Source organism: Orcinus orca, chromosome 5, assembly GCF_937001465.1.
Source record: "Orcinus orca chromosome 5, mOrcOrc1.1, whole genome shotgun sequence".
Classification (NCBI taxonomy): domain Eukaryota; kingdom Metazoa; phylum Chordata; class Mammalia; order Artiodactyla; family Delphinidae; genus Orcinus; species Orcinus orca.
In genome coordinates this window covers 125,983,323-127,136,755 of record NC_064563.1, presented here as the reverse complement: position 1 = coordinate 127,136,755, position 1,153,433 = coordinate 125,983,323, and the positions used below count along the sequence as shown (strand labels likewise).

The following is a 1,153,433-nucleotide window of genomic DNA, read 5'->3' as shown; positions in this document are numbered from 1 at the left end:
GTGGAACAACTCCTACAGAACACCTACTGAACGCTGGCAGAAGACCTCAGACTTCCCCAAAGGCAAGAAACTGCCCACATACCTGGGTAGGGCAAAAGACAAAAGAAAAAATAGAGACAAAAGAATAGGGATGAGATCTGCCCCTCTGGGAGGGAGCTGTGAAGGAGGAAATGTTTCCACACACTAGGAAGCCCCTTCACTGGCAGAGATGGGGTTGGGGCAGAAGCTTCAGAGCCACGGAGGAGAGCGCAGCAACAGGGGTGCAGAGGGCAAAGCAGAGAGATTCCCGCACAGAGGACCAGTGCCGACCAGCACTCACCAGCCTGAGAGGCTTGTCTGCTCACCCGTCGGCGTGGGTGGGGGCTGGGAGCTGAGGCTCGGGCTTCGGAGGTCAGATCCCAGGGAGAGGACTGGGGTTGGCTGTGTGAACAGAGCCTGAAGGGAGCTAGTGTGCCACAGCTAGCCAGGAGGGAGTCCGGGAAAAACTCTGGACCTGCCTACAGGGCAAAAGACCATTGTTTTGGGGTTTGCAAGGAGAGGAAACTCAGAGCACCGCCTAAACGAACTTTAGAGATGGGCACGCGAGACACAGCTATCAGTGTGGACACCAGAGATGGGCATGAAATGCTAACACTGCTGCTGCAGCAACCAAGAATCCCGTGTGCAAGCACAGGTCACTATCCACACTTTCCTTCCTGGCAGCCGATGCAGCCTGCCACTGCCAGGGTCCCATGATCCAGGGACAACTTCTCTGGGAGAACACAGAGCATGCCTCATGCTGTTGTAACATCCTGCCTGCCTCTGCTGCCACAGGCTCACTCTGCATTCTGTACCCCACCCTCCCCCCAGGCCTGAGTGAGCCAAAGCCACCTAATCAGCTGCTCCTTTAACCCCCTCCTGTCTGGGTGAAGAACAGATGCCAAAGGGCAACCTACATTCAGAGGAAGGGCCAAATTCAAACCTCAACCCCAGGATCTCTATGAACAAAGAAGGGAAAGGGAAATTTCTCCATGCAGCCTCAGGAGCACAAGAATAAGTCTCCACAATCAACTTGATGTACCCTTCATCTGTGGAATACATGAATAGACAATGAATCATCCCAAAACTGAGGCAGTTTGGGACCAACTGTAGACTTAGGGTTTGCTGTCTGTGACAGTTTGCAGTCTGTGACTGACTATATTTATATGTTTATCTTATTATCATTGGTGGATTTGTTTATTGGTTTGGTTGCTCTCTTCTTTTTTTAATTACTTTTTATTTTAACAATTAAAAAAATAACTTTATTTTATTTTATTTTTTCTTTCTTTCTTTTTTTCTGCCTTTTCTTCCAAGCTGTGTGGCTGACAGGGTCTTTGTTCTCTGGCCGGGTGTCAGGCCTGAGCCTCAGATGTGGGAGAGTTGAGTTCAGGACATCAGACCAACAGAGACCTCCTGGCCCCACATAATATCAGTTAGCAAGAGCTCTCCCAGAGATATCTGTCTCAACGCTAAGACCCAGCTCCACTCAACGACCAGCAAACAACAGTGCTGGACACCCCATGACAAACAACTAAATAGACAGGAGCACAACCCAACTCATTAGCAGAGAGCCTGCCTAAAATCATAATAAGTTCACAGACACCCCAAAACACACCACCAGAATCAGTCCTGCCCACCAGAAAGACAAGATCTAGCCTCATTCACCAGAACACAGGCACCAGTCCCCTCCAACAGGAAGCATAGACAACCCACTGAACCAACCTTAGCCACTGGGGAAAGACACCAAAAACAATGGGAACTATGAATTAAAGAGCAAACAAACAATGCTGAACAACACAATAAATGAAATTTAAAATTCTCTAGAAGGAATCAATAGCAGAATAACTGAGGCAGAAGAACGGATAAGTGAGCTGGAAGATAAAATAATGGAAATAACTACCACACAGCAGAATAAAGAAAAAAGAATGAAAATAACTGAGGACAGTCTCAGAGACCTCTGGGACAACATTAAATGGACCAACATTAGAATCATAGGGTTCCCAGAAGAAGAAGAGAAAAAGAAAGGGACTGAGAAAATATTTGAAAAGATTATAGTTGAAAGCTTCCCTAACACAGGAAAGGAAATACTCAGTCAACTCCAGGAAGTACAGAGAGTCCCATACAGGACAAATCCAAGGAGAAACATGCCAAGACACATATTAATCAAACTATCAAAATTTAAATACCAAGAAAAAATATTAAAAGTGCAAGGGAAATACAAAAAATAACATACAAGGGAATACCCATAAGGTTAACAGCTGATCTTTCAGCAGAAACTCTGTAAGCCAGAAGGGAGTGGCAGGACATATTTAAAGTGATAAAAGGGAAAAAACCTACAACCAAGATTACTCTACCAGGCAAGGATACCATTCAGATTCGATGGAGAAATTAAAACCTTTACAGACAAGGAAAAGCTAAGAGAATTCAGCACCAACTTTACAATAGATGCTAAAGGAAATCCTCTAGGCAGGAAACACAAGAGAAGGAAAAGATCTACAATAATAAACCCCCAAAAATTGAGAAAATTGTAATAGGAGCATACATATCTATAATTGCCTTAAATATAAATGGATTAAATGTTCCAACCAAAAGGCGTAGACAGGCTGAATGGATACAAAAAACAGACCCGTATATATGCTGTCTACAAGAGATCCACTTCAGACCTAGGCACATACAGACTGAAAGTGAGGGGGTGGAAAAAGATATTCCGTGTAAATGGAAATCACAAGAAAACTGGAGTAGCAATTCTCATATCAGACAAAATAGACTTTAAAATAAAGATTATTACAAGAGACAAAGAAGGACACTACATAATGACCAAGGGATCAATCCAAGAAGGGAATATAAAAATTGTAAATATTTATGCACCTAACATAACAGCACCTCAATACATAAGGCAAATGCTAACAGCCATAAAAGGGGAAATTGACAATAACACAATCATACTAGGGGACTTTAACACCCCACTTTCACCAATGGACAGATAATCCAAAATGAAAATAAATAAGGAAACACAAGCTTTAAATGATACATTAAACAAATGAACTTAATTGATATTTATAGGACATTCCATCCAAAAACAACAGAATACACTTTTTTCTCAAGTACTCAAGGAACGTTCTCCAAGATAGATCATATCTTGGGTCACAAATCAAGCCTTGGTAAATTAAAAAAAAATTGAAATTATATCAAGTATCTTTTCTGACCACAATGCTATGAGACTAGATATCAATTACAGGAAAATATCTGTAACAAATACAAACACACAGAGCTAAACAATACACTAGTAAATAACCAAGAGATCACTGAAGAAATCAAAGAGAAAATCAGAAAATACCTAGAAACAAATGACAATGAAAACAGGATGACACAAAACCTGTGGGATGCAGCAAAAGCAGTACTAAGAGGGAAGTTTACAGCAATAAAATCCTACCTCAAGAAATGAGACACATCTCAAATAAACAACTTAACCTTAAACCTAAAGCAATTAGAAAAAGAAGAACAAAAAACCCCAAAGTTAGCAGAAGGAAAGAAATCATAAAGATCAGATCAGAAATAAATGAAAAAGAAATGAAGAAATGATACCAAAGATTAATAAAACTAAAAGCTGGTTCTTTGAGAAGATAAAATTGATAACCCACTGGCCAGACTCATCAAGGTAAAAAGAGAGAAGACGGAAATCAGTAGAGTTAGAAATGAAAATGGAGAAGTAACAACTGACACTGCACAGAATACAAAGGATCATGAGAGATTACAACAATAAAATGGACAACCAGGAAGAAATGGACAAATTCATAGAAAAGCACAACCTTCTGAGACTGAACTAGGAAGAACGAGAAATTATAAAAAGACCACTCAAAAGCACTGAAATTGAGAATGTAGGAAATACTGGAAATACTGGACAGCTACATATAAAAGAATGAAATTAGAAACTCCCTAACATTATACACAAAAATAAACTCAAAATGGATTACAGACCTAAATGTAAGGCCAGACCCTGTAAAATTCTTAGAGGAAAACTTAGGCAGAACACTCTATGACATAATATACAGCAAGATCCTTTTTGACCCATCTCCTAGCAAAATGGAAATAAAAACAAAAATAAATAAATGGGACCTAATGAAACTTAAAAAAGTTTTGCACAGGAAAGGAAACTATAAAGGAGAAAAAATACAACCCTCAGAATGGGAGAAAATATTTGCAAATGAAGCAACTGACAAAGAATTAATCTCCAAGTTTTTCAAGCAGCTCAGGCAGCTCAATATCAAAAAAGCAAGCAATCCAATCCCAAAATGGGCAGAAGACCTAAATAGACATTTCTTCAAAGAAGACATACAGATTGCCAACAAACACAGGAAAGGATGCTCAACATTACTAATCATTAGAGAAACTGAAATCAAAACTACAATGAGGTGTCACCTCACAACTGTCAGAACGGCCATCATCAAAAAATCTACAAATAATATATGCTGGAGCGAGTGTGGAGAAAAGGGAACCCTCTTGCACCATTGGTGGGAATGTAAATTGATACAGCTACTATGGAGAACAGTATGGAGGTTCCTTAAAAAACTAAAAATAGAACTTACCATATGATCCATCAATCCCACTGCTGAACATATACCCTGAGAAAATGATTATTCACAAAGAGTCACATACCACAATGTTCATTGCAGCACTATTTACAATAACCAGGACATGGAAGCAACCTAAGTGTCTATTGACAGATGAATGGATAAAGAAGATGTGGCACATCTATGTAATGGAATATTACTCAGCCATATAAAGAAACAAAATTGAGTTATTTGTAGTGAGGTGGATGAACCTAGAGACTATCATACAGAGTGAAGTAAGAGAAAAAGAAATACCATAAGCTAGCACATATATATGGAATCTGAAAAAAAAATGGTTCTGAATTACCTAGGGGCAGGACAGGAATAAAGATGCAGATGTAGAGAATGGACTTGAGGGTACGGGGTGGCAGGAGTGTAATCTGGGATGAAGTGAGAGAGTGGCATTGACATATATACATTTCCAAATATAAAATAGCTAGTGGGAAGCAGCTGCATAGCAGAGAGAGATCAGCTCAGTGCTTTTTGACCACCTAGAATGTGGAATAGGAATGGTGGGAGGGAGATACAAGAGAGAGGAGGTATGGGGATATATGTATACATATAGCTGATTCTCTTTGTTATACAGCAGAAACTAACACAACAATGTAAAGCAATTAGACTTCAGTAAAGATGTTTTTTTTTTTAAAAAAAAGAATTTGTCAAGAATCATATATTCACTGTTGAGTAAATGTTGGGAATACTGACGTGATGGCAATGTCACTCCATTCAGTTCCTTTCCCTATGCTCACAGCAGTGTGGGAGGGAACAAATATTCAAACAGTTAATAAAATAATATCAGAGAAGTTATGGAAGAACAGCAAAGAAATCAACTATCTTTGACCTAGTGAGTCTAAGAAGGATTTCCTTAATCTTTTTCTCAAGGGTACATGACTCTGTCCTTGGCAAAAATGTCAGGCTTCAATTGCTAAATTGGTATTTATAGGAATGAATTTTATACCAAAAAATACATATCATTTAAGAAAATAGTTACAATTGTTGTCTAGCCAGATATAAGAAATTTAGTATGTTACAATTTCTCACAGCTTTTTCATCCATCTCAATTATACGTCAGTGTCCATGAATTTGAATATTATGGAAAATTTATTTCTAGAATTTCTATATTAAAATGTGTAATATTCCCAAAGTTTAATTCTTCTTTGTTTGTTTTCCATTTAGTCAAGCTTGTGAAGATGTGCATATGCACAGATACTTGTATATATGATACACACATACACATATATGTATATGTTTATGTTCACAGAATATCAGGAAAATATCTTACAGATGGCAAAATTTGTAAGTATTCATGAACATATATTCACCTAATTAAAATGCTGATGTTTCATAAAATAAAAATGAGTTACTAAGTCTAAACTAAATTTTAAAATTAAATATTGACATGAATAAAGGAGGTAGTATTTCTAGAAGTCAACAGCATACTTGAATTTTTACAGGTGCCTTACATGCAATGATATGCTGAATTCATACCATTACACGTGCTCAGGTTTATTCATTATCTATTAAAAGAATACAGAGAGGACTTCCCTGGTGGTGCAGCGTTTAACAATCCACCTGCCAATGTAGGGGACATGGGTTCAATCCTTGGTCAGGGAAGATCCCACCTGCTGCGGAGCAACTAAGCCCATGCACCACAACTACTGAGCCTCTGCTCTTGAGCCCATGAACCACAACTACTGAGCCTGTGCTCTAGAGCTCATGCTCTGCAACAAGAGAAGCCACCTCAATGAGAAGCCTGTGGACTGCAACAAAGAGTAGCCCCCTCTCTCTGCAACTAGAGAAAACCTGCGTGCAGCAACGAAGACCCAATGCAGCAAAAAAAAAAAAAAAAAAGATTGCGGAGAAATTTTTAAAAAGACCCAGAGAGGGCTTCCCTGGTGGCGCAGTGGTTGAGAGTCTGCCTGCCAATGCAGGGGACGCGGGTTCGTGCCCCGGTCCGGGAGGATCCCACGTGCCGCGGAGCAGCTAGGCCCGTGACCCATGGCCGCTGAGCCTGCGCGTCTGGAGCCTGTGCTCCGCAACGGGAGAGGCCACAGCAGTGAGAGGCCCGCAAACCGCAAAAAAAAAAAAAAAAAAAAAGACCCAGAGAAAATAAATTACAATAAAAATGGATGAAAATTTCTTAAAAGGAGAAATGAAAGAAATTTAGTCAATTATCTGGAAAGAAAGTGTCTATCAGAGTATAAATTTAAATTTTCATAGACTTTTCATTCCTAATTATATTTTACTGGTATTTTTATATTTATTTAAAGTCTGAAGAAACTCTTAGGCAGGTATTTATTTTCAATTAGTTCTTTTTTTTAAATTTTAATTTTTAAAATTTAATTCTTATTTTATATTGGAGTGTAGTTGATTTACAATGTTGTGTTAGTTTCAGGTGTACAGCAAAGTGATTCAGTTATACATATATTAATTCTTAATATTTTAAATGATTTCTTGTTCATGGAATTCCCCTCTCCCCCCACAAATACACATTCATAATTTTAATTGATAAACTAGGCTGTCATATGTGTTTCTTGATTTCTTTAATTAACCAACAAAATATCCTGATTGCTAAAGGTTGTTTCCAGTTCTGAATATATGTATAAATTAAAATTATAGATGATGAAGCAAAGTTTGGTAGGTAATAGCTATCATGTTGTTTATCATATTATATACATATCTATATATGATTGTGAATATGTAGGTTTGCTATATATGTACCAAGAAAAGAATATTGATCACTAGTCATAATTTCTTCCCTGAACCCTGGACCCCTCAATCCAGCTGCTGGACTAAAATTTCTACTTGAAGGTCTCATACGCTTCTTCACATGCTTCACATTTTCAGAACTGGACTTCTGATGTCTCCTCCCTCCACATTATCCCCTGCACAGTTGTCCTGTTTCACTGAATAATAATTCCCTTGCTCTTGTCACCTGGGGCAAATATTTTAATCATTCTTGTACTTGCTCTTTCTTCCTCACTGGGCATTAAATCCATCAGTACATCCTCTCAGGTCTACCTTGAAACAAATCCAGAATTCAACTTTTTCCCACGATCTCCACTCTCACTTCCTTAGTCCAAGTGCCATCATGGTTTACCTCAGTTATGACAATGCCTCCTGACAGGTTTCCCTGCTCCCACTCTTGTTCTGCTGCAGTCTGTTTTATACCTAATTACCAGGTAATATTTTTAAAGTGAATGTCAGTTCATATTTCTCCTCTCTTCTCATCTGGTGTCCTCTGGACTCAGAGCTAAGCCAAGGTTCTACAAAAGTTTGCATTGCCTACCTACTACATCTGTAACCTTAACTCAGTTACTTCTCTCTTAATCTTTTTCTAATCCACCCACACTGTTTTAGTAACTGTTTCTTTTCTTTCCTTTTTTTTTTTTAACATATTTATTGGGGTATAATTGCTTTACAATGGTGTGTTAGTTTCTGCTTTATAACAAAGTGAATCAGTTATACATATACATATGTTTCCATATCTCTTCCCTGTTGTGTCTCCCTCCCTCCCTCCCACCCTCCCTATCCCACCCCTCCAGGCGGTCACAAAGCCGATATCCCTGTACCATGCGGCTGCTACCCACTAGCTATCTACCTTACGTTTGTTAGTGTATATATATATATACATATATATATATATATATATATATATATATAGCTGTTTCTTAAGACACACCCCAGGCATTCTCTTTCCTCAGGGCCTCTTCATGTGCTTTCCCTTCTTCCTGAAATGATTTTCCCATACAGTCAAAGGGCTTGGCTTTTACTTTCTTTGTTCAAATCTCACTCTATAAATAGGCCTTCTTAAGACACCGTATGTAAAGTAACACTCTGTTGTCATTCTTAGTTCCCATACTTGATCTCCTTTGCTTTGTGTCATTTATTGCCTCTGTGGAATTATATATTTTTGTTTGTTTTCCCTCTAAAACATGAGCTCCAGCAATGAAACAACTTCTCTGTCCTCTTATGTGCACTGTTCGCAGGGACTAGAATTGTGTCTGGCACAAAATAAATAGTCAAAATATACCTGTTTATGAATATATGTTTAATTGTTCCTAGATCTTTTCTTCATTAATTGCTAAAAATGCTTACTGTGTACTTGATTTGTTCCAAAAGCTGAATGCAATACAAATTAGTGAAACTTTTACAGAAAATTTGGGTCATGGCTCTGGATGAAATAAGCACTTTAACTGCACACATAGCCTAAAGAGTAGAAAATTACAAAATGACTTTTCTTTGTACGTAATCAGCTGTACGTAATCAGAGAAGTATATCCAAGGTGTATACAAAGAATTCAAATAAATTAAGATCATCATTTCTGCCCATAAACTAAGTGAACAGAAACTTGGACACAAATAATCCAGATGATTCTCCAATAAGATTCTGGGCTCCTGTATCAATCAATTTTGCATTTGTAATGTATAGCATATTGTCTAACACACAATAGCGTTTATTTTTATACAGTCATGAGAGTTGAGTCAAAAAGAATAATATAAAAAATAAGCTTTTTGCTTGAATATAAAAGTTTTTAAACCCAATAGATATAGCTATTATTATAAATCCATTTTAATATTTAAATACTTCAAAATTATAAAGTACTTTAAACATAAAGACCTTTAAGAATTTTAAAATATTAAATGTATAACAGAAAGGAAATAATTATTTTAATTCTAAAAAATAAATGACAAGCATTTGCAGTTAAGACTTCTTATTTTATTTATTTATTTTTGGCTGCATTGGTTCTTTGTTGTTGCGCACAGGCTTTCTCTAGTTGCAGCGAGCGGGGGCTACTCTTCATTGCAGTACATGGGCGTCTCATTGTGTTGGCTTCTTTTGTTGTGGAGCACAGACTCTAGGCACATGGGCTTCAGTAGTTGTGGCATGCAGGCTCAGTAGTTGTGGCTCGTGAGCTCTAGAGTGCAGGCTCAGCAGTTGTGGTGCATGGGACTAGTTGCTCCGCAGCATGTGGGATCTTCACAGACCAGAGCTCGAACCCATGTCCCTTTCATTGTCAGGCAGGTTCTTAACCACTGCACCACCAGGGAAGCCCAAGACTTCTTTGTAATTGGATGTAATGTTGGGTAATCAGATGAGAAATAGAGTGATAGAGAGTTTATGGAACACAGATGTGAGAAAAAATGTTGAGGAACTTGAAGGAGAGTCACATAATTGACTAAAATAAAGTATCTTTAAAAGCGTAAGAGAGAAAGATTATTTAGGTATTATTATCTTCTGCAGTTTTCAGAGTAACTCCTAGAATGTAAATAAGTAGAAATATAACATTTAAAATAATAGATGACTATTTAAAGATTCAGCCAGCAAAGTTATTAAAATAAATAAAGACAAAATAGGAATTCATAGGAAATATATAAAATGAGGCAAATTAATTGAAAAACATGTTTAAAATAATGCTGAATAATAATACAAAATTTATGGAAAATAGAAAAAATGTGGAAAAATGCCAGAGATTAGCCTTGGCATAGGTTTTAACACATGGATATGCTCATAAATAGAAACATAAATACAGCTACACACATGCACTGAACACATACACATATCTCTGGAAATTTGGCCACATATATCTTACTGCCAATCTCTAACTGAATCTAGGTCTTACAGTCATATTAAATTTACCACTTACAATTTCCTAATCCCCAAACCTGCTGTTTCCCATTTTTCCTCTCTCAGGGGATGATAGCACCATCCCCTGATAACACCAGCTAACCAGTGATTTAACCAGAAACTTAGTACCCATTTTGACTTCCCTTGATACTGCCCTCCATACCCAATAGGTAAATTATATGAGTCTGGATATCAAGGAGGGTAAGTAGGGTTGGCCCCATTTAACCATCACTCTTAGTTACACACTTGGGGAATCTGTTCTCTCCATGCTTGCAGTTTTCAGCATGGTCATCTAGAGGTTCAACTTATAACCGGAAGACTTCAATCAAGGGACAGATTAAGAGTTCTATTAAACATTAAGCTTTAGCTACCACTCAGTTTCTTCAAACACTTTGTTTTAACAGACTAACAGGCAGGGAAAGGAGTCATCTTCCTGGCAGGGATAATTGATTCTGATTAATCTATCAAGATTAATTATGAGGAAGTAGAATTGCTATTATAAAACTGGTAATGGGAAGAATATGTTTTCACTGAATTAACGCACTGGCATCTCTCTATTTGTACTCCTTTATTTTGGTGGTAGATGGATATGTGCAAGAGCCACTACCCACAAAGGACATGTTGAACAAGGGCTCAGAGCCCTCATGGAGAAAAGCCTGGCTCACTCCACCATATGTCCCTCCTAGACCATGAGCAGTGTTTGCTAAGGGTGAAGGGAATCTAAGTTGAGGAATATCAGTTGTGATTTCAAGATAAGAAACAGCAGATTGAGCTGCAGTTCATCTTTCTCCTTTTAGATTCTCCTGCAAAAGTGAGGAGTGACAATCTTGGAAGAACTGTTCTCAGATAGGATGTGTATACTAATCGAAAGTGGTGGATCTTATTGGTGCAACTAGTGGGCTCTATGGATTCTGTACCATCCAGATATACTCTCCAGAGTGGAGGTCCTTATATCCCTAGTTGCCAGGAGAGTTGGTTAGTAATACCTTAGAGTTGAGTCCCTCTTTGGAAACTGCTCACTGGGGACAACTTATATTCATTAACTGGTTGAGGTTATGGCATGAGTATCTGGCTCCCTAACATTGATTCAGGACAGGACCAGAGCTCCTTGTGAGATTCACTGAGGCCTCTCTTGCAACTGCACCAAATTTGACTTTCATTCTGTCCAGAGCTACTTCCCCCAGTTCCCTTAGAGCACTGTTATCAGAGCCTTCCTTAACAAACTTCCTGTATTCAAATATCAAAATCTCAGGATACATTTTATGTGGACACATATGAAGGACACATATGAAAATAATATCTTGAACCAAGATGGCGGAGTAGAAGGATGTGCTCTCACGCCCTCTTGTGAGAACACCAGAATCACAACTAGCTGCTGGACAATCATCAATAGGAAGATACTGGAACTCACCAAGAATGGTACCCTACATCCAAAGACAAAGGAGAAGGCACAATGAGATGGTAGGAGGGGGACAATCACAGTAAAATCAAATTCCAAAACTGCTGGGTTGGTGACTCACAGACTGAAGAACACGTATACCACAGAAGTCCACCCACTGGAGTGAAGGTTCTGAGCCCCATGTCAGGCTTCCCATGTCTGGCAACGGGAGGAGGAATTCCTAGAGAATCAGACATTGAAGCCTAGTGGGATCTGATTGCAGGACTTTGACAGGACTGGGGGAAACAGAGACTCCACTCTTGGAGGCCACACATAAAGTAGTGTGTACATTGGGACCCAGGGGAAGGAGCAGTGACCCCAGGGGAGATTGAACCAGACCTACCTGCTAGTGTTGGAGGGTCTCCTGTAGAGGCAGAAGGTGGCTGTGGCTCACCATGGGACAAGGACACTGGCAGCAGAAGTTCTGGGAAGCACTCCTTGGCATGAGCCCTTCCAGAGTCTGTCATTAGCCCCACCAAAGAGCCAAGGTAGGCTCCAGTGTAAGGTTGCCTCAGGCCAAACAAACAACAGAGAGGGAACCAAGCCCCACCCATCAGCAGACAAGTGGATTAAAGTTTTAAAAGCCCCACCAGAGACACAGCCAGCTCTACCCACCACCAGTCCCTCCTATCAGGAAACGTACACAAGCCTCTTAGATAGCCACCAGAGAGCAGACAGCAGAAACAAGAAGAACTACAGTCCTGCAGCCTGTGGAACAAAAACCACATTCACAGAAAGTTAGACAAGATGAAAAGGCAGAGGGCTATGTATCAGATGAAGGAAAAAGATAAAACCCCAGAAAAACAACTAAATGAAGTGGAGATAGGCAACCTTCCAGAAAATGAATTCAGAATAATGATAGTGAAGATGATCCAGGACCTCGGAAAAAGAATGGAGGCAAAGATGAAGAAGATGCAAGAAATGTTTAACAAAGACCTAGAAGGATTAAAGAACAAACAAACAGAGATGAACAATACAATAACTGAAAAGAAGAATACACTAGAAGGAATCAATAAGAGAATAACTGAGGGAGAAGAATGGATAAATGACCTGGAAGACAGAATGGTGGAATTCACTTCTGTGGAACAGAATAAAAAATAAAGAATGAAAAGAAATGAAGACAGCCTAAGAGACCTCTGTGACAATATTAAACTCCACAACATTTGCATTATAGGGGTCCCAGAAGGAGAAGAGAGAGAGAAAGACCCAAGAAAATATTTGAAGAGATTATAGTCAAAAACTTCCCTAACATGGGAAAGGAAATAGCCACCCAAGTCCAGGAAGTGCAGCAAGTCCCATACAGGATAAACACAAGGAGAAACATGCTGAGACACCTAGTAATCAAATTGGAAAAATTAAAGGCAAAGAAAAATTATTGAAAGCAGCAAGGGAAACATGACAAATAACATAAAAGGGGACTCCCTTAAGGTTAACAGCTGATTTATCAGCAGAAACTCTACAAGCCAGAAGGGAGTGGCATGATATACTTCAAGTGATAAAAGGGAAGAAACTACAACCAAGATTACTCTACCCAGCAAGGATCTCATTCAGATTTGATGGAGAAATCAAAAGCTTTACAGACAAGCAAAAGCTAAGAGAATTCAGCACCAACAAACCAGCTATACAACAAATGCTAAAGGAACTCCTCTAAGTGGGAAACACAAGAAAAGAAAAGGACCTACAAAAACAAACACAAAACAATTAAGAAAATGGTCATAGGAACATACATAACGATAATTACCTTAAACGTGAATGGATTAAATGCTCCAACCAAAAGACACAGGCTTGCTGAATGGATACAAAAACAAGACCCATCTATATGCTGTCTACAAGAGACCGACTTCAGACCCAATTTTGATCAATATTATAGAAGTGTATTAACATTTTTTACCTGTGCTTTCAGTGATTTCATTATTATGTAATTACTAGCACTCACATTTAGTTAAATGGGACATACTCATTTTGATTAAAAAAAAAATTTTAAGGATAAATGAGATAACTCTCTTGATTTTTGTCCAAGTATTTTTAAGTGCAGCAGACCTATAATTTTCATAATCTCATTGTATTTTATGGTAAAAACTTTTAAAAACTGAGGACCTCTGAAATATATTTGTGTTCATATCAATCAGAATACATTCATTGTTTTCATTTATTTGTGCACTCTAAATTCAGTTAATATAATAATTAAAGTATAATTAAAAGGAGGTTAGGTTTTACAAAATTCTGCTTCTAAGTACATTCATTCATTGGGGAAATATTAAGAACCTAGTATCTAGCAAGAATGTGTCTAAAATCTGGAAATATATACAGCAGAGAACAGGAGTAAGTCCTTTGTTTCATTGAATTTAATTCTAGTGAAGAAAAACAATAAACAAATTAAGAAATAAATTTTTTCAGGAATTTAAATGGAAAAAATAAATTAGAGCAAGAGGGAGAGAGTAGGAGGCTGATATTATTATATATAGGCAGGGTAGTTATTAATAAGTTCTCTCAGAGGGTGTAATATTTAAGAAGGGAATTGCATAAATGAAAGAAATCATCATCATGTATAATCGAGGGCCTTATTTACCTAACTGAACCTATACCATAGAATACATTATTATCATTCTGATATAGATTTAAAAACTGATATACATAATATTTGATGGTATGAGGGCTTAAGCTCAAGAACAGATAGTCCAGCTCTTAGAAAAAGATTCTTACTGCCAAAACTACCTTTCTGTCCAACTAAGCTTAATTTAAACAAACAAACAAATGAACAAAAAACTAAATACATGATGCTGTGTTCTTTTTTTAAGTGATGGTATTTGTGAGTGCCAAATGTCATTGTTATCAATAAATGAGATATCCAAATATGCTTTCTTTTTAAAGCTGTTATAATTCTTCTGGGTTTGGATTACTTAAATTATAAATTAATTGTGTTTTAATAAAATTCCATGTTATCAATAGATATTGATATATCTATTGATATATCAATAGATATTGCTGGAATTAGGGTTTTCACATAAAATTGTTTCAGACTTAGAATGATATATTTCATTTTATTTAATTGATGGCATGCCTTTTCTCAAAATATCTTGATTCTGAATCTCAGCTTTCAAGTTAAGAGATTCAAATTATTATTTTTTTCTTGTGATGATAACTCTTAAGATATAAAAAAATGATCAAAAAATAAATGTATAACTATGAGGTGATGGGTATTAACTTACTATATAATTTCTCAATATATACATATAGCAAATCATCATGTTGTACACCCAAAACTAATACAATATTGTATGTCAAGTATATCTCAATAAAACTGAAGAAAAAAAAAAGTACCAGGGACTTCCCTAGTGGAGCAATTGTTAAGAATCCACCTGCCAATGCAGGGGACAGGGGTTCGATCCCTGGTCCGGGAAGATCTCACATGTTGCGGAGCAACTAAGCCCATGTGCCACAACTAATGAGCCTTTGCTCTAGAGCCCACGTACCACAACTACTGAGCCCACATGCCACAACTACTGGAGCCCGCGTGCCTAGAGCCCATGCTCCACAACAAGAGAAGCCACCACAATGAGAAGCCCGCACACCACAATGAAGAGTAGCCCCAGCTCGCTGCAACTAGAGAAAGACCGTGTGCAGCAACGAAGACCCAGTGCAGCCAAAAATAAATAAATTAATTAATTAATTTAAAAAATACCAGAATATCACTTGAATGTCAGCTTAAAAAGCACAACTAATATCTAAAAATTAAAAATATATATGTTGTAGTTTTCATTTTAAAAAACACTCAACACAGATTGAATTTAGCCTGCCTCTTTTTCTCAATTAACTTGTAAATATTTTCAGAGAGAAGTCTAATGTATGTATTAGATTGAAAGATTGACAGAATATAATGAGACTAAGTAGGGGAAGAAATAAAGGTCATCAAGAGTTGGAGTTTAATAATAAAATTAGAAAATCATAACAACATATATTCAAAATTTTCTATGTGCTAACAAGTTTATAAAAACATTTCATGTTTTAACCCATATAGTTCTAATAATATCCTAAAATAGTTAATATATTTCCCATTTTATTGATGAACAAATAGAGATCTAGTGATGTCAATAATTTTCCCAACATGATACAAATAATGCATAGCAGAGCTGCACTTCTAACCAACATCGTCTGTATTTAAAGTCTACGGGAAAGAATTATCCTTGATGCTAGGTGAGAAAATGTCTGTTTAAAAACGCGTGTGTACAACGTGCAGTTTTACAGCCAGAAAACACAGTTTAAAAAAATGGGAGAACTAGAATGATGCAGTTCATCTAGTACAGTGTGGATATGAATTGTCTTGTGGGGCAGTAATTACTAAACACAAATCTGCAAAAGAAGTGAGAATACACATAATTAGATTTGTTTCAAGGGTCTTAGATGTGCTTATTGAATCATCCTTAATTGCACAGCTGAGCAAGCTAGATGAGGAAAGTTTGTAAAATTAATCATATAAAGTTTGATGTAAAGTACTCTGTCTGGAGCTAAGTTTTTACAAGACCACATAGCAGCTAAGTAGAAGAGAATAAGAAAAATAGAAAATAATATAATCTTAGGTTTGTCTTTTGCATCTCTAAGGAAAAAAAAATGGAAATGAGAGAACCAGGGCAATAAAACATCACTGTTAATCAGCCATTTCTCCCAGGTTCTCTCTTTATCAAAGGAAATGGCATAAGATGCTTGAGGATTAGATGCAATTTTATCAAGAACTTAGAAATTTTATCAATAACTTTTTTTTACAAGAATAAACATTTTTATTCATTCATTTAATCCAAAAACATCTATTAAGTCCCTGCTATGTGCTAAGGGCCATGCTTGAGGCTAGGAACAGATCAAAGACCCACACAATTCCTCTTCTCAGAGTTAAGTGGGAAGATAGGCATTGAACAAGTAATTTAGAAATCAAACACATTATTATTTAGCATTACACACATGTGTGCCAAACCATAAAGAGAAGCAAAGGGATGATTATCATGAAATTCAAGCCTACAGTGTGATGAGTTGTAGGGGTAAGACAGGAATAAAGACACAGACCTACTAGAGAATGGACTTGAGGATATGGGGAGGGGGAAGGGCAAGCTGTGACAAAGTGAGAGAATGGCATGGACATATATGCACTACCAAATGTAAAATAGATAACTAGTGGGAAGCAGCCGCATAGCACAGGGAAATCAGATCGGTGCTTTGTGACCATCTAGAGGGGTGGGACAGGGAGGGTGGGAGGGAGGGAGATGCAAGAAGGAAGAGATATGGTAACATATGTATATGTATAGCTGATTCACTTCGTTATAAAGCAGAAACTAACACACCATTGTAAAGCAATTATACTCCAATAAAGATGTTAAAAAAAAAAAGATAGCTACAACTCATTACACTCTAGTCTTTGTTACTGACAAATGAATTCTTGGGAAAAGGATGGAGAAAACTGGTTAACACTCTAGATTCTAGAATCTAGAATGGCAGCTCACAGACCTTCTTGAAATATATTTAGAATATATCCTTATGTATCCTTAAAAACTATTAAGGAGTCCAAACATCTTTTTGTGGATGTTTTAGCTGTAAAAGTGTATGATCTTAGGGATTAAAATTTAGAAATATTTAAGCTTCGTTATTCTGTCTTAGTTATTAATTCACTTTAAATAACTATAATAAACAGGACAACAAAAATAACATTTAAAAACACATTTTCCAGAGCAAAAATTTTTAATGAGAAAAAGTGGCTTTATGTTATACTTTTGCCTGTCTCTTTAATGTCTGGCACTATAAGACAGCTGGATTATTATAACTGTTTCTATATCCAGTCTTTTGTGACATCACCCATCACATAGCTCTTGCTAGACTTTGCTGTACTCTCCTGAGAGATTGAAAAAGGCAGATATCATCTTAGTATTATTATGAAAATTTTTCACCTCCTGGACCCCTGAATTGTAGCAGAGTCCACACTGATAACTGCTGGAACAATACCCTGACAGAGAGTAAATGTTTAAATAATGCTTTTGAAAGAAAGAACATGTACCTGAGCTGCAACTTGCCATGAAAGTTAGTCCTGAAATTGCATTAACTGCCATACGGAGAAATAATAAATTAGACAAGTCTCTGTGTTCAGACTGCCACATTCATCAAAACTCCTCTGGCTAAGAATTCTTGAGGGAATTGATCTCTCTTATAATGACCTAAATCTTAGGGTAAGAGAAAAAGACTGAAGGAAAAAATAAGTGATGTAAAACTTCAACACAAATATGTAGGTAGGAATGACACTCATCTAAAAAGATTTTTGAACTCTTAATAGTAAAACTAGTTAGGATTCTAGCCTACAGGATGTAACCCTCAAAGACATCAAAAGGTTTATTCCGATATAAGTAACATTTTATTGGCCATCTATTATATGTATATTACAGTACATACCATTAAAGATTGTATTAAAGTTTGAGATACATAATACACAAGTATATAGAATCCTAACTAGAAACTACCAAACTGTAATATGTTTATAAAGTTTAAGTGAACTTAAATAAGTTTAACTTAAAATTATGACAACAATGTTAACATTTGAGACTAAAAGGAACAGTTTTCTACTATAGAATCTTCATGAAATAGTCATTTAAAAATAATTACTTTTTGTTGTGCCATTTTCCTTTCTCAGTGTAATCTCTGCCTAATATAAAATATCAAAATCTTAATGTCATAGATCCTGGGAAAAGTGCTTTACTACTTCAATCTTTTCAATATTCTACATTTTGATTGCCCTGGCCTTCCACTCCACTTATAGTTTACAGTCTCAGTGAACTGTGGGGAAGAAATTAGATTGCCAAGGAAAAAAAAAATCACAAAATGCTAAAGATTAAAATTGTAATCTGTAAGTATTAAATTGTCTTACTTTATTCACTAAGGTTAAGGACTATTAATGATTTGGGTGGTCATAAATTGGGGCAGATTTTGAACTAAACAAACATAATTCTGTTACGCTTTAAATTGGTTAATTATATGCTGCGTATTACACACGATTGCATGTGTGTAAGAAATAGCACTTTATAGGATAGAGTCTATTTTCTATTTGGTTGTCAGGCTTGTGCCATATTCTCAAAGTGAGGATTCAAATTCAAATGTACAGAGGAAGAGGCACAATTGCTATGTTGAAGCAACTCTAACTCTAAACCTATCCTGTCATGGTCAGAGAGTCGTGAATGGTTTGTGAGAACTGCAAATAGCAGCTATACTTGACTAAGTGAAAGAGAAATTGAATATGGGTGGCAAATACCACTCTTTAAAATACAAGGCAATTTCATGGAATGTGACATTGATGTTGATTGCTGAGAAAAGGCTGTTATAATTAGATCAGAAAATCAGAAGAAGAGGGGTTTGATTTGAAGAGCTTTATACTAGGCTGAAAAGAAGACAAATTACGAAATTGGAGTGGCAGGAAAAGTTGCTCTACAAGGCTAGCTCTGCACTTACATTCAAACTCAGGGGAAACAATCTTATCAGACAAAGAAAGCCCGCAGGTTCTACTTGCTCTTAAATGCATTCACTTGGATTTTATTTTCTGCCTTCTCCTCTTCTCCCTTTCTCTATATGCATTTGCAGATGTATATATCTATCTTCATTAAAACTCAATCAAGAAGAACATTTGTATTGCTAGCTGAGAAGCAGTTTTCATGGCTTGGTAAACAAACTGCTTTCTTCTGTGTATATTATTGTAATGTAACTCAGGGAATGGCATGAGATAAGACATTTGTTTCCATGCTTTCTTTAACCCCAGAAACTTAAGAAATGGGTAAAGTAAAATGTATATGTATGAGGACTTAAAGATTGAATAATTATTGTGTCTGTGAAAACTTCAATAATTCATGCACGGGAAGATAGTGCTTTCTGGTAACTGTATGCACTCTAAAGCATATTTTTTTGATTCCCAGAAAAGCAATGACATGTTTTCTCAAAAAAATCACTCGAACTATTTATTGGGAAAAAAGTTAACATTCCAGTTCATTTGCTAATCCACAAAATTCCTCCAAAAAACAATAACATATTATATATCTTTGCATTTGTTTGAAAAATCATGTATGGGAAGAGGGATATTTATTAAAGCACAAAGCATTCACTGAGATTTTATGTCTGAGTTGTGCCCAAGATTGCAGAGGAAAAGGATGTTAGTGTTGTGTATTGTCAGTAGAGGCCATATCCATTGCTTTACTATAGATCCTGCAAAAAAATCATAGACTCTTGATAGCAGGTTATATTGGCACATAAGAAATTAAATATATAATTGTATTTTCTATGAAATATTTTTAGTTCAAGTAATTTTATAATTTCAAAGATAGAGCTTCCATAATTATATATTTTTTAAAAAGCATCAGCTTTTTTCTTTAAGAATTTATCAGAAACTTCTCAAAGTAAATAATTTATAACATTTTAATACATCACAAAATATAAACACAGACTCCTTTTTATGAAATGAATCCATATAAATATTAATTATTTATATAATTTTAATTAAATGTATTCATATGAAATATCTATTTCAATATAGATGGACTATAAAACAGTGAATCTCTCCATGTATAAACTGTCATTAAAATAATTACTGTTAGATCTAAAGGGAAAAATTGGGAGCAACACACTAATAATAGGGAACTTAAACAAACCTCTAACACACATAGAAGGAACATACCTCAATATAATAGAGGCCAAATATGACAATCCCACAGCTAACATCATACTCAAGGGTGAAAAGCTTAAAAGCTAATCCCTCTAAGCTCAGGAACTAGAGAGAGTCTCACTCTCACCACTCTTATTCAAAATAATATTGGAAGTTCAGGCCAGAGCAATTGGGCAAAAAAATAAAATTGAAAGGAAGAAGTAAAACTGTCACTGTTTGCAAATGACATGATACCATATATAGTAAACCATTAAGACCCCACCAAAAACCTATTAGAAATAATAAGCAAATACAGTAAAGTTTCAGGGTACAAAATCAACATAAAATATAATGTGTTCCATACACTAATAGTGAGCTAGCAGAAAGATAAGTTAAGAAAACAAGCCCATTTATAATTGCAACATAAAGCAATACCTAGGAATAAATCTAACTAAAGAGGTAAAAGACCTGTATACACTGAAAACTATAAGACACTGAAAGAAACTGAAGAAGAAATGGAAAGATATTCTTTTCTCATGAATTAGAAGAATTAACATTGTTAAAATGTTCATATTACCTAAAGCAATCTACAGATTCAAAGAAATCGCTATCAAAATCCCAAAGACACTTTTTACAAAAATAGAACACAAAATTCTAAAATTTATATGGAGCCATGGAAGACTCCAAATAGGCAAAGCAATTCTGAGAAAAAAAGAACAAAACTGCAGGTATCACCCTCACAAATGAGCAAAGAATATGCAATTGAGAAAGGACAGTCTGTTCATTAATTGCTGCTGGGAAAACTGGACAGCCACATGCAAAAAAAAGAAACTAGACCACTATGTCACACCATACACAAAAATCAACTCAAATCAAATTAAAGACTTAAATGTAATACTTGAAATAATAAAATTCCTAGAAGAAAACATAGGTAGTAAGCTTTATCTAATTTTTAATTTTTAAAATTTTATTTATTTTTTATAATTGAAGTATAGTTGATTTACAATATTATATTATTTTCAGGTATACAACATAGTGATTCAGTATTTTTATAGATTTTTCTCCATTTAAAGTTATTATAAAATATTAGCTATATCCCCGTTCTGTACAATATATTCTTGTACCTTATTTTATACATAGGAATTTGTACATCTTAATCCACTACCCCTATCTTGCCCCTCCCCCCTTCCATCTCCCCTGACTCCACTGGTAACCACTAGTTTGTTCTCTGTATCTGTGATTCTGTTGCTGTTATGTTATATTCATTTGTGTGTTTTATTTTTTAGATTTCACATATAACAGACAACATACAGTATTTTCTTTCTCTATCTGACGTGTTTTACCAAGGATAAATCCTGCCAGGTATATCCATGTTGCTGCAAATGGCAAAATTTCATTCTTTTTATGGCTGAGTAACATTCTACTGTGTGTGTGTGTGTGTGTGTGCATGCACACACACACACACACACACACACCCTACATCTTCTTTATCCATTCATCTGTTGATGGACACTTTGGTTGCTTCCATATCTTGGCTATTATAAATAATGCTGCTATAAACATTGGGGTACATGTATCTTTTCAAATTAGTGTTTTTGTTCTCTTTGGATATATACTCAGGAGTAGAATTGATGGATTATATGGTAGTTCTATTTTTAGTTTTTTAAGGAAGGGGAGGGGGGAGTGAACAAAAAATGCCCACGGAACTGAGAAGGCATCTTGAGACCAAAAAACAAGGCTGGCAGGCAGCTCCCTATAATCAATAGATCTGTTCATTTTAGGGTAACTTACTCACAAGGTGAGATTGAATTTGGGCTACACTCCACACTGCTGAGGAGCCATTAGGACAATTTTATAGTTAACCTAGAATATGGGGGTAGGTACTAGGAAACAGGACTTACATTCCTAAGTCAAGATTTATGAATGGGTATCTAGTCTCGTGGGTGCAGGAAATACATTACTGAAGGTTTTCACCATTGTTTGGGAACTAGCAGAGCATAGAGGCTATCTGGGCCTGATGATTATTAAATGATATCTATTAATACAAAGCCATGATGACAGAGAAGTGATTTGTTCAAGTACAGCCCTGGGTAGGGTCAGCAGAAGGACAGGAGAAACTGTAAGGGCCCAAGATGTCCTCAGTTATGCTAACAGTTATGTACTTACATACTGTTTTCCATAGTGGCTGCACCAGTTTACATTTCCATATCAGTGTACTAGGATTCCCTTTTCTCCACATCCTCACCAACACTTGTTATCTGTAGACATTTTGATAATAGCCATCTGACAGGTATGAGCTAATAACTCACTGCAGTTTTAATCTGCATTTCTAGAGAGCCCAGAAATAAACCCATATACTTATGGTCAATTAATCTATGCTGAAGGAGGTAAGAATATACAATGGAGTAAAGGCAATCTCTTCAATAAGTAGTGCTGGAAAAACTGGACAGCTACATGTAAAAGAATTAAATTAGAACATTTTCTCACAACATATACAAAAATAAACTCAAAATGGATTGAAGATCTAAATTTAGTACCAGAAACCATAAAACTCCTCAAAGAAAACATAGAACACCCTTTGACATATATCATAACAGTATTTTCTTGGATCTGTCTCCTAACGCAAAGGAAACAAAAGCAAAAGTAAACAATGGGATCTAAGTAAACCTAAATCTCTTGCACAGCAAAGGAAACCATTGACAAGACAAAAAGGCAACCTACTGAATGGGAGAAGATATTTGCAAACTATATACCGATAAGGGGTGGTTACCTAAAATATATAAAGAACTCATACAACTTAACAAAAAAAAAAAAATTTAATTTAAAAATGAGCAGAGGAGCTGAATAGACATTTTTCCAAAGAAGGCATACAGATGGCCAGCACGCACATGAAAAGATGCTCAAAAACACTAATTATTAGGGAAATGCAAATCAAAACAACAAGATATTACACACATTAGAATTGCTAATATCAAAAAGATGATAAATAACAAGTTTTGGTGAGAATGTGGAGAAAAGGGAACACTCATACACTATTGGTGGGAATGTAAAGTGGTGCAGCCACTATGGAAAACATAGTGGAGATTGTTAAAAAATTTAAGGATAGAACTACCATATGATCCAGCTATTCCAGTTCTGAATATTTATCCAAAGAATATGAAGACACTAACTCTCAGTTATATGTACCCCTCTGTTATTCACAGCATTATTTACAATAACCAAGATATGGAAACCACCTAAGTGCCCATCAATAGGATGAATTGATAAAAAAGAAGTTGTACACACACACACACAATGGAATACTGTTCAGCCATAAAAAAGAGGAAATCTTGAAATTGCAGCAACAAGATAGACCTTGAGGATATAATGCTGAGTGAAATATGTCAGGCAAAGAAACACAAATACCATGTGATTTCACTCATGTGTGGAATGTAAAAAAACAAATAAGCAAACAAGATAAATGAACATACCAAATCAAACAAAAACAGACACTAGAAAGAGAGAACAGTAGTGGTTACCAAAGTGGGAGGGATTGTTGGGAGGGTGAAATGGGTAAAGGGAGTCAACTGTATGGTGGATGGATGGAAACTAAATTTTTGGTGGTGAACCCAGTTAGTGAACACAGAAATAGAAATATAATGTTATACACATGAAACATATAATGTTGTAAACCAGTGTTACCTCTATAAAAAGATAAAATATAACCATAATTAATATCATATCTTTAAAGATACTATCTGAGACAAGTCTTGAAACTCAGATGTTTTTTTCAAAATATATAAACTAGCTTGTTTTTGTTTGGGATAATAACAAAGAAATCAAAACACTTATTTTTAAAACTGCTGCACTTACTAGTTCATCTCAGTCTTACCATCACTGCTACCTTTTATTTTTACCATATTCAGTTCCTTTCAGCCTTAGCTTTATGGCTGCAGCTGGAATGACCATCCTCTCCTTAATTCCCTCAGCCAATAATTGAAGTATATGTGACTATGGTGATATATTATTAAAATAATCACAGAATTATTATCATCATCACCACTTATTCACTTACCTTAGGGCTTTCTTTTATTAAAAAGAGATAAATTGTGTCATAAAACACATACTTTGTAAATTAAAGTATACCAACAATCAGTAAACTTTTGTGAAAAGCAAATAGGCTTTAAAAATGTTTGTGTTAGGCTTCTACTCCATAAATATTGATATAATCATGATGAAAATGGTGATAAGTGAATATAATTTAACCAGTGTTTCTAGGCTCTTTCTTATTCTCTTTCGAAATAGTTTCTTGTTTTTCCGCATCTCATTGTGTGCATGTCTTGTGGTGGAACCAGAGTTTTACATCTTCCCACAGTGTGAAAGAGTCAAGAATTGCTCTAAAGTGCCCTCTACCTGAGTAGCCAAGGCCCTTCTTTGCTGAAGCTGAGAGAGATTGGGGAGGAACAATCAGATCTCTCCTATATTTCTGCTTCCTTGGATCTTTAGCTTCCAAACACTAGTACCTCAGACAGCTATGCAATCTCGGATGGGGAAGGTTCTCTCAGAGTGAACGTGAGTAGAGAGAGTTACTGATGTAAGAAATAACTTCTTCAGAGGTGCTTGGGCTTCCATATAAAAACCCAGATACTATCTACCCCAGCCCATCAGTAATGAAGCAGGCACTGACTATTCATCCTCCGTTGCCTCTTCCTCCAGTGTCCTAATAATCACTGTCATGGCTCTGTTGAACCAGAATAAACAAGGGAGCTTAGGGAGAATATAAGTCATGGTCCCAGAGCACAGAGCCCAATGGACAGAGTGCAGAGGGAATCAAGGAGTGGGGGAAGGGGAAGAAACTGGAGGCCATGCTAGAAACAGAAACACTCTGACATGAAGATTTATGTGCTTTTTCTAGGTAATAAAATTTCTCTTTCACAAAATCATTTTATTCCCACTCCCCTAAGTAAAGAGTATTAAATGGAAGAAGTAATCTAGATTCTGGAACAGAGGACAGAAGACTAGCTTTAGAACCTTTGAGTAGGTGTTACTTAACTATCCCTTGATCTTGAGTGACAGAAGCACAATTTTACAGTAGACTTCATTTTCTATTGAATCTGATTGGTGGAAAAGCATGATTGTCCATTTGACAAGCCCACTTTATATTCCAGTGAAGAGTCTCTGTTAACTTGCAGAAATTAAACATATCTCGGCTATTGGAAAAAAGAGCAATTTATGAAGTGATGATAGTTTAAGCAATTTTAAAGACTAAGTAAAAGTCTTCCACCCATCCATGCATAGGATTGTGGAAATAGGAACCCAGATGTGCTTCCTCTAACTGGCTCAGGGTCAAGGATTTACCTACTAAGTGGGCTTCTTTCTGCCTTAGCAGTCATGTCCCCCCAGCTAGATACAATTAAGTAGATAATTGGGCCAAAACAATCTTATCAATAGCAATAGGTTCACTCTCTCTAAAACAGATTTTGAATTATTTTAATCATTCATGTTTCTCTTAAAATTATAAATACCAAGCAACATATTCCATAAAGGATTCAATAGGAATGGATAAATGATGGATATATCAGAGGATTGTTATAGGGTGTAGACCAATACTATTTCAACTTAGCAACACCCATGCTACTCTCACAATTAAGGACACTAGATTTATTAATTACCTTCATTTTACAAATCTGAATTCAAAATCTAGATAATAATGTTTTTGGAAAGGCAACATCAATTCACTTACCTTTGTGCAACTCTAGAAACATGCAAATCTACCAAACTCTGAGCTCTATGAGGGTAGAAAACTGACAAGCATACTATTTCCCTATCACTGGTCTTTAATATGTATTTGTTGAATAAATGAAGAAAAGAAAACAAAGAAAGAAAATATTCCTTATACTGTAATACCAAAAATGGCAGAATTTTTCTGTCTTCTTTTTTTTTTTTTTTTTAATCCACTGTTCTATCCCAGGAATCTAAACTGTTATATGGCACATAGAAGGTAGTCATTAGAACATGTTAAATAAACAAGTCCTAGATACTTTCTAAATATAGTATACTTGAATCAACCCATTTTCTAGGTAATTGTTCAAAAAGTCCATGCATTTGTTTAACCAAAGTTGCAAGAGATATATCTGTATGTTCCAATTTCTTCTGATTTTTTCATGCTCTGTTTTTAGTAAATCTGGCTATTTGACTCATTCACTTCAGGCTCATTCTTCATATTCCCCGTAATGGAAGAAATAAAAGGTCAAACCCCTTATTATTGAATGGTTTGTAATATTTTATTGAAGTTTCTTTGCTGGCAATATCTGTTCACAATTACATAAATAAGAGTTTGGGGAGTAGAAACATGGTTACCGAAGGCTTCTCTGGGACAGCTGCAAGCCCATTTTAAATTGTTCTTATTTAAAAACTGAGAGACTAGTGATTCTGCTATGTCCTAAGTATGAGTTTCACTAGGAAAAGAATTTGTACTTTAAGAAACCAAAGCTTAATTTGTATGGATGTTTATGCATTTAAAATGTTTTTAAAGTTGTTATGTCATATTACTTCTCATATAATTGCCACTTTTGACATTTTAGACTGTCATACCCAGGTAACAAGAAGGGAAAAGATGCTTAGTGTTTCAGTGAATTAAGTTGTTGATTTTTATTTGTTCATTAAAAAATGGACAAAGAGGGCTTCCCTGGTGGCGCAGTGGTTGAGAGTCCGCCTGCCGATGCAGGGGACACGGGTTCGTGCCCTGGTCTGGGAAGATTCCACATGCCGCGGAGCGGCTGGGCCCGTGAGCCATGGCCGCTGGGCCTGCGTGTCCAGAGCCTGTGCTCCGCAACGGGAGAGGCCACAACAGTGAGAGGCCCGCGTACTGCAAAAAAAAAAAAAAAAGGACAAAGAGGTATGGTGTACCAAAGTATATGTTCTATTATTAGGGAATGTTCTATTATTCTATAATTGTATGTTGCTTTTCTTCTATTTCTTTCCAATCCACACATCTACATAGTTATATTAATGTAAAAGATGATCATCATAATGATGATAATATATATCATTAAAGAGATATGGTAGGGCTTCCCTGGTGGTGCAGTGGTTGAGAGTCCGCTTGTCGATACAGGTGACACGGGTTCGTGCCCCAGTCCGGGAAGATCCCACATGCCGTGGAGAGGCTTGGGCCCGTGAGCCATGGCCGCCGAGCCTGTGCGTCCGGAGCCTGTGCTCCACAATGGGAGAGGCCACAACAGTGAGAGGCCCGCATACCGCAAAAAAAAAAAAAAAAAAAAAAAAAGAGATACGGTATATCATTTGTTCTTAGTATTGGTTTCAGTTTTACAACTTTAACTCAGACATGTAGAAATATACTATCTTTTTCCTTTATACTATGCAACTTTCTCACAATTTCCCTTTCCCACTCAGTACTCAGCAAAATAAGCATCATACTGTATAGTCAGGTCCATGTAAAATAATAATCATTTCTGATTTAACTCAGCAACTAATAGATTTACTCGGTCTCTTTTTTGGCTAAATACTTAGTCTTTCAGAATTTCCAAGTGATTCCAAAATTATATCCTGGTTCACAAGCATTTGTTCTGTGCTGTGTCTTTAGACTTCATTCTCTATCCTTACCGCATCTACTGCTGAAGTGCCCAATGTGTCTTCTGATGGCACAGTATCTCCTTTTAATTACACCCTGTTCTCAGGCCCACGGTGAACTTGTACATAGACCTTTAGGTGACTCACTAAATCAGCACCAAGAGCTAGCTGAACTATCTCCTATGTTCCTCTTTTGGGGCACACGAGAACTCCAGAATCCCATCCATGCTCTATCAGAGTTAAACAGAGTGGTAGTGGCCGTGATGGAGGTGGTGGGGAAGAGTAGATTGTGGGGGAGAGATGCAGAGTTAAGAAGTTCACTACATCTGTGACTATTTCTGTTTTTTAAATAATTTCATTTGTATCATTTTTTTAGATTTGACATATAAGTAATATCATATGATATTTGTCTCTCTCTGTCTAAATTACTTCACTCAGTATGACAATCTCTAGGTCCATCCATATCACTGCAAATGGCATGATTTTGCTCTTTTTTATGGCTGAGTAATATTCCATTGTATATATGTACTACATCTTCTTTATCTGCTCCTCTGTTGATGGACATTTAGGTTGTTTCCCTGTCTTGGCTGTTGTAAATATTGTTGCAGTGAACACTGGGGTCCATGTATCTTTTTGAATTATGGTTTTCTCCATATATATGTCCCTGGGTGGGATTGTTGGATCACTTGGCAGTTCTATATTTAGTTTTTTAAGGAACCTCCATACTGTTCTCCATAGTGGCTGTATCAATTTACATTCCCACCAACAGTGCAAGAGGGTTCCCTCTTCTCCATACCCTCTCCAGCATTTATTGTTTGTAGATTTTTTTGTTGATGGCCATTCTGACAAGTGTGAGGTGATACCTCATTGTAGTTTTGATTTGCATGTCTCTAATAATTAGTGATGTTGAGCATCTTTTCTTGTGCTTTTTGGCCATCTGTAATGTCTTCTTTGGAGAAATGTTACCAGGGGATAGAGGGGTGAGGAAGGATAAATTGGGAGATTGGGATTGACATATACTCTATACATAAAATAGATAACTAATAAGAACCTACTGTATAGCATAGGAAACTCTACTCAATACTCTGTAATGACCTATATGGGAAAAGAATATAAAAAAGAGTGGATATGTGTATATGTATAACTGATTCACTTTGCTCTACACCTGAAGCTAACACAACATTGTAAATCAACTATACTTCAGTAAAAAGTACAAATAAAATCCCAATATCAAAAAAAAAAAAAAATACCGGGACTAGATGGCTTCATTGGTGAATTCTACCAAACTTTTAAAGAAAAATCTATATGAATTCATTTTAATTGGGTAAATCTTATAAATCTATTTGTGGCTGATACACTCTATTTTATAAATACACTACAGAACACATACAATGCTATAAAATAAGTTAGAGCTTTTGGTTCTGAATCTTTGATTTCTTTGAAAAAGTCTTTGACTTGAGCTATATTTCAGAAATTTTACACAATTGAGCATACAATGATTCTTGTAAACTTTTTTTAAAATACAAGGAAGTGATAAAGAAGAGTATGTCTGTTATGAGGGTAGAGTATAATGGAAACTTATAAGAATAAGGTTTGACCAATTACAACCTCCACTTGAAAAGCCAATATCTTTAATAAACAAAGGTAACTGTTCATTTTCCAAAGCAAACTACAAGCAAAGGGAAACTAAGAAGAAATGGTATTTTCCAGATTTACCTTGATGGTTTATGCACATTTTCTCAGTGAATCACACCAAACACTTACTAAAGATAAAATATGTGATCTTAATAGTGGAGGAATCTTGCAGAAAGCACCTGAATCAGTGAACATCAGTTGTAATGTGATAAATGACTTTCAGATGACTGAAGCACACAAGATACATTATCACTGCTGTGGTATTCTGGGTGAAAAATACATTATAAAATCATAATCTAAAACTACAAAGAAAAGAAGACATTCAGAGGCTCTCTGTCCTGCTTGTTCTTGATTCGTTTATATCTCCTAGAGTCTTCCATTTTCTGAGGATGACTTCCTTCATGGTTCCAAGGGAGAATAGGAAATTAATCCACTTTTCTATTTGAATTCATAAGCCTATAGGGGTTGCGATATTTTTAATAACTAAAACTTCCAAATACTAATATTCCAAGCCTCAAAATGGATTAGTGTCCTTTCAGAGAACTTCTCTACCTACAATTATTTTACAAACTCACATGGCTGTTTCCTTATCATCTATATCAACTATATATTGCCACAATAATGTTGCATAACAAACAATCATGCAACGTCAGGGTCACAGAGCAATAAATGTTTACTTAGCTCAGGAATCTAAAGGCTTTATGTTGTCAAGCGGGCTCTGCTGTCTGAGTGTTAGTAGTATTTTTATTAATCTATGATGGTTTTATCTAAGGCACATCGAGCCACATGACTCTGGTTCATATATTTCTCATACTTCACCTGGGACTAGCCTGGGTGTGTCCTCCTGAGGTTTATAGCAGAGGGCAAGAGCAGAAGGGGAAATATTCAAGTGCTTTTCCTTGTCTCTATTCTGTCATTTTTTTTTTTTTTAATTTCAAAGTGAGACAGTTGACTGAACCCAGAGGCCAGAGTTGGTGCAGAAGACTGCCCAGTGTAGCGTACATTTAAGGTTACACACTAAAAGGTGTAGCTTCAGGAAAGGGCAAAGTGTTAAATCCAGAAATACAGTCAACATAGCAAATCTTTCATTTTGGGGTTTAGAAAGACGTCTGTACTTCTTGAATCTCTCATCCATAACAATTCATCTTAAAACACTACGCCCAGTGTTATTTAGTCTGTGTTTCTTCCAATAAAGGAGAGTCAGTCATTAACTCTGAAGAATGTGTATTTTTTCCTTTCTTTTTTTTTTTAAAGTTATAGTTTAGCTCTTGCAGTTAATGTGACTTGTTTGGGGAAAAAAATATGTGTGTATATTTTCTTATCCACCAGTGAACTGATTCAACCCAATGCATTCCACTGTAGCAGCCTCCAACTGGTCTTTATGTTTCCATCCTTCCTTCTCAACATTTTCCACATAGCAGCAAGAGTTATGTTTTTGAAACATAAATCAATTTTTGTCCCTCTCTTTCAGTAGCCCTGCATCTTCACCCATTTACTACAGCCAGTGAAAAGCAAAGGCATGAAAAGTTAGATAATTATTTAGAAGAATGAAATGGATGTCGTAACGACTATGATATTCCAAAACAATAGAGAGTACCAAACAAATTAAATTATTTGGGGGTGTTATTTTTGCAACATTTGTTCTCATGTTGAGGGGATTAATTTCAAAAGAATATTACAGAACTTTTTTAGGAGCAAATACCAAATGCGGCAGCTCTAGAGATGCTAGGAAATAGAACAAGAGGCTGGGGGTGGTGTTACAATATCATGTCCATGGAGACAAAGACAAGATTAGTCTTAAGCTAGCAGCTATGGCTGCAAATGTTGTGTGAATTCGTTTGTATCCACAGGCTTATGGAGACCAGAGAAAGTGAGTTAAAAGGCAGAGAGAAATGTGTGTCTAATTTTTCTCACAAGAGTGCTAGCTCAAGGGGCTTAGAATTTTGCCCAATATTGGACATGAGCATTTCTCAGATATTTGTTTTAAAGTGTTATATATAAGTATGGAATGAAATATTTTATTTCTTTTAAAATTAATTTTAAAAGTTAGATAGTTGGTGGAAAAGATGCTTTAACAAAGAATCAAAATGGCTATACCAGTATCTTTGTGATCCCCTCACGTCCTTCTCACAAACCAAGGTGAAGAAGACTATTTGCATATCTTCTCTTCTGTGATCTTGTATCTTTCAGTGATTGTCTTCATTCTGATTTATAATGACTTAGAATTGAATATGGCAATTAAACATTTTGATGTGTTATCTTTCTTCTTGGATAGATGAATGTATTGCCTGATATATTTTTACATTGAAAAACTTAATAGAGTATGATGACTGGCTTAAAATGTTAAGTGCAGTCAGAAAATGGTTTGACTTTTAAAACATACCTTACTAGCTAGAGAAACAGCCTGAATGTCAGGAAATGACTTAGCTGCAAATAGAGAAGATAGCAATATCAATAAGTTCTGAAAAGCAAGATTTGCTACAGGTACTCTATCATGTAATAATCCCAGGAGATAATCAAGAGCTGACTATAAGTAGAAAATGCATTGGATCTTGGCAAACAACTTGAAGAAAAATCTTTCAGGTGGAAAAAGCAAGTAGACAATTAAATGGGAGGCCAAGCAGACACCTATTCTTATACCTGGTCTTAAAATGCACTCAATTAAAATGAATAGCAAATTTAAAATTTATTTAAATTCAGTTGAGTTTTCTAAAAAAATTTTAAAAAAACCTAAAGAGCACTTAACAATATATTTGTCTATTAAAATTTATTTTTTTGAAATATGTCCATATTCACCATATTATACTTCCTCAGCATTAATCTAGGCTACAGAACTGCTCTTTGATAACAATATATAACATTTAATAGAACCTAGATAAAGTATTTACTAAAATGAACAAAAATGATGAATAAGGAATATCACTATATTACTTTTATTATATGTGTTATAACATTGCTTATTATAAATATTATATTATTATTAAAGAATGTCTTCAATGAGAGCAGGGGCTTGGCATATATATATATATATATATATATATAAAATACATTAATTTCCATATGAAGGAACAAATGGTTATGATTTGAAACATATAGCAGAAGGCCACCTGTATGAGCCACATATAGCTTTCAGGTTCTAGTAATACAATAACTTCTTTCTGAGATTTATATATATATATATATATATATAAATTTAAAAACAATGCCATCTTTTCCTGCTTAGTGGAGGCAGGGAGAAAAAAAAGGTTTGTGACAAGGAGATCCTTACAGTACTTCTTACTGATGTTTACTGCTGTATCTATATCTTTATATTTAATAAATGTAGTTTGAAATGTAAGGAGTCACTGTTTCATTTATCTTATTGTCCTGGGAAAAAGTATTCAAATGGCATTTTATAAAAGTTCTTATTTATCTGCTTGAACTTTACAGAAAAAAAAATATAAGCCATTGATCTGCTCTCCTTGTACCCCTACCACAAACTCAGATGACATTGACTAGTTACTTAGATCTTCTTGGAACTTTGGTTTGTCTCTGTTCATGATGACTCTACTTTAAGAAGGAAAAAATCAGATTGCTAACTACTGTAATCATTCTGCATATTTTTCCCAAATCAGTGTAAAATCCAGTGATGATGTCTGCCAAAATAGATTTTTTTTTTTCTGGAAATAAGTGAAGCTAGCTTTTGTGTAAAAGCTTTTCTATATTTAATTGCTTTATATTATATACTGATATGTAAACACTGTCACAACAAAAGCTGTCACAACTCTTTGCTAGAGAATACTTCTTCCTTAAAGTACTCAGATGTGTGCTCATCAAAATACTTTTAGAGCATCTTTAGGCAACAAACTATATATCTACATTTTTCATTCTCATGGAGAACTTTAGTCTGGCTGAATCCTTATTAATTTTTTCTTGTTTGTTTTTTGCATCATTCTCCCCACTTCTTCACAGGTGCACAGAAAGAATGTATTCCTTCTCTCCTTAGCCTGCACAAACAGGCACATAATATCCCCATTGGCAACTTTCTTGATATGCCTTCAAAATGAAAATTTACTGTATGGAACCATGCCCATTTTCCCTATCATACCACTACAAAATGTCTGCTTCTTCACAAGTTTTCAAAACATGCTGTTACTAAGATGACTCATTACTTCATTGGTGTCCTATATTCATCAACACAACAATTGATTGCTTATCCTCAGTATTTAACAATGCTTAGATTTTGGAAAACCTTTTACTCGACCCACTTAGGGTCTCTGCCTAGGTCTGAAAAATAAATGGACAAAGACAGATTAACAGGAGAAAGAATACAAGTATATTTGATATAAGTTTTAAGTGACACAACAACCTTCATAAGGAAAGGAAGACCTGAAGAAACAGTTAAACTTGAATATTTTGGTGCTAGCTTTGATGAAGACTGGACAGTTTTGGAAGCATATGATAGGTTAGAGTATGAGGTAAATGTAGATTTAGCAAGGCCTGTTTGTTAGGATTCTTCTCAGTGTCCTTTTGTCTTCAGAGATAAGGATGCTCCTTTCCTCTAGGTATAAGGATAGCCCTTTTGGCATGAGGGTTTGATGACCTGTTTCAGGAGATAAGGAGAGGCTATGTCAAAGTGACATTCCTGCTTCTGCAGTTTCTTTCAAACTCCTTCAGCTGAAAGTAGTCAATATGCCAAGGTGCCATATTTTGGGGTAGCATGTTCTGAACCCCTCATGATGATTGCTTTCTTTCTATAATTACCTTAGATTGTAGTTCTCTGCTATTTCCTGTTCTCCTTGAAGTTTGCTGGTAGTTTCTCTTGGTGGCTTTCTTTGCAATTTCTTGGAAGGTCAGTCTGTTGATTACACACTTTCTCTTAAACACCTCTATTCCTATTGCTCCAGCCATCATTGGTGTCCTGCTGACTTTTAAATACCCTGATTAACATACCAAAACCCAAATTCTTTGCTTCTTGCTTCATCAAACTTCTTGTTCTGTGTTTCTTGTTTTAATGAGTGATGCTGCCATGTGAATAATTGCTGAAAATTTATATTTTATACTGACTGATCTTTTTTTTTTTAAAGTAGATGCCATGTTCTATCAATTTATCTTCTAAAATATCTCAGAAAGAAATTATCTCATCCTTATCATCACTACCAATTTAAAACTGATTTCCTGGCCTCTAGCCTTAAACAAGGTTAATAATTCTCAATATTATCGCCAGTATGCTGCTCCTACAACACAAACCTCATCACAGCATATTTGTTAAAAATATTTCTGCTCTTACCAGTTACTTCAAAACATCTTCAACATAACCTACAAAACAATTCATGATTTGGACACTTCATTCTATAAATCTCATCCTTTTGACCCATTACTAAATTCTATTTTCCTGAGTCTTTGTTTTCTGCCATACATCTCTATATTTGCAATTATTGTCTTTTATGCTTGGAATGCTTTCTGCAATCCATTGCCTCTATTTTAACCACATGGACCAGAACTCATGTTTTCATCTTCAGATTAATTGTTCTATTTTGGGGGATGAAAACTCTGATATCCCTTTGTGTCTGAAGTAATAGGATAACATATAGAGTATTATCCTTTAAAGTTTATTTATCTGCCTTTCTCTCTCTCATGAGTTTATTTGGACCTCATCCATAAATTTTTGTTTCCAGTACATAGGGATATAATTTATTCTTAATAACATGCTTCTTGATTGTATGCATGTGTGCGTGTATTATTAAAGAAAATAAAATACTAATTCTGACACTTATTAAGAAATGGTAAGGCAGACTTTATTCATAGGGTCTATTGGAACAGGTGTAGGGACCACTGCAATGGAGTTTTGCAGTAATTAAGGGAGAAAGATTGGGTTCCACTCCAAATACAACAAGGGGAAGTGGGGGTTTTATAGCCAAAGAGCAAGATGGGGTAAGGTGAAGCCAGTGGATAAAAAGTTATTCAGAGGAAACATTAGAGGTAAGTGAGGATGTTGGCCTAGCTGAACTAGCAGGATTCTTGCTGAAGGCAGGTCAAGATGATTAGACATGACCTGGAAGATGATGGAGGATAAGGAGCATGATCAGATATGAAGGGTGATCAGATATCTAGGATGGGAGTTTCTAGCTAAAATGATTTAGCAGGATTCATGATAAAATTGGACAATGTGAAGATGAACACGGAAACCCAAAAGTCGAGGCTTAGTTGGGAAGAGGATTCAGAGGACCCTGACTAGGTTTTGGTCATTAGAGAATCTTTGTACATCTACATCTATATCTACATCTATGTCTATATCTATATCTGTATCTATACCTATATCTATATAACTATATATAGTTATATATATATATATATATAATGTGTATATATATATACACATTATGTCACATATATGTATAAAAATATATATATATATATATACACATTACATATACAGATACAGTTATACCTCAGTATAAACTGGCACTGGTTCCAGGAATCCCCGAGGATACAAAAATCTGCAAATGCTAGATTCCCTTATATAAAGTGGGATAATATTTACGTACAACCTTTGCACATCTTCCTATATACTTTAAATCATCTCTAGATTCCTTGTAATAGCTGATACGATGTGAATGCTATGTAAATAGTGGTAAATACAATGTAAATGATATGTGAATTATTGCCAAAATGAAGCAAATTCAAGTTTTGCTTTTTGAAGCTTTTTGGAATTTTTCTTTTTGAATATTTTCAATCCATGGTTGGTTGACGCTGTAGATGCAGAAGCTGAAGATATGGAGGGCCAATTCTATATTATATAGATATATTAGATATTTAATCGATATGTAGAGATAAAGATCTATCTACATATATTTTATATTATATATGTGTATATATATTTTTGTACTATATATGCATATATATAATAAAATTAGAGCAAAGTTGATAATTCCAAAGTGATATTAAAAGGAAAAAAACATGTAAATTTATATTCTGGAGTAAAAATATTCTTTCTTCCAGTGACATTTAGGAGACAAACTAAATCAGTACTTTTGTAGCATAGTTTCACTTTATATAAAAAATACTATTGCTATAGTTATTTAATTTTCAGATACTCTTTAAAACATTCTATTGAATTGGGACTACGATTCCCAGTTAGTGATGGTTGCTAGTAGTAGATATTAACTCAAACCAACTTCTAAAAATTTTTAAAATAAAACAAAAAACTTGGCTCATGAAGGAAAGTCAAAGGGGCTTTATTCAAAATGAAATTCAAATCAAATAGTATCATCAAATGTTCGCCCTTCAGCCCAACTTTTATATACATTCATATGCACAATCACACACATGACTGTGTACACATTCTCACAAAGGCACACCCTCAAACCTTTCTATCAGATGTGTTTTTTTTTTTTTTTCTATACTAGTCTCTCTCAGGCAATTTGTTCCACATTGTTTGTGAGTGTCCTTTGTCACTTCAGACATGTGACATCTTTAGCATCAGAAAAAGAATTCTGGCTCTGCTTGAGTTACTTAGCCACTCCTGGTACAATCACTGTATCCAAGGAGATGGGATGTACACAGACCAGCTTGGGTCTCATATGCATCTTTGTGCCATGAAAGGCAGGATCATAAGATTGACAGTTTCACCCTAATCGCATGGAGAAGTGGAGAGGCAGTTCCTCAAAGGATACAGGGAAGCCAAAACATAGAAAATATATACTTCATATATTTATTTCCCAAGTTCATATCTTGGATAACATTGATAAATTGATAATTAGTTTTAATTCACTCAATGACTATAGGAACAGGTTATTCCCAAGTTTGATGAGGAAAATGCTGCTTTTATAAAACTAACTTATTATGCATTCTCTAAAAGATGTAACCTTCTAGTTCATAGGAAATAATGCTGTATTTCTCATATCCAATGTGATTAAATATATAAGGGTAACATTATTTCAGTCATTCAATTAACTTGTATTGAAACTGGAAAGGTGTCTTAAGATTTACATAAAACACATGAAGTAGCTTCTAGTAGCTTGTCTAAATTATTGGTATGTGTCAGCTTATAATTATTTCCCCCCTTCTCAAATCTTTCCTAAAGGAAAATGTAGCATTAGACTGAAGGGTCCAACCACTATTAATATACAATACCCCCAGCAACCTGAAAAATATCATGTACCTGAAAATTATCACATCCTCTAAAAATAAGCATATCATGAAATACATTTCTGTTTTTTTTTTTGTTTGTTTTAAGACAAGTACTACTAATCAGGTAAGTAACATCAAAGCTAAGAAAAAGCTAATCAAATTTAATAGAATAATGCTGGGTTAGTTAAAAATGAAAAGGGCTATTTGTTATGTGCCATGTATGAAAAGAAAGGCAGGTGGTTTAATTATGAATCTGAACTTCTTGAGCTTGACATTTATCTCCTTGGTGCATAACTTTTTAAAGCAGTAACCCATGCAGTATAATACAAGGATGCTAAACTACATAAACTCACACATGCACGAGATACCAACTAAGAGCCCAATTCAATTATGGATAAATTACCAAAAGAGTTTTGCCATAGAGAAAACCTATTACCTTTACACTAAATATGCAAATAATGCAATGCACTCATTGAAGGAGGAAAGAATAAAGGCTCCTAGATCAAATGTCTGTCACAAAATGTCATGCATTTCCATATTCTTATCAAACTGCCTTGATTTCATTATCAAAAGTAATAATACTATTCATTTTTATAGCTATTAATCACTGTGACACAGAAAAGTAAAGTAAAATAAAAGGATGAGGTTACATGCATGACCTTGGTTGCTTCTACCCAACATTCTTTTTTTTTTTTTTTTTTTCCAACATTCTTTTTAACCTGCACATTTTCTGAGAAATGTCCTTTAAAATCCAAATATTCCTGATAAATTTAGGGGTATAGTATAAGAAGAGTGCTTTATGGTAAATATTTCAAGTAAAGAAATAATGTAGTTTACAAAATAAAAAAAAAAATGCTGTCTCCTTAACCATATATAATCCATATTGTCTAGCTAAAGAAATTTTTACTATAAAATGAGTAAAAAATAATATGCCTTCCTTGTTCATTCAAAATTTCATATACTTATGTTTATTTTATCCTTTCAAAATTTAGCTTCTTAAAAACATTCCTGATCACATTATTCTCCATACAAAAACCTTAAACAGCTGCTATATCTAAATTAAGTAATCTAACATGTGTGTGTGTATGTGTGTCAAAGTATAATCTTACTTTATATGAATACCTTTCATTCATTTTAGCTTTTATCCAGCTGGATTTTTTTTTTCTTCTCTAGACTTATATCATAGTTTCAAAATGCTTTGCCTTTAGTTAACTTGTTTAATTAACTGGGTTATGTTTTTATCTATTGAAATACTTCTAATGTCAGAGAGGCAACAAAAAAATAATGCCACATTCTTGATCACTTACTGAAAAATTTGTCCTCTGAACTCGGATAACTCTGTAGTTCTGTTATAACATGTTATGAATGCGTATTTTATGGAACATCTATTTTTTTTACCAGGCCATGTACTTGGGCACTTTTGATACAAAGATGAAGGAGATTTGACTATGATTTGCTTTGATTAAGAAATGACTAGCCTTGTGAGAGAGACAGACAGCTACAGAAATAACTGATCGGGCTGATTATAAAATGCTTGTAATGGTGCTATAAAAGAAGGCTATTACATCTGACTGGGGTTTCACAGATGGCCTAAAAAAAGATGACCTTTATGAAAGAAATACCAGTTAAGGAAAAGCACATGGGTAGAGAAATGGAGGTCTAGAACCTCAGAATATGTGCTAGGAAGAGCAATAAGTGTAAAATTGGAGTGTAAAGTACATTGTGTGCAATATGGTTGTGGCTGGGAGAGGATAGCAAGAGATGAGGTTGAAAACATAACCTGGAGCAAAAATGCAATGAGCCTTATTCTTTATACTAAGGAGATATAACATTATGATAAAGGTCAACAATGAGAGCCTCCGTTATACTTGACATAGAGGAGAGACATGAAATCATCCAGAAAAATTAACTCAGAGGGCAAAATTGATAAAGAATTAGCCCAAAAATAATAATATAAAATCAGGGCAATGAATGAGAAAGATATTGTTTCTCTTCATCCCATTGTAAGATCATAAGACGATTAACAAAATGGAATGGAAATAATTATAGGCATACCTCATTTCATTACACTTTGGTTTATTGCTTTTTGCAGATGTGCATTTTACAGATTTAAGGTTTGTGGTAACCTTGCATCAAACAAGTCTATCAGTGCCATTTTTCAAGGGTGTTTGCTTACTTCATGTCTCTATGTCACATTTTGGTAATTCTCGCAATATTTCAAACCCTCTACCAGCAAAAGAATTACAACTTGCTGAAGTCTCAAATGGTGGTTAGCAGTTTTTAGAAATAAAATATTTTTAATTAAAGTATATACTTTTTTTAGACATAATGCTATTGCACACATAATAGACTACAGTATTGTGTAAACATAACTTTTATATGCTCTAGGAAACCAAAAAAACAATGTGATTTGCTTTATTGTGATATTTGCTTTCTTGTAGTGATCTGGAACTGAACCCTCAATATCTCTGAGGTATGACTGTAATCAACAGATGATTCATCTGTCAAGCTGATAAATTTGCTCTCTGATTACTTGGTAGGGGTATCAAAAATAGGATCAAGGTTTCCTCCCAAGGTTTCTTGTTTCAAGATTTCAGGAGACAATGGTGAGAGTAAAATCACGTGGACATTTGAAATGATGTTGCCACATAAAGTGGCAAGAGAATAGCAAAAAGAATGGGAATATTGTGAACTCTCACCACATTGAGTTTGAGGTACTTGCTCAAATTTTTTATATCAAGAAGCAATAGATAATTCCAAGTCTATATCACAAGAGGATGTTCCAGTGAGGTAATAACTTACTTCATATTCTAAGATGACTCAAAAAAGTTAGGGATTATTTGATTAATGAGGGTGAATAAAGGAAATAAAATACAGAAGTAGGCTAACACATTATAAAATATTGCAGATACTCCTCTTCTACCTCGTTTCCATTTTATTTCTGAAATAATCAAGATTTTGTTTGGAGCATACATTTTCCAGATTAAAAAAAAAAAAAAAAAGACAAAGAAGAACGGATTATCTGGGTCCCTCCAAATGGCAATAACTATGTAGCACAATTCTAGACCATGATAATAATGAGGTGTGTTCTGGATGGGAATTTCAGAAAAACTGTTGTATTCCCGGTAAAAAAGGCCAAAATCATCTACCTAAAAATGTTGCTTTTCATACTTCTCTCTTAGTTCCTTAAAACGGAATTAGTGCAAAAAACTTGTGAACACTGAGAACAAAGCCATGTGGTAAGGATTATGAGTGGAAAATTGTTGAAACCTAGCAGATTGAGATCATCAAATGGTTATGGTACAAGTATGAATCATCAGCATCTAACTTTCTGGTTATGTGATAAAAATAATTCCACTGGCCATAAAAAAGAATGAAATATTTCCATTTGCAGCAATGTGGATGGGCCTACAGATTATCATACTAAGTGAAGTAAGTCAGACAGAGAAAGACAAATATTATATATTATATGATACCACTTATATGTGGAATCTAAAAAAATAATACAAATGAACTTATTTATTTGTGAGAAACAGACTTGCAGATATAGAAAACAAACTTATGGTTACCAAAGGGGAATGGGGGCTGGGGAGAGGGATAAATTAGGAGTCTGAGATTAAGAGATACAAACTACTATATATAAAATAGATAAACAGCAAGGTCTTACTGTATAGCACAGGGAACTATATTCAATATCTTGTGATAACCTATAATGGAAAAGAATCTGAAAAAGAATATAGATAGATAGATAGATAGATAGATAGATAGATAGATAGACAGTGAATAACTTCTGTACACCTGAAACTAACACCATATTGTAAATTAACTATACTTCAACAAAAAAAATAAAAAAATAATAATTCCACTTGGGTCTTCAGGATAAAAGTAATGGCTTCTTACTCTCCCCTTCATGTCTTCCTCCTTCTGACAGGAAAGATGTGGTCTCTGGATCAGAAAACAGACCATTTGTTACTCACGGAGCATCTCAATGTGGATTCCTTGAGATCCACCCCCCACAGGGTGATGCAATGAAGGCATGATGTCACTTTGTACTAGAGTCTCCCCACATCCTTTGGCTCATGGCTCCCTTTTATCTTCAGAGTAAAAGCAATGGCTTGTTCAGTCTTTTGCTTATTGCATTATTCTGGCCTTGATCTCTCTCTCTTCTTCCTATGTTTAAGGATGCTCAAGATTAAATTGAGTCCAACCAAATAATATGGGATAATCTCTCTCTAGAGATCATCTGGTTAGCAACCTCAATTCCATCTTGAATTTTCATTTGCCATGTAGGATAACATATTCACAAATTATGGGGATTAGGAAATGAATAGCTTTGGAAGACATTATTCTGCCTACCACACATGGCATGTTTGCTATCCAGTCATCTTTAACCCAAGTTTGCCAGTACCCTTTACACAGAAAGCCCAGACTAAAAACAGGTGAAAATATTCATGAAGAATTGTCTTTAAAATATCAGCATATATATGGTTTATAAAGTTATAAGACAGCATGAGGTTAATTAGGGAGTCATTCCATGTGGAATTACTAATGAGGCTCTTTAATATTAGAGTTCACAGAGATAAGGAAGAGCCAACAGAAGAGATGGAGGTAAGGAAAGGAGTAGGTACTGAGGTTAAGGATCAGCAAAAGAGTATGGTCTTTGGAAGCTAAATAATTCCAAACTTATTTTTTAATTTATTTATTTTAATTTATTTGTTATTTTTGGCTGCATTTGGTCTTCATAGCTGTGCGCGGGTTTTCTCTAGTTGCGGTGAGTGGGGGCTGCTCTTCATTGTGGTGAGTGGGCTTCTCATTGTGGTGGTTTCTCGTTGCGGAGCACGGGATCTGGAGCGTGCAGGCTTCAGTAGACGCAGCGTGTGGGCTCAGTAGTTGTGGCTCACAGGCTCTAGAGTGCAGGCTCAGTAGTCGTGGCGCATGAGCTTAGTTGCTCTGCTGCATGTGGGATCTTCCCAGACCAGGGCTCAAACCCGTGTCCCCTGCATTGGCAGGCGGATTCTTAACCACTGAGCCACCAGGGCAATGAAAGGGAATGGAATGATCAAGTGTTTCAAATGCTGTCAATAGGTCAAGTGAGATGTGGATTGAGAAACAACCGTCAAATTTGGTAGCATAAAAGTAATATATTTCTTAATATAAGACATTGGAATAGGTCTTCCTATTCCTTCCTAGCTTCAGTAGTTCATGTCATTTATCTTATCCTACTCATATCTGTATCATGCTATCCCTATTAATTTTGGCTTTTTTAAGCACAAATAACAAGTAAAGCTAAAATGTTGAGTTAAGCCACATCTATACCAAATTTCACTTTTATATTGTAATTCAACTTTTCTTGATCACAAAGCACACTATTTAGGGAAAATATTTTAACAACTATATGAGGCTAATAAAACACAAAAGTAATTAAGAATCATGAATAAGGCTTTAAAAAAACAAATCACAACTATGATGATTGCACAATTGTAGGAATAATATAATAAAAATCTCACAGTACAAAACTTTAAGCCACATATAGATTTTAGGGTTAGTGGTGGAAATTCAGACAGCATATTTTTATCGGAAAAACTGAGGGGAAATTAATTATTGTTTACATCTTATTAGCTTAGCAATGTTTGTAATTTTTGAAAAAGGCTATCACTAATTTAGTAGTTAGTTAACCATATATGACCTTTATTCTTTTACTGTGGTTATTGAATGATGAAGTAACTGCTATGGGTTATTGGGAATGGAGGTAGTTAAACATCACACAGATAATTCTTGCATGTATTTGCTTACAAATAAATATTTTCATGCTTCATAAAATAGTATATATCATGATCTCTAAAACATATTCAGTAATGATGACATTTTCAAAAACTGTTCTTGTCACTTAGATTTATAGTAATTTTAAGGCCAAAAGAAAATTAAAATGACTGTCTTCAGTGAGTACTGAGATGTTTTCTCTCTTTTTTTTCATTAACTTGTGGCATTATTTTGAATGAATTTCTGAAAGTATTTTACAAGTTTTAACAGGAAGCCTTTGTGTTAACTATAGTTATTTTATTTCTTTAAGAATCCAAATACTAGTAACAAGAAAAGGACAGACCTGTCCTTGACTTCTTCATGGTATTATTTTCCACAAATATTTTGTGGCTATTTTGCTAAATTTTTGAATCATTGTCCATCTATATTATTTAACATGTTTTGAAAATATACTCCTTTACAAAATAAATTAGGGTGATTTTATAATAACATGATAATGGGAAAAATTGGTAGATAATAACATTTTAATACCTTCCTTTTATTTATTTGTTCAGCTTTCTTGTGGTAAAATACACATATCATAAAAATTATCATCTTAACCATTTTTAAATATACAATTCAGTTATATAAAGTACATTCATGTTGTTGTGTAACCATCACTACCATTCATCTCCAGAACTATTTTCATCTTGCACAACTGAAACTCTACCCATTAAGCAATAATTCCTCTATTTCTGTCTCTCCCTAGCCCCTGACAACCACCATTCTACTCTCTATTACTATCATTTTGACTATTCAAAGTAGCACATTTAAGTGGAATCATACAGAATTTGCCTTTTTGTGACTGGGTTATTTCACTTAGCAAAATGTCCCCAATTTCATCCATGTTGTTGCCTTATGACAGAATTTCCTTTCCAGACCTATTTTTTGAATAGAAGTACTAAAGGAAGGTATCCTTTTCTTGTTTCTGATGTTAAGGGAAAAGTCCACTACTGAATATGCTGCTTGATGTGTTTTTTTTTTTTTTTTTCCTATATGACTTCTATTACGTTGAGGTCGTTTCTTTGTATTGCTAGTTTGTTGAGTGTTTTTATCATGAAAGGGTATGAAATTTTGTCAAATGATAAATTATCATAAATTTAGTGACTAAAGCAACATTAAAAAAAAATCTCAATTTCTATGGGATTCATGTCTCTTACCCAGAGTTCTCACCAGGTGGAAATTTAGGTGTTGTTTGGATCTGAAATCTCACTGAGGCTTGGGGATTCCTCCCAAGTTCACTGATTGTTCTTATTATTATAGGATGGATGTCCCTGTTTCAATTTTATTGCTAATTGTTTCTGAGGCAATACTTTCAGGTCTTAAAAGCTTCCAGTAGCTCCTTGCTGTGTACCCTCCTCACAAACAAATCCCAGTGTGGTTGTTTGCTTCCTTCCAGCCCAGCTGGTTGGTGTCTGCTGCTGCTTTCTGTCTTTTAAGGATTGCCCACCAGAAGTGACTTCCATGTTTATTAACTCAGTCAACTAATCATAGACTTAATTAAATCTGCAAAATCTCATTTACTCTATAGTGTTTGGTATACAGGACATGTATACCAAGGTATAGGAATCTCTGAGCCATCCAAGAAACCTGCCTGCCAGAATTTGAGCAGCAGAAATTAATGCCTATAATGGATTGACATATATCAAATATGTGTATAAAAATCGAGAGCTTAATTATACTCTAAAAAACTAATTTGTCATCTATGAAGATTCTTATGGGATCAGTGAATTATTTGGGATATTTATAAATTATCATTAATCAATAATAAGAAACAACCAAATTATAAATAATAATAAATAATCAAGCATTTATTTTACCTTCCTTATACAGTCTGATTTCAAGGTAACCAAATAGCTGATGACAGAAAATTCTTTATTGAAGAATTCCGTGTAATAAATTCAGAAAGAATGATAGAATCAGTGTTACCTCTTTGCAAATGTTAATGGAATAATGGATCTAGGAAATTATCATCAATCACCATCAGTTGGTAAAAGATTAATAGGGAAATTTTCAATAGATAAAGTTAACAACACCGAAAACTCACTGATCCACATTAACAGCCCTGAAACCATGATTAACGGACAGTGTATGTCTCCTGAATGATGCAATAGGGAGTTTACAAATGGTCTACACATTTGTTTTTCCCCATGAATTGGACCTGACTGTAATCTAACTTCTAGGTGTAAATGCCATTTTACAGAATTATAGGGATTAAAAATATGGGGAGCACTATGGTAATACAAATTACCAAATCAAGAATGTGAGATAGTCAACAGAACAAATTAGTTTTTTTCACAAAAAGTGACAAAAAATGGGGGCTTCCCTGGTGGCACAGTGGTTGAGAGTCCACCTGCCGATGCAGGGGACACGGGTTCATGCCCGAGTCTGGGAGGATCCCGCATGCCGCGGAGCGGCTGGGCCCATGAGCCATGGCCGCTGAGCCTGCGCATCCAGAGCCTGTGCTCCGCAATGGGAGGGGCCGCAACAGTGAGAGGCCCGCATACAAAAAAAAAAAAAAAAAAAAGTGACAAAAAATGTAAAGAAATGAGAATTCCTACGAAATGGAAGGGATTTAAAAGACATAGCAATTAAGTGCAATATGTGGGTCAGTCTGGATCCTGATTCAAAACCCAAATATAGAAATATATTAATGAGATAATTGGAAAAATTTGAACATGGACAAGAATTAGATGTTAAGAAATTATTTTTAATTTTGTTACATATTTTTATGTTTGTAAGAATTCTATCTTTTAGGGTTACTCACTAAATAATTTACAGGTGAAATATTAATATAGAATTTGCTTTGAAATGGGGATGGATAGATAAAACAGATTCTAACATGCTGACAATTACTGAAGTCAGATGATGGGACCCATTATTCTATTCCCTCTAGTCTCTGTATGTTGGAGAAATAAATCTATAGCAATGACTTGCTGGATTTGGTCCACTGGCCATAGTTTGCTGAAATCTGCACCAAACTAATATCAACTCATTGGTAATGATTTATTAAAACTAATACTAATAGTGATTAAGGTTTTTAAATTTTTATTTCTACCATCATGTGACAAGCTTTCCTGGAATTTACAATCATAAAATTGATGGTATTATGACTGCGCTGAAGAATATTACAGATAAGAAGTGGTATAAAACACACACACACACTCACACTTACACAAAAGTAAACAGTTAATTTAGCTTTTTGTATATAAAAGCCTCAAAATGTTCATACTGACTTGTGCTGCAATGCTATCTTATTTTATTATAGATTTGAGGTCTCATAGCAAGTCAAAAATTGATATTTTCTTCTTAGATATTTCTAGTCATTGAATGAAGTTGAATTATACTGCCTAGTGATTGTAGTTCAGGCATTATAATCAGTTTTTCATGTGTAGTGACCAAAAAAGAAGACATATTTTAAAACTCTATTTAGCTTAGGTTTTAAAGACAAATGGCTATTAGGCAGTGTCAAGGGCAATCAACCTACTGTAATCGAAGTTCACATTAGTCTTGTGTCAGTCACCTAAGAACCACACACCACGGTATACAGATGCATGAGAGCTGAGAAGAGATTTATTGCCAGAGAGGAATCCAAGCACCTGCCAAACTGTCCACACACCAGGTGAGAGGAATTTTGTGGCCAGAGGGAGTTTGAAAAATCGGTCCACTAACCACCCAGCATGATTCCCATCTAAGTCTTAGATAATAAGCTCTTACAAACAGAAATAGAAAAAGCGGTCACCCAGAGATATTTGAAAATTCAGGCCATCACTTATTTTTTTTAACTAGACAGATAAACACCAAACATAGATACATTTGAATGAGTATAAGAAACTGGAAAAAGATTCTCCACACCTTAGCAGTGTGGTTTCATTTGAAGCGTCACTGACAAAATGTTATTTGGGGAGGAGTAGGAAGGATGCAAGAAGTGACAATATTTATAAGGTCCATATTGGTGGCTTTCCTGACAATATCAACAAAGATATCCTGCGAAGAAATGGAGAAAAATTGGCACAGTATATATGTCAAGTGACTGTCCAATTTAGTAATTTAGAAGTGACTGTGGGAACCAGGATAGAATGTCGGAGGGAGGGCAGAGAAACATGGGATATATTATATTTAAATTACTCAACTTCAACATTCAATAAAACAATAAAGTTTCTATTTAGCAAATTTATTCCATTTGCTACAGTTGCTGTTTCATCTGTGCTTTATGTTGGACTCATTCATGGACCATCTCAGGTTCTTCAGCATCCATCTGTAAACCTTTTTTTAACCTGCATATGATTTGTTAGTTATCATTACTTAAGACACAGAGTTCTACCCTATCCAATTCATCTTCATCCTCTGATTACACAGTTGATAGCTTTCTCTAGCTCCTCAAAATTGAGAAAAATAATTACCTTATAGCTTGAAATCTTTATTAATGAAAAATACATATTAACACATGCTTTTATAATATTAATTTAGGTTCTAACGTCATTCCAAGTTTTAACCCACCAACAAAACTGAAAATTTAGTCTTCCACTATAATTGGAAGGATTTGTTATAGCTGACATCTCTGTGTCGTTAATACACCTGAGTAAGATATATTGTTTGTTTTTATAATCCATCAAATAAAAGAGCTTTACAAAAGTCATGATTCTATTAAAATGGAGGCAGCAACACATTTTTAGAACTCTACCCAGAAGAGCTCTTGTTTTGAGGGATTTTGCTGGTTTTGTTTTTCTCATTCTTTTTAAGTCTAGAGATGTAGATTAAATAAAGTATATTTGTTTCTAAAATTCCTAGTGTTCCTCATTCCTGAATTCTAGTATAGGTAGTATTCAAACATATTGAAACATTCTATATATTAGGACTTAATTTCACATAAATCTCACTCTTTGGTTCTGTTTTATTTAAAAAGAAAAATAAATATTGTAACAGCTGTCAACCCCACTGGTAATCTATTTTCAAAAAAGACTCATCATACTGTCCAAGAAGAAAAAAATCTACTAAATGTATTGTCACTTAAAAGCTTTCAAAATACTTTTAATATTTTACCAATATGCTCGCTCAGTTCCTAATTATTTTTGGATCCTGCTGAGTAATTTTCTCAGCTTCTTAGTATGGTGATTTGCATTCCTTCTCACATCTGGGTTCTTTTTATGCCATTTATTTTTTATTGTTTGGATTGACATAGGGGCTTCAATTTTCTCTTTAGAAGACAAGACAAAATTTTTCTTAAAAATGAAAATTTCCAGCAAACTTGTACATTGTCTCTAGATGTCTTATGTTTGCATGCTTAAAAATGCAGCAGTAAGTATTGCCTTGTTTTTCTTTGTTAGAGAAAACTGGCTCTTGGATTTTGATAAACAAAATACATACTCTTAGTTGCTTTAAAAGGGGAAATGCATGCAATTTATTTTTAGATTAGGCAGATGGCTTTCAGACAGTGATGGAAATGTCTAAAAAATTCCATAAAATTTATTTTTCTTCTGAAAGCATTTCCAGTGAGGCTATCTTTTCCAACACAATGTTAGACTTTATAAGACTCTTAATCATTTTGCACTGAACTGCAGTGTACTTTACCACACAGGATTTCAAGCATACCAAGATGGCAGCCAAGATGATGATGACAATAATGATGATGATATCCACCTGCAAAATGCTTCTATTGTTTCTTTTTATTATATTCTATACTTAAAATCTCAAAATTAAATAAGATTGCTATGATTAAAATAATTAAAAAAATGACCTAGGAGTAGGGAATTCTGACCTAGTAACTAGCTAAATTTGGGAACTACCACCTTAAAATTGACTCCCTATTATTTATAAACATAATTATTTGTATATTTTTCATGTATTTTATATTTCCTCTCACTGACCTAGAGGTCTATATGGCCAAGAGACACATCTTTTTCTTTTTTCAGCACAGCAATATTTAACTAGTTCCTAGTTAGAGGGAAAGAAAATTTCAATTAAATGGTTGCTGAATGAATTAATGAATCTCTAACACTGCAGCACATATTTGATATCTATGGCCATTAAATAGAAATACTAAATTATAGCAATTTCTTCAATATTTTGAACATAAAACAAAATCTTCTCTTCAGAAGGATTTAAATTTTTAAAATTTTAATTTATTCCTCATTGAGTTATAATTAACATACAATATTATATTAGTTACAAGTGTACAACATAGTGATTCAATATTTACATACCTTACGAAATTAACACATTGTTAAGACCAATTACCATCTTTTACTGCACAGTTGTTAAAATATTATTTGCTATCTTCCCTATGTGTATATTACATTCCTGTGACTTATTTATTTTATAGCTGGAAGTTTTTACCTCTTAATCCCCTTCACCTATTTCGTCCATCCTCCCACCCCCTTCCACTATGTCAATCACCAATATCTATGAGTCTGTTTAGTTTTCTTTGTTCATTTGTTTTGTTTTTTTAGATTCCACATATAAGTGAAATCATACTCTATTTTTCCCTGTCTGACTTTTGTCACTTAGCATAATACCCTTCAGGTCCAACCATGTTGCCACAAGTGGCAAGATTTCTGGTTTTTTTTCTTTTTTTTATGGCTTTTATGTGGCATATGAAACATATGCCACATCCTCTTTATCCATTTGTCTGTCAGTGGAAACATGGGTTGCTTCCATCTCTTGGCTCTTGTAAATAGTGCTGCAATGAACATAGGTGCATATATCTTTTTGAATTAGTGTTTCTATTTTCTACTGGTAAATACTCAGAAGTGGAATTGCTGGATTATATGATAGTTCCAGACTTTTTTTGTGGAGGGAGAACCTCCATACTGTTTTTCATAGCAGCTGCACCAATTAACATTCCCACCTACAGTGCACCAAGGTTCTTTTCTTTTTCCACCAACTCACCAACACTTTCTTGTCAAGTTTTTGATAATAGCCATTCTGACATGTGTGAGGTGGTATCTCACTGTGGTCTTGTTTTGCATTTCCCTAATGATTAGTGACGTTGAGCACATTTTCATGTGCCTGTTGGTCAGCTCTGTCTTCTTTGGAAACATGTCTATTAAGATCTTCTGCCCATTTTTAGTCTGGTTGTTTATTTTTTTTAATATTGAGTTGTTTGAGTGTTTATATATTTTGTATATCCACTCCTCATCTGATATATAATTTGCAATATATTCTCCCATTTAGTAAGCTTCCTTTTCATTTTGTGGATAGTTTCATTCAATGTGAAGAAGTTTCTTAGTTTGATATAGTTCCATTTATTTATCTTTGCTTTTGTTGCCCTCACCTGAGGATTCAAATTCAAAAAAATATTGATAAAATCAATGTCACAGAGCTTACTGTTTATGTTTTCTTTTAGGGGATTTATGGTTTCAGGTCTTACATTTAAGTCTTTAATCCATTTTGAGCTGCTTTTTATATGTGGTGTAAGAAAGTGATACAGTTTCATTTTTCTGCATGTAGCTGTCTAGTTTTCCCAGAACAATTGATTGAAGAGACTGTCTTTTCCCCATTGTATATCCTTGCCTCCTTTTTCATACATTGATTGACAGTATGAGCATGGGTTTATTTCTAGACTCTCTTCAGTCTCATTGATCAACATGTCTGTTTTTGTGCAACTACCACACTGCTGTTTTTTTTTTTTTTTAATTGAAGTTTAGGTGATTTACAACATTATATTAATTTTAGATATAGATACAGCATAGTGATTCAGTGTTTTTGCAGATTATACTCCATTATACATGATTACAAGATAATTGGTATAATTCCCTGTGCTGTACACTATATCCTTGTGGTTATCTACTTTATTCATACTAGTTTGCATCTGTTAATCCCATACCCCTAATTTATCCATCCCTACTTCCTTCTCCCCTTTGGTACCCACAGGTTTGTTTTCTATATCTATGAGTCTGTTTCTGTTTTGTTTTTGGTTTTTTTTAACATCTTTATTGGAGTATAGTTGCTTTACAATGGTGTGTTAATTTCTGCTTTATATCTGTTTCTGTTTTGCATGTACATTCATTTGTATTATTTTTTTAGATTCCACATATAAATTATAAACAGTATTTGTCTTTCTCTGTGACTTTTTTCACTAACCATAATACTTTCTAGGTCCATCCATATTACTACAAATGGCAGAATTTCATTCTTTTTCATTGCTAATATTTCATTGTATATATATAACACACCTCTTAATCTAATTGTCTGTTGATGGGCGCTTGAGTTGCTTCCATGTCTTGGCTATTGTAAATAGTGCTGTTCTGAACATTGGGATGCATGTATCTTTTCAAATTAGTGTTTTCATTTTTGCCAGATATATACCCAGGAGTGGAATTGTTGGATCATATGGTACTTCTATTTTTATTTTTTGAGGACCTTCCATACTGTTTACCACAGTGGCTGCACCAATTTACATTCCTACCAACAGTGTAAGAGGGTTCCCTTTTCTCCATATCCTCTCCAACATTTATTATTTATAAGCTTTTCAATGATAGCCATTCTGAAAGGTGTGAGGTGATATCTCATTGTTGTTTTGATTTGTATTTCTGTTATAATTAGCAATGTTGATCATCTTTCATGTGCCTGTTAACCATCTGCATGTCTTTAGAAAAATGTCTATTTAGGTTTTCGGCTGACTTTTTGATTGGGTTGTGTTTTTGTAGTATTGCTTTGTTTTGTTTTGTTTGATAGTAAGTTGTTTGAGCTGTTTAAATATTTTGGATATTAACCTCTTGTCAGTCACATCATTTAGAAATATTTTCTCCCATTCTGTATGTTACTTTTCATTTTCTCAATGGTTTCCTTTGTTGTACAAAAGCTTTTAAGTTTAATTAGGTCCCATTTGTTTAGTTTCAGCTTTATTTTATCTTAGAAGATAGAACCAAAACATCATTGCTACGATTTATGTCAAAGAATGTTCCGCCTATGTTTTCTTGTAGAAGATTTATAGTCTCTGTTCTTACATTTAGGTCTTATACTATTTTGAATTTATTTTTGTATATGGTGTAAGGGCTTGTTATAATCTCATTGTTATACATGTGGCTCTCCAGTTTTCCCAGCACCACTTGTTTAAGAGATTGTCTTTTCTCCCCCATATATTCTTGCCTCCATTGTCATAGATTAATTAACCACAGGTGTGTGGGTTTATTTCTGAGCTCTCTGTTCTGTTCCATTTATCTATGTGTCTGTTTTTGTGCCAGTACCATGCTGTTTTGGTTACTGAGAAGGTTATACCACCAGCTTTGTTCTTTTGTCTCAAGATTTCTTTGGCAATTTGGGGTCTTTTGTGGTTCCATATGAATTTTAGGGCTATTTGTTCTAGTTCTGTGAAAAACATCTTGGGTATTTTAATAGGTATTACATTACATCTGAAGATTGCTCTGGAGAGTATGACCATTTTAACAATATTAATTTTCCCAATCCAAGAGCACAGGATATCTTTCCATTTCTTTGTGTTATCTTCAATTTCCTTCATCTTGTTTTATACTTGGAGTTACATCTTTCACCACCTGCTTAAGTTTATTCCTAGGCATTTTATTCTTTTTGATGTGATTTTAAATGTGATTTTAAAATTTTACTTTCTCTTTCTGATAGTTCATTATTTGTGTACAGAAACACAACAGATTTCTGTGTATTAATCTTGTATCCTGCAACCTTGCTGAATTCATTTATTAGTTCTAGTAGTTTTGGGGTGGGGATTTAACATTTCTCTAAATAAAGGATCATGTCATCTGCAAATAGTAATAGTTTTACCTCTTCCCTTCCAATTTGTATACATTTTATTTATTTTTCTTGTCTGATTGTTGTGGCTAGGCCTACTAATTCTATCTTAAATAGAAATTGAAAGAGTGAGCATCCTTGCCTTTTCCCTGAATTTAGTGGGAAGGGTTTCAGTTTTTACCATTGAGTATGATATTGGCTGTGGGTTTGTCATAAATTGCCTTTATCATGTTAAGATATGTTCCCTCTATACCCAATTTGATGAGAGTTTTTATCATGAATAGATTTTGAATTTTGTCAAACACTTCTGCATCTGGTGAGATGATCATATAATTGTTATCCTTCTTTTTGTTAATGTGGTGTATCACATTGATTGATTTGTGAATGTTAAACCACCCTGTGACCCTGGAATAAATCTAACTTGATCATGGTGTGTGATCCTTTTTATATATTATTGGATTTGGTTTGCTAATATTTTCTTGAAGATTTTTGCATCTATATTCATCAAGGATATTTCCCTGTAATTTCCTTTTTTGTTTGTTTTATTGTTTTTGTTTGTTTTGAATCAATCTGGGAACATTCCTTCTTCTTCCATTTTTTGGAATAGTTTGAGAAGAATAGGTATTAGTTCTTACTTATGTGTTTGATAGAATTCTCCTGTGAAGCCATCCTAGACTTTTGTTTTCTGGCAGGTTTTTTGTTTTGTTTCGTTTTGTTTATTGAAAATTCAATTTCACTTCTACTGATTGGTCTGTTCAAATTGTCTGTTTCTTCCTTCATTCTTGGTAGTCTGTATGTTTCTAGAAATCTGTCCATTTCTTCTAGGTTGTCAAATTTGTTGGCATATGACTGTTCATGATATTCTTTTATGATTTTTTGTATCTCTCTGATATTGGTTCTTATTTCTCCTCTTTCATTTCTTATTTTGTTTATTTGGGGGCCTCTCTCTTTTCTTCTTGGTGAGCCTGGCTAAAGGTTTATAAACTTTGTTTATCTTTTCAACAAACCAGCTCTTGGTTTCATTGATTACTGTAGTTTTGTAATATAGTTTAAAATCTGGAAGTGGGGTACCTCTGGCTTTGTTCTTCTTTCTCAAGATTGCTCTGGCTGTTTGGGGTCTGGTTGTTCCATACAAATTTTAGAATTATTTGTTCTAGTTCTATGAAAATTGCCTTTGTTATTTTTATAGAGATTGCATTGAGTGTGTAGATTGCCTTGCATAGTATGTATATTTTAAGGATATTGATTCTTCCATCCCATGAGCACAGTATATCTTTCAATTTATTTGTTTTGTCTTCAATTTATTTTGTCAATAGTTTTCATAGTACAGGTCTTTCATAGTTCAATAGCTCTTACAGTTTTAAAAGTACATGTCTTTCACTCCTTGGTTAAATTTATTCCTAGGTATTTTTGATGCAATCATAAATGGGATTGTTTTCTTTATTTGTTTCTGATAATTTGTTATTAGTGTATAGAAATGCAACATATTTCTGCACACTAATTTTGTATCCTGAAATTTTACTGAATTCATTTATTATTTTTAATAGTTTTTTAGTGGTGCATATAGGATTTTCTATATATAATGTCATGTCATCTGCAGATAATGACAGTTTTGTTTCTTCCTTTCCTATTTGGGTGCCTTTTATTTTTCTTGCCTAATTGCTGTAGACAGGCCTTTCAATACTATGTTGAATAAGAGTGGTGAGAGTGAGCATCCAGTCTTGTTCCTGATCTTAGGGAAAAATCTTTCAGCTTTTTACTATCGAGTATGATGTTACTTGCAGGTTTGTTGTAAATGGCCTTTATTATGTTGAGACATGTTCCCTCTATAACCACTTTGGTGAGAGTTTTTATTACAAATGGATGTTGAATTTTGTCAAATAATTTTTTTCTGCATCTATTGAGATGATCATATGATTTTTATCCTTTGTTTTGTTAATATAGTGTATCACGTTGATTGATCTATGGATGTTAAAACATCCTTGCATGCCTAGAATAAATCCCACTTGATCATAGTGTATGATCCTTTTAATATATTATTAAATTCAGTTTGCTAGCATTTTGTTGAGGGTGTTTCCATTGACATTCATCAGGGATATTGGCCAGTAAATTTTCTTTTTGTGGTGTCTTTGATTTTGGTATCAGGGTGATGCTTACCTTGTTAAATGAGTTTGGAAATTTTCCTTCCCCTTCAGTCTTTGGAATATTTTGAGAAAGATAGGTATTAAGTCTTCTTTGAATGTTTGGCAGAATTCACCTGTGAAGCAGTCTGAACCTGGACTTTTGGTTTTTGGAAGTTTTTTCATTATTGATTCAATTTCATTTCTGTTAATCAGTCTGCTCATATTTTATATTTCTTCATGAATCAGTCTTGGAAGGTTGTATGTTTCTAGAAATTTGTTCATTTCTCTACATTATCTAATGTTGGCATATATTTTCACAGCATTCTCTTATGATTTTTTTTTCCTGTGGTCTCAGTTGTAATTTCTTCTCTTCTATTTTTGATTTTACTTATTGATGTGCTCTCTTTTTTCTTGATGAGTCTTGCTAAATTTTGTCCATTTTGTTTATTTTTTCAACAAACCAGCTCCTATTTCATTGATCTTTCCTATTGTTTTTTTTTAATCTCTATTTTATTTATTTTTACTCTGAGCTTCATTATTTTCTTCCATCTAGCTAGGCTTTGCTTGTTCTTTTTCCCCCCCTAATTTCTTTAAATGCATTTAAATTGTATATTTGAGATTTCCTTGTTTCTTGAGGTAAGCCTGTCTCTCTATGAACCTCCCTGTTAAAACTACTTTTGCTGCATCCTGTAGATTTTGGACAGTTGTTTTTTTAGTTTCACTTGTCTAAAGATTTTTTTTTTAATTCCTCTTTGATTTTTTCATTGACCATTGGTTGTTTAGTAGCATGTTTTTTATTCTCCACATGTTGTGAGTTTTTTTCCAGTATTCTTCTTGTAGTTGATCTCTAGTTTTACACTGTTGTGGTTGAAACATGTGCTTGATACATTGGCAATTTTCTTAAATTGATTGAGACTTTTTCTTTTAATATATTTTCTTATTTATGGTTGTGACCTTTTCATTTAAAGAAGACCCTTTAACATTTCAATAGAGGTTGGTTTAGTGTTGATGAACTCTTTTAATTTTTGCTTGTCTGGGAAACTTTCTCTCTCCTCTCTTTCAATTCTGAATACCTTCCCAGATAGCGTATTCTAGGTTGTAAGTTTTTTTTTGTTTTGTTTTGTTTTTCTTTTTTTTCCTTTCAGCACTTTAAATATATCCTGTCACTCCCTATAAAGTTTCTGCTGAAATATCATCTGATACCACATGGGGTTTCCCTTGTATGCATTTTTATTTTTTCCTCTTGATGCCTTTATTAACTGTTGCCATTTTTATTATACTATGCTCTGTGTGGATATCTTTGGATTCATCTTGTTTGGGAAGTAGCACAATATTTTTCAAGTGCTGACAAAAAAACTGATAATTCAGATATCTGTATCTGGATATTCTTTAACAACAAAGGTAAAATTAAAAAAAACACTCTCATTTGAAATAAAACTAAAAGAATCTGACACATGCAAACCTACCTCTAAAGGAATTGACAAAGAGGAAATGATAGCCAAGGAAACTTGGGATATCAGGAAAGAAGAAGGAATAAAGAATAGATAAATATATGAAGAGTAAATAGATAATACTTCTCCTCTTGAGGTTTTAAATTGTATTTTACTATTGAAAGCAATATATATATATATATTTATTGCTTTCATGCTTCTAAACATGCTCTAAACATGCTCCAAGCAGGTATACTCTAATAGGGAACTTTTTGTTCCATTTCTATTGATTTCCATTCAGATATATAATACTTTATGCCAGAAAGTTTTTTAACATGTGTTGGGAATCCATGACAAAATTGTATTACTTAAAGTTCCAAATTTAATATCATTGCCACATGGGTTGAAATTAGGTAGCATTAATTTTAAACAAATTTCCATTGGGAAAGGGAATCTAAAACCTAGATGCTTGTTTTTATCCTGAAATTTAGAAATTCTTCTGCTACTAATAAAGTGCAGTCAGACTGAGAAAATCTGTTATTTATGTACTTTATCTGGGAAACACTGGAGAAGTACCAATAAAGTTGAATAAATCATAAAGTTAATACAGAATCTTAACTCTGCCCTATGGCACCAATAAATACCTCATGGTCACACCATGTTAGAATTCATTTGGCATCTATTTACCAATCTCCTTAACTTTTTTTGGTTTGTTGGTATGGATAGTTTTCCTGAGATTTTTAAACATATAGAGAATAAATAATTTCGTAAATATTATTGTTAAACAGTGACAAATGGATATTAGTTCATGAAGGTTAAAATTTAACATGACAATATTGTATAATGGTAATATCAGCCTATTTTTTATATCATTCATTTTGAAATGCCTTTTTAACCACCACAAAAATAATGCTTAGTATTTCTGTTCCTGTGGCAAAACTACAATATATTCAGCAAATCTTAATTGAGATTTGAGAAGAAAATATATGAAAACTTAAAATCTGAGCAGGAGCTTCACTATTTTAAATTCAGATTGGCTGTCTTTAAGATTTATTTTCATAACAGTACATAAAGTCTCATACAATACTTACATGTTTTCAGGCACATTGAACGTCAAGAGACCTCCTTTGGACAAATATCTTAGAAAATGCATTTGTGAAGTAACATTAAGACCTCCTAAAAGCCCTGTACTCCCTTGACTGATACATCATTTGTACATCTATCTTTCAGACCCTCCAACACAATCTAAAGCATATAAACTGCTTTTTTTAAAAAAACAATGTCAATACCTACTAATTGCTTCCTAAGTAGGTTTTGGTGTTATTTCAATGAAAGGTATAATTTAGCAAACAGATTTAGCAAGCAGCAGATAAAACAATTAGTACAAAGGTCTTTTGTGAAAGAAGAGGCTGGCAGTACACCTGCAGTAAAGGCTGAATTTGTAATTTAGAAAACAGATTTAGCAAGTGGCAGATACAACAATTAGTCTAAAAATCATTTTTGTGCAAGAAATAACTCACAGAATAGGAAGAGTGAAGACACATTTGCATAAAATAATGTCAGTTTCACTGAAAAGCAAAGTTTTCCATCTCCACTTCCTAACCTTTTTTCTTTTCTTATGATTTTCTTTCTCTGTATATTACAGATGGTCAAGGTGTTAGAATATTTCAAAAGTCATGACATAAGCAATGTTGTTTCATGTAGTAGAACCACTAAATTTTTAACAAATAATAACCGCCATTCACTGGTTCACAATATCTATTGGATTGTGGAAGGAAATGAAATCCTTTCTCTTTTACCTAATGGGTCTTTGCTTCCTTAAGCACAGCTTCAACTTCACAAATATAATTGATGTATTAGTCACAGTTAAAATTTTTGGAAAGCCAAACCAACATGGACTTACACTAAGAGTATTTAGGATATCTTTCATTACTAGGGCTCTGATATAGAAGCAAATAAAGCGTTAAAATAGTACCAATGGACCAAAGAATGGATTCACAGTAAGTTTCACAGGATTGCATTAGCTTCAAATTTCTTACCCTTAATTAGAAAAAAAAGTGTGTAGTTCTGGATACTGGGCCCTCAGGGGTAGGGCCTTGGACAACTCCTTAATTAAACTGCTATTCAAGCAAAAAGCACTTCTTAGGAAGGGCCTTACCATCTGTTAGCTGTTGAGCTTGAGCTACTCTATATAAAGTGTTGAGAAATCCTTGACTGCCACCATGAACTTCTCTTGATATTTACAGTTATAAAGTCCGTAGGAATTATGGTGTATTAAACAACTTATTGATTCAAAGACACTATGTCAGACTCTAAAGTTCAGAACTCCTTTGTTTAATTTTGATGTGTCCATTGCCAATAACCAATCACTTTTATTTTTCCCATAATATTTAACCATCAAGCCCTCATGGGTGATGCTACAACTCTCTACTCTAAGAAGCCAGCTCACCAACAAGAGGAAAGAGCTCTGGTTTGTTTAAAAACAGGCCCAGGGCTTCACTGGTGGCGCAGTGGTTGAGAGTCCACCTGCCCATTCAGGGGACACGGGTTCGTGCCCCGGTCCGGAAAGATCCCACATGCGGCCGAGCGGCTGGGCCGGTAAGCCATGGCCGCTGAGCCTGCGCGTCCGGAGTCTGTGCTCTGCAGCGGGAGAGGCCACAACAGTGAGAGTCCCGCGTACCGAAAAAAAAAGCTCAGATTGTTTTTCAAGTTAGTGTTGTATACATACACTTACAAATAATTTTCGTTTATGCAACTCTGCAACAAAATTTACCCAATTTACTCAATTCAGAAAAATCCCTCGTACAAAATACACATCTTATTCATTTTCCAAGTTCCGTTTGTTACTCATGCTCTCTCTAGTTTTGCTTTTTGTTGTACAATGTTGCTGTTTTATATGCCTGTTGAATTTTTTTTTACTATTCTGAAGGGAGGGGTTGGCAATTTTTTTCCTCTACAAGGCTTTGCAGGCAATATGGACTCAACTCTGTCACTGTAGTAAGAAAGACATCTTAGACAATAGATTAAAAAAAATGGGTGTGATTGTGTTCCAATAAAATGTTATTTACAAAAACAGGTGGCAGGCATGATTTGGCCCATGATAGTCCTGCTTTAGGGAATCATTAGTTAGTGTTGTGTGCATTCACTCATACTGTATTCACTCTGGAAGAAGCTTTGTTAACTATGTGCTTCGAGATTAATTGTTCACTCCAGGGCAACTCTACAAATTATGAATTTAGTATTGAGCAACAGTAGATCTGCCAAAACATTATCTTTCAATTTAGTGAAAAATATTCAAAGCATTCTTATATTATGTGATAGTGGAAAATATTTTATTTATAAAACAATTGATATTATAAAATAAAAATTTATATTGTATGAAATATTATATATTAAATAATATTTATATATAACACACTTTCAATTTGCTTTAATTATTATTAGCCATATAAGCACAATCACAAAAACTTTGAAATATAGAAATCAGAAGTAAAAGAGATTATAAAAGTAAGCTAATAAACTCCATATACCACAAATAGGAAACTGAAACCAACAGTGCCATATATTTTATGGTTACTACCCACTATTTTCTGACAATTTGTCACAGTAGCAGTAGAAAATTAGTACATGAATTTTATTTAATTTGTATTTCTTTATATATATCAATCCATATATATATATTAACATCTTTATTGGAGTATAATTGCTTTACAATGGTGTGTTAGTTTCTGCTTTATAACAAAGTGAATCAGCTATACATATACATATATCCCCATATCTCTTCCCTCTTGCATCTCCCTCCCATCCTCCCTATCCCACGCCTCTGGGTGGTCACAAAGCACAGAGCTGATCTCCCTGTGCTATGCAGCTGCTTCCCACTAGCTATCTATTTTGCATTTGGCAGTATATATATATATGTCAATGCCACTCTCTCACTTCGTTCCAGCTTACCCTTCACCCTCCCCATGTCCTCAAATACATTCTCTACATCTGCATCTTTATTCCTGTCCTGCCACTAGGTTCAGAACTTTTCTTTTTTTTTTTTTTTTTTTTTAGATTCCATATATATGTGTTCACATACAGTATTTGTTTTTCTCTTTCTGACTTACTTCACTCTGTATGACAGACTCTTTGTCCATCCACCTCACTACAAATAAATCAATTTCATTTCTTTTTGTGGCTGAGTAATATTCCATTGTATATATGTGCCACATTTTCTTTATCCATTCATCTGTCAATGGACACTTAGGTTGCTTCCATGAACTGGCTATGGTAAATAGAGCTGCAATGAACATTGTGGTACATGACTCTTTTTGATTTATGGTTTGCTCAGGGCATATGTCCAGTAGTGAGATTGCAGGGTCATATGGTAGTTCTATTTTTAGCTTTTTGAGGAATCTCCATACTGTTCTCCATAGTGGCTGTATCAATTTACATTCCCACCAACAGTGCAAGAGGGTTCCCTTTTCTCCACACCCTCTCCAGCATTTATTGTTTGTAGATTTTTGATGATGACCATTCAGACCAGTGTGAGGTGATACCTCACTGTAGTTTTGATTTGCATTTCTCTAATGGTTAATGATGTTGAGCATCCTTTCATGTGTTTTTCAGCAATCTGTACATCTTCTTTGGAGAAATGTCTATTTAGGGCTTCTGCCCATTTTTGGATTGGGTTGTTTGTTTTTTTGGTATTGAGCTGCATGAGCTGTTTGTAAATTTTGGATGTTAATCCTTTTCCAGTTGCTTTGTTTGCAAATATTTTCTCCCATTCTGAGGGTTGTCCTTTTGTCTTGTTTATGTTTTCATTTGCTGTGCAAAAGCTTTAAGTTTCATTAGGTCCCATTTGTTTATTTTTGCTTTTATTTCCATTTCTCTAGGAGGTGGGTCAAAAAGGATCTTGCTGTGATTTATGTCATAGACTGCTCTGCCTATGTTTTCCTCTAAGAGTTTTATAATGTCTGGCCTTACATTTAGGTCTTTAATCCACTTTGAGTTTATCTTTGTTTATGGTGTTAGGGAGTGTTCTAATTTCATTCTTTTACATTTAGCTGTCCAGTTTTCCCAGCACCACTTATTGAAGAGGCTGTCTTTTCTCCATTGTATATTCTTGCCTCCTTTCTCAAAGGTAAGGTGATCCTATGTGGGTGGGTTTATCTCTTGGTTTTCTATCCTGTTCCAGTGACCTATATTTCTGTTTTTGTGCCAGTACCATACTGTCTTGATTACTGTAGCTTTGTAGTATAGTATGAAGCCAGGGCGCCTGATTCCTCCAGCTCCATTTTTCTTTCCAAGATTGTGTTGGCTATTTGGGGTCTTTTGTGTTTCCATACCAATTGTGATTTTTTTTGCTCTAGTTCTGTGAAAAATGCCATTGGTAGTTTCATAGGGATTGCACTGAATCTATAGATTGCTTTGGGTAGTATAGTCATTTTCACAGTGTTGATTCTTCCAATCCAAGAACATGGTATATCTCTCCATCTGTTTGTATCATCTTTAATTTCTTTCATCAGTGTCTTATGGTTTCTGCATACAAGTCTTTTGTCTCCTTAGGTAGGTTTATTCCTAGGTATCTTATTCTTTTATTTGCAATGGTACATGGGAGTGTTTGCTTAATTTCTCCTTCAGATTTTTCGTTGTTAGTGTATAGGAATACAAGAGATTTCTACGCATTAATTTTGTATCCTGCTACTTTACTGAATTCACTGATTAGCTCTAGTAGTTTTCTGGTAGCATCTTTAGGATTCTCTATGTATAGTATCATGTCAACTGCAAACAGTGACAGCTTTACTTCTTCTTTTCCGATTTGAATTCCTTTTATTCATTTTTCTGTTCTGATTGATGTGGCTAAAACTTCCAAACTTTGTTGAATTATAGTGGTTAGAGTGAACAACCTTGTCTTCTTCCTGATCTTAGAAGAAATGTTTTCAGTTTTTCACAATTGAGAACGATGTTGGCTGTGGCTTTTCATATATGGCATTTATTATGTTGAGGTAAGTTCCCTCTATACCTACTTTCTGGAAGGTTTTGATTATAAATCGTTGTTGAGTTTTGTCAAAAGCTTTTTCTGCATCTATTGAGATGATCATATAGATTTTATCCTTCAGTTTGTTAATATGGTGTATCAAGTTGATTGATTTGCATATATTGAAGAATCCTTGCATTCCAGGGATAAACCCCACGTGATCATGGTGTATGATCCTTTTAATGTGCTGTTGGATTCTGTTTGCTAATATTTTGTTGAGGATTTTTGCAACTATGTTCATCAGTGATATTGACCTGTAGTTTTCTTTCTTTGTGACATCTTTGTCTGGTTTTGGTATCAGGGTGATGGTAGCCTTGTAGAATGAGTTTGGGAGTGTTTCTCCCTCTGGTATATTATGGAAGAGTTTGAGAAGGATAAGTGTTAGCTGTTCTCTAATTGTTTGATAGAATTAACCTGTGAATCCATCTGGTCCTGAGCTCTTGTTTGTTGGAATATTTTAAATCACAGTCTCAAATTCAGTGCTTGAGGTTGGTCCGTTTATATTTCTATTTCTTCCTGGTTCAGTCTCCGAAGCTGTGCTTTTGTGAGAATTTGTCCATTTCTTCCAGGTTGTCCATTTTATTGGCATATTGCTGCTTGTAGCAATCTCTCATGATCCTTTGTATTTCTGCAGTGTCAGTTGTTACTTCTCCTTTTTCATTTCTACTTCTGTTGATTCGAGTCTTCTCCCCTTTTTTCTTGATGAGACTGGCTAATGGTTTATCAATTTTGTTTATCTTCCCAAAGAACCAGCTTTTAGTTTTATTAATCTTTGCTATTGTTCCCTTTGTTTCTTTTTCATCTATTTCTGATCTGATGTTTATGATTTCTTTCCTTCTGCTAACTTTGGGATATTTTTGTTCTTCTTTCTCTAATTGCTTTAGGTGCAAGGTTAGGTTGTTTATTTTAGATATTTCCTGTTTCTTAAGGTAAGATTGTATTGCTATAAACTTCCGTCTTAGAACTGTTTTTGCTGCATCCCATAGGTTTTGGGTTGTCGTGTTTTCCTTGTCATTTGTTTCTAGGTATTTTTTGATTTCCTCTTTTTTACTTCAGTGATCCGTTGGTTATTAAGTAGTATACTATTTAGCCTCCATGTGTTTGTATTTTTTGCAGATTTTTTCCTGTAATTGATATCTAGTATCTTAGCATTGTGGTTGGAAAAGATACTTGATATGATTTCAATTTTCTTAAATTTACCAAGGCTTCATTTGTGTCCCAGGAGATGATTTATCCTGGAGAATGTTCCATGAGCCCTTGAGGAGAAAGTGTATTCTGTTGTTTTTGGATGGAATGTCCTATAAATATCAGTTGAGTCCATGTTGTTTAATGTAACAGTAAAGCTTGTCTTTCCTTATTTATTTTCATTTTGGTTGATCTGTCCATTGGTGAAAGTGAGATGTTAAAGTCCACTAGTATGATTGTGTTACTATTGATTTCCCCTTTAATGGCTGTTAGCATTAGCCTTACGTATTGAGGTGCTTCTATGTTGGGTGCATAAATTTTTACAATTGTTATATCTTCTTCTTGGATTGTTCCCTTGATCATTATGTATGTCCTTCTTTGTCTCTTGTAATAATCTTTATTTTAAAGTCTATTTTTTTCTGATATGAGAATTGCTACTCCAGCCTTATTGTGGTTTACATTTGTGTGGAATATCTTTTTCCATCCCCTCACTTTCAGTCTGTATGTGTCCCTAGCTCTGAAGTGGGTATCTTGTAGACAGCATATGTGCAGGTCTTTTTTTTTTGTATACATGCAGCCCAGTCTATGTCTTTTGGTTGGAGCATTTAATCCATTTATATGTAAGGTAATTATCAATATGTATGTTCCTATTACCATTTTCATAGTTGTTTTGGGCTTGTTATTGTAGGTCTTTCCTTCTCTTGTGTTTCCTGCCTAGAGAAGTTCCTTTAGCATTTGTTTTAAAGCTGGTTGGGTGGTGCTGAATTCTCTTGGCTTTGGCTTGTCTGTAAAGGTTTTAATTTATCCATCGAATCTAAATGAGATCCTTTCTGGGTAGAGTAATCTTGGATGTAGATTTTTCCCTTTCATCACTTTAAATACGTCCTGCCCCTCCCTTCTGGCTTGCAGAGTTTCTGCTGAAGGATCAGCTGTTAACCTTATGGGAATTCCCTTGTATGTTATTTTTGATAGTTTGATTAATATGTGTCTTGATGTGTTTCTCCTTGGATTTATCCATTATGGGACTGTGCTTCCTGGATTTGATTGACTATATCCTTTCCCAAATTAGGGAAGTTTTCAACTATAATCTCTTCAAATATTTTCTCACAGCCTTTCTTTTTCTCTTCTTCTTCTGGGACCCTATAATTCCAATGTTGGTGCTTTTAATGTTGTTCTAGAGGTCTCTGAGACTGTCCTCAATTCTTTTCATTCTTTCTTCTTTATTCTGCTCTGCAGTAGTTATTTCCACTATTTTATCTTCCAGGTCACTTATCCGTTCTTTTGCCTCAGTTATTCTGCTATTGATTCCTTTGAGAGAATTTTAAATTTCATTTATTGTGCTGTTCACCATTGTTTGTTTGCTCTTTAGTTCTTCTAGGTCCTTGTTAAACATTTCTTATATTTTCTCCATTCCATTTCCAAGATTTTGGCTCATCTTACTATCATTAGTCTGAATTAGTTTTCAGGTCAACTGCGTATATCCTCTTCATTTGTTTGGTATGGTAGGTTTTTACCTTGCTCCTTAATTTGCTGTGTGTTTCTCTGTCTTCTCATTTTGCTTAACTTACTGTGTTTGGGGTCTCCTTTCTGCAGGCAGCAGGTTCATAGTTCCCATTGTTTTTGGTGTCTGCCCCCAGTGGCTAAGGTTGCCTCAGTTGGCTGTGTAGGCTTCCTGGTGGAGGGGATTGTGCCTGTGTTCTGGTGGATGAAGCTGGATCTTCTCTTCTTGGTGAGTAGGACCGCATCCAGTGGTGTGTTCTGGGGTGTCTGTGACCTTATTATGATTTAAGGTAGCCTCTCTGCTAATGGGTGGGGTTGTGCTCCTGTCTTGCTAGTTGTTTGGCATGGGATGCCCATCACTGTAGCTTGCTGGTCATTGAGTGGATCTGGGTCTTAACGTTGAGATGGAGATCTCTGGTAGAGCTTTTGCCATGTGATATTAGGTGGATCTGGGAATTCTCTGGTGGTCCAATGTCCTGAACTCAGTTCTCCCACCTCAGAGACACAGGTCTGACACCCTGCCGGAGCACCAAAACCCTCTCAGCTACATGGCTCAGAAGAAAGGGAGAAAAAAAGAAATAAAGAAGAAATACATAAAGTAAAATAAAGTTATTAAAATAAAAAATACAAATTATTTTAAAAAATTAAAAAATAATAATAATTTAAAAAACTGCACAGACAGAACCCTAGGACAAATGGTAAAAAGAAAGCTATACAGACAAAAATCACACAAAGAAGCATATACATACACACTCACAAAGGAGAAAAAGGAAAAGAAAAAATCTATATATATATTTAAAAAGTTAAAAAAAGGAAGAGAGCAGCCAAATCAATAAACAAATCTACCAATGATAATAAACTCTAAATACTAAAGTAAGATAAACATAAAATCAGAAACAAATTAGATGCAGAAAGCACACCCCAAGTCTACAGTTGCTCCCAAAATCCACCACCTCAATTTTGGGATAATTCGTTGTCCCTTCAGGTATTCCAGAGATGCTGGGTACATCAAGTTGATTGTGGAGAGTTAATCACACAGCAGCTCAGGAGAGCTGCTCCTGAGGCTGCTGGGACAAATTTCCCTTTCTTTTCTTTGTTCATACAGCTCCCAGGGTTCAGATTTGGATTTGGACCCACCTCTGCGTGTAGGTTCACCTGAGAGTGTCTGTTCTTCACTCAGACAGGACGGGGTTAAAGGAGCAGCTGATTTTGGGGCTCTGGCTCACTCAGGCCGGGGCTGAGGGAGGGGTACAGAATGTGGGGCAAGCCTGCGGCAGCAGAGGCCAACATGACGTTGCAACAGCCTGAGGTGGGCCGTGTGTTCTACCGGGGAAGTTGTCCCTGGATCAAGGGACCCTGGCAGTGGTGGGCTGCACAGGCTTCTGGGAGGGTAGCTGTGGATAGTGACCTCAGGCTTCTTGGTGGCGGCAGCAGCAGCCTTAGCATCTCATGCCCGTCTCTGATGTCTGCACTGATAACCGCGTCTCACACCTGTCTCTGGACCTCGTTTAGGCGGTGCTCTGTATCCCCTCTCCTCTTGCACCCTGAAACAATGGTTTCGTGCCTCTTCAGTAGTTCCAGATTTTTTCCCAGACTCCCTCCCGGCTAGCTGTGGTGCACTAGCCCCCTTCAGGCTGTGTTCACACAGCCAAATCCAGTCCTCTCCCTGGGATCTGACCGCCGAAGCCAGAGCCTCAGCTCCCAGCCCCCACCCACCCCGGCGGGTGAGCAGACAAGCCTCTCAGGCTGGTGAGTGCTGGTCAGCACCGATCCTAGGTTCAGGCATCTCTCTGCTTTGCCCTCTGTACCCCTGTTGCTGTGCTCTCCTCCATGGCTCCGAAGCTTCCCTCCCCCCGCCCACCCTCTTGTCTCTGCCAGTGAAGGGGCTTCCTAGTGTGTGGAAACTTTTCCTCCTTCACAGTTCCCTACCACTGGTGTAGGTCACGTCCCTATTCTTTTGTCTCTGTTTTTTCTTTTTCTTTTGCCCTATCCATTTACATGGGGAGTTTCTTGCTTCTGGGGAAGTCTGAGATCTTCTGCCAGTGTTCAGTAGGTGTTCTGTAGGAGTTGTTCCACATGTAGATGTATTCCTGATGTATCAGTAGGGTAGAAGGTGATCTCCACATCTTACTCCTCTGCCATCTTGAAGGGCTCCCCCCATATGTTTTTTATAACACATGTGTCTGTTAATCTATGTACATTATTTAATAAGAGTTTGAGTCAGAAACTGATTTTCATTTGGAATAGGTTGTATTCAAGACTTGTTGTGAGTAATTACTATTGAGTGACTCGCAATACTTATTTCAACAATAGCAAGAGTCTTGTGTTAAGACCTGGGACAGGTGCATATGCTGATAAGGAATGAGAAATTCTCTCTAAATCAGACTTGAGGGCATAAAAAGATAAAAAAAAAATAAGGTAGCTTTGAAGAATGAGAAGTTTATGCTAGACCAAGATGGGAGGCAGAAGAAAAAGTTATGACAGAGGATAAGTCATGTGTTAATGTAAACCATTCACATTCAGGTAAATTCATGTTGATTGATTTCCTTGGAAGAAGTAGTACATGGAGAAGAAATAGTACAATTTGAACTAGAGAGTTAGGAAGATGTCAGGTCATGGTTCACTGTATGCACTAATTTAAAAGTTTCAACTTTGAAAATTTTGAGGGTCATTGAAGATTTTTATGAAAAATTAATATAAAATGAGTAAAGCAGAAACAAATAAGAGGCTTAATTAGAAAACTGAGCCTCTTTAATTCAAATGGTGTCATCATTTATTGAAGTCATTAGAGCGAGGGGTTCTGTGAGATGAATTTTTAAAAATCTAGTTTGAATAGGATTGAGATATGACTTTAAATAATTTATTTAATTAAATAATTTAATTTATTTATTTTATTTATTTTAGGCTGCGTTGGGTCTCCATTGCTGTGTGCAGGCTTTCTCTGGTTGTGGTGAGCAAGGGCTACTCTTCAGTGCATTGCATGGGCTTCTCATTGCGGTGGCTTCTCTTGTTGCAGAGCATAGGCTCTAGGCACGTGGGCTTCAGTAGTTGTGGCTCACGTGCTGTAGAGTGCAGGCTCAGTAGTTGTGACACACAGGCTTAGTTGCTCTGCGGCATGTGAGATCTTTCTGGACCAGGGACTGAACCCGTGTCCCCCACACTGGCAGGCGGATTCTCAACCACTGCACCACCAGGGAAGTCCCTGAGATATTATCTTATGAAACATAAACACTTAAATATAATGGTCATGCAAGGGATGTATATGGGAAATGAGAAATCTATTTGCCCTTAGAGGAAATCTCAGAAGCTCCAGAGGTGGCTGTACTTTATGCTTGTTTTGCTTGCAGACCTACCATATAATCCATCAAGTAGCAGACTCCTTCAATGGCCAAGGATTCTTGGCCCAAAGAATGCCACACACTTCATGAGCATCTATCACAAAATATTATAGACTTTTTCTGTTATAACTGACAAATGAATTCTCACCCTTCTACCCAGAATTGGCTTTGTTCAATTCCTTGCAATTTTTGTATCAAGAAGTGTTTAAATACCTGTTAATTGTATATAGCTATGCCCATCAGGAGCCCCTTCCATTTATGAAGAGGAATGCTATATGTAAAAATAATGAAAATAGGGTTTGGTTATTTCTATTTTCAGATGAGGTTGGCCAGTTGGTATGATGTGGAACAGAAATAAGCTTAACTGTTTCTTTAGCTTAATAAGGATTCTGATCTCATAATTTATTTCTGCTCTCTGATCTGTCTCACAAATGTGAAGTCACAGATAAGAAATGGATAATATTTCATAATGGCTACATATTTATTAATTAGGGAGTTTGGAAATGCCTTTACAATGCCACATAATGGTATAACTCTGTCATTTGATCTAAGCAATTAGTCAGTGAAAAGGTTAGAAGAAAGTGTCAATTCATTCAATAAAGGAAAAACCAGTGTTTTGTTACTCTAATAGAGCTAAAAAGGTGCTGGGTTTTGAATTATGATTAATTAAAAGAGTAATATCAACAGAATATTTAAGATATAACAGGGAATAAAGATTAAAAATGCCTTAAAAAGAAGAGGAAATGCCTGCATGAAAATATAAAATAATAACATTTGGACAGACAACAAGAATTTTTTTTAGTTCACTAAGTTATAATGTTGGGCCCTCCAGTCATTTCTATAAGAATCAAACTCAGGTGACAGGAGTAGGTTTACCAACGTGGCCAATCTTTCTGAAAATCCTGTTTTCTGCAGTTAACTGATTCTTCACATTTAATTAATATAAGATTTTATCTGATGAACAACTTCAAAAAGATTTAGACATTTTTGGACTCGTAATGATCAAAATTATAATCTGGGTGTGCTAATTTGTTAAGTTTTGCTTGTTTTTTTCTATTCCTTTCTTTTCCACTAATGAAGTCTGGTTTTCTGTGTTCTTAAGTCTTTGATGTATCCTTAATACCTACCAAATGTCTGCAACATTGTATGTGTTCACAACGTTTTGTTTGAATAAGTTGAATGAATTGCATGACATTTAATAAATAGAGAAATTGTTTCAGAATACTTACGAGGAAATGATTAGGAACTCAAATCTGGCAAACTTATCTGTGATGGTTTTGCACCATTTATAACAAATAAATTATAGAACAAATTAGCAAATGACATGTAAAATTACATAATTTATAACCTTTGTATTGATACTACCAGTTTTGTGTAATTCACAATCCCTCCACTTAAACATTTGTACTCAGGCTATATGGAAGTACAGAAGAGTCTTACTCCATATAAGATAGCTAATGCATAGGATATTTCTCCAAATTGACTATAACTAGATATTAATTTAGTCATTCACAAAGTGTTAGTGGGTAGCAGGATGTAAGGCTGTCAACTGGTGACATGAAAAAAAAAATGAACATGTTCCTTTTCCCACTGTCCCTGAAATAAGTGATATGGATAGCATCTACATGTTTTTCTCTTTCTGACATCTACAGCTTTACTTCTAACTTCTTTTTTCTTCAAATCTTTCCAAAGTGCTTAACAAAAATGTCTTCATTGTGAAAAGAGAGGAAAGAGGAAAATGAAGTGTGATGTCTACTACTTAAACAAATATTGATCATGATCCTAGGGTGCTTGGGAAAAAAAAAAAAAAAGCAGATAGGTGGGTACTCAGATATATCATTTTACAAATGGAAAAAGTAGATCCAGGGCACTGAATGACTTATCAAATGTCATCCAGATATTTAAGGGCAAAGTGAGAGCTTGAACTGTTCTGTCTCAAGACAGTGTTCTCAATTTGTATTTTTACGTTTATGTGCCTGCAATATAACTGTGCCTATTTTTCAGGATATTCTTTAATACTTCCTTTAAGTTGTAAATATAATTTCTTCTTTTTATAATTTATATTACTATCAAGACAAGAATAAACACTATTAATATTCTGTAGTAATTTAATTTGTTTAGAATTTTGTATTATTTCACCTATATTAGGCAATGTTGTCCCTCTTTCTCTCATATTTCTGCTTAATACACTAGTAGATGAGACATCCACACTCTTTCCACGTGTGGGAAGATACTTGCCCTTGAAATCTTCCTATTGCCAGCCTCTCCAAAGACAGGGTGGGTGTCTGAATGAAGAACCTCACACTCACCAGGCCACATTCACTGCAGGGAGGGAACCCTGAATTAAAGGCTTGGTCCCTGCCTTTATCTTTCTCTTCTTTTTCCATTTCCTGACCTCATGCAACCGCACAAAGGGGCAGCTTTGCTCTCTACATACAGGCCTTATAAACTTCATTCATTCAGCTATTTAGGTAAGCAGACTTGCAGTGGATAAAGGAAGTACTTCATCCTCAGTCCCATTTCCTCTTTCCAAAAAGTAAAATATTTTAGGGGTTATAGGAAGCAGTTACATTGAAATGAGCTTTACTACCTTTCCCAGTTAGTTAGAGATGCTTGGATGTATCTTATTAGTGAGAACAACAAAGGAGAGGAGAGGTGACACTTAACCTTAAACCATAGCAATGAGACCTAGGCAACAAGATTGCAATATTGGTATGCCAGGTGTTATTATAATTTATCTCCTGCTGATGAGGAAATGGAAGTAACAAAACAAACCAAAGTGGATCCAAGACTCAAATCCAGGCCTTCTGATTTAAAGTCTCCCTCATAACCATAGCACACAGAATAAATGAATTATTAATTTTAACTTAGAAAATTTTGAAATTATCAATTTGTTCTTGGATTTGCAAAAATATCATTCCAGTCTAAATTTTCCATCTTCCCTTTCATTTGCATAAACTGCTACAGTAACCTAACAGGAATACACACTTTACATATCTCTCTTCAGTTTACTTAGCCTGGAATGCCCTACTTTAATACAGTGTTATCCATGCAAGGTTAATTTCAAATTTTGAGATTCCTAATATAAAAATAGTAACATATTAAGAATTAAACAATAATTCCTCTATTCATCTCATATATGATAATCAGGAGATTATGAATTTGAAGCAAAATATCAAGTTTAACACCACTCTTCTTACTATCCATCATCAATATTACTGATATTTAACCATTATTAGTGATAATAACTGTAAATGTTTGATCCCTAATACCTTGCAAAGTAACTTTATGCTATGAAAACAAACAAAAATATTCAATAGTCAGAAGCTGACACAATATCCAACACTAAGACTTTCAATAGTTTACAGAGTAATGATAATATCAGTTGCTCAAAATACAGTAGATGGTGTCCCAAGGAAATTTATCTTTATCTGTTTAGATCTCTCCTTCCTTTTTAAATTCAGAAACTCATTCATCTAGAGTGCCAAAAATATACAAATAATCTCTTAAAAAAGTATTTTTGAAACAATAAATCAGTAAGTGTAGAAACCAGATTGCAACAGGGTGCGGACTGGGCCGGTAATCAAATTTGAATAAAGTTAAGTCAGAAAATAAGACTGCCAAGAGCTGAGCCAAGGTAAAGTTTTGGTTTTGTGTTTGTTGCTGATTTTTGCTTGTTTTTGTTAGAGGAGATATGAACTTGTTAGAAAGTAGAAAAAGCCATACATATAGGTGAAGATATAAGATTATTGCCAGAGAAAATAATATTTTGGTAACACTGAGTGTGCTCTTCAAACCCTATGTTAGTTTATGTCACAAAATAGCAAGCACGTACCTCAAGAGTTTTGCTGTTTAATGATGTACCTGCTAGCCACACGTGGCTACATACATTTATATTTACATTAATTTATTAATAAATTCAATAAAATTAAAAATTCCATTGGAGTAGCCACATTTTATGCACTCAATACTCATATGGGCCTGGTGGTTACCCTAATGTGGTGAAGACACAGAATAAATTTATTTTTGCAGGAAGTTCCATTGCTCAACAGTAGTCTAGACAGATATGAGTGAAAATATGCAATTTGGAATAAATCATAGCTCACATGAAAATTATCTGCCACAAGCACAAAACCAAGTATCCATTTGGCATTTGACTCTGCAAAGTATTAGATAATCATGCATCATGTTAGAGAAGCTCAACTCATCCCTAGAATACCTCTGTACTTTTGGTGTACTACGTAGAGAGGATAAAATATCTTCCAACTGTATGATGTTCTTTCTTTAGACTCACTCCTTAAGGAATTCTTCCATCGACTTCTTTGATGTATTCTTACTAAAAGAAGAATGAATGAGCTAAAACAAGTCTCCGATGCTTATTTGGGGAGGACTCATTACACTGGAAAGGAGTACGGGATTGGGTACACTTCTCTCACTGAGTTTTTTTTTTTTTTCCTTTTTTTTACTCCTTACCTGGCATTTATGTTTTAATGGCAATCCAATTTAAGAAATGAAAGCACTGATTAATTAGTGAACCATTTTAAAAACAAATGTAGCTGAACATATGGGTGGGAGTTGGAATCAGAGAGATGACAAGTATCAATACTAGGATAGGAAAAGAGGAATGCAACTTAAATTCTGTGCTTTTCAATAATTAAGGTCTTGCCAATCTGAAAGGAAGTTAAAATCTTATTGTCTTAAGGAGTTTGAAGAATCTTAAAATCAAAGACTCAGAAGGGTTCTCAATACAGATGTTAATAACTATAGATGGTTGTCAGGGCCTGTGTAAAGGAAAAGATTCCACAACTTCATATATAAATGTTTTTACAGAGTTGTACAACAGAATAGGCATTCGGATAATTGAAAAGGGTGAGAGATACAAGGTCTGGAGTTCAGATGTTTATAAGAGAAGAGAAACATGGACCAGTGATCTGGAAGTGGTACTGGCAGGCAAGAACACAGTCAATATCATAACCACTGTTACTGAAAGTCCAAGAAGGTAGAGAAGCAGTTCCCACAGTGGAAGCATCAGGGTAGAGTGTCTGAAAGAGAAATACCCTTATCTAATATTTGCTGAAATAAGAGCAATATCACCATGGGTTATGTTGCAAATAATTATAGGCAGAAGAAAAGAGGTGAGAGTCATTTTTTTAAAAAAAGAATAAAATGTGCAAAAACAATTTTTATATAAGGAGCTTATGCAAGAAGAGAAATGAGAAGTTCATTTGCATAGTGGTAGGTATGATGAGCAGAGATGATTGAAACACTTGATTAAGAGCAAAATGTATCCTGACATTTTAAGTCTGATTTACTCCATTGAAAAGAGAGGGTTTATTATCACCTGGGTATCTAAACTAGGATATGGCCATCTGATTTAAATGATTTTCTAATCTTCTTCTGCCAGAGTTAAAAAAATAAAATGCAAATTCAAATTGTTGTCATGAGACAGGATGAAGTCATTTATATACTAACCTATTTACATGTTAAAATTTTATTTAAATGTCAAGTGTCAGTTCAAATGATTCCTCTTTAATGAGACCTTCATTGATCTCTGTTCATAACTGGGTTTAATTTTATGTCACAGGCATAGAACATCAAATTATCTGACAAAAAAGGAAGTCATAAGGAGTCAGAGAGATGTTATAGAACTAAGGAAATAGATGAAAAGCCAGACAGAGTTAGGGTAAGAATCAGAGTATTCTTGGAAAAAATTAGCATGAGACCATAAACATGACTCTAGCATCTGCATCACTATATGGAGTAAGGAGAATGTTTGGGGGAGACTGGTGCATTGACCATTTATTTGAGACTTTTGATAAAAACAGATTATTTGAAAGAAGAGAAAAAGCAGAGCAGAAACTTCAAGAAAACCCTAAACTTATCTCCTGCAAGAAGTATTTTTTCTCATCTGAAATGCAAGACTTTGTATAAAGAAAAACTAATATATGTATTAAAGTTTCCCCCTGTCATAGTAACAAAGACATATATCTATCCTTATAAACATGCTCTCCTTGAGTGAAGGTCAATAAGTTATCTTTGAAAAGTCTACTTCAATCTCCTTTGCTGGTTTCTTATTCCTTAACAAATTGGTAAGTGTTGGAGCACCACAAGACTCAGTTCTTTGCTCTTTGCTCTTCTCTAATTGCATTCACTCCCAACATTACTTTATCTCTCTCCTTGTCCTTAAATGTCATTTAAAGCTGATGATATTGGCAGTATTTTATTTAGTCTCTATCTCCTCTCTGAACTCGACTCAAATATGCAAAACAACCATCAACATCTCAGTTTGGATATCAAGAAACATCTCAAAATTAATTTGCCCATAACTATTTATTTGGATATATACCTCTCCAAATCTTCTCCTCCTGTATTTTCCATTTCAGCAATTTAACCCATTAGCTCAAGCCAGAAACCTAAGTATCAGGCTTAACAGCCCTTTTCCCCTCCCTCTATGGCCTGTATTTCAGTATTCAATCCATCAGGAAGTCTCTGCTCTAACTTCAAAACTCATATCTGCAATTCAAAACATTTTTTTCACATTTCTGTTACTATCAATCTAGTCTAAGTCTAAGCAAAATTACCTATTGCAGTGGACTTCTGTCTGCTCTGCCAAATTCTAGTCTTAACTCCTTTCACATCAATGTCCACAGCGTTGACAGACTCAGCCTCCAAAAATTGGAAATCAGAGCAGACTATTATCTGCTTTCCAAACAGCTTTTGAACTTACCCTGTTTTATATTTATTTATGTGATCAGACTATTTGCATACTTTTGGCATCATCTTCATCTCAGTATTCTTATTTCTATTTATCAAGCTTATTATACAACATCTAACACATTTTGATCACACTCATTTTAGTTTTTTTTGTTGTTGTTTGTTTGTTTGTTAGATTAGTTGGTTTGTTGCACCACTAGTCTTGTGAGATCTTAGTTCCCCAACCAGGGATTGAACCCAGGCCCTTGTCAGTGAAAGCACTGAGTCCTTAACCACTGGGCTGCCAGGGAATTCTCAGATCACACTCATTTTAGATTCAAACTCTGAACTGTATGTTAAAATGCTATTGTTTCAATCATTTAATATTACCATGACCATGTATGACTGTTGTCATATTATTTTAATGAGTTAGGTTTTCCTTTTGTGGTACTGTATGTGGAAGCTATACTTGATCACTGTTTAACTTCTAGAGATGATTCCTGCAGGAGAGAATACAGTATGCTATCTAGCAGTTGTTTACTTTGTCTTCATTTTAACATAAATCTTGTGTTGTAACTATATGCCAGTAACATATTTTTTTCTAATGTTATTTATTTATTGTTTTTTTTAAAGTCACTGAGATATAATAAAATAGGTTTTATAGCTTAATTTTTCAGTACCAATATACTTCTTATAATCTTAGGGCATTGTCTGAACATTAGTTTTGCAAAGTATTTTTGACATATGACTTTTCTGAACGTAGCATTAACTATGATAATGATGAATGACCAGTCTGATAAAATGCAGGTCATACTGTGAATCTTAACGATGCAATGAATATTTCCTGCATGAATATGCCAGATTTTTAAATAAATGTTGTGCATTTATGAGAGAACTTTGGTGTAGAAGAATAAATACAACAGCTGCTTTTTAATTATATGTAGAAATTATGATTCTAATCTGTTACATTTAATAGCACAATACATTTGAGAGAATGCACTACTAAGTATTCATGCTACTAAGTGTTTTTGTACAATAAGTGTCACTAAAATAACTCATACTCTTATGTTTTTAAAAATAGATTGGCATTTTCTCTACTGGGCTCATTTCTTACCTTAACACATGACACTAGCAGATAACCTTGAGCTTGGTTGGATAAAAAGTTTTTACCTTTGTTTTGTGACCTCTTCAGGTTAGCTATCCATGTCTCTATACTATGGGTGGAGGTCTACTATGTAGAAGTGACACACCTGGGGAAAAAATCAGGGATTAATACCCTCTTTCTTCAAACACTTCAATGAGAGAACATAATCAGTGTCACTAGAGTAAACAGCAAATCTTACTGCATTAAGTGTTTAAAACAGTATTGGAAATAGCAACACTTATCGACAATAGCCCCATTCATGCACACATTTGTGGTTATGGTATTAATATATCTTATTTTGAAACTTTAATTAATCCTCAGAATTCCAAGATACTTAGCTCTATTCACAACCTGAGTCCAATAGACTCTTCTTTTGAAATGTTGTTACTTTAGGAATAAATCCAAAAAACAAAATTGAAATAGATATTGAAAAGCAAATTTTTTAGAAAATTTACACAAAACTTAAACATAATAAACACAAATTTTTATTCCAAATGTGCCTGATTTTAAATATATATTGTGATGTGGCCCAGTGAGGAACTTGGCAATTCCTATAAATAAAAAATACACAATAATAAAACTGGACAATGTCTAAAATGACCATTTCAGGACTATGAAAATCAAGGAAAGGCATTCAACTAATTGGAAGTAGTTTTATGAAAACTACTGAACTTTGGGTAAGAACAACTGGAGTCTGTCATGTTATTTTCTACCTATCTCTATAATATGGTGGTTTAACCAGAGCAGGCTGGCCATGAAAATTTACATCTTCATTAAAGGTGGTTGTCACTTAGAGTGCAAAACACACTACATACAGAGGAATTATTAGAATAGTGGTAACCTCAGTGGCAAATAATGAGAACAGTGAGAGACTTAGGGAGGCTGAAATTTGTTCCTGGTTAGGGCAAGCAGTAGTCCACTAACCTATTATTTTCCAGAAAATCCAGAAAATATGACAAGCAGAAGAGGGTTTGCTAAGCTTACCAGACATCTCTGGTTGACTAAAACAACTTCATGTAGATACAGGAAAGCCTAGACAGGACACAGTTATCAAGACATTGGGCACATTGCCTTGTGTCCATGTGACTCTGTGCCCATGTAGAGAGAATATGATACACTCCTATGAAGAGGAAAAGCCAGAGCAGTCTTGAAAATGACCTGAAATTTAAAACTGCTCTGCAGCCTGAACATAGATCATTAGCAAAGGGCGAAAATCTTACCAGCTCAGAGTGTTTGAGCCCAACTTTTGAGTAATCATTGACTATGTAGATACAGGGATGGCCTCTAGACAGCCATCATCAACATCAACCATGATGAATGACCAATAAACACATGAAAGGATGCCTAATCTCAGCATTTAGTATGAAAATGATTATGAAAACCATATACCACTTTCCCCCCAATAGAACAACTGTAATAAAATGACAGACAATAGCAAGTGCTGCAAGGATGTGATAGAATTGGAATCTCAATATATTGTTGGTGGGAATGCAAAATGCCACAGCCACTTTGGAAAATAATTGGGTGGTTTCTCCAAATGTTAAACATAATGATTTCATGTGACCCAGTAATGCCATGCCTAAATATTCAGTTGAAAGTAAAAAGACTGAAAAGGATGTATACATTAAGGAAAAGAGAGCAAATCTGGCAAAATATCTAGCTTCTGCTACTTTCAATGCCTAACCTGACCCCCAGCAGAAAATATTACACAGTGGATTTATATAATGTCACACCTTGAGGATACCATCCAGACACTTGATAACCAGTTAGTCACATCAGAACGTTTGAGTATTAATTTCTTAGGGCTGCTGTTATAAGTTACCACAATCTGGGTAGCTTAAACAATAAAATCATTCTCTCCCAGTTCTGAAAGCCAAAAGTTCAAAATCAAGATGTCAGCAGGGACACACACCCTCTGAAAAATCTCTTCATTGGGAAGAGTCCCTCCTTGCATCTTTCAGCTTCTCATGGTCCGAGACACTCCTTGGTTTATAGCTACATCATTCCAATCCCTGCCTCCCTCTTCACATGGCCTTCTTCTCTCTCTGTCTCTGTCTCTCTCTGTCTCTTCTCCCTCTGTGTTTTCTTCTCTTCTTGTAAGGACACCAGTTATTGAACTTAGAGCCTACCATACGCAGTGTGATCTCATTCTGATCCTTAACTAATTAAATTGGCAAAGATTCTATTTCCAAATAATATCATATTCTAGGTAGTTTCAGTTTGATATGAGTTTTGGGGGACACTATTCAACACACTCTACCTTATAACATCTAATGGAAGCAGTTTATCCTTACTGAAATTGAAGCCACAGTCACCACACATGTTTTTATAGAATGCTTAACTTAACAGTATGGGATCCTGTACAGCATCGCTTCAACCCAGGGTAGCATTTGTTTGAAAGACTTGCAACATTTGACACATGACAGTGGCATCTACTAATATAGCAGTTGCCACATAATTAGGTGGCAGCCAGATTAATAGAATAGTAACATGTCCTTTAAATGCAAAGTTTATTTCTCAACTCAGGGACATTACCTTTGAGGTTCTGTAATTCAAGATATAGTATATGCATTTAACCAGTGATCATGATATATGTACCCAACAGCAGAATAAGTGGATGCAAACAAGACTGGCTCTTCTCACCCTGTTCCTGTATCCCAATAGTTGAATTTAATCTCCCTGACCCTGAAGTCCTGAACTCTGCTAGATTAGAATTTTTGGTTCCCATAGAGAAAAGATATGGTTATAGGTAAATAGTATGGGAAGGGAAAATTATATCAGAAACATTTCCTCTCAGTGTTTCAAGGCTCTATAAAAACTAGTAAACAATTTGACTACTCTGACCTGCTAAGGGAAATGTAAAAGTCTGGTTCCTACCACCTCTCATAGTCAGTATGGGAAATCTACAGTTTCCTGGAGGACAGAGTTGATGAGTATCAGCTCTGGCTCAGGATCAGTTACAGCATAAGGGACTGTTTTAACAATCATCTTGTATTGAGTCTCTTGGAGAATTTTCAGCCTGTCACCTTCTTGTAGATTCACTAAAGGAACAGACTTAATGTAGAAACTGAGTTTATTTGAGTGGTAAAAGTGGTGGACTGTAACAGAAATTTCTGGTGCCCTACATCACCTCTATCTTGTGCATCTCTCAACAAATAGCTCTGCCTAGCTCAGACTCTCCTCAGGCTGAAAAAATACTGCTTCATTTGTGTAACACTCCTTTCTTCATTTTTGCAGTGGTGCTTCTTTATCAGTGTAGAAGTCTACTCATCATGAGCATAAGTGAACCTCGTAATGTGGAAAAGTTAATATTTCACAAACATCAACCAGTGGGGCAGAATACAGTTATTAAATGTTTCAAACTTCTTTCTTTCAGTTTATAATTTAAGAAGGTAGGCTATATACCACTTAGGAAGTCCTGGTGGAAACAAATTCTGATTACACAGGCATTATTCTCAATACAGACATTTATGTTGGCTTTCTCCACTTCCTTTCTCACTTGACCTGTCTTTTGCTTTTCCTTTCTGAGATCACCACTCAAAAATGTTTACAGCACTCAAGCCCTGCCTAAATTTCTACCCTCGGCAGGAACACAATCAAAGTCACAAAGGTATTATATTTCATCATTAACTACAATAATTAGTTGCAAGCGTTAAGACAATTTGCTTGAACATCTTTTTTTCAAAAATAAATCCAGTATTTATTCTGTTAAGTATTTCTTTTAATGAGCTCTGATATATAAAATAACTCCAAAACATAAAATCAAAAGGCCAGATCCAATTGAATCCACTCACTGCAATTGCTAGTTCCATCCTTTTGGGACATTCTATAAATATAAAGGATTGCATGTGAATACTTCAGGTTGAAATTTCAGTTTTTACAACCACTTACTCATATTCAGAGGACTTCCAACTTGAATCGCTGTTATAATTAGTAATAGTGCTATAGGGATATGGAAATAATTACTATCAATCTGGCCTGTATTCCAAGTTATTACTTGTATCTGAGATGGAAATTATAAACTTCCCTTTCAATTTGTACCTTTTTCAGAAGCAGGGAAGTCTCAGTAGATAAAAGGTGTTATAGAGTACAGAGATATGGTAAGTCTTGGTTTATTTAAATGCTCAGCTACAAAAGCCCAGCTCTAATCAAATAATCATGTCATTTAATCTTGTACCTGGCATAAATTGTCTGAAAGGTATCTTATTCTGCTTGAAGTGCTAATTAACTAGAATTTTAAAATTCTTACTTATATCTGGAAAATATGAGGAAAATTATGGGAGTGATGGGTGCATTATTTGTGAGGAGAAAAGGGGATTTCTTTCTGAATGATTTCAAATATTTTCATATATGTATATGTGGTAGTTTTGAAAAAAATCAAGCTTATTTGTTGGCAAGGGTCATTCTTTATTATGTTATTCTCCTTTCAAATTTCTAGAGTGTTCAGATATATTATTTTAAACTGATGGAATATATGGTGACTTATCTTAGGAGATTAATAAATGAGAGAATCAATATTAGGGGACAAATCAGACACATTTGTTATTGCTCTAGTACAGGGATTTGTAGCCATTTTCAAGTCAAACAAAGAGACTTTGTAGGTCTGATGAAGCCCACAGACTTTCTTCTTATAAATATGTATCTTTTATTTTGGTAAGATATACATATAATATTTACCATTTTAACCATTTTTAAGTGTACAGTTCAGTAATGTTAAGTATATTTACACTGTTATAAAACAGACTTTCAGAACCTTTTCATCCTGTAGAAATGAAACTCTATACCTATTAAACAACAACTCCCCCTTCCCCCCTCCCCCTGGCCCTGGTAATCATCAATCTACTTCCTATGTCTATGAATTTTACTATGTTTTTATCTCATGTAAGTTGACTCATACAGTATTAGTCTTTTTGTGACTGGCTTACTTCACTTAGCATAATGTCTTCAGGTCCATCCGTGTTGCAGTATATGAAAAGATCTCCTTCTTTTTTAAGGCTGTGTAGTATTCCAGAGTATGTATATACCACATTTATTTGTCCATTCATCCATCAATGGATATTTGTGTTGCTTTCACTTCACAGCTCTTGTGAAAAGTGATGCTATGAACATGGGTGTGCAAATATCTCTTTGATGTTTTGATTTCAACTCTTTTGAATATATTTCCAGAAGTTGAATTTCTGGATCATATAGTAGTTTTATTTTTAATTTTTTGAGGAATTGTCATGCTATTTCCCATAAGTGGTTACACTATTTTACAATCCTCCCTACAACACACAAGGGTTTCAGCTTCTTTGTATCCCAGTTTATACCTATTACTTGTTTTCTTAATAGTAGCCATCCTAATGGGTGTAAGGTGACATCCCATTGTGATACTCATTTGCATTTTCTAATGATTAGTAATGTTAAGCATCTTTCATATACTTGCCATCCATCTGAATATTATCTTTGGGAAAATGTCTGTTCAAGTCCTTTGCCCATTTTTTAGTCTGATTATTTGATTTTTTGCTGTTGAACTGTAGGTGTTCTTTATATATGCTGAACATTAACCCCTTATCAGATACACTATTTGCAAACATTTTCTCCCCTTCTGTAGGTTGCCTTTTCACTCTGTTGATTGTATCTTTTGATGAACAAAAGTATTTCAGTTTGAAATGCTCCTATTTGTCTACTTTTCCTTTTGGTGCCTGTGTACTCACTATAATTCTTATAATTTCATAAAATAAAATAGGATTACAAAGATCCAATTTTATTGAAATGTATTAATCAAAATGTCAAAATTATTAAAAATGCATTTATATATGTGCTCATGTTGATTCATAAAATAATTCTTTGTTTGAAATGTAGTAATATTAAAATAATAAATATAAATAATCAAACTATTACAAGATAATAAATTATAACATAATAATAAATATAAATATATGAAATAATATAAATATATGACATAAACATTATGTCATAATATAAATATAATAATAAGAATATAGAGTTAGTAACTGTGCATATGTTTCAAACTTATCAGAATAAACTGTAATGCTTTATGAATATATATCCCATTTTAATTGGTGATAAGTTATAGACACTCCAATACTGCTTTTCATTGTGTTTACCTAATTAAGATGTGCTAAGTTTCAGTTAACCTTACAAATACTCATATTTTAAAATTTTAAAAAAGCTTTGCTAATATTCTTTTTCTCATAGATTTTGATAACAAGAAGCATGAAGATTTAAGGCCACTCAGTATGACATGTTTGCATAATAGGCATACATAAATATTTAACCTAGAAAATCCCCTTATTGGCAATTATATAAGTTCTTGCAAGAAAGAATATTGATAGAGAAGATATTACTCATTCATGTATCTCATTCCTTGGAAATTGATTCAGTCAGAGAACCAAGAAAAATACTGAATAAAATCAAAATTTTCATGGTTTATGAAGCAAGGAAAATGAAGTGAATTAAACACAAAACTCCAGGAGCTGCTTCTATTGAATAAAGCAGCAGGGATTCTTCAGTTGGTCAGTTGCTCTAATGAATACAGTCTATTAATTAAATCAAGACCCTAACAAAATGACTTTTATAATGAAAAAAATGGTTGACAGGCAGTAAGAAATGTGTGTGAATGTGTCTTTAAAAGCTTATAAAACGAACAATAGTTTCAAAGGAACTTTGTAAAAATATAACTTGCAGGAATAATTGGATTATGAATAGACATGTTAAGAAGTCAATTTAATTGCTGTTGACCTACTTTAGCAATTGAGACTTTCCTGATATTCTGTCTCTTTTGGAGATTTCTTTCCATTTCATTTTTTTGTTTTTTTCTGAAATAGCATGTTCCCACTTTGTGTCAGTCAGAGAGACATTGGATGGATGGCTGTCTTGGGAAGAGTGATGGCATACTTTCATGGGTGGGGCACCTCTCCTTACTGTTAGCAGTCAACAATAAAAGTAGGCAGGAAATAGGTGCAACAGTTCTGTGAAGGGGCTGTGGGTAGGATCCAAGGCATCCTTACGTTCCCTTCTTTTACAAAGCTCAGATTAACTTGTTTATCAATAGCACAATTGTTGACAGTTTCTGTGAAAAGCAGTGAAAGGAAAATTAGTGTGACCAACTTTAATTTCTGCTGCTTCAGTTGGTTCCAAGGCTATACCTGGTATATATCATCCTCCTTATTCTCCTAGAGTCTAGATTTCCTTTCCATGCACCTAACCCTTCTGCTGAAATCACTGCAGAGTCATGGATGGTAGCTTTCCAGATGGGATAAACAGACTGGAACATTATCCCTGGTCGGTCTCAGCTTCTAATAACCGAAAGGCCCTGTAAAGCCCTGTCTTCAGGTAAAATCTTTACAGTTAAGTGGGTTATAGGAAACTGAGAGCTATCCCACTATACCTGACTATACCTGACATGCCATACTGCTGGGAAGTTACTAATCAATTCTAAAATGATTGAAATATAGAGTTAACTTGAAATATGTGTCATAAAACAAATAGAAACATAGATTGAAATACATGCTTGAAGGACAAAATATATAGTGTAAAAATAATAATTTTCAACTTGTAATCTGGGTTAAAAGCTCCATATTATATTTATGCATTCTTGGAAAAGTTTGGCAAGAGAGACAAAATGTATTGGATTTCTTTCCTTTAATTGGGGTAGAAATTGGGAGAGACTAGTGTGTCAGGGATATAGCTTGCCATTTCAAAACACACAGTAACTTAACAAGGTTTGTTTTTTAACTGAATGTAAATATTGGGAGATTTCTAACTAGGACAACAGATTTGTAAAACACTATAAAAAAAAAAGAAAAAAGTTATAACAAATCTATTTCACAATACAAAACCAAAGAAAAATTTTAAGTTATCATAAAAAGATGAAAGAATTATGTCAAATATTCCACAACTACAGAAGAGGTCCAACCCTCACATATTGATAGTTAACACCAAGGCATTTTAAACATTTATTAGAAAAATAAATGCATGTTTCCTTACATAAAACAACTCATCAAGGTGAAAAAAAATTAAGGGCTATGAAAAGATGCTTCAAACAGAAGCAAAAATAAAGCATAGATTGCATTAATAATATCAACATGAGCAGAATCCAAGGCACATGGCATGAACTACAGCAAAGAGAGTAAATTTATAACAACAAATATTTAAAAAGTGAATAAAGCTACAACTACCAACTCTTGACATTAAGTATACATGATATGCAAAAACAAAGCTTATCTGGAACACCAGGAGAAACAGAAGAAAATGTTATCTTTCTCACTCTGATGGATCAAGAATTCAAGGTAGAATTAAGGTACATAAAATATTAATGAGAGTATTATTTTGCTTATAAAATATTAGTTTACATTTTTTAAAAAATCTTAAAACAGGCATCATTGCACAATGTATAACAGTGTGTCATATTTGTCTAAAAGCTATATTAAATCAATAATGTCCTATAATTTATGTTTTAGAATCGATAAATAACCTACTTAGTAAACATTTATATTACTTGGGAAACTGATTTGGCTGCTGTGACAGGGCAAAACATATGTGGCTGAAATTAAATGGAAGTTTATTCTTTCCTCATATAATATTCTGAGCATAAAACATCTTGGGCTGATAGGATGTTGCCATGATATTAAGGCACCCGACATTCTATTTGGTTGTTCCACTTTTCCTAAAATGTTGTTTCTTTCTTTTTTTTTTTTTCTTTTTGTGGTACGCGGGCCTCTCACTGTTGTGGTCTCTCCCGTTGCGGAGCACAGGCTCCAGACGCGCAGGCTCAGCGGCCATGGCTCTCGGGCCCAGCTGCTCCGCGGCATGTGGGATCTTCCCGGACCGGGGCATGAACCCATGTCCCCTGCATCGGCAGGCGGACTCTCAACCACTGAGCCACCAGGGAAGCCCGTGTTTCTTTTTTGAATAGGGGATTTTTCTTGTTCCCATTTAATTTCACATAAACTTTAAAGCCAGTGAGAAGTGTTGAAGAGGGAGAAATATATTTATATACAAAGTCCTAAGGATAAATTTTGTAAGAAAAATTTGATATATAATTTAGAAATATAAATACTGATTTAATTGTGGGGCATGAAGAACACTTTCATTTCAAAATGAAAGTTTCAAAAGCATCTATTCATTTTTTCATGTATCAATTGATCATGTATATATGTTCTCTTTTGAGTAATGTCTATTCAAGTCCTTAGCTCATTTTTAAAATTCAGGTTATTAGGAGACTTTTTGCTGTTGAATTGTAGGAGTTCTTTACATATTTTGCAGACTAACCTCATCGTATATATGATTTGCAAATATTTTCTCTTCTTTTGTAATTTCCCCATTCACTCTGTTGATTGTGTCCTTTGTTGTGCAGAAGCTTTTTAGTTTGGTATAGTCCCACGTGTCTATTTGTGCTTCTGTTTCCTGTGCTTTTGGTGTTATATCTATAAAATTTCTACCTCACTAATCACCAGGGAAATGCAAATCAAAACCATGATGTGATATCATCTCTCACCTGTCAGAATGGTTATAATTAGAAAAACAAAAGACAAGTGTTGGCAAGATTGGAACACTTGTACACTGTTGGAGGGAATACAAAATTATCCAACTACTATGGAAAACAGTATGGAGGTTCCTCAAAAAGTTAATAATAGAACTACCATATGATCCACTCTGATCAGGTTTTATTCAAAAGAATTGAAATCAAGATCTCAAAGAGATAGTAGCACTCCCATATTCATTGTAGCACTATTCACAATAGCTAAGATGTAGAAACAATGTAAATGTCCCTTGACATATGAATGAATAAAGAGAATGTGGTATATACAATGTGACATATATTGGAATAATATTTACCCTTAAAAAGCAAGGAAATTATGTCATATGCATCAACATGGATTAATCTTGAGCACATTATGTTAAGTGAAATAAGCCAATCACAGAAAGACAGACGCTGCATAATCCCACTTATATGAGGTACCTACATGTCAAATTCTTAGAATCTAAGGGTAGAATAATTGTTGCTAGGGGCTGGGCTGGGGTGGGGGGCAGGGGAATTACTAATTAACAGGCATAAAGTTTCAGTTAAGCAAGATGAATAAACTCTAGAGATTTGTTGTACAAAATTGTGCCTATAGCCAACAATATTGTATTACACACTTAAAATTTTGATAAAAGTTAGACCTCATAAATATTCTTACCAAATTTTTTTTTTCTTTAAAAAAAGCATCTATTCAGCAGGACAGAAGTGGAATTTCCTTTGAATTGTTATAACTGCTCACAAGCTCCGATTCTCTTCTAGTAGTGGGAAAAAGTAACATTGCTCCAAGTGGTAACTCAAATATTTATCATTTAAAATAATCCCTCTGAAGTAAATATTGGTTCATATTCCTCGTCTTATAATTTTGGAGCCAAATGTGAACATGAAAAAAAAATTTGGTCAGACGTTAGAGAGGTAAAGTCATTCATATATTTTTCTGAAATGTCCATGGGGCTCTCAAATAGTGGACCATACCAAACACATTCATATTTCTGCCATAAAATCTGTGACAATTCATATGAAGTTAAATCAGTAATGACTTGTGGTAATTTCATTGTCATCAAATTATACTGAGAACTATTTGCCTATTGAAATGGTAGGCACAGAATTCTGAACCTGGGCCAAGTCTGTCAGTGTTTCTCTAGTATTTCCTTTTCTTTTCTTTTCTACTGTGTTAATCTGAATTCCTGGGGAACTTGCAATCATTCCAGCTTTGAGGAGACAATTGGGGTACTACTACCCTGTTTTCTCTCTAGTTTGGTCTTTGCTGCAAATAATTTTGATCCTAACTGTGTAAGAACTCTACGATATATCAAGGAAAATAAAGTGGGATGTGCTTACAAGCCTAGCTACTTTCTGTTTAACCTCTTTATGGTCAGAAATCGTCCTCACTTTTTTGCTTATAACCACCAATATTTTTATATATTATAAGTGATTTTTTAGGTTGACTATTTAACATACATTAAACATTCCATAAATAATAGTAAAATGAACATGTATATAGCACCTGCTATGTGCCAGAGCATGTTATATTTGCTTTATAAATAATAATTTAATGGGTATGACTATTTCACTAATGTTACCAATTATTAATACAAGGAAGTCAGCTCACAGAACTTAAGTACATCCCAAAGATCACATGGTTATTAAACATGCTTTGATATTCCTTTCTGTATTATTTTATGTTTAAAAAAAATAATGTCTACTTATGTAATGCTTTCTACATTATAGAGACTTTACATACTCAGTTTTAAATTCAACCAAACCCTAAGTTATTTCAAACTTCTTGCTCTTTTCCACTCCATATGCTTCTCTCATTCTCATTAAAACAACAACAACAAAAACCCTTATTAAGAAAGAAGATATTATTCCTGTCGTTTTCTACACTATGATTTTAAAATGTTCTAGTCTTTTTTGGGTTGGTCTCTGCTTTAAATATTTAAATTGTGTCTTCTTTAACAAATCTCTGGAAAGTGTCAATTATGATTATTTACTGATTTTTAAGCTATGCAGTGCTTATCAATAATCATTTTAAGGTAACAATTACATTTTTGAAATATATTTTCCATATAAACCACTGTGAAGTCTTTTCATTTATAATCAGAGGAACAAATACTAAAAATAGATCTCACCACACCTAGCAGTGTATTTTGGAATTCAACAGAAGAGGTGAAGAAGTAGAGAAAATTACATGATTCCTCAGTTAATAACCAATTTTCTAAATATGAACAACGATGGCTTAGAATGTTCTTTTTTAAAAGCATAGCAGCTGCAACTTTATTACTTTCCTTGAATTTAATGTGCAGCTTGTAATATGATGTGATGCTCTATGTTACTTTTTATTCCTATTTTCAAGCAGCTAAAGATTCAGACATTAAAACAAAGATGAAATTTTTGGTTTCATGTCACTTAATCAAGCTTCTATTCTTTCCATAAAATATACTTTGGGAGAAAATAATGAGAAAAAGAACCACATCTATTAAACTTGAAAAAGGAGCAAAACACAGGACAAGGAGAGGCTCGCAAAATGACACCAGTCCTACCCTGTGAATCTGTAAGGTCATAGACGAATATTTTGTATTACACACATGAAAATTCTTAGACAAATGTCAACCAGAACATTAAAGACCAAGACATAAAGACTGTCTTAACAGGGTACTTCTTTCAATTGGGATTTTGAGCAAAAAGAAGAAAAAAAAATAAGTCCTGTGAAGTCTGTTTCTTTCCCCAGGGCCAGTTGCTCTTTGTCTGTGCTGGTACTTCTTTAAATTATCCTAAGGATGTATTGAATATCTCTAACACATCCCTCCTTCCCTCGCTCCCCACGCTGGATCCTCTTTTTCTCCACTTAGAGCTCAGAAGGGTGGGGCTGTTAGGATGAGCAACTGTGACTTCTGTTTCCTCAAGTTTTAACTTGTAGGGATAAGAGTCTTCACATCTTCCAAGCTGGGCATGTCCAGGCTCTAGTTAGCAAAGCACTAGGTTAATTTTCAGAAACTGTCTGGAAAAAATTGACTACTCTTTTTGTATATATGGGACTTTAATGAGCTCCCACTGAGAGAGAGGATGCACTTAACCTGTCTGTCCTGTGAGTGTAGATGTGGAACAGCTGTGTTTTCTTGTTTTTGTTTAGAATTCCTATAGGGATAGGCCAATTATAAGTTAGTTCTACTCATTAAAGGAGCAATAAAGTCTCATTTTTCTTTGTGGCAAGCTAGTTTTTAGTGAATTTCAGAAAACCCTTTCTGAATGGCACTGAAATGTTTTACACAATAAGAATATGGAATATAGAAAAAGTGACACTATTAATATTTATATGAAAATATTTTAAAAAAATAATAAAGTAAAGAGAAACTAATACTTTTTGTTTGGTCTGATATTTCATAACAAGACAGAGATAGTGACATTTTTTTCCCTAGATCATCACAGTTTAGATATAATGAAACCTAGGGAAGTTCAGTTAAGCACAATTAAATGATATCCACAAGCAATGTGGTATAATAGTTAAGCACATGTTTTATGGAGTTCAACTATGAATGAAAATACTAATTCTACTGTATCCTAGCTGGTGATCTTAGACAAATTTTATAAAAGTGATTAAACTAAAAACTCAACCATCTATAACATTTAGGCACTCTGTTGTGCAAGAAGACTGACATCGAAACCATAGTATGTAAACAAGAATATTCATTATTGAAACATTATATCTCAGAATCTATTCAATATCATTAAAATAATATTTAGGAGGAAAAAGTCTCTATTTTAGAGGAATATTACTGAGAGAGAGGACCAGAGAGAGAAATTATGTGAAAATAAGCTATTGAACCCCATAATTTAAAAAAAAAAATTTAAAGAGGAAAATTAAGGAAATACAATTACAGCAAACTACTCTTGATTTGGGAGTAACATATAAAAGTGAAAATTTATATAATTGTGTAAATATAAGTATAATACAATAAAAAATGCAAACACTTCAGGGTAACTTGTTTTTTCTTAAGAAAAAGTAAAGATGCACAAAATTACAATGAGAAAAGGGAAATAACTATAAATCCAATAAATCAATTTATAAAATTAAATGTTAATTAAATTTGCTGAATTAAAAAATAAAACTACATCTGAATATCTTCATGGAATCTAGTCTAGTTTAGTTTCTAGGAAAATATAATTAAACAAAATTCATCCAAAAAAATCCAGAAGAGGAGAAGAAATGAAGTCAGAGGTGTAAAGAAGAAAGCGTAAGAGACAAATTATTCTTCCATAGCTGGAACAAGACAAAAATGATCTTCTTTTTTTTTTTTTTATAGATTTATTTATTTGTTTTTTTTTGGCTACGTTGGGTCTTCGCTGCTGCACGCGGTCTTTCTCTAGCTGCAGTGAGCGGGGGCTGCTCTTCGTTGCAGTTCTCAGGCTTCTCATTGCAGTGACCTCTCTTGTTGCAGAGCACAGGCTCTAGGCACGCAGGATTCAACAGTTGTGGTGCGTGGGCTCAGTAGTTGTGGCTCATGGGCTCTAGAGCGCAGGCTAAGTTGTTGTGGCACTCAGTCTTAGTTGCTCCGCAGCAGGTGGGATCTTCCCGGACCAGGGCTCGAACCTGTGTCCCCTGCATTCGCAGGCGGATTCTTAACCACTGTGTCACCAGGGAAGGCCAAAGATGATCTTCTTACCTGATTACTTTACATTGCTCTTTAATTGCTAACCAATGTACTGGACAAAAGTTAAAAAAAATAATAATAATAATAACAGCTATTCAAATTTGAAATACAGAGAAAAATAATCATTTGTACATGAAATGAGTGATACCTAAAATTCCCAACAAAAATAACAAAACTAATAAAAACAGCATGTGCATTCAGTAAGATTAGATATATAATAAAAATAGAAATTCAATGTCATTCCTATATGCACATGATAATAAACTAATAATACAGTGGAATTTCATATCATTTGAAATATCAAACAATAATAACAATAAAGTATGCATGAATAAACCTAAGAAAGGTAATATATTTGAAAAAAATTTTAAACTCTACTGAGAAAAATTAAAGAAATTTTGAATAAAAATAATTATTCTTTACTAAGAAGTTAATACTGTGAAGCAGTCAATGTCCTCTCCATTTACCTATAATCCCTAGCAATCCAGTAAAATATGGAAAATAATCATCATTGACAGAGTGATCATAAAATATCTGAAAAAATAAAGAGTATCAAAAATGTTTTTGAAAAAGGAAATAATGTTAGAAAAATGTAACATATTTTCAAATATTATAATTTAAAGAAGGTAGTGAGACTAGACTGAATATGCAAAAAGGAGCCTGGACACATGAAGAATTCAAAATACATTAAAGATGTCATTTGAAAATATTGGGTAATGTGTTGATTTTTTCCATAAATCTTGTATAGGAACCATTGAATCGTAAATTGTCCCCTGTACATTCAAGGCATGGAGAGACCAAAGGAGGAAGCAGACCAATCTAGATTAGTAAGTGGCAGTTTTAATAAGCAAAGGACCTTATGCATGAGGCTTGTTCTGGGCAACCACAAGATGGATAGAACTTCACAACCACCCGCCAGATTCTTAAAAGTATATATAGAGGCCTTAATGGGGTTCAGTCACGAATACAGTCCAAGTGGTCTCAACGACACCGTAATCTCTGAAGACTGTGTCCTTGAAAATAGTTCCCACTGTAGGAATGATGGACAGAATATATATTCCAAGGAAAAGGGAGGAGGTGAGGAGTCTACTATTACCTGTATCTAGCTCAGGGATCAACCTGAGCAGTCAAGTCCTCTCAATGACCTCCTGCAACAGGAACAATCTAACTCTTGGGGGTAGAGGTATGATTCTCTACCTCATACTTCAAAATAAATTCTAAATGCATTAATATGCATATTTAAATGTCAAAGCATGTAAATCTAGAAAGTAAAGGTTTAAAAACATTGGATTATCGAAAGTTCTTTTAAAGCAAAATGAAAAATAAATATATTTCACTAACTAAATATAAAAGTTCTAAACAGAATAAATATATACATTACACACACACACACACAGACATAACCAGAGTTAAAAAGACATAAACCAAGAAACTAATACTTGCAGTGCACATAATAAAAAGGGTCTAATATTTTCAAAACACTTTTGAGACTTGGGCAAATAAATATAAGCATAACAACTTAAAATAGAAAAGAGCAAAGATTGACAATTAATGAATCTAAAAACATACACTGACACATTCTAATCACCCAAAATTCATAGTTTACCTTAAGGTTCATTCTTAGTGTTCTACATTCTATGACTTTGGACAAATGTACACTGGTAAGTGTCCACCATTATACAAAATACTTTCACTGCCCTAAAAATCCTCTATGCTTCAACTATTCATCCCATGCCTCCCAACTCCCACTCCCTGGTAACCACTGATTATTTTACTGTCTCCATATTTTGCCTTTTCCAGAATATCAGGTAGTTGGAATCATACAGTATGTAGACCAGATTGACTTATTTCCCTTAGTAATATACATTTAAGGTCTCTCTATATCATTTTCGCCTCGATAGTTCATTCATTTTTAGTACTGAATAGTATTCCATCTGAATGTGCTAAAGTTTGTTTATTTTCTCCTACTGAAGGACATCTTGGTTGCTTCCAAGCTTTAGCAATTATGAATAAACCTGCTGCAAATATCCATGTGCAAATTTTTTGTATGAACAAAGGTTTTCAACTCATTTGGATAACTACAAAGGAGTAGAATTGTTGGATCATAAGATAAGAATATTCTTAGTTTTGTAAGAAGCCACCAAACTGCCTTCCAAAGTAGCTGTGCAATTTTGCATTCCCATCAGCGATGAATGAGAGTTCCCATTGCTCAACATCCTCACCAGGATTTGGTGTTGTCCACGTTCCCAGTTTTGGCCATTCTAATAGCTGTATCTCGTGGTTGTTTTAATTTGCATTTCCCTGATGATGTGTGATATGAAGCATCTTTTTATATGATTATTTGAAATCTGTATAACTTTATTGGTGAGCTATCTCTTAAGGTATTTGGTCCATTTTTTAAACTGTGTTTGTTTTCTTCTTATTGAATCTTAAGAGTTCTTTGTATATTTTGGGTAACAGTCCTTTATCAAATGTGTGTTTTACAAGTATTTTCACCTCATCTATGTCTTGAATTCTTATTTTCTTGATGTTGTCTTTCCTAGACCAAAAGTTTTTAATTTTTAACATTTATGAAGTCCAGATTTTCAGTTCTTTCTTTCTGAACCATGCTTTTAGTTGTCTCTAAAAAGTATCATCATTTCAAAAGTATGACTTTTTGATTGTAGCTATTTTATTTTCTCCATTGTAAAAATTTCATTTAGTTATTTCTTACATATTTCATCACTGAGACTTTCTATGTTTTCATTTGATTCAAATGTGTTTTTGTTTGCTTTCAAAGCATTTTTATGATGGCTGCCTTTAATCTTTGTCAGATAATTCTGTCATCCACGTTGTTATCTCTATGTTGGTGACTGTTTGCTTTTATCATTCAAGTTTTGATTTTACTAGTTATTGGTAGAATTAATAATTTTCAATTATATTCTGAACACTTTGGATGTTATCTTGTGAGACACTCCCATTGCGTCTCACTGATACTAAGTTGGTGGGGGTGGGATGGAGTGATGGTGCTGATTATCACCATTTCACACCACTGCCAGGTGAGGGTAAAACTTCTGCTCTTTACTTGGACTTAGTGGCAAATGGTCTGGGAGAAAGTGGGGTGGATATTAACACTACCCCAAACTTCTATATTTCATTTTATTGTTTTAACTTTTGGTTGTATTATTTACCTGTGTCTTTATTTTTTCCTTGCTTAATCTGTCCTGAGATTTGTCTATTTTCTTTTCAAATAAGTACCTCTTGGATTAGATGATACTCTTCATTCTGTCTTTGTTTAATATACCATTAAAATAAATAAGAGCAGAGTTCAAAAACCTACAGTACACAGGCCAAATTGCCTTATTGCCTGGATTTGTAAATAAAATTTTATTGGAGTACAACCACCCTCATTTACTGAAATACTGTCTATGGCTGCTTTCATACCACAGCAGCAGAATTGTGTAGTTGTAAAGAGAGCTTGTGGCCTGCGAAGCCAAAAATATTCACTACTTGACCATGTGCAGAAAAACTGGTTATGACTGTTTGTGCTGCTAAAATTCATGTATTGAAGCCCTAATCCCCAGTGTATTTGGAGGTAGAGTATTTGGGAGGAAATTAGGTCAGGAGTGTGAAGCCTTAATGAAAAGGCATAATGTTTGTATGAGAAGAGACATGAGAGAGATTTCCTCTGTGTGTGTGTGTGTGTGTGTGTGTGTCTCTCTCTCTCTCCCTGCATGAATGTATATAGCAAGAAAGCAGTCATCTGAAAGCCAAGAAGAGGGCTCTCACTAGAAGCTGATCATTCTGGTATCCCAATCTTGCACTTCCTAGCCTCCAGAAGTGTGAAAAATACATTTCTGTTGTTTAAGCCACATGGTTTGAGCCACCCAGTCCATTGTATTTTGTTGAGAAGCTCTAGCTGACCAATAAAATTGTCCATTTCCAGGTTAAGAGCATATTCTGGAGCCAATCTACTTGAGTTTCTAACTGGTTCTCCTGCTTATAGGCTTTTCTTATTTGTTTGTTTTATTGTTGTTTGTTTTTGTTTTGTTTGCTTGTTTCTTAGCTCATGTTTTATTTATCTTGGCCTATAAAAAAGTCTGGGAGTGTAAATCAATGGTGTTTCTTCCAAGGAAGATTTATGTTTTCTTTTACCAGAACCAGGGAAAAATTCTAGACTTAGGACCATTTTGGGTCCCTTCCTTGTTCTTCTACTTAATTCAGGAAATAGTCCTCTTTGTTGCTTGTTTAAAACTCATTAACTTAAATATTGGCATGTGCCCTCAGAGAATATCCTCCCCTTGCTAGGGTTTCTTGCTTACTCTTAAGATTTTAGTCTGTGGCCTTTTTCTCTAACCTTTGAGATGTCTCATTTCTAGCTTTGTCTGCAATGCTATCTACACAGACACACACACACATTTTATACAAGATCTATTTTAAAGTGTGAAAAACTTGCCTCTCACAGTGTCAAAATTCTACCTATTTTACAGTTTAACCTAATGTTAACTCATTTGATCATAATATTATTATGTTGAAATAATAAAGGGATGATCAGGCTTTTCTTATACAAGTTTTATAACCATATTCAGTTTTCACATCACTTTTTTTTCTTATTATTTTTATTAAAGTTTAAATCATTGCTATTACTTACATTTGCAGATTTTAAGAAAGAATTAAAATACTAAGCTTTTTTTAAATGCTTGCCAAGTGACTTAATTTTATGTGAAATTTGGTAAAGACATACATTCAAAGTAAAGATGATTGTGGAGATAAGATTTACACTTAAATAATTAGACTTTAGTTACATGGATGCATGGACCCCCTTTTCATTTCAGATTCTTTTATTCTTCAATGAGTATAAAAATTATAAATTCAACAATTATAGATGTAGCAAATACATAGGTCATTGAGATCTTCCCTTATTTTCCCAAATTATTTTTGTTTACTTTTGTTTTTCTATTTTTTCACTTCTCTGGTAATAATGTCATACATTTAATATGTATTTATTTTTCTTTTGAGCATTTGAATAAGCAAATGAATATCAGTTTTTGAGGGTGTGTAGTAAATCTTATACTGATTACAAATTACTATATCTGTTGCGTGATTTTTAAAAATAATAAGTTGGTTTTTGTCTTGAAGTAGAACTAGTGATTTAAATTTTCCAGAAAATAAGACTTAGAATCAAAAATTACTTTTAATGGCATCTTATTCTAAGTAAAAGTCAAATATATTGTTATTTTTTTAAACCACACAGCAGAGCACATGCTCTAGCCATTCTGCTGCCCTGATAAGAAAATTGGCTTGGCTCAGTTAAAATGGAGAAAAATCTGAAAGCCACTGATATAATGCCATGTACTTCAAAACGCTGGATATTCTGACCAGAAAACATTTATTTGCACAGCCTTATTTCCTTAATGCTGAATCCTCATCAATTTTATTTTAGATATTGTCCTAATATAGAATACCAAAATTGCATTGTGTAATTTATAATATGAAAATGCAGAATATCCAAAAGAAAGAGAATATATTTGTGTCCTGCAAGGATCAAAACAGTAGTTGAATTGGATATTTTCCTGAAAATTTTTCTGATCAAAGAAGAGCAAAGGAGAAGTCATTCTTAAATACATATATTTTTTTTTAATTCTGGAAGGTATTTTACAAGATAATTTACTCTAACCCTATTATTTCATCAACAGAGATACAAAACTAACACTCAAAACAATAGTGTTTTTTAAGGTTAAATGTCAAAGATTCCTAGAATGTGAATCCATTAAGACATCAATGAAACTATGAATTACAATAAATTAATTATAAACTTATTAAACATTATGTCCAAGAGAATTTATTAGAATCAGAGCTGAAACTCTGTATTCACTAGTATGATTTTATTTTATATAAATTTATTTGTTTATTTATTTACTTTTACGTTTGGCTGTGTTGGGTCTCCGTTGTGGTGTGTGGGCTTCTCATGGCGGTGGCTTCTCTTGTTGCAGAGCATGGACTCCAGGCACGCAGGCTCAGTAGTTGTGGAACATGGGCTTAGATGCTCCGCAGCATGTGGGATCTTCCCAGACCAGGACTCAAACCCATTTTCCCTGCATTGGCAGGCGGATTCTTAACCACCGCACCACCAGGGAAGTTCCCACTAGTATGATTTAAATAGGATAATATTAACAGTTCTATAATACATCTTCCAAGTTATAATTAACAAGTCTTTGATTTTGCTTCAGTATTAAATAAAAATGACCAAGATATAAATTAGCATATAATTGAATTTCCTCTTTAATTCATTGATATGAAAGTCGATTATTTGCCTTGTGACTGTTTATGCTCATATTATTCTGTCAATGTGACTTTAGTTTGACCTCAGAACTATGTTCTCTTTTCACGTGTCCACAGTGAGCTTTATTCATTTTTACAAAGAATATAAATTGGCAGAGAATAACTTGTTCAAATGTTCATAGGAGGTGTCCTAACAGTGAGGAACTATTTCTAGAAAAAACATTGCTTAAACCGGTCTATTCTGCAACCAACAGAGGAAATTTCCTGCCAAAATGTTTCTTTCCTATCAAGCTGAAATTTAAAAAATAAAAAAACCTGTTCAATCTGTTATGAATCTTTTCTAATAGTTATAGTAGCCAAACCCAAATTTAAGACTTGTGCATTGCAATCATTTCTCCTATAAGTTTCCTTTACTGATTATTAATATATTGTGATTTTGTGACATGGTTTGGTTTGATTTAACTATAAAGTTAATTACCATTAAACAATACCAGGTACATAGTTGGTGGGGGGAGTGGAAAGATATAAAAGAAGCCTAATCAGTCAGTAGTTTAAGGGTTTATGACATCATTAATATCTAATTAAATAACACCATTGATTACAGAAAAGCTATTATGTTCAATAAATTTTCTACTGAAAACTGCTTTTGACAGAAGAAATGTATTATTTGCAACTCTGGACTGGGTATATTTCCACTTGTACCATGATGATATCTCTTATAAGATTACAAAGCCTTTTTTTTGGAATTTTAGTGTAATTCTCATAAATATATTATTTAACCTTACAGTATTAAATTTACCTTTTAAATGGAAAATTAATTAGGGGTTAAAAACAAAATATCTGAAGCAAAGTATGGACACATGAAAATACATTTTTGAATGAGAATAATCCAAACATTCTGAAAGCAATGAAAGTTATTAAAGAAATAGCATTGAGTATGAGGACATATACAATAAACATTGTATCATTGTATCACATATCACCACCCTAAATACATCTAATGAAGTAACATTATTCAACCACAACCTTTAATCAAAATTGCATGGTACATACTTAAATGATTATTTTGAATTATTTTTTTATTTAAGAATCTGAACAAGCAGAACTTGGCATTCTTTAAGAAGGAAAAAACTAAGTATTGCTTACATAAAACTCTCAGTTCTGCAGTGATTTTTTTAAATGCAAAATTTAAAGGGAAATTATCTGGATAGTTTGCTTTTATAAGAGAAACATCTTAGCTAGGAATGATGTAATTAAAGTAAAAACAAATTTGTAAATTTAAAATTACTGATTTATAAAAAATATCAGTTTAAAACCCATCTTGAAATTATTAAAAGCCACAAATTATAATGTTAGCAGTAAGCTTTTATAGCTGTTCTTATAACTTTGGGGCAATTGCTTTAATTCTTAATTTGTTCAGATTTTTTTTTTTATCATGAATGGACATTGAATTTTGTCAAATGATTTTTTTACATCTTTGGAAGAACACCCTTGCTTGTATACCTAACACATGTATATTTCATCTTATAACATGGGTTGCACGTTAATAAACTTGTGCTTAGATACTAAAAGTGTCTTTCCTGCTTTGGGTTTAATTATGAAGCTTCTTCACATAAAATGACACTGTGGCATTATGTCCAAGTTAAATCTTTGTAATTTCTTAAGTTTCTCTCATGATCAAAGAATGGAATAAGAAATAAAGAGGCGGAAAATTCAGTTTATGCCACCACATTTTCCCTACATTTTTAGTACATTTTTCTTCACTTTAGAATACTTTTAGACTTACAGAAAAGTTACAAAGATAGTACAGAGAACTCTTATGTACCCCTCCTCTAGTTTCTCCCATTGCTAACAGCTTATATTACATGATTCATTTGTCAAACTCACTTATTCATTTGCTAAACTCACTTATCAGTTCTAGGAGTTTAGTGTAAGAAACTGACATTTTGTACTACCACATTTTAATGTTAAGATAATACTTCTAATAATAGCAGGCATTTTATTCCTCTTCTCTTTCCCATATAATTTCTGAGGATCCACCTCAGTGGTGCTGACTTGATTGATACGTGCTCTTGATATATGGTACTCTCTGCCAACAGTCACTGTCAGCCATGTGTTGGGCAATGCAAAGGCTAAAGTTGCTTCTGATATCTCATATCAGTTCTCAATGTCTTACCATTTACTTTTCTGAGGATGCTACCATTTACTTTTCTGAGGATGTTGTCTCTTGCTTTCCAGATACACTGTGAACTTGGCACAGAACATCCTCCATATCTATCAGTGCATTTTACACATAAACTCAATCTCAAGATTTCTTGCCTACCTTTCATCAGGCTACAATGTGGGAGAGGGAAAACCACCTATAATTTTTAAATATGGTTTTGTTGCACTAAAAAAATAATAATTCTCACAATGGTTTAATTATTCTTATGGGAAATCCCTCATTGATAATTTATCAACACATACAAATCAATATATTTTCAGCATCGTAACATAAAGAGTAAATTAAAAATCCCATGGTACTGGCCTTCGTCACGGCATGGTGACCTCATGGTGGTCAGATTTGTATGATGGTTCCAATTCCCGAAATTGAAACACCAAAAAGAACCATATGGAAGCTGTATGATGTAACCTCTGGAATCACATAGCATCATTTCTGTCATATTCTATTGGTGGGGGCGTTCACAAATCTTCTCAGATTGAAGAAGTCTGGAATCAGAATCAGTTCCTTTAATAAGAACCCACCTCTTAATTCTTTACAGATAATTTACAAACATGTTTTAAAACTGCTCCCAATAAGGTGGTTATTTAATTACAAATTGTCTAAAATTCTAATTCAAAAAGCAATGCCTTATTTCCTTCTAAAACATCAACAATACAGAGTTTGCACACAATTTTTGAAAAGTCAATTTCCATGTCTATAGGCCCCTGACTATTCACTGTTGGATTACCTGAATTTATAATCATACCAGTATAGTTAGGTATAGTTTGTAACAACTATCATAGCATCACTTATTTTGGTCTTTGTTTTGTGCCACATTTATTCTGTAGCAAAGACAAATTTCTATTCAAAGACACTTAGCTTGTAATCATATTCGTGTTTTTATCATATCAATCTAAATGTATTGTGTTTCTATTCATAAAATAAAGTCATTTAAAAAATTGTCTCATAACTTGGATATATCCTATATACTATTTAAACAATAACTTTCTTTAGAGAACAGAATCAAGAAACAGATCTATAATGTAACAGGTGGTTATCTGACTAACACCTATGGAGACTGTGATTTGGGAAGATCCTTTCTACTACAAATCCCAAAGAACAGGTTACCTTGACAACAGACAATTTAAAAGAACTTATCAGCCACCCTACAATGCTCTTTAATCTCTATAAAATAGTAGTCATTTGGGAAATACAAATACTATTATAGATACTATTTTCACAGATTTAAAACTTTTTTCTTGCTCTTTGTCTCATTAATTTCAATTGATAGCATTTCTGGTTTGTCAAAAATATGTAATTACGTACTGAAAATGTTAGCAGTGGTTAATAATACTCATTTAAGCCCATGCAGCCTGTTGATTTCTCTAGAGCATTTTCTCACACTGAAATTAATGATTTTTCTGTATTACTAGCAGATCTACATACATAATTATATTCACTTAGCAGATGAAGTTTCAGAACCTCATATAGGTTAAGTGACTTTGCCAAGATTCCCCTGTGAGCAAGTGGGTAAGCTAGAACAAAATAGTCAAAATCACAGACTTGCACTTTTCTCTATTGACACCTGTAAAAATAATGTGAGGTGTTTGACAAAATTAAATAAAATGCAAAATAGGAAAAATACAAATGGAGAGAAGACATAAAAAAGGTGCATGGCACACAAAAGGCCTCATGATCTGGTTAGTGAATATGACAACCTTGTATATGAGACTCTTTTCCACTTGTATTGAAAAATTCCCAACTCTCCAGACTCATGGACTCTGCTTTCTCACATCCAATTTTTGGTAAAAGGCCTTTCTGCTCTCTGATAGGTATTTTTCCTTTCTTAAGATTTTCTGAATTGCTCTCATTCTTTAAATCTTACCTTACATTGTCACTGGAACTTCATCATTGCCTTTCACAATTTGGGATCATTGCCCTTCTCTTTTCTCATGGCAGCTCGAACATATCTTGATTTCACTGCCAAGCAAAAGTCACACGGTTGGAGATCTTGCTAACTTGCCAGGCCCCTCACTAATCTGCTAACAATTTGATAGCAAAATCTGTCTTTAAAGACAGTCCTACATAGGACATTAACTAGGCCACAGCTTATTCAGAATGATAGAGTTACTGAAAATTATAAAGAGACTTTTATATATACATATATATATATATATATATATATGTCTTTATTTGGATACTATCTTTGACTGTAAATAACTTGAAAGTTAAGTTAAATGATACACTATTGGCTTACTTTTTTTTCTCCCTGAAGTCCCTATGTTAATCAAAGATTAGACATTTTATTTGAATAAAAGGTAGCATATCAGTAAATACCTTGTGAGCATTTTAAATTATACATTTGGAATTCCATTTGTTTTTCTCTTTATCCTTATAAAAAATTCTAGATGCTAAAATTATTATTCCCAGATTCATAAAAAAAAGAAAAATGGGACTACCAATTAGATTTGAATGTCATATAAATGACTTTAATATAATTATTTTATGATCGATTATACATAATTTGTTAAAATGTATTTTTTTACTTTATTTTTCACTTATTTATTTATATTTGAAGTGTTTTTCTTGTAAAGTTTTTGGTATTGCAGTTTTTATTTAATATGATAATCTTTGACTTTTAATTCAGTTATTAATATGATTAGGTTTAAGTCTGTTATCTTTTTTCTTTTTATATTAATCCTATCTGGTTTTTATTCCCTTTCTCTCTAACTTTTTTATTCTTCTTTGAATCAATGGAGTATTTTTTTTATAAATCCGCTTTTTCTCCTCTCTTGCCTCATTAGCTGTAACTATTTTGTTATTTCAGTGATTGTTTGAGGGTTTGCAGTGTACATTTTACCTTGTTACAGTGCACCTTTAATTGGTATTGTATGACTTCTCATATAACATAAGTACTTCAATTTTTTCCCTTATGCATTATGCAATTATTGTCTCACATTGTACTTATGTGTATGCATATATTGTTATTGTTTTTATTTTTATTTCAACAGCTAATTATTTTGAAAAATGATTTAATAAGAAAATATCATTATGTATAATTATACATACATATATGTTCATTATTTATCATTTCCAATGTTCTACATTCCTCAGTATGGATCTGTATTTTCATAAGTAAAAAGTTCTGTTTTTTCCATGCTCATTTTGAGATGCCTTTGAGATGCCTCAAGGAGAGCCAATTAGGTATGTGACAGGAAGAGGCTATGACTGAAATTATTGTTTTATGAGTAATAGGGCTACAGTTTATTCTGTATAATCAGAATAGAACACATGCTTTCAGAAGATCTTTGAACTATTTGAATAAAAAAAGGAATGTTAAGAACTAGGCATTTATGTGCTTAAAAAATCTTATGGGCTTCCCTGGTGGCACAGTGGTTGAGAATCTGCCTGCTAATGCAGGGGACACGGGTTCGAGACCTGGTCTGGGAGGATCCCACATGCCGCGGAGCAACTAGACCCGTGAGCCACAACTACTGAGCCTGCACGTGTGGAGCCTGTGCTCCATTACAAGAGAGGCCGCGATAGTGAGAGGCCTGCGCACTGTGATGGAGTGGCCCCAGCTTGCCACAACTAGAGAAAGCCCTCGCATAGAAACGAAGAACCAACACAGCAAAAATTAATTAATTAATTAATAAACTCCTACCCCCAACATCTTAAACAATAAATAAATAAAAATAAAAATAAATGTTGTGGCTATAATAATTAACTTTACATATAATAATAACCAGCCTTTATATTTATCAATGTTAGGATGATGTGTTAGTTACATACAAAATTTTCTATAAGGATAAAGAGAGAAAAACAAATGGAATTCCAAATTGTTCCTCATATGCTAAATATAGAGATAGACATAGAGTTGCTGTAAGTGATAATTGATGCTGGAAGTAACTCAATCTTCTCAGAAACCTTAAAGATGAGTTTAGTCTTTGAATTATATTCTGGTGTAATTTTAAGATAAATAAATTAATGGTGTCACAAACAATATGTTGTAATTATCTGTTTTGCATTTGTAAATTTATTTCTTTGAATTTTTATAATAGGTGTATCTACTAAATTAATGTTTATATTAGTAATTGGGGTTAGGGGTTTTGGAGGTATAAATATACACATGTTAAAGTATAAGTGAAAGAAAAAAGGAAAATTTAAACAGCCTTCATAAATTTTTTAAAAAATTACTTGATTCTTTCTACTCAATAATCACATTCTCAATGTGGATACATATTTTAAACATAAAACTGAGTAAAATAACAGAACACAGGAGAGTATACAAAGTACAGTTCCTGTTGCATAAAGTTCAAAAGCTGATAAAACTATTCTACGTTGTTAAAAGTCAAAATATTTTTTAGCCTTAGCTGGGAAGTGAGAAGTACGTAAGGTGTGGAAGTTAACAGGAGGAAAGATTTTGGAGCCCTGGTCATCTTCTGTTTCTTGATTTGTATACTGGAAAGGAGTGCCTAATTTGTGAAAAAGCATCAGTAATAATACATAAACTTTTCTGAATGTATGTTACACATTGTGATGATTAATGTTATCCAGCCAACCTGACTGGATCATAGGATACCAAGGTATTTGACTAAACATTATTCCTGGATGTGTCTGTAAGGGTGTTTCTGGATGAAATTAGTAGTTGAATCAGTAGACTCATAAAGCAGTTTGTCTTCTGAATGTGGGAGAGCATCATCCAATCCAAATTGAAGGCCTGAATAATAACAGCAACAGAGAAAGGAAGAATTCTTTTCCTTTCTGCCTGATTGTTTGCAGAAGGACATAAATCCTCTCTTGCACTCAGCACTCCTGATCCTCAGGCTTTCAGACCCAGGCTGAAATTTATACCATCAGCCTCTCTGGTTCTCAGGCCTTAGGACTTGGGACTGAATTACACCACTGACTTTCCTGTGTTTCCAGCTTGCAGACAGCAGGGGGTAGGACTTCTCAGCCTCCATAATTGCATGAGTCATTTCTTAATATAACTCTCTTTATATTTATATATTTTTCCCAATTGATCCCATTTCTCTGGAAAATTCTAATACATAAATAAAAGTTTAAAAGATTCTTAATTAAAATACTGAGAAACATTATAAAATGTAAAAATGTTGCCATGTCTTTGATAACCATCTATCTGCCAGTTACCTTAAAACAACAGATTCTGTTATAACCTATTCCTGTTATGTTCCTAATCCTTATCTCATTTTGAAAATCTAGAGAACATTTCAAATTTGTGTTGAAAACAAAACAAAGCAAAACATTTTTTTATGTTTCCACCAAAGACTCAAGCCTAGGAACCACTTTTTTTTCTACTCCTAAAGCTAATCTGTCAACATCTTAATAGTTTCACCAATAAAACACATGGAAAATCTATTCACTTCTTTCTGTCTCCATTACTAGAATCCAAATTCAAGCCTGTTAACACCTATCAAGAGAACTTCTGCAATAAGTTCAATATTTCCTCCTTGTTTTTAATGTTTATGTTCTAAAATCCATTCTCCACACAACAACCAGAATATTTCCTGTTGTCACTTCATTATCTAAAACTCTCAGACGGCTTTGTAATAAAATGTACACTGGGATTAAGAACTATATGCTCTGTCCTACCTACCACTGTGGCAGCATCTTGAAAAGTGTCAGTCTAGTTTCTGCTTTAGTGTCTTAGTTCTAGACATATATCCCTGGAGTGCATAGCCCCACATCCTCAATATTTTCTTATTATCCTTAAGATATCCATCAGATTTTAAAATTTAAATTATCCACCATGTCTCTATCACTTCATCCTATATAAATTCTCATTACTCTTAAGATTTATTCATTTGTTTACTATTTGTCTCAAATCATTAGAATGTAAGTCCGAAGAGAGCTATAGCTTTCTCTCATTTAACTATTACAGGCAAAATTAAAAAAAAAAAATGCATGGAACATAGGTATTCAATGAAAAAGTATGAATAAAAAGAAGCTGTAAATATGCCTACTATTCAATTAACACATTTATTTTTTACCTTTGTTATTGAACATGCATATATGTATATTTCACTTTTTGTATTAAATTTAACTTTACATCAATATAAATATTGTTTTCTTTTTATGTAAACTACTAAAAAATTCATAAATCATGATAATAACTGTTCTCTCTACAGTCTTTATTAGCTCCTTAAATATGAAGTAACTTTATTACTTTAAAGATAAGCCTTGTCTAATTACAAAATTAAAAGGAACAAGTAACAATAAAATAAAAATGAAATGTGTCACTTTGATCTTTATTATAGCATCTAGTATTGTCAACTTGATTAAAGGGTAATTACCAGCTCAGAGATTAAAAAAAAAGTAAGGATGATTTTGATGAGCTTCCTTCTAATTAGTTTTCAGATAAAAATCAACCTTCACTATTGCAAGTTTAGCTTTGGCTGGGAAGTGGGAAAGTCATCCATTTTGTCATTATCTATAACTGCATTATAAGTAAAAATTAGATAAAAATCTACTTTTTCTACCAAAATCAGTTTTGAATTGTTTGTTTGTTAGCTTTTTACATATATCAGGAATAACTAAATTGGAATTACTTAATGGAGCCAGTATATCTTCTCTCAAATTGCCAGTTGGATAAAAAAACATTATTTTTTGTTTCATTAATCAGTATCTCATACATACATAAAAGTACATACCATGTACTTGTACCCTTAGAAGTAGAAGACTATATAAAGTTTAATTTTGCATAATCCATGACCTGGAATATAAAATAAATATATGAAAATATACTTTTCTAGTTGTCAGTAACTATAAAATTAACACTTTTGTAACTGTATGTATGTACAGTATTTATGTATGTATATTTGGAGTTTTTTTAAAATTCAAAAATGGAAAAGAAGAATGCTGCAAGCCTTCTTATCTCAGCATTGCTAATAAGGGAACGTGATAGGATAGGAAATGATAAAGTGTTAGAAGTCTCAAAAACCTCCAAGGAGACAATAAAGAGGGCTACAGTAATCAAAACTGAGCTCTCTCATAAAACATGGCATGGCACACTCTTCCACATATTTTAAACTCTTTAGAAACAAGAATTTAAGGTAATTATGTAATACAGTTTATCTCACAGATGTCCTCATCTCTTCTCGTGCTTTCTGTGCAGATAAGTCAAGTGAATGTTAACAAAAATAGGACAAATAGATAACAGATTGAAAATATTGTCACAGGCACATGTAATTAATAGTATTTCCTATCCAAAAATAGTGAAAAACATAGCATAACACAATTCTGAGTCTGAATATATAAACAGCTGTACAACATGATTTTCCAAACCAGAAAAAAAAATTCTTATGTGTGTATAATTTTGGCTTTAAAAATTGATGGAAATTTTTGTTAAAAAGTGTATAATTTTTTTTAAAAAATCACATTCTGATACGTTCCTTTTGATTCTTACAAACACAGACATGCAAATACAATCATATATTTTGTTTTGAGAAGTTTGTAAAATACTTTTTCTTCTGGCCTATGTACTTATTAACATGACATTGGTATCATGTGAGCCTACAGATTGTTCATTTAAAATCTTGCTATATGATTATTAGCTTTCAGATGATTCTTTTTCATGTAAAGTAGCAACATTTTAATTTTTAAAAAATGGCAATAAAATTCATTAAATTTTTTTCTAAGATTTCTATCCATAAACTCTTTCCATGAGTTTATTTAAATATTTTTTAAATATAATTCATCTAACAGGAGCTGATTTATAGAAAATATATAAAGTAATATCTCAAGAAAGCATTGATAAATTAAATTTAAGTTAATTCTGATAGAAACTTTATTTAACTTAAAAGCTTTTGATAGGCCATTGAGAAACTGATAAAAGCATTTAAACAAATTCTATTTCAAAATTTGGAGAAAGATGTTAGAAATCACAGAAGATTTTTTTTTAATCTCTTGTTCAACATTAAGAAATAAGATGAGTAAATTGAATGAAATACTCAGGGACACAGAAAACAAATGAGAGAGGATTGAATCTTAGGGCAATTAGTGATGAATATTGAGTTATATAGAAATAATAATTTTAAAAGTAATTATTTAGGATTCAGAACTGATCAAGACACTTTATGGCCCAGGTGTTGAGCAACATGGAAAAGATTGGAGGGTGGAGAGGCATAGATAGAGTCACACATCACTAAACCCCAGGGTTTAGAATGACAGTTACAGTAAATGAAGAATAAAGTGGTATGAATGTTCAAAAGAGAGGTTATATCTGGTTAGAAAATCAACAAACATTAATGAAAGAAAGCTGCTTGAGATGATTCTTGAAAGATAATTATGCAGTTTTAATTAATGAGTTGGATAGAGAGAGGCTTTTAGTCATGTGGGTGACAGGAATAAATGCATGCCATCAAAGAACATATTAGCTGCCCTCAGGTAGTTTAAGCTGACTGGAGCTTAAGGCACCTGGAAAGGTGTAACGTGAACCAAGACAGGTCAGATATATTGAGAAAAACAAAAGATTGCCTTGAATAACAGCATTAAGTCACACAATTTTCACTCTGTAGGAGATACGGAACAAACGATTTTATCGTCATCTGGAAATACCTTTGCATTAAGTTCTCTGTGGAGGGTTGTGCATCTGAGGCTGAATTATTCTCTTTCTCTCCACATTCTTACAGAGTTAAATTTCAACAGTTTATAATGAAATCAAGAGAAATTTTAGTATTACTTTTTGTGAAACTTGACAAGTTCATATATCAAGTGGGTTGGTAAAACTGCTTAGCAATGCTTTTCTTACTTTTAATTGTTGTGCTCTTGACTGTTCTACAATAACTCGGACTTTCTCTAGTTTACTCACAATGTTCTCTCCCTCCTTCCTCTCATTTGGCTGATGACCACCCTGTCTACTTAACTGTCGGATTCTTCATCTGACAAAACTATTTTTTTTCAAATTTTCTTTCTTTAAACTTTTTCTCAATCCTCACCAATTATTTTCTATTTTCTTCCACATTTAAAGTGAGATTATTTCATCTCTACTCTTCAAGAACCTCTCCCTACTTGAACTCTATTCACATCCCCTCCTTAGCACTATTTCAACTCTCATACATCTTGAGTCACTCAATTTTTATTTCGTCTTTCTTGACTGACAAAAAATATTAATTCAAAGATTTCATTGGTACAAATACTTTCATTCAAAACTATATTATGTTCTTTTTCTCTCCAACTGGTATTTCTCTTCAATTATTTCATGAAAATTTAAGTTTCAGTCTCAACTAGTACTTTCTCAAAAAGCTATGCTGAAAATAACCAATGATCTTGTAATCACTCAATTAATAGTAATTTTCTATAAGCATTATCTCCAATCTTAATTATGTCAACTCTTAATTACACTTTTTTGTAAATCCACTCTTTCATTGACTTTTAGGACACTACTCTTTGCCTATTCTCCATCCTAGGAGAACAATCTCAAATCATTACTTGCCCAAATAGTCTTGACAATATGAGTTTTTCCTGACAGCTGTGACAATTTACAATTAAGTGGTGACATGGAAGCCAAAGAGAGATGACTGTGCAGAACTGGACAAATACTTTAGAAATGATTTCCTCTTTCTAGAGGTCTCCTCCTTTGCCTTCTTAATGCTACCATACAACAGTTTATTGGACCACTTACAGGTTGCATGGGCATTAGAATCAGGTAGAACTGGGTGCAGATTTCTGTTTCATCATATATTAACTGGACAAGCTCTTTTCCCTTTGAGTAACATTAACTCATAAAATTGTTATGATGTTAAAGTCAAATAATGCTGATAATGTGACTAGATTGGTGAGTTTCATAAATTCATCTTTCAACTCTTCTCTTTTTTTATTGAATCTCTAATTGCATTTCCATAATCAACTTGCATAGCTCTACCTCTAACAAAGGCAGACAACAGGAAAATCTTCCTTGGGATCTCTTCTATAACACCTTCTCATTTTGCCCAGGAAAGTTGGCTGCTTAATCAGATGATGCCTTTTCTCATCATATTTTCAATTTCTTTCCTGGTTGATTGGAAATCTGTGAAAGTATGGGTACTTTGTTTTTATGCATTTTTAGTTTAACGAGTCAAAATATTGATGGCAATTATATTGATTGAAAATTGAACCTCCCAGCACAAAGAGTTTTTGCCTTAAAACAAAGCAAAAATAATTAATTTTATAAAGTACCAAATAATCTGAACTACACTACTTAATATCTACTCATATCCCAACCCAAGGAATTGTGAAACATAGTCAAAATATTTGACACAATTGTATTAATCAAGAGGAGGATAAACTTCAGTCTTCAATTTCAAGGATCAATATTAAGACTTCTAATAAGGCATAAGACAAAGTCAGAGAATGAATTCTATCTGAATAATTAGAGAAAGCTTCCTGGGAGTAAATTCATTGAGGTGTATCCTTGTAAATAAGTAATATGTTTTGTTTTGTTTTGTTTTTCCTGCTGATTCATCTTCCAAGGTTGTAAAAACTTTTGTTAGAATGAATAAGAACAACACATTTTGCCTTCCACAAAAAAAAGATTTTCTCTAAATGTAGCAAATCAATGTTTTTTAGACCTATTTTATAAACATTAATTTTGAAATGGCTGTATGTTGATCAAGTAATTTCTCATTTTTCTCCCTATAAAGTTTCTTCATCTATAAAAATAGTGAGTTGGAATAAGTCACCATGTGATCTATGGCTCTGAATGAACACAAGGATTTTCAAATTTTAATTTAATGTAATGTTGGGAATCAAGGGAGAAGAAATAAGAAGATGAATACAGAAACCATGAATGGACTTTGTAATTCAGTACAAAGATTGAGCTCTAGATTTAGAGAATGTTATGTCTGAAAGATACTTACAATATCACCTGGTTTATCCATGGTGTTTCAACACCATACAGTACAAAACAATGCTTCCAACCCAGTAAACTGAGAGTTATAATTTATGTTGATTTTGATATAAAATAGTGTAAAGAAGCTGTGTTTTGAAATATATGGAGAAGTGACTTTTCAAGAGGTTCATTTTTCATCTATTCACATTCTTCCATAAGCCAAATTAATAGTTTTATAGCACCATAGCACATCAATCAAGCCATGTAAATTCTCATGAAGTGGCTGTCTTAGAACAGAATGTGTTACCCAATGCTGGCCAGTGAAATGTGAGGGAAAGTCTGCTATTGTGGGATTTGGAGAAATTTTCCTTGCCTTTAAAAATGTCTGGTCTTTTGTTGTTGTTGTTGTTTTTGGCTTTGGAACTCTCTGTATGAAGATATACTTGTTGCTCCTGTCAACATCTTGTAATATTGAGGAAAACTGAATAGCATAATGAGGATAGCACAAAAGAAATATGGAATATACCTTCGTCTTTGATGGTAACACTGAGCCACTTAAACTAACCAAATCTGGAGTTTATTATCACAGAACCTGATTTCAAGTGAGGAAATAAATGTTTCTTTCTCAGAAAGCCATTTCAGTTGTGTTTTCTGTTGTAAACAAAATCATCTCAAATGACTCTGGTTACTAAAACCTGAAAAGGAAAGTAAATGTAGAATACCACAATGATCACAGAATTCAAAGAAAAATACACTAGAATGTGAATAGAAAACAGAGTAACCACAGTACCTAAGAAGGAGGAAATAATAAATGATTTCATAAAGTTACTGTCAATGAAGAGGAATACATTTATTTTCTACTTGTCATTTTGCTGATGATAAAGATTCCAGAAAGGGAAAATTTGATTACCTAGTTTATACTATATGTTCACCTTTTGGTTACAGAAACATAAGTCATCTAATCAACAGTCCGACAAGATGGTATCTAAAGAAGAGCAATATTTTCTTTAAAAAAATATTATTAAAGATGGTGGAATAGATAATGTGCAACAAAAATTAGAAAATTTCCATGATAAATTCTTCCAATGTGTGAGAAACTATGCTAAGCACTGGAATTGTATTAGGGAGTCACCAGTCCCTTTCCTCACGGAGCTTAGAGTCAGGAAGGCAGATGAAAAACTGCAGTAAGTTCCATAAAAACATGAATAGAATACAGAGGTAGACAATAATGATGGTTCTTGAATAGTCGCAATTTAAAAGAAAAGTTCTCTGACAAGGCAATATTTTACTGTGAAAGATAGGAAATCAGAATTATGAAGACTTGTGTCAAGTGTTCCAGGCAAAGGAAAAAACAGAGGTAAAATCTCTGAACCAGGAAAGTTCTTAGTGTGTTTTAGAAAATGAAAGGAAGCTATTGGGTATAAATGTGGTGAGACCAGGGCAGAGGGCAACAATATGTGTTTGGAAATGTATGGAGGGCCCAGCTCAAACTTCTAGATCATAGTAATGAGGTTAGATTTTATTTGAAGTTTATGAAAAGCTTTCACAGGATTTTATTTAGAGGAAAGACAATGACTCAGTTAAGGTTTTTTTTTTTTATTATTTTTTGGCTGCACCACACGCGTCATGTGAGATCTTAGTTCCCCGACCAGGGATCGAACCCATTCCCACTGCATTGGAAGCACAGAGTCTTAACCACTGGGCCACCAGGGAAGTCCTCAATTACTTAAGTTTTTAAGGATATTTGTAGATAGCAGAACAGATATGAGGGTCCCAGGAGTGAAATCAAGGATCTGTGTAAAGATGTTATTTGATGCTCTAATTGGAGGAACATGATGCCATTTTGGGAGTTGTAGACAGGACCAGTTTGGAGGCTGGACTAAGAACTAAGTTTGAGAATACTAAATTTCAGGTGATGTAAGATGCCCTTATGTAAATATGTGCATATTCAGTACTTACAATTTAAAGGCATGGAAATCTATTAATTACTAAAGGAAGAAAGGAAATGAAGGTAAGACTCAGGAGAAATTTCAATAAATTCCAATATTCAGATGTAATGTATAGAAGGAAATATCAAATGAGAATATTATCTGACAGATGGTTCAGAGAAAATTTTTTTTAAATATGATATCAATGAAAATAAAAAAAGGAAAGTGATATGAAAATGTAGTAGTAGTAGTAGAAGATGTAGTGTAATCTCATTCCTAACACTCAGTTGAATTTTGCTCCCTTATCCTGATTCATGGCTTTCACCACATTCCGGAACATGGCTAAGAAAGAGTAACTTTTGACTCCCTTCCTCTAAATGGCATGGACATTTTTAACATGCTATAACTGTAGCACTTAGCTATGCAATTTTCTTTTGGAAACTTTCAACAATGTTCTTTGGTCAATTTCTATGCTGTCGTGATCTAGTCCAAAGGCTGAATTTTATCCATTCTTCCAGCACAATATTCAATAGCCACCAGTTGAAATTAAATATTAGGCATTTATTAAGTACCAAACTAATCTGTGTATAATTGTACTAATAGAAAGAATAGAGGGGCATAGGGCAGGCCTCAAGTTCAACTAAACTGGCATCCAGGGATAGTCTAATTTAAATAAGAATGTTAACACATTCCCCCAAAACTCACCTAAGCACTCTTTACTTCATCATCCAAACATATTTGTTCCTCTTTCCATTCTGAATTACCAAGCATCTCCATCCTTTTCTGGAGACAACTTTCCCTTCTTTCCTCCTTTATCCTTATGAAGATATTAAAATTCTGTCCGACTTGAGTATGAAAGGATCAAAAGTAGATTTGGGATGTATTTTTTTTTCTGATGTTCATGTTTACATTAATATATTTGATTAAATAAACCCCATTCATAATATGATTTGTGACAATGTATCTACTTTATCTTAATAATTCTATATGCTTTAAACCAACATAATAGTGACAACATAGTTGTTTAAAAACTAAAAACATAATAGGGTTATATTTAACATTCTTTTAGAAATCAGAGCAAAAGTAAGTTTCTATAGTTTCAACAGCTAAGTACAATGTGCAGTGAAAACTTTTCAACGTTTTTTTATTTAACTCCTCAGTTAGAAATACACGGCACAATCATTCCCATTTTTGTCGTTTAATTTTAAACGTGTCGAATCTCACAGCTTGTCTCATCACAATGCCAAATTAACGATTCTGAGAGAAATATGTAGTACATGAGACCATGAATAGACACTTCTTAAAAGAGAATAATGTGACTTGCTCTTCAAAGCATCTCATCAAAATACTTGTTTCAAACCAGTATGTTTTGTACACTAAAGTGATGTTTCCCTTCTATGGTCAATATTTTTTTTCTCTTCTTCTTAGGAATGACTTGAACTGTGTTCTATTATAGATTGACTATCCTATCCCTGCATCTTAAAATGAAGAAAACTTCCATCAGTATGTATAGGGTAAAATTTATTAACAATTTTACAACAGCATAACCCCAGAGATGATTACATATAATGCTTTAATTCTATAAATAAAGTTTTGTGGGTCTTTTTCCTTAAGATTAAAAAAAAAAAGAAACCCTCCTATCTTTTCAGTTTAAATTTCTAATTATCCCTATGAAGTCACCAGAAAGATTAGATAACAAGAAATGAGACCTCAACTCAGTTACTAACTAGCTGTGTGACTGGAGTCCAATCACTTAAAATCCCTAGGTCTCAATTTTATGGTGGGAAAATAAAACGGTTTGGGCATAATAACTTTTGAGCCTCATTCCAGCTCTTTAATTTTCTCCTATTGCTTTCTAATCCTTAGCAATTTTCAATAAAATAGTTTCATAGTCACATTTTATACACATATATATGTATATACAAGTATTTGTATGCATGCAGTATATGTGTATATCATATATATATTATATACAAACTTATGAAAACTCCTACTTTATGAAAGTCCAGTTCTAAGTAGCATTATAAACAATTCTACTAATTAAAATTTAAGATCCTTTTGCAGTTCTTTTTTCCTCAGTTATATCCTACTAAGGAAATACAGTCAGAATACTCTCCAAAATTTACTTGACTCAAATTAGTTGTTATGTTGGTTCTATTGCCAATTTGAAAGCTATGTACATAGCCATCATTTTTGCATTATCCTATTATAAATTATAGTACTTGTTTTCACTTGAATTTATTATTATAAATTATAGAACTTTAATTGTTTTCATTATTTTTATTTCTATTTTTATTATATAAAATATGCTTGTCTTATATTAGGTTGCATTGTAGTGTCATTAATTGATAGTGTTGGGGGGGGTTGCTTTGCTTTTATTTAATTGTGCTTTATGTCCCTGAATTTCCACCACCTGCTTCCTTCTTTCCCTTCACAATCATGTGTACCAAAGATGCCTCCTGTTTCAACTTCTTTTTGCTGAGAAGCTATACCCTTCCAATCTTGTTGTCTCTTGTCCCTCACATTTCTGAGCCCATTTCTTTCAAAAATACATGCACTGGCTCACGACATTACAAACTTCTCAGCATTTTCCACACATGGAGGAATGTTCTATATCCAGAGAGATTTTGTGTGTGTATCAGATCGCCATTGGACCCCCTCTGCACTTATTTCTATATATTCATTTATTCATTGAACATATTTTCTGCCAAGCATGCTTCTAGGAATTAGGAATGCACAGTGAATAAAATAGATGGAAATGTCTTCCATTAGGATGGTTACATTATAGTTTATATATATTTATACAGGTATAAATTCATAGAAAAAGGCTGTAACTAATCAACCTGATAATAACATTCTTCCCCTGCCCCAAAAAATGGTCAAGGAGTTTTTTTTTTGTTTATTTTATTTGAATGTTCTAAAGGCCTTACAGTTTTTTTTGTCCTATGTAACTGGAAAGGACAGATCACAAATAAAATAACATTTTTATTATAATTTTAGGATAATAAAAATAATTTTTTTTATTTCATACACTATTATTCTAAGGCAGAGCTCTCATGCAGACATAGGTATGATAGAGATTTTAACTTCATACATTAAATATGCTCTTAGCAAACCACTGTATTATTTATGTCCCATTTTAGATATTCTAATACTAAATTTATAACAATGACCATTCATAGTATCAGTAATCTCAAATAATTTTAAGAAGTGAAAATATATTATTTTTTTTCTGAGAGAGGTGTTAATTACCTTTCAGGATTCTTTTAGTATTATTGCTAAACACATTCTACAGTAAAGGGATATAATAAGTAGATATTTAGGAAATTTGCCCAGAGTCTCATAAGAACAGGAGACTATGCTTCATATGTCTGGGGAGATACAAGTGGAGTAAATATAATTGTGTAATGAAGTCTGAACAAAAATCAGAATTTATTTAGAACCCCCAAGTAGTAGTGAAAGTACCTGGGGCAAGTGACTTTGCTCTACTCCACTCTCGGAGACAATGCTGCCCAGAAATGGCCCCTGAGCCTCTGCTCCTTTATCTGTCCACATGCAGGGAAGGCTGCCTGTAATCTTGACTGTAATGTACTTCACACGGTTGCTAGGAAAAGTTCCCTCTTTGTCCATGTCACCGTTTTGTTGGCAAATCTCATTGTTTCAAGGACCTGCACAACTACCTCCCATTCTAATCCCCATTCTAGATTCTTATTCATTCCTATGAAAATCTTCCCCTCTGACCAGACAGTGATATTCACACTCCCTTACCTTGTGACCTCAGAGCTTCAACACTATCATTAACCACTCCCACTCCCACTGTTCCCTTCTTAATTCCAAAGCTTTCTTCAAATTCTTGCCCAAGCCCCACTTCCCAGTGACATGTCCTGCTTTTTTTTTTTCAGTTGAGACATAATTGAGATATAACATTGTGTAAGCTTAAGGTATACAATACGTTGATTTGATACATGTATTGCAATATGATTACCACACATAGCTTTAGCTAGCACCTCTATCATAATTGTATGATAATCATACAATTATCATTTTTTGTGATGATGACATTTAAGTCTCTTAGCAATTTTGAAGTATATTATACAGTATTGTTGACTATACTTATTAAGCTGTGCATTATATCTTCAAGATTTATTCATCTCCTACTTGCAAGTTTGTGCCCTTTAATATGTTTTCTAAAAAATGGGACAATGTCTTAAATGGTTTTATATGTTGTTTTCATCCCTGCTGCTTGGTACTTCAAGATTTCACATAAATAGTAGATGAAGAAAGTATAGTTGAACTCAAGCTATAAATTTTGCAGTTCTAGCAATCACGTTATCCCTAAACTTTCTAATGAGTAAAGCCCTAGGAATTTTGAAAGGAGAGTTAGACATCACCCATCTTTCAGGATATGTGTGGTCGTGACCAGCCCTTTTCTGATCTGAAATAAATGCATTTTAGCATAGCCACTTCTCAATAAGTGGGATCAGTCTGCCCCAAATATCATTTTGCATTAAGGGGATTATGCTCATCATTTCCTAAGAGTTATGCTCATCATTCTGTAGAAGAAAATAAAAAAAAAAATGAATATACTAATTTTTATCATAATAAGTAAAACTATAATATAAACCAAATGGTTTTTATGCTTCAATATTTGCTGTCCTGATACTTACACGTCCTTGGCAATACTTTTTGTTAATATTAAAACAGTACTTATTTTTAATCTAGCAAAAAGAAAGGATAAAATACAAGCTGCTCTAGTCTATTAAGAATTAGCTGTTTAGGTAATGAAAGTCTTTCTCTACGTTGGATCTGGCCCTATATTTTCTGATTCATCATGGAATTTTTCATTTTTATTTTCCTCAAATAAATATCAGATAATTATGAAATGTATTTTCTATCATCAAAAAAAAAAACCCACACAGTGATTCTTTTAATTGCTTTGAATTGTTATTCAAGTTGTCATTTTGGGGACACCATTTCATACACTACCTGATGTTACTGAATAAGTTAACAGTGTGATATCTGTTTCTATTGAAACTCTGGCTTCCTGCTGAATTATATATCTCTGTGTTTATTTTAGAAAGCTTACATAACATTTATGCATGATCTGGAAACCATTATTTCATATTTATTTAATTTATTCTACAAGTGTGCTTTCTTTCTTGTCATTTGCTGTTTTAAATTCTTGATATGCATGGATTCAATTGAATTTATTTTTGATTGCCCAAAATTTACAAATAGCTCAATTATTAAAAATCCCAAAGGTAATAAGGCTAATAATTAACTAAATAAATGAATGGAGATATATATATAACATACAATATTATATACTGATTCAATTTTCATTAAGTAAATCAGTATAAATTCATGAGGTCTGAATTCAGAAGAATTATTTTCCTGAAAATCTTAGATTATATTTCTCTAGTTAAGCACTTATTCAATTATCCTTACATGAAAATGGTAATGAATAGAGTTTTTTTTTGTTTTCATTTTTTTTTAACTCCCAAACAGAAGGAAGTACGTGTTTGTAATCCATTCCCCTATATCAGAAACTGACAAGGGAGTTATACCGAATATTTACTGATGGTTAAAGAAGGGTTACTTTCCTTATATGGAACAAAAGGAAGTCTTGGAGCTGGGTCAGATAACATAGACTAAGCAGTAAGCCCTAATTAACAGAGGCCATCCTTTTCTGGGGAGCTGAGATTAAAAATTTAGTTAAGTTTTAGTTTGCTGATGTGGGACTTAGCATGAGTGACTCCATCTTAGGCCAAAATGTTTTTTTATATTCCTTCCATTTTTATTGAGATATAATTGACATACAGAACTGTATAAGGAATACAGCATAATGATTTGACTTACATACATCATGAAATGAATATCACAATAAGTTTAGTGACATCCATCATCTCATATTGATACAAAATTAAAGAAATAGAAATATTTTTATTGTGATTAGAGCACAAGATTTATTTTCTCAACAACTTTCATATATAACACACAACAGTGTTAATAATATTTATCACGTTATACATTAAATCTCTAGTACTTATTTATCTTATAACTGGAAGTGTGTACCTTTAAACTGCCTTCATCCAATTTCACTTCCCCACTTCTGGTAACTACAAATCGGATCTCTTTTTCTGTGTGAGTTTGCTTGTTTGTTTGTTTGTTCTTGAAGTATAACTGACTTACATCATTATGTTACTTCCTGATACACAACAGAGGGATTCCATGTTTCTATATTTTTCAAAATGATCACCACCATAAATCTAGTTACCATCTGTCAACATACAAATGCATTACATAATTGTTGGCTATATTCCCCACAGTGTACCTTTCATACCTGTGACTTACTTATTTTGCAGCTGGAAGTTTATACCTCTTAATCTCCCTCACATATTTATTTCCTCTTTCAACCCCTTCCCTTCTGGCAAGCACCTGTTTGTTCTTTGTATCTATAACTATGTTTCTCTTTTGTTATGTTTGTTCATTTTCTCTTTTTTAGATTCCACATATAAGTGAAATTATATATTATTTGTCTTTCTCTGTCTGACTTATTTCACTAGGCACAATACCCTCTAGATCCATCCACATTGTTGCAAATGGCAGAATTTCATTCTTTTTTATGGCTGAGTAATATTTCATTGTATGTATATACCACATCTTATTTATCCATTCATCTGTTGATGAACACTTAGGTTGCTTCCATATTAATGTTGCAGTGAACATAGGGGTGTATATATCTTTTTGAATTAATGCTTTTCTTTTCTTTGAGTACATACCCAGGAGTGGAATTGCTGGATCATATGGTAGTTCTATATTTGATTTTTTGAGGAATCTTCAAATTGCTTTCCATGGTGGATGCATCAATTTACATTTCCACCAACAGTGCAAGATGATTCACTTTTCTCCACATTCTCTCCAACACTTGTTATTTGTTGTCTTATTGATAATTGTCATTCTGACAGGTGTGAGGTGATATCTCATTGTGGTTTTGTATGTTTCTTTCTTTTTTTTTTTTTCTTTTGCGGTACGTGGGCTTCTCACTGTTGTGGTCTCTCCCACTGCGGAGCACAGGCTCCGGATGCGCAGGCTCAGCGACCATGGCTCACGGGCCCAGCCGCTCTGCGGCATGTGAGATCTTCCCGGACTGGGGCATGAACCCATGTCCCCTGCATCGGCAGGTGGACTCTCAACCACTGCACCACCAGGGAAGCCCTCATTGTGGTTTTGATTTGTACTTTTCTGATGTTTAGTGATGCTGAGCATCTTTTCATGTACTTGTTTGCCATCTGTATGTCCTCTTCAGAAAAATGTCTATTCAGATCATCTGCCCATTTTCTAATCAGGTTGTTTGTTATTTTGATGTTGAGTTGTATGATTTTTTGTTTTTGTACATTTTGGATATTAACCCCTTATCAGGTATAGTTTGCAAATATCTTCTCCCATTCAGTAGGTGGTCTTTTAATTTTGGTGATTAATTCCTTGCTCTGTACAAAAGCTTATTAGTTAAATGTAGTTCCATTTGTTTATTTCTGCTTTTGTTTCCCTTGAGTGAGAAGACAGGGTAAAAAAAAATATATTACTAAGGCTGGTATGAAAGAGCATTCTGCCAATGTTTTCTTCTAGAAGTTTTATGGTTTCAGGTCTTACATTTAAGTCTAATCCATTCTGAATTTATTTTTGCATGATTTGAGAGAGTAGTACAGTTTGATACTTTTGCATGTAGCTGTTCAGTTTTCCTATCATTTATTGAAGGGACTATCTTTTCCCCATTCTTGTCTCTTTTGTTATAGATTAATTGACCATATGAATATGGGTTTATTTCTGGGTTCTCTATTCTATTCCATTGATTTATGTGTCTCTTTTTGTGCCAATATCATACTGTTTTGATTACTGTAGCTTTGCTTTATGATTTGAAATCAGAGAGTGTCATACCTCCGGCTTTGTTATTTTTAAGATTGTTTTGGCTATTTGAGGTCTTTTGTGTTTCCATACAAATTTTAGGATTATTTGTTCTGAGTCTGTAAAAAATGTCATTGGTATTTTGATAGAGATTGCATTGAATATGTACATTCTCTTAGGTAGTAACAGCTTTTTAACAATATTAATTCTTCCAGTTTGAACACAGTATGTTTTCCCATCTGTTTATATCCTCTACAATTTCTTTCATCAGTGCCTTAGAGCCTTCTGAGTACAGGTCTCTCACCTCCTTAGTTAGATTTATTTCTAGGTATTTTATTCTTTTTGATGTGATTGTAAATAGAATTGTTTTCTTAAATTGTCTTTCTGATATTTTGTTGTTAGTGTATAGAAATGCAACAGATCTCTGTATATTACTTTGGCATCCTGGAAATTTACCAAATTCATTGATGAGTTCTAGTAATTTTTTGGTGACTTTAGGATTTTCTATGTATAGTGCCTTGTCATCTGTAAATAGTGACCATTTTAATTCTTCCTTTCTAATTTTGATTTATTTTTTCTTATCTGATTGCTTTGTCTAGGACTGCCGATACTATGTTGAATAGAAGTGACAAGAATAGGCATCCCTGTCTTGTTCCTGATTTTAGAGAAAATGCTTTCAGTGTTTCACCATTGAGTTTGATGTTAACTGTGGGCTTGTCACATATGACCTTCATTATATTGAAATATGTTCCCTCTATACACACTTCGTTGAGAGTTTTTATAACAAAAGCATATTGAATTTTGTATAGAGCCTTGCTTTCACCTATTGAGATGATCATATGTTTTTTATTCTTCAATTTATCATTGAGGTGTATCACACTGATTGACTGTGGGCATACTGAAACATCCTGTCATCCCTGAGATAAATCCCATTTGATCATGGTGTATTATTCTTTTAATGTATTGTTAAATTTGGTTTTTGTTGAGGATTTTTGCATCTATGTTTAGCAGTGAATTGACATGTAATTTTCTTTTTGCGTAATATTTTTTCTCTGGTTTTAGTGTCAGGGTGATGCTGGCCTTGAACAAGGAGTTCTGAAGCTTTTCTTCCTCTGCAACTTTTGGAATAGTTTGAGAAAGATAGGTGTTAACTCTTCTCTAAATGTTTGGCATAATTCACCTGTGAAGCCTTCTGTTCCTGGGCTTTTGTTTGTTGGGTGTTTTGTTTGTTTGTTTGTTTTTTTAATGACTGATTCAATTTCATTACTGGTAATTGGTCTGTAGATATTTTCTGTTCACCCTGGTTCAGTCTTGGGAGATTGTATATTTCTAGGAATTTGTCTATTTCTTTTAGATTGTTCATTTTATTGGTGTATAATTGTTCTTTATAATCTCTTATGATTATATTTCTGTGGTGTAGGTGTCACTTCTTTTGTTTGTTTGTTTGTTTCTGATTTTATTTATTTGGGTCTTCTCTCTTTTTTTACTTGATGAGTCTAGCTAAAGGTTTATCTATTTGTTTATCTTTTCAAAGAATGACGTCTTAGTTTTATTGATCTTTTCTACTCTTTTTTTAGTCTCTATTTCATTTATTTCTACTGTGATCTTTATGATTTTTTTTTCCTTCTACTAACTTTGTGTTTTGTATGTTCATTTTTCTCTAGTTTTTTAGATGTAAGATTAGGTTTTTTATTTGAGATTTTTCTTGTTTCCTGAGGTAGGTTTGTATCTCTATTCAATTATGTATACATATATTTTTTTTCATATTCTTTCCCATTATAGTTTATCACAGGATATTGAATATAGTTCCCTGTGTTATAGAGTAGGACCTTGTTGTTTAATCCATCCTATATATACTAGTTTGTACCTGCTAATCCCACACTTCCAATCCTTCCCTCCCTCACCTCCCAATATCTGGTTCTAACTTATTATCTTAATTAGTGAATAAAGAAAATATGTGGAAAAGCCCTACTTATAGTTAGTTCCTTAGAGTTCTAAAACTTTATCACTAATTTATAATTTCTAATTAATTACAATTAAATTTATAATAAATATAATATAATTTATAAATTAACTAATTTGTGCTCTGACAAGAGAAGGGAGTTTGTTTGATTTTTGGCCAAAAATTCTCAGGCAATAGGGTAATTTAGAGAACTCTGTATTTTCTTCTCTGTTTATTTGGTTGCTGTTTTCTAGTCCCTTCTAAAATCATGTTTTAGGAGGGGCACTTAATTGTGAATTATGTTGCTAAACAGTGAGGCTACTATTTGAGCAAAATCCAGTATTCCTTCTTAATAATATACATAGAATTGCAGGATAGAGTCATTCCTTGTTATTTAAGGGATTGTTCCAAGACCTCCTAGAATATTAAAATCTGCAGATGCTCATTTATATAAAATGGTGTAACATTTGCCCATCCTCCCTTATACTTTAAATCATGTCTAGATTACTTATAATGACTAATACAAGTGTCATGCAAATAGTTGTAAATATATGTAAATTCTATGTATACATAGTTGCTGGCATGTGGCAAATTCATGTTTTGTTTTTTGGAAATTTCTTGAATTTTTCTTTGAATGTTTTTGAATATTTTTTTTAATCTGTGCTTGAATTCAAGGATGCCAAACCTGCAAATATGGAGTGCCAACTGTACTTCATGACAATTTTTAAGTGCACTGGAGTTGCTTGCCATTAGTAGTAATATATTTCATTGGCTGCCTGTCTTTTACTTCCTTGTTAATCACTTGTAGTAATCGAACCTATCAAAAAACTTTGTGTGAAATCTGTGACTCTCCATTATATTGGTACATGATCAATACAGAGACAAACTTATTGTGTTTCATTGTCATAAACTGAACTTAAGAGCCACTTTGGCTGCATGTTGTAAAATACATTATATTGTTTTACTTTGCAAATTTATGTATATATTAATTTAGCATGAGACCCTACGCAAGGAAAAAGGGGGGAAAAACTATATATTTATATAATCATACCTCATTTTATTGCATTTTGCTTTATTGCACTTCACAGATATTGTGCTTTTTACAAATCGAAGGTTTGTGGCAATACTGAGTTGCCAGACAATAGTCCTTTTTAGCAGTTACACCTTTTCTAATTGAGGTATGTGCATTGTTCTTTAGATATAATGTTGTTTCACACTTAATACACTACAATATAGTGTAAATGTAACTTTTATATTCAGTGGGAAATTTTAAAAAATGAGTGACTTACTTTATTATAATATTCACTTTATTGCAATGGCCTGGAACTGAACCCACAACATCTCTGGGGTATGCCTGCATTGGGGGAGAGAGAGGGAGAGACAGGAAGAGAAAGAGAGAGAGAGGGAGGGAGAGAGATCCTTCCTACAGGAGCGATTCTTCAAAACTAAGAACAAAAATGAAAAAAAAAATCCTCTAATGATCTCAAAAACATGCTCTTTTAAAAAAACAAAACGTTTTTACCTTTGTAAATCTCTAATTTTGAACATGGGCTCACTAGGGGTTAGGGCCAATTGTTTGGCAAGTGAAAACAAGTTAGAGGATGAGTTGATTCATGAATTATTCCACTGATTTGACATTATGACCCACTGTGATTGTTTAGACCTCTTGATAAAAGCACTCTGAAATGCCTGCCACTAAACACTAATGTATGTTGTATTAGATTTAATCAGCTGAAGATCCAGAATCTTAGTTTTTAAATACCAAGGGGATAATTTTCAATATTGTTTTTAAGAACTATGTTTTGTTTTGTTATACTAAATATTCCGTGTCAAAAATCTCAAATATCCTATGCTTAATTAGTAACCACTCAAAAACATATTAACATGATCCAAAATTGTAGATTTTATGAAAGTTTCTAATTTAAAAAAATACTGCTGATTACCACCTCACTGTTAAAACCGTGTTTTTCCTTATTCCCTTGTCTAAATGTAAAATGAGTAATTTCTTTGAGTAGTCAATAAGAGTTTGAGTTTCTAGAAACTGCAAATGTTTCTCTAAATTTCCAAATAAATTTAAGTAAATTGTACTTTTAGTATCAATGAAAATTAAAGTTTATTAATAATTTCTATGGTGGAATTTATTTATAATTTACAGAATTACAATTATTTAACTTATTATTGTATAATATTTGTAAAATTCAATTGCCATCTCATTATGTAGTAGTGTTTTTGTTTTCCTTTCAACATGTCTACTTTGATAATGATATAAAAGGTTCACAGTGCTAAGGAGGATATTCTCACTTGAACAAGGTTAGTGTGCTGTTACATGCTACTATTAAAAATTATACACAGGAATAGAAACATGGAACTTATGGAACAAATTAGGACAAAGAGGGCTAGTCCAGTCTGACAGTGTGGTTTGTGGATGATTTCCTCCTCTTCTTTTAGCTTGTTGTTGAAAAAAATACAAAGATGTCAAGTGTGCATCATTGACCTTTACCCAGCCTGGGACACAGCTGCAGTGATCCTCTAATTAAGACCACAATCAAAGGAGAATTGAAGGGTAAAGGAGGATAGAAACTTTTCCTACTCATTTGTAGTAATCTGAATGGTGAAAATTATAGTTTATCAACCCAGTTTTGCATATGTTATCTTTAGTACACACCACAGCTTTCAAATTTGGTGATATCCACACTTAACAGGTCAAGAAAACAAAAGATGAAGGCAGTTAGGTTATTTGTCCAATATCCCTTGAGTAATAATCTCCAAGGCTGGTTTTGCATGTTGGCCCACTCTGCTCCCTGCCACCCCACCACCGTATGTCTTAACAGTTCCCATCCAGGTCAAAGGCCCTCTTCCTAACATTAATGTACTTACCTGATACACTTATTTCCTTTTCAATGATGATGTTTTTATTTAAAGATATATAGACAATAACTTTTACATATGTATACACACATACATATATGTGTGTATAATAAATTATATAATATGTATAATATATTTCCCAGGAGTTTAGAAATAGTTGAAACAGAAGGGAAAAATCGTGATCAAAGATTCAAATTTTGATGACCGATAAAATCATTAAAAAAAAAATGCAAGTTTTTCAAAAACTAGCACACACCAGAGCAATCATATCTTGAATGTGTATTAGGGAGACTTGTTATGAAATATTATATTTTATATCATATGGAAACAAAATAACCAAGTTCCAACAGTCTCTCTGTAAAATCTGACCCAATATAAATTAGAAGAAAAGAATACAGACTTGTAAAATAAAATAGTAAATATTTTTAAATCCCTAAAAAAAAGAAATTTCATGAAAAATTTCCTACTTAAAAAGGATATATTTCATCTTTTTAAACCAGGATTTGAAAAGACAGTTGATAATTAAAATGAAGGTTTCAATGTAATTTGTTTAACGTGATGCCATGAAAAATTGATTCCAAAAAAATTAAAATAATTATTTTTAGGTTTATATTCAGTATCTATTCTTGTCCTGCCAAATATAATTACAGTATTTAACTTTACACATTAAAAAATTAAAAATCTCAAACTCTAATAGTATCATATCCTAAACATTTACATGATTCTTATACCTGATATGATTGAGTTTTATCTTTTATTTACATTTTTAAATTTGTTAAATAATTTCAAATGTACAGAAAAATATAAAAATAGTACAAATGACTTTTTTCTCCTGAACTATTTAAGTTAAATTGTTAACATATCTCAATTTTTTTGTCTGACATTTATTCAGTTTTAGATTTAAAGTATATAATTGATTTTTTGCCCTAATTTTATAATGTGACTTTGAAGAAGCTTTTAAAGGAACAAGTATATAATTTTCCTTACTCTTATAATAAGATCATATGAGGCTCAGGAAAGACAAAAGAACTTAAAGTCACTGTGATACACAAAATTCCCTTTACAAAGGGTCTGATAACATGTTATTATTATTCTAAATCATTTCTGGATTGAGACAATAGAGTAAATAACAGGTTAACTTAATCTGAGTGTTTATTCATCACACATTGTTTTATTAAGTGAAATTTAATAAATTGTATCCATTTAAGGCATACACTTTGATTTGTTCTGACATACGTATATACACAGAAAGGCACTGCAATAATTAAGATACAAAATATTGTCATGATTCCTAAAAGATGTGTTGTTCTGTTTTTTTGTTTGTTTTCTTGGTAGCCGACTCCTACCCCTGACTTTGGATTTAGGCAACCCTTAGTGATTTGTTTGCATTTTCTTAAATATTATGGAATTTAAGTCCTATGCTATGTATTGTTTTGTGTCTATGTTCACTCATCAAAACAACTTTGAGATTCATCCATGTTGTGTATTTGCCAGTATTTTATTCCTTTGTATTTTTGAGTAGTATTACATTATATGAATACAGCACATGGATTTATTTACCAATGTGTTGATGGACATGTGGGTGGGTTCCAGTTTTGGGTTGATTATGAATGAAAGTCCCATGAAGATTGCATACAAGTTTTTGCCTGTAAATATGCTGTCATTTTTCTTGGTTAAATGTCTAGGAATAGAAAGACCACACTGTATAGGGTGTAACTTTAAGAAATAATTTTCAAAATAGTTTCCCAAAGTGAAATATTTTACATACTGGTTGGTAATATTTTAGATTGCAAATTCTTACCATCACAGGACTAGTTTTATAAATTTTAGCCATTCTGATAGATGTACATTGACATCTTATTGTGATTTTCAGTTTGAATTTCCATAATACCTAATGATTTTGATCCTCTTGATATTTTGAATAACTTGAATAGCTTTGGATTGCATTCTGAACGTTATGAATATTATGTTGTGGCAACTAGGTTCTTTTATATTCTCTGAAGAAAGTCGATATATTTGTTTTAGTAGGTAATTAATTCACTTAGATTAAAAGTACTCTGTCTTGTCTGTGATGGGTGACATCTCAGGTCTCAGTCCAGACAGCTTTTAGCTTACCATGCATATATGTGTATATATGGTTCAGAGGTCACCCAGAGACTAAGGCATTTCTAACGCACAAAATTTAAGATCTCCCTTATAAGACTATCTCCTTTCTAGGGTGACCCCCTCATATCCCAGCATCACTTGTTACCACAAGTTCTTTCCTCCAGTTTCTCTGGCCAAAGACAGTGGAGTTTCCATAGATGTTTTAGCTGAACTGCATCATACTAAGATGCTTCTGGCATTAAGGCAAAGCCACAGAAATGTGAAATCTCCCTGTGCCAATCTTTTTGGAAGTTTTAAAAATCCTCCAAATTCTTCCTGCTGTTATTGTCTCTTCAGACCACTTGTTACCAAATTAGATGTGAGTCCACCTCTTGGGGCCCTAGCTAAACTGAACCACTCCCATCTCCCCTCCCCTCTGTCCAAGAGTTCTTTCCTGCTCAGGTTTGTGCTGCCATTAAGGAAACTGAGTTTGGTCAACAAGATAGGCTTTTATTCAAAGGCCAGAGAATAAGGAAGGGAAGCTCTCGTAGGTACTCCCTAGGAGAATGTCCTGTTATCTTTTGTCAGCATTCTCCCTTTCACGACCTTTGAAAACATTTTGCTTTTCAGACATATCTTTCCTTCAACTGTTCTCTAGAAAATAAATTGAAAGTTCACCTGATGGTGATCATATAATAAGAAATAATTTTCAATGTTAAATTGAAATTGGAGGAGCACACTGAAGTGTGTTATGATTTTAGATATATATATATAGATATATATATATAGATATAGATATATATATTTCCCCAGAAGCTAAAACACTTTTCTCAAGATTCTGCCTTTTCTTTTTAAATTAAAAACCTCTTCTCTCACAGGGTTTTTGAGTGGATTAAATAAGGTACTGTATACATCCTTCCTAATATGGACCCTGATTTATGGTTTTAGAAATAAATAAGATTGTTTTTCCTTCCTTCCCTTACGCTAAAGTTATTTATGTGCATGCTTTGTCTTCCCTATAAACATGTAATCCTGAGGTTAGATATCATGTATGTTTTATTTACACAATTTCTCAAAGCTAATGAAATGGTGCATTTCATATCTAAAATACTCAATAAATGTTTATTGGTGAATGTTGCATGTGCCATCAGTTATAAGCTTTGTTGGTAACCAGATGGTCATAAATTTAATATTTATGTTCATTATGTGATGAAACCTTTGAGGCAGGCATATATATTCCCATTTCATTGATGAATAACAGATGCTGTCAAAGGTTCAGTCATATGCTAATAAATAAGATCATATGGTTTGTATGTAAGTAGTGTTTTGAAGTTTAGAAAACATTTTCACATCCTATTATTATATATTACATGATTTACAAGAAATTAGTATAGACACTAGTATGTCACATACTATTGTGAAATTATATCCCACAAATAGAATATGTGTTTCTATTCATAATTAATACTCACAGTCTGTACATTATTTTACAGTGAATCACAGGGCAGGGAAAGCCAATGGTCAGCTTATCTTGTGACATCAGAATGTGATCAGCTTGATAGATTTTTACTAATACTACATTATCTGAAGTGCCAATAAAGGGGCAGGTATAGAGTTGATGATCAATAAATCATTGTAGAATTAATGAATAAAATTAAAATCTCTGCAAATTTCATATTCTGATGGAAAATCTCTACTATCTGCATTATTTTGGTAGTCAATTTCTCAAAGACCTACTGTACCACTCTGCCCATAGAAATATTTTCTTCCTTCTTTGAACCCAAGAAATTACTTGTATTCACTCCTGACTTGTCCTTTATTTCATACTGCTGAGATGGTATTACTTTGCTTCAGGTGATGTCTATGAAATAATCACATTCGGGAATTTTAGAAGACAGAGAAAATACACATTGAATAGAAAATAATCAGCATTATATTGTCATCAAACATATTACATTATGATAACAAAATAATGCTGTTATTTGGAAATACACAAATAAGTGTCAGAGTATACATTCCCACACACATACAGAAAAATCTGGGCAAGTTTACTTTACAAGAATAATTGATTTAAACATATTTCAAATATATGTTAATTCACTTTATTGACTGACAACAAAATAGAATGTTTTTGCTTGTTTAGATTTTGCTGTTCTTTGTAGGTGTTTCAAAACTGGATAACAAGTGAAAATGTCTGTAGCATACTTTACCCTTGCATACCTGAAGATCAGGAATTCTTTTCTATTCTGTTCATTGCTCTGTGCTCAGTATCTAAGACTTCTGGTTCCAGCTCCAATATGTAAAGACCTTGGAAGTCATTACTCACCTCCTTACAATAATAAAAATCTTATTTACCTCACTTCCTATTATCTAATACAACATGCCCAGCTTTCAACGAAAACTTACAAGGCATGCTAAAAGGCAAGAAAAATACTGTTTAAAGAGATAGTGTCAGAACCAGAGTCAAATATGACACTATGTTGGAATATCAGACAGGAAATATTAAATAATTGTGTATGTATTTCTCTAAAGGAAAAAGTAGACAAAATGAAAGAATGAAATGGAAACTCTAGTAGAGGATAAAAAATAAATGTTGGAAATCAAAAACACTCTGATAGAAATAAGGAATGACTTTGGAATTTCCAAAGAAAGAATCAGTAACTCCAAAGATATGTTAACAGAAACTTCCCAAATTTAAAATCAGAGAGAAAAATAATAAAAAGAAAAAGAGAACACAGCATCCAAGAACAGTGGGATAATTCCAAAAGGTGTAATATACGAATAATTAGAATACCAGAAGAAGAAGAAAGAAGGAACGGAGAAGAAAAATATATTTGAAGTACTAATGATTCAGAACTTTCCAAAATCAATCACAGACACCAAACAGAGAACACGAAAACCAAAATAAACCAACAAATCAACCAAACAAATAAACAAACTAGACCTAGAAACATCATATTCAAACTTAAGTAAACCAATGGCAAAGAGGAAATCTTGACAGAAGCCACAGGAAAAAATACTTTGCATAGGAGGAATAAAGATAAAAATAACTGAAGATTTTTTACCTGAAATCACGCAAGCAAAACGAGAGTTAAGTGAAATAGTTTAGTGTTGATAAAAAAGCACGAATCTATAAACACTATTTATATATTTATATATTCAGTAATATATACTGAATATTCAGTAATATTCAGTAATATTCAGTAAAATATTCAGTAATATTCAGTAATATTCAGTAAAATATCCTTCAGAAGTGAGGAGAAAAACAAGACTTTATCAAACAAATAATGTTAGGAATTAATTTTCAGCAACCCTGCCCTGAAAGAAACACTAAAAGAATTTCTTCATAGGGAAGAAAAATAATATAGTTTATTAACTCAGATCTATGTAACAGAAGAAGAAATATCTGAGAAAAGATAAATGAGAGCAAGATAAACTAGTTTATTTTTATTATTCTTAATTATCTAAGAGACAACCCTTTAAAAAATAACAATAAAATGTATTGGGTGATTATAGCATATAGATAAGTGAAATGAATAGTAACAGCAATGTCATGAGGGACAAGATGGAGGAATTTAGTAATTGGTAGATATTGATTCTACTGTATTATTAATTTATTTAAACTTGAATAGTTTAAAATGTGACCTTATTTGGAAATGGGGTCTTTGCTGATGTAATTAAGTTAGGATGAAGTCATTAGGGTGGGTCCTAATTCAATATGATCAATATCCTTTAAGAGAAGAACACCCTGAGATAAAGAGGCAGGTATTGGACTGATGCAAGTGCAAGCCAAAGAACACCAAAGATTGAGGGCCACCATCAGAAGCTAGGATGAGACAAGGAAGTATTCCTCCCAGAGTTTCAGAAGGAACAGGGATCCGTTGAAAGCATGATTTCAAACTTCTAGGCTCCAGAACTAAAGCAGAATATATTTCTGTTGTTTTAAGCATAAATAAATAAAGGTTTAAATAGGCAAATTTAAACACAGCATTTGTCAGAGAGGATAAAAATGATCAGACCAATCTACCTATGTGTTGTCTACAGCAAGCCCACATTTAATAAAAAGATTCAGATAGGTTTAAAGTTATAATGCTGAGAAAGATATACCATGCTAACACTAGTCAAAAGAAAGCTGACTAGTCGTATTGATTACAGATAAATTAGACTTCAGAAAGTAGGTAACTATAAATGTGTCAATTCTCAAAGAAAACATAAAACTTTTAAATGTGTATGTAGCTAACAACTGAGTGGCAAAGTATATGAAGCACAGAGTGATAGAACTGAAGGACTAATTGTAAAATACACCATTATAGTTGAAGATTTCAATACCTTTCTTTCATTGATAGACCAATAAAACAGGAAATCAGTAAAGATAAAGTTGATCTGGACAGTACTATCAATCAATTTGATCTAATTGACATTTGTAAAATATTTCATCTAATAACCACAGATACACATTCTTCTCAAGCTCTGATGGAGCACTCATCATGATAGACCAAATTCAGCATCATAAAACACATCATAACAAATTTTTCTTTTTTTTTTTTTTTTTTTTTGCGGTACACGGGCCTCTCACTGTTGTGGCCTCTCCCTGTTGTGGAGCACAGGCTCCGGACACGCAGGATCACCGGCCATGGCTCATGGGCCCAGCCATTCCGTGGCACGTGGGATCCTCCTGGACTGGGGCATGAACCCTTGTCCCCTGCATCAGCAGGTGGACTCTCAACCACTGCGCCACCAGGGAAGCCCACAACTTTACACATTTAAATGAAGAGAAATCATACAAAGTATTTCTCAGTTCACAATGGAAGTAAGCTAGAATTCAATAATAGAAAAATAGCTGGAATTTCCCCAAATGTTTGGAGAGTAAATATCTGAAAAAGAATATTTAATAAATAACAAATTGGTCAACAAAGAAGTCTCAAGAGAAATTGAACTAAATTAAATTAAATTAAAGAATTAAATTTAAATGAAAATAAAGCAAATCAAAATTTATGGAATGCAGCAAAGGCAGTGTTTAGAGTAAACTTTAGAACATTAAATGCATATATTAGAAAAAAGTTTCAAAATCAATAAATTAATCTTCCATATTAGGAAACTAGGAAAAGAGGAGCAATTTAACCTCAAAGCAAGAAGAAGAAATTAAATACTAAAAAATAGAGCAGAACTTAATAAATTTAAAGAGGAAATTAACTGAGAAAATAAATGAAATCTAAAGCTAGTTCTATGAAAAGATCACTAAAATGGATAGACTTTTAGACAGGCTAATCAAAAAAAAAAAAAAAGAAAAGAAGGGGAGTGATGATAAAGGGAGAGAAGGGGAGGAAGGGGAGAGAGAGAAGGGTAAAGAGGAAACAAATTTATAAACTACTAATATCAGAAATAAAATACAGTCATTAGTGTTGATCCTATGGACAATAAAAAAGATAAACATGTACTATAAACACTCTATTTCTACAAATTTGATAATTTTGATGAAAGACACCAATTACATGAAAGACAAAATACCAAAACTCACACTGGAGAAATATATAATCTAAGTAGGGCTCCCCCAAACTTCATACGTTAAAGTCCTAACTCCCAGTACCTCAGAATGTGACTGTATTTGGCAATAGGGTCTTTAAAAAGATAATTACATTAAAATAAGTTCATTTTGGTGAGCCCTAATCCAATATGGCTTGTGTCTTTATAAGAAAAGGAAATTAAGAAACAGATACACAGAGGGAAGACCATTTGAAGACACAGGGAGAACATGGCCATCTACAAGACAAGGAGAGAGGCCTCAGGATGAAAGTAACCCTGCTAAAACCTTGATATTAGATTTCTAGTCTCCAGAACTGTGAGGAAATAAATATCTGTTGTTTAAGCCACTCAGTCTCTGGTATGTTGTTATGGTAGTCCTAGCAAACTAATACACAATCCAATTAAAATATGGGCACAACTCTGAATATTACCTCATCATTGAAGATATACAGAAGGCAAATATGCATATGAGAAAATGATCAACATCATTTATTTAAACGACAATAAGATATGACTGCATCCTATTAGGATGACCAAAATCCAAAAACCTGACAACACTAATTTTTGTCAAGAATGCAGATTAACAGGAACTCTCATTTTTTGTTGGTGGGAATGCAAAATGGCAGTCCACTTTGGAAGATCTTTGGCATTTTCTTGAAAATATTCTTAACCTTACAATGTAGTAGTTGTGCTTCCAAGTACTTATTTAACTTATTTAAAAGCTTATCCCCACATAAAAACTTGCATGTGAATATTTGGAACAGTTTTATTCATAATAGCCTAAAACCAGAAGCAACCAAAATGTCCTTCAATAGGTGAATAAATAAAGAAATTGTGGTATATCTGCACAATGGATATTGTTCAACAGTTAAAAGAAATGAACCAGCATGCCACGGAAAGACATGATTGAATTGTTAATGCATGTTGCTAAGTGAAAGAAAGCAGTCTGAAAAGGCTATATAGTGCATAATTCCAATTACTTGACACTCTGTAAAAGACAAAGTTATAGAGACGATATAAAGATCACTAGTTGTCAGGGTTTCAGGTAAGAGGGAGGGTTGATAGGTGAAGAACTGAGGTGGTGAAACTATTCTGTATGATACTGTAATGGTGGATACATGACACTATTCCTTTGTCAACTCTCATAGGATTTGATTGCACAAAAAGTAGACTTAATGTATTCAAGTTGAAAAAAATAATAATAATTTAGGATAACAGGGGGTCTTGGGGTGGAATGATTAAGTCATAAAACTGTATTACAAATGTATAAAATAATCTTACTGAAAGTGAGAAGGAAGTGCTAAGTAACTCTAGAAATGAGTAGAGTCTGCTAGAGTAAAAGTAAAAAGAACTGTAAATAAACACTACATTCCATTTGATAAAGCTCTGTCCATGAGGATATGAGTTAACAATTCTGACTGCTCTACATGCATAGTGGAATTGAACAACTAAGTAAAAGGGTGGCAAACGATGCTAAGTTTCTCACAGTTGGAGAGGAAGTTTACATGTAAGTTAGAGGAGGAGAAATGATTCATTTGGTTATGAATTATTATTAGACTATCAGTATTATTTCATGTATATATTATATATTTATAGATAGTTGTGTGTACATGGTTTAGTATTCATACATATATTTTCTTGTTCTCTCAACTAATAGGGCATATAATCAATAATAATCCAATAGTAATGAGCACACAGAAATAAAATCTTAATTTCTAATACCATTCTCTAATAAAAGGAACTAAACTCTTTGGAGAAATGCCTTATTCTTGGACTGGGGCAGGAAATATACAAAATAAGCCTGGAGTGTCTTGTAGTGCCAGAAAGTAATACAATGCTTAAAACTCACACACACACACACACACACACACACACACACACACACACACATACACACACACAATGGTAAAGGTATGTCAAAGGGACACAGGAGCCAACAGAAAGACCCCTCTGGCCAAATCTGTAACAATTTGAGCAGAAATAAATAAAGTAATATTGGATTACTGTCCAAAGTAAAAAATAAATATGGATGACTCCATGCAGATATTAAAAAATGATTGAATAAGTAATAAAAAATTAGTTGGGAGAGAATAGACAAATGTTTGGTGAGGAAGAACTCCTAATAATTAGATACTCTGAGCTTACTCATTAGGGGGAGCAAAACTCCCACCCCTTATGTGTGGGTTACACACAGTGACTTCTTTCCAGAGAATACACTACAGAAAGGAGTGTGGGGAAGAGTAGCTTTTCACTGGAGAAACCTGACACACAGTACCTCAGTCAGGTGGTCAAGGTTAATATCACCAGTGGTACATCGTATTGGTAATATGTACCCTTGATATGATACCGTGAAAATGAGATTTTGCCTCTGTCATCTTCCTCCTGAAAACACATAACCCCTGGCTAATCATGAGAAAAACATCACAAAACTCCCACTTGAGGGACATTCCACAAAATAACTGTCCAATATTATTCAAAACTTTCATGGTCATAAAAAACAAGATGAGAAACTGTCACAAACAAGAAAAGTATAAGTTACATGACAATTCAATATAATGTGGCAATTCAATATAATCCCATTCTGAATGGGATCTAGGACAGAAAAAAAAATGGCATTATATAATAACTAAATAAATCTGAAAAAACTAAGGATGTCAGTTGATAATAATGCATCAATATTTGTTTATTAATCTAACAATGTATCATACTAATATAAGATATCCTGAAAGTTTGAGGAAAAGTCATTCTTCATTCACAAGTTTTGTGAATAAAACTGAAATTTTTCTTATATCTAGTTTACTAAAAATCTGAAAGTAGGATTGACAGATTTTAAGCAGGCAAGGCAGATACTTCCTCTTCCTTATATTTTTATTTGTCACTATCATAAAGCTTTAAATTACTCAACTGACTCACAGGCTAGCTGACAGTGACTTTTTTTTGTTAACATCTTTCTTGGAGTATAATTGCTTTACAATGTTGTGTGAGTTTCTGCTGTATAACAAAGTGAATCAGCTATATGTATATATATATATATATATATATATATATATATATATATATATCCCCATATCCCCTCCCTCTTGTGTCTCCCTCTCACCCTCCCTATCCCACCCAACTTGGTGGTCACAAAGCGCTGAGCTGAAATCCCATTTGATGCAGTTGCTACCACCTAGCTATTTATTTTACATTTGGTAGTGTATATATGTCCATGCCACTCTCTCACTTCGGCCCAGCTTACCCTTCCACCTCCCCATGTCCTCAAGTCCATTTTCTACATCTGCATCTTTATTCCTTTCCTGCCCCTAGGTTCGTCAGAACTTTTTTTTTTTTTTTTTTAGATTCCATATATATGTGGTAGCATACAGTATTTGTTTTTTGCTTTTGGACTTACTATACTCTGTAAGACAGACTCTAGGTCCATCCACCTAACTACAAATAACTCAATTTCATTTCTTTACTTGGCTAGGTAATATTCCATTGTATATATGTGTCACATCTTCTTTATCCATTCATCTGTCGATAGACACTTAGGTTGCTTCCATGTCCTGGCTATTGTAAATAGTGCTGCAATTAACACTGAGGCATATGACTCTTTTTGAATTATGGTTTTCTCAGGGTATATGCCCAGTAGTGCAGTTGCTGGGTTATATGCTAGTTCTATTTTTATATTTTTAAAGAACCTCCATACTGTTCTCCATAGTGGCTGTATCAATTTACATTCCCACCAACAGTGCAAGAGGGTCCCCTTATCTCCACACCCTGTCTAGCATTTATTGTTTGTAGATTTTTTGATGATGGTCATTCTGGCCAGTGTGAGGTGATACCTCATTGTAGTTTTGATTTGCATTTCTCTAATGATTAGTGATTTTGAGCATCCTTTCATGTGTTTTTTGTAAATGTGTATATCTTCTTTGGGGAAATGTCCACTTAGGTCTTCCTCCGATTTTTGGATTGGGTTGTTTGTTTTTTTGATATTGAGCTGCATGAGCTGCTTATATATTTTGGAGATTAATCCTTTGTCAGTTGCTTTGCATGCAAATATTTTCTCCGATTCTGAGGGTTGTCTTTTTGTCTTGTTTATGGTTTCCTTTGCTGTGCAAAAGCTTTTAAGTTTCATTAGGTCCCATTTGTTTATTATTGTTTTTATTTCCATTTCTCTAGGAGGTGGGTCAAAAAAGGATCTTGCTGTGATTTATGTCATAGAGTGTTCTGCCTATGTTTTCCTCTAAGAGTTTTAAAGTGTCTGGCCTTACATTTAGGTCTTTAATCCATTTTGACTTTATTTTTGTGTATGTTGTTAAGGAGTGTTCTAATTTCATTCTTTTACATGTACTTGTCCAGTTTTCCCAGCACCACTTATTGAAGGGGCTGTCTTTTCTCCATTGTATATTCTTTCCTCATTTATCAAAATAAGATGACAATATGTGCATGGGTTTATCTCTCGGCTTTCTAACCTGTTCCATTGATCTATATTTGTGATTTTGTGCCAGTACCATAGTGTCTTGATTACTGTAGCTTTGTAGTATAGTATGAAGTCTGGGAGCCTGATTCCTCCAGCTCCATTTTTCTTTCTCAAGATTGCTTTGGCTATCTGGGGTCTTTTGTGTTTCCACACCAACTGTGAAATTTTTTGTTCTAGTTCTGTGAAAAATGCCATTGGTAGTTTGATAGGGATTGCACTGAATCTGTAGGTTGCTTTGGGTAGTACAGTCATTTTCACAATGTTGATTCTTCCAATCCAAGAACATGGTATATCTTTCCATCTATTTGTATCATCTTTAATTTCTTTCATCAGTGTCATACTTTTCTGCACACAGGTCTTTTGTCTCCTTAGGTAGGTTTATTCCTAGGTATTTTATTATTTTTGTTGCAGTGGTAAATGGGAGTGTTTCCTTAATTTCTCTTTCAGATTTTTCATCATTGGTGTATAGGAATGCAAGAGATTTCTGTGTATTAATTTTGCATCCTGCTACTTTTCTAAATTCATTGATTAGCTCTAGTAGTTTTCTGGTATCATCCTTAGGATTCCCTATGTATAGTATCATGTCATTTGCAAACAGTGACAGTTTTAATTCTTCTTTTCCTTTTTGGATTCCTTTCACTTCTTTTTTCTTCTCTGATAGCTGTAAATAAACTTCAAAAATTATGTTGAGTAATAGTGGTGAAAGAGAGCAACCTTGTCTTGTTCCTGATCTTACTGGAAATGCTTTCAGTTTTTCACCATTGAGAACGATGTTGGCTGTGTGTTTATCATATATGGCCTTATTATGTTGAGGTAAGTTCCCTCTATGCCTACTTTCTGGAGTTTTTTTTAATCATAAATGGGTGTTGAATTTTGTCAAAAGCTTTTTCTGCAACTATTGAGATGATCATGTGGTTTTTCTCCTTCAATTTGTTAATATGGCTAATCACATTGATTAATTTTTGTATATTGAAGAATCCTTGCATTCCTGGGAAAAACCCCACTTGATCATGGTGTATGACACTTTTAATGTGCTGTTGGATTCTGTTTGCCAGTATTTTGTTGAGGATTTTTGCATCTATGTTCATCGGTGATACTGGCCTGTAGTTTTCTTTTTTGTGACATCTTTGTCTGGTTTTGGTATCAGGGTGATGGTGGCCTCGTAGAATGAGTTTGTGAGTGTTCCTCCCTCTGCTATATTTTGGAAGAGTTTGAGAGGATAAGTGTTAGCTCTTCTCTAAATATTTGATAAGATTTTCCTGTGAAGCCATATGGTCCTGGGCTTTTGTTTGTTGGAAGATTTTTAATCACAGTTTCAATTTCAGTGCTTGTGATTGATCTGTTTATATTTTCTATTTCTTCCTGGTTCCGTCTCTGAACATTGTGCTTTTCTAAGAATTTGTCCATTTCTTCCAGGTTGTACATTTTACTGTCATAGAGTTGCTTGTAGTAGTCTCTCATGATCCTTTGTATTTCTGCAGTGTCAGTTGTTGTTTCTTCTTTTTCATTTCTAATTCTGTTGATTTGAGTCTTTTCCCTTTTTTTCTTGATGAGTCTAATGGTTTATCAATTTTGTTTATCTTCTCAACCAGCTTTTAGTTTTATTGATCTTTGCTATTGTTTCCTTCATTTCTTTTTCATTTATTTCTGATCTGGTCTTTATGATTTCTTTCCTTCTGCTAAACTTTAGGGGTTTCTTTGTTCTTTCTCTAATTGCTTTAGGTGCAAGGTTAGGTTGTTTATTTGAGATGATTCTTGTTTCTTGAGGCAGGAATGTATTGCTATAATGTTCCCTCTTAGAACTTCTTTTGCTGCATCCCACAGGTTTTGGGCCATTGTGTTTTCATTGTCATTTGTTTCTAGATATTTTTTGAATTCCCCTTTTATTTCTTCAGTGATGTCTTGGTTAGTTAGTAACGTATTGTTTAGCCTCCCTGTATTTGTATTTTTTTTTTTGTTTTTTTCCCTGTAATTGATATCTAGTTTTACAATGTTGTGGTCAGAACAGATAATTGATATAATTTCAATTTTCTTAAATTTTCTGAGGCTTGATTTGTGAGCTAAGATGTGATCTGTCCTGGAAAATGTTCCATGAGCACTTGAGAAGAAAGTGTATTCTGTTCTTTTTGGATGGAATGTCCTATAAATATTAATTAAGTCCATCATGTTTAATATATCATTTAAAGCTGTGTTTTCTATTTATTTTCAGTTTGGATGATCTGTCCATTGGTGAAAGTGAGGTGTTAAATATCCACTATTATTGTGTTACTGTCAATTTCCCCTTTTATGGCTGTTAATATTTGCCTTATGTATTGAGGTGCTCCTATGTTGGGTGCATACATATTTACAATGGTTATATCTTCTTCTTTGATTGATTTCTTGATCATTATGTAGTGTCCTTCTTTGTCTCTTGTAATAGTTTTTATTTTAAAGTCATTTTGTCTGATATGGAAATTGTTACTCCAGCTTTCTTTTGATTTCCATTTACATGGAATATCTTTTTCCATCTCCTCACTTTCAGTCTGTATGTGTCCCTAGGTCTGAAGTGGGTCTCTTGTAGACAGCATATATAGAGGTCTTGTTTCTGTATCCATTCAGCCAGTCTATTTCTTTTGGTTGGAGCATTTAACCATTTACATGTAAGGTAATTATCAATATGTATGTTCCTAACAATTCATTTTTTGAATTGTTTTGGATTTGTTATTGTAAGTCTTTTCCTTCTCTTCTGTCTCCTGCCCAGAGGAGTTCCTTTAGCATTTGTTTTAAAGCTGGTGCTGAATTTTCTTAGCTTTTGCTTGTCTGTAAATGTTTAAATTTCTCCGTCATGTCTGAATGAGTTACTTGCTGGGTAGAGTAATCTTGATTTTAAGTTTTTCCCTTTCATCCCTTTAAATATGTCCTGGCACTCCCTTCTGGCTTGCAGAGTTTCTGCTGAAAGATCAGTTGTTAATCTTATGGGTATTCCCTTGTTATTTTTTGTTTTTCCCTTGCTGCCTTTGATATTTTTTCTTTGTATTTAATTTTTGATAGTTTGATTAATATGTGTCTTGGCATGTTTTTCCTTGGATTTATCCTGTATGGCACTCTCTGTGCTTACTGGACTTTATAGAGTATTTCCTTTCCCATGTTAGGGAAGTTTTCAACTATAATCTCTTCAAATATTTTCTCAGTCCTTTTTTTTTTCTCTTCTTCTTCTGGGACCCCTATAATTTGAATGTTGGTGCATTTAATGTTGTTCCAGAGGTCTCTGAGACTGTCTTCAATTATTTTCTTTCTTTTTTCTTTATTCTGCTCTGTGGTAGTTATTTCCAGTATTTTTCTTCCAGGTCACTTATCCAGTCTTCTGCCTCAGTTATTCTGCTATTGATTCCTTCTAAAGAATTTTTACTTTCATTTATTGTTTTGTTCATCATTGTTTGTTTGTTCTTAGTTCTTCTAAGTCCTTGTTAAATGTTTCAGGTACTTTCTCCATTTTATTTTGAAGATATTGTATCATCTTTCCTGTCATTACTCTGAATTCTTTTTCAGGTAGACTGCCTATTTCCTCTTCATTTGTTTGGTCTGGTGGGTTTTTACCTTGCTCCTTCCTCTGCTGCATATTTCTCTGTCTTCTCATTTTGTTTAACTTACTGTGTCTGGGGTCTCCTTTTCACAGGTTGCATGTTCGTAGTTCCCATTGTTTTTCATGTCTGCCCCCAGTGAGTGAGGTTGGATCAGTGGCTTGTGTAGGCTTCCTGGTGGAGGGGACTGGTGCCTGTGTTCTGGTGTGGGGGGTGGATCTTGTCTTTCTGGTGGGCAGGGCCATGTCTGGTGCTGTATTTTGGGGTATCTGTGAACTTAGTATGATTTTAGGCAGCATCTCTGCTAATGGGTGAGGTTGTGGTCCTGTCTTGGTAGTTGTTTTGCATGGGATGTCCAGCAGTGAAACTTGCTGGCCATTGGGTGGAGCTGGGTCTTAGCACCGAGATGGAGATCTCTAGGAGAGCTCTCACTGATTGATATCATGTGTGGCCAGGGGGTCTCCGCTGGTCCAGTGTCCTGAACTTGCCTCTCCCACCTCAGAGGCTCAGGCCTGACACCAAGCCAGAGCACCAAGACCCTGTCATTCACATGGCTCAGAAGAAAATAAAGAAAAAAATAGAAAAATAAAAAATTATTAAGAAAATATTAATAATAATGAAAAAATAGAAGAGAGCAATGACACCATTAAACAAATCCACCAATGATAAGAAGCACTAAAAGCTATTCTAAGATAAACATAAACTTCAGAAACAAATCAGTCACAGACAGCAAACCCCAAGTCTACAGATGCTCCCAAGATCCACCACCTCAATTTTGGGATGATTCGTTGTCTATTCAGATATTCCAGAGATTCAGGGTACATCAAGTTGATTGTGGTGATTTAATGTGCTTCTAGGTGCAGGTCCCATCCCTATTCTTTTGTCTCTGTTTTTTCTTTTGCCCTACCCAGGTACGTGAGGATTTTCTTGCCTTTTGGGAAGTCTGACAACTTCTGCCAGAACTCAGTAGGTGTTCTGTAAGAGTTGTTTCACATGTAGATATATTTTTGATGTATTTGTGGGAAGGAGGGTTATCTTACTTCTCCACCATCTTGAAGGTCCCCCTCCACCCCATCTACAAGTCTTAATCAAAAATTTCATGTTGTCATCTCAAATATCAGATCTGCTGCCCGGCTTTAACTTGTTTTTCTGGGTGAGACCCGGAGAGGAGAGGGCAAGGCAGGTGAAGGAGCTGGGCGGGGCTGTAGAGCCAGGGTCACTGGGGAGCTGACAACTGTGGCATCCAAGCTGGGTTCCTGAAGGCAGCGTGTTCCCAGTGACTTTTTTCAATAGTGCATCAGTTAAACAAAGATCGATACTGCCCTGAAGGTTTTATGTTAATAATAATGTCACTTTTATTGCTGTGTTGCTCATGATATCCAAAGTGCTTTTTCCATTCATTCATTCAATTACAAAAAGAATATTTCAAAAAGTCAGCAATCTCAAAACTATTCCTATTTACATAGTATCTATCACATTATCCCTATTTACAGAAATGCTCTTTCATGCTGATTTTGTGCTGTGCATCTCATATCCTTCCTCCAGTATAGCAATACTCCATTCTCAGGCAATGAGAGTATTTGGTGCTGACAACTCACAGGGAAATGCAGTCTGAGACACACACTCTACACCCTCATAGGGCCAGTTTGCATGCATATAGAGATCCATTTAGGATTAAGAATTCCAGTCCCATTTCTTCAATGAGAAAAATTCTTAAGTCTCATTCCCAATTCCAATGATTTCTGTAGGATTTTGAATCTTCTTTGTAACTGCACCTCAGTTCAATATTTCTGTTTTTTCTAATTCTCCTCTTTACACCCTGAGAGTTGTAACAAAGAAAACTCTCCAATAAATCTCCTGCACCCTTATTTCATAGTCTGATATCTGGGAAAATTCTTCCCCAAAGCAGAGATTCAGGCAGCTCACCTGATCATCCAATTTTTGCAGAAACCCAAGTGGCCCAAGGTAATAAATAAACCAATGGTGGGTAAAGACTTAGGTGGCTGGTCAAGAACCAGAAAGAAATGTTTGTTTGTCAGGTGTCTAGATCTATGAAGGAACATGTTGGATGGATCTATGTGAATCAGAACATGTTGTAAAGATCTCTGTATCACATTTTAATTCTAGCAGTAAATATCCACCATAGAAAAGTCAATCACTAAACTACCACATAGAAACAATGACTTTGCAAATTAGCTACCACAGAGTAAGCACAAAGGGCATATGTAGAATAGATAGGTATTTGAGATAAGGACTATCCATAGTTCAAAATTATAGCCTCCCCACTAGTTATCTATTTTACATTTGGTAGTGTATATATATCAATGCCAGAGGGGCGGGATAGGGAGAGTGAGAGGGAGACACAAGAGGGTGTGGATATCTGTATACATATAGCTGATTCACTTTGTTATACAGTAGAAACTAACACAACAATATAAAGCAATTATACTCCAACAAAGATGTTAAAAATAAATAAATTAAATAAATAAATAAAAAAGCATAGCTTCCAACTCACTCAAGCTGATCTAGTTAATGCTGCTACTGAATACCAAATCTTCAAGGAACAAAGGCTAGTAATGCCTTTGGTATGACACCAGTTTTCAAGGAGATTTTCCAGCTACTTAATAAAAATTTGCTAACATTAGATACTCTAAATCTAGAAGGGAAGCTGATTTGTCATTATTAAGACATGGGTTTGCATTTCCTCTGTGCAAGACCTTGGGCCGTTACTACTATCCAAGGATTTACTGAACATTTGAACCACTGATCTAGTGATCCTACAAAACCATTCTTTATACCAAAAGAGCCACTTTACAGTAAAGGAAATGTGACAGTCGGGATTAGACCTTGGATCCATAAATCTCATATATACTGCATTGCCAGAGATCAACAGGTAAGGAAAGGAGCCAACATATTGTCAAGAGTAATTGACATTGATCATCAAGAGGGGAGGTAGAATTCTTGTTATTTTATTGATCCAAGACTCTTACTTTTAAAAACTCTCCTGTACCTATAATTCTGCTTTACTATAAGTTAGTGCCATTTATACCTATGTCTATTTCTAGAGATTGTTTTCTGTTTTATTGTTTTCTTTGTCTACCTTTGTGCTAATACCACATTTCTTTATTTTTCATAGTTTATAATAAACCTTGTTGTCTAGTAGAATGTATCCTCCACATTGTTCTTCTTAAAATGTGTGCTGGCTTTTCTTGACCTTTTTTAACTTCTTATAAATTTTAAACTTTATTTGTCAATGTTCATGATAAATTCTGCTGGAATTTTGGTGTGATTGCTCTGAATCTGATTCTGGTCAAATTAATTGAAGCCTTTAAAATTTCTTCAACCTATTAATATTATACTGTTTAATTCATTAATTTATTGCATTTATCTCATTTACATTTTTCTCTGTAAATATCTTACCCATCTTTTGTTAGATTCAATTCTAACCCTTTGATACATATAAATGGTATCTTTATTCTAAAATGTTATTTTCCAAATATTATTTCAGGTATAAAGAAATAAACTTAAATTTTATTTTACTTCATTTTCTTTTCCTTTCAGTTTTATTGAGCTATAACTGAAATACAACACTACATATGTTTAAGGTATGCAGCATAATGACTTACATTTGACTTACATACATCATGAAATCACCACAATAAGTTTAGTGAACAGTCATCATCTCATATAGATACAAAATAAAGGAAAAATAAAAAAAAATTTCCTTGTTATAAGAACTCTTAGGATTTACTCTCTTAACAGGTTTTATATGCCATACATTATTGTTAATTATATTTATCATGTTGTACACTATATCACTAGTACTTATTTACCATATAACTGGAAGTTTCACCTTTTGCCTACCTTCATCCAATTCCCCCTCCCTCCAGCCCCTGCCTCTGGTAACTACAAATCTGATATCTTTTTCTATGAGTTTTCTTTCTTGTTTGTTTGTTTATTTGTTTTTTTTTAAGTGTAATTGGCCTGCAACACTATGTTAGTTGCTGTTACAGAACATAGTGATTTGGTATTTTTATATGTTTCAAAATGATCACCACAGTAATTCTAGTTAGGATATGTCACCATACAAAGATAATACATAGTTATTGACTATATTCTCCATGCTATACATTTCATACCTGCGACTCATTTATTTTGTAACTGCAAGTCTGTACTTCTTGATGTCCCTGACTTATTTCTGTCATCCTCCCGCTCCATCTTCCTCTGGCAACCACCTCTTTGTTCTCTGTATCTATGACTCTGTTTCTGTTTTATTATGCTTGTTCATTGGTTTTGTTTTCTTAGATTCCACATATAAGTGGATTTCATAACTTGAATTTTATATTGTTAAACTTTAGCTTGTATCCAATACTGTAAATTCACCTTCTAATTCTAAAAATCCATTAAAAAAGTCTTTGGATATTCTATACACAGAGTCAGTTCCTCTGTGAAAAATGACAGATATATATTTTTATTCCAATTCTTACAACATTTATTTCTTATTTTTGTTTCCTTTGTCTACTTAAAACCATTAGATTTTTGAAATAACATGAAGATAGTGGGCATGACTCTACCACAGGAAAATATTGGAGTTTAGTTCTACTCTTAAGTAATCAAAGCATGCCCGGGTGGTAATATCCATTGGTACATGGATGCAAGCCATAAATGTTTGGCAGCTGATTACAGGTCCACTCAGTGTTTTCTTGAAAACAATGGTGATGGAAAATCTTCCTGATGAGCAGAGCTGTAGGTGATATAACCACTCTTATATTTTGTGGAATTATATACAGACCTTTGTCAGTGGAGATTGGTCTGCACTGCTGGTTAAGAGTGCCTGGAATAAAAATATTAGAATATTATAAACAAGGAGTTCTGGGATAGAGACTTGTAGAAAATATTTATCATATTTTAACACTCAACCAAGAGCATTTTAGCACAGGCACTAAACAACCAAAAGAAAATATAGCCAGGCAAGTTCATTGGTGACACCAATATTGGCATTATAAGCACATGAACAAAGTGAGTTTAGGTTTTGAGACGGAGGCTAAGTATGAGGACATCTGCACAACTATTCTGCCTATTGGTCCCCACATATCTATCCTGGCAACAACAAAGACCAAGGCTAAGCCTTCAATAGGGCTTCAATTCTCAAGAAGATGAGATGGTCTCTTAGTGACTAGTTGCTTACAATGGTCCTTTATATTCTGGAATGGTGAGTATTTTATTCTCAGAGGAATGGGCTTATCCAAACATAAATTTTGGATATGGGTTTCCCTTTCCTACATGCAGAGTCTCAGCCAGTGCAAATATTTGAGTGCTACTAGTATAGAATCCTATATAATAGTATTTAAAACCAGGACACATGCCCTATAGCAAAGAATGAGGGAGGGGGCTCATGGCCATGGTACCAACTGATCATATCATACCATCCACAACCTTCTACTTGGATAAGCTTCGTAACGACCTTTGAAAGCATAAATGAAGTACCAATTTGGAGGTCACACTAGGCATGACGTCATGCCAACCTTCTGGATGCAGGGTACAAATTGAATCAAAGACACTGTGTTCCCATTGGAAAATACCCATGGTCTGGGGTTAAACATGAATGTTCCCACTTATCATCACTCCCAATGACCCATTGGGTTTGTGCTTTTTATTCCTATATTTTGGGGTTCTACAGGATTAGAAATCTTGGTCTCTAAAAGGGGCATATTGTTTTCTCTAGGATAAACAGCAAAATTCCCATTTAATTATAAAATATGACTGGTGCCCATGAAATTAGGATTCCTTGGGTACAGGAAGCAGTGGCCAAAAAAGGAATCACTGACTTGGCAGGAGATAACTGACTGATCATCAAGAGTGGGTAGGTTTGCTCTTGCTCAGAAGGAGTAGGAAGGAATATATGTGGAAACCAGGTGATCCATGTGGTGCCTTCCCTTGACCAAATATGAATGTAAATGGAAAGGAAAGCAACCACTAGGGACATGGTGACCTGAGTGCAGGCTCCTCATGAATCAAAGTGTAGATCACCACAATACGTGAGCAATTCAGGTCAAAAAAGAGAGTTCCCTAAAGGAAAGGGAATCTGGAATGGATGGTCAAAGAAGTAAATAAATAGAATCAGTTGTGGTTCTGAAACCAGTGCGTGTCAGAGGCCGAAGTCACTCTTTCAAACTTCCTTCTTATAAACTTCCCTTAGGAAGAGACATATTCATGGTTTACTTGCCCCTTGAATGTTTATGCAGAATTGGACATGTCCAAGGGTTACACTGAATAACACTGAAAAGGGAAGAAAAATATTTATTTTAAAGAAAGCTCATTTTAATCGGAGAAAGAGTCATGTAACAAGTTAATAAAATTACACTATTGTCATGACTGTGCTGGATGCTAAGTGGTGTAAGACAGGCAGATGGAACAGTGAATATGGGGAAATCCTTTCAGGTATGGTAGCAAAGGCAGTCTCTCTTACCAGAGACCTTAAGAATTCCAGTGAGCTAGCCCTGTGAAAAGATGGTAAAATTTCCAGGCAAATAGAATATGTGAAGTAATCTCTTTATCTTTTAGCATGGAGTATCAATAGATAATTTAAAAAGTTGATAAATCACCGAATACCAGTGTAGCATATTAAAAATTATGTTCTTACCAGATCAGAAAAATGAATGATGAAAAGGAATTTTAGGGAATGAGACTAGAGATCTGGACATAGGAACCTGGTGCAGGAGGTGATGGTGGAATTTTATTTATTTGAAATATATATAAATGGTTAGATTTTTATTTTGTTTTACTATTCTTCATAAAAAAGAAATAAAACATGAGAAATATTCCACGGTATTTAGATGAAAGTGTAGTATTCTAATTAACATTCCTCAAATGTTATATTTTGAACATTTGAATTGCTTGACAATAGTAGATATTCAAAAAGTTCAGACAATTAAAATGTAGAAACTGTTGCCTAAAGCGTGTTTAGTTCTCTAGACTGGTTTCAGCTGGGATTTGTCAAGCTTTTTCACTAATGTCTCTGATAACTCCAATATCTCTGATGTTCATTATGACTAATGTTTGGATGTTCCCTTAATGTCTGAAAATTATAAATCACAATTAGGCAAATAAACTAAGCAGACTTGAATTAGGCCTTAATTTTGAAAGAATATATTCATTAAAATATCTAAAAATAGAATAACAGGTTGCCCATCCAGTATAATGCATGGTTAGCCAGGTAATTGTTTTAAAGTTCTGAGAAAGATATTTAGAGTAACACAAATGGATTTTAAATTTCACAAATGGATTTGAAATTTAAAATGTTACAATTAATGTTACATTTATAAATTATGTAACATGTAATGTAACATGAGAAATTATGTAACACATTACATAATGTAAGATGTTACAGTTTCTCTATCAAGTTTAAGACATAAGCAACTAGCTTTTAATTTTTCTCTGTAACTTGAGATTTGACACTCAAAGCCTGAGGCTAAAAGGCACATGTTTCTTTCTTTGTGTGCCTTACAAAGAGTTAGATTAGTACTTTAGGCTCCTGACAACTTTAGAGGCTATTTTAAGTAACACTCCTTGGGCTGTTAGCTCTGTAGTTGAAGGGATCTTAGTACTTGAGTATCTTATCAGACATACAATATGTAGACATAATTGTCAAAAAAAAAAAAACCTTAAAAAGCTTATTTACACTATTAAAAGTGTCAATTCAACCAGCTATTTAGAAAGAGTATGCTCGAATACTTCAAGTTGAGAAGAAGCTATGAGCCATGTTTATATTGCAATGATTGCAAACGTATTCAAATAACACTAAAGGTTTGCATTGTCTCAGCAGCAAACTACTAGAAATATATGAAAAGTTTTTTTTTTCTTTCTTCTCCCCTCCTTCTCTTGTATCATTCACCTCTTCATCTCCTCTTCCTCCCCCATCTTCTGTTTCCATCATTCTTCCCCCCTCAATTTGGCAGTAGGGGAACATCCCACTTATGAATGCCAAGACAATGATATTAAGGAAGTTTACTTTTAAAATGTGAGTTACTTTGAAATATGCAGTGTGAAACATATGTGTTCTTCTGAGAAAACTGCATTTGGATATCAAAAATCCAATCCAATGTTTACATCAGGTTTATTCTCTTCAATGTGAAAATGTCATATTTTTAAAAAAAAATCTAGAATTTATGTTGTGGATCTTTTGTAGGAAATCTGATATCTTGGTGAACCATATGTTATTAAACTTTTTGAAAAAAAAACATGAAGAATAAAACACACAGCCTTTAAAAAACAAAACTTAGAAAAATACAGTCTTTCAGTATAACACAGGACTAAAGAGAATATTCAAATCTCTTAATAGTTGCCCGTTCCCCCAGCTGTGCCTTCAGAGATTACTATTCTTCCCTCTCCTGAGGTTTCTGAAGAAACATCTGAGCCAAAATAGTTCATCATATTAATTTGGAAACTAGCATAGAGTATTATTTCTTTGAATTAAAGTATAAATTGTTCCTGCTTTCCAATTTCTTGGAACCCCAAGTGTGACTTTTAGTCTAAGTTATAGGGATAATTATCTCAATTCCTCATTTCCCCTGGTTATGAAAATTCAACCTGGGTGTTTTATATGAACAAGAATATGCAATTGAGCTGTTAAATGAATGTAAGATCAGGCCATTTAAAAAATTTAATAGAATTATTTGGTGTGTGCACTTAATACCACCAACCCCTTCTATCCATTTATATAAATGCAACTACTAATCACTTATATTAGAATGAACTGATAGGTAAATAGCAACATCTTTAAACTCTTGGGGCTTCATATTCTATATGAGGGTCTTAATTTCATGCTCTAATAAAATTGCTGATTTATACTCTCTACTAGCTAATCCTTCTAACTTTGTCCAATAATAATTAAATTGCTGGTATCATCCAAAAAGACAATTTTAAGCTCTTATTGGAAAGAGAAAAGAATTGCTTGCCTAAATGTAAATTGGCTTTGTTGTTTATTAATATAGCTGACATTCCTCACTGAATTGAAATGTATAAATGTATAAGGTAAGGATATTGGAGCTTAGAAACTTTTCAGAGTTAGTTTATGTTCTATACTTTCATAATGATTTGAGTGTAGAATTTAAATTAACCAACTTACAGCTTCTATTATTTTCTTTGGCAAAACAAATCACACTATTTGCAACTGATAATGCATTTACATAATTTTGCATAGCTCCAGCCAAACAAAACTACTTAAATGTCTAATAAGTATCCTCAGTTTTATGTTTTGTTAATTTTTAAGTCCAATAGTAATATTGTGATTGTTATTTAATTCTTTGATGCTTTTCATTTTTGAGTTTATAGACCTCTAGCTCCATTATAAGCTTTTAACAAGACCAAAATGTATGGTTTTAAGAACCTAATTTCAAATATGTATTGGATGATATAATAAAGAATAGTGAGAGAATTACTTTTCTAGAATGCAATTTGTTAAAAAGTTTTAGCCATATTGTGTACCTCAGTTCTGCTTATAACTTTAATAAATTGGGTTGAGTTATGGAGGGAACAAGTAATGTTTGTGTTTGGGGGAAAATACCACTTCAAAAACCTGCTTCTGAAATAATTCAAACATAATTTTAACCTAAACCAACTATGTATATGTTTTCCCTATGGCATACTTTCTAGATGCATGGGTGTTTCATCTTTTTTTATCTTTATGAAGGTATTGACTTTTTGCTATATTTCCTGTTTTTTGTTTGGACTATCTGTTGCAATTCATCTGTGATTTAGCTTAATTTTATTTTATTTTGTAGTGTATTTTTTTTTCTAACTTCTGGTGGTCTTAGCTGCCAGTTCAATGAGTAAGACACTAAATGAGACTACAGTACACTTTTACTTGCACACTGAGGCTTATTACAGAGGTCATTAGTCTAAGGGTGGTATTACTGGATTTTCCCTTGGAGAACAATCAAACATCATTACTCAGATGTTTTTCATTGGTTTTATTAGTTTCCTTATTAGAAAAATCTACTATTATTCTTAATAGTGGATGAAAATTTGAGTGTCAGAATGTGAGGTGAATGGCAGGAGACTAGAGCTGGGAGAATGACCACACTACTCAATTAATATATTTTCTTTTAGTCCTTTTATTTTCCATTTGGTACTCCCACCTCAGCTGTGTCTGATTTTCTTAAGGTTGTATTTCCTCTGGTGTGGAATTCACTAGAAGCCTAACTGCATCTTTCAAAACTTCCTCCTCTTTTAGATCCTGCAGCAACTATGAGGAGTACCTGGTGTCTTAAGAACCTGAACCTGTGTTTAGTTCTATAGGGCACTCAGGGGACATCTGAGTTTCCTACTGATTTTTCTCTTAGAACCCTCAGTTGTCAGTTATCACTAATCTATTTGCTTGTCAACTTTAATGAAAAATGTCATTCTTCCTTCTTTGTGAGATTTATGCTTCCCCCTTTTTTGAGATCTTCCTATTGTCTTTTTAGTTGGGGATTGAGAAGGTATTAGGAAAATACACACATTAAAGCCACCACCTTTAATTAAATTCTTTATTTTAAATTACTTAAGAAAAAAACAGGAAAATTATTTCACAAAACATTTTTAGAAGATAAAATATAGTAAATATAATTCCTCAATTAGAAGGATTTAATGAATCCTTTCTGGAAAAGAACAACACAAAAGAGTTGTATATCTTAATTTCATCAAAGTATGTCTTTTAGAAAAGAGGCTAACTTCTTACCTGTCCTTTTCAAGAACCTTTGATTGCTAGTACTAATATGACCCTCAAACTTCTCGTTTCTTAGAACATAAAGTTATGACATGATCCTTCCCCTTAAGAGATATATAGGAAGAAGTATAACTGTCTCTAGAAGCTTCTTTTGATCTTAATTTTTGGAAATGCTTAAAAATCATTTGGAGTTTCCTCTAAATTTTCTGTTTAGTGCTGATATTTGATTGGAAATTCAGTTACTTTTCAAAGTTCTAAGTAAAAATTTCCACATTGATTTTCTTGTGAAATATATATATATATGTGTGTGTGTGTGTGTGTGTGTGTGTGTGTGTGTGTGTGTGTGTGTGTGTATATACATTTATATATAATTTGATGGATAGTTTTCCAGGCCCTAGAAATTTTTTAAGCTCTTTGGGGAGGGAAGGGGGATTGTAGATACTCTGATGTCTACTAGATAAAATGGCACTGAAAAAAATGTTAGATATTGCAGATACTGGTCCTTTCAGGGTTCACATCCAGGTCTCCATTATCTTAGCATCCTCAAGAATACCTTTTGGAATTGTGTGTGTGACTGAATATTAAATGGATCTCCTAACTCTAAGGAAAATACTATTTGATGTTATTAGGTCATTTTAAAAATTTCAATGAGATCTTAGCTTTCTTTTTGCTGTAATAAATTAAAATGTCCTTGTTTGTTTGTTTTGCTTTGTTTTATAAATAATGTTTTCTAAGTTTTGATGTATATCACAAGACATCTTAAAAATTGTATTGGTTGAAGTTTGTTTTAAGTTTTTAATAAGAAATTTACATTTTGTAGGATTATTTTCAGATTCCCCAATCTTGAGAAACTTTTAGATGCTTCAGAAATAATCTACACAAAACAAATGTCATAGCATGGAAAAAATATATTGAAGAAAAAATGTAATAAATTAGATCTGCAAATGAAATGTTAACTTCCCTGGGTGGGGGGAGGAAAGAGTAACTGTTTATGTAGCTACTCTCGTTTTGGTTCTCTTTTTATAGTGATTTCATGGCTAAATCACTTTTGTAAAATTATCCTGTTCTTTGTTCTTCCTTTTCTTATATTTTCCTTTTAAAAGTTATCAAAGTAGGCTATTGCCTGTAGCCATAACATGCTCAGGTGACTTTAATGTAGGATATTGCCACCTTGTCTCAAATGTAACTTTCTTTCTTTTTTTTAAAGTTGTTTGTGTTCTTATTTTTAGTGGAAATCAGGGAAATAGTGTCAGTTAAATTTCTGAATTCAGATGACACAGAAGGACAATGCCTGGGCCAGAGTGGTACAATAAGATACATGACTATTAAGAATTCTGCAAAGTAAAACAGTGAGATCCAAAGTGAACATGGAAGCATAAACTTCATGATATTCACAGAAATACTGAGCGGGCTGTGGAATTTTCTTGCAAGCAGAGAAGGAGAGTCTAAATCTACTAATGAACTAGATATTAAGGGGCCAATTCATATACCTAACATCTATGTTTCACTCTTTTAGCACAAATAGTGAGACAATATGTGAAGATGTGTTATTTAATAATAAATGAGCATTCAATTCACAGCAGAGATTTAAAGCAGGCCATATATATATTTTTTTAATCTGTGGTTTCTAACATTGATTTTCATATTTTCTGGGGCTTTGACTTTAATCTACCTCAAGTTGCTTTCAACCAGGAAATCAGTTAACACTGAAGATTTTGCCTGCTTAATTTTTAATAATTTTTCTCCCCAAAATTGTATTTCTAATTTATGAATTGACCTGGATTAGAGGACAGAGAATGAATTGCCCTTTCCTTAGTAACAACTCTTAAGAGAAACAACAACATTAAGTTAAATCAGATAAAATACTCTCTAGGGCAATTTCTGGCCTTCCAGATCATTCCAGTCTACCAGGAATCATTGTCAGAAACTTTTATGCAAGGAATTAGATGAATAATTATCAAAACACATGTTACAGAACTGTTCAAATTCATTGACTCACTTCCTATAAGATTTTACTGGACTTGAAACATTAAAAAATACAAACATACAAAAGAATTATAATAACCTATATGAAGTCAGATCAAATGGGAATAGTAACTGAAAACTTTAAAAAATAACTGAGAAAAAGTCATCTTACAATTTTACAATGGTATTTTTCCCTTCCCTTTTTGTCATTAATGTCTTTTGGGATCCCTTCAGTGCAATATTATTTGTTTAAACTGTTCAATGTAACTTGAAATAATATTCATTAGAACAAACTTTGATGCATTTTAAAATTGTTTTCCATTAAAATTACAGAAGTTTGTACCTAGAGTAGACAAAAGAGAAGTTCTTGTCCAAATTTCTTATTGTACAGATAATAAGGTAAAGAAAATGAAAGATGAAGAAATGTTCCCTATTCTCTTTCTCTACTACCAAGAATACTGGAAGTTGTCATTAGTATTCAGTCCGTTGTTCTTTCTACCATGTCATCCTACATTGAAGATACCACCTTTTTGTGAATTCAGGAAAACTATTCCTAAATTATTGTTTACTCTCAGGAATTATCATTTATGGTTCCTTATAATTTTTCTCTGATATTTACAGTTAAGCCAAAAACATACTATAAAAATATACACTAATATTTCTAAGATTATATTCACTATGTTAGGAATCATGATAAGTACTTATTTAGCAGTTAATTTATGGCATGATGTGACAGAGTTACAAAATTACACACACACACACACACACACAGAGGAAGGCTAGATCACGAAACCATTAAATAGATTATAAATATTTATTAGAATAAGTGAAGTGTCAGGGTTATTACTAGTAAGAAAAAAATATCTTCACAGAGTAGACATAGATTTAAAGACTCAAATTAAATGAGAAAATAGCCTGGTACATAATTAGCTCTTAATATAGTTTTTAAGTATTGCTGTAATTATTCTTTTGTTATTTGGAGAAAAAAATAAATTTAAATAAAAGGAATTCTTAGCTTTGGAAATTAGCCTCTAAAATATATGTAAAAAGATAACTATTTTATTGAAATGAATTCTTATAAATCATGTGCTCTATCTATATAGCAAAAGTTGAATCCTGGTGAGTTTTTTGTTTTAAAAAAATGCATAATAAAATTCTGTTCAGAATGAGATGTTTTATCATCTGTAAAATCTAGAAAATAGAGCTTGAGGTGAAGTTTAAATGATAATATTTAATTGTGAGCTGCAATCTCATGGCACTCACTTTGGAAATCCAGGCCTTGACTGATGAAAAGATGCCCTACTGTCCACTGCAAGCAGAAGAAATGCATGGACTTCCTCTGAAGACAATAACAAGGACTGCTGTGTTTGAACATCAGGCAGTGGTGGAGGCAGTTAGAGCTCCAGTGAGAAAGAGACCAAAGCCCAGGGGCCAAATGAGACCAAGACAATTTGGACCAAATGAAAAGGAGCTATGGAGGCATCAGAATTGGATCCAACATAAAGTTCTTAATTTGATATTTATTTCATTTTATTTTACATTCATCACAATAGTGTTTATGTATCCCCCCAGTTTACTAGATAATTTCCAACCAAAGGTTTTACATTGCTTCTTATGTACAGAGTACACTCTTGATCAATACCCTTTTGCAAAGTAATTTTATATGTCTAGATAGTATTTGTCTACCTCTATCATTCAAGGTTAGTCCTTTTCTAAGCTACCTCTTTTGTACATCAGGATCCAGGATGAACTCTGCATCACTTAGTATAGAATAAGGATGAGTAAGAATTATCCCATCTTCTCATCACACCATGGAGAGCCATGCTGGTGTCTGGGTGATCTGTGGGACACAGATCAGGCAGTTTTTTTTCCAGTGATGTGACTCCTCAATCCTGTTGCTCTTCAATAAAGTTAAAGCTGATGATACTTTGCACCATTTCTGAATGTAAACTGGAGACTAAAAATAGGTAAATAAAAAGTAAATACCTTTGAACTAATTATGTGAAAAAAGGTAGTTTATATTGAAATCTCAAATATATAAAATTATATTATTCTGTATTATTATGAAAATATATAAAAAGAAAACACATTTTCTTACAAAAAGCATATATCTATCAATGTCTTGCCACATGTAGGCCATAACAATAAAATATGATAGAGAAATTATTTTCAGAATGAAGTAAATGTTACTCTATGGCTTCAATTTGAATAGTTTGTAAAACCAAAACTTGTGAATTTTAATCTAAATTAATCCATTTAGATTATGTAGGTCAAAAATAAAATGTTTTGTATTTTGACCTACATAATCTAAATGAAATAATGTTTCATTCTATATTGCCAAAGTAAGCTTGGCATTGATCTGGTTTATAAGAAAGAGTTCTAACTTTGTTAATTAATATTATAATCAAGTACACAATAGATTTTTTATGAAGAGAATTTTTTATTTACTATAAGATAATTGTGTTAGAAGAAACCTATAGACACAATTCTAAAATGTAGTGAATATATTGCAAGAATATATACCCGCAAGCTCAATGTATTTATGTAATATTATACAGGTCACAAAACCTCAATTTTTAAAATAAATGAATGAGTATTTTTCTTATTATAGGATAGAAATTACTAAAGTTTAATATTGAAATAAATATAAATGTATATTTACATATACATATATTCTCTTATTGAAGCCAAAATTTTCAAAGTAAGACTATTTTAGAATATATTATTGATTGATATTATGTGACATAGAAATATGTAGGACATAATGTACCTGAAACAGATGTAATTACATCTTTTACGTTATTCATTAATCAATAGTTTACAAAATTAATTATATGTGTTTTGTACCTATTTATATTTCAAGTCATATCTAACTGTTGTGTTACAACAGTTTTGTGTTACAAAAAGGAAAATACATTGTCTCTGATAATATATTAGCTATAATCTTGAGAAAACTTGTATGACCTAGAAAGATCTTAATTTTTTTTTGTTTCAATGAGAAACCAAGGGGCCAGACATGCAATAGCTAATTTTTGTATTCAATAATTTCAGTAATAATTATTTCATTATTATAAAAAAATTCCAGGTTACAAAGGTCAAAACTGAAAAAATAAAAACTGGTCACTTCCTATTTTTCCCTTCAAAAATTAAACACATCTCTATCACCTTTGGACCTGACTTTCCTCTATTTTTGTTGCAGCCTGCTTTACGACTTCCAAAAAATCTGTAAGTATGACAGGGTCAGTGATGGAGCTATGAAGGCCTCTGACTTTTCTGACTTTGTAAGGTGTAGTTTCCTTTTGTTAGGTGTTAAAACCAATAGCAGTTGAAACATATAATTTGTGATTTCTAATAAATCATTCATATTCAGTTATAAAAAACTCATGCTGGAGAATAAAGGTCTGTATCATATATAAAAGTAGGATGTAATAAATTTCTTTCAATACCACCTCAACTGGTAGGCCAGTAAATCATGACTTCTTTGAAGAATCCAAATTAACTTGGAGCAAAGATAAAAATCTTTTGAGGAGGCCAGACAATGGGAAACAACAAGCAGTTTCTTCTAAACCTGAACTTTAACTACAGCAAGTGACCCTGTGGCTTGGCTTTATAAACCAGAAGCAACTGGCAATTTCTCACCTCTGCTCTTAGACTTCTCATCCTCCATCTTCCTCTCAGCTACTACAATACCGTACAGGTATTACTGCATTTCTCATGATGTAGTATAATTTATTTCCTTACTTGTTTATCTTCTAAACGAGGTCATAAATTATTTAAGGAAGGGAATTTGTCCTATACTGGTTTATTCACAGTATTTTACATCTGGGCCATTCCTTGAAGAATAAGTTGCCCTGGGGCAACTCAACCCATTTGAACTGGTCCAAGAAAATTGTATTTGAAAGAAACAGTACTGGTGGCAATTTCAATGGATGTCATTAGAGAAAGAAATTTTGGAATGACAAGCAAAGACTGTAGCCCACCCTCTCAAGCTCTGGGCCCAGAACAGTCATTACAGTCGAAGTAACCAAAGGTAAAACTGTCTAATAGAGTTTTTAACACATCTCCAGATCCAAAATTTTTGGAAAGTTGTAATATAAAAGTTGGAAATTCTGTTATTCAAATAATTCCTCCTTCTCTTTTCTGTAAAAATGAGTATCAATATTGATTTTTATTTTTGTGTACTATATATGTCTCCTCCACTGAACTCAAAAAAGTAATTGATACATTGAAATGGTGATACTAAAATTACTTTCTTCCTGTAAGGGAGATATAAAAATCTCACACTAAAGAGTAAAGTGGAAAATTGTCAACTAAATGTCAATGCAAGTTTAATGTGGCTGTATTAATTTGCTAGGGCTGCTATAACAAAGCACTATACTCTGGATGGCTTAAACAACTGAAATTTGTTTTTTCATAGTTCTGGAGGAAGGCAGAAGTTCAAGATCAAGGTGTCTGCAGGATTTTTTCCTTCTTAGGGTCTTCAGGGAAGGACCTCTTCCCAAGCCTCTCTCCTTAGTTTGTAGACAGTCATCTTCTCTTTGTGTCTTCACAGCATCTTCCCTCTGTATATCTGTCCAAATTTACTCTTTTATAAGGGCACCAGTCTTATGAGATTAAGACCCACCCTACAGACTTAATTTTATCTTACTTATCTCTGTAAAGACCATATCTCCAGAAACAGCCACATCTGTTTACCTATTACAAACATATTGTCAGTTACTTCTGCAGTAAAATGGGTTTATTCAGGATCAACTGAGAATTGTAATTTGAGGTCTGCAATTATGGTGAGCCATTTTGAAATCTCCCCACAGCAAGGAGAAGAGAACTCTTTTAAAGTTGGAAAAGGGAAGTTGAGAAGGCTATAGTAAACAAAAAGTCTGTTATAGGAGTTGAGAGTTTGAAGTACAGTGGCTTTTCATTGGCTGAGTTGTGACAGTCTCTCTTTTCACTGGCTGAGCTCTTGCCAGGTAAGAAGAGGAGGTATTTTTCCTTCCTTTTGGTTTCTGCTAAACCTCCTAGGGCATGAGAACGCCTTTGTTTTTTCTCCTGACTCTATTTTAATTGAGATTTCTGTTTACAAAGTTTTAAACGTTTGAGTTACTGGAGGTTAGGATTTCAACATATGAGTTTTTGGAGGAACTCACTTCAGCCCATTAATAATAGCTAAATCAGTTCTCCAAATGCTTTAAACGGTGGATAGTTTTTACTAAAATTTTCCAGAAATTGCAGATTTTCTCTTCTCTGACAACAGAGCTTCAATTTTACTAGTTGAATGCTAAAGAAAATTATGTGGTTCCTTTCTGCAAAGATCTCACACCTATACAAATATTGTTTAAAATGCTTATTTTGGATGGTTGTACTACGAATACAAAGCTACTCTCACCTTATAACATCACATTTTCATTTATTCTTGTGGAATGGCATATGCAACATTTTAGAAGTACACTCACTTTGGGTAGTAAAAATTCACAGTAAGGGGGCCAGTTCCATTGCCTGAAGAGAAAGTCTAAGCAGCTCATCTTCATTCTTCTGGATACTTTATTTTGCACATTAACAACTGATAATTTGACAAGAACTGACAACTGCAATTTTCAGGATCACTATGCTAGGTAATATAAATTCTACTAAAATCTCACATCAACATCTGGCTAGAAGAATGTGACATAAATGTCTAGACACATCATTTTGTGATTTTACTTGTGTTTTACCTTTATTTGCTAGCAGCATTAAAATGAAATGATTATATATTTATTTTTCCACCTGAATAAAATCTACTTAAATGCCTTAGAATATTAGTTATCTATGTCTAAACAAATGCAATTATTTGATTCATAAAACAAATAAACTTCTAAATAAACCAGGCAATCATATAAACTATAAACCTGTTTAAAGCTTTCAGCCTTGACAATGAGGAATCTTGGCCTTAGGAAATGATAGTGAATGCTTGCTCTGTGCCAGACTCAGTTTGAAACCGTTGAAATATATATTGTCTATTAACATATGTCATTTAACTAAGGCACAGGGGAAGTAAGTAATCTGTCCAGCATCACACTAGTGATTATAAAATAGTGCAGGCAAAATTCAAACAAGGCAGTGTGACTCCAGAATTAAGACTCTTAATCACTGCACACACTGCCATCTATCAGAACAAATGAAAATGTACTGAGATTTAAGCACATTGACTTTTGATCATGAAATTTGAATTCTTACACTAGTGCTATCATTCATTATGTATATAACTTGTCAGAGTCTCAAGATATTCTTACCCCACAGTCTTAACCACACTCTCCATATCTCCCCAATACAGATTCTCTTCTTTAGTGTTGCCACTGTCATTAACGCTCATTCTAGATGTATCCTTTCAAATATATCATAGCTCCCCATAAATGATAATATGTCTCACATTTTGTGATTGGATAAAAAGTGATGATAAATTTAAAAAGCTTACTGAGGTTCCAATCACAGGGTAACCACCCTATAACCCTTAGCTATTATTATTACTGATGTTTGATCAATAGTGCTACCATCCTACTATGACTATTCTACTACCAGTACTGATGATTATTACTAACAAAATTAAACTCTGAGATTTAAAATGAATAAATATTTTCTAATGTAAATTTACTGTGGTATAAAGTTAGATAGAAAGCATACATTTTATACATATGACCATAATACTTGTAAGTCAAAACTCCAAAATAAATACTGTCATAGTTTAGAGACAAAAGGAGGGATTTCTTTGCACTGCTTCTCACCTCCACCAAAGGTTCCTACATTGCTTTCCTGGGGTGAGAGTTTCTTTCTAGACTAAGAAAAATTAAGAATGCTATTTTGACTGGATCCACAGTGTATTACATATAAATACATTTATCTTACTGATAAATACAAATACATATGTTTTCTTTACTGATTCATTACCAAAATTCATTCACTACCAATACTGTAGTATTCAAAATTTTGTCAATTTTAGGAAATCCTCAGGTACTATTATTTTTGTACTTTTTAACAATTGTATTATGTCATTTTTTCACAGCTAGCATATAACTCAGTTCATGATGACAGTGAGGAAGTCTAGGGATTTAGATGATTCTTCATTTTAAAAACACAAAATTATCTACAGCTGATGATACAAAAACATTAATTAAAAATAACTGACTCTTAAGAATATTCATAGAAAAAATATGACATAGAAAAATTAAGAATCAAATATGTTGTCCCATGTCAGGGATAGAATCTGCAATTTAAAAATGTAAACAAAATAAATAAATTATTAATGTTGTCATAGCTACTAATGATAAAATCTATTTTATAGTAGGATTACTTGGAAATTTTCACTCTATGTTCTAAAGAATTATGATTATAATCATTAATAAACTTGATGATAAAAATAGTCTATTAATATCTTACCATATGAATATATTGTTGCTTCTGAAAAAGAGCTATATATTAATTTGTATATCTTTATTTAGATTACTATCTTGTTACATTACTGAGAAAAATCAAATATAAAATGAATGTAAATTTATCTTTAGAATTGTTTCATTAGTGCATGTGGTTCTAAATATTTTACTTGCATAATATTCCTAAATTTCAAAACTGTATTTGACAAATATTTGATGCTTAATAGATATTTTTAATAAATAGATGTCTAGTATTATGAATATATATATATAGTGTTTTATTTACTACATCACTGGTTAATGAAGGAATCCCCAATTAAACAAGATAACAAAATAATTTTTATGTGGTTCAATATTACAGAGTAATACAGAACTTAAATATTAAGGAATTTTTTATTTCCTACAATTTCTTAAAAATAAGTACTATCTGAGTTACCAGTTGACAAAAGAGACCCCAGCAATGATATGCTTGGGAACTATTCTCAATGCCTTGATAGGTACTAAATAAAATATGCTTTCTTTGCTCTGATTGTATGTCTGTGAACGAAATTACTGCACAATAAATGTAGAATTAAGAATGAGATCCATATCATTAGTGTTAGTTCTGCAACATTAAAATGTATAGTCCACATAATTTCACTTGTGGATCAAATATCTTCATGAAATAGGTAGAGGACCAAGAAAGAGAAATATTACAAATTTTATAATATGTAATTATAAAATTCATTTGTAAATTATACCCTAATATAGGCCTATATAATAAATAGTGAGAGGTTCTCTTTAAGCTTGCAGTAAACATGAACTCCGAAATGAAGAAAGGAAGCTAAAGAATGATTAAACTAGCATTGCTGACTTTTAGGTAACTGTTCCCTTTCCTTGATACACCTCTTATCTGCTGACAGGTTGGTGTCTTGACAAATTTGGGGTCTTGACCAAGTGTGTCAGTTAACACAGTTTATCAATACAATGGCCTAGCCAAGTGCTATCTGTGATGAGGACCACATATCCTTAATTTCCAATTCTACATGGGCTGTTTCTTGTGTAAAATATACTAATTATTAACTAGAAAAAATTAAATAAAAGTCATAAATACATAACTTGGACCCATTAAAATTATTGGATTCTGTGGCCATAAAATTACTCCATCATATTGCTAAAAATGTTGTAAATGTTTATCTTAGTATCCGTACCTTCTGTACTTATATTTTCATAGATTGATAACAGATTGAGAGTTGACTCAGATGACCCAACCACACTATGAGTAGCATAGGTCTAGACCAGGCAGGAGGAATTGCATGTGAACAACAGAGAATCTAATTAACAGAACATTATCTTCACAGAACAGGCATTTTCATTGTTGATCATAGTGGTTTGTTTGCTTTGATGGTTGTTTAGTTTTGTTTTGAGGTTTCTAAAACCTAACCATCTGGGGAAAGACATTTATTAACTAATCAAACCTTTATCCTGCTCCCTCCCCAACTCCCCTTCTCATTGTCAACATAGTAACAAAAGACATGCATGTGTGAGATAGTTGATAAGATACATGCATGTAGGCAGTGTTTTCCCCTGTTGTGATGCAGTCACAGTCTTGCATGGGAGTGGAGGCAAACCTTGACCTCATTAACTGTAGTGTTTATCCAGTCAAGTTGAAAATGCATTAGTCAAAGTTGCACAGATTATTTTCTTTCTCTTTAATTAATGCAATACATTCATAGAAAAGCAAGAGCAGCACTATAGAACAAACAATTCATGCTTGGCAATTTATGTTTTCTAGAAAAATGGGAACTTCATCTCATTTTCTTAGATGTAAGCAGTATCTGCATTTTAACTGCAGTCAAGTACAAACTGATATCCTTAAGTCTTCTTCCTAAATTGTTTCCAAAATTGCAGCTTTGTAAATGCTTTAGAAAATTCATGGTAGTAGCTTGATGAAAAATAATTTTAGTTTGGGGATACTTGCATATTTATGAGCCCCTTCTTCCATCTTATGCCTAAGCAATGTCTACATGAGGACCTAACACAGAACAAAAGAGATGAAGTACAGCCCCCATAGGACCTACATTCTAATGGAGTTAACACTTATTAATTTTTGGTAAAATAATTTGAGTTGGATGGTATGTGGATGGGGACAGATTTGGGAAAGGACAAACATTTCATGACACCAAGTGAAATATCCACTATGAGAGGTTTTACTAACAAGTTGTTTTTACTGCTTTGATTTAAGCACTTGTTATTTCAATGACATTTTTTCCCCTAATTAATGGAATGAGCAACAAATTATGAAATTATACAGATCACTATATTCCTCTGTATTACTGATGACACTACTTTTAAATCATTTAAAATGTTCTCTGGTCTGGAAGTTGTAATTGGAAAAATGTGAAGAGATGTAAATATTCATAAATTCATATAGTTTACATATATCATTGGGGATTAAGCACATGAGTAGTTTATTTTTACCCATGCAGTGGTGTAGGAAAGGATCTTAAACAAAACATTAACAATAGTTAACTGGTTCTTTTTGGTGTATGGATATTCATTTATTTTTACTTTCTCTTCATATTTTGTATGGTTTGATTTTTTCCATTGAACAGCTATAAAATTTTTAAATCAGAAAAGATAATGATATTTTCATTTTGAAAAACACAAACATGTTCCCAATATGTTGGGTAATTATGACAGATTAATATCAACAGTGATTTCGCTGAGATAAGGTGGTGAAGAGAATACTATCAATCATGCTCCATTATGTCTCTAAGCAATTATTGATGAACTCTACTGGTAAATAGTTGTGCTGTCCAATACTGTGGACATTAGCCACAAGTAGCTAATGAACAACTGAAATGTTGCCAGTAAGAATTAAAATATACTTTAAATATAAAACACACACTTGAGGCTTCCCTGGTGGCGCAGTGGTTGAGAGTCCGCCTGCCGATGCAGGGGACACAGGTTCGTGCCCCGGTCCGGGAGGATCCTACATGCTGTGGAGCGGCTGGGCTGGCGAGCCATGGCTGCTGGGCCTGCGCGTCCGAAGCCTGTGCTCCGCAACGGGAGAGGCCACAACAGTGAGAGGCCCGCATACCGCAAAAAAATAAAAATAAATAAAAAATAAGCAACACAAGAGTATGGCTTACTCTTAACATGAGCAGCATTAGGTATTTGTTTATTCAGATGACCAAAATAATCTGCTAGAAATTACACACTGGATAGTCAAATGGATACATTTTGAAAAACATTATTGAGGTAATGATTTGTTGATATGTTCTTATTGATATGCTATATATCAGTAAAAGTTTAAAAAATCTATTGTATATCTATGTACTGGCAACATAATCTAAAACAAAAAGATATCACTTAAAAGCAGCAAATAAACATCTAATATTTAAAAATATATCTAACAAGATATGTACAGAACATGTACACTGAAAAATACAAACATTATTGTGAGAAGTTATGTAAGACCTAAATAAATGGTAGTATTCATGGATTGAAACGCTGTATTTTAAAGACGCCAAAGATTCTCTCTAAACCGATCTCAAGATTCAATGCAATTCTAGCCAAAATCTCAGCAAGCAATAATTAAAATCACTATATGGGCTCATTAATTAATTATTTGAAAATATGTAGAAAATAATACATATATTTTAACTAAAAAGCTATATTTCTTGTAAATGAATTATATAAGCATTTACTTGATCTGATTTTATGATTGAAGGAGTGAATTTCACCTCATTCTTACCCTATGTCATCTAAGCAGTTTCACGACACTTGAATTTTTACAATTGTTGTTTCATTTCTCTAACTTAAGAGCTTTTGTTTTTCCAACCATTTTTAAATGCCCATTCAAACCCAACAATCCCCGAGAACAGTAGCTATTTGAACTGTGATGTTAAATTATGCCTAACAAGGAGAATAATTTCTGAGCAGAATTTTTATGAAGAAGTAAGGAATAGGGAATAGAAGAGAATAGGAAAAGAGTCCAAATGCAGTCGATTCTGAGCTGAAAATTTGCATTTATAGCAGGGGAATTAAAATGCTGGTGCACTGAAGATAAACTTTGACTCTTAAATAATTTTATCTGTGACAATGTTTTTTTGACATCCATTAATTATAGTTGTATAACGTGCTATTAATGTACTCTATTAAATACATTGTTCGTCTTCCTGGAAGGTTCAAAGCATAAAAAGAAAATAGTTTACCATTTTTGTGGTAAAAGTAAAAGTTGTCATTTTCACTGTCACAAAACTATGGAATAAAACTCTCACATATTTCACTTATAAAATGATAAATGATTAGCATTCATATTTATTGATATTTTCCTTTTGATTCTTCTTAACATCAATTGTAAACACTTGTCCATTCCCATTCTCCTCCTTTATAAATATAATTTATTCACCTATTGATACATTAATATCATTGCTATATCCTTGATTTAACTTAAACTGTAGTTTGAATTGAATATATATATAAAATTATAATTTATTTACCATTCATTTAGGCATTATCTCAATATTGAGTACTTTTAATTCCAATAGAGAGGTATAATTGTATACAAGTGTGTGTGTAAAACATTGGGATTTTAATTCCAGTAGAGGCACAGCTATCATCTACCTATCTATCTATATATCTGTAAGTTATATATACATATATAGAATTTAGAGATGAATTTATTGTGTGATATATAAATGCCTTATATAATTATTCATCTATCTTATGGTAGTACAACTACACTTCATCCTCAAGATTATTCAGATTTTTAATCATATTGTTTCTATTTAATCACTTTTTACTGAATATTTTTTTGGAAGAAGTTAAAATTTTCTTCTAATTTGAGCGAATGACTTTCTAGTCTTGCTAGGCATTCTTCAACCTACCAATTCATCCCATGGCCCTTTTCAATTAAGTCCACACTTTTTAAACTCATGTCCATTTTATTAATTGTGTTAAAACTCTGATCAGTATATTCTTGAATGATTCTTTTAGATAAGAGTAATGTGTAATTAAATTACTATAAACTTACAATTTAGTATCTTTATTTAGCTTTGGCACTTGGCTTATAGTTTGACTTGGTTTATAATTGCAGGTTTTACGAAGGATGAACTCAGCTGAGACTAACAGGAACTTCCCCAAAATATTTTAAACAAATAAAACTCTTATTTTGGCTTTGTACCAAGAAGTCTGAGATGATTTGGCAGTTCAGTGATACCATCAAGGAAACAGATATTGCCCATTTTCTAGTACCTCTATTCTCAATGTTTGCAGTTTGACTTTCATGGTCACAGGATGATGATGCCCTTCTAGCTGTCATGTCCATGTCCTAGACAGGACAAGGTAAAGAAAAGCTTTCTTTCAGCATTTAACCTCATTGGTGAGATCTGGCTCACAGGTTCCTCTATACCCTACCCTGAGTTAATTGTAAGGCAGACTGGCATATCAAGTATATTTTATCCCCCCACTCCATAGTAAAGACAGCACACCTATACAATCCAAATATTTCCAGAATTATTCTTTTCTTATATCATTCAGTGAACTCTCACATTATCTTTTAACATTCTATGTTTCTGGAAGAATGCTAGAGTGATTCTTTTTCTGTAAGTGGTAACCTATACATTGTCTCTGGAAACTTTTAAGAGCTTTTATTTCCCTTGGAGGCCGTTAAATTTCTGAATGATATATCTAATTGTAAATGAATTTTAATTCAGTTTTTGAACATTTGTTTAAATTTTTCATGTTGAAAAATAGTTTTTCAGGTCTGAGAATTTTTTAAAGTCTTTGTTTGTACCTTCCTCTCACTTTGTTCATTTTTTTTTTTCCCTGCTACTATACATGTATAAGCTTATAGATGTATAAGCTCTTTGACTCGTCCTTTATGTCTGTATACACTTTACTCATCTTATTCTGTCTTCTGGTTCCTTATTCTGGAAGAATTCCTTCCTTTTTCCTGCAATTTTGTATTGATTTAAAAATATAAAATTTCAACTACAGTGAAATTATTAGCTTTTTTAAAAAAATTCCACTATCTGATTTATAAGAACTTTTTTCTCTTTTATAAATTCAGTATTCTTTCAAATTGTTAGGAAGACAGACATTAGATTTTTAGAGTTTTATTTCTTTTCCATTAATTATCATAAATTATTCAGAACTGCAGTTCTGTGGGTTTATCTTATTTCCTGTAATGTCCCTGTTGGATTTTCTTAAATGGTGATTCTTTGTTCTCTATTTAGTTTTAAGATTTTTCTGTGTAGAACTAGAGCAGGGCTCAGTCTAGGTTGTGATCCTTCCCCACAGAAATTCTTTCTGCCTGTAGCAATCCTGATTCAGTCCATGACCTGACTCAGCAACGGGAAGGGAATACATGGAAATATCAGTGTAGTAGACAGAATCCTAAAATCACTCTAGGAATTCCCTTTCTTGTATACATGCCATGAACAAGAGAGAATTACATGGATTTTACACCTGTGATTAGGTCATATTATTTTACATAATTGACCTTAAGATAGAAAGATGACATATGCCCTTTAAAGACATAATTTTCTCCCATTGATTGTAGATGTGGAAGTTAGAGATTTTAAGCATAAGAAGAATTTGAAACATTGTTTGCTTGAAATTGGAGAAGCCATATGGAAAGTACAGCAGGTAGCACTTAGGAGATGAAAACAGCTTCTAGATGACCGTCAATACTGAAACAGGGATCTAAGTTCTACAACCATAAGAAACTTGGTTCTTAAAACAATGTGAATGATTTTGTAAGTGGATTTTCCTCAGAGACTCTAGATGAGATCTCAGCCTAAATAATAACTTTATTTCAGTCTTGTATTTTCTTGTGAGTACTGAGCCACAGGGGCTAGAGTTCAGATTTCAGACAGTGGGCAGATGCTGAAAGAATTTTTGAGGCACAAGATAGGAAAAAGGAGTTTAAAAAACTATGTTTCCTTAAACAGACTGTTATTAGAAATATGAATATTAAAGGCACTGCCTGTGAGGGCTCTGATGGAAGTGAGAAATCCTAAACCATCTTTTAAAAAGTTTAAATTATATAAAAAAAGAATTTAGTAGATATCTGACTTTAAGAACTCAGTGAGAGCTCAAAAGAGAGTGAAAACTGTGTTATTGGAAAATGTAGGAAGGTAATTGTAGGAAGGTAGTGATCTTATCTTAGCAAAATTGAGTCCTAAAATTAGGCAAAAAGCAGAGCTCTTAAGCAATAAAATTGACTATTTTGTTGAGGTTACTTCCAAGGAAAGTGTTGAAGGTATTGTTTTGTTTATTGATGCTTCTTACAGTAAAATGTTAGGTGGGAGAGACACTGAAAGAAGAACTGTTATGCAAAAGCATTTATCAAATTTTGATTTGAGAAATTGAGAGCCTATCCAGATGACAAAAATTAATAAATGGCTATCAAAAGTTTGACATAGAGAAAGGCTAAGGGTATACTATATTTTGCTGAAAATTCAAAAGTATCAATGGTCAGAGTATTATGTCACTTTAGATTAAGAATGTGCCTTAGAGATCGCAATCAAAGCAAAGGGTATCAAAAAAGCCAAAGAGTGTTATCCCTGGCTCAGCTAACCAAAAGCCAAAAATAGAGAAAAGATGACCATAGGTGTTATCTTATGCCTGTCCTAACATTTTATCTTATGGATATTGATGGCTGATAACTTGTCTCTTTTGTTTTTCTGGTCCAGAGATGGAGAGAAATTCTGCCCCAAGAGGAGTGATAATCAGATTTAGTTGAGATTTGAATAATGTTACAAAAGTGGTGAAATAGGAGTTTTCTACAAGCTACCCCCATCAAGAACACTGATTTAAATAATCACCTACAGCTGAGACTGCTTTTCTGAGAGTTCAACAGAAAAGTTTCAGCACATCATTGGAGCAAATAAGTAAGGTGTTAGTAAACCCTTACCTATCAATAATTACTTTAAATGTAAATGGATTATTTTCTCCAATCAAAGCACATAGAATGACAAAATGGACAAAATAATAAGACGCAACAGTATATTGCCTACAAAAGACTCAGAAGTATTAAGGATACACATAGGCTCAGAGTAAAGGGATGGAAAAAAATATTCCATTCAAATGGAAACCAAAGGAGAGAAGAAGAAGTCAGAGGAAATAGAGTCTAAGTCAAAAACTATAACAAGAGCTAAAGAAGACCATTATATAATAATAAAAGGGTCAATTCATTATTACGATATAACAATTTCATATATATATATATATATATATATATATATATATATATATCCAACATTGGAGCACCTAAATATATTAACCAAATAATAACAGATTTGAAGAGAGAAATAGGCAACAATACAATAATAGTAGAAACTTCAATACCCCACTTTCAACAATGGATAGATTATCCAGACCCCACCCCCCAAAAATCAATAAAGGAACATTGGGCTTGAGCTATGCTTTAGAACAAATAGACTTAATAAATGTATCCAGTTGCTCCTAGGTATCTATGGAGGATTGGTTTCAGGACCACTGTGGATACCAAAATCTGCAGATGCTCAAGTTTCTTATATAAAATGGTACAGTATTTGCATATAACCTAAGCACATCCTCCTATATAGTTATATAATCTCTAGATTACTTACAGCACCTAATACAATGTAAACACTATGTAAATAGTTTTAGACATAATGTACTGCTATGTACATAGTTTCTAGAGCATGGAAAGTTTAAGTTTTACTTTTTGGAACTTTCTGTAGGTTTTTCTTTTTTTTTTTCTTATGTTTTTGATACACAGTTGGTTGAATCTGCAGATGCAGAATGCTGTGGATATAGAAGAAGGCCAACTGTACAGAACATTCCTACCAACAACAGCAGAATACACATTCTTCTCAAGCAGATATGGAACATTCTCCAGCATGTTATTCTAGGTATAGCTGTGATGAGATTTTGTATATGTCTTTAGCGTCCCGATCAGTTGACTTAAAATATGGAGATAGTCTGTGTGAGCTTAATCCAATCAGGTATTAGGTGAGTCTTTAAAAGCAGAGAGTTTTTATTAGCTAGTAGCAGAAGAAGTCAGAGATATTCAAAGAATGAAGGGGACTTGATATGAGGTGGGTTTTCCATTGCTGGGAGGGAGGAATCTCAGGCACTTGTGATGCTGAGATGAAGGACCTGAGAACATCCTCTAGAAGATGAAAGTGGCCCCTGATTCAAAACGAATAAGAAAAACAGGACCTTGACCCTACAATGGGAAGATTCCACCAACAAACTGAATAAGTTTGTCAGTAGTTTAATCCCCGTAGTCTCTTGAAAGAGCTTAAGTTGGCCTACATCTTGATTTCAGCCCTGTAACACCCTAAGCAGAGAAACCAGTCAAGCCTGGACTTTTATATTATAGACGTGTGAGCTAATAAATAAATGTTTTAAACTGTGAAATTTGTCATCTTTTGTTACACAGATGTAGAAAACTAATACAATCAGCTACCTGAGAAGGGCTCTCCCCTCCAGAATTCTCATTTATTTAACTCTCTCATTTCATGGCCTTCCAATAGAAGCAAAACAATATTGTTTGTAATTTATCAACTTTTCCACTTTATTGTAGCATTACTGTGGTCTACAGCACCACCATTCTAACTGGTACCCAAATTTGCATTCTTAAACATAAACACAGCTAAGAATAAAGAGATATACAAGTAAAACCAGTAGGATGAAAGAGTATCATTATAAGAAGCTGAGTATAAGACTCCCTGGGAAACAGAACTTTTAGAGAACTAATCAAGAATAATTTTAAAAAAGGACAAAAAATGTAAAACTCTTATAATTAGTGACCTTGAAACTATAGCAACTATAAAAATATATTGATTTCATTCCTAATACTTTTCTAGAGTTTTATAGGTATGAATTCAGTAATTACTCACAATAAGCTGTCAAATAGTTACTGTTTTAGAAATTAAAACACAAGCTCAAGTTAAATAAATAGTTTGCACAAATATAGGCATATGAGTAGAAACAGAGCTACAACTTGAAGTGAAATAATTTACATCCACTAAAAAGTAGTGGAATACACTACATCCATACAGTACAAAGTAAGGAATATTCAGAAAAAAATACACACACACATATATATTTGCATGTAAAAATTTTGGAAACTACAAAATATTGTTGAAATGTTTTGAGTAGTAGCTAGACATAAGTACTATAAATAAGCACAAAGTAAAATATACAAAAAATAGAGATTATAACTTAATTAATGTGTCCTATAAAATTTAAAATATAGAAGAAGAAATCATCAAAGAAATAACTGAAGAAATTTTCCTAGATTTGAAGGTCATAGCAGTTGTCCAACAAGCAGCAAAATGGGTAAATTACAGACTGATGCCTACACATACCTTTGTAAAATTTAAGAATGCTAAGTAAAATAAAAGTAAAAATAGGCTTTCAGAGAAAAACAAACAAACAAACAAAATGGCAGAAAAACATGCAAATTCAAAAATACTGGAATCTGATTTGCATCATGTGTTGTGCTAAGAACATTTTATCTTGAGTGATCCAGGCATTGCATTAGTAGACTAATGTATCTTAGCTATGTAGTGAATTATATGTACCCTGTTATAATAAAGTAAATTAATTTCATGTTTTTATTTTTTAGAATCAACTATAACCAAGACTCAGAAAACAGATATTTCTATAGAACAGAATATAACTACTTATAAATATGAAAACATGTCATACAGAAAGATAGGAGAGAGAATGACAGCATGAGGAAATGGGTGCTAATATCTTTACCTTTCCTAAAACAAATCATTATCTAAAATTCATAACTAAATACATATATCAAAATAAATATCAAACTTTGGGATTAGAGTAGGAGAGAAACAATGGAGATTTAAGTCAGTTACATGCTTATCTTTCATGGCAGAAAGTGAATATTTGTGTTAATCTGAAATCATTAAGATATAGACATTTAAGCTTATGGTGAAAATTATAGATGTAACAATCCTGAGGGTAGGTGTGGGCTGGAGGGAGTAGCTATTGTCTCTGATAATAAGTACTTATGTATTCCCTTGATAAAATAAATGTTATTTCTTACAGAAAAGTCCTTGAATAGATTTCATAAATCACATCAACTCTTTTCTGGATTCAAGTGCACATTTACAGTCACAGGTCATCTTCTTGATTAAACGTAAATTACAAAACAGAAATTGAGTCACAGATGTAGAAAACAAATTTACGGTTACCAAGAGAGAAAGGGGGGAGAAATTGGGAGATTGTGATTGACATATACACACTATTATATATAAAAGATAACTAATAAGAATCTACTGTATAGCACAGGGAACTCTACTCAGTACTCGGTAATGACCTGTATGGGAGTGGAGTGTAGAAGAGAGTAGATATATGTATATGTATGGCTGATTCACTTTGCTGAACAGCAGAAACTAACACAACATTGTAAATCAACTATACTCCAATAAAAAAAATTAATAAAAGAAAGAATGCTAAGAGTAACAAGCTACTCTGTTTTTACTGTAAAAAAATTCAATGGTAATGCTCATATTCTATTTTAAATTCTTTTAAAGTTGATGCATTTAAGATTTACTTTCATCTCACAAAAACATATACTCTTTCTTAACCACTGCACCACCAGGGAAGTCAAAACATATACTCTTTCAAGAGCAGTAGAATGTAGTATTGCAAAATTACATTACTTCTTGCCATATCATTTCCTGAAAATTCATTGAATCAGCATTATATGCCCTAAATCTTCCACTTATTATTCATAAATTGTTATACAAGTACCCCAACTAAATATTTAGTGTCTCAAGACCTATCTAAAGCATAGAGCAATAATGCTTTACTAAGCTATCTGTACAACGAAGTTGATATTCAAATACATTTATCATAGCATCTGGAATATAACACATTTTTTAAGCTATTTTTGAGTATTTTACTCATCCATTTGAAAGAATTGTGTAAGTTACAAAACCTGATACCATGTTAAGTAACTACTAATGCCAGTTTAGTGGAATTCATCCAAATTAGAGCATATTTATTCAAGAATGGCTGACATGAAAAAATAACATATGGAGAAATTTACTAGGTATGAATGAATGAATAGTATTTCATTTAGTCTACTTAAATGATATAAACTCTTTTTAATCGTGGAAATGTTGGGGATATAGCCAAGTCTTCAATTCTGAAATATGGTTATAAAACTTTTTAATATATAATTCAAATTATGTAACAGAGTAAAGGTTGTATTTTAAAATATATTATAAATGTAGCCTAAAGAAAAACAGAATTGTACAGGTATGATACACAAGGCATTTATACTGTAGCAAGTGGTCACAGCTTTTTCTATTGTCAGGATCCTGTTAATGATGAAAAAATATCTTACAACTTATGAATTGTGATCAGTGATATTTATACTCAAAAAGTGGGACAATAGCATACTAATTCTACATCTACCTACCCTTAATAAAAAGAGCACACTATGCCTAAATAATCATTCATATTGAAAAGACTTTTTGAATTAAATTATTGGGTGTTTCAAAAATACTTGGTTTCATTAAATCTAGCACCTAGGCACTTACTAAATAATCTAACATTAAGGTACTTGGAAATGGAAAAAGAAATATAGTGTGTGTGAAGCACTGAATATATTTTAAGTACTTTCATGTCTAAAAGTACAATTTATTGTTACAACCCTACCATGAAGTAACTTGGATTATGGTCTGAACATTACAACTGAACAGGTAAGAGATTAAATCAAGTATCACTGTAATTGATATTCACATCAAGCAGGCTGACTGTTTTCCAAAATGTGGAAGCTGTGACAATAATAAAAATAACACCTATATCCCAGTGTTTTACATGCATTATCTCATTTTGCCATAATAAAACAATCAGTTATGTTTCAATTTATAAGCCCATGGAATACTTAACACGAAGATCCACATTGAACAGAGGATAAATATGGTCAAAATAAACCTAGTGGTTATTCTAAATCCAAATAAGCCCCTTGTGAGTTTCTTTGTTCTCTGAAATATCACATACTTATTGATAGATTATTTCTTTCAAATTATAAAGGGAAAGGTTAGTTAAACTTCCTTTTTCCATTAGAGAGTTCTGTTAAATGCTCTGACTCTGAAACAAAGAGAGCATCCTGCATTAGCTCCAGGTAGTGTACAGATTACTTGAAAATTTTGCATTTAAAAGTTACCATATTCTAGGAAATAATACCATTTATGAAAAAAATTTCAGTGAAAACAAGCCATCTTGAAACCGATTAGATTAGTGTTTGTGACTTATGATATATGGGCTTCTTTTAGAACAGATTCCATCCATTTCAAGTCACTTGTTCAGCTTTGAAACTATAAGCATTTTGTGCCATTGTTTTCTAAAGGGCAGATCATGCCTTTTTCTATTTGCTATACTATATTCAAAATGTCACAAAATGGCAAAGAGTAAAGAATCCCAGAGACCAAGAGAAACATGTTTTGCATATTTAATTACAAAAGAGAAAACAGAAAAATATTCCGAAGGCTTTCAGAAAACTGCTGCCTAAAATGTAAGTGAATATTTCATTATGGATATATGAAATAGGGAAATAATTTTCTCTTGATTACCTGTGCACGGATAAGCATATTTATGATTGAAAACATTTAGAAATGCTATTCTAAATGGGATGGTTAGAATGAGCATTGTTTCCAAGTCTTTGCTTCTCCACCCTCCCATCTCTATATATATTAAGATAGATGATGCTAACTGATTTGGCTCAAAGTTATGATCAGATTGTTTTGGGAAAACATTTAGCAACTTTCTTTCTCCTTCTTGCTTAAAAATACCATTTTTTCTATCTCAGCCATTTTTATACTTCCCAATATAGTTGTGCAATTCTTCTGATGATTTTAAGGCCCTGTAACATCCAAAAATATGTCTATTAAAACACTCTACATCAGTAAATTATCACCCTACATGAAACATAAGTCAAATATAGCCCAAAACGAACTCTATTTCTCCTGCCTGGATTCTGTGCTTTTCTAGAATTTTGTAGTCCATCTACGGCATGATCATTTCCTTTCAAATTGAAGCCCTTAACAATATCATTGATTCATCACTTCCAGCACTTCTTTGTGTGTCAGTCTTTAAATTCTCCAGATTCCATATCAAATATGCCCTTCTGTAATCCCTTTGTTACTATCTAGGTTCAACTTTCTTCTTTCCCTGACTAGGATCGTGTAGTATCTTGTTAACAAATTTCTTTCACCTGTATTCAGAGAATCTAACATCTATTTCTACCCTTCCCACCACATCCATACTGGATTTATTTCCTGCAAATAAACTATGACACAATAGTAATTACCTATTTTCTTTAACTTACTATTGCTCCTAGATTGCATTACAAATACCTTAGCATGGCATATAAAGTTTATCACAACCTGGTCCCAACAATGCTTTCAGGTTTTATTTTCTGCTTTGCCCACATACCTCATGAAAACTACACCGTGGTCCTAATAAACTTCTCACCTGTCATTAGTTGAATAGTGTATGAATAATGTATTTTATTATAGCTTCTTCCCACATGTATTTTTCTTTTCCTGAAATAGTCCTTCTTCATTCTTCATGGAAAAACTTCTCCCTTTAAGTTCTATTTACTACTGCATTTTGTCTTCTTACTGGCTTTTCTTAATAAATTTTAAGCAATCAAAATTTAGAGAAAATTTGCAAGCATATTAAAACTTTTTTCATGAACCTTTGAACCAGTAATGTATCATTCAGAGTTCAACCAGAGAAGCAGAATCAGTAGAGGGTAAAGATATTAGAATATGTGTTACAAGGAATTGGGTATTTGATTTTGGTGACTGCTTAAGGAAGTCTGAAATCCAGAAGACTGGCACTCAGGAAGGGAAGATCATGGGAAAGTTAGAATTCCATGGGTGGGTCTTCAAGTTTTTGTCCACAGAAAGGGATATCTCTGTAAAGTCAACTGATTATGGACTTTAATTACATTGCAAAATTCTTCAGCAGCACCTAGATTAATGTTTGATTGAATGGCTGGGAGAAGTCACGTATTGGCTTGCAAAGTGACTGCAGCCCTCTCATCTATCTTAGTGATTTGTTTATTTTAGACAATCTGACTAAAGAAACCATCAAAAGTAATGACTTATTACCAAATACCTTAATGTTTATTACTAACGTCAAGATTAAGAAATCAACATCACTACATAACTAACTTCTAATTCTCAGACCCCACTTCTGTTAATTTTCTTAATAATGATATATAGCAAAAGGAACAAGTTTAAAATAAAATTTTGCATTTAGTTGCCATGTCCCTTTAGTGTCCTACTGTCTGGAATAATTTTGCAGTATTTGTTTGACTTTCATAATCTTGAAACAACTGAAGACAAGAGGCAAGTTATTTTTAGACAGTACCTTAGTTTTGGTTTGTCTGCTGTTTCCTCCAGAATGGGTTCATATTATACATCTTTGCCATATATATCACATAAGAAATATTGTGTTCTTCTCACTCCATCCCATTAGGTGGCATATGATTTCCATTTGTCCCATTATTGTAGGGTTTCTCATAAACTGCTCTATTGGACTTTGGGGTCAGATACTATCTGTTGTGTTGGATGTTCTGGTACATTGTGGGTTGGTGAGCATCCCTCTTCTCTATCCACTAGAAGCCCGTCAGGGAAACCAAATTGCCTTTGGTTGAAAACCACTGAATTTTGATTATTTTTACTTTGATAAATTGTTTAAGGTGTTTTCTGCAAACTTTCTTTCTCATAATGTTACAGTTTTCCATTTTATACTAATACGAACTAACTGTGAAATACTTAGAAAGTAGGTCAATATCACATTCTTTATAAAATTATTTATTTATTTATATCTGTGTACTAATGACTTTCTAATGACATTTTTGCAATGAAGTTTAATCTATTAGTATCATTATTTATATTGATGTTAAAATTATTTCTGCCTTAGTCAATGGGGGTTCCATAGAGCCTCTTTATCCTTTTGATATTCCTCCATTATTTTCTGAACACTTCTTTGTTTTCTAGCACAACAATATACTCAAGTTCATCTTATACTCTCACAATCTCAGACCTGTGATCAGCCATTATTCCAAGGGGATGTGCATTCCTTAATTGGAGAAGGATATTTAGAATCTCATGTGTGCTCATTGCTTTTGGGGTGTCACTGTCTCAGGTCTTTTCAGTGCTCAGATCCAGGATAAATATATATGTATAAATTTATATAGGGAGGAAAGATATAAATATACATAAGTATGATATGTATGATATATATATATATATCCTAAATATGTAAGTATACATGGTTGCATATGTGGATGTGTGTGTATGCTCACACTTACACTCAATATTTAATTCAAAATATATATTGAAATGTATGAATTGACCAACACCCATTTATGATACAAATGCTAAGTAAACTAAGAATTAGAGGGTAATGTCATCAACTTGATGAAGAATCTCTTCAAAAAACCTACTGCTAGCATCATATTTCATGGTAAGAAACTCTTAGCTTTCCCACTAAGTTCAGGTATAAGGCAAGGATGTTCCCTTTCACCATTCCTATTCAACAGTGTACTGGAAGTACTTGGTAGTGCAATAATGCAAGAAAAGGAGAAAACAAGTGTACAAATTGAGAAGGAAGAAATAAAACTATCTTTGTTAGTAGATGACATGATCATCTATGTAGAAAATACCAGAAAAATAGATAAAAATACTCCTAGACCTAATAAGCAATTAAAGCAAGGTTGCAGGATACAAGTTTAACATACAGAAGTTAAGTACTTTCCTACATACCAGCAATGAACAAGTGAAATTTGAAATTAAAAACACAATACAGCTTACAATGGCATCCAAAAAAGGAAACACTTAGGTAGAAATCTAACAAAGTATGACAAGACCTACATGCAAAACAAACAAACTACAAAACTCTGGTGAATGAAACCAAGGAATTCAATAAATGAAGACATATTCCATGTTTGTGGGTAGGAAGACTCAATATTGTCATGATGTCTCCCCAACTTGATCTATAGAGTCAATGCAATCAGAATAAAAATCCCAGCAAGTTATTTTGTTGATATTGACAAACTAATTCTGAAATATATAGAGGAAAAATTCAGAGCAGTAAATGAAATATTGAAGGAGAAGAACAAAATTGGTGGGCTGACACTACTCAACTTCAAGATACTATAAAGCTACAGTAATCAAGAAGTGTGGTGTTAGTGAAAGAATACACAAATAGATCAATGGAACAGAATAGACAGCCCAGAAATAGACCCACACAAATATAGTCAACTGGTATCTGACAAAGAAAAAAAGGCAATACAGTGGTTCAAAGATGATGTTTTGAACAAATGGTGTTGGTGCAACTGGACATCCACATGCATGAAATAAATCTAGACACATATCTTAAACCCTTCATAAAAATTAACTCAAAATGGATCAGAGATCTAAATGTAAAATACAAAATTATTAAACTCCTAGAAAATAATACGGGATAGAATCTAGATGACCTTTGAAATGGTGATACTTTTTAGATCCAACATCAAAGCATAATCCATGAAAGAAAGAATGGATAAGTTGGACTTCATTAAAATTGAAAACTTCTGCTCTGCAAAAGACAAGGCCAAGAGAATAAGACAACCCGGAGAGAGTGAAAGTATTTGCAAATGATACATCTGATGAAGGCATTATCCAAAATTTACAAATTTACAAATCATAAAACTCAACAATAAGAAAACAAACACAATTTAAAAATGGGTCAAACATCTTAACAGACACCTCATTAAAGAAAATACACAGATGGCAAATAAGCATATAAAAAGACACCACATCATATGTCACCAGAGAAATACAAAGAGAAACAACATTGAAATACCACTACACATGTATTAAAATGGCCAAAATCTAGGACACTGACATCACCAAATGCTACTAAGGTTGTGGAACAGCAGGAACTCTCATTCATTTCTGGTGGGAATGCAAAATGGCTCAGCCACTATGGAGACAGCTTGGTAGTTTCTTACAAAATTAAGACTACTCTTACCATGTGATACAGTGATTGTGTTTCTTGATATTTACACAAAGAAAACTTATGTCCACACACAAAGCTGCCTACAGATGGTTATAGCAACTTTATTCATAAGTGCTCAAGCTTAGAAACAACTAAGATGTCCTTTAATTGCTTAATGGATAAATAAACTGTGGTACATCCAGATAATGGAATATTATTCAGTACTAAAAAGAAATAAGCTATGAAGCCATGAAAAGACATGGAAATTTTTAAAGTGTGTATTACTAAATGAAAAAAGCCAAAGTGAAAAGGCTACATACTGTGTAATTCCAACTATATGACATTTTAGAAAAAATAAAAGAATGGAGACAGTAAAATTGCAGTGGTTGGCAGGGGTTGGGGAAGGAATGAATAAGTGGAGCCCAAAGGGTTTTTAGGGCAGTGATGGATACAGGTCATACATTTATCCAAACCCATAGAACACCAAGAGTTAAACCTAATTAAACTATGAACTTTTGGTGATTATGATGTGTCAATGTACATGCATTAGTTGTTATAAATGTACCACTTTCACAGGGGTGTTGATAATTGGGGAAGCTATGACTGTGTGAAGGCAAGAATATATGGGAAATCTCTATACCTTCCTTTCAATTTTTCTGTGAGCCTAAAACTGCTCTAAAAAGCAATGTCTTTCATTTTAAAAAGCTTAAGTTCACATCAGTCCTTTCAACCCTAAAGTCAAAGGGTTAATTCTACTTTTTTTCTCCTTCATATTTCCAGTACAAAATATGACCCCATTACTTTTAATAGATTTAATTATTTGATCAGTCCCGCCATATATAATCAATATACTATCTCTGCTACCACTCTTCTCCCTGTGTAGATTACTTTATCACCCTACTCATGATCTGACCCCCTACTCACTTTCCAGTACCCCACACCAGGCCTCCCAGGAAAATTTCCACCTCATCCCACTGGGGCTTTAACCACTCACTCAAAATTATGTCTGTCTGCATGGATGCTGTTCCCACCTTGCTTGAGATCTGATGTTTTGGGCAAGGTCATCTTACATTGGTGCCACATTGATGGTCTCCTTACCCTGCTTAGGCTTAGGCACTGTCTTGATCTTCCCTCACTCATGAATACCTCCTTACACTGCTCCAACTCTATTGCCCTGCCTCCATGTGGATGTCCTCCTCAAACTACTAAATCTGTGACACACTACATCCCAGAACCCCCATTCACGGATGCTTGGTTCACAACACTTGGTCTCTGCCTCCTCATGATGGACCATACTCTGGGTAGAGGCTCTCCTCCATCTCTTTTTTGTTTTGATTTTCCATGGTAGGTCTTTCATTTTGGATGCCTTATCCATCCTGCTCAAGCTCACACTCCCCAAGTGAGAAATCCACTTGCATGAAAACCCCTTCCACCCTTCTGGAATTCCTTTAACACACTCAAAATCACCTCTCTGCTTCCTATCTGGGACTGACTCATCATGCCAGCCATGGGGATGCCCTATTCATTTTGCTTGGGTCCTAACACTCTATTCTGAGCCACATAGCTTCTTTAGACCCAGAAATGGATACCTGACTTACTCTACTCCAACTAATGGCTTTAAGACTGAATTATTCATTAATAGAATGGAAGAGAATGAGAAGAGGGAGAGACTGTATTAACTTTATAGCAAAATATTTTCTCATCTGTGTGAGTGTTTTGGTAGATTCTCTGGAGATTACAATATTCACATGTAGGAAAGCAAAGTGTCTTTTCAAATAATCTCATACTACTTCATAAAGAAGCTAAGAGTTCCATTCGCCCTTTATACTCCTATTGTTATATATTTTAATTTATGTTATGAACTTCATAATACATTGTTATTATTTTGCTTTAAAAGACCAATAATCCTTTAAGTAAGGTAAAGAAAGATTTGTGATAAAATGAGCTTTTATTTATGCCCACATATTTACTATTTATGGTATTCATTCTGTCTTGTATGATCTGATATATTCCCTTAGCCTGGAGAAACTCCTTTAGCTTTTCTTATAATATGGGTATGCTGGGAACAGATTATTTTAGCTTTTTTGTCTGAAAATCTGTTTAACGTTTGTTGTTCAATTTTTTTTTTCTTGGATAAGTAGTTTTGAATTCACATTTTTCTTTTTTCCTTGTCATCCATTGTCTTCGTATTTATCCCTAAATTAATTGATCTTCTTTGTATTTATCCTAAATGAATTTTCCTCATTTTCTTATATTTGTGAGTTGCTATTTTGACCACTTTGGAATTGACAATTCTACAAGGTTTTGAGACTGTCACATCGTGAGATTGTGGGACTTCAAGTCTGTAAGGCTGTAAGATTACTAAACATAATATTAAGATGAAAATTTGAGACACTGTGATACCAGAAGTAATCGAGATCATGAGACTCTGATAGTGCTAGACTATGAAAACACATGATCGGTTTTGATTTTCCAATCCTAATCCCAACTTCTGCTTCCTCAGAAAATTCACATAAAAAGAGAATTACTTGTTGAAGAGGATTAACTCTGTACTTGGGGTTCTTTCAGATTAAAATCTAGCATATCAGCCCAGAGTTGGTCAAAATGTGGCTATTTTCCCAAATGCTATCTTTCTCAGACTGTAGAAAAAGCCTCCCATATCTGCTCTAATCCCAACCTCAGTAACTGGACCCATGTATAAAAGTGCTTCTTGTCCCTTGTTCACCTATGAAGGACATCTCCCAATAGAGTTTTATTCTCTTAGATTTCTTTGTGTCCACAGCTTACGGCTTTAAAGACGACTGTTTATTTTTTAATACTGTGATTTCTTGCTGCTTCTGTAGGAGGGAATGTTATCCATGGTCTTCTAAACCTACCCCTAAGTGGAACTTCTCAGTCCCACTTTAAAATAGATTTCTGAGTTAGATTTCCTGATCCTATGCAAATAGGATGACTATTAGAATAAATTGTCCATTTTCTTTAAGAATTTGCCGTTGGTACTCATATTCTTGCATACATTATTTGGTATCTAACATACCATATCATCTATCTATCAGTTTTTTAACTATCTAGCTATCTACCTCTGTATCTTTCTATATCTATCTATCACACATAAGAGGCTATATCGTATTTTTATATTTTAAGTCTCCGTTACATAGAGCAGGCTCATGAAATAATTATTGAATAAATAGAAGAATGCAAGAATGAATAAAGAAGGTTCTATACATGTTTTATCTTTGATTAAAATGTTATAAATCATTTTATGTCATTATGGAAAAGCTAGGATAGGAGATAAAACATTATCAAAGAGGAAACTTTAACATTAATTATTGTCCTTAGACTCCACACTATGCTCCTCATGGTGAATCATCTGTTGTAATGCTTACTTCATTGTATTCATTTTTACCTACAGATTTTGGTCAGAACTCAGCAAGAAGTGAACAGTAGTCTCTTTTCTGAGAAAGAAATTCCCTCAATTTTAAGGTCCCTTTCTACCGATGTCTAATTTTTATTGTCTGAATTGTTTATGTAATTATTGGCATCCTTGCTTTTCATTTGTTTCTGGTACTTGTATGGTTCCTGCCTCTTGCATACATGAGTTCAGACTAATAAATAAGTGGTAACATGTTGCACTTCAGATGAGTCAGAATGATGTTTATTAAGAAAGAAACCAGTGCATTCTAAGGTACCAATAATGCCACAATGTTAGTTCTTATGCAGTTCCTCAAACATGAAAAACAAGAAGTAACTTTGAGGGGAAGAGAATGTCAATGGGATGACTTTTTAGTTCTTGTGAAATTGCTATTGATAAATAAGATGCACTGTATATCAGCTCTCCTGAGCCCCTAGCATCTATTCACCAACTTGATTATTTCCTGTCATTTCTGAGTAACTTTGAACACACAACTACTTTTGCACACAGTGTTTTGTATCTTTCCACACCTATTATTGGCTTCTGCCTGATTTTTGGTAAAGATCAAGATCTGAGTTAGTATAGGAGAATGGGAGGATCAGGCAAAACTTCCAAGTCTAGTTAGGGCAGAGGTCAAGTACACCTGAGAGCTGATGGGAAAGCGGATCAGGCAGCCCACTCAGAATGAGGTATATGGGTTAAGCACAGTGAAATATACCAGCAGTATCGGACAGGCCTCACTAACCTGACCACTGATTCTAGGATCCTGACCTGGCTAGCTTTAGCCCCATCTGGGTGGTTATATTTTTAATTTAACCACAAAATCTGTTTGGGACCCACAGGAATTTTCTGCCTCTGATTAAGACCAACAGAGGTGCTGCCTGATATTGAACCTGATTCCTAACCTTTAATTCCATTCTGAAAATTTCTGGGCACCGCTAAAGACTGCAGGAGTGTTGTTTGTAGCTTTCATGCACTGCATTGCTTCTATGTGCAAAAGCCTGGTTTAAAAACCTGTTTTAAAACTCCCAGAGCCCTAGTTCATTTTTGTTATCACAATTTCCATATGGGCTTTAGAACATGTCATTAGATGAGTAATAAGATTTAAAAGGTTCTATTAGAGAAAAACATTAGTACTATTAATTCTGCAAAGGAGAAAGCTATGGGTATCATGACAACTCTTTCCTTATACACGCAAAGTTACTGAAAATGTAGCACCATCCTAATCAACTATTTTCCAGTTCTACTAGTGGGCTGAGATGTGGAAAGGCTATTACAACAGAAGAATGGATGAAAATTAACTATAGAAGGAAAGTACTCTAACAGTAAGTGCCTTTAAAAATGTAATGAACTAATACATTTTCCTTCCTTAAGAAAGAGGCTGACATCACAGAGGTACAGGAATCTTCCTCTGAGTGTTTGATTAGGTGATCATAGGAGATCCTTTTGAATTCCTTAGGGATAATTCTCATCGTTGTGAAAGGGAAAACTAATGAACTGAACACAAAGAGAAAAAATAGTCTAATTCAACTAGAAAGGAATACTGCCAGTACTACACACATCTTAAGGCCTTTTTATTTCCCAAATAAGTATATATCCAAATGACAAAAAAAAATATTTTAAATGTTATATTTAGATATTAAAAGACTGGCTTACTTTGTATCTTTGTCTTTAAAATTAATTTAAATGTATAGCATACCCACGGAAGATTAAACGTGACACAATATTTTCACAAATGTTGTATTTCACTGGCTTGAATATCTGTCTCAAATAATAGTAAAATTTAAAATAAAAGTAAAATTAATATTTGATGTTATTCAAGATCTTGACAGATTTAAACACATAGCATTTACTAGGAAAATGTAAAGATACATATTAGTTATTTCCTTCTAATAACATGAAATTATTTGTATGAATTAGAAATACCAACAAAAGTGAGATTGTTTTTCAAAAGAGTAGAGAATACAAAAAAAAAAAAAAGTGGACATTTTTACAGGAAATTAAAAGCTATCAGAGAAGATAAATAATGTAGTTAGACCAAATTAAACAAATTTTATTATAATTAGGGAAAATTGGAAAAGCCTATTCTGTTGAATGCTATTCTTTCTACTCCATACAACTCAGGCTTATCAAAACAGCTTAGCAATTGCTTTCAAAATCAACATTGTTAGTCACATGATGTGTGGACATTTATGTATGAATTGTCCTTCTGTGGAATAAAAGTCACATTCTAGCTACTTTATTCTAAACTAATAAAAAATAAGCTTTGGTATGAAAATGAATAAGGACTTCACATTACAATAAGAGACAGGAAATTAAAGTGTAAGGATTTTCTTATTTATTGTATTAATATTTAGCTAGTGGAAATGAAGGCATTCTATATAAATTTTTGATCAAATCAATCTGTTTACAAGTCTCTTTTTATTCAGATAACAAGAATAGTGAAAATAGGAGTGGATTAGGCCCCATTTAAGCCATGGGTGCTTGGATCCTGGAACAAAACTCACAAAATAACAGATTCAAAGCAGTGAATTTAATTCACTAAATCTCAATTTGGGGTCATAAATGAATGGGATAAAATATGTTCTAGTTATATTATGAGACTATTGGTAGAAATAAATGAAACAATAATGTGAAATCTTTTAAAACCAGTAAATCCATCAATAACTACATAATATTATTATTAAGTACCTAGACTCTACCAGATACTCCTCATTTATGACTCAGTAATTATATCAAAGAAAGATTTTAAAAGTTAAGGTTAGAATACATTGTGAAAAATATATGATATGGAAGGATGATAAAGATAAGAATAATGAAAACAGTGTGGGATATCAGTTGGCCATTGGAGAAAAAAATAGAAAAATGTACATTTCGTACCACTAATTTAGAAATAAACTTCATATAATGTATAAGTACATTGAAAATCACATTATAGACTATTCCAATCACTAGAAATTATAACTATATGTCAAAAATATTTCCATGCTCTTATATCAAATTTGTAAGTTGGAAGTAAAAATTATAGCATTGTAAAATGTATTTAATAAAGTTAACCACAATGTATTTAATAAAAATGAAGATATAAGCAAAATATGACTGATAGAATATATAGAATATATTTGCTACAAATGTAAAAATATTTAATCTTGACATTTCATTTAAAATTTCATATAAACTGAGAAGAATTTAAATTCCAAATATAAACAGGTAAGGAAAATGATCAACACTTTACATAAAGTGTTCTAAATAATTAAAAGTTATTAAGGAAAGATAGAGAAATAGTAATACAAAGTAGGAAGAAGTGTATGAGCAAATTAAAGTGAGACAGGGTAGGACCATTCAGGAAAATTAAACTAGTTCTGTGTAAGCATGTAGACTTGAAGAGTTTATATTGATAAAAGTTAACTTTAAAGTGTGAGCAGTTGTAGTTCCATGAAAGTGCTTGTATGTTATGGTGTCCTTTCCCCGAAAACAGTGGAGTGATGTATCTGACAAATTAGAATGAGAATCATGTTTGCAATTTTGAAAGATCACCAAGGAAATTTATACCAAGCAAAATCATAAGAAAATATGATAAACCAGAAAAATGACTAATATTAAAAATCAATATTTCTCTAAGGGTATTTCTAATGAGAAAATTACAGCTGCAAAATTGTTGAAAGTTAAGCAGCTTAGCTACTTGAGAGGAACAGAAGTCAAAGTCCAAGGAAATCCTAGGTAAAGACTCTGATAAGAGTTTCCACACAGTGATACCCACATATAAAAAATATAAAACCAGGATGCTAAAAGACTATACTAAGGGTAAGACTGAATGAAAATGAAATTAAGTCTTTATATGAGCTTGCAGGCTTGCTTAGTCTTACATGGTCTGAGAACCTAAATTCTTGAACTTAGATTAAGATTATTCTAGTCTAGTAGGATATGGATTCCTGGTAGGTACTGGACCCCTGACCAACAGCAAATGGAAATTCTCTTCAGTAGAAGCAACATTCATACTAGGCCTCAAATGTTTTCTACAAATGATTTTTCAAATAAATGGCTGGAATAAGATAAAAGATAACCAGGGACACAGGGGAAAAAATGAGCAAGAACCAGCAGAAACACTCCTGCACTGGGCTCCAATTTAGAATTATTATACACAGAATATGAGAGAACTACATTTGTAATGTATAAAGGAATAAAAGTAAGATTAGAAACATCTTCAGAAAAGAATATGCTATGAAAAATATGTATAGAAGATCAAAAATAAGTATAACTACTAGAAAGGAAAAACATAGAAACTAAAATTAAGAATTCAATACTGTGATTAATGGCAGTTTAACAGAAGGAATTAATTAACTAAACATAATAAAAAATAAAACACTGACAGCTCTCCACTGACAACTTAGCCAGTGTTCTTAGAAAATAGTAATAGTCTTGGTTTATATCATATTATTAAAGTATTTAGTTATATGTGAATGTTATGTATATTAAGAATGCAATTTCTATAGTAGAGTCAAATATTTGTTAAAGATAATTTTTTTCCCAAATACATGATACATGTATAGAAATTTAACAAAACTGAAATGGAAAATGTACTTCATCTGTTCAGAGTTCATTTTCATTATTTCAAACAGATATAAAGTAGAAATCATAGCTTATTCAGAAAGCAAGAAAACCAAGAAAGATATTGCATCTACATTCCACATTGCCTATGTTTTCCTAGAAATATAGTAACAAGAATTAAAACACTAGTATTTGTTAACCTGGTAAAAATACAGAGTTCTAAAGTGCTAGAAGTTATATGAATACAGAGCTATAGAATTTAACAAGTAGATATAGTTTTATGTTTTTGACCAAACTTGCAAAGATGAATTTAGGCTCATGCTGTATATCTGGGGATTTTATGGAACTCCAGCCATGAGCTATGTTTGTTACTGATCACATTTATCTTCCTCCTGCCACATATAGGAAGTTTTATGACTGTTAAGTTCTTGGATCATTAATGATAATTGTCAAGAATCTCAAAGGTGTCATGTTGTTCTCATATTTGTGACTTGTTTTCTCATAGTAGAAGGGATATTTTACAACAGATATCATGAATATATTTTTTCTTCTCATACTTTTCTTTCTTTAGCACCAGTGCTTCTATAAAGCCAATTTTTAAAATCGATGTTTTGGTGACTTCCCATATGTATTTGTAATTCTAGACTGTAATTTGTTTTAGACATTATAGAGATTTTATAAGAGCATTTTATATAAATATTTTTGATTGTCATTATTTGTCAAAAGACAAAAAATAAACTATTGAACCCCTTGAATAAAATGCATTACTAAATATTTTAAAAATGGATTGCCCCTAATTTCTCTGCTCTGTGGTAGTACATGTTTGTGTACTGGGGACAAACCATCCCAGGACCTATACATAAGTATTATGCTTGAGTTTTCTGTAGGTTAATTATATAGTATAAATTCAACCATTTTAAATAATTTTGAGCGAACTGACTTTTTTTGTCTTGCTATCAATGGTCTAATTAATTAGAAGCATCACTAATAAATATTCTGATCCTTTCTTATCTGATTTCTATGAAGAGAATCATGAAGAAAAAATAAAATTTTCCTTCTTTGCTACAGCTTCCGCTTTACACAAGATTATCCAGCCCAAGGGGAAACTGTTCAATTCCTTATGACGAGTGTGTGTGTGTGTGTGTGTGTGTGTAAGCTGGTGGTTGAGGGTGGGCATGAGGAAAATTGAATAGGGATAAAATTTAATTAATATCCTAAGAGTTAATATTCTCAGTCATATGTTTCTCAGATGAAAAAAAGGAATTTGAGTTTGAAAAGAACGAAACATCATTTGGAAATGTAGCATAGCTACTACATTTGAACTTGATTAATTTGTGATATCTGCAACAACACAGGCGAGGTTACTGTACCTTAGTCAGGAGGTCAGTGAGCTACATTGAACAGACATATTGCTCTAAAGACAATATTAAAAGATTTAACAGAAATTGACTTGGCACTATACAAATAGTAGTCAGAGTCCAGCTCTTTCTCCAAGCAGGAAATATTCCTTCCTGGCCAAAGGTATTTAGAATCTCTCTTTACACAGCTTCAGGATGAGGAAGACCCATTACAGTAGTCCCAAAGAATAATTACAGAAGTAATAATTACATATCTCTCTTGAACACTGGATACAGCGGGTCTTGGAATTAATGGGCAAAGACTGAGAACACTTTATGAAAGTTAAAAACAGATGGGTCACTAGGCCAAGTCAGAACTATGATAAAGCCACATCAGTTTAAGAGTACAAAACTATTTATTTTAACATTACTATCATGAGTTTAATATGGACATGTAAACTGACATCATAACTTAATCTATAGTTCTGGGTAGAAAGAATGCTAGGAGCACTGGCTTTGAAGTCAGACAGCCTGGTTTGAAACTCTTATTTACCTAAAGGTATGATCTCACAAAAGTCACTTACCTTCTTTGTTCTTTTTAAGTGCCAGTGCAATTGTGAATATTAAATAAACCGAGTAAAGTGCTTAAAACTATTTTTTTGAATTATGGTTTTCTCAGGATATATGCCCAGTAGTGGGATTGCTGGGTCATTTGGTAGTTTTATTTGTAGTTTTTTAAGGAACCTCCATAGTGTTCTCCATAGTGGCTGTACCAATTCACATTCCCACCAGCAGTGCAAGAGTGTTTCCTACCAAATTGTTCATTGTAGCTCTATTTACAATAGCCCAGAGATGGAAACAACCTAAGTGTCCATCATCGGATGAATGGATAAAGAAGATGTGGCACATATATACAATGGAATATTACTCAGCCATTAAAAAGAAACGAAATTGAGCTATTTGTAATGAGGTGGATAGACCTAGAGTCTGTCATACAGAGTGAAGTAAGTCAGAAAGAGAAAATCAAATACCGTATGCTAACACATATATATGGAATTTAAGAAAAAAAAATGTCATGAAGAACCTAGGGGTAAGACAGGAATAAAGACACAGACCTACTAGAGAATGGACTTGAGGATATGGGGAGGGGGAAGGGTAAGCTGTGACAAAGCGAGAGAGAGGCATGGACATATATACGCTACCAAACGTAAGGTAGATAGTGGGAAGCAGCCGCATAGCACAGGGATATCAGCTCGGTGCTTTGTGACCGCTTGGAGTGGTGGAATAGGGAGGGTGGGAGGGAGGGAGATGCAAGAGGGAAGAGATATGGGAACATATGTATATGTATAACTGATTCACTTTGTTATAAAGCAGAAACTAACACACTATTGTAAAGCAATTATACTCCAATAAAGATGTAAAAAATAAATAAATACATACATAAAGTGCTTAAAACAACATTATGATTTCTGAATGCCTATTATCCATATATGTATAGCTAAACGTACTCACTATTATGCTGGTACTTTTATATGAAATAGTTTATAAAACCCTCTCCCAAACCACATAGGATAAGCACTACTACAATGTCCATTGATATTATAGGAATACAAGGAATCTGAGTCAGAGAGAGTTCGTGTGACTTGCTCAGCTCACTCAGTTTGAAAGTGACAAAGCTAGGATTTGAATTCTGAGCTTGACTCTATATTTTTTTTGTTAATTTAAAAACTTCTCCATACTGCCTATTATTTTGAAACCTATCAAGATTCAGTGATAGATAGATGATAGATAGTTCCCTTTATAGTTCAATCATAGTGTGTGATTTTTTGGTTATTTGGCCAAGAGTAACTGGAGGTACACTGATACCACCATTAAATTGCTTGTGACAGTAGATTAATACACGTCTTTCCCCCAAGGACATGCTTCTGAAAATCCAACACAAGAATTAAAAGCAAAGAATCCTGTATAGTCTGTAGAAGAAAATATAAAAGATGATTGTATCAACATCCTTGGCATTAAAACATGGCACTGACATTTCAGTTCAGATAAAATTGTTACCCTATAAGAATTCATAAATGATAGAAGTAAAGAGAATTGAAGATTTTGTTCCAAATTGATTATATTGGGATCTTAATATACCAATAGACATAAATAAGAATAAAATATTTCATTTATATTTTTGTATATTTTCCCTGTACTGAATACTTTCATGGACTTTTATTCTAGAGGAGCTTTGCAAGGATAAATGATAAAAATGATCAAACTAGTACTTAATTACTATCAAATAATACTGAATAAATGAATGAATTAAAGAATGAAAGGTTTGGTGATGAGGTATTCATATAACATAATCCGAATTTCCTCCCTTGAAATTTGATTTATTGTTATCCTAAAATCTTGAAAACATTGAAATCATGTAAAGCTTATGTTTAAGATCCTTCCACGAATATAGTGGGGACAATTCCAAAATTATCTTAAGCACAGACCCAGTTTTTGTTGTTGTTTAGTTTTTGTGTTGTGTGCTTTATTGTTTGTATTTTAGGACAGCCAAAGTTTATAACAGTTGGGGTGGAACACTAATAAAAATAATTACTATTTCTAATAATCTAATCAGTTATAGAACCACTTCCATTTACAAAAGTGTGTCCATATAGACAATAAATTATATAGTCACCCTATTCTTTATACCTATCTATCTATCACCTATCTATCTACCTATCTATCTACCTACCAATCATATAGTGACCTATTTTACACATTGCTTGTAGAAACAGATTGGCAATGACTTCTAAAATAGAAAAATCACATACTGCATATCTCAATACTATTTTAAGCATATATCTAAAAGAAATTTGTTCCTGAGTTTAAAAGGAAACATACAAGAGTGTTCAAGGGAGCAATTTTCAGAATAGGTAAAACCTGAAAACAACTCAGATACTCATAAATAGAACAGTGGATGTTTAAACCATGATATAGTCTTGCCGTGCTATATTATATGAGTTAAGATGAATAAATTATATCAAAATAATATTTTAGAGTTTCACCATAGTCTATATGATCAACTCTTGTTTATAAAGAGAAAATAATTTAAATGAGAAAAATATAGTTTGCAAGTATATACGTGGATACTATGTTATTTTTAAAAGGAAAAATAAGATAATTATTAGTATTAGCTTTCAGATAATCATCTTATCAAAGTTGGGGTGCGGTGAGGAAGCAGAAATTAGAATGGAAATATATATATATATATATATATATATATATTCCTTTTACCCCAATCTCAGTTCTTGTGCCTGTGTGGGTTGCAAGGGTGGGGACAGTGTTTTTATAGGTTTCTTAGCACATCATTAAAATAGTTAATAATAAAACAGATTATGCATAGACTTATGATGAGTGTGTTTTGACTCAAGAATTATGATAAATTCTCTTCTGTGGACCTCCCAACATACACATACATACAGACCACAGACACACAAACATATGTATACCCAATGCCAGTTAATGCTAACAACACATTCAAAGCAAGTGTCAATCAATTACACTAAATGTGATTTATCATAAGAACTGTTGGTATGATCAAGAGTAAAATATTTAAAGATTGACAAACAAATTATCTTCCTGAGTTGCAAAATATTTCTGAGTCATGTTTTATGTTGAAATTATGAAAATGAAAATTTGAGTTCAGTTTTAGAAGTAAATAAATATTCAAAGGATCTAATATAACTGTAATGTACCACTTTACAACAAGCTATTTGGTCAGATTCACAGTAATAAAGTGGGTGATTTAGCCACTAACAGATTTAGTGGGTCTCTTTTAATATATATTATTTCTATTCTTCTTTAAAATATGTGTTGAACTTGACAGATGCACTTTCACTTTTAAAGCATTTGAACTTATGCATCCCTCTCAAATAATCAGAACTCTTTCATGGGAGCAGTTAGGTTACATGGCCTTTCTTAAGCATGCAATATACAACTGGCCTCAAAAATGTTTCTCTTTTAGAGCTCAGAGCACAACAAAATGTAGAAAAGTTTATGTAGGATACTATGTCCTTTAATTAACAGAAGTGACTATAAATTATCAAGCATCAGACACATGAATGAGCAGATAACTAATTCAAATAGGTATCTGGGATTCATACCAGTTTTAATTGAACCTCACATTATTTATATTTATTAAATGCTGACACTGATATTAATTTGCTATTTAATGAAAAATTAAAATAGGTAATCTGATTTATTTTTATGTGGTAAACAAAAACAATCAAACAAGTAAAATACGTCTTGTATGAATTAACTTTTTTCTTTTTTCCTTTTTAGTTGTGGTAAAAGTTACCAACTTTATTTTAAAAGTGTTTTCTTTTAACCATTTATTTTATTTTTAAAATAGTATTAAGTGCATTAACATTGTTGGGTAACCATCACCACCCTCCATCTCCAGAAGAGTTTTCATTTTTTTAAATTGAAATTCTGCACCCATTAATAATAACTCTCTACTTCCCCCCACCCCAGCCCAGCTCCCAGCCTCTGACAACCACCCGCCCCAATCTTCTGTAATGGTTTTGCCCACACTTAATTTGATAGCATTTATCATCTATCTATCTATATATCTATCTATCTATCCATCATTTATTGCTATTTTGCTCAAGGGGCAAACATTTATTTCTCGAAGCTCTGGAGGCTGGGAAATCCAAGATCAGTGCAATGGCTGAGCAGGTGTCTGGTGAAGGCAGTCTTTTGATTTGTAGGTAGCTTTCTCCTTAAGTCCTCTCATGGTGGAGAGCCAATTGAGAGAGAGAGAGAGATATTGTATTCTCCTTTTCCCCCCTCAGTTTTATTGAGGTATAATTGACAATCAAAAAGCAGTATATATTTAAGGAATACAATTTGATGACTCAATTGTCTGGAATTCATATAGAAACACAATTGTTTTTTCTTTAATCATATTGCTATATTTTCTTGCAAAATAGGTTGATACTTATTTTACAGTCATTGCTATAATGAGCAACTTTTACAAAATTTGTTTCAAAAACATTAAAATGTATCATTTAAAACTGCATTTAACACAAATCTCTTCAAAATAAACAGAAATTTACAGACATAGAATACTAAAATTTGTATAAATGTTTCAATATTTTTTTTTCAAATTGAATAATAGTTCAATAACAAATAGCTAGGAATTTTGTGTTAGAAAAATAATATTTTAAAAAATAGAATAACAGTTTAATAATTTTCTTTGATGCTAATTGAAACTATTTTTTTTCTAGCTCTGTTTATACTTTTTTAAAAAAAAATTTGATGGGATACTATAGAGGGTGTTTGATGATAGTTACAAATCATTTGGTGAAAGAGTACAAATCAGATTTTAAAATATACCCGTGAACATTTTTTTACCTCTTTTTTGGAGTTGAAATAATATATGCCCATTTATTTCTAAGATTTTCTTTCTATGAAACCTCACAAAATGCAGTTTCAGTTAACCACATATCTGTGAACTGACATTTAATCTTGGGTGTAGGATTGTACAGCCAACTTTGAGTTATACAAGACTCAGTTTTCTTATTTTCTGTTTTAAATTATTTTGTTGATTGTTATGTTAATCTCCAAGAAAGTGAAATTGAAATGAGTCTGTTTGAGAATATATCTGGTAATAGAAATAACAGTGAGGCAAGAGGTAAAAATATTGCTGTGGATATCCTACCTTGTCTCTGTTTAAAACAAGTAAATATTTTATTCTTTTATTTATTTATTTATTTATTTATTTATTTATTTTTGGCTGTGCTGCTCAGCTTGTGGGATCTTAGTTCCCTGACCAGGAATTGAACCTGGGGCCATGACAGTGAAAGCTCCAAGTCCTAACAACTGGACCACCAGGAAACTCCCAAATGTTTGATTCTTTGAAAAAAGGTCTCAGTGATCAGGAGCTCTGACAGTCTCTTGAAGTACCTGGATACTTCACAGGTATCTAAATTGACATCAGTGCTCTCTCTGTAGTAATTCTCCCCCATTTATCATCTTTGCATAAACATTTTTATAAACAACAATTCTTATATTTGTTTAATTACCCACTTTTTGGTGCCAAATATTTGCTACCAGCTTGTAATAGAGTAACCACATGTATGTTCCTTATATCTTCATTTTATGCCTTCAAAATAAACTTAACAATCTCTTAATAGAGAAAAATAAGCATCTCTTACTCTATTGCTTCATGAAGAATTTTCCTGAGAAGACCATCTCAACCATAAATTCCATCTTTAATTAGGAGGCCATCAATCTATTTTATGTGTTTTGATGGACTTATGGCTCCCACTGTGGAAGTGAACCGAACCATGGAAAGCTAATCTTCCTAGCAAGGAATAAGCCTCTAGTACAGGACAAATGAGAGACACCTAAGTAACAGAGATTCCCTATGTTCTTCATCAAATGTGTGGGGAAGTGTTTAATCAAAGAAAAGTACCACACATTATCAAAGAGAAGTATTCTTTTAGACACCAAATAATGTCTCAAGAATTTTCCATTATGGAAGTATGTATAGAGAGTAGATAGACATAGTAATTCAATCTTGGCATTTAACCTTTAGTTAGTTAATTTTCTCAGAATATTTTTTAGTGTTACCAGTTTTTTCAACTTTTATAAAATAAATTTCCATAATAGCCCAGCAGGATTGAACAGTTTATTACCATTTCACATTTATAAATCATGTTAAAGTATTCATAAACATTATTTTCTCTTCCCTTATGTAATCCATTTAACTATCCCTTAAAAGAGTATAAGCAGACATACAAAGAGCAATGAAGTGTGAAAAAAGGACACTCCCTTGGAAGTATTTTACATTTAAATAATTGAGAGAAGAGACAAACTGGAAATAATATTGGAGAGAAGATGTATAAATCTGATACAAATTTTAGAAGTGTAACTTTAGAAATTCTATTTCTCTCCTTAAATGCTTAGTTCTTTTTGGCATCTTCTCCATATTTGACCTTGTCTTCCCAAAATTCTATAGGAAAATTATACAATCTTTCTTCTTTATACTCATAAATATTGAGGTCACAGCATAAGATCATTTTATATATTTCTCATTCAATTTAATTCTGCATATTCCCCACTACAGTTCTTAGTTAAAATCCCTATTACTGACTTTTACTTGAAATATAGTTTTTGTTGCCAAAGTAATATTCTTTTGTTGCCAAAGTAATATTCTTCATAAATAGGTGAATATTTTATTTATTTTTACCAAGCATAAAGTTATCACTAAACTGACTACTCTTTACAAAACAGTTGTGTCTGTTTTAGAGATGCATGTAATTGAAATCATATGCTCTGTTCTATTTAGTGTGTGGCTTTTCTTGCTCAACTTCATTTGCATGAGATTTATCCCTTTGTGTGTGTGTGTGTGTGTGTGTGTGTGTGTTTGTTTTCAAGTAGCAATATGCTTCTCTCTCTTATTGATGTATGGTATTAGAAGGAATAAAATTTTGCCAATAATTAATTGCTTTCATTTATTTTTATTAATTATTAATTATATTCAGTCAATCAATAAAGTTGCCAGGTATAGTTTGTTTTATTTTTTCTTAAAATATTTATTTTAAGAATTTCAAGTTTGCAGAAAAGTTGAAAGAATATTTTCCACATTTTTCTGCTTTCTCTCTCTTTCATATATATGTCTGTTTTGTTTTATTCTGCTGAACAATTTAAGTATATGTTGTAGACATCATTCCATTTTAACCTAAGTATTTTAACATGTTTCTCTTGAAAGAGGAAATAAAGTCTCCTACAGAATGGTAACAGCACTATCACACACAAAATGTTAAAGATATTACAAAACTCTTATCTAATATAAAGTCCGTAACCAAATTTCTCTAATTATTCAGTATCGTTATTTTTCATTTGTAGTTTTGTTGTTGCTGTCATTGTTGATTTATTCTCTGTTCTCTATTTTTATTTTTATATTTGGAGAGGGGTGGTACAACTTAAGATATTACCTAGCAATTAAATGCCAAGTTGACTTGGTTCCCTGTAATCTAGAATGCTGCCTCTGATTTCTTTTACTGTTTGCCTTTTGCAATGTGTGTCCAACATATTTGATGAAAATAAAAGAAAACAAGACAAAGCAAAAGGAAAAATATAGTGTCCTCTGAAAGCCAAATCATTTTTTAAATTTTTAAATTAATTTATTTATTTATTTATTTATTTTTGGCTGCTTTGGGTCTTCCTTGCTGCAAGTGGACTTTCTCTACTTGCAGTGAGCAGGGGCTACTCTTTGTTGTGGTACGTGGCCTTCTCATTGCGGTGGCTTCTCTTGTTGGGGATCACCGGCTCTAGGCCACGGGCTTCAGGAGTTGTGGCACGCAGACTCAGAAGTTGTGACTTGTGGGCTCTAGAGTGCAGGCTCAGTAGTTGTGGCACACGGGCTTAGTTGCTCTGCAGCATGTGGGATCTTCACGGACTAGGGCTCAAACCCCTGTCCCCTGCATTGGCAGGCGGATTCTTAACCACTGCTCCACCAGGGAAGCCCACAAATCATTTTTTTAAGAAAGAATCCCCATATAAAAACCAAAATAACTGTGCTTACTGAAAAGTAGTTTTTAATCTCTCTAGGAATAAAAGAAGATTAAAACGGGATTAAAGATTAAAATGGGATTCACTGCCACTTGACATCTTCTTCCAGTGTGGTAGCTGCTGAGTTAACCCCCTTTGTGTCATCAGGGCTTCTCCTGTCATTGTGGTTCTCTGTCTTGGCATATGTTCTTTATACATCCTTGAGGTCCTCAGGTCCAGTAACTTCAGGGAGGATTAGAAAACCTGAAACCATGCTATCAATACAATCAGAGCCAGGAGAGAAAGTATTTTTTTTAAGGATTTTAATATATTTATATAACCAAATATCTTACAAAATATTAATTCAACATGTTTAATATTAAAACAATCAATGTAAAATATAATCTTGTAATTATTTTTATCTTTGTATCATTAGCATCATGTACTGTTCCCGATGTCACTGGCTCTATTCTTTCATGCAGAAAATGGAAGTCTTTATCATTTTCTGATAATGCCTAATTTTTATATGATGAGACAGGAGAATTTAGGGCATGTTTGAGTCAAATTACTGTAACCATGATAGGTTTTGCCTTCATTCTCTTTTTATTAGCATTTTTTCAAGATATTTTATTCGTTTTGTTTCTTCATAATTGTTTTCTATTTGCCTATAAGGATCTTTGTTATTTTTTTATTTCTGATTTCAAACCAATGTTCCAGAGAGTAAAAACAAACTCCAATCCCCTAATGAAACTTCATGTGAACAATTTGTCATAAGTAGAATAAACACAATGGGATTATAGTTCTCTAGTGGGGGGAATAACCCTTCACAATAACATTGACTATTTAATAGAGTATGTTTGAGTTTTCTACATTTACTTTATGTAAACTTGGCTGTGAACTCTGTTTATTTTACTGTCATTTGAATTACAGATTCTGTGTTAAGTCAAAATATGGGCTAATTTCCCATATAACATTAAATCCTTTTTTCAATGAATTATGCCCCAAATGTTAATACAAACTACATGATATTTCCCGCTGTGAGCATCAGAAAGTATGCAGTAGTGCAGGCAGATAAATAGCAGATCTTCTCTAACTTTACACAGTCATGATGGTCCTTTTATAAGCAGATCTGCCATTTAATCTGTACATATGCTTGGCTATCATATATGACCTATATGTTATTCGTTGAGGAAGATGTCTATGTGTGTGTATTTGCAGGTAATTAAAATAATTATTTTAGAAAATAGTAGGAGGTGCATAAGTAATCTGTGGTTAAACAGCATATATTGTCTTAATGTTAATATAAAATATTCTGTGAAGGTATTTATGGAAGACATGACTTGATCTCTGGGATTTTAAAGAAAGACGACAAAGAAGAGTGGGTGGTGGTGTGGAGAAAACTAGATTGACCTTGCGCTGAAGATCACTGAAGCTGGATGATGAGTACATAGGGATTCATGTCAAGTTTCTTTATTTTTGTATATGTCTGAGATTTTCCATTAAAAAATAACAGGTTGAGAGAGAGGGGGAGTGATGCTTTTGGTTAAGAGTGATGCTCTTCTCTCCAGTGAAAAATTATAAAAAAGATCCTTGGATTTTTGATACTAGCCTCTGAGTCCAAGGCAGGACTGAGTCCAAGGCAGGACTGTGTTCACTGGTAATGCAAAATGCTCACAACAATTAATCTCAACCTAAGTCTCTTTGTCTTTCACTGCTACTGTCTGGCATAGTCACTTTGCTAAAATAAAAGACAGGAATCTGTGCAGTAATGGGAGCCTGTCCTCTGTGATAATAATACAATATCAAGTTATTAAATGAATGATCAGGAAGGAGTGGAGCAGTAGACAAACAGCCTAGTGCAGAGATTAGATGAAAGTGGTGCAAGAGAAATGCACAGAAAGGAAAAAGTATTCAAATAATGCAAAAATAAGGAGGAATATAAAATTGGACAAATTTCTGCTTTTTTATGCTTAGCAAGTAGTAACAACTGGCTCCATTGTGCTATTTTGAAGTCTTGCAAATAAAGCTTGTTAACGTATATTGGAGACTTCATAGAGTAGTCTTGTGAAAAAAATGGGAGCTTACATTATTTGGATAGAATCTTGTAAGAGCCTCTTCTTAAAATATAGCTTGTTTCTATTAAAGATTTAAATGAAGTAAAATATTCTCTGGTTTGGAGGGATTTTTAAAAATTTGGCCCTTGGAATCCCAAAGAAATTGGTCCAAAGACTAAGAGTTTCATCTTATTTATCTTATTTATTTATTTATTTATTTTTGCGGTACGCGGGCCTCTAACTGCTGTGGCCTCTCCCGCTGCGGAGCACAGGCTCCGGATGCGCAGGCTGAGCGGCCATAGCTCATGGGCCCAGCCGCTCCGCGGCATGTGGCATCTTCCCGGATCGGGGCACGAACCCGTGCCCCCTGCATCGGCAGGCGGACTCTCAACCACTGCGCCACCAGGGAAGCCCCTCATCTTATTTTTGTTGTCTCTCTCACTATCCTACCAATTTCATGCTGGCTCCAGGAGACGCTGACTCCCTATTCACCCTCAGGCTCAAAATAATTATTGGCTTATGGTAGGAGCTGATTCTAGAATACAGTCATGTCTATTTGAGAATATATATGCTGTAGGCTTTAAGCTGAAGGCTAAAGTTCCAGGCTCTCCAAGACATCTGCTCACCTTATTAAAAATGTCTCTTCTCTTGCCATGTTAATAGTTGCCTTGCTTCTGATCAGTACACATCGCAGGTCCAGCCTACTCAATTTATGTTTAGACATCATGACTCCCATGGTAGTGTCCTGGCTGCCTGCCCAGAATATGTTATTGGTGACCCTGTTGTTCTCCTCTTTAAACACCAAGTTAATTATGACTTGTTGGAATATCTGATGACCTTGAGAAATCATACGCTCCCTCACTAATCTTCTAACAATTAGATCAGATTCTATGAGAGAAAGTACCCTCTCTAACAAAGTGCCAAATCAGACCAAAGCAAAGCTAAATGGTTCCTTCTGATGAAGTGTCACTGCAGACAGTATATTTGTGTGGATGCACACCCTTGGGACCAGATTGAATTAGATGTTATTCCAAAAGAATAGTATACCCCCTTTCTCACCTCCGATTAGTATATGTTGAATTAAATGTGAACTGGAGTATTAAGACTGAGCAAAGAGTATTTTTTACAAGACTGGCTAATTTTTCATAAGAAGTCTGGATTTTTACAGGTTTACATAATATCTCAGCCCTATGTTAAATTCATTTTATTGGTTAATTATGTTCAATTTGCATCTGGAGGCATTAGATATCAGAAACAATTTTAGAAAAAGGTATAAAGTTTCATTTTAGGTTTAAAGTGCTCCATACATACATATTAAAATATAATATATGTATTTTTCATGAAAATTAAGTTTTCCAATAAGGTATAAACTCTATAAATTACAGAATCTAACACAGTAGCAAGTTTAACAGATGGATTCATATCCATGTGATATTCATAAGTATATGATTGGAGAAATTTAGAAAAATCTATATCATCTCAATTAATACTTTCATACAAACACTCATAGTATTTGCTATTGGTATATGAAGACTTCTTGATATGGTACATCTTTTTCTTGTTGTAGAGTAAAATTGATTTTATTCAATAAGAATATATATTTTATTTATTCAAGACATTCCTAGATAATGGAGTACAACTATTTTGAATTGAAATCATAAAAAATAGAAAAGCTATTTTGGACCTCTCCATTTTATTAAAAGAGTAAGCAAACATACATATATTAAAAAGAGATACACCTTCAACCATCACAACCTGAAATATATTTATATATACCTTATACTCATGACACTGATAAATCTGAATGGACAAAGAATAAACATGCACTTGATTATTTACTGTAATTGTATTATTATTACTTAAATACATGATCTGTAATATGACTTTATGTTAATGAGAAATCCATTGATAAACCTGCTGCTCCAGAATATGGCACTTATTCAAAAAAAAGTACAAGTGAGGTTTAGAAAATGCATGAAAGGAAAAATATTACAAATAAGATGATTATATTATTATCCAACTAAGGGCAGTTAACAGGCTGATAGCAGCTGAGATAACAGGGAGAAAAGAAAAATAGCTAGGTTTAAAAGACAACAGAATGTTGAGCTAATTAATGCTATCATGCACCTTTCACCAAGTAACAGTAACACTTTTTACTTCAAGCACCTATTTTTGGGGACAAAATTCTCCAGATGGAATTGACACTTCTGTTTTCAGGAGGTTCCTAAAGGAAGTGAACTGTAGCAGAAGTGGCCCTTGAAAGCAGATCCTCAGTTTGGGACACTCACCTGTCAATTGGCAACAGCATCCCATTGCTGGTGGGAAGTAGGGAGTGGTATCCTAGAGTTTATCATAACATGGTGATCCTGAGATGATCACTTCTGAGGGACTAGAATGAGACACAGGTAAAAGGGGAATGATTGAGTTATACTCTCATTCTAGCCTTTGGTTGTTTTTTAAATCAAAAAGGCATATATAACCTTATAGCACTCAAGACATGCAGTAGAAGTCAGAAGGCTTACGTGGCATCATTTATTGGGGCCCTCAACTTTTGTAGCCACTGTCTAAACTGCTACAAATCAGGCCACAGATTTAACCATAAAAGTGAAAGAATAGTAAAGAAAACAATATAGAGATTTGATAGATTTCCCATGATAAAACCAGTGCCCAGTATAGAAAGAGTGAGACACTGTATGGCTGTATGTGGACACTTGAACCCACAGATTCCCTTAAATGCTCAGGCCTGGCACAAACAGCACACACCTCATTGCTAGAAGACAGCAGCCTCTCCTGCCTGGAGGTCTTAGAAAAACATCACCTGAAGCATTCCTGTTAAAGAAGATACTTGTCTTAACTCTTGATCCACACCTGCACTCACCACTGTCTCTAGATGAATAATTAAGTTTATATCTCAGCAAGGCTGTAGCTGAAAAGCATACTCCCTGCTGTGGAATTAGGCAGCTTATTTATAGAAAAAATATTGCAGGACCTGGCATTATGTACCAGCAAGGATAAGAGAGATATTTTTGAGAGTGAATCTTCTGGTTGTTGGGCTGGGAGGTGGTGAAAAATGTGGCTGAAGAATATTGAGTTTATGAATGTTCAATCACTTGCCCAATAGTCAAGGACACCTGGAATTTGTCCAAATATATTGTTGGGATGGCTGCTTGAAGTTTGAAACAACAATGGCCCATATGAAATGAGGTCATATCAATTTTAGCCTTGCCAGAGTACTGGGAAGTGAAGAAAGAAAATGCAGGGAAGAGGCTTGAAAGAACAGATTTTTTTACATAAGACTGGAGAACTCATTATCTGACTGTGTTCTCCAGTAAGTCCCGGAGGACATTGCTTACATAAAAACAACAAAGACTGCACTGTATAAAGGGCATTGAAATCATTAAGGTCAGCAATAGCTGTGCTCTGGAGCAGAGTTGACAGTAGGAAAAGTTGCATGGAACTGTGCTTCTTCATTTCAATGGGGATAATAGGATTCCGGAATGGTACAAGCCAGGTGGCTGCACTTACCTATAAGAGAAGAGTTAGAAGAATATCCTAATGGAAACAATGTCAGGGTAACAACCATGGTGCCCTTGTTCCACAATGAGCTATAGTGCTTACTAATATGTGGTAGTATTCCTATGGGGAAGACAGCTGTCGATACGACAGAGTATTCTTTGATGTCGACAAGCAGGAGAAACTCAAGATCTCAAGATCTGTTAGTGCCACCACAATGGAAAATCATGATCCCTCACCTAGTTTCCAGATTCAAACCTATTCTCAGAACTAGTATCAACTTGTTAAAAATAATTATTATCCCAGGAAGTTCTTCTGAAATAAATATTCCTATTTTTCTTCCTGAAAGAAAACCGTGACTGTTTACCAGATTAGGGAATTAAGAACACTTAAACTTCTTGAGAGAAACTAAAAATAGAGTTTAAGGTGACACAGATAATAAAATCTCCAAAGTGTCATCATTCTTCCCTACCCCCCAGTTAGATTTAGGCTTGAAGGAGGCCAAGTGATAAATAGATTTCTGGCCCCAGTACAATTGATGGTGTGTCCAGTGGGCCTGTGCTCCTGCTTGTGACCATTTTCCTGGTCCTTGGATGCATAACTAGTATCAATTTACTTCATATTGGCTAAACCCTCACAAGCATCCCTGATCTATGGCAGTTACAGCAAGAAAGGCCAAGTGATGTGCCTGACATTCCACTCTCCAGCCAGAAGGGTAAATCAGAAGCATTACTGGTCTCTGAGAGAAATTCAGAAATGAGTGATATCCTAAAAGACTTATTATGGTTCTCCACATTATGTCTATACATATTTCTCTGGTCTCCAGAAGTTTCCTCACATACAGCACTCAACTAAGTACTTGAGTAAAACTTGACAGATTTCTGGAGTCCTTGCTCTTGTGTAGGTCTCTCTTCTCCAGTACTCTTGACTGTGAATGCTGGCTGCCTTGGCCCCTCCAGGCTACCAACTCCATTGAATGAATTCAAGGAGTGTTCAGGATTCTACCTGGGTTCCCCCTTCTTGTCCTACGGCCTGAAAATTTTCTCCAGCTGGTGAGCTGTGACAGTGGAAAATTTTTACTTCTTCAGTCTCTCATGGATCATCATCCTTTGTTGCCTGATTTAAGTTAAATACATTGAAGGTTGTTGTTTCATATTTTGTCTATTTTTTTTTTTGGTTGTTCCAAGTGGACCGGTGAATATGGCCTTTGTTACTCTCTCTTGACTAGAAAAGGAAGTTAGTGATAGAGTGGATTCAATGTGAGGTATGAATGGCTGTGAGGGTCTAGGTGGTGAACTATAGCAGACTCTTTAGTGCCCTGACAATATGCCTACAGGCCATGTCTTTAATCACCTTCTGCTGTGTTAGAGAGTTCTAGTGCATGCTAAAACATCTCCCCTCAAGTTGTGCCTATTCTTTGAAGACATTTTTTCTGAAGTCACTCAGCCCACAAACAGGACAGCTGGAGAATAAGCAGTTTATTCTTAATGAATGGAGGAAGGAGGTCAGTGGGAAAATGTTGTAGCCTTTTATCCCTGAGAGGGACAAGTCTGTAGTGTAGTCTACACAGGGGTTGAGTCACATTCTTCATGGTGGTATCTGCCTCAATGATAAACATTTTCTCTCTCCTTCTTTGTCTTACTCTCCCAGCATCCTCATTCCTATTTCCTTATATCATCTCCCAAACAGATTACCTAAACCCAAATCTTTGACTTAATCTCTGCTTTTAAAGAGACTCCAAATTGACACCATATAATTGTGTACTTATATTACAGTTTATCGAAAAGGGCTTGGGACCTCATTAGAAAAGGAGTGAACATCACTCCAAAATGGATACTATGGTATATAGAGCTATACACTTTCCCTTTTGAGGAAAGAATCATCTCTTTATCACAGACAGGAAACCACAGCCCATAACATAGACAGGACAGTTTCTTTATGTTAAGCTGAAGAATAATGTTATTACTGTTGTTATTTAAAATTTTTAAATTGGCAAAAGTGGTGCAGTGGTGTGTATGGATCCTCAATTTTTTTTTTTTTTTGGCCACACTGTACGGCTTGCAGGATCTTAGTTCCCCGACCAGGGATCAAACCCATGCCCTCGGCAGTGAAATCGCTGAGTCCTAACCACTGGACCTCCAGGGAATTCCCTATGGATCCTCAATTGACAAAGGAGTGGATTTTCCTTTTTTGTCTGTGGTCAGTTCAAGATCACCTCCACCCCTCTCCTGGGGTAACTTCTGACTTTGATGGGCAAAGCTGGGAACTTCATGTCCCAAAGTCATTTCTTCATTCGGTTTCTGACAAAGTCACTCAATGGAGGTCCTCAGGCAAGGTTTGGAAGATAGAAGAGAGAAACCGTCATTCTCTGGAGGCAATTACAAATGTCAAGTTCACCACAACTTCTGTCCAACCTCTTGAGAGAATTCATGTTAGTGCCCTAGATTGAGATACTTGGAGCTCTGAAAATTTCTTAAGCTTTGTAATCATTTCTGAGAATCAGCAGAACAACTACTTTAGTACTGCAGATGGAGAAAGTGGGTGATGGCTGTGCTACTCTTTGTCCCAAAAATGATTGAGTAAGCCTATATATTTTTTTTCCATTCAAGTCTTTCATGTCTGGAACACATAGAGGGGCTTCTCACTCCTGCCTGAATGCTACAAGGGGCCAGTCAATAGTGCAAATGAGTTCTTTTCCATGCTTCTCATCCCCCCAAGTCCACAGAAGTCAAACATCTTAACAAAACAGAATTTTGAACAAGTCATATCCCTGATAAAAAAAAAAAACTCCCTAATGACACTCAATTGATCTGAAGATTGGGTTTTGTAGGATCTTTTCTCTGACCACCTCTTCAGCCCTAGGGAGTTACTTTCTGCAGGCTTTCAGTGGTAAAGCCATCCCATTATCTTTCCATTTCTTAAATATACTAAACTCATTCCATCCACAGTACACCAACCAACTGTACTTTTTTTTCATATGGTTCTCTCCACCACCTGTCCTTTTTGTAGCTAATACCTCCTTACTTTTCCTATCTCAACTTAGAGAAGTCTCTTGAACTCTCCAAAACATGTTAAGTCCCTCTATTGTATAATCCAATTGTGTTTATTACAACTGTAGGTCTTTGCATATGTATTTCTACAGAATGATTATTAGTTTCTTAAGGACAGAGACTATGTCAATCTGAGTTATTTTTCAATTTCTATCATAGGCTATAATATTTTCAATGTTAGAGTTTTAATCAATAGAAACGTCTTAGATAAATAAATGGATAAATCAATGAATGTCAAAACATTAAGTAAAGGAGGCCCTCTAAAGTGATGAATTTAGACTAAGAAAATTTGTAGTTGTAGAAATAAACTTGGTGTATGTACCAGGCAAAAAAATAAAAGGGCCAAGAAAGGAGGTAGAGGAAGAAGAAACATGAATAACATGCTGAAGAATTTGAATTTAAATGAAGTGCAATAAGGACTGAATAAAAATATTTAAATTTAAAAAATGACTACAAGAGAGGAAAAGCACATTGTATGTAATTTTACATTTTTATTTCTCTGACTTTAAGTATTTTGCTTTATTATTGTGAGATTCCTCAAAAATGAAATAAAAATGCCATTATAGTTCATGCATTGGAAGAAATATTACTTGTCTATAAGTTCAAATGTGTTATAACAAGAAGAAAAGTCATGAAAATCTGCTTGTATTAGGCACTTTCTTTTCTAGTTTAGTTTTACAAAAATCCAAAAATAAGGAGAAAATGCCAAATGAATGACAGAGCAGAAATTTAAAATAAGTAAATGTAAGTGGGTTTTAAGAGGCTTGTCCATTAAAAAAAAAAGGTGATTCACAGATTAAGGTAGTTTTTGAGAGTGTGAGAACCAAATAAGACAGCACTGAAAAATCCCTGCTTGTTGGTTTCTTCTTATTTTTCTGTGTGGTTTCACTAACTGATATTATACATCACTTGTGATCAGGATCAGTGTTGGATGCACATTGAATTTGAATTCTGAAATAGCTGCAGTGGTACCCTTCTGACAGAAAAGTGAGAGAAAGATAAAAAAACACAATCATATGTGTTGCAAGTAAGATGATGTTTAATAAATAAATGAACACATCAGAAAAGTACTGATTCAAGAATAAATGAAATGGGATTTAATAGTAAATATAAGGTGACCAGAGTTAGAAAGCTTCTTCTTGCTGACCACTGTAGATTCATTGCAAGCTAGAGGGCTTCACTTAGGGACTTTTGAGGTTCTTTCTCAAGAAAACTAGGAAAAATTAATAAAAATTAAGTTGAGTTGAGTTGGTGAAAATAAAACCAATAAAAAAAGGTACAGTATGTCTCCAAAGACAGACATGCTAATTTGCTAGCTGTATTAGTCTCTTACTGTTGCTGTAAAAATTTACCATACACTTGAAGGCTTAAAACAGTAGAAACTGATTATCTTACAGATCTGGAGGTTGTAAGTCTTATATGTGTCTCACTGAGCTAAAATCAAGGTGCTAGGTCCAGGCTGTGTCCTTGTAGTGGTTCTAGGGGAAAATCTGTTTGCTTGTGCATTTTCCACCTTCTAGAGGCCATCTGCATTCCTTCACTCATGACTCTTCCTCCATCTTCAAAACCTCCATCTACAAATCCAGCAGGTTGTATCAAAACCAGGATAATCTACCTATTTTAAGATCCTTAACTTAATCACATGTACAGTTTATTTTGCCATGTAAGGTAACATATTCATAGATTTGGGAAATAAGGAGGTAGACATCTTTGGAAAATTGTAAGTCTGCCTACCACATCACTATTATTTATTTTGAATTATTCATGTTTTCTCAGAAATACATGTAACCTCAATTAAAAAGTGTTCCTCTTCAGTGTACTCTTTCTTCACTGGTCTTTTCAGTACCATAAGCAGTCAGTATTTTACCTTTCAAAATGTTCAGTATGGGACTCATTCAATAGGAGTGTCAAGAAAATTGCAACAGAAAGTAAGGCATATAAACTGCATTGGTTAATTATATGGGTTGACTGGGCTAAGGGTTGTCAGATAGGTGATAAAACATTATTTCTGGGTGTGTCTGTGAGGGTGTTTCTAGAAGAGATTAGCATCTGAATGTGTAGACTGAGTGAAAGAAGATCCTTTGCCTTAATGTGGGTGGCATCATGCAATTTGTTGAGGACCCAAACAGAGCAAAGGAGTGGAGGAAGGGTGAATTTGCTCTCCCTGCTTGAGCTGGGATATCCATCTTCTGTTTTGGCCATGGGCTCTGCCGATTCTCAAGCCTTCAAGCTCAGACTGACTTATATCAGTGGCTCTCTTGGTTTTCCAGCTTGTAGATGGTAGCTTGTGAGACTTCTGGACCTCCATAATTGTATGAGCCTTTTCTTTATATCTCCAGATGGATAGATAGATATTACATATATATCTATATATATTACATATCTATCTATATCTATTTATATCTATCTATCTATCTATCTATCTATCTATCTATCTATCTATCTATATACACACACACACCTATTAGTTCTGTTCCTGTGAGAACCCTGACTGATACATAAACCAAAATAGAACATAAGTTCTTGTCAATATATACATATAATACATATAGTGATATATCATCATGTATATTAACTCTACACATCTGTCGAGTCATACTGATAAAGAGATCACTAGAAGTAAAACTAATATTGCCCATCATCTTTCTGAGCTCCAAATTCTTAAAGATTTTCCTTTGAGAAAACCACCATGGTCTTTTATTCCAGAGGGTTTTGTGCATTTATTTTTTTAATATTGTAGTCTTTAGATATTACTAATTAAAATAAAAAATATATTTTAAATCTGCAAAAGGGAAAATAGACAAATCTATTGAAAAAGACCATGAGGTCAATGGTTTTTTGTGTGTTTTAGGAATATGAAAACTATTATTCAACGGCAGGTGTAGACTGTTCTGACCACAGGCCTCCGGAAATTAGAAAATAAAATATGAGTTTTACATTGCCTTTGAAGGGGCAGATTGAACCAGTTAAGGGCCACAAGGAATGATAAACATTTATGAGTGCCGGAATAAAAGTCACACAGTATAATATTCCAACTGTACCTCTCTAGTTTTAAAATAGAATACCAGGTGGGTATGTTCTTGCCAGTCTATACTTTCTTTGTTCAACACACATGTATGATGGCTTACTTTGTGCCACACGTGGTGCTAAATGAGGATAGACACCAACAAGATAGACTGTGCATATAATCCAGTGTATGTCATGGTCAAACATATGGGTGTAATTCTGTGTAATAGGGCTGTGGTAGGAGAAGTTCAGGGAGCTGTATGGGAAATCTGACTCAAAGTTTGTGTGTCATTGAAGACTTCTCTAACCTTTCGTTTAAAACAATTTGTTCAAACATTTCCACAGTAAAAAGATGAAATCAATTCTCTAAATATATTTAGGTTGGTATGTATATACTTATAGTTTGAAAGCTCAAAAGCAGAATTTTCTTCTAATATATTTTTATTCTGATATATCTTTCACTATTTTAGCCCAGAATCTCAAATTGTTTATTCTGAAAGAGTTTTTCTTCTCTGTCTCTCTGTGAAAGTCTTTACTCTGCTTTCAATTCAAGACAAGATACTTGACTGGTTATAGCATTTTTGGGTTCACAACATGTGATTACTTTTTTCTTCAGTTTTCTGTAGAAGTACCATTGCCTATTAGTATTTATGTTAGGAAGAAAAAATTTAGGCCAGTCTGATTTTCTTCCATTTTCAGTATCTAAATTTTTGTCTGAATATTTGTAGGAGTCTTTGTTTATAATGTTTAAAAATTATAATAGGACTTTTTAAATTCTCCTTTTGTGTTTATTATTAAGTTTATTACTTTGTAGTGGTGCATTTTCTGTTACAAATAGAGTCTTTGTTCTGATATCTGTGGAATTTAATTTTTTCATAAGTTTCTTAGATTATTTTCCTTTTCTTACATATTCATATTACTTTTTTCATGTAATTTTCCTTACTTCAAAATTTTATTTTTCCCTTTAAGTTCTTAGGATAATTTTTTAATGTGATTCTATTACTGGCATAAAAGTAAATCTACTTTTCACTGTTTCCAAAAGTGAATTTAATTCATTCTCCATCATTTTTATGCATCTTAGGGTGTTAGATGTGCCTTTTATATTCAACTGACTTTACTGCATTAAAAAAGTTCTTAATAGCATTTGTCAAGGTTTCTCATTGTTTTTGATAGCTTTTTAAATATCATATATTTTTTCTAATGAGTTGAGACATATAGCTTATGCACTGAAATATGTTTACATTTCACCTGAAATATCTTGCACAAATAGTTCATTTTTAAGGAAAAAAAAAATCAGAAATGTGCTCAATACCCTCAACAGCTTTGTGTTGCACCTGGTTTAATATCTAAAGTCTTTACCTGGCCTCAAAAGAGTTAATGATCTGACTCTCTCCTGACTCAGCAACATCTTTGAACTCATTTCCTAAAAACGCCTCATTTTCTCACTATGCTCTTGTCTGTCACCCTGATTTCCATGTTAAGCCCACACCAGCCCAGGGTCTTTGCACTTAACTATTCCTTTACATGGTATCTATTATTTATGTCCCTACATTCTTCAATTTCCTACTTAAATTTCACTTAAAGAGGGATCTTCTGACTACCCTGTCTATACTAAAATGCCTTCTTCCTGATCCATTAGAACTGTCACTTTCTAGTTCCTTATCTTGTTTATTTTTATTTGGAGCACCTTTCACAACCTGACATATTATACACCTGTTACTTTGTTTAGTTATCTAACCCACAAAAATATACTAGCTGTAAAAGTACTGGTATTTTGAATATCTAGTGTTTCCCCAATGCTCAGAACAGTGTCTGACACATAAGAAGATCTTAATATCTGTGAAATGATTGAATGAAATAAATTGCATTTTATTTTGTATTCCTTATAAACATAAGGAATTACTTTGTTCAGATCAAATATGCCAAGACAAATTTAACATTAGTTAATTTAATAAAAGTATGTTTAAAGAAGTTATTGAAAAATGTATTACCTGGCTAAAGCAGTTCTTTTGCTATGGGATAATAAGTTATGACTTCCTAGTGCCTCTTTGAACTGCCAAAGTGTAATCGTGGTTACAAGAAGATAATAGAAGGTTGTTTAAAATTAAACATTGTGTATTGTATAAATCGAGAGAGCCATAATAAATTCCCTATTCTCTATACCACAATATAGCAAAGAGGTACTTTCTAAATCAAAGCTTTTACTACATAAGTGATAAAATAAATCAAGCCATTAACCAACACAGTGTTAAGTTATTGAATCTTTGTTGAGGAAAATATCACTTCAGTTAGAAACCTCCTTTGTAAACACGGCACCATCAGGGTAACTTTTACCAACATCAAAGAAAGACTTTCAGGAGTGCTGAATGAATTTATAAATAGTGTTGCTCCAAAGGAAAATTTCACTTCATAAAAATGGCAACATTCAGCAAAGTAGCAGCTATTCTGTAACACTAGTCATCTAAAAAAAATAATAGAATTTAGATGATGAGCTATTCAAAGTAGAAAGCATTTTAATGTTCCATTTTTATCGAAAGAAACACACCAAAAAATCAGAATAAAGAAAATAGGCAATGACAAATCAAATCTTTTCCTCTTGGCTGTGAGATGGATGTTGGTGAATCATTAATTTTTTAAACCATCTTTTGAAAAGAAATTCCATTGTCAAATGCATTGGTTACACTACTTGATGTTGCATTGATGCACCATTAATACACTACACATTGAATTCTCTCTTCACCCCAGCAAATTTAATTGCTGCTTCTCACTTTCCTACTGTGACTGAAACTGTTATCCTGATGAAGGTGTTATAATATGAAAGGAGTATTTTCATATAGAAATGACAAACTGCTCCAATATATCACAGTACAACTACTCTATTCTACAGTAGATTAGTTAAGGTGGTAAGGAAAGTCTTGCTTCAGCTAAATGAAAGAAGAATATCAATGACATTAACTGTCTAGTTGGAGAAAAACATAAGTGAATATTCCCAAAGACATCTTTGATGATTAAAAAAAAGGCCAGTCACTTAAAGACTGTAATATGAATTCAAAATGCATCCTTACAATTATCAAGATCAATACATTTCCCCAACATAAGTTTATTACTTAGATAATGCAATTCAAGATTACAAAGTGATATTTGCACATGCTTTTAATTTATGAAGTACACTTCAGGGAGTTCTATTCATAATCATAAAATTATATACATTTCAATATAGTAGTTATTTTGCGTACATCTACTCTAATTTTTCTTCAAATATCATTTGCCAAAGAGAAAATAAAAGTTGTTATTCATTATATTATCACCTTTGCTTTATCTATCTGTGTGATTTTCTCAGCCAGTAAGGTATAGAGGCATAACCTGGTGAACTAAAATATGTGCTCAAATGTTTATTGAATTTTTCTTTTATTCAATTTGATTTCTTGATTTATATTACTTTGTGTTAGTGTAAAATATAGGAAAATACAATTTTGTATAATTTTATCTAATAGTTTACCTATGTATAGACTTTCTCATTCCACAGGATTTTGAGTATGCTAAGGCAAGAACAGAGACAAAAAAAAAAAAAAAAGAGTAAACCAATGAATAGAAATAAACCATACTACAATGGAAAATATAAGTACAGAAAATTAAGGATTAGAAATAAACACATCTGTAAGATTACAGAATTGGTTAAATTAACCCTATTCGACTTTTAGCTTCCTGAAAGCTAAAGTGAAAAGGAGATGTGATCATTTCATTGGTTTTAGTGGAAAGAGACGAAGACAAATATTTTAAGAAAAGCTAATAATTAACTGACTACAAAGATCAAATACTATTCCCACACTGTATCTCATATGTTGACAATGAAGAGTATATAGAACAAACTATTGCTGTGACAAGGTCAGGTAGGGACTTAATTTGATTTTTTTTTTCTTAGAACTTCATTTTTATTCTACAGCCAACAATTACTCATGATATTCCACTGTTATTACATACCCAATTGCTTTATCTTTCAAAATCCTTAAAATTCAGTGCCCCAAATACTTCCTATTATTTTTGTTTGTTTGTTTGTTTTTTAACATGTTTATTGGAGTATAATTCCTTTACAATGGCATGCTAGTTTCTGCTTTATAACAAAGTGAATCAGTTATACATATACATATGTTCCCATATCTCTTCCCTCTTGCGTCTCCCTCCCTCCCACCCTCCCTATTCCTCTCCTTTAGGTGGTCACAAAGCACCTCGCTGATCTCCCTGTGCTATGTGGCTACTTCCCACTAGCCATCTATTTTATGTTTGGTAGTGTATATATGTCCATGCCACTCTCTCACTTTGTCACAGCTTACCCTTCCTCCTCCCCATATCCTCAAGTCCATGCTCTAGTAGGTCTGTGTCTTTATTCCTGTCTTACTGCTAGGTTCTTCATGACCTTTTTTTTTTTTTTCTTAGATTCCATATATATGTGTTAGCATATGGCATTGTTTTTCTCTTTCTGACTTACTTCACTCTGTATGACAGACTCTAGGTCCATCCACCTCACTACAAATAACTCAATTTTGTTTCTTTTTATGGCTGAGTCATATTCCATTGTATATATGTGCCAAATCATCTTTATCCATTCATCTGTTGATGGATACTTAGGTTGCTTCCATGTCCTGGCTATAGTAAATAGAGCTGCAATGAACATTTTGGTACATGATTCTTTATGAATTATGGTTTTCTCAGGGTACAGGCCCAGTAGTGGGATAGCTGGGTCGTATGGTAGTTCTATGGGTAGTTGTTTAAGCAAACTCCATACTGTTATCCATAGTGGCTGTATCAATTAAATTCCCACCAACAGTGCAAGAGGGTTCCCTTTTCCCCACACCCTCTCCAGCATTTATTGTTTCTAGATTTTTTGATGATGCCCATTCTGACCAGTGTGAGATGATATCTCACTGTAGTTTTGATTTGCGTTTCTCTAATGATTAATTATGTTGAGCATTCTTTCATGTGTTTGTTGGCAATCTGTATATCGTCTTTGGAGACATATCTATTTAAGTGTTCTGCCCATTTTTGGATTAGGTTATTTTTTTTTGTTTTTTTTTGTTTTTTTGAGATGCATAGGCTGCTTGTAAATTTTGGAGATTAATCCTCTGTCCGTTGCTTCATTTGCAAATATTTTCTACCATTCTGAGTGTTGTCTTTTGGTCTTGTTTATAGCTTCCTTTGCTATGCAAAAGCTTTTAAGTTTCATTAGGTCCCATTGCTTATTTTTGGTTTTATTTCCATTTCTCTAGGAGGTTGGTCAAAAAGGATGTTGCTATGATTTATGTCATAGAGTGTTCTGCCTATGTTTTCCTCAAAGCGTTTGATAGTGTCTGGCCTTACATTTAGGTCTTTAATCCATTTTGAGTTTATTTTTGTGTATGTTGTTAGGGAGTGTTCTAATCTCATACTTTTACATGTACCTGTCCAGTTTTCCCAGCACCACTTATTGAAGAGGCTGTCTTTTCTCCACTGTATATTCTTGTCTCCTTTATCAAAGATAAGGTGACCATATGTGTGTAGGTTTATCTCTGGGCTTTCTATCCTGTTCCATTGATCTATCTTTCTGTTTTTGTGCCAGTACCACACTGTCTTGATTACTGTAGCTTTGTAGTATAGTCTGAAGACAGGGAGCCTGATTCCTCCTGCTCCATTTTTTTGTTCTCAAGATTACTTTGGATATTTGGGGTCTTTAGTGTTACCCTACAAATTGTGAAATTTTTTGTCCTAGTTCTGTTAAAAATGCCAGTGGTAGTTTGACAGGGATTGCATTAAATCTGTAGATTGCTTTGGGTAATACAGTCATTTTCACAAGGTTGATTCTTCCAATCCAAGAGGATGGTATATCTCTCCATCTATTTGTATCATCTTTAATTTCTTTCATCAGTGTCTTATAATTTTCTGCATACAAGTGTTTTGTCTCCTTAAGTAGGTTTATTCCTAGATATTTTATTCTTTTTGTTGCAATGGTAAATGGGAGTGTTTCCTGAATTTCACTTTCAGATTTTTTATCACTAGTGTATAAGAATGCCAGAGATTTCTGTGCATTAATTTTGTATCCTGCTACTTTACCAAATTCATTGATTAGCTCTAGTAGTTTTCTGGTAGCATCTTTAGGATTCCCTATGTATACTATCATGTCATCTGCAAACAGTGACAGCTTGACTTCTTCTTTTCCTATTTGGATTCCTTTTATTTCTTTTTCTTCTCTGATTGCTGTGGCTAAAACTTCCACAACTATGTTGAATAAGAGTGGTGAGAGTGGGCACCCTTGTCTTTTTCCTGATCTTAGTGGAAATGGTTTCAGTTTTTCACCATTGAGGATGATGTTGGCTGTGGGTTTGTCATATATGGCCTTTATTATGTTGAAGAAAGTTCCCTCTATACCTACTTTCTGCAAGGTGTTTATCATAAATCAGCATTGAATTTTGTTGAAAGCTTTGTCTGCATGTGTTGAGATGCTCATATGATTTTTCTCCTTCAATTTGTTAATATGGTGTATCACGTTGATTGATTTGCATATATTGAAGAATTCTTGCATTCCTGGAATAAACCCCATTTGATCATGGTGTATGATCCTTTTAATGTGCTGTTGGACTCTGTTTGGTGGTATTTTGTTGAGGATTTTTGCATCTATGTTCATCAGTGATATTGGCCTGTAGTTTTCTTTCTTTGTGACATCCTTGTCTGGTTTTGGTATCAGGGTGATGGTGGCCTCGTAGAATGAGTTGGGGAGTGTTCCTACCTCTGCTGTATTTTGGAAGAGTTTGAGAAGGATAGGTTTTATCTCTTCTCTAAATGTTTGATAGAATTCGCCTGGGCTTTTGTTTGTTGGAAGTTTTTAATCACAGTTTCAATTTCAGTGCTTGTTATTGGTCTGTTTATATTTTCTATTTCTTCCTGGTTCAGTCTCGGCAGGTTGTGCATCTCTAAGAATTTGTCCATTTCTTCCAGGTTGTCCATTTTATTGGCATATAGTTGCTTGTAGTAATCTCTCATGATCTTTTGTATTTCTGCAGTGTCAGTTGTTACTTCTCCTTTTTCATTTCTAATTCTATTGATTTGAGTCTTCTCCCTTTTTTTCGTGATGAGTCTGGCTAATAGTTTATCAATTGTGTTTATTTTCTCAAATAACTAGCTTTTAGTTTTATTGATCTTTGCTATTGTTTCCTTCATTTCTTTTTCATTTATTTCTGATCTGATCTTTATAATGTCTTTCCTTCTGCTAACTTTGGGTTTTTTGTTGTTGTTGTTGTTCTTCTTCTTTCTCTAATTGCTTTAGGAGCAAGGTTAGGTTGTTTATTTGATATGTTTCCTGCTTCTTAAGGTGAGCTTGTATTGCTATAAGCTTCCCTCTTAGAATTGCTTTTGCTGCATCCCTTAGGTTTTGGGTCATTTTGTCTCCATTGTCATTTGTTTCTAGGTATTTTTTTAAATTTCCTCTTTGATTTCTTCACTGATCACTTTGTTATTAACTAGTGTATTGTTTAGCCTCCATGTATTTGTATTTTTTACAGGTCTTTTCCTGTAATTTCTAGTCTCATAGCATTGTGGTCGGAAAAGATAATTGATACGATTTCAATTTTCTTAAATTTACCAAGGTGAGATTTGTGACCCCAGATATATTCTATCCTGGAGAATGTTCCATAAGCTTTTGAGAAAAATGTGTATTCTGTTGTTTTTGGGTGGAATGTGCTATAAATATCAATTAAGTCCATCTTGTTTAATGTATCACTTAAAGCTTGTGTTTCCTTATTTATTTTCATTTTGGATGATCTGCCCATTGGTGAAAGTGGGTGTTAAAGTCCCCTACTATGATTGTGTTACTGTTAATTTCCCCTTTTATGGCTGTTAGTATTTGCCTTATGTATTGAGGTGCTCTTATGTTGGGTGCATAAATATTTACAATTGTTATATCTTCTTCTTGGATCGATCCCTTCATCATTATGTAGTGTCCTTCTTTGTCTCTTGTAATAGTCTTTATTTTAAGGTCTATTTTGTCTGATATGAGAATTGCTACTCCAGCTTTCTTCTGATTTCCGTTTGCATGGAATACCTTTTTCCATCCCCTCACTTTCAGTTTGTATGTGCCCCTAGGTCTGAACTGGTCTCTTGTAGATAGCATATATATGGGTCGTGTTTTTGTATCCATTCAGCCAGTTGTGTCTTTTGGTGGGAGCATTTAATCCATTTACATTTAAGGCAATTATCAACATGTATGTTCCTATTCCCATTTTCTTAACTGTTTTGGGTTTGTTATTGAGGTCTTTTCCTTCTCTTGTGTTTCTTGCCTAGAGAAGTTCCTTTAGCATTTGTTGTAAAGCTGGTTTGGTGGTGCTGAACTCTCTCAGCTTTTTCTTGTCTGTAAAGTTTCTAATTTCTCCATCAAATCTGAATGAGATCCTTGCTGGGTAGAGTAATCTTTGTTGTAGGTTTTTCTCCTTCATCGCTTTAAATATGTCCTGCCACTCGCTTCTGGCTTGCAGAGTTTGATCAGGTGTTAACTTATTCCCTTGTGTGTTATTTGTTGCTTTTCCCTTGTTGCTTCTAATATGTTTTCTTTGTAGTTAATTTTTGATAGTTTGATAAATATGTGTCTTGGCATGTTTCTCCTTGGATTTATCCTCTATGGGACTCTCTGTGCTTCCTGGACTTGATTAACTATTTCCTTTCCCATATTAGGGAAGTTTTGAACTATAATCTCTTCAAATATTTTCTCAGTCCCTTTCTTTTTCTCTTCTTCTTCTGGGAACCCTATAATTCGAATGTTTGTGCATTTAGTATTGTCCCAGAGGTCTCTGAGACTGTCCTCAGTTCTTTTCATTCTTTTTTCTTTATTCTGCTCTGCAGTAGTTATTTCCACTATTTTATCTTCCAGGTCACTTATCTGTTCTTCTGCCTCAGTTATTCTGCTATTGATCCCTTCTAGAGTATTTTTAATTTCATTTATTGTGCTGTTCATCATTGCTTGTTTCCTCTTTAGCTCTTCTAGGTCCTTGTCAAACGTTTCTTGCATTTTCTCTATTCTATTTCCAAGAGTTTGGATCATCTTTACTATCATTATTCTGAATTCTTTTTCAGGTAGACTGCCTATTTCCTCTTCATTTGTCAGGTCTGGTGGGTTTTTACCTTGCTCCGTCATCTGCTATGTGTTTTTCTGTGTTCTCATTTTTCTTATCTTACTGTTTTTGGGGTCTCCTTTCTGTAGGCGGCATGTTCGTAGTTTCCGTTGTTTTTGGTGTCTGTCTCCTGTGGCTAAGGTTGGTTCAGGGGGTTGTGTAGGCTTCCTGGTGGAGGGGACTAGTGCCTGTGTTCTGGTGGATGAGGCTGGATCTTGTCTCTCTAGTGGGCAGTTCCACATCTGGTGGTGTATTTTGGGGTGTCTGTGGCCTTATTATGATTTTAGGCAGCCTCTCTGCTAATGGATGGGGCTGTGTTCCTGTCTTGCTAGTTGTTTGGCATAGGGTGTTCAGCACTGTAGCTTGCTGGTCGTTGAGTGAAGCTGGGTCTTGGTGTTGAGATGGAGATCTCTGGGAGATTTTTGCCATTTGATATTATGTGGAGCTGGGCGGTCTCTTGTTGACCAGTGTCCTGAAGTTGGCTCTCCCACCTCAGAGGCACAGCCCTGACGCCTGGCTGGAGCACCAAGAGACTGTCCTCCACATGGCTCAGCATAAAAGGGAGAAGAAAAATAGAAAGAAAGAAAGAGGATAAAATAAAATAAAGTAAGATAAAATAAAATAAATTTATTAAAATAAAAACTAATTATTAAGAAAAAAATTTTAAAAAGTAAAAACAAAAAAAAAAAAAAAAAAAAAAAAACGGACAGGCAGAACCCTAGGACAAATGGTGAAAGCAAAGCTAGACAGACAAAATCTCACACAGAAGCATACACATGCACACTCACCAAAAGAGGAAAAGGGGAAGAAAATAATAAATCTTGCTCCCAAAGTCCACCTCCTCAAATTGGGATGATTCGTTGTCTATTCATGTATTCCACAGATGCAGGGTACATCAAGTTTATTGTGGAGCTTTAATCCGCTGCTCCTGAGGCTGCTGGGGGAAATTTCCCTTTCTCTTCTTTGTTTGCACAGCTCCCGGGGTTCAGCTTTGGATTTGGCCCCACCTCTGTGTGTAGGTCGCCTGAGGGCCTCTGTTCTTCGCTCAGACAGGTCGGTGTTAAAGAAGCAGCTGCTTCCGGGGTCTGGCTCACTCAGGCCGGGGGGCAGGGAGGTGTACGGATGCGGGGCGAGCCTGCGGCGACAGAGGCCCACCTGACGATGCACCAGCCTGAGGTGTGCCATTCATTCTCCCAGGGAAGGTGTCCCTGGATCCCGGGACCCTGGCAGTGGCGGGCTGCACAGGCTCCCAGGAGGGGAGGTATGGATAGTGACCTGTGCTCGCACACAGGCTTCTTGGTGGCGGCGGCAGCAGCCGTAGCGTTTCATGCCCGTCTCTGGGGTCCGCGCTGATAGCCGCGTCTCGAGCCTGTCTCTGGAGCTCCTTTAAGCAGCGCTCTTAAGCCCCTCTCTTTGCGCACCAGGAAACAAAGAGGGAAGAAAAAGTCTCTTGCCTCTTTGGCAGCTCCAGACTTTTTCCCGGACACCCTCCCAGCTAGCTGTGGCGCACTAGCCCCTTCAGGTTGTGCTCACGCAGCCAACTGCAGTCCTCTTCCTGGGATCTGACCTCTGAAGCCTGAGCCTCAGCTCCCAGCCCCGCCCGCCCTGGTGGGTGAGCAGACAAGCCTCTCGGGCTGTTGAGTGCTGGTTTGCACTGATCCTCTGTGTAGGAATCTCTCTGCTTTGCTTTCTGCACCACCGTTGCTGAGCTCTCCTCCACGGCTCTGAAGCTTTCCTCCTCTGCCACCCGCAGTCTCCGCCAGCGAAGGAGCTTCTAGTGTGTGGAAACCTTTCCTCCTTCACAGCTCCCTCCCAGAGGTGCAGGTCCTGTCCGTATTCTTTTGTCTCTGCTTTTTCTTTTACCCTACCCAGGTACGTGGGTAGTTTCTTGCCTTTTAGGAGGTCTGAGGTCTTCTGCCAGCATTCAGTGGGTGTTCTATAGGAGCTGTTCCACTTGTAGATGTATTTCTGATGCATCTGTGGGGAGGAAGGTGATCTCCGCGTCCTACTCTTCCGCCATCTTCTCCTGTCTATCCTTAATTTGAATTTAATATAATTTTTGATCATGTAAAAATCATTGCAGTGTTATTTTGGGAGAGCAAATGATAGCATTGTTTTAATAAATTGCTTTTTGTGTGAAAAAATTTACTACGATATCTGTTAGATGAAGGCTTGGATGCCTTCATTGCAAAAGGGTCTCTATTAACATCATATCTATACTTACTTTTATGCTTCTTAAGAAGCTGGATAGGAGATAGTTTTTAAGGAGCCCACTCAGGACTGGGACCTAGGAGGGTGCTGGTATGTTTAGCTGAAGTTATGCCTTCAGACCAAGTGTAGATTCTTTTTTCTCATAAAGAAAATGTGGATCTAGTAGATCACATGAATGACTAACATTTAAAATTATGAACCATACAAGATGTTCAAGACAATTTTAGCTTTACAATTCTCAAAATTTATGTCATAACCAATTGCTTACAATGGCATAAGTGTGAACAAGATCAATAATTCTTCCATGGAAATATAATTTTATGCAACATTGTGTCTTAATGATTCCTGGAAAAATTGGTTGCAAAATACATCCAATAAGTAAGTGAAATATTTGACCTGCTACAGAGAGTCATTAGAAAGTACTGACTATATATGGAAAGCATACATAAAGGGAGATATCAGTTTTGTATAGTTAATAATTAGAATTTTTTTGTATGGTTTTAGACATTACCTTTTTTTTTTTTTTTTTTTTGTGGTACACGGGCCTCTCACTGTTGTGGCCTCTCCCGTTGTGGAGCACAGGCTCCAGACGCGCAGGCTCAGCGGCCATGCCTCCCGGGCCCAGCCGCTCCGTGGCACGTGGGGTCTTCCCGGACCGGGGCACGAACCTGTGTCCCCTGCATTGGCAGGCGGACTCTCAACCACTGTGCCACCAGGGGAGCCCATCCATTACCTATTTTAACTCATAGCTAACTATATTAACTCCTGGTTAATGACTAACACAATACATAGAATTTACATATCCTAGTTATCTATAATGAATAAGCATAGTTTCTGAGAGTGGTGTGTTGGTAATTACTCTGATTTGTAATCAGAGTAGTTGGTAAACTCTGATTTGTAGGTTTGCCAATATCACGGTGTAAATATTACTTCCATAGCCAATTTCAAGCTACCAACCTGATGTCACTGAAAGTTAGGAAGAGATACTCAGTAGCACCCTTTTATATAAAATTTTCACCATACAGATTTCAATACAGATTTTACCACACAGATGCAATATTTTTAAATAACCTCAAGTGTTACAAAAAAGTGAAATGTGATAAAATAATTATAAATGATGAGTTTTGAGTGTTTATTTGTAGGTTTATATTGTTTAATTTTTAATAGTAGCTGTGTTTAACAACCAGTTTGCAAATTTCCTGGATATTTAATAGTTGACTCTTCTGAGCCCACTGGAACAGTTTTCAACACATCTTAGGCCATCTAAACACAAGAAAATATAATTAAAGAAACATTTTTAATGAGACGGAGGTTAGTTTAAAAAAAAAGAAAGAAAGAAAGAAAAAAGCCAAACATATAGTGACCCTTGACTTTGCTTAAAGAAAACTGCCAGGCACATTTCTCCATTATTTTTAAGAGTTTATAGAATCCACTTGCTACTTCATGAAACTGATACTCACCAATTATGCAAGCAGAAAATAGAGGAATTCAAGATCAGTGTTAAGAGTTGTGAATCTAAATAGTGCAATACTAGTTCTACTACAACCTCAGCTACCTCTTACTCATTTTCGTTTTCCCTTGGACCAATAGATATGCTGGGCAAAACAACAAGACACTGAAGAGGCAGATGTCAAACATGGGAATAATTTGTTAGCATCCCCTTCTTGCAGGGAATCCTATTTCCACAATCCCTTGCATAAAAGGCATAGAAAAGAGCTCACGTATTTACCCACACCCAGGAGATAACTGGAGGAGCACTAATTAGGCAAAACAACAGTTTTCTTTCCCCCCATCTTCCCTCTCTGCTATAGAATGATTGATTGTGTCCCCTCCAAATTCATATGCTGAAATCTTAACTCCCAGTGGGATGGCATTTGGAGGTGGAGGTTTGGGGAGGAAATTAGATCATAAGGGGGTTAGTGTCCTTATAAAAGAGACCCCTCTGCAGAGAGCTCCCTTGTCCCTTGTGATGATACAATGAGAAGACAGCCATTTATGAACTAGGAAGCAGGCCCTCACCACTGAATCTGCCTTCACCTTTATCTTGGACTTCTAGCCTCCAGAATGGTGAGAAATAAATTTCTGTTGTTTATAAGTCACCCAGGCTATGGAATTTTTGTTAAAGCAGCCTGAACAAACTGAGACATTCGCAGACTCCAGTAGAATAAAACAGAAAGACACAAAGAAAGGGAGAAAGACACAAAGAAAGAGAGAAGGGAGCAGAATGAAAGAACAGATTGTTATCCATTCTATTCAAAATTCCTCCAATAAGGCTAGTGATGGACAATAAGATATAAGAATGCAAGCTAAAGAATTTGAACTTAATGGACTACTTTATGTACAAATTGTCAGAAAACCAAGGTATCTGTCCAATATGTAATTATGTGGCAGGAAAAGAAAATATGATAACTCATGTTTGAAGACCATGGTGGAGGGAAAAAAAAGCTATATATATAAAATATTCATATATACTTATTTAACATTGCAATCAACAAATTTCTCTTCCAGAAAATACAGAGTAATTAGTTCTGTTAAACTATAATAAAACTCACATGACCTCCACATAATAAGCTGGTCTGATAAAAACTAATACCTAGTGTACGTTTGAAAGAAACATAAAATTGATATGGAGTACAGAGGTATGAAAGCACTGCCTCTTGAAAATAAGAGTGAAATATACATTTAGCTTCTCCAGACCAGATAATAATCATGAAGTTATTTTGTCTCAACTCCTAATAACTATACCTCCTAAAACATATTCAGAAAGACCTTTTTATTTGTACTTCCATTTAAGACATTCTGTGATGAGAAAACAAATATTTAAAAGGGACTCAAATGTAATGCTTCGAGTTTTAGCACATTTATTTCATGTTTAAATATAAAACTCTGACTTAAATATTAATAATATTCCCTTTACTATCCTGAAATAAAATACATAGCTATTAAGCTTACCTAAGCATGTAGTTTAAAAAATCAACAAAATGCTATAATTAGAATATAAAAAATTATAAGAAAAGTGATTTATAATATAACAGGGCTCAATTCAGTCTGTAAAGGAACAGGAATGAATCATCACAAGATGTGATGAAGATGCCCAAGTGCTTATAGTTATATGGAAAATCACCACAAATGTTAACAGCTCTATAGATGGATACAGGTGTTATCAGTGACTCAAATACCACAAGCACTGGGGATAAGAGTTTCCAAGATGGTAAAACCACTCTTGATAGAATTTTGAACCTTTTCTTTATTTAAAGGGAATTTTAATTTGTGGGAAACTTTGTATATATTAGGACTTCAAAAAATACTTGGTATTGATATCTGTTTTAAATAGGTTCTAAGTCAGATAATTATAATCAGGTCTTTCCTTTCTTGGATGTCCAGTGGTCATTTGAAATGTGAGTGGAATATAAGGCAGGACTGTCCTTGCAGTCTTCTATCCTTCTTATCCACTGCATGCTAAAGGACAGTGATGCTGTCCGATATTTGTGACAGCTGGAGACAACTCTGAAAATTGGAAGCTCTCCCCTACTAGTAATACTACATCCACTAAAAACCAGTGGTAGTGAGTATTATAATGGGAATCAAAGTACCTAGGCTGTGGTCCTGGCCTATTAAATAGCAATAATTGCCTCGGTTGATCTCTTACCTAAAAGATAGCTCCTAGTGAGTGTTAAAATTATGATTTTTGATAATATCCAAACAAAATTAGGGAATCAACAAGCTGTAAAAAGCTTAATTTCCATTCCTTAAATTCATTATACTTACATTTATTATACTTAAAATTTATATATGAATATCATTCAAGAAAAACTTAATTTCATCATCTATGTATTACTTTTATTAAAGACAGCCATGATGTGCAGTGGTGACTGTGTTTCTACAATTTGTTGAGGCTATGTTCCATAAACCACTTAGAGCCAAAAAAAAAAGGTACTGATTTCTGTAAGTAAATTAGGTTTTGAGAGTAAAGTATTTGTCCATGTGATTGCTCACCCATTTAACAAATGACAACTTGCAGTATACTAATTGCTACCTTGGTTAATTCATCTCACATAGATATACTGTTAACCACCTAAAGAAACCAAGAGAAGTGCAGGACATAATTGCATTTTAAAAATATAAGTTCTTTTAAGATTACAAAATAAAACATGCAATTTTCAATAGCTTTTAAAGCAATAGCACTTTCCGAATAGGCAGTTACATTCTAGTAATATTTTCAAACGCTTCACATGAATTAAAAAATAAAACAAGCTGTTTTCTTCATTGATGTATAAATTATTTCCATTTCACAAATCTAAAGATTTTTAAACTCTGCAGCCTGATTATTTGTACTGATCCATTTGATAGAAGGAAGCAAAATATTTTAGCCATATAGATTCAACCTTAGATATTACTCCAAAATTACTCTTTATTGATCAATGGATACTTCCAGACTAATCTCAGACACCAACCCTTTTATCAAGACCTCACAGCCTTTTGGCTGGCACAGATTCACAAACAAATAATTTGAATACAAAATGTGAAATATTCATAGGGTATCACGGAAGCAGAACTTAGGAGACATATAGGTAAGTTAAAGTAACGCAAGTGGCTAGGAAAGATACATTTTGGAATATCTACGTGTTCATATAATAGAAGTTTGTTTTTCACTCACTTAAAGTTCAAAGCTGGTATTCCTGATCAGAGCCCAGGGGAGTCAGAGGTGGGGGAGTTTTCTGCTCCACAGTCACTTGGAAAGAGTTTTTTACCACTGCTTCTGGGGTCATCCTGGTGGTGATTTCCAGCTAGCAAAAATAAGTGTGGGGGGGGGTAAAAAAGACATACCTGTTTCCCTAAGCTTGACAAGACAACCTTGTTTCAGTTGATATTCCATGGTTAAAACCCAGTCACCTGGTCATCCCCGACTGTAAGAGAGGCTGGGAAATGTAGTTTACCTGAGAATAAGAAGAGAGAGTCAGAGAGACAGAGATGGGGTGGGTGGAGGAGAGGGGGAGGAGGAAAGGAAGGGAGGAAGGAAGAAAAGGAAGTCTGTTTTGGAGATTATATACCATTCTCTGTTACTTTCTTGTGTGTTAAAATATAAAGTTAGAAAACACAGTTATAAGCAATAGGAGATTTTAAAGGTGGTTTAATCAGAGAAGGAACATGGTCAATCATACATTTGAGGTAGATCACTCTGGCACCTGCATGTAGGAAGAAATTGGAGGTGGCACATTTCTGGAAAATTATATTTTCAGTCATTAATTAACAGCAAGCCTAAGCAAGAAGAAATTAAACATAGCACAAGTGTCCTCATCTAAATATTCTTTAACTGAAGAAATAGGGTGCATAATAGAAAAATCATTTTAATGGGAGTGTTAAAAAGGAAATAACAGGCCCAAAATGGAGTTACTTGTGCTAAGCCCCACTAAACAAACTAAAAACGTAATACCTAACCTAATTGCAGTTTCAGCCTCTCCCAGGAATGGAATTTTAAACCAATCAGCCTGGAATTTCCTGATCAACATTCCTGAGGTAATTTGCATGACATACCTTGTTTACTCCAGGACAACTCCAGCAATTTGCCCATATCTCACCTGATCATTCATATTTCCTCTCTAGTGGATTATTTACTTTAGCATATAAACATGTCATCTCTCCCATTTTAAGGCAAACAAAAAATCTCCCTCAGGACCTCTATTTCCCTGTATGCTAGTGCTATGCTATTTTTCTGTTACTTTTACTTCAAGATTCATTTAAAGAATTGTTTATACTTGCTGCTTCCAATCCTCTCCCTCAACTCTTTCTAAACCTATTTCAATTACACTTTTATGCACACCTTTCATCAACCCTGTTCTCAATAATGGTAATGACGATCTCCACCTCATTATTGCAATGGCCAATTCTCAGTTCTCATGCCTGCGGAAAACATATAAAAAGGTGATCAAAATTTCACTAGGCTTATAGAACACCATTCTTAATTGGTTTCCCTGTTACTTCTCTGGCAGCTAATTGTCAGTTCCCTTTGGTGGTTTTGTCACATCTACCTAACATCTAAATATCTGTTTAATTCTGTTACATCACCGACATCTAAAAGAAAAAATGGCACATAATTAATGCCTAAAAATACCTACATTGAAATCATTATTTTATTTGGCAGAGGATCAGTGTATGGTTCAGACTCTAAAGCTGCTCTTGGATGGATTTGGATCATACATATGTTCATTAATAGCTGTTTGACTGAAGCTACTTAGTCTCACTATAATACAGTTTCCTTATTTGTAAATGCTTATAGACATATAGTAAGAACTTAACAATATTCTCATGAGGATTAAGTGAGATAATATAGGAAAAGGACATAGTGTATTAGCTATCATTGTTAACAAGTTTCTTTTCATTATGATTATCCCTAAAACAAGTTCTTCGGTAGCTATTATTACTCCTATTTTTCAGATGAAGAAATCTGGATTCCAAAAGTGTTTGTACAGACTTACAACTAGTAAGAATTTTTGAATTCAGATCTTTGTGATTTCAAAGCCTGTGGTCTTGCCACATGTAATAGTGATAATAATAATAGTACTAAACAGTTTTTCAGCACTTTATATGCACTAGATACTTAAATTAGTTATCTCTCACTCCATAACAACATTACTACAGACCTTAGCAGCTTAAAACAACATGCACTTATTGCCTCATATTTTTTCTGTGGGTCAGCAGTTAGGGGAGGACCTTATTGGATCTTCTAATTCAGTATCTTATGTCACAAGGCTGCAGTCAGGTGTTGGGCAGGGCTAAAGTTTCATCTGAAGCTCAGCTGAGGAAGGATCTGCTTCCCAGCTTGCTGGCAGCATTTAGTTCCTTGTGGACTCTTAAACTGAGGGCTCAGTCTCTTGCCAACTGTTAACAGAGGCCATCCTCAGTACCTTGTCATGAATGCCTTCCCAACCTTCCCTTTTGCATCTTCAAAGCTGGCAAGGGAGAGAGAGAGTCTCTTTGCAAGAAGAGTATTACCATTGTACACATAATCATATACATCCTGTTAACTTTGCTGCATTTTACTGGTTAGAAATGAGTCATAGGTTTCATACATAATCAAGGGGAGAGGATCACACAAGAACCTAAATACTAGAAGGCAGAATCATGGGGTCATCATAAGATCTGACAGCTCTAATATAATACTATTTTAAACAATTTAATTATATTAACTTGAATTTTATCCCCATTTTAAAGATAAGCAAACCCAATCACAGAGAGTATAAATAACTAGCCCAATCCCACACTATTAGTTGTATTAGTTAGACATGAGGCCACCTGCTTCCAGTTCCCATTCCCTTACTAACTATCCTGTACTAATTAGACCACTTTATAGGTAAAGATTGACCTGAAAGTTTTAGGAGTTTTGTTTTATGGCAAAATTAAATAGAAAACAATTTGAGAAAAAAATAAAGTTTTGATTAAACGATCTATTCACATAAAAACTAGTTTTTATTAACCCTGAATCATAAAATAAAAAAGATTACAGAGAGTGTTAGGGATATTAATTTAAACATCTATTCTACTCAATATATTTATTTAATATATGTATATTTATTTCTATGAATACCATTACTTTAGGCACCAAGAATGCAGTCATAAATAATTGTATCAGAAATGACTACGGTTTCCAATATTTCCAATATAATAATAACTTTTGATTTTTGCTGGACAGTTGGGTAACAAAGTAAAAAATTACATTTCCCACACTTCCTTGCAGCTAGCTCTGGCCATTAAGTCAATTCTGACCTGAAAGATGTCAGTGGAAATACTATATATATATTCTATGAAGTGTCCGAGAAAGAGAGAGGACTTAGATTTTCTTTTCCTCCTCTTTTCTCCCTATTGCTGGCTGAAATACTGAAATGATACCTCCAGTTAGAGCAAATGTCTTGGACCACGAGGTGGAAGCTGCATTCTGTGGATAGCACAAGAAAACCAAAATAGGAGCCAGTTTTGGAGGTTCATGGAACTGCTGTATCATACATAGACTTTGCTTATGAGACAAGTCAAATTTAGTATTATTTAAGTCACTAAAATCAGGGCTTTTCCACTAGTCAAAGCAAAACCACATTCACACTGATACAATAAAATGAAAGTAACAACAGATCTGGTATTGTCCTTATTCTCATGGAATTAGTTCTCATTTTAACAACACAGTTTAAATAATATTTTTTAATCCTAGAAAAAGTCCCTGTTGATAATTTACTACTAAATTTTTTAAATAGAAGATCATTTACTACTATATTTTTAAAATAGAAGTTTATATTTAGTTGATGGATTTGCATATCAAAGACATTATTCAAAATAATACTGACACTGCTCCTCAGGATAGTTAATTAGAATATAATGTGGTGTAGGAAAATAAACTTTGAAAAGATAAAGAATATAATGTGGCTTACTGGTAAATATGCTTTGAAATATTCTATAAATGTATAATTAACTATTATATAATTAACTACAAACTATTCAAACAGATATCCAAAATTTTAAAGCTGTTAAACATATAAATACATCCCAGTAGATTATATCTGTAAATTGAACACAAAATTAATTTTATGTCAACAAAGCACTATTTTTAGCAAGTCATACAATGGATAGAAAGATACAATTGTCCAGCTTTTGACATATGCTTTCTTTCCAATAGCAATAATGAAGATAACTGAAGAGCAAGGCATGGAAAACAATCACATGTTATCTGTTCAATAAATCGTACTTTACAGGTGGTTGGCTGGAAAATTAGCAGGTTCTATTTTCTATGCTGATAAATCCTAATATTTGAAGAAATGGATAATGTTGCAACTTTAAATGATTGCAATGGTGCTTGTCTGAGTTACGCACAAGGTTTTTAAATGGATAAAGGGAATTAGGATTGTTAAATGATCATAACATGCTTACAGTAGAAGCTTGTAAGACCATTTAAAAGGCAACTACATTTGTGTTAAGACAAACAAAATGTTCCATGAATACCACTTATGGTGCTAAATGATGAATCAGCTATTCTAAACATTCTCCAATGTCTGATCACAGAGTTCTATTGCCCAGTTGTTCATGAACTAATTTTCAATATTTAAATAAGCATTACTCTTTCAAGCAGGTGGATTCTTTTCCAGCTATATTCAATGTCTGACCTTTTGAATTTATCAATTAAAAAAAAATAGTTTCCTAGTCTGAAAGTTCATCTTTATAGATGAGGATTAAAACAAATTCAGGTGGACTGGGGACTGCAGGGACAGGGGGTAATTATAGAGGCATGGACTACAGCAAATACTTTTTTTTACACAGTGTATTTTGTTAACAAGTGGAAGGGGGTGTTTGTCTTGCTAAAATGTATTTATCTGTCAATATAAACTTTTGTAACTCTATGTATCATATGAAAATATTTCACCTCTTCCCTATATAGATCATAGATCAGCTCCTAAAACTGGTCATTTGGATTCTGAGCATTGCGACATCTCAGATGGAATTTTGCTTTGTATTCCTTCCAAGGATCTCTCTCTATCTCTCTGTCTCTCTCTCTCTTTCTCTCTCTCTCTGTCTCTCTCTCTCACGGTCTTTCTATCTCTTTCTTTCCTAGCTCTTCTCTAATTGTTATTATGCTTGTAAGCTTTCCAGGTAATCACACAGTCATTAAAGTTTGTTTTGTTTTTTAATGTAAAATACTTCATAAATTCTTCCGAATAACATTCTTCATGTGGTTTCCATTGCAAAGTCCTTTTCTTCATACATCACTGCCATCTGCTTTGTGGATGTTTCTCAGGACATCTGCTGCCTATCAGAGTCATTGTGTTTTCTTCCCCCCCCCTTTTATTGTGTAAGAAAGTATTGAACTCTCTTTCATAACTTCACTAAAAATATAAACTCAAAGTGCTTAATTTTCTGAGGACAGAGGACACTCTACATCTCTTTATCCATCTTTGCATCACAGATGTCGGTCTATTTGGTTACAGTATTGTTTCCTCCTCAAATGAGTTAATCAAGTGAGGTTCTTTGATTGAAAAAAATCATGGTCTAGCTTTATTCTTAGCACCCATTCAGTCTTTTTTTTTTTTTAAACCAGAGAGAAAGGTCTTTCAATCTCCCTTGACATGTTTCTTTGTTTCGTACCTAGGGTGACCACGAAAACTGGTTTACCTGGGGCGTGCTTGGTTTGTTTCTGTTTCCCCAGTGCCTCTTCCAATTTAGGTTTTGAGTAAGATTTTTATTTTTAATAAGCCAGTATTACTTATAGTTGCATTAAATTAAGGGAAGATAGATTTTGTTCTGTATGTTCGTTCATACAGATTCTGCTATGATCTCATCTGTTAGTGGTAGAGATGCAAGTGCAGTGAACAGGGTTCTCAACTGAGCATGTTTTATAAAAAGTGTATAGTAATAATCCATCTCTCTTTCTCTCTCAGAGCTTTCCTATCTAATCATAATGAACATTTCTTTCTCAAATATACCACACAGGATGCTCACTGATAAAACAAGCAGCTTTCAGGCTCAGGTAGAAAGAAGCAGCCAAGACCTTCTATCTTCTGGTGGTAGAGAGAGAATTATGTCCTTGTTAGTCACTTGTCCAAGCCAATGTGCCATGGTTTGTTCAGTGCTCTGCAAGTCTTCAGGTTGTCAGTCGATGAAAGCCAGTGAGAAATGGAAAAATAGTCAATTAGATTAACATAACATATGTGCCAGAACAACAAGGTCCTACAATATAGCACAAGGAACTGTACTTAATGTTCTGTAATAAACCATAATGGAAAAGAATATATACATATGTATAACTGAGTCACTTTGCTCTACAGTAGAAATTAATACAACATTATAAATCAACTCTACTTCAAAAAAAATAAAAAAAAAAACAACAAAAGTAACCTCACATAACACATGTGCTAGAAATAGAGGATGTCCTGCTCCTGTGGAATATGAAGAGACTAGTCTAACTACTCTTGTTACATTGCTTTGTCAGTTTATTATAAGTTCTAAATTTTTACTATTTTATTGTTAGGTATGCATTAAATTTTTTTTCAAAGATTCCTTAGGCAGCAATTAATCCAAAAAAGTTAAAGTTCAAGTTAAATGAAAAACTAAATACTAAATTTATTTCTTGAGAAATTTGATGTTGAACATTTAATCTGCAGAGTATCTTTATTGATATTAATCATACACTTGGGGTGCCAAACTGATACCACAACAACATGAAAGCCAAAAGGAATAAAATGTATTGGCTTCTACTCTAAAAGTTAGCATTTTAAGAAGTTTATCCTCAAAAGGGACAATTTAAAAAATTCTAGCCACAGAAGATACACTTGCATATCATCCTGTGAAGCAATAATTTTCATTTAGATCAAATGATTGATTTCATAAATTATTTTTTCTCATTTCTTTAATCTACTGCTCTGTTGTACATAGAGAATTGAAGTGACGTATGTTAATGTGCTAGTTTCTTTAGCAGAAGAACTTCAGCGTTAAATGAAGTCCTCACCATTATCAGGTACTCCAAGTAGAAAATCAATTAAGTAAATTCCAATAATGGATTGTTTTTTTTTAAATTCAATTCAGTGAATCAAATAAAACCTTTGGAATTTATTCTGTTAAAGATGAAATGTTTGACATTGTATTGAGTGTTATGGTAAATTGTAAACCATGTTAAAATTTCAAGATTGAAGTTAAAATGATTAATTCTTGCATTACTAATCAATAATAAATACTAGCTTAAGAAGTCTGTGTAAGAGGAATGTACTTCAAATTGTTTGTGATGAACACATAACTTATGTTGTGTCCAAACAAGCATCAATATTTTGTTAATCAAAATAAAAGCTGTAGTTGCCAAAATTTATAACTTAAAAACATGCACATAGTGTATTGAGCTACCAAATTTGTGTGATGAAGCTGATGAAGCTTCAGCATTGAAAATATACTTTCTTTACTGTTCATTAAGTAGCAAATTTTAGAAAATTTTTGAAGTATTACTTTATAAATCAACCTACAAATCCCATTAATGGTTTTTAACATTACTGCAAATGAGTCCTTAAAATTGTTTCATTTTATCTTTGCAAATTAGTTGTGAATCTTTAATTAAAGTATTCAAAAAGTGCAACATCTCAAAATTTTCACTTTTGAAACTGTTAGAAAAATTCAAGTACTGAAAATAATAATTGCAAATAAGAAAACTCAAACATATCTATAAAAGCAAACAAAAAGATATTATCTAGAACTCTGAGAAGAATTATTGGCTGGAGCTCCTATTTTTATCTGGGATGATTTATATTCGGCTTTGAAATGAAATGAAATTTTAGCATCTTTATGTAGTGATGTATTCAAATAATAGAGATAACTTATTTGAGAAGTTTCATCTGAAAACCTGTTTCTTGAATAATGGTACCATGAATAAAAGCAAAATGTCCCACTTAACAAAATATTTAGACTGAAATATTAATATTGTCAAAGTAGAATAGAGAATATCTTATAGCAGAATTTTCTGTGAGTTTACCAAGTATCTCAGCTCCTGTAGAGAATAATTTCTCCATTGTTGTTATGGTATAGAGGGTAGAATCAGCTGTCAAAATTTTAAATTTATTAACCAAAAGAGTGCAATTATGAAGCAGATTTTAGCCAATTATATGAATATAAAATGAAAATGTACCATATTTTTAAAAGGATATTCTTTAAAATATGGTCTTATAGACAAGCATAGCTAAGAAAATATATGGCAATGTTTGCAGAATAATTATTTTGCTTATGCTATATTTTAATGTTCAGATAACCAATGTGAAGTTCTTTTTTTTTTTAATTTTAGCTTTATGTGTATAGATCTGCTCTATTTATTTAAAATAAAGTTTTACCTAATTTTTTTCAATACAGCTATAATATAGGGCCATATATAATAAAAACAATTTTTCAGTCAATAAAACAATTGTCAGTAAATAAATTAAAAAATTAAATATACTATTTTAATTATTTTACCATCCTGTTCCACTCCCAAAGGGCTCTGGTATGGATAAATTTTGTATGGTCTCTTTATTCATATGTTGCATCCATAAGGAATCAGGAAATTTCTGCATCAGGAAATCATGTTGGCTCAGTCTCAGTATCTGAACACTTCTCTCCATCTCTGATGCCCCCTAGCCCAAAGCTACTATACTCTCTTTCCTAGATGTCTGCAGTAGCCTACTAACACATCTTCCTCTATTTATCCTGTCCCCCTAAAATCTGTTGCCCATATAGCAGCTAGACTGACTTTTTAAATGTAAAACTGTTCAAAAAATTATAAATGCTCTTCATTCCATTCATAATAAAAAGTCAAAGTCTTCACTGTGACCCTCATGGCCCTATAAGAGTTCACCCCGTTACCTCTTGGACTTCATTATAATCTGACCCTTGATCACTCATTTTAATCACACTGACCATTGATGCAATAGATCTTCTCTATGTAAGGGCATTGCTCTAGCTGTTCTCCCACCAAAAATCTGCTTGACCAGCTTCTCACATCCTTCAGGTTTTGATTCAAATCTTACTGCCAGTGATCCTTGCCACCTCCTATTGCACCTTCCATACACACATATTCCAGGTCAACTGCTCTTCTTAAGGCCAGAGAACTTCATGTCCACCTAACCCTGCTTCACATAATCCTGCTTTTCCCCTCCCTATTTTCTATTGCTCTTTTCATCTTCTAGTATACCGTATGATTTACTCACTTATTGTATTATAATTATAATATTAACTATAATAATAATAGTAAAACTTATAATCTTTCACCTTCCAAAATACCTCAGTGTGGGAACTTCTGTTTTTCATTAAGTTTTATGTACCTAGAATCATGCCTGCAATATCGCAGGTTCTCAGGACAAGTTTTAAAAAGGAATTTACATTTTTGTGAGCACTGATAATCAGAATTTATTTTGAACATATAGTGAAACTATTTTGGAGAGACAGAGAGAGAAACACACACACACAGAGACACAGAGAAAGACAGGGAGAGATAGCCCAGGAAGTAGGATCATCTGGCAGGAGCTATAGCCATAAAGGATGCAGACATTGCCAGAACTTCAGGGCTGATATCTCAAGGAAGTGGGTAAGTAATACCTCCTCTCTCTCGTATTGCCTTGGGTTTTATGCCAGTACCTCCCATTGAGCAAACTCAACTGGAAACATAAAGGGCAACTAGGGTGCTCTTAAGAACTCACATTGGAGAGATGGTGGATTAGAAGACCCTGATCTCACCTCCTCTAATGAGCATACCAAAATCATGGAACAATCATCAGAGAAATAGTCTGAAACATACCGGGAAAGATCTTCTACAGCTAAAGACATAAAGAACAAACCACAGCAAGATGGGTAGGTGGGGTGGACTCACAATATAATCAAATTTTATACCCTTCAGGTGGGTGACCCACAAAATGGAGAATAAATATATTGCAGAGGTTCTCCCACAGGAGTGAGAATTCTAAGTCAGGCTCCCCAGCCTGGGAGTCAAACACTGGGAAGTTGAGCCCAAAGCATTTGGCATTGAAGGCCTGTAGGGCTTAAGTGAAGGAACCATACAGGATTGGGGGAAACAGAGACTTCACTCCTAAAGGGCACACACAAAATCTCACATGCACCAGGACCCAGGGCAAAAGCCATAATGTGATGGAATCTAGGACCAGACCTACTTGCTGGTCTTGCAGAGTCTTCTGAAGAGGCGGGGGATAGGGGCTACAGCTCACCTGGAGATATAGACACTGGTGGCAGAAATATTTGGGAACATGCAACTGTGTGAACACTCCTGGAAGCTGCCATCTTGGCTTTTCAGCACCATTACCTGGCCCCACCCAACAGCCTGTAGGCACCAGTGTTGAGACACCTCAGGCCAACAACTGACTGGGTGGAGGCACAGCTCCACCCATCAGCAGATAAGCTGCCGAATGACTTCCTAAGACCACAGCTGCCTCTAGAAACACCTTTAGACACAGCCCTGCCCACCAGAGGGCCAAGAACCCCCACCAGTGAACAGGCACCAGCCCCTCCCACAAGGAAGCCTGCACAAGTGTCCTGACCAACCTCACGCACAGGGGGCAGACACCAGACTCAAGAAAACTCTGATCCCACAATGCAGGCCAGACCCTACCCTGAGACCAGCTAGTCCCTGGCTCTGTCGACTAGTAGCCCAATACTCAGGGCATATTTTAAAAAGGAATTCACATTTTTGAGCATTGATAATCAGAATTTATTATGAACATATAATGAAACTATTCTGGATATATTGTATGTATATATATATATATATATATATATATATATATATGATTTGCTGGCACAAAAGATGGACTTGAAGTTATATATAGATGTAGATAAATATCTACATATATAATATCTATATCTATATATATCTTTAAGGCCATCCTTTATGCTACCAAATCTTAATCTGCTCTCAAAGAAAATTGATTTGAACAGAATTTGGAAAAATATCAAAACATCTTCTCCAGTTTGCAAAAGCTCAATATTTACCAATAACAATGTGTTTAATATTACAATAATTCAAAAACAGGGTAGAGGATTCTTCCTTTTTGATAAAAATATTACTCCATTTACCTTTGACATTCTAAGAAAGGTAACTCAAAGTTTTGTTGTTGTTTGTTTTTATTGTTGCTATATTTTAACAACACTTTGAAGAAAGTTTTGAATATATGATTCAATAATTGAAAGATTTCACATAAACTATAAAAATCAGAAATGGATCTCAGGAAACATAATGGTTCAAATTATATACTTTATAGTGACTTTTAAAATTTTTCCTACACATAAATGCAACATAGCCAGACAAGAAAAAAGACAAAAACACAGCCAGCTAGAGGTGTGTTGTGTGGTGTGGAGAACAGAACTTTCAACTACTTTCAAGATCTACTATTAATTTGTCAAAGATTTTAGAAATTGAGTTTTAAGACTAATTTTTCTTAACACTTTAGGCTGTTTACCATATGCATTGCTGTCAAAGATATTAAATTATAATTCAGAAAACATTGAACTATTTTAAGTACCTGAATATTCTTTCCTCATAATGTGAAGAATCACAAACATGAGTAACAGAAGACATTGTTTTGTATTATTAAAAGACAACATATATTTAATCTTATCTACTTGAATACATTCCACTTAACATTTTATTGACTTTTATTAATTTTTTTCAGTGAATAGAATATTTATTTCCTTGACTTAAAATGATAAAATTGCAGAAGAAATAGTGACCTAGAAAAGTTTATATAGACATTTTCTCTCCCTCAGAAGAATTTTCCTCAGGATTAAACATAGCTCATCTACAAAACATGTGATGATGATTTAGACAAATTAGTGAGAATATATTTTCTATTGAAAAAAATATTTTTTCTAATGTAAAACTATTCCTGAAGTATGGAGAAATATAAAATTAAATTAAGCATTGAATATTATAGTATACTATAATATGAAAACAAGTGATTGTAGTTAATAATCATAGGGAAATTAGCAATATATTTAGCTAAAGAAGAGAAGAGTTTCAGGAAAGTTCCCAACTAAACAAGGGTTCTTTCTTTCCTTTTCCCCTTATAATACTGGGGAGCACTATGTTAATGAAAATTGTAAGTATTCATTGTAAAATGTAAAAAGTATAAATTTGTATGCTTTTTAATATTGGTAAGAATGGAGAGACAATAATTTCAAACTCTCATGTCATCCAAAATATGAGAGAAAAATGAAATAGATGCTTAAGGTGATCATTAGCTCTAAAACCAGATAAAACTGTTATGCTAAGATGGTGTCTTAGATTCTAAAGAGAGTAGTCTGTGAGTCCAGAATCAGATGAGGAGAGCAGGCTTCCACTCTGATTGAATCTGATGACCAGACCTCGTTGAGCAAACATGTCAGATCAGTACTCACCAGAGGGAGGAGAAATTTTGCTCAAACTATCCTAAAATGCAGACATTTCTTCAGCCACTTCCATTCAGATATTCTTTAAGAGAGCTCTGCCTGTCCATCTGCCTTCAAGTCCAAACCAACTGACAGAGAACACTCCTGTCATTTTTGGCCTCTACACAATCCTCTGTCTCTATTCTCTCTTGGTCCCAAAATGCCCTTAGAGTGAAGTGTCTATTACTGTGAGAAAGATAAGCACTTAAATTAAGGTTTCAAATTCAAATTCAATATAATTTCTTAAAATTATGTGCAATCTGAAAGAAGATAGAGCTCATTATTAGGGAGAAAATTTTTTTATTGTCTATAAAAATTTATTTTAATTTGAGGTGAAGTGAAGTCATATGCAAAAAGATGCAACCACAAGGCTAGGAGCAAAGGTGGAAATAGCTAAGGGAAAATGGGTCCCTCAACAGTCTTTGCCCTGCTTAGCATTTGAAAAAAAGAATCTGGGAACTGCAACATGAATTAGATAAAAACTGAGTGAGAGTAATATTGAGAAATAATAGCTTCAGTACATACATATGTTTGAGCAAAATTTGCACTCACTTGGCAAATATATATCTGACATTGTCCCTATTATCAATAATATCAAACAGGCAATAGGAACAACATTTATTTCAATATATTTGGGTGTTTCTGTGTACTTTAAAGTGGATATAATTGCATTTTATGAAGAGACAAATGGAAGAATAAGTAATAGTATAGTAATATTAATTTTGCCTATTTCAAAATGTAATTTAACATAATTGCAAACCCTCCTGAAAACTTGATATGTTTGATTTGATAAGTGTATTAGTTTCCTAGGGTTGCCTTAACAAATTACCACAAGCTGGGTGGCTTAAAACAACAGAAATTTATTCTCTCAAGAAGTCACGGAGGCTAGAAGTGTGAAACCAAGGTGTAGGCAGGGCGATGCTCTCTTTGAAGTCTTTTGAGGGAAGATCCTTCCTTGCCTTTTCCCAGTTTCTGGCATTTGCCAGTAATCCTTGGCTTTCCTTAGTTTCTGGATGCATCACTCTAATCTCTGTCTCCATCTCACATGGCCTTCTCCTTTCTGTGTCCCTATGCACAAATTTTCCTCTTCTTATAAAGGCATTGGTCATTGGATTCAAAGTTACTCTATTACATTATGACCTAATCTTAACTTGATCACATCTGGAAAGACTCTATTTCTAAATAAAGCCACATTCACAGGTATCTGGTGTTAGGAATTAAACATATCTTTTTTGGATCCAAAATTCAAAGCACAACAACAGGTAAGATAGACAATAATGAGTAAAATAGAGAAAAATATTAAAAACTACATTGTAGGAAAACCTGAGTACACATGCAGAAGAGGAGAGTGGAAAAGGAGAAAAGTAATGGATATTCCAGGAAGACATGAAAGAAAAAAAAAAAAAAAAAGTTAAAGATGAGAATCTTAAGATTCATGCATTTCATATAATGAAGACAAATAGCAGAAGTATAAAAAAATAAAATCCATCTTAATTTAAACCCAACAATTGAAATCTATAAGCCATTAGGAAGACAGCTGTTTGTGCCACTCTTCAGACTTATGTTCCCATTACTGTTAACTGGAAACTTGGGAACTTGTTCTTTTCTAATTAAAGCAAAAACTAAGTGGTTCTTGTTTTCTAAAAGATGTTTGGTTTATGAGAAATAACATCAAAATATTTTTTATTGAAAATTTAATCATACCTTTTAAATTTAGAAATCTAAGGGACCATGTGTGATATCATGGCTCATACTTTTTTTCATCCACCTATGTTAATTCAGTTCAGCTCAGTTAGTCTAGTTCAAAGATAGCTAACAAAAAGGTACAAATGTTTGCAAACAATAAATCTTTCACTCCTTCTTTTGTGGAAATGCAGTGTCAATACCAATCACAGAAATAAGGTAATGTACAGTTACATGTTCAAATTTAAAACATAAAAGGTAGTGTAGGAGCTTGCTGGAATTCAATGCAAATTTTTGTGTAATTTTTTTTCATAAAAAACCTTCAATTTTGCTATCAATGTGACATATGAAAAATATGCTGTACATGTTTAATATATTTATCTACAGATAGCTATAGATGCATATGACTCAGAGAAATGCACTTTTTAAAAGTTATTTCAGGTTATACTAGAATTGGAAATATAATATAATTATTCAAAATTAATTTTAAAATTCTGAAGACAAATGTATATGTTATATAAATATATGTTAAATTTTAAGTGAATTATTATAATAAACTTTTCTCATATATCAGAGCACTCATATCAAATTAATAAAATGCCAATTCCTATATCACCTAATGAAAACAAAGTCAAATAAAAATATACCTATATAGAAACATACATATTGATATTTCAGCATACTTTGTATATAAATCCATATTTCTGTATAAAACCATTTGTACTGATATTTGTATATATACATATATGTATATATGAGTATATCTGTATGCATGGGTGTGTGTTTGTGAGTATTTTAACAAATCTTGAGCTTATTTTATGAGAATCCTGCTTGCCTATAGAGAAGGGATGCTTTGTAACTGCTTGAGAGGAGACAGAGGAAGCATTTTCTTGTCCAGTTGGAGCTAAAACTAAATGTATGGGTGCCTCAGTCTAAGTCAGGGGGTATCAGAAGATTCACTTGGTTCCATATATAACTTTGTGTTTTAATTAGTAATAAAAATAACATTTTGATTTCCATCTTTCTGAATCTGGGGTCATTATCTCAATAGATTCTTCACTTGTACAGTAAAGAAGGGTGTGATTTATCCACCCTTTAGAATTTCAGAAGAATATACACATACTTAACACAAATCCAGATATACAGATTTATCTAAATCAGAAATCTGAGTGTTATCCTAGAATTCTTTCCTTATCTTCAAATTGATGAAGCTCATTATTCAGTCAACAAATCGATTTGAGCTCCAAAATAGATTTTTAAAAGATGTTATCATATTTTTTCCATCCCCACTGCTATTGTTTTGGCTTTGGTTTCATCATCTGTTATCAGACTATTGAAATTGCTTTCCTGCTTCCTGTTTTTTTCTCTTATCCACACAGCTTACAAAATATTAATAAAACCTAAATGTAATTATGCCACTTTCCTACTTAAAATCCTTTGTTCACCCCTGTACTTAAAGGATAAAATCCAAACCTCCTGGAGATCTATTTGAAGACCCTCAAGAGGCCTTCCACATTTATCTCCCATCAGTTTTCATATCACTCTATGTAGACCTTCTACATAGAATTCCTTGAAAATATAACACATGGAATCACCATTCTCCATTTATTCACCTGTCTAATTCTTATTCTCAAAACTCCAGTCAAGATGTACACATGCAGTGACACTTTCTCCACTTTTCTTTCTAGGCAGAAGTATATTCTGCCTTCCTACTCCCATGCCCCTCTATTTATGGCTGAAGTTTTAGCACTTCTTATATTCTGATTATCAACTTGCATGCTATACTCCTCCAGATGACTCCAAGTAAACAGCTGAGGCAAAGAACTATGCCTTATTCATCTATGTAAGATACTATTCTAGTACAAACATGTCATGTTAGGTGGCCAATATTATCAATCTTTTACAACTGAAAGAATGAAACCAAATTTTGATTCCAAATTTGAGATTCAAATCTAAGAGTATTCATTATTTTCAAATCCAGAGAAAGTGCTTAATGAACTCTTATTTATTGAAAATTTAGAAGTGAAAAATTAATATGAACCAGAGGGGATCAGATCTCTAGAATTCTACTGACTCCCTAAAATGGAACACATCCTTACCTATGTTGACCAAGCACTATGGTTATGTTGTGGAAGAGTGAAAGCCAGAGATAAGAGGAGGTCCTCACTTGTATATTGAACACAATGGTCATAAACTTGTTGGAAAATGTCACACTGAACACAGTGACCATAATGGTCATAGACACTTTTGGATAAAATGTACAGATGCTTCTGATACAACATAATTGCTTAGGGGTGGGTAAGAAGAATGAATGTGTTTTAAACACACACACACAACACACACGCACACACATGCACACACACAAAATCAGGGACTCTTGAATAGGCTGGGCAATAATAGTCCCAGTGGTAATGTTCAAACAAAATGTACATACTCTCTTTAAATACCTTGTTAAGATATTTGAAGATATAATAAAGCAAGCTTTAAATTTCTGACGTTTACTATCCTACTATTTTCATAACAAATGTTCAGTACATGGCAGTTTCTAGTGTGAAATGCATTACAATAAATCACAGGGTTTTTGTTAAATGCTTCTCCAACTCCCATATACAGATGCATATTCACATACACAGTATAGGTGTGCAGGCTCACACAGACACATGAAATCCCAATTTTCCCCTCAGATTTTCTATCATCTCTTCAATTAGCATACACTGTTTCAACCTCTCTCACAGCTCTTTCTTTTACCCTTCTGGGACACAAAAAACAATACTTTCAGAGCAGAATATCTGTTTTAAAGTATATACTAAATTGTAACTGGTGCCTTTTTTAAGAGCTATAAGCATTATATTCTCATTAGAAGACAGTTTAAGTTTTCCCAAGAGCACAGTAATCTCAAGGAGGTCTCTCACTTTGTCCTCTGGCATGAAAAAAAAAGTCTCTTAATGATACCAATTAAGAAGTTTGAATGTCATTTCTACATCTTTGTTCTGTTTCAGGTCAGCAAGTCCAGGGCTCAAAACAAAGTCATAACAACTCTGTTGAAGCTTATAGACTTTTGTAACATTCGATCAGGAAGGCAGGTATTTCAAAATAACTGCAAATGTCTTATGGTATTTTCAATAAGAGATTACATTATTTATACTCTATTTATCTTTACTTTCTATAAAACAAAAGAAGAAAAATACATGAAATGTGCCCTCTAATCTTATCCGACTTTCTCCTGCCTAGTTACTATTACTTGTGAGTTTAACTACAAGATATTAACTTTTCTTAAATCCCTTTAAACAAATAATGCAATTTGTAAACAATATTACTTTGATTATTCTTTTCAAGAGAGATAAGGACAGCCATTCTTTAGTACTTTTCTTTGACCTCCCATCCTAAAATGTTGATTCCCTCCTTCTTAATGTTTACATGTGCCCATTCAGCAATAATTTGTCACCTTTATCTGGATCAGTTTGAGTCTAAGTATCAAAACCAGTTCTGCTCATTGAGGAAGTAAAGGTCTATCTCTTCTCGATTACTCTGGCCGAGAACTCTCAAGTAGAGTATGGAGGAAAGGGGGTAAGGTCATTTTGCAGGAGGCATTTTTATGCTGCAGAAGAAGAAAGAACTGTGCCCTCTGCTGTAGAAAGCCATGGTTCCCTTGAACATACAATTAATGTTTCCTAATGATAATTGAGCACAAATATTGATAGTATAAATTTTTACAACTAATTTGATTTAATTAGGTTTACATAAACTAATTTTATAGTACATACTTTGATTTAGTTATGAAAAATAGTATATCTTTGCATAACATTTAAATTGACAATTTTTTTTTTTTACTTTAAAAACATGATAAAGCTAGAACAATATGTTTGGAATCATCTTACGCTATTTAATATCAGAGTTAATAGTAATAATTGTCCCAAGCATAATAGCTCAAAAAACTCTTGCAAAGAGTTCCTGATAGAGAAGATATCAGCTTACTTTCTGAGATCAGTTGAAAAGTGTAGTCAGTTTTTTAAAGCAGTTTTAAAATTCGATAGTTTATATAATTAACCCTCCACAATTTGCAGTGTATCAGGTTACTGTCCCTATTTTACACATGAGCAATTAAAAACCCGTAACTGTTATATGATTTTCCATGATCACTAAGGAATACGTCAACAATTTTGGAGCCCAATAAACTATCAGAGCCATAATTATATTCAGGGTCCTATATATTATTTGTCTCAAAATATGATGAAAACTCTTCTCAATATTAATTCCAAGGATTAGATTGAATATAATCAAATTCTTCAATATTTTTCCAAGAAGCCATTATAACCAGGTCAAATCAAATTTCATATTGGGGGTTATATTCAATTTTTATTTTTTAGCAGAACTACTCAGGAGTATACTTGTATTTCCTAATTTCTTCAGCTTTCTTTTTCATCATTAAAATTATTTCTCTTTAAAAATATCTAAAACATAAACATAATAAAAACATACATTTAAAATGAAAAGTAAAAAGTTATCTACCAGAAATATACCAGACCCAATCTATTAGAAGTGACCATTCTTAAAAATTTCTTTGAATATCTCTCTATAATTATATGTATAGAAATATATATGCATGTGTGTATAAATGCATACACACATATATGTAATGTATATACATGTCTATATAATATTATTTACGTATACACTTTTTTTTTTTCAGTTAATCATTTACCTTGAACATCTTTCCATAAGGGAACATAAAATTTTACTTTATTTTCTCTATTGATAACATAGTATTTCATGATCTTTAAAACACTGTATATGGTAATTACCCAATCAAATTATATATATATGCATATATATAATATATATTATAATATAATATATTATATAATATAATATATATTATATAACAGATTATGCAAACTATCATATTGGTAGTTTTTCATTTCTTCAATAATGAACATATTTCGTGGTACTTTATGTATTCCCTGTTCATGTTCTATCATTGGCAAATTTTGCAATTTCTTTCCTGGTCTTTGACCCACATAGAAATCTCTAACTCTTCTTATTTTGACATAGATCCTACATGAAGCTTCATTTAATTCTTTGCATTTTGTTATTCCCTCTCTTGCCTCAAGACACTTGCCCAGGCACAGAGACTCAGGAGAATGTCAGTGATGGATCAGAGTATTCTTCTGCCTATCAGTTTGCTACTATCCTTCAAATTTCACCTTTCCCATCACTTTCAAGAAATGATTTTTGAAAACTTCAAACTAGACTAGATGTCTCTACTCTACCAAAGTATTTATCATATTTTATTAATTTTTTAAACTATTATTTTCAATGGGTAGAAAAATTAATACGTTTTAGGAACACAGGAGATGCTTCTGTACCCCCAGCATCTAAGGAAATGCCTTGCACATAGTAGGCATTCAACAGATAGTTGTTTATTTGAGTAAAGTCTCCACTGGATTAAATATATCCCGAAGCTTTTGTATACATATAATTAAAAAGGAACAGTAGTATTGAGATTGAATTACATTATCTGCTCAATTATTCATGCATATAATCATTCTATAAACATAAGTAAGCATCTACTATAAATTTGACATTAATAACAGAAATAGCAAACAACAGCACTAAACTACTGAGCAAGTGCTTTTTATGTACCAAGACCTTTGCATGCATTTTGCACTAATTCTTACAAAAAAAAAAATACTGTTTGGAGTGGAACGGTAATTTTAGTGGTCTTACAAAAGAAGGTGAAATTAAGATAACTGACGTATTATGTGAGTATTGCAGACCTCCTACATAACAGAATCAGGAGAATTGAATTCAAGGTTTCATTGAATCTACTGTCTAAAGTTTTTAACCATCTCAATGAAAAAAACATTATTTCTATCTTTTCATAGCCAATGAACACCCAATTACATATAAGACAATTGGTAAAATATTTCCATTATACTCCTTTCATATTCAAAATTGTGTGTATCCTTTGTGATTTTTTTCTCTATTTCTACATTTATTGAAACAATGCTATAATTCATTCTTAAATTCTGGTAATGTATTCAAATAAAATGATTGATTTTAGAAATGTAGAAACTTCTTTGAATTTCTGGTATAAAATTTCTTGATAATAATTTTCATATGTTACTGGATTTTTTTTTTAATTAAGTCCCCAAAAAATCTTTCTTTAGATTTATTATTAGGGCTATACTGTCTTTGTAAAAATCAGTTAAAAGTGTTTCCTCTTTCTCTACTTTCTGAAAGAATGCGTAAAATGTTGGTATTATTTTCTTTTTAAATGTTATACAAACATAAAGGTAAATACAAAGTTATGGTCCAGATAAGATGGTATAAACTCATTTTTCCCTGCTCCTGCCTGCTTAGTATAACCATAAACCTTGGAAATAATGCAGTGGGTAACAAAAGGAAAACTCTGAAAAGTGGAAAAGGGAAGGCAGACTGGTTAGAAATTCCAGGACTGGAGGACTAACATAGCATTAGGGTGTCTTGTGAAGCCTCACCCAACAGAATAATGTGCCTTAGGCCAGCTGTTTCCCATTCTCCAATTTAGCAAGAGGAAGTGGCCAAGCTTGCCCATCACTCATCTAGATCAAGTCGGGGTACCAACAACAGTACCAGGTGAGCCTAGCAGCACTGGAAAGAGAGACTGATAGAAACTCTACTGACAGTGATCAACCAGGGAAAGTGCTGGTGGCCCGAGTCTTCTTCCCCACACAGAAACACCAGGCAGTTGGTGTCACCAGCAAGTGGGGATCCACCAAACAAGCCAGGGAAGACGTCTCTGTCTCCTACAAGCAAGGGGGTTCCTACCACAAAAAGAGACCCATCCAGGAAGACTGTTTGTCCTTATGAGCCTGAGCCTCCCGTCCCCAACCTAGAGATACCAAGTGGCCAGTAGGCAATGGCAAAGGGGATCTCCCCACAAAAGTAGTCTGGCTCCAGAAGTATTTTTCATCCCCATAGATCAGAGACTCACTTCCCCTACTGTGGTCCAGTCTGGTTAAATACCTCTTGTTCGCTCAGTCACCACCAACTGCAGCCAGTGGTAGCCCCAGGGGAACCAGAGAAGCCAAGCAGGCAAACCTAGCCATCCAAAGTTTGTAAGAATAAAATGGTCTTTGGACCCGTAGCCCACAAATATAGGCCAAAACCTGTGTGGTAAACCTAAATATGGTGGCTACCTACTAAAATAAAAGGTTAAATAGGATTCTTAGTCTTCTAACACAATAGTCAAAATGTCCAGGATACGACACAAATCACTTATCATGCCAAGAATAATGAAAATCACAACAAGAGAAAAGACATTCACCTGACACCAACATCAAAACGAATCAAAAGTTGGAATTCTCTGCCAAGGATTTTAAAACAGCACTAATAAAAATGCTTCAGCAATCAATTACACATTCTGTTGAAACAAATGAGAAATGGAAGACATCAGCAAAGAAGTAAAAATTATAAAAAAAGAGCCAAATGGAAATTGCAGAAATGAAATATACAATAAAGGAGAAAGAAAAACTTCCTGGAAGAATTCAGTAGTACAGGGGAGATAACACAGGTTATAATCGACAGACTTGAGGACAGATCAATAGAATTTACCCAATCTGAACAACAGACAGAAAAAAAGATTGGGAAAAAAAAATGAGCAGAGCATTAAGGACTTGTAGAAAAATAGCTTAAGATTCAATATTCTTATGGGATAGTCTTACGGGTCTCCGACTTAGAGAGGTTATTATAGATGATAAGGCATATAAGCCATATGACTAATTTCTTTAGCAAATAATTTTCCCTTGGTCCATCTATCTCCAAGCATGCTATCTGGATAGGTGGATAATTTTCCAAATTATCAAGTGCTTGCTCCTTTTTACTTAGCAGGTTCTTCCTCAATATATCTCGTTCCTCTCATATTTTACTATAAGCAGCAAGGTGCATGCTGTACCTTCCACACTTTGGAAATCTCATCAAATATCCAAGTTCATCACTTTCCACCCAACAGCAGAACACAATTTAACCAAGTTTCCTGTCACTTTATAGAACCAATTTCTGCAATGTCCAATAATATATTCCTCTTTCCTCCTAAGGCCTCCACAGAAACACCTTTAACATTCATATCTCTACCAAAAGTCTGTTCATGATGATATATGTGTTCTTTAAGATGACAGAACATTCTCTGTAGCTCTCCTCCTGTATTTTTAAGCCTTCACTAGAATACCTTTAATATCTATATTTCTTTCAACAGTTCCTTCAAGATAAGCTAGGCTTTTTCTATTAAAGATCTCAAAACATTTACTAGGCTCTATCCATTACCCTATTCCAAAACCATGCCCACATGTTTAGGGAGTTGTTACAGCAATACCCCACTTTACTGGACAAAAATCTACATTAATTTTCTAGGGCTGCCATAACAAAGTACCACAGAATGGATGCCTTAAAGCCACAGAAATGCATTTTCTCACAGTTCCGGAGGTTCGAAGTCCTAAATTAAAGTAGCTATCCTTAGGGCTTTGCTGTCTCTTATCCTTCCTTGCCTCTTACTAGCTTCTGGGGGTGGCTAACAATCCTTGGTATTGCTTGGCTTGTAGGCACATCACTTCAGTCTCTTCCTAGATGGTCACAAGGCATTGTCCCTAGGCTGTGTCTCTGTTTTATTTTCTTATAAGGACACCAGTCATTGGATTAGGGCCCACTTTATTTTATTTTATTTTTTTTTATTTTTTGCGGTACGCGGGCCTCTCACTGCTGTGGCCTCTCCCATTGCGGAGCACAGGCTCCGGATGCGCAGGCTCAGCGGCCATGGCTCACGGGCCCAGCCGTTCTGCGGCACGTGGGATCCTCCCGGACCGGGGCACGAACCCGCGTCCCCTGCATCGGCAGGCGGACCCTCAACCACTGCGCCACCAGGGAAGCCCCCCACTTTAATCTAGTATGATTTCATCTTAATTTAGCATCAATCGCATCAGCAAAAACCCGATTTCCAAGTAGGGTTATATTCTGTAGCTCTGTTTCTGATAGTTGCTACTGAACCTAGCACACTATCCTCATGAGATTATAAACCATATTTGATAATTGAAACAAAAATAATAGTACTATCTTATACTCAAGACAATACGATTTAAAAGTGGTGAAAGTAAAAGGAACTAAATGAAATTAAAGTGTCTACACTTCACTCCAAATATGCTCCAAGTATTAAATGTCATAAAGAAATAATTCCTGAAAGCCTGTAGGCTTGAAGTATTTTTTGTGTGTGGGAAGATTTTGATTATGAATTAAATTTCTTTGATTCTCGAATAAGGTCTTCAGATTCCTTATTGCTTCTTGACTTAGTTTTGCTAAGTTATGTTTTTCAAGGACTTTTTCCATTTCATTTAAGTAATCAACATTATTATGAAGGGTTTTTTTTCTTTTAATATCTGTATGATCAGTAGTGATATCATTTATTTTATTCCTTATGTTGATAATTTGAGTTTCTTTCTTTCTTTTTTTTTTTTTTTTACTCCTAGATTACTCTTGTTATTGGTTTATCAATTTGATTAAAACTTGGAAAGAACCACCTTTTTCCCTTGTCTTTTTTGTTTTTTCTTGTGTTCTATTTCATTGATTTCTGTTTCTACTTTTATTCATTTCTGGCTATTATTTTAAATTTAATTTGCTCTTATTTTTTGAGTTAATTAGGTAGGAACTTACATAATTTTCTTGGGCTTTTATTCTTTTTAAAATATAGACATTTACAGTTACAATCTTGCCTCTGAGTATTGCTTATACTATATCTTACAAATTTTTTATTTGAGATATTCCTTATTTATTTTGCAATATTTTTTAATCTTCCATGAGATGTTTCCTTTGACTCATGGGTTGCCTAGAAGTGTGGCATCCAATTATTTAATATTTGGGAATATTTTGCTTCTTGTTTTGTTGATATCTAATTTAATACATTTTGAGTCAGGTAAAATACAACACATAAGTTGTATGTTTTAAAATTTATTGAAACTTACTTTATGGACCAGGATATTTTTTTTCCACATGTATTTTTAAAGCCTGTCTGGATTTTGCAGTTGTAATTGTGGGGTGCAGTTCTCTGTAAATGATGATTAGGTCAATTTTGTTGATGGTATTGCTCTGATCTCCAATATGCATTCCATATTTTCATTTATTTGTTCTATTAATTATTCAGAAGTTTTTTTTTTTAAGGAGGGATGTTAAAATCTCAAATTAAGTTTAAAAAATTGTCTATTTTATCTTTAATTCTGTTAGTTTTCTTTTCCATCTGTTTTGAAGTTCTGTTGTTAGGTACATACATATTTGGAACTGTTATGTCTTTCTAATGAATTGCCCCTTTATCATTACAAAATCTCACTCTTCATTTTTTGTTCATTCTTTTTAGTGAAGCCTTTGTCGTTTGATAATAATATAGTCATAGAGCTTTCTTATGCTTACTGTTTGGTGATGTGTCCTTTTACTTTCATCCTCATTGTGTTTTTAATTTTAATGTATATCTTTTGGGCATTGTCCTTACTCCCAAATCAAAGCCTTTCCACTGTCTCTGGCTTCAGTCCCTAGGGATTAAGGAGTTGCTAATGAGCTCTCTCCCCTTAGGCTGGCTGAATCTTTAAGGCCCCTTAGCACTGGTTTGACCTCTCTTTTTCCTGCTCCTTTGTTCTCAATTTGCTAACAGCTTACTCTGTTGTAAGCTTCATGCCATCTTGCCCTGCACATTCTCAGCCAAGCATTCATCAGTGAGTTGCAGGATGCCCTCAGATAGATTTCTGCCTAACCCTCATTCCTCAACCCTTTGAAGCTACTTTCCAGAGCCCCACCCTGATGAATCCAAGTTTCTGGTTTCAGCTCTGATTTTTGCCTCTAGGGTTCAGTAGTACCCCTGTGCTGTACTAAGACTCCAGCCTGCTTTGCTGGTGAAATTTCTACCAGGCAAGGAGCCAGGAGCCATGGTTATCTTGAGGTTCACCTCCTGAGCTTCCCTTCCCTCAGTGATCAGTCTTTTGTTGCTTATTTTCCTTTGACTGAAGACAGTTGTCTCATATGTTCTATTCAGCTTTAAAGTTGTTTACTTGGGATGACAAGTCCAATACAAGTTATTCTATCATAGTCAGAAGCAGAAGTCCCAGAATTTTGTTGTTGTTGTTTCATTTCATCTTTTCAACCTTACACTGCTTGTGGAAAACTAGCTTTGACTCAATAACTTTAAAAGTCCTGTGACACCTTAATATTCTCCAGGGGGAGCCAGAACATTAATCTGCAGGTATACTGCACCTGGATCTCTGAGGTTCTGCTGGCCATGAAGAGATTTCAGAGGAAAATCCTACTAAGAAATACACTGAATTTTTAAATTACAATAGATATGAATATTCCCTCACAAAAATGGCCATCTGGTCACAGTCACATCTTGACTCTCTTCTGAAGATCTATAGCTTCAGAGGAGAGTCAAGGCCTCAGAAGGAATTTTGAATCTTTGAAGAGAAATGATGGCAAACCCATTATTTGATAGGTTCTTGCACTCAAACCACCACAAAAATTTTAATTGTTTCATTCGAATGATTGCTGAAATAAAAGGATAAGCAGGTTGTGAATATGGTGGGTATGGATATTTCATATAGCATTATTTCTTTAAGAATAATTTGATCAGGGGCTTCCTTTGTGGTCCAGTGGATAAGAATCTGCTTGCCAATTCTGGGGACACGGGTTCGATCCCTGTTCCGGGAAGATCCCACAAGCTGCAGAGCAACTAAGCACATGTGCCACAACTACTGAGCCTATGTTCTACAGCCTGCGAGCCACAACTACTGAGCCCGTGTGCCACAACTACTGAAGCCCATGCACCTAGAGCCCATGATCCACAACAAAGAGAAGCCACCGCAATGAGAAGCCTGTGCACCGCAAAGAAGAGCAACCCCCTCTCGCAGCAGCTAGAGAAAACCCGCATGCAGCAATGAAGACCCAATGCAGCCAAAATTAAAGTAAATAAATAAATTTATTTTTTTAAAAATTGATCATAATTCTTGGGGGTGTAATCTATTTAATATTTACATTGACTGAATTTCACTCTGATTTTTAACAGCTTGAAGCCACTTTCCATATTTTCTTTTGGACATTCCCTTCCCATTGATTTATATATCTATTTACTTTGTTTGTTTTTCAGTTACCTGTGTCTTCATCTCACTGCCAAACTCTGGCTCTAGGGATCTATTCATTCAAGTTGAATTTGATTATGAACAGAAGTCAAGATACAAATGGTTCAAATCTGAGTAGAAAGTAAGAAATATGTGATAAAAATGAAACTAACTCATTAGGTGTCCTGCAGTCATTTCCTAACCAGACTCCACTATGATAATTTCACCTCTTTTCAATCCATCCTCTGTACTTTTTCTATGTGTTCTTTCTAAATATAATCCTATTTAAGTCCCTCCTTGCATTAAACCTGTCAGTTGCAGACCTCAGCATAAAATTCAAAGTTGAAGAAATTAGGAAGGCATGATGGAGCACCTCTGTATCCATTCACTTAATCTCTAACCTTCTCTTCTCTGTGCACCCGATGCCCCAGGTATTCTATGAAATATGTTAAATCCCCCCAATGATCTGTTTGCTCATAACTCCATGTTTTTATTCATATTGCTCCTCAACCTAAAATTCCACCCCCAACCTCACCCGTCTGTAAAGTGCCTGTTATTGTCTGAAAGTTTGTGTTTTTCCAAAATTCATATGCTGAAATCCTAATCCTCAAGGTGATGGCATTAGGAAGCAAGGCCTTTGAGAGGTGGTTAGGTCATAAGAGCAGAACCCTTATGATTGGGAGTAATGCCCAAAAAAGAGGCCCCAGAGAGCACCCTAGTTCCTTCTATGACCCAGAAGAAGGCCTTGACCAGAAGCCTATCATGCTGACACCCTGATCTTAAACTTCTAGTATCCAGAACTGTGAGGAATAAATTTATTCTGTTTATAAGCCACCAGACTATGATATTTTGTTAAAACAGCCTGAACAGACTGAATCAGTGCCTACTTCCTTCTGTATTACTTTTTTTTTCAAATGTTGCCTTTTATTTTTAAGACTTTATTGACACCCCTTTCTCCCTCAAGGAGTCTATCACTCTCTATTATAAACTGCATTCTATAGACATCACTACATAATAAAATGTATTTATTTGTGTAATTTATGTCTACATTCTTTATACAGTTTGTGGTTCTTATATTCTTACAGACTGAGTCCCACATTATTCTAAAATTCTCAAAGTCTAGAACTCAGTTTTATTTATTTTATGACCCCAATGCCTTGCAAAATGGCCTGAAGTATAACAGATGACCTGAACCTAGTAAAAGAAAAAAGAAAAGATGGAAAGAGCCCTATTCATATATAAACAAACTAATATTGAAATCAAGTACAGTATAAAATTCCTTTTTAATGTACTAGAAGTGAATCAATACTTAAGCAAAATATATCTTTTAACCAAGATTTTGTTCTTGGTCATAAGAAGAAATGTAGAAGAAAAATAAATATATGATGAGAAACCAATCTTAATGGTCCTGGAGGAAAATGTCCTTCCCATGTCAGTAGTTAAGCAGAGATGGCTCAGCTGGACTAAACATTCTGCAGAGAGACAAAACCTTTGGCTGATCTGCCATGCAAAACTCTTCTCACAGTCCTCGGTGTGTAGACATGGTCCTTGCTATGCACATTCCCTGTATACTTGGGCCTGGGCATTCCTTGATATACTTCTTTTTTCTTAGAGAAAAAAAAAATGTTATCTAATGCCTCTTGGCATACATTATAGATACCACCTAGGCTGTAGAATGATGAGAGTTTGGCAGACAGCATCCATTCTGGTATATCTCTGCCAGCACATTTCCCCAGTGAACCCTAAGTCACATCTGTATCATGTGGACCTACTTGTCTTTGTACACGACATCCCTCTGCACAAAAATATGCAACCAGATATGTATAAGTTTTAAAGACATTACTTTCCATTTAATATATATAAACATGTATGGAATAAATTAGTCAGTCACCCATATTTATATGGTGTTTGCAGACCTTTGGGTCAAATGGGAATCTCATTCATGTTTGGAATAATGTGACAGAGCAGATGATTAATTTTAACATATCACATATCATTAAGTTCACTGACTAGAATAGTATATGCATTTCCATGTTTTAATTTGACTAATGTGAAAAAATTACACAGCAAATTATTCAGACACATGACCTGACAGTGTGTGATTAGTTAACAAATGTTATTTATCGATGACAAGCCTTGGTATCCATGCTCTGGGAAATGTTCAAAAGTAGTGTCAGTCATGAGTTCTGTATGATGCTGTGTGGCATGGTAATGATGAAGTCAAATATTGAAATGATTCCTTGTGGCTATTCAGGCAGAAAAATGAACTCTGACAGCAAATCTCTGTAGTATACATGCAATCTTCACTGATAAAATACTTCTTGACCTTGGCAACATTTTGTTATTCCAGGTTTTTTGAAGTCATATATTTCAGTTTCTAGAATCAATAACCTAGAACTACCTCTACCAGACAGGGGAATTATGTCATGCTGGAGTTGAGATAAAGATATTTCTTCAGAGGTGTCCCAGGACCAGCTTGCACTTAGAATGGTCCTTGGCAGAGAATAACCCTGGAATAATTTTATACATGTTGGGATAATGCTGTTTTTATGAGATCCAAGAGGACTCCCAATAAAAAAATTTTGGACAGATTCTATAATCCCGTACCAAGTTTTATTGTTTTATTGTACAGTTGGATTGCTTTGGAAATGCCCTATGTATAAATATTTATATTAGTAATTAGTCATTATCAATATCTTCAAAATTAATTGATTATACTTAATATAATTCATTAATTCAATACAATTCATTATATTAAAATACATAAATATTTTATGGAGTTCTAAATTCCATTCATTTTAAGGAACAAGCATAAATACATTCAGGGGGAAAGGACATTGTTATTTAGTTCTTGAGAAATAGGTCTCATCTAACTGTAAATCTAAAATGTCTATGACCTTCTTTTACACATGCAGGTTGAAACAAGCAATTACATTTTTCTTTAAGCAGTTATTGTCCATAAAGATTTTGGAAGCCAAAGCAACATCTTTATTGTCACTACTGCTTCTTAAATTCTTCCATTCTCCCTTTTGAAAGTAACAGTACTCACACAAAGTAGACATCTGGATTTATAATAAGAAATTTCATAATCATTGATAAGCTATTCTATACAACAGTGTGAAATTATAAAATGCTAAGGGTTACTTGCATCAAAAGAAAATAGGTTTGTTAGCAATACATTTTCATTTTCAATAGAGTCGCATTTTTATTTGCCTTTTAGCTTCTCTTACAGTTTTTAAATCCCCATTATGTTCAATTGGAACAAAGAACAATTATGCCAGGAGGGATAAGGTACTCTCAACACGCTTACCAGAAAAAAAGGCCCCCACACTGCATGACACTTACCACTGGATTTACTGTCTGTCAGCAGATGCTCAGGGAAATGAAAATGTTCCCTGAAATCATGCAGTGCCTGTTTTCTCTACTCCCCAGTGCCTTTCCTCCTTGGGGGATTATAGGGATAGGAATCTATCTCCCTTATAACAAATGTTTCAGGGGTCACAGAACAATATGTCTTTTGCCCCTCTCCGGGGAGCCATTTATCTCTTCTGAAGCATACTTCTATTATTTTGCTTTAAAGAGCAAGGTTTGGGTACATGTGACCCATTCAGTTATCAGGGTCAGATGCAATTGTTTCTGTCTTCCAGGGTGCCTGCTTTTCCCACATGGTGAACGGTTTATAAATGCTGCACTCTGTGATTTCTGGCTTTGCTACTATCTACTCACAGATAACCATTATTCATTCAAATGCATGCTGCATGCATTATAAAAATCCAGTGAAAATGATTCTTACTGACAATATCCCAATTAGATGAGCTAGAAAGAAAGAAACTACCTGAAGAAACAGGGTGGCACAGGCAAATTTTGTAAACCCTTCAGGCTCTTGCTGCTGAATTTTGTTCAGAACTTGGGTATTCAGTCTTTTGAATCTGTTTGATATTCTGTTTCTCTCTGTCTCTCTCACCATTTTGTCTATTCCCTTTTCATTGACATATCTGTGGATTAAGGTGGATTGGAGAGTGGATTAAAAACTTGGAATTGTTTAAATACACCATTCCCACAGTAATATTAATAATACTTCTACTATTGTTATAATATTATAATACTACTATTATAATAGTACTAATACTATTAGTAATAGTAGCACTACTACTGCTAGCAACAACACAAAAATGCTTCATATATACACAAGCCTGTGAGGAAGACAGAAAGTATAGGTATTCTTATCTCCATTTCACAGAGGAGAAAAGCAAGGTTAAAATACTTACCCAAGGTCACAGGGTGGGAAAGAAGCAGAGATCAGATTTGACTAATTTATTTGTAACTCAGGAAGATTTAAAGAAGTTTCCTCCTTAAAGCCACTTATACTGACCTGCATTCTAGAGTGGTCAGGAATGTATTCTTTGCCTTACATACTGAGGTTTGTCATGGCTCTTTTTTTGTACTCCTACTTCTATCACTAGGCTGAGATTCAGAGGAAAGGGTCATGTGCATATAACTCATGAAGCACAGTACCTAGGAGAAAGCATGATTCACGATGGGTTTTAAATGCATGCCTGCTGAATGAATTCATCAAAGGCATCAAGTTGCCAAATTCCTCTTGAACATATTCATAGAACACATAGAGACAGGAGACTTTCACACAACAGATTGTTGATTGAGGATGGTTGGCTAATTCAATGTTGGTAATCTCCAAAATATACACAGGTTGTGTTCAAAAAGAGAAGAAAATGAAAGAAAAGAAAACATCATGTATTAGGTTGTTTTTGTATTTCTCATAAATTTTTCCATAAATGTGTTCTAAATTGTAGTGAATTTACCAGGCTAGAAAAAAAATAACTTTAAATGTAAAGCACATATTGTGATATACACACTACTCTTACAACTCAGATGTGTGTCTAATTAGTGTACATTTACTGTGAGGATTTTGTGCATGTGTGTTTATCAGGTTATTTTACATTTTCTTTAAGGTAAGTCTCTATTCTAAAATGATTATTACCACATATGTTTCAAAGTTTGGTGTCTAGTTCAACTGTATAAAGGGGATGGGAGAGAGGTCCTTACTATATTTGGATTTACTGTGAATATCTGTTAGGGTTTAGAATACTCCTTCTACCTAGGATTATTCATAGATTGGGACAGTGAGCGTTATTTCAGTACAAATGTCACCAGGATGTCCTGTTTCCTGGAGAATGAATAATATAATGATCTCTTTTGTTTATGTATCAGAGCATTTGGATTTTTTCTTTTTCAAGAGAATTGCCACATTTTCATTCAGTAATGCTGACTTGATAATAATCAACTACCTCTTCAACCAAATACATACTTACTATTACAACATATGGTGCACCATGGTTAACAGCATTTTGCCACGGCCTTCATTACAATTCTTAAGGCAGAAAAAGATAATTATAACCACACTGAAGAGCTTATTCAGCACTTATGAAGGCATGAACATGTGTAGTACAGTTACGATTCTGACAGTTTTGATCGAACAAGGCTCTTCTCCATGCCTTGTGTTATTTAGAATGGGAGACCTTTCTCAGCAAAGCTGCCAATATCTATTGATGTCCCTGTCACATTCATGTGCCTCTGTCGAATCAGTCATAATATGATTTTGTTTTAAATAGTCTTTGTTCTCAAAGCAATTTAAATTGTCAGAGAATCATACAGAGCCTAGGTAAAATTTGAGAAGAGCCACAAATGAGAATATGAAGGGCCATAAATAAATTTGGCTTTCAGTTGACTAAAACTATTAAAGAAAAAAATATATACTGAAACAATCTGCCATTTCTTCTTCTGTTCTAGAAATAATTCTTTAACCACCACACCCCCAGCCTGAGAGAAATTATTCTAGTATTGTGATGAACAAGGATTTAAAAACTGTCACCAGACTGTTACCAATGTGTAAAAAAACACCACTTCCATAATTGCTGTATCTTCCTTTGTCAGGGAATGCTTGGGGCAGAGGAATTAATAGACAGCTAGCTACACCAACAGAACTTAGGATCTGAAAAGAAAGTTAAAGATCACAGATGTGATCTCTTTGTTCTTTCTTTTTCTTGCAATGTCTCAGAAATCATTGCCAATATGATAGAATTTTGTCAAACATGAAGCAGTTCTTCAAGACTACCTAAATGACGTGTAAATCTGTATGGATGTCTGTCACTAGCAGTTATGTTTGCAAATGCTTGTATTTTCAAACTCTTTAATATTCTAGCAATTTACCCTCTAAAAATGTAAAAGTATCTAGAATCAGAATCAATCTTGTTCTTAACCTTAGCCTCATACTCTTTCACCTGCACTCTGTCTTAAGTATCAATGTATTTTAAGTTTTAGTTTTTTAACCTATCTAAAATCTTTCTACCTCAATTTTGCTATAGATTTTAGTCTTATGTGTTCAGGTAAGAAATGACCCCCCCCACAAAGTCACTTCACACCATTTAGATAAGTAAATCTGCGCACGTGTGTGTGTATATGTGCTGTAGGATAAATAAAAAATTAGTCTTAAACTTTGTAGACACAACCGAAGGCTTCAGTTTTCTCAGTGAATCTAAGTAAATTACTGATATCCAATGACGTTGGAAAGCAAAGCAGGAGGGAACCTTCTGCAAAGAATGAAAGGAAAAAGAAAAGAGTGTAATTAGGTGAATTATTTGAGATACTCAGAAAAGCTATGCAGCACCTTCTTGAATTAATGTTTTTTAAAAATACCTGCTGCTTCAGTTTTTGTTTTTTGTTTTTATCTGGCTTAATTTTAAAGACGGAAGTATCAGAAAACTAAAGCATGCTATAAATACAATTTTATCTACTTTGTCTCTATTACAAAGTAAGAATTTTTAAAGTCATCAGTAAATTAAAAATAAATTATAAAATTTATTTACTTCCAAACTGTATCAATTGATGACTTAATTTATACTTGCATTAGCTCCTTTTTTTCTATAAAAATATTTTAAAATTTGACTAAAACTTAACTTAGGTCCAAAGCTAGGACAAAGTTTCATTTCATTTTGTTTTGTTTTGTATTGTTTTGTTTCGTTTAATGACTTCAAGTGATTAAGGTTGAATTCTTGCAGTGTCTTTGTAAGGGGCCTATGACCTTTACTAATTCATTTCATGGTTGCTCAATATTAATTCTTTATTGGTAGGTAACAGCCTGTTTATTGCCTGGAAATTATTAATTCTAGCCTTCAGAGGAAACTATTTTTTTTCTACAAAATCAACTTAATGCCCTTCTGTTCTACCTTAGAAAATGCGTGAGAAAATTCTGGTAATTTTAAAATTTATTTCTTTCTTCTCCTTTTCACTGATAACTTACATTGACTACTCTAAAAATCTGAAAGCTTACTGCATAGTTTTGCATAAGGAATTATGATTATTGTTGTGGAATATTGCTCTCTTATAATTTGGAATATTTAGAAAAGATTTAAATGTCTACTGTTCACATTGGTTATATTTGGAAATATTTAGGTTAAATTTTATAATAGGGGCTTCCCTGGTGGCGCAGTGGTTGGGAGCCCACCTACTGATTCAGGGGACATGGGTTCATGCCCTGGTCTGGGAAGATCCCATATGCCACAGAGCGGCTGGGCCCGTAAGCCATGGCCACTGAGCCTGCGCGTCTGGAGCCTGTGCTCCGCAACGGGAGAGACCACAACAGTGAGAGGCCAGCATACCGCAAAATAAATAAATAAATAAATAAAAATAATAGGTGTGTTGATGTATATATTTTTTACAGACTGCCCTAACTGGAAACATATTAGAAAGGGAATTCTTGGGAATGTCATTTAGCCTAACAAGCCTTCCCTCATCCCACAGCAATTAGAATAAGCTTGTTTCCTTGTCTTCAAACCATTTTCTTTCTCCTTGGGAAGTTAGTCTGAAGACAAAAATAAAACACATTTTTTTAAATTATTTATACAGCAACCAAAATGTCCTTCAGTAGGTGAATGGATAAACTGTGCTACAACCAGGCAATGGAATATTAGTTGGTGCTAAAAAGAAATGAGCTATGAAGCCATTAAAAGACATGGAAAAACTTTAAATGCATATTACTAAGTGAAATAAAGCAATCTAAAAAGGTTCCATCCTGTATGATTCCAACTACTGTATATGACATTCTGGAAAAGATAAAAGTATGAAGACAATAAAAAGGTCAGTTTTTGCCAGGGGCTGGGGGACAGGTACAAATAAATAGTAGGCACACAGAGAATTTTTATGACAATGAAACTACTTTGTATGATACCATAATGTTGGATATGTGTTCCAATACATTTTTCCAAACCCGCAGAATGAACAACACCAGGAGTGAATCCTAATGTAACCTATGGACTTTGGGTGATAATGATGTGTCAATGTAGGTTCATCAATTACAACAAATGTACCACTCAGGTGGGAGATGTTGACAGTGGGGGAGGATATGCATGTGTGGAGGCAGAGGGCTGTATGGGAAAAGTCTGTACCTTCCTCTCAATTTTTCTGTAAACCTAAAACTGCTTTAAAAAATTAAGTCTTTTGAACAATACCACCAACAACCACAATAACAAAGTCATTTATACCAGAGATTCTCAAAGCATAGTACCAGACCAGCAGCTTCAGTATCACCTAGGAACTTTTTAGAGAAGCAAATTCTCAGGCACCACTCCAGCCTTACTGGAGTAATTGCTGGAAATTCTGAGATTGCAGACCAGTAATCGCTGTTGAAGAAGGCTTCCTGCGCATTCTGCTGCATGCTAAAATCTGAAAAACACTGCTTTCCATGATGGAATTCTGTCTGCAGGACCTACTTTCAAGTCTGATTTCCAAATAATTCACCCCGTATGCTCTTGATATTCTATCCAGGGCTGGAGCTGTTACTTTTTCAGGAAAAGAAATATTGCTGTGTTTTTTAAAAAATAATCTTATATATAGTCTTCTAATTGCACTTTCTTCCCTTGCCAGAAAATTGAGTATTAGCTCCTGGTATCTTCTCTCAGCTTCATAAAAATTTCCTTGTATCAGGTTGATATTTCAGAATGTGTGGGATGATGATGGGAACTTGTCTAGTTTTACTGTAGATGAAGTTTTCCTCTCTATTTTATTGTGATTTATATCACTTTTAATGTCTGTCAAACAATTTTGGAAATATGTACCAACTCTCCATCTCTCTTGGAAGTATTTCAGTATACTGCATATTTATTAGATACTAACACCTAATGGAATGTAACTTCTTTGCTTTGAAATATAAACTTCCTGTCAATGTCGCAGTTTCAGGTACAACAGAGAGCTATTTCAGTACATCATTATCTCCACTGAAATGGAAAAGGGATCTAGGGGTTATTTCTCTCTAACAGCAGAGAGGTACACCAATCATGCTGGAAAGTAAAGTAGGTTGTCCCCAAGTACTGACCAAAAAGAAACTGGCATTTCAAAACAGCATAGTCCCACTGCATATTGGAAGCTCTGAAGAACCACATATGTTTTTACCATCTTGCTAAGAATTCGGGTCACATATTAGTTTTTCACTGGAGCTCTTAATAAGGCAAGGTGTGCTAAGGAGAAACTGGAGAAAGAATCTACTTAGGTTAGATAAAAACAAATGCACATAAAACTACTAGCAGGCAAAACCTAAAGGGATAGCTACCTTGAATGCTGCACTTTAAGAAAAACATGAGCCATGGTGGTCAGCAGCCACCCACCCTCTTTCCTTTTCTCCCATTTTTGTTCTTTCCTAACAAGCTCTGCTTTTTCTCTTATGAGATGTGGCCCACTCTCATTGTCTTCTTTTTTTCTTTTTTGATTTTATTGAAGTATAGTTGATTTACAATGTTGTGTTAGTTTCAGGTGTACAGAAAAATGATTCAGATAAATTGAGTTGTCCAAAAAGTTCCTTCAGTTTTTAAGTAAAAATAAAAGACACATTTTTCATTTTCATGAAGAACTTTACAGAATAACGTATTCACTGTTTTGTTCCACTACCTTCTGCCTTTTCTTCAGGCAACTTCTTAATTCCATCTTCCCAAAACTTTTTATCTTTTTGAGCAAAAAACTGTTCCAGGTGCCTTTTACAGTCTTCCAGGGAATTGAAATTTTTTCCATTAAGAGAATTTTGTAAAGACCAAAATAAATGGAAATCCGATGGTGCAGTGATGTTTGGTGAATATGGCAGATGAATCAGAACTTCCCAGCCAAGCTGTAACAGTTTTTGCCTGGTCATCAAAGAAACATGCAGTCTTGCAGTATCCTGATGGAAGGTTATATGTTTTCTGTTGACTAATTCTGGACGCTTTTCTTCAAGTGCTCCTCTCAGTTGGTCTAGTTGGAAACAGTACTTGTTGGAATTAATTATTTGGTTTTCTGGAAGGAGCTCATAATAGAGGACTCCCTTCCAATCCCACCATATACACATCATCACCTTCTTTGGATGAAGACCGACCTTTGGTATGGTTGGTGGTGGTTCATTTCACTTGCCCCATGATCTCTTCTGTTCCACATTATTGTACAGTATCAACTTTTCATTGTCCATCACAGTTTGTTTTAAAAATGGAACATTTCCGTTACGTTTCAGTAGAGAATTGCATACAGAAATATAGTCTAGAAGGTTTTTTTCACTTAACTATTGTGGAACCCAAAAATCAAAGTGATTCACATAACCAAGCTGGTGCAAATGATTTTCAACTCTTGATTTGGATATTTTGACTATGTTGGCTATCTCCTGCATGATATAACGTTGATTGCTCTCAGTTAATGTCTCGATTTGATCATTATCAACTTCAACTGGTCTACCCAACCATGGAGCATCGTCCAGTGAGGAATCTCCAGCACGAAACTCTGCAAACCACTTTTGACATGTTCTATCAGTCACAACACCTCCTCCATACACTGCATCTTTTTATGCATTTCAGTTGCGTTTTTACCTTTCTTGAAATAGTAAAGCATAATATGCCAAAAATGTTGCCTTTTACTTCCATCTTCAATATTAAAATGGCTACACAAAAGTTCACCAATTTTGATAAGTTTATTTTTTAATTGCATGCTGATATGACAGCTGTCACAATACAATCTAACAAAATTGTTTCAAATGAAGTTAGAGACAACTAAGCACTACTAGAGCCATCTTATGAAAAAAACAAATGAACTCTTTGGCCAACCCAATACATATACATATACTTATTCTTTTTTACATTGTTTTCTTTTATAGGTTATTACAGAATATTGAGTAGAGTTCCCTGTGCTATACAGTAGGTCCTTGTTGGTTATCTATCTTACATATAGTTGTGTGTGTATGTTCATCCCAAGCTCCTGATTTATCCCTCCCCACCATGTTGCCCCTTTGGTAATCAGAAGTTTGTTTTCAGTACCTTTAAATCTGTTTCTGTTTTGTGAATAAGTTCATTTGTATCATTGTTTAAATTAGACTCCACATATGAGTGATATCATATGATATTTGTCTTTCTCTGTCTGACTTACTTCACTTTGTATGATAATCTCTAGGTCCACCCATGTTGCTGCAAATGGCATTATTTCATCCTTTTTATGGCTGAGTAATATTTCATTATATATATTACTCTCACTGTTCTTTATTCATCTCTATATTAAGTCCTTTATAGACCTTGTCAGGAAGTTCAATCAAATTTTTACTTTTCTCATCATAGCATATTGATGCTTTTACTAGAATATCAAATATGAAAACTTCCCAACAATATTTGGTCTTTCTGCATTCACTAAAGCCACTGCCTATATAATCCAGCAGTGACCATGAGTAATATTTTTGATCCTTTGCTCCAAATCTGCATATACACTAGCCACCGCCTTTATCCAAGAAACATTGCCCTTTATTTGAAAATAAGGAATGTCCATTCAGAAAACACCATGTTCCTTGTGGAAAAAATACATTTCAGGGGCCAAATTCACTTTAAAATTTGAGAGACAGAACACTAAAGGGTGAGGTGAAGCACCAGGATAAGAAAAGGTAGACCAAAAAATGAGTTTAATTTAAATGTGTTTGAGGAAATGAACTTATATATAAGTAACAATAATAATATTGAACATTTAGCCAATTGTATATATTATTTTACTATTTAAACAATTAATTAATATTACATAAATACATTAATATATTACGCTCTTTCTTGTTCCTGCCATTTGTTTTACATACACAAACGACCTCTAATATTGTTGATAATTCTTTTTTTTTTTTTTTTTTTTTTGTGGTACACGGACCTCTCACTGCTGTGGCCTCTCCCATTGTGGAGCACAGTTTCCGGACACGCAGGCTCAGCGGCCATGGCTCACGGGTCCAGCCGCTCCGCGGCACGTGGGATCTTCCCGGACAGGGGCACAAACCCGTGTGCCCTGCATCGGCAGGCGGACTCTCAACCACTGCGCACCAGGGAAGCCCCTGTTGATAATTCTTTACAAACTAAAAAAAAATTTGATTACTCATAGAGAATACCACAATCTCATCTTTTATCATAGATCCATTTTTGATAATTCAGTATTTTCAAATAATTTTAAACATAATAATAAATTTTTAAGAAATAATTTTAAAGACAAGATATTCCGATTACAAATGAAAACATTCTTTGTGTAAGTTAATTCCTAACACACAATGATCCAACTTCTCTCTTACAGTGAGCCAAACTGTTAACCAACACAGTATAAATAAAATTTACATACCTAGAAGTTAATTAAATATAAAGGATAACATGAAAAATTTGAACATGAAAGCTTAATATAGCATTATTTAAATCTTGTGCTAATACCTAAAGATTGAAGAGGTGTTAAGAAAAAGTTTTATAATTATTTTTATACATCATCAAATATATTTCATTTTGAGAGCTCCTTGCATTAAAATTTGATATACCATAATCCAGTGTAAAATTTTCATTTTAATAAGATGATATGGTAAGATGAATATGTCCTTGTAATCTGGCAGAAATGGTCATAAAGTTCAGCAGTGTAGTTTAGTTATGTGACTTCATGCAGTTATATTTCTGAGCTTCAGTATACTCATACAGATGTCAAATTCCAAGTGTATATGCATGCGTGTGTGGGGTGTGTGTGTGTGTGTGTGTGAGAGACAGAGAGAGAGAGAGAGAAGATTAAATTACATTTCTGAAAGCACATATAACAGTATTTTTCAGTGGGCTACATATCTTTATTTATAAGTTCAAAGACTAAAATAATAAGTTATATGATAACAAGAGTCTGTTTTCTTACGTTTTATTTACTCTCATTTCAAGTGAAATGGCACTGTTGTCCTGAACTATCCACATGAATCTCTCCAATTTCCATTATGATTTAGGTACATAGACATGGCTAATATAGAAATGCACTATGGCCCTTATTTGTCATTTTTATATTGAAAACAAAGCAGCAAACTCATGAAATAATTGGTGTCATAAATAACAGATGCACTTGCCATACTTTTTCACTTGAATAGGTACATTTATTTTTCATCTGGTGTTAGATAGTGCTCTGCTTATATACCTTTGGGAAACAACAGAATTATCTCTTTATACCTAGAGAACAGCTAGAGTTTGATAAATGGAATGGGGCAGAGCTCATGTACCATAGATTTCATATATCACTTTTTGCAAGAGGTTTTTCATTTTTGTTTTTTGTTTTTTTTGGGGGGGGTATATTTTGCATGTGATGTCAACAACGTGTTTTTTTTTTTTAACTTTTTATTATTTAATGTCTTATTAAAGGTATGAGCTACTGAGTGCAAGTTTAGGAACAGGTTGATAATTTTTCAATAGAAAAAATTTTAGTTGCAGGAATTTTCTCAATTAAACAAAAAAAATGATTTTACATGTTACAAACATGTGATGACCAAAATATACTAAACCAAAAAAAAAAAAAACAACTTCATAATCCATGTATTATTACTGCAACCTTGTTTTCCACAAATGAGTTACAAGTGTGCACAAAAAGGTAAAAAGTCTGCAGAAATATTTATCCCCCCCAGGCACCTACTTAGTTAAACAAGACTTGAAATATTAGGCCAGCTGCTTCCAACATCAATGACTTACTCATTTTTTTTCAATATGTCATATAATTTTAGCATTGTCTATGCATGCCATGATATGAAATATTTGAGAAACACTTTCATGAAAGCAACTTTTTTAAAAAAATAACTAAACTGTCAGAGAAAATAGTTTAAAATAATCTTTGAAATAAACTCTTTTTTTTTTTAATGTAAGGTATTCTCTGAGGCTAATAATAAATTAAAAGGAGGATTCATGGAGGGTAAGGAAACCCCAAAGAGAATATTCTCCCTGGGGCTTTTGGCAAACCCTGGTGAAATTTAGCCTATGTAAAGCAAAAAAGAAAAGAGAACATTCAAGAATGACCAGGAAAAGCCCAAGTTAAGAATTCTAAAAAACAACCCATAAACATTAGGGCACCAAAGGAAAATACCTTCAGTTTATGTGAATATATCTATGAAACAGAAGAGAGCAGCAAAAAAAATTTTTGACCATAATACTCAGCTGCAAGAAAGCAAAAATCTTCTCAGAAACTATGACAAGTTGACCCTACACAGATTTTGGATTGAATTCATTTGACTTGCAGATCTGCAAATATTAAGTGAAGAACTAAAATGTTAATGGTTGATAATACCTCTGGCAACAGGCAGAAACACACATTCTATTTTAAGGGACACTATTTTAATTCAGGCCTCAAGTAACTGCCAAGAGTAGGATTTCAAGAAAAAAAAATAGTCAACATGAGTTTAAAAATTACCAAAGAAGAAGAATACCTTAATTATCAGAAGATGCAATAGACATCAGAATTAAACACATGATGTGTTTAGAATTCAGGCTTATTAGAAATAAAATGTAAAATAAACATTTAATCCATTATAAAGGATAATTATGAGGCCTGAACATATGGAGAAAGAACTATAATCTACAAGAAGTAATGCAACAATTTAAAAAATAAATAACACAATAGAATTTTTGAAGGAATAACTAAAAAAATTAAAAAGCCAAGATGTAGTAGATTGATTAATCAGCATATTAAATATTACTGAAGAGGAAATTATTGAGATGAAAGACAGATCTACAAATGCAAAAGTCCTCCAAAAAGATATGATCTATTTTGCTTATGGAAAAAAGATAAAATTAATTAAAAGGAAATTTGGGGACTAAATAAGTTTTAAAAACATGGATTGGGTCTTCCCTGGTGGCGCAGTGGTTGAGAGTCCGCCTGCCAATGCAGGGGACACGGGTTCGTGCCCCGGTCTGGGAAGATCCCACATGCCACGGAGCAGCTGGGCCCGTGAGCTATGGCCACTGGGCCTGCACGTCCAGAGCCTGACAGGAGAAGCCACAACAGTGAGAGTCCCGTGTACTGTAAAAAAAAAAAAAAAAAAAAAAAAAAAAAAAGGATTATTTGTTAAGGCGTTAATGAAACTGAAGAATAAATTTAGACTGTGTTAAGATATCTAAATATATTAAAATATAAGACAAATAAAACAGATGCAGAAGAGAAATACAATGTTAGAAATAAGCCCCAATAAATCAGTAATCCTGGTAAAAGTTAACATACTAAACTTTAAAAGTAAAAAATCAGAAATTACAATAAATAAACACAGTAGTCAAAGAAAAGATTTTCAGAATGTAAACAAAAAGAAAATTCAGCTAAGCTTGTGAGGGAAACATTCCAGAATCAAAGAATTTTAAACCAAGTTTTCAAGAATACAGCCACCTTCACTTCCAGAGACTTGGGAACATCAAACTTCATATTCTTGACATAAAAATTTCTGTTTCTTATTTATACATGAGAACAACTTAATACCCACCCCCAAAATTGTCCTTTAGGCAACAGTTGAGGAAGGATCTTATGATATTTAGGCAGGAAAAGTGAAAACTCTGGGAGCTCACAGTATTATCAGATCCTGTCTTTATTTAAAATTTTGGTATTTCTTTCATCATGAATTTTTGTATTATTTTTTAAAAAATATGACATTAAAATATTATTTTTCTAGTTAAATACTTTATCTAAATTTTTGGCATCTTAAAGTTTGCACCCAAGTTCGTGCCTCACTTGCTTCACACCACACTCTTCCCTGCAAGTTAGCCCACTCTTTCCTCTAGGCCAAAGCTACCACAGACGGTGGTGACATATGTGTGCTGTGCAAATCTTCCACCATCTCAGGTAGTATCATTTACGTGCTGAAGAGTCAAGCATGTTTTTTGGTGTTGGTGAATCTGATATGTCTGTGGTGAATGGTCCTTCCAACTCAAGCTCAGAGTGTAGGACAGACTGATAATAAAAGATGAGTATCCATGGTATTCCATTGCAACATACAGTCATGGGGATGCGTGAGACAATGTCAAATGGCCTAGCCCACTTTTTGGCAAGGAACTTACTATATTTTGCTGGAATTCCTTTATATAGATTCAGTCCTCCAGTTGTATTAATTAACGTTAATGTGGAATCCAGTGTTAGCCTATCAAAGAGGCAATATACCAAAAGGATTTTGATACTTTGTGATTCCTTGACAATAAGATAGAAGGTGAAGTTGAAGTGGGTAAGAGGTGTCCAACTTCCGTTTAACTCTGTATGTTATTTGCACAGATTTCTTTATCTTACAAGTATTGTAACCGAAATTGAGGGTCTGGCTGCTCACTGTTCAAAAGCCAATAGAGAGTCATGTTTGCTTTCTTTTGGATGCCAGCAACCGGCAGTGTGGGGGGGGAGAGGGCAGACTCCTTTCCCAAGGCTAAGCTCCCCCACCACGACTGACAATCAGTGGGTAAGGGCTCTTATAGACAGAGCCTCATGAAACATGAAAATGAAGAAGAGTTAGACAAAAAAGATTAAAGATTTTAGCAAGCAACTACCAATGTAAAAGAAAAAAAAAATCAAACATACTACCTTTCTCAAAGAGAGTCTTTAAATAATAATAAAATGTTATCAATCCCCAATAAAATAATAGAATGTATGTTTGTACCTTTTAAAGCTTAAAATGCTGTATTATTCCTCTTAAAAAAATCTTTACGTGACAAACAACACCAACACACACAACATCAAAGGCATTCAAAAATACACATATATTTAGGTCGTGAGTCTATAGGTCAGCTGTTTAAGCCTGGCTTGATTGTATAGTTTTTCTAGTTCTCAAATAGGTTTGCTTGTATAACTCATCATTGCCAGGTAGTCTGGAGAGTCTTGCCAGAAATTCTCCAAAAGACTAGCCAGGGCATGATCTCAGCAGATGGCAAAAAACAAGCACAATTGATGAAGTACTGTTCAAGTTCATGTCATGTTTCCTAAAACTCCATTGACCAAAAAAGACAAAGGCTAGAGTCAAGTGGGAGGACACTCTCAGGCACAATAAGGCATACAACAAAGAGTATGGACTCAGGGAGAGGTGAAGATTCAAGGTTACTAATGCATCCAATCTACTATAATTATATAAAGCAACTACAAGGGAAAATCAATAAGTTCTCCATTATGTGCAGATATTTTAACATATTCCTCTAAGTACTTAACTAGAGCCAACAGAAAAAAAAAATGAAAAGTGAAATATTTGAATACCACAGTTGTTTGGACATTTGTAGAACATAGAAACTCTCACATTCTTGCTTAGCAAGCGTGAAACTTTTACCCAAATTCACACACGTGAGGCCCTGAAGCAAGCCTAGCCAGAGTTCAAGTAATTGTGTCTATGATAAATTTACAATAAAATTTTAAAATGTACAAAAATGTAATTAACTATACCAAATAGTTGAGTTTTTTCTTTTTAACTGCCCTTCAACTCATTTATGGTTTAAAGAAAAAATTCACAAGGAAACTAGACATTGCTTAAAACTAGTATTTAAAAAGTACATCATGTCATAACATAGGAGATGGAGCCAATATGTACTTAGCAGAAAATTTTACTAAAAGATTTAATTTAGAGAGGAATGAATCAAAATTAATGAATCAAATAACTAAATTTAAAAGGTTAGAAAAGGATCAAAGTAAACACTCAAAAGAAGAAAGAAGAAAAGGAACAACAAACTAAAAACCTAAAAAAATGGGAAGGGAATATTAAGAGGGGAAACAAATGAGTTAAAAGAAAGAAAGGAAAAGTGTAAAACACTAAAATTTGATTATTTGAAAAACTGACAAAAAGACTAATCTCTAGATAAATTACTAAATAAGATGAAAATGGTACATATAAATAACTTAAAAGTAATATATGCAGCAGAGATTTAAAATATAATGGGCATGATATAAATTTTTACAAATACATTTGACAACGTAGGTGAAATACATAGATTCTTAGAAAATTAAAACTCACCAAAATCAGACTCGGTATGAAACAAGTAATGTAAACATTTCTGATAATTCGAAAGTACTAAATCTGTAATTTCAAATATTCCATTGAGGGGGAAAAAACCTACCACATTCAGATGTGTTTGCAATGAGTTATACTTAATATTCATAGAATTGATCATTCCAATCTTACACAAACACTAATTTAATCCAGAAATTAGATTAGAGGTTATCCCTAAAAACCTGGCATGAGTCTGGCATAAACTTAAGACTGAAGGGAAATTTGTATGTTTTCCTCAAAACACTAATTCAAAGAACAATATTCTCTAGGTTAATTGCACTCCCAGCTGGGTGATTTTACCTGCCTAGATCCTTCTTTTTTTCTAGTTCTTCAGGCAAGGACAGCCTGGCAAGGAGTCTGTCTGGGTTTGCTTTTTCTGAGTTTTCACCCTATTGTTGATTATTTTGTCACAGCCTAAGGGGAAAAAGCATGGGCATTAAGCTACAATACTTATACTTATTGACTCCCACATTTATTCTAGCAAGTTTTATATTGTACTATCAAAACATAATATTAGGACATGGGCATGTTATCTATGTTATAGTAAGCATTTTTGTATGTTTTAGTTTTTAAAGTATAATGACAAATTTGTTATTTTAAAGTACTGTATTCAACTTACATATTTTAAACTTTATCTTATTTAAATGTGAACACATATTTATTTACAGTATTTTAAGTCTTTACAAATAATTCAGATTGAGCAGGAATTTAATTTTATTCATTTCTACAGAAATGTCCCAGTATGAGTAGACCATGACATAGTAAATATTGCTATTTTAGACATTTTGTTGATTGCATAATTTTGATACTTAGACTTTATGGTATAATTCTATTTAGATAATCAAAGAGATAATCTGAATTTTTAAACTGGCTATACTTTGCCTATTTGCAGATTATTACATACATCTTTTATCCATTTTAAATAAGTCAAGGTTGCCACTAAGATAACATTTACTCAATAGATAGAAAAGCAGAGATTCATAATTATTTGGTTAGCTGACAATCAATAGGAGATTACAAGCACTACAGTGAACTGAGGGTTAAGGTGATGCTTAATTGTCTGTTTGGTTATGTGCATTGATCAAGTTAATAACATAACTGATGAATATCTAGTTCCTTCTCTAATATACGTTCAATTTCAAATGCTTTAGTTCATTTTCTTCTTCAAGAAACGTACAAAGGCTTATGATGATCATTTTCTTTTCAAAAATGTCTGTGTATCTCTACTTGTTAAGAGAGGCAGCATAAGATTTTATTTGTGCACTTCCATTTTATATTTAGTTCATTAATTACTCATTGTCCAAGACTGCTCCATTTTCCCACTTTTTGATTTAGTAATTCCTTCCCTATTTGGATTCCTTACCTTGTTTATCTTGATTTCTGTAGTCTTGTCCTCACCATTTTCCTACACCTGAGGTCTTCATTCCCAGGTAATTCCAGTTTGGTGTAATTTCATCACAAAGAAAGTGAAGGGGCATGGATATTTTGGCTACCACTAAGACGTGCCATATGATTTGAGTGTCAGTTAAAGGCAGAGCTAGTTATTTCTTTGAAAATGCCGGTCTCTTCACTTTTGCTATGTTCTTCTCCATTTGTAACATGAACAGTCAGAAATTCCCCAATAACTGATTTAAATGAAACTTAGTTTCCTAGTTAAAGTAAAACTTCTATGTGACTCATGATTGAGTAACTTACTTAATATGAGTCCTGCTATATTATACTCTACATCTGCTCCATGACTGCAATTTTCAACTCTTTTATGACATTTGGTTATTTTGTTTTGTTTTGTTTTTTAATTTTCCTTTCCTGCTTCCCAAACACCCAAGAACAGAGAAGCTTCAGATTTCCTCTGCTTTCTTCAGGTTTTATTAGAATGTTGATGAATATAAGCTTGGGGAAATAAAAGTACAGTAAATGGAAATGTCCCTTTGCGTGCTTTTGACTTCAAAGTTTTAACATTTAAATCAATCTTTCCTTTATTTCTATACCACCAGGTTGAATTCCAAATGTCTCATTTTCACCCACATGGAATTAGAGCCTAAAGTGTTTTAAGAACCTTATAATCTATTTACAGATATTATGTCAAAACAAGGAAAGTGTGTTCTTTCACTTGGTTCATAAATAGGTTTATTCTTTTAAAACAAATTTTAAACATGTATATTACAATAAAAATGACATGTCAGTTACAAAATTAAGAGAATGTGGTGAAAAAGTTTAGTTTCATAGAATAACATTCTCAATCATCTAATCTAACAGTGGTATATAGCTCTCTAACTCTGGGTGGTAGAGTATTCTATTCAAAATGACATATTAAAATAAACTTTGAGTCTTTAGATATTTTTTTTTGTCTTAAGGACTTAAAAAGATCTTTACACTATGGTAGAAAAAGCAATATATTGGAGCTTATCTGAACAAACCTTACAACTTAACAAGATATTATATTTTCCTTGAGAGAGAAAGCATTCAGTGTGCAGAACTGGAGCTTCTTGAGTTCATTTTTTTCCTTTATATCTCAGAAGATGTTATCTTTCTTGTGGATTCCATTATAATTCACACAAAAATGTATGAGGTTCCCTAAATCCTTATCCACACCTCTGTTATGTACAATACAGATTCGCACTGCATAAAAATCAGAATTAAAAACTGTGTCTCTTGGTCTAATGAAAACCTTGATCATAGGCTATTAATACTTTGGCTAATATTGGCTTCCCCACTGCCATCTAAACTTAAAAGTGAATGTTTTTGTTACCTGCTCCTCAAATTTGCAGTTTCTGGTGACCAATGCTACTCCACCTCTCCAGTCGAATCAACTAACAACTGCTATGACTTCTTTCTACATATCTTTACCCATCTTTCCTCTTACATCACAACTAAGTAGAGTACAGACTAAGTAGAGTACATGAGTTCAAATCCCAGTTTTTACACTTCTTAGCTATGGTAGCCTGAGAAGTTGACATTTCCTTGACTTCTCTCAGTTTTACAAGTTGGAATATTCCATAGGAAAAGAAGAAAACAACATGATGAAAAAGATTGAAATGTCCTAAATTTATTCTCCCATTTCTGCAAAGGTTTTACACATGGCCCCCAAAACTTACCTATCTGAAAGAATAGTCATGTTCATAGAGAGCACCTTTTTAAAAATTTTTATTTTATATTGAGGTATATAGTTGATTAACAATGTTGTGTTAGTTTCAGATATACAGCAAAGTGACTCAGTTATACATATGCATGTATCTATTCCTTTTTCAAATTCTTTTCCCATTTAGGTTATTACAGGATATTGAGCAGAGTTCCCTGTGCTATACAGTCAGTCCTTGCTGCTTATCTATTTTAAATATAGCAGAGTGTACATTTCAATCCCAAACCTTTTTTTCTAATAAAACAAATACGACACCAGCGGTCTCACATTTGGATTCCAATACTTTTCTTAAGAATTTTGGGACAAATGTCATACCACAATGAGTCACTGTTCTTTGATCTAAGTACATTTTTACTGTACTATTGAATCTAGCCCTGGAAGCCTTCATTGATGAAGAAGATATTATAAACAGTAACAACTACCACAAAGTACAATGTTTTCCTGGCTTTCTGAAACTGTGTGACATTATGCAAGTTATTCCTTCTCTCTTAGCCCCAGATTCCACGTAAGTAAAAAAGATATAAAAATATTACCTATTGCAATAAGATCTTGTGAAGTTTAAATGTGATAACACCTGAAAAGTACTTGCTGGTGACTAGCAAAAATAAGGGTTTAAGAAAGGTTAGCCATTATTATTATATGAACTCTATTTTTATTATTTAAAAAATGTGGAATGATTAAGTTTACAAAACCCCAGTGTTCTTCCTCTTGAAGAAATTTTGCTTGCCTGTCATAATTTTAAATTATACACTACAGAGAAGAGACTAGCTTCTTCCAAAAGTACTCCATGGATAACCAGCATCTTTGATTTTGAGGACTCATTGCTTCCAAGATAACTTTTGTCTTATCTAGATTTGTTTGTTAATGTTCAGTAAGATCACCTTAATTTGTTATTATTGCCATCACACCATGAAAAAATGTACATATACATAATTTTTTCATCTCAGTGCAGTACTTTAAAACTTCTTGGGGGAAGGGAATAAACAAATCTCTAAAAAATATAAATCCCTGACCACCAGATATAAAGATATGCACCCAAGTTGATTTTCAGCTGATTGCTTGTAAAGAAATTTCCATCGTTTATTCTATTAGCAAGAGAAACTGAGTCATCCCTTCTCACCTCTCACTGTAACATAGAAGAATGTGTCAGATTCCCCTTTTCAAACTATCAGTGTTAGCAGATTCAGCAGCCCAATCATCTTCCAAATGGGAAAATCGACACTTGGAAATATGGCAATCTTTTTGAAATTTGAAAAAAAAAATATTCTAAACTTTATCTTCTGAAAACATAAACTGAGCACTTTTAATCAGAGAGAACATAAAATTTTGTATTTTGCTTTATTCTGCTTGAAGTTGTATTTAAACATTTTTCATATGATATAGTACTCAGTTATAATATTAAATGCTGCATAATATTCTATCAATTTACAAATAGTCATTTAACTAAAGCTATTTTTTCAGTATTTTTGATACTGTAGTAATTAGCATCTTTGTCCACGTAATTTTTACTTTCTTAAAATTTCCTTAGGATAACATCTCAGGCCTATAATTATTAAGATAGTATCATTTTTACTACTCTTATTAAAAACCATTTTCCAAAGTTGATGGAAAGTTACATCACATATTTTACTATTTGACAACTTATTTTTAAAATGTTGCCAAGTCCTGAAATATACATACGTCTAGCATTTTATTTTATTTGACCCCTGAGAGATCCTTATGCTAGTCAATGCTATTTTAAATCATCATGTTTAATAGAATTTAGTTGTGACAAAGAGTATTTGGGATGATCACTCATAACCTATAGGAAGATTTCTTTATCTGACTTACAGGATAAAAAATTAAATTGAATTGAATTCCCATTACACATTGAGTACTGTGCTAAGACTATAATACCGTTTCACCACTTATGCTACTATGACTATAGAAGACTCTCAACTTAGTTTAATTTAAATATTGTGTCAATTAACCAGCTTGTTTGATTTATAAGGGCATATTCTCCAGTGTGCAGTATGTACATTATTCCCTCTATACAGTAATGATTGACAGTACAGGACTAGGGGAGGGTAAGCTTTAGTTGCCTAGTAGCTCTAAAATAAAAGTTTTTAATTAAAGTAATAGTTTATTTATTTACCTGATATATATTTATTGAGTACCTATTATGTGCCCAATGATATTCTGCACACTAGATTTATTAACAAAAATGAAGTAAAAGACAGCTGGTAATGGTATTAAGAACCAATTAATAGTACAGTAGAGTATATTGTAATGGGAGATATGTATATATATATATCTCAAATGGACTTGCTTAAATAGTGAATTTGACTTGAATCTTAAACATGGCATGTTATAATATCATTGAGAGTGTTGAAAGGGAAAAAGATAGAGGTGAAAGCAAGAACAAAGTCTCAGAAGTGGGGTTCAGGTTTATGGGTGGACAGTTCAACACAAAAATAAGTATGTTTGGGATTAAATTTTTATACATCCAGATGTACATAGGCACAAGCTGGTAAATAATAATAATAGTAGACAACCTTTATGTATTAAGTGCATGTTCTGAAACAAGTGCTACATTAAATATTTTACATGAATCATCTCATTTATTTTCACAAAAACCTTACACGTGTGATATTTTCAAGCCCATTTTACAGATGAAAACACCAAAGCTCAGATAGATGAACTAATTGTGCCTGAGATTATATTGTTGGCAAATGGCAGGGCTGTGCTTTGAACGCACTCCTAATACTAGAGCCCACAGTCTTAAGGCCGTGACCTGGACATGACAAGCCTTCTCAAATCTGCTCCTGCTGGTAAGATTGACTTATCTGTGAATGTTGGAAGGAAGTCCATTCTGTTCAAGAGAGGAAACACTGAAGGCTAAGGATATGGAGACTCCCTTTATATCTTGGATGAAGTTTTTTGAATATATGTTTGTAGTATAATTGAAATTATTGTTGCTTTAAATATATAATAATATTACTAAATTGCTAAATTTCCAGCCTGTCCAAAAGAATGTATCATTTTGTGTACCAGAAAGATTTGGAATCCTCATTGTGTTTGTTTATTTGCCATAATTTTGTGCAAGATAGAGTTAAATAAAAAAATCTAACCAGGCTATGATAGTTTAGGCATGACCAAATTATAATTAAACACATTTATTTTGCTTTATGTTTCCCCTGAGGAGATAAGTCCTTTAGGGAAATTATTTAGTTCATAACTTTCTCCTTCCATTTAGAAGTAAGAAAATTAAGCCAATGCCACATGCAATGGCAGAACTGTTATTCTTAGAAAGATTGAACAGTTGCCCAAAAAACCTGACCAAAGGTGACCCTCTGCTACTGCTACAATGTAGAATCCTGTCATTTAATCCTCCACTGAGATAGGAAAGTCACAGTAATGCTTCTGCTATGTTCAACAAGGAAGGTTTTTATGGATCAAATAAGTCACAGAAATTAATAGGTACACTTGAACTTGTCTGGGAATTGACTAGCACTTTTTGATTTGGCTTTCAAAATTAATATTTAAAAAGTATTTTTAGGTTGTATAAGTGAAATGTTTTATTATATAGCAAATACTGTGTGATTAAACTTGTGAAATGTAATTTTTTCTCAATACAAAATTGAAATATAAGATCATAAATTCCCTTAGTAGGGAATTCATGATGAATACCCTCAGACCACAGATTAAAACTATTTTCAGTGATCTCATCTCCTTGGTTGCAGGTACATGAGACAAAACTTACCTTAAGTTTGGGAACTATGCTTGAAATTGATGCAAAATTGTGCCAATTAATATTAATATTGCATCAATTAATATTAATATTACATCTATAATAGCCTATTAAAAAGCCTGGTTCTTTCAATTGAAAGCAATCTTGAGAAAAGAAAATGGAGCTGGAAGAATCAGACTTACTGACTTCAGACTATACTACAAAGCTACAGTAATCAAGATAGTATGGTACTGGCCCAAAAACAGAAATATAGATCAAAGGAACAGGATAGAAAGCCCAGAGATAAACTCACACACCAATAGTCAACTAATCTATGACAAAGGAGGCAAGGATATACAATGGAGAAAAGACTGTCGCTTCAATAACTGGTGCTGGGAAAACTGGACAGCTACATGTAAAAGAATGAAATTAGAACAATTCCTAACAACATACCCAAAAATAAACTCAATGGATTAAAGACCTAAATGTAAGACCAGACACTATAAAACTCTTAGAGGAAAACATAGGAAGAACACACTTTGACATAAATCACAGCAAGATCTTTTTTGCCCCACCTCCTAGAGTAATGGAGATAAAAACAAAAATAAACAAATGGGTCCTAATGAAACTTAGAAGGCTTTGCACAGCAAAGGAAACCATAAACAAGAAGAAAAGACAACCCTCAGAATGCGAGAAAATATTTGCAAATGAATCAATGGACAAAGGATTAATCTCCAAAATATATAAACAGCACATGCAGCTCAATAATAAAAAAACAAATAACCCAATCAAAAAATGGGCAGAAGACCTAAATAGACATTTCTCCAAAGAGGACATACAGATGGCCAAGAGGCACATGAATATATGCTCAACATCACTAATCATTAGAGAAATGCAAATCAATACTACAATGAGGTATCACCTCACACTGGTCAGAATGGCCATCATCAGAAAATCTACAAACAATAAATGATAGAGAGAGTGTGGAGGAAAGGGGACCCCCTTGCACTGTTGGTGGGAATGTAAATTGATACAGCCACTATGGAGAACAGTATGGAGGTTCCTTAAAAAACTAAAACTAGAATTACCATATGACCCAGCAATTCCACTACTGGGCATATACCCATAGAAAACCATAATTCAAAAAGACACATGCAACCCCAATGTTCATTGCAGCACTATTTACAATAGCCAGGTCATGGAAGCAACCTAAATGCCCATCGACGGATCAATGGATAAAGAAGATGTGGTACATATATACAATTGATTATTACTCAGCCATAAAAAGGCACAAAGTTGGGTCATTTGTAGAGACGTGGATGGGCCTGGACACTGTCATACAAAGTGAAGTTAGTCAGAAAGAGAAAAACAAATGTCATATATGAACGCATATATGTGGAATCTAGAAAAATAGTACAGATGAACCAGTTTGCAAGGCAGAAATAGAGACACAGATGTAGGAAACAAACATATGGACACCAAGAGGGGAAAGCGGGGCTGGGAGGGTGTTGTTGTGATGAAATGGGAGATTGGAATTGTTATATATATACTAATATGTATAAAATAGATAAATAAGAATCTGCTGTGTAAAAATAAATTAATTAATTAAATTAAATTTAAAAAATAAAAGAAAGCCTGGTTATATCATCAAGTGTATTTGCTATTGATACTTAAAATTTTTATATTAAAAAAAAATCGGTAACTTGGAAAGTGTTATTCAGTGAGGTTATAAAAACCTAAAAGTGTGGAAGGTTCTATACCACAGGGAAAGCTAGAGTGCTCCATATTATATAATTCAGTATAAAATATTTTAATGGAATAATAAATCTATAGTTTTACAAACAACACTAATAGTTGTGGTAAAAAAGATATCTACATGACTCAGAAATACTGTAACTTTTACTTTATATTAAGCTACTGAATATCAATGAGGAAATGTAATCTCTTACCATTTACTAAAATATATTACATTTATAATTTGAAATAAATGATACATTTATTCTCTACTAGCGTTAAACAAGATGTTTAGCCAAAAAAAAAAAAAAAAAAAGGAAATTGGAGGAAATATGTGAATGACATACCACCAGTATTTTTGCACTGTATTATTTTTGATTTATAACATATTAGAAGAGCTATGAAATTTTTTTTTATTATGTACTTTCACAGCTATCTTGACTTTATCAGGAGATATGACAACATCTAATGATTTTGATTTCTTCTACCTTAGAGTAGAAATATACAAGAAACAGTTTCATAATGGCCATTTTAAACTACTGCATTTATAAAAGAAACAGTTATTTTATAACCTAGTGCTAATAAATTTTCACTACAATTTCTTTAATTTCTATTGTATTTACTGAAAATTTAACTCTTAAAGAAAAAATAATGAACTAAACGATTTATTTAAACTTGCAGTCTACTTGTTTATTTGAGGTTGGTATGCTTTTTACTCATTTTTACATGCATAAGAAAACTCTCTTTTCTTTCCCTTAATAAAATTATTTTAGAATTTTCTTTTTTGTTATTTATTTATTTGTTTTTCTCCTGATGAGAGGTGATGCTATGTACAGGAAAGGGCATGGGACTTGGGAACAGGAAACTTGAATTAATAAACTCAAAGTTTATCACTAAGTAGCTGCATGGTTTTATGTAACTCTTGTAAACAAATAGGAAAACCCAGGATCTTTCTGAATATTAAATGAGACAATAGAGTAGTAGTTTATAAAATTCAAAGACATTACAATTCTTTTTATTATTAAATTCAGGAAGAAATATGATTACTTGTTTTAGGGTTATGAAAAAAGCTAATTAAAATACCTTAATATTAACAATTAACTTAAATTCCCAACCATCTACACTAAGCACTGTCAGTACTTTGACATATTAGCCAATTAGATTTTGGTCTTTTAGCACTACTCAACTAAGAACTCTGCCATATTTATGAAGGATGATTTTTGGTGTATATTTCTTATACTTGTAAAATTATTGCCATCCAGTGTCAGTGCTGAGACCAATAGACACAAATCTTTATATTAATTTGCAATCTAGTTGCAGAGGTTGGCAAACTTTCTGCTAAGGACCAGAGTAAATATCTTAGGCTGCAAAGAATGCTCATAATATATGCAAAGATAGTAAATATCTTCACTCTCATATAGTTTCTGTCACATAGTCTTCTTAATATTTATGTGTTTACTTGCTTAGTTATTTTTTACAACTGTTTAAAATGCAATGAAACAAAACAACTTTAGTGCAAGGGCAGTCGAAAAGCATGTGAGCTGGGTTTGGTCCAGGGGTCATAGTTTGCCAATCCCTGGTCTGGTAGAGTGAATGCCATCTGAAGCTTCAGTACCTTAAATTCACAGGAGAGAAATTGCATTATACTTAAGCAAAGTTGACCTGCTTATCCAAGGGCAAACTATCATTTAAATGAGCAGTCTAATCCATTTCTCTGGATATACACTTATTTTAAAAAATTGTTCCTTACTTTTTTAACTTGAAAATTATGTTTGATATAAAACATTTCAAGAGCTAGTGAAGATGAAGTCAAATTAATGTTTATTGTTGAAGGCATATAATGATAGGTTTCATAAGGCAATGAGCTAAGATTTGTATAAGAATCAATTACCACCTCGGATATATACAAAAATGTTTTCTTATTTCAATTTCAAGTACTTTTATCAATATTGTCCTGACAGAAGGCAGGTATCCTATTTCTGCATGCACATGGAAAAGAACTAAAATGATACCATGCAGTGTCACCAAATAGAAAAATAGCAGAAGTTGGAGGAGAACACATTGTGAAATCCAGATTATATTTGAATTTAACTGGCCATAGATCCTAATTTTCAACTATATCACAGATGGTGGTAAAATTAATAAAATCTTTCATGTGTATTTTAGAGCATCAGAGAAGCCATCTGGCTATCGACTGTCACCTTAATTTTTAGTGTCTCTATTGTGAATTTTACAGTCCAGTGTACCATTTTAATGCCAGGGAATGTTTTATCATCCATATTTAATTATTAAGTACTTAAAAGCATTGGCATTTTGAAACCAGATATGATAAGACTGATTAAGATTATGCCCATACATGCCAAATAGTGTGTTGGAAAATTATTTGCAATTCAAGCCAAAAGACTATTGACCTGAAATAGGCAGGTATCTTAGTTGGACATATTATGTAATTTGCATTATATCTGAGTGTGACAATTCCCCAATTCACTGTGTGCATATAGACTCAGTTATAATATACTGTTATGTTGCTTTCATAAAAATTCATGAGCAATGATTGTTGTGTGGAAAGTATAATAGATATACTCAGGGCCAACAACTGAGAAAATTTCCTGACTTGAATACATGTTTGTTATTGGAGGGTAAATTAGAGATAATGAAGAATTCATCTGATGCTATTACTATGCTCAAAAAGTTAAGAATGCTATATGTTTTGGATACTTATGAAAATGTAAAGTGTGTCTTCCGCTGTAGCTTAGGATTCCTATTTTTATTCTAGAAGTGAAAATATTTAAAAAGAGCATCTGCCCCACATAAACACAAGGTAAAATGTATAATTCTTTAATCAATATCTAGAAAGAGAATCAGCAGTTTGGAATTTTATGGACCCATTTTTAATTTCCATTTTGTTTATATAAAAACACAGTTCTTCTTGTGGTTTTTAGTGTTCGCAAAAAAACTGATGAATTTATTGATTTTTTATGTGAAGAAAGCATGTCAAAAAGATACTTGTTTAAAGTGGTAGATGCAAAAGAGCAATGTCTTTTTTACCATTTAGAGCCTAATAAAATCTACTTTTAGTCAGAGAAGGGCATGCTGTCAATGCTTTGTAGGATTTACAAGAGGGAAGCAGTACAGGATGAGATACTGATGATGAGTTGGAGCACAAAGCCAGGTCCTATTTTTGCTAATGTATACAAAATTCCTATAGTCTCTGTAAGGTCAACAATTGGTCTCTGTAGATTACCCAGTAGTAAAGGTGAGTGCTGGAGCAAGCTGGAATAGAAACAGTAGTGAAACCATCAGTACTATTAAGTAGCACTTAAAATGATTTGCAATTTCCTTTCTTCAGCCCAGCCAAGTGAATAGTCCCTTAAGGTCTGGGGTGCTGTCTTATCTGTCCCTGTTTTCCCCACACTTAACACCATGCTGGGTACTGTTCTAAAAGCTTAATAATATTTGGTGAACTGAACCTACCTAAGAAGCTATAACCCACATGCAGCAGGAGTTGTGTACTATCAGAGAATCGAGGCCTTATCAAGAGATAGAACAAATGCAGAGGAAATAATCAGACCAGAGCTCTACCACAATTTATAGCAGAGTAAGGGAACAAAGACTCATAGTTGTGGTGTCAGATCTGGGGACAAAAGCAGCACTGTTGACATTAGGTGACCCAGAGATGTGGTAACAGCAAAGGGAACTAGAACAAGATCCAGTAGAAATGGTGGCATTTACAGCTGCCCCAGAAAAAAATAAGAAAATAAAATGACTACCAGAAGTGTCCACATCACAGTGGAGAATTAGACTGCGGTAGATAATAGGAAGGTTGACTCTAAAAATCCATTACTCAAGATGGGGTTGGAAGCTTCCCTAAAAGTTATAAACAGGAGGAAATGGAGCAGAACTGGAATAAAACTGCATCAGGATAAAAAATGGTTAGAACACTGTACAAAGACCCAAGATTACCTCACTTTAGCCCAATTAAATCAGTAGGCAAGGCAAAGAGAGAATAGCACAGAACATTTTCCCTCCCAAGAGAGAAAGCTGAATCCCAGAAAAGAATAGACATCCCCCGTTATTAAGGCCAGGAACTGGGAAAATTTTCTGACTCAAACTCATTTTATTACTTTGATGCTGAAATATAAATGTCAACATGAGACCTGGAAATCCAGAAATATAGTCAGAGATTAAACCAGAATATATAAAATTATTTTCTAGAAATATATATACACCCAGAATATGAGAATAAATGCAGAAATGTCATTGTATTTCTTCCTACATATTACAGATATTCAGTTTTCTCAGCTACATGATGCCAATTAGGCTTTCATAAAAAATACAGGTAATTACAAATTCAGTATTTTACTTTTCCTATGAATGATATTCAAATACTTTGTTTGTTCACATGTGACTTGACTGTGGTAAAAGTTAAATCAGAGACTATCCTTTCCCAGTCTCTCAATCCATGCCTCAGCCACTTACCTCTGCTACAAAGGTGGAGATTCAGGTAGTACAAGGTAACTTAATAATATCCCAAGAAAAATATAATTAGGACCATATAGCTGCTGTAGAAAAACAAATTTGCACTATGTTTTTCAAATTCAAATAAAAATTATTTTAAAAAATACTCATAAAACATCTAAAAGAACATTTATGTGACAGCACTGATTTAATTAAGTGATAGAAGATAACTTGAGTCTATTTCTCTATATTTATGACTTTGCCCACATTATTTTTGTTTCCTTAACATTTTTAAGAGCTAAAAACTGTATGTAACAATAATGTCAAAGTCAGTATTAACTTAAAGTTTTAATCAGTAAGCCGTAGTTTGTGTTGTGCATTTGTGTGCATACACACCATCTAAAAATCTAGCTGAAAAAGAGAATGATGCAAATGATTAGGAAGCAATGTTGTGAAGGAGTCATGTCAATCAGTTAATAATAGAGATTCAATAGGCATAGTATTTTGAGGCTAGAGTATGAATAAAATAAAAGTAAGTTTTCCTGTTTTCAAAGATGAAGTCTATTGTCTTCATCATTGGGAGTCTTGGTCCCCTCCTCCTCCCACGATTACTGCTACAACAGCTGCAGTTCATTAATGTCAGTTGCATTGGGTGCTTCCTATCAATATCATCCTGATTCTGTTCCCACCATGTTACAGAGCAAATTCTATATACCAGAGAATGTTTGCTAAAGCAGTTTGTGATTTTCTGTCTCAACCTTTTTTTATAATCGCTGGATCCCTTCGATACACCTTTTGTTGCTGGAGGAAGGAACTTTTTAAAATATCTGTACACAAATATACAACTAACGAATATTTTGAAAGCTGAAACTAACATTTCCATGTTGTGGTGGTAGCTGTTACATACCAAAATGAAGCATTTAAGAATGTGACAGAGTAGACAGCTGGCAGACCATTAAAGTTCTTAAGAGGTTAGTGCATATTACATGGGGCTTCACAGAGATGGTATAGATATTTATTTATAAGGAGATACTGTGAATTGACTTTTAAGTGGGGGAATAAACTGATTAACTTGTATAAAGAGATCAACAAGTATTTCCATAGATAAAAGTTAATTTTCCCAATGCCTTCTCAGTTTGAGAACATCTCAAGTCCAGGAGTATAGTTTTTCCTCCTTTCATAGAGTTCAACTGTCTATTTTATATATAAACTATAACTTAAGACATATACAACTCAGCAAATAATTAAATTATATCTGTTTACAACCTCTTTCTTATATCCTGCTCCCCTAAAAAAAGTGTTCTGTGTTGATGAAGCAAAATGTTTGGATGGTTATTTTTTTCTTCTCCAGTGTAGACATACCTTAAGTCCCCAACATATTAAGATCCTTTGCCTAGACCATTAGATGAAGCATTAGGAGGTAAGCTGTAAGTCTAATATGGTCTGATAAATGTAATCAAAGGAAGAAAGATGTGGAAATGTGGTCTTAGAGGTTGAATATGTGTCACATTTCATCACAAGGAAGAATTTGCTGAGAGGTCAAAACTGTAATGAGTCAATGGTCTCATTCAGAGTATCCTTCAATATAATTGGAATGTCTATGCAATCTACATTTGTCCTTTTTGCTATTTTTATTTTTGCATATTAAAAGTATAGATCATATTGAAGATATTATTTACCAAATTCTCTGAAATTAAATATTTTTTAATTAAATAAAATTAAATATTGAGTGAGGAATCAGAAGTCCTAAATACAATGCCTTCAGTCATTTAACCCATGCAAAATTTTATTGAATTACATTTCTGAAATTCACACACACACATTATCTTCATTTCTATATACCCTTACTAAACCTTGAACATTCCCATTTTTCTCTGGAGAGAGGAAAGATCTACTAAGTACAGTAGTAGAAGAATTGCTATAGGGACAAGATGAGAGAGAGACAAAGAATTGGCGTTCTTCATTTTCAATGTAGTATTAAGCTTAGGATAGAGGAAAGTGTTCAGCCTTTTAAAATACTTCCATACTTATATTGTTTGTGACCACTTCCTCCTCATAATCATCTCCTCTTATCTCAAGCCACTCTTCCAGTCCCCAACTCCAGTAACTGCCACACCATCATACATGCAGCAGTTTAGTAAATTCTTTACATAATTTCAAGACCGTTCATTGTGATTCTCATTGTCTCAACCTCAAGGTATTTTTCTAACAAAGGAAACAGTCTTTAGGGCCAGCAGATACAGTAACTATATCTGTACCCAGCTATATAAACATGAACAATTCTGAACCATTAACAAACATTTGGAGTTTTCTCTTCCAAGTAAATATGTCAAAAGGTCCCATGTTCATCAACCCATGCTGGGTTCAGTAATGTGCTGGTAGAATGGTGTTTGAAAAAAGAATCAAAAACTCCCATTTGTAATATTTGCCAATTTCCCTCATGTCAGTAATCCCACCATGGCTAATTTATCAATGGACATCAAAGGGCTTGCAAAATTCTTGAAAATTGAATAATTAACTCTGTTGATCCAGTGCAAGCTAGAACCAGGACACCCATGGCTGGGTTAAGTTCAGAGAATACTGAGGGTTTGCTTATGAGGCAATTAATTTCAGGAGGAAAAACAAATAGATTCCAATATCTTTTGTTCAAAGAATTTACAAATGATCCTAATTTATGCATAAAATTAAAGCAAGGACCTGAATTATTACTCTTTCACATCTTTGATAGAAAAATTCTAAGTATCAAGACCATAAAATGGCAGAAAGAGGGATATCAAGATGATAAACATTTTTGTCATGCCATGAAGCTTAGGCAAACAGTGACAAGCAATAGCTGCTGATCATTTAGAATGCACCAAATAAAAATCAACATTCCTACAATGTCTCCTTGTTCAATCCATTGTGGGGCCCCAGAAAAAATTACAAATATGAGAAAAAATGTGCCCTAGAATAGCTTATTCCACCCTCATTCTCTCTGGGTTGTTTTGTTTTGTTTGTTAACAAAGAAATCTACCATCCTGTGAAGCTCTCTGTTAGAATTTTTTTTTCCTTGTGATGAGTATACATTTGGGGAGGGAACCTAAGTAAACTTATTTTATTTACTACCTAAGAATAAATGCTCATTTCTTCTGTTATTTTTAAGAACAAAGTTGAAGGTGTCATGCTCCCTGATTTTAAACTATATTATAAATCTATAGTATTTAAAGCAATATGACATTGGCATAAAAACAAACATATAGATCAATGGAACATAATAGAGAGCCCAGAAATAAACCCATGCATATATATTCAATTAATTTATGGCAAACATGCCAAGAATATACAATGGGGAAAGGACAGTCTCTGCAATAAATGGTGTTGGGAAAACTGAAGAGCCATATGCAAAAGAATGAAGCTCGACCACTATCTTACACTATACACAAAAATAAACTCAAAATGTATTAAAGACTTGAATGTAGACCTGAAACAATAAAACTCCTGGAAGAAAACACAGGCAGTAACCTCCTTGACATAGGTTTCAGTAATGATTTTTTGAATCTGACACCAAAAGCAAAAGGAACAAAAGCAAAAATAAGTAAGTGGGACTACATCATACTAAAAAGCTTTTTCATAGCAAAGGAAGTCATCAACAAACAAAACGGCAACCTAATGAATGGGAGAAAATATTTGCACATCATGTATCTGGTAAGGAGCTAATATCCAAAATATACAAAGAACTCAACAGCAAAATAATCCAATTAAAAAATGGGCAGAGATCAGAACAATCATTTTTCCAAAGAAGACATATAAATGGCCAACAAATACATGAAAAGATGCTCAACTTCATTAATCATCAGGGAAATGCAAATCAAAACCACAAGATAACACCTTACACCTGTGAGAATAACTATTATCAAAAAGATAAGAAATACACAAGTTATGGTGAGCATGCGGGGAAACCTTGTACACTGTTGGTGGGAATCTAAATTTGTGCAACTACTATAGAAAACAATATGGAGTTTCCAAAAAAATTTAAAATAGAACTACCATATGATCCAGCAATTCTACATTTGGGTATTTATTTAAAAAAAAAAAAAACAATAACTTGAAAAGATGTATGCAGTCCCATGTTCACTACAGCATTATTTACAATAGCCATGATATCAAAACAACCTAAGTATCCATGAAGGATGAATAGATAAGGAAATTGTGTGTATATATATATATATTATATATATATATAATATATATATATATGCAATGAAATATTATTCAGCCATAAAAGAAGAATAAAATCTTGCCATTTGTGACAAGGATGGACCTCTAGGGCACTGTACTAAGAGAAATAAGTCAGACAGAGTAAGACAAATACCATACGATCTCTTTTATATGTGGAATCTAAAAAAAAAAAAATCTGAGTTCATAGATACGGAGAACAGATTGCTGATTACTGGGGCAGCCGGGGGAGAAATAAGTGAAAGCATATAAATTTATATTTTAAAAACAGGAAGGTGTGCAAGATGGCATATGTTGTATGTTACATCTTGTAAGAAAGAAGCAAAAATCAGACAATAAACATATGTTACGCTATTGTGATATATAATAAGAAACATTTATATTTGGTTTTTGTCCCCTGTCCCCTACACAAGGCTCTTAAAACCCTTGTAAATTCTTAAACGATAGAGCACTAGGGGCATCTTCTGTTTCAATGAGGTGACTCTGGGTGGGCTCCTGGAAGACTTCTAGATGTGGGCTGGTCATAAGAAAGACCAAGCCATGATTAGAAGTATGGAATTTTCAACTCCCCTCCAACTTCTCTAGAGAGAAAAGAGGGGCTAGAAATGGAGTTAATAACTGGTCATAAAAAAATATATATATATGAGTGAATACATCTATGACTGACTCATAAAATCATGCATGTGGATGAGGGACAGGTTCAGGGGAATCAGGAAAGAATCTTACATGTCTGAGCCCAGGGATCCTCAAAGAAATAATGGTTGGATCCCCATTTATTACAGTTCTTTCTTTGCACTCTCAAAAATAACACTTAGGTTTCATTCACTAGAGATTATTTGATAATCTTCTCCATTAAAAATCATACCAATTTCTAGATACTATTGCCCAGAGGTGAAAGAGACTGGCACATGCCTCTGAAGTGCATCCTCTTAGGGTATTTGGTAGAATTTTGAACTAAAAATAATTTCCAGTGGTAGCTTATTAAGTCAGGAATCATTTGAAGACCAGCATGTTTTCTAAGTCCTGGAATGTTAGAGGTAAAGAAGCTGTCATTCTTCCTTTTTTGCATCACTGAAAATCAGGGGTTATTTATTTATTTATTGCAATTAAAAAAATAAAGAATGAATTCTCTTTGTTTTTAAAACTTAGAGTGAAAAAAAGTTGCTTTCTTTGATTAGCCCTATGTAGTATATGGGGAAATCTAAACATCAGTATGACATGAATTGCTGTAAGTTTTTGTCAGATATAACTTAAATAATATTTTATATATGTCATATGTCAAGTTATATATTCCAAAGTGATATTGAGGCTCTATAATAATCTCATGTGTAATTTAGTTTGGCCTTGTATGATTATTTACAATCATTGCTATGTTATTTCTAAAATAATTTGCAATATTTTAGATAAGAATAAGAATATCTTAACAGAGATTTCCAGGAAGTTGTTATTTGCGAAATGGAAAAGGAGTAAGTAAACATGATTTTCAAGTCTATAATTGTTTTCATTTGTTATGCATTTCTAAGGTAAACTAAATTATCACTGATTTGTCAGATGTATTATGTAATTTAGGAAGACAAAATACATATCATCAGTGAAATGTATTTATCACAATTAAATTAGACTGTCTCTCATTGTCTTAATAAAGCATTAACTAGAATCAATGATTGAAAATATCTATGGAAAATATCTATGGAAAATATGGAAAACAATGTACACAGAATTGTCTTTCAGTCAAATTACTATATTATGTTGTATTACTTTTTTTTTTAGCCAGTTTTGTGGTTTTCTTATTGTTATAGCTTTCTAGACAGGGAAATCGCATATTGTTAAGATTTATAAACACAGGGCAGAATTTCTGTGTTGTACAGTACAAGTATCATTTGTCATACCTTTTGGTGGTCCAAAAGGTTTAGACATGCTTCCTAGGTTAGTGAAACTAACCTTATTGAGAGTCTATCCATCTGCAAGGTAGAAACTCATCTAACAAGGCTTTCTATCAGGATGTATTTTACTATGTGACATGAGTCCCAACAATCAGAAATCTAGCTTGAGCCTTATATTCATTAAATTAGAGACACCAAGAAATGGCAGCTCCCACCCGTTCCTCTTCAGGATCAGTGGAAGCAGAGCTTCCAAAGACAACATGCTACATCTAGTGTCTCTGACAAAAACCGAGCTCCTCTGCCCAGCAGCAGCAAGAGTGATGCATTCGAAAAACAGCTCTGCCATATGGTTTGAGCATAAACTCTGGTTGTATAAACTCCAAAAATTATTCTACAGCTCTTTCTGAGATATCAAATATTATTCAATACATTTCTGTCCTCTCTAAACCAGGTTTTGGTTGTTGTTTATTTTTTTTAATTTACTGTAAGTGAAATAAAAGTGTTTAAATAGATTAACAACAGTGTTTTTCAAACTGATGGCTCATGATATCAGTTTATTAGGTCATGGCTAAGATTTATTTTTAATGAACTTGAACAGAAATACCAGAGTCAAACATATGTAATAATATTACAGCTTCATGAAACATTTGTTTCATGTATGCCTGTATATGTATAATATACATACATGTATGTATATGGATGCATGGGAATACATACATATATTAATATATGCTTTTATGTGTGTATATATATACACACACAGATCCACTTTATATTTCCTGGATCTCAAGTAAAACATTTTTTACTGAACTTGAAGGGGAAAAATGGCCACAGGTTAAATGTATTTTGGATGAGTACTTTGAATTGTATGGAAACTTTTTAAAGAAATTTTGAAATGAAGTAGTATATAATTGGTATATACTAATTAATCACCAGATGAAGCCTTCATACATCCACTCCCCCACCCCCCAACCAATATCTTGCTATACCTAAATTATAGAACAAAACAAAGCATTCTCAGCAAATTCTTTAAAAGAAAATAAAACACCAACCCCCATATCCAAATAATTCAGTTCTGCCTGTTGTTCTAATGACTTTTCTCTTTCCCAGTAGTACCTAAAAATATGTAATTTTGCTCATTCTAGAAACACGGTTTCATACTCTGGCATGATCTTGGCTTTTACTTTATCTCAGAGATAGAAAGCTTTTAGAATTCTCTCTCACAATGATAAGAAACTATTGTGCACCATTATATAAAAATATCAAGAGATTCCCTCAGTGAAAAGGTCATATCCAGCTTGTTTGAATTATTTCACTTTATGAAATTCAATAGTTTATTTCCTTTGTTGGGTTTGTGATTTTTTTTCTATTTGTTAAAAATCTCTTGACAACCATGAATACAAGACAATATTTCTGGGCAGACAAAGTGCCAGGGATTTTCATATCTAGAAAAGATGTCAGGTGGGATGTGAACACAAGTTAAGAGCATCAAAATAACAACAGCAACCACTGAAGAAAAAAAAAATACAGATTAAACCTCCAACTCATTCAGTCTGAACGGAACTTGTATGGTTGAAAATAATTACTTCTTACATGTTAATTTGGGTTTTAGACCAAGAGGTAATTATGAGATGGAACTGCATTTGCAATGAGGGAAATCGATATTGTCGATTTTGACTTCTTGGGGTGATTTTATTTACTGAAGGGAAGAAACAACTAGCTTAGAAAAATAAAATATTTGAAAATGAAATGTGTTTTATTTATTTCCTCCCCATTCCTGTCATGCTTCACTGGGGGAGTATTTTCTCTGCCCTATTGACTTTGGATTTGGTCAAATAACTTGATTTGCTCAATGGAATGTGGACATACATGACGTAAGTCACATTCTAATTAGAGCTGTAAATGCACTTGAGTGGTTCAGGTCTGTTCCCCCTCCCCCGCCCCTTTCCCTTCAGGCTTCTGCCATCAATCAGAATAGTGTGCTCAGTGTAGAAGTGCTCCTTCATCCTGGGTCCTAGAAAGAGAAGACACAAAAATTTTGGCCCAGCCCTACACAGTCCAGCTGCAGATTAAGCATTTCTCCCACTAAATATGAGTAAGAATATAATGAAATCTACTGAGTGCCCAAGGTTGTTTATTGTTTGATCAAAAGCTTATTAATATAGAATGTAGAGCAGTGCAGGTGTTCTTAGATGTTTGTCTTGTCTGTAAAAGAAAATTTTAAAAATGCAGTTCACAAGAAAGAAATCAAAGAAAAAACACAAAAAAATTAAAACATCTTAGACAATTGGGAACAGCTGCTGAACTGGTGTTGTGGTGCATGTAAAATAAAATGTCTCTACATTTCTAGAAATGTAGAGGCACTTGTGATCCAGATAAAGAAAAATAGTAAAGAGAGAATCTGGAATGTGAATTTTGCTTTTAAGGGCTTTTTTTTTTCACCCACAAAAATGGCATGATTGCCCTAACTAGCACCTTGATTTTAACCATATATGCTGTCAATAAAGGACATAGGGTAAGCAGTTTAATCTGTTACCTGAAACAACTAAATAACTGTAAAAACTTAGAGTCTCCTCTTCCTAAACTGTTAAATTGGGGAAATACTATCGGTCTTTTAGAATTTCTTTTAGTCTAGGATCAAATGAGAAAACGTACATGGAATAACGTTGTATTAGAACATTTATGATCATGTTCTCTGATCTGGTTATAGTCCAGAGAAGTAATATTTGGTGGAGAGCATTTGAGGTGCTGAATATTCCCAGACTTGTAGACGCATATATCTAACACCTTACTTGACACCTGTAGATATACACACAATCAGAATCTCAAACAGCACATGTTCTCCACAGCTCCTACCCAGCTAGCCCACTACTGCAGTCTATAACATTTCAACTACTGTGAACTCCATTATTCCATTTGCTGAAGCCACAGACCTTGGTGTCATCCTTGACCCCCCTCTTTCTCACACGTGTCTAGTTTTCAGTGAATCAGGTTGACTTTACCTTCAAAATATTTCCCAGAGTTAACAACTGCTCATCAATTCCATCATCACCATCCTGGTACAAGTCACATTACCTCTCACCAGGATTATGACAAGGGTCTGATAACTGGTCTCCCTATTCCAGCCCTTGCCCTCTTTAGAGTAGTCTCAACACAGCAATCATAGTCACCATATTAAAGCATAAACAGGATCATTTCCATCCTTTGCTCAAAACACTCCAGGAGCCTCCTGTCTCATTCAGGGTTAAAATCCCAAAGTCTTTCTTAGAGCCTACAAAGCCTACTACTGACATAGGTATGTCTCTGCCCTCACCACTTTACTTCTCTCTACCTTCCTAATCTACCACATTCCATTCCATTGACACTGGCTTCTATAAGATTCCTTGAACATCCAAGGATGTTCTCACTTCAGGGCACTTTGAATATGCTAATCATTCTGTCTGAAAGATCTTTTCCCATGCCACCCAGACTCATCCTCTCTCCTTGTTAGGTCAAAAGTAGTCACAAATACTCAAAACTAATGCTCTCAGGGTGGAGGCCTGCCCTGGACACCCTTATATAAAATTTCAACTCCACCCACCCATGCAAATATACTTCATATCATCTTTCCTGCTTATTTCCCTTCCTCAGCACTTATCATCATGTAGCACACACACTATATATATATATATATATATATATATTTTTTTTTTTTTTTTTTCTGCGGTACGCGGGCCTCTCACTGTTGCAACCTCTCCCGTTGCAGAGCACAGGCTCCGGACGCACAGGCTCAGCGGCCATGGCTCACGGGCCTAGCCGCTCCGCGACATGTGGGATCTTCCCGGACCAGACCACAAACCCGTGCCCCCTGCATCAGCAGGTGGACTCTCAACCACTGTGCCACCAGGGAAGCCCCACACTATATATTTAATTTTTAGTTTTGTCCTTTCTAGGCTCAAAGAGGGCAGAATTTGATTTCTCTTTTGTTTCCTGATATATTCCCAGTGCCCATAGTTATCAGGCACACAATAAAATGTGCCCATAGTTATCAGGCACACAATAAAACCTATGTAGCACTTGACAAAAAATGAGAAAAACTAGTGTTGTCACCCTTACCCTATCATGACAGTAAAAATAAATAAGGAACAAAAGGCTTAAAGAGAGTGAGGGTGGCTTTGGGGGAGAGGCTCTATCAGTGGGTTGTATCAGAAAGAAACTTGGTAGAAAGGACATTGGAAACATCCAGCCTTTGGAAAAAAAATAGTTCCTTATCCAGAGGTTATTAGTTGGAATTTTGGGGGATGAGAGATCTAAGAAAGCCACAAAATGATCTACTAGAGAAAGAACCAGCGGTAATTACCCACCAAGCCAACCCCAGCTCCTATATAGCTTGCCATGTAAAAATGTATAATTTCTTCTTATGTTCATGAACTCAACACTCAGAGATCTGGGAACACTGATAAATGTGTGTGTGTGTGTGTGTGTGTTGTTTTTTTGGGGGGTGGTGGGGGAGGTCTAATATATCTAAGATGAAGGTCATTTACCCATCCCTAAGCCAAAGCAATAGCTAGAGGTGGGAAATGATCTAAAATCTCTGACTCACAGCAGGTGCTTAGTTCTATTTCTGGGAGAGTTGTTAATACCAGCAAGAGCATAGATTCTCTGCCAAAAGGAGAGGCACAAAAAAATATGTAATATAGTTGAGAAAAAACATATCAGCATTAGCTACCTAGAGTATGAGAGAGGTTTAATGGAGAAAGAGAGAATATTGTCACTATCGAGATAAACTAGACGGGAAGAGAGGAGTCTGGGTTTCAGGGGAGAGGAATGTGGATTAAGAGGACTGGATTGGTTTTGTAAAGAGTACAGGCACAGAAGGAAGAAAAATGTGTTTATGGTGGACTGAGAACTCTGATGCATTTGCTCTGAATTTCTGGCGACTATGTTCAAATGCCTCATAAATTGGAAACCTAAGTGCCTGTAGTTGTCATATGTGAAATTAAAAAAAAAAAAGTAAATCAATGTTAAATTCTCAACTCCAACAATGTTAGTGGTGCTGGTAAAAATAGTCTAAGTAGATTTATAAGGTGATCTGTGTGCTGAGGCTGGCTAGCTGTTATATGCAACTCATGTCAGAATTTTGATATGTAAAAATTATGTTTAATCTCAATTTCATTATCAATAGCACTAAAATGTTTTTTTCTTAAATGACAGGGTTTATCTTAAATTTTTTTGCTTATAAAACTAGCCTCTGAATTGAAGCAATAAAAGGAGTCTCTGAATATCATTAGCCCATACTTAGAAACCAAAGTTAATGGTCATTTGTGATCATTCACAAAGTAATGTCACTGATCAAGAATGTTTTCTTTTTATGCTATTATGTAGCAATATATGCCAAAGTGTAACTAATCTCTGTAAGTTTACCCAGGAAACATGTACCGGTTTTCTATAAAGAGAAAGAATAATCTCTAGCTCAGTATATGAGAAAAATAAGTATGCTAATTAGAAATAAATTAAATCTCTTTGTTTCATATTTCCATTAAAAATCCTACAATACTATCCCATTTTAAAATGTTAATAATTGGAAAACCCATCTTGCAGAACAACAGAAATAAGAACTAGTTTCCTAACTTTATGAAGGTTGCCTTAAATAAATTATTAATGTACCTTGAAATAGGTTGGACACCTTTACAAGTTTATAGTAAAAAGCCCTTTTCTATTCTTACTTATCACTATGGGTTGTTAAGCACATATTGTACACAAATAATCTTGATAAAAATTTTAAGATAAACTTATATTGTGTGCTAGTCATTGAACAGAAAGGTGGCTACTTTAGTCATGTCCCATAATAATGATTTTATCTACATCAGGGAAGAAGCCTTGAAAGCCTAAGTTATTTTACCTGCAGAAAATTGCACTCATATCTATATATTAATAAAAAGTAGAAATTAAAATTTGAACGTGCAAATATAACTCCCAGAATTATAATAGAATTAAACACGAAGACATTATGTTCATGCATATTTAACATTAAGCTCTAGGTATGTCCTGTATCCTCAATTCTGCGGGCATATTTGCATACTAAATTCTTCTTAGAACTTGTTTACAAAGACATCACAGGATGTGATACAGCAGTTGCTGTATCACAACAAATCATATTACCATAGAACACCTTGACAGAGAGTATTACTGACATTCTAAATTTCTTTTGATTTGTATCTTTGGTTAGGACCTTGGTGGGTCTTATTCTTCAGCAACTAAGCCAGTTTGGTCCTCAATACAGACCATAGCATGCCATGATGGCAATTGTTCAGATCCTCTCTGCAGTTGTATCTTCAAGGAATACACATAAATTCTCATGATTACACTGAGGGCAGTGAGTTATTTTCTTTGCCCAACTCTTGTTGGTTTGCATGACAGCAGGTAGGTGACGAAGCTCAGTTGTGAGTCCTGACTCCCAAGCAGAAAGCATATTTCTTTGGTGATTGCTGAATCTGACAAGTATTTTCATTAAAAAAACAAGCAACAAAAAAAACCCAACACAATGGATTTCCTTCTACAGCTAGTTTTGGGAGCCAGTAGAGGCAATAACACAATCGCAATCTTTCTACATCCTCCGTAACACAACCATGCTTAAGTTGATCCATTCATGCTTATATAATGGAATTGTACATCCTTTGGGAATTGCATTATTGAACTCATTTCTAACAATCTAAATACTATCTTAAAATATTGAATGCCATTTATCTATTATAAAGATAGTGCACATTCAGGAATTTTTGAAGAGAATATGCTGACTTGATTAAGTTGGTTAAAAGTAAGTTTAACAAGTTTTCAGAAACTGCTGCTGCTGATACTAGTTATGTTTGAGTTTTAACGTATGAGACATATCTTTGGGACTGAAGAGAACTAAGTTTTTCAGAATTGCTTAGTTTTAAAATAAGATTTTGAAGTTTTTGAAATAGTCTTCATGACAATATTAAGCCATAGAATTTTATTGAATGAAGAAGATGCAAACGTGCCCAGATTTTGATATACTAAAAAGTTTATTATGTATCTATCATGGCTTCTCAAAAAACTAATGACAGTTGGAAGCGATAGTCTTTCAATTTAAAAATCTTGGTAATCACCTTTAAATATGCTGATACAACATGTCTAGTGTACTGTCCAGGATTCTGAATTGATCACAGTTTAGAAACTCCAATGGGGATTATACTCCAGAACGTTCTGTATCACCCTTAATTTAATAGAAAATAGAAAACACATTTATTTTACATTAAAAATTAAAAAAAAAAACAGGAAATTATAATCCTACTAGGCATGCCCAGAATAGGCTTCAATTGGTATCTATTTGCTCACATGTTTTTAAAGAATATTTTTGGCTGCAAGTAACAGAAAACCCTACTTCTCTGGTTTAAAACATAAGAAATAAATTATCCTGCTGTAATAAAAGAGGCTGGAGACAGAAGGCTCCAGGTTTATAAATTTAGCTGCTAAGTTATTTCATTAAGGACCAACAGACCTTTAAAAATCTGTGCTTGGCTTCCCTGGTGGCGCAGTGGTTGAGGGACTGCCTGCCGATGCAGGGGACACGGGTTTGTGCCCCAGTCCGGGAGGATCCCACATGCCGCAGAGCGGCTGGGCCCGTGAGCCACGGCCGCTGAGCCTGCGCGTCCGGAGACTCTGCTCCGCAACGGGAGAGGCCGCAACAGTGAGAGGCCCGCGTACCGCAAAAAAAAAAAAAATCTGTGCTGCCACCCTTACCATGTTGGTTTGTTTACAGTCTAGTTCTTTACCAGACAAAAGGAAACCTACAGCGGTTCCAATCAATACACCCAGAAACGAAAAAGGCCTGCAAATGTGAAGGGAAATTTTTTTTCTTTAAAGATGATAGAAACCTACCCTAGAGGTTTCTGGAAAACAGGCTTTTTAGAATCTAATTGGCTAGAATTGCTTCACAAGCCAATGCCTAAACCCATCGTTGGAAATAAGAATGGGGTCTGAATGTCTGGTTCAAACTGATCAAGTATGAAATCTGGAGCTGGAGAGGGGTGACTATTTTTGAGTTGGTAAGGGATGAACACAAAAATTTGATTCAGCCAGAAAAGAAGTAAATATCTATTGGTCAGGCAGCCACAAGTTTCCGCTACTGGTTATTAAACTTTTCTTCAAATATTTAAAAAAAATTATATCTTTTTTCACCTGGATCCTATGAAACATCAATAAATCAGCGGTCCATTTTGTTTTGCTTAGGGTTTTGAATGTCTAAGGCAAATATGCTTGCAGTGTGAGTAGAATTCTTGTATTCAATTGGAATATTTTTGTAATAGCATCATTTGCAAAGTCTAATTTGAGGGATTTTAGCGCCCAGTCCTATAGAACACATGCCCAAAATTTCTTTAAATAACCCTTTTATCTGTCTTTTCTCCATCAACCTCATTCATATCCTTCATTTTTCAAGGGCAAACTCATTTCCTAGCTTTTTGTCTTTCTTTTCTTCAACCTTTTCTACAACAAATGGACAGACCTTTCAAAATTCTGGTGCATTAGTCAGGATTCTCCAGAAAAAAACAGCTAATATTTTATTTGTATATAATATCATGCCATCTGCAAGCTGGAGACCCAGGAAAGCAAGTAGTGTGATTCCCCCAGAGTCTGAAGGCCTGAGAACCAGGGGAACAGATGGTATAAATTCCAGTCCAAGGGCAGGAGAAGATCAATGTTGCAGCCCAAGCAGGCAGACATGAAGCAAAAGGGGCAAGTTCCCTTCTCCTCTGCCTTTTGTTCCATTCGGGACCTCAACAGATTGTACAATGTCCACCCACACTAGAGAGGGCGATCTACATTACTGAGTCCACCAGTTCAAATGCTAATCTCATCCTCCAGAAACACCTTTACAGACATACCCCAAAATTTTTTAATCTGGGCACCTTAGCCCAGTCAAGATGATACATAAAATTAAACGTGACACCTTGTTACAATCACACTGGTTCCTTAAAGAGTCATTCAAGAATCACAGTACCAAATAAAGTAAAAACACCTCGAGATAGGTTTCTAACCTCTTAATAATATCATCCCAATTCACTTTGCCTGTCTTAATTTTTAACCTCGTATCATATAATATATTTCAAGTAACAGAGACTGACTACTTATTCACCAAAAAATCCCTTTCTCCTATAGCTGGACTAATACACTCTAATCTTCTCTCTTGGAAACAAGTTTCTAGCTATATCTGCTGACATTTTATTCTTCTTCTATTCAAATTCAAATGAAACTTTCACCAAAATAATTTTTATTTTTCAGGTGGTTGGAATTATTTTTTAACTTTTTGGACCCTATTAGTAGTTAATATTTTACCCCTTTTGTGGCATTTAACTTAGTATCCCTATTATTCAAGTGATTAGATTTAGTTTTATACTCTCTTCTGAATTGTGTAACTCAGAATACATAATTATTAATAATATTAATTAATAATAGGTCTCCTTATATATTAATTGCAGTATAGAAATAGGACTTATTTATTTGCCTACAAAAAGTATAGCCATTTCTGGATTGTGAATCAGGTCTCTGGCATGGTTCATAGGAGCCAGCTTCAATATCAGAGACCAATATTTATCTCAGACCATAAAAAGATTACCTCTGCTACAACGTGACGGTAGTCTACATCAGTACTATTCCAACCTTAGTGTCCATAAGAGTCATTTGGGAATTTAATTTAAAACCCAGATAGATTTTAATTCAGTGAGACTTTGATAGAGCCCAAGATTCTGCATTTTTTACAAGCTTCCCATCAATGATGATCCTGTGAACTCTCTAACCACCACTTTGAATAGCAAGGGCAATGAATAAAGAAACAGTTCAGAAGAAGGACATTTGAAAGATTGTGTGTGTGTGTGTGTGTGTGTGTGTGTGCGTGCGCATGCATGTGTAGGTGACTAAGTCTACGCGGATGAAAATGGTACATTAATAAAAATAGTATCTACTTTGTGCTGTTGGCACAGGTATTGAGTTAGATTATGATTAAGAAAGTGTTTTAGAAACATCATTGTGTTATTCCTTTAACAAATATCAATGGGAAAGTAACTATATATTTTTCTTTAGAGAATTGAAATTACATATGTTTAAAATGTGTACTTGGAAGTTGTTGATAAACCAAATACATCTTTAACTGTAATCATTTAAGAACAATATTCCACTGTTACATTTTTTTTTTAACATCTCTATTGGAGTATAATTGCTTTACAATGTTGTGTTAGTTTCTGCTATATAACAAAGTGAATCAACTATATGTATACATATATCCCATGTCTCCTCCCTCTTGCATCTCCCTCCCACCCTCCCTATCCCACCCCTCTAGGTGGTCACAAAGCACTGAGCTGATCTCCCTGTGCCATGTGGCTGCTTCCCACTAGCTACCTATTTTACATTTGGTAGTGTATATATGTCCACTGTTACTTTTAAGACCTAAAGATCTTTCCACTTTGACATTTTGATTCTTTTTTTTTGCATCTGAAGTCCCTACAAAGGTATGATTGAATCAGTTTAGAACTGTAGACTCTAGACACTAAGTTCCTAAAACTATTATAAATTATTCTGCAAGTTTCTATTTTGATGAAGCTTTGGAAAAACTTGGAAAACTCACTCTCAATACAGAGTAAGATATTTGTAGCTAAAAGGAGGATTTCCATGTACATGGGAGCATTGTCAGTGTGTCAAACCAGCCAAGCCATTTAACAATTAGCTCCCATAGTTACAAAATGCCAACTAAATCCAGAAGCAGGCTCCTATCATCAAACAGTCCAATTGTTTCTACTGATTCATGGCTTAGTCATAGACCAGGTGTTCTGAGCTTTAAATGTGAATTCATTTTCTGAAATTAAATCTGAAAACCTAATGAAAAAGCTGACTGTATTGCAAATGACACGTTACATCATGACAATTGCCAGTTCTAAATGTTTCGAACAGAAACTGAGTATTCCTCTAACTTGTTTGACATAGATAGTGAGAAGAATTTCCTTTAACTCAATTTATTTTTAGTACTTTACAGATGCATTTCACAGAAATATAGAGACCATTTCCATAACTAAAAGGCCAATAGCTTTTCTCTGTATAACACTCCATTGCACTGCTTAACCCCAGCATGGATAAGCATTTATCCTATTTAAAAATAAAAATTTCAAAAAACCTCTCCAACATGACAATGAAAACTGCAGCAATTGTTGGTAAAGATGATTTCTGTTTTGCTCTTTCATTTCACTAAATTAAATGTTTATTTGTAGCCCAGCATGGTGGCTTTTGTAAACTTTTCAAGGTAAAATGAGCAGTGTACTGTTTATTAGAGTGTTTCTTTTTTAAGATAAATGAATTTAATTGATTGAATTGTGGTAAGCAATTAATTCATCCAAATAAGTAAGAAGTTAATTTGTCCTGTTTTGCATCTCAAAGGATTTTATGCTTTAAAAATTATTCCTCTAAAATGTTTTATTTACATTTGTTTTAAATAAATGAAGTAATATACAACATTGGCTTATTTAACTATGAAATGACATATTTATTGGTAACTTGATGAATGAGAAAAAATTATAACCTAGCTGTAAGTTTAAGTTGGTATGTTAATGTTTAGAAAAAGTCCAAAGTAAGGGTTTACAAAATGATTATCTATCTCTTCAATAAATGGTGCTGGGAAAACTGGACAGCTACATGTAGAAGAACGAAATTAGAACACTCACTAACAACATACACAAAAATAAACTCAATGGATTAAAGACCTAAATGTAAGACCAGACACTATAAAACTCTAAGAGGAAAACATAGGAAGAATGCTCTTTGACATAAATCATAGCAAGATTTTTTTTTGATCCACCTCCTAGAGTAATGGAAATAAAAACAAAAATTAAAAAATGGGACCTAATGAAACTTCAAAGCTTTTGGACAGCAAAGGAAACCATAAACAAGACAAAAAGACAACCCTCAGAATGGGAGAAAGTATTTGCAAATGAATCAACGGACAAAGGATTAATCTCCAAAATATATAAACAGCTCATGCAGCTCAATATTAAAAAAAACAAACAACCCAATACAAAAATAGACAGAAGACCTAAATAGACATTTCTCCATAGAAAACATACAGATGGCCAAGAGGCACATGAAAAGAGGCTCAACATGACTGATTATTAGAGAAATGCAAATCAAAACTACAATGAGGTATCACCTCACGCCGGTTAGAATGGGCATCATCAGAAAATCTACAAACAACAAATGCTGGAGAGGGTGCGGAGAAAAGGGAATCCTCTTGCACTGTTGGTGGGAATATAAATTGATGCAACCACTATGGAGAACAGTATGGAGGTTCCTTAAAAAACTAAAAATAGAATTACCATATGACCCAGCAATCCCATTACTGGGCATATAGCCAGAGAAAACCATAATTCAAAAAGACACATGCACCCCAATGTTCATTGCAGCACTATTACAATAGCTAGGTCATGGAAGCAATCTAAATGCCCATCGACAGATGAATGGGTAAAGAAGATGTGGTACATATATACAGTGGAGCATTACTCAGCCAGCCCTAGAAAGGAACAAAATTGAGTCATTTGTAGAGATGTGGATGGAGCTAGAGTCTGTCATATAGAGTGAAGTAAGTCAGAAAGAGAAAAGCAAATATTGTATATTAATGTATATATGTGGAATCTAGAAAAATGGTACAGATGAACCAGTTTGCAAGGCAGAAATAGAGACACAGATGTAGAGAACAAACATATGGACACCAAGGGGGGAAAGTTGGTGGGGCATGGTGGTGGTGGGATGAATTGGGAGATTAAGATTTACATATATGCAATAATATGTATAAAATAGATGATAAGAACCTGCTGTATAAAAAATAAATTAATTTTTAAAAATAAATAAAAACAGAAAAAAAAGATTACATATTGTTCTTTTATCGTACTGTTGGCATTCTTAAGAATAATTCACTTATCTGAATTTTTCACACATAGACACATAGATATATATACATACTTGTTCAGTCATTCTTTTCTGAATTTACTAGATGGTTCAAGTAAAACTGCCAATTTACTTCTCCATGTAAATCCCAAAATGTATTAGTAAAAAAACAAGTGATTGATAAAATAAAATATTTTTGACCCTGAAAATTAAAAGTAAAGTATATATTTTAAAGCAACCACATTGATTATAATTTAGCACTCTACAATCAGCAGATATGGTCCTAAAATATTTAACACTACATCTATAAGATCATTATTTAATCCCAAATTCTGTTATTACACAAGCCAAAGGATAGTCTGGCAGCTAGGATAAAATACTTTTGTTACCTAATTTTATCATCAATATTCTGTAAGCTATGCTGAAAAAATGATTAACTCTGATTTGTTGTGATTATAAGATCTTAAAATCAAAGATTACACATTTTGTGTGTATTTGTTGTCATCTGAAACAGTAGGAGGGGTGCTTAAACCTTTCAGGAACTTGCCATTAATCTCATTGGCTCTATAATCTGAGGGCAACAGTGGCTGCTAGTTCAGTGAAGCAATGAATTTAGAAAGTACAATTCAACTCTCTAAACGAGCCTTATTATTTTTAAATTTTTTAATTAGATCTTAGTTTTGGGATCTCAGCACCAGTTCACAGTCAAGAACAGTATATTATGAACATACATGTGAAAAAATAGGAAGATTGGTAATCATACAAAATATTATTATAAAAAGTAGCATTCATCATTCTACTTGTCTTTATTCCAATTACTATAAAATTAGTTTAATAAAGAGTAGGTAATTTTTTGAACTCTGAAAAATAATACTTAGCATTTGTACACTTTGAGATCAACTTACTCCAGGAATAACTGAAATTTTCTTAGGGAACCTGCAGGAAATGAGAATGATAATGGTGCAACAGTGACCCATGAGGACAGTAATTATATCAGCCTGCCTTGAGTAGAGCATTCAACTCCCACACTATCAATTTGAAAGTTTCCTGACATTGAAATTCACACTAATAAGAGAATGAGTTTCTATTAAAATTGTAATTCCCAGCAATGAAAATATTAGCATAGAGAATGACAGGAAAATTTATTCAATTGGAGATAGAATATTTTGAGAATGAAATAATGAAAACATTTCCAAGTTGCCAGATAAAGAATCATATAAGCAAATAGCAAAATTTACAAAACACCTATTATGTGCTAGGAATCTTTATGTGATAGAAATAAGGACAAATGAGAGGTTACTGTGCTGTGAGAAGACCTAGGGCAAGAGATTCATTGAAAACATAATAACAATGAAGGAATTTTGAAGGATAAAGAAGATGAAATCTAATAGATCAAAAATTTTAATCAATTCCTATCTAAGCTTGACCTCTTACAGCAGAATACCATATACTGGGTGGCTTAAGTATCATGTATTTATTTCTCACAGTTCCAGAGGCTGGAAAGTCCAAGATCAAGGTGCCAGAAGATTTGGTTCCTGGTGAGAGCCCTATTCCTGTCTTTCAAATGGCCACCTTCTTACTGTGTCCTCACAGAAAAAAACTGTAGTATCTTCCTGTTCCTATAAGGACACAAATCCCATCATGGGGGGAACACCCCTATGACTTCATCAAACCTAATTACCTCCCAAAGGGCCTACTCCACATACCATCATATTGGGGGTTAGTGCTTCAACATATGAATTTTGGCAGGGGGGCAGGGGGCATAAATATTCAGTCTATAACTGTTCCCTTCATTCTGAAGAGAAAAAAGTTTGTTGATTTCACACATATCCTAAATTATTGAACTTTGTTGTCTCTCTTAATCTCAATCACCTTTTGAGTAAGTGGAACTTCTTCTGTCCTGAACCTCAGAAGCTCAATCAGACTACATCTAAGGATAAAGAGCATGTGTTTTTAAGTCAGAAAAACCCAGTTTAGAATCCTGGTTCTACCTCCAACTAGTTGTATATATTTGGTAAGTTATTAACGGCTTTGAGACCAACTTTCTTCACTGGTAAAATGCATACAATAATACTTACTTAGGAGAGGTTTTTTGAGGATTAAACTGGAAGGTTCTTGGCCCAAGTTAAAGGCTCAAAAAATGTTGGTCAACAAACAAACAGAAAACAAAATTGACAAATATTTTTTTTTAATTTAATGATAAAATGGAGAAGGACAGGTGTTTCTATGGAATGAAATGCTGGTCCTACTAGGATCAAACACTATATATATATATATATATATATATATATATAAGCAGAAAACGAGTAATCCACTCCAGACCCCATTTCAGAATGCTGGACCTTGAAGAATCTAGTGAAATTTGTTGAACGTCTTTGAAGAGTATCCATATTCAAGAATGAGTTATTGAATGATTACTTTGTGGCAGACATAATTCTAAGTGATTTATATGGAGTTTAATTCCACTGTCTTCTTTCACCCTCAAAAAATCCCTATATTTTTCTTTTTTTGTCTTCATTTTAAAGATGAGGAGATTAAGTCACAGAAGGGTTAATTTACTTGACCAAATTCAAATATCCAGTAGCTAACAAAGTTAAACCTAAACCTTGACAATTTGACACTGGAGTTTGCATGCTAATACAGTTTTCAATACTTCTCAGAATTGAGTGAATATTAACAGTGTCATCTCCTATTTTGTTAGTTTGTGAATATTTCTAGAATATTTGGTTATCTTATACTATAAAGTTAAAATATTTCCATAAATTCAGTTTTATTTTTAAAGTTAATCATTTACTTCCTGTGTAGAGAAATAGGCATATTTTCAATTTTAAGCTTTAAAAATCACAATAACTCTCTAGAGCCATATACAATTTAAAGTTGAAAAAATAATAAGTTCATTTGTCTTTCTCTGTCTGACTTACTTCACTCAGTATGACAATCTCTTGGTCCATACATGTTGACACAAATGCCATTATTTTGCTCTTTTTTATGGCTGAGTAATACTCCATTGTATATATATACCATATCTTCTGTATCCATTCATCTGTCGATGGGCATTTAGGTTGTTTCCATGTCCTGACTATTGTAAATAGTGCTGCAATGAACACTGGGGCACATGTATATTTTTGAATTAGGTTTTCTCTAGGTATATACCCAAGAGTGGGATTGTTGGGTCATATTGTTTTCTATTTTTAGTTTTTTATGGAACCTCCATACTGTTCTCCATAGTGGTTGTATCAATTTATATTTCCACCAACAATGTAGGAGGGCTCACTTTTCTCCACACCCTCGCCAGCATTTATTTTTTGTACACTTTTTGACAATGACCATTCTGACTGGTGGGAGGTGACAGATACTTCATTATAGTTTAGATTTGCATTTCTCTATAATTAGTGATGTTGAGCATCTTTTCATGTGCTTTATGACCATCTGTATGTCTTCTTTGGAGAGATGTCTATTTAGGTCTTTTGCCCATTTTTTGATTGGCTCTTATTGATATTGAGCTGCACAAGCTGTTTGTATATTTTGGAGATTAATCCCTTGTGGGTTGCTTCATTTGCAAATATTTTCTCTCATTCTGAGGGGTGTCTTTTTGTTTTATTTATGGTTTCCTTTGCTGTGCAAAATCTTTTACGTTTAATTAGATCCCATTTGTTTATTTTTGTTTTTATTTTCATTACTCTAGGAAGTGGATCAAAAATGATCTTGCTGTGATTTATGTCAAAGAGTGTTCTGGTTATGTTTTACTCTAAGAGTTTTATAGTGTCTGGCCTTACATTTAGGTCTTTAATCCATTTTGAGTTTATTTTTCTGTATGGTGTTAGGGAGTGTTCTAATTTCCTTCTTTTACATGTAGCTGTCCAGTTTATTTATAACTCATTCACTTTGCTGTACAACTGAAACTAGCACAACATTGTAAATCAACTATACTCCAACAAGAATTAAAAATAAAATGAAAAAATAGCATCTCCTTCTATAACAAAACATGCCTAACGTTTATTGTTAAATTTTCAAATACTTGTAATAAAAATGTAACTTAAAAGTGAATTTTCTTCTTTTCTGATTTGGATTCCTTTTATTTCCTTTTCTTCTCTGATTGCTGTGGCTAAAACTTCCAAAACTCTGTTGAATAAAAGTGGTGAGAGTGGGCCACCTTGTCTTGTTCCTGATCTTAGTGGAAATGCTTTCAGTTTTTCACCATTGAGGATGACGTTGGCTGTGAGTTTGTCATATATGTCCTTTATGATGTTGAGGAAAGTTCCCTCTATGCCTACTTTCTGTAGGGTTTTTATCATAAATGGGTGTTGAATTTTGTCGAAAGCTTTCTCTGCATCTATTGAGATGATCATATTTTTTTCTCCTTCAATTTGTTAATATGGTTTATCACATTGATTGATTTACATATATTGAAGAATCCTTGCATTCCTGGAATAAACACTATTTAATCATGCTGTATGATCCTTTTAATGTGCTGTTGGATTCTGTTTGCTAGTATTTTCTTGAGGATTTTTGCGTCTATGTTCATCAGTGATATTGGCCTGTAGTTTTCTTTCTTTGTGACGTCCTTGTCTGATTTTGGTATCAAGGTGATGGTGGCCTCGTAGAATGAGTCTGGGAGTGTTCCTCACTCTGCTATATTTTGGAAGAGTTTGAGCAGGATAGGTGTTAGCTCTTCTCTAAATGTTTGATAGAATTCACCTGTGAAGCCGTCTGGTCCTGGGCTTTTGTTTGTTGGAAGATTTTTAATCACAGTTTCAATTTCAGTGCTTGTGATTGGTCTGTTTATATTTTCTATTTCTTCCTGATTCAGTCTTGGCAGGTTGTGCATTTCTAAGAATTTGTCCATTTCTTCCAGGTTGTCCATTTTATTGGCATAGAGTTGCTTGTAGTAATCTCTCATGATCTTTTGTATTTCTGCACTATCAGTTGTTAGTTCTCCTTTTTCATTTCTAACTCTATTGATTTGAGTCTTCTCATTTTTTTTCTTGATGAGTCTGGCTAATGGTTTATCAATTTTGTTTATCTTCTCAAAGAACCAGCTTTTAGTTTTATTGATCTTTGCTATTGTTTCCTTCATTTCTTTTTCATTTATTTCTGATCTGATTTTTATGATTTATTTCCTTCTGCTAACTTTGGGGTTTTTTTGTTCTTCTTTCTCTAATTGCTTTAGGTGCAAGGTTAGGTTGTTTATTCGAGATGTTTCCTGTTTCTTAAGGTAGGATTGTATTGCTATAAACTTCCCTCTTAGAACTGCTTCTGCTGCATCCCATAGGTTTTGGGTCGTTGTGTTTTCATTGTCATTTGTTTCTAGGTATTTTTTTATTTCCTCTTTGATTTCTTCAGTGATCACTTCGTTATTAAGTAGTGTATTGTTTAGCCTCCACGTGTTTGTATTTTTTACAGATATTTTCCTGTAATTGATATCTAGTCTCATAGTGTTGTGGTCAGAAAAGATACACTCTTGCACTGCTGGTGGGAATGTGAATTGGTACAGCCACTATAGAGAACAGTATAGCAGTTCCTTATAAAACTACAAATAGAACTACCATATGACCCAGCAATCCCACTACTGGGCATATACCCTGAGAAAACCATAATTCAAAAAGAGTCATGTATCAAAATGTTTATTGCAGCTCTATTTACAATAGCCAGGACGTGGAAACAACCTAAGTGCCCATCATCGGATGAATGGATAAAGATGTGGCACATATATACAATGGAATATTACTCTGCCATAAAAAGAAATGAAATTGAGCTATTTGTAATGAGGTGGATAGACCTAGAGTCTGTCATACAGAGTGAAGTAAGTCAGAAAGAAAAAGACAAATACCATATGCTAACACATATATATGGAATTTAAGAAAAAAAAATGTCATGAAGAACCTAGGGGTAAGACAGGAATAAAGACACAGACCTACTTGAGAACGGACTTGAGGATATGGGGAGGGGGAAGGGTGAGCTGTGACAGGGCGAGAGAGAGTCATGGACATATACACACTAACAAACGTAAGGTAGATAGCTAGTGGGAAGCAGCCGCATAGCACAGAGAGATCAGCTTGGTCCTTTATGACCGGCTGGAGGGGTGGGATAGGGAAGGTGGGAGGCAGGGAGATGCAAGAGGGAAGAGATATGGGAACATATGTATATGTATAACTGATTCACTTTGTTATAAAGCAGAAACTAACACACCATTTTAAAGCAATTATACTCTAATAAAGATGTAAAAAAAAAAAGTGAATTTTATGATGATGATATACTAATTAAATAATGTGATATAAATTCTATTTTCTGCAATAGTTATAATCCCAAGTATGTATTCTATGCATATTCCATTTTATATTCAGTATTAGAAAATAAATTCAGAAAAATTTTTTTTTGAAACATTCACCTCACCCTCATGTTGAAGATATCCCAAGATCTATAATACCACTAAAAATAGAAAAGTAAGAATAATGTCTGGGACACCATCAGATTTTCTTTAATCAAAAAACTTTCAGTTCTGTATAGCTTCAAGATCTCTTTCTGCATTGCAATAAATTGTAAATATGGGGTATTTAAGACTGACATACTAGTTTTATCAGGATTCGTCACTCCATGTATATGTTCCCTACCATGTCAGCATCCACTACAAAGTAAGTGTTAATATCTATATCAAGATAATATATAACAAGACCTTCATCATAATCTTAATTAGAATTTAGGGCTAGTGTTTATATTGGCAATGTGGAAACTAAAATAATATAACTATTTTAAGTCTTTTGTTTGTAAAAGTAATTTTATAAACATAATAGGCCCTGGAAATGTGATAGTAACACAATATATATTGCTATTTTTTATTTTTATAAATTAAAAATTTGTATTAAAAATACGAGTGTTATAAATTAAATATATAGTAATAATTTTGTTTCCTATTTGCATAACATTTTACTACTACCATGAACCTTAACAGCCAAATTACTAATTTTTTCTTCATTAACATAGTTAATGCAATTGCTCTTTAAGAAAGATTTTTCTGAGACATGCTTTTTTTCTTGTTTAAGAACAGATTTAATAAACTATCAATCACTTCCACAATCATGTAATGAATGTGATTTAAAATAATTTTTTTAAAATAATGGAATAATGGAAAAAGCACAGGGTTTTGAGAGATACATTATTTTCCTGTGTGTGTTCATCAACAGACTTTGTAACTTCTTTTAGTCTCAGTTCCATCATTTGTAAGACGAGAATTAAGACATACATAAAAATTTCAAATGGCTCTTTATCAAATAACTACTTGAGGTAAAGTACTTAGTATAGGTTTTAACACTAGTAGGCATCCAATTTATAACTTAATGGATTTGTTCATTCATTCAAAATACATTTATTAAGCACTTACCATGTGCCAGGCACTTTTCTGGGTGGAAGTAACATGCAATAAGAACAAAACAGACAATGCCTGTATTTCACAGTTGTATTTCACACATTACACATAATTGTATTTCACACATATACATATATGCACTGTAGATAGGAATATCATAAAAATAGAATATCATCTTAGAGGTTTATTTGGAATATATCTCAATTTCCATTAGAATTTTGTGATGCAATAAATTAAAGTCATCCAAAAATACATGTCATGATATCCTTATATTTGTTTGAATTGAATGGAGATGGTTTATCCACAGCCATCACAAGAATGGAACATTCTTTATTACTTAATTCACAGTATTTGTAAAATGAAAACACACCAATTCTGAGGAGGAAATGTGAAGGACTAAGTTAAATTTTCCAAAGTGTGCATATTAATTTTATAAGCAATGCTTTTTAATTATTCCAGCAATAAACACAACAATGAATTTCACATGTGAATTCTTATGCTGTCCCTGAATATAAAGTGCATTAGAGTAAACATTATTCTAAAAAGATATTAGAATGATGAGTGCACAGTGCTCTGTGGCTAAAAATTGAGGACCTGTGGATCACAGTCCTCTTCAAACAGGGTTTGACTTATTTAAAAAGTTTACAATTAACTTCCAAAGCTTGAATCTCTAGGGACACTAACTCAATATCTAGATGTCAAACTTAAAAACAAACAAACAAACAAACAAAAAACTGGAAGATATGATAGCACCTAACATTCATTTCTACCTAGCAACTAGATACTCCTTCCTGGAGTATCTGCTCTCTCTTTAAATGTCATAAATTCTCCAGTTTGCATTGCATACCATAGCCTTACATTCTGCCTGCTTTCCTGTTAGTATCTTGTAAAAACTGACAGTAAAGTTTCTTTACTTTACCTATGGCAAAACTTTAGAACTGTAAAAGATAAGTGTGGCTTTATAGTTTTCAAAATTGCTCTTGTAAAGTTTTTTTTTTTAACTTTTCGGTAACATGAGGAAGCACAAATTTGGAGCTTATTCATTCAGTCAAAAAACTTATCCATATTATCAAATAATTCAGATGGATTAATAATCAGATGATCTCCATTTTGGGTTGTTATTCTTTGAAATTGGAAGACAGGTGGCTTAAGACAGACTGATTCATCTCATAAGGAAATATAATTGTGCTATGATCTGAATGTTTGTGTTACCCCAAAATTTATATATTAAAATAATAAAATCCAAAGATGATGGTAGTAGGAAGTGACGCTTTTGGGAGGTGCTTCAGTCATGAGGGTGGAGCCCTCATAAATGGCATTAGTGCCTTATAGAAGAGGCTCCAGAGATATTTCTAGCCAATTCCACCATATGAGGACACAGAGAGAAAAGAAAAGGTGCCAGCCATGCACTAAGAAGAGTGCTCTCACCAGAACATGACCTGTCTGGCATCTTGATCTTGGACTTCCCAGCCTCCAGACTGTGTGAAATTAATGTTTGTTGTTTATAAGTTACCTGGTCTTTGGTATTTTGTTGTAGCAGCCTGAACTGATAAAGAAACACCACATCAGGGCATTAGTGTAGATATAAAAGATCAAAGAGTTTATGTCTTCATGTAGTTTACATTTTGGTGGTAAGACCAAAAATAAATCAGTAAAAAAGATTTACTTCTAATTTAAGATACCAAATATTATTTTAAAAATTAAAGGTAAGAACAGAAAACGATGGGACATGGGGGATATGTATTGTAAAAGGACAAATATAGAAAGTCTGCTCCGATGAACGGTGACATAGAGGAAGGCGAGGGATAAAGCTTGTTGCAGAAGGAAGGGTATCCCAGGCAGAGTTTTCAGGGCAACTTAAGACTATGCAGGTAAACTCCCAATCATGCTACAAAAAATGTGTTATTACCTTCAGAACCTTCTACACAATGTGACAGAGCATATAACAAAAATCAATGCTGGAAATAGCATGTCTAAATCCTGCCTACTTCTCATGCAGAATATGTAGAGTTATTGTAATTATTCAAGGAAAGAACTGGCATAATATTTTAGTTGGACTATTCAGTACCTTAATACATAAGTTCATGATTTGGAAAATGTCACCCTTTAAAACTGGTTACATCACACTCTGGAATGGACAATAATTGATATTAACCAAACAGGATGGTGGATGGAAAACAGCAAACACTAAAGAGGATAATCCCAAATTATTTCACAATGATCAGATGATCTCCATTTTGGGTTGTTATTCTTTGAAATGGGAAGACAGGTGGCTTAAGACAGACTGATTCATCTCATAAGGAAATATGATGGTGCTATGATCTGAATGTTTGTGTTACACCAAAATGTATATATTAAAATCCTAAAATCCAAAGTCACAAATGGAAAGTCTAGATAGCAGGATCATATAGTATGAAATCAAGTCTCTATGTATTCATTGTTTCAATGGATATTAATTGAGTGAATTTCATGTGTAATGGCCCCAAATCTTGGAGGGGATGGAGAAAGAAATGATAGGGATAATGTCCAAGTTTCTGTCTTTGGTAACTTGGAAGTTCCAGCCAGGAAATTCAGGAGAAGGAACAGCTTTGGCAAGGTAGGAGGAAACACGGGGAAGGATATGTAAACATTACCAGGCTTTGCTGGATACACTTTTCTTGCTATTAACCTGGTGGAGGACAGAGACAGCATTCCATTAAGAGTTTACATGAACTTGAAGATATTTCAATTGGTGTTTTCTTAATGGTGGATTAAGGGAAGAGTATGTGAACTTCCAAAATATTTCGGACAGCTATTTGATTTAATATATCAATCAGGCAAACAGGATTCATCCTAGGAGAGGTAGGCCAGATGTGGAGGATGCAACATAATGATCAGATAACATCTACAGTCCCTGATGTTGAAGCCTTCAAGTATTTCTTTAATCACCCAAGAGATTATGAGAATTAAAAATTGTATACATTTTTTTCACATTATTTCAAGTCCATTTCAAAGCTCAAAGAAAGTAACATTAAATTATAATAATTTCTTTGATGCATTCAGGATTCATGGCCTGAAACACAAATGTGCTATTAATAAATTATTATTTAATAATTTGTTGTGTATTTGTTATGTGATAAGAAGATGGAATACAAAACTACAAAACATGTAGTTTGCCTCCTTATTTTAAAATCAGCCCTCAGGAAATCTGCAGTCATTTATGGAGCATAATATTTCCATTTGCATCAGTAAAGTAATATAGGATTAGCTGTAGAATCTTTGTGTAAAACTGCGTAGTGGAGTGGCCAAAAGCAAAATTTGTTAATGTGTTAAAATAAAATAGCAGCTGATCTAATTATTCAATTTTTTTTTTCCAAACACAATGTTGAAACAGAGACAGAGAGAGAAAGAGAAAGAAACCAAAATATGATGTTTGGTCAACTGTAGTGTTATATACTTGTGGAAGATGTACACTTTTCTTCATGAAATTGTGCTGTACCTTTTATAAATAATGTGACATAGACAGATTTAATCCTTGATTCAATACTAAGAGGAGAGACAAGAGTTAGCTGGGCATAACTTCTTAATATTTAATAACTCCACAATCATGAATTTTCAGTCACTGTCAACTTCAGCAAACTAAAAACTCAATTTTATAAAATTTTTATCATAGTTCTGTCATTTTTTAGATTTAAAAGAATTTGTAATTTTATTTTGTTTCTATGCTCCATTATAATCAAAGATGTTATTTGTTGAATTTTATTTCAATATTGTGACTTCAAATTAAGTCCACTATTTATCTGAGAAAATAGTCTAGCATATAATTATCTGTTTTTCATATATTTTCTGAGAGAACTATATGGCATAAAATTGAAAGCTGACTGTTTACATATATCAATCAATAACCTGTAATTACCTGATTTACCAACTTGTTTATTTCTTCCAATTACTTCTGTAGAAACTTAAAAATAATTGGTATTTTATAGTAATAAATAAAAAGCCCTATGTTAGTTCTAAATAGATTTAAATTATCCTGAATATTATAACTTATTATATAACCTTTTTTTATGAGTGTTTTGTAGGGCTTCAATACTTTCTATGTATAGTATAATAATTTTTTTCAAAATTGATTTTTCTCTCTGACACATTCTAAACAGGCTATTATTTTTGCAAAGACTGTTAAATTACAGTACTCTGCCTTATTCAGCTTTTCTGAATCTCCTATCTGGGATAAAACCTAAGGTTAATGAATCTGTAACAACATAAAATAAACTAGAAAAAATATGCATCTACATGAGTCTCGATATGATATAGTTTCAAATAACACTTGATTGCTAATTGGTAACAGTCCTCAGAACTTCCCCTTTTGAATAATACCTATCCTCATCTTCTAAAAGTATGGTATACAAGTCTCGTAAATAAAGAAAGAAACGGATATAAATTTATCTGATTTCAAAATGATCTATCTAATCTTAGAAAGGTACCCGAGCTTAGAAGAATGTTATATTGCTATTGCAAATCTCTTTCCTAGGTTGTCTTCCTATTATTTTTCTTTTTTAAAACATTAACTGGTACCAAGTGAGATATGTCCTCCTTTATATAAATGAAAATATACTACATCTACATTTTTTTAACTATGCATGAAATGTTTATGTATTTTCTAAGTTAATTTTTATTGGAGTATAGTTGATTTAGTTTCTGTTAGTTAGTACAGCAAAGTGAATCAGTTATATGTATACATATATCCACTCTTTTTTAGATTGTTTACCCATACAGGCAATTACAGAGTACCGAGTAGAGTTCCCTGTGCTATACAGCCAGTCCTTATTACATACCTATTTTATATAAAGCAGTGTGTGTATGTCAGTCCCAATCTTCTAATTTATCCCTCCCACCTTACTCTCTGATAACCGTAAGTTTGTTTTCTACATCTGTAACTCTATTTCTGTTTTGTAGATAAGTTCATTTATACCCTTTTTTTCATCCTATACAAATAATACTTTTTCAATTCTTAGTAATGTTTCATTTTAGAATAGTATTATATTTACAGAAAAGTTTCAAAGAGAGTATAGAGTTCCCCTATATCCTGCACCCCATTTATCTCATTGTTAACATCTAATAAGGTACATTAGTCACAACTGATAAACCAATATGAATACATTTTATTAACTAATTTTTATACTTTATTCTATTGTCTTATTTTTTATCTCATGTCCTTTTTCTGATCCAGGATCCTATACAGGATACCATGTTATTTTTAGTTGTCATATGTCTTTAGAGTCCTCTTGACTATTTCTCTTCCTTGTTTTTGATGACCTTGGCAGTTTTGAGGTGTCCTATGTGGTATTTTGTGGACTGTCCATTGATTTTGTTTTGTCTGATATTTTTCCTACATTATACTCGAGTTACATATTTGGGGGAGGAAGACCATAAAGGTAAACTGCCATTTTCATCACATAATTTCAAGTATTTATGGTACTAACATGACTTACCACTGATAATGTTAACAGAATTTATTTTCATAATAATTTATAGTTACACATTATAATAATTTGAAATGTATTTTTACCTGGCACATAGTGATTTAAAGGGTAATCTCAGCACACTAAGAAGAGATGCACATCTCAAGGAAAACTAATTTTTTCAAGTATGTAAGACTATAATAAAGCAACAGAGTCATTTTACTTACTTAAAATGAAGAGGAAAAGATTTGTAAGTACAAGTATATATGTATATGTGTCATTAACTGGTTCATTCCCTTTATACAGACTATGTGGGTAATCAGATTGCATTCAGTAGATTGTTGGTGACCATAAAAGGAAGAGTAAACAAATTAAATATTAAAGGGGAATGACGCTGGAGAGTTGGAGGTACCCTTCTCTGCATTAAGCAGACCCTTTCTAATGAAGCTGGAATAACTGAAGTCTCTTATTTCAAGTCTTCTGGGCAATGTTTGGATAGTTTTAATCCAATTGTGCTGTATTAATGCAACATTACAATCCAAGTTTCAGTAGCTTACAATTGCCATCATTTATTTCTCAATCACATACCTGTAGGTTGGCTGTGGTGGTTCAGACGTGAGTTGAATTTGGCTCTGATCCTCTTGTTTTTTCATTTCAAAACTCAGGATGTTGCAACAGTGACACTTGGACTATATTCTTCTTATGGTAGAGGGAAGAGGTTCAAGAGACCATGTCAAAGTATGCAAACGTTTTAAATAATTTACTTAGTTGTGGGGTGTGTTGTTCTCGTTTACATACCATTGGTCAAAGCAACTTACATTGCCAAGCTCAACATCTATGAAGTGAAAAGTACACTCTTTCCCCACAGGGCATGGGGGTAGTGAATATTTGGTGAAAAGTTATACAATCTACCAGAAATGAATATTCACATTCTTCTATGTTTCTTTTGTCTCTATCTTCAAAGGCTGCATAATCAAGCATATTATTTATTTAGTTTTACTTTCTTTTACTCCATGTTAGTGTATCCAACCAGGTCATATCTAATGTTATGCAGGTTTGGGAACCATTTTATTTCTTTAAAAGCATATTATATTCATTATGCATCATATAAGTTTATTTTCCTCAATTCAGGTTTTGGGGTTGAATGCCTAATTTTATCTCCCAAGAAATGAAAACCTATGGTCATGCCATTACACTTTTAAGATATATATTTACTTCCTCTGTCATATGAAAAGCAATTTCAAAGAGTCATATTCAAAAATTATTATGTGAATAAATAAAATATGAAATTTAAGGACCAAAATTCACATTGCATCACACATCTTAAATTATCTGTAAGAAAAATAGCTGATCTCATTAGCCAGCCTAACTTGTACAACAAAATATCCTAAATTTATGATTATTATAAAGTTGTGCCTATTTTATTGAAATAAGCAGAGAGAGCAATTTAAGAATAATATATAATTCATTGTGAAAAAATTAAGTCAGCTTAAAACTAGAATTTCTATGAAAATAGAAAATATATGTACATATATTTATGTATATGTATATACATATATTTATATATTCTATATTAAAAATTCAGTGAGTTGGTTAAAATGCTCATTAAATGAAGCTGAACTGAAAATTAATGACTTGGAAGACCGAGCTACAATTACACAAAATGCTGCATAGATACCTAAAGACATGGGGAAAAAATAAAAATTAAGAAATGTATAATATTAAATGGGAATGTCTAAGATACATAAAGTTGGAGTTCCAGACGTATAACAGATTCAACCTGGTTGGATATGTGGCTGTATCTCCTTCTTTCAACCTCATTAAATGTCAGTTATATCCAACTCATAACAGCAGCCAAAATATCCATTGCTACTTTTTTCCCAACCTCTGTTCAGAGTAAGGAACCCATCTCAGACCTTGATTTCAAGGAGTCAGTAAGGTCTCACATCACAGGTTCCCCTTTTCATTCCTATTATCCTGAAGAGTCTTCATTTTCTCTTTTCTCTGATTTTTCCCTGATTCTAAAGCTAGCAGTCCTGCACACTTAAACCCATAAGTCACTTTGTGTTTATAATCTGTTTGTTTTCAGAAAATATTTTAGAATAAATTGGGTGACAGATTTATTCCAAAATAAAATAATTTGTTTTAAAAAATAAGAAAAATAAAGTCTTTTTCTACTGCAGAAAAGCTGAAAAAAGTTATTATCAGTACATAGGCTATAAGAAATGTTAAAGAAAATTTGTCAGGCAGAAGGAAGTTGATACCAGATGGAAATATGGATTTACATCCAAGGAATGTAGAACACTGATATGGTAACTACAAGGATAAATATATGAGATTCATTTATTTTTGTTTAAGTCTCTTTAAAAGATAATTGGCTGCTTAAAATAATAATGTATTGTGAGATATGTAACATTCACACATACATACACACATATAAATACATAAACACATATAAAATAAAAATACACATCTAAAAATGCATGACAACATTTTTATAAAAACTAGGAAGGAAGAAATAAAGTATTCTATTATTTTGTGGTTCTTATATACTACGTCGAGTGGTATAATATCCCTTGAAACTAGACTGTGATAACTTAAAGCAATTGCTAAAATAACAAAAAAAAGAGATAAAACTAAATAAGCTATTGAGGGGATAAAATGCATATATAACAATACTCAATCAAGAAAAATGCAGATAAAGAGGAAAAAAGTGAATAAAGAAGCAAACAGAACATAAATAGTGTGATATAAGATATAAATCTTAATGTTTCAATAGCATATTATATTTAATTGTCTAAATATTTCAATTAAAAGGCAGAGATTTTCAGATTGGTTTAAAAACAAACTCTAATATATGCTGCTACTGAGAAAAAATACAACTATAAAATTATATTACAAGCAATAGGATTGAAAATGATAAACCACACAAACACTACTCAAAAGGAAAGTGGAGTTACTATATTAATATCAAGCAACATTGAATTCAGATCAAAGAATATTACTAGGTATGAGGAAGGCCATCTCAAAATAATAAAAGGGTCAATTCTTCAAAAAGAGATAATAATCCTAAATATATATGCACCTAATAACAGACCTTTAAAGCTCATGTAGGTAAGCCAATGTAGTTCAAGGAGAAATAGAAGAATCCACAAATATAGTTAGAAATTTTAATTCCTCTCATCCAACAACTGAGAACAAATGAACAAAATCAATGAGGATATAAAAGACTTGAACAACATTACCAATGAACTTGACCTAACTTACAATTATAAAAGATTCCAACCAACAACAGGAGCCCACACATTGTTTTTAAGTATGCATGAAACATTTATCAAGTTGCACCATAAATCATCTCAATAAATTGAACAGAATTGTAATCACATGATGTATTATTTCTGACAACAGTGGAATTAAGTTAAAAGCAAATAATATAAAGATTTATGGAAAATACCCAAAATATATGGGAGAAAAAGAACTCTAAATAACCCATGTGTCAAAGAAATCAAAAGTGTTATTGAAAAGTACTTTTGACAGGACGAAATAAAAGCATGTGTATCTGAATTAGTATGATGCGGTTAACACAATTCTAAACAGAAAATTCATGGCAATGAAGAAAAATAATCTTTAATCAGCACTTTCAGCTTTTGACTTCAAGATACTAGAATAAGAAGAATAAATGAAATCCCAAAAGAAAGCAATAAGAAGGAAATAATAACGATTATAAAATCAATCAATAAAATAGAAAACACAAACAATGAAGAAATATATATAAGACAAAACTGGTTCTATGAGAAAATAAATACAATCGATAAATCTCTAGTCAGACTGCTCAGGAAAAAAGAGAGAAGTCACAAATCATCATTATAAGGAATCAGAAAGGTAACAAAACTCTAGATACTAACAGATGATTAGGGAATATTATGAATAACTTTTCTAATACATTAAAATTCAGTTCAATATTTTAAATTCCTTGAATGACAAACAGAACCAAATTTCACTGAAGGAGAAATAGTTTTAAAAATAAAATAGACCTGAATAAAGTTGTTTTCATATATCCTGAATATTCTATATCATTTTATTTCCCAGAATATTGCAAAAGCAATACTGATCTAAACTAATTTTGAGCAAGAAAGATGAATTGTCTGGCTAAATCAAATGAAAAGTTATTGCATTATAACCTGAAATTAGTGATATCTGAGGAACAACATTTTTGAATGATTTGGATGTGTATCCCAAACTTTAACCAGAGGAAATACAGATATTAAATCAATATCTTAATTTTTAAAAATCATAAATGTATTTTAAATACCTATGAAAATTATACTACAAAAACCGTAATTTTGAATGGGCCAAATGAGAATGAAAATGGAAATGATTTCATGATATTAACATATTTAACACAAAATTTCAAGATTAACATATCTAAAGGGTGAGAAAAACAGAAGGACAGTTCATAAACAAGAAAAAAATACAAATGTCAGGAGTCCATAAATATAGCTGTGGAGGACCTAAAGTTTAAAATATAACTACTACTTGCAAAAAAGCAGAAGACAGGAACAGAATGTCTTGGCTATATTTGGAGGGAAAAAACAAGGAGAGAAGCCATAGGTCTGATGCTTAGAAAAAACGGTCCAGAAACAACTGAAACATAACAAGATAAAGTCCTCAAATGTTATTTTGAGTCCATTTTCTCTGTGATTTGGGTATGAAATTAAAACCAAATTGGTAAGAAAAACATCGATTAAGAAAATAAGTCAAAATATTGAGAAAAAATGTAATAGAGACCCTAGGTAACTAAATGAGTTTAAGATTCCTGGCTCAAATTACATCTTCATGCACTGAAAGAATGAGTTTAATGAGTTCATTAAATGAATGCCAAATACATGTGAGAATGATAGGATGACAAGGAGTTGGTGAAGACGTAAAAATGTAGACTGAATGTTTCAGAGAGGAAGCAGATTAAGTCTAGACTTCAGACTAGATAGCAGAACTCAGCATCAGCTGTTTAATTTGGGGGCACTTAGAAAAAGAAATGACAAAAATCTTGAACGCGATAAAATAAGAAATGTTTGGAAAGGTCATGGATTCAGTTTAATAAATTACAGTGTATAGAGCAAGGGAGATAATACGTGTACTATTTTCAGTTTTGTTTATACTTCTTTGGAATATTGTGTTAAATTCTTCATGAAACACATTTAAGAAAAATGCTGACACATTAGAGCAGTTCATCTTGAGAAGTATAAGAATGATGTAGACTATTAAAACCATGAAATTTATGAAGTTGTGGGGTAATGAAAATGTTTCATAAGAAGAGACACTTAAGAGTGACAATTACAGGTACATATTTGAAGGGATGGCATTAGGTCAAGGACTTGGAGGTGTTCTACATAGTTTCATGAAAAACAAAACAAAACTCAGAACCAGAGCAAGAAAACACTTTCTAATAATCATCCCACAGTTCCTGATCACTGTGGTATAATTTGATTAGAAAATGTGGGCACTGAAGTTGGATGACAATTTATTGGACACCTTTTATGAAGGATGCTAGAAATATGGAAGCAGTAGAACTGCCGACCTTAAGACTTTCTTCCAAATCTGAAGTTATAAGTGCTGGATTGTATGCTGATAGCCACAACTATTGTGCTAATCTGTGCAACTTTGAGAGAGGAAAGTAAAATCTGCATATTTTTACGATTACTTGACATACCATTATAAATATTTTTAATGTTTTATTCTAGCTATGGAGCCATTTATGAACAACTATAGATTATGTCATTTAAAACTGGAAAAAATCCTTAAAAAATATATTGTAGAGAATACCCTGCATGTCAAGGTGTTGATCCATATGATCCAACAGGTTTTATCTACCTATGATTTCTTCAGCACTGTAGAAAAATACTTGGCACAAATAAAATATGTAGTGCATCACCCTTAATATCTATTATAGTCATTACATTGCCAAATGCAATACATATTCTCCCATTTAATATGTAAATCTCCATAATTAACATCTTATTCATTACAGAAGCTATGTCTCACATATCATCCTATCCACAGGATTAAGTAGCAAAGTTCCCAAGGGTAATTGCTTCATCTACCTATAAAAGAAAACAGAGCATTGCACATTTTCACTTGTAAAGCATTTTCTCTTAATAAGTAGAATAACATTTAATTTCATTATACATATGTATACATGAAGATGTATAAAATAATAATATTTTCACTTAGAAAATATTAGCCAAGAAATAATTAAATCAAGGATTACAGTTTGATTTCTACAGCCCTTCTGACCTACTTTAAAGCACATAATGATATTAGAAAAACTATTAAAAAAAAGAGAATATTTAAAGGCACTGTCTAAATTCAAAACAAATGTCTTTTAGAACCAAACATAAAGCAATGAGCGGGTTTAAATATGCAGGCCTGCTAATTTCAGAGCCAGGAAACAAACAGAGGAAGAAGGAAGCAAGGTCTCTTAGGGGGTAATAGGAATTAAAAGGGTTCCCTGCAATGCAAGACCTGGTAACACTTTGAAATAAAAATATTAGATTGGTTTCCTACTCTGAATGGAGATGGAAAAAATGTTATGACAAATCTTCTGTCTGGGATTATGACAGATAAAGTCAGCACTTAAGGAGGTAGAATTAATGAAGCAGGTACAGCCATGAAGTCAACCATATTTGATAACTTATATATAGCTATCACCATGGGTCAGAAACTCTGGAGCAACTATATAAGACTGTTCTGGTTCTTATTGGGAGAAATATAATTATGATACACAAAATTACATTATAAGAAAGGGTGAGTACACACACAAAAAAAGAGAAAAACAAAACCAAAAATAAATGTAACCCCCACTCAATATGAACTTGCAAACAAAAATTTGGAAATTCAAATTGATGTTAAGAAAGATAGTGAACTGAATCAATTGGAAGATGTTTACACTAGATAAAATGAAAATAACAGAGGAAACTGAAAATGACTTTAACATACATATTTTAGATACCTTTAGGGATGAAAAATGGAAGAGCATCAATAAAAAGAAAATTATTAAAAAGGTAGAAACTAAATAAAAATATGTGTTTGACAAATTAAGTTATTAGATATCCTGAAAATGAGAAAATAGGGTATTTAAATTAAAAAATGAGTGAATAGAATAAACTATTATCCACATATAATTAAAAATAATTAATGTATCAAAAAACAGTCTGAAACCAGCACAACACTGTAACTCACCCATAGTTCAATTAAAGAAAAAAAAAAAAAAAAAAAGACAGTTCTGAAGAATCTGCCCAGAGAGCAAAACAATGAAAGAAACTGACCAAAAAATAAATAAATAAAAATAGGTAAGATGTAGAAACAACAACACATGTCAAATAGGCTTTCCAGATGGTAAAATTAGAAGAAATATCAAAGCAACAGTATGCAAAGACAAAAACAACCTAGAATTTCCTCTGATTTTAAATGTTGTGAAATCTCGGATTGAGAGTATATATTGAATACTGTGAATGATAAATACAAATAAAAACATACCAAGACGCTTTGCAGTAAAATTGAAGACCATCAACAATAAAAAGAAAAGTCCTAAGAACTGATGGCAAAAAAAAGAAAAAAAAAATCTCATGAAAGAAGTGATAATTAGATTGACAGTAAGCTTTTCAATATCAATATATGCCAGAAGCCAGTGGAGAAAAATCTTTAAATTTATGACAAATAAATAACTGCCAACAAAACATTCTCCATCCAGGGGCACTATCATCCATAACTGAGGGCAAAATAAAGACATTTTTCAAATGTATAACTATGAAGAATGCTCACATACACATAATATCACCTTAAAGTATACTAAAGGATATATTGTGTCAGATGTGAACCTATATGAAAGGAGTGAGATGCCAAAAGAGGTGAACACACACACGAAAGAAACCCAAAACATATTAATAATTTAACTATTATGTGCAAAAACAATAATCTTGAGCAATACTCATCATTAAAATATCAGAAATTAATTTCTAGATAGAAAGAGTAAGGGCAGTGTGAAAAAAATGCATGTTTTTCTCTTTAAAATTTGCTAAGGTCTTCCCCTTTTATAGCCAAAGGCTAGAGGCACTGATGATAAAAATATTTACTTAAATATGTACGCTACAGGTAACCTCTAAGAGAGTGCAAATGCAACATTTAAATTCCAAACCATAAGAGGAAAAAATGTTCTGAGTTTGGCATAATATGGTATGGTGGTAGAGGAACATACAACAGGATAAGAAGATAATGAAGAATTGAAAAATTTAATTAAAAATTTTAAAAATCAGCAAGATCGATCCCACCAAATCGGCACAATTAATGTGGGCCATAATCAAGCCTTGCTATGCAATTTGTTCATATTTATATTTATAATTTCAAACACTTAGCAATCTTCTCAACTCAGCCAGTGCATATATGTATTTTTATAATATATGTGGAATTCTGCGCTCTTGATCTAGGCTCATTTTCACCTTGGAAAAGTCAACTTTTACCATTTTAAAACAAGATTCTGTATGTAGTTTATTGTCTTAGTATTTACATGTAAGAATACAAAACACTGCTGAGAGTGGCTACCTCTAGAGCAGTGAACTAGAACAGCAGGCATGGGGACAGAACATAGACATCTTCCATTTGAATTTCTTACCATGTGGATGTTTCACCTGCTATGTAGTGTATCTTACCTTTGTTACTTTCGATTCACAGGCGAGCCTTTTCTGCCTTGTCACCTGCCCCATAGGGCTGACCTCAGTTATGGACATCAGTGGGCTCCCTTGTGTTCTGGGGTTCTAATTGGTCTCAGTGAATGCAGTCCTCTGACAGGAAGTAGAGAGAGGTCAGGATATTCATGCCCCTGCTTCCATCCTCTGAAGTTGCTTTGAACTGGCTATGTATCTTAATTGAATGTCACTGCTTTTCTCAAAGGAGTCTCTATTGTACAATTCTCTTCTATCCAGTTATTTTCAGGGCTTTTTCTCTTTCTCTGCTTTAGGTTGTGAGTTGGTGATTGTTCAATTGCTACCAAGCCCAGGTCACTGTACACTCACTTATGCTTCATCTATATCTGGGTAAATAAACACAGCTCTCCTGATTTGACTGGTTCTTACAGAAACCCTGATAGGTACACTGTTCAATAAATGATCATAGTCTTCATATACTAAATGGAAATACTTTACCCTTTACTTTTAGGAAGATGGAGGCTTAAGGAAATTGTAGAAGTTAAGAAGTCATTGTTCTCATTTAAAACCTCTCTCTCTGTAGCTCTTTCAACATCTTAACTATAAAGGACTACTTACAACATAGTATAGTGACATACAGTGGCAGATACCTGTCTTCCTAGCAGCAATTTTTCTCCCCATTCTTTCCTCTTACCAAAAAAAAAAACAAAAACAAATCTTCCATGAGAGGCTGAAGGTTGTCAAACTTTGTCTTCCCAAACTTTCTGCAGATAGTAGTGGTCAAGCAGCCCACTTCTCACCAATGAGCTGTGAGAAATGACTATTTAGGGAGAGAAGGATTTGGAGAAAGATTTTCACTTCAATAAATGTGGGTGTTAAAACAAGAAAAATTTGTCCTCCATTCCTCTCCTTCCTGCTTAGAATGCTGCCATGTTTTGATTTGATCCTTAGAGACACAACACTTGACTTTCAAGTATGAGGGAAGATACATGGGAGGCTGGAATACAAAAACTGAGTTCTAAATCAGGTGAAGAATAAGGTAAGAATGTTATAGTCAGTAAGCAAAGAACTTGAGGTAAGGGACACCTTGCTACTGCTTTGTAACACATAATAATCTTTAGAAAAGTGGTAGAAAATTAAAAAGAGCACCGACAACAAAAGCCCTCATAGATTTCTTAGGGAGCTGCTGTCAGGTATTTGCTTTGGGTTTCTCATTTGAAAAATGGAGATCATAACTGTATCGAATGTGTTAGTATGTGTAAAGCACTTTTGGCAATGCTTGCAAGTGAGCCTTCTATAAGTATTTATTAAATATATAAAAATGATGGGGCTTTCCTGGTGGCGCAGTGACTGAGAGTCCGCCTGCCGATGCAGGGGACATGGGTTTGTGCCCCGGTCCGGGAAGATCCCACATGCCGCGGAGCAGCTGGGCCCGTGAGCCATGGCCGCTGAGCCTGCGCGTCCAGAGCCTGTGCTCCGCAACGGGAGAGGCCACAACACTGAGAGGCCCGCGTACCGCAAAAAAAAAAAAAAAAAAAAAAAAAAAAAAAAAAAAAGATGGATGGGAGGTAGAAGAAAGAAGAAGGAAAGAGAGGAAAAGGGGGACAAATGGAAGGAGGGAGGAAGGGGGAGGAAAGATAGAGAAAGATAACCTTCTTATGTATTTGTTCAAGAGTTTCCAGTCTATGATAAATATCTAGAAACAGAATTAATGGGTCCTAGAATATGCATGTTTAACTCTGCAGATTATTGCCAAACTGCTTTCCAAAGGTTTTCTTTCATTATCTTCTTTATTTTTCTCAACTTATACTTAAATAAGTAGTTATGAGAGTTTTCATTGCACTATATTCTTGACAACATTTGTTATTATACTGCTTTTTATTTTGTTAGATATAAAATAATTTCTCACTGTGGTTTATATCTACATTTTTCTGCTAAGTATATTTTCATTGTTTTTATTCTGTGAAAGATCTTTTGATGTCTATCTGTTTGAGGGGGTTATCTGTGTGTGGGTCCCTCATAAATTTTATATTCTAGGATTTTTTTTCAATTTTTAACAAATTTATAACAGTTTGTGACCTTATTTTCAACCTTTTAATGTTGTCATGTAATTAACAGACATTTTAATTTTATTATATATTCTATATTGTCAATTTTCTCAATTCTGTTTGTGATTTTTCTTGGCCTTTTTTTTTTTTTTTTTTTTTTTTTGTGGTACGCGGGCCTCTCACTGTTGTGGTCTCTCCCATTGTGGAGCACAGGCTCCGGACGCACAGGCTCAGCGGCCACGGCTCACAGTCTTGGCCTTCTTCTAAAGTTACTTTCCTATGGGGAGGTCATGTCATTAATCACCTGTATGTTACTTATAGGTTTTGAGATATTGTCTTTCATGTTTATGTTACTTTCATCTGGAATGGATGTACATGAGACCCAATAAATTCTTTTTCATATTTATAATCAGTTCCATTGCCATTGACAGAAGTGTTTATTCCTTTCCCACTGAAATGACTCTCTCGTGTATGGTTTCAAATATACATGAGTCAGTTTCTGAGCTCTTTACTAATTTATTTATATTTCTGAAAAAAACCTATTCCATTACTTTAATTACTTAGGTATTATTTATTAATATCTAAATAAATTTTAGGCTAAATAAATCCATCATGTACCCCTCAATCTCAAAAATAAAATAGCCATTTGTCCTATGAGTACACCTACCTGCTTGGGATTATAAGAAATGTCATCTTTTTTAAATGGATGATAATATACACAAAATTTAAAAAAAAATCAAGTTTTGTTTTTCACTGTGAAAGAACAGAAAAGGGCAGTGGCTTTTTTTTTTTTTTTGCTAATTTATTTCTGTGGTTATCCAAATAGCCATGCACTCACTTCTTATTCATAATTCAAACTCTTCCTCTCTCCATCAAGAAAGTCCTAAATTAAAATATTAACTAAGTATACATGAAAAATTGATAATGTTCAGCAAGTTCCATTTGTTAAATAGATAATTTATCCATATTTACATTCATTGTAACTTTTGATATATTAGAGTTTATATTCATCATCTTATTTGGGCCTTTTAATTTGCCCCATATTTATAATTTTCTTTATCATTTGAGGTACACACAGAGACAAGATACTTTATTTTGGAACTTACTTTTGTCTTTATTTAATTTCACCTGAGGGAAAGGAAAATCCAGAATAAGCTTGAAGTTAATTTCAGTAGAAAAATATATTTTTTAACACAAAGAGGAAAAAGAAATCTATATATGTGAAACTAGAGCAAGCATTAAAAAAAAAAATCTAATTCTAGAGTATAATTTCAAATTACCTGACCAAAAGGCATGGAAGTAATTGTAAATTGCTGAGAAATAGTTTATGCTTGGGCATATGCCTTAATCATTTTTAAAAAGACAAACAGTTAATGTATCAAAATATTATTTACTTTTCAATTTGAAGGCAGGAATAAATTATAAAAATTGAATAAGTGGAACCTAGCAAAACCCTGCTGCCCACCCCCCTACCCCCCCACCCCCACCCCCACCAAGTACAAAATCAAGCAGTTAATGATTAGGACAATAGAGTCACAGACACAATGTCTGATGCACATTCCTGAGTTGTTTTATAGATACTATAGCTGCCACCAGAAGGAAAAAGCTAACTGCATGATGACCAGGCTGTAGCCATGACATAAGCTACTCCAACTTGAGCAGTACTGAATCTATGTCTAGCACAATTCCAAGAACTGGCCTCAAGAGAATGGGATTAACATTATTGCTCATAATAATCTATATCTTGGGGAGCATCAAAATAATTGTATCTTACTTCACTCATATATGTAAACGGGCAACAAAAATTGTCAGCAAAGAGATACTACAGATCCATGTTGACATCTTCCACTCAGAATACGGCACCCTATGTCAACATGAAGAAGTTATAGAAGATAGATCTTCACCCCTAATCCCATAGAAATAGAATGATGCTTTGACAAGTGGGGATTTGTAAACCGCTCCTTGCAGGAAACTGCCCTCAACAGGAAGCCCCTTTCCTTGTCGCTTTAGCAAAGCTATATTGTAACTTTTAAACGAGGCACACCCCCCCCCCATGCTCTACTCATTTCCCACCCAAGCACACCTTTCAAATCTTTTAATCACACAATACCTTGCCTAACTTGTCAGTTCTTTCCATAGATGGAAGAAGTAGAAATGAAGTTATTAACAGATGAACAGATCTCTTCCCTAGCTTCCCCTTCAGTAATCTCCCAAACAAACGGTGTGACCAAACTGTGTAAACAAGAAAACAACTAGAGGAAGATCATGAGGAATCAAAAAGCCTGCACACAGTGCGGGGTGGTGACGACTCTGACCCCCTATCTCAGTGATTAACTGACATTACTCCTCTATTTTCCTTTAAAACTTTCATGTCCAAGCAGTATCTTTGCAAGTGTTTTTTGGGCAACGCTGAGTCTCCCATCTCCCCAGATTGCCACCATTCTAATGAAAGGCTAACTTTCTTTCTGTGGACAACTGTGAGTATTGACTGTGTAAACTGTGAGAAGAAAACCTGATTCATTTGGTAACATAAGTATTACTATAAGAGCAACTTCCATTTATGAAGTCCTTACTAGAACAAAAACATATGTCAGAACATTACGTCCATCCCCTTCTTTACTCTTCATCATAACCCTGGGGATATACACTGTTATCTCTATTTTATAGACAAGGACACTGAAGTCTCCATATATTCAATAAGTTGACAGCATCACAGAACGTACCCAAGTTATTCTGAAGCATATGGTTTAAATAGCAGAAAAATTGAAGCATATTGGAAGAGGATGAAGCTGAAACTATGTTCCTGGGGCAAAAATATAAAATGTTTTCAAGTATTGAATACTAATCTGCAGCATAATGCTCTATATCATATAGTACTGAAATAAAGATACAATAATTTTAAAAAGCATCTCAACTTTTAAAATTATCTGTAAAATTTCAGAAGATATTAGCTTTATCGACTCATAAATACCCCACTCAATCTAGATTCTAGTTGTATTTTTCATATCTATTTATCTACCTATTTGCCAAAATTTACTCTGCTTCATCATGGAATTTTCATGTGTTATAATACAATAAATTGTATAATTGCATTGGAATGGGATACAAGTTTCTAACACCCTAGTGTGGTTTATTTGAACACCACTGCCTCTACCTAACTTGAAGTCAAAGTGCTATAATATAATATTTTATTTGTAAAATATAAATAAATACTGACAAAAAAATGAAATAGGCATAATGTTTCAGAGCAAAGAGTAATGCATTTACTCAGAACTCTTTTGAGTTTTCCATTTATTTAGGACCCCTCAGCTTTTGATCTAGACTTTTAACATCTCAAGGCCTCATTTTTTTTTCCTACTATGAGCATGACACTGTCTCCACTTTCTTCACAGAATTTTTGCAAAGGTCAAATGAAATCAGGGTAAAATGCTGTAGAAATTGTCAAGTGCTTTACAAAAAAATAATTAAAGTATTATTGTTAATAAAGTTACCATTTATAGGAGTTTCCCATTTATATTCCCCTCTAATGTCTCTCTGATGGAATGTTTTGTCTTAGCCACTTAAATTATGTACACTATAGCCTCTATCATCTTGACATTTTCTGATACCGAAACGATAAAACATCCCAGTTCACCTGTTAAAACGCGAGGAAAAATAACCCAATCCACTGATCCTGACTTTATTTCTCAGCTGGTTTCTGTATGAAGATATAGCACCTGCCACACTGTCTCCCCAACAGAATTCTTGCTAAAAAGTTTCGGGAATTTCAGCATTAATATTAAATATCCTTTCAGTTCTTTGAACCCCAGATGTTCTTTAATTGCTTCACCGCCGATGATTTCACCCTTCAGCCACTGTTCTGTGTTAATGTCCTTGTCTTATTATATCCAGCAGCTACACCCCTTCCTTAATATCCACTTCAACCATTCCATTCTCCAATCACTACTTCTTACCTTTTCAATCCCACTCTTTATTACTACAGTTCCCGCAATATTTTTTTTCCACCTGAACCTCCTTCACTCCACTGACCTACTACTGTTTTTCACCCTCATCTTTATTTCCCTCACTACTTGCATGGGTTGCTATGACCTAACATCACAGTCACTCCTTTGCATGAATTTACAATTCACTTCTCCCTCTCACTTTTCTTTCTACACTTTACTAATTTGGAAAATGTCCCAAACTTACTTAAGTCTAACTCTCTACCTGTTCTATGCTTGCATCTGAGCAACTCAAAGTGGCAGGAGGAAAGCACACCCCCGTAATGACTGATGTCACTTTTTTTTTTAATACAGCAGGTTCTTATTAATCATCAATTTTATATGCACAGTGTATTCATGTCAATCCCAATATCTCAATTCATCACATCACCACCCCACCCCCTGCCGCTTCCCCCACTTGGTGTCCATACATTTGTTCTCTACATCTGCTGTGTCAATTTCTGCCCTGCAAACAGGTTCATCTGTACCATTTTTCTAAGTTCCATATATATGCATTAATATACGATATTTGTTTTTCTCTTTCTGACTTACTTCACTCTGTATAACAGTCTCTAGATCCATCCACGTCTCAACAAATGACCCAATTTCGTTCATTTTTATGGCTGAGTAATATTCCATTGTATATATGTACCATATCTTCTTTATCCATTCATCTGTTGATGGGCATTTAGGTTGTTTCCGTGACCTGGCTATTATAAATAGCGCTTCAATGAACATTGTGGTGCATGTGTCCTTTTGAATTATGGTTTTCTCTGGGTATATGCCCAGTAGTGGGATTGCTGGGTCATATGGTAATTCTAGTTTTAGTTTTTTTTAAGGAACCTCCATACTGTTCTCTATAGTGGCTGTATCAATTTACATTCCCACCAACAGTGCAAGAGGGTTCCCTTTTCTTCACACCCTCTCCAGCACTTTATTGTTTGTACATTTTCTGATGATGGCCATTCTGACTGGTGTGAGGTGATACTTTACTGGAGTTTTGATTTGCATTTCTCTAATAATTAGTGAGGTTAAGCAGCTTTTTATGTGCTTCTTGGCCATCTGTATGTCTTCTTTGGAGAAATGTCTATTTAGGTCTTCTGCCCATTTTTGTATTGGGTTGTTTGTTGTTTTAATATTGAGCTGCATGAGCTGTTTATATATTTTGGAGATTAATCCTTTGTCCATTGATTTGTTTGCAAATATTTTCTCCCATTCTGAGAGTTGTCTTTTTGCTTTCTTTATGGTTACCTTTGCTGTGCAAAAGCTTTCAATTTTCATTAGGTCTCATTTGTTTATTTTTGTTTTTATTTCCATTACTCTAGGAGATAGATCAAAAAAGATCTTGATGTGATTTATGTCAAAGAGTGTTCTTCCTATGTTTTCCTCTAAGAGTTTTATAGTGTCCAGTCTTACATTTAGGTCTCTAATCCATTTTGAGTTTATTTTTGGGTATGGTGTGAGGAAGTGTTCTAATTTCATTCTTTTACATGTAGCTGTCCAGTTTTCCCAGCACCAGTTATTGAAGAGACAGTCTTTTCTCCATTGTATATCCTTGCCTCCCTTGTCATAGATTAGTTGACCATAGGTATGTCGGTTTATCTCTGGGCTTTCTATCTTGTTCCATTGATCTATGTTTCTGTTTTTGTGCCACTACAATGTTGTCTTGATTACTGTAGCTTTGTAGTATAGTCTGAAGTCATGGAGTCTGATTCCTCCAGCTCCATTTTTTTTCCCTCAAGACTGCTTTGGCTATTGGGGGTCTTTTGTGTCTCCATACAGATTTTAAAATGTTTTGTTCTGGTTCCATAAAAAATGCCATTGGTAATTTGATAGGGATTGCATTGAATCTGTACATTGCTTTGGGTAGTATAGTCATTTTCACAATATTGATTCTTCCAATCCTAGAACATGGTATATTTCTTCATCTGTTGGTATCACCTTTAATTTCTTTGATCAGTGTCTTATAGTTTTCTGCATTCAGGTCTTTTGCCTCCCTAAGTAGGTTTATTCCTAGGTATTTTATTCTTTTTGTTGCAGTGGTAAATGGGAGTGTTTCCTTAATATCTCTTTCAGATTTTTCATCATTAGTGTATAGGAATGCAAGAGATTTCTGTGCATTAATTTTGTATCCTGAAACTTTACCAAATTCATTGATTAGTGCTAGCAGTTTTCTGGTGGCAGCTTTAGGATTCTCTCTGTATAGTATCATGTCATCTGCAATGACAGTTTTACTTCTTTTCCAATTTGGATTCCTTTTATTTCTTTTCCTTCCCTGATTGCCGTGGCTAAGACTTCCAATACTATGTTGAATAACAGTGGTGAGAGTGGACATCCTCGTCTTGTTCCTGATCTTAAAGGAAATGCTTTCAGTTTTTCACCATTGAGAATGATGTTTGCTATGGGTTTGTCATATATGGCCTTTATTAGGTTGAGGTAGGTTCCCTCTATGCCCACTTTCTGGAGAGTTTTCATCATAAATGGGTGTTGAATTTTGTCAAATGATTTTTCTGCATCTATTGAAATGAACATATGGTTTTTATTCTTCAATTTCTTAATATGGTGTATCACATTGATTGATTTGTGTATATTGAAGAATCCTTGCATCCCTGGGATAAATCCCACTTAGTCATGGTGTATGATCCTTTTAATGTGTTGTTGGATTCTGTTTGCTAGTATTATGTTGAAGAGTTTTGCATCTATATTCATCAGTGATATTGGTCTGTAATTTTCTTTTTTATAGTATCTTTGTGTGGTTTTGGTGTCAGGGTGATGGTGGCCTCATAGAATGAGTTTGGGAATGTTCCTTCCTCTACAATTTTTTGGAAGTGTTTGAGAAGGATGGGGTTAGCATTTCTTTAAAGGTTTGATAGAATTCACCTGTGAAGCCATCTGGTCCTGGACTTTTGTTTGTTGGAAGATTTTTAATCACAGTTTCAATTTCATTACTTGTGATTGGTCTGTTCATATTTTCTATTTCTTCCTGGTTCAGTCTTGGAAAGTTATACCTTTCCAAAAATTTGCATTTTTCTTCCAGGTAGTCCATTTTATTGGCATAGAGTTGCTTGTAGTAGTCTCTTAGGATGCTTTGTATTTCTGTGGTGTCTGTTGTAACTTCTCCTTTTTCATTTCTAATTTTATTGATTTGAGTCCTCTGCCTCTTTTTCTTGATGAGTCTGGCTAATGGTTTATCAATTTTGTTTATCTTCTCAAAGAATCAGCTTTTAGTTTTATTGATCTTTGCTATTGTTTTCTTTGTTTCTATTTCATTTATTTCTGCACTGATCTTTATGATTTCTTTCCTTCTGCTAACTTTGGGTTTTGTTTGTTCTTCTTTCTCTAGCTCCTTTAGGAGTAAGGTTAGATTGCTTATTTGAGATTTTTCTTGTTTCTTGAGGGAGGCTTGTATAGCTATAAACTTCCCTCTTAGAACTGCTTTTTGCTGCATCCTATAGGTTTTGGATCATCATATTTTCATTGTCATTTGTCTCTAGATATTTTTTGATTTCCTCTTTGATTTCTTCAGTGATTTCTTAATTAATTAGTAACATATTGTTTAGCCTCCATGTGTTTGTGTTTTTTGCATTTTTTCCCCTGTAATTCATTTCTAATTTCATAATGTTGTGGTCAGAAAAGATGCTTGATATGATTTCAATTTTCTTAAATTTACTGAGGCTTGATTTGTGACCCAAGATGTGATCTATCCTGGAGAATTTTCCATGCACATTTGAGAAGAACGTGCAATCTGCTGTTTTTGGATGGTATGTCTTATAAATATCAGCTAAATCTATCTGGTCTCTTGTGTCATTTAAAGCTTCTGTTTCCTTCTTTATTTTAATTTTGGATGATCTGTCCATTAGTGTAAGTGAGGTGTTAAAGTCCCCCACTATTTCTGTGTTACTGCTGATTTCCTCTTTTATAGCTGTTAGCAGTTGCCTCATGTATTGAGGTGCTCCTATGTTGGGTGCATATATATTTACATTTTTTATATCTTCTTCTTGGATTGATCCCTTGATCATTATGTAGTATCTTTCCTTGTCTCTTATGGCATTCTCTATTTGAAAGTCTATTTTATCTGATATGAGTATAGCTACTCCAGCTTTCTTTTGATTTCCATTTGCATGGAATATCTTTTTCCATCCCCTCACTTTCAGTCTGTATGTGTCCCTGGGTCTGAAGTGGGTCTCTTGTAGATAGCATATATATGGATCTGTTTTTTTTTTTGTATCCATTCAGCAAGCCTGTGTCTTTTGGTTGGAGCATTTAATCCATTCACATTTAAGATAATTATCGATATGTATGTTCCTATGACCATTTTCTTAATTGTTTTAGGTTTTTGTTTTTTTTTTTTTTTTGCAGTACGCGGGCCTTTCACTGTTGTGGCCTCTCCCGTTGCGGAGCACAGGCTCCGGACGCACAAGGCTCAGCGGCCATGGCTCACGGGCCTAGCCGCTCCGCGGTATGTGGGATCTTCCTGGACCGGGGCACGAACCCGTGTCCCCTGCATCGGCAGGCGGACTCTCAACCACTGCACCACCAGGGAAGCCCTTAGGTTTGTTTTTGTAGGGTCTTTTCTTCTCTTGTGTTTCCCACTTCGAGAAGTTCCTTTAGCATTTGTTTTAGAGCTGGTTTGGTGGTGCTGAATTCTCTTAGCTTTGGCTTGTCTGTAAAGCTTTTGATTTCTCCATCGAATCTGAATGAGATCCTTTCCGGGTAGAGTAATCTTGGTTGTAGGTTCTTCCCTTTCATCACCCACTCCCTTCTGGCTTGTAGAGTTTCTGCTGAGAAATCAGCTGTTAACCTTATGAGAGTTCCCTTGTATGTTATTTGTCATTTTTCCTTTGCTACTTTCAATAATTTTTCTTTGTCTTTAATTTTTGCCAATTTGATTACTACGTGTCTTGGAGTGTTTCTCCTTGGTTTTATCCTGTATGGGACTCTCTGCACTTCCTGTACTTGGTTGGTTATTTCCTTTCCCATGTTAGGGAAGTTTTCAACTATAATCTCTTCAAATATTTTCTTTGGCCCTTTCTCTCTCTCTTCTCCTTCTGGGACCCCTTTAGTGTGAATGTTGTAGCATTTAATGTTGTCCCAGAAGTCTCCTAAGCTGTCTTCACATTTTTTCATTCTTTTTTCTTTATTCTGTTCCACAGCAATGAATTCCACTATTCTGTCTTCCAGGTCACTTAACCGTTCTTTTGCCTCAGTTATTCTGCTATTGATTCCTTCTAGTGTATTTTTCATTCAGTTATTTATTTATTTTTTTAATTAATTAATTTATTTATTTTTGCTGTGTTGGGTCTTCGTTTCTGTGCAAGGGCTTTCTCTAATTGTGGCCTGTGGGGGCCACTCTTCATCGCAGTGTGTGGGCCTCTCACTATTGAGGCCTCTCTTGTTGTGGAGCACAGGCTCCAGATGCGCAGGCTCAGTAGTTGTGGCTCACAGGCCTAGTTGCTCTGCGGCATGTGGGATCCTCCCAGACCAGGGCTTGAACCCATGTCCCCTGCATTAGCAGGCAGATTCTCAACCACTGCACCACCAGGGAAGCCCATTCAGTTATTTTATTGTTCATCTCTGTTTGTTTGTTCTTTAATTCTTTGTTAAACATTTGTTGCATCTTCTCGATCTTTACGTCCATTCTTTTTCTGAGGTCCTGGATCATCTTCACTATCATTATTCTGAATTCTTTCTCTGGAAGATTGCCTATCTCCACTTCATTTAGTTGTCTTTCTGGGGCTTTATCTTGTTCCTTCATCTGGTACATAGCCCTCTGCCTTTTCACCTTGTCTATCTTTCTTTGAATGTGGTTTTTGTTCCACAGGCTGCAGGATTGTAGCTCTTCTTGCTTCTGCTGTCTGCCCTCTGGTCACCACACTATACATCTTAAACACACGCAATGTTCATGTTGATTATATCTCAATAAACCTACTAGTGTTGGAGGGTCTCTGGCAGAGATGGGGGTGGCTGTGGCTCACTGTGAGGACAAGGACACTGGCAACAGAATTTCTGACAAGCACTCCTTGGCTTGAGCCTGACGTCACTTTTAACTCATGGCCAGTAGCCTCAACTTCCTTCTTGTTCAGCAGTCCTACTCAATGTTCCTTGTCTGTTTACTCTCCAGCTCTAATCTCAAGGATTATATCACACTTTCTTCTTTCTTCTCAAACATCATTTTTTTTTAAACAGGGAACGTATAATGTATCAAAGGTAAAGTATAACACATTTTTATGATCTATCTACCCATATACCTGCACTCATATTTACATTCTGATTTTCCTCCTGGTTTAAAGTTCTTATCTAATCGGTGCCAAAGGCCAAATCCTACATTTTTGCAATGAAATTATCCCCTTTCAAACTATTTTGTTGCATACTTTCTTTGTAAATTTTGTATTGTGTAAATTTATTACTAGTTAAAAAAAAATAAAGGCAGAATATATTTAGAAATGATTTGGCCACAACTTCCCTGTACTATCAACAACCACTTTGTTCTCCCCTCTTTACAGAACTCTTCCAGGACTTTTCTATAGTTTGTGTATCCAATTTATCTCCTCCTATTCTCTTTTAAACTCTGTCATGTCAGATAATTCAAGAATTACAGCTAAAGTCCCCAGTGAAATTTAGTTGTTAAAGTAACTGGACAATTATTTGCCTTCATCTTAATTATCAGAAGCAAATGGCACTGCTGATCATCCCTTTATAGATACAGATTCTTTACTTACTATCCAAGAACCAAGCCCTCCTAATTCTCCTCCCACCTCATCTTTCAGTCACTTTTGCTGATTCATTTTTTACATTTAGTAATGCACAGATCATTCTTCTTTTCCCCAGTTATATCACTCTTTCAGTGATTGCATCCAGTTTCATAGCTTTAACACTCATATAAGTGTTGAAAATTTATTTTTTTTTCCTTTGCCTGGATCTCTCATCTCAAATATACCTACTCAAAACATTAACTTTTGTGCTTCTGAGTCTTCACAACCATAGCATATCCAAATCTGAATTTTTATTTTCACTTTTCCCTGAACTTACTTCTCCTTTAGTTATTCCCATTTTAGTAAATCAAAATTCCATTTTTCCTGATGCTCATACCAAAACCTTGGACTCATCATGAACTCATTTTTTTTTCTCTTTTTAGTAATAAAAACTAATAATAATTACTATATGGTTATTCTCTCCTATCTGGTAAACACATATACACACACATATTAATGATGAACATTTACAATAACTAAGGTAGGTAATACATTCATTTATTTTTGTACAGATAAAGTTTCACAGTAAGTTTAAGTAGTACCTGGCTGTATAACATAAAACTAGCAGTTCTGATTTAAACCAAAGTAGTCTGACTCCAGTGTACATGCTCTTGTCTGATATGATTTCCAAATATAGCCTGACTCCAATTCAATCAGTTTTCAGGGCCTTCACAGTCACTGACTTGCTCTAAAACACTGCTGTCTCTTAACTCTAGTATTGCAGCCTCCTGTTAACTAATTTCCAGACTTTTACTCTTACCCTTTATAGTTCAAATTCAAAATGCTTTGTTTTTTAACATCCACATACTGTCATATGTCTCTTCTTAAATCCTTTCATTTCTTTCTTACATTTCTCTCTTTCTCAAAACAAACAAACAAAAATCCACAATCCTTAACCTACAGGCATTGCTAGATTTGTCTGCCAGGACGCATTCTTTCCTGTGTGACTTCACACTGTCTCCAGCCTCCAGGCCTCCTTGCCAAGTTCACTCCTGCCTTGGTGTATTTGCATTTGCTGTTCTTGCAGATTGGAATACCCTTCCCCTAGATACCTGCTTGTCTTGCTCCCTCTCCTCTATCAGATCTGTTCAGATGTCACCTTAATTGAGATGCTGTCCCTGATCATCTTGTGGAAAATAACAGCAATCTCTCTCCTCATTGTTTGACCTTGTTTTCTTCATAGCCAAGTTCTCCCTTATGCCAGGGTGGATTTTAATCTGGGTTGTGTTTTCTCTTTTTTCCATGAGGAAAAAAAAAATAATAATAATGTTTTATTCCTAGAAGAGTACCAGATATAAGTAGACACTCAACAAATATTTATTGAATAAATTAATAGTCCATGCATGTAGTGAAAATTTTCTAATTAGTCCAGATACTTTTGTAGTTAAGCTAAAGATTAAGCAAAATTCATGTTGTCCATATTCTTCTTTTAAATGAAAATTGACAACATTAACTGCTTATCTGAGTGATAAAATATTGTCATTCTTTACTGCATACTTTGATATGAAGTCTTCCAAAACTTGTTTGCCATATGCTATCCAAAGAGAAAGGCAGAACAGAATAACCAGTCCACATCCAAGTGTGGAATTAGACAACTTCCTAATTTTCAAAAGCTGATTTACTAGATTTACTGCTCAGACAGTTTGGAAGTCTCTGGACACCATTCCAAAAGCTTGAACTATACTCCTCCTTGGCTATGGTAAATTTGTTCTCTGCATTCCCCAAATTAGTTGTCTCCAAATCAAGGTATATGTATTACTACAGGAAGTGAGCCAGATAATCCTTTGGGATGCAAGACAAAAATATTATAATAAATAACATTTAAACATAAATAAATAAATTAATTCTACTAATATTTAAGATGTAGATAAATACTGATCTCACTCTATCCCAACACCAGTTGGAGGATTGCCACATGTCATCTAAGATGTTCCTTCAGGGAAGGATGGAAGTTCAACTAGGAGAATGGATTTACAGTGACAAACTTTGTTTTCTCCCCTAACAGGATGTCATGGGTTGTAACGTACCTGTTTCAGGGTCAGTAAATTTCTGGATAGCGTTATCTAGTTTTAACAAAACTAAGTCATAAAATGGACAAGGAGCTGAAAAATATTTCTGCAAGAAACTATGGATTGAAGATATTGATATAGTAGTTGATATTGATAGTAGTACAAGCACAAGCAAACTAAACATAGCAGAGTGTACATTTTCTTACTTAGCAAAGTACATACATAAGCTCTTCATCAACAACTGATAGAATAAAAACAATGCCAGTATAATAAAATTTAAAGGTAACATGACAAAAATTAAAAGTCAGAAAACAATTGGAAAAGTGCATTTAATTCTCATCTAAGTATGTGTTACCCCTGGAGATTATGGTTGATGACAGTATTAAGCCATCATCATTAGCTAAGCTGTTAAGAACTAAGTGCTGAGAAAAGCGTTGATTTTTACTGAGCCATAAATATCAATAATTATTTTGTTGAGAGTTTTCTATGTCAATAATAAATGATATAAAATATCAAATCATGCAGAATTATTGCATATTTATCATTATTCTGTCTTCTAAATATTTTTCTACTTTTTATTTTATACTTTGTGGAAATTTTATAACACACATATGAACATATCAGTATGGCAGTATAATTATATAAACTGTAAACAAATAATATTCATATATTGGGAGTAAATTCAAAAATTTTAATGAGAGGTGCATGATTAAAATGGTTTGGTAATAACTGTCTTAGGATATGAATGGTCCATTGTCTACATATTGTATTCATACAAATCTAAAACCACTAATGGAATATTTTTATTCAAGCAATTGGTTAATTTGATAAATATTTAAAATCCATTAAACAGACTGGCACCATGCAGAAAAAGAAAATGTTGCATTAATGCTAAAAGGCCTGTATTCAAAAATGAGAATTTTGATAAAATTTTAGCTAGTTTTTCTTACAACATATAGTTAAATTAGGCTAATTCATCACATTACATGGACATGAGCATAGCGTTCTAAATACAATTTGAAGAAGAGGCTTCCAAAAAATAAGAAAATAAAAACAAACAATAAGAATAAAAGAGTGTAGTAGCAGTTAAACAAATTTAAAAGAAAATAACAATTCTGCATGTATAAATGAACTTATATGGACTTGCAACTCAAAAAGCTTGTTTTCTGTGTAATAAATTGATATATTTAACATAAACAGACTATATAGATGATACTATAATTATTAAATATTTTAAATAAAACTGCTTACATCAATGTGAGTTACAATTGTTCCTGATTAATATAAAATACAAACATTTTTTATAGGAATGCAATTGTATATCTAAATTATTAACAATATTGCTATTTGAATGTACAATATATATTAAACTTGTAATAAAAAAGTAATGTATATTTTAAAATTTCTGCTCATGCTAATGATTCATATTTAAGGCTTTCAAATATAAAATTAGTTTATAAACTCAAGAAAATCAGCTCAGTTTTGCATTATACTTGAAGTTAAATATTTAAAAGTAATTTAAAATGGGTTTTTGAGAAATAATTTATTCTTATATGTTTATTATTTAAAAATCAATGATATCTTTTAAAGAACCAAAGAAATAGCCTCAAGGATTCTAAATCATACAGTCATATATTGTAAATTGTATTTACCCAAAAGACTCTTTAAATTCTCAACTAGAATTAATGTATTTTTTGTTATTTTTGATATATTTTTAAATGAAAAGAATAAAGTGGAGCTATTGTACTTTAGAAATATCAAACTTTTTAAAATGTCTTGGAAAAATTCTTATACCATGTTAAATATATAACATTTAAATTATGATTTTAATTCTTTATTTGGAAAACAGTGATTTATACTTTATTTGCAAACAGTGATTTTTTATTTTGATGTTTGGGGAATGTTGGGAAACTTTAGGGAAAGAAGAATCTTCTGAGCACTTGTGAAATTTTATTAAATCCAGTCTATTTTTCTCCTTTAATACAGAAACTAAAAGTAGACCAAAAAAAAAAAAAAAAAGAAAAAAGAAAAGAAAAGAAAGAAGGTAACTGCCAATCTCAAAGAAAAATGTTTCAAACAGAGAGACATACACAATAGTTCTATTTCCAACTCCCCAGCTCAATTGGTATTTCAATTAAATATGAGGCAGTGAAGTAGGGTAGTCAAATAAATGTAAGATAATGAAAAGATGAAGTGCTCTTAATATAATCATCTTCAATTTAGTGTGCAGATAATAAAGTGAGCTAACTGATGACAAACCCGAATGCAAAGCAGTCCAGGCATTAATATTTATCATGTTCAAGGGAAGTTCAACAATTGAAATAACATATATGTAGGGTGAAATTTTTTAATACTTTAGAGACACAACTTACATTTCTGTAAAAATGTTTGCAGTATCTAATAATCAGGAGCAACTATAATTCACATGGTTGTAAACATTTGACTCTCAGAGGAAACTTGGCAATAAGGAGATGCTGTCCTTTGGGTATTAAGACATAATACTTCCCACATCCAATGTGCCATCTAAATGTGTCAATTTTACTTCCAAAGCATCTGTCTCCATATCCACCTTTCTTTCCCATCTACAGTATACTGTAGTTCCATTTAGGTGAGATGATAATATATTTCAACTTCTCTATTAAAATATACCCCTTATGCTTAATCTTGGGTTCACACCAGTCACCACTGACACAAACTAAATTTTATTCCTTAAAAACAAAGATGCTACTGACATTCTCTACTTAAAATAAGAAAAATCACCAAAAGCAAGCAAATCAGCATGCCCAAACAAACTTGTGTTAGCTACCTGTTGCCTACTAGATAGACTTATAATTCTGGCTACTTAACGTCTTTCAAAATGTACTACCCAATTTCCCCTGAACTAGCTGTTTAAAATTCATGACACTCGAAGCTCAATCTCCTCCCAGAGCATCCTATGATCCTGCTACTCTAAACTCTTTAATTGTCACTCCTGGTCATGTTTGACTTGGTCAATGCACTGAACCTTTACAGATTTAAAGGCTAAAGAAGCCTCTAAGAAACGTGTTATATATATACATATATATGTATACAATCTAAATGCATCTTCATCAAAATATATATTTCTCTTACTATGGTGGATTTAACTGTGTCCTCACATTTGTTGATACTCCTCCTTCTAGGAGGTGGAGCTTAATTCTCTTCCCAATGACCTTTGATTATGTCTCCAGTTCGTGCACAGACAACTTTAGAAGCTTATGGACATTTACAGGAAGTTTAGGTATATTTGTAAAAAGACAAATTTAATCAGATCTTGAACTTCCTATAGTGTTCTAAAAATGTCTACCTTGATTTGAGTAAATTCAGCTTTTTCTATGTAATTTATAAAAGGCAAAATCATAAAGAGCTGTAAAATTACTAGAACATTTACTGAAAACTCTCTTAGTTAATAATATATTTTTAAGGACTGAATTTTGAATTTTTATTTGTAGCAAGATAAAAAAGTAAAGCAATTAACATTTTTTTCTCCCAAATTTAAATCATACTTTGTAGAGAGGCTACTGACTTTAAAAAACCATAGCGGAAGAAAGTTACATTATTTTACATTAATTTTCAGAGCAAAACAATGAAATTAAGTTAAGAAACTCTTGCAAATTTGTTTAAATCACAGACCCATGAGCACATCTAGTTTCCCTCCCTAACCTCATAAATAACCAGTCAGCACAGACAGATGCTCATCAATTCAAAAGACAGTCCTGTGGAAACTCTCGCAAACTAGTATGCAATATAGTAAGCTATATAATAGCTTATTTGTAGTAGATTTTAGAGTGTTTTTTTCCCATTTATATATGAAAATAAAATTACAACTGTATTAAAGTCCATTTCCTATTGTTCAGTCATCTGGGGACATGGAAAACTGCATCTCCCTCCTAATTACTCTACGTATGACTCATTTCTATAATCAGATCAACTTTGTCCTTTTCTCTAAGCTAAACAAATCTAATTCATTTAATGTCTGTTTGCCAAAGGTTAATTATCTTTGCTTCTCTTTTCTGACCATCTCCTGTTCTTCTACCCTTTTTTTTTTACATTTTAAAGTTCAGTATCCAAAACTAGATACAATTATAGAAACCTGATTGATGTAGAACAGTGAAAGATTACATCTACTTCTTCCATAATTATTTTATTTAATATTTCTTAGTATTTATTTGATTATTTTTATCATGGTATTTCACTGTAGATTTCACCAATGCCATAGATGCCATCTTCAGTAACACTTTTTTTCCCCTAAATCTTATAACATTTCCCCCAGAGGTTCTCTTCTTAATTCATTCATATATCAATAATTTTAAGGCTCTGACAGTGCCATCTACTTCTGTATGTATCCTCTCCAATCCATCTATCTTAAACCATTAGATTGGCCATCCTAAAGTAGTATTGCTTCACTACATCTTATGGGAAACCACTTCCTGTTAGCTGTCCCATTAACCCTTCTGTCTACTTTGAAGATGTTCCTTATTACATCCCTGGACATGAAGTGAGCTGGATATTCCTGATAATTTCTCTTATAATACTCTCTTCCTCCTCTGTCATAGTACTTATAATACTCTTTTGTAATTTTCTATTTAAATCTTTGTCTTCCCTGTCCTAATCCAAATTCATTGAGAACATTGACTATGTGATGCACTATTTATCTTGACAGCATAGCACTAAGACTGTCCATACATACTTGTTATCAGAATATGTAAATGAATTAACATGCAAATAATGTAAAAATATGAAATCAATGTATTTAAATACTTTCATAAATAAAATTTCTCTGCAGCTCATTAGACATGTCTGAATCTAAACTTTTTGTGTATCCTAGAAAAAGGACAAGGGTGCATGTTATCTTGGAGGGAGGAGAATAAGACAAAGCAGTAGCTCCTGGGTAAAGAAACTCTAGGTCTAGCAAGGGAGAAATAGGGAGATGAAAGAAGTCAGACCTGAGGTTCCTGAATACTCATCTGGGTTATAACTTCATAGATAAGGGACCATGGAACTACAAAATGCCCCTGAATAAAGGAAACATTTAAGTCCAGTGGGGCTTTTGTTTATCTTCTCATTAGGGAATCTGGACCAGACCCCTATTACTTATACAATTTTAGGAGAAGAGAAATAGTGCTTGATTTATTTAGAGCCAGAGAGGTGTTTAAGAATATTCCTCCTACACCCAAGTCAATTCTTGGGCACTATGGAGGGTTAGTCGAGAGCTAGTAGGTCAATAGCTAGTATTGAGAGAGGATGATGATCCCATGGCAAAGGCTACAGTTAAAGAGCCTAGGACAAGTAGTCAGACATGTTGGAGGCCCCAGGGTTCAACAGTACCAGCAAAAGCAGTGGTGGGGATGGGTCCACAAGGAGGGTCCAGCAGGCTCTGACTGTGGCCAAGACACCGATGAGCTTTCACAGCCATAGTTTGCACCATAAATGGCAGAAAGACACCCAATGCTAAAGAGTATCAATGTACAATCCAGTAAGGACCCAGAAGACAGGAGAAGGATCTCATACAAAGCTTAGGCTCAAGACCTTGTCATCATGTGGACACATAAGCAGTCTTCCACACATCAGGCATACTGAGGAGCAGAAGAATCCCTGGAAGACTGGGCATTTCCCTAAAGGAGACTGTTTCAAAAGTTTTTTTTTTTTTTTTTTTTTTTTTTTTTTAAAAGGCTTCTTTACTTTTAACTGTAATTTTCCAAAACTCCCTTGTCCTCAGCAGAAATGGAAACTTTGGAGCCTAATGAAAAGGCTCATAGGAAATAATCCTAATGTATTTTCTAGAATACCTAAGGGATGTTATGAAAAAATTCTACCCAGCAACAGATAAATTTCATTTTTATTTATAAACAGACCATTTGCCCCATCATCACTGGGTTGGATTCATGGGAATTTCTTGCTCCTTCACAAACTCTGAGTAAATATTCTGAAGCTGCATACAGGGTCAGAGTGCAAAACCTGCCCACAAATTTAAGCTCTAATGTATTGGTACAAACCTATTATCCAGTTGGCCTTAACACCTATGCTTCCCATTGTGGATTGAATTGTATCCTCCCAAAATTTATATATTGAGACCACACTCCCAATGTGACTGTATTTGGAGATTGGCTTTTAAGGAGGTAATTAAGGTTAAATAAGATCATAAGGGTGAGTCCCTAATCTGATAGTACTGATGCCCTTATAGAAAGAGTAAGAGACACCAAAACTCTCTTTCCCCTTCTGTACAGAGAAAACATCATGTGAGGACACAGGGAGAAGGTGGTGATCTATAAATCAGGAAGAGAAGTCTCACCAGGAGCCAAATGTTCCAGCACCTTAATCTTGAACTTCTTGACTCTAGAACTGTGAGAAAATTAGTTTCTGTTGTTTAAGCCACCCGGCCTGTGGTATTTTGTTACGGCAACCTGAACAGACTAATATACTACTCTAAATAAATTTTCTGTAGTCATATCTATTTCTTCACTGTGTTGCATAGTTTCCCATTTTCGTGTATTTATTCATGAATCACCTCACTTTTTATTTTTTTCTTCTATTCCCGCTACTACTGATCTTTAATAACTAAGTCAGTTTCTGCCTTCTAGGTCCTAGTACTCATTTTTCTCTCTCTATGCTAGGATCTCAGAGCTACACAATTTAGCTCTTAATTGAATCTATATTGCTCATGTTTATTTATTAGACTTTATTCAGCAATTTGACTTTGAATTTCTTGGGAAAGTTGGCAACATTTATACTTCTTGAATAAATCCTACTGGAGAACTTTATTCTAAATGAGAAAATTCCAGGAATAAAAGAAAAAAATCCCATAACAAGAACATCTTATTTTCCCTCATTTCTCAATTATCTTTTACCCTTTTCTCTAGAAATTAAAGATGTTTAAAATTCAAAAAAAAAATCCTACTACATCATACAGTATGTTTGACTATTGAGTACATTCTTTCAAGCTTATGGTCAATGTGGACCTTCCGGGTCTATTTTATTTCATTTGTAGTTTCATGAGGTTATTTTATTACCATACATTTTAATCCCATACTAATAATTAATTTCCTTTTAATGAATGTAATTTTCTTATTGATTTTGTACTACGTATAGTTGTTTAGACTAATCTATGTTTTGAGTTTAATTTTTTGCTTTTTCTTTTGTTTTTTGACTTTAATTTTTATTCTGTGACCACTTATTCAAAATAGCCATATCTTTTATATCTGAATATTGTCATAACATGTCTAAAATATTGTAGAAAAATCGAAAGTCATGGAGTCAGAAGACCATTAAATAATGATCTCTTTTTTTCCTCTGAGCCTCTTAGCATTCTCTTAAAAATATGGAAAATCCAGTCTCTATTTAATTATAAAGAAGAACTAAAAAAAAAAAAGCTACAATGTATAAAATAGATAACTAATGAGAACCTACTGTACAGCACAAGGAACTCTACTCAGTGCTCTGTGGTGACCTAAGTGGGAAGCAAATCCAAAAAAGAGGGCATATATGTATACATATAGCAGATTCACTTTGCTGTACAGTAGAAACTAATACAACATTGGAATGCAACTATACTCCAGTTAAAAATTAATTTTAAAAATATGAAAGTGTTTTTAAACCATGAATAACAATAAAAATATGCTATTCTTTGGAAATATCAGAAATTTTAAAATTATTTAAGTTCCAACTAATTGAGAATACTTTATAAATAATTTAAAACAAAATGTTACATCATATTTTGCATACTATTGCAAATGTCAAATGTCATCAAATTCATTTATCATGTTATTATTTGGTTAAAATATAATTAAACTTTTAAATGCCTAAATTAGCATGGCAATGATATTGATAGTTTTGATACAATTATTCTCAAGTAAATTTGCTATATGGGCCATAACCAGCTTATGGTACTTACATAGGTCTAAATATTCATCATGGTCATCTCTTTACTGTCACTAAATTTGTGAATTTAATTTTGCTGCTTGTCTGTCTTCTTTTGAAATAAAAAGACTGCACTAGGTTTAAAAAAAAGTAAAAGATTTAGACATTGGATAATGGCATTGAGACCAAAATCAAGGGGAAAGGGTAAGCTGGGACGAAACGAGAGAGTAGCATTGACGTATATACACTACCAAATGTAAAATAGATAGCTAGTGGGAAGCAGCTGCATCACACAGGGAGATCAGCTCGGTGCTTTGTGACCACCTAGAGGGGTGGGAAAGGGAGAGTGGGAGGGAGACACAAGAGGGAGGGGATATGGGGATATAAGTATATATATAACTGATTCACTTTGCTATACAGCAGAAACTAACACATTGTAAAGCAAGTATACTTCAATAAATATGTTTAAAAATAATTTACATAACAATGTTGCTGTGTTCCAAGGGAAGTTACAGTGAATGGTACAAAAAGAAGTAGTGAGGATCCAAGAAAACTACCACTGACTCTGGTTGGGGCATGAAAGAATGTGTATACACAGATATACAAAAACATGCACAAGTACACACACATGTACATATTTAATAGTTTCTTTTTTTTCCCTATTAATGATATGTATTCTACTGTCCTCAAAGTGAGGGCTCTGGGAGATCATTTATTCTGCCACCACCCTATCCCAGCTTATAACTGATACCAAAAAAATTCTTACCCTAAAATATCTGGTATCTCAAGCTTGATTTACATATTTCCATTTCATAAGTATCCTCAGATAATCATATCTAAACAAGAGAAACTTTTATTATATAAGATTTATTATATTATGTTGCCTTTTCCTTTTTGTTTTTTATCATCTCTAGAAAGTCTACTTTTCATAACATATTTTTAATCAAAATAAGACATTGCTATGTTGTTCATAGAATACCCCCCCAAAAAAAACCCTCATTATTTAAGGCAATTACAAAGTGTAAGTATCATTTCTATCTGGCTATTAAGTCTCTGATCAATATGAAAGTAACCAGGAAGCATAGGAGGTAATCTATTCACCAATAAACTGTACATGAAACTTTGTGATTTATTATATTTTTAGAATTTAATGTGCACATAAATATTTCAATTTGCTCATTTCAAATATATTCAGAAACATACTAATAGATATTTGGATAACACCAAAGTCATGAAGTCTGAGATTTTAAAATTGAATTATTATATTAAATAGAAATCACCAGTGATGAAAGGTTATTTTTCTTATAAAGTATCATACTCTCTAGTTTTAATCATCTTTTACTCATATAGATTTTCCCAACACTTTCCACTGTCCCAAATCCTACAAACCAGAATAAAGCATTATTTTGTAACTTTAATTTCTCATTGTACATTTTAATCTCTTTTCTGGCACACCACTGTCTGTCTGAATTATACTCATGTGCCCATATACCTATGTTCTGTATTAGAGTCTATAAAAAAGGTATTTGAGGATATAATATGTTTATTACAATTTATTTTTTATAGAATCTGGTACAGTTTCTTACACAAAAGACATATTCAATAATATCTCCTGACTCAGTAAATCTGTAACAGGTTGTTAAAGGAAAGTTTCCTAACTTACTTTTTAAAATTTTTATTGGAATATAGTTGCTTTACAATGTGTTAGTTTCTACTGTACAGCAAAGTGAATCAGCTATACATATACATATATCCCCTCTCGATGTTACATTCCAAAGTAGCTTGTAAGATATAACTCTAAGCAGACATTTTATGGTAGATGATTGAGAACTAGTTAGAGGATTCACCCATATCTAATATATAAAAGGGTCAGATTTGTCTCTAGAATTTTGTGAAGAAAGTATAATCGAAAAGACCTGCACTAAAATTTCAATCTCCAGCAAGGAGTAGAATGCAGGCCACTATCCCAAGTCCTCAGGATGCAGTACCACTTGAAAGCTTACTATGTGTCTCCTGCCATTGAGATCGAGGGAGCTGATGTCTGACAAAGATGAGGGTGAGGACCTGGCTGGAGCAGAACTCTCTCTGGGAATGAACTGTACTTTTCTCTCAAGCCAGTCAAAGGGGTGTGAATTCCAGTGACCTCTTTAAAAGTTTTCCAGTTTCTGATGAACTCTGCCAGAGAGTGAGATGTCCTAGGAGTCTATCTTCAGATGCCAAAGTAGAAAGGGGTTTGGGAGCGTGCAGATGAAAGCTGGGCCAGGTCTACATTGAGAGAGTTGAAGCTGAAGGGGCCCTATATGGGACATGTGATCACAGACCACAAAAGCCCCAAAACACTTTAAGATGATACCTATTTGGTAAAGTCTTTTGATTTTTCTTTCCCTTCCTCTCTTCTTTCAGACCAGCTCTGAGAAGGATGAAAATCTTTTATTGAAAGGAAAATATCAGATAGAAGAGAGCAGAAAGACCCCTAATCTACTTCTAAAACTGTGGGTTCTCACCTGCAACAAGCCTCAGCAGGAGGTGACGGAGACAATCTAATTGTCTTGTTTTTAAGAGCTTTCTTGAGATGTAATTGACATAAAATAAACTACACAAATTGAAAGTGTAAAATTTAATAAGCTTGACAGATGCATGCTTCTGTAAGACCATAGCATAATCAAGATAGTCAACATATCATCACCTCCCAAAATGTCCTCATGCTACTTTATAATCCTTTCCTCCTTCTTATCTTCACCCCACCTTGCCATCCCTAAATAACCACTAACCTATTATACTAGAGATTAGTTTGCATTTTCTTGAATTTTATATGAATGAAATCATATAGCATCTATTCTTTTGTGGGGAAGAGAGGTCCAGCCTCTTTTATTCCACAGAATTATTTAGAGGTTCATCCATGGTATTCTTGTATCAATGGTTCGTATCAATGGTTCACTCATTTTTATTGCTAATATTTCATTTTTTAGGTATACCACAATTTATTCACCTGGTAGTAGACACTTAGATTAATTTTGTCTAGTACAAATATTTCTGCTATGAATAAATGTACATTTTTTTGTAGGGATATATATTTCCTTTTTTTCTCTTGGGTAAATGCCTAGGAGCAGAATGGATGGGTCATACGGTTGGTATATGCTTGACTTTTAAAAAAGAACAACCCGGCAAACATTTCACAAAGTGGTTGTATAATTTTCTATTCACACCAGCAGTGATTGAAAGAGTTCAAATAGCTCTGCATCCTCTTCAGTGCTTGACACGAACAGCCTTTTTTAATATTAGCCATTTGAATGGGCATGTCATGGTATCGCATTGTGATTTTAATTTTCCTTTCATTAAAAACTAATGATGTTGAGCATATTTTAATGTGTATATTTGCAATTTACCTAAAACTGAACATTTCAAATTATAGAAATTAGACAGATTTTATGACTTTAAGTGACTCCAGGTCTCTCTGTTCCTTGATTAAACAACATTCCAGTCATAATTAAATGAACTTTTGTTCAGCTTATTATTTCAATAAACACCTCCTGGTTTAATAACTCAGTAAACCTATAATATCTTGTTTAATTAGTTAAAAGTTGTATAGGTGTTAATGTGGCAGACTGTTAATCAAAGAAAGCTGCTTTTAGGAAACAATAGGGTAATTTTTGATTGTTATAGTACTAAGCAAGGCATTTGTGGGAAATTAAGCATATTACCAAAAATAAATGGTGAAACTGCAGGGTGATGTGAGGTTCACTGGATGTCTTTTAAATGTCCCAAAACAGGTTTCAGACAACAGCTTCAGACTGGAGGCACCACACTGAACATCACCCAACTAAGAAATGAAAATTAAAAATTAAAATCAATAAAATATGACTGCAAAGTTAATTTCAAATTCTTCAGTGTGTATTAAACACCAATGTTATATCTAGTAAGCTATGATAGAGTAGAGGCTTCAAATCCATCACATATGTGTTTTAAACAATCTTATATATGTTCGATTTTTAAATCTGGGACAAGAAGGAACTTGTGTTACATAATCTTATATTTATTATATTTCATACTATTAACCAATTTTCCATACATTTTTTTTCCCCAAACTACTTGCTAACTTGACTCATAAAATCTCCTATAGTTACTCACTGATTCAATACAAATTTTTTTCAGTAGTATTTTTAAAAAATGGGTTGGGGAGTCGATCCTGACAAGCAGCCACAAGATATTTCCAGTTTTATAAATGCAATTCCTTTGACATTACATTAGACCTTTTGCATTATTGAACTAATGAGGAAGAGAAATATAAGAATGGTGATTTAATATTAACCCTCAAAAGTAAGGTTTCAGCAGCATCCTTGCTGTCAGTCTATAAGGATGGTTGTAATAAATTGGAAAGAAACATCACTCTAAGAGCTCTCTTCATAAAAAAAGACAAAATAGTCACAAACTTGAAGTTTCTTTTTCCAATGTCCACATACTCTGAGAAAGCTTAATTCATTTTTTATATAATTTTTAATCAATTTTTATTTTGAGAAATGGAAATGCTAAAAAAGAAAAATGAATCCCAGTAGTTAGAACATTCTCAGAATTTTTTTTTCTGACCTAACATTGTTCCATAAATTTTATTAGCAAAATATTCAAAATTGAGTATGAGTTACTCTTTTCGTGTGGAAATCTGAGAATCATTGTCCTGTAATTAGCTATAACAAGCTGATACTTCCCCTTTCAATTCCACACTGGAAGATCTATTCTACTATCCCCCACCCCTTTCCATTACTGTTACTCCCTTTTTCAACAGTGAAATAAATACCTTGCTGTAATTGTCCACAATGCATAATCTCATTTGTCAATCCCAGAATACGTAGAAAACGGTTTCAAATTTACTAATCCATACCAATACAGAAATCTTGCTAACTAGATTTCAGAACCTTTTAAAAAATATTTTTATCTTTATACTGAAGGCATTATAGGCAAAATACAATGGTAATATGTTTACAAGTTACTTGGGTTGTTTCTTTGTCCCACTCATCACTCTGGTTGTGCTATTCATTTGAAATACAGTTAGGTTAATTTGTTTTCCATTTTAACGTTTTTTTTTTTTCCCAGCATCATTTATTTTATTTTATTGACTATATAAAACCTTAATTTGTATCCAAATGTCAGAACTATACCAAAAGAAGGGAGATCTGAGATATTTTAGAGCCATCATTCTTAGGTTTTGATTTTTAAAAGTAAAAACATATAAATTTCCTATTTCCCCTTCTTTCTTATGCAAATGGTAGCATACAATATACAATCTGTTGCTGTTTTTTTTCTGACCTAATATTATTAAGTGAAATTATTTCACATTAGTTAATATAGAGCTTCTTCAGTTTTTCTAATAACTGTATAGACTCCAGTGTGCAATTATACCATAGATTTTTCACCCAATATCCTATGTTTGTGATTATATTTTCCTCCAGTATCTTGCACTTATAAATAATGCAGCAATAAATAATTTGGTGCATGTGTATTTTCATATAGTTTGAGATATTTTTTCATTATAAAAATTGAAATTCCTAAATCCATATATTGTTTTAACATATATTAAAACATTATCTTTCTTAAGAGTTATAAAAGCTTATATTCCTAGCAGCAATGTTTGAATGCTTGTATTTCTGTGAGAGAAAGACAGAGACAGAGAGATTTGTTTCAGAGATTTGACTTTTGCAGTAATTTCAGTGGTTTGACCTTATTCAGAACTGGTTAAGCAGTATTTATAAATCTGTTTACTTGTGTCTGATGCTGGATCTTGAGGTACACAGCGACAGGTAGCAAGGAGGGGAGGATAGATGTCATGTCAGGGTGAGAGCAAGAACCCAAAGCACAAGCTATATAGCCCAGGAGGAGAAGCTGAAACCTGTGTCACTTGTCGTTGCCTCTGTCCTCAGTGGCTTAGGTGTTCTACAGAAGCTGGGCTTTGTCACAGAGCTAACACATACCCAACTTAGGAGTTAGTGAAGCCAAAAAAGGAACAAAGGAAAGGTGAAGCAACTGCAGGCCCAGCTACAGCCTTATATAAAAAAGAGGAGTCAGGCCATCAGCAACAAGGTGTGAGGGCTACAAAATGGCTGCCGCTTCACAGCCATCCTCGAATCTCTCACAGAAGTCTCTTCTATAACCCACCCTAAACAGAAACATACAGGAAAGGAAATCATAGTGAATGTATTTCAACATAGCCATGTTGACACGTCATAAGACAACATAAGGATTCTATACCAGCGTTTTCTATTTTCAAACTGAGTTCTCAAGTTCTGTGCTATGCAATTATGATCAGAAGATGATTAGAGACTTCTTTCCATGACTTTTGAGTGTAAGTATAGTAGAAGCTGCCATGTCCAGGCAATTGAGGAAAATGCATTTACAAAGAAATGATGTCTAACCAGAATTAGTAATATCTAGCATGGTACTTAGCACAGTGGCAAAAAGTAAGCACTCAGTTAGTACAAATTAAATGAATGACTAGATTGGGGAAAGTGGAGAAAGGAGAAGAAACAGTCATAATGGATATGAAAGCAAGGCAAATGGTGTCAGAAACTTTATGGTCCTGGGGAACCAGAAGAATAGCTGAAAATCAAATATCTTGAAGTCATAGCTAAAAGCCTAGTGAATCAAACCCTGGATTTTCACATGGTACTTGTAAAGACCATTTTCACATGGTCTTTTTGTTTGTTCATTTTAAACTTCCTTTTATATCTTTATGTTAACAGGAATGTTTCCAAAATATTTTGTGGATTTAGTGTTTTCTGAAATATGCACTGAAAAATTCTTGTCTGTTTTCTACATCACTCATTTGCACAGATTTATAAAATATTTGCATTAGTCAAGAAATTAACTTTCTTCTATTCAGTAAACATTATGAAGCAAACAACTGTCCTTTAGATCTATTGCTTGAATAGCAAAGAACAAATATTTTCTGGAGAATTTTGAGTAAATTCTTAAATTTATAATTTTCTTGGCTTATATTTTTTAGAAAGATTTTTTTTAGAAATGACCCAAATACCATAGTTTGTCTAGGGAGACTTTCAGTACACATGAAAGCTGGTAATACTTAAAATTTTATTGTTAATATTAGATTACCACAATAGGATAGGAGATATGATCAGAGAACATGAATTGCTCTAACAGAAAATACTATGAGATATCATTTTGACCCGGATTCCTATTTTGATGAAGTGTGCAAACACCCTGTGTCAGAGCAAATTTATTTTAAAAGTCAATAGTGATAAGTGATGGATGAAAAGTGCAAATCTATCTTTGTGAGCAATAGAGTTTTAATAGAACTAATCTATATGGTCAAGAGAATAACACGTGTCCCAGTAATGGTTCATACAAGGTGAAAGATGGGAATTAGTTTTTCAAAAATCATAAAGAAAAAAATGAAAAGTTAGTCATATTTTATCTTAAATACCATAAAGTATTCTATGCATTAGCCTTTGAAGTTTCCTGTTTCTTCATTGATTATTCAGTGTAATTATAACCATGCATTAAATAAGGTCACTTAGGATATAACTGAATATAGTAAACTTGAATTTAGCTTTGGAGCTTCACTCCAAAATGGAAATGAGTGTGGTTATTTAGAAAAAAAATTCTCAAACCAATTAACATATTCCCATTGTTTCCTTTATGACATCAATTGCCATTAAAGCACTGTGCAAAATTTTACTGCACATCACATAATGGAATAGAAAAGTTCTTGCCATCTAACTTTAAGATGTAGAAGGATTATCATTATAAGTATTTCCAGCATTCTGAATCGTACCTTAAACATTTCTCACCAAATGCAGTTATAACTGCCAAGGCACCCTTTTATATCTTATATGTTGATTCCACGAGGTGAAATAGTAGCATGATTACTCAAAAAACACCCAGAGAACACTTTTGATCAGTTTTTGATCCTGTATCTTCATTCGGTGAGAACTAAGACGCTTACTTACTTTCTCACTTCAATTGTCCTTATTCTGGAATACCAAACTCCATGTGGGCTGCCTGTCCAATATTGGGACTTTAATTGTATGTCAGTGATGAAAAGCCATTTCACTCCTTAACTCTTATTATCATGTGGAACGTTTCAGCCTTAAACATTTCAGTCCTGTGGGACTCATGGATGCGAAACTCTTTGGCTTTCAGAGCTGGATGTTTTGGGCACCCATACCTCAGGAGAGAGGCTTAAAAGTTTGGGCTCTATGTGTGTTGCCCAAACTCTTTATTCTCCAGGGAGAAACTGGGAGTTTGGGGTTCTCTCCTAACTGTAAGACTCTGTGCCAGGAGTGGGATTTATGGCCAAACTATCTCAGCCTTTCCTACCTGCTTCCATGTGGGTGTTTCCTAGTCATCTGACATGTAGGAGTCTTTCAGTTAGTTTCTGGATTTCTCTCAGAGAAGATTGATCAATGGGTAGTTGTATATTCAGCAGGTCTGTAGGAAGAGGGAAAATTAAGAGCCTCCTATCCTGCTACCTTGATACATGCCCAGAACAAAACAAAACAGCACAAAGCTTCCCCTCTCTTTTTTACATTTTCTTTGGTAGTGCCTTCCCACTCTGATGCTAGATTTGGCTGTGGGACTTGCTAATGCGATAATAACAAATGTGATACAAGTAGAGCTTTCCAATTAATTGCACTTGGCAACTCTCTCTTGTGACAATTGAAATCATTTTGACTAGTCTATCACATTCATGTAAACAAAATCAGACTAGCTTATTGGATGATGTGAAGCATGTGACCAGTATCCTCTGTTACCTTGGGCAATAGCCCACAAATCTCCAAACATGTGAGAAAGACCATTCAAGATAAGCCATCCCCCAGCCAACTCTCCAGCTGACTGCAAACACATGGGAAAGTGCAGACCAAAAAAACAGCAGACAGACATATCATAGATTTGAGGGAAAAAAAAAAATATGGTTGTGGTTTTAATCCACTAAATTTGGGGGTGGTTTATGAAGCAAAAGCTAACAATTATAGCAGAGAGGCTTTCCCTTACCATCCTAGAATAGTATATCTGATACTCTCTAAAATGTCATCTTGTTTTAAATTATCTTCATAGCTTTTGTAACCATCTGATTTTTTGTTTGTTTCTTTTTTCTCTGCATTTTCTCCACTATATTGTAAGCTCTCAGAGAGCATGATTTGACCTGGCTTTTTCATTCATATCTCCCAGAACCTATAGCAGTTTTTGACAAATACTAAGAAGTCAATGAATATTTTTTAAAATAATAAAGAAATGAAAAGTGTATTTGTAATCATAACACACTGTCAATACCATTCTTTAATACATTTGCTCATTCTATATGAGTTTTCCCAGAAAAAATTTTGAATCTTTTCCAGATATAATTAAGGTGTTTGATAAGTATTATTACCTTATTCTTCTATAGATGAATTAATTTTTGTTTTGAAGCCCAACTTTACCAAGTAGTGAACACTACAAATTTTTTAATTTGTGGCTCTTGAGCCTCTGCATTTTGAATAAGACTAAAGAAGACTAAATGAATTTGGGCAGTACAAAGTATTAAAAAGATATATTTACTACCCCTCTTTATCTTTCATTGTCCAAGCATCATCTGAGAAGTTCCTTTTTATATCTGATCTTCGGATACAAATCAGTGTCAGTCTCAGAAGCACCCTCAACTTCTACCATTAAATTCCCTCTCTTTCTCTCTTTTTCTCCCTTTCTACTTTCTCTTCTAGTTGTGAGGCACTCTAGAACTGCAGAAAATTCGAAAATTCAGCAGGGTTGTGTTGGTCTTTTTACCCTCCCCAGTTTTTTGGGATTTTTAAAAAATAATTTATTTATTTATTTATTATTTATTTATTTTGGGCTGTGTTGGGTCTTCGTTGCTGCTCATGGGCTTTCTCTAGTTGTGGTGAGTGGGGGTTACTCTTCGTTGCAGTGCGTGGGCTTCTCATTGCAGTGACTTGTTGCAGAACATGGGCTCCAGGTGCACGGGTTTCAGTAGTTGTGGCACACGGTCTCAGTAGTTGTGGCTCAGGGGCTCTAGAGCACAAGCTCAGTAGTTGTGGCACACGGGCTTAGTTGCTCTGTGGCATGAGGGGTCTTCCCGGCCCAGTGCTCGAACCTGTGTCCCCTGCATTGGCAGGCAGACTCTCAACCACTACACCACCAGGGAAGACCATACCCTCCCCAGTTTTACTTTGCTTTACATAGAAAATTATTTTATACCCTATGTAGTCATGCTGCTAGGATGTGCAGAAAATCTGTGAAGTTATCTAAGAACCCACTTTATGGAAACCCAGTAACAATGTCTATCCTCTTCCCTTGAGCCATGTTTATGTAAGCAAAATCTCTAGGACCATGCCATTATTTTGGGCATAAGTCTGTCTTGAGATTCAGTGTCCTCTGAGTTTCCCAGTTTCAGTTATTCCCTTGCAGGCTTAGCCTAATGGATAAAGTTCTGCTTAGGGACAAGCTTCTTTGCCAACTCTTCCATTTTTCTTATAACTTTCCCCTTACTCACTTAGTCCAGGGGTAAGGCAGATTCTCTCCTTTTATCATTCCAATCTTTGTGAATACACATTAATTAGACCCAAATCACCAAATATTCTTATTTTTAATATATATGTATGTATCACAGATAAAAATCAAGATCAAGCTAAATAACTTTCCTCAACAGACTACTAAGTCTTCAATCAATTCAGCCACTCCAAATATCATGATAGCCTTATCTTAACAAATTATCCAATCTAACTAAGTCATTCTCAATACCAATGCATCCCAGAAAATTATATTTACATTTATGTGTGTTGGAAATCACAGATACTATCAATGTTTCTCAGAGTACAATACCTGTTTCACCTGTAATCATCTGGATGCTATTTCAGAATGCAAACTCCTGATTCACACCCCAGAAATACTTAGTGAGAATCACAAGGATGAAGGAAGAGGGATCTGATTCTTATACACTTTAAAAATGAATGCATTAAAAAATGTACAATGTACATAAGTCTTTTAAAAATGTTTAGATGATGCAATTAGCCCACTTACAATTACACATGTACTTGAAGTTGTTTACATGTGGTATAAAGAATTCAATTCTATTCTCTCCTTCAATGTAGAGCAATGGCTTGCCCTAACAAAAATGTTATCCAAGTATTAAGAATGCAATAACCACAGAGTGCAGAGATGCAGTGGAGCCTTCCAGCCACTTGAACATAATATCATATTGCTACTGCTCTATGGAATTTGTAATTTCAGACACTACTAATTACATCTGAATAATTCAGTTTAGCTAATATGGGAGTTCTTATTATTAGTGTACTTGACTTGATTAGTTTCAAGATCCTGACCTTGGCTTACTTCCCTGGACTTCATATTTTAGAAACAGATTTAATTTATAAACTTGTTCTAAACAAATCTGTGTTTGAAGTAACTCCTAAAATAGCTAAACAACTAATTCTTAAAGTAATTTGGCTAATTGATCTGTTGAGATTACCAAATGTTCAATATTTTCCAATGGATTTTTACATAAATTTTGGACAAGAATGGACTTTTTAAAGCATATTACACACTAAAGATTTTTTTTCAATTTGGTTAATTCGTCTGTAATATTTTATGCTTGACTAGTAAAAAAATGTGTTAGAGTACACTACTAATACAATTATTTATGCTTTTTGTAATACTTAAAAACAATTACGTGCATGCAATCATTCAACTCCCTGAATGATTGACATTAAGCATCATTTTATTTCTGGAATTGTCTTAAACACATGTGAAATTCAGACAAAAGTCTTTGAATAAAGTAGACAGAGTAATTATGGAAATACTTGTTGAGCTTGCAATATTATTTATTTAGTCTCTATTACAGTTTATAGTCTAAAGCCAGTCAACACAAGCCGTTAGGAAATGGGTTTTGGATTCACACTTCCTTGTTGCAGATTTCAGCCATGTCACAGTGTTAAACTTCTCTAATTGTCAATTCCTAATACAGATGGTTTGAGGACAGAGTGAGTTATTAGTGAAACGCATAGTTAATGCTCACTCAATGATAGCTATTACTAGGCCCTGGAGGTGTTTTCCTATAGTTATATTCTTTATATATTCCAAAGTAGCTAATATAAATATATTTTTTTAATATGGACACTTCTAGCTCTCCCATTGTTTGTCACACACATATCTGAGCTTTCATTGACTATGTTCCCCTCATTTGATGTAATAAGAAACAAAAATGATGAAGCTGTAAAGATTTTTCGAAGGACAGAAGAGAATCTTACATAAGCCCATGACATCGAGTTTTTTAAGGACACAATGACTATTATTGGAAGTATAAGTATCATTTATATTTATTCAGGTACTTTAAAACATCTCAAAAAAAAAAAAAAACCTCTGTTTGCTTCAGTTTCCATTTTACAAATGAATGCCTTAACAAATAATCAGTATCTTTTATAAGCAGAGACTCTGATCATCACAGCTGTGGCCACAGAGCCAACAGACACAGTAGGCTACTCTATTACCATGTGATGTGCATATTCAGGTGTAAAAAATCCAAAAGGTGAAATTCATCTAGCTTCCACTCTGAAGTGATGGTGTGTTATAATAAAGAAGAACATGATAAAGAACTACAGAACCTCAACCATCTTATTAACTACATTAAAGGGAGAGAATTGTAATATCAGGTAACAAGAGGAAAAATATGATATTTGTCAGTGAATTTGTATAAAATGTAGTAGTATGTATTATCATGTGAATGAGATACGATTTTTTTTTTTTTAAACAAAGAACAGGGCTTCCCTCGTGGTGCAATGGTTAAAAATCCACCTGCCAATGCAGGGGACACGGGTTCGAACACTGGTCCGGGAATATCCCACATGCCAGAGCAACTAAGCCCGTGTGCCACAACTACTGAGCCTGTGTGCCACAACTACTGAAGACTGCATGCCTATAGCCCATGCTCCACAACAAGAGAAGCCAGCGCAGTGAGAAGCCTGTGCACCACAACAAAGAGCAGGCCCCACTCACCGCAACTAGAAGAAAGCCCATGCAGCAGCAAAGACCCAACATAGCCAAAAATAAATAAATAAATAAATTTCTAAAAAAAAAGCTAAACAAAATAAAACAAAGAACAATGTAGACTTCTAATTTCGTAACCTGTGACTTAGAGTAAAAGAAATCACATTTTTCATTTTCCTCAGGCTATTCCAACTAGCTTCTTCTAATTTACCAGCCAAATTGGTTTCCCAAATTCGAATGTCTGCCTGTGCTAACAGAATGTATAGAGTAATGTAATTACTTAATCCATTCATTATATGGGATAAAGATAGTACAGTTAAAATGTCAAATAGAATCAAGGCTATCTGAATGAGAAATACTTTCAATTGTAATTTTTCCCTTCCCAAAAGAGACATGAAGGTATAATTTCCTGCATGCATGAAATGTTTTATATTAGCTTCTGAAAATAAAAGTATCAGGAACCATTTCAAAGTACAGAGTACTTCATATTCGTGACTTTGGACAAGTTCTGTAATCTTTCAGGGCCTCAGTTTCCTCATCTCCAAAGTGAGAATTATAAGCCACTGTCCTCTCACCATATTATTAATCAAAAGTTTTATGAGTCCAGAAAACAATCAGTTTTTTAAGTAAGAAAAGATGCAGTGAGATTTTTCAATTTAATGAGATTGAAGCAATTACAATATTAAATTGATTGACCTTGAAAGCTGCAATTTAATTAAAAAGTGTTTTATAGAAAAATGGTAAAAACCACAACTCAGTAAACATATTTTGCCCACATATGCTTGGAGCAACTCTGCTTTTGTCTCCTGCAGAAACTATGCATCTCTTGGAAAGCACGTGACCCAGCAGCAAGGAGGTGTCAAAAGGAAGACAACCTGTCCAGAGCCCATTATAATTATTCTGTGAAAGTTTTCAATAGCAATATATCCAGCCAGGATGGAGACTGGGAATGAGAAAGAAAAGTGAATCAACATTTTATCTGCAAAACACATACAAATATACACATACACACACAGAGTAGATGTGATTTTAGTAATCTCAGTAGGTCAAAAATAAAACAATTTTCTGTAAAACCCATATAATATGGATAATTTGAAGACGAGAACCTAAATTTTAAGTGACACATAGTATTGATTCTTTCAACAGATATCTTTGAGTGTTTAATATATTAGACACTTGACATATATCTGTGAACAAAACACCAAAGATCCCAGCTCTTGTAAGGATGTACATTCTAGGAAAGGAGGTAGCTAAGAAATAAATAGTAATCACAGTATACAAATTATATATAATGTTGAAAGCAAATAAGTACTTGGAAAATAGAGGGAGAGAGGAGAGAGAGGAATGAGAGACAGGGAGAGAATGGGTAGATGAAGGGGATTGAAAATATACTTTCTGACCACAATCAGCTGCATGCAATATAGGCATGGAATAGTCAGGGAGGTAAATTTAATTAGGTTTTTCAAAATGTGTATGTGAAACCAGAAAGGGAAAGTGCTCTGGGGATGTAGGCAAAGGATGATTATCAAGACTGACCATAGGATTAAACTTAGTTAGCAAGACAGAGAAATCATCAAAGCAGCAAAGAACAGTTGAAAAAAAGTGTTGTGTAGAATCCATGAAATATATGTTTTGTAGATCAAGGAATATCGTAAATGAGGGAATAATAGGGAATACACTGTTCTAAACCTGAATCCTTACATAAAATGAAGTTTGCATATATTGGTAATGTATAACATAATAAAGATTCTTGTCTAAAAAGTAAAATTGTTTGTATTAATATAAAAATAATAAAACAATAATAAAATAAGATAGTACACTACTGAGTATTTTCATTAGGAAAAATAAAATTATTAAAATCATGCCAAATTGAACCCAATACATGAAATAAACATTTTAGTATTTTATTTGTAATTTGACATTGGTCACTGAGATGACATTGGAAGTTTGCATTTGTTTTTCTTACTTATATTGGCTGGCATTTTGCAGATATGGAAACAAAGGCATGGATAAAGAAATGGCTTGCTGATAGAGGTTCCAGGACTTAGACTCAGAGATTGACCCTTGCTAGTGCTTTCGAGAAAAAAAAAACACAAGTCCTCCCTGATAGATATGTTCAACCTCATCTCTTTGTATCACTGTGTGAGAAGAGCAACAGACATAAGAAAACTTAATTGTAGTGCCTAATGATAGGAGTTCTCCTATGCAGATGACTTAAACTATTATTCATGTTATTGTTTTATGTAACATTATAATTGTATGTAATATTTAAAGACATACCAAAAATAAATAATAGTTAAAAAAATTAACACCTTGAGGGAATAAAATTCTGAATACGCTATTGTTATTTTAGATGAGCAAAGAGGAACTCTCAAATACCTTGAAATTGACTTTTGATTAATTGCATTTTTGCCAATCTCCATAACAAAAAGTGCGATTTTTCTTATAGCAAAGATGTCAATGATTGTTTTCCTAACAGATGCAGTGGTCCAACTTCATGCAATCCTGACACCCTCTCTGAATACAACACAATATATCATTTTTCAATTTTACTATAACAAGAATCCTTCAATGTAAGTTTTTCTTTTTGGAATGTGCTAAATAGAGGTGAAACTATTTTGTTTCCTAATCCACAGTGAGTTTGCATTTAAAAGAATAAAGATTAATATTAGACCTTCTGATTGAAATGCAGTTTAACCTTTGTGTCATATTTTGAAACATACTAAAATCTTCAGATAAAATTGATATAACTACATATTTTTATTCAGCCAAATAATTTTAAAAAGAAAAAAGTAGTCTTTTTTAGTGCATTTCAAAAAAACTCTAAAATCATCAATGACAAGGTTAACATTTCAGGGCAGTCAATCTGTCTTCTGAATATGCATTGTCAGGCAAGCCCTAGATACCACCAAAATATGTTTCCCTAATAGTAAATCATCATCATGATTGCCATTATTGATCTGTAGAACCAGTAACTGAATCTATCCATGGGATTCAGCACCATCTATCTTGATATTATATAGTCCCATCCTCCTGCCTAAACCCATTAAACTGCCATCTGTGGGTTTACATCATTTTTATTTGAGGGGCCTAGTGAAACTTTACACTTTTCTTGTTTTCTAAAACACTTCTAAGACCAAACTGTCTCATCAGGAAAATTTCATTGTTTCCTGTTATTATCTGTTACCAAGATTGGAGGTCATAATAACTTTTAATGTAAGTATAACCATTAACACAACATAGCATGGTATATATAGTGTGCATGTTTATTTTCATGTCTATACATATACATATATGAGTGTATAATGTGATGCTAATTTAACCTATTAGAACATGGGAAATATTACGTATATATCGAATCAATTAAGAATTGGAGAATACTATTTAAACACTGTAACCTATCTCTCCAAAACCATTAAATAGTAATAAAGGAAAGATATTACAGATAAATTATGTAGTTAACACATTTTTCTGGAGTTAAAATAAGATATCATGGAGTATGAAATCAGGATTTTTCCCTTCCTTCATTTCCAAAGACTTTCAGGGATTCATTAATGGATTTCAATGTGTGCATGGATATATCGACAATGCATGCGAAAGATATTATCTATGTGTATCTCTGCTAATTGGTGAGGAAAAAATCAATAGTTTTCAATATCTCAGGAGAGATCATGATCTATAAATTATTAAGAGATACAGGATAACTAAAACCATTTTTAATTTAAAGGATAATTATAAAAATCAATTTGCTGAAAATTAAAATGTAGCATATTTTACTTAGTTTACACTAAAAACATTGAAAGCAATGACTATTGGTTTAATATCAAAATGAAACATAAAACACTGCACAGCTGTAGCCTAAAGCTCACTGCGTGAAATGTGTTAGAAGTGTTCAGAGTAAAACAAATAGATATTGCAAGTAAAGAAAAAGAAATGTATCTATATCTCTATATCATCTATCTTTCCATCTATCTATCTACGCATCTATGTAAAAGTTAGTATAATATATAACCTTTGGCTTATGAGTAACTTTTTATGGTTTTGCCTATATTTTCTCCATTCCATGATTATAAATTACTTTTTATCCTTATAAAAGTATAAATATTGCCACTACAATACAGTGCATTTGTCAATTATATTTCATAGGTGATGAAACTTTTAATTTTTATTTATTTATTATTTAATTCTTTAACATCTTTATTGGAGTATAATTGCTTTACAATGGTGTGTTAGTTTCTGCTTTATAGCAAAGTGAATCAGCTATACATATACATATGTCCCCATATCTCTTCCCTCTTGCGTCTCCCTCCCACACTCTGTACCCAGCCACTCTACGTGGTAACAAAGCACCAAGCTGATCTCCCTGTGCTATGCAGCTGCTTCCCACTAGCTATCTATTTTACACTTGGTAGTATATATAAGTACATGCCACTCTCTCACATCATCCCAGCTTACCCTTCCCCCTCCCTGTGTTCTCAAGTCCATTCTCTATCTCTGCATCTTTATTCCTGTCCTGCCCCTAGGTTCTTCAGAATCATTTTTTTTTTTTTTAGATTCCAAATATATGTGTTAGCATATGGTATTTATTTTTCTCTTTCTGACTTACTTCACTCTGTATGACAGACTCTAGGTCCATCCACCTCCTTACAAATTACTCGATTTCGTTTCAATTTATGGTTGAATTAATATTCCATTGTGTATATGTGCCACATCTTCTTTATCCATTAATCTGTCGATGGACACTTAGGTTGCTTCCATGTCCTGGCTAATGTAAATAGCGCTGCAATGAAGATTGTGGTACATGTCTCTTTTTGAATTATGGTTTTCTCAGGGTATATTCCCAGTAGTGGGATGGCTGGATCATATGATAGTTCTATTTTTAGTTTTTAAGGCACCTCCATACTGTTCTCCATAGTGGCTGTATCAATTTATATTCTCACCAACATTGCAAGAGGTTTCCCTTTTCTCCATACCCTTTCCAGCACTTATTCTTTGTAGATTTTTTGATGATGGCCATTCTGCCCAGTATGAGGTGATACCTCATTGAAGTTTTGATTTGCATTTCTCTAATGATTAGTGATATTGAGCATCCTTTCATGTGTTTGTTGGCAATCTGTATATCTTCTTAGGAGAAATGTCTATTTAGGTCTTCTGCCCATTTTTGGACTGGGCTGTTTGTTTTTTGATATTGAGCTGCATGAGCTGTTTGTAAATTTTGGAGATTAATCCTTTGTCAGTTGCTTTGTTTGCAAATCTTTTCTCCCATTCTGAGGGTTGCCTTTTGCCTTGTTTATGGATTCCTTTGTTGTGCAAAAGCTTTGAAGTTTCATTAGGTCCCATTTGTTTATTTTTGGTTTTATTCCCTTTTCTCTAGGAGGGGATTCAAAAAGGATCTTGCTCTGATTTATGTCATAGAGAGTTCTGCCTATGTTTTCCTCTAAGAGTTTTATAGTGTCTGGCCTTACATTTAGGTCTTTAATCCATTTAGAGTTTATTTTTGTGTACGGTGTTAGGGAGTGTTCTAATTTCATTCTTTTACATGTAGCTGTCCAGTTTTCCGAGGACAACTTATTGAAGAGGCTGTCTTTTCTCCACTGTATATTCTTGCCTCCTTTATCAAAAACAAGGTGACCGTATGTGGGTGGGTTTATCTCTGGGCTTTCTACCCTGTTCCATTGATCTATATTTCTGTTTTTGTTCCTGTACCATACTGTCTTGATTACTGTAGCTTTGTAGTATACTCTGAAGTCAGGAAGCCTGAACCCTCCAGCTCCATTTTTCTCAAGATTGCTTTGGTTATTGGAGGTCTTATGTGTTTCCATACAAATTGTGAATTTTTTTGTTCTAGTTCTGTGAAAAAATGTCATTGGTACTTTGATAGAGATTGCATTGAATCTGTAGATTGCTTTGGTTAGTATAGTCATTTTCAAAATGTTGATTCTTCCAGTCCAAGAACATGGTATATCTCTCCATTTGTTTGTATCACCTTTAATTTCTTTCATCAGTGTCATATAGTTTTCTGCATACAAGTCTTTTGTCTCCTTAGGTAGTTTTATTCCTAGGTTTTTTTATTCTTTTTGTTGCAATGCTAAATGGGAATGTTTCCTTAATTTATCTTTCAGATTTTTCATCATCAGTGTAAAGGTATGCAAGAGATTTCTGTGCATTAATTTTGTATCTTGCTACTTTACCAAATTCACTGATTAATTCTAGTAGTTTTCTGGTAGCACTTTTAGTATTCTCTATGTATAGTATCATGTCATCTGCAAACAGTGACAGCTTTACTTCTTCTTTTTCTATTTGGATTCCTTTTATTTCTTTTTCTGTCTGATTGCTGTGGCTAAAACTTCCAAAACTATGCTGAAAATACTGGTGAGAGTGGACACACTTGTCTTGTTCCTGATCTTAGAGGAAATGTTTTAAATTTTTCACCATTGAGAATGATGTTGGCTGTGGATTTGTCATATATGTTCTTTATTATGTTGAGGTATGTTCCCTCTATGCCTTCTTTCTGGAGCTTTTTATTGTAAATGGGTGTTGAATTTTGTCAAAAGCTTTTTCTACATCAATTGAGATGATCATATGGTTTTTCAACTTCAATTTGTTAATATGGTGTATTACATTGATTGATTTGCATATATTGAAGAATCCTTGCATTCCTGAGATAAACCCCATTTGATCATGGTGTATGATCCTTTTAATGTGCTGTTGGATTCTGTTTGCTAGTATTTTGTTGAGGATTTTTGTGTCAATTTTCATCAGTGATATTGGTCTATAGTTTTCTTTCTTTGTGACATCTTTGCCTGGATTAGGTATCACAGTGATGGTGGCCTTGTAGAATGAGTTTGGGAGTGTTCCACCCTCTGCTATATTTTGGAAAAGTTTGAGAAGGATAGGTGTTAGCTCTTCTCTAAATGTGTGATAGAATTCGCCTGTGAAGCCATCCGGTCCTGGGCTTTTGTTTGCTGGAAGATTTTAATCACAGTTTCAATTTCAGTGCTTGTGATAGGTCAGTTTATATTTTCTATTTCTTCCTGGCTCAGTCTTAGAAGGTTGTGCATTTCTAAGAATTTGTCCATTTCTTCCAGGTTGTCCATGTTATTGTCATATAGTTGCTTGTAGTACTCTCTCATGATCCTTTGTATTTCTGCAGTGTCAGTTGTTATTTCTCCTTTTTTATTTCTAATTCTACTGATTTGAGTTTTCTCCCTTTTTTTCTTGATGAGTCTGGCTCATGGTTTATCAATTTTGTTTATCTTCTCAAAGAACCAGCTTTTAGTTTATTGATCTTTGTTATTGTTCCCTTCCTTTCTTCTTCATTTTTTTTCTGATCTGATATTTATAATTTCTTTCCTTCTGTTCACTTTGAGGTTTTTTGTTCTTCTTTCTCTAATTGCTTTAGGTGTAAGGTTAGGTTGTTTATTTGAGATGTTTCATGTTTCTTGAAGTAGGATTGTGTTGCTGTAAACTTCACTCTTAGAAATGCTTTTGCTGCATCCCATAGGTTTTGGGTCGTTGTGTTTTCATTGTCATTTGTTTCTAGGTATTTTTTGATTTCCTCTTTCATTTCTTCAGTGATCTCTTGTTTTTCAAGTAGTGTATTGTTTAACCTCCATGTGCTTTTATTTTTTACAGTTTTTTTTTCCTGTTATTGATACCTAGTCTCATAGTGTTGTGGTTGGAAAAGATACTTGATATCAGTTCGATTTTCTTAAATTTACCAAGGATGGATTTGTGACCCAAGATATGATCTATGCTGGAGAATGTTCCATGAGCACTTGAGAAGAAAGTGTATTCTGTTGTTTTGGGATGGAGTGTCCTATAAATATCAATTAAGTCCATATTGTTTAACGTATCATTTAAAGCTTGTGTTTCCTTATTTATTTTCATTTTGGATCATCTCTCCATTGGTAAAAGTGGGGTGTTAAAGTCCCCTACTATGATTGTATTACTGTTGATTTCCCCTTTTAAGGCTGTTAGCATTTGCCTTATGTATTGAGGTGCTCCTATGTTGGGTGCCTAAATATTTACAATTGTTATATCTTCTTCTTAGTTTGATCCCTTGATCATTATGTAGTGTCCTTCTCTGTCTCTTGTAATAGTCTTTATATTAAAGTCTATTTTGTCTGATATGAGAATTGCTACTCCAGCTTTCTTTTCTTTTCCTTTTCCATCCCCTCATTTTCACTCTGTATGTGTCCCTAGGTCTGAAGTGGGTCTCTTGTAGACAACATATATATGGGTCTTGTGTTTGTATCCATTCTGCCAGTTTATGACTTTTGGTTAGAGCATTTAATACATTTTTATTTAAGGTAATTATCATTATGTATGTTTCTAATACCATTTTCTTAATTGTTTTGTGTTTGTTTTTGTACGTCTTTTCCTTCTCTTGTGTTTCCTGCCTAGAGAAATTCCTTTAGCATTTGTTGTAAAGCTGATTTGGTAGTGCTGAATTCGCTTAGCTTTTGATTGTCTGTAAAGGTTTTAATTTCTCCATCAAATCTGAATGAGATCCTTGCTGGGTAAAGTAATCTTGGTTGCAGATTTTTCTCCTCCATCATTTTAAATATGTCCTGCCACTCCCTTCTGGCTTGCAGAGTTTCTGCTGAAAGATCAGCTGTTAACCTTATGGGCCTTCCCTTGTATGTTATTTGTTGTTTTTCCCTGTTCCTTTTTTTTTTTTTTTTTTTGCGGTATGCGGGCCTCTCACTGTTGTGGCCTCTCCTGTTGCTGAGCACAGGCTCCAGATGCGCAGGCTCAGCGGCCATGGCTCATGGGCCCAGCCACTCCATGGCATGTGGGATATTCCCAGACTGAGGTACGAACCCGTGTCTCCTGCATCGACAGGTGGACTCTCAACCACTGCACCACCAGGGAAGCCTTCCCTTGTTGCTTTTAATATATTTTCTTTGTATTTAATTTTTGATAGTTTGATTAATATGTGTCTTGGTGTGTTTCTCCTTGGGTTTATCCTGTATGGGTCTCTCTGCACTTTCTAGAGTTGATTAAATACTTCCTTTCCTGTATTATAGAAGTTTCCAACTATAATCTCTTCCAATATTTTATCAGTTCATTTTTTTTCTTCGTCCCCTGGGACCCCTATAATTTTAATGTTGGTGTGTTTAATATTGTCCCAGAAGTCTCTGAGACTGTCCTCAATTCCTTTCATTCTTTTTTCTTTATTCTGCTTTGTGGTAGTTATTTCCATATTTTATCTTCCATGTCACTTATCCGTTCTTCTGCCTCAGTTATTCTGCTGTTGATTCCTTCTAGAGAATTTTTATTTTCATTTATTGTGTTGTTCATCATTGTTTGTTTGCTCTTTAGTTCTTCTAGATCTTTGTTAAACATCTCTTGCATTTTCTCCATTCTATTTCCAAGATTTTGGATCATCTTTACTATCATTACTCTGAATTCTTTTTCAGGTAGACTGCCTATTTCTGGTTCATTTGTTTGTTCGGTGGGTTTTTACCTTGCTCCTTCATCTACTGTGTATTTCTCCTTTTGCTTAACTTTCTGTGTTTGGGGTTTCCTTTTTGCAAGCTACAGGTTTGTAGTTCCCATTGTTTTTGGTGTCTACCCCCAGTGGCTATAGTCAGTTCAGTGGGTCATGTAGGCTTCCTGCTGGAGGGGACTACTGCCTGTGTTCTGGTGGATGAGGCTGGACCTTGTCTTTCTGGGGGGCAGGACCACATCTGGTGGTGTGTTTTGGGGTGTCTGTGACCTTATTATGATTTTAGGCAGCCTCTCTGCTGATGGGTAGAGTTGTGTTTCTGTCTTTCTTGTTGCTTGGCACAGGATGTCCAGACTTCCTGGTCATTGAGTGGAGCTGGGTGTTTGTGTTGAGATGGAGATCTCTGGGAGAACTTTCTCCATTTGATATTATGTGGAGCTGGGAGGTCCCAGGTGAACAAATGTCCTGAACTCAGCTGTCCCACCTCAGAGGCACAGGCCTGACACACGGCCAGAGCACCAAGACCCTGTCAGCCACACGGCTCAGAAGAAAAGGGAGAAAAAAAGTAGGAAAGAAAGAAAAAATTAAATAAAATAGTAAAATAAAAAGTAATTATTAAAAATAAAAAAGTTAAAGTAATTAAAAAAAAAAGAAAGAAGAAAGCAACCAATCCAAAATACAAATCCACCAATGAAAACAAGCACTAAAAGCTATACTAAAATAAATAAATAAATAAAAATAACAAAAAAAAAAAAATGGACAGAAAGAACCCTAGGACAAATGGTAAAAGCAAAGCTATGCATACAATATCACACAAAGAAGCATAAACATACACACTCACAAAAAGAGAAAAAGGAAATATATATATATATATATATATATCTTTGTATATAGAAAAAGGAGGAAGAGAACAACCAAATCAATAAGCAAATCTATCAATCATAATAAACTCTAAATACTAAACTAAGATAAACATAAAGCCAGAAACAAATTAGATGTAGAAAGCAAACCCCAAAGTTTACAGTTGCTCCCAATGTCCACTGCCTCAATTTTTGGATGATTTGTTGTCTATTCAGGTATTCCACAGATGCAGGGTACATCAAATTGATTGTGGAGATTTAGTCCACTGCTTCTGAAGCTGTTGGGAGAAATTTCCCTTTCTCTTCTTTGTTCGCACAGCTCCTGGGGTTCAGCTTTGGATTTGGCCCCGCCTCTGTGTGTAGGTTGCCTGAGAATGGGGTTAATGTAGCTGCTGATTGGGGGCTCTGGTTCACTCAGGCCAGGGGGAAGGAGGCGTACAGAATGCAGGGCTACCCGGCAGTGACAGAGGCCAGCTTGACATTGCAACAGCCTGAGGCTTGCTGTGTCTTCTCCAGGGAAATTGTCCCTGGATCATGGGACCCTGGCATTGATGGGCTGCACAGCCTTCCGAGAGGGAAGGTGTGGGTAGTGACCTGTGCTTGCACCCAGGCTTCTTAGTGTCTACAGCAGCAGTCTTAATGTTTCATGCCCATCTCTGGTGTCCGTGCTGATAGCCATGGCTCACGCCCATCTCTAGAGCTCGTTTAGGTGGTGCTCTGAATCCCCTCTCCTTGCACACCCTGACACAATGGTCTCTTGCCTCTTAGGCAGTTCCAGACTTTTTCCCGGAGTCCCTCCAGCTAGCTGTGGTGCACTAGCTCCCTTCAGGCTGTGTTCACGCAGCCAACCTCAGTCCTCTCCCTGGGATCTGACCTCTGAAGCCCGAGCCTCAGCTCACAGCCCTCACCCACCCCGGTAGGTGAGCAGACAAGCCTCTCAGTCTGGTGAGTGCTGGTTGGAACCGATCCTCTGTATGGGAATCTCTCCGCTTTGCCCTCTGCACCCCTGTTGCTGTGCTTTCCTCTGTGGTTCCAAAGCTTCCCGACCCCCACCACCCTCTACCCCCATCTCTGCCAGTGAAGGGGCTTCCTAGTGTGTGGAAACTTTTCCTTGTTCACAGCTCCCTCCCAGGGATGCAGGTCCCATCCCTATTATTTTGTCTCTGTTTTTTCTTTTATCTTTTGCCCTACCCAGGTATGTGGGGAGTTTCTTGCCTTTTGGGAGTCTGAGGTCTTCTGCCAGCATTCAGTAGGTGTTCTGTAGGAGTTGCTCCACATATAGATGTATTTCTGACGTATTTGTGGGGAGGAAGTTGATCTCCATGTCTTACTCCTCTGCCATCTTGAAGGTCTCCCCGAAACTTTGAATTTTTAAATTATAGAAGCTGTGTGCAATTGAACATACTCTTTATAACAACTATTCTAATTGTAAGGTAAGAAAATAAACTACAGCTAACTGAAAATAATTATTCCCATTTTTGTTCCATGTTTTTTTCCCACATCAATGCCTCTGGAGAGACAGATAAACAATTTATTTTAACTTAATAGAAATGGCAATGTTTGGTCAGAAGGAAAACAAAACCTTTTCTGCTCATGGTCATCTTCATTGCTGTTTCTCAAATCCCTGAGAACCAAAGAGTAAAGTTTTAACTAATCTTTTTTTTTTCAGTCTTTCTTTTGGCAAACACAATCCTTTACACTATGGTAAATTTTCCAGAATTTGTGAAAACGCTAAAAATAACAGTGATTAAAGAAATTTAAATATACACACACTGCACCTTCTCGAAGAAAATGCATGTGAAATAGTATATATATATATATATATATATATATATATAAATATAGTTATAAATGCATTCAACAATCATATAAGGAATATACAATGCACTGGATTCTAGGCATCAGAGAGGGAAGATAATAAGGCTATCTTTTATGTCTATCTTCAAGGAACTCACACTCTGGTGAGTTATATAATGATACTATAACACAATGAGTTCACTGCAGTGATGGAGAGGTTCCCTAGGCAGTATGAGAGCACATCAAGTGATACTTTTCCATACAAGACTAGCAGAATACTAGAAAAATTTTCCAGGAAAACTGATAGCAACACTACAATGTCAACAGTTGCATACTGACCTTCAGCACCACCGTCCTGTGAGCTCCTTGGTCACAGTTACATTGTCTTCCATAACTGAATTTAACACGTGATAAATATATAACATGGTGTATATCATATGGCATATAGTACTTGGCAATGTACATTGTATGCACTGGGTTCTTTATGAATACTTGACAGTGAATGTAGCTAAGGAATATACTAACCCACATTTTATCATTTTTCACTGTAATTAGGCCTAATTTGTTTTTTTAAAAAGCTGGGTTACACATAAGCATGTTTTGAAGACAGAAATATAACATTAATGAAAACGTACACATCTCAATATTTTCAAGATTTCTAAGATATTGGTCATTGAATCAGTTCCAGCCATGATGAATTCTGCAGTCACAGGCACAATTTTGTGCACAATAGACACTTGCTCTCTTTCTCTCTCTCCCCACCCCAATCTCTCTCATTATTCATTTATATAATTATAAATATAGACATATAGAAAGTGATGAGGAAACCAGTAAAAAATATGTATAAATAATACAGTAAGATATAGAAAGTTGAAAGGGATCTCAAGTTAGTTGCTATAATCAGAATATAGCAAATAAACTTTTCACAATAGGTGAGTTTTATGGATTTAAAACATCTCTGAAGATGTAATTAAACATAGTTACTTGTTTTCATGTTTAAACTATCTATTTGAAACTTTTTGTAACAAACATAAATGTGTTTTGCTCCAACAGAATCCCAGTTCATACTTTTTTTTTAACCAAAACCATTTACTGAACATATGGTGTTCATATTCTTCACACCAGAGATTTGAAGAGGAATAAGACTGGCCCTAAAGCTGTAGACCCAGAAAAGTGCATTCTGTGTGATGGATGTCAGGAATATTCTCAGATGAACGGGTATTTTTTTTCTGGGCCTTAAATTTTAAATATTTTATCCTAACTTCCCCACACAAAATTATTTTTCTAATTAAAAAAAAAAAAAAGAGCAACGTGTGCAAGGGCTCATAGGTGTAACAGAACCTGGGACACATGGCTGACAGAGGGAGAGATTGTGAGGGTGGGGGAATGGGGATTTGGGTGGGGGGAGAGGGAACAGACAGGAAAGATTTTGCACCAGGAATTTAAGGCATTATTCTACAGGCAGGAGGAAACAATTGGAGGATTTGTGCACAGATTTGTTTTACAAATCTGGGTTCAGTGTCAGTGGTTGACTCAGCACACAAGAGACTGGAAAAAACAGGAAATTTTGCAAGGGCTAATGAGAGAGATGCTGGCTGCCCTGATTCAACCTTTCAATTTCCCACAGTAAAAATGAGAGAAGGCTTGTGTGTCACCATTCAGTTGTATGCAATGAGTGGGGTAATGAGAAGAGTCTACTTTGGGTAAAGGTAATGTGGGTGTGTGTACATTGTAGAGAAAATGAAAACATAAAAACACCAACTGAAAGTCTGTCAGCTTTGTTTTCTCACCGTGATTTAACAATGCTAGACAATATCAGAAACTATCTTTTGTTAGCCTAAGTTCTAAACAATTAGTTTAGTTTCAGTAATATATCTGTAAGCTTCATCTTATTACATTTTTATTATTTGTCCTTTAATAAACATTAATACAAAGAATTTCTATGTGTAAGTTAATATGGAGAATTTCTAGTTACGCAGACATCCCCCAATGTTCCGAGACTTCGCTACACAAGCTCATCTTGAGAGTAAGTTTGTAAGAATTCACAATTATTTTACCTTCTTTCAGTGCATTTTGTCTCCAACCTCAAAAGTGTTATGCAATTCTTTTTGCAAGAACTGTATGCAATTTTTCTTTTATCAGTTACCTTTCCCCCCCTAAGTGAAGCTTTAAATGAGGTTAATCAGAAGCAAAATATATTCACAAACAGCCAGAATCAGCCTTGAAAAATGTACAGTGAAACACTAAGCTTTGAAATCATTCTTTGAAAATCTGGGCATGGAAATGGCAGAGTTGGCCATTAATTATGTAACCACAAAAGTAAGGAAATGGAACCTTCCAAACAAAAGTAGATTCAAATTTCAAAGAAGAATGCCTGGAGAACTGACAAAAGATGCTCGTCTTATACTGCCAAAGACTTCAAAAGAGAAATATTTTATTTCCTTGATTACTTTCATCAAACACTGGATGCTCATTATGAATTAATGAATCAACAATGTTAACGTTTAGCCATTTTTATTAATTTTGTAGAGAAAAATAACTTTAGAATTTTTAAATAAATATAATTGAAATTTATGATGTATTTTTGTATTTTAAGATATTTTAATGGAAAATTTGTTACAGCAGGAAAAGAAAACACTATAATAGATTCCCAAGTAGGGGTTTTATGAATCTTTACACAACTTATATTTAAGACTTTTCTTAACGATTTGTATATGTTACTTCATGTGAAAGAATAATTTGAAAATTAAAATGTTTTTTCAAAATTAAAATTAATAAGAAACACACTGACCAATAAAGAGAGAAAATAGAGAAATCTACCTATAATAGCTATTGGACATGAAGAAGATTAATTTTAAAGAAGTCACTGACAAATTTGTATAAGTTAAATGTCAAAAACAAAAAAAAATTGTAATGTTATTTATTAATGCAACAGAGTAATAGAAAGACATATGTTTTTCCTTCTTTACAAAAATTATACATAATGCAATTGAAAGGTAAAAATCCATTATTTTTCTCTTTATTTTATATACGTTTTTATTTTTCTGCAATAATTTCATACATATGAAGTTTGATAAAATAAAACTATCTTTTTTCTGGCCATTATTGACACTTGCTTCATCTTATTATTATTCCTAAAAATAATTGTGTCATATAGATAAGGTGGACGTTAAAAAATGATTCACTCTGGCTGTCAAATAAGTCAGGCATGCCAATGCCTTCATTAGACCTCCAAAAATCTCATTTTAAGTCTAACCTTGTGCCAACCTCTGGGAAAATTTAAATAAAATCTATGAAGAATTCATTGTATAAATCAGATACTAATGATACTTAGGAATTTTGTTAGATATGATAATGGCATTGAGATTAAGAAAATGGTCTACTTTTTATAGTCACATGATGAGTGAAAAGTTATGAAGGACTGAGATTTGCTTAGAAATACTTCATCATAGAAAAAGAGGAAAAAAAAGGAGGGAAGAAGGGAGAAATTGAAAAGAGATGAAACAAGTTTAGAAAAATGTTAATCATTTTTAACCTGAATGATATATATTTAGAGGTTTATTATTCTATTCTCTCTACCTGTCAAATTAACAGAATTCTTCATAATAAGAGACAGTCAAAGAAAGAGCTCATTTTGATATATGGACTTGGATTGACACATTGTGTCACTATATTTTCTAAGAAAAGCTGACCTCCAGTATGACTGAGTAAAAATAAAAATGTTTTACCTTGTACTTGCTTCAAAGACCCGAGGTCTACACCAAAACTGTGTAGCTACCTTTCCAGAAAAGAGATACAGAGATATTTATTTTGTCAGGAGATACAATATTTTGCTCAGTCTCTCTCTCTCTCTTTCTCTCTCATCAGTGTACCTTATTCTCCCTCTATTCAGAAATTTCACCTTGAATAATAAGCAGATCTGAAAGTGGAAAAAGTACTGTAAGGGTGGTCACAAAAAGTAAAAGATAGAGAGAGCTCTTGTTGTAATGTATAAAGAAAATTATGAATTAGTTTATTCACCAGGTCAGAGATTCAGTGAAATATTCAATGGAAGTAAGCATAGAATCCAACTCAATGTAGTAATATCCCACCAATGATATAACTAGCCTCAACTGATTACTTTTTATAGATAAAGATCTCTTCCAGCTAATTTGTGCCTTCCATTTCTATTTCTAGTTCATTAAGAAAATCCTCACTAATGTGAAGAGTGTAGACCAAAAAGAAAAAAAGTTAGGAAAATGTTTGCAACAAATAGGAAAACATTTGCAAAAATGAGGCTATGGATTTGGGAAAAGAAAGTGAAGCACTTCATCCATTACCATGGAAGCATCGTTCACCACAACAAACACAAAATAGATAATATGTGGAATTAATGTTGATGAAATAACTAGTTGTGTCACAAGGACAAGGGCCATATGAAAGCATGAAAACAAGGTGGTGATACCAAGCAGGACCCTGTGGGGCTTCTGGGCATAGAGGTTTTTTTGTCCCCCATTTCTTGTAGGCAAGACTCCAACCTCCAAGAAATTCCCTGAGTTCCAAAAGGCAGGTTTGAACTGTTCCTAATCAAGGGAGGAGCAGCCACAAAACCACCTGAGGCAAAATTAAAGGGACCGGAAAAGCTCATCAAGATTAGGAGACCACCTGACACCCTTCACACACCCTAATCTTGTCAGCAACCCCACCCTTTTGAAACTTTGCAGAAGAAAGAAGAATGTAAAACAGTTACTGCCTTGACCCTTATCACATACCTCTGACCACTACCTGACTATATAACCTCTCCCTATTCCTCAGTGAGAGAGGCACAGCTCTTGAGGCACTAGCTTACTGTGTTCCCCCTTTGCCTGGCAAAGAAATAAAGCCACTGTTTCTTTCTCCTCCATAACTCTGTATCCATATTTCTGTTTGGCATCGGTGCACAGAGAGCCAAGATTTTGGCAACAGTGGGAAAACTTATGTATATATGGTAATTCAGGAACTGATCTGTGACTGGAAATGTAGAAGGAATAAGAATAGACTAGTTCAGCAGAGGAGCAGGAAGTCTGGATTCATGAAGAGGAAGATTTCATGGCTGGCTCAGTTATGACCTGGCATGAGATAGATAGGAATTTAGACAATACAAGACTGTTTGCAACAATGCCAGCTTGGTCATAAAAGATAGCCTTGTTGCACCACGAAGGTAGATTCAGCAAGGTTAGTGGGTATAATCAGCTTTATTAGAATTGATCAAAAGTAAAGAATAAGATTATATGAATAATTAAAACTAGCAAAAGCCTGAGAGCAAATAACTAAGGGTAGAACCAAGACTTGAGGCAAAAACTAGGTAAGTTCCCAGGCAGTGTCAAGCAAAAATTGAAACTATAAAAGTTAAATGGATAATGAAGACTATTAAATACTATTGCAATAGGGAAGAGAAAACAAAGCAGTCTGAACTTACCTCCGTTCGAAAAAAACTAAAAAAAGATTGGTGAGTTTTTAAGATGTGGGGTGAGGGATAGTAGACTGTTCTGTTTTTTAATTGATGCTACCTATGGAAAAGTCAACTTTCTCCTATCTTCAAGGCAGGAAGGAATTTTACAACTTGGAATTTGACTGGAAGGCAGTAGCTCTTTCTTCCTTGATGATTACATTTCAAAAAGATGCCTCCCAGGTCCTTAAGAAAGGCAGTCCTTGGTTGCAAAACTGGAAAGATGATTTTTAAAAGATTTACATTTCAAAAGGACAGAGAAAGAATTTTCAATTACAGGTTTTCTAAAGTAAATGTTCTAAGCAAAAGGAGGTCAAGGGCCTAAAGTCAGGAAGAAGCCTTCTAAGGTTTAGTCAATCTAAGGGAAATGGGAAGGGTATTTTGGTCTGGAGGCTGTTGTTACAATGGGGAACTGAGGAATGAAATTATCTCAAGTTATTTCTAGATACTTTGGAACATTTTGGAAGTAGACCCTTCTGTACTTTAAAAGAGTCTCAGCTGTTGAGCTCTAATTACCAGAAAAGTAAGGCTTTCTTCATTTGATACGTTGTTTTTTTTTTTTAATCAAGGCACATTTCTCTTTTAAGATTTTGGCAGAGGTATCAAATGATCCTTTACCAAGGCCTTCAATAAATCTAGAAACCCAAGCATAACTGAAAAGCATTAGAGTCCAGCTGTATCTTTTTTCAAACAAGGCATATGAAATTCAGACCAATGAAATGTCTTAAACAAAGTCACAGAGTTAATTAGTTATAAAATTAAAACCAGAATGTTTCCTCATCTATAGCCCTTTATTCTTTCCCATATATTACTTTTAGTATTTTTACTATTCTCTGAAGATTTATAGAAACTGTAAAAAATTTCAACTCTAATGATTGAATTATAGTTATAGGGAGAGGCAGGGGATGCTGCATCCTGTTCTGTAAGTTCTTTAAGCTGTTATTTTCTGTTGCTTCCACTGTAAAGATGCTTGGAAACCATGCTAATAAGCATAACCTTTTATATGTTTGAGTATAGTTATTAAATCTGTCTAGGCCTTTCAGGCAAGATATTCCCAATTTTTCTACTCTTTCTTTACATATCATATTTTCCATCATTCTTGTATTTGCTCTCTTATGAAAACTCTCCAAGTCTTTTCCATGCATTTTTATGTTGGATAATCACAAATAGAAGATATGGTAAAAACTCTAGTAAAATATTCAATTCATGAAGCATTTTCTATTATTTATTCTCTACCTCTGTAGATATTTCACTTATGCAATTTCTTCGATCTCTCTAAGTTTGAAAAATCATACAAGTATTCATATAACTGAATGCAATACTCCAAAATGTTTTAACACAAGTTTTTGAGATTTTTATGAAATTTCATAGCAGTGCAGTGTAGTTTAAGAAAATAGGCTATGTAGTGTTTTTTAAACTGCTTTGAAAGCCTCTTTCCAACAATTAATTAAATGTGTAACATCGAGTATGTTTTTTTTAGTTTTATGAGTCAACAAATTATTCTTAAAATTATTCTTACTCTTAAAATGAAGGTATTAATACAGAGATTGAAGATTTTTAAACAACTAAATGTATTAATGAATTAGATATACTGGATTTAAATTTCCTGAAACTCTCTTGAAAACTGTACTTCCTCATTAAAACTTAGTGTATCATTTGAAATATATATTAGCATCTTTACTCAAGGTTATTCATTTATACTAAATGAAGGCAAAGCACTGGTGTTTAGATTCATTTTATCATTTGTATATATCCTACATTTTCTTTTCCCCTGAGTTTTTACAATGTTACTGCTGAACTGCACAAATAACCTACTTCAGTGTTTATCAGTCTTATTTAGCTGTGAAACTCCTGGTTCACAGGGAATCCTTGATGACCAAAAGGTAAAATAAATAAAGTCAAACCTGCTATCATTTAATCATAGGTTGATAGTTCAGTGTTTCATCCTCTCATTTTACCTTCTCACCCCACTTCTATAACCTTCTAGAGAATTTATTTTAAAAAAGAGTTGTTGGGGATATACCTATTTATAGGAGGACTATATTTGAACTCTCTATATTTTCCTAAGTATAGAGTTTATTTTCTACAATATTGTAATATTTTAAAGATATAAAGTGTGTTTGTTCTTGTGTGTTTGTGTGTGTGTGTGTGGTCAGAGGTGGTGGTGCTGTGTCCATCTTCAGCCCTAGCATACAGGAATGATAATATAGGTTCCTTCTAAAAAATTATTTTTAGTTCCCACAACTCCTTATTATCCCATTTACTTTGCCTAATAATTTACCTCTAAGGGATAAGTTTTTTAAAAGTTTGGAAAAGAGAAAGCAAAATGGTTTTCCACACCTGTACTATTGTAAATCCCTTCTCCCACTAGCCTGAGGAACACAGATGAAAGAGAACTAGGACACTATTGTACAGTCAGTGCTTTATTAAAATAATATATTCACATGTTCCAGGATCTCATTAGCTTGAAGCTCTTTGCTTATTTTATTTATGTATTTGCTTATTTTCACAAGTTAATTTAAAATATGTTTACTAGTATATTATGAAGAATCCCAATAAATAATTGAAACTACTACTATGGAAATAGATATATTTTGTAGTCTGAAATATGCATATTACATCTTTTTGCAGGAAATGAGAATACTATCTTTTTCTGGATAAAGAATAGTAGTCACATAAGCTAGTGTCTGAATTACAGTATAATATAGCACAAGGTATCATAATATGTCACAATAACAACACTGGGTACAATGTACCACTGTGCTATAAACTTTTAGTTGTTTTATTGATAGCCTGGCACTGTAAGCATGAGTATCTTGTTATAATTTAACATGAACAATATTTCTGCAGGCATTTTAACAGTGGACAATTTTGTTAGTCAAATCTGGGCTTATCCAAGGCAGGTAAATATAAAACAACAAAGACATGTTACTTCACAGTTTAGTGACCAATATATAAAAAACATTTTTTTACCAAATACAAATAGCTTCTGTATTTGTTGTGCCCAAAGAGATATAAATATTTGTCAATATTGAGTTTAATGAATGCTATGTGCTTTACATGTAGTTTTTTCACTATTCTGTAAGTACATTGATTTTAACAGATTTAACTCTTCATGCTTAAATATATATACATATATATATATATGCTATATATGTAGAGAGAGAGAGGAAAAAATATATATGTATTTTATTGAAATAACTCTGAATTAATAAAGAAAACATATCATGGCTCTTGGAGGCATAATAAGTTTAAGCATATTAGTACCTAGCAAGTGCCTGGTACTCAATAGAAACTTATTTAAAGAAGAAAAAACTTTCCTTTTTTATTAATTTTAAATTTATAATTTACTTTCTACAATCTTCAAAAATAATACTTTTATTTACTGTCAACCCACAAATTACCAGTGCAGGTCAAAATTCTCCCCCTTATCTTCAAAGTTAAAGCAATCTCTTATTCTTGGACAGTCTCTTTCACTTGTCATCTCTAAGCAAATAACTCACAAATTTTAAAGTATATCTTATTTTTCTTTCACTTCCCAATCTAGTCACAAACATATATTGTATACACATATCACTCTAAGTACTATGATGGATATGGAAAACACAGTGTCAACAAGAAAAATACATTTCCTGTCTTCATGGGCCTGATACTCTAATGGCAGAATACAGAATATAAACAAGTATATAAATAATATAATTTCAGAGATTACTATGTGTTTTGAAAAACCACAGCAGAATTATTAGTCAGTGAACAACAAGAGGAAAAGCTACTTGGGTAGGATGTTGAAGCAAGGACTCAGAGGGGTGGCAGTCCCGAAATCTTATCGATAAGCCACATGAAAATCTGGGGCTAAGACCATCCAGGCAAAGAAACAGCAAGCATAATGCCTTGAGACTAGAAACAAGTTTGATTCAGTAAAGGAAAAGAAATTCAGCCATCTTTGTTTACATTAGAGGAATAATTTCCTATTTCTATCCTTGCCATCCTATATTCAATTCTCCAAACATCAGTGTTTGTTTAAAAATTTCATCACATACTCGACTTGTCTAAAGAACTCCAGTAACTTCTTTTCAAATGAAAAATAAATTCCATTCCAAATGACTTACCTAGCCTGCATAGCCATGTCAGTCTGAATTCTGATTGTCTGCCTGACATCTTCCATCAGTCTTCTCACTCAGCAATAAGCTCCAACAATATTGACTTGATGGCAAAGGGTAGAACATTAACACATGCATCAAGGTACTGATTTGCAAGCAGATATTTTTAATCACTAAGATGTATTGATAAAGGTGACAAGAAATGGTTAGATTTGGGATCATTTTATCTGCTACTCTGTAGAGTTGTTGTAATAGAGAAAGAAAAATCAAGGATGTGCCCAAGATAAGAAACTAGATAAGAGGCTGAATGTAACAAAATGTAACCTGGCAAAACTGAATCTATTATTGGCTCCCAATCTGTAACTTTTTGTCCATTACCAGGAGTAATGGAGTCTTTGCAGACTCTATTACCTACATACTTCATATTGGATCAATAATTATATTCAGTTGATTATAAGGTCTTAATATGTTTTGTGTCTGTTTTCCCTACCAGAGTCAGGCATTATCCAAGTTAATATTGCTAGCTATATGTACATTGAACTTCCAGCGTTTAATCTTCCTCTCCTTGAAATTATATTTCTAAAACATTCTAAAATGCAAGTACAGGCATGCCATGTCCTGCATTAAGTCTTTCATAACTTTTTTCTCACCTTCAATATCAAATCTAAACTTCATAGTGGGATATATATGTACCTCCATCTTAAGATTTCCGATCTTACCTCTGACCTATCTTTTACTATGTCCTTTCTAAGACTCCTGCTTCAGCTATTCTAAACTAGTTGTAGACCTTTAAATCTGAATGTTTCATATGCTTTTCTATGCTATTTTTTTTCCTTTAATATCCTCATCCATCATTGGACACTTATTCACCTTTGAAGATTCATTTTGAGAGCATTATCATAATGAGATTCACCCACCCCTCATTTATAGATCACAGTCTCCTTTGTGAACCCATTCGCCATAGGATACTCTTGTTTCTCTTTAGCTTTTTTGATTGCAAGAAATTGTGGTTAATGGTGACAGAAATGAGTATTACAAGAATACAGATGCAGTAAGGAAGAGGTAGTTTTCATGGGGATTTAAATACATGATTCACAGACAGCCAGCCTTCATGGAGGTTAGCTCTATAGCAAGTTCTGGCTTCAAGGTACTGTGGTAAACTTAAGAATATGAATTGTTTTGGGGCTTCCCTGGTGGTGCAGTGGTTGAGAGTCTGCCTGCCGATGCAGGACACACAGGTTCGTGCCCCGGTTCGGGAATATCCCACATGCCGCGGAGCGGCTAGGCCTGTGAGCCATGGCCGCTGAGCCTGTGCGTCCGGAGCCTGTGCTCCGCAATGGGAGAGGCCACAACAGTGAGAGGCCCGCGTACTGCAAAAAAAAAAAAAAAAAAGAATATGAATTGTTTCTATTTATTCTCCCTGCTCTGTATGATGCATTCACATTCTAAAACTCTCTTACTGTCTTTCAATTTGCTCAAAATTTCTCTTTCTCTTCTTGGTAAATCCCCCATAAATTTAATATGCATAAAACTCAATATGTCCTGCTCCAGTTCCAATTGCTTTTTTGTGCAACCAGAAAATCATATTTTTAGTTCAAATCTGGAAAGCTAATCTGAATAATCCAGCTAATTTTGGTATGAACCATGTCACAAAATCTATATTATGGGTCCCAAAGAAGCTTCTGGATTTCTTTCTCTTCATTATTTCTTCTGGGTCTATAAGTACATGGAATAAACCAAGCCTGCCTAGATAAAATGAATCAAAAAATTTCCATGATAAGGAAGTATGGATGAAATGAGCTCCAATCCAAAATGTGTCATTCTCTAATTATTATTCATGTTTCTATTTACTTGACACTCATCAGTTATAAAGATGTTTGCTAAATGTGATCTAACCATCTTACATAACCACTGTAATCATCCTTATAACCACCTCACAAAAAGTCTGATCAGAAACATAACCTGTTACTAAATCGAGAGGTGAGGGAAAAAAAAAACTTATTTAAAGGCACTTTCCAGTTTTAGAATCCAGGATTTCCAAGCTGTGTTCATTAATTTCCTGGTTCAGTCATAACCCCATCCTAATGTTATTTCCTGTGAATCAAATGGAATAAATAGCAAATACAACCACAACTGACAAAACTTAAGTACAGTAATGGGATAATGGCAGAAAAACTGCAATAGCAATTCACATTTATAACAGGAATAAAAAAAGATCAAGGATAACACAATGTATTAGTTGCTAGTTATATCCATTGCTGCATAAAAACATCACAAAACTTTGTGGACTAAGAGAACAAAAATCATTTATTTTGTACATGTATCTGTAGTTTGGGCAGGGTTTGGGAAAGATTCAGAGGGAAGCTTGTCTTTATTTTAAGAGGTTCAGCTGAAGCAATTCAACTAGAGCTGGAGGATCTACTTTCAAAAGGTAAATTCACATAGATGTCGATTTAGCACTAGCTATCAGCTGGGACCTCATCTATAATGTCAGCAAATACCCATACACAGACCTTTTCCGTGGAGTCTCTGCTTTTTCAAGAGCGAGCATTGCAAATGACCATGGTAGATGGGCATGGCATGATTATGCAATATACTGAGACAGTCATAAAGAGCCATTCAGTTTCAAGGGGAGAAAATAAATTCTAAGTCACTATAGAAAGAACCTATGGAATGGAGATATTGTTGTGTTCATCATTAGAAAACTCAATCCCCAGCAATGGTTTTGACTACATACCTCACACACCAAAATACATCACTGAAATTTCTGGCTCCCATTCTAAAGCAACCAAAAATTTGTGAGTGATAGTGGATTTATAAACTACTTAATCACATGGTAAATAATATTTTCCCTCCTTTGGTTCCCCATTTATAGATGGTGTGTTTTATACTCATGCCTAGAAATGGCATGGTGGGAAGAGTCTCAGTTTACTCCTCGTATGAACCACACACAGAATAATGATCACCAAGCTTGGATTATTTTGGTATTCAACTTCTTCCCAAAGTAAGTCACCAAGATTATAGGGTATTCCCCAGTGGTCCTGTGGTTAGGACTCAGCACTGTCACTGCCAGGGCCTGGGTTCAATCCCTGGTCGTGGAACTAAGATCCTGCAAGCCGTGTGGCACGGTCAAAAAAAAATTAAATTAAATTAACAAATTAAAAAAAAAAAGATGTTAAAGTCTTCCCAGCCTTGTTTACTTGAATAATGGCACCACTGAGGATCCTCTTCCTTAACAGATTCCCAGGGCAACTAACCCCAGATCACCTGTCACAGTCCTCAAAATATCCAACATACCTCAGGTACTAATAGGAAGTATTGTTCTCTTCTAGTGCAGGGAAACATGGCCCATAATACCTTGTCTAGCTTAATTCAATCGTACTACCTTTCAGGAACTTCACCACTCAAAGTCTTTACATGGTCTTAGTTCAAATTTCTTTGCAAGAAATTGTCCTAAGGTAGTATCATCTTTATAAGCCAATTTTGCGTAGACTGTAGGTGATGTAAATTGCATGCTTTGGTGATGCATCAACATCCTGATGGAATCACTATGACCCTAAAGTGGAAGGTCTGGGTCATTTAGCATGAAGCTTGACCAATGAGGCATATGGAACTGAAAGGATGCAAGGTGGGGATGAGGCAGGAGTAGGCAGCTTCCATTGCAAAAGCATATGGAGAGCAGGCATAAAGATTAACATATCCAAAATGACATAATGGAACTTGCAATTGCAATATCAATTTTCTTATTATATTGCATCTTTTTTGCATTCAGGGTACATGTCTGATTCATACTCTGTGCACTATGGCTGACACACAGTAATAATCTACTAATGTTATATACATTAATAAATGACAGAATGAAGGAACCAAGGGGTTATATTCTTTATTATGGCCACTATGACACTGGGATATTGTAAATAGAGTTTATGCCAACTCTTATTGAAAATAATATGAAACCATACTGTATATGGTGAAAAGTCAGATAATTTTCAAGCACTGAGTCAGGCACTTTTCTGTACAGTGGAAAAGAAATGATCTATGAAGCAACTTGCTCATTTGTTTAGTTAATCATTTATTTAAATCTATCCTATTATATATGTTATCAGGAGATATGTGTGCTCTAACCTGTCTACTAAAGAAAATATTTCAAGCTTAATACCTAATCATGAGCCAGACACAATACTTTTAAGTGCTTGCTTATGAATGGATAACATGAATTCTCCTGTGTAAAACACTGAAAGACTAAGGTAGGAACTCAAAAAACTGGTGACAAATTTTAGAAATATTCTGTTCAACTCAGATACTCTAAACATTTTAATGCGTATTACGTGGCTATCTTAGTTATATATGAAGATGGGGGCACAGAAGAGTGAGAAAGCCATGGTGGGAAAAGATGATGGAGATAAAATGATATGGATAAGTTGGGAGCATTTGTTTTGTGTTGTTAGGACCTGAAAGAGGAAATAAAGAAGATCAGAATACAAAGAAACAATTTTTTTTTTTTCTGACAACATGATGCACAAAATAGCACTGTTATTTTTCATTAAATAGGGTTCTCTTAGTGGAACAAAAAAGGACCACTAAATACAAATTATAACAGAGAAATAATTTGCATCAATGTTTCATATAAAGATTGGAATTCTGTCCCAAATTAGGATTTACAGAACTGGATAGTGGACATGAGATGGAAATCCTGACCCACAGCATTATAACTGTAGAAACAACATAGAAGCTGTGCCTCTAGGAGAAGGTATGAACAGTTTCAGATTTTCGGTTATAGTTTTGCAGATATTGACGGTCCAATGAAAGTTCACTTTAGCAACACAATATTTCCTCTGATGCAAAACGCTCATAAGTCTCAGAATCATCTAATTCTGGTCTTAACTACTCTCCATCCTGAAGTCTTGAAAGGGTGTTTATCATCTTCTGCAGTGCTTTTCTCGTTGTGCAGTGATACATTGTGTTGTAGGGACCACAGCACATGAACTGTTTGCTGCCAGGTGTGCCTGTGAATGTGAACGTTCTACCGAATTTAAGTCATCCCTGGAAAGACTTGGAGAGATGGAAACACCCTCCTACAGAGAATTTGAGAATGATCAAATTTACTGTAGCAAAAATGCAATGTGTGGGATCATTATATACCTTGTTTTGAATTTTCACATGTTTAATGCAAATCTGTGATAGTCAACAATTCAACATAGAAATACCTATTTACATACAAATAAGGTTTCCATCTCAGTGCTTTCAAGCATTGAAAATATATATATAAATATGCACACACATATATATATGTGTGTGTATATATTTTTGATACAGAAAATCCAGTTTCTCTGTAGCAGGATTTCTGATTTACAGAAACTGTGAGATACTAAATGTTGTTTTAAGACACTAAATTTGTGGTAATTTCTTACGCAGTGTAGAGATGAATACACTCATGCATTCATGTGCCTGCAGCTTCAGTAGAATGCAGTAGTCTGCATCATATGAAACCAGCCATGATTTATTTTTTAAAACTTCCATATTTAGTAATTATTTAACATTTTAAGGAGAAATATTTAACAAGGAAATGATTTCATTTCTATTTTGTGCCCTGTATCCATTAAAATGAGCATAAAAGTAGACAGGAGAAAAAAAGCAATTCTCCCCCGACTTACAGTCCTTAAATGCTTTGGTTCTAAAGCAGTGTTGTAACTCAGAATCATCTATGAAATTTATTAAAAGGCTACAAGAATAATTAAAACCAATTCTCAGCTCCTTAATATTTGGGCCGACTGAATAAGTATCTTCATGTTTTCTATCTTTAGACACGCTGGCGAGGGATCAAGTAAGAGTTAGTATCTTTCTTCAAAGGGAAGTGGCCTTTTTTAAGGACTGTGAAGTTAAATCTGTTGTACACCCTTAAACAACAGCCACTACTTTAATGGGCTTTTGGTTCCTCCAAGACAGATATGGTCTGACAATCAAGGCTGTTCACAGTAGGAATCCAATTACCTTCCTAACAACATCCTGCCCTGAGTTCCAGATACACTAAAATGTTCAGTTCTCCAAACAGGTGGTGAAATCTAATGTTATTTGGTCTATGATCTACCTGCAATGCCCTTTCTACTTTGTCCCTTAGCCAGTTTTTTCCACTCCTTCAAGCATGGCTACCTGGGCCTATGTCAGTGGACACTCCTTTCATGCTGCAATCGTGCTGCAGAATTCATACTTCTTTTAGCACCAAGAATGTTACGCTGTGATGCTTTGCACATATATTTACCTTTTTCATTAGACAACAACTTTTTGAGCTCAGGGTCAGTGTCTTATTCATGTTTATATGGCCAATGCTATAAATATATATGCATAAAAACATATATGTGCATATATGTGTATATATATATTTTTATATATATATATATATAATGTTACATAGTAAATATCTATGTGGTAAGCACTCTATAATTATTGAATCAACAGATTTAATTTTAAAATGTCCTTAAAAAAATAATGAGTCCTTCAGATGAAGCTTTTATTCCATAATAATTTCCATAAATGGGATGGTTATCTTTATCTGTCAATTTGGGTAAGCCATAGTAACCAATTTTTTAATCATACTCTAGTCTAGATTTTCTTTTCTTATAAAAGTAGTTGCAGATGCTATTAACATTTACACTCAGCTGACTTAAAGTAAAGCAGATTACCCTCCATAATAGAGGAAGCAATTCTTCCTCAGTACTGCAACATACAAACCTTGTCTGAGTTTACAGACCACTGGTGTACCCACAGATTTTGTATTTAAGACTGAAACATCAACTGTTACCTGAATTTCTAAGCTGCTAGCTAATACTGCAAATTTCAGATATACCAGCCGCCACAATTGCTTGAGCCAATTGCTTAAAATGAATCTTTCTTTAGATAGGTATATAGACGAGAGATAAATAGATAGATAGATATAGAGATAGAGATATATCTCTTAATGGTTCCGTTTCTCTGGAGAACTCTAACAGTAAATAAATTTTTATTGATGATGGCTTAATATTTACCCTGTCTTAAAAATGGTAAACTCAGCAGGAAGTGTAAAGGAGTCTTCCTAATCACTTTATTTTGAATCTTAAATAAGATTTTGAATCATAAATAGGATTTGTCTTTTGAAATATTTTTAAAAAATGTCTCTTGTCGGTGAAAGTAAAGTAAAAATGTCAGATCTATAAAATTTGCCATGGTTAAAAGAGGAAAAGTATAAAGCCCAAGGTAAATCTTACTTCTTAACTTTCCTTATGTGTCCATGTTAATGTGTAAATCTAAGCTTTGATTTCGATAGAGGGTTAAATGACTTAAAGATGTCATAATGAGATAAACTGCTTTTAAAAAGGTTTTTGATTGATAGATGAGCAGGAATTTTTTTAATGCCTTTACAATGTGTTCTTCGGCAGAATATCTTTATGAAATGAAAAGATGAGAATTATTCCCTTTAGTAGACATATGTCTTGTGGAAATGCTCAGAGCGATAGAGGTTGTGGCATGCAGAGTACTGCACCCCTACCCCCACCTCTCCAAAAAAGATTGTTTACATTCTAATCACAAGAATTTGTTTGTTACTCTCTATGGGAAAACAGATGTTGCAAATGTGATTAAGGTCCTCAAGATGCTTACATTAGCCTGGACCCAATTTAGTCACATGAATCCTTAAAAATGGAGAACTTTTCCCATCTGTGATCAAAGGGAGACATGACTAGGGGAGAAATGGTCAGAAAAATAAAAGGCACTGGCTTTGAGGGTGAAGGAAGTTGGCTAGGAGCCAGGGAATGTAGGTGGCCTCTAGAAGCTGGAAAAGATGCGGAAACAGATTCTGTCCAGAGCCTCCAGAACAAAATGACGTAGGCACTGACACCTTAATTTTAGGACAATGAGGCTCATGTCAGATTTCTACAGAAATGCAGGATAATAAATATGTGTTGTTTTAAGCCACCAAGTTTGTGGTAATTTATCACAGCACCATTAGAAAACTATACAGAGGCTTTCAAAATAATTATGATATCGAGACATATCCATAAAGTTTAAACACGAAAGAAAGAAACACAAGGTTAATTTTGAAAGTATTTTTTTCCATATTCTGCAACATTGATAGCCCAAAGTGGGCAACTATTTGTTACACTGATAGTCTGTCTAGAACTTCCCTTTCTCTCCACAGTTCAAATAAGGCCATCTAGCACTTAAGAAAGTGTTTGGTCACACCACTGATGGTTTACCACCAGCAGGCCATTGTGAGCGCACCTCAGATGGTTTAGTTGGTGACTGTGCACAGCTGCAACTTCCATATTATTTCCATGAAATAGACCTCAGTTCAGCTGTAGCCAATTTATTTGCGCTATGGGGCATTATTTGAGGAAAGATAGAAAATTTGGACTTCATAATACTGCCTTCCTTCCTAGCCTACCACGGGCTGAAATTCTTGCCTTTCATGTTTCTAAGAAGTAGCTTTGCAATGGCATTGTCTCCAAAGGGCCACAGATGTAATATCCAAGGTGAAATGCTAGCTTAAGGAGGCACAGTGAGTTCATCTAGATGGATAAGTAGCCTGTGGAACTCCAAGAATGATACTGGAGACAGCCAATTTTTCAAGTGTATAGGCTTTGTGAAAATAAGGTAAAAAAGATTTCTTAATTGTAAGTGTTGAATTAATAAACTATGAGTTATTCACTGATGAACCGTTGTTCTAAGCTGCCCTGTTCCCTAAATAGAGGCAAATGAGTCAAGGAAAGGTAAAGATAAAATGGAGATAATGTCTTTTATTTCACAGGGTTGTAACAAGGATAAAATTAGATAAAGGTAAAATTTTTAAAATATATATATGGAAAAATATGACTTTATTAAAAACAGCAAAGCTACTGAAGAGAAGCAGAGATGAAAGAAAAATCTTATGTTTTTCATAATGCTAATTTATACAAATTTTAAAAAGATTCAATAATAAAAATAGGTTTAATGCATTTTCTTCTTTAAAAAACTTCTGGGGCTTCCCTGGTGGCACAGTGGTTGAGAGTCCGCCTGCCGATGCAGGGGACACGGGTTCGTGCCCCGGTCCAGGAAGATCCCACATGCCGCGGAGCAGCTGGGCCTGTGAGCCATGGCCGCTGAGCCTGCACGTCCGAAGCCTATGCTTCGCAACGGGAGAGGCCACAACAGTGAGAGACCCGCGTACCGCAAAAAAACAAAACAACAACAAAAAAAAAAAACAAAGAAAAAAAAACTTAAGGTTCAATCTCAAAAAATTGAGAGTTCAAAAACAATTCATTGCCACCATGCTCTATGCATTGTTATTCTCTGATGTTGTCTAATAACCAAGTGTTTTGAACCTAGTACTGTCCATTAAAACAAAATGGAAGACACATATTCAATTTTTAATTTCTAGTATCTTCATTAGAAACATTAAAAAAGGCAAAATTAATATAAATAATATGTATCAGTTAATCCAATATATCCAAAATATCATTTCAACATGGAATCACTACTAACATTACTATCAATGTATTTTACCTTTTCTTTTTACTATCTCTATAAAATATGGTGTGCAGATCGTATTTTGAACGAGCCACATTTCAAGTACCTAATAACCACATGTGGTTAGTGGTTACTATATTAGAAAGAATAGTTCTAAATGCAATGCTTTAACCATCCTCGGATAAAAAAAAAAAAAAAAAAAAGCTGGCCGTCCAGTGCAAAGGTTTATCCATTTGATTTCTAAGAAAACAACTTGATATACTCTCATCTAGGGACCATCAATATGGGATGGAGGTATGGGCAGTTGTGGGCACTGACCTTCCTTCACAGCTGCACAGCTTCAACTAGAGTCATTCCAGTTTATTATAATTTGTTATTTTATGTTTCTATATCATTCTTTTTGAACAAACTTTCCTTGATTAAAAGAAAAAAAAAACTCAAATAACAATGCTTTTAGGCAGTGATCATAAAACAGAAGCCATACTCAGAAAGAAACACATGGATATCATATACTTTGGACCTGTACAATATTTTTATGATTATTTTTCACATCAACAGCTACATTTGTAGCTTTTTTTACAAAAATGACACATTTTTTGCATGCCCGCTCCTCAGTCATCCATACACTCCTCTGCATTAATACCTTATATTAGCCCTCAATACTTATTTGTGTCACCTATCAAGTTCCTGCAGAAAATGAAATTTTTAATTTGTGCTCTAATTAATTTAATTAGAGGTAGCTTCCAAGACCAGACAACCAGAATATCTGTTCATCTAAAGAGAAAGTCTGCAATTAGTTTTTATTCAGGTCCTTGAGCAACAGTAAACAGTACATCTGGTCAGGAAATCTCAAATTTTATCACAACCAAATACAAATCCCCTTCTTAAATAATTCTGATAGCTGTACCAAAGACAGTAATCCAGCTATATGTATCAGATTTTAAATTAACACTAAATAAAACAATGTTATTTACTATCTGGTATTACTTGATAAACTGAATTGCTAAGATCCAAGAAAAATAATTGTTATACCAACGTCATTTCAAGGTAAAAAGGCTGCTATGTAATTGAAACATTGATTAGTAAGGGGAACTTTCACTTTTGACCAAGGGAGAGTAACAAAGAAAGGATTTCCTTTCATCTGAAAAAACTAAAAATCAGAATAAAATAAAAGAAAATGTGTTTTTAAAACCACTGGCCAGGGCTTCCCTGGTGGTGCAGTGGTTGAGAGTTCGCCTGCCGATGCAGAGAACACGGGTTCGTGCCCCGGTCCGGGAAAATCCCACATGCCGTGGAGCAGCTGGACCCGTGAGCCATGGCCGCTGAGCCTGTGCGTCCGGAGCCTGTGCTCTGCAATGGGAGAGGCCACAACAGTGAGAGGCCCGCGTACCGCAAAAAAAAAAAAAAAAATCACTGGTCATTGGACAATGAAGGATAACAAACCATGACATATGGAAATAACTAGAAGAGCACTGCTGTTGTCCTAAATCACTTCCTTGAGCAGGGCTGGCTTCACAGCCATGAAACGGGTGCTGCTGCACAGTTTGATACTTGGTGTAGCGCCTGCTGTCACTGTCTTGAAATTCTTCATAATATTTGAACAAGGGTTCTTGCACCTTCCTTTTGCAATGGACCTGCAAATTATGTAACGGGTTCAAGACTTAAGCCTTTCTGTATCACAGCTCAGAATGGGGGATCCCAGGTGGGAGTTTAATGAATTTCCCATTTTGAGAAGATGGAGCTGAGAGTGCAGGGAAGCAGGGGCACTAGAAGTGACAAAACAGGACACCAGAGAGGAGAGGTACGCACAGATAGAGAACTCCAGAAAATTGCAGATCACCTCATTTGACTATTCAGCAGACATATGAAAAAACTGCAGGAGGCTCAGGAAGAAAAACCTGAAAGAATCAGAGGAAATAGTGATTTGATCTCACACCTGTCTGAGAATAGTGACAATTCCCACCCCTCGGAGTTGAAACCAACATAATTCATGGGCATTGAGTCAAAACCTCAGATAAATTCTGCTCTGGTCCAAGCTAACAATGTTGAAAAGCAAACCCAAAAACATCAGACTGTTTTCAAGTAACTTCAATGCATCTTAGAACAAAGCACAATATTATTTAAAGGAGTATGAAATAAAAATTCAGCTTCCAGGAAAGTAAACTTCACAGTGTCTGGTATTCAATTTAAAATGACCAGGCATACAAAGAGGTAGGAAAATTCTCTCCACAATGAAAAGAATGATCTATCAATCGAAACCTACACAGAATTGACACATATGCTATATTAGTAGACAAGGACATTAACAACAGTTATTATAATTTATTTCAGATATTCGAGAAACTAGAGGAAAGAATGAAAATTTTTAGAGAGACATGGAAGGTATTAGAAAAGGTGCCAATAAAACTTTAAGCATGGAAAACCACAATGTTCAAGATGAAAAATATAGTGGATGGGGTTATCATCAGGTTAGACACTGGAAAAGAAAATATTAATGAATTTAAAGACATAGCAAAAGAAACATTCTAAAATAAAGCTCTGAGACACAATATAAATAGTAATATATGAAAAAGTGATGTTTTACAACTGCAAAGAATCAGATATGTATGTAGGTAGAGTTACCAAAGGAAAGGAGAAATAGGAAAAAAAAAGTTCAATTGTGCTTCACAATGCAGATTAAAGTTCTTACAGGGAAGTGATATAAGTCGATTCTGCTGATAACTGTTGGCCAGAACTGATCACTTAGTCCTACAAGGGGATAATTTAGAGTGTTATGTTTCCTAAAGACTGTTAATATTTAGCAAACAAAACAATGACTACCACGCTGGAAATTCTTTGTTATGATGTAGTTAAGTCCAAATTGTCTTAGTGCATCATTTAGGCAGATAGAGAAACACTAGTCACTATAATAAATAAATTCTACAATTTCAGTAACTTAACACGATCAGGGCTATTTTTCTATCCTGTAAATATCTGTAGCAGCTGTAGCTTTCACTTAACTGTATTCTTCCACTTGAAAGTTCAGGAATTTAGGCTATTTTCTTTTTGTATTTCTGCATTTTCAAAGGGCTTCAGAGTATTCTTCATCTAAGTTTAAAGAAAAAGAGAGGGTAGAAAAGGCATCCATGCTTCCTGGTTCATTTGGCCTGGAAAAAACCCACATCATTTCCAGTTATATTCTAGTGGACGTGGCCTCAAGTTACTGCAGGGGATTGGGAAGTGTAGTTTCCACATTACAGTTTTATAAGGTTTACACATTTTTGATAACTATCTTTTTGAAAATCCAAAATGAAAGGAATTATTTCTTGACATACACCAGGATACAACAGTATACTTCCAATTTAAGATTAGATAACCACAAAACAGGAAGTTCAGGAATGGAGCTGGAACATCTTAATAACTTTCCTCCCGACCTTGTCTTCTTTTTAGTGCTTTTCTTTTTTCGGCATTTCTTCAGCTTTGACTTCAGACCATCCATCCCACACGGTGAAGAAAGCAGTCTCACAGAATCCAAGTCTCACATTTGCTAGAACCTCACACCAGAGAAAAAAATGACTCCTGGTTATTCTTATTTCAAATTACAAAAGCCTTGGGGAAGGGCTGTAACTAGTTTCAGTGGGGTCAGGTACTTAATTCTGGACATACAACTTAACCAAAAGAAGAAGGCATATGAGAACATGAGCACACTATATTTTTTAATGTAATGCTTAAAAAAACAGAGGGGTTTCCAGAAGTAAGAAAAGAATTCATGGTTAGAGCAAATAACAGCAAATAGGCACTTTCCATTGGTGATCTTCTCTCCTTTTTAAATGATTTCTCTCACTTAGAAATTCCTAATTTCTACCAGCACCCCACTACCAATTATGCCCAGTTATACAGTTCAATAGCTGAGAATGTTTTCCTCAAGTTCTTTACTCCAATTTTCTCTTTCTCCTCTGTCATTGCAGGCAGCACAGCCACTCCTTAGCAGAGAGAATTGAGGCAATTGTGCATGAACATTCCAGCTCCCTGCTATTTCAGTGAGATTGTATTTATATCTAAATTGTTCATTACCTCCTTTCCTTTAGTTTCAAGAATTATATCTTTTTTAAATTTGAACTTTAGTGTCTCCACCTGCATTCTTCATCCTAAAATCTCCAGGTCATTCATTCCACTGTTATTTATTTTCTTATATTTTCAATTTATTTTTCTCTCTACATTCTTTTTTGGCACAGTCTTATCCACATTACATATCTGTTTCCTACCTAGGAAATGGCACAATTATCTATAATAATGGCGAATACCTAACTGGGCTGGACCTTGGGCTCATGTGGGAATTACAGCTGCTACCAAAGATTCTGGATTAATTGCAAGGGGTATGAACTGTGTACCGAAAGTCTTAATAGTTGTTCCCAGAAGATTCTAGTAAACAAAAGTTTGAGAACCACTGATTTGTATAATTTCTTAGCCAAAATCTGATTCATCCTTTATTTAGTCTCTAGCTACACTAGTCACATAGAATTAAAAAAAATAAAAACAAAAAAGTCCTGTTACTCTCTCTTGTTGACTACCTGTCAAATTTATTCCCTCTGTATATGCATATTGCCACCTCTTTACTTGAGGAACTCCTCATTTCTCAGGATTAGTTTATTAATAAAATTAATATTACTAACCTTGATCTGCTTCCTGGTCAGTAAACCCTGCAAACTATCAGACTATTCCTTGTAAATCACAAAGCAGATATTTCATACCTGATCAAAAAACATTTGGAAATTCACTATTGTGATCAGCATGAAGTCCAAATGTTTTGGTTGGATACATAAAACTATACTTAATCTTGGGCTTCCCTGGTGGCGCAGTGGTTGGGAGTCCGCCTGCCGATGCAGGGGACGCGGGTTCGTGCCCCGGTCCGGGAGGATCCCACATGCCGCGGAGCAGCTGGGCCCGTGAGCCATGGCCACTGAGCCTGCGCGTCCGGAGCCTGTGCTCCGCAACGGGAGAGGCCACAGAAGTGAGAGGCCCGCGTACCGCAAAAATAAATAAATAAAAAACTATACTTAATCTGGTACCTGCCTAGCTATTCAGTCATCTACTATAACATGCGCCCTCCATCCCATGCTTTACCAACCTGATTCCTATGCTCTATCTGATTAGTATAAATTCTTGGATTTCAACATTTAGCTGAAACATCAGCTCCTCTATCCAATTATTCTACTTTTCAATGTTTCAACTTTCCACTGCATACTCCAACTCAGGTAGAATTATTATCCTCTGCTTTGATGCCATATATACTTGTTGTCTTTTTGCATAAGGTCTATAAGCTTTGTTGCATTATTTGCTTATAGATTTAGTTTCATTCTCTAGATTTTAAGACTCTTAAAGCCAAGGGTCATATATTATTCATCTTTGTATTACACTTTTGTCCACTGAAGTGATCATAACTGGATGAATAGATACTATATATCTTCCAAAATATTAATTCCACTTGAGAAAATATAATAGTGGAAAGTAATGATTTTCTAATGATGAAATTTCAGACAACAGAAAATATTTTGTCAATGATATCCTCAAATTAGGTGACAGTCTGTACTTATCTATGTATAAGTAGCACCTACATTTCATTCAGCAAGGCCACATTATAACTTCATGGGTTCCTTCACATATCTGATCTAGAACAGCTATTCTCAAAAGTGTGATCGCGGCACCAGCAGCATCATTGGCATCATATAGTCCTTCAGATATTTCTGATGTCCCAAAGTTTGAGAACTACTGTAGAGGTCAGGGAAAGAGCTCATGTTTGTTGCCTGACCTACTTTTTTCCCTTTATATCATGTATGGTGATTGGGAAAGCAAGCTCTAAATGTGAATTATAGCCAACATGCATCATCTGGGTAGTATAAGGAAGTGGCTTAATCTTTTGAAGCTAAATTCTCTAATTTATATGATGGGGTAAAACACTGCCTACCTCTAGAGTTGCTGTGAATATTAAATGAGTTAAACCCTAGAAAATGTCTACCGTGGTTCATGGAGAAAATGCTTAGCACAATGCTTGCTCAGAAATTTTAACTGTTTTCTTTTTTCCCCTTTTGATACTATTGCTACTATTTCCACTATTACTATTATTTCTACAGTACTATTTTTAATACCATTACTACTATTATGATTAGTTTTACAGTTCTTAAAAAACAGTTGTGGAGAGGGAAGCGTGGGGGCTGGTGGTGTGATGAATTGGGAGATTGGGATTGACATATATACACTGATGTGTATAAAATAGATAACTAATAAGAACCTGCTGTATAAAAAAATAAATTAAATTAAATTAAAAAAAATAGCTGTGAAGTGTTATATTTAGTGTCATATCAGAGAGGTGGAAACAGACTAGAAGAGGTAGATTAATAAGATCACACAGCAATTACGAATTGAAACCAGGATTAAACAATGAGTCAGTATGATGAAACCAGAGAACATAATTTTCATAGTAAATGTTACTACTTAAATAATTTGCATTTCAAGTGACAATGAAATATTTTAAGAAATGTTTAGTACATAAGTGAGAAGGGAGTTTGGTCATTTGATAAAAACTTAAATAATGCCAGGTTAGTGTCTTTTCAAAGAATAGTAACTCAGCATGTCAAAGTGGAAGCACAGTTAAAATATGGCAAGAAATATACAAGCCTTAAAGGCCTATTGCTTGTTTTCTCTTTTGACATTTGTAGGTATGAATGTCAACACAAATTCAACTGTATAAAAGAAATAACATATTTTTTCCTGATGATTCAACTTGATTTCTATTTTGAATGCCCATAGCACTGAGGTTGAAAATTTTAACTCACTCAATCTAGGGTTTTTACCCAGTGCTGAGATTTTGCTGGGTTCACTTAATCCTTGATGTAATATCTCAATAGGGGAATTTTGAGATTTTCTTCATCCCATCTAGTCTTCAGTCATTCATTCATTACGTTATCATTGAAATATTCCTCTTTCTTATCTGCTGACTTTATTCAGATTCTATTGTTCTTGCTGCTATTTTCATACCAATCCTAAAGCCACAGGTACATTCTGTGGCTTCTTTGCCACCCTGGGGATGGAAATCCTGGGAAGGTTATTTGTGGCCCTTAATGCTGAAAACTTCCATTCCCAGTTATGGTGGACACAGAATAGCCTAAATGCTTTGAAATGACAGAGAGTGAACTACAGAGAGAACAAGGACAACAACAAAATCAACATTTATCACATGCAAAAGAAATTCAGCCACATTTTTACACACTGCTTATTTTCTGTACTATTGCAAGGCTTAAATCATGTCCTTAAATTCACCTTCAGTCTTCGAGCACCTAAGCCTTTTAGCTCTACTTCACAAAACAAGTGAATAGGTAACCATTCAGCTGATAAGCTAATTCAATTCACTGGAACATGAACTACACACAATTTTAATATCTGTAATGTGTTTGGCAACAATGGGAAAAATCTGTATGCCCTAGAACAGACGTTAGAATTTTACCCCAGAGAAAGACAAGGAGAAACATATGGTATTCACAAGGTTAGTGATTAGATTTCAAGAAGCAAAGAAAAGAAACATTAAACATTCCTGCAAAATGGAAATAAATAATATCAATAATGGTTCATACAGTCATGAAGAATTACATGGAAGAAACAGGTTTAAAAAGAAAATGTGAGTTAACATTTGCAAACATATCCCAAATGGCAGAAATAAGTTCAAAATGTCATTAAGTCCAAGTCTCAGCTGTTAGTTCTGAAGAATTGGCTGATAATACAATAATTGGCTTTGGTACCCTACACACACACCAAACATATCCACACATACACACAACCATGCACACATGCTTTATTTTTTGACAGATGATTGTAATAATCTTTAGGTCATAGTTTTAATTATGTAGGCTTATTTATTGCACCAAATAATTCATTCATTCATTTCAAATTTGTCTTAATAATGAAGTTGATATTTTCATCATTTATGTAAATGAAGTGGCAGTTTATCAGATTGAACAAGCTGACTTCATGATCTGAAACTCAAATAGCTAATTCCAGTGTTAAGCTAACTCATAAGACTGTTACTGACCCAGAAAGAAAACAGAAACTTTCCCAGTATAGATGTTTAATGAATGTTTATGTTTTAATGAATAAATTTTAAAATAATGAGGAAGGATAAAGGGAGAAAACAAGGAACAACAAAAATGAAGGTAGGGAGAGGAGGGAGGGGAAGGCAGGAAGGAAAGCTGGAAAGGAGGGAGGAAAGGAAATAGAGAAAGAAGCAATGAAAAAAAAGAATTTTTAGAATCTTCAGTGATAAATACATAAAACTACTCCTTGATACTGTTCTCACTATTACCATTAGTAAATTCTTCCTTCAACATAAACATAACTCTGTACTGCGGTATCAGTCAATTTTTCACAGTAGAAATGGAGAATCCTGTTTCTTTCCATATTACCATATTCTTCCATGTAGTTTAATCCCAGAAGCTATTTTTAGAAATTCACTTTCCTTTGACACAAATATCAATAGCTCCATATGAACTATTAATATATTTTTCTAAAGCATCCATGATACTTTTAAATTTCTGCTTCTACCACCCTATTTAGATTTTTATCTCACCACATTTTTTTTGCGGTACGCGGGCCTCTCACTGCCGTGGCCTCTCCCGTTGCGGAGCACAGGCTCCGGATGCGCAGGCTCAGCGGCCACGGCTCACGGGCCCAGCCGCTCCGCGGCATGTGGGATCTTCCCGGACCGGGGCACGAACCCGTGTCCCCTGCATCGGCAGGCGGACTCTCAACCACTGCGCCACCAGGCAAGCCCTATCTCACCACTTTAATAATTTCCAGGCATTAGACTCTCTCTGTAGACCAACCGAAAAGGCATTTAAAAGCTATCCCTGGTGGCTCAGTGGTTGAGAGTCCGCCTGCCGATGCAGGGGACACGGGTTCGTGCCCCGGTCCGGGAAGATCCCACATGCCGCGGAGCGGCTGGGCCCGTGAGCCGTGGCCGCTGAGCCTGCGCATCCGGAGCCTGTGCTCCGCAACGGGAGAGGCCACGGCAGTGAGAGGCCCGCGTACCGCAAAAAAAAAAAAAAAAAAAAAAAAACTATCCTAGACTGGTTGCTAGAGAAACATTCTGATATGCTGCAAGTCTTGTGGAAAGATAGTAGGTTGACTTTCTGGACTGGAAGTCATACTGTTGTTAATGATTTGACTTCCTGGGCTCATTGCTGCAGATTGTGGGTGAAAGTTCTACTTTTATAGATGGTCTGTGAACTGAAAAAAAAAAAAAAAGCACAATGTGAGAGCTGTGAATTCAGTTTTCTTTGTGGCTTACTGAGGACTGTAGCCCGGGATATAGCCTCTCAGATAGCTCTGAGGGACTGTTCTGAAGAGGTGGTGAGGAAGGAGGTCAGTATATACATTATTTTCGTGATGGGGGTACTTGCAATCAATTATACATCTCAGTAGAAGGTTTATGCTAGTCATGAAGAGCAAATGTCTCCATTAGTGATTTTACTGCTTTCCTAGGTATAAGAAGATGCAAGAAATTGTGTTCCTTAAATTTTCTTCTGAAAATATCTATCTGAAGCCCTGTTCAGCCAGATTTTCCCAGAGCATCGAGTGCCTCATTCCTGATCTCTGCCCTGAACTCCTTTCAGGGTGTGTTAAAGGTCAGCGACTCTATTGGCTAGTGACTTCATCCTTGTAGAAACAGACGGCAAGTGGCATTCTTCAGTTTGCAGGTCAACCATTGTTCACTTGTATAATCAGCCTCTAATATGGAATATCACACAATCTGGATAAGTGTGATTTTTCCTCATGATTATAACTAGATGAAGCTTCATTGCAAAAAGCATTACAGAGGTGACATGTGTTTTCATTGCTTCACATACGTAGGTATCAATACATAAAGTAATTGTGTCTCGTTATTTTTGTGCTAAGTTGAATCACTTGGATATGGTATTGTCCACCAGATTTCTTCATTGTAGAAAATCTTTCATTTTCTGCCATCAATAATTTGTAAGGTGATACTTTAAGATGTGGTAAATATCTTATAAATATCCTGTTCTCCAACAACATTTTACCCAGTCGTTTAGCTTCATTGATGATTATGGCACAAAGGGTAGCAAGATAGTGATCTTTCCAATTATCTCATTCTTTCACTGCATATTAGCTTTCATTGTCAAGTAAAGAAGAGCTTTTTCTTTACCCTCCTTCCTTCTTTGTTAAAACATCATGATGGGGCTTCCCTGGTGGCACAGTGGTTGAGAGTCCGCCGGCCGATGCAGGGGACACGGGTTCGTGCCCCAGTCCGGGAAGATTCCACATGCCGCGGAGCGGCTACGCCCGTGAGCCATGGCCTCGGAGCCTGTGCTCCACAACGGGAGAGGCCACAACAGTGAGAGGCCCACGTACCGCAAAAAAAAAAAAATCAAAAAAAAAAATCATTATGGATCCATGGAAACTTTTGTTATTCAAATTTTTATAATGTATTACCCTCAATCCTTTTCTTTCTGTGTTTTTCTTTTTTTTTAAATGCACAATCTGTATTAAGTTTGGCCCATGGGAACACCTTTTCACTAGTTTCTTGTCCTTTTCACACTTTCACATCAGAATTTGAACACATACTTGCTTCCTAGAACAACATATTACATGCTTATCTTGTACTTTGTCCCAAATATAGAATCAGCCATTTCTCCAAAGAACATTGGTGCCTTTTATTGGGAACACATTATGACTTTACTTTTAATGCAGAAAAACTGGAATAATATTTTCTACCTTGCTGAAGATATTTGTTAAGAAGTTATATTAAAAATATTAATAATCTTAACATTAAAATTCTGTAATAACTAAATAATCATTAGCAATATAACATATGCCTCCAAATTACTTAATAATTTTCTAAGCAGTCATGGGTTTATTGAACCACGTTGATCTTTGTACTTACCTTTGTATCTGTAAATACACATGAGTATTATTGGACTACATTGGTAAAACAAAACAGGTAAGAATTACAAGGGACAAAGTTTGTTCAGTCACATGTTTCCTTACAGAGACTTTCCTTTTGCAATATAGTAGTAAATAAAAATAGAAATATCAAATTTTCTTTCTTCTTTTGTCCCTCACGGGCTCCTTCCCGTGCTGGTCCGCACCCCGCCTGCCACCCACCACCTGGCCTGCGGGCGCCGCTCTCCACCGCAGCTTTGGCACCTCAGCCCAGAACAGTGCTAAAGCAACCGTGCTGGGGGCTTGGAGGAATCCGGCAGCCGCTTTCGCTTCTCCTGAAGAGCGGCCCCTTGGTGAGCTGCCCGACCCTCCACGGTATTGCTCATACACACGGAGTGGCTGCCGATGGGAGCCACATCGAGACCAGAGCGATGGTGAAAGGCCAACTCAGAGCTGGGCAGCTGCCAGACTGCCCGGAGGGCTGCGACAATGTGGCTATTACCGCGGGAGTCCCAAGAAAATCAGGCATGACACGGGACGACCTGCTCAACACCCACGCCACAATCCTGGCCACCCTGACTGCTGCCTGTGCCCGCACAGCCCCGAGACCAGGATCTGCGTCATTTCAAATCCAGTTAACTCCACCATCCCAATCACAGCAGAAGTTTTCAAGAAACATGGAGTTTACAACCCCAGTAAAATCTTTGGGGTGACAACCCTGGACATTGTCCAAGCCAACACTTTTGCTGCCGAACTGAAGGGTGTGGACCGGCTCGAGTCAACGTTCTTGTCATTGGCGGCCATGCTGGGAGGATCATCCCCCTGATCTCAGTGCACCCCCAAAGTGGACTTTCCCCAGGACCTGCTGACTACCCACACCGGGTGGACCCAGGAGGCTGGCACGGAGGTGGGCAAGACTAAGGCCACAACAAACCCTGCCACCCTGTCCACGGTGTACGCCGGAGCCCGCCGATTTGTCTTCTCCCTCGTGGATGCGATGAACTGAAAAGTTGTCGAAAGTTCCCTGTCAAGTTCCAGGAAACAGACCGTCTGTATTTCTCCACACCGTCGATGCTGGGGGGAAAGGGCATCGAGAAGAATCTAGGCATCGGCAAAATCTCCCCCGTTTGAAGAGAAGGTGATTGCCAAGGCCATTTCTGAGCTGAAAGCCTCCATCAAGAAACGAGAGGAGTTTGTAAAAAACATGAAATGAGAAGGTGGTTAGTGAGCAGTCCGTTTCCTTAACGAATTAAGGCGTCATGTCAGTGTAAAGCCATTTCAGACACCTTTGTCTTTTCAGTTTGCTTTGATGATGAGTATTGTATGAACAAAACACCCCTTCCAAATCTCGGGTCAGTCTATCAGTGCATCAATAAAAGCAGGCTTTGATTTTCTTTTTCAAGTTCTCATCCAATTAAAAAAATATTTTTTCTTTCTAATTTTTGAGTGTGGGAGAAAACAAATTCAAGGGAAGAGGAAAAAGTAAAAGTATATGTAAAAGTTTTGTACTACTCCAGGCAGAGAAAAGAATTGCTAGTAGTCATACTGGGAAGACTTTTGGATTTAATAAAATAAAAATTAGAAGTTTTATATGAAACAAAGATTAGAAAATAATTAGATTAATTTAATTATCTCAATACTCTGTGTGAGAATGATGCAGGATGACCTAAACAATAGAATTTTGTGTTCTAACTGATACATGATGAATGAGATAAAATTTAAATAACACACAACATGTAACAGGCTTGTAAAATAAGAAAACAACAGCATGACTTAGAGGGAACTTTAGAAATCAATTAAAAGTTGAAAGATTTATTAAAATAATTTTGCAATTTAAATGTGACCTTTTTTATCTTTTAGGTCAAACCGATCATATATTTCTAACATACTGAACTATCAAAACTCATGTAATATTCCTCTTAAACAGATAAAAAATTCTGCTACAGCAGTAAATGACTGGGTTGCTGTGAAATGATGTTATAATAGTTTCAGTTGGCTTGAAGGAATTGATGTTATATTTATATTAAAAATAATTATTTATTATGAGAGTTTTCTACATTATTTTGAAGGTTCACGTTCTCTTTTAAAAGAAGGACTTTAAAAACATTGAAAATGTTGAGGGCAGTCATCAAAATGGAATTGCCTTTAAAAATTAAATGCATGCAGTTGCTTTATTTTTTTTTAAGTCAACCCTGATTTTACTGGAAAAGTCACTGAAAGTGTTGTACATATTAAAATATAAAATCAAATGATATAGGTGATCTTCAATTGATGAATAAAGAAAAAAGTTAAAGTAGAAATTTCATCTTGACCTGTTTTCATTTCTGTCAGGCACATTTATTGATTTAAGGAACCTCTATTTCTAGCATATACTGAAAATGGATTAGAAGAAGGAACATGGAAGTGTGTTAATAATAAGAATTGCATTGCACATTTACTGTGTGCCTGACACTGTTGTGTTTAACTAACTCATCAATCTTTCTGACAGCCCTACAAGAGAGATACCACTACTGGCACCATTTTGTAGAAGGGAGAACTGAAGCACAGGTTAATAAAGTAATTCACCTGCAGTCACTTAATCTTGAGTGATGGGGTTAAGGCCCCAAACTAGGCAGTATTACTACACAGTTTCTTGTTCTAAGTAATGAGGTAATAAGCCTTAAAAATAGATTCAGAACAATTTATTTTAAAAAGAGATAAATGCAAGTTATAATGTTGAAATGTCTATGCATTATAACATAAAACCTTTTGTTTGAAACATACAGAATAAAACTTTCTTTAAATTTAAATGATTCGCCAAAAAACTGAGAAAGAGTTGGAATTGGGAATAGATTCAAATTTTCTGAATTTAAATTCAGTTTTATTTCTGTAAGAACATAAATCCTACTAATAAAATTATTAGAATTATGACTGATGAAATTAAGGGAGAAAAGGTATTATAATAACAATAAACTCATATATAATTCTTACTGTGTGCTATCCACTTTCTTAAGTATTATGTATTTTAATACATTTAATCTACAGAACAGCCACATGAGATGTTACTATTCACACTTTTGAGATGAAGAAACTAAGGTACAAAAAGAATAAATACACTTCTCAAGGTCACAAAACTGATAACTAGCAAAGCCAGGATTCAAACTCATGAAGTTTGGATCCAGAGTTCTTGCTTTTAAGTCCAAAAAAATGTCCACATTTCAATTTTGTGTCTGGAAGGATTTCTATTAGTAGAAATGAGGAAGGCAGAAAAAGCAAATGCTGTTTTATATTTTTCCCCCAAGAAATGGGGGAGATGAGTAAAAGTTTTACATATGCTACGTTTGAGTTGTCGAAAGGTGTGCTATACAAGTGGAAATACATCTGAAATAAAAAGTAATATGCGGGATTAAATCCTAGCCCAGAAATCAGAATAGAAATTTGTAATTCAGCTACTGGAGGGTTATTTAAACCAAGAAAGTAGAAATAATAACATTATTAATAATAATAATTGTTATTACAATTATAATATGTACTATAATAATTCATTCTTATATTTAGGTTGTAGCTGGACTTCTTGTCACATATATTATCTTATTTTTTTTTAACATCGTTATTCGAGTATAATTGCTTTACATTGTTGTGTTAGTTTCTGCTGTATAATAAAGTGAATCAGCTAATACGTATACATATATCCCCATACCCCCTCCCTCTTGCGTCTCCCTCCCACCCTCCCTATCCCGCCCTTCCTATCCCACCCCATATTATCTTATTTAAACTCATATATTATTTAATTTAATGTCAGAGATTAAGCTCTATATAGAACAGAGAAGAATATCAAGACAACTCAGGAAGAAGAGTCAGTCAAGGAATAAGAAGTGTCTGTAGAGATGAGAACTGATCCAAATATAAACCAAATTTCAAGAGTTTCAGTAGTGAGTGAATGATGAGCTAGCAAAAGTGACAAGATATTCTGTACTTTCAAGAGGTTTTCAGAGAAAGAAAAGAAAGAGTTTAAAGAGTTGGTCAGGATTAAATGAAAAAATAACTTTTAGCATAGGACAAGCTAGAACATATTTAGAGATGGGGGAAGAGAACAGATGGAGAAAAAGAATTAAAGCACAGAATTGGGGAAGGGATGGTGAATGGATTGTGTTCTCTGTGACATGAGCAAATGAGATCAGAAACCCCATCTTTTCATTAGAGATCACAGACAATCTAGTAGATGAGGAAGTTTCAGTAGGAATTATGGGATAAGGAGCTAAAACATTTTGAGCTGGATGGCTGCAGAAAGATAGTCAATAAATTAATATGCTGAGAATAAGGACTGGGAGCAGAGTATTGAGAAGAAAAAAATGGCATAGACATGTAAGGAAGTGTATTAAGGGGTCAGGAAGAGAAACATTTTCAATGAAGTCTATGGCATCTACTGGTCAGCTTTATGTCTCAAGCACTTTTAGGAAGAATATAGTTCTTAACCACTTCAATCTTTTAAAGTTAAAATATAAGGCTCATATTTCACTATCATAATACAATTATTTGACATTCGTTTCATTGTGCTAAGTAGGCAGACAATGGTAAAATCTAAGACTGAATGAATTCTCAAATGGGCCAATAAAGGATTTTTGTCATCATAAAATGTTAAATAGAAAAGGATTTTTAATCGTAATTACCATAATCTACATTGGAGCTCAGAGAAGGCAGTAAAGTCTATCATTAAATGATTTATCAGCAATGAATGTTTTAGTGTCCATAGGATTCTTATGATTTTTAAAAGTTAACTTTTAAAAATCTCATCTAATTTTTCTAACTATTTAAGTTCTACTTATTTTAATCTTTAATTTGTGAAGCTATTTTTTACGTGTTTGAGTGTCCAAAATATGCTACACAGCTCTTGAGGGAAAACAAAATAAGAAAATCATGAAAAAATGAATAAACAACAACTCTGCTCCTTGTAATATATAATTTCTTTATGAATTATGGATTCCATGAAAAGTACTAGAAAAATGTAAGCTTGTGATTTTTAAAATTTCTATGGAATGTAGACTTATTGTGGTGCTTTAGAAAAACACATGTTTCTGGAATCCCCCATGGAGTTCTAGAAACATCTAGACACAAATCTTGCACAAGAATCAAAGAAATGCGATGAAGAGGAATATCACCTAAATTCTTTGCATCAGAGTCACAGATGCATTGTCTGTGTGCAATAGCATTTATTTTGGTTATTTCTTCAATGCAGGATTATTCTATATACAGGATAGTTATCTTGAGTATGTATGAGAATTCTTTATCAAAATTCTACCTGAGTATTGTCTGAAAAATTATGGTAACAAACAAGAAAAACCCTTTAAAACCAAAATAAAAATTAATTCTTTAAATATAATATGGCCCTCAAGGACGAAGTTCACTGTGGTCAACTATTATACAGCATGCAGTTTTTATACAATTTCTTATGTCATGGTATAACAAATTACCATGAACTTCATGGCTTAATGCAATACAAATTTATTATCTTACAGTTCTAGAGGCCAGAAGTTTAAAGTCAGTTTCACTGGACTGAAACCAAGATGTCCACCTGGTCAAGCTCCCTTTGGAGGAACTAAGGGAGAATTTGTTTCCTCTCCTTTTCCAGCTTCTAGAGTTATATTTCTTGACTCATGGACTCTTCCTCCATCATCAAAGTCAGTGGCATAGCTCCTTTTCTCTCTGACTCTGCTTCCCTCTACTTCCTTCACATGGCTTTCTTCTTCTGTAGTCTGTATCAAATATCTCTTATATAAGGGTACATGTGATAGCATTTAGATCTTGACTTTATAATACCTGCAAAGTTTTTTTGCCATATGGTTAACATTCACAGGTTCCATGGATTAGGGTATGGATATCTTCTGAGGATCCATTATTCAGCCTACCACAGCATATAAGGCATAAAATAATCTGTAACACAGTATCTAATGTGTTTTCCCTTTAATGTATGAAAAGGAAACTGTCAGGAAAGCCATTAATAATTAAGAACTTACATACTTAAAGGAGCATATGGTGTCAAAAAATCATGCTTCTACAAATCCTTGGTAAACAAGGCTGAACTCAAACTCTAAAAGCAGTCACTTTCTTCACCCACAAATCTCCAAGAATGGATAACTGTGAGGACATATCCCAGCCACAGCACTTTTCTGTCAAAAACGCTACCTAGCAAGTGTTTGCCCATGGATGAAAGAGTAGGAATATAAGCAGGATATCATGAGATCAAATGAAAATCAAGAACCAGGTATATCCAAAATGAAGTGAGAATAATGTATATTTCTCTCTACAAATTGTCTAGGATTCTTTATATTTTTGTATATATGTATATATACATAAATATATATGTATATGTATGTGTGTGTATATATATATATATATATATCAGTTTATATATATTTATAGTTTATATTTATAGTTTATATATATAAACTATAGATAGACAGATAAATAATTGATCATTTTATAAGTTTGTGTGACATTTATAAGTATGTGTGACATGACTGATTGGATCCACTCTACAATTGGTAGACAACAATGGCAGAAAACATAAATACTGTTTAAAATATTTTGTTAAAATCACAGATTAGTAAGAGCAGGTGACATATACTTAGCTTTAATTTCAAATGAGAAAGGAAAATTGTGCCTTAGCAAACAGAGACCTAGCCATATTTTGACATGGCTTATTGTGGCAAGACAACTGTGCCAATTCAGATCTTCACAAGTTCTTAATCAAGACATGAGTCTCAGTGTCTATGTGCCACTAATTGGGCTATTATGTGCTGTCATCTTTGTTAGTTAACTCTTTGTATGTTTATATAATATCTCTTTAACTAGAATTTTCACCCTTGGTGGGATATAGCATAGTTAGTCGTTAGACACAATCATGCATAGCAATACATATTCTAAGAAAAATGTTATCTCCTTTTTGACAATGGTAAACCCAGGAGTTCAAAATTCATTGTCATCTAAAGTCACTCAAGCAAAACTTTTTCATCTATTCTAATGGTTAGTATAGCACCTCAGACATAGCATGTAATCAGTAAAAGTATATAGAATAGAACTCATCAATGCAATTTGTAAAAAAAAAAATCTGTACCCAGATAAATAATTTATTTTCAAGATGAGTACACACACAAAAAAAATAGTGCTTCAACATCAGGAAATGCTTAGTCAAATAAGGTGTTGTCACATTTTTCTGTGGAAAAATAATAAGACTCAGCTGTGATTTGAAGAATGTACCCTCCTTATTTTTCATCTATCCTTTATACTCAAGACTTGAATTCACAGACATTGCTGAGATGATTTGCCAAGGCTTAAGACAGCTTCTTATAATGAAGGAGGTAAGGTGGATGTTACAGAGACTGTTCTACCTGGGGACTGTTCTATCTTGGCACATGGCCAACCAAAATAAAAGTTATATTTGTAAGTCTAGTTTTCAGAGAGGTATAGTTTTGAAACTAAGTTCAGGACACTAAGATATAAGCATGCATAACCTTGGCAACTACTGAAATGAATAAGGAATGAGTCTAACCCATATCCTTTTTTTCCCTTCCTTTTTGCTGGCTGTAATGAGTACATAATGGTTATAGCTGGAGATGCCATGCTGGACCATGAGAAATCCTTGTGAATGGAGACTCTCACAAGTTGAGTCCCTAAAGCAGACACTGAAATGAAGTGTAACATGCAAGATATTTATTAATAGTGCCATTTGGGTCATCCACACTAGAAGTTAGGAGAAGGAAACAGGATTAGACAGAGGGAAAAGTTGAGCTGAGATGGAGGTCCCACAATAACCTCCAGAAATCTTATGAGATCTTTGGAGCTAGACTTGCCCTTCAAAATAGTCCTATGGTGGGATAAAGTGGCCAGAGCTTTACATTCATGTATTGATCAATCACTGGCTGTGGGTAACGCTGGGAAGGCATAAGACCTTGAGTGAGGAACTTCTTTGCAGCTGAAGTAACCCCTCAGAGGTTGACAACTGTGTGTTCACAGCTCACCAACAACTGGGAAAACAGATCCTTCAGTGGTGGGCACCTGAAAGTACATCGCGTTGTTCAACACAGTGGCCAAGTCCAGTGAGTAATAAGTAGGGAAGTATTGTGAGTTCTGGAACCCTGAGAGAACTTTCCAGACTTGTACTGCCAACCTCTGGACTTTGACATGAGAGAAAACATTCAAACACACTCACTGAACCATCTCCACTAGCATGGCTTTTATTACCATCTTTATGATCTTGTGTCCCAAAATTTACCTCTAATCTAGATCAACTAGATATGAACTACTTGGCATTTCCATTTGAAACAATGACTGCATCTTTATTTCAACTTGAGCAAACTAAAATAAATCATCTCTTCACCAGACAAGTTTTCTTTTTGTACTACCAATCTCAGTATATGACACAAAAATCCATGTAGATATTTTTATTTCAAGCCCAAATTTTTAGCTCAGGAAGCATTTTATAAGCTGAGCTTTTTTATAGCATCTCATGATACCCCTGTCATTCATTCAAAAGTCCCTTTACAAAAAAATTCCCTTCTACAAAGGGGCTATTTTCTCTTAATTCTCTAATCCTTTGTCCACACCATTTTCTCTTTCTATACTTTTATACTCATCTCCCCTCCAATTAACTTTTGGTAATTCAATTGCATTTGTCATTATTTATCTCCAAACAAAACATGATAATCTCTTTATATTATTGTGTCTCCAGCACCCATAAAATGCCTGGCTCACAGTAGGTCTGTCTTCATACTGAGCAGATGAATGAATGCAAGCGTGAATAAAAGAAACCCCTTGGTTCCATCTATCCCAGTTTTCTCCCCTTTCCATAGAAGCATGCCACAGTCCAATCTTCATAAGTTATAACTGTAGTGAAATATAAACCTGAAAAATATATTGGGATCAAATAACAAACAATGACAAATATTAGAAAAAGTAAATTGGACTTAATTTGTTAAACAGTGTGAAGTCACAGAAAATTTTTAAGAAGAATTCAGGCAAGAACATGAGTGTTTAAATTCCAGGCTCTAGTTAATTAAAGATAATCAGAATGATCATTTCATTAACTGAATTCTTACTAGAAGTGTATGATCACTGTTAAACTGTGAATCACTTAATAGAAGGACCCCTGAAATCAAGATGATAGAATATGGACTGTGCTCATTAACTCTTCAGATAACATTAAAGCGCAAGAGGGGGAAAGGAAGTGGCTTAAAACTAAAAGGCTATGATAACGATTTAACGTGACCTCCAAGAGTGTAAAGACACAGAACAAAACGCATTAAAGATGAGATGAGGGAAATAAAACTGGAGAGGAAAATAATTTTTAAAATGCAAAAATATAAGATGTGCAAGTGTGGCAGATACATAGCTAAGTGTCATAGTAGATAACAAACTAGCCATGATCAGTGAATCAGCTCCAGGGAAAGCAAATGTAGTGTTAAATTCTAAGTAGCAACAGTATACCCGGAGATAATGCAGATTCTCAAATTATATTCTCAGTGTTTTGTCTGTTTTCTTTCTTTTTTTTACACTTCAATCAAGGAGCTTTGTGGAAAATGTGGGGCAGATACGCAGAAAGGAAATATAAATTGTTAAATTGTTAATTAATAACTTCAATAAAGGAAGAGTAAATAAGAAGCGACCATACTGAAAGGTGACTAAGAGTTATGTTCTGCAAAGGGTAGTGTCCAGGCCACTTCCACCAAGCTTTATAGTTTGGAAGGGATTAAGAGCTAAGAGTAACATGACAGACTACATATGAGGGATGATTTCCAAATACTTGAAAAAATACCAACATAAGTTGCTATAAAGACAAAAATAAAAATTGATTACAACTTTCTTTGAATGATTTAAGTAAAATTCTACTGAACAGGAAATGATGCATTAAATCTTTTTGAGTTACCCTTATCCATTATAAACATTTTGATATTATCATTCTTAATATTGGTCGGACAAACTGATTAAAAAATATATTGCTCAGTGTATACATTTATAAATAAAGAAAATGACAGTGCTGTGGAGAAAGAGAGGAGCTAACACTAAGGTAAACATGACACAGTGGAATGAATGCCAGTCTCACAAGTGATCTTGCAAATGGTGATGATGGGTATTACCAGTGATTCACAGGTTCTCTGCTGGGAGCCATGTTGATCACATTCTGTGCTTAGTCACACTGAATTCTCTTAATGATTCTATGGATAGACACAATCATCAATCTCAGTTTTAAAAGGATGAACAGGCTTAACAAAATTAAGCACACTCATGTGCTGGAATATGTACTCCATCTCATGTTTGCTGGACACTAAAATACATGTTCCTAACCATAAATAATACTGGAGTATCAGTCTCAAGTAAACAGGAGAGTCAAGCTGTTTTTGGTTTTTGTTTTCCTGCATCCCCAATCACATGGTATTTACTTAAATATTTGTTGAACTAGTGTTAAAAATGGAAAATTTTGGAAAATAAATTGAGATAAAATGAAGATGCTAAAGAATCTACTGAGTATAACACACTCCTTCATTGTAAATGGATGGTATATGGACTGAATTGTGCTTCCCTAAAATCCATATGTTGAATCCCTAACCCTCAATGTGATTGTATTTGGTGACAGGCCCTTTAAGAGATAGCTAAGGTTAAATGAGGTCATAATGTTGAGGCCTGAATCCAATAGAACTAGTGTCCTTTAAAAGAGGCAGAGAGATCAGAGATCTTTCTCCACAAGCACACAGGAGGACTCAGCAGAGTCCTTTGTCACCTTTGTGAGCCAAGAAGAGAGTTTTCTGCAGAACCTGAACCTTGCCAGAACAGCGATCTTGGACTTCCCAGCATCTACAACTGTGAGAAAATTAATTTCTATTAGTTAAATCACACAGTGGTATTTTGTTATGGCAATATGAACAGACTAAGACAATAGCTTTACTTTAAAAGGACTGGGCTAAGGGCTTCCCTTCCCTGGTGGCGCAGTGGTTGAGAGTCCGCCTGCCGATGCAGGGGACACGGGTTCATGCCCCAGTCTGGGAAGATCCCACATGCCGCGGAGCGGCTAGGCCCGTGAGCCATGGCCGCTGAGCCTGCGCATCCGGAGCCTGTGCTCCGCAACGGGAGAGGTCACAACAGTGAGAGGCCTGCATACCACACACACACACACAAAAGGCTGCACTAAAAATCATATAGTTTATAATGTCAGGTTAATAGGCTAAGAGCTGAAGTACAGACCTTAGCACCATAAAGGATAAAGTCAGAGAACAAAGTGATGAGGATGCCGGCTGTTCCTAAGAAAGTATGACTTTAAAGACATTCATCACTTTGTTATGCACTAGTTAAGAGCCAGACAGGGAGAGTTGTTGTTGTTTCCACTATTTTTGAAGATGTTTGCTTGCTTAAATCTGGGATAGGCACACTTCTGAATTATCTCTTTGTGTTTTTATTTTTGATACATTGGCTTCTGCTGATATTAAACAGATCAGATTTTTCAATATTCATGTAATATTTACAATAATTACACATTGGCAGGGAAAAAAGTAGCATAGAATTAGGACCATGGAATACCTGTTGGGGTGGAAACACTAAGAAAATCTCCTTATAAAAGTGTTTTCAGTGTCATACTTTTAATATTCTCTTTCTTTTTTCATTTCTAATATCACTCAGTCAATGGCCTTAGTTGAGAGCTAAGCTCATAGTTTTAAGAGACTAACATGACATATTATTTCTCTTTAATTCAATGCTCAGAAAAGAAGTTGATTAATACAGAAATTTTTAAAAAGATGAATTGGTTTGTGTTTACTTAAAATTATACAATGACCTAAAAATGGGTAAATACAAATGCACCATAATGTCACTTCCTTGATTAGCCTTTTGAGTTGCTCACTTTCAGGTGCAAAAGGTTTAAATAAGAAAACTAAATAAACAAATTGTGTTGAATTTATTTTTTAAAAAGGCACTGAAATGTTAGGAGTAATTACAGATTAAAAAAATGTGGTAGAGGGTTACATAGAGAAAGATTTCTCCAAAATATAAATTTGTTGATATTTAGTTTTCTATTCTAAACTATGATTTGATCTTCTATGTCCCTCATGTATGATTTATTTTCCGAGGAGAAAGATTTTTTATTAGGATGTGATATCTGAGCCAATATTTTTTTTAAATGTTCTTCACCATTTCCTGTAAAAATAAGGTGAGAAAAGGCTGTTAAATCATCAAATTATCATTGGGAATATAGGCCTTAGAATTATATCTACAGCAAAAAGTATCTGATTGACTTTTAAAAATATAACTCTAGCTCCTCAAAATATATCATTCTAGTTTAATTCTTAATTATTTAGCCATATTGGGAAATTTCACAGTTTTCTGCCTTTAAGTTTTAAGCTTCCCTGAACCTAATTTCCTTATCTATATTTTGAAAAGAAAATTTACAGTAATATGGCTGACAGAACTGACATGTGAAGTTCCCCTTCTGTTCAAACACATAAGAATCTTCATAACAAGAACATTTTAATTCATAACAAAGTTTTCAACACAAAGCAACACTCTATTTATAATTTTACTCCAGAGTAATAAAACATGTGCTGTTTAGTCTTCTATATAACATTAATTATTGTTTCAACTTATTTGGTTTAAAATATTTGTGTGTATTCAAAAAGTGAGTACTGGACATGTAAAGACTGAAACATAAATAAAAGTATATTCATTGAAAAACAAAATTCATATTATATTTTCAAAAATGGAGATAAAATTTAACAATTTCATTTTAGCAGGTATTATACAGAGATTCCATAGCTCATCACAAACATGTTAGGCACGTATAAAACCTGAAATATCATTTTTATAGCCCAAGTAAAGTATCTTAGTGTAAATAATTTTAAATAGCATGCTATGCTACACTCATGGGCTAAGCAAGACCATCTTAATTTTTATTAGCTACGTAGCCTATGCATATTAAGGGCTATTTTGAAAATGTCATTTTCAAAGTGAAAATCTTTTTCACTTGTTTAAAACCACAACAGCCAAATTGTTACTTAGAAACATATTTGTAGCAAATTCCATTTTTGAAATGTGCATCTGCTAGAACCCCTGCAGTTGAGTTTCACTGAAGTTTTTAAACTCTTATGTTGCATTATTCGGGTCTCTGAATCTCAATAAGCTTTTACAGACACATTTTTTCTGTTTGAGTAGCACTCTCCATCAATCTTAATGAATATTTTTACAACGACAACTTGTAAAGAACCATTCTGTCCATTAAATTACATGGGACTTTTAGCATCATCTTGAAAAAAAGATGCATCAGCTGTTTCCAACCACTTTAAAATACCAGATATATAACTTCTAAACTACAAAATTAAGTTGGCAGAACTTATATAAAAATGCTCTTGATATTCTCATGTAGGCTTTTCTAAGACTGGTATCAATGGAGAGGGCCCAGGTTAAATAAAAAAGGAAATGTTTAAACATTTGAGGAAAAATAAGAAGTAACACTTAGTAAATATGTTTACAGCCAGAATGTGTGGAAAGCACTATTAAGCACATCTGTTTAAAGGCTAAAGAAAGTTTTAGCATATAAACAATGACCTTGAGCAAAAATAGATTTAAAATATGTGCTAATACATAGCTTTGGTAAAGTTTTGTACTGCCTTTTCTTTCCAGGAACTTGAGGAATATGAAGAAGGGTTTTAAACATCACTAAATTTGAGAATTTTTCTTGCTGAATGGAGAGGGCTCTGGGAAAAACTTTATGTAACTGGAAGAAAAAAAATCTGTTAATAGTTCCTGTTGTGTAAGAAAATGCCACTTCTATGTATTTTTTATAAAAAAGAGAAAATTTTATTGGACGTTTTCACTGCTATAATATTAATAAAAATACTGTATTTGAAAAATAAACATAATTGAAATGATTCAACATTTACCAAATTAAACTGATGGAAAAAATTAATAGAATAAATATTTTATCATGCTATGTTTTACAAGTCTACCTTCCAAATATTTAAATGTAATAGCAATATAGCCCAGAAAGTAAAAAAATTGAACACATGTAATAGTCAGCTTCTTTCCCTCAATAAATCTAATGGCAAGTGAATTATGTTTTTGTGAAAGCAACTGAAGTTTCTGTTTCAGAAGCTTTCCATCAGAAAAGCGACGGCAAACAAGTGTCTCCCATACCATAAAATTATGGCAACATAAAATACATTGTGAATTCATCCTCTGGACATCAATAAAAAATATATCAAAATGTCTGTGTGTGTTTTATGTTCCTAATTCTGCCAGAAACACATTCTACTATAAACCACCAAAATGTGAACAAGTTTCAATTAAGCATGTCTTATATTTTATGTACATTTCATTATTCAACCGGTGCTCAGATGCAAACTAGACATAGTCAATATATACTTCCCAACTCTGTCAATATTAAAAGTTAGATCAGACAAAAAGCTGAGAACTTAAGCTTTTGTATATGGTTAGTCCCTTTTAGACTTGACAATTAAATCTCCAGTATTCTCAAAGTATTTTTATTCTAAAAACTAAATTGCTTTCTAATTCATCATAGCAGCCTGGTTTCACCAGATATCAAGACAGCACATAATATTGGGCATTAATTTAAGGCCTTACTCCACAAAGCACATTTTAATTATTTTATTAGCTATTTTTAGATTAAGTGACTATGCATTTGCAGTAACTAAAATAAATAGATGATAAAATATTCATAATCTTTTACCTGTGATTATAAAATCCAAAAACCTCTGAAAGCTGAAAATATTTCCATAACTCAATGGGCAATAATATTTGACCTTCTTTGTATTCACTCAGTAAATTAATAGATTTGAGATTATTTATAGTTATCCCACTGGGCAGAGTATTGACATGTTTCTGTGAACATAACATTATGCTTGATTACAGACCCTGCCAGGAGTGTTATATACACAGTATATGTGCATAATAGCTCTCCAAAATATCTCCAAAATTTAAATTCTAAACATATCTGGTTTCATGATTTTCAGAAAGGAGGTTATAGACATGTATAAATATTAAGGACACTGATTGATTTCCATATGTTGAAATAGCCTTGCATCCCAGGGGTAAATCTCACTTGGTCATGGTGTATGATCCTTTTAATGTGCTGTTGAATTCAGTGTGCAAGTATCTTATTGAGGATTTTTACACCTGTGTTCATCAAAGATATTGGTAGTCTTATTTAAATGTAGTGTCTTCAACTGATGTTGGTATCAGGGTGATTCCAACCTCATAAAATGAGTTTGAAGGTTTCCCACTTCTATTTTTGGAATAGTTGAAGAAAAATTGGTATTAATTCTTCCTTGAATGTTGGGTAGAATTCACCAATGAAGCCATAAGCTCATGGACTTTTCTTTGTTGTGGTGCTAATTACTGACTTAACCTTTTTATTTGTTATTGGTGTCTTCAAGCTGTCCATTTCTTCTTAATTCAGAAAAATAATACACACACACACACACCCCACCACCACCACATTGGAATATTTTTAGCCTTACAAAAGAAGGAAATCCTACCTTTTGTAACAACATGAATCAACCTGGAATACATTATGCTAACTGAAATAAACCAGAGGCAGAAAGACAAATACTGCATGTCTTCACTTATATGTGGAATCTAAAATAGTCAAAGGTATAGAAGCAAAGAGTAGAACGGTAGTTTCTAGGAAACGGGGAGGGGAAAATGGGGAAATATTGGTCAAGGGGTACAAAATTTCAGTTATGCAAATGAATAATTTCTAGAGATCAACACTGTGAGTATAGCTAACAATACTCTGTTACTTGAAATTTGTTAAGAGAGTAGATCCTAAGTTTTATTTCTACAAAAAGAAAGAATAAATATAATATAATATGTGATGTGATATTATATTAATTAGCTTGATTGTGATGATTATTTCACAATGTGTATGCTTACCAAATCATCAAGGTGTACACTTTAAATATATATAGTTTTTAATTTTCAATTATACCTCAAAAAGAAGCAAAAGTATAAGGATACTTTTCTATAGTAAGTAAGTAAAGGAGCCTAAAATTTTCTTCATAGTCCTCCATTCTGAGCTCTTTGTACTAAGATCAGAGCTAAGAAGGACCTTTCTGACCTTGGACCTACAACCCCTACTGTCCTTCCAGGAAGTCATATCTATTTGGATCTCATTGTATCCAGTACTTCACATGTTTGGCAGTCTCATTATCCATATTTGGAACCTGGGATTCCACCAGTGCCTTCTCATATGTAGTGGTAGAAATGTGCTTTTGTACTATAATTTGTTGGGAGAATGTGTTGCTTTGCATCCATAGCCAGAACTCTCCATAAAATACAGCACCTAATCTGACCACCCTCTCCTGAGCTTGGGTGACTGCAGGAGCCACCAGACTGGTCAGACTTTGTCAACTGTTGTGCCCATATGTTCTCTTTTTAATAGAGCAATTGATAAAAGTCATACCATTCTTTTGCTTAGAATCTTGCAGTGGTTCTCATTTCCACCCAGAGTAAAAAACAAATTCCTTCTGATGACCCAAAGGTGCTTCCTGTCCTGACTCTCTCATTGCTTCTCAGACCTCTTGCCCTCAGACTCACTCTCTCATCCTGTCAGCTCCAGCAACATTGCCCTCTGAAGGGCTGTTTTTCTCACACAGCTTAAGGATTTTGTTGTGATTACTTCTTCTGCCTGAAGTATTGTTCTCTAGAATGTCCACTTGTGAACTTCCTCACCTCCTTCAATTATTTGCTAAAATGTCACCTTTTTAAATTTTATTTATTTTTTAAAAATTTATTTAGTTTTGGCTGTCTTGGGTCTTTGTTGCTGCACGTGGGCTTTCTCTAGTTGCAGAACGCGGGGGCTACTCTTCGTTGCGGTGTGCAGGCTTCTTATTGTGGTGACTTCTTCTCTTGATGTGGAGCAGGGCTCTAGGCACTTGGGCTTCAGTAGTTGTAGCACGCAGGCTCAGTAGTTGTGGCTCACGGGTTTAGTAGCTTCCCGGCATGTGGGATCTTCCCGGACTAGGGTTCGAACCTGTGTCCCCTGCGTTGGCAGGCGGATTCTTAACCACTGCACCACCAGAGAAGCCCAAATGTCACCTTTTAAATTAAAGCTGTTGACTACCCTTCCCAAATTTCAGCAGTCCCCAAACTCATTCTCTGTACTCCAAATCCCCGTTAATCTTTTCCATTTCTTTTTTCCATGGTATGTATAATAATTTGACACATAATATAATTTATTTATTTAATAGTCACATTGATAATAGAAAATTTTACCTGTATGCCAAGTTCATATAATAGTTTTTGTTATAAAATAGACATCAACTAAATATTTGTTTTATGAATAAATGAATGAATGATTAAAATATGGTATGGACATTATCTTAATTCAGCTCTACGTTTAGTAAGTGTTGGATTATTGGAAAAAACATTGGATGAAGAATAAGAGATCTAGGGTTCTATTTATTGTTCAGTTTGCAATTGACTAGCTTTGGACAATTACTTAATTTGGGCTTCAGTGATATAATCTGTTACAACAACAACATAAAAGAGGAGATAGGACTACTAAATTTCTTGTTTCCCTTCTCATTTTCCATCCTCTCGCTCTATGAGTGTTCCATAATTTGTCATAAAAAACCTAGAGAAAGGTACACAACAATCAGTTGTACATAACAGATACTTGCAATTCACGGCATATAGCAGGGACAGAATAAATAGCTGTTGAATAAATGAATGTATGTGTGGATGAAGATTGTTATGTGTATCATTTTAAATATTCAAATGTTAAGCTTATGAGTATGGAAAGTAATTCTGGGACTACATGGTGATTGGAGAGGCACTGCCAACTCTCCCACTGTATGAGCATAGAAAAGAGAGCAACAATATAAAAGTCATTGAAGGATCACATTCTACTAAGTGCAGTGAGCAATGATCCTTGTGGGACTGTAGAAAGGACACTTATGGAAGTGTGCCATGCCTGAGAAATTCTTTTTTAGTCTTGTTAGTCTTAAAAATGCATCTATAGTTGGAAATGGATAATGACCTTCAAGAAATAAAAGATGACCTAATCTTTCACAATCTTGCTCTGATGAGAGTAAGATACTAGTCCAAGTAGATATATTGCCAGCAATTAGCCCAAGTGCTATATTTCTGAAAATTTTGCAATTTCTATCTTTAAAATAGAATATGACATAGTGGTACATTCATTTGTACTTTCACTACCAAGCTGAAAAAATAATTGAATTCCGCATGCCAACAATTCATAACACCTTTGAAAAGTTAGGCAAATGTTATCTTAATCATATTGATAAATACTTTAAAAATTAATTGGCCTTGTCTAAGTATTATCATCAGAAATATCTCAATTCAGAATTAGTGGTTTTCTGCTAATATTAATAGCGTTGCTATAGGTAAAAACAATCACTAAAGGTAAATTCACTTAAATGTATTAAATCCATTCACAAAGGTACAATATATTGCATTGAGAAAAATCAGAAAGAACTTTGAAAGCTTCTTTTGTCTCAAATGAGTAATGGATTATATCTGAGTATTGTCCAAAAGTTCACGGTAAACCAGAAAGGATCATAATCCACAACACACAGCATGGACATAACCAGATTAAGATGGTTCTGTGAACTTTGTCAAAGCAGGAAGAAGGGGAAAAAATCCAAAGTAGCTTGAGGCAATAAAAATGCAGTGGAAATTTGAAACAAAATTTGAGGAAAGCCAAGTCCATAATTTATGATTCAAAGTGCTTATTATATCAATGGGCTAGAGAATGGTAGGGGATAGAACAATGAAGTCAAAATATCTGAGTTCTAGAGACTCAGAAAGGGCAGCAAGGCAAGCGATTCAGAAATAGACATGGACGACCTAAGGATAAAATATAAGTGAAGTAGGCAGCTCTTTAATAATTCTGTCATGTGCTGTCATACACGGCAACCTACAAGACCCATGTAGGTTCACATCCTCCCACCACACAATGCGACAGAAAACCAGTCTAAGTAAAACATGTCTTCCTTAAAATAATAATGAAAATGTATTCAAAGTTAGGAAACCTGTATTCTAGACTTAAATATGTCTCACATAAAAATACACCACCAAACAAGTAACTTAATAATTCAATCTCTTTTTCTAAAATTAAAAAAAAACCTGAAATTAGCCTCTTAGATTAAATGTTATTGTAGCCATCAACAGTGTTTTTTATGCGTAAACAGTGATAGATCTGGCTGCCATGTGTTCCAAAACACAATAGACACAAACAGAAATATTTGAATCTCCTCTGTTGAAGTAAGTGGTCAGTTAATGATAATTAACTTGCAATGTTATTTTCCCAGCCCTCCATACTTTCCAGCATCTCTGCTAAAAACCTTTTCTGTCCTGTGGTCCTTCTCAGGCTTTTGAAAAGCAGATTGATTCTTGCCTTTGTTCCTTCCACACCTAGAACAGTGCCAGACACCTGGTAGAAACTCAATAAATATGTGTGGGACTAAACTAAACTTTGACTACGACCCTCAGAATGTCCAACAATGTCAAAGTCAAAACTGCTTCTGCAAAATATCCCAGCACTCCCTTTATAAACACATCTACATGAGTATTTTTAACTGTGTTTCTTAGTTTGGGTTCCCAAGAATAATGCTTTAAATAATGACTTGAGTGTAAGCAGGTGCTGGAGTAACAGTAGAGTAGCTGCGGAGGGCAGGCAGATAGAGATGGGAAAGGAGGAAAATGACAACAAAGGATGAATGATTAATATTGTTATTGCCGTGAGCATCTGGGACTAGAATCCTCTAGAGACCCTCTGAAGAACTGTGTAGAATAGACTTTAGAATTGTCCTGCAAAATATAGGAAGTTGGGACATTTACCCATTGATTCCCATCCTTAATGGACAAAGTTGTTCCCAGTAGTCTTAAAGTCTTTGAACTTCTGTGAGGCATATTCAGAAGGGCTGAGTGGTCCAGTTCAGCTTTAGAAAGAGGCATCCGGCAGAAAGACAGAGAAAGGTCACACAGCACTTTTCAGGTGGATCAGTCAGCCTAAAAGATGTTTCCACCAAGGCTGTTATGAAAATGGAGGTGTGCAGAGGTGACATGATATGGGGCATAAAAAGCGTATGCTGGGCTTACCAGGTGGCGCAGTGGTTGGGAGTCCACCTACCAATGCAGGGGACATGGGTTCGTGCCCCGGTCCGGGAAGATCCCACATGCCGCAGAACGGCTAGGCCCGTGAGCCATGGCCGCTGAGCCTGTGCGTCCGGAGCCTGTGTTCCGCAACGACAGAGTCCACAACAGTGAGAGGCCCGCATACCACAAAAAAAAAAAAAAAAAAAAAAAAGCGTATGCTGCCATAGGATAGCTCATAATATTATATTTTAAAAATATTATAAATCATGTTAATGAAAACATAATCTTAGTAAATTAAATGCTCAATAATATATTATAAAAGGCAAATGGACCATTTCTTTAAATGATGGATTTTCAAGTGTGCTTCCTATGTTCTTTTACACAAAGTGTGTTTCATCAGGTATGTAGTACATTTGTTCATTAATTTATTCACTCATTCAACCTATATGTATTGAGGGATAACTATAGTCAGGCAGTGTTCCAGGCAAAGAGGAAATATTTAGAAACAAGACAGATAAGGAACTGTCTTCTTTATCTAGGCTTTTATTTGATGGGAAAGGGCATCCCAGGTCTTATATTGTGCAAGAGCTAAGGAAAGTTGTGTTCTAACCATTAATATAATCTAGTGAATATTTGCAGACTGGCAAGGCTATGTGAAATCCTGGTTTCCTAAATAAAAGCTGATATATCTCATGTTAAATTCTTTTTATATTCACATAAATAAAACACAATTGACCAGATCACGAAATTATATTTCATAGGTTGCAACTCCATTTTATTTTTAACTCTCCTATACAGTATATCAAATTAAATACTTACATGTAACACATCTTATGCCAATGGTTTGAAGGCATTTGAATGAGGGCCCCTTGAATTACATTTGAATATTAATTGTCCTGGCAATAATAGCATCACCAACTGACTGACACTTGTTCAACAGACAGCTAGGATTAGAGAATTTGTACATTGAGAACTTTGAAAGAGGTTAGATGAAATGAGAGCAGAAAAAGTTCAAGTAATAATGAGATTTGAAATATGATCTGTGAAGCATAACTCCTTACTTGGATTGACATGTTATATCGCTCCCTATGTAGAGCTAAGTATGCTGTTGCCAGGAAATAATTTCATGTGCAAGGAACTTGGTACAGGAATTAGACATCATGGAATCTAGGGTGCAGAGGGTCTCTGTCCCTCCAGGTGGTGTAATTATGGGTGAGTCATTTGCTATGCTCCAGTTGCTTCATTAAGCAATCAAAATTTATACACTCAAAACAATCTCAAAAGTTTCACAATTAAAACGTTCTCTTGAAATTCCCTCTTTCTATGAATAATTCTTGAAAAAAAAAAAAAAAGACTGGTCAAATCGTGGTTTATACTGGTGGGTTTTTGTTGGAGTGTGCACAAGCTACAAAATCAGTTTTAGTTAGCAACAGATGATATACATTTCAATGCTAACAATATCACTTTATCCTTTGCACAATGCTTATGGATCAAGATTTATATAGAACTGATATTAGAAATCCTCCTGATATGCACGTCAGAACTGGTCAATCAATGTGGCTTCTAGTAAAATATGTACATTTTTTTTTCAGGATGAGCAACCATATATCATAACTTAAAAGAACTGGCAAATACAAAAATGATAAAAGCACACTTTTTAAATATTTCTAATGTCTTTTCTTTATAGTTGTGAAGGGAGAAAAAACATATCTAAGTGCATGCATAGTTTATCTGACAAATAAAACGTGTTTTGAAAAATGTAATGAACAGTTTCGTATCTTTTGAGGCTTTGATAATTCTTCTTCTTGGAAGAAGTATTTTTACCTTTAATCTCAATAATGGAGTTTTGTGGTTCAATGTTTGAGTCACCAAAAGATGGTGCCATTCTTTCACCCACTGTCTTTTAACTGCAAATGTGGAACATTCTTCTATCCTTTGTTTTGTGATGTTGGAACTGCCTTTCAGCAAGTCCTTTCCTTTCTTTCTGACTTTCTAATAATTCTCTTAACAGAGGTAACCAGATGGAGATGGGAAGACAGGAAGGTCAAAAAAGAACATAATCTGTTTTATTTGCAGGCTGTTTCAAACAGCTTCTCCCCACAAATTAATATTCTGCCTGGCAAGAGCAGAGCAGCTGTTGGTCCCAGTTCCAGCTTCTTTCCATCTTCCCAGGGCTAACCTCATGTGCTCTCTCTCTCAGAGGTGCTAGCAACAGCCAGACAACACCCTCTCTGGAGAGGTCTCAGCCCCATGGTCAAGGGGTCCCTCTCCACTTGTCTAGGTTTCCCTAACCTCAGGTTTCTCTAACCTGATATCTATGTTACCTGAGTCTTCCTGTTTTGCTTTTCCAACCATCTAGCAACCATATAACAAATTACCCTACATTAAATTAGCTCTGTTGAAATACCTACTGTGATATTTTTGTTTTCCTGAGTCTTTACTGATACAAAATATTTTCAATAAAGTAATTTCCTAGAATATTTTGTCTACATTAGTGAGTTTGACAAACCTAAAGAATTTTCAAAAATTAAGATAAGAAGTCGCGTATATTGTTGTGTTGATCCTAAATATTTCTTTAGTTTTACACAACTTAATATAAAAAATAACAGACTAAAATATTATAAGAAATTATAACCAAAAATTTCCAAATATTTTGGTTGTTTTGATGTATGCCATCTCTGTGGTTGTTGATTGTCAGGTTATTTAAGAAGTTTATTGGTTAGCAGATTACTTACGAACAAGTATACACACACATACATACATACAGACATGCTTAAATATACTTATAAGAAGGTAATTTCTCTATTAGTTAAAAAATGATTTGGTTATAATAATCAAAAGTATGAGTTTATAAGGCTGTTTAATAAAAATAACTCATCCAGTGGCAAGCATTTTATCAGTTAAATTTTAGTACCTTAACAGAAGAAAAATATTACTTAGTTTTCAGAAGAGTATAGATTTCAAGCTTCAAAAATAACACAGAAAGTGCTATTATAAAACAGGAGTTATTTTTCTTTAATGCACACTTAAGTATTTTTTAAGTAAGGCTAAGTAATTTTGAATTCCCAGGTGAAATCTGCAGAATAGTTCATGTTTTTCAACAACTATTAAAAGATATTCTATGGAGAAAATGAGGAATGTATGAATCTAGATTGTGCTTTTTACTTTCTAAAATAGGAGAAACTGTTAGCACTTCTGCTGATGGGTAGGGAAGGCAAAGAACTAAAAACAGAGGCCATGTCATATATTAATACTGAAATAGGATAGAAAAATGAGCTATTTTAAAATTTTTTGTGAAAACCAAACCAAACCAAATAAACTACTACAATTTAATGCCATTGGACAACCTTTTATCAACCACTTCAGGCAAAGAATTGCAATAGAGATAATATGAATATTTTATAAGTAATTCCTACAGGAACTTCCCTTATGATATATGGAAATTGTGCTGTAATTTTAACGCATATTTGCAACCAAACAACTAGAAATAAATGTTATGGGAACAGGTACACATGATTGAATAATCTTAAGACACTAACTTTTTCAAGTGTAATGTAAGGTATACGCTGCATGGAAGAACTCTCTCCAACATTTCTTAAGAAGGCTTTAGTTGAGCAGAGTCTCTTTTTTTTTTTTTTTTTTAACATCTTTATTGGAGTATAATTGTTTTACAATGGTGTGTTAGTTTCTGCTGTATAACAAAGTGAATCAGTTATACATATACGTATGTTCCCATATCTCGTCCCACTTGTGTCTCCCTCCCTCCCACCCTCCCTATCCCACCCCTTTAGGTGGGCACAAAGCACCGAGCTGATCTCCCTGTGCTATGCGGCTGCTTCTCACTAGCTATCTATTTTACGTTTGGTAGTGTATATATGTCCATGCCACTCTCTTGCTTTGTCACAGCTCACCCTTCCCCCTCTCCATATCCTCAAGTCCGTTCTCTAGTAGGTCTGTGTCTTTATTCCTGTCTTACCCCTAGGTTCTTCATGACATTTTTTTTTCTTAAATTCCATATATATGTGTTAGCATACAGTATTTGTCTTTCTCTTTCTGACTTACTTCACTCTGTATGACACACTCTAGGTCCATCCACCTCATTACAAATAGCTCAATTTTGTTTCTTTTTATGGCTAAGTAATATTCCATTGTATATATGTGCCACATCTTCTTTATCCATTCATCCGATGATGGACACTTAGGTTGTTTCCATCTCTGGGCTATTGTAAATAGAGCTGCAATGAACATTTTGGTACATGACTCTTTTTGAATTGTGGTTTTCTCAGGGTATATGCCCAGTAGTGGGATTGCTGGGTCATATGGTAGTTCTATTTGTAGTTTTTAAGGAATCTCCATACTGTTCTCCATTGTGACTGAACCAATTCACATTCCCACCAGCAGTGCAAGAGTGTTCCCTTCTCTCCACACCCTCTCCAGCATTTATTTTTTCTAGATTTTTTGATGATGACCATTCTGACTGGTGTGAGATGATATCTCATAGTTTTTATTTGCATTTCTCTAATGATTAATGATGTTGAGCATTCTTTCATGTGTTTCTTGGCAGTCTATATTTCTTCTTTGGAGAAATGTCTATTTAGGTCTTCTACCCATTTTTGGATTGGGTTGTTTGTTTTTATGTTATTGAGCTGCATGAGCTGTTTATAAATTTTGGAGATTAATCCTTTGTCAGTTGCTTCATTTGCAAATATTTTCTCCCATTCTGAGGGTTGTATTTTGGTCTTCTTTATGGTTTCCTTTGCTGTGCAAAAGCTTTGAAGTTTCATTAGGTCCCATTTCTTTACTTTTGTTTTTATTTCCATTTCTCTAGGAGGTGGGTCAAAAAGGATCTTGCTGTGATTTATGTCATAGAGTGTTCTGTCTATGTTTTCCTCTAAGTGTTTGATAGTTTCTGGCCTTACATTTAGGTCTTTAATCCATTTTGAGCTTATTTTTGTGTATGGTGTTAGGGAGTGATCTAATTTCATACTTTTACATGTACCTGTCCAGTTTTCCCAGCACCACTTATTGAAGAGGCTGTCCTTTCTCCACTGTACATTCCTGCCTCCTTTATCAAAGATAAGATGACCATATGTGCCTGGGATTATCTCTGGGCTTTCTATCCTGTTCCATTGACCTATCTTTCTGTTTCTGTGCCAGTACCATACTGTCTTGATTACTGTAGCTTTGTAGTATAGTCTGAAGTCAGGGAGCCTGATTCCTCCAGCTCCATTTTTCATTCTCAAGATTGCTTTGGCTATTCGGGGTCTCTTGTGTTTCCATACAAATTGTGAAATTTTTTGTTCTAGTTTCGTGAAAAACGCCAGTGGTAGTTTGATAGGCATTGCATTGAATCTGTAGATTGCTTTGGGTAGTAGACTCATTTTTACAATGTTGATTCTTCCAATCCAAGAACATGGTATATCTCTCCATCTATTTGTATTATCTTTAATTTATTTAATCAGTGTCTTATATTTTTCTGCATACAAGTCTTTTGTCTCATTACATAGGTTTATTCCTAGATATTTTATTATTTTTGTTGCAATGGTAAATGGGAGTGTTTTCTTAATTTCACTTTCAGATTTTTCATCATTAGGGTATAGGAATGCCAGAGATTTCTGTGCATTAATTTTGTATCCTGCTACTTTACCAAATTAATTGATTAGCTCTAGTAGTTTTCTGGTAACATCTTTCGGATTCTCTATGTATAGTACCATGTCATCTGCAAACAGTGACAGCCATACTTCTTCTTTTCCGATTTGGATTCCTTTTATTTCCTTTTCTTCTCTGATTGCTGTGGCTAAAACTTCCAAAATTATGTTGAATAAGAGAGGTGAGAGTGGGCAACCTTGTCTTATTACTGACCTTAGTGGAAAAGCTTTCAGTTTTTCACCATTGAGGATGATGTTGGCTGTAGGTTTGTCATATATGGCTTTTATTATGTTGAGGTATGTTCCCTCTATGCCTACTTTCTGCAGGGTTTTTTTTAATCATAAATCAGTGTTGAATTTTGTTGAAAGCTTTCTCTGCATCTATTGAGATGATCATATGTATTTTCCCCTTCAATTTGTTAATATGGTGTATCAAGTTGATTGATTTGCGTATATTGAAAAATCACTGCATTCCTGGAATAAACCTCACTTGATCATGGTGTATGATCCTTTTAATGTGCTGTTGGATTCTGTTTGCTAGTATATTCTTGAGGATTTTTGCATCTGTGTTCACCAGTGATATTGGCCTGTAGTTTTCTTTCTTTGTGACATCCTTGTCTGGTTTTGGTAACAAGGTGATGGTGGCCTCATAGCATGTGTTTGGAAGTGTTCTTCCCTCTGCTATATTTTGGAAGAGTTTGAGAAGGATTGGTGTTAGTTCTTCTCTAAAAGTTTGATAGAATTCGCCTGTGAAGCCATCTGGTCCTGGGATTTTGTTTGTTGGAAGATTCTTAATCACAGTTTCAATTTCAGAGCTTGTGATTGGTCTGTTCATATTTTCTATTTCTTCCTGATTCAGTCTTTGCAGGTTGTGCATTTCTAAGAATTTGTCCATTTTCTTCCAGGTTGTCCATTTTATTGGCATAGAGTTGCTTGTAGTAATCTCTCATGATCTTTTGTATTTCTGCACTGTCAGTTGTTACTTCTCCTTTCTCATTTCTAATTCTATTGATTTGAGTCTTCTCCATTTTTTTCTTGATGGGCTTGGCTAATGGTTTATCTTTTTTTTTTATCTTCTCAAAGAACCAGATTTTATTTTTATTGATCTTTGCTATCATTTCCTTCATTTCTTTTTCATTTATTTCTGATATGATTTTTATGATTTCTTTCCTTCTGCTAACTTTGGGTTCTTTTATTCTTCTTTATCTAATTGCTTTAGGTGAAGGTTAGGTTGTTTATTGGACATGTATCCTGTTTCTTAAGGTAGGATTGTATTGCTATAAACTTCCCTCTTAGAACTGCTTTTGCTGCATCCCATAGGCTTTGGGTCATCATGTCTCCATTGTCAGTTGTTTCTAGATTTTTTTTTATTTCCTCTTTGATTTCTTCAGTGATCACTTCGTTATTAAGTAGAGTATTGTTTAGTCTCCATGTGTTTGTATTTTTTACAGATCTTTTCCTGTAATTGATATCTAGTCTCATAGCATTGTGGTCGGAAAAGATACTTGATACAATTTCAATTTTCTTAAATTTACCAAAGCTTGATTTGTGTCCCAAGATATGATCTATCCTGAAGAATATTCCATGAGCACTTGAGAAAAATGTGTATTCTGTTGTTTTTGGATGGAATGTCCTATAAATATCAATTAAGTGCGTCTTGTTTAATGTATCATTTAAAGCTTGTGTTTCCTTAATTATTTTCATTTTGGATGATCTCTCCATGCGTGAAAGTGGGGTGTTAAAGTCCCCTACTATGATTGTGTTACTGTCGATTTCCTCTTTTATTGCTGTTAATATTTGCCTTATGTATTGAGGTGCTTCTATGTTGGGTGCATAAATATTTATAATTGTTACATCTTCTTGTTGGATTGATCACTTGATCATTATGTAGTGTCCTTCTTTGTCTCTTCTAATAGTCTTTATTTTAAAGTCTATTTTGTCTGATATGAGAATTGCTACTCCAGCTTTATTTTGATTTCTATTTGCCTGGAATATCTTTTTCCATCCCCTTACTTTCAGTCTGTATATGTCTCTAGGTCTGAAGTGGGTCTCTTGTAGACAGCATATATGTGGGTCTTGTTTTTGTATCCATTCAGCCAATCTGTGTCTTTTGGTGGGAGCATTTAGTCCATTTACATTTAAGATAATTATCAATATGTATGTTCCTATTCCCATTTACTTAATTGTTTTGGCTTTGTTGTTGTAGGTATTTTCCTTCTCTTGTGTTTCTTGCCTAGAGAAGTTCCTTTAGCATTTGTTGTAAAGCTGGTTTGGTGGTGCTGAACTCTCTCAGCTTTTGCTTGTCTGTAAAGATTTTAATATCTCCATCAAATCTGAATGAGATCCTTGCTGGGTAGAGTAATCTTGGTTGTAGGTTTTTCTCCTTCATCACTTTAAATATGTTCTGCCAGTCCCTTCTGGCTTGCAGAGTTTCTGCTGAAAGATAGCTGTTAACCTTATGGGGATTCCCTTGTGTATTGTTTGTTGTTTTTCCCTTGCTGCTTTTAATATGGTTTCTTTGTATTTAATTTTTGACAGTTTGATTAATATGTGTCTTGCTGTATTTCTCCTTGGATTTATCCTGTATGGGACTCTGTGCTTCCTGGACTTGATTAACTATTTCCTTTCCCATATTAGGGAAGTTTTCAGCTATAATCTCTTCAAATATTTTCTCAGTCCCTTTCTTTTTCTCTTCTTCTTCTGGAACCCCTATAATTCGAATGTTGGTGTGTTTAATGTTGTCCCTGAGGGCTCTGAGACTGTCCTCAGTTCTTTTCATTCTTTTTTCTTTATTCAGCTCTGCAGTAGTTATTTCCACTATTTTATCTTCCAGGTCACTTATACATTTTTCTGCTTCAGTTATTCTGCTATTGATCCCATCTAGAGTATTTTTAGTTTCATTTGTTGTGTTGTTCATCATTGCTTGTTTCATCTTTAGTTCTTCTAGGTCTTTGTTAAATGTTTCTTGCATTTTGTCTATTCTATTTCCAAGAGTTTGGAACATCTTTACTATCATTATTCTGGATTCTTTTTCAGGTAGACTGCCTACTTTCTCTTCATTTGTTAGGTCTGGTGGGTTTTTATCTTGCTCCTTCATCTGCTATGTGTTTTTCTGTCTTCTCATTTTGCTTATCTTACTGTGTTTGGGATCTCCTTTTTGCAGGCTGCAGGCTTGTAGTTCCCGTTGTGTAGGCTTCCTGGTGGAGAAGACTAGTGCCTGTGTTCTGGTGGATGAGGCTGGATCTTTTCTTCTGGTGGGCAGGTCCACGTCTGGTGGTGTGTTTTTGGGTATCTGTGGACTTATTATGATTTTAGGCAGCCTCTCTGCTGATTGGTGGGGTAGTGTTCCTGTCTTGCTAGTTGTTTGGCATAGGGTGTCCAGCACTGTAGTTTGCTGGTCGTTGAGTGAAGCTGGGTGCTGGTGTTGAGATGGAGATATCTGGGAGATTTTCGCCATTTGATATTATGTGGAGCTGGTGGGGTCTCTTGTTGACCAGTGTCCTGAAGTTTGCTCTCCCACCTCAGAGGCACAGGACTAACTCCTGGCTCCAGCACCAAGAGCCTTTCGTCCACCCAGCTCAGAATAAAAGGGAGAAAAAAGGAAGGAAGGAAGGAAGGAAGGAAAGAAAGAAAGAAAGAAAGAAAGAAAGAAAGAAAGAAAGAAACAAAGAAAAGAATGAAGGGAGGGAGGGAGTGAGTAAGGAAGGAAGGAGGGAAAGAAAGAAAGAAAGAAAAAGAAAGAAAGAAAGATAAAATAAAATAAGATAAAATAAAATAAAGTTATTAAAATAAAAAAAATAATTATTAAGAAAAAAAAATTTAAGAAAAACAAACAAAACGGATGGAGAGAACCCTAGGACAAATGGTGGAAGCAAAGCTATAGAGAGAAAATCTCACACAGAAGCATACACATACACACTCACAAAAAGAGGAAAAGGGAAAAAATCATAAATCTTGCTCTCAAAGTCCACCTCCTCAGTTTGGGATGATTTGTTGTCTACTTATGTATTCCACAGATGCAGGGTACATCAAGTTGATTGTGGAGCTTTAATCCACTGCTTCTGAGGCTGCTGGGAGGGATTTTCCTTTCTCTTCTTTGTTCTCACAGCTCCCTGGGCTCAGCTTTGGATTTGGCCCCGCCTTTGCGTGTAGGTCGCTGGAGGGCGTCTATTCTTCGCTCAGCTCAGACAGGACGCGGTTAAAGGAGCAGCTGCGTCAGGGGCTCTGGCTCACTCAGGCCGGGGGAAGGGAGGGGTACGGAGTGTGGGGTGAGCCTGCGGCGGCAGACGTCAGCATGACATTGCACCAGCCTGAGGCGCGCCATGTGTTCTCCCGGGGAAGTTGTCCCTGGATCACGGGACCCTGGCAGTGGCGGGCTGCACAGGCTCCCGGAAGGGGGGTGTGGATAGTCACCTGTGCTCACACGCAGACTTCTTGGTGGTGGCAGAAGCAGCCTTAGCATCTCATGCCCATCTCTGGGGTCCGCGCTTTTAGCCGAGGCTCGCGCCCGTCTCTGGAGCTCCTTTAAGCAGCGTTCTTAATCCCCTCTCCTAGCGCACCAGGAAACAAAGAGGGCAGAAAAAGTTTCTTGCCTCTTAGGCAGGTCCAGACTTTTCCCCGGACTCCCTCCCCGCTAGCCGTGGCTCACTAATCCCCTGCAGGCTGTGCTCACGCCACCAACCCCAATCCTGTCCCTGCTCTCCGACCGAAGCCCAAGCCTCAGCTCCCAGCCCCGCCTGCCCCAGTGGGTGAGCAGACAAGCCTCTCGGGCTGGTGAGTGCTGGTCGGCACCGATCCTCTGTGCGGGAATCTCCCCTCTTTGCCCTCCGCACCCCTGTGGCTGCGCTCTCCTCCGCGTCACTGAAGCTTCCCGCCTCCGCCACCCGCAGTCTCCGCCCGCGAAGGGGCTTCCTAGTGTCTGGAAACATTTCCTCCTTCACAGCTCCCTCCCACTGGTGCAGGTCCTGTCCCTATCCTTTTGTCTCTGTTTATTCTTTTTTCTTTTGCCCTACCCAGGTACGTGGGGATTTTCTTGCCTTTTGGGAGGTCTGAGGTCTTCTGCCTGTGTTCAGTAGGTGTTCTGTAGGAGTTGTTCCACGTGTAGATGTATCTCTGGTATATCTGTGGGGAGGAAGGTGATGTCCGCATCTGACCCTTCCACCATCTTCCCCTATCTCCGGAGCAGAATCTTACTGCAAATACATGTGTGTATGTACTGTAGGATGGGCAGTGGATACAGAATACTGTAGTTTATGAGCAGGGAACTCAGAATATGTGTATGAATAGAATGCAGTTGATACTATAAAAGTATATTAAGAGAGAATAAGATATTCAATTTAACTTCCTCTTAAGTTTTCTGACCTCTGTTTTCAAAATGGAATTTGTCCCATAATGTTTTTTCCATACATATTTAACTTGTTTTTGGTTTTGGAGAAGAATCCATATGCACTAATAACCTAATTCATAGAACTACAAATATGTTTTAAAAGCAACACATTTGATAACTAATGTTTGATTTAGATCAACCATGCCTTTTCCTTAAAAAAATATATAAGTAAGATACTAACTGAGCACATTTCCTACCGTATGTCTACAAAATAGCTGGACATTTGGATTTTAAGAAGTGTAATTCACGAAAAAGTATCAATGACAACTTTTCACCGTATCTTGTTGATAACATTTTCAGTTCAATAATTAGGTAAATTTATTGTGTGTCATATTACAGGTGCTCAAAAATAAAAGATGTAAACTAAAAATCTGCCAGTGAATGCTGTTACATTGTAAGAAAATGAAATAAATTAGAGATGTTGCTATTATTTTTCATCAAATATCAGAGGAGTTTTTTCCCCTAATCATAGAAAATAAGGAATGCTGGGAGATACAGGAGGCACCACATGACAAAAAGGAGGAAAACAAGAGGAGGAGGGGGATGGGAGGAGAAGGAAGGGAAGGGAGGAAGGGGAGGAAGAAAAAGAGAAATCTGAATATCATTGCAACCTTTTGCTAACCAACTTTGCAAAGTGTCTCTTCCTTTCTACACTTTATGTTTTAAAAGGTGCAATATCACTTTATTTAACTTAATATTTGCATACTCTTTAAAAATGTTACACCAGATAGTACGAAAAGCATTTCAATTTTATTATAACACTTTGGTCATAAATCTGGACCTTTAGACTTTTACCCTTTGAGACAATCAGGTTGAAAGCAATGACTATTCCCAGTGTGAATCAAAGATGGAATTTGCATGTGCATTAGGAAAATTATAAACATGAGGATGTTCATGATTTCAATATTTATAGCACATTTCTAAGGCAATTTATGAAGCAAAGATTGAGAGTTTTGCGTTTGTTTTAATTCCACATCAATGTTCATGGGTAAATCATATCCACAGAATCTTCAGTAAAATTTATTCTTCTCAATGGAATTCATTCCACCAAATTTTCTCAACAGAATTACTTACATAGGGAATGAGGGCAACATTTAATTTTAAAATAATATTATATGCAATGTAAGAAAAATTTTGATTGCTTGAGGTATTATTTGAACACTGGATTTATATATTCTTTTAATAAATACTTATTAAATACCTATAATATGCAAGGCATTTTAACAGGTGCTATGAGGGAAAAACTTTTGAAAATGTATGTATAATCCAATGCAAAAGTATTTTGCATAAATAAAGCCTGTTTATATTTACTGTTTTCCTTTTTCCATAAAGCTTTCTCTCCCTCCCTTCCTTCTTTCCTTCCTTCCTTCCTTCCTTCCTTCCTTCCTTCCTTCCTTTTCTTTCTTTTTTCATGTCTGTGCTTCAATATAATCCACATCAGCACCTGGAAAGTAAATGATTAGAGTAGCAGATCTAGTATCTAGTCTCAATTCTGAAAAGGCATTAGCATCCTTAGGGAAGAGAAAGTCAGGTGAACTGATCTATGCCTCCTAGTAAACATGGTAACTGTAGGCTTCCTGCAAAGCACATTACTGTAATGGCATTTACCAAGCATGGCTTTCTGGGAAATGTCATGTAAGCTTGTGACCATCTGAGGACAATGGGGATGGTTTATGACTGAGATTTTTTTTGTGGTATTATTTATCTGGCCACAGTCATTGCTTGGTAACTTCATATTTTAATTTGTGCCACAATATACTCAATGTCATAAAAAAAGCACTTGGTGATCTGTTTTTCTGTCCCTGATATCTCCGTGCATTGTTTATACCTTGTGTTTGCTTGTATCCTTGTAATTATTAGAAAAAAAATAAATTTGAGTAAAATCTCTAATTTGTGTGAACCTGATTTCAAATCCAATGCTTTGGGTTATTGCATCAACTTTGTATTAGGCAGAAACAGAACAAATGGGAGATATGTATTATTATAGGGAATTGGCTAATGCAGTTATGTATGGAAGCTGACAAGTTCCAAGATCTGCAGTCAGCAAGGTGGAGACCCAGGAGATCCAATGGTACTGTTCCAGTCAGAATGCCAGTGAGGCTCAAGACCCAGTATGAGTTATTGGTTCAGGAAAGAACCAATGTCCCAACTCAATGCAGTCAGGCAGGAGGAGTTCCCTCTTGCTTGTTGGAAGGTCAGACTTTTTGTTCTATTAAGCCCTTCAACATATTGGATAAGGCCCACACTCATTGGGGAGGGCTACTTTACTCCGTCTACCAATACAAGTGTTAATCTCATCCAGAAACACTCTCATGGACACATCATAGTAATGTTTGACCAAATATCTGGGCATATCAGGCCTCAGTCAAGTGGACATATAAAATTAACCATCACACTGAATATTCATTTTTCCTTTTGCTTTTAATCTTGAAAAAATGTACAACTTTTTCTGCACTCTGCTTTTTTATCCAAAAATGACTTAAAGAACTCTCCCACTAAACTGAAAAAATGCAGATTTCTTTTTTTTAATGGCTGTATAATTTTGCATGGCATGTATTTATTTCCATAGTATACATATGCTATATTTTATCTATTTTCTTATTGATGACAAGAACTCTATTTAGTTTTATTTTGATTTATATCTTTCTAGCTGATTTCTGTGTTGTTTATATTTTTTGTTCTGTGTTATAAGAAAAGTTACCAGAGCGTTCAAACAGCTCAACATATAACTGATTTTTAAAATCTTATCTCACATATATTTGACTTGAGGACTAGCCAGAGAAGACATTCTTCTAACCAAATAGGAATATATATATATATATATATATATATTATATATATATATATAAAATCTACATTTATACCATAAGGAATTTATATTAGGAAGAAATCTTTAAGGTCTTCACACTTTTTAAAGACCTTGAAATTTTGGAAAACCTGAGGCATGTACTCATAGTATTTTAGGATATATTCTTAGTAAATGCCATTAACGCTATAAATATTATTATTATATTCCTAAAAGAGGTAGCTTTAAGCAAAGTAAAACACCATACATAAATTAGTATTTCTCTTTTTTTGCATCATTTTCTTCTTTGGTTTTCAAATTTCCTTTTCATGAAAACAATTCACAATTCTGTTTTCATTTATGAGGTTTTATACTGTTCAAGTTTTTATTTTCTTTATGCCCTTTGTCCATACTCAACACATGGACTCTGAAAATATATGGGAACATTACATTTTAAACAGAATAGAAGATATGGCATGGCCCACACAAATAATGATCTAAAATTGCATAAATTTTACCATAAACATTTTGTATTCATTACCTGATAAAAATTCATATGTGCAGCATCTTAGATATTTGGTGTTATAAGAAAGCACATATTTTAGAAGGATTATATATATGTTATAATATTACCAATGATCCTTGAATATAAGCAAAAATGAACCAAGTGTTAGCATTCTGTGCAGTTGGGACCCTATATTATCCAGGGTTCTGAAGAGGAACAGAACCAAAGGATATATGTATGTGTATATATCCTTAGAGAGAGAGAGAGAGATCTATTATAAAAAATTGGCCCATATGATTATAGAGGCTGAGAAACCTGATAGTCTGCCTTCTGCAAGCTGGAGACCCAGGAATTCTGGTGGTCTAATTTTGAAAGCCTGAGATCCAGAGAGCTGATTGTACAGATTCCAATCAAGGTCTGAAGGCCTGAGAGCCAAGAGCAGGGAGGGCAAGAGACTAATATCCAAGCTCACTCAGGAAGAGAGCAAATTCAACCTTCCTCCACCTTTTTATTTTATCCGGGCCCTCAGTGGATTGGATGATGCCTACCCCCACTGGAGAGGGCAATCTGCTTTTTCAAATGCTAAACACTTGCACAGACACACCCAGAAATAATGTTTAACCAGATATGTGGGCATCTTGTGGCCCAGTCAACTTGACACACAAAATTGGCAGGATGAAAAATTAGAATTCTGTTAAGACAATGAGGAATATCCTGGACAAAATCATCTCAAGGGATAAAAAAGCTAGATAGAATGAAACAGCCCTAACTAAGCCATTGGAAGAAACAGTCATAGCTTCTGTCCTCGGATTCTTCTCTAAGCCCTGGAGCAAATTTAACTAAATTCAGAAAGAACTGTTCCTCTAAAACTATTCTAAGATATTGAGGCTGAAACAGCAATACATCAGTATATTTTAAGCCAGAATAAATTGTCTAGTCTGTCAAAGGCAGCTGAGATTTCTAGTATGATAAAGACTAAAAAGTACTTTTTGGATTTAGAGACAAGAGTTTATTTTTGACCCTAGCACAAGCCCCTTTAGAATAGAGTGAGTATATAGTGGAAGTGAATGGTGACAACACGTTCCTAAAATTTTGTGGAAAATAAAGGAGACATAAGTAGGATTGTATTCTCATGGACGTTGAACGGGTACATTGAATACAGAGAAAGCTCTGCTTTGTTTTGTTGTATGTGTGCCTGCTTGTTTTAACAATGGGTGGAAAATGAGCCATGTTAAAGAACAGAGAGTTAAATAATAGAAAGAAGGAGGTCGAAGATTTTGGAGAGAAGCAGTTAAGTGGCATGGGGAAGTGCCAAGAAGGAATGTAGGGAAAAAATCCATATCAGGTGTGGCAGGTTTAACCTTTGTCAAGAACAGATCCTTCTCCATGTGACAGGAGAGAAAAAGAAATGGATGAGCGCAGATGCAGAATATTTTATGGAATGGGTGGTCGAAATTTGAGGTTGCATCTACATTACGGCTTCAATGTTCTCTGTGAAGTAAGACATGAGAGCATTTAGAAGAGTTACAGTGTACAGATGAGGAAGGAAGCATCGGTAAGGTTTATAAATTTGAAAAAATAGGGACTAGATGGCGGATAGTACTTTAAACAAAGACACAACAGGATCTCCTGTGTCACGTGCTCTTCAACACTGTGGCCTTATCACTCATCAAGAATTGAAGTCCTTGTCTCAACCTTCCTGAATCTAGTGACTGCTTTCACCAATAAAATGCAGCCCAAATGATTCTGTACCAGTTCCAGATGTAGCCTTTAACTGGGCTTCAGCTTCCGATTCTTCTTGGAAGCCAGCTCCATAAAAGAATTGCAGCTCTCCTGAATCCATTATGTTAGCAGAAGGTAAAGTCATGAGGAGGGGCCATAGGGGATACCATGGAGAGACATAGGGAAAGAAACACCAGAATACAAAATCTGAGTAAGGCACCCACTTTGAATGCCCAGCACACTTAAGAATTCAGACTGCTCCTTCCTCAGACATTATCTGTCTACAACCAAAAGAGGTAACTACTTAGCTGAGAAGAGGCAATCCACAGAACTATGAGACATATTAATGATAAATTATTGATTTAAAACACTAAGTTTTGGGGTGTTTTTTTACATAGGAATAGACAATTGGAAAATAATGTAGACTATGTTGTTTCAGCAGGTGCTAAAGTGAACTAACCAGAGAAAAATGGTTGGATATATGAAGCAGTGTTGAATGCCTAAATAAGGCATAATAATAATATAATATAAAATAATATAATAATAATACAGAGAAATAGTAATTTATTTTGGTAAACTCGATGTGCAATTGAGTAACTCCAACCAGCAATAGTCAGGAACTAAGTATGAGCACTGAACATGAAGAAAAATACTTGTGATTGATCTTAAGGTTAACGCTTAGCCAGGACAGATACAAGAAAATGAAAATCAGTCAAGAGAGTAGAAGATCATGGAAAAGAATGATGTAAATTATTATTTCAACCTAAAATAAATATTTTGTCGTCTTTGACTGCTCGTACCATTTTTCCTCAAACTGTTCTGGTATGCTCAGAGTCTCATCATCATCGTCATAATCATCGTCCTCCTCACCATCACCATCATCCCATCACACCCAAAGATGCTCATCCATTGAATCTGATCACCGTTTCTCTACGTAAAAATAGTGGGTGGAAAACACTAGGTTTTTCCTTTGGGCTGCTGTGTATAGTTTCTATCTTTCTCAAATGATTGACATTAATTATAGATCATTATTCTTGGGAGGATATGTCCTTTTCAACAGTCGGATTTGGCACTGGAGTTTCTCTTTATTCCTCCTCAAATTGATGCTTATAATTTAAAATCTAGAAAATTATACTGAATCCTGAAATATCAGGCAGGCCCTCCTAAGCAACATTTTTCCCCTAAGTAAATTTCTCTTTTTATGTGTTTTTCTTTTTTAAAGAAACACATCTTGTATTATGTTACTTAGAATTATACCTGAAGACTTTATCAGAGATTAGAGAAACAATCAGAACAAGAAATTAAGTTCCTCTAAGTTTGCTTTTATTTTTGCGCAGTCTTGGGTACATGAAATTATTGACGGTCTTAAGCAAGCAACTTTACAATGATATGTCACACATATGTCACACCTACATTTTCACCACACTCCTGAACTGTAAATCACAGTTACAACTGCCAAGAAAAAAGAGCACTTTAAATTTTAATAACTGATTTTCCCTGTTTTCTGTTTTGCTGGCTGCCAGAGTCCTTTTTTATGCCAATGGAAACCAAAATAGAATGAGATTCCTTTACAGTGATTGTGCCAGAGGGGAATCATTGTGCCAGTGAGAAGTTGATATAAATGAAGTTGAAATGTTATTTCTAATTTTATTTACTCTTAGGAAAGATATTTTCCTAAGAAAATACAAGAATCACACAACAGTAATCATTCTGCATTAACTTTTTTAAATGAATTAAAAATTGAATTGTCCATATATTCATTCCCTGTGTTCTTCAGCAAAGCACAGGATAATTACTTGATGAAAAAACTTTAATACAGTCATTAAAAGAAGTATGTAGAGCCATAGGCTACTACCCATTGGACAAAATATTTGTGACTCCACTTTTTCTATTTGGTCATGCAGCCTCTGCATAATTTTGCAGTTCAGCCATTCTATTAAGTAGTGCAGTTGTGTCCAAGAAAGAATAAAATGTAAGGGAAGCAATTTGTCTTCTGAGGTAGCTTAGTCACTAGAATTTATCCCCCCTCCATTTTTTAACCTAGTCCCAACAGATATTCAGCTTTACTTTTATTTACATAAATCAGGATTAGGCAAGTCCACATTTATATTCCTTTTCCATTTACAAATACCCTATTAGGTCATCTGTTATTGTGTAACATTTTTCCATAAAACAAGGACCCCACACATCATTGCTTTGTGATTTCAGTACTACTGTCCCTCCTATAAAGACTTTCATTCATAGATGGAAAACAAGAGGTTCACACTATCTGTGTTGTAGTAAAACCAGAGATGCCTGATATTTCATTCTTTTCTGTCTTAGTAAACTAGCTTTGAAAAATTTTAGACAAAGAGATAGGCATACACACTGTATTGTTTACCTTCTCTTTTTCTATTTTTTTTTTTTTACTATTTTTTTAATAGATCTTTATTGGAGTATAATTGCTTCACACTACCATGTTAGTTTCTGTTGCACAACAAAGCAAATCAGCCATATGCATACACATGTCCACATATCCCCTCTCTCTTGAGCCTCCCTTCCATCCTCCCTATCACACCCCTCTAGGTCATCGCAAAGCTCGGAGCCCATCTCCCTGTGCTATGCTGCTGCTTCCCACTAGCCAACTATTTTACATTCGGTAGTATCATTTTTAAGGTTAACAGCTCCTTGGCCAGTGTTTATTCATTAAGACTCTGGTTGTTGTCCATTGAGTGTTATTGATCTTCTATTTTAATAATAAACTCTGTCTCCTAGGTTTGGGGCATTGCTCAACTAGAGGTTCTCAGCCTCTAACAGTTGAGTACCGGTCTCACCTGCCACCTGTTCTCCATTCCATAATCCAGGCACAGAGCAAGGCTGATGGAGACTGTCACTGTGATTCCTAAAGAGTTTTCCTCTTGCTGCTTAAATGATTTCACCACCACCTAATACAAAACAGCTATTTGAGGATTCTGTTCCCTTCCATTCTTCACAGGAAAGCATCTCCACTTTGTTGGGTAAGCACAGTTCACAAACAGGCAGAATTTTGTTACATGTCAGACTTTTTGTCGGTGACCTGTGCCTCCCACTGAAGTGCCAGACCCAGAGGTAACACTCCTGACACTTTGGGAAAAGTCAAGGTCTTAAAGTCTGAAAGTTGGTTCCAGGGTAGTACTGTCAAAGATCTCAATTTTGTGTGGAATTTGATGTCACACTGGTAAAATAGTCTTTCAAATTCATATATTCCCACCAAACCACAACAGATATATGAGCCCAGTGTTTTATAGCTATCCCGAACCTGAGCCCAGAGGGTCAGGGGACTTGCACAGAAGAGGTAAATACTAGAATTGGGTGGAATTCAGGCTCAGTCAAGACATTTCCATGCACCTATGTGCACAGAGAAGTAGCAAGGGAGAAAAAGCATATCAAAATGTAAGAGAAAGGAGTTAAAATTAATTTTTTAATGTAGATAGACACATAATAAATGATACAGGATTAAATATAAAGTGCTCAGTTTTAGTAAATTCAAGGATTTGCTTTCATGTATATTAATTATTTGTGGTAACAGCTTTTAAAAATTCCTTTCTTTGAATAATAAAAGAAATTGATATGACCAAGGCATTTTTCTTTCTAAAATATTAAATATTTAAGCATAATCTTGTAGAATTAGGATATTATAATTGTCACAGTGATTCTCTAAAGTATAAGAAAACTTTCCCAGTAAAAGTTTTAATTATGCATAATAACCATCAATCATTCAACATTTAACAAAACTATTTTTTATTGTTCTGAACCTAACCAATTAAATGACAACATTCAGGAAATTATGCTCAGAGAGTATTCTACTTTGAACTTTTGAATTTGTTTATTTTTTTCATTTCTCTGTAGTACATACTGCTAGCTGAATAAGTAATTTGTTGCTTGTTATTGTTGACTTTCTTGATAGCTTAGATACCTTAACCAGTTATAACCACCTGCATGTTTAAAATCAACCATATTTTTACATCAAAGCTAATTTTTAAAGGGCCCCTGGTAGTATCACTTAGTTTGTCTTCCTATATTATCTTGAACAGCACCATACGGTAGAAACATAATGTAGATGATGTATGTAATTTTTAATTTTCTAGTTGCTATATTAGAAAAAAATAAAAGAACAGGGAAAAATTATTCAGTTAGATATTTTACATAAACCAGTATATTCAAAATATTATCATCTCAACATGTAATCACTATAAAATTACAAATGAGATATTTTATATTTTATACTGTATATGAAATTCATTGTATATTTACATCTCAATTTGAATTAGCCACTTTTCAAGTGCTCAGTATTCACATATGACTAGTGGACTCCATACTGGACAGGAAACTCTAGAAAGCAAAGCAGTATCTTTAAATTGTTTCAAACAAATGAATAAAAAGGTCACTTAACAATAAAACTAAGTGCTCAAGCATTCTCACTTTCTCTAAATGTTAACACTGTTTTTAATTTTTATAGTGGAAAATCTTCCAACCAACTGAAAAGTAGATTTAATAGTATTATAGATCCTTGTGTTCATCACTCAGCTTCCAGAGTTATCATCTTATGTTTGTATTTCATCTCAATTCATGTTTCATCTTTATCTCCACCCACTCTCACCCTCTATTTTTATTATAAAATGAATTAGAGACATCAAAACATTTCATTCATATCGTTACGTATGTATCTCTAAAAAGTAAGTGTTTTAAAAACATAACCATAGTATAATCAACACCTAAACTATGTGTTGATATATTAATACTATTCAATATTGAGTGTCAGTGTTCAAATTCCAAACATAAGGGTCAAATTTTTAACAATGCTTTAAAATATTTAAATTGTTTTTATTTTTTTAAGTTTCTTTTCCTCTATGAGACTGTCATTCATTCTGTCTCTCCCCCTTTTCCCCTTTCTCTCCTTTTCATTCATTTGTGGAATAAACATTTTTCATATTTTGTGTTATTTCCATTTTATTTTATTTTTACAATTTTTCTTCCTGTAGCATTTCTCACATTCTGGAATTTACTTATAGTACTGCTGTGGAGTAATGAAACAGCTTTCTCTGTTCACTGTTTTCCCGGTATATTGGTAGATAAATCTAGATTCAGGTTTATTTTTTTTTTTTTTTTGACAAGATTATTTTATAACATATCTGTATGCTGTCTGGTCTTTTCAACCGGAGATGCATATTTTCCATCAGGCAATGCATATCATCTGCTTGCCTTCTTTTTATGATATCAGCAGCTATTTTTGGTTAATGCATAGCTATGCATTAATGCATAGCATCATTGAGGACAGCAAAAAAAATTCTAATCCAGATGTTCATTCTTCATGTATTACCTGGAAAATTTCTATAAAAAGAAATTGCCCATCATTTCCTGCTTGATTACCCAGTAGTACATACAATCCCTAAGGGAAAGACTTAAATACTTCTTTCTTCTGACTTTATCAGCTTTCAGCATAATTTTTCCTCAAGCTTAAAAAATGAATGTTTAAAAAATTTAATTAACTCATGGGTATAAATTGATGGATTTACTTTTTGTCATTCAAAAATATGCCATCTTTGGCTAGTGAAAGCTCTTTTTAAGAGGTTCCTGTGTCTTTTTACATGATCCTCGCACTGTTCAGAGCTTCCTTGCCATCTGATATTAGGATATTGCAGACTCATCTTGTGTATTATCTTGTCTATAGCTAGAATGAGACATTTTTCCTCTGTATCTAGGATCATTTTTGTGTAAGGCCTATATGGACTAGAGATGCTATTGCTAAGGGATAGCCCTTTGTTTTGAGGTCTTTTTAGTAGAAAGTGCTAGAAAAATTTTGTTGTCTGCTTGCTGGTTTTCAAAGTAAAGCACATAATGAGCTCACAGAAATATTTTTAATTTAAAATGCAGATTATGGGATGTTTACTTAACCTGCTTTACCTTATGTTTGCATCTCCTTTACCCCTGCTGAGAGACTCTTTTGTCTAGAACATTGAGAATGAGAAAATTAAAACATTATACGATTACTCAGTTTTTATACCTTACAACAAATACAGCCATCTCCAAAATTAAAATATCACACCACTTCAAATGATATGACTTTTTTTAAAAATTGATATTTTGTAATATTTTTGTTCCACTATAAATTTATAGTCAAATTACTGTGTTTTAAATCCATTTGGCATAATTTTACCTGTGTGGATATAAACAACTGTGTGCATATTTATATTCACTCATTACATTTTACTTTTGATTGTATTATTTTGGATATTTTAGTGTAATTTTGTTTAATAATTATATGAACTATTTGCATGGCTCTAAAGTAAAATTTACAAGTAAAATCTAAACTAAAATTGATAAAACAAGGACGATTTAAAGGAGCCTAGTTTTTAAGATAAGATTATCCTCTATATCTTATTTCTTCCATTATAAGTAACCTTTATTTTTATTTCATTGAATATTCTTTCTTGATTTGTTTATTATAAACAGATAATTTTGTGTTCTTTATCCTTCTTAGATAAACTGAACCACACTGTAGATCACATTATAATAATATATAGACATGAAATGTATGATTTTTTAAATTCAGAAATATTTTAAGAAAAAAACAAAGTTTTTGTGTAAAATGAAGGAATCAGAGACTATCTTTCATATTTTGCATTGCCTATTATAAACTTTCTGAAATAAGGACCTCACAGATATCCAAAAAGATAAAAACTTTACTGTCTCCTTATGAAGGGTAGCCTACACAGTTTTTAAAATAAATTGTAGGCTTTTTATTGGGATATGCATTTGAACTCAGAGTAGTCTTTCAGAGCAGGCGACAAAGATAAGTTACAGTTGGTTGTCACTTAGACGTGGGGAAAATGGCCATTGGGTCTGCTTCATTTTGGAAATTTGAGAATGGTTTCTCAAAACCTCTTATTTCCTCTGAGTTTGAGAATATACCTTTCCAAGTAGGTGGTAAGTACTATCTTCAGCAAGATGAAGCTATCTTCTCTAAGTATCTTGTATTCAATTAAGCTCTGTTTTTTAAAATAGTATTTATTAATATGTCTCATTGTATGGATGATAGATCCAAGTGAGAACATTTTGCTTTAAGTAATGTAAACCAGTTCAGAATCACTATTAAGTTGTGATTTTGAATTGCTCCAGTCATGGCTAATTACCAAAGAACTAGTTCTAAATTCCTTCCATTTGTTTTCTGTCTTAAATTTAGAAAAGAGAAAAGATTTGATCGCTGGGGTTGTGTGTGATTTGCTCCAATCAGAGAATTCTGTCAGGTGTTTATAACCCTCTGCAATGAAAGTTTACATATCCAAAATGCCTGGAAACAATTTTTATATTGCCTTAAATACATATCTGGGCATTTTAAGTGTGTTTGCTTTAGCCAAAATTAATACTAAAAAAAAACCCCAAAACAAAAAAACAAACACTGTTAGAATTCATGTAATAACTCATTTGACGTCAGATAGATTGATCTTTTGCATATATGCAATATATATGTTTCAAAATCAAACACTCTGCCAACTAGACCACACATTTTTAAAGTAAACACCTAGAAAATCAATTCTCTTTCAATTTTCTACTCTTTTATTTACATGTTAGTACTCAAAAATGTGAACAAGGACTTATCTTTTAAAGGAAAACTCTCATCAGCAGCCTGGAGTGTTGCATGCTTGTGATAAGCAAAGGGCACTATAATGTGGGAGTGGAAAATCTTCTGAGAGAGAAATTCAGGACATACAAAGTGTAAATATTCTTTAAATACAGATAATATTGATCTCTAGTGAGTCTTATATCTTCCAACTACAGAGATACACATTTCATTCAGTAAGCCACCTTCACAAAACATTAGCATGTTCAGACAGGGACCAAAAGATGGCACAGATGATGATGTTGATGATGAATCATGTTTCAGAAAATCCCATGAGCTTATAAGCTGCTTTTCCAACTACTTGATTTTTGGGGATCCAGTTAAAGGAGTGAGGTTAAAGGCAACTGAGAGTCAGGTACAAAACTTAAAGCAATGATTAGCTGAAAGTGCATGCACAGTATGGGCAATTGAACATCGGACAGAGTCTTTGTATTGGACTTTATTGCAAAAAAAAATATTTACTGATTCTCTCCATATTATAATTTTTAAACTATGTGTGACTATTTTCTACCATTTCTATAGATAATTCAGAGCTGAATCTAACTATTTTTTATATGCACCAGCAAATGATTAATTAAGGAGTTTATGATACTCAAGAAAAACATACCTCAGGGCTTAAAGATAATCATAACAAAGGAGATCCAGTGAAATTGAGGGAAAATGTATGCATCAAATAACTTATTCTTCCCCATTCCTTCTTGTACATTGCCCTTCTAGCAATTAAGTTCCTTTCCATTCAGCTCTTGCAGATATTGAATTCTAAATATTGAAGAAACCACATTTCATTGAAAAATGCAACACTTTCATTTTGGCATAAAAGATTTAGTTTATCAGAGATGAAACTTTAATCTGAATTTCCCTTTTAAGGGTATTGCATTTCATTATCTGGAAGCCCTACATATAAATGGGAAAAATAGATTATTTTTTCCAAACTCACGGTGTTTAGAGATCCCTTCAAAAATGTTAATTTACTTTTTAGATATGGAGATTTAGTTTTTGAATTGATGGACTGTTATTTTAGGGCTAAAAATTGTGTATCAGTCAACCTAATATTCCATTTACACATCTTCAAATGAGTCATCTCCTTTTTTCTCAGCCATTATTTCCAGATGTGTGGTAAGTGGCCAAATTTCTTTTTATCAGAATTTTACGATGCTTCATCCAAGGAGCACAGGAACATTGACAATTGTCTTCACTGTTTCCGCTCCTAACCTTGTCTATTAAAGTAACTAAGAAATGCATGTAGTTCATTAGTGACCCAACCTGCCTTACCTACACTGTGTTAAAAGTTCCAAGATAAGTAGAAAATCTTATTTAATTTTAGTTAAATCACTCCATAAAACCTGTATCTGTATATCTCTGAATTAAGTGCTCACATAAAATACAACCCTAATTTTTAATTTGCTGTTAGTAGAGAAAGACAGATATTATTATTTTCACTTTACAAATAAGGAAACTCAAGTCCAAGAAGAGTCATTAAATAATGCTCAAAAAGAAATAATGCTTATCAGATAGAAAAAAGAATATAACTTACAATCTTAGGCTCCGTATCCTGGGTACTTTGAACCACAGTCTCCTTGTACAACGTGTGAGAACCAGGCTTTGTAAAATGTGAATGCCTTGAAGGATACATGGACACTTAATTTCTCTTTCCATTTTTACCTCCTAGTATTGAGCATCCTGGGATTAACCCTTAGCTCATTTTTCATGCCTATATATATTCATTCCCTCAGGCACCCACCCCCATACCAGTGGCATCAACAATGGACTTTAAACTTATGATAAACAAATCTACCATTTTGCCTACCCTCTGTCCTGCCTTCTTGTAAGTCTTTTTTTTAATCTCATGTGTCCCACTCTATCAGATGTCTCCTTATAGATCTGCTAATGTCTCAAAAGTGTTTTTAATTTTCTTCCCAATTTCCCTACAATGCCCAGTAGTTCTGCTGTTGCCATTAAACCTTTATGATTGTCCTTTTCCCTGAACATCCCAGACATGCTAGTTTCTAGGGCTACAGGCATTGTTAATATCTTCCCACCATTGCCCTCCTATGCTAGCACTCGGGAAAGCATATGAAATAGAGACATTTACCACAGTGATAAAATACACATTAAACGTAACTTTGGAGTGAGCAAGCAGGGGAAACTGTTGTTTGTTCTCACTCCCCCCTGTTGCAGAAGGGGCCCCAATAAAGCCTTGACTGAATTTCTTGTCTGGCCTCTAGTCAATTTCTATTGATTGGGGAAGGCCAAGAACCCTGGTCAGTAACATATTTTGTGGCGCCCAACATGGGGAACTTGTCCTCATCTGGAGAGAGGATCTGGGCCCCTCCAGGACCACCGACTGCAGCTTCACTGTGGGTGACACGTGGCCACCTGAACCTCTTGTTTCAGCATCACCGAGTTTGATAAGTCTGCCTTCCTGGCCCCTGGGGGCCTCAGTACGCTCATTCAGGCAACACTTTCCCCCTCACCTTTGTCCTTTTTCCCTCACCATTTTCCCTTTCCCCTTTGTCCCTTTCCCTCTCCTGAAATCTCTCTACTTCTCTCTCTGTCCTCTCCGCTCTCTGTCCTCTCTTATTTCTGTCCTATTCTTACAAGAGATAGACGTCGGGCAGCCTCAGCCTCACTCCTCTAAGCTTGTGAGACCATATACTCCCTCTGGCTGGTAATGGCTCACCTTGATGGGTGACAGGCAGAGGTGGAAGAGGCTCACCTCACAACATGCAGACCGTGGTCCAGCAGGCTCTCCTGACTGGACATTTATGAGAGTGATAGAGGTTCAAACCTCATATCGTGTAGTGGCTGGACGTCTGATCGTCCCAATATTCTCAACTTAATTTTCCTGCTGCCAAGAGAAGTCTCACTGGGAATAGGCTGAAGCAGCAGATTTCATTTTTTTTTTTTTGCGGCAGATTTCTATACACTGGTGTACGCATGGGTGAGAGCCCCACCAGTGTGTTGTAGTCCCACAGATGACACACAACTGGCTGTTTTCTGGGCTTGATCACCCTGGTGGGCAGTGGACAAGGTGCTCCCTCCTTCATTGGCCCTTTCTGGAACCCCGCAGGTTGGTGCCTGAATAGACACCTGCAGGGGGCGGGTTGAAAAAGGCAATCTCTCTCTCTTTCTCTTTTTCAGTCTTTTCTGTCCATCCTCCCTTTACCTGTCCCTTGTTCCTCACCCCTACACTCCCATTCCCTATATCCTTCTTGAAAATTTCTTGTGTGTCTTTAAGTTTTTCGACTGGTAACTGTTTGTGTTGTAGTTTTGTCTGTCCGACTACTTCTGCAAGTCTCTGCCGACATTGTGGGCACCATGGAGCACTGACACCTTGAAGTACTCATAGCCCACATTGCCTGAGACTCCAGCCATAGGTTACTTAAGGGGATTTTAAAAAACAAAAAGAAAAGACGGGAGCTTGCATTTTTCCCTCCTCTGCTTTTACAATATAACTCTTCTGCCTTGGCTCTCAGGAACTACCTGATTCATCTGTAGTCCCCCAGACTGAGGAAAAATAGGGGGGGGGGCATTTTAAATTCAAGTGGGAAAACTATGAGGTCTCTTGTTCTGTCTTTTTTTTTTTTTTTTTTTTTGAGGTACGCGGGCCTCTCACTGTTGTGGCCTCTCCCGATGCGGAGCACAGGCTCCGGACGCACAGGCTCCGGACGCACAGGCTCAGCGGCCATGGCTCACGGGCCTCGCCGCTCCACGGCATGTGGGATCTTTCCGGATCGGGGCACGAACCCATGTCCGCTGCATCGGCAGGCAGACTCTCAACCACTGCGCCACCAGGAAAGCCCTCTGGTTCTGTCTTTATGTAGAAATTAACTTGTAAATGAACTGTATTTAATTGGCTTAAAGGAAATTGAGCACTTACACATTTTCAGAAATATAAAGGAGGCTCAGCAGAATACATTTTGGGTTCATGTGATCTGGGAAATATTCAATATTTAATTAATATCTGGTATTAGAGCTAGCTTAAGCTTGTGGGTTTAATTAATACAGACCTGTCTTTAGAGTTACCAACATTAAGTATAATACTTTCATTGTACCTAGGGTTACTGGAAGTCAATAAGTACATATTGTTTCTGTTATAAATCTGTCAATAGGGAAGACAACCTCATATGATTAAATTTTTAAGTAAATGTAACTAGGATAAGAACCTTTTGGTAAACTCTAAAGGAATAATTATGTTTAGGAAACATCCATCTAAAACAGCCTCTCCAAATTTTGGTAAATTTGAAATAAAATTAAGTTCAATGATAGGAATTCACTGAATATCCAGGCCATTTCAAATAAGATAAAATATTGAGAATATTAATTGCTAAACATGTCTAAGTTTGCCTATTTTTGTCTTCTTGTGAGAGAGAAACTAAAGATATTTGGTGCCACCTTGAGATGTTCTTTACCAATCTATAGAATGCTAATGTAAAAGACAGTTCATGGTTGCTTAAGGAAAGTAGGATGAGTGTGTTCAGAAAAGAAGGTATGAGGAATGGAGATATATTTTGTTGCAAGGAAAAAAGTTGATTTTGTCCTAGAGCTGGTTATTTCTGAATGGAAAGGATAAGGGACAAAGTATGGTTACAGAAAGTTATGGAATGTTTGCAGAAGGGGAGCATTGAGAAAAGAATTTTGTATGTGGTCAGGGTCTTCTAAGGTTGGATTAAATTTAATTAAGTAAAAGGATTTTATTAAGAGTAGGCTGATGCAAGACTGGATTTGGTTTCTCTCTCTCACAAGAGAACAAAGTTTTCCTGAAATGCTGCTTTTGATAACAGATCGTGGGAGTTTCTGTGCCTTTAAGTGATCTGTATTTACTTTTGAAATCTTTTTTTCACCTTAGCTCAAGGAGTAATTGCTTCATAGCGACCTATGATTCTATCTGTCCAGGTGTTCTAAACTTTTTTGAAATTTTTGACAGACTTCCCAAATACATCATGGTTTTTCTGGCCCACTGTTGCACGCCAGATAAAAAGGGACGTATACTGAGAAAGGCCAGGAAACATGCAGATGGCCTACTGGCCACCAATCACACCACCAAATTTATCAGGTGGGTGAGGATGCAATTCCAGAACATGACCCACACTGAAGATCGTGTAGGCCAGGCTAGGATGAGACATTATAATACTTGTCTATCAGAAGGAATGAAAAGGTGTATGGTGAAGCCTGTAAATTATGATAAAGTCTGAGAGGTTACACAGGAAAAAGGTGAAAAACAGCAGCCTTCCCGAGCCGGGTGACAGAGGCATTCAGCAGGTACACCAATACAGACCCCGAGTCCGCAAAAGGGAGCACACTATTGGCCATGAATTTTATCACCCAGGCTACTCCTGATATCCAGAGAAAATTATAAAATCTTGAGGCCAGACCCCAACCTCATTGTCAACCTTGGTAGAGGAGGCCTTCAAGGTCTATAACAACCAAGACTTAACAGAGGAGGCCAATAGGATAAGAGGCTAATAAAGAAAACGCAGCTTTGGGCTGCTCTGATTCACCCACCACCTCGAGCGGACCCTGGAGGGCCGAGAAAGCTGGACAGACCACTGAGAAGCTTCCTGGGCTCGAACCAGTGTGCCTTTTGTCAGAAAGGGGGGTGCTGGAAGGGGGAATGTCCTGAGCACCCTCCTGTGGGACGCCCGAGGGGCAACCCGAACTGGCCCCTGTTCCTTGTGAATCTCTCGGATGAGAGATTGCCGCACACTGACTGATTGGCCCGAGCGCCTGCCCGGTTCCAGATCCCACTCGATGCAACCTCATGACTCCAGCAGAGTCTCGGGTCACCCTCGATGTGGCAGGTAGGAGAACTGAATTTCTTGTAGACACTGGAGCCGCTTGCTCTCTTCTGACTTGGCCAACTGGCCCCCTCTCCAACCGTGATGGGAGTTGAAGGATGGCCAAAGGTAAGGCGACTTCTCTCTCCCCTTGCCTGTGGAATCGGGTCCATTATTATTACTCACTCCTTTTTGTATATGCCAGAATGCCCTGTCCCCCCTCCTCAGGAGAGATTTGCTAAATAACTTAGGAGCTACTATATTCTTAGGACAGGGTGAAGTCCAAGGAGGTAAAGAATCCGAACAAAGAATGCATCTATTAGTAGCCTCAGATGACCCACCTGTTGGGCATCAAAATTTTCCCCAAGACATCCCCCAAGAAATTGCAGAACAGGTAGATCCTGCAGTTTCAGATACCTTGGTGCCAGGAAGGGCAAAATGTGTTCCCCCAATAAAAATAAGGTTAAGGCCTGGGGAGAAATACCCATGGAAGAGACAATATCTTTTAAAGCCTGAGGCCCTGGGGGCAATCCAACCGCTGCTCAGCAGATTCCTAAAACACGGACTCATTAGGCCCAGCCAATTCCCTTGCAATACCCTGATCCTCCATGTTCAGAAGCCTAACAGGGAGTATCGGTTATTGCAAGACTTACAAGCAGTGAATGAGGCAGTCATCCTTGTTCACACATTGGTGCCAAACCCATACATCCTCCTTATCCAAGGGCCAGGGAATGCTCAGTATTTCTTTGTTTTGGACCTCAAAGATGCATTTTTCTGTATTCTACTACATCCAGACCGTCAATACCTCTTTGCCTTTGAATGGAGGGATGCTGACACCCTGGAGGCTACCCAATACACATGGACAATGCTTCCACAGGGATTCGGGACAGCCTCCATCTTTCTCGAAATGCTTTAGCAAGGGAAGTGAGGGAACTAAGCCTGGAGAAGGGAACTCTGCTACAATATGTTGATGATTTATTGATAAATAGTGAGACCAAACAAGATTCAGATCAAAATAGTGTTAGAGTCCTAAATTTTCTGGCAAAAAGGGGATATAAAGTCTCTCCAAACAAGGCTCAGATCTCACAGCAATGGGTTCAGTATTTAGGGTTTGTTTTGACCCCAGGGGCATAAGCCCTGGCCATAGATCGAAAAACAGCAGTTAGTGCATTACCATCGCCAACCACAAAGAGACAACTGCTAGGCTTTCTCAGGATGGCTGGGTTCTGTCGTATCTGGATTCCAAGTTATGGCTTTATAGCAAAACCCCTATATGAGGCTCTAAAGGGAGAAGAAAGGGAGCCCCTTCAATGGAATAGGGACCATCAGCAGGCCTTTGAGACTGTAAAGCCTGAATTGAGTAGGGTATCAGTACTGGTTCTTCCAAATTTGGACAAGCCCTTTACCCTATATATTTACAAGAGTTCACGGATAGCACTAGGAGTCCTGAACCAAAAGCTGGGACAAGATCAGAGACCAGTGGCTTACATCTCAAAACAACTGGACTCAGTGGCCCTGGGATGACCAAGCTGCATGCAGGCAGTAGCAGCCACAGCCTTGTTGGTTAATGAGGCTTCCAAGCTCACACTGGGACAACACTTAGGTGTGTTAACCCCTCATCAAGTATGATCTGTGCTGGAAGTCAAAGAACAGCATTGATTGATGAGAGGGATTAACAAGATATCAGGCCCTTCTAATGGACATCCCTAACATAACCGTAATGGTGTGCCAAAACCTGAACCCAGAGACCCTGCTTCCAGCGGTCGAGAGTGGAGACTTAGCACAACAGTGTATAGAGACCATATGACGAACTTGCTCCAGCAGGTCTGATCTTCTAGATGAGCCTCTTAACAGCCCTGAGGTCGAATGGTTTACTGATGAGAGCAATTTTGTAGAAAAGGGAAACCTAAAGGCGGGTGTGCCATAGTTGGTCTAGAGGGAGTCACAGAAGCCATTGCTCTGTCACCATAGACATCAGCCCAGAAGGCTGAACTAATTACATTAATGAGAGCTTTGCAATTAGGGAAGGATAAAAAATTAAATATTTTTACTGACTTTAGATATGGGTTCCATGTACTGTATGCTCATGCTGCCATTTGGAAAGAAAGAGGAATGTTAACCGCTACAAATTTCCCCATAAAACATAGAGATTTGATTCTGGCTCTTTTAGAAGCAGTGCAGCTTCCAACCCAGGTAGCAGTGATCCACTGTAGGGGCCATCAGCGGGATGGATCTTTTGTGAGCCAAGGGAACAGCAAAGCTGATCAAATTGCAAAATAGGCAGCTCGACTGCAGGAACCTGAACAAGTTATGGCTCTAGTAAGATGGCCTCCCTGAACTCCTTAGCCTTCTCCAGTATTCCCCACAGGAACAAGAAAATGCTGAGAAATGGGGCTATGAGAAGGGAAGCACAGGCTGGTATAAAAAGGAGGATAAGGTTCTAATCCCTGAGGCCCAACAATGGAAACTCACTAAGAGCTTACATGATGTCACCCACTATGCACTATGGGATTCACTATGGGACTTGATGCAAAAGGCTTTTTCAGGGAACAGGCTTAAAAGAACCATAAAACAAGTAATGCTTGCCTGTGATTTATGTACCCATAATAACCCATAGACCCATCCAATCCCCCCTTTGTTACTCAGGCCAATTCAACGCCAAAGTACATATCAGGGGAAGACTGGCAGTTAGATTTCACCCAAATGCCCCCATGGTCAGGATGTAAAAATCTTCTGGTATTTGTTGATACTTTCACAGGATGGGTTGAAGCCTTCCCCACCCAATCTGAAAAGGCTATGGACGTCTGTAAGTCCCTTTTAAAAGAAGTAGTTCCTTAGTTTGGACTCCCAAAGTCCCTCCAGAGTGATAATGGGCCCTCTTTTATAGCCAAAGTCACACAGGGGCTCACAACAGCCCTAGGGATGGACTACAAGCTACACACCTCTTGGCACCCCCAGGCTTCAGGGACAGTAGAGAAAATGAACCATCTAAAGAAAACCTTAGTAAAGCTCTGCCAAGAAACGCGTGAACCCTGGACCAGCCTGCTCCCGATTTGTACTCCTCCGGATCTGGGTAGCCCCCAGGGGTGGTCTGAGACTTAAGCCATTTGAAATGACCTATGGGAGGCCTTTTCTCACTACTGACGTTCTACTGGATGAAAAAGTGAACCAGGCCCAGAGATATACTATTAATCTAGCACAAGTTCAGAAGGTAATCCAGGGCTATGCCCACAAGGATCCCACTAAAACTATAGAGGAAGGAACTATTCCTTCACAAATAAACCCCAGGGACCAAGTTCTTCCTAAAACCTGAAGAGAGGGATCCCCCGCAAGACCAACGATTGCCAAGATGGAAGGACCCCTATAAAGCAATTTTAACCACACGCCCCGCTGTCAAACTACAAGGGATATCTAGTTGGGTACCATTGTCCAAACTAAAGCTTTTACCTCCAGAAACCCCTCAGGTCACAACAGAATAACAATACACCTGTAAGCCAGTGGATGATCTGATATACCTATTCCAAAGACAGGCGCCATCATAAGTAAAATGATGTAGTGGGTTGGCTCCTATTTGAAGCCTTAACGGGACTTGGGACCTCCCTTGTTTCCTTGGCTGATGTGGTTCTTGACAATCGTCTGGTCCTTGATTACCTTTCATCAGAAGAAGGCAGAATGGCTTCATAATTTTGACAGGGGCGATATCGCCTCCCTTGTTCAGTCAACAGTTAAGGAAGCCCAGAGTTAACCCTGGTTCCTTCTCTTACTAGGCTCTTTAATGGCTATCATTGTTCTTCACCTTTTTAGCCCTTGTTTGTTTAAGATTTTGGTTAAGTTTGTGTCTTTTAGGCTCCAATAGTTTGAAGTAAGTCTCATTTCATCTCTCATTTTGTGGATTTTACTCTTTTAATTAGAATCATTTCTTATCACCATCATTAAATGGACATGTTAAAAAATGCCCAATTCTGATACTAAAAGGACTTTACAGTCAATAGTCAATTTTGCTTTATTTCAATTTTAGATAACTTTTCTTAACATTATATTCTTTTGACAAATGATACTGTGTTACCATCTTCAGTCAATGTTCTTTGTCTTGTGGACACATTTTATCATAACATTAGTCACGTAAGGAGAAAGGAAAAAAAGGAAGACAGGAAGAGAAGAAAGTTCATGAACTCTAGCCATGTAGTTATTAAGATATGAGACTAGCAGTTCAACAGAGATCTCTCCCCACTCTTAAACAGGAAAATGGTACTTATTCAATTTCTATACAAACATTACACCCAGTTTAAAGGAAGCTGTAAGAATCTAATAAATGGAACAAAGAGAATCACATGATTGAATTGATTTGATTTTCATGCGGTCTGTCTACAAAATCTGTGAACTAGAATAAAAGAAAAATAAATACACCTTCAAGGACAATGGAGATGAAGAAAGTCCCTACTCAAAGTGATCTTCCAAAGGTCTATAACAGTAGTATCCGAATAACTGGGTTCATTACCACACTTAGTCCCAGAAAACCTGGGGTGGAGAACAAATTACCTTGTACATCCTCTTTTGTATAATGGGTAAGACTTGCATTATTCATCATCATCAAGGAAGCATAGTAATTCACACTGAGTCATTAGAAGCCAAAATTCTCAAGTGGCACAATTGGTGATGCAGCACTTTGAGTAATAATGTAACCAGCATTAAATAAATGGTGTCAAGAAACTGTGAGGAAAGATCTATATCGTTTTAATGCAAACACGTACTGAAGAGCCATGGCTTTGTATTGTCCTTTTTCAATGGAGATGATATGAAATTAGCCAACAACTACATTTGACAATGAAACACACACACACCGATAGTCCCTATACCAGCATAGGAAAAGACAGTGCCTGGACACTGGAAAAATCTTCACAGGCACCGATTGAATAATAAATACATCAGTACCTCTTCTCTGTTCATTATTTTAAATCTTCATTGATAAATCACTATAACTCGCATTGGTCATTCATTTTATAATAGATTTTATAGTCAAATTGTTTATATAGATAGGGCACAGCAAATATTTCCTGGTCCTGTACATCCTGTATATGATCTTGACCTAGTCATATGTCTGGTCTTCTACACTTATAGATAGTTGGCTCCATAAGGAAAAACATTAAGATAACAGGTCCAAACTAAAGCCATCTCCAGCCCAAATCTCACTGTTTACATGAAGTTAAATTGACTAATTAAAAACCTATGTCAAATTAATTTTACTATTCCAGGAAATTTCTCACCCAGACAGGTGAAATTGCAAATTACATTGTTTATTTTAGGAACTTCCACAATATCTTTCTATTCAAACACTAGCCTACTCAAGTTGTCAGGATAATAGACCTCTTCTCAGAGCAATTGATTGTTGTACTGTTTAAAATTCATTACAAAACTCTTGACTCACTCTGAGCACTATAACTAAACTATTTTTTCACAAATTCTGATTAGGATTCTAACTTGAAAAACCCATCTTAAACCAATCTCAAACTCTTATAAGTATTTCACCTTTGACCTCTTCTTACCTTATACTATCAAAACTCTACAATAGCAGAATAATAGTATATCTTACTGCAGTAAGCAGTAAACTTGATTTTAGTTATGTCTTTAGAAAATTGGGTGTTGACATACATTCCCGGTTAAAATACTTGAATAAAAATGTGAATGAATAGATCAGGAAATATCCTCTTTGAAAAAAGACAATTTTAAAACATATAATAATATTTTAAACTATATTTTACAGTATTTATTAGAGACTACCATAAATGAGCTAATGGAGGGTATTTGCATTTTAAAGATAACATTTGTAAGAGAGAGGTGTCCTATGTGACTTCTATCTTCATAATCTATATGTAAAATAATGCTATTATGGAGGAAAGACAAACTCTAAAAATTTACTGCCAAACAACCATAGAAAAGTCAATCCCAGGCAAAGTATGTATATTAATTAAAAAAAAAAAACTTTATTGCACACACAAAAAAATAGCCCCCTTTTAATACATACCAAATAATTTCAAATACTGATTCCTCTTCTTTGAAGCTATTTTAAGAATTGATTTTAAATTCTTAAGTTCATCTTTCCAGTTTAATATCATGTTAATTAACATCTTAAAATATAGAGCTTGCAGAATATCACTACTTCAATATTAATTTTTCTTCCACTAGACTTTCTAACTTAAAAAGTATTCTAGTACTCCTGTCCCATAGATTTACATGATTTAGTCTGTCAAACGTATGTGAAATGTCTGGCCTCACTTTTGCCCACAGAAAACTGTAGTATCCATAATTTTTAGCTTCAAGTTTTGACACCCAATGTGGATGTAAGGGGGAATGGGACTTATTCTGTGCCCTAAAGAAATTTGTACTCAAATAGTATTCCAGAAAAGTAAACAGGAAATTATAATTTGCTAAGTGTTACAATTAAAACTGATACTTGAAACTAGAAGAGCAACACCTATCCAAGCCTTGGAGATGCAGTGTAGAATCCTCCTAAAAATTTCTAGAAAACTAGGTATGGCGTGACCATATTGTGTCATATGGGATTTTATGTGGTCGACAACTGCAATGTTTTCTGGCTGCTCAGTAATGAGGGAAAGGCCTCTCATTCACAATCAACAGAACCTTATGATATCTGTAACTAAATCATCAAAATATATCTTCAATATTTTTACTTCTTCATTGGCATATTTCATTTTTTCTTCTTAAAATTTACTGTGACTCACTTTGTTTTCAAACATGTATTTAAATCTCCCAGCTATATACTTTACCTTTATTGAACTTCTCCTTTTAAAAAAAAATATGAAAGTATTTTTTTCAGTAATTTTTCAGTAGATTTACTTTGTTGCTTCCTTCCTCCTTTCTTTCCAAAATGTATAGTTAAATCACTTTCCAAGTATATGCTATTATGCATTGGAATTTCCTTTACTTTTGTGTGCAAGGACTTTTCCTACAACTTCAAACCTCAAAATAATAATAGGAAATCTGGGACAATTTTGAATTGTCCTCATAACTTCGATGTGTTGTAACTGGTATCATAATCTTCTGCCTGGTGGTCAATACCCCTTAATTCCTCCCTCAGTAGATTTTCATTAAACAACACACTACATGCTTCATAACGTGTGCCCTCATTTCTTTAAGGTTTTATTTCTTTAAGCCCTGGCTATAATAGGGGAATTTTCAGCTTCCTAAATTCCATCAATTCAACATTGATCTCAGAAAAACTAAAGATATCAGCCTCTGTCAAGATTTAGATGTACAGCATTGGTTTGCCAATCAGATGAACCTACAAGAGACTTCAATTTGGAAAAAAGAATCACATGTTTAACTTTGAGAAGTGGTAGTGATTGTAAGATTGAGTCCTTTCCTGTATAAGCTTCTGTGACCATGGAAGCTTCCTCTAGAGCTTAAGGAGGCAGCAGAAGCTGGAGTGGCTTTTTAGCAGCCTGTTCTATATTTAAGGAGGCTTTGTTTCATGCCTGGCTCTCCAGTCCTATCAGCAGCTCCACAGACTATCAAAAGCAAAAACAAAAACCTCTCTTTCTGTTTAATCAGGAAGAGTTATATCTGTTACCAACAAATGTGATTATTATGGCCTCTGAATGGTTAAACCATAAAACCTCTATGACATAGCAAGCTTATCTCTTAAACCATCCTTGCCCTCAGAGGAGTGTAAGTTGAGAAGCACCAAGAAGTAACCACACAGAAAGAAGTTCTACCTGATATATTATCGGAACATGTGTATTAGTTACCACTGGCTGAATAACACATTGCCCCAACATTCTGCAGTTAACACAACACATGCTTATCATATTACAGTTTCTGTGGGTCAACAATCCAGGTATGGCACAGCTGGGCCCTCTGTTTCACAGTCTCCCAGTAGACTGTAATCATGGTGCAAGTCCAGGTTGTATGGTCTCACCAAAATTCTCAATTCAGGAAGAAACAATTTACAAGCTCACTCAGTGAACATTCAGTTCCTTTCTCGATGTTGGACTGAGGGCCTCAATTCTTTGTTGGCTCTTGGCCTGAGGCTGCTTGAAGTCCTTTCCACGTAGGTCTCTCTCTCATGGCAGCTTGCTTTATCAATGCATGCAAGGTTAGAATGTAATTTGGAGACTGTACTAGCCATACCGAAGTCACAGTCTTTTGTAAATTAATTTGAAAAGGGACATCTCCTCAAATTTGCTGTGCTCTGTAGGTTAGATGCAATTGTCTCAAAAGGAGGATATTACTCAAGGCCCTGGGTATTAGGAACAGGGATCACTGGGACCCTCTTGAAATCTGCCTAACACAATTAGACTTTAATCAAATTACAGGTAATCTTTCTTATGCTCAGCCAAAAAATAGCTGAAAAAGAAAGTCCTTATGTTGACAGCCATGAAAGGTATTGACAGAAAGGTAAAGCAATTCCATTTGTTAAGGCAGTAACACAGCATTCATCTGGGAGAAAATTTAAATTTGTGTGGATTGTACAATTAGAAATTAACAACCTAAGATGCATAACATGAAATTGTAAAAAATTGAATCTATGTCATAGGACAAGGGAAAAGATAGTTTATGAAGTGAAATTTGGAAATTTCAAAAGATATCCACAAACTCTCTTTAATGACTAAGATAAAAAGAAATTACTATTTAATTGTGAGATACCGTGAATAACATTTGGCTAAAAATAGTTGAGTTGTAAACATGAGACCAAAAGAAGAAATCTTAGAAAATAAAAGGGAAACCACTATAAACTGGTGAAGGATTTGATCACTACCAAGGAAAAATTTAAGACTGTATGTTATTTAACTTGCAGTTTTTTTGTAACATTTATAGTAAGCCTGTAACATAGAAAGTATAAATTTTTGACTTCCCAAAATACCATCAGAATAGCCTGTTGATCAACCAAAGCTGAGTTTATTAACTGCTGTATTAAGGGAAAGTGTCCTTCTGACAGAGTTATAGTACTGCTTGGGAAAAGGGAAAATAGGAACAAATACTAGTGTCATCAGTAACAGGACATATATCTACCAAGGAAAAAAATGTGCAACTCTTACTAAATAATCAAAGGATTGCTAGCTAAAGTTTCTCATTCCTAGGAGAAAAAATAAACTCAGAATTTGAGAAATGGATGAGAGGAAATTAGAACTCAATTTAGTGAAAGTCTTAAATCACTGTTAGATTTAGAGAGACTTCTGAGTGAAGTGTTAAGGGACCTCAGATGAGTAAGATATTTTTGAAATGAGAATATTGAACAGAAATAGAAAGGGATCTCAGTTCTGTCTTGCTAGGATTTCTAGGACTGCTGGCTATAGATCTTCAAAAGATCACTGGAGTTGATCATGCAAAATTAAGTTTATCATCCACTACTGCAAGGCATCCATTTGATAAAGTCTTAGTGGTGTTATTTGCTTTGGGGCAAATAACAATAGATTATCAGTGTCTTGGGTGGGAGTTTAAGGTAGGCCCTTCAATGTGGGGATCTGATTGGAATAAGCAAATTTTATGAAATAGTATTTTAAGGATTAGGAAACATGAGAGTCTGGAAAAAAATGAATAAATAAAATGTTTCAAAATTGAATGTTTTTTTTTAAATTTTACTTTTTTTATACAGCAGGTTCTTATTAGTCATCAATTTTATACACATCAGTGTATACATGTCAATCCTAATTGCCCAATTCATCACATCACACCCCTCAGCCCCCCACAACTTTCCCCCCTTGGTGCCCATACATTTGTTCTCTACATCTGTGTCTCAATTTCTGCCCTGCAAACTGGTTAATCTGTACCATTACTCTAAGTTCCACATATATGCATTAATATACAATTTTTGTTTTTCCCTTTCTGACTTACTTCACTCTCTATGACAGTCTCTAGATCTCTCTAGATCCATACACGTCTCTACAAATGACCCAATTTTGTTCCTTTTTATGGCTGAGTAATATTCCATTGTATATAGGTACCACATCTTCTTTATCCATTTGTCTGTCTATGGGCATTTAGGTTGCTTCCATGACCTGACTATTGTAAATGGTGCTGCAGTGAACATTGGGGTGCATGTGCTGTTTTGAATTATGGTTTTCTCAGGGTATATGCCCAGTAGTGGGATTGCTGGGTCATATGGTAATTCTATTTTTAGCTTTTTAAGGAACCTCCATACTGTTCTCCATAGTGGCTCTATTGATTAACATTCCCACCAAGAGTGAAAGACGGTTTCCTTTTCTCCACACCCTCTCCAGCATTTGTTGTTTGTAGATTTTCTGATGATGCCATTCTGACTGCTGTGAGGTGATACCTCACTGTAGTTTTTATTTGCATTTCTCTAATAATTACTGATGTTGAGCAGCTTTTCATGTGCCTCTTGACCATCTGTATGTCTTCTTTGGAGAAATGTCTATTTAGGTCTTCTGCCCATTTTTGGATTGGGTTGTTTGTTTTTTGGATATTGAGCTGCATGAGTTGCTTGTATATTTTTGGAGATTAATCCTTTGTCAGTTGCTTTGTTTGCAAATATTTTCTCCCATTCTGAGGGTTGTCTTTTCGTCTTGTTTATGGTTTCCTTTGCTGTGCAAAAGCTTTGAAGTTTCATTAGGTCCCATTTGTTTATTTCTGGTTTTATTTCCATTACCCTAGGAGGTGGATCAAAAAGGATCTTGCTATGATTTATGTCAAAAAGTGTTCTTCCTATGTTTTCCTCTAACAGTTTTATAGTGTCCAGTCTTACATTTAGTTCTCTAATCCATTTTGAGTTTATTTTTGTGTATGTGTTAGGTTTAGGGAGTGCTCTAATTTCATTCTTTTACATGTAGCTGTCCAGTTTTCCCAGCACCAATTATTGAAGATACTGTCTTTTCTCCATTGTATATCCGTGCTTCCTTTGTCATAGATTAGTTGACCATAGGTGCATTTGTTTATCTCTGGGCTTTCTATCTTGTTCCATTGATCTATGTTTCTGTTTTTCTACCAGTACCATATTGTCTTGATTACTGTAGCTTTGTAGTATAGTCTGAAGTCAGGGAGTCTGATTCCTCCAGCTCCATTTTTTTCCCTCAAGACTGCTTTGGCTATTTGGGGTCTTTTGTGTCTCCATACAAATTTTAAGATTGTTTGCTCTAGTTCCTTAAAAAATGCCTTTGGTAATTTGATAGGGATTGCATTGAATTTGTAGATTGCTTTGGGTAGAATAGTCATTTTCACAATGTTGATTCTTCCAATTTAAGAACATGGCATATCTCTCCATCTGTTGGTATCATCTTTAATTTCATCAGTGTCTTATAGTTTTCTGGATACAGGTCTTTTGTCTCCCTAGGTAGGTTTATTCCTAGGTATTTTATTATTTTTGTTGCAATAGTAAATGGGAGTGTTTCTTTAATTTCTCTTTCAGATTTTTCATCATTAGTGTATAGGAATGCAAGACATTTCTGTGCATTAATTTTGTCACCTGCAACTTTACCACATTCATTGATTAGCTGTAGTAGTTTTCTGGTGACATCTTTAGGATTCTCTATGTATAGTATTATGTCATGTGCAAACCAAGACAGTTTTACTTCTTTTCCAATTTGTATTCCTTTTATTTCTTATTATTTTTTGTTTGCCATGGCTAGGACTTCCAAAACTATGTATGAATAATAGTGGCGAGATTGGACATCCTTGTCTTGTTCCAGATCTTAGAGGAAAAACTATCAGTTTTTTACCATTGAAAATGATGTTTGCTGTGGGTTTGTCATATATTGCCTTTATTATGTTGAGGTAGGTTCCCTCTATGCCCACTTTCTGTAGAGTTTTTATCATAAATCGGTGTTGAATTTTGTCAAAAGCTTTTTCTGCATCTATTGAGAAAATCATATGGTATTTATTCTTCAGTTTTTTAATATGGTGTATCACATTGATTGATTTTCATATTTTGAAGAATCCTTGTATCCCTGGGATAAATCCCATTTGATCTTGGTGTATGATCCTTTTAATGTGCTGTTCGATTCTGTTTGCTAGCATTTTGTTGAGGATTTTTGCATCTATAATCATGTGATAATTGTCTGTAATTTTCTTTTTTTATAGTTTCTTTGTCTGGTTTTGTATCAGGGTGATGGGGGCCTCATAGAATGAGCTTGGGAGTGTTTCTTCCTCCACAATTTTTTGGAAGAGTTTGAGAAGGATAGCTGTTAGCTCTTCTCTAAATATTTGATAGGATTAACTTGTGAAGCCATTTGGCCCTGGACTTTTAGTTGCTGGAAGAATTTTTTTTTTTTTTTTTTGCAGTACGCAGGCCTCTCACTGTTGTGGCCTCTCCTGTTGCGGAGCACAGGCTCTGAATGCACAGGCTCAGTGGCCATGGGTCATGGGCCTAGCCACTCCACAGCATGTGGGCTCTTCCTGGGCCTGGGCACGGGCACGAACCCATGTCCCCTGCATTGGCAGGCGGACTCTCAACCACTGCACCACCAGTGAAGCCCCTGTTGGTTTCAATTTCATTACTTGTCATTGGTGAGTTCATATTTTCTATTCTTTCCTAGTTCAGTCTTGGAAGGTTATACCTTTCTAAAAATTTGTCCATTTCTTCCAGGTTGTCCATTTTATTTGCATAGAGTTGCTTGTAGTAGTCTCATAGGGTGCTTTGTATCTCTGCCGTGTCTGTTGTAACATCCCTTTTTTCATTTCTAATTTTCTTGATTTGAGTCCTCTCCCTCGTTTTCTTGATGAGTCTGGCTAATGGTTTATCAATTTTGTTTATCTTCTCAAAGAGGCAGCTTTTAGTTTTATTGTTCTTTGCTATTGTTTTCTTCATTTCTATTTCATTTATTTCTGCTCTGATCTTTATGATTTCTTTCCTTCTGCTAACTTTAGGTTATGTTTGTTTTTCTTTCTCTAGTTCCTTTAGGTGTAAGGTTAGTTTGTTTATTTGAGATTTTTCTTATTTCTTGAGGGAGGCTTGTATAGCTATAAACTTCCCTCTTAGAACTGCTTTTGCTGCATCCCATAGGTTTTGGATCGTCATATTTTCATTGTCATTTGTCTCTAGGCATTTTTTAATTTCCTCTTTGATTTCTTCAGTGATTTCTTAATTAATTAGTAATGTAATGTTTAGCCTCCATGTGTTTGTGTTTTTAAGGTATTTCTTCCCTGTAATTCATTTCTAATCTCATAGCATTGTGGTCAGAAAAGATGCTTAATATGATTTCAATTTTCCTAGATTTACTGTTGCTTGATTTGTGACAAAAAGTGTGATCTATCCTGAAGAATGTTCTGTGTGCACTGGAGAAGAAAGTGTAATCTGCTGTATTTGGATGGAATGTTCTATAAATATCAATTAAAGGTATCTACTCTATTGTGTCATTTAAATCTTGTGTTTTCTTATTAATTTTCTGTCTGGATGATCTGTCCATTGGTGTAAGTGAGGTGTTAAAGTCCCCCACTATTATTGTGTTACTGTCGATTTCCACTTTTATACCTGTTAGCAGTTGCCTTTTGTATTGAGGTGCTCCTATGTTGGGTGTATATATATTTATAATTGTTATATCTTCTTCTTGGATTGATCCCTTGATCATTACATAGTGTCTTCCTTGTTTCTTTAACATTCTTTATTTGAAAGTCTATTTTATCTGATATGAGTATTGCTACTCCAGCTTTCTTTTGATTTCCATTTTCATGGAATATCTTCTTCCATGCCCTCACTTTCAGTCTGTATGTGTCCATAGGTCTAAAGTGGGTCTCTTTTAAACAGAATATATATCAGTCTTGTTTTTGTATCCATTCAGCAAGCTTGTGTCTTTGGTTGGAGCATTTAATCCATTCACTTTTAAGGTAATTATCAATATGTATGTTCCTATGACCATTTTCTTAATTGTCTTGGGTTTGTTTTTGTAAGTCTTTTTCTTCTCTTGTGTTTCCCACTTAGAGAAGTTCCTTTTGCATTTGTTGTAGAGTTGGTTTGGTGGTGCTGAATTCTCTTAGGTTTTGCTTGTGTGTAAAGCTTTTGATTTCTCCATCAAATCTGAATGAGATCCTTTCCAGATAGCGTAATCTTGGCTGTAGGTTCTTCCCTTTCATCAGTTTAAGTATATCATGTCACTCCCTTCTGGCTTGTAGAGTTTCTGCTGAGAAATCAGCTGTTAACCTTATGGGAGTTCCCTTGTATGTTATTTGTCATTTTTCCCTTGCTGCTTTCAATAATTTTTCTTTGTTTTTAATTTTTGCCAATTTGATAACTATGTGTCTTGGCGTGTTTCTCCTTGTGTTTCTCCTGTATGGGACTCGCTGCACTTCCTGTACTTGGTTGGCTATTTCCTTTCCCATGTTTGGGAAGTTTTCTACTATAATCTCTTCAAGTATTTTCTTAGGTCCTTTCTCTTTCTCTTCTCCTTCTGGGGCCCCTTCAATGTGAATGTTGGTGCATTTAATGTCCCAGAGTTCTCTTAGGCTGTCTTCATTTCTTTTAATTATTTTTTTCTTAATTCTGTTCCACGACATTGAATTTCACCATTCTATCTTCCAGGTCACTTATCTGTTCTTCTTCCTCAGTTTTTCTGCTGTTGATTCCTTCTAGTGTATTTTTCATTTCAGTTATTGTACTGTTCATCTCTGTTTGTTCTTTATTTCTTCAAGGTGTTTGTTCTTTAATTCTTCTAGCTCTTTGTCAAACATTTCTTTCATCGTCCCAATCTTTGCCTCCATTCTTTCTCTGAGGTCCTAGATCATCTTCACTATCATTATTCTGAAATACTTTTCCAGAATGTTGCCTATCTCCCCTTCATTTAGTTGTTTATCTGTGGTTTTATCTTGTACCTTCATCTGGTACATAGCCCTCTGCCTTTTCATCTTGTCTATCTTTCTGTGAATGTGGCTTTTGTTTCACAGGCTGCAGGATTGTAATTCTTCTTGCTTCTGCTCGAGTTTTCATAGCATGTAAGACTCAGGGACTGTGGGGATCACCACTGCAGACTTCTGTATTTTACATGAAAACGGGTAGTCACTTGCCAGGAAAGGAGGCAGAAAGAATGAAAGTTGTATGTTTTGCCAATTTAAATTAGGGGAATTTTTGTCCTGAAATAGGGGCTTTTGGCTCAGATGGGTTTACTACTGTCCTGAGAAAGGCTTTACTTGAACAGTTTAGTCTTCAGATAAGTTAATATCTGGGAAGTTTCAGAAGTAAACAAATAAATTATTTACTGATTTTACAGACTTGTCTTCCAGGGAAAGAATTTCCTGGAACAAATAGTAAAAATTTAGGTAGCTTTAATTCTTAGCTCTAATAGTCATGCTCTATGTGTGCAGGAAGTATTAGTTCTAATAGTCATGTTCTATACCTGCAGGCAGTATTAGTTCTGAGTATTGTTATTCCCCACATTTTCAAACAAGAGAAACTTTTAAGAGGTTTAGTAAGTTTTTACCACTTATTCTAGAATAAGACCAAAGGAAAACAGGTAAGAAAAAAAGAAAGCTTTAATTATTGCTAGCAGACAGATTATTCTGAATGTAAGACAGAATCTGTTTTCTGGTCATGAGTAGACATTTTGTATATGACACACATCTACGTTGGTCATGGGACAGAAAACTGAGAACTTGAGTTGGTGGGGGTTAATGGTACATAAGGCAAAATGAATGAACAATGCTCAGTTCTCAGAATCACATGTCTTAGGAGTAAATAAATCAGGAATAATTACAATCTGAGAATTGGGTTTATCAGCAAAATGGGTGGTTTTGTCCCTGTGCTTGCAACTTTTACACCATAAGCTTTTCAGAAAATATCTTAATTATTTATATCACCCAAAGCTACACAATTAAAAAGTGACAGAATCTATATTAGAATCCAACACTATCTTATTTTAAAATCTATGTTTTTAAGCAGGGATCATGTTGTCTTATAAATTGTTATATCAAATACACATGCATAATAGATGCTTGATATATATATTTAAAAGATACTTGGTGACTAAATAAATATGCTATGATGTATCCAGCTTCATACATTGATGACCCTTCACTATTTTTGTTGTTATCTATTATGTATATGTGCATACATGTGTGAAGGAGGTTACTATATGACAGCTTATTTTACATGTTGTGATATTTAGAAGACAGTGTGATCATGGACACATATTCTGATGATATGGAATTATTTCCAATTCTTTTTTCTTAATAAGGAGAAATGAGAGAATTTATTTTCCTTAAAAAGTGTGTGTACTGAACATCTGTTCTAATTCCTCATTCAACTTTCTTTAAATGCTACTACTTATACATATCAATTGAAAAATTTTATAGTCATAAACAAGAATGAAGTACTATAGGGCAGTAGGAACTTACAGATATAATACATTCATCTACTAATTTATTTTTTTCAATATATATTTATTAATGATTTCCATGTGCCAGATGTTGCTGAAAACAACATAATTTTGATTTCAAGACCCTTACATTGACTTAATACCAATGATATATAGTTAGATAAAATAAGTTGCATGACAATGATATATGCTATGATTTCAAATATATATGTATATATATAGATATTTACATTACATAAGTACCTATATGTATATGTACATACATATATAACCTGTTTTCCATTAATAAGTCTGGAAAATCCCCTTTACCTTTGATCACTAGCATTTAGAAAATGGGGAAATTATTTACCTTTTTATTTTTTCTTCATTGAGAATATTTGAATTATATAAAATATTTTAAATTGTTTAAAATAATAAGTTGTCACAAATAACACTAAAATAATGTCAGTAGACCTAGTTTTTTAAAAAATTTAATTTATTTATTTTTTATACAGCAGGTTTTTATTAGTTATCTATTTTGTACATATTAGTGTATATATGTCAATCCCAATCTCCCAATTCATCCCATCACCACTCTCCGCAAGCCCCCGCTACCCCCACTTTCCATACGTTTGTTTTCTACATCTGTGTCTCTATTTCTGCCTTGCAAACTGGTTACACTGTACCATTTTTCTAGATTCCACATATATGCGTTAATATAGGATACTTGTTTTTCTCTTTCTGACTTACTTCAGTTTCTATGACAGTGTCTAGGTCTATCCACGTCCCCAAAATGACCCAATTTCATCCCTTTTTATGGCTGAGTAATATTCATATATATATATATATATACCTCATGTCCTTTATCCATTCATTGGTCGATGAGCATCTAGGTTGCTTTCATGAACTGGATATAGTAAATATTACTGCAATGAACACTGGGGTGCATGTGTCTTTTTGAATTACAGTTTTCTCTGGGTATATGCCCAGTAGTGGGATTGCTGGGTCGTATGGTAGTTCTATTTTTAGATTTTAAGGAACCTCCATACTGTTCTCCATAGTGGCTGTATCAATTTACATTCCCACCAAAAGTGCAAGAGGGTTCACTTTTTCTCCACACCCTCTCCAGCATTTACTGTTTGTAGATTTTATGATGATGGTCATTCTGACCAGTGTGAGGTGATACCTCATTGTAGTTTTGATTTGCATTTCTCTAATGATGAGTGATGCTGAGCATCCTTTCATGTGTTTGTTGGCAATCTGTATATATTCTTTGGAGAAATGTCTATTTAGGTCTTCTGCCCATTTTTGGATTCGATTTTTTTTTCTTTTTGATATTGAGATGCTTGTAAATTTTGGAGATTAATCCTTTGTCAGTTGCTTCATTTGCAAATATTTTCTCCCATTCTGAGGGTTGTCTTTTCATCTTGTTTATGGTTTCCTTTGCTGTGCAAAAGGTTTTAAGTTTCATTAGGTCCCATTTGTTTATTTTTGGGTTTATTTCCATTACCCTAGGAGGTGGGCCAAAAAGGATCTTGCTGTGATTTATGTCATAGAGTGTTCTGCCTATGTTTTTCTCTAAGAGTTTTATAGTGTCTGGCCTTACATTTTGGTCTTTAATCGATTTTGAGTTTATTTTTGTGTAAAGTGTTTGGGAGTGTTCTAATTTCATTCTTTTACATGTACTGTCCAGTTTTTACAGCACCACATAATGAACAGGCTCTCTTTTCTCCATTGGATATTCTTGCTTCCTTTATCATAGATTAGTTGACCATAGGTGTGTGGGTTTATCTCTGGGCTTTCTATCCTGTTCCATTGATCTATATTTCTGTTTTTGTACCAGTACCATATTGTCTTGATTACTGTAGCTTCATAGTATAGTCTGAAGTCAGGGAGTCTGATTCCTCCAGCTCCATTTTTTTTCCCTCAAGACTGCTTTGGCTATTTGGGGTCTTTTGTGACTTCATACAAATTTTAAGATTTTTTGTTCTAGTTCTGTAAAAAATACCACTGGTAATTTGATAGGGATTTCATTGAATCTGTAGATTGCTTTGGGTAGAATAGTTATTTTCACAATATTGATTATTCCAATTCAAGAACATGGTATATCTCTCCATCTGTTTGTGTCATTTTTGATTTCTTTCATCAGTGTCTTATAGTTTTCTGAGTAAAGGTGTTTTACCTCCTTAGGTAGGTTTATTCTTGGTATTTTATTATTTTTGTTGCAATGATGAATGGTGTTGTTTCATTAATTTCTCTTTCTGATCTTTCATTGTTAGTGTATAGGAATGCAAAAATTTCTGTGCATTAATTTTGTATCCTGAAACTTTACCAAATTCATTTGTTAGCTCTAGTAGTTTTCTGGTGACATCCTTAGGATTATCTACGTGGAGTATCATGTCATCTGCAAACAGTGACAGTTTTACTTCTTTTCCAATTTGTATTTCGTTTATTTCTTTTTCTTCTCTGATTGCCATGAGTAGGACTTCCAAAACTATGTTGAATAATAGTGGCGAGAGTGGACATCCTTGTCTGATCTTAGAGAAAATGTTTTCAGTTTTTCACCATTGAGAATGATGTTTGCTTTGGGTTTTTCATACATAGCCTTTATATGTTGAGGTAGGGTCCTTCTATGCCCCCTTTCTGGAGAGTTTTTATCATAAATGGGTGTTGATTTTTCTCAAAAGCTTTTTCTGCATCTATTGTGATGATCATATGGTTTTTATTCTTCAGTTTGTTAACAAGGTGTATCACATTGATTGATTTGCATATATTGAAGACTTCTTGTATCTCTGGGATAAATCCCACTTGATCACAATGTATGATCCTTTTAATGTGTTGTTGGATTCTGTTTGCTAGTATTTTGTTGAGGATATTTGCATCTATATTCATCAGTGATATTGGTCTGTAATTTTCTTTTTTTGTAGTATCTTTGTCTGGTTTTGGTATCAGGTGATGGTGGCCTTGTAGAATAAGTTTGGGAGTGTTCCTTCCTTTGCAAATTTTTGGAAGAGTTGGAGAAGGATGGGTATTAGTTCTTCTCTAAATGTTTGATAGAATTCACCTGTGAAGCCATCTGGTCCTGGACTTTTGTTTGTTGGAAGATTTTAAATCACAGTTTCAATTTCAGTGCTTGTGATTGGTCTATTCATATTTTCTATTCCTTCTTGGTTCACTCTTGGAAGATTATACCTTTCTAAGAATTAGTCCGTTTCTTCCAGGTTGTCCATCTTATTGGCATAGAGTTGCTTGTAGTAGTCTCTTAGGATGCTTTGTATTTCTGTGATGCCCATTGTAACTTCTTTTTCATTTCTAATTTTATTGATTTGAGTCCTCTCCCTCTTTTTCTTGATGAGTCTGGCTAAAGGTTTATCAATTTTGTTTATGTTCTCAAAGAAGTAGATTTTAGTTTTATTGATCTTTGCTATTGTTTTCTTTGTTTTTATTTCATTTATTTCTGCTCTGATATTAGTGATTTCTTACTTTATACTAATTTTGGATTTTGTTTCTTCTTCTTTAGTTCCTTTAGGTGTAAGATTAGATTGTTTATTTGAGATTTTTCTTGTTTCTTGAGGCAGGATTGTATTGTTATAAACTTCCCTCTTAGAACTGCTTTTGCTGCATCCCATAGGTTTTGGATCATTTTGTTTTCACTGTCATTTGTCTATATGTATTTTTTGATTTCTTGTTTGATTTTATCAGTGATCTCTTGGTTATTTAGTAACATATTGTTTAGCCTCCATGTGTTTGTGTTTTTTTTTTTTTTTTTTTTTTTTACTTTTTTTCCCCTGTAACTGATTTCCTATATCATAACATTGTGGTTAGAAAAGACGCTTGATGCAATTTGAATTTTCTTAAATTTTCCAAAGCTTGATTTGTGACCCAAATGTGATCTATCCTGGAGAATGTTCTGTGTGCACTTGAGAATAAAGTGTGTTCTGCTACTTTCTGGTGGAATGTTCTATATATATCAATTAAATCTATCTGGTCTATTGTGTCACTTAAAGCTTGTGTTTCCTTATTTATTTTCTGTTTGGATGATCTGTCCGTTGGTGTAAGTAGGGTATTAAAGTTCCCCTGCTATTATTATGTTACTGTTGATTTCCTCTGTCATCATTGTTTTTAGCATTTGCCTTATTATTGAGGTGCTCCTATGTTGGGTGCATATATATTTATAATTGTTATATCGTCTTCTTGATTTGATCCCTTGATCATTATGTAGTGCCCTTCCTTATCTCTTGTAACAGTCTTCATTTTAAAGTCTATTTTGTCTGATATGAGAATTGCTACTGCACCTTCCTTTTGATTTCCATTTGCATGGAATATCTTTTTCCATCCCCTCACTTTCAGTCTGAATGTGTCCATAGGTCTGAAGTGGTTTCTTGTAGACAGCATATATATGGGTCTTGTTTTTGTATCCATTCAGCAAGCCTGTGTCTTTTGGTTGGAGCATTTAATCCATTCACGTTTAAGGTATTTATCCATATGTATGTCCCTATTACCATTTTCTTAATAGTTGTGGGTTTGTTTTTTTAAGTCATTTTCTTCTCTTGTGTTTCCCACTTAGAGAAGTTCCTTTAGCATTTATTGTAGAGCTGTTTTCCTGGTGCTGGATTCTCTTAGATTTTGCTTGTCTGTAAAGCTTTTGATTTCTCCATCAAATATGAGTGAGATCCTTGACAGGTAGAGTAATCTTGGTTGTAGTTTCTTCCCTTTCATCACTTTAAATATATCATGCCCATCCTTTCTAGCTTGTAGAGTTTCTGCTGAGAAATCAGCTGTTAACCTTGTGGGAGTTTCCTTGTATGTTATTTGTCATTTTTCCCTTGTTGCTTTTAATAATTTTTCTTTGTCTTTAAATTTTTTCAGTTTGATTACTATGCATCTCAGCATGTTTCTCCTTGGGTTTATCCTGCCTGGAACTCTGTTCTTCCTGTACTTGGTTGGCTATTTTCTTTCCCATGTTTGGGAAGTTTTCCACTGTAATCTCTTTAAGTATTTTCTCAGGTTCTTTCTCTTTCTCTTCTTCTTCTGGGGCCCCTATAATGTGAATGTTGGTGTGTTTAATGTCCCAGAGGTCTCTTAGGCTGTTTTCATTTCTTTTCATTATTTTGTCTTTATTCTGTTCCACAATATTGAATTCCACCATTCTGTCTTCCAGGTCACTTATCTGTTCTTCTCCCTCAGTTTTTCTGCTGTTGATTCCTTCTAGTGTATTTTTCATTTCAGTTATTGTACTGTTCATCTCTGTTTGTTCTTTATTTCTTCAAGGTGTTTGTTCTTTAATTCTTCTAGGTCTTTGTCAAACATTTCTTTCATCTTCTCGATCTTTGCCTCCATTCTTTTTCTGAGGTCCTTGATCATCCTCACTATCATTATTCTGAATTATTTTTCTGGAAGATTGCCTATCTCCACTTCATTTAGTTGTTTATCTGGTGTTTTAGCTTGTTCCTTCATGTGGTACATAGTCCTCTGCCTTTTCATTTTGTCTCCCTTTCTATGAATGTGGTTTTTGTTCCACAGGTTGCAGAATTGTAGTTCTGGCTTCTACTGTCTGCCCTCTGGTGGATGAGTCTATCTGAGAGACTTGTGCAAGTTTCCTGTTTAGAGGGACTGGTGGTGGGGAGAGATGGGTGTTGCTCTGTTGGGCAGAGCTCAGTTAAATTTTAATCCCTTTTCTGCTGATGGGTCATGCTGAGTTCCCTCCTGTTGGTTGTTTGTCCTGAGGTGACCCAGCACTGGAGCCTAGAGACCCTTTGGTCTGGCTAATTGCAGACTCTGGGAGGGCTCACACTAAGGAGTACTTCCCAGAACTTCTGCTGCCAGTGTCCTTGCCCCACAGTGAGGCACAGCTGCCCCTGCCTCTACAGGAGATCTTCCAACACTAGCAGGTAGGCCTGATTCAGTCTCCTTGGGGTCACTGCTCCTTATGCTTGGGTCCTGATGCACACACTACTTTCTGTGTGCCCTCCAAGAATGGAGTTTTTGTTTCCCCCAGACTTGTCGAAGTCCTGCCATCAAACTCCACTAGTTTTCAAAATCTGATTATCTGGGAATTCTTCCTCCTGTTGCTGGATCCCCAGGTTGGGAAGCCTGACGTGGGGCTCAGAACCTTCACACCAGTGGGTAGCTTCTGTGGTATAATTGTTCTCTATTTGTGAGTCACCCACCTAGCAGTTATGGGATTTGATTTTATTGTGATTGTGCCCCTCCTACCATCTCATTGTAGCTTCTCCTTTGTCTTTGGATGTGGGATATCTTTTTTGGTGAGTTCCAGTGTCTTCCTGTCAATGATTGTTCAGTAGTTAGTTGTGATTCTGGTGCTCTCACAAGAGAGAGTAAGCACATATTCTTCTACCCTACCATCTTGAACCAATCTCCAGACCTAGGTTTAATACTAGAACAAGTAATATATATAACTCATTTTCTAATTAAATAGTCTTAAATAGGGCTTCCCTGGTGGCGCAGTGATTGAGAGTCTGCCTTCCGGTGCAGGGGACACGAGTTCATCCTCCAGTCCGGGAAGATCCCACATGCCACAGAGCGGCTAGGCCCATGAGCTATGGCCGCTGAGCCTGCACGTCCAGAGCCTGTGCTCTGCAACGGGAGAGGCCACAACAGTAATAAGCCTGTGTACCATAATAATAATAATAATAATAATCATCATCATCATCATCATCATCATCATCATCTTAAATAAGTCATTTCTTTTGAAGTAAAAAGCATGTCTTTTCCAGACAGGTTCTTCATGTGTAAAATGATGCAATTATCTACTTCATTATAAATGTCCCTTCCAGTTCTAATGTCCTCTGATTCTAAAGAATAACCAATCAGAGACCCATGAGAGAAAAATACAAAGAGTAGGGAAGATACAAAATAAATTGATAGCATTATGGTCATTAAGTAAAGTTTACATGCAAAAGAAAGGATCCTCAGATTTAAATGTATGCCTTCATTTTTCTCTATAATTGTACAAGATGTATTGGCTATGTCTGCAGATTGCAAATCACATGATGGATAGGAAAAAGAGACAATCTTTCAGGTGAGGGATCCAACTTAAATTCTCACACATTTTTTCTTAAACTGAGATCTTTGGAAAACTAGAAGCAGAATAATTAGGGGTAGTTTATTAGACATGCATATCCCTGGGCTGCACCCAAGATCTATTGAGTTAGAAACTTGTGACAGATCCCAATAACTGTCACTTTTTGAAGTTGTCAATTGCTCCAGTTGTCCTTATAGCTGATAACATCTGAGAACCACCTAGAATTAGAATTAGGGAAAATGGTAGCCAGTAATAAGTATGAAATTGAAGTAATGGGTTAATTGCAGAGTTCATTACATCAGTATTAATTTGTTTTTTCATGAACCTGTCATGAGTCCTCTATTCTGCATCTGGATGACAACTGGTTCCAAGTTATAGGAATCTGAATTGATAACCTTAGAAAGAATGCAGCAGTAATATGATTGGAGTGAAGTTAATAAGAGATTTCCACAGTAATAGAGAATTAGATTTTAGGCAATGTTAGCACATCAATGGTAGAGCAGTGTTTCAAGTAGTTCAAAGGAACCACAAGTAAACTTCACAAGTTACAATAACGAATCATTCAAAGCTCTCAAAGACAGTACAATTGTACTGATTTTCTGCCTACTGACTCTGAGGGAAACCATGGCTGCTCCACCACATTTTGAGAGAAAGTGTTAGAGGAAAGGAGGTATTTCCAAATGCTCTACAGTGCCCGATGAAGGTATGACTTACTATCCCCTTAAGCAGAAATGACACAAGTATAAATGCAAAACATAAAACTTATAACAGCTTTTGCTCAGCTACCATTCACCATTAAAGCAAACTGTTCCAAAGGATTTCATGTCAATAAAAACAGTCAACAATTTGAAGAGATACAGGTGAATTAGATAATGGTATTGGGGGTGGGGTGGGATTGAGAAGAACATTCCTATTACACTATTTCATTGGAGCCATTTACAATTTGTTTTTGGTAAGGTCACTTATTTTTTTTGCAAATGCTTCAAATGTCATTCGAAATAGTGACTGTAACCTTAACAAAATCAAAAACTTGAAAATATGATGAAAATGTTGGACTTCTCACAAGCAAAGTGCATATATACAGAAAATTTCCATGACTTCCAGAATCTCTTGGAATCTCATTCATGGATACTGAATTTTTACTTTAGAGGCTGTTTCTGAAAAATTGGGTAATAAAATAACAAATATAAATTGATCTTATTAAAGATTTAGCTTTCCAAATTTGGAAAATTAAAAGGTGCTTTATGATTTTTTTAAGTTGTCAATCACAGCACAGCATTGGGTAGATTGTACTATATATTAGTCATTTAATTTTATCTGTCAAAATGGAAAATATGTGGGTAGTCACTTGAAAGTTCAAGCAAATTTAAATGAATTAAAGGTTCAAATAAGTAATTACTGTCATTGGATAAAAGGTTACTTAGGACTAAACTTAACCACTCCATCTATTTTATTGTCTCCAGTCAAAGTTCACTGGCTATATATCATTGCCATTCTTTTAAAAAAGCTGGCACAGGCATTGGTATGCTGACATTGAAAATAATTTTACAAGATATTTTGAATGAAACTAAGCATGAGACCTGAGGTCTAAAGATATCCTATTCCTCTTTAATTCTAAGGACGAATCTCTGACAGGTTAATGTTGTAAATCTCTTATAGATACTGTCATGAGTGCCTTCAAATGCCACTCAGTGTCCCCAAAATGCTGTCAAGAGAGAAAGATCAATTATGGGTAAACATAAAAGGAAAGTAGCAAGAAAATCAAAGTTTTCAAAGAATATGTAATAGTGATTTGAATTTTGTAAAATATTAGTCAAAATCCTCAAAGACAGAATTACTGATAGTTGAGGTCAATTATAAGCTCTAAACCTTTGACAGCAAAATATTAAAAATTAAAATAATAATATAAATTTAAGGAAAATAAAAAATAATTTATATTAAGCCTACATAATGACATTTAATTAATAAAAATAATAGTTTGTTGAGCATCTACTGTGTACTAAGTATATTTTATTCATCAAGTTTAATCATCCCCAAAATTGGACGAAGATGTGTTCCCATTTTTTCTCATGGTCAAACTAAGGTGCAGCAAAGTTGTCAGACTGAGGGTCACATAAGCAGAACGTGTCATGGTCTAGATTCAAAGCCAGGTTTTGCCGGTTTCAAAACTTGTCTTTTCTAATTAAATGGAGATTTAATAATTGTTCAGATAATGTTATCAATGTTGATAGTAAATTAACCTGTATGGCATTTATGTCAGTTAAGCTTTGCTACATCACAATGCTCACCCTCTCAAAAAATTAGTAACTCAAAACACTTTTTCCCCCTTGATTTTGTTGTTTGTCCAGGTGGTTTTCTTGGTCCAGGCTGATGGTCTAGGATAGCTTAACTCTCATGTCTGAGGAATCAACTGGGACTGGGTCACTCAGGCTCTGTCTTCATGTGGCCTCTATGCTCTAAAATACTAGCCTGGGCTTGTTCACACAGTGACCAAAGGGTTCGCAGGAAGAAGAGTGGGCAAGTCCCAATAGGCAAACACCTGGCAAGCCTTGGGTTAATTTACCTTTGCTTCCACTAGCCAAAGCAAGTCACATAGTTAAGCCCAGATACAAATGGTGAAGAAAAAGACTTCATCTCTTGATGAGAAGTGATGAAGATTATTATAGCCTTAAAAAAATTAATCCATATAAGAATTATCTAGTAACTTTTTTTACCTGCTTTTATAACCAGTAATATGGGAAGATAATCACCAAATCTTCAGCTCTCCCTCGGTCTAGATTCAAAATTTGTTTGTTTGAAATAGAGGAAATCACATATTTAACATAATGAATATCATATTTGGCATATGTTTGGGTTTCATGGTCTCTAACTAGCATTTAAATATTATTTGATAGCATAATAATCATGTGGAAAGCAGGAATGATAGAACATTGAACAAAAGACCCATTAAACAAAAGAAAATCTAAGAAATATTGAGTTTTAATTAACTACTTAAAGTCACAGCAATTTTGTAGCCAGTGAGGGATTGGAATCAATGGTTGGTTTTCCTTCCGGTCTGTGCCCAATACAATACTCTGAAAGAAACTGAATTAATCTTATGTCTATATTAAAAAATTCCTTTAAAAAGATCTGCTCAAAAGCAAAGCAAAACAAAACCAAAACAATTGTGCATAACTACATATATAATTATCCCTCATCAACACTAAAGCTGTCTTATAATCAAAATGTTAAAAAAGAGTGTTACATTAAAACTCATTACATGCTCAAATTCAAATTTGTTATTAGAAAGGCTTTTTCATTTACCTGTGTTCTGTGATGGTTAATGTAAAAGAGTAACTAGAATTATGGCAATATTTCTGTAAAAATGAGTCAGCAATGAAGTTAAAAGTTATTTACAAAATAAAAGTATGTAAAATCCAGAGAACTTTGTTCTTGTCATGCTTTTTGTTACCCACAAACATTCCAATTATTTTATTTCATTTACATTTTCAGTGAGTACATATTTTCCCTCCTGCGCTTGTTAAAAGTTGTACCGGTAGGTAGGCTGGGTTGAAAGATCACTTAAGTAATATTCCTCAGTGTTGCACTCAAAATCCACCATCAGCCTTTATAAGCAGCATCTACTCCAATTCACCCTGATGCTTTCTTCTGTGCTGGGAAGTGGGAGGAAGAGGGGGGAAATTCCTTCCAAATTCAATACACTGCTCAGGGTATTAAGAGAAAGTTCTTGCTGTCCTTGTCTTCCTGGGATTCTAGGCTTTAAGTGTTCAATGTCAGGCTCAACATGTGGAGTCATGTGTTTCCTATGAGTTTCATCAGCCTCTCAAACAAATTGATAATTTTAATTGACAAGACCTCTGTAGAAATGGCTGAAATCACAGAAGTTCTGCAAATTGGGCTTCTTCTGGGGCTCTCACCATGTAAGTTATCCGTAGAAAATGTACTTTGGTCTATTTACTTAAATATTTTATTTAAAGACATATGTAATGTACATTTATTTATATAGTACACATTATAAGAACAACTTAAAATACCTTTTAAAGACATGTGCTTCTGCTGAAGGCCAAAGGTGGGTGAGATGGCACTTGAATTGTGATATGCATCCAGATTTTGAATAACATTAGCAGAATAGCTAGTTAATTAAGTAAGTGACACCTTGGCACTACTGCACCTAAGTTCATGAGTCCAATTCTCACGTGGGTCAGTTAGCATCATTCTGTTCTGTCCTGTGATGGCAACACTAATGTCCACCAGAACTTTTATGAATATGTGTCCATTGCTCCTCAGAGGCTGGGCCAGATAATACAAATGATCTCATACCCACCATCCATCCTGCAGGGGAAAAAATTTCAAAACCTGTGATCCACCAGCAGAGGGTATTCTACCATATTTTTACGTGTGACACTCATGCTAGAGATATTAGCTTAAATATACTGTAGATACAGAGAAGCATAATTGGTGTTCCACCAATCAATGGAAGTTGAAAGAAGGGAAATATTATTATGACAAAAAGATTTTATCAAAATGTATCTTTTAATCTAAAATTTATATTAAATATTATATTGAGCTTGGGTGAACACGCACTGACACACAAAAATGAGGAGTTTATTAAACCTAATTGGGAGGAATTCAGTATTCTGTGAGTTAGATGGATGGCCAAAATTGATCTCTAGTTTAGCAGTGGAATTAAGTCACAGTCTAGATTACCTGATTTAGTCCTTATTTAATATGAGAATAGGAAGGAAAATAAGTTATCTTGAAAGGTAAATGTCCTACAATTTGAAGAAACTGCCAACATAAATTAAACGAGATGAATGTATTAACATCTGTATGTATGTCAATAACATTACAACCTCACCTGACCTTGGAAAATATGTTCACTATTCACATCACTGAGGAATGAACATCAGGCATTCACTGGGAAAATTAAAATGAATCTCACTCTGCTACATTTCCAAGGATAAAGTAGTTTTCTCTAACTATAGAAATGCCAAAAGTTAATGAAATTTGCAAAGCTGAAAATGGCAACACTATAGTAATATTATAGAGACGTTTTTTCCACAGCTAACAGTGGAAGCTTAATTTTCAAACATATATAGTATGTATGAGTGTAAATCCTCACATTAGATTTGCAAGGAAACTAAAAACTCTGTTGAATGAACAAGGATTGGGGAGAAGGAAACAATAAATGTGTGAAACACAATACTGGTTAATACCTCAAAATACTGTCTTATAACATATGGTGTCTTTTGAGAAGTGATATACACTATGAATCATACTTTAAAATAGATTAACACATTCCACTAGTGATATAAACCAAAAGATATTTTACATTTAAAATGGTTGAAAATTAATACCTAGAATATACATTAAATACAGTTTAAAATTTTTTAAGTCACATGTTTCTGTACAAGGGAGAAAAGAAGGGGAGAGAATGAACATCACATCAGCACAGGTACTTGAATGATTGTGATTTAGGGTTTTTTACAGTGTGCTCACAAACATTCACATCCTTGAGCTAAAAGAGTATGTGCCCCAGGATTGCGGACAATTTAAATGAACCATGAGACTTGGTAAAAACAGGCCAGTCATACTTAAAAGTCAGGTAAATAAATGAGATTCATGAGATTAAGATGAATTTATAATATTCTGGGTGTACATGTGTTTGTGTATTTGCACATGATTCTGATACGAAAAGTCACACAGTAAAAAATCTGAGGCCATCAGTGAAAAAGAATAGAGAACCTCATCCAACAATAAACATTCACTTCTTTTACTACTCCTAAACCTTTATTAGTCAACTTTTTAACTCAAGAAAAATTGGTCATATTTGGTGGTCTATTGAGAGGCAGGACAGATTTATATTAAGGAGAAAACAGAGATTCCAAAAAGAGAGATGAAATACATAGCTTTGAAAGAGTCTTCATTTATTCAACATATATGTATCAAGGTTCCTTTCTACGGCCAGCACTGATTCTGTTGCCAAACCCAGGTCCGGCTGCTCGCCACTTGAAAGCCAGTTCCCTAGAGACAAGTGTTGGTAGGAAGGAAAGGTTGCTTTACATCGGAGGCGGGCAACCAGGGGAGAGGGCAGACTCCTGTCTGAGAACCAACTCTCGATGGCTGCTCAGGGGACAGGGGCTTTTTTGTGTGTGTGTGTGGTATGCGGGCCTCTCACTGTTGTGGCCTCTCCCGTTGCGGAGCACAGGCTCCGGACACGCAGGCTCAGCGGCCATGGCTCATGGGCCCAGCCGCTCTGCGGCATGTGGGATCCTCCCGGACTGGGGCACGAACCCGTGTCGCCTGCATCGGCAGGTGGACTCTCAACCACTGCGCCACCAGGGAAGCCCGGGACAGGGGCTTTTAAAGGGGAGTTTCAGGGTTGTAGGCTGAGGGAGGGAGCAGAACAGCATAGTCGGCTTTGACAGTCATCTTGAAATCAGTAATGTGGTGGTCTGATCTGCGTCATCTTGGTTATTTTAAGTACAGTTAATCTTTAGTTCCAGGATTTGTTCCCATTTCTTTGAGGCCAGTTCTTGGAATTCTGGCAGCTTATGTCATAGCTTCAATCGGTCATCATGTAGTCATCCTCCTTCACCTGGTGGGGCCTTCAGTATCTGCAAAACAGCTCACAGGATATGGCTCAGAATATTATCAATAGCCCTTAAGGAGGAACTAAAGGTCCTTGACTCTGCTTAATGATTAAACTATTATTATTTGTTCTCCTTTGACTGTTTTCACTTATTTCTGCATTTTCTCACTTCTCTGATTAAACTTACTCTTTGGCTAAATTTTTCCACAGACAAAAGGCAGGCTGAGGACATGGCGGCGGGATGGAGTCAAGGACCATAGGGTTCTGCTCTGTTTCAATTCCAAGTGATGAATATTATCAGATAATCTCTGCTGTCCTAGAGCTGACTTTCAAGTGGGATGGGGCAGACAATAAACACAAGCTAAATCAATAAAATGTTCGCTGGTGAGAGTTTTGTAGAGAATAAAAATAAAATAGCATAGGAGGAAAGGGAATAAAGGAATGGAGAAAGAATGTGCAGTAGCTATTTGATATGGGTGTGAGAGAAAGCCTTTTTAATAAGGTAAAACTTGAGCATGGAAAAGGCGTCAATATAGTTGTGTGCAAGTTCATTCAAGGCAGAGTGGAAAGCTAGTGTAAAGATCCTGAGGTAGGAAAAAGTTTGGTCTGTTCGCAGAAAAGCAGAGGCCAGCAAGACAGATCAGAGTGCGTAATGGAAAGAGTCAGGGGATATGGGGCAGGCTTGCATCTGATCTCATAGGACCAAAACAAAAACACAAATGCGGCTCAGGATTTCAGGTCTAAATATGTATATGTATAAATCAGTCTATCTAATTCCTAAATAAAATAGATGCTAAATTTCCATATTGACAAATGTACTTTTCCAACAACCAAGAAGGCCATATGAATTTGGAATTCTTGGATTCCTTTGTGTTATCACAGAAATACAGTGACACAGAGAGAGCCTGCTAGGGAGACTAGTTAGGATCTACTACAATAATCCACTTGAGATAATGGAGTTATGGGCCTGGGTTTTACTGAAGAATAGTAAGATATGATAAGATTCTGGATGTGTTTCAAAGGTAGATTAGATAGGATTAGATAGGATTTGCTGATGGACAAGATAACGTGACTTGAGATAAAAGAGGGGCCTTAAATGGATGCAAGATTTATAACACAAGGAATTGGAAGAGTAAAGCCCCACCTTTTTTTTTTTTTTTTTTTTCCCCAGCAAGGCTGATAGAAGGCTTTTTTGGACACACTAATTTTTACATGCCTCTTAGACATTCAAGTAGATATTGTAAGTAGGCTTCCCGGTAAATTAGTCTGCAGTTCAGGGCTAGGATTAAGCACTTGGGAGTTAACAAGTGGTATTTAAAGCTGGTGTACTTACCCTATGGGCAGGGGGGTGACCTTGGTAGTCAGAGCATGTGGAAGTTCTCTTCCGATCACTTAATTCTCTCAGTGAAATAGGAAGCAAGATCATTTTCTGTGAGTAAGGATGATGAAGAAGTTTGGGGAAGTTTAAGAAGAGGGTACAAAATATGAAATCATCCAGCAGCATAGAACAGAGAATGGAACAGGAAAATGTAGAATTCCCACATAGCATTAAGGGCTCATTTCTACAAATGCCTGTATCTCCCTGAGAACATAGGCTACCTGTTCACTCCCTTTGTGTACCCACAACATTGATAGAGTGTCTGGCATATAACATTTACTAAGATTTTATTGAGTAAAATCAAATGAAAATGAATGCTGCACCATTATGACTTATACCTGACCTAATACATAAGATCTCAATCTCATGTATGCATTTATCACAGATAAAAAATCTTTACATTTGATTCCTTGATTCACCACTAATTTTGGGACTTAAATTAAGAGCCCTAGTGTTTGAGGGACTTCCCTGGTGGTCCAGTGGTTAAGACTGTGCACTGCCAATGCAAGGGGCGTGGGTTCAATCCCTGGTCAGGGAACTAAACATGCTGTGTGGCGCAGCCAAACAAACAAAAAAGAGCCCCGGTGTTTGACAATGCTGCACCCACTTGTACATGATTTTTGTTGTATTTGTTGCTACCCATTCTCAGAGAGGGATTTGCAAGCTTAGAGTAATGGAGGACTATCTTTGCTTTGGATCATCTCCATGGGAGTCAACTGAGGTGATTCTAGAAAAAGCTCAGCAATGTGTCGTGTTTCCTTTCAAAGGCTTCTTCCTGTGATTGCACGGCTGGTTTTAATCCCTCCAGCCCTTTCTATCACGCTACTTTCGCTTCGCTCTTTAAGATGTGCTTTCTTTCCAAATCTCCTTGAAAATTGAAATGCCCCTCTTCTGCAGACTATTTCAGTTGAGAGACAGCAAAAAGAATAAAGAGAGCCTCCAACCTTTTTGTCTCCTTTTTTTCAGCTCTTCCCTCATTTCACCTCAAGTACTCATTTTATGGTACCGAGACCCTAACAGCAGCTTGCCTGGGGGGCAGGGTACAATAATTATCCTTTATTTGTACTCCTGTTATTTTGTTCTTTTTTTTTTTTTTTTTTTTCTGAGCACCCCTGGTGATGTTAGCCATGATCATTGAATCAAATTAAATGGTAATTTTAAATGTCGCACTGAACCTTATTTAATGTAGTAATTAAAATGACTTATAGCTCAATCATTTTTCACTGTTTAATTTAGACACCCTCCCTCAGTCTCCCTTTTACTGCATGATTCACACATGGTGGTGTGCTTAGCAGAGAGGAGGACAATATTGAGAAGTATCATATGAGGTTCTTTTCCTCAGGACATTTACAATGTTAATAGGGAGACAAGAAATGTAGGCTTAAGATTTTTTAAACCACTGTCAAATTTCTGTATAATAATAAAGTCCAGACAATTACATTTTTGGTGTAGATGAGTTTAGTTGAAACGGTGTCAGTTAAATGATGTCAAATGATGGAAATGCATTCAAATGGGAAAGTCCTGCAAACAGTTGAAAATGCAGGACTGATGCTCAGAGAATGGTGAAAATGAGAGATAAAGATGAATTATTCTATTGCGTAGTAGAAGTGGGTGGATTTTAAAGAAGCTCACCTATATAGTGGGAAAAAAAACTAGTAGAGGATTGAGATGACTGAACATATTTGAGAACTTTGAGTCAAACCATGAGTTAGAACCTGGCTCTACATTATTTACCTGTGTGCTATGGTACAATTCACTTGCCTTCTCTGAGACTCCATTTCTTCATTAAGTGGTAAAATGAAACATATATACATTTGCAGTGTATAAAATAGGTGAAAGTTGTCAAGCTATAATACAAGTATTGACTGCTGACACCATCAAAAGAGTGACAGAATATTCTGTTAATCAAGTAAAGATAAGTTTACTGTTCCTGTTACTATAAGAGAGTTTTAACAGAGTCTTTGCAGTGTCTCAGAAGGATATTCATAGGATTTGGGGATCTGCGATAAAGCGGATTATGTCAGGTCTTTCAAAGAGAGAAATTAATTCAGTTTGGGCAAAGATTATGACATAATAATTTAAGACTAATAGACACAGTGAGATGAGGGTCCTGATAAGTAAAATGTTTAATAAGCAAGGTGTTTGGCCTGGTTAGCAATCTATTGTCTGACTGGTGACTTGTTTGTCCAAAGGAGGTAACTGTTTGCTTGGGAAAAATAGCTTGTAAGAATTTCCCAAATAAAAGTAAAATTGTTTATTGCTTATTTTCATGGATGAAACACTTCTGGACCAAACAGATGCCATGCACCTTGTCTTTAGCTCAGTGAGACTGAGTTTGGATTTCTGACTTGCAGAAATGCAAGATAATATATTTGTGTTGTTGGAAGCCACTACGTTCCTGGAAACTTGTTAGAGTAGCCATAGGAATGTAAACAATTTCCAAGCTCTTCCTGAGTCAGAGCTGAAGCCAGAAGTCCCAGAGAGAGTTTTATTTCTCTCCATGTTGGGTACACTTGGCTCTTGTAGAGGAAGGAAAGTGTTTGGGACCAGGTAGGAGGATAGGAGGGATGCATTTCTACAAGTGTTTTTCAACTCTGACTGCACATTAGAATTACTCGGAGAACCTAAAACAAATACAGTAGGCAGACAGAATTCTCAAATTATCCACACAAAATTCTAATCCCTTCGTCATTCAATCAAATACTAATCTAAGCACTGCTGTAAAAGGAGGTTAATAGATGAAAGTGAGGTTACTAATTAGCTCACCTTAAAATAAGGAGATGGTCTTGGATTATCCAAGTGGGTCTTATATAATCACATGGGCCTTCTGATTTGAAGTGGGAAGAGGGAAGTCAGATGTATGTGGAGGTAGAGGCAAGAGAGATGAGGCAGAGGGCAAGTCAGAGAATTTGAGTATGAGAAGGATTTAATTCAGTGTTGTGAACTTTGACGATGAAGTAAATGGGTCACGACCAGGGTATGTGGATGGACTCTAGGATCTGGGAACAGTCCATAGTTTACAGCCTGCGAAGACACAAGGACCTCAGTCCTACATCTACGAGGAATTGAATTCTGCCACAACCTGAATTAGCAAGGAATTTGCCCCCAAAACCTCCAGATAGGAGCACTAACCTGCTGCCACCTTGCTTTTGGCCTTGTGAGATCTAACCAGAGGGAACAGTCAAGTAACACTGTATCCGCACTTCCAATGTATAGAACCCTGAGATAAGAGATTTTTTTTTTATTGTTTTAAACAACTAAGTTTGGGGATTGGTCTTACATGATCTGAAAGAAAATCAACATTCAGTCTTAATACATATGTATGGAATATTTGCACAGTATAATATGAATGTATCTATCTTTTTTATTTTTGGCAAATGAACACGTTATAGTTTATGTTAAATATGAGTAGTGGGCTTCCCTGGTGGCGCAGTGGTTGAGAGTCCGCCTGCCGATGCAGGGGACGCAAGTTCGTGCCCCGGTCCGGGAAGATCCTACATGCCGCGGAGCGGATAGGCCCGTGAGCCATGGACGCTGAGCCTGTGCGTCCGGAGCCTGTGCTCCGCATCGGGAGAGGCCACAACAGTGAGAGGCCCGCGTACCTCAAAATATATATATATATATGAGTAGTTATTCATTTGTACTCAATATGTCCTCTTTTCTACTGAACAACAACATATCATGAAAGCAACTATTTCCAGCTATCCATATCATGTGTTCCCCTCAATAATATCATTCTTTACATTTTCTATTAAAATTTTCTTGGTAGCCTATATTCAAAGAGGCAAAGAATTCCCTTAGCTTCATTGCAGATTTCTCAGGGGAAAAATACACACACACACACACACACACACACACACACACACACACACACAGAGATTGTAATGCAGAATTACCTAATATTGCTAAATGTATCCTTAGAATGAAAATGACAAATATATTGATTTAAAAGTTTACATGTTTATGTACTGAAATAAAATTCAGAGAAAAAAATCACAAATTGGAATAATTAATATGTCAAATTGCTAATGTTGACTGTATAATCTAAATAAAATAAATATTAAAAAGTAAGCACCATAAGAATGCACTGTTAGAATAATTTTCCATTTAAAAGTGATAACAACTAAGAAAACATTAGAAAGTCAAGTTGTGTTGCTAAAGCCACCACATAAAACTTTGATCAGAGGAATTACAGTCACCAAAGTTAATACACCAAAGCTTCCTTTTTCTTTGAGCATACATTAACCAATCCTTGCTTTATCATGTTTCAGCTAGATGTCAACAGTCAATAGTATTTTACATTAAAGTCCTTAAGACAGAATATACACACCCAAAATTGTTATACTTCTTATTAAATAGTAACTTTTTCAAATTTATGTTCTATTGGTATATTTTGTGCTTACTCTTTGAAAAAGTGAAACATGAGGTTAGGACTTATATTTGTCTTTGTGTCATATCCTTCTTCATGTATAAATAAATGATCATTTTGGCTAAATTGATTTTTAGCTCAGGGAAATATAAATATAGAATGGATATGAATATCCAGTATTATTTTTACCAAAATCTCCCTCTAGCCTCAATTTAGATTGATTAAATCTTGTCTTTTTAAAAACTACTTCCAAAAATACCTCAAATTTTCTTTTTCTTGAAAGACATTTTTATTATACACAAGTACTTTCTGAACAATTCAAGCATTTTTTTTTTTCCACCTTAGGGAGAATGATGTAAAGTTAATATCATCTGATCAAGGTGGTTCACACATCTAACCACTCTCTAAATTTAGTATTTTATATTAAGTTGGATTTCCCATGCGTGTTTCTACAAAGACATGTTCAAATGACCTGAAAATATTTGATGTGTTCATTGTGATCAGCTTGGTCAAATTGCAAGACTGAATCTAATATGAATAAATTGGACTTTGTTAACTCTATCCACCAATTTGGTTATTTTAAAAGCAGGGTTTGCGAGATTTGGAAACAAGGAATTATAGAGTCACTCACTGTGGTGTACATATACATAGGGACCCCTAGGTGTTATGCCCTTGAAAAATCCCCTCACCTTGAGTGTGGTGGAACCTCTGACTTGATTCTGCAAATATAATGCCAGTAGAAGGAAGGGATAGTCACTCCTTGACTGTGTAATGTTATATAAGACTCACCCCCTTAGCAGAGTAGAGCCAGACATCCCTAGTCTTGAAGTAAACTGTCACGATGTCTGAGGTCTGTGAGAGGGCCACATGACAGGAAACCATATAGGTGGTCTCTGGGCATGAAAAGCAGCTCCCAGCTGACAGCCAGTGAGAAAAGCAGGATCGTACTGGTATATAGTGAGGAGATGAACTCGACCAATAATTACATAAGCTTAGAAGAGGATCCCAAGCTCCACATGGAAGACGGATCCCTACCTCCAGAAAGGAATTTAGCCTTATTGAAACCTTGATTTTGGGAGGTATCCTCAGCAGAGGATTCAGCTATGTCATGCTTACTGACACGAAGACACTGAAATAATACACCCACACCAACTGTTTGTTATTTTTCACATCTGTTATGTATAATATGGTGTCTCTATTTTAGTTTGCATTTCTCTATAAATAAGATTGGACATCTTTTGTGTACTTATAAGGCATTTTAATTGAACTTTGTACTGAGATAACTGTAGATTCAAATGCAATTATTGGACATTTGATGTCCAATATTTATTGTTTCAAGCTAAACATAATAAATATATGTTGCTATTTTTTGTTTTACATTTTATTAGTTAATATTAACAAAAGATATGCTTGTTTATTTGGAGAGCAAACACACTTGAAAAAAAAATAAAAACTGTAATCATATGATACTGAATATGTTATGTTGAGGTTTCTTTTCATAATCACCAGTATTTGGTGACTGTCTTTCCTTGGTAAGTATATATATATATATATATATATATATATATATATATATATATATATATATGATTATATCAAGTTCTCTGGTGGTAAGCAACAGAAACCAAAGTAGGGTACATTAAGCAAACAAAGAGTCTGAAGTATATGGACTGGCTCTTAGAAGTCACAGAGAAACTAAAGAACCATGTCATGTTTAGAACAGAAACTGGGACTGTTCAGTTTTAGAACAGTCCAAGGACAAAGACGTAATGGAGACCAAAGGACAGTCAATTTTAGGTGCCCCTATTGGGATTAATCAGCACTAACTTAAAAGTGTCCATGTTGGGCTTCCCTGGTGGCGCAGTGGTTAAGAATCCGCCTGCCAATGCAGGGGACACGGGTTCGAGCTCTGGTCCTGGAAAATCCCACATGCCACGGAGCAACTAAGCCTGTGTGCCACAACTACTGAGCCTGCACTCTAGAGCCCGTATGCCACAACTACTGAAGCTCATGCGCCTAGAGCCCATGCTCCGCAACAAGAGAAGCCACAGCCTGCATACTGCAATGAAGAGTAGCCCCCGCTCCCCGCAACTAGAGAAAGCCCAGTGCAGCAACAAAGACCCAACACAGCCAAAAATAAAATAAAATAAATAAATTAATTAATTTAAAAAAAATGTGTCCATGTTGCTCCACTCAAGATCTAGAAGAGTGTAGGGTGCCTTGACACTTCCCTTGAGGACCCTGTTCATTTTGTGTTTGGTGACGAAGGGGGTGGTAGTTCACAAAAGCTAATTAGTATGACTACCCAGAAGGAAAAAAGTCAAATTGATGCGGTTCCAGCAGGTGCAACAGATGTCTACTACATCTGTAATATTATTTTAATGGCTTGTTAGTATTCCACTTAATAGATTACTTATCATTCACTTTCTTCTGGACATTAACTGCTTTCTATTAATTTCTGTCATTGTATAAACATTGTGATTATTATATTAGTAGCTAAGGTTTTCTAAGGCATCTCCAATGTGCTGATCCAATAGAACGTAAATTTTGTTCAGCTGTTTATCAGAAGGTTGATATCAATTTAAACTTCAACCACTAGTTCAAAGGACTATCTATTTTCTAAACATTTGAGACATTTGTTTTGTTGTTTTACTTCATCTCTATTATCTTTGAAGTTCTTGGATCACCAATTAGATTAAAAATTTGGATGTGATAATCATAATGAGTTTTTCTATTATGCATTATCTGGCCTAATCATAGCTCAATTTTTTCACTAGAAAGTTATCTTTTATTTATTGACTTATAAGAGGTCTTAAATGTTTTGGTTGTTAATTCTTTGTATCTTATATACATTGCAATTATTTTTAAGAATTTGTTGTTTCCTGTTTACCATTTCTTATAGTATATTTCATTTTACAGAGGTTTTACATTTATACATGGTCAAACTATTAAGCTTTGCTTTTGTAATTTCTGCCTTTTGTTGTTGTTGCTTAGTATGGTTTCTGGATGAAATAAAGTTGGTCTCTGTTTTGTTTTTAATGATTAATTGGTGTACCTGTGTGATTAATTCACTCTAACATTATTTAGTTGAGATATTATATTCATCATATTTCATTTTAATATATATACTTGGTGTTGGTAGTGAAAATTATCAGATAGCTGAAGAAATATAGGATCCAGAATATTCACCTTGGAATTCTCTCTTCTTCCTGAATTGTCAAAAAAAAGGCTTTCCCTTGGTATGTCTTTGTGTTCAGTTGCCCTCCCCTGCCATGTTTGCCACTCCTTTCTACCACCAGGTTGAGATGCAGGGGAAACCTGACCCTTTATCTCCTCCTCAGCTTCTTGCCTGAAATACACAGACATTGTCACGTGGTGATGTAATAGGTATTTCAAACTCAAATGTCCCAAATAGAACTCTTGGTTCATTAACAACCTCTCTCTACAAAATCACTCCATTCATTCAAAAAATATTTATCAACGAACCATTTCCATACTTCTCTGGCCAGTTCTCAGAGCCAAAAGCTAAACCTGAAATGCTATTTCGAATCACCTCAAAGGCATTGTGATTTTCCTACAGTGATATTTTCATTTTCCAGACTTCCTATTCAAATGGGAGGTCAACATTATATAACATGTAATAATAATAAATTAATAGTGTCCACTCCAAATTCAGTCTAACTTATGTATCACCAAACTCTCTGTGTAACATTATTCTAGTATAAAATCTACTTCTCTTAATATTTAAAAGTATACATAAAATTGAATTTTTGTAGGCTAAACACTAAGTGACCAAAATTTTCTTTTTTTCTCTTGTTTTTTATCATATATTTAAAGGCAAAGTAAATCATAAATTTTAAATGACCATAACAGATATTATTTTGTAATGGTTTAGTATGATAGAACTGACTGTATTTTGGCACTTTATTCCCCTAAACTCTTATCTGAATATAGATGTGCTACAAGGAAGTTCTGCAAAATAACATATCTGTTACCTGCAGTTAAGATACTGAGTTCTTTCAGCAAGGCAAACTGCATTCTGGAACTGATTTACAAAGACTTAAAGGTACTTGAAGCACAACAGTCACGTCAAACCAACTTATGAACTCCTTTGAATGGTATTTATTTTAAAAAATATGGATGTAATAATTTTCATTTTTAAAATATAACAGATATTCTGACATTAAAATGTTAATGGAGAGTTCGAATGCAAAGTTTAGTCACAACAGGCAAGCCCTGGTATCACAAAATAAATAATTCAATTTTTATTTTTTTCTTGATATTATAATGTAATAATAGGCAGTATTTTTTAAAAAATTATTCCTGAAAGATAAAATAGTAAAATTGGGAATTATTAACAAAATAATTTCAATATATTTTCACAAATAAGAAAAAGTGTTAGGTTACCAAAATTAATACAAACTATAATTTTCATACATGTTTTGTGTGAACACAAAGTTATAATGTTTAACTCATAAATCCACATAACATTTTTTAAAGGTAAATACTGTCTTATTTCTTTCTCTGAATGAATCTGTTATCTACTTTGTCCTAAAGCTTGGGAAATTCATTATGTAGGTCAGGCTTTTCCTGTAGTTAATGGTTGGCTTTGCCTTTGTGATTTCCTACAGCTGTAACAGCAGTGATATTTTTTCCGGCTACACTCCAGAGTCTTGATAACAAGAATGGACTTGTTTTTTTCAGTCCTTGAGCATTCTTTTCTTCTTTTACTCTCACATAACACAACAGCACTTGATTCAAAGTGAGAACTGTGACACAGCAAGTGAATCAGTTTTGGAATCAGAAGGTCTTGCTTTATGCCCCGGAACTTTTTACTAAAGAAGTGACCTCTGGTGAAAGGAGTATGGTACAGTGAATTGAGCACAGGCTTTAGAGGCAGCAAGAATGCATTCAAACCTCTGTCATCTCTTTATAGCTGCATAAACTTGGCAGGTTACTTAATCTCTTTGAACCTTGGTTATTTTTCTGCAAAACAGTGATTGATGTTTTATGCACATCATTGCTCTACATCTTAACAAGGAAAATTTTCTAAAAGATGGAGACTCCCAAAAAAAGTTCTCAAAAAATATTAGGTGTTTGTCACTTCCCTCACTCCTGCACTTCAACTGCTCATTTATACATAACTTTCTCTATGTTTATGTCACTATGCCCAATTGCCCCACTGGCATCCCCTCAAGATTATAACTCCAGTCTTGTCCCCTCTAGCGCAGGTGGTGCTTCTTGAATTCTCATTTCCTAAAAAGGAGACATTTGCATTTCTGTCTGCTGTATCCCCTATCACCTTCCCCCAATTAGAGCTCTCATCCTCAGCTGGCTGTGCTCTCATTTCTGTCCCACCAAGTGTCATAAGGTTTATATTCCATACTAAAACCATAGTTATGTTTACTAGAATGTGTCCATGTGTCCATGACATGAGTCTGAAAAACACATGCCAACAGAAAGTACTCGCTTTTCCTATGACTATGAATATTCCTCAGAGTTGATCAGATAGTGAACAGCAATTTTACTTGTTACATTTTATATCCAATGTCATAGCTCCTGTGTCACTCACGGAGAATGTTTATGACACCAAGTTTAATTTATAGTTCAGCTTTTTATACCCCACACATTTCTTTAACCAGTCCTCAAGATCTGCAGAGTACTCAGCCATGTATCTTCTACATCAATGCCGCATTTTTACCAAGAAACCTCAGTTTACACAAATTGAGACATCCAAGGACTTTTCTGCTCTACTTTCCTGGATGTTTCCCTTTTTCTTGTATTCATTATTTCTATTTTCTTTATAAACTATTCAGTCCTCTCTTATGAACTTTTTCTGTCCTCATACTGAATCAATTATTTGGTGGGATATAGAAATGTAGGTAAAGTTATTTTTCCAGGGATCTTAAGAGGCTTTGTTCTGCTCTCTTCAAGCCTCTGGTGTTACTGATAAAGTACCTGACACCAGTATGATTATTGTCACGATATACAGGTCTTTGGTTTACTCTCTGGCTTCTGTAAGTTGTTTATCGGTCATTAGGTAGTTGGAAATTTCACACTGTTATGTATTGACTAGGTGCTTTTGTTGTTGTTTCAGTAATTATTTTGAACAATCAATAGGCCGTTTCCATCAGAGACATATATCCTTATTCGGCCGTGGGAAAAAAAATCTTCTAATAATGCTTGATATTTTTCTCTCCTCTACTTTCTAATTCTCTGTTTTGGGCAATCTCTTAAGTCTGACATTTAATCTCATTTGATCCCTTATGTCTCTGCTCTTTCATTGTCTATTTCTCATCACTCTCCCCCGCTTTTTTCTTTTCTGAATCTAGGAGTTTTTTCTTGGCTTTCTTTTCCAACCCGTTTGTTTATTGTTACTATTAATTTTAGTGAACTGAAAACGTTTTTTTCTGCTATTGTTCTTTACTTCATGTTGAACAGTGATGTTTTTGTTTCATGGATGCAATATCTTCTTCAGTCTTTCTAAGGATAGAATTAAGCTTTATTTCCCCCTAGTTACACTTTGTTCCTCAATTTTTTCTGATAACACTGAGGTGAAATTTCCCTTCTTTATTCTTTCTAGTTTTTCTTTTTCATGTTCTAAAATATTTATGCCTTTTGTTTACCACCTTATATGTTAAATAAGATTATAGAAGGTCTGTTGTTTGTGGCAGGTTATGTAGGTGGATAGAGAGCTTACTTAACGTGAGCGGCCACGTTAACACTTTAGAAACACTAGAGATTGCTTACACACTTGGAAACAACCAAAGCAGTGATTCTGAAAACCTGGACGGATGTTAAGCTGAAATGCTAAAACTGCATGAGAAGGAAATGGTGCTTCACACCTACCAAGCCATCAGCTGGGTCCCTGCTCCTTTGGCCAAGCCTGCAACGGACTTGGGTGCTGTTAACCCACCCACTGCAGCCCCCTCCCCTGTCAAAAAATAAAAATAAAAAAGAGGGAGAGGAGAGATCAGATGTATGGACAAGACAAGTATTTGACAAGTTTATCCTGAACTCTGAAACTTTGTTTTGATGCTTTCTTTGCTCACCTCGATCATAAGCCCTTTAAAAAACCCTACTTTTTAAGGCCCATTTAATTCTCTTTTTTCTGTAGAGCCTCCCTCAATGATCTCAATATACAAATATCTGTCCTCTGAACTCCTATAATTCTTATTAAGCTCTGAGTGTAACGTATGTATTTTTGTGTATGTGTCATATTTTTAGAATTATATATGCTTACTCTTCCAAATGGAATGATAGAATTACTAAGGAGAGGACTTTTTCAATGTGTTTTTTGTAGTTAATATGTGTAATATGGAATGCTAAATACTGAAGACTCATGGATTCATCAAATCCAAGGCCTGCTTCTCTTCATATCCACAATAATAGTAGTTGCTTGATAAGCTGTAGTTATTATAAACATTGAGAATTCAACCTTAAAGCTTTTCTATTTGTTCTTCTGTAATTTTTCTCAATGTTCTGGTTATGTTTATATTCAATACTTTACTTCACAGAATGTCAAAAGCCCTGACTATATGGCCAGTTGAGATCAACTCAATGACAAGTGAAAAAGAATGTGGGCTTTGGAAACTTGCATCAAGTAAGGGAAATGCATGGTGAGGCCCAAGTTAAGGTTCATCCTTGGCCTTCTGTTCATTTCTCTCCATGCCCAGTGCAGGCGAGAATGCAGACTTTTCCAGTCTTCAACTCCTTCACCATTTACACCCAATTCCATATTTGCATCACTGTTTCCTCCAAAACAATTCTATTTTCCCAGCTATTTCAAGTTTTTGTATAATTATTTCAGCATCATATAAATGTAAAATAAAATTCACTATCTCACACATTAATTCCCTAGATTTGTCTTTTTTTGTTTATTTATTTGAAACAGGGCCATAAAATTAAAACCAGAGACATAAAACTTGAATAATATTTTTTAATCCTTTAGTTTGTTTTTTTTCAAAGAAGATTCTCCATATACTCTTTTGTGAAATATTTAAGCATACACCTAAATGGAAAGAACAACTGTAATTAATAGTACAATAAGCTCCCATTTTTGTCAATTTTGGTTTTTCACTTCTTCTCTCCTCCTGGTCTGTGGACTGTGTATAGTTTATGATTCTTAAATTCCAGCTCGGGCTATCACTAATCCCAGGGTGAGCTGCCACATCCATCAACATTCATAATTTATGCTTGCCTAATTTTCCTACTAATAAAAGCCTAGAGAGATTATCATAGCAGGCTCAGCTTTCCACTTTCCATATCCCATGCTGACAAAAGGGTCTGGTAATTTGCATATTACCAATCAAAACAAGGGAGTAGACAGACATACCATAAAGTAAACCAAGGAAAACTGAGCATGAAAGTAGAGCATACATTACTTGCCTTATACAGGCTGCTAATTTCCATCACTAGTCTCCCTGAACACTACTTTGATGATTATCCACTCTTGTCCATTCCACGTATTCACTGCCAACATGTTTCTACCAGAATATAAATGTTTTGGGATTCTAATCCCCACTTTATTATATTAACATTTTTGCTACCATCCAGTAAACTTTAGTCAGGCTAGAACTTTTCCCAGACACATAAACACAGGAAATAGCAAGTAAATAGAGTGCTGGCTTTAAATATATCCTAGGTTCCTTAAGAAGGAACATTTCAATCCAGCTGTGCTGGCTATATCAGTAGCTACATCAATTGGACAAAAAATGGTAATTTTATAAATATGGTGATACTACCAAAAACCTTATACTTTAATACATCATCACTAAATAGACACTTAAACTTCTTAGACAGTTAGTAAGTGATTAATAATTCACATATGTTTACTTTTTTCGGGGAAAAAATCACACCATCATTAATCTTAATTATGTAAAGATTTAAGCACATCAATTTTAAAAAGTTCAAGTTAAGTCTTTTCAAATACAATTATAAACTCACAGCATTTCTCTCTTGCTGGAATGATCTGTAATTTCATAGCAGCCATGACTTTTCTCCTTTGAATCTCTCAAAGCAAAGTTGGTACAGCAGAAAGGATTTTGTTTACCTTTATGACCTTGTTCTCTCCTGCTTTGGGTCATGTTTAATTTCTTCACACCACTGTTTGAAAAATCAGCTTCTGACTTCAAGGGCAGAAGAACAACCCTGAAGGATTCTGCCTGTTTTTACAGCTATGTAAGACATGTTTAATATTCAGATTCCTACAAGTTCAAGATGACAATAGGGTATAAAACCCAAGGATTTTTGGTCTTAATAAGAGTGTTGATTTCACAAAATCTTTGTTTTCCTTAATAACATGAAATAGTTGTTAAAATCAGATTTTAATTTTGGTATTAGCATTGTGTTTCAACAAGATAGAGTTTCCAGACCAAGTTTATCTTTTCATTTATTCTCTTTTCCCAGAGGCAGCTCCTGAAAACCTGCTCTGCACTTAGAAGTCAGCCGCATAATTGGAGACAAGTGGTGTAAGTAATTTGCCCTGCAAAAGTAAAACTAAAAGAGAGCATGTTAAATCTTTTTAGTTCCAATTACTAGCTAACACTGCTATTAAATTACAGAGCTCAAGATTTCTGAAATAAATTTAGAATTATACTTGGTATGCAATATCATTTTTGAAATGTGAAATCTAAATCATTATTCTGTCAAGATGTAGGTTTAGTGATTGAACACGTATATGATCAATTTCCTGCTCTGGGTGAACTTCAACTTTATGAGAACTATGGTATTGGCTCAGATTTCTCCTAGAAATATAGTGTATTTAGGCCAAAATTAATAATCACCCTAATTTTTCACTTCTCCACAGAGGCATCCGTCTCATCTATGCATGAAACACCTTTTAACTTCAATGGATATTCAAAGATCAGAAAAGATATATGGGTGGGTGCACAAAAAAGGATTACAGGGGACTAATGGCATGCTGTGTTAATGCAGTGTTCTGCATTAAAATAACTTTTCTTTTTTCCTTTTCAATAGTACCTTGACAGCAGAAAAGAATGGGTTCTGAAGTCAAAGGATTGTGATTACTTGATTCATCAACATTAGCCTTTTATATAACTTCCTAAGCATCTTTTTTTTTTAACATCTTTATTGGAGTATAATTGCTTTACAGTGCTGTGTTAGTTTCTGCTTTAAAACAAAGTGAATCAGCTATACATATACATATATCCCCATATCTCCTCCCTCTTGCGTCTCCCTCCCACCCTCCCTGTCCCACCCCTCTAGGTGGTCACAAAGCTCCGAGTTGAGGTGGATGGACCTAGAGTCTGTCATACAGAGTGAAGTAAGTCAGAAAGAGAAAAACAAACACCGCATGCTACCACATATATATGAAATCTGAAAAAGAAAAAGAAAATGGTTCTGAAGAACCTAGGGGCAGGACAGGAATAAAGACGCAGACGTAGAGAATGGACCTAAGCATCTTTGAACTAAATTGTCAAGGGTAGAGTTAAAACGTAACTCACGTACATCCTGGACAACAAGGTAAGTTTTCAGTATAATTTATGTCTCATTCCTGCTAAACCCTCATTTGATGAATAACAATTGTCAGTTACCAATAAAGCAGTTAATGATTCATTCAAAAATCAGTTGCAGAGTCCTACTGAGTATATGCTTTTGAAGGACATATAAGTACACTCTGATCCTGGACACCAGCAGTCCCTACTGTGTGCCTGGTCTTAAATTAAATATGAACATGACTTGATCTTTGGCACTGAAGCTCACAGGAAAACAATTGTAACTATTTTGTGATCTAACCATCTCTGGAACAGGATAACAAGTGAACAGCAAGGTGTTCAAGGAAAAACAAACGAAACAACACACTGGCTATCTTTTCACTAGAAACCCTTATCTCACTACTTGTATTAAATATTGTTATGCAGAAAATTTTGTCTTAAAGACTTTGAAGGACTATAAAGTAGCAGTGTATAAAAAGATGTCTTCATTAGTAAAGTAAGTAGATTATATGTGTCAGAGGGCAGAGGATTTGCTTATGTATTCCCTGGCATGATACTCAGCAAATGCATGATTGACCATGCTGGTGCAAGAACCAAAATGGAGATGGATGCTTTTGATGAGAAAGGGGTTCTGGCATTGTTCTTTTCTGACTGGGTTTTTAGTGTTAGTGAATTTCCACAGTGTCTGTCTCTGGTAGTCTTTTTCACTATCAGACACAATACCTGTATTAAAGGCTTGTAAACTCCTCTTTCCTGTGCGCAGAGCTTCTCACGCATGCACATAAAGTCCTGAACTTGCAGCCATCATGATTCTACTGACCCCCCAACTTTATGCCAACTTGGTAAGATTATGGCTTTTTGGGTATAAGAGAAGTACCCTGATCCTACCTCAACCAAGTGGATACATTTGACTAACCTTCAAGAAAAATATCTAAAGCAATTGTCATTGCTTCAAATAAACAGAGCATTGGGGAACGGGAGGGCGGTTCTCAAGGAATAGATATGGTCATCAATTAGTCTCTATTGTTAGTTTTCTTTTCAAAGAAAATGCATTTTCATCATGGCTAATTTAAACCTTCAAAACTCTTAACATCCTATTGAATCACCACAACATTAAATTTGTGATGAAGGAACTGTTCCCCAGACCTTTTATCCTCTGCTACCAAAACCCCTCTGTCAAATGCCAAGAAAAAGCACATGCCTCATGGAGTTTGTGATGATTAAATAGTATAAATCAGGTAAAGTTCTTAGCCCAGAGCCCAGCATATACTAAATGCTAGGTAACTCCTACTTATTGTTAATTATTAGTTCACAGTATACTTGAAAACTGAAATTATTCAGATTGCCACTGACTTATGTGTTTTCTTTAACATGTGATATCATGGCCTGCATTTTTCATGATAAATATATCGCAATTTTAAGATAAATATATGATCGCTAAAGTTTCTCCTTTTCGTTCCAATAACAATAAAAATCACAATCCCTTAGATATTTAAAGCACAATGTATATGCAAAGCATCAGAATCTAGTCCCCCAAATCAGTAAGGAAGGCTTCTCTTAACTTTAATTTTAAGAGAAGGTCTTAGACAATGATAATTCACTTATTACCTGCCTCTTTTGAAAGATACCCATTTAAATGGAGACCTAATCTGCCTACAGGTGCAGTACAGGTCATGGGACACGGAATGTACCTCTTTATGTTAGAAATGGGCCTTGGATCTTTGCTTTCATCAGCTCTTTGAAACTATCACTTGATGCTAAAAAACCCAGCTGATGTTTAAAAATTACTCTAGATGGAAGGCGTTAGGGTGGGCAAGGTGAAAATCATGAGCTTGTGAATACATTATAGGCTGAAAGAATTTTTGGAAAGTATCTCCAAGTATGTATAATGCACAATTTCTAAAATGAATAAAAGTTTATAATAAGCTTTAGATGAGATGTTGAGAAGATGTAAGAAGTGTAGCTACTTTAATCTTAATCAATGCAATTTGTGATGAGGTAATGAAGAGCAGGCAATCAGTCAGAACCCAATCTACCCAAACAAAATCTCAAACAACAACAGAGGATATTTTTTTACTTTAGTTTGTGTTAAGAGAAATGGGCAATGTAAGTGCTATGCAGATTTAATGTGCTAATGAAATCAATTCATCAAGTTTTAAATTATGTAGGCAATTAAAATAAGAAACTGTTCTGTACACAAAAGAGACTGTGTCCCCAAGAGAATAACCAGCCTTGATAAAGAACAGCCCTAGCAAATTTTAGATAAGCTTTTTAAAAAAATGTTATATATCAGCTGCATTTAAAGACTTCTCTCTCTTTTTTTTTTTTTTTAAGTTCCCCAGTGAATCTCCAGAATTTCTACTTAAAAAGGAGCCTAGGAATGGAAATCTGGAAGAAGCAGCCAAGAGATCCATTGAGAAGTTGTTTACTAGCTTACTGTTCCTCAGATCAGTCACCTGGCACCTGGCTTTTGGGTGCTACTGAGTTATCTGGAGACATTCAAGTGTCTATGAGTACAGAGAGTTTAAGGGAATTAATCTCCAAAGGAAAGAGTTACATCTTTTATATTGAATCTTTCATGAGAGGCTTTGATGGAGCTTTGGGTCCTAATTTTCTACCACATATAATAAACTCCAACTTGTAAAAATAAAAAATCTCTCACCCAGTGCTAAACTTACAGTGCTGATTGTTCCAGAATATCACAAATCTACAAGGCGTCATTAGAGGGATCAATCAAAATATATTATTGGTTTTGAGAAAATAAAAAATTCTAATGACAAGGTGAAAATAAATTTGAAAGACTAGTGGCCTTCAAATATCTGTTTTAAGCAAAATTGGACTACTTACTTGAATTTGCAAGCTGACAGGTCATTTAAAAAGGATACTTGTTGAAGGATTAGAGCAAGACTTTTGCATACATCCTAACAAGAGTTCAAATAATTCAATGACATTACTAGAATAACTTCTTATTCCCATCTACTTACTTGTGTGAGCAAGGTATTTCAATACCTATATGTATAAAGATGAACTAAAAAATAATAAGAATAGAATTTATGATAAACTTTGTCTCATTATAACAATAAATTATTTATAGATATTACATTCAATATAGTAAATTTTGTACATTTTAGTGTGTTTCATAAAGAGATTTGTTTTCTGTAAAAATCACTTGAAGTTGTTTATGAAAATATGTACTAAATTTATATTATCTATATCAATAAGGTACTAATACTTACTATAATAATTTGTAGGTACTAATAATAACTATAATAATATCTTACTCCTGAAAGAATTTTTCAATGTTTAGAGAGACTTATGGCCACAAGATAAATTAAATCAATAAAAATATTAGCATAAAATATATCACATTATGAAAAAAGTTAAATTTAAGGAGTTGAATGGAGTTGGTTTGAGGAGAAAAAAGAAAAACATAAAATTTCTAACTCAAATATAAACAATGTTTATATGTATTTTTTAATGGATACTAATGGATGTCAAATTATTATAGTATTTTGATCCCATTGAAAATGTTTAGGGAGTGACGTAACAGCTTTATCTTAAAAGGCCAATATCTACTTTATGCTGAAAATTAAACTCTTCGTAAATTAAAACTTATGACAGATAATATAGCTGTCCATCTAGAAGTGTATATGGTGTATATCATTTATATAAATTCTTATGTAAATTATAGTTAGAATAAATATTGATTAGGGGTGGCTTAAGCATGCCTATGGAAATTTGAGGGCTAGGAAGGAATTCAACACTGGAAATGCCCATCTCACCTTTATGAAACAGATTTTCATTGGTTCAATATCCTTATTTACACTCTTTCAGCAAATATTTAAAGAAGTCAAAAATTTTATTCATTTTTATAATATGCTACCTTTTAAAAAATTAATGAGTACCAGGTATTTTTAATGGATTATCACATTAAACTCTCAGTAGTTCAATGACAACATTATACTCATTTCCGGTTTAGAGATCGAGAAACTAACATTTAGAATGGGGAAGGGATTTTTCCATGATCAAGTGGAGGAGTTGACATTCAAATCAAAGGACTGACTCTGTCACCATGAATTATGCTCTTATCCTTTAGTCTTTTATGTCTTGTAATTTCTCAATTTCTCAGACAGGGAAATAGAAAAAAATCTACCCTTCTTAACTGAAGTGATTTTCTTCTACTTACTAATAATAAATAATAGAATGATCATATAATTAAAAGGCAGAGTTGGCAACACTTTCATTATGCTACAATAATTTTCCTATAGGTTTGAGAAAAACTATGATCTAGTTGAAAGTTATACTCAATTATTTTGTACCTTGGTATATTGGAAAATACTTATTTTCTAAATACAAATAACATAAATATGTTCTTTTATGATGAGTGCAGATTACATATATCTCTAGCAAGTAGAAACAATATAGAAAAAAGATGTAGGGTTAAAAAAAACCAGTGAAACTATACATGTTGAATAACAACAAAAATCTATTCTCTTTTTCACTTAAATTTCTCTTAACAAGAATATTTAAAATAATTATTGGAATTTAGAAATTTTATTAAATTCCTGTGAAATATTTATTACATTGCAAAGATCTTATTTTACAGAAAATTGTTTTCTGAAGACAAATGCCAATACCATGTGATATGTAACTTCAGTTGCTTAATTTTATCACTTACCCTGTCGATGAATGATGAAAATTTGAACAGAGTTCACATAGACAAGTTTGGAATATTATGAATTGTAACTGCAAAAGACTGATATGTCCTCCCAAAATTCATCTTTTGAAATCCTGACCTCCACTGTGATTGTATTAGGAGTCAGGGTCTGGCAGAGGTAACTAGGTACAAATGGGATTAATACCCTTATAAAAGGGACTCCAGAGAGCTCTCTCTCACCCTCTTTCCATCATTTGAGGATACAACTGGAAGGTAATAGTCTGCAACTTGCAAGAAGGAGGGATCTCACCAGAACTTGACCATGCTGGCACTCTGATCTTGGACTTCCAGCCTCCAGAACTATAGGAAGTAAATGTCTGTTATTTATAAATCCACTCAGTCTACAGTGCTATGTTATAACAATCAGCCAGAACTAACAAGACAGTAACAATATAAAAAGAAAGATTACAAAAGGTTTGTGATTTTCAGTCTTTAGCTTAACAATTACGTTGTCATAGAACTACAGTTTGTTCTCACTTTGTTTTATTAATATGAGATATTCAAAAAAAGATTGTTTTTTAAAATGTGTATGTTCAGAGTGCTAATTTGGGCCAAATAACTTATTAAAGATGACTTGGCAATTTTTGAATCCAGAAATCAACTCGCAGTTTCTGACTTACCATTTGTAACTTCAGCTATCATCAGACACACACAAAAAAAGAGAAATTGATAAATTTTGGTTAGGTTTAACAGTTCCTGGTCTGTTAAAGAGATTTATTTCTAGATAATGATATGTTAAGAAATTGTTTCCAATTTGCCTAAAATCTGGGCTATGAAAACCTGTAAATGAGGCTTCTTAGGTCAATTTTATGAGAGGTTAATTCAAGGTGGCTTTGGAAAAAAACATAGGCATTTGAACATGTGAGTATGGATATTCAAAGAGAAGTCAGTGTTGGAAGTCAGGTGTAGAGGAAGAGGAGACAGTCAATATGGGAAAATTGCTTTGAAATAGTATTTAATTACTAAATTAAGCCAAGCTTTAATAAGAACATAAATAGTTGATGTCCACATAGAGATGAATGAGACTGGATAAGGGAAGGTGGAGAAGTGGCAGGGAAACCAGAAGAAATGTGTTGTCATAAAAGCCAAGGGAAAAGAGCATTTCAAGGATTTCAGCAAGGATCAAAATGGGATCCTATCTCCAATGATTGCTAACAATGGTGCTGTAAGTATATATATATATATATATATATATATATATATATATACACACACACACACACACATACACACACACACTCTCAAGTGTGTTTGACTTTTACAAAATGAGAAGATAAAGAGGATGAGAAGGACCAGGGCATATATGAATATCAATTGTCAAGAGCTGGTTAGGATGAATAAGCTGCTGGAGACCTCATGATCACAACTGAAATAAAATAAGTAATTAACAAGCTTTTGGAAGCGTGTCAAATTTCACTTTCTCTATACTTTATTTCTTTCCAGTCCACCTTTTTATTTTAGTTGAAGTTTATGGAATACATCTGCATATCCTTAAAGTACGTAGAGTACTCTCAGCCTCCTGTTGTAAGAAGAAAAGGCAATTTAAAGAGTATTGGTGTGTAAATGCAGATACCCCAAAGCAAATATAATTCAGCAGAAACACAAAGATTGGAAACATTTTTGCTTCATTTTTGTGGAATTGTTGTCAAACGAGGACTGCTCCAAACTTAACTATAATTCAATTTACTTTTTTTTTTTTAAATTTTATGATGGTGCAAAAGGAATATGCATTCAGTAGACACTATACTTCAAATTTTGGATTTTGATCTTTTCGCAGATTAGGATGCTGGACAGCTGCAGGGGCCACAGTGCACACTCAGCCTCGTGATCACGAGGGTACACAACAGATAGACTTACAACCATTCCGTACCCAGACAACCATTCTGTTTTTCACTTTCAGTCTAGTATTCAATAAATTATCAGATACTCAACACTTTATTACAAAATAGGCTTTGCGTTAGATAATGTTGCCCAATGTAGGCTAATGTAAGTGTTCTGAGCATGTTTAAGGTAGGCTAGGCTAAGCTATGATGTGGAGTACGTTAGGTGTATTAAGTGCATTTTCAACTAACTGATAATTTTAAATTAGGATGGGTTTATTGGGACTTACAGATCTTGAGGAAGATCTGTAGTGTTAACCCAGGTAAATAACTGAGGTAATTTAAATAAATTTAGTTATCTATGTTAACCACCAGTTTTTATCCTTGGTCATTAATCTCACACACACACACACACACACACACACACACACACACACACACACACACGCCTTCCTGCTTTCCCAGCAATAAAATAGTAGAACAATGAAAGTGATACATAAGCACATTATGAACAGGTTTCAGTAATGTCTGACATTTATATTCAAACTTTCATTCTAAATGATTAGTATGTTCTTTACATAATGTATTCATAGCAGGTGTTTCAACCTCTAAAAAAGAAGCTCCACTGAGGTGGAAGTAAGTAATTTTTCTGCTTCAACTTCTAGGAATATTTTTATTTAAGGGGAGAAGAGTAAGTTTTGCAACCAAAATAGAAATGGGGAAGCAAGATATGGTCAGTCTTATCTTAATTATTGACAATGGACCTGAGAGGTTAGCTTTCCAAAACCTGGGTAGTTTGCAAGAGTCATTTAATCAATATTTGTCTGTAAAGTTGTTTTTTGCTTTTTGCTTTTTTTTTTTTTTTATAAAAAGAGACTCTGACTTGAATATGTTGAGGTACATAAATATTTAAAGTTAAATATAAAAAATTCCCGATGGTTATCTGAATCACTGGCTTATTATCTATATATTAGCCTGCAATTCTTTATGCTGCAGCTGTAATTCTTAGAAAAAAATCAGAGGTTGGCAAAACATTGTGAAACTTTAAGTTATAACCTTTTATTTTAACTGAAATGATCATTTGGATATTGTAGATGACTTATGATAGATGCATTCAGGTTGGTGAAGGATTAGAGTCAATTAATAACGTATTTTGCATTCAGTATGGTATTCTATACACTTAAAACTAAGATTTTTGAATCTTTCAAGAAAAAGACAGAAATGTTACAAGGGTTCAATTGGTTTTACCAGGCAGGTAACTCAGAGTCTTTCATTGAAGTAGATAAACAACATGGTATTTGGGGTTTAGGAATTTAAATATTGCTATATTTACAAGGACCATGGAAACAAGAGAGAGTTTTAAAGCTAATTAATAAAGATGATTTTAAGATTATATATACATTAATGCCATGAATAAGAATAAAATACAGCTTTACTTTAACAAAAAATCTTGAGTCATTCCTTGTTTTTTTACGGTCCATAAATGTGAACAAATATAAATGAAAATAGAACAGTTAAGTTAGTTATTTTGAATCTTAGGATAATAAAAAATATTAGATGAAGGCAACCTATTTGTCCATCCTTGACTTGAAATGGTAAATCTGTACAATAGCTTTTACCCCAAGATTTTCAAATTAGAGTAAGCGTCCATGGGGTAATATGTAAATACAGACTATTCTCTTTATCCGTGGCAGTTAAGTTTTATGAGATTACTATGAACACCAGTTTGGCAAATACTGCACCTTTTTCCTAGGGAAAATATAGACTTTGGTTGCTGTGACACTCTGGTCACAACATTTTCATCAACCTTGTACACAACCTTATTTTATGCACGTTTCTGTTTAAAGACACTTTAATATATATATTCATGATATATATATTATATATAGAATATATTATTTAATATATATATGCATGCTATATATATATATATAATATATATATATAAAATGAATATATTTTATATATTCATTAACATTGGACTCAGGGCCAACAGCCATATATCTCATGCCTGAATAAAGCCTATCTAACACATATATTTTCTCAAGAAGACACATCACAGTTTTCTTGCACTTAAGAAAATTAGCACTTTATCACTATGCTTGGAGCTGATTTGAAACAGAGAACTCAATGACACAAAAAACAAAAGATGCAGAAAATGTGGTACTAACTAGACCTCAAAAAGGACACTTGTTCACAGCATGAGAAGTCAGCATGTGCCCTTGTTCCACGTCAGCTGGGAAGGTGCATGCTGGACAACTCAGATTTTTTTTTTTACTGCCCTGGGCATGTCTGTGAATGACTCTGAAAGTGCTGGGAATATGGATTTTGAGGTTACATATGAATTTTAGCAAACATGAAAATTTTCAAATACAAAATTTATGGATAATGAGGATTGACTGTATCTCTCCCTCTATGCTGCCAGTCCCTGATAATAGAGCTCTAAATGTCACCAAACTTGGGTCTGGTCTCCCACTCAGCAGTAAAGCCAACCTACTGACATGAGGTTGTGGTGAAGAAAAGTGCAGTGTTTATTTCAAGGCCAAGCAAGGAGAATGGGCAGCTAGTGCTCAGAAGACCCAGAGCCCTAGATAGATTTCAGGGAAGGGTTTTTAAAGGCAAGGTAAAGGAGAAGGTCACAGGGTGTGTGATCAGCTTGAGCATGACTCTCTGCCTGGTTGATGGTGAGGTAACAGAGTGGTGTTATAGGGGTTAACAGCACCAATCCTCAGGCTCCAGCTGGTCTGGGGGTTATGTGTACGTGGTCAGCATTTAGTTGCTTCTCCCATCTGATAGGGGTTTTAGTATCTGTAAAACAACTCTGGAATGTATTTCATACACATGCTTGTTATCTATGTCCTTCAGAAAGGATAAAAGAGTCTGTGATTCTACTATATGGCTGATCTATTGTTTAAATTTTTACCACTTCTTCTGACCCAAATGCTATCTTTTGTTACTACCTGTTCACATTCTTCCAATCATTTGTGACTCAGGGGAGGACTGAGAGAGTAAAGCTTTTCTACAAACAAGAGGCAAGTGGAGGACATGACAGAGGATGAGGGTGGTGGTCTTTTCTGGGAAGGCCCCATGGGGTCCTGCTCAGTTACACAATGAACTTGGCCAGCTAGAATTTGTGTAAAAGCACTTGAATGACACTTGAATAACACTTTGAATGACTTCAAAATTTTAGAAAGTGAAAAACATACATGTTAAGAGGAAATTACTGTGAGCTATATTATTAATAAAGAATAAAAACCATTAGCAACTAAAACTAAGCTACACATCTATAAACTTTTCTCCTATTTAAATTAGATATGAGGGTTTTGTTGTTGTTTCTTTCTTTTGTTTTTGTTTTTGCTTTTATTAGGGGGAAGCAAATGGAAGGATTATGGAAAGATTGAGCTAAAACTTGCATTTCTGGCCCATAACAGGTCTGTAGATGAAATCAATTATTATTGTATCAAATTGGGGCTGCCATCTCCACCTGACTGATAGTAAACCTATTTGGTAGAGACCATCAGGGAGACTGCAAAAATGTTTTTGAAGCCATTATTGCTGAAGTTTTCCTATTTCAAACTAGCAACAGCTAAAGTTATAATATGCTGCAGTCCTCTGGTGTGAATGTTTCCTAGGAGCAAATGTCAATTAACTTATTAAGATACCTGTGTATATTTGTAGGCCACTGATTTTAAAGAGATTCTTAAAGTATAGGCATCATTCTATAATCAGTTTTCAAAGTGATTGATATACCCTTATTTGTGACTATAAAGCAAGTCAGGGGCATTACTACAATCTGTTAGTAGAATCTTGGGGACTTGAAAATCATTTCTGAGTTATTTATAATCCTTAATAAAAATTTAGGAAATGCAGGACTCTGGGGATTGTAAGTGGTGAATTTAAGGGGCAAAAATGAGTCTATTTGGGGACAACACTAAATACTAAGAAATGACTGTGTAAGAAAAAAGAACCTTTTTAAAAAATGTTTCAAAGAGTCTTTGAAAAAAAAATCTTTTCATATTACAAAGGGAATATGGAATATAAAATTCAGAGATACAGTGGCAGGAACAAAGGAGATGAAAGTGAAGGGGGGAATTTCCAGATAATCAAGGTAGCTTGACCACATGTCGTGATCTCCTCTCCTATTCAGTACTGAAATACAGAAAAGAAGTTTTCAAAAAGTGAAAGTCAATATATACAAATCCTAATGGGATTTCAACACGTTTTTTGGAAGTCAGCTGACTTAAAGAAACGGAAAGGACAACTTAGGAGTGAACTGATCCTATCAAAGCCCAAAAATGTTCAACACTTGTGGGCATCAGGTAGCTTGAAAACAGGATGGAAGACAGGGAGCTTGAAGTTGAGATTGAAAAGAAAAGGTGGAGGGCTCTAGAAGGATTAAGAAAGAAAATTGAAATTGAAACGTTATCTGATATATTTGAGCATTTGGAAAATAATATTCCTAAAAAGTGTTTGACAGATTCGATGGAACAGATAAGTGAAACCTATATGATTAGAAAAAATGAATCATAACTATAGGCCTATGTGACTCATTGGAGAATAACATTGACATAGTCTAACAATTTACATAGTCCAAGGAAATACTGGCTCATAATTTGATACAAAATTGAAATTCTATCTGAATTTTGGATGAAGGTAAGTGGTAAGGAGCTATCTTCAAATAATTTGACAGGAGGACAACAGATATCTGAAACTGATAATTTAAGATGAGACACCAGAAACATATTATTCAGAAATGTGGACCTAATATCTGAAAAAAGAGCTGAAATATTTGAAAGTATTTTTTTTTTACTACTACTAGAAGCCTGGGGTAGAGAGAAGCAAAAACAGAACATACAGAAAAAAAAAAAACATTTTTACTATAAACCTAGTAACATTTAATTTTTTTTTAATTCACGTGAATGTGTTACTTTGCTAAAATAAGTATGAAGCAAAAACAATAATGTCAGGAGGGGGATTTGGGCAATTGCCTATAAGTGGTTAATGATATCACTGGTACAATTTTATAGGTCCAGTGCCAGGACAAAAACCCCGTCTTCATATATATAATATGTGTATATATATATATATCCTCCATTTTAGGCTTCTTTCATTAATTTCTGTTCTGTATTCCATTGTTTGACTGTGAGTCCCCCTAAAGCCATTTACCAACTGCCACCTCTGCTAAATCAAGTCCTTTCCTTTTGTAAAACTGCATCTGTTTTTCCTATATGAGGCCTCATATACACCAACTTGGACTTAAAACTTCCCACTATGGATTTTTGCCTTTGCATTTGCCATCTTGAATGTCCTTTTTAATCTTTTTCTCTCAATTACATCTTAAACAGCACCTGGGATTCTGTTCAAATCATTCCAAGAAACCCTCTTGGACTATTTCAGTCCTCAAGTGACTATTCCTCCTGTGTGCATCAGTGCTCTTTGAGTGGCTTGTGTCATACATCCAATTCAAACAGCTTTAAGGGTAAAAGGGATTTATCAGCAGACATCCCTGGAGAAGTCCAGTAGTGAAAGAGACTCTAGGCATAGCTGGATGCAGGAATACCTCTCTCAACATTTCAACCCTGCTTTCTTTAGTCTTAACTTTATTCTCAGAAGGCTTTTCTTAACTGAGTGGCAACAGTGGGCACAAAGACCTCCCTAATTTCATCCTACCAGCCTATTACCCATACAAAAATAGTTCCATCTACATTGTTCCAGTAAATCAGGAAACAGATTTTCATTGGTGCCTCTTGAGGTAGTGTGACTAAGGAGAAGGATATGGTACTTAACCAGGCAGGAGCCACATGCACACCCTGGACTTGGGAGCTCTTTGTGCTCTTATTTAATCACTGGGTCTAAGGGAGAAAGAGGTATATTCCCAAAGGAAAACTGAGCTGAGAAAAACAGATTTCAACCATAGGTCCCTCCTCTAGCCTCCTGTATTTCTGGTCTATAGCATCTGACATTTAGCATTTACCTTATATCACTATAACTACTCTGTATCCACCCACATATGTTTATGAATGCATATGTGTTTTCTCATCTAGAACAGTAGGCTATATTTTATAGTTATTTTTTATACCTAACAATCAGTCCAGTGATCTGTGCGTAATTAGAGTTCAATAAACATTTGTGGGTAATGCAGAATTATAGGGAAGGATGTCTAGTAATTAATCAGCATATGTTATGCCAACTTGTGTGTGAAAGCGTATGATGGGAAGATATTTAATACATATCACATCCCTCAGTATAAAGATCTGTTATGAAGAAATGTTAGGTACAGAAAGTCTAACCTATTAGGCTGTGGCTCTATTCTCCTAAAGACCAAAAATTGATTTAGTTTGTTAAACTGCATATAAACAGGCAGAAAATAATTCTGACCTTATGCAACCACAGTGCATGGTATTTGTGAAACCAAAAGTTTTAAAGAAACACATCATCTAATAAACTGGAAATGGTGGTGACATTTTATAGCTTAAATGTGAAATGAAAGGGCATTTCATCGACATTCATGATGTTCTAAAAACAAAGGAAATTACATTGTATAAACTACATTAAGTAGCCAACCCGTGTTTCTCCACATTGTTGATTATTCATGAAGCCCCTGGATGGGTCTCAGCTGGCTCATACACTGCCCTGCCCTGCTCATCTCTACACCCTGCTCAGTGGCCTCCTCTCACTTGGTCACATGAAAGCAGCCAACCTCATCCTCCAGCTTGGTCTGAGCCACCTCTGTGGCTTCTGAAGCCTGCTCACAGCTCAGGGTTCTTCGACTCTGCCTTTAGCTGAGACCCGAGTGGCTCCTCATTTCAGGCTTTGCTGTAATTCAATTGAACTGGGAGTTTGGTGTGGGCTGAAAACTTTTAAATTCTATGGCCTGGTCTCTCCCATTTAAATCCAAGGGAGGATAGGCCTGCAGGAAACATATCAAAGGACCTGGAGGAGACAGAGATGCAGAAGCTGTCTAGTGTGAGATTGATGATCAAGCTGAGAGATGACTGGGAGAAAGTGGGAAAGGGACAGCTAAAGAACAGGGAGACTGTGAGGCAGCAGAGTAGGACTGGGGCAACCACGCATGAAGTGACCTCATGGCACATGGTGCACTGCAGATGTTCTCAAAGTGTGATCTGGGGACCCCAATTGTTCCAAGACCCTTGCGTTTGCATCTAAGAGGTCAAGCCTATGTATTTTCATAATAATACTAAGATATTATTTGCCTTTTCCATTCTCAATCTCTCTGGAACGTGCAATGTATTTTTCTTGAGACTCATGGCATGATGATGTCATCCATTTGAAGGCTAATGGATTATGAGCTCACATGCCTTAGGTTTTAAAATTTTCTCCATTCAAACATCCAATGCAGCAAACATCCAGAGATATAAGCTATATAAACAAAAGCTCTTTGGGTTCCTCAATATGGGCATTTCTAGCTTGTATGGTTCTGATATTCATGAGTTTTCTATGCACACTGTACTGTTCAAACTGAGAGTTGCTTGTAATTTTTTAAAAAAATTTTATTGGAGTATAGTTGATTTACAATGTTGTGTTAGTTTCAAGTGTACAGCAAAGTGAATCAATTATACATATACATATATCCAGTCTTTTTAGATTCTTTTCCCATATAGGCCATTACGAGTATTGAGTAGAGTTCCCTGTGCTATACAGTAAGTCCTTATTAGACTTCTATTTTCTATACTATAGTAGTGTGTATATGTCAATACCAAGTCTTCTATTTTATATACTATAGTAGTGTGTATATGTCAATCCCAATCTCCCAGTTTATCCCTCCCTCCCTTTTAACCCCTGGTAACCATAAGTTTGTTTTCTACATCTGTAACTCTACTTCTGTTTTGTAGATAAGTTCATTTGTAAACTTTTTGAGATTCCACATATAAGTGATATCATATGATTATTTGTTTGTAATTTTGAAAGTGTAAAGGTGTCCTTAGACAAAGTCTGTACAGAAAAATGGATTTTTGTTCTAGGAGACAGTTCTGACCCTATGATCCTACAGAATTTATTTACTGTCCCTTGTTTCCTGATGTAAAGAGGCCATAAGGATCTCTGTTCAGTCAACCTCATAGACTAATTGTGGATGTTTCTAACCATTAAGATCATAGAAATGAAAAAAAAAAACACTTAGTAACAGTAAATCTTAATGATACAGTACTTCTAATAACAGCTAACGTATGGGTACTCCTTATATGACACGTATGGTTCTTAGCAAATGGTGCCTGCTAACTTATTTAGCCTTACTTTATGAAATAAATATGATTATTACCCACATTTCCCACTTAATGAAAAGTTAAGTACCTTTTTAAAAATTAATAATTATTTTAGAGCAATTTTAGATTCACAGAAAAATTTGACAGGGAATATAGACAGTTCCTATATACCCGCAGTCGACCCCCAACACAACCTCCCTAACTATCAGCGTTTTCCATCCGAGTGGTATATTTTGTATAAAAAAAAAAAAACTTACATTGGCACATCATCACCCAGTGCCCATAGTTTACATTTGGGTTTACCTTTGGTGGTGTACATTCTAAAATTTTTGACAGATATATCAGGACATGTACACACCATTGAAGTATCATATAGAATAGTTTCACTACACTAAAAATCCTCTGTTCTGCCTATCCATCACTCCCTCTCCTCTAATCCCTATCAAACATTCATCTTTTTGCCTCCTCCATAGTTTTGCCTTTTTAGAATGTCATATAATTGGAATCATATAGTATGTGGCTTTTTCAGACTGGTTCTTTCAGTTAGTAAAATTTATTTAAGTCTCCTCCAAGTCTTTTCATGGCTTGATAGCTCATTTCTTTTCATCACTGCATAAAATTCTGTTGTCTGAATGTACTACAGAGTATTGGTCCACCCACCTACTGAAGGACATCTTTGTTGCTTCCAAGTTTTGACAATTATGAATAAAGCTGCTATAAATATCCATGTTTAGGTTTTTATGTGGACATAAGTTTTCAATTCATTTGGGTAGGTAAATACCAAGGAGTCTGACTGCTGGATAATATGGTAAGAGTATACTTGGCTTTGTCAGAAACTGCCAAACCATCTTCCAAAGTAGCCCTACCATTTTGCATTCCCACTAACACTGAATGAAAGTTCTTGTTGTTAAATAACATTTTAAATTGTTCAATGGCGAAAGCTAATAAGTGGCTGATGCAGGATTTGAATCTAGTTAGTAGGTTGACTGACCTCAGAATTTAAAGAAAAAAAAACAAACCAAGCAAGTTGCTATATACACTTTTAGCTCCCACTCTGACCCGCACCCCCAATACACACACACACAGGCAAAACTGACTCAATCTCCAAGCTCACTGATAATTTCAGAAACTACTGCTTTGTCCAGTTGGAATAGATCAGAAAACTCTGTAACTGTATTCCAAGAACAAGATAAAAGATATTGCCTACAAAATGCCACTGAACCAATCCCTGCAGTTTCACATGCAATATATTCACAAATACCTAGGAAATAATATTACAGCTCCAAAACTTCTGCTAATTACATAGAATAGGATTCTTTTTTATGATTTTATTAGTAATTAAGGGGGAACTTGACATAAAGTTACTTAAAAAAAGAGCTTCAACAACCTAAAAGTCCTTAGACAGATGGACGGATTAAGAAGATGTGGTATGTATATACAATGAGATATTTACTCAGCCATAAAAAGGAATGAAAAAGTAATGTCATTTGTAGTAACACGGATAGACCCAGAGATTATCATACTAAGTGAAGTAAGTCTGACAGAGAAAGACAAATATCATATAATATCACTTATATGTGGAATCTAAAAAAAAATTATAGAAATGAACTTATTTTCGAAAGAGAAATAGACTCACAGACATAGAAAACAAACTTATGGTTACAAAAGGGGAAAGGGAAGGAGGCATAAATTAGGAATTTGGGATTAACAGATACACACTACTACATATAAGGTATATAAACAACAAGGACCTACTGTATAGCACAGGGAATTATATTCAATATATTGTAATAACCTATAATGGAAAAGAATCTGAAAAAGAATATATATATATATATATATACATGTATATATATTCACATGTATAATCCAATCACTTTGCTGTATACCTGAAACATTGTAAATCAACTCTATTTCAATAAAGAAAAAATAAATAAATAGCTTCAAATAACTAACAGTGATTCATGACTGAATGGAAACAGATTGGAAAGAATGAGAGTGAGTAGAAACACTCAGACTTCATTTCTTTGGTCTATGAAGTAAGAATTATGCATTTTATGAAGATGCCACAAAGTATTTTTGAAGACATATACCATAAATAAGTGTTTTATAAAGCCTTTTCGCTCACTTTCATTTTTTTCATTTTGTATTTTTATGCTTTTGACCTGTCAGTAATATGTTCCATGATGGGAAAGAACTAAAAAAATGGTTCCTGTTTTCTCTCCTTTCTTCTCTTTCCCAGCATGGAAATATAGATAAATCTTCAAGAGAAAAAAAAAATAAGTGCATGTCTGTTATGAGGTTTGAGGAAATAGTAAATTGCAAAGGTAGCCTCATTGGTACCCACTCATCAATCACCCTCCACTCCAACACAGAAAAAACACTAGAATTTGAAGAACTCTTTGAAAACTGACTTAATACAATATGGTTGTTGATGCCTAATGGCCTTTTCTAGCTTGTGCTGGATGATTGAGCTCTACGCCAGTTGCTCACTCTCTGCAAGAATTGGGAAGTAAAAGACAATGCCTCATTCCCAAGATTTCTTTCTCACCCTAGGAAGTTTGCCTGGGTCACATCTAGTTCACACCATTCCCCTCAGCATTTATCCTGAACTTTTCATCTTTTAATAAAGCAGTTTTATTAGTGGTTGCAAGGAGGTGTTGGTAGAACTTCACTTGTATTCCAATTCCTGCCAAAGTCTCCTTTAGTGATATGTGAGGTGCATGTACAGTGAATGGACAAAGCTAACTAGTGGTTGAATCTCATCATGACCAGCAATAACTTATCATTCTTTTCCCAGAAGTTGGCAGTGGCAGGATACCTAAGACTTCCTTTTTAAGGTGGGGAGTTACAAAATTGCTTACAAACTGTCAAGAATAATTGCAGCAGACATATTTAAACAAGGAAGGAAGACTTTATTCAAGACTATTGCAGTAGGGGAGAGAGGCTGAACTCAACTCCACTGAAACAAAAGGCAGGAACGTTTCTAAGCACTGGCAAAATTAGTGGAAAAGTATTGGAGGGAATTAGGGAACAGGTGGCATCTGCGTTTGCTAACTGTCTCTTATTGGAAGTTAGGCTCCTACTCTCCCACAGAGACTGAGATTTAGGGCAACCAATTAGTGAGGTCAGTAAGAAACATGACAAATTATAGCTTAGCTAAATGGGAAATAAGTGTGGGAAATAGAGGCTGGGCAGTCCTGCCATAGAGCATATACAGAGTAATTCGTATACTCTTGATACAAATGTTAATGTTTGATGAAAGTTTGATTTCTGAATTTCCATGTCTCAAGTTCAAGGTGAATTTGTAACTTGCACCAAATATCTGTTAACATTTTCCATTCACCATAGGCAAGTAATGAAATCATGGGCCATGAAACAACAACAACAAAACAAAAACAAAGACACAGGGGCTTCCCTGGTGGCACAGTGGTTGAGAGTCCGCCTGCCGATGCAGAGGACACGGATTCGTGCCCCGGTCCGGGAAGATCCCACATGCCGCAGAGCGGCTAGGCCCGTGAGCCATGGCCGCTGAGCTTGCGCGTCTGGAGCCTGTGCTCTGCAACTGGAGGGGCCACAACAGTGAGAGGCCCGCGTACCGCAAAAAAAAAAAAATCTTAGTTCCTTAACTGCAATAAATATCCATGTTTCCCATCTCTAGAACTGTAAAAGAGAGTTGTAGCCCACTGGAGGTGATTTCTTTGTTAAAAGTAAGGTGAATTATAGACAGTCCTATCAGGAATAAAACCCCAGCTACTAAAATGAGTAGGATGGCCATTGCTTGTTCCAGAAGGATTACCCTATGTTTTGGAAGCAACTGTGTCAATAGGGACTTTAATTAAACTAAAGTCATTTCTACCCTAGATGTCCAACTAGAAAGATCATCGCCACAGGAAGATTCTGAATGTGCTTAATAACAGGGAAGGGTGTAAAAAAGCTTTACTTGTGTTTCTGGATAGGTGGTATTAAACACTTATTTTCTTTGTTTTCTTGTAACTAATATAGTAGTTGTAATAAATAAGAAATTATATATATGTACATATATATGGTCTTATACAATAAGTATAGTAGTGTTTCTTAACTGTTTTTTTTGTTGTTGTTTTGTTTTTTGTTTTTTGTTTGCAGTACGTGGGCCTCTCACTGCTGTGGCCTCTCCCGTTGCGGAGCACAGGCTCCGGACGCGCAGGCTCAGCAGCCATGGCTCACGGGCCCAGCCACTCTGCGGCATGTGGGATCCTCCCGGACCGGGGCACGAACCCATGTCCCTTGCATTGGCAGGCGGACTCTCAACCACTGCGCCACCAAGAAAGCCCTCTTAACTATTATTTTAAAACTAAATCAATACATACCTGTATGGACTAATATCAAAGTATAGTTATAACTAAGCAGGGACTTTCCTGGCAGTCCAGTGGTTAAGACTCCATGCTTCCACTGCAGGGAGCACAGGTTCTATCCTTAGTCAGGGAACTAAGATCCTGCACATGGTACAGCCAAAAAAAATAATAATAACTAAGCAGAGTTCAAATCATGAAAAATTTTGACTCCCAGACCAGTTTCTATGAGCAGTAAATTAATATTGTGGAACATTGTATTCAATTAACTCACCAATTTTATGCAATTATTATGTTTAAGGCATTTTGATATTTCCAAGGAGATACAAAACTGCTAAAGTTATGATCTCTGAACTCGAGGAGCTAACACTTTATTGGGTGAGGAAGGGAATATTAGTGAATAAATGAGGTTTATATCAATGTATATAACTGTTGTAATGCACTTTAATATTGGTACACGTAATAGCAACTATAGATACCATGTTATGGCAGAGAACATATGGAACTGATAAAGAATTCATCATGAATAGAAGAATCCAGGTAAGTTTCACGACGAATTAGGTGTTGAAAAATAAGGAGAGTTTAGACATAGAAAAAGGAAAGCAAATTCTAAACATAGAGAATAGCTGAGTAAAGGCACAGTTACAAAAGTGTTTGACACATATAGAAATTATACACACAGTTTCAAGGACCAAGGCAGTTTTGCTATAAGCATGTATGGGTTATTACTAGTTGTCTCCTGTTAATCCTTTCTTAATTTCTAACAACCATTGTATGATTCATTCTGTATTGAAAAGACATAAAGAAACCTATGGAGAAGGGAAAAACAATAATCAGTTCATAAAATGGCTGGCTCTGGGATGAGCATGTGAATTTCTAATGGAACTTATATAGTTTAAAGTTGAATCTTTCTTTATCAGGTGCCCAAGGGGTAAAGGTCATTTAACGTGGAGTAGTTAGCTACAATGACATTTTAAATTATTCATTAATCAAACCATTTAAGATGCTTTAAGATATGTTCTTTGGCCGTTATATGGTTTCATAAATGCTTTCACTCTTGTAAAGTCTTATTGTTTCCATATATTCATTCTCCAGTGCCATTTTAAAACAATGTAATGGGACCTCAGGAAGAATTACTTAAGAATTGGTTCCAGAAGTTCAATGCCTCTGGGTAGATAGGGTTTTGTTTAATTTGTTTGTTTGATCCTAACATGTTGTATAAGAACTTATGGATAAAGGCTCTAAGATTTAAGATATTTGAAATGCCTAATAAAACTTTTGGACACTAACCAACTTCTAAGTATTCAAGTGTGAATTTTGGACTCAAATTTTACACATCCTTAGTAATATCTTCATGATTCAGCTTGTTTGTGCCTTAGAGAGTCAAAATAATTTTAATGCTTATTTATGGTAAGTAAATCTTTTCTGTAAAGGGAATTATTACTTCTTTTTTCTTTTGACTAGTAAAGCCAGTTATGAATGAAGTTCCCTGAGATGGAGGCTTGAGTTATAACAACACTGATTCAATGAGGGTAGGAAGAAAAGAGAAATTTAGGATTTTAGGTTGAGCAACTCATGAGGATATCTTTAAAAGAGATAAGGGAAACTGAAAGGAAATCAAATTGAAAGTACAGAGAATGAGGTCACAATGGGACACATTGAATTTAAGCTTCTTGGGGACATCAAATTGGAAATACTAAAGAGATACAGTTGAAAAACATGGTTGATGAATAGTTTTTAAATAAGTATGTGAAATGAACAAATGAGTAAATGAATAACTACAGTTTTAGATCTCAGGACAGATTTTACAAACTGCAGTATGAAGATCATGGTTAAGACTGTGAGATTAGGTCATCAGGCAGATCATGAAAAGAGAGATGAGAAGACTAACAAAATTGAACCTGAAGAATATCAGCAAATTCTGGTGTGTAAGAGGAATAAGATTCAGCAACTGATCCTGAGAATGAATAGGCAGAAAGGAAGAAGGACAATCAAAGTAAAAGATGGTTCAGAAACCAAGAGGCATCAAATAATACAAAATTACAAAAGCCACTGAGTTTAGCCCTTATAAGATGTATGATTGATCTCAGCCTTAGAATATTGGAAATTTAAAAAAAAAATTATTTTGAGGGATTTTTATTTATATTCATGTTGTGAAGTTAAAAAAGGATATATATGCTATGTCATATTGTTTAATTGAAGTTTTTTTATGTATTAGGTTTGTTTTAATCATCTCTTGCTCTATCCACATCTATCTTTTCCCAGCCAAACCTAACCCACTATTCCAGCTGCCTGTGGTCCAAGTCCTGGTCCAAATTTGAGAGCTGACTTATAGCTAAATATGAGCAGAGACTTGGGGAAGTGCTTAAATTTGAACACCTGTAGGCAACTAGAACTTAATTTTAAACTATCCACCACCAATATTTATGTTTCCATACTTATTAGAGGCCCAGGAAGACTAAGACAATTGTGTAATTAATGGTTATGGTCCTTAAATATATGCTATGGCTGCTGTCACGATATCTGCCAGGAAAGTTTTGACTAAACATTGAGTCTGTAAATTCAAACAGACAAATCCAATTAGAGGAGGCTCTGGAAAATGTGCTGACAAGGAGATATCTGTACACATTATGGGTTCGAGTTTTCAATACACCACTTAGGAGTGATGTAGGTTAATTTTGTTGCCAAGCCTAAATTCCCTTATATATGATAGCAAGGAAAATAGTACCTTACCCATCAACTTACAGAGTTGCTGAAAAGCAAAATGTATGATATTGGTTCAGTATACTGGGAACTTCTCTGGTGTGAAAACAGTCTGTTAAATTTTTATCTGTGTACCATGATTATCATAAAAATTTAATATGTTTTTCAAGTGCAAGGTAAATTATTTTCTGTATCACAATGTATCAAGTTTGCCATTTCTAAGCAAAAAAAAAAAAAAAGTTGAGACAACCCTGGTTAAAAGTTTCTCTTGCAGAGAAAAATGATGGAATATGAAGATCTAAGCCTTGATTCTCCCACAGAAACATAAAAAAAAACCATAAACTAGCTGTACTAACCTTACATGATCTCTGGAAAACAGTTAAAGGTCTACAGCAATTAAGCAAATGCTTAATCAAGAAAATAGCTCCTTCAGAACAGTAGGAAATTTTATATCATTTTTACTCACCTGGCCTCACAGATATTTGCACACCAATGTTCACAGGAGCATTATTCGCAATAGACAAAAAGTGGAAACAGCCTTAATGCCCATGAACAGATGAATAGATAAACCAATGTGGTGTGTACATACAATCAAATATTTAGCCTTAAAAACCAATACAATTCTGATCTATGCTACAACATGGATATACCTTGAAAATATTATGCTAAGTGAATTAAGCCAGACACAAAATGACAAATACTGTATGATTCTACATATATGAGATACCAAGAATAGCAAATTCATAGACAACAAAAGTACAGTGAGGTTACCAGGGCCGGAGGCAGGACAGAATGAGGAGTTATTGTGCAATGGGAACAGAGTTTCAGTCTCGGATGATGAAAAATTTCTGGAAGAGGATAACGGTGAGGTAAATGCCAAATGTAAACGCACTTAATGAGACTGAATTGTATACTTAAATTGTATAAATGGTAAGATTTATGTTATGTATATTTTATCACACAAAAGTCTTTCTAGTCTGCTTTTTCTTTTAAAGTGTTAGTGCTCTCTCATAAAATAATAGGGGTTAATCTTGTACACCTATTAATAACCAGAGAGAAAGAAGCCATCAATCATTTTTAATCCACTGAGTGTTAGTTATTTCTCCTGAAAGGAAGTTCAACATTTCTCAATTCATTCTGTTAGAGAAAATAAAAGTGTGGAAGTGTATCAATGTTTTATTTTGTTTTTAACAAAAACGGCCCATGCGTATAGTTTTGGACATAGAAAATATTTTTTAGATATTATCCTTTGGCTTTATAAATTAATATTCATGAAATATCCAAACACAAAAACTTAGTTTATTCTAAATATTTTTAAGTTCAACTTAGAAATAATACTCTATTTAGAAATTTGGCATGTTTTAACCTTTAGTGTATTTCCAAATCCTATATACATTTTCTTAACAATGGAAATTCAATTCTTATTATGACTGCAAATAATAATTGTTTCAAACCAAAGCAAATTATGCTAATTGAAAACTGTTCAGATATTTTGATGTAATTTTTCAAGAGTACAACCATGGTCAAATAGGAACCATGGACCTCATATGATTACAAAAAATTAAATATACGTAATTAAGTAGTAACCTGGGAAGTTATTAATGTTTAAAATTTTTTTATTACCTGGGTTGCTCAAATTTTATTTAAACATATTTTGATGATTAGAACATTCATTTTAACAAACTTGCTTTTGAAAAACTACTTAGAGTGGAAAGTATTATTTAAAATATCATGAAAATATTGCCATAAAAGAGAGTAGACAAAATTGACTGAAAATACATTTAGTTTTTAAATGTTAAATTTGTATATATTAGAAAATGGCTTAAACTTATGACAAATTAAAGTACACCAATTTCCTCTGTCAATTAAAAAGTACCATTAAATAAAAGCCCACACACTGTGAGTATTCTATTTTGACCAATTCATCATTTCAATCCATTTGTTTTCAACTAAATTGTTTTCTACAAACTTAGTTTCCACCAATTCTCCTGGAGCTGGTAGGTGCAGAAGTGGCTAGACATTTTATCAACTAGTGGTGGTGGGATGGTTGGAGCTGAGCTATTTCATATCTCAGAGTTTTTCTTCTTAGTGAGGTAGTCTGTAAGATTATCTGCTGTGAGGGGCTAGCAGTGAGGAAAGTGGTTTTAAGGACTTAAAGATTGGAACCCACCTTCATGAAGTTAGGACGGAACTAAAGGAAAGAAAAAAGATAGGATTTTTTCAGCTGGGGTTTGAAACCTTAAACTTATGAGCAGCAGTACACTTAGGTAATATTGTGAATATTTTCACAATTCTTCTAACCTAAATCCATGACCCAAAGTAGTTGGGTTACTTCCTCCTTTCCTCCCTCTTTAGATGATCTTAGGTATAAACAGGTACCTATTTTGTACCATATCGAAAGAACTACATGGCTTTTCTGTTATTGAAATCCAGGTTTTGTTTCAAACTCAAGTTGGCTCTCTTCCCTCCCCTGCACTCCCCTCCCCTGTCCCTTCTTCTTCTTCTTCCTCCTTCTCCTTCTCCTCCTCCTCCTCCTCCTCCTCCTCCTCCTCCTTCTTCTTCTTCTTCTTCTTCTTCTTCTTCTTCTTCTTCTTCTTCTTCTCCTTCTTCTCCTTCTTCTCCCTCCTCCTCCTCCTCCTTCTCCTTCTCCTTCTTCTTTTCTTCTTCTTCTTCTTCTTCTTCTTCTTCTTCTTCTTCTTCTTCTTCTTCTTCTTCTTCTTCTTCTTCTTCTTCTTCTTCTTCTTCTTCTTCTTCTTCTTCTTCTTCTTCTTCTTCTTTCTTCCCCTTCTCCTTCCCCTCCCTTTCCTCTTCCTCCTTCTCTCTCTCACACACACACATGTGTATACATTCCTCTACCTGACCCTCCACCAAGTTTCCTGTCCAACCCAAGGATAAGCGAAGAGAGGGACACAAACTATTGATCTCTCTATTTCACCCTAGAAGTAAAGGATTTTATTTCCAATCACTATAGCTAAGTAGACTATGGGTAAGACACAAACTTGGGAAAGTTAGAGTCCAGAATTCTCAGAAGTTATATAGGTTAAGGAAGGGCTCAAGCATAGGCTGGTATAAATTACAGACTTTGTTCTGAGGTGGCAACTATTCTGTTGATTCTGGGCCATTCCCTTGAGAGTGATGTTTACTGTATATATATATATATATATATATATATATATATATATTTTTTTTTTTGCTTTTGCTTCTGTCCCCTCTATATTTAAACTGTCCCTTCTCTCTTCTGTCCATTCTCTATTTATACAGTTGAAATATTTGCCCTCACATAAACTCCATTCATTCATCTTGCCATTTTTGATGGAACAACAGATACCTCTTTTTTTTTTATTTTTAATGGTACGTTTAGGCTTCCAATTCATGAGACTTAGGGCTGAAATAACCTCCTATCATTTCCAAAATACCTGCGAATAATGAGTGTCTGAGGAATTAAGGATATTCGCTTCTACATCTTGTACCCTCCCAGAACACTCAAATCTTTACTTCCCCAAATATTCAAGATGCAACTTGTGTCAAGAAATATATGCAGTCAATAAATGCTTAGTTTTTAAATGCATGCTTTTATTTTCTATTAATTTTAGCTACTGTTTCCTGTTATGATGTGTCTGCTGTCCTTTTGAGTTATTCATCAATTCTGGTTCTACTTAAATGTTGAAAGTGCAAATTGCTAAAATTTGAATTTTTAATTCCATTCTATTTGAGAATGTTTGCCTCCATTTAGGAATATTCCTAAAATCCTTTTAACTTTTTTGGAAGTATGTCTTTCTTAAAATTAAATTATCATTTAAATTTAAGGTATACAGAGTATTTTGAGGTAAAAGCAAAGTTGTGAACCAATATTTTGATTTTGTGCATTAAAATCTCTGTAGAGGGAAATTCTAGAATAATATCACAATTAGTTGGTTACTGAGTTTAGGGAATTAAGAAGCAAGAAGATAGCCACACTGGAATTATCAGATCAAGAAAACCTCAGACACAACCAGAGTTTCTTGGGAAAATCTTTCCAGGACATATAAATGGAAAAAATAAGATTGCAAGATATCCTTTTACTGCAATTCTACACATTGTCTAATAGACCTTTAAGGGTTATCTGATTTTATGTGTGTTTTCACTTTTGATTTCCTTTCTATTCATTAGGTTATTTCACAACTCTGTACGGACAGAAGTTAAATTGTGGAAAATGGATAGAAATGAAAATATTTCTTATCCATAGGAAGGTGAATTATTTTTTTTTCTTTTTAATGGAGATACAATTGACTTTTGCTCAATTATTGCATTTGTGTTTCATTTCCTTATAAGATATGAACCTATTTTACCTCTGTTAGCAAATTTGTCTTGGAGATATATATATATATATATAATATATAAATTTATATTTGTATTATATATATATATATTCTTCCTGCTTTGTTCTTTTGTCCAGCTACAAACTTAACTTATTTTTTCCTTTTATTATAATAATTATCCTTTATTATTTTCTATTGAAAGTTTAATCTTTGAATTTTAAAATTAAAATTGTCATTATTCAGTATTTGATATATTGAATGATTCATTTTCCCATACAGTTGGTTTCCTACAAACATCAAATCTTTTCTTACCCTTTTACAATAGAGTAAAAAGTATCTTTTGTCAAGTTCCATGTTCTTTTGAACTAGATTAGTTTTTAACAGATTCCTAGAATATATCCATCTCTTGGATATAATGACTTTCATAAAACAGTATTAGGATGGCTAATTGATTAAAGGTCTTCATATTGTGAAGGAAATTACCAGACATATTCTCAAATATTTTACTAAAAATAAACATTAAGGAAACTTTTTATTTATTAATAACTTTGGGGGAAATAGTAATATAGAAGATTAGCTAGCCTTATGAGAATCAAAATGTAATGTTCACATTTTAATATAAAATGTATTTTGAGTGCTTTAATAATGAACATTGTACTTGATATCACATTTAGTTTGAATTCTAATATAGGCAAAACTCTGAATAGACATGACATTAAAAATAATGTACATAGATGAATAACTCCTAGAAATCTACTGTAAAGCATAATACCTATAGTTAGCAATATTATATTTTATATCTATAAATTTGCTAAAAGTGTAAATCTTTTTTTTTAATTTATTTTTATTTTTTTATCTCTTGGCAGTACTACACGGCTTGTGGGATCCTAATTCCCTGACCAGGGATCAAACCTAGGCCCAGGCAGTGAAAGCACTGAGTCCTAACCACTGAACTGCCAGAGAATTCCCTAAGAGGGTAGGTCTTATGTTAAGTGTTTTTTAATAACAAAAAAATTACATAATAAAATAACATAAAGAGGACAGGAGGAAACTTTTGTAAGAATATGTTTACAGCATTGACTGTGGTAATAGTTTCACAGGTGTATACTTATCCCCAAACTCATCAAGTTGTATACATTAAATATATACACCCTTTTGTTTGTCAATCATACCCCAATCAAGTATTTTTTAAAGAAAACTGTTGTATATATAAGTGAATTGTCAGAAAACATTATATTTAAGCCAAGCAAATATAGAAATGTAACAGAGTTTTAAATGTTCATACTAGTTTGCTGAAAATGAATGTAATAATAAACATAAACTAGGAACTGAAAAATTTTCTACTGGTTTCCATGGATGTTTTAGTAATCCATAAACATTTTTCCAGTTTTATTGAGAAATAATCAACACACATCTCTGTATAAATTTAAGGCATAAAGCATTGATGGTTTGATTTACAAATCTTGTGAAATGATTACCACAATAGTTTCTGCTAACATCCATCTTCTCATATAGATGCGATTTAAAAAAAAAAATCCTCCTTGTGATGAAAACTCTTAGTACAATCTTTACTCTCTTAACAAATTCCCTATATATCATACAGTACTGTTTACTATGGCCATCAACCTGTATATTACTACTTTCTTAGTATTTATTAACCTTATAACTGGAAATTTGTACTTTTTGACCACCTTTTTCCAAATCCCCTTCCCCAATCCTCCATCCTTGCTAATCGCAAGTCTGATATTTTTCCTATGAGTTTGTCTGTTTGTTTTAACTTTCACATATAAATGATATCATACACTGTGTGTCTTTTTCTCTCTGGCTTATTTCACATAGCATAATGCCTTCAAGGTCTATCTATGTTGTTACAAATGATAGGATTTCCTCATTTTTTTGTGGCTAAATAATATTCCATTGTATATATACCACAACTTCTTTACTCATTGATCCATCAGTGGACACTTAGGTTGTTTCCATGCCTTGGCTATTTTATATATTGCTGCTCTGAACATAGGGGTGCAGAAATCTTTTTGAGTTATTGTTATTGAGGGTTTTTTTTTTTCCTTTTAATAAATTCCTAGAAGTGTAATTGCTGGATAATATGGTAGTTCTATTTTTAATTTTTTGAGGAACCATCATACTATTTTCATAGTGGCTGCACCAATTTACAATCCCATCAGTGGTGCACAAGTGTTCCCTTTTCTCCACATCCATGCCAGTATTTATCATCTTTTGTCTTTTTGCTGATGGCCATTCTAACAGGCATGAGGTGATATTTCGTTGTGGTTTTAATTTTGCCTTTCACTAGTGATATTGAACATCTTCTCATACACCTGTTGGCTTTGCCTCTATTTTCTTTGGAGAAATGTCTATTCAGCTTCTTTGCTCACTTTCTAATTGGGTTATTTTGTTTTTTTGATATTGAGTTGAATGAGTTCTTCATATATTTGGCTATTAACCCTGTGTCAGATATATTAATCACAAATATGTTTTCCCATTCTGTAGGTTGTATTTTCACTTTGTTGATGGTTTCTTTGCTGTGCAGAAGCTTTTTAGTTTGATTTGGTCTCACTTGTTTACTTTTGGTTTTGTTGCTTGTGCTTTAGGGTTCATATCCAAAAAATCATTGCTAAGGCCCATGTCAAGGAGCTTTATATCTATGTTTTCTTCTAGGAGTTTCATGGTTTCAGGTCTTACATGTAAATCTTTAATTCATTTTGAGTTAATTTTCTTGAGTGGTGTAAGGTGTGGGTCCAGTTTCATTCTTTTACATGTGAATAGCCAATTATCTCAGCATAATTTTTTGAAGAGACTGTCTTTTCTTCATTGAGTATTCTTGGCTCCTTTGTCAAATATTAGTTGAACATATATGCTTGGCTTTATTTCTTAGCTCTCAATTCAGTTCCATTGGTCTATTTGTCTGTTTTTATGCTAGGGCCATACAGTTTTTATGACTATAGCTTTATAGTATAGCGTGAAAACAGGAAGTATGTTGCCTCCTGTTCCATTCTTTCTTAGGATTTCCTTGTCTATTAGGGATCTTTTGCAGTTCAATATATATTTTATGTTCTTTTTCTACTTCTGTAAAAAATGTAATTGGAATCTTGATAGAGATTGCATTGAATCTATAGATGACTTTTAGTAATATGGATATTTTGTCAACATTAATTCTTTTATTCCATGAACACTGATACCTTTCCATTTATCTGTGTCTCCAATTTCTTTCATCAATGTCTAATAGTTCTTAGAGTAGACATCTTTCATCTCCTTAGTTAATTTTATTACTAAGTGTTTTACTCTTTTTGATGCTATTTATAAATGGGATCAGTTTTTTTTTTTACTTCTTTTCAGAAAATTCATTGTTAATGTATAAAAACACAATAGACTTGTGTGTGTTAATTTTGTATCCTGTAACTTTACTGAATTCATTGATTAAATCTAACAGTTTTTTTGGTTGGTATAAAACATGTCCTCTACAAATAGAGACAAGTTTATATTTCCCCTTCTAATTCAGATAACTTTTATTTCTTTTTCTTACCTAATGGCTCCAGCTAGGGCTCCTAATACTTTGTTGAATAGGAGTGGTGAGAGTGGGCACCCTTGTCTTTTTCCTCAATTTTTTCACCACTGAGTTTGATGTTAGCTGTGGGCTTCTTATTTATGGCCTTTATTTTGTTGAGAAAAAATCCTTCTATGCCTAATTTTTTACAAGTTTTTGTTGTGAAAGGATTTTGAATTTTGTGAAATGCTTTTTCTACATCTATTGATATAATCATATGATTCTTTTCTCTCATTCTATTAATATAATGTATCACATTGATTGATTTGCAGACATGGAACCATCTTTGCACCCCAGGGATAAATCCCACTTGATTATGATGAATGATCCTTTTAATGTACTGCTGAATTTAGTTTGCTTGTATTTTATTGACAATTTTTTGCATTTATATTCATCAGGAATATTGGCCTGTAGTTTTCTTTTTAGTAGTTTCCTTTTCTGGTTTTAGTTTTAGGATGATGCTAGCCTCATAAAATGCACTTGAGAATATTCCATTCCCTTTGACTTTTTGATCAGTTATTAGAGTTTTATTAGTTTCCTTTGGTGTTGTCACATTTATCTGATTTTTTGTGATCCTTGAATTCTTATATTGGTATCTGTATTTAAGTCTGCTCCACTTTCAGTCTTTACAGGTTTGCTTTGGCAGAGATAGTTCTTCACCAGTAATCTCAGTTTGGATTTCCGGGTGTGTCTGCAGCTAATGTCCTTGGGCAGGTGAGGCCTACTATTATGTTCTATTTTAGGATGAGGTAAATATTTGAGCTCCGAATTTGAGAGTGAGGTTGTACCACTGGCTGAGAACAGTTGGACAGGACTGCTGGCTTTGTTCCTTACCCAGGTAAACCGCAAAGTTGGGTTCTGTGGTTGCCTGGATTCTCTGGTCAAGGTTATAGATAATCAGGACTGGGTACTCTATTGAGTAGTAGATAGAGCTATGAATTAACTTCCCTGCCCTGGTAGGGTAGCAGGATGTGACCCAGGGTATACCTCATTGTTTGGGGACCCAGGTCAGGCAGAGTGTGCACTGAATTGCCTAGTCAGGTGAGATCAAAAGTTTTGTCTACAGATGGGGAAAGCCACAGGTTGTGCTCTCTGTTCAAGTGCCCACTGTTCATGGGTGTTGATTGAGATATGTAGCTTTCTGTGTGCTCTAGTAGGTTTCCTGGTTGGACTGTATTCAGAGCTGGGCTATGAACTAGATTTCCTGCCTGGGCACAGAAGGAGAAGCAGCTCTAAAGCTGGTAAAGCTCTTTGTTCATTGTCTTAACTTAAGCTGACCTGTACTTCAAGTTCCTGGACTGAACAGGGTCACTGACTTTGCTCTGAAAATTATCAGTTCTGCCTGCCCACATCACAGCTTGAGTGCTGGGAGTTGCAGAGCTTCCAGGAATTGTCCCCAGCCCTTCTGGTCAGATAGGGCTGAAAGACACCATAGTAGGTGGGACCATATCTCAGCTCCCTTGACTGGGTGGGAAGAGGAAAGATTTCTCTGGGATCCTTTTATTTTCCCAAATAGGCTTTTCAGTTGGGAGAGGCCAGCTGATATCCTCAGTTCTTAATTAATCCTCCACTCTGTGTGTAGTACAGGAACACTCCACGTCAGCACTGGCTTTGCTCCAGGGGGGATCAGCCCCTCATGCCTACCTCTTGGTTTGAGTGGTATTGGGTTACACAGCTTGTAACACAGATGGGGTTAGAAGACACTCTCTACAGCAAGTGAAGCTGTGAAACAGCTCCTTGCCTGGGCATTAGGACCAGCAAAACTTGTTTGACTATCTGAATCAGGCATATCTGCACTCCACAAAATCCTTTGGTCAGAATGTGCCCTTGACTTGGTTCTGAGGATGAACAAAGCCACTGGATGGGATTTGGGCACTGCAGGTATGAACTTTGGCTGCCAAGATCCCTGTGCTGGGCTTATGTTTTTTTTTTTAACATCTTTATTAGACTATAATTGCTTCACAATGGTATGTTAGTTTCTGCTTTATAACAAAGTGAATCAGTTATACGTATACATATGTTCCCATATCTCATCCCTCTTTTGTCTCCTTTCCTCCCAAACTTCCCTATCCCACCCTTTGAAGTGATCACAAAGCACCGAGCTGATCTCCCTGTGCTATGCGGTTGCTTCCCACTAGCTATCCATTTTACGTTTGGTAGTGTATATATGTCCATGCCACTCTCTCACTTTGTCCCAGCTTACCCTTCCACATCCCCGTATCCTCAAGTCCATTCTCTAATAGGTCTGTGCTTTTATTCCCATCTTGTCCCTAGGTGCTTCATGACCTTTTTAATTTTATATTTTTTGGATTCCATATATATGTGTTAGCATGTGGTATTTGTTTTTCTCTTTCTGACTTACTTCACTCTGTATGACAGACTCTATGTCCATCCAACTCACTACAAATAACTCAGTTTCACTTCTTTTTATGGCTGAGTAATATCCATTGTATATATGGACCACATCTTCTTTATCCATTCATCTGTTGATGGACACTTAGGTTGCTTCCATGTCCTGAGTATTGTAAATAGAGCTGCAATGAACACTTTGGTACATGACTCTATTTGAATTATGGTTTTCTCAGGGTATATGCCCAGGAGTGGGATTGCTGGGTCGTATGGTAGCTCTATTTTTAGATTTTAAGTAACCTCCATACTGTTCTCCATAGTGGCTGTATCAATTTACATTCCCACCAACAATGCAAGAGGATTCCCTATTCTCGACACCCTCTCCAGCATTTATTGTTTGTAGATTCTTTGATGATGGCCATTCAGACTGGTGTGAGGTGACACCTCATTGTAGTTTTGACTTGAATTTCTCTAATGATTAGTGATGTTGAGCATCTTTTCATGTGTTTGCTGGCAACATATACATCTTCTTTGGAGAAATGTCTATCTAGATCTTCTGTCCATTTTTGGATTGGATTGTCTGTTTTTGATATTGAGCTGCATGAGCTGCCTGAATATTTTGGAGATAAATTCTTTGCCAGTTGCTCTGTTTACAAATATTTTCTCCCTTTCTGAGGGTTGTCTTTTCACGGTGTTTATCATTTCCTTTGCTGTGCAAAAGCTTTTAAGTTTCATTAGGTCCCATTTGTTTTTTTTTGTTGTTGTTGTTGTTTTATTTCCATTTCTCTAGGAGGTGGGTCAAAAACAATATTGCTGTGATTTATGTCATTACTTATTCAATATAGTTTTGGAAGTTTTAGCTACATTAATCAAAGAAGAAAAAGAAATAAAAGGAATCCAAATCAGAAAAGAAGTAAATATGTCACTTTTTGCAGATGACATGATACTATGCATAGAGAATTCTAGAGGTCCTACCGGAAAACTACTAGATCTAATCAATGAATTTGGTAAAGTAGCAAGATACAAAATTAATGCACAGAAATCTCTTGCATTTCTACACACTAATGATGAAAAATCTGGAAGTGAAATTAAGAAAACACTCCCATTTACCACTGCAACAGAAAGAATAAAATACCTAGGAATAAACCTCCCTAAGGAGACAAAAGACCTGTATGCAGAAAACTACAAGACACTGATGAAAGAAATTAAAGATGATACAAACAGATGGAGAGGTATACCACTGTATGGTACTGGCACAAAAACAGAAATATAGATCAATGAAACATGATAGAAAGCCCAGAGATAAACCCACGCACATATGATCACCTTATCTTTGATAAAGGAGGGAAGAATATATAATGGAGAATAGACGCCCTCTTCAATAAGTGGTGCTGGGAAAACTGGACAGCTACATATAAAAGAATGAAATTAGAACACTCCCTAACACCATACACAAAAATAACCTCAAAACGGATTAAAGACCTAAATGTAAGGCCAGACACTATAAAACTCTTAGAGGAAAACATTGCTGCATCCCATAGGTTCTGCGTCTTCGTGTTTTCATTGTCATTTGTATGTAGGTATTTTTTGATTTCCTCTTTGATTTCTTCAGTGATCTCTTAATTATGAAGTAGTGTATTGTTTAGCCTCCATGTGTTTGTATTTTTTACAGATTTTTTTCCTGTAATTGATATCTAGTCTCATAGCGTTTTGGTCGCTAAAGATATTTAATACCATTTCAATTTTCTTAAATTTACCAAGGTTTGATTTGTGACCCAAGATATGATCTATGCTGGAGAATGTTCCATGAGCACTTGAGAAGAATGTATATTCTGTTGTTTTTGGATGGAATGCCCTATAAATATCAATTAAGTTCATCTTGTTTATTGTAACATTTAAAGCTTGTGTTTCCTTATTTATTTTCATTTTGGATGATCTGTCCATTAGTGAAAGTGGGGTGTTAAAGTCCTCTACTATGATTGTGTTACTGTCAATTTCCCCTTTTATGGCTGTTAGTATATACGTTATGTATTGAGTTGCTCCTATGTTGGGTGCATAAATATTTCAAATTGTTATATCTTCTTCTTGCATTTATCCCTTGATCATTATGCAGTGTCTTTCTTTATCTCTTGTAATAGTCTTTGTTTTAGAGTCTATTTTGTCTGATATGAGAATGGTTACTCCAGCTGTCTTTTGACTTCCATTTTCATGGAATATCTTTTTCCATCCCCTCACTTTCAGTCTGTATGTGTCCCTAGGTCTGAAGTTGGTCTCTTGTAGACAGCATATATACGGGTCTTGTTTTTTATCCATTCAGGCAGTCTATGTACTTTGGTTGGAGCATTTAATCCATTTACATTTAAGGTAATTATTGATATGTATGTTCCTATGACCATTTTCTTAATTGTTTTGGGTTTATTATTGTAGATCTATTCCTTCTCTTGTGTTTTCTGCCTAGAGAAGTTCCTTTAGCATTTGTTTTGAAGCTGGTTTGGTGGTGCAGAATTCTCTTAGCTTTTGCTTGTCTGTTTTAATTTTATTTTTTAAGGTTTTAATTTCTCCATCAAATCTGAATGAGATCCTTGCTGGGTAGAGTAATCTTGGTTGCAGATTTTTCTCCATCATCACTTTAAATATATCCTGCCACTCCTTACTGGTTTGCTGAGTTTCTGCTGAAAGATCAGCTGTTAACCTTATGGTGATTCCCTTGTGTGTTATTTGTTGCTTTTCCCTTGTTGCTTTTAATATTTTTTCTTTGTACTTAATTTTTGATAGATTGATTAATAAGTGTCTTGGCGTGTTTCTCCTTGGATTTATCCTGTATGGGACTCTGTGCTTCCTGGACTCGATTAACTATTTCCTTTCCCATATTAGGGAAGTTTTCAATGATAATGTCTTCAAATATTTTCTCGGTCCCTTTCTTTTTCTCTTCTTCTGGGATCCCTATAATTTGAATGTCGGTGTGTTTAATGTTGTCCCAGAGGTCTCTGAGACTGTCCTCAATTCTTTTCATTCTTTTTTCTTTATTCTGCTCTGTAGTAGTTACTTCCACTCTTTTATCTTCCAGGTCACTTATCCGTTCTTCTACCTCAGTTATTCTGCTCTTGATGCCTTCTAGAGAATTTTTAATTACATTTATTGTGTTGTTCATCACTGTTTGCTTGCTGTTTAGTTCTTCTAGGTCCTTGTTAAATGTTTCTTGTATTTTCTCCATTCTATTTCCAAGATTTTGGATCACCTTTACTATCATTATTCTGAATTCTTTTTCAAGTAGACTGCCTATTTCCTCTTCATTTGTTAGGTCTGGTGGGTTTTGCCTTGCTCCTTCCTCTGCTGTGTGTTTCTCTGTCTTCTCAATTTGCTTAACTTACTGTGTTGGGGTCTCCTTTTCGCTGGTTGAAGGTTCGTAGATCCTGTTTTTCTAGGGGTCTGTCCACAGTGGCTAAGGTTAGTTCAGTGGGTTGTGTGGGCTTCCTGGTGGAGGGAACTAGTACCTGTGTTCTGGTGGATGAGTCTGGATCTTGTTTTTCTGGTGGGCAGATCCACGTCTGGTGATGTGTTTTGAGATGTCTGTGGCTTTATTATGATTTTAGGCACCCTCTCTTCTAATAGATGGGGTTGTGTTCCTCTCTTGCTAGTTGTTTGGCATAGAGTGTCCATCATTATAGCTTGCTGGTCATTGAGTGGAGCTGGGTCTTGATGTTGTGATGGAGATCTCTGGGAGCTTTTTGCTCTTTGATATTCCATAGAGCTGGGATTTCTCTTCTGGACCAGTGTCCGGAATTTGTCCCTCCACCTCAGAGGCACAGCTCTGATGCCTGGTGGGAGCACCAAGAGCCTGTCATCCACACGGTTCAGAATGATAGGGAGAAAAGAAAGAAAGAAAGAAGAACATAAAATAAAATAAAAAATGGCTTCCCTGGTGGCGCAGTGGTTGAGAGTCCACCTGCCATTGTAGGGGACACGGGTTTGTGCCCCAGTCTGGGAAGATCCCACATGTCACGGAGTGGCTGGGCCCATGAGCCATGGCTGCTGATCCTGTGTGTCTGGAGCCTGTGCTCCGCAACGGGAGAGGCCACAATAGTGAGAAGCCCACATACCGCAAAAATAAATAAAAAATAAATAAAATAAGTAAATTTATTAAGATAAAGAGTAAAACATAATTATTAAAAAAATTTTACAGTAATAAAAAAAAGAAAGAAGAGAGCAACCAAATAAAAAAAAAAACAAATCCACCAATGATAACAAATGCTAAAATCTATAGTAAAAAAAAAAAAAAAGACAGAAAGAACCCTAGGACAAATGGTAAAAGCAAAACTATACAGACAAAGTCACACACAGAAGCATACACATACACACTCACAGAAAGAGATAAAGGGGGAAAAAAGAAAAAAATATATATACTGTTGTTCCCAAAGTCCACCTCCTCAATTTGAGATGATTAATTGTCTATTCAGTATTCCATAGATGAAGCATTCATCGATTTGATTATGGAGATTTAATCTGCTGCTCCTGAGGCTGCTGGGAAAAATTTCCCTCTCTCTTCTTTGTTCACACAGCTCCTTGGGTTCAGCTTTGGATTTGGACCCACCTCTGTGTGTAGGTAGCCTGAGGGTGACTTTTCTTCACTCAGATAGGATGGAGCAGCTGCTTCAGGGGCTCTGGCTCACTCAGGCCAGGGTGAGGGAGGGGTAAGAAGTGTGGGGCGAGCCTGTGGCTTCGGAAGTCGGCATGACATTGCACCAGCTTGTGGCGTGCTGTGTGTTCTCCTGGGGAAGTTTCTCTGGAGTTCCTTTAAGCGGCACTCTTAATCCCCTCTCCTTGCACCAGGAAACAAAGAGGCAAGAAAAAGTCTCTTGCCTCTTTGGCAGCTCCAGACTTTTTCCCGGACTCCCTGCCAGCTAGCTGTGATGCACTACCCCCTTCAGGCTGTGTTCATGCAGCCAACCCCAGTCCTCTCCCTGTGATCCAACCAAAGCCTGAGCCTCAGCTCCCAGCCCCCACCTGCCCCAGCAGGTGAGCACACAAGCCTCTCAAGCTGGTGAGTGCTGGTCGGCACCTATCCTCTGTGTGGGAATCTCTCCGCTTTGCCCTCCGCACCCCTGTTGCTGTGCTCTCCTCCGTGGCTCTGAAGCTTACCCCCTTCTGCCACCCACAGTCTCTGCCCGTGAAGGGCCTTCCTAGTGTGTGGAAACCTTTCCTCCTTCACATCTCCCTCCCACTGGTGCAGGTCCCATCTCTATTCTCTTGTCTCTGTTTTTTCTTTTTTTTCTTTTTTTTTTTTTTTTTTGCCTCACCCAGGTACGTGGATAGTTTCTTGCCTTTAGGGAGGTCTGAGATCTTCTGCCAGCATTCAGTAGGTGTTCTGTAGGAATTGTTCCACATGTAGATGTATTTCTGATGTATTTGTGAGGAGGAAGGTGATCTCCACGTCTTACTCTTCCGCCATCTTGAAGCTCCTCCAGCCCTGTGCTGGTTTTTGCAAACCCTTTCCTCTTTCTCCATCACAGTCAGATTCCTAATGTTTGAGCCCCAAAGATTTCTCTGCAATTTCAGTGGTGTGAGATCAGAGTATGGACTCCAGCAAAGTGACCCACAATGCTGGGGAAGCTGGTTGTCACCCCTGGGTTCTTTTTTCCCACTGGAGTTCAGGAGGTTTAGGGTGACCTCTCAATGTTGTGCTGTTCTGGTCTGGGGGAAGGGTAATGTTATCAATATGTAGTCACTCCTCTTACCTTCTACTGCCGTCTGTCTTGGTCCCTGAGGTGTAGGGAGTACTTCAGCCTCACCCCTGTGTCTTAGGATTCTCTCAGTGGTGTCTTGTTTTTGAAGAGTTTTTAATTGTTCTTCTTGTGAGGGGGAACAAAGTTAGGAACAACTTATGTCATCATCTTGGTTATGTCACTAATCTATAAAAATTTGACAGCTTAACCATATCAACAAAAATATTGAAGAGCAAAATATTAAGAACAGAAAAACCCGGGCTTTTATGTACATGCAGCTTCTTTAAATAATAAAGAAAGATTTTCAATTGCCCAATATAAGTAGATGGTTAAAAATATATTGTTTTTTCATTTATCTAGTCAACAAATGTTGTTATTAAACCAATAAATGAATAACAGTAAGGTAAGACATAATTTTCATGTCTGTTTATTTACTGAAAATTAGTTACCATTTATAACACCAAAACATTACTAAGATTATATGCTATCCCATTGAATGCCATTTCAAAATAATTCTATAGAATTTGTAAGTTCCTAATGACATTAATAATATTTTATTAATAATAGAAATGATAATGTATTTTATAAGAAGATGGGAATTAAATGTATTTTAAATATAATTTTAGAGACCATGAAATATGGACCCTGTAACTGGTTTTGAACCACTGTTTTTGGCATACAAATCACCAGTGAAGATGTGAATCAAGCCTGTAACATGCTGTTAAATTATCAGACCTATTTGAAGTGGGCTGGAATAAGAGTCTTTAGTTTGAGCCCCTGTTTTCTGCCAGTTCTAGTTATGTTTCTCTGGAGATAATGACAATTTTGTGTCTTTCATGAGTCAGAGACCACTTTAAAATGTGTTTTGAAAAGCGAGTCAGGGACTATAGCCATACAATTGAGTTTGGATTGGAATTACTCAAGCTGGCCTTTCACACTACCCTTCGTATTCCAATTTACACTCTGCTTAGGCTCTATGGACCTATTGTGTTATGTGCAGAGAAAAGGTGGTAAATTATCTTTTTCACATTTTTTTTTAAATAATAATACTGGGCTTCCCTGGTGGTGCATTGATTGAGAGTCTGCCTGCCGATGCAGGGGACACGGGTTCATGCCCTGGTCCGGGAGGATCCCACATGCTGCAGAGCGGCTGGGCCTATGAGCCATGGCCGCTGAGCCTGCGTGTCCGGAGCCTGTGCTCCATAACGGGAGAGGCCACAATGGTTAGAGGCCCGTGTACTGCAAAGAAAATAATAATAATAATAATAACAGATGTATAAATTGGGGTGGAGGGTAAGTTCCTAGGACAATTACTTATAGGAGAGGGATGGTATTCTTTCTTAACTATTTCTTCAAAAGCTTGATGTTCTCCATAAACATAACTATTTCTGAGTTTTATTGTCTTAACCTTTGCTAGTCCAACAAGATTTCAGCCTTAACATCCAATTCAATGATTCTTCTAATATTTTATACTCTTGTGATTCTGCAGTGTTAACATTATAGGGTCTTAACCTGTATTTCTGAAATTCAGAAAATTTTAAAAATAAAATATTTTTAAGAACTCATTAAGAAGTCAAATGACCCAAACTGACATGAATTTTATAGTCTTAATATATTGTGCTTAATGTGAATATTTATTTGTTTTGTTTCAAAATAATATATTATCCTAGAACTTGCTAGATCTATCAAATATGCCACTTATACATTCTAACAACTTCCTAAAGTCTGAAAAATTCTATATTTGACACACATCTGGTACTAAGAGTTTGGATAAAAGTTTATGGAATTCTAATGGTTATTCCCTTTTTACCTCCATAATTGCTTAAGCTAAAAATGTATCTCTTTCTTCTTTTGTATCTTTTGCTTCTTTTCTTATTACACTTTCTCTGTGTTTCTAAGTGAAATCTTCTCTTGCATTAACTCTGCTTGTGATGTCTGCACCCCTTCCGCTATATATGTTAGCTATTGCTGCCTAACTAACACAGAACTCAGGGGGGTAAAACAGCAATCATTTATCACCATTCACATATCTGCAAGTTGGTTGGGGGCTCAGTAGATTTTACCTGGTCTCTGCTTCTTACTGAGTAGAATGAGAAGGCCCAGATTCTGCCTGCAGTGGATGAGACACCTCAGTTCCCAGGTCCTTTATCTTCCTCTGGGAACCAGCAGGTTAGCTTCCTCTGTTCTTTTTATGGTGATGTAGAGGCGCAAAAGAGCAAAAATTTACGGATAAGCTAGGGGGATAGAGGACATGGGTGTAGGAAGGAAACGAGAGTAGAAATGACAGGAGAAAATGACTGGGTCTGATAGACCTTTAAATACTAAATTTCTCCTTCTGTGTTCCTGCACATGTATCCTTGTATCTCTGAGTGTAGAGGAGCTCTTAATGGCTTAGATGGCCACCTGTTATGGAAATAAGAGTACTGAAAATTAGCACATAAATAAAAACTGAAGAATAAACTACCTTATTTCATTATAACCAATCCCCACTGTTGGAAATAAGGACATAATGAGATTTTCACCACTTAAATATATTCTTCCTAATATGACCATTGTAAGGATTACTCAACTGAGCTCTGCCCACCAGAGCAACAGCCAGATCTACCCACCTCCAGCCCCTCCTATCAGGAAAATTCCACAAGCCTCTTAGATAACCTCACCCCCCAGAGGGCAGACAGCAGAAGCAAGAACTACAATCCTGTAACCTGTGGAACAAAAATCACATTCACAGAAAGATAGACAAGATGAAAAGGCAGAGGGCTATGTACCAGATGAATGTACAAGATAAAACCCAGAGAAACAACTAAATGAAGTAGAGATAGGCAACCTTCCAGAAAGAGAATTCAGAAAAATGATAGTGAAGATGATCCAGGCCCTTGGAAAAAGAATGGCAGTAAAGATCAAGAAGATGCAAGAAATGTTTAACGAAGAACTAGAAGTATTAAAGAACAAAGAAACAGAGATGAACAATACAATAAATGAAATGAGAAATACAGTAGAAGGAATCAATAACAAAATAACTGAGGCAGAAGAACAGATAAGTGACCTGGAAGACAGAATGGTGGAATTCATTGCTGCAGAACAGAATAAAGAAAAAAGAATGAAAAGAAATGAAGACAGCCTAAGAGATTGCTGGAACAATGTTAAACACAACAACATTCACATTATAGGGGTCCCAGAAGGAGAAGCGAGAGAGAAAGGACCCAAGAAAATATTTGAAGAGATTATAGTTAAAACTTCCTTGACAAGGGGAAAGAAATAGCCATCTAAATCCAGGAACTGCAGAGAGTCACATACAGGACAAACCCAAGTAGAAACATGCCAAGACACATAGTAATTAAATTGGCAAAACTTAAAGACAAGGATAAATTATTGAAAGCAGCAAGGGAAAAATGACAAATAACATACAAGGGAACTCCCAATAGGTTAACAGTTGATTTCTCAGCAGAAACTCTACAAGAAAGAAGGGAGTGGCATGATATACTAAAAGAGATGAAACGAAAGAACCTACAACCAAGATTACTCTACCCGGCAAGGATCTCACTCAGATTCGATGGAGAAATCAAAATCTTTACAGAAAAACCAAAGCTAAGAGAATTCAGCACCACCAAACCAGCTCTACAACAAATGCTAAAGGAACTTCTCTAAGTGGGAAACACAAGAGAAGAAAAAGACCTACAAAAACAAACACAAAACAACTAAGAAAATGGTCATAGGAACATACATATTGATAATTACCTTAAACGTAAATGGATTAAATGCTCCAACCAAAAGACACAGGCTTGTTGAATGGATACAAAAACAAGACTGATATATATTCTGTCTAACAGAGACCCACATTATACCTAAGGACACATACAGACTGAAAGTGAGAGGATGGAAAAAGATACTCCATGCAAATGGAAATCAAAAGAAAGCTGGAGTAGCAATACTCATATCAGATAAAATAGACTTTCAAATAAAGAATGTTACAAGAGACAAGGAAGGACACTATGTAATGATCAAGGGATCAATCCAAGAAGAAGATATAACAATTATAAATATATATGCACCCAACATAGGAGCAGCTCAATACAAAAGGCAGCTGCTAACAGCTATAAAAGAGGAAATTGACAGTAACATAATAATAGTGGTGGACTTTAACACCTCATTTACACCAACGGATGGATCATCCAGACAGAAAATTAATAAGGAAAACAAGATTTAAATGACACAATAGAGAAGATATATTTAATTGATATTTACAGGACATTCCATCCAAAAACAGCAGATACACTTTCTTCTCAAATGTGCATGGAACATTCTCTGGGCTAGATCACATCCTGGGTCACAAATCAAGCCTTAGTAAATTTAAGAAAATTGAAATCATATCAACCATCTTTTCTGAACACAACACTATGAGATTAGAAATTAATTACAGGGAAAGAAACGTAAAATACACAAACATGGAGGCTAAAAATATGTTACTAAATAACCAAGAGATCACTGAAGAAATCAAAGAGGAAATAAAAAAAATACCTAGAGACAAATGACAATGAAAACACAACAATCCAAAACCTATGGGATGCAGCAAAAGCAGTTCTAAGAGGGAAGGTTATAGCTATACAAGCCTACCTCAAGAAAAAGAAAAATCTCAAATAAACAATGTAACCTTACACCTAAAGGAACTAGAGAAAGAAGAACAAACAAAACCCACAGTTAGCAGAAGGAAAGAAATCATAAAGATCAGAGCAGAAATAAATGAAATAGAAAAAAGAAAACAATCGCAAGGATCAATAAAACTAAAAGCTGGTTCTTTGAGAAGATAAAGAAAATTGATAAACCATTAGCCAGAGTCATCAAGAAAAAGAGGGAGGGACTCAAATCAATAAAATTAGAAATGAAAAAGGAGAAGTTATAACAGAAAACAAAGAAATACAAAACATACTAAGAGACTACTACAAGCAACTCTATGCCAATAAAATGGACCACCTGGGAGAAATGGACAAATTCTCAGAAAGGTATAACCTTTCAATACTGAACAAGGAAGAAAGAGAAAATATGAACAGACTAATCACAAGTAATGAAATTAAAACTGTGATTAAAAATCTTCCAAGAAACAAAAGTCCAGGACCAGATCGCTTCACAGGTGAATTATCAAACCTTTAGAGAAGAGCTAACAGCCATCCTTCTCAAACTCTTCCAAAAAATTGCAGAAGAAGGAACACTCCCAAACTCATTCTATGAGGCCACCATCACCCTGATACCAAAACCAGACAAAGATACTACAAACAAAGAAAATTATAGACTGATATCACTGATGAATATAGATGCAAAAATCCACAACAAAATACAAGGAAACAGAATCCAACAACACATTAAAAGGATCATACACCATGATCAAGTGGGTTTTATTCCCTGGATGCAAGGATTATTCAATATACATAAATCAATCAGTGTGATAAACCATATTAACAAATTGAAGAATAAAAACCATATGATCATCTCAATAGATGCAGAAAAAGCTTTTGACAAAATTCAACACCATTTATAATGAAAACTCTCTAGAAAGTGGGCATGGAGAAAACCTACTTCAACATAATAAAGGCCATATATGAAAAACCCACAGCCAACATCATTCTCAATAGTGAAAAACTGAAAGCATTTCCTTTAAGATCAGGAGCAAGACAAGGATTTCCACTCTCACCACTATTATTCAACATAGTTTTGGAAGTCCTAGCCATGGCAATCAAAGAAGAAGAAGAAATAAAAGGAATACAAATTTGAAAAGAAGAAATAAAACTGTCACTGTTTGCAGATGACATGATACTATACATAGAGAATCCTAAAGATGCCACCAGAAAACTACTAGAGCTAATCAATGAATTTGGTAAAGTTGCAGGTGACAAAATTAATGCACAGAAATTTCTTGCATTCCTATATACTAATGATGAAAGATCTGAAAGAGAAATTAAGGAAACACTCTTATTTACTATTGCAACAAAAAGAATAAAATACCTAGGAATAAACCTACATAGGGAGACAAAAGACCTGTATATAGAAAACTGTAAGACACTGATGAAAGAAATTAAAGATGATACAAATAGATGGAGAGATATACCATGTTCTTGGATTGGAATAATCAATGTAGTGAAACAGACTATACCACCCAAAGCAATCTACACAATGCAATTCCTATCAAATTACCAATGGCATTTTTTTTACAGAACTAGAACAAGAAATCTTAAAATTGTATGGAGACACAAAAGTCCCCGAATAGCCAATGAAGTCTTGAGGGAAAAAAACGGAGGTGGAGGAATCAGACTCCCTGTCTTCAGACTATACTACAAAGCTACAGTAATCAAGACAATATGGTACTGGCACAACAACAGAAGTATAGAATCAATGGAACAGCATAGAAAGACCAGAGATAAACCCACACTCATATGGTCACCTTATTTTTGATAAAGGAGGCAAGAATTTACAATGGAGAAAAGAAAGCCTCTTTAATAAGTGGTGCTGGGAAACCTGGACAGCTATATGTAAAAGAATGAAATTAGAACACTCCCTAACACCATACACAAAAATAAACTTAAAATGGATTAAAGACCTAAATGTAAAGCCAGACACTATAAACGTCTTAGAGAAAAACATAGGTAGAACCCTCTATGACATAAATCACAGCCAGATCCTTTTTGACCTGCCTCCTAGAGAAATGGAAATAAAACCAGAAATAAACAAATAAGACCTAATGAAACTTGAAAGCTTTTGCACAGCAAAGGAAACCATAAACAAGACCAAAAGACAACCCTCAGAATAAGAGAAAATATTTTCAAATGAAGCAACTGACAAAGGATTAATCTCCAAAAATATACAAGTAGCTCATGCAGCTCAATATCAAAAAAACAAACAACCTAATCCAAAAATGGGCAGAAGACCTAAATAGACATTTCTCCAAAGAAGACATACATATGGCCAAAAGGCACATGAAAAGCTGCTCAACATCACTAATTATTAGAGAAATGCAAATCAAAACTACAATGAGGTATCACCTCACAGCAGTTAGTATAGGCATCATCAGAAAATCTACAAATAACAAATGCTGCAGAGGGTGTGGAGAAAAGGGAACCCTCTTTCACTGTTGGTGGGAATGTAAATTGATACAGCCACTATGGAGAACAGTATGGAGGTTCCTTAAAAAACTAAAACTAGAATTACCATATGACCCAGCAATCCCACTACTGGGCATAAACCCTGAGAAAACCATAATTCAAAAAGACACATGCACCGCAATGTTCATTGCAGCACTACTTACAATAGCCAGGTCACTGAAGCAACCTAAATGCCCATTGACAGATGAATGGATAAAGAAGAAGTGGTACCTATACAATGGAATATTACTCATCCATAAAAAGGAACGAATTTGGGTCATTTCTAGAGACATGGATGGACCTAGAGTCTGTCATACAGAATAAAGTAAGTCAGAAAGAGAAAAACAAATATCATATATTAATGCATTTATGTAGCACCTAGAAAATGGTACAGATGAACTGGTTTGCAGTTGAGGCGCAGAAGTAGGTAAAAAACGTATGGACACCAAGGGGGGAAAGCGGTGGGGGGGGGTGGTGGTGATGTGATGAATTGGGAGATTGGGATTGACATATATACACTGATGTGTATAAAATGGATGACTAATAAGAACCTGCTGTATAAAAAAAAATTAAAAAAAAAAGAAAGAGACTAATAGAGAACAGACTAGTGATTGCCAAGAGAGTGGGGGGTGGGAGAGGGAAGGGTTGGGAACTTGGGATTAGCAGATGAAAGTTAGTATATATAGGATGGATAAACAATAAGGTCCTACTGTATAGCACAGGGAACTATATTCAATATCCTGTGATAAACCAGATGGAAAAGAATTGTAAAAGAATATATATATATATATATATATATATATATATATATATCTTAGTCACTTTGTTGTACAGCAGAAATTAACACAATATTGTAAATCAACTATATTTCAATAATTTTTTTTTTAAAAAAAGGATTACTCACAGTTTTACACACTGGAGGTTTGATTTTCATTAAAATACTTGCACGTGGGAAACAAGTATTGATTGCATTCTAAGAGTCAACTTTATATATTATACACAATTTTGATGTAAGAACACAGTCATTGAACATATAGAAAAGATTCCTTTATTTTAAATGTACCATCGTTTCTCTCTATTTTAAATGTATTTCAAAACTTTATTTACTTAAATGCCACTCAAAAATTTGCAATTTTTTCACCGTCTATGAAATTCAATCTTTGTATTTGGAAGTGCAAAGTAATAAACACTTTCAATTAGAATTATTCAAAAACTGTAGGTAACAAAGTTATTTAGCATGGAAAAATCTCCCGTTGATTTCAAGTGATTGAAGAATTACTTTTTAGGTATTGAAAAATAAAGTCTCATTTCAATTCACTGGGTTTCAAAATCTGTATTTCTTTAAACAAAATTCCAAAAACTATCAACTTGGGGCATTTGTTAAAAGTGGAGATAACCCAGTTTTTTCTCCAACCTACTGTAGAGGAAATTCTAATGATGGCAACTGGAATTCTTCACTTTCATGAGTACTAGTGACTCAACTGAATTAATGCTAGAGGGCTCTGGAAGCTCTATAATGCAGTGTTTTTGTTTAGTGCTACATATTTGCTGGCTGAAATAAATGCATTGTTGGTGTTTCAAATAAAACAAAGCCTGATTAAATCAAGGAAAGACTGAATAATGATTTTATCTTTATGAAAATTACCTTTCTCCAAATATATTTATAATTGTAATAGGAATAAATGAGAATTAAGTATTCAGTTCTACCATCATAATACACTACAGCTGTGTCTATAAAAGTTGTCAGTCATTCAGAGGATTCAGAGGAGTTTTGCTTATTTGAGAGCAACTAGTCCAAGTTGGATTCAAAACATAAAGATGTTAAGAACTATGTAAGAAAAAAAATACTATTTTTATCTGAATGTTTTTTACTTTTTATAGATAAAACATCTCTACAGCAAAAAAAAAAAAAAGGGAAAAATAAAACACTGATTTTCAGTACTTATATTGGCACCTCTCATAATTTTCTGTGTAAAATTATAGTATTAATTTGGAAAAGGCATCAGATGTTCAACTCTCTGATTCAGAACAGTAGGTAAGATTTAAAATGTTAGTTAAGTAATTGTGCTTATACATTTTCCATTTAGGACACATGGAATAGTCATTTCTGCCATAACGGCAAAATGATTAAAAGCAATTGTATAAAGAAACTCTTAAGAAAATGGGTTTAACCTACAGTATAGCCTTAGGGACAACTATTTATAATGGTATCTGCTGTTCTGTTAATTACAGTGAAGCATGACCATCAATTTCTGTTTTCACCATCTTTTCCAAGGAAAATCAAAAGTAATCCTTCTCCATTGCCCTCCTCATTTTCTTTTCCACTTGAAACAACAAAAACAAACAAGCAAAAAAAAAACAAACAAAAAAAAAACAAATTGTTTTCAGAAAATCTTTAATAATTGTCACATATGATATTAAAGTTTTATTATGAATTTTTTTTAGGTTTGCCAATGTTATTGCACTGTGCATCTTATGTGTTTGAATCATTTTCTATTAGAAACACCAACTACAATACATCTAAGTTAAAGAAAAAGAATATCCATATTAATCATTGTCAAATAGTTTATATAAAATTAAAGGGGCTACTTTCTGGTGTGAATTGTAACAGACCAATGGATATGTGAATGAGTATTCACTTATTTCTCTCCTCAGTAACTTCCTTTTTTCTTAACTGAAGTGCATCTCCCAAGCCCAAGTCTACTGAAATTCTGGAACAAAATATGATTGCCAGGGAAATGTGGAAACAAAGGCAAAGGATCTCAAGGAATGTATTTAAGGTTACAGCTCTGATCCTTCAGAAAGGATGCAGTGACCTGGAAATTTTGTTTTACTTCTATTTTGCTTGCTTTACAGAGGCTACAAGTGAGAGATAGTAAGTAAAGAGAATTTGAGATGTAACTAAAGAAGTTGATTAACTTCTCAAATATCTCTTTTCTTTTTTTCTATAATTTATTTTTTGAAAAGACACATTAGTCTTCATTGTAGTGGTTTCATATGGCTTGTAAGCTGTAAAACTGAACAAGGCACTGAAATTGAGCATTCTAGAGATTTTGCTACTATCTTGTATGTCAATGGGTATGTGCTAGGATGTGACAGAAGTGACTAATTTGAGATAAATGACACCTAAAATACACATCTTCACAAATGCACAGTGATGAGAGAGAAGGAGATACACATTGTGAAGCATGTGATGACTTCTGGTCTTGCTGGAGAAATTGGGCTGTGGTGGTGGCTGTGAGTGTCTTCATTGTAAAGAACAGTTTGGCACAGCATCTTCAAGAGATTCCAACTTATTTCTTTAGGAAATTAGCAAGCCCAGACCAGAAAGATGGCTTTAATAACTCTGCAAAATTTCATCATATTATTTATTTCATACTTTTACATAATGATTAACAGAAATATTCTCAACAAAATTAATCTGAAGACTTCCTTCCTTTAACAGCAGGCGGAAGTCTTGAGTCTAAAAGAAAACTAAAAATTAGGTAGCAGTCAAGGGGAAATGATAAACAACTGAGACTTGGGGGCCAGTGGCAAAGACAAAGCAAATGTACAAGCAGCAGGTTGAGCCCAAGACTGGCTCTAGCTGTGAGGAGAAGAAAATGTCCTATGAACATTCTCTGCCTCTCATGGCAGATGCATTTCACATCCTAGGACTCAAACCTTTCCTTTCTCTACCAAATAAGCAAATGATTGAAAGAGTTTTATAGTATAGAAAACTCTGGAAGGAAGGAAGGAAAGAAGGAAGAAGGAAGGAAGAAAGGAAGGGTAGAAGGAAAAACGGGAGGGAGCGAAGGGGGAAGGAAGGAAGGAAGGAAGGAAGGGAGGGAGGGAGGGAGGGAGGAAGGAAGAAAGGAAGGAAGGAAGGGAGGGATGGAGGGAGAGAGGGAGAGAGGGAGGGAGGGAAGAAGGAAGGAAGGAAAGGAAGAAGGAAGGAAGGAAGGAAGGAAGGGAGGAAGAAAGGAAGGGAGGGAGGGAGGGAGGAAGGGAGGAAGGAAGGAAGGAAGGAAGGAAAGGAGGGAGGGGGGAAGGAAGGAAGGAAGGAAGGGAGGGAGGGAGAAAGGAAGGAAGGAAGGAAGGGAGGGAGGGAGGGAAGGAGGGAGGAAGGGAGGTAGGAGGGAGAAAGGAAGGAAGGAAGGAAAGCAAGAAGGAAGGAAGGAAGGAAGGAAGGAAGGAAGAAAGGAAGGGAGGGAGGGAGGGAGGGAGGGAGGAAGAAAGGAAGGGAGGGAGGGAGGGAGGGAGGGAGGGAGGAAGGAAGGAAGGAAGGAAGGAAGGAAGGAAGGAAGGAAGGAAGGAAGGAAGGAAAACCTGAAGGATTGACCTTAAACAAATAGACTACCAATTATTTCTCCAGCAAAAAAAACCGGGTTTACTTGGGATCAGCAAAGAATTGCAATTCAGAGTCTGCAACAATGTCATGCCACGTGCAATTCCCCAGTAAGATAAAGAGGAGTATGCTTTTTTTTCTTTTCTTTTTTTTTTTTTTTTTTTTTGCGGTACGCGGGCCTCTCACCGCTGTGGCCTTTCCCGCTGCGGAGCACAGGCTCCGGACGTGCAGGCTCAGCGGCCATGACTCACGGGGCCCAGCCGCTCCGCAGCACGTGGGATCCTCCCGGACTGGGGCACAAACCGGCGTCCCCTGCATCGGCAGGCAGGGGGAGTATGCTTTTAAAGAGGGGAAAAGGAAGTTGGGAGGGTATAATAAACAAAGAGTGCATCACACGAAATCGAGAGTTCGAGGTATAGTGGCTCTTCATTGGCTGAGTTGGGATAGTCTCATCAGCTGAGCTCTTGCCAGGAAAGAAGAGTCCTTCTTCCTGTTGGGCTCTACTGTTGTCTTACGACATGAGAGCTCCCTCTTCTGGCCTCTCAACTCTATTTTAATTGACATTCTGTTTATTAATTTTTTACAAAAGGAAGGGAGAAAACACAAAAGAAGGGAAGGAAACACCGATGTCATAATTAGTCATAAATGTCCGGTGGCATAGTGTTGAGTTGGCACTCTGGAGTTGCAAACTCTTTGTCCTAAGGGTAAGCCACTTCATTTTTTGTAACTCAATTTTCTCTTTTTTAAATGAGGCGGACTAATTATCTCTACATTTTAAACATTTGAATATTCTCTATCATCCTTCAGTTCTAGTGCCAACACTGCCCCTACCTAGCTATATGGCCTCAGAGACAAGAGACTAACCCTCTTTAGTTGTTGGTTTCTTCTTCTATAGTAACGGGTTGAGTTACCAGTTATCAAGCTGGTTAGATCATCAGAATCACTTGAGGTACTGGTTAGAAATACTGATTCCTTGACCCAAGGCTACATTTGAAATAGTCTTTTGGAAGTGAGGAAAGCATGAGACTCAACTTCTTCTTTGGATACAAATTGTAGTCTCCCGTGGCAACATCAGAATCCTATCAGAAGAGATGCCCATTTTAACCATGTATGTGTGATATTCATCTCAGATCTATTCAATCCTGATCTCCTAAAGTGATATCAAAGGTTTATCTTTAACAAGTACTACAAGTAATTCCAAGGGGAATTAAGGAATAGAAATCACTGGGCTTGATGTCTTCCTAGTTATAATCATGGCAAAAAGATAGTTTCCAGAGTACTCAGTGCTGTGATATTCTGAAGTGGCATTTGTCTTTAGCAAGTAAGGGCGAAACTCTCAGAGATTTTAAATGGCTGAACTGAGCCAATACCAGATGCTCATAACTTGATATTTTTTCCCTTCTCCACAGTTTATAGAAGAGACAGTTAAGGTGGGGGAGAGGGAAAAAAAAAGAATGCTCAGAGTTACGTGAGGCCAATTAGGTGGTCATTATTATGGTTTCAGATATTTCTGGGTATTCTTCTGGAACATAATAGGATTGCCTTTTTCTACATGACATTAGATAAGGCCACATGATTTTCTTTAGATAATGTAATTAGAAATTGTGTGTGTGTGTGTGTGTGTGTGTTTTCTGTGCAGAGATTTGAGGAGTCAGTATTCTTCAGTATTCTTTTTCTTTTTGTTTTTTTTTTTTTTGACCGCATCATGTGGCTTGCATGATCTTATTTTCTTATTTCCCCGACCAGGGATCGAACCTGGGCTCCATGAGTTAAAGCATGGAGTCCTAATCACTGGACCACGAGGGAATTCCCAAGTATTCTTTTCAATTCTAATTGGAAACAAGGTGACAAGCCAAGGGTAATACTTCCTATTGTCATTACAGCATATTTTAACTGTGGGTTTCTCTAGAGAAAACACTTTTCTTATGCAAGTTCAAAATTCTTGGACCTCAGATATCTGGTACCACATCTGGCAATACCTTAGTGGATCTGAATCTCAAAAACATATTGACGTTTGGCAAAATTCACTGTATGAAGTCAGAAAAATACACAAACATACTCACAGAGAAAGTATTTACATAGAACCACCAAATATGCCTGCTTTTGTCCTCCATGAGAAATTTCCCTGAGTGAGCATGAGATAGAAATATAGGGATTTCTTCTTTTCTCAGTTATTTATTTATTCGTTAGTTCCAAAATTTTTAAGAAGTGCTGTATATTCCAGCTTCTTGAAATTATTGCTGAACCATATAAAGATTGTCTGTCTCTGGGAGCTTATGTTCTAGAGAAGGAGACAAATAATAAATGGTAACTCTAATAAATAAGTAAATTTTGCAGCATGTTGAAATTGACAAATGTTATTGAAAAGGGGAAAAGTGGAGCAGAATGATGGGGAAAGAGTAACATTGTCCTGTAGTTGGGGAGCAAGTTGCAGCACTAAAGTAGTGGTTTAGGTAGACTCCTTTGAGAAAGTGTGATCTGAGAAAAGACTGAAGGAGGTGATGGAATTAGGCAAGCACATGTCTTTGGAAATAGCGTTCCAAGCAGAAATGCCCTAAGGTATTCTCCTGTTTTTCTGGTCAGTAGATTAGTAAGAGATAAGATCAGAGAATTAACAGGGGGTCTTATGTCCCTTGTATGAAGTGTATTTGCTGCTCTGATTGAAATGGGAATTGACCGCAAACTTTTGAACAGAAAAATGATATATCTGACAAATATTTGAAGAGCCAATGGCAATTTTCAAAATAAAATAGACTATATTAGGGAAGGGTAGGAACAGGGAGATCATTTGTCATGCAACTGCAGTAACACAGACAAGAGATTATGGGGGCTCAGGCTAGCAGCTCAGACTAGCAAGGTAACAATGGAATGGAGTTAAGCATGGCTCACTTTCTTCTATGCCTTGGAAGAAAAAATGAAAGATCAGAAAATAAAATAGCAATCACCGATATGCAATCCATATTTTATTCGATCATAAAAATGTTTTTGATCTGGAAAGCTTTAGAGAAAAATAAAACACCTGCAAGTCCACCTGTGAGATAAACTATTCCAGAATTAAATGAAGTCTTGTGTACCCCTACCCAATGACTCCTCCCAGAATTTACCATTTTTGCTGTTTATGAATGCATCCATAAAACATACATGGGCTTGATACACCTATTTTTAGATTTTATATGTGATATACTTCTATATGGCAAGTAGGATATATAAATATAGATACCTTTTTTACAAACATTTTAATTTTTAAGAATTGTCCATGTTGATAACGTAGCTCTAATTCCTTTGTTTTAATTACACTGTTTTATTCCATTGTAAGAATTATCTATTCTTATGATCATGGAATTTTAGGAAATGTCACTGGAATTCAGGGAAATGAACATTAAAACCCAAAACCCAAAATGAGTCCTCGGTATCACATTTTGTGAAATGTTTTCAAAATTAAAATGTCTAAACATTTAGCAATAATTAAAATCTAGCAACACTAAACAGAGTATTAAGCTATGGTAGTTATCATTCCCATTGGGTGGAAATATAAATTGGTACAACTACTTAAGACCAAATTTGGTGTAATTTGTAAAATTGAAGACTTAACATACTATAATTCTCTCTCTCTATATATACATATGTTTGGTTTTACGTGGTACCAACATTTTTAAACTCAAATTATCCCACTGTCCTCAAACTGTGACAAATTATACAACCAAAACAATTAGTGACAGTGCAGGTCAAAGGGTACTGACCTGAGGCACATTCTCTAAAACCAGCTTCTGGACAGGGCTCACAATGCTGTGGTGTCAGGATGTCCAGCAATCTTCTCTTAAAACCTAATGAGCTGGGGAAAAAGACTCTTGCTTGTGCAGGGGGTCCCCCCCAACCTTTCAATCCTGGCAAAAGTTCAACTCTAGAGCAAGAGACCTTGGCCAGGCCCAGTGCCAGCTCCTGTCCCCAAGGAGGTTGTTCACATGGGTTTCCCTGAAAGAAGAGAGAGATTTGCAGGAGTTGCTGTCCCAGTTCTTGCTGTCTCTCACCAGGACAAAACTCAGCTGGCAGTTCCCTGACAGAGGAGCACATGCAGAGAGTGTAAATGTGTCTGTGGTAGATGGCATACTCCCACCCGTGCCAGGCGGTTCCGATAAGCACAAGCAGACAGCAGAGGGGTAAAGGGGACAACCACCTCCACCAACGGGTGCAGGAAGACCTGCTGGGGGCCATCACATCTTCCACCAAGGCCTCCAGGAAGCCAGACAGGGCTAGGCAGTGGCAGAGCAATATAGTATGCATATATACATACATATATATATATATATATATATATATATATATATATATATATATACATGTCTATTATATATATATATTCCCAATTAAACTCTTGCACGTATGTGCATGAAGACATATAAAAGATTATACACTGTAGTTTGTTTGTTACAGCAAACTGTTAGAACACTTCTCACCATCCATTGACAAGAGGATTCAATTTACAATGGCTTTAAAGATGGAACATTAAGATGGAAATACAAGCAAAACGTGTATATCACAGGGAGAAGAAACAGTGTCAGCAAACACATAAAACTAGGAAAATAAAGGAATGTGTTGGAAACAATCTACATCAGCTAGAATGTGAGATTTGTAAAGGGTATAATGTGTGCTATATCTGTAAAAGGCTGATTAACATCAAACCATGGAAGGCTTTGCATAGCATGGCAAGAAATACTTGCTTTTGTCTATGGAGAGTGGATAATAAAAACAGTGAGTCCAAAAACAATCACAGACAAGAAGACATATCTATTCATGTCTTAAAGCAAGAAGACCATAACAAATACTAGTGAACAAGTATTGACACATTTACAATGTAGTGTCACGTTAAGAACACTACTATAAAACCAAGAGGGAATTAGTATTAAGCAACAACTAAAATGATATACAAGTTTTATGCAGTGATCTACAAGGTAAAAGAAATGAAAACAATTTTAAAGGAGCACATGGCCAGCGCAGTAGATGAGCAGATGAGATCTCAGAAATAAATGGCTAAAATCCTGGGGCTTCTGACCTTGTGATGAGCACATTGTTCCTGGTGTGATGGACTTGTGTCTGTAGCTTGATCATCCCCCACTTAGAAAGAAGTAAAGAAGACATCTGCTGAAATCATGACTACCTTGTTTAACAAACTCAGTAACAGGAAAATCCTATTGTAGCTCAGCTGCTATTCTGCTGCCATAATTAGAAAATAATATCTGATTTCATGAGAAATCAAGAAAACAAGGGCAGCATGAAATACCAAAATGGAAAGCCTCAATAAAGAGAGATTTCAAGCACAATTGTTCTAGTCCTCTCTCTTATTCAAGTAAGTGACAAAAGGGTCATATTCAGAGAGGTTGATACAGTTTTTATTTTCTTAGGAACAAAGTAATTTAGATCTGAATGGAGATATTATGCCAACACTAAAGCTTCATCAAAAATAGTATTATACATTGGAAGACATCTGCTAACATATTTCCAATATGTTTTAAAACATTTTCTTTGACATTTAGCCAAATATGTCTTTCCCTGATTTGCTATTTTTTGCAAGCTAGATCAGAGCCAATATTCATATAATCAACAAATATGTTCCCATATGCTTTTCAAAGTGCTCTGTTTCTTTGGATGAATGTAATGTAAATTTAATAATATTAAAAATGACTTAAGAAAGTATAAATCACTATCATGACTACTGTTAAAAGACGTTTATTATGCTTCCATCCATATAGCAGCTCTCCTGTGCACTACATGAATTGGCAGTATACTCCTTTACCTTTAATAATTGAAGACTAATAACCGTAAAAAAAAACAAACAAAAAAAGTGACAACTCTTTTTGGCAAAAAAGTGTATAAATGTGATGATACTAAAGGTTAATAAATCAATAAAAGTTAATTGAAAGTCTGTGGATTTATACAACAATTTAATTTTCACCAACTTCTAATGTGTTTGGTATCACTCTCCTTTTGTCAAGGTAGACACACTAGCTAATGCAGTAGAGGATTCAAATCTAGATAACTTTGACTTAAAACTTTGGCATTTCACATCAGTGTCAAAATATATCAATCTAGAGATGTTTGAAGCTGTCTGCACCTTTGAGTCTTTTTGTCTTGGAGACTAATCATGCAGCTGTTCCCTCTTACATTTGAGACTTTGAACAAGCACCTTCCCAAATCTATTCCCTTTACTTACCCAACTTATATTCTTGGAATGTTGGTTCCACATGCAGATTGCTAAATAGAAAGCCAATTTTTTTTATACAGTAGCTATAGAGTAGGACAAGTAATTTAACATGTTCAAGCGCCAGCAGGTGACTCTAATGCAGAGTGGCCTATGAATCAAATTTGGAAAACTGTTGTTTTCTCAGAAGACTTCTTTGATCTCTCAAGCCTAGCAAAGTCATCCCTTTTGTGTTTTCACATACCACTCTCTCTGAGTATTTGTTATTATCCCCATCACACGATTACTGTGACTATCCATTGACTCATCAGTCCCCTTGACTAGGTTTCAATATTCTTGAGGCAAAGATTTATGTTATTAGTCTTTGCTCACCCGGCTGCCAATTCAGTTCTTGGGATATAGTAGATGATGAATAAGTGTTTGGCAAATGAGTGAATGAATGAATGATAAATGCCATTTACAAATGCCAATGATAAATGGTTTTCTGACTGACAGAATGAATGTTTCTAGCAATTCCACCAGTCAGGTTCTTTGTTGTAAACTATGGAATCAACTCACTGGTTGAAGGAGAAATATAATTAATCAAAAGTATGTTAGATGGCATACAGAATCATTATGAGGCCTGGCCAAACAGGATTGAGGTTCTGCATCTAGGAAAAATATGTGAAAAAAAAAGTTCTGTGAAAACATTGTTGACGTTGCTACTGCCACAACATGTCACAGTCAAGGCAAGGAACTTGACTACTCTGCATCCACAACTGCCCCACAAGAATGCTAATTCTGGGTTGAGAACTTGACCTTTAATACTGCCATCCCCCGAACCTCTACACTGCTTGCTCTAGCCAAAGGATGGCTTGATACAGATCTGTATTCTGTTTCACACACAGGTACATCTGATTGGGGAAACTTAGGCTGCATGCCCACATCCTGGCTGTAAGGAAGGCTGGAACTTTGAATTATTTCATTTCTATGTTGAATAACATAAGAAGTTAACCAAACATAAGAAGGCTAATCAAAAGATGATAGGCAGGTGGCATACATCAGCTGTATCAGTTAAGTATTTTTTCACACCTATTACGTATAAGACATTGCACCAGACTGGGAGTGGGTAAGAGGAATCATCTTTACATTCAAAAGCTCGGGGATCTACTCAGTTCAGTAATTGCAATGGCTTTAATGCAGTGTTTGTGGTGCTGAATTTTAGAAACCTATATATTAATGAACTGACACATTTAGATAATCATAAGATGAAATAAATCCTCCAAAACTTTCTGATGAACTTTAGGAAATAAATTTGAGTGGCAAGTTGGTATATAAAGGTAAAGCTCTTTCTTGTCTCCTGATAGTATTCATAAAAAGATGAAAATAAAAACTTGGAAAGACTGACAATAAAATTTTATTGTTAGAATGAACTTATTGGTATGGAAATGAAAGTCACCCAAAAGTTATTTAAATTGAAGAAAAGTGGAATACCAGCTCTTCACAAGGATAAGAAAATGCCTAAAACATAACACACAGAGCGTGTGTAACATTCTCAGAGCATTTCTGAATAAAATTCAAAATGCAGCCACAGAAATGATGCACAATTCCTTACATTATATTTTAGTTGACATACATCAATATGTTATGCATTAAATTGATATGTAATACATTCCTAAATATCTATGCCAATATTCATGAAGGTAAGAAGACTCACTGTCTGTTGCTGAGTTCAATGTTTTTTTCTAACTTTTTACTGTAGTAAAATACATATAACATAACATTTACCATTTTAACCATTTTTAAATATAAAGTTTAAAGGCAAAGTTTAAGTACATTCACATTGTCATGCAACTATCACACTATCCATCTCCAGAACTTTTTTATCCTCCACAATTAAAACTCGTTAAACACTAACTCCCATTCCCTCCTCCCCCCAGTCACTGGCCACCACCATTCTACTTTCCGGTATATGAATTTGACTACTCTAGAGAAACTCATATAAATCAAATCATACAATAGTTGTCATTTTGTGACTGGCTTATTTCACTTTGTGTAATGTCTTCAAGATTAATCCCTGTTGTAACATGTCTCCAGAGTTGAATTCTCCCTGGGAAAATCCATGCCAGTTTTCCTAGAAGCCATGGAAATATTCAAAATAAAAGGCAAGCTTCATTCTCAACAAAGCTGCAAGTCATGCTTGACATATATATGTTTTCTGTACTCCCACAGGCAATCAACAATCTTGCATCATTCTACCCCTCAAATAATTACAAACTATGTATAATAATAATAAGGGCATGCATTAAATTATTTCATTAAAAGAGTTAAAACTCTATGTAATAATTTTAAACTACATGTAATTAATAATAATAATTTAAAACAATCTCATCTTCATTGGTCCCACATTAGTACTAATCAACAAAATCTCTTGCTTCTGCTAGTATTATTATATTTTTACCTCATTTCTCCATTTCCAGTCTCCTCAACCATCTCCATATAGCAGCCATAGTAACCTTTTAAAAATAAATTGGATCATATCACAGCCACTATGGAAAACAGTATAGAGAGTGCTCAAAAAATTAAAAATAGAACTACCATATGATACAGCAATTTCACTTCTGGGTATTTATCCCAAGAAAATAAAAACATGAATTCAAAAAGTTATGTGCACACCAGTGTTCACTGTAGCACTATGTCCAATAGCCATGATATGGAAGCAAGCTGTGTCCACTGATAGATGAATGAGTAAAGAAGATATGATATGTATATGGATACATATGTCCATAAAAATTAATGAAATCTTGCTATTTGCAGCAACATGGATGGACCTAGAGGGTATTATGCTAAGTGAAATAAGTCAGAGAAAAGACAAATACCCTATGATCTCACCTATATGTGGAATTTAAACAACTAAACAAACAAAACAAAACAATAACAGACTCATAGATATAGAGAAGAAACTGGTGGTTGCCAGAGGGGAGGATACGGGTGGTGGGGGAAATAGGTGAAGGGGATATAGAGGTACAAACTTCCAGTATAAAATAAAGAAGCTACAGAGATGTAAGGTACACCATAAGGAACATAGTCTATAATATTGTAATAACTTTGTATGGAGACAGATTGTTACTAGACTTACAGTGGTGATCATTTTATAATGTATGCAGATGTATGTAGCACACCTGAAACTAACATAATATTGTATGTCAGCTATATTTCAATTAAAAACAATACTGAATAATTTTACTCCTCAACTTAAAATGTGAGTGCTTCTCTATCCTCTTGGGATAAAACTGAGCTTCTTACTTTGGTCTTCAAGGCTACATATGCCCTATTTTCTTCTGCCCTCCCCAGATTTATGTCTTGGCACTCTTTGGTTCACTCACTTCCCTCCAGCAGCCCCTCAGGGCTGCAAGCCATCACACATCTCTCAGACTTTGCAATTCTATTTCCCTGGCATGCTCATCCTTAGATTCTACCTAAATCCATATCCCTCTTTGTTTCCTTACAGAGCACCTGGTTGTTCTTTCCCGCTAGAACATTTATTACAATTTCACATTTCATACTTGTCTGTTTATTTGTTAAAAATATGTGCCAGGCACCATGTCGGTTTTGTTTACTACCATATAGCCAGGACTTAGCATGGCACCTGGAAGATAGCAGGCACTCTGTGAATATTGATTAAATGGATGAATGAGTGATGTCATTCTATGAAGTTGAATAATAATTTTTCTTTAACACATGTATTTGACAATGAGTAAGTAAAATCTCATGTAGTTATTGAAAATTCTGGTGTCATATCAGGCTGCAAACCCCTTTAGCTTACTTATTTGAGAAGAGAAGAGGTGTGTTTTCCTCATTATCCTTGCCTTAAAGTTGTTTACTGTCATGGGTAATGATATCCTTACTGTGCACAAAGTTGCTACCATTGGAAATCAGGTTAGGAAGCTTCCATGACTCTCTTTTATGCCCTAAAGCAAAACTGTAATCGAAAGTGGGGTCTGGCTGCTCGCCACTCAAAAGTCAATACAGGGCTTCCCTGGTGGCGCAGTGGTTGAGAGTCCGCCTGCTGATGCAGGAGACACGGGTTCGTGCCCCGGTCCGGGAAGATCCCACATGCCGCGAAGCGGCTGGGCCCGTGAGCCATGGCTGCTGAGCCTGCGCGTCCGGAGCCTGTGCTCCCCAACGGGAGAGGCCACAACAGTGAGAGGCCTGCGTACCGCCAAAAAAAAAAAAAAAAGTCAATACAGAGGCAAGATTGGTGGAAAGGAAGGTTTGCTTTATTTTGGATGCTGGCAACTCTGGGGAGGGTGGATTCCTGTCCAAAGTCCAACTCCCCCCACCACCTCCAGCAATCAGGGGGCAAGAGTTTTTATAGATGGAGGGAGGGAACTCCATGCAGAAACAGCACAGGCAGCTCTGACAGTCATCTTGAAGTTGGTCATGTGGTGGTCTGACCAGCGTCATCTTGATTGTTTTAGGTACACTTAATCTTCAGTTCCAGGGTTAGTTTGTTCCCATTTCCTTGAAGCCAATTCTCAGAACTGTGGCAGGTTATGTCATGGCTACAGTCTGGTCATCATGTAGTTAACTTCCTCCACCTGGTGGCGGTTTCAGTATCTATAAGACAGCTCAAAGGATATGGTTCAGAATGCTATCTATAGCCCTTGAGAAGGAACTAAATGTCCTTGAATTTCCTTACTGACTAAACTATTATTGTTTCATCTGTTTGACAGTTTTTCTTTGCTTCTTCATTTTTCCACTTCTCTGATTAAACTTATTCTTTGGCTAAAGCTTTTCCACAGACAAAAGGCAGGTGGAGGACATGGCAGGGAAGGACCATAGGATCTGGCTCCGTTTCAAAACCATGAGACAAATAAGTAACCTGGTATTCAGTAGTAGAAGGAAGAAGAAAGGAGGGGATGATAAAAAAAGATTTATATTAAAAAAAATCATATAAAGTCGAATGTGTTTTGGTCAAGAAACAACATTGATTTTGAAGTAAGAATTTGGTTCCAATTCTGATTCTTAACTGCTTTGTAAAAGTTAGCACATTCATTCTTTGTGATTTTGCTGCCTCTAATATTAAATGAAATTGTAATTCTTGTTGGAGCTACCTCCCTGGATTGTTGATCATTAGAACAAAAACAGCACTTTACACACTTTAAAGTGCTTTACAAGTATATTATGATAATATATCTGAGTGAATGTGTTTAAGTGCTGAGTTCCTATGGGATGGTAACAATGGAATATACAGTATACTTAAATCATAATTGCTTAATGGCTAACATCTAGGAAATTTAAAGAAAAAATGCATACATTCGGATTTTTAAAAGAGTAACACTGTCAAATAATATAATCCTTACATGTTTGTTAAAGAGGTAAATAGGTCAATACATTGATTTTGCTGTTGAATTATTTCAGAGATAGTAGCTGAAGGCAATGGCCACAGTGTGTTTTACATGCTCTATTTCACAATATAATTCCCAGTTTTCCACTTCGACTGAGAGTTATGAAGACTGTTTTTCATTAAATCATGACATATTTTGATTTTCCACTTCAGTTTTCCAAGGAGAGCACAGCTCTGAGACCAGCCATTTGTGCTGCACTCCCCTTGAGAAGCACTACTATTAATTGGAACAAAAATGTTTGAATAGCAAATGTCACTGAATCTCTCAGGATGCTTTAAGCTTCTGCAGCTACGAGAAAACACAAAGCAAGTCATGGCTGCATTATCTGGAAGACCCAAAGAAATAAGAGGAATTTTAAATTTTGCCAATATGTTACAAATAGCCTGAGCACTTTGAATTCACCAGTTAATAGCATTTACTACATATCTTTTATGTGTCAGGCGTTTAACCTAGTCAGAAGGATACAAAGATGAGCAAGAAATCTCTGTCCCTGTGGGAAATATGGTCCACAGAGAAGAAAGACAATATCAAGTTAAAGAATAATGGGATAAGTGGCAAATGAGGGAGTACAATGTGCTGTTTGCCCACCAGAGGGAATAAATCTGCATTAAGGAATTAGGACATGTGGACTAGTTAGCTATTGCTGTAAAACGAATCACTCCAAAATTTATTGGCTTAAATCAACAAAGATTTATTTAACTCTCAAGTTTGCAAAACAGCTAGCAAGTGGCCTTGCTCACGTGTCTGTGGTGGGATATTACTGATCTTGGCTGGGCTACTATCACATACTTGAGGCCTCAGCTGAGAAAATGAGCTAGCTCAATTCTGTCTGGTCCATGTGGTGACTCACCCTTCAGATTGTTAGCCCAGCCTTGTTTACATGGCAGTCACACAGGGAGACAAAGAGAATGAGAAATATGAAGGGACTCTTGAAACCTAGACATGGAACTGGCATTGCGTCATGTCCACAACATCCTACTGGTCCAAGCACCTTTCAGGTCCAGCTCAGACCTGAAGGGGTAGGAAAATGGACTCTATCTCTTGATGGGAAGAGCCGCAGAGATCTGTTGCAAAGGAGCATGGATACAGGGAAGGCAATAATTGTTGCCATTTTTGCAAACAATCTGCTATAACAGATAATAAATAACAAGTGATTTTGACTTGTGTCTTGAATTTAGTCTATAAATTAGAGGAGGGAAAGACGTTCCTTGATATTATTAAGGAGAGGGATCATTCTAAGTTTAATATATTTTATAGATTCTTTCATTTCTTCATCACACCAACACTATTAAGACTGTACAGATAAAGAAAATGAAACTCAGAGAAAGAATAAGTTACTTAAGAGAAACAGTACACGTAGGAAATGGTGAATAGTAAAATGACCCAAATTTTTTGACTCCAAAAGTGACACCATGTCAGTTTTACTGCACCTTCTGTTTACAAACAATACAGGAAATCTCCCCCAATGTAATATGGTCCATATTGTTTGTTCTGAAACTTCTGAGCTTCTTTATTAATTACCTTCTTATTATGTATTTTTAGTTATTTATCCATTTGTTCATCATGTATTATTAGTTCATTTTACATATTTGTTTATTATTTATACATGGCATATATATTTGTTGTACAAGAAAATGTTGATAGCCAACCTAGACATTTTTTTTTTCCTTCTTGAAGGAAAGTAATTGTTCATTTACTGACCTTATGCTCCATATGACTCAGGGCCTCCCTCCTTAGCTGCAGAGTTGTATCTTGTTTATTCTACGCCAATTAATGTATGATATTCTGCTAATGACTGTAGTCCAAGGGTGGTCACATGACCTAAATTGAACAAATCTGGCTGAAGGCATGAACTTTGGAATCTTATCTGTTGAGTAGAGCCAATTCAACAGGTAGTTATGATTGCAACAGCATTCATTTTGGACAAGAAAGGAAACCAGATATAGATTACTGCTCTCTTGTAGGATGGATAGAGGAATGAAAGTAATATGATCTTTTATGATCAGATTTCACAATTCCTTATGACTAAGCAATTGCTCTCACTTCCACTATACCTCTGAATTTCCAAAAATAAAATATAATTCTTTTATAAAAATTGTTTAGTCCAGTTTTGTTGCTTTTGTTGTTACTATCTGTTTGTTATTACTTGCAGCCAAAGTAAAGATCTTCTGACCTGGGTCTTGCAGTGACTCTTGTATCATCTCCTATTTCCCACCCTACCACCACAAACCTCTTCTAAGTTCAAGTTCTTAAGGTATTCCTGTGCAAAAAACTTGACTCCTCCTATTTATTCAATTACTGACCCAAATTCATTCAGTGTCATTGCTTTTTATTTATATTATTCAAGGCTTTGATAACCCACCCAATACCTTCCTAGAAATTCAGCTTCTTACATAGGCTAGAGTTGATTTCTCAAGACACAATGCAGAACTCAGTACTGCTAGTAATAGCATTAGAGGGATGGTAAGAAAGTTAGGATGGAGAACTGAAAGAGATTAGTAAAGTAAATTCAAGATAACTTGTAAAGGGCCTTGTTTAACATTCTAAGAAATTTTTACTTCTCTCTGAAAGAGAGTTTAACATCATTACCATTAATGTGAATACAAAGAGAAATGTGATCTGACAATGGAATAAAATTTACAATCTCTGGAAAATCAGAAGGAAAAAAAAAGGCAATATTATAGCATCAGAGAGCTGTCAGTTTGTTTTAAAACTATAACTAGAGATGTTGATGATATCCAATTCTGATGTAAGATGATCAGAAAGTAAAATATACCAGTGAAAATGAAAACAAGGGATGAGATTGGATAAGCGTTTGTTATTAGTTTCTCATAACATGAAGGAACTTCATAAAACTGAAATAACACATATGTATGCCTTAGCTTAATTTACATATATCAAAAGCTGATATATCAAATCAAAACTTTCCAAATTATATTCCATTGGATATTTTTGGTCAAGTGTAAGATGACAACAAAGCTTATATTCATGATTTACATCCTATACAAATTCTTTATCATTACATAAATTGTCATTCAAATAAAATTTCTACCTGATATGGCATAATGGCCTCATTTACTTCCTATGACTTTGTATTTCACATATTTGTCTTCTACAATTGAGGATCAAACTAAACATCTAATTTCATTATAATGTATTAACAGAGATACAATTTAACATTATGAACTCTAAAAAAATCCTGATTAATCTGCCTACCAGATGTTACAATGTTATAATTAGTCAATTTAAATTTGATGAATGAATAAGAATAATTCTTATACTTTGAAACACAGCAGTCAATAAATGTTTTTATATACAAAACTTCAGAGATTGTATATAGCTTATAAATCAGGAGAATTTTTATACTAAAACAAATATGCATAAAATTTATTTTAATAGCACAAAACAATATTTTTATAAAATTTATATTAATTAAATAGGTATAATATTATTAGAATTATAATGGATAATATGATAATCACAAATTTTAAATTATATGTTTAAGATATCCTGGAGATTTATGATTGTTTTACTTTAATATTACTTCAAACTGGGTTTCAACGATAAATAAACTGACTAAAAAAAAAGAATCCTTGGAACCAAATATACCTGTGCAAAAATTTGTTTTTCAGTGGATTCAACTGTCATTGTGTTTTACAAATTTGTTTTGGAAAAAAAATTATCAGGAATTCTCTGCTTTAATTAAACTTGCATACATTGGTAGAGCACATTCAAGCATAATACATCATTTTCAGAAATAAGACTTTCACTTTGGGGCAAAGAAAGTAATTAAAAACTAGAATAATTGATTACAAATAGCTTTAAGAAAGTGAAATATATTTCAGTGGGAAGGGGACAAATTAAACAAGAAGTATGATTAGTATACATCAGTATTTGAATGTGTGAATATATGGAAAGAAGGTTAGTTAGGCTCAGTTAGAGAATGGAAAACTACCATCAGAATGCACAGTCAACCAAGACAATGATTTGTTAAATAAATGTTTCTTGAACATCTATTATGTTGCAGCTCGTGACATATTTTCTAGTTGGAGAGGCAGATAGACTTTATTCTTCTAGATAATAAATGCTCTGAATAATAATTTTTAAAATGATGGAAAAGTATTGATAGTATTGAATAGGATCACGTCAAGGTAGCTCACATGTATATGAAGTATTTAAACATAAATTAGGAGTTAACCATAACTGAAACAAATGAAAACAATACAATAGCTTTCTTTTGCCAACATAAATAGTAATAGAATCAACTTACTGATTGAGAAAATTAATATGATTCCCTTTCAAGGACTTCTCTAGCTCAGCTAATACATAAATCCAGAAACTGTTTTTTCTATATAAATTTGGCATAATCTTTACACATATTTGTATTTGTTGAAAATATAACATTTAAAGAAGGAATTTTGAGATTTGATTTAAAAGCACATTTTAATAGCTTAATTGGACCATCTTTAAGGTTAAACTAATTAGTTACTGGAATTGCTCTCAATGCCTATTGCACTCATAGAAAGCTCAAGCTTAAATGTTGGCCCATCTGTCTTCTCTACTGGGTATCACTTCAAGAAGAAGCTTCCTTAACTGTAAGTTGGCAGAAGGATTGTCATTCACCAATTGCCAGTAAATGCTTTTAAATATATTCACGAATGAATGAATAAATAAATTATGACATCTGTCCTATATGGCCAGGAGAAGGAAAGCATCTAACTTCTTCAAACGGCACAGCATCAATATACCTATGCTTCACTGCAATGACATTCCCCTAGCTTTCAAAAAGTAAATTACATAAACCACCCCCGGAAGACAAATGCTCAGAGTGCTATATATATATATATATATATATATATATATATATATATATACACACATATACATACAGTATACACACATATATGCTATACATATAGGTTTTTGCCAAAACGACAAAAATACCCTGCATGCAGGAAGAAGCAAGATAGCCATTAAATAGCAGAAGGTCAGAAGGCAGGAGGTTACTTCACACCTTTTCTTAACACACCATTGTTACAGGTCTTCATTTTACACATAGATAAAAAGCAAGCTACCTTCAATCACTTCCTACTTTGTTGAGTAATTTTGAGATCCACAGAGAAGGAAGGCACTTTTACTCACAAATACACAAACTTAAAAGGGTTGGCTAATAATATACATTTAAAAAGTGATTGAAGTATATACAGTTTGATGACATGAGAAGCACCAGGAAATGAAGTCAAATACATATAGATTTTTCAAAGAAATTTAATATATATATTTTGAAAACAAGGAAGGCAGAATAAACAAGGTCAACTATGCATGTGAAAATGTATTGAAGGACATTCTTTGAAAACAAGTCAGTTAAATATTGTAAAACTTATATTTGTGAAAGAAAGAGATTCATATATATGTGAAAAAAGAGATCCACAGTATTTGTTCAAAGGAATAAACAAAAGTTTAACATTAAAGGAGAAAAACAGAGTATTTGTTAGTGGAAATTTATACTTTTAGAATCTGCAACATAAAATTCTACTGACTGTGGAAGGATGCAAATATTACTCATCATTCTTTCTTTTGTGCACGTATAAATTCCACACATTTTATAGCACATTTTGATTAGGCTATAATAACATTGGATTTGAACTGAATTACATTGTCTTCCAACACTGCCTTTCAGGAGCTCCAGCTTCAATTTTTTGGCCATTGTGAATAATGCTACTATAAACATTCATGTGCAAATTTTTGTGTGGACATATTTTCATGTCTCTTGGGTTTACCTAGGAGTGGAATTGCTGGGTCAAATGGTAACTCTATGTTTAAGCATTTGGAGAACTATCAAAATGTTTTCTAAAACCCTTTGATTTCCAAAGCTTTTTTATTTTATTTTTATTTTTTATTTTTTATTTTTTTGTGGTACGCGGGCCTCTCACTGTTGTGGCCTTTCTTGTTTGTGGAGCACAGGCTCCGGACACGCAGGCTCAGCGGCCATGGCTCATGGGCCCAGCCACTCCGCGGCATGTGGGATCTTCCCGGACGGGGGCATGAACTCATGTACCCTGCATTGGCAGGCGGACTCTCAACCACTGCGCCACCAGGGAAGCCCTCCAAAGCTTTTTTTTTTTTACATTCTCACAGGACTGAAGGAAGATAACAATTTCTCCACATATTCACCAACATTTATTATCTGTATTTGATCATAAACATCTTAGAAAACATAAAATGCCATCTCAAAGAGGTTTTGATTTACATGTCCCTGTTTACTAATAATGTGGAGTGAGTTTTGTGAGCTTATTGGCTATTTGTATTCCTTCTTTGGAGAAATTTCTATTTGGATCTTTTGTCCGGTTTTAATTGGATGATTTCTACTTCTATTATTGAGTTATAAGTCTTCTTTATATTCTGGATGCAAATCCCTTATCAAATATATGAATTTCAAACATTTACTCTTGTTTTGTGGGTTGCCTTGATAGTATCATCTGTAGCACAAAAGTTTATAACTATGATGAAGTTCAATATTACCTTTTTTTCTTCTTTTGTTACTTTGTGTTTTGGTGTCACATCTAAGAAACTATTGCTTAACCCAAGGCCATGAACATTCACTCCTAAGATTTTTCTAAGATCTGTAATTTTAAGTTCTTACATTTAAGTCTAAAATACATTTTAGTTAATTTTGGAGACTGGTATAAAAAAGGACTTCAATATTATTATTTGCCGTGTGTATATCTGGTTGTCTCAACACCATTTCCTTATTAAAATATAAGTTTTGATACCTTTGCCAAGAATCAATTGACCATAAATATTAGGGCTTATTTCTGTACTCTCAATTCTATTTCATTGATCTACATGTGTATTCTTTACTAGTATCACACTATCTTGATTACTGTAGCTTTGTAGTAAGTTCTGAAATCTGGAAGAGTGAGTCCTCCAAATTTTTTCTTAAGGTAGTTTTGATGGTTCTATGTCCTTTCTGTGTTAGTTTGCTAGGGTTGCTATAACAAAGTACCATGGATTGGGATGACTTAAACAACAGAAATTTATTTTCTCACTCTCCTGGATCCTAGAATCTGAGATCAAGATGTTAGCAGATTTAGTTTCTTCTGAGAGCTTTCTCATTCACTTGTAGATGGCCATCTTCACCCTGTGTCTTCACATGGTCTTGTCTCGATGTCTGTTTGTATCCAAATTTTCTCGAATGAAAAATTGCCATTCATATTGCTTTAGGGTCCACCTTAATGACTTCATTTTAACTTAATTACCTCTTTAAAGACCCTACCTCTAAATATAGTCACATTCTTAGGTACTGAGGCTAAGACTTCAACAAATAAATTTAAGGGAAATACAATTCATTCCATGACACTTACATAAACATGTGAATTTTAGAATCAATTTGTCATAAAACAAAAAACACCTGGGATTTTGATGTGGATTGTGTTGCATCTGTACATAAATTTGGGGAATATTACCATCTCAATATTGTTTTCTGATCCAAAGCACAGGATGTGTTTCCATTTATTTAGATGATCCTATAATTTCTTTTAATAATGATTTGTTGTTTTCAGCATACAAGTCTTGAGCTTGTCTTGTTAAATATTTTTCTAAGTAATTTATTCCTCTTCATGCTATTGTAAATGATGCTGTTGTCTTAATTTTATTTTTAAATTTCTTATTGCAGTCTATAGAAATACAACTGATTTTGTATATTGATCTTGTATTCTGTAACTATACTGAGATTATTTATTAGTTCTAATTTGTGTGCATGTATGTATATATGTGCATGTGTGTATACAATATCATGTCACATAGAAGTAGAAATAGTTTTAATTCTTTCTTTCCAATTTGAATGCCTTTTATTTCGTTATTGTCTAATTTCCTTGAAGAGAAGTAACAGTACAATGTTGAATAAAGTGCTGAGAGCAGACATCTTTGTTTTTTTTAATCTTAGGAGGAAACTAGTCTGTCTTGAAACCTTCATCTTAAGTGTGAGCTGTGTCAGGGTGATTAAAGTCCAACATCGTTGTCCTGCCCTATTGTTGTGGGCATTGTCGGGGGTGTGAGGCCTGGCTTTCTTAATTGCATTTGATAGAATAGAGCTTCTGCAACAGATGTAGGTAGCATAAGAGTTTCTGGTTTACTGTCCCTCCCATGGTGACACTGCGGCCCTAAGACTAAGAGCTATGTGGAGAAGGAACACCATCTTCCCAGCTATACAAGCATGGTGTAGAGCTTCCATCGCACTAAGCTTTGGGTAGAGGGGACAGGTTGTGATCAAATGCTACAGACACTGTCTGTTTTTACTATGACATAGTAGATTTTCTTGAATAATTGTTTCTCCATTTGATGTATGCCTTTAGCGTCATTTCCAGAGACTTCAAATTGTTGTTTATGATTTTCACCTATTAAATGATTGTTTAGCTAAGAGTGTTGACTGAGCTCCTGACAAGGCCATTCTGCCAGATGACAAGGCCATCTGGAAGTTCTGACCCCTAAAAAAATACAAATTTAAATGCCTTTGATAAAATTTCACTATTCTAAAATCTTAGGATCATAACATTCTTAAAGATACTTAAAATTATATCCATTTGATTTCAGGATACCTTGTAGGTCTTTTTAATTGTCCAAGATGATAGTCAATAGGGTAATTTCAAATCAGTAGAGTTAGACAATGTTTTCTATTATATTTACTTTTACTAATTTTGTGTTCTTTCTTGGTACAATAAATTAGTCAGTGATAACAAAATAATTGATTAGCAAAACTCAGCAGAATGCATTCTATTATCTTCATTTTCATGAACATGTTAGCTATTAGTTTTGTAAGTGTGTTTCCTCATGGACTTATAAATTTTTCATAGTTACTGTAAGTTAGACAACTTCAAACAATATTCTTTTTATCTAAAATACTCTCCACTTGGCCAATATGATCATCTGTTAATCTCTGGGTCTTCAATATGAACAAGTTAAACTTGAGAGCTGTCTTGCTTTCTGACATAGAAATGCATTTTAAGCTTACTTTGTACCTTTAAACTCCAAACATGATGAATTCATTTCTCCAAAGGATCATGATTCCATTTAGTGGAAAGATAGTATTGAAGAACAAGAATCTGGATGTTGGGATAAATCATGGGGCTAAAATTGCTCCTGGAACTTTTCAATGGACATAATTAGTAAAAGATATTATTTTTAATTTTATTTTATTTTGTGATACAAAATTGACATTTACAATACAAATAAAATGCCATGATTCTACTTAAATTCTTGATTATTTAATTGTACTTCGCCTCAAAGTCAATTTTAAAATAGGTGAACTAAAGCAAGAGGAAGCTTTTGGTCTGGATCTACTTATTAAGCAAAATTATTTTTTCATGTTATAGAGGTTCACTATCCAATATTATTCCAGTGAAAATCACAGAAATAAAAGGCTGAAAAAATGAAAAAGGAGCTTAACCAGTTGCAGATTTACAAACGTGCCTAGCATGTATTTTTAAATAAATCCAATATAGTCCTTAAAGAATTTTTCCTAACAATGAGAATTATTAGACCACAGTATTTTTCTTCATGATGAATGTACAGTCTTTGTCCAATCTTTGTCTGAATTTTTGAAATCTTTCCTGAGAAAATATGACTAAAGACATTTACAAATATTAAAAAGAAAAACTTGTTCAAAATCAAAAGCATAGATAAGGATTTGATAATGTTTATCGATTGTAAATATCTATTACTAGTATTTCACAGTTTAAATCAAGATAATTTATTTGGGAAAAGAACACTTTAAAAATCAAATGAAATTGTGGCTATTTACCCTGAATATTCATATAAAACATATATCACTAAAATGATGATTTGTAGTAGCACAGGAAATGATTATTAAGGTGATTGCTCTTTCTTCTACTTGTATTTTGTAATAAAAATTTGCTTCAGTTGTTGTCTGATGGTGGCTGCACCAGATGTGCTCCTGAAGGTTCTTAAAACATATGAGGTTCCTGGGGGTTAATTTCTGCTACCATGGGAACTACCCTGGTATGACCCAATTTTAAATGACTTCCTGCAGGCTGACACCTGGAGGCACCTGCTCAAAGAAACATCTTTCTTAAGGCTGGAGCAACACACACAATGAGAAAAAAGTTTCATGTTTACCTTCCTCTGAATTAAATATACCAGTTAACGTTTTCAATTTTTAGGAAATGATTTATTTGGAATATACTTAGTTATGATTTTTTAAAGTTCATTTAGGTGTTTAATAGACTTGGTAGTTTATGAACATCTCTTCTAACATATAAGAAGTATATATGCCCACTGATAACATAATCACCAATGAGTCATTTGTTCACTAATTAATTTGTTTGGCAAGTGTTGATTTGATGTGCTTACAAGATAAGAAGTAATTAAGACATAAATGCTGACCCCAAGAATCTAGCAATCTACTTGGAAAAGAGACCTACAGAAAAGAACCTTCTAAGACAATCTGGAAAGTTCTAAGTACTAAGTATACAGGGTAATTTGTGGATATGCATCTTTAGAAAGTATACCTTTGTAAGCATAGAGAAAAACCAGTCATGGAGACCTCTTTAGAGCAGGTTAGGAGCCAAAGGAACAGTGAGAGAGCAAACAAGGGACAGGAAAGAGAAACATTCTGGTATCTGGATATATGTAGGATATGGCAAGTTATCTGAGATGGAAGAAATAGAAACTATAATGGAGGGGATTTAAAAGGTGCCTGAAGATACGGATAAAGTGGGTGGTCACCTAGTCTTTATATAATGTCTTTTAGCCCATATTTTCTAGGTGAAGAGGAGCCACCGAAAGCTTTACAGCAGAAAAGAAACATAAATTTGATTTTTAGATAGGCCTCTCTGGTGGCCTTGTCACAAATGGCTCTGAGACAGGGAAGTCTAAGCATAGGGGATAGAGAGGGGGGTCTACTGTAGGGTTCTAGACCCGTAAACATGAAAGCCTAAAGTAACACAATGAATAGAGGAACATAGAGGAGAAAAGACTAAATATCTACCTGAAAAAAAAAAAAATCAAAAGGACTTGGTAAAGGATCTGTAGTATGGAAGAAGTATCACCTAACACCATGTGTTCTACTAGGTCACTGGTGATTCCAACGACTGAGAGACCAGTACTGTACTGGATATGATGAGTTTGAGATGCCTGTGGGTTACCCAGGTAGAGATGACCAGTAAGAAGTTCTGTATCTGAGTCTGACATGTAGAGATGCTACAGAGCTAGACAAACAGACTTGGGGCTTTCCCACCGATAAGCAGTTACTAAATTAAAGCAATGAGTACAGTCACCCAACATAAATGAGTAGACAAAAACAACAATGAGTAAGTATAGGATCCAGAGAATGTTGAAATAGCCATTCTGCTCCTCCTTATAGATGAAATCAGTACAAACAGGAGAGCCAGGTCTTAAACTTTTGGTGAAAAATATGGAATAATTGAGAGTTCAGTGGCAACAAGAGGGTTTGGGATTATCATAGTTTATAAATAATATATAACATATAAATGAAAATTGTCTTTCTTCCTCCATTCTATCTTTAATCTCAATTCACAGAAGTAATTTATGTTAATGATATTGGTTTTTATTAACTCTGGTGGATAGTTTTATGACTATTCTTCCATTTCTTAAAGGTTAATATATAACCTTTAGTCAGGATGCACTAATATCCCCCAATAAAAGATGATTAAATTAGCACCTGAGTCTCTTTTTCTGTTTTTATATTTCCAATTTTTATACTTTATGCTCTCAAAGAGTATTTATATCTTGTTCTAAAACTATAATTAAATTTGTTCTTATCAATAGATTGTTTCTAACAGTAAACGTATCACTGGCATTACAAAACTGAGATTATGTAAATATTTATTACTTTAAAATCAAACTATTAGGATTAGATCCATAGGAATGGAAATGTAAACCTGGAACCTGTATCTATGTCACTTAGAGGAGAATACTCCAGATGTATTTAAGCTAGATTTAGCTTTATTTTATGAGTTAGGGAAGGGTGACACAAATCGGAAGTGTCAATTCAATTTTTAATTCATTGCTTTTATTATTTTTCCACATCACACTCCTGCTTTTTAATATTTACTCTGAATTGACATGTTTTTTTAGTTCTGACTAGAAAAGAATTACTCTTTCTTTCAGTGTTCTATGCAACAGTTGATCTAACAATCTGGTCTCTTTTAATTCCCATTTTACTCAAAATTTCCAAATATCTGGGCCAGCATCCTGTGACAGACATGTAAGACTGGCTCACTGAAGCAAAGAAGACTACACTCTTCTACTGTGTCTTACTGGGCTGCAGAGGCTGGAAAGTTAAAAACAGAACAAAACCAACAAAAACGTAAATTTCCTAAATTCCTTTGAAATTTGGGTTCTACAAATCATATTTATATGTGAGTTGATTGGGCAAGATAGGCTGGGTTCTCAAGCCTTCATTTTGCTGTTGAGAGTTATAGTTATACTTGTTCTGAAGCCCTCGGTTCTGGGGGTGGTCTCGGAATCCTTGGATCATAGCAAGGGAGTGTATGCCTGAAGTCAATAGGCAACAGTTATTATGCTGAATTCCTTTGTAGTCTTGGAGTCCACTAGAGGCCCAACCTAAAGCCTGCTTTTCTAGACCTTCCAGAATTTTTCTGGTTACCAAATTACCTGTATTCAATACTTTCTGCTTAAGGTACATAATATAATTTTTGTCACCTGTAAATAACATTTGCCTGGAACACGTTCTGTATTTTTTCAGTAAAGTAAAAATACATAAATATATTATATTTATATAAATATATTTAAAATGTATTTAGTATAAAATTTTTTTTGTCATCTCCATGAAACTTTAGAAATTTTGACATTTAATAAGACCTTGAGAAGGAAAGTAGAAGATATTTGTACTCAGTCGGATATCTCATCTATAAATATTCATGTTTTTTATGAATAATTATAAAACATGTAGAGTTAAAATTATACATATTACTATGGACAGTTATTCCTTACTTTTATGCATCATTTGTATAATATGAATTTCATATTTCTTTTTAAAAATATATGTCACATATATTTCTCACTATGAAATAAATGTTGAAGCTGTGATAGAATTTGACAGGGAAATAGTAACCTTATATACACACAGTCTAACACTAATGGTTTATACTCCACTCTAAATTTGACACTTCAGACTATGAAGAACCTATGTTCCCATTGTCACTTTATTCATCATTTAAATACAATATCTTGACCAGTGTGGGAGGCACATGCAAGGTCCAGGACTGTCTTGGTTAAATGCTAGTGAGTAATTTGGTCTAGAAACTTATGTCAGAATAGACTGGTTTGAAAGGGACAACCTGCTAAAATATTTCATTGGATACTATCAATACCATTCTTACAAAATCATCATCTACTCTATGGTATATTTGTTTGTTTTTTCCTTGCTTTCATCAACATGAAATTTGGGTTTAGAGAGTATAGTTGAATATGAAAATCTTATCACCTTGAAAATAAATACATGAAAGATTCCTTAAGTTGTACATAATTTCACACTTAGTATTAATTTTTAGGTAGACACAAAAACATATCCTAATAAGTTTCAGAAATCGTAGCAAGAGAATTAGAGACAAAAGATTTTATAAGAACTTGGAACAGAAGCTAATTCTTGTTAATGATTGTCTCTGGTGTGCAGTGCTTCAGTTTCAAGGTTTAGCATAACAAGGTGTTTAAATAGGGCAGATATGTTAATAAAACACATGTACACACACTCAAATACACAAAATAAAGAGGCATCTAGGAGGTTCAATTTTCTACCAAATAAAAATTAAGTCCTTTATGTTAATATTGTATTTACTAAGTTTAATGAATTCCCATTTCTAATTATATGCTGGGAAAATATTGCTTCAAAAAAGAATACTTATACTCAAAGGGATGTAAAACTTAGTAGATGAAGACATTGTAAAATCTGTGTCAAATAAGCACAGTCACATTTGACATTGTTAATGTTTATTTCTTTCTCCAGTTTGGATGTGGTAAAAGCTATTAAATGTGGAGTAGGAGACCTGGAGGTAGATAGCAGTTTATCGGGAAGGGGATTATTAAAGATGGAGTACTTCAATTAAAATCTGTCTGCATTAGACTTGCTTATTCTTTGCACTGTTTCAGCCTTAAACTGTTCATGGACAAAAGAACGGTGGCTGAAATCATGTGATAATAATGTAGGCCCTTTTGGAACACATCCATGTCCAAATCAGGATTGCAACTGCCGAGGTATCACATCAGAAAAATACATTAAATATATACATACAAAAAGGAGTAGAAGCAGGGGTGTGTGTGTGCGTGTGTGTGTGGGGGGGTAGGTGTGTGTAGACAGTGGGTGTGAAGCGAATTGGGAGAGCAGGCGGAAAGAGAGGAATATCCGGGTGACTCCACAATATGCTACAATATGCTACTGCACTCAAATATTCATCAGAATATTTCATTCCTCACCAAAATGGACTAAAAAACTCTTCTCAGCTCTCAGGATGCCTTAATGACACATAAGATTGGTGAAGGAGTCGTGGTCTTAAGAACTAAGGTGAGCTTCTCTTTCTAATGTAACCAGCTTGCAGTTGAACCATCATTAAAATGAAAGGCACTAATCAAGCAGCCTTATTGTATTGAATACTAGTTTCAACCTGATTATACACAATTAAATAAAACCACACATAGCATTTTCCTACCAAAATCATGAAAAGAAGCCATTTCCAGAATAATGCACATTTAAAGGTCACATATCCTCTGAAAGAAGAATACATAATTTAAATCTGCCTGGGAGCAGCTGGAACTTGCCCTCTAGCCATATAAACATATTTTCTTTTTAATATTTACACAAGTATTCATTATACATAGTTAATCCCCCATTTAATCTTCCCTCCCTAAAATTACCCACACCATGCCTGAGTGATTCTATTTTGAAGAGCATTGGAGATTTATGAAAATTTTACTATTGAAAGAGAGTAGAGAGAAAAATTTATTTTACTAGGTGATTGAACTTTTGTAGTTTTCAATTTTCATATGTGTGTCTATATTAATTCAGTTAGCAAGTATGTACCATAAGTATGTAATAAATACTTTTAGTCAAAAGATATTCTAAGAGACTTATTATATTTCACTTTCTAAATTTTTTTTCAGTGAATAATCTTCCCATCCTTGTAGAAAAATTTGCAAACACAGCACCAAGTGAAACTGAAAGCAGATAATATTATTGTGCAGGCATTTAAACTGACAGTCAAAGGAGAAGGAGAAAAACTCAGCACCAAAAGTTAACAATGACCTAAAAAAGCTATGGAACTAACCTTTATTGAGCATTTACTATGAAGCAGATCCTATGCTATGCAGTTTCCATAAGATTATCCTATTTAATCCTGGCAGTACTTTTATCAGACCAGCTCTAATACCCCTGTTTTAAGGGGCTAAAGAAACTGGAACTTGGAGGGTCTAACTGATGTATCTGTGATCATGTTATTGAAAGTAGTGGGGGTAACATTTTGGATGCCGGCAGCAGGGTGGGGGGACTCCTCTCCAAAGGCCGACCTCCACCCCCCACTAACAATCAGTAGGCAAGAGCTTTCATAGACAGAGGGAAGAGGATACATGTAGAAACTGCACAGTCAGCTCTGACAGTCATCTTGAAATTAGTCATGCAGTGGTCTGATCAACTTCATCTTGATTGTTTTAAATACAGTTTATCTTCAATTCCAGGGTCAGTTTGTTCCCATTTCATTGAGGTTAATTCTTGGAATTGTGGCAGCTTATGTAATGGCTACAGTCTGGTCATCATGCAGTTAACTTCTTCCACCTGGTGAAGGTTTCAGTATCTGTAAGACAGCTCAAAGGATATGGCTCAGAATATTATTGATAGCCCTTGAGAAACAACTAAAGGTCCTTGACTTTGCTTAATGACTAAACTATCATTATTTGGTCTTGTTTGACTGTTTTCCTTTGTTTCTGCATTTTTTTCCACTTCTCTGATTAAATTTACTCATTGGCTAAAGTTTTTCTACAGACAAAAGGCAGGCTGAGGACATGGTAGGCAAGGACCATAGGGTCCTGCCCTGTTTCAATCACACAGCTAAAGTACAGAGCAATAAGGACTACTTCTGCTCACCAAATCTGCTCTGTCTTCCTTCGGGTCCTGGGAAGAATCCCAAACTTTTCCAGAAATTCTTGGTACCATGTTACTATTTTGACTAATGGGAGGTGAGCCAAAGCAGCATGTGTCACTTCTAGTGGCAGTTATGAAACCTTGTGAATCATCCACATTTTCTCTCACCAGTACTGTAGCCATTGAGGCCATAAGATGACACGCCAGGGCTGTAAGACCGATGTGGCTCCAACCCTGAGGCATAACAGTCTGCTGTGAACATCTACCCAGCAGCAGCAGACTTAGAATGAGAGACTGAACACTTGCTTTGTTAAGCCACTGGAGCTTCAGAGTATACTGGTTAATCAAACATCCTAGTCTGTCTGTCTTGACTAAAATATCTTGGTATTATTAAATAACAAAGAGAAAGATCACCTTACAGAGCAAGTATATTTTAAATGCAATATCACATGCTGCACTGAATAATAGAGTAGCAACTATCTTTCTGTAGCAATTTAAGCTTGAATTAATTAAAATTACAAAATTTAAATTTTACTTAGCCCTATGAGTCACATTACAAGTGTTCAACTAGTCATGCATGGCTACTGGTTCCTGTATTGGACAGAAGCAGAACATTCCCAATATCACTGACAATATAAAATAGTATGAGAGGCTGATTCCCTATTTACTCTATCATTGTAGATATAGGCAGTGAGCCCAATAATAAGTGGACATTGAAACAGATGGCTTCTGAAATTCTTTTGAGCCATGAATCCTTTGAAAAAGGACTATGTACAGTCACTAAAAATAAAGTGGTTTGGGGAGAAAATTAAAAAGAGAGCCATGGGTTCTCTTTCCAAACATTTCCTTCCCTTTTCAAAAATATAAATATAGGGGCTTCCCTGGTGGCACAGTGGTTGAGAGTCTGCCTGCCGATGCAGGGGACGCGGGTTCGTGCCCCGGTCTGGGAAGATCCCATATGCCGCGGAGCGGCTAGGCCCGTGAGCCATGGCTGCTGAGCCTGTGTGTCCGGAGCCTGTGCTCTGCAACGGGAGAGACCACAACAGTAAGAGGCCCGGGTACCGCATAAATAAATAAATAAAAATACTTAAAAACCTGAATATCCCTATATGATATCTAATAGATATCATATAGGAAATATTAGAATTTATAGATTCTCCCAAGAAATACAAAACTACTAAATAACTAGTTGTTGGTACACCTGCACTCAGATACACTAATTCTACTTCTCTGTCCACTGGCAACTCTGGTAATAGAATTTCATTGCAGGTAGAAAGAAAAGATGGCAAGCAGACATAGTTGTTTTTAATTAAAGTGAAATCTCAAAAGATTTGTTTCTTATTACTGTTCCTAAATCTAAGTGTGTGACTTTTTTTTCTCATGTGAAAGAAAAGGGGAAAACATTTGAACATGAGAAGGAATTAACAAAAATGGAGAATGAGAAACTTTTGAGCCAAAGCAAAACCAACTAAGGCACAAATACTTCTGTAACTTTGAGGCACTTTGAGAAGCTATCTCACCAACGATTCAAGCAGTTTTTTTGTCCTTTTCTTTTTTTCTCAACTCTCCATCTCACTAAGAAACTAAGAAATAAACTCTAGGAAATTACCATATTAAGAAACCACCTGGAAAAAATTTCTCAGTATTCCAGTTTCAAGTTTTACAAGTATCCAACTTTATCAAGAAAAATTGGACTATCATGAAATCCATTTAAGTAATACCTAGGGAAATACCAGCAGCTCTTTCCTCCTCAACCTATGAGAGTGTAAAGGAGAAAAAAATGAGCACCGGGCCCACTAGATCCCACTTTTATTCTATGATCAAATGCACTCTTGTACCGCACATGAGACGCTCCATTCTTGACCCCTGATCTGATATGACAAGGTAGAGAGACCATCCGAGCAATATCTATCCTGTCTCCAGAATATTTTATCACTGACAGTGTTTGGAATTGTCAGTATATAATGATGATAAAAAGTAGAACACATTTTAGTTTGCTTTCTTATTTTTTTTTTATTCTCCATGGAAAACTTTTCCCCTAATTGCCTGCACAATGGGCATATCACTCTCACTGACCCACCTACATCTTGGTAGCTTCTCCACCTTGTCACATGGACATACCAGTGACATACGTATGGAACTATATCTGTGGAGGATGCCAAATATTTACTTTTCCTGTAGCAAATTCACAATCCTATGAAAACAAAGCAGGATTCTTCTATTATAATGACTCCTTTTTTTCAACTTATAATTTGTGAAATAACTTCTTTCCATTTTTAAATTAACTTTCAATTTAATATCAAATATCCTATGAAATATTTTCATTTTTTTGTCTAATCAATACTTAATTATTCATTTTTTCCCTTTGGATTATCCTAATATTCTTTCCAGTATAGTTGGTATAAACTATGCCAGCCAAAGTAAGGACACATTATTTTACGAGTCAGTGCCAATACATTTTAAGGAATGAATTTTCTAAATTAAAAAAAAAAAATGGCTCACAGCAGACTGAGGGTGAAATAAAAATAAAACTAAACCAAAACCTTTGAAACCCTAACATTTACCCCGAGGCTATTTAAAAACACCATGTTAGATAATATAGGTAAAAAATAGTAATACTCCAAAAGGATATATACTGAAATTCAGAAAAGATGGAATTTTATTCAAGTCAATTATTTATTTTTAATGAGAAAAATAGATTAGAGTAAAATCTAATAATGGAAAATATATAACAGTAATTCAGTTTAAACTGAAAAGGTCAGAAGTAGGAATGTTCAATTACTTTCCATTAAATACAAGATATCAAATTGACTGCCATTGAGATCATGTACTATCTCATCATTTTTTTCCTGCTTTACTACAGTTTTCTCATTGCATCCACACCATTTCAGATTCACCATTATAGTTCTCATTCTAATAGTGCTAAGCACAGAGCAAAGTGCAATCAAAATAAAGGCATAGATGGAAGTACAGATTGACTGACTGACAAACTCATTGGATGAAAGAAAATAACTCATAGAATATCATGTTGTATTCTTTGAAAAGGGAAAAAAGGTGTGCAATGATTAGCCACAGGGTGCAATGATTATTTGACAGGTGAGTAATCAAAAGTTTGTGATAAGCAATCACCTTCTTCCCAATTTCATGCTTTCCTTCCCCTCTCTTTCTACTCTGCGGGAATTCATAGTCCTATTAATCATAGCACATCTATAAAGCATAGAGATTTCAATGAACTTTATTATTTATCTCAAGCCTTTCTTTGGGGTTCCACACAAAAAACATTGTAAACTAGAGCACTGTAGGCCAAAAAGAGAAGCAAATGACTGAGGTATATAGAATTGCTGAGTTAATATTTTTTGTTTTTTGAGATGTTACTGCAGACATAATCAGTGGCAGCTGGAAAGATTTAGATCATTTTTTATCTTAGGAATTTAATATAATATTTGCAAATGTTTGATAGCTGGTGCATAATGTGGAGCTGCATTTATTAAGTACTGAAATAAGCATTCCTGAGTATATATCAAAGTAGATAATTGGAGAAACTGATCAACAAACATAGTGATCCAGAGAAAAAAGGCCATGGTATCAGAAAGAACTGACTTTGAATCCTAGTTTTGCAGATTATTACTGTGTGATGCTGTAATATATTTAATTCTTCCAAATCTTTTTTCAGAATCTGTAATGTGAAGATATCATCATGTCTCGTAGGATTTTACTGAGCATTTAACTTATTAGTGTACAAAAGGTGCTCCTTACATGTTTCTAAAAAGTTTTAGGAAGCTATACATTTCTAGCATATGTCAGTTATGATTTTTGAATTGTGTAGTAATATTAAAAAAAAGTGTCAAAATATTCTTCATCAGAGAGATATAAACTTCATAAGAAAACATGACCTTGTGATTTTTGTATTTATTTGCTGCTGTGTAGCAGGTAAAAGCAAAATCATACTGTTTCACAGTTTAAGTAGATTTCACTGTGGTTTAAGTTCAGAAAAAAAAAAGTGGAAAAGTTAAGAGATTTAAATCATCTGAAAGTGCAAACAAGTATAGGCATAATAACCGAAAACAAAACAAAACAAAAAAACTGAACAAATGAAAGCAATCTGCAAAACATTTACATTTCAAGTAGACTGTTACCTGACTGTTGTTCTTTTACTCACTAACTTGTAACTGTTCTTTAGAAGTAGTAAATAATGGACTTATCTGGCTGTCCAGTTGTTAAGACTCTACGCTTCCACTGCAGGAGGTGTGGGTTCGATCCCTGATCAGGGAACGAAGTACAGCCAAAAAAAAAAAAAAAAATTGAAGTAGTAAATAATGTATAATCATTGCATTTGATGAATGTATTGTCAAATTTATTGTTCCCTTAAAATATTGGGAACTGATTAAAAATAATCTAGTTAGTTGTTTTAAAGGATATATAATCATAACAATAATAGAGGTATCTCAAGTGGAAATATGTACTGAACAGCAAGGAAGAAAGTGAAATGCAAAAACTGCACTTCACTGCCAAACTCGTAACAATACAATTTCAATATATCAGTAGCATCCATTATATTAGTATAATGTTACTGAGTCAAATTTTATTGAGGTTGCAATTTTGTTTGCAATTAGTGCATTTGTTTGGTCGTGTATGTGACTAAGAAACTTAAACCTTCAAGTTTTTATTCATTGTATTTTGTGGCTATGTAAATAACATTGTATAAAAATATTAACAATAATCTTCAAGATGTTTGGTATACAGACAAATCATTTTCTAATAATTGAAGCAACTACACAATATCATATTTTGTTTTTAGCACCTTGGAAAACTATGTAATGCAAGAATTTTAGGTGTTTATATTTGTTAGTTTTTGTTTAAGTTGGCAAGATTCATCTCTCTGTCAGTAATGTTTTTCTCACCCTGCGTTTCTGGCATAAATTTCATTTCTGTGTCAAGTATTTCCAAACCCACAGGATAAAAAAATCTAGAGTCAAGTAAAATAAAAAAGGAAAAGGAACGACGTGTTCCCCTTTTAGGAATAAAAAATAATATTTATAACATTTATCTCACCTTTTGAATAATTTGGTAGTGGGACAAAGTGATATTGTATAACAATAAGATGTTTATTGCATATTCTGGTTGTAAAAAAAGAGGAAGGACAATGGCCTCCTTTACAATTGTAGTGTGAAATATACATACAATTTAGGAAAAGTGCACATTGACAAGAAGAAAAGAAAATTCTGAGGGAGATTAAAAAAAGATGTTGGAAACAGAAAGGACAGAGAGCAGAGGACGGATCAAGACTTGTTGGGTAAGAAGAAATTAGAGGAGAGAGAGAGGAATATGGGAAGAAGGAAGCAAGGAGGGAACAAAGGGAGGGAAAAGAATCCTCCATTTGTTTATTTTTTCACTGATTCACTCAGTCATGTAACATATGATACACTAGTTTACCAAGAACATATCGAGCTCTGTTTATGTGCCGGCCCTGAGGTAGACACTGGGTATGTACTAGGGAAAAAATTGAACACTTTGCTTAGTCTAGTAGAAGAGATAAACAAATGAACAAGCAAATTTTAATATATCATTAATTTTAATCTCTATCAAAGAAAACAAGGGCACCTACTCTTGTACCTGCTGCTCACTAAACATGTTTGAACCACCAGGTAAGAAAAGAAGGTATAGAAAACTAAGCCTTAGAATTTGTCTAACTTTACTCTGTAATCACACAAGTAGAGCAGTTTATTATTTTCTACACTTACGTCCTGAGTTTTTTGGTTTTGTTTTTTTAGTTCGTTTTCAGTTTGGGTCAGAAACAGATGGATTAATAATTTAACTGGAGATAAAATGTATTTCACATGCTGATATTCCTTTGCATTTTCCTCTGAATCATTCAGATTTCAGTAATGAGCATCATACAAAAGACATAGGATGGCTGCTTTTATTTTAAATGTTAAAGTTTATAGTTGAACTACAATTTTAGTTTTTTCTTTGAGAGTGCTAATTCATGCTAACATTTCTGAAAATCATATATGGGATTAGTAATATAATTTTATGGTCATTTTATTATCAAATTAAAGTATTACAATATAGTTTGATCTTTGTGGAAATGTTATCCAGTAAAAAACTTGAGACACACAACAATGTGAGTGTATTTAATGCCACAGAACCATTCATTTCAATGGTTAAAATGGTAAATTTAACCTTATGTATATTCTACCACAATATAAAAAAGAAAAAAAAGACATCCTAAGAAATATATGAAAATATAACAGAGAGGATTGCCTTACAGTTCCTTGATCTTCAGCTTTCCTTCCAAATCTCTTAGTGCTATGGTCCTCAGACTGTATTATTTTTTAAGACACGTTTAAGAATCTTTCTGATCAAACAATGTTTTCTTTGTGTACATGAGCAAACATGCACAATATTTTGAATAATTTCATAGGTTTCATAGACATCCTTTAGTGTATCTTTGAGCCTCAGGAAGGACTTTCCCCTTAGAATAATCTTGGAACCATTTTCAATTCATTGAATCATTAAAGAAACATATCTAATGGAAAACAAAACAGAACATATCATGAAACAAACAAAAAACTATGCCATTCAAAATGAACAACCCATCTTCTTACCCAGTTCAATTTTTTTGAGGAATCAGAACCAAATAAATAAAAGGCATGGATGGATTACTGTGGAAGTAGTGAGGAGGAATTGAGTCAAGACAGGAAGAGACAGAATCTAAAATACGAGCCAGACCATTGAGAATGGAAAGGAGCTTTACAGATAGAAAAGAGATGAAGAAGATTTTGACCACAGGCAAGGTTGTGAGAGGGTCTATGGGGTAGGCGATGAGAACAGGTATTCCCTCTTGAATGGAACATATAGAGATTTAGAGGTTAGGAGAATGGACACAGAAGAGACTGGGAGGGGATTAAACAGCTTTGTATGTATCAGCCTGTGGCATGTGGAACCAGTCATGGAGGCCACCACAAAAAGGGATGGAAATGGACAGGCTGAAAAATGAAGGTTATTGTTCTCAGCATGGAGTTGAATCTCTTACAAATGAGCTCACTGCTGGCAATAGAAATAATGTACTTGGTTTGCTACTGAGCACATCTGCAGGATCACCACTATGGGAAATGTGAATGTGATCATTCAGTTCCTCTATGGAGTAAAAGCTTGTCACTGAGCTTGTTGCTCTGGCTGTATGACATTATGAAGACATAAAATGTGAGAACACATCAGGTATTTGGTTTTATTGGTGACCTATGTAATAATCTACAAGCAATATCCATTTGAAAGCATGTAACTATAGAGCCAGAAATCAGCTATATGATAGTTTTTAAAACATCTTTTAGTTATTTTAGAATTGCAAATTTGGAAAGGCTAAGAATTTAATCAGCATAACTATCTTTTAAATGCTCAAATTTTGATATAATGTATGTTGAGGAATAAAATTTTATGGTTCATAATACAAGCATATTCTCCCTCAACCTCAATTGTATCTTAGGATGTCCTTTATTTAGAGTAAAAATTTTAATAGCAAAACCTTAATGACTCATTCCCGTTCATGATCATTTATGGCCATTACAGCATAGGTCACTCACAGCTTCTGTTATTATCAGAACGTTAAAGACCGTCGGGGCTTCTCATTGTTATTTGCTTGACATCCGTTTATTATTTACCACTGAGAACACCACAGATGGCCTAATATCCTTCTGATCCCCTTAAAGAAGAATGATCATTATTTTTATAGGTCCTCCAGGGGTGCCCAATCTGTAAGTAAAGAGCTAGTGGAAAGAGAAATTATATTTGGAGAGAGATTAGCAATTGACCACACCTCACAAAGAAACCGGTGCAGTTAAACAGACTGTAACCATATTCTTTAAACTTTAATCTACCAGGGAAGATGTGGATAAAGATAATGAGTTAAATAAATGTGAAAGCACTCGCAATTGTTCATTATTTGGGAATTTTAGGATACAGATGACAAAAAAGACCTTACTCAAACTTGATTTATGCCAAAGAATGTGTTGACTTCTATAACTGAAAATTCCAGAGAAAGTGATGGCTTCAAATAATGTAATTAAATTTGTTTTTTCTCCATCACTTGACTCTGTTTCACTGGGTTACTTCCCTTTCAGACAGAAAACTCCATGTGGTTGCAAGATTGCTGCCCAACTCTTGGGATTACATCCACATTTAATAGGAAAGAACACTTACCTTAACATTCCCTGACAAAGTCCAAGTACATCTCTTTGAGTAGGATAGTATCTCAGGCCCAGCCCTGAAGATAGAGCAGTTTTCTCAATAGTGTGAAAACTGATTGTTCTACTTCTGGCTCAAATATTGCATATGTGCTAAAAGAAGAGAAAAAGGAAAAGAAGCTAGAGTTAGCTAAAGCAACAAATTACTACAACCATAATAAAATACAGTTAAAAAATAACCCTGATGTGATTGACATCAGTAGTGGATAAGGTCGTCAAAGTCAATTAAAGCTAATGCCTTTACAAATCATAAAAACATATATTTTTTGAAAAAGTAAACCTTACACACAAATCAAAACTACAATGGGGTATCACCTCACACCAGTCAGAATGCCCATTATTAAAAAGTCTACAAATAATAAATACTGGAGAGGGTGTGGAGAAAAAGGAAACCTTCTACACTGTTGTTGGGAATGTAACTTGGTGCAGCCAATATGGAGAATAGTATGGAGGTTCCTTAAAAAAATAAAAATAGAGTTACCATATGATCCTGTTATCCCACTCTGGGCATATATTCAGAGAAAGTCTAATCCTAAAAGATACATACACCACAATGTTCACTGCAGCACTATTTATAATAGCCAAGACATTGAAGGAACTAAATGTCCATCAACAGATGAATAGACAAAAAATGGACTATTAGCCATAAAAAAGAATGAAATAATGCCTTTTGCAGCAACATGTATGGACCTAGAAATGATCATATTAAGTGAAGTAAGTCAGAGAAAAACAAATATCATATGATATCACTTATATGTGGAATCTAAGAAAAATGATACAAATGAACTTATTTACAAAACAAAAATAAACTCACATAGAAAACACAAACTTATGGTTACCAAAGGGGACAGTGGGGTAGGGGAAGGTAAATTAGGAGTTTGGGATTAACATATATACACTACTATATATAAAAGAGATAATCAACAAGGACCTATTGTATAACAAAGAGAATTATATGCAATATCTTATAATAACTTATAATGGAAAAGAATCTGAAAAAGTATATATGTGTGTATATACATACATACATATGTATAACTGAGTCACTTTGTTGTACACCTGAAACTAGCACAACATTTTAAATTAAGTATACTTCAATAAAAAAGATTAAATTAAAAAAATAAAACTTATAAAGGTATACATTTTTCACTATTATTTTGATCTAGTCCCAAGAGTGCTCTTAATTCATGGTGTTCTCAAGAGTATCTTTCTTTCCTAAAGCACACACACAATACATATTCTAATTTCAATTTCTGCTTTTTTAAAGTAAAGTAAATTTTTAAAGAAACTTGCAAAATAATCTGAAGGCACAATTATTGTTTTTAGCCAATATTTCCTTTAATTTTACAGTTGTCTCCCATACTTGTGTCAATACTGATTTATTTTTAGACACTCATAGAGCATGGTCGTCTTCTTTTTCTAAAGCACACCCAAAGTACATATTCGTAGGTTTCCATGTTTGCTTTCTTTAAAGTGCAGTGAAGGACTTCCAGCCCAGACAAGATGGTGTACTCCTGTTTCTCTCTGTTCTTTCCAGTTCCTCTCCACTAAGTACAACTGTAAACTCTGGAAACAACCCAAGACTCAACCCAAAAAGAGCTTGGACAGGTTTTCAATAGGTAAATGGGTTAGAGACCTGAGAAATATCCCAGAGACAGATGGCAGCATCCCCCACCCCCCACACAAGAAAGGCCACCAAGACTCATTATCTTCCAACCACCAGTTTAGCAACCGAAGGTGACCTGGGTGTGTTCATTCTCCCCCAGATCAAAAGAGAAGCTCTCTGACAACATCATGAGTAGGGGTGATCAATCAGTATCTCCACAGACAATAAGGGCCAGCAGGGGAATCATTCCTCTTTTCCATAAAATTTGAGACAACCCTCCTGGGAGTCTCTTTGTCTACATGGACCTGATTCCTCCTTTTTCCAGAGACTTTGGCCATCTTGTGGTAGGAGGGAATGGGAGTTACCACTGAGATCCTGTCATGCCTCTCCCCTACCCCTCCCAATCTGAGGAGCCCCCTTCTGCCCCTTTAGGCAGTATTACTGGGGAAAAGGAGAAGACCAGCTGCAACAGATAAACCAAATAGACAAAAACAGAACTTCAAAAGCTCTGAAAGTCTACTAAAGTTGGCCAAGACCAGTGAGCTAAACCTAAAGAAGGTAACTGCTAAAATAATAAATAAAAATAATTTTAAAAGCCCAGAACCTTTTAACTGTGAGGAAACAAAACTTCCCTGGATTTTTCAGTATTCCTATAAATAGATCTTAGTTCCTAAGATTTTATACACCTTGAAAATTAGACCTGGAGCCATTTGTCTACTTGATTGTTCTGATCTGAAAGATAGTAAAAGTTCTCCTCTCTCTCTGGGGTCCGAATAGTTACACTCTTGCTATATTCCTAGATTAAGCCACCAAGGAGCCTGGAAGACTGAGGGTATCTTCTGCCATATTTACATTTTAAGAAAGAATGAGGACATGGACATTGGAAAGAGCTCTTGTCTGTAGTATCTGAGACATTGTGCTATCTGGTGCCCATCAAACATTTTATTTAGGTACAAAACTTTTAGGAAGGTGGAAGTGTCAGCCTCTTTCCCCTTTTTATAAGTAGAGAAAAAAATTTTCCTTTCTCACCTATAGCATATCTAGGTCTCATGTAGGAAAAATTCCCAACACTCTCATCTTGTCACCCTAGAAGTAAAATAAAGTTCCTTATGGGGTCTGATCCTTTATTATGTATTATGATGTGTTTAATGAAAAAATCTGTCACTGACTCAGAACACCTTATGTATGAATTATTAGAATTATTTAAATGGATATTAAAGACACTCTACTAATATAATATTTAAAATGTTCAGGATTCAATTGAAAATCCCCCCACCACATAATAAATAAGAAAATTATAGCTTAAATAATAAAAGACAATTAACTGATCCTAATACTTAACTGAATCAGATGTTGGAGTAATCTTATGAGGATCTTAAAGCAGCTATCATAAAAATGCTTCAATGATCAATTGCAGATTCTCTTGAAATAATTTTTTTTAAAAGAAAATCTCAGAAAATAACTAAAAGTTATAAAAAGAATCAAATGGATACTATAGAACTAAAAATTAGAGTCAAATTGATATTATACAACTAAAAAATAGAGTAAAACAAATTTTTATAAACTTACTAGATGTACTCAATAGTAGAGATCATAGGGAACTGTAGAACAAGAATAAAAGATGCCACATGTGTTTCTTCAGAGTCCCAGAAGGAGATGAGAAAGAGAATGGAGCTAAAAGAGTGTGTGAATAAATAATGGCTGAACATTTTCCCAAACTGGAAAAATATACAAACCAACAGATCCAAGAAGCTGAGTGTATCTCTATAAGAATAAACCCCCCAAAAATCTAGAACACAGATATCATAATTAAATTTTGGAAAACTAAAGGTAAAGGAACCTAAATGAAAATGAGGTTTCCATACTTCACACCAAGTGGAAAAATGTTGATACCAGTAGATTGTTATACATCACTTATGCATTTTGTAATACCCAGAGCAACCACTAGAAAACTATATGAAGAAATATATCCAAAAACACTGTAAATAAAGTGAGAACTTAAAGGTACTTTCAAAGCAATCTGATTAAAGTAATTTTTCTTAATTTTGGTACTCCCTCCTCCCATTTTTACCCTTGTCTCTTCCACGCATGTATTGACATCAATTTTTTAAATCCCAAGTTCCCATTAAGGGAGCCTTAGAATCATTGCTGAAAACCTACCTATCTCAGGGATAAGGTATTTGAGGCTCTAACAGTTTCTTTTCCTTTTCCTACCACACACTGCAGCTCCCAGTCAATGGTCTCCAAATCTTATTGTTTATCGGCATGACTTAAAGAGCTTTTAATTGGACGAACTAAGCCAGAATTTCCGGGGGTGATATTCGGGTGAGACTCAGGTATTACTACAGTTAAATTTTTCCAAGAGATTCTAATGTGTAGCCAAGTTTGAGAACCAGTGATCTAAGTGGTTACTTACAACATTCAGTAACCTTTTGTTGAAGAAATTCTATGTGTTTATTTAGCATATGGACACTTGTAACTGGAGGAAGATATCTACATAAACATGTAAGAAAAAAATGACAGAAATGATCAATAAGGGAAGTCATCACTTATTTTAAGAATAGGCATTTCTAAAGTTTGGAGATTTAACCTTTGTTGTAATCATTTCCCAAACAACAGTTACCTCTCAGCCATCAGTGGTTTAATCTTGAATGTTAAGAGTCAAGTTAATCTGTAGCATTAAAATAAACCTTAAAAATAAAATTACCTAAAAAATCATAATAAATCAGAAACATATGTAATACTTTTGGACAATGACTGCCTGCTTTCCTTCAGTTTCTGCTTTGTGCTGTCATTTCTACTTATGTTTAAAAATAATTGAACATTTGATGAGAATCTGTTAAATTCTGCTTTTGATAAAACTTTTATTTGGTTAAGATCTTTCATTCTTTTATTTTCATTCAAAATTCTATATATATATATATTTTTCCCTTTTATTGGGGTAAAATTTTTATACAGAGCAAGAAATACATAGCTTGTCGCTGTTAAACTGGGTGAGTATTGACAGGGGTAATATTATCCAAATAAAACATTTTGCATCATATAGAAAGTTTCCTTATTCGCCGTTTAGTCAATTCAATAAGCAACCTCTGTCTTCATTTCTACCAGCATGTATTTGTTTTGCCTGTTCTTGAACTTCACATACATAAAATCATACATTATGGACTCATTTGTGTTTATCTTTTTGGCTCAGCATAATATTATAGCTATGAGATTCATCCATTTTGCTGTGTATCTTAGAAGTTCATTCTTACGTATTGCTGAGTAGTAATCCATTATTTGAATGTAATCTAAATATTTTGTCCATTTTCATGCTCACATACATGTTACTTTTAGGTTTTGGCTCTTATCAGTAAAGCTGCTCTAAAGACTCTTGTACATGTGTTTGTAAGGACATATGTTTTCATTTTTCTCGGATGAGTTTTCTCCCAGGAGGGCAACTGTTATGTCACACTTTAAACGTTTAACTTTAAAAATGACTTTTTTAGAGTTAACTATACTGTTTTTAAATTCCAAGAAGTAATGCATGAGGATTCTAGTAGCTCTACTTCCTATCAACATTTGGTTTGGTCAGTTTTTCATTGAAACATTCTCATGGATGTGAAGTAGAAAGGTTTACTATTTTGCAGAATTTTTTTTCAAGTATGATGAAATTGTTTATCTTTGAGACAAGTAATTTAATTTTGAGCTTTATATTTAATATTTTTTAGGAAGAAATTTAGTTTTCTCAATTACAGGTATCTAATGGTAAAGAAAAGTCTGTTTTCTGAGTTTTTGAAAGGTAATAAACCCAATATAATCATGTTTTTCTTTCTCTGTAACTTATCTTTGCCTAGTTGAGATTTTACTTTTAAATTTTATTATTATTATTAACATCTTTATTGCAGTATAATGGCTTTACAATTGTGTGTTAGTTTCTGCTTTACAACACAGTGAATCAGTTATACATATACATATGTTCCCATATCTCTTCCCTCTTGTGTCTCCCTCCCTCCCACCCTCCCTATCCCACCCCTCTAGGTGGTCACAAACCACCTAGCTGATTTCCCTGTGCCATGCGGTTGCTTCCCACTAGCTATCCACCCTACGTTTGGTAGTGTATATATGTCTATGCCACTCTCTCACTTTGTCACAGCTTACCCTTCCCCCTCCCCATAGCCTCAAGTCCATTCTCTAGTAAGTCTGTGTCTTTATTCCCGTCCTACCCCTAGGCTTTTCATGACTTTTTTTTTTTCTCTTAGATTTCATATATATGTGTTAGCATACGGATTTTGTTTTTCTCCTTCTGACTTACTTCACTCTGTATGACAGACTCCAGGTCCATCCACTTCACTACAAATAACTAAATTTTGTTTCTTTTTATGGCTGAGTAATATTCCAATGTATACATGTGCCACATCTTCTTTATCCATTCATATGTTGATGCACACTTAGGTTGCTTCCATGTCCTGACTATTGTAAACAGAGCTGCAATGAACATTTTGGTACATGACTCTTTTTGAATTATGGTTTTCTCAGGGTATATGCCCAGTAGTGGGATTCCTGGGTCGTATGGTAGTTCTATTTTTAGTTTTTTAAGGAACCTCCATACTGTTCTCCGTAGTAGCTGTATCAATTTACATTCCCACCAACAGTGCAAGAGTGTTCCCTTTTCACCACACCCTCTCCAGCGTTTATTGTTTCTAGATTTTATGAGGATGGCCATTCTGACCGGTGTAAGATGATATCTCATTGTAGTTTTGATTTCCATTTCTCTAATGATTAATGATGTTGAGTATTATTTCATGAGTTTGTTGGCAATCTGTATATCTTCTTTGGAGAAATGTCTGTTTAGGTCTTCTGCCCATTTTTGGATTGGGTTGTTTGATTTTTTGTTATTGAGCTGCATGAGCTGCTTGTGAATTTTAGAGATTAATCCTTTGTCAGTTGCTTCATTTGCAAATATTTTCTCCCATTCTGAGGGTCTTTTCGTCTTATTTATGGTTTCCTTTGCTGTGCAAAAGATTTTAAGTTTCATTAGGTCCTATTTGTTTATTTTTGGTTTTACTTCCATTTCTCTATGAGGTGGGTCAAAAAGGATCTTGCTGTGATTTATGTCATAGAGTGTTTTGCCTATGTTTTCCTCTAAGAGTTTGATAGTGTCTGGCCTTACATTTAGGTCTTTAATCCATTTTGAGTTTATTTTTTGTGTATGGTGTTAGGGAGTGTTATAATTTCATACTTTTACATGTACCTGTCCAATTTTCCCAGCACCACTTATTGAAGAGGCTGTCTTTTCTCCACTGTATATTCTTGTCTCCTTTATCAAAGATAAGGTGACCATATGTGTGTGAGTTTATCGGTGGGTTTTCTATCATGTTCCATTGATCTATATTTTTGTTTTTGTGCCAGTACCATACTATCTTGATTACTGTAGATTTGTAGTATAGTCTGAAGTCAGGGAGCTTGATTCCTCCATTTTTCTTTCTCAAAATTACTTTGATTATTCTGTGTCTTTTGTGTTTCTGTACAAATTTTGCAGTTTTTTGTTCTAGTTTTGAGAAAAATGCTATTGGTAGTTTGATAGGCATTGCATTGATTCTGTAGATTGCTTTGGGTAGGATAGTCATTTTCACAATGTTGATTCTTCCAATCCAAGAACATGGTATATCTCTCCATCTGTTTGTATCACCTTTAATTTCTTTCATCAGTGTCTTATAATTCTCTGCATACAGGTCTTTTTTCTCCTTAGGTAGCTTTACTCCTACATATTTTAGTCTTTTTGTTGCAATGCTAAATGGGAGTGTTTTCTTAATTTCACTTCCAGATTTTTCATCATTAGTGTACAGGAATGCAAGACATTTCTGTGCATTAATTTTGTATCCTGCTACTTTACCAAATTCATTGGTTAGCACTAGTAGTTTTCTGGTAACATCTTTAGGATACTCTAGGTATAGTATCATGTCATCTGCAAACAGTGACAGCTTTACTTCTTCTTTTCCAATTTGGATTCCTTTTATTTCTTTTTCTTCTCTTATTGCTGTGTCTAAAGCTTCCAAAACTATGTTGTATAAGAGTGGTGAGAGTGGGCAACCTTTCTTGATCCTGATCTTACTTGAAATGGTTTCAGTTTTTCACCATTGAGGACGATGTTCCCTGTGAGTTTGTCATATATGGCCTTTATTATGTTGAGGAAAGTTCCCTCTATGCCTACTTTCTGCAGGGTTTTTATCATAAATCGGTGTTGGATTTTGTTGAAAGATTTCTCTGCATCTATTGAGATGATCATATGGTTTTTCTCCTTCAACTTGTTAATATGGTGTATCAAGTTGATTGATTTGTGTATATTGAAGAATCCTTGCATTCCTGGAATAAACCCCACTTGATCATGGTGTGTGATCCTTTTAATGTGCTGTTGGATTCTGTTTGCTAGTATTTTGTTGAGGATTTTTGCATCTATGTTCATCAGTGATATTGTCCTGTAGTTATCTTTCTTTGTGGAATCTTTGTCTGGTTTTGGTATCAGAGTGATGGTGGCCTCATAGAATGAGTTTGGGAGTACTCCTCTCTCTGCTATATTTTGAAAGAGTTTGAGAAGGATAGGTGTTAGCTGTTCTCTAAATGTTTGATGGAATTCGCCTGTGAAACCATCTGATACTGGGCTTTTGTTTGTTGGAAGATGTTTAATCACAGTTTCAATTTCAGTGCTTGTGATTAGTCTGTTCATATTTTCTATTTCTTCCTGGTTCAGTCTCCGCAGTTTGTGCATTTCTAAGAATTTGTCCATTTCTTCCAGGTTGTCCATTTTATTGGCATAGAGTTTCTTGTAGTAATCTCTTATGATCTTTTGTATTTCTGCAGTGTCAGTTGTTACACCTCCTTTTTCATTTCTAATTCTGTTGACTTGAGTCTTCTCCCTTTCTTTCTTGATGAGTCTGGCTCATGGTTTATCAATTTTGTTTATCTTCTCAAAGAACCAGCTTCTAGTTTTATTGATCTTTGCTATCATTTCCTTCATTTCTTTTTCATTTATTTCTGATCTGATTTTTATGATTTATTTCCTTCTGCTAACTTTGGGGTTTTTTTGTTCTTCTTTCTCTAATTGCTTTAGGTGCATGGTTAAGGTGTTTATTCGAGATGCTTCCTGTTTCTTAAGGTAGGATTGAATTGCTGTAAACTTCCCTCTTAGAACTACTTTTGCTGCATCCCATAGGTTTTGGGTCATCATGTCTCCATTGTCATTTGTTTTTAGGTATTTTTTTTACTTCTTCTTTGATTTCTTCAGTGATCACTTCGTTATTAAATAGTGTATTGTTTAGCCTCCATGTGTTTGTATTTTTTACAGATCTTTTCCTGTTAATTGATATCTAGTGTCATAGCGTTGTGGTCGGAAAAGATACTTGATATGATTTCAATTTTCTTAAATTACCCAAGGCTAGATTTGTGACCCAAGATATGATCTATCCTCGAGAATGTTCCATGAGCACTTGAGAAAAATGTGTATTCTGTTGTTTTCAGATGGAATGACCTATAAATATCAATTAAGTCCATCTTGTTTAATGTAAAATTTGAAGCTTGTGTTTCCTTATTTATTTTCATTTTGGGTGATCTGTCCATTAGTGAAAGTCGGGTGTTAAAGCCCCCTACTATGATTGTGTTACTGTTGATTTCCCATTTTATGGCTGTTAGTATTTGCCTTATATTGAGGTGCTCCTATGTTGGGTGCATAAATATTTACAATTGTTATATCTTCATCTTGGAATGAACCCTTGATCATTATGTAGTGTCCTTCATTGTTTCTTGTAATAGTCTTTGTTTTAAAGTCTATTTTGTCTGATATGACAATTGCTATTGCAGCTTTCTTCTGATTTCCATTTGCCTGGAATATATTTTTCCATCCCCTCACTTTCAGTCAGTATGTGTCCCTAGGTCTGATGTGGGTCTCTTGTAGACAGCATATATATGGGTCTTGTTTTTGTATCCATTCAGCCAGTCTGTGTCTTTTGGTGGGGGCATTTAGTCCATTTACATTTAAGGTAATTATCAATATGTATGTTCCTATTCCCATTTACTTAATTGTTTTGGGTTTGTTATTGTAGGTCTTTTCCTTCTCTTGTGTTTCTTGCCTAGAGAAGTTCCTTTAGCATTTGTTGTAAAGCTGGTTTGGTGGTGCTGAACTCTCTTACCTTTTGCTTGTCTGTAAAGGTTTAAATTTCTCCATCAAATCTGAATGAGGTCTTTGCTGGGTAGAGTAATCTTGGTTATAGACTTTTCTCTTTCATCACTTTAAATATGTCCTGCCACTCCTTTCTGGCTTGCAGAGTTTCTGCTGAAAGATCAACTGTTAACCTTATGGGGATTCCCTTGTGTGTTATTTGTTGTTTTTCCCTTGCTGCTTTTAATATGTTTTCTTTGTATTTAATTTTTGATAGTTTGATTAATATGTGTTTTGGCGTGTTTTTCCTTGGATTTATCCTGTATGGGACTCTCTGTGCTTCCTGGACTTGATTAACTATTTCCTTTCCCATATTAGGGAAGTTTTCAACTATAATTTCTTCAAATATCTTCTCAGTCACTTTCTTTTTCTCTTCTTCTTCTGGAACCCCTATAATTCGAATGTTGGTGTGTTTAATGTTGTCCCTGAGGGCTCTGAGACTGTCCTCAGTTCTTTTCATTCTTTTTTCCTTATTCTGTTCTGCAGTAGTTATTTCCACTATTTTATCTTCCAGGTCACTTATCCGTTCTTCTGCCTCAGTTATTCTGCTATTGATCCCATCTAGAGTATTTTTCATTTCATTTATTGTGTTGTTCATCGTTGCTTGTTTCATCTTTAGTTCTTCTAGGTCCTTGTTAAATGTTTCTTGCATATTGTCTATTCTATTTCCAAGATTTTGGATCATCTTTACTATCATTATTCTGAATTCTTTTTCAGGTAGACTGCCTATTTCCTTTTCATTTGTTAGGTCTGGTGGGTGTTTACCTCGCTCCTTCATCTGCTGTGTGTTTTTCTGTCTTTTCATTTTGCTTATCTTACTGTGTTTGGGGTCTCCTTTCCTCAGGCCGCCGGTGCATAGTTCCTGTTGTTTTTTGTGTCTGTCCCCAGTGGCTAAGGTTGGTTCAGTGAGTTGTTTATGTTTCCTGGTGGAGGGATCTAGTGCCTGTGTTCTGGTGGATGAGGCTGGATCTGTCTTTCTGGTGGGCAGGTCCACGTCTGGTGGTGTGTTTTGGGGTGTCTGTGGACTTATTATGATTTGGGGCAGCCTCTCTGCTAATGGATGGGGCTGTGTTCCTGTCTTGCTAGTTGTTTGGCATAGGGTGTCCAGCACTGTAACTTGCTGGTCGTTGAGTGAAGCTGGGTGTTGGTGTTGAGATGGAGATCTCTGGGAGATTTTCACCGTTTGATATTACAGGGAGCTGGGCGGTCTCTTGTGGACCAGTGTCCTGAAGTTGGCTCTCCCACCTCAGAGGCACAGCACTGACTCCTGGCTGGAGTACCAACAGCCTTTCATCCACATCGCTCAGAATAAAAGGGAGAAAAAATAGAAGGAAAGAAAGAAGATAAATAAAGTAGGATAAAATAAAATAAATTTATTAAAATAAAAAATAATTATTAAGAAAAAAATTATGAAGTAAAAGTAAATAAATAAAAGAAAAGCAGACTGTCAGAACCCTAGGACAAATGGTGAAAGCAAAGCTATAGAGACAAAATCTCACACAGAAGAATACACATACACTCACAAAAAGAGGAAAAGGGGGAAAAATCATAAATCTTGCTCTCAAAGTCCACCTCCTCAATTTGGGATCGTTTGTTGTCTATTCCTGTATTCCACAGATGCAGGGTACATCAAGTTGATTGTGGAGCTTTAATCCGCTGCTTCTGAGGCTGCTGGGAGGGATTTCACTTTCTCTTCTTTGTTCTCATAGCTCCCAGGGCTCAGCTTTGCATTTGGCCCCGCCTGTGCGTGTAGGTCGCTGGAGGGTGTCTGTTCTTCGCTCAGACAGGAGGCAGTTAAAGGAGCAGCTGCTTCGGGGGCTCTGACTCACTCAGGCGGTGGGGGAGGGAGGGGTACGGAGTGCATAGCGAGCCTGGGGCGGCAGAGGCCGGCGTGACGTTGCACCAGCCTGTGGCGCACCGTGCGTTCTCCCGGGGAAGTTGTTCCTGGATCCCGAGAACATGGCAGTGGCGGGCTGCACAGGCTCCCGGGAGGGGAGGTGTGGAGAGTGACCTGTGCTCTCACACAGGCTTCTTGGTGGTGGCAGCAGCAGCCTTAGCGTCTCATGCCCGTCTCTGGGGTCCACGCTTTTAGTGGTGGCTCCCGCCCATCTCTGGAGCTCCTTTAAGCAGCTCTCTTAATCTCCTCTCCTGGCGCACCAGGAAACAAAGAGGGAAGAAAAAGTCTCTTGCCTCTTCAACAGGTCCAGACTTTTCCCCAGACTCCCTCCCAGCTAGCCGTGGTGCACTAACCCCCTGCAGGCTGTGTTCACGCCGCCAACCCCAGTCCTCTCCCTGTGATCAGACCAAAGCCCGAGCCTCAGCTCCCAGCCCCACGCGCCCCGGCGGGTGAGCAGACAAGCCTCTCAGGCTGGTGAGTGCCGGACAGCCCTGATCCTCTGTACGGAAATCTGTCCACTTTGCCCTCCGCACCCCTGTTGCTGTGCTCTCCTCCGGGGTTCCGAAGCTTCCCGCTTCCGCCACCGCAGTCTCCACACGCGAAGGGGCTTCCTAGTGTGTGGAAACCTTTCCTCCTTCACAGCTCCCTCCCACTGGTGCAGGTCCCGTCCCTATTCATTTGTCTCTGTTTATTCTTTTTTCTTTTGCCCTACCCATGTACGTGGGGAGTTTCTTTCCTTTTGGGAGGTCTGAGGTCTTCTGCCAGCATTCAGTAGGTGTTCTGTAGGAGTTGTTCCACGTGTAGATGTATTTCTGATGTTTCTGTGGGGAGGAAGGTGATCTCCGCGTCTTACTCCTCCACCATCTTCTCTCGAAAAATATTATTATTTTTTTAATAAATGATGTCACAGAGCTTGGTCTTTTGTTTTTTGGTTTTTTTTACTTAGTGAAATAATTTTGAGAATCATCTATATTGTTTGTGTCAAAAGTTCACTCTTCTTTTAAATTCAGATATAATTGATATATAATATCATGTAAGTATAAAGTGTACAGAGTGTTTATTTGACACATTTGTATATTGCAATGTGATTACCACTATAGCATTAGCTAACACCTCCTTCAGGTTATATAATTATTATTTTATTTTGTGGTGAGAATATGTAAGATCTATTTTCTTAACAACTTTGTGGTGTATAATGTAATACTGTTGACCATAACCACAATGCTCTTCATTAGATCTCCAGAACTTATTTATCTTCTGATTGCAAGTTTGTATGCTTTGACGAACATATTCCCACTTTCCCCACTCCACAGCCCTTGATAACATCATTCTACTCTCTTGTTTCTAAACGTTCAGCTTTTGTAGATTCTATATATGTGATGTCATACAGTATTTGTCTTTCTCTGTCTGACTGATTTCATTTAGCATAATGCCCTTAAGTTTTATCCATGTTGTTGCAAATGGCAGAAAATACTTCTTTCTTATAGCTGAATAATATTTCATTATGTGTGTACACATCTGTGTGTACCCACATCTTTGTTATCCAATCATCCATTGACAGACACTTATGTTATTTCCAAATCTTGTTTATACAACTCAATGACAAAAGACAAAAATCTGATTAAAACACTGCACTAGAACTGAACAGACATTTCTCCAATGAAGACATACAAATGGCCAACAGGTACATGAAAAGATGCTCAACATCACTAACAATCAGGGAAATGCAAATCAAAACCAAAATGAGATATCATCTCTAACCTGTTAGAATGGCTATCATCAAGAAGAGGAGAGATAACAAGTATTGGCAAGAATGTGGATAACAAGGAAGCCTTGTGCACTTGCTATTAGTGGGAATGTAAATTGGTACAACCACTGTGGAAAATAGTGTACAGGTTCTTCAGAAAACTAAAAATAAAACTATCTTATGATCCAAAAATTTCACTTCTGGTTATATATCCAAAGGAAATGAGAATGGTATTGAAAAGATATCTGCACTCCCATGTTTATTGCAGCGTTATTCACAATTGTTCATTTCTTTTACCAGTAGCTAAACTAATGGTTGTCTTAAGACCAGACAAAGCAGATTTCAGAGCAGAGTTTTGTCAGGGTTTATCAGAGTTTCAACACTCCACAAAACTGCAGCAGCAAACACATTCTTTTAAAATTTAAAAGGAACATTTGCCAAATAGATCATATTCTGGGTCGTAAAGCAAGTTTCAATAAATTGAAAATTATTCAAGTTATACAAAATGCATTTTTAAAACATAATTTGTTCTTTCATTCACCTGTTCATATACAATTTAAAAATCACAAATATTTCTCAATTTATAAGGTATAGTATATTTAAAAATCTGGATAATTGATAAAAAAGCTAATGTGAAATCCCCAAGAAACATGGATTATTAAAAATGTGTCTTTAGATCAGTGACTTATGAATAACCTCTTTTAAATAGGAGGAGATAGAATAGAGATAATAAAAAAGTAGGCAATTCTCTCCTTTTAAAAGTTACTGATTTTCTATTTAAAAGTAACCAGGTTTTCATAGAATGAAGAATTAGACTTTGGTCCTTACCACTTCGGAGTGAAAGCAAGGTAGGTGATTATCCAAATCAATTTTACTTAAGGCTGATAAATTTTTGTCCAATTTTTAAATAACAGTGTTTTAATGTATGTTCTATAATGTTGTTCCTTATATTTATTATATATACATATTTTATTTCTTATACTTAAATATATCATAATCAAGTATATTTTTAAACCATGTAGTGATTCTAATAATGTTGTTTTATCACCAAGTCCAGTGTCTATATGGAGAGTATATTAAACCAGTTATATTCTGAGATTAATTTTAAACTTTATTAATCTATATTGTTTGTTTATAGGTGATGCTTAATGAAAAATAAATGAATAAGAGTTGACTGATCTAAATTAGAATCTGGTGTCTGCCACTTTCCAGATTTACAAACTGAGAAAATTCATTCATCCTTCTGCTTATCAGAATTTTAGTTCTAAATGTAATGGGAATGAATGATAAATTATATAGTATATATGTATATTACTATTATTATTTATTTTTTCTATTACATGATTTCCTAATTGTAGAACCTCTATCTATTGCAGTTTTAATATTTTTAGGCATTTCACTGCTCGGGTAGAATCTCTTCTATTTGTTGCTGCTAATAAATAATATCTTTTGGTGAAATTCTCTCTCACAGTGACAGGTGGTTACAAAATTTGGAAGCTGTTGTCATATTAACAAAAGTTATGTGATCAAAGGCTTGATAAATAATTGCACATTGGAACCTGTGCTCCTGAAAAACTTCCTTTTGAAAGCCATTCACCATACTCTAAAGACCTTTGTATTTTACTACAGAATGACTTGAGGTCAAGTGATGAAAAACCCAGAGGATAAGAGGCCATTCACTGTCTGCATTCCAGTTTCTCCCAAGCTTCCAGCTGACTGCAACTGTCTAACTGATCTCCAGACATCAACAAGGCAAAGCAAAACAAAACAAAAAACGTCAAATTGAGCAAAGTCAACACACAAAATCATGATAAAATAAAGTGTGGCATTATATTTTGCAATAGTTTGTTACATAGACTGGTGGGCAGAATAATGGTCCCTAAAGTATGCCCAGGTTCTAATCTCTAACACCTACAAATATATTGACTTACATTAACAAAAAGACTTTGCAGACTTAATTAAGAAACATGAGAAGGGGAGATTATGTTGGTTTATTCACATGGACCCAATGAGGCAGAGAGTGTGAATCAGAGAAGGAAGTATGTTGACAGAAGCAGAGGTCCGAGTGATGCAATTACTGGCTTTGCAGATGGAAAGGGACAATAAGTCAAGGAATGTGGGCAGCCTTTGTGCTATGGACTGAACTTTTGTATCCCCCCAAAATTCATGTGTTAAAACCTAATCCCCAATGGTATCTGGAGGTGAGGTCTTTGGGAGATAATTAGAGTTAGATTAGATCATGAGGGTGGGACCATCATAATGAGATTAATGTCCTTTTAAAAAGAGGATGAGAAATAAGAACTAAATCTCTCCCTCTCTCTCTCTGATTCTTCACCAAGGAAAGATCATGTGAGGACATTACTAGGAAGAAGGTCCTTTCCAACCATGCTGACACCTTGTTCTCAGACTTCTGTTAGGGAACTGTTGACCAAAACCAGCCACCTTGGCCAGGACCATTTGCCTGAGTTGTCTCACAACAGGAGGTGCCAATAAGGAACATGGTGCTGACCCAAAAGCTAACCAGGAGAATTCAGGGGGGGCCAAAAGAGGGAGGAGATGGCCAACCTCCCAGAGTCCTTCTCGCTGGAATCCATCTTGGCAGAGAGATGTGCATGCCACTAGGAAGGACACTGAGTCATACTGGGTCAAGCAAGGTGATTGGCCAGAGAAAAGCCAGACACTAACCCCATTACCATAAAATCTGAGACTGCGAGCCATGTGGCAGAGAAGTTCTCTTGGGTTCCCTAACCCTGCTGCTCTCCGCCCGGGCACGCCTTTAGTGAGGTGGATGGACCTAGAGACTGTCATGCAGAGTGAAGTAAGTCAGAAAGAGAAAAACAAATACCGGATACTAACACATATATATGGAATCTAAAAAACTAAAAATATAGAAAATGGTTCTTAAGAACCTAGGGGCAGGACAGGGAAAAAGATGCAGATGTAGATAATGGACTTGAGGTCATGGGGTTTGGTAAGGGTAAGCTGGGATGAAGTGAGAGAGTGGCATGGACATATATACACTACCAAATGTAAAATAGCTAGTGGGAAGCAGCCACATAGTACAGGGAGATCAGCTCAAGGCTTTGTGTCCACCTAGAGGGGTGGGATAGGGAGGGTGGGAGGGAGATGTAAGAGGGAGGGGATATGGGGATATATGTATACGTATAGCTGATTCACTTTGTTATACAGCAGTAAGTAAGAACACTGTAAAGCAATTATACTCCAATAAAGATGTTAAAAACTAATACATAACATAAAGACAAACATCAAAGTCAGGGTATTACTAGTAAAACATAGTCTTGAGATGCAAAATCAAATCAAATGTGTCCTTTGTTCAGGCATCAGTAATTTAATGAAGTGCCTTGTAAAGTTTCTTAACTGGACAAATGAGCTTTAAAGAATCTTAAGGGAATTTACAATTCATCCCATTTTGTATCCCTATATAGAGAGGGAACTGTCTCAAAGAGATTTGAAAGTGTGAATTTTGTCTAATGTGGTGGATTACAATTTAACACATACAATTTAACACATACATTTGAAAGTGTGAATTTTGTCTAATGTGGTGGATTACAATTTAACACATACAATTTAACACATACAATTTAACACATACAAACACATACAAAACTCACACTGTTTTTAAAGGACTTGTATCAGCTTGAACTCAATGGGCTTAGTTTAAATGAAAATAGATTTCTACGTACTAAATACATCTGGTCAGGAGGCAGGCCAAAAAATTTACTCATAACCACACATCATTTTCTACATAAAAGCAAAGATATCAAAAGTCACCCTAAGCGTTACTGAGAAGAATAATTTTAGTAACCACTTCCAGGGAGTAGAACCAGATTTAACTTGTGGAAAATCCCCTATAGTGAAGGAAGGGGGAACTACATTTCTTCCTGGACTTACCAAGTGGTTAGGTCCTAATAAACCCATTGTTAAGTATCATAAATTGAAAATGCATTTAATACACCTAACCTACAAAACATCATAGTTTAGCCTAGCCTACCTTAAATACACTCAGAATATTTACATGAGCCTACACTTGGGCAAAGTCATGTAACACAAAGCCTATTTGATAATAAAGTGTTGAGTATTTTATGTAATTTATTGAATACTGTACTGAAAGTGAAAAACAGAACAGTTGTATGGGTACAGAATGATTGTAAGTGTATTCGTGTGTACCCTCATGATCCTGTGGCTGAGTGTGAGCTGTGGCTCCCGCAGCTGTCCAGCATCACCTGAGAGGATTGTATTGCATATTACTAGCCGGGGCAAAGATAAAATTCAGAATTGGAAGTACAGTAGATACTGAATGCTTATCGCTTTTGAACCACCATACAGTCAAAAAATCCTAAGTCAAACGGTAGTAAGTTGGAGACTGTCAGAAGTAAGTCTTGATTGGCTGGACTTCAGATTTTCTACAGAGAAGAAATTGTCAAATGCCCTCATTTCCTCCCTCCTTAATTTTTGGATGGCAGCGTCTATTGGTCTATTGTTATTTCCCTGTCCCTGTCTCACAACTCTCTGTAGGGTTTTCTGGGAGCAGTTGTCTTTTTCTTGTCCAGGCTTCAGCATTAAAAAGGTGCTCTTTAGGTATATAGCTTGAGGAACCTTATCAGAAGCTGGAATTCATTTAGTTGAATAAATTCTGAAATTTAAACCTGACCCTGATAACATGATGAGATAAGGTTTTGGAATCTTGGGAAGGGGTGAGTGAATTTTGTATGTGGAAAAGACGTGAAGCATTAGGAAACAAAAGGAGGATAATTCCATACTATATAACAGCTGGTATTCAACAAATCATACTCTTGTTTACAACTCCTATGCTCACACTTTGATGATGTGTTTATTCACATGACTTTATTTAACCAGTTGGACATTGCAAGTGTGATGAAAAAAGTCTTGGTAAGTATGTACACATCGGAGCTTCCATTTATAAGATTCCCTCTTAGAAGCCAGTAGTCACATAAATGAGCTCCACTACGCCACATGGAACAAAATAATTGTCAAGCTAAGTCAAGGTAGCACACATAGTCATGACAAATATTACACTGTTGATGTTTTATGCCACTACATTTGGGTTTGATTTGTTATTCAGCAATAGATAACTGAAACAAAAATAGAAGTAATAAAATGGATAGCCATTCTTTCTACTTTTTCAGGCTCAAATTTAGCCTATTAAATAATTTATGAAGTTATATATTATGAAACCATTGACTTTACTTATGGTTTGTCTCTAAAGGATATGAAATAGCTGCCTAACACAGTGCTGAAATATGGCAGGTATAGAGATAATCATAGCTGCCATTCTTTTGGCATTTCGTGTGGTAGACACTGCCTAAAGAATTTCATAAACATTATCTCAATAAATCCTTACATAGGGGCTTCCCTGGTGGCGCAGTGGTTGAGAGTCTGCCTGCCGATGCAGGGGACACGGGTTCGTGCCCCGGTCCGGGAAGATCCCACATGCCGCGGAGTGGCTGGACCCATGAGCCATGGCCGCTGAGCCTGCGTGTCCGGAGCCTGTGCTCCGTGGCAGGAGAGGCCACAACAGTGAGAGGCCTGCATACCGCAAAAATAAATAAATAAATAAATAAATAAATAAAAATAAATCCTTACATCAACACTTGGAGATAAATATTACTCACTTTAGAATCATTATTTTATTGATGAGAAAGTCAAATTCTAAATTTGTTTATAAATTGCTCAAGTTCAGAGCTAGCAATAGGTAGTAGGAATTTGTATGTGAGACTGGGTGTATTCTAATTCGAATATCTAGGTTCTTACCTATTTCCTAGTATTACTTCAATGATCCCAGTTCTATTCCCACCGCAATTTTGTGGGCAATTCTTCCTTCATCTTTTTCTTTCTTTTTTTTTTTTTTCTTTCCTGGTGAGTAAAAATGTGAATTTCTTGATTTCTGAGTTAGTGAAAGTTACATTTATGCTTTTAAGAGAGTGTTTTCATTAGAATTGGAAGGGGAGCTTCACATAATCAAACTTGATGATAACACTTCTGCAAACACCCTTGAGTGATCTTGAGTATGTATTTTACGAAGTTTGGGTCCTTGCTTACAAATAAGATGATTGTTTTCTTCTCCCAGTCAATGCCTCCAAGTATAAAGAAAATTACAACTTCCATCTAAAACTCTCCATTTATAAACGACCCTTCCATGAGAATTTGTAATGACTTGATCTCCAGATGTGATAGTATACAAATGTTTTGGATTGATTTTGGTAATCATTTTTTCTTCTATATATTCTTTCTTCAATCTTGCCAGTCAGTTTCAGACATCGATCATGCTTGTGATAGGTGAAAGGAAGATTAAACTGATCCAGTAGGGAATGTGAAAATTGGAGATGGAAGAGGAGACGTTGATATGAACTGAATCATCAAGTTAATCTTTTTCCAAACACTAACATGCCTTAATACTAGCAACATCTGCCTTGATAGCCTGCTGGATTAATAAAAAGTCACAGTAAATTAAATTTTGATTAAATTTTATATTATTCTAGTACAGTTGTCTCTCCCAACTTAAGTTATCCAGGTAAGTTGTAATACTCAAATGTATATATTTTGTTTTGGAGAGCAAAGCTATGCCAAGGATAAGTATGTATACAAGACAGTGCACATAGAGAATATTATTTTTATTTTGAGAACATTCTAAGTTGTGTATTGAAAAATATCTTTCAAAAAAAAAGAAATTTCAAAACAAATTTAAAGTGCTGACTCCATGTATGACATGAATCTTAGGAGACATACATTCATTACTTGCACCACAAGTAAAGAGGATTTATGGAGGCAGTGGCTTGGGTTAGAAAGAAATAGAAGAAACTCTAAAATATTGATATTAACAGGATTAACTAGTCAATTCTCTTCATATATCAGCGATTTTGTTTTGGTCTAATTCTCATGACATATTTTGCATTTTATTACAGCTATTCTTTCATTAAATATAAGATACTAAGAGAAAAAACACAAAATATATCTGTCCCCATTTTTCACCGTTCAAAGCTTATTTAATGTTATTTTTATTCTATATGTATATGTACTTTGGGCAATTTGTAAACCTTATATTGAAAATCGCCCCCTTGTGAAAATTCAGCTTTTTTTTTTCATTTTAAGAATGAGTTAAATTTACACTGGTTATAAAAATAAAAAGAAAGAAAACACTTTGTAAAAACTTGTGAGATGTTATTAGCTTCTCCTCTCTTTTAACTCACAAAATCCTAAAAGAAGATAATCTATATGAGAAATAAAATTCCAACATGAACTAGAAGTGAATACTGGCTTATCATTAAAAGTGTGTCTTAAAAAAAAATAATAAATACACATTAAGAAAAAAAGTGTGTCTTTTAGGGCTTCCCTGGTGGCGCAATGGTTGAGAGTCCTCCTGCCGATGCAGGGGACACGGGTTTGTGTCCCGGTCTGGGAAGATCTCACATGCCTCGGAGCGGCTGGGCCCATGAGCCATGGCCGCTGAGCCTGCGCGTCCGGAGCCTGTGCTCCGTGGGGGGAGAGGCCGCAGCAGTGAGAGGCCCGCGTACCGCAAAAAAACAAAAACAAAAAAAGTGTGTCTTTTAACCCAGTGCGTATCAAATTTTTGTGTACGTCAGAATTACCAGAAAGGTTTATTAAAAGACAGACCCTGGGCCCTTCTCCCAGATTATTTGGATTTACTAGGTCCATGGTTGGGTCCAGAAGCTGACATTTCTAACAAGTTCCCGGGTGGTGCTGATGCTGCTCATCTGGGGACCACGTTCTGAGAACCACTGCTCTTACCAACTGTTTATTCATTAAATTCTCTGACTGGGCACAGTGTAGTGTAGAAGCCAAAAGACTGTGACTCAGGGTGAGGCAAGATGACATAAAGCATTCTCTTCTTTTGACTATATAGAGATAGGTTTGACTTTTTTTTTTTTAATACAAAATATTTGCCAAGTCATAAGCTCTCTCACTGCAGAGATATTATTCAAAATAAATATAAATGCAACACTTTATTAAAGTAAAAGTATTTTTACTATTAATATACAAATGGCAAAGAGTGACAATTTTGATATACTGTAAGCCATACTTTCAATGTCTCTCATAAATACAAAACTTCAACATTTGCAGTATAATTTTTACAGTTTAGACATATATATACAGCATTTCATAGGAACATACTCTATTGAAACAATAAGAAAACTTTGTGGTAGCTAACTTAAGAATATAGAATTTGAATGGCATATATAAGTTAAAGAAAATAAAAGGCAGCATGTTTTAATGCATACTGAACACAGCATAGAATTCACATACCAAAAAATAAGATTTTTTTTTAATCTTTATTTCTAAGTTCACAGATACCTAACAGAGTTTAGAGGCAAATGCTAAACCATGAACATTCCTTTAAGAATTGGAACAGATATGTTTCCTCTTAACAGTACCATTTATTTTACACAATGCTTGTTGTTCTGTAAAAAAAAAATAAAAATCCTACTTGCAAAACTGAATCATAGGTTCTATCTATGTTAACCCTCTCCTCTGGATTTCTCCTTTGGGTCAGTATAATTGGCCTTAATTTTTATCTACACAATCTTCCTTGTCCCTGCTCCAACACTTCTCATACTAAGATCCTTCTTACCTACTCCAAATGGTCTGCTTGCCTTTCTGGATTCTTTCAGTTATTTGCTCCTCTATTCTCCTATGCCTGGTTGTGATTTGAAATGCTCCAACAGTCATTGCTTTGCTTATTCTTTTCCAAGGAAGGCTAAAACCAGATGCTAAAAGATATACATTTTAATTTTGGAAAACAATTAAAATAAGTGGTAATATTAAATTTGTATGGGCAATCTTTATATTAATTATGAACATCATGTGATCAAAATCCTGAAAATATTATTAAAAAATTAAAGTGGTGGTACCAGTTAATGTAGTTAAGGTATTGATAAAATCCTATAGTGAATAATAAACTATTTTTCTAAGAATATTAAATATGTTATCAAATAAATATTAAGCATTGCATATAATATGAATCTATGAGGAGAAATTATTAGCACTCTGTATAATGTTGTTAAATAGCTGCATCGACATGGGAAAATGCAATTTTTAACAAAGGAGAAGAGGGACTTGGAAGGAAATTATATTTGTTCAGCAACTACTACATCTAGGCTCAGTTACACGTGTAGTCATTGCATCTCAGAACATTATTAAGCCTGTGAGTAGATTTTTTGAGAGATTTTCATTTCAGGATTGAAGCACTTCATTTCTGTGACCTTCCACAGTTGAATTTTGGCATATGCTAACACATACATATGTGATTTCAGTGTGAAAGACAATGCAATAATGCTTCAAAGGTTAATAAGAAGATGCAAATCTTTTCTCTCTGAAGATAAGTAATGCAAACCATCTCATTTAAAAAATGTATTTTCATCTACTCATAAAGTCTGTTGAATAAGCACTTGGAGGGATTGAAGTTGAGCATTTACATTATTCTCTGTGAAAAAGAATATTGCAAATTTAATAAGTAATTGTAATATGCTATTCCACTATTTCCTAAAATTAAGAAATGGAGATTATTCTTCCTATTGTTTCAGTTGTAGATATTTTCATCAGTGTATCTTATCATCAACAATGAAGGATGATTTATGATCCCCAATCAAATACAGAACAGGAATAATGTAGACTCAAGTGACACCACAATAATTTACCCTATTTTAAAAAGTGTCTGTTGTCTTTGTCTTACAACTAGTAAAACTCAATTTCAACAATATCTAGAATGTATTTATTGTCTAGAACAAGAACAAATTAAGTATATTTTGTGTGTGCATTAAAAGAATTGCTTTGCCATAAGTGGAAATAAGTTACACAGTATAATTTGTTTCATTGAGATTTTGTATTGAAGGTGAAGTAGTCTGAACTGAGCTTATTCACTAACTGTAAATAAGAGAGTATCATACAAGTGTCATAGATATAAGCAAAATATATCAAGAAAGATTGCAATATTTTTTTCTTTTAATAAAGCAGAATGTTATGCTAATCCAAAGGCACAAATACATCTTAAATATTTAAAATAAGAAGCATAAACTTAAGGTGTGAGTATAAAGTTCCAATTAATTGTTGGCACTCAAATAATTTGATTAATAAAAACTTTCTGTTTATATAAATGTTTCATTCAAAGATCAAGGGTCATGTAAACTTTGCTGGATCAAATAGTCTTTGAAAAAATGTTTTTATAGGTATTAATAGTAAAAACTGAAGTAAAACTCGAGAAACATTACATTAATGTTAGACATTAGTATCAATAGAATGGCCATAAATCAACCCATGAAAATAATAAATCAAAATTCTTACATTTCTTTGCAGATCATTGTAAAATATGTTGATACATTAATTTGTGCCAGTTTTAGAAACAAAATACTGCTAAAATGCTGATATTATTGTTCCCTCTTATATTTTATTGAATATAGATTGTCATTGCCTAATTGCACATAACCTATCAAGAAATACCAATATTTTCAGTGATATCTTTGCTTCTTTGTTTAAAGTAGCATAGTGTTCTGATTATTTAACATTACTTATATTCAGTTCAATATTTTGACATTTTATACTAATGTTTAAGTATACTCTTAGACTGTAAAAATAGCATTTATACAGTTGTATGGATATGTTTAGTCTAGAATAACAATGAAAAATAAGAAACAGATCATTTTAGTTCTACTCATATTTTACAATTTACTACACGCCAGCTCTTATTTGGAAACTTTTATAAGTAGAGTCATTTGGAGCATTCCATTGAAATGTAAAAAGAAAAAAAAGATGTTTATCACAGTATTGCCTTGCTCCTGTGGGGCCTAGAGTTCAAGGACAAGAGATAAGGACCACTCAGACAATTGAAACAGTGCATTTGAAACAGTCTGTTTACAGTTAGTTCCAGATTATCTGTTAACTTCAGATCATTACTCCACATTAGTGGCAAGAAATTTAACAGCATACATATGTGTATATATATGTGTGTGTGTGTGTATATATATATATATATATATATGAAATATTTAATTAAACTGCTTTACATAGAAAGTCCAAAGAAATGCGAGAAACAGAACTTTCACATTGAGGGAAAAATAATCTTTGCTTTTTATTATGATTTCTCTGTTTTGAAGTATAGTGTGGATATAACAATAGTAAACATGCTAAATTGCTTTCTCAGTTTTCCTAATTCTTTTACCATAATTACTTTAAAACCTCGTAGCCCTATCCAGGAAAAATTAGTGTCCATGCCTATTGCTTCATGGACACTTTGCTAAGCTTGGTTACTCTGCACAAACCAATTCAAGTATTTTGATTAGTTTTAACACATTCATACAAAAGAGAAAAAAACAGTAAAATAAAGCAAACAGATGATCGGACAAACATAACTTAAATGGCAACAGTCAAATCCATCAAAAGACCAGTTGGATAATTCCTATGCAAATTCCTAGGTAGGCACAGGAATTTTTTTCTTCAGAATATTCCTGAAAATATAGCAAGGAGAGATTCCTACATCATATAACCCTGTAAATTATGGCAAGGACACTGTAGAGATTTAGTGTCTGAACATGCAGATGGGCAGGTTCTGTCCTCTGATAACCATAGTTTTGGAGAATGAGTTAGTTGTCTCTCCTTGGTTGACAGTTTCAAGTACTTTGTAAATAAAAGTGTTCATGAGTGACATTAATATTACATTTAATATTTGTCAAATAATCTCCATAGAGAGATACCCTAAATCAGGTCACTCTGCACTGTTAAGACTTTCCTCCAATGTTCTATTGGTCTGCATTCCATAACCAGTGCATGTTTGAGCTATGATACCACCTGAAACGAGAAGTTATGAATGTGATGGGGCCTAAAGAAACCTTTGGCTCTCTAGGGTAAGAAATAATCTAAAACCTGCTCCCAATTGGTATGTATATTTATAACCATAAATACATTTTTTTTTTACCTTACATATAATTGAAAATCATGTTTCAGCCTTTTACCTCTGGGAGCTTGCATAGCTTGGAAGTTAATAAATATTTTATTCTGGTATATATTACTAATAAATGACATTAGAAAGTTTGTGTTGAATAGTTCAGGAATTTCTTCAACCCAAGTTGTTTATAAAAGTCTTAAAATGACTTCTAGCTACAACATCCAGAATAAAAACAGATAGTGGCAATTCAATTGTTTATCATTGACACTTTTATGGCAATGTCTAAATGTCAATTTCTCCGTAATTTAAGCACTAAGGATTTTAATTCCCATTAGCCAGTTACATATAAGGATTGACCTATAACACTGGGAAAATGATTTTTTAAACAAAGATTATCTAAAACAATGGGCAAAAATGTATCTGAGGATATGATTCAAAGTATTTGAACATTAAAGACTCATTTATTGATAAAATTATTTTAAAGAGTAAAAGGTAATCACATATTTATAAGTATATCAAGACAACATTGATATTGTTCCCATTTCAATTTACTTTATTTGAAGCTGAGGGCAGAAATCAATATTATTTTCACTTGCAATACATTTTCTTTGTGTGTAATCCATTGTGAGTGAATATGGCATATATAAGAGATAGAGATTTATGGAATCTTTCTGATCTAATTTTACACACAACTAATATTCATTTAAATGGGTAATAATTTTGATCTGGCACTTCAGTCTATTAAAAATTCAACTTTGAAGTAGCATTGTAATTATAACTTAAAAAGAGTTTTCCAAAGTTTCTCTCAATATTTAACATCTGCTAAAGATAACTGGCTCCTTCAAGCCTAAGTTCCCTGAAATTCTCTGGATGAAAAGTGTAACTTTTATTAAGTATTTTCATTTTAACTGAAATCCACTTTAATAATCTATTTGCCCAAGATTGGATTAAAAAACATGCAGGGCTTTCTTATATATTTAGCTCACAAAGATTTTGTTTTCTTTGTTTTTTCTTAAACCCCTACTTGTGGAGAGGTTGTGTTATGAAATATAGTTCTTAAGAAATAGAGCACTTTATCCATATAATAAATTGCAGTACTTCAATCATAGAGTCAAATTGATACCCAAGAGTTGGTGCCGGTCAGGTCTCTATATTGAAATTCATAACAAAAGAAACAACAACAGCAACAACACAACAACAAAAGGAAATGGACCATGGGCAGGAGTATTTGATCATATGTATATGTGTACAAGCTATTCCAAGCTAGAAGTTTCCCAAGAAATTAAGGTCAATGGAATAGTTTTGGTCATAGGGTCACTGCAATCTAAATGCTCTTTGTAGCATTCGTTGTTAAAGACTCTGTGATCTTGGTGTTATGCTTTGCTGTCATCTTCTTTTGATTGAATGATGTCATTAGAAACCTTAATTTCTATAGTTTCTGGATTTAGGACTTCTTTCCCATTTTCTTCTTTTAAAGGCAATTTTCTGAAAGAGAATAGAAAAATAATAAACAATTGGCTGAGACACTTTAAGTGGTATCTCTTAACATTTAAGTTATTGTTTTGTAGAAGAAAATAGAGTACCATTATTAGAATGAAAAACATCAGATTTGTTAAATATCAAATTGACAGAAATATAATCTAAAAGATAATAATACAATATTGTCTACTGTGAAAATGTGATGTAATGAATAATAATGAATGAAACAATATATTTTTAGATTTGAATGCACCAAATTGTTCATTATAGGGTGGCTTTGGTTTAATAACCCTCTGATGTATTAAAAATATAATGAAGTGTTTTGGAATATGAAAAAGCCAAAATAATTTTATATGTTAACTAGCTGATTTACTAGTACTCCAGTTTTTTAAGTAAAAACAATCAACAGATGCTGCCATATCTGTTACATAAAATTCAAAAGCTGGGTGAATTAGCAATATTCTTTGGAACTTAATGCAAATAGATATATTTCAGGACTTTTCCACTTTTTTATATTTATTATATATGTTTCTTTAATTGGTCTCTTTTCACTATTATTTTTTCTTGATACTTTTGTAATATTTATAGCAATTTGTTGAGAGTTTCCAATTGTAACCTATGAAGCAATAACAACCTTTGTTTCTTAATATTAAGACAGCTTTACAAATCATACTATGATGACAATAAATCAAGATTTCGAGTTTTTTCTACCAGCCTAAACTCAATGCTTTATTATTACATCTTGTGCATATGGCTTTGAAGGCAGTATTTCCTCCTTTGACAAAATAATATTTTCACATCAAAAAAATTAAGTTACAAATAGAATTCTAACTCACCTCTGTGAGTGCAGCCTCACCATTTTATGGAGTAGTGAATGCTACTATGCTAGGTCCTCTGGGGTTTATTTGTAATTTCTTTTATGTTTCTGAATGAGAAGAGAAAGCCATGTCTTCTGAAAGTCAAAGCTATTATGTGAAAACTAACCAATCGAAAGTAAGTTATTTCATTGCTGGAGTGAAGTAACATCTACTTTGTACCTACCAGGGCAGGCTCTCTTTTATGTTTATTATAAGTAGTGCATTCAGAGTTCTTTTCTCCCATTCCCAAATACTGAAAACATTGATAATAAAGGATTATAAAAACAATGGGTTATTTCTAGCAGCAAAGTATACAGAAATTTAGAGCTTGAATGGGAGGTTAGCATAATGCTTAATATATCTCTTACTCACAAAACTATGTATTAAATTTGTAATTAACCAGTGTTTTCAACTAATTCTTGGATGGTGTATTTTTGCATATATATTTATTCACCATATTTATGTTAAATTGTATTTTTAAAGATTACTGTTAATGCTATTATTTTTATGTTGAGTATTCTTTTCTTTAATTGAGAACCAGAGTAGTTATTCAATCATCTTGTTTTGGTTTGGTTTGGTTTCAAAATACGGCCCGTTCTATGTAAGGGCATTTTCTTAACTAGTCTTCATACACACCATTATATCATAGTCAGTGTTAATTAATAGATAGGAATTTGTTTTGCTGTGTAAGATTTTGCTTCATTGAAAAGACTTCTGATTTCCAAAGGGAAGTGTATAGATGTGTTTATTTCACACTATTTCTATTTTAGACTGTCATATTCATATTCAAATCAATAACTAATTTTCTGACACATTTTTATTTCAGTAAAAATCAATCACATTTTGCAAGTATCACTTTCTTAAACAATAAGATTAGTGTAGGAAAATCCAACTTTTTGACATGCTTGCATCATTTTGATATTTTTACATAAACTTATGAGTATATGTGTGAACAGGAGATTTTTCTCTGACGATACAAAATCTTCATGTGAAATATCGCAATAGAAAATGGATTTTAGATATTCACATGTACTTTCATTGAAGAAGAAACAACACTGTTTTTAAAATGATGTTATTTGTCAATATGTGCTACAAATAATGACAATGTGTTCATCATTTTACAAATACTTATCCAAGAATAATTAAGCATTTCAAGCTACATACTCAGGTTCTGTTAGTGGTGTGGTTTCATTTGGCTCATTTACTGGGCTCCCATCTTCATGATTAGTAATTCTTTCATCCTCTGTTCTCATCTCCACTATTGGTTCTTTTGATCCATCTTTCCTAGAAAAATAAAGAAAAAAAAAAAACACTTACCTATGAAATGTAAAAAAAAATGCATTATGGAACATGGTTAAAATCTCTACAAAATCTTGCTACCCATGGATTCTGATCCAGCTTGGTCAGAATAAGAATACCACTAAGAATATTTTTTCCATTTAAATTCATCTAGCCATATATTGTTCAGAAAAAATGAAAGAAGAAATTCCATTTTGTCTAGAATTCTTTTCCTCATCAAAATTTTTTTAAATATTTCACAAAAGTAGTTCAAATTTTCAATTTGTTTATGCAGTTTCTTTTGGAAAATAAATGAAAATTATTTCATTAAATAAAAGTTATGATATGAAGTAGCTTCTTCCCCCTAATTAGCCATACACATACACATTTAAATATATATTTTTATTTTAAAAATAAAATGATGCTATTTTAAAAATAACATCAAATAAAAACATGTTTTATTTGAAAAATAACATTGCTTCTATATCAAAATTTGGAAGATAAAATTTATATAAGATACTTTATATATCTTTATATAAGATACTTTTAGTTTCAAATGTCTCTGAATTTATATGATTTTAACTATAATGTAACCATTGACATATTTAATATATTTATGTTTTTAAGAAAATAGTTTAAAAAGAATAATATTGTAACATGTATGCTTTATTATTTTCACTTATAATTTCTTATCCATGTCATTTTGTTAGATGTCTAAAATCTAAAATTAAGTGTAATTTATAATTGTGAGTAGAAATTTTACTACAAGGTTTTGTAGCACAAAAAATAAACAAAAGAAAGAAAAACAAGGAAGCCATTTGCTGATGATAAAGAATGAAGTGAGATATAAGGGTTGAGAATGATGTACTCATCATACAGATTTCAAATATGGCACACGAAAAAAAATTAGGAAGGAATGGGTGTTTTCAACTACCCAGGAATATAGTCTTACCATACAATCCCACAGTTGTGCCCTATGTATTTACCCAAATGAGCTGAAAATTTATATCCACAAAAAAATCTGTGCATGAATCTGTACAGAAGTCCTATTCATAATTGCCAAAAATTGGAACAAACTGAGATGTCTTTCAACAGGTAAATGGATAAACAAACTGTGGTACATCCATATAGTTGAATATTACTCAGCAATAAAGAGAAGTGAACTATTAAGCCAAAGAAAGACATAGAAGAACTTTAAATGCATATTGCTAAGGTAAATAAGCCAGTCTGAAAAGGTTACATACTGTGTAATTCCAACTAAATGACATTCTGGAAAAAAACAAAACAAAACTATAGAGACAGTAGAAAGATCAGTGGTTGTCAGGGGTTCAGGATGAGGGAGTGAGGGCAGGACATAATGGTGAAGCACTGGTCATATTAGGGCAGTGAGCGTATCCTATTTGATACTGTAGTGGTTTCATCATCATATGATGATGGAATTAGTTCTTTAAAGTCAAGTAAACTAGGATTACATTTAAAATAATGCAAACAAAGAAAAAACCAACAATGACTCAAATATTTAACAGACCTCACAAATGCTGAAACCTGAAAAGAAAAATGTTAAGGCTAATAAAACACTTTGATCAGGTGGCAGGTTGTTGCTTTTGTTTGAGTATGTAGGTACCTCACATAAACACATAAAATTTTGAAGAAAATCTAGAAGTCAACAGTGAAGAACTCTTTTTACACCTTTAAAATTCAAATGTCTGTTGGAGTTGGTGGTTCAAACATATTTAACAACATCCTCTGTTTTGGGGCTCCAAGGAAGCAAGATCTGTATAATAGTAGAGATGATGAAGAAGCACTTCACCATTAGATTTTAGTTTTTTTTTTTTTCTTGGTTGTTTGCTGTTGTTGTTATTCTTCAATTGATTCTTTTAAAACATTCTTCATGATACCAATGCTCTTGATGACATAGTAGATGATACTGTTTGAAAAGCATGGCTACTGATGATTCAAAACATCATCAAGATGAGCAGAAAAGTGATTCAAAAAACAGATTATACTTTTAATTATTTTAATAACAGGTACAGATCTGTGATGAAATGAAACAGAATGCAAAGAAAAGATAGAAAAGATAGTGAATTTGGATTTTAATTGTATACTTTCTTACCAAAAATAAACGGATAAGCAAAGAACTTTAAACTAGAAAGGATAAAATAAACATTATCGAAAAGAAATGAAGGAGTAATATGAGAAAATTGTGAGTTGTCCTAAAATCTTTATTTTTGGTTTTAATGATCTTTTTTGATTTTTAGCTTGTTAGCATACAGTACAGAATAATACAAAAGGGTGGAGAGGGAAAAGTGACTCTCCCTTCCACTGTCTGTAGGATATTTAGTTATCTATCAGAGAGACAATTACTGTTGCAAATTTTTGCCTTGTTTCCTAGAGATACTGTAGGCATATGCCAGCATGTATGTGTGAAAGTGAATTATTTTTAAACAAAGGATAGCATACTAACTGTGTGTAATTTTGCCTTTTCAGTTTACACTAGGTATTAGCTGGAAGACATAAAAGAGCATTTAGAGCTGCCTCAATCTTTTTCATGGTTCATACTTTCCCCTTGTATATATTCACCATGATGTATTTGAAGTCTTTAACTGACAAATATTTAGGTTGTTTCCAACCTTTCCTATTACAATAAATACTATCTGAAGCACACATATAACCTACATGAGTCTAAATTCCTATTCTGTATAAATTACACTTAATTATTCTTCTAGTGATATCAGAATAATTACCAATATGGAATTATAGAGTGACAAAACAATATTTTGTTTAAATTGGCATAAAATATATGCTAAAATTTATAGAAAATTTTACAATTTATAAACTGGTAAACATAGAAATTCTGGCCAGATTTCTAGAACTGATTATTAAGCAGAAAATGATGACAAGTGTAGCAGAGCAGTTGAGAGGATGTGTCCTAGAACCAACCTGGCTGGCTCTCCCAACTCCCTGCATAAACATTTCTGGCTTGGTTAGTAAAACAGAGAAGATAAAGATACCAAACTAATTTCTGCTTTGTCCTTAGAATAGTGCCTTACATACATGCAGTACTCAATCATTGTTAACTGTCATCACCATCCTAGGAGGGCAAGGAGGATTTATGTTAGGAAATATACTACTAAAACTTGCAATTTGAACAAATTAAATAAGAGCAAAGTGAAAATATCTTGATGCAAACTGAGAAAGAATATTTTATACAGTTGATCAATTCTTAAATGAAAATGTAAAGTTCATATAAATAATGGCATCACTAGCATAATCCAAACTTTGGGATAGATTGGGGAAAATATTTGCAACAAATGCAACATCAAATGATTAAGGGTCACATTATATAATCAACAAGTGAAAGAAAAGTCAAACGACTCTATGAATATGTGTAAAAAATATGAACAGGAAATTCCAAGAAGAATAAAGTGACCAAAAGAAAATCATAAAACAAATAAGCTCAGACTCAACCCCGATTAGAAAAATGCAAATTTTAAATGATATTTTTCACTTATTGTATTGAAAAATAAACTGATAATAGTCAGTGTTTGAGAAGCACTGTAGGAAATATATGTTCTGTGATTATTTGGGATGAGAATTGGGAAATACATATTCATACATTTACAACAGAATTGATGTAAAAACGAAGTTCAAAACAGCATAATATACTTTATTATAAAGATATTGAAAGTCTTATCTAAACTTTAATAATAGAGAAGTGGAAAAATACACTATGATATATAATATTATGGAATACTGCTTATTTATTTTAAAAAAGAGTCAGAAATTCATGTACTGAAATGGGACATTTTGAAGCTGCATTGTTATGTGAGAAAAATTGCACACACACACATACATATATACACCTGTACATATAAAAAGCAGTGTGTGTATGTGTGAGGGGAGGTGTATGTTTGTGTGGTGTGTGAAGTCAGATGTAATTCTTACCTTTGCTTCTCTAGCTTTTTTCATGATTTTTTCTTTATTTTTGAATTTCTGTAGTTTGAAAATTATATGCTTAAGTGTAGTTTTTTTTGCTTAATTTTGATTTTTATCCTTCTTGGTATCTTCTGAACTTCCTGGATCTGTGGTTTCATGTCTGATATTAATTTGGGGATGTTCTCTGTTATTATTGTTTCAAATATTTCTCCTGTTCCTTTCTTTCTTTCTTTCTTCTTCTGGTATTCCTATTGTGCATATGTTTAGCCTTTTGTAGTTGTCCTACAGAATTAGGTATTCTGTTTTCTTTTTTTTTTTCAGTCTTTTTTTTTTGTTTGCTTTTTAGTTTTGACTTTTCTGTTAAGATCTTCTCAAGATTCTTTCCACAGCCATGTCTAGTCTTGCTAATAAGCTGATCAAAGGGATTTTTCATTTCTGTTATGGTGTTTTTGATCTCTAGCATTTATTTCAGATTCTTTCTTAGAATTTTCACCTCTGCTTACATTTCCCATCCCTTATTCCATGCTGTCTACTTTATCCATCAGAGTTCTTACCATAAAAAAATATATATATATTGGTCTGATGATTCCAACATCCCTACCTTATCGAATCTGGTTCTGATGATTGCTCCATCTCTTCAAACTGATTTTTGCCTTCAGTATGCCTTGTAAGTTTTTTCTTGATAGTGGGACATGATGTACTGGCTAGAAGGAACTGCTAAATATAGGTCTTTAGTAATGAGGTGGTAAATTATGGTGTAAAGAGGATGCATTCCATAGTCCCATGATTCGGTCTCTGTCTTTTAGTGAGTCTGTGGCCCCAGACTGTGAACTTCATAATTTTTTCTCATTTTTTTCCCCTTTAAGTGGAACAGAATGGTTAGAGTGGACTTGAGTTGGGTATTTCCCTTCTCCCATGTGGCAGTAAAGGGGGCCAGAGCTATGTATCCCTCTTTCTGCATGCTGAAAAGCCATTTACAGACACACACACACACACACACACACACTTGACTAGTTACTTCCTATTCTTTTTTATATTTTAGTTCTTTCACAACTTGCTCAGCTAAGTCTGATTAAGTAAATTCATTCTTTTTTGAAAAGTAGTATTTACAACAGAAATTTCTTATTAATTTATCTATTTGATTGTTTTTTAATCGAAATGTGTTTCCCATCACAGTAACTAGTTGATGGCAGGGACTAGTTTGCTTCCTCACAGTTGTATCTCTGGAGCTTAGATAGTGCCTGGTTATTGAGGTGTTCAATAAATATTTGCTATTGCAAATTAATGCTTGGGTAAATAAGAGTATACATAAAGTTTGGTAAAATAGTAATCTTTAACCATTTTATAACATAAACTATGAGAATTCAAGATAAATGCTAATTTACATTGAAAGCCAAATAATGGAATATTCTAGGACTTTACACAATGCCATCCTGTATGCCATTGACTTTAATTTCTCTTTTTTTCTGCAATATAATGTTCTTTAAATAAGAATGCTCTAAGTGTTTAGTTAATGTGTTTTGTAAGAAATCTACATAGTCTTATAACTTGTGATAACATGAAAGGACTAGTCTTAGAATGCTTGGGGTCATATTTAGAAGCTAGTATATATCCAATTAATCAAATCAATTATGCCCTATTTCTCATTGAGGTTTTATTTTATTTTTTCCAATTTGAATAATGAATTTTTGAAAAAGAGTTGAAAACTGTTTTCCTAAGACAGAGGAAATTGTGATTTAAAAACCTATGATGGGCAACAAGCATGGAATGAACCATGTGTTTTCATCTTTCCAAGTCTTTAAGGTTAATTAAACTTGGCAGGAATTACAGACAAAAGTGTTGGTGGATAAATTACCAATTAATAAAGTCAAATAAAAACAAACAGCAGAACTTAGATGTACCTCATTATTTTGCACATGGTCATCAACATCCCTGTAATTAATTAAGACAAAAAAGTGAAGGTCCTTTTTGATTTCTCTCTTTCTTTCACCCCAAAGTTGAATCAGTCAGCAGTACTTGACTCTACCTCATCTATATTTGGGTGCTATACACTTTTATATGCCTATAGTACTACAGGCTTGGTACAGAAGACCATCATTTTCTACCTGGAATATTTCAAGATTTTCCTACCCAGTCTCCCTCATTCTAAATCTTTCCTTTTCACCTACCAACCCTCCAGTTATCCTTCTTCACAAGTAGCTAAATAAACCATTAAAAAAACTTTTAGTTGCTTTCTATTTTAAAAATATTTCCTTACTTTGACCAAGAAGATTTAACACTTTTGTACTCAGATAATTCTCCCACCTGATTGGTACCACTCTCTTTCCCTGTCTCATTCCACTCAGATCCATTTTGCCTTTAAGTAACAAGCTCATTCCTGACTTAATGGCTTTTGTATTTATTGTTACATTGCTTAGAACATTCCTCCCCTTGATCATTATATTTCTGACTCTTTATCACTCACTCTTCAGCCTAAGTTTCATCTCCCTGGAGAAGTCTTTAATGACCCAACCTCTAGTAACAATTGTCATTCTGTTTTTCATTTTTCTTAGTGCTTATCACTACCAGACATTTTCAATTTTAGTGTTGATTATCTGTCTTCCTACATTGAAACACGAACTCCATGTGAACAAAATTCTTGTTTGTTTTATTCACCACTTTATCCCTAGATTGTATAGAAGTGCTTGTTACCTAGTATTTATTCCATTTAGTTAATAGCAAAGCAAAAATGAAGATATATAAAATTCAGTTTTGAGTCAATGTGTGCATATATATATCATATGTATATATGTATAATTATGTTATATAGTACATTGTTTTCTTGATATGTGAAAAAGTAACTAAAACTAAATTTGGTGATATGTTTATTTAGTTAACAAGACAATTTAAAAATACAGCAAGTTATTAGGAAGTACAATATGTTTCTATGAGGAAAGCAAGAGATATTGAATAGTGAATTGTTTCCACTATATTTACTATGTCATACATTAATATCTCTTTCAAGTATGAAGTAGAGCCTAATTTCTGTTTGTTCTTTGCTATGTGCTGTGTCCAACAAGTAAGCAGGTGACATTTTGATTGTAATATTTAACGTAATTTTTTAATTGAAAATGTATACTATTTAAGTTATTATCCCATGAAGTGAAAATATTCCTTACAGAATATCCATGAAAAATGGCCATAGACAAATTGCCTAGAAAGACTGAAATGGGCTTTGGAGAAACAAAACAAAACAAAAAACAATATAAAAACAAAACAAAACAATGTGGTCATGCAAAATGGATTCTCCTATATCCCTAAGCCTAGAAAATAATGTATGAGACCATACATGCCTAAATGTATGTATCAAAAATGAATAGAAATGACCCAACAATAAAATGAAATGAATTGCTGACACATAGAATATCATGAATGAATTCTAAAACATTATGCTGAGTGAAAGAAGGCAGACACAAAAAATACACATTGTAGGAAACTATATCAAGCTTTATAAGAGCTAAAAATTATCTATGATAAAAGAAATCAGATTATTAGTTGCCTGGGGCAGGGGGAGTTGCCTGGAGTAGTGTGGGTTGTCTGCGTAGGAACATGAGAGAACTTTTGAAGATGATGTTAATATGGAAAGCTTTTTGCATTTCACTCTAAGTTTTGCATGAAGAAAACATAAATTTTGAGCTCTTTGTAGTGATATACAAAGAGTCTAACATTACTTTGATGCAGATGTCTGATACTCACAGATATGCAGCTTTTCCTTCTTCAAGTTCTTTACTTTTACCACTGGAGCCACTTTTCTTCCCGCACATTCTCCTGGTGATGCACATCAATAACCCACATTGTCGAATAAAGAAGCAGCTGACGTCTGTTACCACAAGAATTAACAAGAGTGCAGCGACTCCCAGACCAATGACCGCTCCAAGCCCAAGACCATTAAAAAGTGTGTCTTAAAAATAAAAGAAAATAATTTTATTAAACCCCAAATTAGAAAAGTTTATACAGTTATTTAAAAAAAGAAATCATCTTATCCAAGAAATATTCAACTTAAGAGACAGGAAAAAATATCTTCATTAGCATACTTCAATTTCATGATTGCTGGGAGCTATTTTCTGGTTTTCAAACAATGTTTTAAGCAACTGACATGTTAAGGATTTGAAATATTTCTTACAAACTTTCTTTAAAAAAAACACCCTAAGTAACTCTTCTTTCCAATATACTCCTTGATTATCTTTGGGGAAGATGATGAATATTTTATCATAACCCTAACTATACTCTACCAGAAAGTCAGAGCCATTAAATAGATCATCACTTTGTTAAAAGAAAAAATATAGTTAAAACTCCTGTAAGAGAAGTGTTAAATAAATGCTCTATATGGAATCATTTTAGTTTTAAGATTTGCGCTTGCAAATGATGCTGGAGCACTTTGCTTTGACAAAGAATGCTCTTTAAAATATCTGGCTAGAAATATTTTAGAAATCATCATTTCAGAATAAATGGTTTACTTGTATTTTTCCAGTTAATATTTTAACAAATTATATTAGACTAGAAGCAAACTTTTACAGAGTTGTGGTAATTATGACCTTTCTGAAGTCATATCGTGAAAAGGTAGGGGAAGATGGGAGCCACTTTTCTGTGACATATGGTTGCAGGAAATTCCAAGAGCCATGGAATTCATGAAACAGGTGATGGAGAATAGGGTGGAATAGGCTGACTGACAGAGTAAAAATGGCAAGAGTGGCTAGTACAGCAAAAATGAATCAAACTTTATATGCCTGTAGTTGAATATGAGGGTAGATTACACAGCTATAACAATGTAGATAGGAAAGTGAGCACAATGGAAAGACACAGGATTAAACTGGTGACTGGTGATACTGTGTTATCTAGAGGGAAAAAAGAGAATTATATGACAATTTTATAGAATTGTTCAAAATGATCAACATGATCATGTTAAAATTTGCTTATGTAACATTATAAAAATTATAATTATTTTTAATCATAAAATATAATTTTCACTCAGCATCATAATCACATGCTCAGTCTGTGAGTGGTGTGCAATGCAAGTGACAGATACAGGGAGAGATGCAAATTTGAGTTTTGAGAAAACCACTTCTGAAAAAAATGTATATGTAAAACAAAGATTTTGTAAGTTGTATTTTTAAAGTTAGGTCCAATATATTTTAATCATGACTGAAGAAATTGTGATCCAAAGGAACTGATATAACTGTCCTTATGTTGAATCTTCCACTAACAGGCCAGTCTTGAATATGTCACAGCTGTCTGAATCCTAGTTTATTTTTCTGAGTCTAATGTCTAAACTTATTTTATTTTTTCCAGGAAATACATGTTATTTATATTTCTTAACACTCTCAGAGCTTGCAGAAAGATTAATAAAAATCATTCTATTTGTTACATGGTGCCTGGTACTTACACAAGCGCTTTGTTCTTCACGTGTGCTAGAACACACATATTCTACAGTGTCCCCATGATCTTGCACATAAGAACTCTTTAAGCACTGAATCAAAAAACTTGGAACTCACATGCCCAAGAAAAGTGTGATTTTGATTATAATTATTTTATTTCTGATAATGAGAAAACAGGTGATAAACACATGACAGTGGTGGAGGAAAAAAAATTTTCATGCCATTTTCAGAATCTCCTTCCCCTATCAAATTTTAACATGCTATTTAGATGCTTTCAGTGTAGAAAAATTGCCTAGCTCATATCCAGAGAAATTGTTAGCTTCCACACAACTGTTATCACATGAACCCATATTAAGGAAAAACTAGAGAAACAAAAATATTTTTCAACCATGGAATTTTAGTATCTTTTTTTATGCAAAGTTCCAATATACAAATGGACAATGAGATTCTAAATATTATTTAATAATTTTCATAGTTGTATCTATATACATAATTTTTAAAAATCTAGTGCCTCATGCTATAAAAATAATATATCAAGCACACCAGGATTTCTTTCAGTGATTTAAGAAATCATTTTATGCATTTTCTTCCATTATCCTTTTTCAAATATAAATGATTCTCATTTGAATATACTATTATAATATAATGAAGACAACTCAGCTATGAAATATCTTTGCTTATATGTAAAGCAAAAATATGTTTTACAGTGTTCATAAGTAATTATTTTGGATGTACTTCACATGATTCAACAACCAAAGCTCAGACAAGAATAGTAGAAAAATACATCTCCATTTGAGCTTTAGTCCATCTGGATATATTGACTCAAACGACATTTGAACGTTAATCACTTCTTTCTTACTTCATTTAGGTTCCTCTCACATGCAGACATAGTTCTAGACAATAAATCCCACAACTCAGTTATGATATATCTGGCCCAATATATAAATCCCCATTTACCCTTTTAAAATGTGAAGACTCTTGCTTTGTATTTAAATGTACTGGATCTGGTGTCAGAAAATCCTGGCTCCATCACTTACTCCTATATGTCCTTGGTTGAGTCATTTAACTTTTCTCTAAGGCTGAGATGCCTCTTTATTGAAATGGGTACATTTAGGAAAACAACCACCACAAACTAAGTCATGAGGTTGTTGGAAAGATTTTTGTGAATATAATAACCTCAAACACTTTTGCCCAACACTAAGTAAAAATTTAAAGAGTATTATTACTATATTATTATTATTATTATTACAAAATTCTAGTGAAATGAGATTTTGGTGAAAAAAATAGACCATTTAAAGTTAAATTAGTCCAGTAAATATGTTTCTTCATCAGCAACTTTCAGAATCTCTTGTTAAGCATTGACTATTCTCCTGAGAAAAAGATCATTTGTAAAAAAATGACTTAGTTTTAGCTAGTTAGCTTTTAAATGATAAATATTTTATTCGTGACTTTTTAAGCATTAAACCAGTATATTGATCTTCTCCATTCCCAAGTTAGAAAAAGCTCTTAGAAACATTATATTTGTAAAGCACCTTATAGTAAGGGAATATTGACGCTAAAATAGCTATTACTTTTTTTCTAGAGAAACAATATTATACCTTCTTAACAATCTTAACAAGATTACAATCTTGGAAGATTACTAGAAGTTATTTTTTATGAAAAACCAAATATATTTTTGTCATTGCATAGAATAGGCATGGACGTCAAATAGATTTATGTTATAAATATTTAATTACATTTTCTTTTGAAAGATTTTAAAAAAATATTTCAGCTTAAGAATGTATTTAAATGCTCACACATTCTCATATCCCATGAAAGTAGGCTATAATATAAAAGCTAAATTTTCTGTTCTTTTTCTCTTTTGACACCAATTTAATCTATTGTGAAAGTTCACTTATTTGTCTTTGGACTTTTCACAAAGTCATAATCATCATGTGTAACATTACATCACTAGGATTTGGGGACTAGCAATAATTTATTTCCTCAATAACATACAAAAAATCTTTCTTTAAATTATGGTTTTAATAACTTAACAAATTGAAACTGAGCATAGCAATCATTTAAAGGATTTTATTTATTTAATTTATTTATTTTTAAAGGATTTTAAATTAATCTTTTCAGTTTCCCAGAATACTTACATGTGTGTTTTATGATATAATTTTTATTAAACTCCATTACCTAAACAAAAAATATTTTTAGGTCTATCTTCTAGATAAGAAAAATGATATCCAGAGAGTACAGTGACCTAAGTCACAAGATAACCCTTAATACCCTTAATATTAGATCTGTACAAATGAAGAATATTTAGCTTCCGGTTCTATATAAATATATTGGCCTCACCACATGGCTTCTGGGATCTTAGTTCCCTAACCAGGAGTTGAACCTGGACCGCAGGAGTGAAAGCACCAAGTCCTAACCACTAGACCACCAGGGAATTCCCCGGTTTTATACCTGTGTTCAAGTCAACATTTTGTACTGGATACTAAGCTTCAAATAATCAAAAGATAGAAATAAAATTAAGTGACTAAATTAAAATGTATAATTCGCTTGCATAAAAATGTCAATATCCATTTTTTCCCATACAACTAGTGGAAAAACAACTATTTAAATGAGGTATAATTATGCAACTAATTATTTCTTGCTTTTATGTACTTTTCTTGAATTCTTATTTTCAGCTTCTATTTTAGTGATCTTTTGCATTGCTCTTTTGAAAAGGGATTTCATATTAGAATTGAATAAGAATAAATAATTTAGGAATCAAAAATTTAAACATCTATTTTTAGGTACAGATGTTATTATTGAAAGCAAATATGAAAATCAGACTAAATGTGTTTTTACAATCTCCCTCCAAGCTGTACCTCCCACACCGTGAAATTTAAAAATTGGCTAACTAAACCAGTATGTATCCCCAGAGCTTTATGTACTTGCAATTTAACAGTCATCAAAATATAAAATCAAAGCAAGAAAATAAGAAAAAAAAAACTTCATTTCAAATCCATCGTATGCATGTGTTTTCATGTTTCTGTTGTAGAAATTAACTCATTGCTAAAACACTACATTAATTTCCCATTAAATATACTATGCTTATATTAGTTTTTCAAAAACCACTACAATTTAAAAAGTAGCATTGCTTTCTGACTCCATAAGTAGTTCAGTTTTTTAGTTAACTCTTTTTCTATAGTTTGAGAATTACTTTTAGATGTGGAAAGTTGTGATAAAGATATGGAGAAAAAACTTTTTTCTTAATTTAAAGTGTCCTAAAATGGAGATTTGTTTGTTACTTCCAAAATAGTGGTAGTTATTTTCATAAGGGATATCGCTAAATACAGTGAGTTTAAGTGTATAAAAGATAAAAAGAAAAGCCCTTTTTGGTGTTCATCATGACATTAACTAGATACTATACCTTTCCACAATAGAGGTAGGTCTATTTGTCTCCTGTTTATACATTCTTCCTTCATTCTGCCTAGTGTAACATATTTTCAAATATCAAATGATTTCTGGAAAATCTAGGTATAAATCTATACACACGTATGGTTCATCCTATGTGGAAAGATGAAGCAGACGGCTTGCTGCTTTTGAGCTCCATCTAAGCAGTGATGGTCAGCCATTCAACTACTTTAAAATCAAACATTTGGGTTATCTAAAGACTTTTTGTCTACACAGTTTCATTATTTTTTTTAAAGGACTATTTATTCACTTAGGCTTCACAAACATTTATTGAGTGCTACAAAATTAGTGCAGTATTAGAGGGGTTTCCTGATACGTACTAAAATAAGTTAAAAATTAACATACATCTTTGGGCTTATCATACAGCTATTTAAGTCCCATTTTACTTATGAAGCATAAATTCCCCAAATTAAGTTTCATTCATTGGATTTCCCAAAACACAACAAAGGAATAAAAGGGTAAGATTTTTAGATTAAGAAGGGCCTAGATTTAATAGTAAGAGCTTCTAAAATTATGGTAATCTCCATGCACTATAAAAGATATGCTCTAGAGTAACACATACTTTTAAAAGAAAATGCATTGCACTAATTTAAAAACCAACTAAAGATTTCACAGTTTCTTGTTGTGTTATGTTAGACAGCTGTTTTCCAAAATCACTTGCCACTTACATACTTGGAAATTATCTTAAATTGATAAGTTAATGTTCTGTGATATTTTTCCTAGGAACCCCCAAATCAACAAAGAATAAGAAAATATAATAAAAAGAGCCAAAGTGTAAAAATGAGACTAGGGTCTAGACTATGTCAACATAAAAAAAAAATTTTTTAAAGCTTTAAAATTTTAATAAACTTTAACAGCTTTAAAAACAGTGGGGATAGTGAAAATGAAATATAATCACAATATTCCCCCAGCATAGATGAAGCTGCAGGCTTTACAATCCTTGACATAATCCACTTGTCAAGAAAGAAAATAATATTTTCCAACCCTGAGGAGCTGTGTAGAGAAAAGTCACATTTATAAGACTTTCTATTTCCTACGGGGAATACTTGACCTGCTAAACATTACCTAAATTAGGTATGATTTGCCTTTAGGATTGATAGACTTCTCTCAGTTATACTAAATGAGGAATCAGCTATATTCATAGAAGTGCCATATTTATGTATTTTAGGTTTTTAGAAAGATGATTCCAAGTATCTACTTTTATATATTTGAAACAACATGACTTTCAAATCACTTCTGCAGGTGTAATCACAAGTAGAAAAAACAAAGAAAACTTTGATTCAAGCATGTTATAAAATTCACTATTAAAGAGAAAACTGCTGTTATAACAAACTGAGCACAATGTCCCACTCTTTCCATTTCTCCACGTACCACATTTTTCTTCTATGTCATGACCATGGATCTCCAGCATTTATAGTGACTGCTGTTAATCCCTGAATTGATGGATCCATTACATTTTTTTAACATCTTTATTAGAGTATAATTGCTTTACATTGTTGTGTTATTTTCTGCCGCATAAAAAAGTGAATCAGCTATACATATACTTATATCCCCATATCCCCTCCCTCTTGTGTCTCCCTCCCACCCTCCCTATCCTATCACTCTAGGTGGTCAAAAAGCACCGAGCTGATCTCCCTGTGCTAAGATCCATTCAATTTTCATTCATATTTAACATGTTTGTTTGAAACAAATGTTTGAACTTCTGAGGTTTCCAATGTCTGGTCAATACCCCTTTAATTGTATTAAATGGAAAGAAGGAGAAAATCATGGCAAACTGCATCAGCAAGGATGATTATATCATTTTCCATTAATCCAAAATGTTTAAAAAATTCAAACAACAAACTCAAGAGCAACTATGATTGGAGTTTATATTCTTCCTCCAATCTGAACTCCTTTTTTTAATTGCTTCCCCATGTACATCCAGAGAAAAATTGAGTCTCTCCTCCTATGATATGTGTTTTTCTTTTAAAAGTATTTTACAATGTATCAATCCTTTGAAAAAGATGCAATGTACAATTACAAAACATAAAAAAAAATTAAAATGATATAAAATAAATATTGATTGAAATTCTAATATTTTTTATCTCTACCATGGTATTGCTCACTCATTTTGTGGCCTACACACTATAATCGGTTATATCGAAATCATAATTATAATTTTATTCCATTTCATTACTGATGAAATGTGGATAACAGTTCCCATGTATCCTAGCTAAAATATTCTTTGAGAATCATATATGAAGGGTACTTTGGGAATTCCAAGACACTGTACATATATTACTTTACGCTCACTTTGTTTATAGCTACCTCTCATTACTCATCATTTGTTTATAGTATTTTCTTTTAAAAAATTAGAACTTCTTTTACCCAAAACCTTCTTAGATTTTAGCAAGTATAAATATTTGAATATTGCTAGCATACATGAACTAGGATGCATAAAATAACTGTAAATACATGTTTATATTTTACAAGTATTTTTTCTTGTTTTTGATAAACACACTTCATTAAGGCCTAAGGTTTAAGTATATTTTCATTCTTCTAGTTTTAGCTGTGCATTCCACTGTGACCAGAACTCAAGAAGATTTTAGTTTAATATCATTCTTTTTTTTTTTTTTTTTTTGCGGTACGCGGGCCTCTCACTGTTGTGGCCTCTCCCGTTGCGGAGCACAGGCTCCGGACGCGCAGGCCCAGCAGCCATGGCTCATGGGCCCAGCTGCTCCGTGGCATGTGGGATCTTCCCGGACCGGGGCACAAATCTGTGTCCCCTGCATCGGCAGGCGGACTCTCAACAACTGCGCCACCAGGGAAGCCCCATTCTTTTTTAATTTATTAATTATTCATATCGTAAATTATTTTTTGGTCCCTCCCTTACTTCTACATGTCAAATTAAAATCATTTTTTTTGAACTTTGAAAGACTGATGTTAAAATGAATGACAGAAAGATAATTATTCATAATGCTCTTATTGTCTCTGACAGGTGACATTGACTTTTGCTCAGTTCAGGGACAAGAATATCTATACATATATTTTGGTATTCTTTTCTTCTGTAATTCATTTTTTCCTCTTTAGCTCACCATTAATTTTTAGTTTTTTGGTTATCTTTATTGTTACTTTTATTGTGGTGGCTATTTTGCACAATATTTTAGGCACATTCATGTTCATTTTAGTAAAAATTAAGATTAAAACTCTCAAAAGATTATTACAGAGTGGATCAAAGTCTCCTTCCTAAATTAAGACTGTACTTTCTTTGTGTTCAAGTCTTTTACTCTGAAATATCGGTTTCCTTTTGGACAATTCATAGTATTTATGAGATAAAGCATTTACATCATTCAGCTTTCTGACAAAATGCACTTATTAGCAAATTTTTAAGTGCATTTATGTTCATTTTATTCAGATATTTAATTGCTTACTGAACTAACTGTATGAAAACTGTGGGTACAATGTGTAATCTCACGTTTTTCAGCGAACAATTTAAAGAAAAAAGTACATAATGTGAGTAAATCTGTGATGGCTGTGAAGAGTATTGTCATCAGTGAAGAGAAAACTGCAGCATCTTTTATAAAGGATTGAATTTTGGGAAAAGAATATTGGAATTTTAAAATGAAAAAATATTTTATTTTATTTTTATTTATTTATTTTTTGGCTGTGTTGTGTCTTCATTGCTGCGAGCGGGCTTCTCATTGCGGTGGTTTCTCTTGTTGTGGAGCACGGGCTCTAGGCACGCGGGCTTCAGTAGTTGTGGCTCGCAGGCTCTAGAGCGCAGGCTCAGTAGTTGTGGCGCACGGGCTTAGTTGCTCCGCGGCATGTGGGATCTTCCCAGACACAGGCTCGAACCTGTGTCTTGTACATTGGCAGGCGGATTCTTAACCACTGTGCCACCAGGGAAGCCCTAAAATGAAAAATCTTAAAAAATATATTAAAAATCAAAACTGTTAGAACCTTGAGAAAAGTACATACTTATATGTAATTATACCAATTTATAAGTGCTTTGTGACCTGTCTGAGGGATTTTTAGTTTTTAGTATCACACAGAGGTAATTAGCTGTGTTTTAAATGAACATGTATTGCGTTCATTGGAGCTCTTTATATATCTCGAAACAAATTATAAAAGTCATGCTGGAGATTAATACTTATGTGGAAGTTCATTGTGATTTTCTAGCTTTCTTGTTCTTTGATAAAACTTTTTGTAGTATCCACACATTCACTTAGGAATTTAAAATTTTCAGATTTCAAAAGATATAAGTAAAATTCACCAATAATTTTTCAACATTACTCAAATATATCAATAAACCTTGTGCTATTGTTTAGATATGTTTAAAATCTTCAGGCTATTTTTGGTACATCTTCAAAAGGTGGTCATGTCTTTTCTGTGTGTACTCAGTTAAACAATATTGATGTAGACAGTTTATTGCTTACTTCCAATTTTCTTTTCATACAACCCTATTATTTGGGGATGGGGTGAAGATTGCATTTTACTTCACCTATTCCTTACTACTGTGTCTCTATTCTCTAGTCATTTTGATTTTTTTGTCAAAATGATTTTACATGTATAACTAATTTTTTAATATAAAAACAATGTGAATCCAAAATTTCCCTTCAAGTCACTTCTCCCTACTAAGAGGTATTCTTTAGAAGACGATGGGGTCAGGAGGTAGCACTGATAAACCAGACTTTTTTTTAAACTAAATATCTGATTTGGGGGAAGAAAAAGTAGGTAAGTGTGGAAAATTGGTTTAGTAATGGAAAGGGAATCATAAACATGTTTATAATACAACTGACATTAATAATTGTAAAGCCGTATACTTTTTTCCTAAAAGTGTCTTTTTCTATAGATGTTTGTTTACAAAGGTGGAATTATAAGTATCTTTTCAAAATATCATCTAGTCCTTTATATTACAAAAGTGATCTTTTTGACCAGGGATAAATTGGTCAAAGACATATAATCACCCTTCAATTTATCACAATGTAATTAAACAACTTTGTCAAGCAGTTGTGAGAATAAAATAAGAAAAAGGAAAAGGACTCTCTTCTCTGGGAGTTCTTAATGTATTGAGAAGGGTGAGTAAGACATGTACAGTCGAATGCTTTCCTAGTGGTGAAAAATAATGTGACCTGAGCAAATAGGTGGAAGAAGCATATGAGTTGATAGTTAGTGGTCAAGGAAGGCATGATAGAGAAGATAAATTCTATGATGATGTTGAAGAATAAGAAGCTTTCTGTCTGATGATGAGTCCCTTTCAGCCAGAACATGATGTGGGCAAAGATGGAGATGTATGAGATAATACAGTATATTTTGAAATTAACAGATATTTATGGATATTAGAGATGATATTGGGGGTAACTGGTGGAGGATGTTGATTAAGTGATAAATTATTAGGTTAAAAAATGGACTCTGTAATTAAATAAACAAATAAATAAATCAACAAAAACAAAATAAATAAACACCACTAAAAAAAAACCTAACTGTGATCTTTTCCTAAAAGACGGTATAGGGAGTTGCTAGAGATACATAGGGAAATAGAGCCTGTTTCAATGGTTAGGAGGGAGCTGGTAGAGGCCTGGGCTATGGCTGTAAAATATCTGTCCAGGGCTTCTCTGGTGGTGCAGTGGTTGAGAGTCGGCCTGCCGATGCAGGGGACTCGGGTTTGCGCCCCGGTCCGGGAAGATCCCACATGCTGTGGAGTGGCTGGGCCCATGAGCCATGGCCGCTGAACCTGCGTGTCCAGAGCCTGTGCTCCGCAACGGGAGAGGCCACAACAGTGAGAGGCCCGCGTACCGCAAAAAAAAATAATAATAAAAAAATAAATAAATAAATAAATAAATAAAAATATATATATATATATATATATATATATCTGTCCAGCCTTCCCTGTCTCTGATTCCATACCCATTTCCATAATACATGTAGACATGTCAATCTCTGCTTGATGTTTAGATTTAAGAAACTAGGAAATAGACTCAGTCTCTTATATGTGATTTGTGACTGAATTAACATTAGATAATTTATGTCTATATATTTCAAAAATAGACACTGTATAATATAATACTATAAATTTATATAAAATATATTCATAATTAGTATAATGATTCTATATACTTCTAAATGGAATAATATTTCAAGTGCTTCATAATTTTCACCGTTAGTTGTTTTTTTTTTTAATATCCACCCAATCCCCCTTAAGGTTTTAGTATCTATCTTTTTAAAACAATTCCTTGTAAAAAGTGAATAATCTAGAATATGAAATTATTATTCTTCTATGGGAATATTGATGGGACCTTGTCAAATGTCAGTATGAGGTAAAGTAACATAGTTTAATGTAAGAAAGGAAATTAAAATAAACTGTGTTATTTAAAAAAAAAGTTGGCTAAAAAGAAATAGTATTGTCGATAACAGCACTTTTTTGATAAATGTTTCGAATAACTGAAAACTTAGAAATGAACGTTTTTAATAATTGTTACAAATCTGGTGCAACTATAAATTGTGGGAAATTGTGAAATATCTATAGTCCTTGCGCAGCAGAATATCTAGGCTTTTATCTACATTGACATTTCAAATTGCTAAGTATGTTGGAATGGAGAACACTTGTCACAAAACCCTGTCAAAAAAATGGGATAAAGAGATATAAAATACTTTTATATGTGATACTTATTCAAACTGATACATTTGAAGTTTATTCTCACCTCACTAACTGTATACTTTCTCCATATGCAGTTTAAATCTTATGGTATATGTTCAGTTTGCTATGGTGGAATTGATTCAGTTATTTCCCATAAGATAATGAAATTTTTACTGGTTAGTAGGAAAGGGAGCATCTTAGATTGAAGTGAATATGATCAAAACAGATATTGGCCAGTGTTAAAAAATTGAGTAGTTTAAATTTTATGTCCTTGTTTCAACCATTAACTGGCCAATTTCATTTTTTTCTGTTAATGTTAAAAGGCTATTCCATATAGTTAAAAAAAAGGAAATTAAACTTTCTCTGCACAAACAGAAAATACTTTTTTTCTTAAAGACTATATTACAAACTTGAATTACACCCATATAAGATTAAACTACAACTGATATTTTACAAATTACTTGTTGAAATTCCAAACTGTTAACCTATTTATAAAATTCTTAAATATATATACCTTTGAATTTTATAAATGTATAAGACAGTAAATGGAAAATGTGAACAAATATATGGATGGTATTATTTTCTAAGGAATTTATAACATATTAGGTTTACAAAATTTCTGTTTTTACACACTCACTTTATTGTGTCTTAGAAACTTCAATTTCTGCATTGGGGTTTAATACAAAATTAAGTTACATTATTAAAACTAAACATTCTAAACATGTAGGGCCACTTATATATTATTACCCACTGCAACTGAATGAATATATTGTATACCATCAACCATAAAATAGAAATGTAGATTTTCACTTAAGAAAAATAGAGGCAAGATATTATTCATTTGGTGAATGGATAAAACATGAGACATCCGGGCAATGGAATATCATTCAATGCTAAAAAGAAATGAGCCATAACATCATGAGAAGACATGGAGGAACTTTAAAGGCATATTACTAAGTGAAACAAGCCAATCTGAAAAGACTACTTACTGTATGATTCCAACTATATGACACTGTGGAAAAAGCAAAATTATGAAGACAGTTATAAAGATCAGAGATTGCCAGAGATTAGGAGAGAGGGAGAGATAAAGAGGCAGGCAGAGCACAGAGGATTTTTAGGGCATTGGAACTATTTTGTATTACTCTATAATGGTGGATGAATGTCATTATACATTCATCAAAACCCACAGAATGTGCAACACCAAGAGTGAACCTTAATACAAATTATGAACTCTGGGTAAAAATGGTGTGTCAATGTAGATTCATTGATGGTAACAAATGTACCATTCTGCATGTTAATAATGGGGGAGGCTATGCATACATCAGGATTGGAAGTATATAAGAACTCTGTACATTCCTCTCAATTTTGGTGCACACTTGGAACTGCTCGAAAAAATAGAGCATATTTAAGAGCAGAAAAAAAACCACACAAAGTTAGTATCTTTAAAATCTTCATGGGACTGGCTAACGTGCCTGAATCAACTGAGAGTGTCCATAAGTACAATATTCATAAGTACTAAAAAAAGATGACATATTAAGTTATGAATAACATACAGGCAAGTCAATTATTTTCAGCTACCTGTTTTTGTGTGAAGAAATCCACCAATGAACCATACTGGACCCTGCTGTAGAGAAATATTTCTATTTCCTTAAGTAAACCTTCCTTCATGTCTGAGCCATTTGATGGAACAGTAAGTCTCAGGATAGCATATGAAAATCCAATAAATTGTTTTCTGTTTTCCACCAATAAGCACCAAGAAGTAGAATATTTTTCCTGTCATTTTTCAAGAGCATCAGTGAGTTTTGCATTTAATCTTCCATGTAACATACATATCCAGTTTAGCTGCGGTGAAATTATATAGAAACAACAGCAAATTGAAGTTTGTCATTCAGAGATTCTTCAAAACAGAAATGCTAATTTGAAGAGATAATTTTTAGTTTTGTTTTAATCACATTTAAACAGAAGAAAAGGGTACATTTTAATATGACTTTTAAAATAATTTAATATTTCTCTTTGTAATAATAAATGAGAAATCAGTAGAGAAGCAAGCATATAGCCACTATGCAAATTATGTATTGAAGTTGTTTATTATGATTTCTTAAAATGAAATAGACGCTGAAATGGAAATATTTATTTTGTTTTTTATTAGATAGTAACTAAAAATATTATTTTATATTAATTAAATATCATTTATTTCTATAAAAATATAAATAAAGTCATTTTATAAAGTGTTTTCAGGCAATGTATAAAAATAAGAAAATAGTAAAATTTAACTTGATATTCTTTTAAGGCTATAAACTCACTGTGAGTTTATTACACTGATCTTGGGAATGCAGCTATATGTACAAGTTGACCTGAGAACCATAATAGCTGCTTAAGAGAAGTATCATGACTACTCAAAGGAATGGTAGTTGGTGAATACACAGCCTTTCCTTTGCCACAAAGTTTTTTTTCTATTGTTCAATCAAGAAGAAATCAAAGAAACTAGGTTAAAGATATAAGACCATATAAGTGATAGACAAGAGATTTAGGTATGCCTTCTTTGATTTGGTGTAATTTGATAAAACAAACATATGAGGAAAACTGAGGGTGTAAGTTCCTTGACTGTGTCAATGACTAGTCATTCTTCTTCTCTAATCCTCAGATTGTTGATATAATAAAATAATGGTGTTTGATTAGAATATTAGAATACATTTTCTCAAATCTCTTTAGTTTCCTCACAGTGGCCCCAAACAACAAAGTAATATAAAGCTAACAAAGTAATATAATACTGTGACAGTCACCATAAAAATTTCCAACAATCCCCAGATAGTTCCCATTTGATACCATATCATTGTTAAGGAGCTTCAGGAAAAATAAATACAAGAACAACAGAAAAAATCAGCTTACCTTTCTCTCTCCCCCAATATATAAAACTTCCGTAACTAATGTATCAATTGAAAGAAGTTCAATATTATAACAACATATAGATATTATATGAAAATTTTCACTTTGAAATGTATGCAAACATTTTTAATGAGTGCTATACATATTAAGACATGCATTTGGGAGAGGGCTGTTCTGGAGTAAAAAAGATTAAGTGTGCCTTAAAATAATGCAAATCTTGAAAACGAATATTTTCCCTTTTGTAATTTCTACACTATTTAATTTTTAACTGGCAATGCAACACTTGACTGTGTTTGTAAAAGAGAAATATATATTCATGTCTAAACCACCAGTTTTATTTCACTTTATAAAAAATAACTGAATAATCTACTTATTAAAGAATTATCATTGGAGGGACGTCCCTGGCAGTCCAGTGGTTAAGACTTTACCTTCCACTGCAGGGGGTCCGGGTTCGATCCCTGGTCAGGGAGCTAAGATCCCATATGCCTCAGGGCGAAAAAAAACAAAACATAAAACAGAAGCAATATTGTAACAAATTAAATAAAGACTCTAAAAATGGTCCACATCAAAAAAATCTTAAGATAAAAAAGAATTATCATTTGAACCCAGGTTCAGCGCTAAAACAAACAAACACAAAGTAATATGATGTTTTATAGAGGGCACTGGAACTCCGTTCTGTGACTTCACTATGTAAATCCCTCAACCTCTTTAGGCCTCACTTTTCTCATCTAAAATATGGGAGAAATGTTACTTCATAGTAAATGAAATATTGCACTTAAGGCATCCCATACAGTGTGTATCACAGTACATGTTAAGAAATAGAAGCTGCTCTGTTTTCATATTATTGTTATTATTTGTAAACTTCCAAAGCCATTTTTGTTTCATACTTTGGCTGTGGATGAACTGAGAACTTTAATGATCTTCTACAACTTTATTCTCATGGTGCTCAAACTGAATTATAGCAATATGTTAACCAAAGGAATTGGAGAAAATCACTTTAAGGATTTATGTCTGCTTTCATAAATTTTTGCTGGCAAACGAGACTACTCTCCAATTATTACATTATTTAAATGATTACACTAATGTGTTTTATTAAGATACCATCTGATTATTATGGTCTCCACTAGTAATAAAAGTTTCTAAGAAGACCTTAGAACTAGTTTTCTACAAAAGTAACAGTATTTGGTATTGTTCCTAAATTATTTTTCCAGTATGAGCCGGCTGATGATTTATTATTTAAACCAAAAAAGAAATCACTCAATGATCATATGTTTATTACACTGAGATATTGAATCTGATCAAGTTAGAAATGAAAACACACAAGACAGAAAACGTTTATACCAGTAATAAAGAAAACACATATAACAAAGGTTTTCCTCAGTTTTCTTTATTACAACAATGAAGACACAGAAATACAGAAAATAAAATGACATTTAATATACTATGAAACTCATGCATAGGATTACACATAGTGCTGGATATTATGTCAGGGATTTTAAATAAGAGATGATACTGAGGACAATACATATATAACATACATTTTATTTCAAGAAAATAAGCTATGATGAAAACAAATGCAACTAAAATGATCAGCAATAGTCACTTTAAAACAGAAGTGTTACACATAAAATCAATGTAAGATGTGAGATAAAAATATTCTTGAAAAAAAGTCATGAATTATGGATGTTCTTTAAAACAGTAATTTTTAATTGCTTGCTTTTAGGGAAAAAAAAAAGGATTTGCTGGAGATTTATTTTGTAGTCCCATTTAGTACATAGATAAAATAAAATAAATATGGTATAATTTAAAATTATGCTACCTCTGAATATTATGCAATATTTGCAATGTAACTATATTTCTATTACTTAAAATGGAGTGATAAAGAATAACTGAATTTAATTTGAACATACACAAATTAAGAAACTTTGCAATATATCTAGGCTTAATACAACCAACATTAGATTCATTCACACAAAATTTAATTACACTTGAATAAGCATATCTTTAAAAAGTAGGTCAAATAATAGTCTACTAACAAAGACATGAGGACATCTTTTGCAGTTCAAATCACCTCAGATATACTAAAAGAGCTTCTGAACATATGTGCTTTCCTTGGATATTCTGTTTTTCAATTTTGCTAAATAGTAGCTAAAAATTGATGTTATAGAATAATCCACTCTTTCTGTAATATTTAGGGACAAGTATTTTAGGCTTCCAATTAGTTAATAGCCATGAAGGAAGGGAGGATGACTATAAGAGATGTTTATCTGGTTCATAATCTTAGGTAAGATAAAGAAACTAAAGGTATTTGGAAAACAAAGAATTGATATTATGCTCCCGTCTCTGCTTTATTTCAGAACAATTAAATTAGATTTCTACTTACTGAATCCATTCCCTTACATAAATATTGAGATGCTGCTTACTTTTATAATCTTTATGTATTATAACAAGTTTTTAAGCACCATGTAGTAAAGAGAGATACTACCACTTTTAAACATTAAAAATGTTAACTCTAGAAAAATACTCTAGTTTAGATGGTGATTTGGAAAATAATATGTTAATTAGATATTAGATTTTTTTTCTTTAGTTAAGACCTAAAATTTACTCTGTTAATATTTTCTGAATTCTAAGATTATCTATCGAGTGTTGATAGTGATTAAATAATACTCCTTTTTAAAAATGACATAATCAGCCAATTTAGATATAGTTTTTACCAATTTCAATTTATATTGAAATTATTTCAGCGCTATTTGTAGGATATTCATATCACTAATCATTTGAAATATATAAATTTAAGCTACCCATTCAACGCATTAGCCTTGTGGAAGGATTTGTGACATATATACATATCACAAATTCTGAAATTTAACAATTTAACAGAGATTAACAGAAAAAGAAGAAATGCGTTGTATTTATTCATGACCAGAAATTGAGAGGGAGGAAGAGAGAGAGGAAGGATAGGGGGAATGAGAGTGGGAGGGAGAGAATATTAGGAAGAAACAATTGGAAGGAAGAATGAAAGGGTATAAAACCAAGTAAGAGAAAGCCTACTTAATTTGTACTTATTCAAAAGCGGTTTAAAGGATATTACATTGTGCCCCACAGATTTGAACCATAATAAAATACATAAAATGACACATTTAAGTATGAACTTCGTGATCCTGTATCTTTATTCATTGAGCGAAATCCTAATGCATAAGGGCTAAAAAATATATAAATGACAATATTTAATTTAGGTAGTGTCATAACAGCTTATTTATTTAAAGCTCTTAATGCTGCTAATATCATAAGCAAAAACAAATGGGTGGAGATTTTCAGATAATTTTACATGACTAGAGATATTTCTTAGTTAACTACTACTACTATAAACTGAAAATATTATATATAATATTAGCTATTTTTGAAAGCTAGGTCCAAACACACTTAACTATTGTATTGGTGATGTAAATATCCATCTTGAATTACTAAAATGATTTGTAATCTAAAATGATTTGTAATCTAAAAATTTTATTCCTTCATTCTTAGTGTAGGTATACCATATGAATAAATAAAATACTTTTCATGTATCTGAAAGTACTCATCCAGATCCAAAAGTACCTTGCCTAATTCTCCCTTGCATATTCTATTTTGTTCAATATAAATGAATAACCATAAATCCAACTGTCCAGACTTGAAAACATTGTGGAGTTTTCCTTATTTAAGTTTTAAGTTAAATATAATTAATGGGAATTCTTAAATAGAAAATGTTTGAGTTGTATAATGATTTCCAAATTAACCCAAATTGTATAACCTATGAACTACTATGCATAGTTTTAATTTTAATTATTAATTTTAAAAGAAATGCTGAATACTTAAAAAGTCAAAATTATCTGCAATAAAATTATTTGTGCAATTATATGTTTTATGTAATTGACATATATAATGTTAATCAGATGTCTAAGATTTATTTATTTATTTAAAATTGTTAAACACTTGAGATATTTTAGGCTAAGGGAAAAAAAAGAAAAAAAAATTTTTAAGAAAAATGAAGCAAGTCTTTAAGTGTTTCAACCTTGTTCTTGTCTACCAGTAATTGATGCACATATGTACACTTGCATAATGGTTTGGGAAAGAGTATGGGTATAGAGTTTATAAAATCTACTTATTCCCAATGAATAATAGTATTAGGACAGAAAAATAAAAATGACAATTTAAAGTTCTTCCATGTAAGAAAAAATTTCATAGGAAAAAGATTTTACTACTACCTCCTAGTCTTAATCTGTTAGCATATCTAAAATGTGGTGTGATGGGCCTTATAGCTATATGATAAATAATTAGAGTTTGAATTGGGGTAGAGAGACATGTAAGGCTGAAGGATAAATGGAGAAAAGAAGATAGACTTCAAAAAACTGGGAGAAGAAAAAAGGAGATTTCAGGTTTACATAAAAAAATTAATCATGATACTTCACATGCAGATAATGGTGATTATGCATAAGCAAATCAACCTAACTTTACAACTGGTATAATATGGTCAAAACAAACTTTTAAAATGATTTTAACATTGGCTGATAAGATATACACATCAATAAACATAGGTACATATTTATGATTATACACAATGAATAACAAAACTCACCTTACACACAAGTTCATATTTATACATTTCAGACACAGAATTTTATTTAAAAATCCACTGAATGAAAATGAATTATTGGGTGATACTAGGGAGAATTTTTATGTCTTGCTTATCAGTCACATTTACTTAGACCTACAGCAGACATTAATTAGACAAAAATGTGCTGTCAGTTAGACTTTATGGTTGCATATAACAAGAGTAAAGCTCAAGTAATAAAAAAGATAATTCAGCAACACTTACATATTATTAAGATATAAAAAAAATCCAAGAAGGTAATTTACAATCTCTAAGGTTTCATTTTATGAAATGCAATAGCTGAATTGTTTATAGTTTTGTGCTTTCCTATTTCTTATAGATGTAAGACAAAGCACAGAGTCGATTATTTTATGTCTGAGAATTTTTTAAACTTTATGCATATCTTAGAACTGTAAAATAACTGTTAATCTAAGAATAAATGTTTAGCCAAAGGATAAATAGCTCATTAATTTTAGAATTAATATCTTGATGTGTACTTAGATGTTTAAAAAATCTAAATGAACCACTCATTAAGTGTAAATCATTCTGCTAAGATATGAGAATTTCAATTTTAGGTTCTTTTCTGAACTGTCCAAATGTCAGTCTAGGTATCATGCAAACCAGACTGAGTGTTCTTCTTATCACTGGTGACTTTGAGTTACAGAATATAAAATTTCAAATAAAAATCAACTTTGTTATCTTACTAAAGACATATTACATGTTCTTCACAAAAGCATTTTGTAATCATGAACTAAATCAAAATAATTTCTATGACTTTCTCACGGAAATATTTACAATTTATTGGAGAGATCCAGTCAGGTTATAATGAATGGGAAAAATTGTTCATGGAAGTGTTATTGGAACTCCTTTCTTTCCCAGCACTTGTTACATGTTAGTAATCAACATATCTACAAGTCTTATCCAAACTCATGGAATATGATATGCACTCATGGATGTAGTATGCAATTATAATTAGTTCTTCAATAAACAGAACATTGGCTCTTTTAATTTTAAAAATCAAACATTCCCAATAAATAGGTTAAGTCCCCACACTGCAAAAATTGGAATTGGGAAATCCCTTTGTCTCAGCAGGGGAGAAAGAAGTGTGTTTAATCTGTGGACGGGTCACTTCTGCATTCTACAGGTCTGTTGCTAGCTCAGAAGAAAAAAGTACAGCAGTGGACAGCAAAGAGTATGGAAAAGATAAATTACAGAAAACAGACTACCGAAGGCAGGTCTATCTTTAGACGTTACGTGATAGGCTCCTGTAGGTATTTTTTAAAGACAGAACATACTTTCATGCAACCAAACAAATTGATTTTGATGAATGAATCTCAAAGCCCAGAAACCAATAATTTGATTTACCATGTAAGCTACAGTCACTCTTGTTAATGTATATAAATCTGATTGCCTGCTAATTGTCCTGAGTGAGTAGTAAGAATCACTTGCTAGCATGTGGCTGGGAGTAAAAAGCACAAAACACTCTTTTCTCATTTTGTGATGTATGAAAATGTGAAAACAAAAATCATTATTCATGTTACTCCCTCAAATCCAGAGGGATCTCCTCTGAGAGCTGGAATCTAGTAACACCTCCTTCTCATCTCAATTTCCTCTTCTTGAAAGTAGTAGCTAAAATATTTACTTCTCTCTCTGATCCTTGCAAAGAAATTGACTCAGGTGTCCAGGAAAAAGTAATAAATAAGTATACATATTGTTAGAACATGAATACTTGATGCCACTTCAAAACACAATTCCAATCTAGTGCACGGGGTGCAACTTTTTAAACATATTCAAACTTAATTTTTATTTATTTTGGGGCAACTTCAGAAGATATTTTCACTTAATGAAAAAAAAGTTTGGATTTCTAAAAATTGGTTTTCAAATTGAAGAAAAAAAACTCCGTTTCACTTTTATTCCTTATGACATTTTAAGTCAATAAAAAGAAAATAAGGCAGCACAATAGGATACACATCTAATATAATAAAAGTTATCAGGTTTATATTTTATATAAATGGTAAACACAATGAAATATTATAAATGTTTATAAAGTTGGAAACTTACATTTAAAAGAATAACAATCCAAACCAATATAAAAGGTCCATAATTCTACATAACAAAATTTATACTTATACAATGTATGGCCATGGATATTGAGTTATATTTGTAAAATAATCAAATGAAAGATCATATATAGCAAATGCTTGAGTTCCAAATAAAAGTGACATGATATTTAATAAGCTCAACTTTAGAAATTAAAGAAAAAATTAGAATGAAACAAGTTACGCTGTGAGCTAATATTTGGAAGAAACAATCCTGGTTCAGTTTCCTTCTGTGATTTTCTGACAAATACTTTAAAGGTCAACAATTTGGGGAAGGGAGAAAAGGCTAACTATTCATGGGTAAGGATAGGTGCATAATTAGTTGGACCTTAGAAAATATTTTATTATAATTTTAGATTAGCCTTGTAAATTTGCAGGGAATAAAAGGAAATAGATGATATAGCAACATTAAAACATGCAAGACAAACTTATGGCTATAATGAAAGATAACCCAGCAGCATTCCGCTGCCATGACTGGCTTCCATTTTCACCTTTATTCGCTTCACAGCATTTATCTGCATGATGAAAATTATTTTTGAAAGTAGAACAAGAATAAAATAATTAAGGAATAAAGAATAGAGTTACAAGCATGAAAATAAAGGAAAAGAAAAAAGTGACAGTAGGAAAGAAAAAAAGAGAAAATAATTAATACAAGATGTACACAAAGCCATTACTAATTACTTACAAAAAATTATTTTGATACAAGACAAAGAATTTTAAAAATCTCGTATAAGACGCTTCTAAATAGTTGTCACATATTAAAAACATAACTCAGTTCTATCATTGATTACTTAAATGTGAACATCTTAAATATTTTTTAATGAAGATACAACTTATTAGAGAAAGGTCACCAGTCATTCCACTGTGCTACTGATAAATTCACACTGTTACTTAAATATGAGCTCATCATATTCTGCAATGTTTGCTGCTAGTTTTTTTCTGCTATCGTATTTTCCTGTAAAACATATTTAATAAAAGTAGTTATATTTTTAATAATGAATGAAGTACCAAGAAATATAATTGAAAATGATAAGTTCACACAGTGAAAATTTTCAAAAGAATAAAAGCAAGGAACATTAACTCAACTGGCCATAGGTATACTCTAGACATACGTTATCGTTGCTCATTTAAAATAATTTTGAGAAACAAAGATCATGAAAATAATTTACAGAAATTTACTTTCGCATTATGTACTAAACCAAATAAATATTGTTTTGCATGTATCATTAGTATTTAGATTTGACTGAGATTTTCAGATAGTTAAAATGAAGTTTTTCCCAATTAACTGAACTTCAATTTCACCATTGTTTTAGAATTTCTTTAATTTAAATTCTAAAACAATCATAACCTTAAGAAAGCATTTTAGTATTTGCCATGCACTTGAATGTTTTGTTTTCCATTCATGTTGAGTTATTTGGAGATGAAAGGGTATACTAGTCTTGCTGGAACTAGACTTGAATGCTATCAAAATAATTTTACTCTACTGTTCATTATAAGTATAATCAAAAAAGTCCATTAAAATAAAAATTAACTGAAAAATCTTAGCAATATATTTATTGGTGGTGATCTATGTCACTTCTTGGTATGGATGAAATTATTTTCCATCAAATTATATTGAGAGTCTATGTTAAAATTAGGCATGTTTTCAATTCATAGTAACAAGAGAAGAAAAAGGAAGCAATTTATGAAGGGTTTTGTTTTGTTTTATTTTGTTTTGTTTTTGGTTAAAACAAACAATATTAAACATGTCCTAAAGCCAAAAGAAATGGTGAAATTATTTTTCAGAGTCATTTTATCTCCAAGAGTTTTTTAAAGCATTAGATTATACTCATTCTACCAAGTTAGGAATATTTTTAGTCATTAAAATTACAGAACAAATCAATAAATATCATTTTAACAGCCTCTAGTTCCATAGATGGTTTTGTGATCAGTTTTACAAGAATTAATTTGTCATCACTACCCAATATTTTCATTGTTTATAAAATAAAATGAGATGGAATTATGCTGTATGAATATTCCAAAAGAGAACATAATTGTGATTTTGCACACTCTGTTTCTATGTGAATCAAAGAACACCACTTTCAAAATAAACACATTTAATAAGTGAAGAAAGGAAAATATTATTAATCATAAAATAGTTTTCACATCAGAATCATGAACTATGGAGAAATGCGGTATCCACTAAGATACGTACATAGAAAAGCCATTATTATTAATAGAATATATGACATATAAATGTAAGGTAAGCCTATTGTTAAAAAATAGTCCCTCAGTCCAACAAATAAGTGTACCCTAGATTTAGCTAGCTGCTTTACTCAAAGAGTTAAATATATCTGAATGCACATAAGTAATGGGTTTTTAAATTCAAAGTCCATAAACTTTATTTGGACAGTTTACAATGCATGCTATTTAAAACATAAATTAAAATGAAATTAACTTGTAAACTCCATATATTCTCCAAATTAAATAAGGCTTAAGAGTTGCTAGTTTATTATACATAACTAATTTAAAATATGTTTGAATTTATAATGTGTATTTTAAAATGGAATAAGAAATTATATAACTATAAGAGTAATTATAATGAAGGCATATGAAGATTATTTTGCCGATACATAATTTTAACTCTATAGTATTTTGTGGGTTTAAAGGCTCCCAAATTCACTGTCAACTATCACAGCTTCTAAAATTGTCCCAAGAATCTTCCCAGAGCTAAATCAAACAATTCTTGAACTAAAAGGGCACGTCTTTGATCTGGCTTTCCATGAGACCTTAGCAGTCTCTGGATTCAGTCACAGTAAATTAGACATTATTCTGTGACATTTTTATAGATAAAATAAATATTTTATCTTTCCTTTTTCCAGTAAGATGCTCTGGCTTTGTGTCATCTGTACAGTTTAGAGGGGATGAATTCTGTCTCCTACCTTCTCAGATAGCTTTGTCTGTACATCTGTATGTCTGACTTTTCCTTGACTGCTTGATCTGTTTCATCAGCTGTGAAACACGTGCTAGCCTTTTTCATCATAAAAGTCCTTCTAACACTGACTATTTTTCCCCCTCTGCTCACTTTCATACAGAGCTTCTTGAAAGCATAAATTAACATGGACTCTAAACCTGCTAACCTCCCATACAATCCTCAGCTCATTCCTACCTAATTTCTCTCCCAAGCACTTCAGCAGAGCTGTATGTAATAAGCACATTTCACATCTCTTTCAGTTGAGTTGTTGACCACTCAGCAGCGTCTGAAGGGGCAAATGTGATTGATACATTTCTTCTGGAAATATGACTGTCTTTTAACTTACAAGATACTACAGTCTTGTGTTTTTCCAGGAACTCTAGTCTCATTGGGGGAGGGAGGGGTTTCCTTGTCCTGTATAACATGGTTATACAGGACATGGTTCTTAACACTCTATTCTTCAGTAACTAAAGAAGCACCCCTTGAACATTAATGCTGTGCCAGTCACCCTTCTAAGTACTGGTATTGGGTACTGGGAAACATCTATGAGTATCACAGACATCAACTATTTCTCATAGAGCTTAGACATTACTCACTGTGTGGTTTTATCCCCATCCAGGCTTTAAATATCAATTATCTATTAAGGCTGAAAATGTCATAATGTATATTTCCAAGCCCTGGCTGTCTTCTCATCTCCATACACACATATTTAACATCTATCTGACATTTCAAACCTAACAAATACCAAATCAATTTATGTTTGACCCTTACTCTCCAAATCCTGCTCTGTTTATAAGATTCTTTACCGTGAGAAAGTCATCAATATCTACTGAATCCATTCTGTTACACAGGCAGGTTAATCTACATCTACAATGTGTCTGGAATTTATTCATTGCTTTCTTTTTCTACTGTTATCACATTTTTCAAGCATTCGTGTTCATCCATCTCTTGCTTCTATCCCGATGAGCAAGATTAATCTGTCTGTAATGTCTATTGATTCATATAATTTCCCTGCTTCAAATGATTTCTTATGACTTTCAGGATCTGTTTTAAAATTATTTACATGGTTTTTAGAAGACCCTGGATTGGTTGGGTCACAGATCTCTCGGTATCCTTAGTTTTGTTCACACACCTCCAGGTTCTCTCCCAGCCATCTTTTTCCTGGTTCTTAAAGCAAATCAAATTCCTTCTTCTTTCAGAGACTTCTTCCATATAAGACACTTTCCCTGGAAGTCTTCTTCCTTACAAGTTTCTTTCAGAAGGTCACTTTCCAAGGGAATCCTTTCTCAAGCCTCACCTACCCCTATAAGTTAGGTATACTTGCCAAAGGCTCTCATGGCAGCACACTGCACCAGCATATCTCTTAGTTGTAATTACTTTGTGGATATTCTAACTCTTGATTAATGTCTATCTTCCCTACTAGATTGTATAGTCTTTCAGTGCAAGAACCAGTTCTGTACTTTTCACAGATAATTCCTTTGCACTCATCACAGTACTTTCCACAAAGCAAGACCCCAGTGAATAACTGAAATGAATGAATGAATGAATCTTAATATTGCAGAACCAGAAGAAACTAGCTTAGGGATTAGGAAATCCAAGAGAAGTTAAATGACAAGAGCAAAGTTGAAACTATAAACCATTTTCCTTCTAAGCACTGTCCACAAACTAACTTTCCAAAACTGAAACAAAATATTTTTATAGTAAATGCATCATAGCATACTTTAGTTATTTTTGTGCATATATATATATATATATTCTTCATATATAGTCTATCTTTATTTATTTATCTTTCAGTTTATACTTACTATTGGTTTTATTAACAACAGTTTCTTATAAAAACAGCATAACAGGGACTCTGGGAGTATAATATAAAGTAACATGCCTGAAATCTATTTTTTTTACAGTTTGCATTTTATCTATAAAATATAACTAAAATATTGCTTTCCATTTCAAAAAATATTCATTTTTATCTTGATAAAAATAATTATTCCCTCCAAGTGTATGAACTAAATTAAAGATGTAGGAGGATGTTGTAAATAGTGCTGCAATGAACATTGTGGTACATGTCTCTTCAGCAGCATAGCACGGGGAGATCAGCGCGGTGCTCTGCGACAACCTAGAGGGGTGGGATAGGGAGGGTGGGAGGGAGGCTCAAGAGAGAGGGGATATGGGGATATATGTATGCATATGGTTGATTCACTCTGGTGTACAACAGAAACTAACATAACATTGTGAAGCAATTATACTCCAATAAAGATCTATTTAAAAAAAAAAAGATGTACGAGGATGAAGTTTGCTCTTGCAATCCTCCTTTGAAGATTCTGACTCAGATTAAAAATCATATTTATACCATGTTCCTGATATATGCAGAGAGGATAATTACTACAAACATAATGCATTATAATTGTAGAAGCATTTATTGATGTTTAAAACTCACAGAAACAATGAACTTAATAGTTCATTCAACCGTTCTTTTTATTAGGTGTATCATCTTGTAAGGACATGGGATTTGTCATACGATTTAAAATAGCTCTGACCTTGAACAAATACTTTAGCCTCTCAAAACTGTATCTGTGAAATGAGGATAACTCTTTGTTGCTCAACTCAGATTCAAGAATAAAATGAGACAATAAGTGCAGAAGTACTTTGTAAATTATAAAAAGCGCCAGTACAATATGATACCCAGCTATCCATATTATTTCTAGATACTTCCAACTTCCTAATTTCAAATTATAATTGGAAGCACTTACTAATTAATACTAGCAATACAAAGCCATGATATAAATTACTTTTAAACCATAAAACCAATAGTAATTACTTTTTTATAGAAAGATTAATTGTATAAAGCTGCTTTCAATTAAAAGATGATGTATAACAAAGTCTTACTAATGAAATTAATATTAATTTGAAATTACAAGAGGATTAAATAGCATGACTGAACTGACAAATTTTTTTCCAGTCTCAAAAATATTATGTAATACTGATACTCTATTATAATATGACTTAAATAAATCATGTTTATGAATATGCAGCTCTGATGTCTCTATCTATATAGAGAGAATATGTGTATATATACATGTATGTATAAATTTTAAATTTAAAAATTTTAAATATGTAAAGGAATGATGAATGTTAAAATATGACCAATATGACAACTCATTAACAGAGTTAATTGACTATGAATCAGGACAAATTCTTGCATCTTCACCTCTATAGCCTGTATCTGAAAAAATTTTAATATCCCTCCTGTAGACTTTGACAATATCACTAACATAAAATAATGTAAGCACTATTCCCTAATAAAGGTAGCCACCAGTGCGCTGTGACCACCAATAATGAGTGTCCTGCAACTTTTTGAGCTTCTTTGAAACTCTATTCATAGTTCTTTCTGCAGGTGTATCTGTGGTTGTTACTGCCTCATTGTGTGAGAGATTTTTATCTTTCCAAACTCAACTTGCTTAGTCAGGCATGAAGGGGCTCATTTTCCCAGAAGCGGAGGACCAGGCCCCATGTGTTTGGCAGAGAAGTTTTCTCCTTTGCAAAAGTTTTTTCTGGGCTCAACGAATATTTTTCATGTTGATTTTCAACAGTTTCTCTTATCCTCCATCCTCCCCCTCTGCTCATTCTCTCTCTACCACTTCAACCACTAAAGTTGTCAAAGTGCATTTACAAATGAACCAATCTTTTACGGCAAGAGCAACTGAGAAATCTTTATTAAGACATGTAAATAATCATGATTAGAACTTAGAATTTATACTTCCTTTATAAAATTATGTTTTCAATATTAAGAAAAAATCCAGAGGGGTTATAAAAGATACTGTCATATTTATTTTCAGCCTAAGAAAGCATATAGTTTTCTTACCTTTAATAATGTTGGGTTTTGGTGGCATGCTGAACTCATAGACTGTTGGTTCTGAATATCCCAATCTATTGGCAGCTGTAATTTGAACTTCATACCCCATTGTCCACTGTAGATGCTCTAAAATAATGTGGTCTTTATTTCCCTGCACTTTTTTCTCTAGCCACTGGTCTTCTTTATCTTTCTGTAAAGGCAATACAAATATATTTTGTAAATACCCATACACTAAAGTTGTGATCTTTAAAAAAAATAATTTATCTTGAAATGGAGCAAGTGGGTTTATTTATTTATTTATTAAATCGAAAAAAGGCTATTTTCTCATCCACTGGGATAAATGAAGTTGTAGATAGATGAAGTTATTTATAAGATTTTTCCATAAAAAATGTAATTGTTTTTAAATTAGCTGAAGAGTGATAATTCATAATGAATCCTTGATGATTCAAATGATAATTCACCTCCATAAAGATTTTTTAAAATTTCACATATATCAGTTTGCTGTTTAGCCACTTTGTTGATTATTAATAATCATGTGAACAGGGAAAAAAAAATATTATATATAGAAAAAGCTTAACATACCCATTAAAATAATTTCCAGAGACTATTGTTTAATGTTTGGGGCAGGGCAGGCAGTGGGTAGTAAAGTGTCTTACAAACAAAGTCTGGATTTTTAAAATAGATTTAAATTTCCATTATCATTTTTTATTACTATGATGTTTTGGACTTATAATGAAGCAACATACAAGAAAAAATATTACCTGTTAAACAAGTTATTAACATAAGAAAATAAAATATGTTACCCTATCCTGAACATTCTACACTTAAATCCAGATTCTTTTTCTAAAATAAATGTTTTGGACAACATGCTATTTGAATAACCCCTTTTAAAAAAATACTATGACTACAGTTACAAATAATTGAAATAATTTTATGGATTAAACTATCCTAAGCAATGTGAACATTCAGCTGAGCCATATTTTAACCATTTAAAGTTTAAATGGTAACCTCTGCCTGTGTCCCTCATCTCTATTACAGAAATGAGGATAGCAGCTGACTCTGTTAGCTTTCATCAGGAAGCAAAGAGGAAAACTGAGTAAATTGTATATTCCAAGGCATTAAGAATCATAACCACTTAACAAATGACAGCTATTATTAAAAAGAAACTATTTCCATAATAACTATACAGAAATGAAATGATATTTTCTCTGAAATCACATATCTAATAATCCAATAATCCATCACTGCCATTGAAAACCTCAATTTCCCAGAGGTGTAATTATAAATAAATTGTAACCTGGAAATAGTGATAGACATATAGATATATAGACAGATCAATAGATCGATTAGTCAATCTTTTTTTAACCTCAGAGCTCAGCCCAATATTACGTTATGTTGAGCCAATATTTTACAATGTTTATTTGACTAGAAAGAATAATAATGTTTTCCACATTTATAGTGAAAAATGAGGATTTGTTATCTAAAATCAAATTGTGGAAGTTAAATTCATGATTGCATTAAATTGATGGTACTACAAATATTAAGTATCCTTCAAAAGGATATAAGACCACATTACAGTTCTGGTACCATACTGTGATTCTCTTTTCCGACTTAATTGGTTCCATAGAACTTTTATTACAGAGGAATTCGGCTGGCCTCTTTTGTTGCTTCATCTAAAACTGGAGATACTACCCCCCTCCAAGTGTTTCGGACAAGCACTTAAAATTATCATATAAACAAGAGGTAAATTCCCTTGCTTTCTGAAACTTATAAACTGACTAATTTATTAGACTGGGCTGGTGTCCAGTGTTATGAAGTGTACTGAAAAGCCATTGGAAAACAACAGTTTGGACCAGAAACCTTGTAACTTGTCTAAGTCATTAAATGACTAGTAAAGTTAAGAAAGGAATCTAGGTGTGTTTTTGAATTGCTTAGAATAGCTGTGTCATTAGCCAGGATTGTCCCAACATCCACTTTCTTCATCAGTTCATTCATCAATTATTCAGTCTTTAGTGGATAGTGAGACTGTTCTAGAACTATGAACACAACAGTGAATAAAACATGTACAAATCCTTATTTTGGAGTTTACAAACCAACACAGAAGGAAGACATGAGTTCTTTGAAAAACAAGAGGGTGTTTTGGGAGCATATAATAGGGAGAACTAATAGAGTCCAGGAATCAGGAAGGTTTTCTCTGGGAAGTAATGCCAACTTTGCTGGAAATAAGAAACTCCAGTACCATTTTTCTTTTCATTCATCCTCACCTAGTGAATGAAGATGTCATTCCTTCACAGAAGTTTCGATCCAAAAAAATAGGCAAAATGACTGAAAACCTCAGAAAGATGCACAAGTACTGGGAGATGTAAAATCAGACACTGTATGTGTATTGTTTTAAGTACATATAAAAGCACTTCATAGGCATTGACCAAAAGAAATAAAAAGCTTACAAAAATCTCCACTGAAGGGCTTCCCTGGTGGCGCAGTGGTTGAAAGTCTGCCTGCCGATGCAGGGGACACGGGTTCGTACCCCGGTCCGGGAAGATCCCACATGCCGCGGAGTGGCTGGGCCCGTGAGCCATGGCCGCTGAGCCTGGGCGTCCGGAGCCTGTGCTCCGCAACGGGAGAGGCCACAACAGTGACAGGCCCGCGTACCACAAAAAAAAAAAAAAAAAAAAAATCTCCACTGAAAAGTAATTTTAGATCATATATGATATATGACATATATACACAAACATACATATAAACAGTAAAATACATATATAAATCGTTGATATATTGCAAATTGTATATAGACACATATACAGAAAGGAGGAGATAAGGAGTAGGAAGACTGAATGATCAGATAAGGACAAAGTTGCACAAAGAAGTAGAGAGTTGCCCCTGTGGATGTCCCCTTACCTCAATAATTAAGTATAAGTTCTAATTTATTATCAAATGCTTGGTGAAAGTGAATATTTGCGTGGAAATCCAGAGTTGAGTTTTGCTTTGGATCTGAGTGGAGATGTAGATGAAAGAGCCAGAAATAAGCCAACAGCTGATATCTGGGTTACCCTAGGATACAATTTATTATTCAGAGGGACGAAGAGACTTCACGTCCTTTAGGTTATTCTCCAAAAATACTATTTCTGAGAATTGAGCATTTGAAGTGAAACTTCCTGACAAGCCCAAGGCATGCAGATAGTCTCTTGTGAATATCCAGTCACTTAACTTTCAATTGTTGAAGCTCTTAGCCTGATAAATTAAAAGTCCCTCCATCATTTTAGATAGTTGGACTGATGGCATAAGGAACCAAAAGGAGTTCTAATAATTTCCCCAATTTGAATCAATTTCATTTTCCATTCACCATTAGACAAGGAGGCTTTTTAATCCCTTAATTGCTATTCCTAGGGAATAGGGGAAAAAAATAAGTGGGTGTTACCAAATACTTTCCTAGGCATCAAAATCTCATTTATGCATTTGTAGAGTGCCTAATTTACAGAACTTAAGTGCTGAGGGAACAATTTAAGATAATCAAGTTGCAAAAAGTTCCCTTAGGTAATTTAATGAGATGATTTGCTGAATATGGCTATTATTAATAAGCCAGTTAAATGTTGAAGGGCAGCTACTGCAAAAAATATGGTCATTTTGCTTTGATGTAGTTTCTTTTAAGCAATCCTTTTTGTCAAAACATAGATAGCAGGGCCATATGACCATTAAGGGGACTCCTTAAAAGTTATTCTAAAATCATAATATCAGCATACAGGGAAATATTTGCTATCAGCTGTATAGAGAGAAGAGTGGAGGAGAGGTGGAGAGGGTTTTGGTTTGCTTATATGTAGATGACTCCTTGACTGCTTTTATTCATAATAAGAAAATATCTACTAACTTTCTTTTCAAAGTCTCAGGATATATATGGTCAACATCATCTTAAGTAAAAACTGAATAATTATAAAAAGAGAGGACAATAGAGGAGGTGAGCTTGTATTAACCTGATTAATTTTAAAGTTCCTGTGATTGCACTGTGTTACGATTTAAGATTGTGTGTTCCCATGCAAGCTGCCTGGACTTCCAGTAGCCTGGTTCAGCTATTCACTACTTGTATGACCTTACAGAAGGCCCCAGAATTCTCTAAAGCTCTGTTTGCTACTCTGAATATGAGAGGTGATTTAGCAATCTGGATAATTTACACACACACACACACACACACACACTCTGCTGTGATTGGGAAAAATGCAAGGTTTGGAGTTTTTAGGAGAGTTTCAAATTCTAATCTCTTTTTTAACGTTATTATAGTTGATTCAAACTGCCTTTGTTCCAGGTCCTGAAGCTTGGTAAAATTTTGTAAACTGGACCCTACTTTATCGATTCCTACTCTCCATCACTGAGGTACTTCTTTAGGGAAAAATAAGATCTAATTTTTCCTATTCATCACCTTCTGTGTTCTCACATCCCATGAAAATTCACACAGTGCAAGTGTTTTCCCTTGCATTTATTAATTCTTGTATTTATTAATCTAGATACAGGATCATTTATAATTGTACAACGTAGACTAACTCATTTATTGTCATCGATGCATTTATTCATTCAGATAACAATTAGTCTATTTGATGCTAACAATACAAGGATGAATAAAAATCATCATTTTCACTAACAGCAAAGAAAAAAATACCAAAATGTTTAGTACCCTTTAATGTCCATAGCTATTCAATGTTGGAAAATATTTCAAAACTTAAACTGATGGCTTTAAAGAAATATCAATATACACACCTAGACATAATTAAATGAGAAAAAAGTTATTAATAAACTATTAATAATTTATTAGAAAATAAGTTCCCTCAACAACAAAACCTCAATTCTACTTATTATTTTAATACCCTTTTCAAAATATACTTTTCTTTTTCTATGGCCATTGAGATACAACTTTCCAGACTTTGAGTCAGGCTTAAGAAGGTCAATTATGACCTAGAAACACATGCTAGAGCAGTGTTTCTAGTCCCTATAGTATATTCCTCAAAATTGATGTTAGGTCACTAATTTTATTTAACCCTACTTAGCTGAGGAAATTTATTTAATGTACCAACACTAAGTGATAGTTATGATCCGATACCTATCATCAAGTTTGAGAGAAAACAGTGAAAAACTAATGGAAGCATGTACAAAACTATTTATTAAATTATACAGAGTTCTTTTGACATTACAATATGAAGTAAGTAAAAATATTCTGTACATAGAATAACTCCTTTAATTTTTTCTATACATGTTATGAGATTAATGTTTATCTTTATTCTCCAAATACATTGTTTAATCTTGACTTATTAGAGATGTTAATTTTCACAATGGGTCCATAGAGGCATCTAATTCTGCTTTTATTACTCTAGTTCTGTTCTAATAGATTCTGTCTTCTTAATAGGCCACTGAACAAAGTTGTGTGCTCTATCTACTACAAGATAACAGAATAATGTGTTTCCTGATTCATAATCTATAGGAAGTTAAACATTCTCTATATTACAATATGATTAGTCTTCCTTTTCCAGTGGAATGCAGGTTTAAATATTCAGATTCAATGTCTGCTATAAATCAACACTCACATAAGGAATATATTATCTCAATTTTGTTTCCTAGCTTATAAAATGTATAGTCCTGTGCACAGGGGAGTTGAAAGGTAGGGTCAAAGAAGCAATCAACTAAAACTCATAAGAGTGTTCCTTACTTTCCAAATGTACCTATTTTATTTCCATAGAGGTTATCCAACTAAAAAATGCACTGCATATAGCTAAATAAAATTTTAAGTTGTTCAGCTGCACTTTACTCTACTGTGGAATTCATGCAGTTTGAGGAACTAATAGATGAAGTAGCTCAGAATCATACAAAGAACAGTAATAAGTTATTTTTGAAATAGTTATTATTTCAATTACAAATATCAAGGTAAATGCAGCTATAAACATTTAGCAACTGAATCTTGAACATGAGAGTTTTTAATGTGAAGAAGTAACCTGTTTAGAAAGAAAATGTGGAGAAAATTATTCCTCCCCAAGATGGGCTGTTGTTTGACCACATAAATATAACTTTATACTGAATCTTGGAATTTGCAAATTGGGCCTGCAGAGCATGATATTTGCAGGATGGAGGAGGTGATAAAGGGAGAGAAAGAAAAACATAGGAATATGGAGATGATTTTAGTGTATTGGAGTACAAGGCATATCACTAAATGATATGGTAAAGATGAACTGGATCAGAATGGTTGTATTTGGAGGCACAGGTCCTAGACGATTAAGATGGGACAGTGAATGAGGAGTCAATACAATCTCCATAGGCAAATTTCAATTCAGCCCTTACTGCTGCAAAAGCGTTTCTGCTATAAAGTCTCATGTTTTGTTCCCCATCCCCACAGGTGACCAAGTCACCCCAATTCTGTAAGGTTCAGTTTGTCCATTAAAAAATGGGAAAAAAATCACTTTATGTATGATTATATATTTTTTTCTTCTTTTTTCTTCCAAGAGTTAGCAATACCTTCCTTGAAATACAAAGGATATGAGGAATTACTTTTACAAATCTTACCGTAGAAGCCCAAAGTTCTACTAATAAAACAGTGTTCCCTGCTAAAATGCTAATAAGCTTTAGAGCAGTAACCCAGTAATTGATTATCCATCAATTATAGCTACGTTTGAATTATGCATCCCATCATTTTCATTACGATATTTAAAATGAGATTCACTAGTAATTTTTGTAGTTAGATAAAGCTGGCTCTTGGAAATTAAGAGGAGAGGGTTGGCAAGACAGAAATAAGATGGAATTGGGGAGAAACTAAAACTTTCTTTTATTGGTAGAGTAAACACAGATATTGAGTAAATAGGCAAAAGCAGGGCATTGCTAACATTAGGCTGGTTGGGGGCAGGGTGGGGGGAAGAAAGGCAAAATAATGGAAGCTAGAGATTTACTGAAAACAAAACTTTTTCTTTTTCAAGTTTTAATCTGAGGCGGAGTCACATTAGCTACATGTAAAGGTAAAATATATTGATGACCTATCTAAATTTGAATCACTCAAAATTTTCTAATCTTATAGTTAACACTTTACTTATCTGTAACACTTTACTATCTGTGTCCTTGTATGTTTCACACATAACTTCTCATAGAAGACTAATTCTAATACACATTAAGGAAACCAAAGTAAACTTGGTCAGCATTTTAAACAGCAATTTATGTTTTCAAATATATACATATATTTCCCCTTGAATGTCTATTTCCATTTCATGAATCTAATTGGCTCTAAACAGATGTAGTCATACTCCAGTGAACATTTTCGTTTCAACAATGACTGGGACCACTATTTGCAATGGAGTGAGTGGCGGTGGGAGAAGCTAAACATACTGTAATGGGTGGTTCTGGATGGACCACTGTTATGCTACCCAAAGTGCCAATAATGTGCCTTTTTAGATACATAGGATTCATGACAGGTGCACTGTTATGGACTAAATTGTGTACACCCTCACAAATTCATATGTTAAAGTTCTAATCTCCAATGTGATTCTATTAGGAGATGTAGCCTTTAAAGAGGTAATTATGGTTACATGAGGTCCTTAGGATGGAGCCCTAATCCAACAGGACTTGTATTTTCATAAGACGAGGAAGAAATACCAGAGATGTGTGTGCACAGACAAAAGGCCATGTGAGGACACAGCAAGAAGGTAGCCATCCACAAGCCAAGGAGAGAGGCCTTGGGAAAAACTAAACCTGATGAAACTTTGATCTTGGTCTTCCAGACTCCAGAACTGTGAGAAAACACATTTGTGTTGTTAAAGCCACTTGGTCTGTGGCATTTTGTTATGGCAGCCCTAGCAGACTAAGACAGCCTTTATAATGATAAAGGTAATTACTTTAACGGTATGTTGAAGACTCCATTGTTTAGCTGACCCAACTCCCAACTATAACACCTTTATTTTAGTGGTGGTCATGAGACATATTCTACCTAATGAGACATAATTCTCATTCTGCTTGGTGGAGTTTTTGAAAAATGTGTATGGTATTGCTGGAAAAACAGACAAATTAAGCTTAAACAGCCTATTGCTCCTTTTGTTCTTTTTGCTCTCTTCACGTTCTAAAGGTAGATGTGAGGGCAACATCTTAGGAACACAAGATAATCTGTATGAAGACAAAAGCCAACATGCTAAGGATGAAAGAACATCAGGAAAAACAATTTGGACACCTGACTGTATAGCTGAACAAAGTCACAGCATTCCTACATATGCAGGCTGTATTAATAAAACTCACTAATAGATGAAGAAAAGATACAATTTGAAAGAATAAATATTTGCCATCATCAATTGAAATGAGTGATTCTGGTTAAACGCAATATAACATTTGTGTTATTTCCAATATTAACTCTTCAAAAGGCCAAGACAAGCACAGCTTTTAGTTTTAGGTAGAAATTATACATATAGAGAGTATATTAAGCATATTTTTACAACTGGTCATTGAATCTCAGGGTTCACCATGGGATTTTATTGAGGTTACCTACAAATTCTTACCATTCATCTGGATTTAGTACCATACATTTTTCTGGGTGCAACTATAGGCCACAATCTGCATTCAAGTTGTTTTCTCCCAGTTTAATTCACACTAATTTGATTTAAGTGTGTGACCCTTGCAGAGAGACTCTTTCCCTTCCAAAGAGTTTCCAGATGGTCAAATAAGAATGGCCAAGAAACCTGGCTTGACTACTGAAACACCATCAGATTCATAGAGAGACGAGTGATCCTTTCAGAGTTGTTTTGGAAGGGAGGCATGAAGCCTCCATAGCAGATTAGCCATAAAACACACACAGCTGTTCATCATCCCCAGATTGAAACCTGCAACAAAGAGGGGTCCTGGGAAGGGGATATCAGTTGGAAATGTAAAAGACTGAACTGGTGTCTAAAATTAATTGTTGACGTGTGCTACTCAAAATTAGACTCCTTTTTACTATCCCTCAGAATTGAGATGTTTGGATACTACGTATAAAATAGACAACTGATGGAAACATACTGTACAGCACAGGGAACTCTACCTAATGCACTGTGGTAACCTAAATGGAAGAGAAGTCCAAAAGGGAGGGGATATCTGTATGTGTATGGCTGATTCATTTTATTGTGCAGTAAAGGCTAACACAACATTGTAAAGCAACCATACTCCAATAAAAATTATTTTAAAAAATGAAAATATTTAGATGTTTGAATTTAAAAGCAACAACATTATAATTTAGAAAATTGTGGATTTGTGGGAAAATAGTTAAAATTCATCTATGTACTATTAAGGAGCAATTACACTATTTTCTAAAATATAATAAACTTGGAAAGTATTAATAAGTGTTCAGTAAATATAAACATGAAATTGAGACATTATGCGCCTAATCATAAACATTAGTAAAACAGAAGGTAAAAAAAAATAAATTAAAAATAAAATGATCCCTAAATTTCCAAGGTTTGCCTGATGTGGAGAAAAAAAATAAGGAATATTTTTCAATCTGTTTTGTGAGGCCACCATTACATTGACACTATAAAACAAACAAACACAAAAAAGTAATCATGCAAACTGGAAGCCAGAAAAATTTTAAAATTCGGTGTTACATTTCAAAAATTGCAAGAAATGAGTAGGTGTTGGAATACAAAAAGATGTATGTGAATTAAAAATGATAGCTGCACATAATTTTGTCATGGAAACAAATTTAAGGGAATTTATTAAATGTATTAAAGTGAATTTTGAAAGGATGGAAAAGGAAAAAAAATTAAAATAAATAGAATTGACACAGTATTATGGAGATAATCATAATCATTAGTAAATAAACTTTACAAAGTTTAATTAAAATTGTCTTTCACTTTTAACATATTCCATAGTAGACACAAATACTCAATGGTTCTTATGGCAAAGTTGTTAACAGAAATCACTTCTAGTGGACTTTGAGGTCATTTTCAGATGAAGGCAAAATCTATCAGGTGACTTTCTTCATCACTAGGCAACTAGAGGACATCCTTCATCCCCTGCATAGAAGACAAGTCCCAAGGCAGCTTTGAGCTGTCCAAAATCCCATATTAGTGCTAATTAAACTTGAAGAAATCTATTCCCTCTTTCTCAAGTTAAATGTGGCCATTCTTTTTAAAATGTTGATTAAGGTAATTTATTTTGTAAAATCCATATTAAATAATAAATGTATTTTGATTTAATAATAATTTAATAATTCATGAAAATGAATAATAAAGTAAATTTGAGATGTGATTTGTTCATCCTACCTACAGTAACTAAAGTTGAGAAGATAGCTTAGCTTGAAGTTACCAAAATCAAGCATAGTGGAAGGTGAAATATCCTGCTAACCTTGTCAGAAAACAGGGAAAGTGATCTCATTGCTGAAATGTTGCTAAGTTTAGAAATCACAAGATGAAAACCATAGCATTATTTTGATTATCTATGCTTAGATTTTACAAAAAACAAACAAACAAGCAAACATTCTACAACATATAATGATGAATTTCAGCAATGGAAAATTAGCATTTGAATTCCTATGAAAACACTTTGTCATTGTTGTTACCTAATATGCATTCACTTCTGATATATCTATGAATTCAATGCAAATTTAATGCAACTTGAAAACACTATGCAAAGTGATAATAAACAGGGTACTTACACTTCTATATTTCACGATGTATTCCAAAATAGGGGCCCCTCCATCATCTTGTTTGGTGATACTGAGTTTAAAGCTCTTCCCACTGCTTGGCTGTCCATGTATCGACGGAGGACTTGGTTCACCTACATATGTAATACAATATTCTTGATATTTGCACAGACCTCATATATGTAGAGCAACTGAATTTTAATTAAAAAAACACTGTCATGTAATCAAAATGTATGATGTTATCCTGGGTTTATCACTTTCTATTTGCCCTTTATTGTGATATAAACTCTATCCTCTTTTTACCCATCCAAGAAATAGAAACATTCATAAATCTGGAAGTATCATGCCAAAATTGTGAAAACTCAGAACTAAACATAATGTTTATATTGCAAATGCTCTGAGAATAGAACTCATTACATTACACAAGTGTACAATTTTATTTCTTATATTAATAGTCTACTATCTTTTTTCTAATGTAAGTAGTTTGTAAACATTTTGTAAATATTTATGAATATAAACATATTGTCATCAAACTATATAAAATATATACCTACCAGGAACTACAATAGCTTAGCAATTAGTTACCTGCTTTAATAAACAGATTTTAGCTAGATGCAGATTTTAATAAAGAAATTTTGTAGTATCCAATCCATAGGCGGGTTTCAAATCTGTCTTTTTTCTTTTTTTTTTAATTCTAGTTTCATGAAAATACTTCCTTTTAGTGTTATTATTCATATGGAGATGGTCTTATAATAAAGATATTTGTAATATTCTTAATATGAACAGGGATCTACTGAAGTGGAAGAATTTTCTATATGAAGGGTGCCATCACTGCTTGGCAACTTGGAATGGGAATTCTCTGTCCTGTGTCACGTATGTGATGTCCTTGGGCACGCACTGGCATCCTTTGCCTCTGTTTCCTCCAATTCCCTATGGATATGGATATGGATATGATAAGGTAACACTAAGAAACTTTTAGTGGACATGATCTAATTTGCAAGGTTCCAGAAAACTGTAGTACCTGGCCTACTCAGGAATGCCAAGACAGACAAACTAAACAGAATATAGTGAAGAGGACGGCATGCCTCCCAAACTAGAGAATCTGGGGTTTTTCTCAGCAGATTACCTTTATTTCCAATACAGTGTTGATAAACTTAAGCAAGTGAGTATTTTATTTGAGAAAAGGCAAATCATTAAAGAAATATGACAATTGAGAGTGCTGGCATGCAAGTAAATAGTAAAATAGCCTTGTATATATAGTACAACCATATAGAAGTAAGGTAAATGGAGAAATTATACAGTGATTGTTCATTAAAGTTAATTAAATTAGTGTGAAGGTATTATGACATGATTTACATGCAACATAATATATTTTCCATAAATGAATTAAAACTACTCCACAAAACAGTATAATAATGCCTTAAAATAATTCAATAAGAGAATATGAGAAAAACTATGAAGGGTGGTGCTGCTGAGGACTACAAGCAGAGAAGGGATAGGTCTCTATTTAAATAAGGCAAAGTTGTTCTAGAATCATTTTAGTCTGAAAGTAGGATTATAAGTCAAGATGTACTTGCAGTCGTCCTGGTGATAATAATAAAGAGGAACTGAAAAAGACACTGGCATCAGGAACGGAGACAAGAGAACACATCTGACATTTTACGATAACCAACAGAAAAGTACTGGTCACAAATTAGGATAAGATAATTATTGCTGTCAATTTGCCTGCCCTAATATAAGTATATGATAGACAGGGTTATGTATAGATTATATAATGGTGTTTGTTTAGTCACACTCAAGTTTTCTCACATTTTTAAACAATTTATTCAACATAAAGGAAATCTATACTGTTTTAAGTCTGTCTAACTTCATGTAAATGCAGTTGACTTCACTCCAAAAGAGGATAGTAACAAGAAGGAGGCTGCAATAGTTATTCTTCTGCAGTCACCACTGCAATGGATTAATTTACTAGTACCTTTTTCTCACACTTAGGGTCTATGTAATTCATGGAATAAAGGCAATGGTCATGCTTCAGCAAAAGACTAGAACATTACACATGTTACATAGATACTTTTCTACTCTCTCACAGAATATAGTCTGAGCACTACAATTTAATTAATCAGACTGAATAAGTAGGACACCTTCCTGACTGGACAATTTCCTGAGAGCAATTTTACTGTATATATTGCAGTGCACTTTTCTTTTTCCTTTGCTCCAGCACAATGTTACTTTTTATAAATCTGAGATGCCACCATCTCCAGAAACCACTTCAACAAGGACATAATTCACTTCCTCAAAGTGTTGAAATGTCTCCCTGCATTTTAAAATTCTACTTAAATTTGCAAGTGAAGAGCATAGCAACAAAGAGCAAAACAGAGAAGATTACTTACGAACTGGTAATGTTTGGAAAATTTCTATTTTACTGTAGTCTCCTTGTCCTTTTCCATTTACAGCTGCAACTCTGATTTCATAAGTTGTATTTGGTTCCAGGTTGCTCAAAACAACAATTGCTAAAAGAAAAAAAAATAGGCCTATGATTAATGCATTTTAATAAGTAAAACAAATCAAACTATTACAAAGCTGAGTGAACAATATCACTGTAAACCTTTCCATGAAATACCTGAAAAAAATAAGAAATACACAGAAGAAGAGAATGATTTGTGAACAATCCTCTTCTTCATCTCTATTTCAGCTTTCTACCCACATGCAGTAACTTTCAAAGATGAAAATTAATAGCTCCTTTTGTGATACTTACAACTCACAAAGTAGAAAGTAAAATATTTTCTTTCATCTTTTTAATATTCAATTTTTGAAAAAGGATTTAAATAAAGCATCTTTACAGAATGCATTCTCAAATACTTTGCCTACTCAAAACAGATGATTTCTACAGAAGTTAATGGAGATATAGAATTCAATATCTAGAAGTCTGGCCTCCAGTATAAGGTGTTTGAGTCACATCAAAGATGTGTCACTAAGTTGACTACTATAATAGTGGATCATTTGTTCAATAATCTCAAATCAAATCAAATTATTTTTAACACTAGCTTGGAGCTTGTCATCTCTTGTATTTTCTTTCTGAATTTCTTCTCAATTATATACCATACCAAGCCTGGATTCAACATGACACAAAGGAGAAGAAAGAATCTGAAAAAGTACAGGGATATAAAAGTTTATTATAAACATCTCTTGGGAGTGTCAGCCCCTTTAATTTGCGAGAAAGTTTTAAATACAATTGCAGATTTCAAAATTTTGCATCTTTACAAATTCCTATGGTGGAGCTAAAAAAATTCCATAGTTGCTTCTATCCTTACTGTTTTTGCTAAAAAGGGCAAAAATTAACTAGTGGAAATGGCAATGCCTTGATGAACAATCAAAAGGAAGTTATGTCTGGCTTACAAAATAACTTAAAGTCAGATGATCAATTCATAATAGAAGACATAATCAATCATAAAATAAAAGATTAAACCATAAGTAACCAGGATCACATTTGTAGGACTATTGATTAACATGAACAATGACTGAAGATGATACACAGTCAATAAAATTCCAATAGAATTTATTAACATGTTTCTGATAATTAATATATATTCACTAAATAACATTTTTCATTTTATGTTGAATGAATATACTTAATGAATTTGTTTTGATACTTCCTTGTGCTCCCTTCTTTTCCCTAATATTATCATGTATACCAGATAAATATTAATGGCCAAAATACGGTTCAGATATCAACCAGACCTTATTTAATCCAGTACAGATGTTTCAAAATCATTAGAAAGGATACATTTCCAATTAGTGAAATTTATGTTTGCATTTCTCAGTTTCTCTACCTTGTAAGAAAACTGAACTTGCTTTTGAGAGTGCATGGCCTTGTCAAGCCTCAGATGAAAACACATGGTGTCAAAGCTAAGGAGGCCAACTGGGGAAAACTGGATTGGCAGGGAAATACAACTGATTAGAAGCTGCAAGGTAAATCAGAAAATTAAGACTTGAATTCAATTAGTTCTGACAAGCTAACAACCTGGGAGCTTTTTCAGGAAATCCAAACCCAGTTGTCCTGGAGTCAGTGAAATACATAATATCAGCCCAAGAAAAAGAAGACGACTACAATGGAGAGACCGTTAGTGGACAGATGACACTGGTCATGAAGATTATGGAAAGGGAGAGGGAATCAAACTAAGAGTTAGGCAGCTAAAATGCTAAGAAGTTGGAATCCTATTGACCTTATGAGAGAAAGTTTCCACTCAAGGTCAGCATACGAAGGAATTCAAGAGTTAAAAATTCATCATATTTTATCATTTAATCAGTTAATAAATATAGCAAATTTAAAGCCAAAGTGAGCTAGAGCTGCAGAAATTAATGCCTTATAAAAGTGTGTTTATTCTTCAGGGCTTGTAACAAAAATGCTTGGGCCATTGGACAATCAATACTGTCATGGAGTAGTTTGTATCTGATTATCCTCTTCTTTACCCTAATGAAGAATGACTTGATGTAGCATGGACATATGAGAGACTCCAGCAGGAAGTAACCAGACTGCAATAACCTTTGTAATAAGACATTTAGTGATGCAGACTTTAGACTCATGAAAGAAGTCGTGTGGCTCTGGGCCAGATTCCACCACTGACTGAGATTCAACCAGGTCTTAGGACTGAGGTGGTCTCTCAACTTCTGAAAAGACACTTTTATTAAATGTAATAGAAACAAAGTATAAAAATAAGTTTAAAGAAGGTATAGATAAAAAATTGTGATTCATGAAATAATCACCCCTGTATATCAATTATTTATTCAAGTGGGGATATTATCTATAGACTGTGAAATAATACAGAATAATGGATCATCTAAAATTTATTCATCCTTAACTTTCTGTTTAATGGAAAAATATTTTATGTTTACAGGCAAAATAGTCTTAGTGATATTTATAAATCTTAACATTTACACAGATAATCTATACAGAGAGTCTCTACAAGAATATATGAGTTTGCCATAGATGCTTTTACTGCTACAGATAACTTTGGTATGTGACATGCCTCTCCATATTCTATGATGTAAAGATGCAGCTGTTACCATCATTTCAATATTATGAGATAGACTGTAACTCAGCTGTGTGGAACTAGTAATGCTTAGATTCAATTGTTTGTCTTTATGTAATCAAACAAGAAAAGCAACAGAATTTAAAGCACACAATTTTAATTGTAAATAAAATTCTTCATTTCATCAGAAGTGTAGAGATCAGACTGTTCATTTTTTAGGTTAAAAATGCATAACAATAGAGCTATCAAAGTATCAGATAAGATCAAATCAGGGAAGATTGAGGAAATTACTTGGATTAAACAACTAAAACAACACATACACACACAACACAAAGCAAAGCAACTCCATATTTTACTTGAATTATCTGAGTGATTCTAGACAAACCTCTTTCTGGCTTGGGTTGCCAGCATTCCTCTTTCTCTAACATTTCATAGGGATTGTGAGTTTTGGGTGTCCCTCTACCTCTGCCAAGGGGAAATCTATTTCTTTAATTGCGTTCTGATCAAGTCAGAGCTGATTTTCCCCATGTTTCCTCTTATTTTTCTGTTCTGTGTGAAGACTCTCCTCTTTACTGACTGAGTTTCACAGCAGGGCAGTTTGCCGAGGAGAGGAGAAAAGAGGGCAAAATGATGATGGAGCTGTTATTACAACATTGGGCTAAAACACTTAAATGTAAAGTGGATGAGGGAGGCCTTATAGAGGACCTTCCAAATTATAGGGGAGAGGTTTGGAAATAAGCCTATTAATGCCAGTTTTACAAAATGATATACAAGAAATCAGTCTGTTTTTGAGTTCTGACTCTAAAGGTTTTGGTACAATAACCCTTGTTATGAGGCTTATTAACATTGTGTGAACATAAAGATTACTGTGTGAAATAGAAACAACTCCATAAATTGGGACTAATTTAAAGAGAGGGAAAAGAAAAGATTCAGGGGAGGCAGAGCCTACGTCTGTAATTTGGCTTGTCTTTCTTTAATGAGAGGATGTATACATGAAATCATCCATAATTTACTGGCATATTACCAAACATAGGGTTTCTGAATACACAAGGTAGGGCTTGAAAGCAAACCACCACTTGAAATTCAAATGCTGTGTACTCTATAATAGAGCACCTCAAATTATGAAGTTAGTTAATGAAAGATGTTCTTTCCCCAAGTGTGTCCATACAATAGAACAACAGAACCACAAACTAAGGTGTGGGAATGGGTTCTTTCTCTACAATTTATTAGAAATTCAAACTCAAAAATTAGGTGAAAGTAGTTCTAGATTACAAACCATTAAAAGTTCTTTAAGGACAAACGGCATACATTAAGGTCTTTCATAGTTATATTCAGTCAGCATGATTTGGAAACCATACTGCAATTCTGAAAATTATAAACAATCATGAATTTTTCTTTGACATGGCAACAGGGACAGGTTCTATAAAAAAGCTATTTCCCTCACTAATATAATGTTTCTGCTTGATTTAAATATAATTGAGTTTCATAAATGGCCATTTTGTCACCTGGCTATAAATGTAAAAAGTACAGCAAAATACTGAAATGCATAAAAACAATGACATTTTAACTGGCAAATGAAAGGGAAATAGGAACTTTTTAAATATTATTTTTACAAGTATGGAAATGATATTACTAGAGAGAAAAATCTGAAGTTGTATTCTCTCTTTAAGAAGGGAATCAAACTTTATTAAAAGAAGTTGAACAAAATAAGTTTAGTTTGTTCAGATAATGAATTATAAATTCCTCCCTTTGGCTGTCAAGAGAAGCAGAGGCTACAGAATATTTACAACCCTTGGAGCAAAATAAATTACATATTTACAAACTAATTATGCTGAGCAAAGGTCTAAAGTGAGATTAAATTTAGCCATGTTTTCTTAACTCTCCTAAACCCCAGATGTCTCCATGCATTTTTCCTGTCAATCAATGTAGGGAGATAAGGACTCCCTTGATGTAGAACTGTTGTATCATCCACCCAAAATGGAACTGTTCAGGTTGTCAAGAACTGTGAAACATGTCAGATAGCTATGGGAAAACACAAAGCTTGGCTAGGATAGAACTGATCATTCGAAATTACACTTCTTGTTAATCTCCTTAGATAAATCTGAAAACATAATGAAATCCCTGAAGTTTCTCACCTGAGATTCAGCTTTTGTTCTCTAAACAATTAAAACAAGACAAAAAAAGCTTTCTTTTTGAGGGAGAGAATTCTGACTCCTTTCTGCAGAAGTTTGCAATAGGCTTGAAAAAAAATAAAAGTAATTTTTTACCTTTTTATCCCTAATGTAGAATTTTTTAGTACTTTGACTCCAGTTATTCTTTACATACATAAGAATGAATTCAGGGATAGCTTCATTATTAATGAAAAGTGTCTTTAAGTTTTCTTAAGCGGTTTATGTAAATAATCATCTCAGTTCAATTGTATTTTCATTTATTTTTGAAAATATAAATTTTTATTTTTGTACAAATTACACTATGTTTCAAGATTCCATTAGTTGCAAAAGAATATGATCTCACCTTTTTAAAAGTACCTTGGAGACTTTTATGGATCATAATATAGAACTTGTATATATATTATAATATAAATAACATTTGTGGATATATTTTTATAATAAAAAATTCATATGAATATATACATTGATGAACAGGAGAAAGAAAAATTAACCACATGATTATATGCTGTTTGCGTGGGGCTTTTATTCAATGTATTGATGACACTATTTTAAAATCACAGCTCATCATTTCTGAATCTTCATAATTATTTCTTTACTATATTTCTCTTTATGTTCTTTTTCAACATGAGTATAAACTATGTATAAAAACAATATGGTCATTTAATAATTGAGTTTTAACTGATGAAAGATTTTACACAGAAGTACTTGTTGTCCCTTGAAATTAAATGGCTTCTTCTTGAAATATACTCTCTTTGTAAAAACCTTGATTTGAAAACAGAAAAGTTCCATCAAAATTATTTTCATAAACTAATCATACTTTTTAAATTTAAAATATAGTATCTATTATCACATAGAAATTATTCATCTAAGGGGAGTTCAATTGATTTTTTTTAAGATCCACTTAGTATGTAAAATATGAGAGATATATAATTACCAAAAATTTTCTTCTATAGTCTAAAACAATAGGTTTTTATAAAATACCCATGAAATCTCTTGATGATTAAAAGTAATCAGAATACTATTTTTCACTCACAAATATGCTAATTTCTCCAAATGTCTATACGAACAACATTCTTTTTTATGTTATAAGCTTTTTTGGTTTTTTTTGGCAGGGAGCATAAGTTAAGCTTTTGTGATTAAATACTCCTCTCTGTACCATGGCTATAAAAACTCTAAGCCTCATTTTAGTTATTTAACCTCTTAATAATATTTATAAATATTTTTTCTGTTATTGATATGTCCCCTATTTTTGTATTTGAATGCTTCACTGTGAGAAGATTTTATTGTAAGAATCTTATGAGCAGAACATACATCATACATATCATATATATTATCTCCAATCCTCACAAAGCCTAGATATTTCAAATGCAGAATAAGAAGTCAATAAAGAGTTTTTGAATTGACATTTTTAAAAAATATGCTAAACAAAAGATCATTTAAAAAACTGATCGGGGGGGGACCTTCAGTATGGCAGAGGAGTAAGACATGGAGATCACCTTCCTCCCCAGAAATACATCTACATGTGGAACAACTCCTACAGAACACCTACTGAATGCTGGCAGAAGACCTCCAACTTCCCAAAAGGCAAGAAACTCTCCCAACTCCCTGGGTAGGGCAAAAGAAAAAAGAAAAAACAGAGACAAAAGAATAGGGACAGGACCTGCACCTCTGAGAGGGAGCTGTGAAGGAGGAAACGTTTCCACACACTAGGAAGCCCCTTAACTGGTGGAGACGGGGGGTGGTGGTGGGGAAGCTTTGGAGCCACAGAGGAGAATGTAGCAACAGGGGTGCAGAGGGCAAAGCAGAAAGATTCCTAGACAGAGGATCAGAGCTGACCAGCACTCACCAGCCTGAGAGGCTTGTCTGCTCAGCCGCTGGGGTGGGTGGGTGTTGGGAGCTGAGGCTCAGGCTTCAGAGGTCAGATCCCAGGGAGAGGACTGGGGTTGCCTATGTGAAGACAGCCTGAGGGGGTGAGTGCACCACATATAGCCTGCAGGCAGTCCAGGAAAAAGTCTGGACCTGCCTAAGAGTCAAGAGACCATGGTTTTGGGGTGCACGAGGAGAGGGGATTCCTTCCCTGTCTGCCCACAGAAGGCAGAGCACCATCTGAAGGAGCTTCAGAGATGGACATAAGCCGCGGCTATCAGCCCAGACCCCAGAGATGGGCATGAAATGCTAAGGCTGCTGCCACTGCCACCAAGAATCCTGTGTGCAAGCACTGGTCACTATCCACACACACACACCCCTGGGAGCCTGTGCAGCTCACCCCTGCCAGGGTCCTGTGATCCAGGGACAACTTCCCCAGGAGAACACACAGCATGCCTCAGGCTGTTGCAATGCCACACTGGCCTCTACCATATTGGCTCATGCCGCATTCAGTACCCCTCCCTACCCCTGGCCTGAGTGAGCCAGAGCCCCCTAATCAGCCACTGCTTTACCCCCTCCTGTCTGGGTGGACAACAGATGCCTGAGGGCAGCCTACATGCAGAGGCAGGACCAAAGCCAAAGCTGAACACCAGTAGCTGTGCAAACAAAGAAGAGAAATGGAAATTTCTCCTTGCAGCCTCAGGAGCAGTAGATTAAATCCCACAATCAACTTGCTGTACCCTGCATCTGTGGAATACCTGAATAGACAATGAATAATCCCAAAATTGAGGCAGTGGACTTTGGGAGCAACGGTAGACTTGGAGTTTGCTGTCTGTGACTGATTTGTTTCTGATTTTTATGTATATCTTAGTTTAGTTTTTAGAGCTTGTTATTACTGGTGGATTTGTTTATTGGTTTGGTTGCTCTCTTCTTTTTTATTTTATTTTAATAGGAACATACATATTGATAATTACCTTAAATGTAAATGGATTAAACGCTCCAACCAAAAGAAAGAGAGGGGCAGAATGGATACAAAAACAAGACCTGTACATATGCTGTCTACAAGAGACTCACTTCAGACCTAGGGAAACATACAGACTGAAAATGAGAGGATGGAAAAAGATATTCCATGTAAATGGAAATCAAAAGAAAGCTGGGGTAGCAATTCTCATATCAGACAAAATAGACTTTAAAATAAAGACTGTTACAAGAGACAAAGAAGGACACTACATAATGATCAAGGGATCAATCCAAGAAGAAGATATAACAATTGTAAATATTTATGCACCCAACATAGGAGCACCTCAATACATAAGGCAAATGCTAACAGCCACAAAAGGGGAAAGCAACAGTAACACAATCATACTAGGGGGCTTTAACACCACACTTTCACCAATGGACAGATCATCCAAAATGAAAATAAACAAGAAAACACAAGCTTTAAATGACACATTAGACAAATGGATTTAATTGATATTTATAGAACATTCCATCCAAAAACAACAATACACTTTCTTCTCAAGTGCTCATGGAACATTCTCCAGGATAGATTATATCTTGGGTGACAAATCAATCTGTGGTAAATTTAAGAAAATTGAAATCGTATCAAGTATCCTTTCCAACCACAATGCTGTAAGACTAGATATCAATTACAGGAAAAAAACTGTAAAAAATACAAACACGTAGAGGCTAAACAATACAATACTGAAAAACCAAGAGCTCACCGATGAAATCAAAAAATATTTAGAAACAAATGACAACAAAAACACGACAACCCAAAACCTATGGGATGCAGCAAAAGCAGTTCTAAGAGGGAAGTTTAGAGCAATACAATCCTACCTCAAGAAACAGGAAACATCTCAAATAAACAATCTAATCTTACACCAAAAGCAATTAGAAAAAGAAGAACCAAAAAATCCCAAAGTTAGCAGAAGGAAAGAAAACATAAACTTCAGATCAGAAATAAATAAAAAAGAAATGAAGGAAACGATAGCAAAAATCAGTAAAACTGAAAGCTGGTTCTTGGAGAAGATAAACAAAATTGATAAACCATTAGCCAGACTCATCAAGAAAAAAAGGGAGAAGACTCAAATCAACAGAATTAGAAATGAAAAAGGAGAAGGAACAACTGACACTGCAGAAATACAAAAGATCATGATAGATTACTACAAGCAACTATATGCCAATAAAACGGACAACCTAGAAAAAATGGTTGTCTTAGAATTCTTAGAAAAGCACAAGCTTCTGAAACTGGACTAGGAAGAAATAGAAAATATAAAACAGACCAAACACAAGCACTGAAATTCAAACTGTGATGAAAAATCTTCTAACAACAAGAAGTCCAGGAAGAGATGGCTTCAAAAGTGAATTCTATCAAACTTCTAGAGGAGAGCTAACACCTATCTTTCTCAAACTCTTCCAAAATATAGAAGAGTTTTGAAGAGTTTGGTATCACCCTGATACCAAAACCATATAAAGATGTCACAAAAAAAGAAAACAACAGGCCAATATCACTGATGAACATAGATGTAAAAATCCTCAACAAAATACTAGCAGACAGAATCCAACAGCACATTAAAAGGATCATACACCATGATCAAGTGGGCTTTATCCTAGGAGCACAGGGATTCTTCAATATACAAAAATCAATCAATGTGAAACACCATATTAAGAAAATGAAGGATAAAAAATAATATGATAATCTCAATAGATGCAGAAAAAGCTTTCGACAAAATTCAACACCCATTTATGATAAAATCTCTCCAGAAAGTAGGCATAGAGGGAACCTACCTCAACATAATTAAGGCCATGTATGACAAATCCACAGACAATATCATTCTCAGTGGGAAAAACTGAAACCATTTCCTCTAAGATCAGGAACAAGACAAGGTTGCCCACTCTCACCACTATTATTAAAATAGTTTTGGAAGTTTTAGCCACAGCAACCAGAGAAGAAAAATAAATCAAAGGAATGCAAATTGGAAAAGAAGTATAACTGTCACTCTTTGCAGATAACATGGTACTATACACAGAGAATCCTAAGGATGCTACCAGAAAACCACTAGAGCTAATCAGTGAATTTGGTAAAGTAGCAAGATACAAAATTAATGCACAGAAATCTCTTGCATTCCTGTACATTAATGGCAAAAAATCTGAAAGAGAAATTAAGGAAACACTCCCATTTGCCATTGCAACAAAAACAATAAAATTCCTAGGAATAAACCTACCTAAGGAGACAAAAGACTTGTATGCAGAAAACTATATGACACTGATAAAAGAAATTAAAGACAATACAAACAGATGGAGAGATATACCATGTTCCTGGATTGGAAGAATCAACATTTTGAAAATGACTATACTACCCAAAGCAATCTACAGATTGAATGAAATCCCTATCAAACTACTAATGTCATTTTTCACAGAACTAAAACAAAGAATTTCACAATTTGTATGGAAACACAAAAGACCCCAAATAGCCAAAGCAATCTTGAGAAAGAAAAGTGGAGCTTGAGGAATCAGGCTCCCTGACTTCAGACTATACTACAAAGGTACAGTAATCAAGATTGTAGGCTACTGGCCAAAAAACAGAAATATAGATCAATGGAACAGGATAGAAAGCCCAGAGATAATCCCACACACATATGGTCACCTTATCTTTGATAAAGGAGGCAAGAATATACAGTGGAGAAAAGACAACCTCTTCAATAAATGGTGCTTGGAAAACTGGACAGCTAAATGTAAAAAAATGAAATTAGAACACTTCCTAACACCATACAGAAAAAATAAACTCAAAATGGATTAAAGACCTAAATGTAAGGCCAGACACTATAAATCTCTTAGAGGAAAACATAGGCAGCACACTCTATGATGTAAATCACAGCAAGATCCTTTTTGACCCACCTCCTAGAGAAATGGAAATAAAAACAAAAATAAACAAATGGGACCTAATGACACTTAAAAGCCTTTGCATAGTAAAGGAAACCATAAATAAGACAAAAGACAACACTCAGAGTGGGAGAAAATATTTGCAAATGAAGCAACTGACAAAGGATTAATCTCCAAAAATATACAAGCAGCTCATGCAGCTAAATACCAAAAAAACAAACAACCCAATCCAAAAACGGGCAGAAGACCTAAATAGACATTTCTCCAAAGAAGATATACAGATTGCCAACAAACATGAAAGGATGCTCAACATCACTAATCATTAGAGAGATGCAAATCAATACTACAATGAGGTATCAACTCACACTGGTCAGAATGGCCATCATAAAAAAAAATCTACCAATAATAAATGCTGAAGAGGGTGTGGAGAAAAAGGAACCCTCCTGCACTGTTGGTGGAAATGTAAATTGATACAGCCACAATGGAGAACAGTCTGGACGTTCCTTAAAAAATTAAAAATAGGACTACCCTATGACCCAGTAATACTAGTACTGGACATATACCCTGAGAAAACCACAATTCAAAAAGTCATGTACCACATTGTTCATTGCAGCACTATTTACAATAGCCAGGACATGGAATCAACCTAAGTTTCCATCAACAGATGAATGGATAAAGAAGATGTGACACGTATATACAGTGGAATATTACTCAGCCAAAAAATGAATGAAATTGGGTCATTTGTTGAGACGTGGATGGACCTAGAGTGTGTCATACAGAGTGAAGTAAGTCAGAAAGAGAAAAACAAATACCGTATGCTAACATATATATATGGAATCTAAAAAAATATATATGGTCCTGAAGAACCTAGTGGCAGGGCAGGAATAAAGATGCTGACGTAGATTATGGACTTGAGGACACAGGGAGGGAAAGGGTAAGCTGGGACGAAGTAAGAGAGTAGCATTGACATTTATACACTACCAAATGTAAAACAGATAGCTAGTTGGACGCAGCTGCATAGCACAGGGAGATCAGCTCAGTTCTTTGTGCCCACCTAGAGGGGTGGGATAGGGAGGGTGGGAGGGAGACACAAGAAGGAAGGAATATGGGGATATATGTATACACATAGCTGATTCACTTTGTTATACAGCAGAAACTAACTCAACATTGTAAAGCAATTATACTCCAATAAAAATGTTAAAAAGAAAGAAAAAAGTGATCCAATAAAGGACACTTGCTAAATCTACAGTTGTTATCCTTTATCATTAATTTATTGACTCTCTTCTTGTGTTGCTGAATAATTAAATCACATTTTACTTCTCCAAGTAAAACTTTTTGCCAGTGCAAAAAATCCACCATTCAATTCCCATTTGATGGTGTGTCACTGAATACTTAGACTTGACCAGTTTGGGTGTACTCTACATATAGATAAATAAATGGAGGCTCAGAAGATCAGCCAGCCAATAAATGCAAAGCTTGGATCCTATCTTAAAGTTAAAGCTTTGTATTGTCCCACATTTGTATCCCAGTCTGTAAAACCAGAGTACAGAAAATCACTTGTAAGCAAGGAATCTAAAAAGTCCTCATAAACCTGAACATGAGAAAAATGTATTCTCTCTTCTCAAAGACATTAATTACATATAAAAATAAAAACTATAATAAAAATGATAATTCTGTATATACTTTTCAAGATTTAACCTAAGCTTTTAGAGGGCACAACCTCTTTCTTAGAATATTTTACTTATTCCTGTATTCCTGGATTCTCATCTGAATGAACAATGTAAATCCATGCTGATGATCTTCATAAATTCTCGTCACTATAAGCTGGATACAACTCAGTGATTTTTTTCTTTATAGTTCACAGGAGCACATTATATTTACAGCAAGATGCAATAATGAGAATTCAGAGCAAATCAGATTAAACAATCTGATTACTAAGAGTTCTGATTCTGGGCTTCCCTGGTGGCACAGTTGTTGAGAGTCCACCTGCCGATGTAGGGGTCGTGGGTTCGTGCCCCAGTCCGGGAAGATCCCACATGCCGTGGAGCGGCTGGGCCCGTGAGCCATGGCTGCTGAGTCTGCATGTCCGGAGCCTGTGCTCCGCAACGGGAGAGGCCACAGCAGTGAGAGGCCCCCGTACTGCAAAAAAACCAAAACCAAAAACAAAAAAACAACAAAAAAAAGTGTTCTGATTCTTAAGCCTTTCACTTTAGAAAAGCGACATTTACCAGTCACTTCTGCCTATTGTGCCTTTTGGCCAATTTATTCTTTCATTTTTATGTATTTTTAAATACTAAATTAAAAAGTTTATTTTATGTATCTCATTAAAGGTTCCTAGCCACATTTCCAAATAAAGAGGAATGAACTGGTCTTGCTGTATCATTTATGTTCTCTGTTACACCAAACCATACAGACAGTCCAGAAATTCCCTTACAATGCAAGTAAGATTCTGAACTAATGCAGCAAGTGCAACTTGGGCAGTTTTTTTCCTCAGAGTTTTTAGTTTTTCTAAACTTTTTTCTTTCTCCATTTTCAAGGAAGTTACATACTATTTAACTCATATTAACACTCAAAATTTCTCCTAGAGAGGCCATATTTTTCTCTGTTGTGAACCCAGACATCTCCTTTAGTTCTAATCAATTGCTTGCTATTTTTCAATGAATTTCAGGATGTGGAAACATTCTACTTTCTCTAGGTATTTGGGAGCGTGTATGTTCCTTTCTATATCTTGTTGTTTAAGTGTTTCAAATATATTAATATGAATGCTTGCCATTTATATTTTAGGTGTTTTCAGATCCCTAAAATCTAGTGACAAAAATTTTATTTGTAAATAATATTTTCAGCATTCAACACAAATATTACATTTCTATATAGCTATTTTGAAAGGTATTAAGATCTTTTCACTTGGAGCATTTTAAAATATGGTTTTTTTTGGAGAATTTAAATTATGAAGCAGATAATTCCATGGTTAAACATCCATGTGCATAATTCACTTTCTTATGAATACTTCCTACAAACTAAAAATGCTCATCTGAACAATTCCACTGGAATCCATCATAAAAATTGTTTTAAAAAATAATCTGAATCTTAACTTTTAAAGCACGAAGAAAGAGTGTCTATATGTTAAAGTTTCAATGAATATTAAGAAATGCAAATGTTAAGGGAGGATTCTAGGAAAGAGGTGGAGTCAGAAGCACCAGGAATCTGTCTCCCCACCTAGACAACAATTGTACTGGAAGAATTTGTTTGATGAAGATAGTTTGGAATTCTGGACACTATTAAAGTCCTGAAACTTCTAGAAGAAGACATGGACAGTAAATTATGGTAAATTTTGGTCATTTCAGGTGTCAGCAGCTACCATCCCCACCTCAGCCAAGTAGTAGCTGTACATGTGCTCCTGGAGCAACTTGTACACAGCTTGTGGGAGCCAGGGTGGGTAAAAAAGCACCCTGTCTTGCAAATATTGGGATCTTGCTCTGATCTTTGGTTGCTGCCTTTGATCACAGAGGTGGGGAGCTTTTGATCACAGAGGTGGGCAGCCACTGTTGTTGTAATTCCCCACATTTGTTGCTGCCCCTTCTCCTCTGGCTGAAATGACTCCCTGGTGATTTAGAAGACTGGCACACTGAAAAGACCTTAGGTTTACATCTTGGCACAGACCCAACCTACAACAATAATTTTTTAAAAATCAAAATAACCAATAACAATAAGAGTTAACCAGGGGGAAGAAGGAGGATCTGATTTCCAGAGTTACCACATTATTACATTCAAATGTCCGGTTTTCAACATAAAATCACAAGGCTTGCAAAGAAACAGGGAAACATGGTCCATTTAAAGGAAATCAGCAGAAATTGTCCCTGAAAAAGACCTCATGGCAGATATACTAGACAAAGACATTGAAACAACTGTGTTAGACATGCTTAAATAACTACAGGAAGATGTGGACAAAGTCAAGAAAACAATGTATGACCAAAATGGAAATACCAATAAAGAGAGAAAGCCTAAAAAGAAACCAAAACATAATTCTGAAGCTTAAAACTGCAGTAACTGAAATGAAAGATTCATCAGATGGATTCACAGGCAGATATGAAAGAGCAGAAAAAAAAATTAATGAATTTAAAGATAAGACAATGGAAATCCTTGAGTTAGAGGGAGAGAAATGAAAGATTGAAGACAAGTAAACAGAGCCCACTGTCCCAGGGACCAGTGGACATGGACACAACCAAGTGGACAAATAGCACACTGTAAGAGTTCCAGAAAGAAAATTGAGAGAAAGAGACAGAGAATACTGGAGAAATAACTCCTGAAAATTTCAGTCATGAATATTAACATTCAAGAAGCTCAATGAATTTCATGGCAGAGGAACTCAAAGAAGGCCACACCAAGACACATTATAATCAAATTTTCAAAACACAAAGAAAAAGAGAGAATCTTCAAAGCAGCAAGAAAGAAGTGACTCATCACATATAGGGGATCCTCAATAACATCATCAGCATATTTCTCATCAGAAACTTTAAAGAACAAAAGGCAGTGGAATAAATTATTTAAAGCACTGAAAGGAAAAAAACTGTCCTGTATCTGGCAAACCTGTTTATCAAAAATGAGGGAGAAATTAAGACATTCCTGATAAACAAAAGTTGAGGAAGTTTGTTACCACTAGACTTGCCCTGAAAAAAATATTCAAGGGAGTCCTGCAAGATGAAATGAAAGGACACTAGACAGTAACTAAAACCATATGAACAAATACAGTTCTCAATGAAGATAAATACATGGACAATTATAAAATAGTACTACTGTAGCAATGGTTTGTAACTGCACTGATTGTTTTTGACATTAAGAGACTATTACATTCAGAAATATTTTTCTAATAGCTAGTATTATTGTGACTTTTTTCTGTAACTCCAAATTTTGTTTTCTACACAATTTAACAGACTAATGTGTTTAAAATAATTATCCCAGTTCATGTTTGGGCACACAATGTATAAAGATGTAAAGTTGTGATATCAACAATCAAAAGAATGGGGATGGAGCTGTAAAGGAACTGAGTGTTTGTACATTATTGAAGTTAAGCTGGTATGAATTCAAATTAGACTGTTACAATTTTAGAATAAGTGAAATCCCATGGTAACCAAAAACTAAAATAGCTATAGGATAAACATAAAAGGAAATGCAAAAGGAATTTAAATATCTCGGTACAAAAAGAAATTGACTAAACACAAAAGAAGACAACAATGCAGAAAATGAGGACCAAAAAAAGCTATAAGGTATATAGAAAACAAATAGAAAAATGATAGAAGTAACTCCTTATTGGTAATTACTTTAAATGTAAATGGATCAAACTCTCCAATGAAATGACAGAGTAGGCAGAATGACTAAAATCATATTACCCAACTTTAAGCTGTCTCTAGGGAATCACTTTAGATTCAAAGACTAAACAGAGACTAGGTTGACAGTGAAGGGATGGAAAAAGATTATCAATGCAAATAACAACCAAAAGAGAGCAGGGATGGCTATATTAATATCAGACAAAACAGACTTTAAGTCCAAAAATGTTACAAGAGAAAAAGAATGACATTATGCACTAATAAAATTTACAATACAGCAAGAAGATGTAACTATTATAAACATTTACATACTACTGAAATATCATCATATGTGAAACAAAAACTGACAGAAATGAAGGGAACCATAGTTTTAAAATAAGAGTTGGAGACTTCAATACACTACTCAATAATGGAATAATCAAACAGATGATAAGTAAGGAAATAGAGGACTTAAACAACAAAATAAACCAACTAGATCTAACAGACATATACAGAACACTACCTCAAAACAACAGCAAAACATTTTCAAGTGCAATGAGGCATGTTTCAAGATAGACCATATGTCAGGCCACAAATTAAGACTTAAGAAATTTAAAAAGACAAACAGCATGCAAAGTACCTTCTATGACCATAACAAGATGATGTTAGAAATTGGTAACAGAGAAAACCTCAAAAATTCACAAAATAGTGGAAATTAAACATCACATTCTGAAAACCAAGGAGTTAAAAAAGAAATCATAAGGGCAGCTAGAAAATACTTAGAGATGAATGTAAATAAAAACAACATATACCAAAAACATAGGGAAAGCAGAGCTAAGGGGGAAATTTATAGCTCTAAATGCTTACATTAAAAAAAAAACAGGGAAGATGTCAAATCAACAACCTAGCTTTACAACAAAAGGAATAAGAAAAAGAACTGACTAAACTCAAAGCTAGCAGAATTAAGGAAATAATAAAGATTAGAAGAGAGATAAATGAAACAGCGAATAGAAAAACAACAGAGAAAATTAATGATATCAAAATTGGTTCTTCAAAAAGATCAACAGGGATTCCCTGGTGGCGCAGTGGTTGAGAGTCCGCCTGCCAATGCAGGGCACACAGGTTTGTGCCCCAGTCCAGGAGGGTCCCACATGCCGCGGAGCGGCTCGGCCCGTGGGCCATGGCCACTGAGCCTGCGCGTCCAGAGCCTGTGCTCCGCCATGGGAGGGGCCCCAGCAGTGAGAGGCCCGCATACCACAAAAAAAAAAAAAAGATCAACAAAGTTTAAAAACCTTTAGCTACATAGACTATGGCTAAAAATAGTTGAAAAATAAGATTAAAAATGAAAGTGGAGACATTACTACTGATTCTACAGAAATAAAACAGATTATAAGAGAGTACTATGAACAACTGTATGTCAACCACTTGGATAACCTAGATGAAATGGACAAATTCCTAGAAACACAAAATCTACCAAGGCTAAATCATGAAGTAATAGAATGAAAATACTTATAGCTAGTAAGAAAATTGAGTCCGAAATACAAAATATTTCATGGCAAAGGAAAAGCCATGAACTCAATGGCTTCACTGATAAATTTATATTTAAAGAAGGACTAATACCAATTTTTTGGTAAATTTTCTTTAAAAAGAGCAGGAAACACTTCATAACTAATTCTATGAGGCCAGCGTTAATCTAATATCAAAACCAGACAGATATTGGGACTTCCCTGGTGGTCCAGTGGTTGAGACTCCATGTTTCCACTGCATGGGGCAAGGGTTCAATCCCTGGTTTGGGGAACAGATCCCACATGTGGCATGGCATGGCCAAAAAAAAAAAAAACACCACAAAACAGAAAATCAGACAGATACTATCAAAATAAAACTACAAACCACTATTCTTTATGAACATTGATGCAAAAATCCTCAACAAAATACTAACAAATCAAATTCAGCAGCATATTAAAAGGAATATATAAAATGACCCAGCAGAATTCATTCCTGGAATGCAAGCATGTTTCAACACACAAAAATTAATCAATGTAGTACACCATAATTATAGGATGAAGGAAAAAAAAACCCACCATGATCATCTCAATTGATGTAGAAAAATCATTTGACAAAATTCAACACTCTCTCATGATAAAAATACTCAAAAACTAGGAATGGAAAGAAACTACCTCAACATAATAAAAGCCATATGTTAAAAACCTACAGTGAATCATCCTCAATGATAAAAGATTGAAATATTTCCTCTAAGATCAGGAGGCATAAGGCAAGGATGCCTGCTTTCACCATGTCTGTTTAACACAGTTCTGGGAGTTCTAGCTAGAGCAATTAGGCAAGAAAAGTTCTTTCTATGTGTTCCTGTGTCACAACAGGAACCAGCTGTGGAAATTAAGATCTCTGGCAAAATACTCCAGATTGAGGCAGCTTTATGGAATACATTCATTTTTCTGTCTTGTGAAAAATACGCTGTCCATTGACATGTCCAATTGCACAAGCATGATCTTTTACCTAAGGAGATCTCCTTTCTTCTTTAATGTTAGGTGAGCCAGTTGCAGCAGCACATGTCATAAGTGTTTGGATAATGCCTTTTGGTATGAAGAGTGGGCAGAAAATTAGGAATAATTATGACTGCTTTTTAGAGGAAGATAATTATCTCTATTTTCTCAATAGTCTACTTAAGTCTAAACTTAAAAATGCTACAATATGTATTTTAAAAATTTTAGTAGATGGCATGAAGGTTTATTAATATAAACAGAATTAGGTTTTATAAGACAGATAATTAGGTTATAATTACATAACATTAATTCCCAGAAAAGCTTGTGGAATCTCTGGAGACTCCAAAGAAAGAAGAAAACAACCAACTTGCTTAGGTGGTTTTATTTAATTTAGCTTGGTTATGGTGATAATTCACAGATGTTTGGAAACAGTTAATAACATAATTTTATTTTAGTATAAGCAAAGTTTGTAATTAAGTGGTACATTAATTCATCTTAGGTGATACAGAATATTCAAAGGTCTATACAATATGGTACACAGGTTCTCAGATGTGCAGTCAAGATGGAGAGATACGACTCATATCTTAATACTTATATTATGAGGTGATCACTGGAAAAGACTGATATAAGCAATATTTACTAAAGAGTTGCAAAAGAATGTAAAATATTTCTACTAAAAGATAATCAAATAAATTGTTACAAAGAAGCTCAAATTTATATTGGGCCTTGAAGGATGGATAAAAAAGAGTAGAAGGAGTAACAGAAACTCAAGCATGGCCATAAGAAAGTAGAATGCACATTTGGCACAATGAGTGGACTGGTTTTGATGTGCCAAGTGTTTTTTTAAGGGAACATTTTGAGATAAAGAAGCAAAGACACATGAAGCACACACATACACACGAACACATAATACATATTTGCATATACATATATGTATACTTAGTATTGCCACTCATTTATTAAATGTGATTATTTGAATCATAATTTATATCATTCAATTGGAGAAAGAGAATTATTTTTCAGCTTACCTTTATGCATATTAATGGCTGATCTTTTATGTTTCTTGGAATATGAGAATCCTATTTTAAATATCACTGCTGTATACAATAGTGATTTTTAAAAAAGGACAGGAGCAAAAATCAAAGCAGTACATTAGTAGTTTAAAATGTTTACCAGACCTTAATATGTAGAAAAAGGAGCACATGAGGTGGAAACAGTAGGAAAAAGTAAGAGCATTATCTCCATGATACTAAAGAGCTGAGAACCAGAGTGGTACCAGTCTCTGAAACCACTTCTGATCAATCCAGTCCACGGTGTTCATCCTCCCCTTGGAAGATGGTACTACTGAAGAAGGCATTAGAACATTTCCAATCAAAGAATCTTGAGCCATTTAGTCTATAAAGGAAAAGCTCTATACCCTCTTTAAACTCTGAGTATATTTAAATACAATAATAGAGAAAATAGTGTTCATAATAAAAATTTTAATAATATAAAATAAAATAATTTTTAATATAGTTAAATATTGTTGGACATGATTTCAAAAATTTTAGGGGAACAAAATTTAAATATGTCTTCTAAAGATCCCTATCATTTAAATTCACTATACAAATAATCATGATGGTTAGCCCATAGGGATTTCTCACTGAAATTAAGAAGAATTTGTAAGCTATATTCTAGCAAAGATCTTATTTACACTAAACACTAAAGTGTCCAGAAGAGTGTATTTTTCAGCAGTGAAATGGGTTCTAATGTTTTAAAGTGTCTAGGATCTATGAATACTTTCATCCACCTGTGGATTAAATTCCTATAAGGCACTCATGAAATATTCATGTTTCTTTTCTCACTCCTCACAAACATCTTCCCTATATAAATTAAGTTCATTTCTTCATAACCTTTATATCTGTGATTCATAAAATTATAACCACACAGAAAAGCTCATTTATTTTACTAAAAAATTTTTTTTAAATTATTTGTATAAAAGCTCTGTCATTACAGCAGAGACAAGGCTGAGTACAGAATTTTGTATGAATTTGTGTCTTCATCTTGACATATGCAAGGAAGTTTCCAGCAGACAAGTAATTTTACTTAATACTGCTATTTCACACAATTTTCCCCTTAGTTTAGTTCCCTCTATACTTTTTTCTACATAATTTAAATTCATTAAGATTTCAATTATATATGTTTGTAATTTAGTTCGGGTTCTTTTTATGGGCGCACTGGAAACAGTCCAAGACATTCTTGTTTTGAATTTTAACATATAGACCTCTTTCCCCTACATGCAAATTCTAACAGATTTCCTTTAACTTAAAATGTGAAATGACTGTGGATTACATTTTTCTTCCTTTTTTTGCAATTCATAAGAGTTTATTGCACTTGTATTTAACATAGATGATTTTTGCAGTCAATTTTTCTTTTGCCTTTCACCATGTGAAATATAGCCATTTAGAAATGATAGCCAATTTTATTTAGGCATATTTATGTTGGAAATAGTATAATCATAAAAATATTTATTGTAAAGAATCTTAAAAAAGCATTAGAGCTTATTAAGTTTTAAAAATCTGTAGCAGCTTAGAGCTGACACTAAATAATGATTATTTTAAATTATTTCTAAAATTGTGAAACTGAATAGTATGACGTGTGGAGGGAAATCCAGTTTCACTCAGGCGACTATAAGTAACATGGATTCAAAGAAACATTGGAATAAAAATCTTAAAGTGTAATTTGAAATGATGTTAAAATATCTTTTAGCTATTGGGAAACTACAAGATTATTTTTAAAAACCCACAAAAAACAGAAAACAAGCAAGCAAACCAGAACACCCTTTTAGACCCATTTCATCACAAGTGGTAGGCAAAGAAGTTTGTTGAGAAATGATATATTACATGAAATAGCTATCACAGATTCATGTCATTGGATCACATGAATTCTTTAATCATTGTTTATGAAAGATATCTGCTAATAAATCACAAAAGAAAATGTATAGCAATATATGTTTTGAGAACACACATAAAAGAAAAAACACAAAGATAAGAGAAAAAGAAAAAAAGAAAATTCATTTTTTATAGTTAAACCACTCTGTGTGTGTGGTTTGAAAGGAGGGGAGACAGAAAAGACCTAAAAGTATCATCATGTTATATGCAGTGATATCTTCTGAGGTGCATTTCCAAAAAAAATTAAAAAGGAAGTTTTTAAGTAACATAAAGACATATCGATTATTTCTTTATTTTTAGTGGCACCATAACACAACATAGAAAACTCCCCATAAATTTAGGAAAGTCACAACTTAGATAACATCATAATATGGCAAAAGGCATGTGAAGAAATATTTGTGTGGGCTTACTCTAGTTAAAGTTTGATACTCATTCTCATTATTTTTACTCTATATTTTATTTTATTTTTATTTATTTATTTTTTTGCGGTACACGGGCCTCTCTCTGTTGTGGCCTCTCCTGTTGCGGAGCACAGGCTCCGGACACACAGGCTCAGCAGCCATGGCTCACGGGCCCAGCCGCTCTGCAGCATGTGGGATCTTCCCGGACCGGGGCATGAACCCGCGTCCCCTGCATCGGCAGGCGGACTCTCAACCACTGCGTCACCAGGGAAGCCCGCATGCTCATAATTTTAACTATAGTGTTTACAAACTAAATACTATAATGTTAAAATTACATCTAAAATTTAAATATACACACTGAAATTGCATCCTGCAAAGCCACATTGAAGGTTCAGTGGAACTACACAATGACAGGACTAAAAAATCCAACTGTGTATTTATTTCCAAATTGTAATCAATAACTACATCCCTTTATTAGTGAAAATGGCAAGAATTTGGAAAAATAAAAGTTTCAATGGAATTTTATTTAGATAATGCTCTTATTTTCAAATAAAGGTTATCTCCCTTATTTTCAGGAACAAAGGGAAATTCTACTATAAGCTTAGACCCAAATAAAGCAGAGCATGTAATAATTTTGCTAGACATGGAAGGACTTCTATGTGTGATTCTAGCTGGCTAACCATTTCACAAATCAAAAGAAAGAGATTATGCTATTTGAGAGAACTGTTTTATGTTCCGTTAAAAAGAACTTGATATTTTAAAATATTAATTTTTCATTTTGAGTGTGAAGACTGAAAAATGAGTAGCTGTTTTGCAAGATTATGATTTTCTCTTCATTTGTGCCCAATGAGGTGTATAGAACACACTTACAAAATGTTAAATGATATGGTAATGAATGTCATGTAGCCCTCCCAGCCAAACAGTGCTACACCTGTAAAACATGATTTTCACTCAAAATTAAATGTCAGAATGACTCACATTCTATATTTGAATAGATTAAGTTTTTGATTTATTCACAATTATCTATGCTTTGAAAATTAGTTTTGTGTCACATCAGTGATTGGGATGGTCGGCAAGGCTTCAGCTAAATCTTGGAGAATATAGTAATAGGTCTAGGCTTAAACTGACCCCTAAGCCTAGGACCAGGTACAGAGTGAGCAAGTGTAATTCATAGGAAATTAATTAGTGAGTCATTTAGAATCAGAATCTACTAACAGGAAAATTATGATGCTAAAATTTTCCCTCTGAATGACATTACAATCAAGTGAGAACTGATATTTATTTCTATGTCACGATATCAGCAATTAGAAGCAGATACATGAACAGTATATAATGAATTACAGATATTTATGAACAAGGAAACGTAACTAAACATCCACTAAACTAACGTAAATTAGAAAAACATAAAGCCACTCTGAGGGCAAAAAAAATGTAGTAGCTGAAACGTTCATGACCATATGCACGTGTCTTTTCATAGATAAACCTAAATCTATCTTTTAACAAATGCCTAAAAGGCAATGAGTATAATTATGTTTTAAAAAGCTCTTAAAGTTTAAGGTGAATGATTAGCACAAACTATAAAATGAATACACAAAATTAGCATTTTTTTCACTATTTAAAAATATATGAGTGCCTTAAAATTTATCTTCAGAGTTTCAGCATAGGGTTACTTACACAGCCAGAGAAACAAGTTTTCTAAGTACAATTACAGATTATACATATCATTTTCAAAAGTCTGTGTAAATGTACATATTATCTCACAGAAAAGAAAGGCAAACTCTAAACTATCAAAATTGAAGTGGACGGGGAGATATGAAACTAGAGGAGTAGCCATGGAACTGCATTTCTATCAATTCTGCAGTCCTGTTGAAAACATCACTGGTATTCAGATAACTGAGAGCTTTCACACAGACTGATTTTGAATATCATCACTGGGGAAAGAAGATATGAGAGAGATTTGAGGATGGGACTCCTGCATGGAGCCAGGAACGCCTGAGTTCTTGGATGAAACTCAAAGTGTGAGCTAGAAAACACACACACACACACACACACACACACACACACAAAGACTACTGGCAACTACAATTTGTCTGGCTTGGCCTTGAACCAAATCCTAGTTTGATTGGGCAGGGTGAGGTGGGTAGATAAATATTTGTTTGACAATCGGTAACTATAAACCTGCTCTCATAGTACTCTCATAGAATACATCAAATCAAGAAATTAATTTAGGGTGCTCTGGTGCTTCCAGCTTTGTAATGCTCCAGGGTAATTTCCAGAGGCAAACAGATATCTTCTGTGGAAGAATACACCCAAACCTAAGGCCTTGCAGGATTCCCAGTAAAGAAGATAAGCAAAATAAGAGATCACAACCTAAAGCCATAAAATATACTAGTAAATAAGCCACTCTGAGTGAGAGTCTGCTGAAACAAGCCAATGAACTAATAGAAATTATGTAAATTAAAATGTAATCATTGAATTAAAAACTTAATAAGAGGTTGAATGGCAGATTAAACATAAGTGAACAAAGAATGAGTGAGCTAGTAGACAGAGCTGAATAGCATAATAAAAGAATGAAACATAATAAAATATATGTAAGGAGATATGGTATTCTAAGCTTTCAAATAACAAGTTTAGCATGTTACTTCGATTTTCAGAATAAAGGAATAGAGAGAATGGGAGAAGAGAATATTCAAGAAGGTAATGATATAATATTTTCCACAGCTAATGAAAGATAGGGATTTTCAGATTCAGAAATCAAACTGAACCCCAAGCAGAACAAATACAGAAATCCACATTAAGACGTACTATTTATTAAAAAAATGACAACTAACAGCAGACTTCAAAACAGTAACAACGGAAGCCGGAAAAGAATAAAATATTCTCCTTAGATTACAAAAGGAAAGTAACTATCAAGTTTGATTGTATACTCAGCTGAACTGTAATTTGAAAACAAAGTTGAAATAAGAACATTTTTAATATACATCTTTTGAGAATGAATGAAAACTATGGATCTCCCCTCCAGAATATGTATATATGGACAATTACAAAGTTGAATACAATTTTTGAGATTCTCACTATCTCTGAAGCCTGTTCTCTGCTTCAGTTCATATAACTTTCACCCTTAAATCAAGCTACACCAGAGAGGGTGTACTTGGGCCACATTCTCTAGCTCCCTTATAATAATGTTTTTAGTAAATTACCCTGATTCTTATGTCTGTAATGCATTGAAGCACAAAGGAAATAAGCTACTATGTAATTATTTTTGTCTCAATTGATATCCTTTTGAAATCATCAATTACTACATCATATAGTCTCACAACTCACGCACACACAATATTTATCATATATTTTCTGGACTTTACTGTCATGCTGTAGTCTAGTCAACCATCCATATATGGGGTGGAATGAACAAACGTGCTTAAAATGTCTGCCTTGTTTTTCCTCCCTTCCCTTCCCTTCAGCTTTATTCTTTTCTAATAATAAACTTTCAAATAACAGTGATATTTCACCTTTCTAATTCATATTTAACTCTGTCAGGCAAATTACCCCTTAAATTATCTATAAAACTACCTCCCATTAGCTATCGAAAACACATCGCAACAATCACACACACACACACACACACACACACACACACACACACACACACATATAACTCATATTCTACAAGGCAGTAATTTGTGTTCCACTTTCTCAACTCTTAACTGAATGAAAGATACAAAGTCCATAATAGTTAATAGTGTAGGCTTTGGAACCAGATTTCCTATCTGGGTTTGAATTTTAGTTTCAGTATTATTCATCCATATGACGTTAGGGATAAGACACTACACGTTATAGTCTCAGTTTTCTCCTTTATATGGATTGCCCTTAGCTTTATTCTCTGTAAAACAGAATATATTGATACTACCAAATTCTTCAGTTTGTTGACTATTGACTTTATTTTCAGTTCTCACCACAATGATTGCAAAAGAGTGAATATTTGGGACTGAATTGTATTCCTTCCCCCCCCCAAATTTATATGTTGAAGCCCTAATGTGATCCTTTTGGAGGTGGGGCCTTTGGGAGGTAATTAGGTTTAGATGAGGTTATGAGGGTGGAGAAATTAGTGTTCTTATAACAAGAGGACTAGAAACCTGAGCACGCTGCACACTTTCTCTCTCTTTCTCTGTCTCCCTCTCTCTTCTCTGTCTGGACATGGTGAGAAGGCGGCCACCTGCAGGCCAGAGAGAGGGTCCTCCTAGGAATCAAACCATATGGCACCTTGATCTTGGACTTCCCAGTCTCCAGAACTGTGGGAAATAAGTATCTGTTGTTTAATCCACCTGATCTAAGACATTTTGTTACAGCAGCCTAAACTAAGACAGAAATGTTAGCTATCTTTAATGTTACATTAATTGCCTGATCACTGATATTTTGCCTCAGCAAGGAGGAACAACATGATCATTTTAGAAGACTATCTATATACAGTGTGAGGTGGAATTAATATATTTTCAGAGTAATTTCACTCAAAACATCATTGACAAATCTTCATGTACTAAATGAGAATTTGCTCGCTTATTAATATAAACCAATTTTGTTTCTCAAGTCAGCTAATAGATGACTTGGAAATATCCTAGAAAACATTTTGAGGGCAAAGGAACCATATTTAAATGTTCTGATGATTTATTTGACAGAAATATTTTTCAATAGAAAAAAATTAGAAATAGTGCTAAATAAATGAAGATCATAAATTCTTAGTTTTGTGTCTACACATATTCATAACTATATATAGATACATGCACTGCAGAATTTATTATACCTCACAATTCAAACTTCAACAAGATTTTGATCTATGAAATTAGATCAGCTTTTGGGATTTTATTTAAAATAGATACATAATAAAGAGGATATTATAGGAAATATGGAGATGTCAGCTAAGATTCCCATTTGCTGCCTAGCTGGGGATAATTCAGGCTGCAGACGGTTAGGGTCTATCTCAGGTGCAAAAAGCTGTCTCTAACACAGTTGTACTGTTCCCAGAGAAGCTTGCATCTGGGTAAAGAAAGAAGCAAGGGTATAAAGGACTGGCCATTTTAGCCTAAGGTGGACATTATACAGAATGTAATACTCCTCATTCCAGACTTCCTTGATGGGTGGGCTGAGGCATTATCATGCCTCCAGTACAGTCCAACTTCCCTCCTGCCTGATCAAAGCCCTAATTTCTTTTACAAGATACCCTGCAGTCCAAACTAGATCTCTGTGTCTGCTACTGGATAATAAAATATGGAAAGTTGATACCAAAAGTAGAGGTCTCTGATGAGGCAGGAGATTTGATAGGGTATTCATCAGTGAGTTTGATGCATTAGGCTTTTGAGATGTACAGAGGAAAACGGAGCTTAGGCACTAAATGGTGCACAAGGCTGCCATGCCAGCATTGAACTGGGACCGCAGCAGAAAAGGGCACTGCAACAGGTCCAAGCAGTGGTTCAAGTTGCCCTGCCACTTGGGCCATATGACTGATGCAGTGAACCTAATGTTGTTTGATGTATTAGGGATGGGAAGAAATATTCTGTGGCATTTGTGGTCATTCCCAGGGGAGAATCACAATGAAGTCTCCAGGTTTCATGAGCAAGGTAATACCATATTCTGTGCAGAATTATATACCATTTTTAAAAATTCCTGGTATGTAATTGAGCAAGAAGAAATGACCGGCTAAGGGATCACAATCAGACCACATGGCCATGTAACTGGAGCTGCCCATCAAGACCTGCCTACTGACCCACTACATCTTAAGGTCACGTTGCTCAATAACCATTTATTATAAGTGAAGTGGTCCATCCAAGATGGACAATGTTGCCTTGAGAGATCCTCATCCAGTTGATTGAGGTTTTGTGGAGCCTGCGTTGCAGTTCAATGATTCCATTTTCCCCGCTTTTTTTCTCCCCTCTTCTTTCAAAGATGTCTATCTCTAATAAACACCTTGCTGCTTCTGTAGACACAAATGTATTGAAAGGGGGATATATAACAGATTCACCTTACAGAGACTCAATAATAAGGTGCTATAAAATAACCCTTTCCCTTCTCCCACCTCTACCAAATTTCATCATTCCCTCTACCCTCTACTCTTGTATATTTTGGCACTTGAAATACTGAAATGAATGGGCATACTAGTTCCACTCATGGAATTTATAAGCTAGGAGAAAAGATAAATCAGAGATTTGTAGTATAAGAAGTAGAATATGATATAATGTAATATATTAAAATATAAATACAATATAATGTAAGAAATATATTGTTGCTTGCTGGAGACTCATTCTGGGGGAAGAGAGAATTTTAGTGTGAAAGCACTTCCAAGAAGAACTGATTGTGAGAGCACATTGTAGGTTGGCCAGGGTAAAAGGGTAATTCTAGGCATTGTTAAAAGGACGTAAGCCTGTCTGGTTGGAAAAATGTGAGCAAGGTTGAAGCATCACTTTTAAAGGAAACCGTAGTGACTCAATGAAAATATGTGTGCTTAAGGTAGAAAGTTTAAATCTAAACTATGTTATATATTCTAACATTCAAATTATTGATTTAAATTTTACAGAAAACATGACTATGATTATGCATTCCATATTTCTATCAGCATAAAGCATTTGCTATTCTGATCTTTACTATATCTCTTTATGTTATTCTATATCTTTACTATATCTTTACAAAAATGGTACATCTCTTAGCTAAAGGAAGAGCAAATGCCAGACACACATTTTCTAGATTGTTAGGATTGGTTCCAGTGGGATTGTCCAGCTTGTCCCTGGCTAACCTTTGCATTTATGTTTTTCTCTTAGTTACATATTTACATTCCTGCCTGTTAACCAAATACTAGGGCTACAAGATGAAACACTTAAAGATTTGAGTTTTTATACATGAAATGAGATCACCTTCTCATTTGAGATATACAGTGTAAATTCAACATTAAATAAATCAGATTACTAAAGTGCACTTAATCTCAAGAAGAAAAAATGACACCAGTCCAGCAACAGGAAGTTGTGTGGAAATGCATGGGCCTGCTTCTGCTGAAAAGGAGATTTCCCAAAAAATGATGAAATGAGTAATTGGATTAAAAAATCGTGTTTGTACTACACTGAGTTGAGATCATGCAGTAGTTTGGTTACATGATTGTAACCTGATTCAAGGAACTTATTAACATATCTTTGAAAGAAGAGTAAGCCGCAAAAAAGAAAAAAAATGTATCAGTGCAGATATTTCCCTTATGTGAAGGGGAGAAAGCTCCAGCCATGGGACTTAAAGTATTTTGGACTTATTGGCAAGCTTTAGGCTGTCCTAGTCTGAAACCATTAAATGCCATATTCATGTAACTTTGCTTCTGACATTAGAGACTCACCAAACACGCTTCGGACACATTTTCTTTCCTATGTAATATACACACATACTCATTGTATAGACTCTGAATGCCTCATTTCTGGGATAGTGATTTCTCACAGTAAATCACCAAATGTTCTTTGCTATTATATACCACTGTTATAAGCATGGAAATTTGCTTCTGAGCGATGTATACATGGGGTACAAAATCAGGTTTTTGAACTTGAAAAACTTGGCCAGTCCAAAGCCATGATAAATTCTCCATGGTGTTGCAACTTTGTAAGAAGTCTTGGGAAAATCTACTCACCTCCTCCCTCTAACCCAGGGTTGAGGGGCAGGGTGTGGCAGTACTATTCTGCCGAGTGTAATTTCTATCGTGTTCAGACCTCACATTCCGTTTCTTCATGTCTGTGATGGAGTGCTCACTATAAATATTCTCTACTGTCAGAAATATCTTCTCTTTCTGTCTCTCACCTTTCACCCTCTCTTGTTTTCTCTTTCTTAAAAAAAATATGACTCCTACATCTAGGATAATCATTTCTTTTACTAGCGTCCTTGAACTCACTCATTCATTCTTTTTGGGCATGACCTTTATGCATCTTCTCTCCTGAACCACATAGCATGTATACAAAGAACATTAACTATCCAGAATTTCTCATCATTAAAAGCAGTGGTAAGAGCTGACCTGTTTGAGGGCATTATTTGAAGAATGTGTAAATGATTCATGATTGATTGACAAAATTCCCAACACTTCTATCAAAAACCTATAGTTACTCTTAGTCAAAACTGAACAAACAGGTGCCAACACAGGTGAGCCTCAAATGATTTTATCTGTTCTGTCTCCATTGTCCACTAGGACAATTCTTCCCAGGAGGGCTCATGCCTTTTATAGAACCTTCACACTACATGTTAGGGTCAAGGCAGAGCCAGCAAAGGAGGAACACTCTGCAGCAGTACTTTCCTCACTATTTTATACTGTCGTTTTGGACCACGTATTGCCTTTACTGTACAATATAAGCATTTTATTTCCATTCAAGGAAACAAGCTCATAAGTGTGTGTGCAATTAACAGAGTCCAACTCTGGTAATTTAGTATTATTCCCTAATTTAGTTTCTTCTAATAATGGAGAAAATAATCACATATTCACATGATGAAATTCTACGTAAGTGAAAAGAACTGTTGCAAAGTGTTCTAACTTCTCATAGCTAGCTAATTCTATTATTCAAAATCTTATGACACACAGTAAAAATTTGAGTTTTCAAAACATAATTTTGAAGGAGATTTTTGTATGCAAGGTCAATTTTTATAGATGGCTTTATGAGTATATATACAAGACATACATTTTACAGTATGACTTTCACACCTACTTATGAAAGAAATATTATTAATAAATAGAAAACACACACTTGATAATATTCAGCCATCAAATGTAACATGTCAGCAATTTGTTTTCAAACACCCAAATTTTAAATACTAACTTTTCCCCTGGAATTAAACTTTGGTGATTTTGCTAAACTTTTTTTTTTTTTTTTAATTTTATTTTTGGCCGAGCCAAAAGGCTTACAGGATCTCAGTTCCCTGACCAGGGAGTGAACCCAGGCTCATGGCAGTGAAAGTGCCAAGTCCAAACCACTGGACTGCCAGGGAATTCCCAAAACTCTTTAATCTTTACTAAAGATGGAAACTTTTCTACTCTTTATTAAAGTATTCTTAAGAAGAATAAGACAGTGGGAACGTCTTTCCAATCCTATCTCATGAAAAGAAAGAAAAATAGCATGTTGAAGGAAACTAAAAAGCTAATCACACAGGTATGTTGGAGATCAGCTTGAATTAACCAACACACTTTGAAATCATTGACTCACTTTGAACTCCATGGGAGCGTACTATTTTCCAGGTTTCTGATGCCACTTCTTTAACATCCACTTGATAGTGATTAATAGGCACACCTCCATGGGAGTCCGGCTTGCTGAAAGAAACCTTGGCTGTGGTCTGTGACAGCTCTATAATCTTCACTCCATAGGGATTGGATGGCACATCTACAAAGGAATAAAAACAAAGGAAATATAACCCAGGTAATGTGGATGGCCATTATTAAGACTTATGATGCTCTGAGCACTAGGAATAAAAGAAAATTGCTGCCTATATCACTTAATATATTTGAATCGCAAAGCTTGCATAAACCACTGAATGATCTCTTCAAATTGCAAGAAGGTATACATTAGTCAATCTTTATTACTATAGAAAATAAAGAGTAAAATATTCAATATCAAATTTCATTTATTGAGAGAATAATTTTACTTCTGCCTTTACTATACAATATAAGCATTTTATTTCCATTCAAGGAAACAATCTCATGAGTGTGCATGTGTGAGTGTGTGTGTGTGTGTGTTTGTGTGTGTGAGAGAGAAAATGCAGGCACAATTAAAACATAAGAATAGATTTTACTGAATCATTAGCATAAAGAATTATCTTTTGTGAAAATGTGAGATTTATTTCCATTTTGTTTATTAAAATTATATTAATAACTTGGTGGCAAGTGTTAAGTTTAGATAAATTGTCATTATGAACTAAATAAAACTGTAAACTATCTTTTAAAATTTTATTTAAGTATCAGTTAATTAAAATAAATTAGATATTTAAGTTTAATCCCTGTATTTAAAGGAGACAGCTACAAAATTCTTCTTCTATGTGTTTTTGTATTAATCCATTACTCACATTATTTCAAACTCAAGAAGATATCCTGGGTGAAATTTCATTTTATTTTCTAGTACGCAAAGCTTTATAAAGAATTATCTGAAAGGTCAAACAGGCAACAGGAGAAAATAAGAGGGAAAAAAGTCTTGATGAGGAAATCGATGAAACCTTTGCTCTGGAAACATGAGTAATTAGAGGCATGTTAAACATTAAAGGAATTTCTCTCGGTCCTTTCTGTCTCTCAATCTCTCTCTCTCTTTTTTCAATATCACATTTGAAGAAAATCATAAAGATTGGAAATTTACACTTAGTTTATGTAAATTATATGCATGTGTTATATAAATATGTAAATAAAATATATAGTTCCATCTCTGGAATTAGCTCTACAAAAAGAAAAAAAACACTTGATTGAAAATAATGCAGTAATCATAAATTTTTATTCTGATATAACCAAACATTCATATAAAAATCTCTAATGGCTGTCAAAAGTCAAATGTGCCTTATTTGCTAAAGTTAAAAGAGAGCACTGTAGGTCAAATAAAAATACGCCTTATAAATGGTACTGGGCAAGAGCCAAGAAGGCAGGTTTATGGCCTTTTAGATATTAATATTGTAAAGAAATGCAACAGTGTACAGTTCAGCTCTAATTAGTAACTGTAAATTATTTGGAGATCCTATGAAGTGCATTATGCTGTAACTCTAAGGTTCAGAAATAAATGTGCAGAATACTGATGCATCCCAAAGTCCTATTGCTATTAAAATCTTATCTGGAAGTAAACATTTTAAATTATCTTAATAATTTATTAAAGTTGTCATAAACATGATCATAGTTTTAAAAGTTTCTTTAATCCCTGAGTTATAACTATAGGTTCTTTTCATCTGTAGGTTTGATCTAAAGTTTGAAGAGGAGGAAAAAACACACACACATTGATTGTTCTGAATAACACTACCAATTCCTCACCTCATGCTGAGTGACTCTCTAATGTCAACTAGGTCTAGGTTGGACATCACAGCAATGATAACCTTTAGCTTGAGGATACACTTCAAAAGGAAAGGTTTTAAGTACTAGGGAAGAAGAAAGAAATGTGATTCTTCTGGGCTTTTACTTTTGACCATATGGCATGTACATGGTTCTGGGTTCTTACCCTCAGGGCAGAAGTATACACCATTTGCTAAGCTGTACACCCTGATATTGTACACCAACCAGGTTTTTATTCATAGCACAAAAGTACCATCACCAAAATATAAGCCAGTGAGCATCTTTTTCTAGCCATATAGTCTATTTTCAGACCTGTTGACTCTTACCTTGGTTTTTCATTTACATTTATTTTTTATTGGCCTCTTCTTTCTGTTACCTGACTAAAAAGCAAAGTGTGCTTATGATTTGCAGCTCTAAAATCTTCCTAAATATTTGTTTCCATTCTGATTTTACATGTCCAACCACCCACTGACTACTAAATTATGAATTTCTTGTAGAAAGGGACAAAATATTTGATATACACAATTTATACATGCATGCATACATACATATATACATACATGTATCATTGAAAATACTGATAGACTATACTCAGTCCTCAGGAAATACATGATGTATTAAATATTTCAGTAATTAAAAACAGTACACAAAGGTACAGAGTATGTCCAAGTGAATAGTGCCTGATGTAGAACCAGCATCTCTAATTCTTCTCTCCACTTTCTCAATTGTTTTGTAATCACATTCATCCTTGATTCTACCTCTGATATACATCAAAATTAGTCACAAAGTTATTTTCATCTTTCCTGCATTATAATTCTTATATCCATCTTTTCCTTCCTGTTTCTACTGTTAACTCCCAAGCCCAGGCCCTATCTGCTTCTACCTGCAATGCCATTATTGGCTCTCAGCTTCCTTTTCTATGGACAGCCCACCAAATTTCAACCCATATGGCAGGTAATGCAAAATCAATTTTTCTAAAGTACCATTCTGATCACGTCACTTCCCTGAAGAAGATATTCAGGAGCTTCCTCCTCTTTACAACAGCAAACTTAGACTTTTCAGTCTGGCTTTCAAGATCCTGAAATATTTAACCTCACTGGGTGTATGCAAGCATATTGTAAAAGATAATCAAACGCAGTCCAGTGTTTCAAATAGGGCTTGTTGATGTGAATTCCATATGCAGTGCTCCCATCATTGTTAGCATATTTTTCTAAATTACTTTGTAGCACCTTCCATCTTAATAATTAATGAATGCCACCTATCCCTGAATGAATAAATAGGACAATGATGCAAACATGTATTTATTTACTCTTCCTTTTCACCTCGACTGGTACCAATATAGGGTTCAATGAAGAGCCTGGATATATATAATCAGAATCTATGGATCCAAAGTCTGGTCTTGCTACTTTTGTCAACTTCAGCCTTGGACAAGTCTCTTAATCTTTTCAATCATCAGTATTTTTCTCCCTAAAATGGAAATTAGAATAATATCCACTGCTAGGATGCTATGAGTATTAAATAATGAAGAACACATAAAACAGAACTTGAAATATACTAAGCACTTAGTAAATATTAGTCATCATATCCTTCTCTGGTAACTCTGGTAACTATCCTTCTCTGGTAACCATCCTCTTACTATCACTTTATTTTGTATTAATTGGCATCTATCAATATTTTAGTCAAATGGTAGGCAAAAGATACAATACTGAGGTTCAGCTTAGAAATATTTGCTGTGTACAATAGCAAAGACTGGGTGTCACGGTCTAAGAGTCAGATAGGAACAGTCTCTGGACTTGCTGTATGATTCTAGGCAAATTAAACTTATTGGGTACCAGTTTTCTTATAAGCAAAATGTTAATAATAATAACATTAAAGCTGCTGTTGTAAGGGTGAGTTGATGGATATACATCACAGGACATTTACAAATATTATTCTCAGTTACCCTTTCTTTAAAATGACTCTCAGGGTCTAAATAACATTGATAAGCATTTTGATATTTAAACATATGCCTAAGTCATAGTTTGATCAAAGTATAAATGAGAAAACTTATAAAAAGTCTGCCTTGGTAATTACTTTATCTTGTAACAGGTAAAGGAACAATAAGAGGAGTTGCTCCTCTGACTTTAATTCTGATAAAATAAAAGAATACAATTAAATAAAAAAGAACTAATAAGTAAAGTAAAAGTACAAGAAACTTTATGAAAAAGGAAGGGGGCAATGAGCAGATATATGCATAGATGTTTGGAAATAAAGTGAAAATAATACATCAAATATTATGTTCCCCTGTCTAACAAAAAAAAGCATCCCAAAGTGAAGATGCCCCTATAAGGCAAAATTCTGAAAGCATATGCCCAAAGATATGAGAGTTGAAGAATATAATGCACCTGCAAAGGATATCTTGGATGAGTAAATATTTTAAGTTGAAAAATTTCAAATTGAAGATGAATCATCGGATTACAAAACAGTATTTCCTCAGGATTCAGGATAAGGTGAGAGTCAAAAATGTTGAATACAACAGCAATATAAAAGATGATTTGTGGATGTGTATGCATGTGTGTGTATTTGTGTGTGTATTTTAGATCTTTAAACTCTCTTCCTCAACTGTGTCCTCAATTATCAGAGAATAAATAGACCTTGATATCAAAAGTGAAAAACAGAAATCATCAAGTAAGTTCACTCAAATTGTATTCTATCACTTTTGGATTAATGGACGTACACTCCCCTCTTTCCCAAGGCCAAATCCTCCATCTCTGAATGGTGTTACTTTTACTTTTTTTCTTCTGCAGAACACTGCATCACCAGGTAGTTCTTCTCATCCCTTTTTCTTCTCTTTTGGAGTTTCAGTCTCTCTTTCTTCTCTGCCTTATTACCATGAACTATAAAAATCTCCCAAATGACAAACTTTCTTCTGTTCTACTCCATTCTCAGGCAACAAACTCTTCTTTTGTTTCCCTGTCACACTGCTTGAATAGATTGTTCCTAATTTCTGTCCCAACATCTTTACTTCTGGAACTTTGGTTTCCTAGAATGCTGGGAAGCTGGCAACTAAGGTAGGGTTCAGAGTCACTGATTCAACTCTTTCCCCACAGGTGAGGATGTGGTCTTGCTAAACTTAGATCAATAGGAACAGTTTGATATTTGTCAGCCTTTGTAAGTGAAAGTACTGAAGTGAATATTTTTCTAGAATGGTGTTTGAAACCTTATCTTAAATATTTTCTAATGATACTCCACATCCATTTCTATCATCTATGCTACTCCCCTTTATCATAAGAAATGGAAGGCTAAAATCTTTATTTCCCAGGTTCACTTGTTGCTAAGGTTGTTAGAACCATGGAGGCACTTAGGATGAGCTGCACATCTTAGTGGTTTAACATGCTGAAAGAGCGTGTGTGACATCCCTACTCTTCTGAGGAGGTGCCCGTGGACAAGGAGACCTACAGATGTGGATGATGGAAGCAGCTGGACTCCCTATTCCACAGTCTAATCACACAGTTCCTGGTGCTGGTGGCTGTGATATCAGAAGCAGGACAGCTTGGCTGCAGGGCTTTCTGACCTCTGATTAGCAGTTGCAGACTTGACCTTGCACCTCACTTGAGGTATATTATGACCTTGAAGCCAGAAGATTGGTGGCTATCTCGTGCCTTCCCTTTTCCCTGCTTCTCAAATGACTTTATAACCACCCAATTCTCTATATTAAATTCTTTTCTCCTAGGTTTGTTCATCAGTCTCCACCCGATAAAAAGTCTCAAATATTAAGGGAATTATTGTATAAAGAATTGAACTTCCTAGATTTAGCAAGACCCTAACATGCAGAGTGTAGCTATCAACTGCATGCACCTCAGGGATGATGCTGAGATGGGTTCCATCTGCTTCTGCTTGGAGCAGCCACCTTATTTCCAATAAATTTTATATTTTTTTTCCTATTTCAATTGTGAGGTTAATCTAATGTTATAGCCAATCTGTAGCACATCTGAGACCCTGCAAATTCCTCACTTCATTACCCAAATGCCAAATCAAATCATTATCCTATTGATCTTTTAACAGAATTTGATCACATATGTTTAAAATTTTCTCCTCGCAGGTAGTTACACTAACTCTCTAAATAATTGTTTTCAATTTTATTTGTTCATATACTTAAAAATCCATCAATTAAACTGAGGTACTCCAGGGATCTGTCCTTGATTACATAATTTACCTCTTATATTCTCCATTTAATCCGAGGTATTAATTATTAATGATTTCCTCAATTATACCCAAGTCTTGACCCTTGTCAAAATTCATGGAGTCCCATGTCCCATTATTAATTGTGCATTTCAACTATGATTCATAGGCAAATCAAATGAAACACACTGAATCCTTTATACATTCAATAATTCATGTAAATCTACTGTAAGCCAGGCAATTTTCTATGTTCTGGGATGAAAATTGAGACAGCCATCACTTCTCTTATAGAGATTACATGCTAACTACATAAAAATAATTGTAATGTATAAATTATTTTGTACAAACACTGTGGTCAAAATTAAGCAGACAAGTGAGATAGTTTAGGTGGGGATGGGAGCAGAGTTGGAGTGTTGTAATTTTGAATTTTGTGGACAGAAATCTCTTTGTTTAAAAAGTAATATTTGATCAAGGACTTAAAGGATAAGAAAACAACTCATATGAAACTGCTACGAAGAGAAAATTGTAAGTACAAAGATGAAATGTGCCTTGAGGGTTTAAAGAAGGGGGGCAGTCTGTGGAGAGCAAGATGACCAAGGTGTGGGGAAAGGAGATGGAGTTCAGAGAAGGCCACTGGAGGTGGAGTGAAGAGAAACCTTGTGAAGCATGATAGGTCCTTATAATCACTATGGCTTCATCTCTGAACAAAATAGAAAGCCACTGGAATGCTTTCAGCAGAAGAGAATTATGCCTTAATTACTTAACTATTTGTTTAATAATAAGAAGCCCTTGAGATCTTTTATTTAGGCTATACTCCAGGGGGGGCATAAGCCAAATGGGAAAGCCAGTTTAGGACTTTATGCAAAAATATACATTAAAAGCAAAACCAAACCAAACCAACAAAAACAACTAGAGTATAGAATATAGAAATTTCATGAGAATAGTAAGACCCTGTAAACACCTTGTTGGTAAAAGAGTCAATAAAACTTGCTAAAGTGTTGGGTGTATGGTCTGAGTAAACAAGTTGATCAACGATGACTGTGAGTCTCTTGACCTGAACAGCTGGAGACAGTTGCCACTTACTGAGATAGGAAAGAATGCCAAAGGAAGATATGTAGAGGTGAATACAGATTAGCTTTTGATATCTGGACATTTGGAGATCTGCATTGGCTCTAGAACATCTTTGTGGAGAGGTAATTAAGCTTGATATAAAAGTATAAAATTCCGGGAAAATATCCAAGCTGATGACATATTTTGGAGTTTTAGAGTATAGGTGGTATTTAAATCATAAAAATTAGAATAACAAAGGTGTGAGTGTAGATAAAATAAAAGAGACCCCCAAACTGAAGTACGATTTTTAAAGTTCAGAGAAATATGGAACTACTAGGAATGAAGACCAAAAAGAGCCCGATGAGGAAGAAGAAAAACCAGGAAAGCATGACTGCTATGTTGTGGGGTAGGGAGATGACTCAAGGAGAAAGACACACTCAACTGTGTAATTTGCTGCTAGATGAAGAAGTATGAGGATTGAGAATTGACCACTGGATAGAGCATAATAAGCTCAGTGGATACCTTGATAATAGTAGGTTTTACAGAGCAGTGGAGGTAAAAACAAGACTGAAAGTGTTTGTGACAGAATGAGAGGAAAGTAGTTAGGTGCAGCAAATATAGTCACTTATTTTGTGAACTTTATTAACAGAAATGATGCAGAAGTGGAGAAATGATGCAGTAGCCAGAAGAATTCATAAGGTCACAATAATTTTATTTAAGACAGAAGGAATTATTTTCCACTCTAGAATAAGAAAGAAAGGAAGGAAGGAAGGAAGGAAGGAAGGAAGGAAGGAAGGAAGGAAGGAAGAAAGGAAGGAAGGAAGGAAGAAAAGGACTTCCCTCGTGGTTCAGTGGTTAAGAATCTGCCTGCAAACGCAGGGGACATGGGTTTGAGTCCTGATCCGGGAAAATCCCACATGCTGCAGAGCAACTAAGCCTGTGTGCCACAACTACTGAGCGTGCGCCCTAGAGCCCGTGAGCCACAACTACTGAGCCCATGCACCACAACTACTGAGTCCATGTACCTAGAGCCCATGCTCTATAACAAGAGAAAACACTGCAGTGGGAAGCCTTCGCACTGCAACAAAGAGTAGTCCCCGCTCGCTGTAACTAGAGAAATCCCACGAGCAGCTACGAAGACCCAACACAGTCAAAGATAGATAGGTAGATAGATAGATAGATAAATAAATAAATAAATAAATTTATTTTAAAAAAAGAAAGAAAGAAAGGGAGGGAGGGAGAAAAAAAGAAATAGGAAAACAGAAAAGAAAAGAAAGAAAAAAAGGCTTATTTTTTTATATTGACATTCACCAGAGCAAAAGAAAAGCAATCCAATTCCCTAATTTTATATATATATATATATTATATATATATATATTCTCTCTCTCTCTCTCTCTCTCTCTCTCTATATATATATATATATATATATATACACATATACATTTATATATTAGGCTATTTAGAGAAAGATAGAAATAGAAACATAGAAATCAAGATAGTTGTTTCATGATAAGTGGATCGTGTTGCTTTATGACTAAAAACTCCAAACTTCCCTTGCTGTATATATGATGTAACAGAATGTAAACATGATGAATGTTTTTAAGGAGATCCATAATTTGTTTTCTTACTGACTTTCTATTCATATCACCACCACTGACCCACCCACAGGATATGCCATCCAGTACTCCATTAAATGCTCATGCCTTTTCCCATCTTGATTCTTTCCATCTTTCTACTACTTCTTCACTGGATCTGTTTCTACTCCTTCAGATTCAGTTCAAAAGTTGATACCTGTTTGAAGCTTTCCCCAAGAATTACAATCATTTTGTGTTCCTAAGCATTTGATTCACACTTCTATTGCAACTCATATCTTTTATACTATAGCTTACTTGTGAAAATCAGTTGCTAAGTATTATTCATCTTTGTATTCCCAAGATCTAAACCAGTGCTTAGCACCTACCAGAATCACACTTTATGTATGCTGAGTGAGTAGATTAACAAGTGATTCAGAATTGATACAAGCATGGATTCCTAAAAATAATATCTAGTTATATTAGTTTAATTTTTTTCAGAGGAGTATGGGAATGAGGAAATTAAAAGGATGTCATAAATAGTTTTTGAAGACAAATAAAAGCTTGCCTTACAATATAGGAAAAAAAGAGAAAGATGAAGATTTTCCAGGCTAGATCATAAAACTGATCATGTAGGAGAAATCTAGTTTTGTATTCAGTTGAAGAAAGTGTGTTTTCAAGTGAACTACTTTTAACCTGCTTTAAAGTTTTACAGAACAAGGGTCTGGATAAAACGCTGTCCAGGTACAAGGGCAAGTAGATTGACTATAATTCCATATCTACAGAATTCTGTTCAATTGATCCAGTTTAACCTATAAGATGGTCTCTATTCACAAAAATGACTTGTATAGGCTTACCTATGACCTAGGTGAAAATAAAGATGACTGCTTCATGATATTTTTGAATTAAATCAATCTGAGAAAGAGAACAAAAATATTGGATTTGACAGGGTCTCAGTAGGTTAAAATGATGAGCTCAAATAGGCACGATGAAATTTAATAGGGGTAAATACAGAGTCCTGAACTGAGGTTAAAAAAAGAAATCAATTGTGAAACATAGCAGAGGAGACCTCATTTAATAGCAGTTTGTGTGAAAAAGATGTAGGAAAAAACACTGGAAGAAAAAATGTGGCAAAATCAAATTAAATTTTATATTACTTAATAAAATACAGTGTTCAGAATAAACAAGGTCATTATCCCATTATCAGATTTTACTGTGCATTCATCTGTGATGTCCAGATCTGGGTATTATATCTAAAGAGACCTCAACAATATGGATTATTGTTTATAGTTTATTTCTTATATCCATAAGAAAAGTGACAAATATAAACTATAATTTGGCTATAATAGTAAGTCACTAACACTTGTCGGGCACACACTGTGTGCTAGTGCTTTGGCTGCATTTCCTCACTTAGTCCTCGCAATGGTCTTCTCAGGTAGATCTTGGAGAGGCTTCTGTGGCATGCTGAAACCCCCTTCAGATCCAAGGCTCCCTTTCCCCAGTGCTGGAAGTGTTAACTGCTGACAGCTTACAGCAGAGTCCCTCCCCTGAAACTGCCCAGGAGAAGGTAACTTGATCAGAAAAGGGTGTCAATTAATGAAGCAAAGGTGAGATCTCCATATTAAAGTTTACTATGAAAAGTTTACAGTTAAAAACTAAGTATAGCAATGATGAAATGAATTAAGAAAGTTAAGAAAATTATGCATAAAATCATTTGATGAGGTTGAAAAGATAAAGTCTTTCAGGAAAAGCTCTTTAAAATACACATGTACATATCCAGAATGGCTTGTCAGATTATGATCTATTGGAAGTAGAAAACTATAAAGAAGAAATGATAATTGTTAACTATATGGTTGCAATTTCATTTATCCTTATGTGTTCTACATTTTTAATTTGCTCCAAGATAGGCATTTAAATTAAAAAAAAAACCAAAGTATGCTTCCTAGCTAGAAAGTCACCAGGAGGTACATTTTTTAAAATTTTATGATGAAATCCTTAAAAAAAATCTCTTTCTGTCTCAGTCTCTATCTAATTTTATTTTTATTTGGCATGTTGATTAAACATTAATCTAACAAAATTAGTTATCAGTCACATGTAAAAAATGTTGTGTTTCCCATAAAATTATAGAAAAAAAGTATTTATTTCAGTTTTCTGAAGATGAGAACTAGACCAGAGAGGACTGGACCAATCTTTGCCCATGAATATGAAGCCAGAGTTTAATAGAAGGGTTTTTGTGATTTAATCAAAGCACAGTGAAATATCTCTTATTTAAAAAAAAATCGTTCTAGAAATGAACAATCATAGGTTCCTTGGTATTACTTTTGTGAAAATGTAAAAACAAAGATGGGGTTAAATAATAGGACTTGACCCATTAAGGTCATACGTAGGAAATGGTACCATAAAAAGGAATGCTGCCCTCTGGAGCACTTTGATCTAGCCAATATTTTAGTCTACTCATTATTTAAATTGTTATAATGATAGCTATAAGAACAAATGTGTTTTTACATATTTTTTCCTAATTTGTGAATGCAACTTTCTTCTATAAAATAGGTATAAATATCACACGTAATTCATTGAACTACTATGACAATTATGAAGATGAGTACTCATGATTCAATTTAGCTAATCATTTCTATCTCTTCTTACTATAACTTTATATAGCTGTTCTTTCCCAACAGAGATAATGGCAAAATAAGTGGGAGGCATGGAGGTGAAATATCCAGCTCATGAGTATGAGTGGCATCCATATGCCTATTTCTATACCCTGTTATATTTTCACTGTTACTGAAGACTGTATCTCCATTGTTAAGAACAATGCTATCATCACACTTATTAAGAGATTTAAAAGAAATGTCTAAATAAATTGCTATATTTTAGAGTGAAAATTATACCTGCATATTTTAAAACATTAGTAGTGTGTGAATAAATGATTATTTAATATGAAAAATGCTCTTCTTAATATTTTGAAGCAACTTACAGGATCATATATCAAAGTATGTATGCACATATGCAAAAGATGTGGCTATTTATTAAGATAGTCACCTGTGTTCACAAGTTATGTTGCTTTTCTAAAGCGGCTCTATTTTATGCATATTTGTTTATTGGCCTTAGTTTCTTTCCTTTTTATTCTTTTTCCTTTTAAAATAAATGTATATTTATTTAACAAATGCAAGAATAGTACATGGAACTTTTCCTTTTAATCTGAACTATTTAAAGTTGACATGATGCTAGCTTTAGCATTTACTTTCTGCAACACATCCTCCTACATAAGATCTACGAAATAATTAAATTGCCATCTAATCCAAAGACCACAACCAAATTTTACCCTTATTCCAATAATGTCCTTTATAACAAAAGGATGTATGCATGGAATTTATTTGTTATGTGTCTTTTCCTTAATCATTCCTTGCTTTTCATGGCTTTGACACTTTGAAGGCTAGTTATTTTGTAGATGGTACCTCAATTTGGATTTGTCTTATATTTCCTCACACTATATTCTGATTATGCATTTTTGGCAAGAATATCACAGCTGTTATTCTGTGTTCTTCCCATTGCCTCTTTTTGATAGTATGAAAGTTTAATTTTCTCATTGCTAATGACATTAACTTTGATCACTTAATCAAAATGGGATCTGCTAGTTTTATCAACTGTAAAGTTACTATTTTTCCCTTTGTAATTAACTAATAATTTGGGAGTAGGTATTTTAAGACTATATTGATTTTTTTCTCTTCTAACTCTCACAACCTCTTTACCAACTATTGATGTTCCTTAGCTGAATTAATGTATATTCTGATGTTTGTTAAAGTTGGATAATGGATGTTTTTAACATACAGCCATCCTTTTTTAAAAAAAAAAATCCTTTCTTTATGGCTCAACACATTATTCCAGGCTTATCTTGTACTTCTCTGTCCCACTCCTAGAATCAGCCAGTTTTACAAACAGCCCTGGTTACTCCCAGTGAAGAAGGGTACTTAGAAACCAAGATCTATCTGCCAAGTGTGCTCTTTTGTTATTGGGATGTTGTAGCTCCCAAATCATCTCAGTGTGTAGAATTTGCTCAGAAATTGTTTTCTAAATCACATTCCTGGCAAAGGAAGCTCCTTATAGAAGTGGCTGAACACACACACACACGCACGCGCGCACACACACACACACACACACACACACACACACACCCACACACCACCTTCACTTCTTTTCTCTATTCATCTATGTACATAAGACCAGAGTACCCCCAATAACCAATCATCAGCCCAGGGTCATTCTAATTTTTTCCTTTTCCCTATCTCTTCTCCAAAGGTGAAATAGCTATATTAGCCATGCTAACCCTACCAACTTTGCAGAAATGAATCATCCATCACTGCCCCCACTCCTTTATTTAAAACTGTCCTTACTCTGATCAGGTTCTAATACTCCTCTCTGAGTTGCTGTTTCTGTTTTAAAACAGGCACATCCTTTTCACACAGCCAGGGCTCCAACACTGAACCACTGAAGATCCCTTAACTCCATTTCACTCCCTTCAGGATCTAGCACCCTATGCCAGGCTGCTATGCCCTACCCCATTCACATACAAATGCCTACTTTGCTCAGAGGTAGGACTTAATTATTCAGAAGGGAAAAAAAGGAAGGAAAGAAGGAAGAAAGGAGGGAAGAAAAAAATATTTTTGATGCAAAATAATTTAAAATGTAGCTTTTCCTTTTTTCACTGAATATGTAGTACAAAATTTCATGCTAAATTTTGCCTGTTTTAATTTATTGCTCTTTGGGAACAAAGTAATATGTTACAGTGTAAAATAAAATAAGTCAAATAAGATTGACCTTTTACTAGGTCAAATAGGCCAATGACATATTGAATGGTGGTATTAACATATATTTTGAAATATTTAAATTTCTATATAATGTTTCTCATAATATTTCATTTAAAATCACATTATACTTTTAGTGTTTCAATTCTGTAGGAAAGATTTAATTTTATAAGCATTAAATAAAGTAGTCTGCTCAAAGGAATCATATTCATAAATAGTGATATTTAAAGGTATGTTTCCCACCTAAGATACAGTGTCTAATTCATTTTTATATCTTCATAACAATTTCAGTTGAATATATATTTTCTGAAACAAAATTTTAGCCTGTATTAGTCATAAAATTTTGGAATATGAGGATAATTGCAGTATTTGAGAAATATTTCCAATAACATAATAACTCTTATCTTGAATGAACATTTTCTGTTTTTTATTATGGTGGGAAAGAGGGAAACTCACTAATTTCATATCTTCATTAGAAAGATATGTATAAAATATATTTTTTAATGAAAAATACTACTGTAAGTAATGTGAGATATGAAGGTACACAGACATTAGTATTTCCTTGAATTTAATAAGATTGTTTAAATATCAACAGTATAATGCTCTATTTTTCATATTTTCTTAGAATTATGAACTCTCAAAAACTGAAAAAAAATATTTGGTCATTTATCAAGTTTTACCTTATAGAAAACTGGGTCATATACATTGCCTCATAAAAAAAGGCAATATATAACAGTACATCAGTATTAATATAATTATACATAATATATATAGTAATATAATAATCATATGTTTAGTTATTATTTATAAAAAGTTCATACTAATTACAAGAACATTGCCTAATTTACTAAAGCTTGGAATTAATATGAGTAATGGATTCTTCTCACCATTACAGTTGATACTTCAATTTACTGTCAATGAATTTGATGTGATTTAACATGTTTCATTTTCCTAGAATTTAATTTGCTTGTATTATGGTTTATTCAGATGCCTAAATGTGTAGCATCTACTTCCAATGACTTTCACTGAGATTAGTTTTCTAATGACTTTCTGGCAGACAGTGCACAGTGGTTTATTTCCTTCCTTATTTCATCCCTCCGGCCTCCTTTCCCTTCTATCTTTACCTCTCATCTTAACTTTTTCCTTCTTGTTTCCTTCCCTAAAACCCTTTCACACAATCTTTCTCTCCCTTTTCCCCCAGTGTAGTAAAATAAAACTTGAATTGGAGTATAGCAGGTTTTCCAGTTACATAATAATTTGATTATTATTAGCTTTGTAAACTTTTAAAGTTCCCTTTTGAACTTTACAACTAATGATTTATTTTGAGATATATTTACAAATCAAAAGAAATAAATATCATTCATAACAATATAAAAGAATAGCTACATATTTGAACTCTGAAAAAGTTTTAAAATATTTTCATGGAAGTTATTCATTCTATCAAAACATAAGATTACAGTAATTTTCTGATATTTCTTGACCTGGACTTAGAAGACAATAGATCACATTTTTGCATCATCTGAACTTTGCAAAGCATAAAAATGGATATTTCCAGATTCCTAATCAGTCTTGTAAAACATAATGGCAAATTCTATAACTATATGTGCTTGTATATATTCACATAAATATAAATAAAAACATATCAGGTTTTCTAGTTAAAGTAAATTTTAATCTACATGATATTATTTTTATATCTTTAAGTTTTAAGGGAAGAACTGGAATGCTTTTATATATACAAAATGAAATATTTCAGTAAGTTACATAACTCTAAATTTTCTATTTAGCTTAAAAATAAGGTTACTATTTGTTCTTTCAAATTTAGAATTTTAAAATAGATTAATTTCATTTTCTCTAAAGATACCTTTTGTTTTTATTTTTTGACAAGATTCTTACTTTACATGAAATGTAATTTGATGTCTTAAGACATACGTTTCCTACTTCTTTCATAGATGTGTCATATATAAAGTTAGGGGAATTAGAATCAGGGTTAAAATTAATCTTGAAGTCCTCACTATATATCAGATACAACTGTTCTAAATTTTTAAGCAGCAGTTCTTTGTTTCTAATAATAACCTGTATCAGGATTATCAAAATGTAAACTCTATTTGCTTCCAGAAATATTTTATGAATTCTCAGAAATTACTGTGCTATACTTACCAGCCAAAGCAAGAATATATTCTTGAAATCTTGTTCCTATACGGTTAGTGGCTGTGCAATTATATCGTCCAAAGTCATTGTCAGATGTAGGTGCAATCTAAAATAATTATAATAATAAAAATTCACAATTTTAAAACAATATCACAGAAATTTTAAAATAGCCTCTAGCATGCCTTACCATCTTTACACATATTCAATTATTCACAACTCCCTGCCGTAACTGTTTTTTCTGTCCTTTCAAGATGTAATCCATGGATCTGTACTACCCATAGGCCCAGGTAAATTATAGTCTACCAATTTATTAAGTAAATGCCAGTATTTTGTTACATATATTGAATAGAAAAATCATTAGATATTTACCTATGAAAGTTCAGAAAGTAGTACACAGTTTGGAAAATATGTATTCTATAATTGCTACAGACCTGACTTTGAAAACAGGAATCTTGTACTAAAAGCATTGTTAACTCTTTGTTTTCTAGGTTGTAGCCTAAGATCAGGCAGATTTAAAGTTAAGAAAGGCTCGAAATATGTCAGCTTTCTCTTCCTTTTATGACTTTATTGAACATAAAATACTAACAAAAGACGAGGACCCATTGAAAAGAAAAATCTTTCCAGGAAGGCATTTTGCAAGGAAATACTGCCCTTGTGTAGCAATTCCTGTAGATAGGCACATTATCTTGATATCTAATAACAGTATCTTGCCTCCATTTCTGTTCAATTCCTATAATTCTCTTTCAGTTTAGGTGGAAAATAGCTGACCTCAGTCCTTACACATTTGAAATCCATAATTAAGTTAACATTCTGGGATTCTATTGCTGAATGGTGGGACCAACCCTGTAATTATAATGTACCGAAATTCTGAAGTATCAATTCAGAAAAGAGATTTGATGATAGTAAAGATATAATTTTCAATCCCAGTTACTATTATTAAGAGAGAATATGCTTACAACAAGAGTTGCTGTTAATTTCAAGTCTGTCCCCAAAGGGGGAAATGGTTTTGTGATAATGGGAGGCTATTAACTAAAAGTGCAATTTTGAGGTCCATTGAAGATGATAATTCTGAAAGAGTACAAAAAAGCTGTGTCATTCATCTTCTAGTCAGCTGTCCATCTAGGAATAGATCATACGTTTAAGGACTAGAGGCTTAAACAGCTCTTATATAAGTACTTCTAAGTGACTAAAATATTCATGTTTCATACATTCAGGTTTTAATAAATTAGGTTAATTTAACTCTAAAATAATTTTACTACTGAGAAATGAATTTGACCAAAAAAATGTCTTTATTCTACAGGCATATGAGAAAGTCATTTGTATACCCCATAGGGAAGAATGTGTACTGAATCAATGCAACGCAAAGACAGGATGGCCGTGACAAAGAATCCTGACTATTGCACAGCTCCTCAAGATTAATGAAGTAACGTAAATATACCTATTTTAACTGGAATAAAACTTTAAAAAGCTCAATTCAGTTGTTTTTTCTGTTCCTGGGAGTTTGCCTATCAAAAGATAAAAGCTTTATAATTCTATCTGAAATAATTTCTTTATCGTGTTTTATGATTAACAAACACAGAAAATACCCCTAGTAGCACAGACTATTAAAAACACACAGATCTAGACACCTGGGCCAAATCATGTGCCCGGCAGTATATCTGGTGTATTCTAGGAAAGCAGTAAAGTCCAATAGTGGTTGTACACCCAATTCCAGCACAGTGAAATAATAGATCATTTTATCAAAATAATATACAACAAAGATACATAATATATATTTATTTTAAATATTTAAATGTTTAAAATATGCAAATTATTGTTGATATTTATCTAATAAGTGCTATAAACATCTACTTATGATACCACTTATTCATATTTTAATATGCAGTCAAAATAATTCAAGTTTACTTCAGATGTTGGGCTTTGATAGAATATAACAGAATAACAAATGTGGTTTTGAACACCAAAATATAAACTGAGAGTACAATGTTAATAAAGGAGTTTGCAAGTCTTTTTCCTAAACCTTCAAAAACTTGATTTCCTCTTTCTGTATATTCCATGGTGAGAAAATCATTTATTTAACAGTTAGCATCCTTACTCAGGGCAAGGAACAATATAGATGATCCAGAGCAGAATATTATTCCAATCAACCTATTAGAAACCTCCTGCATCAAATTTTGTTCATATATTGAAAGTTGTCCTCTTACCTCAGGGGAGTGCCTAGGCAAAACAAATGAACAAATTTGGATGTCCTTTAGAAATGCATTTATTGGCAATAACCCAAAGGATTTACAGACTGTTTTGTTACTTTCAAAAAATCGTAAATTAAAAAATGAGTATATGAATTTAATCAAAGAACCTCAGTTTTCTGCTATGGTTAAATACCTAAAATTTCAATTGAATCTGGCCAAAGTCTTTGTGAAATTGAGCTCCCTGTCAATTTGCCAATAGTTCTTCTAATACAGATACAAAAAAACAAACAAACCAAAAAAAAAAAAAACCAATTTAAATTGAAATAGCTTTAGACAAAGTGGCTTAATTACCAAACAGTCAGCTATCCAAACATTTGGGGGAAGTGATAGCTAAATCATTCTATCAACTAAATGTTTCACTAAGTCCATTTATCGGGTGGAAGTGTTAATATGGCATCAATGTGAATACCTTTAAGTTAATGTGGTATGGATCTCAAATGTTATTTGAAAACATGCATCTTTAAAATTTATATATATTGAATTAGTAGAGAAAATGTAGCATCTTTTTAGCTAAAAAGGTTGTTTGAGGAAGATTCCTAATTGTTATGAAAGCATCATAAATTGGGAGGCTGGATGATCATTGTCATAGACTTATATAAACTTTGGAAATTGATATACACACACATAATCTGCAATTATTAAATTAAAGGTATTGTATTCAAACAGAATTTAAAGGCCAGGCACTTGGCAGTATAAAAACAATTATCTACAATCTTAATGTAAAATAATAAAATAAAATGAGGCAATGAACAAGTAAATCTGGTTTATTTAGGAACGTGTAAATATGTAGCCAGTAGATAGCATTTATATATACCAGTCTAAGGAGCAGGAAGGTGTAACCACAGACTCAGTGTCCAGTAGCAACACTGAAATTAAACATTTGGCACTCAATAACTGACAAATTACTCATTCTTTCTCCCTATATTTTTCCTGATATAATTGTGTTTTTTTTCCAAAAATAAATTCATGAAAAATAATGGCTTTTGCTATATACCCATATTACTATATAAGTAGTGAGACATTAACCATTAACGAACCATAATCCAAATGCATAAAATTTCCCTCGAGTAAGTAAACATGAAATATATACAATAGGGTATATGTACATTATAGGATAGAAATATATATTATATATTAAGATACTAAGATATTTAAACATGTTCTAAAATAGTAGATAACTGCTAAAGTAATACAATTTGTTGATATGTACATGAAGACTTACCTCTAATATTATTTTTCTCCCTGCACTATATGTCTTTAAATTAGTGGTGTTTTTAGCTGGCAAGACTAATTTCTCTCTTCTCCAATGGACTGATGCTGGTGGATTAGATTTCACATCACAGCTTATATTGATTGGATTTCCTTCCCAAGAGTAATAAATTGTTTGGTTTGATATGAACTTGGGAGCATCTGTAAAGCAATATAATATAACATTACAGACCTTTTATTTAAGAGAGTCACTTAATTAGTATAAACAATAGTAATCATTACTGACTACAAAAAGAAGCCACAGCAATTCTAATTTCATATATTTAATATGTGATATCAGAAATAATGAAAATATATCATTTGACTGTTTCATCAAATCATTTTAATATTAATATAAAAATATTCAGTCAGCCAATTATTAAAATATGAAATATTGACATTCAAAGTTGTTTGCTTTTAATAATCTGACAAAAATTTCCATGAAGTAAATTAATGGCTCTCTACATATGTGAAATATATTTCTGAAACAACTCATAAAGTGAGAGTTTAGGATAAAACAAAATTTGTGGTCTTGTGTCATTTTTTTAACTTTGTCCTAGTCATATAATTTCTTCTATAAAATATTTTAAGGCAGATATAAAATCTAAATTGAAATGGCAATATCACAACTAAACAACAAATATTTTCCTGAAATGTCATTTCCAGTTTTTAATAACCAGGTATGTTTAATTTAATTTGAATATTAATCAGTTTCTATAATGCTGTGTCAACTGTCAGGCCCCTACACCAGACCTCTGTAATGATAGGTAAGAGAAAATAGAAAATACATTATAAATGCATTATATCATTTTATTGAAGAAACCTAATTTTGAAGACACAGACACGGTTTTTAGTCGTGTTCCATTCAAGAACTATGACATACCCCAAATGCCAAGCAACCATAACTTCTCTGAGTCTCAATATCTTGACTGTATAATTGAGAGGATTCATTTTACAAATTTCTACATAACATACTCTTAAGTGGTAGCTAAAACATTGCTGGTATTTATACTGATTATTGTTGCTACTAATATTAACTATTTAAAACTTAATATCCCTCATAAGTTATCAATTTCAAACTGCCTAAATTAAACCTTTTGTTTTACTACTCAAATTACTTAAAGATGATCTTCTACCAATTTTGTTATATCAACAGATTATATAGCAGATATGTAATATAAGAATTATAATCTCCAGTACAAATGCACAAATAATTATTTAAATATTATTGTCCTATACATGTTTTACTGTATGTTTTAAATGCCAATCTCACATAGAAGCATGAAATGTTTATTGAATGCTTTCTATATGACAATAAGCTTATACATTTTATTTCATTTCATCTTTTTCATGACTTTGTGAGGAAGGTGTTACTTTGTCATAAGCATGAGGGATCCGGAGTAAGAGCTATCAAGCTTATTCTAGTACAAAGTTGTAGGCGTGGTATGTGAATCTGGGGCAATTTTAACTAGGGTCCACTGAATTTCTATTCAACCCAGGAATATTATAATATTCACTGCTAGCAATGTGTTGGTGATGCGGACTTTATCATACATTATTGAGGAGAATATATTTGGGACAATTCCTCAGGAACACAAAAGCCTTAAAAAAACTTTGTAATCTTGATTCTGCAAACTAGTCTTAGATATCTCTCCAGAGAAATAAGTAGAAATATTATCAAATGTTAATATAAAGGACTTTTAGCACATTGTTATTTTAATAACAAAATCTCAAAACAACTTAATGTCCCACAAAAGAGGATCAGATAAATAGTGACACATACTGGCACTTAAGTGTGCTAATATTACACAGATGTATCTGCTTATGGTTTTCCCTTAGCTGCAATGTGTCTGTCCTTCCGTTTACCTGGCTGCATTCAAAACTAAGCTCCACGCTAACTTAACACAGCCTTTCCACAACCTTCAATTGTGGGTTAGTTCCCTTACTTTGTGTTCCCACAGATCCTATGTTCTCCCTCAGCATGATCATAGAAATTTGAATGATCTATTGATATATGATTGTTTCTCCACCAAATATTCTGAATCTTACGGGTTTAACAGATAAAGAAGATATGGTATATTGGGGTGGGGTCCCTGCCAGCTCCAACGCCACCCTTGCCTCAAGTCGTTTAACCCAGCTGTTAGCAATCCCACTACTGGGCATATACCCTGAGAAAACCATAATTCAAAAAGAGTCATGTACCAAAATGTTCATTGCAGTTCTACTTACAATAGCCCAGAGATGGAAACAACCTAAGTGTCCATCATCAGATGAATGGATAAAGAAGATGTGGCACATATATACAATGGAATATTACTCAGCCATAAAAAGAAATGAAATTGAACTATTTGTAATGAGGTGGATAGACCTAGAGTCTGTCATACAGAGTGAATTAAGTCAGAAAGAGAAAGACAAATACCATATGCTAACACATATATATGGAATTTAAGAAAAAAAAAATGTCATGAAGAACCTAGGGGTAAGACAGGAATAAAGACACAGACCTACCAGAGAATGGACTTGAGGATATGGGGAGGGGGAAGGGTAAGCTGTGACAAAGCGAGAGAGAGGCATGGACATATATACACTACCAAACGTAAAATAGATAGCTAGTGGGAAGCAGCCGCATAGCACAGGGAGATCAGCTGGGTGCTTTGTGACCGCCTGGAGGGGTGGGATAGGGAGGGTGGGAGGGAGGGAGACGCAATAGGGAAGAGATATGGGAACATATGTATATGTATAACTGATTCACTTTGTTATAAAGCAGAAACTAACACACCATTGTAAAGCAATTATACTCCAAACAAAAATGTAAAAAAAAGAGGTCCCTTCAGGAGTTCTGGCCGCTGACTAACGGCCCGACCCCAGCCGGGACCTCCTGGTAAGACTATAACTAGTGATGTTTGTACAACCAAAGACTCTATTTTGTGCTTTAAGGAGAATAAAATTGACTACGTTTAAAAAAAAAAAAAAAAAGAAGATATGGTATTGAGATATATATATATATATATATATATACACAAAATGAAATATAACTCAGCCATAAAAAAATGAAATCTTGCCATTTGTGACAACATGTATGAACCTAGAGGGTAGTATGCTAAGTGATGTAAGTCAGACAGTAAAAGACAATTACCATATGACTTCACTTACATGTGAAATCTGAGAAACAAAACAAATAAACAAACATAACAAAACAGAAACAGACTCATAGATACAGAGAAAAAATTTTCAGTTGCCATGGGGAAGGAGATTAAGGGGAACAAACTTCAAGTTATAAAATGAATAAGTCTCAAGAATGTAATGTGTGTATGGATGGCCTGAGGAATATAGACAGTAGTAATAATCTAGTAGTAATTTTTATGGTGATAATTAGACTTATCCTGGTGATCTTCTCCTGATGTGTAAAAATATCAAATCACTATGTTGTACAGCTGAAACTAATGAAATATTGTAAGTCAATTATACTTTAATAAAATAAGATTTGTCTTGGTCACAATTATATACCTGATGGCTTACACAATGTAAGATGCTTACTTGGTTCTCTAAAACTGTACATTAAATTTACTGGATATTAAACTGTCAGTTAATTTTTAATTCAGTGGTTCAGTTAAATTGAACAGAAGGTATTTTCAAGGAGAAAAGGAAAGAAAAAACTTTTTCAAGACCTGGGAAGCTTAAGTGCAAAACCTAAGAATGTATAACTAATTAGGGTGCAACCGTAAGAGAAGCCAAACTTCCCGATATTCAAAGTCAAAAGTTAAGCTATATCTATATCCATTTCTAGCTGTAGCTCTATCTATAAGATATTTTATTATTGCTTAATCTATATGAACTATAACCTCTTTAGCATTATAATATGCTAGAGAGAGGTTTATAAATAATGTATTTGCATATAATATATATACCTCAATATGAAAATCACACACATTAATGTAACTATTAATACCTGACTCACAGTCTACTCTGTCCGCAATATAGCATCTGTGTGTATGATATTATTATAACTTAACCATAAACTTAGGGCATAATTTGGCTTTTCCGTAAAAACAAGCAATTGCCACTAATTGCTTGCCTGATGATCTCAGTGGGAATTTAATTTGGAATTACTGATGCTGCATGCAAACGTGCTACAGGCAAAACATGCTATACTGAAAGCTACATTTAAAAATGTATTTGAGGTGTGAGGCAGGAAAGTACTGATAACTCCTCTCTACAATAAAACAGAAACTAAATTCCTGTACATTGTATGCTTTGTAAATATCAAACCAGTAGCAAGGCAGCCGTAGTCACTGCCACAAGGTTGGCATGTTAATGAAATCGAACAATTGATATTGGGTCACTTCTTGGAAAAGGATGTGCCTCTGGCAGAGGCAACACGTGAAGACTTCAGGCTAAACAAATGTAGCCGGATCTTGGGTTGGTAAACCCAAAATTGTAATTTTCAGAAAATTAGGCTTTTCAGAAGAGTAAGGCTTTCACATCATGAGAGGCTTGAAATGTTGTATGGAGGAAATACATTTTGGCAGTTAAAAAGAAAAACAAAAAGCCTAGAGGAAGGAAGAGGAATATGCCATGAGTAGAACTGTGCAAAGATCAGAATTGATGAGATATATATATATGCAGATAGGAAGATAGGCATAAACAAAGTTTCACCTTGAAGTTGCATTCTTTGCATTCTTTGGGTTTTGTGCCCTGTATTCTATGCATTGGGAAAATTAATTTCTGACTACATGAACTATAAAGTTATGGAAACATCTCTTAAGGTACTGTATGTCCCCTCAATCATATTAACTTCCAAATTAAAATATTTTACAAATTATAATGAATATAAATAACTTTATTGGAAGAACAAATTTTTTATCTGAGAAGAGTTGAGAAGAAAAATAAGAGAAACTTGAAAAGTAACAAATTCCAAATATGCCATTCAAGCTCCTTACTGTCTATGTCCATGGCCTGCAAGAATCCTATTAGGCCAGTTTAATAAGAATAACATTATCCTTGAAATTTAATCAAGTTCCTGTTAGTAATTTTCCATCCATTGACTCTTGTCATTCTGCTCATTGGCTATAAATCCCTACTTGTCCTTGTACTCAGAGTTGTGTTTAATCTTTCTGCTCCATTGCAGCAGTCTTGACCCCCTACTGCAAGAGTTTTGAATAAAGTTTTGCTTGCCATTTTTAACAAGTGTCAGAATAATTTCTCTTTGACAAAAGAAAGGGTACTCCCAAGAAAGGTAATTAAAAACAAACAAAATTACTTGCTTCCCTCTCTTTAAGAGGAAATGACAAAGACAGATCTGAAGCAAATGTGACCCTGATAAGAACCATTGAGTTGTTTTCTGTAATTTTGTACACGTGAAGTGTTTGTTAGAGTTAGAATTATTTTTTAAATGTATCACACACACAATAAAAAGTATACCCCAACCAGACTTTCAGACAGGAAAGATGGGAGATTTATACCCAACTGAGTGAATTCACCAAGTTCTCATTGCAAGAAGAAGAGATCTTTGTATTTATAGTATCTAAATGTGAACCAAGCTAAACTTGCAACACTTGTGCACACGGTCATTATAAGTTCTGCAGAACTGGACAGATCTCATAAGATCTAATATCTGGAAAGGAACATGGGAATCTCTATTTTACATATGAGAAACTTTGTTCTGGGATACTTGGGAAGGCTGTGGCAGAACCAAGATCACAGTCTGGCTCTTTATATTCATTTCATGAAATCATACTGCTATGCCAGTTATTATATTACTAAGTATAAATATATTCTCAGGGACTAGTTTCTATAGATCATTAACAATGTTACTCAACATTGTAATTAATGTTTGAAGTGATTATAACAAGTAACCAAGGAAGCATTTTATTATGTTCTGTATACTATATTTAAGCAATAAAGTAAACATTTAATGCGGATTAGAATGATTTTAGTGAAAACACTGCACATTAGTACACCCACTTATGTCCAGGTGATGCCAAGAATGTGAGATAATTAAAATCATCAGTTTTCCAATTTCCATGCTGATGTACAAGAAGCTAAGATATAAAAAGAAATATATTCTGGGGAATGCCAGTCATTTTCCCCACCCTGGATTTTATGGCTAGAACCATGTTTTGGCAAAATATTCTTGAATAAACAGTGCTTAGATAAAAACTCAGGAAAATTAACCTTACATATGAAAAAATATAATCTAAAACTAGAGTAGGAGAAAGAGAAAGAGGGAGAGGGAGGGAGGATGGGAAGAAAGGAGGAGGAAAAGAAGAACCAGGACAAGAAGACAATAAAATATATTTTTGCCTAGTTGTATAATTTACATTTTACAAATATTTCCTGATTTCATTCTATGTTCTCTTCTGGGTATTGGGAATCAAACATTGAACATGAAAGAGAAGTTTCCCTCACCATCTTGGAGTTTTACTCTATTATATATGTTCTCTCAAGATTATTTTATAACTGAAGGTAACTTGAGATAATTCACAGGTATGTTTACATCAATCTCAGCAACAAGACACAAAAAACTGAAATAATAAACTATAAGTTTAAGATTGTGAGCAGAGAGATAACACATTGTTTCCATATCAGAAAGTCAAAGACAATCCCCTAGATTCCAGTTTGGTAACTTTAATATACCATCTATTTTGAATTAATAAGAAATATAATCTAGTGTATAAAGTTAATTTGGTTACTGCTTATATACAATATTTGTATTTCAAAGGTAATTTTAAAATAGTGCTGTCTAGCTTTCTTGTGATTAAGAAATTATGAATACGCTAACTCATAGTACTTTTGCTCTTGATCATGACAAGTAAATTCTTGCACTAAAAAAAAAACAACAAAAAAAAACAATTGCCTAAAGTAAATGGAAGCCATCATCTGACAGCTCAATAAAAAATAAATTTCATCCCCAAGTGGGCATATTTACTAATATCTTAAAATATAATTGCCTTTTAAAACACTTAATTATATTTTTTATTTAAAAATGAATTTACTATATAATTTTTACATCAAGAAAATTCACAGGAATTTCCCAAGTAGAGCTCAATATTCAACTTATTAGGATATTGATTAATAAATTAGGTTATTATCTGTTTCCAAATCACTGTTGAAACATTAAGATGTGAAAATATATTACATTGTTTCCATCATTGTTAATTCCAACATGTGCTGGGCAATCGCCAATTTGAGTATGGTGTCTTCATATCTGAACCTGATAGTTACAGTTTATAGATATTTTGTTAAATTATATTTCACATGTATTTTACTTGAGTATATACTGCCCCTATTAAAAGAATGCTCTAGACTATAATGAAGACTAAGGGGATTTTGTTAATAAAAATACCATACATAGGATATAGCAAAAAATGCTAGATATAGCTGCAAAAATATCTTCCATATTCTAAAAATGTCAAACATAAATACTAGCATGTTTCTCATTCTGCACCTTTCTCAGCAGTGAAATTCTGATTCTTTCATATGTAAATGAATATATATGTATATTCGTATATTCATATATATATATATGAATTCATTCTACAGTGAACACAAATATGCATTATTTCAGGGGAATTTTGAGTTACCTGTTTTATTTTTGGGGAGACATTAATTATTCAGAATTAAATTGTAAATGCTTTAATTTTCATGTTTTAAAAATTTAAGTCACTGCACATGAAGTAATATGCTTGAGAGAAAAAAAAACAGTAGTATATTTTTTCTTATGTTTTCAAGAAAGCTAAATTCATCTTTAATTCTGACAGTATAGTGGTATCATATATTGTACTCGATCCCTTAAACAATGGCCTTATTTTTATTTGAATTTCTAAATTAGATCCATGTTACCATGAAAAGGGTGATGCAATTCTGTTTTTTCTACATACCTTACTCTTACAATAACTGGTTTTAAATTTAAGTATTTTCTATAGGATATTGAGAGTAATTTGCATTTTGTTTATGTTTTGGTTGTATTTGGTTTGATATTTTAACTGTTTATTTTTCCATTTATTCCATCATCCATTTCAAACACTGCTATCGTAAGGTGCCTTGCAAAACAAAATAGTAAAAATTTTCTAAATATTAATGATTGAACTGATTACACATTTTTAATCAAAATAATATCAAAGTTTGTGTCTACTGACACTAAGCCCTTAGCAAATGCTGGATATAATTGTTTAGCTATAAAGGTTTTGTCACCCTGGCTTTTCCTCAACAGCGTACTTTGAGTTTATAGGGGAAAGAATCAGATGCCTAAGGCTTCCTCTTAAATATTCTGAATGTGAACCTCTGTGAAGGGCAGTCACTGCACTAATTATCCAAAATTATTATTGTGTGTCTATTTTATACTAAGCACTGTTTAAGTGTGGGGAATTCAGGCCAACAGGGAATCCTTTCTAGTGGATCAGGCAGATGCAAAAATAAATAACTATACCGCAAGGCAATGCATAGCACAATTGAAGTGGAATGCATAAGGTTCCTGTCTCAAAAGGCATTAGCATTGGCCCGAATTAGGATGTGCAGAGGAGGCACAGGGAAATCTTCCCGAAAGAGTATGAATTTTAACCTCTAACATTTGTGAGCACATGAAATGTGTTGAACACAGTGCTAAGTGCTTCCCATGGATTGTCACAAGTCTTACAATCAGAATCTGGACACACACACACACAATAGTGGATGAACTACACTGGAAAAGAGAATTTTGTAGTTGCTGCTTATAAGTAAAATACTGTATTAGAAATAGCTTCAGGCCTGCCATTGAATTTAAGTTCCACCTCTGCCAGATAACAATGAAGTTACCTTTGTTTTCTGTTTATTAATTTGGACTTTAGGTTTTCTTTTCTTTCTTTCTTTTTTATTATACAATTATTGAGTTGAACTGGTTTCCTTAATCTCTAAGAATCTACTAACATAGAAAATGTGAGTCTGGCACAAATTTTAAAAATGTAGAGAGAGTTATAATATTTATCAATATTATATTTACCACATATTGGTAAATATTATCTTTGGCAGTGAACCATATAAAAGGTGACATTTGCTTTTGGCTAGAATTATATAAATCTCTTGGGTAATGCTAATTGTTTCATGTTTTTTAGTCTCTGGTACATGTACTCATATGAATATATATATAGGTATTGAATATATTGAATATATATATGTATTCATGAATATATAATGAAAATGAAGAATAATCCCACTTTACTAAATATCATTTTAATAAGTTAATATCTTTAAAACCAGAGAATTCACAAGAGAAAATAATACAAGAGGTCCTAGGTGGTGAAAATATTGGAAAGTAGATTATTTTTAGGCTTCCATATCTTCTACTTAATGGTTATATGATTAATAAAAATGTACATATTACTGCATAGATTGTAAGAAGGAGATTTTGTAAAATTGGATGTAAAGTGAACACAGACTTTAAAAATCAAGGAACTGTGTTCTCTTTGCTATTATCACAATGGAAAGATCTAAGGAGACATTATTTAGATTTAATTAAATGGTAGCTGTATAGACTAGAGCATTTCAACATACTTCTATCCATGACCTTGACTAAATCTCTATTTAAAGTTGCCAGCCTAAGAAGAAACAGCAAAGCTTGTCAGGATCTGAATCTGTCACTTCCTCAAAGTTGGAACCAGGAAACTCATATTCCAGGCACATCAGGAGACGTTAAAGAAACTTTTAAGACTGCCTTCAGACTTGATGCTGAGTTACTCCTGCTTTGATAAATGCCCTATCTTATTTTATTCCTTTCCTTTCCTTTCCTTTCCTTTCCTTTCCTTTCCTCTCTCTCTCTCTGTTTCTCTTTCTCTCCTTATTGCTGAGACTTAGAGCTGACAGCAGTCACCACTGCATTCCTGTCACTATACAGGATTTGCTGACTTGATTACTTGCTTAATACAATCTTTTCACCTTCTCTTGTCATTTCCTCTGAGGCTCTGAAGTCTTTTTTTCTTTTTTCTTTTTTCCTGAAAACACAGGGTGGTTGGTACCTGTGACCTGTTTTAGCTCTTGCTGAGTGCTAGCTGGATTCCTGAATTCTGCCGGTGCGTGAGAAGGCTGGAGCTGATCACAAAACACAACACAAGCTGTGGGAACTGAAATATAAAAATCTTTTACTTGAATTTTTACAGGTTCATAATTAATTAAATCAGGCAGCTCACTTTACAACCTCACTATCTACAGTACTATCCATTTTGTGAATAAAATTGAAAAGCATTATTAGGGTAAGCTTTACAATCAATGAAAAATAAATTTAAGTCTTTTAAAATCATATTGTTAACATAAATATGTATGGTCCTTGTAAAACAGTATTGGGATTACAGCAAATCTGTCTTGCATGCTCTCCAGAAAATTTACAGACTTCAGTGAAAACACTGTCCTCTCTTGTAGTCATCATACTTCATGGTATAAAATTTTCAAATTTTTCTTTAATATTAAAGTTTAAGAACTACAAATACTAGCAACAATACTTTTATTTTGTAATAGAATCTTCGATTTTAAAAGTTTTGACATTCATTCCTCACCATAAATCACAGTATATAAAGATACCATTTGCTTCTCTCCATGCTATTATATATCTGGTCAAAGCCATATTCATTACCTGGTCAATTTTAGAAACCCCATCCTTACTGGCTTACTGGCCTACTAGTTTCTATTTTAAGATAATGCTTAAACCTTTCCGAAAGATTCTTTTCACACCTCTTAAATCAAAAACATTTATGATGGTTTATAAAGGTCGACACTAGCTGGCCTATGCCTACTTCTGTGACCTTGTCTCCATCCAGATCCAAATTAACTTTGTTCCTTAAACCCTAACCATCCCTGACTCTTTCCTGCTTTCAGTCCTTTGTACCCTGTCTAATCACTTTTTTGTATATTTCATCTTAATGTGGTTGTGTGTGTTCCATCCCCCTAATTAAAACATAAGTTCCATGAGAATAAGGATGATGTTGCTTTTCTCACAGTCTGTACAGCACCTGAATTTATATTTGACACTCAGTAGATACTCAGTAAATTATAGTTAACTCAATGAATGAAAACCCAGGACAAGTATGTATTCTAGATACTATCACTCCATTTAACAGAGGAAGAAAAGTGTGCCAATGTTTGCTTGACTCTCCTAACATCACAGAACTTAGTACTTCAATCCTGTGTTAATCTACAGTAATACCTTGCTTTTCACAGACTCTTATTGCCTATTTTGTGAAGAAGCCAGCCCTTTAAATTAGCTAAGAATTAACTGCACATGTTTTTTCTTTCAAATGTCTAAAATACCTTGACACTTTTTTTTTACACTTTTTTCAGTCATTGAATTTTCTCATTTAATTTATGCAGAAGGAAACTACCAAGGGAATGAAAACTAATATATCCTTTCGCACATTTAGAGGATAATTCAATTAATAATTTAATAGATTCAGTTCTACTGTATGTTCACTCATATGCAGAATCAGCTATGGCAATTAACTGGGTTCAGTCCATGTGTCATGGGAATTCTAATGGTTACACGGAATACTAAATTAGATGTGTGCTTACTGCCAACTAACCATAGCACTGGGTGTGCATTTTCTGTACTAAATTTGAACAGCCAAGTTATGCATAAATCTCAGCATATTTTATAACTCTGGAGTCATAAGTGTCATTTATATTAAGATATACCTATATGTGACTTCTTAGCATATGCTGGGTTTCTCTTTAATTTGTTGTTAGTGATTTAAGTATTAAATCACTGTTTAACTTTTCTACTGATCATAAGAAAAGTTTGATCATAAGTAAGGTGAATTATTCCTCCTTCTACTATTACTGTTCTTTTCTCTTGTCCTAATCTCTTTCCTCCATAAAGCATACATACAAATACTAATAAAAGTATTGTACTACTTATGCCTATTCTGTTCCCTATTGTTGCTTTATATAATTGAAATCTCCAGAAAAGGCTACAGTATTTTAAAGATTATATTATTATTATTATTATGCATAATTTCATGTGTAAATTTAGGATACAAAGCTTAAGTGAATCTCTTTCATAAAAAATTCTGAATTATCAAAAGAAGGATGATTGGTCATACAGATATACAGTGTTAAAGTCATTTTACAAATAACAATAATATTAGTTCCTTCAGAATCTGATTTAGCAGTAGCACATTCTGTAACTTATGTAATTTGTGCTTATTAATGTCAAACAAATTTAAAGTTGGTCACTATCATTAAAATTGAAAAGAAAACTATAAGTAAAATGTAAATTGTTTATCTAGTGATTTAATTTCATGTCTAGGTTGTTAATTTTATATGAGGTAAAAATAGTTCCACAGGGCTTCCCTGGTGGCGCAGTGGTTGAGAGTCCGACTGCCGATGCAGGGGACATGGGTTCGTGCCCCGGACCGGGAGGATCCCACATGCCGCGGAGCGGCTGGGCCCGTGAGCCATGACCGCTGAGCCTGCGCGTCCGGAGCCTGTGCTCCGCAACGGGAGAGGCCACAACAGTGAGAGGCCCGCGTACCGCAAAAAAATAAAATAAAATAGCTCCACAAATTTAATTCATTTCTTAAACTCCCCAAGTCTATCAAACCCTGATGACTTAAAAAAAAAATCAAAAGCAAATAAAAACACTTCCACTATTGTATCTTAAAGTCCTTGATTGTGCATTCTAGAATGTGGCTTATTTTATGCATAATGCAATGACTAGGTCACAACAGTAGAAAACAAGCAAGAAAAACTCAGTATTATTGTCTTCATCATCATCACATCATCAACATCAACATCATCATCATCATCATCATCATCATCCTAATAAAAACAAGACTGGAAATAATGATGATAATAGCTAACATGGTGCTTATGACTTAGTTATTATTTTAAGCATGTTATATAATTAGCAAATTTAATCACAATGAGATCACATTATTATTATTATTATCACCATTTAACCTTTAAATTTATCCCCTTTTAACTGAAAGACTGAAAAGTAAGTAATTATATAAACCTTTTCTACATCCCTTTAGGTCTCTTAATTGAAAATTGGTAACAAATTGGCACATTTTTAACTTTCGAACAACCACAGTATTATTTAATAGGACTTAGATCACAACTTCTTTCTGCTTAACTATTGTTTATGTTGACAAATATTTTATATCTTTAATGCATACTTAATTAGAACACTATTTTACTTAAAGGGGTGATAAACTATCACCAAAATTTAATTTTTTACATAATCGAGCAAAATAATTTGTGCAGATGGAATAAAGCAATTCAAGTTATGATTAGAAATGAATCATATGTGATACCTTTTCAGAGCATTGAATCATAGTAAATGAAACCAAAAAATGTACAGCCTCTCCTAAAATAGCAGTTTATTGATATGAGTTTCCTCTTTTAACAGCATTTTTTTTTTGAGCTAAAAAATGTGTACTCTTCTTTTTTTTTGGTTTCCCCACGATGAATATACTGCCAATAAATATAAAGCAGCTGGTCCTATACTATTATGTACAACATTTATATTACAAATAATTGATAGTTTTAAAAATCAATTAAATTAAATTAGATTTAGAAGTCAGTTAAATTAAATTAAAAGTATATAGAAGCAAGAACCCATTGTAAACAATAGTGTGAATGAAAAACACCATAGATAACAAAAATTAATCAAGGAAGCATTTTCTTAACCTTTTTTGTTTATTTTAAAAAGTTTATTGACAGTTTAATTAAATAGGTAACCACATAGTCTCTCAGTCACCTACAATTTTAATTCACCAAGTGAACAAATCTCTGAAAGTGACTTTGATTTTGCTTTCCCAAAGTAGAACTCTAAACTTAGAAAAAAAAACAAAGTAAACATTTTAGAATGTCTATTACATGCAAAAACATCTTTGGGATTTCCCCAAGAGCTTCCGAAAAATCACAAATATGTGTTTCTTTTTTCTTCAGAATAAAGAGAGATGTTAGAAAAAATTAGGTTTGTCTCTGTGGACATTACATTATAGTGGAAAAGTTTTTACTCGTTCTGGGAAAGAACATGTAGTTGTGTGAAATCAAAACATTTTAAATAAAATTTCAAAATAAATGTACATATATTCAAATGAAATTTTTATCTTGGTTTATTAGGATACGAGCTGGAATTTTTACACATCTAATTCTTATTTTTGAGTAAAGACCTAATATAAAGATCTTTTTTAAATGAATAAAATAAGCAATCATATTGAGGAATATTGCTCAGGGCAAGAAAAATGTTTAAATCAATTGTTTTAGCACTGATGACTCAAGAGTACTGGAAACAAAAATTAGTCACATTATGAAGTCTGAGAAAATCACAGAAAAATATAAAAGTATCAAAAATAGGCTACCCTTTATGGTATTGAAGTGACTGCATTGGTAATTGCTCTTATTACCTTAAAAGACTTTTTTAGAAGGTCCAAGAAAAATCAAAATTTCCTAAACAAACAGGATTGTCATGGAATTATTTGTATCTAATAAGAACTATTTGAAATTCTACTGCTTATGAAGCATTATGAGATACTAATAGTGATAAAAATAATTGTTTAAAGAGGTTAATTGCTCTTATCAAGGCTTCATCTTCATCACTGGGACAGAAACAGTTTATCTTGTCATCAATACTAAAGGAGAGAGGACATTTTACTCCAGATGACCATATAAATATGAAATAAAGGGATATATCTGAATAAACAGAGTACGTCAAATGAGCCATACAGGTTTTAAAATTGCATAGATACTGAATCAATATTATGGGATTTTCAGGTTCCACTTCTTTAAGATACTGTGGAAAATTTTACATTTCTAAGAGGATTTTTTTTCTTTATTGTATAAAAGAACTGCTTTTATATAACTGCTCAGTTGTATAATCTCTATGACACATATTTAATTATAGGTGCATTAAATTATATGTTGTCTTATACTTTCTAAGCTGTTCCATATAAGTAGATTCCAGCTTCCTAGATATATTGCATTATTTTATATCTTTCAAATATTTTGAATCTTTGTAAAGCACTATTAATACACTATTTCTAGTGTTATACAATAAATATTATGAAATCAAGTAATTATTATGAAGCTTCTTAGATGAAGATACAAAAGTGTCATTTACATCTTTAATGTCTTTAAAACAACTTCTTGAAAAGTATGTTGTTTTTTCTTATTCCATATGCGATGACTATACAAGCAAGTCTAAAGCAATTTAGAGAAACGTGCAAATACACGTATTTTTACAACCAAAATATTATTTTAAAATTAACTATCTGAAATTTCACTCATAGGCATGAACTTCAGATACGGCTTATTTTATTCAGTGAATATTCTCTCCAAAAGCCCTCCCAGTAGGACAGGAGTGCATTTCCCAGCTGGATTGATGTTAGGCTTATCCATGTGACTTTTTGAATGTGACACGAGCAAATGCTTGAAATGTCCTTTCATTATTCAGTTGTCCTCTTGTGCTTCTGCCTTCACCATGGTGTAGCCTTCTTCCATACAGTTGCTGCCTCTTTGGTCTGGTTTCAAGTGTTACTGGACCCATAACATGGAGTTAAGCACTGCTGCTTGAAGCAGAGCTCCCTATTCAAGGACCACCTGGGTCAGCCAGTTCCAGTTGAGTATGAGATTACTACTGTATGTCACTGAGTTTGGGAATGTTTATTATGTATATTTATTGTGACATTAGCTGATGATGTATCTCACTGCACGGCTTTATTTTCTTCTCCTTAGCCATTTTCACTGATTCTTATGTATGTTGCTATTTTGTCTGTTTTTCTTAATATAAATTTATTTATTTTATTTATTTTTGGCTGCGTTGGGTCTTTGTTGCTGCATGCGGGCTTTTTCTAGTTGCAGACTTTTCGTTACGGTGCCCGTGCTTCTCATTGCAGTGGCTTCTCTTGTTGCAGAGCACGGGCTGTAGGCACGTGGGCTTCAGTAGTTGTGGAGCCTGGGCTTCAGTAGTTGTGGCTCGCGGGCTCTAGAGTGCAGGCTCAGTAGTTGTGGCGCACAGGCTTAGTTGCTCCGTGGCATGTGGGATCTTCCCGGACCAGGGCTCGAACCCGTGTCCCCTGCATTGGCAGGTGGATTCTTAACCATTGCGCCACCAGGGAAGTCCCTATTTTGTCTTTTTTATCATTGATTTTCCTTGCTAGAATGTAAGGTTCATAAAGTCAAGTGTTTTTGTTTGCTTTATTATAATTCTACATGCTCAACACCTGAAAAAGTGCTTGGTGTGTAATACATGCCTGATAAATACTGTTGAATGAAAAAAATATAATTAAGATCCTAACTTTAGTATGCTTAAATTCATAAAATAATAAGTTTAGATCCACCTTTTCCTCTTTACACATCAGGACACTAAAGCTTGGGTAATTTAAATGAGTTGACCAATGTCCTAGGATTAGACCCAGCAGATTCATTAAAATCTAAGAATAGCTCGTAATACTATGACATTTAAACATTATTTTAGTAAAGCCCAATTTATAAAAAACTAGTTTACATCATCACAAACTGTGAGCTGGCTTAAGTCCATGGATAGGTATCAACAACCCATGGACAGTATGAAGAAAAGCTGTCCTTGCCTTTGCTCCACTGAAGTTAGATAATGAAATTTAGAGGATTTAAGGATTTATGGCCACAGAGTTCTGGCTGATTGGATTCAAGTTGTTGGACTGGTCTTTTTCAAGAATTAAGTACCTTGACTTTGGATGGTCATGCTATTCTGGACTATGGTGTCAGGTAATAAGTCCAGCAAGGTAAACCTACTGGCACCACATCCTAAGGAGGGGGAGGAAGGTGGGAGAGCCCTGTTATGGACTGAATGTTTGTGCCTCCACAAAATTCATATGTTGCAGTGTGATGGTATTAGGACTTGTGGCTTTGGAGAGGGGATCAGGATTAGATGAGGTCATAGGGAGGAGCTACCATGAATGGGATCAGTGCCCTTAGGACTCAGGAGAGAGCTTTTTCCTCTGCTCTACTCTCCATCATATGAGGATAGAAGTAGAAGACAGCAGTCTGTAACTGGAAAAGGTCCTCACCAGAACCCAAACATGCTGGTTCCCTGATCTCAGACTTCCAGTCTCCAGAACTGTGAGAAATTAATTTCTGTTTTTTTATAAGTCACCAGTCTATGGTATTTTATTATAGCAGCCCAAGCAGACTAAGACAGACTGTAAGCAGTCTGTCACAAGGTCTTAGCACAGTTTTCAGGATCTTCAAGAAGACACAACTGGGCTTCCCTGGTGGCGCAGTGGTTGAGAGTCCGCCTGCCGATGCAGGGGACATGGGTTCGTGCCCCAGTCCGGGAAGATCCCACATGTCGCGGAGCGACTAGGCCCGTGAGCCATGGCCGCTAAGCCTGCGCGTCCGGAGCCTGTGCTCCGCAATGGGAGAGGCCACAACAGTGAGAGGCCCGCGTACCGCAAAAAAAAAAAAAAAAAGACACAACTCAGTGATGTCAGTAAAGGCTTGATATGATGTGATCGCAATGTGCAGCCTCACCCTGTGAAGTTCTGCATTAGTTCCATCTGTGAGGTGGTCTTCTCTGTCCAATACAGAAAGCTCATTCCTATGAATGAATTTTTGTATCTCCTCCAAATTGATATGTTGATCCCTAATTCTCAATGTGATGGTATTTGGAGGTGGGGCCTTTGGAAGTAATTAATTTTAGATGAAGTCATGAGAGTAAAATCCCCATCATGGGATTAATGTCCTTAGTGAAAGAGGAAGAGAGAGGAGGTGTATCTCCTGCGAGCATGCACCAAGGAAAGGCCATGTGAAGACATACCAGCAAAAGAGCACTCACCAGGGACCTGACAATTCTGGCATCCTGATCTCGGCCTTCCAGCCTCCAGAACCATGAGAAATAAATGGTTCTGTGAAAGCCTCCCAGTCTAAGATATTTAGTTACAGCTGCCCAAGCTAGGACGTTCACTGTACTAGTGGGAAGTGAGATCACTGCATAAGGTCTTCATTCCAGAGGAAGGGCAGAAAGCTGTGGCAAATTGGATGTAGAGACTGATATTTCGGGACAATTAGGTTAAGCAGGTGCCAAGAGGTAGTGATAAATCCAGTAGTTAAACACAATGACTATTTCATTTGTTTGTCTGATATTGGTTCATTTCTAAGATTTATCCTCTCAAGGGTTAGATATTTCCTAAAATTCCTTAACAACTTTTCATCATCATAATCTCTGAAGTACATTTTCACAAAATTTAATCTGAATCAGATTATATCTGTCAGAGACAGACAAAATGTGATAAAACTAGAGTAAGTTGGGCTTCCCTGGTGGCGCAGTGGTTTAGAGTCCGCCTGCTGATGCAGGGGACATGGGTTCCTGCCCGGGTCCAGGAAGACCCCACATGCCGCAGAGCGGCTGGGCCTGTGAGCCATGGCTGCTGAGCCTGCGCGTCCGGAGCCTGTGCTCTGCAACGGGAAAAGCCACAGCAGTGAGAGGCCCGTGTAATGCAAAAGAAAAAAAAAAAAAAAAACTAAAGTAAGTTATAGTATCTGTACACATGAAGAATGTGATATTTCAAATTTCCCCAGGAGGTCCACGTAAAGTCTGGGTTAAAATAATACAGGTGAGCGGTAAAAGATTTTTTCACCTTTCTCTTTTAATGATCTATTCTTATCTTCTGGATGTAGACATAGACTTTATATTTCTTTCAGATGTTCCTTGAAATTATCATGAAGCGTATAAAATCTAAATAATTGCTGACATTAGAACCAATTTACTTCTGCAAATAAGCCATCTTCTTTAAAGTCTGAACAATTTAAATGTATTATGGTGAGTGTATAGGGTATGTTCATAAGACAAGATTTTAATCACAGATATAAAATGTTTGTCTGCTATGAACAAGGAGTTTTCCTAAGTGTTATTGAGATACTCTCTTTAAATGTTAAAACTATGGTCACATCTTACCTACCTCATCCTGTACATGTAGCAGAGCATGCTACTGGAATTAGTTATTTTGAAAGACTGCAAAACTTGAGGAAATAATTGTGCAATAAAACAAAGTTTTATTAATTATATGGAATACATGTTAAGTCTAGAAGTAACATGAATATGTGTTATAAGGTTAATTAATATCTCTATATCCTTAAGAGGTTTCTGATATTGCTAACAACTTTTATACAGGAGAAAATTCATTTGAATATTGCTATTATCTCTAACAAGAAATAAAAGCAGGTGCAGAGAGCTCAATGAGAAAAAAATGCAAATTAAAAATTCAATATTTCTTAGCAGGCATTTTTACCATGTAACTCTTAAATGAATCACATAAAATAATTAAGTCTAATTAATAGGTAATAAGTAATGAGTACCTACTCACAAAACTTGATTCTAATTGCCATCAAATGTACTATGTAATCGGTGCTTATTGCATTCAACTACATATCACATGCTTGTTATCCCCTTTGTTTTATAAATTGGAACTTTAGTTCAACTCATGCTTCTTAGAAAGGGTAATGCCTTTGGAATGTTGAAAATGAACTGGCAGGATGCCAAGGAGTCTGCTTAAACTGAAATACAAAAGAGGTTTTGAACAAAAAAAAAGAGATAATCTCCTAAGCACCTTAAGTTTAGTGGTACTATAATAAATGTGGTTGGTATCAAATTATAAATGGCTCAGTTCTTTTTCACTCATTCTTAACAATATTACACTGTAGTTTCTTGAATCACATAGTAAAGAATGGTAAATGTTTTGTGACATTGTATAATTTCTTTGTAATGCTCATAATTTCTGTACTGTTTTGAATCAAAGATGGAAAATAAAAATTCTTACTATTTCTAACATACAAATATTTATTTACATCAATAACTTTTCAAGGTATTACATGCCATTGCATTAAGTTATTACTACTATAAATTTGTCACTAAATAAAATATCCTATTTTATAACAACACAGGCTTTAATTATCAAGAAATAAGCTTATTTGATAAGCTAAATATTTATCATGGTTGTTATGCTGCCCTATCCAACCAAAATTTCTACTAGTCTTCATATGAGAAGATAATAAGATATTTTACAAATAGTAGCACTGCAGGCATAAAAAAGTGTTCCAACCTTCATAATACAATGACACTAACAAGGAAGTTACTTGCAAGTGAAAGAGAAGAACAGGCTAAATTTTAAATTACAACCATGGTCACATGTTCCAAATGATTATTTAATTCCATACTCAAAAATAATAATAACTATAGACAAAAGATAACATAATGGCATTTACTCTGCTCCTACCACATGAATAAAATCTGAATCTTAGCTATTAATGATATTAAGATGAATAATTATTTTATTTTCTACTTAAGTATAAATTTATCTTTTACTAGAATATTTATATAAACATAAATAAATTTTCATCATAATATTCATCCACTTTAAGCATTTTTTACATGATTCAGTTTTAATAAATTATCGTTAAGTACCTAGAAGGTAATAATCTCATTACCTACAATACAGTAGAGGTTGGGCACATATATGGGCAAACTTGTATCTTGCTAAATGTAGCATAAAGTTTGAAAAGTGAGCTGGGCTCCCAGCGTTCTGGAATTCATCAGTAAATTTGATTGTGAAAAATGGAGCATCTTGAGTAAGGCATATGAAGCAATACTGTAAGAGTCTGGGTTAATCAAACAGGAAGCTAGACTGTCAGAGATTTTCAAGTAATTTGTAACAGATATTTAAAAGAGATTCATCATGGGGAGAAAACAAGAGGCCATAGCTTAAATACAGGATTCATGTATAGGTTAAATCCACAAGAGAAACTCCTTTCATTTAAAGATTGAAAAAACAAAAAAGGAAACATGTCAATAGAATGCACAAATAAAGTTTGATAGTGTGTTTATTAATCTTAAAATATAAAACATTTTCCTTTGCTTCACATGAAATTCAGCCTATATCAGGAGAATTATTCCCTTTATAGGTAAAGGATACTATTAAAATTCTGAACCTCTAAACTCTAAAACTCAGCTAAAGCCATCCTATCTCTCTATTTATTTATTTTAATTTATTATTATTAATTTTTTTTTGCCACGTTGCAGGGCTTGCAGGATCTCAGTTCCCTGACCAGGACTGAACCCAGGCCACGGGGAATCCTAACCACTAGACCTCTAGTGAAATCCCCTATCTCTCAATTTAAAATTTGAAATGATTCACATATGTAGAACTTACTATACTTTCTAGGTAGATTAAGTGTAGGTATAGATAAAAATGTCAAATTAAATAAAATTGACTACACAGAAGATTGATATGCAGCAGGAGAAAAAAGAAGCTCAACTTCTTACTTTTCAGGACTTTGCAATTGAACAATCTTTTGATCAGGGTAATGGTTTCTTTAAGGATGTATGATTATGAAAAATAAGTATAAAATTTGAAAAGAAAATGAAGGGAGGAAATAAATTAAAAATTGCTGAAAACTGAAACTAAGACATTCATACTCTTGTTTCCAGGAACTAGGGAAACCAAAAATTCTTATGACAAAGTCTTCTTAAAAGCAGAATATATATACCTTTCTGTTTCCATAATGGCAGGACAAGCCTGTGATAGCCCAACTCCACTACTGGTAATAATTAAGAGGACTAGAAATAGCACAAATCAAGCAAAACAACAACAACAACAACAAAAACAACACTCCCCTAAGGCTTCTGGAAAGTAAACAAAATCAGGGATTGTGGAGGGGAATGAAAACTAGTTTCTTTGTTTTTTTTTTTTTTCACCCTCATTGCTTTGTCTAGAGGGCAGGTACTAGACAAGGAGCATCGAAGTGATTCTGGACCTAAAACACATCCAGAAATATAGAGGGTATGCTGGAAAGAAGCCAATACAGGTTGAATACTGTGGGGGTAATCCCAGACAGGAGTCAGAGAAGGAGACGCCATAATTCTGTAAATAAAACCACAGAAATCTCAGCCTAAAGTCTGAGCTTGGCATGCATAGAGCAGATACAAAAATGTATAGCAAAGGCATTAAGAAATCAACTGTGAGATGTGAATCCCTGATTACAGGGGGCAACACAGAACTTAGAGGTGATTATCTACTTAAAAATACATTTTTCCCATATGGTTTTCAAGACCCAGAGTCTGCACAACATAATATTTACAGTGTCCAGGACACGATGCAATATTTCTCAACATTCAACAAACCAGGAGAATATGACCAATTCTAAAGGGAAAAGACAATTAACATATGCACATCCCAAGATGATTCAGATGTTGAATCTACCAGATAAGAGATTTTAGAGCAGCTAATTTAACTATGTTACATGAGGTAAAGAAAAAACACATATAGAATTAATGAATATATAAGAAATCTCAGCAGAGAAACAAAAAATATAAAACAGAACAAAATTAGAAATTTAGAGCTAAAAAAATAATATCTTAAATAAAACAGAAACCTCACTGGATGGACTCGGTAGCAGAAAAGAGATGATGCAGTAAAGAATCCGTCAACTTGAAAAGCAAACAACAGAAATCATCTAATCTGAAGAACAATGAGAAATAAGATACATAAAACTGAACAGTGTCTCAGAGATCTTTGAGCCAAAACGTCTAAAGTGTGTAAGTAAAGTCCTAGAGATGAAAAAGAGATTAGGACAGGACAGATGTTTGAAGACATATGATAAAAAACTGCCAAATATATTGACAAATACAGAATTTACAGATTCAAGAAATTCAGTATACCTCAAACAGGATAAACCCAAAGAAAACCATACCTGGGCATATCCTAGTCAAAGCTATGAATAACAAAGATGAATAAAATAACTTGAAAGCAGCTTTAGAAAAATGACACATGGGCTTCCCTGGAAGCACAGTGGTTAGGAATCCACCTTCCAGTGCAGGGGACATGGGTTCGAACCCTGGTCCTGGAAGATCCCACATGCCACGGAACAGCTAAGCCCATGCACCACAACTGCTGAGCCTGTGCTCTAGAGCCTGCAAGCCACAACTACTGAGCCCGCGGGACACAACTACTGAAGCCCGTGTGCCTAGAACCCACGCTCCGCAACAAGAGAAGCCACAACGAGAAGCCCGCGCACCACAACGAAGAGTGGCCCCCGCTCGTCGCAGCTAGAGAAAGCCCGCACGCAGCAACGAAAACCCAACAGAGCCAAAAATAAATAAATTTAAAAAGAAAAATTAAAAAAAAAGACACATGGCATACATACAAGGGATAAATAATTCAAATTACCACGGATTTATCATCAGAAACCAAGGGGGCTAGAAGACAGTGGAGCCATATCTTTAAAGAAATGACAACCCAGAATTCTTCCCAGGGGAAAAAAAAATTCATCAGGAATAACAGAGAGGCCATTTTCAGATGAAAATTAAAAAAAAATAATAGACTCTATCCCTAACAAATATGACCTACAATAAACGGGGAAGAAATTTATTCAGACTGGAGGACAATAATATCAGAGGAAAATCTGAATCTTTAAGGATGGAGGAAGAGTAAAAGGAAATGGTAAAGATATGAGTAAATAACATTTTTTTTCCTCTTCAGTTCCTTAATATATCTATAACTCTTAAAACAAAAATCATCATAATTTCTGGTGAGATTCTCAATTAATATGAATGCAGATATAAAATACATATGATATTAATAATAAAAAAAAGATCAGTGTGGAGCACTTGTAAAGGCACCTATATGGTTGTCAGGTTTCTACATTTAATGTAAAGTGTCAGATAATTAACTCTGAGAGAACATGAACAGCTATTGAACGTTAAAGTACATCGAGTCAGAGATTAGTGCAGAAAATGAATAATTCATGAGGAAGACATATGGAGAGAGAGAATGGGAGAGAGAATAATGATCCCCCAATGATATTCATATCATAATCTCCAGACCTTTTGAGCATGTTACTTCACATGGGAAAAAAGAACTTTGCAACTGTGATGTAAAGGATGTTGAGTTGAGAGAATTATCCTGGATTACCCAATGTGGGTCCAATGTAATTGCAGGGAAGTCAAATATAGAGAAGATGTGAGGAAGGAAGCAGAGTCAAAGTGATACGATGCGAGAGAGACTCAATCTGCCAAAGCTGGCTTTGAAGTTGGAAGGAGACTGCAAGCCAAGGAAGGTGGGCAGATTCTAGAAATGGAAAAGACAAGAAAAGGGAATCTCCTGTAGGGCTTCCATAAAGAAACACAACCCTACGGACACTTGATTTTATCCCAGTGAGAATCATTTCCAACCTCTGACCTCAAGAGTTTAAAATAATATATTGTGTTGTTTACAGCAATAAAATTCTTGGTCATTAGTTATAGTGACAATAGGAAACTAAGAGAAGATAACTATAAATGTGTGCTGTGTCACTGAGCCTCAAAATATATGATACAAAAATCAACAGGATTACAGAGAGAGAAAAAAGTTCACAATCATGGTGGAGGATTTTAACAACCATCACTCTAATAGAACAAAACAAATTCAGTAAAGACACAGAAGATTAAAGAACACTAACACCCACCTTGATCTAATGTATATTTATAGAGCACAATATCTGCAGAATATATATGTTTTTCAAGTACATTATGTATTCAGTAGGTAGATCATACGCTGGGACATAAAATAAACCTCAATAAATATGAAAACATCAAAATCATATAGAATGTATTTTCTAAGCACAACTGTATTAAATTAGAAATAAGTAAAAGCAAAATATCTAAGAAAACAATAAATATCTGGAAGCTAAACATATCTTCATAAATAACTATTGACCAGTGATGAAATCACAAAGAAATGTAGAAAATATTTTCAACTGAAAGCCAAGAGAAAGACAACATATCACTATTTGTGGCATGCAGTTAAGATGCTACTTAGAGAGAAATTCCAGAAAAAGCTGAATAAACCAATATGCAAGACTTTAACAGCAAAGGAGGAGTGCATCTGTGATCAAAAAACAACTTATAGTTTGTTAGCAATCAGCCTTGAAAAATAGAGTATCCTAAGTACTGTATTTTAAATACTATACAATAACTTATGAGGATGTAAAATAATTCAACAAAACATCTTGAAATGAGAAATGAAATTCTCACTACATATGTGAAACACAGGACCATTAATATTAGGAATAAACAGATAAAAATCTAAGGTGATGTTGATCAATTACTTATAACTAATATAATTCAGTTTACATTGTGTTTTGGGTTAAACGCTGTGTAATAAAAGGCCACAATTTTCAGGATAAGCAACATTAAGACCATTAAACATATAGCACTGTGAAATCTCCCATAACCGCCACTAGATGTCTCTAATAACTGACTTTGGCTGCATTCCTTCTAAAGTTATGCATTACATACTACAAAATGAACTACTGTATTTTGATTTTCCCACGAAAATACATGTTTTTCAAGGCAGAAAAGTTGTTTTAATAAACATACACAATGAAAATAACTTACATTCAATATCAAGGTACATGCTTTTCTGGTGCCCTCCGATTCTACTTGCAGCTTCACAGTCATATCTCCCTGAATCTGACAACTTCACATCTTTAATATGCAGTGATGAGCTTCTGTGCTGCCCTCTGACTTCGATACGTCCATCTGGGCTCTGTTTACATTGATTCAGGAAAAATAAAGATTTTATGCGTATTTTGTGTAAAATGATGATGAAACATATTGCATTTATCATAGATACAATAAATGAAAATAAACTCTTACCTGTATTCATTTTTTATTTCAAAAAAGCAGTGTTTATTTATACTTTACTATTTTTAGCTAATCCATTTTACCAGCCCACTTGCTTACAGGAACACTGACTTGTAAGTAGTAAAAACTTAAACATAAGTTTTATCAACCTCTTTTATTTATTATGCTTTTTGCTTTTTATAAAGCTAGTATGTTCTTCTCGGAAGGATTCTGTTGTCTTTCAATTGTGTTCTTTACAAACATAGCAAAATGACAATAATGCCTATTCAATTCTGGCTAAAGCCTACCAGTGAAAATGATATTCCTGCTGTATTTTAGTTTTCTATTTCACTAAATAAGGAGAATGTATCAAGATGTATGACAATTAAAGACTTTAAGAGGAATTTATAGTTTTCATTTTTGAATGAATGCAACAGCATTGCTCATAAGCATAATTGGTACCATATGCATCATAGATACACTATTAAAAACACAGCATTCTTAGGAAGTCATTGGAAACAATATGGAAATTATTAATCACTTAACTCCACAAATATGACTCAAATCAAGGAATTGCTTATAATCCAATAACATATAGATTATATTTCAAATAAGAATTATTGTGTGCAACATAATTATAGAATTTTCTTAAATCAAATACCTTTATAGCACACATATTTAAAACAATAAGTTTATTCATTGAATTTTACTCTGTACTATCAAGAAATATAGTGAACTTTTAGCACTTTATAACTCATTGGAAACATCTGTTCTACCATTATTGAATTGATTCTTTTTAATATTTGAGGTTTTAGTGTTCAGCAAAATATTGTATATCATACATTCAACTGAAATATGTATGTTATTATAAACAGTATAATGGTTGTTTAATTTTCTATATGACAGATTTGAACAAATTTCAATACATGTGTGTACTTTGCATTATTAAAGTGATGTTTAACTATTTTCCTTTATTAATATTAAAAGACTATCTTAAAGCTCTTTTTCAAACATGTTGATTGGGGCACAATATGGTTACTTTTTTTTGCTTTTTAATTTTATATAGGAATGCAATCATTATACAATCCTATCACTCACTCATAATTCACTATCTGGAAAATGGTCTTCAAAAACAAAGAAATAAACAAAAGCATATTAGGGATGTATTATGCAACTTAGATCAAGATTTCTATGTCAAAAATATGTTCCCCACCACCCAAGTATTGCTAAAGAAATAGTAAGGTGAAGTTTTCAAGCAGAATGGCATTCTCTTCTGCCAATTTTGAAGAAGTTCAGTTGCCAAACCCATTTACTTAATTGAAAGAAAGCAAAATGTAAGAATCCACAGAAGTTAAAAATCAGAATGAATAAACCCAAAAGCAAAATGGACAATTGTTACACAAGGTAACTAACTGCTGTTCCATAACTAAATAGGTATTCTTTGGTCCTTATCTCACTGCAACTCTGTTCATCATTAAATCCTATTGAACTATATCCTTCCTTTCTTGTGTGCCGACTTCCCTTGACTTTCAAGACACTCACATGATCCTGATTTTTCTCCCAGTTTTGGTTGTAGTTTCCTTGGGTTTGGTTTTGGTTACAGCCTCCTTTCTTCCTCGGGGCCTCTGTATTCTGTCCTGGACTCTAGTGTCTTTTCAGTCAATACAATCCACTTAGGCACTCTTATCCCTGCCCACATCTACACTGATGATCTCTAGTCACTCTTTCTCCACCCAGGATCCTTCTTTCCCTGGAGCTACATAACTAAATATATCATATGCAGGGCAAGTCCATTTGATGTATATCTCAAAGTAGCATGTGCAGATGAATACATCACGCCTTACCCAGCATCACCTGTCCTCTCCCAGTTGTCTTCTATGAATGATACTAATTCTTTCCCATGCCCCATGCTATACCATGTCCTCAGTCTTGGATCAGTTGCTGAACATTTATTCATCTATTTATATTCTGAATAATGATAAATCTCAGTTTATCATCTTGCTCAACATTATGATTTCCAATTTTCAGCAACTGTGTTTCCATAGACCTATCTGCTCTCTGCCTCTCCATTTACAGTTTTAGTTGTGCTGCTAAGTTGGAAGGATATTGACAGGCGTCTCTGGATTTCAGAGAGAACAATCACATTCAGGCTGAATGTGACCAAAAAAGACTCCCTGACTCTGCAAAAGCCTTCAACATTATGTTATTTCCTATGTTTCTCTTAGCAAAAAATCATTCCAGCTGCAGAAATTATTTCTTGTGTAACTAAGAATAAGTCTTTTTTTTTAAAAGCAAACTTTTATTTCTCATAACAACTTTATGAAGGTTTCACATCCCTGGACCTCACACTCTATAATTACAAATAACATTGTATTGCCTCCCAAGTAAAACCCCAATCCATTAGCCTGATGTTTACGGACTTCCATATGGTATTACCTTTCTGTTTAAGCACAGTTTACAATTTGGATACTGTTAATTTGGATTCCACTTAATGTGAATTATTTGTATTGTCATGAATGTCCTGTGCTTTCTAAGAAGCCTTCACACATCTTTCTCAAATCTTTCCCCCTTTATCTCTTCCATATTTACGTGGCAGTATTCTACCATCATTCTTTCAATTTCTTGGCCAGATATCAATTTATACTCAAAATAATCCCTGGTTGACTGCTATACATACAGATATAATGTCCCTGTGCTTTTCTTGGGACACATTGCTTTTTCTAGTCTTACTGGAACTTCAGATTTTATCCTGCAGTTTGATATTATAGTTGTACAAATGCGAGAATATTTTTATGGTACTTTGTGTGAAAGTCACCCGGACTAGTACCTAGGACAGAACCATTACATTCTAAAATTTTTATAAAGCAAATTAAGATATAGTGAAATGTACATATAATTGAATAAAGGAAATGTAATCCTTCAGCTATACTTTACTATGATTAAAAACGTGACATTTAATACCTTAATTAGAATGTGGCAAGATACATTAATAATGATGCGAAGCAAATTGTTCCTTCTTTCATTAGGGAAAATATTGTTCTTTTGCACATTAAAAAGTAAATTTACCCACCTTAAAAATCAACAGGTACTTTTGTTATTATGATACGGTTTTTGACTTGTGGAAAACTATCCGTGTGTGTAAAGTTAGCATGCTATTAGTAAAAATGGTTTTATTTAAAATATATCTAAAATTAATAGAAATTCCGGAAGAATAGAATTTCTTCTGGAATGTGTGTGATTCATTGAGAAATTGTAAGTCATTTTCAGAGTTGGCATTGGCTTTGTAATAATGCACAATATGCATTGACTAGAAAACCAGTCATTTCTCCTCATTTCTGACATTCCAAAGGACATCTTTCTCTTTGTGCTACAAAAAGGCATTACACATATCTGAAAGAAAATTCATTATATCTTGGCTTTGATTCACTACCTACTGAAGATTCATTTAAGACATCTGATATTTGATTGAGACAGGTTAATGGGCATATTAGTTCTCCATCTAGTATTTTCAGTTTCTATCACTACACTAACATGATTAGAAAGTGTCTGACTGTACATTATTATTCCAGTCCTTTACAGAAGGACTCTCTGAAATTTAACTTGATATTATATCTTTTGCCTTTCTGGAAGGTCAGCTTAAGAACTGCTTGAATAGTATTTCAATATTTTGATAAAATAATTATTTATAGAGTTTATTGTTCTTTCAATAATCCCTTAATCAAATATCTATGTGATAACTACCATCTTCAGTTTAGTTCAAACATAAATATTTTGTTGTAAATTTTAACTGTTGGGCATTTGAATTTATATAATGTGTCCTGTTTATTTTTGTGGCTTTACCTGTCTAGACATTTACTGTCAAATTTGGGATCCAATTGTAGTGCACAACACATCTGAGTTGGACAGTATTCCTTTCTTTCTTCTTCCTCACACTCTTGTCTTTGAACCTTTTTAGAGTCATTGACCCTTTGGCCTTTTGAGAAAATTGTGGATCATGTCACTTAGTTACTCAACATTTTTTTCTGTATATGTGCACTTGTTTCACAATAAGCATCCAGGCGCTGGGGATATAAGCTGAGCAAAATACAATAATTTCCGCTCTTCATGGAATTTAAGCTTAACCAAGAAGACAGATATTACTTCTAAGACATAATACAAATAAACTCAAAAATACAATGTAGGATGGAACAGGATGGAAAGCCCAGAGATAAACCCACACACATATGGACACCTTATCTTTGATAAAGGTGGCAGGAATGTACAGTGGAGAAAGGACAGCCTCTTCAATAAGTGGTGCTGGGAAAACTGGACAGATACATGTAAAAGTATGAGATTAGATCACTCCCTAACACCATACACAAAAATAAGCTCAAAATGGATTAAAGACCTAAATGTAAGGCCAGAAACCATCAAACTCTTAGAGAAAACATAGGCAGAACACTCTATGACATAAATCACAGCAAGATCCTTTCTGACCCACCTCCTAGAGTAATGGAAATAAAAACAAAAATAAACAAATGGGACCTAATGAAACTTCAAAGCTTTTACACAGCAAAGGAAACCATAAACAAGACCAAAAGACAACCCTCACAATGGGATAAAATATTTGCAAATGAAGCAACTGACAAAGGATTAATCTCCAAAATTTACAAGCAGCTCATGCAGTTCAATAACAAAAAAAACAAACAACCCAATCCAAAAATGGACAGAAGACCTAAATAGACATTTCTCAAAAGAAGATATACAGACTGCCAACAAACACATGAAAGAATGCTCAACATCATTAATCATTAGAGAAATGCAAATCAAAACTACAATGAGATATCATCTCACACCAGTCAGAATGGTCATCATCAAAAAATCTAGAAACAATAAATGCTGGAGAGGGTGTGGAGAAAAGGGAACACTCTTGCACTGCTGGTGGGAATGTGAATTGGTTCAGCCACTATGGAGAACAGTATGGAGGTTCCTTAAAAAACTACAAATAGACCTACATATGACACAGCAATCCCACTACTGGGCATATACCCTGAGAAAACCATAATTCAAAAAGAGTCATGTACCAAAATGTTCATTGCAGCTCTATTTACAATAGCCCGGAGATGGAAACAACCTAAGTGCCCATCATCGGATGAATGGATAAAGAAGATGTGGCACATGTATACAATGGAATATTACTCAGCCATAAAAAGAAATGAAATTGAGCTATTTGTAATGAGGTGGATAGACCTAGAGTCTGTTATACAGAGTGAAGTAAGTCAGAAAGAAAAAGACAAATACTGTATGCTAACACATATATATGGAATTTAAGAAAAAAAAATGTCATGAAGAACCTAGGGGTAAGATAGGAGTAAAGACACAGACCTACTGGAAAACGGACTTGAGGATATGGGGAGGGGGAAGGGTGAGCTGTGACAGGGCGAGAGAGAGTCATGAACATATATACACTAACAAATGTAAGGTAGATAGCTAGTGGGAAGCAGCCGCATGGCACAGGGAGATCAGCTCGGTGCTTTGTGACCGCCTGGAGGGGTGGGATAGGGAGGGTGGGAGGGAGGGAGACGCAAGAGGGAAGAGATATGGGAACATATATATATGTATAACTGATTCACTTTGTTATAAAGCAGAAACTAACACACCATTGTAAAGCAATTATACCCCATTAAAAATGTTAAAAAAAATACAATGTAGGAACACCACAGTTTCATTTTGGGGGTGTTAATGGAGGGGTGGGTTAGAGTCAGAGGTATGTTCCTTGTTAAACCGAAGTGTGGATTGGGATCTGGAAATGGTGAAAGAGGGGTAGTGTTGTACAGAGAATTCTGGGCATATGCCACCAGAAGGCTTATGAGAGAACTGAGAGAACCCAGTAGGTGCAGAGAAGAGACTGTGAGAACGTGGGCTCTCCTGACATTGGGCAGGCTGATAGAGAACACATGCAGGACCCAAGACACATGCAGACACACAACAAATTTTACCCTTTGACTAAATGTTATTTTTTTCTCATTGTATGATATGCAGTTTTGGGGGAGCGATTCTTTTTATTATATATTATGTTTGAATTATTTTCAATGGCATTAAATCTCTATTGAATGCAAATTAAACAGCTTCAAATACATAGCAGTAGCAGCAAGGCAAAGCTGCTAAATGTATAAAAAAAGAAAACAGACTCTTTCCAAACATTATTGGCATTAATTTACCCAAACTGACTTCTCAAAATCATGATAAAGTTTCATTACATTCACTAATTTCTGCAAAGAAATTTAAGCAGAAAGATTGTCTTGCTCTTTTAAGATTTCTATATTTACTCTTAGTTTTAATGTCTTTTTCCTCTGGGCTTGATCCCACCTTCCTAAGTGTACTCCTATTTTGATGTCATGAAATAAACTTTTGTACAATCACCATTCCTCCTAGCAATGTAAATTGATGAAACAAAGAGTAATATGTCCAATAAAATTTCTTAACTTTTGTAGTTTCTTCACTGGCTCTAGGGCCCTTTTCTTCTCTTTGCACATACAGTCAGTAATTTATTCAACAAATAGGAATTGAATATAGGAATGAATAACTGCTAACACATACAATAGGTGATAGTTAGATACATACTAAATATTTTACATTTATTAGTTCATAATACTGCTATGATCCTCTTAATAGTGCTATGAGATTGGGACTAATATCATCCCCATTTTAAAGATGAGCAAAATGAGGCACAGAAACATTAGATAACTTGCCCAGGTCCCACACAGCTTATAAGTGATAACAGTGGGATGCCCAGGCTGTCTGGCCCTGGAGTTCATATTCTGAATTACTTTTGCCATATGGCTCACTACCTGGGCCATAACTATGTGGCTGAGTTACATACTGTACCATAGCTATGTGACCAGCACTATGCTGGGTTCTGAGGACAGAAAGATGGATAAGAAAGGCAAAGCCTTTAGTCTCAAAGGTTAAAAGGCTTAGAGGAAAATCATAAATTTCATCTGACATAGATGAAATTAAGGAAGAACACCTAGTACAGTCTACAGAGGTGAGGAACAATTACTTGCAGATATTTCTGCCTGAACAGGGTCCTGAAGGGTAAGTAAGGCAGCAGATTGGCTGCGTAATTTGCAGGGCCCACTGAAAACTGAAATGTGAGGCCTTTTGTTCAAAAGTTACTATGAATTTTAAGACAACCACAGCAGCACTTTAAACCCAATGCAGGGCCCTGCTGAGTGTTGGGCTCTGTGCAACTGTACATGTCACATATCCATGATGTCAGCCCTGGCCAAGCAAATAGGAGGAAAGTTAGGAAGGAAATGGGAACTACATAGGCCTGGACTAGAGGGGAAAATGACATGTTCAAAGAGTTGAAAGAAGCTCCCTAGAGCTGGCATATCCAATATAAGGTGGAGAGAGGTAAGATGTGAAGTGGCTGGAGAGACAGACAAGAATGCCCAAAAGAGTCTCAAAAGTCAAAGGAACATTGACAAAAACATGAAAGGATGCTCAACATCCTTAGTCATCATGAAAATGCATACCAAAACTCCATACTACTTCATGCCCCCAGGGATGGCTATAAACAAAAAGACAGGTAATAACAAGCATTGGATAGGATCTGGAGAAAATGGAACTTTAGTGCACATGTGATAGGAATGTAGAACGGTGCAGGTGCTTTTGATAAAATGTCTGACAGGTACTCAAAATGTTAAACACAGAGTTACCGTATGATTCAGCCATTACACTCCCAAGAGAATTAAAGATCTATGTCCACACAAAAGCATGTACTACATAAATGTCCATAAGAGCATTATTAATAAATCCAAAAAGTGAAAGCAACACAAATATCCATCTACTAATGCATGGATAAATAAAATATAATATTTCTATATAATGAAATATTATTTGTCAATAAAAAATATGAGGTACTTACACAAGCCACAACATAGATGAACCTTGAAATCACTATGCTAAGTGAATAGAAGTTAGTAATGAAGTCCGCATTTTGAACGCTTCCATTTATACAGAATTTCCAGAACAGACAAATCTATAGATACAAAAGTGATTGCCTAAGGCTGGCAGGTGGTGGTAAGGTGACAGTCAAGTGGAGCGGGACTTGTTTTTTGAGGTGATGAAAATGTCCCCAAATTTATTGCGTTGATGATTGCACAACTCTGTGAATATACTAAAAGGCAATTTATTTAATTTTACCCTTTGATGGGTAAATTGCATGCTATGTGAATTATATGTTAGAAAATATTAAAAATTAAAGCCAAAAGAAAGAATGAGTGTTCTATAAAGAACTGGAAAGGATAGGCAAGGTTTCGGGCAAAGGAGTAGGGAGAATGCATTTGTTATTTGAGAGCATCATTCATGCCTCAGGGTAGAGAATAACTTTGAAAGGGGAAGAGAAAACACCAAGAAACATACTGCAATGATAGTGTTCTGGGAAAAGGTAGAGGTAGATGAGATGGAGAGAAGTGAGTGCATTCTAGAAACATACTGAGGAAGAATCCACAGCATTCAGTGAATGTTTAGATGGGAGCTGGTGATGAAAGAAAGGAGGAAAAGGATATTTTCAAGTTTCTGTCACAGATCCCTGGATGGGAAATCTGATTTATTATTAGTAGATTGCTGTAGGTATATAAAATTATACATATATATGCATATATTCACATTTGACCATAACAAATCATATTTTAATAACCAGCATACATTATATTCCATATTATATACCCAGTACTTTAATATTTGAAATTGAAATGCTATGATAATCAGGCCAAAAGCAGAATAAACTTTTCAGATATTTTAACTCAAAAAAATTAGAAAAGGTGAATTGCAACTGATAATTGTCAAAATGCTGGTTTTCAGAATATGACCTGAATATTCTGTATTGGTGCCTGTGCGTGCTGCCTTCTTTACCTTAATAGTAGGTAAGACCAGAGACTACAGAACCAAATGGGAAACTTTACATCCTGTTTGCGCCATCTATAAGCTTTGTAACTTGGAGTCAACTACTTAATTTAGCTGTACCTCAGTTTCTCTCTCTGTATAATGGGTTTAAAAGTACAGCCTTTATAGTATTATGAGGGAGATTAATGATTTGAATATTTGAAAAGAGCTCAGCACCTGGCAAATAAATTGGCACAAAACATCTGATATCCAGATCTAAAAGATAAATATGTGAGTTTACACAATATCCATTTCATTGTGAGGTCCAAAGGCATTCTGTCTCAAAGGGAAATGACACCTCTCCTATCTTCTTACTTAACAGTGCATTACTGTTGCTAGACTTTTCTCATGATTCCTTGAGCCACATGCCAGTTATTTATTTATAATATTATAAAATATTTATAATATTTTATCAATGAAAATATGTAAGATAGTCAGTAAAAATAACAAAATTAAAATTAGGATGAAAAGCTACTATAGGACAGCCAAATTACTAAATAAATGATAAAACATTTCACATATAAATGATTAAATTGCCAAATAATGAGATTTATATTTTATTTCATCCATAATACTAATAACAAATCCCTAGATATTGAATTTATCTGTAATTGCCACTATGTTTGTGGATGGTTTGACTGTATCCTTGACCCTGCCCTTCATCAGAAGTACCTTCCCTGCTCAAATGCCATGACTTTGGTGTCAAAAGCCTTGTCTTGTAGGCTTTATACAGACATAGGCTCTGTGTCACTATTCAATGGTTTTAAATTTGTGGATTCTAATGACTATGTATCATTTCCAAAATGTATATATTAGTTAAAGCTGTATTAAGTATCCTGACCCCATGTCTATATCACTATTACTTATGGTCATTCATTGTGATTGGAGTTCTAAGCAAATAAATTAGGAGAGGAATGTGCTTGTAGTATGGCTGATCATTTTAATTTTGGCAACACTGTTGTTGACTCTGAATGACAAGATACTTATTTTTTTGTTGTTTCTTGAGTGTATGTGCAATTTTAATCAAATATGAAGATAATAGAACAAAATATGAAGATAATAGAACAAAATATTTGAGTGTTGTTCAGAAAACTCAGGACATAGGAATTCAAGCCATAAGTATGGGGCTAGTGTAGAAAGCCAGTAGGCTTTCAATCCATTTAAAATGTCATTGCTTCCCCCAAGGTTAAGAAACCATGAAAAAGAGGTTGATCACTATTGTTTCTGAATTTCCAATTTTTCTGTATATCCTTCATAATGGAAAATAAGCAAAGAAAGAAAGCTCCTTATTAAAAAATCAATAAGGGATAAAGAAGCCAAGAAGAAACTTAAATCTAAAAGTTACCTCCTATCTTGAGTTAAAATTTAGTTTCATGGCACACAAAAATGAGAAGATAGAAAGGAAGTCTGAAAGAATGAGGCACATTATACACTGAAATTCTTCCTATTCAACATTTATTATAAGATGGTCAGGTGTATTGTGGTGATTTATGCACATAATTGAACTTACCTTGTGAATACTGATATCACATTATTACACCATAGTGCTCTGGAAGTAACATAATGACTAAAATATAGACTCCATTGTTTCAAAGCTTTGAAGAAGCCATAGGTTTGGTTCAATGTTTTTTTAATTCAGATTTTAAAATGTTTTTCTTTATAACAAACATAACCAATTGGAAAACAGATGAAGTGCAATACTAAAAATATTAGAATTGGAATGGCATAACATTGATAATGACTGAGGCTGTGATAGAACGTGGGGTTTCATTATACAATTCTCCAGTCTTTGTTTTAAATATACATCACACATTTTATCATGGGAATTTTTAAACAGCATAACCAAGATGGGATGTGTTCCTTCATCCGATTTTCTCAATTGTTAGAACATACAGAGCAGAGCAGAACCCAAATTAAAGTCTAGAGCATGCTGCTACAGCCTACTTACAAACCCATAGATTTTTGTATTGAAAGCCCTGAGGTTTTGCTGTCATTATTTTGCAGAATTATCACAGTGCAAGTTGCCTAATACACAGTACATAACTTTTGTGTAGCCTCAGTGCTAGATACATGATAAATGTTATTATAATCAGTGATGTAGTTAGTAACAAGTGTCTCAGCGGTAAGGCAATCTTGTCCAAATTAGAGACAAATGAAAGATTTTTGCAAAGCAAAAAGCACAATATGCAACAGCAATTAGTACAATAATGTTAAATGAAATGTTTAAAAAATGCCTGACACATAGTATATATTCAATGTTAACAATAGTTATTATCCTTTTCCTATAGTATATCTTTATACAAATTCCTACAACATGTTCTGTAAGGGAAAAACTACAGTGTGAAGAAATACAAAATATTTTGGGAACATTCTTTCTTTGCTCTATCTAGTGAGACAAATAAGGGCCCTGTTCTGAGCCTTCTTTGGCCAACACTCACTCAAAGCATGAAAAAGACACAGGACTGCTCTAAGTATATGTATGTTTTCTTCCTGTCTATGTTTCATTTGGATAAATTGTATTTTTCTGTCTTTGATTTTACTAGAGTTTTCTTCTGCAGTATCTAATCTTCTGTTAATCCAATCCAATGTATTTTTTACTTGACATTTTTTTGATCTCTAGAATTTTGATTTAGTCTTTTACTTTGTCATGTTTCTCTGTATTATGTTCATGCTTTCCTTTTACCTTGTAGTACATATGCAGTATATATATAAAAAAAAAAAGATGTTCCTATCTACTGTTATTTGTGTCAATGGATCTGTTTCTATTGATTGATTTGGTTTTTTCCCTATTATGGGTTATATTTTCATGTACCTTGTATACCTCATAATTCTTTATTGGATGCCAAACATTGTGAATTATATACTTTGAGTTACATGAAAACAGTTTTATTCTTTTGAGGCTTTTAAACTTTGTTAGGCGAGCTGGGAGCAATCTTTAGTTTAGGACTAATTCGACCACACTACTGAAGCAACATACTTCAGTATTCCAGTGGTTCTTTCTGTGGCCTTGCATAGTTTCCTCACACACACATACACTTCTCAATACTCAGCTAAAGACTCTTGGGGAAAGTGCTGAAGATCTCTGGAGCTCTATCTGTGTGAATTTCTTCTCTACAGGGCTCTCCCTCTCTGGTACCCCATCCTGTGATTTCTAGCACCCTAAGTCATTCAAACTCAGAACACTGGCTCCTCAAATGAAAGAGTCAGACTCTTCATCCCTGTGCTACAGCCTGGAAACTCTCTACAAAGTACACTCTACCAATCGTAGGGGTCACATCATTTGTTTCTCTCCTCTCATGGATCAATATGCTATCCATCATGACATAAATTTTGTCTGTTGTCATTGTTTAAAGTCAGAGTATAAATCAAGCCCTTTTTAATCTAATATGGAAATATACGTTCTAACAAGTATTTTAAATTGTCACTTAACATCAGAAAATGCAATGCATTTACCATCTAGTGATCAACGTTTGTCACATATATGAGAATTCTTATGGTATACAACACATCGCTATTAACTGCATCGCTTTTATCAGACTAATACCACAAAGTAGAAGAGTACCTGGAAATGTATGTGTATATTTTTCCTTCTTTTAAAAAATCACATCATTTCAAATACATATTAAAGTATATACAATGTAGGATATATAAGAAATGTTATGAAAATAATGTGTATAATTACTGTCATATGTACTGGCAGTGTTATAGCAAATATATGCTCCTTTTTTAACACACAGCTATGCTGAGTGACTCATATACTTTACTTCAGTGCCTCATTTTAGGTGGGAGGCTCAAGAAGATAAAAAATATTTCTTATCTCTGCGTTTTGAACTCTTCTCAGGCTGTCTTACAGTCTGACAATTATGCAATTAACCTAATTATTTTAAATAAAAAGCACTTTATTTATTGGAAACGTTTTATATTATACATGCACATAAACACCAAAAACTAACAATACATAAAAAACACAGTTTAATCAAATCATTTTGCTACATAGACAAAGAAACAAGCTACCTCTAAAAGATGGCTAAAAATTAAAACTGTGTATAATATACACGAACTCCAGTGAGCTGCTTTAGTTTGGTTTTGGTTTTGGATTTTGTTTGCTTTGTGGTAAAGTATCTATTCATAAAGAAAAGACAAATTAAAACAAATACTGCATATACAAACTAAACTTTTTATAGTTTAGAAGTCTTCAATTAAATGAGAAGGTACTCTCCAGAAAGGATCTAAGTTATCAAGATAATAAAATAATGCATAGGAGAAAGAAAGGTGGAAATGTTAACAAAATTTATTTTTTACCAAACTACAAATGGTGTATTAAGACACTTTCAAAGTGTGGAATAAATGAATCAGTGATACAACTCTAAACCATAGAAAGGAAAAGATACAGTGTGGTCTTTGTCAAAACATTAAAAGAGAAGGTAAAGCCTATATTTCTATATTATATTCTTTTATAATAAAACAAAATTACGGCTCAGACAGGTCTGTGATGAATCTTTACATTGATATGTATCAATCATCAGGAAATAAAAATTTACAGACATTATCATTAAAGGGGGGCATGGTGTAAACAGAGAGCCAAGAAGCAGAGACGGTCTGGGAAGTTATATTACCTTTGCTACAACAATCAAAAATGATAAGAAACAGCCCTCAACAAGTTTCTAATTGTGTGTTGGGATATGCAGGTATGGGATGTGTAGTAAATAATTATACTACAGGGCAGCTTGTTGTAAATTATATGAGAAGGTGTTAGAATAGTGTATTTCTTAGCACAATGTGCTATCTCAAGATGCTGATCAAAACAGCCAGCCAGGGACTTCCCTGGTAGCACAGTGGTTGGGAGTCCACCTGCCGATGCAGGGGACGCGGGTTCATGCCCCGGTCCAGGAGGATCCCACATGCCGCGGAGCGGCTGGGCCCGTGAGCCATGGCCACTGAGCCTGCGCGTCCGGAGCCTGTGCTCCGCAATGGGAGAGGCCACAACAGTGAGAGGCCCGCGTACCACAAAAAAACAAACAAAAAAAAACAAAGAGCCAGCCAGGCATGTTTCTGTAATATAGGAAAAGGAGATCCAACATCTCTCTATGGTACACACAGGAAATGTGTGCAGTTCTATTGCTTGCTAACCTCCTGCTTCTATAAAATTTGTCTATGGAAACTCTTTAATTATCACCATTTCTATCATTTGGTCTCAGAGGATATTTAATTTATGAATAAGCAAACTATTAATTCACTAAGCAATCAGAGGATATATAAATTTATTCAAATTATCACTGAGTATGCTACTATTTCTTTAGCATTATGGTTTTTTTCTTTTAAATTTTTGTCCCAGTAGCTTCACACCTCCTATGACTCAGATAGATGCAGTGTACTTCAAAACTGAATGCAAATATCCATATAGTAAGTCAACTCTAGTGTTCTGTACACAGTTTAAGTTCTTATCTGGTTTCAGATTTTGTAATTAAAAGAATAGTGGTCTGCAATTTATACTTAGTTTACCTAAAGAATTCAACAATTAACCTAAACACACACATAGTTAAAAATCAATAGTCTTACTACATAGACTTCAGGTTGGCAATCAAGGACTCTCTCAGCAAACTCAAAAGTGCTGGAAACTGCAATTAGTACATCAAAGATTTGTGATAGTTTTCACTACACTTATGACTCACAATGTACATTCAAAGTTGTAGATGGATAAAGTACATACACTATTGAAAATCTTCCAGCACCAAGGATTGATGGAGGAAATGTGAAATCTTATTTGGTTGAAATTAATTGATCTTAATAGTAGGATTTGAGGAAAAAGTGAAGGTAATAGAGATTTGAAGAATGGCCTATCATATAGAGCAGTGTAGGTAATAAAAGGGATTTCCAAATGATATGAGAAGCTATTGGAGGCTTCTGAAAAAAAGAGTGATATTATCTGACTTATTTCAAATGGACCAATTTAGATATTTTAATGAGAATAACAGGGAGCAAAGGTGAATGCATTAAAACCTCTTAAAAGTTATTGCAATAGTCTAGGCAAGTCACTATGCTGGCTTGGACTAGAGCAGTAACAGCTGTGTTTTGAGAAATTATCAATTTTTTAATATATTTAAAATAAGGCTAACAGGATTTACAAAATTTGAATGTGTGTATAACAATCAATAAGTCAAAGATTACATAAAGAATTTTAGGCTATATTACTAGAGGGAAGGAATCACCATTTAATGAAATTTGGATGACTGACGGAGAAGCAGAAGTAGAGATAATGTATAGAGTTGGACTGGATACTTTCAGTTTAAGATACTTATTTAATATCCAAATGGAGCTACCTGGTAGACCACTGGATACAGACAACTAGGATTTAATGGAGAGGTTCATGTTTAAAATTTGGATTTTACTGAATCCAGCTGGTAATTAAAGCCATGATGAGACTAGATGAATAAGTCAAGGGAACAAACATAGTTAGAGAAAGGAATCCAAGAATAGACCCAAACTAGGGCCCTTGATAATTTAGAGATCAATTAGAAGACAAAGACTGATAAGAGAAAAAACAGGAAAGTATACCATAAGCCAAAGACCATGCAACAAGCAGAAAAGATCATTTAATTGGATCAATGCTTCTCTTAAGCAGAAAAGTAAAATCAGGACTGCTAATTTGTGATAAAATTTAGAAAAGTGAATGCTATTAGTAACAAGCTTTCCAAAGGGTTTTAGTGGAGTCATGTGGTCAAAGCCTGACTGGAGTATATTCAAGAGATAATTCTAGGAAGAATTTAGAGAGAACAAGATTAAACAACATTTTGAAGGGATTTTGCTATGAATAGAGGATAGAAATCAGATGGGATTTGGAAGCCAAATGTAGTAGCTATCTACCTTTCTGATATTTGCACAGACAAAAATATATACTCATATATGAAGGATATGTGGGTATAAGTATAATTAACCACACTGTGCATTTCATATCCATGACTCATTTATTTTGGACTGGAAGCTTGTACCTCTTAATCTCCCTCACCTATTTATTTCTTCCCCCCACCCAATTCCCCTCTGGCAACCACCTGTTTGTTCTCTGCATCTGTAAGTCTGTTTCTGCTTTGTTATGTTTGTTCATTTGTTTTGATTTTTAGATTCCACATACAAGTGAAATAGTATTTTTGTCTTTCTCTGTCTGAATTATTTCTCTTAGCATAATACCCTCTAGGGCCATCCATGTTGGCAAGAGTTCATTCTTTCTTTATGACTAAGAAATATTGATATGTCATGTCTCCTTTATCCATTTATATATGGATGGGCACTTAGGTTGCTTCCATATCTTGGCTCTTGTAAATAAAGGTGCAATGAACATAGGGATGCATATATCTTTTCAAATTAGTGTTTACATTTTCTGTGGATAAATACCCAGGAGTGGAATTGCTGTATCATACAGTAGTTCTATTTTTAGTTCTTTGAGGACCCTCCATACTGCTTTTCATAGTGGCTGCACCAATTTACATTCCCACCAACAGTGCACAAGTGCTCCCTTTTCTACACATCTTCTCCAACACTTGGTATTTTCTGCCTTTTTTTTTCTTTTTTTTTTTTTTTTTTGCGGTACGCAGTCCTCTCACTGTTGTGGCCTCTCCCATTGCAGAGCACAGGCTCCGGATGCACAGGCTCAGAGGCCATGGCTCATGGGCCCAGCCGCTCTGCGGCATGTGGGATTTTCCCAGACCGGGGCATGAACCCGTGTCCCCTGCATCCACAGGCCGACTCTCAACCACTGAGCCACCAGGGAAGCCCTGCTGCCTTTTTGATAACAGCCATTCCAACGGGTGTGAGGTGATATCTCATTGTGGTTTTGATTTGCATTTCCCTGATGATTAGTGATGTTGAGAATGTTTTCATGTGCCTGTTGGCCATCTGTATGTCTTCTTTGGAAAAATGTCTATTCTGGTACTCTGTCCATTTTTAAAATTGGGTTGTTTGGGTTTTTTTGATGTTGAGACGTATGAGTTATTTGTATTAGATATTAACTTCTTATCGGATATATGGTTTGCAAATATCTTCTCCCATTAAGTTGGTGACCTTTTTGGGTTTTGATAGTTTCCATCTCTGTGCAAAAATTTTTGAGTTTGATATAGACCCATTTGTTTAGGTTTGCTTTTGTTTCCCTTGCCTGAAGAGACATATCCAAAGAAATATTACTAAGATCAATGTCAAAGAGTTTACTGCCTACATTTTCTTCTAGAAGTTTTATGACTTCAGGTCTTACATTTAGTCTTTAATCCATTTTAAATTTATTTTTGGGCATGGCGTGAGACAGTAGTCCAGTTTGATTCTTTTGCATGTACCTGTTCAGTTTTCCCAACACCATTTAGGCTATCTTTTCTGTATTGTATATTCTTGCCTACTGTGTCATTGATTAATTGACCATATAAGTGTGTGTTCCTGTTTAGGCTCTCTATTCTGTTCCATTGATCTATGTATCTGTTTTTGTGCTAATACCATATGGTTTTGATTACTGAAGCTTTGTAGGATTGAAATCAGGGAGCATTAAAACTGCAGCGTTGTTATTCTTTCTCAAGATCATTTTGGCTACTTTAGGCCTTTTGTGTTTTCATACAAATTTTAGAATTATTTGTTCTAGTTCTGTGAAAAATGCCATTGATATTTTGATAGGAATAGAATTGAATCTGTAAATTGCCTTGGATAGAATGGTCATTTTAACAATATTAATTCTTCCAATCCAAAGATATACTGAACCCAGTATATCTTTCCATCCGTTTGCATCATCTTCAATTTATTTCATCAGTGTTTTATAGTTTTCTGAGTACAGATCTTTTATCTCCTTAGTTACATTATTCCTATGTATTTTATTATTTTTGATGCAATGGTGAATGAGATTGTTTTCTTAATTTCACTTCTTGATAGTTTATCGTTAGTGTACAGAAATGCAACAGATTTCTGTATTTAATCATGTGTCCTGTAATTTTACTGAATTCACTGATGAGTTCTAGTAGTTTTTAAGAGGCATCTTTAGGATTTTCTATGCATTGTATCATGTCATCTGCAAACAGTGACAGCTTAACTTCTTCCTTTCCAATTAGGGTTGATCTTATTTTTCTTTTCTGATTACTGTGTCTAGGACTTCCAATACTTTGTTTAATAAAAGTGATGAGAAGAAGCATCCTTGTTTTGTTTCTAATCTTAGAGAAAATGCTTTCAGCTTTTCTACTAGCTGTGGGCTTGCCATATATGGCCTTTGTTATGTTGAGGTATGTTCCCATGAAACCCACTATATTAAAAGTTTTTATCAAAAATGGATGTTGAGTTTTTTTCAAAACCTTTTCCAAATCTATTGAGAGAATATGATTTTTATTTTTCAGTTTGTTAATGTGGTGTATCACATTGATTTGCAGATATGGAACTATCCTTGCACCCCTGGGATAAATACCACTTGATCATGGTGTATGATCCTTTTAATGTATTGTTAAATTCAGTTTGCTAATAGCTTGTTGAGTATTTTTGCATTTATGTTCATCAGTGATATTGGCCTGTAATTTTCTTTTTTGTGATATCTTTGTCTGGTGTTTGTATCAGGCTGATTCTGTCCTTGTAGAATGAGTTCAAAAGCAATCCTTTCTCTGCAAATTTTTGGAATAGTTTGAGAAGGATAAAAGTTACCTCTTCTCTAAATGTTTAGTAGAATTCACCTGTAAAACCATCTGGTCCTGGACTTCTGTTTGTTGGGAGCTATTTTATTACTCACTTAATCTCATTGCTGATAACTGGTCTGTTCCTATTTTCTATTTCTTCTTGGTTCAGTCTTGGAAGATTATACATTTATATGAACTTGTCCAATTCATGTTTTACTGGCATATTTAATTGTTCTTTATAATTTATTATTGTCCCTTGTATTTTGATGGTGTTGGTTGTAAATTCTTTTTCATTTCCAATTTTATTTATTTGGGCCCTCGCTCTGTTTTTCTTGATGAGTCTGACTAAAGGTTTATCAACTTTATTTATCTTTTCAAAAAACCAGCTCTTAACTTCATTGATCTTTCCATTTTTTTATTCTCTATTTATTCATTTCTATTCTGATATTTTGACCTCTTTTCTTCTGCTAACTTTGGTTGTGCTTGCTCTTATTTTTCTACTTTCATTATAAGTAAGGTTAGGTTGTTTATTTGAGACTTTTCTTGTTTCCTGAGGTAGGCTTCTATTGCTATAAACTTCCCTCTTACACTACTTTTGCTCCATCCCATGGATTTTGGATTGTTATGTTTTTGTTTTCATTTTTCTCCAGATATCTTTTGATTTCTTCTTTGATTTCTTCAGTGATCCATTAGTTATGTTATGTTACGTTATGTTATGTTATGTTATGTTATGTTATGTTATGTTATGTCATGTTATGTTTGGATTCCTGTTGCTTTTTGTGTATATATTACAGATATTTTTGGTTTGTGGTTACCATGAGTTTTATATATAGCAATATATAAATATACATTATTTTAAGTTGATGATCTCTTAAGTTCAAATGCATTTTAACAACCTTGCACTTTTACACCCCACCCCACATGCTTACTGTTTTTAACATCATATTTTACATCTTTTTGTTTTGTGTATCTCTTAACTACTTATTGTGGATTTAGATGGTTTTATTACTTTTGTCTTTTAACCTTCTTAGTAGCTTTATACATGGTTGGTTTACTTACTTTACTGTATATATGTCTTTACCAATGAGATTTTTTTCCTTTTAGAATTATCATATTTCTAGTTGTGGACTTTTCTTTTTTGCTTAGAGAAGTCCCTTTAACATTTATTTTAAAACTGGTTTGATGGTGCTGAACCTTTTTAGCTTTTGCTTGTCTGAAAAACTTTTGATCTCTCCATCAAATCTGAAAGAAAGCCTTGCTAGGTAGAGCATTCCTGGTTGTAGGTGTTTCCTTTTCATCACTTTAAATATTATGCCACTCTTTTATGGGCTATGGAATTTCTGCTGAAACTCATGTCAGCTGATAGACTACATGAGTTCCCTTGCGTGTAACTTCTTACTTTTCCCTTGCTGCTTTTAATATTCTCTCTTCATCTTTAATTCATGCCACTTTTATTGCAATGTGTCTTGATGTGATCCTTTTTGGGTTTATCCTGTTTGAGACTCTTTGTGCTTCCTGGACCTAGATGTTTGTTTCCTTTCCCAAGATAGGGAAATTTTCAGCTATTATATCTTCAAATATATTCTATGCCCATTTCCCTCTCTCTTCTCCTTCTGGAATCCCTATGATGCAAATGTTAGTACACTTGATGCTATCCCAGAGGGCTCTTAAACTGTCCTCATTTCTTTTTATTCTTTATTCTTTTTTCTGTTCGCTTCAGTGATTTCCACTATTCTGTCTTCCAGCTCGCTTTTCTGTTCCTCTGTATCATCTAATCTACTGTTGATTCCTCTATTGTACTTTTCATTTCAATTATTATATTCTTCATCACTGTTTGGTTCTTCTTTATATTTTTTAACTCTTTGTTAAAAACTTCTAACTTCTCATTCTGTTCATCCAATCTTCTCCCAAGTTCTTTGAACACCTTTATAATCATTAATTTGAACTCTTTATAGGGTAGATTGCCTATCTCCACTTCATTTAATTCTTCTTCTGGGGTGTTATCTTGTTCATCTGTTTGGAACATATTACTCTGTCACCTCATTTTGTCTAATTTTCTATTTTTATTTCTATGTATTTGGTAGGTTGGTTACATTTCCTGACCTTGGAGAAGTGGCCTTTTGCAGGAGGCGTATTATGTGTCCCAGCAGCACACTCCCCTCTATTCACCAGACCTATATGCTCTAGGGGTGCCCCCATGTGAGATGCCTGGGTCCTTCTCTTATGGTAGGATGACTACTGTGAATGGTCTGGTAGGTGTGTCTGGCTTGGGTCTGGTTGGTTGCCAGGCTCTGCCTTGTGCAGAGAATGCTGGCCTCTGGGGCAGGATGGGTCACAAGGTGGCTGGCTACAGAGACCCAGTGGTTCCTGAGGGTAGTTCTGACCTACTGATTGGCAGACCTGGGTTCTAGGGTGAGTGGTTGTTGAGCCAGGGTCCTGGATCTCTATGTCAACTTGCTGATGTGTGGGGCCAGGGCCCAGGGTGTCCTGGTGCTAGTTCTTACCCATGAGTGGGTGGAGCCATGTCCTGGGATCTCTGGCTACAGGACCCTGGGGGCCCTAGTGCTGGTTTCAGTCCCCTGGTGCACTGGGTTGGTTCCTGCCATGGCTGGCTGCAGGGCCCAGGGTGTCCTAAAGTTGGTGTTGGCACACTGGTGGGTGGGGTCAGATCCACGGGTGCCTGTATAACTATGTAATATCTAAGTATGGGTGCAGACCATAACTAGACTTATTGTGGAGATAATTGTGAAATGTGTAGAACTGCTGAGTCACTATATTGTTTAACAGAACCTAACATAGTATTGAAAGTCAATTATATTTCAAAAACAAACAAATTCATAGAAAAAGAGTTCATATTTAGATTTGTTGTTACCAGAGGCAGGGGTGGATGAAAGCAGTCAAAAGGCACAAACATCCAGTTATAAGGTAAGTACTAAGGATGTAAGATACAACATGATAAATATAATTAACACTGCTGTATGTTATATATGAACATTAAGAGAGCAAATCCTATGAGTTCTCAACACAAGGAAAATATTTTTTTCTATTTCTTTAATTTTGTATCTATATGAGAAGTTGGGTGTTCACTAAATTTATTGTAATAATCACTTCATGATGTATATAGGTAAAATAATTATGCTGTATACCTTAAACTTATACAGTGCTGTATGGGAATTATATCTCAATAAAACTGGAAGAAAAAATAAAATTGGAAATACAGGAAAAGGGACTTCCCTGGTGGCTCAGTGGTTAAGAATACACCTGCCAATGCAGGGGACACGGGTTCAAGCCCTGGTCCGGGAAGATCACACATGCTGTGGAGCAACTAAGCCCACGTGCCGCAACAACTGAGCCTGCACTCTAGAGCCCGCAAGCCACAACTACTGAGCCTGTGTGCCACGACTACTGAAGCCCACACGCCTAGAGCCCGTGCTCCGCAACAAGAGAGGCCACTGCAACGAGAAGCCTGTGCATGGCCAAGAAGAGTAGCCCCCCTCACCGCAACCAGAGAAAAGCCCTCATGCAGCAACGAAGACCCAATGCAGCCAAAACTAAAATAAATAAACTAAAATAAATAAATTAAAAAAATACATAAATGTACGTTGTGTATAAGTTACATATTATGTTAATTATATGCTATAATATATATAAAAGAAATAAAATATTTTTGAATGTTGATGGGAATAATAAATAAGGTGGAGAGTAAAAAATGTTGGAAATAGAGAGATAAATTATTGGATTAATGTCTATAATATGTTAGAGAGGATTGGAACTAGCATCCACATAAAAATTTGAATATTACTTTCATGGTAATATATAGGTTCAGCTATGTTTGATGTAGATGTAGTAATAAGAATTTGTTACAGTTTTCTTTTGATTGTTTTTATTTTCTTAGTAAAGAGGAACCAGTTCACCAGCTGAGCTTTTTTAGAACAGAGGAGGTTTATGAACTTGAGGATAGAGGAAATGTATCTAAAACTGGTGAAGAAAATGAGTCAGGAAAATGTGGCATGAGTACTGCAAAACACAAAGAGCATTCATTAAGCTACGGGTCACAATTTTAAAGGAAGATCATTCAGAATGATTGTAGTTTTCCTCCAGCTAACTTCAGCTGTCTTGCAACATGTGTGGAATAGGTATTGAGGTTAATTAAACCATGACTGACATTTTGCTAGAAACAGTTCACAAAGCAAAAAAAGATCCAGGAGTATATATGTGATAGTGATTATAACAGACAATGAAATTTAAGCTGGGGAATAAAAGAAGTGAACAAGGTGGGTGATTTGGGCAAGGGAAAAGATGGTAGGATCCACAGATATTAAAATTACATCATTTTTATATATTTGATAGAGTATAAATGTTTTTCTTATAAGTAGATACACTATTAAATATGCATCCAAAATAATCTGGCTTCCAAGAATGAAGAACTTAGAAAGTTGAATAAGAAATTTTGTGGATTACAAAACAACAGCAATGATGCTGCTCCAAGATATAAATCATGACAATACATAGTAGCCAAGGAAGAGCCTCACTAAGAAGGTTTTATCCCCTCAGTAAACACAACTACTCAATAGATGGCTGAACAGAGTTATTACTGAAGATGTCTTTGTTTAATATATTTTATTTAAATTTATTATCTGTTAATCCATGAGTCAAAGCAATGAGGGCATTATAATAACTGTGTTAAAGTACCTTTCATGAAAATGTATCCAATTTTACAAATTAATTATTGTGTAACTAACATTTTTTTATGCACTTGTTTTTGCTTCATGCTTAAACTTGACAATGGAAGTCATCAAATGTATTATTTTTTTTGCAAGTTGTTTATTAGAATGTTTATTGAAATATTTTCAGATATACTGTGTCTACTTGTACAGCACTTCATTCAAATTTATTTCATTTTGTTTTTTGAATTTAGTTCCTGTTTTCCACTAGAATTTCACATAAATAAATCAAAATTACATTTAGCAGAAAATTTGTTATTTCTGTTAAGTCGATTAATATTCATTGAAATCTACATTTTTTTTGTAGCTACATTATTCTATATTTTCTTCAGTGGTAAATTTCTTCATAAGACAAAGTAAGTACCACATGAAGTCTGTAACAGAATATGGCATTTACAAGAAAAAATAATATATTTTCTGCTACAAAACCAAAGAAAAATCACTTTCAGTATGTAAATAATGTTTTTTTTCCCAGAACAATTATGGTAAAATTGTGAACTAATATCATATCATCCTACAAACAAGATGATAGTTTCTTTCAAGTGGATATACTTATATACATTTTAAAATAATAGTTCATTAATAACTGATGTTTTTTTTAAAAGAACAATGAAAGTTTTAGTTTTTAACTATTTCCCAGAATTTTCTCAAAAATGTTTTTTTTAAATTACATGTTGAACTTATGACTAGACTTCTTTGATAATTTTTATTTGAGGTGTGGGCTGGAAAAGAAATTTCTGAGAGTTGTAAATGATTGAAAACCCAACTCTGAGCAAGCTCAGAAGCATCCAGGAAGATTTCCAACATGCCTGATTATAATCTACGCCCTACGTATGTCAGATGAAGAATAGAAGTATCCATTTTGCCTATTGCCCAGCAGGGATCTATAATACTGCTCTCAGAACACTAGTAGGAAAAACTGCATTAGAAAGACCTTAAAAATGTCATTCAAATACAAAATCCTTCAGAAAAGCCCATTACCTCTGAAAAAAAAAAATGCAGGCATTAAAATCTACAGGTGCCAGGAGTATGCTCTTTAGCATTCCTCTCTACAACCAGAAACTGACATTGTTTTTCCAATGTAAAGACATTGCCAAAGTAATCTTAGCTTTTCTTATAATTGTTATATGGAAAAGCTATATAGAAGAAGGAAATTGCAAACACACTGACTCACTATATTATTAGAAAATTATGAATTGAAAAATTAGTAAATACATGAATTTTAAAAGGGCTTAGCATGGAAATAAAAACTGTATCTTAAAATATGTGATTATCTACTGAATCAATAGAAAGATTTATAGAATAGGGAAATAGAGTTTGAAGGGGATTTATTTTATCAATGATGGAACTGAAAAATACAACTTCCCTGAAGTCACAGAGAAGGTAAATGGCAAATCCAGAAATTGAAACAAAGAATCAGTGTTGCAACTACCACATAATTTCAATTCATTAAGCTCTGTTTTATACCAACTGGGAATACCAATGCTAACATGACTAGAAATCCATGAGTTAGACAAACTAATTCCTTTTATATATCTTATATATGTATTGGATATCAAGATCACATTAAGTTGACTGTGTGTATTTTTATGTGTGTGTGTGGGGGGGGGTTTGTGATGCAAGACACATAGTAATTTTAAAGGTAGTGGTTCTCTACAGGGTACAAACACAGGAGCAATTTCTGGGGCTTTTCAAAATATAACTCTCTAATCCCTGTCAAAGATACTGGATAAGAATATCTAGGAGCCAGGTGCAGTTAGAACTCTGGGAGAGAGGCTCAGGCATTTCCCAGGGAGTAAGGCTCAGTCAGGTACATGTGTATACAGCTCCTTATGTTATTCTGATGTACAACTTTGGTTCAGTACCACTCACCCCCTTCCCCGAATATTAACTCAAAGATTTAATTTCACAGCAAGGCAGAATATCAGGGTAACAAAGATTATTTAAGATCTTCTAATACAATGTCACATCAAATGAAAGGATTTTTTTTTTTTAGACATTGATGATCTTACAAATTGTGATAGAGAAGTTCATGGGACTGGACATTCTGTCATTTGGAATTTAATACATTCCATTATCTATAACCCCTGAGTCTTCGAAAGTTTCTGCATTTTTGTAACTTCCATCTACTATTTTATCATACTACTACCCACAGCAAGCAATCTGTCTAGTTCAACTGTACATGACTGTTTTTAAAATATTTGAACTGGAACTTTTATAATAATGTACAGATACCTGAAACACTACAGTCTCTCTTTCTTAACTCAGTAACTGTGGATTTGTTAGTCTCATTTTGTAATTTCTATTTAAAGAGAAAAAAGAAGTTGAAAATTTTAAGTTGTCTCCTGTAATACAAAGGTGTTGCCAATTACACCATTAAATATTTTTTAAAGTTTCTTTTTAAATCACAGTCGAAGCAATTTTCAGCCTAGAGCAAATTGAAATGAGATATTCTAATGAGAATAGATAGATATACTTTCCAAAATGCACCAATACAGAGGACTTTCAGAAGAACAAGTTGAACTGGGTCTGTGATAGCACAGAAAACTATGCCACAGCTATATGTGTAGCCTTGTAGAAGTCTACTTATATACTTAAAATTGATATTTTGCATATGAGTTTTCATGTATCAAAATTGCATATTCATAAATAAAATATTGCTAATTTTAAATATGCTTTGATTCCATCTCCTCTCCTAAATTGTATGCACTATGAGTCAGAAAACTTTTTTTACATTGCTATATTCTTTGTGCATAGTATAGCACATGTAAACACAAAAGCCCTCAATAAAATTTGTTGATGGTTGTTAAAAGAACTTGGGCAAATGATAAAGGAAACATTAGTGACATAAATTCCTGTCACTGTATAGATAATTTTACTGTTACATTTTATTAAATTTAATTTTTAAGAACTTGTATTTGCTTTAGAATGAAAAAAGGGGGAAATACAGAAAGGCTAATGTAATTTTCACAGTTTATATATAAAAATATCTAAGAATTTTTAGGAGAGATTTTCATATAATGTGAAAAGTTTATTCCATTATCCTCTGCCCTCCATTAAAAGTGGTTTAAATAAATCATTTAAAAACATGAACTTTCCTTAGGTCCAAAGCTGTACCTATGCAATAAAAAATAATATCTTAGAGCATAAAACAATATAATAATGAATGCAGTAATGTAATTATAAATATTTTTACACTAGGAATTTAATTTGTTATAAAATTTAAAACATATTTTATTCAGGTGCTTGTATCAAAGAACTGCCCATCTTTATTATTACTAGAAATTCCTTTTGTCTTGGTAGTTTATTCTGCAAGAACATCTGAAGTAAGTATTGTCCAGATCATAGTGCCTCAATTCATGGAGAAAAATGTTTACTACTTATATACAATTAAAATAGAAACACTCTGGTACAACTATGACTTCTGTATGTAAGTGCAAAGCTAAATGTTAAAGTAGACTATAATTTGTATTTTTTTAATCTTAAATTTCAGTTTAAATACATCTATTTATTCAAAGGAACAGAAAGCAAAAGACTTAGAGTACTAAAGTTAATGTTGAATCAGTAGGCTTGTTTTCTTTGACACAGAAAAACACATTTTTCAAATGAATGTAAAAGAACAGAAAGTCCTATTATTTTAATCACAAAGTTTGAGTTGATCTAAACTTAGACCATTACCAGCATTTCATATTTTACTTCAGCAAAATAGAAAAACATTGTTTTTGAAGTTAAATCACTACGCTTTAGTTATTGAGTTTATTGGCATCATTTTGAAAAGATTATTTGGTGTTAAGGATTGAAATTAAATGGGTTTTTGTTACTATGATTTGTGAACTTTCCTAAAAATGTAGCATATTTATTTACTGTAGGGAAGTGCTTGACCCCCCAAATAAAAGAAAGCATAACAGGGTCTGTCCTCAAAATTTTGTAGCTAAACTTTGTATCATGTTAATTCAAAGTATGTTTGAAATAAAAGCAGTGTTTTAAAAGCATGGTGTGTGTACCAGGAAAGGTGCACGTGCTAAGTTTAGGTATTATTTTTAAAACAAATTTTTTTTTTTTTGCGGTACGCGGGCCTCTCACTGCTGTGGCCTCTCCCGTTGCGGAGCACAGGCTCAGGACGCGCAGGCTCAGCGGCCATGGCTCACGGGCCCAGCCGCTCCGCAGCATGTGGGATCTTCCCGGACTGGGGCACGAACCCGTGTCCCCTGCATCGGCAGGCGGACTCTCAACCACTGCGCCACCAGGGAAGCCCCTAGAACAAATTTTATTTTATAGTTTTATATTTACCTTCATGTGCACTTTAAAATGTAACTGATATTTTTGGTTAGAATTAGAATGAAGAAAAAGCTAATTTAATTTAAAGAAAAAAAAATTAAGTGTATGAATATGGAAAGAAATGAAACTGATGGTCAAATGACTGAAGTCTGAGAAATTCTGCTTTAAAACAGTTACAAATTATTGCTATACAGTTCAAATACTTCTTATTCAATGTAGAGTGAGATTAATTTCTAGTGGAGGTAGGACTAAAATTTACTCTGTAGGACAAATATACCAGAAATAAAATAATTATAGATGCTGTATCTTAAGAGTAGATATATGACTCATGTGAGATGTCATCCACCAAACAATATTATAAGCACTTTAGAATTATTACATAAAACAGTCTATTCACATAGATGAGATTGGTTACTGTTATGTTTACATTTTTGTAAGAATTTTAGAGATAAAAATCACTTCCTGTAGATCTTTTACTTCCATTTACTCCCAAAATGACAAGCAACAAAATTTCTAAAAAATGTTCAAAATTAACCAATTTTATCATATGAATATGAAATCATATATTGAAAATTGATGAAGAACTGGCATTCTTAAGCAACCTGGCTTTGTGGGGCGTACAATTTCTTTTTATTCCTATCTTAATGACTTGTTTAGGTACTTCTTAGAATGTGGAAGTGTCTCTTCCAAATCAATATTTATTGCTACATAATATCAGAGGTGAAATAGGGCCCAAAAGGAAGCAAAAAAATGACCTACTTCCTACAAAGGAAAATTCTGGGGAGAGTGGGAGAAGATAGACCTGGGAGAGAGGGAAAAAGAAGATGATGATGTAATAACTCTGTGGTATTTCTAGTCTGATATTGTGTCTCACCGAGTAAAGACCAGGCTTTACCTCTCAGAGTAATCTGAAAGTCTATCCTTATGCAGGATAGGAAGTTACAGCCCTCATCTGTAGTATTTCCCTGCAATGATAGAGATTGACACATACAGTGATTAAGATGACACTCAAATGCAGATTCCCAACATTGTCAACTTCCAAGAGGAATGCAATATATAGTTACAAGATTTGGAATTTAGTATGGTAAGACAAGTTCATATATGAGTCATTGAAATGACATTGCTAGAGATTATATCATAGTAAACTTCTACATAAAGCTATGTCAAAGATGCAAAATCTACAACAACTGTAACAACATTCTATTGTTTTGTGGATGATATTATTCATACAATACATATGACTATGCTCATAATAGTTTTTATCTGGTTTCTTTGGGGCAGCAGTCGTTGTCACAGAATTAATATGATCATTGTCTCATTTTTAAAGTATCTAAAGACTAAATACCTCCAAGGAAAAGAGAAGATAACACTTTTAAGTTCAATCTGGGTCTAAGATATTGATCTGCATGCTCTCATTTCATCTTTAGAAACTTTTCCAGGGAGGTTTTATTATTACCCTAATATAGACGTGCAGAAACTGAAATCAGGCAGGAGAATTAACATGGTAAATGACACGTCAAAGTGACAAATTTGGGATTAAATTTTGACTTGAATGACACTTCATGCCTTCCCATACTAATTTAACAATACTCATAATTGTACATCTACTAATATTTATTGATCAATAAGAATGATAATAAGGGATCATTTAAGGAAAATGATTCAAAATAGATGACACAGGTTTATACCAGGGATTTCAAAACACTCTAGTCATACAATCTCACATAATCCTCAAATCAACCCTGTGAAAAAGCATGGTTTTATTTAGAAAATAAAGATTTTTAATGTAAAAAATTTAGATTGCTTAGTGTTTAAATTGCAAAACAATTTACAACTTTTGAGTCATAGCTGAATTAAACACATTCCATGATATTAGCTTTGGTTCTGTCTTAAACTTTATTGTGTGCATTTAACTATTATTACAGTTATGTATATAGCATCTATTAAATGAAGAGGTCAGGGCTTTCTAATTTTTATACACAAATGTATCTTAGGATGACTCCAAAAAAATAATGTGCTAAAATTGAGCTATCAATTTAATAAAATTTTTGATAACCCAAGTAAATTGATATTTTAATGAAAAATTATCAAGTTATCACTAAAATAAATTGCCCATATTTTTTCAATAAATGTATAATTAAAAGTTAGTGAGGTAAAACTGTAAATTTTTTTAAAAAGTAAAATGAACAAAATATCTTAAAATAACAATGGATATTACAAAAATATTTCTAAAGCAAGTGTATACTGTATTTTTCTTACATATTACATGTATTTTTTTAATTTTTCAGGAGAGTTTTTTAAATTACATATATTATTTTAAATGTAGGGAAGATGCATTAAAGTAGATTATAGAGAAAATAGTTATGAGTTTAAAAGAGTTCTGTTTTTAAGCACTATACTTTTTGTTGTTGTTTCTGAAGGATATATTATGCAAAGATACTTTACACTACACCATTAACATGCATAGTCCAATAGTGCTACAGAACTATAGCTGCAGAAAATATCTACATGTGACTACATTAATTGAGACCCCTTTCTTTGAAAATCTACAATGATGAACATATTTGCTAAATATATTTTCCTATTTTTGGATGGAGTTATTAGTTTGAAGTATATTATTGATGATATTTCACTATGACCTACACAATTATCATTTTCATTGATAGTAATGAAAAGTTTTGATTGTTTTATTCTGTGATTTCCAAGCCCCTATCAAGGTGCCAAGGTGCCAAGTAATTTGTCAAGAGTATTTTTCTGTTGAAAGGATAAGTTGTTCAATTTCATTTGACTTAGAGCTTGAGAACTGCTTTCCAATGTATGGATGACTTGGAGAGCATCCATATAACACCAACTGATGAGTTTATTAAAGTACTCCTAGGTCCTGTGCTTGACATACTAAATTAACCTCAGAAAGTGGGATTCTAGAGTCTGCATTTTAACAGGCTCTCCAAGTGATTCTTAAGGCAAATACAATCTCATGTTACTTTTCATGACAAGAGAGATATAATCACAATATACTCTATGGTAATGTTTAATCAGACTTTAGTTATCAGACTTTATGGAGTCTATTAACAATTTGAGTTTACTCAAAATAATAGAAACAAGATAAATTATGCTTCAGTATTTATGCAATATGATAAAGAAACAAAGTTTATTGAATATTTACAATATCCTAAAGACTTTCATATGCATTTTACAATGTACTCTTCATCTAATACTAATAAGTGAAATAAGTATTGTTATCCATATTTTAAAGATGAAGAAACTCATATTAAAAAGACTTCACATAGTATTGCCAAAGCTGAAGCAACATAAATGGCTGAGCTGAGATTCAAAACTACATGTGACTTACTTCAAGGCTCAGCTCAACTCTTCCATTTTTGAATTTCGGCTGTTGAAGAAACTAGGAATGTTAGGAGAAAGGAGGCTTACCATCCAGGAAATAAGGCAGTGTTGTTAAAATAATTTTGGAGAAAAGTCAGGATAGGAAGTGAGTAGTCTTAATTTGTATATCTACTGGATAATAGTTGTGTTTGGAAAAACAAAAGTGTATTAGGGCTTCTATAATGGTTTTGTGACAAAGCAAAAGAAAAACAAAAAGATGTGTGCTTTAATAAACATAATCCTTAGCAAACAAAAACTAGGTGATTATTTTTTCACAACTGTTATCAAGGAAATTTCTGTATGTAGTTTTGGTGGCTTGGGGCATAGAATAAAATATCATGGTCTTCTGGTTACTTGATAACTTTTTATTGATAAAATAACTGAATATAATGTACCTCTCATTATTGGTATGAACATAAGGAAACATCCATTAAATGAAGAGTAAAAGCTATGTTTGAGAAGAGAACTTTCAGGAAATATATAGTACAAAAAAATAATTAAAGTATGAGTTAGGAATATGAACGTATAATTAATAAGGGTGCCTAAATATGAAAATCATTATTCTTGAGTGATTTTGTCCAAAGAAAAGTACTAAACTGACAATGAAAACAGTTATCTACAGTTATATATATATATATCTATTTTTTTTGGACAATTTTAAAGAAGTTTATGGAGATATAACTCCTTTCCAGATTTGGCAATGCACCATAGTAGTTAAAAAAATATGAAAGCAAACTCTATGTCATTTTTCTCGGTTGCCAGAAGAATGCCAATGTCATTCACATTTTATAAATTTGATTTTCAACTTTCATATATAAAACAAGTATATCAAAATACTGTAACTATTGCCAAAAGAAATATGCTCTTAAAAATGCCATCATGAGGAGGAAATGGGGCTAAGAAGGGTGATATGCAGGAATACATTATTTCAAATGATAAATAGTAAATGGCCAGGGAGAAGCCTCTTTTGTCAATTTATGGAGTTAGCATGTTGTTAAAATTACATGATGAGTTGGAGGGATAGAAAGCATATTTTGAATAAACTGATTTCAAATTTTACTGCTATCAATGTTGGTAAGTCAAAGGTACTTATATTTTAGAAATAATTTTCTTCAACAGATATTGATTTGAACAAATGAAAGAGGTTTTAAAAGGTTGCTCTTTAACACTGAGAAAGAAAAGAGATCTATGTGTTTAATCCGATAATTTTTACATGTGTGAAAATGCCAATTCCATCATATTATTAATCCACTGCCTTTTTCTTTCTGTTTCAGTTTGGTTTATACTTGGGGCCTTATATAGTTACAAAAAATAACGATAATGAAAATCTATGGAGTGCAGTGAAATATATGATAATGTTTACTTGATTTCTTAGGAACTTGAATGTATTTGATGAAAAGTCACCAATTTACATGAGAGTGACATTTACCAAAATGCTGTATTTTGTTGTTTGTACTTATTGGTCTTTATCAGGTTATAGATTGTATAAAGGCAGAAACCTACTGTCCTACTGCATAAAGATAATACTAAAGAGTTAAGAGTTAAACGACAGCCAGAATTTTGTGAATTTAAATTATTTTCATTTTCACAGCACAAGGTGGAGGAATTGAAATTGCAATAAGATATTTTATAGATACAGTTTATACCAAAAGTTTGCATGTAGGCAAACTTAAGAAACAATATTAAAAACCTAAGATTTTTGGCTCAATGAAAAACAACTTTAAATATTACAATTTGACTTTTTTCTCCTCTGAATTTATTTTTAGGCTAACTGTGGTAGAGTCACCTTTTTAAGAATTAAACCATTTATTGCATTCCTACAAGTTACTTGATAAATTGGAGTCCAATGTGATATTTAATTATATGCAAAACACTGAAAATATTGGTTTTGCCCAAAAGTTCCTTAAGATGGTATGGAAAAACCTGAACGAACTTTTTGGCCAATCCAATACAATAGTTTTGAAAAACACTATATATTAAATTGCTGTTACCTTATCGCCTTCAGAAAAAGTGATGCCATCCACTGCTCTTTTCCACGTGATTTCTGGAATAGGCTCCCCTTCTGCTTCACATATTAGTGTGACTTGACCATTCTCATATGTAGTCTCATTTTTAAGCTGTATTATGTGAGGCTGTACTGTAAAAAATATATACATTACTCAATCTGTATTGGAGGAAAATATTACTTTTCATGGTGACAATTTAAGTACCCTTTAGCATACTATGGAATTACTAACTTTGAGCAGATCTAGTGTCATGCTTTGCTTTATAAGAGCGCCAGGAGAGTTGCAAATTGTAGGAGAAAAAACTAGAAAATAATGCTATTGATTATGATTACAAAAATAATTTTAAGTGGTTTAGAAACCAACATAAAAAAGTATAATTCCTTCCAAGATTTTGTCAATTAAAAGCCACTTTATTATTTTTTCCTCAAGCTAAAAAATAAAATTTTCCTCTTGTAAAGTCACATGAGCACTTCTGTGTGTATGTCTGTGTATGACATCTGCTTATGTAGTGATTATCTCTTAAACTTTAAAAACAAAAACCAAAGAAGAAAAATAATGATTGTATTCTGAATATATAGTAAGTGTAATTATGTGCAATGTTTAAAATATTTATCAAGTAAATATATATACATACTATTTACCTTTATTATTCTAGCTGATTTATTTTGACCTCAGACTACCTTAATATTATTCCATACTGTAGATAATTGTTTCTTTACAGTTATGACTTCTATAAAAACCAAAACATCATGTCTAGTAATTTAAATTATATTAATATTAAAAGTTACATCCCTCCACAAATTTACATATACCAAAAAGTTTTAAGTTTTTAAATTCTGTATTATTGGCATTTCTTAAGTTTTTATTTGTTTGAACCTAAAAGTGATAAAAGCCAGCACTTACTATTTCAGAACAAGTAACAGGTTTCTTTTTAATCACCAAATGCAATCAATTATGAAATATAAATAAATTGTTCTTAATCCTAGAAAATTAGATTCCTGATATCAGAAACATGGCATATATATTTTTACAATTCAGTGTTTACTCCATTGACTTTAATGGATTTAGTTTTATTTCCACTTTATATACATGCTTTTGTGTCAAACACAATACATATCTGTTCAGTGTTACTATACAAAGTGATTATACAGTAATATGGCATGTTATATTTCATTCATTATTTTCTATTTGAAAGGACATAAATATTAGAAACTTTCTTTGTCTGTGTTCTTACTGCCAGATTAATTTTTAAAAGTAACTAAATATTTCATATGAGCTCATTGAGATAGATTGAGATTATTTATCCTTTGGAATTATCTCAAACACTATCATTTCTAATTATTAATTTATTTTTATACTGAGTCATATTTAGCATCTACATTTTATAGAGAACATTTTCTTAAGTGGGAAATACTGATGGAACAAATTAGATGCTTTCTATAATTTTTAATAATTTTAAGTTTGTTTACTCTTCCCTCTATGTGAACAATTTTCTCCTGGCTCATAGCTTTGCTGATTTCTCATCATTAAAGATTTTTATGTAAACACATCTAAACATTACCCTTCTGAGTAACTTTCCAACACCATGATCTCCAAAATAACAGCTCTTTTTACCCAACACTACCTGATTAATCTAGTTTTACTTTCTTCTTAGAACATCTTATTCCAATTTTCTTTTTTAATATACTTTGGTATATTCTTTATTGTCTGTCTTATTTTGTTTGAATATAAGCTTTATGAAAATCTCCCTAGTATAGAAAAACATTTCTGTTACAGCTACTACAGGACCAGCTGTCAGAGGGTGTGTCCACACATGTATTACCATTTGTCTTTTGGTCTAAGTAATATGCCTGCTTCTGCCAACTGCAACCACTGGTCCTTCTTACTCTTTTTGTTGCTGTTATAACACATAACACAACTTTATTAGTAACCAATTACTCAGTGTTCAAATTTCCCTGGTTGTCTCATAAAACCTTATACAGTTGATTTGTTTGAATCAAGATCCAAATGAGGTCTATATATTGTGATTGGTTGAGGTTCCTCTTATGTCTACTTTGACCCATATTTAGTTACTGCCCCCACCCAATTTATTTGTTAAAGAAATCCTGTAGTTGTTTGTTTGTCCTGTACTTTCTTTTTTTTTTAAAGTTCAATACCAGATTCATGTATTATTTTATTCTTTTTTTTAATTGGAATATAGTTGCTTTACAATGCCGTGTTAGTTTCTACTGTACAGCAAAGTGAATCAGCTATACATATATATATATCCCCTCTTTTTTTTTGGATTTCCTTCTCATTTAGGTCACCAAAGAGCATTTACTCTTATGGAGTACTCCCTCCTTCCTTCCCCTTTCTTTGTTGTGAAAGCTTTTTGATAACAATGTTTTTAAAAATGGAGAAAGCATACTAAATATTAGTAATGCCTATAATTTTTAGTGTTTGCTTTTTAAAGAGAACAATCACATTCTAAACATTTACCAGCAATTTTTTTTCCTCTTGCAAATATAATAGGGGATAAATCAATAATTAAAAATTAATTTACCGGTTTTCTACTCTTTGTAAGCTCCCCAAAGAAGGCAATATGGCTCTTGGTAAATATGGAAGATATTTATGTACATTTCCTTTTAATAAAATGAAAAGGGAGTATTTAATTATGGTTACAGGTCAATGTTTCCAAATTATAGCCTTATAGGTGAGCTCTTTTGAAGTATTAATATATTAAAAGTAAAACTGATCCCAACATATGTCATTTAAAGATTTATGAAGATCAACCCATATATAATATAATAAATCCCAATATGTGTAATTTAAATGAATTTTCTTTCAGCCTCTGTTATTAGTCAGCAAATATTTTACAAAAATTTACATGTATAATCTCATATAATTCTTAAAATAATTCTATCTGGTTGCTGCAATTTTAAAATATATTTTAGAGATGAGAAAACTGAGACTTAGGTTTAGAAATTTAAACAGCTTATATAAGTGACAGAGTAGAATTTGATTCAGACCCCCCTCTAGACATTACAGTTTTAACTACTATGCTATAATACTTACCAAAGACTTGGAGAAGTACCTGTTTTTCATCTTCTCCTGCCTTGTTTGTGGCCCTGCAGACATACGGGCCCCCATCACTATTGATTATGTTCCTGACAGTGAGTTCTTTATTGCTTCCTTTCAGTATGTACTTTTCATTTTCTTCAATAAACTTGCCATTCCTAAAGAAGAAAACAGAGGTTGATCTTCATAAACCTGACTTCATAACTTAAGAGCAGATCATACTCAACTTTTTGACCTGTAACTGTCAATATTTCATGGCTACTGTCATTGACAGATAAAGTTATATTCCAGTCAAACATACACTTTTACTAGCTCAACAGAATTTAATGCATAAATATTAAAATTATACTTGTAAGTTGTTTTGACTTTAGAGACAAAAATAACGTTTGAGCTGTGTTGAAATCTTGACACTCATCTTAGGCAAAAAACACTTTTATTCAATTTTCACTTTGATTATTAGCAAAAAAAAAAAGTTTTATTTTCTGATTTAAATTCCAAACACACATTTCATGTTGGTGAGTCAACACATATTTATGAAATGTACTTCTTTACTAGGTTCCAGGGACATGTTTAATATAATTTCTACAGAAACACCCTTCAAAGACAAAGTAAATGCAATTTAAATAAATAGTGAATTTATATTGCACATAGGTACTGCCAATAAAAGGGTAAGAGGAAAGAATTACATGAAAAAAGTTATAGAAATTATGCTGCGATAACAATTTAATTCATTAGTGAGGAGAAGAAATTTTTCTCAGATGTAAGTATTTTTAAGTAGTTTCCAAGGTCTTTCTGGACTGAAATAGTGTTCAATTTTTTTTCAATTCTAGTTTTGTTGTTCATTAAAACAACATCTTTTGAACTTTACAATAACTTATAGTAAAAAAATATTTTACATGCATTTAAATCTGAAACAATTTCTACAATTCCCCTTAATATGTGTGAAGTCTTACATTGTACATTCTTTTTCATGTTATTTTATTTTCCTCATCTCCACTTCCTCCTTCTCCTTTTCTTTCTCCTTTTTTACTTGTCAACATGGTAAAATAGACAATTAATTGATTTTAAGACCCACTAATGTAAAAATTTAGGGGGATTTACTTGTCCATACAAGTATAAATTAAAAAAGAGGAATATCTAAAAGGATTATTAAAAATCTTACCTAGAATGAAACAGAATATTTTTCTGATACTCTAAATGATCTTTGCAGTGAATTCTAGTTCTTCTTTCTAGAAAGTACTGCCACATATCTTAACACAGTCCTTGTCTTTCTATGACTCAGTAACATCTATTTTTCCAGATTTTATTGACATGTGTAAATACAACATGAAATGTGCAAAAATTCATGAGTGGTGAAAAATTAGGCCTTAATAAATACTAGTGACAAAAGTATATAGTGCTCTGTACTTTTCTGTTTTTTTTTCATATTTTCACTAATCAAATATTTAGAAGTATAAATAATGACAAGTTTTCAGAATTTTGCCTAGAATTTTATGTATGGATAAGGCTTTCACCACAATTAGTGATACAATATATTTCTTAATCTAGTCAATAAAAAAGAATTAATTTGTCTCATTATCATCATTATCATCATCATCTAGAAGTTTCAGCAATTTGTGGATTAGGAAACATTTTCCCTATATTATTAACCTGGTTAAATACAATTAGCTCACAGATGTGCATTTTCCCTCTCCACCCTCATTCACAGATCAGATAACTAAATTTTAAGTATGATTTCCTCACCCATCAATTCACAGATGAAGAGACTTAGGTTTAGTTTGTAATATAAGCAGCAGGTTAACTAAGTTCTAGTGTTCTTTATGATAAAGAGATTATTTCTGTACTTCATGTGAAATATTGTGCTAAAGGTCTGAAGTATAGCAAATGAGTGAGACAGGGTCACCTATCATGAAGAATTCATAGTCTGATTGATAGTAATAGAGGGTAATATAGATCCCATTAATGCATTTATTCATAACTTTGTGTGTGTGTTGGGAGGGGTGGAGTAGGAGATCTATTATAATAGAAGAGAATGGAAAAGATGATGGCTGGAATACTCTGGGAATTTTCGTGGGAAAATAATCCATGATCTGAGCTTTGAAGTGGATAGTTAGGTCTTGAAGAATTTAAAGGAAGTCAGGTTGTAAAGATTATGTTCCCTTAAAGAGCTCAATTTAAAAACATCATTAAAGAATAATAACTCAGGTAATAGGTCTTAATACTTCTCTCTCAACAAACCCATTATACAGAAAGTACTCATTGTTATTCATAGTACATTTCTGTGGAATGTCAATGTCTGAAAAAGACTCCCAATGGATTCTGATGAAATTCCACTGGGCCATCCTTTGAAATTCTAACCACTTCTCTAAATGCCACTTTTCCAGGCAAAAGAAAGTAAGGGTTAGGATTAGAGGATTCATGGAAATGATAAAAAAGGGAGAACAATTCCACTCTTGACCATAGTGGAGTAACAAAACCATATTTACTCTCTCATTTTAAATAACACAAACACTGGACACAGAGATTAAATAACAGTTTTCAACCATTGGTCAACAGGTAGCACATGACAGTGACCTCTGAGGACCACCATAGTTTACTACCTGAAGGCAGTTTCCAGGTTGCCCCTTAGAGAGGAAGAACCCATACAGAGTCAGGCAGTGTATCTGAATTGGAAGACAGAATTCTCAGTTGATAGAAGTTAAAGTGGCTAGAATTTCCAGGTAAGAAAATGTGAGAAGAAGGCACAAGAAAGAGAACTACAGAGATCTGCAGAGGTTTCCAACCAATCTCTAACTGAGTACTAATCAGTGAGTGTACTCCAGTAAGATTTTCCAAGAGTAAGGCAAGGACCATTGGAAAAGATAAAGCACAACAATCCCAGGAGCTCATAAAAGACCAGGAATAATTTGCATCCTTATCATCCAGAGTAGAAAGACCTCCTAAAACACAAATTTAAACACATTAAATTGCCTCCTTACAAGAATACTGCTTCAGTAATGAAGCCAAGTTAATCTTAGACTGCAGCTTGTTCTGTATCCTCCTAAAACAGCCTAAAAGCAACCTCAAGAAGATCAAACTTTCCCCATGTAACTTAACTCCATTCAAAGCTAAAGTAAAAGAACATGAAAATATACAACACCTCAAAACATAAAATTCTCCTTGTCTGAAACCCAGTAAAAAGTTGACAGGATAGTAAATAGGTAGGAAAATATGACCTATAACAAGGAAAAAAAAATCAATCAATAAAAAAAATCCAGAAACGATACAGATGATAGAATTAGTAGACAAGACCATTAAAATAGCTATTAAAATAATTCTATATGTTAAAGGAATTAAAATATGGGCATGGTAAGAGAGAAATGGAAGAGGAAAAAAGGCCTCCATCAAACTTATAGACATAAAAAATAGAATGAAGAAAAATGAAAAAAAAAAGGCCTCCATCAAACTTATAGACATAAAAAATAGACAAAAAAATAGAATGACCAATATTTGTTCATTGTAATGAATGGTGGGATTAAAATCAGATTAGACATTACAAGTGAGTTCATTCCAAGGAACTCAAGGTTGTTCTAGCATTTGAAAATCAATGGAATTCACCAATTTAAAGGGCTAACAATAAAAATCCATATGGTATTCTCAACAGAAGTAGAAGAAACATTTGAATGGAAATGAAGAAAGTGATATTAAGAGTTTCTGCTTTTACTCCCACTTTGGTTTCCCGGTTCTCTTTGTGAAAATTTCTTATTTTTCCTCAATGTTTGGTCTTCAACTACCTTCTTTACTGGTTTTACTCATACCTCTTGGAAATATTATCTCTATGCAATGGGTAGTGTCTGGATTTTTCTCTCTGCACTGCTGCCCTAATACTTTTTGGAATTTTTTTCACAAAGATAACATGTCTATATCTACAGATAAATATGTCACAATGAAAACTTCCCTCTGATAACAATTTTACCTCTGTTAAGAACACTATCACATACTCCCATTCTCGCATTATATATTATATATCCAGCTACTAGGATAATTATTATTTTATTCCATCCAAACGATGAGGCTAATGCCATGTGAAAAAATGGAGGTGCAAAATCATGAATTTAAATTATTCAGTTATATTAGCCTCTGAATCTGATTTATTCTAGTCTGTATGATAATTATATTTCCACTTACATATAAGAATTTTAAACAAATGTTAAACTTTAAGAAAATAGTCTAAACTGAAAGTCAGTCTCTCCGGAAAGATAAAATGATGAGGATAAGACTCTAGACCAATATTTGTTCATTGTAATGAATGATCCAGGAGCTTTTCCTTGCTGTGATTAGATCTAATATTGACTGTTAAGGATACACACTAGAAACCAGAAGTCTCTGAGATACATGATAATTATCTGGGGTGAATGTGTTAATGCTTGATGTGTAATCCCTTTAAAAATACCAACAGTGAGTCAGAAAGGAATTATTGTCTGCAAAGAACTTCTAGAAACACCTGTCTGAAGAAATATCTTGTTTATTGCTACCTGCTATGTTAAAGCGATAAAGATTTGAAACTTGAAGATAGTATCAGTAAATGTTCAGAAAGTAATAAAAAATAGTTTTGAATTTCAATTATTCTCCTTAAAATATTTTTTTTAAACCTAATCCTTATTATGGACACTTTTGCCAATTTGAATATAAATTTCTAATTGTTTTCTTGTGACTATTCTTATAGTATATGATTTATGAAGTATAGAAGTGATTCTATAAATATTTACAGATTTGCTTGAGTAGTAACCTCAATTAATAACTAATACATATTTAAAAACTGTCCATTTTTAAACTTTAATTGTCTCCCTTTTAACAGTGTGAGACACAACCTAAAAGAGTGGAATATTTTGTTATCTGTTTGATGTTAATAGAAATCAAATAGCATTTAAAATTCAAAAAAAATATAAAAGTCAACTGTAAAACAATAGATTTAGAATAGAGAATTTATTCATTTGAACATTTTGTTACATAACATTAAATTTATTGAAATTTAACTCTACACAACTAGCTTTTTCTGTAATAATATGGTACACAAATAAAATATACAATTATATTTAATAAAATATAATTATGTACACATACAACAGTGGTGCCATTCATACTAGAATTCCCACTTGTGGGTACTCTCTAGTAGGAACAATAAAATGGATGAATTTGTCACAGGGCTCCTGGGCCCATTTTGGCCAGAAACATGTCTTTTAGATAAAATGACCAGGGCTATGAGCGCAGCCTTTGACTTGTGTTAAATCATTCTGTTGCTCTCTTTAACAAGTTAATTTAACCAACTTAACTGAAAACAAAAATCATTTTCAACTGAAATTCAAAAACAATGTTTCCATTCTGGACAGAATGATAAGACTGTAAATATTTTTCCGGAAGCCTGACTATGGACACAAGCCAAAGGGATGTGGGTGCATAACCTACCTGTACCAGGAAATGGTGGGCTCAGGAGAGCCAGAGGCTCTGCAGGAAAATGTCATCTCCTCTCCTCTCTCTGCTGTGGCATTAAAGGATTTCTGAGGCATTGTGATTGCTGGTGGCACTGAAAAACAGATGAATGTAGATTAAATAGAGATGAAAAACATTTCACCAACACCACTGGGACATTTTTACTGTTGTTTTTTTTTTTTCTTTTAAAGCTAAGCTTTACAACTTCTGCACTTATATCAAGAGGACTGACTTGGTTGCATAGTAAAATGACTAAAATCACTGATCTGCCTTCTAATGTACAATAATTAGATAATTCACTGTAATTCTGTTTTACTATTTTTAATCTATTAAACTAGACTAAAAATAGACATTTTAGCAAATATATATATATATATATATATATTTACATATACACACACTTTTATGAACTATTTCTTACATAAAGACAGACAATACCACCCTGACTTACATAAATACTGAGATCTACTCGGAGCATAAATGGATTTCTTATTTAGGTTCTCATCGGTGTATGTACTTCTATAAGCAAGCATTCAAGACAGGGCTTTCAAATTAAGTGTCAAACCATAATGTTCTTTCTGATTAACTACACTTAATTTCTTCAAACAACTATAGAACATTTTATGAAGAGAAATTGCTTAATCCATAGAGAGTATGAAATAGATTTTCATGAACAATTCAATTTTAAAATTAAGCTTCCCCAATTTCTAACTAATTACATTGCAAAAACTGTATATGTTGCACATTTTGAACACGTTGAAACTGTTACTGAAATGCACTGTTTGCAATAAACAAATCAATGACATCCATAACAGAAGCTAAAATTTCAAAGTAAAGCATAAATTTTTATTTAATGTACACTTTTATGATTTTTTAATTGAATATGATGAAATGATATTCCTATAATTATTTAATATATTTGATTTTACATATCCTAAACAACATGACCAGACAGGCATTTAGAAATGTGATTTTAATTAAATATCTCTACAATAGCATTCAGGTCAACACTGATGTTGATTATCACAATTGATGGTGGGGATAGGAACTGATATGTATCTTAGTAATTAAGCACAATTAATCAAGTTTCTGCCTTTATGAATTTAGATACAAGGTGCATGACGTGTCATGCTGTCTGTAAAGTAACATAATAATTACTAGTATTACAGTAGGATGGACTTTTCTTTTTCAGATGTTAACTCTGCATTTTAAGTCATTGAAATTTGACTATAGTATTCTATAGTATTCATGTAGATAGAAACATTTTCAAATGGAGAGCCATATGCTCCAGTTCTTGTCCTGTTATTGTTACTAACCTAAACAAGTTATTTATTCTTTATCATAATTTTCTTATCTATAAAGTGAACTGTATATGCTGGATAATCTCTAAGAATTAACAAATCTTAATCTCTGTGTTTTATGATATGTTAACTCTGCTAATGACATATGTGTTCTTACTTGTAGTGTAGATTAGTAGAAAAATATTAATATTACATGTTTAGATACTTTGAGGTACTTTGAAGAGTAATTCTAGAACTATTCTGAAGAAAAATAGCATCAAAATCTGCAGAGGTTTTCACTAGTTCAGATGTCAAGATGTTCAGGCAGTTTGCTAGCTACTGTTTCGACTGTACAGCATTTTTACATATATTACCTTATTGCTTCTGAACTCACTGTTGAGTTGGATTAAATAATTTCAAAAGAGGTAACAATTATATTTCATCTGATTATTTTTTTCTACAAGACCAGCATCTACTCTATTTTATCTTTTTAAAAATACTTTTGGCATTTGACTATATCTGAAATGTCCAGTTTTAATAACTTTACCAAGATTTATGTTCTGTACCCGTTAAGTAGTCAATCCTTTGTAAATTTCTGTTTTTATATTTTAGCTTCAAGAAGCATGGGGATGCGTAGAGAAGTAGCTCCATAATTTACTTACATGGAAGCTTTGGTTCACCTTGAAGTTATAATTCCCCTCACTGGCTGCTTATGCACCAAAGACATCACTAACTTGACATCTTAACCCCCCTTCATCAACAGTGGAATCCAGCTAGTCTATGTGTCTTCTGTGCCTTGCAGTCTTTTTCTCCACCCACTTTCCTTCAAATGTTTTTTGGAAGATAAAGAATACGGTATTAACCATGAAATACTTGTATGGTTCTGATTAACAAATACCAATAATTTCTACAAATTTATTCAGGATAGGGATAACAAACTCCACTCTACCATTGTCAGGAAAGCAACTCTTTTCTAATTTATTGATTATTCAGATCTGTCCTAAATGTATATCATCAAATATATTCACATGTAGATCCTTTAACTGGCAGAGGACTGCTCATCTTAAGACTCAGCTTTTTCATAATTACCTTTTCTTGTTTTTACTTTTAAGGCTGCATGACACTTAGACATTCACATAAGAGAGGACTTGGGGAAGATAGCAGAGTAGGAAGTACCAGGCATCTGTCTCCACACCTACACGGCAACTGCACTGTCAGAATCTGTCTAATGCAACTATCTTGAAACTGTGGAGTCTATTGAATGCTTACAACTTCCAGGCAAAGACATGGAAGATAAACTGTTGTTAATACTGGTCAGTTTCAGCTGTTAGTACACTGGCAGCTACCTATCCCCCTCCCCATCTGAGGCAGGAAGCTGTGCACGTGTTCCTAGAGTAGGTTGCACAAAGAAAGCCAGGATAGGCAAAAAGGACTTTGTCATTCAGATATCAAGGATCTGTGCACTGATCACTGACTGATGCTTTTGATCACAAAGGTGCAGATGAAGAGGTAGTGGCCATTGTTGTTATACCTCCCACAATGGTGAGATCCAGGGGATTTAATGAACTCTCATTCTTTTAGTGCCCACTTCATTTTTCTCTTTTTACCATTTTGGGAGGCAGACATTAAAGACTAGGACATTCAAAAACAACTGCATATAACGGACATATTAGAAAGTGACCATGCATGTCCAGGGAAAGGTGTAGGCTTAGAAAATACCTGAGGATACCTTAAATTTACATCTCAGGCTGATCTTTGGCATAGAGACAGCCTTCAATAATAATAATAATAATAATAATAATAATAAAATAACAGTAAACCCTGGGATTGAGAAAGAATCTGATTTCCATAGGAAGCACTTATTATGTTCAAATATCCAGTTTTCAGAAAAAAATATCACAAGGCATACAAAGAAATAGGAAAGTATGGCCCATTCAAAAGAAAAGTTAAATCAATAGAAACTGTCCCTGAAAAAGACCTCAGGGAAGATATGCTTGATAAAGACTTTCAAACAACTGTCTAAAAGATGTTCAAAGAACTCAAGAAAGAAGTGGAAAAACTCAAGGAAACAATATATGAAGAAAATGGAAATACCTATAAAGATATAGAAAACCTAAAAAAAAGCCAAAAAGCAATTCTGAATCTTAAAATTATAATCACTGAAATGAAAAATTCATTAGAGGGATTCACAAGCAAATCTGAGTAAGCAGAAGAAAGAATCAGTGAATACGAAATAAGGCAATGAAAATTCTTGAATCTGAGAAACAGAAAAACAAAAGATTGAAGAAAAGTGAATACAGCCTAAAAGACCAGTGGGACATAATCACGTAGACCAACAATCACACAGTGGGAGTCCCAGAAGGGAAGTGAGAGAGAAAGGGACAGAGTGAATATTTGAAGAAATAATGGCTGAAAAGTTTAGCTATGTATATAAACATCCAAGAAGCTCAACAAACTACAACTAAGATGAATTCAAAGAGGACCAGGCCAAGACACATTATAATGAAATTTTCAAAAGGCAAAGGCAAAGAGAAAATCTTGGAAAGCAGCAAGAGAAGAGTGACTCATCACATACAAGGGATCCTCAGTAATTATCAGCAGATTTTGCATCAAAAACTTTGGAGGACAGATGACATTGGGTGGATATATTGAAAGTGCTAAAAGAAAAAAAAAAAAACTGTCAACCAAGAAAACTATATCCTGGAAAACTGTCTTTCAACAGTGAGGGAGAAATTAAGACATTTCAGATAAGTAAAAGCTGGAGGAGTTTGTTACCACTAGACCTGCCCTGCAAGAAATGCTCAAGGGAGTCCTACAAGATGAAATAAAAGGACACTAGAGAGTAATTCAAAGCCATATAAAGAAATAAAGAGCTCAATAAAGGTAAATACATGGGCAATAAAAAAGCTAGTACTACTGTAACAACAGTTTGTAACTGCACTTTTTTCCATATGATTTGAGACTAATATATATTTTAAAAAGATATTAGTATGATTTTAACTATGTCTTATAATTCCAGATTTTGGTTTCTACATAATTTAAGAGATTAATGCAATTTAAAGAATTGTCAGTTCATGTTTTGAGACACAAAATGCATAAAGATGTAATTTTGTGATATCAACAACCGAAAGGAATGGAGTTAAGCTTTAAAGGAGCAGAGTTTTTTATATTTATTGAAGTTAAGTTAGTATAAATTTAAAATAGAGTGTTATAACTTTAGGACATTAAATGCAATACCACCAATAACCACAAAGAAAATAAGTATAGAATATACACAAAAAGAAATGAGAAAAGAATTTTAAAGTTCCACTACAAAAAATTGACTAAACAAAAAGAAGATAGTAATGCAGGAAATGAGAGACAAGAAAATCTATAAGACATTTAGAAAAACAGCAAAATGACAGAAGTAAGTCATTCCTTATCAATAATTACTTTAAATGGAAATAGATTAAATTTTTCAATAAACAAACAGAGATTGGCACAATGGCTAAAAACACATGACAAAATTATGTCCTATCTATAAGAGATTCACTGTCAATAATGAAGACACAAATAGATTGAAAGTGAAAAGATAAAGATATAATAACCAAAAAAGAGAAGGGGTGACTATACGAATAGACAAAATAGACTTTGAATCAAAAAGTTTATAAGAGGAAAAAAACATTGTATATTAACAAATGTTTCAATATAGCAAGAAAATATAACAATTGTAAATATTTATGCTCCTAATAGTAGACCATCAAAATACATGAAACAAAAACTGACATAACTGAAGGAAGAAATAGTCCTACAATAATAGTTGGAGACTTCAACAATACAGTCTTGATAATGCATTGAATGACCAGACAGAAGATAAGTAAGAAAATATACCAACTAGTTCTCACGAATATACAGCATACTCTATCCAAAAAAAGAGAGTAAACACATTTTCTCAAGAGCATGTAGGACATTCCCCAGAAAGCCCATATGTTATGTCAAAAATTAATCTTAACATAAAGAACTAGAACAAAAGAATAAATACAACCCAAGCTAGCAGAAGAAAATTAATAATAAATATTAGAACAAATTTTTTTAAATTGAGAATAGAAAATAATAGACAAAATTAATGAAACTATAAGTTGGTTTATTAAAATGATCAACAGAATTGACAAAACTTTAGCTAGATGGATTAAGATTTGAAAAGATAAAACTCAAATTATTAAAATCAGAAACAAAACAACGTTAATAATTCCAAAGGAATAGAAAAGGATTATAAGAGGACACTATACAAAAATTAACTCAGAAAGAATCAGACCTACAAACTAAAACTCTTAGGAAAAAATATAAGGCAAGAGCTGCGTGACACTGGATTTCGCAATGTTTTCTTCAATATGATACCAAAGGTGTAGGCAACAACAAAAAAAAGAGAGTAAAAAGGCAACATGCAGAATGGGGGAATATTTAAAAATTGTATATCTGATAAGGGATTAACATCCAGAATAGATAATGAACTCCTAAAATTCAGCAACAACAAAAAGATACATAACCCAATTCAAAAATGAGCAAGAGGACTTAAATAGACATTTATCCAAAGCAGATGCACAAGTGGCAGATAAGCACATGAAAAGATCCTCAACAGCACCCTTAGGGAACTGCAAGTCAAAGCTACACTGAAATACCACCTCATATCTAATAGGAAGGCTACTATTAAAAAAATAAAATACAATAGCAAGCATTAGTGAGGATGTGGAGAAATTGGAACTTTTTGCATTATTGGTAAAATGGAAAATGGAAAACAGTATGGTCGTTCCTCAAAAACTTAAAAATACAATTGCCATGTGATCCAGCCATTTCATTTATGGGTATATACTCAAAAGGATTTTGAACAAGGCCTCAAAGAGATATTTGCTCATCCACGTTCATGGCAGCATTATCCATAATATTTAAAAAGTGGAAGCAATACAAATGTCCATAGACTAATAAATGGATAAACAAAATCTTGTATATGCATAAAATGGCATACTACCCAGCCTCGAAAAAGAAAAGAAAATTCTAACTACTTGTTGTAGTGTATCTACAACATGAATGAGCCTTGAGGACATTATGCTAAGTGAAATAAATCTGTCACATAGAGACAAATACTCTATAATTCCACTTATTGTGCACTTAGAGTAGTCAAAAACACAGATACAGGAAGTGGAATGGTGGTTGCTAGAGGCTGGAGGGAGAGGTGAATGGGAGTTACTGTTAAATGAGTATACAGTTTCAGTTTTGCAAGATGAAAAGAGTTATGAGGATGGATGGTAGTGACTGGTGCACAACCTTCAACAACAAGGGAACACTCCTGCACTGCTGGTGGGAATGTGAATTGGTACAGCCACTATGGAGAACAGTATGGAGGTTCCTTAAAAAACTACAAATAGAACTACCATATGACCCAGCAATCCCACTACTGGGCATATACCCTGAGAAAACCATAATTCCAAAAGAGTCATGTACCAAAATGTTCATTGCAGCTCTATTTACACTAGCCCACAGATGGAAACAACCTAAGTGCCCATCATCAGATGAATGGATAAAGAAGATGTGGCACATATATACAATGGAATATTACTCAGCCATAAAAAGAAGTGAAATTGAGCTATTTGTAATGAGGTGGATGGACCTAGAGTCTGTCATACAGAGTGAAGTAAGTCAGAAAGAGAAAGAAAAATACCGTATGGTAACACATATATATGGAATTTAAGAAAAAAATATGTCATGAAGAACCTAGGGGTAAGACAGGAATAAAGACACAGACCTACTGGAGAACGGACTTGAGGATATGGGGAGGGGGAAGGGTGAGCTGTGAGAAAGCAAGAGAAAGGCATGGACATATATATACTACCAAACGTAAAATAGATAGCTAGTGAGAAGCAGCCGCATAGCACAGGGATATCAGCTCTGTGCTTTGTGACTGCCTGGAGGGGTGGGATAGGGAGGGTGGGAGGGAGGAAGATGCAAGAGGGAAGAGATATGGGAACATATGTATATGTATAATTGATTCACTTTGTTATAAAGCAGAAACTAATACACCATTGTAAAGCAATTATACCCCAATAGAGATGTTAAAAAAAAAAAAAACCTAAAAAAAAAAGAAGTAAAAAAAAAAAGAGCTGCTGTACACCATTCCTGTTAATGTCTTTAATAATTCTTTAGAGTTAAGAAATGAGGAAGAAACCCCGATCTCATACATGTCAATAAGATTAAAAATAATATTACAGAGTTCCAGTTCTGGGTAAATTGGAGAATCTCCTCTACATTTGTCTCTATCACTCAATTTGTCTGTAACACTTAGAAAACATGCATGGATAATCTGTTTGAGGATTCTGAAATATAAATGGTAGCAGGCATATTGCTAATTGAAAAATATCAGAATTTGAAATACTAGGACACAATCTATCAGAGAATTTTTTTTTTTTTTTCTTCAGAATCCCTGGACTGAACTGAAGGCAGTCCAAAACTCAGAAGTGGGAATCAGCATGGCCTGAGAGAGGTCCAAGAGAAGCCTTCTAGTTCAGGTTCAACAAGCAGGAAAGAAGTCTCCTGGTAGTGACAATGGCAGCAGGGAGGGAGCTTGTAAGTGTCTGTCTGAGATAGGACCATCTTCCTCTTTAATCAGAAGAGTTATGGTCCCAAGATGGCAAAGCAAATGTATCTACTGCTTTTATCTTTCTCTTTCCTCTGGCTAACTGACCCTGAATGAGGGCACATTGGTGGTAGAGAGGGGATAAACAAACCCCAGTTTTCTCATTATAGGACTGAAAAATGAAGACTCAAAAATAGGTAAGTAGGTGAGAGATAAAAGAGTAGGAAGAGGGCTTCCCTGGTGGCGCAGTGGTTGAGAGTCCGCCTGCCGATGCAGGGGACACGGGTTCGTGTCCCGATCCGGGAAGATCCCACATGCCGCGGAGCGGCTGGGCCCGTGAGCCATGGCCGCTGAGCCTGCGCGTCCGGAGCCTGTGCTCCGCAACGGGAGAGGCCACAGCAGTGAGAGGCCCGCGTACCGCCAAAAAAAAAAAAAAAAAAAAAAAGAGTAGGAAGAGCTTGGAAAAGGAACCACATCAAGTTATTTATGAAATCTTGAGCTCAGCCCTGAGCTATCAATGTGTGGATATAATCTTAAATAGCACAAAGACTTTGAGAACTGAACTAAGAGACATCTTACCCCACAGGTCCTGGAATGGCCATTGGTTCATATGTGAGACAGATCTGAAAATTAGTGCAAAAGTTTTTAAAATGAAACTGATTTTGAATCCACAAACCACAGAAGGCTGGTCACAGTAAGTGGTCTGAATTTAAATTAATTGATCGCCTGCAAAAATAAAAATATCAACATTCTCCAAAGAACTGAAATAAAACCCAGAATCTCATAATATTCAAAATCCAGGATATAATCTAAAAATGTTGGCCTATGTAGAACTAGGAAAATCTCATGTTAGTGTTAAATGCCAGTGACATATTGAAACATGCTTTATTATCTAAAAACTACTTTAAAGTAACTATTTTAAACATCTTCCAAAGGGTAAGGGTGAACCACCTCAGAATAAATGGAAAGACAGTTCCCGTAAAGACACACAGTATATTAAGAATAAATGAATAAATATTAGAACCAAATTTATAATAACAAAGATATTCATGGGTGTGATAAATGGATATGACAGAGGGAAGAGTTTCTGAACTTGATGAATTACCAATAAAAATTGTCCAATCTTCAAAACAGAAGGAGAAAATATTAAAGAAAGAAAAAAAAAAAAACAGAGCTTCAGGAACGTGTGAGACAACACCAAAATGTCATCAAATCTAAGAAGGAAAGGAGAAATAAACATCATAGAAAATGTATGCATCTACATTTGTATATGTATACCTATGTACATGTATCTATAGAACTAATGTCTGAAAACTTCCCAAATTGGCAAGATTTTGAAAACACAGATTCAAAACCAGCTGTAGCCTTGAAACCCAAACAGATAAGTCCAAAGATGTTCATGCTGCAGGCATGGCATAATCAAACTGCTAAAAACTAAAGATATACAAACACAAAAGTGTGTTATTTATAGTACAACAGTAATTCAAATAACTGTGGATTTCTTATCAGAAACAAATGGAGGCCAAAAGAAGGTGAAACGATATTTTTAAAGTGTCAAAAATGATCTTTCAAAATAAAGTTCTGTGTTCAGCGAAGATATCTTTCACAAATGAAGGTAAAGACATTATAGCTCTCAGATAAAAGGATGAGTAATACAATGTCTGCCAGTAAACCTGATCTGAAACAATTGCTAAAGGGACCTCTTCAGACAAAAGAGAAATTCATACAAAGAGAAATTCTATCAGAGGAAACATCAGACTTCAGGGATGAAGAAAGAGCAGGAGAAATGTTAAATATCTAGGTAAATATAATAGACTATTCTCCCCTTGAGTTCTTCAAAATACAGTTAATGATTGAAATAAAAACGCTTAACATTGCCTACAAGGTTTTCACTAAATTCGGATGTAATATAGAAGACTACTAAGACATAAAGAAGAGAGGAGTATAAGGATCTGTATGGTGCTACAATTTTTACAATCCAATTATAGTGGTAAAACATTGGCTCTAAGTTAAAGAGGCACATCATATTCACAATAGCAGGCACAATCACAAAAAAACAGAAAAATGTATAGACAGAAACATAATAGATAAAATAAATTAGAACACTAAAAATATTCACAAAACCGAGGAGAAGGCAGAGAAGGGGAAATAGAAGGATAGGAAACAGAATAAACTGAAAACAAATCAAAACAAAAATTGCAGGTCTAAGATAAATGTAAATGGTCTAATCTCATGAATTAAAAAATATATACTATCAGAATGAATAAAGTAATTAACTCAACTGTATGTTCTCTATAAGGAAGCTATTTAAAATATAATAATATAGGTAGATTAAAAGTAAAAGAATGGACAAATATATATCGTTCAAACACCAATCCAAAGAAAGTTGGAGGAGCTATGTTAATATCAAACAAAGTAGATTTCAAAGCAAATAAAATTACATGATATAAAGGGGAATACTTCATAATGATAAAAGAGCCAATTTTCCAAAGGAAGTAAAATGACAATCTTTACATGTGCATTCATCTCACAAAAAAGTATATGAAGCAAAAACTGACAGAACGGAAACAAGAATTAGATGAATTCACAATCACTCTTTGTGACTTCAAATCTAAGAAACTAGAAGAAGAGCACAATAAATCCATATCAAACAGAAGGAAAAAAGAATACTACAAATAAGAACAGATATCAGTAAAATAAAAAACAGAAAACAAACAAGGGAGAATTCAAAGAAACCAATGAAGATTCTTTCAAAGATCAATACAATTAATAAACCTCTAGCAAGACTCACCAGGATAAAAGGAGAGATAACACAGAATGCTAATATCAGGAATTGAAGGTATTTCACTACAGATACAACATACAGTAAAAGAATTTTAAAAAATGAATAATACAGACAAGCCTATGTACACAAATTCAACAATGCTGAAGAAATGGGACGTTTCCTTGAAAATCACAAACTAGTGAAACTAACTCAAGATGAAATAGGTAACTCAAATAGTTCTTTAACTACTAAAAGAATGTAATATGTGGCTAAAATCCTTCTGAAAAAAAAATCTATAGAAGCAGATTGTTTATCCTCTGAACTTTATCAAAAAGTTAAAGAAATAATACAATTTCTACACAATCTCTTTTAAAAAACATGAGGAGGGAATATTTCTTGACTCATTTTATGAGGCCAGCATTATAAGGATAACTTAACCAAAGATAGTACAGGAAAAGAAAACTACACAAACCAATATCACTCATTTAGGTAAGCACAAATGTATTCAATGAAATTTTAGAAAACAAAATTCTGCAATACACATACAAAAAAATACATCACCATCAAGTGGGGTTTATTCTGTGAATTGTAAAACTGGCATGATACTGAAAAAATCAATTAATATAATTCAACTTATTAACAGTTTAAAGAAGAAAAATTATTCAATAATGTTAATTGATGCTGAAAAAGCATTTGACAAAATTCAACATCCATTCAAGATAAAAACCCTTCACAAGCCATGAATGGAAAAGACTTCTTTATCCTGATAAAAGATATCTTGCCAAAAATTTCCAGCTAACAGGCAACATTCAGGTAAAAGAATGAATACTTTTTTTCTAAAATTGGGAACAAGTAAGGAAGTCCTCACTCAACCCTCCTATTTAACATCATACTGGAAGGCAAATGCAGTCCTAAGTAAGAGATAAAAATAAAAAGCATACAATTGGAAAAGAATAAATAACTTTAATACAAGTTGCAGATGCACTATTGATTTCATTGAAAATCCAAGAATCTACAAAAATATTCCTAGAACTAAAAAATGTATGCAGTACAGTCACAGAATATAAGAAAAATACACAAAAAATCATATTTCAATATACATACTTGCAAGAAACAACTGAAACCAATTCTTTTTTTAAAAAACATATCAATAGTTCCAAAAATATAATGCTTAGATACTAATCAAACAAAACTCATGTATGGGATCTGAATGCTGAAAACTACAAAAAGTCAAATGAAGAAGCAAAAGAACAAAATACATTAATAAACGGAGAGACATACCTTGTTCATGCATTTGTAGAATCAACAAAAAAAGTATAAAATTTTCCAAAACTGATATCAACTCTATAGAATTCTAATGAAAATCTCAGCAGTATATTGTTTCGTAGACAGACATGTTCTAAAGTTTAAATGGAAGGCAAAGAAACTAGATTTTGCAAAACGTTTTTGTAGAAGAAGAGCAAAGTCATACAAATCATCCTACTTGATTTTAAGGTATATGTAAACTAATGATAATTAGGGCAGTATGATAATGGTACACAGATAGAAACATAGATTAGTGGAATGGAAGAGTCCAGAAATAGATGCCTATAATCCAACTATGTTTTAAAAGTTTTATTTTACAAAGTGCAAAGGCAATTCAATGGAGAAAGGATAGTCTTCTAACAATGGCTTTTCCACAATTGGATATCTATATGCAAATAGGTGAATTGAAGCACAGAACTCACTTCTTACATAAAAATGAGCCCCAATCATATATTAACACATATATGTGGAATCTAGAAAAATAGTACAGATGAACCAATTTGCAGGGCAGGAATAGAGACACAGACACAGAGAACGGACATGTGAACACAGGGAGGAGGGAACGGGGGGATGAAGTGGGAGATTGGGATTGACAGATATACACTGCCAAGTGTACAACAGATAGCTAGTGGGAGCCTGCTACATAGCACAGGGAGCTCAGTTCAGTGCTCTGTGGTGACCTAGATTGGTGGGATGGGGGGAGAAGAGGTGCCAGAGGGAGGGGATATATGTATACATATAGCTGATTCAGTTCGTTGTACAGCAGAAACTAACACAACATTGTAAAGCAACTATACACCAATTAAAAAATAATAATAATGCGTGAGACAAGAGTCCTGCTAAGTTTTATACAAAGTGGCCCATTATATGCATGTGAGGAAGATAAGAAACTACCACTCTGGAAGACAAAAAAAGCCAAAAGGCTAATCTTATTTATTGAACTGCCCCGTATTGGGCTGAAGTTTTTTAGAGTGGATCGTGGAGGCAACGTTTAGGGGGATTCTCAGTCTCACTGGCTGACTGTGCTTTATTAAAATTATTGAAGCATAAAAAAATGAACCCCAAATGGATCAAAGACCTAAATTTAAAACATAAAAGTATAAAAAGCTTAAAAGAAACTTGAGAAAAAAGTCTTTGTAACTTGGGGTTAGGTGTAGACGTCTTAGACATGGTACCAAAAGAATGGTCCATAAAAGAAGAAGATTAATAATTGGACTTCAAAATTAAATTTTTTCTTGCTTTCTGAATGACACTAAGAGAATGAAAAGATAAGCCACAGTGTCGGGAAAAAGAACCTACAAATCACAAATCTGAGCAAGGAATTGTATTCAAATATATAAAATAATCTAAATTCAACAGTAAGAAAATGTGCAAAAGACAAACAGAAACATCACTAAAGAGGCTGTTTGGAAGGCAAAAATGCATTTATAGAATTTATAAAGGACTCTTGAACTATAATAGTGAAAAAGTCCAATTAGAACATGGGAAGGATATGAAAAGACATTTCACTCAAGAGGATATACAAGTGAGAAATAAGCATATGAAAAGATGCAGGAAACATGCAAAGAAGCAGGAAGCATGAGACATGATGACGGAGGAAAAAATAGTCAACCAAAACTGACCCAGAAATGACACAGATGATAGAATTAGACAAAAACGTCAAATTATTATAACTGCATTCTATATGTTCAAGAATCTACAGAAAAATTGACCATGTCAGAGACTTAGAAGATAATTAAAAAATAAATTTGTACATATTAAAACTAGTGTCTGAAATCAAACGTACATGAGATAGGACTAACAGTAGATTAAACACTGCAGAAGAAAAGATTAACGAACTTGAACATATAGCAATAGAAACTATCCCAAAAGTAATACAGAAAGAAAAAAAACAAACAAACTAAAAAAAAACCCCAAAACAAAAAACAGAACATCTGGGAACTGTGGAATAAGTTCAAGTGGCCTCAAATATGTGAAATTGGAGTCTCACAGGAGTGTGGGACAAAAAACAATATATGAAGAACTAATGACCAAAACATTTCCAAATTTGGTAAAAAGTATAACTCAAGTTTGTCAAGAAAACCCAAGTACCAGAATGAAGAAAATTGCACCAAGGTATATTGTATCCAAATTGCTTAAAACAAGTTATAAAGAAAATTCAAGAATCTGCAAGGGGCTTCCCTGGTGGCGCAGTGGTTGAGAGTCCGCCTGCCGATGCAGGGAACACGGGTTCGTGCCCCAGTCCGGGAAAATCCCACATGCCGCAGAGCGGCTGGGCCCGTGAGCCATGGCCGCTGAGCCTGCGCGTCTGGAGCCTGTGCTCCGCAACAGGAGAGGCCACAACAGTGAGAGGCCCGCGTACCGCAAAAAACAAAAACAAAAGAATCTGCAAGGACCAAGTGGGTGGTACACTTTATGTACAGAGCACAAAATAAGAATGAGAACAAACTTTTGATCTGAAATCACACAGGTCAATAATAATGGCTCAGAATTTTTAATTTACTGAAATTTAAAATACTGTTAATTTAGAATTCTGTAGCCAGCAAACATTCATTTCAAATATGAAGGTGAAATAAACATTTTCTTAGACATTCAGTAGGTGAAGTTAATCATCTCCAGCAGACCTTCACTGTAAGAAATGCTAAAAGAAGTCATTCAGGCATTTGGGAACAGACACCAGTTGGAAATCTTGATACGCATAAAGAAATAAAGCGCTGTGGAAATGGTAACTATGTAGATAGATGTAAAAGCCTTGTTTTATTTATTAATTAAGCCATGTTAAGAGCTAATTGATTTAAAGCAGAAAACAACAGCAACAACAAGAAACATATAGTATGAAGATATGGTAGGCAGAATAATGCCCCTTCCTCTGCAAAGATGTCAGTGCCCTAAGCTTAGCCATCTATGAATACATTAAGTTACAGGGCAAAGGGACTTTGCAGATATAATTAAGATCCTAGACGTTGAAATGGAAGAGTATCCTATATTATTCAATCAATGAGCCCTAAAACAAAGAGAACTCCAGCTGGAAGAGGAAGTCAGGAGATGCAGCAGAAGGGAAGTCAGAAATATTCCAGGTCTGAGAAGGCTTTTAAGGCACTGTTTTTGGCACTGGAGCAAGAACCCAGGGGAAAGCCTCTGAAAGCTAAGCACAGCCCCTCCAGGTGACAGACAGCAAGGAAAGAGAACCTCCATCCCACAGTGGAAAGAGGGTGAATTTTGCCGACAACCTAAATGATATTTAGAAGAGCTTCTTCCCAAGAGCCTGCAGCAAGGAACACAATCCTTCCACCACCTTGATTTTATAAAAATTGCAAAACTAATTATAGTATTATTATATTTTTTAATACCCTGAGCAGATCCCAGCTGAGTCTGCTTGGATTTCTGACTTACAGAAACTGGAAAATAATAAAGTTGCATTGCTTCAAGCAACTGAATCTGTAGTAATTTGTTACCACAGAAATAGAAAACTAATACATGATTTGATATAAAAAAATCTGATGACAACAGCACAAGGGCTAGAAGAGGGTATTATTATTCAATATGTGAAATAGTATCATATCACTTGAAAAATGACTGTGAAAACCAACTGCTAAAATAACAGAACAATAAACTATAATGAGTCAAAATAGAAAATTAATGATGGATTAAAAATACTCTGAAATCTAAATAAGGCAGAAATAGAAGAAAAAGGGAACAAAAAACAGATAAGAAAAATAGAAGAATAGCAAGACTTAAATCCAACTAAATCAATAAGATATTTAATATAAATTGTGTAAACATTCCAATACAAAGGCAGGGACTGTTAGTATTAATACAAAAAAAGAAATAGACCCAACTATATACTGTCCTTGAGAAACAAGTAGGTTAAGATTAAAAGGAAGGAAAAATATATGCCATGGAAATGCTAATTAAAAGACAGGTGGTTAGTTTTACTGATATCAAAGTAGGTTTCAGAGCAAAGAATATTACCAAGGATAAACAGGATCACTTCTTATTAAAAAAGAAGTCAAGAGGATATAATTCTAAACTTCTATGCATATAATAACAGAGCTTCCAAACTCATGAAGCAGAAACTGCTATAATTACAAGGAAAAATAGACAAATCTATATACTTTCATTAGAGAGTAAACAGCCCCCTCTTAATAACTTATTGAGCAAGTAGACAAGAAGTTAAAAAAGGATAGAAAAAACTAGATCAACATTATCAATTGACCCTAACTACTGATGGTTACCAAAACTCCAACCAAGCCAGCAGATTACACTTTCTGTTCTACTGTACAGCAAATACATTTGAAAAGATCTAAATCCAAAAAGTGTCTTTTCGATAACATTAGAACCAAATTAGAAATTATGACAGAACAGTATTTGAAAAATCCCCATGTATAATATTTGGAAACTAAATAACACAATTCTAAATAACCTATAGGACAAATAATAAAAGGGAAATTACAAATGTTTTGAACTGAATGGCAAAGTGTACACAACATGTTGAAAGTTGTGGAAGGAAATTAAAGCAGTACATACAGCGGATTCTTGAGCATCAAATGTATTCATTAGGAGAGAAGAAAGGATTCAAATCAGTGCCTTGAGGTTTAAATTTAAAAAAACATAAGAAGATCAAGTTAAATCACAGATAAGATAAAACAATAAAGATCAGACTGGAAATTGATAAAATATAAACAAGTAAAATTAAAAAAAAAAACTAAATCTGTTTCTTTGAGAGACCAATATAACTGATAAAACTCGGGCCATACTGATCAGAAAATACGGAATAAAGGACAATGAGAGTGTGGCCGACCAAAAGAGCAAGAGAACCATTCAAGACGTTTGTTTTTCAAAATGGGCTGCACTAAAGGGTAACTAAAATTACTAAAGTTATTCTTGACTTTATTATTTACTTGCATCATATCCTATGATATTTGTAAAAGTATAAGTATCCAGAGCATGTCTCTCCAAAGTAATTTAGACATTAATTGTACTGAAGGTCAATCATTTCCACAATGTCAGGTGGTAGGTTGGTAGTAACTTTTAGTTACTGTTTGATTCCATGGAATTTAAAAAATTTTCATTATTACAGTATCTCCTGGCCCTCTACAGATTTCTTGAAGTTTTGTTGTTGTCGTTGTTATTGTTGTTCAGATAGTGTTGTTATTATTTTACAAATGATAGGATTCACTTCTGTATTTATTGACCAAATGTTAGAGAAAAAATAAAAAGGAACAATTCCTACATGACCAAGAGGTGCCATTCAGAAGATAGGTGAGTTCAGAGTAGGGTTCTGATTCAAACAATGAGAAAATTCTGCCTTCTCTTTTAATTGGGGATTAAAAATAATATGTTGTAAAATAAATACATACTTCTCTATAGGCTTTCAAATATGACATTGATCCACTGTAAGTGTACTCAGGAAATCCTGGGCAGAAGAGAAATAAAGATAGAAGAAAAGGTAAGAAGCTATATTAACTATTCACACCAATTAATTGTTGGTGCTGAGGAGAAGACAAAGACGTGCCTAGATATTTGTAGGTTATCTATCAATCTACCTAATTTTCTATTATCTAAAAATTCTAAAATAATGATTGGATTAAGTATTAAGGAGAAAAAAATATATTTTTTCTTTCCTTGTATTCCCAGATTGCTAATCTTTGAAATTAAGTGGGATAATTAGGAAGAAAAATGTTTTATCAACTTAGAAAATATTCTGGTTTTGATAAATGCTTACTTTTTGACCTTTCGGTGAATTATATATTATATAATATTGTTATAAATTACCAATCCTCTCATAACTTGCAGTCATTAAACTGACTTAAAATATCTCTCTGCATGTTTGAGTCAATTATATTACTGATATACAAGAGGTTGGTTTACTGTCTTTTATGTTTGTATATATGTTTTACATTATATAACATTGCATAAAAGTTAAAGAGAAAAAGTCTGACTTTTCATTTTTAATAAAAAGAAAAGTATTTTCTCCTAATTTTCTTAACTTTAAGAACTGGCTAGAAATAGGTAGGAATATAAAATACACTGCCTGAGGGAATAGAGGTACACATTCAGATACCTACTTGCAAAAATATCTCTGGCCATTGTCATCAACTGTTGATTTTAATGTTCGAAGAAAACTAAAGACGCAACTGCTTTAAAATTATACTTCTAGGTGTTTTTCATCTATTCTCAATTGTCCCTGCTTCCATTATCCCAAGTCTGAGCCAGCAGTTAGTGGATCATTCTTCACAAATTTACAAAAGATTCAGAAAATAATGAATCATTATACTTTAAAAGAACATTTTACAAAAATAACACTCTAGGGCTTCCCTGGTGGCGCAGTGGTTGAGAGTCTGCCTGCCGATGCAGGGGACACGGGTTCATGTCCTGGTCCGGGAGGATCCCACATGCCGCAGAGCGGCTGGGCCCGTGAGCCATGGCCACTGAGCCTGCGCATCCGGAGCCTGTGCTCCGCAACGGGAGAGGCCACAACAGTGAGAGGCCCGCGTACCGCAAAAACAAAACAAAACAAAACAAAACAAACACACTCTATTGGCTGTATTTTTTAATTTAAAAGTTATTTCCAGGTCTTTTCATCATTTTTTGAGTAGTTTGGGAGAGCATTTTATTTAACTAAGGGCTAGGAATCTGATGCAGGATGGGCATGGGTTAAAGCAAGAGAAGTAATTTTGATCCTCTTTTTAAAAATTTACCCATGATTTGTGTATAAGTGTGTGTGTGTGTGTGTGTGTGTGTGTAGTCAATTATCTAGTAAAAAGAGTTCAGAAATGTATAGAAAAGATGGCCAGCAAATTCAGCAAGTTAATAAAAATGTAATAAGGTATAATAATAAAATCAAGGTAGCCAATGGGAAGTTAATGAAAAGAAAGGTTTTAGGCATTTGGAAAACTTACCTAAGATCCAGTAAAGAGCAGGTATGAACACATATACATATGTTGAAAAATATTGGGAAAATACCAGTAGTACATCAATGTTTGGCAGATGAGTGAAGTCAGTGATTAGAAACAGAATACTGAAGTCATGGGGCAAGATTTCTCTCAAATTATCAACCAGACCTACCTGTAAATTAACCCACATTCTCACCCATTTTTGATTCATTTCCTCCAGGCTCAGCATAAAATATATCCTCTTTATGTTCAAGGTATATCTTCCTTACAAACGTCCTAACACTCCACTCACTTCCTCTGGTCCTCATTAAACGTTTTTTTGTTTGTTTGTTTTGCGGTACGTGGGCCTCTCACTGCTGTGGCCTCTCCTGCTGCGGAGCACAGGCTCCAGATGCGCAGGCTCAGCGGCCATGGCTCACGGGCCCAGCCGCTCAGCGGCATGTGGGATCCTCCCAGACCGGGGCGCGAACCCGCGTCCCCTGCATCGACAGGTGGACTCTCAACCACTGCGCCACCAGGGAAGCCCCTCATTCAACTTTTTAATGTTTCCCATTTAATAGCTGGTTCCAACAAGCTGAGGTAATAGGTGCTGTACCTTCAATACTTTTCTTATTCAGTTAATGTACATGCACATTTATTCTTTAAGTCATTGCAGTCTGAATGTTACCCATCCATGCAAATGATATTGTTCACCGTGCTGTCTCTTGTAAACTCATAATTGCCAAATTCACCAGATATATTTCAGTTCACTACTTATTGATCACTTCTGCTTGCATTTACTACTTTGGAAGCCTAGAACCCACATTAGAAGTCTTGAAATTAAGCCTTTATTGCTCTTGCCTCTGTGACACACTTGTAAACACGACGACTTTGTTTCAAACACTATCTGATTATATACCTTCCTCTTCATTTCTTTGTCTTTCAGCACAGACCCTACTTATCTCTGACTTGAACTCATTTCTTCTCCCTGCCTCCATCCTTCTCTCTCTCTCAGGTACCCTGCTCCTAAATGGCAGCTCATCTTTGTCTCTTAGAAGAAAGTCCATAGCCCCGCATTATCTGGCCCCTCCTGCTTTGCAGCTACATCTCCACCTAATCCCCAAACCAACTGGCTAACATCACCATCACTCCCTCCCTAAAACTTTCATATTCCTGTAACAGTTAAGGTATTAGATCTTTTCTCACATCCTACACTCTTTTTGCTTTTGCAGATGCTATTTTATCTGTCTACAATAATTTCCCCTCTTTGTTCTACAAAATAATACTTTTTCATCAATAGATTTATCCCAAATACCAAGTCTCTTCTTGTGCTACATTAGGTTCCCCTTATTATTATAAAAGAGGCTGTAAATATCTATAAAAAATGCTCTTACTATATGCTTTTGTATTCAGCAGCACCATAAACAATCAGGGACTTTAGGAAAGTTGATTATTTTAAGTGTTTGAGATAAAACTGTAAGTGCCTTGAGGGATACAATGCTATTAGATCTGTTAGTATTCTGAGCCTAACAAAGTATGAAAAATATAGCCAGCACTTCTCATTTATCTGCTGAATAAATATATAAGTGCAAGACAAAATAACATCAAAACTATAGTCAAAAATATTCATTCAGTTGAATTCCCAATATATTGATAAGGTAATTAAAAAATTTGTAAGAAATGATCACCATCAGGGGAAAGTGGGATTATAAGATGTCTGAGGCACACTCAGGGAAGTAATTTCAAATGTATTCCTAGGTCAGACAGCATTTAAATTCCTTAAGTAAGAAAAAGCCACTGGCATTGAATTTGTCTGCTTTTCTGTGATAACAAATAACTCTAAAATCTCAGGGCTTAAAAATGTGTTTTACTTCTTATTTATGTTATGTGTTTGCACCTGCAGATCAGCTGTGACTCTGCTCCACGTGTCTTCTCCATGATGCCCAAGGTAAAGGAGAAGTCTCTGTTAGGGTCATGCTAGTTTCATGGCAGAAGGAAAGTACAAGAGAAGTAATATGTGATTCTTCTTGAAGCTTAATTTCAGCCATAGTGTATATCATGCTTGCTTATATGCCAATGGCCAGAGCAAGTCATATCATCAATTGGGTGGAGATGCAAAATCCTTCCACTGGAAGCACCACACTTCACATGGCAATGAGCAGTGATGTATAACCTCTTAAAGGGAGGGGGGATAAAGATTTGTGAAAAACTATACACAGGCATTGAGAAATATCGTAATAAATTCATAAAGGGAGTTAAGGGAAAAAAAAAGATCCTTAATATTTGGTATGGCTGGTACTATAAACTAGCAAGGATACCTTTTAACTAATTGTTGAAAAAATAGACTATGCATTGGAAGAAAGGAAATGTGAGGGAAAAGTTGCAAAGAGCAAACAATGGAAAAAAGAAGAGCTTCTTCCAGAGGCAGGACTTGGCAAGAAAGCAGTGAATGTGAAGAAACATTTGAATGGAGTATTTGGTTGGGACTTCAATATACTTAGAGATGAAAGGAGTTGAAAAAGGTCCATGATAAAGTCCAAATTAGCAAGAATAAAAATTAGTATCAAATAAGAGAGAGGTATGCATTATAAACTGGGGAGAAAAGCATGTAATAAGTCAAATATTGTAACTGAAGAAAAATAAGATAATGTGGATAAAGTTGGTGCTTTTATTTTATTATTAATTTTTGCAACCTCAAAGTTTTCATTGAACGTCTGCAAGAGGTTTTGTAGGAGGTAAATAATAAAGGATACTTTTAGAGAGGGCTCAAGATTTAAAAGGAGTAGGTAAGCAGGGCAAGAGTCAATAAGACTGGAGAGAATGATTTTTCTGACTGAAGTAAAGGCAAAATGTGAGAGAAAAGCACAGCCGTCTGGTGGCATTAGTCAATGCATTCCCTTGACAGGGTCCAAATGCATCATCCAGAAAGGGGAATAAATCGAAGGTTGATTTTGTGAACACTGTTACTTTGAAGAAATTGGTTCCAGGAATTCTAAGATATGGGAGTTTGTGACCATAACAGGGAAATGTGACTAATAAGAAGAAATGGAGATAAAGCAGTGTTCTAGTAAAGAAGGTCAGATTAGGACATATAATTAATTCTGTTAGAGGAAAAGTGGGAGTGGAAGGAGGATGGTTTGCTTTGGAGGCCAGTGTGATGCAGGCACAACAGGATATTACATACATGATTGATGTGAGTTGCACAAAGAACACATTCCAGTGTTTATCTCCTTATGAACCCCAAAATAATAAGTATAGACATAGAAATAAATATTCCAGATTGAATGCAGATCATGATAGACTTGAAGATTCAAACTTTGTTAATTGTACCCACTCATACACAAATAATCCTTCAAGAAAAATGTAATCACATTTAAACACTCACAGATAATCTAGTGTGGAGATAGATTAGAACATGTTATAACTATATTAAAGTAGAAATTACAATAGCAGAATGGATAATAAAGGCTAAATATGCTACACCTGCCAGATGACATTCCCTTTTTCACATCAGACTCAAATTAATGTTTTAGTGTAAAAATATATGCATAATTTTACATATACATACATATATAACATACAGCATAGTACATATTTATATACTGCTTCCTATAAACTTAGTCCTTTCTAAAAAACTTTATATTATTAACTAATATTATAACCCACATTTTCATAAGAGCATACTGAGCACAAGGTCTCGCCCGTGACAAAATACACGTATATTTCCTACCTTAGATTCTTTCGGAAACAAAGGACAGTAGATGGTTAAGTCAATACTGAAGAAACTAAATAGCTACTGTAAGTTACCTTTGTTTATTGTACAGAATAAAGAGGGAAAGATATTAGAAATACTTATAGATATAAAAATAGATATATAGATACAGTTACAAACATAGTACTTATCTCCATATTTAAACCTATTCTTCATGCACTGAAATCTTCCTCTTGGGCTGAAGGCCAAAACTTCCATCAACGATAGCACTCGATAAATACCAGATTCTGCACACCAGAAAAAGGCTCTCAAAGTCTTCTCTCAGAAGGCCTGGCACTTTGGACTCACCCATGAGCATGTGCAGTTTCTACCCACCTGCCTAATAACCATCTGGTCTATTCCATTATGTTATCCATACATCTCAATTAATTATAGACTTAGAGGAGAGAAAAAAATTCTCAGTGATTTAATATTCTCTTTACCTTTCAGCATGAATTTTGTGGTTAAAATACCTTCACTCCAGGAAAGGAAAAAACAAATAACTCTTTTAGATCTATATGCTATTCCTGGTGTTGTTCTCCAGTCTCTTCAAGAAACTGGAGAGACAGATCATGGTGGGAGGTGCATAGGATATGGAAGAAGATACTGATTTATGTTTCCCCTTCCCAGCCCTAAGTGATAGAAAACTCATGGCTAACTCTTTAAATTCATATTTTGTCTATTCCAGAAGGAACAAATTACATTCTGCTTCTGGAATCCTGTGATTATGGTTATTTCTAATTTATTTTAAAATAGAAGAAAAAGTCAAAGTGCATTTGTGTAGTGTTACTACTAGTATTTCCATATGGCTGAAGCACGGGCTACCTATGAGCGGATGGTTAGAGAAGGTAGCTGATGATCATAAAAGATTTCCTATACCATGAAGAGTGTTTTTTATTTTGTCTTGAAGGTAATGGGAAACACTGACAATTTTAAATGTTGAAAGGTTGATAGGACAGAAAGTTGGAATTGTGAAATTGAGAGTAGAGAAAACAAACAACTTACAGCCACACAAGAAAAATACAAAAAAGAATTGGAAAGGGCAGCACTCATGGAAAGCATGGTACGGAAAATAGAGTATATTTGATAGATGTCAAAGAAATACAGTGCGCATCTTGGTGACACATTAGATTACCAAAGTGGAGATAACTAGGATAACATTAATCTATCTTCTGCCTCACAGAATGTCATGTTAATCCAGCCATGCAATAGAGTAAAGTAGCCAAATTTGGAGGAAAAGATGTCATCTTGATGTCATAAACTTAGCTAATAATGTCCATTAATATTTCAAAGGGTAACTATGTATTCAATTATTTAATTTGGTAAAACTTGCAAATACTGTTAATTAGTTGAAGCAAGTAATTAATGTAATTTAAAAGTAAAATCTAGTATCATACTTTACTGTATTTCATTTGACATACTTTCAACAACTACAAAGCCAGAAAAAGGCAACTACTCCCTTATAGACTCTTTGTAAAGGAGGATGACAATGTTAAATAAGTCACAGATCCTGCCCTTGAGGCAGTAATACAATGTAACAGATGCTACCCTAGAGCTGAGGAGATTTCCTCTAGGTATAGAAGAGGTTCATTAGGGAAGTCTTGAGTGCTGAGTTTACATGGTTGCCCTTTTAATAAACATATTGCTAAATGCAACACAAAGATACATACTAATTATTATCTGCTTACCATTAACAATAACGATGATATCACGGAAGTCAATTTCTCCCCTAGCCTCCACTCTTCCTTCACACCTGTATATACCTTCATCACTTTTATTGATGTTAAGAATCTGTAGATTACTGTTGGCTAAGATAGCAAACCGATCTGTAAGGTAAGCAAAGGGGAGGAAATGATATCAGTAATTGAAGGCAGAGTCCAGAATGCTTTAAATTGCTAAGTGTTAAAATATGGAACTTGTCTGACACTATCAAACTTTTCATCAACAAACAAATTCAAATTTGAAAGTAAAATATAATTTCATGACTTCAATTTTTCCACTCTACACTGCCTGGTTACACATTTTTTTCAAAAATACATTCAAGGCCTTCCCTGGTGGCACAGTGGTTGAGAGTCCACCAGCCGATGCAGGGGACACGGGTTCACGCCCCGGTCTGGGAGGATCCCACGTGCCACAGAGCGGCTGGGCCCGTGAGCCATGGCCGCTGAGTCTGCGCGTCCGGAGCCTGTGCTCCACAATGGGAGAGGCCACAACAGTGAGAGGCCCGCGTACCGCAAAAAATAAATAAATAAATACATTCAAGACTTTATTTCCACATAAAATGGTTAGGCTATTATTTTGCCTTTGGTACTTTGAACGCAGAAATGATACACAAAAGAACAAAGCCGAGAGATCAGATATAGCAGACACAAAGACGTTTTGACTGTGAATATGTAGCAACTTGGGTAAGGAAAAGGGTTAGAAAATTGATTGAATATCCTTCCTCACACAATAATTAAACTAATAATTGCACATACCCTGAGAAGACAGCTAAAATATATAATAATATTCAAGTCATGTAGAGGGCATATAAAATCGTCATACCTCAGATTTATTTGAAAAATTTTTCTTCTAAATGCAAGATAATCCATTTTAGGAAGGAACAGATTAGACTTCATTAATTTTACATAGATTCCATTTTATGTGTGAGTATATGCACATGCATAAATACAAAACTAAGCTGTTATAGGGCATGCATTAGCTGATTGTTGAAAATAACCTGGCTAGCCTAAGTAGCATCTCAGCCTGACAGTATTTTCCATAATGCCTGGCTCAGTTTTTAATCATCACAATTTTGTTGCAGTCTTTGCAGTCTTAACACCTTTCCCCTTACTATCAAGTAAAGAATGTTCTCATATCCAGTTGTTTTGATACATGTTATAAATGTAATATCCTAAATTTCATTAATCAATTCATCCATAGATATCATTGAACATCATCTGTTTGCTAGGTACTGTATTTGGATACATTGATGAATAAGAGAAAACATCCTTGACCCCTTTGGGACTTTTGGTAAGGTAGAAATGTCATTAATTTAAGGTACCCACCTCTGGATATCTACTGTTAAAGCTACTTTTGGGGACTGTTCCAGTATTTATTGCTCTTCCCCTATTTGCTGGCTTAATAGAGGTATTAGGGCAAACACAGAAGCCACAGGAGAAAATGGTCCAGCCTCCCTCAACCTGGATCACTGAAAGGATGGAAGGGTAGAATCCTGCCTCTCCCCCTGCTGCCAATTGGACTTTGCGTGAGTGAGAAATAAATTGCTATGACATTAAGCCATTCGTATTTGGGGTTCATTTTTCACAGCAATTCCCTAAGTCAAAGTAGAAGTTTGGGTTTTAAATACAAATAAGGAAGTTATCAGACTATAGAAGGTCATTAAAATAGGTGAGCATGTGGTTATTGATTGTCTAAGAGATAGTTAATAAGGAATGGAAATGTGTAGATTCTGAGGCTACCTCAGAAAGAAAATACCAGTTACAAGTCTACAGATACACAATTTTCAGCCCAGGAAGTATAAACTTTCCCAAAATATTTATTTCACCTTTTGGGTGACCCTAAGAAGAGATACAAAAATGTTTATGCAGATGCTTTCCCCTGGTAAATTTTCTCACCAAAGAAGAGACTGGAGAGAAATAAAGGCAATCTGCAAGAAATATAACTTATAATAAGTCCTGGAATAACTCAGAACTCTTAAAAATGCATGATATTTCAAAGTAAATGTAAAAAAACTCTATTCAAGTGTGTTGCTGGAAATTAGAATGAGCAGCAATTACAGTTGACCCTTGAACAACACAGGTTTGAACTGTGCAGATCCACTTATACGGGAATCTTTTTCAATAGTAAATACAGTACTACACAATCCGAAGTTGACTGAATCTGAGGATGCAGAACTGAACCACAGATATGAAAGAATCTCAGATAAGGAGGACCAACTATAAATTATACTTGAATTTTTGACTTCATGTCAAGTCGGCACCCTAACCCCTGTGTTTTTCATGGGTCACCTGTATGAATTAAAAAGTTCAAATTTAGAGAGGGATGCAATGAGTCATAACTAAATCATTGTAATATTATATTTTCTAACTCACTAAAATATGTATCATCCTCAACTAAAAATTCTAAGTATATGTGTAAAGTCCATGGAATGATGTTAGCAAACTCTCAAACCAAAGAGCATTATTAATATGTATTTACAAAAAGCATTTGAAGAAAGCACTGCTTCAATCAATCACACATAACTATGGATACTGGAACTATTTAACTATTAGAGATGATCTATTTATCTCAGTTTTACAGACATCCACATTTTCATTATTGCAGTAAGAAAATAAATGAAATCAAATAATACACAATAACGTGTCTGCTTTATGTTTCTTTAAGCATTATGTTTCTTTAAGCAGGTTATTTTTTAAAAGTCCCCTCTTCTTCTCATTCCACAGCCACTGAATGGTTTGCTTCATCTGCTCCTATGCCTTCAACCTATATTTTGATGATTCACAATTTTTCTTCAGACCAGATGATTCCTGTGATTCCAGAATTGTGCAAGAGTCAACCAGATGTACGAACTTAGAAGGGTTGTAAATACTTCAATCTCAGCATGTTTAAAATTTGGCTCACTAGCTCCACCTGAAATTTCTCATACGGTACTCTCCAGTTCTGTCTTCACAGGTCTTTACATTGAGCTAGTTGCCCAAGGCAAATTCCTTGAGTCATCTTTGACTTCTCCATCTCTCTTAGTGTGCATGTCCAATCAAACCCATATCCTATCACTTCTCCCTTTATCATTTCTTAGTCTAGAATCTACTTTTCCCTCAGCAATTATTTCATTTGGATTTGAACTGTTCTCATTGCCTGGAGCTTGGCCTTGACTCTCATCCAATTCATTCTCCTCACTGAAGCACTGATATCCTTCTCAATAAATATTAGGTCATGTCACTGCCTTAATTAAAACCCTTTAGTGATGTCACCTTTGGATAGATTCTAAACTTCTCAATAGAGACGTCAAGGCCATATTGACTTGGCTCAACCTTCTTTTCCAGTTTCCTTTCTTATTAGTCTTTATTTACAAATCCTAGTTATTGTAAGTGTTCTAGTTGTACTTATTCATAAATTCTAGTTATAATGAACTTAATTCAGTTTCTGAAATGTGTCACTCATGCTTTCACCTCTGGGCCATTGCATATGGTGTCCTCTCCTCTTGAAAAGTCCCCACCATTCTCTAGCTGGCTAATCCCTTTTCATCTTTAAAGGTTGCTTTTCTCTTCAGCAGGCACCTTGAACACTCTCCTCTGCCCTAACTAGTTCAGGTGCTCTTTCTTTATCATCTTCTATCACTGCACTTTCCTTATAATATACCTCAATATACGTTGCTTTCATTGATTGATTTTTTCCACTAGATTATTAATATGTTGAGGGTAGTGGACTTGTTCATCATTTAAACCATGAATCGCCACCTTCTAGTACACTAGATGAAATATACTAAGTGTTCAATAACTGTTGAATGACTTTTTATACTGGAAGTAGATTTCATACAAATTTTATTGAACAAGATGATTTTACCCATAGTTTTTTGATGCCTAAAGGGTACTTCATTAGAAAATGCTCAAAACATTTCGGAAGTTTCAGAGATAACTTTAAAAATGGCTGAGGTAGAATGGCAACTGCAATAGCATATCCTTCCATCAGGGTTGAGACTAAAAGTCAGGATATTCAACTTTTATAACAAAATGTCACCTTTACTCCCTAAATACTTGGATTCTTTAGCATATGGATTTCCTTTCAACTAACAACATGGTAAACCTCCACTTTGAGTAGTCTGTGGGAACATTAATAATGCGTATTTGTCACACAGCTGCTACCAAAAGCATGGTTAATAAGATGGACATTTTCAAACCTTCATTGTTTCATATGGAGACTTTAAACTTTATTCCTATGCCACACTAAGGCTTCAGAAAGTTATCTGTACACACTGCATTATTCTAAATCCCCATATATGTTCCTTTCATGGTTGTAAACCTAATCTTATTTCATTAGTTTTAATAAAAGGATCACATAAAGTATAAAAATCTGAAGAATATTACTTCTTATAAATCTGTTATGAATGTAAAAAGTGTTTGATAATGAAGTATGTGGCAAGTTTCTCAAATATTAAAAGGTTAGAAAAGTTTGTTCATCTTCACAATTCCCCTACATCCTTTATATCCCAAAGTCAGAACAAATTTTACGTCCTTTTTAAAAAAATCGATTTTGCCTTCCCTGCAACTCAGCGTTAAGTTTCTATGTTTAATTGATTCCCAAGAATTAAAAGCTCAATGAGAAGGAACAAGAAAAATAAATCTTATTTATTGAGAATCTGATATAGAGTCAAATATTGTATTCATTCAGTTAACAAATATTTATGAGCCTATCTTACTTAAAACTCAAACCGTTGTTCAAAATGCATATAATAATTTACTGTTTACAGATGAAGAATTCGAATTAGGTACAGAGCAGTTAGAAAAGTTGTTTGAAGCTTTAGGGACAAGGAAAGAGTAGAGCCGTAATGGAATTCCAACTTCACAGCATTTCATCCTTGGGTACTGGGAAAAATGTGTAAGCTGTAGCATAGAAGCATCACTCCTCCATCAGCACTGTACTTGACCATCAATCTTTGCTTTGAGGATTTAACTTTTTTTTTTTTTCAGACAATTAATCATTAGATTTTATCCCCAAATAAATTACAAAAAGTAGATATTATAGGGCAACCTCCAGTGTCCATGGATGCCAATGAATGAACTGTCTTTAGGCTTGAATTCCATCTGGCTACTTAACTGGAGGGATCATCTGCTCAGGGAAGATGGAGATGCTGATTGGTGCCCTGGGCCCATTCAGTCAAGACCTTGCCAGTGCCTGCTGCACACACTCTCTGCCCAGAGGCCTACAGTCAGCATCGATTTAACTGTCAAAACCATCTTGTAATTATGGTTTACAGTAAACCAGGTGTACACTTGAAGCCTAAGATGTAGGTAATCTGAAAATGTTTAGACATTGTCATTTAACTGCTATGAAAGAATCGCCTTTTCTTTATTATTTTCTTTATTATTGAGGGGAAGAAAGCAGAAAATATACTGTACAATTTACTCATGAAATTTATTAGTAAAACCTAAAGCAGTTTTCTGAAAATAAAGTAAGAGGAAATAAAGTATTATATCTCATTAACTTACTATAATAGAAAAAAGAGTTTTAGTAAATAACTGACAAGCAGTGAAAATGCCAAGTCCAGAAAACTTCTCTCAAAATTAAAAAAAAATTACTATCATCATCATGATACTTTCTCTGTACATATTCAAAAACAGAAACCCTCTACCTTCTCTCCTTTATGTTGTAGAAGTTTCATCTCTTAGAAACACAAAACAAAATCATCCAAGATAGAAAGTATTTTAAAAGATTCAATTATTTTGTACCTCTCTGCAATGTAAGTGCAATGAAAAATATTCTAAATCGAAAATGCTCCCAATTCACAATGATAAAGTAGCATAATGTAAGCAAATCATGCATCAATTTCAGATGTCATTTTATTCTGGAATTTCAGCTCAGTCTGAATCAAAATCATGAAGACAATTGAAATGAATGTACTCTTCTTTCTATTATCCATATTCATCTTATCATAATATTTAGAATATGTAGGTATCTTTGAAAGAACAGTGACAGAAAAATAAATAGGATTCATATAGATATTATTATAAGTTTACACATAATAAGCCCATGGGATTGTTTGAATTATAATATGTAGAATTTCAATAGATCAGGATTGATTCCTTTATTTGTTTAGTATCCTTGAACTGTTTGTATATAATTTTTTCTTGATCTAGAGCAGGAGTCAGCAAACTTTTTCTGTAATCTTCAGAAAATAACTATTGTAGGCTTTGTAGGACAAACCATCTGTGTCACAGCTGTTCAGCTTTGTTCCCAAAGTAGCCATAGACAATATGTAACAATTGGGTTTGGCTGAATTTTCATAACACCTTAAAAAAACAGCAGAGGAGCTGAATTTAGCCTGAGGGCCATAGTTTGCCAACCTCTAGTTTAGAGCTCTGAGGTTCTCAAAAAACAGTTGTTTGAGGCTTAGGGTCAAACAATCTAATTGCTATATTTACTTAGGTAGATTCAGTCTTTTAAAAAATTGCAATATTTTTAGAACATATAACTTAGAGAGTTACCAAAATACTAACTGTCGGAAATAGCGGTGACTTCCTCATTATGATGCAACCAGCTGACAACAGGTGCAGGCGAACTGCTGACTCGGCAAACCACTTCTGCATTCTCTCCTTGTTTGAACTCTTGAGGAGACACCACTTCTCTGAAAGTGAGTTTTTCTGTATGAAGAAAGTAAAACAAACCATACAAGTATTATTGCTTATTTCTTCCAATAGCATATTTCAGAATCCGTGTTTATTGATGCTGTAATAAAATAATTAGGTAAATCTAGACCCTTTAAAACCTTAAACCAGATCATCTAATTCTCCTACCCCATAAATTCCAACTCACTGAGAATAAAATCCAAAGTCCTTACAATGCCACACTAAGTCCTGTATGAACTGGAGTCTGCCCCACAATTCTGATCCCAATTTTTCTTCTCTCCTCCTAGCTGCTGCTTTGGGCAGTTCCTTGAACACTCCAGATTTGTTCTCATTCTGGGGCATTTGCACTCTCTTAAATTCCTTCAAATTTCTGCTCAACCTCCACATACAAAATAGCCATCTCCCTACGTTTCTAAACCACTTAATTTCTTTCCTACAGAATTCTATAGCATATATATCTAGCATTTAAGCATTAGTTTTTGCTTACTTTTTGTCTGTCTCTACCCACTAAAATGTTGGCACCAAGTGGCCAGTGATATTTTCTGTTTCAGTCACTAATGTCTTTAGGAATTAGAATATTGTCTGCCATGCAGTAGACGTACAATAAGTGTATTGAATGAATGCATGAATATGGATATTTATGCTTGATGAGACATTTTCACAAAAGTAATTCATTGTTCTTGCTAAGAAAAAACAATTTTTTTTACCTTCACAAATAAAGCACTAGGGATCTTCCTTTGTATCATTTCAAAGGACACTTCTTTCCAGATACTAGTCTATGAAATGATGATTTCAACTTAATTCTTTGTTATTTATGAAATTGGTACAGTAAATGTATAAATAAGTAAAACATCTTTCCTTGAGGAGCTTAGAAACTAACAGGAGGGAAAAAGAAAAAAAAAAAAGAGGTCAAATCAGGAAAAATGAGGGCAACAATACTCCAACAGATTGCCCCACTCATCTAAGAGGAAGCCTTGCTCTGGTGCTGCTTTGGCCTTTTTTCCCCGTATGCTATTTCTAGAATAACAAAAACAAAGCTATAAGGAAGAGATGTCTTATGAGCTAATATTCTAAAACTTTTTATAATTTTTCACTGGTAGAAATGCTAACTACTACAAATTAATTGTAAGGCAAAGTTCTAAGCATGAGGTAATGTAGTCCTCAAAGCAACTCTATGTATGATGTGGGTACTACAATTATATCTATTTTATAGATGAGGACATTGAAACAGAGAGTTTACGCGATTGCTCAAGGCCACAGGTGTAAGTGATAGAGCCTGGTTTCAAACCCTGGGAGTCAATGAGCTTCAGTGTTCCTAAACAGGTTAACAATTCCTAAAAGTGAGAAGTTGGAAAGGAATGTAGGAAGCAATCAATCTCAAGTCGTAAAATGAAGTGTAAGTGTAGAAAACCGTGCTACTAAAAATGCCTGGAGTTGAAGAATCTGGTTAGATGTTATTCTTCATTAGATGAGTTTTCAGTTTTTACTCTGTCTAAAGCCTGTCAGCTGACCCTTCCCCAGTTCTCATTCTAAATTGGTCACTGTTATCACATAGGTAATTTTATTTGTTCTAGTCATGATCTTTTTTTTTGGAAAGTGAAAAAAAGCACTCCCAATAAATTTTATATCACTAAATAAAGTACTGGTTTCTATTTACCCAACAGATTCTTAATGGCATCAAAAAACTAAAACATTTTCATCTATATTATTTAACCAACAGAATTGGCTCCATCTATGTATTTATAATCCACTATAACCTATTATAGATTTTATTTTAGAGATGTACTGTGGTAAAATAGAAATAAGCTGATATCTGTAAAGGTCTTAGCACATTGTCCATCACATAGTTAGTTCTTAATGGGTGTTAGTTTCTATTGTTAAGTACATTTTAATTTGTATTTTTTATAAGAACGTATAATTTCAATCAATAAAACTTATAAATACATGACTTACGGTAAATTTCCAAAACAACTGTGGCTTCTTGTGTCTGTCCTTTGGCATCTGTTGCTTGACAACGATATATCCCTGCATCTTCTATATTTGCGTTGTAGATGGTTAATCGTGATCTAATACCTTCCTTTTGCACTGATACCCTCTGTGTTGAAATTATCTTCTCTCCTTGAGGATTATACCAGTCTATACTCTCAGGTTCACCAACTGCTGCAAAGAGCCATGGAAAAGAAATTTTGAAAATATGTTCCAAGTGTTTGTTTTGACACTGGTATTTACTATCGTGTAACAACTTTAACAATTTAGAAAAAAATGTAAATGGAAGACTGGAAGTCTGAAAATCTTACAGTATCGAAAGTAAACACAAATGCTAGCACACATGTTATCCTTATTTATCCAACATTGAGGTTTCAATCTCGTTTGAGTAACAAAACCCAGAGGAAACTTCCAGTATGGTATTTAAGCTATGAGAGTGTAAACTTTACCACGGAAATCTATGGATTATTACCACACAAGTACTGAAAGTGCCTTGGCAACTGAGTCCAACATTAATTCCACTTAATAGGAATAATTGAAACAGAAACACGATTACTAACGTGATTTCACCTGCTCAATTCTTTTTGCTAGGGTCAGGAAATAGCACTTTTTCCCCTGATACAGCAGAGCTCATAACAACGTAAATCATTTATGAAATAAACTTTGGCTTTTGTTAATACAGAATTTTGAATTAATCTCCCAAGTTGTTAAACTTGTATAGATAAGGCCAATGACTATTTTTTAAATGGAGCCCTAATCTTCTCTTTTCCCAACTGAGATGAGTAGTTTCACCATTTTAATCTAAAACTGTTAACTATTTAATCATATGATAATTAGGATGCATTGAAATGATACTTATAGTGCTAGGCAATTACAACCAAATCATTACAGGGTAAACATTTATTTAAGTTTTCCAATTCAGAATCTAGGTTATTATCCTCTTTGTAAAAGCTGAAGCTTCCTGTGTTTTCTTTTAGTCACCAAAAGGATGTATTTCACCTAATTAACTTGAGAGATTTTGTGGAAGCAGCATACACTATTAACTCAAAAGTATCAGGAGAAAATGCATAAAGTTATATAACATCTTCAGGACCTTTTATAAGAAAATTATTCCTTCTCATTTTTTTTTCCAAGATATGGCTTTAGAAACAAATTGTCTTCCTTCCTATATCAAATTAGACATGATGGAGAAAAAAGTATGAAAGAAGTTTAGTTAAATCTTAAATGAATCTTAGTTATGTTATCTTCAGTTTTTCTGAACAGAACCATAAAACCATAGTAGTTACAGGATAATTCATTTGGGGGAGGTATTTGTTTTAATTCCCTCCTCTATCGAGAAGTTACAAAAGAATAATTTAAATGTGCATTACTTTAAGTTTCAGCAATAGAAAACCTCACTTTATACAGTAAATTATGCAGGATATTCTGTGAAATATTTTGGACATTTTCATTCTTAATGATATGGAATAAAATTTAATGGAGAGTTTATTCTGTATTTTCATAGAGCAGTCATAATTCTCTTTTTTCTGGCAACTCAAATAATAATTTCCAATAAAACTTTGCATGTTATTTTACTGAAAAGACTGGGCTCTTGGATTAATTAATAAGTAGCATTAAACTTATTTTCTTGAAAATGTAATATAAAAATTCATTTGCTATACATGACACATTCTTATTTAGTTCTGTGAGGGTATGACTGAACTAGGCTGGGTCCTGGAACCTGGGACACTTTGTTGCAGAGCTTGCACCTGAACAAACCTCTCCTGGAGCAACAATATACAAAGAAACTATAAGGGACTAAAAATAACTGCAAGCATGTCCAGCTGGGACAAATTATGAACAAGATACAAAAAGGCCAAATCCCAATTGCTACATCTGAGGTGCTGGGAGAAAAAGCATGGTACTATGCCGAACTATGCGTGATTCCTGCACACAGCACCACCAAAGGGGTGGGCAGACCACTATACCTAAGCCAGCCCACCAGCCGGACCCACTGATCCACCATTACCCTCATCCCATTTAAGGGATCAGCTCACTCCACCTCAGGGAGCGAGCAAGGGAACTTGTTACTTGTTTTCACTCCCTTGTGCTGCATCAAGAGTCCCTACAAAGCCCTGCCTGAATTCCCCCTCTGGCCTCTTACCAATTTCTATTGATTAAAGAGTCCAAGAACCCAGGTCAGTAACATGACTAACTTCTAGTTGAATTTTAAGACATATTTATTTTATTGAGTTTTAGATGTCTGTATTCAAGAAACTTTAGAATCATATCAACATAGTCACCATTGTGATAGAAAAGTACATGCAAGCGTTTTGATTTGCATTGGTTTCCCACATCTTTATTTTTAGATTTTTGTTTTACTACTGTATTTAAGATAAATAAGGCCACTTACATGACAACAGTACAGCTCTTGATTATACGTCTTTATATAAAAGGAAAAAATGTTTAATTGTTCTGCCTTATTATTAAGGGCAAAACTCAGCACCACTGAATGATGTTAATTTGTACTTTTAAATTATGTCTTAATTTGACCTTATGAATTATATACATCATATAATTTATATCACAAAGATAATGCAAATCCAAGAAAATAATACAATTTTATTTTATTTTTCAATTCATTTTTAAACTATTTCATTATTCTGTGATCTTGTGATTTAATTGAGCTGTGTGTGTGCATTTGTGCATATAAAATATGGATAGGGTTTAGAAACAATGAACTATATTCTTATGCCAAAGCTGTACTGACATAGTAAATGATGTTGAACCAGTCTCTCCCCTACTCTCTACTTTTATATTCGCCAATATATAAAAACATGTGTCAACAAGACCTATCAATTCAGACCTTTATTAAGAAGGCAAATATGTGAAGAATCATGGCCTCAATTAGTTGTTCATATTATCTGATATTATTTTTAGACAGTTATTATAACTGCTTCTATTTTTTTAATTGTCATAATAATTTAAATAAGCCATGCCATTCTGAAGACAACTTTTATAATGCATTTTATGTCAGAAATGCCTATTTAATCCAGTTTTGAATTTCTAAGTATAATCAGGAATGGAAACAATTTTAAAATATACTAAAAAGCAATTTTGTCACTAAATGAATATTTTTAAAACTTTATATATGAAGGCTTATATGCATGAAAATGAATATGATGAATTTAAATTTTGGCACTAAATGAATATTTGAAAAACTTTATATATGAAGACTTGTATGATGAAAATGAATACGATGAATCTAAACAGCAGTAGAATGTGCTCATTTGTGAGTTTTACAATATGTTGAATAGGAATTTGTTGCTTAAGTAGTTAATATCTTCTAGAAGAATTCTACATGTGCATGATTAAACTAGATGAGGTCCATAATAATTTCCCATAGGCACTATGATATATAATACTTCTAATTAATAGTCACAAAAATCTTGCAAAACCTTTGCTGATTAAATATCTACTTTTTAAAGGTCACTTTTCATAAGGAAGGATGTGATATGCTTTGTCCTAAACTTTTCATTGAAGTGAAACTATAATGCAGGGTGCCATATCTAACTTTTTCATAGCATATTTACGAAAATGGTTAAATTATAACATTTACATTCATACTAAGGTTACTATTTAGATAGAAATAATATTTAAATTGATGTAAAAGTTATCATGCATACACTATATTTGATAAGTTATTTTCAAAATAAATAATCTAGTTTATTTAGTAGTCAAAATTAGTAACTTGAAAGCAACAAATAAAATTCAGTGTTTAATAGGTAAAATATGTTCATTAACACTTTTCCAATCATTATAAGCCCAATGATAATATACAATTTTATTTCTAGAGAATTGACATTTAACTACTTAAATTTAGTCAATATATTATATTAATAAAGAATAAAACAAGTTATCTGAAAATATTTGTAGAAATACATACCTGTACATGTGAAGAATTTAGATTCTCCCACACTAAGCTCTACTTTGCTAAGTGAAATTGTCACTTGAAGAAGAGCTGAAAAAAATATTTGAGTAAAATTAATTATGGTTTTAAACATGGATACTAAGATTTTAATACATGGTGTCTATACCACATGATTGAAATAGCAATTATTTACCCTCTTATGCTTTTATTACCTGTAAAGAGAAATGAAAGTTTTGTAAAATACAATTTAACAAATTATATACATTATATTATTATGCACCTTACAAACAGACCAAATACAGGACTCATTAAAGCTATGTTGAAATTTTTAGTTAAGAAAATGATCAAATTCATAGACAGCTGTTCCATATTCACAGACTAGGCATTCTGTGTACTACCAGATTGGACAATAGCTACGTAAAATTTTTGCTCAAATTTTGTAAACTTGCTTAAAAAGAGTAAATCCTACACTGTTATTACAACAATTAAAAATTTAAGTCAAATACTTTTTGACTACCTACTAAAATATTTCCATGAAAGGAGACAAACAGGGCTTCCCTGGTGGCGCAGTGGTTGAGAGTCCACCTGCCGATGCAGGGGACACGGGTTCGTGCCCCGATCGGGGAAGACCCCACATGCTGCGGAGCGACTGGGCCCATGAGCCATGGCCACTGAGCCTGCGCGTCCGGAGCCTGCGCTCCACAACGGGAGAGGGGAGAGGCCACAACAGTGAGAGGCCCGCGTACCGCAAAAAAAAAAAAAAAAAAAAAAGGAGAAAAACACAGGGAAGAGAGGGAGTACTACCACATAAGGAAAGCGGAATAAGCATTTTTTTTTCCACATGATAAATAAGTTAAATGAAGTATCCAGGGCAATGGCAATAAAATAGAGGAGATGTTCAAAAAGTTTGTTGTCAAATTTGAAATAAAACAGCAGAATATCCTAAAACTTTAGAAGATAATTAAAATTATGTTTTAACATTAATTAAACTATTTATGTTTCTAATAATATGGTGGACAAGATAGTGTTACCACTCCCCAAAACCCTGTTCCACCATCCTTTCCCCCCCGAAATACATAGCTAACCTTTCAGGAAAGTAATGGTGCCTCAAGGGAAAAAAAAAAAAAAAGAAGAAGAAGAAAAATCTAAAAACTAGAGTACAAGCCTACACTGGGAATTTGTGGATCATAGTAACTGAAAGGCTCACAGATTGCAGAGAATAGATCCAAGCTTGGCTAGAAGAGGGGATGCTACAGAATACCACCAAACACTAGACCAGGATAAGATTCACCCTTAGTATAAGAAGGGTATAGAATAAATTAGCCTACTGACAAAAGGGAATGACAAGGAGAGCTGTCTTTTCTGGCCTGTGTAACGGACGAATGTTTCTTCTTAAATAGGTTAACCATGGTTCTGCCATATTCCAGGTTTGGGATTTTAAAATTGTAGATACATGTTCCTTGGGAAACCCCAAGCTGAAAATTAAATTAAAAAGCACTCTCACATGTAGGGCTCACAGCTAAGTGGCAGAAGCAAACATAAAAGCCCTTCAGAAAATTCAGAAGAGCTATCTAATAGGCCCAGACTCCCCAAGATTTTCATAAATGAACCTCTCTTTAACCTAAACTCACATTCTGACATTATAAAATCCATGGTGAAATAAGGCACTGTGAGCAAGAATTAGTTGAAATAACCTAGAGGAGAAATAGACCCATGAAATTTCAAAACAGGGAATTAGACTAAGAATGTAACATAGCTATGTTGACAATGTTTAAAGAAATAAAATGTGAAATCAAAAAATATGAGAACAGAAGAAAATATTTCTCAAGAAAAATTTGTCAAACATGCTATTTAAGCTCTTTAAAATATTTCCTTGAACGTCCCATACTTGATTGATGAATTCCTTCTTTTTCTGGAAACCTCCCTGAGAAACAGGATGGGCTGCATGGCTATCTTCTCTCATGTCGGTCTTGGTCCTATTTTTATTGATAATTTCATCAACACTCAGAGGGTACTTGGCACATTATAGGGGCTCAAAAAGTGTTCTAGTAAGTCTAATATTTCAGAGAAAAACATGTAAAGAAGAGCAAAGAATTCAGAAAGAATAAGGAGAAAACTAGAAGAAACAAGAGTGTCTACTATAAACAATGTCAATTCTAGTGCAAATTGACAGAAGAGGACTTTTTCTTTGAGAAGTAACGAATCCCCTTGATGAACTTAGTTTAAGTGTAATGAGGACAATAGAGGGAAACTGCAGAAAAAGTCAAGGAATTTGAGATTGTCCTCTTAAGAAACCTGAATCTATAAAGATGTACAGGGTTTTGGGGATCCGCAATTCTGGGCATGTGGTCAGGGATTTTATAAATTGGGGAAAGTTTACTCATACTTATGGATAGAAGGGAAAGAGGCAGAAAAGAGGTTATATTGTTGAAAGAAAAAAGGGAATTGTGATTCAGTTTCTCATTCTCTTTTCACTCCTCTTACTTTCTCCTTTTAGACATCACCTTATTTCATGGCATCAACTTCCTTTTCTCTTTGGATCTTCAGTCTGTGCTTTCCCAAAGTCTAATCCTGCAATTTCTAATCCTCAACTAGCATTCAATTGGATAGCATATTTTAATTTCAAACTCTCCATGTACAAACTAAACCCTTCCCCTTCCACCAAAAATTGCTCACTGTTCACTATTCCATTTTTGTTCATCACCAATCAATTGTAAAATCTTGGATATAACCTCTGAAACATTACTTGTATGCATTCTTGTTTATTTCCAACACTGTTTCCCTAATACATGCACTCATTAATTTTAACCTGAGATATTTCTTTTACTCCGAGATAGTGATGTATCAAATTCTATATTTCTTTTTCTGATGTTTATCTCTTCAACGTTTCTTCCCATGGGAGCATTTTTTCAGGCTGCTGCAAGCATACGTTTCTAAAACTGTTCAATTTTACCTGCCTACTCAAAAATCTTCAAAGTGCATTTGCTTTGTCCAATTAATTATCAATGTTATACACATTTTCATAGAAAGAAAACTAACTTTTCCAAGTTTATTTCCAATTACTCCTTAATGCTTTTGTGGCTATAGACAGCTACAATTAATCATCCCCCGCTTCCCCACTGACGCACACTTCCTCACCAATGTGTGTTTGCTCAAAATATTTCCTTTCCCTTCATCTCCCTTTCTCTTATCTCCCCATCGCTGGCTACATTCTATCTTCAAAATAAAACTAAAATATCAATACATTTACAAAATATTCTTGGATAGTTCCATCTATAATATCAACAAATAAATATCTTTGATCCAGAGACATGCTCACTAAACAAATGAAACATACATTGTTGTTAATGATATTCACTTCTCTACTATATTTAAATGTGAATTTTTAGAAGTGAAAGCTCATCACCCTCACTTCTGTTTCTCCTAAACTGATAATAAATAAATGCATGGCAGAATAGTGAACAAACACTTACCAAGAGCTTATTGTACACTAGGTACAGAACACTGACAGTACTGACAATATAAAATTTTGGAATTACTTCATTGACTTAAATTGAATTTAAAGATATCAGAGGTTTTGAGAAATGTCTGCCAATTATTATATAAGTAATTCCCACCTTTGACCTTTGGAGCTTACAGAAAAGACAAAACTTGAAAGATGTAGGCCTTTTAAAAGTCAAATACAGTTCTGAACAATTTTACGCAGATTTGCTGATGGGTATAATAAATAACTTATATTCATTGCAATACAATGAAATTAAGCTTGAAATTAATTAATTTATATTAAAATACTTGGCAATTTTTTTATTCAGTACAAACTATCAATTCACCCATTAATCAAGCCCATATTTTTATGGGCATTTTGGTGTCAGGGCACATGGCTATAAATCAGGGATTAAAAGTATATAATAAAAAGAAAACATATTTCTCTAGTTTAATACATTTCCCAAAGGCTAGATTTGCTCTAATTGACCTCTACAGATACATTAAAACATGTGCATATTAGGAAAAACGTGAAGAACTAAAATTTAAGGTCATGCCTTAATCATTGCTCTAGTGATTTAACATCATTTCTTGTGATCATTCCTGACCTGTGGCCACCTCCAACAGACTCATTTTGGACCCAAATGTCAGAAGAAAATGAAATAATTTTCTAATGCCAAAAGTTGTATTCAGAGAAAGCTGGGCAGGACTGATATATTTATATCTATCCAGTTAATCTCTCATTCATTTCTGATGTTTCAATTTAGGCACAACAAATGAAAGTGGATGTGATGTGGGGCCTTTACGTCATTTAGAAAAAAAGATACTAAATATTTCTAATCAAAATTTCTATATAGGATTGGGTGGAATTCGAAAAATAGAATGGCATTCACTGATGCTGAAAAATCTAATTTTGATATTTTACTCTTCTTAGGTATTTGGAATAGATATAATAACTTTGAAGAAAATTGAGAAGGATATAATGTTATACAGATTGAATCACTTGATATTAGCAACATTATTGATTAAATGATGGCATTACTTAAAACCAATCAATAAATCATATTTTTGTATTAGAATTGGGATTGGATAGTCAGTATCTCCGCAAGAGATTCTCATTAAAGTAAGAAATCATTTTAAACTCATAGAATGAAAAGTTAGAGGCATGATAAATCTGTCTTTTTTGAACTATCCTCAAAGAAATATATGTAATAATAACCTTAAATGTAGAGTTGGGTAAATTAAAAATTGTTTACCAAAATCAATAGTATTTATTGAATATATAAATTTTTCAAATCACTCTTTTTAGATACTATGGTATACAAAAATAATAAGTTACAATTCCTAATGTCAAAGTATTTCTAATTTATTTGGTAAGGCAACAACACTACATAAAAAGAAGAATGATAAAACAAGATGATGTTTATCAATTATGACCATTATGAGCTTTATGATCAAGAATGCTGCATAGAGGGCAATAAAACTTGAAAAAAAAAGTTGGAATAGATGTTGTAATAAAAGGACAGAAAGAGGGTAGACATTCCAGGTAAGGCAAAAAAGTTCAAGGAATATTCAGGGAATAATTAGTAGATCAATATAGATGAAGTTGATCTCATGTAGAATATTGGTAATATAATTGGAGAAATAGTTTTGAAAATACATTGGAGGATCTCAAATGCCATGGTAAAATTTCTGGACTTAAATTTTTGTCCATTAATTATTTATAAATAGAAACCAACATGACAAAATTGGCATTTAGTAAAGATTAGTCAGAAGATAGGATGGCTGACAAATTGAATTTAGGGGAAAATTTAGGGTATGTTATGATAAGTATCTGAGTTGGCTGGTGGCAAAGAACATGGAAAGGTAGGAATGGATGTAACAAAAAAAGTAAAAATAGTAGTTATCTCTGGATCAATTAGAACATTACTGAAAAAGGGGAAAAAGTCAAAGATGTTAAGGTTTTCTGCTTCAGTGAAACAAGCGTCACCAACGTAAAGAATTTCAGGAATAGAGGAAAAAATATGGAGCCATAATTTATATCATAAATGAAAATTACTTCTCAAAATAGAACATAGATAACATTTTAACAAAGATAACTGCTATCATAACAAAGCTTAAATTAATATTTGTAATTTAAGTAAGCATGCAGATTAAATAGCAGATATTCAAAGGGGACTTTCTTAATTTACAGGAATATAAATAGAATGAAGTGTTTGGTGTTTCTAAGTTCCATCAAGGGACCTAGAGAGCCCACTGTAATTTGATACAATATTTAACAGTGGCATTTAAAGTGGCCAGTTTATCACCTGCAGAAATTTAAAAACTGACAACTTAATTAGTCTACTACATGCCTGACACAAAGCAGAGTTGAATTCACTTAAAATTCTAACAGACATGCACAGATAACTTAAGGTACTGATTTATTTTTGTAGGATGACTTGTAACATTTATAAAGCAAGAATTTTTTTCCCTTGGCTTCCACATCAAGGGAGTTAAGAGAATTAAGATATCTAATAATTATAAAAACTCTCAAAGAGTCTTACTCATAAAAGGTTCTTATAAATTACTGATTATATCAAATGAATATGATTTCCTCATTTTTTCATTGAAAACTGTACCCACTTTTAAACTGTACCCACTTCAAGAAAATTATGTATGTAATTTATTAATTACTCACTTTTTTATTATTAAATTTTCATGTCCATATATTAAAACAGTCTATGTGTGATCTAGTTGATTTTTTTTTAATTGCTACAATGTTCAAGAAAATTCAGAACTTTTGGAACATTTAAGAGAGAAATACTCCATCATCAAACGTTTTAGGAACTCTGACGACTGTGAACATTTGATCAAAACTATTTTTTAGGGTCTTCTCTGGTGGTGCAGTGGTTAAGAATCTGCCTGCCAATGCAGGGACATGGGTTCCAGCCCTGGTCCGGGAAGATCCCAAATGCCCCAGAGCAACTAAGCCTGTGTGCCACAACTACTGAGCCCGCGTGCCTAGAGCCCATGCTCCTGCACAAGAGAAGCCACCGCAATGAGAAGCCCACGCACTGCAAAGAAGAGTAGCCCCTGCTCTCCGCAACTAGAGAAAGACCCAACGCAGCCAAAAAAATAAATAACTTTTTTTTAAAAACTATTTTTTAAATAAATTGCTTCACCTAAGTTTACCAAGACAAAGTTAAACATTTTAGTATAATTCCTTTTCATCACTGTACTTTTTTCGTATTTAAACTCAATTGTCTTCAATCTTCCTGTACGAAGTTAGGAAAACAAAGTCTCAGTTGCTAGATCACGTGGGTCTTTTTAAGAGCAACTGGTCTACCTCCTTAATGCTTCTCTTTCTATTGACTCCTTCCTGTTAAGCTATAGACACTACAGCTTCCCATCCTAAAAAAAATATAATAATAATAAATGAAACAAATGAAAAAGAAAACAGAACAGCCAAATAATATAAAGAGAAAAAACATCTTTCTGCTTCTTGTCTCTCAAATTACTATGGTATATTCTACTTTGCTTCATTATATTATTTCCCCCCAAAAAAGGGAAAAAATAGAAAGAAAAAATAGAAAAAAAGAACACTCCAGGTCCCCATTTTTTATTCTATCACAAATTACTCTTTATTCTCCATTCAACTAACAAGCTTGCTGTTCCTAAGGTCAACCACAAACTTCTAGTTTTCAAATCCAATAACAATTTTCAGATTTCCTTTTACATTTGATTTGATAAAGGATGAGATACTGCTGATTATTTTGTTCTTTACCAGTCCCATTCCTTGATCCCTTACATATTTATTCTCGACTCATTTTTCTGATTATGGTATTTCTATTTCAGTCTTTTTGGTTACATCTCTTTTTCCACATATACCTTAAATATTTGTGTTTCTTAGTAATCTTTTACTTATTTTATTTTCTTGGAATTCTGTATACCTTCTTCTACTTTGAGCACATGTGTAATACTATTTTCTATATGCAGAGCACTGGTTTAAGCAGTGTACCTAAAATATCTCATTTAATCCTTAAACAGTCCTACTAAGTAGATATTTTCATTCCTATTATAAAGATAAGAAAATTGAGGCAAAGGATGGTGTCAGGACTTACTAAAGGTCACTCGTCCAATGTATATGGTGAAGTCAGATTTGAATCCAGCCATTTGTGCCCAGTGTCTATGATCTTAACTACTTCCTATATCCTTCATTAAAAAAAAATAATTATGCCCAGTATAATCTGGGCTATTATAAGCCGTCAAACAAAAGTCAGCTTCTATTTGCTCAGCATTCCATCTCCTATATATTAATTAATTAATTAATTATAGACAGAATGTGTATTTATGTGTATTATCTCCCTATCATCATTTTTGAGGTCTAGAAACATATTTGCTAATAGCTATTATGCCTCTTTACTTAAAAAAAAAAGTTTCTATTTCTCAAAGTCAGCATATTAAAACTCAAGATATGCTGTATTATCCCATGCTTAATCTTTACTGTAAATTATCCTATTATTATCTATTGAATCTATTTTGCCAGAAAAAAAAAGAAATATCTAGAGTTCTCTCACTCTTGCCTCTAATAGAAAACTCATAAAGTTCAACTCATTCTTCCTTTAAATATCTCTCAAATCTGCTTTTGTTTTGCATCCTCATTGCTTTAGTTTTATTTCTCACCACTGTTAGCCTGGTATACTGAGTGATCTGTAAAATTGAACAAGGTCAGGTATTGGGTTTATCAGAAAAATCTGAGGGTGTGTGTGTGTGTGTGTGTGTGTGTGTGTGTGTTTATGTATGCATGTGTTTTGTTTTTATTTGCTGCTGGCCCCATTCCTGAAAATCCTGATTCAATATATCTGATGTAGGGCCTAAGATTTTCTATTTTAAGTAGCTTCCAGGTGCTAAGCATTGCTATGTAGAATGTAGTTGCCAGTCCAAAACCATTGACCTCAATTAGGAACTTGTTTATAATATAGGATCTCAGGTTTTATTTCATACTGACTGAATCATAATCTATAACTTAATAAGACCCCCAACAGTTCCATGTGCACATTAAAATGTGGTCAACACTGGGTTGTGACAATCCAACATGTTTATCATTCGTAGTACAATTTCCCGTTGAGTAGGATAAAATCCAAACTTTCACACTTGACATGAAAGATATTTAACAAGCTGGATATGACTTAATTCAACTTTATTTCCTGCCACATTCCAAGTATGGGAGAAAAACAAACAAAACAAAAGACACACAATAGTTAAATATCAAGAAACTCTGCAAATAGGCTCTATTTTCCTATTTCTTTTTGAATTGTTTTTTCTTATTCAATAGAGCCCTTCTCCTTTTTCTCCTCTAAGGGCATGCTTATTACTTTCTATTAAAGACTTATATGAGTCCTCCTCCAGGCAGTAAGCCACACACTTCAATGTCTTCTAAAATCCTGCAGTATTTTCTCTTAGAGCACTTAAAATATTACAGTGATGTATGTTAATAAGTATTTTATAATTTTTAATAAGCAGAAATTCTTCATATGCAATTATATAAATATATGCAATTTATAAAAACTTTATATTCCCTTGTTCAAGTCAACTTATTGCTATTTTATTTAAAATTAATGTAAAACTGAGAAAGGTTGTTTGTTTTGAGTTTCTGTACTATTTCCCGGTAGCAATTAACATATACTCAATTTTGTTCACATATCTGTTTCTCCACCGGACTACATATACCGGCAAAGCCCACAACAATTCCTGGGAAATAAAAATAGAATCTGTGCAATGAAGTCTAACCTTTTTTTTCCTTTGTGCTTAGTCTAATTTCACCTGTTCATAGGGCACCCTGTGCAGAAGGCTTGCACCTGGCACTTCAGACCCGAATTCCCAGTGTGAAATTGCTGCACCTGACGCTTCAGTTGGCTGACCCTGTGCAGAAATGCTGCACCCAGCACTCTGATCTGGAGTGCCCTGAGCAACACAGCTGTGCCCAACCAGCAAGAATGCCATCCCCTCCCCTGCTGACAAGAATCCTATAAAGCATCCCCACCAACGGCCTTTTGCAAAGAGTGTGTACTCTAGAGCATGAACTCATGCCTCTACATTCTTTGATCAAAGAATAAAGCTTTCCTTTGTTTCTGAACCAAACTTGATCTCTTCTATTTGTACAAGCAACATCAAGAAGAAGGACTCTTATTGAGGATCAACTCATTGGAGGTTTGGGGGAGGGGATTGGTAACAAATTTTTGACAACCCAGATGGGACTGACTGTGGCCCTTCTGCCTGCACTCACCCACTAGACTACAGACATGCTCAAGCTTCAGCAGGACGATGGCTAAGGTTTGGGCACTTGGATGCCTCCTTTTTTGGTTGCTGAGGCATCAATTAACAGTTTAATGCTGGCTCCAAATTTCCCAAACCAAAATCTATTTGGATCCAATTTTGTAGGATTTGCATGCCAACAAATCACTCCAACTGTCCCCTCAGTAGTTGGATCTCTAAATTATATCATCATTTTGCAATTGGACCTGCTATGCCAGAGACAAAAGTAATGGGATGAAATTCCCTATGTCTAGTTTTTTTATGGTCTTATATCAGAGCACAGGCCTTTAAAAGTGATGTGGGCTCTCCTCCACTGAGGTAATAGTAAAGGAGACTAAGCCTTCCATCAGTGCTTGACCTGCTCCCTGATGACCTTCTTGATCTCCTCCCTAGCACTCCTCCTACTGTTCCCTCCATACCCATTTGCTTCATATAGCCCGAGTTGGGTCACAGGCCCAAGAGGTCCCTTCCACACCAGTCCCCTCTCCCAGAACCTGTCCAGTAAGTATATGAAATGGGACTCATTACCAGCCAGTGTCCAACAACCTGCCAGGAAAATACTCCTTGTGAGGCAGGTTCCAGATGGAGAAGAAGGGCTCACACAGATACCTGTCATTTACCACTTCTGATCTGATTAACTAGAAGAGTCATAATATAGGGTTGAGAGAAGATCCAAAGGGTTCCTGAATCTGATTAGGGGAATCTTTCAAACCCATGGCCCCACCTGGGCTGAAATCCAGAGCCTCCTCAATGTACTCCTAACAGGGGAAGAAAAGGCCATAATCCTTTTAAAAGCCCAAGAGGAAGCAGACAAAGAGAACAAAAGCAATGCAGGTCATGCTATTTTCAGACCAGAGAATCAAGCAGTCCCAGATAACAAGTGAGACAATGGAGAAAGGGGTGGAAAATAGAGGCTGCCCAATTATAAAAATATGATCCTAAAGGGAATCCAGGCAGCAGGAAAGAAACCTGTCAGTTGGAATAAGAAAAAGGCAATCAATCACAACAAGTGGAAAACCCTTCGGCATTCCTAGAGAGCCTTAAGGAATGCCTCTGATTCTATACTAATGACCCTCAGTCATTGGAAGGGAATGCAATCCTGAGGTAGTATTTCATTTCCCAAACTGCCCTCAACATTAGGTGTAAACTTCAGAAACTGAAAATACAGCCAGATACCCCTACCTCCTGCCTGGTGGAGGTTGCCTACCACGTGTTTTGTACGTGAGACGTAGAGGAGGAAAAGTCAGAGGATAAAAAGGCCCAGAGGCAAGCCTGCCTAACGGCTGTTGCCCTCCAATATCAACTGGTTGACACGGAAACCTGAACTAAACACCCACGGAGACTCTCGACTCCAGTGAGTGACCCCTGGATCACCGGGATAGCAAGTCAAGGAAATTAGGACCCAATCAGTGTGCCATATGTAAACAAGAGGGACACTGGAAGGAAGAATGCCCTCACTCCCTCGAAGGGGGATGGAAATGGCAGATCCTGGTTACTATTCTCAAGGGCAGATGGTCCAAATAGATGAAGAATGATGGGGCCAGGGGGCTTCTAAACTGGCACTCCAATTGACCCCCAAGGAGCCCAGCCTGACATTGGACATAGGAAAAAAGCCCGTCAAATTCTTTTATTATTATTATTATTTTTCTTTTTGCGTTACGCGGGCCTCTCACTGTTGTGGCCTCTCCCATTGCGGAGCACAGGCTCCGGATGTGCAGGCTCAGCGGCCATGGCTCACGGGCCCAGCCGCTTTGCGGCATGCGGGATCCTCCCGGACCGGGGCACGAATTCGTGTCCCCTGCATCAGCAGGCGGACTCTCAACCACTGCACCACCAGGGATGCCCACCCGTCAAATTCTTAGTCAACGCTGTTGCCACTTAACTGGTTCTGAACACCAGATCAGGCAAACTCAGTCACAAGAGTTGTAAAATTATGGGGGTATCAGGGAAGGCCTAAGAACAGGCATTCACAGAGCCATTAGGACGTAAATTGGATGAACATATTCTCACCCATTCCTCCCACATGTTCCCTATGTCCTTATATAATTGGGAGCTACTATCCACCTAATGGGAGACAGACTGAAGACTGCTGTTCCCCTAGACAGGGAGCACAAGATACTAATGTTAATGGCTGAGGACAAACCTTCCAGGACAGAGCAGGTTGATCTCCCAGGAGTAAATCTCAAACTCAGGGCCTAGGGATGGGTGGAACAAGCTATGGGAGCCAGTCCTGTGACAGTGCATCTAAAACCTGGACATCCATGGCCCGACAGAAAACAGTACACTCTCCATTGAGAGGCCTTATTGGTCATTGCCCCTGTTATACAGGGCCTAATTGACCACCCTTACTGGACCATGCCAATCATCCTGTAATACCCCTGTTCTCCCCATAAAGAAACCCAATGGAGAATACTGGATGGTAAGACCTCAGGGCAGTCAATGAAGCCACCAAAAATACACATTCAGTAGTTACCAATTCCTATACCCTGCTGGGATTCTACTGTCCACCAGGACCCAGTAATGTGCATTAAATTGAAAAGATGCCTTCCTCTGTATTCCATTAACAATACCACTGGACAGTCCTGCCCCGAGGATTCAAAAACACCCCCATTGTCTTTGTGGAAACTTTAGCTAAAGACGACCTAAAAAATCTACATCCTGGAGGAGGCTTCCCTCCTCCAGGATGTAGATGACATTCTGACTGCTAGCTTCACTAAGGAGACCTCTGATGAAAGTACTGTAACCACTCTGAACCACCTAGCTGATAAAGGATATAAGGTGGCCAAGAAAAAGGCCCAAATATCACAAACTAGGGTGACCCACCTAGGCTTCATTCTCACAGAAGGTCACAGAAGCCTACCACAGGAAAAGAAGGAAGCCTTTTGCAGCCTTGCCTCTCCTAAAACTAGCAGACAGCTTACGGGGTTTCCTGCAGATGGCCAGGTTTTGCTATATCTGGATCCCTAACTAGCTAGGCCTCTACATGAAAAGGTGAAAGGAAAGAAGATGATAATTTTGAATGGATTTCAGAATGTGAAAGGACCTTTCAAGTATTAAAAATGCCATTACTTCATGCCCCTTTCCTAACCCTCCCAGAGTTAGCTAAATCCTTAAGACCTTTATATTCATGAGAGAAGGGTAATTGTCCTTGGGGTATTAGCTCAAAAATGTGGACCCTTACTTGGGTGTTGCTTATTTCTCTAAACAATTAGATCAGAATGCGAAGAGATGGCCTCCTTGCCTACAGGCAGTAGCAGCTACTACAACCCTGCTAAAAGAGGCTGAAAAGTTAATGTTTGGTCAGCCAATCACTGCATGGACTCCACACCAGCAGGCTTTACTGACTTATGAGGAAGTAAGCTCTAAGGGAACAGAATGGCTCTCCCCCAGATGGCTGATTCAAGTTCCTGCTATGCTTTTAGACAGCGCAGTGGTTACCATAAAAAACTGTCACAGGCTAAATCTTGCCACCCTGCTACCCACAGAAATGGGACCCCTGGAGCATCACTGTGTAGAAACCACAGACATGATCTATTCCAACTGCCCTAACCTAGGAAGTGAGCCTCTCCAAAATGCTGAGGAGGAATTGTTCACAGACAGGAGAAGCTTTATGAGAGAGAGAAAAGGCTGGCAGGATATGTAGTAATCGCCTAAACCAAACTCATAGAGGCACAAAGCTTACCCCCAGGGACTTCTGCCCAAAAGGTGGAGCTTATAGCTCTCACCTGGCCTTAAAGCTCTGGACAGGGAAAATCTTAAATGTTCACACAGATTCGTGGTATGTGTATGCCATCCTACATGCACACAGGGGTATTTGGAAGGAAAGGGGTATGGTTACTGCAGAGAATAAGCAGGTGAAACGTGGCATAAACATACTAAAACTCCTAGAAGCAGTGCAGCGTCCAAAAAAAAAGTGTCAGTGATTCACTGTAGGGGTCATCAAAAAGGGAATGCAGAGGTAAAAAAGGAAAACAACAAAGGGAACAGAACTGCCAAAAGGGTGGCCCAAAGTAACTTGGCAATTACCCCTCATACTAAGAGGCCAAATCCATCCAATTACTCCGTAGTCTCTACAAAGGAAGAATTAGACAAAGTCCAGAAATGGGGCTTCAGTAGAGATCTAGGAAGCCATGGGTGACTAATTAATGAACATGTGTAATACTTCTTTCTCCAAACTGCAGCTTGTCAAGCCATTAGGGAGGTTCATCAAGGAACTCACTATGGGAAGGAAGCCCAATATAATTGGTTAGTTGAGGTCACAGTAACTCCTGGGATGAAAAGCATAATCAGTCAGATAGTTGAAACATGCCCCATCTGCACAGAACCCCCCACCACCACCACCAGAGGCCCCTAGATAAGGCCCATTCAGATCTGAGAGGCATATCCTGGGGAAGACTGGCAGGTTGACTTCACTGTCATGCCAAGAACATCAGGCAGTCTTAGGTATCTCTTGGTGCTGGGGGAAACGGTTAGAAGCGTTTCCCACTAGAAGTGAAATGGCAGCCGAAGTAGCTAAAATATTACTAAAAGAAATAATCTCCAGATTTGGGCTCCCAGGATCCCTACAAAGTGATAACGGCCTAGCATTCCAGTCTCAAGTGACAAAAGGGATGGCAAGTTCCCCAGGCAAAAAATAGACCTTGCACTCAGCCTGGAGACCCCCAATCATCAGAGAAAGTAGAGCGATCCAATCAGACTTTAAAATGAACCTTAGCCAAGTTATGCCAGGAGACTAAAGAAAAGTGGGTTAACTTACTCCTTATTCCTCTGCTCTGCATACAGTTAGCTCCAAGAGATAAGTTAAAGTTCAGTGCATTTGAACTCATGTATGGTAGACCCATTACCCAAGCCCAAGAGAAGGGACACCTGAGCCCCCTTGAAATGGAACAACTCAAGTGTGCCTTCCAGGTAGGAGAAACTCTCACGGAATACAGTAACCAGGTGCTGCCCACACCCACCAACCTGGCCCTCCATCCCTTGCGGCCAGAAGACTGGGTACACCTAAAAACCTGGGAAACTGGCAGCTGCAGGGTCAATTCACTCCTACATGGAACAGACCCCACCTGGTGAGTCTCACCGCCCATTCTGCCCTGATGTTGCAGGGATCACTCTGTGGGCACATCGCACTCGAGGGAAGAGGCCTCCAAGCCCCAAACTCCAAAGACACAACCTGGGACAATGGACTCCCTTGACTGCTTGTGTGAACCTCTCTCTGATCTGAAGCTTTCCTTCCAAAAAACAAGAGAAGTGTGACCAGGGAGATTCAGCCCCGCAGTGAGCCTCGACATCAGGGAACACTTCCCTGCAGGCAAAGGACCTAGATAACTTCATTTTTAGGAAAAAAAATTTGACATGTATTATTCTTGCTAATATTTGGGCCGCAATTCCTAAATCGTCTGGTGTCCTTTGTTCTCCAAAAGGTTAGACAAGTGGTGGTCGCTCAGGGAGATGAAGAGTTAGGGCTGAGGTGTGCAGACAACCAAACACTTCGAAGGGCAGCTGGGGAGAAGTTCTGCTGCTCTACCTGGGGTTATGACCAGGCCTAAAATCAGCAGGGAACAGACCTTTGCCCCTCAAGAATGAGGAACAGGATAAAAGAGGGGAGATTTGTCACTGGCAAAGCCCATGAACAACTCCCAGGGAATAACAATAGGATCTAGGTAATAAAGTCTAACCTTGTTTTTTGTGCCCTTGGTTGTTAGTCCAGTCTCACTTGCTCATACGGTGCTGCGTGCACAGACCTCACACCCGACCCTTCAGGCCGGAGTTCCTCATGTGAACCGGCTACACCAATACCTTCCTCAGCTTGGGGACCACGTGCAGCAGCTGCGCACAACACTCAATCCAGCGCAGCCGCGCACAACACTCAATCCAGCGCAGCCGCGCACAACACTCAATCCAGCGCAGCCGCAGCAGCCCTGAGAGAACTCCGCCCCTTCTTCTCCCTGCCGAGGGGATCCTTATAAAGCAGCCCTGCCTACGGCCTGTTCAGGAGAGCGTGTGGTCTAGGGCCAGCTTGCTCCTCTGCGATCTCGGATCAGAGAATAAAGCTTTCCTTTGCTTCTGAGCCAAACTCCTTCTATTGGCACTGGCGCGAGCAACACCAAGCAGAAAGACCCTTGATGGGCCCATAACGTATCTAGACTTGGAAAAAGGAGCATAGCTTATCCATCTTAGGCTGTCCGCCCAGCAGACTGTCTTAAAGAGAGTCCATGCTAAAACATGTGTGCATAAATGAAGTGATACTATGGTAAATTGAAACAAATGAAAAATTTCTTATTCATGTCACTCCATGAATGTTTCTGTTGGTTGAATCCAATAAAAAGCAGTTTAAATCAGTTTTATTCTCTGTAGACTATTCTATTTTTGAGAAGGTATATTTCCTAAATTTATAAAAGTTTGCGTAAATTAAATTAGTGACATATTAAGGGACATTTGAGTAAAAAGTTTTGCTGCCATGGATTGTTCAGTAATTGTGTGTGGGGGGGTGTGTTTTTCAAATTCAAACATGCATTTCACATGTGAACATAAAATATATAAAAATGTCATCCAAATGACCAGTGCTCAAAAACTAACTGATGTCTAAAAGAGGCCATGTGAATGAAAATAAAGGGCAAATAAGGACAAAAAGAAAGAAGGAACTAAAAGCGAAGGTGAAAAATTTTGTAAGGAAATGTCAAGAAACGATGAGCTTGGGAAGACCATAATGGTGGGGCAATATATTTTATGATCATTACACTCTCATCTGTCACTGAACCACAGCGTTGGGCAAAAATCAGTCACTTACGTACTGAGAATTTCCCACACGTCAAGCACTTAAAAATCTGAGCTTATTAAGAAGTTAAAGTGAGTACGTCGTAACAGAGAGGAAATATTTGTGAAGTGAATTTCATGCTGATTTAAATATAATTTTGTTTTGAAAACAGACAAAATAATATTTTTTCTTAAAATACATTGTTTAAAATAACATGCAATGAACTTAAGAAGGAAATATAGAACTTGAAACTCCAAACCTAATGTAAATAATTTTATTGCATAGAAATGCTCAGCAGTTTATTAATAAAAAGAGATAATTATATATGATACCTTAATATTTATAAAACAGGAAGGAATAAGACCATCTGCCTCGTATTGTAAAGTCAATCCTTTTTCTTAATTCACTTAAAGTAACTAAAAGTAGAAAATATTCCTTTATGTCAATCAGGTTGCATGTCCTCTGAGTAATGAGTGAAGCAGCTTGTGTTTACATGGTAGTAGGGCCTGCAGTCCATTATAAGACCACGAACAGCTCACTCATCGCTTATGTTCAGTGTGACACAATTAAAACTAAAATACTGTGAATTGGCAGCTAAGTTCTACATCCAATCCAAGTTTATTTCAACAGATACCACTTAGACATGTAAGTTATTAGCTGCCTGATGAAACCAGCATAACACATCATGTGAATTTTGAATCACTGCTAACATAATGCATTAATAAATTAAATTAAGGGACAGTGTTTGCATTGGAATTAGTTCCTAAGTCTCTGGATGCCTATATATGGGTTTTGTCTACACCAAGTGTACAGAGTTTCTCTCCAGATTAAGGCCAGCCTAAACCTTATTTATAAACCTGACAAATCAGAACTCAAACATCTGTTATACAACAGTTCAGCCAGAATGTTCTGCCTTCCTTCCTTTCCTGCATGGTACTGTATAGCACTAGCTATGCAACCCTTACACTGCTTACCAGCATACCTTGATATACATTATCAGACAATGTGAACCCCATCAGCCGATTGCAAATGTTACTATGAAATAGTGCGGAAATAAGAAGAAACACATTTCCCACAGCTTTAGGAACAAAAATGTTTTAAAGTAGAAGCACTAAAGAACCAATGAAAGATGTTACCCTTAATGTGAGAGTATACAATTTCCTCTGCTCGGTGCAAATCATAAAACTCCTGTAACATGAGCACATTATGTAATACAGTCCAAAATATTTCTATAGGAATACATTCCTTTAAAATAAACAATTTTGAAAGAATAGTACAAGGCATGAGCCATAATGCTTTTCTTTAAGATTTGCAGTAGCACTTGGTAACCATGATTACAAGAATAAAATTGACATTTGTAACACAAAGATATATGCAATGATTTATTCATTGAGTTGTTCACTCAATAACCATGTATGGAATCACTGAGTAGATTTGCTTGAGCACATGTACAAAGTTTGCTGTTATGTAACTACAGGAAAAATATTTCACTAGGCTGAAAAATGCCTGCTTTCTTGAAATAAGAGATTGACATGTTTTAAAAAGCCAACAGCAGTTCTTTTTCTGAGGCCTTCAAATCAATTGTAGAATAACTTTATATTATGTCCAGGGGCATTTATGTTTAATACTAAGTATTACAAAAAGAAAGCATATTTTACAAATGATTTTCTCAAATGTGTTCATAAAGATATGGAGAAATTTTAAAAGAGCAAATTAGTTCTGATGTTTAAATACACAGAACCTTTTTGTTCCCCCAGTTAAAGCATTTTAGGCATCTCAGAATTTTATATTATTATATCCTGAAGGTGCCTATAGGATTTCTAGTCCAGCAATCTGAGGTTACAGTTGAGAAGAGGGACCAGAAGGTTTATCTGTTTCTGAAGGCCTCAGGATAATCGAGAGGTGGATCTGTGCTTAGACTACTCATCCCAAGTCTGAACTAACTTTATTTTTTTAAATTAATTTCTTTGTAGTATAGTTGATTTACAAGGTTGTGTTGGTTTCTGGTGTACAGCAAAGTAAATCTGTTCTACATATACATACATCCACTCTTTTTTAGATTCTTTTTCCATATAGGTCATTACAGAGTACTGAGTAGAGTTCCCACATTACAAACTGAAGAATAAAAACCATATGATCATCTCAATAGATGCAGAAAGAGCTTTTGACAAAATTCAGCACCCATTTATGATAAAAACTCTCCAGAAAGTGGGCGTAGAGGGGACATACCTACCAAAATAAAGGCCATATATGACAAGCCAACAGCTGACATCATTCTCAATGGTGGAAAAACTGAAAGCATTTCCTCTAAGGTAAGGAATAAGACAAGGATCTCCACCCTTGCCACGTTTATTCAGCATAGCTTTGGAAGTTCTAGCCACGTCAATCAGAGAAGAAAAAGAAATAAAAAGAACCCAAATTGAACTAACTTTAGATCTCTAAAATGCTATTTTGCTGAAGAATTTGAATGAAGGAGCAGATTAGGTACCTCTTCAGAATGGAGGAAAAGTTGACATGGGGAATCACAGAGACGAAGAGAGTAGATAACCTACCCCTTCTCCCATTGAGCTGAGTGAATCAGAAGAGAGATGAGAATTATGGAGTTGCCAGGATGCATAGCTATACAGCATGACTTCCCAGTTTGGGCTAAAATAATAGAGTGAGAGTTTCTCCAGGGTTGAGAGGAAGGCTGAAATCAGAGAAATTAGATCTCACAATTGTGTGTGCTCTGTGTGTGAACAGGGTAAGGGACTCTATAGATAGAAGTTAGGCATCAACCTAAGACAGCAAAGAAAAAAATCAGTGTGGCACAGTTAGTACAAAAGAGAACTGGAGTTAGTATTACCCTGCTGTCTCTGACTCCTGTGTGGGGTGGGAAGGTGTAATGCCCCAGAAATCCACACATGTCTCATGAAGCAGAAAGCAGCTTTGGCCATTAGGCTTGCTGTAGGGGCTCCCTTGATGAGAGGTCAATCCAGGAGTAGGACAGAAAATGTAGTTAACTCTGAGAAGTCATCAGCACCGGCAGTGATTGAGATGGAGCTGAGGCAACATGAGAGTCCCTTGTCCCTGATCAAGTCATGAGTACAAACCACATATTCACCAGCAGATTAGCTAAAGATACCAGCTCAAGAGGTCAGGAACCCAAAATAAAACAAAACAAAAAAACAAGAAAACAACTAAAAACCAAAACCCCCAAACAAAAAATCTGTAGCTGAAGCAAGGACCCAAGGAGGAGCATGTATCTCAGAGCCCCAGCCCGCCCCCCACACCCCCAAATAGCGACAAGTTTACAAAAGTAGGTTTCCTCCCCAGGAGACACACAGATGTGTCTGGAGAAGGTGATATTAAAGACCAAGAGCTTACCTGAAAGATTACTGAATTAACTGTATGTACTGGAAGAAACAAAGATTCGGTCTTTGGTACTTTCTTATATATCATGTGGGTATAATAATAGCAGTTCCATTATATTTGTGAGGATTAAATGTAACGCATTTCTGTTACTTGAATGTCTGATACAAAGTAAATACACAGTAAATGTTAACCATTGTAATTGTAACCCCTCCTCTTAACTGGCTCTGCAGGTGCTCATAATGACAAATTTGGTATCTCCTTTTATTTGCTTTTTTTACATAAGAGAACTGCTCTATGTTGTGTACACAGCTGAGTTAAGATTGCCATTCAAAACTGCATCTATAGTTTTTCTTATCAAATAAACTGAAAAATTCTTTGCTCAATCCAAAGTTAATTTGAATTTATTTAAGTAAACTTTGTTCACCTCTACCTCAGTCCATTTGGGCTGCTATAACAAAATACCATAAACTGGGTAGCTTATAAACTACAAACGTTTATTTCTTAATTCTGGAGGCTGGAAGTCCAAGGTCATGATGCCAGCACGGTCATGATGCCAGCATGATCACGTTCCAGTGAAGGCCCTCTACCAGGTTGTAAACTGCCTACTTCGTGTTGTATCTTCATGTGGTGGAAAAAGAGTGAGGGAGCTCTTTGGGGTCCCTTTTATAAAGCACTAGTCCCATAATGAGGAACTCATCTTCATAAACTAATCACTTCCCAAAGGCTCTACTTTCTAACACCATCGTATTGGACATTAGGATTCCAACATGTGAATTTTGGGGGGACAGAAACATTCAGACCATAGCAGTCCCCAGTCAATAATGTTGACTGACATGTTAAACTTGCCAGCCCTACCTGGGAAGGCTATACAACAAACTTTAGACTTTGTTGACATATTCAAAAATAATACAATATGGTTCTCATTTCCATAATAATCTATTTCCCTTGTGAGGGGTAGGAAACTTAGTGCAAAATTTGAAGTTTTATTTTTATGAAAAAAGGCTACTGCCTCAGTCACTGCAGAAAATTGTGGACTAAAGCTTATCATAATGTAATAAATATACACTTGAAGTAAACAAATTTCTAAATCAATGCTAAGAAAAATTATAAGAGGATCAAAGTGATTCATTTCTGTCGAACTAGTATGGTGATAAACACAAATTAAATTATGTCATGTGCTTCGAATTCTGTCACATGTAACTATGACTCCTTCCCCAACTGGTGGCCCTGGAGAGTTGCTATTTATACACTAGAAATCGCAGACCTTGTTTCACACAGCCCTTCTTCTCCAACATGGCAAGCTGACAAGCCTCCTATTCCTATCCTTCTCTTTGATCTTCCATAATTAGGTTATTTTCCTTTTTTTCCCTTTCTTTGCATCTATGGCTCCTTTTTCTTTTTCTTTTTCTTTTTTTTTTTAACATCTTTATTGGAGTATAATTGCTTTACAATGGTGTGTTAGTTTCTGCTTTACAACAAAGTGAATCAGCTATACATATACATATGTTCCCATATCTCCTCCCTCTGTGTCTCCCTCCCACCCTCCCTATCTCACCCCTCTAGGTGGTCACAAAGCACCGAGCTGATCTCCCTGTGCTATGCGGCTGCTTCCCACTAGCTATCTATTTTACGTTTGATAGTGTATATATGTCCATGCCACTCTCTTACTTTGTCCCAGCTTACCCTTTCCCCTCCCCCTATCCTCAAGTTCATTCTCTAGTAGGTCTGTGTCTTTATTCCCATCTTACCCCTAGGTTCTTCATGACCTTTTTTTTTTTTTTTGCGCATACCACTCTATCTAACGTACCGCGTAGGCAGGGTAATTACTTGTTTACATGGTCCTATTTCTAATTAGAATACAATTCGTGCCGAGAAAGAACAATTTCTTACTCAATTTATTACCCCCGTGGAATACTGCAGGCATCTATTACACTTCTTAAAGAATAAATGAATACATGAATTGAATGATTTTTTTAATCACCATATTTAAATCTAAATTTTCCAAATAAAAAAGATGCAAATCCATTCTTTACACCTGTCCCCAGACAGGAGAGAGTACTTATTTTACTTACATTTTTTAAACATTTCCTAGAATCAGACAATTTTATTTAAATATCAAGTAAATAATGAAAGAAACAAAACAAAACTGGTAGATCTCAAAACTAAAATAACACCCTCACCTATCTATTAATGTTTTTCATTCAAACCTACTACATCTCAAGCAACTGAGCTAGCTGTGTGGATGATAAAAATATTTCACTTTGATAGTAAGTGATATTCTGTTAAGGTACTAGCTTAGTACCTTAACAGAAGTAAAGATTATTAGTAGTACACATTGAATATATATATATATATATATATACACACACATATATATATACTTTAAAATAGAATGTTAACAGTAAGAAATACATATTCTATAACTCAAATAATGTTCAAGTTGCTTTTCAATATAATTAAATCATGTTAATATACATTATAATTGTGCTTTAAAACTTCATCAGTTTGTCCCTTTAGACATCAGTCCAAGGGGCAGGAAACTGACCAGAGCCCAAAACGATCAGCCAAACCAAGAGCAAGAGGATGACACATGGATCTATGGTTCCCCTCAATATCTGACAGCTTACATAGGTGAGTTCCTTCTCCCCACCGCACATGTGTGAGTGTAGCTGGCTCATAAAAATCAACAGTTACATGTTCTTTCTGTTATATCACTCGTTCTTGGATTCTTGATTTTATCTTCTGTACCATACCATTCGGTCTGGTAAAGATTTATAAGACATTGTTAGATTTCTCGGGCCCTTACAGTCTCAGATGGCTAACAACCTGCTACAATCAGTGCACAAAGATTCCACAGCATATTCCCTGGCTTCAAAGCTTCCTGACATTTCTGTCTTCCACACAGAATGGGGAATAGAATCATGTAAACTGTTTACCTCACTCTCCACTTCACTGGCAGAAGGGAGTGCTTGGCTGTCAGTTCTGTGATTACTCCAGTGACCAGCTTTTGTTGCTAACCTCCAGTGAGATTTGGTTGTATTCCAACTCAATCCATCACTTAATTTTACAAGCCAAAGTGTTTAAAGTTTAATTGCAATCCCAACCAAGTGGTTTATTTTTTTCATAACTTGTTTATCTGAAAGACTGGAACAGTGCAAGGTTATCTTCTTACATACAGAAAGCTCGTAATAGTTACTCATTAAGGACTGGCCATCCTAAATCACTGCAGAGTTCCATTCTACTTTAGTAGCTTGATTAAAAAGATGAATGGTTGCAGGTTCAATTCATAAAAGCCAAAGAAGGGAACGCACAATGACCTCTTCAAAGTTGGCCTTGGCAAAGAACAGAGGACCCTTCTAGTGTTAATAAGTACATACCACTCAAGATCACTACCCTTTCTGTAATGTTTCATGAAATTGGATTTCCAGGGTATTAGAATCTCCTCTGGATGACGATCTCGGGTATTTCTAACACACAGAAATGAGTTATTCTAAATGTTCTTTTATAGGTTAGTATTTAAATCTCTAAGCTGAGTAACTATATATACTTGACATATACTGTAAACTTTGCTCTAGATTGGACTTGTATGAGCCTCTGGTCTCTGCATTTGGATCCATGGCACTCCTAAAGAAATGCACCTGATTGTACAGAGGTGGAACTTTATGTCATCAGCAAGTGAAGAAAGGATTCTATCTCAGTATCCTAATGTGGGAGACTTTCCAATAATCAAGGGTATCCAACAGTTCATTGTGTTTGCAGGAAGATCTCAGCAGTCCATGACCAACTTTATGCCATCCAGGTAAAATAATTTACCTCTATATGCAAGAAAAGGGACTAGTGTGGTCCCCAGTAACATCTATGGTATTCTAGTAGTTGAAAATATTATTTCTGCCCTCATACTGGTCTACCCTGCAGTGGACTGAATGTATGTGTCCCCCGCCCCTCCCCAAAATGTATATGTTGAAATCCTGATTCCCAATATGATGGCAGTAGGAAGTGGGGCCTTTGGTAATCAGGTCATGAGAGTGGAGCCTTCACGATGGGATTAGTGATCTTATAAAAGAGAGCCCAAACAGCTCTCTTACTTTCTTTCCACCATATGAAGATGCAACATGAAGTAGGCAGCATGTAATCTGGAAGAGGGCGCTCACTAGACCTGACCATACTGGCAGCCTCATCTTTGACTATAAGCCTCCAAAAACATGAGGAGTAAACATTTGTTGTTTAAGCCACCCACTGTATGGTAATTTGTTATAGCAGCCCAAACTGACATACCCTAATCCAGAGTACCCTACACTATTAAAAATTTGGTTTCAAACATGGCCTAGGTAGGGCTACATACTTATATTAAGGAAGCAGTTACCTCAGTGCTTCCTTAGCTATAGTGTCAGTCATAACCAGGGCCCACGTTTAAGGGCAAATTTTTCAATGAAATGGTATTCTTGGGGAAAGGCAATTGCTGAAGGAATATGACATCCTGGAACATTTAGGCTTCATTGCCACAGCCAGGAGTAGGGAGGGCATAGCTCAGCCTATGCCAAATATAATGGGCACCACAAATATGTATGGGAACCAGCTACATGCCAAGTAGTTAGTAAGGTTACCTCTTTGAAGAAACTAAAGAGAGCTCACTGCCTTTGTGAAGTTTACAGTCTAGAAAGTGTGAAAGGCAGTCAAACTTGGAAAATAGGTAAATTATGTATTAGAAAGTGATCAGGGCTATGGAAAAAAAAAGAGAGAGAGTATAAAACACTCTTCAAAATACTTGGACAGGGTGTTAGAGTCAAATGCTTCCAAAGGCATCCTATCACGTAAGCTGAAACACCATTGGCTGAAGGATACAATGTAAGGTTAGCAGCAGATTACTCTCTCCCAGCCATAGTGCTGAAGATGCAGAAGTAAATGGAGACAGCTTAGAAGGTTCACATCATAGTAAAGCCCTGCTTGAGTAAAACAGCCAGCTTTAGATCCCAGGAGGGAAAGTCTTTAACAAAGGGCAAAACCAGAAGCACTCTTCAGTGTCTTCAATAATTAGGGCACACTTCACAGGGAGGTCTGAGAGCTACTGATAAGCTATGGCATGTTGCAATATAGAAATGCATCTGATACCAGTGCTAAGACTAACAGCATTTCCAAAAGGCATAACGAGATATTACAATCTCAACCTTAAAAGTGTTGGTAGGATACCACATACTTCTGCTGTGTCCCAGGCATGTTATCAATATAATTCTGATAGCTTGGAGTTTATTCTATCCAATATTTCACCGAACTTTTGATGCAAGAACATTCTTGAAACTCCTAATATAATATATATGCTAACTACTACCAAGGGATAGATTGAGGGAACATATGTTGGGAATATCATTTTGTCTTTTCACAGCAGATATACAAAACCAACCTTGTCACAGGTGGAGACTCTATCACCCTGAATCAGGTGAAATCAAGGAAGTGGTCCTCTCATTCTAACACCCTGCACACACTTCATGCATGTTTATCTTGCCTTAGAGGTATCTTGCTCTTAACTCCAAACTTAGACTGGACAACTGAACAGGTGAAGCTTATTGCATAGTAAAATAGGGCCAACTTCAGCAAATGGCATGGTAAGAAGGTTATGGTCCAGATGACTGGTTATGGTATAGTCGTTAAAACCAACCTCTTTCCAAAAGATCCTCCACAGAAAGGAACATGAGGAAAGGATATTGCAATTGGTCACAATGCCGTTTTCTGACCATCAACCTCCATGACCTAGCTGACAAATAAAAATCCAAGCAACAAATGACAGCTTCAATTACAATAGTCAATCGGCCTAGATTCTTGATGCAGAGTTACGAGTGATTGGGAGCTTAGTTAGGTTTTGGCATCAGACATAAGCAAGATATCCTGGCTAACCATAAAAATAAAACACAAGTAAAGAAAAAAGAAAAGAAAATTTGGGACTACTTTGGTTTTCAGACTCCCCAGTTGCACCCTTGTCTTGATTCTTGCTTCTGATCAATGCTTTTGGTGTGGCTAAACTTTTTATTCTTATCTTTGATTCTTGGACTTGGGCATCCAGCAAAGTTCTTGGATTTTATAATCCCTATGTGCTTTGAAATTTCTTATATCCTCAGATGTGAGCCAACGTATCTCTTTGAAGTCTGATGTCAAAACTTGAGTCCATAATCACTAACAGCTATCTCAGAAATCTCAGCCAATGGCCTAGAACCGCATTATCTAAGCTGGTTCCCAGATATCTACAAGTTAAAAATGTGGTCATTTGGAGATGGAGCTGGAGAAGACTTTCAAGATGGCGGAGGAGTAAGACATGGAGATCGCCTTCCTCCCCACAAATACGTCACAAATACATCTACACGTGGAACAACTCCTACAGAACACCTACTGAACGCTGGCAGAAGACCTCAGACCTCCCAAAAGGCAAGAAAGCCCCCACGTACCTGGGTAGGGTAAAAGAAAAAAAGAATAAACAGAGACTAAAGAATAGGGACGAGACCTGCATCAGTGGGAGGGAGCTGTGAAGGAGGAAAGGTTTCCACACACTAGGAAGCCCCTTCGCGGGAGGAGGCTGCGGGTGGCGGAGCGGGGGAACTTCGGAGCCGCGGCGGAGAGCACAGCAACAGGGGTGCGGGGGGCAAAGCGGAGAGATTCCCGCGCAGAGGATCGGTGCCGACCGGCACTCACCAGCCCGAGAGGCTTGTCTGCTCACCCGCCGGGGCGGGCGGGGCTGCGAGCTGAGGCTCGGGCTTCGGTCGGAGCGCCAGGAGAGGACTGGGGTTGGCGGCGTGAACACAACCTGCAGGGGGTTAGTGCACCACGGCTAGCCAGGAGGGAGTCGGGGGAAAAGTCTTGACCTGCCGAAGAGGCAAGAGACTTTTTCTTGCCTCTTTGTTTCCTGGTGCGCGAGGAGAGGGGATTAAGAGCGCTGCTTAAAGGAGCTCCAGAGACGGGCGCGAGCCGCGGCTAAAAGCGTGGATCCCAGAGACGGGCATGAGACGCTAAGGCTGCTGCTGCCGCCACCAAGAAGCCTGTATGCAAGCACAGGTCACTGTCCTCAACTCCCCTCCCGGGAGCCTGTGCAGCCCGCCACTGCCAGGGTCCCGTGATCCAGGGGCAACTTCCCCGGGAGAACACACGGCGCACCTCAGGCTGGTGCAACATCCCGCAGGCCTCTGCCGCCGCAGGCTCGCCCTGCATCCGTACCCCTCCCACCCCAGGCCTGAGTGAGCCAGAGCCTCCGACGCAGCTGCTCCTTTAACCCAGTCCTGTTTGGGCGGGAACAGACGCCCTCAGGCGACCTACACGAAGAGGCGGGGCCAAATCCAAAGCTGAACCCCTGGAGTTGTGCTCAACATCATTAGAGAAATGCAAATCAAAACTACAATGAGATATCACCTCACACAGATCAGAATGGCCATCATCAAAAAATCTAGAAACAGTAAATGCTGGAGAGAGTGTGGAGAAAAGGGAACCTTCCTACACTGTTGGTAGGAATGCAAATTGGTGCAGCCACTATGGAGAACAGTATGGAGAGTCCTTAAAAAACTAAAAATAGAACTACCATACGACCCAGCAATCCCACTACTGGGCATATACCCTGAGAAAAGCATTAACTCAAAAAGAGTTATGTACCACAATGTTCATTGCAGCACTATTTACAATAGCCAGGACATGGAAGCAACCTAAGTGTCCATCAACAGATGAATGGATAAAGATGTGGCACATACATACAATGGAATATTACTCAGCCATAAAAAGAAACGAAATTGAGTTATTTGTAGTGAGGTGGATGGACCTAGATTCTGTCATACAGAGTGAAGTAAGTCAGAAAGAGAAAAACAAATACCGGATGCTAACGCATATATATGGAATCTAAAAAAAAAAAAAAAGTTCTGAAGAACCTAGGGGCAGGACAGGAATAAAGACGCAGTTGTAGAGAATGGACTTGAGGACACGGGGAGGGGGAAGGGTAAGCTGGGACGAAGTGAGAGAGTGGCATGGACATATACACACTACCAAATATAAAACAGCTAGTGGGAAGCAGACGCATAGCACAGGGAGATCAGCTTGCTGCTTTGTGACCACCTAGAGGGGTGGGATAGGCAGGGTGGGAGGGAGGGAGACGCAAGAGGGAAGAGATATGGGGATATATGTCTACATACAGCTGATTCACTTTGTTATAAAGCAGAAACTAACACACCATTGTAAAGCAATTATACTCCAATAAAGATGTTAAAAAAATAGTCATTTTAAGTTTTAGTAATTTTTTGGTATTAAGACACAGCAGTTTTCTAAAGATTGGTTGATTTTAGGATGATGCTCTTAAATAGTATTTATTGAGGACTTACCATGTAAATAATAAATCGTTCTAGGCACTGCTAGATTACAAAACTTAAGCAGCTTGAGTTTGAATTAAGTAATTGGCATTGGTTCATCGACCTCACCATTAATAAGTGAAGGATATATCATAAAATGAAATATTTACACTCCAATAGGAAACTTTGTAAGACAATGCCATGAACAGATTCTTTACTACTCAGTGTTTCTGGACATTTTCTTTAATAACAAATATAAGTTTTAAAAAGAGGGGAAGAAAATGATGAGATGATGCTTAATCTAATTTAGCTGAAGACATGAGACATACCTACCCATATTGATATTCAGTAAATAATGTAAGAAAGGGAAGGGGCAACAGCAACAACAACAAAAGAATATAAGAAAAGTGCAGAATCAAAGTGTGATAGTAGTAAAAAGAGGTTCACATTAATACTGACAGTATTGTGGGATGACTTTGAAAGAAGCAGTGCAATAATCTAGTTATTCAGCAATCAGAATTAGAGAGAAAACAAAAACACCCCTAGATCATGGAAAGAATACAGTCAAGAATACAAGGAAGAGCGGAGGGAAAAGTCGGCTTTCGAGTGGTTTTTGGCACTGGGAGATTTGACAGTTTAGAGCCAGGCTGTGACAAGGCTCTAATGCCATAAATAGGTTGAACATCAATATACACGAGAGCGTTTATGTGGAAGTTTCGGAGCAGGCCTAGTGGCAGGAAAATGACATCTCTTCAGGGATAGGGGAAGGTAAAGAGTGAGGAGAGGAGTGGGAAGAAAGAAAAAGAAAAGTTTTGGAAGTTTGACAGAAGATGACTTCATTTTCACTTTAATTTTGGCTACTAGTTTTCCACTCTAAGTTCTGAACACAATTAGAGTGTATGGAAATGAGAATTTGTATTTGTTTAATTGTTTGATTATAAAATGCATGATACTTAAGCCTTTAAGCAATTCTATTCCTGTCACTCTTCTTTTGTTTTATTTCAATCTCTTTTCTGAAAGATTTTCCTGTGTAGCTCTTTTGTGTTTGTTGCATCTTCTATAATCTAAGTGTTTTGTTCTGGTTTTTATTTTTTTTTCTTTAAAGAACATAGTTGGAGAGCTAGTAAAGCAAAGATAGAGTCAGCAGTATATAAAATTATCTTGTTAAGAATACTTCTAGTTAATTTATGTTAGAGAGAGATAGCACTTAGCTTTTCTTTAATGACATATAATAAAAAGAAAAAATCACACTGCAGTAATTATTTTTTTCCCATGAGACAGCATAGTTGAGTTACGTGTTAAAAAGAATCATGCACTTAGTTTAATCTAGTTCTGCACCTGTGGAGAACATATTATCTCGTAAACAATAAGCAATTATAATCATGTAATATTGATAACTGTAGAGAAAAATCTATGATCAAATTTTTATATGAATGAAATAAAACCATACCAGAAAGGGAATTTATTAGTTACTCTTATATCATCTAAAATAATCCTTACAATTATACTGGATGAAATTGAATATACTTAATAACATATTTACAAATTAAGTGAAAATTTAGAGTTGAAATTTTCTATCAGAGATTACAAACAGGTACTCTGTGGATATAGCATGGCTATTAGAAATGTTCAGTTTGGTCCACAACATTGCTTTAAAAAATGAATTTGAATGTCTTCTGAGAAGTCATTCACACTCAGGTTTGCAGGAGTCTCTATCCTTCTTCACTAATGTTGCCTGCCAGGGTCTGTATAGACATTAGATTTGCTGACATATGTATTTTATATCTTGATAATATGTTTGCTTATTTCTTTTTCTTTGTTGGAAAAAAAATGTGAGAAAGAAAAAGATTGATCACTACTTTTATATATTTTTAAATCATTCTTTCCATCAAATGAAAATTTTAAAAATATGTGGCATATGCCGTCACATTACATACAAACTTAAGTGGATTTTTTTTCCAGTTTGCTAATGAGCAATGACAATAAAACTCCAAGAAAAAGTAAGTGACTCCCTAGGCAGCAAGCAATGATCAGGATCAAAGTACTTGTAACAAATTTGCTGCAAATATAATTTTTCATAGCATCCATTTAGTTTTTTGGCAAATCCAAGTCTACCTTCTTCCTTATAAGCTTTGTCTTGCCCAATTAGCTTTCAATGGTGCTTGAAATTCCCACTGGAAATGCCTTATGTTGACCTGTCCATTTTAATCAAGTTAAATATTACCTGGGAAGAAGATATATTAGCTATCACTTAGGCACAAATTAGTCTATCTGAACCTATTACTGCACATTATCAACCAGAATAAAAGAGGGCCTTCGGGCTCTTGAAATCATTCAAATGCCAGACCATGGAGAGGCATGGTACACTTGGTGTAAAACAATACAATATAAATCCATTACTCTTATAACCAGTAAGTATATATTGTTGTGTTAAATCCTATGTAATTTTATTCTGTAGTCCAATGCAAGTAGGAGAAATCACAGATTTAAAGAATTTAATAGAAGAAAAAATTCAATTATGAACACTTCATCCAATTTAAATTTTAACAGTTGTTATATTTTACCTGCAGAAAAAATTCTTGTTTCCTGCAAAGGCACTATATTATAGTCCTTAAGAATGGGGGTGGGGGAAGTAAATCTGTAAGGGGGTATTGATGGGGTACTAAAGTACTCAATTTTATTGTCCCTACTAAAATATTTTTTGTATGACAGATCATCATTTTAGCAAAAATTAATCAGAAAACAAAGAAAATACTACTTTACTGAATGTACACATTGGCTCTAAGGTACATCTGAAATTCAGAAGTGTGAAAAAATGTTTATAATGTAACTGAAAATGGAGTTCTTAATGAGGAGTTCCAATTACTTGCCTTGGTTGGCCAAATAAGAAGGGAGGTGGGGCAGGCAGGTACTTTTTTAGTATCTGGGGAGTACAGCAGCTCTTCTGAACCACAGTTCTGTGGGAGAATTGAGCTCCAGTGCCCTAAGGGATTATATGCATTGTATTAACTTCTCTCTTATGCAACAAGAATGTGTTAGCTACATACCATGCTTGAGAGAATTACTCAAATAATTTTCTATAAAACTTAATTCTCTTGTGGAATATCAGTTGAAAAGGTTGGAATATTGGGTTATTGAAGAAAGGATTGGTTCCAGGTGCAGAAAACAAAATATACATTTAACAAAATGTACCTCCTGGATAAAATTACTTTATCAGTTTGATTTATTATTATTCTTATTATTACTATTCTTTACCACATAATTGGGAAAGATAAGATAAAGGGAGTTAGAAGGTCATGGGGAAATAAAGGTTTTCTCAGAAATGACCATTATCCGAACTTGTAGATACTCTTCTATTCAGAGACTCAACCAACCCAGTAGATATATCGACATTTATTTTAGTATCTGAAAAGATTTTTTTTTCCAAGTAGACTACATGCTATTATCTAAGATGAAGTACAAGTTTAATCAAAGTCTTAATTTCTAATTTGAGAACACAGCATTCTGGTAAACGGAGTAAGCCATAATCTCAGTGGACTCCATACATTCATAAGAGAGCAGGGACTCTTAAGCACGACAATTTGTTCTGTGAATCAAGGAACATTTAGAAGAGCACTGAAAGATTATAAAGGGAAAAAGTAAAGTTACTCAAAGACAGTAATATTCTTTAAGTGATAAAAAGGTATCGATAACTAACCTTAAATGGATAGAAAGCAAAGAAAAGTGACTTAGAGATCATAATTTCAGTTACCATTACACATTTCCTTAGTCTAAAGAAAGATTGCTGTTTTATGAGAAGTTGAAGTCAAAGCATGGGGAAGAGCTAAGCATATGGACCAGAAAGTCAGACTCTCACCTCCTGAGGATTTATACCCTAAAATGGAAATAATATTGTCTTTCTTCACCTCAGGGAACTCCATACACACATGGGGAATGGTAATTTCTATTTAATTGCATGAACAAAACCTCCAAGATCTCTCTCTCTCTCTCATATACACAAACCTTTTCCTTCTCATTATCCCATTCTGTCAGCCCTCTGTCTATCCATTCCCCCTGCAACTGTAGGACTTTAAAGTCAGTTTAAACCCATATTAAAAAAAAAAAAAAAAAAAAACGAGAGAGAGAGAGAGATGGAGAGAGAGAGAGAGAAGACTATTGTGCAGTAATGAGCATTAGCAGAAAAAAATACTCCTCAAATTTAATCAGATTCAACTGGACAATCGAAGAAAAGCAGGTGTGAATAAGAATGAATTTGCATTTATCCTACTTTATACTTTAATACTGTAATTACACAGCAATATGAATCTACATAGAGCAAGCATTGGTTACAATAAACAATATGATTACATGGTTACTCATTTCATTCAACACAAAGTTGCTCAGGGGATAAAAAATAATTCATCATAAATTACAGGGTAGTTATATTTCACTTTCACAGTAATTATTTTAGGAATACTTAGGTAGATTTTCATTCATCAAAAGCACAGTTAGTGAAACACAGATGTTCCAGAATGAAATGGATTTTAACTTTTAAATTAAATTCAAAGATTCATTTTGAATTTTCTTCTTGTCTGTACCAGATTTCTCTAAAAGAGTCAAACAACCAAAATCTCTCTGTTTAATTAACATTCTTTAACATATTAAACTTTGCTGTAGTGACAGAACAATGGAAAGTGGGCCCATTATTCAAAGACTAGACACATACTAGCTATTTGGCCTTAGAATTCTGAGTCTCCCCAGCCACGAATAAAGTTTGCATCCATTGTACTCCAAAAGATAAACTGAGGTCAAGACTTACATCTTTCAATTCTATAAATTTTTAATGTACATGTTTAATGTCTAATCAATGGCTTTAACAAAACTATAGCAAGTTTGAATGTAGTGCTGAAAATAAAATAGAGGGATCAGAAGATTCAGTCACAGAAATGGTAACATTAGGCAGATAAGCTAAAGTGGCTCACATGGGTGATAACAATGATGTTGTCATTAAATGTACAAGCTATTAAAAGTAGTGGAAATATCAGTCAACACCAGTCATCTACCAAAAGTTTTTTAAAAAATGTATTTTTGAAATTAAAGAATTGGAACCAAATACTGAATAAGGAAATTACACTGGACTAATAACTTTTTATTGATTCATTGTTCCTTGTAATTCAGTGTAATTATGGTGAATATCCAGAAAAGGTAGGAAATGTGAAATAGGTGAGAAAAAGAAAAATAGTGCAGATTTATGTGAAATTGGTTATTACCAAAAAATACACTTGTGCTACAACTAATTTATTTAAAAGTGCAGCCAGAGTTCTATCATTACATATATTTATAAATTTATAAACATAATTCTGTAATATATCTTTCTATTTACAAAGCTGTCTGTATCTTCCCATGTTTCCAACTCTCATCTATCATCCACCTACTTATCTCTCATCTAGTATACTATTTATTGTTCCATATCAAATAATCCAAACAGAATAGCTTAAAACAACAAATATTTATCAAACAGTTTCTGGGATCAAGAACTCAGGGGTGGCTTAACCAGGTCGTTTTGGCCAAGGCATTTCTTGAAGTTGTAATCAGGATGTCACTTGGATAATTCACTTCCAAAATCGCTTACTCACATGGCTGGGGTCAGGGAACCTCAGTTACTGGTTACATGAGACCCTTCATAGGGTGCTTCTGTCCTCCTATTCTGTGGCAGCTAATATACCCCAAAATGAGGATCTCAGAGAGAGCAGGTGAGGAGGAAGTCTCAGTGCCTTTTGTCCCCTAGTTTCCAAAATAGCACATTGTCTTTTCAGCTCTATTCTGTTTGCTAGAAGTGAGTCACTAAGTACAAGCCACTCTAAAAGGGAGAGAATTAGCCTCCATCACTTGAAAGGAGAACTATCCAAAAATGTAGGGGCATATTTTAAAGCCACCACATCTACCATCTATCTACTCAAATCTCACATCCTACCCTCTACCTACTTACTGTCCTTCCTTTCTTCTTATGTCTCATAAACTAACCACCATTTACCTCTCTACCCATCTTCCCATCTTCCTATCTCTCATCTACCATCCCCCTAACTTCCTTTCTCTTTCTCTCTCTCTCTCTCTTTAAGAGAGAAAGGAATTATGCAACTGAGGGTTTCATAGGAAAAATATCTGAGAAATAAAAGTATAAAATAAACAAATATCTACGATCTCTGATATTTGCAACATAATTTTGGGAAAGTGGTGAAGTGAAACATTTAGGCACATGTTTAAAGAGGCAACTTCTGGTATTTTGGAACAAAGGAAAGGGAAAATGTGACCCATATTACCTTCATGTCTCTTTCCAATAATCTTACTAAAGAGATGGCATATCTAGCCGCTGGAGCTTTATGCCATTTATACGTCTCTTTGGGTGATGAAGCAACTTCTCACGTACACCCAACAACAGGGAAAACATGTACGATTATGTCAAAGGAGAAGGCACATTCATGTTCTCAAATAACTTACAAAAAAATAGCAAAAACATGATGGTTCAGACACTTAACATATACGTCATCAATCTTACATAAACAAACCGTGTGATAAAACTGAGAAAGTTCATGGAAACACAAAGGAGTTAGTCAATTATCTTGTCCATGGAAGTGGAGAGCGATATACAGAGAAGTGTTCATAAGGTTTTAATATTTGATCTCTGAATAAAGAATGAGTGATACAGGGAGGGAAAAGATATCCAAGCAGAGAGAGTAGCAGAAGCTTGGAGGAATGCATGTCCATGGAATGTTGTTGTGATGAATAATGTGGCTGGCAAATAGAAAAGTGGAGAAACATGCTAAGAAGTAGTCCAAGATGTTTCTCAACACTCTTTCAATCTCCACAACATTGTTCTTGCAAGTTGTACCTTCCTTGGATACTGGGTATTCTCAACTTATTTTAGATGGTGATTGAAGAATTTTGACGACTTCTGGCTCTGCCTGTTACCGAAGAGGCACATTACTTGTCATGGATTCAATACAAAAGAGAAGTTGGGGAAACAATTAATCAATAAAGTTAACAGATACTGCAAAGAAATACTGTGATAGAGCATGTCCTCTTTTGTGGCATTTAAATATAATTTTGGAATTTCATATGGAGGTTATATGTAAATTTAATTCAAAATAAAATTTTTAAAGGTGACATTTTTTCCCTGAAAAATTCACATAGTTCATAACAAAATCCCATCTTCTTCTAAAAAGAAAAACAGCAAAGTCCTTGAGAGTTTACAGTGGCGTATGACAATATGCACAGATCATGTATTTGTCTTACTTCAATTTGTCAAATGTAAACTAACCAAACATTTGCAATCACTATGGTTTTTGGTGTATCTATTCCTTCCACTAAGTTTTATTTTTCTTTCCTTATAGGTAGAACTAAAAAATTTCCTTTCATATTGAAAGGAATTTAGTATTTTGGCTGGCTAGCTGAAGCCTTTTAAAAGTGCTGAAAATAAGATATTCTGTGCCCTTCTAGGACTTTCCACCAACTTTGATCTGGTCTCACATTAATATGGGCTGTCAGAAAAACACTTTTTATTCTAGACCCAAGTTATTAACTCTGGTTGCACATTAGATCACTCAGGAAGCATTTAAAATATACCAGTGCTTGGGTTCCATCCCAGATCAATTAAGACAGAATTGGGTGAAGGGATATAGACATTAAAAAGCATTTCCTATGTGGTTCACTCATGCATCTTGGAATTAGAACTGTTTCTCTCTCTCTTTCTTGATGCTGTTTTGTTTACATGTAAGATAGACTCTTACTTTCCTTGAATAGAAACCACCCCTTCTCTATCTTTCTGTTACCAGTCTCCCAAACATATGTGTGCTTTATTACCTAGGGAGCAAGCTGTGGCTTTTGCCAGCCATTTACATTTCCATCTTCTAATCAGCATCTGAGTGCTGGCAAATGGCCCTAGACTTCTAAAAAAAAAAATATGGTCTCAGGTATTTCTCATTAGATGGTCATATGACTACACCACTGAGGCCACTAATGTCAGGACTAGGTGTCAGCACCAAAGCCAAAGCTAGCTAACCGTAATATGGAGTACAGCTTTGAAGACTTAATAAAATAAATTCTCATCAACTGGTTAGCTCAAGCATGTCTGTACTTCTTAAAACACCAAAAAGGGTAATACTGCACCAAACACATTTCAATCAGTAGTATTTGAAGCTCTTCTAAACGTTATGAGCTATAATATTTCCCCTACAAAGAATTAACAGTATTTTATAATTTTGTAAAAAGATGTAACTCTAATTTTCAGATGGCCTGGAACATATGTATGTGTTCGGAATTATTTCTTCCTGTGGTTCTAAGACTTTTGCTCTTTACTGATAGAAATATTGAACGTCCGGAATACTGAGTTTCATGCAACCATTGCCTGAGCTGACATTAGATTATTTTCTTTGGTTTTTAAAATCTTGGAAGCATCTGATTTACAGGTTTTCTGTATCTCTTTTAAGATTCTGTGCTTTATCTCAAAAATACTTCTGTGTATGAAGCATTAATTTAGGTATTTATGATGTCTTAGCTGATAGTTCATCTGGTATTATTCTCTTATTTATTTATTTAAATAAGAGAGTCTAAAATACACAGGGAAAATTATCTTTCTGTATATCTTGTCTTCAGTAATTTCTTCTGCTATTCTTATTTCTTATTCTTATGTCTTCCTATACACTTCTTTCCCTTGGTGATGATTCCAAAAGCCTCAGCTCTTAGTTACATATTAAAAACAAATGACCAGTAAGCATTTGTCAGTATACTTCTTACATACTGTCTTTGTATTTCTGTCACCCAATATAGTTCCAGAATTCAATAGGTACACAGCAATTGTAGTATAATGGCTGATTGAATGAAGGAATGAATTTCTACAGTCTTTTTCTGAGATCCATAATTTTAATAATTCTTGAATCTTTATTTGATAATATTAACCTTCAAGCTCTCAACCTAGATTTCTAGATAGACCTTAGTTTTACAACTAGCAATATTTGTTCTTCCTTCTTGTACTATCAATTAATGTAGATGCTAACCAAGTAATGAACTCAGTTTCTGAACCCTCAGGACCAAATTTTATTGATCACAAATATAACACGTTTAAGCAGATATTGATTAACAGGATGCTCAATAATATGTAAATTTTTCTACTAAAACATAGACTACGTTTGAAAAATTAAATCAGAGACTCTATTTCAGTTCCTTAAATTACCTGGAATAAACCCTTTACAACCTGGCACATGCTTCACATGAATGGAATTGGCAAGATTTCCCTGACAGCTTGTCATTAGAGCCCTATCCACCATCTGCCCTACTGCAGTGGGGTAAAGCACATGCGACTTGTACTGAATAAATCTGGGTTACAGCTTGAACTCCCTCACATATCCTCGGTGAACTTGGCCAAATTAATTAGCATATATGCATTTTAATTCCAAAAGTTATAAAATATGAAAAGCCACAGCTATATGCTATACATGTCATAGGAGAACGTAATCGTTTAAGTAAACAGGACCAACGTATATAAACTGTGAAAATACTACACAATGCTTTTATCATCATTTAGAATGTTGTAGTTAAGGTCTTTTCTCATAGAAAAATTATGAAGAACCTATGGCTATTTTATAAATTGTTTTATAAATAATTTCCAAAAGCACAAGATTTTTTTTAAGATATTTTTTAAATGCCACTTTTTGTTGTAGTCATTGTTTTTCTGACATTTTAAAAGTCAGGTAACTTTTTTTTCTTTTTTTTTTTTTTTTTGACTTTTTTTTACTTTTTTTTTTTTGACTTTTTCTTTTTAACTGAAGTTGTTTGGGACACATGATAGCCCAAAATATATCTTGGATTTATTAATAATACTCAACAAATAAAAAATACTATGTGATGATGCCATTTATAACAGCAATTATATTAATAATTGTGATATTTATTTGGTACTTATTTGTGTCAAGGACTGTTACAAAAATTTTATAAATATTAAGTCAACTAATCCTTATCACCCTGTGAAGTAAATATAATTATCTCCATCTTTTCAGATGAGAATGGAGACACAGAAGATAGATAACTTACCCCAGTTCACTATAAAACCTTAATAAGTCATGATATTTTACTGGGTCGCAGTTGATATTAAGTGATACGGGGATTCCCTGATATCTCACAGGATTGATGTGGGGAAAATATGAGACAGTAGATATAAAGATATAAATTTATAAACTGTTATAAATAGCACAATTTTCCGGACGAATAAATTGTCAGGCAAATAATTTAGGGGGTTTCTCCAGAGACAATTTGGATAATTAGTGAGAGAACCAGAACCAGAATCCAGTTTAAGTACTTTCCACCAAACTGGCTCTCAGGAAAAGAAGTAGAAAAATAAAGTAGCCTTTCCAATGGCTGGATATGCAACAGTGTAGTACAAAAATCAAGTTTCTTTTTGGGAAGGGATTCGTGCAGAATGCAGGTTTTTGCTTTTTAGAAAATATTTTAGCAAATTAATCTGATATATTTTTGTATGTTAATATGATTTTAGTAGTTAAAACTTCCTAAACTTTTGGGAGATGACATTATGCTTTTGAATGTTACTTTTTAAGTATGTATGCCACCCCCAATGGGAATGGTTTACAATTCATAAATGGTTGATAGAAATCTGTTGGGTACTTGATATAGTCCCTTCTAAAACAGTTTTAATTTTCATCTTGCTTTTAACCCTTCTTCAGTAGAGGCATTTTGCAACATTAAATATATATATATATATATATATATTTAGCTCAAACACAATATCTTCTAGAAGAAACAGAATGTAGACGATGGCATTGTTTAGGTGATAGTGTCATTTTGTGTGTTTGTGTTTGTGTGACATACAGAAAGAGAGGAAAACAGCTAAATTTTTTCTTAAGGTAATTGCAGTTTGGAAGGGAAAAAAATGTAAACTTACCTAACGTAATTAGCATGTATATATGTGAGTTAAAAGTCTCTCTGACCTTCATCTTTAAAATGCTCTTCCATAAAATGTACCTAAATTTAATTTGATGGTCTGTGTGATACTAGCAAATTCAATGCTTAAAAACACGAAGGTTTACATTTTATAATACCACCCTAACATTGAACGATCACAACACTGAGTCATTATAAGGAATATCTAATAATTTCTTCAAAGGAAGATAATTAATTTTTATGAACACTGGCTCGTTGCAAAGCATAATACCCTATGTGGATTATGAGTAACAGACTGTTTGCCTACTGTTTTCTCCCTCAACTACATTTTTTCCCCCTTAAAATTTTCTGCTCCAGATGTCTGCCCGGATGAGCATCGCCTGAGGATGGTTGCTGTGGCATGCACTGTCTCCTCTTCATACAGAAACATTTTAATTTTTTTGAAGTATGGGTTGCAAATGCCTCAGGGAAAAATTCCTCACCAGCCCTTTTAGCATTGGGTTTGCTCAACATCTGAATTTTCAGTTTGCTTAAATGTTTAAAGACTAAACATTCTAGAGGCAAAGCTAAAAGAGATGAGAAAGCTCTGTGTATCTCTCTCTTTTGTACAATGTCAACCCTGCAGATTATTGGTCAATAAATGCTGACATTAGGAAATATTCTCATATGGAGGAAATTGGGAATCTAATTTCATTTAGTCCAATTGTATCTAGAGATTACAAATGCTTCCATTATCTGCTGTCATGACCCACAAAGGGGATTTGCTCTGAGCAGATTATGCCATGAGATTGAAGCCTTTATCAGTATTATAATATGAGAAGCTGTCACTTGGTAACCCTAGGAAATTGAGGTAAACAACTCTCTGAACTTCCAGTTGATTATGTCAGGGGAAAATGGCCATCTTATTACAAATTTTTACAAGAAAGAATATCTTCCTAATGTTTGTAATAAAATGACTAAAGCTTCAAATTTTACATGTTTTACCCTCATGAAAAGTGCTTTGACATAGGCATGAGTTAAGAAACGCTAATGTTAAGAGGAAAAACTATTCAAATGCCCCCATTTTATTCAATGAATAACAAAACTGTCCTTCTAAAATTAAATGTACAACTCAAAACCAAAGTGTTCATGATTATAAATGTTTCCATGATTTCACCTTGATCTGTTTTATTTTCATATATAATAATATATTTGGTCTTCTCTTCTAATGCTCTAAAATAAATTATCCTCCATAATTAATAGGTAATTTGTAAAATTTCTAATGTACAGCATCAGAAGAATACTTCTTGGCTAAGAAAAAATTCAAATTTAAGTATCATTTTGAAGAAAAAAAATGATGTAAATCCAAATAGTTTTCTTATGCTTCGTCCCAATGTTGAATGTTTATGGCTGACTTCTATACTAAACGAAGGCAACTGATATCCATTTTGTAAATTTATCATGGTGATGTGGCTTTTAGTTTTAAGGATTAAAATGCATTGAGTAAATATTTCAAACTGTTTTAAACAATTGGCAGGTCTTTCAAAAGCTCTGTTCTATTCTTTCAGTATCTGCAATTCAGCATTTAATAATGTCTAAAACTTCTAAATAAATAACACTAAATATGAATACTGTTTAAAAAACCCCACTTAAACCATACCACATTGCATGATTTGATGAATAAAGTTTATTTTTTATTAATGTTCTTCATTAGGATAATATACCTGTACAGCAAAATGAATTTACATTTAATTCAAATTTCTTAAAATGTTGGTCTCAAATTAATTTGGAGAACTGTAAACCTTGAACTGATTGCTGCCCAACAGAACATGTGCTTTGATAAGGAGAAAAGAAAATGTATATTAAATAGATATTCTTAATCTGGGAGATAAACTCTCTATTCAAACTCAACCTTGAGGCTGTAAATTAAGCTAAAATATCATTTAAATGGAGACTTACTCAGAGATTTGGAAGTTGGGGCTCTGATTTTAACAGGAATTGAAAGTTCTACTTCTGAGTTGAAATGTAAGATAACGAGTAGTCACAATGTTCACAATTATGCTATCATTTGCTCTGAAATATTTAAATATGCTGTGAGTTTTAAGTCCCACCTTACCTATAGCCACAGCTTGTTATAGAAAGTAGTTAGGTAGAACTTTTCATCATGAAGAACCTAGGGGTAAGACAGGAATAAAGACACAGAACTACTAGAGAATGGACTTGAGGATATGGGGAGGGGGAAGGGTAAGCTGTGACAAAGCGAGAGAGAGGCATGGACATATATACACTACCAAACCGTAAGGTAGATAGCTAGTGGGAAGCAGCCGCATAGCACAGGGAGATCAGCTCGGTGCTTTGGGACCACCTAGAAAGGTGGGATAGGGAGGGTGGGAGGGAGGGAGATGCAAGAAGGAGGAGATATGGGGATATATGTATATGTATAACTGATCCACTTTGTTATAAAGCAGAAGCTAACACACCATTGTAAAGCAATTATACTCCAATAAAGATGTTAAAAACAAAACAAAAACAACAACAACAAAAAAAACAAAAACAAAAAATGATATGAAACCTTAAAAAATTTGAAACCACAGTGACAGTGTGACCTGATCCCTCAGGGCTCTCTGCAGGATTAAATCCTCTACTAAATGGGATGCCTGACTAATGAAAGGATTATGGAATTAGGTAGTCATGTCCATTACAGCTGTATTATTTCTGCTCATTCTCCTGAAAATACCAACCATGTGCCTCCAGAAATAGGATTAAATATCAATCAGCAATTAATGACTCAGAAAGCAGAGAAACCAGGGATAGAAACATAAATAATGAGCAGAATTCTCAGGTTAACAGGTTTGGCCCTAAGGAAAACAAAACAAAAAAGAATCATTAAAAAAGAACAAATATGATAGAGAAATTGTGTTAAAACAAGACTGTTTGCTTAACTCTAGCTTTCTATCCTAAACCAACTCTGCCAAAGTGCCTAGGGTAAAGATTCTGTTGTTGTTTTGATATTATGGGTTACAGGGAAAACATGAAGGCTCCAAACTTGATTTGTAAAATGCACACACTCACACACACACAGGACAAAATGATGTCTGTGGATATTACTTGAACTTGAGAGTTTGCTATTATGTATGTTTATTAGGTCATCAGCTATGCTGTGACCTAAACAATCCTGAATAAAGTGTGTTATAAATACTACACTGTCATAACTTAAATCCAAATTTCCCAAGTTTAATAGATTTTATTTTGAAAATGCCTACAAAAGTAGAAAACAGTTATCTTTCAACAGTTTGTATCGATAATTACTTTACCTGAGCACTGTACTCAGATAAAATTGTACTTTAGTACTTACAAAGAAATTACCAAGTTTCATAAGTGAAGATAAAACTAGTAAGTATAAATACAAAGATATAATATAAATTATCTTGAAAATAGTTTTCTCTCATTTATCAAAATTGACACTTTTATCTATTAATGATGATAGATATTTTTGGATATCAAAAATCTCTGACAAAAAAAAATCTCTGACAAAACATATTTTTATAAAGGACCATTGTCAAAACATAGAGAATCATTTTCACTTTATATTTTATTTGGTTTAGATCTTTGTTTTTTAGATCTTATATATATCTACTGACTTTATGAGATTCTATCTTATGGGAAAGAGGACCCATGAAGTTGCCTAATATCTATCTTCGTGTGAATACTAGGAATCATAAAAGGGAACTGAATTTATCTCATTTTATTTTACTTACAAATGGATGTGAGGAGACTATTATGTAATAAAAATCTATTTGTTGTTTTGAGAGGATAATTCTTTCATAGTGTTTAATTTGCAAGTATTTGACCATGATTTTGTAGAATCAAGATACAAATCCCTTTCATATTTACAAGGAAACATTGATAGCTGTGAAAAATATCAAACATTCAAACTTTAAATAAGAGGAGCACATCTTTCATTTAATGTATTTATGAATTCAAACATATTTATTGATAACTGTGAATTTCTCACCATGGAAAATTGAAAGATGACACAATTCATACTCTCCAAATTCAATGATTCAGTAGAGAGTATAACACATGTCCTCAAATATCTAGACTATATATGACTATGATCAATGCCAAAAGAAAGAGGTAATACCTCTCTAGGTTTAAAAGACAGAGGGTATTTTTTTGTGTGTGTATGAGGGGTACCAATCAGGGAAGTTTCATGAGGGATGACAGGATTTCATCAGAGAAAGATGCAATGACAGACAGTGAACAAAGTCCAAGAGAAAGCAACATTCAGAGGATTCATGCTCATGGTGACTAGATACGTTAAGAATGATGATAGATGCTTGATTTCTTTTAAGCATTCATTAACTCCATAAGTGCAGATTACATGGCTATGATATCCCAGGCAAGAAAATAATTAATTATAAACCCTCATAATAAGTATATTGCTTTACTAATAAACACAATTAAAAAAAACAACAATAAAGGCTGTTGTGAGGATATGTAACAAAGGGACTTGATCTAGTCCAGTAAAGATAGAGGTTGGTGATGGGTGGTCCTCAGAGATATGGACCTCTGAGCTGAGATCTGAATGTAGGGTAGAAATGAACTATGCAAACAAACAGTTGTGGGGAGATGGAGGGGTGAATTTTCCACTCAAATCCAGAGATGAAGCTGCTGGATAAAGCTGTATCTATATACAATTATACCTCTATACTTTATAATTAAGTGAGTCAATTAATTCCTTTAATCATATAACCAGTGTTATTTGAATCTTCTGTTACATTCAGTATAAAGGTCCTAATTGATTTAGAAGTGTATTCAGCACTTGACTCCTTTTTAATTTATAATTTTAGATCTCTCTGGAGAGTTTAATAAGTAATGAATTTAATGTAGGATTTTTAGAAATAATAAAATGGACTAGGTGCATCTACTGATGTCTTTTTTCAATACCTGTCAATTTAATTTACATATAAAATAATAATTAATTTAAATATTATTCAATCAGAAAAGAAATAAATAAAACTATGGATTTAATTCCCTTGCAAACTTCTTGAATATTTCAATCCCAGGTACTTCTTACTTGTCAAAACTGAAAATATAAAATACAGAAACATTTATATTTCATTAAGTTCTAATGAAAATTTAAATTGGTAAAAAAAAATAAAGCTATGTTTATCTCTGCTACCAAAGCATTTCAATACTTCATCTCCTTTTTTTCCCCTGTATACCTGTCATAAGATTACATAAGACAAAAGATGTTTGAATAATTGGTGTCCTATTTTGATTTGATGTCCTATTTTGACTTACCAGGTGGATATGTGGAAATTACTTGAAAACTCTTTTGCTACAATGCTTTACTTTTAAAATTGTAATATACTATAGAGGATGTTATGTCTTTATAAACATAGATACTATAAAACTATAAAAGTAAAATATGGAACTAAAGTACCATTAGCTGCAATTTACTTATTACTGAATATCTATTTGAATTGGAAAATAATCTGCTGTGCAATTTATTTATCATTCATTTAAATTCTCAGCACAATAACAGCTATCAGGTCAGGCATTTCATATAAGGTAGTAATCTTATGGATCAAGGATTCTTAACTCTGCTTAAAAGCTCCTACTATTCCAGAGAACAAACGTATGGACACCAAGGGTGGGGGGCAAATGCAGAGAGGGGGGAATGAATTGGGAGATTGGGATTGACATATATACACTAATATGTATAAAATAGATAACTAATAAGAACCTGCTGTATAGCACAGGGAACTCCACTTTGCTGTAGTTTTGCTGTAGAGTAGAAACTAACACAATATTGTAAAACAATTATACCCCAATATATATATATATATATATTTTAAACTCCTACTATTCCAGATACTCATTAAGTCTTAGGGAAACCCTGGGCTAAGAGGTCAGGGAAAAAAAAATAGTGCACATATAGTTCACACCGTGGATAATGTGCAAATAAGTAATGTCATCACTGAATAGAGTTATTATAAAATTGAAAATCAGCAACTTTGCAGAGTGTTTTAACAGAAAAGTTCTCCTTGGGGGGAAAAAAATCAATACTTGAAACACTTTCTAGGAAAAAAGTTTATTCAAATTGAAATTTAAATTTCTTTCATATGCGTATGCCCATTTAAACGATATGTCATTGCATATTATATGTTCTTACAGAGAGTTTTCCATGATCTTGCCTCCAAACTAAGTTTGATACTTACATTAGTTGCTCACATAGTGTCTGGTTCTTTTTCTTATCATTACACATTCTAGCCTTTTCTTGTTACTTGTTTTCCTTATTACACTGCAAATTTCATGAGAGCAGGACTCTTATCTTGTTCCTTCACTAATCATGCTACCTACTGAGCAAGGTGTTTTTCTGACACATAGTATAATGTTAATAAGTGCACAGATAATTACTGCAGGAAAGCCCAACAGACATTTTATTCAAGTGGTGATTGTTAATTTTTCCAATATTAATAAGGTTGCTTTAGGCTAATATTAGTGAAACCTCTATGACTACTTTATAGAACTACTCAATACTCCTCTTCTTCATTAAGGGCTGTATATCAATAGACCATTCATAATTAGCATGAAAATGTTATGAATTAATATGAAATAATGAATACATAATGCTCTAAAATATTAAACCTACACATAAATTTACTCAGAATTTCTAATTTATTTTTCAAGGTGTATGTGAAAATTATGAACCTACGTATGCTATTAAATACAGTGTGTACTTTCCAGTACTCTATATAGAAATTATACCTTATTTTAGAAGGCCGGGCATGTATATTGAAAATGATATTCAGTATGATCACCAGATTTAACTTCTATTACTGAACATCAAAAAAAAAAGCAATTGTTATTTCTGGTTACTATTTCTACGTAGCAAAGAGAATATGTATCATGACTCAAGTTACTAATTTCAAGAAAAAAGTAAAACATATAACTTCTTGTGGAATACATTCTATTCCACAAGAAATAGAATACATTCTATTCTTGTCCATAGATGGTGAGGTCAAACTTTATTTGCATGCAAAAAGTACACTGAAACAATTCCACTTTAAGTACACTTGATATCAGTGTCATGACAAAAACAAGAAGAACCCTAATATTCTGATTTTATCTAAACAATATAAATACTTGGGTATTGATCATTTCAGGAATTAATTTGATTAAAATATCTATGCAGAAAGAAAACGGCATGTTAAATTAAAATGGCTTACACTGATTCCAAGGAGGTAAGAAAAATATATTTTTGACTAATCAAAAATTTTGAAACCATATTCTGGGAACTTTGAATGATGTTAAACTTAAAAGGAATGTAAACTGGAACTTTATGGGAAACAGAAGAATGGTAGAACACCTTTTGTTATTGAAGCTATCAGCAGAAAGTTTCCATAGTAAGGAAAGTCAGCATTTTTCCTGACTGTGAGCAATACGTCATGGGGATTACACAGATGACAAGGCAGAGGGGATTAAAATCAAAACTAAGTCTAGAAGGAAGTGATGGACAAAACCAACAACTATTTCTCACACTTAACTGAGACCAGAAAAAAAGAATTCCCAGAAAAGAAAATCCGTTAATATTTTAGGATTAGCACCTAAATAGGTCTTTGTACCTAATTGGAAAAGTAGGTATATAAGAATTTTCAGAGAAATCCCAGGAATCCTCAGAGTATGGAAGTTTTCAGGTCTCCAAGAACCAACATATGTGACATATTTTTATCATCAAAGATACCAAAGACTTCTGGAGTGTTTTATGTCCAGGTTGAATACACACATGGGTTAGTTGACTGTTGGGTTAAGGATGAAAATAATCTTATGTAAAATTGAAACAATCACCAAGGAATGAGTTTAAAAGCTAAAATCTCTTTTTAAATCTTTTAAAAATAATGTTTACACTTCATTTTTTAAAATGCAACCTATGGCATGGGGGTAAATATTTGCAAACCACATATCTGATAAAGGGTTAATATCCAAAATATAAAAAGAACTTACACAACTAAATAGCAAACACACACACACACACACACACAAAACTAGTAACCCAATTAAAAAATGACCAAAAGACCTAAATAGGCATTTTTCCAAAGAAGACATACAAGTGGCCAACAAATGCATGAAAAAGTACTCAGCATCCCTAAGCACTAGGGAAATGCAAGTCAAAACCACCATGAAATATCACCTCACATCTGTAAGGATGTCTGTTATCAAAAAGACAAGAGATAACAAATGTTGGCCAGGATGCGGAGAAAAGGGAACACTTGTACACTCTTGGTGGGAAAGTAAATTGGTACAGTCACTATGTAAAATAGTCTAAAGGTTCCTCAAGAGATTAAAAATAAAACTACAGCACGACCCAGCCATTCCATTTCTGGGCATATACCCAAAGGAAATAAAATACTTATTTCAAAGAGATATGTGCACTTCAATGTTCATAGCTGTATTATTCACAATAGCCAAGGTATGGAAACAACCTAAGTGCCCCTACATGAATGAATGGGAAAAGAAATATTTGAGATACATATATAGATATAGATAGATATATACTTGTGCATATATCTATAGATACACAATGGAATACTATTCAGCCTTTAAAAGGAAGGAAATCCACGGGGCTTCTCCGGTGGAGCAGTGGTTGAGAGTCCGCCTGCCGATGCAGGGAACACGGGTTCGTGCCCCGGTCTGGGAAGATCCCACATGCCACAGAGCGGCTAGGCCCGTGAGCCATGGCCGCTGAGCCTGCGCGTCCTGAGCCTGTGCTCCGCAACGGGAGGGGCCACAGCAGTGAGAGGCCCGCGTACAGCAAAAGAAAAAAAAGAAGGAAATCCTGTCATTTATGACAACATGGATGAACCTGCAGTGCATTATACTAAATGAAATAAGCCAGGCAGAGAAAGACAAATATTAATATTATATGATCTCAATCATATGTGGAATCCTAAACAAACTAAACTCATAGAAACAGAGTAGAATGGTGGTTGCCTGGGGTTAGAGGTAGGAGAAATAGGGAGGCTGGCAAAAAGCTACAAACTTTCAATTGTAAGACAAATAAGATCTGAGGATCTAATGTATAACATGGTGGCTATAGTTGATGACCTTTTAAGTATAACTGAAATTTGTTAAGATAGTAGAACTTAAATATTCTCAAAAAAAAAAGTTAACTGTGTGAGGTGATGAGTTAATTAACTCGATGGAGGGAATCCTTTCACAATGTAACGTTATATCAAATAACCACTTTGTATACTTTAAATATCTTACAATTTTGTCAATTATATACCTCAGTAAAGCCGGGGAAAATATGCATGTAATATATACTTAACATATATAGCAATAATTAGTCCTGTTAATGGATATTATTCTCCCTATAACAAGTTTAATTTGCCTAAGATCGAATGTATATATATTTAACATCTTTACTGGAGTACAATTGCTCCACAATGGTGTGTCAGTTTCTCCTCCACAACAAAGCGAATCAGCCACACATACACATATGCTGCCATGTCTCCTCCCCCCTGCGTCTCCCTCCCTCCCACCCTCCCCATCCCACCCCTCCAGGCAGGCACAAACCACCAAGCTGATCTCCCTGTGCCACGCGGCCACCCCCCACCAGCCATGAACCTCACGTTTGGTAGTGTATACCTGTCCATGCCGCTCGCCCACTCCGTCACAGCCCACCCCTCCCCCTCCCCATATCCTCAAGTCCACGCCCTAGTAAGTCTGTGTCTCTATTCCTGTCCTACCCCCAGGCCCCCCATGACCTTTTTCTTTTTTTTTTTCTTAGATTCCATATATACATGCTAGCATACGGTATTTGTTTTTCTCTTTCTGACTTACTTCACTCTGTTTGATAGACTCTAGGTCCATCCACCTCACTACAAATAACTCAATTTCGTTTCTTTTTATGGCTGAGTAATATTCCATTGTATACATGTGCCACATCTTCTTTAACCATTCATCTGTTGATGGACACTTAGGTTGCTTCCATGTCCTGGCTATTGTAAATAGAGCTGCAATGAACATTTTGGTACATGACTCTTTTTGAATTATGGTTTTCTCAGGGTATATGCCCAGTAGTGGGATTGCTGGATTGTATGGTAGTTCTATTTTTATTTTTTTAAGGAACCTCCATACTGTTTTCCATAGTGGCTGTATCAATTTACATTCCTACCAACAGTGCAAGAGGGTTCCCTTTTCTCCACACCCTCTCCAGCATTTATTGTTTCTAGATTTTTTGATGATGGCCATTCTGACTGGTGTGAGATGATACCTCATTGTAGTTTTGATTTGCATTTCTCTAATGACTAATGATGTTGAGCATTCTTTCATGTGTTTGTTGGCAATCTGTATATCTTCTTTGGAGGAATGTCTATTTAGGTCTTCTGCCCATTTTTGGATTGGGTTGTTTGTTTTTTTGTTATTGAGCTGCACGAGCTGCTTGTAAATTTTGGAGATTAATCCTTTGTCAGTTGCTTCAATTGCAAATATTTGCAAACGACTATATTTTTAAAGCATCTAAACCCCACGCAACAGAAAAGAAGCAAATTGGCCTTCGGATACCAAACACATGACTGCCACCAAGTGGTAAGTCAAGTGGCAAACGTTGCTGTAGAATTCATGCACAATAATTACTGACTGATTCTTCTAATAAGGGATATAAAAGTATTCCGTTCAGAGGCTTTATAACAGATTGTTAACATTAATTTTAAAATTAATATATTTCTTGTTCTTAAGTCATTAATCTCAGTTTGTTTTCCAGTGATAAATATAAATGGGTGTCTGTATATATTTTCTTTTCAGTAATTATTTTCTCGCATTTATGTCAGGTAATTTGAGTGTAATAAAATTTTTAAATATGCACGACTAGCTTATATTTAAGTAATTCTAGTATTACTTAGATGACAGGTATATAGTACCCTCAACCATCTGAAAACTTCTTATAAACCTCTCTTTGAATCAAGTAGCACCATAGAATTTAGTGCAAGATAAGTGGGGAGAAAAAGCGTAAAATTATCTTTAAAATTATGCATATAATAAGGATGAGGTAGATATGCAGAGTGGTATTCCTGAGTTAGAAGCTAAAAAAACTGAGAGCCCTGAGGGAAACAGAGGCAATTTTAGGTGAACAAATGAACAAAGCTGGTTTTCGTAATGACATAAGAACAGTCATTACTACATTCAGTGTATGCTGTTTGGTAGGCATAAAGCATACAAATACATTTAAAGTGTTTATGAAAAAGGTAATAAATACCTCCCAATAAGGTTAGATACTTAAAGAGACACACATCAGGTTTTTGTTTTGTTTTGTGTTTCGTTTTGTTTCTTGATCTTTGATATATATATATATATATATATATATATATATATTTTGCTAAATCTTCACTCCCTAATAGATGGAAAAGAGCCATATAAAGATAAAGATATCACTTGGGTTAAAACCACATAATATCAATAAATAATATCCTTTCATGATTGTTCCTCAAATCAAACAAAATGATTCTACATGACATTTACTTCGGTGAGTAAATCTTTTCAAGTTTTCAGAAGCAAGGTATGTTAAACAAATGTTTTCCTAAATTTTGCCCTTACAGTAATTTCTAACAACGGTTAAACCTGAAAACTATCCATAAAACACAGTGAAACAGAGAGTTGTTAATTATCAGTACTTTATAATAATATGTATTCATGCTATTGTATAACACTACAGTAAAAATAATCCAAGTCTTTTGCACTTATACTTAATTTTATAGTCTGCTACTTTCTCAAAAAGTGCATATCTCATACTGTTTTCCTAGGAAGTAGATGATAATTATACATATATTCCTGCAAGTTTTTTTCTGTCAGAATTTGCCCACTAAATTATAAACGAGAGAACGGTCATAGGAATTCTAAAGTAGTTCAATTTATTAAGCAGTATTTTTGATGTTCCATGCACATCTCTTTTTTATGAAAAGTTCTGTTAAATTTACTGCCCCCTCATGTGCTAAATCAGCTCTGCAGAAGTTAGGCAACCAGGTACTTGTGGCATTGTACTTTTAAATTTTTCTTAGTGCAAATCAATATGCCACTTCTAGGTTTTTAGCAATGATTAATTTCCAATCACTATTCTTGCCATCATTCTTAATTGTTTCGCAATTTTGTGAGTATGTCAAAATTTTAACATCCAGAACACACAGGAGTAATGTCTTCAAAAATATTTTATAATTGCACAAATTATTACTACACATCTCTCTCATTTCTCTTGCTGAAATGAAATATTTTCTATTCACCTACAACTATGGACATAAAATGGGGGAGCATGCCCTGTCCATGGTTCTGATCTTCATAGATCTTATCAGGAATGTTACTGAACCAACAGCTAAGCACATTATATGTACTATCAATACACAGGTTCTTAAATTATAACCCCCAAAACAAAGCTTTCATTAAAGCTATGATTTTCCAGTTTTCTGGTTCTCACATAACCTGGGAACATTTTGGAGGATAATATAATTCAACTTTGACAAAATTCTTGAAGGTAGATTATGGCATAGCATCTTACTAGCAACAAAAATTTTATAAGGATGGATAAGACAATGAACTTGGTAATTTTCAAGAGTGAGATGAGGGGAGAGTGGAAAAGAAAGGGATAGATGGAAAAGAAGAAATATCACAAAAATATTTGCAAATGAAGCAACTGACAAAGGATTAATCTCCAAAATTTACAAGCAGCTCATGCAACTCAATAACAAAAAAACAAACGACCCAATCCAAAAATGGGCAGAAGACCTAAATAGACATTTCTCCAAAGAAGATATACAGATTGCCAACAAACACATGAAAGAATGCTCAACATCATTAATCATTAGAGAAATGCAAACCAAAACTACAATGAGATATCATCTCACACCAGTCAGAATGGTCATCATCAAAAAATCTATAAACAGTAAATGCTGGAGAGGGTGTAGAGAAAAGGGAACACTCATGCACTGCTGGTGGGAATGTGAATTGATACAGCCACTGTGAAGAACAGTATGGAGGTTCCTTAAAAAACTACAAATAGAACTACCATATGACCCAGCAATCCCACTACTGAGCATATACCCTGAGAAAACCATAATTCAAAAAGAGTCATGTACCAAAATGTTCATTGCAGCTCTATTTACAATAGCTCAGAGATGGAAACAACCTAAGTGTCCATCATCGGATGAATGGATAAAGAAGATGTGGCACATATATACAATGGAATATTACTCAGCCATAAAAGGAAATGAAATTGAGCTATTTGTAATGAGGTGGATAGACCTAGAGTCTGTCATACAGAGTGAAGTAAGTCAGAAAGAGAAAGACAAATACTGTATGCTAACACATATATATGGAATTTAAGAAAAAAAAATGTCATGAAGAACCTAGGGGTAAGACAGGAATAAAGACATGGACCTACTAGAGAATGGACTTGAGGATATGCGGAGGGGGAAGGGTAAGCTGTGACAAAGTGAGAGAGTGGCATGGACATTTATACACTACCAAATGTAAGGTAGATAGCTAGTGGGAAGCAGCCGCATAGCACAGGGAGATCAGCTGGGTGCTTTGTGACCGCCTGGAGGGGTAGGATAGGGAGGGTGGGAGGGAGGGAGACACAAGAAGGAAGAGATATGGGAACATATGTGTATGTAAAACTGATTCACTTTGTTATAAAGCAGAAACTAACACACCATTGTAAAGCAATTATACTCCAATAAAGATGTAAAAAAAAAAAGAAATATCACAGAATAATATTTCTACTTTTAGGATCAAAGCACATTGTAATTCAGTGGTGCTTAAATATTTATAGGCCTCAGGCTTGGATTTAATGATCTAGTAGAATCATATAGTGAAACAAATAACAGAGACAGAGAGAGGGAAAGAGAGAGAGATAATTTTTTAAAACATCTTTGAAAGATATATAGATGAAATAACCATAAAGGATGTTCTTTTAACTTATTAATTTTCATTATTTATTATTATTATTATTATTTAGACAAATAATGGCGTTTGATGACTACAAATAGAGCCCAATCCAGTCACTCAAAACTGGCACTTCATGGCACTTAGCAAATTATCTAAAATCTCTGTGCCTCACATTATTCATTAGTGTATGGGGATAATAATAATTATATCATACTTGTATGTATGTATGTTTTATATAAATCAATATATCTGAAGCTCTTAGAACAGTTCCCTTGCATATAATAAATACTCAATATTAGATATATTACTTTTTGTTGTTGTTATACAGGATTTGGTATGATTTCCAAAAACTCAACCATGTGACTATTCAGATAAGTATAAATACCTTGATTTGTAAACATGTTTGGGATAGTTTATTTAATTTGGAGGGGCATTAAAAATCCTTATCACTTTCATATCCCCAGCCCAAGAATAATGACTGATACGAGAATGCATTCACTAAGTATTTACTGAGCTAGTTATGGAATAGATTCATATATAGTATGAACAAAAGGGATTCATATGCAGAGTAAATGTGATAATGAGATAAGAGCTTTTCTCTGAAGACAGACTATCAGAGTGCTAATGCCAGATGTACCACTTCACAGCTACTCGCCCTTGAGCAAGTTACTTGACACTCTTGACTCTGTTTTCCCATCTGTAGGAGCTGTGGCATAGGGTTTTATGAAGATTAAATAAATTTATGCATGCAAAGTACTTAGAAATGTCCATAGAACAGAAAATCTAATAAAAAGTATTTGCTGGCATTATAATGCCTAAAATGTCAGCCAATCAACTTTTTGATAAAAATGATAGCTTCTTACAAATACTTTTATAGTTCATTGTCTATTACTAATGGTGTTTCAGGTATAATTTTGACATGAACAAAGTCACTAGATATATGCAACATGTTTCTATAAGTTTAAGTTATTAGAATCTATAGTAACCAACCTAGCTAACCAAACATAGGTTATTAAGATAGTAAAATAATAATGCATTTGAGAATGCATTAGAGTATATTTTATAATTTTTAAATTAACTTGGTAATTTAAAATCCCCTCAAATACCACACTAATTCCTCTAAGCAAGTCTAATATGTTTTGTGGGCAACAATTGGTAAGAAAAGTGACAAAAGAAGCAAATATACACCATTATTATTAATCTAAACCATTTTGCAAGAACACACACAAATATGGCACACACACATATTCTGAAATACACAAAAGTATAATTTAAATTATATCTAATATTTAGAATACACAAAATAATTTAAAATATATTTTAACTTATGATGAAAACTTACTTAAGTTTAAAAAAAAATGAATGGAATGCTTCAAACATAAAGTACAGAGTAAAAATATAACACATAATTCTGACCCAGTACTATGATACAATGTTTTGCTATATATTATCCATATTGTTCTTTTTTTAAAAAACAAACAAATAAAGTACTAGAATTGCAGCAGATACAGTCTTCAATCCCTGTCGGTTCTTCTTTCTTCCTTCTTGGGATCAAATATTATCCTGAAGGTACGGTTCCTGTGTACAATTTTGTCTTTAGGCTACATATAAAATTTAAACATGCACCATATACTATTCTGTGTGTTTTAAAACTTTACATGGATAATCCTATTTTAAATACAGTTTTGACATTTTAGCATTTCACTCAATATTAGATTTTGAAATCTTTACATCATGATTCATGAAGATGTGCTACAGTCATTTTTACTGGTGTATATTATTGCCTTGTGGGAATAAATCACAGTTATTTATCCATTCCCTTACTGAAAGATACTTAGTTTGTTTCCACTTTTTTGTTATTACAAGCAGTGCAATTACAGACAATAAAAATGTACATATCCATGAGTTTCTGCAGAGTAGACACCAACTAGGAAAATGTTGATGTGTTGGAAATGTGACTCTTCAATTTTCTTTCTAGGTTTAATACATTATAGGGATTTTTACTCCCATTAGCCATGCATAACAAGTTCTGCTTTCTGAAAACCCTCCAGCATTTGATGCTATTAGCTGCACATATTTTTGCCAGTCTCCTTGGTGTAAAATACTACCATTGTCAAAATGTGCATTTGTCTGATTATTGTTGATACATAATTGTTCATTTACCTTTCTTTTTCTATGAGTTTGAACTTATTTGACAATTTTATATTAGATTTTTGCCTTTTTATTATTAATCTGTGGCTTTTATATGTTCTCTATCAGTCCTTTATCAGTAACATGTTGTGTGTATCCTCTCCTTGTCTATGATTCATACTTACCCTTACCTTTTATAGTTTCTTTAATCTCATGTAAGTTTTTACATTTATGAAATCAAAGTTAGTAAGTCATTGGTTGTATTGTTTTAACTTGTTTATCTTTCTTTTACCTATATCAAAAGAAAAATCTATATTTGTCTAAGTTTTAAAGTTTTGTTATCCATATTAATTCTTTAATTCGTTGGGGAATATTTTTCTTTTTAATGTATAGATAGGGCAAGAATACACCATTTTCTTCCATTCAGATAGCCAATCTTCTTGGAACTATTAACTGAATTATTTCCCCCATATTTAGAATGACTTACCAAATTAATACAGCTTTTAATTAGTCTTAATATCTGCTAGGACCTTCTTTTCTTCTCTAAAATAACCTTTGCCATGTTTGGAGGTTTACATTTTCAAATTAATTTCAGGTTCAGAACTTCATATTCATTGAAAAATCTTTTTGAAATATTGTTTGGAGGTGTATTAGATTGATAAATTATTTTATGAAATTATTTATCATTGTGTTACAGTGTCTTTCTATCAATGAATGCAACTTTCTACTATTTAAATCTTTGGGAATTTAATTATGTTTTATACATCTTTATAAAGCACTTGCACATTTATGTTTCTGAATTCCTTATCATATTTGCCATTTTAAATGCTATCTTTTGATTTGAAATTAATATTCTTTTTTTTTTTTGGCTCTATAGTAACTATGCTTTCTGTATGAGAAATATACTTTAAGAGATCTAACTGAACTCTTTCACCAACCTTAATAGTTTGCCCTATAGACTCAGAGCCAGCTGCCATGTTGTGAGTGCTACACGGAGAAGTCCATGTGACAAGAAGGTGTGGGAGGCCTCTGACCAGCAGCCAACAGGATCGGAGGATCTCATCCCTGTAGCTCACAAGGAACTGAATCTTGCCAGCATATACGTGAGTGAGCTCAGAAGCAGATCCCCTCCCCTCCCAGTTGAGTCTTGAGATGGACAACAGATGTAGCTATGACCTTGACTGCAGTCTTGTGAAAGACCCTGAACCAGAGGACTGAGCCATGCCCAGATCCATTCCTCAGAAACTGAGATAATTAAATGTGTATTGTCTTATATAGCTACATTTTGAGGTTATGTGTTATATAGCAATAAATAATGCAATTCCACTGTACGAATAAAACAATTTTGACTCACTTGTTGATAAATATCAGGGTCATTTGTTTTTTGGGTTTTTGTTTTGTTTTTTGGGTTTTTTTTTTTGGCTATTACAACCTATTATATGATGCACATTCTTGTTCCTGTCTCCTTAAGAGCATGCACAATAGAATCTGTACTATTTATATCCAGGGGAAGATTAGCTGGGTTAAAGTAAATGAGCAACTTTACTAGGTATTATCAAATTTTTTATCAAACTGTTTTTGCTTTTTTGCATTCCCATGCAAATCATGTGAGAATGATTCCTTCTTCATATACTTACCGATATTGGTATAAACATATTTTTTTTTTTGCCAAATTGATGGGCTTGAAATGGTGTCTCGTTGTTTTAATCTGCATTTCCCTGATCATGATGAGGCTGATTATCTTTTAATATATTTATTAACTAATGGCCAGTCTATGTCATGGTAAGTATCTAGTACTTCCTTCATCTTGTGTTTCCTTTCATCTTTATAATAAACTGGTAGAGCTGGACAAATGGACAGCACAAATTTGGTGGATTAGGAGTATATGGAATGGTGAAATATGTATTGGTCCCTTAAGGAGTGGGGAAACTGCTGGGCAAATATGTGGTTTGATAATTTTCATGATCCTTATTCCTCTATTTCTTTCACAACAGACATGGAACAAATCGGAAAATCCTAGTGAGTTTACCTTGAAATGATATTTAGAATCTGACCACCCCACACCATTTCCACTGCTACCATACTCTTATAAGCCAATTCTCTCTCACCTCTGGCTATCTGCCATAATGTCTTAATTGTTTTTTTTCTTTGAATCTTTGATTCCATTATGAATAGAGTAGCAAGTTAGGTCATTTAAAAACAGAAGTTCAATCAACATAGCAGCAAAATTATCTATATATTTAATAATTGATCACTCCAAGATATGTTAGATCTCATATATCTGATCAAAAGTTATCAATGGCTCCAATTGTAACTCAGAGTGAAAATCAAAGCCCTATTCTCAGTCCAGCAGCAAGACTAATCATTGCCATATCTTCTTTGGTGTTTGTTCAAATATCTATCCTGACCCTCACTCTGGCATACTCCATCTTGCTTAATTTTCTATTTTCATTTCAATAACCCTTACTTACCAGCTTTTAGCTTATTGTACAACTTACTTGTTTTTCTTTATTACCTCTCTGGACTCAATGCAATAGCTGCTCCATGAGTACAAGTATTTTATCTGTTTGTTCACCAAGATATATCCAGAGTAATATGCTCTAAATGAATAGCTGTTGAATGAATGAAGGATCATAAATAATTTTATTAACTAGTAGTCTTCTGATTTTTTGGTAAGACAGTGTATATGATGAGAGGATAACTAGAGAGCATCTCCTAGTTGTATTGACCAACTACTTATATCCTAAAAATATCACTATGTAGATTGTACAGCTCCTGGAGCACTTTGCAAATATTGCTGAGTGACAAGTATCCAGAGACAGCAGCTATCACTCAAGGTTTACAAATTTTAAATAGGTGCAACTCCTTGGAAGAGAAATTACAAAGAGTTGCCCAATCCTACTAGTTGATGTGGCCCTGACCCAGGTCCTAAGTTTGGGGAGCACAGCAAGATCTGGATTTGACCTCCTGCTGACTTTCCCTGGCCAAGATGACTTGTGAAGGATAAGACTTGTATAACTGGCAGCCATGCAGAGAGTTCTTTCAGACACTGGCTGGCTAGTGTGGCAGTGTTATTACTTGGAAGTTTTCTAAAGTTTCAGGGATAGAAGATAAAGATGCCATGGGATAGATTATTATGGATGGAAAGTGTAAAGATATTTTTAAGAACTATCATTGAGATGGCTAAAGGATGTTCTGGGATCTGTGAATTCAGATGAAAATGTCCAAGCCTATCTGACAAAAAAGTATAGTTCAGATACTGAATTATAAGACTGCCATTTCTAACGTGATTGAGCTACATTTTGCAGAGTTCCAAATGCTCTATGGTTTATTATTTTCAGATATAAAGTTTATTTTGTCTTTAAGCAGGCTTTTATTTCTGAATTACAATTGCAAATATAGATATCTCCAGATGGTCCTATGTGAATTCACAGTCAGTTCACTGGGGCATTTCCTTCTTCCTATTCTCAAGGTTAGATGGAGCTTTATATATCCTTATTTCTGGAATATGTACAGTAAACCTCATAACATTTAGTCCAGCAAAACTTCCTGTCCTAAAATTTTCCTGTTCTTATCTTTTGAACTTTGCAGTTAGAATTTCTAAGGAATTCTTAGGAACACTTAGGAATTTCTAAGTGTTATTCTGAATTGTACTTACTCAGAATTGTCTTAGGCAATGTATATTAACATATCTTATGGACACCTGTTTCTCAGTTTCTCTTTGTGTTGCTTATTCTAAAATCCTACACTAAAATGTATTTTAAATGTCACTATGGATGATAGTAGATATGTATCCCTATAAATCATTAAGTGTTTTGACCTTATTAGAAATCAACATTGGAATATTATTATTGGAAACTAAAAATATTGGAGATTTTATTCAATTTTGATTTGCTGTATATTTTATAATTTTAATTTTAAATGAATCTAAGGGTAAAGATTAAAAAATTAAACCGAATGTGTTGTGAAAAGGGATTTTAAAGAAAATAAATGGACTTATGGCTAGTATTAGTGTTATAATATGCAGACGTATTCTGACACCTGTGTTAGATTGTTTAAAATTATTTAAATTAACTAATACATTAAGGTAAAAAAGGGCCACTATGACTTTAACAATGTGAACTTGAGTGAGTTTATAAACATTCTTATATATGAATTTCATCACCTTCAAAATAAGTAATATGGGCTCCCCTGGTGGCGCAGTGGTTGAGAGTCCGCCTGCCAATGCAGGGGACACGGGTTCGTGCCCCAGTCCGGGAGGATCTCACATGCCGCGGAGCGGCTGGGCCCGTGAGCCATGGCCGCTGAGCCTGCGCGTCCGGAGCCTGTGATCTGCAGCGGGAGAGGCCACAACAGTGAGAGGCTCGCATACCGCAAAAAAAAAAAAAATTAATAAATAAGTAATACATTCTAGACTACTCTAAGTACTTTCCAGAATTTTTAAATGATTTGCCCTGCTGTGTAAAGGATCTGGCCTTTCATAGATGCCACTATAATATATAATGAATCAGAGTTCTTCTTATATTTCTATTGTAGTTGGTAAGGTTTTATTATTTTAATTTAAAGATAATGTGCAAGGAACTTTTTCTATTTCATCATCAGCATTAATCACTTTAAATATCTTTAAGAGAAATGATATTATTGACAATGTTTTCATATATAAGATTAAAATCTATTAATTTCCCAAGAGGTTTCCCAAGATAAGGGCATCTTTCCAGGTTCAGTCTTTGCCTACTAATCATATATTAAATATAGGATTTTTCTAAATGGTGTTTCTGTATAAATGCTAACCTCCTTTTTATTTTTCTTTTGGATTTAATTAAAATTTAAAATATAAAATGAGGACTGTTAAGTAAATCTTATGGGTGACATTACATATTACTTCTAAAACATATTTATGTGTGTTTCTTCAAATATTACAAGTATTTGTACAATAAATTAATTATTTAAAATAGTTCCTGTTAAAGGGCATCTGTTTGAAAAATATAAGCAATAGATAAAATAACAATATCTAAACATTTGTTTACAGTCTGCCCAGATTATCTTTAAATATCCTACCTACTACAGTTACAACTAAGCTATCTTAATCACAGGGGAAATACAAGAAAACCTGAAGTAGAAATGAGTCACAATGAGTAGGATTACTTCTCTTTTGGAGAAATTCATTTTCTATTCACAGTTGAATACAAATGTGAAAACCCCTTAAATCTTTAAAGGTTTCGCAGTATTTGACAACACCCATGGAGGGAAATCTTGTCTTTGACTTTCTGCGCTGACTCTCAAATTGCTGCACATTTGTGTGACTGGATTGAAAACTCAGTGTCAGTGGCTTCATAAGAAAAGCACTTACAGAGCTACTATGATAAATGTTCTAGGGAGCTCTGAACTTCCTTCTCCTCCAGCCCTGTCATGCACCGTGTTCAGTGATTTCTTTCTCACTCTTATGGATTATATTTCAGATCCCTCCAATTGTGTTTGAAATGTGATGATTGCAAATGCTTTTTCTGCCTTATTTTCATTTTTAGATTATGTTTTATTCTCCTTAAGCTTGTCACTTTATTTACATTGTATTTAGTTTGGCAGTGTTGTGAGATAAAGCATTGGTTTCTGAATCTTATTAATAAAATCATTTTCTCTTTCAAACATAATGCCGCACTCAAACTGTAGCCTGAAAGAAACTTTCAAAGCAATGCTGTTTCCAAGGTACTGACAAAATTTGCTATATATCATATAACATTGCATGGCACATTAATTCAATCTTCATGTTCTCCTGTTTTATAAATTCTTTAGAGGCACTGCATGGCTCACAAAAATCTAATACCAGTACTCTCTAGGCTGGCTATTACTGATCTGAAGACATGTATACTTGGCTTGAGAAAGAGAAGGGCAATATTTTCCACTCCAGTTCTTAACCATTTCCTTTATATATCTAAAAATTGTGAGCTTTGTTGTAAGAGAAGAAAATAAGTATATCCTTTTAGGGAATATAACTTGATGATCATGATTTAAAAGTGAAATATTGATATATCTAATGGTTTTCATTGATCTAAGATTAAAAATCAGAACAATAAGAGAATTTTTAAATTAGTAAATTTTATTGAATCTGTCTTTATTGCTTGGGTATTTTTATGATTTTAGAAATTTGCTAACTAATTTTCCATATCATTTGTATAATAATCAAAAACCATGTATGAAGTTTTAAAAAGGTGATTAAACACAAGTAAGGTCTCATCAAGGCAGTTTAGTGAATAGTGTGGGAGCTAAGAGTGCACATGTATGTACATATGTATGTTGTGTAAAACGAGAAGGAAACTAAGATAAGTTCTAGGAAAGTTACCAACAGAGTATGTAATAAGTAAAATGTATGATGGAAGACAGAATCTCTCTAGAAGGATCTCTAATAACTTTAATTATGGGGAAGAATTTGATTTACAGTTTGAAGAATGAGTTTGATTTCAAGAAGAACAGGCAAAATAGACAATGTTTACTAGGAAGACAAGTTTCAGAAGGATTCTCAAATAAATTTAACAATTGCTATATAAACTGTAGTGTTTTATATAGCAAGTGATAGTCACTGACCATTTTGGAAATTGTTTTAGATAAGGTATATGCATTAAGAAGAATATTTTGAGAACACAGTCTGAGAAACTGAGGAGAGACTAATGCAACAATCAAGTAGCAGTGAGGAAGGGAGAGGAGTACCTAGAGAATAATGAGTGTGGATGAAATGCAGAACAGAAATAAAATGTAGAAGTAGAATAGGGTTCAATGGCAAACTTCAGAAAACCCCTACATCTGTGGCCACAATCTCAAAAAATAGATTATTAAGGTAATACATCTGAATTTTGAAGCATGATATGATACATCAGGTACTTTAAAAATGGTATCCATTTAATCTTCATGATGGCCCTGAAAGATAGGTCCCATTATTATCCACTGAAGAGAAAATGTGATTCAGAATCAGGTGACTTGCACAATATTACAGGATTTTTTTTAAATTGGGGTATAGTTACTCTACAACGTTATGTTAGTTTCTGCTGTACAGTGAAGTGAATCAGCTATGCATATACATATATCCCCTCCCTCTCGGACCTTCTAATTCAGGTCTATGTCTATAGTCCATTCTACCACAACATGCTACAAGTTAATGAGACTGCCATTGAGAGAGGGGGAAAACCAAGTGGATGTAGACTAGCAGAACATTTACAAAGCAGAAGGGCTTCCAGGGTGTCAATGGTTTTGTGACACAAAATAAAATTTAAAAAATATTGAATTTTGTGATCTTTCAGATATTGGCAATATTTGAATGAACAATATCAGTGGCAGAGTAGAAGTAAATGTCATTTTGAAAAGAAGACAGCTATCATATGAAAAAAGAAAGTATTGTTGGATGCTGCAATGCAGGCATTATATTCAGACAGTCTAGCATGTGAATTCTGACTACAATTTAAAGGAATTAGAGCTGTTTAGCATTTTTGAATATCAGTTAATTTATCCACAATGAGGAGAATAATCCCTACCTCATTGAGGTTGCTGTGTGAATTGAGATAATTTTATAAAGCACTAAGCACAGGTGATTATATGATAGATAATTTTATATATCAGGATTTAAGGAATATTCTTAAAAATAATAATATGAGAGAGACTTGTATGTATATATGACTATATTTTTACATGAATGTATGGGCTTATACTACATCAACAATATAATACAAACACGTCATTTATATATCTACTAGTATTGGCACTAATGACTATTTACTATACAAAAACAATTACACAGTCATTGTCTTTAATCACTGCCATATGGAAAATATACTGTTTTCCGTATTTTATAGATTAGCCTTTTTGAAGTCTGAGAGATTAAGTCATAGTCAGTGACTATCAGAAGGACTTAAATTTATATTCACCAGGCTCTTTTCTTCTTTGCTTGCCTAATAGGTATTGTAACAATGACATCACAAATTAATCAACGAAAAAGAACTTATTGCTAAATGCCAAGAGTTTTCAGTCAGAAAGAATAGGGAACACTAGACATAGAGGGAACTTTCCTCAACATAATAAAGGCCATATATGACAAACCCACAGCCAACATCGTCCCCAATGGTGAAAAACTGAAACCATTTCTACTAAGATCAGGAACAAGACAAGGTTGCCCACTCTCACCACTATTATTCAACATAGTTTTCAAAGTTTTAGCCACAGGAATCACAGAAGAAAAAGAAATAAAAGGAAACCAAATTGGAAAAGAAGAAGTAAAGCTGTCACTGTTTGCAGATGACATGATACTATACATAGAGAATCCTAAAGATGCTACCAGAAAACTACTAGAGCTAATCAATAAATTTGGTAAAGTAGCAGAATACAAAATTAATGCACAGAAATCTCTTGCATTCTATACACTAATGATGAAATATCTGAAAGTGAAATTAAGAAAACACTCCCAGGGGCCTCCCTGGTGGCGCAGTGGTTGAGAATCCGCCTGCCGATGCAGGGGACACGGGTTCGTGCCTTGGTCTGGGAAGATCCCACATACCGCAGAGCGGCTAGGCCCGTGAGCCATGGCCACTGAGCCTGCGCATCCAGAGCCTGTGCTCCACAACAGGAGAGGCCACAACAGTGAGAGGCCCGCATACCACAAAAAAGCAAAAAGAAAGAAAGAAAACACTCCCATTTACCATTGCAACAAAAAGAATAAAATATCTAGGAATAAACCTACCTAAGGAGACAAAAGACCTGTATGCAGAAAATTAAAAGACACTGATGAAAGAAATTAAAGATGATGCAAATAGATGGAAAGATATACCATGTTCTTGGATTGGAAGAATCAACATTGTGAAAATGACTCTACTACCCAAAGCAAAGTACAGATTCAATGCAATCTCTATCAAACTACCACTAGCATTTTTCACAGAACTAGAACAAAAAACCTCACAATTTGTATGGAAACACAAAAGACCCCAAATAGCCAAAACAATTTTGAGAAAGAAAAACGGAGCTGGAGGAATCAGGCTCCCTGAATTTAGTCTATTTTACAAAGCTACAGTAATCAAGACAGTATGGTACTGGCACAAAACCAGAAATATGGATCAATGGAACAGGATAGAAAGCCCAGAGATAAACCCATGCACATATGGTCACCTTATCTTTGATAAAGGAGGCAAGAATATACAGTGGAGAAAAGACAGTCTCTTCAGTAAGTGGTGCTGGGAAAACTGGACAGCTACATGTAAAAGAATGAAATTAGAACACTCCCTAACACCATATACAAAAATAAACTCCAAATGGATTAAAGACCTAAATGTACGGCCAGACACTATCAAACTCTTAGAGGAAAACATAGGCAGAACACTCTATGACATAAATCACAGCAAGATTCTTTTTGACCCACCTCCTAGAGAAATGGAAATAAAAACAAAAATAAACAAATGGGACCTGATTAAACTTAAAAGCTTTTGCACAGCAAAGGAAACCATAAATAATACCAAAAGACAACCCTCAGAATGGGAGAAAATACTTGCAAACAAAGCAACTGCCAAAGGATTAATCTCCAAACTTTACAAGCAGCTCATGCATTTCAATATCAAAAAAACAAACAACCCAATCCAAAGATGGGCAGAAGACCTAAACAGATATTTCTCCAAAGAAGATATACAGATTGCCAACAAACACATGAAAGAATGCTCAACATCATTAATCATCAGAGAAATGCAAATCAAAACTACAATGAGATATCATCTCACACCTGTCAGAATGGCCATCATCAAAAATTCTACAAACAATAAATGCTGGAGAGGGTATGGAGAAAAGGGAACCCTCTTGCACTCTTGGTGGGAATGAAAATTGATACAGTCACTATGGAGAAGAGTATGGAGGTTCCTTAAAAATTAAAAATACAACTACCATACGACCCAGCAATCCCACTACTGGGCATATACCCTGAGAAAACCATAATTCAAGAAGAGTCATGTACCACAATGTTCATTGCAGCTCTATTTATATGTATATGTATAACTGATTCACTTTTTTATAAAGCAGAAAATAACACACCATTGTAAAGCAATTATACTCCAATAATGATGTTTAAAAAAAGAAAAAAAGGAAAGAATAGGGAACAGATATTTAGAGTGTCCAGAAATTTAAAAATATGACACTTTTTCTCCTAGTTTTTTTGATATGAAAATGCATAGGATTCTGGCTGAATGTGTACGATACGAAGTTTTGCTTTAACCATTTTTGAAGCTTTTCCATTTAAAAATCTTTTAGCCTCATTTTGCTAATGATTTGCATACCAATTAGTTCATTATATTTTCCTTCCACGGTATTCACTCAATTAGTTTTTGTGCATTTGGCATTAATGAAAAGGATTTTATGATGTATTCTAATAGGCATTGCCAGGATACACAGAAATTTAACGCGTTAGTGGTTAAAATTATAAAACTATTCAAATCTCTGTATTAACTTATTCACTCTTACAAAATCAAACTTCAGTAAAGTCAAAGGGTTAAAAATATGAATGATGCTAAGAAAAATAAGCCAAAATGAGTAGCAACACCCACATATAACAAGGGAACAATACGAAGTTGAAAATCAAATACACTAAATACATTAATAGGAGACCAAATATACGAAGAGCCAATTGACAATTTATTATAGTAAGATTATGTAAAAAATAAACACATTGGGGCTTCCTTGGTGGTGCAGTGGTTGAGAGTCCGCCTGCCGATGCAGGGGACAAGGTTTCGTGCCCCGGTCCGGGAAGATCCCACATGCCGTGGAGCGGCTAGGCCCGTGAGCCATGGCCGCTGAGCCTGCACATCCAGAGCCTGTGCTCCGCAACGGGAGAGGCCACAACAGTGAGAGGCCCGCGTACCACAAAAAAAAACCAAAAACAAAAACCAACATATTATAGCTATTTCATAGTCCAATGAACACTACATAATAGAATCATAATGTTTAAGTGAGGAGACAAGGACTTTTAGATTTACTTAGTGAGCTGAAATCATGCTATGTGTTTTTCCCCCAAGTTGATAGTTTCTCTCACTGGATTGCACTTTCTTTCTGTACCTATGGATATTCTAAAGTGACATCTTCTTTACTACTTGTCTTTATTCTATACTTCCTAACTGATAAATTACCAAAAACATGTGATTTTTACCAACAATTCTGCAGTAATATTAACTTTGTAATACATTCATTTACAACAGTATAGGTTAATTTACCAAAATATATGTTAACTATAATTGAGCTTAATTTTATTCTCATACAAGCTCAATGATTTAGAGGATGGGAGAATAGAATTACGTATCCTCCATCTAGGTTTGGTATTTCTGTGATTTCTGAACCCCTCTGGCTCCTCAATGACTTGATATATCTCTCTTTCTTTCTCTCTCTCTCTCTTAGTGTGCATGTTTATATATGTATATATATACATATATATAAGATTAGATATCTTTATTGTGTAAGACTTTTAATCACTTCAGAATATAGTCACTCTATTATAAACCCATCATAGTAAATCAAGACATATATATATATATATATATATATATATATATATAATTTTATGTGTCCACTTGGCTAGCCTTTGGTGCTAGTTGCTTGATCAAACACCAGTCTAGATGTTGCTGTGAAGGTATTTTGCAGATGTAATTAACATTTACGTCAGTTGATGTAAGTAAAGGTGATTACTCTCCATAATGTGGTGGGCCTCATCCAATCAGCTGAAGGTTTAAGAGCAAAAACTGAGGTTCTCCAAAAAGAAATAATTCTGCCTCAAGACTATAACACAGAAGCCCTGCCTGAGCTTCCCGCCTGAGAGCCTGTCATACAGATTTCAGACTTGCAGCCCCTACAATCATGTGAGCTAATTCCTTAAAATAAATCTCTTCCATTTACATACACACATATATCCTGTTGATTCTGTGGAAGCATGACTCATACAATATGTGTGTATGTGTGCGTGTATGTACTTGTGTACCTAAGATGTCCACAATTTTGGTATTTAGTTGAAATATATATATATATTTAAAAAAACTTCCAATATTTCATGTATCAGTTGAAAAATAATTACTTTTCTGAAAGAGAAGAGTAGAAGTAAAAAATACAGAGAAAAATACAGAGACTAACAGCCAGGCTTCACATGGATCAATAAAGCTTCATATCCCAAAAGAAAGAGTGTAGAAAAAAGAGTGAGAAAGCAGAATCAAAGTGTATAATATTTTCCTTGGATTTTCTCATGAAGTGAAAGGGGACTGACTGAGGGGAAAATTCCTTCCAGTAGAGGATGAATAACACAATTTGTCTAGCTCACCTGATAAAATATAGTCTTAAAAGTTTATATTCTTCCAAACCACTACAAATATGAATGGAGTTAAGAATAGAGAAGAAACTGAAAGCCAGATAAAAAGAATGTCCAAAACACATGTAGTTACTGTATAAATAATCCCTGATTACCATATTCCTCCTGAAGACATGAAGCTATAATTATTTTCCAAAATAAAGGTGGTCATATTTTTCCAATTTTATTTCACCAGTACTTAATAAAGAGTGTTTCTTCAGTGCAAAAATTTCTCTGCAGGATATTGCTGTATATCATACTCAGATGGTGAAACTCTAACGACCATAACCAATGAAATAAACAATGATATCATTATTTTTGGAGCTCACATATTACTTGAGGAAAAGAAACAAGAGGAGTTTGTCACAGCTGACTTGCTTTACTCAATGTCTAGTAAAATAACAGGAAGACGGTTTTAGCATCTAGCATGTTGAAATGCATTAAAAGGAAAAGTGAAGTAACAGCAGAAGAGAGGAGTGCTCTGTGAGTTAACAAATTAGAGTATAAGACTTTCTATACCAGCATGAATAGAAACATTAGGCAAGTCACATAAGCATGAGCCACATAAATAATTTTGAAATTTCTAGTAGCTACATTAATAAAAGTTTAAAAAGGAGATACTAATTTTAACATAGTTTATTTGACCCAATATATCCAAATTGTCATCATTTCAACATGTAATCAATATACAATTACTAAGGATATATTTTACATTTGTTTTCACATTAAGCCTTCAAAACTTGGTGTTTTTTTGCATTTTCAGAACATCTCAATTCAAACTACGCACGTGTCAAGTGCTCAATATTCGCATGTGGCTAGTGGTTATTGTACTGGACAGTGCAGTTCCAGACCAATGAACCTCGATCCTGACATGACAGACTGCTAAAATCACCTGGGGAACTTAAAAAAAATACTAATACTTTAAGCCTAACACCAAAGATTTCTCTCTAGTTGGTCTGGGAGGAGGCTTAACTACTGGTTTTTAAAACACCCCTTGATGTTTAGAAACTATGATGTGATTTACACTGGTCTATTTAGATCGTCTCTTGGAATTACTGGGAAGTTACTGTTTCTTTCACCACCATCTAACTATATCTCTCCTTGGAAATAAGACTATGTGTGAATGCTGACTTTGAAAGGGAAGTGGTGATCTTTGCACTTAGTCATAATAGCAAATGCATTCAGTTGTTTTTTGTAATCTTTACTAAATTCTGGAGAGCACATCAACAAAAGAGGTACAATGCAAGAGAAATTTCATTTTCCAGTACATATCTCTAAAGACCAATCACTAATTATCAAAAGGATTTATTTTATAAACAATTCAGAAAAGTGCCCAAACTTTTTTTTTTCCCCTAGTACTGTGGGTACTTTGTAGCACAATGCTTTGGAGATTCTCCTGAGCTACCTAGACCTGACAATGTTACTTAACCACTCAAAATAGATTTCTTTTCTCAATAGGGAAGTTAGAGTTTATAGCTTAAATAAGAATTTTCCAAATATGAGTCTTTGCTTCATATATATATTAACCTGTTCTTTACAAAATATATAGAGAGAATTGTGTAAGACTCAACTGGCAGGTTGAAGGTAGTTCACCTGTGGCAAACTTACTGACTCAGAGTAGCAAAGTATGATAGACCAGCATCTTATTACAATTGCAAATGCAGAATCCAAGGCTTCATTCCAGACTATGTGTATCAGAACCTACATTTTAACATGATAAGATGGCAACTCATGTGCACATTATATTTTGAGATACACAGGAGAGTTATTTCAAAGGTTCATTGAATGGAAATGGATTTGGGAGGTACAGTAGCATAGAATCAAAGAAAGGATAAACTGATATGATAGGAAGTAAAGTTGTTTGAAGGGACTGGGACAAGTAAATATTTTAAATTGAGTAGAACCAAATTAATAACATGAGACTATTCACTTTTATATTAGATTTTTATTTGCTGCCATAGGAAATTATCACAAATTGGTGGGTTTTGGTTTTTTTTTTTTGCAGTACACGGGCTTCTCACTGTTGTGACCTCTCCCGTTGCGTAGCACAGGCTCTGGATGTGCAGGCTCAGCGGCCATGGCTCACAGGCCCAGCCACTCCGTGGCATGTGGGATCTTCCCAGACCGGGGCACGAACCCGTGTTCCCTGCATCGGCAGGCGGACTCCCAACCACTGCGCCACCAGGGAAGCCCCAAACTGGTGGTTTTAAACAAGACAAATTTACTGTCTGTAAGTCAGATTTCTGACACAGGTCTTACTGGGCTAAAATTAAGGTGACAACAGGAATATTTTTCTTTCTGAAGGTTCTAGGGGTGAATCCATTTTTTTGACTTACCCACTTTCTAGAGGTCTCCTCCCCTCATTTTCAAAGCCAGCAAAAATGCACATCTTCCTGCCTTTCTTCTGTGGTCACATCTCTTTCTCACTATTTTAAGGATCCTAGTGATTATATTAGGCCCTCCCAATTATCATTTAGGATAATCTTTCTATTTTAAGGTCAGATGATTAGCAACCTTAATTCCATCTTCAACTTTATTACCCCTTTGCCATGTAATATAACACATTCACAGGTTCCAGGGACAGAGACATCTCGGGGGGAGAGGGGAAGGTGGTCATTATTCTGCCCATTATAACCATTAACTTAACCAGTCACTTTCTAGTGAATCAAACAGCTGCCATCTGCTACCTCTTAGAGGAGAAAGAAAAGTGGAAGATCTTGTATCCTCTAAAGGAGCCGTTCCTCTTGACTTCCAGCAAACACAGTTACAGAATTAAAATCTACAGATATTTGCTAATGGGTCTTCCATTTAGAAGCTACTATGTAAAAATTCTCATTTTATCACAGCTGCTATTTGCAAATAGGCATGTTTTTGCTTATGAGACATCCTCATAAATGTTGATATTCTCTTTTTTAAGATAGTATGTAGCCCAATTTAGTGGCTATTATCGTGGCAAAAACATCAAAAAGGAACTGTCATGATGCTGATTTTGTACAAACTACTTATAATCTTTGTGCTTCAGTGGTTCAACTATAACTGGTGGTTTATAACAGAAACTTTGAAGGTCTCCACAACCCCACTCTTTAAAAGCTTATGGCATGTGGTATCAAACACAGTGGTTTCCTATAAAGATCTCATTTTCTTTACATATCAATGAATCTAACACTTCCAAATTTTGTCCATAATCTGAAATACTGACAGGCTGGTGTATGTCTGGGAAGGGCAAGCAAATTATAACTTGGTTCACAGAAACGAGACATACCATGATTCTTATTGTCATCCACTGTGTTTTGAGTTTTCCCTTGTTAAACCTCTGGAAATATCTTTACTTTCAAATCTATACTAGACATTTTAGCTAGTATTAAGATAGCTTCGTGCCCTTCTTCTAAATGCAAATTAAGTGATGCAGTGAGTGTGGCAACACAGCTGAGCATCCAACCTGCTCACTAGGATTGGGCCGCATATTTGGTTGATTTCCACCTAGCCCCTGAATATCCTTCCAAAGTGCAAATCCACAGTCTGAAAATCTAGAGAGCAATGAACTGGAACCCCAAGAGGGCTTTCTGAAAGTGAAATTCATTGCAAACCTCTAAAGTAAGAAATAATTCTCTTATTATTACTCTTTCAGTTTCTGTGCATGGACTACTCTTGGTTCAGTATACTTGTCATGCTTGTAAGCACACATAGGTCCCACCTAAGAGAATATTCTAAATGTATCTATAAAATATATTAAGTTTCTATTGCTGCTGTAATAAATGACCACAAACTTAGGGGCTTAAATAACACCCATTTACTATCTCACAGTGCCTGTATTTCAGAAGTATTAGCAAAACACAAAAGAGCTGGTTTTTGGCATGAGTCCAAAGTGAAGGTACTACCAGGCCTGTGCTCCTTTCTGGAGGTTTTAGGGTTGTTTACAGAATTCAGTTCTATGTGGTTGTAGACGGAGTTCTCCATTTTCTTTCTGGCTTTCTTCCTGGGGCTGTTGTCATCCTCTGGAGGTCCCCTGCATTCCTTGGCTTTGGTTCCTTTCTTCCATCTTCCATGCCAGCAACTGAGGTTGAATCTCCTCAAGCTTGAATCTCTGAACTCTCCCTTTGCAAAACTCTTCTCTGCCTCTCTTTTCTGTTGCATCTTTCTCACCAACACTTCTATCTTCCTCTGCTTCTTTTAAAGGTCCATGTGATTACACTGGATCCAGGATAATCTCATTTAAAGTCAGTTGATATGTATTCTTAATTCCATCTGCAAAATCCTTTCCCAGCAGTACACACTGACTCATGTTTGATTGAACAACCACAAGATGGGAATCTTGGGGGATCATTTTCAGACCTCGTCCTACCACATGTAGAAACTAGGTATAAGATTTTATTTTCATTTTTACAGTGCCTCACAAACTCACTTTTGCAACAGAAACAGGATAAAATAAATCAGAGAATAAAAATGTACACCTAAATACTGATTTGTTATTGGTAGCATATACTCAGCTGGGAACTTTTATTTCTATGCTCCAGGGCGAGATGGTTACTTTCCACATTCCTGTATCTACATTTTGTGCTCTAGGGTTTGTGCACAGATTTAGACCACTGTACATAATTTAACTCAGCATTGATTTTCCCCAATTGTTGCTAGTAGTAAGCTATCAATGTCCTGCTGGCGGGTTACATTATCATTATTGTCACTGGTTGTCAGATATATTCTTCTCCACTTCTTTAACTCTTGCCTGTCTGTATTTACATCTCCTGACAAAAGATGCTGTATTTTCTACCCAGAAGAAAGCCACTGGGCATCCTCAGCATTTCCCCTGGTCTGTGGACGCCTTCTACACCCACAATCGTCACACTGATGGTCCTTCTAACTTTAAAATAACAGTTTTATTTCTTTGGGGAATTTCTGCTTGTAAAGATTATCATTTGTCTTGTGTTCACAGATTAAACTTCAGTCAATGTTTTGAGTGAATTACCTTTCCCACCAACAGACCCTTGCTGAACACCTTTGGATTTATTTCTTTTCGAATTTGGCTCTTGTAGCTCTGGCCTATGTTTTCCAGGTTTTTCATATATGTACCCAGTAGAGGGATGCTTGAAGCAAACCTTGTTCCAGAGGAAGGGAACTCCCATTCCAGTTCTCAGCAAAGTCATGTATTGAAAAGGCCAGTCTAAATTTCTTCTCAGCCCCCTTACACACTGTAACCCAGAAAGGACAGGTGTGATAAAATTGATCAGCTAGTGACTGGGCAAGTGTGGCTCAACATCTAGCTGGGAAGGATAGTGCATTCTGTTTTGTTCTCCAGTCCTACAGAAATCCTACTGGTGCAAACCTGTAGCTCGGGATAGACAAGTTCATCACAGGGAACAAATGTTAGGAAGCCAGATTGTGATCACATATATAGGTCATGTCCTCCAAACCAGTTTCAGCAGATAATAAAGCTAAAGTTTTTTTCTCCATCTGCCCAACTCCATGTCTATTTTCAGTTGGTTTGTAACTCACAAGGGAAGAAAAACGATGATAAATTATGACCCCTCAAAACCCAGCAGTATCTTACATATGCTCTGATTTTCTTTCTTTTAACATCTTTACTGGAGTATAATTGCTTTATAATGGTGTGTTAGTTTCTGCTTTATAACAAAGTGAATCAGCTATACATATACATATGTTCCCATATCTCTTCCCTCTTGCATCTCCCTCCCTCCCACCCTCCCTATCCCACCCTTCTAGGTGGTCACAAAGCACCGAGCTGATCTCCCTGTGCCATGTGTCTGCTTCCCACTAGCTATCTATTTTACAGTTGGTAGTATATATAAGTCCATGCCACTCTCGCACTTCGTCCAGGCTTACCCGTCCCCTTCCCCGTATCCACAAGTCCATTCTTTATGTCTGCATCTTTATTCCTGTCCTGCCCCTAGGTTCTTCAGAACCTTTTTTTTTTTTCTTAGATTCCATATATATGTGTTGGCATATGGTATTGTTTTTCTCTTTCTGACTTATTTCACTCTGTATGACAGACTCTAGGTCCATCCACCTCACTACAAATAACTCAATTTCGCATCTTTTTATGGCTGAATAATATTCCATTGTATATATGTGCCACATCTTCTTTACCCATTCATCTGTTGATGGACACTTAGGTTGCTTCCACGTCCTGGTTATTGTAAATAGAGCTGCAATGAACATTGTGGTACATGACTCTTTTTGAATTATGGTTTTCTCAATGTATATGCCCAGGAATGGGATTGCTGTGTCGTATGGTAGTTCTATTTTTAGTTTTTTAAGGAACCTCCATACTGTTCTCCATAGTGGCTGTATCAATTTACATTCCCACCAAGAGTGCACCCTCTCCAGCATTTATTGTTTCTAGATTTTTTGATGATGGCCATTCTGACTGGTGTGAGGTGATATCTTGTAGTTCTGATTTGCATTTCTCTAATGATTAGTGATGTTGAGCATTCTTTCATGTGTTTGTTGGCAATCTGTATATCTTCTTTGGAGAAATGTCTGTTTAGGTCTTCTGCCCATTTTTGGATTGGGTTGTTTGTTTTTTTGATATTGAGCTGCATGAGCTGCTTGTAAATTTTAGAGATTAATCCCTAAATGTAAGGCCAGACACTGTAAAACTCTTACAGGAAAACATAGGCAGAACACTCTATGACATAAATCACAGCAAGATCCTTTTTGACCCACCTTCTAGAGAAATGGAAATAAAAACAAAAATAAACATATGGGACCTAATGAAACTTCAAAGCTTTTGCACAGCAAAGGAAACCATAAACAAGACGAAAAGATAACCCTCAGAATGGGAGAAAATATTTGCAAATGAAGCAACTGACCAAGGATTAATCTCCAAAATTTACAAGCAGCTCATGCAGCTCTGATTTTTATTCACCTCCTTCCCCACATAGTCCATTTGTTCAGTTCGTGCTTCTGTTATTTATTTATTTTTTTCATTCCCAGATGTTATAAACTTCTAGCACCTGACAATTAAGTGTCTGGCTCTTTGACCACCTGATATTTTCCTGATGCCTAGCACAGTACCTAGTACACAGTCAAAATCCACTAAATATTTTTTGACTACCTCTGTTAAAATTGCAAGTCAAAGTTGTCTTGAGTATAGCAGGCCTGAGACCTAGAGGCCTGGGAAATTGACAGTGACTGTTTATGTTATCAAATAAATTATTTTATTAGCCTTCTCCCTCAGCTTAGTTTGAATTTTAGCTCTTTTCTTGCAAAACTATTTTAATTTCTTCCCATCCAAGTGAATAAGTGAAAAGAGGCAGGAATCCTTATACATCTCTTTTTTAAGAGACTGAACAAATGTATGAACGCTCTTTCATTTATTTATTAGAGCAACATTTAAGAAACACTAACCTTGTTAATGAGCTGTCTGCATTAAAAAGTAATGCTTACACGTGTTCTTCAAACACTTCCTTACACATATATAAAATGGAATATTACTCAGCCATAAAAAGAAATGAAATTGAGTTATTTGTAGTGAGGTGGATGGACCTAGAGTCTGTCATACAGAGTGAAGTAAGTCAGAAAGAGAAAAACAAATACCGTATGCTAACACATATATATGGAATCTAAGAAAAAAAAATGTCATGAAGTACCTAGGGGTAAGATGGGAAAAAAGACACAGACCTACTAGAGAATGGACTTGAGGATATGGGGAGGCAGAAGGGTAAGCTGTGACAAAGTGAGAGAGTGGCATGGACATATATGCACTACCAAACGTAAAATAGATAGCTAGTGGGAAGCAGCCTCATAGCACAGGGAGATCAGCTCGGTGCTTTGTGATCACTTCAAAGGGTGGGATAGGGAGGTTGGGAGGAAAGGAGACAAAAGAGGGAAGAGATATGGGGACATATGTATATGTATAACTGATTCATTTTGTTATAAAGCAGAAACTAACATACCATTGTGAAGCAATTATACTCCAATAAAGATGTAAAAAAATACATAAATAAAATAAAATAAAAGCAAAAGGTTCTGGCAACAGTTAAAAAAACAAACAACAACAACAAACAAACAAACAAAAAATACCTCCTTACAGTGCTGTTGCTTTAATGTTAGTACACCCTTATGGCTCTTTTCCATATGGCATTGCCCACATCATTTTATCCTGGAAGTTCTTGATACAGCATTACTCTTTGTAAGAAAATGAACACATACACACATAAAGAATATTAAGCATGTAACTTCACTAGATTCATGAAGTTTCTCTTAGTATATCCTTCACGTCTGAGGCTGGTTCTATTCTATACCAATTCAGCAATCTACTACCTTTCCCTCATCACAGCTTTTATTTATTTTTTTTAAGGCTTTGATCATCACATGTATAATGATCAGTAAAACTTCACTAGTAGCTTTTCACCTTCATTGTTTCTTATGCCTAAATGTATTCAAAAGACTTCTGAAATCAGCATGTTTCCAGAATTACATCATTCCTCTTGCCAAGAGTTTCTTTTAGTGCTACTTCAAGCTAAAATTAATTACATCAGAGTTTAAGTCCCTCCAATAAGCCAATCCTAATTTCATCTTTCCTTGTCTTTACAAATTTGCTTGCTTTATTTGAGGCAGTCATGACTTTGTTGATCTCCCTTTCATGCACATATCTAAATATATTTCAAGGTCTAAAAACTGATGGCAAGTATTCCTCCTTCCTCAGAATGACTTGTGCCAATAGCATATCTTGTTATTTTCTCAAGAAATAACACTCCCTGGGAATTTCTCAGGAGTTAAAGATAATAATTTGGATTGGAGAGAAGAAACTCAAATCTTAAAGCATTATAGTTAAATAGCCAATCATCCTGGTATTCATATTAAATATGTGACTTTACTCATATTAACTTTACTCAAATTAACTTTTCACAAAGCGTTGCATAATTTAATAAGTATTTCACAGAAATGAGCTATTGTGGAGAGAAAGTTGGAGCTGGATATTTAGAAATACTGACATTACTAAAAATGCAAAGTATGGGTAATTAACATACATATTTCAACAATCTGGACCCCACAAACATTTTTCATGAAATGCTTTACTTGGAAAGACTGTAATCTCAAAAATTGAAAAGTTATATAAAAATAAGTGGAAAGCACAAAAATAGCACCCACATAACACCATGATCTTCACTTCCTACACGTCTTTAGTGTAAGTAAAATTCATTCACAGAAGCAAGGAAAATAAAACAAATTCTTACAATTCAGTTTTGGTATATCTTAGCAGGTTGGGCTTAAAGTAGAAATTCACTTTTCAGATATTGTCCTCAAAAAGAATCATAAAGATTTCAGGGTCATGTGTGTATTTAGTGGTAGCTGTCAACGTTTAGTTGTCAGTTACTCAATTCTGTTGATCTGAATTGATCAAGACGTTTATTTGTAGAATATCTGAAATGTCCTTCAAGCATTCACCCCTAATATAGTATGTAGGCTTACATTAGGTAGTATTTTTTTCTTAAATAAAAGATATCAAAGAGTAGGATATGGACTCTTTGATTGCACTTGGAATTCAACTAGTTATTTTATGTTGTCAGTTTATGTTATATATGTACATTGATGGGACAATGTAATGTCATAAGCAGCCATGCTCATATGAAACCTGAAGCTTTACAGGATGTTTTTCAAATGGGAATGAGTCTATGGAGAACCCTGGGCAGAGAAGAAGACTCTTCTTAGGTAAAAGGTGTAAAAATGCCATAATATGAGCAACACCTCAAGATGTTCCTAATAGCATTGCCTCAATGCTTTTATCTTAAAAGTTCTTTATAAGGTATAAGATGCTCAGAGTTTGAGCCATATGGCTTCCTAGTATATTTCATAAGAGATCATGAACTTTATATCATATTTTAAATGATGAGTATTAAAATAGTATTTATTAATCAGTTGAAGACTGAGAAGGATTTACCAAAAATCGTGACTTTAGCTGTAAAGTAGTTAAAACTCTAGCTTAAACTTTGGTCAGTAATTGGCAACTTAAACTTAGCACTAAAGTTACCTGTTAGATATACTAAATCCATACCATTGAGATTAAAATAATGCTTGCCTTTCTATTTGCTGTATCTACAATGAAAGTATCTAGGAAGTCTAAAAGTCATGAATAAGCAAGTTAAAAAGAAGGCAAAACAACAAAAAAAAAAAGAAGGCAAGACATAGTCATTATAGAGTCACATGCAGCTAGAAACTGTTAACTCATTTATTCATTTATTCATTCATGGGACTATTCATTTAGTTATCTACATTTTTAAGTTGAGATTTTAAGTGAGATTCACATGAATATGTAAGGAATAATACAGAGATGTCCCATATACACATTGCCTGATTTTCCCCAATGGTACCATTTTTAAAAACTATAATATAATATCACAACCGGCGTATTGTCTTTGATAGGTACCAGCTGTCTTATTCAGATTTCCTCAATTTAGCTTGTACTCATTTGTGTATGTGTGTGTGTAGGTGTGTTTATTAAGCTCTCTACAATTTTATCATCTGTATGATTGTACACATCCACCACCACGGCCATGATAACAATTTTGAGTGCTTCTACCACAAGAATCTGTCCTCTTGCCTTTTATATTCATACATACTTTCCTCTCACCTGCCCCCAACAGCATCCCTAATGCTGACAACCAATAATGTTTTCCACTTCTAAATGTTGCCATTTCAAAAATTTTAGATAAATGGAACCAAACAGCATAAAACTTTTTTATATTTTTTTCATTCTGCACAATTCCTTCAAATCCATCCATCTTGTTGCATGTTTAGTCATTCTTTTTTATTACTGAGTAATATTCCATAACATGTATGTTCCACAGCTTATTTAACTGTTTACCTATTGAAAGATAGCTGAGCTGATTCTAGTTTTTGGCTATTACAAATAATGCTGCTCTGGACGTGCCTCTGAAGGTTTTATGTGAATATCAGTTTTCATTTCTCTGGAATATATGCCGAAGAGTGCAATTGTTGATCTGATTTGGGTTATATGAGTAACTGCATGTTTAGCTTTATAAGAAACTACAAAACTAATTTTGAGAGTGGCTGTATCATTTTAAATTCTCACCAACAATGAACAATTGCTCTAGTTTCCCTGCATCTTCACCAGTATTTTGTGTAAAGAATTGAGACTCACAGGTGAAGAGGACTTAACAAGGCTCTATCCTCAGTGGCTTGTAATCTGTCCAGACCAGCAATCTTTCAGGTTGCATTTCTACTCTGTGGACTACGGAGGAAAGAAGTCCATTTTCAAGGAGAGAAGACAATGAAAGGGGCATAAGAAGAGAAGCAATGACTGCAGTAGAGAGGAAATTAACAACACTTCAGTCTTGGACTGAAGAACTCTTCCTGAAGACATGTGCCTTGTCCTTCCTGTAACATGGACTCTATGAGATATTTCAGTATATTTTTCCCCCTTTACCTACATAGCTAAAAATAAAACAAAGCAAATATTCCTTCCTAATACATTAGGTGGTAAAGACTGTAAATGGGTTATGGTACTTAAATTAAAGCTATTTCCTGAAATACACTGAAAATGCCAAAGAGCCCAGGGACTCTAGTTCAGACAAATTTGAACAGGGCTCAAATCCTGTTACATCTTTAACATATGTAAGTCACCTATGGTTGCAATAGCAATTAAATAAAGCTTGTTCCTAAAGGACTTATAACAATTCCTGCTGAGTATAACAGTATATGATTTCTATTAGTAAAAGTACTTTTCAAGAAATCAGATGTGCTATTGTTAAGCAAGAAGTTTTCATGCATTTTGGATGAAATTGCCCATCAGCTGCTAAGCCTAAATTTGGGGAAAAGATGGTGTTGGACTTGGAGGTTAACCCCAAAAAGGTATCATTTTAAAAATAGTTTTTAATATTTAAGTTTACTTAGTGAAAAATTTAAGGTTATAAAGATTTATTTAGTGATTAAGAAGGGATGATGGGAAAGAATTGCTAGTAGCAATTCCTGATGTTACTAACGCACTGTGTGTGTGCATGAGTGCATGTGTGTGTGTGTGTGTGTGTACAGAGTAATAAAGAAACCTTGTACCTTTCCTACAGAGAGGGCCCCTTAGTGTCCATTTTGGTGGCTTCTCCCCACTCACCCTCCATCTCACTCTCCCCCTCCTCTCACTTACCCCAACATTACTAGTGACTTATCAAAGGATCCCCTTCAACTATAAAACTTCTTCTCCCTCTAGGGCGATTCTGGTAAATAAGATGTTCTCCAACTCATTGCCTTTCAACGCCATTCTGAGAGTCCTTATAGATTACAATGCTGGGCAGCTGTCCAGTTGACATGTCCTATAATCTCTCTGGTTGCTCTTTTCAAGATAGAACGCTTCATTCTGTCTCCAGCCAACAAAGAGACCCTGCCTGTTGATTAATACAGGTAAACTTTTCCCCACAAATCAAAGCTCCCCATTCATGGTACTCTTGAAATAACTCTGGAAAGAGAAGACAGTCTTCTTTCTCTTATCCTCGTATTCTCCTTGAGCTTTTAAGAAGTCATATTTCATGAAGGATTTTTACAGTAATTAAGTCATGGCCTGGTACTCTTAAGTATCTCACTGTTTGAAAAGTGTTAAAGAAATTAACCCTCAGCTTTTAGAGCTTAGGTGACTAAAGCTTCAAGTTATGACCACCAAGTGATATGACAGCTTAGAATTACCACAAATTGTAAATAAACACTGCATTTTTTTAACATCTTTATTGAAGTATAATTGCTTTACAATGTTGTGTTAGTTTCTGCTTTATAACAAAGTGAATCAGCTATACATATACATATATCCCCATATCTCCTCCCTCTTGCATCTCCCTCCCTCCCTCCCTATTCCACCCCTCTAGGTGGTCACAAATCTCTGAGCTGATCTCCCTGTGATATGCGGCTGCTTCCCACTAGCTATCTATTTTACATTTAGTAGTGTATATATAAGTCCATGTCACTCTCTCACTTCGTCCCAGCTTACCCTTCCCCCTCCCTGTGTCCTCAAGTCCATTCTCTACGTCTGCGTCTGCGTCTTTATTCCTGTCCTGCCCTTAGGTTCTTCAGAACCATTTTTTTTCTTTCTTTTTTTTTTAGATTCCATATATATGTGTTAGCATACAGTATTTGTTTTTCTTTCTGACTTACTTCACTCTGTATGACAGACCTTATAATCAATAATCATCACAGTGTCTATACTTTTTATCAATTTTCTTAAGACAGTTGCAAAATTCTGAAGATATTCATTGATATGATTTTGGCTTGTTAGATAGAGATAAATATCTTGTATATTCTCTTCATCCACGTACAAATTATTCCCTCATAATTTTAATAAGATATTACTTAATATCTATAATAAACCTGAGTTAACTGTAAATGTTAGAGATACAAAACCAAGCAGTACTCTATATATTATTTCAATGGGTTCCAGTGTTTTTATCCTCTTATTTAATAATCATTTCAAAATAATTACATTATCCCCAATTTTCATGCTGAGAAACTAAGATATACATTTTAAATAATCTGGATTTCAAATTGTGAAAAAAATCAAAAAAGCTATTAAGCATGATATTTATGTTGCAGAAGCTTGTAACAGTACGTATAACATGAAGTTATATATAAAATCAATATTTTAGAAATGGATTCTTAAAAATATTTTTTGTGTCCTAAGAGATTACTGAAGATAGCATTTCTGATGCCATTAAATGTTCAAACTTAGTAGGCCTATGTGACATTTTGCCATGCTTAAAGGGTCTGTCTGTAAGTTTATAGCAGCACTGTGGAGCATAATTAGCATAGAATAATGAGGTGAATCAACTATAAAGGGGGCCGACTTTTATATTGTTTCATATATAACTGAAATTTAAATACCTGTTGGAGAGTTTAGTAATAATAGAAGTTTCCAAGATCTACTATTCAACTTTATATTGTGAAAACCTATCCTATCAAAATGTAAAATTGAGTTTATTAACATGTAAGTAAGAATTTACAGCTATGATATGGAATTATATGCATTAATATTTAAACCAGAAAATATAAGATAACCATTATTCTATAATGTCTCTTCTAAACACTCATCATTCATTCAATCAACAGTTGTTAAACATCTACGATGTCTAAGAAAACACAGTAAGTATTTCAGGTGACACTGTTAGAGCAGGCAGTTAGCAGAGAAAATGGGGCAGAGGGGCATGGGCCAGGTGGCAGGAAACCATACATCTTGTGGTGACAGGGGTCCTAGAGATAGACAAAGGAAGGTGGGAAAAGGTGGGAATCTCCAGTGTCCCAATGTAAATTTTGCTGATTATGTCTTTATTACAGTAAAATTAGCCTTGCAAATAAAAAGTACCCATCGTTCACCAATGCCATGACACTTCCGATCAAGACTGAATAAGGACAAAAATCTCTCCTCCCCTCGGGAAGGTGGAGCTGGGGTGAAAATCAGGAAATCTGACTCAAAACCCCTCTCTGCTTAATGGATATTCAGCCCAATCATTTTCACACCCCATATAACCAGCTGGCCAAAGAAACTCAGGGCAGGTTCTCAATGAACCTGCCTGCTCTTCCCCTCCAGAGTGTAGGGTTGCTTAATAAATCCTCACTTTGCTTTCTTCACCTCCGTGTCTCATCTCTGAATTCTTTCTGAGATGAGACAAGAAGCTACTCTCCAGTAACAACATGAAATTGGATAAATGGCTAGAAGTACTTTTAAAGTTTCATAAAACTTTAAACTTTCTTTAAAAACTAAGGATCCTGGAAATTCCTTTTGAGTAGCCAAAATATAAATATAGGTAATATATAGTGTTGATGGCATTTCATTTTTTTCTACTTTAAATGAAAAAAAGGTAGACTTTATAACATCATTACTTATTCAAAATTCTCTAAACTTTAAACAAGATTTTTAAAAAAATATTATTTACATAAAAGCAGTAGGTCTCAAGGAACTTCATGCACTTCAGAATAACCTGAGAACCTTAAAAGAAATTACATACTCCAGCATATTCTGATTCAATTGGTCTGCAATGTGGTCCAGGCAATAATATAAATTAAAATATAATTTTAAATGTCCATAGTTAATTCTGACATGCTGAGTATTTACAATGCTAAGTTGTAAACCCCTGAACACAGTTTTATAAGAAAATTATGGTTTAAAAGTCTGAAAGTCTATACAGAAACTAATGTTCAGTTTTAATATTAAAATATATTTGTTGTATCAGCATGTGAAATATTATAAAATTCACATCACTAACGGTAGTTTATGTGAACAAGAAATAGATGTTTTCCCATCAGAATTTTTAGTGTGTGTGTGCATATACCATCCATATATATATAAATTCATGAATATACATACATGTATATATATACAGATAAAAATATAATTTTTGTAGAAACTTCCATCGAATATCTCACATGTCTTACAAAGAATGATACATGTGCCTATAAAAAGGAAGGTCAGAATTAAACAAAGGGGATAAAAGAAAGATGAAATGTGGAGGTAACTACTAACAGAGGATAAGTTCCATATTAATGTAGAAATTGTAGTCAAGAGAGCTATAGCAGTGCCTTGCTGTGCATGACACCCAACAAAGCAACTAAGAAAAATATTTGCCAGATGGCTGTACGCAATGATATGAGTAAATTGGCAACAAGCCAATTTTTCTAAAATCTTTTCCTATCTGTTAGAGAGCAGAAGTATCACCCATTTGATAAAGGTTATTTCAAATAAAGTGGCCAGTTTCATTTCAGTCTATGCAAATATTCACGGCAGAACCTAAGGGTCCATTTTAACCTCACTGTTAAGATTAGATGATTTTTTTTTTTATCAGAGTATTGGCTAGAATCTAGGTCTGTTTGCCAGTGTGGCTTTCTTTCCAGCCTTTAAAATTATCCTAGGTTGACGTCATTTTAGAAAAAAAAAGAAAAGAGCAAAACTAGCTTCTACCCAATCAAAAAATGGGCAGAAGACCTAAATAGATGTTTCTCGAAAGAAGAGATACAGATGGCCATGGGGCATATGAAAAGCTGCTCAACGTAACTAATTATCAGAGAAATGCAAATCAAAACTACAATGAGGTTCACCTCACACTGCTTAGAATGGGTATCATCAGAAAATCTACAAACAACAAATGCTGGAGAGGGTGTGGAGAAAAGGGAACCCTTTTGCACCGTTGGTGGGAATATAAATTAATACAGCTACTATGGAGAACAGTATGGAGGTTCCTTAAAAAACTAAAAATAGAATTACCATATGACCCAGCAATCCCTCTACTGGGCATGTACTCAGAGAAAACCATAATTCAAAAAGCCACATGCACCCCATTGTTCATTGCAGCACTATTTACAATAGCCAGGTCATGGAAGCAACCTAAGTGTCCATCAACAGACGAATGGATAAAGAAGATGTGGTACATATATACAATGGAATGTTACTCAGCCATAAAAAGGAATGAAATTGGGTCGTTTGTAGAGATGTAGATGGACCCAGAGACTGTTATACACAGTGAAGTAAGTCAGAAAGAGAAAAACAAATATCGTATATTAACACACATATGTGGAATCTAGAAAAATGGTTCAGATGAACAGGTTTACAGGTAGAAATAGAGCCACAGATGTAGAAAACAAACATATGAACACCAAGGGGGGAAAGCGGGGGTGGGGGTGGGGTTGGTGGTTGTGGGATGAATTGTGAGATTGGGATTGACATGTATACCCCAATATGTATAAAATTGATAACTAATAAGAACCTGCTGTATAAAAAATAAATAAAATAAAATTCAAATATAAAAAGAAAACTAGCTTCCAAAGAAATCCCTTTGTCTTAATTGATTTATATAAATTAGGTAGCACAAGGTTATAGAGAATATGTTTATTATCAGATATAACAAAATGATTGGAAATCTCAAAGATAAAATATGCCCATAAAAATAATTTCTGCAGCAACTATTCGGGGCACCAAAAATATCCACTTTATATTTTCATTATGTAGGCTTGGCTCACTATAAATAACTGTCATGCTTAGATCTTATGTAGATAAATGTCAAGGTCAGAGCTTAAAACTACAATTGTAAGAACTAAGGCAGACCACAGTAGAATCACTTTTAGATGATAGCTGTGACCCAGTAAGTACACACATTTCAAAATTTAAGATGGAGAATATGTAGTAACCAGAAGTCAAAGTAGCCAAGTTTATCAGGAGATACTTATTGATATTCAATAAACACTTAATTGAATGAATGAATGACATTCAGTGTTAAACAAAGCATGGAAAATATTTTGTGATGTTATCAAAATCTTTTGTTGATTAATAAGAAGAGACACAAACAATATTAATTAGTATAAGTAAACTGAATTTAAATTGGTATGGTCCAAAGGACCATTCATATAAAATAAATGCTTAATGAACTTAATTTCTAAACAAGCCTCTACATTTATAATATAATATATATAACAATAAATATATAATATAAATTGACCAACTGTAAATCAAAATAATAGAACAATAATCAATTTCTCGAGATCGAGATCAACATATTTTCTGAAGTAATCAAAAAAACCCTTAAATTTTATTTATTTTAAGTACTGAGAATTATGCCAAGCAATAGTCAGATGTAAAATTTTCACACTGTTTCCTAGCCTAGGCCTTCTACAGCAAAACAGCATCACTTCAAGTTTTTTATTCCTTCATTCATCATATATCAATTGAGCATCTACCACATGTTGGGAAATGCTCTAGACCTGGGGATTCAAGAATGAATGATAGAAAATTTGTACCCTATAGGAAATTGCATTACTGGGGGCACTTTACTCACAATTTGCAACTTAACTTACTCTGAGATCAGTACTATATATATGAAATGATACCCTGAAAGAACTTAAGGCAGGCAAAATAAGTGTCATTAAATCCATGTGTGAAAGTATGTGCAGTTGACTCATGAACTTTCAGAAAATTTTCCTAGAGTATAGAGGCCAATTTTTCAGATTTCCTAGGGGAAATGTGCAAGAACAAGTAAAGAAACAAATAAGCAGATCTAGAGCTAGTTATTAATGAGAGACAAGAAAGCAAAGACAAGACAAAAACAAAAACAAGAAAACATAGACCATATCTATAAGGAGCCATTTATTTAAAAATCAAATTGCCTTTATATAGGAGTTTTTTAGTCTTTTTTTATTTTGAAATTTTTTTGTTAATGACTCACTTGAGAGTCTGATAACTCTGTCTCAAAATTATATTTTAAATAAACTATAAATATGAACTAAATATATAATATGTATAATACAATAATACATTATATAACTACGTATTTATATATAAGTATAAAAGTTAAATGGATATAATATTAAATATAAAATAAAATAGAGTCCAAAAATGCCAATTATATTTAAATAGAGTTCAATTCATAAAATCACTGGTGTTCTTGGACCCTGTTCACTCCGTTCAAGTTTGCACAGTTCAGTAGCCTCTGTAACTGGAGACAAACAACTGGTATTCATAAGGATGATCAAAGAAGCAAACAATTAAATCCAACCTACTCGGATAAAAGATGTGGGAAAACATACATGTTAGAAAGTTATCTTTCTCAAACTGATGGAGAGCTGCTGCCCTCAACCAGTGGAAACAGACAATCTGAGGGTGGGTGTATCTCAAGGCATTAAAATGTATACCCAGCGTTGGGGACAACTGCTTTATACTAACTACTTCACAGCAATTGTTGGGAGGATTTTAAAAATGCATATTAGAAACAACTGGGGATGAACTACACCATATATGCAGTTTAAGGATCGCAGCTATCCATTTAGTGGCTATTTAAACTGCCTGAGTCTTCTAGCTTGTTTTTTCTGGATAATGTTTTTCTTTCCATTAATTGACTATACAAAGATATCACTGTTGACCTTTTTCTGTCAGAAAAAGGTCTGTGGTCATTTGTTGTTACTGAGCTCTATTTAGATTATACCTGAGCTAGGATTCTTAGTTTGTGAACTTGCTGTTCTATAATGCTAGACTTCACTCACTAATCATAGGAGATGGCATCTCTCTCCTTAAGAGGTATTCCTTTCTAAAAGGGAATGGGAGCATCATAATTCAAGATCATGGTCTTGGGGACTTGTCTTGTCTTTAGGTACTGATCAACAATTTCAATCAGCCCAGAAAACAAGTTCCTTGGGACTAGAGGCAATAATCACATTTACAGCCTCGCTTCTCATATCTCTTAATATCAACTCATAAAATAAACTGTAAATATGCATAGTAAAGAAATGGAATGAAAATGGGAAAATTGTTTTATTATGGAGATGGGGTTAATTATCTGCACCTATGGTATCAGCAAATATCTAATAAGGTCTCTCTCATTATATTCCATATTCATTATGTTATTCCAAAAAACTGGAAGGTAAAATACACATTAAAATTATAAATCTGTATACTTGAATTATTTACTTATTACTATTATTTACTCGTTTCTCTGATACAGATGGAGAAAGAAACCTATAGACACATTATCACCGCTCCCAGGATTTATAGTCTAAAGTTAGAAGAGTGTAAGATAAGAACACACAGGCACACACATTTAAAAGACTGATTTTATTCCTCAAAGATGGAACCAAAATGTTGTTGAGAGGATTGAGGTTCAAAGAAGTAAAGGACCACATTAATTAGAAGATTTTTTTAGAACAATCACATTCTGAGTCTTGTCACTAATTTATCTAATCATAACCTGATAAGTAGAGATAGCATTATAATTTAAACAGCAAATATAATTTTTAAAGATGTAGTCTGCATTTTCTGTGTATGTGAGTCCCTGTTCCATAGTAACCAGAAAGTGCTAAGGCTTTACAAATTATATTTGACAGGTTTATCTGGCCGCTAATTGTTTTCTTTTTTATCTCTTAGGACTGGAAAACATAATAGCCAGAAAAATTACTAATGGAAGACAATGACGATTTCAACGTTCTTATCGGTATGGTGTTGTCTTATATGGACTTCTCAGAATCCACTCTTGAGGGTTGATTGACTACATAAGTCATGTCACTTCTGAGAAGCATCATGCAGTGTTTCCGGGTATGAAGTAAGTGTTGACTTCAATATAAGTTCATTTCATTGTTATCCAAAGAAAAGCATCCCTTTTCAAAGTACATTTTCTATTTATCTTTTCATGGTACTGTTACTAGGGATCAAGCCAGGATTTCATGGGGATAGTGGATCTGTCTGCTAAGTTAGTCCAGTCTCAACTTTGCCTTAGTTTGTAATTCTCTTTCCTCTTTTTAGATCTGCCTCCTTGAAAAAAAAAAAAATTGAGACATTTTCTAATTAGAAACCCCTCAAACTTTGGGGGAAGTCTTGATGTAGTGGCAAAGAAATAATATTAATATGTATACCAATAAGATTATGAAAAATTGAATTATCTTAGTGTCATTTTCTCTTTCAATAGTCATTTATTAGAGTGTATAAGTCACTGTACAAATGCTATGCTGTATTCAAAGTTAGAGCTTCCAGGCTCTAACTTAAGGTGTTTTGTCTAACAGGAGACACAAGATATGACATAAACAGCTCATATATATAAGCATTTTATAGGAATTTTAGACAATTATATAACAATTTAGACAATTACATAACAGGAATTTTAGACAATTATATAATTTTAGACAATTATATAATTGTTATAAAATCTATAACAATTTTAGACAATTATATAATTATATAAATAAAGCCTTATTTATAAAAAATAAGGCTTGTAGGATAAAGCTTTTACATACAATCTGACATATACTTTATCCTATTACACTGAAAACAATCTCTATGCAGAAGTATATGTGCATTTCTTGTATAGATAATTTTTATTTTATTATTGATATTATCTTGTGTTCTATTGAGGTCATGAAGTAAGCTCATCCACAGTTGGTTAAGTCCATCTTTTAAATGAGATCACTAAGATCAAGGTTAGTGGAATGTTAATTTTCTATTTATGTTTGCATTCCTTTTGTTCTATCCCTGAGATGACAGTAAAAACAGTTTTTTAATGCTCCATTCTGGTTTCTGACATTTACATTCATTAAAAAATTATGTATCAAGAATCTGTTATGTGCCAAGCTCTGGGCCTGTTGATTTGGGGTACATCATATATTAATACACAGAGAAGCACAGGCAACTTTATAGCCACATTGGGCAGGAGCCTTGATGAACATGATGCCTTTTTCTGCTCCCATATCCTTAGACCAGTAGTTATTATTAACAGACCTTGAGAAGAAAGTTAATCTTGAGGACAAGAGTCAGAGTGGTAAAAATCATTTTTCCTCCATTGCTAGCCTTGGATGCCCAATATTTCATTTTATTAAGTGAATCAGCAGGTTTCCTTACAACTTCCAAAGCATTTTAATTCTATAAGGTCATTCCCTCTTCATGGTATGAAAGTGCTAATCCAATGCATTTCTGATATAGTTTTCTTCCCAGTAAAATACATTCTGGCCAATGTGAAAGAAAATATCATTTTTGTTGTTGTATTCTGCATGGTTATTCTAAATCAAAGTAAATGTAAAAGATAAACTTACACTAACTTTAATTGCATTAAAATGCAAATAGAATAAACAATATTAATTTTTTTAAAAAACAGACTTACCAAGGAAAATATATATTTAAAAAATTAAGTGGATTCTCTTTGGGTAGATGGGAAGCAGCTGAAAAAAGGTCTAAATAATTCATATATATATATATATATATATAAAATTGATAAAGTGTTTTCTTATATATTACTTCCCATAGTCCTCACAAGAGTGATATAAACAGGTAAAGTGGGTGGTATTAATATTAACATAATTTAACAGAGGAAGAAAACAAGGCATGGAAAGTATCAGTTATATCCCTAGTCATAGTAATGTGGAGACAAATTTCAGACCCAATATTTTGTCACAGACGGTGCAATGCTTTCCATTTCACCATGCCTACTGATATTTCAGTTCCATGTTAACTGAGTCCAAGACAGCTTTTAATTTTCCCTCAGCATTTCCCTGGCAAATTCCTCAGCTAAATCTGCTTTGAATTTCCTACTGACCTCAGTCATTTCTATACTGACAACTGTTTAGCTATGGAGTTGGAAGGAACTTGGCAAAGTGTATCCCTACTATGAAAAAGTGCAGAAAAAAATTTGCACTAGACCTTGTACAGTCATATTTTAGTTAGAAAATATAATATCTTAATCAGAGTTTGAGCTTTGAAATCCCTGAATATTGCTTTAATTCTAGTCTCTTTCCTCTGCCCCCCATGACTTTATTCCTTGAAGATTTAGCAACAATGAGTATTTCCTTTTGGCTCTAAAACATATTTAGTTTGTCTCACCACATTTTATTTTGAATGAATTTGGGTTATTTTTTAGAGGAGAACCGTGCTGTCCAGTTTCTGGTCCCCGAAGTACCACTGCCACGCCCAGTATTATTTGATACATAGGCTAATTCACACAATAAGATACCCACTTGGCTCCTACTATAGGCTGAATGTTTGTGTCTGTGTAAAATGCACATACTGAAATTCTAGTGCCCAATGTGATGATGTTTGATGGTGAGGCCTTTGGGAGGTGATTAGGTCATGAGGCTGGAGCCCTCATGAATGAAATTATACTCCATAAAAGAGACCCTGCAGAGCTCCTTGCCCTTCTGCCATGTGAGGATATAAGGAGAAGTCTGCTCACCCCACCATGCTGGCACCCTGATCTTAGACCTCCAGCTTTCAGAACTGTGAGCAATGAATTTCTGCTGTGTGTAAGCCATCCAGTCTGTGGTATTTTGTTATAGCAGCCTAAACAGACTAAAACAACTCCTATAGAATTTGATCTTATGACCCTAAGGTCTAGATAGTAAATTTGTAGAGCTCCATACTTCTGATATCATAACTTGATTCTCTGTGAAGACGATTCCAAGAGATATTTAGTGCTCAGGAGTCATCTCCTTTGGAAGGGAACTGAGGAATGCAGGATTGGGTAGGGGTAAAAATTCAACTGCAAGACAGGAAGAAGGCCCAGTGGGTTCAGCAATCCTTAAAGGGAGCTATGGAAGTAAAATGCCCCAACAGAGTTAGCTTGTAGTGGGCTGAAAAGCTCAGGTCTTTTTATTCCCACCTCACTCAGTCATTAGATGCAGGCTGCCCCTTGGGTGAGGTGAGACTCTGCAGTTAAAGCAATCCCTACGTGGACTAACAGCTGAAGTCTGTCTCCTGACAAAAACCCCAGAAGCAAGAGCAGCAAATCCTTTCTTGAGGGGGATCTGAGTGACGCTTCTCCATGTTCATTACCTGACATAGCCTGACTCAAGCCACAGTGTGTTTGGTTAGAATTTAGATCAACTAGGTTCACAAAAGCTTCACACTTTGATCCAGCTTAAGATGAATGGGAATGTGAGTTATATATTTTAGAATTCCGATTATCTTAATAACTCGAAGTCCGATATTAACCCTATCAAAACTTTAAAGTCTCTCCATCCCCACCACAAGTACAAAAGGTCAATTCAGCTCACACGCTTTATTTCACATTCAGCCAATTCCTTCATAGGTTTGGCATATCTGAAGGTATAAAATTGAGACAATATTACTGGAGTCTGACTAATATTTCATCTTCACACTTGCAACTGTTTATTACAGTTACAGCAATGATATCTGCAACACTGCACATACTCTCAAAATGCATGTTGAAGAGCGAGTTGATCAAACACACATCAGAATAATTTTTACTCACTATATTTTTTATCATTTTTTATGAAACAAAGTGTCTTCCAGGTTCTAGACCTGGTCTTTTTACATTGTCTATAAAAATCTAGTTCTGGTTAATGATGTTGTATTAATGTTAAATTTTAGAATTCCATGCCTTTGAGATGATTTACTACAGAGTCCGATGCCACAAAAATATAGTTATTTTGAAAAGAAAATACACACATTCAGCTACTTATTCAACTTTTCCCCTTTGACTCTAATTTTTAACTGAATATGTTAGGTTCTTATGCAGGTGCTTCTGTATAGATTTTTAAGAATAAAATAAATACCTGAAATATTTTCTGTAGAACAATTTTACTTAAAGGCATAAGCATGGAATACTTTTTAATTCAGATTTATTCTTTTTTTCTTTTATTCTATATTTTAGGACACGAAGTGGTATAGTTCCTACATAACACTTATATAGTTTCTGCATAGAGTTTCCTTGTGTTTTTATTTGTTTCCTTACTGAAATATGGCAATAAAATGCAGGATGTTTGCTAATGTTCTCCACTTCTTCATTGTCTCAGTGGTTGCTGTAAAACTTATTCCCTCACACTAAACTTACAGTAACATTTCTTCCTCTCTTATTATCATCAAGCACACCTTGAGTCTCAGTTTTCTTGTGGTTCAGCTCTAGTTAATTATTTACATTCTAAAATACTGAAATCTATTGCATATAAACTTGTATTTCTTATTTTAATCTTGCAAATTCTCAATGTCATAACTACCAGTAAGATTTACTACTGCTATTGGGCTCTGGAGACACACACGATCATATAATAGAGTAGTTAGGATGATACTGGGTTTGCCACTCACTATCTAAATTACTTTGGATAAGTTAATTAAACTCTTTGTCTCTCTATCTTAGTTTTCTCACCTCTAGAATGGGAGATAAACCTAGTGATTATGAAAATTAATAAGTTAATAGATGTAAAGAGTTTAAGTCAAGTCCTAGTGTATATTATCAGAACTCAACGATTCTGATTTTAAATGGTGCCATATGTATATATGCCACACACACATATACATACATCAAAGCCACTCTAGCCTGGAATGCTTTTCTAATAAGTTAAAGAAACAACAAACCATATGGTATGTATAAGAAAACCATATTCTAATTAAAATTATGGTTTTAATAAAAAATAAATTAGAGTTATTCGCTAAGGTTAGAATTAGTACTATTACAGGCCACTTTTATACAATGGTAAACTATCTCAAATGATACAATTAAATGTGGATTGTTTTTATTATCATATATTGTATTTTCTCTCTTTTTATAAATTTGTTTTTGTAATATTGTGATCTTCTCACATGAAAGAGAAACCTGTATCTCATGTAACATAGTTTATTACAAAATTATCACTAGGAAAAGACAAAGACATTTTAAGTTCAATACCAATATTTAATTGTGACAACTATATTGCTCTTTAAATTTTAAATTATACCTCAAGAATTTCAGTATACTGAAAACTTCTAAATAGAACTGTGATATTAACTGTCATGAAAATAAAAGGAGTATATCCATCTTTTCCACTTATTTTAAGCTGTTCTTTGAAGTTTCTCAGCTTTGTTTTCCTTTTCATGGCCACATTTATCCCCAGGACAGACTGTACTTCACTTAACTTTTCTGCCAGTGATGGATAAAAAAAAGCTTTATCTTTTCTTCTTCTTAGCATGGCTCAAACAGGTCATATTTTACAAGAAATGTTATTATAAATAAAAAATAAAGAAAAACTAAACAAAATATCAATATTATACATCTAAAATCCATTCATTTATCTAATAGAAACTTAAGTATTCATTATGGACACAGACAGGCCTGGACATAAGTGATACAGAGACATTTCTGTTAATAGGGCCTAGGATGAAAGAGAGACATGAGAATAGAATTAACATTTTAGTTAGTCTGCATAATCAAGAAAAGGAGCTTAACTTTAAGGTCAATATCTATTTACTACAAAACTGAATATTTTAAATAGACAAACTCCTCTGAAGAAGAAACAGATATAGCCCATTATATATATTTATAAATATGTAAAACATTTCTTGCATATTCCTTTAAGCTGTGTACCTTGGTCTAGTCCATTACTTTACTCCGCTAGACCCACAACATTAAGATACACAGATAAAACTTTAAGTTTTATACTTAAAGTCCTATCCAAAACATTTGGTCCTATCCAAAATGTCCATAAGACATTTGGTCCATGCCCAAACATCCTTGATATATTTTTTTTAATTTTAGAATTTTATTTAATTTTTTATACAGCACGTTCTTATTAGTTATCCATTTTATACATATTAGTGTATATATGTCAATCCCAATCTCCCAATTCATAAACATCCTTGATACTTGCAGGACCATTTGGTTCTGTCCAAAACGCCCATGGAGACATTTGGTCCATGCCAAAAGGCCCCTGATATTTAGTCCTTTCCAAAACCATTTGGCATAGACCAAATATGCTCATGGATGTTTTGGATAGGACCAAATTTCAAGAATCTTTTGGCGTGGATAAAATGTCTTATGGACCAAATGTCTTATGCACCAAATATATCATGGATGTTTTAGACAGGACCAAATGTCCTACAGGACCTTGACGCTGATGTTCTAGCCCTTGAAATCTCTTTCCTTTCAAGTCTCCTCATTAGATTTTTATTGTTGATATCAACCTACAATTTCATTATGTGCTCCTTCCATGCTAGAATTATCTCTTGTTCATTCTGGGGTTTCTCACCTTCACCATAATTTTAGCCCTCCATGGGTCATTCTGTGATGCTCTAACACCTTCTGTCTTCAAAACTCTCCTGTGAGCCCACACCCCGCTTCAGCAAACATCCCAATTCTATGCATCCCGTTCAGATAAACTTCTGTAAAGAATGTTTATGTGTACTGTCTCCACTTCTTTCTCTCTCTCTCCCCTTTTGTTTTTTGAATGGAGGTATAGTTACAATATTGTGTTAGTTTCAGGTGTACAGCAAAGTGATTGAGTTATATATTGTTTTCAGGTTATTTCCCATTCTAAGTTATTACTAGATATTTATTACAGTTCCCTGTGCTATACAGTTAATCCTTATTACTTACCTAATTTATGCATAGTAGTTTGAATCTGCTCATCCTATACTCCTAATTTATCCTCCCCCCCCCACCTCCCTTTCCCTGAAAAACAACCTATGAATGAGAGAAAATATTTGCAAATGATGGAACCGAGGGGTTAATATTCAAAATATGCAAACAGCTCATTCAACTCGATATCAAAAAATAAAGAACCCAATCAAAAACTGGGCAGAAGACCTAAATAAACATTTCTCCAAAGAAGACATACAGATGACCAACATGAAAAAATGCTCAACATCACTATTAGAAAAATGCAAATCAAAACCACAATGAGGTATCACCTCACACCAGTCAGAATGGCCATCATTAAAAAGTCAACAAATAATAAATGCTGGAGAGGGTGTGGAGAAGAGGAAACCCTCCTACACTGTTGGTGGGAATGTAAATTGGTACAGCCACTGTGGAAAACAGTATGTAGGTTCCTTAAAACACTAAAAATAGAGCTACCATATGATTCCACTCCTGGGAATACCTCCGGAAAAGATGAAAACTCTAATTCGAAAAGGTACATGCACACAATATTCATAGCAGCACTATTTACAATAGCTGAGACATAGAAACAACCCAAGTGCCTATCAACAGACAATTGGCTTAAGAATATATATATATATATATATATGAATATTACTCAGTCATAAAAAAGAATGAACTATTGCCATTTGCAGCAACATGGATGGACCTAAAGAATATCATACTAAGTGAAGTAAGTCAGACAGTGAAAGACAAATATGATATATCACTTATAGGTGGCATATAAAAAATAGTACAAATGAATCTACATATAAAACAGAAATAGACTCACAGACCTAGAAAACAAACTTATGGCTTCCACTTCTCTTTTTTTGATTCATTCTTAAATCCCATGCAGTTTGGATTCGGCGTCCTCCACTGCCATGAACAGACTGTCAAGTTTTTCAATAACCTCCATGTTTCTTCATCAAACATGACATATCAGTGACATTTTACGGCCTTCAGCACCACCTCTTTTTGGAAACAGTCTCTGCTGCTCCGTTTTAGAGCACTCTCATTATTTCCATCCCAACTCACTTGTTTCTCTTTCTCAGTCTCATTGGCTGCTTCTCTTCTCCTCAGCTTTTAAAATCAGTCATCTATTCAACTTTCCCCAGGTGAACTAGTCCATGCCTGCTATATGCCCATAAATCTCAAGTGTAAGACTGTGGACGGTCTGTTTCCACACTAGGTTGTAAGCGTCATGAGGACAGTGTTGACCTGCTTGTTCATGTTTGTATCTCCCAAGCCTGGTTTTATCCCTGCTGCACAGCCATAACACAATAAATACTGAGAGTTATTAATAAAAATAATTTTAAAATAATGAAAATGAATGACAATATATTTTATATGGATGCATCTAAAGTATCTCTGACTCAGAGCTTCTAAATCTTACCAAAAACAAGAGAAATTAGGTAATTCTTAAAACTGCTTTCATCACACATTAGTTTAAATAGATAAAGTTCATATTATGGGGATTAAGGCCCACAAAACAACTGATCCAAATTAAAACATATAAGCTTATTCTAAGAAAATAAATATATATTTAAATACATAATTATAAAACTTTTAGTTGTTTCTGAAAACACTTCTACATGCTTGAATATGAAAAGGTCATAACAGGATTGAAGAACATTAAGGAAATCCATCATCGATCTTATAGCCTGTAATCAGTACATCATTACAAGCCAAACGAGCATAATTTGTCACTTTGAAAATTCTCAGGTTGAGAATCGGGTCATTTCAATTACCAATTTTCACAGGGCAAACAGGTCATACTATCCACCTGTTCTGTATATTTCTCCCAAATAACTTTCAAAACGGCTGACTCTCTGTAAACTATCATTCATTGCTAAAAGGGACTTCCTGACATTTCCCTTCACACAGCCTCCATTTATATGTAGCTTTTTCTTTTAAATCTAGAGAGACAGTTATCTGTAAATGGCTTTTAGAGCATAGTTTGACAGTTTCTAATACATTTGTAAATATGCATGACCTTTGATCTAACATTGTAAGTAATAAGATATCCAGCTCACCGGAACTCTCCTTTATAACAATATTAGCAACAATAAATAATTTTATGGAACTTTACATGTACTGAGAATTGTTCAATTCATTCATTCCTTAAAAGGGCCCCATCATGTAGGTACTATTATTATACATATTTTACAGATAAGCAAACTAAGTCACCAAGAAGTTAAATAAGTCACCAGAGAGTCACACCTTTAGTAAATGGTAGAGCTAGAACTTGATCCCAGCCAGTCTTGATCTAGAGTCTTGTCTCCTAACTTCCTGCATTAGGCTGTCCCAAGACAGACACGAGTGCGCGCGCGTGCGCGCGCGCGCGCGCGCGCGCGCACACACACACACACACACACACATTGAATTCAGACAGTGGAAGAAAATCGTGAAGCTTTATAATCTTAACTAGGAATGTGGACTTAATCCTGCTCCCAAGTATATTATTAGTATCAATAGTAAATTCTTAATCAATAACCAGAATAATTAAGAAGCAGGATTCAGGGTCTAATCATCAGATAAAATTTATATTTCTCCCATTGCCTCATTTCAAATTTGTTTACTGGGGAAATTTCTTCGCTTGTCCCTAGATAAAGCCTTGGGGGTTGGAGATGGGTGGGTAGATAAGAGCAATAAACCATCCTCTCATTTTTGATTAGTAATGCCTGAAGATGGACCTGTGCTTTCTGGAACTGGGAGATATTTCAAACTAATTCAATTGTTCACAGCACACTTGTGCAGTTATTTGGAGACCTCTCCTCAGTTTCAGTAAATTTTCCAGCTGTTGCTCGCTCACTTCTTAATACTAAGGAATCCAAGGGTCTCTTTCTACCTTCTGTCTGGTGAATTTTCATTGCTCAATTGAATAGTCTAAATCAATCCTTTTTCCCAGTGCATCTCTTCTGCATGACCCAAATCTGGTCAGTATTAACACATAAGCATTCTTCTCTTGGATAATTCTGGAAATTGAGAATGACTGAATTTTAGCAGCAGCTTCCTTTGTTCTATCACCAAAACAAGCAACTTTCCCGTCTCTCTTCCTATAAACTAGTCAGGAACTAGGCAGACACTACTTTACTGGTGTTCCTCTGACTGCAGGGAACGCATCTCTAAGCGGTTCGGTAAAAGGCTGATCAGAGAAGATGCGAACATCAACCCACATCCTCGCTTTGGCTCAGAAAGGAGTAAATTCCCAGGAGTTTTCTCCAAAGAAATTTACTTTGAAATACCTTTCCACCACAACACTGAACAATTCGTCATTTTTATATCCATCCAGTGGGTGAGGGCTCAAGAGTAATCGAAAAGTAACCAGTTTTAGAATAACTGTCTTGAAAATGTGAATCTTTTAAGATTCTATTAAGGTTAATTCTATTAACCTTCGTTTATGACACCTCTTTAAATCTTAAGCCTTCAGTCAAATCTGGAAACTTTAACATCCGATTACTCATCCTTGACACCTGCATTTCTACAAATTTTGAGTCTTATCTAGAAGTAAAGGAGTTTTATATTTTCTGCCATTATTAACTTGAAAGCCAGTCCTTAAGAGATGACCAATTTTTAGTCTTTTTATTTTTATCACATATTTAAAACTCATCTTAAAAATATTTGCTACTCAAATAGGGACCAATTGAACAAACCTTTAAGAACCGAGTGGTTTTAATACTCTTTATTTGCTTTCAGAAGACATAGTCTGACTACTTCCTGTGGGATTAAAGGCAAACCCCCAAACCTGCTGAACTTTAATATCTCATTTATATAATACAGGAGTGGGACTAGTTAAATGCTAAAGTTTTATTGGGTCCAACGCTGTATAATTTAAAATGCACATATATTCTGCTGAATTCTTGGAATCCCTGGTGATTTAACGTAAGTTTCTGGGCTGGCTTCCAAGACACCTGCCCCATTTTAATCAGCCTTCTTTTTTATACTTTATATACCAGGGGACCCTACATAAAATTGAACTTGACAAAAAGTTTCTGTAGTTTGAAGCGTTTTTTTTTTTTTCTTTTAACTATTGCTCGAGGGACATTGAATGTATCAAGCTCTTTACATGCTGCTTTTCAAGTGAAGAAAACCATACACTGTTGGATGGAATCTTTCATCTGTTGTCATGTGCCTCTTGTGATCCACAGGACCCATATAACATGACATCATCAGTTCTGTCCTTTCCTGAAATTCACTGGATTTATTTACTTTTGCCATTGGCTGAGTATGTAAATGTGGGTACTGCTTCATGACTGGAAAATTCAAAGGTCTTTAGGAAATTATTTATCAGACACTTGTTTTAATCCAGACCTTTGCTTGATTATTAATGGAGCATCTTTGATCAGAATTATAGCTTTCTTTCTTTTTTTTTAAATAAGAGCTTCTTTTAGAGAGAAATATAATTAAATGAGAATAGTGGGCTGCCTTTTTGATAAAATATAGCCAGTTATAGAAAATTTTTAATCTTATGTAAAATATGAAATACCCCATTTTATATTTTAATATATATTTGTTAAAGAACTTGAATGGGTAGTAACTATACCTTTATACCATCATTAAACATGAAAAATAATGATATCCAAACTTTTTTCTGATTTCTATACACTACTGAAATTTGCTAAAACCCACAACTATTTATTGTCTATTAACAGCTGTACTAGCCAATGTTTGCAGAGATATTTTCTTCATTTTTTGCTTTTTTTTATTATTCTAACTTTAGTGCTAACTTTCCAGTACCTTATTTGTGCTTCCTTATGGGGTATTTGCTTGTATTACTTCAAACATATGATATGAAAATTTGAAAAAAAAGAAAAGAGGGGAAAGCTACTTAAATCACTTGTAACCAAACTGTGTAAGGTTATAATCACTTCATTTTAACCCTGTAAAGCACTCAAAACTAGTTAATTAATTGAATATATTACAGTTTTGCAAAAGTATTTATTCTTAACAACACAGTGAAAATTACATATATCACATATATTTAAAGTTATGATGAACTTGTCTAGAAATATATTTTTATAAAGTTTGAAGTCTAGAAGTTCAGAAATATTATCTATTTGACCTTGCTGACACAGTCTTCCCTATAGATTTCAAGTCTCATGACAATCTGATGTTGTCATCTCACTAATGTGCTCATTCACCAGAGAGTCAGATTTAATGAATACCCAAGACACAACAATTATACGAACTCATATGGTGTAATCCCAAGGAAAGAATAAAGTTTTAATAACTAGAACCACTTGTGTCAAGACCTTCTATTTGCTTGGTTTATGTCATATATTAGTAATATTAGTAATATTTGGCTCAAAATAATTTATTTAACCCTTTGTTTAACATGACATCATTTTTCAAAAAGAGAGAAAAGAGACTGTAATGGTGATGTTCCCTTTCAAAGCCCTGTGTAACCCATAGCCTACATATTACTGGGGATGGATGTTTACAAAACACAACTGACAAAGATTTTATTTTATTTTATTTTTTTCTTTTTGGTCAGATGAGTACAATATGGGTTAGAAATGTTGTCTCATCAGGACAATAAATGTTATAAAGATACAGCATGGCTACTTAAATAAATATAATTTTAAAATGCTGTTGCCCAGTAAAATGAAATAGTGTTCTCTGTTAATCAATTCTGGCTACACAGATTCGTAGGTATATACATTCATATAAGTAAAAAAGAATTCCATTTCCCTTTCTGAATTTTATTTTTTATCATTTCTTAAACCAAAAAGAATCCATTTGTATGTTTAGGATTAAAATATCCATCACACCTGCATTTCTGATTCTGAGCAGGTGTTTTACAGCAAATTATATTTCTGTCCTTTTTTTTAACCTATTTCAGAAAGATTCACTAGGTCATAAGCCTTATTCCTAACCATTACATTGATAATGCTTTATATATGAAGGAGTGAAAAACAGGAAATTTTAAGTATAGCATCTATTCAGATAAATCAAGATTTATGTCCAAGTAATAATCCTTTTCACATTACACCCTTATTCTAGAAATGAAGGCATATTCAAAATTCTTACAATATAATTGTTTAAAGTTCATATATATTGGTTTTTGTATGGATGGAGTACAGGATGAAATGAATTATCGCCACTAATTAAATAGTTTCTTATATATTATCAGTGTTAGATATCATGGTCTTATATACTTTTATTTTTTTTTTTTTTTGGTGGTACGCGGGCCTCTCACTGCTGTGGCTCTCCCTTCGTGGAGCACAGGCTCCGGACGCGCAGGCTCAGCGGCCATGTCTCATGGGCCCAGCCACTCCGCGGCATGTGGGATCCTCCCGGACTGGGACACGAACCCGCGTCCTCTGCATCGGCAGGCGGACTCTCAATCACTGTGCCACCAGGGAAGCCCTTATATACTTTTTAACGTATAAATTTCAAGTTATTCCTGAAATTGTGAAATAATGTGTCATAGAATTCAGCAATTTTTAATTTTTTCTTTTACTTTGTTGAATTGGACTAATTTCAAATACAATCTTGAAATGTTTAATAGCCATCATGTTCTATAAACTCCTGGCCAATCTGGGCACAAGTTTCAAGTTAATTAGAGCAGGAGAGACAAAAAAAATTAGAAGACCCAGACTCCCGTCTTTACTTAAATGACTATTACGCTTGTGACCATTGGAAAGTCACTTATTCCGTTTGGGTTTTAATACACTTCCATTTATAATGGGACTAGTAATAATTTGTTTTGCATACTCCTTAAATTTTCTCTAAAAACAGTATATTTGTGGATAATAAGAGAAAAAATGGTGAACACATAGAAAACTGTATATTACTAAACCCGTGGAACACATTATAAACTGTTTCATATAGCTGTCCTTAAAGAGGACAGCATTTGAAGACTTTTACAAATATTTAATCACAGTGTTAACACTCTCACAAACACACACTATACGATAACTAAAGTTTAACCATGTCTAATACCATTTCCTCGTTTTCAGGTCAATTAATAAGAAACTATGCCCCTCCCACCCGCATCATACCTAGTTACCGAACCAAATCTGTTCCACAATGAAGGGACTTAATATTGAAGAAATCATATTCAAATATTGTCCATGTAGCTTTGCTTATAAAAAACAATGCTGCCAGTACATTAAAAACATTAAATGTCTGCCAACTTTTCTTAAAGTTACTATAGTAACTTTAAGTTACTTCTAGAGTTCTTAAAATAGATATTTGTTGGAGATGACTTTTAGGAGTAAGAGCTAGAACAAATTTATTATTTCACAATAAGTATTCAATACAAAATATAAGGACCCCTTGCAAATCAGGCAAACAGAAACAGAATGAGCGAAAATAAGATAAGGCAACATGACAGAAGGAATTGATTGAGCTCAACTGTCTTTTCATCATGATGACTTGAAACACAATTATCAAAAAAGTCATAAAGATTTCAAGTAAATTACATGTATCTTAAATGTAAGTATCTTAAAACTGTCATTTAACTTAGTAAGTCACACACACATACACACACACTTCCTTGAGAATGTTATGCTCCTAAATCCTGAAAATATATTGTGATAAATTATAATACAAGAACTATTGTATATTTGAGACAATAGAAATAGTTGAATTTCCAGGAAAGGCTTTGAAACCAGAAGTTTCTAATCATAATATTATTTCTGTGCATAATTATCACACTTAAGAATCTCTTCAATTGCCATTTGTTCTTTAAAAATGACATTTAAATGGCACTATGTCTTTGTAAGGCTGTCACATGTCTCTTTAAAGAGACAATATGTTTTGCTAGGATTAGCTGTTTCTGGGAAGTTCTGCAGACAAGATATATAAATAATAAATAGGCAATTCTATGATGCATGAAAAGCAAGTAATAACTCTACTACTTGAATTAATTAGCATGATTTACCCTTTTAAAGGACAGCGATAATAAGACTACATTTAAAAATCAGGAACGCATTTATTTCCTCATTCTAATGGTTTTAAAATTGTAATAATCTTAATTTCCATTTACTATTTTGTATAATTTCTTGATTATGTAATGTAAAAACTACCTGAATTAGTTTCTACGACACTGAAACTGAAATAAAAATAAGCACTAGAATTCAAAGAAAACTTATTTTCCATAATTCATAATCAATTCCAAAAAGTCAGTATTCTTATTTGCTCACCACCTAAATTCTCACTTTTGAACCTTTTAAAAAGTATTGATAGATAAATATATAGATAGGTACATAAGATACATAAGTTCAAAAGTTTAAGAAACCTATTAGAAGGAAAAAGCAGGATAATTGCAGACCTAGAATAAATCCTATGTCTCCTCCTGGGACAGGTAAATGGCTGAAACTCCCATTAACTATTATAGTATTAGTTCAAATATCACACACACACAAAAAAAAGAGTAAGGGAGTAGTTGATTTTCAACTTATGAAAATATTGATGTTTTAAAGCATCCAGAAATATGTTTTGCCCTTTGCAGTCATTACAAATTCCATCTTTTCATGTGTACTCTCAATTATTTTTAAGAAAACGCAAAATGAAAAAAAAAAGTTATCCTTTATCTTTCGTATTTTTAGAGTTGCAGCTTGAGTTCTGGCAGGATTTTGGATCTCTCTTTTAACATTTTACTAAAGTATAATAGGCATGGAGAAAAACATGTGCATTTTATAGCTACCTCTCTGAATTTTCAAATGAAAGTAACTAGAGTCTAGGTCAAGAAAGACAGTAGTGTCTGTGCCCCAGAAACACCCCTTGTGTTGTCTTGTAGTCGCTACCATTGCAAACTGCCAAGACCACCACTAGCCTGTCTTCTAAAATAATATATTAGTTTTGGTTGTATTTTCATTGTATATTAATGTAGTCATATATTATGTAATTTTATTTTGTCTCATTCCTTTTTCTCAACACGATATATGGAAAATTCACCCATATTATGCATGTGACTCTAGATCTTTATATCTCATTACTGTAATTATTGTGTGAATATACCACAATGCTTTCTTTTTTTCCATTTTAATATTAATTGGTTACAACATAGTTTCCAATTTGGAACTAATTGGAACAGTGTTACTATGAACATACCTTTTCCATTTATATTGTCAGTATATATAAGAATAGAAATATTGGATAATAGAACAACACAAGTAAAACTTTGGAAGATAAGGCCAAACAACTTTCCAAAGTGACTATATGGCAAACTTTTAAAGAGAAAAGAAAATGATAAATGTTGACAATTACATACTCGTAAGGAGTTAGTGAATATAAAGGAAAAGGTAATTTTTCTATAAGTAAAATAGAAAAAATTCTAGAAAGAAGATACCTGTTTTAGGAGTCAAAAGGATATGCCTGAAATTGAATATAAGGAGCAAGTTAGTCAAGGATGAGTTTACTGAGTGAATATCTGAATAGAAAATGATTCATGAGCAAGTGGCACTCCAACATGAATCTTCGCTACCTCCATCTGTTCTCAAAAGTAAAAGCATAGAACAAAACCACATCTAGGGCACATTAGATGAATTTGATTTTTAGACAGGTATTCTTACTGATTTATATGCATAAATCTAAAACCAAAACAGTAATGGTGAATACTGGTATACATGAGTGTGCTAAGTGTTAGACTTCACAACTGTAGATTAAGCTATCATTTTAACTTGCTCCATGGTACTATCGCATTTCTGGAAAATGCATCATTCATTTGCATATGCATATTACTATCCCTGTACTGAGAATATGGTGTCATTTGTCCACAATGACTAAATTAGTGCTGACTCCTTTATCACCTCTGACAAATACATCTGTAAGTATCGTCTACTTACAGTTATCCCTCTCGCTCTAAATCATAAGCGCCTTTTGTAAAAATAGGCTACCGAAGTGCTAAAATGAGTGTATTTAGTAAAGTTTCCAGAGAATACATTCTATTTGCTCTTCCTAGAAACAGCCAGCCTAGGCTTCTCAATATTGATTCATTTTATTAGAAGTACCTTGGGAACAAGGAACAATTTCTTTAAATATCAACACTCTAGGCTATTTACTAGAATGAAAAATTGGCAAGAAATTGGGACATGACATAAGGACACTGTTATCTGATTTTAACTCTTCCCAACACATAATTACCCCAAATTTATGTTGATATAGAGCCCTGGATTTTTTATTCTCAACAATGACTGTATATTAGAATCACCTGGGAGCTTTAAAAAATACATGCCTGCCCAGGTCTGCATCCAGGACCGATTAAATCTTAATCTTAAGGAGGAGCCCAGGCATCAGTTTTTTAACCATTTCTGCAGTGATTCTTAGAAGCAGCTCATTTTGAGAACCACTGTATGATGCCATCACACTTTCAAGTGCCAAAATTTACCCTACAGTAAAAGCAGAGAATGTTCAAGTACTCTTTCAGGTTAGTGTAAGAGACATTTTCTTTGTTTTCCTTTTGTTTCTTTCTTTTTTTCCCCCATAAATCCCAATTTTAAAGCATTCCTTTGACATACGAAGTCATTAGCATTTCCCATATCTCATAGAAACTGAATTCTAGTTTTTATTCTTTTCTCCCTAATTCTTAATCTTGACTGTGTTTTTGTCAGCAGTATGACCCCAATAAACTAAATTACCTCTCTTAAAATTATTTTAAATAAAACAGACAAAAATTGTCCAATAATAGTAAAACCCCTCCAGAGCATTGAAAAAAATAATACAGAACCACCTTCTCTTTGTAATATTTTATGGGTGTATAAGTGTTTGACAGTGAATATTTTTCTCCTTCCTCATATTTTAATATCTTAGCTAATTAATATTCTGGTAAATTCCTATTATGATTATAAACTTTAAAATTTAATGATCAACATTTACTTTTATATCTCTATTAAACTGCTGCATTGTTAACATGAAAATGTGAGATTATAGAGTTGGTGGGATTTACTTCAGTTTTCATTTACTTTTTTGTTGCTTTTCTAATTTAGTCTCATTACAGTAAACTGGACTTTAACACCTAAGTTTTCTTGGTAAGTAAAGAGTTAGATACAATAGATTAAGAATATGACATGGCCTAGAACAAGGACTCTCAGCTCATCTACATTTGATCCATATGAAATTCTCAAAAGAGACTCCCCCAGATCCCACACTGAAGTTCTCAGATTTTGCTTAGACATCACATCTGTTTAGTGCCTTCTGAAAAGTCTTGCCATGTCCAGGTTAGGGAATATAACAGTGAAAAGACAAACAAGGGCTCTATTCTCAACACGTTTCCTGGACCCATTTCTCACCACCCAAAGCTCCTTTAGCTGGCTGCTACAATGTGTGCTCACCTCACAGCATCCTCCACTTACCCTTCCCATAAAATTTGCTGCATCGTAAAGATAGATCTGTTTGTTTCTCTCTCTCATAGACAATAACTTCAGTGGCTCTGTTATTCACAGTTACATGGGAGGCAACATAGCACTGGGATTAAGAGTCTGGCTTCATAAGTCAAACCACGAGCATTTTCATCCTGGCTTCATAAATTATCAGTTGTATGACCCAGGTAAATTATTTAACCTCGGTGTCCCTGCAACTGGAAATTATAAATTAATGCCTATCTCCTAAGGCTGAAGTACAGGAGGCATAAAAAAATTTATATGAAGTAATTGCACCATGCCTAGGATCTAGCAACTGCTTGAGAACTGTTACCTATCATTCCTATTGTTAGCACCAAGGGTACCATGGAAATATGTACAGTTGATGCTGGTTGGAAGAGTTACCTATATTTCACCATTTAACATAAATATTATAAAATTACATTTAAAATTTTTGAGTTTCAAGATTATAAAACTTATCTACTTTATCTGGACTATTTCCTTTATTTCACTGAAGAGCAAATGTTCTGTAAAACACTTTTGAGTAAGTGACTAAAGTGATTTGGACAAGGCATACATACGTCTTAATAGGAATGATTCTGCCCAGACTGTCAAGTTGTCAAGTGCCAATCTCTATCAAAATCATAACTAAAATATACTTTTACAAATATATTGGCTTTCCAGTACATTAGGAGTATGATAGCAATTGTGTGTGAAGTAATAGTCTAAATTGAACAGCTAAAATAAAATTGGGTTGGTGAAGATCGCTAATATAAATTTTATCAAAGCCAATTCAACTAGAGCAAAGTACTAATGAATATTTTAAAAAGACACATGACAAAATTTATAGATGTTATTCAAGATCATGAAACACATTAATGACTGGTGTAATGGGGATGAATATCAAAGTTGAAGCTACTGTCTTTACAATCTAAGACCAGAGTACAACTATAGGGATTCATGTCATCTGAAAATATGTATTCTGGGCTTACAATGAAAATACCTATCACACTAAATCTTAATCAAATGCTAAAACATATTTATATCACTCAAAGCCTTCATGTTAAAGATACTTGTTTCTTACATTTATTGAGATGTGAAGTCCAAACTAATATGTATTTCCTATTGCTGTTGGGAACTTCAACTTTTCATAAAGTTACTAAATTATCCTCTAAAAGAATCAACATGGGAAAGTATATACCAACTCCAGTTAAGTTGTGTTTGTTAAATAAATAGTCATTAATATTAATGCTGAGTTGTCATTGCCTCAATAATGCTCCATTCATTCATTCAAAAAGATTTCTAAGTGAATACTATGAATCAGTAGCTATTCTAGATGCTGGGGATACAATTATGAAGATTATTAAAATAAAAAATATTCCCTGTAGTCGCAGTGATTACCTCTAATGGGGTAGGGAGATAGCAGACTGTTAGCTTAATACAATATATAATCTGTCTGATGGTGATAAGTATTTTGTAAAAACATTAGGAAAGGAGGTAAGAAATACTGAAAGACTGAGAGGGTTGTCACAGAGAAGGTAACATTTCAGTAAAGATCGAAGGAGGGATGAAGAAGCCAAGTTATGACAATATCTGGAGAAAAACATTCCAGTAGAAATCTTAGGAAGTGCAAAGACCCTAACAGAGGAATGGATTTAACTGATGAACAGTTGTCCTAGAAAAGGTGTGTGGCCATTGCAGTCATCAGCAAACTCATAAAATGTATTTTTTTAAAGTACTTTATTTGTATTCATTGCAATGCACAAAGCAATAAGGTCTGATAAGGTATAGATGAGTATGAATACAACATTAGCTTTATAAATTATATATTTCTGCATCAGCATTGCTTATTCCATTTCTCCTACTAAAAAAAAAAAAAATCTCATGAGAATGGAATTTTTTTTCCGGAATGGGTTTTTACTTGCATGAAACACACAGATTATGTGCTACAAGTGGGTAATTCTGTGAAGTGATATATTGAACTGCTACCTATTTACAGAGGAACCTATATAGTGTGTCCCATAAAAAACATTGTGAAGTTAGAAATCAGATTAGATGAATTTTCCTTATATCAGCATATTTCCTATTACATTGAAATTCAGCACTAGGGAGTATCTAAGAAAAGCATGCAGAACTGAGTTTGCATCTTTATAAAATGTAACTCAATTACATTTTTGAGTTTTTTCAAAATCAGTCATTTTCTAATGTGGAAATGTATAGTTGTATCAGTGAGTTGCGTTTGAGGTTATAGTTTGTTTTCAACAAAGCTGAAGCTGAAGTAACCACGAACAGAGGAAGACATGTAAAAGAAAAATGTTGCTTTCACATACTTGAAATGATTGCATATCACAACATTCTTTTAAAACACACATGTGCATGTACCCACATTCTAAGAAAGATAACACTTCTAAGAAAGATAACCTTAATAGCTTTATAATAAGAGAATGTTCCTTATAAGCTTTGCTATAGCTTGAGACCTGTGACACGTATGAATTTCTCTATGTGAACTTCTTCCTGCTTCCCAGGATGGTGGCTTCCTATTTTCTGTTGCTCTGTTTGTGATAATGTTTTGGAAGGTTTTATCACAAGCCACAATAAATGTTAATCTTTTATGAGACAAGGAAAGAATTAATGAGTAAATGAATGAGCAAAAATGCATATTTAAGCACTCAACATCTAAAAGATTTTCAAAATAGCAAGCAATTAATTGACCTTTCTTCAATAAATAAATTGTATTTATTCATAGTCAAGGGGAGGCAAATCTATTTTACTTCCCTTTCTATGATTTCATTCCACAAACTCTTTTGAAACATTAAATGTGACAAGAGTGACACTGTGTAACTTTGAGGTCTCAGTCTTAAGAGATGCACAGCTTTTGTCATGTCCTTGGAATACTCCTTGCTAGAACCTAGCCATCATACTGTGATAAAGCCCAAGTAGTGATGAGGGAAAGCCAATATGGAGAACAAAAAAGTCCCTACCCAAAGCTCCAGCTGATCTTGCAGCAGTGGCACCAACAGTCAAGCATTTAAGTGATGCCATTTTGGACCTTGTAGGTATCCTAATGTCCCAATGGACAATGAAAAAGAATTCCCAATAAACCAACAGAATTATGAGGAATAATAAATTTTTTTTCTTATCAGCTATGAAGCTTGGTCTTTTTTTTTAATACATGAATAGATAACTGAAAAATCAGACGAGTGGTCCCTCTGTGGTAGATCCTGTGTTGCTTCTTGGGGTTAGGTCTGACACTGAAGTTTACACTGGAGTTAGTCCATAATGTCCTACACCAGCATAAGCAAAACTGATTATAAAGCATCACATATGCCTCATGAAAATGACACATATAATAACCAGAGTTATTTATTTCTATAGTGAAGCAAATATACTTTCTTATTTTAATAAAATAGTCCAGAAACAGCATAATAAGCTGAAACCATAAAAATGGCTTTTTGACAAATGCCATACATAAAAGAAGACAACTGCTGTTGGGATTCATTATAGTTAACACCCATAGCATGTGGGGAGAATGTCATTTTTGAATTAACTGAAATTTCTCATTAGTATTTTAATGCTAAAAAAAATTCTTAAGGCAAAGGAGTTCATGAGGAGAGGAAAAGAGGAATTTACATGACAAATTCAGTCTGTCTCAGGTATACATGATTTTGCACTGCTTTTAAATTACAGTCTGAGAAATATATCAAGTTAACTATCAGAAAACATTAATTTAGTAGTGCAATCAGCAACTGTAGCTAGCACACTTCCCAAGTAGCCATGCAGATAGCAAGTTAAAGCTGTTAAAAATTGCTTCTATTTAAGACACAAAAGCTCTTAAGTTTACTAAAAGAAAGACATTTCAAACTTTACTTTCATGGAAATATTACATAAGAATTCAGAAGCAGCCCGGAAAGCACTTATCGAGCAGCAAGTGAGGCCCTCAAGACTGAGCAATGTTCAGTTATTGTGGTCCCTCACCTCTGAATCTGCACTCACCAATTCTAAGCCTACTAGTAAATATTTACAAAGTACACAGTATCTTGGTGACAAATTCTCACCCTGTTTTATGCAGATATCTGACAGTGACCCTCAGCCAAAATGCCTGGCTTCTTCAAGCCTGGGCTCTAAGCATAAGAGGGCCATTTCATAGGTAGTGACAACAGTTAATCCTTTTAAAAGAAAATTTAAAAGATTAAAAAAATATATGATTTGAAACGATGTAACTAAAATACTATTCTTTTTAAGTGATGTCTACCACTATCAAAGAATTATATAAAACCAGATTAAGAATTTAGACTGAGAAATTACATGATAAAATGCAGGCGAAGGTAGATTATAAACCATAACACACTTTAAAAATACACATTGGAAAATCCTAGAGTATGAAGTCAGCAAACATGTCCAATTCATCTTTTTAAGCCCCAGTGATTGTCTTAAACTATGTACTCTCTCTATAATATTATCTTGTCTTAAAGTTCTTTCATAGAAAATGTCTCTCCAACAAAAAAAATCAAAAAATTAAAGTTTTGCTAAACTTATAAGACTTATAAACTTATATTAGAATTGAAATTGTATAGGGAATAATGGAGTGATCAGAAATTAACTGAATAAATGTAATCTTTCAATTAAAATGAAAAGAAAACAATGTTTACTATATTTGATACTTGCCATAAACTGAACTAGCCCCCCTGCACCACCTCCCTCCGTATCCCTGTCCATCACTTTCTCAAAATTCAGGGGTACTAACCAAATTCAGGGTTATAATTGCTTCACCAGAAATTAAAATAAAGATGGAATCATTCATCCAGACTAGTTGCTTTGACAAAGAAAACTTTATGTGAATCATTTGTCCTCATAAAAAGAAAGCAACAATAATAAGCAGTCTTTTCATATGTAATTTACTTGCTATTATCCTTATGTTCAAATTAATAAGGTACAAAAGATTGATTTTCAACTTAAATTATTAACTTCAAAACAATGACATTAAAATTGTTGGAGCTCAATTCCTTATCTATCAAAATAAAATATAAACACATATAAAATGCTTTCCTAAAATATATGCCAGGCATTATGAAGCAAAATTCCTCTTTTTAAATTATAAACTTACCTATCAGTAATATTATCCCATGGCAAGAGCAGTGATGATCAATATGACAAGGAAGATGAAGTACAATTCATTTCATTGAGGGGAAAATGTCCCATTCATTGTTGGAAGGAAGGGTGGGGGGGAGGGAGGGAGAAAGGTAAGGTGGGTAGGCAAGAGAGAGATAGAGAAAGAAATAAAGAGAGATAGAGAAAGAAAAAGTAAGGAGTACATATGTTATATTAATATGCTATGCTAATATACATTATACAAAATAAGTTCTTCATAAAAAAGTAATATATGGTTTCCTTTCACTTTATTTGTTTTAAACATATATGTAATATGTATGACAGATAACTGTTATAGAAAAATAATGTGAAATTTAAAAATGTTCCATAATTCACTATCATTGCTATTATTATTTGTTGCTCATGTGAAACACTAAGCATTTCAAAGGTATTCAGTAATCCTAATTAATAAATATTTGTAAAACTGTCTACAATAATCCTACTAAGGATGTAATAGTAAGTTTTTAGATATTCTATAAAGTTATTTTAAAATGTCATGGATAAATATAGATTTTGAGTCAGAGCTATATGATAGGTGAAACCTTTAGGCAAACATAACTGATATTTAGAAAGAAGTTACAGGAACACAAAAAGAGTAAATAAATAGGGCTTAGTGTTTTATAAAGCTAAACATTTTAAAAAAGGAAAAGAAAAAGAAAAGTTGTTTGGGAGATAACTTTCATTATAGGTCCTGTAATATGTATGCATTCTCTCTCTCTCTCTCTGTGGTTGGCATTGTCTTACCAGAGTACATTACAGCTGTGCCAATAAAACAATGGGAAATATTCTAAGTAAATAGGCATTGATACAATACAGGTTACCTATAATATATCTATTTAGATGCACTTTTTGGTTGTGATAGATGATGATGTTAGGAAGATTTTAATTTCCTAGGCTTGTTATGGTTTCTTTGTTTATTTGCTTTGCTTTTTTATTGCTCCATCAACAAACCCCTCTGTAATCCTGACCCATAAATCGCTAGTAAGTACAGCAATTATCTAGTACAGATAAATGTCGATTATGTAAAGAAAAATATATAATGGTAATCTGCTTGTTTTAACAAAACCATGGTTTACTATAATTTCATGATTTTATGAAACCTAGAAACTAAATTATACATTTTCATTTAGCAAGAATTATCCCAAAGTTCATAAATATATATTTAATATAAAAAATGTCAAACATTCCTCATGGTAAGTGAAATTCTGAAAAATGACACTTTAAACTATTTTTAAATTTCAAAAACATTTTAAACAAAACTCTTAAATATGTTATTATTTTCCACCTCTAAACATGGTTGCTTATATGTTGATCATTTAAAAAATTTCTATTGTTAAAAAAAAAATACAACAGGCCCCAAATTGTCACTTATGCTATGTCCTATGTCTCCAAAGACATAAATTAATTGCAGTTTTGGGTTTCCCAGAAATGGAATCTTAAACCAAAAATCACTTGATCAACAGTAGTTAGGTAATTGGCCTGATAGATTCCCTCCAACCCCTAAAATAACCTTGGAATAACCAACCCACTTTTTTCCTTAGAATAACTTCCTTATTCTTGCTGTTTTCTTCACATGACAGTTTTTCACTTTGTATAGCTCCTCAGCTATATATCTGCTAGATTGGCTGCTTTATATCTGCTAGATTGGCTGCTGCCCAATTCAATGGATTTTTGCTCTTAAATTCTTAAATTGTTAATACGCTTCAGTTTACCTTTTAATACTACGTTACATTATCAAAATGTATCAAGTGCCCATTTACATTTTCATATAAAAATTCTAGATTTGATGTTTCTAAAGACCAGATTAATATTACTCATGAATTTATTAGAAAATCAAATTAGCAAATGAAAGACAGATGGTTAATAATGAAATTCAATTATGATTATCCATCACCATTAGAAGAGTATTTCAGCTATATATAGATGTTTGAAATGACTCTCATTTCTCAATATTTATGGCTACAGAACTTTCTCTGAATTATTCTGATGATAACTTTTAGTCAAATAAACTGGAAATGGCACTGGAGTTATCAATACAGACTTATAAAGTATGATTAATTTGATCTAAGAGTTCTAGTCAAATTATTCAGGAAAAGGTCACAGACTAATACAAATAGCCCAGTTCTTCAAAATCAAATAATTCACAGGTATTATTTCTTAACTGAGAAAACTGGGCTTTTCAGAATGATTTCATATTTGCCTCAATGCTCTTTGTTTTTAGAATACCATCTATTGCCTAAACATGCTGCATATTTCTGAAATTTAAGGGAAAGTTAACTCTTAGTTATTTCTGATATAAACCAAACCTTCTATAAGAAATTAGTCTTCTAGAAGGTAAGGGAAAAAACCAAAAAGTTAAGCAAGTAAAATGGATTATTTTGACTGTCAGATGGAAATGTTGGGCTACTCCATTGTGGGAATCAATCAAAAATAATTAAGATGCCTACCACGGCCCCATAGCACTTCAAAAACCCCTTCTTCCCACAACCTTCCTTCTCTGAGTAAGTGCATTGTTACTATTCCTAGTCAAAGTACAAATGTAAGCAGCTCCTTTGCCTCTTTCCTCTTTGCCTATTTCTGTTCCTTTTAAACCTTAATTATAAAAATGAGATCACTAGGTGACATTTAACCTACCTCCTGACTTATGCTCTACTAAATGAACACAATACCTTGTCTAACCTGTTGATTCTTTTCCTATATTAAAAGAAATAGGAATGAAGAATTAAGTAGTTAAACAATGACTAGCTCTCTACCTCAGCAGCCCCATTTAGCAATCCTGCAGACAGACCATCTGGGCAAGATAACATCTGAAGAAAGATCATGAGGAGTCAGCCAGCCTGCATGCAATGGAAAATGATGCAGTACCTAAGCTGCTGCCTCAATGATTCACTGAGATTACTTCCCCATTTTCCCTTTAAAAATTGTCATGGCTGAACAGAATCTTCAGAGTTGGTTTTGGCACACAAGTTCACCTTCTCCCAAATTGCTGGCCTTCTGATTAAAGCAACTTTCCTTTCTACCAACACTTGCCTCTCTAGTATTGGCTTCTGAGCAGTGAGCAGCAGAAACTGAGTTTGGTAACACTGACTCATCCATTCTCATTTTCTGTTAGTCCCAAGAACTAAGCCCTTAGCAGGTCTTGCATGCTTTCATCACTACTTCCAAAGCAAACTTTAAATTTCTTTATTCCTTGCCATCTTTATTGCTACCACTCTGTTTTTTCAAATCTGCCATCACCTCCCCCAAACCCCTGCACCTTGATTACTACATCTGCACCTTATCATGTCTCCCTGTTTCTATTCTTGCCTCTCCCATTTATTCTCCCTATGTTAATCAAACACATCCATAAATGTAAATCACATGTTATTTTTCTGCTTTAAGAGATCCAACAGCTTTTGAAATGGGGGAAAAAGAAACAGAAAGGAAAAAAACTAAGCAAAACAAAATGAAATGAAAAGAAAAATCCCAATTCTTACTATGTCTTGCAAGAATCTACTTAATTTTTCTATAAAACTTTTCACTATGTTCCAGAAATAAATGTCCTTTACATTCCATGTTGTCTTTTCTTGATTTAGGGCATTATTATGTATAAATTCCCACTCCCTCATATTTTTTATATCAAGTTTTGGTATAACTAATTCAGGTCACTCTTAATCTTTAGGTCTCAGTTTAAAGTCTGCTTCCTCAGCTAGACTTTCCGTGGCCACTCTATTTAAAGATGGCCCTCCTTTCTCTTGCATTACTGTTTTATTTATTTTATAACATCTTTCTCCATGATGAGAAAGATGTTAAGAAACAAATTATAATTATTTTATTGATATATTTTGTTTATCATCTCTCTCTTACCTAAACTGTTCTCTCCCTAAATGAACTGATCTATTTTTTCACTGCCAGTAATCTTATAGAATTCCCTACATCCAGGAGACACTCGGTAAATAATTGAATAAATTGAATTAAAAACTGAAATTATACTTGTTGCCTTCCAGAAATATAGTCTTGTAGGAATTTTATTATCCACCAGGCAGTACTGGTCATGTAGCAGAAATGATGACCATCCTTGCCTGACATTACATAAGTTTGCCAGATTAAACATAGAACACCCAGTTAACTTGAATTTTAGATAAAAACTGATTTTTTAAAATAATAAATATGTCCTAAATATTGCAGAGGAGATACCTGTACTAAGAAAGTATTCACTGTTTATCTGAAATTCAAATTTAATTAGTCATCCAGTGTTTTTATTTGCTAAATCTGGCAATCCATTGACAAAACATAATGTATACTGAATGCAAGGGGTAAATGACTGACTCTTTAAGGAAAAGCTTTGTTGTAACCTCTAATTTTCACAATTGTATGTCAACCTTAGGTCTGATGACTTTTAAAGCATACAGATATGTTACTTATCCACCACATGTATCCTTATGATCTAGGCTTGTTAAAGAACATGACTGTGAACAGACATCTGCTTAATTTTCATCAGAAGTCTAATTGATAAAAATAAAATTTATGACAAACAGTTTAAAGGTATCTGGGATATTTATTTATCTAAGCATACTAATGATTATTCTAAGGATGCAGAAAGATGCAGAATTTAATATACAAAGATATTAGTGTATTTGTGTCAAATTGCCTTGACCTCTTACAAAAGAAGTTTCATGGCATTGCCTTTGGTATTATATTCTTAATTTACTCTAAAGAAACCTAAAGAAACAATTAAATAAAGCCAAACTTAGCACATTTCATAGTAATGTTCTTCAGGTCATCCTCTACTGAATCTCTCAATATTCACTAAATGAAGGTCCATACAATGAATTACTTCTGACCTCACTGCCATGGTACACATCTAACTGAACACCAGGCTCACTGCCATTGACAACGTTGGAAATTGAAAGAAAAAAATGTATATTAATATGCCTCTAAGCAAGTTTGTTTTACTCTGATATGTTGCTACTCTGAAACATAGTACTATATAACTCTTCATTACATTGTCATATTTAATTCATTGAATTTTGTCCACTTTCTTTCCATTGAATGGCAATGAATTAGCACCCAAGTACAAACAGTTCCCCTCTGAAATGCATTTCTATATCAATAGAGAAATTTTCCTGTATGTTAACAAATGAAAAATACAAAATGCCATCATTTTTATAATTCATTTGTATAACTTTTGAATACCCTCTCTGCTCCAGGCATTGTGTTACATTAATTATTTGCATTACTCTGCTCTCTACTCTCTGCTCTCAAATCCCCACACAAGAAAGCAAAGTGAAGATACACTTCACATTGTAGCAGTTAGTCAAGTGCACTACTATTGAGTCTCATAAATAATATTACAGGGAAAAATCGAAGGCAGCAGGGATCAAATAGAAGAAGTGAATTAAACAAAATATTTCATTTTTACTGTTTATTTCTTTTTTATAAAATATGCATTCGGAAAATAATCCAAGTTATGAGATATATATGAAAAGAGACTTCAAATGACTGTAAATTTTAAGAAAAATCTCAGCCAATAGCATGTTTGATACAGTTTATGTCTTCAGTTTTGTTAGATAAATATTTTAAATGTTATATATTCATCTGATAAAGTATTAACGAATTGCCTTCAGCTCTAGATGAAATTGATGGTGTCATTTAGTTAGTGAGAGGAAACACTTTACCCACTTAAATGTTGAAATACTTTTAAACCAGTATACTTGCTTCTCCTATATAGTTATGCCAAACTTTATAAATGGCAATCAACTGATTATATATTTATATATGACTACAATTGTTCAATCTGCAATGGATAGGCAAAGTATACGCTACGAAGAAATGATTTTATTTGTATCTTTTTATGGGAGAATTTTCAATGCTTACAGATAAAGTATTACTAAAACTAAAATGTTGGAAAAAATTCTTATTTTAAAATTCTCCTAAATATTAAAATTAAGTTAGATCAAAATGACATAAATGTATTTAATAATAAAATTATTTTATTATTGGGTGATTCATAAGACATCACAAACTATTAAATAAGGGTGTTTTGGTGTCTAAATAATTTTTTTTTTAATTTTAGCCTGAGGCTCCAGCATGTGGAAATCTGTTATTTTTTTCCTCTTAATTTACCAAACTGATGACTTTGTCACTATTCTGTCAAAAAATAGTTGGGAACAAATGCAAGCTTGCTAAAAAGTTTAAATAGGGCACTATGCTAGAAGAAAAAAAATCATCTATATTTGGTGAACCAAAAATAAATAAATAAATAAAAATGTGGAAAACCCAAATTCTGTGTTTGCTATGCTGGTTTATTAAGGTTACTGTGGAATAAAAGACATAAATTTGATTCATTTGCTTACAATGATTCGACTTTTAAAAAATATGAGAAGTTCTTGAAATATAGAAATGTAGTGTATAAACCTCTTAGTACACTAATTAGGCCAATTCCATTTATTCTTCAGCTACCAAAATAATATTCTTCTGATTAATTTTGAACTTTCTGTTCACCCACATTAGCATACTCAGGTAGAATAGTTTATCCCATGTTTTAATTCGATCAACTGTACACAACCTTTAAGCTGTAGAAAATATTTCTGAGATATTCCTTGTTTTGTTTTGTTTCTCTTTACCTATCAATCTTCTCAGATGGCTTCTGACCTAGAATATGGTAGAATTAAATATTTTCTTTAAGACTTAAGAAGTGAGGCAAGTAAAAGTCAAGAGTGATCACGAGAGGCCATAGAAGAAGGTGGGAAACAATATGGCACCATTCTGGAGGCAAGACCACTGACACCCAAATCCATCATTTTCTGTGTGACTGAGCAATTTACTTTACCTCTGAGCACTTCACAATCTCCTCAATACCAAAATAGGACAAAATGTACCTTACCAAACAGGGATATTTGAAGATAAAATAAGATTATTCATGTGATGTCTCTTGCTACCAGTGTCTGCAGTGCTCATTACAGTTTAGTTTTTATTACTATTTTACTATTACTAATGCCTCACCATTTAGTAGGCACTGCAGTACAGGAGTTTGTAATTTTAAACAGTTCCCTTAAGGAACAAACTACAATTCTTTGTCTTCCTCCAGTTTAAAAACATTTTCAAGTAGTAATAATCCCATAATCATTACTAAGTGTGGTTTCTCAGCCAATGTTTAATTCATGGTAATTAATCACACCAGAGGCTGAAAGTGTCACATTATAAATGTATTACCACACCCTTACCTAATTGACCATGTAATCTATTACAATATCAAAGATTAAAGCTGAAATATGTGTCCAAGAACCCTTAAATTAAAAGGAAGGTGGTTAAAACTGATCTCATAAGTTTTTTTTAAATACATAAACTTTATTCTAGAGCACGTTTAGGTTCACAGCAAAAATGAGTGGAAAGTACAGAGAGTTCCCATCCACCCCTTTTCTGACACACACACACAACCTCCCCCAGTGTCAACACCCTCCACCACAGTGGTATATTGTATCAATGATCCTACACTGACACACCATCATCCAAACTTCACAGTTTACATTAGAGTTCACTCTTGGTATTTGACAAATATGTAATAACATGTATCCACTGTAGTACTATATGGAATAATTTCACTGCCCTAAAAATTCTCGTGGTCTGCCTTTTTGTCCTTCTCTCCCCTAAGCCATGGAAACCACTGATCTTACAGTGTTCATAGTTTTTCTTCCAGAATATCATATAATTGGAATAATTACAGTATGTAGCCTTTTCACACTGTTTTCTTTCACTTGGTAATATTCATTTAAAATTTTCTCCATGTCTCTCCATGGCTTAATAGTTCACTTGTTTTTAGCACTGAATGATACTCCATTGCCTGGATGTATCACAATTACTTATCCATTCACCTACTGAAAGACAGTGGTTGCTTCTAATGGGCAATCATGAAAAAAAGCTGCTATAAAAATCCATGTGCAAGTTTTTGTGTAGACATAAATTTTCAGTTCCTTTGGTAAGCAACAAGGTGTGTGATTGCTTGATCATATGGCAAACCTAGGTTTAGTTTTGCAAAAAGTTGCCAAACTGACTTCCAAAGTGCCTGTACCATTTTGTATTCCCACCAGCAATGAATGAGAATTCCAGTTTTTTTTTTAATTGGAGTACTGTTACTTTACAATGTTGTGTTAGTTTATACTGTACAGCAAAATGAATCAGCTATATGCATACATATATCCCCATTTTTGGATTTCCTTCTCATTTAGGTCACCACAGAGCATTGAGTAGAGCTCCCTGTGCTATACAGTAGGTTCTCATTAGTTATCTATTTTATACATAGTATCAATAGTGTATATATGTCAATCCCAATCTCCCAATTCATCCCAGCACCACCCCTTCCCCCTTGGTATCCATAGTTTGTTCTCTATGTCTGTGTCTCTATTTCTGCTTTGTAAGTAAGATCGTCTATACCATTTTTTTTCAGATTCCACATATATGCGTTAATATACGATACTTGCTTTTTGCTTTCTGACTTCACTCTGTATGACAGTTTCTAGGTCCATCCATGTCTCTACAAATGACCCAATTCCATTCCTTTTCATGGCTGAGTAATATTCCACTGTATATATGTACCACATCTTCTTTATCCATTCCTCTGTTGATAGACATTTTGGTTGTTTCCAAGTCCTGGTTATTGTAAATAGTGCTGCAATGAACTTTGGGGTTCATGTCTTTTGGAATTATGGTTTTCTCTGGGTATATGCCCAGAAGTGAGATTGCTGGGTCATATGGTAGTTCTATTTTTAGTTTTTTAAGGAATCTCCATACTGTTCTTCATATCCTCATCAGCATTTGGTGTTGCCAGTACTTTGGATTTTGACCACTCTAAAAGCTGTGTAGTAGTATCTCATTTTAATTCACAACTCCTTAGTGATGTGTGAGGTTGAATGTATTTTCATACACTTATTTTGCATCTATATATCTTCTTCGGTGAGGTGTCTGTTCATGTCTTCTGTCTGTTGTTTTAATCAGGTTAATCATTTTCTTATTGTTGAGTTTTAAGAGTTCTTTGTGTATTTTGCATAACAGTCCTTTGCCAATTGTGTCTTTTGCAAATATATCTCCAGTCTGTGGCTTATATTCTCATTTTCTTGATGGTGTCTTTCATAGAGCAAAACTTCTTAAAATTTTAATGAAGTTTAGTTTATTAATTCTTTCCTTCAAGGATTGTGCCTTGGGTGTTGAGTCTAAAAAATAATTGTCATACCCAAAGTCATATAGGCTTTCTTCTATTTTATCTTCTAGGAGTTTTATAGTTTTGCATTTTCCATTATACATTAATGTCTGTGATCCCTTTTGAGTTAATCTTTTGAAGGGTATAAAGTCTGTATCTAGAGTCATTGTGTGTGTGTGTGTGTGTGTGTGTGTGTGTGTGTGTGTGCATGCTGATATCTGGTTGTTGTTCCAACATTCGTGGAAAAAACTCTGTTTGCTCAATTGCACTGCCTTTGCTCTTGTGTCAAAGAACAGTTGACTCTATTCATGGTCTCTCTATTCTGTTCCACTGATCTATTTCTGTATCCTTCCACCAATACTGTACTGTCTTGATTACTGTAGCTTTACGGTAAGTCTTGGAAGTTGGGTTGTGTCAGTCCTCCAACTTTGTTCTTCTCCTTCAATTGAGTTGGCTATTCCAGATCATTTTGGGAAGAAGTGATATCTTGATAAAATTGAATCTTACCATCCATGAGCATAGAATATCTCCATTTAATTAGTTCTTTAATACCTTCAACTTGATAAAGAACATCCACAGAAAACCTACAGCTAACACCATACTAAATGGTGAGAAACGTGAAACTTTCCCACCAAGGTTTTCTGTAGCTATTTTTTATCAAGTGGAAGAAGTTCCTCTCTATTACTAATTTTCTGAGTTTTTAATCATGAGTGGGTGTTGAATTTTGTCAAATACTTTCTGTGTCTATTAATATGATCATGTGATTTTTTTCTTTAGCCAGTGATGTGGTAAATTGCATTAAATGATTTTTAAATGTTGAACCAGCTTTAAATATCGAGGATAAGTTCCACCTGGTCATGGTCAATTCTGTTTATACATTGTTGGATTCAATTTGATAGTATTTTATTGAGAATTTTTTACATCTACGTTAATGAAAGATATTGGTCTGTAGTTTTCTTTTCTTATAATGACTATGTTTGGCTTTAGTAATGTAAAACTAATAGTATGAGTTAGGAGGCACTACCTCTGATTCTATAACCTGGAAGAGATTGTTGAGAAGTGGTATATTTGCTTCCTTAAATGTTTGGTAGAATTCACCAGTGAACCTATCTGGGCTTGTTGCTTTCTGTTTTGGAACTTTATTAAATATTGATTCAATTTATTTAATATATACATGCCTATTCCGTTTGTCTACTTCTTCTTGTGTGAGTTTGGGCAGACTGTGTCTTTCTAGGAGTTTGTCCATTTCATCTTTCAAATTTGTGATTATAGAACTGTTCATAGTATTCTTTTATTATCCTTTTTATGCTTATGGGATCCATAGTGAATCACTCATTTCTGATATTGATAATTTGTGTCTTGTCTTTTTTTCTCACCTTGACTAGAGGTTTATCATTTTTTTTTATCTTTAAAAAACAGCTTTTGGTTTTGCTCATCTCTATTGATTTCCTATTTTCAATCACTTCAATTTCTGCTCTAATTTTTATTATTTTTCTTCTGCTTACTTTGGATTAATCTGTTCTTCTTTTTCCAGTTTTCAAAAGTGGAAGCTCATAAGATTTTTCAGTATAATATATGGAAAATATGGTACCTTTCTTTTAAAATTACTCAACTAAAAACAAAGACTCACTTGTCATGTGAAATTAAATCCTATGTCCTTTGGTATATGTCTTTTCTCTGTTTCAAAATTTATATCTAATCATAATTAAAGTTTGTTGATAATCTGATTGTAATGCATAACAGATTTCAAGAGGAGAGTAAGAGAGAGAATACCATTGTTGTCTTAAATAAAATCGGTAGACCTCTCTGGAAACTAGACAAGAACATTCACTTTAATTCCCACTCACCCATCCACATGTCCCCTTTCCCACATTATCCCACTCCCCCACCCAAAAAATGAAAACCATTTCTGTAGATATTAGTTGGATATGGAGAAAAGAAAGAGAAAAAAATAGAACAGTAAAACTAAGAACATCATTGAGAGATAAAACAACAATTAGAGCAGAGTACTTCACAGGTTATGACAAAGGATGTAAATATTTTTTACACAGGTATCAATACAATTTGATGAGATAGAACTCAAGTCTGAATACTGTAAACCAAAGATATTCTATATCTTTTAGAAATAGAAACTTTTAGAAAGAGATGCAGTGTGGTGAAGGATAAACAACTGCTTGGAAATAATGAAGCACTGAGGGAAAGCAACAAAATATAATTTTGTTGTTTGGATTATGATACCTAAAAACCAAACTAGGTGGAGAATATTGAAACACATCACAAAAAGAAGAAAATTAATGTTAAAATAAGAAGATCAAGTTTTCTGGCTCCAACGTTATATTTTTGATGAGACCACACTGACGACTCAGGTTAATGTAGTACATCTTTATTATCCTCAACTCCTAATCTCTCTTACCCTTCTATATTTTTCTACATTACTTACATCTATAATATATAATTTTCTTCTTTGTTATATTTATTGTCAGTCTCTCTCAAACAGATTATAAGATCTGTAATGACAGAACTTTATATGCTAGGTTTTTCACTGATGTATCTCAAGCATCTCCATGTGTTCTGAATTTTACCTCCAAAATTTAAGTCAAAGTCATGTCTTGCTGCATTGGTAACTATCATCTTACCTAGAGTACTGCAACCTATTCCATGCATTGTCTCTTCTTTCCAAACATAATCTAACACTTAGAAAGTGTTAGATTCTTTTTGAAGAGTAAATATCATATCATTCTACAATTTCTAACTCTTACAGAAATATGTAAAGCAGCGCAAAATCTGGCCCTATCCATTTCTTAAATTTCATCTCCTGCCTCACTCAACCTTGACTACGTTACTTCCTCATTTAACTTTCCATAATGTCATGAATATTCAGGGCTTTCCTCTGTCTCACACTGATTACTCCCTCATCTGGAGTGCCTTCTATTCTATTCTTTTTATGGTTAGTGCCCTTTTATTCTTTAGGCTTTATTTAAATGTCACTCACTCAGAGCCTTCTTTGACCAACCTTTTTAAAGTTGAGTCATTGAACTTTGAGTAGGTTATTAACCTAATGTCCAAGTTTCTTCAACTGTTAATTGAAGATACAAATAGTAGTTACCTGGGCAGTAATAGGTTAACTCTGCAGGCCTGGGTTGTTCAAACCCTGCATATTCCAAAGAAAGTCCTCTTAGCACAATTATACTAAATCCTCAAAATGTGAAGCCATATGTTTGCCAAGACAACCTCTACTTTTAGAACCTGACAAGTTCAAATGAAAACCTATAACCACAAGTTGCATCATTCTGGAACACATTTTGGTCATGTGATATGATGATGATCTGGACCAATGGTTGATGACTAAGTGGAATTCTAGTAATATACCAGTATCTTTTGGCTTTTGGTTTTCTGGTTACATCTACTACAAAAGATACCATTTGAGAAGCAACTTCTATAAACTAATAACCACTATGCCAGACTGAGGTGGTATACAATTCTTGATAGACTAATCACCATGTAATTATAAATCTTGATGGCCAAATGCTTAGAGAGGTCCCTGGTTGCATGGACAAAATAGTTAACCTCATACCTACAGTGTGCCTTGCACAAATACGCATCATCTTTTTCCTGTGGATGAAAAGCTATTAAACAGAATTGAAAAAGGCAATGAGTTTTGCATGGCAGTAGGCAGTGCAGTGTAGATCCTAAATGCCCTAGGGACTGTGCCTATCTTAAGACAAGGAAGGTTATGGGAGATCTTTTGGCATACTTAAACTAAATTATCTCAGGATGTGATTACCCCCAACCAGTGTCAGTATAAGCCTATGACCAAGACAGAGTGACTGGCTTTGTTCCCCAACTGGCTTGCAACCCAGAAATAACTGAATCATGGCCAAGATGCTTGTCCTTAATATATATGGTATATGTGCAAGGGCTGATTCTGTTGGGAAGGCATAGCAAATATGTTCTGTAATTAGTACTGATCTCTTGTGTAAAGGAAATATAAATACTATACAAAATGTCGATGCTCAAAAAACTGTAAGAGAGTTTTACTGTAAGAGAGCCTAGGCCAGGGCCAGGCAGGTGGTTTGAGATGCAAAAGTCTAACTCAGCAAGGCTGGGTTGTTCTAACCCTTCACATCCCAGAGAAAGAGCTTGTCTGATTCTTGAAAGAGAAGCTTCTACCTTTTGGAATTTGGATTTTTGTATGCCTGAGGCCTTTGGCTACAGGGTACCAGTTTGGATAAGCTGTGTGATTTATGCTGAATGCCTGTGTTTGCTCTGGGAAGGGGTCAGCATCTGAGTAGCTGAGGTCAGTCATGAGGGTGCTGCATGCCTACGGGAATGACCCCAGTGAAATTCCTGGACACCAAGGCTTGGATGAACTTCCCACATTAATACCACTTTGCATGTGTTGCCACACATCCTTGGTGGAAGAATTGTTTATCCATGTGACCAATGAGAGGAGACACTTTGAAGCTTATACCTGGCTTCTCCTGGACTTCATCCAATGCACCATTCCATTTGCCAACTTCGATCTATATCCTTTCACTATAATGAACTGTAACACAAATATAAGAGATTTTCTGAGTCCCCTGAGTCCTTTTAGTGAATTATCAGGCCTGAGGGTAGTCAAAAGGAAACACAAAACACCAGCTAACAAGGTTGTTATAAGAATGAAATAAAATAGTGCATAAAGAGTCCTTAAAATAGTTCCTGGCACATGATAAAGACTCAGTGATTTTACTTTGTTACTATCTCAAATCGTTATTGTATTCAGAGAATTTAATATAATCTACAATCACAATGTTTATTTATCTGGGAACAGTCTGTTCCTCCCATTGCAATGGAGGGACACAATGGCAGAGTTTTGTCTGACTCAACATTTGATCCCTCACGTCCCACAGAGTGCCAGGCACAGAGTCATCTCTCAATTAATATTTCTCAAAAGATGAATTAATAAATATAAGCATGAATAAGAATCAAGGGAATTGTGATATATTAGCTTAGGAAATAGATCTAAAAGTGTACATGTTTTATTTAACTATCTGGAGAAAAATTAGATTGGAACGGCCTCATTTGATTTTATAATACCCTCCAAGTTAGTATTAGAAACAGTTAAAAAAAAAGTTATAAAAATATAGATTTTGGATTAATTTTTAAAAAGTAATTTCTGTCATTTGACAAAGATGAACAGATAGTCTCTGGGGATTGTGTTTCTCATTAAAGATGTTCGGGCAATATTTCTACTTTTTTTTTTTATAGAGTTATTGTAAGGGGAATATAGTTTTTAAACTTCCTTGAAACTCCCAGCTTCTGTTTCAAAAAGCCAAGTATTAGTTTTCCCTACAATTCTGTAGTCATTCATAAAATGTCAATATTCTCTTTTCAGGATTTTTTTAAAAAATTAAACCAAAATATAGAATACGCCACCATAACATATGTGGAACTCAAAAAAACCTCAGTACTGTAAACTAGAGAATTGCAAAAATGATAAGGCTGAACTTGCCTAGGGGACGCTCAGGGACGCTGAGTCCATTTATCCATTTCTGATTGTATTTGGTGCCACCTGGTGGCAACTGTCCACTCTAGCTTAAATGTAAGTAGAGACTTTTCTGGGTACTGGGGTGTTGGCTGACACTTCCAGTATGCCTGCAGTGATTCCAGGAATCAAGTTTGAGTTTATTCATTGCATTAGTCCAATTCAAGGAGATTAGGCCAGGAGAAAACTGGGATCATCAGGACCCCATCTGGTCCCACTGCAATAATTAAGAGCTAGATCACAAAATGCTGGGAGCAGAATGTCAGGTTCATATCTCAGTCTAACCACTCACTAGATGTGAAATCTTTTATTTACCTAAATTTGTTTGCCCTCAGTTTATCTGTAAAACAGGAGTGATAGCATTCATTTCTCCACAGCGTTTTTGTTATTATTAAACAAATAATCCAGAGTAAGTCATTATAAGCATTCCTGACACTTAGCAAACCAAAGAAAGTTATTATCATGTCATGTCAGTAACTCTATAGATACTCAAAAAAATTCTAAATCTATTGATACTTAATACATGTATATTATATAAGATGACACATGTATTGACAACAAAATTAGAGCATAACAATGAAATGTTTTGAATAAGAATAAGTAATATTTTGAGCAAAGAAAAAATAAACCAAACTAACAATATGTGAGGGTGTTGGGTTTGTGGAATGTCTGTGTGCGTGTGTGTGTGTGTGTGTTATGTTTTTGAGAATTGTGTGTGTATGCAAGAAAGCAATTAATACCTTAAAATATCACTTTTCAAGACAAAATGTCTTAAGAAAAAAGAGTGCTTATTAACCCAAAACATTCAGCATAGTAAAGAGAGCCAGACAGACGGGCTGCATTCTTAGCAATGCAGAAGCTTTCTTCTCCTTTCTACCCTCCTACAGCCCTCTCCACTCTCCACTCTTCAGTAAACTGCCTTTGAAGTACTTCAATCATTTCTTTCGTACAGGTAATCACTGACCTCGATTTTGGCTGTCCCTACTGAAAATAATGCATTTATTTTTATTTGTACTGGAGTGTAAGCTTCTTCAGGGGAATTGCTGAGTTTATTTCTTAGTCTGTATTCCTGACATCATTAATTCAATGCCATACATAAAGGACAGAAAAATATGGTTATATAAATGTCTCTTTTTGCTTCAACATTACTATTTAGGAAAGGGGATGAAAGATATGCTAATTGGACCCTTCATTATTTTAAGCACAAGGACTGAGTAAGCAACTGGGACTTCCCTTTTTTATCTATTCATAATTAATCTCCTCACAGGAACTGCCAAATTTCTTCCAAGTGGAAAAACTTAAACTACTTATTCATGATACATTTTGACAGATTAAACATCAACCTAGTTTCTTCACAAATAAAGGATATATTTCAGATCAGTGTTGATGCTGGTAACATGTAGGAATAACGTACTTGTTTACTAGGGTTTTGGGTTACCTGACAGGATTTTCACAGGCTTTTGTCTATATCTTGGTACATGCCAATCATTACCAAGAAATTTTTTTCTTCTTTTTATGCCTGTAATCATTTAAGTACATATGTCAAATGTAAGATTGGGATGGAGTAATGCAAAATTGGGCTATTTTCACTAAATCTGAAGAGTGATAATTGTATGAACTTGAGAGGACCTTTCTTTTCCACACAGAGTTTCTGTTGATCTAAATATACCCCAATTCCCTTAACAGCCTGTAGTCATATGAAAATTGTGATATTTTATGCTAGTAATTTGCTAAACTGGTATTTAAACAATGTTTTAAGCACAACTGCTCATGAAAATTTACAATCTGGTGAATCAGCAAACATTTATCTCTATGTTTTATGTATATTTTTAAGATACATGACCCATTTTATTTTTCTATTTCACAGGAAGAATATTTTTTTCTTAATTTACGTGTAGTGTTGTCATTCATTATATGTAATAGTACTGAAATCATGTCCTAGAATTGTATTTTATGAAAATATGATTACATTTCAAATGTGTTACTGATGAATATCTGTGTAAAATAAATCATCTTCTGAATTTGCTTCTGAATTGGATGTGGGGTAATAGAGTTTTCTTAACGTGGTATAAGGTGCATCTGAAGAAGCAAATATGAATAGTGTAATAAGTATCTCTAAATATATTATCATAAGTTCAGTGAGACATACAATGAGATTCTAGTCATAGAATTCCTCCTGCCAAAATCCCCATCTTTTTTTTTTTTTTTTTTTTTTTTTACGCGGGCCTCTCACTGCTGTGGCCTCTCCCGTTGCGGAGCACAGGCTCCGGACGCGCAGCCTCAGCGGCCACGGCTCACGGGCCCAGTCGCTCCGCGGCATGTGGGATCTTCCCGGACCTCGTGCGCGAACCCACGTCCCCTGCATCGTGGGATCTTCCCGGACCTGGTGCGCGAACCCGCGTCCCCTGCATCGGCAGGCGGACTCTCAACCACTGCGCCACCAGGGAAGCCCCCCCATCATTTTTTTTTTAACATCTTTAATGGAGTATAATTGCTTTACAATGGTGTGTTAGTTTCTGCTGTATAAAAAAGTGAATCAGCTATACGTATACAGATATCCCTATATCCCCTCCCTCTTGCGTCTCCCTCCCACCCTCCCTATCCCACCCCTATAGGTGGACACAAAGCACCGAGCTGATCTCCCTGTGCTATGCGGCTGCTTCTCACTAGCTATTTTACATGTGGTAGTGTATATATGTCCATGCCACTCTCTCACTTCATCCCAGTTTCCCCTTCCCCTTCCCTGTATCCTCAAGTCCATTCTCTACGTCTGCATCTTTATTCCTGTCCTGCCCCTAGGTCCTTCAGAACCATTTTTTTTCTAGATTCCATATATATGTGTTAGCATCCGGTATTTGTTTTTCTCTTTCTGACTTACTTAACTCTGTATGACAGACTCTAGGTCCATCCACCTCACTACAAATAACTCAGTTTCATTTCTTTTTATGACTGAGTAATATTCCATTGTATATATGTGCCACATCTTCTTTATCTATTCATCTGTCGATGGACACTTCCATGTCCTGGCTATTGTAAATAGAGCTGCAGTGAACATTGTAGTACATGACTCTTTTTGAGTTATGGTTTTCTCAGGGTATATGCCCAGTAGTACCCATCATTTTTGCAAGATATAATGCAGAGTGTGAATAAGAAACAAATAAGAAATGAAATATTTTGAACTTGTTATAGTCCATCATGATATCTCATGAACAAAATTATTCCAAAATTGTCTAAACTGTACCCAAGTACTACATACTTCTAATCCTCATACATATGGCTTCAAATTCAAAGATGATACAAGTGGTGGCTGTTGTATAATAAAAATTTGACTAGCCTTCATCCGTGGTTACTGGGAGGGAGATTCTAACTCCTTGCAATTTCACAAGTAATAGGAGTGTCTTTATTACTCATGAGTTCCATAAATCACATCTGATAGTTTATGCTAATAAACTCATTCATGATAAGCCCCTAAAACTGCAGGATGCCGGGGCTGATCATGCCCAAAACATCATGGTTAGTGTCAGAATTAAATTGCAGTACACAAATTGGGGTGGAAACAGAAGAGTGGACAATAATTTAAAACCATATATCTTAAATATATATTTCATACAGTAAATGTGAAGTTTTCTAAATATATATATACACACATATATATATGTGTGTGTGTGTGTGTGTGTATATATATATATATATATATATATATATATACACTAATCCTAAAGGCAAAAAGATTCCCATTGCATCCAAAGTTGACTAACTTGATAGAAACTCGTCAAACAGATATTAACTAATTATAAGATCCAAGCCAATTTAAAAATATTATTTAAAGTACAAACCTAATAAAATTAAACACAGTACACAGTATTGGGACAAATGCTTTTGTATTTGTCATATAGACCTAGAATGTTGTTTGATTTGCGCTACTGCAATATCTCTGTTCGTTGATCTTCCCTTGGCCTGAATGCATCAATTATCAATCATTCACTGGGTGCACCTCTAGCTCTCTTGCTCTTCTAATTAGATTAGGGCCTGCATGTTTATATTTACCCCTTACAGTAATACATAGATAGATAAATAGATACAGAGATAGCTACAGATACTGGTATAGAGATAGACAGTTGATAGATAGATAGATATGCACTGCAATCACTCAGATCACTCAATACTACCCAATTATGAGACTGTCATAAATCTACATAGTGGGCTAACATATGAAATAAACTTTTATTGATCATCTGGTTGTGAATGTAATAAAAACAACTGTAACTCACAATAAATTATTCTAAAATTTGGACATCATAAGTGCTTAATTTATATTTGTTGAACAAAATGAAATTTATATAAATAAAAAATGCAGCAAATACCTTATAGGCACTTTATTCCTAACTTAGTCCTTTTTTCTGTGTTAAGGTTATTGATCTCTTTTTCCCCTATCTAATCAGTTGCATAGTCACATATTATAACGTTGTTTTCAATGATCTAGACTTTTCTTATATAATGTAATTCACAGGAAAAATTCTTTCTATATTTTGTGAGGTAGGTGTGCTATAGCAATAGAAAAATCCATCCCTGTATAGGCTGATAGTGCAGAGTTCTCAACCAGTATTTCAGAGACTTTTTTGTTATAGCATGAAGTGATCCTACACATTTGTAGCTGAAATCTTTTTACTCAATAAACCAAACTGAATCAAAAATCTTTCCAATATTTTTCAGTGCTTCAGTGCTCATTCAATATGCTACATACCAAGAGTAAACAATTAAATGAATAATTGAAGCAAAATGTCATTCCAAATACAATAGTAAAAAATAATGATGTTGGAGCCTTGTTCTCATACTTCACAGTGTATGTGGACTGCAGACATCTTATATAATAAAGTCCTCCTGTCATTTTACCTTCAAATTTTCTAGGAAGTCCCAGAAATTTTACCTTATCCAATATTCCTTTAAATACACAACACTCTAATATGGAGCTAAAGTTTAAAAAAGTAAATATTAAGGAATTAAGAAATGTTTGCATAGATGAGATTTATTCAGTCTTACTGATAATGAGAATACAGTATATTCCCTATATCTTTTCACTTTTAACTTTTTGTTCAATTAATTGTCACACTCTTTTGAACTTAAAGATTTCTGAAAATATTGTAATATTTTAGAATCTTGTATGGGAAATAAATTATTTCTCTTTACTAATAGACATCATTAAATTTGCTTCAGCTGTTCTGTAACACAAATATTCACTAGAAACTAAATTTTGTAAAATTCTTGCCTCTGATAACCATTGATTTAAAAATTCTTTGCCACTAGGAAATGATATTTATATCAAATTTTATATCATGGAAGTAGATGGATCAGTGATATTACTAAGTAAAAGCTATTGTTTCTCTAGGCTTATTTTAAGCTTTCACACATTGTCCTTTTTTTCCTTTCTTTCACATGATGACCTTAAATATTCACATTGTAAACATTAAATAAAATACGATAAGAATTTAATCTGATAAAAATTTACTCTATGCATATAGTTAAGGGACTTATCAAGAAATGGTTAGGCAAACTCTCAGTAGTATAATTAGGGTACATGAAAGCACAATATATTTGGGTACAGGATAAACATAAACTGACTTTTCTCAGTTGATCCTTACTTCAATAATAATAAATGCCTGCCTTTTCAAAGCTCTTTCTTCTTCTATATTTGTATCACTCATCCAATTATCCAGTCTGACCCCAATGTTAGAATTCAATTGTATGATATATTTTTACTTTATGACAAAATATTTGCATTGTAAAAATTAAGTAGAATATCATAACACATGTACACAAAATACACACACAATATATACACATATTCATCTCTATGTGTGTATGTAAAATGATGTGAATGGGTTTTAAAATATAATTACTTTTTGATTAACATAGAAGAGAAGATTATCTAAATTATATTCAGCACACACTGTATTCCATATATTTTCTCCATTCTTTTAAATGCATTATTATATTTAATTCTCAAGCTGAGAAGGTAGGCCTGTCTGTAGTTTATACTTATGCCTAGACAATTTCAGTAGTGTTTTTGTTTTTTTGAGCAAACAAATATGAGAAATCACTGAGGTTAAATTTCCAAAGATTAAATGACCAATAAGTTTAGAGGTGAGACTCAAATCTAGATCAAGCTGAGTCCAGAGTCCAGAACTTTGTCCTAAATGGTCCCCTTCTATTAAATACAAGTATCTTATGTCAGAGAGAATGAGGAACACAGCAAGGTTCTATATTTCTGCAACTGGAGAAAGAAGTTGCTATAAAGGATGTTCAATTTAGCTGGAAATCAAACACGAACAACAACAAAACTTCAGAGACTTCACAATTTTGCCTAGAGTGGGTCCTTCTAAACTTCACCTGGCCTGGTACAAATAGAAACTATGTACTGAAATATTTCTGTCTCGCAGCTGCAAGTACAGGCAGCTGTTCTTTGCATGTTTTATGAAGATCCTTTTTAAAAACGCAGATGATTCCGTATAAAGGAAGTTCTCACTCTAGAAATTTTATAACAGGACACACATTACAAAGTGTAATGCACTTAATTCTCTCCCTTCATTTACTTAACAATGTCCAAATATGATGATAATACAAATATGGTGAAATATGAATACTTTCTAAAATTTTAAACATATAATCGCTGTACAATCTTATACCTACATGGCATCCTAAAGACTACCAACTCTCCTGTGTCCAAAATAATTTGTGAAGGTAACAAAAGCAGCATTTTCACCAATTCTTAAAGTTACTGCAATCAGTAACATTGTGTGTAAAATGTAGTTAAGACTAAAACCCACCCTGTGGCAGCCAGGGAAAAATGTTCAATGGTATTGCATAGACACAACAAGGTGCTCATATCTCCTAGCAATGTGGAAGCTAATTTTAGCTGATTCAAGCAGTGAATTACTCTTCCTGCCAAAATTCAGGGCAGGATATAATTCCTTTCTATTAATGCAGCAGTGAGTAACACATCAATTGAGTGAAAGATACAGCCATGAGTCCACCGATGAATAGAGAGGCCATTCCATGGGAATAAGGAATATATGGCAGGCATGTTACAGAGTCTATTAGAGACAAGTTTAAAAAAAAAAAACAAAAACCTGTAGGAATACAGCTGCTCCTCTCTGGTGAATTCAACAACCGTGGGTACAGAAACTTGGAATACTGGTAATAATTTGGATGTTGATACAAAGAAGAGATATTAGGTCACCATGAGTGAAGAGAGAGGTGGAATTTAGACAATGAATGAAGAGATACTAAGTCTTTATTAGAACAGATGCAATTTTCTTAGCCAATCTTGCATCATATTTTCTCCAGTGTCTTTGTTAGGAAATAAATTACAACTGCATCATATTCGTAGTTTTGTATACAGTTATGATTGTGGCTTCTGTAAGAAACTTTTCATTCCCTTGTAAAAGTTCAGTTATTCTCAATTCATTTTCTTACTTTCTGGAAAATGTCACTAAAAGAATACCATCTAGATAATATGAAATGTATCTATAACCATAGCCATATCGACACATGCCTAAATCTATCAAACTACAGCTGATTTCCATAGTTATGACTTGGTGTTTATTATAAGCAAAGACTCCATCACTAAATGACCTGGGCTCACTTTCACAAGATTATTAAGCAATTCTTGACTAGCTTTATTAAACTTGTATTAACATACATATCCAAACCAAATATGGAGGCAAACATTTGTTATAAAATACTTTAATGTTAAACTACTGTTGTTCTTGATTAATACATTCCTTTCTAGTCAAAGTTGCTTGTGTGTGTCCAGAATAAATTAACTCCTATGGAATTCAAACACTACTAATTTGGAATTTACCTTATTTTGGTTTGTTTTGTTAAACAAAAGAAAAGTGCTTCACAAGAGACAGAAATGATTCAGAACCAGTGTACCATAATAGCAAGCCCATTTTTATTTCAATATTCTTGTGTATGTGTGCCTGAGAAGACTGAAGGAGACTGAACATGGGTTGGAGTAGCCTCTGAACATTTTCCAAGTATTGAGTCAAGAGCAGGAAGCAGAGTGTACTGATTACTACAAGCTCAAGCAAGAAGGACCTTCTTTACAGATAGAAATGAAGGTTTAAGGTGGTGGCTCCACATACCAAAGTAAACTAGACTAATTATTTAATATTTTAAAGAGTGTTTATCAAGGTTTTCTTGATAGTTCATGCATCTTCACTTGGGGTTAAAATCATATGAATAAAAGGTCCCCATGGTTGTAGAAGATAGAATCAATTCCTGATTTAATTTGGGAAGAATATAATCAAATTATCTATAAATTATGTTGCAGTTATAAGTCTTATGTTTAATTTATCTGAAATTGCTCAGCATATTTTGTATATTACAATAATTTCTACTAAAATTTTATTGATTTAAAGATCTTATTTCAAAAAAGAGCTCATACCAGGTATTAAAGCCAAACCAAACTTCCAGATTTCATCATATCATCAATAAATCATTTATTTAATCAGGAGTTAAAAATAAAGAGGGGGGAGACACAAGAGGAAAGAGATATGGGAACATATGTATATGTATAACTGATTCACTTTGTTATAAAGCAGAAACTAACACACCATTGTAAAGCAATTATATCCCAATAAAGATGTTAAAAAATAAATAAATAGGGTAAAATGCAGTATGAAAGTCATAGTGAAGTGATGACTAACACAAGACCAGACTGTCCTGTACTAATTTTTTTTTAAAGGGAGAGGAAAGATCCACAAGACATAGACAAACATATAAATAATTTTAACATTTTAATGAGTTGCTATTAAAATGTCAAAATTTAAATGAATACGATTTTTAACTATGTTCAAGTCAAAACATTTCAATAGTGGCATTAAACAGACTCAAAAATCAGAATGTGTGGAAGAGATAATGGGATGTCATTCACTGTTGTGAGGGCTCAAATGGCAAACAAATTCTGAAGTGCCTTTTCTTTAATGTACTATTTTACAATTAGATCACATCCATCATATCCTCCTAAGACTGCATTCATTCTCTGTTTGCTATTTTGGTTGATGGCATCACTATAGTAAAAAACGAAACCTTGGTTTCAAGTTGAGTTTGTTCCCTTCACCTGACTCCAGACTTGAAGCAGTTGCCAACTCTATGGATTTTACCAAGACAGTGGTGCATCTTGCATCTTTCCTTTCCTTATAATTTTTATTTTCATTATCATAGTGAAAGTCCCTCCACCCACACCACCATACTTTTCCATATGTTTGTATGGCTTCTGTATCTAATCTTTTTCCAGCTACCTAAATTACTGTTAGCTCCAAGATACCTGTTTTGGATCTTCTTATTCTATATTCTATTCTACAGAAATTTTATATAATTTATAACTAAAAGTATCATATACTTACATATATATGCATACATATATATACACATATGTGTATAATATATGTGTGTATATTTCTCCAAAATCTATATTTTTAATCAGTAACTTTCTTTTAAATGGCACACTTCAATTTTTTATATCATAGAAATCGTTAAACATATACAAAGATAGAAAATGTGGCTTCAAGAATGACCAACATTCTTCCAATTCTGTTGTATCTCCTTCCCATATTGACCTTGCTATAGTATTTTAAAGCAAATCCAGATATTATACCATTTGATCTATAGATTAATTATGCATCACTTACTAACACAGACCTCTTTTCTGATGAAACCAGTAGACCTCTTTGTACCTAATAAAGTTAAAATACTTCTTTAATATCATATACTATGCCATCCATGTTCAATTTCCCTGAAAAATATCTTTTAGAGTTGGTTTGTGCAAATCATCATCAAATAACAGTCATATATAGCATTGTTGTCAAAGTACATAAAATTGTATTCAATAACAATCTTTATATATACATATATATATATATATATAATAGATATGCTAGGTAAAATGAGTAAATTTATTTATTCAATTCCCCACACTAAATTGACCAATTACTTCTTTACAGTGTTATCTACCTTATTATTGTATGCCCTATACTGTTCACTATCTGGAAAACCCAAATCTAATTGCCTATTAGACATATCTACATGAACTTGAAGCAGGCATCTCCAACCTTACATGCTAAAAATTATATAAATTCTTCCTCCAACTTTTGATGCATTGTGTAGTCTATATCTTGGTTAAAAGCATAACCAGATATTCAGGCAAGAAAAATTAAAACTGAGAATACACTTTGAACATTCCACTTCCCTCACTCCCACACATCCATTTGAACATTATATCTTGACCTCACTACTGTAACAGCTTCCGATTAAGTTTGCCTACTCTACCTTTACACTATCACCTGAAATATATGAACCTGTCAGTCTCTTGCTGATAAACTTTCAGTGAGTTGAACACAATTTTTTCAATCATCATAGTATTATTCAATATCCTTCAGATTTTGCCCCAAATTATATTTATATTCACTTCTATGTTTTCAAACTTTCGAATTTCTGTGCCTTTATTCATATGGTCCATTATGCCTATAATGTGGTCCCTCTCATTCTACACTGTTCATGTGCAGTCATGTCTTATAAAGATCATGATGTTTTCTTCCCAACTTGAAATTGATTTCTTTCTCCTCCAAACTTGAATTTAATTATTCACAATTATGGAATTAAATATTTCATACTTTTCCATTACAATACTTTAAACATACACTCCAGTTATGCATATAAACAAGTCAATGGCAAATAAACATGTTAGTATAGTAAATGCACAGGTGGACAAAGCACAGAAAACTGTGGCAGCAAATAAAAAGGATATGTTGTCATGCAGATCCCAGGGAACTTCCTGGGGCAAAAAAGTTAAAATGATATCTAAACTAAGATCTGAAGGAGTCACACAAAATGAGAAGGGAATTTTTTTCCAGATTGAAAGAATAACATTTGGTAAAAGATTCCAATAAGAAAGATGTTATTAAAAAGAGAAAAAAAGATAGTAGACTTTCCATTGCTGGCATGATGGTGTAATTTGTTCCAGACAAGTCTCATCTAACAACTTAAAAACAGAAAAACATATTTTTAAAATATATTTTTAAAGTTGGCAACAGGTGATATAGAACATTGATCCTTGAGAAATGTGAAATAATCAAATGAGACTTAAGATCACCCTAAGTTTCTTCCTGAAAGCATATATTAGGCACCAGTACAGGGTGTGGCCCAAGTACAATGGTTTCTATGATCTGCAGAGACAAAATCAAGCTCAGAGGACTTAGACCGCTAATTCGAGTCAGAGCATTAGTGAAGAGGGGGATATACAGATAAGGAACACTAGAGATCTACATAAGTCCCTTTGAGTCTTTTGTCAAATACTAAGCTAATTTTTCAGGGGAAAAGAACAACCACTGGGGAATGATAAGCCTAAAAATCACAACTCACAAGGCTGAGAGATTTCCAAGTTCGAATGAGGCAGAATAAATGGGACATTTGGGAGGGACTTCAAAAAGGCCAAGACTTTGAAGTTGAGCTGTGCTAGTTCTAAAGTCTTGCCTCATCAAAGATCCCCCCTAAAATTCTTTAAAATGGGGCTTAAGCAGATCAATGTAATCCTCAAATAAATCACTTGTCGTCACAGCAACATATAATCTTCTTTAGAGGGAAACGTCAACATCCAGAAATTCAACAATGTGATACAATGACCAGTGAAAATGATAACAAAAAATAGTAGACCAATGAAAATATATCAATAAAAATAGATATAAATGACAAACAAAATGGAATTAGCAGACAGGTTCAAGGATTTAAAGGAAAATACAAATTATAACAAATAGATAAATGGAATCATAAAAAAAAATCAAAGAATCAAATGGAACTTTACAGCTGTAAGTAGAATATCTAAAATTAAATATTTACTAGGTGGCCTTAATTAAGCTGATTAGAAACTACAGAAAGAAAAGATTAATGAACTTGAAGACATGGCAATAAAGATTATCCAAATTGAATCACACAGAGAAAATAAATAAATAAATGAGCAAAGTATCAGTGGTCTGTGAGTTAACATCAAGAAGTCCAACATACATGAAGTTAGAATTCCAGAAAAGCTGGTACAGCATATTTGAAATAGTACATTATTTTCAAATTTTATGAGAAAATACAAATCCACTAACTCAAAAAGTTCACCAAACTCTAATTAGGATAAACATTCAAAAATCACACTGAGGTACATCATAACAATATTGCTAAAAATCAATGATAAAGATAAGACCATAAGAACAGCTAAAGAAAAAGTCACTTTATACACAAAAGAATAAATATAAAAGAACCACTGATACTGCATCAGAAAAAAATGCAACTAAGAAAACAGTGGAAACAGACATTTAAAAATATGTGTAAAGGCAGGGGAAATATCTCCCTCCCACTTGCATTCCTTTGGCTGGCCTATTAATTAAATTAACCCAAGACACATTGAGAGGAGAAAAAACAATTTAATACATGGAGGTCTCATAGAAATGGGACCCCCGGAGTAACCAAAGCAGACTGTTTATATATCATTTTTAGACAAAGAAACAATTATTTGTGAAGACTTAACTAAAAATAATGGGATTTGTGTTTGGGGTAGCAGACTAATGAAGAAGTAACAAAGTTTGTTTACAGAGCTTTCTTAACCTTGAATTCCCTAACTTGTGATAAAGATGCTTTCTATCCTCCTGGTATGGGCAGGATACCTTCACATGGGAAATTCATTTTTCACTTTCAAGGGGAAAGAAGCAAGGGTGGGAGGGGTGCAGAATGTTTTTTTTTTAAATATAATTTTTTTTCCATCAGCTCTTTCTCAAGTAACTTTAATTAAAATAATAAATATGTCATTGTGGTATATCTTGGGGCACCTGCTCTGAGCCCCAACATAAGCATGGAAAAAAAATAATGTAAACATTAATCATAAGTTGGCATTAGTCTCAGGCAAAACCAAGTTTATTATAATATGACCAGATATAAAGAGGGTTGTTTCAATATAATAAAAGGATAATTTCACAGGAAAGATACACAAATCCTTTCTGTGTATGCCACTAATAACAGAGCTTCAATAAAAATGCAGAACTAAAAGGAAATACTTGAGAGAACCGAAAGGAACAAATCAACAATTAACATTAGAGATTCCAACACTCCTCTTTGAGTAATTAAAACAAGGAGACCAAAATAGGAAAAGATTTGGAAGATGTGAATGGCACTATTAACAAAGTTGATGCAATAAAGATTAATAGTACTCTATAACCAATTATTGTTGAATAGATATTCTTTTCAGGTACACATTGAATATTCTCCAAGCTAGATGATATTCTAAGCCATAAAATAAACCTTAATAAGTTTAATGTAACTAAATCATCAGAAGTATATTCTCTAAACATAAAGTAATCAAATTAGTAAGAAATAATAAGTTATTTGGCATATTCAAAATATTTTGAAATTAAATAACCACTTGTAAATAAACCATATCAGAAAAAAATTGGAAAATATTTTGAATTAATGAAACATATCAAAATTTTTCAGATGCAGAAGTATTTTTTTTCAAATTGGTTTAAGTGATAATATTAGAAAAGAAAGATGTAATCTTAATTATCCTAGTCTCTTTTAAAGATAAAACCTACCAAAACTGGCACAAGAATAATATCAATTAAATAAACATGTAACTACTAAAGAAATAAAAATATTTTAAAAATCTTTCCACATTTACAAGGATATATTGTACAGCACAGGGAATATAGCCAATATTAAAAAATTAATCTTCCCACAAAGCAAAATCCAGATCAAGATGACTTTGCTGATGAATTTTATCAACTATTTAAGAAAGAAATAACATCAAACTCATATAAACTCTTTTGGGAAACAAACACAGAGAGAACACTTTCCAAGTAATTTATAAAGACAGTGTTTCCCTTATACCAAATGCTGAAAAAGATATTAGTAGAAAAGAATAGTACAGTCATGAACAGGGACATGACGATTGAAAATAAAACATTGGCAAGTCAAATCCAATAATATATTAATACAGATAATATAACATGACCAAGTAGAATTTATCCCAGGAATGGAAATCAAACAATATAAGTTGTCACATTCATAAAATAAAAAAGAAAAATTATATGATCATTTGTATAGATGCCAAAAAAGCATTTGACAAAATTCAACATCCATTATGATAAAATATCTCACCAAACAAGAATAGAAGCATATCTCCACAATCTAATAAAGAACATCTACACCATACCTACATTGAACATTATACGGAGAAAGTCTGAACATTATAGGAAAGTCATGAACATTATATGGAGAAAGTCTGAATGCTTTCTCCATAAAATCAGAGGCAAGACAAGGATGTCTGTTCTCATCACTTCTATTCAACATTGCCCTCGAGTTCCCAAGCAGTGGAATAAGTAAGAATATAAAGAGAAAATTTTAAAGATTGGTAAGAAGTAAAACTATCGAATTCACAGATGACTTGTAACCAATTTATAGAAACTACATAAAGAAACTATGAAAATTAATAGGTAAATATGTTTACAGAGTATAGGTTAATATACACAAAATAATTGTCTTTTCATATATTAATTATGAAGTAGACCTTTGCTACAAAAGCAATACCTTTTACAGTAAAGTAAGAACATGAAATACTTATGGAGAAGTTTAACAAAATATATGTGTAAAAAATTAATAAACAGAAACCTCAATTAAATAGAGTTGGGACACCAGAAGGAGGAGCTCTCAAGAATTCACTGGATTCCTTGCAGGGACTCAACGAGTAAAAAGCCATGTATTTTTTTTTTTTTTTTTAGATTCCATATATATGTGTTAGAAGAACCTAGGGGCAAGACGGGAATAAAGATGCAGACCTACTAGAGAATGGACTTGAGGATACGGGGATGTGGAAGGGTAAACTGGGACAAAGTGAGAGTGGCATGGACATATATACACTACCAAACGTAAAATAGCTAGCTAGTGGGAAGCAGCTGCATAGCACAGGGAGATCAGCTCTGTGCTTTGTGACCACCTAGAGGGATGGGATAGGGAGGGTAGGAGGGAGATGCAAGAGGGAAGAGATGTGGGGACATATGTATATGTATAACTGATTCACTTTGTTATAAAGCAGAAACTGACACACCACTGTAAAGCAATTATACTCCAATAAAGATGTTTAATAAAAAAAAAGCCATGTACTCTTTGTTGTTTTTATAGTGCTCCCAACTTCCTTTTCTTCTCTATAAAATTGTTCCCTTTCATTTGCCATGCAGGGACTCTCATTAGACTTGCCATGGTAGCAGACCTCAAACTGCAATTCTCCGATAATCCTGAATAATCCCAACTTTGCTGAAGACATATCTGGCAGTGTATTTGTTTCATGTCAACATATGTGAGACCTGAACATTGAAAAGTAGGAAAGTTTTCTGAGATGAACTAAAGAAGATCTAAAAAAACTGAGAAAACCTATCTATAGATTCAATGCAATCCTCCCCTGATTCCCTGCAGACATTTTTTTTGAGGAAACTGCCAAGCAATTTCTAAATTTATATGAGAAAGGAAGACATAGAATAGCCAAAACAACTTTGAAAATAGAACAAAGACAATGTGTATTACCTAATTTCAATAACTTATATAAACCTATAGAAATCAAAACAGTTTGGTGCGGGAATGATAATAGAAATGTAGATTAACGAAAAATTATAGAGTCCAGAAATAGACCCCTGTATACACGGTCAGTTGAGTTCCACAAAGGGTCTATGATATTAAATCTGGAAAGACAGATTTTCAATAAATGTTGCTGAACGAACTAGATACCTATTTGAGAAAAACACAGGTAGCTAGCTATGTATCCATTACTAGTAAAATAAATAAATATAGTAAATATTGTATGAGATATATAACTTTAGAATCACAGTTCTTCTATTTCTGTTCTAATAACTATTCACAGATTAGTAAATAAATTCAAGCCAACTTGTATGCAAAGATTCAAACATCAACTGAATATACTGGAAGTCTAAGGAAAATTCTCAGAACTATTAATAACTATGACAACTTAAGCACATGTGACTACTTCTCACTGCAGTTACTAAAAAAGCTCCCCACAAAGAAAACTGCAGGCCAGAATTCTTATTTACTTTTAAAGATTCTGAAGAAAAAAATGAAGGTTTTACATATTAAATGTCATATATTTGCCTTATTTTAGGTTTGTTTAAAACTCTCCATTTTTTTCTCCTTTACAGGAGAAATGAATTTTTCCAGAGAAGCTATCTGATTAGAAAGCACTCAAAGAAAAGAGAAGCATCTCCCAGTGAAAGCTATTCGGTAGTCTGCTTTCTTGCCAAACTATGATGTACATCATTTCTGTACCACAATATTTAAAATAGAGAAAGTCTTTTTTTTTTTGTGGTCCTAATATTATTTAAGTACAAACTCTTCAAGAAATTTCAGTCCATATAGGATATTTAAGATCACCACAGAAGATTTAAAAAACTGCATAAAAGAATCAGATCATATTCCTGTTAGAGATTCAACTAGCTCTTTAGAACATTCAGTAGTCAGTGCAAAAAGAAAAAAACACAAAAAAACCAAACAAAAACAACAACCGCCTTGAGTATAAACTAAACACAAAGTAAGGCTGTGATATTACCTGCAGAAATAGCTTATCTTTCTAAAATATATTTATGTGAAAAAGAATACTTAAAACTATTTTATTCAGTAAAAGTATTATGACTATTTTAAATAACCACAGTATTATGACTATTTTAAATAACCACATGTTCTAATTCTTACATTTTTAAATAATTTTCTAACAGCATATAGTGATAGAAATTATTCAAATCATATTTTTACTTTATCCATTATTACTTTTGAAAACTGTAGAAAAAAAAAACTGTAGAAAAACTGCAAACTTTTCCAGGCTGAACTGCTATTTAAAGATATTGCCATCTCTTTTGTCTTATAAGCCAGCTTCTCTGTGTTCTATGATATTAAATCTGGAAAGAAAGATTTTCAATAAATGTTTCTGAAAGAACTAGATACCTATTTGAGAAAAACAAAGGTAGCTAGCTATGTATCCATTACTAGTAAAATAAATAAATATAGTAAATATTGTATGAGATATATAACTTTAGAATCACAGTTCTTTTATTTCTTCTTAAGAGCCAGCGTTACTGGGTCTCCTGCTTCCCTCAGGCAAATTTAATCCCAGTCTTCACTACTTTACCAAACTCCTTAAGTACACTGCTATTGTTAAATGCATAACACTCCACCTGAGTCATTGCCTACCTTTCCTACTAAACTGTGAAATCCTTAGGTTAAAAAAAAAGCATGTGTTAAGCATTTGTTGGGCATTTGGAAGCAGAGGTGTTTTATCTAACCTGGGGAGCACTTTTCTTGTGTTGTATGATGATAGGACAAAAGAAATTCAAAGATGTATCACAAATCAAAATCCTAAATTTAAAACAAAATGTATGTATGAAAATTGGGATTTAATTAGATGTATAGGTCAATTTTGGAAGAAATACTACCTTGACACAATTGAAACTTCCAAATGATCATGGTGTGTGTCTCCATGTGTTTGGGTCATTCTTGATTTCTCTCAGCAATGTTCTTTGGTTTGCTGTACATGTCTTGAACTCATTTATTAATATATCATCTTTAAATGTTATTTTAAATGTCTTTTAAAATTTTTTGATTTTATTTTGCTTTTCAATTGTATAACGCCAGTATACAAAAAACAATTTTACTTTGAAATATTGAAAAAATGATCATAGAAAGGAGACATAGAGAACTAGAAAATGAACACCATATCCTTGGGTACGAAGACTCCACATCATAAAGAGATGTCACTTCTCTATGAGCTCATCTAAGCACTTATGGAAATGCCAGTAAAATCACAATTCTTTTTATTGTCTGAAGCATGAGAATATGATTAAAATGTTTATTTGAAAAAACAAACAAGTACAAATACTTATTAGCCAAAAACCTTGAAGAAAAACAAAATGAGCCAAAAGGAGAAAAGGATTCTATGATAGCAAACATTTTAAACACAACTCTAAAATGTGTTTTGGGTGAAAGGATAGATGGAAAAACCAAGGGGACAAAAGAAAAATGGCATATCAGAAAAGTGAGGAAAAATGTATTTTTAAATGAGTGATTAGGATAACTGGAGACCACATGGAAAAGAGATAAAATTGTTATCTGTTCATCACATCATACATGAGGATGAATTAATTCCAAAATGGCTAGATATTTAAATGTAAAGAGATAAAACAATATGCATAACAGAAGAAAACTTGGTTGCCTTTTCTAGAAGTGAGGGAGGAAAATCTTTTTAATCTACAGTTAAAATTCCAGAAGCAATAAGAAAAAATTTAGATAAATTAGATTACATTTAAAAAAAATTCATGACAAAAGAAACAACCAATAAAGTAAACAGACAAATGTCAAACTGAAAAAATATTTGCAACTTAAAATATCAAAGCCTTAATGTGCTAAATGAAGCCACCCATTGAAAATTAGAGAACATTTTCAACAACCCTAAAAAATAAAAAAAATTGAACATACACGTCACAGAAAAAGAAATGGAAGCAATCCAAAAACTGAAATACCATTTTCTCACCTCTCACGTTGGTAAAAAAACAAATTTAGCAACATATTTAGCTAACTGTGGGGCAATTAAATATTAACCTTCATACTTTGCTGGTGGGATGAAAAAATGATAAAATCATCATGAATAGTAATTTTGCGGTATATGACAAACTTTGTTAATGATTCACCCTTTGACCCAGCAATATAGCACCTAGGGATATATCTAAAATATGCCCTGGCAAAAATATTATTAAAAAGAATATTTTTGAAAACTAAGCAAATGATTGGAGCACTTTATGTGATGAAGTGAGACCCAGACGAAAAACAAACAAATTGAAAATTGAGCAAAATCCAAATTTCTGCCAATGAAGATCTGGTTGGATAAAGTGTGCTACATCCATGAAATCACAGTTCTACAAAAGAATAATGATGATTTTGTATATAATTATGATTTGATACCCACGTGTCATAAATGAAAAAGATGGAGAAAAGTGTGTATGTTATAGATGTGTGTACATACACACACTACACATATATCTATATTATACACACTTTTCTCTACTTGGCTTTTTGACTGGAAACCCATACCAAATACTTTACGTTGCTATCTGAGACTGTTTCATGTGCATGGTGAATAAAGCAAATGTTAATCTGATTCAGTGATTTCCACTGCTGAAAATCAGAAGAAAGACAGAAAGATGAGCAGATTATACAAAAACCCTCAACAGCTGGATTTGAATTAGAAAACTCAGAACAACTCTTGACTTACTTCATCTATCTATGTATCCAGCTATCTAGCTATCATCTATCTATTTTTCTGGTTCTGTTCTCTGAAATGCACAGAAACTAGGTTCAGTGCAGTAGTAGTGAGCATAAGCAGCACCCAGATTATGCCATGCAGATACAGTTTCCCACTAAAAGTAATTAGTTAACTTTGGAGAAATGATTAATTTCTGGTCTGTGGCAGGAGAAAGACAACATAAGCCTGGAATACTAACACTCCAGATAGCATGGAACCTACCAAGGACTACTGGGGCTGTGCCGAAAGGACTTAGCTAAACTGAAGAGGCTCCTATGAGTAAAAGATGAAAAAAATTGATCAAGAACAACTTGAGTTTGTTGAAATCCATCAAATTCATTTATATCTGAGTTAATAATGGTATTTATAAAAAACTATTAATTGTTCATTGATGAAGATTCTAGGGAAGCAAAATCTTTTTTTTGAAAACTAGTAATTGATGAGAAAGAATCAGGCATTTATCCTGCCTTTCTGATACCACTGGTAACCACAGAATTGATGAGGGGATGTTTTTACTCATAAAAATATCTGCTAATAAGTGAGGAAAGAGTGATGGAATTAAAATAGCACCAGTTTAACTGCTGGTGAATTAATATATCTAGACAAAGATAACCAATAGCTGCTAACATCATGAAAGGAGACACCAGAACACCTGTGCCCCCAATGGAAGAACAATTTACAGGAAATAGAGGAGTGTGTTAAATTGTGTCACATCATGTTTATGTATACACACTTGTAGCCACTCTACAAATCTGACAATAAAACCTGAAAAATATTTTTACATAAGTATCAAAATTATGAAATGTTATGTCCTCCAATTTTATCAGGGTCAAAACGTCAAAGTTACAAAAGTTTGTAAATATGGGAAGATACTTCCTGTTTAAGACACTATCTCTTCTGTCTCCCTCTCTCTCCCTCTCTCTCTAGGCAATCTGCTGCCTCTGGGACTATAGATAAATAGCTCATTTTGATAGTTATAGAGGCCCTCAGGGAAGGCTACATGTCAAAGCAGGGTTAAATTAAGAAATCCGTTTCCCTCCATTCTTGCTATTCAATATAAACATTCCCAGAACACCCTCTTCCCCCCAGCTGCCTAGCAATATGCAGAGACTATTATTAACAAATTAATTTGACTCCTTAAGATTGCATTAGGGATCATTCTTGAAAATAATCTGTGGATTTAGAATTGTAACATGTTAAAAATAATGAAAAATAAAGTGATTTTTCAAGATTTTCTACACTGTGGTTTGAACAAAAGTGAGAAGGAGAAAAAAAAAAAAGAAATGCTAGAGAATAATGGAAGCTCTTACTGAGCATCTCTGAATAAAATAACAGCTGTAAATTAAGAATACGGGATTCTGGACCCTGGAGATCCTACTAAGAAAAAGTAGTTGATGAGACTTAGACTGAAGAATAATCTGTCAACCTCATGTGATTTTTATTCTATAGTCTCAAAAGTATAATACAGGGCTTCCCTGGTGGCGCAGTGGTTGAGAGTCCGCCTGCCGATGCAGGGGACACGGGTTCGTGCCCCGGTCCGGGAGGATCCCACGTGCCGTGGAGTGGCTGGGCCGGTGAGCCATGGCCGCTGAGCCTGCGCATCCGGAGCCTGTGCTCCGCAAGGGGAGAGGCCACGACAGTGAGAGGCCCGCGTACCGCAAACAAACAAACAAACAAAAAGTATAATACACTTTGCTTCTGAACATCAGTAGGATAATTTACTGAAGCCCCAAAGGAAAACAGCACTAATGGTGGAATGAATATTGTATTTTTATTAACAGTTTTATTTTCACTAAGAATCATTTACAGAAGGTATGGCTTACTGAATGTATTTGCTGTGCCCAGAGGTCCCAATGGGAGTTTTCAGATGCTGTAGCCAACATGAGCAATAATTTGTCTTTATATACCACAAAACTATGTTTAAATTTTCAGCAACATCTATTTTTTAAGACACTGTTCCTTATATTTATTAGTCTATGACTTCTGAAATTAATGCAAAACAGTAACATTATACCAATTCTAATGATTTAAAAGTGGATTTTAATATACTCTCACTTTCTTAATAGCAACCTGATGACTTATTGTAGCCATAGGGAAATGCCAAAGATAGAAACTCTAGATAAATCTTAGAAACCATCATTACTGTTTCATGTCCTAAATTCTTAGAGACACCAACTTCTTCAGTGAGTAAATTGTTCATGGTACATACTTTCTCATAATGGAAGTTACCAGTATATTTCCAACAAAGCAAATCTTTATAACATATGAATTGCAAGTAATTTTAGATTTATTTATGCTAGGTAACTAAATTTTAATAATTAACAATCTTAGCAAACTGAGTTAAACAAACAAGGGTATCTAGTATTTTTCACACATAGAACCAAATAGTCACAAATATATTAGCATTTTAAATATTTTGATATACAAATATAGGCATATATATGTCATTGGCAACTCTTTGTACATTTATATTGTAGACTCCTTTTCTGTACATATATTTTCAAACAATCTTATTTTCTCTAGCATCTTGAAATTCTAAAAATAAGAATTAAAAAAAAGATGTAGTTGATTATTTATCCTACATCAAATGTAAACAGAAAATGAAACAAAAACATCTATAGATTGTTTCAACTATGTATATTATGTGTATATACATATTTATTTAACTGTGTATTTGTATATTAATTTCCTTCTTGTATTTTACAGACAAAACTAAATGGGTCAAGGATGTTTATGAAAAATCATTCTAAATCTGCAGGAATAGGTGCCAAGAACTAGAAACATTAACAAATCTGTATTAGTTTCCTGAGGCTGCCAAAATAAATGACCACAAACTTGGTGGCTTAAAACAACAGAAATGTATTCTCTCACAGTTCTTGAGCTAGAATTCTGAAGTTTGGCAGGGCCATACTCCCTCTAAGGCTCTAGGGGATAATTTGTTTCTTGCTTCTTCCAACTTCTGGTGGCTCTTTACAATCCTTGATTTATGGGTACATCATTACAATCTCTGCCTCTATGGTCTACTGCCTCTTTCTTTTCTGTGGGTCTCAATCCCCCTCTATCTTTTTCTCAGAAGGACACTTGTCATTGGATTTAGGACCCATGCAGGTAATCTTCATATCAAGATCCTTAATTCAATCGTATCTATTGTTATGGGCAGGATTGTGTCCCTACAGAATTTATATGTTGAAGGCCTAATCCCTAGTACCTTAGAATGTGACTGTATTTGGAAATAGGGTCTTTAAAAAGGTAATTAAGGTAAAATGAGGCCATATGATTGGGCCCTAACACAACCTGACTGATATCCTTGTAAGAAGCAGAAATCTGTATACACAAAGAGACATCACTGATGTACATGCACAAAGGAAATACCTTATCAGAGAAGGTGGTCATCTGCAAGTCAAGAAGAATGGCCTCAGAAAAGACCAAATCTGCTGATACCTTGATCTTGGACTTCTAGGCTGCAGAACTGTGAGAAGATATACTTGGGTAGTTGGAGTCATCCAATCTGCTGTATTTTGTTATGACAGCTTTGGCAAACTAATAAATCTGCAAAGAACTTTTTGCCAAAGAAGGTAATTTTTGAAGATTCTGGGAGAGGCCACAATCCAGCTCATTACATTATATAAGTATTCTTTATTGTGAAAATATCCTAACATGTACAAAGTAATGAATAAGTAAGACAAAAAATTACTATGACTGCATTAGAAATGCCAAGGTATTTAATGGCACTTAAGTCAACAACCACAATGTCAAATCAATGGCCAGTCAAATACTGAAACATGAGACATCTTTTTGGCATTAAAATGTTTAGTTATAAAATTGTGCTTTAATTATTGGAAACATTTTTCAACATTATCAAAATGTTGTAACAAAAACATTATCTAAAATATACCAATTTTTAAAAATATGTCTATGCCCCTGCTAAAACAATTAACTGTTGGAGTCTAATGGTAGTACATACAGGTCTCCTTCTCTTTATAACATTACTGAAGATTTGGGTGGTGATAATCTGAATAAGATGCAATGCTTATTCTCATGTAATTAACAAAATGGTGGAGAAGACAGCCAGCCAATGGATATAAACAGGTTTTCTTAATTGATTCCTACTATTTTGTAGGCAAATAAACACACTAAACAGAAAAAAATAGCTTAAGATTTTGGAACTATCATTATCCTCTTCAATTTACAGATAATGCAAATGAGATGTAGAAAAGACAAGTCAAACACATCTGGCATGTGCTAATGCCCCTGTGGTTTGGGGTTTTTTTTGTTTTGTTTTTGTTTGTTTGTTTTTGATTTGTTTTATTTTGTGTTCTACTATCACAACAAGGTTTGAAAAGTGCTATAATGCCAGTTTGCAGAGTGGATTTGGAGAGAATTGGAATGCCTGGTCAAAGCACACCAGTGGGGAAAATTTTGCTTCTATGTTTCGGGCCAACAGTTAATGGAGTCTTTGGTTGCTCACACTTAGGGATTACGAAATGCAGCTGTTCCCAAGATAAGGCTTTAGGATGTGGTAGGATGTGCTTTTTTAAAAGGTCTTGATCACTTGGAAGTGAGACAAAATATGTGTTTTTCTGTTTTAGGGAGATGGGCCCTAGACGAGATGGCAATAAGCTGGTGTCTGGAGTGAGCTGAGTTCAAGAAAACACTGTTATATAGAGGCAAAAATTATTGCAAACAGTCTTTGTTCTCAAATTCCATAATTATCTATGTATAAAATCCAAAATAAAACAAACGAAAAACGCTACTGGAACTAACAAGCAATAATAACAAGGTTGTAGGACACAAGGTTAGCATACAAACGTCGCTTGTTTTCCTAAATGCCATCAATGAGCAAGTGGAATTTGAAATTAAAAATACAATACCAGGGACTTCCCTGGTGGTGCAGTGGTTAAGAATCCACGTGCCAGTGCAGGGGGCATGGGTTCGAGCCCTGGTCTGGGAAAATCCCATGTGCCACTGAGCGACCAGGCTTGTGCACCACAACTACTGAGCCCGTGTGCCAAGAGTCCGTACTCCGCAACAAGAGAAGCCACTGCAATGAGAAGCCTACACACCACAACAAAGAGTAGCCCCTGCTTGTCACAACTAGAGAAAGCCCGCGCACAGCAATGAAGACCCAATGCAGCCAAATAAATAAGTTTATTAAAAAATACAATACCGTTTTATCAGCATGCCCCAAAATTACTTATAATTTATAAGTCAAAAAAATTATATAAGTCAAAAAACGTATAAGTCAAAAAAAGTATAAGTCAAAAAAATTGTACAAGATCTATGTGAGAAAGCTACAAAACTATGATGAATTAAATCAAAGGATAACTAAATAATTGGAGAAATATTCCAAGTTCATGGATAGGAAGACTCAATATTGTTAAAATATCAGTTCTTCCCATTTGATCTACAGTTTCAATGCAATCCCAATCAATCCCCCAGCAAGTTATTATGTGGCTAATGACAAACCAGTTCTGCAGTTTGTATGGAAAGTTAAGAGACCCAGAATAGCCAACATGATTTTGAAGGAGAAGAGCAAAGTTAGAGGATTGATGCTATTCTACTTTAAGAGTTACTATAAAGCCACAATTATCAACTCAGTGTGGAATTGGCAAAAGAGGAAACAAATGGATCATTGGCACAGTATAGAGTGCCTAGAAAAACAGATCCATATAAATAGAGACAACTATTTTCTGACACAGGAGCAAAGGTAATATCATGGAGCAAAGACAGTCTTTTTGACAAATGGCGCTGAAACAACTAGATATACACTTGCACAAAAAGAACCTCAATACATACCTCACACCCTTTACAAAGCTAACTTGAAATGGATCATAGACCTAAATATAAAATGCAAAACTATAAAACGCCAAGAAGATAACATAGAAGAAAACTGAGATAAAGGTATGGTGGTGCCTTTTTAGATACAACATCAATGACATGATCTATGAAAGGAAGAATTGATAAACTGGACTTCATTAAAATATTAAAATTAAAAACAACCACACTGTCAAAAAGAAACTGTCAAAAGAATGAGAAGACAAGCCACATACTGGGAGAAAATATTTGCAAAGAAACAATTAACATAGGACTGTGATCTGAAACATAGAAAGAACTCTTAAAACTCAACAGTAAGTAAACAACCCAAATAAAAAATGGGCCAAAGACCTTAAGAGACACCTCACCAAAGAAGATACACAGATGGCAAATAAGCATCTGAAAAGATGCTCCTCAACATATGTCATCAGGGAAATTCAAGTTAAAACAATCATAAGATATCACTACACACCTATTAGAATGGCCAAAATCAAGAACACTGACAACATCAAATGCTGGCAAGGATATGGATCAATGAGAATTCACATACATTACTGGTGAGAATGAAAAGTGGTAGCCACTCTGAAAGAAAGTTTGGTGGTTTCTTATAAAACCAAACGTACTATTATCAAATGGTCCAGCAATCGTGCTCCTTGATATTTACCCCAAAGAGTTGACCCCTTACATCCACACAGAAATGTGTACGTTGATACTTACAGCAGCTTTATTCATAATTGCCGTAATTTGGAATCAACTAAGATATCCTTCAGTAGGTGAATGGATAAATAATCTGTTACATTCAGAAATCAGAATACTGTTGAACATTAAAAAGAAATAAGCTCTCAACCTATGAAAAAGACATGGAGGAACCTAAAATACATACTACTAATTGAAAGAAGGCAATCTGAAAAGGTTGCATACTGTGTGATTCTATTAACTATATGACATTCTGTTAAAGGAAGAAATATGGAGAGAATAAAAGACCAGTGATGTTCAGGAGTGGGATTAGGGATGGGGAGTGGAAGAAGAAATGAATAGACAGCACAGAGGACAGTAAAACTACTCTGTATGCTATTATAATATTAATACATGTCACTATATATTTGTCCAAACTCACAGAATGTACATTCAGAGAGAACCTTAAAATTAACTACGTTATCGGTGAAAATGATGTGTCAATGTGGGTTCATCTATTGTAACACTGTAGCACTCTGATAAGTGATGTTGATAATAAGGAAGGCTATGTATGTGTGGAGTTAGTGGGCATGTGAGAAATCTGTCCTTTCTACTTAATTTTTCCTCTCAATTTTGCTGTGAATCTAAAACTGCTCTAAGAAAATAAAGCCTTTAAAAACACACATTTTCAAATGGTCTTGATTTAATAAGTTAATATTTTTAAAAATACCATAACAATTTGGAAATTCCCATACAAGCAAAGTTACAGCACAGAGTAAGTAAATAAAATTAAATTATTTCCTCAGATATGATGATATTCAATTGCAATGATGTTTAAAATGTCAAATTAATATGCCATATTAATACATTTCTACTGATTGTTCCATACAGATAAATAAACAATTGGGATTAGCCATAATTATACATATATTTATATATATGTCTTTCTTATACGTTATGTTGATGCTTTTATATTAATAAAAAAGGTATAACAAAGATAATTACACAGCCAAATAAGAGTTTGGGGTATTGAAGCACATAAACCTATACTATAACATTTTAGAGGGCTGCTAATATTGACTAAAAATCATTTAAAATAAGAGGCATTCCACTAGATATCTTATTAAGCATCTTTAATAATATCCTGTTGAAAATGTTTATTTCCCCAGATGAACAGGATAACTCTTGCATGATTTCCAATAGTACAAAAAACCCTGAGTTACAAAGTGCCAGATAATGGCAAATTATAATGTTAGCATTGTGCAAAAGAGCATAAAATTATAAGAAAAAATCCAAAGGATATTTCATGCACAATTTTCTGGTTTAAAATATATTTGGACCATAATAACCATCTTAAGTATTTTTTACTTTATATATTTCTTTATTTTCTGATTCTTCCTTAGTTAACGTTTTTGAAAGTGTGTACATATAACAGTATAATCAAGAACAAGAAGAGAAGTCCATACCGAGCATGACACTTTCTTTCTTCTAAGGACATTAGTTTCATGTTCCTAATTAAATGAAATGATGCTTCTTCAAGTAACATTTTAGGCAAAGACTCCTTTATTCTTGGGCAATGATTGCATTATCTAAGTCAAAATCCTTGTATGTCCCAACATCACTACACTAGAAGCTGCATGGTGGATTCTTCTAAAAATATGCATATTCATCGCATAATGAATTTATCAAATTTAAGATCATTTCTTATATTGAACTTTCTACCACCTGCAGATTTATAAGCAGCTTAAAATTAGGATGGACTGGTTAAATCATTATTTCAACCTTCTTCTTCACTCAAATTAATATGGTGTTTTGTGAGGGAATATCTATATAGTAACTAAGCTAATTTATTTTCAGTCTACTAATTCTAAAAGACTATTAAAATTGTGATGTTATAAATATTTGCATGATAATAAATTTGTCTTAAATATGTATATGTAAATTAATATATGTTAAAATTTGTTTAATTACAAAATTGATGATTGTTATTCAATAAGCAGTTTAAACCATTTTAAAATTTAATATTTGTTACTTGTTTGTGGCATTTATTGCATTTGTTTTAGAATCATCCCTACCAATTATTCTGTCTTTGGTTATCTTTACCTTGGTCTTGCACGTGTATTGATATAATCTATTAAAATGTCTTTAATCCTTCTAAATTTTTTTAAATTTCTTGTATTGTTTCTGATACAATTCTGATTTGATTTTGTAAAGCAATAATTATGTTCTTTACCACCTTAAAAGGAGATTTAATTTAGCTATTGATCTTTTGTTTCCTTATTATCTTATGTCAAACCACTTTTTATCTTGAAATATGCTTTTTTTTTTTTTTTTTTTCAGTACGCGGGCCCCTCACTGTTGCGGCCTCTCCCGCCGCGGAGCACAGGCCCCGGACGCGCAGGCCCAGCGGCCACGGCTCACAGGCCCAGCCGCTCCACGGCATGCGGGATCCTCCCGGACTGGGGCACGAACCCGTGTCCCCTGCATCGGCAGGCGGACTCTCAACCACTGTGCCACCGGGGAAGCCCTTGAAATATGCTTTTCAATTCATTATTTTTATTTCTTGCCTTACAAAGTCCAAATATTTTATATTTAAATTTTATTTTATATTTAATTCAGAATCAGCTCAAATGATGTTTACAAAGGATATATAAATCATTGTCATACACTACTTTTGCTGTTTCTACAAGATCTTATAAATTCCAACTTTGGTATATAGTAGCATATAGAATGCTCAATTTTGATTTTCCCTCATTCTTTATTTTTCATTTGTCTTAATAAACTCTTAATTAAGAAGGGATCTTGATCTTTTCAGTACATGTCCTATGAAAAGTTCAATACATCAATTACTGTGTCTCCATTTGTATGCTGATGAAGTTCCCCATCAGATGCTAAGTTGAAAGTCAAGGTGATACTTGCAACACTTCAGTAAATTTCGTGTTAATACCAGGTACACATGTATTTTAATTCTGAACTAAAAAGAGACTTTTTTTCTTACTTTTTGTGGTCTTGTTCTTGAACTATTAAAAAAAAAAATCCTGAACAAATCTGATTCACTCTGTATTTCTTATTTGACCAGCACACAAGCAACCACAAACAAGCAACCCAGTATTAACCATAGTCAACCATTCACAGTATATTTTCTCTCTGATTTCACTCTCTTTGAAGCTCACGTCCCAGATGCAATATGTAGCGTGGTCACCCTACTTCCCTCCTGGCTCTTGTTTTTGATTGAAGAGAAGATGATAAGTAGTAAAATGGAGTGGCAAATATACCACACTTGCCAACACAAAATACCTGTCCCATTAGTGAGCTGGATGCCAGACAAATCTCCAGGTGTTAATGTCATTGTGTGTTCTCCACTGGAGACTGGACAGCTTAGCACATAAAATATGTTTAGATAGGGTAGATATCAATATATTTCGATTTAAATATGTTTAAATAAAAATATAATCAATTACTTGACTATTCTGCAAATGTTTCATTCCAGCCTTTATCTTCTATTTGAAGATATGTTTCCTGATATTTATTTCTAAATATATATCTTAAAGTATACATTTATACCTGTGCTAAATTTATTGTTTAAATAATAATTTACTTAAGGGTCATCTGAAAGCTATTTACGGATAAAAATCATGTAAAAATTATAAAGTTGATATATTTATATAATGGTGACCAGTTCTTATTACTTTTTAATAATGGAAAAATATATAATGAAATAACAGAGTAAAGATGTATATGTATCATTTATTTTTTGAAAGTTCTTATGGTAAAAATACTTGAAAGAGTAAAACTTACATGCAGTTTTTTAATACATATTTATTTTTTATTTCTAGAAGGCAAAAGTACTATGCTGAGGAGTTTATGTATTTATCTTTAAAATGTTTATTTTAACTAACAAACAATGGCAATGGTCTTTTAAAATACATATATAGGCCATTTAAAAAAGTAAAGTTAGGAATGAAAAATATATTTTTGTTTTTTTCAATATTACTGCTAAACAAATTGTTACTTTATTTAATTGCTAATATTTCTATCATGAGGTCATTAATTTTTATTAGGCTTATAATATTTACGTTGCTTTGTGTGTTAAGAAGAGCTCCTCCTTCCACAGAAAATGCCATTGAAATTTCACTTTCATTGCAAGACTGCATTATTTGAGCTTCAACAAATATACCAAATATATGATTTTCCATAAATTATACACGTATAAAACCACAACACACACAACTACACACAAACACAGGAGCACGCATATGGATTGATATTGAATATATTTACAAATATGTTGATATTTTGGTTATTATATTACTGTGACAGGAATATAAACATATAAATCAAAGAATAGAAAAAAATCTCATCCATTCTATTTAAAGTACGTTTATATATGTGTGTGCATATGTGTGTACGTATGTTTAGTCCTAATGAGTAAACGAATCTATTTGAATGTATTTTACATTTTACACACTCTGAGAAGGGTACTATACTAATGTAAATATATTTTCATTAGGTTATATTAATTCAGAGAAAATTTTTCTCTATAAATATTTTTACTGGGCATGAAACCACCAGAAATGGAATTCAAATATTGCCTCATTTCTTCATAGCACTTATTCCACTCAAAATTCCCTCACTAAACTCTGTCAAAAGCAATTATTTCATTATCTTTTGCTAAGCAAAATGCTGTTCATAAATGAAACTAATAGAATATTCTTATTAGGAAACATAACTGGATGTAGCCAATTTTAAAAAGCATGTTAAATAAATATTACAACATTAGGAGAAGCTTAGGGATTCTCTGGCATAAACAGAATAAATGCTAAAGTGAAAGCTTTGCACAGCTTATTTGTTGGGTATATTTTATATACTGGTGAAGAAAAGAGTGAGGTATTTAGTTAAGTCCCCTTCCATCATATCTGAAAATGAATCAACTATGAAGCTTATATAAGACTTTTGTGACATCCTACAACAGCATTGCAGGCTAAATTTAGTAACCAGATCATGCAGTACAGGATTTAGAACAAAACAAGGTACAATATAAGAAGAAGATACAATCAAATATGTGATAAAGGAGAAAAAATATAGACAGTATTTACTGTTTATTTTTCAAATAGAAATGTTTTAGAGCAGTTTTAGATTCACAGCAATAGTGGGCAGAATATAGATATCCTATATACTCCCAACCCCAACACATGCAAAAATTCTCCCATTATGGATGTCCACAACCAGAGTGTTACATTTGTTTCAAATGATGAATCTACATTGATACATCATCACCATTCAAAGGAGGCAAAAGACTCCTATGCAGAAAACTATAAGATACTGATGAAAGAAATCAAAGACAACACAAACATACAGAGAGATATACCATGTTCTTGGATTGGAAGAATCATCAATATTGTGAAAATGACTATACTACCCAAAGCAATATACAGATTCAATGCAATCTCTATCAAATTACCAATGGCATTTTTCACAGAACTAGAACAAAAATACTTACAATTTCTATGGAAACACAAAAGACCCCGAATAGCCAAAGCAATCTTGAGAAAGAAAAATGGAGCTGAAGGAATCAGACTCCCTGACTTCAGACTATACTACAAAGCTACAGTAATCAAGACAGTATGGTACTGGCACAAAAACAGAAATATATATCAATGGAACAGGAAAGAAAGCCCAGAGATAAACCCACGCCACTATGGTCAACCAATCTATGACAAAGGAGGCAAAGATTTACAATGGAGAAAAGTCTCTTCAATAAGTAGTGCTGGGAAAACTGGACAGCTACATGTATGTAAAAGAATGAAATTAGAACACTCCCTAACACCATACACAAAAATAAACTCAAAATGGATTAAAGATCTAAATGTAAGACCGGACACTATAAAACTCTCAGAGGAAACATAGGAAGAACACACTTGAACATAAATCACAGCAAGATCTTTTTTGACCCACCTCCTAGAGTAATGGAAATAAAACCAAAAATAAACAAATGGAACCTAGTGAAACTTAAAACTTTTGCACAGCAAAGGAAACCACAAAGAAGACGAAAAGACAACGCTCAGAATGGGAGAAAATATTTGCAAACGAAGCAACTGGCAAAGGATTGATCTCCAAAATATACAAGCAGCACATGTGGCTCAATATCAAAAAAACAAACAACCCAATCAAAAAATGGGTGGAAGACCTAAATAGACATTCCCCCAAAGAAGATATACAGATTGCCAACAAATACATGAAAGGATGCTCAACATCACTAATTATTAGAGAAATGCAAATCAAAACTACAATGAGGTATCACCTCACACCGGTCCAAATGACTATCATCAAAAAATATACAAACAATAAATGCTGGAGAAGGTGTGGAAAAACGGAAACTTCATGCACTATTGTTGGGAATGTAAATTGATACAGCCACTATGGAGAACGGTATGGAGGGTCCTTAAAAAACTAAAAGTAGGGGCTTCCCTCGTGGCAGTGGCTGAGAGTCCACCTGCCGATGCAGGGGACATGGGTTCGTGCCCCCGTCCGGGAAGATTCCACATGCCACCGAGTGGCTGGGCCCGTGAGCCATGGCCACTGAGCCTGTGCGTCCGGAGCCTGTGCTCTGCAATGGGAGAGGCCACAACAGTGAGGGGCCCATGTACAGCAAAAAAAAAAAAAAAAAAACTAAAAGTAGAATTACCATATGGCCCAGCAATCCCACTACTGGGCATATACCCTGAGGAAACCATAATTCAAAAACACACATGCGCCCCAATGTTCATTGCAGCACTATTTACAATAGCTAGGACATGGGATCAACCTAAATGTCCATCAACAGAGGAATGGATAAAGAAGATGTGGTACATATATACAATGGAATATTACGCAGCCATAAAAATGAATGAAATTGGGTCATTTGTAGAGACATGGATGGACCTAGAGACTGTCATACAGAGTGAAGTAAGTCCAAAAGAGAAAAACAAATATGTATATTAATGCATATATGTGGAATCTAGAAAAATGGTATAGATGATCTTATTTGCAAACAGAAATAGAGACAGAGACATACGGATACCAAGGGGGAAAGGAGAGGAGGTGTGAGGAATTGGGAGATTGGCATTGACACATATACACTATTGATATTATGTATAAAATAGACAACTAATGAGAACATAATGTACAGTACAGGGAACTCTACTTAATGCACTGTGGTGACCTAAATGGGAAGGAAAGCCAAAAAAGAGGGGATATATGTATATGTATACCTGATTCATTTTGATGTACAGTAGAAACTAACACAACATTGTAAAGCAACTATACTCCAATAAAAATTAATTTTTAAAAAATCTGTTGTTTATTCAGGGTTCACTCTTCCTACCATACATTCTGAGATTGAACAAATGTATAATGACATATCTCCACCATTATATTATCACACAGAATAGTTTCAGTGCCCTAAAATTCCTCTGTGTTCCACCTATTCGTCCTTCCTTTTCTCCTAATCCCTGTCAACCACTGATCTTTACTGTATTAAAAATTTTGCACTTTCCTTAATGTCATATATTTGGAATCATACAGTATGCAGCCTTTTTAGATTGCCTTCTTTCAGTTATACATTTCCATGGCCTGATAGTGCATTTCTTTTAAGTGCTAAATAATATTCCATTGTCTGGATGTACCATAGTTTATTTATCCATTTACTCACTGAAGGACATTGTAGTTGCTTTCAAGTAATGGCAATTATGAATAAATCCATTATAAACATGCGTGTGCAGGTTTTTGTGTGGGCATAAATTTTCACCTCCTTTGCATAAAGACCCGGCCAACTTCCAGTCAACCTACCAACTGACTGCAGATACCTGGGTGAGCCTAGCCCAGATTAGCTACTGGGGGCTCAGACCAGAAGAACCACTGACCCAAGACACAAAATTGTGAGAAATAATAGTTGATACTTTTCACCAGTAATTATTGGGATAGTTTTTGCATAACATTATTGTGTAAATTCACAATGAATACCAGGAGGAATGATGAATTGTGGGAAAAAGTATTCAACATTATTTTTATTCTGCCTGTTTCTAAAGTTAGGGTCCTAGATTGCATATCTCAGGAAACTCAGGCTTTATATAGTATGTAGAGTACCTGGGTCCGCTTTTGCATATGGAACTATGTGTCATTCCATGCTATCATTTTACTAGATTATGTTAAGAAGTTAAATTAATTAACAATAAAATGTATCATCATGCATTAAGTTATTATTCAATTATGCATGGACAATTACAGGATGAAATTCCTCTGGATAAAATGTTGACTCCAGTTTCTTTTCCTAGCCTAATGGTGTTTGCTGATTCTGGTATATAACTTCATAGCTTCTAAGCATTACCAGATTTCCACTAATAATATTAATTGATTTTACTTCCTTCTAAAACCCAAGCAGGCCAAATCCGCATCAGAATGTACTGCTTATTCTTTCTTTGCAGCCCATATTCTTACATTTCATAGTTGTTCTTGGAAAAAGGTAGAAGTAACATTTTTGGATCCAGCTCAGTGAATTGTCCTTTTCCCTTCAACCTGGCTCATCACTTCTTCTGAAGCAATGTGGATCAGCAGCCTGAAGCTGTGGTGTTAGCTTCCTAATTTATCATATACCCCCGTCATGACTGAGGCAGCAGACCCAGCGGTGGGTCACTTGAACAGCATGATTCTGGCAGGAATTCCTGAAGGCTCAGACTATATATAGCCTTTTCCATCAGCCCTCCAAACACTTCAGTGAGCAAGCTATAATCCATGATAAATCTTTTTTTCTGTTTAAGTTGGATGGAGTGGATTCTCTTTTCTTTAACTAAGAGCTCTGAACTTAAAAGAAGGATCATAATTGCTTTGTATCCTTGATCATATCTGGATTCATTTTTATTAATTAATTTATTTATTTATTTATTTTTTCCGTACGCGGGCCTCTCACTGTTGTGGCCTCTCCCGTTGCGGAGCACAGGCTCCGGACACGCAGGCTCAGCGGCCATGGCTCACGGGCCCAGCCGCTCCACGGCATGTGGGATCTTCCCGGACCGGGGCACGAAACCTTGTCCCCTGCATCGGCAGGCGGACTCTCAACCACTGTGCCACCAGGGAAGCCCTGGATTCATTTTAATTGCTTAATTAATATAGCAGAATAAATTCTCATAACCTTAATATTCAAAATTAGAGCCTAACTCTAAGGTATTCAAATTTTTAGCTATGATATACAACTAAATGTAAAATTATGACACACAAAATATTCTTCTATTATCCAGTGTTTATATCAAAGAGCAATACCAAGTAGGACTACTAATTTCATCCAATCTCTCCTCAACATCAGTTAATGTATTCATAAGATTATAGCACTGTCTTAAATAAAATTTAAAGAATAATTCTTAATAAATAGCTTAAAGACAAAAAGGGTGAAAATCAGAGAATAGGAGGAAGAACCTGTGATGTTCATTGCACTACTCATGAGCTGTTGAACTTAACCTTGTCAGAGTGTAATCATTCATCCTTTTATGAAAAGAAACTTCCATATCTCATAGAAATTTCTGAAACAAGAAAAACAATATCATAAATAATGATCATATGAAATATCAGTGAACTACAGAGAAATCCAACAGGCACATAAAGAAAAATATAAGCTCAGTAAAGTCCTTCATAATACACAAAAAAACATCAATTTCTTTTAAAACTTTCACTGCCTTTAAAAATGCCATTATGTTTTCTCTCCATGTTAGATCAAGCTGAACTTTTCCCCATCCTGTAGAACTCAGCTGCTTTTGTTGCAGGGACTCTGAATAAGGAGCCTCCACTGCTTGTAAATACACATCCTCACCTGCCACCTACCCTCACCTCATCCTTCCAATATCATCTTAAAGCCATGTCTTAGGGAGATACACACACACACACACACACACACACACACACACATAATGCTGCCGCAGAAATTCATTTTCTATCCCCAAATTAATATTATTTTCTTCTTCATTGAAAATCTTTGAATGTTTAATCAATATAATATATAATGACTGCCAGCAATCAAGTGACATCATTTTCCTTCCCAACTTCTCATTTTAAATAAAATTCTGGGAACTCTTGAATTTATCCTTGCAAATTATTGATAAAGCTGTTAATATCAACAAAATGCATATCTTTAGAAAATGCTTTACTACGCCCCCTCATAAAATAATGAAACCTAAGAAAGTATCTCCCATTCTCTATAACCCACAAGGAACAAATATAAGAGGGAAAACCTAACTAAACAAGGCAGCATATTAAAGCAATTATAACAACGATGGAGCTTCAATATAATCATCACTACTAACTGGGCAACAAATCAAACACTGAGGTAATAGAGAAAAATCAGTGCTTAGGGACCAAAGCAGGTTAAGGTCACAATGGGATTTTGTAAAAAGTTAAGTCAAAGTAAGAAGATTGTTCTTGAACACAAACAATACCATTTCTTTTAATAACCAGCTTAATATTAATGTTTTGAGATTCAAAATTTTCAATGAAATAAATACAAATATTGTGATTTATATATCCATAAGCCACATTTGGAATTATTTATTTTTTCTAAAAGTTTAGATATAGCGTTAATAAGATGTCTCCAGGGAACGTCTTTTTCTTTTATTCATGGATATTATTATCAAAGAAAAAACTTTAGTTCATAAACAAATCTTCTTAAGCCTTCTCAGAAACTTGCATTATTTTCTATATTGGCTTATTAAATAGTACAATAAAATAAAACAGTTATTTTAAAATACGTCTGATTAGTTTTTGTGCATTTTCTGCCATTTTATAATCTATGAATGATTCTAGCAATAACAAAAATATATTAGCTGCAGAGCAATTATAGCTTAATATGCAACTTAAGGTCATTGAAACAATATCACAGTTCTTTTAAAATCAAATACCTAAAAGGAGAGCAGAAAATCCTTCATTAAAACACTAATTTCTTCTTATTGATGGGGACATGAAATAGCTGTATGACTATCATAACCACCAGAAATCTGAGCTTATAGTCAGCTAATTTAAGAAACAAGATATGAAATTAATACCCTGGGGCTGAAAACAAGCACTTAGAATTGAGACGTGACATTAATTAAAGTAAGGAAAGAACTATAATATTACCGTGAAGTAATAATTATGCTAAGGAGAACATATAAAAAAGAATTAGAACTGAAGGATAATGCCCAATTATCTTGCTCTGAATGAAGTTCAAATGCAATATCATAATATTCCAAATGAAAAATTACAGTTGAACTTTTGAAAAGTAATCCACAGTATGCTCAAAATGAAATGAAATGAAAAATAAGGAAAGAAACACAGAAACCATAAAATAAAACAGAATACAAAACAAAGTGAGATGAGAATGACTACAGGTAAACGAACATTAGTGCTCACTAGTCCAAAAAGCTAGGACTTCATAATAAACATTATTGTTTCTTGCCAGTACTGACTTACAGAAGCACCGAGGAGGGGTACTTATCTTTTTATATTAGAAGTTAGGGAGTGTGGGGCGGGGGGGAGTGCACATGAGCTATCTGGAACATCCTAAATCCGCTGGTGCAGAAAAGAGTGTGTGTTGGGGGTGTAGATGGAGGGGATATGAATCAGCTAAAATGCTGGGAGAGGGAAGAGAAGGATGAGATGGAAGAAGAAAAAAGATGAAGGAAGAAGGAAGGAGGGAATAAATAAAAGAAAGAAGGGAAAGGTAAAGAAAGGAAAGGAACAAATAAAGCAAAGGCCTTTGTTTCAGCCTTTACACTAATTAGCATGGCTGCTGAGCCATTCAGATTGCACACAGTAATGGAATCGGGAGTAGTCTTCCTTACGGATTTTGTTCCACCTACAATGTCCCTCACCCCTTCCTCTTAGCTTGTCTGAATTGGCTAAACCTTCAAGATTTCAGTTCAGATCACTTAGCTTGCAGGAAGATAGGATGACCTCTCCCATTCCTGGACTATTAGGGCATTTGTTTTTCAATCTACTGTGAGATTGAATCATATTTTGCCTCCTTTATGTCTTGGTGGTTGTTTGTAACAAATAATGTGTGAGAACAGATAGTTAGACATAGGCAATGATGACTTCAACTCCTTTCCTGCAGATGAGGTGATCCATTTAACCCATCAAGGGTATTGAGCAAGTGAAAGGAAGGTGATGGATCCTCATTTTGAAGAACATCCCCAAATATCAAATAGCATCATCACAAGAAATTCATTGTTTATTTGTTGTTTAAAATCTTGGTAGGCACTTTAACAGGTAAGCACTTTAACAAAGGAAAATTGGGGATTTTTTTTTCCAATTTAGAATTTCTGAGAGATTTTTTCCATTAAGATTTGAAAAGTTATTCCTAAAAAATGCACAGTTATTTCTAGTTCTATCAATAAAATGAAGTCATGGATACCATACAACTTAACTTCTTTCATCTCTTCATTAGTCCAATCATTAAACAGAATTAGGTTAAGTTTTTGTATGTGCCTAACACTGAACCATGTCCTTATTTTAACTGTCAATTAAATAGAACATAGGTTTTATCTTCTTACAACTTGAAATCAAGTGAGGAAAGCCACCATTAATCAAGGAAATACAGACATAAATGTGGACTCACAAACTTACTGCTCTAACAATGTGCTCATAAAGTGTGATACATTCTTTGAAGTTTAAGGACCAGTTCTATTAATCCTCAATAAGTCTGCACAGACTGAATCAAATGATGATAGAGCAGAGTCTGTACAAATAATAGTGTAGGTGGTTTTCTCCTTTTCTTTAAAGACAACCGCTTTGCAATTTTAATTATTTCTCTGATTCATTCATTTACTTGAGTATGTGTTGAATCAATCAGTGAACAACTATTTCTTGATCACTCACTATGCTAAATGGGCCATACAGGTACTAAAGATAGTGAACAAAATTGACACGGCTTTAAACAAAATTTATAGTCCAATAAATGTGAAAGGCATCAAATCAGTGATTACCCAATTGGTGCTTAAGTGATAGAAAAACAAATCAAGAGAGAACTGAAGCAGTTAGGAAGATTCTTCAAGATTCCTTGAAGAAATGATCCGAGAAAACTAGTGAAGGATGAGGTTGAATAGACAAATAATAGAAGTGTCTCAGATACGTAGGCTAAGCATATTAAAGGTCTTAATGTTAAAAGAAATTGAATGAAGGCCGATATGTATGAACAACTTTACCAGCCCCACCTAGTGATCATGTATTTGATATGTATGTGTATGAATATATCATATGATACACATATATAATTTTATAATGTAATTAGGGTAGATTTTCATTATTGTATATTGTCTCCCACACAATCTAATAATGTGCAAGGAAACAATCATTTTCCCCTTTAACATTGTACTAGTCAGAGTAGATGGTTTCCTCACATGATTCATCCATCCAAGCAGTCATAATAATCTGTTGTTACAGAGCATGTGACTCACTCTGACCAATAAGATGTCTGTTGGGAGCATGGAAAATTAATTAATTGATTCTCAGATAAGAAAGGCAAGAACTACAGTCTCCTCTTTTGGACATTATTATGTCTGTATATGATGCCTGGAATTGTTACACCCAAACTGGAAATAGTCTAACTGAGGAAAAACCCAACCCATGAGAAAGGACAAAGAGAATCTCAGAGAAATAGAGCCAGAACCCTGAACTTCAGCCCTATTCATGAACTTCTTATCTCAGAAAATATATTTCAGCATTAGGAGCCAATTTGAATTGATTTTATTCCTCTCCATAGAAGACACTGCAAATAACACACACACACACACACACACACACACACACTTTCTATCATTCTGGACGTATAATTAAACATTATCCAGGAAAATAATATATAATTGTTGAGAAGCAGAGTTTTAGACCCCTGAGCACCCCAAATAATAAAGGAACTTAAAGCAGAATATGGAAGTATATAAGATACTGATCTGGGAAAGGTAATGTTAGGGAAGATTTTCTTTCTTTTTTTTTTTTTTTGCGGCACGCGGGCCTCTCACTGTTGTGGCCTCTCCCGTTGTGGAGCACAGGCTCCGAACGTGCAGGCTCACGGGCCCAGCCGCCCCGGGGCATGTAGGATCTTCCCGGATCAGGGCACGAACCCCTGTCCCCTGCAACAGCAGGCGGACTCTCAACCACTGCGCCACCAGGGAAGCCCAGGGAAGATTTTCTTAAAAGACAGTATAACCAGGAAAAGAATTATTTAATTCAGGGATGTTACATGAACCTAACCAAAGAAGCTGGTAACAGGTCTTAGTTATCTGTGAGAATAGCAGTTTTAAACACCGACCTGTCCGTTAGGATCAGAATGGACCTAATATCTCACTGCCAAGACAGATGTAGTAAAGAATTAAATGGTGAGAGGAATTGAAAATAAATTTGAAGTTTCTAATGTTTTCATTTAACTGAACTAAGTCCTACAGAATCTGTACCCTGAATCTCTATTTCATGGTAAATAAACAGCAAGGATGGTAAATAAACAACAAGGATGGTAAAGGGTGACTGAACATGCAGGGCTGGGGCAGACACTGAAGAGCACTGCCACAAGGATAGGATAGAAAAAGTTCCCGTAACATGTCCTTTTTACCTGCTAGTTCATAGCTGTGGTCATATTCCCAAGCAAATGTAAAACTGACCTGGAGGAGTCATTAATTCAGATTTACTTAAATCTTTTTCTCACATTTTTCCTGCAGAAAAATGTTGTCTTCAAATGAAAGCAATAGACAAAATAAGTAAATCAGGTTGTTGGGGGAAAAAAAGCAGAGGTGCTCTGGTTGAAGGTGAGGAGGCCCTGGGAAGCCTTTAGCTCTGTTTGGTCTGCTATTCACTGTCCCAGACTCCCCCCAAGAAGTCACTGCTCAGCGGCTCATTGGGTCCGTTTTTTTTGTTTGTTTGTTTGTTTTGTGGTACGGGGGCCTCTCACTGCTGTGGCCTCTCCCATTGTGGAGCACAGGCTCCGGATGCATAGGCTCAGCGGCCATGGCTCACGGGCCCAGCCACTCCGCAGCATGTGGGATCCTCCCGGACCGGGGCACGAACCCGTGTTCCCTGCATCGGCAGGCGGACTCTCAACCACTGCGCCACCAGGGACACCCGGGACAGCCCTTGATAAACTACTTTTCAATTCTCTTAGCATCATTAAGGCAGGCTAAGCCGCATCTTCTGCCATGCTCTTTAGATTTAAGAATCAGCTTTTGGCACACATGACACCTCTGTTGTTTTTTATTAACCTGTTCCTACAACAGAGCATTAACACTGACCCTTGTAAACTAAGGGTTATATCCCAGGAGATCCATTAGTACACGATTACACTTGTAGTCCCAAACAATTTTAGAAATACAGTCTTGCAAAACCAATTGCAATTAACACATGATATTTTTAAACAGACCATATAGAGAAATGATATGTTGCTTATAATGGCCAACTTTCTGTTTAAAGAATGAGGTTTTATACCGGATAAAGGACATTTAAAGAATACTATCAGAAGAGGAATAAGAGATCAGAAGTTTTATGTTACTTTCAAGTTTATATATGTCTGGAGATTCTCAAGGGAAGCTGGCCACACTATTCTCCTAAAACCTGGGTGGAGAATCAGGATCTTGGGGAATTAGGTGTAATCTAAAAGACCTACTTAAAGGGTTTATTATTTTTACATAAATATTATGGAATATAAACTGGGAGGTGTTTTGGTTCATACATATTCATGCACTGCATAGTTAGAATATATTATGGAAGCACAGATTAAAAGAAGGAGAGGAATGAGGGCGAAACATGACATGGCAAACTTAGCTCACTTACACGCATGACTATAACTCAATGGTAAAGTCAGAGGACGATGTGGTACCCTTATACTCTCTCAACTCCAAAATAAAGCAATTAGTATGAAGTTGAGGTGATATAAATTGAAATGAAGGTGAACGATATTATCCATAGTAAAAATTAATAATGATTTTCCAGAAGGTCAATCAAAGCAAAAGAGGCATTAATTTAAGTCCCCAAATCTTAGATAAATCATGGGAGAAAAATATTCTACATCAAATATTCATAATGCAGTAAAATTCTCATTATTTAGGATCAATTGATTAAAAGCACAAATGACATAAATTACAACAAATACTGTCAGTAGTAACTGTCAATAGTTTCCTTGAAGTGACAGGTTCACCTTGTATTTTTTGGGAAAAAAAAAGTCTACTAAATACTCAAATCAAAAAACAATATTTTATCAGTCATTTTCCAAGTAAGAATAATGTTCCATATTAAAAAACAAAAAAGTTAATTTAGCTCACAACTCAAATAAGCTACCCCTGCTTCTTCCTCAAGATAATTATTATAACTGCAGCAGAAATGCTTTGTATGTAGTTTCAACTTTGTCACACTGAATATTGAAAAGATGTGTAGTCAAGTGTTGAAATGCAAAACAATACTGTATTTCACTGCTTCTTGAAGGGCATTCTTAAATGAAATTGGCTTTCTTCTCCCTGAGATTGTGTGATAGTGAAGAATCAAGTGACCACTAGAACAATTTCACACCACTGCTGGATTCTGGCTGAGGGGCGCCAGTTTTGCCCACCACTGCTTTGCACCCACTATTGCAAAAATCAACACATTGAAAATGTCCAAATACTGTTTTAGCATTTTGATGAATACAGCTTCTCTAACTCACACATCTCCTGAGAATTTGAGTCCACGGATCTAGAGGATATTCTCACTTTGAGAACCACTGATATAGGTCTTCAATTCTAAAAGCCCCAGTACATTATGCTAACTCTTAGCAAAGAAATTTTGTGGAAGAATGGTCATGTGCAGGAAAGCAACAAAATACACTGCATTCTTTCTAATCCTGTGAAGCCAATTCTAAACATAAGTAGTTGAAGGAGGCCTAATAATATGTTTTTACTAATACCTGTTATTGATTCCAGAGTATAAAGATGAATCCAGAGAAACTTGTTCAATCTTTCTGGTCAAATCTCCTCTAATAAAACGGCTTTGGGGCATTCTTTGTGATCTGCACGATTCTTTTAGCTTGGCCACTTGCTCGTGGGTGATAAGGCCTGATGGTGACAGACTGATAAATTTTTCTCTTCCTACATTTCTTAAATGGAGTTATCAAGACCCATATCATCTGGCAATCAGTGTCACAATATAACTGCCAGGGAGCAGTGACCACAGCCCTTGAAGTATGAGAAGGAACTGAGACACTTCAATTCACTTTGAAGTGTATTTAAAGTACATCCTGGCTGCCTGTTATGGTTCAATTTTATTTCAAATTGGAAACCAACATTGTTGATAGAAGTTGTAATAGAAACAGGTAAGTAAGAGAAAAAAATCAGAAGAATGTGTCAGGACTTTAGAAAAATAGTCACTTTTTTTCAAGCTGACTCTTTGTTCTCCACAGGCAAAAAAAAAAAAAAAAATTTCTAAATACAATATTTCAGAATTCAGAAGAGAGTATAAGGAAAAAAGCAAAATATATTGTAGGTAAGAAAGAGGAAAATAGAGATAGTGAGGGAGAAAATAGTGGCAAGGTAAAAATAAAACACAATGAATTATTACAAAATATTATGCCTTTAAAAAAGGTAAAAGAAACTCCAAATGTTAAAAATACAGTATTTTGTTTTAACAGAGAAGGTAAAAAGAAAATTAAATTTTTGTATGACATGGAATTATGGTAAATAAAATGATAATGAAATGTCTATACTAAATTAAAATTGTTCAACTATTTAAAATATTAACAAAGCAGTTTTGAAGCAACTATTATGTGATTCATTAAATTAATGGTACAATAATTCACACAATAAACATTAATCTACTAAGCCAGAAAACATCTATCGCATTTTATATTCAATGATAACAGGGCTCAGTTTTTGCTTTGGAAAATGCACAGGCCAATGAGAGGACAGAAAACCTCCTTAGTCAACTTGAGATCCGAGTCTTCTAGCGGAGAAGAATTCTCCACGCCTCCCTTAATTTCCTCAAACCTCAAACAATCCTTCCCACCTCTTTACAATCATCAGAAGAATGGGCCTCTAATGTTGCAAAAAGAAATAGTAAAATCAGAAGAAAATTTTTACCTTCATCATCCACCCAATCTACCAAGCATCTGGTTTCTGTAATCACCTACTTGGCTTTCTTCTTGCTCCAGTGAGTGGATTATCCCTGCTTTGTATCCGATCTGCCCTGATCTGTAATATAATCCACAGTCAATTTCTCCCTCCTTGAATCACTTTTTGCACTTGGCTTTTGGAGCAATCTTCTCCTGCTTCTCTATTTCAATCTTCATTCTTCTTGTGAAATTATCCTCATCTTCCAGACCTCCAAGTGCTGGAATGTATTGATGCTTAGCTTGGGATCTCTTCTGCCATTCCTTTTCCCTCTCACATCCAGGCCCATAGCTTTAAACAACATCTCTGTGTTTTCAATTCTCAACGCACAATTCTAGCCCTGATCTCTCTATTGAAATATGGATTTATATTTTAAAAGAGCAGTAGTGTATGAATAGTAAAATAAAATCAAACAATCAACACTTGCAAAAACATAGTTACTGCAATTTTTATTTAATTTAGGTTTGAATTTTTTCAAAATGTAGGAAGATTCACAAGAAAAAATATGATGCATATTATAGTTTCCTTTTTCAGATGAAAGTAAACATACTCTCTCGTTTGGGGAATATTTTTTTTCCTGAAACTGCATTCTATGAAGAATTAACTTTGTTGATTAATTAACAAAGTACACAAAAAGTATTTCCTGAAATAATTAATATTTGCATGTGATTTCCCTTTTTGTACAGTACTTTGATAGATCCCTTTATTCAACTGTTGTTATTAAACACACACTATACCCAGACAGTTTTTCTTCTAACTTTTGATAATCTCCTCAATTCTGTGATTACTGGAGTATCTGTAATATTTACTCCACAGCTGAGGCTACTAGGTTAAGGGATTAAGTTTGCTCTACCCATAAGTACTAGAGTCAGTATTCAGTAACATTCTTTCCCTTCCCCTCAAGGACAGTGTTCAATGGTAGTTTGTAGTAGAAAAACATATCATCTCCAAATAAATGTTTTAATAAAATCTTAATGTTTCCAAAAGATAACTCATAGAAGGCATTCTCTGATACTTTCATGAAAAGTCCAGATTCATAATAATTTGGTGTGATAATGTGATATATCATAATTTATAAAACATATAGGAAATTATTTTTTCATTACATACTTGAATTTAAAGAATGACTGTGTGTGTGATATTTCACACTTAAATTGAATTTTAGACAGGAAATTTCTCCTTTACCTAACCTGACTGACATTTTGTGTTTAAGATTGTTCTCTTTGAATATTAAGTCAGATGTTATATGCCAAATACTGTGTTAACAGCTGGGGAATAAAGAGGTGAATTCCTGTCCTCAAAAGGTTAATAAAAATGGAATATAAAATAATGCTAGGATTGAATCAACAGACTGACTATATATTTATCAGAAAGTTCAAGCTTAACAAATAAGCTTTTAGACGTTCAACAAGTCGTTGAAGTCTTACAACTAGGTAAAAAATGAGATGAGAGGGCTTCCCTGGTGGTGCAGTGGTTGGGAGTCCGCCTGCCGATGCAGGGGACACGGGTTCGTGCCCCAGTCCGGGAGGATCCCACATGCTGCGGAGCGGCTGGGCCCGTGAGCCATGGCCGCTGAGCCTGTGTGTCCGGAGCCCGTGCTCCGCAACGGGAGAGGCCACAGCAATGAGAGGCCTGCGTACCGCAAAAAGAAAAAATGAGATGAGAGAAATAATTCAGTGGAAGAAGTATTTTCACTTAAATTTAACAACCATTTTATTTCAATTAACACTAAAATAAACTAAGATGACAAAGAACAGAATGTTAGGAATAGTGATAGAAAATAGAATTACTGTAATTTGCCTCTGTGCAGGAAAAAGTTCACTTTTATCCTTTGAAAAGTAATTCATTAATTTAGAAACCTTTTATATAAAAAATATCTGTGATATATATATACATATATATGTATACATATCTATGCATAAAACAACACGTCAAATATTTGAATTGCCTTTTTATAGTAGCAGTGAGCCTAGCAAGTAAACAACCTTTGCATATATGTTATCTTATTTTCACAATTATTTAGTCACCAGAAATAGATACTAAAAATTAAACTAGAAAACATTACCATAACCATAGCCAAAGACATTCAAATCTTACCCCAAACACAACTTTTGGTGATATCTGAGAGTTAGTAGTCAGGCTGATGTATCCTGTATTTTCTGATGTGTAATTTATTTAGACAACACAAGAGTATAATTTTTGAGTTTGATTGCAAATTTCTGAAATTCAATATTTTATGTACTAGATACTCCTCCAAATCCAACTGAAAACAAGGAGAAGTTTCAAGAGCTCTGCCAGTAAAGAATCTTAGATCCTGGTAGAATGTCCTTATTCCAAATTCTGTGCCATCTTTACAACAAATTAGAAACTGGAAAATCCATCTACTGTATGACTTTCAAATTTTGGCCCACTCTTACAACTTGATAATTCAATCCACCTTAAAATCCTTTTTTATAGAGTTCTTATATCTGCTTGATAAAAACTGCAACACTTAATTTCATAGCCAGAGCTTCTCAATTAGCATACTCATTTTTGACAACCATTTGGATGGTAGTGTGACAGCTTCTGTATAACTTCAAAATTAAAAGTGCCATCGATGGCCAAATGTATTCTAGATTGCTGTTTTTCAAGTTTTACAAGAGAAAATTGAACTGTGAAAGTAATTCAGTTGTCTGAAAATATGGCCTCACTTTGCAGAATTCCTGAGTGAGACTTACAGCTTGCACACAGCACATTTTAATGTGTCCATTGAAAATAATCAAGAATTTATGAGCCAAATTACATTTTAAAAATATTTGATTATGAATGATTTGACCAAGTTGGCTTTTCAAACATAAAGATGTTTTTTGTGACATAATACCTCCCAAAAACAATGAACAAAATAAGTAAACAGGATTGAAATAAACCACATCATTATTCATAGACTGCAGGTGCTTTACTTAGCAAACATATATTTCCAGTCACTATGTGCAATTTAGATATTCTAAATTCCTATGATATATACTGAGAGCATTCAAATGTTTGTTAAAAATGTGAATGAACAGTTAGAACAATACTAGATAATACCTAAGTGGTATGTTATGAATAAGCTTCTGAAGTGACAGGATTAAAGAAAAGAAATATAGAACTCTTACTGCAATATAAATATTTAAATCTTAACAATGACACCAAGGTTGAAGCAAAGTCAGTTCTTATCATATCCACCAGGTAGTGCTGAAGAGATAAGACCCAAAATGTCAATAATGAATGTGCTTAAGAGTTTGCCTATCTTTCTGCTCAGCGTTTTCTCTAATATGTCTTATATCCCTAATCATCTCTGTAAGCTCCTTTAGGACTACAACCCTGCCTTAAACGCTTACTTGAAGCAAATACAATGTATTTGGACTTTTATAAAGTTATTTTCACACTGAATTAATAAAATGAGTGTACTCAAAACAAAAATTAAATAGAAAATATGGCAACCGAGAGAGTTATTATGAAGGGAGAAAAAGGTAGCTTGAGAACCTGTGGTGAAAAGCCCCTTTTCAGACAGAATGTTCTGTCCCTATTCAATAGTGAAACCAAATGGGACATTTGGAAGTGGTGTGAATAAGTATACAAGCCTTCGATGGAAAAAAAATCTGATACACTTTTTGGAGACATTATTTCATTGTGTGTTCTGGATTTATTTTCTTGCTCCACTACTTACTAGATTTTAATGCTGGACAAGTTATTCAACCCTTCTGAGCCTCAGCTGTCTTATTTTTCAAATGGAAAGCATTAATCAAAGCTACCCCACATTGTGGTAAGGGTAAAATGAAACACTGAATGTGAATGAAACACAGATAAGACTAGTAACAACAAAAGTGATACACTTTTACATGGCTGTTATTGTCAGATATTTTAAGACCTCCAATAACCCCTAAAGAAGATAGATTACTATAAAATAAACATGGAAAGCAGAAATGTCTTACTGATTTTAGATTTTATCCTATTCTAAGCAAAAATGATAAAGTACTATTTCAATGGATAAGATTTTCTTATTATTATCAATACTACCTCAGAGTTTGAATACACTAAGATTCAATGTGAGAATAATTTTTGAGAAATAGCTTTTATCCAACCAAATTGTTTTGCAAAGATTGACTCAGAACAAAAACATCATTTTAGCAATTGCTATGGAACATTTGTGAATAGTCCATGATTTACTTGAAAACCAGAGAATTTGATATCTGTAATAAATCTGTAATGGATATTTACCTTATTTATTTATTTTTTTTTACTACATGTCCTGATGTTTTATTTTCTCCTCAATGATCAATACTGTTTTACTTTTTTCTTATTATCTTATGACATCTTCTTCTACTCTAATTAAAAGCAATAAAAGGAAAGAAAGTTTTCTAAAGACCTAAAAAAGTAAATAGAAATAGAGTACTAAGTATCCAAAATTATCACTATAAGGAAAATACTTGGAGAAAATGACTAGTGTGATAGCATTACTTCGTTGTTATTTGTTACAATAGAAAATGATGATATAGGTAATATTTTAAAATATTATTCTTCTCAGGTTTTTTTTTTCTTTTTACATTTTTGTGAATCATTGTGGATTATTTTTATTTGTAAAAATAATATGTCAGATCAAAGGCACAATCCATCAAAGAAAGAAATGATCAAGTGGACTTCATTAAAATTAAAACTTCTGTTCTGCCAAAGACAGCATCAAGAGAATGAGAAGAAAAAGCCACAGACCAAGGAGAAAAAATTTACAAAAGACGCATATGATAAAGGACTGTTATCCAAACTATGCAAAGAACTCCTAAAACTCAACAATAAGAAATGAATAACCCAACTAAAACATGAACCAAACACCTTAACAGATACTTCACCAAATACACAGATGGAAAATAAGCATATGAAAAGTTCTGCATCTTCTAGGTCACCAGGGAAATGCAAATTAAAACAATAATGAGATACCACTATATGCTTATTAGAATGGTCAAAATCCAGAACACTGACAACATCAACGCTGGAGAGGATGAATTAGGAGTGACAGAACCTACATTCACTGCTTGTGGCAATGCAAAAGGGTATAGCCACTCTGGAAGACATTTTGGAATTTTTTAAAGAACTAAACATACTCTTAGGATTTGGCCCAGCAATTCAATCCCTTGGTATTTATACAAAGGAGTTGAAAAAGTTGCACAGAAATGTTTATAACAGCTTTACTTATAATTACCAAAACTTGGAAGTGAATGGATGAACTGCGGCACATCCAGCAAATGGAATATATTTCAGTGATAAAAAGAAGTGAGCTATCAAGTCATGAAAAGTCATAGAGGAAACTTTAATACATACTATTAAGTGAAAGAGGGCAATCTGAAAAGGCTACATACTATATGATTCCAACTATATGACATTCTGGAAAAGGTAAAACTATGGAAAGTGGTTGCCAGTGGTTAGTGGGGAGGGAGGGATGAGGGGGTACAGCATGGAGGATTTTCAGAGCAGTGAAAATATTCTGCATTATACTGTAATGATGGATACATGCCCTTACACATTTTTCCAAATCCATAGAACACCAAATGTGAACTCCTAAGGTCTGGGTTCGACTTTGGGTGATAATGATCTCTCAATGTATCAATAGTAGGTTCATCAATTGTAACAAGTGTACCATTCTGTTGAGGGATATTGATAATGGAGGAGGGTGTGTGTGTTGGGGGGGGGACCGGGGATACTATATGTGCTTCTGCTCAATTTTGTTGTGAACCTAAAACTTCTCTAAAAAATAACTGTCTATTTAAAAAAAATCTTAAATAACATGCTGGCAAAAAGCACCTTTTAATAGAGAAAAATCTAAAGAAAGTAAAAACCATCATCCACTATTCAGAGCTATTCATAATTGCTAAACATTCTTCCAAATAGTTCCCTCTCTCTCTCCCCCCCCCCACACCTCTCTCTCTCTCTCTCTCTCTCTCTCTCTCTCTCTCTCTCACACACACACACACACACATGGGAATATGGCATGGATGTATGGTTTTACATACATGGATTCATGATAAACACATCATGTTGAAACTTTATTTTACTCAGCATATACCGTAAGCATGATTCACTACACATAACATGAAGATTCTATAAATTCCAAATTTCCACCAATATAAATAACCTTGCAGTGAACAATGAGTTTTCATTAACATTGCAAGTATTTCTTCAAGGTAAATTCCTAGGAGTGGAATCCCTGGAACAAAGTGTATGTACCTCACAGACTAGCTTCAGAGAGTTGATGTCAATTTAGACTCACATCTACAATAAATGAGAGTGAATAGTTTTCCAGTCTTGTCAAGGAAGAGTTTTATCATTATTTTTAAATCTTCAGGATGAAAAATGTCATTATTATTGATTTTTTTTGCCAATAATAATGAGACTGAGCATCTTTTTATTTTTTATTTATTTATTTTTTTGCAGTATGTGGGCCTCTCACTGCCGTGGCCTCTCCTGTTGCGGAGCCCAGGCTCCGGACACGCAGGCTTAGCAGCCATGGCTCATGGGCCCAGCCACTCCGCGGCATGGGGGATCTTCCCAGACACGGGTTTGTGCCCCCTGCATCGGCAGGCGGACTCTCAACCACTGTGCCACCAGGGAAGCCCTGAGCATCTTTTTAGATAGACTTTTGTCATTTGTTTATTCTTCTCATTGATTTTAAGCAAGCATTCATGTATATTGAGGATATCGATGTATATCCCCATCTTTAGCATTTCTTGCCAGTTCTATCTCCATCTTTAGTCCAGACAGCTCTACTTGTCTCTGCCTTTTCTGTTCTACTCTAATCAATGTCTCAAGCACATCTGGATTACTCCTATTAACTCGACATCCCGCTTAATTCTTACGACCCTCAAAACTACTATGTCCTAACAGTCAATTTGTTTTTATTTATAGCGAAGTCAAATCATGTAAATGTTTCATAATTTCAAATTCCTAAATAACTTAATTTAAACTCTACCAAGGTCTGTGAAGTCTTACATTACATCACTTCATTTCTAACCACTCTACTTTCGTTCACTCATTGTTTATTGCTACACAAAAAGTATCCCTAAATATGGGCTCTTAAGATAATAAGCAGTTATTATTTCACCCTATTTCTGAAGGTCAAGGATCCAGGAGGAGCATAGCTAAGGAGCTCTGGCCCAGGGTCTTTAAAAAGTTTCAGTCAGGGCTTCCCTGGCGGCGCAGTGGTTGAGAGTCCGCCTGCCGATGCAGGGGACACGGGTTCGTGCCCCGGTCCGGGAAGATCCCACATGCAGCGGAGTGGCTGGGCCCGTGAGCCATGGCCGCTGAGCCTGCGCGTCCGGAGCCTGTGCTCTGCAACGGGAGAGGCTACAAAAGTGAGAGGCCCGCGTACCGCAAAAAAAAGAAAAAAAAGTTTCAGTCAAGCTGTTGGCTAGGGTTGCAATCTCAGAAGATGTGTTTGGGGGTAGAGGACCCACTCAAAGCTCCCTCACGTGCATGTTGGCAGGAGTCTTTAGTTCCTCTCCACGTGAACGTCTCCACTGGGCTACGTACAACATGGTTACCCCCAGAGCAAAGGATCCAAGAGAAAGAAAGGACAGTGACTGAGAAGGAAGTGACAGTGTCTTTTACAACTTAATTTCACTAGTAACATACATTAATACTACCATATTCTCTTGGTCATAGAAACCAATCCCTGAACAATAGGGGAACAGGTGATACAAGCATGGATCATCAAATGCCACTGGTGGCTTGTTAGCACCCCTTGCTAACTATAGTCCAGTCACAGGACCTTCTTTCGATTCCTTACGTAATCCAAGCTCGTTCTGTCCTTAGGAAGTTTGCATTAGCTGCTTTTTTGCCTGGAACAACTTTCCCCAGGTCATAGCATGGTTGATTTTAATGTATCATTCAGTTTTTAGTTCAGATGCAACCTCCTTGAAAAATATTTTGACCATTCTAATTTTGATTACCCATTAGCTTTCTAATTACCTCTCCTTCACTAGGACTTATGTTTTAGGAGAGCACTAATGCCTAAAAGAAATGGTTGGCAAAAAGTAAGGATTTCTAGAAAAGCATCTATCTATCTATCTATCTATCTAGAGAGATATATACATATATATAGAAGAGAAAAAATAGACAACAGGAAAACTTTTCATGTAACACCTAAGGCTAATAGTTGCCTTGCTTTTATTTTTCTATCTTACATATTTTGCATTTCAGGTGCAGATATACACAATATACTAACTCCCTCATATATATGTGTATACATACCAAATTATAATTACTGCTTGAAAAGAACTTTCTTAACGGGGAGAATGGATGATAACATTTATTGAAAACTTAAGGTACTATCTCCTTAAAAACAAAACAAACAAACAAACAAAAAAAAACACTTTCCTAAATCCTTTTGCAGTTTATAGTATCTGTATTTTTCACATAAAGAAATTGAGTCTCAGAGAAGTTAATTAACTTTCCCAGAGTCCCAGAAATAACACTGAAAATGATTTTTGACTTAGGTTTGCTGGATGTCAAAGACATTCCTCTTTGTTGTTTTCCTGCACTGTGGCAAGCACAGGGCAACATGCTGAAAATTCCACAAGCATGTTTATTTCCTCAGTTGTTATTCCTCTTTTCAGGGAAATGGTTCTAAAATTTAACTTTTCATTCGTAAACCTAGTTTGTTTCTCATCAAGATCCATTAATAATGAAGGAGTGATTAACACAGAAAAATAAAATGACTAACATTGGGCAGTGTTCACCTAATTACAAAAACTTAATTTTCCCAGGAAAGCAAAATGCATGACCATCTTCCACAGCAGCATGGCAACGTAAGACACAGGTACACATTTCTAGAAGCAATATTCCATTGTCCTGCTCTTAGCATCCAGAGGAGAACATAACCAACAAACTAAGCATGCTACACACAAAAGTGTAAAAGATCATAGAATGTTTTTCTCTTGATAGCAATTTTGAAGCTCATTTAGCCAAGCTCTTAATTTCATGGAGCGAAGTTGACTATTTCATGTACTGTTAATTTTTATATTTTATATTTTGAAATACATATTTCTCTGGGATGTATATGTATTTATCTTAATTAATTGCCATTATACTGCCTCATTAATTATTCTGTTTGTGTTTACTTGATTTGTATTTTTTTCTAGTGTTTGTTTGATGACTATTCCCTTCAAATAATCAGCCTTTTGTTAAGTTTCCTGAGTTTATTTGCAGTTCCATACAGATCAAGGGAAGGAAAGTGTCCAAATCTCGGTTTTGTTGCCCATTTTTTTAATTTGTGCAACAAATGGCTAACCATATATACTGTGTAAGTACTTCTTACACTATATTTAAAAATAAGGTGAGATTGCAGGGAACGCTTCCTTGGAAGATTTTACCCCCAATAATAGCTGTTTTGTAAAACTTGGACTCTCTACAGCTGCTGAATTTTTGAGTTTCCTAGGAGACTGTAAGCCAGCGTCACTTTCTTAAAAACGATGAAAGCTCTCTTTAGTCTGGGTCTATGCCTTGTTGGTTCACAAGAATGAATCCTTTGATAAAAAGACTAGACAAGAATGCATGCATTAGATGATGGGACTTAAAATTATTTATGACAGAAATTATATAGAGTGGTGAAAATCACAAAGGACATTCGGATAAATATGTAATTATACACAAGATTTAAAAAACATTTTCCTTAATCAATATCTTTCAGGAAAATAACAGCATAGAGAGGATGGTGTCTCCCTTTCCCTTTCTTTTTCCCTCTTTCTCTTTCTCTCTTTCTTTCTTTCTTTTTCTCATTTTAAATAAATCCTCAAACCAAAGACAGGTTGATTCACAGAAAGGCCTTTTCAAATTGTTTCACAATACATTAATAACAGTTTCTATTGGACTTCTTATAACTCAGCATCATTAAGTTAGAAAATCATCATATATGAGTATCTCATTTCAAGTATTTTCATTTAAACTTTTCCTTCAGAAATTTATCACAGTGCTTCACACACACTCAGCACTTGACAAATGTTCCTGAATTTCATCAATTTTTATTGTAATTGTCTTGATTCATATCCATAAGTTATTAGCTAAGTGCCAAAGAATCTTATTAAATACCCAGTGAACATGCTGCTCTGTTTAAAGCTTACTGTACTGCACGGTTCATACACGGGAAGCATACGAACTACCACCTGAGAATTACTATATTTTGAGGAATTAAAAAATTAAATTACATTAAATTGTCAAGTTCTCACCATCTTTCAAATTGAGAATTACAGGTAAATAGTGCTCCTAATGAAAAGTTTTCTATTCTATTAAACATTTTTAAATTTTAAAAGTAAAAATAAATGTAAACAATGATTCAAAATCTAAATAAAAACTGTGACAGTCAGGATAGTTTAAGCAAGTTGTAGTTACCTACAACCTCTAAGTGATTTGCTCTTGCTTTATCTTCAGTGAAGGTCACCAGGGGGCACTCTCATCATGATGGAATGATGGAACCTTCCCCTTAACCCAAAATCAGAGCAGAACAAGTAAAAAAAAATAGTGCAATTGTCACTCCTCACACTTCATTGGCCAAAACTTGTCACATGTCAGGCCTAACTTCAGAGGCAGGCAAATACAATCCTAATACATACCCAAAAAAGAGGACAGCTGGAAATGTTTGGTTAATACCATGGATAATTTTCAAAGCTATGGTATCAGGTAGCAGCCTTGCACTCGACTGTGTAAGAATCTAAATGTATTCTTCATTTCCTGTTCCTTTTGTTCTTCTGGTTACATCAAAAGTCAGAAAACACTCCTCTGACTTTTGTGAAATGATTACATTGAAATATATTACATGTCAATATTAACTAGTGAGTCATAGATAAATTTTACCTGTCCAAAAATATTGCCGTGTTTTACTCTAAGTCAGAATTATAGATTGTAAGTAAAAGAACTTTTTCAAATTTTGAGTATCTATATCAAGAATAATTGTAAAAAAACAAACAAACAATTATTTAGTGCTTAGTAGCGGCTTCACTTTACCCTGTTTATAAATCCTCACAACACTATAAATAATATACTGCTATCATCATTTTTCAGATTAGGAAACTGAAGCATGGAGAGCTTAAGTAACTTTCCCAGAGTCAAAAGGCTGGTAAACAGTGAAGATGGCATTCATACATGGGCAGTCTGATGACTTCAGAGTTAGAAAACCAGGAGTTATATTGAGTCCATCTAGATTCTTTGAGAACATGCATGTTTCAATAGAAGTGGGGTAGTGTGCATTGTTTATGCTTCCATAAATAAAAAATGGTATCTAAGCAATCATAATCATAGAATGAAAAACACAATGGAAATAAAACATAGTTTCCATTTTATAATTAGCTATGATTATGTGTTCATTATATTTTTCATACATATTTTCCCATGTTCAATCAACATATACTCATTGTCTATTATCTGTACAGCTTATGAGTATGTTTCCCCTGAATATAATATTTTAAGGAAAATTAACTCATGTTACTTATCTGCATAATTCTAAGGTTAAAATGAGAGGTTTGTTAAATTATTTTTTTAAAGTAAATACTATACACTCAGATAACTATCATTATTCTCTTTGTTATTTCTCAGAAAAATGATGGGATGGTACATCACATACATAGTGTGTCCTCACGTACCACCATGGTATTTAGATTTCATTGAGGGTTACTCTTCGGAATATTTAGGGCGTAGTCAGTAAGTCACTGTCACAGATCAAACTCATTAGAATCTAAAAGACCAGCAAATTGGACCCTAGGGAAGTGTGTCTGATACATTAAGGCAGATGAAGTGGTAAAGAGATTCCTGAAAGAAATGTGCTCCCATGAAAATGGATATGTATCCGTGTGTCTAGACTTGGCCTAGGTGAGGAGAAAGACAAAGGCAGAGTTACTGGAGAAGTCACAGGCCAGAGAAATTAACAAAGAAAGGGGAGGGCTTCCCTGGTGGCGCAGTGGTTGAGAGTCTGCCTGCCGATGCAGGGGACATGGGTTCGTGCCCCGGTCCGGGAAGATCCCACATGCAGCGTTGCGGCTGGGCCCTTGAGCCATGGCCGCTGAACCTGCGCGTCCGGAGCCTGTGCTCCGCAACGGGAGAGGCCACAGCAGTGAGAGGCCCACGTACCGCAAAAAAAAAAAAAAAAAAGAAAGAAAAAGAAGGGAAAAAAGGGCAGTCTAAGCAGAATGAGAGGTCACGCATATCAAAAGTCCATATGTGGGGGAACTAAAGTCTGAGAAGTGGAAAAATAATTTCTATTACCAAATTTATTCTCTTTTGTTAGATTCCATTCTGCCTAATAACAGCAAACAATGTAGGTAAACACAGGTTAACCCAGTCACTTCCAGATTCCTGTGTTCGTATCAGAAATGTTCCTCCTCCCTGTTTCCACATGGCATCATGGTTTGGGGAGTAAACACTTTCTTCTGGATTTGTCATTCAGTGCTGGCATCCACTGAGACATGCCTTATGTTGGCTTTTGGAGGCTCACGGACATCTATTCTTGCTGTTTCTACTGACACGTGTACAGCTCCATTGTGTTTTTTCATTCTGCAAACTCCTGATCTCTCTTTATGTTATCTCATTAACTCAATACGGTCTCTGCCATGAATTTAAAAATCCTATTTTACACTTGAAAGTTAACAGTTTAATACTTTGTTCTTTTTAGCTGGCTGTGAAGGCCCTATCCTGAGGCAAAAACCATTGATCAGTTTTGATGTGAGAAAGGGTAAAAGAGTAAAATGAAGGAACAACAAAAACAAAAAAAAAATATATGTTAAGAGGAAAAGAAGGAAGGAAAAAAATTAAAAATATAATAATAAAACATTGCTTCATTCCTTAATCTGTGCTGGTCAGCAGAAGACATAGGATGCTAGAAATCATGGCAGTCACAGCCACAGCAAAAGGATCAAACTGGAATACAGGTGGCTAGAGACTAGAGAGATTTTTTTGAAAGAAAGAAAAACAAAGAGAGAAAGGAAGGAAGAAAGAAAGAGTGAGAAGGAGGAAAGGGAAGGGAGGGAGGGATTGGGGAGGAGGGAAGAAAGAAGGGAAAAAAGGTGGCAAAATAAGCAAGTGTCATGGCTAAGGTACAGTTATGTACAAGTAAAGATGGTATATATAGCAGGGTGGGTGGGTGAATTTGGATAGCTATTGCAAATTTTAGTTCATGGAAAGAAAGGAAAAGGAGGAATACTGCCAACATTGTTTCTGGCACTTGAAAACAATCTAAAGCTAGCAACCTTCATGCTTTTCTTAGGCCCATCTCATTACCACTACTTTCTATCTTTAATGTAGTTTGGCTGAGTCAGGTTACCCTCAAACTGATGATCAATAAAGGCAAAATATATACTTTACCACCACTCAAGGCATCATCCAGGATCTGCCTTCTATGCTCTGGGATTCTGACTCCTGATCCTCTGGTTTGACTTTCCTTTTCACTCACTTTGTTTCATTCCCCACCCCACTGCACCCTGTGGTCCTCAGGATAACTTCTAACACACTGTCTGAAAGACAGCAGCTCACTATTACATAGCTATTGACACATGAGTGAACAGATGAATCCATGCGTGGTCCCACCTCCTGGGCTTGGGTTTCCATTAGAGTCTTACAGTTCCTTTTACCAAAGTACTTCCAAGAAACCTCATCTAGCTTTTCCTATGGCTAAACATTTCAGGCAGGAAATTATCCCTTCATCAGTTTGTTTTAATTGTTTGCTTAAAATGAGTGCCTTAGATGAGTCCACTTTAGGCCTCTGAGCAACACTGAATTTAAAAAAAGTTTCAATATTGATGTGAACATCAGAGGTGCTTCTTTTTGTCAATCTTTACATCCTAGTCAAGTATAGTTCATGAACATTCAGAGAATGTAGTACATTTCCTTTACATTTCAGTGCATATCACAGAAAATACTTTGGCTTTGGAATTAAATGGAACTATTTCCTCAGTCCAATCCATTGAGTCTCAGTTCTCAGTTTACTTGTCCATAAAATAGGGATAATAATAACTCACCGATAGAGCTAATGTGAGCAATGAATGTATTAACGGATTTAAAGCATTTAGCACACCTAACATATGGTAACTCAGTAGAAAATGGAGTGTGCCTCTTTTGTTCTGGAATACATTTGAGTATTTTAAATAAAATATTATATAAGTAAGAAAAATAACACTAGTTCTATAAAGATACAGAAAGAAATGCATCATATTACAAAATAAGTCTATTATGGAACTAGATATAGGAAAAAAAAGCTAATAAGCCCTAATAGTTTAAAAATACAGTGATATTATTGACATTATGACATGGTGTATCTTCGAACTTGACTTCTATAATAATCGTATCATTGTACATCTTTTAAAATATTAGGTCTAAAAATTGATTTCAATTCTACAAAAGCCAAAGAAACTACAAAAACCAAAAAATCAAAATGAAAATATTTAGTAAAATTTTTATTCATCTAAAACTAACAAATTAAAGATAGTTTATAACTATGTGATGCAATATATACTTTCAATTTTATAAATTTAAACTTTAAAGGTTTATATCATAGAAATCAAGCCATTTTTGGTAAAGTCATAATCACTCAGATCTGTATATCTGAAAGATATTATACTAATTGAGTTCAATCTTTTCATTGCACTTTGCCATAGTAAGAAGGAAATCTCAAGTAGTTCACTTAATATTTACTTGGTCTTTGTCATTTGAACATATCAGATTTAAAATACAATTCCAATAAAGATAAAATAATGAGTATAAATTCATATAAATTATAATGTAATCATTACCATCTGGATTTTGTGTGGTGTATGTTTATGTGAGGCCAATAACATAGACAAAAAGATTGATGATCGCCTTAGGAAGAAAGAACACGGTTGTGATTCCAATAAAGAGAACGGTATCCCATTGTTATTTATTAAAAATATCTACTGAGTAATGTTTAATATTGTGTGTACTTATTGCCTCCTGCAAATATATATGCAAAATAAAGAAAAATTGCAGATTTCACAACTGTCAGAGAAATAAAAGAATGTTTTGATATTATAAATATAATTTTTCATCAAGAATTTCTCATTAGCCTATATTTAAAATATAATATTTAATTAGATAATAAATACCTTATTAATGAAATATTTATGAAATGAGATAAAAATGATAATAAGAATTCTCCTTTTATAAATAAACCGGGTGTCAGAAATATTTTGTAGGCTTTCAAAAAATTTTAAGACCATATTTTGCATTTATTCTATCCTCTGCACCTGCACAAAAATAACAGTTTAAAACAGTCAAAATATTTTGCATACAATTTAAAATTACCAAGAAAAGGGGATACCATTCTCTGTGCTCTTAACTGTTGCTATGTTGCAAAGCCAAATAAAAATAACCTATAATAATATTAAAGATTGATTGCATATGTCATAGTGCCATCTGTCTAGAAGATTATAAATACCTTAAATTATTTTCTTTACTTTTAGAATTAGGCATGTTTTAAAATTTGCTTTAATTGTGATAATTTCCCATTACTTACAGATCCCAATGCATAGTTCAGTGGTTAAATATCTTCTTCCTGGAACTGATTATGATACCTCTCTATTTGGATAAATGTTACTACAGAGACTCTCATTTCTTTTGTACACATGATTAAAAACAAACAGAAAGTTGAAAAATTGTAAAATGGCTTTGTAAGACTTGAAATAAACTATTTTTTATAAGCATTTCTCACATACTTATTGATTATAATAATTTAGAGTTTAGTGATATAGATTAAATTATTTTAGGAATTCGAGTTATAATAACTAGCAAGTTCAGCTGGAATAAGTAATCTATTCTACTATTGAATGAGTATTATTAATTAATTAAATGGATATTTAAAGGACAGAATGTACTATAAGATGAACAACAGAAGATGAATCAATAGTGACAAAGGTTAATATCTGCTGTAGAATTATACTCATGGAAATGTATTCAGGAAGCATGGCAAATGCACACCTGGTAAAGCATAATTTGATTAATTATAGCCAACATGAATTCAGGCAGGAGAGCTCATGCTTAACAAACCTATTACAATATTCTGAAGATATTACTGCCACAATACAGCTCAAATTCAATTCATAAAGTATAGTTAGACTTTAAGAAAGCTGTAGATGAAGTGTATCATCTGATATAAAATAGATAAATTAAATAACCATAGAATGGGAAGTAGAATGAGTTAGGATAAGAAGCTATCTTTACAAGAGAAAGCAATGACACCAAGATGTAAATATATCAAATTGAAAAAAAAAAATCACAGCTGAGACAAAAACTCTATCAAAGCCTCATGTTCTCATTGACCGTGATGAAAGATAAATATAGTTAACTATAAATAATATATTGTTATGACTATATAATAAGCCCAGATATTGGGAAAAATAAAAGGAAATAGAAACACTAGAGTCATGTAATTGGAAGACCTTATTTTGAGGAACAGCTATTTTGGATTATGATTAGTCCAGTTGTAGGAGTATTGCTCATTAAATAAAGCACAGACATGAAAATTGATACATGGTCCATCACTTATCATGAAGAAATATAAAATTTCATTACATATATCTAAAATAATTGTTTTCTCTAGATATCTGAACAATAGAGAAGTACTAACATAAAGCAGAAATGAATGCAATTTATCCTTTTTTCATTCACAGAAGTCTAGTTAATCCAGCTACATTTAGAAATCATTTCCATACAAAAAGTATTTTTCAAAAAATATAATTAAAAGTTGAATTTATCAGTCAATAGACCTATAATCTTATAACCTATAAACCTCTCTGCTTTATAGAATACCTGTAGTTATTTGACACTGTAATAGGAAACACAGAACCACATAATTGTATTAAATATTAACTGTTATGCATAAAATTCCATGTAATATTTATATATTATAATTTACTTTTATATTAAATATAAATTGTATATTATTTTTGATAATAAATAATAAAATGTTTTAATCATTTCTTTGTTAAGAAGATGGCTCCCATTATTTGGCAACAATGTGAGAAAAAAAAAACTACCATAGGTAAAGAAAGTAAAAATAATTAAAACACACACACACACACACACAATGGATACAATTAGCCATTTATAGAAGTAAGCTAAAAAGATACAGTGTGTAAATATGTTCGTGATGAAATATAAACATATTGGTGATGAAAATGGCCTTGATTCAACTCTCTGTCAACAGTCCTGGGTGTGCTCCTAGGAAAACATGCCTTGATTTGGCTGATGTAAAGAAAGTGTAATCTAACCCAATTATACAGCAATATGTCTGGAAAGAGTAAATGATACGGATAGTAAGAAAATAAAACTGAAAGAGTTCAAGTGATAGAATATGTTTAATACATTATCTATGTCCATTAACACAACAATAATAACTAAGGTAAAATGCTTAACTAAATGTCAGGCAAATATCTAAGTGCTAATACTTACTACCTTATTTACATGGAGTTTTATGCTTATTTCTAGAACTGTTACTTTCTTTATTTGACAGATAAGGAAGCTGAGGAACAAAGGTTTTAAGTGCCAAGTGCAATGTCACCCAAGTATAATACATTGTGAAGATGGGATTTGAGCCTAGGCATTATGGCTCTGGGCAGTGCTGCCTTAATAACATTACGTGAGTCACAAGACACAATCCTAAGTTTTCTGTAGCCACACTGAAAAAAGTAAAAAGAAACAGGTGAAATATCTTTTAATAATATATTTTATTTAAATGAATATATCCAAATAATATCATTCCAACATATGAGCAATACCCAAATTACTAATGAGATTTTTACATTATACTTCATAGTAGCATTCAAACTTCAGCATGTGTTTTACTCTTACAACCCATCCAAGTTTGGACTAACCACACTTCAAGTGCTCAATAGCCATATGTGGTTAATGGCTACCATATTGGGATGCACTGCTAGAATATGTGCTTTTAGGTATTAGGCATAGTGCCTGTCAAGAGCCCTAGTCAATGGTAACATGTACTCACTTTCTCTCTGAAGGCAGAGCCCTCTAATTCTAGTTCTTGGTCCAAGCCCACCAAATTATCAACTGCAAGTAGGGCTGAGATTCCTATCTGAGAAAGAGTGTATTATTGTATAAACCTGCTGTGACAACTGTCATTCAATTCATGGTTAAATTCATGATTATCAATTCAAACATTGTATTTGTATTATTAAGTGCTTTCGTGCTCTTTTGGTTAGAATGAGTCAACCCAAGAGGTGTGGTAAACAATGAGGGTTCTGGTATAACAGGGTTTCTGGACTTACAAAGCTTCAGACTCCTTGCAGACACTGGTCTTGGCTGGCTTGCAAGAGCTAATAGGCTTTTTCTGTTTACTCAACTGATAGCTATTATGTGTCCAAGTTAGTGCAATATAAATAGGACCATCTATTGAAAACAGTAACCATTCAAGAGGTTACAAGTGACATCTCACTGTTAAAAAATGGATAATTTTACATGTCCACACATATAATAAAGTAATAAATATTCATCGCAAATAATAAAAGTCCAAGTAGTCCCTACTTTACACAGTTTGAAGGTGCATGAATTTTGGTTACCAGAGTTTAGTTAAATTATATCAACCCCCATAACACGGTTCAGGATATGTTGTTGCTATGATATATTGACTGTTGCATAAAGTGCATACATACTCGGGTGTTAGTCTGCAGGTACATAAGTTACTTTGTAAATAACAGATGCATATCACGACCACTGGCCAGTAATGTCACTTCTTTCATAGTCTGTTAGTGATTGGTCACTGTCAATCTATTCAGTTTATGCAGCAAAAGCAACGCCAATGACTGTACTGCCTCTTTGTCTCCCAGTGATAAAATCACATGAAATTTAATAAAAATGGATAACAAAAAGGAAAGTTTAACGAAGAAATTAAAAATGATAATGCTGGGGGCTTCCCTGGTGGCGCAGTGGTTGAGAGTCCGCCTGCCGATGCAGGGGACACGGGTTCGTGCCCCGGTCCGGGAAGATCCCACATGCCATGGAGCGGCTGGGCCCGTGAGCCATGGCCGCTGAACCTGCACGTCCGGAGCCTGTGCTCCGCAACAGGAGAGGCCACAACAGTGAGAGGCCCACTTACCGCAAAAAAAGGAAAAAAAAAAAAAAAAGATAATGCTGGAAGTGAAATTAAAGTCAAAGTTAAATGGAGTTATAGAAGAAATAACTGACTTGGGGATGTTGACATTGCCACCCTTTAAGAGGCTCTAGATTCAAAGCTAAAGGAAGTTAGTTAAGGCAAAAATCAGCACAAGTGAAGAAACTGATTGTGACAAAAATAATGAAGATGTTCCAGAGGAAGAGATGCCAATGAAAACTTCACATCAAAAACAAAACACAACAAACTCTTGGAGATATTTTACAATATTGAAAGAGCAAAGAATAAAATGCCAAGAGCTGATCCAAACTTTGAAAGAAATATGACAATCTGCCAAGGCATAGAAAAAAGTGATTGCTTATGATATTAACCATAAATTATACAACAATAAGGCAAGCACTGCTCAACCAACTCTGGATAAGTATTTTACCAAAAGAGGAAATCACTTTAATTCTCAATATGCCTAAAGTTTTAAACTACAGCGTACTGCATAAATATTAGTTTTACTATTTTTCATGTCTTTATGCATTTATGATCAAGAGATGTTTAATGTTTTGACCAAAAATTTTAAATGATTCAGAACAACCCTAATTTTCCAACTGACTTGTTTGCATAGTTTCAGCTGGTGCTCTCGCTTTTTTGATCCTGCACTACCCTGAAAAATGAGGACTGCCCATATGCGCTTTAAGAGATCATTAATATTGGATTCAGTGAAAATGTAAAATCAAATCCACACTAAGTACTTGCAAACTTAAAAATAAGTGAATTAAAACATTTAAACTCAACATCTTATCTATTCTAAGATAAGGAAAATTTGAACTTGGCAAGCACCCTTGCTGATAAGAATTTGTGGTATTGTTATCTAATGTCTTAAATAAAATTAACAGTAATAGGTAAGGAGTTTTTGGTAAGACAAAGACAAAGTGCAGGGGGAAATGAAGAATCTCCATGGATATCCCTAATGGATAATTACAGGTTTTTCTGTTTCTCATAAACAGATGGTCTGCTCATATTGCTTTGATACATATCTGTCTCATTAGTTTGTTGTCTCTTGTCTCTCACTTCCATTTACTTTAAAAATTACATCTGTTTTAAAGCAGAAACTAACACAACATTGTGAAGCAATTATACTCCAATAAAGATGTTAAAAAACAAAAAAATAAAAAGTCCATCTGTGAATTTCTGATGGGAAATTGTAATATTCAACAGTCAACCCTTAATGAGTTCCACTATTTGTCAGATACTGTGCTAGATTAAAGTAAAATAAATCACACCACTCTGAAAGATACTATGGGAAAGCTGATACCTGTGTAAAATCTGAAACAGAGAATAAAAACTAACATTATGATTTTCCTTAATACTCAAGTATTTAATATTTTCTTATTTACTGATATTTTTCTTTATAACACTTTGCTTTTATTAATATTTTCACAGGCACACAATATATTCATTCTTTGTAGAAACAGGCATATTTGAATTGTTTCTCATCAGCCTTTCTTCTTAAAAACTGACTTTTTTAAAAAGCTGTTTTTAATTCCATGTTTAGTTTTCGGATACAGACTTCTTATCTACATATTCCACAATTTCTTCCTCTTCTTATCTTTCTTAAATGACAAAGTTAGCTGTGTAGATAGATATGTGACTGAAAAATATTTAGAATATTTTATATACTTAACATAATCAATCATGAGTTACACTAGTGTTTCAATTTTGTCAACAGTCTATGCATACATGTGTTCACTCACTTTTTTCCTGTGACTAATGGGCCACTCATGTGATTTGTACCAAAAACGCATCCCCTCCAAATGAAAAATTAAACTGGAACATACATGCTTTTTAAAGGAATCTATCTATTGATTTACAATTATTAACAATTAAGTTGCACTTTCATTCTAGAACTAATATACATTTTACTTTTTAAAACACAGACATAACCTGAATTGACTTTATAATTCTCAAGACGTGCAAGACAACAGTACTACGTCAGGAAAATGATCACATTTAACTAATCAACTTTTAATTAATAAATGTATAGAGAGAAAGTTAACAAACTAATTAATTTTTAATACTGAATATCAATGCTCAGAGAAACTTAAAACTCTTTTAGAAGTCAACAATTATGCCTCTATTATGCACCAAAATTCTTCATTATTCACTGATTAAGATTAATGTCCCTGTGGCAATTTTGCCAATTAGAAGTGTTTAATTTGAATTTTCTTAAATCTTTAGAGTTAATCCACCCACCCTTTGAGAATTGTCTTTAAACATGTTCGCTTACACCTATACATAAGCCTTTATTTATTTATTTATTTATTTATTTATTTTTTGCGGTACGCGGGCGTCTCACTGCTGTGGCCTCTCCCGTTGTGGAGCACAGGCTCCGGACGCACAGGCTCCGGACGCACAGGCTCAGCGGCCATGGTTCACGGGCCCAGCCGCTCTGCAGCATGTGGGATCCTCCCGGACCGGGGCACGAACCCGTGTCCCCTGCATCGGCAGGCGAACTCTCAACCACTGTGCCACTAGGGAAGCCCTATACATAAGCCTTTAAATAACGCTGTACCTAATATCTTTGCAGAAAGCTACCTTGTAATATACATGATTTTTAAAGTTCCAAACAAAACACTATATTCATTCATTCTGAGAACAGACTTAGAAACCCTGAAATAAGTGAAATCCATAAAACCACTTTAAATGTTATTTCATTCATACAAATCTCAAATTTTTGAAATACACTTGAAATTTTAAATAGTAGTTTATTTAGAAGAGTTATACTTAATGTCAGAGCATATTCCTTATCTTTCAGGTAACAAAAAATGCCCAAAGTTTAGAATTATCTTTATATTACCCTTCCTGAAGGCTTTTTTAGGGCATACTGTTTCCATCTTCTTCCTGAGTACATTTTCTTTTTCAGCACTCTTGTTAATGATTTCTTTGTTGTTTGTATGCTTTCAAAGCAATTCAATTTCTCTATAAATTACCTTCAAATGTATATTTCTCTATAAGTTTGACAATGAACGTTTGAATTTCATTGTTATCTATTAATAAATTTCAATTTTCAAGTTATGACTTTTTTCAATATTCACCCTATATAGCCAGTCACAAATCTAGGGATCATTTATATATATTCTGTGGCAAAATGAGGCACAGGATCTCTTCTCACAGAGTTGATAGACATAGGGGGGAACAGAAACATATCTCTGAAAACAGAGATACAAAGGAAAAGTATAGAATGGAATGAGAGCTTAGAGAGGCATGTGACCCACTTAGAGAAACTTCCTTGAGAGAAAGGTCTCAAGGAAGTTGAGTATATTTATAGTGTAATTTCCTTGAGGAAATTACACTATAAATGAAATGTAGAAGTAAAGAAGGAAGGTAAGAACATTCAAGGCAATGAAAGAGCAATGGTGGAATTACAAAGAACTGAAATAAGTATAGTAATCGGGAGCCTAACATCAGTCACAGAGAAAGACACAGCTGGAGGAAGAGATGGTAAAGATGAGGTCATGCAGAAGCAGACCATAATAAGGGAATTATCACTACCATAGTGTTTATACTTCACCCCCAAATTAATAAGTCACTAAATTAATTTTAAGCATCAAAAAGGTGGTATAATCATACCTCCAATTTTAAAAGGATGCTCTTTCTAGAAGAGGGACTAGAATGGATGTGAACAATCATGATGTGATTACAGCATGATGGCTTAGTTCATGATGGAGGTCGTGAAGACAGAAACTAGTGGATGATATCCAAGATAATTTTATTTAAGCGGCCAAATCTGCATGATTTGTCAATGGATTATGTTTAGGTAGGGGAATGAATAGGAAATGATTTAAAGATCTCTGTTTGGGCAATGGGCAAATTTCAGTGCTATCCATGGACATAAAATATTAGAAGGTAGGAGGTTTGTGGATGAGAGTATAATGAGCTCGGACTCTGAGGAAGCCATCTGATTAACAACCATGAATAGAGTCAAAAAATAGGGACAAACAAGCCAAGCACACCTCCCTCAGGCTAGTGAAGTGGGGCCCCTAACAAAGTCCTGAACCCCAGAGGGCCCTATGATTTCTGATGCCTTCTTGGAAATTTTCTAAGTTCTTCATCATTGCCTAAGACTGGACAGAGTCAGGAGTGCTCTTTGGATGAGATCCCCTGAGCTAAGAACCGGACCCATATAAGTCTCATTCCCACATTTCTCTGTGTCATGATGCTCTCTTCCAACCTGTTTAAGGGATCAGTCTTATGCCCTGAATATCTCTGAAACTTGTGTCTCTGGGATCTTCTAGAGATGCAGGGGTATGGTAGGTTTCAGGAGGATGGCTTGATGAGCACCTCACTCTCACTGGCCAGTGTGGAAATTCTTTTGTGAAACTGTGCGAGATTGGTTCACCAGAATTGTCCTGACATGCTGATTTTGGATGACTCAAATTATTCATACAGACAAGGGCACTGCAAAATATTTGCCTGGGTCTCCCTTTACCCTCACACCCACACAGTCCTAGGGGTGGCCCTATAGCCAAGACCATTGGGACATTTTCTGATTCAGAGAAAGGTCCATAAGTGCAACCCAGTCCAAAATCAAAGGGGAAAGAATATTAAGAAGAGAGTTTGTCTGTGAGGTTGGAAGGAAAGAGACAGATATTGAACCAAAACATGAAACAACCACTTCCTGAATCATGGTTAGAAGCTAAGCTAGATCTGTTCAAGAAATAAGAATAGCAGACCTTGATGGATTAAGACCTAGGTAGAGGACAAATCTCAATCACGCATTTCTCCTTTTTATTTGGCTCCTGGCTCCTACTAGACCAAAAGAGAGTACTGAAAGGAGCAACTTTCTATGAAAAGTTGTGGGATTCCAGAGCTAAGACTCAATATGATGTGCATTAATTGAATGAGCTGTGATATCATTTATTGAAAATAAACTATTGTGGGCATTTTTGTTTCATTGTCCATAATAGTGGATACTGAACTTGATGCTTTCTAACATCCTTTCAGGTGTACATTTCAATATTATGTTTGTTTCCTATTTCCTCAGTACCTTAAAATATGGGTTCAGTACAGCCCATCCTAATATATAATGCAGCCTCAATCAGCATTTGTAAGAGGTGTTCTGACCACAGAAGATGCATTAGTCAGAACTCTGGCTGAGAATTAAAGAATAAACCCAGTTTCAGTCTAAGCAAGAATTACTGGCTCATGTAACATCATCATGGGAAAGGCAGGGTTAAACTGAGAAGTAATGGAGCAGAGACCTGCATTCTATCAGGAATTTTATTATTCTTTTCCTTTGCTTTCCTTGAAGGCTCATCTACAGAGCCTTTCACGTTCACATCCTATTAGCCCATGATCCAAAGAGGAACAGGCTCTTCCCTGCCACCTCCACTTTGAAATATCTTTAACAATGACTGGATGGGTTTACAGCACATGTCCATTTCTGGATTGGTGATAATGTCCACAAGTATCTGTCACTTGGATACCCAAGTAGGGAAGGTGGAGAGGCAGTTCCCAAAAGAAAGGTATGCTATTCCAGAGGAGGAGAGAGTGAAGAGGCAAAATCATGTCAGGAAGCATTTGGCAGAATCTTAGCCTACTTATCCTTTGTCCCTTCTTCCTGAACTCAAACAACACTTCATTTAAACCTTCACCAAATTCATTATCTCTATCGATTGATTTTTTTGGACATGACAAATTGTCTTCCCAATCTTCCTCTAATCCTTGTATTTCCTGATACCTCTGGACTTGATAAAGTTATGGAAAGTTATTAAAAAGTTATGAAAGCTACGTGATCTCAATTCATTGATATTCTACTCATTACTACAAAAATTCTGTGGAAGAGTTGTAATTGACATTGTTATTTTTGTTTTAATATTTTGTATAAACATTAAATAAAACCACATATTTACAAAGGGGTATAAATAAAGCATTATTCTGTATTATATATTAATTGAGTCATGTATCAGTTCAACAACTTTGAAGCATGTCAACAATACGTAATTATAAGTTACACATACATAGCTTAGGTGAGAATCAAGGAACTCAAGTTCTTATCCCAGATTTTCCCATTTATATCATTCCTATGCCTTCATATTTTTCACTTTAAAATAGAAACATTATGTTAACAAATTGATGTTCATTTAACCTAATATCTCTATTAGTATTCTGAGAAATACTACTCATTTATGTCTTCTACTAGTATCAAACCAGATGCAGACTATGAGATGCCATTATTTGTAAAATGAAAATAACCATAATGCTAATTGATATTTCTACTAAAATTGAAAGGTAAAATTAATTAAATTACCAGTGCAGTAAATTCTTCTAGCCTAGTCATATATTTTGTAGTATATAAAGATAAAATCAATATTTAAAATTATGTTTAATATTTAAATTTAAATTCAATTCAAAAGAAGTTATTACTAAAAAAAAAATCTATGAAGTTTCCTAAGTCATTGAAGTAGATTCAATGATAATTTGGAATTTTTCTCCCTTTAATTTTTTTGGTATAATAAATGGAAATATTTAACAATGCTGCAGGGAGTTCATTTTAATTAACTCTTAGTCAAGAGACCCACTACCAAATACCTATTCCATTTTTTATAGAGCATCAACAACCTTTCTCATCACAGACAAGTTCCTCACCTATCACTGAGAACTCAGTGAAAGAACTTACCCATCCTATATACACAAACATGTCTAAGATAAATTCATTTTTTAGTTGATGCATTTGTTAATCATCAAATATTTATTGAGCACCTAATTTGTTAGGCTCTCTTTTATGTAATAAAAAGAAGTATCTAAAACCAATTCCCTAATTAATGGAGAGTACATAAATGAATATTAACTTTCTCAATGTTCCTGTGTACATATTCACATTTTGTGATAAGAAAAAAAAATTTAAAGGCGCTTTTTAACAAAAAATCACTGCTCGAACTTTAAGACTTAATTATAGTAATGAATTACATTCTCTATTTTAAGATATTCTATTGAGAGTAATCTTTTTCAGTGCCAGATAATTGTGAGGCTAAATAGTGCACTTGAAAGAAACATACAGCTTCAAATCTCTTTCTTAGAATGATAACTGAGTAATACTTGAAATCATATTTATTATTCTCAGTAAAATGTTTCAAGAAGCAGTTATATAAGATCATCTGCATTGCCATATTGATTTAGGAAAGAAAACTCCTAAGGATAACTGGATTTTTTCATCATACTGTGGGAGATTTTCTACTTTATTTTAATTGCATTTTGTTCAAACCAAATAATATACAGCTCAATTATTTAATCTAGAATAGAGTTGATAATTAATGATTAGCACTCACAATTTAAAAGAATTTTATCAAAGAAGATGTTATGTGACCTTGATTAAAGATATTATGTTACAGACACATTTAGAAGTAAGGTAATATAGTTGTAAAATTTCCAGGATGGCAGAGGAGTAAATAACCTCCAGATATATGGTGTATCTGAAAACCTGCAGATATATGGTGTATCTGAAAACCTATAAAATAATAATAGTTATAGCTTATATTATATACACTTATAAAACAAAATCACCCTCAACTGTGTACCATTACCAAATAAACCAAAAACTTACAGATAAGTAAGTAGTGTCACATAATTTTTAAGCAAGGATGTAATCCATTCAACCATACCTACTATTAAGAACCTATTGGGGATACAGCATGAACAAAAGACCAAAAGTCCCTTCCTTCACAGAACTAACATTCAAGTGGTGAGAGACAGGGAATAAACAAATAAAATAACCTACAGAAGTACGATGATGGCAAATGCTCTGGAGGAAACGCATAAAAGAGGGGAGTGTTGGGGTGAGGATTGGGGGCTACTGATTTCTGGTTTTCATCAGAGAAGGCCTCATGGTAAAAACAACATTTGGGGGGCTTCCCTGGGGGCGCAGTGGTTGAGAGTCCGCCTGCCGATGCAGGGGACGCGGGTTCGTGTCCCTGTCTGGGGGGAATCCCACATGCCGCGGAGCGGCTGGGCCCGTGAGCCATGGACGCTGAGCCTGCTCGTCCGGAGACTGTGCTCCGCAACGGGAGAGGCCACAACAGTGAAAGGCCCGCGTACTGCAAAAAATAAAATAAAATAAAATAAAAAACAACATTTGGGACAGCGCTGGGGTAGGGGAAGGGCAAGCCATGCACATATCTGGGTAGAGAACATTAAGACTTTTTTTAGGTGGTTGAAGTAATAGCAAGTGTGCCAGGGTAACAGGACATAAATTTTAAAGAGAGTAACTGGAATGAGAGCCTTTCAAAAAGGTTGCAAGGTGCTGGCTTTTATTCCTGAGTAACATAGAAACCTTTGGAGGAACTGATAGTTTTGACTTTGGTTCTGAAAGGGTCTCTGCAGCTGCTCTACAAATATAATACACTGGCGTGGCAAGAGCAGACCGCATTAAAGGTAAAATGAACTCATGGCACTTATTTAAAACTAAATCAAGCTTGGCATATCTACTGATGGCAATACCTGATTTTTTTTTATCATGAGTAGTTTTATTGAGATAGTTAGACATCACTGTTTCCTGAAAATACAAGATTAAGGCTGCCACATTTACTGGCTGCATATTTTAGAACACTTTGCAAACTGGTAGCCTCCCAGACCTAACGATACTTTCAGTTTATATTCTTGGTCCAGAAATTGTTAAAAAAAAAGATAACAAAAACTGAACTGGATAATTTTTTTTAATTAAGAACTATCACATTAAAAATCCACATATCTTAAATATAAAAAAAATCAGGTGATCGGAGGATAGGAAGACAAAAATTTAAAAGAGAGAGAAAAGCAGTGCTTCTGAACCTTTAATGTGTATGTACATCATGTGTGCAATTGTGAATGGCAAATTCTAACTGATTAGGTCTGGAGTATGACCTGAGACTCTGTATTTCGGACAAACTTCCAGTGGCTGCTGAAGCTACCAGAGCTCAGATCGTATCTGGAGCAGAAAGGTTCTGGGGGTCAGGAACAGTTTACACCCTCTCCTACAATCCTCACATCCCTACCCTTTCACTGTTGTTGCTGACGTTGTTGGTGTTACTGCATTGGCGCTTACTGGCTTTTTTTTCTCTGTTTCAGAAGATAGTCTCCGGGTTAAAATATGTAAATAGGATGGCCATTTTTAAACTAGGACTTGCAATTTAATGCACACAGGAGATACAATTACAAATTCAAAAAGAAGAAGTATTATCATGTTTTACCATACAAATATAATCAGTGGACTTTCAGAAACACATGGACAGACAGCTTAAATACACTATGCAATGAAAAGCAGTGACAGGTCTCAGTGGAGGATGGATGGGATAGGGGCACAGTAACTAAAAGACATAAAGATAGAGAAGAAAGATGAGAAAGCAGAGAACAGGTGTTTTAGATGTCATGGACACCCATGCTCAAACCCCAGTTTCAAACAAATTCGTTCTGGAACAGACATCTAGCTTCAGTTAGAAATTGATGTTCACAGAAATATTCAGCCTTGCTACATTAATATCTGTACTGAGAGCATCTCAGGGACTAACAGAAAAAAAAAAATGGTGGTTTTTAATGTGATTCTTTACTGTGGGTTTGATTGTCACTAATAGCCAGCAGATGGGATAGATACTTTATGGAGAGAAGAAAGCTAATAGAAGTTTTCTGGCCAAAATAAGCCGTTATACTCTAAATTGCATTGTACATTTGAGAATAGCAAAATTCTATTGGGGAAAGTTTTTTAGAAAACAAAATTATTATAAAAGGTAGGTTTCTTTATTAACAGTAATTGTTCCCAAATACTTCTATTTGGGTAATTTTTAAAATTATATTTTTAAATAAAGATTATATTTTCTGGCGAAGCATACTTTCTCTAGTTCTAAAATCCTTGTATTGAGTGAAAAGTTTCCAATGGCTAGTTTTTGTTGAAAAGCAAGAAACTCAAAAAAGATTATCATAATATGGCTAGCTACCCAATTATAAACCTATGATCACTGAAGCCTAGAAACCACTACCTATGAATGTCTCTGGCTGTGAATGGATGTGCTCAGTAAACAGTTTTGTCAAACACTGATTGTTAAAATCATAAGTAAGTCCTGGAGATCGAATGCACAGCATCGTGATTAGAGTCAACAATACTGTATTATAAACTTCATAGTTTCCCAGAGACTAGACCTTAACTGTTCTCACCACAAAAAAAGAAATTCTACAACATGCTAGAGGTATTAGTAACAGGACAGTTATAATCACATTGCAATTTATAAATGTATCAAATCAACATGTTGTACACCTTAAACTCACACAGTGTTGTACATCAATTAACTCTCAGATAAAATCTCCCCAGAGCTGACACTGAAGAAAAATTCATCAGAAAATAAACCTCTGGTATATAAGACTACCAAAATTTGTCTGTATGCAACGTGACTGATCATAGGGGTTGTTGTGTTTGATTCAAGAGTTTTCTTCTCATATGAAAGTTTGAGGTAACAACACAGACATTCTGTTTTTAATTTATTCTCAAAATGTGAAGAATTCTGACACAATTTTTTTTTTTTCTTTACAAAAAGTAAGTCTGTATTCAAAGAATAATCTTTGAAGAGTATTTCATTGAATATCATGGATAACAATAGATTAAACAATTCAATATGAAACATAATTTTGGCATAATCTAATATCTATTATTTTGCTTTAAATTATTTAAAATTGTATTGACAGTTGCTAGGCTTGAAACGGATGTAAAGCTCTTTCTAAAATGATCTGGGTAATGCACTTTCTTAATATTTGTATTGATTGCTAATCCGGATCATATTTAACTATTGAAAGCTATTAATTTCATACACAATTTAAAAGCACTTTATTGTTATTTAATATAGTGTCATATTCTTGCTATAATACAATTACAATTCCACATCAGTTTAGAGAATTATAACATACAAAACAAAGGAGATATTTATTTCAAGATAAATTTAGAGAGATTACATAAATTTGAAAGGTGATATTCAGATAGTAAGAATAAATTCAATGACATGACTAATTCCTGATATAATAATCTTAGTTAGATTGAATCCTATGTGATCATACAATTATTAATCACACACAAGATCAGATTTGCCAAAAATGGTGCCAAAGCAGACCTTCATCATTTTGACCCTCCAAAACAACAAAAAACAAAGCTAAATGGAAGACTCTCCTCTGAATGCTAAGGCCAGAATCCAAATGGGATGCATTCTTAGTACTTATGCAATAATCTCACCATTTCCTGTCTCATTAGATTCCCAGTCCTTTCCGCACGATGCAGAATCTGTAACTCCCCATGGTCCCCACAGGATACAGATGGTATATTCAAATTAAGATAACACCTTATTTACAAAGAGACTAATTACAAAGTTGTGGGTGAGGTATAGGGGGACCATAAAGGAGAGTTCAGGGACCAGCACAAGCAACAGAGGAACTGTTTTCATCAGCTGGAACGAGGGACCAATGGAAGGAGAGGTTACGGGGTGCAGTTAGGGAAACAGTGGCATTAGGGCAGGACATAGTCTTAAGGAGGAAGTCAGGGCAATGAATAATCAGACCTCCCTCTCTTCAGTCTCTTGACAGTTTCTCGCTGGCCCATCCCAACTGACTAAAATACATGTCAGTTTCTCAGACAAAGACAGAGTACAGAGGAGGGTAAAGGGGATCTGAAAGGGCAAATGAAATCTATCCAGCATACCTCAACGGCATATGGAAAGTATGCTTTGATTCTTTTCAAACCTGCAATTTCCCTTCTAATGTGAGCAATCATCATCAAAAGATTTATGGAGAAAAACAACAACAATGAATAACCTAAATCTTACAGACACCTAAATTCTCATGTAATTCCTGTCATCTTTCAGGGAAGATAGTTATAATGTCAGGTATGTCCACAAAATGATAAATGTCATTATTAAAAGGATGGATTGACTTTAGTATTTGAAAACAATTAATTTAATTTGAAAAAACCATAAGACATAACACTGAATTCAATTGTAACTATTAAATATAGGAAGAAAATGATATACACTCATGTACACATTTGAACTGGGAAAATGTTGAAGAATAAACTGTAAAGTTTTAAAACTTTAAAACTGCTCTGTTCACATATTCTAGTTAAATTTATTGTCCATTTTATTGAAGACTCACATGTAAGCACCGCCACAATCACTGCTACACATCTTATTATTGAAAATCTTTCAAAAGGTCTAATTTTGTGGTTCCTGAGGTAATGACATTTTGCTATACTGAAGCACCCTCATTGCTCTTTGATGGTCCCGATCCTTAAAGCATCTCAAAATCAACATTATGTACCCATGCCTGGTATTACACACAAATGAAATTGGTGCAGGAAGATGAGATAAACCTGCTCTGACCTTATAAGCTATAGCATATATTTTCAACAGCTGTCTACTCTGTGCATGCAATTCTGCCAACTACACATTTTCTTACAAGTAGAATGTAAAGTGGGTAATTGTATTTATCTCCTGGTTTATAAATAGACCTTCATATCTGCAAAATGAGCTTTTGAATCCAAAGAGAAAACATACTTTGGCAATTTTTTCTTTCTTTTGTTTTTCCTGTGTATCACCAAAGTCCTCTTCTATTCTGTTTTGAGATTCTCTTTCATATGCCATGGTCATGGAAAAGCATTCTCTGATATTTCAATATCAGTAATACTAGGTGTCATTTCAATGTCCATACCTTTGCTCACTTTTTATCTCATTTACAGTAAATGTGTTGATTGATTTCAAACAACATTCTATCTCATTTAAAGAATGTGTCCTCACATTTTTATCTTTGGGTCATATAAGAAAGGCTTCAATGTACTCCTATAAGAAGGTCATCCTGTAAATGAATATTAAAACCCACTTAATATTTTCCTTTAAATAAATCTAGGTACACTAAGTTAAATCTGAAGGATTCATTTTATATAGTTTTCATAAACTGTATGATGAATTAATTTCCTTCTATGAATTTCTAAAATAAACTGTATATATTGAATAACAGATCTGCTAGCAGATTTATAGCAATGAGCTGATACTAACCTACAAGAAAATGGCAATAAAAACTAGAAACTAACCTTTATTCATTGTACCAGGGGTCCTCAGAACTGCCTTCAGGTGCCTACAATCCTATCTTCAGAAAAGTATCTTCATCCATACCCTAGCAGAAAATGCAAACCTGTGTTCTTCATCACAGAACGCCAACTCTCCCGCCATGACAGCTAAACTAGTGGTGAAAATTTGATGAGAAAAGAGCCCATCTAGTGATTGGCCAGCAGCCTGAGGCTTATAAGCCCAGCTGCAAGTGGGGGAAATCAAGCAAAATGGACATGAGATAGAGTCTGGGCTGGAACTGGCACACGAGAGGTCAATGTAAGCTGAGGAATCCAGCCAGTGGAGAGAGAACCAGAGCAGATGTGCAAAGGGAGAAATTCCATGACCGAGAGGGTGGAGAGGAGAGAGTGCCCAGTCCTGAAAGTGTCCAGATAGTAAGCTCTCCTACTCAGGTTGCTGACCACATGCCTTCTTTCAAGAAACCCCTTTTTGCATGAAGTTAATTTAAGAGACTCTCCATTCCTTGTAAATAAAGACCTCCAGCTAGAACAGGCATAATGATTAATAACAAAAAATAAAATAAAACAAAATAATAATATTGCATGTATTTTATAGGTTTTAACAAAATAAATATATTTTTAATAAAGAAATTCAATTTTAGGCTTTCAGAACCTATTATAATGGAAGAACTTTAACCATTGATAGAAGACAGTAGCTGAGAAGTGGAAGTGGAAATATGAAGGGTGCATAGATTTATCTAGTACCTGTAAAAATCATACCAGCACAATGACCAACTATTGTAACTCAATATAAAAATATTTTATTTACATGAGTGATGATTATCAAACAGGAAAAGGTACTATTTTCACTATAAGCCCAGAGCATAGAGCTCTTTAATTTTAAATACAAAAAGTAATTTATTTATTCATTTAGACAAATATTATTGAGTGCCAACTATATGTGGGTGGGCACCACCCAATCCTTTGAGAGGCTGATAGAAGAGGACAAAGAAAGGTTGGATTCACTCTCTGCCCTACTGTTTCAGCTGGGACATCAATCTCCTTCTGCCTTCAGGGTTCCTGGGGTTAGGCCTTCAACTTGGACTAGAATCTACACCATCTGCTCCCCAGCTCTCGGGGCTTCAAACAATACAACCTGGTCTCCTGTGTCTCCAGTTGGCAGTACCCAGATCATGGAACTTAGCCTCATAACCATGTGAGCCAATACCTTACAATAAATCTCTTCCTAGATATATCTATCTGTATCTATCTATCTATCTATCTATCTATCTATCTATCTATCTATCTATCTATCTGTCTATCTATCCAGCCATACATCTTCTATTGGTTTTGTTTCTCTGGAAAACCCTCACTAATATAACGTGTGAATCGACAATTATTTCAACTAAAATTTCAACTAAATAAAAGGAAGATGGATTTTAGTGTTCACTGGGACCTAGATTACAAGCTCAGCTTAAATGTCTGTGAAGAAATACTTTATCTGAACTTCAGTTTTCTCTTCTATTAAATGGAGATAATAATTACCACAAAGGTACTATTTCATTCATTCATTCATTCACTCATTTATCCATTCAAATATCAGGCATGCATTGAGTTCCAACTGCTATACTAATAAGTTGGGGATACAAATGCTACTACTGTTAGTACTGCTACTCTCACTACTACTAGTTATAATGGAGATTCTTGACCTCAACGATGGAACAAGCCATAAGAGTGACAAATTAGCAGATATTTTGTTTTGATCAATGGCTTGGTAGAAGGAAAACACTTCTAAAGCAGCAAACGGTAGCCCTCCAACTCGGATTTTCAGAAGAGGCTAGGGAGATTTCTACATTATGTTTAGATATTTCTCTTCAATCCTGAAACTAGATACAAGTCCAGAAAAAGTGGAAGGAGTTTTCAGGAAGTGGCAGCAGAGGTGCAAAAGCTCAAAGACCTTTGAAGAAACATGGTGAATTTGTGAAAATCTAAGACATCTAGTACAACTGAAACATAGAGGAGAGAAAGGAAAAACTGAAGTTCTATTACAATGACACATGTGACATAAAGTTGACCATAACAAATCAGTCCAGTAAAGCCTTCAGTTGACACCAAAGCCTCAGATAAGATCCAAAAGTACTCTCTGCAGTGCATGGCAAATATAAAGCACTTTAGCTATTATTAGTTGTAGTATCATTAGGTGTAATAGCAGTGGTAATAACAGCAAGAGTGGTAATAATATTTAATATCACTTTTAACAAAGCCTTTAATAAAACCTAATTTTTAGTGAGCTAGCTACTTTTCAAATTAAATTTAATTACCATCAAGGTACCGAGATGAAATATTCTGTGAAACACGACATTTAAGTGCCCATGTCAATGGTCCAATGATGATCCACATTTTATTTTTGAAAGTCAGAAATTGTGATCTATTTTTCAATACAAAGTAGGCTGAATCCATATAGCACTATATTCCTTATTACCAACAACAAGTCTTTTTTTTGATCTCCAACAGGTGTAAAACATGGGGAATTCTTAAAAAATAATACACCTTACAAATGAAGAGGAAATAGGCAGTCAATCTGAAAAAGAATTCAGAGTAATGATAGTAAAGATGATCCAAAATCTTGGAAATAGAATAGAGAAAATGCAAGAAACATTTAACAAGGACCTAGAAGAACTAAAGAGGAAACAAGCAATGATGAACAACACAATAAATGAAATTAAAAATACTCTAGAAGGGATCAATAGCAGAATAACTGAGGCAGAAGAACGGATAAGTGACCTGGAAGATAAAATAGTGGAAATAAGTACTGCAGAGCAGAATAGAGAAAAAAAGAATGAAAAGAACTGAGGACAGTCTCAGAGACCTCTGGCACAACATTAAATGCACCAATATTCAAATTATAGGGGTTCCAGAAGAAGAAGAGAAAAAGAAAGGGACTGAGAAAATATTTGAAGAGATTATAGTTGAAAACTTCCCTAATATGGGAAAGGAAATAGTTAATTAAGTCCAGGAAGCACATAGAGTCCCATACAGGATAAACCTAAGGAGAAACACACCAAGACACATATTAATCAAACTGTCAAAAATTAAATACAAAGAAAACATATTAAAAGCAGCAAGGGAAAAACAATAAATAATACACAAGGGAATCCGCATAAGGTTAACAGCTGATCTTTCAGCAGAAACTCTGCAAGCCAGAAGGGACTGGTAGGACATATTTAAAGTGATGAAGGAGAAAAAGCTACAACGAAGATTACTCTACCCAGCAAGGATCTCATTCAGATTTGATGGAGAAATTAAAACCTTTACAGACAAGCAAAAGCTGAGAGAGTTCAGCACCACCAAACCAGCTTTACAACAAATGCTAAAGGATCTTCTCTAGGCAAGAAACACAAGAGAAGGAAAAGACCGACAATAACAAACCCAAAACAATTAAGAAAATGGGAATAGGAACATACATATCGATAATTACCTTAAATGTAAATGGACTGAATGCTACCACCAAAAGACACAGATGGGCTGAATGGATACAAAAACAAGACCCATATATATGCTGTCTACAAAAGACCCACTTCAGACCTAGGGACACATACAGACTGAAAATGAGGGGATGGAAAAAGATATTCCCTGCAAACGGAAATCAAAAGAAAGCTGGAGTAGCAATTCTCATACCTGACAAAATCGACTTTAAAATAAAGACTATTAGAAGAGACAAAGAAGGACACTACATAATGATCAAGGGATCGATCCAAGAAGAAGATATAACAATTGTAAATATTTATGCACCCAACATAGGAGCACCTCAATACATATGGCAAATACTAACAGCCATAAAGGGGAAATTGACAGTAACACAATCATAGTAGGGGACTTTAACACCCCACTTTCACCAATGGACATATCATCCAAAATGAAAATAAATAAGGAAACACAAGCTTTAAATGATACATTAAACAAGATGGACTTAATTGATATTTATAGGACATTCCATCCAAAAACAACAGAATACACATTTTTCTCAAGTGCTCGTGGATCATTCTCCAGGATAGATCATATTTTGGGTCACAAATCAAGCCTTGGTAAATTTAAGAAAATTGAAATTGTATCAAGTATCTTTTCTGACCACAATGCTATGACACTAGATATCAGTTACAGGAAAAGATCTGTAAAAAATATAAACACATGGAGGCTAAACAATACACTACTTAATAATGAAGTCATCACTGAAGAAATCAAAGAGGAAATCAAAAAATACCTAGAAACAAGTGACAATGGAGACACGACGACCCAAAACCTATGGGATGCAGCAAAAGCAGTTCTAACAGGGAAGTTTATAGCAATACAATCCTACTTTAAGAAACAGGAAACATCTCGAATAAACAACCTAACCTTGCACCTAAAGCAATTAGAGAAAGAAGAACAAAAAAAGCCCAAAGTTAGCAGAAGGAAAGAAATCATAAAGATGAGATCACAAGTAAATGAAAACGAAATGAAGGAAACGATAGCAAAAATCAATAAAACTAAAAGCTGGTTCTTTGAGAAGATAAACAAAATTGATAAACCATTAGCCAGACTCATCAAGAAAAAAAGGGAGAAGACTCAAATCAATAGAATTAGAAATGAAAAAGGAGAAGTAACAAATGACACTGCAGAAATACAAAAGATCATGAGAGATTACAACAAGCAACTCTATGCCAATAAAATGGACAACCTGGAAGAAATGGACAAATTCTTAGAAATGCACAACCTGCCGAGACTGAATCAGGAAGAAAAAAAAAAAAAATGAACAGATCAATCACAAGCACTGAAATTGAAGCTGTGATTAAAAATCTTCCAACAAACTAAAGCCCAGGACCAGATTGCTTCACAGGCGATTTCTATCAAATATTTAGAGAAGAGCTAACATCTATCCTTCTCAAACTCTTCCAGAATATAGCAGAGAGAGGAACAATTCCAAACTCATTCTATGAGGCCAACATCACCCTGATACCAAAACCAGACAAGATGTCACAAAGAAAGAAAACTACAGGACAATATCACTGATGAACATAGATGCAAAAATCCTCAACAAAATACTAGCAAACAGAATCCAACAGCACATTAAGAGGATCATAAACCATGATCAAATGGGGTTTATTCCAGGAATGCAAAGATTCCTCAATATACGCAAATCAATCAATGTGATACGCCATATTCACAAATTGAAGGAGAAAAACCATATGGTCATCTCAGTAGATGCACAGAAAGCTTTTGACAAAATTCAACACCCATTTATGATAAAAAACCCTCCAGAAAGTAGGCATAAGGGGAACTATCCTCAACATAATAAAGGCCATATATGACAAACCCACAGCCACATCATCCTCAATGGTTGAAAACTGAAACCATTTCCACTAAGATCAGGAACAAGACAAGGTTGCCCACTCTCACCACTCCTATTCAACATAGTTTTGGAAGTTTTAGCCACAGCAATCAGAGAAGAAAAGGAAATAAAAAGAACCCAAATCGGAAAAGAAGAAGTAAAGCTGTCACTGTTTGCAGATGACATGATAGTATACCTAGAGAATCCTAAAGATGCTACCAGAAAACTACTAGAGCTAATCAATGAATCTGGTAAAGTAGCAGGACACAAAATTAATGCACAGAATTCTCTGACATTCCTATACTCTAATGATGAAAAATATGAAAGTGAAATCAAGAAAACACTCCCATTTACCATTGTGACATAAAGAATAAAATATCTAGGAATAAACCTACCTAAGGATACAAAAGAACTGTATGCAGCGAATTATAAGACACTGATGAAAGAAATTAAAGATGATACAAAGAGATGGAGAGATATACCATGTTCTTGGATTGGAAGAATCAACATTGTGAAAATGACTCTACTACCCAAAGCAATCTATAGATTCAATGCAATCTCTATCAAACTACCACTGGCATTTTTCACAGAACTAGAACAAAATATCTCGCAATTTGTACGGAAACACAAAAGACCCCAAATAGCCAAAGCAATCTTGAGAACGAAAAATGGAGCTGGAGGAATCAGGCTCCCTGACTTCAGACTATACTAGAAAGCTATAGTAATCAAGACAGTATGGTACTGTCACTAAAACAGAAATATAGATTAATGGAACAGGATAGAAAGCCCAGAGATAAACCCATGCACATATGGTCACCTTATCGTTGATAAAGGAGGTAGGAATGTACAGTGGAGAAAGGACAGCCTCTTCAATAAGTGGTGCTGGGAAAACTGGACAGGTACATGTAAAAGTATGAGATTAGGGCTTCCCTGGTGGTGCAGTGGTTGAGAGTCCGCCTGCCGGTGCAGGGGACACAGGTTCGTGTCCCGGTCTGGGAAGATCCCACATGCCGCGGAGCAGCTGGGCCCGTGAGCCATGGCCACTGAGCCTGTGCATCCGGAGCCTGTGCTCCGCTACAGGAGAGGCCACAACAGTGAGAGGCCTGCATACCGCAAAAAAAAAAAAAAAAGTATGAGATTACTCCCTAACACCATACACAAAAATAAGCTCAAAATGGATTAGAGACCTAAATATAAGGCCGGAAACTATCAAACTCTTAGAGGAAAACATACGCAGAACACTCTGTGACATAAATTACAGCAAGATCCTTTTTGACCCACCTCCTAGAGAAATGGAAATAAAAACAAAAATAAACAAATGGGAACTAATGAAACTTCAAAGCTTTTGCACAGCAAAGGAAACCATAAACAAGACGAAAAGACAACCCACAGAATGGGAGAAAATATTTGCAAATGAAGCAACTGACAAAGGATTAATCTCCAAAATTTACAAGCAGCTCATGCAGCTCAATAATAAAAAGCAAACAACACAGTCCAAAAATGGGCAGAAGACCTAAATAGACATTTCTCCAAAGAAGATATACAGACTGGCAACACACACATGAAAGAATGTTCAACATCATTAATCATTAGAGAAATGCAAATCAAAACTACAATGAGATATCATCTCACACTGGTCAGAATGGCCATCATCAAAAAATCTACAAACAATAAATACTGGAGAGTGTGTGGAGCAAAGGGAACACTCTTGCACTGCTGGTGGGAATGTGAATTGGTACAGCCACTATGGTGAACAGTATGGAGGTTCCTTAAAAAACTACAAATAGGACTGCCATATGACCCAGCAATCCCACTATTGGGCATATACCCTGAGAAAACCATAATTCAAAAAGAGTCATGTACCAAAATGTTTATTGCAGCTCCATTTACAATAGCCAGGACATGGAAACAACCTAAGTGTCCATTATCAAATGAATGGATAAAGAAGATGTGGCACATATATACAATGGAATATTACTCAGCCATAAAAAGAAACGAAATTGAGCTATTTGTAATAAGGTGGATGGACCTAGAGTCTGTCATACAGAGTGAAGTAAGTCAGAAAGAGAAAGACAAATATTGTATGCTAACACGTATATATGGAATTTAAGAAAAAAAAATGTCATGAAGAATCTAGGCATAAGACAGGAATAAAGACACAGACCTACTGGAGAATGGACTTGAGGATATGGGGAGGGGGAAGGGTAAGCTGTGACAAAGTGAGAGAGTGGCATGGACATATATACACTACCAAATGTAAGGTAGATAGCTAGTGGGAAGCAGCTGCATAGCACAGGGAGATCAGCTCCGTGCTTTGTGACCACCTAGAGGGGTGGGATAGGGAGGGTGGGAGGGAGGGAGATGCAAGAGGGAAGAGATATGCGAACATATGTATATGTATAACTGATTGACTTTGTTATAAAGCAGAAACTAACACATCATTGTAAAGCAATTATACTCCAATAAAGCTGTAATAAAAAAATAGTAATAATACACTTTGCATTCCAGGAACTCACAAATAGTGATAAGGATAGAAAATTACCTAAATGACTCCAAAATAATTCAAACAGTAATAATTGTGAAGAATATGAATCAATATTTTATAATGATGTTATCAATTCTGGCTTAGGAAGTGTGAGGTGTAATTTTAGTGCCATCTTTAGAGATAAGCATTATTTTTCCAGGCAGGGGCAGTAAGGGCAGGGTATCCTACACACAAGGAAGAGAAAGTGGATGAAGTTAGAAACTGGATGTCTTATTTGCGGAACAGTGAATAGCACTGAATGTTTGAAAAATGTGACACAGTGTGCCCAGATGGTGAAGGAACACCTGTGGAAAGTCAAGGAGCATAGTCTTCATGTCAAAGAGGTGGGGAGCCATCAATATTTTTAAGCACATGAGTGCTTAAGAAAATATTCCACTGAGAGTGTAGGAGATAGACTACATCAATAGGGGATAGAAATAAAGGTTATGTAAAGGTAACTGTAATAACAGTTACCTGTTAATAAAGGATGATGATGGCCTGGATGAGAAAAGAGTGCAGTGAATAGAGAACTCATAGGGCAAAAGATCAAAGCAAACCAAAGCAAAATTGATAAGATAGTCATTTTCTCACCAATCATTGCAGTATTTTGTTTATTCTCTTAAAAATGCTCATCATAAGCAATCCTGATAGCATCAGTTTTTTATAGTCTTATTTCCCCTCTTAATATAAATTTCTTGAGGTCAAAGATGTATTTCTATCTGTAAAACATCCATAAGTACTGTCACAATTTGTCACTCATGTCAGTGGCTTGCTAAAAGTCTAATGAATAAATGAAATTTTCTGTTAACAAAGAGGAAAGTGAAAATTACCTCTAAAATGAAACAAGAAGTCAGAGTAATGAGTTATTTGTAGTTTGATCCAAAAGAAGTACCGTTATTACATCTTGATATAACAGCTTTGTTTCACTCTACAATCAAAGAAAAAATCACTAATGATCAGTGAGTTGTTTGTTAATTTCAGACTCTTCCTCTCCCTTGTCCATATTTAGAAAAAAACAGGGTGACAAAATAATTAATATAATGAACTTCATTTAACCATTGTAGCTATTACAGGATAAAAATACCTATATAACCAAGCTTCAAATTCACACACAAGCACTCAAATATATATTTTTCCGTAGTGAGAAAGTTGGGTCTAACCTAGAGGTAATAATTCTAAATGCTTCTATTTTGTTATCTGTTAACATGGAACAAAAGCAAATCCACTCTCCTTAAATATGAGATAACATATTTTACTTAAAATTAAGCCATATTTATAGTGTGTTACGAGTTTGAATTGTACCAACTTCAATTTTACTAAATTATGAGATAATTCTGCTACCATTCCTGTTAACTTAAAACCAAAATTTGATTACGGGATTCTGTAAATGAAGTTACCTTCAAAATTCACTTTCATGATTCATCAATACCTTCTTTTAAAGGGTTAGGTACAACTTGGCCCATGAAAGTCATATGTCAACTTTCTCCCTAAATCACATAAATGAGTAAAATGGTGTGCCAGTAAATGAACAGAACTGTGCCATAAAATATTTACCTATAGTCTGTTTATTAAAAACTACTTAAAATACACCTGAAACTCTTTTGCAATTGTATCAGTAAAAATTCATCTCAAATTCATCTTAACATTTCGAGTTACTGCTTCTTTTATGTGTTCAAACTATTTTATTTCCTCTTATAGGAGAAATAGAATTTTTATTCCATACTTCTCTTTAGTTTTTACTTATAAAAGTTGCATTTTAAATATGAAGGTAAAGGTGCTGGGTTACTTTTTAGGGTATTGATTACATGTAGGCATGATCATTTATACCTAGAGCCTCATTAACATGAAATTGAGAAAGGAGCTCGGGAAACAGGAATTTATTGTTTTTATTGTTGTACAATGACCTATGGATGATTCTTTCTCAATTCCTTCATTTATCTTTCAAAGGTAATTGAGGATCTATCCCATTAAAGAGAAAAGCAATTCAAACCTAAAATCTACAACAGAAAGAAGAATGTTTTCTTTTTTTTTTAGGTTTAAGTCACCTATTGTGGAGATATTGGGATGAAGTAAAACATTAAGTCAACTCTGATGTTACATGTAATCTACCTTAAATAATTATCACTTGGGTTGCAAATGATGGAATCACTAATCAATGACTAGCACTTCATCTAAAATATCTTGTCATAAGTTGTCTTCAGAAATAAGTGTTATCCCCTTTTTTCCTAAATAAAAATCTGAAACTAAGAGAATTTGAGTAACTTTCTCCAAATCACAGACCTTATATAATGTGGAAAATGATTCAACATCTTATTTTTCTGATCTCTACTCAACATACTGCCTCCTTTTCTCTGATATACGATCTCTGATAATGGAAAGAAATCAGCTTCAGCAATTTGACCAAGGTTGCAGTCACCTCACATTCTATGTCAATGTACTCACTCTGCAAAAAAAGACTCCTCCTTCAATTCTCTGACCGGCCCTGGCCAGATGAAGGAGGAAAGCTCAGAAAGGGTTTGTGCCTTACGGGAGGGACTCTCCTCATTTTGCTCCAAGAAAAAGGGCTAGTTTGAGCAGAATTATGTTGTTTTTCACTGGGCAAAAAAAAAAAAAATAACCAAGCAGAAACCTATACAGTTTTTCATACACATATACTTTGCTGTGAGGACTCTGCAAACTGTATTTGTGAATCATATGTAAGATTGAATGTCAGGGAGCTTCTTTCTTTTGGAACCAATAACCTTCCTTCAGAAAGGAAGGAAATGAAATCAAAGTAGACTGACCCAGTTTTAAAACAAATGATAGTTAGGGATGAAACAAAGGAAGGAAGAGAGAATGACAAGTCTCAAACTTAACTGACAGAGCTATAAAGATCTTTAAAAGCAAAAACTAGACAAAGCAAAATGTGCACAAAGGAAAACAGTAAAAAAAACTTAAACTACTCTAATTTTCTAACAATTTTTTGCAAGTATAAGCCTGAAATAATTACTTAGCAAAGCATTCAAAGAGATCAGAACAGACACCAAAGACATCCTTTTTGTTTAAGTTAATTTTTTTTAGTAAATTATAAGGGTCCACATTTCATTATATGCTGCATTAAATGCATAGTCAGCTTTTAAAAACTTCCATAGGAGCACTAGAGAAGAATGTTTTCAGTTCATTTCCCCTCGTAATACAAATTATACTTTTATCGAACTTCTTTTGAAAATGCTGATCTTCATGATCATATTCTTAAACTACACCATCATAAACAATAAAGTTTTTCACTTTTTCAAACAAAAGTTTCTCAGTTTCTCTTTACAGAGGGTTTTCACATTTTTAAAACTAAGTTTCTCTCATTTTATATTTCTGTATTGAGTCATGTTCAAATGGGCTTTAAAGGTGTTTACTACTTCAATAAAAGACATGAGCAATTACACCAGGTATTGTGACTTTGGGACAAAGTAGAGGCTTACTTGAATAGAATGCTGAAGATTCAAGGAACTGCCATGAATATCTACTAAAACCTCTCTACCCTGCAGCAAAGCCAGGCTTATCTGTAAGTCCCTGATTTCATCTAGGCATTAAGAAACACAGGTAGATACAAAAGTACCACACTCTGAACTGATTATGAATTAACAGTGCTGTCTTTGAATAAGTTCTTGCTTTTATCACTTTCTTGTCATCACAGGTAATACCGAATGGGTGTGTCTCCGAGGCTTTAAACCTATCCATGTAATCCTGTGGAGTATCCACTTATGTTAACTGGATACTACATATCAGCTACTGTGTCCACCAGTACATACTGGTTTTATCCATCTCAACAAACATTTCTGAAATTGACCTCTTAGTTACGTATGAGTCCATCTCAGCATCCGATGAATCTGTATCCAGTGCAGGCACCAAGGCCTGGCTCAGGTAAGAGAATGTGGCTCTGTTAGCAATTGTTAAAAAGCAAACTGAGTCTCACACATGTAATAGCCGCACATAAAAAATCACGACCATCAACACAGGCATGACTCTTTAGTCGTTTCCCTGAATCACTTCTGTCACAGAAATCTCTTTAATCTGATTTTATTAAAATCAAAATGGACAGGGAGAACAGAGTGAGGAAGCAAAAAATAACAAGCTTTAGCTGAACTACATCTAGTCTTAGACATGGTTCAGGTTTCCCAGAAGCAAACTCATGCTTTACACCTTCTCTGCCTACAGATCCTGTCCCACTGATGAATTCCAGCTCCTGACCCACTGGAACAGTCCAGTCAACTGACCTGGATTCTAAGATTAAATCATGTTAATCTTAAGGCAGATTAAATCAGCATTCTACCTGATACTGAATATTAAAGAACATCTTCAGAGTATCTCTGAATTTATCATTTATTATATAAATCCATTTAACTAAGTTTATTTATTTCAAATACATCAGAATATCTTAAATTATATATTTCATATTTTTGTAATATCATCACACTGATGATAATTAATTACATTTCTTTACATATCATACTTTGGACAGGAATATGCCATACTTGGACATTTTTCTAAACAGATAAGGTATTAAATGGGGTTTTAATAGGGACAATCTCGGCACACAATTATGGAACTATAATTATATCAAACCAAGGCTAAGGAAACAAATTTGTAGTAAAAATAATACATTAGAAACTACAAAGAACACTGTATTATAGAAAGGGCTAGGGCTAGAGAATCAGGATATCTTAGTTCTATTCCTTGCTCTGACAAAAGTATTTGACCCTCAGCAAGTCACTTAACTCCTCAGTTTCAAGTCCCTCTTCTACAAAATAAGAGAGATGAACATGCTTGACACACACTGTGATCACAGAGACCAGAAATATAAGCACATATTTGACTCACTGATCATATTAAGTGACCTATAAATGCCTGCACTTGACAAGCTAGGGGAAGGTTATCTGTAGTGGTTCCAACAAATTGGTGCACTACTCTATTATGCCAGAGCAGTGAGGGAATTTTTGAATTATAATTTCCAGAACTCGGCTGGACAAGGTGGTTGTATAGAGTGAGTTTCAAGCTCCCAAATATGAACCCCTTAATTACTTCATCTTGGGTACACTACAGGTGCAGTAAAAATCAGAGACACAATTTTTCTGTGGTGCATGAGATAACATGGGCAGGGTCTTATGGAAATGCTGGGTCATTGCAGGACATTTACCACAATTTTGCATGATATATTGCATTATAATTGAGGGACAATACACTGAACATAACATGTTGTAATGCAATGTCAATAAACTTTAAAATTTTATAGTCACTCTATGACTTTACAAATGACCATCTCCAAGTAATATGCAAAAGAAAAAAAATACTTGATTAAATATTGCCATCTCTAAGTATTTTCAATTCTCTTTTAGTTATGGATTTAGAATAGTATATTATCAACTATAAAATGTAATGACTTGAAAATGTTCACAGAGTGTTTACAGTGCTAGAAATGAAAACCTTATAGAATTTAAAAGGGAAAGCTTGATGAATAAAATTTTAAAATATGTCCATCAACAGACGAGTGTATAGACAAAATATGCATATACATACAATGAAATATTACTCAGTCTCTTAAAAATGAAGGGAATTCTGATACATGCTACAGCATGAATGAAACTTGAAGACATTACACTAGGTGAAATAAGCCAGTAAGAAAGGACAAATATTGTATCATTCCACTTAAATGAGGTATATACAATAGTCAAATTTATAAAGATAGAAAATACAATGGTGGTTGCCAGGGGCTGGGGGAAGGAGGGAATTGGGAGTTACTTCTTGACGTGTACAGAATTTCAGTTTGGGAAGATGAAAAAAGTTCTGGAGATGAATGATGATGATGATTGCACAATAATATGAATAAGTATGCTGAACTGTACACATAAAAATGGTTAAAGTGGTAAATTTTATATTATGTATATTTACCACAATAAAATGTCATAAATAAATCTAAAAAGCACCTTTAAAATATTTTTACATTTATTAAAATGAAATAAACTCAGCATATTAAAGTAAATGTGATACCAATAAGTTTTATGCAACTTAAATTAGTAATAATGAATGTTCAACAGGTTTAAAATATTTAATGGCTTCTTTATGTACATCTTGAAGACCATATTTATCATCACAACACTTTAGACCAAAGTATTTTGCCTATTTCTCCATTCAGTCTTTAGCTACTCACTACATAATTACTCACATTTTCTCACTCTTTTGCCCCACTTTACCAATCTCAATCCCACTGACTTCTCCCCACCCCTATATCACTGTTGACTACTACTCTTTCAGTAGTTACTGTCTGTAATATTTACTTATCCATTCAATGTCATAGCACTTTGATAGTTCTTGAAAGAGTTTTTGCATTGTTATTTCACATTATATTTGTTTATATCTCCTATCCTCACCAGGATTATCTATAGCTTTATTATATACATATATATATATATATATATATATAATCTCTATACTCTCATAGCTCTTAGTACAGGACATTTTATTGCTCAATATTATTATTGATATGAATTGCCAATAGAGTGCCTATTTTTAAAGACAATTGAAACTCAGGATTTGGGGAAATGGTACTGTAATTAACCAAGACTAAAAAGATTAAAAATGTAACTATAATCTAATACATAAAAAGAGGTAAAATAATTCTATTTTAGCTTGGATAAGTATCTCATAAATCAATAGGTGCTCTTCCTAGCTTCTGTTTTTACTTTCACTTAGAGGAACACATATAAAGTAACTTTTGGTATTTTTCTTCCACAAATATTTATAACCATGTTTTTCTTTTTCTCTCTCATTGTTTTATATTTGATATTTGAATGTGTTTGGGATTTGATTTTTTTAAGTTTTCCCAGGTTCCATGAAATTTAATGTCACCATATTTTCCTGTACCAGGAAAATAACTCTAATGTTCACTTTGCCAGTTGTGATTTTGTGATATTTTTAGCATCCAAAAGAGCCTATTTATGTCCCTTAATACACACACACACAAGCACACCACCCATGCACCTCCCCAACACATACACAACTGCCAGAGTTTACAGTGTATGTGAAGAAGGTAACTGCAGGACAATGTGTTTTCACAGCAACATTAGAAAGACAAGAATGGTACAGGACACCATAAAAAAGAGAATGGTGAACTCTTCCTTAGGTCATCGGAGAAGGTCCCTACAGAAGGTGTCACTGGACCCTTTAAAGATCAGAAAACTTTTCAGGTAGACACAGAGAGGGGCTGGAAAAAAGAAAAATTTCAATCTGAATTTTCTTCTTTTTTACCTCTTACCTCTACTCCTGGAGGGTTTATTTTATCACCTATCATTTCCCTTCCCTCAACAGTAGCAGCAACATGGAATTTATTCAGTTCCATATTTTGTTTCTTATATTCCATTTCTAGGATTCCTTAAAACACTGTTGAAAAGAAGTATATGCAGAGGAGTGTTTGAGTGGGTACATAAGTACAGAATTATCACCAGATATTAGATCTTACCTGTGGCAAAGAGGTACCATTATATTATAGCTAGGCTAAGCAAGGAAACATCCTCTTGGCATTGGGGAAGAGAAGAAAACCTCTTTGGGATTTGTAATTATTACTATGGGTAAATGTTTAAATTAAGAAAGGAGATAATGTTGATAGCTAAAGGATCTTTAACCTTAAGTGTCTTTCTATAATTGTCAAGGTTGAATACATATTATATCCATATGTAATGTATATTCTCTTTGCTCCCAGAAAGTGATCTGACACAGCCCACAATAAAAGACCCATCAGTATTAAGTAGTAATAAATCACCCAAATTTATTTTTAGAGATGAATTAGTGAATTCAATTGGCTTCAGGTGACATCAGTACATAGGGCATATCACTCACAGCATGAAAAACTCTCCTGAGTTTCAATGAGTTTCTGAATATTCTCCATAGTAAATATGATTACAACTGTATTTTAATCATATGCAATTTATTTAAAGTATGTCTTCTGATGATATCAGTTTTTTTAAAAGTCAGATAAAAGTGCATTCCTTTTGAAATTACAAAGTATATATTTAGTGGAGTGATTTGCAATGGCTTTTGACCATGGAAATATGATAGTACTTTTACCTTTTTATGAGCTACCTGTTTAAACTAGTAGTGAAAACAATGATGAGTGGTGTGAAAATGAATATGTTTTATAAATACATAAAACAAAGTTACTTTACAAAATAAAATATTAACAACTTTAATAATTTTTGTAGCACCCATTATCCAGATAATGATACAAAATGGAGTGTGAAAAAATAAGTCACTGGTTCGCTGCATAAAAAAATGCAATACCACGAATATTACAAGACAGACTTCAGTTATTATTTTGGAATGAAATAATGATTTAATCTTTATTTATTCATGCATTCTTTTTTCTGGTTTATGAATCTTTATGATGCGAACCATGTCCTATTCCCCTTTGCATCGTAACATTGAAGCATGATGCACTGCACCTTGATCGCTGACCAGAAAAAGTAACAAATCAATATCCATTACATCAAAGTGAAATATCTCAAATATGCAAAATATTTTCTAAGGTTGAGCTTTAAGTTATAACTAAACCATTCAATCCCTTTTTCCTTTCCCAACATCTTTATCTTTAGGACAAGTTCAACCCATATGCATATCTATGTTAGTATTTAAAAATTTGGTACCCAATACCTATTACAATATTTTTAATCTTAAATTTTTATAGCATAGATTCTACTTCTAGTTGAAATAGCTGAAAGGAAATTAGCAATTATGGATGAAGTACTTTAAACTAATAAGTGAAAATAAACAAATAATTAGATCCCATGTATTTATATGGATGTTTCTCACACATCTACTCTAGGTTGGTGTCACGTGGTATCAATGATTCTTTCATTCAGTAAAACTCTAAAGTACATATTACGTCATACAAATAATTTAGGACTCTGGAGTGGAATGTGTTTACGCGCTTTTGTGAAACACTCTGTTTTGATTAACTCCTTTCATTGAATAGTAGAAAGCAGTCATCTTGATTACCTTCATAAAGAGTCAATTTTAAATATATTTTTAAAAATTAAAGTAATCAATTATTTTCTCTCATTTTTTGAGAAGGAAGTACTTTGGAACAAGCAGTCACAAACTCAAATTCTTACCTCCTGAGATTATTTTATCTTATAAATTCTAAACTTCTCCTTTCATGCCCTCTCTACCTACTTTTCTCAAAAACATTAAGGTTCTTGGTCCAAAGCAAGTCTGTGATGATTTATAATTGTTAGTGTTTTCTAATAAAAATATCCCTATAAATAAAAACATTAAATTTTCTAATATTCAGAACACACCATAAACATGATTTAACTAAAGGCCAAATAAAAAAAATTATATTTCTTGAAATATATCAACAAAATCTGTTATACATTATCTTCAGCATTACTTAAAGTGAATAACAACGTGACAAAGAGAATCAGTACTTATCTAAGTGTTTATATAGGTACCATTATAATTAATAGATATCTCTTTCTTCAATTACTAATCCATATTATGGAAAATAAAGTTAATTTTACCAACACAACAGTCCATGTTACTAAGATAGGTTGTAGAATTTACTCACACTGACCTTAAAATTCAGATAGGTGTTGACCTCTTAGGAAGGTAATTATAGATAAACTTATACTTGAACAAAGGGAAACAAAATAATGATTTTTGGGGAGGTCTTTATATACTGATACTATGTAAACTCCTGATGAGAAATGCTTACCCCATTTTAATCTTCTTGAAAGTCAAGCATAGTATGTGGATAATGGAAATACATATTTTCATTTGCTATAATTTAATGAAGACACATATTGGGAATCTTTTTTTTTTTAAACCATGATGATGGGGGAGGTCTGAATATATGTAGACATATTATGTAGAAACTTATTGTAGCCTGGAATGTTAAAGGAAGATGATATATATATGAAAACCAAGTTCTTCAGTTAGAAGATTTTTTTTTTTTGAGAAAGTGAGCTTTACAAATACAGCTAGATTTTGAAGACAAGAAATTAAAAAAATTTGTCCCCTTACATATCCCTAACACAACTCCACAGCCTCTGCCCCAATATACATGATCCTAGCACCTTACTATAGCCAATATTAACAAGTTGATGTGCTACATAGTCCAAATTCCTATTATCATACAAACATAAACAAAACAAACACATATACTGATTGTGTTTATCAAAATAGAATTATTTTACATATATATTTTCACTCAATTATGTCTCTTCTATATCATGATCATATTTTCAAATGATCTACAGAAGTCCATTTTTTCTTGTTTCCAAGTAATTTAAGATATTTTATATAATTAATGTAAATGGGAAAATTCTGTTAGATTTACACAAGGAAGGGTTTACCGGTGTTTGAAAAGTGGCCTGCAGAAAGGTATTATGATACAAAGGAGTACACAGAATGTTTTGGATTTTAATTTATGAGTAAGATCAGGGTTTGGGTCTTCCTAAAGTTTTTTGTACATATGAGAAGAACTGAGTGAAATGTTATTGGAAAATGCTCATTCTTAAGATAATCCCCATCATTCCCAAGTCCATAGATGTCACAAACATAATGTAAAATTTATACTCATAATATTCATTTACTTAGTTCTCATATTTTATATGTAAATATGGTACACAGTTCCCTTTTGATATAAGTTTATAAACAGTTTATCTTTTTCTATAAGAAGAGCATGCTTCAGTAATGCATTTTTAATTGAAGTACTATTCTCCCTCCCATGCTAGCTTTAAAGATAATTACATCTGATAAAGTTTTACATTTATGCATATTATCTAGTAAAATACATACTGCTTAGTAAGTTTTCATGTTTAAATAATTTTTGATTTAATAAATATGAAAATGTACTAATAACTTTTATATGCAGATAACTTGTTTCTTGATAATTTATATTCGAGATGTGTATAAACCTACTTAACTGGATGCACATATTTTTAAAGATTTCCAATAGCAAGGAAACATTTAGACAACATTAAAATAACAGCCTCAATAGACAAGGTATCTATAACATATGCTACACTTATGTTGTGTTTCTCTCAAAGTGCTAAGATCAAATAAGCACTTTCAATCAATAATGGAGTATGGAATTTCCATAGAAGCATTAAGAACACCCAACAATGCTGTGAGTACATTAAACAGTTAGCATCAAATTTTAGTTTCCTTTTCATACGTTTGTTATAGCTTTCAATTGAATATACATATAACATCTTTAAAATGTAACTGATTCTAAAATCATGCTAATTTCCTAAGTATTTTTAAGTAAAAGACTCAGAATAACAGGAAAGCCAACAACCTAAAATACACCATTAGAAAATTAATTTTACAATGTTACCTTATATCTATATTGAATTTTCCTGTACATAGAGGCACCATGAGTAGCATGACAAAAGGTCAAACAATGGCTTAACAGTTATGTTATTTCTTAGCTGACAGAAAACTATACCACCAATAACGATAGCAGAAACAATAACAGTATCAAAAACCAAATAATTGTTTGACTGAGACACCTTAAAAACATATATATGTTATGGGAAAACAATGCATTCCAAGTCATGAGTACTACATATGGAATAATTCAAATCAGGAGTCATTTTAAAGTGTGCTAATATTTACAAACATGAACTTAAAAACTAACCCCACTGCCAACAAAGTGTATCCTAATGAAAAAAATATACTCAGATTGAAATTTGATTATAAAATCAAACATTTATTGACTTATAAAGAAAATGATAAATTCATCAGCAAAAGATGAATCTTGTTTAACATTCTGAATTTTGTCAAAATGCACAGAAAACGTCTCATGAGGAAGTATAGTCCTTGTGTCTCTAATTTGAAATTCATCCACTCTTCATAGAGACACTAAAACAAGCACACTCCCTGGTCAGTAAATCTGGAGGCAGGTCATAGAGGCATCTGTTGTCCATATACCTATTTAATGAGGTCATTTGGTACACATGCCATGCATTGGGGAGCGCTTAATTTTTATTAGTAGGATTAATCTAGCTAAGAGTTACTGAATTAAAATTATCTTTGAAATGAAATAGAACACTCTTGTGTCTAATTTGCTCAAATTTACTGTCATATAACTCATCTATAAACCACTTTGGGAATGGCTAAGAATAAATATTAGTCTTCATACACATTCCCATCAAAATAACCAAGCACTTACGTGACTCTGAACAATAATTAGAACGCAACAGATTTTAAAGTATGAATATTGAATTGCCTAGTAATAGCCATCCTCGATGATTTGGGAATCTGGAAACTCTGCTCTATATTGAATAAGAAATAACCTTTCAAGCCATCATTTTTTTTTTTTTTTTTTGCGTTAGGCGGGCCTCTCACTGTTGTGGCCTCTCCCATTGCGGAGCACAGGCTCCAGACACGCAGGCTCAGCAGCCATGGCTCACGGGCCTAGCCCCTCGGCGGCATGTGGGATCTTCCCGGACTAGGGCACGAACCCGTGTCCCCTGCATCGGCAGGCAGACTCTCAACCACTGCGCCACCAGGGAAGCCCCAAGCCATCATTTTTAATAACAAAGGGTATTTACATGAGTAGAAACACTGTAAAGCAGAGTCAACTATTCAAAAATGAAGAGAATTAAAAGTGTTCATGCAATGCCATCATGCTTATAATTTATGATGTTTTGACTTGTAGACGTTGTTTAAAGTATTTGTTGTTTTGGTGGTTGTTATTTTAGTGGGATTTTGTGATCCACAGATCAGATATAAATAGAAACAACAAAGCTTGAGTTCTTTAAGCCTGGGGTTCATTTAATTAAAATGAAAAAAATGAAGCCCATACGACTTGGGGTTTTCAAGCTAATATTTCCACTAAACAGAACTCAAGGAACGGAAGTACTGTTGGGATATAATTTCTATAATTTTCTATTATTTGGAAGTGAGACTTGACCTTAGAAAAGAGGTGACAGTAGAGTAATCAAGCGTTCCACTGACCAAGTTCTTATCTGATATGATGTCTAGGTTAACATATGGGAAAATATAGTAAGAGTCCCACCACTATACAAAATTCCAATAAGTTAAAAACCATGTCTGGAGACCTGAGATTAATAATATTTCTCAGGAACATGATGCGTGATTTTTAGTACCAGAAATTGTTGGTATGAATTTCTAGTAAACAAGCAATCAAAGTGACAGAAAAACTACACATCTCAGAGTGTTCGGAACCTATAGTAATTCCTAGAATGACTAGCATGGCTGGTGACCACTTGTGCATAGGTGGCAGGATACTTCAGTTGGAGAAAAAGGAAATAAATGACAAGAAACCATAACGGGGCAGGGGGCTCCATCAATATATCAATAGAAGGAAATAAGTGCACTTCTTAATGAGTGCTGTGATTGAGAAACTTTTGAGAAAAGATATCTAAGAAGCTTTCTGCATAGCACATTCCATAAAAGTCCTAGGCGCTTCTTCTCAGAATACCCAGCATAAAGATTAACATTGTTCTTCAAGACAGCTGGACTGGATCTCCTTTTATTACACTGACGCTTAGACTGAGAATTCAAGGCTGATTAAAGTTATGTACGTGGATTAATGTCACAATTCTTAACATGTCCTTCAGGGGCTAGTACAGTCTTATCCCTGTCTGGATCTCCAGCCTCATAGTCTCCACGTTCACTACGCTGTAGCCCCACTGTCTTTATTTTATTTCTAGCAGGTACTGAAATTTCACAACTCAGGGCCTTCATCAGTACTATTCCTTCTACTGAGACTTTTGTCCCCCCCAAATTCTTTGCCAGGAATCTCCTAGCACCCTTCAGGTCTCAGGTAACATATCACTTCCTGGAGGTCCACACCCCTGTTATTATCTTTCTATATGTCATTTAATTTTGCTTTATTCCTGGCTGATACAAAAACATAATTATTTGGGCAAATATCCCATACCTATATCCAAACCAAGGCACTCCTTGGCTTCCGCTACTTCCCCAGATCTAAGCCTTCATCTTCACATGGCTTTCTCCTTGTATGCTAGTCTGTCTCTAAATTTCCCCTTTTTATAGGGACACCATTCATATTGGATTGGGGCCCATCCTAATGACCTCATTTTAACCTGATCATCTCTGTAAACACCTTATCTCCACATCAGGTCATATCCTGAGGCACTGGTGGTTAGGACTTCAATATATGAAATTTGCGGAGATACAAATCAATCTATAGTAGTGTTGGGATAGGCCATCAATTGGAATGTGCAGAACAAATAACCAAGAAAATGTTCCAAATAACTTAATTAACAACAAATGTTATAGATATTGCAAGTTAATATTACACAAAGGTAAAACAGATCATTGTCAAAGAACTTTGGAAGAAAAATTTTCTCAGTTGGTAGACCTGTTTAATACTCATAAAAATAAATGTCACTTTAGTGGGTAAAATATGTTGAAACATAAATATATTTAATTACTATGAAAGCTTTAAAAGGGTACTGGCTATGGAACCAGAAAGGAAACAGTTTTGAATTGCAGCTCTACTTTTTACTAGCCTAACTACCTAGGTAGAGCTAACTTCTCCCTCTGAGTCTCAGTTTCCTCATAAAAAAAGTAAGATAAATAAAATATATAAATAATTAATATATATAAATAAATATAAATAATGAATATATTTATATTTATTTATTTATATATAAATTTATATATTTTATAAATATCTATTATATAAAAATATATTTATTAATTTAATATATTTAACATATGATTAAATATATATAATAAATATATCTTTATTTAATATATATATTTATATATAAAATAAATTTATAAATTTAAATATAAAAATAAATATATAAATAAAATAAAATAAATAAAAATAATAAAATCTCTGCTCCTACTCATCACAATGTTCTACTCATTTAGGTATTTATTCATCTCCCTTAGCTTCCTCTCTAGTTTTTGAATCCTGAAAGAACAGGCATGCTATTCCCAACTGCCTAAGACATGGTACTTAGTAGATGCTGACTCTTTGTTGGGTATATACTGTAGTGGGATAATGAAAGTGTGTTTAACTTGTGATTTACCATTCAAATGTTCTTTTTTCTGATTTCATTACTGTGGTTAAAATATATGTTTATGACAATGATGTTATGGATGGAGCTGACCATTTCTGTATATGTAGGAAAAAATAACAAAAAAATAAAATAAAATACTTTGAGATGCTGCCATTAGTCAGCTTTTTGCAGATGGAAGTAATTCTGTCTCCCCAACCACTTTCCTTCATCTTTGCTGACACTTATCTGTACAGATAGCTAAAAAATAAAACAAAAACTCTCTCCTTCAAGACAGTTTCCTTACTTAAAACTCTTCTTCTTCCAAATTAAATGCTGTAACTTTACATGTGACCACTTCTGAGGCCCAAGTAATCATACGAGTGATACTTCACTTTATCATTTAAGTGAGGAGAGCTGGACTGTTATCTGGATTAAAGGTGGCTAGACAAGCTGTATTTTGTAAAGTTGGTTCCACCCTATCCTCTCTATTGTGCCTGCTCTCCAATATAGAATACAGAATGTATACCATCATCACACTAAATTACTAGTCATATTTCTGTGATATTATAGAAATATAACAACAGAACACTTTAAATAATGATTATTTTTTTAAATTCCTCATGAATATTTAATAGATTAATTAATGTAATTCAGTAATAGCAGTCCAGACCCTGTAAATAGGCGACCTTCAAGGGATAACCACATGTCCAACCAAATTTATATTTTAAACATCTAGTGAATCCCAAAACTATATAATTTATATTATTTTGCCCTAGTACATATTTCAAAATAGATAGGTTACAAAAAATAGATTTGTGATTCAAGGATAAGCAGTAACATATGTCTAAACTCCAACTCATCACTGAATGAATTAATTAAATGTTTCCATTCAGATTATCTATTGAGAGTTTCATTTTTTAAATGTAGAAAGCTCTCTCTCCTTCAGTTCAGGTAAGAAAGGGATCATGAATGCTTATCCAGTTTAGTAGTACAAAATGCATCTAAATCTAAATGGTCTTGTTCTTTATCTTAAAAACAGGAAAAAATAAAAGCACACCTTACAATAGGAAAAATAATGTGTTCAGTATCTATAGCTGTGGTTGTTAAAATCAGCCAACTAATAATCAACTCAAGCCTCAGCAATAACTTGAAATGACATCTAGACTATACTTTCGAGAATACTTTGAAAGAGACTGCTTAATATTTAATATGGCCTTTAACTCTCTTTTAGAATAGAAATATCAAAGTGCCTGCAGATTATGTAGATTGGTACCATTCAGGTGAATTCTTTAGCCTTCTAGCTAATGTCTACAGCTGGCTTCTTTTCTCTGAATAGCTACTCTGAATCTTCACATCTTTTCAAACCTGATACTATTCTTACCCCCTTTCCATTCAGCATCTTTTTACCTTAGAGAGAAGAGAAAAATGTCAGCTGACAAGATCCCATACATACAAACTTAATTTAGGGCCCATCTTCACTTGGATTCTTACCTTTCCCCCAGCACTTCTAGTTGCATGTATATTGCACATATAAGAAAATCTCTTTATTAGGGCCCTGGATAACTTGGCTTCCAACCATGGGCATTCTCCTTCAGCTCCTATTCATTTTATAGCTCCCACTTCTCCCTCTCTACTTGCTCTAATGCTCCAGTTTGTCACATTAAAATATGCCAGAAAACAGGCAAAAAACCTTCTTATCCTTCCCAATAAGAATATATATATGTGTGTATATATATATGTATACATACACATGTATACATATGCATATGTACATATATATACACTACTTTTCCCCCAATTAAGCTATGATTATTGAAAAAGAGACATATTTCAGTATCCCAATTTTATCATTTTCTACCATTGCTTAATATTGTGTGATAGATTTATACCTTGTCATGACAATTTTAATTGGTATTTAATATTATTACTGCTCTTATATGCCTTAAAATTCTTGTTTTCTGATAATCTTTCGATGCCTAAAATTGTCTGCTTAGAATATATTTATAATATCTGTATAGAAAATTAAAAGGGACAAACAATTCAACATATATGAACTGACATTTTTTGCTTCAAATAAAATAATTTTTTAAAGAAAATGTTCCAAAATCTAGAGGATTTAGACTAAGAAAATAGAGATATGCATACACAGATATGATTATGCATTTATAACATAATACATTTACATATCCTTGAACGCTAGAATGGATATTAAAATGGTTTGACTATTGGTGATTATTTTCACTGATGGTATGATCATTTTATTGCTTTTCAGTAATGTGGTAAGTTGAAATGTATCAAAATATCACTATTTTAAGAAATTATATTAAATTTCATAGCAGTGGAATAAATATACTGCTATTAGCATATACACAATAGTCATTCATTTACAAATATATGTCAAGCATGTACAAACACAATCCTCACCCTATAATTGGATTAATTCAGACATGTGAATGGCATATTTCACATAATTAATTACAATTATGCAGAATCCATAAAGTTGGGCATTTTCATATCTGAACAAGCATATTGATAAAAATAATTGCTCAGACATTATGACCTTTTAACTTCCAGAGCAGAATCTCTCAACTTTGGCCCTATTAACAGTTTTTTTGTTTTTTATATTGGAGTATAGCTGATTAACAATGTTGTGTTAGTTTCAGGTGTACAGCCAGGTGTTTCAGTTATACATATACATGTATCTATTCTTTTTCAAATTATTTTCCCATTTAGGTTATCAAAGAATATTGAACAGAGTTCTCTGTGCTATACAGTATGTCCTTGTTGGTTATCTGTTTTAAATATAGCAGTGTGTACATGTCAATCCCAAACTCCTAATCTATCACTCCCCTCATCCTTCCTCCCCTGCTAATCGTAAGTTTGTTCTCTGAGTCTGTGAATCTGTTGTCAGTTTGCACTGGATAAGTCTTTGTTGAGGGTGGTGGTGCTGTGCGTGTAGGAAGGTTAGTAGCATCCTTCGACTCTACCCACTAGATACTAGCAGCACCCCGACACTCATGCACAGTTGAAAACCAAAAATATTTCCAGACACTGCCAAACATCTTCTGGGGGAAAAACATCCCCATTGAGAACCACTATTTTACAGATTGAGAATGTGTATTAATGTAAAATCAAAGAAGATACTGTGCAAAACCATTTTTAACTTGTCAATAAAATGTGGCTTGTAAGAGAAATGCTATGTAAAAGATAAAGACTACATTAATACACACAACAGGCTTTTGTATTCTAAATATAAAAAGGGTCTTAGGTTAACATGGTCCCAAAATAGTGTGATCATTTAGACATTGTTCCTATTTATCAAACACTTGTCATATACAACTTAGACACAAAGTCTAAAATGAAATATTAATTTCATTGCAATTAAGCTTTTTAAAATTTTCGTTTTATCGATTTAAGAACATTTCACATGAGATCTACCCTCTTAACAAATGTTTAAGCCTGCAATACAGTATTGTTTACTATAGGTACAGTGTTGTACAGCAGATCTCTAGAACTTAACTCATCAGGCTGAACTAAAACCTTATGGTCCTTGATTAGTAACTCCCCATGTCCTTCCACCCCCCCCCCCAGCTTCTGGAACCACCATTCCTTTATTTTTGATTCTATGTATTTGGCTATTATAGACACCTCACATAAGTGGAGTCACATGGTATTTGTCTTTGTGCGACTGGCTTATTTCATTTAGTATAAAGTCCTCAAAGTTAATCCGTGTTGTCACATACTGCAGAATTTGCTTCTTTTTTAATGGTGAATAATATTCCATTGTGACACAGTAGATGAAATAGCTAATGAAAACTAAAGTTGCTTTAAAAGGATTAATGTCCATGCCACAGGAAGAGAGAGAGATACTCTCACTCACAAATATTAAACTCAGTTTTGAGTATCATATTTTAACAACTATTGGAAACTGATGACCATGGATGGTCTTTCAAACAGGGCACTAGAAAGTCTGAAAACAGTGCAATGCAAATGAATGTGGAGACAAGTGGTTGTCTGCAGTAAGAAAAAACTTATTTTTCCTTTGTCTAGACACATGGAAAAACATGACCTAATGGGTCATTGTATGCGTGAAACGAAGAAAAATTCTGTGTGAATTTTAAACGTAAGGCTATTTCCACAGATATCTGAATGTATAACTGACAGAACAAAAGTATTTCAAAATCCATGTAAATCTTATCCTTGACATAACAACTTCTGACTCTTCAGCAATTCACTGTATGTTCTTTTTATTTTGCTTTGAGTGTATCAGCAAATGTTTGGTGATGACTTTAATATAAATTGAAGTTAAAACATCGGTTGATTTATTACAAAGTAGATGTGTATTTAAGGTGATCCCAACATAATAAATGTGAAAACTGCTCTTAGGTATCCATGAGTACAATGAAATAATATCACACAACACACAACACAACACACACACACACACCACACACACTCAGCAACTGGGTCCCAGTAATTTTGAAAAACTTCTCTAAGTGGAAAAACCCCTGCTATTTAGCCTTTGCTTTTTTTTTTTTCTTTTTCTTTTTCCTTTTGTTCCTAGTCTAAAAGCTTTTTTTTTTTTTTTTTTTTTTAGGAAGATATTTGGGAGCCACTTTTGTACAATCTTTTTGTTAAGCATATGTAATCAATCCACCAGAATTCCTGGTCATTACTGATCACTGGTACAGATGGTTTTTGATGAAGTATTAAGCAGTACGTCCAATTACATAGAAGTCGTTTTGATTATAGGAGCAGGGCATTTTTTGCAGGAATATCATGTTCTTCTCTTCCCAGTGGCTGAAGTCTGAAGAAGAGAGGAGTTGGAATTTCTGATCATGGGTAGGTAAGGCTAACATCTAAGAGGTATCCAATAAAGAAGGTGAGGGTCTGAGGAAAGAAATGGCTGTTAAAGGACTCCCAGGGAAAGTGAGAGGCCTGAAGCCTCTAAGAGTAGAGGCGACCGATAGCCACTTTTAGCTAATCAATGTTGGCATTGCATTATTTTATCTGCAACCCTTAGAAAGAGTCTTTTTAAAATGACAATTTTAAAAATGCTTTGGTTAAATGTAAGAGTGTCAATTACATGGAGAAGTTCCCAGGAAGACCAGTTATGATTGGAGGAGAAATTATGAGAAAGACCAGGTGAGAGATGACAAGCCACAGTCAGGAACAGGATGGATTTGTAGAATGTGTAAGAAGTTTGACCTGATGGGGATCACTTATATTTGTAGAATGTAAGTCTTCAGACATTGGGCAATAAAAGTAGGGGTTACTCCTCTGAAGTCTGGAAACCTTGAGAATAATAGGGTTACATACATGATGTCTTAAAAAAGGAATTCCCTTATATGGTTAAATAATTTCAAGCCGTGAAAGCAGAATATATAGCTGGTTCACTCACTGACAAATAATTGCATCTCTTTATTACATCTCAATAGTTTCACTGTACTTGTTGCAATCACTCTCTCTCCTTCCCAGCAATCTTTCAAAATTCATAGTAACTGCTGCTGTGAATTCTTTATAATATTTTCATCAATATTTAAAAGGTGAAATATATAGTGGTTACAAAGAAAGCATTTTAACTCCTTCTAGAAGTGTGCTTTTAAACCTGGATTTAGACACTTGGATCTTTCTTTCAATATCATAAGTTTATTATAAGTTTAATATTATAAGTTTTGCTCTTTGAGGTTGTTTTCCTTAAAAGGGTATTTTACAAAGCAGTAGGATTATGTATAATAAAACAAAAATATTCATTCCAATATGTTATTAAAGAGGTAATATAGTGCCCAAAAAGTAGATGGGGGAGAAAGAAGTACAAAGAGTCAAGAGTTTTGTTTCTTTCCTATTACATGATTCCAGCTCTAGCTATTGAAGGGTATCCTTCCCAAATCTGCAGGTTCCCCTTGACCTTTTCATCATGATATCCTTATCTATCTCTGTTAATTCTCAATTTTAAAACATTTAAATCAAAACTACACTCCAACTTTCAGTAGCAGCAGCAATTCAGTGAGTTAAGTAACCTTGAACAGAACTGACCCTTCCTTGCGCTTTAGATAAGTTTTTTCTTTAGCAGAAGTAACAAAAGGTCTTTTGTGACTAAAACAACACATCTCTTTGTCACTTGGCCCTCTGCTGGCAATTATCCATTTATTTTAGAATGTCACTTGAGGAATTTTTCAACTTGATGAATGAGCTAGAAGAATGGGAAACATAATCCTAAATATATAAAATAAAATTATGCCATAGGAAAAAAAAGTCAAATAAAATAGAATTCCTTATTAATTTCAATTGGAATTCCACAATGTTCTTACCACTTTTGCTCAAAATTAAATTCAACACAGGTTGTTAATCAAGGTGTATACTACTGGAAACTTTCATGAATAAATATGACAATCTGACTCCACGTTTAGATCTTAAAATGAATCCTGTCAATACTCTGTATCACTTCCAATATATAAATACCCCCTGGCTTTTGTTCTCTAATTACTTTTTACTATGCGTATAGACAGTGGTTGATTCAGTGCAAATAAAAATGCTTAAGCCAGAATTTCTATCCCCAGAGAGAAAACAGTTTATTGGATATCAAGCTATTGCTAAAATGGGGTACTTTAAGAACAGGTGAACTATTTTATCTTTTATTCATTTGAATGGATTTCTATTCCCATAGAAATGTATACTATACATTTAGGGATGTGTAAGTGTAATAACACTGGTGATATGAGCTAATAATTACTGAGCCTGGGAGGTACCAGGCATTTTATTCTCATGGATTTTCTTTTTCAATTCTTACATCAAGTCTGTGAATTAGTCCCTATTATTGTTATGATTTTACACATGAAGAAATTAAAGCTGAGGAAGTGTAAATAATATCTACAGAGTGATGAGGTTATTAGTCTAATCCCACCTGTGGCGCTCCTGGGCCTTGTCCTAACCATTAACCTCTACCAGCACTTCCCCTAGTGCTTTCCATTTTGTTTTGAGATGCGACATGCTTTTGTACTTATAGATTACTAAGGAACTCTTCATGCTTCTGAGAGTTCATCACACCTCAAATTAATGAGCACAGACTAAGAAGACAGTGGTCAAATAGGACTGCTCTCAAAGTAATTCAGATTCCCCATGATTATCCTCTACCTAAAAATTATCTTATTAATATATTAAACCTATCATTATTTTTAGCAAAGGAAATCATCAATGTGGTTTCCTGTTTATGACTTACTGGATACTATCTTGCTGGATCAAGAGAGATGATAAAGTTATTATTTTTTTTTTTTTGCTGTACGCGGGCCTCTCACTGTTGTGGCCTCTCCCGTTGTGGAGCACAGGCTCCGGAAGTGTAGGCTCAGCGGCCATGGCTCACGGGCCCAGCCGCTCCGCGGCACGTGGGATCTTCCCAGCGGGGCACGAACCCGCGTGCCCTGCATCGTCAGGCGGACTCTCAACCACTGCGCCACCAGGGAAGCCCGATAAAGTTATTTTTAAACTATCCTTCCAAGTAGTTCAGTGGGTATAATCTCTCTCTCTCTCTCTCTCTCTCTCTCTCTCTCTCTGTCACACACACACACACACACACACACACACACACACACAAATTATCTGAAAGGTTTCACAGGATGATCACATCACCAATGTGTAAGTGTTTCGGAGATCATTTAACTGATATAGCAGCTTCTATGTTTTAATCTCCTTTCTCAGTTTATCCAGCAATATCAAGTATATACTAATACTTAACAGGTCTGGTTGTCCAAAAATTAAGAGAGGTCAGATAAAGAAATACCATACATGTATTTCATTCCAGTAGATAATAGCATTATGTTTCATTTTCTGTTAAGGTATTTGTGATACACATTTTTCCTGTCAATCTCAAAATAAAAGAAAATGGTCCCAACTTAGGAGCTTAAGCAATAACTTCTTCATTTCTGCATTTAAGAAATTTCATTCTAAGAAAGTGTTTAACTGAAAAGATTTATGAGGCAGAAACAATACCATGGATTATTTCCTCAGGGCTACCAGAGATGTACCTTAAAAAGTTAAAGTTAGTTTCAAGTAAGTAGTACACCTCTCAGGTTCTGTCATGCTTTTCTCACACTCACAGTTCTCTACAGGGCAAATGTTCAGAATCTAAATTTAACAGGCCGATTTGTATTAATTTTTACAAAAATATAGTAAGCCAAAATTTCAACTCATTTTCTCTCCTAACAATTTAGAGTGAGCTTAATGTGACTTCTTTTGGAACCAATTTATTTGCCTTTTAAATGACTACCATAGTGTCACTAGTTATAAACTAACCTCATATTTTGAAACTGAGCATTGGTATTTATTAGGTATTTATTTCTACTTATGCACATACTTGCAGGTAGAACTGCAACATATATTTTTTTCTATACGTATGTGTGTAATACTAATATTTAGATGATGACTCTTTGGCAGTATGTCTTAATAGATTTGATTAAAAATCATGCCTCTAAATTTTTTTATAACCACCATGAGCTAGTATATGAGTAGTGTATCTTCATGTATTGAATCAAAGTTATAACCTTAACATTTTAATCTACAAAGTTAGACCAGAGGAATAAATTAGTAGTAAGATTTTCAAATTAAAATGAAAACGTTAAAGTACATTTTAAAAAGCAAATCATCTTGTTCAGCATGGCAATGTTGACCAAAATATATTCAACAATGGATTTATATTTATGCCTAGACTCCTAATATGTAATATTATCAAAAATATTTGTAATTCGGATTATGCAATAGCACAAAATGATAAAAAATGTTCTGCAATGACATTTGTCCAGGTAGGAATAATCTGTGGTTTATAGTGCTTATTTTTTCAAAATTAGAGTTTCTAATTCTTTAGTCAAACCACTTAAAATATCAAGTTTCATTCCAGATGTTGGGTTGGGCTGAGTAATTGGTGTTTCTAGGAATCATCTTTTAAACCTACATAGAAATAAAAACTAAGAATTCAAATTATACAAACATGCAGAGGTTAAAAAAAGGAATAGTTCAGGGGTTCCCTGGTGACGCAGTGGTTGAGAGTCCGCCTACCGATGCAGGGGACGCGGGTTCCTGCTCCGGTCCGGGAAGATCCCACATGCCAAGAAGCGGCTAGGCCTGTGAGCCATGGCCGCTGAGCCTGCGCGTCCGGAGCCTGTGCTCCGCAACGGGAGAGGCCACAACAGTGAGAGTCCCGCGTACCAAAAAAAAAACAAAAAAAAGGAATAGTTCAAACCCATGGGAATAGATACAGTTGTACTCAGAGGAATTTTCAAAATAGTAAACGTTTTATAATTAAAAAGGAATATATACATTATATATATACATACACACATACATGTGTAAATGTATAAGAAGAAAGTGAGAAACAAAATAAATTTAGGAGAGCAATATGAAAAATATTAAGTTAATGAAACAGAAAACAAAAGCACAAAAAGATAGAAAGGGGATAAATATAGCCATTAGTTTATAATATCTTTAAATGGTGTATAATCTATAAAAGTACTGAATCACTCTGTCGTATACCTGAAACTTGTATAATACTGTAAATCGACTATACTTCAATTAAAATTTTTAAATAATAAAAGCTAGGTTTTAAAAAATAATATATTTGTGACAAAGAAAACAGAAAAATGTACAGCATAGGAATGATATAAGGGAACATAAATATGTATATGGAAATTAGCAATTCTTATAAACTAATTTAACATTCAAATAAATAGCAAAAAATTAAATTTAGAGAAAACAATAGATTTTTTAAAAATAAAATGTAGTCTACAAGGTTGACCTCCAGAATTCAGAAAACCTAAATAGGTAAAAATACATAAAAATAAATTAAAATTAATAAAAGTTAACTATTTAAAATGGCATCTGGTCCATATGCTTCACAGATGAATTTCATCGAAATTTATAATAAAAACAACTATTTTTAATATAAATAAGTACAAAACAACATACCATATTCATGTAAGAATGGATATGGAAATTTTCAAAATAATATATTATCGGAAATAAAGAAAATAAGAAAGTATGATTAAAAGTTATCAACCGTACTCTGATGCCCACCTCCAACTTTTAAACTAAAAACTAATTTTCCCTTTCAACATTTAAATGTATAGCCATCATATAAGTACTCAGAAGCAATTTTTTAAACTAAATAGAGCCTATTAATACAATTTTGTTAATTCTATAGAATTAAAACAACTAGTTCTCAATGTCTTCACAACGGAACACACAAACAAGATAACATATTTTGCTCTTATTCACGAAACAGTAGTCTGCTCTTAGTAAAAGAAAGTATATACATAAATCCTTAAAAGATGAGAAATGGTAATGATAACAGTGAAGCATAGCAAAATACAAAAAAATACACACATACAAAAACACAAAACCTTAGAACTGACTATGTACAGGTTTAATGAACTCTTTATTGTCTTTAAATTCCCTTAAAAGGCCAAGAGTTCTGTGTTAAATGGTCTAATATTATCTACTTTTATTTTCACTCTTGAGGAAAAGAGTAAGCAGGATACTACACAATCATTTACTTTTTAATCATAATGGAAACCCAGCCAGAGCTTAAACTGTGTTCATTATAAGGTTTCTAACCTGTCTGAACTTGTCTGGCCGGCAGGATTACAGTGTGGGCCACCGGAGATCTATTTGCCTAACAGACTGAAAGCCTTCTGGAGAAAGAATTCATTCTAAGGAAGATGGAGTTTCAGGATTTAAGGGAAGGGATGATTTTCAATGCTAATGTTTGGACTATGCCTTAGATTCTTGTCCATCACAGGCCCCATAGAATCTTTAATGTGCTAGAGAAAAACATGCTACAAACAAGTCACACCTAAAACAGAACTTGGAATAAAATCTTTGGAATGCACTGAAGAAAAAGGCATCATGCCTTTGAGTCCCCAGTTACAGAGTTTACTGAGATCATGGTTAAAAGAGTCTCTCCTTCAATTGGAGAATCTAGCTTGAAATCAACAATAACAGTGGTGGAGAAATCAACTACTTTGAAGCTGATTTGTTGAGCTGCTGTTTCTGTTACATCAGAGACCTTAGCCACGGAAAGCGGCAAAACAAGACTTTAGTTAGTAAGCATCTTCCAGTAACAGAGATAAGGATATTCTCACACTTTTGTGAGAATCCATAAAGTTGACTTGGAAGAAGAAAAGGGAGAAACAGAAGTTGTGAAATAGCAAATGTTACAAAATTACAGAAACATTCTGCCTGTTCTTTCACAAAACAGTATTTGCCTCCATGCCAAAGATACAGTGTTGAGCCAAAACACCTATTATGACTAACTTTATCCCCAGCCTAACACAGACAGCCTAGGAAACCTGATTTGCAAATAATTTGGATTCTGAAATGGAGTTCTTTATATTTTGTTCTTCAGCTCAATTTGATATCTATTTATTAAACATCAACTATGTGAAAAGCTACAGTGGTATGTGAGTCTCTCAGGCTGGGTTTCCTGGAAACAGCCTCAGAGGTGGTTTAGCCTGTAGGATATTTATTAAGTAGTGCCCTTGGGATCCCACCACCTATGAAAGGGGAGAGATAGATGCAGGATTGGGAAGACAGAGAAGTCAAACTACAAGAGATCCAGCGACAGCCTCAGCCAATCCATGGGGAGCTCAAGAGTTGGAAGGCTGCTTTAGAATTTTTCTGAGATGTACACTGAGGGCCAGGCCTTGATAACCTACCTCTACTGGCCATTGGCTGTGCATAAACCCTGGGAAAAAGCGTGACCCTAGGCATGAGACCATCCAGAGCTGAAGCAATTCCTAAAGAGACTGAAATGTGCTATTGACAGCTCTCCCTGCAGCCTGGACAGACACATCTTTCATCTGAACCATACATCACAATGAACACCAAGTAACCCTGGACCCAGACTCCACGGTCTGAAGAGAAGCAAATTTAACTATCTTCCTGAAAAGAAATGAAGATTGTCAAACTGTTACTAAATAAATATTTAACAATTTCCATAATGAAGTTAATGTTTTATACTGCTATCAAGTTTCCTACAACCTCAAGAATGCTAATGTTAACTAACAATAGCTTACACTCTTAGTGCGTATGAGTGCCAAGCACCACAGGCATTAACTCATTTAACTCTAACAGTCACACAGGGAATTAGGCACTGAATTCATTTTCATTTCTCAAATCAAGAGAGTAAGGCACCAAGAAGGTAATACCCTCAATACAAAAACTTTAGGACCTTTGCTAGACTAGTGACAGGACCTGTGGGGAATCCAAAAATGAATAAGACACAGCCTCTGACTTTGATGGTTTTCATTCTAATAGGACAAACAAAAATGTTACATTTCCAAAGTTGAGGAATAATACTAAGTGGAGTTGGCATAACATAGAACTGGGAAAAAATAAGGAACCAAAAGGGGTCAATGTAGAAAACAGCAAGCAATATGAATCAGTGCATCTTTTTTATTTTGGCCAAAATTGTGGTATTGAGACACTAGAGTTCTCTTAACACTCATAATGTCCCCACCCCACAAGTAGAAAAACAATGTATGAGTGGCACATAATCTCAGACTTAACTCCACTTAAAAGCAGGTTTTGAAATAAAGTAACTGGATTCTAAAATGCTTATTTCTTCAGTGTATCCTTAAGGAAATTTACACCTTTCACTTTTTTTATCTCTGTTATAAATTGGGAGAGTTTGTGAAACACAAATTAAGGAGTAGATCATATTAAAATGGATTCATGAAGGATAAAAACATTTTTGCATATTACAGTACTTAATGTGAATCGGATAAACGTCCAAATTTTGCAAGTTCTAGTTAGTCAATGTGAGTAGTCATTAGATTGGTCACTTTATCTAAGACAGAGTGTAGGATTAGTGTGTATCTAATAATCTAGTGTAATGAATCAGGTTGTCTTCAAATGTTCCTACCCCAATGATACTATCTCTGCTTGCATACTATGTACATTTTCAAAAGCCCATGTATATGCTAACCTTATGTAATATTAACAATATTAAATGAAAATTTTAGCATATAACCTAACCTCCTTATGGTAATCTGCAGAGAAAGAACTGGCTATGACAGTCAGTGGCTGATTCCAGTTCTCATGCTCTTCTTTTATTTTGCAGTACGCGGGCTTCTCACTGTTGTGGCCTCTCCCGTTGCAGAGCACAGGCTCCAGACGCGCAGGCTCAGCAGCCATGGCTCACGGGCCTAGCTGCTCCGTGGCATGTGGGATCTTCCCAGACCAGGGCGCGAACCTGTGTCCCCTGCATTGGCAGGCAGACTCCCAACCACTGCACCACCAGGGAAGCCCCTCATGCTCTTCTTATTAGGCAATTCAGAAGGGTTTTGCCATGAATTAGGAATCCATTAAAAAGAATCAAGCATGTAATTAGAAGCCTAATGTAGCAGTATTTTATGGACATGAAAAATTACATCCAATTTGATCACTATAGGGTATTTAATCTGTACAGTTTAGTTGCAATAGCATATAAATAAAAACTAAAGGAAACAAAATATAAACATAACACTGTACAATTTCATCAATGACTATAAAGATAAATTAAGGAATAAATTATGATTAATTCAATTCCATTACTCCCAAAATGTGTTCCATATTTAGATGTGGTGGGGAGGGTTTAAAGTAAAAGAATTTGATTTCACAAGCAGACATGAGGTAAAATTCAAAGAAAAGCTGTGATTTTTACTTTGGTGAGAGTTGCAAAGAAATGAAGTAAAATTAAAACACATAATTTTTTAAAATGTAATGCTTAAGGGCCCATACAAGGAAAATATTTGCACAAATGGAACAGTAAAGAATTTTATTAAGGTAGAGCCCAAACAACTTGCTTCTTTGAAAATTTTCACTTAGGAGATCAAAATTTAAGAAACCTGTATATGAAAATTATTTTTAAACAATAGGCCAAAAAGAAGAAAGTGAAGAAATAGTACTTTCAAATGGAAAAGGCATTTGAAAATTGCCATTCCCCCTCTTCATATAATACAAACTCATTTAAAATATTTTCCCAAATGTTTTACTATTAAAGATGTATATAAATTGCCTAACACTTTTTTAGTTCTATGTGATTATCTTATGAGAGATACATCACATATAAGACTTATGTCAGTAAAACTGAACCCAAGATGGAAGATTCCATGAATATATAGAATTTGTAAACCAAAACAAACAAAAAGCCACAGAATTTCCTAACCCAGTAAATAAGCAGTAAACCAGCTATTAGCAAGGTAATGAGATACAAAAGAGGATTAAAAAAATTGTTTAACCTATTAAATATGAGTTGACACTTGTTTCAATAATTATTGCTGCTATCTGTGTATCACTGATTTTAAAATTTTATTAATATTTGTTTCTAAAATTTTAATGCAAGTTTCCTCACAATATCAATTCTATTATTATAACATATTTCCATTAAGTCCCATCAAATTAGATACTTTTTTTTTCATCAACCATATCTATACCTCAGTCAGTATGAAATAAACAAGCATAAAAACCTGTCTATTCATTTTCATTGCTCATTAAACATCTGCTCATTAGCCACCTCCTGGTTAATGAATACTTAGGATCAAATGGCAACCCATTAGCAAAACTAGTTCTGTTTTCAAGAATATTTTTCTATTTTTCAAACAGTCGTTACTTCAAAAAAATATGTATTTAACCAAAATTCACTTAATCCTATCAAAGAAATCACTGAAGAATTACAAGCATCGTCTTAAATACCCCAGCAGAAATTAGTGCATTTTTAACTATATAATCATTATCATTTAAAGCAAACCCAACTGAACTATTTAATTATTAATGGTATAGGTTCTCTAACTTACACAAACCAAGTGATATCACAAATGCATTTCTGAGAAAGGGTTCTGTTTCATAAAGCAGCTGTATAAACTTAGCCACATTCTCTTTCTTCAAATGGTATTTAGGCAGTTGTAATATGTGCTAGCAGCATATGCTAACTTTATTCTTTTAGAGATTAGTTTAATAAAATAAAGCCGATTCATAAATTAGGAAGAAGAATACCATTAAATCATTAAATAAATACCATTTAGAGAAAAAGTTCTCATTCCGACAAAGTAAGTATTAATTTTTCTCAGATGTTATTATTGTTTGGTTTTTGCTTGTAGTTTTCCCTCATATTTTTTTCTTTGCAAAACAGCATAGCTAGAGTTTAGTATCTTTGCTTATGCCCTCATAGACATTACCTCTAATCAAACTGAAAAATAAAAATCAATAAGAATAAAGTTTCCCTCAACTGCAGTGTCAATGCAGACACGCAACTGAGAATGAGCTACAAGCACCTCTGAGTGCTGGAAAGAAAATCTAAACCAAGACATGAAGCAGAAATAGTTGCCAAGAAAATTCTATACAATATCAGATGGGTGTGTGCTAATAAGGTTTCAAGGGAAGAAGAAGTAAAGAAGTTATTTAAAAAGCTGCTTTAGGAGAAAAAAAATTATATATATTCCCCACATAATCACCTATGTCTAATTAATATATATTATTATATTTACATATTTATATATGCAATCATATATATGATTTCTCACATATAATCAATGTGTATGTAATATAAAATTAGTTACATGTAATTCCCTTGAGAAATTTGAGATTTAGTGTTTGGATTTGTGAAAAGAGAATCCAATAGCATCTAACAGGGCATCTAAATTCAAGGGCTTGCTTTTAAAATTACGTATAACAACCACTGAAATATTAATCCTCTGCCATTTGCTTGACACTGGGATAGTGTTAGAATATAGAAAGATATGTAGCATTTTCCTTACCATCGGGGAGCTCACTGTCTCCTACAGAAGACAGACACATTAAATAGAATGATGAGACCTTACTATATACTGTAGAAAACAAACGGTAACATCTACCAAGATCTGAGTTATTCTGAACCGTTTACATGTTACATTTAATCCTCATGCCCATCCTGGGAGTAAAGAACCATTAGAATTATCCTCCTTTTCTAGGCAAAGAACTGAGCCAAAGAGAGTTTAAATAACTTGCTCTAATTCAGACAACTAGTAAGTGATGCTACCACAATTTAAATCCCTACAGTGTGGATTCAGCAGGTTTAAAACCTATATATCTGATATAAATCTTCTATGCATCTTGTATACCAGATAGGTCAGAGAGAATGGTTGTGAAAAAAGGCAATGCTTCTGCAGGCAAATAAAAAAGAGGGGAACATGGCTGACATCATGTGATATATGTCACCATGTTAAACTGAAAGAAGTTGAGGGCTCCAATTATGATTTCCTTCACATAGGCCTACTTCAATTTTCAAAAAAAGTATATCTGATGACAAAAACACTGATTAATTCATTGCCAATAACATTTAGTTTTTACCTACTATGAGGCAGGTCTTGCATACTGACTTTGATTTACATTAAATCAGTTAATATCCATAAGGCAAGTATCACTACATTCATTTTACAGAAAAGGGAACACTCATCTTACGGTAGTTCTACTATTTCACCCTTGACTGTGTTTTAGAGGAATACAACTTTTAACAGGAGATTGAAGGGGCACCCACAGTGGAATGGAGTGGGCTTGTATTTCCTCATTATGATCATATGAAGTTTACATATGCTAAATTTAATACTAAAATATCAATACACCAGCAGAGTAATAGGGACCATCTGTTACAAGTCCTGCTCTTTTGTTTCTATTCAGGATATCCACAACCCTGACAAGGAAGATTATCTCCTTCTAGCATAAATCTGCAAGAAGATTATATTTTTAAAGATTGTAGTAGCTATGAAATGTACCCTTAGGACATTGACTAAAATTCATATTTTTGGTAGGTAAAATGTACTGATAGGTTTTGTAGTAAGATATCGTATTAATAAGGATATTCTTTCTTTTTTTTTTCTTTCTCTATCTGCCCCTCTCACACACACATACACACATATACAGTCTTTAAATATTTGAAAAAGATACTCCTTCTATGGCTTAAAATAGTCAAAATGTCAATTATCCAAAATACTTGATTAGTGTGTTCCAGCAAAGTCTGTTGTAAGTTCCGTAACCTTTATGTTTTGGATTGTTTTCATCTTCTCAAAGATTCATATATATTTTATCTTTTAAATTAAAACATAATTTGACTGCATCAACTAATAAAAAGTCAAATTACTAACATTGTGTTTATACAATATTGTTTCTTCACAAATACTTTTTTCCTCTAAAACAAAAGCTACTTAGTAAGTGCCAGATATGGTACCATCCAATTTATCTATATTATCTTATTTAATTCTCAAAATAAACCCATGGGATAAATATTATCCAAGATGATTAAATTATTCATCCTAGATTCTACCTGATATTACTAGAATTCTATATTAGCTATACTGTCCAGTGCCCTGGTTCTTAACCACTGAACTATAACCACTGAACTTATTTCCTATTAAGACCCAATTACAATTTGTGATATTGGCATGGACTTAAACATAGCCCTTTGCAGAGGGCATGGAACAGAGAAAGGAATAATTTAAGTTCCCTTACAGCCGACGGTGCCTTCGTATACAAATGTTTACATGAATATAATACACATTCGTAAATTACTTAAAATTTGACATGTTTTTAATTGTTATTGTAATTAAACAAGGAGACCAGTAGACTGAGGTAGCTCTAATGCCTTAGTAACGTGCTCAGCAAACCAAAACCAAAGCCAGAATCAAGGAATCTAAATCCCAGAAAATGAAATGTAACAAAAACCAATCACAGACAGCCAGTGAAGCTTTCCCAGAAGAAGGTAACTGCTTAAGCTATGGCCCATCAAATAATTTCCTTGCTTTGCTTCTGCATCTTCTCTACAAAAACCCCTCCCCAAGCTCCTGTTAGTGGCGTATTCTTAACCACTTTTGGTTTGGCCACTGTCCTATCTACATCAATGTATACTCAAACTTTTGCAAATTTTCATATGCTTCAACTTATCTTTTAAGAAAAAGAATGCTTCTCATTTCTTAGTCAAATGATTTAATAAGCATAAATGATGGGTAAATTATGTTGATGGTACATTACAATAAAATTCAATATGCATATTGATATTTGGATTTCAGGGATTGTATTTTGTTTCTCTGGGCTTCTTATAACACTTTCAAAGAGATAAAGTGTAATAATGTGTTCTCTAAGAAAAGTGTTTGTTGTTATTTAAACCTACTGATCAAGGAACAGCTCTTGCAGAAAATAAGATTTATATAAAGCTTGTATTTCATTTACCTAGTCAACTCTATTCTTCCTTTTTTTAGAACTGATAATCCATTTCAGGTGCCTAACATCAACCCTGTAAAACAGTTGCTATGGGAAATGAAGGGCCTGAAAACAGTAATTCACACTTCATTTTTTAGTTGGCACATTCCTCATTTATAGATGGAAAATTCAAGCTCAAAGAATTTAAAATACATGAAAAGAAGAATCCCTGATATTTTTGCATATTAACACCAATTTCTAAATTTAGGAAGATGAATCTTACTTCCCTGTTAAATTCATTCCTAGAAATATAAAATACTTGCCCCAGAAAGCGAGGAGAAATGTTTGTCTATTAATCCCACACCACAGTCTATTTATGTAGTCAAGTTGAACAATCTCTAGACATCTTCCAAATTTTAGATTCTTAATTCTGTGTAAATAGCATAATCTTTGTCTTTGTGTATGTGCTATTATTTAAGGAAAATGTACAAATATGTTAAAAATTGTTCCACCGTGCTTAAAAGTAATGAAAGTTGACACACTCCTTAACCTGTTACAAATCAATAAAATGTCCTTACCTAGGTTCAGGTATCACTCTGTGATATAATCTACTGAGATAAGGAAGATGAAAATCACTTAGAAGAGGGAATTGTTTTCCTAAAGATTCCTCACCTAACTCTACCTTCAGTGTTCCTGAACTATCTCCTTTGAAATTTATTCTCAAAGAATTGAAAAAGAATTGTATATCCACCTTCTGACATCAGCTAACCATACAGTTGTTTCATTTAAATATTTTTATTTAAATATTCATTGGGTAAAGACTTACCCAATTATTGAGTAATAGCATCTTTTCACATCACATAAAGGCTTCCCCAAGTTACTTTTTATTGTTGTCAACATTTTCCAAAAGCCTCATCTTATTCTCGGCTATAATAGTTTTACAATATTCTGATCGAAAAGAACGTTATTTTGTGGTCTTCATCGGTCCTGTGTTACTCTTATGGCCCTTTGTAAAGTAAACCTATCAAAAAACCCTTTTCAATTGATACCTCTTTCTTAACTTTATGGGTTTTCTTAATCTGCAAAAAATACATTAATTTTGTGATATACTGACTATAGAATATTGCACTACTTCTACAGTAGATGTTTCCATTGGTTTGCAATGTATTGCAAAACAGTACATTGAGGCTGGAAAAACACTTTTTTTCTGTAGGTAACAGTGCATCGAGACAGAGAGAGGCAGAGAAACAGGGAGAATGAAAGAACAGGATGCTAGAACAAGACAAACTGGGTTTATAATTCTAAATAAGCAAGTTAAACACCTTCTCTGGACCAAAGCATCGTCAATGCCCAATAATGAAAAGGCATCATTATCTTCAACAGGAAAATGAAGATTCAGATAAGATATCCTGTACAGCCCCCCCTTACCCTTTCTAAAATTGTATAACTCTATAAAAAGGCACTTGTCTGGCAGCTGTTAGCTTGGTAAAGGGAGTAAATAACTTTGGTTGTGACAAGAATTAGAATGGAGGACTGCAGAGAGAATTACGACGTGCTCACTAAGGTTGCCCTTAATGGCAATAACTGGCAATGCGTAGCCTACTCACAGGTGTGAAATCACAGCTACCCATCACAGAGCCCCCTCTCTGGGAAGCTGTCAGAATAAAAAAACACTCCTAACTGTTTTGAAATACAATAACTCTAGTTAATATGCTTCCCTGATCTGACAAGCACTGATTTATGATGTTAACTGAGGATTAGATATCAACAAGCAACCCTAACATTTAGTGCTGCACTAGAGAGAGAATCACATAAGTGACCCTCTGGCAACTTCAGTGATTTGCATATGCCCAAGGCAGCAGGTTATGGGATTGCTGAGAAAATGGTCTCATTTTAATTTTTAATGTTTTCACACATCGAGAATCAAAATAATTATTAAAATATTAATTTAAAATATGCATATATTTGAATATAACCCTGCTTTTTTTCCTGAAGTATCATGATTTTTTGAAAAGGTTTGCTGTTCCTTCTGAAAAAGATAGCCCTTATTAATCCACTATTGTCAAAGAACAAATTTATATTAATGCACCTGTTACATCTACTTTCTTAATTAACTGAAGAGTCACAAACTCTAAAGGGTAAGTGAAGGAAGCATATTTCTCTATAGAGACAGTTAATGGAATAAACAAACTTCATAGTTATAGGTCTTAGTTTCCCTGACCATGAAACGCCTCCCTTGGTGGTCTGGTTCGAAAGGTGAATGGTCCCATTAATATTCCAAGATGATATATATTGAAAGAATGTTTTCTGGAAGAAGAAAGAGTTTCTGCCTTGTTAAGAGTTTTCCCTATGCAGAGCCATCCTAATTGAAACCTGCAGAGCATGGAGACTGCCTGAGCATTCAGACTACAGACAAAATGGGATTAAGTAAATCAGTAAATTACAGAAATGACAGCAGAAAATCAGAATTTGGGTTTTCTTAGCAAAGAGCAATTTATAGTTTTTATTTCTTTTGGAGAATAAAACCATTTAAAATATCTAATGAACCTATGGGTTTTCTTTTGTATACAAAATTTCAGCTAAAACAATATTTCTATAGATCTATTTATATTCTTTTTGGTGGCCGAAATGGCTAAACCATTCTTAGCAGGCCTATCAATCTGTTTCTTAATCTCTGTATTCTCAATAAAAATCAGTATTGTCTGCCATTAAAACATATTCAGATTTTGATCATGCTAATTGGTAATGTAAAAGTAGCAGCAAGAATTCTTAAGACAATTATAAACAGAAGCAACTCAAAGTAAACTATAAACAAAGGCTAGAAAAGAGAACATTTTTAATATATTTTTCTGCCATTTTTTATAATCTCATGAGCAGATAAAGCAGAAGAATTAATCTAATAAGTTATTCCAAAACAAATGATATTATTTGCATTAATATGTCATTAAAATGGGCATTCTGCCTGTGAAACAGAGAACTCTCTGGTATCACACTATCAAAATTATCAGAAAATTGAATCATTCTACTCTGTTGTTTCCAATTTTAATACAGTAAGAATAAAATATCAACTTTAAATATATGGTCTATAAAGAAACTATATGTCAAAATGAACCAGTCTATTCAAGCCAAAGTTATTATTCTCCACCCAACCCACTTTTAGGTTTGAATATTTAGTTGACAAAATCTGAATTTTGCTTTCATTTATGGTAAACACAGAACCTTAAACAATTAGTCTTAGGCTGGAAATTAGCAAATTAATGCTTATCTGTAGTCTCTTATTGAACATGTTGTCTAAGATAGAACCTATAAATATGATAAATACTTTACATTCCTAACTAAGAATTATATTGAACAGAAACAACTTTAAGTGAATAATCAATTATAAATCATTCAGTCTCTCTCATTTTGAAGAATTTAAATATCATCCCTAAAATCATTTGTCTTCTTGGAAATCCTTAACTGGATTAGTAGCTTTTAGGAGAATAACAACCTAAAAATGATAGGAAAAAGTGGACCACCACTGAAAATTATGTTTTATAATCAATATCATTCCCTATCTAAGAAAGATACAAACATTTTTTCTGACACCATAATCTCAGTAACAGTCACTTAACACTTTATCACTCCACATACCTGAACACAATGTGGTAACATTATAAATTTTGTGTAAAAACAAGAAACCATGTGCCCTTAGGAATTAGAGTTAACTACCAGAAACAAAACCAAACAGCATTTTGCCAAGCTGTGTGCATAAATTTCTAAATACATTTTATGAAAAGAGATTCAGGTCACACAAAAGTACTGATGAGTTTGTTCCTAGTTACCAATAACCATTAATTTACCTTACGACAAAAGGTAGTAATTGTGTCTCTGACTAGTCTATTGTTTGAATAAATTTGTACTTGAACACTTCAGCGAAACAAATTTGTTATAGATTCATAATGCACTGTAATTATTTTCCTTTAAAAAAGCAGTAAGAGCTAATCCATATTTTAGAACTAAGGCAAAATGAAGAATGTAGTGGGAAACACAGAGGTTTATTTTGATTTGCTGTAGTCAACACATATTATTCTTTTCAAACTGAGCTAAAGTAGACATTAGAATGATTTGTTGATGGTGTTTCAAGCAATTACAATAACATTTTCTGGTGTTAATGTACAGCCACCCTGTAATTTATAGACTAATGTCAGTGGTTTTTTTGGAAAAAGGAATCATAAAGACTGATAAGTCCACATGACAAGGAAAATCTCATGGAAAACTTTAAAATTTTAAAATAGCTATATATTATGCTTAAGTAAACATAACTTGTAATTTAATTTCTTTACTAAGTAATAAATAAAAATATGTTAACTGTCATAGCTTTATTTCCATTTCTATAATCACTGGCTATAGCGTGCCACCACTATGTGGAAATCACTTCCTCAGGAAAATGATCTATGGAATTATTCAGAACAGAACTGATTTTTTTAAGAAATTAATTTAAAAGGGTCAAAGCAGATAGGTATTTTTTCTAACTTAGTATGTTCACTATCACATTGATATCACATCAAAGACAGTGAGAGACAATCTTTGCTAATTTTAGATATCTAATCGATATTTAAATCTATCAAACCACATTTGCATTGGTGTTCCTCTACTATAAAGCATCCTCTATGTTAATATCTCTGTAAAAATCTACCTGAATCATAGAAAGAATATATGACCACATTCAACTTGTTCTTTTACAAATAAAGATACTGAAATTGTGTGGGAATATGAGTGCTTGTGTAAGAGAAAGAGACGGAGGGAGGGAGACAGAATATTTACAAATGTTCATAAATATTAAGGTAAAAGTATTCATTTAACTTACCAAAGGCTTATTTCAGAACGTTAAATATGGCTCTAGTTTGCTTGCTAATTACAATGACCACCCCTGACTGCTTGCATATTGAAGACCTACTTTAATAAGCGTTTTATAGGATATATATTTCCTCAGCCAAAATCAAGATGATCTCGATCATCACCAATGTGATACCAATGTGTCACACCAATACATCACACCAATGTACTTACTGCCAATTACATATGACACAAATAAACCTGCAAGGTAGCAAAATCAAAAGGCCAAGGGCTCATTAATTTCTGTCTTAGATTTGGGAGGTAGTGACCCAGACGTAATCACTTTAGAGTGGGTGTCCAGTGAACAAGGAAGCAGGCCAGGCTCTGTTACCAATTAGCTGTGTGACTCTGGGGAATTTACTAAAACTTTCCACATCTCGTGGATGACATTCTGTTTATTAGGATTAAAACACTTTCTAATCTCTAAATATTTCAGCAGGTTATAAAACAACTCAATATAAAATGGCAAATTCAAAATTAGAAGTGGCAGAAAAAATAAATAGTAAAACCAATGATACATGGTAGTTACCAGGCCTTAAAAGAGGTAACATATTTATAAAGCAGTTTTGAAAACATCAGTTTTATTACCTCCAAGATTAACGGGGAATCAAATGGGAATAGAGATTGAAAAAAATTTTTACAAAGAATAAAGTGCTATGCAATTAAAATATTTCTTAATGTAGGTTTTTTCATTCCACAGAAAATGAAACATTGAAAATGAAAAAAACTTTCTGTATTTACCTTAATCCTTGTCACTATCTTTTTAGACTGTTAAATTCATAAATGTATTAACATCAATTAAAAATATTGTGATGAGTTCCTTGTCATACAATTTATACAACTTTCAAAGTCCACTACATCAATTTATTTCTGCATTATTTAACTTTTAAACCATGTTAGCTGCTGAATTTAAATGTGCTACCATTTGTCTGACTAATCAATTAATAATGAATCATCCCTTCTGAGCTCTTCACAGAGGAGAGTACTACATTCTCTATCTTATCTCCCTCAACACCACACATGCTAAAAGAAAACGCATTGCCAGCAGTCAGAGGTAGACTTGTGATAGAAAGAATGACCCCCCGTGAAAATGTCCACATCCTATTCCCAGAACCTTGGAATATTCCCTTACATGGCAAAAGAGACTGCAGAAATGATTAAGAACCTTGAGATAGGGAGAGTACTAAGTGGGTTCATTATAATGGCAAGGGCCCTTATAAAGGAAAAGCAAGGCAAGTGATTCAGAGGGAGATGTGATAGAAGAGACAGAGAGAGAGAGAGATTTAAAGATTCTACACTGCTGGCTTTGAGAATGGAGGAAGGGGTCATGAGACAAGGAATTACAGATGACCTTTAGGAGGGAGAAAAGGAAAGAGACAATGATTCTCAGTTACAGCCTCAAGAAAGAACACAGCACTGATGACATCCTGATTTTAGCCCAGTGAGACTCCTGACCTCTAGAACAGTGAGCTAATAAAATTGTATTGTTTACGTCACTTATTTTGTGGTAATTTGTTACAGCAGCAATAGGATATTAACGTAGTAGTGGTCAAAGATATTCTCTTTGAAGTTAGGCCACCTTGTCTGGAAATTTAGAAAAGTCACACAAAGTTTCTGAGCATTGATTTCATCATCTGTAACATGGCTTAATAATAGTATTTACCTTATAAGTTTATGCTTAGGCTCAAGTGAGATAATATACTCTAATGTTTTTCACAGTGTCTGGGATAGTAAATGCACTTGATTATATTTTCATGGACTTTTCCCCATATATTCAAAATCACTCACTCCCCTCCCCTCCATCATCATGAGAGTGGTAGGAAATGGGAGTTTAAGTTGTAGCCATAGGTACACAGAGTCTGCAGTCATATGCATAAGAATTCTGAAAGTAGACAATCATGATTTCTGAATTCCAGGTTCTTCACTCATCAATTGGACAATCCTGGTCAAAGTGATTCATCTTCTCTGAGACTTAGTTTTTTAATCGGTGATTTATATAAAATGAACATCCCTCACAGATTTGCTACTAGATTCAAAGCGTCTAACGTAACTGGTGGTTGTAGGACAGAGTTGGTGGTACTCACTAAATGCAAATTTTCTTACTTTCACTTCCTACTCAGCCTTATTCATATGAATACCCCGAAGCACATAACCAAGGTATAGTAATTTACATAGATGAAGATACGGAAGCCCAGAAAAATGAAGTCAATGCTTGATTTTAATTCTGTTTGCAAGCCGAGGGTTGTTTTTTCACTAAGTCACATTTGGCTAGAATAGTAACTAATCATCCAAAGAATTAAGGCAAATCAGTTAACAAGTGCTCTTGAATGTTGCTGATTTTTACCTCCTGCTAAAAACTGGGGAAATTTAGATATTGTAATGCCATGAATAATTATGTAACACAACTTCTAACAGATTTTTTTAAAATACCATCAGTTTTACATGAACTTTATTGAAGATTTCAATTAAAAACATAGGATAGTTTAAAATAGCAAAATTTTAATCTAGGAAGATAATTATGTGTTTTCTAATTCTGAAAACTAGCACTATTGTTAAATATGCATAAAACACAAATCCACTGTCCTAAGTTCTCCTGCCCCTACATTTGTTTTGGGCTGACAACTTCAAAAGTTAATCACAGACATAGATTTGGCAGGCATCCCAGCACAGAAAAAAAGATGTATGGATTAAAACTACTTTGCATGCTGGTCACAAACAGCACACTAGCAACATGACAACTAAGAATTTTACATCAGAAAGAATCTATTGTTCTCTGAATTGCATTAAATGCTTGTGATTAAGTCAAAGTACACCTTGATCACCGTCTCAATTTCATCTGAAAAATATAACCATTAAAGTTTGGGCAATGTAGGAAGTCAAACAGAATAAAAATGAAAACTGGAAATATTTCTGTAAAAGCACATCTTTGTTAATGAAAAATTATGTTTTTTAAAATCAAAGAGTATGGATTTGTATTTGTGGATTATGACATAACCTTTACACAGAAGCTACATTTTACTTATTTCACTGTAGTTCTAAATCCACACGTCAAGATAACCAAAAAACAACTATATTTTCATTCAAATGAATACACCCAGAAATTCATTTCATGCTTACTAAAACTAATTTTAAACTCTCATTTGTATGAAAAATATGGATTATATACCTCTGATGATAGACTACATAATTAAAAAAAATTTATTATAATATTAAACATCACACACACACACACACACTGTTTTGTTTCCCTAAACTCCAATAGAATATTAAGTACAATCAGGTAGACTTATACTAAAACACTGACATATATAACAGGATTACTATAGATATGTCATATATATGTTATGTGTTTGTATTGCAAAATATAGAACACTATTTGGGCATTTTGTGTAAAGCTGAGGATGCTCGTCTGGCATAGGTCTGCATATTGCATTGCACCGTCTCATTTTCATTCAGTTAAGGTAGTCTATGCTGCAGTTGTCTCCCCCTGATTACATGCAGGCTGCACACCAAAGTTTTCTGGCAATAACGATGAGATGCTGGGAAGATTAAGTACAATGGCAACAGCAAAGTGACCTCAAATATGACTCAAAATCATTTAGATTGAAGGTCTGTTTGGGAAATGTGAGTCACTGTGCTTGGTTTTCACTCAAAAGAGCTGGTCAGGCCTCATGAAAGAATCTGATAAGTAAATATGTTTCATACAACATAAATTTTTGAATTGAATTATTTTAATGTTATTTGTTCAATAACAAGATGACTGGAATTGGGAGACTTGCGTCATTTCTAATGAGATCCAGAACAACAAATTCAGCACATGTGAAAATGGCAAAATCGTAAAGCAATCAACAAGCCAATGAGCATAAGAAATATTTTAGCAAAGACCTGTTCACTCTAAAAACTTAAGAAATAAATACAATTAAGAGAAAAGGCCATCATAAGGAAATTACGTATTACATATTTAGAACTCATTTTAATGTATTAAAAATTATTGAAATAACTAGAGAAGTAATGTATATAACACAAGATTTCTTCTCTGATTAATTAAAAGGAAGTGTAGAGGACTCAAACAATGTGTCCATTTGTAACGTGACACATTTGACACATCTGTAATGTGAACTCACTATATGTGTTAAACTGGAGAAAGTATTTTTATTCATAGTTCTTCCTTTGTGATAAAGCAAATGAGATAAATCTGTGTTCTCATTTCCACAACTGAAGAAATAATTTAAAAATTGACAGCAGGCTAAATCAAATACTATGATGAAATCATGTTTCGGTATTATTTCATGTTTACAAATTATTTCCATATATGACAGTTTAGCTACATAATTAGACATTTTATTGGAACAGTCTGCTTAAGTGTTTTCTCCAAAGAAGACTTAAAGTTCCTTGAGGGAAAAGACAAAGTTTTATTCACCTCTATGAGCCTGACTTATGTCATAGTGCTTATCAAAATAACTGGTAAACAATTGATTCTCCAAAAATGTCTTAAAATAAGTAAATACATAATTAAACTCCCCTTATCTAGCAATGGGAAATGTAAACTAATACTTGCCCCAGATTGCCTGTGGTCAATTAAAAATTAGAACTCATTAAGAAAATAAGAAAGTTGTCATGGTTAAACACTGCTATAGAATGAATGTTTGTGCCCCACCCCTTAAATTCATGTGTTGAAATCCTAACCCCAAATGTGATAATATTAGGAGGTGAGGCCTTCGGGGAGTGATTAGATCATGAGGGTGGAGCCTTCATTAAGGGGATTAGTACCCTTATAAAAGAGGATTCCGTGATCTTCCTAGCCCCTTCTAACAATGAGGACACAGCAAGAAGACACCTGTCTATGATCCAGGAAGCAAGCTCTCATCAGACGCTAAATCTGATGGCACCTTGATCTTGGATTTCCTGAGATTTCAAGAGAATTTTCCATTCTGAGCATTTAATCTCAAACTTTAAAATGCTTTTACACCTTCTTCTCTCACCTCTTCCTTTTCTCAAACAAACCCTAGCTATGTTCAGATAACTATTCTTCTATTTGCCTTTAACACATTGTTAGAAAATAATCAATCTGAACCTTTCTTACTTCCAAGTATCATGTTAGTCCCTCTCTTCCCCACCCTCACCATGCTTCTCAGATAAGTCCAATGTTACACCAACACTTTCCAAGTTTTCAGTACTCTCATCAAACTGATTTCTGGGCTTTAACCTTTCTACCTATCTTCTGTTATCATCCACAAATTAATAAAAAATATTGACTGTCCTTGAACTTAAATTTATCTTCACATAATTTGCCATAAGGCATTATCAACTTGCTCAACACTCTTTGGCCAAGACTTTGCCTATACCTGTGGATATACTTTGCAACTCAGCTCCCCTGGACCCACTCTTCCACCCTGATTAACAACAGTTCATACCTCCAATATACCTAGTTCATTAGTTCCATCTTATCAACACTGCAACCTTTGCCCTGGAAGTGTTGTAGCGTTTCTGTTATTTCTGCTTTTAAAATGTCCCCACTATGTGGGAAAATACACATTCACACTGTAGAACAAATTTCTGCAGAATAAAATATACTAGTTTGATTCGAAGTAAAATGCACACATTTACTTCAGATGCAGTGAAGACTCTCATCTTTAATAACAGTGATTTCAGTATTTAAAAAGATAGAAATTGAATTCCTTCAATTAATCATAAACTATTAAGGAAACAGTGGCACACTCAGTATCTTGGAAATGTACTTTCTGATATAAAGGTATTGTCACTCCTGGAGAGATAAATCATATTAATGCACTTCCACTTGTAAAATTTTAAATCCTTTTCCTTCGGAATAAAAGACTATAATGGATATTTGGATAAAATATTGGAAAGAATAATGTGGTGCATTTAAAATAATTTTTCAAAGCACATGTAATTCTGACCTAACACAAAACTTTCTTCCCCTAATATGAACTATTTCAGATTTTTCTACTTAAGTCAAAATGTTGATTTAGATCAAGCCAAGCTACTTGCTAGCTGTGAAAAATTGACAAGTCACTTATCCCTTTAAGGGATTCTTTTCCTTTTCACTTGTAAAATCAGGATGTTGATTAAAAGAATTTGCAAGTCCTTCTCTTAAAAAGAAACATTTCAAGTTCCTTGGGTTTTTTTTACAGAAATTCTCTGGAAAACACAAAACCTAACCATCTTCTTTGCTCCAGGGGAGAAATGTATGAGGAAAAGCAAGGTGTCTGACCCCACCAGTCATGGTATCATAAAGGAACTGATATGTTGTAGTAGGTGGCAGAACACAACTGGTTGATTTTCTAGCTCATCCTGAGTCAGAAACTCATTTTCACTGTGTTGTTTCAATTGAATTCTCAGCACTTCATGCACACCCACATAATCAAATTGCATTCACAGGCTGATATCACATTTTGTCACTTATATGGAAATATCACACATTCTTTGTATTATCGCTTTGGGAATAAGCGTATTATTGCTGATGCTAGATGGTAAATCCCTTGAGAAAAAGATCCCAGGCTTATATATCTTTCTATTACCCATAGAGTTCAATGGTTGCAGAAAGCAAGGATTTGACAAATAGGAATGGGAATGAGCGAATGAAACAGAAGTCCAAATTGTCAAGGATACATTTGTGAATTTTTATTTTTCATTCATCACTTAGAATTATGTTTTAACACCTTGTTTTAATGTAAAATATTGAACTATGTAAAAGACATAAACTAAATCATAAACACTAAACAAAACTTATCTCTTTGATGTATATTTATATATGTATATATGTAAATGATATTACAGAGTAATAATATGCTATGCACTAGGCTCTTTCCAAGGATGGCTATAAGAAATGGCACTATTAAAAGTTTCTGGATCTTTTCTAAAACTAGTAAGAAAGCCATCATCTATTAAGCTGTTTAAAATTATCTGACTTGAAAAGCCACATAATAAATTAATTTTAATCTTTTTGATTAATAGTATTGTTTCCACATTTGACAATAAAAATTATATATCCCATCTTCCATTTTTTCCCCTTACCCAGTAAACTCTGAATTAAATGTAACTTCAAAGGGAGCAACATTGCTAGTTTAGATTTTTATGTCATTATCTTTCCTGTCTTCCATACACTTATTTAGATTTTTTTTTTTTTTTTTTTTTTTTTTTTTTTGCGGTACGCGGGCCTCTCACTGTTGTGGCCTCTCCCGTTGCAGAGCACAGGCTCCGGACGCGCAGGCTCAGCGCCATGGCTCACGGGCCCAGACGCTCCGCGGCATGTGGGATCCTCCCAGACTGGGGCACGAACCCGTGTCCCCTGCATCGGCAGGCGGACTCTCAACCACCGTGTCACCAGGGAAGCCCCACTTATTTAGATTTTTAAGAGTACTATTGAACATGCATATCTTTCACAGCATGACCACAAATAAATTTTCACATTTGCAGACAAAAGTCTTAATCCATTCTAAAGTAAATTAAATATTTAGGAATATTTTATTTTAAATTATAAATATTTTTATGATGGTTGACTTCTATTTTAACTCATATGCTTCTGTTATTCCTATTTTTGTTATTTAATTTTTGTAAGGCATATATTCATGTACAAATCACTTCTGACTTTCTGACCTTTTCTCTGTTAAAATTAAACTGACAAATGATGAGTTGTAACACTTGTTTCATCAGGCGAAACATTAAAATTAATCAACAATAGATTACTCAAAGTATTAATACTTTATAATATTACATGAACATACATGAGCTATTTAAAAGAAATGATGAATTTTGCGATTATATCAAAATATACATATTATAGACTGTTCTCTAGACACAAAATTTTCAGAATAAATTAACTGGGGATAAATATTAACTAATATAATAGTTTGGTAACAAAATAATTCAAACAACATTTTTCTGGGTAGTGCTATTTGAAAAGTCATTCCATATTTTTTATAACTGAAATTGATTTTACTACAGAGCATTCAGAGCCAGGAAAAAAACTGAACTTATTTAGGTAGGCTGGACATGCATGTAACTAACTAAACTGTATATGCAAAGATCAGCCTCTGGGTTTTTGACTATTATATTTACTTACTATCTTCTCTGAAAATTTATAAGAAAGATTACTAACAAGGTGAAATGTAAATATCTGTTATTAAGTTGCGAATGAACTACTGAGTTAATGTAAATGAAGAAGGAAAAGCACACAATATTAACTAATTTTTAAGTATATATTGTCAAAGAACTTAGAGGCAAATTTGATTATTTAATTTATATTTCCACCAAAACTGTTGTAATCACATAAAAGTGTATGTTCACCTTTAAGGATTTTAAAAGAGTAAATATTCTATAACTTTTGTAATTATAATTTGCTTATTTATAATAGCTCCCACAGTCAGATATTTATCTATTTTTTTAACTCAAATTTTTTGTTAGTTTTGAATTCTGCTTCTACTCTAAATATAAATAGCAACATGAGAGCATCATTTTTTTTTCAATAATTATTTCTGAGCATCCACTATAAGCACCACATAACATAAAACTTTTGTCTCTAAACTAGAATCTCATTTAAAAGACAAGATTAATGAAATTAAAACACTTAAAATAACCCAGGACTGTATGAGATTACATGTCGAAATGGGCAGTACTAATCCAAATTCTAGTGGTTTATAACAGACAAAGAAAGGTGGTTTGGGGCAATTAAGAAAGGTTTCAAATAATAGTATATGTTAAAATATCTCAGTAAAGCTGGGGAAAAAAAGAGAAAGGTTTCAAAAATGAAGCAGGGTTTGAGCTTCATTTTATATGATAAACTGAGGTAAGAGGAGAGAATTTAGAAATGCCAGCTTGCGAAGGATCCAAAAAGTTACCTCTAAGAATTATTCTGGAATTTCAAGTGGAGGATCAAATCAATCCTTCTACTTTTTGTAAACAGAGTAATCACTATTTACTCAGTTTTCTCTCCTCGTATGCATTTCCATTATTTCTTTCTTACATGTCTACATATTTAGTCTTTATCACCTTTCAGATCTCTAAACCCTGCTTGCTGCCTGTCACCTTCCACCCAGTGAGTTGAGCGAGTTATCCAACACTTGCCTGGAGGGCAAGAGTTGAGAATCAAAAAGTCATTATCAGCTTTGATTTTCAAATACTACTTTTAACTAGACCATGGCAAAATGGATTGCCTTGAATGCAAAAATTTTAGAGTCAAAATTCAGTCTCCTTGAAAAAAAGGAGAGTTTTCATAAAAGTATCCCTTTAAATATCAATAACTAATGACTCAGAGCAAAGACTTTATAAGAAATGATCCCTAGGGGGAAGAAAAAGAATGAATCTGTTATAAGAATAGTTTCTCATTCCCTAAAAAGGCAAGAATCAACCAGTTGTTGGAAAGGATAAAAACCGGAGAGTCTCAAGAATCTCTTAGAGGATTCCCTTTTCCTTCCTTATGATGTAATTCTTGGCAGGACCCAGAAGGCAATTGGGCAGCTCACCCTATCATCCTTATCATCCCTACAATCATAATCTGTACTCCCACCATCACTGACAGATTTGAGAGCATATTGGTAAGCCTGGAAGGAGCACCAGAATGACTGACTCTAGCAGGGAACACAGACAGAGAAGTCTAGTTGACCACAGAGGGCCCAAGTTGTACCCCTCCCCCAAGTCTTCACTGACTACTGCAATGTGCAAATGCTTTAACATGTGTTTCTACAATTCCTTAATCATGATGCAGATATTGGAGGAGAATAAACTGTCACTGAACCACCTCGGTTGAGGGAAGATCCCTAAAGCTTAAACCAGGAAACCGAGTAGCATAAGCTATAGGTCAGGAACATAACTAGCCAGCTCATGAGAAAGGAACTGCTAATCCTCTGAGCTTAACCAGAGCCAGTGGGAGAGGAGGTGAAGGCTTATTCAGTAGTGTGGGAACCACAGTGCATCAAATATACAGACCATGTGGAATGCCAATAGTACAGACACTGCTCAAAGTCCAGGTGGAAACAAGAGCTTCACTTGAGTTAAGAATGGAGATGAATAGGGGCCTCCCTGGTGGCGCAGTGGTTGAAAGTCCGCCTGCCGATGCAGGGGACACGGGTTCGTGCCCCGATCCAGTAAGATCCCACATGCCGTGGAGCGGCTGGGCCCGTGAGCCATGGTCGCTGAGCCTGTGCGTCCAGAGCCTGTGCTCTGCAACGGAAGAGGCCACAGCAGTGAGAGGCCCGAGTATCGCAAAAAAAAAAAAAAAAAAAAAAAAAAGAATGGAGATGAGTAGAGAAAAAAACAAGGACATAAGCTTACACCTAAACCCAGACAGGAATCTGAGTGGAGCTGGGGGATGAGGGGGGAAGTCCTTGAGAGTGGATGACAGCCCTGAGAGGGAGACCCAACTTTGCACTGGATTCAGGATTTAGACAATTCTGTGTTGGTCAAGTAATAAACTCTTAATTATTCAATCTGCCTCAGCTGTGAAGCCTGCACCATGATGGTAACCAGCTAACAAAGAAGAACACAAATCCTAGATACCATTAAAACCCCAAATGCCAAACTTACCAACTGCCATCTGCTCTTAGCAAACTGTGGGAAAACTAAACAGAATGCAATCAATGGCAAGGTGATAATGTAGCTTTCCAAAAGTAATACCTGCCTCAAAAATAAACACTCTGACATCTTAAGAGAGCATTGTTTTTCATAGAGCTAAATTCCTTTTGGAAACCTTTTAGAGAAGCTTGGTTAATAAAATCAAAACATATCAAATAAAATCAATTACATATCAAAAATATGTAATTAAACTTGGCTCTGTAGCAATATTAATGACGATAGCTAATAATAATGGAAAAGTTACTATATGAGCAGCACTATTATTCCCATTTTACAGATGAGAATATTAAAGAATAGAGAAGTAAATCCCTTGTTGAAGATCTAGATGAGCATTGGCTCAACAAACAAGTGGGTGAGCAGGACTTGAATTCAAATCTGCCAGGTTTCAGACTCTGTGCTCTTAACCATTACACAGTCTCTGGTATGGAAGCCTATCTTAAAGGCTCAAAGTGTTTGCATGCCCACAAGCCAAAATAGCAATTTGTGAAAACAAAATTATCAAAGATTTTGCTTTGAAGGTAAAGGGGATGTAAAGATATTTAGATATTAATTATAAGTAGAGATCTGGGCTTCACTGAGTGTGGAACAGAGATGGAAATAAAGCACAGATGTTGAGTTATTCCTTGAAAACACCATTTGGGTCACAGGATCCAAATTTATTCGCAGGAAACCACTACTAACTTTTGCAGGGGAAAGAGTTTCCCCCCAGCACTAAGCAGCCACTGGCCTCAGTGCCTGGAACTGCCATGTGCTGGCATGAATCCCTTTAGTACCCACATTCGGCCAGAATGCTTCAACAACCAGCCACGTGATGTGAATTCTGAACACTCCAGAAACAATTTTGACTGGTGTCAAACCGAACCATAAGGAGTAAAAGAATATCAGAGAGATCTTTAAAAATGAGACCATTCAGTGCCATTTATAGAAAAAGGAAAGCTCCTCTCAAAATACTTCTTATTTCCATAAAACTGCAAACCAGTCAATGATAAAGATAAGAGAAACTATCTAATTTGAACACTATGATTTTACTGCAAATAAGGGAGCTCAGTTGTCTTGAATACCTGCAAATATGGATATGCTTTATATGAAAAACATTAACATATCTGACAAAAGCTTTTTACACAAATGAATTTGTTCTCTGTCATCAGAAATAGAAGCAGATTATCTACTTAGTAATCCTCAAAAGGGACATGGCAATCAACTGCTGAGATACAAGAGAATCTATATCTACAACTTCATGATCCAGTCCTTACTGTGATATTACAAGTAGGTTAGGCAATTTTTTCAGCAGCTGTGGAACATGAAATGTTTTAACTCAGTTGTGCAATGCTATGTAAAGGAGGGTATAACACTGTTAGAAACTTGGCAGCCTTCCTCTCCTCAATTACAAATTGGGGAAAATGGAAATGAAGGATTCAAGCCTGTGCATGCATTTCAATTACAGTCCCTAAGCTGGAACCACAGCTCCAAATGCCGATTTTATGTATATTCAGGGAATATGTTTTGATGAAAAACATCATAAACTATGAATACTTGTATGCTGGGAGTTTGTTTTAAAAAACTAAGGTGAGGGAGCTCTTTAGCTGTTCATTTTGTGAAACAGAAAGACAACAGATATTGTTTGGTAGTCTTGAGAAATTAAACACTGGCTAATTAGTCTTCAGTTACACAAAGTGTGAATAATAACTCCAATGTTTTATCATAGAGTACATTTTCTTCTTTGAGGAAATGCAAATCTAAACTACAATGAGATATCATCTCACACTGGTCAGAATGGCCATCATCAAAAAATCTACAAACAATAAATGCTGGAGAGGATGTGGAGAAAAGAGAACCCTCTTGCACTCTTGGTGGGAATGTAAATTGATACAGCCACTATGGAGAAGAGTATGGAGGTTCCTTAAAAATTAAAAATAGAACTAACATAGGACCCAGCAATCCCACTACTGGGCATATACCCTGAGAAAACCATAATTCAAAAAGAGTCATGTACCACAATGTTCATTGCAGCTCTATTTACAATAGCCAGGACATGAAAGCCACCTAAGTGTCCATCGACAGATGAATGGTAAAGAAGATGTGGCACATATATACAATGGAAGATTACTCAGCCATAAAAAGAAACGAAATTGAGTTATTTGTAGTGAGGTGGATGGACCTAGAGTCTGTCATACAGAGCGAAGTCAGTCAGAAAGAGAAAAACAAATACTGTATGCTAACACATATATCTGGAATCTAAAAAACAAACAAAAAAAATGGTCATGAAGAACCTAAGGGCAAGATGGGAATAAAGATACAGACCTATTAGAGAATGGACTTGAGGATACAGGGCGGGGGAAGGGTAAGCTGGGACAAAGTGAGAGAGTGGCATGGACATATATACACTACCAAACGTAAAATAGACAGCTAGTGAGAAGCAGATGCATAGCCCAGGGAGATCAGCTCAGTGCTTTGTGACCACCTAGAGGGGTGGGATAGGGAGGGTGGAAGGGAAGGAGATGCAAGAGGGAAGAGATATGGGGATATATGTATATGTATAAGTGATTCACTTTGTTATAAAGCAGAAACTAACACACCATTGTAAAGCAATTATACTCCAATAAAGATGTTAAAAAAAAAAAGTGAAGAAAAAATCATTTAAGATATTTGTGAATTTCAGCAATAATGAAAGTAATGAAAGAAATATAGCAACCATTTTAAAGTAGCATGGAATAATGAGATGGTTTCCCAAAATTTTTTTTTTTTTTTTTTTTTTTTTTTTTTTTTGTGCGGTGAGCGGGCCTCTCACTGTTGTGGCCTCTCCCATTGAGGAGCACAGGCTCCGGACGTGCAGGCTCAGCGGCCATGGCTCATGGGCCCAGCCGCTCCGCGGCATGTGGGATCTTCCCGGACCGGGGCACGAACCCGTGTCCCCTGCATCGGCAGGCAGACTCTCAACCACTGCGCCACCAGGGAAGCCCCCCAAAATTTTTATATACATATGTATATGTGTGTGTGTACACACACACACACAAACACACACACTCTTACACACATAAATATATATAACTTTACATATTTGACCATTCAGAACAAACGCAGTGTTGGTGAGAGTACCTGGTATGGGAAAAAAATGGCTAAGAAACAGTAATTATAGAGCAGGCACACAGTTTTATACCCTAAGCACCTCAATCTCTATTCCGCATTTTAATTCACTGTGTAGCACCTCAATCTCTATCCTGCCTTTTAATTCACTGTGTAGTCTCAGGAAGAAACCATCTAGAGGTCAGGAACTGATGTAGTTCACATCTTACTCTAGGTATGTACTAGATTAGTACCCTGATTAGTGAGTCTACATAATGACACACATTTCAATATTTAACCTGTCTCAGTAGTCACTTTCAAATCAATATTCCTCTTTCACAGTTTTAACTTCTCCCTATAAAGAAGACCCTGGTCCCCATTTCTATTTTTCATCTAACTCTTCCAGAAATCAAATGAATATCTTTCCTTGGCCTCCTTAAACTTGAGAATGCCCTTCTCCTGTCTAGTTTGGAAAAACATAAGAGAATTAAATATATATTCCTTAAAAAAAAAGTTTATTTTATACTATAAATTTCTGAAGGGCTAGCCAGGTTTATGCAACTTGTTTTATTCCAAATGTATTACCCTACCCCTCCCATAATACAAGTATAAACCTTAACCATTGTATAGTGGCAGGCACTCAGGCCTTCAAATTCAAAGTAAGCCTTCCTTCAAATACCCCTCTGGCCCCTTCACAGCCATGTGACTGCAGGTAAATTGCTTTATCACTCTATCTCTTAATTACCTTACTTGCAAAATTTTAAAATGACAGTAAAAGATGTGTAAATACAGATATTAAATAAGAGCGAGTATAATAGTTTTCTTAGCAGATTAACCTAGACTGTTCACAAAGGAAGTCAGTAGTATCCTTACCCACCATTCTTAAACTTAACAATAATAAAATGACGAACAATATTAACACTTTCACGGTGACCTGATATGGAAAGATGACTCTGTTGCCAGCCAGACTGGGTTCCAACCCCAGGTTTGCCACTGAGCAGCTTTGTGGGTTTGACAAGTCATTTAAACTCTTCAAAATCTATGCACATCCCCTTCTATAAAAAAGAATTAACCTCATAGGGAAGTTTGACGAATTAAATTAGATCACACATACAAAGCACAGAAAAATGGTACACTGTAAGTGCTTAATAAATATTGATTCTCATTCTTTGTCAGAAAGGACCCTTTCAACATCCCTGTGGCAGACACATTTGACTATATACGACACTCTATGCCCCCCCATTCTTTATTTTCTATTTTATTTATTTTTATTTTTTTAAATTTTTTAACATCTTTATTGGAATATAATTGCTTTACAATGGTGTGTTAGTTTCTGCTGTATAACAAAGTGAATCACCTAGACATATACATATATCCCGATATCTCCTCCCTCTTGCGTCTCCCTCCCACCCTCCATACCCCACCCTTCTAGGTGGTCGGAAAGCACCAAGCTGATCTCCCTATGCTATGCTGCTGCTGCCCACTAGCTATCTATTTTACATTTGGTAGTATATATAAGTCCATGCCACTCTCTCACTTCGTCCCAGCTTACCCTTCCCCCACCCCGTGTCCTCAAGTCCATTCTCTAGGTCTGCGTCTTTATTCCTGTCCTGTCCGTAGGTTCTTTGGAACCTTTTTTTTTTTTTTTGATTCCAATATATGTGCTAGCATATGGTATTTATTTTTCTCTTTCTGACTTACTTGACTCTGTATGACAGTCTCTAGGTCCATCCACCTCGCTACAGATAACTCAATTTCATTTCTTTTTATGGCTGAGTAATCTTCCATTGTATATATGTGCCACATCTTCTTTACCATTCATCTGTCGATGGACACTTAGGTGGCTTTCATGTCCTGGCTATTGTAAATAGAGCTGCAATGAACATTGTGGTACATGACTCTTTTTGAATTATGGTTTTCTCAGGGTATATACCCAGTAGTGGGATTGCTGGGTAGTATGGTAGTTCTATTTATAATTTTTTTAGGAACCTCCATTCTGTGCTCCATAGTGGCTGTACCAGTTTACATTCCTACCAAGAGTGCAAGAGGGTTCCCTTTTCTCCACATCCTCTCCAGCATTTATTGTTTGTAGATTTTTTGATGATGGCAATTCTGACTGGTGTGAGGTGATACCTCACTGTAGTTTTGATTTGCATTTCTCTAATGATTAGTGATGTTGAGCATGCTTTCGTGTTTGTTGGCAATCTGCTTATCTTCTTTGGAGAAAAGTCTTTTAGCTCTTCTGCCCATTTTTGGATTGGGTTGTTTGTTTTTTTGATATTGAAATGCATGAGCTGCTTGTAAATTTTGGAGATTAATCCCTTGCCAGTTACTCCATTTGCAAATATTTTCTGCCATTCTGAGGGTTGTCTTTTCGTCTTTCCTTTGCTGGTTTCCTTTGCTGTGCAAAAGCTTTTGTTTCATTAGGTCACATTTGTTTATTTTTGTTTTTATTTCCATTTCTCTAGGAGGTGGGTGAAAAAGGATCTTGCTTTGGTTTATGTCATAGAGTGTTCTACCTATGTTTTCCTCTAAGAGTTTGATAGTGTCTGGCCTTACATTTAGGTCTTTAATCCATTTTGAGTTTATTTTTGTGTAAGGCGTTAGGGAGTATTCTAATTTCATTTTTTACATGTAGCTGTCCAGTCTTCCCAGCACCACTTATGGACGAGGCTGTCTTTTCTCCATTGTATATGCTTTCCTCCTTTATCAAAAATAAGGTGACAATATGTGCATGGGTTTATCTCTGGGCTTTCTATCCTGTTCCAATGATCTATATTTCTGTGTTTGTGCCAATACCATACTTTCTTGATTATTGTAGCTTTGTAGTATAGTCTGAAGTCTGGGAGCCTGATTCCTCCAGCTCCATTTTTCTCTCTCAAGATTGCTTTGGCTATTAGGGGTCTTTTGTGTTTCCATACAAATTGTGAATCTTTTTGTTCCAGTTCTGTGAAAAATGCCATTCATAGTTTGATAGGGATTGCATTGAATCTGTAGATTGCTTTGAGTAGTATAGTCATTTTCACATGCTGACTCTTCCAATCCAAGAACATAGTATATCTCTCGATCTGTTTGTATCATCTTTAATTTCTTTCATCAGTGTCTTATAGTTTTCTGCATACAGGTCTTTTGTCTCCTTAGGTAGGTTTATTTCTAGGTATTTTATTCTTTTTGTTGCAATAGTAAATGGGAGTATTTCCTGAATTTCTCTTTCAGATTTTTCATCATTAGTGTGTACGAATGCAAGAGATTTCTGTGCATAATTTGTATCCTGCTAGTTTACCAAATTCATTGATTAGCTGTAGTAGTTTTCTGGTAGCATCTTTAGGCTTCTCTATGGGTAGTATCATGTTATCTTCAAACAGTGACAATTTACTTTTTCTTTTATGATTTGGATTCCTTTTATTTCTTTTTCTTCTCTTATTTCTATGGCTAAAAATTCCAAAACTATGTTGAATAATAGTGGTGAGAGTGGACACCCTTGTCTTATTCCTGATCTTAGAGGAAATGGTTTCAGTTTTTCACCATTGAGAATGAAGTTGGCTGTGGGTTTGTCATATATGGTCTTTATTATGTTGAGGTAAGTTCCCTCTATGCCTACTTTCTGGAGGGTTTTTATCATAAATGGGTGTTGAATTTTGTCAAAAGCTTGTTCTGCATCTGTTGAGATGATCATATGGTTTTTCTTCTTCAACTTGTTAATATGGTGTATCACATTGATTGATTTCATATATTAAAGAGTCCTTGCATTCCTGGGATAAACCCCACTTGATCATGGTGTATGATCCTTTTAATGTGCTGTTGAATTCTGTTTGATAATATTTTGCTGAGGATTTTTGCATCTATGTTCAACAGTGATATTGGCTTGTAATTTTCTTTCTTTGTGACATCTTTGTCTGGTTTTGGTTTCAGGGTGATGGTGGCCTCACAGAATGAGTTTGGGAGTGTTCCTCCCTCTGCTATATTTTGGAAGAGTTTGAGAAGGATAGATGTCAGCTCTTCTCTAAATGTTTGATAGAATTCGCCTGTGAAGCCATCTGGTCCTGGGTTTTTGTTTGCTGGAAGATTTTTAATAATAGTCTCAATTTCGATGCTTGATTTGTCTGTTTATAGTTTCTATTTCTTCCTGGTTCAGTCTGGGAAGGTTCTGCTTTCCTAAGAATTTGTCTGTTTCTTCCAGGTTGTCCATTTTATTGGCATAGAGTTGCTTGTAGCAATCTCTCATGATCCTTTGTATTTCTTCAGTGTCAGTTGTTACTTCTCCTTTTTCATTTCTAATTCTATTGATTTAAGTCTTCTCCCTTTTCTTCTTGATGAGTCTGGCTAATGGTTTATCAATTTCTTCTCAAAGAACCAGCTTTTAGTTTTATAGATCTTTGTTATCGTTTCCTTCATTCCTTTTTCATTTATTTCTGATCTGATGATTTCTTTCCTTCTGCTGACTTGGGGATTCTTTTGTCCTTCTTTCTCTAATTGCTTTAGGTGTAAGGTTAGGTTGTTTATTTGAGATGTTTCTTGTTTCTTGAGGTATGGTTGTGTTGCTATAAACTTCCCTCTTAGAATTGCTTTTGCTGCATCCCATAGGTTTTGCGTCATCCTGTTTTCATTGTCATTTGTTTCTAGATTTTTTTTTTTGATTTCCTCTTTGATTTCTTCAGTGATGACTTCGTTATTAAGTAGTGTATTGTTTAGCCTCCATGTGTTTGTATTTCTTATGAATTTTTTCTTGTAAATGATATCTAGTCTCATTACATTGTGGTCTGAAAAGGTACTTGATACAATTTCAATTTTCTTAAATTTACTGAGGCTTGATTTGTGACCCAAAATATGATCTATCCTAGAGAATGTTCCATGAGCACTTGAGAAGAAAGTGTATTCTGTTGTTTTTGGATAGAATATCATATAAATATCAATTAAGTCCATCTTGTTTAATGTATCACTTAAAACTTGTGTTTCCTTATTTATTTTCATTTTGGATGATCAGTCCATTGGTGAAAGTGGGGTGTTAAAGTCCCCTACCATGATTATATTACTGTCGATAACCCCTTTTATGGCTGTTAGCATTTGCCTTATGTACAGAGGTGCTCCTATGTTGGGTGCATAAATATTTCCAATTGTTATATCTTCTTCTTGGATTGATCCCTTGATCATTACATAGTATCCTTCTTTGTCTCTTGTAATAGTCTTTAAGTCTATTTTGTCTGATATGAAAATTGCTACTCCAGCTTTCTTTTGATTTCTATTTGCAAAGAATATATTTTTCCAACCCCTCACTTTCAGTCTGTATATGTCACTAGGTCTGAAGTGGTCTCTTGTAGACAGCATATAAGGGTCTTGTTTTTGAATCCATTCAGCCCATCTATGTCTTTTGGTGGGAGCATTTAGTCCATTTACATTTAAGGTAATTATCGATATGTATATTCCTATTACCATTTTCTTTGTTGCTTTGGGTTTGTTCTGTAGGTCTTTTCCTTCTCTTGTGTTTTCTGCCTAGGGAAGTTCCTTTAGCATTTGTTGTAAAGCTGGTTTGGTGGTGCTGAATTCTCTTAGTATTTGTTTGTCTGTAAAGGTTTTATTTTCTCTGCCAAATCTGAATGAGATCCTTGCTGGGTAGAGTAATCTTTGTTGTATGTTTTTCCTTTTCATCACTTTAAATATATCCTGCCCTCCCTTCTGGCTTACAGAGTTTCTGCTGAAAGATCACCTGTTAACCTTATGGGGATTCCTTTGTATGTGATTTGTTGTTTTTCCCTTGCTGCTTTTAGTATTTTTTCTTTGTATTTAATGTTTGATAGTTTGATTAATATATATCTTGGCATGTTTCTACTTGGATTTATCCTGTATGGTACTCTCTGTTCTTCCTGGACTTGATTGACTATTTCCTTTCTCATATTAGGGAAGTTTTCAACTATAATCTCTTAAGATATTTTCTCAGTCCCTTTCTTTTTCTCTTCTTCTTCTGGGACCCCTATAATTCGAATATTGGTGCATTTAATGTTGTCCCAGAGGTCTCTAAGACTGTCCTCAATTCTTTTCATTCTTTTTTCCTTTATTCTGCTCTACAGTAGTTACTTTCACTATTTTATCTTCCAGGTCACTTATCCGTTCTTCTGCCTCAGTTATTCTGCTATTGATTCCTTCTAGAGAATTTTTAATTTCATTTATTGTGTTGTTCATCATTGTTTGTCAGCTCTTTAGTTCTTCTAGTTCCTTTTTAAACATTTCTTGTATTTTCTCCATTCTATTTCCAAGATTTGGGATCATTTTTACTATCATTACTCTGAATTCTTTTTCAGGTAGACTGCCTATTTCCTCTTCATTTGTTTGGTCTGGTGGGTTTTTACCTTGCTCCTTCATCTGCTGTGTGTTTCTCTGTCTTATCATTTTGCTTAACTCACTGTGTTTGGGGTCTCCTTTTCATAGGCTGCAGGTTCGTAGTTCCCGTTGTTTTTGGTGTTTGCCCCCAGTGGCTAAGGTTGGTTCAGCAGGTTGTGTAGGCTTCCTGGTGGAGAGGACTAGTTCCTGTGTTCTGGTGGATGAGGCTGGATCTTGTCTTTCTGGTGGGCAGGACCACATCAGGTGGTGTGTTTTGGGGTGTTTGTGACCTTATTATGATTTTAGGCAGCCACTCTGTTTTGGGGTGGGTTTGTGTTCCTATCTTGCTACTTGTTTTGCATAGGGTTTCCAGCACTGTAGCTTGCTGGTCATTGAGTGGAGCGGGGGGTCTTACCGTTGAGAGGGAAATCTCTGGGAGAGGTTTCACCGTTTGATATTACGTGGAGCCGGAAGGTCTCTGGTGGACCAATGTCCTGAACTTGGCTCTCCCACTTCAGAGACACAGGCCTGACACCCAGCCAGACCACCAAGACCCTGTTAGCCACACAGCTCAGAAGAAAAAGGAGAAAAAAGAAAGAAAGAACAAAATAAAATAAAATAAAATAAGTTATTAAAATAAAACAAAATTAAATTATTAAAAATAAAAAATTAAAAAGTTATTTTAAAAAAGTAAAAAAAAGAAAGAAGAGAGCAACCAGACCAAAAAACAAATCCACCAATGATAACAAGTGCTAAAGAGACAGAACCCTAGGACAAATGGTAAAAGCAAACCTACACAATAGACAAAATCACACAAAGAAGCATACACATATAAACTCACAAAAAGAGAAAAATGAAAAAAATATATATACTTAAAAAAAAAAGGAAGAGAGCAACCAAATAAATAAACAAATCTACCAATGATCATAAACTCTAAATACTAAACTAAGATAAACATAAAACCAGTCACCAGTCAGTTGCATACAGCAAACCCCAAGTCTACAGTTGCTCCCAAAGTCTGCTGCCTCAATTTTGGGTTGATTTCTTGTCTATTCAGGTATTCCACAGATGCAGGGTACATCAAATTAATTGTGGAGGTTCAATCCACTGTTCCTGAGGCTGCTGGGAGAAATTCCCCTTTCTCTACTTTGTTCACACAGCTCCCAGGGTTCAGCTTTGGATTTGGACCCGCCTCTGTGTGCAGGTGGCCTGAAGGCATCTGTTCTTCTTTCAGACAGGACGGGGTTAAAGGAGCAGCTGATTCGGGGGCTCTGGCTCACTCAGGCCGGGGGAAGGGAGGGGTTCGAATGCGGGGCAAGCCTGCGGCGGCAGAGGCCAGCGTGATGTTGCACCAGCCTGAGGCGCGCCATGCGTTCTCCCGGGGAAGTTGTCCCTGGATCACGGGACCCTGGCAGTGGCGGGCTGCACAGGTTCCCAGGAGGGGAGGTATGGAGAGTGACCTGTGCTTGCACACAGGCTTCCTGGTGGCGGCAGCAGCAACCTTAGCGTCTCATGCCCGTCTCTGGGGTCCGTGCTGATAGCCGCGGCTCGCACCCGTGTCTGGAGGTCACTTAAGCGGTGCTCTGAATCCCCTCTCCTCAGGCATCCTGAGACAACCCGCCCCGGTGGGTGAGCAGACAAGCCTCTCGGGTTGGTGAGTGCTAGTCAGCACGGATCCTCTGCGCGGGAATCTCTCTGCTTTGCCCTCTGCACCCCTGTTGCTGCACTCTCGTCTGTGGCTCTGAAGCTCCCCGCCCCCCATCTACTTTCCCCGCCAGTGAAGGGGCTTCCTAGTGTGTGGAAACTTTTCCTCCTACACAGTTCCCTCCCAGAGGTGCAGGTCCCATCCCTATTCTTTTGTTTCTGTTTTTTCTTTTGCCCTACCCAGGTATGTGGGGGAATTTTTTGCCTTTTGGGAGGTCTGAGGTCTTCAGCCAGCGTTCAGCAGGTGTTCTGTAGGAGTTGTTCCACATGTAGATGTATTCCTGATGTATTTGTGGGGAGGAAGTTGATCTCCATGTCTTACTCCTCCGCCATCTTGAAGGTCTCCCTGCCCCCTCCCTCATTCTTCAGATCTCCCTTTCAGCAACAGAAAGGAGATGATTAGTCAAGGGAAACTATGGTTATGTCATTCTCCTTCCTCCTGATTGGTTTAGGGGAGTTCATTTAAAACAATTCTAGCCAATGAGAATTGAGGGAAGTCTGCTGAATGACACATGGGGGTTTTTCCTTTACTAGTAAAATGAGGCTACTCAAATAAGCATTTATTTTTCTTTCCTAGTTTCAGAGTTCACTGGCTAAGAATGTGACATATAAAACTGGTGCAGCCATGTTTCTTCTAGGAAGTCAGGGAAAAACAGCCAAAACTGAGGAGAAACATGAAATCCAAACCTACCTCCAAATAGCTCCTGACATGCTTTAATAGATGTTTATTTTTAAGATACTTTGAATATGTTCTTCTCTTCTTTGCCTCTAAAAGCATCCTAAACTCATGTATTTTCATTATGAAAGTATTCAATAAGTCAACCACAAATTGATGACTTACTCAATTATTAATAATTATAGGGTTTCACAATAAGAGAAGCCTTTAAAAATATAGCTGATATTTAAATATTAATGTCATATAGCCCTTAATGAATTATATTAACTAGAACTGCCCCACCTTGCAACCACCCAGACCCCAATATCTCTAAATCCTGTTGGTTCTCCACGCTCATTAATCTTTTAGGTCAGTAAAAGATTTACTTGTTTACTAATTGGTCGTTCCTCACCTAGAGTTTAGCCATTCAAAAGAAATGGCCAGAAAGAATGGTAAAAACCTGAAACTAGAGCTACTCCTAGTGCTTTCTTTCTCCCTTTAGCAATTCCTTGCTGCTTCAAAAAAACCATGTTTCAGTCAGTAGAATGAGCAAAGTTTTAGAATCAAATATTAACTGAATTTGAATTTGAATCCTGTACTTATTAGATGCTACTTTGCTTTTATGAAATTCAGTTCCCTCTTTCAGAACTCCTAGATATGTTTTGAATATAAAAATGTGGTCACTCATATGAAAGTACCCTGCAGGGTGACTAACAGATCTTCTTCTGAGATTCTCTCCTTGACCAAACTCTAGCCAGGCTCCACTGAGACCTCTGCTCAATTAGGCTTCACCTTGGCCTATAAAGACTGTAACAAAAGGCTAACACAATTTTGAACAACTCAAGGCCACATCCCAAGGATGTCTCTCATCGCCCTTAAAGTGCCCACCTGAGCAAACTCAAGCCTACCAAAAAAATGTACTGTTTGTCCCAGCCATCACCTGAAGACAGGACTCCTGTCTCTTAGCCCCTGTAGGAAGGTGGGAGCCTAAATTTGATAAGAACCAGTTAACAAATACGGACCACCCTCCCTCTTTCTGGGTGTTTGCAATTTTTCACTTCCCTGCCTCTATGGAGCCCCCCCACTCACTCCCCTCCCTACTCTCTCTCTTATTCCTCATTCTCCCTTTAAAACTCCCAGTTACCACTATACAAATCAAAGTTGAGTTTAGTTCACACTGGGCTCTTTATCCTTTTGAGTATAGTAATACACTCTTCCCAATATAGTATATTACTGAGTAAAATCTGTCCTTACCACATTAACTAGAGTCTGGATTTGGTTATCTTTGACACTTCCTTCATCCAATTAATTCATCAAATACTTACAAATAGACACTGTTGAGGAAATAAGCTGGCCTGTAATCCTTTTGTTGGGTATCTCCTTCTCCCATTGTATGCATATAACTATGTCAGACTTTATCCCAGCTCTTCAAATTCTCACCTCACCACCCACTTCTCCATTCCCTTTTAGCTGATGAATTATCCTCCTTGAAACAAAACAGTGACTGATCTGTACTATTAGTATTTACTTCCCTTCTTAGTCAAAGCTCCCTGCATTAATTTCTGCTCAGTGGTTAGAATATATTCTGGAACCACAATCAGTAAAAGGCACTTCTTAGGACAACTTCACTTATCCCATCACACATCCACATTCATGTAAATAACCTAAGATACTGAGACTTTTAAATGAGGTATGGGAGTGAGAGGCAGCCAAACAGGAAGAGACAAGTGAAAGTTAACTGCTAGATAATTCCTCTTTTCCACCGCAGCCTGTAAGTTTAACCTTTTGATTTTCCTAGCAAGAAGGAAATACATTCTGCTTAAAGAAGTCACCATTCATCAAACAAACTGTGTGTTAATGGGCAGTGGAGGAAGGAGGGTATTTTTAACAAACTGTTTCATTACAATAGAAATAGACCAAGGACTTGAAAGAGAAAATACATTAGCAAATTAGGGTATTTCATAATTGTTCAGAATTCTGTACTAAGAAGCATTATTTTAATATCATGAGAATACTAAAGTTGAATATTTCATATCCATTTTGGATGTGGCTAAGCACGTTTTCACAAAAGCATTGAGGAGGGCATAATATCATTTAATAACAAATGTTGAGTTTTCTTTCTAAATTGCAGACCACATGCAATCTCCACAAAGGTAAAATGCAATAGCATGGGGCTTACGGGGGGGCTTTGAAATAAAATGACTCATGGAGTTAACCGATTAAAGTGATTATAAATCATGTGAAATTTGAGGGAGGAAGAAAAGTAAAAATAAGTGAATTATAAGCAATAGTAATATCTTTAACTGCAAACTGTTTCAAGTTAGAGGCATACACAATAATGGTAACATTAGTGGGTAAATGGTAGGCAGACAAATAAGTAGGTGATAAAGATATTCTGGAGTATTTGAAAATGTATTCTGTCCCATCAATTTAAATGTTTTTATTTATCACTGAGGTCAGACCTAGAGAACATCATAAAATCATAAAACATGGCTACGAGACAAGAGAAAACTGTTTGAGGTTAAACTGGAGTTGATTTAAAAAAGAGAAAAAAAATTCAAGTGCTTATGAAACAATAAGGTAAAAATAACTCTTCTCTTACTTGTCTTCCTACACATACAGTTTAGAATCGGCTTCCAATAATCATTGATTGAATAATCAACTTTTAATGAACCCAAGGGGATTATCTTGATTTTCAGGACTTTAAATACTTGCCCTACTGACATATCAGACATTTACTATTGACAATATCTATTCTGTTTAATTATATCATTATCAACATATTGTATCTCCCTCATTTATTTCTATATACTGAAGACTTTAAAACTCCAACTAGATAACCATGTCCTATCCCTCAGATAAGGCTTCAGAAGAACAAATCTTATAGCAAGATTTAAAAGTCTGCTTTATTCCCAGTCTAATTAATTTTCAGTATAGGAGATAAGATCAGGGATAGGGCAGCTCATCTTTGCCATTCCTCCTGAATTAAATAATCACTATGACCTGATTATTGATATTCATGTATTTACTGAAAGCCTATCAAGTGCATGGCAGTGATATAAACAAATGTTTGAAGTAAATACTGGAACAACATTAATACTTCCCAACAAACCAAACCATTATCCAAAGTCAAGAGTAAATCTATCTTTCTATCTAACTATATATATATAGATATAGATTATATATATGTTTTTTTTAAGTCAGCCATTTTAGTTTAATTCTGTTGGGTAACACTTAAATATTAATTCAGCACATATTTGCTAAGCATCTACTACGTTCCAGGAATACACGTGAATTTACAGTAAACTCTCTAATCCAGTACATTGCGTTTAATGGGAAGCCAACATGGAAAGGCATTCTTGCTCTTATGAAGTTCACATGCAAGGTCACAGTAGAGTTCAGCAAAGTTTGGCATGCAGAAATCAGATATATCACCACCTTCTTTGGATCTAGAGTGCCTTGCATATTGACTAGTATGTAGTAGGAAATTAATGTATATTTGCTGAAAGAAAGATGTCTTCAGTGATGAGATGCTTGAGCTGAGTCAATGGTAATCATCCACACAAAGACAGATAGGAAATGTGTAAAACACATGGGCTGAGTACACACAGGGACCAAATTGGGAGTTCCAGGAATGGTGTAAGAGCAGTGTGCACAGTAACAAGCAATGAGGCTGAAAGGACAGGACTGTGCAAATGAATAAAAGGGAAGAGTCTTAACACTTCTAAGTCAGGAACTCCCAAATAATTCAACTGAAAGGTAGACCTCTAACTAAAATTAACAGCATGTGTCCCATAAACACAGCCCCAAAGTAACTTTAAAGAGCACAGTGTCATAAAATATGTACTGTACTAAAATTATTTTGGGGAATTGCTTCATAGATATCAGTAAAACATACTCAGACAAAAACAGAGAATTTATAACAGAAAAATGTGTTGTATCTAGAGTAAAATATTTATATCAAGTCCTGGTCTTACCATGTTTTAAGTCTTTCTTCCTGGGCAAGTGAATTTACCTCTTTGAGGTTCATTCACCTCTTTTCTAAATCAGGAATAGTATCTACCTTTCAGCATAATTGTGGGACTTCAAATAGGTAAGTTAAAGTTGACTACAAAAGATTTTGTCAACTGCTGTGTCTCAGTGTATCCTATATACATTTTCAAATGTTAAATTTTGTAATGTAACTCTCTTTGATAATTAAAAAGTTTAATCTGGTATGAAGCATTATTATACAATCTGTAGAATAGGTAGGGTGAAGCCAGTTATTCTATGATAAAGATTATGATAAAGAAGTGAACAAGATTTAAAATGTGTTTAGCTTCAGTTGGTTTTAGAAAGCTGTAAGTGGTTTATCTGGGACTTCCCTGGTGGTCCAGTGGTTAAGATTCCGTGCTTCCCCTGCAGGGGGCGCGGGTTGGATCCCTGGTCAGCGAACTAAGTTCCACATGCAGTGTGGCGAGGTCAAAATTAGAAAAAGGTGTAAGTGGTTTACCTAAGTAAATAAAGTTAAAAAAACCAGAAACATGTAAATATCATAGATCAGTACTTTGATAAAGTGTGTGGCACATACCTTATGTTACATATTTTAACCTTTCCATAATCTGTGTATAGCTTTTCTCTCATGAGTGACCAAAGTTATTGCTATAATATAAAAGTGCAACTTCTCTGTTCAGGCAATGTTGAACATTTGTGATTGGTAGAAAATAATAATCAGAGAGAAATTAACTTGGACAATAAATATAAATATATATAAATTTAAATATAATCAGAAAGCCTCATATTATAAACCAGAAAACTGGTTAGGAATGGACAAGTTACAATAATAGAAAACCTGTCCAGAAGCCCCCTCATTAGTAATTAGAATAAAGTACAATGTGCTTATTTTCTTAAATTGGGACATATTCTATTCTACTGTAATATAGGTCTTAGCCATATTACATTGGTTTCTTTTACAAGCAGTGACATCCGTTTCTGCTGTATAACCATATTTGCATCCTTGAAAAATGCTGGTGTCTGCAAAATTGTGCAGTAAAAAATATCAGGGCTTATGGAAAAAGACAGGATCGGAGGTCAGAACATTCGAAACCTACAGAAATTTAAAACCAAGTGCTAACAACCACCATAACAATCTTTATTAAAATACCAGCACAGTTAAATCTCTACTAGTATTTGCACCTAGCTTTTGGATCTTCTTTCAAGTAGCAAGCCAGAAGAGCATTCACTTTAAAATGAAAACTATGATCCAGGGTATAGCCTGTTAAAAATAAGACAAAAAACAAGTAAACAAACACATCATTTTAACACAGGGGGAAATGATTTCTTATTTCCTCCAAATGCACTCTCAATGTTGCCAGTTATATAATGTAGTAGAAATCAACATGGTTCTTAAAGTCACTAAACAGACTAATACTTGCACTACAGAAAGGCACTTGAGTTGATTTTTCACATTTTTCTTAACATCGTCAGAGATTGCTAAGGTTTTTCTCTTCAAATGTGAGAAAGTGTGCTCTTGGTCACTTAAAAATTAATGACTTGAAGAAATAATATATGGATCAACACAATCCGTACATTATCCTCCTATTTACCAATTGTGTATAAGTTAACATGCATCAAAGAAACACACACTGAAGCAGAAAAGACTACCTTTTACCTTAAATGCATTTGATGCTCTTGGCTATAAATTTGGGCGTCAGCAGACAGAACATACATAGTAGCGCTAGGCAAATCAGACACTTTCAATCTCAAAACATCATCTATCAAATGTGGTTTTATCAGGATTAAATGGGATAATGAGTGAAAATGACCAGCACATCTCCCTGGCATAGAGTAGACATTCTATTTGTTCCCTTGGGTACTAGTAGAAAAATATTCAACTCTATATATTCAATACCAAATTTCTCTTTTGTTTTAGTTTAGTTTTTTGACTTGCTTTTTTGTTTTTTTTTTCTTATTTTATCATGTTTTATTTTGTGTTGTTTCCCCAGAATAATAATAATAAAAACTATGGATAAAGCAAAGAAAATAAAGAATACATAAGAAAGACAAATTTGACCCACATGCTTCTGAGATTTTATCCAAAATTCCAGACATGCTAAATAAGACTAGAGTATAAACAGTGATGGAAGAGATAAAGACAGAAGTTAAATGAAAAGGGAGAAAAATTCTAAAGAGATGATAATAAAAATTATCTTTATCAGCAGTTTATATTTCCCAATTTAATACTGCCATTTCTATCTAGATATTCCATGGATTCCTCAACTTAACATATAATTTTTAAAAATTACAAAGAAGCAAAACAAATCTCTTGCCTAATATCAGCAGTTTTCTTTACTTACTTTCCTATTTTTGTTAAGATATAACCATTCTTTCTGGCAAATAGGCTTAAAACTTCAGGTGCCACCTTCCTCCCAATTTCCCAAATCTAATGTGTTACTAAGATCCATTCATTCATCCACAGAAACATGTGTCTTGTCCGTTCATTCCTTTTTCATTTTCCTCTGGTCCATCCCACACATGGCCAGTAGACTTAAAGACAAAAGAAAACTTTACTCATGTTATTTTCCTGCCCAAACAATGGTCCCAAATATCCACAGGGAAGAGTCAACCTCAGTTTGGCCTCAAGGCCTGACTGCCTCCTGGTTCCATCAACATTCTCATACTGAGGCCAACAACTCACCCTTCCAAACCCTTAATTTAATTAAACTGGATTATTTCTGTCCTCTGAACATTTGCCTCTTTCCCTAAAATTTATTGTCCCACATTTTTTTCTCCTTGTATTATTTTCTCCAAGTACTCTCACCATGTTGATGCCTCTTCTGCTTCGGTGAGTGACAAGGTGATGTCCTGGTAAAGAGGCAAATCTTTGCACATGTCCTGAGTTCAAATCTTTGTGTCCTAGCCGTGCAATCTTAGTTTAGTTCCTTAGTTTAGTTCCTTAAACTTCTACGTCTCACAGCCCTCAAGCATAAAAGGGGAATATAATATGATAATAATTAGAGGATTGTTGTATATATGAAGCTAGTTAGTACACATGAGGTGCATGCAATTGAGCCTGGCAGTTAATAAACACTGGACAAGTTTTAGCTCTTCCTAGGTGCTGAATTCCTAAGGACTCATTTAGATCATTTAATTTTTACTTAATTATGTACTTGGTCATTTCACAACATTTAGTTGAACAGTTTATTCATCTCTCATATGCTGATTTGGCTTTTTAAATTCATATTTTTGTCTTCTCATCTATAAACCTTGAATCCTATGCACCACCACTCCTCCACACAAACACAAATTTTCAAACAAATGCATTCAATACATTAAAAAATAGGCATTGAACTAGAAGTGAGAAAATCTAATCCTAATTTCAAATAACTACTAATGATAATTGATACAGGAAAATAAGATAATTCCTCTCAATTTTTTCATCCATAAAATATAATACTTTCTTGGATTCTTGATGATCTTTAGTTACAAGGTAGTTGAAAGCACTTTGAACAAGTGTTCTTTTACTGCCATAAGATGCTGAGGTTATACTCATTGTATAGCCTCAACAAGTATTTGATATTTGAATAACTGACAAAATGGCACAGAATTTAATTATCATCATTACTCTGAGCTGAAGAAACATTAGATTAATTTTTTTAATCTATGCAAGTTTGGTGTTCAGAGAACTGAATTGAGAATTTAGATACCAGAACTCCAGTTATTAACCCTTTTACTTTTCTATTTGACCTTCAGTAAGTCACTTATCCTGTGTGCCATTCTAAGACTCTGTGACTAATTCCAGCCTAGTGTTGGCCCATAGAATGGATTCATGATACAAAAAAGAAACTCATTCCTCAAGACAATTTACTGCCCTCTGCTGGAAAACTGTGAAAATAAATATGTATTCTAACACTATGACTACGAGTAGCACCCCCTAGAGGTGTTCATCACATAACCTATATAATCATTCCTAGGAATGCTGCCTAATAAGATGTCTGAGACACCACAGGCATGTAATGAATAGTTTGATGAATAAGCCACTCTCATCAATGAATTAGATTATCTCAGCCCCTTCAATATTTTTCTCTAATCACAGAGCAGCTTATGATAACTTTTTAAATTAAAAAATGAGATGTTTTTAAGCCATAGGCAGATTTATATGTATGCATATTATACCAAAAATATAAATAAAGTCTGGTATAGTAGGATTGACATTTTACAAGATGCCTACACATATGTGTTATCACAACTGCTCCACATTACAGTACAGCAAGGTCAACCAGCCAGATATTTTTATATCAGATTTTCAAGTAAACAAATAATGGCTCTGAGAGACTAAGTTCCTTCTTCAAAAAATCAAGAGGCCCTTAGTGTTCTAGGTCTTCTGATTCCAAATCCAGTGTTCTTTCTCCTTCTCTGCTTGTTTTAAAAAGCAAATTGCAGCCAAGACAATTTTCATTAATTGACCTGAAATTCTTCGAAGACTCATCTGTTGATTGTTATGCTTATAAATACTCTCAAAATTCCCCATCTGCCTCTTAACTATTTAAATTCAGGCAAGTTTTTTTCATTACATCTTTCTAAAATATCTTGTAATGTTTGATGAACTGTTAGTGGCACAAGTGAAATTAGGAAGTGTGTTGATAGCTATTTGAGATGAGCACTATTATTATAATTGTAAACAGTTAAAAGTTATTAAAATATTCAAAAGAGTGCCATACAGAAGCACTTTTACTTGCTGAACAATTAAAGATAGCTTGGCTCTATGAAGCTCAGGAATATTACATTTAATGAAAGCATAAAAGCACTGCTTGCATCTTAAAGTGTTCTCATATCATATAATTTGGAAAATTAAAACTAATTTATAATCTGTTAAATAGGCCTATCTTCAGTATAACTGGGATAGAATAAAGGGCACAAGGAATTTAGAATCTAGGTCAATAAAACTTGAAAAACAATGCTGTTCACTTTATAAGAATATACAATTATTAAATTAATTTTGCATACACCAGCTCCTAGAAGATTATCTTTATTTTGGACCAAAAAAGCAAAAGCAATTCAGACTAGCTCTACCACTTATGAAGTACTTTCTTCATGCTCTCAAAAATTCACTGCTGTGAGACATGACCTCAAAAACAGAAGAATTAAAATCATTTCACAAATGTCAAAAGCCAGAGGAAGCAGCAGGAATAGTTCCAGGGTCTTCAGATTGACAACCCTGTTTCCATTCTCACTGCTCCTTCCCAAGGAAACAAGCAAAAACAAATTATACTGTTCAGCTTGGTTACTAGCCTCAATCTCTGTAGCTCATTTCTCAGTCTCATTACAAACTAGTCCTATGTTTGAAAACAAGCAATTTTATTTACTAGATTATATGAAGTGTGACTTTCTTTTGGACTGTATGAGGTTCTTTTGTTCCATTAATTGCTTCTCTAAGAAGGCATTACCTCTGGGGGACCATTAGCCCCCTGTGTCACTGAAAAGACTCCATGAACACTCAGGACCCACCAACCTCTCTTCTTGTTCTATGAGCTCCAATTCAACATTAGACACTAAAGTGGACACCAAAGTTTGGACACTAAAGTGACAAAACACTCCGCTTAACTCCTTTGACATAAAGCAGGGAAGGAAATCCTCTGGGTTATTTATTGATCACACGATATTAATTGACATAGCCTATCTTCTCTAAGTGCAGATGAATATGGAGTTGATTCAATAGAAACCTTACAAAGAGAGGCTGACATTGAAGGATTAGATCAGGGTAGATAAAAGAGGTTGTGTGTGTTTAACAGCCCAAACAAAAGATAGGTTTGTGGAGACCTTCCTCAAGACCTGAAACTGGTAGACACACATATACCTGTGCTTTATTTTTAGAAGGGACACTTTTCTAACAAACAATGACTTACTAGCACTTCACCAGAAAGAGTAATTTTAAGCAGATGCCTGTAAGCTTAAGTAACTGGGTAATTCACCCCCTTCTCCCCATGATTTTGACTTAGGTGAGTGTTCTATGTATGTATCTTGTACTGGATTGAAAGAGAGATGAATAGCTCTGTTCTTGCTTTATAATTTCATACAACAATGCTTCTAATTTATGTATGTGAACATTCAGTAATAGATGTGTATTAATCACACTTGGGTAATTTTTAAAAGAAGAAGAAAATTATTTTAAAAATTAAAAAAGGTTTAGGAAAGCAATCCATACATACTACAGTTTGGGAATCTGAATTTACATAGATCCAAACAGCACATGCCCTGTGAATCGCAGACTTAAGTTATCACTTGAGATGTATGATGACAGAAGCTGTGACCAAGTTTTAAACACAAAAGAAAAATAATTGCAAAAGTTATAGAGTTATGGAATCTCCATTCCATTGACAATGCAATGCAGACTTGACAATTAAATCCCAACCTCACTTCATTAGATATGAATCTTGCAGTGAGAATGAGAGGCTTTTAAAGGAGCATTTCTGCTACAATAAAAAAAGCCTCTCACTGCAGTAGAACAATAACGTTGTGTTGAAATTTAGAACTGTTAGGCCTTGTTAGCTAATTATGGTATTGGCATCCACTTAAGTTAGTCAGTTTTTCACTTCTGTCATTTTCTTCTATTCGACTGCTGCAGTTCAAAACGTTTTGACTACTTAAAAGGGAATACATCATCGTTGCCTTGCCCCAGTCTAACTGCACACCACTTTCCAAAGCAATAGCTTCAATCATGCTTCATAAAATCCCCTGCAAGGATATTGTTGGAAACATAAATCAGCAAGCTGGGATTTTAGTATTTCTAAGGCAAGCTCAGGGATCACTGACTGGCGGCTTTTCCATGGCCCCATTTATAAAAGAATAAACAAAATTATGAGTTACACTAGATGCATTTTTTCAAACTGCTCCCAGTGGTATTTCTGATACTTGCTGCTGCATCCTTAATTGGAGAACAAAACACTAGCATAGAGGGATTGGACTCCAGGATCAGGATTGCTGTTTCCAAGCATCTCTGACTTCATTGGGACACACGGCACAGAAGTACCACATGTTCTGTTTCACAAAAGCTAGGGCTCTCTGCTATGCATGCATCTATGCCTCTGTGAGTGCCATGCATTTTTAAATTGTGCTAGATAGATCTCCAGAACGATGCTCCCCTCCTTCCCTGTTTCATTAAAGTGAATATGGGCTCCCCTTCAGGCATGCTTCGGTCTTAGAGCCTCACTTTATAATCACCCTGCGTTCTGAATTATAAATTAGGTGAATTGCAATTTCAGATGTGTTACATATAAAGACCCAAATTATATGTGTCTGTGTGTACTATTTAAACGTTCCTGGATTTCTTTTTCATCCCCCAAATTCCAACACACTTAATGTCCACGATGGCAAATTCACAGACTCCACAACTGAGACATTTTTCTTCTCCAAACCAGTCACAGTGTAATCCTGGCTGCATAAACTTGCTTCCTATTATGCCCCATCTTGCTCCACACTATCTACTCTTGGTTAATTGAAGTGGGATTTCAACTGCAATTTTCAGAAACTGCTTCTCAGTATTCAGAAATACCTGTCTATATTATAAATGAACAGTTAAACCAACAGCAGCTGTCCAAAAATTAAAGCAGTATATCTGTAGGACATAAAAGTGTATGTTGATCTTTGTGGTAATAATGATTCACCTAACTGATTGGGCTAATATTAACTTCAGATAGACATATCTGCAATTTTGCTATGACTGAAATTTTGCATACTCTATTTTATTAAGGGAAAAGGAGGAGCATCTTAGCAAGACACTTTGCAAACTACAGCCACGTACAGTTTGCTTTCTGATTTCTGAACATAAAATCTGCATCCAATCGTGTTTCATCAGCCACTAACACTACAGCTTTAGGGAGGAGAAGGGCAGAGAAAGGAAGCCTTCATATCCAAAATGTCAAGCCCTTCTGAAGAATGATAGAAGGACCTAGTGAGTGTGGAAGGACCGAACCACCATTTCTGGGCTTACAATGGAGTTCTACCACCCCCTCCTGGACTAAATGAGAAACACAGAAGAGGCTAAAAGGCTGAGAATTGAATACAATGGAGATATTTTAACTTGTGCTGTAATTTATTTTTTCTCAAAAAAACAATTTCATGCTACACTAATAATATAACATACTCTGCGATTATTACACATCACGAAATTACTTCTATATTCTTTTACGTTGAAGACTTCCACCAATGTATGTTTTAGCATTTTGTGTCTCCAATTAAATGTCCAAACTTGTCTGGACAGTTGTAAATGTCTCCATTTATTATAAATATATTTTATGTGAATGTAAATTAAACAAAGCAAGATAAATTTACATCTATCTCTATAAACATAAACAGAGGTAGCTTCCCCAAATTCTCTCTCAGGTTATTCTAGTAAGCTATTCTTTTTTTTTTTTTTTTTCTTAATAGATAAAAACCCCACCAGTTCCTCACAAGCTAAAACATCCCTTACAGGTGTAATTACAACCTGATGGTACAAAAATTTTCAACCTTCCTGTATTAACGAAGGGGTGGGGGAGACGCTGAAAATGAATGACTGCAACACATCCCTAGTTTTACCCATTTGCTTTCTTACACACAATATCCATGGCCCCTCTCTTAGTTCTCAACAGAAATAAACCAACATCGTTCACTTCCGTCAGGAACTGGGGTCTTGGGAAAGAGAAGAAAAAAAAAAGTCTCTAAGAATTGAATTTCCTGCACACAACAGAGGTATTCCACGACGAGTTTAATGCTGATAGTTTTTGCTGCTTCTTAAAAACATCATCGCTCCCTTTCTTTTCGCAACCTCAGATATTTAACTGTGAACACACACCAACACACCCATCCAATTTTTGATAATGACGAACGGAGAAAGCCAAGATCCCAGAAAAAGATGCAGTTTGCCTCAATCTCCTGCTCACTAATGCCTATCTCCCATTCTGTATTTTCTCTTATTTAAGGGTCTCCACAGAACAGATACAATTTTTAGCCGCTGCTAAAAAAAAAAGAGGGAAAATAACAACAACAACTATAACTTTAGTTCCGTCATTTAATTCTTCTTGTGCCTCCTTCTGCCTCTCTTGGTTGGGTAGAAGGGGGAGGGAAAGTAAATGCAATAAAGCACCACACTCCTACCTTGCCCGCTACTGACAAGCAACCCGAGCAGGTAGAAGGAGAGGAGGAGGCTCATGTTCAGGACGTGACACTGGTGGACAGTTCCAAAGTTATTCAGTCCAGTCCCGGAGAGAGAACCTTCCGCTGTCACGGCCGTCTCTGCTAGAGCCGTCGCCGCTCCCGGGGCGCCCCAGCCGTCCGCAGCCCGCGCGCTCCTCCTTGCAAAGTGATTGCGAGCTCCGCTCCTTGCCGCACTATATCCAGGCAGCAGCGGCGGCGGCGGCGGCGGCGGCGGCAGCAGCAGCACCAGCAGCGGCCGCCGCGGCGGCAGCAGAGCCGGGCTGGGAGGGAGGCGGGGGCGGGGGCGCGGGGAGAGGAGGGGAGGGGAGGGGAAGCGCTGCCGAGGCGTATCCCTCCGCGCCTCACGGCGACCGCTTGCCGAGAGGCGCGCCGCTCCAGGGTTCGTCCGCAGTCGAGCTCGGAGGCGCGAGTTCGGTTCCCTGTGCCTCCAGCTACAGAGGTCGCCGCGATCCAACTGGCACGAGCACGTCCACGAGTGGCGGCCGCACGCTCAGCCTGACGGCGATCCGCACGTTGACGGACGGCCCTGGGCCGAGGAGGGAGGGCGGCCTGGAGCTCCTGCACAGCTGAGGGCCAGTTCGCGAAAGCGAACTGCTGGAATTGGTGTTGATGGTGCAGGCGGTCGCCCGGCCCCGCGCTCCAAGCGCGCCCGGGCTTAGCTGGAGCGGGCCATCTGGGGGCAGACGGTCTATTCCGCAGCTCTCATTCCTCCAAGGGCGTGGGGCGGGGGGGTTCTCCCTCTTCCAGGCCCTCCCTCTCGCTCAAACCTTCAGCAAGCGGCCCGCTTCTCACGCTTTCCACTCTGCCCTGGCAGAGGGAAAGCAGACGCCCTCTGGTGTCTACACCGCCTGCCTCCTCGTGCTCTAGAGAGTAGGCGGAAAGATGTGCACGGTGTTTCTTATCCACGTCGACCCACTGCTGCTGACAGCAGATACCTTAAGGGAGAGAGATTGGGGAGGGGATGAGATATTAGGGGGACTGCGTTCAACTCGGCTGTCAGCGTTTACTGCGTCCTAGCAGACGTCCAATGTCTCTCCCAGACACACTCGGCGGGCTCTGCCCTGGGCGCCCAGCTCACAGCGCTGGCATTGTCCCCGCGAGGGTTGAGTGGCGGGAGGTTTTGGAAACATACAAAGATGAGATGAGCGGGAGTCCTGCTCACCTCCTACCCATACGCACACCTGCGTGTGCCCGCCTGTAAATTGAAGGGATGGAGCCGTGGCAAGCGTCCACAGCTAACTCTCCTCTTCTGAACGTTGGGATATATCCGGTTTTCCCCTGGAAAGGTAGGAAAAGGTGTGTCAGTTTGATGTCAGACCTGGGGCAAGAGTGTGCGAGAGGCAGAATACTTGGCCCCAGGGCCCTTGTCGGTCGGCCTGGGCCAGAGCAACCGGCTGGAATGGATCCTTTCGTCTGTACATTACGTTGCTCAATTGCCTCGCCCCTGACCCAGCGAGGCCCTTGGCTGTTTCTTTATCAGCGAGGACACAGAAGTAGAAGGGGTTAGGAATATTGTAGAGCTCAGAATCCAGCCCCCAACCTCTACCCTCACGATGCTGAAATGGAGGTGACATTGCTTCTGGAAAGGCAAGGGGTAAGAGTGGAAACAAGCTAACATAGATAGGAGAGATCTTGTTTGCCATCGGTTTTCCCCAGGCAGAACACTATAACACCATCTTCACACGGAAGATTCACTTACTTGGCATCCTAGGATTGGGGTTACTGCGAAGGGTGGAGGAGGGTCAAAGACTCCTCTCCACAACAGACCGAGGCTGACTCTAACCCATGGCCCTCTCAACATCTCACAGCTTGAGAACCTCTTCTTTGTTAGTGGTATATTTAGGACAATATATTTAGGAAGTTATTTTGCCCAGGCTCCCTCCTCAGACTTTTTCCTCATTCTGGGAAGCGCCAACTGTACTTGAGGAAGCTCACAGTCAATTCTTTGCAGAAAAGGGTGGAAACAGCACATTTATAGGTGTGAAAGACAGATGACTCCTTTATTTCACCAGTTCTTGATTTCCCTAGGGAATGAAAAAAAGTGCTACACACACACACACACACACACACACACACAGAGTCTGGTACTCTTTGCAATTGGATTTTCCTCTTTGTCAAATTATTTTTATCTCAGGCAATGGGTTGAACTATGCCAGAGGAGAATTTGACTGGTACCCTCTAAGGTAATTTTGACATTAAGTCCTCTTAGGGTGGAATGGAGGGAGGAATAAGGGTAGCAATAGCATAAGACTGTGTACAAACTCTGTGTGTGTGTGTGTGTGTGTGTGTGTGCAACAGAGAAGGAGAGAGAGAAATATCTTTTGTGTATGGAAACAATGAAGGAACACAGCATTGGCACTCAGGAGGATACAAAGGTAATAGAGCTACAGATGCTGCCCTCAAATTGCTAATAGTATTATTGAAGAGATCAGGCATAGAGCTTCCCCTGGTGGCGCAGTGGTTGAGAGTCCCCCTGCCGATGCAGGGGACGCAGGTTCGTGCCCCGGTCCGGGAGGATCCCACATGCTGCGGAGCGGCTGGGACCGTGCTCCATGGCCGCTGAGCCTGCGCGTCCGGAGCCTGTGCTCCGCAGCGGGAGAGGCCACAACAGTGAGAGGCCCGTGTACCGCACAAAAAAAAAAAAAAAAAAAGATCAGGCATAAACACATTTGATGATATAAATCAGGCTGTAAAAATGTCAGAAGAAAAGTGAAAACCAACAGCTACTGTGCCACAAAAAGAAGGGATCATTTCTGAATAGGGGATTAAGAACGGCTTCAGGAAGCTTTAAAGAAAGTGGAGAAATTAGATAGGTAGAGACATGGGCAAAACAGAGAGGAACTTAAGCAAAGCCTGGGGGCGTGAAAGCACACAGCTTGTGTGGAGAATAGAGAGAATTCTAATTTGAAAAAAGTACAGAGTGTAAAATACAGAGGTTGGATGGAGTTGGAAAAGGTGTCTAGGACCATATTTTGCCAAAACCCCCCCCACAAAACTATTATTTACCACCTCTCACAACATAACTCCATGTGTACATGATCAAGAAGAGCCAGAATGGCTGTCCGCATCCCCCAGGGTTAGGGACTGATTGTGGATTGTAACCCACAGGAAGTTTATCAACAGAGGCTCTCCAGGGGTTACTCCATAGTTAGCCTGAGTTTATGTTGCTGTGAGGTTTCAATAGCAGGGTGACACATATTCAGAGAAAGCCTTCCCCAACTTGCCTAAACTCCTTCTTAGCAGGGAGACGTGCCTCTTCAGGGCTCCAAAAGAAGCCCATTCATTTCACAGTGCAATGATGAAGTGATCTCCGCCTGACATTTGCCTTGGTCAATTCCACTTCATAGCAGATTGATGATTTGAGGATAACACGTAGACAAATCGCCTTTGCCCATGGTTCCCCTCCGCACTCCAAAGTCATGCTTCCCTCCCATTGTGCAGATGTTGAGTACTATCAACAAAGGTGCCAAATCTCTGAACATGACTAAGCTATGTGCACTGGGTAGGATGTAAAAGGTATAGAAATACATCCTCCCTCATGTCTGTGATTCATAATTTACATTTAAGACAAATTATCATAGTTTCCATCTACCTGGGGAAGTGTTTCAAGAGGCCTAGTTGGAGCTTTAGTTTTTTTCATTTATAAAAATAAGAGAAAGTTGAATAGAACTCAGGAATCTACAAAAAGCTGAGTAGTAGGAAATACCAACAGGACTGGATGCATGATTAAATGAAAGCAGATAAATTTGTTTGAAAAGAATAAAATGAACACGAAGGAGTAGCAGAGAGAGAGAAAATGATAAGGAGCATTATGTGTGGAAATTATCTTCTCAGAGAGGTTTTGCCTCCTTCATCTGCAATTAGCTCTTGTAAAAAGCATGCAGGTATACAGTCCACACATAGATCCTAAGGATCAATGGTGTGTTGTGGACAGGATTTAATCATTATTTTTATTTTTTGTGTTTCTGATGTTATTTGTTTTTAGTCTCTCTGTTGACAGAATTCATGTGTATTAAGATCATACTATTAGGAATGGGACAGTCTGTGTGTTCATTTATATTTTTAAAATGTCACAAATCATTATACCTATTCATTTACTTGTCTAGAAAATTGCCTGTTTTGACTTTTTTATTACCACAAAGGAAGAAAAATATCTACTGTATATATAGGCAGAGAGCCTGAAACCTCTATAAATAGGTGATCCTGCTACTGCCTTTCCTTATCCATTAATGCCATTTGTTCTAATGATCATGTCTTTGAAAATAATTTCAACTTTCTTGGTACAACACTTTAGATGTTTTACCAGGCTGTTTGTGAGCATCTGACAGTAGCTGCTTTAGTGGCGGAATTTAGATTTTAAAACCTTCCTTCGTAAATGCTTTACTTGCTTAGCCATTTTCTTTGAAATTAAGAAACAGAACAGAGAGATTTATGGTGCTGAGGCAACCTAATTGTCACAGATTCTTACTTTTTAATTTCTTTCAAGATACATGGGGTCATTTTCCTTCATGGCTACTTCATGTTCCCTCTGGGCAAATAACTGCTCACTTCTCTCTGAAATTATGCAATAACTGCCTATAATTGGCCACTTGCCTGAATAATATTTTCTTAACTGTAAGGGATATTATATTTTTCTTCACCGAGACATCTCTGGCAAATATCATGATGGCCAGAGCAGACAATGTAATGAACATGTAACACATTGACTAAACAGTGATTAACACAACTTCAAGAATATATTCTGGACAGTATGAGATCAGAAAAAGGAGTTAAACAGTGGCTAGCAATGAACTTATTTGATATGACAAGGATTGTGATGTGAAGTGCAGGTTGCCCAAATATTGATCACATCACTCAGAAATCATATTTCTGTCCATGGATAGTATTGACCAAGGTGATGTCCAGAACAAATCCTATCATACGGAGGGCAGTTATTACATACTAGATAACAACAAATCCTTCATATCTAGCAAGTGATCCCATACAAGTATAGATTTGGGAGAAAACGTTAGCAGAATGCATTTTTGCAGGGCAATACAATAGGTAATTAAATTTGAAAATCTCTTATTGCATAGGATCATTTAGTTCTTTTCTCTATGGAGTTATGTTACTATTAATTTTCAAATTAGATAAGCAATTCTATTAGTAATAGGCAAGCTGTTGGTAGCAATGGGGTTCCCTCATATATCCACAAACCATTAATATTTGCCTAATAATCAACCACTGCACATTATTTGAATACACACATTTATTTACTGTAATGTACATTACTTAGGCTAAAAAAAACTTACGTTTTAAAATTACATGAGATGATCCTCACTCACTTAAAGGTAAATAACACATTTTCTCTGCCACCTTTTAAAATCATTAGTCCTCATATTTAAATAAATATGTATTTAAGAACTGTTACTGGATTTGATGACCTTCCTAAAACCAAGGAACTTAACATCTATGGAAAACATTGACCTAAAAATAAATAAATAGCTGGGATATGTCAAAAGTATCAGAACAGAGAAATGAAACTAAATATTTGTACATATTTTATGATAAATTAATATATACAATTCTCAAATTCCTACAGTCTAGTAATAAAATAATTTAGAAATGTCTATCAACCAGACAGAGACTACCCCTTGAACATTTTGGCATTATTTTCCCCAGTATTTCACATATATTTTTTTCTTAGTGTGACTTGAGATAGTGCTACTTAGCATATTTTACCTTGTCTTATTTTGGAAATTAATATTTTACATCATCATTAAGTTTTGCAAATATAAATTTAATAACTTTATTTGACTACATGGATTGCACCTTAATACACTTAACAATTTTCCTACACTAAGACATTAAGTGTTTCTCTGTGATTTTTTTTTTTTTTTTTTTTTTTTTTTTGCGGTAGGCAGGCCTCTCACTGTTGTGGCCTCTCCCGTTGCGGAGCACAGGCTCCGGACGCGCAGGCTCAGCGGCCATGGCTCACGGGCCCAGACGCTCCGCGGCATGTGGGATCTTCCCGGACCGGGGCACGAACCCGTGTCCCCTGCATCGGCAGGCGGACTCTCAACCACTGCGCCACCTGGGAAGCCCTGTGATTATTATTATTGTGAATAACACTGCAATGTAAAGGTCTTTGTCCATAGAGCTTTGTGCACCCTTAGGCTACTAGAAGTTAAATACCTGGTTTAAAAATACAACCATGTGTAGGTACTGAATTCATAAATTGTTCATAAATGCTTAAATCGTTTTCCAAAGTGTATAATTTATCCTCTAATCAGGAAGACATAAAAACACTTCACTCACATTAGCATTGACTGTTTATTTTATTTCTATTTTATATTTCGTGTGTTAATTTCCTGAGAGTTTCTGTTCTGTGATTTCTTCCTTTAATTCATCTTCAATTGAAGTATCAGACTCTAGAAAATGTGTGTATTCATATTTGTGAAATTTAAGGTGTACTGAAAGATGTCTGCTTCTTAGTATCTTATGTCCTTTTAACCCTATTCTTCTGCTCTGGGATCCAGAAATTGTCATTATACTTATTAAGAAGTTGAAAAATTATAGTTGTAAGTGACCAAATGTTCTCAATTTCTCTGGTTTACTAGCATCAAATTTTTCTTTTTATTTCCACACAATATCCACACAAGTCAACAGTAGTCTAAGTATCCCAGTGCATTTGCTACTAGGGATATCTGAGGATGCCTGAGGAATCCTGGCATGTTTCACACCACATCATAAGAACTAGTATGTGTTTGTCATTCCAACCTCATCTCTGCTCTACTCCTTGGAGGTTAACTTTCGCCATCTTATAAATGGCTACCCAAGGGTATACCTTGTTGTTGTATCATTTCACTTGAAGCCTAAATCAAAGCCGCCTATCTTAATTTCTCAGTGCTCAAGCACAGATGTTTAATGAAGCATATTGAAAGCTTGAGAGTAACAGAGACACACAAAACACAAAAGAGAAATCCAACCTTGAATAATAGATAATAGATATAGCCACTGTAGAAGACAGTTGGGTGGTTTCTCACAAAACTAAATATACTCTTACTATACTTTACAGTATAAGAGCTTACAGCATAAGCTCTTTGATGTTTATCCAAAGGAGTTGAAATTTTATGTCCACACAAAAATCCACAAACATATGTTTATAGAAGCTTTATAATTGCCAAAACTGGAAGGAAACAAGATGTTTTTCAGTAGGTGAATGGATAAACTGTGGTGCATTCACACAATGGAATTTTATTCAGCGCTAAAAGGAAATGAGCTATAAAACCATGAAAAGACATGGCGGAACTTTGTGTGCAACTAAGTGAGAAAAAAAAAAAGCCAATTCTATTAGGCTATATACTGTTTGATTCCAATGATATGACATTCTGGAAAAAAGTAAAACTACTGAGATGATAAAAAGATCAGTAGTTGCCAGGGGGAGTTGGGGCGAGATGAATAGGTGAAGTACAGAGAAGTTTTAGGGCAGTGAAAAATGTTATATTATATTATAATGATGGAGATATGTCGGTATATATTTGTCCAAACCTATTGAATGTACAATATCAGGAGTGAATACTCAGGACTTTGGGTGATTATGATGTGTCAGTGCAGGATCACCCTTCCTAAAACATGTACCATTCTGGTGAGTGATATTTATAATGGGCCAGGCTCTGCATGTCTGGGGACAGGGGTGTATAGCAAATCTCTTTACCTTCCTCTCAATTTTGTTGTCAGTCTAAAACTGTTGTAAAAAGATTAAGTCTCTAAAAAAATGTGTACCAGTTCTCTTGTAGACTGTTGGCCACTTCTCCCTCTCCCCAACGTAGATGCCTCTTAATGGATTCTCTTTCTTAGTGCCATGAATTTCTTAGGTATCAAATACCTTCCCAAGAAGAATTTCTCTAACCCAGTCCTTCACTACTGAGAACTAATTTGTCCCCCCCAGGAAACATTTGACCCTGTCTGGAGACACTTTTTGGTTGTCATGACCGCGAGGATGGTGCTACTGGCATCCAGTGGGGAGAGGACAGGGATGCTACTAAGCTTCCTACTTTGCACAGCCTGCTCTCCACAATAAATAATTATCCAGAATGTCAAGTCGAGGAATTCTGCTCTAAATTATTTTTCTCCATCTGACTCTGGGAACAACTCCCTGGATCCCTAGAAAAGGAGCAGTTTGTTTGCTTCTCAAAACCAAAGTCTGCCCCATTTTTCTCATAAGTATTTTTAATTGTACTCCTATTCCAGAACAAAATTTGCCACTACAAAGTGTATAGTGTGATCTCTTGTAGTCCTGAAAAGGGAATAATTATAATGGAAAAGTAATTTTCCAGGTTTTTTTTTCTCAATTTAAATGATAACATGTGAAATGAAAAATGCAAGCTCAATGGGGCTCCATATCCTTTTCGTAAAATATATTTATTTAAGTATAAGCCTATAGGGCTTCCCTGGTGGCGCAGTGGTTGAGAGTCCGCCTGCCGATGCAGGGGACACGAGTTCATGCCCCGGTCCGGGAAGATCCCACATGCCGCAGAGCGGATGGGCCCGTGAGCCATGGCCGCTGAGCCTGCGTGTCCGGAGCCTGTGCTCCGCCGCAACGGGAGAGGCCACAACAGTGAGAGGCCCACGTACCGCAAAAAAATAAATAAATAAAAATAAAAATAAGTATAAGCCTATAAGTAGGCCCAAAGTAGACCCACCTACGAGAAGACCAGGCTCCCCAGTCCTATTGACCTGACAAACTATCACTTATCTCCTTGTAAATAAATGTTTGGGAATGGCATGTTTTGGGGGCAGAGATAGGGAAGCCAAGCCTTAAGAACCAGCTGTTGTTTTAAAGCCAGTACAGTCTATCTTCATTAAAATAAAAAAAAAAAGATAAATATTATCTTTCTAGAAAGGCCTAGTCTTGCTAATCATACATTCAATTATGCTTCGAATTGGTGTCTTTAGCATTTAATGTGGAAACAGCCACGCATAGATGACTTCATTAGGTCAGAGATAACTTAGAAAAGTGGGTGAATACATGCTTTATAGCTCCATATTGAAATGGACTTCAGTGGAATCCCTCCAAGAAAAAAAACATGTCTGACTCAAGCTCAAAAATGCAAAAGTTGCTAACAGTCTCCTGAAATGGCTGCTTATAAAACATTAAGACCCATTCAGCAAACTGCTACGTGTCTAGAGTGCTAAATTAATTCCATCAGTGGATTTTACCGCAACCAGTAAATTGTTGAGCAAAAAGTTCATAGATAAAAAAAAGAATCAAGGAAGCATTAAAACCTGGGTTGGTTTCCAGAAGGACTAATAAGAGACGTATCTGTGGATAAAAAGCATGAAGACATAGTTTATTTTCTTCACTGATATATGTCCAGTGCCTACAACAGCTCCTGGAGGATGATAAGGATTCAATAAATATCTGTTGAATGAATGTGTAAAAGTAAAAACAATGGAGCAGAGCTGATTACTTAAGGGAAGGAGAATGAGGATAAGCATTGCTTATATTATTTATTGCCTTTTTATTGAAATCCACATCCAAGATCAAGCCAGAATTAAATGTTCATTTAAATCATCTTTTGGAGAAATTTTACAAGAATTGTTACTTAAATAGTATTTTACAGTTAAGTGATATGAGCCTTGTTTCAATGTACTTAATACTCTGCTGCATATTAAATAAAACAAAAGATAATGTCACTTAAACTGACTTACAGCCAGTCATCTAGGCATCTTGTCCTGTTAAAAATGTACCCAGGTAAGCCAGGATGAGGGCATGTATGGGGCCCTCTGATCCGTCTATGGAATTTCTCCAGCCTCATCTAAAACCTCAGTGCCTTACTTGTTATTGCTGTCTTCCTTGGTTTCTCTGCTCCATTTTTGGCTTTATATCCTGCTTACCCATCTCCTTTCAGCATGTTGGATTTGCAGTCCAGTTTTGTACTGTCTTTACCAGCTTTGATATTGACCCCATCCCTTTCTTACTACTTCAGAACATGTCTTCTGATATTTCACAATGACCTCATGCCTACTACCATAACTGCCCCCTGCCTGGATCCTGTACCGTTTTCTCTTCCTTGTTCTCATAACTGTTTCCACAATAACACTAATAAAAGACTATTGAGACCAGACCCAGAATTGTGAACCTAGTAATGCTCCTAAATGTATCACTTATACTGAAGGGCTGGGGTAATTCTAAAATGAATTGTAGTGCTATTTAATTCATCAGAGCTCAAACAGCATTGTCTTAAAACCCTTGAGAATTTTTTAAAATGGAAGTATAATTGGTTAACAATGTTGTGTTAGTTTCAGGTATACAGCAAAGTGATTAATTTATATATATATATATATATTATTTTTCAGGTTCTTTTCCCCTATAGGCTATTATGAAATATTGAAGAGTTCCCTGTGCTATACAGTAGGTCCTTGTTGCTTATCTATTTTATATATAGTAGTGTATGTATGTTAATCCAAATTATGAGGATCTGTTTTTTACCTTATCCCTGAAATAGATCATCCATATTTAAGAATCTAGTGGTATTGAGAAACCAGTACTAATACAGGTTGCAGAGGGAGGATGGAAAATGCTGTAAGGAGGAACCAGGACAATGGCAAGTTCCATGAAGACTGCTACTTGAATACACTCTTACTGCTGCCGTTATTAAAAGAATAATTATACCCAATGCATCTTGAAAGTAGCAGATGGAAATATTAAGGACTGGGTATAAAACATAACCTCAAAATTCATTGTTCATACAAGAAATAAAATCAATCTTCAGAAAATTTAACCTTTAAGTATATCATCTTCAAATTACAGGTGATGTCTCAAGAAAGTATCACAGTAACCCTTAAGTATAGTAAATTAGGTTCACTTAATATTAGAAAGACCAAAGTGTTGTCTAATTCACTGTTTCTCTCTTAACTCTGTTTATTTGAATACATTATTTGGTAGATTTGCAGGAAGACGTTTTTCTTCTTTGAAATCAAAAGTCCTAATAATCATAATTATTTATAAGGCTTTTATTCATGGGTCTCCTTTTACTTACAAACAAATATACAGTAGTAAACTAAACATTTTGTTCTCCATACAATCATCATGTATATTCCATAGTCACTAATCAAAGGGATGAGAGATTTTAGACATAACATATGAGTCTGACTCTCTAAAATTACAAATAAAAAAAAAAATTGATGCTGAGAAAGATTAAATGACCTGCCCAAATTCACTGAGCTTAAAGAGCAAAATTATCACTTGAATCCAGAGTAATAATTTTTGTGCTATAGAAAGCTTAAAAATGGAAAACTGCAAGATCCATTTCCTAATCATTACATAATATAATTCTGTAATTTATTTTCTAAATGAAGTGTGAGAGTATTGCCTGTTAAGATATTCTTTAAAAGTTAAATTCTATTCTAGTGATTTCAGAGGAGCAGTTTTATTTATTGGTGACTCTAATGCCATTATTATATATGAATAGATTCCTATCTTCTTAATTCAGCTTTCATCTCTAATTACCAAAATAACTATAACTACCAATGCCAAAAACTGAATTAAAAGTGCAAAACCGAGGCAAATCATCACGGGCTGAAAATTTATTGGCTAAAATTCAAAAACAAAAGAGGTTTTATACATTTTTCTAAATGTGTCTGATCAACAAAATACTCAATAAATAAAAAGAAATTGGCTCTAATCAACTCTTTATTTCTTTTGTTTGCTTTTTTTTTTTTTTTTTTTGCGGTACGTGTGCCTCTCACTGTTGTGGCCTCTCCCGTTGCAGAGCATAGGCTCAGGACGCGCAGGCTCAGTGACCATGGCTCACGGGCCCAGCTGCTCCATGGCATGTGGGATCTTCCCAGACCGGGGCACGAACCCGTGTCCCGTGCATTGGCAGGCGGACTCTCAACCACAGCACCACCAGGGAAGCCCTAACTCTATTTCTTTTTATACATCTTTATTGGAGTATAGTTGCTTTACAAAGGTGTGTTAGTTTCTACTGTATAGAAAAGTGAATCAACTATAGGTATACATATATCCCCATATCCCCTCTGTCTTGCATCTCCCTCCCACACTCCCTATCCCATACCTCTAGGTGGTCACAAAGGACCGAATTGACCTCCCTGTGCTATGCGACTGCTTCTAACTAGCTATCTATTTTACATTTAGTAGTGTATATATGTACATGCCACTCTCTAACTTCGTCCCAGCTTACCCTTCCCCCTCCCTGTGTCCTCAAGTCCATTCTGTATGTCTGTGTCTTTATTCCTGTCCTGCCCCTAAGTTCTTCAGAACCTTTTTTTTTTTGGATTCCATATATATGTGTTAGCATATGGTGTTTGTTTTTCTCTTTTGGACTTACTTCACTGTATGAAAGACTCTAGGTCAATCCACCTCACTACAAATAGCACAATTTTATTTCTTTTTATGGTTGAGTAATATTTCATTGTATATATGGGCCACATCTTCTTTATCCATTCATCTGTCGATGGACACTTAGGTTGATTCCATGTCATGGCTATTATAAATAGTGCTGCAATGAACATTGTGGTATATGACTCTTTTTGAATTATGGTTTTCTCAGGGTATATGCCCAGTAGTGGTCCCAGTAGTGGGACCCAGTAGTGGGTCATATGGTAGTTCTATTTTTAGTTTTTTAATGAACCTCCATACTGTTCTCCATAGTGGCTGTATCAATTTACCTTCCCACCAACAGTGCAAGAGGGTTTCCTTTTCTCCATACCTTCTCCAGCATTTATTGTTTGTAGATTTTTGATGATGGCCATTCTGACCGGTGTGAGGTGATACCTCACTGTGGTTTTGATTTGCATTTCTCTAATGATTAGTGATGTTGAGCATCCTTTCATGTATTTGTTAGCAACCTGTATAACTTCTTTGTAGAAATGTCTATTTAGGTCTTCTGCCCATTTTTGGATTGGGTGTTTTTTGTTTATATATATATATATATATATATATATATATATTGAGCTGCATGAGGTGCTTGTGTATTTTGGAGATGAATCGTTTGTCAGTTGCTTCATTTCCAAATATTGTCTCCCATTCTGAGGGTTGTCTTTTCGTCCTGCCTATGGTTTCCTTTATTGTACAAAAGATTTTAAGTTTCATTAGGTCCCATTTGTTTATTTTTGTTTTTATTTCCATTTCTCTAGGAGGTGGGTCAAAAAGGATCTTGCTGTGATTTATGTCATAGAGTGTTCTGCCTATGTTTTCCTCAAAGAGTTTTATAATATCTGGCCTTACATTTAGGTCTTTAATTCATTTTGAGTTTATTTTTGTGTCAGGTGTTAGGGATTGTTCTAATTTCATTCTTTTACATGTAGCTGTCCCGCTTCCCCAGCACCACTTCTTGAAGAGGCTGTGTTTTCTCCATCTTATATCTTGCCTACTTTATCAAAGATAAGGTAACCATATGTGCATGGGTTTATCTCTGGGCTTTCTATCCTGTTCCATTGATCTATATTTCTGTGTTTGTGCCAGTACCATACTGTCTTGATTACTGTAGCTTTGTAGTATACTCTGAAGTCTGGGAACCTGATTCTTTCAGCTCCATTTTTATTTCTCAAGATTGTTTTGGCTATTTGGGGTCATTTGTGCATCCATAAAAATTGTGAAATTATTGTTCTAGTTCTGTGAAAAATGTCATTGGTAGGTTGATAGGGATTGTATTGAATCTATAGATTGCTTTGGGTAGTAGAGTCATTTTCACAATGTTGATTCTTCCAATCCAAGAACATGGTATATACCTCTCCATCTGTTTGTATCATCTTTAATTTCTTTCATCAGTGCCTTATAGTTTACTGCATACAGGTCTTTTGTCTCCTTAGGTAGGTTTATTCCTGGGTATTTTATTCATTTTGTTGCAGTAGTAAATGGGAGTGTTTCCTTAATTTCTCTTTCAGATTTTTAATCAGTGTATAGGAATGCAAGAGATTTCTGTGCATTAATGTTGTATCCTGCTACTTTACCAAATTCATTGATTAGCTCTAGTAGTTTTCTGGTAGCATCTTTAGGATCCTCTATGTATAGTATCATGTCATCTGCAAAGAGTGACAGTTTTACTGCTTTTTTTCTGATTTAGATTCCTTTTATTTCTTTTTCTTCTCTTATTGCTGTGACTAATAATTCCAAAACTATGTTGAATAATAGCAGTGAGAGTGGGCAATCTTGTCTTGTTCCTGATCTTAGTGGAATATTTTCACTTTTTCACCCTTAAGAACGACATTGGCTGTGGGTTTGTCATATGTGGTCTTTATTATGTTGGGGTAGGTTCCCTTTATGTCAACTTTCTGGAGAGATTTTATTGTAAATAGGTGTTGAATTTTGTTGAAAGCCTTTTCTGCATCTATTGAGATGATCAAAGGTTTTTATCCTTCAATTTGTTAATATGGTTTATCACTTTGATTGATTTGCGTATTTTGAAGAATCCTTGCATTCCTAGGATAAACCCCACTTGATCGTGATGTATGATCCTTTTAATGTGCTGTTGGATTCTGTTTGCTAGTATTTTGTTGAGGATGTTTGCATCTATGTTCAACAGTGATATTGGCCTGTAGTTTTCTTTCTTTGTGACATCTTTGGTTTTGGTATCAGGGTGATAGTGGCCTCTTAGAATGAGTTTGGGAGTGTTCCTACCGCTGATATATTTTGGAAGAGTTTCAGAAGGATAGGTGTTAACTCTTCTCTAAATATTTGATAGAATTCACTTGTGAATCCATCTGATCCTGGGCTTGTGTTTGTTGGAAGATTTTTAATCATTGTTTCAATTTCAGTGCTTCTGATTGGTCTGTTTATATGCTTTATTTCTTCCTGGTTCAGTCTCAGATGGTTGTACCTTACTAAGAATTTGTCCATTTCTTCCAGGTTGTCCATTTCATTGGCATATAGTTGCTTGTAGTAATCTCTCATGATCCTTTGTATTTTTGCAGTGTCAGTTGTTACTTTTTTTTCATTTCTAATTCTGTTAATTTGAGTCTTCACCCTTTTTTTTCTTGATGAATCTGGATAATGGTTTATCAATTTTGTTTGTCTTCTCAAAGAACCAGCTTTTGGTTTTATGGATTTTTGCTACTGTTTCCTTGATTTTTTTTCATTTATTTCTGATCTGATCTTTAGATTTCTTTCCTTCTGGTAACTCTGGGTTTTTTTTGTCTTCTTTGTCTAATTGCTTTAGGTGTAAACTTAGGTTGTTTTTCTGAGATTTTTCTTGTTTCTTGAGGTAGGATTGTATTGTTATTAATTTCCCTCTTAGAACTGTTTTTGCTGCATCCCATAGGTTTTTGGTCGTCATGTTTTCATTGTCACTTGTTTCTAGGTGTTTTTTGATTTCCTCTTTGATTTATTCAGTGACCTCTTGGTTATTAAGTAGTGTATTATTTAGCCTCCATGTGTTTGCATTTTTTACAGTTTTTTTTTTTTTTTTCCTGTAGTTGATATCTATTCTTATAGTGTTGTGGTCGGAAATGATACTTGATACAATTTCAATTTTCTTAAATTTACCAAGACTTGATTTGTGACCCAAGATATGATTTATCCTGGAGAATGTTCCATGAGCACTTGAGAAGACAGTGTATTCTGTTGTTTTTAGATGGAATGTTGTATAAATATCAATTAAGTCCAATTTGTTTAATGTATCATTTAAAGCTTGTGTTTCCTTATTTATTTGCATTTTGGATGATATGTCCATTGGTGAAAGTGGGGTGTTAAAGTCCCTTACTATGATTGTGTTACTGTCAATTTCCCCTTTTATGGCTGTTAGCATTTGCCGTATGTATTGAGGTGCTCCTATATTGGGTGCATAAATATTTACAATTGTTATATCTTCTTCTTGGATTGATCCCTTGATCATTATGTAGTGTCCTTCTTTGTCTCTTGTAATAGTCTTTATTTTACAGTCTATTTTGTCTGATATGAGAATTGCTTATCCAGCTTTCTTTTGGTTTCCGATTGCATGGAATATATTTTTCCATCCCCTCACTTTCAGTCTGTATGTGTCCCTAGTTCTGAAGTTGTTCTCTTGTAGACAGCATGTATGTGGGTGTTGTTTTTGTATCCATTCAGCCAGTCTATGTCTTTTGGTTGGAGTATTAATCTATTTACATTTAAGGTAATTATTGATATGTATGCTTCTATTCCCATTTTCTTAATTGTTTTAAGTTTGTTATTGTAGGTCTTTTCCTTCTCTTGTGTTTCCTGCCTAGAGGAGTTCCTTTACCATTTGTTTTAAAGCTTGTTTGGTGGTGTTGAATTCTCTCAGCTTTTGCTTGTCTGTAAAGGTTTTAATTTCTCCATCAAATCTGAATGAGATCCTTGCTGGGTAGAGTAATCTTGGTTGTAGGTTTTTCCCTTTTATCACTTTTAACGTCTTGCCACTCCCTTCTGGCTTGCAGAGTTTCTGCGGAAAGTTCAGTTGTTAACCTTATGGGGATTCCCTTGTATGTTATTTGTTGTTTTTCCCTTGCTGCTTTTAATATTTTTTCTTTGTATATAATTTTTGATAATTTGATTAATATGTGTCTTGTCGTGTTTCTCCTTGGATTTATCGTGTATGGGATTCTCTGTGCTTCCTGGACTTGATTGACTATTTCCTTTCCCACATTAGGAAAGTTTTCAACTATAATCTCTTCAAATATTTTCTCAGTCTCTTTTTCTCTTCTTCTTCTAGGACCCCTATAATTCAAATATTGTTGCATTTAATGTTGTCCCAGAAGTCTCCGAGACTGTCCTCAATTCTTTTCTTTCTTTTTTCTTTATTCTGCTCTGCAGTAGTTACTTTCACTATTTTATCTTCCAGGTCACTTATCCGTTCTGCCTCAGTTATTCTTCTATTGATTCCTTCTAGAGAATTTTTAATTTCATTTATTGTGTTGTTCATCATTGTTTGTTTGCTCTTTAGTTCTTCTAGGTCCTTGTTAAATGTTTCCTATATTTTCTCCATTCTATTTCCAAGATTTTGGATCATCTTTACTGTCATTACTCTGAATTCTTTTTCAGGTAGACTGCCTATTTCCTCTTCATTTGTTTGGTCTGGTGGGTTTTTACCTTGCTCCTCCATCTGCTGCATATTTCTCTCTCTTCTCATTTTGCTTAACTTACTGTGTTTGGGGTGTCCTTTTCACAGGTTGCAAGTTCGTAGTTCCCATTGTTTTTTTGTGTCTGCTCCCAGTCAGTAAGTTTGGATTGGTGGGTTTTATAGGCTTCCTGGTGGAGGGGACTGGTGTCTGTGTTCCGATGGATGAGGCTGGATCTTGTCTTCTTGGTGGTGAGGACTGTGTCCAGTGGTGTGTTTGGGGGCATCTAGGAACTTATTATGAATTTAGGCAGCCTTTCTGCTAAGTGGTGTGGTTGTGTTCCTGTCTTGCTAGCTGTTCGGCATGGGGTGTCCAGCACTGGAACTTGCTGGTCGTTGAGTGGAGCTGGGTCTTAGCGTTGAGATGGAGATCTCTTGGAGAGCTCTTGCCAATTGCTATCACGAGGGGGGGACATGGACCGATGTCCTGAACTCGGATCTCCCACTTCAGAGGCTCAGGCCTGACACCCGGCCAGTGCACCAAGACCCTGTCAGCCACACAGCTCAGAAGAAAAGGGAGAAAAGAAAAAAAAGGAAAATAAATAAATAAAGAAAAATAAGTTAAATAAAGTTATTAAAATAAAAATATTATTAAAATAAAAATATAGAAAAGTAATTTAAAAAAAGAAGAGGGCAACCAAACCAATAAACCAATCCACCAATGATAACAATCACTAAAAACTATACTAAAAAAAAAATGGACAGACTGAACCCTAGGACAAATGGGAAAAGCTAAGCTGTACAGACAAAATCACACAGACACATATACATACATACTCACAAAAAGAGAAAAAGGAAAAAATATATAGAGATTAAAAAAAAAGGAAGAGAGCAAACAAATCAATAAACAAATCTACCAATGATAAGAAGCTCTAAATACTAAACTAAGATAAGCATAAAACTAGAAAAAAATTAGATGCAGAAAGCAAGCCCCAAGTCTACCTTTGCTCCCAAAGTCCACTGCCTCAGTTTTGGGATGATTCATTGTCTATTCAGGTATTCCACAGATGCAGGGTACATCAGGTTGATTGTGGAGATTTAATCCACTGCTCCTGAGGCTGCTGGGAGAGATTTCCCTTTCTCTTCTTTGTTCTCACAGCTCCTGGGGTTCAGCTTTGGATTTGGCCCCGCCTCTGCATGTATGTTACCCTCTGGCATATGTTCTTCACCCAGACAGGAGGGGGTTAAAGGAGCGGCTGATTCAGGGCCTCTGGCTCACTCAGGCTGGGGGAGGGAGGGGTACGGTAGTTATAACTGCAATGTGGGACAAGGCTGCTGCGGCAGAGGCCAGCGTGACGTTGCAGCAGCTTGAGACATGTCGTGTGTTCTTCCGGGGAAGTTGTCCCTGGATCACGGGACCCTGGCAATGGCACGCTGCACAGGCTCCCGGGAGGGGAGGTGTTGATAGTGACCTGTGCTTGCACACAGGCTTCTTGGTGGCTGCAGGAGCAGCCTTAGCTTTCATGCCAGGCTCTGGTGTCTGTACTGATAGCCACGTCTGAAGCTAGTTTAGGCAGTTCTCTGAATCCCCTCTCCTCACGCACCTCAAAGCAATAGTCTCTTGCCTCTTAGGAAGTCCAGACTTTTTCTTGGACTCCCTCCTGGCGAGCTGCGGTGCACTAGCACCGTTCAGGCTGTGTTCACGCAGCCCCATTCCTCTCCCTGGGATCTGACCTCCGAAGCCCGAGTCTCAGCTCCCAGCCCCCGCCCAGTCTGGCAGGTGAGCAGACAAGCCTCCAGGGCTGGTGAGTGCTGGTTGGCACCGATCCTTTGTGCAGGAATCTCTCTGCTTTGCCCTCTGCACCCCTGTTGCTGTGCTCTCTTCCATGGCTCCAAAGCTTCCCCACCCCCCGCCCAGCCCCCATCTCCGCCAGTGAAGGGGCTTCCTAGTGTGTGGGAACTTTTCCTCCTTCACAGCTCCCTCCCAGAGGTGCAGGTCCCGTCCCTATTCTTTGTCTCTGTTTATTCTTTTTTCTTTTGCCCTACCCAAGTACATGGGGAGTTTCTTGCCTTTTGGGAGGTCTGAGGTCTTCTGCCAGCGTTCAGTAGTTGTTCTGTAGGAGTTGTTCCACGTGTAGATGTATTTCTGATGCATCTTTGGGGAGGAAGTTGATCTCCACGTCTTACTCCTCCGCCATCTTGAAGGTCCTCCTCTCCAATTCTTTAAGCATAAGGCAAAGAGAGAAAATAGGAGTTAGATTCAGATTTAATACAGTTAGGTAGTTCAGAAAGCATTATATTAACAGTGCTTTATAATAGACTTGTTTTTGGTAACATATAGAATTATTTGCTTTATTATAGGTGCTTACTAGATTTCAATTATAAAGGAAAATTAAATTTGGATAGTCTATAAGTAAAATGACTACGCTCTTACCACGATGGCTATAATATAATGAATAAAAACAGCATGGGGTAAAAAATAATTATAGTATAATATAAAGTATGTGCCATATCTAAAGCTAGAGAACATACTCATATTCACTTTTGTTGGTTTGAAAAGTTGGGAGCTTCCTGGGTGAAAGGAAAGAAAGTAGTCTGAAGAAAGTGGCAGACCACTCCAGATTGGTAAATGTCAGGTTTAATAAGCAAGGAAACTTACATATAAGGCTTGTCTTGGGTGACCTGCAAGATGAGTAGATCTTTGCACCAGCTCGCCAGAATATTAAAAGTTTATATAGAGGCCATATCTGAGTTCAGTCATGTATACAGTACAGATGGTCTCAACAATACCTTGTTATCTCAAGGCTGCATCCTTGAAAATGGCTCCCCTGTGTGAAAGGTGGACGAATGTGCATTCCAAGGACCGGGAGAGGTGAGCGCCTTCTGATTGCCTGAGTTCAGCTCCAGGGTCAGCCCAGCGGTATTGTCTTCTTGATAACCTCCTCCAACAACGTTCATTAACAACTTGGTAAATATCCAACAGCTAACACACGCTGAGTTAAGTCCTTTATACACATCATCCAATTTATTTCTCAAGGAAATTTTATGAGACCTGTTTTTATTCCCATGTCATAGATGAGAAACCTGAGGACAAAGAGCTCTAGCAGCTGGGCAAGATCACAGAGTCATGAGCTGCGGTTTGGACCCAGACATCCTTGACCACAAAAACCGGTATGTCAGTCAGTTTACATCTCCTTGACATATAATGCACTCACAAGCCACTTACTAAAGGCTCTTAAGAAAACAAAGAAGTTTTAAAAAGGAAAAGGGAGAAAATTTTGAGGAACGTCCCCACAGATTACAATTTTGATATACTTAGTTGACCTAAATGAGAAAACCATAAATTAAATTAACAAAAATTCTAGATAGATAATATTAAAAAGGTTCACAATGTTAGTCTGTTGATCTCTGATAGTTATCAAGTTTTGAAACATTAATTATGACACAGACAATATATATCTTTATATAAAATTTGTAATTTTAGAAACTATTATTTTACTGGTTGGCCACAATTCGAAATAATGTACAAATAAATAATAATACCCGATGTGCTGTTAAATAAATATTAATGATGGTACATCTTTATATATAGAGAGATGACATTTAATACTTTTATTTTGTGCATGCTGGATTTATTTATTACTTATAAGTATCTTAGCATGTATTTAATTGCCCCTAATTCATGATGTTTAAAATTTTTTTAGTGTATGGCATAATAAATTGTAGTACACATAATAAAAGGAAAATAACTGGCTCCCTTGTTACCAAAAAAAAGGCTTTCTTATGAACAACTTAAAAGCACAAAAATGCTTGGAAGAGTTTCTTAAAATATTCTGGTGGAAGGAGGATGAAAGAAGCACTTATTTATACTCTGTGGGTCTGAGTGTTTGTAGGAAATTCTCTTCTTGCAACATTTTGAGTAATTTTCTGAAGTGTTCGTGAGCCAAATTACTGATCTTCATGAAGATGAGTAATTATCCAAACAGAATGCTTCCTTGTGAATACCGCAAACACAATTAAAGAGGCACTAACATAAATTATGCTCCAGTATACCACCATGTTCCTTTTCTTTTCAGTTGGTAAAGAAATTTTGAACACGGTCACAGAATGTATTACTGGTACTATTTTAGTTCTAACATCTTTAAAAAGCAGTTGCATTCAAGATAAATTTGGTCTGATAATAAAGTAGCAGAAGCCATGTTGCTACATAGTATCACCTTAAGGCTTCAATCACGCTGAGATGACCACTGCGTTTGGGAAAGCTGTCAGGGTTTGTGTTGGTTTGATTTACCTGTCTAATGTAGATCGCAATTATGCCCACGGGGTGGGAAATGTGACGAACTTTGTGTTCTGACAGCACCTGGTGTACTGTTGGATTTTCACTAAGTGTTGAATAGTAATCTACAGAAATCAATTTAATAATAGCAAAATAGGCCTTTATGCAGTGAAATTATTATTATTATTTTTTATCTCTAGGAAGTACTGGAAAAAATTCTAGCTTAGCAAATAATGGGTTATACTTAGCATGATTCTGTCCTACAGGAGAATGCCACGTGTCTCCAGAGTTCATTTTCTGCCTGTAATAGATAAGAACAAAGCAGTGAACTCTGAAATGAATTAAGTGCAAATAGAAGAGGGAAAAAGCATGGTCCACATGCCATTCTGTTTTGGTATGTTCTCTGAAAAGGCTGGCATGGATGTTCAGGAAGCAGATGCAGCCCTTTAGGCAATCTGTGTGCCATGAGCTGGCCTCTTATAGCTTGTAGCCAATGAGAGTATGTAAAGAGCCTGCCCCAGGATCATAAGACTCTATAGCTCCAGGGCCTTTCAGCAGAACTGATCCAAGCCCTTAAGCTTAAAACTGCAGTGATATTAAGTGGCGTGCTCAGAGTCATGCATATATTAAGTTGGGCCTTTTTCACTATGCTACCCTCTCCCAAACCTAACGAACAAACATATATTTCTGTCACCAGCATAAAAAGAAAGCTCTGTGCTTAAAATGATATTTTACATACCACTCTTTTTTTCTTTTTTTTTTTTTTTTTTTTTTTTTTACATACCACTCTTTTATCTCTGTCTGTATTTATATTTAGTTAGATAGATGATAGGTCAAACACATACTGTTACACCACTGTTAAGTGTGGAAATTAATGTAATGGTATTATTGGTCACTAGATCCCATTCCATTATTTGTTAGAAAATCTGGTATTTTGCTGTGACTTCCATGCACTTGTTTGTTTCCCCTTTGCTATTCTGAACACTTGTTTGAAGCAGTTTCTATCCTGCCTTCTTCCCAGTGAAGTTTTGATTGTTCATCCAAGGCTCAGAATTGATTTGGTTCTCCAGACCCATTACTCTGATATATGAAATATCAGAACGATAGTAGCATTGGATGCATTAACAATTGCATTTCAACACATCTATCTTTGAGTAATGGATTCAGAGCAAAGTACTTTGACCTATACTATAATAATATGATGACCAATGGGTCTTTTTTTTTTTTTCAAGAAAACCATGATGTAAATGAAATAATATAATTTTAAAACCTTGATGGTCATCCACATTGAAAGCCTTTCCTTGTGTGTTATTTGCTATGTGTGAAAAAGTCCTCTACAACTTGTGCTGATTGGTAGATTATAGGTAACACTTTAGAACAATCAATTGAGCATGATGTTATAGTTTGGGATCACATACAAGTATGACATTTTAGGATTGCATGGAGAAGAGGGTTTATCTACTTGGAAATAAAAATGCGTTGTGGTTTACCACTCATTTGCCTTATACAACTTGCTGGACCTTTTCTTATGCCATCTTGAAATAAACATAATCAGAATAATTAGTGTTGCATATATTATTGCCTCTATACTGTATCCATGTGGAGTTATGCATATGCCATCACTTTATTAATACCTGCAGGTTTATTAAACTTAAAAAAATTATTTTACCTTTATTTTGAACTTTTTTCTTGAACTTAGAGAAAATGCATTGACAGAGTTTATATAAATATTCTTACTTCTACCTTGAAATGTGTTTAAATCTGATAAAAAGCAGTTAGTTTTTGGCTAAATAGAATTACAAAATACAAAAAAATTAAACTAGAAATACAAGGCAATATTATAATGACAGGCCAAATTACTAAATATAATACAACTAAACATAGTGCATTTTAAATTTGTTTTTTTCAGAAAAGCAAAAAATAAGTGCCACATTTATGTCAACATCTAGGTGGACTAGAGCATGATAAGGACCTTTGCTTTCTGCCCAAATGGTGGTTTCTTGCTGATAGTCAGGGAAACCTATTTCTGTATTCCTGTTCCTGTCTCTCATACCTGGACATGGAAGAAGTATTGTTAAGTTGATATCTTTTACTCTTGTCTCTCCTTTGGTGATTCAGCATGGCAACCTAGAAGAAAAGTAGAAATTATTTGTGGTCCATGAAAGATGAATAAACTACTTTTCCTTCCCTGAGAATCCAATGCCCTATATAACTTCTCTAGTCTAAAAACATGCAAAAATTGAGTCCAGGTACATAAAGTTGTTTACTGCAGTGTCAGACTTCAAATGAAGAAAAGAACATGTGGGAATTAGAAATTTAAGTTTGCAGCTCTAAAAAGAAGTTTCTTTTACCATAAAGTGGTAAAGCTTTTAGAGCTGGGCTTTTAAAAAGATTGCTTCACCAACTAGGCTTTCCAAAGTTCTCTTTTCAAATCTCTCAGTATAATCTCCCTGTCAACTAGAGTACCTCAGACTTCCTCCAGATGCTAAAAAGAGCTCCTCTTTGTTCAATATGTGCTGCTATTCCTAGAGAGAGATGGTGGCTGAAGTCTTAGGAAGAGGAAGCACCAAAGTAGACATTCAACTCAAGTTTATTCTTCCCACTAGGATATCTGGAGATAATTTTCTCTCTGGCTGACCTAAGAAGCAAACTTTTTATTGAGAAAACTTGTATTTTTTCATAGCTAATTACATATTCTTGAAGGAAGGAAAAACATATGTCTTGTTTTTGTTTGTTTGTTTTATTTTGTTCTGTTTTGTTTAAGCAGGGTGTCTTAAAGGCAACAGAGAACTACAGTAATGGCATTATTTTACTAAGGAACTTCAGATTTCTGTCTTGGCCAGGGATATTTTACAGGAGTTGACAAAAATTCATATTCTAATATTTTTTTGAATTTTTAAAAAATTTTAAATTTCACCTAACCTTGATTAGAAGACTTGTGAATTATTTTTATTATATGAAATAGTTTTTGCATATTTTTAACCCTTTTAATATGGCAGTCAAGGAAGTTATCCAGCATCATGTGATATAATTACAAAATATTAGCGGAAGATATGTGCTTATCTATGGAGCACATGTCTTTATTAAGGTCCATGTGGCGAGTGCTTTGGACTTCCCAGGCTAAGATGGATTGGTCAATTCAAACCAAACTGAATTTGGATCAGTTTGGATCCAAATTTTGTTGGACCATAACTGATCCAACAACATTAATATAACAAAGTCCAATAGAGTTAAAAGTACTTGTTCACAACACAGAGTTTAATGAAATAATCAAGGTAAAATATCAGGACATAGAGTGAGTGTCTTCCATCTAATTATAAGCTGTCACCTCTTCTCTTTGTTACCTTCCTTAAATCACATAACAGCCTTTTACAAAGTTTATAAAACTTGTAAAACTAGTAAAACTTTTTAGTTTCCTGAAATTTTCTTAATACTTAAATGAAGGATTTTTTGGGGGAGGGGCACAAATATGGTTAAACATAATGTGGGTTTTTTGTACAAATAGTTTTGACTTAATATATTTGATACTGATACTAATAAGCTCACCTATTAAATGCAAATTTTAGCGCTGACTCTTTTAATGATAAACACCAGTTTTTACAGAGCTTGGGGGATTTGAATGGCAAAATTTCTAAGGACCATTCCAAAATTACATTTGCCTTATGATCTCATTTCCAGCAAACAACAGTCTCTGGATATTAAATGTCTATCATAAGAATGCTCATTTCTTTGTTTCAAATTAATTTAAAAGTCGTGCTCACTTCTTATGGAAGGATATATAAAAATACAAGTTATTCTTGCTATTTTATGATAGTTTTTATTATAGAAGTTGATATTTTAAAACAGATTTTTTTTTCCCTGTCCCTTTTAGCTACTGCAAAAGGGACTAGGCAGACACCAGAGGGAGCCCAAGTTACCTAACCCTTTTCTCAGGAGCTAAAGTACATCATTTGTTATCCTATTTAGCAGCAGCAGATTTAATATTCAGAGTCAACCCAACACAACTAAGAGTAAAAGAAAACACAAATAACTTAACTTATTGTGGTTTATATATAAAAAATAAACTGCAACATAGCTGTTCACCATTTAACACTAATAGTTGTTTTTTTTTTATTACTTTGTTTCTAGAATGCAAAAAAGCATGAGCAATTTTTAAACAACTTGGAATCTAGAGCAAGAGAAGGAAACGTGAGGTCAGGGATAATGTAGAATCCCTTAGGATTTGCAGTTCACTGTGGTTGGGATGCCTGGTCTGTCTCCCAGTCCAGTTGTAAGACCATTCAAGTGTGTAGTATATACAGCGTAGCATTTTGCTTTATTATTTTGTAGGTGATGAAACTGCTCTCGAAGCTTCTTTTCCACTTCTGCCTCCTCACTCTTCAGACTTTATTTTTTCCCTAAAAAGAGTGCATGTAAAAAAAACAATACCTAGCACTAAGGCAATTCACTTTTTATTGAGGCCTTCAGCGATAACAAAATAGAGATTGCAACATTTCACCATACTCATAATTTAGTGGTACAGAGGCTCTTTGAAACAAGCACACCAGGCAAAAGACAGGGAGAGCGTGTGTTTGGGTTGATGTTTGCTGGCTACAGTTCAGATATCTGGAGCTTCAGCCTCTGAACAACAAAAAGTACTTCTAAATTCCCTCTTATAGCTTCCCAAAACTGGTTATTGAATTCATGTGTTTAAAATAATTCTAATGCCACATCATATGAAAATAATATTCTATTTGTCATGAATGTTTAATCCTCTCGTTTTTTTTTTTTTTTTTTATCTTTTTTGCTTTGCTTTTTTGGTATATTCTGTCAGAACAAATGGACAGTGTGTTTCATAGTGGTGGAGAAAAAAGAAAAGAAAAAAATTCCCTCTGCCTTATTTACAATTAATCCAGATATGAGAGTCTCAGAATCTTTTTTGGAAAACATTATTCTAAATTCCTAAGTTTTAATTACTGTTGTTAAATCCTCATTTAAAAATTATTTTGCAAGTGATTTCTAAACTTAATAAATTATTTGAATAGACCTTTCAAAATCAATATTATAATACTTATAATTCATATATCTGATTCTTTTCATTAATCCATTTTCCATTCTGGCCTTTCTATCCCTGATAAAATTTATCTTAATTACTGAAAGCCTCCTTTTACTGCCACCATTTTCCCCTTGTAATGTGGTGAGTTTCTTTCTAACTTTTCATCCTTAGCATCACTAGTCTTCCCTTCTTTCTCCTAAAATAACCTCTGTAAGAAGAGGAATATATATCAGTTATTGCACTAAATAGCACATTAAATCTGTGTGTTTACAATCTAGGGCATATTTTCATTTCTCTAATGGCCACATTTTAAAACTGATTAAGGCATTATCAAATAGGAAGAGGAGATTTTTATAGGTGAAGATGTTACTTCTTGACTGTATATAACATTTTATTGTGGACAAATATTTGTCCATCGGGAAGGAGCAATACTTTATTAACAAAATTTGTACACTCACTGTCAATATGACTAGTATATAAAAATAATCTGTATGCTCCTCTCAGAATTAGTCATTTGGGAAATATTTACATGGGTATTTTCAAAAAATATCAGCCTAGCCCTTCCTTTTTTTTTTGCTAACAAAATATGACAATATACAAATATTTTGAAGTTTTATTAGGCTCGTGACAAGTGGGATGGCATTTGTAAAAAAAATAGAGATCATCATATATCCGGGCACCTCTCACTCTTAACCACGTGATCTCGATCCCATTTCTTAGATCCTCTTATTCTCAGTTTCCTTGTTTGTAAAGTTCTAAAAATGTTATCTATCTCATTAAAATACTGTGAGAATGTAATCCATATGAAATACCTAGTATACTATATTTATTAGTAGCCCCTGAATAATTATGAGATACCTTTAAACTTTTTTCCAAATTAATACTGTAATTATATTGGAAGTAAGTTTTCACCTTCATAAGTTTTTCCTTTAGCATATGGTATTGAACTTTTACCAAGATAGATGATAGATAGATAGATAATAGATTGATAGATAGTTACCAGGTAGATAGATAGAAGTATTATATTGAAATCAGCAATATACAAAAGAAGATATTACAATCAGTCAGAAATGTGTTTTACATGCCTCTTCCCCCCAAAAGATCTCTTGCATATTTTTGTTTTTCCTTGGTAGTCAGGGAATAGGGAACAGATGTCTTTGTAGGTTAGTAGAGATGTTAAATCCATTTATACTCAGCGACATACATTTAGTGCTAACTTAAGTCCTGCGTTTCTATTTAGTGTCTGTAACTATAGTCCACTTATCCTATCCCATCCTGCCCCATCTTCGCTCCTCACGTGGCTCTGTCTTACATACAACAGTCTTCCCTGCATTCTGGAGAGAAATATGCCCTCACATGGGACTTCAGACCCAGAAGCCACAGAGAAGTACTTGCTCCTAGCCCTACTTTGAGCTTACACAGGTACCACATGGCCAGTTTGGCATCTGAGCGTTCCTTCTCAGCTCAGAGCACTTTTCCCTGGAATATCCAGTCTAAATTCATAAGCATTTTTCTGATAACTTGTTTGGGATTTAAAACTGCATCCATAAAAATATTCAGCAGAATGCTCAAAAACTTATGTCACAGAACTGATAAAGAGGATTACTCATTTCTGTTGGCAGCGTACATCTTAGTTTAATTTAAATACATGATGAATAAATATGTCTCTTGAGTATCCAGAGTGTTGAATATATAACCTAAATGAAAAACATTGTCATCTTTTTAAATATTAGCTGGAAGAAAATCCTAGGCACATAGTGGGTAGGCAATAAATACAGAAAAATCACTGATATTAGTTGAAATACATTGAAAAATCATACTTATTCACCATAACTTAGATACAAGAAAGCGGGAACAAAAAGTATATCTTTAATTTAAAAAATCTTTTTAGCTTCCTCTTGCATTAACCATGTACATACTTAGGAAAAGTTTCAACGATTCTGAGTTGCTTACATCAAGCTAGCAGTTAGTGTCTCCATAATTTGAACATGATTTTTATAATACTCTATTTTTAAAATCCTGTGGAAAAATTATTTGTACATTCCAACCATTTTTCAGAAAGTATGGCAAACTCCTAGCGAAGAGGCATTTCTCTGTCTTCGTAACATTCAGATGGTGCATTTGCTACATACTGATTTAGAGACAGGGCATTCAATTACAGTGAAGGGAGCTGTATATCCAATTCCCTCTGCATGGGTTGTGCTTGGGAGTTTCCTCTGCTCCTGTTCTCTGGATCATTCAGACAGAACAGGTGGTTTCCATGGGCAGCAAAACATTAGGGGCAGCAAGATCGTTCAGTGACTGCTGATTGTATGAGCCATAGCAGTCCTTGAGGACCTGAGTTTCTGTGTTTCCTTTCAGAATGAAAATTCTAGAACTATTTATACCTGAACTGGACAAGGCCTGCTTTCCAAAAGATTCTTTTTTAAAATTTATTTTTCCACCTTGGAAAAGTTTAGCCAGCTTCTTCTGTGTCAGTGAAAAAAAACAACTCATTTGGAAACTTGTCATTAACACTGAATTAACTGATACATTAACACTGTGAAGTCATGATATAGAAACTAAATGGAGTTTTTCTTTCTCTTTAAGTTCTTCTGTGGGTTTTATTATGTTTTCCAATATACCTACATGGAATCGTTTGTCAAAAAATAGCTAATTTATTTCTCCATGTAAAAGTTTACATTTCTTTTCAATTATTTTGACTGATGAACACTCCAAAAGTCAGTATTCAGTAAAATCTTGTTTATCCGAAGGAATGGAGCGCAGCCAGAACATAGATAATCCAAAGTGATGAATAATATAAAAATCTTTATTTCCAATTAAATTTAGCTTTGCATTTACAATTTGAAGAAATAACCTAACATAATTTAACTTTATTTATACATTATACAGTGAAGCAATTTTTAATAACTGTTTTAAATTTTCTAAACATTATGAAATTTTATACCACATTTAATATTTTAGACACATATGAATACACATACACACAGTTACTTGCATCTTCCTGAAACATTTTCTAACAACATGACAGTCTTCTTCAATCACTTTTTGTCTCTCCTACCCCAGTAACAAAGCCTCACACAATAATATTTTTAAAATACTCTCTATGCCTCACTATGCAGCAACTCTAGTAGAAAAAAAATACATACATATAGAAACAAAACTAAAAGAGGATGATGAAGGTATAGCAAATACAGCCTGGAGCAACGATTAGTATTTGGTTTATATATTACATATATATTATTACTATATATTATATAATGTATTATATATTATATATGTTATATAATATTCTATATAGGATATGTATTAGTAGTACATTGATTATTTAGTTGTTTAGTGGCTTTGATGGAAATTTGAAACCATATCAAATATTCACCTCCTGGTACTCTCAGCCATAGACATATTTATAATTATTAGCTAATATTAAAGTCTCAAATCTTCCAATGCTAGTGATTGAATCTAATATGTTTCCTATTGAAGTGATTCTCACTTTGAAATGATGGGCCCGAACATAAATATGTGACATCTCTGGGGTTTCTTTTGAGGCTTTTCATCCTACCCCAGTGATTGATGAGTGAGCATTTGACATATCTGAAAAATGCATATCTGAAAAAAATACATATGTCACCAGAACATCAAAAAGCATGATAAAATACGTAAAGAATTAAAGAGTTTAATTAACAAAATTTGAGTTTACCTCATTATCTTTATAAATTAAATTCTGTACCAACGGAGCAATCTAAGCTTTAAATCTAAAACGGAGTTTATATATTTCTTGATATAATTTCTCTATCTTTTCATGATTATAGCCTGCATACTGAGAGCTTTAACTTCCTTGGTTTACAAACAAACATGGAGATAATTATACATGTTTCTTAAATGTCTCCTTCTCATGGAAATAAGAAAAATTTAGTTTATTTTTAAGCTGCACAGATTTTAGAAGGAAAAAATTGTGGAGCAGATTTAAGTGTATGAGGTCATAATCCTTTATGATATGTTTGGATTAAGGGATAAATTAATAGCAAAACTAAGAATATAAAAATTAAACTTTATCAAAAACACATGGCGAATCCTAGGACAAAAATGAAGAGAATTTGCTGAAAAGAGAAAAGAGCATGTGGATTGTAAAAACAATGTAAAAATGAAAACATTTTATTAAGAACTAAGTATGTGGTATGAGTTATGACTGCCATAAGAAACAGACTACATTTGAAAAGCAGCAGCATATAAGTAAACACAGGGCAAAAATTTTAAATGACTCAGACTATTATAAGAACAGTTGAGATTCATTAAAATATAAAATATAAAATTAAAAATTGAAAACACAAAAGAAAATGAATAGGATAATGAAAATTTTAATGGCAGAAATGAAAACATTTGCAATAAAAGTCAACCAAGATGAAGGATTATGCAAAAGTGTATTTCTCCCCTGTGTGAGAGTCTCTGTGTGAGGTTCAGATGAAAAACAGGATTACAAATTTAAAGACTGTTAGGTTTTGTGATGTTAAAGTCTACTTTCTAAAAATGTGCATCCAGATCTTATGGGAAACATGACATATACTGAATTATATTTGTCAAGGATGCAGTATTACACTGGATATCAAATCTTATTTACTGTGATGGGTGTCTCTGTAGACCCTGGAGTTGTCCTCTGGTCATTAACTTTGTGTAGATCTCAGAGGTCCCATGCCTGTGGGATCACTAGGACATATTATACTTTCATTCAGGTCATCACAGAGCTCAGAAATGCCATTAAAAGTTAATCAGTGGTGAAACCAAGCACTTAATCATTTATTTGGAAAATGATTTCACACTGGGTAACACGGTGTAACCTGCTTCTCTATTCTAACCTTTGGCCAAGAGCTTGGGGATCCTTCAATGCACCAAAGGGAGATGCTAAGGCAGGTGCCCTTCTGAAAATGTTCTCTGTGTGACACTCAAGCAGGTCCTTATTCACCTTGTAAAAGAATGGAGGATGAGAATCGGCCTGGGTGATTTAGAGGGTTCACCTTTCCATCATTGTTTTGGCATGAAGAATTTATGCATTAAGACCTCATTTTGAAAAGACTAGAAGTGAAGGGACTTCAGAAATTTGTCAATTCCCTGTTCATAAAGGCTTAGTAGCAATAGGAATTGATTACTCCCTCAGTCATTCGCTTTTTATTTATAAGCAACATTTTGGCACTTTATTCCAGAATGTCTTTTATAACCATAGTAAGAGCACTGCATATCTATGATTGTCAAATAAGTGGCCAAAGATTTTTGAATCTTAATTTTGTCAGAATGAACATCGACTATTCATATATGTAAAACAGGGTGCTATCAAGAGAGAGATTAAGCACAGTGCCCTTTTATAAGAGTGTTTAAAATGCCAGCTTCTCCTTAAAATGCCTGAAGCTGGCTAGATTTAGGAAATAAAGAATTGAAATGATACTAATTTATACAGAAAAAGGTTTTTTTAAACTTAATTTTATGGCAGTTTTGTGCTTTATGTGGATTACTCACTCAATTGTCATAACAAATCTTTAAAGCAAGTACTGTTTTAATTCCCATTTTACATATGAGGAATCTAAGTCTTACAAATATTAAATGTTTTGCTTGAAGTCACACAGATATTAAATTGCAGAAGCAAGATTCTATGGACAATATTCTTCACTACAATTCCATAGTGTATAATTGTAAAATTAATAGATGATTTTCATGACAGGTGAATGTCCATATTGTACCCTCAGGCCAAGAATAAGATCTAATAGCTTCATGTTAAATGAACATCAATTAGTGAACTGACTTAATCCCTATTGATAAGAAACTTTATTCGAACAATCTAAAAAAGTTGAAGTTACACTTACACAATCTATAGCTTTTCCTTTTCTCTTATATACCAAGGACGTTAAACTTTTTTATTTTTTTACATCTTTATTGGAGTATAATTGCTTTACAATGGTGTGTTAGTTTCTTCTTTATAGCAAAGTGAATCAGCTGTACATATACATATGTTCCCATACCTCTTCCCTCTTGCGTCTCCTTCCCTCCCACCCTCCCTATCCCACCCCTCTAAGTGGCCACAAAGCACCAAGTTGATCTCCCTGTGCTATGCGGCTGCTTCCAACTAGCTATCTATTTTACGTTTGGTAGTGTATATATGTCCATGCCACTCTCTTGCTTTGTCACAGCTTACCCTTCCCCCTCCTCATATCCTCAAGTCCATTCTCTAGTAGGTCTGTGTCTTTATTCCTGTCTTACCACGAGGTTCTTCATGACATTTTTTTTTCTTAAATTCCATATATATGTGTTAGCATACGGTATTTGTCTTTCTCTTTCTGACTTACTTCACTCTGTATGACACACTCTAGGTCCATCCACCTCATTATAAATGGCTCAATTTTGTTTCTTTTTATGGCTGGGTAATATTCCATTGTATATATGTGCCACATCTTCTTTATCCATTCATCCGATGATGGACACTTAGGTTGTTTCCATCTCCGGGCTATTGTAAATAGAGCTGCAATGAACATTTTGGTGCATGACTCTTTTTGAATTATGGTTTTCTCAGGGTATATGCCCAGTAGTGGGATTGCTGGGTCATATGGTAGTTCTATTTGTAGTTTTTTACTACAAAGCTACAGTAATCAAGACAGTATGGTACTGGCACAGAAACAGAAATATAGATCAATGGAACAGGATAGAAAGCCCAGAGACAACCCCACACACATATGGTCACCTTTTCTTTGATAAAGGAGACAGGAATGTACAGTGGAGAAAGGACAGCCTCTTCAATAAGTGGTGCTGGGAAAACTGGACAGGTACATGTAAAAGTATGAGATTAGATCACTCCCTAACACCATACACAAAAATAAGCTCAAAATGGATTAAAGACCTAAATGTAAGGCCAGAAACTATCAAACTCTTAGAGGAAAACATAGGCAGAACACTCTATGACATAAATCACAGCAAGATCCTTTTTGATCCACCTCCTGGAGAAATGGAAATAAAAACAAAAATAAACAAATGGGACCTAATGAAACTTCAAAGCTTTTGCACAGCAAAGGAAACCATAAACAAGATCAAAAGACAACCCTCAGAATGGGAGAAAATATTTGCAAATGAAGCAACTGACAAAGGATTAATCTCCAAAATTTACAAGCAGCTCATGCAGCTCAATAACAAAAATAAACAACCCAATCCAAAAATGGGCAGAAGACCTAAACAGACATTTCTCCAAAGAAGATATACAGATTATCCCTACTGTCTTCCCACCTCATCTTCAACTCTTAACTCTCTGCACCTTCAGTTGCAGGCTGTGAACTTGGGTACCTGAACCCTAAAATGTCCCCAAAACTCCAAAAACCTCTTGTTTGTAAAGGATAAAGTCAAGTGTTGCAACTGTCTGCCTAAAGAGATGCCAGGGTTATAAATTGGGAGATTGGGATTGACATATACACCCTACTATGTATAAAATAGATAACTAATAAGAACTTACTGTATAGCACAGGAGATTCTACTCAATACTCTATAATGGGCTATATGGGAAAAGAATCTAAAGAAAAAGAGTGGATATATGTATGTATACAGTAAGTACCCTACATACGAACCTTCAAGTTGCGAACATTCAAAGATGAGAACATGAAATGGCATGTCCAATCACATGTTAGTTTTCATGTCTGGCATACATTGTCATGTGCGTGCATCCTCTACAAGTGGTTGTGCTTTTGTGCACTTTACTGTACAGTACTGTATAGAGTACAGTAGTATAGTATCTTTATTTCAAGCCCAGTATGTCTGGAAGCAAGCGTAAAAGTGGCAGTGTGGAGCTGGTACTACTGTAGTTTACAAGGTACTGTACTGTATGATTAAAAATGTTTTCTTTATCTTTTGTGTTTGTTTTTTATGTATTATTTGTGTGAAAACTATTATCAACCTATTACAGTAACGTACTATACCGCCGATTGTGTTAGTTGGATACCTAGCCTAACTTTGTTGGACTTACAGACAAATTGTACTTACTCTTGGAATGGAACTCGTTCGTATGTAGGGGACTTACTGTACAACTGATTCACTTTGCTGTACACCTGAAACTAACACAACTGTGTAAATCAACTATACTCCAATAAAAATTTTTAAAAAAGAGATGCCGGGATTGAACGTGCTCTTAGCCACAGCTACACATAACATCAAGCTTTGGATTTTCCTACAGTTCATATTGTCTTCAGGGACCGGTGGAGTGTGACCTCAGATCTTGCTCTTTCGGGACCATACTTTAAGACTCAAATGAGACTGCTTGTGACTAGCATGGATGAGCCCATTATCCCTGGCTGCACCAGCCTCCACCAGGATGCCCTGTAAGGTAAGAGAATAAATTCCTCATGGCTCACCTCTTACTCAGCTGGGTCACATCAGGATGCCATACCCTATCATTTAGAAAGCTCTTCCCTTGAGCATTTTCTGGAGTCCCATTGTTAGCTGACTTCTCTTAAAGAAAAAATAAAATACAATAAAAATACTGGCTAATTAAGATCTGACTTGGACATAAAACAGGATAAAATTTAGTTTATTTAATATATTAGCAGTTGTTTTGACTAACACGTATGTGTGCTCAGTTGGGACTTACTATTATTATCAAGTATCACTATTTAATTTATGAAAAATATAGAAGAAATTTTTGTACTCCAGTTGAAAATTATGCACTGGCTATACTTCTGAGTTACTTGATTCTAGTCTTTTACTATCTTTGAGCTATTTTTATAACTGTAATTTGTAGGTCACTGATTAACATGCAAATTCCAGCCTATGTAGTGAAAGTTCAATTGACTTTTCTCTCCCACCCTGTGGAAAAACCCAACTTTGCCTCCCTGTACATATTTATTTGAATATTCCTGATCTATAAATGTGTCTAATTTTGTATTCTCTTTTGAACCAAACATAACATTTGCCTGGCCCTTCATTAAATAAAATTCTTAACAATTGTTCATTTTTCCATATTTTTTCCTGAAATTATTCTGCCTTTTTCTGAAATTATCTTTTAACAAAACTGACTGAAGCCCTCCTTTACTACTATCTTGTAACCCATATAAAAAGTGTAAATTTAGGGCTTCCCTGGTGGCACAGCGGTTGAGAGTCCGCCTGCCGATGCAGGGGACACGGGTTCGTGCCCCAGTCCGGGAAGATCCCACATGCTGTGGAGCGGCTGGGCCCGGGAGCCATGGCTGCTGAGCCTCTGCATCCGGAGCCTGTGCTCTGCAACGGGAGAGGCCACAACAGTGAGAGGCCTGCGTACTGCAAAAAAAAAAAAAAAAAAAAAAGTGTAAATTTAAATGAGATAATGTGTGTGAAAATACTTTGCCAGCGCTGAAACCCTTTAAAAACATAACATAGAGTTATTACAATAGCAAATTAAAGAGATATAAGAAATATATTATTGGAGAAAAATCTAGTATTTTCACTAGAAAGGAAATGAAAGGGTTTTTTTGTTTTTTGTTTTTTTTCTGTCAGAATAAATTCAGATACACTGAAAAAAAATAGGAAATACTGATCAGAGCTGAGAAAACAGGGCATTCAGAGAGTGATGAATTGTTTAAAGAAAATCAGCCTGGATCACAGTAAGACAACCACAACTGACAAACCTGACAGTATTTGGCTTGATAAAATAATACAGTTGTCAGAGAAGATTAGGGACATAATTTTCCTACAGTACAAATCGTTCCCTAAATGACCAGATAGAAAACTAAATCTACAAGGTCAACTGTTATGGAGAGACATCGAAGACAGCTACTTGGATAAAGAACTGTCTTGAAGAATGAAGACAAATGATAACAAGAGAAGAAAAACCTCAGAATGGATAGAAGTGACAACTGTGATGTATCAAAGACCCACATTAGTTCCAAGTGTAGAAAGTTAGACACCAGTGATGTGAAAGGCAGAATACTCAGCAAGGTAAACAGTGTTCATTTGGAAAAATCTCTGAGTCTAAAGTCAGGAATTTATTCCAGGATTAAGTTCACCAACCTTTAAAGTTTGGCAAGACTATGTCGGACAACATCAATGTAGTGACTTAAATGTTATTTATTGTAATAAGACTAGGACAGCTGAGCCACTGACAAGGAAGGGAAAGATAATTTCAAATTCTTCAAGGTTATAACATATTAAAAATAAAAGGAAAAATCGCTTGTGTGCGTAGTGTGTGTGTGTGTATGTGTGTGTGTCGAGTGCTTCTTTGAGCACACATACTCACGAACACATGCAAGGAAATAATCTTTATTCCTTTTCTAGTGTCCTTTACCTTTTCACCTAAACCAGAAAAGCTGAAAGGTGTTATCTCAAATCTCAAGAAAAAGTTGCCTATTCATTTTAGCATATCAGACATATGAATAAAAAATAATGCTGAAATCTTCATGAATGAGGCAATGAACAGCCAAACTGAAATTGCTGTGCAAGCTCAGTGTCTGGGGCTTTGAAGAGAGAATTTCTGAGTATGAAAATGGCTTTAGTTAGCTGATTATCATGCTACTTCAAGCAGTTCGATAATTCAACAGTTGTAGAGATATGCTAAAATGAATAAAGAAAAATCTCTATTCTTCTATTCCGTAAGGAGGAGGTCGTGAGGGAAAAAAAATGTAGGGAGGATATTACACAATCCTTTCAAATTAACTTACATTATTTTGCTTTTCCAAGTCTAAGTTTAATATATGAATATTATGAAAATATAGTGGCACATAGATGAAAAGACTTTTAAAGAATGGATATTTGATATTTAACTAGCCATATATGTAATGTCAGTTTCATGAGTTTTTGTTGTTGTTGTTTGTTATCTTTAAAATTAAAGAAAATAAAATATTTATTGAGTGACAGCATTGTATTAATCACTTCTCTAGGCATTTATTTTTTACATAAACTATCTCAGTTTTTAGAAGATGCTATTGGTGACCCAGATGTAAAATATATACTTTATTTCATGCACATAGAGAAGAATGGAACCTATGATTTTTTTATGTAATAATATAAATATGTCCCACTTTTAACATTTTTTTTCTAGCACAAAGCACAATGTGCAGTATCAATAAATGAGTAGAAATTTAAATGATTAAGTTTTTAAAACTAAGACTGTATGACAATATTACAGTTTTATCACCTGATAACTGGATGGAAATGATGTATATTGTGTGTTCATTTACCTCTTTTTTTCTAACCAGACCAGCACTTCCTATGAGAACTCCCTGCAGTGATAGAAATGTTCTGTAATTGGTGCTATCCAACACCGTAGCCACTAGCCACATGTAGTTATTAAGTACTTGAAACATAGCCAGTGCAGCTGAGGAACTGACTTTTCCATTTCATTTACTTTTGAAATTTTTAAATTTAAATAACCACATGTAACTAGTGGCTACTACATTGGACAATGCATATCTAGACAATTGTATTTTTCCCCAAGTTAAGGATATATATTATTTGTGTTTTGATAAAGCTATACACGTGGAGATGAGATAAGCACCCATGGATACTTTTATGACACCCAGGAAGTGGTCAGATCCTTAATATCTGGGTTCTGAAAAACAATTCCACTCCCTATATACAAATTGTCACACTTGTCCTCATGTTAATTTCTTTAAAATGACAAAGCATTTATAAATGTTTATTAGTTTCCCTGATGAGATCTGTACAAATGGAAACAAAAATAGCTGACTTGAGCTTAAGTGAATGTAGAAAATATCAGAAAGGAAAGATCAAGTCACTAAAATTGCTAATATCACACTGTTTGCAAAGCTTGTTGTATGTTTTCCTACCACAGCTTAGTCCAACTTAAATTCATTGAGTATATTCTAATGGATATAATCGTGCTTGGTTCTAGGTAGAGATGCAATATTAATAGGAGATACTTCCTTTCTAGTGTGTGTGTCCTGTGAAATGTAATTTAATCTTTCTTCTTGTTTTATTTCTAACTCATTTTTGTTGGTATTTTCAATAACCCTTCAGATTCTGGTGATGAAATATGGAATATGTGTTACTCTACTTTTTAGAGTAAATTTTTTTTTTTTTTTGCGGTACGCGGGCCTCTCACTGTTGTGGCCTCTCCCGTTGCAGAGCACAGGCTCCGGACGCGCAGGCTCAGCGGCCATGGCTCCCGGGCCCAGCCGCTCCGAGGCATGTGGGATCTTCCCGGACCGGGGCACGAACCCGTGTCCCTTGCATCGGCAGGCGGACTCTCAACCACTGCGCCACCAGGGAAGCCCTAGAGTAATATTTCTTGACTCTAAGAAAAAACTTAGAACTTCACTCAAGATATTTACAAGGAGCAGATGGGTCACGTAAATACGTAACAATAACTTAAGTTTGTAGAATATTTTTGGATTTAGAAAAAAAGTTTACATATTTGGCGTATTTTGAAAATCATAACTTAGTGAGTCAGGTAAAGCCTTCACCAATGAGAAAACTGGGACTCCAAGTAATTAACTGATGATTGACTAAGCAAGGACTTGAACTCCCTTGTCAAAATACCATAACACCAAAAATACAGTTAATCCAGAAGTGATAGCATTGTCTCTACACTAGAGGGCCTAAATATGAATGATGTTGAATTATTACACAGTGATCTCAGAGACACTTGAAAATATTGAGATAAACCGTGCCACATGAAAATAAACTCTAAATATTAATAGTTCAGGTGGAAAATACATTTTACCGCGGGCCTCTCACTGCCGTGGCCTCTCCCGTTACGGAGCACAGGCTCCAGACGCGCAGGCTCAGCAGCCATGGCTCACAGGCCCAGCCGCTCCGCGGCATGTGGGATCTTCCTGGACGAGGGCACGAACCCGTGTTCCCTGCATCGGCAGGCGGACTCTCAACCACTGTGCCACCAGGGAAACCCGGAAAATACATTTTTAAAGTTAGTGAAGATTAGCTTTATGGGCTGACCTTGGAGGTTCTACACATTTGCAAGTCCCCATGGACTTGCTTTAAAATGTTGTCTCTAAATACAACATATAAATCACCATACATGTGCTTTCAGGTTGACTTGTTAAATGATTTCAAGATGGTGTATCTTGTTCATAATAAATCACATGAATATATGCAATAAAAGTATTTGAGTAAATAAAATTAAAAGTCTAGGGGCCCTAAGTCTCCTATTTATGGGTTCAAGGAAAACTCCAGATGTGTTAAGGAAATCATTACCAGGATCAGAAGTCAGAGAGTTGGTAACTTTCTCTGAATCTGAGCTCTTGTTTCACTAGCGAAAATCATAAGGAATTTGCATAGAGAAGCACTTCTCAAAGTATATTTTATAATACAATAATGCTTAGGCTATTAATTATTTTTTACATTAAAACAAAAAAATAAGTTCATTATAATAACCAAGGGGTTGTACCAATTTGAATGGTATTATTTACTTCAGGATATCTCTGATCCCTTAAAATACTAATTCAATCAATGGAGAGGGATCTCAAAGAAAACCACAGGATATGTGTTAATGAGGAAAAAGCAGATATTACTCCGAAAAACTACTGCAATAGGGGAAAAGAGACCTCAGCATTGAAATGGGATCCAGTACCAATACAGCATGGTCAAGTGGGAATTTATAGTCAAGAATCAGGGTATGGGCCAGTGGATGGAAAACTTACTAAGAGGAAACTTCAAGGGTAAGGAGTCATTCTGGCTGTATTGACTTAATAGGAATCTTGCTGAAGACAGGCCAGATTAATCAGATATCAAGGGTGAAGTGTGAGAAATCTGATCAGATATTGAGATTCTTGTTAAATTGATTTAGCAGGATTCTTGCTAGAACTGGAATCTCTAAGGAAGGACATTGAAGCCCAAGGTGGAGTGTAGTCTAAAAAAGATCTCTGAAGAGCCTGACCAAAATTTAGCCAAGGAGACAATCTTGTCAAGGATAACTTCTGTTTTCTGAACCTTTTAGATGCCAAAGATGTTGTCATTGTTGTTTTCTATTAAACCTCTCGTAGAATCTGCTGTCACTTGGAACATACTTTGAGAAATGATTGATGTAGCATCATTTTGGTCTATATTTCTTAGACTTGGGTTCTCTAGTTTTAGCACAAGGGCAATAATTGGATGGCTTAGTGGCTTTTGCTGTTAGTGTCATGATGCAGTAGGAAAGAAAAAGAACAACAATTAAGAGAATTGAGTTATAGATCTAACAATGATACTATCTACTATCATTACCCTGTGCAAACAATTTAAACACCTTAATCATCAGTATATTCATCTGTAAAATTCAGGATGGAAGTTGTTAATAGCAAATTTATTTCTACCAGGGCCTCATATTTGACTTTCTTTGCTCACTTTTAAAATTTTTATTTGACTCAGGCATTTCCCTGATGTGATTTTGAAAGCTATTTCTATTAACTTTCCTTACTTCTTATTCTTTATCTGTCTAGTCTTTCATTCAATGGTCTACACCCTACCAGGATAGAATAAAAGTAACTGAATCCTTTGAATTCTTCTTATATCACTGTTTCCATCTTTTTCAAAGTCATATTCTAGCAACAATCTGATCTTTAATTTCCAAGTGCTGTTCTAAAGGGTTAAAGAATATCTCACAGCTAAGAGGCTTAAATTGCTTCTCATGAAATTAACTGAAAACTCAGTCAGTCATTCCAGAACAATCCTAGGAGCTAAGTCTCTGAGTGTAAAAACTTTACCACAGAACAAGTGTCCAAAATTTAAAAAAATATCTGTCATTAACATATTTTGTATTTCCTTACAGTTTTCACACCATGTAACGTATGAAGGAGATATAACTATATTTACATAGTTGAAATATAAAACAGGGAGGTAAAGGATGAATATACCATTTGTTAAGAATTGCTCATTTTTAGGCAACATGCTAGTGACAATGTACTGAAGAGTCTTGACATCTCGCCCTCAAAACAATCTTACAGGTCATATCTGTATCTTGTGTTTACTGATGAAAAAACAAAGGTTCAGATCTTATTCAAGAACACTTATCTAGTAACTTGGAGAAACAGGATTCAAACAAGTCTTCCCAGTGTCCACACACTTTAAATGCAGAATTGAAAAATAAGAACAAGCAGAGATAAATTTGAAAACAGGAGTGGTGGGGGGGGGGGGACTGAGAGAGAGAGAGAGAAGATTTTAATGAATTTTACTAATCAGAAAAATAAATTCAGGTCTGTAACTGACTAACACACATATGTGGGTGGGTCCCTCCAGGAATGAAATCAGAAATACATTTCTATTCCAGTGATTTCTTTGTGGAATAAGCCATCTCAGAAGGGAGGTAAATGACAACCCTAGGTTGGAGAATCTGAGGCCCAGTCCCCAGATTAAATCCTGACCTTCTATCACTTCAAAATAAAAGCAGGAGCTTAATGTGTGTTCTCATGTCATGGTTATACAAATTATATTTCTCTAAGTCAAGATAATAAAAAGCCCTGAATTATAAAATATACAGGACAATACCCATCCTTCCTTGATTATTCCCTTGCAAAACAAACAAATGAAAAAAAGGATGGTAATATGATTAGGAAAATGCTACAATTCTAGACTCGTAAAGGTCTTTAAAAAATAACAAGTGTGAGATTCCCTGGTGGCGCAGTGGTTGGTAGTTCGCGTGCCGATGCAGGGGACACGGGTTCGTGCCCCGGTCCGGGAGGATTCCACATGCTGCGGAGCAGTTGGGCCCGTGAGCCATGGCCGCTGGGCCTGCGCGTCCAGAGGCTGTGCTCCACAATGGGAGAGGTCAGAGCAGTGAGAAGCCCGCGTACCGCAAAAAAAAAAAAGAAAAGAAAAAAAGAAAAGTGTAATACCCTCTATAATTATATTCTATTCCTTTCTTCTTATCTCTATCGTATTAAGATAAAGATAGGAAGATAGAAAATGCATATGTTTTCTTGGAAGGCTTTTCATTCTAGAACATAAGTGAAACCTAACTTTGTTGTAAACTGCAAATTTATAGGGGAAACATCCTAAGTCTTCATTTATTATTAAACACATAGTGTCCTTGTGATAAATTTAAATGTCTCTAAAGGCTTCAGTAAAGGAAAATCCTTTGTGCCAAAAGATGCTAACTCACATATTTTGTTGTTTGTAAAAGTTTAAGCATTTGGGTTTTTTGTTTGCTTCTTCAAAATAATAAAACGTAAGTAATCTTATAGATTATGAAAAAGGCAAACTTCTAGAAATGGATGCAAATCCTACTTTGAAATTCCAATCAGAGATTCCTTGAAACTGAGAAAATAAGATCTATACTGTGAGAGACAATTCTGTTATTTTTCAACATTTCATTTTTCTAGAGAGGATAAAAATTTCCTGTCCCAAGCTGATTGAAATTTAGAACAAATTAGGAGAATTGATCTAGGTAAAAAAATTAAGACAATTAGTGAAATGGGGCCTGGAGGTGCAAGTTAGTATAAAGCTACAGAATTTTCTAAAATTTATTAGCAGTGTTTATGTCATTGATTCATGTGATGGGAATAATATCTCTTGCTAATATATGAGCTGACCAAATGTCTTTTCCATGGAATAAATAACAAAAAAATCTATCTGGGTGGTTTTACCTAAAGTATTAAAACAGAAACTTTTTCTTGTCTTTTATGACATCTGTTAACTTTCACTTGCCATTCATTATATTGTGCACATACAGAAGAATAGTGTAGTAGGAAAAAATGAAAAAAAAGGAGTGGTGTGTAAAAATAAATCTTTGCGAGGATGTTATCCTAGTTATTTTATTTTTTAAAAAAAATCAGTGTAAGTTTTTGGTCTCACAAAATCGATTTTGTCACATCAGTGATATGCTATGAATCTTAATTGCCATTTTGACTAATAATTAATGCTTTTGTCTTGGAGGAGTTATAAAAAAAACTTGAGGCAATTCCTGCAGAGAGGAAATAAATTGGATTTTTGAAGCGTTATAATGTTTTAAAGTTGAGAGAAACTGAGGATTTACATGTAAATGTGTAGGGAAAATTTTCATCATCTTTATAGTCTTTGTGGCCTTTTCGAATTTAACATAATAAGTGAATAAATGTCACTTGAAAGCAAATTGGATTCTCTTTCACAGTCAGTGTAACCTTCAATTCTTTCGCTATAAGATATTGTTTATCACTTTGCCATGGGAAGCCATTTATAATTTGTAAAGGAACAAGGAAATGACTTTAACTAACCTGCTTGTAATTCCAATAACATATACATGATCATACTTTCACCTTAACTTACTAAAGATTCAAAGTGCAAACTTATTTTTTAAAGAAAAGTTTTAAGGAGTATTATATTATCTGAATATTTTAGGCAATTTTTTGATATATTCATAATAAGAACAAGAGAGATAATTGTCACAGTCAAGGACCAGAATGAGAGATAAAATTAGAACCTGACACAAATCCAAATATACTCAAGATTTAAGGTAAAAAAGAATTTAGAATATTGAATCATTTTTATCTCAACTTGTTGGAAAAGTCAGCTTGAAACCTTACTGTAGCTGATATTGTGAGATCCTAAAATTATTAGTAATGAGTGTGTGGTCTCTAGCTACATTTTTATTTTTAAAAAAGCCCTTTAGATTTTTTAAAATACAAGATAGATAGAACTTCATAATACAAGTAGTCAGTTTTTCAATATTAAATTATGGAAAACAAACATCTACCTTCACCACAACTATTAGAGAGAGTACCTTCTTTGCTACTCTTGTATTGCACAATTTTGGAATGTACATCACAGATAAGTTGAGGCTGATAACTCAAGTAATTTAAGCACAAGAAGCTATACTGCTGATCAATAAGACATATGCACTTAGAAATTTACAGTATTTGGTTGAAGTACATACTGTATATGAATTAATTATTTTAAAGGAATAGGGACATGGTTACTATTGAAAACACTATTGGCTAAATCAGTGGAAATGGCAAAGACTTCATTAAACAAGTAGTATTCAATCCTTGATGGATGTTAAGAAAGATAACTTGAATGAAGAAAAGTAAGAACCTGTTTTGGGGAGCTCAGGATTTATAAGAATACAAATAATGGACATAAGAATTTTAAAATATTTCTTATTTATCTGTCTAGATCTTCTTTGCTTAGCTGATCTTAAACTTGAGAATCTAATTAGGCATTACTATATTTGGGTTTCAAAATAAATGCATTTCTTCAGCCTTATTTTTTGTCCCTCTTTGCTTCTTTCCCTGCCTTTTGTCAACTACGATTTTCTAGCAAAATAGTTATTTCTCTTCCAAGCTTCTGGAAGAGGGAAATTTGATCTGTGGTCCTTGGTGATCATTGATTTTGGACAGTAGTCATTAAATCTTAAAGCACTTGTGAAGTGAAAAAAATGTTCTGGAAAACAAAATTGTATTAAAAGCAGAAATGATGAATTAACGTAATAAGGTGATTGGTTAATTTTCAGAAGAAAATTACTTGTAGAAATAATAATAAATCAAAAATGCATGTTGTAATCATTAGCTTCACCATTAAAATTTTAACTATCTCTATAACTAGCTAGTTTGTAAAAAAACATGAAAAAAATACTTTATTAGTGCAAAAGAATGAAGGAAGAATAATAAGAAAAATACAACAGAGATGAGTTCAAAAAATAGAAAAGAAGACATGAATGTCAAATAGGTAATTAATTAATTATCTACATTTGAAATGCTCAGAATAAAGGTCCAAAATGATCAGACTTGATTAAAAATAAATATACCTATATGCTTACAAGAGCTGCATATCAAGTGAAGGACATAGAAAGACTTAAATAAAAGGGTGGAAAAGATATATTATACTCTAATCCAAAAAAAACGTATCTGGGGCTTCCCTGGTGGCGCAGTGGTTGAGAGTCCGCCTGCCGATGCAGGGGACATGGTTCGACAGGGTAAGAAGACCCTGAATTCACCTCCTCCCAGGGACACACCAAAATTACAACTCCTTACAGAGAAGCTATCTATGAGAAGGACCTGAAAACTAGCAGAAAAGATTTTCCACAACTAAAGACATATGAAGAAACCACAATGAGATGGGTAAGAGGGGCAATAATGTGGTATAGTCAGGACCTCCACCCCCAACATGTTTATTAGCAAGCCATAAACAGAAGGAGTATCACAATTGTAGAGGTCCTCCCTAAGGAGTGACGGGTCCAAGTCTCACATTGCTCTCCCCAGCCCAGGTCCTGCACTAGGCAGATGAGCCCCCAGAATGTCTGTCTTTGAAATCCAGTATGGCTTACATTCAGGAGACCTGCAGGGCTACAGCCAACAGAAAATCCACTGTTAAAGAGCGTACACAAAACCTCACATATTCCAAGTCCCAGCACAGAGGCAGTAGTTTGAGAGGAACCTGGGTCAGACCCACTTGCTGATCTTGGAGAGAATCCTGGAGAGGCAGGAGGTAACTAAGGATATTCCTGGAGACAGAGACACTGGTGGCAGCCATTTTGGGGAGCTCATTTTACCACTATAATACTGGTACTGATGTGAAGTTTTGGAATCCTCCTTCTAGCCTGTTAGCACTGGGAGCCTGGCCCCATCAACAAGCAAGTTGGCAACATCATCAAAAAGACAAGAGATAACAAATGGGCCATGGATGTGGAGAAAAGGGAAACCTTGTGCACTGTTGGTGGGAATGTAAATTGGTACAACCACTATGGAAAAAAGTATGGAGGTTCTCAAAAATTTTTAAATTGAACTGTCACATGATCCAGTAATTTTACTTCTCGCTATTTACCCTAAGAAACCACAAACACTAATTTGGAAAGATATATGAACACTAATGTTCATTGGAACATTATTTCCAATAGCCAAGATATGGAATCAAACTAAGTGTCCATTGATAGATGAATGGATAAAGATGTGATACATATACATGATGGAATATTACTCAGCTTTAAAAAAAGAGAAATCTATGCATTTGTAACACCATGGATGGATCTAGGGGGTATTATGCTAAGTGAAATGAGACAGAAAAAAACAAATATATGAGCTCACTAATGCGTGGAATCTAAAAAACAAAGCAAACAAACGAAACCAAAGGAAAATAGACGAGAAGACACAAAGAACAAATGGGTGGTTGCCAAATGGGGTTGGGAATGGTTGGGTAAAATAGGTGAAAGGTATTAAGAGGTACAAAGCTCCAGTTATAACAAAAATAAGCCATGATGATATATTATATCTCATAAAGAATATGATCAATAATATTGTGGTAACTTTTAATGGGGACAGATGGTTATTAGACTTACCGTGGTCATCATTTCACAATGTATGCAAATGCCAAATCACTATGTAGTGTACTTGTAACTAACATAATATTGTACATCAACTCTATTTCTATAAAGAAGCAAAAGAAAAACAAAAAACTGCAAATGTCCAGGAATAATGAAAGATGTGTAGGACATATACAATAAAAACAACAAAATACCATTTGAGTAAAATCAAAATAATAAAATGGAGGCAGAGAGAGAGATGAATAGAGGAAGCACAGAGGATTTTTACTGCAGTGAAACTACTCTGTGTGATACTATAATGATGGATATAGATCACATTTGCCCATATCCATAGAATATACAACATCATGAGTGAACCATAAGATAAAGGATGAACTTTGTGATTATGATGTGTCAATGCAGGTTCATCAGTTTTAACAAATGGGCCATCTGATGGGGATATTGATGATGGGGGAGACTATGCATGTGTGGGAGCAAGGGGAATATGAAAAATCTCAGTACCCTTTGCCTCAATCTTACTGTGAATCTAAAAGTGTTCTAAAAATATCTCTAAATTTAAAAAAATAATAAATAAATAATAAAAGAGGGATCAGAAAGCTCAATAATGTAAACATGTTCTTTTTTCATACATTGATAGATTCAATGATAGCTCGATTAATTTCCAGACAGTTTTGTATTGTCTGTGTGTATGTGTGTATCCATAAGCAAGTTGGATCTAAATGTACATGGGTCTGTTAGGGCCAAGGAAAGACAAGACAATCTTGAAGAAGAAATAAACAGAGAAATTACTTATTATAAAATTCTAGTTATTGAAACAGCATGGTAGATGCAATGGTAGAATGGACTAAGTGAATGAGAGTACAACACAGGAGCAGAGCCCTAAGCAGCCATCTGCCACTGACAGTGGTGACACTGTCGTGTAGTAGGTCAGGTGTGCCGTCTCAGTAATGATGGGAATGATATCTTGGATGGGAAAATGATATCTTGGATATCTTGGATATTTGATATCTTGGATATCAAGATATCCAAAATGATATCTTGGATATTTACACAGAAAATAATTTTTTTTCTGAGCTCTACTTCCCACTATACTATTTCCTTTTTCCTAAAAATACTTGGTGGATTTTAGATCCAAACGTAAACAAAATTTTTGAGAATGTAGAAAAATCTTGTATGAGAATATTTTTTCTGACATTCAATAGGCAGAGGACATTTAAATAAGACACAAAAAGTGCTAAATTTGAAAGAAACAGGGAAAGTGCTTGCATTAAAATTAAGAATTTTTATTTCTCAAAAGTCAACTTTAAAAGAGTGAAAATGAAAGCCACTTTGTGAGAGAAAGTATTTACAGTAAACATATACAATAAAGGGTGCATATCCAAAATGTATAAAATTTTGGACAATTCAATGAGATAAATTCAATGAGATAATTCAATGAGATAAATTCAATGAGATAAAATTCAATGAGATAATTCAATAAGATAAAATTCAATGAGATAAAAATGCTTTAAGAATATAAATTGGTATTCCCTTTCAGAAAATTGTTTGCCATCACCTACTAAAGCTACATAAAAATGTGTAAATTTTCTGATCCAGCAGTTTCACTCCTAGATATACACCAGAAATGCACACATGTTCACAAAAAAGACATGCAAAATAATGTTATTGCCTAACAACCCTATATTGGAGAGAACCAGAAATTCTCCTCAATTGTCAAATGGATAAACTGTGGTGTAGTCATAAAATGATATACCATAAAGCAGTGAGAATGCATGAACTTTTGCCACGTGGAAATGAATGAGTTTCCTCAACATAACGTTGAGTGAAAGAAGCTTAACATAAAAAGTATACAGTGAATGACTGTGATCGTATAAAGATTGCAAATATGCAAAATTCCTGTCTAGTATTAGTCAGGATAATTATCGTGCTGTGTCAGGGTGTAGTGGCTGGACGGGGACATGGAGGGGGTTATTGTAATGCTGGAACGGTTGAGTTGTTTGATGTGACAGATTGTTACACGGGTGTTGGATTAGTCTTCTTTTTCTGTGTAATCAGTTCCCACAAACTTACTGGTTTAGAACAAGATAGATTTGTTAACACAGTATCTGTGGGTCAGGAGTCCAGGCATGGCTTAGCACGGTGAACAGTCAAGGTCTCACAAGGCTACAGACTAAGTGCTGGAGAGGATGTGCTCCTTTCTGGAGCTCGGGGTCCCCTTCACAGGTAAGGTAGATGTTGGTGAGAAATGTAACCTAAAAAGAGTTCATTCAGTTCCTTGGAGGAAGAACACTGAGTCTGTCTTCTTGTTGGCTGTTAGCTGGGGGTTCCTCTTAGCTCCTAGAGGCTGCCCACAGATCCTCCATAGGCCCTGTCACAAGGGGATTATTTGACTTTTAAAGCAGTAGGAAAATCTCTCTGACTTCAAGTCTCTCCCTTCAGGGAAGGTCTGGACCCTCTTTAAAGGGTCACTTGATTAGGTAATCCTACCCAGATAATCTTTTGGATGAACTCAAAGTCAACTTACTTTGGTTTTAGTAATGTCAGCTCTGCCACATTATGGTGACTTAATCAAAGGAGTGGATCCCATCAAATTCACAAGTCTTGTTCACACTCATACAAGACCTGTTCACTAGAGGGGGGGGATCTTGGGAGCCAACTTACATTCTGTCTGCCATGGGTTTGTTCACTGAAAATTCATTAAGCTGTATGTTTATGATATATGCATGATATATGCACATTTCTTTCTAAATGTTTTACCTTAAGAAGGCAAAAATAAGATAAAATGGGAAATAAGCTAGTCCAGCAAGGCAGAAGATGAAGATAAAGAATATAGCAGATGCCATAAGATAACTGTGATTATATATTCATAAGAGATACTACATAGTAGAGATACTAGAATGTAGGGAATATGGGGAAAGGGATGATTAGGAAAGAAGTAGTTCTAAGGTGACAAAATTTTGAGGCAATATTTTATTACAGTCAGAATTATATTGTTTGCTTCCTTTTATAATAGAGAAGGAGCCTCAGAGTTTAAGAGGTAAAAAAAGGTACATGATTGCATATACATATACTTAAATGAGCTATGCATACTTAGATCAAATATTAACCACTGAGTATTCTCAAAGAAACCAAAAGGATAGGAAGATTCAAAAAGGAGAATTGGGCTTCTCTGGTGGCCCAGTGGTTGAGAGTCCGCCTCCTGATGCAGGGGACACGGGTTCGTGCCCCGGTCCGGGAGGATCCCACATGCCGCGGAGCGGCTGGGCCCGTGAGCCATGGCCACTGGGCCTGCGCGTCCAGAGCCTGTGCTCCGCAACGGGAGAGGCCACAGCAGTGAGAGGCCCACGTACAGCAAAAAAAAAAAAAAGGAGAAAAAAAAAAAAAAGGAGAATTGAGTGGAAACACTTCTCCAGAGAAGCCAGTTAAATTGGGGTTTCAAAAAAAGACATTTAATTTGTCTGAAATAATTCATTGGTAATCTTTGCAATGAAAGATTAAATGAAATGTTGAAAAAAAATAAACTGATTTAAAAGAACTTTTATAGGTAATGTTTGGAAAGGCAAATGAAGGTTCAGACAGTAGTTCATAATTCTACTATTTTAAAATGCAAAAGTTAAAAAAAAAAAGGGAAAAAACCTCCAACAACTGAAAAGTGATAGCTTAAACTATGGTACACCTGTAGAATGAAATATTATATAGTAAATTTTAGAAATATTATTTTTGCAGTCATATATTATCATTGAAACAGAGATAGTGGATATCCAAAGATTTAAGAATTTTAATCATGAAGAAATTGCATAAAACATAAGGGAAATATTTTTATTTTGTATTTTTGTTATTTTAAAAATGTTTTAAAATCATCAGTGAGTGTCATTTAAGGGAGAAATAAATAACTGTATAAAACATAAAGCTTCAGGCATCAGAGGATAAATTATACAATCCTTAGAAATTGAGAGAAGATTCACAACAAAAAGCAAATCAGAGAACAGGCTGAACACAAATTGTCAATATCCAACAAGGGCATTTCTCAGGTCTTCAGAAAAGAAAAGGGGAAGAGTACGTCTCCAACTCCATCATTTAGTTATTGAGAATATGCCTGTTAACATTTGGAAATAGTTAGATGTCGAGTAAGAAAATTTCCTTCAATTTCTATCTATTTTTGAATTTGAAAGTGCTTCCTTCACAAACATCTGAACTCTGTCCCTCAATAGCACTAAAAATGTGAAAAGTGAAGCAGCCTTTTGAGCACCTCATGTTTTTAGATGACATTTTCCAAATTACACAAATTAAGAAAAACATAAAAAACTTCAACGTGGCTTTAAGCCATTTTATACTGCACATGTTTCCTGCCTTGTAACAATTTAGACCATATTTCTATTTCTTTTTTTTTTCTTTTCCTTTTTTTTTTTTTTTTTTTTTGCGGTACACGGGCCTCTCACTGTTGTGGTCTCTCCCGTTGCGGAGCACAGGCTCCGGACTCGCAGGCTCAGCGACCACGGCTCACGGGCCCAGCCGCTCCGCGGCATGTGGGATCCTCCCGACCCGGGGCACGAACCCGTGTCCCCTAACATCGGCAGGCGGACTCTCAACCACTGAGCCACCAGGGAAGCCCCATATCTCTATTTCTTGAAAGTGATCTTGTCTTTAATATTTTTAATAGAAGAATGGACAATTGTTGCCCTGATTTTCAACTTTGATCTTTCTTGCTAATATTAGGGTCACATTCCACACATTCTGTTATCTCAGTAACCTGCACATATGATGAATCCACTGTTCACAGAGGGATTTCTCACAATGTGTAAAGGATGGCTTAACAATTCCTTTGAAGAATAATGCAGTCATGGATTATTTTTCACTCTTACTGAGCTTTATTTTATTCTCCTTCCTCTTGCTATGAAGTATTGAGGATGAACTGAATCTGAATATGAAAAATATGTCAGATTCAGAATTTTGTTTAAATTAGTAGTGATATCTTGGACTGAGTGAGAAGTGTGGTACTCAGTATATGGATAAAAGTGATTAATTAGCTAATCAAGGAATATATTAAAGACTGCATGGGCTTAAATCTGCCTAAGGAATTGCTGTAGCTTTGGATACTTTTGCACACATAAGTATTAAAAATAAGGAACTTTCATCAAATGCCTATCATTTAATAGGCATCAGGAAATAGAAATCTGAATAAAGACCCATCAGGAAATAGAATTCAAACTCAAAGTAAAACAGCTTAAGTCAGCATAATCATCAATATTTTCTTAATTTGCTAAAAATAATAATGATTTTAATTGAGCCAATTATTTATGCAGGAAGAAACAGTTCAAAGAGAAAACTAGGTTTTCTTTATTTTGTAGCTCAGATCAACTCAGGAATTAAGTAGGGATTGACAAAAAACCAAAAGCATGCTTCTTTTCTCAAACCAGAATCACTTGATTGATTAAGGACATGCAATGTGTTATAAAATCTTTCATCTCTATGTCACTATTCCAAGCACCATCAAGACTAGTCATGACTAAAAGTTGTTATAATGTGATGGATATTAAGTGACTCATGAGAACTTGCTAGTGGTCTGATTTCAAGTCTTGGAAGGCAGACTGCCATATCTCAAACCCATGCACAGGACAGTTATTAATTTAATGCATCAGACTTTACTAAATAGTTCTTTGGAGTGAACTGTCTGCCCTCAATAAGGTAAATCCTACAAAAATTATATTAAGAATTTATGCCCCTGCTCATCTTCTTGTATGAATAAACACATAATGATTTGCCTTCATTTGAATAGTATATTTAAAAAGTTTTTTTTGTTTAAAAAACCAATCAAATAAAATGGAGTCGATGCATTATTAAAAGCAATAGATGAATGTTTCCATTAACTTTTTTTTCCATGCTAGGGTTATAAAATAGCCTAGTGGGAAGTTTGCCACCATTTATTCTTCAGCTAAAAGTATCAGGGCAGGCTAAGCATCCTGACATATCCATTTAACCCCTGCTTTGTAACTAAAAGCTGAACATTTATCAACCTCCACAGCCTTGGCTCTTTGAATTGCTTAGAATGAGCATCTGTATTCAAACATATGCTGTGGGTAACTACCAAGATATTTTAGTCAGTTTGGCTTAGTAGCTGTTCTGTAAAAGTGAGATGAGTAATTTAATAAGCAGCTTTCCTTGACTCTAATACTCTTCCCTCAGTGTATGTCAACCTCAGCCAGAAATGCAACCTAAAAAGAGTTCACTGCTTGTGAGACATGAAAACGGAATAATGATTTATGCAGAGGACCATCTTCCAGGCGCTGACAAGTGCCCACTGTCCCACACAAGTCATCACTGCCACTCTAAAGAGAACAGATGGCTTTGCACAAACCACTAACAAAGAAGGAATTCTGCACAGATAGCATGAAACTTTGCCACTTTTATGAACACATCTTGTTATAACAAAGTAATAAAAAGAACTTGCCAAAATGCAACAAATATGAACTTTGGTCTCGCTCCTTGGAAAACGGAACTGAGGTTAAAAAATCTTTTAAGAAATGGGTGAGGGTAAACTACATCATTTGTTATTTCCTGTATTAAAACATATAGATATTCTCACAATATGAAACCAAAGCAAATGCCTTGATGTATTTGAAAATTCAGACTGTGAAGCTATCAATACAAGAAAAAATTCTGGGTTAAATAATACTATGCCCAATATTTGTTCATAGAACTACTTCAAACGCTTCAGAATTTTAAATTCAGTTAAAAATGAATGCTAGTTATGTATTTTAGAAAATATTTTTTTAAGGAGAGCACAATAGACAACATCCTGGTTAGTAGTATCTTTTTGATGTTTCATGTAAAGATTCCATGTAATGATTATTCAAGGCATGTATTTCCTAACAGTCCCCCAACAGATGGTACTTTTGTTATGATGTATCAATCAATTTCCATTATATTATTACCATACAGCATATTCAGTATTTTGGGTTTATAATACATTCCAAAATTTATAGGTGGACATTTTTATTCCAAAAGCATATTCATTCACCATTGAATCCTAGAAAAATGAGTGCAGATAACATAATCGTGGACCTATCTGGCAAAGCATCTTAAACCTCCTTTGGAAAAACAGCAACAAAAAATTTGCAAAAAAAAATAGAAAATTTTCTATTGCAATGTTTCTTTTTTACATGGTTCAAAAGAAGATTGGACATTATAGTCATGGTTAAAACTGTGACATTTTGCTGAGTTTGCGGTCTTGGCTGCCATATCTTCTGGACCAGCTACACAGCATGCAGTACATGCAACATCAGCATCGGCATCCTCTAGGAATTTTGTAGAAATACATACTTTCAGGGTCAACCTGTACCTACAAAATCAGAATCTGCATTTTAGCAAGATATCCAGGTGATTTACATGTGCATTATACTTTTGGAGGCACTGCTCTAGACTTATGGTTCTCAAACTTAACTCCACACTAGAAAAATCTGAGGAGCTTTGAAAAATTAGCCATAACTGGGAAGCATGCCCAGACCAATTACATCAATCTGTGAAATAAGTGTGAACAATACAGTTCAGGGCCCTGATCCTTTTGAGAATACGTTCTAGTATTTTTCCCTCTAGGTGCACATAAGTCCATATGCAGAGCATAGCCCAAAAAATATAATCATTGAACAATACCAATAAATGTAGTTAATGCTAACGTTTCAAAAGCCAAACGGCTTTGCTGAAAATATGAGGCATTGTTTGATTTGGGTCATGATCTCTTTTTATTGAACAAAGCACTCTCAAAATTTCTCTATTCTCTAAGTTCATAACAATAAAAAGAAACCCAATTTCAGATTTCTGAGGCACAAATTGATCTGCATGGCATTGTTTCTCCAGTCTGTATCTTTATCAATATATGAAAACATGCTTTTTCTTCTCTTTTTGCCATTGCTCAGCTGTAGGTCACTATAGAGTAAACACAGAGGAGGCTTCATGGAACTAGATAAGAAAGCCAACCAGAAACCTAGAACAAAACAAAGACAAAACCTAATAAACAGCAAGGGAACTGAAGAGGAGTCCTGAAATGGAGTTGACAAAATCTGAAATAGCTTGATTTTTAACTCAAGATACATTGTACAGATTCATGGCAGTATGAACTGGGGTGCTTAATAAAATGAAAATGCCATCTGCTATGAAAACATGTCTTCTATTTGAAATCCAACGACAATTGTTCATGTAGAATTAGGTAAATTATAGATCAATTTTGTGGTATTCTGGGATGTTGGTGCAGGTAACATTTAAAATATGGGAGTAGCTGCATATGAATCCATATATATGTGTAAATATATATATGCACATATATGTGTGTGTGTGTGTATATATATATATATGTATATGAATATATACAACAACAAAGCAGGAGCAACATTTTACCTGTAACTTGGAACAGAAATTATGTAATGGAAGCAATTGTCTATACATTAACCCTTAATCTTTTCTCACTTCAATCACTGGCATTTATAACCTAAAAGCCATTTTAGACAGCTGTTTATGCTAGTTGGAACTCTTTCTATGAAAAAAAACAAACTGATCTTAAGCAGCTCCTGTGCTGCTGGAATCTTCCAGAGCACGGCTTATTTTCAATCCTGACAACTTAAAGAGTCCTGACATCACCTCTTCAAGGTAGTAATAGAGCGCCTCGTCACCTGGAGCCTTCACTGACCTGCTTTTCATTTTAGACCACACCACCAGTCCACGAATGCCATTTCTCCTTTCCTGGGTCCTAGGCAATATGTGGTGATTTAATTTCTGGTTGTAAATATAACCCTACCTGGTATGAATGTTCCCTTCTTGTAGATAAACTGAGGAAGTATAGTCACATTGGAGTGGGCTAGGTCAGACAAATTGCTGACAAGGCTCTCCTAGACCCTGCTACAGCACAAGTTGGGTAGGAGCTGACAAAGCTTTCCAACCCCAGAATTTACTTATTCTTTTGTCAGGAAATGTTGATTTAGCACAGGGCCAGACTTTCTCATGTATCGTTAAATAGGTTTGAGTCACAAGATGGAAAGATGATGGACACTGAACTCTCAGCACCAGGTTTGGATGATGTATTTGTGACAGAAAAGGCCCTTGGTGTTTAGCATCAAGTAACTTTTAAGTGGTTAGACAAAAATATAGTGATCAAGTTCAAAGGCCTAGAAAGGACATGTGATTTACTGCCTCTCCCACATTAAAAAGAGAAGACTAGTTGACTTTGGATTATTCTAAAATCTGATATTGTGAATGATAGTATTTGTCAAAACAATGAATGTCTGTGTGACTAATGCTGAATTGCCAACTCATCGGACATACGATGATGGTTGTGGTCTTTGACTATACAGTTAAATTTATTACGTTAGAGAAAATTTGTGGCAAGATGCCAAACTCCTCAAAGCCATCTCTTTCTAGGTCACCCTACATCTAGATCCTAGCATTGTTTTTGGAGCAAAATGGGCACTCACTGAATATTTATTGAATAATCTTTTCCCAGGTGTTACTATTATGGATTCTATATCAGCTTCGGACAGGCCCTTCGAATAAAATTATAATGTTTATTATCTCCCAGACTTTAAGAAAACAGAGGGAATGAAAATCTTTGGACTTCTGTAACAGCTGCAGAGTTCAGCTGTGCAGACTGTGTCAATATCATACTTGGGTTCATAAACAATGCTAGTTCTCAGTTTACTCACCAAAAGGAGAACAAGGTGCCTGAGTTCACAAACAACATTTAATCTACTGCCAGCCTGGCAGGCTGTCCTTGGCAACTTGGATTTTAATATTCAATGTTCTTTCAGACAAATGTAAGCCTTTTATATGGATAACCATAGATAAATCCCAACACTTTCACAAAGGACTGGCCCACAAAGAAAAGAAAGGACAAACTGGTGGTAAATTATGGAAGCTAAAACCACACAGAAGAAACTAGTAAAATGAGAAGACAAAACAAGAGAGCATACAGTATTTAGAAACATTTTTTGGTCGTTTACTGTTAAAAGTATAGCTGCAAAGAATACATATTATTTTAACTCATAATATTTGTTATTCTGCATACACATTGTTACAAAATATAGCTCTTGGCAAAAACGTTTAAGATCTGTTAGAATCAATTTTTTTCAATCCCAGTTATGTCTGTGGTGAATAAAATAGGGTAACAGTAGCCCAAGAAAAAAATCATATTTTTCCTTGAAAGTTCATTGCACATTCTTTGAAGAAGTGGTACTATTAGAATCTTGGGTGAAATCTAAGTCCTTATACCAATCTGAAAAGAGCAATAAATAATATGTTACACTTGGCTTCATACTTGCAAATTCAAGTTTCTTGGTTTAATATTGTGATTAACAGAATACAAATGTTCTAGCTTTCAGGGCAATCACTTTGAAAAATCTGGATGTCTCAATTCCTAAATGCCACGTGGGGTGTGTGTGTGTGTGTGTGTGTGTAAAACAAACACTTTGTAATTGCACTCTGATGTGTGTGAGTAGTTACTTAGCATACCCCTAGCGATCCAGTTAATGAAGTGTGCACTGTACTAAATTGTAAGATGTCCCTTTGTTATGTTGATTGTTACTTCAGTGCTCCTTGAAGAAAACTGCTATGTGCTGTTAGTCTAGAGAGAGTCACCCTGTCACACACACTGTGGAATGAAGGGGCAAGCTTTCATGTCACTTTCTGCTAAAGGTTTTATTGCCTCTTACTTGAGATCCTTTCTGAGGAATTTGATGAGTAGAAGAAATGTCAGAAGAAGATGAGTTAAGGTCTGCTACAATGCCCCCTTCAATATCATATCTCAGATGTGAAAGCCATCAGTGTGATAATGTATTTTCTCTAAAGGTCACTTTTACTAGAAAATAAATAAGGGTTTTGATGATAGGTTAATCAGTGTACATGTTTTTGGAAAACAATTACTTAACATCATCATCAGTTCTGCTTCTGAACACCATACTTTCACAGTTTCCTTGAACTCAATTCTATATTCTTTCATATCACAACATGATATTATTTTTACAGGTGTTTTTTGCTTGTTCATATATTTGTTTGAGATTTCATATATTTCTGAGATGATTTATAAATTTTTCATCACTACTACCACTTCTAAGAATATTCTCTACTTTATCTTTGGTAAGTTCTAGCAATGGAAATAATTTGACATCTCTGTGTAGGAATGTCTGTTGTTAAGTAAGCACCTTTCCCATCCTCTTCTTTTCCCTGGGGACCCAGGGTAATCCCTTTAGGAAGATTCTAGGTTAGACTTTACGGATGAAAAGCATTGAAAATCCATTGTTCTTCGGTGGGTTCTGCAAACTGGCACATGGAAATGCGCACACTTTAGATGTGAGGTTTTGCTATCTGTCTTCAGATGAGCAGATTATTCATTTTAGTTCTACAGAAAGTTGAGATAATAAGTCAGAGTGCTTTTTCAGATCTTGGGATCCCCAGCTTTTCTAAAATGTTATGTAGATTAAACATTTCCGGCATTATATTCCCTCCTGTTAAATATAGCCAAAGTATGCTTTCTTCATTGACCTACACAGTTTTAATATTACATGTGATATTGAGATCTATTATCTAATAATCCTTAACATTAATATGAATATGTTTGCCACCTGCTTTTCTGATTTAGCACCCAAATTTCTAAGGCTGGCTGTGGTATTTTTACAAATGGGAAAATTATCACATGCTGGTAATACAGTGCTTAAATTCAATCCTTCCAGCCTGA

General features: G+C 34.4%; 1 protein-coding gene and 1 pseudogene across 2 annotated transcripts; one reads left to right on the top strand and one right to left on the bottom strand.

Moving 5' to 3' along the window:
* The first annotated feature begins 368,243 nt into the window (after positions 1 to 368,243).
* Positions 368,244 to 400,784, top strand: LOC101272485 (malate dehydrogenase, mitochondrial-like; annotated as a pseudogene).
* Positions 400,785 to 606,276: 205,492 nt separating this feature from the next.
* NCAM2 (neural cell adhesion molecule 2) lies at positions 606,277 to 1,096,022 on the bottom strand. Of its 2 annotated transcripts, XM_004264467.3 has the most exons (18): positions 1,095,168 to 1,096,019; positions 812,065 to 812,139; positions 808,107 to 808,313; positions 806,025 to 806,168; positions 799,497 to 799,634; positions 775,203 to 775,320; positions 769,755 to 769,915; positions 766,686 to 766,831; positions 733,524 to 733,674; positions 708,123 to 708,310; positions 704,661 to 704,757; positions 689,106 to 689,279; positions 658,206 to 658,325; positions 655,828 to 655,949; positions 645,204 to 645,384; positions 617,032 to 617,236; positions 609,247 to 609,366; positions 606,277 to 607,231 (listed from the first exon to the last, which is right to left on the bottom strand). In XM_004264467.3, exons 1-18 carry the CDS (start codon positions 1,095,220 to 1,095,222, stop codon positions 607,120 to 607,122), a joined length of 2,514 nt encoding a protein of 837 aa, XP_004264515.1. In that variant the 5' UTR covers positions 1,095,223 to 1,096,019; the 3' UTR covers positions 606,277 to 607,119. The 2 variants fall into 2 exon arrangements, with proteins under 2 accessions (XP_004264515.1, XP_033273957.1); XM_033418066.2 differs by lacking the exons at positions 606,277 to 607,231; positions 609,247 to 609,366; positions 617,032 to 617,236 and adding an exon at positions 633,029 to 638,903 and having other exon boundaries at positions 1,095,168 to 1,096,022.
* Between the last annotated feature and the right edge of the window lie 57,411 nt (positions 1,096,023 to 1,153,433).

Bases quoted from the DNA above. Each gene is read 5' to 3' on its own strand.
- NCAM2 (XM_004264467.3), bottom strand. From the start codon at position 1,095,222: ATGAGCCTCCTCCTCTCCTTCTACCTGCTCGGGTTGCTTGTCAGTAGC. The intron at 808,314-812,064 runs GTATGTATTTCT...GGCTCTTTGCAG, and splicing joins TAAATTCTTCACATGTACAG to CAGTTGGTGAACCTGAGAGT. The intron at 658,326-689,105 runs GTGAGTCAATGA...TTTTTCTTTTAG, and splicing joins ACGCTCCCATGGAGTTCAAA to CAATTGTTGTTTTGAGCAAC.